The 1059761-nt window shown below is 42.5% G+C and overlaps 2 protein-coding genes, 1 long non-coding RNA gene and 1 pseudogene across 3 annotated transcripts in view; 3 read left to right on the forward strand and 1 right to left on the reverse strand.

Moving 5' to 3' along the window:
* The first annotated feature begins 103580 nt into the window (after positions 1-103580).
* cacna2d2a (calcium channel, voltage-dependent, alpha 2/delta subunit 2a) lies at positions 103581-974728 on the forward strand. The gene is made up of 39 exons (XM_060835047.1): positions 103581-103672; positions 236242-236323; positions 332462-332578; positions 494461-494520; positions 562100-562144; positions 651994-652006; positions 668470-668598; positions 728439-728570; positions 729429-729486; positions 746305-746355; positions 755805-755904; positions 791048-791206; positions 803530-803640; positions 863125-863203; positions 867713-867762; positions 875572-875661; positions 879469-879534; positions 880291-880365; positions 897324-897398; positions 897928-897999; positions 916269-916340; positions 918879-918940; positions 921853-921929; positions 923490-923550; positions 924068-924165; positions 937411-937501; positions 938598-938660; positions 942683-942790; positions 944974-945068; positions 945187-945281; positions 947070-947117; positions 949625-949696; positions 957844-957996; positions 968194-968246; positions 968975-969030; positions 969931-970054; positions 970767-970876; positions 972831-972913; positions 974347-974728. The coding sequence occupies exons 1-39, from the start codon at positions 103581-103583 to the stop codon at positions 974473-974475; spliced, it is 3306 nt and encodes a 1101-aa protein (XP_060691030.1). The 3' UTR covers positions 974476-974728.
* Positions 974729-1013114: 38386 nt separating this feature from the next.
* Positions 1013115-1017766, reverse strand: LOC132822040 (macrophage colony-stimulating factor 1 receptor-like; annotated as a pseudogene).
* On the forward strand, positions 1017508-1044611 carry tmem115 (transmembrane protein 115). Its single transcript, XM_060835789.1, has 2 exons — positions 1017508-1018618; positions 1039863-1044611. Exons 1-2 carry the CDS (start codon positions 1017765-1017767, stop codon positions 1040053-1040055), a joined length of 1047 nt encoding a protein of 348 aa, XP_060691772.1. The 5' UTR covers positions 1017508-1017764; the 3' UTR covers positions 1040056-1044611.
* Positions 1044612-1059518: 14907 nt separating this feature from the next.
* LOC132822182 (uncharacterized) overlaps positions 1059519-1059761 on the forward strand; it is an 81262-nt gene continuing 81019 nt past the window's right edge. The window contains exon 1 of the long non-coding RNA XR_009645412.1: positions 1059519-1059551. This is a non-coding gene — a long non-coding RNA (uncharacterized LOC132822182). The remainder of the gene's footprint in view (positions 1059552-1059761) is intronic.

The raw sequence follows: 1059761 nt of genomic DNA on the forward strand, positions 1-1059761 counted from the left end.
AGAGATGTTAGAAAGCAAAGAGTAGTAGAGGTTTTGAACTGTCTTCCTCAAATGGCAGGCGGTGTTAATTCAACTGTTAAATTTAAATTTCACACAGACAAATCTCTATTAAACAAAGGTATGAAGAGATACGGGCACAAGGCAGGTATATGGAGTTAGGCTACAGATCAGCCATGATCCTGTTGAATGGTTGAGCAGGTTTGAAGAGCTGAATGGCTTATTCCTGTACCTAATGACTCTGCCCCACCCCCTAGCAGTGACCTGACATGCCTCCACCAGCAAAAGTGACTAGATCCCTGACTGATGATCGCTGCTGTTCCTGACTGTGACAGAACCCAGCTCCCCCACCCACATCCAGACTAGCCCATATGGAAAACAGAGGACTCACCATTATGTATCCAAGGTAATGAGAGGCATGGATAGAGTCAATAGCCAGAGACTTTTCCCTAGGGCAGGATTGACTTGGACAAGGGGTCATAGTTTTAAGATATTAGGAGGAAGGTATAGAGGAGATGTCAGAGGTAGGTTCTTTACGCAGAGAGTTGTGAATGTATGGGGTGCATCACCAGCGGTGGTGGTGGTAGCAGAGTCATTAGGGACAGTTAAGTGACTGCTGGATGCACATGGATAGCAGTAAGTTGAGGGGTGCATGGGTAAGATTATTTTGTTTTACAATAGGATTCATCCTTGGAACAACATCATTGGCCGAAGAGCCGGTTCTGTGCTGTACTTTTCTATGTTACCCATTCTATGTTTTCTATTCTATGTTACCCATTTCCTCTAGCAATGAGGCATGGAACCCCTGTACAAAGCCACACGTGATTGAAGCCATTGCTGGTACTGGAGTCTCCCCTGACTGATGGGGACCCCCCCTGTAGATTTCACTGCGGACTACACCCCTAAGATTTCAGACATCTCAGACTGCTCGCTGCTAGTGTCATGTGTTTGCCATGAATGTTAGTGCCACCTGGTACAGGTGCTAGTCTGACCTAACACAATGATATGCAACAGGATGCATATGCCATTGACCAAAGACTGCTGCATATCATGGCCATCTACCTGCCATGGCAGTAGGAGGTTTGGTCTGCATGTTGCAGGCGTGCTAGTAGGCACCAAACAAATGCGCACTGAAAAAGTAAAGAGCAATCCTAGTGGGCAGCCTGATCCATGTCATGGATTGGGAGACTGTTCTTGTGCAGTAGAGTCATCGAATCATAGAGATGTACAGCATGGAAACAGACCCTCCAGTCCAACCCGTCCATGTCGACCAGATATCCCAACCCAATCTAGTCCCACCTGCCAACACTAGTTCCATATCCCTCCAAATCTTTCATATTTATATACCCATCCAAATGCCTCTTAAATGCTGCAATTGTACCAGCCTCCACCACATCCTCTGGCAGCTCATTCCATACACGTACCACCCTCTGTATGAAAAAGTTGTCCCTTTGGTCTCTTTTATATCTTTCCCCTCTCACCCTAAACCAATGCCCTCTAGTTCTGGACTCCCCAATCCCAGGGAAAAGACTTTACCTATTTACCCTATCCATGCCCCTCATAATTTTGTAAACCTCTACAAGGTCACCCCTCAGCCTCCGACGCTCCAGGGAAAATAGGCCACAGCCTGTTCAGCCTCTCCCTGTAGCTCAGATCCTCCAACCCTGGCAACATCCTTGTAAATCTTTTCTGAACCCTTTCAACTTTCACAACATCTTTCTGGTAGGAAGGAGACCAGAATTGCACACAATATTCCAATAGTGGCCTAACCAATGTCCTGTACAGCTGCAACATGACCTCCCAACTCCTGTACTCAATACTCCGACCAATAAAGGAAGGCATACCAAACGCCTTCTTCACTATCCTGTAAATGTACAAGATGCAGCCAAACCCTGCTGGTGCTATTGGGTCCTGCGAGACAAGTCTATGCTTACAGGGGACACTCTCAGTGCATCAGATATGTGCCAGGATGTTGGCCGTAGCTTCATAAATATCTAGTGTCAGTGTCCATAGTGGAAGGGTTCGAGCAACTGGTGCTCGTACGTTATGCCCTCCTCTTCAATTTGACTGTGGGCAAGATGGAGGCTGTTTGAAGCAGGCAGTGAACTGAATGCATCCAACACCCACTCTGATTTCCACATTGGGTCTTTCTGACAACTACTTTGTCTTGTGGGTTTGTGAGCTCACAACTGGAATATTAATGAGGCTAAATTTTGGGAAAAGCTTTGAAGCTGTGCCAGTGGGGAGGGCTTGAGAAAAGCCATCCGCCATTAATAGTTCAGCGTAATTGAGAGCAACGGTGAAGGAAGGGCACAAGCAATATTGGCTTTGTGCAGCTGAACCAGATTAGAGGTCAGAGAAAAGCAGGCCCTTGCAGTCTGTGGATATGGTCTAGTTCTTCCGGTGAGTAGTCTCTAGAGTGTGGTTTTGGAGTCCAGGGGAGTGCAGGCCCAGAAAAGGAGGGTTAATAACAAGAATGGGAGCAGTTGCCTCAGGCCATCTATAATAGATCAGCTCTTGAGAGGGGTTCAGAGAACAGATCAGCAAAGTGAAAAATTGCAAGCCCTTGTGAAGTTTAATGAGGTTTGATGACTATGTTAGTAACATCTGGAGGAATTATTGAAAAATCTATTCCATCTGTTCTGATCACATTTGCCATTTTATGTGTGTTGTGGGATGTTTGATCACAGTCTATTACACATATTTATGACACATTAGTTTTGTGTGTTAGAATATAAGTTGTACATGTATTGAAGATTTTATTACTGTCGTAATACTACATAGTAAAGTTTATTATTCTTTGTTTGAAACCATTCAATCATGTGTCTTTATTCACACGGTGAGTCATAGAATTCCTACAATGTGGAAACAGACCATGAGGCTCAACAAGTCTATACTGACTCTCTGAAGGGTAACCCACCCAGTCCCATTCTCCTATCCTATTACTCTACATTTGCCCCTTACTAATGTTCCTATCTGACACATCCCTGAACACATGGCCAATTCAGCTGACCTGCACATCTTTGGACTGTGGGAGGAAACCAGAGCACCCGGAAGAAACCCAAGCAGAATCGGGGAGAATGTGCAAACTCCACGCAGACAGTCGCCCGAAGCTGGAATCAAACTCAGGTCCCTGGCTCTGTGAGGCAGCAGTGCTAACTACTGAGTCACCGTGCTACTTCTAGATTTCATGCTGAGTCTACTTTAAACTAACTAGCCCCTAGACAGTTTGTAATATGAAGCAAACAGGAGGCTAGAAGAACACAGCAAACCAGCAGCATCAGGAGGTGGACAAGTCGACATTTTGGGTCGAGACCCTTCATCAGGATTGGGGGGAGCAGGAGGGACAGCAGAAATAAATAGAAGGAGTGCCGTGGGGCTGGGGGAAAGGTAAGTGGGTTGGCAATAGGTGGATACAAGTAGGGGTAAAAACAATGACTGCAGATGTTGGGAAACCAGATTCTGGATCAGTGGTGCTGGAAGAGCACAGCAGTTCAGGCAGATTGGGGGGGGCAGGACGTTGGATGCTGCCTGAACTGCTGTGCTCTTCCAGCACCACTGATCAAGGATACAAGTAGGGGTTTATTGTCATGGGTCAGAGGGAAGGATGGAACTGATAGGTGGGAAGGAAGATGTACAGGTAAGGAGGCATGGAGGAGAGTAAGGGCTGGACATGAGATGAGGTTGGGGTGGGGAGATAGTGAAGCAAGTGAGACGGGAGGTGGAATGGATGGGAGAGGGTGGTACTGGAAATGGAGATTTGGGGATGGGTGGGAAGGCGATTTGAAATTGGAGAAATCAATGTTAAGTCTTCTGGGCTATAGGCTGCCCAAGTGGAAGGTGAAGTGTTGCTCCTCCAGTTTGTGGTCTGATTCACTGTGGCAATGGAGGAGGCTAAATATGGACTTGTCGCAGGGGGAGTGGGAGGGAGAATTGAAATGGGCGGTGACTGGGTGGTCAGGCTGGCCATTGAAGACCCGGCAATGATGATCGGTGAAATGGTCAACTAGTATACGTTTGGTTTCACCGATGGACAAAAGATGACATTGGGAGCACTAGGTGCAGTAGGCTAGGTTGGAGAACCTCTGCCTCACATGGAAGTGTCTATTTAGGGCCCTGGATGGAGGTGAGGGAGGTGGTGTTGGCTCTTTTTCAGTTACAGTGGAAGGTGCTGGGGGCAGTTTGAGGCGTCGGTGGGGGAATGAGGCGCGAACCAAGGTGTGGCGATGGGAATTGTCCTGGTGGAAGGCAGAGAGGGGTGGGAGGGGAAGATATTCAGAGTGGTAAGATCGAATTGGAGTTGGTGGAAGTGTTTGAGGATGACATGTTGGCTGCGGAGGCTGGTGAAGCGGAAAGTGAGGACAAGGGGGACAGTATGTTTATTATGTTTGGGGTCCGGGTTTAGAGCAGTGGAGCGGGAAATGCTGGCGGTGTGATGGAGAGATGTCTGAATGAAGGCAGGGAGGTTAACAACGTTGTCAAAAATAGGCGCACGTGCAGGCCACATCCAGATCCGGGCTTCTCCAGTCCAATACCACTTCCAGTCTGGGTGCCGTTTACAGTTCTGGTCTGTCACTCAGGCCACCATTGACTGGGACCCACAGGAACTCACCTTTAACCCCTGATTGCACTCCAGCTAACTCCTTGAATGCTGGCGTAAATTCCGTCAATGAAATGACTGGGAATCTGCCTCAATTTCCCTGCAACTTCCACCTCCACTCCGGACTCTACTCACTCTCCAATCAAGACACGGACTGCGAAGCCCAGAGTCACTGCGGGGTCCAAGTGCCCACCTGCAGCTAGTTAGCACACCTCTCCCTCCTCACATGTCCACCCCCACAACACACCCAACCTTCCACTTCTCCTCCCTCCTCTTTACCCCATCTCCCCCACATCCCTCCCCACATCTAATCCTCCATCTTATCTCCCAGCCCACCACCTCCCACTCTCCTTTACCCTCCCACAACTACTCCCTGCCACCTCACCGCATCCAACGTTTACCCATCACATGCGGTCGCTCTTCCTGCTCCCATTAGCCTCCTTGAGAAACCCCAACCCAAAAACCCCACGCCTGAGCCTTGCTGTATATTCACCATGCCCCCCACCATAAACTCTCTGAAGCTGAATGGTCTGTCCTCAGGAAAGGGCTCACGTTCTTGCCCCTCCACCCCCAACGAATTCCGTACCTGGCACAACATGGAGCTCTTCTTCCACTGCCTTCTCCTTCATGCTTCCTTCTTCAATAAAGACTCCCAACCATCCTTCATTGACCCATTCTCCCACCTCGGACCTTTCACTTCCTCTTGGAGACCCGCTTCTGGCCTTTTACCTATCCTACACCTTTTTATTGCTGACAGCCAACATGATAGAAACCGCCTCGATTTCTCTAACCGCCTCACCCACTCCAACCTCACCTCAACAACCCCCCGTTTCACCATCAAATCCACTGACAAAGGTGATAATCTGGAGGATGGACCTCTATGTCGCAGAGGCCAAATGCGAGCTCTCCAACATCATGTCCTACCTCCCCCTTGTCCACAACCCCACCATAGCCTACCCAGCCACTATCTCCCACACTGTCTGTAACCTCATCGCCTCTGGTGATCTCCTCACCAACAAATTCACTTGGTCCATCTCGGACACCTTCCTCCCCTTTCTTGACCTCTCCATTTCCATTTCTGGTGACAGTTTATGGACTGACGTTTACTATGAACCCACAGACTCCCATAGCTACCTGGACCACATCTCCTCCCACTTTCTATCCTGCAAAAGCTCCATCCTGTTTTCCCAATTCCTCCATCTCCACCGCATCTGCTCCGACAAAGAGACGTTCCATGCCCCAGCATCCCAGATATTCTCCTATTTCCAACAACGTTCTTTCTCCTGCTTCATCCAGACAGCCCTCCACTGCACCTTCACCATTCCCCGCTCTACAACTAGAAACTCAACCCCCAAACATAATAAAGATAGGGTCCCCCTTATCCTCAGCTTCCACCCCACCATCCTCCAATTCCTCAAACACTTCCAACAACTCCAATTAGACCTTACCACTCAGAATATCTTCCTCTCCGCACCCCACTCTGCCTTCCACAAGGACCGTTTCCTTCGACAGTTCTCATCACACACCCCCACCTTTCCCCAACCACCACCCCCCCCCACACCTTCCCTGTAACCAAGAAAGATGCAACACCTGCCCACACACCTCTTCGCACACCTCCATCCAGGGCCCCAAACAGTGCTTCAACATCTCCAACCTGGTCTACTGCATCCAGTGCACCAATGTGAGCTTCTCAGCATTGGCGACACCAAACGTAGACTATGTGACTGTTTTACCGAGCACCATTGCCGGGCCTTGAACAGTCAGCCTGACCTCCCAGTCACTGCCCATTTCAATTCCCATTCCCACTCCCCCTCTGACATGACCATCCTCAGCCTCCTTCATTGCCATAGTGAATCAGATCGCAGATTGGAGGAACTACACCTCATCTTCCACTCTGCCAGCCTGCAGCCCGGAGTTTTTAACATTGTCTTCTCCAGTTTTAAATCACCTTCCCACCCATCCCCCATCTCCCTTTCCAGCCCAGCCTTCTCCCTTCCATTCCAGCTCCCACCCTACCAGCTTCACTATCTCCCCACCCCCAACTTCATCCCATGTCCAGCCCTTACTCTCCTCCCCACCTCCTTGACCTGATCTTACCCTGTCTATCTTCCATCTCACCCAACTGCTCCAACCTTCCCTTATAGCTTTTAGCTATAAACCCCTACCTGAACCTATCGCCAACCCACCTACCTTTCCCCCAGCCCCATGGCCCTCCCTCTATTTATTTATGAGCTCCCTCCCCCTTTCCCCAATCCTGATGAAGGATCTCAACCCGAAACGTCGACTTCGCCATCTCCTTGTGCTGCCTGGCTCGCGGTGTTCTTCCAGCCTCCTGTTTGTCGACTTTGGATTCCAGCTTCTGTAGTGTTTTTGACTCTAACCAAGCTTGTAATGTAAACTTGTTAGCTTGCTTCAGGATTGCAACAATGCTGAAACAGTATTTTTCATTTTAAGGGAAACATAGAACCTAGAGGCACAATTTCAAAAATAGGAAGAGTTTATTTTCTTAGACGACTTCTGATCTTTGAAATTTTCTATTTCAGAGTGCAGTAGAGACAGGAATATAATCAAGACTGAATTCAAATGGTTTGGGTTCTACAGGGAAGTTGAGGGCTATGGTGAGACAGGCAGGAAAATAGAGTCAAGACTACAATGAATAGCAGAGCACACTCAATGGGCCAAATGGCCTATTCCTCGCTCTTGTTATCTTATAATCTGCAGATCAGTGAAGTCCAATACAGACATTTTATCTACGTCCTGGTGTGTGAAAGTTGTCAGCATGATTCCCCCTCAGCCTGATTCTGTTGTGACTGGTGCTGTTTGCTTTCTGACACATCTATTAGCACTTGCACAGAGATGCCTGATGGACCAGATGCAGTGTTTATTTGAAAGACAGCTGTCTTATCTGTTCCTACTCGACATGCTCCTGCTGGTAAACACTTGCATTAGCACGTCATGTAGCCTGAGAGCAGCAATGAGATCTTTGAATCCTTGCCTGAAGGTTACTTGTGGTCATACAGCACAGCAGAAATCGGGAAAGTGGCACTAACTGGAGTGTTCTCTGAAAGAACTAGTGCTGAATCGATAGGCTGAATGGCCTCCACCTGGGCTATATTATTGCAGGCCTTTGTGCTAAAAATGACCAAGAAACAACTCTACTAAAATTTAGGCTTCATGCCTTTGTAATTTGTAGCAGCCTTTATGAAAATATTCCCACTGCATCAGTCAGGCAATTACTGCAGTTGGCACACGTTATGTGAGGCACTGCAACAGAACCATTTTCCCGTGGTTAAGGTGATGCAGCTTTCTCACATCCTCAGTCACACATGCATTTTTCAGGGACACAGATGACATGTAGACAATGGTTCCTCTCATTTCCTCCTCAGTGTGAGATCCAAAACCAGAAGTCATCATTATCACACCGAGCAGAATGAGTGGAACCTTGCAGTATCTGTGTGGCACACCACTGTGCCACTTCGAGGGAGTGTTGACTGTAGATATTCCTTCAGCCTGCAGCATCTGAAGTTTAGTTACTACAGCAGATAAAGGAACCCTACCTCATGGCCAACAAACACCTTCAAGGCTGAGTTAGACAGTTTCTGGATTGAAAAGGGATCAAGGGTTAGGAGGGGTTGGATTTGGGAAGGGCAGTAAAGCAGACCTGAGATTATGATCAGACCAAGAAATAGATAAAATGTCTGCATTGGACTTCACTGATCTCCAGATTATCAGATAATAAGAACTAGGAATTCTATTGAATGGCAGAGCAGGCTTCAAGAGCCAAATAGCCTCCTTGTGCTCCTATTTAATATGTTCTCCTGTAGAGACGTGTTAGTTTGAAGGAGGGGAACCTCAAAGGATGCCACTTTGTTTCTGGTTTGGAGCCATTGTGAGAAGCGAGATGGGAGTGTAGGGAGGATGAGAAAGATTAAATCATAGGATCTGCAATCTAGAGACTGATGAAACTTGGTGTATATTATGGAAGGAACAATTCCGATTGCGTGTCCTCTCGGACTTGCAATTTGTGTTTTTATTCATTCAAGGGATGTGGGAGTCTCTGATCATTTATTGTCTATGCCTAATTGCCCAGAGGGCATTTAAGAGTCAATCACATCGCTGCAAGTCTGGAGTCATAGACTTCCTTCCCCAAAGCTTATTAGTGAACCAAAGGGTTTTCCCAACAACAGACAATGGTTTCATGGTCATCATTAGACCCTTACTTTCACATTCTTTATTCAGTTCAAATACCAACATTTGCAATTGCAGGATTTGAATCCAGGTTGCCAGAACCGAGTTTCTGGATTAACACCAGCTCCAACACCACTAGGCCATTGCCTCCTACTTTCAATTTATGTCTGCATGCAATGTAAGGAAGAGGTTGCATGGTAAATAGCTACATTTTCTGGGAATGGGCTGAAGCACAGACGGGAGACATGCATCATAAAACTGAAAGGTGGCTTTGAGGTGGAGGACACACAGGGACACACAGCCAACATCTTGTTTACCAAAGATGCTATTCACCAAAGAGGGTGTACCACCACGGACTTTGCTTCCTGAAAACGTTGGAATAGTGATCTTGTTGACGATTGTTCTTCTCCAGGGAAAAGATCACTGAACTGCACACCATGATGGCAGAGGATCTGAGTGCAACAGAGAGTGCTGGGTACCTATTGCCTGTGAAGTTGAAGGTCATGCTAGTGCTGAATTTTTATGCCTTAGGATCATTACAAGGATCTTCTGAAGAGACCTGTGCAGTTTCCCAGCCTGCACTTCATTGTTGTATCAAAATGGTTGTGATTAAATATGCAATAAACCCAATCCAGACAGACAGGTCGAGAAGTTTAATGATCATTATGGGTTTCTCCAGTTTCCTGGCATTATTGATTACACACATGCAACCATCCAGATTCAAGATCTTCCATAGATCAGACTGTAGCCTCCATCAACAGGAACAGCTTCCACTCCTGAATTTTTTAGTGTTTTGTAAACATCATCAAATATTTCTTTCATGCTATGCAGAGTTTGCAGGGAACTGTTAAATGTCTTCAAGTGATGACAATCCCAGGTGCTTAAGCTTTTCATACTCCCTGCACATCTTTTAGGGCTGGGTTCTGGCTGATGATGACCACCCACTGAAGACATGGCTCCTTGTTCCTGTGCAAAATCCCAGCACAGATACAGAGTGAATGTGCAACAGCTGTCATGTGGCAACTGCAATGGCCATTGAGCAGGTTGTAGGGACCTGGAAAATGCAGAATGGACACTTGTTCAGATCTGTTTGAGGCCTTCATTATTTCCCAGCCAAGCACTTGCACATTGTGGTAGCAAGCTGTACTTTGCATTTTTGGTAGTATAGAGAGGAGAAAATTTCAACAATGAGGACTTCTTAGTGCACACTGACTCCCTCAAAAGTGAAGCTTTAGATGGGACAACTGGTCAGGTGGAACACAATGAAAGAACATGCACAGGAGGCTTAATGGTAAGGTCCTAGGGAGTGTTGCCAAATGACGAGACCTTGGAGTACAGGTGCATTGTTCCTTGAAAGTAGAGTCGCAGGTAGTCAGGGTAGTAAATTGGTCAATGCATTGAATATAGGAATTGGGAGGTCATATTACAGGTCCACAGGACATTACCTAGGTCACCTTTGGAATACCATATTCAATTCTGGTCTCCCTGCTACAGGAGAGATGTTGTTTAACTTGAAAGGGTTCAGGTTGCAAGTGTTGGAGGGTTTGAGCTATAAGAAGAGGCTAAATAGGCTGGGATTGTTTTCCCTGAAGCGTCGGAAGCTGAGCAGTGACCTAATAGAGGTTTGTAAAATCATGAGGGGCATGGATAGAGTCTTTTCCTGAGGGTAAGGCAGTCGAAAAACTAGATGACATAGGTTTAAAGTGAGGGGGCAAGATTTAAAAGGGACACAAGGGGCAATGGTTCCTCTAGCAATTCATTCCATACATGAACCACCCACAACGTGAAAGTAGTAGAGGTTGGTCTAATTATAACATTTAAAAGGCATCTGGATGGGAATATAAATAGGAAGGGTTTAGAGGATATGGGCTAAATGCTGGCAAATGGGACTAGATTAATTTCAAATGTCTGGTCAGCTTGGATGAGTTGGATCGAAGAGTTTGTTTCTGTGCTGTGCATCACAAGGTCTCTATTAATCACATATATGAACATGTTTCTAGTGATTTTTCCTTAGACACTCATATAAGCAATTAAATCTTCTACCTTCAATAGTCTTGTTGCTCTCCTCTTATCATCATGGCATAAGGCCAGTGCACGGACAATACATTGACTAAATGTGATTTGGATCTTCTCATCACACCCTTTGCAAAAGCAATCAAACTGCTAGTGGCTCACTGGTGCAGAAGTAAATGATTGATTTTTGGTGCAGTATACCAGAGTTCATGAAGGCCATTCAACAAGGTGACAACAAACCACACACCAATTCTCTGTAAAACTCCAATGCAGCTAGATGGATTATCTCAAATGCCTATGAGCTCTCCAAGATTGTGCTGCTCTGGTGTTGTCACTTGGGGTAGAGGCAGACTGCTTATCTGTCTGTTCAAAGGATTCTGGTGGATGTGGTGGCTACCTCAAGTTTCCTAAGGGCTAGACAGCCTAGAAAATGTTGCTCCTATGTGGTAGCCACCTTTGACTTCATGGCTGTATTAGAGTGTCACCTTTGAAGGGGAACATAAGGAATACAAGAACAGAACAAGTAGGAGCCAGGATAGGCCATTCAGCCCCTCAGGCCTGCTCCAGCATTCATTAAGGTAATGAATGATCTCACTGTGGCCTCAACTCTGTATTCATCCCTCTACCCCATAAACCATGACTTAGGGCTCTGGAAGTCTGGGGGTGGGGGGGGGGTGTGGGGGGTGGGTGGGGAGCAAACGAATTGTAGTCCATAATCAAATGATCCTGATCTTATTGAATGGTGAAGTAGTTGAAGGGGCAACATCCTCTATTTTTATGATCCAAAATTTGTATCGAACTTAAATATAATCAATGCCTGTGGAACTCTCGACCACAGAAAGCAGTTGAGGCCAAAACGTTGAATGTTTTCAAGAAGGAGTTAGATATAGGACTAAAGACTGAAGAAGACAGGAGAGAAAGTATAACAGCTTACTGAGCTTGATGATCAGCCATGATCATGATCATATTTAATTGTGGAACAGGCTATAAGGGCCAAATGGCCTATTCCTGCTCCTATTTTCTATATTTCTATCTCTAGGTTGAGAACTTCAAAGATTAACAAGCCTTTGAGAGAAGGAACTCCTACTCATCTTTGTTTTAAATGGACCCCTTATTTGAATCAGTGTCGTGAGTGTGAGCCCGAAATACCTCAGAAGTTACTGTCCCAAGCTTTTTCAAAATGTTTCAAAAAGAACACGGCTCATTCTTCCTAACCTCAATTGGTATCGGCCCAATCTTTCCGTTAAGGTAGCCCCTTCGTCTCAGGAATCAACGTGGTGAACCTTCTCTGAGCTGTTTCCAATGTAACCTCATCCTGCCTTTAGCAAAGAGAATAAAACAGAATGCTACGCCAGGCCAAGGTCTGCAGTGGTTTCACCAATGCCCTATATAATTGTGCAAGACACTTCTATTTTTATGTTCTATCCTCACTGCAATCAGGGCCAAATTCCACTTGCCTTCCTAATCACTTGCTGTACTGATATGCTACTGTTTTTGTGATTCACGTGCTAGGATACCCAAATCTCTCCACACTACAGCATTCTATAGTCTCTCCCCCAATTTAAAAAGTCACCTGTTTTTCTATTCTTCTTGGCAAAATGGCCAATCTCACATGTTCCCAAGTCATATATTGCTTGCTATCTTGACATTTCTATATCCCAATGCGTACAGTCCTCCTCAGAACATTTTGGACTACCTAGCTTTGTATTTGCTAGCAAGTTTGGCTAAAATACAATCGGTCCCTTTATCGAAGCCACCCCAGCATTAATAGCTGCATCACTTTATTAGCTACATTTTGCCAATTTGGAAAAGTCCCATTTATTCTGTGTTACTGGTTAGCTCTCCAATCTTCTACTGATGCTAATATATAACCCTGCAGACTGTTTGCTTTTATCCTGCATGATAAACTTTAATGGGCACGAATCAATTTGGAAATCTAAATACACTACTAATCTCCCTTTATTCATTTCACTCATTAATCAAAGAACTCTAATAAAGGAGGATGCTGATACGCTGATGAAGAGCTTATGCCTGAAGTGACGATTCTCCTGCTCCTCAGTTGCTGACTGACCGACTGTGCTTTTCCAGCACCACATTCTTGACTCTGCTATTGTTGCTGAATTAGTAATCTAGAGATCCAAGTAATGACCTGGGGACCAGGATTTGAATCCCACCAAGGCAGATAGTCAAGTGGTGGAATTTGAATCCAGTAAAATCTGAAATTAAAAGTCTAATGATGACCATGAAACCATTGTTGGTTGGTGTAAAAGCCCAACTGTTTCACTAATGCATTTGAGGGAAGGAGAACTGCTGTCTTCACCCAATCTGGGCAACATACAGCAGCATACAGAATGCTATATTGGGTCTAGGTCTCCAGTGGTTTCAGAAATGCCCTATATAATTGCCCTATGTAAGACTCCACATACAGTGCCCTTTGAAATGCTGACAAAGCTTTCAGTTATTATCAAAATGCTAGAAAGTCTCAAAGAGGAACAAACGTCATGTACCAGCTGGCATCAACCTCGGCAACAGAAATGATAACAGCAAACTCAATCCTGTCAACTCTGCAAAATCCCCCTTACCAACATCTAGGGGCGTACGCCAAAATGTTCAGAGGTGTCTCACAGACTGGTCAAGCAATGGCCTGACATAGTCATGATCACAGAATCACATCTTATAGACAACACCATCACCATCCCTGGGTATGTCCTGATCCATCAGTTGGATGGACCGGCAGAAGATATAGGAAGATATATGAAAGATATAGACTGTAGGGAAATAGATGGCGACATCTTGCAAAATGTCCAGATTACAGAGGAGGAAGTGCTGGATGTCTTGAAACGGTGAAAAGTGGATAAATCCCCAGGACCTGATCAGGTGTACCCAAGAACTCTGTGGGAAGCTAGAGAAGTGATTGCTGGGCCTCTTGCTGAGATATTTGTATATCGACAGTCACAGGTGAGGTGCCGGAAGACTGGAGGTTGGCAAATGTGGTGCCACTGTTTAAGAAGGGTGGTAAAGACAAGCCAGGGAATTATAATGGTGGGCCTCAGTGGTGGGCAAGTTGTTGGAGGGGATCCTGAGGGACAGGATATACATGTATTTGGAAAGGCAAGGACAGGATATACATGATTCGGGATAGTCAACATGGCTTTGTGCATGGGAAATCATGTCTCACAAACTTGATTGAGTTTTTTGAAGAAGTAACAAAGAAAATTGATAAGGGTAGAACAGTAGATGTGATGGACTTCAGTAAGGCGTTCGACAAGGTTCCCCATGGGAGACTGATTAGCAAGGTTAGATCTCATGGAATACAGGGAGAAATAGCCATTTGGATACAGAATTGGCACAAAGGTAGAAAACAGAGGGTGGTGGTGGTGGTTGAGGGTTGTTTTTCAGCCTGGAGGCCTGTGACCAGTACAGTGCCACAAGGATCAGTGCTGGGCCCTCTACTTTTTGTTATTTACATAAATGATTTGGATGTGAGTATAAGAGGTACAGTTAGTGAGTTTGCAGATGACACCAAAATTGGATGTGTCATGGACAGCAAGGAAGGTTACCTCAGATTACAATGGAATCTTGACCAGATGGGCCAATGGGCTGAGGTGTGGCAGATGGAATTTAATTCAGATAAATGCGAGATGCCGCATTTTGGGAAAGCAAACCTTAGCAGGATTTATACACTTAATGGTAAGGTCCTAGGGAGTGTTGGAGTACAGGTTCATAGCTCCTTGAAAGTGGAGTCGCAGGTAGATAGGATAGTGAAGAAGGCATTTGGTATGCTTTCCTTTATTGCTCAGAGTATTGAGTACAGGAGTTTGGAGGTCATGTTGCGGCTGTACAGGACATTGGTTAGGCCACTGTTGGAATATTGTGTGCAATTCTGGTCTCCTTCCTATCAGAAAGTTGTTGTGAAACTTGAAAGGGTTCAAAAAAGATTTACAAGGATGTTGCCAGGGTTGGAGAATCTGAGCTACATGGAGAGGCTGAACAGGCTGGGGCTGTTTTCCCTGGACCGTCGGACGATGACGGGTGACCTTATAGAGGTTTACAAAATTATGAGAGACATGGATAGGATAAATAGACAAAGTCTTTTCCCTGGGGTCGGGAGTCCAGAACTAGAGGGCATAGATTTAGGGTGAGAGGGGAAAGATATAAAAGAGACCAAAGGGGCAACTTTTTCACACAGAGAGTGGAACGTGTATGGAATGAGCTGCCAGAGGAGGTGGTGCAGACTGGTACAATTGCAACATTTAAGAGGCATTTGGATGGGTATATAGTAGGAAGGGTTTGGAGGGATATGGGCCAGGCGCTGGCAGGTGGGATTAGATTGGGTTGGGATATCTGGTCAGCATGTACGGGTTGGACTGAAGGGTCTGTTTCCGTGCTGCACATCTCTGTGACTCTATGACTCTGTAAGTATCAGCACACTGGTATACAATTGGGAAGGACTTGTGGGGGAAGTCATTCATGTTGACTCCAGACACCATTAAGTCTTACGACATCAAGTCAAACACATGGGTAATGAAATTTCCTGCTGATTTCCGAATAATTACCCACCATCACACAGTCCTTTGGCTGATGAATCAGCACTCCTCCATATTGAACATGACTTGGGGGTGCACTGAGGGTGGCAAAGGTAAATAATGTCATTTGGATGGGCAATTTGAAGATCCAACACTAAAATTGGCTTGGCAGAAGCACTGCCGACTGAGCTGGTCATCCCTGAAGGACATAGCTATTCAACTAGATCTGCTGCTGGTGGTGAGAGAAAAAAATCGGTTCTCATCCCCATCAGTGTGCCTGCCATTATGTATCTGTCCATGACAGCATTAATAAGAATGACCACTAAGCAACCCTTGAGGATACAGAGTCCTTCTTCACAATGAGGATGCCAGCTATTGTGTTGTGTGACACTATCACTGTGTTAAGTAAAATAGACTCTGAACACACCTAGCAATTCAAGACTGAGCAGTAATGAGGGTCTGTGGTTCATCAGCAGCATTGAAATTGTATTCAAACCCAATGTGCAACCTCATGGGCCAGTATCTCCCCCTCTGCAATTGCCATCACATCAGCAAGTTAACCCTAGTTCAATGCAGAATGGCATGTTTCCAGCAGCACCAGGGCATAACTACAAATTAGGTGTCGACCTGGTGAAGCTACAATACAGGACTATCTTCATGCCAGACAGAGGAGGCATAGAGCAATAGACAGTATTAGGCAATTCCACAACCAATGGATCAGATCTATACTGTGTAGTGCTGCCACATCCAGTCATGAGCAATGGTGGACAATTAAATAACTCACTCTATGCTGCTTTAATATTTTCCCTGAAAATGTCATTCCCACCAATGTGTACAATTAAACAACTCACTGGAGGAGGAGACTCCACACATATTCTCATGCCCGATGATGATCCATCTTGGCATTTTCCACAGGTCCTCTGGATGACAGACACCAGAGTTCAGTCAATTTGATTGACTCCATGTGGATGCCAAGGCTACAGACACTGACAACACATCAGCAGCAATACTGAAGATATGTGCTATGAATTTGATGTGCCCCTGTTATTCTAGTACAGCTACTACAATGCTGTATACTCAATAATGAGAGAAATTCCCCAAGCAATGTCCAATATACTGAAATAACTCCACACAGGCTGGTCTCCCTTTATTGAAACATGGAGAGTCATTGAGTAGATTCCCAACAGTGTGGAAACAGTTGACACTGATCCAGAGCTCTCAGAGCCAGCTCTCAGAGTGAGTAGAACCTCTGACACTCCTGTTTACACCTATCAGCTGGGCTACCTGATTGAACCAGGTTAACAGCCTCAATTAGGGAACTCACATTCTATGAGGTCTACTTGGCTGACCTCATTACGATCACTACATCCCTCCCCATTCTGAGTCCAACAACATAGGCTGGTTCCTTTTTTTTTTTGCTCCTCTTCGGGCATTTTAGCACCAGGTCAGGATTCTCCAATTCTGCCTCTGATACAGGTGGCATGTAATGCACAGTACCTCACCTCTTGCACCAAGGTATCTTAGAAGAGATTCATTTTCCTCTTCAGGTGGCAAAGGCGACACTTGCTGTGTCCATCTCAGATTCCCTGGCATCTTCAACACTTGACAGAGACGGAGAACCCATGGGTTCCCGAGCAGTCAGAAAGATGGTCGAGGAACCAGGCACGTTTTGTTCCTGCACCATTTGTGAGTTAAAAGCCTTTATTTGGCCCACGTGCTTGTTCAGGACCAAAGCACTCACCTGAACTCTCACTTAGCAGGATCAAATGAGTCAAGCTTCCCAAATAACGGCGTGATGCCAGAAATGCTTACCTCAACTCAAAGACGCCTGCTGTGAGTGAATTTCTCCCAGAGTGTGTTTTTCTCTCACTGCCACTGTAACAACCCCATGGAGGTTTGTCTCTCATCACAAAATCACTCATACGTGCAGAGCCCTTGACACTGATCCAGCTCTCTCAGTGCCAGTTCTCAGAATGAACAGAACCTCTGACAGTCCTGTTTATATCTATCAGGCAGGGCTCCCAATACAAAAAGCAGGACAAACACGGGAAGGATATTCTGGATGCTTAGAAAGTCCAGAACCACGTCGTGATATGGGGAAGACCATTTAGGATTGAGAAGAGAAGTCTCTTCACCCAGAGAATGGTAAGCCTGTAGAATTCTGTGTCACAGAAAGTGGTTGAGGCCGTGATATTGAATGATTTCAAGAAGAAGTTGGACATTAATCTGAGGGCTAAAAGCATCAAAAAGTATGAGGAGAAATCTGAAACAGGGTACTGAGTTGGATGATCAGCCATGATCATGTGGAATGGTGGGTGGAAGAGGCTCAAACAGCTGAATGGCCTCTCAAAGTGTCATACAGCACAGAAACAGACCTTTCGGACCAACCAGTCCGTGCCAAACATAATCCCAAACTAAATTATTCCCACCTGCCTGCACCTGGCCCATATCCCTCCAAACCTTTCCTATTCATGGATCTATCCAATTGTCCTTTAAACTTTGCAACGGACCACTTTCTCAGGAAGTTCCTTCCACACAAAACAGCCTCTGTGTAAAATATTTGCCTCTTATTTTTTTTTAAATCTCTCTCCTCTCACTTTAAAATATATCCCCTAGTCTTTAAATCCTCTATCTTACGGAAAAGAGACCAACCATTAACTCTATCTGTACCTCTCATTATTTGATAAACTTCTATCACATCACCTCTCAACCTCTGATACCCAGTGAAAATGTCCCAGCCTATCTAGCCTTTCTTTATAACCTAAACCTTCCAAACCCCCTCATTTCTGCCTTGGGGAAAAGTAACTGGCTATCTATTCTATCTATGCCTCACATCATTTTGTACACCTTTATCAGGTCACCGTTTATCCTTCTTCACTCCATTGAGAAAAACCTTAGCTCTCTCAATCTTTCTTCACAAGACATGCCCTCCGCTCCAGGCAGCATCCTGGTAAATCTCCTCTGCACCCTCTTTAAAGCTTCCACATCCTTCCTAAAATGAAGCAACCAGAACTGAACACAATATTCCAAGTGTGGTCTAACCAGGACTCTATTGAGCTACAGCATAACCTCGCGGCACTTATACTCAATCCCCTGGTAATGAAAGCCAACACACCATACACCTTCTTGACAACCCTATTAACTTGGGTGGCAACTTTGAAGGACCTTGGATGTAGACCCCACGATCCCTTTGTTCCTCCACACTGCCAAAAATCCTGCCTTTAACCCTGCATTCTGAATTCTGAACTCAACCTTCCAAATTGAATCACTTCACATTTTTCCAGGTTGAACTCCATCTGCCACTTCTCTGCATCCTGTCAATGTCCCGTTGCAACCTATAACTGCTCTCCACACTATCCACAATTTGACCAACCTTCATGTCATTGGCAAACTTAACAACCCACCCTTGCACTTCCTCATCCAAGTCAGTTATAAAAATCACAAAGAGCAGAGGTTCCAGAACAGATCCCCATGAAACATCATGGGCGGCACGGTGGCATTATGGGCGGCACGGTGGCACAGTGGTTAGCACTGCTGCCTCACAGCGCCTGTAGACCCAGGTTCAATTCCCGACTCAGGCGACTGACTGTGTGGAGTTTGCACATTCTCCCCGTGTCTGCGTGGGTTTCCTCCGGGTGCTCCGGTTTCCTCCCACAGTCCAAAGATGTGCGGGTCAGGTGAATTGGCCAAGCTAAATTGCCCGTAGTGTTAGGTAAGGGGTAAATGTAGGGGTATGGGTGGGTTGCGGGTCGGTGTGGACTTGTTGGGCCGAAGGGCCTGTTTCCACACTGTAAGTCTAATCTAATCTAATCACTGGTCACTGAGCTTCAGACTGGATACTTTCCACCTACTACTACCCTCTGTCTTCTATGGGCCAGCCAATTCTATATCCAGACAGCCAAATTTCCCTGTATGCCATGCCTCCTTACTTTCTGAATGAGCCTACCTTATCAAACGCCTTGCTAAAATCCATGTACACCACATCCACTGCTCGACATTCATCAAATAATAAAAGTTTTCTCCAGAACCAACCACATGCAGGACTCTCCAGAACAAAAACACAACTCCTTACCTTAAAAAGAATTGTCTGGGTTTTCAAAAAACAAAATCCTTTGCAATGTAAAACAAAAACATCTGAACACCTATAGACTTTTTTAACTTCTAAATTTTAAATTAAAAATAAACCTCAGCTGTTCGTAGTAGTCCCTGGAAAGCTCATTTTAAAAAAAATCTCTTTAAAAACAAATCATGACTTTTTTTGTTCGGATTATTTGTTTTTTTTGAATGTTAATGAATCAAGATGAATAAAATTCTTATATTAGTAACCTATAATGATTGTACAAACTTAAAAAAACATAATAAATCTTTAACTAAGCTTGCAATCCCAGGAGCAGCTGCAAGATCCATGCTACTTCTCTTGATGAACAGTCATTCATAGAATTTAGGAAAGGCCTTTATGAGCATTCAGAGGCAATTTGTCTATCTGAGAGACCTCCTGTTCATTTTCTTTCTATATTTCTAAGTTCCTAACAGACAGAAAAGAGACAATAGGAATAATTGGGTCTTTCTCACATTGGCAAGCTGTGACTAGCCATGTACCTCAACAATCATTACGTAGACCTGAGGTGTTCCCAATACCACTGTGCACAGCTACAACACTGACATCTACCCAACAATGTGGAAAATCACCTAGATATGTCCTGTACATAAAACGCAGGAGAAGATCAACTCAGCCAGCTTATGTCCCATCAGTCTTCTCTCGATCAGTACTAAAGTGATGGAAGTATTACGTACAGTGCTATAAAGCAGCACCTGCTCAGCAGTAACTTGTTCAGTAAACACCAAATTTGGGTTCTGCCAGGGTGACTCAGCTCCTACCTTCATTTCAGCCTTGGATCAAACGGGGAGAAAAGAGATGCATTCCAGAAGTGAGGTGAGGGTGACAGCATCAGGGAGTCTGAGCAAAACTTGAGTCAATGGAACTCAGGGAAATCTCTACAGTGGTTGGAGTCATACCTGAAACATTGGAGGATGGTTATGATTGTTGGAGGTCAGTTATCTCAGCTTCAGGACATCTCTGCAGGAGTTCTTCAGGATAGTGTTCTATGTCCAAACATCTTCATTTGTTTAATCAATGACTTTCCTTCTAACCTAAGGTTAGACTAGGGGATGACTGCACAATATTCAGCAGCATTTACATCTCCTCAGATACTGATGCAGTCCACATAACTAAGACCTGGGCAATATCCATGCTTGGGCTGACAAAGGACAAAGGACAAAGAAAATTACAGCACAAGAACAGCCTGCACCAAACCAGATCCTCTATCTAAACCTGTCACCTATTATCTAAAGATCGGTAGCCCACTGCTCCCTGCTCATTCATGTATCTGTCTAGATACACCTTAAATGATGCTATCATGCCTGCCTCTATCACCTCCGCTGGCAATGCGTTCCAGGCACCCCCACCCTCTGTGTAAGGAACTTTCCATGTTTATGTCCTTTAAACTTTGCCCCTCTCACCTTGAACCCGTGACCCTTAGTAATTGAGTCCCCCACTCTGGGAAAAAGCTTCTTGCTATCCAATCTCTCATGATTTTGTAAACCTCAATCAGGTCCTCCCTCAACCTCCACCTTTCTAAGGAAAATAATCCTAATCTACTCAACCTCCCTTTATAGCTCAGGCCCTCCATACCAGGCAACATCCTGGTGAACCTCCTCTGCACCTGCTGCAAAGCATCCACATCCATTTGATAATGTGGCAGCTAGCACTGTTCGTAGTTCAGGTTATGTGACAAGTGCAAGTAATATTCATGCCACACAAATGCCAGGCAATGACAATCTCCAGTAAGAGATCATCCAAAATTAGGAGTGTGATGGAATACTCCTGACTCGCCTGGATGGGTGCAGCTCCAACAACACTCAAGAAGCTTGACACCATCCTGGACAAAGCAGCCCGCTAGATTGACACCACGTCCACAAACATTCACTCCCTTAATCACTGATGCTCAGTCATAGCAGTGTGTACCATCTACAAGATGCGCTGCTAAAATTCACTGAAGCTGCTTAGACAGCACCATTCAAAACCACAACAAACTGGAAGGACATGGGCAGGAGATATATAGGAACACTACCATGTTCCATTCCAAGTCACTCACCATCCTGATTTAGAAATGTATATAACATTGTCATTGGGTCAAAATCCTGGAACTCATTCCCAAACCCTATCCCATTTTAGGGGTACTTACGAAATGTGAACTGCAGCATTATTTTTCACCACAATCTACTCCGGGGCAAATACCAATTGGGAATGAAAGCTGATCTAACCAGTCGCTGCTACATCCCATTAATGTATTCTCGAAAATAAACTTGTCAACCACAATTTCCCTTTCATAAATTCATGTTCCCTCTGTCTGATTATATTTTTTAATAGTTGATTGAATAATTTTCCCTGTGACAGGTGTTAAGTCAGTTGGTTTGCAGTTTCCTGTTTTGTCTCCTTCCTCACTTGAATTGTGTTGTACATTTGCAGTTTTCCAAGTCATTGGGTTTATTTCAGAATCCATGGAATTCTGGAAAATTATGATTAATGCATCCACTACCTCTACAGCCACTTATTTTAAAAGTCTATGATAAAGGTCATCAGAGTCAAGGAATCTGTCAACTTTCAGGCTAATTAATATACGTAATTATCATTGACTGTCCTAAATTCAATAATAATGGCTTCTCAGAGTTGTGAGCTTCTGTCATTGGTCTTCAGGAGCCTGAACAGACTGATTCACAACCAGCAGATCATAGAACCTCTACACAGTCTTTTGGCCCTATACTGACCCTCCAAAAGGCATCCTACCCAGATCCTGTTCCTGTAACTACCATGTGCAATCCACCTCAATTGCACAACTTTGGACTATAGGAGGAAACCAGAGCACCTGGCAGAAGCCCACACAGCACAGGAACAACATACAAACTCCACACACACAGTCACCCAAGTCCCTAGCACTGTGAGGTAGCTGTACTAACTACTGCATCACTGCTGTTTTTGACCTCTCCCCTCTCCTCTCCAGCACACATGAACCACTCCTTAGAATTATATTTTCTAATAGCCAACACAACACACATTATAAATAGAGGATTTTTACTTCCAAACTCAAATTTCATGTTTGCTTTTGAAGAAATGAACTCAAAATTAATGACACAAAACCCATTCCTACTTTTATAATATCATTCAGTTTAAGGGTGATTTCAATAAAGCTTCAGATGATGTTTCAGATAAATACCTTTTTTATGTCTGCAAAGAATGCAGATCCATAAGGCAGCACACACTTTGTTTAATTTGCTAACTGATTAAAATAATAGAGTTACACTTTCAACTTCAGTCTGTGAACAGTAATCTGGTGAGTAGATCGGCAAGCTGTACTAGTTGACTTTGGTTGACCTGTGTACCGCTGAACTAAAACCATGTGATCTTTTCAGTCATATTACCACCCATGTGGTGAAGACGAACATTTACCTCATGCTTTTGAAAAATAGTGAGTAGAATTTGCAATACTCTCGGCAGGCAAGGCTCCACACTGGGAATACAATTTCATAAAATGACCCTTTAATGTGGGATAGAGGGTTTGGAAATCTGAATCAGTAGCAGCATGCCAGCTGCATAAAGACACATTTTATGTTCAGTTTGCCTCATGCAGAGGTCTTGGATAAATGATACTGACAAAAATAGAATTCTTATTTCAGTTGGCTTTTAAATTTAAAAGGCAACAGTAAAGTCGCAGCTTTTATAAAAGATAGGATTTTATCCAATTTTTTTTGAGTACTACTGCTAATTTTTGCAAATACACAAGTAGCCAACAGAGTCTTCTGTTTCACTGGGGCCATGTTAAAAAAAAATGGTCCTGGCAACCCTTGTTAGAAACTGAGTTGCACACTGAACAAAAGGTGGCACAAGGCTCTTCACAATTGCACCTATTCACAAAAGGTACGTGTTGTTCTGGATGCTTTGTAACAACATATTTTGGAATACATTTTCTCCCACATAAGTGCTTATAAGAATTTGGTCAACACTTAACAGAAGAGTTTAGGGGTTATTAATGTTGCAAGTCTTGACTTAAGTATTACAGAATCATCAGGTTAATGGAGTTGGAGCCTGTAGAGGATTAATAGAGGATTCTAATTTGGATAGCCAAGATTACTTTAAAGGATGTCTTGTAGAGCACCAAAGATTTGATATGCAGCAATCACTAATGATATCACTGTGGGATACGATTTGAGTACCATACAAAATTGCCAAGCACTCAGCAGATTCAGAGCAGAACCTTCAAACTGACCAGGGACTATTTGGGAGGGTCATCAGATTAGATGCAAAAACATTGACATATAAACTGTCATAATTTGTAAGTGTTAAGAAAAGATTCTTTTCTAATTTTGTTGAAACTCGATAGAATCCCTGTTGTGTGGAAACAGGCCCGTCCACATCAACCCTCTGAAGAGTAGCCCACCTAGACCTATTCCTTGACATTTACCCCTGACTAAAGCACCTAACCTACACATCACTGAACACTATGGGCAGTTTAGCATGGCTAATTCACCAAACCTAGACATCTTTGGACTGTGGGAGGAAGCTGGAGTGCCCGGAGGAAACCCGCACAGACACGGGGAGAATGTGCAAACTCCACCTGAGGCTGTAATCGAGCTGGGGTCCCTGGCGCTGAGTCAGCAGTGCTAACCACTGTGCCACCGTGCCACCCCTGTCCTTGGTAGGTTATGTTGGGCAAATGAGGTTAAGCATTTGTGGGTGCTGATGGTCAAATACACTGAATGGATGGAAGGCTTTTCTTATGCACAAAGTTAAGAAATGTTATACCCTGCTGGAAAAGATCATTATTAAAATGTTTGTGCTATTAAATCATGTCCAATGATTGAAACAGATTTTGAAGTTCATCCAGCCAATAATTCTGCTCCCTTGTGCTTAATCTCATTTTTATTTTGCCAGCATCATTCTGCCTTTATTTTCCAAGTAGTTCCATTAGCATTTTCTACGTTACAACAGTGACTACATTTCAAAAGTATTTCATTTGCTGTAAAGTGTTTTGGGATGTTGGTGAAATGTGCCATATAATTAGACCCTTTCTCAGGTCAGATTTTGAAGCTCAGCAGCAGATGGGCTATGCAGAAGTAATGAGCTATAATGCAGAAACCTCTGGTCACTTCAGCAATGTAGCTTTCAGACGAGACCATAAGTTCTGCATCAAATCCAGTGGATGCTTGGCAGTTTTGTATCTTTTCTGCACTCCAATCAGATACCACGTTGGTAACATGAGTGATGGCAGCAAATCAAATCTTTGGTCCTCTAAAATACATCCTTTAAAGTAATCTTGGCTATCCAAGTTAGAATAATAGAGGTGATTTTCATTAACCCTTTCAGTTTATGATGTAGTTTTTGATTCAATGCTTCTTTCTCCTAATGTACTTTCTTCATGCTAACCTGGTAATTCTTCCAAATGATCCCTTTAAGGACCAAGGAAGTGGTGTATGTCTATGGTGTATCAGTGTTGTTAGAAGGCATGAAAGACAGCATCACAGCTTCTAATGAAGTGGCTGTGCTAATTTGAGTTAGTGTATAGGTGAATTAGAGAAGTGCTATTTTTCCAAGAGACAACGTCATTATCCATACTAATGTAAGGGATAACTCTGCCACATACCAATGTAGGGGATAAATCTGGGCAACAATGGGTAATTAATGTCCTCCATAATTACTGTCTCAGTTTGATCCTTCAACATGGTAACTCCAGAGGATGCTATTTGTTACAGACAAATGCTCAAGATCTTTGAAGTCAACTTAGCTATCCAAATAAGGATAATTGAAGTTAAATAGAAACAAAGAAAATAGGAGGAGGAATAGGCCATTCCATATTTTGAGCCTGCTCTACCAATCAGTACAGGTTGTTCTGTTATAACACGCGTTTCATCAACGCAAATTCGCTGTAACGCGATTGACGAATTGGGGGCATTGCTTCTAAAGTTCAAACTTTTAAAATGTGTGTTGGTTGTAATGCGATTACAGCGCCAACAATTTTAAGCGCTGTTTCTAAAGCATTTTTCTATAATGTAGGGTTACACAAGATTGTAACCATTGTGTTATTGAAGAACTGACTGTATAATCATGGTTGATCAACCCTGCTCCCACTTTCTTTTCATACACTTTCAACCCTTTAACCTTAACATCCATATCCAACTTCTTCTTGAAAACATTTAATGTTGTGGCATTAATACTTTTTGTGGCAGTGAACTTGACAGATTCACCACTCTCTGGGAAAAAAAACTCTTTATCTCAGTCCTAAATGATCATTCTTGAATCTTTGAACTGTGACCCCTGGTTCTGGACTTCCCCTCATCATCAGGAACATCCTTCCTATATTTATCTTGTCTAGTCCTATTAGAATTTTATAGGCTTCTCTGAGATGTCCCCTCATTCTTTTGAACTCATGTGAATATAGTCCTAAACAACCCAGTCTCTCCTCATACATCAGTCCTGACATCCAAGCAATCAACCTGATAACCTTTGTTGCACTGCTTCCATAGTCAGAACATTCTTCCTCAGGCAAGGAGACCAAAACTACCCATAATACTTCAGGTGTGGTCTCACCATGACCCCATATGATTGCAGCAAGACATCCCTGTTCCTCTACTTGAATCCTCTTACTATGAAGGCCAGCATAACATTTACCTTCTTCACTACCTGGGGCACCTGCATGCTTACTTTCAGCGACTGGTATACAAGGACACCCAGATGTCATTTCACATTCCCTTTTCATAATCTATCACTATTCAGATTATAATCTTCCTTCCTGTCTTTGTTACCCAAGTGAATAACCTCACACTTATCCACACTATACTTCATCTGCCATGCATTTGCCCCACTCACTCAGTTTATCCACTTCACAACAGAGCATCTTTGAAACCTACTTCCAGTTCAACCTTCCACCCAGCTTTGTGAGATCTGCAAAGTTGGAGATACTAGATTTAATACACTCACCTAAATTATTAATAGAGTGTAAATAGCTGGGCTCAAGTTCTGATTCCTGCGGTACCTCACTAGTAATTGGTTGCTGTTTGGAAAATGACCAGTTTATTCCTAATCTTTGTTTCCTGTCTGCCAACTAGTTCTCTGTCCGTGTCAGTAGAATACCCCCAAATCTCATCCAATAAGTTGATAGAATAATGACATTGTCAGTCTTTTTGGACAGAAAACGTTGCTGCTTGCAGAATGAACACCTCCTTCATAAAGCTCCTGCCATTCAACACTTTGGCCTCCTGGCCCTTCCTGGGAACTTAACACAAGAAGAAAACTGGCAACAAGGACAAAAACTGCTTCAAGATCCACCCAATCAATCCACTAATTTATTGAAGAGAAATGAATCACAGTTCTCACTGCAGATCTTGGTGGTGATTTGATAAAAAGAGAAAAAGAAATCAAAACGATGCTATCGCTGCAATGAAGCAGGTAGAGTGAGCAAAGTTTTAGAAAATTTCACCCCAGTGAAGAAATGAACTGCACAGAAAAAGCTGACTGTGTGCTCCCTGCTGAAGGATTACTGGGAGTTTTGAATACTCTACTTGGAGAGATATCTTGAGCTAGACTTGGAAAGAAACAGGCAGCTTCAGGAATACCTTCTTTTAAACAAGAGAAAACAGCAAGGTAGTGATAAAGATTTTATGACACATTACATTTCTAAATTCCTTTCCATTTTAAAAAAACAATGAGAAATGTTGGTGCTGGGGAACCTTATGATGATAATAAAGACAGCTGGAACTCCTACACAGAGAGATTCTATTATTTTGTTCGGGGTTACAAATTGAAGAAGATACGGTCATTCCTAATAAAGTTTTAACTTCCTGAGGAGTCTGGTACAACAAGAGAAGTTGGGTTCCAAAACTTACAAAGAACTAGCAGGAACCATTTTGCACCATTGGTGGTGGCGAAAGGTTCAAATTCCACAAACACGATTCAGCATGATGGTGAATATATCTCCTAGTTTGCAGTAATTTTTAAAAAGTTAACAGAATTCTGCAAATTTGGAGACAACTTAAGTGATGGTATCAGAGACAGGCTGGTGTGTAGTTTAAGTTGTGAAGCAGCCCAGAAGAGATTACTGATGGAAAGAAACCTAGACTTAAAGAAAGACTGGAATTAGCAGTCTCAAAATAACTAGAGATTGACAGGGTAGCTACAGGTGAGATATTTACCCTAGTTGAATGGAGAACAGGTGATACAACTTAAAAACGCCTAGATGAGGTGAAATACTTTTACTCAGAAGATGTGAACCTTTGAAATTCTCCACCTTTGAAATTAAGACTGTGGAAGTTCAGTATTTGAGTACAGTTAAAGTTAAGATTGATGGATTATCCGTGGCACACAGAGTTATGAGATGAGGATAAAGTGGGTAAAAAGCACTGAAGAGCTCGATTAGCAATGACCTTACTGAATAGTAGGACAAGCCTGATGGGCTGAATGGTCTGATCCAGTTCCTGTGGATAAAGGAGAGCCTGTTGTCATAATAGCTTTGAAGACATTTGATAAGGCGCCACATCAAAGGTCATTGAGAAAACTAAAAGCATGTGGCATTGACTATACTATATTAGCATGGATTGAAGCTTAGTTTGCAGAAAACAGAGATTATGCATAAGTGGGCACTTGTCTGATTGGCAGGATGTGATGAGTAGTATCCTAATGGGGTCTCTGCTGGATCCTCAACTTTATCTAATTAGATCAATGACTTAGATAAGGGGAATGAAGGCATGGCAGCTATATTTGCAGAGGACACAAAAATAGGTAAGAAAGCATGTTTTATCGATGACATAAGAAAGATGCAGACAGATGTAGTTAAGATGAATGAACAAAATTGTGTTAGATGATGAACCAATTCAAAATTCCAAGGTGCAGAAGGATCTAGGTGTTCTAGGTGCATGAGTCACAAGTTACGTAGGAAAGTATGCTGCGAAGAACATAAACAAGTTTGCAGCTAGATATAGATAGGGTGAGTGAGTGGGGGAAAGCCTGGCAGATGGAGCATAATGTGGGAAAATGTGAAGTTGTTCATCTTGGCAGGAAGGATAAAGCATAAAAATGCAGAATGAAATAAACTAGATCATTAGCAGCTCATGAAGGCCCACTGGAATACAAAACCAAAACAATGCAGACACAAAGTCATTAATGATCCAACAAAAAAATTATAATGTACACTTAAGAATAAAGGCTTAATGAAAGGAATATTCCTTCCTAGCAGTGCATGATTTCTGCATCCTGTCTCTCATTTCCATTGTTGGGAGGTTTCCTCATTTAAATTAAATTGTAAGTTGCAGTGAACCTTGCACAGTTCGTACAAATCCTCCATAATATAGCCAGCTGGATATATCAGATGCAACACCAGACTTCTGCATTACTGTTCATTAATAGGAAAACTTCCTTCCCTACAGCAACATATTGTATTATTGGGCTCTGTATTTAGTGAAGAAAAGCATCTGGAATCCTAAGAGGTCATTGGTGTAAGCTTGTAGGAGCAAATTATTGCAGATGCTAGAACCTGTATTGAAAACTAAAAATGCTGGAGATCACAGCAGATCAGGCAGCATCCATGGAGAGAAAGCACGCTAACATCTTAAGTCTAGATGACTAGATGACATTAGGATGAAGAGTATTCTAGACTCAAAACATTAATTTGCTTTCTCTGCGTGGATGCTGCCTGACCTGCTGTGATCTCTAGCATTCTGTTTTCATTGGTGTAAGCTTCGTGGATAGTTTGTTTCTATCTAGCGTTTTTATTCCTGAAAAGATTAAATTAATGTCATCTGGACTGCTTCTAGGTCTCATATGTAGTTACTGTGCTGTACAATATTTTGGCCGTATTCTTCTATAAATCATGTATTTAATTGTAAATTCAATTAGTAATTGTCAGTATAAAGTCAGTATAGATTTCTGGATTGCTGAAAAGGTTAACTGAATAAAAACAAGTTTCAGATTACGCAGAAAAATATGGTGTGCTTTAGAGAAAATATTATCAGGCTGTTTGAGTGAGGAAATGGCATTGGGAAAATCTTCAAGTATAATAAGACACCTGCTAAGGATTTCAATACAGTTAGGAAGAATAGTACATTTTTACTGTATTCTGTTCTCTAAACTAAATTGTTTGGAAGTACAGTCTTTAAGCAGAAAGAACAACATATACATCCTGCCCCACTGGATACCAGTAAGACAGAGAATAAAAATGTTGCCATAGAAATTGAGATAGAGAAGGAAATCGAGAAATAAAGAGAGTGTGAGAGAGAGAGAGAGTCAGGAAATCAAAACAGGAAGGGAGAAATAGAAATTAAGAGATAAAGATAAGGAGAGAGAAATAAATAGAGAAAGAGGGGGAGAAATAGTGAGAGAGGAAGTCAGAGTCTAAATCAATGAAGAGGCTGAACGTATGATTGACAAATTTGCTGATGACACAAAAATAGATAAGAAATTAATTTCTCAAGACACTTTAAAAGGCTTACAATGGGTGATAAATATATTAAGGACAGGGCAAAAATGGCACTCAGAATACAATGTGGGAAAATGTGAACTTGTCCACTGCAGCTGGAAGAATAGAAATGCGGTATATTACTTGAATGGAACAAGACAGCAGAAATCTGCTACAGAGCGATATGGTTGTCCATTTATGAATCACAAAATGTTGGTCTGCAGGTGGAGCAACTGATAAGGAGGGCAAACATTCCAAGGGCCTTTTGATGATTGTCTTTACTTGTTGATGACATTTAAATAACCTGTGCACCAGGGCATACAGTCTTTTGGGACCTCCACTGTTTCTGGCTTCCCACCATTTAGAAAGGATTTCATGCTGTCTATTTTAGGTTGTCACATTTGCCAATATTGAAATCTAGTTCCCATGGTTATGCCCATTTAAATAATTTATGAACATCTCTTTGTAACTTTATGGTCCCATTAACACTGCCTTCCAAGCCACCCAACTTGGCATCATAAGCAATTGGCATCATAAGCAAATTTGGATATGTAGATTCTATCCCATTATTTAAGCCGTTCATAAATACAGAAAATAGTTGAGGCCAGAATACTAATCCTTATGGTACACCACTAGACACATCTTATTAAGTTGAGTACCTGACTATTGTCTTTAGTCCTTATCTCGAAATTCTCAACCAATTTTCAAAATAGCTCAATAACCTTCAATTCCATGGGTTGCTATTTAGCCTCTTATGAAAGTGTTTATTACACACCTTCCAGACGCCCATACAAGTGATTTTCCTCTGTCCACCAGACATTTTCAAGACGTTCAGTCACTCTATACATAATGAAAGCAATGTACAACTTTTCAGCAATAGATGTTATGCAAACTAATCTGATTTCCCTCTGTCGCCTTCCGTAAATAATGGAGGGAAAAGCACAATTTCCTAACCTAAAGGAACAGCTCCCAAATAAAGAGAACTTCGGAAGAATATAATTAAGGCATGTGCAAGACCTTTTTTCTTCTAAATTCTGAAATGTCATGCCATCGTTTTCTTTATTATTATTGCTTAGCTTACATTAATTTTGGTGAGCTGCATGTACTACTTATTTCTTGATTTTCATAGTATCTCTAACAGGCTGATTGCTTCCTCAATAGTACATATTGGTATTAATAATTATTAAACATCTCCTCCATTCCTTATTCAGTAGCAATGTCACTGTCATCAGCAGAACCAAATTTCCACAGACCACTCTCTTACTCCTAATACAATTGGAAACAAGTTTGTCCAGGTTTTGATATCACTTGCAACTTTCTTTTCCTACCCATTGTTTGTAGATCATCCTGTTTGTTTTGTCCTGCTTTGCTGTTTATATTTCGTTTTACTCATTATTGAAAATTAAGAAGATCGGCAAGATCAACATTTGTTGCCCATCCCCAACCATCCTTGATAGAATCATACTCTTGAACTCCTACAGTCCATGTAGTATATGTACACTCTATTAGGAAGGCAGTTCCAGGTTTTTAATCCATCAACATTGAATGAATATTGATATGGTTCCAAGTAAGATGGTTTGGGGCTTGGAGAGGAACTTAAAGATGGCGGCATTCCATTGCACATGCTGCCCTTGATTTTCCTGGTGATTTAAGTCATGGGTTTGGAAGGTGCTGTTAAAGGAAGCTTGGTGAGTTGCTGCAGTACATCTTTTAGATAGTACACACTGATGTTGATGGTGAAATGAGCAAATTTTTAAGGTGGTGAATAGGGTTCAGAGTCATAGAGTTATGCAGCATGGAAACAGACACTTCGGTTCAACTTGACCAGATATCCTAAATTAACCTCATCCCATTTGTCAGCATTTGGCCCATATGCCTCTAAATCCTTCCTATTCATAGATCCATCCAGATGCCTTTTAAATGTTGTTATTGTACCATTCTCCACCACTGCTTTGGACAGCTCATTCCATGTTGGTTACTTTGACCTGGATGGCATTGATTTTCTTCAGTGTTGTTGATGCTGCATTCATTCAGGCAAATGAAGAGTATTTTGTCATATTGCTGACATGTGGCTTTTAGATCGTGGACAGACTTTGGGGAGTTAGCCACATAATTCCAAACCTGTGACTTGCTCTTTAGAGTAATTAAATGGTAATTCTAAGGGTAATCCCCAGGATATTGATAATAGGGTTCCAGCAAAAGCAGTACTGTTGAATATTAATGGGAGATACTTGCTTCTCTCTTGTTAAAAGTGGTCACTGGTTACATTTCTATGGCACAAATGTTACTTGTAACATATCAGCCCCAGGCACAATGTTTTCCAACTCTTGCTGCATGTGGGCATCAACTCGTATGGTGTCTGAGGTGATACTGAACATTGTGCAATCATCAGTCGACATCCTCACTCCTGGCCTTATAATGGAGGAAAGTCATTGATGAAGGTGGTGTGGCTGAGGACAGTGTCATAAGGAACAGCTGCAGTGACGTCCTAGGACTGATATCTGTGCCTACCACAATTCCTCTGTGACAGGAATGACTCTAAATCAGTGGAGAGTTTTCCCTGATTTACACTGAATTCAAATTTTATTAGCTCTTCATGAAATCTGTTTGGTCATAAGTTGCCTTGGTGTCAAGGGCAGTCATTCTCAACTCACCCTTTGAAATCAAGCATTCCATCCAAATTTAGACCAATGCTGTGATACGGTTTGAAACTGAATGGTTCCAGCAGAATCCAAATTGAGCAGTGGTGAACAGTACTTTTTAGCGCTGTTGACAACACTTTCCATCACTTTGCCAATCAATGAAAGCAAGCAGATGGGATGGTATTTAGATTTCTTTTAGATTAAATTTGCCCAGCTTTTACTGCGCAGAACAAACCTTTTGTATTTTATTTTGCATTGTATTTGACTCAGGAGGGGGCATATAGATGTTTACCAAACAAAAGCATGTAATGGTATTGCAGGGCAACTATTTTGATAATGATACCCAGACTGGGGCAGGATGGCACAGAGTATAGACAAAACAGCAGAAAATAGGCTTAAACGGGGAAACAATGGTAAAAATGCAAGAATAGTGGCTCTACATAGTATTCAGAATAAAATAAATGAGTTACCAGCTCAAATAGAGTTTAATCAGTCTGAGCTTATAGCTACAGATACACAATCCTTTATACAAAAGCCTTAGGGCTAGTTGTTTTTGGAATTTGGAATTTTTTGGACTTCAGAATAAATGACAGTTCCACAGTGAAGTAAAAGAAAAATCTCAGAGCAGACACATGTGTGAATAGTATGAGCACTGAGACTCAATTGACGCCTGCCATTGCTGGGCCACACTACCATGTCACATCCGAGTGACGTGGTTCAAGTGGGTGTGGAGTTGGAACATCTGTTCACACATCAAAATGTCAAAACACCACACTCCACAAGAAAAAAATATTGGATTTCAGAACTTTTCGGATTTCAGAATTTCAGGTAAAGGATTGTGGACCTGTATTATGGACAAAGTCAAAAATCACATGACACCGAGTTATAGTCCAACAGGTTCATTTGAAACTATAAGCTTGCAGACCCCCAGTCTTTCTTCAGGTAGCTCCTAAAACTTGTAGTTTCAAATAAACCTGTTGGACTATAACCCAATGTTGTGTGATTTTTGACTTTGTCCAACCCAGTCCAACATCAGCACCTCCACATCATAACTATCATAGAGACATTATTACAAGAAGATTGAAGTTAAGCACTAAATATTCCAAGTGCGGCCACACTAGCATTTTGTATAGTTGCAGCATGATATTGCAGCTCAGGAACTCAATCCCTCTACAAATGAAACCTACCACACCGTATGCCTTCTCAACAGCACTCTCAACCTGGGTGGCAACTTTCAGGGATTTATGTATTTGGACTCCAAGATCCCTCTGCACATCCACGCTACCAAGAATCTTTCCATTGACCCAGTACTCTGCCTTCCTGTTATTCTTCCCAAAGTGTAATATGTAATGAGATAGGTTTAATAAATGATCTCAGAGTAAGAGATCCCCCAGGGATCCCCTAGTGACAATAAAAAAAATCAGTTTGAGAATAAGAAACTTGTGTTAAACATCATTTCTTATGTTTTTCCATCTGGATTGATTGGGGTGGACTGTGAAAGGAGTTTAACAGAAAAGACAGTTGACGAACAGCAAAGATATATTCCAGTGAAGAAGAAGGATTCTAGGAAGAGGTTAGTCTGACTATGGTTCACCGAGTTCAGGATAATAGCAAATCAAAAGAAAAAGTATGCAATGTACCAAAGATTAATATAAACCAAAGAATTAGAACATTTTTACAAATCAACAAAACATGATTAAAAAGAAAATAGGGAGACTGAAAATAAACAATGAGGGCAAATTAACAAGTAATTCATTATAAATTTAAGAAGAGATATGTCAAACTAAACATAGGCTCTTACAGAATGAGGCTGGAGAAATAATAATAGGGAACCAGGGAATGACAGAGGAGTTGGATAAGTGCGTGCAGCAGAGGACACCAACAGCATTTCAAAAATATTAAATAATTAAGGGTCTAAAGAAGGGAGGGAATAGAGACAATCGTTATCACGAGCAACAAGGTACGAGGAAACTATTAGGACTAAAGACCAACAGGTTTCCCTGACATGGGTTGTATCTTTGGATTTTATAGGATGTAGCTGTTGAGATAGTGAATGTACAGGCATCCTTAGTTTCTGAAAAAAAATAGAGGAATGGAAAACTGACAATATAACACCCATGTTCAAAAAGGGAAACTAAATGATACAAACGTAGATGGAAGAAAAGTGGCAAGCATGACTAAAAGAGTCCATGGAGGGAGACAGATGGAATTTAATGTGGATAAAAGCTGAGATAATTTTGACAGAATAGAATAGAATAACTAATTAACTGGAATTCTCTGAGGACATTACAAGTGTGGAGGACAATAGGAAACCGATGCATGTTGTGTATTTAGGTTTCCAGAAGGCATTCAACAAGATACAAAAGGCTGCTGCATAAGATAAAGATGCACAGCATTTCAGGTAATGTATTAGCATGGATTGAGGATTGGTTAACTAACAGCAAAGAGTGGGGGTAAATGGGTGCTTTTCTGGTTGGAGATCAGTGGCTAGTGGTGTGCCTCAGGGATCAGTGTTGGGACCGTAATTGTTTACAATTTATCTAGATGATTCAGAGTTGGGGACCAAGTTCACGGATGATACAAAGTGTGCAGAGGACACTGAAAGTCTGCAGAGGGATATAGATAGGTTAATTGAGTGAACAGAGATCTGGCAGCTGGAGTACAACGCTGGTAAATGTGAGGTCATCCATTTTGGTAAGAATAACAGCAAAATGGATTATTATTTAAATGTGAAAAATTGCAGCATGTTGCTATGCAGAGAGACTTGGGTGTCATTGTGCATGAATCACTAAACGTTGGTTTGCAGGTGCAGCAGGTGATCAAGAAGGCAAATGGAATATTGTCCTCCATTGCTAGAGAGATGGAGTTTAAGATAGAGGGGTTATGCTGCTCCTGTATAGGTTAAGGGTAAAGCCACACCTGGTGTGCTGTATACTTTTTTGGTCTCCAAAAGGAAAGGATGTACTGACATAGGAGTGCTTGCTGAGAAGGTTCACTTGGTTGATTCCAGAGTAGAGAGTGTTGGCTTAGGAGGAGAGATTGAGTAGACTGGAACTATACTCATTGGGATTTAGAAGAATGAAGGGGGGGGGATCTTAGAGAAATGAAAAGAATTATGAAGGGATTAGGTAAGATAGAAACAGGAGGTTGTTTCCACAGACAAGTAAAACCATAACTAGAGGCATGGCCTCAAAATAAGGGCAAGCTGATTTAGGACTAATTGAGGAAGACCTTCTTCTCCCAGAGGGTTGTGAATCTATGGAATTCTCTGCCCAGTGAAGCAGTTGAGACAACTTCATTGAATGTTTTTAAGACAAAGATAGATAGATTTTAGATCAGTGAAGGAATTAAGGGTTATGGTGAGTGGGCGGGTAAGTCCACAAAAAAAACCCACCAATGGTCTTATTGAGTGGGGGAACAGGGTCAAGGGGCCAGAAGGCCTACTTCTGCTTATGTTCTGATGTAGAAGCGCTGAATCTTATTTAAATGAAAGAGACTGCAGAAATCTGTAGGACAGAGGGATATTGGGGGGGGGGGGGTGGGGGGGGGGTATGGGCTGGTCTTCATGCATTAATCATAAAAGGATCCAAATTCAGCAGATAATAGGGAAGACAAATGTATTGCTGGTCTTTATTTCAAAGGGAATTGAATATAAAATGGGAAGGTCATGCTACAACAATACAAGGCACCAGTCAGACCAGATCTGGAATATTGTAAACACTTTTGGTCCTGTTATCTAAGGAAATATTTACTGCCATTGGGCGTAGTTTAGAGAATGTTCACTAGGTTGATTCTGGGTAAGGGAAGGGGCTTCATATGAGGAATGATTATGTAGGTTAGGCTTGTGCTCATTGGAGCTTAGAGTAAGACTGGACTTATTGAAACATGTACGATTCTGAGCAGGTTTGACAGAGTAGATATGGAGAGGTTGTATCTCTTGAGGGATAGAAAGGAACTGGAGGGTATAATTCCAGAGTAAGGGGTCACCCTTTTATATCAGAGATGAGGAGGATATTTTTCTCTCAGAGTAGTGAATCTGCAAAATTCTTTACCATGGAGGGCTATTGAGGCTGGATTATTAAATACTTTCAATTGGATAGACAGACAGATTTTTAAATCAGTCAGCGAATCAGGCTGGAAAGTGAAATTGAGTATTTTCAGATCATCCATGATCTCATTGAAAGGTGGAGCAGATGGGCTCAATGGTCTGCATCCTACATCTTATGGTCTTATTTTATTTATACGTTAAACCTAAAGTGACAGAGGGGATGCAGATATTGTACTGTGGCATTTTTGGCAAGGCACCTTGGGCTGTGCTCTGGAATGATGTAAACTTGTGCATATGTCTTAGCTCCAATAGAAATACAGTAACTGCATTTTGATTGTGTATTTGGGGTATTTCGATCCTGACACCTGACAAAATGACATGTAATTTTAAGATAGTTTTTGACTCTTACTAGTCCAGTTCGGACTCTTACGGATGCTCTCTTGCATTTGGAGTTATCATATTCCTAATGTCTGATTGGAATTCTGAACAGACAATCCTAATTAAGGTAAGTAAAGAGAACATCTCCACTAATTCTCATTGTCCTTGAACTGTGGAACCATGTGCCTTTTCAAGAACCCTGTCATTGTGATGACATCAAATTAGTTGATATTGACCTCATTTAATACTCTTTACCTTCGGATGTAAAGACTGTTTCACTGGTCAATACTTACTTTCAATGAAAATCAGGACCATACCACTGTGATACCTGATCAACTTAATACACACTCTCACCTCCTAGATCCAAGATAAAGTATGTTGGAGCTATAAAATAAAAGTCTGTCTCTCTCTCTGTCTAGTTGTGATCATCAATGTTTCAGAAATAGAGATGACAGTATCCATCCAAGAACAGCTTTTCTGTGTTGTTTCATTTTAAATTAAGTAAAAGGATAAGTAAGCAAATATTTATAGGCTATTTTAGGAGTGACAAGACTCACTATGTGGTAAATGTACTCTTCATGATATCCCTAATGTGAAAATCAACAACAGCTGTGCCTCTGCCTCTTCGATTATTAATACACATTGCCTGGATATTATCTGTGCATTTGTCCCATACTGGTTATTATGACTTTGTTTAACCCTCCAATGACCTCCCTATAAAGAGAATAAATGAAGTAATCAGCGATGCTGTCAGGATAATTGTGCCTCATTGATAATAATTACTGTGAGACTCTTAAAGATTGAAAATATAATTTTATCGATAGAGCTATAGATAGTGATTCTGAACGTGGGATATCTGATGGTTTTGGTTGCGTGGTGTTAATGAGCTGGTGTGAAATGTAAAGGCATTCCAACAGGGCTCCCCCATGTACATAGAAAACTTACTCATCACAGTTCACCAATAATAACGTCGCTTACATGTTTAAATGGTGAATATTTTGTTCAGGCTGTGGAGCTTTATAACTGTTCAATGTGCAAACAGATGTTCTGTCTGAAATAAGGAGGATTTAACAACAGAGCCAATTTGAGGTCATGCTGCAGGAATGTATTCTTTACATGCTGTCCTTGTAAATAGAGCTAAAGATTAACTCCTGCTATACAGTGAGGTCAGTTAATTTTTGTAACTTTGCAGCAATCCTGGTGCACATTGGATAATAAATTGTGAACTCACCTGGGTCAGTTTCTAAAGCTATACTGAAGACTGAGAAATAGCCCCAGGAGCTCTTGTTCCACAGTTCATCGCAAAAAGCTGCTTTTGTATGAAGCAATAGGTATAACCTTGGTCAAAAAAAAATTAGACTACTGACTTTAGTAAATATATCATTAAGTGAAGTGATCACGGGGGCAGGCAAGGAAGAAATTTGCAGGTAATTCAAAAGGAGCCACATTCATCAGTTATACCTATTAAGCATGTCTACAGGACTTCAATATAAAGCAGCGTAGCAGTTTCAGCAAAGACTGCACTCTGCCTGCTGTTCATTTATTTTCCAAATGCACAGATGTATCCATGATTCTGCATTGGCACCACATTAACAGCAATGCACAATGTTAATACAATTTGAGGAGAGGCTACTCCAAATTCTGGGTGTGGAGGCATTACAGGGAGGGAGAGAGGGATAAGTTGATGCCTTCGCCCAAGCCCATGTGGCCCTCAATGTTGTGCCGACCTGTGGAACTAATCTGAAGCCCATCTATCCTACACTTTTCCATTTTCATCCATATGTCGATCCAATGATCATTTAAATGCTCTTAAAGTTGGCAAGTCTATTACTGTTTCAGGCAGAATATTCCATGCCCCTACTACTCTCTGAGTAAAGAACCTACCTCTGACATCTGTCCTGTATCTATCGCCCCTCAATTTAAAGCTAGGTCCTCTTGTGCTGGCCATCACTATTCAAAAGGCTCTCACTGTCCACCCTATCTAACCCTCTGATTATCTTATATGTCTCTATTAAGTCACCTCTCAACCTTCTTCTCTCTAATGAAAACAGCCTCAAGTCCCTCAGCCTTTCCTCATAAGATCTTCCCTCCATACCAGGCCACATTCTAGTAAGTTGCCTTTGAACCCTTTCCAAAGCTTCCACATCCTTCCAATAATGCTGTGACCAGAACTGGACATGATAATCCAAGTGTGGCCGAACCAGAGTTTTGTACAGCTGCAGCATGACCTCGTGGCTCCGAAACTCAATCCCTCTACCAATAAAAGCTTACACACCGTATGCCTTCTTAACAACCCTATCAACCTGGGTGGCAACTTTCAGGGATCTATGTACATGAACACCGAGATCTTTCTGCTCATCTACACTACCAAGAATCTTACCATTAGCCCAGTACTCTTTATTCCTGTTGCTCCTTCCTAGGTGAATCACCTCACACTTTAAACTCCATTTGTCACCTCTCAGCCCAACTCTGCAGCTTATGTATGTCCCTCAGTAACCTGAAACATCCTTTGGCACTATCCACAACTCCAATGAACTTAGTGTAATCTGAAAATTTGCTTACCCATCCTACGCTCTCATCTAGGTCATTGATAAAAATGACAAACAGTAGTGGCCCCAAAACAGATCCTTGCGGTACACCATTAATAACTGAACATCAGGATGAACATTTCCTATCAACCACCACCTTCTGTCTTCTTTCAGCTAGCCAATTTCTGATCCAAACTGCTGAATCACCCTCAATCCCATGCCTTCGTATTTGTGCAATAGCCTACCGTAGGGCACCTTATCAAATCCCTTACTGAAATCCATATACACCACATAAACCGCTTTACCCTCATCCACCTTTTTGGTCACCATCTCAAAAAACTCAATAATGTTTGTGAGGCACAATCTACCCTTCACAAAACCGTGTTGACTATCCCTAATCAACTTGTTCCTTTCTAGATGATTATAAATCTTATAACATTTTCCAACACTTTACCCACAATCGAAGTAAGGCTCACTGGTTTATAATTATTAGGGTTGTCTCTACTCCCCTTCTTGAACAAGGGAACAACATTTGATATCCTTCAGTCTTCTGGTACTATTCCTATAAACAATGATGACATAAAGATCAAATCCAAATCTCCTCCCTGGCTTCCCAGAGAATCCTAGGATAAATCCCATCTGGTCCAGGGGACTTAGCTATTTTCAAACTCCTCAAAATTCTCCTTGTGAACCTCAATCCCATCTAGTTTAGTAGCCTGTATCTTAGTATTCTCCTCTACAGCAGTGTCTTTTTTCCAGGGTGGATACTAATGAAAAATGTTCATTTAGCGCTTTTTCTATCTCCTCGCACTCCACGCACAACTTCCCATAACTGTCCTTGATTGGCCCTAATCTTACTCTAGTCGTTCTTTTATTCCTGGTGTACCGATAGAAATCTTTAGGGTTTTCCTTGATCCTATCTGCCAACAACTTCTCATGTCCCCCTCCTGCCTCTTTTTAGCTCTCTCTTTAGATCTTTCCTGGCTAATTTGTAAATCTCAAGTGTCCTAATTGAACCATCACATCTCATCCTTACACATACTATGTGACCATGGACATTGGCATCTGACATGTGCCAGGGACTATGAACCTTCATGGCACATCTCCAATCCACTAACAGGATTTTTTTTGCACTTCAGTTGGCAACTATCACTGTAATGTTGCAGCATGGACTTCCTACACTCAGGGGCATGCACTCAGCAACATGCAACGGATCAAGGTGCACCTTCTTCACTTACTCTGATTGTGCTCACTCACTCTGAGCCTGCCTGGATGCTCCCTGCCTTACAGTGCCTTGTTATGCATTTTTGTGCTTTGCCTTCTCAGCCAGAAACACCAGGCTCAAAACAGACACAACTTAGACACAAAATTAGGATGTTTGCATAGTGGGCAGCGGGCCTCAGTCCAGTCAAGCAAATAATCTTTGCACAGTATCAAGTCAATGGCAGCCTCCATTACCAGTCTAGGCCCTGTGGACAAAGTCAAGATCCTCTGCATAAAAGTGGCGAGGAACCGAATGATAGTAGCAAACTACCCACCTTGCTTCTTTCTGCCTTTTGTGGGCTGTTTTGCTCCCAGAATGAGATAGAGGCAGGTATTACAGGAGAGGAAAGTGGGTGGCCCGGTTATTATTGTTGGTGCAGGTGGAGAGGTATCTTGATTGAACAAGTATGAAGTGCAGAGGACATGCAGGATAAGGTTGGGTTGGGAAGGATGAGAGCAAGAGGGGAAGATGTTGTACGCAAAAGTGAGAAGGGTAGAGCGCAAGCCTTGGGAGGAAGTAGGTCAACAGCAGAAATAGAGTCAGCACGAGCAATCGGAGAGAAGATGGTGAAGCAGAGAAGGTCACTGACCTTTTTCCTAAAGCGCTGGACTTTCCTCAAGGTGGCTGAGAACAGTGTGTGGTAAACTGGCACTGAAATCAGATGTGAGGGATGCCATAACTGTACGGTAGATTATTAATGAGGTGAGTTTAGAAAGATCAAGTGAGAAATCAGGCTGGGCAATAAGCCTGCCAAAAAACCTGACATTACTCAGAGAAAAGAGCTGATGTTTCGAGTCGAACTGACCCTTTGTCAAACAGTCAATTAGACTCGAAACATCAGCTCTTTTCTCTCCTTACAGATGCTGCCAGACCTGCTGAGATTTTCCAGCATTTTCTCTTTTGGTTTCAGATTCCAGCATCCGCAGTAATTTGCTTTTATTCTGACACTACTCAGACTTAGCAAATGTCGTAAGATCCAACCCATAATCTTTTTGACATGTTTTAACAAGTGCATCACTTTTAGCTTTGGAAAACAATATTCTTTAGGTGCCGAAGAGGAGATCCTGCCTTCCACAATCTTTTTTTAACTGTTCGCTCTCTGTTACAGTGGGAGTCAGAACCATGGTGAACATGGAATTCGAAACACCTTGAATTTTGAGGTTGTAACAGTTTGTTTGTTGTTCCCTTTTACTTTGAGTAGCTCAACTTAAAAATAACCAGTGGTACAGCTTTATGTTTTAAACAAGATAAAAGGTTAATTTACTATGCAATTATTGTTGAAAGTTGTTTAAATGGGAAATAATAAAATTATTAGCTAAAATGCAAAGATTTAAAGTAAGGATAAGAGTGAAAGTGCAATCAGTACTAATTATTGTTGCAGGCTTGACTTGCTCGAAGATTCTCTTTCCCAAGTAAAGGGGTGGCAATGTTAGAATTCAGCAACTGTGATGGCTTTTGTAGGAAAATTCCTGGAGGTTGCTCCTACAGAACAGGATGACAATAAGCAGACCCTCCTTTGCTTTACTTTGCTTTGAAAGCACCACGTGTTGTGGAGCTTGCTAGCCTTGTTCAGTCCAACAGGCCTGGATACCCTCCTCCTGTCTCCCTGTTGAGAAGCAGTGGCTGCTTCAAGATATTTCTCTCATGGTCTCTGTGCACAAGTGGTTGCTCACAGCCAGACTTTTATACAGATCCAACCTTAAAATAGTTGCTATCTCCAAACTGTTGAATCATACTTTCATATTAAGTTGGTTTATTTTAGTAGGCTGGGGTATGAACCAATCTCTTTTCTTTTAGTCAAGGGAATTGACCATCTGAGCCATTAGCTCCACAACTCCAGGGGAAACCCCCCCTCAAGGGATTTGTTTACTCTTGGAACACTCATTGACGTTCAAAAGGTCTACTGTGATTTCTTGAGAGAATTACTTACTGGTACCTATATCAATTGAAACCTTAAGGATGTTCATATGACCTCTGAGAAAACAATATTCTTTAGGTGCCTAAGAGTGACCCTGCACAGTTAACTAATCGTTCATCACAGAGTTTTGGGGGGAGGGTTGGGGTGTCTGTTAAGGTGGACGAAAGAGATTCCAAGGAAGCAGGGGGAGTGAGTGAAGAAAGAGGCTGCAAGCAAGGTGGGTAGAGGCTGCAAGAGGGGAAGAGAAGGTGCAGGAGTGGTGGGGAGATAGGAGGAAGCTGCAAAAGGGATGAGAAGCGGGAGAGAGAGGCTGCAAGGAAGATGGGACAGGAGGCTGAAAGGTGGGGAAAGGAGGCTGCAAGAATGAAAGAGAGGATGATTGCAAGTAATAGGAGGGAGAGGTAGGCATGGAGAGAGGAAATCACAAAGGAGGGAGATATGTCTTAAGAAGTAACTGTCTGGTTAAAATGTCCCAGTATTGAGCGTATATGGCAAAAGTGCATTAACTGTGATCTCACCAGTCTGTAGGAGGTATGCTTAAGACGAAGACTTTATCTCTATCAAAATGGGTGTCAATAGGATTGAAAAACTTTTGTCTGTGCCAATTTAAATACCATGGTATCTCAGAAATTAATTCTTTCCTTATGTCTTGTGAACTTAAGTTATTTTGAGGATATTGATAAATTCTTCTGTGTTTGCTTCAAATAACTGGAGGCATTTTGACTGTCACCGCATCACCCATGAGTTAGTAAGAATGAAAATGGAGGCCCTGAAAACCAGAATATAGACTCAGAAAATCAAAATGTAACCCTTTTCAAAATAATCTCAAGAAGAGCCCTCAGGAAAAAAGATTCCCCTGCCACTTAGCCTTTCTGCAATCGCTACTTGGATTGTTGGAACTACAGAATTGGACAGGATAGAGGGAAGCTGTTTGAAAGAACTATCCTATAAGTCCCACATCACTATCTTTCCCCACAGTCTTGCTGTTGTTCCCCCCTCAGGACATCTCCAGTTCTTGTATTGAAAGTTACTGTTGTATCTGCTTCCACCAATCCTTTTTGAGCAAATACATTCAAGATCATGATTGCTGCAAAAAAAGATCTGCAGACCACTGGCTCCTATACACTTCCACTACATTGCCTGCAGCACCATAAAATTATGTTATTTGACTATTCTTTGTGGCAGGGTATCAGCTCACAACCTTTCAGGTGCACATATCTAAGTGCAGCAATTAAACTTCACTACTATGAAGCTGCATTATCCACTTATTTGCTAATGCATTATTTTCTAAGGATTTCAAAAAATCTGTACAATCATTAACAAACTCGGAATGGGCAACATTTTGTTTGCAGTTTTCTTATATTGATTTCACACTGAGAACAAGAATAGCAGTAAAGGTCAATTATTGGTTTCTAATGATCATTTTTCATACTAGTTTTCTTTGGATTTGCATGCAGATGTGTCTCAAACTATTTTTTCGTATGTCATCAGTTGCTTGAAAAAACAATCTGTGTATTTATACTCACCATCAGGAAGAACAAGCTGTAGCCATGGCAACTCCCTCAGACTGACTGCCCCAAAGCATTCTGCAGCATTAACAGTGCAAATACTACTATGCACTAAACATTTAACCTACAAAAATATGTTTACCATCACAAGATGTTCATATAACTCCCATCGAAAGCCAAAACAAAAATTAATAACTCCAGCTTTATAAACAGCACAAACAGGCAATATTTGACTCCTTTATGTTCCATTTAGTCAGCTCACATGAGCTCATTTACTGTCTATTATTCCTAATAGCTAGAGTCTAGTCATACCTTTGCTGTCTCTTGTTCTTAATAGGTAACACATATGTACTCATTCACTGTCACTTCATCTTAATAGCCAGTGTCCATATTCTTTCCTCCAATTATATTATCAGCACGTAAGATCATTGTATCCCAATTCTAATGGTCAGTATCCATATTAATTTATTTCCTATATCCTATTTCTAATAGATAACAGACATCAGCTCCTTTGCTGCATCCATTTAGTTATTGCTGGTAGTCACTTTCTTTTGATTACTTGTTTTCCTATTCTAAGTAGTCAGGGAGCCAGGTATCAAATTTGAAGATTAATAAGAATAGTGTAGGAGTAAACCACACATTCCCAAAACAGTAGTGTGTTTTGAGTGGAGTGATATAAAATTAGTGGTTGAGCCTCAGCTATTTCCAATCTTTACCAGTGACTTAGGTTCATGGTCTGAGTGCTATATCCAAGTTTGCTGATAGTGCAAAAGGAGTGGGAAAATAAGCTGTGGAAAGGATGTGAGAAACTGTTAAAAAAAAGTCAGTAAAGTGGATAAGCAAGAAGATAGCAGATTAAGTATAATAAAAAAAAATGTGAAATCATCTATTTTGGTCGGATGATTGAAAAGGCAGATCTTTTTTTCTAAAAAATGAAAGATCCATATATACATACAGACAAAGAAGGACACCATTTTGATTGGGACAACACACACATCCTAGGACACGCGAAACAAAGACATGCACAAGAATTCTTAGAGGTATGGCATTGTAACCAGCACTCCATCAATTCAGATCCTATTACCCTCCCTTGAAAAAAAGAACTGAAAATGGCATCACTCACCATAAGAAACAAAGACCTATAAATAGAGAGGCAGGATGTACCACCAGTGCTTCACCGGAGACTCTGACTGGTGATGTTGCCTAGTATCGTGACGAAACATCTGAAAACAAATCTTCCAGTTCAGCGAGCTAACTTACAGACTGATGAAAGATCCTTTAAATTCCATTAATGAAAATTTTAAAAGATGGTATTCAGATGAATTTGGGAGTCCATGTACTCAAACACTGAAATTAATTTGTAGATAAAGCAAACAATTAGGAAGACATTTGACATATTCACATTTATGATATGGGGAGAAAATATAAGAATAAAAAGTCTTGCTGCAATTACATATGGCGTTAGGACTCCTTGTTGTATAATGTACAAGTGTCTGACAAAGTTAATACTGAGGGGTACATTAAGCACTGCCCAATAAAATGATATCACATAGACTCAGGGTGGAGAATTTTTGGACCTCAAAAGGAGTAACACTGAAGTATCCCTCACATTCCCAATGACAATATCTATCATCCAATGGAACATATACAAAGTTGCTATCATGAAACAGACTGCATCATTTTAAAGACAAGAAGCTCTTATTGAAAGACTACCAGGTGAATACCGTCTTGCCACGAGACCAAGCTGGTCCCAAAGATCCCCACTAGGAAAGATAATGGTGGTTAAAAATCGATCAAATGGATCTTTTCTACGTTGAGTTGTAATGAGCCTTGGTCTATAACATGGAGACAAGCAGAGTGGCTATAGCAAACAAAACACTGGAGCCTGTGGAGCTCAGAGGATGTCTTCAGACGTAGCTTTAACTGGCCACTTAAAAGCAGACAGTCAACAGATGAGTGTTGAGGAGTGTAGGAGAGTGTTGGCACCCCAGGAACAAGTCTGGTGAATTTTTGTTGCACTTTCTGTATGACGATAATATCTTTTCTCAGATAAGGAGACCAAAAGTCCACATAATATGCCAGGTGCAGTGTAACCAAACACATATACGACTTCTCTACTCCTGTACTCAAATCTTCTTACAATTAAAACTAACATTCCAATTGCATTCTTAGTAGCTTGCTAAACCTGCTACCTTTAGTGACTTATCAATAAAAAATCTAGGTTCCTTTGTACATCTACAATTTCCAACCATAATCTGCACATCTGTTTCTCCTACCTCACACTTTTCCACATTATATTCCTTTTGACAGGTTCTTGCCCATTCACTAAGCCTGTCCAATTACTCCTAAAAAATGATCCTTCAAAAAACAACTCTAAGAAGTTCATCAAACATAGTTTAATATTTGCAAATCAAAGGTGACTATGCACAATAAGATCATTATCAACCAAGTCCTTTGTAATCGGTTCCTAGGAATTTTCATACTATTGATTTAAGGTGAACATGTCTGCATTACCCTTTTTTCTCTCTCACTCCTTTCTTAAATAATCGCAAGTGCATTGACTATCTCTACAAAATGTCAAAACTTTGAGATGTAGATCTTAAGATCATGGGATTTATCATCTTTCAGACCCATTCATGTGTCCAGAAACTTCCTACTAATACTAATCTCCTTCAACTCATCATTCTCCCGACTACCTTGAATCTCTAGTTCTGGGAGATTTCTTGTGTCTTCCTCAATGAAGACAGTCACAAAGTAATCATTTAGCTTCTTTGCCATTTCTCTATTCCCCATTTTAAATTCTTTTGACTCTACCTGTCATTCATTTTCTATACTTATACATGCTTTCACAATTCATTTTGATGTTTTCTGTTAAATTACATTCAAATTATATTCTTTCTGATCAGTTTCCTATATTCTTAAAACATCCCAATCCTAAAATTTACTGCTAATTCTGTCAACTTTATAGGCCTTTTTTTATGACCTTATACAACCCTAAACAGCCTTTGTTAGCCATCATGATTTGGAGATGCCGGTGTTAGACTGGTGTGTACAAAGTTAAAAATCACACAACACCAGGTTATAGTCCAACAGGTTTAATTGGAAGCACACTAGCTTTCGGAGCGACGCTCCTTCATCAGGTGATAGTGGAGGGCTCGATCGTAACACAGAATTTGTAGCAAAAATTTGGAGTGTGATGTAACTGAAATTATACATTGAAAAATTGATTGTCTGTTAAGCCTTTCATCTGTTAGAATACAGTGATAGTTTCACTTCTTTCATGTGTAAATCACAAAACCCTTCTTTTTAAAGTTGTATTCTCGGGTTAGCTGCTAACAATGGTGATATGTTGAAGGTGTTAGCCCCCTGTGTTCTCTGTCTATGACCTGATGTTTAGATTGATTCTAATCTAAAAAGTGAGATAACAGTGTTTTACATAAATTCCTGCAGTTTTTGAGCTCTGAGTTCTACATGAATGTATGCAGTTTTTGAGCAAAGTGCATTGGAACTCTGCAATACAAACTCACCACACAAAATATATGTGTGCATGTGGGTCTTTGTCTGTGTGAGTCTGTCTGTCTGGGATGGGGGTTGTGACTGTGAGAAAGTGTGTGTGTGTGTGTGTGTGTGTGTGTGTGTGTGTGTGTGTGTGTGTGTGTGTGTGTGTACGCGTGCGTGCGTGCAGTGGGTGCAGAGTGTCCAGTCTGCGAGGGGGTGCATGTGTGAGCATGGGAGTGTGTGTGTCTCTAAGGGTGTGTGTGGTTGTCTGTGTGCGCATCTGTGTGTACCTGTGTCCGTGTGTATGTGAGAGTGTGTGTGTGTAGGAATATCTGTGTGTGTTTGTAGTGCAATGGTGATCACCTGTAATTGACATGAACCCAAGGTCCCAGTTGAGGCCCTCCCTATGGGTACCGAACTTAGCTATCAGCCTCTGCTCGGCCACTTTCCTCTGCTGTCTGTCCCGAAGTCCACCTTGGAGGATGGTCACCCGAAGGTCCAAGGCTGAATGTCCTGGACCACTGAAGTGTTCCCCAACTGGGAGGGAACTCTCCTGTCTGTTGATTGTTGTGCGGTGCCCATTCATCCGTTGTCGTAGCCTTTGCTCAGTTTCCTCAATGTACCATGCCTCCGGGCATCTTTGCCTGCAACGTATAAGATAGACAAAGTTGGCTGAGTCACATGAGTACCTGCCATGTACAAGGTGGGAGCTGGTATCTATGTCCACAATCTGACACGTCTTGCAGCGTCCACCATGACAGGGTTTTATGGAGTTGTCCTGAGAGCCGGGCAGTTTGCTACGAACAATGATCTGTTTCAGGTTTGGCGGTTGTTTAAAAACAGACAGACACACACACCCACACACACACAGACAGACAGACAGACAAAGACCCACATGCACACATATATTTTGTATTGCAGAGTTACATTGCACTTTGCTCAAAACTGCATACATTCATGTAGAACTCTGAGCTGAAAAACTGCAGAAATTTATGTAAAACACTGTTATCTCACTTATTAGATTAGAATCAATCTAAACATCAGGTCATAGACACAGAACACAGGGGGCTAACACCTTCAAAATATTGTCTAGCTATCACCATTATTAGCAGCTAACCCGAGAATGCAACTTTAAAAAGAAGGTTGTTGTGGTTCTGCTTGCCGAGCTGGAAGTTTTTGCTGCAAACGTTTCGTTCCCTGGCTAGGGAACATCATCAGTGCTGTTGGAGCCTCGTGTGAAGCGCTTCTTTGATGTTTCTTCCGGTATTTGTATTGGTTTGTTCTTGCCGCTTCCGGGTGTCAGTTTCAGCTGCAGTGATTTGTATGTGGGGTCCAGGTCGATGTGTCTGTTGATGGATGTTCTTGCCGTTTCCAGGTGTCAGTTTCAGCTGTAGTGGTTTGTATATGGTGTCCAGGTCAATGTGTCTGTTGATGGAGTTTGGGGATGAATGCCATGCTTCTAGGAATTCTCTGGCTGTTCTCTGTCTGGCTTGTCCTATGATAACGGTGTTTTCCCAGTCAAATTCATGTTGCTGGTTGTCTGAGTGTATGGCTACTAGAGATAGCTGGTCGTGTCGTTTTGTGGCTAGCTGATGTTCATGGATGCGGATTGTTAGCTGTCTTCCTGTTTGTCCTATATAGTGTTTTGTGCAGTCCTTGCATGGTATTTTGTAAACTACATTAGTTTGGCTCATGCTGGGTATTGGGTCCTTTGTTCTAGTGAGTTGTTGTCTGAGCGTGGATGTTGGCTTGTGTGCTGTTATGAGTCCTAAGGGTCGCAGTAGTCTGGCTGTCAGTTCTGAGACGCTCCTGACGTATGGTAGAGTGGCTAGTCCTTTTGGTTGTGGCATGTCCTCGTTCATCAGTCTATCTCTTAGGCATCTGGTGATAAAGTTGCGTGGGTATCCGTTTTTGGCAAATACCTTGTATAGATGTTCCTCTTCCTCTTTTCGCAGTTCTGGTGTACTGCAGTGTGTTGTGGCTCTTTTGAATAGTGTCCTGATGCAGCTTCGTTTGTGTGTGTTGGGGTGGTTACTTTCATAGTTTAAGACTTGGTCTGTGTATGTTGGTTTCCTGTGTACCCTTGTGGTGAATTCTCCGTTGGGTGTTCTCTCTACTAACACGTCTAGGAATGGGAGTTGGCTATCCTTTTCCTCTTCTCGTGTGAATCGGATTCCTGTGAGTGTGGCGTTGATGATTCGGTGTGTTTTTTCTATATCTGTGTTTTTGATGATTACAAAGGTGTCATCAACATATCTGATCCAGAGTTTGGGTTGGATTTGTGGTATGGCTGTATGTTCTAACCTTTGCATAACTGCCTCTGCTATGAGTCCCGAGATTGGTGATCCCATGGGTGTTCCGTTGATTTGTTCGTATATCTGATTGTTGAATGTAAAGTGTGTGGTGAGGCACAGGTCCAGTAGTTTAAGTATGCCGTCCTTGTTGATAGGTTCGGCCTCCTGTGTTCTGTTATGTATGTCCAGTAGGTTGGCTATTGTTTCTCTGGCTAAGGTTTTGTCAATTGATGTGAACAGTGCCGTCACGTCGAATGATACCATGGTTTCTTCTTTGTCTATGTGTGTATTCCTGATGACGTCCAAGAATTCCTGTGTTGATTGTATGGAGTGTATGGAGATTTTAAACACTTACGAAACAGATTTTAAAAAGAAGGGTTTTGTGATTTACACATGAAAGAAGTGAAGCTATCACTGTATTCTAACAGATGAAAGGCTTAACAGACAATCAATTTTTCAATGTATAATTTCAGTTACATCACACTGCAAATTTTTGCTACAAATTCTGTGTTACGATCGAGCCCTCCACAACCACCTGATGAAGGAGTGTCGCTCCGAAAGCTAGTGTGCTTCCAATTAAACCTGTTGGACTATAGGCTGGTGTTGTGTGTGATTTTTAACTTTGTTAGCCATGGTTGACTGATAGTTTTTGAGTTTGTGCACCTGAAGGAATTGATAGTTGCTGTAATTTATGTGATAGTTTTTTTTAAACACTATCCATTACGAGTTCAATACTGTAAGTCATCTAATAAAATAAAAATCTAATAAATTTGTGTGTTGTGGTTTCATAATTTGTCTTATTCGAGCTTTAGAATGAATTACAATCACTTTCAAAAATAATGTGAACTTTGAACATATTGTGGTTACTCATCCCAAAAGGTTTATTTAAAAAACAAGATTGCTCATTCATCTTTTTCATTACATAATTCTAGATCTGAAATAAAGTGCGCTCTGGATGGCTTCTCAACATACTGCTCTAGAAAGCATAATAGAGCCCAGAAACTCACCTCCACAGCTTTAGAGCTTGATTAGTTTTTCCAGTCTATCTGCAGATTAAAGTCACTATGATAACTGTGTTGCCCATGCTAAATGTATTTCTTATTTCTTGATTAATACTATGCCCCCATGCAAGCTTTACTATTTGGTGGACTATAAATATCTCTTTTGCTGTTTCTTAGGTGTACCCAAACAGATTCCATTCTTTTCAGTGGTGTTGATCTTACACCTTTTTAAGCAGGGTGAAGGAGACAGAAAAAGAAAATGAATGATCTGCTCGCTTCCACTCCTACCATTTCAGCATAGTGAATTAAACATTGGACAGCCACTTAGTGGCTGCCCGGTTGGAAGGCTACCAATTCAGGACATGAATAATTTTCATTTAGGGATATTTGACCTTTTGGAGAGATAAGTGGGATGGAAAAGTTGGTGGCGTTAATAGAAATTAAATGAGGACAGTTGAGAGAGATGATCTAGATTGGATGGAGGTAAAAAAACAAGGTAAAGATGATATTGATAAGAGTATGAAGGGTTTAGAGGGATATGGGCCAAATGTAGCAATTTGGACTAGATTAGTTTAGGACATCTGGTCGGCATGGAAGAGGTGGACAGAAGGGTCTGTTTCCATGCTGTACATCACTATGACTCTTTGATCTGAGATCCTCTCTTCCTAATAATGTACTGTACTGATCCCATCCCTTATTATTGGCACATGTGCACCACATATGTTTCTCTTCACGTCTGTCTTTCTTAAACATCTATCATCATGAATGTTTGGCTCCCAGTTCTGGTCAGAATGCAGCCACATTTCTGTAATGGCAGTTATATCTTAACCTTTTACCTCTTCAGACTTTCTATCTTGTTGAGAATTCTGGTGCATTCAGGTGCCTAGTACTTAACTTTGTCTTTTTGACATCATTCTGCATTCAAAGCAGAGTCAGTGCTTGGCTATGTGTTCTCCTGTCTGTTAATATCCCTAACATTTTTTCAACCTCCTGTGACCAACTTTACATCCTTCCAATTTTGATTACCCCATGATCCCTCCCTGACAAACTAGTTTAAAACCACCCTGACAATACTAGCAAAACACCCTGTGAGGATCAGTCCAAGTCCTTTTAAAGTGTAACCTGTCCAGCTTGTACAGGTCCTGACTGCCCTGAACTGGAAGAATTCCTTAAATTCTCTATTACACTACTTCTGTAGCCACATGTTTAATCAATCAATCCTTCTTTTCTTATGCTCACTAGCACACAATACTGGGAGTAAACCTGAGATTACTGCTCTTGAGGTCCTGCTGTTATTGCCCTTCCTAACTCCCTGAAATCCAGCTTCAGGACCTCAACCCAATTTCTACCTATATGGCTGAGACCAACATGTACTCTGACCTCTGTCTGAATAACTCTCCCAAAAGGAAATTGTGCAGTCAATCTGTGAAATCCATGACCCTGGCACTAGAGAGGCAATCCTGGAATCAGGTTTAATGCCACAGAAATGCCTGCCTGATTCCCTGACTATGGAGTCCCTCCTAACTATTGTTCTTCCATTTTTCTTCCACTGCCCTTGTACGCCTGAGTTGCCTGTGGTGCCATAGGCTCAGTTCTAACTGCACTTCCCTGAGAAGCCATCACAAAGTTCCAAACTGGAATACTGATTAGGAAGCAAGGTAGACTCAGGGGACTCCTGCACCAACTGCCTGGGTTTCTTAGTCTGCCTGGTAGTCATCATTCCTCCTTTGCCTGAATGCTTTTATTCGAATCTACCTTTATGTGCTATCCACAAAGTTCTCTGCATCACAGACACACATCAGTGACTCCAACTGCCAATCAAGTTCCAAAAAAACTGAACTCAACGTAGTGAAGCCAGTGACTTCCTGCTGATCTGTTGATCTGGGTTACATGACAACTCCATGATTTCAGACAACTTGCAGGATGCACATAGACCTTCTGACCTACTGTCCTGTAACTAAAAAACTATTTGTTAACCTTAGAATAAATGTGAACTTAGTACGAAACTGAAAATGTTATTTCTCAGAAAATACCTACTCTCCAATAAGTTACTTTCTTAAGATCATAATATCACTTTGCTCTTGGTCTCAGTGGATGCAGGCCTCTCCATCTGCACTAAATTTCTCTCTCACTCACCAGGCTATATTTCTTCCAGTAATCCTTAATTGAAGCACTTCTTTACCCTTCTACCATGATATCCCACTTTGAATAAAATTCTTAGATACTCGGACTCTGTCTCACTCTGGCAAAGTTTCCCTCACTCTGACCATGCACTTTGACCAATCACTTTGAAATAACTCCACAGACTATATCTTGTCTCCAAGGCACCCTTTATATACACATGGAAAGTCGTTGATGCTGATCCAACTCCATCAGAGTCAGCCAACAGGACCATCTCCATTCAGGGAATTCATACTCTATAAGGTCCACCTGGCTGACCTCATTACAGACACTACACACTTGTTATGCAGTGAGCTCAGATGAGTCACTTTAACCTTTGGCTAAGGTAATCAAAGCCTAATTCAGGCAAAGAATTTTAGGTATATGATCAGATATTGCCTGTTGAACTAAACTTTTTTAACAGCCTCAAAGGCTATTGGTTCTGGGTCTAATTCTGAATTTTATTCTAAATCTAAACTTGCAAATGATTTATCAGTTGCATTTGACCCAAATAATCACAGTCAATGTCTCACTCAGTGAGGTCTCCCTCAATTTCACTGTGCAACTTACACTGACTATGTGGTTTGAACAACATTTCTTCCGTAGAGCGTTCTGATGAGTCACTTCTCTTTCTTAAATTCCTGCTATGTAACACCATGTCGATATTACTGTGACTGAGAAGCTATAATTAAAGCAATAAAGGGGAAAATTAGAAGTCCAGACAAAGACTAAAGGAAGAAGAAATTTGTCTTAGTAGGGTCTAAGACCACAGAATAGGCAGGAGATAATTACTTTAACCATGTTAAAGGGTCATTTCTTTAAACCCATAAATCAGGGGAATTATTAATAGTGTCACAAATAGTGGGAATCATCCAGGAAAATCTGTTAAGGAATTGGGATTCATATTATAGTGTTACAAACAGCAGGACTGATTTAGGTATCGTTATTAAAAGTAACATGATTCATACAGTAAAGCTGAGAAGAGAATGGGAAACATTTATTAAGGTCATGACGAATGAGATTCATCTTGAGAAACTACAGAAGAAGGGGGAAAATCATCCATTTCTCTTTTATTTTATTCATTTATGGGACATGGTAGTTAGCTCCCTTAGGGAGGGAATTCTAGGATTTTGACACAGCGACAGTCAAAGATCGGCAAAATATTTCCAAGTCAGGATGTGAGTGGCTTGGAGGGAAACTTGCAGGTGGTGGTGTTCTTGTCATTCTAGGTGGAAGTGATCATAGGATTAGAAGATGCTGTCTCAGGATCTTTAATGAAATTCTGCAGTGCATCTTGTAGATGTGACTTGGAAATGTCGGTGTTGGACTTGTGTGTACATATCTTGTAGGTAGTGCACACTGCTGCTACTGACCATTGGTGGTGGAGTGAATGGACACTTGGGGATATAATGCCAATCAAGTGGGCTGTTTTGTCTTGGATGGTGTCAAGCTTCTTGAGTATTGTTAAAACTGCACCCACCATGGTAAGTGAGGAGTATTTCATCATGCTTATGACTTGTTATAGAGTCATAGAGTCCCACAGCACCGAGACAGGCCTTTGATCCAAACTGGTCCATGCTGACCAATGCTGGTCAATGCTAAACCCATTTTCCTGCAATTAGCCCATATCCTTCTAATCCTTTCCTATCCATGTATTAATCCAAATGCCTTTCAAATGTTGTGAATGTACCCTGCTCAACTATTTTCACTGGCAGCTCATTCGATATGTGTACCACCCTCTGTGTAAAAAAGTTGCCCCATAGGTTCCCCTTCATTCTTTCCCCTCTAACCTTCAACTGATGCCCTCTGGTTCTCGATTCCCCAATTGAAAATGGGAAAAAGACTGAGTGCATTCACCCTACCCATGCCTCTCATGATCTTATACCCTTCTATAAGGTCCACCCTCAGTCCCCTGTGCTCTAAACAAAAAACATCCGAGCTTGTTAAATCTCTCCTTATAACTCAGACCATTGAGTACTGGCAATATCCTTGTAAATTTCTTCTGCACTCTTTCCAAGTCAATAACATCCTTCCTATAGAAAGGTGACCAAAACTGAACACAAGTGCGGCCTCACCAAAGTCCTGTACAAAAATATTACTTCTCAACTTCTGAGCTCAGTCCGCTGACTAATGAAGGCCAGTGTGCCAAAAGCCTTCTTCACAGCCCTGTGACTCCACTTCCAGAGAACTGTGAACCTGAACTCCAAGGTCCCTCTGTTCCACTCCACTCACCATTCACCATAAAACTTCTACTTGATTTGACTTTCCAAAATGCAAGACCTCACACTTATCTATATTAAACTCTATTTGCCATTTCTTGACCTACTTCCCCAGCTGATCAAGGTCCTGCTGCAATTTCTGGTAACCTTCCTCACTGTCCTCGATTCTGTCTATTTTAGCGTCATCTGCAAATTTACTAATCATGCCTTGTATATTCTTGTCCAAATCATTGATATAGATAACAAACAGAAACAGCACTGAATTCTGAGGCACTCCACTAGTTACAGGCCTCCTGTCCAATAAGCTTCCTTCCACTATTACCGTCTGCTTCCTACCATCGAGCCAATTATGTATCCAATTTGCCAGCTTACCCTGGATTCCATGCGATCTAACCTTCCAGAGCAACCTACCATGTGGAACCTTATCAAAGGCCTCAGTGAAATCCATATAGACTATTTACTCTCATCAACCTTCCCGGTCACTTCATCAAAGAACTCTAACAAATTTGTGAGGCATGGTTGCCCATGCACAAAGCCAAGCTGACTATTTCTCATCAAACCCTGTCTTTCCAAACGCATGTATATCTTATCTCAGAATCTTTTCAAGTAACTTACCCACTGCAGATGGCTTACTTCTGTACAGTTCTGCTTTTCTTTGCAGCCATTCTTGAACAAGGGCATAACATTCGCTACACTCCAGTCTTTCGAGACCTCACCTGTGGCTAACAATGATGCAAAAATATCAGCCAGGGCCCCTGCAATTTCTTCTCTAGTCTCTTGGAAATATCTGGTCAGGACCAGGAGATTTATCCATCGTCATATATTCTAATACATCCAACACCTCCTCTACTGTGATATGGACTGTCCTCAAATCATCACCACTAACTTTCCCAAGTTCCCAAGCCTTCATGTCTTTCTCAGTAAAGACAGAGGAACCACATTGAGGATCAATTGTGGTTCTATACATATATATCCACTTTGGTCCTTGAGAGGTCATATTCTTTCCCTAGTTAGTCTTTTTTCCTTTAATACACTTAAAGAGCCTCTTTGGATTCATCTGAGGAAGGGTGACCAGACCTGAAACATTAACTCCGATTTCTCTTCAAAGATGCTGCCAGATCTGCTGAGCTTTTTCAGCAATTTCTGTTTTTGTTTCTGATTTACAGCATCCGCAGCTCTTTAGATTTCCATTGACTTCAGATTAATTAGGGTTCCTCAGTGCCACATCTAGCCAAATGCAGCCTTTCACCTCACCTTAGAATTGAGCACTTTGTCCATGTTTGAACCAAGGTTGTAAAGTGGTCAGGATTTGAGTGGCCCTGATGGAACCCAAACTGAGTTTTAGTGAGTAGGTTACTGCTGTGCAAGTACTGCTTGATAGTGTTGCAGAGGACACCTTTCATCACTTTACCAATGTTCGAGAGTAAACTGATCAGGCAGTAATTGGGTGGGTTGGGTTTGTCCTGCTTTTTGTGTACAGGATATACCCAGGCAATTTTCCAGATGTCAGGTAACTGCCAGTATAAGTGTACTGGAACAGTTTGGCTAGGGACGCAGCAGGTTCTGAAGCACAAGTCTTCAACACGTTTGCTGAAATGTTGTCAGGCCCATAGCCTTTTCAGTATCTAGTGGCTCCAACCATTTCTTGATATCACATAGAATGAATCAAATTGGCTGAACACTGGCATTCAAGATGCTGGGGACTTCTGGATGAAGCTGAGATGGATTATCCACTCATTACTTCTGGCAAAAGGTTGATGCAGTTGCCTTATCTTTGATACTGATGTACTGGGGTCTCCCATCATTAAGGATGTGTATATTTGTGAAGTCTCCTCCTCCAGTGAGTTGTTTAGTTATCCATCAATATTCACAACTTGATGTAGCAAGACTGCAGAGCTTAGATCTGATCTGTTCATTATGAAATCACTTAGCTCTGTCTACTTATAATTCTTGGTATGCATGGAGTCCTGTGTTGCATCTTTGACAGGTTAACCCTCATTTTACGATGCTCTCCTGCCCTCTTTGAACCAAGGTGGATTGCTTGACTTGATTGTAAGGTAGAGTGGCATAAGCCATGAAGTTGCAGAATATGTTGGGGAATAATTTGGTGCTCCTGATAACCTCAAGGATGCCCAGACTCCAGCTGCCAGATCTGTTCCAAATCTAGCCCATTCAATGCTATGGTAGTGCCACACAACAGGATGGAGAGTATTCTCAACATGAAGGTAGGGCTTCACAATAAGGAAAAAATGCAGTGGTCACACTTACCTATACCCCCATGTTCAGATGCATCTTCCCCAGGCAGACTTGTAAGGATGAGGTCAAATATGTTTTTCCCTCTTGTTGGTTCCCCCACCAACTGCTGCAGATCCAGACTAACAGCTACGCCCATTAGGATTCAACTTGGTCAATGGTTTGCTGCTATTATTTGTGCTGGAGTTACTTGTGGATATTGAAATCCCCAACCCTGAATACATTTTGCTACATTGTCACCCTCAAAACTTCCGCCAAGTGGTTTCCAACATGGAGGAGCACTGATTCCTCAGGAGCGGGTGGACAGTATGTGGCAATTAGCAGAAGCTTCCTTGCCCATGTTTGACGAGATGCCATGACACTTCACAAAGTCTGCAGTCAATGTTGAAGACTCGTACGACAACCCCTAACTGACTATATAGCACCATACCCCACTTCTGCTGATTCTGTCCTACTATTTGAACAGGACATAACTAGAAATGGCAATGTAGAACATAGAACACAGAACATTGACCATAGAACATAGAACATTACATAGAACAGAACAGTATAGGCCCTATGGCCCCGGGTGTTGCGCTGACCCGTGGAACCAATCTAACATACACTATTTCATTTTCATTTTATGTTTATCCAATGATCATTTAAAATGCCCTTAAGGTTGGCGAGTCCACTACTATTGCAGGCAGTGCATTCCATGACCCTACTACACTCTGAGTAAAGAAACTACCTCTGACATCTGTCCTATATCTATCACCCCTCAATTTAAAGCTATGTTCCCTTGTGCTAGCCATCGTTATCTGAGGAAAAAGGCTCTCACTATCCACCTTATCTAACCCTCTGATTATCTTATATGTCTCAATTAAGTCACTTCTCAACCTTCTTCTCTCTAATGAAAACAGCTTCAAGTCCCTCAGCCTATCCTCATAAGATCGTCCCTCCATACCAGGCAACATCTGAGTAAATCTCCTCTTTCCAAAGCTTCCACATCCTTCCTATAATGCGTTGACCAGAACTGTACGCAATATTCTGATTATCTTATATGTCTCTATTAAGTCACCTCTCACCTTTTTTGTCTCTAATGAAAACAGCCTCAAATCCTCAGTCCTCCCTCCAAAACTGGCAACATCCTAGTAAATCGCCTCTGAACCCTTTCCAATTTTTCCACATTCTTCCTATAATGCAGTGACCATTTTGCAATACTCCAAATGCGGCCGCACCAAAGTTTTGTACAGTAGCAACATGACCTCGTGGCTCTGAAACTCAATTCCTCTACAAATAAATGCTAACGCACCATATGCCTTCTTAACAACCTTATCAACCTGGGTGACAAATTTCAGGGATCTATATACATGGACACTGAGATCACTCTGCTCATCTACACTACCAAGAATCTTACCGTTTGCCCAGCACACTTTATTCCTGTTGCTCCTTTCAAAGTGAATCACCTCACACTTTTCCACATTAAGCTCCATTTGCCACCTCTCAGCCCAGCTCTGGAGGTTATCTATGTCCCTCTGTAACCTGCAACATCCTTCCACACTAACCACAACTCCACCGACCTTAGTGTCATCTGCAAATTTACTAACCCATCTTACTACGCCCTCATTCAGGTCATTTATAAAAATGACAAACAGCAGTGGCCCCAAAACAGATCTTTGCGGTGCATCACTAGTAACTGAACTCCAGGATGAATATTTCCCATCAACCACCACCCTCTGTCTTCTTTCAGCTAGGCAATTTCTGATCCAAATCGCTAAATCACCCTCAATCCCATACCTTTGTATTTTGTGCAATAACCTACCATAGGGCACCTTATCAAACTCCTTACTGAAATCAATATTCACCACATAAACCGATTTACTCTCATCCACCTGTTTGGTCACCTTCTCAAAGAACTCAGTAAAGTTTGTGAGGCACAACCTAACCTTCACAAAACCGTGTTGACTATCCCTAATCAACATATTTCTTTCTAGATGATTATAACTCCTATCTCTTATAACCCTTTCCAACACTTTACCCACTACTGAAGTGAGGCTTACTGGTCTATAATTACCAGGGTTGTCTCTATTCCCCTTCTTGAACAAGGGAACAACATTTGCTATCCTCCAGTCTTCTGGTACTATCCATGTAGACAATGATGACAAAGGATCACATCCAAAGGCTCTGCAATCTCCTCCCTGATTTCCCAAGAATCCTAGGATAAATCCCATCCAGTCCAGAGGTCCTGTCTATTTTCACACTTTCCAGAATTGCTCACACCTCTTCCTTGTGAATCGCAATCCCGTCTAATCTAATAGCCTGTATCTCATTAAAAATCACACAACACCAGGTTATAGTCCAACAGGTTTAATTGGAAGCACATTAGCTTTCAGAGCGATGCTCCTTCATCAGGTGATTGTGGAGGGCTTGATCGTAACACAGAATTTATAGCAGTGTGATGTAACTGAAATTATACATTGAAAAATTGATTGTCTGTTAAGCCTTTCATCTGTTAGAATGCAGTGACAGTTTCACTTCTTTCATGTGTAAATCACAAAACCCTTCTTTTTAAAGTTGCATTCTCGGGTTAGCTGCTAACAATGGTGATATGTTGAAGGTGTTAGCCCCCTGTGTTCTCTGTCTATGACCTGATGTTTAGATTGATTCTAATCTAAAAAGTGAGATAACAGTGTTTTACATAAATTCCTGCAGTTTTTGAGCTCTGAGTTCTACATGAATGTATGCAGTTTTTGAGCAAAGTGCAATTCTGAAAGCTAGTGTGCTTCCAATTAAACCTGTTGGACTATAACCTGGTGTTGTGTGATTTTTAACTTTGTTCACCCCAGTCCAATACCGGCATCTCCAAATCAAGCCTGTATCACAGTATTCTCCTCGACAACATTGCCTTTTTCCAATATGAATACTGATGAAAAATATTCATTTAGCACTCCTGCTACCTCCTCAACCCCACACACAACCTCCTTCTACTGTCCTTGATTGGCCCTAATCTTTCACTAGTTATTCTTTTATTGCTGATATACCTATAGAAAGCTTTAGGATTTTCCTTGATCCTATCTGCCAATGACTTCTCATGTCCCTTCCTGGCAATTCTTAGCTCTTTCTTTAGGTCCTTCATGGCTAACTTGTAACTCTTAGATATTTGTGTCTGGGACATTGCGTGTAAGGTATAATTGCATTACAATGACTGTTGGGCTGTTGCTTGACTTATCTGTGGGGCAGATCTCTCAATTTTGGGATTGGCCTCCATATATAGATTGTAAGAAGATCTGCCAGATGGTCATCATAGAATAAGACTTCCTTGATTGGGGCTGTTAATCTAGGCCAATTAGGGACCCCTAGCTGACAGATATAAACAGGAATGTCACTGTTTGATTACACAGCATTGCCCTTTGGATGAGAAGGGCACTGCTTGTCACTGGACCACTCGGGTGTTTTCCCAGTAAGGAGTTGGACCAGTGGCAGTGTTGTGCCTGAAGAAAGAAGAAGGAGAAGGAAGAAGGAAGAAGAAAGAAGAGAGAAGAGAGAAGAACAAGGAGGAGGTGGAGGAAGGAGGTGAGAGCTGTGTGTTCTGGGCCCTGTGTTTGAGCTGACCTGGGGCCCACTCCCACTGCTGGTCTCTGGGACCCCGCCTGGGCCTGCCTCCACCACCGCAGCCTGGGACTCGCCTGAGGCCCCTTCCCACAACCTCCTCCACTGGTGTGACCTGAGGCCTACCTCCACTGCTGGGACCAAGGGCCAGCCTGGGACTCGCCAGAGGCCTGCCTCAACTTCTGCTGCAGCCAGAGGCCTGCCTCCACCAGCGCTGCCTGGGACTTGCCTGGGAGTCCCTCCCCAACTGAGGGCCTGCCTGGGACTCGCCAGAGGCCTGCCTCCACCACCGCAGCCTGGGACTTGCCTGAGGCCACTCCCCGCAGCCTCCACCACTGCTGCGACCTGAGGCCCACCTCCACCGCTGCTGCCCAGGACATAATTTTGGGGCTGCCTGGGACTTGTCTTGGGGACCCCCCCCAACAGGCCTGCCCCCAACACTGCAACCGAGGGCCTGCCGAGGACTTGCCTGAGGCCTGCCTCCACCACCGCTGCCTAGGACTCGCCTCGGGTGACTGGCCTCGGGCACCTCCCCAAGGACTCCACCGCGACTACTGCCAGAGGCCCACCTCCACCGCTGCTGCCGGGGGCCGACGGAGTATGGCGAGCCCGAAGGTCGCAGGGCCCAGCCGGACCTACGCCGGGGTAGCCGCTGCCTTGGGCTCGGCTGGCCCAACCCCGGCCGCAACCGCATCCCCCTTCAGGCACCTGACCAAACGCCTGGGGGTCAAGGCCTATCCCCATCCCAACATGACCATCGAGGCCTGCAGTAAGGCCATGGCTAGTGTGGTCGGCCCACTGGCCATCGTCGCTGCGGCCCGCATGTACGGGAAGGCCGTCTTCTTTCTTAAGACCGAGCAGGCGGTCCACCTGGCCGTGGAGAGGGGGCTCACTGTGGGCGGGACATATTTGCCAGTCGACCCTTTGGAGGTCACGGCCCAGAGAGTCGTGATCTCCAACGTCCCGCCCTTCATTGCCAGCGAGCTCCTTCTTCCCCACCTCAACACCTTGGGGGAGATCCGGTCAGGTGTTCAACCGCTCCTGCTCGGTCTTAAGGACCCCACCCTCCGTCACGTGTACTCCTTCCGACGCCAGGTGTTTATTTGCCTGGCCCGGGAGGAGGTCACGGAGGGCTCCTTCACTGTCCTCCACGAGGGCGCGGCATACCGCGCCTTCTGGACGGCGGACGGTGTGCGGTGCCACCTGTGCCGTGAGGTGGGGCACATTAGAAAGAACTGCCCCACCCAGAAGGCTGCCCAGCCCACACCAACGGCTGCGGGTGGTGCCGCCGCACCCACTCCCCCTCCCCCAAAGTCAAAACCACAAGCCCCGGCACCGGGGGCTAAGCCGGAGGCTCCCAACGCCTCAGCTTCTGGCAGGGAGGGGGGTGAGCGCCCGACCGAACGGAAGGCGCTCAGGAAGACGCAACGCGTCAAGCCCGCCCACGGGGAGACCACCCTATCCCCATCCCCTTCCCCTTCCCCTCCACGTAACCCACGACCTGCCCCGCCCCGGCACGACAATGCCCCTGCGGCCGTGCCAGCGTCGCCCCGGCGCGGGAACCCTGACCCCCGAACCCCCAAACCCGTACCTGATCCTGGCCCCACTGACTCCAACCCCCACCTCGCCACGGAAACTCCTGGGGCTTCAACCCCTCGTCCGGAGACCGAGCCCCGCCCCACCCATACGCCCCCTGACACTAACCTGAGGGGAACCACCGCTGCCCTACCACCTCCAGAGACTGATTCTCCTAGCCCTGGAGAGGGAACTGGGCCCCTGCCCCGCCCGCCATCACCTGATATACCAGGGGCGGGGCAGGAAGTGACACGGCTGACCCTCTCCACCCTGGCCACGCCCCCTGCATTCCCCCAGCCAATCATATTCCGGGAAAGGCGGGGGGGAGGGACCTCGGGCCCCACGACCACCAAGGCGGGCGGGGAGGGGAAGACCCATAAATCCCCCCCTGTCTCTCTGGGGAAGAGGCGCCGGCCCTTGGAGGGGGGAGAAATCCCATCAGCGCGCCGGCGGCGCTGCCCCTCTCCAGGGGATGAGCCGACGGTGTCTCCCCACTGTCCTGCACCATGGCCTGACCTGCCCAAACCCCCAGGGGCGACAGCCGGGCCTTCCACCGCCATAACTCCTCCAGCCCCTGGGGAGGATTTTAATACCGTCACGGGCCATGGTGCAGGCGGCCGTGTTCTTTTTAACATTGGGTCGTCGAGCGGTGGAGGGGAGGAAGGTGTTATCCTCGCTCCTCCCTCCCAGACTGTTTTTCCGGGGGCCTTGGCCCTGGGGGAGGACCTTTTCCCCGAGGAGCCGGGCGTCCCGGTGTCGGGAGAGGAGCGGGGCCCCGAGCCTCTGCCGCCCGGCGACCCGAACTCGGGGCGTTCCGGGAAGGGGTGCGCCGAGGAAGATACGGAAGGTGACCCTGGGGGTGGGGTCACTGGAGGTTTGAGGCCAGTTGGCGGTGCCGGACCAGCCCCCATCCTCTCGGTGGGGGAGGGGTCGGTGACCGAAGGCGACCTCCCGGAGGAGGGTTCTGGATCGGTGGCGGACACCGGGGACGACGCGGAGTCCGTCTCCAGCGACATTTTCGAGTCCCAGGTGCCCCCACCGATCTCCCCCTCATCCCCCTCGAGGAACTCCGGGAATTTGTCGAGGAAACTCGGAGTCGCCGGGATAGAGCCCAACTGGCGCTCGACCGCTGGAGCTCCTTCGAAAGAGTCTACTGGTCGGCCCACGCTGCGCGCCAGGCGCCCGGGCTTGACGTCAATGAGCGAAAGCGAGTCAGGAACTTCCTAGGAGCACTCCTGGTGAGGGCGAGGGACTTCTGTGCCCCTCTCTCGTCCTCCCAGTAAATATGTACATAGTTTAACTGTGTGTACTGGTGGTGGTTGCACTATACTTCCGACATGGAGACAACTATAGCCAGCCTCAACATCAACGGCAGCAGGGAGTCACAGCGCAGATTCCAGACCCTCTCGGTCCTTCGGGACGGGAGGTATGCGGTGTGCTTCCTGCAAGAAACCCACACTACCCCGGGAGACGAAGCCACCTGGCTCCTGGAGTGGCGAGGGGGGGTCTACATGAGTCACCTCACCCGCAGATCTGGCGGGGTGGCTATCTTGTTGGCCCCGCATTTTCAGCCGGAGATCTTGGGGGTCAGGGAGCCAGTGCCAGGCCGTTTGCTTCACCTGACGGTTCGGCTGGGGGGCGCGGTGCTTCACTTGGTGAACGTCTACGCTCCCCTGGCCGGGCCGAGGCAAGCGAGCTTCTTCGAAGAAGTGTCCGCTCATCTCGCTTCCATCGACGAGAACCAGTGCGTCGTCCTCGGGGGAGATTTTAACTGCGTCCTCGAGGACAGGGACCACGGCGGTGCCCGCACGAGTTCGACGTCGGGGAGGAGGTTGGGGGACTTGGTCAAGTCCTTGGACCTGGTGGACGTCTGGCGGAATCTCCATCCTGACTCCATCGCCTTCACCTTCGTGAGGCCTGGGGTCGGAGCGTCCAGAATCGACCGCCTGTACGTTTCGCGGGCGTACGCCTCCTGCTTTCCGAAGGCCTCCACGCGGCAGGTGTCGTGCACGGACCATCACCTGGTGTGGGCGGAACTCCTTCCGTTCGGCGCCAGGTTGGGCTCCGCGTACTGGCACTTTAACAACCTGCTGCTGGAGGACGAGCGGTTCCGGGACTCGTTTCGTCGTTTCTGGGCCGGCTGGAGAAGGAAGCGGGGAAGCTTCCCCTCCCTGAGGCTATGGTGGGACGTGGGCAAGGCTCACGTCCGCGTCTTCTGTCAGGAGTACGCGAGGGGGTCGACGAAGAGGCGGAAATCCAGGATCGGGGAGTTGGAGAGGGAGATGCTCGACCTGGAGTCACGCCTCGGTCAGCCCGACGCGGACCCGGCCCTGCGCGGGGTGTACGAAGAGAAGAAGGCCGCGCTCCGGGACCTGCAGCTCGTCGGGGCTCGGGGCGCGTACGTGAGGTCGCGGCTCCAGCTCCTCCAGGACCTGGACCGCGGCTCCCCCTTCTTCTACTCGCTGGAAAAAAGGCGTGGCACCCGTCAGCAGCTCCTTGTGCTGCTGGCCGACGACGGGTCCCTCGTCTCGGATCCGGAGGGTATCAGGGCCCACGTCCGATCCTATTACACGGCCCTGTTCTCTCCGGATCCGTCCAGCGAGGACGCTCGCAGAGTTCTGTGGGAGGACCTGCCGCAGCTCAGCCCGGAGGACGCCGGAAGGCTCGACGCTCCCGTCACCTTAGAGGAGCTGACCGGCGCCCTCGACCGGCTCTCGAGGGGCAAATCCCCGGGGCTGGACGGGCTGACTGTGGAGTTCTTCAGGGCGTTCTGGGACGTCCTGGGGAGCGACTACGCACAGGTCCTGGGGGAGTGTCTAAATGCCGGAGAGCTGCCCCTTTCTTGGCGCAGGGCGGTCATCGTCCTGCTGCCAAAGAAGGGGGACCTTCGTTCTTTGAAGAACTGGCGTCCGGTCTCCCTCCTCAGCACGGACTACAAAATCTTTGCCAGGGTGTTGTCCTCTCGCCTGGCTTCCGTGCTGGCCCACATGATTCACCCGGACCAGTCCTACACGGTCCCGGGCCGGAGGATACAAGACAACGTCCATCTGGTCCGGGACCTGATCCATTTCTGTCGACGGGCTGGTCTGCCGAGCGCCTTCCTGTCTCTCGACCAGGAGAAGGCGTTCGACAGGGTCGATCACGAGTACCTGCTCGGGACTCTGCGGGCGTTCGGGTTCGGGACGCAGTTCGTCGCCCGGATCCGACTTTTGTACGCCGCCGCAGAGTGTCTGGTTAAAGTTAACGGGTCCCTGACGGCGCCCCTTCGCTTCGGGAGAGGAGTGCGTCAAGGCTGCCCCCTGTCCGGCCAGCTGTATTCCCTGTGCGTGGAGCCTTTCCTGCGCCTCTTGCGGAGGAGGTTGTCGGGGCTGGTTCTGCGCGGCGCGGGCGCGGGGGTGGTCCTCTCGGCCTACGCCGACGACGTGCTCCTCACTTTCACCGACCCGGCTGACCTGGGGAGGATGCGCGAGTGCCAGGCCGTGTACTCGGCGGCGTCTTCCGCCAGGATCAACTGGGCCAAATGTTCCGGGCTACTGGTGGGTCCGTGGCGGGTGGACTCCCTGCCGGAGGAGTTTCGGGGGTTCAGCTGGAGTACCACCCATCTCCTCTACCTGGGGGTCTACCTCAGCCCGACCGAGGAATCCTGGCCGGCCAACTGGCAGGAGCTGGAGGCCAAAGTCTCGGCTCGCCTAGGCCGCTGGACAGGACTGCTCCGAGTGCTATCTTACAGGAGCCGAGTGCTGGTCATAAACCAGCTGGTGGCCGCCATGCTGTGGTACCGGCTGGTCACTTTGGTCCCTCCTCCTGGCTTTGTCGCTGACATCCAGAGAACGTTGGTCGACTTCTTCTGGGACAAAAAGATGCACTGGGTCGCTGCGCAGGTTCTGAGTCTCCCCATTGAGGAGGGCGGTCAGTCGCTGGTGTGCGTCCGCACCCAGGTCGCGACCTTCCGCCTTCAGACCTTGCAGCGATACCTTTACGTCGAGCCTCCTCCTAGGTGGTGCGCCCTGGCGACGTATTTTTTCCGCCAGGTGCGTAACCTCAACTACGACACGCAGCTCCTGTTCGTCGATCGTGACGGTTTGGAGGTCGCCCTCAAGGTGCTGCCTGTCTTTTACCAGGACCTGATCACTGTCTGGAACATGGTCGAATCGCGTCGCGCCTACCCTCCGGCAGGAGTAGCGGCTGTCGTCAGGGAGCCGTTGCTCAGGAATCCGCACCTCCGTGCTCGCGGGTTCGAGTGGCTGTCGGAGGGGAGGGCCGTGGCGGCGAGGGTGACCAGGGTCGGGGACGTGCTGGGTGCCGGGGGCCTGGGCTGGACGTTGCCGCAAGACATAGCGAGCAGGGCAGCGGTAGACGTCCGGTACGTGGCCACCGGCATCCGACGCCTTAAAACGGCGGTGCTCGGACCCGACGTAGTGCACCAGTTGGAGGACGCTCAGGTGTGCGGTGGGATCCCGTCCGCGCTCACCCCTGCCCGGACGGAATTTCACATCGGCCCCAAGGTCCCGTACTTCCCGCGGGAGCCTGTGCCCCACAACCTGAGCCGCCTCCGAAATTTTAACTTTGTCCCGTTCAAGGACGTTAAAAGGTGTGTCCTGTATCGACTGCTGCTGCACACCGTCCACCTCTTCTCCCTCATCCACCGCCCGGACACGCCCTGGCGTGCCCATTTGCCACCGGGCGGTGGGGATCCCCAGTGGAGGGCCCTCTACGCAGGAGTCCTCCCCCTTTCTCTCGGGGATCTGGGGTGGAGGGTGTTGCACGCAGCAGTCCCCTGCAACCGCAGATTGCGGTGGTTCACGGACTCCCAGCCCAACTGCTTGTTCTGTGGCGCTGTGGAGTCCGTGGACCATGTGTATGTTGGGTGTGGGCGTTTGCACTCCCTTTTTGATTTTCTGAAAAACCTTCTCCTCTGCTTTTGGTTGCACTTCAGTCCCACGCTCCTGATCTTCGGGCACCCGGTGCGGAGGAGGGAGGGTAGGTCTGAAGACCTCCTCGTGGGTCTGCTCCTGGGCCTGGCCAAACTGGCCATAAACAGGTCCAGGCAGCGGGCCGTGGAGGGGGTCGTTAGGGCCGACTGCCTGCCCCTCTTCCGCGGTTACGTTAGGGCCCGGGTGTCCTTGGAGAAGGAGCACGCGGTGTCCACCAACACCCTGGAGTTGTTCAGGGAGAGGTGGGCGCCGCAGGGAGTGGAGTGCATCATTTCCCCCTCCAACTCTATTTTGATTTAGTCCCTGCCCTCCCCTTCACTGTTTTGATCACACAGCATTGCCCTTTGATGTGAAGGGCACTGCTCGTCACAGGCCACTCGGGTGTTTTCCTACTTTTCCTGGTGGTGGAAATTAAATAAAGATTTGTGCACTTTATGTCTCTCACTGTGTCTCACAGCTGCACACACACATCATGGGTGCTGGGAAAGAAATAAGCACTACCGCAGTTAGACGGTAGTGTGGGGGTTAATTAAACAGTAGTCTGTGCCTGGTGGTGGATATTGAATAAAGATTTGTGCACTTTGCGTCTCTCACTATGTCTCACAACTACACACACACACACACACCATGGGTGCTGGGGAAATAAGCACTACCGCAGTTAGGCGGTAGTGTGGGGTTAATAAAAAAAAAAAAAAAAAATAAACAGGAGATTTGTCCCTGCCCTCCCCTTCACTGTTTTGATCACACAGCATTGCCCTTTGATGTGAAGGGCACTGCTCGTCACAGGCCACTCGGGTGTTTTCCTACTTTTCCTGGTGGTGGAAATTGAATAAAGATTTGTGCACTTTGTGTCTCTCACCGTGTCTCACACCTGCACACACACACCAAAAAGAAAAAAAAAAAGAGAAAGAAAAAAAAGAAAAAAAAAGAAAAAAAAAAAAAAATAAACAGGAATGTCACTGTTTGATTACACAGCATTGCCCTTTTGTGAACGGCACTGCTTGTCACTGGCCACTCAGGTGTTTCACCTGTTAAGAGTTGGACCAGTGGCAGTGTTGTGCCTGGAGAAGGAGAAGGAGAAGGAAGAGGAAGAAGAAAGAAGAAAGAAGAGAGAAGACCAAGGAGGAGGTGGAGGAAGGAGGTGAGAGCTTTGTGTTCTGGGCCCTGTGTTTGAGCTGACCTGGGGCCCACTCCCACTGCTGGTCTCTGGGACCCTGCCTGGGCCTGCCTCCACCACTGCAGCCTGGGACTCGCCTGAGGCCCCTTCCCACAACCTCCTCCACTGGTGTGACCTGAGGCCTACCTCCACTGCTGGGACCAAGGGCCAGCCTGGGACTCGCCAGAGGCCTGCCTCAACTTCTGCTGCAGCCAGAGGCCTGCCTCCACCAGCGCTGCCTGGGACTTGCCTGGGAGTCCCTCCCCAACTGAGGGCCTGCCTGGGACTCGCCAGAGGCCTGCCTCCACCACTGCAGCCTGGGACTTGCCTGAGGCCACTCCCCGCAGCCTCCACCACTGCTGTGACCTGAGGTCCACCTCCACTGCTGCTGCCCAGGACTTAATTTTGGGGCTGCCTGGGACTTGTCTTGGGGACACCCCCCCCCCCCCCAACAGGCCTGCCCCCAACACTGCAACTGAGGGCCTGCCGAGGACTTGCCTGAGGCCTGCCTCCACCACCGCTGCCTAGGACTCGCCTCGGGTGACTGGCCTCGGGCACCTCCCCAAGAACTCCACCGCGACTACTGCCAGAGGCCCACCTCCACCGCTGCTGCTGGGGGCCGACGGAGTATGGCGAGCCCGAAGGTCGCAGGGCCCAGCCGGACCTACGCCGGGGTAGCCGCTGCCTTGGGCTCGGCTGGCCCAACCACGGCCGCAACCGCATCCCCCTTCAGGCACCTGACCAAACGCCTGGGGGTCAAGGCCTATCCCCATCCCAACATGACCATCGAGGCCTGCAGTAAGGCCATGGCTAGTGTGGTCGGCCCACTGGCCATCGTCGCTGCGGCCCGCATGTACGGGAAGGCCGTCTTCTTCCTTAAGACCGAGCAGGCGGTCCACCTGGCCGTGGAGAGGGGGCTCACTGTGGGCGGGACATATTTGCCAGTCGACCCTTTGGAGGTCACGGCCCAGAGAGTCGTGATCTCCAACGTCCCGCCCTTCATTGCCAGCGAGCTCCTTCTTCCCCACCTCAACACCTTGGGGGAGATCCGGTCAGGTGTTCAACCGCTCCTGCTCGGTCTTAAGGACCCCACCCTCCGCCATGTATACTCCTTCCGACGCCAGGTGTTTATTTGCCTGGCCCGGGAGGAGGTCACGGAGGGATCCTTCACCATCCTCCACGAGGGCGCGGCCTACCGCGCCTTCTGGACGGCGGACGGCGTGCGGTGCCACCTGTGCCGCGAGGTGGGGCATATTAGAAAAAACTGCCCCACCCAGAAAGCTGCCCAGCCCACACCAACGGCTGCGGGTGGTGCCGCCGCACCCACTCCCCCTCCCCCAAAGTCAACACCACAAGCCCCGGCACCGGGGGCTAAGCCAGAGGCTCCCAATGCCTCAGCCTCTGGCAGGGAGGGGGGTGAGCGTCCGACCGAACGGAAGGCGCTCAGGAAGACGCAACGCGTCAAGCCCGCCCACGGGGAGACCACCCTATCCCCATCCCCTTCCCCTTCCCCTCCACGTAGCCCACGACCTGCCCCGCCCCGGCACGACAATGCCCCTGCGGCCGTGCCAGCGTCGCCCCGGCGCGGGAACCCTGACCCCCGAACCCCCAAACCCGTACCTGATCCCGGTCCCACTGACCCCGACCCCAACACCGACCCCTACCTCGTTAAGGAAACTCCTGGGGCTTCAACCCCCCCTCCAGAAACTGAGCCCCGCCCCACCCAGCCACCCCCTGGCACTAACCTGGGGGGAACCATCGCTGCTGCACTTCCTGCAGCGACCGTGTCTCTGGGCCCTGGAGAGGGAACTGGGCCCCGGCCCCGCCCGCCATCACCTGATATACCAGGGGCGGGGCAGGAAGTGACACAGCTGACCTTCCCCACCATGGCCACGCCCCCTGAATTCCCCCAGCCAATCATATTCCGGGAAAGGCTGGAGGGAGGGACCTCGGGCCCCATGACCACCAAGGCGGGCGGGGAGGCGAAGGCTCATAAACTCCCCCCTGTCTCTCTGGGGAAGAGGCACTGGCCCTTGGAGGGGGGAGAAATCCCATCAGCGCGCCGGCGGCGCTGCCCCTCTCCAGGGGATGAGCCGACGGTGCCCCCCCACTGTCCTGCACCATGGCCCGACCTGCCCAAACCCCCAGGGGCGACAGCCGGGCCTTCCACCGCCATAACTCCTCCAGCCCCTGGGGAGGATTTTAATACTATCACAGGCCATGGTGCAGGCGACCGCCTTCTTTTCAGTATTGGGTCGTCGAGCGGTGGTGGGGAGGAAGGTGTTATCCTTGCTCCTCCCTCCCAGACTGTTTTTCCGGGGGCCTTGGCCCTGGGGGAGGACCTTTTCCCCGAGGAGCCGGGCGTCCCGGTGTCGGGAGAGGAGCGGGGCCCCGAGCCTCTGCCGCCCGGCGACCCGAACTCGGGGCATTCCGGGAAGGGGTGCGCCGAGGAAGATACGGAAGGTGACCCTGGGGGTGGGGTCACTGGAGGTTTGAGGCCAGTTGGCGGTGCCGGACCAGCCCCCATCCTCTTGGTGGGGGAGGGGTCGGTGACCGAAGGCGACCTCCCGGAGGAGGGTTCTGGATCGGTGGCGGACACCGGGGACGACGCGGAGTCCGTCTCCAGCGAGATTTTCGAGTCCCAGGTGCCCCCCACCGATCTCCCCCTCATCCCCCTCGAGGAACTCCGGGAATTTGTCGAGGAAACTCGGAGTCGCCGGGATAGAGCCCAACTGGCGCTCGACCGCTGGAGCTCCTTCGAAAGAGTCTACTGGTCGGCCCACGCTGCGCGCCAGGCGCCCGGGCTTGACGTCAATGAGCGAAAGCGAGTCAGGAACTTCCTGGGAGCACTCCTGGTGAGGGCGAGGGACTTCTGTGCCCCTCTCTCGTCCTCCCAGTAAATATGTACATAGTTTAACTGTGTGTACTGGTGGTGGTTGTACTATACTTCCGACATGGAGACAACTATAGCCAGCCTCAACATCAACGGCAGCAGGGAGTCACAGCGCAGATTCCAGACCCTCTCGGTCCTTCGGGACGGGAGGTATGCGGTGTGCTTCCTGCAAGAAACCCACACTACCCCGGGAGACGAAGCCACCTGGCTCCTGGAGTGGCGAGGGGGGGTCTACATGAGTCACCTCACCCGCAGATCTGGCGGGGTGGCTATCTTGTTGGCCCCGCATTTTCAGCCGGAGATCTTGGGGGTCAGGGAGCCAGTGCCAGGCCGTTTGCTTCACCTGACGGTTCGGCTGGGGGGCGCGGTGCTTCACTTGGTGAACGTCTACGCTCCCCTGGCCGGGCCGAGGCAAGCGAGCTTCTTCGAAGAAGTGTCCGCTCATCTCGCTTCCATCGACGAGAACCAGTGCGTCGTCCTCGGGGGAGATTTTAACTGCGTCCTCGAGGACAGGGACCACGGCGGTGCCCGCACGAGTTCGGCGTCGGGGAGGAGGTTGGGGGACTTGGTCAAGTCCTTGGACCTGGTGGACGTCTGGCGGAATCTCCATCCTGACTCCATCGCCTTCACCTTCGTGAGGCCTGGGGTCGGAGCGTCCAGAATCGACCGCCTGTACGTTTCGCGGGCGTACGCCTCCTGCTTTCCGAAGGCCTCCACGCGGCAGGTGTCGTGCACGGACCATCACCTGGTGTGGGCGGAACTCCTTCCGTTCGGCGCCAGGTTGGGCTCCGCGTACTGGCACTTTAACAACCTGCTGCTGGAGGACGAGCGGTTCCGGGACTCGTTTCGTCGTTTCTGGGCCGGCTGGAGAAGGAAGCGGGGAAGCTTCCCCTCCCTGAGGCTATGGTGGGACGTGGGCAAGGCTCACGTCCGCGTCTTCTGTCAGGAGTACGCGAGGGGGTCGACAAAGAGGCGGAAATCCAGGATCGGGGAGTTGGAGAGGGAGATGCTCGACCTGGAGTCACGCCTCGGTCAGCCCGACGCGGACCCGGCCCTGCGCGGGGTGTACGAAGAGAAGAAGGCCGCGCTCCGGGACCTGCAGCTCGTCGGGGCTCGGGGCGCGTACGTGAGGTCGCGGCTCCAGCTCCTCCAGGACCTGGACCGCGGCTCCCCCTTCTTCTACTCGCTGGAAAAAAGGCGTGGCACCCGTCAGCAGCTCCTTGTGCTGCTGGCCGACGACGGGTCCCTCGTCTCGGATCCGGAGGGTATCAGGGCCCACGTCCGATCCTATTACACGGCCCTGTTCTCTCCGGATCCGTCCAGCGAGGACGCTCGCAGAGTTCTGTGGGAGGACCTGCCGCAGCTCAGCCCGGAGGACGCCGGAAGGCTCGACGCTCCCGTCACCTTAGAGGAGCTGACCGGCGCCCTCGACCGGCTCTCGCGGGGCAAATCCCCGGGGCTGGACGGGCTGACTGTGGAGTTCTTCAGGGCGTTCTGGGACGTCCTGGGGAGCGACTACGCACGGGTCCTGGGGGAGTGTCTAAATGCCGGAGAGCTGCCCCTTTCTTGGCGCAGGGCGGTCATCGTCCTGCTGCCAAAGAAGGGGGACCTTCGTTCTTTGAAGAACTGGCGTCCGGTCTCCCTCCTCAGCACGGACTACAAAATCTTTGCCAGGGTGTTGTCTTCTCGCCTGGCTTCCGTGCTGGCCCACATGATTCACCCGGACCAGTCCTACACGGTCCCGGGCCGGAGGATACAAGACAACGTCCATCTGGTCCGGGACCTGATCCATTTCTGTCGACGGGCTGGTCTGCCGAGCGCCTTCCTGTCTCTCGACCAGGAGAAGGCGTTCGACAGGGTCGATCACGAGTACCTGCTCGGGACTCTGCGGGCGTTCGGGTTCGGGACGCAGTTCGTCGCCCGGATCCGACTTTTGTACGCCGCCGCAGAGTGTCTGGTTAAAGTTAACGGGTCCCTGACGGCGCCCCTTCGCTTCGGGAGAGGAGTGCGTCAAGGCTGCCCCCTGTCCGGCCAACTGTATTCCCTGTGCGTGGAGCCTTTCCTGCGCCTCTTGCGGAGGAGGTTGTCGGGGCTGGTTTTGCGCGGCGCGGGCGCGGGGGTGGTCCTCTCGGCCTACGCCGACGACGTGCTCCTCACTTTCACCGACCCGGCTGACCTGGGGAGGATGCGCGAGTGCCAGGCCGTGTACTCGGCGGCGTCTTCCGCCAGGATCAACTGGGCCAAATGTTCCGGGCTACTGGTGGGTCCGTGGCGGGTGGACTCCCTGCCGGAGGAGTTTCGGGGGTTCAGCTGGAGTACCACCCATCTCCTCTACCTGGGGGTCTACCTCAGCCCGACCGAGGAATCCTGGCCGGCCAACTGGCAGGAGCTGGAGGCCAAAGTCTCGGCTCGCCTAGGCCGCTGGACAGGACTGCTCCGAGTGCTATCTTACAGGAGCCGAGTGCTGGTCATAAACCAGCTGGTGGCCGCCATGCTGTGGTACCGGCTGGTCACTTTGGTCCCTCCTCCTGGCTTTGTCGCTGACATCCAGAGAACGTTGGTCGACTTCTTCTGGGACAAAAAGATGCACTGGGTCGCTGCGCAGGTTCTGAGTCTCCCCATTGAGGAGGGCGGTCAGTCGCTGGTGTGCGTCCGCACCCAGGTCGCGACCTTCCGCCTTCAGACCTTGCAGCGATACCTTTACGTCGAGCCTCCTCCTAGGTGGTGCGCCCTGGCGACGTATTTTTTCCGCCAGGTGCGTAACCTCAACTACGACACGCAGCTCCTGTTCGTCGATCGTGACGGTTTGGAGGTCGCCCTCAAGGTGCTGCCTGTCTTTTACCAGGACCTGATCACTGTCTGGAACATGGTCGAATCGCGTCGCGCCTACCCTCCGGCAGGAGTAGCGGCTGTCGTCAGGGAGCCGTTGCTCAGGAATCCGCACCTCCGTGCTCGCGGGTTCGAGTGGCTGTCGGAGGGGAGGGCCGTGGCGGCGAGGGTGACCAGGGTCGGGGACGTGCTGGGTGCCGGGGGCCTGGGCTGGACGTTGCCGCAAGACATAGCGAGCAGGGCAGCGGTAGACGTCCGGTACGTGGCCACCGGCATCCGACGCCTTAAAACGGCGGTGCTCGGACCCGACGTAGTGCACCAGTTGGAGGACGCTCAGGTGTGCGGTGGGATCCCGTCCGCGCTCACCCCTGCCCGGACGGAATTTCACATCGGCCCCAGGGTCCCGTACTTCCCGCGGGAGCCTGTGCCCCACAACCTGAGCCGCCTCCGTAATTTTAGGTTTGTCCCGTTCAAGGACGTTAAAAGGCGGGTCCTGTACAGACTGCTGCTGCACACCGTCCACCTCTTCTCCCTCATCCACCGCCCGGACACGCCCTGGCGTGCCCATTTGCCACTGGGCGGTGGGGGTCCCCAGTGGAGGGCCCTCTACGCAGGAGTCCTCCCCCTTTCTCTCGGGGATCTGGGGTGGAGGGTGTTGCACGCAGCAGTCCCCTGCAACCGCAGATTGCGGTGGTTCACGGACTCCCAGCCCAACTGCTTGTTCTGTGGCGCTGTGGAGTCCGTGGACCATGTGTATATTGGGTGTGGGCGTTTGCACTCCCTTTTTGATTTTCTTAAAAACCTCCTCCTCTGCTTTTGTTTGCACTTCAGTCCCACGCTCCTGATCTTCGGGCACCCGGTGCGGAGGAGGGAGGGCAGGTCTGAAGATCTCCTCGTGGGTCTGCTCCTGGGCCTGGCCAAACTGGCCATAAACAGGTCCAGGCAGCGGGCCGTGGAGGGGGTCGTTAGGGCCGACTGCCTGCCCCTCTTCCGCGGTTACGTTAGGGCCCGGGTGTCCTTGGAGAAGGAGCACGCGGTGTCCACCAACACCCTGGAGTTGTTCAGGGAGAGGTGGGCGCCGCAGGGAGTGGAGTGCATCATTTCCCCCTCCAACTCTATTTTGATTTAGTCCCTGCCCTCCCCTTCACTGTTTTGATCACACAGCATTGCCCTTTGATGTGAAGGGCACTGCTCGTCACAGGCCACTCGGGTGTTTTCCTACTTTTCCTGGTGGTGGAAATTAAATAAAGATTTGTACACCTTGTCTCTCACTGTGTCTCACACCTGCACACACACACCATGGGTGCTGGGGATAAAAATAATAAAAAAAAAAGAAAAATATAATCAGGAGACTCCCCTTCACTTTTTTGATCACACAGCATTGCCCTTTGGATGTGAAGGGCACTGCTTGTCACAGGCCACTAAAAAAAAAAAGAAGAGAAAAAGAAAAAAAGAAAAGAAAAAAAGAAAAAAAAGAAGAAAAAAAAAAGAAAAAAAAAAAAAATAAACAGGAATGTCACTGTTTGATTACACAGCATTGCCCTTTTGTGAACGGCACTGCTTGTCACTGGCCACTCAGGTGTTTTCCTATCTTCCTGGTGGTGGAAATTGAATAAAGATTCGTGCACCTTGTGTCTCTCACTGTGTCTCACACCTGCACACAGCCAACATAGATGCTGGGGAAAAAACAATAAGTACTACCGCAGTTAGGCGGTAGTGTGGGGGGGTTAAGAGAGAAAAAAAGAACAGGAATGCAAAAAAAAAGAAAAAAAAACGGGGTTAAAATAAACAGGAATGTCAGACATTCTGACACTGAGAGCTGGCTATGACAGAGCTGGATCAGTGTTGTGGGATCATGTTCAAATAACAATTGAAAATGGTGAGTAGTGAATATAGCCTCTTTATTCAGCAACTGCAGTAGTACAGTTCAAGGTGGTGACGGAATTCAAAAATGCAGTTCTTGCAGTAGCTTCTTTATATACAGTTCTTACATATATTAAAATTCTACCACTATGCTTTTACATTGTTTTATCTATTATATACAAAGGTTTGCATGACCTTGATGCTGGGGAAACAGGAGATGGTTTAGACATTTGTTAAATGGTGGCTGATACAGTCGTTCTGCTATAACATGTGTTTCTTCAACGTGCATTGGCTATAATATGATTGAAGAATTTCGACTGCTATTTATAGAACATCAACTTTCCTTACCTGCATTGGCTATAATACGATTCTGGTCCCATTGCTTTAAATGGCACTGCTATTATGTCGATTTTTTTTACAATGCAGGATCGCATGGGAACAGAACTATCGCGTTACATTATAATAGACTGTACTTCTGATGTGATTAGACTGTCTGTCCGGTCTGAATTTGCATAATTAAGGGTCGTTAGTCCTTTTCTCTTTTAAGTTAGTAAATGTTAGTAAAAGTACTAAACATATATGCTCTAAATAAGTTAGAAATTATAAATGTACTTTTAAGAAAAGAATAAAGGATATTAAACTGATGACAGCAGCTGGGTTGTGAGATTTGTTTATTATTTGTTGGTGTGAGTTTCATTCATTCATGCAGTTTCATGGAAGTGCTATTTTGACAGTAAAGAGGATAGCGGCCCTGTTTAATATATTTAGTTAAGTACACACTAGTCGGGGAAACTGTTTGATATTCAGGTTCTGAGAGACAGTTGGTAAGGGCTGATTAATATTATAATCTTGCCATAATGTTGAGTGGGTCGTGGGACTCTATGACGGTGATGGTATTGTTTCTGAATAGGTTACTAGTCTTTTGATATTTATTCAGAGATAGCTTTTGATGGAAATAGATCTGATAAGTGTTGAAGGTGTGAAAGAACAGTAATGGGTTTGGAAGTAAGCTTTTAATTTAGTCTATATTGCAATAGTAAAATGCACTACAAAAACACTGTCTTATGAATGAATCAATGAAAATGCATTATAATAAACAACAGATTAGTAAAGGGTTATGAATGAGTGAATGGGAACATCCTATTAGTGAATATCGTGAGGTGGTGAGTGAGTTAGTAAAAATATCTATAACACAATATCTCACAGTGTCAAGGACTCTCCATGAGTAAATGAAGGATGACTTGTTGTCAGGTTACTGGCCTTCGTAGAAATATTTCAGTACGAATGAGAGCAAAGCATGCTCCTGAAGAAATTCATTTGCAAAAGTTGTCTTTGAGTTGAGGTAAGCTTGTCTGGCATCATGCTGTTATTTGGGAAGCTTGACTCATTCAATCCCACTGTCAAAGACAGGACTCAGGATATGGAAAGAATAAGTTATTTTCTCCAGGCAAATGACATTGGGGCAGATGAAAAGCAATGAGTAATTCTCCAACAGCTTGTGGACCCATAGCTTTCTCAGTTGTTAGGAGCCTTATTTTGTCTGAGGCGGCAGATAACAAAACATTTCAAGAGTTAGCCAATTTACTTCAGGAAAATTATGAGCCCAAGCTGCCTCTAATTCTGAGCTGTTATCATTTTTCCTCAGCAATTCCTGAACCGATGGGATCCGCATCAGGATTTATGACTAGGTTAAGATGACTGGCAGAGGCTTGTGACTTTGGTTTAACCCTTGAGATGCTGAGAAACCATTTTGCATATGGGATTAATAATGTAACTATGCAAAAGCACCTCCTAGCTGAACCCCAATTGGGCTTCAAACAGGTGCTTCAACTGGCTTTATCATTGGAAAATGCAGCAACTGGAGTGTGTGGAGCAGGGTATTCTGATGGAAGTGGACACCCCTGTAAGTCCCACTGAGCTTCCAGAATACCACTTGCATGAAGGAAATTGCATAGCCTTACTTAGGAATACTCTGAACAGAGGGACTCTAGGTCAGCCCACAGCAAAACCTCAAAATAAAGCCAAACCTCAGCAAAATAGTCAAAATTTTCTTCTTTAGGGCTGGTAAACAATTGCAGTTGTTGCCAGTATGCGGACTTGAAAAAGCAAAAGTGTCCCACTCGATCTAAACTGAGTAGGAGAACTCATAGGCCAGTACACACCCTGGAAAGTCCACCTACATGTGGTTTGGAACAGTTAAATTGCTTAGCAACATTCAAATCAGAACTAATCAAAATAAACGTCTGGTTAAATGGTCACCCGGTTCTAATGGATGTCGATACTGGTGCAGCCGTTTCAGTGAACACAGAATCAGTCTTTAACAAGATTCAGTCTGGACTCCATCCCTTAAGATTGCACAAGATCTTGGCTGGACTGAGATCCTATACCAGTGAACCTTTATGGATTAAGGGTACAAGATCAATTCTGGTCTCTTATGAGAAGCAGCTGGTTCAGTTTCCATTGATTGTAGTAAAAAACTTGGGCCCAAGTTTGATGGGGTGAAACTGGTTGTGAAAGATTCACCTAGATTGGCTCAACACTTTTTGATTAGAAAATTTCTGTCTGAGTAAAATCCTAATTAATTAATTACCTGGACACTTTTCAGGAAGGTCTCGGAACTATCAAAGGAGCCAAGACCATCTTGCATGTTGACCAAGAAACAATTCCACAACTCTACAAGGCCCACCCAGTGCCATTTGCTCAATGGACAAAAGTAGAGGCAGTAATCAGAAGGATGGAAAATGAAGGAACCATCAACCATGTCCGCTTTGCAGAATGGACAGTATTAATCATACCTATTGTGAAGCCAAATGGATCCGTTCATGTTTGTGGGGATTTTAAATAAGTGGCAACCCATTTTCTGCAGCTGGATAAATATACAATCCTTGCAGAGAGGATTTCCACATAAAGCTGACGCAAGGCTGTCCTTCATGAAGCTAGACACGAGCCTTGCATACTTGCACTTGCTTTTAGATGAGAAATCCCAGACATATGCTCCAATTTATACCCATAAAGGTATATACCAATAGAAAAGGCTGCCATTTGGGGTATTGTTAGCCTGTGCAATTTTTCAGCAGATGGCGGGAGACATTTTACAAGATCTACCCCAGGTCACCATTTATCTAGTTGGTATGCTAATAAGAGAGAAGACCAATAAGAAGCGCTTAGAGAATCTGGACATATTTCTTAGATTTTTCTCCCAGGCAGGCATATGCCTGAGAAGGGAAAAGTGTTCCAAGTACCCCAAGTCACTCACAGAATCAACAAGACTGGGTGACAACTGCCAGAAGATAGAGTGAAGGCAATCAAAGGACCTCCAACTCCCATGCCTAAACCAGAGCTTAGGTCTTTCCTGAATTATTATGGAAAGTTCAAACATAACCTGGCCTCCATCCTGGTACCACTGCATCAACTCCTAAAAACTGATTGCATCGCTAAGCCATACCTTTCAAGGAAGTGAAGGAACAGTTATCGTCCTCTAAGATATTGGCACACAATGATCTCAGTGAGATCGGGTATTGACATGTGATGCCTCCTCATATGGCATTGGATAGTCTTAGCTCATTTGTGGCCCAATGGAGATGTATGACCAATAGTGTATGCATCCAGGATTTCGGCCAATGAGGTGCATAAATATGCTCAGATAGTGAGAAGGAAGGTTTGGCAGTCATATTTGGAATCAGAAATTTCCAACAAAACCTTCACAGACTTAAATTTGTAATTTGACCAGAAGCCCCTACAGGGCTACTGACAGGGCAAGTGCCCATCCATAGCTTTGGCCCAAATTCAGTGGTGAGCTCTAATATTAAGTGTGAATAATTACAAGCCGGAACAGTATTAGGGAGGCCAAGTAGCAAATGCAGATGCACTGAACTACCTCCCAAGAGCAGATATACCTCTGGTGGTAATGTCACTGGACGATTCTGCAATGGTTTCCGTAAACTTTCTCCCACTTACCTGAAGAAGGGCTCCTGAAGCGCCTGAAGTTTCCTGAAGAAGGGCTCATGCCCGAAACATCGTTTCTCCTGCTCCTTGGATGCTGCCTGACCTGCTGCGCTTTTCCAGCAACACATTTTCAGCTCCACCCTCCCACTTACAGCTGACAATATCAGGCTTTGAGTCTAGAAAGATTCAGTCCTGACAAACTGAAACAGCTGGTCATGATGAAAGAAATCAATGTGCTGTCACAAACCGAACTGAAGCCTTTTGGACACAGAGAGAGGATGGCACACTATTATGAGGAGAAGGGTGATTATCCTGAGAAAATGTCAATGCCACATAGTGGCAAGATCATCTAGGGGTTTCCAAAATGGATATGTCGGTGCAAAGTTAAGTCTGGTTGCCAGGATTGGATGGAGACATAGATGCCAAGGTGCCCAGAGTGCTGACAAGGATAAAATTACTGCCAACAGCTCCCCCACATTCATGGGAATGGCCGGTTAAACCCTGGATTTGGTTACACATCAACTATGCAAATCCTTTCGTGGGCTCGATGTTTTTAGTCATGGTGGATGCTCACTCAAAGTGGTTGGATCTGCATAGAGTTCAGTCATCAAACACGGGAATGACGTTAGAAAAACTGCATGCATCTTTTGCAATACTCAGACTCCCAGAAGTATTGGTCACAGATAATGGGCTGTCACTTATCAGTAGAAATTTGAGTAGTTCTTAAAGTCAAATGGTATTCGGCATATAAGGAAAGCTCCATCCATCCATCGTCCAATGGTCTAGTGGAAAGAGCTGTCCAAAATTTGAAGGCAAGCTTAAAGAAACAGCCTACAGCTTCACAAGATACAAACTGTCACAGCTCCTTTTTGATTCAAGGACCAGCCCTCATGCAATGACAGGGATAGCTCCAGCAGAGTTGCTAAAGGGGAAAAGACTTTGCACCAGGTTTAATCTGATCTTTGCTGACCTGGGCCAAAGGGTGAAACAGCATCAGGAATGCCAAAGCTGGACACAAGACTCCATGAAGCAAGGGAGGAAGTTTGGTGTAGGAACCATGGGATGGCCCTGCATGGATAAGAGGCACGGTTGACGTGAGGCCAGGTCTCGTAACATAAAGTTCAGGTAGGTACAATGGTCCTGAACAAGCACGTGGACCATCTGAAAGCTGCCAACTTGCAAAACAGGATGGAAGCAAAACCTGCCCAGCTTCTCAGAACAGTCAGAAAGGTTAGGTGAACCCATGGGTTCTCCCACTCTGTCAAGCGTTGAAGAGACCTTGGAATCTTAGATGGACACAATGGATGTTGCCACCTGAAAAAGAGAATGAATGTCTTCTGCAATATTCCAGACACAAGAGGTGAGCTACTGTGCCCGTAGCCGAGGCAGAGACATAGCAACCAGCCTATGTACTCAGACTAGGAGAAAGTGAGGACTGCAGATGCTGGAGATCAGAGCTGAAAATGTGTTGCTGGAAAAGCGCAGCAGGTCAGGCAGCATCCAAGGAGCAGGAGAATTGACGTTTCGGGCACGAGCCCTTCTTCAGGAATCGATTCCTGAAGAAGGGCTCATGCCTGAAACGCCGATTCTCTTGCTCCTTGGATGCTGCCTGACCTGCTGTGCTTTTCCAGCAACACATTTTCAGCTATGTCCTCAGACTCCAAGGGGGAGGGATGCAGTGATTGTCACCATATCAGGCAGATGGACCTCATAGAATATGAGTTCCCTGATTGTGGCTATTAATCTGCTTGAATCAGGGAGCCTTGGTTGACAGAGAAGGACAAGAGTGTCAGACATTCTGTTCACTCTGAGAACTGGCTCTGAGAGAGCTGGATGAATGCCAAGAACTTTCTACATGAAAATGAAGGGTGACTTGGAGATGCCATACTCTGTGAAATTATTAAACTCCAGATGTTAGTAAACAGGACATTGTAAGGTCAACAGGGTTCTCTGCTATGATTGTTTTCAGTGCCTTGGTTGATGTCAGATTTATTTTAGTTTCTAGCAGTTGATAAAACTTCAGTGACTTGTTAGGACATTTCAGAGACAGTTAAGAATAGGTCTGGAGTCACATTTAGTGTAGAATAGATGGCAGTTTCCTTCCCGAAAGGGAATTAATGAAAAAGATTAAATTTTACCTCAATAACCATTGGATTCCGGGTCTTTTTAAGTCTCTTTAGACTTTTACATCCAGATCTTTTATTGAATTCAAATTTTACCATCTGTATGATGGGATTTGAACCTGTGTACCCAGACCCTGAGTAATAATGTCATTAGCCATCAACTCCCCATTGCTTTCAAACTAAATACAAAATCATTAGATAAATAAGGCATTATTTGTTTGAGCCATAATGTTATTATCTATAGTTCCAACAAATGCTAAAAAAAGTAACATACTTTCGATCAAATTCTGCAAGCCTTTGATGATTATTTTCAATTCAGTACAAAGTATTGAAGAAACAAAATTCAATAGATGAGTTCTCTGTTCATCACTGGATTAGTGGGAATATGTGTAGTGATAATAGGTTACTAATATAATCAGTAATTGTCACAGTTGTAGATGAATGTATGCTTTGTCTAGAATCTCTTCAAACGGCAAGAGTTAAATAAGTTAAAGTCATCAAACCACTGTTCAAAAATAGCAAGTTAGGGAACAACTGGTTGAGGAACAGTCAGGGAGCAACAATTTTCAGTTGGACACAATCCTTGGTTCCAGTTCAGCTGCAACCAGACCTTCCCCTAATACTTGCCCAAACAGCTTTGTATATAGCTTTTACAACGAGTGTCAGGTAACTTGCTTTTATAAAATGCAGCAATGCTTTAACAATCCTTGGCTTTAAGACCACTCCTTTTCACATTTCTGTCCAAAAAAAACTACTGAAAAATAAAGATGCAGACTTTATATTTTGTCGACTCTGGTTAGCGTGGATCTACCATCACTTCTAGTTAGCCTTTTTTTTAATAGAACAGAAATATAGATTACAGTAATATAGATTATAGCGCAGTTCTTGTACCCATCTATTAATTTGCTGTATAATCTCCCAAGTTTCAGATTATCCAAAGGAATTCCTATTACCCCCAGCCCCAAAGCCCAATCTTTTTTATTTCCTTCTGATACGTTTTTCAGTACACGTTTCTGAGCTCTCTCAGCATGTATCTAATTCAATTGATTTTTCTTTTTCAGATGGAAAGCTATGTTACTCTTACATAATTGCTAGCACTTCCTCAATCCACTTTAATTTCTGCCAGCATCTTCAAAAGCACATGTCAAAGATCTCTAGATGCTCAATTTTCTCTTTCCAGAGTCCATCAGTATTGTATAGCACCACACTGTATCAAACAATTCACTTTTTTTTATTCTCTTGTCAGTTGTACAGAAAATATTCTCTCCAATTAAAAATAATTTTCTTCTTGAAATTATAACTCCTATCGTGGCACGTCATTTTCTAATATTATACTTCGCAAGTATTTAAATTCACACCTGATCCAAAAACTGATTTAATTACCAAAATTTGCATTTTTCAGTTATATTATTGGAAATCTTTATAATCAATTGGTTATGATTCGCGGGAACGGACCATTTCACAACTTAGATTTTTTCTGCACTTGTTCACCTCAAAGTTATGACGCTGTGTAAGTTGTTTGAAGCAAAAGGAAGGTCTAACAGGAAGGTGAATTCAAGGGTGGGTGACTTCAATGTCAAATCAAGTAATGAAAGGAAAATAAAGTGGAAAGACTGGATTAAGAGAAAGATAAACTGTTGAGACATAACCAGCATTTACAAAGATCCAACATATAGTCTTTGCTTTTTTACTCTCTCCCTCTATTTATAAAATCTAAGATTCTGCCTGCCTTTGTGACCTTTATTCAATCTGCTTTGACACCTCTAACAATTTGTTCATATGTACCGTCCAGGTCTCACTGTACTTGCACCCTTTAATTTATATTTAAGTTCTTGCTTCTTACCAGAATTTATCATTACGCATCTCCCTAAATTAAAATGCCATGTTTCTACCCATTCCACAAGCCTGTATGTATTGAAACCTCCTCACAGTTCAAAATACTACCAAGTTTTCTGTCATCTGCAAGTATTGAAATTGTACCCCAGGTCATTTAAAAATCAAGAAGAACAGCAATCTTAGCACCAACCCCTGGAGAACACAACTATCTACACTCCAATTTTTTTTCCTATGACTCTCTACAATCACGTAGCACATTTTGAATCATCTTTGTCCCGTTCCCTTGTTTACCATGACCTTCAACCTTACTGGCAAGGCTACTGTGGCATCTTTCAAAGACCCACATTAACTGCATTTCATCAGAATGTAAGAAACTGGAGTAGGAGTGGGCCATTTGGGCCTGAGCCTGCTCTTCCATTCAAAGATTGTGGCTGCTCTGAACTTGGCCTCCTCTAAACCTCCCTGTCTACCCATCATATCCTCAACCTCCTTGCAGATCAAAAATCTGTTACAATGAGCTTTGAACATATTTAATGAGCCAGCTTCCACTACTCACCAGGTAAGAGAAATAAAAAATACTAATAACCCTGAAGAAAGTAAATACATCACCATTTCCAGCTTAAATGGAAGAACCCTTACTCTGAAATTGTACCTGTTAGTTCTATGCCTTCAAAGAAGAAGGAATCAGCATCTGTCTTGTCAAAAATACTCAACATTTTATATGTCACTTCACGATCATTTCTCATTCTTTGAAATTCAAATGTGTATTGGTTTGCATTACTGAATCTTTCTTCATAAGACAAATCTCTTAATTCCATGAATTAACCCACAGTGAACCTTTTGTAAACACCTTTCAACGCAAGTATATCCACCCTTAAATAGGGAATTCAAAACTGTATGCAATATTCCCAGGATGGTCTCACCAATACCCTGTACAATGTTGAGATTGTTGGTCGGTTTGTTGAGCTGGTTGATTTTTCATCGCCCAACTGGATGACATCTTCAGTGCTGTGTAGCCTCCATGCTGTTGTTGTGACACGATTCTATCTGTGAAGGCAGATGGTTCTATTTCCAGTTTTGTGCTGTAGTGGTCTGTTGATGGGGTCATTTTCAACATGTTTGCTTATGGAACCAATGCATGAACGCCTGGCCTCCAGGAATTCCCGAGCTTGTCTTGGTTTTGTGTGTCCTAGTATCATAATGTTGTCCCAGTTGTATTGATGTTCTTCATTGTATTGATATGAAGAAGAACTGGTTGTGTTGTTTTGTTGCAAGCTGATGCTCATGTATTCTGGTGGTGAGCTTCCAGCCCGTTTGTCCTATGCAAGTTTCACGCGGTTGCTGCATGATAGTTTGTATCCCACATTTGTCTTGCATGTTGTGGGTATGGGGTCTTGGATAGTAGCTGGCAAAGTTTGACAGTTGGTTTGTGTGCTGTAATTATTCTCAGCTTGTGACAAAATGATACGACCAGTTCTCCCTCAAATCAAGGACACCAATTCACCTGGGACAGAGTTATGATATTGGGATTCGCAAAACAAAGACAAAGCCGGGAATTCCTGGAGGCCTGGTATCCATCCATTGGCTCCATAAACAAATAGACCTAATCTACAGATCACTACCATACAAAACCAGAAATAGAACCACCATCGTGGCAGATAGAACTGGATAAATTCTGGGCAGATCAAAACAACAGAGTCTACGCAGCACTGAAGATATCACCCAGTCAGGACACTTTTGCAGAAACATCAATTAGCTTGAGGAACCAACCAACAACTTCAACACCCCAACCCTAGCTGCAGATCTTCACAGAAACCATAAACCTGTACAATATAGCAAGACTTCCCTATTTTTATATTTCCTCTTGCCTGCAACAATGACCAACATTCCATTTGCTTCCTAATTATTTGCTGTACCTATATGCTAACCTTTTGTGATTCATTGGGAAAGATGATCATTTAGTGGCAACGCCTTTGGATGACTAATCTATAACCCGAGGTCAGCAAACACAAAAATCACTACAAACACTTAGCAGGTCTGATGGCATCTGTGGACAGAAAGCAAAATTAATGTTTCAGGTCCAGTGACCCTTCTTCAGAACACCTGGCCAATGTGTTTTGGACATGATTTCAAATCCACCATGGCAGATTAGTATGTATTTGTCACACATTTGTTCCTTTCTCCTCTCCTTAGCTACTGAATTTTTTTGCTGTTTTTCTATCTTCTACAATCATTTCTATCTCTCTTGGTCCCCATTGTTTCTCTCTTCCCACAGAGTTTTTTTTCCTCACTGACTTATCCCTTACATATTTGCTTATTCTTAATCTTACACTTTGTTCCCCCTTGCTCCTTGTTTCTCTTGAATATGGAAAGTGAACATTAATAGGTTGCCAATGTGAGAAGCCACTGTGCGTATCCGAGACTGTGAAGAACTATAGCAGAGCAGGCTTGAAGGGCTGAATGGCACATTGCTGTTCCTTGATTTTGTGGAACTCTTCTGTGAAAACCTATTGTGAAATTAAATCTGGAGAAGGCCTAGCTGGGACCATCTTCCATAGTGCAGAAATGCTAGTTGCAACAATCCAAACATTTATGAAAGACCACTTTTAATTTTCCTCCCAAAATTATCTCTAAGTTATGTTTGATTTTTAGCCTTGCTTCTAATGTTTCACATTTAGAATCACTTCTGACCCATTTCCTTTCTTTTTCTAAATAATTATATTTTTCATTGTATCTTATACTTTCTATTTGTTTGACGTTCCTTTTCTCACTGTCTTTCCATCCACTTAATTTCTTTTTGTTTTCTACTTTTCATGTTTCTTTTCTGATGCCCCTACTCCTCCTTTCTTGTCATTCACTTATTCTCTATGCTGTCATCTTCTCTATATCTCACCAAGTTTCCAAGTTATTTTTTCTCTGCCACTTATTTTCTGTCTTTTGCTTTGCTGTTATGGCTTTCTCTTCCCTCCTTCATTCCATTTTCTGCTAGCACTGCTTTCCTATTTCTTGCACTTCCTTTTACTTTTCTTTCTGTTCTTCAATAAACCTAAAGAGGTACTTTAAGAATATTAATGGAATGAGAGTAACTAGAGAGCGAGAAGGGCCCCTCCAGGACCAAAATGGACATGTATATGTAGAACCTCAGGAGATGGGCAAGGTCCTCAATGAATATTTCTCCAATGTGTTTAACATGGTGAAAGACGTGAAGACTTGGGAACTTGGCGAAATTAGTGGTGATATCTTGGGGACAGTCCATATCAAGGCAGAGGAGGTGTTGGATGTATTAGAATGTATGAAGGTGGATAAATCTCCTGGTCCTGACCAGGTATATCCAAGAACATTGCAAGAGACTAGAAAAGAAATAGCGGAGGCCCTGGCTGAAACTTTTTATATCATTGTTAGCCACGGATGAGGCGCGGAAGACTGGAGGGTAGTGAATGTTGTCCCATTATTCGAGAAAGGCTGCAAAGAAAAGCATGGGAACTACAGACCAGTAATCTGTGTTGGGTAAGATACTTGAGAAGATTCTGAGGGACGAGATATATATACATTTGGAAAGACAGGATTTGGTAGTCAGGATGGATTTGTGCATGGGAGATCATGGCTCTCAAATTTATTAGAGTTCTTTGATGAAGTGACCATGGTAGGGTGGTAGAAGTAGTCTATATGGATTTCAGTAAGGCCTTTGATAAGGTTCTACATGGTAGGCTGCTCTGGAAGGTTAGATCACATGAAATCCTGGGTAAGCTAGCAAATTGGATACATAATTGGCTTGATGGCAGAAAGCAGAAGGTAATAGTGGAAGGATGCTTGTCGGACTGGAGGCCTGTGACTACTGGTGAGCCTCAGGGGTCGGTGTTGGGTCCATTACTGTTTGTTATCTTAATCAAAGATTTGGGAGAGAATTTACAAGGCAGAGTCATTGGGGACACTTAAGCGAATGCTGGGCATTAACATGGATAGCAGTGAGTTGAGGGCAGTGAGGAAGGTTGTCAGAAATTGCAGCAAGATCTTGATCAGCTGGAGAGGTAGGCTGAGAAATGGCAAATGCAGTTTAATATAGATAAGTGTGACGTCTTGCATTTTGGAAAGTCAAATCAAGGCAGGAGTTTCACGGTGAATGGTAGGGCCTTAGGAATGTAGTGGAATAGAGGTATCTTGAAGTTCAGGTTCACAATTCTCTGAAAGTGGAGTCATAGGTAGACAGGACAGTGAAGAAGGCTTTTGGCACACTTCATCAGTCAGGGCACTGAGTACTGAAGTTGGGAAGTTATGTTGCAGTTGTACAGGACGTTGGTAAGGCCTCACTTGGAGTATCGTGTTTAGTTTTGGTCTCCTTGTTACAGGAAGGATGTTATTAAATTGGAAAGAGTGCAGAAGAAATTTACAAGGATGTTGCCGGCACTCAACGGTCTGAGTTATTCGGAGAGGTTAGATGAGCTAAGACTTTTTTCTTTCAAGCATAGGATACTGAGGGGGGGACCTTATAGAAGTGTATAAGGTCATGGCAGGCATGGGTAAGGTGAATGCACTCAGTCTTTTTCCCAGGGTTGGGGAATCAAGCATTAGAGGGCATCAGTTTAAAGTTAGAGGGCAAAGAATAAAAGGGAACCCTGGGGGGTCTTTTTTTACACAGAGGGTGGTACACACATGGAATGAGCAGCCGCAGTAGGCGGAGGCAGGTATATTAACAACATTTAAAATGCATTTGGACAAATACATAGATAGGAAAGGTTTAGAAGGGTATGGGCCAAATGCCGGTGAATGGGGTTGGTGTGGACAGACCTTTTGGTCGGCATGGACCAATTTGGTCAAAGGGCCTGTCTCGGAGCTGTGGGACTCCATGACTCTGTAACTATAATTATTTTGTGTTTCACTTGCCTCTTTTCACTCTATTTCACTCCTTATCCACTTCGCTGAAACTTTCTTACAGCCACTGGAACTAGAACTGACATTGGCACAGGCTTTTCCTTCACTCAAGCAAGGCTGCAAGAATCAATGACATCTATCTTGAATTGTTGAAGAATTTGGGATCCAATTGACCCGACTGGTTGGCTTTGCTCTTTACTGAAATCTGTACACTGGTGTAATTCCATGAATCTATAAACAGGCTAAAGTCATTACTATTCTCAAGTCAGAGAAACCTGCTGATCCAGCTAGTCAGAGGCCCATATTTTTGCTATGTATCTCTTACAAACTGTAAAAGACTCTTTGTTTGGAGGAGCCCAAACTTCAAACTGGTTTCAGACATTGTAGAGTTATGTTAATCAAGTGCTCAGATTCACCACCCAGATAGAGACTGGCTGCCAATGCATGCCCAAGCCAGATGTTATGTTCATGAACTTCTCAACAGCATATGATACCGTGTGGCAAAAGTTTTTTTGTTGAAAGGTTTTATATGTTTTCATTGTCAGGCCATCTTTTCTTCAATGCTTAGGAATTAAAGGTATGAAGTTTCAGTTAGAGAGTAAACAAGTTCCATAGCCTCAAAAGGTGGACTTCTCCAGGCTCTGTTTGAGCTTCAGTTTTTCCTCTATGTGAGCAAAGTACCTCCCATTACCTTTCAAAGTACAGATGATCTGGCTCTTGTGACCAAGCAACAAACCTCGAGGACATTAGTAGCAGCTTGTCCCAAGACCTTAAAAACAACTGGAATTTTCATCAAATCCAATTAAGACTGTGTTACTGTTTGCCATCTCAGCCACTGACCAGCATATAGCAAACTCCAGATCACCTTTTGTGGCAAATCTATCAAGAATGAACCATACTCAAGGACTTTGGATTGCAGCTTCATGTACTCCAATCTTTTGAAAAAGGTCACAGAAAAAAAAACACGACCAGAACAAGCATCAGGGATGAGCTGGAGATACACTGTTCAGATTATTGTTAGTCAGTTCTATTGTGTGCAGCAAAATACTGTTCCCTTGTGGGGGAGTTACCACATAAAATGTTTAGATACTATTCTCAACACATCAATTTGGATAAATGATGATATACTGAAATCAACATTTTTGCACTGGCTCCCAATTCTGTCCAATATCCCACATTCTGATGTGTCCCAGAAAGCAAAAATTGTGGATGAGTTTAACTACATTAAAGCCAACCCAGGACTGCTAATCCATTGAGATCTATGAAATCTACCAAATATGTGACACAATCATGCAAACCTTTCAGGACCTCTGTGAATATTTCGAATGGTACAGATTTGGGCAAAAAGGATAAGAGCACATCCTCTGGGCTGACGCCAATATCACAAAGATCTGGTGAGCAATCCAACAAGAGTGTTTTTAGGGTTCAACTTTACTTGAAAACAGCAATGTACTCTCATCAGGAACTTGCATTCTCCATGCCAGGACATAATACCTCTATCTAGGAGAAAGTAAGGACTGTATATGCTGGAGAGTCAGAGTCAAAAAGTGTGGTGCTGGAAAATCACACAGATCAGGCAGCATCTGAGGAGCAGGAACATTGATGTTTTAGGCATAAGCCCTTTATCAGGAATGTGGAGGGGAAAGGGGGCTGAGAGATAAATTGGGGAGGTAGGGGTGGGGCTGGGGAAAGGTAAGTAGGATGATAATAGATGGATGTAGACGGGAGGTAATTGTGATAGGTTGGTGGGGAGGGTGGAGCAGATAGGTGGGAAGGAAGATGGACAAGTAGGGTGGGTCAAGAAGGTGATGCCAAGTTGAAGGGTTGGATCTGGCATGAAGTTGTGGAGGGGTGATTTGGAAACTGATGAAGTCATTGTCGATGACATGTGGTTGTAGGGTCCTGAGGCAGAAGATGAGGTGTTCTTTCTTCAGTTGGCAGGTAGCTTTGATTTGCTGGTGGAATATGCCCAGGGTTTACACATCCTTGGAGGAGCTGAAGAGGTCAGCTACAGGTTGGTGGAATTGTTTGGTGTGTGCAGACCAGCGATATTTCCTGAACCACTCCACGAGTTGGCATCCTGTCTCCTCGATGTAGAGGAAACCACATCTAGAGCAATGGATGCAGTAGAAAAGGTGGTAAATGTGCAGGAAATGATCCTTTAGGGCCTTGGACAGAGGTGAAGGGGTAAGTATGGGCACAGGTTTTGCACCTCGTGCAGTGATGGGGAAGGTGCTGGCTGTAGAGGGTGGGTTGATGGAGGAGCGTGGACCTAACGAGGGAGTCGCGGAGAGAATTGTCTCTGCAGAACACAGTTGGGGTGGGGAGGGAAATATATTTTTGGTAGAGGGGTTTGACTGTAGGTGGCAAAAATGGTGGAGGATAATACTGTATCTGGAGATTTGTGGGGTAAAAGATGAGGACCTTGGGGTCCTATTCTTGTTGGAGTGGGGAGGGTGGGGTTCAAAGACAGAGATGCAGGAAGTGGACCAGATGCAATAGAGGGCATTGTTGATCACACGGGAGGGGAAATTGCATTCCTTGAAATAGGAAGACATCCGGGATGTCCTGGAGTGGAATTGCTCCTCCTGGGAGCAGAAATGGTGGAAGCGGTGAAATTGGGAGTCAGCGATCACATTTTTACAAGCGGGGGGGTGGGAAGAGGTATAGTCAAGGTAGCTGTGGGAGTCATTGAGTTAAAGTAGATGTCCATGTTGAGTTGGTCGCTGGAGACAGAGGCGGAGAGGTCCAGGAAGGGAGGAACGGGAGGGAGGTGTTAGAGATGGCCCATGTGAACTCGAGATCAGAGTAGAAGGTGTTGGTGAAGTTGATGAACTGTTCAACCTTCTTGTGGAAGCATGAGGTGATGCCGATACAGTCATCGATGTAAGGAAGGAAAAGTTGGGGGATGGTGCTGGTGTAACTCTGGAAGAGGGACTATTCCACATAACCTATGAACAGGCAGGCATAGCTGGGGGCCCATGGCTACCCCTCTGGTCTGTAGGAAGTGGGAGGATTTGAAAGAGAAGTTGTTGAGGGTAAGGACCAGTTCCACCAAATGAATGAGTGTATCTGTGGAGGGGCACTGGTTGGCTCAGCGGGATAGGAAGAAACAGAGGGCTTGTAGGCCTTTGTCATGGGGGATGGAGGTGTATAGGCACTGGATGCCCGTAGTGAAGATGAGGTGTTTGGGGCCAGGGAATTGAAGGAGGTGCAGGGCATGGGTGTTGTCCAAGATGTATGTGGTGATTTCATGGACCAAGGGGGACAGGATGGAGCCAACATTATGAAGAGATGAGTTCAGTGGGGCAGGAGCAAGCAGAGACAATTGGTCAACTGGGGCAGTCAAGTTTGTGGATTTTGGGTAAGAGGTAGAACTGAGTGGTGAGGGGTTGGGGGATAAATCCTGGGCCTCTTTCACTGCAAACTCAAAGTCACCTGCCAACCGGAGAAAGAACGCCTAATATTCTGCCTCGAGGCCTTACAACCACACGGCATCAACATTGACTTCACCAGTTTCCAAATCTCCCCTCCTCCACCTCATCCCAGATCCAACCCTCCAACACGGCACTGCCCTTTTGACCTATCTCAACTGTCCATTTTGCCTCCCACTTATTTGCTCCACCATCCCCAACGACCTATCACAATTATCTTCCACCTGCATCCACATACCACCATGCCATCTACCTTTCTACTCAATTTCTGCAACTCTTTTTCAGTGTTTTGGTAATTATTGAGAAGGTAGGAGAGAGGGTTGATTGCGATGTTTAAAGTATCAGTGGCATCATGAAGACAAAATTGGCTAAATGAAAGAAAACAGATTCTTGGGAAATGATTGTTCTTTTTGGAAATGAGAGTTTTCAGGTGGGTTCCTCAGGATCACTGCCTTTTCTTGCAGAGAATATTAATGACTTAAAATTGAATTAAAGCGCACAATTCAAAATTTTCAAATATTACAGAACTCAGAAGTATTCTAAAACAACAAGGAAATTAGTTATACTCACCAAGCGAACACAGATTGTATGAATGGGTGAACGCGAAACAGATGATGCAAGAAGAATGCAAAGTGTTATATTTTGACAGGAAGAAGCAACAGAAACCAAAAGGTACAATTCAGTTGCCCTTTCTCCACATCCTTTTACATTCCACTTTCTTTTCACTGAATTGCTATTTATTTATCTTTTTCATCATTTAGTTTCACTGTCTCTCACTTTTTTTCCTTTTAGCTCACTCTTTTTCTGAACAACTATCAATTATATCGTCTTTAACATAGGAAATCCTCCCAGGATGCTTCAGAGGAACAGTGTCAAACAAATCTTTTGGCCTAATCCCGATTTTTTTTCCCTTCAATCAATGGTTGTGTTTTCTCATTTTTCTGAATCTCGATCTCTTATTTTCTCTTTGGCCTTTGATCTTTTTCTCTATCTCTCTTCCTTGTTGCTCGCTCATTTAATATTTCTCCACTTTGTGTGACAATCTCTATTTGACATTTTTGAACTTTCACCCAGTTATTTTCTTCTGTTGGTTTTGTCAACCATTTTTTTCAATAATTTTATCTCCATGTCTCTATCACATTCTAAATCTTTCTACTTTCTACTTATCATCTCTATTCCTCCTTTTCAATATTTTTCACTTTTATTTGCTCCATTTTAACTCACTTATTTTCTTACTTTTTTTTGCAGGGTACTACTCCTATTTACCCTCTTACTCCATTCATTTCTCATTCTTCCTTTCTCATTCTTATGCAAGTCCTTCTCCCCTTTTATTTCCCATTTTCTCATTCTTTTCCTTTCTCTAGATAGATTTCCATTTTCATAATTTTCTTCACTCGTTTATTTTTGTTTTTCTTTCTTTTATCTGTTCATTTTCTCATTGATTTGCTGTCATCCTTTGGTTTCAACTAATCTTACTCCAATGCAATCTGGCTCTTGCACTTTTTCTGTTTAACGCTTCTCTTCTATTTCCCTGTCCCACTTCTACTTTGCTAATTAGTTGTATCTTCCAACAGAGTCACAAAGAGCTGTACAGCAGGAAAACAGACCCCTCCATCAAACTCATCCATGCTGACCAGGTATCCTAAATTAATCTAGACCCATTTGCTAGCATTTGGCCCATATTCTTCTAAGCCCTTCCTATACATATACCCACCTAGATGCCTTTTAAATGTTGTAATTATACCAACTTCCACACTTCCTCTGGCAGTTCATGCTATACACACACCACTCTCCTCTCATCTTAAACCTATGCCTTCTAGTTTTGGATTCTTCTACACTCAGGAAAAAGATGTTGGTTATTCACCTTATCTATGCCCCTCATTATTTTATAAACTTCTATAAGATTACCCCTCAGAATCTGACCCTCCAGGGAACATAGCCCCAGCCTTTTGAGCCTCTCCTGATAGCTCAAACCCTCCAACCCTGCAACATTCTTGTATATCTTTTCTGAACCCTTTCGAGATTCACAACATCTTTTCTATAGCAGGGAGACCAGAATTGAATGCAGTATTTAAAAACTGGTCCAATGAATATTCTGTATAGCATTAACATAACATCCCAATGTCTATACTCAGTGCACTGACCAATAAAAGCAAGCGTACCAAATGTTTTCTTCACCACTCTGTTTGGCTGTCACTCCACTTTCAAAGAATTATGAACCTGTACCTCAGGTTGTCTTTGTTCAGCAACACTCTCCAGGACCATACCATTAAGTGTATATGTCTTGCCCTGATTTGTCTTACCAAAATGCAACACCTCACATTTATCTAAACTCTATCTGCCACTTCTCAGCCCATCTGATCGAAGTCCACTGTGCTTTGAGATAACTTTCTTTACTGCCCACTACACCATCAACTTTGGTGTCAGCTGCAAACCTATCAACCAGTCCTCTTATGTTCACATCCAAATTATTTATATAAATGACAAAAAGAAGGGGACCCAGTTCTTATTCTGGCAGCACATCGCTGATCATAGGCCACCAGAACAAAAAAAACCAACCCTTACCACCACCACGTGTCTCCTATATTTTATCCAATTTCATATACAAATGGCTATCCCTCCCTGGATTCCATATGATCTAACCTTGCAAATCAATCTACCAAGTAGAACCTTGTCGAACACTTTGCTGAAGTTCATACAGGTGTTTACCACTCTGCTTTCATCAATCTTCTTTGTCACTTTTTCAAAAACCTCAGTCATTAGTGAGACACAATTCCTCATGTACAAAACTATGTTGATGATCCCTAATCAATCCTTCCTTTTTGTAAATCCTGTCCCTCAGAATCCCACTCAACAACTTACCCTGGCATCACTACCTAACACAGGCATCAGGCTCACCATACCCTGGCATTTCTTTACTACCTTTCTTAAGTAATGGCACATTAGGCATCCACCAGTCTTCTGGCACCTCACCTGTGGCTATCAGTTATACAAATATTTCAGCAAGGGGCCCAGCAATCACTTCCCTAGCTTCCCACAAAGTTTGGGATACACCTTATCTGATCCCAGGGATCAATCCACCATTGTACATTTTAAGGCATGCAGCATATCGTCCTCTGTAATATGGATACTTTTCAAAATATCACTATTTATTTGTCCAAGTTTTATAGCTTCCATATCTTCTCCACAGTAAATACTGACATGAAATACTCGTTTAGTATCTCACCCATCTCCTGTAATCCAATGTGGATGGCTTGTTGATCTTTAAGGGGCTGTTCTCTCCTTAGTCACTCCTTTGTCATTATTATATTTGTAGAATCTCTTCAGATTCCCCTTGACACTATTTGCTAAACCTATCTCTTGTCCCCTTAATGCTCTCCTGATGTTCCTCAAGTGTATTCCTACTGCCCTTACACACCTCTCGGGATTTACTCAGAACCAGCTGTCTATACCTAACATTTGCTTCTTTTTCTTGACCAGAGCCTCAATTTCTCTAGTCATCAAGCATTCCCTACACCTGCCAGTCCTGCCTTTCACATTAACAGGTATATACTGCCTTCTGAGTCTCGCTATTTTTGAAGGCCTCCCACTTTTTAACTGTCCCTTACCTGGCAATAGTTTCTCCCAATCAACTTTTGAAAGCTGTTGCCTAATACCATTAAATTTGGCCTTCCTCCAATTTTAGATCAGGTCTATCTTTTCCGTAACTATTTAAAAACTAACAGAATTATGATCACTGGCCCCAAGGTGCTCCCCCACTGACATCTCAGTCACTTGCCCTATCTTACTTCCCAAGAGTGAGGCAGTGGCTGAAGACGTGGATTGAGATTGTGGCAGTCTGAGATGCCAGGAGCAAACCCAACACAATGATGGAGGTTCCTCCTACATCTGCAGTGAAGATGAGAGCATGGGGGATCAAGCCAATGTGGGGAAAATGTGCCAAAGTGGAGGAGATCAAGCCATTGTACGAATTGCAGTCTCAGCACAGCTGAGCACTTAAGAAACACTGTAATGTTTAACTTTTAACTTGATTTTTTTTAAAAAAAGCTATGCAAAGAGTGACTATAATGTTTTTAACTTTTAATTTTGTTCCTTATTTCTTTCTCTCTTGTTCTTAAGTTTTTGTATGCAGGTACTTGTACCTAAGATGGAGCGGTGTATGGCAACATCGAAAACTTTTCACTGTACTCTCATACTTTTGTACTTGAATATGCTACTCAAGAAAGTCTGAATTTAAATAGTTTTGTTCCTTCCCTAGTGGGTATACCCACATGCTGAATAAGAAATTTTCTTGTATATACTTAACAGATACCTCTCCATCCAAGACTTTAACACCATGGCAGTCACAGTATTTGTTTGGAAAGCCAAAATCCTCAACCTATTATTCTTATAGATATTTGAGATCTCCTTACGAATTTGCTTCTCAATCTCCCACTGACTACTGGGGGGCATATAGTACAATCCCAATTAGGTGATTATCTGTTTCTTGTTTCTCACTTTCACCCAAAACCTTCACTGGACAATCTCCCAGGAATAGCCTCCATAAGTACAGCTGTAATTTTATCCCGAATCAAAAACGTTACTCCCCTTCCTTTTGTGCATTCCTTCTATTCTCCTATATCATCTATACCCTGGAACATTAAGCTGCCAGTCCTGCCCTTCACTGAGCCACATTTCTGGAATAGCTATGATATCCCAGTCCCATGTTCCCACCTACGCCCGGAGTTCATTTGCCTTACCTGTCAGACTTCTGAAATAAATGTAGTTTAATTTGTAAGTCAAATCAGGGCAGGACTTGTATACTTAATGGTAAGGTCCTGGGGAGCGTTGCTGAATAAAGACCTTGGAGTGCAGGTTCATAGTTCCTTGAAAGTGGAGTTGCAGGTAGATAGGATAGTGAAGAAGGCATTTGGTATATCTTCCTTTATTGGTCAGAGCATTGTGTATTGGATTTGGGAGGTAATATTGCAGCTGCACAGGACATTGGTTAGGCTACTTTTGGAATATTTTGCACAATTCTGATCTTCCTCCTATCGGAAGGATGTTATGAAACTTGAAAGGGTTCAGAAAAGATTTATAAGGATGTTACCAGAGTTAGAGGATTTGAGCTATAGGGAGAGATTGAATAGGCTGGGGCTGTTTTCCCTGGAGCGTCGAAGGCTGAGGGGTGCCCTTATAAAGGTTTATAAAATCATAATGGGCATAGATAGGGTAAATAAACAAGATCTTCTCCCTGGGGTCGGGGAGTCCAGAACTTGAGGGCATAGGTTTAGGGTGAGAGGGGAAAAATATAAAAGGGATCTAAGAGGCAACTTTTTCACACAGAGGGTACTGCATATATGGAATGAGCTGCCAGAGGAAGTGGTGGAGGCTGGTACAACATTTATGAGACATCTGGATGGGTATTTGAATAGGAAAGGTTTAGAAGGACATGGGCCAAGTGCTGGCAAATGGAACTAGATTAGGTTAGGATATCTGGTCGGCATTGACAAGTTGGACCGAAGGATCTGTTTCCGTGCTATACATCCCGATGACTCTAAGTCCTGTCTCTTTCTCTGCCTTGCTCTTGACTATTTGACTTGCTCCTGTTCTCAACTGCACCAGCCTTAAAATGATCTCTTTTCGGACTATCTCTTTGGGATCCCCCAGCCCCACGAGTGTAAAGCCTCCCGAGTAATACTAACAAATCTCCCTGCCAGGATATTGATCCTCTTCCAATTCAGGAGCAACCTGTCCTTTTTATACAGGTCACTTCTGTCTCACAATAGATTCCAAAGATCCAAAAATGCAAATCCTTGCACCAGCATCTCAGCCACACATTCATCGGCTCTATCATCTTATTCCTACTCACTGGCATGTGGCATGAGTGTAATCCAGATATTACTACTCTTGAGGACCTACTTTACAACTACCTGCCTAATTTTCTATATTCTCCCTTCAGAATCTTGTCCCTTTCTCTTCCTATGTCATTGGTAACAATGTGCACAACAATGCCTTTCAAAATATTCTGCACCCTCTCCAAGACATCCTTGATACTGGCACCAGGGAGGCAACATAGCATTCTGATGTCTCCTGTCAGCTGCAGGAACATCTATTTGTGCCTCTGACTAGAGTCCCCTATTGTAATTGATCGCTTGGAACTTGATATACCCCTCATCACAGTAGAACCAGTCTCAGTACCAGAAACATGGTTATCAGTGTTACATTCCCAATAGTCCATCACCCCTACATTTTCCATATATGCATAATTGTTTGAAAAGGGGATAGCCAAAGGAGACTCCTGCATTACCTGCCCATCTTTCCTAGAAGTAACCCATCTATTCGACTGTGCCTGTGGTATTTCTTCCTTCCTGAAACTGCCATCCATCACAGCCCCTCGTTCCTGTAAATTCCTCATTGTCTATAACTGCTGATCCAAACAATCCATGTGATTCAATAGGATTCACAGCCACAGACATAATCATCATGATCTTTTAAATTCTCCCTAATCTCACAGATCCGACAGGAAGAACATCTCACTCTACTAAAGGCCATCTCTGCGCCTTAAACAATCATCAGACTCAGAAAATATGCTCTCATCTGCTTCTTCTAATTTCTCCTGTGCTTTTCCCTTGCTCCTTTTGTCATTCATATTCTATTCTTCCTATTGCTTCACTTTCTTTATTTCCCTTGTTTCATTCTCCTTTTCAATCATTATTTATCTCTGTCCCACCCCCTTGCTCATTCTTCTCCTCACTGTCTGTGCTGTTTCACTCTTCCAGAAAACATTTATATAGTGTATTTTATAACCTCACCATGTCATAAACAACTTTACAGCCAATTATGTCAATTTTAAGCAATTGCTTTAATGTAGGAAATGTAGCACACAATCTACACACAGGACACTCCCATTTTTAGTAATATTGGTTGAGGAAAGAGTATTGGCCAGGACACCAGACAACTCCTTCTTAGCCTAAAAGGGGACAGATGAGGCCACAGTTTAATTTCTCAACCAAAAAGGTATCTCCAACAGCTTAGCACTCCCTGAAAATTTTACTGGGAAGTCTGTGATCAAGCCTCTTTAGTGGGACAGAGACTCTCAATCTTCTAACTCAGGGCTAGCACCTGAGTCAGGGCTGAAAAAGGTCCTGCTGTCTGTCTCAGGTTCTCTTTCTCTTCTATTCTCACTTCCCCTTCCACCCTCTCATTCCTTCTTTCTTCCCTTTCATCCCCCCTTCCTCTCATTTTCCACTTTCTCCCCTTCTTATTCCACATTCCCCACTCACTCCCTTTCTCCTTGCTGTCTCTTCCCATCTCACTCTCGCTTTCTCCCATCACCATCTCATACCCTTACTCCCTTCCCCTCCCCTCCTTCCACTCTTATTCTCCATTCCTCTCTAGATGTCTTTTAAATGTTATAATTGTACCAGCTGCCATAATTTCCTCTGGCAGCTCGTTCCATACATATATCTCCCTCGACTTGAAAATGTTGCCCCGAAAGTCCTCACTCTTTCTTGCCATATGAGCCCTTGCTCCTTCTTACCATGCTTCCCCTCTCATTCCCATGGACCCCTCACCATCCCTCTCACTCATCTAATCCACCTCCCCTCTCCTCCCTCTTTGCCCCAAGTCTCCCTTCCCCTTCCCTCTCTACTTGTCACTTCACTCCCTCCCTCCTCAGATGTTTATTCCTCATGCCTCCTACCTCATGCCTCTTACTCTTCACACTCTTCCCTCTCCACTCCCCCGATCTCACCCTCTCACTTTCTAGCTATCTCCATCCTCACTCCATACTCTCAATCTCTCCTGCTTCCCCCACCCTTCCCCTTCACACTCTGCTCTTCACTTGCATTGCCATTTCATCCCTCCCCATGTATCACTCATCCCTCCTCCTTTCCCTCACTCATTTTCTGCCCTCATTTCTTGCTCACCTACAGCCAAGCCTCTCCCTCCTGTACTCCATTCTTCCTCTCTGTCACTCATTCCATTTCTCTTCCCTCATTCCTGTACTCACTCCCTCATCTTTTCCTCCCTCCCCTCTCTCTTCCAAGGCTGCTCCTGCTCCCACCCTCACCACCTCCCTCCCTCTGTTCCTGCTCTTCTCCCAAATGAGCTCCCCTCCATCCCTCCCCTATCCCTTCCTCCTTTAACATCTCTCATAACCCTTCTTCACTCGCCTCCGTCACCTATACCTTCCGCACAAACACAACTCCCCACCGACCCCCACTCACCCCTTCGTCCATCAATACCTCCATCTCTCAACATCTTTCACTCCCAGCCACTGCACCTCCCAAAACACCTCTACTTCCAAACCTCCCTCACACCATATACCCTTATAAACGCTCTGTCCTCACCCCCTCCCCCACACTAACTTCACCCCCTTCACACTAACCCTCAACTTATTCACTCAGCACTTCCCTCAGACCCTTCGCATCAACTCATCCCCTCCCTCACTTCTTCACACTAACCCTCAACTTTTCCTCACTCTCTAACATCAACCCTCATCACCTGCTTCATTCCCTTAACACCAAGCCTCATCCCATCCCTTGCCCTCTTCACCAACCCTTATCCAGTCCTTAACACTTTTCACAGCAACCCTCATGTTCTCCCTTACCCTTTCACACCAACCCTTGTCCCCCTCCCTCACACTAACCCTCTCCCCATTGCCTCACCCCCTTCATACTGACCCTCATGCCCCACTGCCCTCACTGTCTTCACACTGACCCTCACCCCCCCGCCCACACTCTCTTCACAGTAACCCTCACTCTCCTTCACACTGATCCTCATCTCCCTCCCTCAGCCTCTTAAAACTGACCCTCATTTACCTCCCTCATCCCCTTCACACTGACCCTCATCTACCTCCTTCATTCCCTTCACACTGACCCTCATCTCTCTCCCTCATCCCCTTCACACTGACCCTCATCTCCCTCCCTTATCCCTTTCACACTGACCCTCATCTCCCTCCCTCATCCCTTTCACACTGACCCTCCTCTGCCTCCCTCATTCCCTTCACACTGACCCTCATCTCCCTCCCTCAGCCTCTTAAAACTGACCCTCATCTACCTCCCTCATCCCCTTCACACTGACCCTCATCTACCTCCTTCATCCCCTTCACACTGACCCTCATCTCTCTCCCTCATCCCCTTCACACTGACCCTCATCTACCTCCTTCATCCCCTTCACACTGACCCTCATCTCTCTCCCTCATCCCCTTCACATTGACCCTCATCTCCCTCTCTCATCCCCTTCACACTGACCGTCATCTCCTCCCTCATCCCCTTCACACTGACCCTCATCTCCCTCCCTCATCCCCTTCACACTGACCCTCATCCCCTGCACACTGACCCTCCTCTGCCTCCCTCATTCCCTTCACATTGACCTTCATCCTCCTGCCCTCACTCCCTTCACACCAACACACATTCTCCATTGACTACCTTCACACCAACCTCACAACCCCCACCCTCACTCATTTCACACTAGCCCTCACCCCCCTGCCCTCACTCCCTTCACACTAACCCTTACGCCTGCCCTCACTCCCTTCACACTACCCCTCACCCCAGTCCTCACTCCCTTCACACCAACTCACATTCCCCACCCTCATTCCCTTCACACCAACTCTCGTCCACCACCTTCAGTCCCTTCACACTAACGCTTGTCCCTCTCCCTCACACTAATCCTCGTCCTCACCTTACATCCTACACATAGGGCGGCACGGTGGCACAGTGGTTAGCACTGCTGCCTCACAGCGCCAGGGACCTGGGTTCAATTCCCGCCTCAGGCGACTGACTGTGTGGAGTTTGCACGTTCTCCCCGTGTCTGCGTGGGTTTCCTCCGGGTGCTCCGGTTTCCTCCCACAGTCCAAAGATGTGCGGGTCAGGTGAATTGGCCATGCTAAATTGCCCGTAGTGTTAGGTAAGGGTAAAATGTAGGGGTATGGGTGGGTTACGCTTCGGCGGGTCGGTGTGGACTTGTTGGGCCGAAGGGCCTGTTTCCACACTGTAAGTAATCTAATAAAAAAAATCTAACACTACTCTCGTCTCCCTCTCTCACTCCCTTCACACTAACCCTCACCTTCGCCCTCATCCCCTTCACATTAACTCTTACCCCCCCGCCCTCACCCCATCACACGAACCCTCTTCCCCCCACCCTCACTCCCTTCACATTAACCCTCACCTTCTCCCTCACTCCCTTCACACTAACCGTTGTCCTCCTCCCTCACTCCCTTCACACTAACCGTTGTCCTCCTCCCTCATCCTCTTCACACTAACCCTCATCTCCTCGCCCTCACTCCCTTCACACTAACCCTCATCCCCTCGCCCTCACTCCCTTCACACTAACCCTCATCCCCTCGCCCTCACTCCCTTCACAATAACCCCCATCCCCTCACTCCCTTCACAATAATCCCCATCCCCTCACTCCCTTCACACTAACCCTCAACACCTCCCCCCCACTCCCTTCACACTAACCCTCACCCCCTCTCCCTTCAAACTAACCCTCATCCCCTCGCCCTCACTCCCTTCACAATAACCCCCATCCCCTCGCCCTCACTCCCTTCACACTAACCCTCACCCCCTCTCCCTTCAAACTAACCCTCACTCCCTTCACACTAACCCTCATCCCCTCGCCCTCACTCCCTTCACAATAACCCCCATTCCCTCACCCTCACTCCCTTCACACTAACCCTCAACACCTCCCCCCCCCCACTCCCTTCACACTGACCCTCGCCCTCCCCTTCCCACCCCGAACACAGACGGTTGCTGACCAATCAAGTTGGGGAGGGGGGGGGGTGTGGTTGGAATGGCACATACGGCGAACGGCCGCTCGTGTCAAGTGGGCACGCGCATTAGCTGGCGTCCGTGCCGCTTGCCCCTCGCGCGCAACCACAGGTGGGCACGCGCGTCGTTCGGTGCCCGCGCCTCGCACGCACCGACAGGTGGGCACGCGCGTTGGCCGTTGCCCGCGCAGTCCCTCTCCCTGAGCCTGAATGGAGCGCTCTGTCCCTCACACTCAGGGTGTGGAAATGGCGGCGGTTGGCAGTGCCGTGTGTGTGGCGGTGCTGCAGCTCGTGTTGCTGGACGGAGTCGCCTCTTACAGCTTCCCGGCGAATTACACGTGAGTAACGGGGTTTGGGGGGGGAAAGGTGTCCAAATAACGAAAATGATCTCAGTGTTGGTGGGGGCGAAACCGAGATTCGCGCAGTTTTCAGGAGGGGGTCTGGCCCTGGCCCCGGTCTCGGAGCGGGGCAACTGCTGACAGATTGCCTCCTTGCTGCCTGAGATAACGGGAGAGACGAGCAGGTGGCTGAGGTGGTTCCGGCGGCGGCGGCTGCTGCTGCTGCTGCTGCTGTCCCGTTCCCGGAGAGGGGACTGAGCCCGGCAGCCCTGTGTGGGTAGACAGACTCTCAACCGCCGTGGATTCCGGGGCTCAGACACCCGCCTCGCACCCACATCCCCATCCCCATCCCCATCTTCCTTCACTTAGTTTAACGGCGACTCGGGAACTTTCTCCGTCGCGAGCGGGTTCCAGTGGCCGAGCCGCGGCATCCCGCCGGAGTCGGGGGTCTCCTCGACGCCGCACCTCACTCCCCTCACGTCTGTTTCCCCCCCCCCCCCCAGGGTCAGGATCTCTTTTCCCCCACCCCGGCGCATGGAAATGTGCCTCACCCCCCCCCTCCCGGAATCTGGATCTCTTCCCCCCTCCACCGGGTCTGGTTCTCTATTTTTCCTATAGCCCCTAGTCTGGATCTCTCTTCTCCCGCCCCCCCCCTCCCTCCCCCGGGTCTGCATCTCTTTCCCCCCCCCCTCCCCCGGGTCTGCATCTCTCACCCCCCCCCCTCCCCCGGGTCTGCATCTCTCAATCCCCACTCCCCTCCCCATCTCCCTAGCCTGGATCTCTTTCTCCCTCCCCCCCGGGTAAGGATCTCTTAGCCCCCGCCCCGGCGGGTCAGGATCTCTTTCTCCTTTCTCATTCCCCCCCCCCCCCCTCACTAAATCAGGATGTCTTACTCTCCCACACCCCCCCCCCAAGCAAGATCTCTTTCTCCCCACCCCCACCCCCGCTCTCTCTCCCCCCCGCCACCCTGGTGCGGGATGTATTCTCTTGCGAACTGTGCTGGCCCCACCGCGCTCGGAAATGCCGTGACTTGTTTATGTTTGGTCTTGTGGAGTTTGTTATCTGGAATACCGAGGCTCTTCGTGCCCTGTCCTGAGCTTTTACTTTACAGCCTTTGGGCAGTGCTGGGCTGGGCTGGTCGCCACCCAAGCTTGAGGCTGGAAACACCCAGACTGAAGTCTCCCGGCTGACTGGGGGACGTGTCGCCAGGTGATTTTGGGTGGTTTTGAGAGTCGATCGCAAGCTGTCAACAGTTTGTACCGGCGCTATGTGCAGTGAGCTGTGCAGAGCCGTATGGCAGCTCTGTGCAGCCTGACCTACTCACCTAAACCATAGGGATCAGGAAAATTATCTGCCTGCACATAAATTTCAACTTTTTGCGACTGAGTGGCCATTATCTTAGATTCTCAAGTCACTTAATGCTTTGTGGCTTCCAGTAATTGTTCTTTATAATTAATTACCTAATGTTTTAAAAATATGGTCAAGATCAACATGTAATGCAACTAATATGAACAGTAGTGAGAACTGAAATTATGGGGTTGTGAGCTCAATTGGCTGCAGATTTCAGCAAGGACACAGCATGGCGTCAGATGCACAGCTAACAAACTAGCTGAGGAAATAATAAAGGAGGTAATATAGAACAGGCACGAAAGCTTTCAGTGAGGGGAGGAGGGAGACCCTATTGCTGGGGAGTTGGTACGACCCTGTGGGAAGATGACTGCCCTATGAGGGGGATTGAGCATACTAAATGGAGGAGGGGAACCAGGAGCTCTGCTAAGAACTGTCGGGGGAGAAAAGCAGTTCCATGAGAGGAGTTTGGGGTTAGCAGTGGGATGGGGTTAGCAGTGGGATGGGGATAGATATGGGGTGGTGCATAGGCAAGAATAGGTGCACCAGGAGTGGGCTACAGGACGACCCCATGTTTAGGTTGAAATGGACCCCTATGAGGAATAGAGAGGGCAGGGAGATGCTTAAGGAGCTTTACTCTGATGTTAATAACAGAAGTATATCCAAATGCTAGAAATAGAAATTGAAAGTGATGCAGATATTCGGGCTATTTGTGAAGTTGTATGGATTTGTACCCCCAAATATTCACCTGATATTTTCAGTGATAAAAATCTGCATTTTATTTGGAGCATTTTCTGTGCGAACACAGCAAGTGCGAGCTGAGCTCATATTTTGATGTTTTAGATGTTCTCTACTTATGATCTCTGGTCACCAGAGTCATAGTCAAGGAGTTGTATAGCAAACCCTTCAGTCTAACTCATCCATGCCAACCAGACATCCCAATCTGACCCATGTGCCAACATTTGGCTCATATCCATCTTAACCCTAGATTAGAGTGGTGCTGGAAAAGCATAGCAGGTCAGGCAGCATCCGAGGAGCAGGAAAATTGACGTTTCGGGCAAAAGCCCTTCGTTTCTTGATGAAGGGCTTTTGCCCGAAATGTCGATTTTCCTGCTCCTTGGATGTTGCCTGACCTGTGCTTTTCCAGCACCACTCTAACCTAGAGGAAGGGCTTATGCCTGAAACGTCGAATCTCCTGTTCCTTGGATACTGCCTGACCTGCTGCGCTTTTCCAGCAACACATTTTCCACTCTAATCTAGACTCTGACTTCCATTATCTGCAGTCCTCAGTTTTGCCTAGTCCATCTAAACCCTTCTTATTCATATACCCATCCAAATGCCTTTTAAATGTTGTAATTGTATTTTAAGATTAGATTAGATTCTCTACAGTGTGGAAACAGGCCCTTCGGCCCAACCAACCCTCCAAAGAGTAACCCACCCAGACCCATTTCCCTCTGACTAATGCACCTAACACTATGGGCAATTTAGCATGGCCAATTCACCTGACCTGCACATCTTTGGGAGGAAACCATAGCACCTGGAGGAAACCCATGCAGACATGGGGAGATAGTCACCCAAGGCTGGAATCGAATCTGGGACCCTGGTGTTGTGAGGCAGCAGTGCTAACCATTAAGCCACTGTGCTGCTCCTATTTTTGGCACTTGAGCACCTCTGATATAATATGGAGAGAAGAGAGGGGGTGTCTTTGAGGGCAATCTGCACTCTATATTGAAAAGCACACAAAGTAATGCTAGTGAGAGGTCCTACTTAAAGTACTTATTGTTTTCCAAGAACCTTTTGTTACAAAGCTTGGATTAACCTCCCAGGCATCTCATTCACATTACACTTGTATCTCTCTGCATTTGTCTGCCTGTGGACCTGATGGCTGTTTCTGACCCTCAGCAGCTTACTTTTTACAATATCAAAGGATTCTCTGTCCCTGATTGTGACAGTAAAGCAGCAGCTAGAGACACAGGGGGCCCCATAATGTGACACTATTACATGTGTTAGTGTACAACCTTTATCACTTTCCTTAAACAGCTCCAAAGAGCAGTGAATAACAGAAGTAGAATTTTCTGTAACTGGTGCATTGCTATCTCCAAGTCCTATCCAAAGTCCACTATTTCTAAATCTGTAATTTTAATAACAGCATCCCACTCTAAGATTGGCAACACTTTGTTAATGTTGATCACACCCAATTTAAGAGGTGTTCTGCTGGGGTTATGGATCTTTTAACAGCTATCTGAAACCATGCCACTTCAATTCCACTATTACATAATGGATGCTGCATGCCAGCCTCTCTGTTTCATACAATGGGTGTTTTGTAAATTATCACAAGGCTGAATGGATTGGATTTCTTTGCACTAAAGGCAACTCCACATTTAGAGACGTGACTTCTTAATTTGTGCATGTGAGAAAGAAAATTCAGAAGCCGATAGGCTCTGTTTTGTGCAGTTTGGGTGTAAATTTACTGCAGTACGTTTTGTTGTCAGCCCCAAGCCAGTATCTACATTATTATCTTTTCCTTCATATGCGAGTTCAAATACAATGCCATTCTTTTACTTTGACACTGTTTGTTTTATTTCTAGAATTCACTACTGGAAATAACTTGCCATTCATTGTAATTTTCTATAATTTTGCATCCTAAGTCATTTGTGGTTGTGTAGATATAATGTCACAGGAAGAAAGTGGGGGCCCGTGGATCCAGGAGTAAATAACTGGAGAATGTTTGCTTTTCCGCATAATAAATGCCACCGTGTCCACTGAAACACCTCGCTCTCCTCCTCCCCCCGCCTCAAGCAAATCATAGAAGTTTCTGTTTATTGCTGTTGCATTGGGACGCTGTGGAAGTTGGATGTCTAGCCAATTTTATTCATATCTAAAGGAGTGATTGAAATTGTCTTTGCAGTTAGAGAAATGGAGTTAAAGATGGTATGTCCTTCATCATAATTACGAGTCCTCTTTCAACTTTCTTATGAACCTGATATCATAGCTGTGCAGTCGAAACCTTTGGGCCAGAAACTCCAAGTTCACGTACAACATCAGGACTCAATAGCAATGAAGCCACTGCAGTAGTTTGCCAGTTGTAGACCAGTCCAATTGCAACCAATGGCAGCTAACAGTTACTTAAGGTTTAGTATTTATAGAGAAAGAGAGGGTAAAGTGCTGGTGGAGCTGGACAAACAACCTAGACATTGGTGATCAACTGTCAAATGATGAAAATCGATTGATAAATCTGTTAATTTGTGACTAGTATCATAAATTTTAAAAAACTATGAATATTGATGGAGTGTTTGAGGAAAAGATAATCTGCTAACCCTGCTGGGTCTGACCTACTTGTAAACATGTAAACCCAATATTGTGATAGTTGACTTTCTTGTTGTCTGAAGTGGCGAAGCAAACAGCTCAGCTGTAAAAATGAATGTGCTTCTTTGGGTTGCTAGGGATGTCAGTGCTACCTATCTTTGTTGCTGCTTTTCTCTCACAATGCAGTCTGGTGAATGATGTGCATCTTGTGCTAAATCCTCTGGAACCTTGTATAACATTATGTTCTTACTTTGGCGCCTTTGTTTTATCCTTCATTTGCTCACTTGCACTGCCCTTTTTTCACACTTCAACAATTTTCATTTATATAACATTTTAATGGTCGTAAAATGTCCCCCATGGCATTTCACAAGTACATTTGTCAAATGGAGCCACCTACTTGTCAGATAATCAAAATTTTGAGGAAATACTGTGAGGTTTTAAGGAGCATGTTAAGGGAGAAGAGAAAGGCAAGTGGGTCTGGGGAGGACACTTACAGGGCTTCGATCCATGGTCATTGAAGGTAGTGGATACTGGTGGTGGTGAGATTAAAATTGGAATGCATATAGGGCAGATTTGAGAGAGTGTAGCGAACTCAGATGGTTGCAGATCTGGAGAAGGCTGCACATCTAGGGAGGAGTTGAGACCAGAGTGGAATTTGAAAATAAAGATGAGAATGTTAAATTGAGACATTATCATTGTCGTTTAGAGCGAGCACAGATAATGCATAAATGTATCTTGATTTGGGACATGGGCTACTGAGTTTTGGATGAGTTCAAATTTATTTTAGGTGGATGATGGGAGACTATTTAGGAAAATGTTGGGAGTACAATGAAGCTTGAAGATAGCAAAATCATGGATGAGGGTTTCAGCACCAGATGAGCTGAGCCAGGGGGAGTGTTGGGTGATGCTACTGCCATGGAAGTACTGGATTGGATTTCTGGTTGGAATCCAATCTGTGTATCAGTAATAGATATTGCCAATGGTCTGACTCTGTCTCAAATAACTGCTGGGGAGAAGCGCACAGTCAACGGTTAAGGAATGAATATGCAATTACTTCAGCTCTCCTAAGTTTAAATTGGAAGACATTTCAGCTTACTTCTTGTATGGCTGTTAAGCAGATATATCAGACGTTGAGAAGGCCAGAAAAGTGGTGTTGAGGTAGAACTGTTAGTTGGTGTATGGAACTTGAACATTTTTTTTTGTTTAAAGTTTTTGCATAATTTCAAAGAGCTCTGTGTCGATGTGGAAGGGACACCAGAGGTACAGGTGCAGCAATGAAAAGAGAAGCCATGGTAGCTGATTCTCTAAGTCTTACTAAATAGAGTAGTCGCAAGTACAATTCCACTAGCTGGCTGACAGAGAGAGGCTTTAGAGGAAGATGGTGTGACCATTGTGTCAAAGGCTGCAGCCAGATAAAAAAGAATGAAGAGGAAAAGTTTACCTGTATCAGTCTCATAATGACTTGTGACTTTGTCCCTGGGAAGAATACATCATGGGAGGGCTGCAATGCAGAACTAAAAAAGTTGGACACACAGTGAGATTAATTTTCAGCTGTCAAATGTAAGAACTAACTATTATTAATTCGTGAAATATTCAGTGTTGCCTCCAAATGAACGTTGGACAAGCAAAGCCATCTTAATTAATCTCTGACAAAATTCGTCTCCCACTTGAGAAACTCCCTCTTGCTCTGGTTGTGATCTGTCAGTACATTCTGTTTGATTCTGAGCTGAAATTGAAACGTCGTTGTCCTTAATTCCAAAATTTTCCAGTGCCATTTTTGTTGCTCTCTTGACCTCTATATGACACAAATTCTTACTTGTTCAAACCTACCCTTGTCTCATATTAAGCATGATGGACCAGTATCTCTGTTCACACTGACTGCACTTGATTTCTGTCTTTTCACTGTTGCTTACAAATGTATTCACTTCGTTCTATGGGTCTTTTCCAGCCTCTCATTTGCTTATGCTGACTTGCTTTGTAACTTCCTTCTCTCAGCTTTGTTTCATATTTTATTAGTCAGGACACATGGATTATTCCCTGCTGTTTTTTAAAAATTCTGATAAAACTTTTGCATTCACTTTCAAGGAAAGACAGTCTTTTTGAAGTTTAAGGTCTTATCCATAAGCTAACTCCTCTGACGGTGCCAATCCCTTGATACCAATCTGGAGTGTCAGATTGATTGAGATTTGAACCCACAACTTTCTGATTCAGTGATATGAATGTCATGAATTGTGCCACAGCTGATGCTTTTTAGAAGAATGGGAGTTTGAAGTGAGCTACTGGTCTTTTGATCCACCATTCAATACAATCATAGATTATGTACTTCAGCTTCAATGTCCCACACTGTCCCCATTCCCCCTTAATCCACATAAATTTAAAAACCTATCTATCTCTGCCTTGAATGCACTGAATAATCGACTGAACATTCACTGCTTTCTAATTGAGAATTCCAAAATGCACAATTCTTTCGAGTGAAAAAAATTTCTTCTCATTCATGTTCTAAATGGTTACTCCTGTCCCCGAGTTTTAGATTCCCTCAAGGATGGGAACAGCTTTTCCTATGTAATCCTTGCTGTAGCTTGATATATTTCATATCATGTTTGTATTCCTATTATCCTCAATGATGCCTCAGTTATGATAATTACCATTCATGAACTTAAGTATGACTCTAATCTTTTCATGTTAATGTCTCCTTTATTTAACAATCTATGTGTACATTCATGTACTCCTTGTAATTCTCACCATCTCGCTAACATACTGCGGCTTCCCAGTTTACATTTCTGGGTTCCAGCTGGCAGCTACACATATCTGTTACTTTGCAAGACTCCGATTGCTATTTTCACTGTACATAACACATTCAGATTGCAGGTCCCAGCTGCACTGTGTACATAGTGTTAGTAGACACATGACTGTTCCCTCAGGCCAATCAGAGGCACCATTAGAGCTCTAAATTACTACATTTAGTGCACCCTGTATCTTTGCCCTTGTCCTCAAGCTATATCTGGTACATTTTTAATGAAATTATTGAGAAATGTAGAGCATTAAATTCTTAGCGATCTCCACAGCCCACTCAAAACCATTATCAAAGGTGTAGAACTCTACCTAGTACCACAGTATGCAGTTTAGCCCTTTCTTCTTGTTCTTTTATTCAGTTGGATCATTCTGTACCTTCTTTACATACTGTTGCTCCAGATTCCTGATCTATCTACCCAACAAACATCTATCGATTTCATTTCTCAAAATTTAATTTGCTTTCCAGCATCCACAGTTCATCATGAATGGAGTAAATTCCAGAATTCCACTCTACTGTGGTGAAAAAATACTTACGATTTTGATCCTAAATTGGCCTAGCTCTAAATTTCTTCTGGATTTCTCTTGAGAGGAAATAGTTTCTCTGTACCTATCCTATAAAATATTAATTTTAAAGTCTCAATTATACTGCCCTTCAAGGGAATAGACTCCAAAGTAATGTGACGTTTTCATAATTTAGAGCTGAACAATGTATTGCTGGAAAAGCGCAGCAGGTCAGGCAACATCCAAGGAGCAGGAGAATCAACGTTTCGGGCATAAGCCCTTCTTCAGGAATGAGGAAGGTGTGCCAAGCAGGCTGAGATAAAAGGTAGGGAGAAGGGACTTGGGGGAGGGGCGTTGGGAATGCGATAGGTAGAAGGAGGTTAAGGTGAGGGTGATAGGCCGGAGAAGGGGTAGGGGCGGAGAGGTCGGGAAGAAGATTTCAGGTCAAGAAGGCGGTGCTAAGTCCAAGGGTTGGGACTGAGATAAGGTGGGGGGAGGGGAAATGAGGAAGCTGGAGAAATTTGCATTCATCCCTTGCGGTAGGAGGGTTCCTAGGCGGAAGAGGAGCGCTCTTCCTCCAGGCGTCATGTTGCCATGGTCTGGCGATGGAGGAGTAGCACCGCCTTCTTGACCTGCAATCTTCTTTCCGACCTCAGCACTACCTTCCTAACCTGCAATCTTCTTCCCGACCTATCCGCCCCCACCCCCTCTCTGGACTATCACCCTCACCTTAACCTCCTTCCGCCTATCCTATTCCCAACGTCCCTCCCCCAAGTCCCTTCTCCCTACCTTTTATCTTAGCCTGCTTGGCACACCTTCCTCATTCCTGAAGAAGGGCTTATGCCTGAAACATCGATTCTCCTGCTCCTTGGATGCTGCCTGACCTGCTGCGCTTTTCCAGCAACACATTTTTCAGCTCTGATCTCCAGCATCTGCAGTCCTCACTTTCTCTTAGTTTTCATAATTTAACCTTCTACATTCTAGTATTATTTCAAGGAATCTAAGCTTCACTGCAATGTAACCTCCTTGAGTTGCAGTACCGAAGACAGAGTGCAGTACTGCAGATGGCGTCTGCTCAAGACGAGTCATGATGCTCAGTTACGGTAGCGTATTCCAGGTTTTTGTGGACATACCTAGTAGAATAGATTGAGGGAGAACCAGTGGATGTGGATTTACATTTTCAGAAATTATTTGATGAAGTATGAGAATAGTGTGCAAAATCAAAACAAAAAAAAAGTATACCATCATAAATTGAGAATTGGTTAGTAGCTAGTATATTTTTTGGAATCGTAATTGATGACAAGTGCAGTATTTCAAGGATTTATGTTTGAGCTCAAACTACTCAAAATATATATCAAAGATTATCTGATGAAGGAGCGGCGCTCCGAAAGCTAGTGTGCTTCCAATTAAACCTGTTGGACTATAGCCTGGTGTTGTGTGATTTTTAACTCTGGAATTAATATAATATTTAAGAGTTAAACTGTGCTGTCTTTGGCTGGGGACGAAAGCCATGAAAGAATGCAGATGACTATCCATTGTAATTTCCACTTCATTTAGACATTACTCCCATGCAGTTGTCAAGTTAAACTATCAATTAGGTCTCTTCAGAAGTGCTTTCTGGCCAGAGGTATATTGCATCCGTATTGTCTTGGAATCACTGAATCAGGAAATCGTCTGCATTATGGTTCCCCAGGATTAGGACATTAGCATTATCTCTGAGGATGATCTCATCCTGCCATTGTTATTGGGGTAACATGTGACTGTGAGTGACAGGGGGTTGTCTAGCATGGCATGTAACTGTGGGGGAGCAGCTAGAGTATCTGTCAGCATTTTCTTTGTTGAGTACTTCACTTTGACCCAACTTCGCATGAGGGGGTCACCTTGTACAAGCTTTAATAAACTTTAACGGTTTCCTTTGTTCAGTGAGAGCTTTTTGCCATGATCCTGTAAGCTCTGCAAGGTGTGTTAAAGGTTAAACTGTGTTTAATAAATTTGGTTGCTTGTTCACAGAAGTTGGTGTGTTGCAGTTGCATCAAGTGTGTAAGAGCTGCAAATGTGTTGCTGGTCAAAGCACAGCAGGTTAGGCAGCATCTCAGGAATAGAGAATTCGACGTTTCGAGCATAAGCCATTCCTGATGAAGGGCTTATGCTCGAAACGTCGAATTCTCTATTCCTGAGATGCTGCCTAACCTGCTGTGCTTTGACCAGCAACACATTTGCAGCTGTGATCTCCAGCATCTGCAGACCTCATTTTTTACTCAAGTGTGTAAGAACCTCAGGAGTAAAAGAACTTAACACAAGTTTGCTGAAAAATTCACAACTAGGTGGGAATATGATTGATGAGGATGCAAAGAGGCTTCCAAGGAATTTAGAATGGGAAGTACATGGCAGATGCATCATAACGTGAAGTTCGATTAGATAGATTCCCTACAGTGTGGAAACAGGTCCTTCGGCCGAACAAGTCCACACTGACCCTCCAAAGAGAAACCCATCCGGATCCACTTCCCTCTGACTTAAGCACCCAACACTATGGGCAATTTAGAATGGCCAATTCACCTGACCTGCACATCTTTGGACTGTGGAATGAATCCGCAGCATCTGGAGGAAACCCACGCAGACTTGGGGAGAATGTGCAAAATTCACACAGTCACCAAAGGCTGGAATCGTATCTGGGTCCTGGTGCTGTGAGGCAGCAGTGCTAACCACTCAGCCACCGTGCCGCCCCTTCGGTAGGAAAACAAATGACAGTATTTATTTAGATTGAGATGATAGATTGGGGTAGGTTATGTACAGAAGGATCTAGGTGTCCTTATGCACAGGTCATTGAAAGCAAGCAAGCCGGTGTAGCAAGCACTTAGCAAGTCAAATGATCTATTCGCTTTCATTGTAAGAGTGTCATTCCATTTCCCTATCCCCGTATCAGTCGAAGCAAATACTCAGAGACACAGTATGGCTTAACCTTCTCCATCTTTATTCTGGGCCTGGGGGGGGGGGGGGGGGGAAGAGAGAGAGAGAGAGAGAGAGAATGATCACCCATGTGCACAGAGATACAAGTTCTCGACCTTCTCTCAAACAGCAGATTCTTCAGGAATTATGTAGTCACTTACAGGGAGCAGCATCCAAATAAGGCAACATCTATATTGACTGGGTGACTGTTACAATCAGCGAGCATCAATAGTAAAGATCAAGCCATTTGACATTATGCAATGGATGTTTTTAGCCTTGTTAACTGGCATTACACAATGGATGCTTTTCACTTTGTTAACTGGCAATGGATGCTTTTTTACCTCGTTAAACCACTACCCTTGCCTTCAGCACCTCATTGTTTACTGCAAGTTCTTATCTGGTCAAAATCATGCTAGCTGAGCCTTTGTCACACAACCCAAACTTAACTCTTTCCCTACCTGCTCATAACCTTATACACCTTCTCATTCCCTGCTTTTATCATTTCACGTTACCACCTAGATGGCACTACCAGTTTTCATAAGACTCTGATAGCCAGTATTTAAGCAAATTATTGACACTCTGCATACAATAATTATAACAACAAAATTACTAGTCCATGCAGTAAATAGAATTTCTAGAATTCTCCCACATGGGAAATAATTCACCAGTAAAATTCTTTAAATCTAGGGTCCTTAGTGACTACTGCATTCCCTCCCGGTCAAGTGGAAATGAGCCAGTTCTCCAAAATCTTCTTCAGTAAAGTTCAACCTGAAAACAAAATCCAGTCTGTCCTTCTGCATCATTTCATGGGGGAATCTGAATTCTTAGAAAAGGGCCGTTAAATATTTAACAAAACTGACGAGACTTCCATCCTTCCGGAGATGCTTCAGATGGAGGATACAAATGCATCTGAGTATGCAGCTGCAGCAGCAGACTAAGTGAATGCAGTATTCTTTGCTGCTTCTGCTCCCGCTCTGCTGTCAAATGTAACAAAGTGAACTGACTGTTGTGGCGTTAGCTTAATCAGTGAACCTTCATATCCCTTAAATAATTGAAAGGGAAGATAAAGCTCATGTGGTTTAATGTCCATAGGAAGGCCACTGACAAAAAGTGTACAGACCTCCTCTTCACTATTGTTAGTTTCTTCACTTTTCGTGATCAGACTGGGGAGCTGATTGAATCCGTTGGATCAGGTTGTGGAGAGGTGGGTAGTGGTCTGAAGGCGTGCTTTACCTGCGAATGGAGAAACTCTAGAGAAAATATTAGCTGTTAAAAGTATCTTTGCATTTCTTCTCTCCTTCCTTCCATGCTAAGGTGGTTATCAATACGAAGACAGTCACACATTTGATCACACAAAATTATGTTTGCCTATTTCAACATTCTTAGTCATCTTGAAGTCTATTACTCTGGCCACTATTTATTACATTATCTAGATTTATACAATCTATAAAACCTCTAAATTGTACTGCCCAAACAATTCAGTCAATTATAAACAACAATCAGCAGCCCTAAAATCAAACCCTCGGGGGGGACCCCATTTAGGTTATTTAAATATTATTTTCCTTTAACAAATTAATATCTGGCTAATGTGAAAGCTGTCAGGAAAAGTATTTCCAAAATCTAGAGCAGCACAAAAACAACAAAATATTTCCTTTTTCTCTCACAATTGAAGAGCCAGTTTCAATTCAGATTTAAATCTCAAATATTCATGGGAAACAATGCAGAACATTTTAAAATATGTTCTCCAAATGAAACTTCCCAAATATAACAGTCGGAATTATACTGGCAATTTTGGTAGAGGTGAAACTGTCTTTGAATTTGCATTATGAAGGGGGCCAGTGAAGTCTTAACAATAATTGAAAGAATTTAAGCAGTTCAGCCTCAAGTCATAATATTTTCTAAAATCTTAACAAAACTTCAAACTAAAAATGCATTGTTCTTTTTGTGAAAACCCTGCATTTAAAATACAACCACAAAGACATTTTAATGCAGTAATCTCATCTGCTAAAGCATAAACAACTTTTTTTTAACCGGCATTGTAGAATTTCAAACAAATCAGAAGCTCAAAGTCCTCAATCAATTTGTTTAAGGTTACAAGTTTGATAATTTTAAAAAGGACCCAATGTTATACAATTTCAATGTAAAAACAAAATCTGCCCCATTACATAGCCCACCGAATACATTGAATCGAGATCCTGATTCGAATAAGGCAAAACAGTTACTTGAAAAGATTTTCTGATCCAGAATTTTAACAAACCACAATATTTAAATATCAAACATTCACAGCATGGCACAATTTACATCGAAACTTCCTGTTCTGACCCATGTATTAGTACAAACTTAATTGGAGCATTTATAGAGTCATAGAATTCCTATTTTCTTTTCACATTCTCTCAATGAAATTACACTTATAAAAAGAGAGAGCCTCACAGCAGACCACACGGCGCCGCAGTCCATGCTGCTTTCTTCCCCTAGAACAAGGACTCGCAGAGTCAAGTCCACGGCACAAAAACCCAAACAAAGCTTCCCCAGCAGTCAATGCACTTTACTGTTGGGACCCGAGCAGACTGGCTCCACTTTCTCCTCCTTTTCCCAGTGATGCCATGTTGTCTCTAGGGGAGGTGTGGGGGACAAAGGCGATAACTTAAAGTACCAAATTCTACCTTTTTCTTTGGAACCTCAAATTTTGCCACTCAGGGACGTTAACCCCATTTTTACCTAGGACCCCCTTTCTCACTTGACTTCTCACTGGAACTCGAACCCCTTCTCTTACTCTATATGTCCGGGAACTTGAACCCTGATTAAATCCCAGGGGACTCAAACCCCAATTAAAACCCAGGGGACTCGATCCCCTGTTTGTCAGGACGTTTACGAACCTGTGTCTTTCAACTGATTTAATGACCGTTCAAGGAGTCTGTAGACTAGAAAGTGATTGAATGAGGGGACCGTTTCCGACACAAGAATATTGAGGAGGATCAAGGTTTAAAATCTTACCATGTGGATCCATACATCGTGTGATACCAGTGTTCCCAGCAATCACTGACACTATTTGTTTGGACTCGTGCCTGACTCGTCATGTTGTCGTCCCATTTCCCTATCCCCTTATCAGTCAAAGCAAACACTCAGACACAGTATGGCTTTACCTTCTCCATCTTTATTCTGGGCCCTGGAGACAGAGAGAATAATCGCCCATGTGCACAGAAACATGAATTCTCGATCTTCTCTTAAGGAATTATACAATCACTTACAGAGAGCAGCATCCAAATAAGGCAACATTTATATTGTTTGGATGACGTTAGAATCAGTGAGCATCAACAGTAAAGATTAAGCTATCTGGCATTATACAATAGATGTTCTTAACCTTGTTAACTGGCATTACACAATGGATGCTTTTCACCTTGGAGCAATCTTACTCTAGCACAACAAGGCTTTGCTGAGACCACTCCTGGATTATTGTGTGTGATTTTGGTTTTCTAACTGAAGAAAACTGGGCCTGTATTCACTGGAGCTTAGAACAATGAGAGGCGATTTCATTGAAATGTGTAAAATTCTGACATGGCTGGATAGAGTGATGGTCCCCTAGCTACAGGGTCCAGAACAAGGGATCTTGATGTCAAGGTTTATGGTAGGCTATCTTAGATTGCGCAGAGGCAAAATGTCTTCACTTGGATATTGGTGAATTGATGGAATTTTCTACATGGCTGATTGTGCAGGCTGAATGAATTAAATAAATAGATTTCTAAAAGTCAAGGTGTATGGAGAAAGAGTTGGGGGTATGGCATTGAGATAGATGATCAGCTGTATTTGTGCATCTGCTTCTCTAAGATTAAAAGTAAGTTGGATGGGGTCTGTTGCATTTCTAAGCAACTGATGACCAAGTTGTACAGATTGTAATGAGGTCAGCTATTTGGAAATCATAGAATATGAGTTCACAAACAAAAACACAAATTCCTGGAAAAGCTTAGCAGGTCTGGCATGATTTGTGAAGAGAAATCAGAGTCAATATGACTCTTCAGTCTGGCAACCCTTCCTCAAAATATGAGTTCCCTGATTGGACAGTTATTTGGTCCAATTAGGGAGCCCTGCCTGCCAGATAAAAAGGGGAGTGTCAGAGATACAACCATTTTGATAGCTGACTCTGAAGAGGCGATACTGTTTATGTTTATATAAAGGGTGACTTAATAATGGGATATCAGCCTTTGTGGATTTATTTCAGTGGTGACGAGAGTGTGTTTAATGATGTAACTATGCAAAAACTAGCCTACGAGCTGAAGCCCAACTGGACTTTAAATAGATGCTACAACTAGCTTTATCATTGTAAAGTTTGGCAAGTGAAGCATGAGAGTTTCAGAATATTCCCTTAGAAGTGGACACTCTTACCAGTCTGATTGACCTTCAGATAAACCACTTGAGTGAGGTCATTACATAGCCTCATTTAGGAAATATCCTAATCAGAGGGACTCTAGATCAGCCCACAGTGAAACCCCTCAAAAAAAAGCCAAGCCTTGGCCAAACGGTTGAAATTTTCGTCAGGATTCTGACCGGCAACCATTGTAGTTGCAGCAGGTATGCAGATTTGAGACAGCAGAAGAGATCTACTGGACCTAAACTAAAAAACATTATAGGTTGGTGTCCAGGAGAGTTCATACCAAGTCCACCAACATCAGGTTTAGAATAGTTAAATTGCTCAGCAGCACCTAAATCGGAGCCAATCAAATAAATGTCTGGTTAAATGGCTATCTGGTTCTAATAGATATTGATACTGGTGCAGCAATATCGGTATTCGCTGAACCAACTTTTAACAAAATATGATATGAATAGTTTTCTCAAATGTCAGGCCTTCTTTGGACTGTGTTTTGAAGACTTGAATGGCCTAGTTATACAACTACCTCTTTAGGATAAAAAGTTTAAGTTCAGTAGGAGCTGTTGACTTTGGAAGCAACTGATGACCAACTTGTAGTGATTGTAATGAGGTCAGCCATCTGGATATCATAGAACAAGTTCCCTGATTGGGCGGTTAATGTAGTCCATCCCTCCCCCACTCACCTATTGTACTCTATGCTACTTTCTCCTCACCCCCACCCTCCTCTCACTTATCTCTCCACTCTTCAGGCTCTCTGCCCGTATTCCTGATGAGGGGCTTTTGCCCGAAACGTCTATTTTACTGCTCTTCGGATGCTGCCTGAACTGCTGTGCTCTTCCAGCACCACTAATCCAGAATCTGGTTTCCAACATCTGCAGTCATTGTTTTTACCTTGTTAATCTAGTCCAATCAGGAAGCCCGGCTGACATAAACAGGGGACTGTCAAAGATGATGATGCTGTCACATAGACAAGCCCTAGATTTCAGTGGAGTAAAGATACAGTTGTCATCCTGTAAGATGTTGGCACGCTATGATCCTAAGGAAGATTAGAATTAGCTTTATTGTCGCATGAGTGTGATGAAAAGGTTACAAGTCACCACTTATGGCACCACCTTGGTACCCAGGTAGAGATTCACAAATGCAGATTCTTAGGAATAAATTAGAAAAATACAAAATCATAGGAATGAAACAAAAAATATTGGATAAAAAGTTCAGAATTACAGTCCTTCCATCCCAGTTTAACATAGGATACCTCTCTGTATCGCATTGGGGTTGAATTAGCTTATAGATGGCCCAATGGAAAGGAATGCCCAGGACTTTGGCTAATATAGACCTTAAATATGACCATATAGAGAAAGAAGGATTAGTGGTCATGTTTGGAGTCAGGAAGTTCCACCAGTACCTTTTATGGATGAATAATTTGTGATAATCACAGATCACAAACCCCCAAATGATCTGCTTAAAGAAGTCAAGACAGTGCATTGGATAGCTTTGGGCTGAATGAATACTAAATGCTTATAATTACAAGTTGGAACACTGGGAGGATGAATAGCGAATGTCGATCATTGAGCCGCTTCCCATTAGCAGATACACCACTGGTGGTATCACCAATGGAAGAGTCTGTAATGATATTACATTTTCTGGACAAGCTCCCAGTCACAGCTGACAATATTAGACTTTGGACACAGAAAGATCCAGTCCTTTCAAAATGGAAATGACTGGTGGTGATGGGGGTAACCTCTCGTCATTGCAAAACAGCATTAGGAGACACAAGGCTCCACCAAGTGAGGGAGATGGTTTACACAAAGCTTGTTGTAAGAAACACAGAAATGGCCTTGCATTGGTAAGAGGTTTGATTGACATGAGGTCAGGGGCTCGTGATGTATAAAGTTTGGGAAGTGTGACAGTCTTGAACAAGAAGAAGTTGAGCATGTGAAAACCAGAAGTTCACAAACGGTGCGGGAGCAAAACATGCCCTGTCCCTTGGAACAGTTCAAAAGGCTGCTGGAACCCAGAGTTTTTAATGTCCTTCAAGGATTGACAAGTCTGGGAATCGAAGACGGACGTGACAAATGTAGTGCATTGGCGCCTTTGCTACTGGAAGAAGAGAGTAAAATTCTACCAAGGCATTGCTGGTGCAAGAGGTGAGCTCCCATGTATTACATGGTGCCTATATAGGATTCTGACTTTGAGGAATCTGACCTGGTGCTAAAACGCTCTAGGAGGTTCTTCATGAAAAATGACCAGCCTACGTCCTTGTACTCAGAGGGGGAGGACTGTAATGAGGTCAGTCAGTTGGACTTCAGTATGAGTTCTCTGTTTGGGGCTGTTAATCTGGCTGACATAAAAAGGGAGTGTCAGAGATTCCGCTGTTCTGATAGCTGACTCTGAAGAGGCAGTACTAAAGTCAAGGACTATTCATGTGTAAATAAAGGGTGTCTTGGTGACGGGATACCAGCCTCTGTGGAGTTATTTCACAGACAGGCTCATTATGATGATTAGAATTGCTGTGACATAAACCTGTGGTGTATGCTAAAAAGCTACTTTGTTGATATAGATACATAACCTTAATTTTCTTTTCTGATTTCTTTTCCTCTTCTCCTTTGAAAGCATTGCACCCTGCAGATGTATGGTACTGCAAACCAGGAGACTGTATTGACATACCTTATATGGGTGAGGCATTACTGCAGAACCCATCCTGCTCTCCTCAGTTATCCATCCAGCTCGTTTCTGTGAGGATAGTGATCAGGAGTAAGAAACCAGGCTGGTTTCCTCTTCTTTAACTTAGCCATATGATAGATTATGACTGAGATTGACTGGCTCAGCATGGCAATATATCCTCAAGCTCCTTAACAAGGTGAATCTAATCAACTCAGTTCATTGCACCAGCTTCTTTTTCCTTCAAGCATATATTTGTAGATGACGATGAGATAGTGACTTTTATTATGTGTTAGACCAGCATGCTGAGTTGTCAGATTACTAACACAGTTGTGCTTGCTTGGAATATGGAGTATAGCATCTCTTTTATAGTAGTTTATTAATGGTATCTTTGCAGACTGATCTTCACAGGAATGTGAGATGGAGTGATGTTGCTGGAATGATCCCCACCTCATTTGTTTAGCCAGCTGTGGGAGTTAGGACCTCATTTCTGTGGAAAGTGATTCTGTTTCTTATTCGTACTTTTACTTGACTCCTACTATTGGAGAAGGTCCATACCTCCATGCAGGAGAATTAGAATTAGATTTTATTGTCACGTGTACTCTCATGAGTATAGTGAAAAGTTTATAAAGTCACAACTTAAGGCACCATCTTAGGTACAAAGCTACCTAGGTACAGGATCTTAGGAATAAAATTAGAAAAATAAATAAAAGGTTCAAGCATTACAGTTGTTCAAGCAGACCTCACTGGGCCTTGCCTTCAATCTGCGCAGGGGCCTCACGTCTAGTCCGTATCAAACTTAACTTTACACTGTATAACAACTTTACACTGCATACACTCCAGGCACCAACCTTCAGCGTAGGTTCAGGCTTTGAACCTACTGAAGGCAGGAGTCCTTGATGCCACCGCTGCTGATGACTCTTCAACGATGCTTCAGTTTCCCCGCAACATTAGAAGATGAAAGGAAAGAGAAACAAAAAGACAGAAATGGAAGTCATTCGGTACTCATTTCCCTACTTTAATTTACTGTTTGCCTTGATAAATTATACTTAGAAGTCAATACGTTACATTCCTTGCTGTGATGTAGTGCACACACCCCTCCTCCACCCATTTTTACACACCTATCTTTCACAATTAAAAAGTTGCTTTTTGCGGAAGTAGAGTTGAGAGCTCAAGTGAGATTTTGGAGCTGTCAGCTGATATTTATTTTCCAAAGGGCAGTCAGAAATAGAGATTGCAGGATTCCAATGAAGCAGCGGCATGCTAGGACATCAGACAGCATTCTGTAAGTTAAACCAAACAAGATATGACCATGATTAGGACATTCAGTGTTTGAAACCTGTTTCTGCTATAGGTTTAGTTATGGCTGATCTGTACTTCAACTTTTTTATATCCCTTTAGATTACATTAGATTCCCTACAGTGTGGAAACAGGCCCTTCGGACCAACCACTCCAAACGGACCCTCCAAAGAGTAACCCACCCAGACCCATTTCCCTCTGACTAATGCACCTAACACTATGGGCAATTTGACATGGCCAGTTCACCTGACCTGCTCATCTTTGGACTGTGGGAGGAAACTGGAGCACCCAGAGGAAACCCATGCAGACACAGGGAGAATGTGTACATTCCACACAGACAATTGCCGGAGACTGGAATTGAATCTGGGACCCTGGTGCTGTGAGGCAGCAGTGTTAACCACTAGGGGCGGCACGGTCGTTCAGTGGTTAACACTGCTGCCTCACAGCGCCAGGGACCAGGGTTTCATTCCTTAATATCCAAACACCACAAAGATCTATCTGGAGAGAAATATTGGGAATCCTGGAAATCTTAAAAGCTGAGAACACTGGTGATACCGAGCAAACCTGAAAGCATTTATAGAGAGAAACCGAGTTAATGTTTCATATCTGTGAAATTTGGTCAGTTTGGATTACAATATTAAAATTTTCATTTCACTTAATCCTCGTAACGTTTTACAGGAGAGGGAATTAAATTCCAGTACCATTCCTCTACAAGGAAGAAAATCTGCCCGGCATTCACTCCTGCATATCCTTGACGTAATTTTTAAGCTTATTCTCCTGTTCGCTGAGCTGGGAATTTATATTGCAGACGTTTCGTCCCCTGTCTAGGTGACATCTCCTCAGTGCTTGGGAGCCTCCTGTGAAGCGCTTCTGTGATCATTCCTCCGGCATTTGTAGCGGTTTGAATCTGTCGCTTCTGGTTGTCAGTTCCAGCTGTCCGTTGCAGTGGCTGGTATATTGGGTCCAGGTCGATGTGCAAATTGATTGAATCAATAAGCACATCGACCTGGACCCAATATACTGGCCACTGCAACGGACAGCTGGAACTGACAACCGGAAGCGGCAGATTCAAACCACTACAAATGCCGGAGGAAAGATCATAGAAGCGCTTCACAGGAGGCTCCCAAGCACTGAGGATTTCTGCTAGACAGAGGAAGAAACGTCTGCAACACAAATTCCCAGCTCGACGAACAGAACCACAACAACGAGCACCCGAGCTACAAATCTTTTCACAAACTTTGAAGGTTATTCTCCATTGTTCTAGATTCTCCTAGCAATGGACAAAGCTTTTTTGTATCTGCTATATTGAATTCCTTTACGATATGACTCAATTGGGAAGTAAAAATTGCTAATTGAGCGCTACTACTTCACAAGCCATCTTAAATGCATAACTATGCAATTAAACCACCAAGATGATCAATTTGCCTTATTTGAGCACAAAGGTGATTCACATACGAGGTTTCATTATGAACATGAAAATAATTCTATTTATTGTAAACAAACATTTTCTTTAACAAATGGCAAAAGAATTACTTCATTACTACTGTATTATGTAAACTATACTACTTTACAACCTGTACAAACCCATTCAATAAGACAGACGAAATAGGTGATTTGACAAATTTAATGGATGGAAAATTTAGACAGGAATCTATACATCAAAAGTCCAGACCATAAGGGTGGAGAATTATTTCTCAGTTCTCTTGCTTTTCGCATTGATGACATGATGTTGTTTGTGGAGTGTTACTTAATCTTCACTGAGATCTTTTCCTGAGTTAGAATTCTTTCTTTTAAGTCTCTGGGTTTCTTTTCTCACTCACAGAGAAAGGAGAGACAGAGAGCGAGGTTCACATCACTGCACTCGCAGCACTGCAACAATCCAAAGATTGTTGCTTGGTAGTTTTTCCATAACACAAAGACTGCTAGCCTCACCTCACTGCTGCAAAAATCAATATTGTGTTCTATAGCTAAAATGTGTACCAGGTGATTCCTCTTGATCTTCATGTTGCAGAAAGAAGAAAACTTTTGCTTATCCAATACTGCATGTTGGATAAGACATCTGATAATTTAGCAACAATGGAGGAGTCAAGAGATGTGATAGTGTGGTGGAACTGGGCTTTATCAGTGTTCTTGTGGAAACATACTGTGCTGTCACTAAGGGGAAGCATTTTGGTGAGGAGTAGGACAAGGCAAAGCATAATCTTTGGGGAACAGCAGAAGTAATGTTATGGGAGGTGAAAGAGAAGCCGTTGATGGTGATATTGAGCAAATGAGAATGGAACCTGAGCAGTGCAGTCCCATCCAGGTAAACAACTGTGGAGAGGTGTGGCAGGAGGATGTGTTGTTAAATGTGGCAGATGTGGTTTTACAAGAATGGAGAGGGGATTCTTTTTCTCACAGTCACTAACAATTCTGACACTGAACTGTTTTGAGCAGAAATCTGTTTGGAGAGAGTCATGGAGTTCAAGGAAAGGCAGGCACAAGTTAATGCGATGACAGCACCTTTAAGAAAGGAAGGTTCAATATTTGTAGGTATGATGGGATCAGGGATTTTTTTTATCTAAAGAGAATTGATGACAGCACATCTAGAGAAGAGAGGACTGGTACTTGAGAGTTGAAAAAAATTATCCTGACTTTTTCTTTCTGGGTCCAAAGTGTCAATCTCCATTTGCCAAAAATGTGATTACTCACCTGAGTCTTATTTATATAAAAAATGCTCTTTTATTCAGTTGCAGGACGTGGGCTTCACCGGCCAGGCCAGCACTTATTGCCATTCCAAAATGATCAAAGGTCAATTAAGAGTCAGCCACATTGCTGTGTGTCTGGAGTCACCTGTTGGTCAGTAATTGAAAGTCGTTTCATGATAATCATTGGACCTTTAATTCCAGATTTTTCCTGAATTCAAATTCCACCTGTAAGAACAGAAATTGCTGGAGCAACTCAGGTTTGGCAACTTCTACGAGAAAGCAGAGTCAGCATTTCAGACCTAGTGACCCTTCCAGAATCACTGGACCTGAAATGTTGACTCTGCTTTATCTCCACAGATGCTGCCAGATCTGCTGAGTTTCTCCAGCAATCTCTATTTTTGTTTCAGGTATCCGACATCCACCGTACTTTGTTTTTTATTTTCCACAGAAAGTCTGTAGATCAAATGTCTACTGATAGTATCACTGGGCCTTTACCTCCCCCGTCAGTGTTCCTTTTCCCATTTACACATCATTGTGTGCTGTTACCTGAATGATGTCAGGAGGGCATTAGGTCCAGATGAGTTTTATCAATAGATAAATATGCCAGTGCTGATATTGATGACCCTATGTAATGTAGCAGCCTGGTTTCAACTCGGTCAGAACATAATATGTTATTGACCAGTTGATCTTCCAATAACCTTTTGATGAGAGGGGGTGTGCTTTGCCTACCTTTTTAATCTGACCTTAGCAACATGCCAAACTTTGACTTCCTAGTTCTAGTTGCAGTGGAAAACAAGGCAAATCCATAAGTGGAAGTGTCATATTTTATGTAGCAGTCTATCAAATGATTTGGAATGAGTTGTTGGACATTGAGTAAGCTGCCTTCAATCGACAGAACTGATCAAAACTGCTATTGTCATTTATTAATTTGGAACCTAACTCCTACTCGTTGACTACAGTTCCGCCTTCAATACAATAATCCCCTCCAGACTGATCTCATAGCTTCGAGACCTAGGTCTTGGATCTGCCCACTGCAACGGGGTCCTCAGCTTCCTGACCCATAGACCAGTGAAGATAGACAACTATACCTCCTGCACAATAACTCTCAACATTGGAGCCCACCAAGGATGCATTCTCACCCCCTACTGTACTCCCTGTGCACCCACAACTGTGCAGCCAAATCCCAAACGAATGCCATCTGCAAGTTTGCTGACAGTACTACCGTGGTACTGAAATCAAATGGAAGGATATCAAACAACGATGAGTCAGAATACAGGAAGGAGGTAGAGAGCTTGGTGTCGTGGTGCAATGATAACAACCTCTGTCTCACTGTCAGCAAAACAAAAGAACTGATCATTCTTTTCAGAAAGAAAGGAGGAGAACACACACCCTTCTAAATGAATGGAGTGGAGGATGAGAGGGTTGAGAGTGTCCAATGAGTGACGGTAATTGGCAGCCTGTCCTGGACTTCACATGTAGATGTGACGGTCAAGAAGGCACAACAACCCCTCCTCTTCCTCAGGTGGATCAGGAAATTTGGCATGTCCATAAAGATCCTCACCAAACCTTTACAAAAATACCATAGAAAGCACAGTATCCAAGTGCACAATGGTCTGCTGTGGCAATTGCTTCGCCCAGGACCATGAGAAACTACAAAAGGTTGTGTGCACAGTCCAGACCAACACGGAAGCCATCCTTCCATCCATGGACTCCATTTACCCTTCTTGATGCCATCAAAGACCTCTCCCAACTGCTAATACTGTCCTACAACTCTTCTGTCAGGCAGATTTTGGATGAGCAGAGGGATCTTGGTGTCCATGTACACAGATCTCTGAAAGTTGCCACCCAGGTAAATAGTGCTGTGAGGAAGGCATATGGAGTACTGGGCTTTATTGGCAGAGGAATTGAGTTCCGGAGTCCTGAGGTCATGTTGCAGTTGTATAAGACTCTGGTGCGGCCTCATCTGGAGTATTGTGTGCAGTTTTGGTCGCCATACTATAGGAAGGATGTGGAAGCTTTAGAACGAGTGCAGAGGAGGTTTACCAGGATGTTGCCTGGAATGGTAGGAAAATCTTATGAGGAAAGGCTGAGGCACTTGGGGCTGTTCTCATTGGAGAAGAGAAGGTTTAGGGGAGATCTGATAGAAGTGTATAAGATGATTAGGGGTTTAGATAGGGTAGATACTAAGAACCTTTTACAGCTAATGGAGTCAGGTGTTACTAGGGGACATAGCTTTAAATTAAGGGGTGGTAGGTATAGGACAGATGTTAGGGGTAGATTCTTCACACAGCGGGTTGTGAGTTCATGGAATGCCCTGCCCGTATCAGTGGTGAACTCTCCTTCTTTATGGTCATTTAAGCGGGCATTGGATAGGCATTTGGAAGTTATTGGGCTAGTATAGGTTAGGTAGGATTCGGTCGGCGCAACATCGAGGGCCGAAGGGCCTGTACTGCGCTGTATCCTTCTATGTTCTATGTTCTATGTAGATGATACAGAAGTTTGGACCAAAAGGTTCAAGAATAGCTTCTTCCCTGCTGTTATTAGACTGATGAATGAACTCTCTTACTTCAAATAATGTTGATCTTTCTTTGCGTACTTCCAGTGCAGTAACCTGTATGCTTCATTCTGTGATCTGTTTGTCCTTGCTTTCTGTGATCTGCCTGTCCTGCATGCAAACAGAGTTTTTCACTGTACTTAAGTACATGTGGCAACAATAAATCAAATCAAATTGAATAATCCAATCATGGTTGATATGCGCCTCACCCTCATTTTCCTGCTTTTTCTCCATATCCCTTTACACCATGACCAATTAAAACTCTGTCTAACTCCTCAAGTTTACTCACTGTCCGAGGATCCACCGCACTTTGGAGTAGTGAATTCCACAGATTCACAACCCTTTGGGAGAAGGAGTTTCTCAATTCTGTTTTAAATTTGCTACCCCTTATCCTATCACCTCCCATCCTAAAAAGTTCCACAACTTTTCTATCCTTGTATCCAAGTTGTTAATGTAAATTGTAAATAGCTGGGGTCCAATGATTGAACCCTGTGGCATCCCATTAGTTACATCTTGCCATCCAGAAAAAAAAACATTTATCCTAACTCTGTCTTCGTCCATCAGCCAGTCATCTATCTAGATTAATAAATTATCCCTCATCCCATATGATTCAACCTTGTGAATTAACCCATTTGTGCGGCACATTATGCACCTGATATTGCTTCCTTGATAACTGATTCTAACACTTTTCCAACAATAGATGTTAAACCAACTGTAATTTCCCACATTTTGCCCCCCTCCTTTTTGTATAAGCACATTATATTAGCCATTTTCCAATTCACTACAATCTTTTCTGTGTCCAGGGAATTTTGGAATATTGTAACCAATGGATCTACTATCTCTGCTGCCACTTCCTTTAATACCCTAGGATGTAGGCCATCAGGCTTGGGGACTTGTCTGTCCTCACTCCTAATCGTAGCTCAGGTTGAGGTTCTGGATGTAAGTTTGCTCGCTGAGCTGGAAGGTTTGTTTTTCAGATGTTTCGTCACTGATGAAGCACTGGTGGTATGGCCTACTTATTATTTATGTTTGTGTTTCCTTGGGTTAGTGATGTAATTTTCCATGTGATGTCATTTCCTGTTCTTTTTCTCAGGGGTGGTAAATGGAATCCAAGACAATGTGTTTATTGATAGAGTTCCAGTTGGAGTGCCGTGCTTATAGGAATCCTCACACGTATCTCTGTTTGGCTTGTCCTAGGATGGATGTGTTGTCCCAGTTAAAGTGGTGTCCTTCCTCATCTGTATGTAAAGATACTAGTGAGAGTGGGTCATGTCTTTTGTGGCTAGTTGATGTTCATGTATCCTGGTGGCTACTTTTCTGCCTGTTTGTCCAACATAGTGTTTGTTATGTTTCTTGCAAGGTACTTTGTAATCCAGTTGCTCCTAATAGTTTGCCTGTTCTAACAGGAATGGTATTATTGCCCTCATCCGTGAAAACTGAGGCAAAGTATTAATTCAACTTCTCTGCCATCTGTGTTCCCCATTATGAACTCACCGGTTTCAACTGTCGAGGGATCAACATTCACCTGTTTTTTGCTAGTATTCTTTCATAATTTACCTTGGCTGTTTTTAATAATTTTTTTTAGTATCCCTTTGTTTATGTTTGAAAGAGACCACCGTCACAGACTTTATCAACAAGTGTGTGAAGGACTGCATACCGAGGAAGTCAATCCAGGTGTTCCCCAACAGGAAACCCTGGATGAATCAGTACGTCCATAACCTGCTAAAAATCAGGCGTGAGGCCTTCAGATCAGGGGACCCACTCAAAAATAAGGAATCCAAGTATGACCTGACAGTCAAGGACCAATGCCGATCCAAACTAAAGACCTGGACAGACACCCGGCGACTATGACAAGAACTGAATGTCATCACAGGTTCTAAAAAGAGACAGTACAAGATAGCAAATGATGACACATCACTCCTAGGTTGGCTCAACACCTTCTATGCTCGCTTTGAGCAGAATTTCAGCGGATAGGTAATACCTATTCCGACAAATCTTGACGAACCTATTCCAACACTCACTGCGTCGAGGTCAGATCAGTTTCCCTTTGTGTGAATCCAAGGAAAGCGATGAGACCAGACGGAGTTCCAGGCCGTGCACTCAGGGCATGCACAGATCAACTGGCAGAGGTCTTCTCGGACATCTTCATCTCTCCCTGCAGCAGGCCACTTTCCCTGCCTGTTTCAAAAGGGCAAACATCATCCCTGTGCCGAAGAAGGCTCATACAGCATGTCTCATTGACTCCCGCCCAGTGGCCCTAACTTCGAAAGGCTAGTCATGGCATCTCTGAAGAAGGGCTTTTGCCCAAAATGTTGAGTTTACTGCTCCTCGGATGCTACCTGAACTGCTGTGCTCTTCCAGCACCACTAATCCAGAATCTGGTTTCCAGCATCTGCAGTCATTGTTTTTACCTATGGCATTAGTCAACTCCAGTCTCCCCACTACTGTTGACCCACTCCAATTGCCTATTGGACCAACAGATCACACTCCTCCCGAAAACACCTTGATACCAAGAACAGCTACATCAGAATCCTACTCATTGACTACAGTTCAGCCTTCAACACTGTTATCCCCTCGAGCCTGATTACTAAACTTAGTGATCTTGGACTAAGCCCCACACTCTGCAACTGGATCCTCAGTTTCCTGTCCCACAGGCCACAATCGGTGAAGATTAGGGACAATATTTCATCATCATTAACACTCAACACCGGAACCCCCCACGGGTGCATACTCGGCCCCCTTTGGTACTCACTGTGTGCCAATGACTGCATCGCCAAATGTCAGACTAATGCCATTTACAAGTTCGCTGATGACTCCACCATAGTCGGTCAAATCTCAGATGGCGACAAAACAAACTACAGATGGGAGGTGGAAGACCTGGAAAAATGGTGTACTGAGAACAACCTAGCTCTCAATGCCGGCAAAACCAAGGAACTATTATTGACCTTCAGCGGGAAGTTACTCATGCCCCCCTACACATTAACAGCACAGAGGTGGAACGAGTGGAGAGTGTCAAGCTTCTGGGATTGGTCATCCACAACTTTCTTGGACTCTTCATGTGGGCACACTGGTTACAAAGGCCCAAAGGTTCGCTATTGAGAGCATTCTGTCTGGATGTATCACTGCCTGGTAGGGCAACTGTATCATTTAAGATCGGAGACAGTTACAGAGAGTGGTGAACTTGGTCCGGACAATCACAAAGGCCAACCTCCCATCTATAGAATCCATCCACCAGACCTGTTGTCAAGGAAAGGCTGCCAGCATTCTCAAACATCCATCCCACCCTGATAATGCTTTTCTACAAACTCTGCCATCAGGGAGAAGGTACAGAAGCCTGAACACATGCACCAGACGGTTTCAAAACAGTTTCTACCTTACTGTTTTTAGAATACTGAATGGACTGACAAACTCTTAACGTTTGCCTGTACCTGTGTTTTTCTTTTTGCTACTGTTTACCTATTATTTACTTATCTATGCTTCTTAACTGTGTGATCTGCCTGTATTGCTTACAAGACAAAGCTTTTTACTGTGCCCTGGTACACGTAACATTAAATTCAATTCAGTTCAAGTTTCCAATCTTCCAGCCTGCCAGTGGCCTTTTTATTTTGGTTTAGTCATGGATTTTTTTTTACCCCCCCCTTACCACCTTTCTTTCTCCAGGCAACTCTGTACCCCTCCTTAATGCATTCAGATGTCTACATCTCAGACTTGGAATTAACTCGTTTACACTAACTCTTACACGCAATCATGGGATGCCATATGTCCCGTCTTTCTTCTCTATGCTTGTTTCATATGTTTATTTAAGCCTTTTATTAAAATTGTGTTACTCATAGGACATAGAACGTTACGGCGCATTACAGGCCCTTCAGCCTCGATTTGTGAATATATATATCACCCCACAATTTAAAGCTATGTCCCCTCGTGCTAGCCATCACCATATGAGGAAAAAGGCTCTCACTGTCCACCCCACCTAATCCTTTGATCATCTTGTACGCCTCTATTAAGTTACCTCTTAATCTTCTTCTCTCTAATGAAAACAGCCTCCAGTCCCTCAACCTTTCCTCAAAATTTTCCCTCCATACCAGGCAACATCCTGGTATATCTCCTCTGCACCCTTTTCAATGCTTCCACATCCTTCCTATAATGCTGTGACCAGAACTGTACGCAATATTCCAAGTGCGGTCACACCAGAGTTTTGTTCGGCTGCAGCATGACCTCATGGCTTTGAAACTCAATCCTTCTCCCAATAAAAGCTAACACACCGAATGCCTTCTTAACAACCCTATCAACGTGGGTGTCAACTTTCAGGGGTCTATGTACATCGACACTGAGATTTCTCTGCACAAGCACACTACCGAGAATTTTACCATTGTCTTTATTCCTGTTACTCCTTCCAAAATGAATCACCTCACGCTTTTCCGCATTAAACTCCATTTGCCACTTCTCAGCCCAGCTCTGCAGCTTATCTATGTCCCTCAGGGGCAACATCTTTCCATACTGTCCACAGCTCCACTGACTTTAGTGTCATATGCAAATTTATTAACCAATCCATCGATGCCTTCATCCAGGTCATTTATGAAATTGACAAACAGCAGTAGCCCCAGGTACCCCACTAGTAACTGAACTCCAGGATGAACATTTCCATTAACTAATTAGTTAATCTAATTTAGTTTGTTGGTTTAATAGCTTCCCAATTCTTGAATTGAACCAGGTTTAAAGATCAGAAAGAGGAAACATCTAGCTGCTTTCCTGTCATACTCCTTGATGATGTTTTATCTCCACTCCTCCTTTTATCACCCTTGGTCGCCGGATGCTTTCTTGCTGTGTTCTCTGAATTCCAATGCTATTTACAGTGTTCTGCTGATCCTAGTGCTATACATTTTTTCTCTCTCATTTTGTTCTCTGGCTGCCCTAGGTAGTGGTCACTCTCTTGCTGTACTCTCCTTTGGTGGTCCTGCTCTTGCTATGTTATCATAAGCCCACTTTTCCTTTTTGTTTCCCCTTCTCGTTGTGCTGCGGTTTCTGGTTGTGTTCTTGCTATGTTCTTGGGCGGCCTCTGTTAATCACTGGTATGGCTTATTTTTAATTAAATTATTATATTTGCTGTTTCCTGCATTTATTTTAAATCATTTCATTTCAAGCATTTCTTATTCTTTATTGATTTGCAGTCCTATTACTTGGCTGGACCACTGGAGTGCATGCTGAATTCTGGACATGCAGTGCTAGGAGCTTAACATATGCTAGACTCTTACATCAGCTGGTGTAAAGGGTTGGATGGAGCCTCTGTTAAAATTAGCTGGGTTATTTTGTGATTTTACAGGGAAGTATGTAAAAGATTGCTTATTAAAAGGTTTGAATAAGAGTCAGTGGGGAGATAAACCAAAGTGGTAAAGTTAAATTTAGTATGAAGAAATATGGCATAGCTATTCTTACACTGTAGCAATTAGTACCAATTCTTTGAGAAAATCTAGGACACCTATCATTAAACTTTGACGTTAATATCAGGAGGTATGGTCCACTTACCTAACCATATTTGGAAATTTCTAACATTAACCCTTAGAATGCCTGCTGCTTTGTGGTACTTTGTACCCTTGGTCTTTGTAATAATTGCAGACCATCTGTGCCAGTAATTATTGTGATTAACCAGTGCCACCCATTATTGTAATTGGAGAACTGAAGTGTTATAATTGACTCTTCTCATTAGTAAAATATTAGTGTAATGTATATTACGAAAATCTGCAGACTGTTAACATCTGTGTGACTTGGTTTTTGTTCCCAATCTGTTGATAATTCTTCCTCAAAAGTTCCTGAATGCTCAGACATTAAAAGCTTTCAAGAAGGAGATTGATAGATTTTTGTTGGGTGAGAGTAATGCAGGGGTTGGAGCAAAGTTTGGAAGGTGGAGATTGGTGCAGATCCATTAGAAGTTAAACAGGGTCAAACAGCTGAATGATTGTCTCTTGTTCCTATGCAACATCAACCACAGTGCAAAGCGCATGTTGTGGATTTGGGAGGTGGATAGTCTTTCATACTGATATTTGTGGGCTGAATTAGGCAGCAAAAGACTGTCAGAGATTTACAAGAGTTTGACTATAAATCTGTAGTTCAGCACAAACATCAGCCTTGCCCTTTCCAAATCCAAATTTCAGTGGGGTCTGTTGAACAGTACTCACTAGTTAGACTATATATTTAGTAGCGAAACATTTCTTGAGTAAATATTTTAGTAAATTTCATCGGAAAGCACTGAAATCTCCAATTGCCCAGCAATTATTGATTCCTAATTAAACCTCCATTAGACCCCTTACACTCCAGAGACCCTGCTAGACTCTAGACCTGTGTTTATGGGTTAAATGATGCTTCTCGGGTGTGGTATTTTTAAATAAGTATAATTTTGTAAACAACCGATTGCTGATTTTCTATTGGCATTATATTGGAAAAGGTTTGAGCATGTTTATGATGCTTTTCTGTGGGGATCATATAAACAACTTTGAAGAAGAGATATACAATTGAACTAGAAAAGAATTTAAAATTGGCAGTCAAGCTTCTGCATCTTTTAAATATGTGTGCTTAGAAATTAAGCAGGGTGAAACAAATGCAGTTGTATACCAAGGGCCTTAATTGAAAAAGATCAATTCTAACGCAATTTGCTGTACAGGTATGGACAGAAAGATGGGGTCATTATGAAGGATGAACTGGAATAACTGAGTAGTCTTGTCAGTAACACAGCCCAGATGCAACTTTTTATGTGCTGAAACTTAATCAGTTCTTGAAAAATAAAAGTGGGAGACATCTTGAGAGTGAATACATGTTTAGATAAAAATGATAATAAAGTATTCTGAGGTTCTCAGTTTTGGGTAATTTCAATTATATGACAGTTAACATCTTCAGTGATACAAATCTTGGTTATGGATTTTCCAGTGTAGGAGGATTTGTGACATACCTTATAGGAGATGGAAACATATATCTCTTTGCATTGGAGGCAAATAAAGGAACAGTGGTGAAGAGCACAATAGTTATAGAAACTTGCTGGTGCTGTTGACAAGTGTTCTATTTGGCTAAGATCAAAGGAAGAATGCTGTGTGTAAAATGGACTGAAAGAGCAGTGCCAGTAGAATGTTACAAAGGTAATCAGTCTTTCTGGGATAATGCTCATCTACAAGACATGTAGGTGAAGAAACACTTGGGTTCTTGTAATCAGTTTAAAGCAGGTACTGCATAGGAAAGAAATCTTTAGTCTTAGATCACTCGGTACCAATCATCAACTGTCAGATTGTTTCACTAAGAGGAATACCTCCACAGAAAAAGTGTTGCAGACAGGTTATCCTGTTTTCACGCTGTAACGTGATCGATGAATAGGGGACGCTGTTTCTAAAGTGCAAACTTTTAAAACGTGTGTTGGCTGTAATATGATTACAGCGCCAATACTTCAATAGCTGTTTCCAAAGCTATTGTTACGTGAGGTTGTATATAAATGTGAACATTGCATCATAGGAGAACTGCCTGTACTCATGTAAGAAGAATGTCTCACTATGTGATAGTGAAAATCTGAGTTTTTAATGTATGTATTTATCCTTGCATAATTTTGTTTTCTTAAAAGAAATGCAGTCTTTCAGAGTTAGAAATGCAGGTCCCTTTAAGTCTCCAACAGAACAACTCCAGAAGTCTTTGTGTGAGAGAGTGATACTGATTGGATTTTGTATTAAAGGCTCTTGTGGTGCAATGGTACTGTTCCTACCTCTTGTTCAAGTCTTGCCTGCTCTGGAAGCATATGATAATATGTTTGAGAAGATTTGTAGTACAGGTTAAGTTTCTGGATATACGTTTGCTTGCTGAGCTGGAAGGTTCATTTTCAAATGTTTTGTCACCATACTAGGTAACATCATCAATGAGCCTCTGGATGAAGTGCTGTGGTATGACCTGCTTTCTATTTATGTGTTTGAGTTTCCTTGGGTTGGTGATGTCTTTTCCTGCGGTGATGTCATTTCCTGTTCTTTTTCTCAGGGGGTGGTAAGTGGGATCCAAATCAATGTGTTTGTTGATGAAGTTCTGATTGGAATGCCATGCTTCTAGGAATTCACGTGCATGTCTCTGTTTGGCTTGTCCTAGGATGGATATATTGTCCCAGTCGAAGTAGTGTCCTTCCTCATCTGTATGTAAAAATACTAATGAGAGTGGGTCATGTCTTTTTGTGGCTAGTTGATATCATTGTATCCTGGTGACCAGTTTTCTGCCTGTTTGTCCAATATAGTGTTTGTTATGGTTCCTGCAAGGTATTTTGTAAATGACATGAGTTTTGCTAGTTGTCTGTATTGGGTCTTTGAAGTTTATTCACTGCGGTTTTAGCGTGTTGGTGGATTTGAGGGTACCATGATGCCAAGCAGTCTGGCAGTCATTTTGAAGATGTTTTTGATGTAGGGGAGAGTGGCGAGGGTTTCTGGACATGCTTTGTCTGCTTGTTTGGGTTTGTTGCTGAGGAATCGGCGGACTGTGTTCCTTGGCACCCGTTCTTTTCTAATACACTGTATAGATGATTTTCCTTTGCTCATTGCAGTTCCTCTGTGCTGCAGTGTGTGGTGGCTCATTGAAATAATTTTCTAATGCAGCTTCGTTTGTGCTGCATTAGAACATTATTTCAATGAACCACCACAAACAGCAACGCAGAGGAAAATCACCGATACAGTGTATTCAAAAAGAACGTATGGATTCAAGACCCACTTGCTTTAGAGATGCGTAATAGCATCTCAGAGCATATTAATTAGAAAATGTCTAATAGGCTCTTATGGTGCAGTAGTAGTGCCCCTGCCTCTGAGGTTAGAAGCCAAGGTTCAAATCCCACCTGCAATTTTCCACAAAAGAGGGGAGCTTCTCAGTTTTGAAATTATTCTGCTCGGGGCTCCCACAGAAATATGGAACCATATTTCGTTTTCAACAATGTTTTTGTAGCATTGAACATTTGGAAGAAAGCAAACCTCCTCCCACTTTTTACAGCAGTCAGCTGCCATATACAGTCATGGAGATGTACAGCATGGAAACAGACTCTTCGGTCCAACCCATCCATGCCGACCAGATATCCCAACCCAATCTAGTCCCACCTGCCAGCACCCGGCCCATATCTCTCCAAACCCTTCCTATTCATGTACCCATCCAAATGCCTCTTAAATGTTAGATTGTACCAACCTCCACCACTTCCTCTGGCAGCTCATCCATTGACATACCACCCTCTGTGTGAAAAAGTTGCCCTGTAGGTCTTTTTTATATCTTTCCCTTCTCACCCTAAACCTATGCCCTCTAGTTCTGGACTCCCCGGCCCCAGGGAAAAGACTTTGTCCATTTATCCTATCCGTGCCCTTCATAATTTTGTAAACCTCTATAAGGTCACCCCTCAGCCTCCGACGCTGCAGTGAAAAAAGCCTCAGCCTGTTCAGCCCCTCCCTATAGCTCAGATCCTCCAACCCCATCAACATCCTTGTAAATCTTTTCTGAAGCCTTTCAAGTTTCACAACATCTTTCTGATAGGAAGGAGACCAGAATTGCACGCAATATTCCAACAGTGGCCTAACCAATGTTCTGTACTCCTGTACTCAATACTCTGACCAATAAAAGAAAGCATACCAAACGCCTTCTTCATGATCCTATCTATCCGCGACTCCACTTTCAAGGAGCTATGAACCTGGACTTCAAGGTCTCCTTGTTCAGCAACACTCCCTAGGACCTTACCGTTAAGTGTATAAGTCCTGCTAAGATTTGCTTTCCCAAAATGCAGCACCGTACATTTATCTGAATTAAACTCCATCTGCCACTGTTCTGCCCATTGGCCCATCTGATCCAGATCCTGTTGTAATCTGAGGTAACCTTCTTCACTCTCCACTACACCACCAATTTTGGTGCCATCTGCAAACTTGGTAACTGTACCTCTTATGCTCACATCCAAATCATTTATATACATGACAAAGAGTCCACTGGTCACAGGCCTCCAGTCTGAAAAACAACCCTCCACCACCACCCTCTGAGCCATTTCTGTATCCAAATGGCTAGTTCTCCCTGTATTCCATGAGATCTAACCTTGCTAATCAGTCTATCATGAGGAACCTTGTCGAACGCCTTACTGAAGCCCATATAGATCACATCTACCGCTCTGTTCTCATCAGTCCTCTTTGTTACTTCCTCAAAAAACTCAATCAATTATGAGACATGATTTCCACGCACAAAGCCATTTGATTATCCCTAATCTGTCCTTGCCTTTCCAAATACATGTACATCCTGTCCCACAGGATTCCCTCCAACAACATGCCCATCACCGATGTCAGGCTCACTAGTCTATAGTTCCCTGGCTTGTCCTTACCACCCTTCTTAGACAATGGCACCACATTAGCCAACCTCCAGTCTTCTGGCACCTCACCTGTGACTATCTATGATGCAAATACCTCAGCAAGAGGCCCAGCAATCACTTCTCTAGCTTCCCACGGAGTTCTAGGGTACATCTAATCAGGTCCTGGGGATTTATCCTCCTTTATGCGTTTCAAGACATCCAGCACTTCTTCAAGGAAAAGCTCCTGCGTGTCCTCTAAGTATTGTACCTGTCAGGCAGGGAGGAAGGTGTAGAGTGTGGGAGCCATGGTTTACGAAGGAAGTAGAATCTCTGGTCAAGAGGAAGAAGAAGGCTTATGTTAGGATGAGATGTGAAGGCTCAGTTAGTGCGCTTGAGGGTTACAAGGCAGCCAGGGAAGAGCTAAAAAGAGAGCTCAGAAGAGCCAGGAGGACACATGAGAAGTTGTTGGCAGATGGGATCAGGGTAAAACCTATGGCTTTCTATAGGTATTTAAGGAATAAAAGACTGACGAGAGTAAGATTAGGGTCAATCAAGAATAGTAGTGGGAAGTTGTGTGTGGAGTCAGAGGAGATATGGGAAGCACTTAATGAATATTTTTCGACAGTATTCACTCTAGAAAATGACAATGTTGTCGAGGAGAATACTGAGGTGCAGGCTATTAGACTAGATGTGATTGAAGTTCACAAGGAAGAGGTATTAGAAATCCTGCAGAGTGTGAAAATAGATAAGTCCCCTGGGCCGGATGGGATTTATCCTAGGATCCTCTGGGAAGCCAGGGAGGAGATTGCCGAGCCTTTGGCATTGAACTTTAAATCGTCATTGTCTATGGGAATAGTGCCAGAAGACTGGAGGATAGCAAATGTGGTTCTGCTGTTCAAGAAGGGGAGTAGAGACAACCCTGATAATTATAGACCAGTGAGCCTTACTTCAGTTGTTAGTAAAGTGTTGGAAAAGGTTATAAGAGATAGGATTTATAATCAACGAGAAAAGAATAATTTGATTCGGGATAGTCAGCACGGTTTTGTGAAGAATAGGTCGTGCCTCACGAATCTTATTGAGTTCTTTGAGAAGGTGACCAAACAGGTAGATGAGAGTAAACCGGTTGATGTGGTGTATATGGATTTCAGCAAGGCTTTCGATAAGGTTCCCCACAGTAGACTATTGTCCAAATTCCGGAAGGATGGGATTGTGGGAGCTATGGCAGTTTGGTTCAGTAATTGGTTTGGTTCAGTAATTGGTTTGCTGAAAGAAGACAGAGGGTGGTGGTTGATGGGAAATGTTCATCCTGGAGGCCAGTTACCAGTGGTGTACCGCAAGGGTCGGTGTTGGGTCCACAGCTGTTCGTCATTTTTATAAACGACCTGGATGAGGGCGTAGAAGGGTGGGTTAGTAAATTTGCAGGTGACACTGAGGTCGGTGGAGTTGTGGATAGTGACGAAGGATGTTGTAGGTTACAGAGAGATATCGATAAACTGCAGAGCTGGGCTGAGAGGTGGCAAATGGAGTTTAATGCGGACAACTGTGAGGTGATTCACTTTGGTCGGAGTAACCGAAATGCAAAGTACTGGGCTAATGGTAAGATTCTTGGTAGTGTAGATGAGCAGAAAGATCTTGGTGTCCAGGTACACAGAACCTTGAAAGTTGCCACCCAACTTGACAGGGTTGTTAAGAAGGCATATAGTGTTTTAGCTTTTATTAATAGAGGGATCGAGTTCCGGTACCATGAGGTTATACCACAGCTGTACAAAACTCTGGTGCAACGGCACTTGGACTGTTGTGTACAGTTCTGGTCACCGCATCATAAGAAGGATGTGGAAGCTTTGGAAAGAGTGCAGAGGACATTTACAAGGATGTTGTCTGGTATGGAAGGAAGGTCTTACGAGGAAAGGCTGAGGGACTTGAGGCTGTTGTCATTGGAGAGAAGAAGGTTGAGAGGTGACTTAATAGAGACATACAAGATAATCAGAGGGTTAGATAGGGTGGACAGGGAGAGCCTTTTTCCAGGTATGGTGACGGTGAGCACGAGGGGGCATAGCTCTAAATTGAGGGGTGATAGATATAGGACAGATGTCAGAGATAGTTTTTTTACTCAGTGAGTAGTAAGGGTATGGAATGCTTTGCCTGCAATGGTAGTAGATTCGTCAGCTTTAAGTGCATTTAAGTCGTCATCGGACAAGCATGTGGGCGTACATGGAATAGTGTAGGCTAGCTGGGCTTCAGATTTGTATGACAGGTCGGCACAACATCGAGGGCCGAAAGGCCTGTACTGCACTGTTATGTTCCATGTTCTGTATTTTGGACATTTTTGCAAGGTGTCACCATCTATTTCCCTACAGTCTATATCTTCCATATCCTTTTCTACAGTAAATACTGATGCAAAGTACTCATTTAGTGTCTCCCCCATTTTCTGCGGCTCCACACAAAGGCTACCTTGCTGATCGTTGAGGAGCCGAATTTTCTCCCTAGTTACCCTTTTGTCCTTAACGTATTTGTAAAAACCCTTTGGATTCTCCTTAATTCTATTTGCCAAAGCTATCTCATGTCCCCTTTTTTCCCTCCTGATTTCCCTCTTAAGTATACTCCTACTGTCTTTGTACTCTTCTAAGGATTCACTTGATTTATCCTGTCTATACCTGACACATGCTTCCTTCTTTTTCTTAATCAAACCCTCTTTTTAGTCATCCAGCATTCCCTATACCTACTAGCCTATTATTCTTACAGATAGCTGAGATCTCCTTACAAATTCGTCTCTCAATTTCCCTTTCAATATTAGGAGGTCTACAATACAATCTCAATAAGGTGATAATCCCTTTCCTATTTCTCAGCTCCACCCAAATAATTTCCCTGGATGTATTTCCAGGAATATCCTCCCTCAGCATAGCTGTAATGCTACCCCTTATCAAAAATGCTACTCCCCCCTCCTCTCTTGCCTCCCTTTCTATCTTCCTATAGCATTTGTATCCTGGAACATTAAGCTACCAGTCCTGTCCATCCCTGAGCCATGTTTCTGTAATGGCTATGATATCCCGGACCCCTGTTCCTAACCATTCCGAGTTCATCTGCCTTCCCTGTTAGGCCCCTTGCATTGAAATAAATTCAGGTTAATTGATTAGTCCTACCTTGTCCTACCTACCCTGACTGTTTGACTCGCTTCTGTTCTCAACTGTATCAGTCTCAGATTGATCTCTTTCCTCACTATCTTCCTGCTTCCCACCCCCACACCTTACTAGTTTGTTTTTATATAGGTAGGAAAAAGGAAATTTTTAAAGTTTGTTTTTACAAAATTACAAATGTAATACAAACAAGTATAAACACCAATATAAAATTAAATAAATAAGAAAAGAAATACCCGAAACAAGAAAAAGAGAAAAACCCAACTACTGATCTGTCCTACAAACAACCAAAACATACAATAGGATATCATACATTACTAGCGATAAACAACAGAACAATTAAATAACTAAGTACATACTCAAAATAGATTTGCATCAAGTCATAATGAAACTTGTCTTTACGGGATTCCTCCTTCTAGGAGTCCCCGGACCAGCCAAAACCAATACCACAGCCAGACAAAAGCCCTGGACAATATGGCTGAAATATCTGTGTCGATATAGTTCAAAAAGGGCTGCCATATTTTATCGAATAATTCAGTTTTTTGGTGCACCATATTTGTGAGGAAGTCAAGGGAGATATATTCCATGTTTAACCTATGCCAGTTCGAAAGTCCTGGAGGGCTTTCAGCTGCCCAATTCACGAAAATATTTTTCCTTGCACAAAAGGAGAGAATGGAAAATAGTTTCCTCCCGTGCACGTCCAGGAAGGGAAAATCTGAGAAGCCCAAGAGTAGAGACACTGGATCCAATCTGATCTCCGTACCCAAGGTCTCTGTCAAGGTATTCTGTCCGAATACGTGCGGATCTTATGGCATGCCCATAGGCAATGCGTGAGAATACCAACTTCTATTTTGCATTTAGGGCACATTGGGGCTGCTCCTCCCTTAAATTTCATGAGTTGTTCAGGTGCTATATGAGCCCTGTGGAGTATTTTTAATTGAATAGCTTGAGTTCTATTACAAATAGAGATCTTTCCGGCATTTTCTCAGATGTCCTCCCTCATTTCTGAAGAGATTTCTAACCCCAATTCTTAGTTCCATGTTTTTAATAACTGTTCCTTGTCTTTCGATATCTCATTCTATAATGAGTGATAAAGAGTACTGACCGAGGGTGGCCCCATTGGCCATAGCACTCTTCTTTCCCTATCTGATTTGTTGGGATTGCCTATCAGTGTGGTCTTCTTCTGTATAAAATCTCTTATTTGGAAATAGGTAGTCCAAACTTCTGGTGCACCTGCTGAAAAGACATCATAACCTCCCCATCAAACAAGTTCCCCAAGCAAGAGACACCTCTGGACTTCCAAGTTTTAAATGTAGCGTCTATCAGCCCTGGCTGAAATCCCGATGCTGCCACTATAGGAGTGTAAGGGCAGGTTTTTGCAGGTTACCCTCATCTTGTCGCATTATCCTCCAGGTTTTAATTGTATTTTATACAATTTTTTTAAATAGTCCATAATAGTTCTCATCTTATCCTTAAATAAAAGATTGATGAGGGGACACTTTGCGTGGGAGTTCTCAATGTCTAACCAAATTGATTGTGGGTCACGAGACCCAATCAACTACATAGGATAATAAAGAACTCAAGTGATACCTCCTAAAGTCTGGGAAGTCCAATCCTCCACTTGCCTGTGGAAGCTGCAGCTTTTCTAAATTGATAGGGGGCCATCTATGATTCCAGATAAAGGAACCAAGCCAGCCGTGGAGCTTACGCAATGCCAATATCGGCAACATCAGAGGGAGCATTCTGATATGATATAGAAGACGAGGTAGAATATTCATTTTAACGAGGGCTACTCTGCTTAACCAGGAGATTGGGAGATCTCCCCAGCGTTGAAGGTCCTGCCTTATTTTCTCTAATAGATGCACAAAATAGCTGACCAAATACTGGGGTGATAAAAGTACCTAAGTATAGAAAACCTTCCAGTGACCACCGAAAGAAAAAGCAAGATCCGTCCGGTAAGTTGGATATACTGGCCAAAACACCCAACGGCATGGCCTCCAATTTCATAAAGTTGATTTTATAGCCTGAGAACATGGCTAAATAGATTGACCACTTGAATTAGGCAGGGCATGGATATCAAAGGATCACTTAAGAAAAGGAGGACATCATCTGAATAAAGAGTAATTTTATGTTTACCTGAACCAACTCTTGGAGCCACTATGTTAGGGTCAGTTCATATAGCTTCCGCTAGTGGTTCGATTACGAGTGTGAATAATAATGGTGAGAGAGGACAGCCCCTACCAACACTGAAGCTATCCAAACCTAAACCATTGGTGATCACAGCTGCTTTGGGGTCATTGTATAATACTGAGACCAATTTAGAAAATACTTCTCCGACACCGAACCTTTCCAGTGTATAAAAAAGATATGATCATGACCATTCTCTGCATCCAAGGAGACGAGTAATCCTGATATTCTTCCCTGTTGACAGGCTTGTATCATATTTAAGGCCCTTAATAAATCCCGTCTGGTCCTCTTTTATGATGTATGGTAAAGCCCTCTCCAATCTTAATGCTAACATTTTAGAAAGAATTTTAAAATCCACATTTAACAAGGAAATTGGTCTATATGATGAGCAATCTTCTGGGGCCTTTCCTTTTTTAAGAATGAGAGCGATATTTGCTTCTCTCAGCAAAGGCGGGAGGCAACCCTACCCTGTCTATGTCAGTAATGTATACATATTTATAAGTGGCCCAGTCAGTTTCCTATAAATTCTTCATAAAACTCAAATTGGAATCCGTCTGGTCCAGGCGCTTTGCCACTCTGAAGCAGTCTAATTGCGTTGAGTACTTCCTGGGTTGTCAGGGGAGCATTCAAGATCGACACCTGCTCCGAGGTTAAGCTTGGAAAGGCCAAGTTTTTAAAGAAGTACTCCATCTTCTCAGTTCTATTCTCACAGTCCTGCGATTTATATAGTTCAAAATAGGACTTTCTAAAAGCTGTATTGATCTTTTTATGATCACAAGTCAGAGTATCAGCACTTTCTCTAATGGACATAATAGCTCTAGGAGCCTTTTTCTTTCTAGCAAGATATGCTCGGTATCTGCCAGGCTTATCACCATATTCCTATAATCTCTGTTTTGTGAATAATTTTTCCCTCTTTACTGTTTGAGTAAATGCGGTATTCAAGGCTGCCCTAAGGGCTGTGATCCTTTGTAGCTTAGTAATAGAGGGCCTATCAACATACGCTGTCTCAGCTGTCTTCAAGTGAGCCTCGAGCAGGCGCTGTTGTTCTCCCTTTTGTTTTTTCTGGTTCGCAGAGTATGAGATGACCAAACCTCACACATAAGCCTTAATGGTCTCCCACATCGTCGACGGGTTACTGGCCGTACCTGAATTAATTTCCAAAATGGTTTTGAATTCCACACATCTACTAGCCCTAGCTCCTCAATCAGATCTGCCAGTTGTCGAGATCTAAGAGATATGACGTGAGTGCTGTTATGTATCCTGTCTGTCTCTGGGTCCATAATACAGTTAAAATCTCCTCCTTTAATTGTATGGTGGACCCCAAAAGACATCAACTTAGAGGATGTTTCCGTTGCAAATTTAAAAGGGTGTGCTAGGGGGCAAGAAAGGTTCAAAATTCCATATTCCTCTCCATATATTCGGACTTTGATCAGTATGTACAGTCCAGACTCATCTTTTATCTGGCTTAACATTTAGAAAGGAAGATTCTTCCAAATGAGAATGACTACTCCCTGACTTTTTGAACTAAAAGATTAGAAAAAAACCTGATCAAATCCACCCTGTTGCAGCTTTAAGTGCTCTTTGTCAAGCAGATGCATCTCCTGTAAGAGAACTGTGTCAACCCTTTCTTTTTTGAGACTTGATAATATCTTTTTACTTTTGATTGGTGAATTACTCCTCTTGACATTCCAGGTGTACCACCTAAGCGAATGGCTAGCCATGATCGTCCAGGCAAGCCCGAGACCCCCAGGAGGAAGAACCCCACCCAAAACACCTTGAATAAAAATCATAGAAAATTCACAAATGGAAAAATTCTTTAAAACAATTACACCAACACAATTAAAAATCATTCCTAAGTTTAAAAAAAACGCAAAACACATTTGAAAGGAGACTTTCCCCCTTGCTCCCAGGGGGCGTGACTACCTGTCAGTAACCCCACCATAACCTCTCCTCACTAGGGCCCTGCCCTCAGCCCAGGCATTATAGAATGGAGTAGACAAATTCAAGTATTCTATAAAACTAGAGTTAAAAGTGAGTGACCCTCACCCCAACACAACACCTAGGTATGTTTAGCAAGCATAATCTAAAATATAAATATGTAAAACTACAAAGTTACAATCCCAGCAAGTATTGGGTAACTAAGTAAAATGAAAACCCAGCTCTAAAGATAGGTAGAACAAAACAAAACCCCTTTCCCACATAAATCGAATAACCCGCATGACCTGTAAAAAAGAAACCAAAGAGAAAATAAAGAATAAGCCCCTCCCCACCCCCAAGGAAAGATAATGGAAAAGAGATGAAGAAGGAAAAGAAGGGTAAACAAGGGGGGTTGTATGGGACAAAATAACATCATTATCCATACGGTTTAAGTCCCGCCGTCTACTTAAGAGAGTCCAAGAATTCTTCAGCTTTTTCCAGTGATCTAAAGTTATATATGGATCCTTCACGGCTGAAGCGCAACGTTGCTGGGTAACACATGGAGTATTGAATATTTAGGTCTCTTCGATGCTTCTTCGCCTCATCGAATGGCCTCCTGTTGTGGACTACGGCTGGAGAGAAATCCTGAACTAACATTATCCTGGAACCCTTGAGCATCATGGCTTAGGGATCCTTCTCCAGGACTCTGGAGGCTCCCAGGAGCATTTGTTTTTCTCTATAATGTTGGAGTCGGAATGGAATGGGGGCGGGGTGCTGGTACAGCAACCTGGTCAGCCCATTCCACCCCCATCCGACATGGTCCTGACTCCGACTTTAACATTTGTGGTAGCCATCGCTCCAAAAAGTCCACAAGCTGGCCTTCCTCTTCCTGTTTGGGAAGGCCCAGCAACCGAATATTTTTTCGATGGCCCTGATTGTCGAGGTCGTCGATGTGCTCCTCCAAAATCCAGATTTGCAGCTCGAGAGCCCGGACCCGACCCACGGACGACTCGGCAGCAGTCTCCAAGACCGCGGCCCATTGCTCCGCCCATCCGCTGTTCAAATTTTTCAATTTCTTGGTCATGCTTCTGCAGCATGACTGAGTACTTCTCCCACCTGGACCTGGACTCTTCAATAAAGGCGTTGATCTTCTCTTGAAGTTTGCTGATCTCAGAGATCAGGCTCGTCTCCGCAGGTAAGTCCTCCAGGTGACTGAGGACATCTCTGCTGCTGTGGGAGGGTGTGGAGTAGGGGTCCCTGCCTATTGCGAACTGCAGGAATTTTTGCCCTTAGTCATTTTAAAAACAACACCAGACTGTCCAAGTTTGATGTAAAATGACTGACTACGCTGGGCAAAAGCTATCTTAAATGATTTAAAGGATGTGGTGAAGGCGGGTGCCCACTTTGCCCCAGTCTTAGGCAGAGCACTACAGACTCAGACTTGCTGGGTCACTGCCACCTTGAATCTCTCCACTTTACTCGTTTAAATCCTCCCAAGCAGCTCTAGCAAATTTCCCTGCCAGTGTATTAGTCCCTTTCCAAATTAGGCACAATCTGTCCTTCTTGGACAGGTCACTTTTACCCCAAAAGAGATTCCAATGATCCAAAAATATGAATCCTTCTCCCATACGCCAGCTCCTCAGCCATGCATTCATCTGCTCTATCCTCCTATTCCTGCCCTCACTAGCTCGTAGCACTGGGAGTAATCTAGATATTACTACTCTCGAGGACCACCTTTTTAAATTCCTGCCTAACTCTCTGTAATCTCCCTTTGGACTCTCAACTTTTTCTCTTCCTATGTCATTGGTTCCAATGTGGACAATGACCTCTTGCTGGCCCTACACCCCCGTGAGAACATTCTACGCTCTCTCTGAGATATCCTTGATCCTTGCACCAGGGAAGCAACACACCATTCTGATTTTTCACTGCTGGCCACAGACCTCGGACCAGAGAATCCCCTAACCCAGGAGGAGAAAGTGAGGTCTGCAGATGCTGGAGATCAGAGCTGAAAATAGACGTTTCGGGCATAAGCCCTTCATCAGGAATGTCGAATTTCCTGTTCCTTAGATGCTGCCTGACCTGCTGTGCTTTGCCAGCAACACATTTTCAGCTCTAATCCCCTAACACAACTGATCTCTTGGACTCCAACGTTGCATTAGAGCCAGTCTCAATAACAGAAGCTTGGCTGTTCGTGCTACAATCCCCTGATAATCCATCCCCCCCGCTACATTTTCCAAAACAGCATACTCTTGCTTGAAATGGGTATAGCTACAAAAGACTCCTGCACTAGCTGCCTACCTCTCTTACCTTCCTTGGAGTTAACCCATCTATATTTGCCAGGAATTGGTGTTGGAGAGACTGTTAGGTCTGAAGGTTGATAGGTCCCTGGGGCCTGATGGTCTACATCCCAGGGTACTGAAGGAGGTGGCTCGAGAAATTGTGGATGCGTTGGTGATTATTTATAGAGTTCGATAGATTCAGGATCAATTCCTGTGGATTGGAGGGTGGCTAATGATGTACCACTTTTTAAGAAAGGTGGGAGAGAGAGAAAGCAGGAAATTATAGACCAGTTAGTCTGACCTCAGTGGTGGGAAAGATGCTGGAGTCTATTATAAAGGATGAAATTATGACACATCTGGATAGTAGTAACAGGATAGGTCAGAGTCAGCATGGATTTATGAAGGGGAAATCATGCTTGACTAATCTTCTGGAATATTTTGAGGATGTAACTCTGAAGATGGACGAGGGAGATCCAGTAGATGTAGTGTACCTGGACTTTCAGAAAGCTTTTGATAAAGTCCCGCATAGGAGGTTAGTGAGCAAAATTAGGGCGCAGGTATTGGGGGCAAAGTATTAACTTGGATTGAAAGTTGGTTGGCTGCCAGGAAACAAAGAGTAGTGATAAACGGCTCCATTTCGGAATGGCAGGCAGTGACCAGTGGGGTGCTGCAGGGATCGGTGCTGAGACTGCAGCTTTTTACAATATATATTAATGATATAGAAGATGGTATTAGTAATAACATTAGCAAATTTGCTGATGATACTCAGCTGGTGGCAGGGTGAAATGTGAGGAGGATGTTAGGAGATTAAAGGGTGACCTGGACAGGTTAGGTGAGTGGTCAGATGCAGTTTAATGTGGATTATCCACTTTGGTGGCAAGAACAGGAAGGCAGATTACTACCTAAATGGAATCAATTTAGGTAAAGGGGCAGTACACAGAGATCTGAGTGTTCTTGTGCACCAGTCAATGAAGGTAAGCATGCAGGTACAGCAGGTAATGAAGAAGGCTAATAGCATGCTTGCCTTCAAGAGGGATTGAGTATGGAAACAAAGAGGTTCTTCTGTAGCTGTACAGAGCCCTGATGAGACCACACCTGGAGTATTGTGTGCAGTTCTGGTCTCCAAATCTGAGGAAAGACATTCTGGCTATTGAGGGAGTGCAGTGTAGGTTCACGAGGTCAATTCCTGGAATGGCGGGACTACCTTCCGCTGAAAGATTGGAGTGACTGGGCTTGTATACCCTTGAGTTTAGAAGACTGAGAGGGGATCTGATTGAGACGTATAAGATTATTAAAAGATTGGACACTCTGGAGGCAGGAAACCTGTTTCCGCTGATGGGTGAGTGCCAAACCAGAGGACACAGCTTAAAAATACGGGGTAGGCCATTTAGGACAGAGATGAGGAGAAACGTCTTCACCCAGAGAGTGGTGGCTGTGTGGAATGCTCTGCCCCAGAGGGCAGTGGAGGCCCAGTCTCTGGATTCATTTAAGAAAGAGTTGGATAGAGCTCTCAAGGATTATGGAGATAAGGCAGGAACAGGATACTGATTAAGGATGATCAGCCATGATCATATTGAATGGTGATGCAGGCTCGAAGGGCAGAATGGCCTACTCCTGCACCTATTGTCTATTGTCTGTTGTATCTGAGACTTTTCTCCCCTTCCTATAACTGCGATCCATCACATATTGTTGCTGTTACAAATTCCTCATTGGTTCTAACTGTCTCTCCAACTGATCCATTCGATCTGATAAGATTCGCAACCAACAGCATTTATGGCAGATATAATCTGCTGTAACCCCTAAACTCTCTGCAAGCACCCATACCTGACAAGAAGCACATATCACTCTACTAAAGGCCATTTTTGCTTCCTCACAATCTACAGACACAGAAAATAACACCGTCTTAGTCCTCTACAAACACTGCCCCAGTTAAATTAATAGTTATGGCTCATAATTTAAGTTTAATCAATTACATATGTCCAAAACCATATCAAGAAAGAACCCACTCTACTCACTACTGCAAACTTTCTGTCGGTCACACTTAAAACAACAATACCCTTATCTGCTTCTGTGCTGTGAACTTCACCCACCAGTTCCTCCAAGATCTGTTGTGAATTTCACTGTTTGTTAATTTTCCCAGAAGCACTCCGATGTACAGCGATACATGAATTCAAACAGCAAAGGCAGTGTCAGTTTCTTTCTTTCTTTCTTTCTCTCTCTCTCTCCTGCACTGACCTCACCATGTGCTTCCTTTGTCTGTTCTTCTCCCTTTTAAAACTGCTGTTGTTTTGACTTTTTTTTCCAAAGTTCCAAAACAATGCAACAGTAATATAAAACAGTAATTATTGCTCCTGGTGTTTGAGGAAATCACCTCCAGCACCTAAGATACCTCAAAAAAGGAGCAGCTGTTACAGCCAGAAATTTTTCCTGTCCTCCATCTTGGATTACCCAGTAACCTCATTCTGAAATTTTAAAGGTCCTGACAGCCACTTTGACAACTGCTGTCAAACTGTAGGTACATAAGGTAAGTGTGATGTCAAGGTGCTGGGAAGATAGGGTGTCAGAGTAAAAAGGGTGCCAGAGTAAAAAGGATGCCAGGTCAGGGGTAAGTAGGATGCCAGGGATAAAGTGCCTACAGGACCTGACGCTTCTCTAATCTCTGTCTTTGCCTACATATCTCTTTATGTCTCCAGCTATCAACCAAGCATTGTTCTTGTCCTTTTTCATACAGATCTACTTAAATGATTGTGCAGATTGGTCACTATCATGAACTTCTGAATACTGTATACCAACTGGTATTAGCTACAAAACACCAATTCTCCCTACACCCCCAATGAGTTTTTTGCATGTACTGTTCATGCAAGCACAATTTGTAATTTACAGTGAAGCTAATCTATCAATATTTTGTGCACCATCTTGGCTTCTTTTGCACAAGCCATTGTTGACTCTGCAGCAGTATGTATTCTTACAATATTTAAGTTTTTACACATCCCAATATCATTCTCAAATTTGCCTCCATTATCCATTAAAATTTCTTTGTTGGTTACTCAAGATCTGAACCACTTTACCATGATTTTGTCTTCTATTGTCTGTAGTCATTGTTTTCACGTGGATATGTTAAACCAGGTTATCATATTTACAAAACGTAATAGATGGATATTCCAATCTCTGTCCCATATCTTCAGATTCATTCATTAAATTTCCAAGAACGCTTGCAACCTGGCATGGTTGTTTGCATTGATATTTAATACATGTCACATTGCAGTGCTCTCTTTACTACAAGGGATTCTGTTCTTTATTGATAATTCTGGCATCTTTTAACAGTAGTAGTAATTTTTCTGAGGAGATTAAGAAAATTATTTATTCAATTTGCATATAAATCTCTTATCAGCCAGATTCCTATTTGCAGAGTTCAATTACATTTCTTGGACCCCTGAACAAGAAACTCTGTTACTTCAATGGAAAAAACAATGTTCAGATCCTGTAAATTGCAAGTTTACCACTTTTCTGAATATAGATGGCTTATCATCCTCATGTCTAAAGACAGTTTTTTTTATCCAATGACTAACTCAGTAACAATGGAATTCTCTGAATGGCATCAGTGTTTATGAAATGGCATAATCCTGTAATTTTGGGGGAGATGGAATCATTGTTTTAATGATGGTAATGAATTATCATTCCTGAATTGAAAACAAATAGAGCTTTTATCCTCTTTGACCCTATTTTTGTTTGAATTGTTCAGGGTTTCCAAATAACAGTTCTACCAATTGCTCCACACACTGTTGAGGTGCATCCACATTCAAATTTTTATCATATTCGTATTCAGAACCAGCTTGACTTTCTTCAAATACTTGACTCGTTATCCTTGGGAAAACCCCATGAAGTCTCATGGCAACAGATTAAACACAGGCAAGGAAATCTCCTGCTGATTACCACATACCATCCTCTCTCAGCTGATGAATTGATACTCCTCCATGTTGAACAACACTTGGGGGAGGGAGAGCAGCCAGAGGGGGACAACGAGCAGCCAGAAGTTGTGGTACACATTGGTACCAATGCCAAACCTAGGACAAGGGATGAGAATCTGAAAAGTGAATATAGACAATTGGTTGGAAGCTAAAAGGTAGGACGAGCAGAGTAGTAATCTCAGGATTGCTACTGGTGCCGTGGGCTTGTGAGGTTAAGAACAGAGAGTGAATGCAATGAACATGTGGCTGCAGAGCTGATGTAGGAGGGAGGGCTTCAAATATATGGATCATTGGAGTACCTTCTGGGCGAGGTTGGACCTGTATAAGAAGGATGTGTTGCACCTAAAATGGAGGGGCACCAATTGGCAGCTTTGCGAGAGCTCATCAGGAGGGTTTAAACTAGTTTGGCAGGAGGATGGGAACCGAAGTTACAGGTTTGAGGATGGAGTAGCTAGCGAACAGCCAGGTACAGCATACAGTGAGTCTGTGAGGAGGGATAGATAGTTGATAAGGTAAAATGCAGTCGTGTGATTGATTGAAGTGTGTCTATTGTGGGATCATGTTTAAATAACAATTGGAATCAGTGAGCGGCGAAAATAGCCGGTTTTATTCAACAATCACAATACAAGTTCGAGGTGGCAATAGAATTCCGAAATACAGTTCTTACAAGTCTCTTTATATAGAGTTCTTACATATATTAAAATTCCATTACTAAGATGGGTTTTTTTTATTGGTAATACACAAAGGTTTGTGGCCTACTGTCCTGGGAGATAGGAGATGGGTTAAAACGTGCTCAATGCTGGCTGCTACTTCTGATGGGCTACCTCTCAGCAGGCCCCGCAGAGGCCAACCGGACCTCCTTGTCACCGTCCATTTTAATTCCCCTTCTCACTCCCTTTCTGACATGACAATCCTTGGCCTCCTTCATTGTCACAACGAACAAACTGCAAATTGGAGGAACAACACGTCATCTTCCTGGACAGCCTACAGCCTGGGGGCCTCATTGAGTTCTCCAATTTTAAATAACATTCCTTCCCATCCCCCGACCCTCTTCCCAGTCCCTCCTCCTCCCTTCCACTCCTCCCAGCCAGATACCGGATTAATTCCTCCCATTGCTGCAAATGTGTTGCTGGTCAAAGCACAGCAGGTTAGGCAGCATCTCAGGAATAGAGAATTCGACGTTTCGAGCATAAGCCCTTCATCACTCACTAATTCCTCCCATTGACCAACCAGGTCGTACCCTCTGCCTGTCTTCACCTATCTCCACCTCACCACCCTGCCCCCGCCACCCCGTTTATCTTCTGCTCCCTTTATACCCACCCCAGTCCTGAGGAAGTGTTGTGCCCGAAAAGTTGACTTCTCTACCTCCTGATGCTACCTAGCTTTTCTGTGTTCTTCCAGTTTCCTGCCTCTCCATTTCTGATGGGATGTGTGTCTGCCTGGTCTGCTTGGTGTTAGCTCTTTTGTTTTTTAAGTTAGTAAATGCTACGAAAAGTACTAGGCTTATGTGGTCTAAAAATTGTGCCTATACTTAAAAAAGAATAAAGGATATGAAACTGATTACTGCAGTTGGGTTGTGAGATTTATTTACTATTTGCCGGCATGACTTTCATTCATTCTTGCAATTTCACGGAAGCGCTGTTTTGTCAGTTAGTTTCTTAAAGGGATAATGGCCCAGCTGAAAGGTATTTAACAGGTACTTACTAATTGGAGAATCTATTCACGTCCAGGAAATGGTTGACAAAAGCTAATTAATATTATACTATTTTGTGTAGACTTGATGGGGACCTTGTTTTGTATGCTACACTTATTCAGAGGTAAATACTGCTTATGGCAAGGGCAGAAAAGGTGTGAAAATGTAGTAATGTTTGAAAGGGTTGGTTTGATTAGAAAGGGTTGTTTTAAATTTGGATAGTAAATATACTACAGGATTGCAGTTTTATGAATAAATAAATGAAACCATACTATAGTAAATAATGGGGTCAAAAAGCGTGCTGCTGGAAAAGCACAGCTGGTCAGACAGCATCCGGGGAGCAGGAGAGTCGACATTTCGAGCACAAGCTCTTCATCAGGAGTGTTGGGGGAGGGGGAGGTGGGGGCAAGGGAGCTGAAAGATAAATGGGAGGGGGAGGTGGGGCTGAGGGAAGATAGCTGAGAATGCGATAGGTAGATGAAGGTGGGAGGGTGATGGTGATAGGTCGGAGCGGAGGGTGGAGTGGATAGGTGGGAAGGAAGGTTAATAGGTTGGACAGTTCAAGAGAGTGGTGCTGCGCCGAAGGGTTGGATCTGGGATAAGGTCAGGGAAGGTCATGAGGAAACTGGTGAAATCGACATGGATCCTGTGTGGTTGAAGGGCCCCAAGGTGGAAGATGAGATGTTCTTCCTCCAGGCATCGGGTGGCTAGAATTTGGCGGAGGAGGAGGCCCAGGACTTGCATGTGGAAGAAGGTTTTGAAGTGTTTGGCCATGGGGCGGTGGGGTTGTTTAACAGGTTAATAAAAGGTTATGAATGAATGAATGGGAAGCTGGTATTAATGAATATAGTGAGTTGGTGAGTGAGTTAATAAAAATAACCTGTAACACCATATCGCATAACTCAATACCTCTCACTATTTTAGCGCAAGATGTATAAGGAATAAGAATAATGAACTTAGAACATGGATCAGTACTTGGAACTATGATGTTGTGGCCATAGCGGAGACTTGGATATCACAGAGGCAGGAATGGTTGTTGGATGTTCCAGGGTTTAGATATTTCAAAAATAATAGCTGGGGGGGGGATAAAAGAGATGGAGGAATGGCATTTCTAATCAGGGATAATATAATATCTGCAGAAAGGGAGATCGTCGAGGAGGGTTTGTCTATTGAATCATTAAAGGTGGAAGTCAGATACAGGAAAGGAGCAGTCACTTTATTGGGAGTTTTCTACAGTTACCTCAAAAAGCAACAGAGACACAGAAGAGCAGATTGGGAGGAAGATTTTGGAAAGGTGCAGAAGTAACAGAGTTGTCATGGAATGACTTCAACCTCCCTCATATTGATTGGCACCTCCTAAGTGCAAATAGTTTGGATGGATTTTTGTCAGATGTGTCCAGGATGGATTCCTGACTCAATATGTAGATAGGCCGACTAGAAGGGAGGCTATATTGGGTTTGGTGCTTCACAACGAACCAGGCCAGGTGTTAGATCTCTCAGTGGGAGAGCATTTTGGTGATAGTGATCACAAATCCCTGACATTTACTATAGACATAGAGAGGCACAGGAGCAGACTGCATGAGAAAATATTTAATTGGGGGAGGGAGAATTACAATGCTATTAGGCAGGAACTGGGGCGCCTAAATTGGGAAGAGTTGTTCTCAGGAAGATGCATGACAGAAATGTGGAGGTTGTTTAGGGAGCACTTGCTGATAGTACTGGATAGGTTTGTCCCACTGAAGCAAGGAAGGAATGGTAAGGTGAAGGAAACTTAGATGGCAAGAGATATTGAACATCTAGTCAGGAGGGAGACGGAAGCTTACTTAAGGTTGAGGAGGCAAGGATCAAACAAGATTCTCGAGGGTTACAAGGTAGCCAGGAAGGAACTGAATAATGGATTTAGGAGAGCTAAAAGGGGGCGTGAGAAAGCTTTAGCGGGTAAGATTAAGGAAAGCCCTAAGGCATTCTACAGTAATGTAAGGAGGAAGAGGATGGCCAGAGTGAGGGTAGCACCTATCTGGAGGGAAATTGTGCATGGAATCGGAGGAGTTAGGAGAGGTCCTTAATTAATATTTTGCTTCAGTATTCACTAGTGAGAGAGACCTTGTCATTTGTGAGTACAATGTGAACAGCCTGATATGCTCAAACAGGTTGATATTAAGAAGGAGAATGTGCTGAAAATGTTGAAAAACATAAGGATAGATAAATTCTTATGGGACATAGCCAAGTTTTCAACAGGAAGCAAGGGAAGAGATATGGCGATGATCTTTGAATCCTCACTGTCTACTGGAGTAGTGCCAGATGATGGGATGGTGGTAAATGTTATTCACATGTTCAAAAAGGGAAATTGGGATAATCCTGGGAATTACAGATTATTGAAGAGAATTCTGAGAGACAGGATTTATGATTATTTGGGAAAGGATAGTTTAATTAGAGACAGTCAACATGGCTTAATGAGAGCCAAGTCATGCTTCACAAGCCGTACTGAATTCTTTGAGAATGTGCTAAAACACATTGATGAAGGTAGAGCAGTGGATGTGGTGCATATGGCTTTTAGCAAGGCATTTGTTAAGGTTCCTTATGGTAGGCTCATTCAGAAAGTAAGGAGGCATGGGATACAGGAAAATTTGGCTGTCTGGACATAGAATTGGCTAGCCCATAGGAGATAGAGGGTGGTAGTGGATGGAAAGTATTCAACCCGGAGCTCGGTGACCAGTCGTGTACTGCAGGGATCTATTGTGGGACCTCTACTCTTTGTGATTTTTATAACTGACTTGGATGAGGAAGTGGGTTAGTACGTTTGTTGATGACATGAAGGATGGTGGAGTTGTGGATAGTGTAGAGGGCTGTTGTAATGGGACATTGACAGGACGCAGAACTGGGCTGATGAGTGGAAGATTGGGATCAACCTGGAAAAGTGTGAAGTCAGTCACTTTGGAAGGTCGAATTTGTATCCAGATAACAGGGTTAAAGGCAGGGTTCTTGGCACAGTGGAGGAACAGAGGGACATTGGGGTCCATGTCCATAGATCCCTCGAAGCTGTCACCCAAGTTGATAGAATTATTAAGAAGGCATATGATGAGTTGACCATCATTAGCAGGGAGATTGAGTTTGAGCCACGAGGTTATGCTGCAGCTCTCTGGAGCCATGGTTAGACCATACTTGGAATATTGTGTTCAGGTCTGGTTGTCTCATTATAGGGAGAATGTGGAGTGCAGAGGAAATTTACCAGGATGCTGCTTGGACTGGAGGGCATGTCATAGAGTCATAAAGATGTACAGCATGGAAACAGACCCTTCGGTCCAACCCAGATATCCCAACCCAACCTAGTCCCACCTGCCAGCACCCGGCCCATATCCCTTCAAACCCTTTTTATTCATATACACATCCAAATGCCTCTTAAATGTTGCAATTGTACCAACCTCCACCACATCCTCTGGCAGCTCATTCCATACACGTACCACCCTCTGTGTGAAAAAGTTGTCCCTTAGGTCTCTTTTATATCTTTTCCCTTTCGCCCTAAACCTACGCCCTCTAGTTCTGGACTCCCTGACCCCAGGAAAAGACTTTGTCTATTTATTCTGTCTATGCCCCTCATAATTTTGTAAACCTCTATAAGGTCACCCCTCAGCCTCCGACGCTCAAGGGAAAACAGCCCCAACATGTTCAGCCTCTCCCTGTAGCTCAGATCCTCCAACCCTGGCAAAATCCTTGTAAATCTTTTTTGAACCCTTTCAAGTTTCACAACATCTTTCCGATAGGAAGGAGACCAGAATTGTATGCAGTATTCCAACAGTGGCCTAACCAATGTCCTGTACAGCTGCAACATGACCTCCCAACTCCTGTACTCAATACTCTGACCAATAAAGGAAAGCATACCAAACACCTTCTTCACTATCCTATCTACCTGCGACTCCACTTTCAAGGAGCTATGAACCTGTACTCCAAGGTCTCTTTGTTCAGCAACACTCCCTAGGACCTTACCATTAAGTGTATAGATTTGCTTTCCCAAAATGCAGCACCTTGCATTTATCTGAATTAAACTCCATCTGCCACTTCTCAGCCCATTGACCCATCTGGTCCAGATTTCTTTGAATTCTGAGGTAACCCTCTTCGCTGTTCACTACACCTCCAATTTTGGTGTCATGTGCAAACTTATTAACTGTACCTCTTATGCTCGCATCCAAATCATTTATGTAAATGACAAAAAGTAGAGGGCCCAGCACCGATCCTTGTGGCACTCCACTGGTCACAGGCCTCCAGTCTGAAAAACAACCCTCCACCACCACCCTGTCTTCTACCTTTGAGCCACTTCTGTATCCAAATGGCTCGTTCTCCCTGTATTGCATGAGATCTAACCTTGCTAATCAGACTCCCATGGGGAACCTTGTCGAATGCCTTACTGAAGTCCATATAGATCACATCTACCGCTCTGCCCTCATCAATCTTCTTTGTTGCTTCTTCAAAAAACTCAATCAAGTTTCTGAGACATGATTTCCATGTTGACTTTCCCAAATCAGTCCTTGCCTTTCCAAATACATGCACATCCTGTCCCTCAGGATTTGGGAAAAATTTCTGGCTGTAAGTGCTGCTCCTTTTTTTGAGGTATTTTGAGCTATTGAAGTATTATGGCTTCTGACAACACTCTGGCAATAGTATCGAAGACCTGTTCTCCAGAACTTGCTGCTCCATAAGCCAAGCTGTTCCAGTACAGTTACAACACTGACACCTACCTAGCACTGTGGAAAATTGCCCAAGAATGTCCTGTACATAAAAAGTAGGACAAATCCAACTCAGCCAATTACCGCCTCCATCAGTCTAGTCTCGAACATCGGTAAAGTGATGGAAGGTGTCATCAACAGTGCTATCAAGCAGCATCTGCTCAGTAATAACCTGCTCAGTGATGCCCCAATTGGATTCCTCCAGGGCCACTCAGCTCCTAATCTCATTACAGCCTTGGTTCAAACATGGTTATTCTCATTGTGAAGGCAGGACTTTGTCTCCACCAGGAGCTAAATTCCAGAGGTGAGATGAGTGTGACTGTCCTTGACATCAAGGCTGCATTTGACCCATGTATGGCATCAAAGAGCCCTCGCAAAACTGGAATTAATGGGTATCAGGGTAAACTTTCTGGTGGTTAGAGTCATACTTGACACATAGAAAGGTGGTCATGGTTGTTGGAAGTCAGTCATCTCAGCTCCAAGATATCTCTACAGGAGTTCCTGAGGATGGTGTCCTAGGCTGAACCATTTTCAGCTGCTTCATCAATGACCTTCCCTCTATCATAAGTTCAGAAGTGGGGAGGTTTGCCAATGATTGCACAATGTTCGGCACCATTTGCGACTCCTCAGACACTGAAGCAGTCCATGTTCAAATGCAGCAAGGTTGGACAATATTCAGGCTTGGGTTGACAAGTGGCAAGTAACATGCCACGCAAATGCCAGGCTATGACCATCACCAACAAGAGACAATCTAACCACACCCCCTTGACGTTCAATAGTGTCACCACCACGGAGTTTCCCCACTATCAACATCCTGTGAGTCATCATTGATCAGAAACTCAATTGAACTCACCACATAAATGCAGTAGCTACAAGAACAGATCAGAGACTAGGAATACCTCATTAGTCCTGAAAGCCTGTTCACTAACTGCAAGGCACAAGTCAAGAGTGTGAAGGAGTACCCCTCAAACTGTCTGGATGAGTGCAGCCCCAACAACACTCAGGAAGTTTGACACATCCAGAAAAAACAGCCCGCTTGATTGGCATTGCATCCGCATTTCGCCATTGATGCTCAGTAACAGCAATGTGTACTATCCACAAGATGCACTGAGAAGTTCATTAAAGATCGTCAGATGGCAACTTCCAAACTGACAACCATTCCTATCTAGAAGGACAGGGGAGCGGATATGTGGGAACACACCACCTTCAAGTACCCCTCCAAGCCACTCACCATCCTGACTTGGAAGTATAGCGCCGTTCCTTCACTGTCGCTGGGTCAAAATCCTGGAAGTCCCTACCTGATGGCATTGTGGGTCAACCTACATTAGGTGGATTACAGCAGTTCAAGAAAGTAGCTCACCACCACCTTCTCAAGGGTAACTAGGGACAGGCAATACATGCTGGCTAGCCAGCGACCCCCACATCCCAATAAAGAGGGAATAAATAAGAAAAGGTAATATTATAAATATTTATTAATTATTCCCTGTGCATTTCTGGGATTCGATCATTGTTGGCTATCATCCCAATCTTGCATTTGCCCTTGATGTAGAAATGCATGAAAGGTACCATCCTCATCTGCCATGATCTTGAAAGGTGAAGCAGGTTCAAGTGGTTGAATGGCCTGTTCCTATGTTTCAAACAGAATAGATGGGCAAAACTTATTCAGGGTTCATTATCCTTCTGAACCATGTGCTGGTAATAGATGTATTGGTGTTGAATCAGAGCAAAGCTAGGCTTGGTTGTGATAGTTTGCACAATTGAAGCTCCCATCCGAGTTTACAATGAGAAATAGCCATTTGGATGAAGTGCTGGAAGGCTGCTGCCAATGTTTTGGATGCATTGCAACATCATGCTTCAGAGTGGATAAAATAATAATAATTTTATTCTAGTGTGATTGCACGGCAGCTGGATAGTGACCACACACAATATGTTTATAAGCAGAACTATAATAATGATATGTGACTTTCTGAATGCTACATGAGCAGTCTTGGGTAACCTAGCAACCACAAATCGATTTCTGAGCCATATTACACTTCACATTTTTCTGATCTATAACAATTTTATTAGGAATTTTGGATGGTCTACACCTGACCGGACTAGAACCAATGTCCTTGCGGGTCCTTTTGCTAACGCTGTTGGGGACGGTTTAAACTAATATGGCAGGGCATGGGAACCAAATGAGGAGGTTAGTGGATAGGAACGCGGTATTAAATAAAGCCTGTAAGGAACTAGATAATGAAGTCAGTGTACTAAGGGGGAAGAGTAGGCAGGAAGCGGTGGATGAACGCAGAGGGATTGGTGGTCTGAGGTACATTTGTTTTAATGCAAGGAGTATAGTAGATAAGGCAGATGAACTTAGGGCTTGGGTTAGTACCTGGAAGTATGATGTTATTGCTATTACTGGGACTTGGTTGAAGGAAGGGCATGATTGGCAACTAAATGTCCCAGGATATCCATGCTTCAGGCAGGATAGAGAGGGAGGTAAAAGGCGTGGAGGAGTTGCATTACTGGTCAAAGAAGATATCACAGCTGGGCTGAAGGAGGGCACTATGGAAGACTTGAGCAGTGAGGCAATATGGGCAGAGCTCAGAAATAGAAAGGGTGTGGTAACCGTGTTGGGCCTGTACTATAGGCCTCCCAAACGCGGACATGAGATAGAGGTACAAATTTGTAGAGAGATCATAAAAAGATGCAGGAGCAACAGAGTGGTGGTGATAGGAGATTTTAATTTTCCTAACATTAACTGGGATTCACTTAGTGTTAGATGATTGGATGGAGCAGAATTTGTAACGAGTATCCAGGAAGGATTCCTAGAGCAGTATGTAAGTAGTCCAACTCAGGAGGGGGCCATACTGGACTTGGTGTTAGGAAATAAGCCCAGCTAGGTGGTTGAAGATTTAGTGGGGGATTACTTTGGGGATAGTGATCACAATTCAATAAGTTTTAGGATGCTTATGGACAAAAACGAGAGTGGTCCTAAAGGAACAGTACTAAATTTGGGGAAGGCCAACTATACCAAAATTCAGCAGAAGCTGTGGAATGTAGATTGGGAGCAGCTGTTTGAAGGGAAATCCAATTCGATATGGATGTGGATTTAAGGAGAGGTTGATTAGAGTTTAGGAGAGATATGTTCCTGTGAAAATGAGGGATAGAAATGGCAAGATAAGGGAACCAGGGATGACAGGTGAAATTGTGACACTAGCTAAGAGGAAAAAGGATGCGTACATAAAGTCTAAGTGACTGATTCCTCTATTCCTGAGGAAGGGTTTTTGCCGAAACGTCGATTTTCCTGCTCCTTGGATGTTGCTTGAACTGCTGTGCTTTTCCAGTTCCACTCTAATCTAGAATCTAAACAACTGAAGTCAGATGAAGCTTTGGAAGAGTATCTGGAATGTGGGACAAATCTGAAACGAGGAATTAAGAGGGCTAAAAGGAGTCATGAGAGATCCTTAGTGAGCAGGATTAAGGAAAACCCCAAAGCCTTTTATTCTTATATAAGGAGCAAGAGGGTAATGAAGGAAATAATTGTCCCACTCGAGGACAATGGAGTCAGAGTAATGAAGGAAATAATTGTCCCACTCGAGGACAATGGAGTCAGAGGGACATGCTGGATGTTGAGGTTAGGGATAGCTCTTTGAATATTCTAGGTCAAGTCAGCATAAGGAAGGAGGAAGTGTTGTGTATTCTAAAAGGCATTAAGGTGGACACATCCCCAGGACCGGATGGGATCTATCCCAAGTTACTCAGGGAAGCGAGAGAGGAAACAGTTAGGGTGTTAACAGATACCCTTGCAGCATCCTTGAAGTCTGGAGGTTCCAGAGGACTGAAGAATTGCTAATGTTGTCTCCTCTTTTTAGTGTAGCAGGGATAATCCAGGTAATTACAGACCTGTGAGCCTGATGTCAGTCGTAAGGAAGCTACTGGAGAAGATACTAAGGGATGGGGTATATACCTGTTGGAAGAAAATGGGCTTATCTGTGATAAGCAGCATGGTTTGTGCTATTCATGTCTTACAAACCTAATAGAATTTTTTGAAGAGGTGTCAAAGTTGATTGATGAAGGAAGGAATGTCAATGCAATATACATGGACTTTAGTAAGGCATCTGATAAGCTTCTCCATGGTATGCTGCTGATGAAGAAAGTGAAGTCGCGTGGGCTCCATGATTTTCTACCTAGGGACTGCTTGGACAACAGCAGACAGAGACTAGTAGTGGTGGAAGGGAGTTTCCCAAAACGGAGACCCACAGTGATCGGTGCTGGGACCACTGTTGTTTGTGATATACATAAATGATTTGGAGGAAGGTGTAGGTTATCTGATTAGCAAGTTTGCAGATGACACCAAGATTGGTGGAGTACCAGGTAGTGATGGGGACTGTCAGAGAATACAGCAGAATATAGATAGATTGGAGAGTTGGGCAGAGAAATAGCAGATGGAGTTCAGTCCCAACGAATGCGAGGTGATGCATTTTGGAAAATGCAATTCCAGAGTGAACTATACAGTAAATGGAAAAGTCCTGGGGAACATTGATGTACAGCGAGATCTGGGTGTTCAGGTCCATTGTTCCCTGAAGGTGACAATGCAGGCCTATAGACAGGTCAAGAAGGCATACAGCATGCTTTCCTACATCAGACGGGGTATTGAGTACAAGAATTGGCAGGTCATGTTACAATCGTATAAGACTTTGGTTCGGCCACATTTGGAATACTGCATACAGTTCTGGTCGCCTTATGTGAATGCTTTGGAGAGGGTGCAGAGGAGGTTTAACAGGATTTGCTTGGTACGGAGGATGCTTGCAATGAGGAGAGGTTGAGTAGATGAGGATTATTTTCATTGGAAAGAAGACGGTTGAGGGGGGACCTGATTGAGCCTTAAAAAATCATGAGAGGTGTAGACAGGGTGGAAAGCAAGAAACATTTTCCTAGAGTGGAGGACTCAATTACTAGGGGTCACGAGTTCAAAGTGAGAGGGGAAATGTTTAGGGGAGATATGTATGAAAAGTTCTTTACATAGAGGGCGGTGGGTGCCTGAAATGCGTTGCCAGCAGAGATGGTAGGGACGGGAACGATAGCGTAATTTAAGATGTACCTAGAAAGATACACGAATGGGTAGGGAGCAGAGGGATACAAATCTTTAGAAAATAAGTGACAGACTTAGATAGAAGATATGGATTGGCGCTGGCTTGGAGGGCTGAAGTGCCTGTTCCTGCGCTGTAATGTTCTTTGTTCTTTATTCTTGTTCTTGTTCAATACTTTTTGACTGGCTTAGGAAGGCAGGAAACAACTTGCCACACTGGCATCAACTTTGTTTAATTACAACCCCACTGGTTTATGTCACTTCACTAAGTTTCGGATTGCTCATTGAAACCAGTGTATCTCCTGTGTCAGTATGAAAAGAAAGGTAGATGATGTCTAGGAATTGGATTACGAAACCATATGCTGCAGATTGCATATTTTGAATGGATCTCTTTATTAATGTTGATCTCTCTCTGCACCTTCTTGATAGCTGTAACATTGTATCCTGCACTCTCTTCTGTACCCTGATGCACTTGTTTAGTACGAACTATTTGTAAAGCGGGTAAGACAACTTTTCACTGTACTTTGGTACACATGATAGTAATAAATCAAATCAATCATTAACCCATCTGAATTCATCAAGTAAATGCTAGTTACAATAAATCCTGAAGCTGTGAACCACAGACTTTGAGAGAAAAGTGTTTCAGGCATTTAAATGTAGTGAAATACATAAATAGTGTTAATACACATAAAGTAGCAAAGATGGTTGTTCAGCCCATTCCAGCTCTTTGAAAATGTTATCCAGTTATTTCCATTCATTTATGGTTTGCTGAAAGCCCTGCAAATTTCCTCTTTGAAAGTTTCTACCCAATTTCCTTTTGAAAACTACTATCAATAATGAGAAGGCAAGTTGAATTATGTTACCTGTTCTCTCTGCAATAGAGGTGTTTTTAAATTTATGTTTTTCTTCCCTTTTTAAAAAGTAGATGGTGGTGTATCTCCCCAAACCCTGTATATAAAATTCAATTAAACCCTATATATAAATTTCAATTAAAGAATTATCCACTGAAAATTGTTTAGGATTAAAACAAATTAGGCTTTATTAATACATTCAAAACTTAAGGAATGATTGTGATGTGCATGCGTGCGCACACAAAAAATACAGGGAAAAGCGAAGAGAAAAGAAAGTAAGGTATGAATAGTAATTACAAAAAACACACTGACATTAATTTACATGAATTAGATTCTAGAAAATCAATATATAGTGAAGTTTTAAAGTTGTTGGGTCTGGTAGAATTTCTTTTCGCAGGAGCTCAGTTCCAAATGGATTGCAATTGAAGGTGTAGTAATATAGTTTTGTATGCTGGGAAATTTGGTTTATCTGCAGACAAGTTTTGACAAAGGTTGAAACTGGATGCAGCCTTTCAGCTGAGCCTTGATCTGCTCTTGCTGGTTTTCAGTCCTGCTATAAAGAAAGACTAGAGAAAGATTAATTGAAGGCTATACAACAAACCAGCAATATCAGTCTCCTGAAGGTATATTTGTGAAAGTGCTACTTGGAGTCCGATCATATATTATAATGAAGTCATTAGCTGTTTTGTATAGACAAACAGTGCTCTCTAAGCTTGTCTATATGAATATCTCCATAATAAATCTCTTGCTATTTAATGCTTGGCCTCCTGATTCTTCTTGGAACTTATCAGGCTTCCACTTCAGCCACGCAGTTAGCAAGGGGATTTTCTGTCTTTTGACAAAATTATTTGTATTTTAGGAAATAATTAACTCTATTTTCTACATAATGCATTTTTTAAAAAAATCATTCATGAGAATTGGGCATTACTGGCTGGGCCAGCATTTATTACCCATCTCTATTTGTTCTTGAAAAGATGGTAATGAGCTGCTGCCTTAAACCTCTGCAGCCTGTATAGGGTAGGTAGATCCACAAAATCCATTTGGAAAGAAGTTCACATTTCCAACACCCCTCCCCCAAGTCCCTCCTCCCTACCTTTTATCTTAGCCTGCTTGGCACACTTTTCTCATTCCTGAAGAAGGGCTCATGCCCGAAACGTCGATTCTCCTGCTTCTTGGATGCTGCCTGACCTGCTGCGCTTTTCCAGCAAAACATTTTCAGATTGTCATTCTGTCTGTCTTTGTTTGGAGAGTGGGAGAGAGAGAGAAAGGGAGGGAGGATGGTGACATTTCAGGAGGTTCATATAAAGTTTTGTCCCATAGTTTTTTAAAATTCATTTGTGGGATGTGGGTATTCATGGCTGGCCAGCATTTATTGCCCATCCATAGATGCCCTTGAGAAAGTGGTGGTGAGCTGCCTTCTTGAATCACTGCAGTCTACCTATTGAAGGTTGATTCACAATGCTATTAGGGAGGGAATTCCAGGATTTTGACCCAGCGGCACGGCAATATATTTCCAAGTCAGGATGGTAAGTGGCTAGGAGGGGAACTTGAAGTTGGTGTGTTTTCATATATCTGTTGCCCTTGTCTTTCTAGAAAAAGTGATCTTGGGTTTGGAAAGTGCTATCAAAAGATCTTTGGTGAATTTTGCAGTGCATGGTGTGGATAGTACACACTGCTGCCACTGAGCATCGGTGGTGAGTGGAATGGATGAGTGTGAATACAATGCCAATCAAGTGGGCTGCTTTATCTTGGATACTGTCAAGTTTCTGGAGTGTTCTTGTGGCTGCACTCATTCAGGCAAGTGGGGAATATTCCATCACATTCCTGACTTGAGTCTTGTAGATGGTGGCTCAGTTTTCAGGAGCCATGAGGAGAGTTACTCATTGCAATATTCCTAGCCTCTGACCTGCTCTTGTCGCCACTGCGTTTATGTGGTGAGTCCAATTGAGTTTCTGATCGATGATAACTCACAGGATATTGATAGTGGGGGATTCAGTGATGCTAACACCATTGAATGTCAATGAGTGGTGGTTAGATTGTCTCTTATATGCCTAGCCTGGCATTTGTGTGACACGAATGTTAGTTGCTACTTGTCAGCTCAAGCCTGGATTTGTCCAGATCTCTTTGCATTTGAACATAGACTGCTTCAGTATCTGAGGAGTTGCAAATGGTGCTGAACATTGTGTAGTTATTGGCGAACATCCTCACTTCTGACCATATGGTGGAGGGAAGGTCATTGATGAAGCAATTGAAAATGGTTCGGTCTAAGACACCATCCTGAGGAGCTCCTGCAGGGAGATCCTGAAGCTGAGATGACTGACTTCCAACAACCATGACCATCTTTCTATGTGTCAAGACTCTAACCACCAGAGAGTTTGCTGCTGGTACCCATTGATTCCAGTTTTGCTAGGGCTCTTTGATGTCACACTCGGTCGAATGTAGCCTTGATGTCAAAGGTTGTCACTGTCACCTCACCTCTGGAATTCAGCACTTTGTCGATATTTGAACCAAGGCTGTACTGAGATCAAGAGCAGAGTGGCCCGAGAGGAACGCACACTAAGCGTCACTGAGCAGGTGCTGCTTGATAGCACTGTTGATGACACCTTCCATCACTTCACTGACAATCAAGAGTAGACTGATGGAGCAGTAATTAGCTGGGTTGAATTTGTCCTGCTTTTCACATACAGGACATACCCTAGCAATTTTTCAATTGTCGGGTAGATGTCAGTGTTGTAACTGCACTGGAACAGCTTGTCTAGATGACTGGTAAGTTCTGAAGCATAAGTCTTCAGTACGATTGCCAGGATGTTATCATGCCCTATAGCCTTTGCAGTATCCAGTTTTTTGATATAATGTGTAGTGAATCGAATTGGCTGAAGACTGGTATCTGTATTGCTGGGGACTAATGTGGTGGACCGAGATGGATTACCTATAGTTAGAGATGATCATAACTTTACAACAATTGTGCTGAAAGAGCATTATTTGATTAGTAACAATCACATTGTCAGTCCGCCCAAGTGTCTATTTAGAAGAAAATTGACAAGTAAAAGAGTTTAGGACTTCTCTTGGTGCCTTCTGAGCATGAGCATTAGTACCTTGTAAGAGGTGAAGATTATGAAACTTGAAGAAAAGTGTATTTAGAGGTAAGGTTTAAAATTTGGTCTTCTGGAATAAAGTCAAAGAGGTTGGGAGCAAGCATTTGCCATTGTGACAACAGATAACTGCCATAGAAGAATTGAATAGGAAATGTAGATATGTAATTTACAATAGCAAAAGATAATGCAAAAAATGTGACCAAGAAACTTGACAAAATGGAGGTAATGAGTCGAGAGTGTGGTGTTGGAAAAGCACAGCAGGTCAGGCAGCACCACATTCTCGACTCTGATTTCCAGCATCTGCGATCCTCACTTTCTCCAAAATGGAGGTAATGCTGTAGACAGACTGTATGTACAGATGTAAACTAATTTATGTCCATGTATATGTCCTGCTGTATTTCTATTTTTTCATACAATTCTGTTGAGTTGTTGTTATTCTCCTAAAAAGACAGAACAGACCAATAATCAATTTTTCAATGTATAATTTCAGTTACATCACACTGCAAATGTTTGCTATAAATTCTGTGTTACGATCGAGCCCTCCACTGTCACCTGATGGAGATGCGTTGCTCCGAAAGCTAGTGTGCTTCCAATTAAATCTGTTGGACTATAACCTGGTGTTGTGTGATTTTTAACTTTGTACACCCCAATCCAAAACCGGCATCCCCAAATCATGAATAATATCTGAGAGAGGGAAATAGTTAGGATTTGTAGTGTGACTCTTCATTTGAATCCAACAATTGACTAAACTGCTGAGCATTTTTGGTTTTTATTTAAGCATAATATTTTCAACATGTGCTGAACCAAAAATGTCTCTGTGAGCACGTTAGGAATAAACGGCATGAAGAACTAATGGGATAAGAACCATGAAGAGGTGACAGTACAGGGTCTGTGCAAAAGAATGAGCAGCAAATAATACCAAGTATACTTACTGAATAGACAATCAAAAACTGAATTGGAAGTAAGACTGAGATTTGCAGTGAGGTACTGAGTGAAAGAGTGCTGGTGACACTGGCAGTCTAGAAGTTGAGTTTTTATAACAAGTGTTGTGTGGTTAAGTTGTTTTTTTTTACCCAAGTACAGAGAAAAGTAAACTCACATGTTGGTCAAAAAGCAATTAGAATTATTTTTGGCATATCTGGTTGCATTTCCCCAACTGAAATCTGCAAAGTTGGGATATAAGCCAATGGTGAGGGCAGATATGGTATTTGAAAATATTAATATGGATTTTCAAAATTTGTGATGTTTTTGTTTAGCTCCATCACTGACACATTGAATTACTTGTTAGTGTTGCAAGGTCTGACCACAAGTCTATTCCTATACCTTCATATTTTCTTTGTATTGCATTATATGCTGTGATAATCACTGTAATTACACAAATTTCTGCATTAGAACTGTATTGACACCAATTTTTGTTCTTGATTGTGTTGACACAGTTTCTACTGTCTTGCTATATTTACTGAATTTGCTGTGCTCGCAGTGTATATACTGCAGTTGCAGTGCTCACACTATTCATGCCAGTCTCCTTGCTCGCATAAGTTTTTGTGACCTCACTCTGTTTTCATAAGTTTCTGCAATTTGGTTGCATTTATACTAGTTTCTGTATTTTTGTTCTTTTCACACAGGCCATTTGGTCAGTTAGAATAGAATAGAATAAAATATCCTTTTGTTTGTGCCTGGAGTGACTATGAATGAGTATTGTGACTTAGTGCCATTTTTCTCATACCTCTGAATATTGTTTCCATCTGAATAATCATCTATTGCTCTTTGGACTGGCACCGTTGAACTTGGCTCGATTGCACATCTAGGGAGTGCATTCCAAAGCCTAATTACTTGGCTTCTGAAAAAGTTCTTTTTCACATCGCATTTGCTTATTTTACAAATTTCTTCATATTTGTGCAGAGGAACTCCATTGCAAATCTTCCTGCAGCCCAAAATGTATCCATCGACTATTATTCAATTCAATAGCTTGTTCTTGCTCTTGCCATGTCCTTTGATCCCTTTAGCCTCTCTTGCTATATCCAACTCTTTCTTGAAATCATATGATATTTTGGCCTCAACTGCTTTCTGCAGTAGTGAATACCACAGCCTCACCTCTCTCTGGGTGAAGAAATTTCTTCCCATCTCAGTTCTAAATCACAGTTCCCCCTTATCTTCACACTGTGACCCCTGGTTCTGGACTCCCCCACCATTGGAAACATCCTTCCTGGGTTTACTGTGTCTTGTCAAGTTAGAATTCTGTAGGTTTCTACAAGATCCCCCTGATTCTTAGCTCCAGCAAACACTGTATGATTCTATCTATTTTATAAATATAGTTCTAACCGACTAAACCTCTCCTCATATTTCAGTCCTTCCATCCCAGTAATCAGACAGGTAAACTTTTGCTGTACTTTATCTGTAGCAAAACATCCTTACTCCCGTGAGGGGCCGTTGACCTTCAAGTTGCACAAAAACCTGGTACGATCACATTCAACTTCCATTTTCCAACTTCCAAAAATATGTGATCCCTTACAATCCATGGTTAATTTTCTAATTGAAAACCTGTTGAAGTAAATCTCAGTAACACCAAAATTCATGTATTTTAGTACTTCCTGTATTTTAGTGACAGATGCATTTGGCATGTCATAGCAAAGCTGTTGGTGTTTGAACGGATTAGTGAGATTAAGGCTAGTACTGTCTTAAACTTGGCAAGGATCCAAAATTGACTAAGTTTGGTCTCTATCTGCAGTTGTTTTGAGGTTCTATCATACTGTTAGGGGAGGCACTGCTTAATTGCTATACTACTAATACAGTGACCTAGATAATGTTCTGGGGACTTGGTTGGAATCCTGCTGCAGCAGATGGTGGGAGTTTGAATTCAATAAAAATCTGGAATTAAGAGTCTAATAATGACCAATGGCTAATTGTCAGGGAAAAACCTATCTGGTTTGGGGAAGGAAATTGCCATCCTTACTTGACCTGTTCTGTGCCTCTTAATTGCCCCTTGGAATGGGCAGGAAATGCTGGCGTAGATGATGATACCCTCAGCAAATAAATACGTAAAAAAATTCTTTGTTCTTGGATATGAGAAGGCCTACAAACTCTGACAGTACATTTTCCACCTTTGCTAGCAGCATTCCCTGTTTGTTCTGTCAGCCACCTCTTCAATTCTCTGGAATGAGGGTGAGTTTGGCATAGTTGAATGGTAATAGCATCAATTTAGGAGGTAACTGCCTCACTCTTACCTCCTCTTCCTTTGCCAAATCCAGCTGATAACTAAGGATCCATATGAGTAAAAAGAAATAGATATGGAAGGAACTGGCGGAGACTTGTACAATTACAACATTTAAAAAGCACCTGGATGAGTATATGAATAAGAAGGGTTTAGAGGAATATGGGCCAAGTGCTGGCAAATGTGACTAGATTAATTTAGGATTTTGATTGGCATGGAGGAGTTGGACTGATGGGTCTGTTTCCGTGCTGTGACTCTATGACTCTAATTGCAAGGTCTGTTGTCCAAAATTGAAATAACAAAATAAATTGATCTAATTTAAATCCCTGTCCCTTTCTCAGCTGGCCAGGAGGCCTTCCAAAATTTGTAATTTTTAAATCTCAATCGTTATCATGATATCTTTGAGCATGTTTGTATCTGTCATCTGGAACTTTCCCCCCTAGAACAGGGACTCTTTTGCAAATCATTGTTAAGTATTTTGAAAAACATTAAGTAGCATTTTGCTTTAATGGCACCAAAGCGACAATAGCAAGTGACACAAATATTTTCACAGCAGCTAGCCCAAGGACTCAAAATAGCAGTCTGTACAGTCATTGAAAAAGTGTAAGGGGGGTATAATCAAGAATATTTCAGATGACGTGAAAATTGGTAGGGTCTTAAATCATGAAGAAAATGGTTGTAAATTGCAGAAGAAAATCAACAGACTGGTCAGCTGGGAGAAATAATCAGAATTCAACCTGGAAAGGTGAGAGGTAATACACTTAGGATGGATAACAAGGCAATGGATTGCACTATGTAGGAAAATACTGAAGATCAGAGGAAAATTAGTGTGTATATCCATAGATCCGTGAAGATAGGAGGCCACATAGGTAAAGTGATTACAAAAGAATATGAGATTAAACTTATTAAACTGGGCATAGTAAACAAGACGAGGGAGATTATGGAGGATCTATTTTTAAAAAATTGGTTAGTCCACAATTGGAGCTCTCATAGAGTCATAGTCATAGAAATGTACAGCACAGTGTGTGCAGTTCTGGTGACCACCTCAGAAGAAGGAAGAGGTAGAAGGTTAAGAGGAGAATTTGGTTTCACTTGGAGGTTGGAAGTCTGGGCCTCACTGTCTGAAAGTGAATTTGAGTAAAAACTCTTATAATGTTCAAGTAGTACACCGATATTGACCTGAGTTTCCCTAAGCTCAAGGAATATGGGTGAAAAGCCATAGAATTGGATTTGTGTAGTCACGTCTCTGTTGTCTCACACAGACATGATGGAATGAATAGGCTCCTGCTGCACTTAAATGTCTATGAGGTGTCAACTGATGAAGATACAACACAGAACTACTTGTGCACCATACAGTCTAAGCAGCAAGTATTAGACACGGATAAACAAACTCAAACCAACAGATCAGATCTAAGTTCTGCAGTCCTGCCACATCCAATCGTGAATGATGGTGGACAATTAAACAACTCACTGCGGCATTTTGGAAAATCAGATCACATTGTGTTCCTCTTCCTGCCTTACAAGCAGAAATTGGAACCTGAGAACCCAGTACAGAAAACAGTGCTATGTTTGTCTGAGGCAACAGAAGGGCTCCTACAGGATTGCTTAAAGTTGGTGGACTACTCGATATTCAAGAACTCAGTGGCCAACCTAGATGAGTATTCCGCTACCTTAGTGGACTTCATTAGTAAATGTATAAAAGACTGCATGCTGAAGATGTTAATTTTAATTTTCCCCTACTGCAGTCCAGATTTGAGACATACAAGTTGGGCAACCCTGGCCTATACAGGAAGTCCAGGTACAACCTTCGCACGGCCATCAGAGATGCCAAGAGGCAATACCAAACTAAGCTTGAGACCCAGACCAACCACACAGACACCTGTAGTTTGTGACAAGCCTCATATGACATAATGCACTATAAAGCGAGGTCTAATGGAATCATGGGCAACAGTATATCCCTACCTAATGAGCTCAATGTATTCTATGCTTGCTTTGAACAGGTCAGTGAAATGATGAAATCTATCCCAACAGTCTCTGATACATTTGTATACAGAGTCAGTACAATAGATTTTTGATCAGCCTTCTTGATAATGAACCCACAGAAAGCAGCTGGCCCAGATGGAGTCCCCAGCTATGCACTCAGATTCTGTGTGGACCAGCTGGTGGGAGTATTTGCAGACTGTCTGGTAGGTGTAGGGAATGCTGGAGAAATTGAGGTTTTGGTCAAGAAAAAGAAAGAAGCATATGTTAGGTATAGACAGTAGAGATCAAGTGAATCCTTAGAAGAGAATAAAGACAGTAGAAGTATACTTAAGTGGGAAATCAGGAGGGCAAAAAGGGGACATGAGATAGTTTTGGAAAATAGGGTTAAGGACTTAGTGAGTTTTGAGAAGATTTGTAGCTCAGGTTGAGGTTCTGGATGTAAGTTTGCTCACTTAGGTAGAAGATTCATTTTCAGACATTTCATCACCATACTAGGTAACATCATCAGCGAGCCTTCAGTGAAGCACTGGTGTTAGCAACCCTCTTTCAATTTATGTCTTTAGGTTTCCTTGGGTTGGTGATGTCATTTCCTGTGGTGATGTCATTTGCTGTAGTGACATCATTTCCTGTTCTTTTTCTCACAGGGTGGTAAATGGGGTCCGAGTTGATGTGGTGTTGATAGAGTTCTGGTTGGAATGTCATGCTTCATGGAATTCTTGTGTATGTCTCTGTTTGCCTTGCCCTATGATGGATGTGTTTCCCAGTCAAAATGGTGTCCTTCCTCATCTGTATGTAAGGATACCAGTGAGTAGTTTGTTTGAGTCTCTGCATTACTGCCTCTGGTAAGAACTCTGATATTGGAGATCCCATGAGTATTCTGTTGGTTTGTCTGGAACTTTTGTTATTGAAATTGAAGTGGGTGATAAAGCGTAAGTCCACTAGCTTGATGATGATGTCCTTGCTGATGAAGTTGGTGGTCTTTGGTGTATGTGTCTTTGGTTCTTTTAATAGTACAGATTCCTTTGCCAGGTTGGTGGTGTTGGATGTGAACAGGCATGTTATGTCAAAAGAGACCAATTTTTCATCCTCTTCCATCTTAGTGTCTTTGTTGTTCAGGAATTCTTGGAGTGGCATGAGTCTTCTCCTCGGCCTTTTAGTCTTTGGTATAGTACCTTGGCTAATCTGTACATTGGTGTTCCAGGTAGCGAGACTGTGGGCCTGAGAGGGGGGTCCTGGTTTGTGAATTTTGGGCAATCCATAGAGGCGTGGTGTATTTGACCCATCTGGTTTCATTTTTTGGAAATTTGTTTTATTTAATTCTCCAGATTTCTGAAGTTTTTTGAGTAACGCTATGATTTGGTTTTCTAGTTGTGGGGTCAGGTCTGTTGCCTCTACTGGTAAGTGTCGATATCTGCAAGCTGTCGAGCATCCATAACAATTTCACTTTCAATAACGAAATCTACAGACAAACCAATGGAACACTAATACATTCTCCAATGTAAGGGTTCTTAGCAGAGGCAGTAGTGCAGAGACTCTGAACAAGCTGCTCTGCCAACCATCTAAGCCAACCTTTGGGTCTGCTACGTGGATGACACCTTTGTCATCACTAAACAAAACAAATTAGAGGAAACCTTCAAGACAATCAATAATATCCTTAGTGGCAATAAAATTCACCGAAGTGTAGGAAAACAACAACAAACTGCCATTCTTAGATGTCACAGTAAAGCGAATAGCCAATGGGGAACTTCAAACCAGCTTCCACAGGAAAACAACACATACAGATCAGATACTGAATTACAGAAGCAATCATCCAACATCCACAAATGAAGCTGCATTAGAACATTATTTCAATGAGCCACTACACACAGCTGCACAGAAGAACTACAAAGAGCAGAGGAAAAGCACCTATACAGTGTATTCAAAAAGAATGGATACCCAATGAACACAGTCTGTCGATTTCTCAACCCAAACAAGCAGACAAAATGCATCAAGAAACCCTAGCCACTCTCCCCTACATCAAAGACATCTCTGAAATGACTGCTGGATTACTCAGACCCCTTGGCATTATGGTAGCCCTCAAACCCACCAATACACTAAAACAGCAGCTAATAAACTTGAAACACCCTATACAGACAACAAGCAAAACTAATGTCATTTACAAAATACTTTACAAGAGCTGTAACAAACACTACATTAGACAAACAGGCAGAAAACTAGACACCAGGATACATGAACATCAACTAGCCACAAAAATACATGACCCACTCTCACTAGTATCTTTAAATACAGATGAGGAAGGACACCACTTCGGCTGGGACAACACAGCCTCATAGGACAAGCCAAACACAGACATGCATGCGAATTCCTTGAAGCGTGGCATTCCAACTGAAACTCTATCAACAAACACATTGACTTGGACTCTATTTACCACCCTCTGAGAAAAAGAACAGGAAATTACATCACTACAGCAAATGACATCACCAACCCAAGGAAACCTAAACACATAGACAGCGGGTTACTAACACCAGTGCTTTGCTGGATGCTCAATGATGATGTTACCTAGTATGGTGACAAAACATCTGAAAACGAGTCTTCCAGCTTAGCGAGCAAACTTACATCCAGGATTAAGCAGAATCCAAAAGGACTTTATAAATATATTAAGGAAAAGGGGTAACTAGGGAGAGAATAGGGCCCGAACTGAAAATGTGTTGCTGGAAAAGCGCAGCAGGTCAGGCAGCATCCAAGGAACAGGAGACTCAATGTTTTGGGCATAAGCCCTTCTTCAGGACCTTATGCCTGAAACGTCAAGTCTCCTGTTCCTTGGATGCTGCCTGACCTGTTGTGCTTTTCCAGCAACACATTTTCAGCTCTGATCTCCAGCATCGGCAGACCTCACTTTCTCCTCAAAGAGAATAGGGCCCCTCAAAGATCAGCAAGGCAGCCTATATGTGGAACAGCAAGAGGTGGGGGAGATGCTAAACGAGTAGTTTGCATCAGTGTTTACTGTGGAAAAGGACATGGAAAATATAGAATGTGGGGAAATAGATGGTGACATCTTGAAAAAAAATGTCCATTATTACAGAGAAAGAGATGCTGGATGTCTTAAAATACATAAAGGTGGATAAATCCCCATGATGTGATTAGGTATACCCTACAACACTGTGGGAAGCCAGGGAAGTGGTTGCTGGGCTCATTGCTTAGATATTTGTATTTTTGATTGTCACAGGTGAGGTGCCAGAAAGGTGGTAAGGAAAAGCCAGGGTACTATAAACTAATGAGCCTGTCTGCAATGGTGGGCAAGTTGTGGAGGGAATCCTGAGGGACAGGATTTACGTGCATTTGGAAAGGCAAGGACTGACTAGGGATAGTCAGCATGGTTTTGTGCATGGGAAATCATGTCTCAGTAATTTGATTGAGTTTTTTGAAGTAATGAATAAGATTCATCAGCATGGAGCATTACATGTGATCTATGTGGACCTCAGTAAGGTGTTCAACAAGGTTCTTCTTGGTAGATTGGTTAGCAAAGTTAGATCTAATGGAACTCAGGGAGGACTAGCCATTTGGATATAGGTCTGGACTCGAAGGTAGAAAACAGAGGGTGATGGTGGAAGGTTGCTTTTCAGACTGGAGGCCTGTGAACAGTAGTGTGCCACAAGGATCAGTACTGGGTCCACTGCTTTTCATCATTTTATATAAATGTTTTGGATGTGAAATAGGATTATGGTTAGTAAGTTTGCAGATGACACCAAAATTGGAGGTGTCGTGGACAGAGAAGAAAGTTACTTTGGAGTACAATGGGATCTTGATCAGATAGGCCAAGATTTGACAGATGAAGTTTAATTTAGAAAAATGGGAGGTCCTGCATTTTCGGGAGAAATTAGGTCAAGACTTGGACAATTAATGGTAAGGTCCTGGGGAGTGTTGCTGAACGAAGAGACCTTGGAGTGCGGGTTCATAGTTCCTTGGAAGTGGACACACAGGTAGATAGGATAGTGAAGAACGCATTTGGTATGCTTTCCTTTGTTGGTCAGAGCGTTGAGTCTAGGAGTTGGGAGGTCATTTTGCGTCGGTACAGAACATCAGTTAGGCCATTTTTGGAATATTAAGTGCAGTTCTGGTTGCCATCCTATAGTAAGGATGTTGAGAAATTTTGAAAGGGTTCAGAAAAGATTCATGTGGATAACGCCAGGGTTAGAGAGTTTGATCTGCTGTGAGAGGCCGAATCGGCTGGGGCTGTTTTCCCTGGAGCATTGGAGGCTAAGGGATGAACTTAGACATTTATAAAATCATGAGTGGCATGGATAAAGTAAATAGACAAGGTCTTTTTCTTGGGGTGGGGGTGTCCAGAGCGAGAGGACATAGGTTTAGGGTGAGCGGAGAGATTTAAAAGTGACCTAAGTGGCAATGTTTTCACACAGAGGGTGGAATGAGCTGCCAAAGGAAGTGGTGGAGGCTGGTACAATTACTACATTTAAAAGGCATCTGGGTGGGTAAATGAATCAGAATGGTTTAGAGGGAAATGGGCCAAATGCTGGCAAATTAGATAAGATTAATTTAGGATATCTGGTTGGCAAGGAGTTGGACCTAAGGGTTGGTTTCCATGCTGTACACCTCTATGACTCTGACATCTTTAACTTCTCCTTACTACAGTCTGAACTCCCAAACTGCTTCAAAAGGACCACCATCATCCTGGTGCCAAAGAAAAATAAGTAAATAGAAAGATAGGTGAGGGCGGTTCTGAATCTGAAAAGAACAAGTTAATTAGCAAAGACAGACAAGAGTAAGTCAGAACACAAAGTTAAGCTGAAGAATTAAACTGCATTGATTTTGATGCATGGGGTTTTATAGGTAAGGCTGATGACCTCAGGGCATTTTTGGGATTGTGGGATTGGGACAGCATAGCTATTACCGAAACTTGGCTGAAGGATGGACAGGATTGGCAGCTTAATATTCCGGGTTTCAGATGCTGCAGGAAGGATCGAACAGGAAACGGGGAGTGGTTGGCATTTTAGATAAAGGGAAGCATTACTGATGTAACTAGAGAAGATATTTCGAAAACCTCATCCAGTGAGAGTATATGCATTGAAATTAGAAAGAAGAGATGAATGATCACCTTGATGGGATTGCACTACAGCACAGCCAACCCCCCATTGAGGGGAAATTGGAGAACAAATATGTAGGGAGATCTTAGATAAAAGTATAAACAATAAGGTTGTACAGGTGACTTTAATTTGTAGGGAGAAGCTGAATAGTTTGAGGCTGTTTTCCCTGGAATGTTGGAGGCCGAAGGGTGATCTTATAGAGCTTTATAAAACCGTGAGGGGCATGGTTAGGGTAAATCGACAAGGTCTTTTCCTAGGGTTGGGGAAGTCCAGAACTCAAGGGCCTAGGTTTGGGGTGAGAGGGGAAAGATTTAAAAGGGACCTAAGGGGCAACTTTTTCATGCAAAGGGTGGTACGTGTATGGAATGAGCTCCTGGAGGCTGATACAATTAGAACTTTGAAAAGGCAACTGGATAGGTTTATGAATAGGAAGGGTTTAGAGAGATATGGGCCAATTGCTGGCAAATAGGGGACTTAGAAAGTCTGAGGAAGAGTCACTCAATCCGAAATGATATGTCTGATTTCTCTCCACAGATGCTGCCAGACCAGCTGAGCTTTTCCAGCAATTTCTGTTTTTGTTTCTGATTTACAGCATTTGGAGTCCTTTCAGTTTTTAAATAGAATGAAGGGTAAGGCAGGTAAGATGAGGGAACAATGGATGAATAAAGATATTGAGATTCTAGTCAAGAATAAACATGAATCCGACATTAGTGATAGACAACTAGGTTCAAATGAATCTCTTGAACAGTATAAAGAGGGTGGGGACTTTCTTAAGAGGAAGTTTAGTAAGGCAAAGAGAAGATATGTTTGGCATTGGCAGATAAGGTCAAACATAATCCAAAGAGATTCTTCAAGTACATTCCAACTCTTGTTGACCTTCAATTCTATCTACTTATCTCATTATTTGATAAACTTCTTTCATGTCTCTCTTCAGCCTCCTCCGGTCAAGAGAAAACAACCTGAGTTTTTCAAGCTTCTCCTTATAGCTCTTATGCTCTAATCTGGGCAGCATCCTGGTAAACCTCTTCTGCATCCTCTCCAAAGCCTCCATCTCCTTCCTGTAATGTGGCGACCAGAGTTGAATGCAATACTCGATAAGTGTAGCCTAACCAAAGTCTTATAAAGCTTCAACATGATGTCCTGACACTTGCACACAATTCCCCAATCAATAAAGGCCATATGCCTTCTTTACCATCCTATAACTTGTGTGGTCACTTTCAGTGAACTATGGACTTGGACACCAAGATCCTTCTGTACAGCAATCAAATTCAGAGACCTGCCATTAACTGTATACTTTTCCTTAACATTTGATCTCCCAAAGTGCAGCAGCTCACACTTACCTGGATTAAATTCCATCTGCCATTTCTTCATCCATATCTGCAACTGATCTGTATCCCATTGTATCCATTGGCAAACTGCTACATTATCCACAACTCCATCGATCTTTGCATCGTCTGCAAACTTACTAACCACTCATCTACATTCTCTTCTAAGTCATTTTTGTATATTTATATCACAAACAGCAAAGGTCCCAGTTCAGATCCCTGTGGAAAACTATTAGTCGCAGACCTCCAATCTGGAAAACACATCCCACCACTACCCTCTGTCTTCTATGGGCAAGTCAATTCTGAACCCATGCAGGAGAAAGTGAGGACTGCAGATGCTGGAGACCAGAGTTGAAAGGTGTGGTGCTGGAAAAGCGCAGCAGGCCAGGCAGAACCCATGCAGTCAAGTCACCGTGGATCCCATGCATCTTAATCTTCTGGATGACCCTCCCATGAGGGACCTTGTTGAAAGCCTTATTAAAGTTCATGTAAACAACATCCACCTCTCTACTGCTATCGATTACCTTCATCACCTCCTCAAAATATTCAAACAAGTTAGTAAGACATGACCTGCCCTGCACAAAGCCATGCTGAGTGTTCCTAATTAGATCATGTTTTTCCAAATATACATAAATTCTATCCCTAAGAATTTTCTCCAAAAGTTTCCCAACCACTGATATGAGACTCACCTGTCTAACTTCCAGGATTATCCCTATTTCCCTTCATGAACAAAAGATCATCATTAGCTACTCTCCAGTCCTCTGGGACCGCTCTCGTGGCTAGCGAGGGTACAAAGATCTTGGTCAAGGCTCCAACAATCTCCTCTCTTGCTTCTCTCAAGAACTTGGGGTGAATACCATTCGGGCCTGGTGACTTATCCAGTGCTCTTCAAGAGATCCACTTCTTTCTTGATCTCAAAATGCCCTTGTACATTAGCATGCTCCATACAAATCTCACTATCCTCCATATCCTCCTGCCATTTAGGATCTCACCCACTTCTTCTGCCTCCAAGCACAAGTTCCTTCCTTTATCCTCAAGTGGTCCTACTTCTTGCTGGTTATCTTCTTGTATTTTATGTATGTATGTTTTTGTTTCTGATTTGTATTAATATGGCGAGTCTTGTTTAGATTGGAATTATCGCTGCAAATGTGTTGCTGGTCAAAGCACAGCAGGCCAGGCAGCATCTCAGGAATAGAGAATTCGATGTTTCGAGCATAAGCCCTTCATCAGGAATGAGAGAGAGAGCCAAGCAGGCTAAGATAAAAGGTAGGGAGGAGGGACTAGGGGGAGGGGCGGTGGAGGTGGGATAGGTGGAAGGAGGTCAAGGTGAGGGTGATAGGCCGGAGTGGGGTGGAGGCGGAGAGGTCAGGAAGAGGATTGCAGGTTAGGAGGGCGGTGCTGAGTTGAGGGAACCGACTGAGACAAGGTGGGGGATGGGGAAATGAGGAAACTGGAGAAATCTGAATTCATACCTTGTGGTTGGAGGGTTCCCAGGCGGAAGATGAGGCGCTCCTCCTCCAGCCGTCGTGTTGTTGTGTTCTGCCGGTGGAGGAGTCCAAGGACCTGCATGTCCTCGGTGGAGTGGGAGGGAGAGTTAAAGTGTTGAGCCACGGGGTGATTGGGTTGGTTGGTTCGGGCGGCCCGGAGGTGTTCTCTGAAGCGTTCCGCAAGTAAGCGGCCTGTCTCACCAATATAGAGGAGGCCACATCGGGTACAGCGGATGCAATAGATGATGTGTGTGGAGGTACAGGTGAACTTGTGGCGGATATGGAAGGATCCCTTGGGGCCTTGGAGGGAAGTGAGTGTGGAGGTGTGGGCGCAAGTTTTACATTTCCTGCGGTTGCAGGGGAAGGTGCCGGGGGTGGAGGTTGGGTTGGTGGGGGGTGTGGATCTGACGAGGGAGTCACGAAGGGAGTGGTCCTTGCGGAACGCTGATAGGGGAGGGGAGGGAAATATATCCTTGGTGGTGGGGTCCGTTTGGAGGTGGCGGAAATGGCGGCGGATGATACGTTGTATGCGGAGGTTGGTGGGGTGGTAGGTGAGAACCAGTGGGGTTCTGTCTTGGTGGCGGTTGGAGGAGCGGGGCTCAAGGGCGGAGGAGCGGGAAGTGGAGGAGATGCGGTGGAGGGCATCGTCGATCACGTCTGGGGGGAATCTGCGGTCCTTGAAGAAGGAGGCCATCTGGGCTGTGCGGTGTTGGAATTGGTCCTCCTGGGAGCAGATGCGGCGGAGACGAAGGAATTGGGAATATGGGATGGCGTTTTTACAGGGGGCAGGGTGGGAGGAGGTGTAGTCCAGGTAGCTGTGGGAGTCAGTCGGTTTCTAATAGATGTCTGTGTTGAGTCGGTCGCCCGAGATAGAAATGGAAAGGTCTAGGAAGGGGAGGGAGGAGTCTGAGACAGTCCAGGTGAATTTCAGGTCGGGATGGAAGGTGTTAGTAAAGTTGATGAACTGTTCAACCTCCTCGTGGGAGCACGAGGCAGCGCCGATACAGTCATCGATGTAGCGGAGGAAAAGGTGGGGGGTGGTGCCAGTGTAGTTGCGGAAGATGGACTGTTCCACATATCCTACAAAGAGACAGGCATAGCTGGGGCCCATGCGGGTGCCCATGGCAACTCCTTTAGTTTGGAGGAAGTGGGAGGATTGAAAAGAGAAGTTATTTAGGGTGAGGACCAGTTCAGTCAGTCGAAGGAGGGTGTCAGTGGAAGGGTACTGGTTGGTGCGGCGGGAAAGGAAGAAGCGGATGGCTTTGAGTCCTTCGTGATGGGGGGTGGAGGTGTACAGGGACTGGATGTCCATAGTGAAAATAAGGCGTTGGGGACCGGGGAAGCGAAAATCCTGGAGGAGGTGGAGGGCGTGGGTGGTGTCCCGAACGTAGGTGGGGTGTTCTTGGACTAAAGGAGACAGGACCGTGTCGAGGTATTGGGAGATGAGTTCGGTGGGGCAGGAGCAGGCTGAGACAATGGGTCGGCCGGGGCAGGCAGGTTTGTGGATTTTGGGCAGGAGGTAGAAACGGACGGTGCGGGGTTGTGGGACTATGAGGTTGGAGGCGGTGGATGGGAGATCCCCTGAGGTGATGAGGTCCTGGATGGTCTGGGAGATGATGGTTTGGTGGTGGGAGGTGGGGTCGTGGTCAAGGGGGCAATAAGAGGAGGCATCCGCGAGCTGGCGTTTGGCTTCAGCGGTATACAGGTCAGTGCGCCAAACTACCACCGCGCCTCCCTTGTCTGCGGGTTTGATGGTGAGGTTGGGATTGGAGCGGAGGGAGTGGAGGGCTGCACGTTCTGAGGGTGAGAGGTTGGAGTGGGTGAGAGGGGTGGACAGGTTGAGTCGGTTAATGTCACGGCGGCAGTTGTCGCACTGACCTGTATACCGCTGAAACCCTCAGAACGTGCAGCCCTCCACTCCCTCCGCTCCAATCCCAACCTCACCATCAAACCCGCAGACAAGGGAGGCGTGGTGGTAGTTTGGCGCACTGACCTGTATACCGCTGAAGACCGCCCGTTTCTACCTCCTGCCCAAAATCCACAAACCTGCCTGCCCTGGCCGACCCATTGTCTCAGCCTGCTCCTGCCCCACCGAACTCATCTCCCAATACCTCGACATGGTCCTGTCCCCTTTAGTCCAAGAACTCCCCACCTACGTTCGGGACACCATCCACGCCCTCCACCTCCTCCAGGATTTTCGCTTCCCCGGTCAATAACCCCGCCCCCACGCCGTCTTTCGTCACTACGCGTAACCCCGCCCCCACGCAAACCTTCGTCACCACACATAACCCCGCCCCCATGCCGTCTTTCGTCACTTCACGTAACCCCGTCCCCACGCTTATTTCCGTCACGACGCATGACCCCGCCCCCGCATCGAGCAACGTCACCACGTCTAACTCCGCCCCTACTTCGATCTCTGTCCCCGCCCCTAACCCCGCCCCCAGCACCAGCTCCAGTCCCACACCAGGTCCTAGCTCCCAGCCTTGCCGGATTTTCACTATCCCTCCAGATCTCCCCCTCTCTGAGGATGAAAGATCAGTCCTCAGCAGGGGCCTCACCTTCATTCCCCTGCGCCCTCGGATTAATGAGTTCAACACGCGGCAAGGTATTGAACAATTCTTCCGCCGCCTTCGCCTCCGTGCCTACTTTCACAACCAAGACTCCTGCCCACCCTCTGACGACCCCTTCTCCCGCCTCCAACACACCCCATCCACCTGGACACCCCGTGCTGGCCTCCTACCCGCCCTCGACCTCTTTATAGCCAACTGCCGCCGTGACATTAACCGACTCAACCTGTCCACCCCTCTCACCCACTCCAACCTCTCACCCTCAGAACGTGCAGCCCTCCACTCCCTCCGCTCCAATCCCAACCTCACCATCAAACCCGCAGACAAGGGAGGCACGGTGGTAGTTTGGCGCACTGACCTGTATACCGCTGAAGCCAAACGCCAGCTCGCGGACGCCTCCTCTTATCGTCCCCTTGACCACGACCCCACCTCCCACCACCAAACCATCATCTCCCAGACCATCCAGGACCTCATCACCTCAGGGGATCTCCCATCCACCGCCTCCAACCTCATAGTCCCACAACCCCGCACCGCCCGTTTCTACCTCCTGCCCAAAATCCACAAACCTGCCTGCCCCGGCCGACCCATTGTCTCAGCCTGCTCCTGCCCCACCGAACTCATCTCCCAATACCTCGACACGGTCCTGTCCCCTTTAGTCCAAGAACTCCCCACCTACGTTCGGGACACCACCCACGCCCTCCACCTCCTCCAGGATTTTCACTTCCCCGGTCCCCAACGCCTTATTTTCACTATGAACCGCTCCACTCTAGACTGGAATTATACCCATTGGAATTTAGAAGAATGGTAGCGGGAGGATATTATAGAAACACAAAATTATCAAGGGAGTAGATACAAAAGAAGCAGATGTTTCCACTGGTGGGTGAAACTAGAACAAGAGGGCATCGCCTTAAAATTAGGGGAAGCAGATTTAGGAATGAATTGAGGAGGAACTTCTTCTCCAAAGAGTTGTAATGTGTGGATTTCCCTGCACAGTGAAGTCGCTGAGGCTTACTCATTGAATGTTTTTAAAGCTAAGATAGATAATTTTTTTTGAACAGTGAATGAATTAAGGGTTATAGTGAGAGTGTGGGTAAGTGGAGCTGAGGCCATGAAAAGATCAGCAATGATCTTATTGAATGGAGGAGAGGGCTGAAGGGCCAATAGCAAGCTCTTGCCCCTGGTTCTTACAAAGTTAAAGAGTCTGAGAGATGTAAAGCTTGGAAGCTGACTCTTTGGTCCAACTCATCAATATCCTCACCTAATCTAGTCCCATTTGTCAGCACTTGGCCCATGTCCCTCTAAATCCTTCCTATCCAGATGCATTTTAAATGTTGTAATTGTACCAGCCCCCACTGTTTCCTCTGGCAGTTCATTCCATACGTGCATCACTCTCTGCGTGATAAAGTTGCCCCTTAGGTCCCTTTTAAATAATTCCCCTTTCACCCTAAACTTGTGCCCTCTAGTTCTGGACTCCCCCCACCCCAGGGAAAACATCTTTTTTTTTATCCTATGCATGCCCAACCTCTGTAAGATCATTCCTCAGCCTCTGACGCTCCAGGGAAAACAGCCCAGCCTATTCAGCCTCTCCCTATAGTTCAAACCCTCCAACCTTGGTGACATACTTGTAAATGGCAGCACGGTGGCACAGTGGTTAGCACTGCTGCCTCACAGCGTCAGGGACCCGGGTTCAATTCCCGCCTCAGGCGACTGTCTGTGTGGAATTTGCACATTCTCCCCATGTCTGTGTGAGTTTCCTCCGGGTGCTCCGGTTTCTTCCCACAGTCCAAAAGTGTGGAGGTTAGGTGAATTGGCCATACTAAATTGCCCGTAGTGTTAGGTGAAGAGGTAAATGTAGGGGAATGGGTCTGGGTGGGTTGCTCTTCGGAGGTCGGTGTGGACTTGTTGGGTCAAAGGGCCTGTTTCCATACTGTAAGTAATCTAATCTAAATCATTCTGAACCCTTTCAAGTTTCACAACAGAAACCAGAATTGTGCACAGTTTTCCAACAGTGGCCTAACTAATATCCTAGACAGCCTCAACATGACCTCCCAACTCCTATACTCAGTGCTCTGACCAATAACTTCTGCGTTTGCGCAGCATGTATAATAATTTCTGTGCTTGTACTGCGTTTACGCCAGTGCTCTCCCTATATTCACACATGTTCCTGCACTCTGTATTCACACCATTTCTGCTTTTATTGCAGTGACACAGGTTTTTGTGCTCTGTCTCTCTCTGTCTCCCCATTACCACAGTTCCTGCAATCATGCATTCCCATCAGGTTCTGTAATCATGCTGTACAACCTACCACCCGTTTCTGCAATTGTGTTGTATTATTACCAGTGTTTGCAACCACTTTGCATTACCACTAGGTTCTGTTAGCTCACTGGTTCCTTCACTTGTACTGTATTTACGCTGGTTTTTGTGCTCTCATTGTATTTCCACCAGTCCTTGCAATTGGACAAAGAATGCCCAAATTTCAATGAACAAGCTGTATTAGTGCTGTTTCTTGCTATCTCCTTGTGTTCACATCAGCTCAGAGTCTCAGAATTGTTATGTTGCAGGGGAGGCCATTTGGGCCATTCTGTCTGCACTGACTCTGTAAATGAGCACTGCAACTTTAGTGCCATTTTCCCCATAATACTGAATTTTTGGTTCCATTTAAATAATGATTGAATGTCTTTGATTGCCTCAATTTTACATGCCTCCACCACACACTCGGCTAATTACCTTGTATCTGAATTTCCTCATTCTCAATCATTTTATGAGAGCGAATGGTTTCTCTACGATATCCAGTACCTTCATAATTTTGAAAACTACTTTTGGATTTCCTCTTGGCCTTCTTTTCAAGGAGCACGCCACCAACATTTATACTCTACTTTCACAACTGAAGTGTTTCTTCCCTGGAACTATCCTTTTATATGTCTTCTGCACTCACTCAAATATTTTCACATCCTTCTTCACCTCTCTGTATTTACATCAGTTTCTGTTAATTCAGTATTTATGTCAGTTTCTGTACGCACAGTGTATTGGTGCCACTTTCTGCTGTTATGAATATCTGTGAGCTAGTTATTAATGAGCTCCATATTATGGAGTCATACAATATGGAGAACTTTCAAAGAGCGTTTACCTGGCCCAGTTTATAGGTGGAATAAAACTATTGCATTTTTTATTAGAAAGATTAAAGACCAACAGCTGACCTTTTCTTCCTCTTTGCAACACGTTAAAAATGTGTAACCCCTGAAAGCCCACCAGAAGTTATCTTTACCACGCAGGGAAGATTTCTGCGGAGGATTACTTGGAGTCTATCCCACTATTTGAAGAAAAGGGAATTCAGTCAGTTACATCTCTTTCAATGTGTCTCCAACCACCTGTGTATGCAGAATAATTCCAAATTCAGATTGGGATATGCCTTGATTTGTCTTTTTGTCTTGAGTTTAACTATTGCTTGACTGAAGTGGTTTAGTGATGTTTTCGACTTCATTTCTCTTCAGACTTGCATGGATGTGTGCATTGACTTCTTGGAAGGATAGACATGCTTGCATAATCAAAAGTGGTTTGCATCTTTGAGTCAATTTGTTTTGTGGTAATAAACAAATAAATAATTTGTTGACTATAGAAATCTGGTGGACTTGTTTTTAACACTGATGCTGGCATAATCAGAGATTTACATGATTGGCCATGTAATTAACCTGATTGCATTTAATCATTGTTGTTGCCAGTAGAGGAGTGGGAGAACAGAAAGAAAAATGCACCCTTCCAACAGCTGTTTAAACATATGTTTTGGGTGCCTGTTTAACACTGAATCTACAGACAAATGTATATTTGGAAGTCAGCTCTTTGTTTTTAGGAAATGAAAACATTGGTACAGGTCCCCGATTTATGAACATCTGACTTACAAATGTGACCTCGTACAGGGGTATAAATATCAATGTTTCCTGTACTTATGAACAGCTCCTTTATATTGTCTTGCATTGTGTTCTGACTTGCATACAAATCAACTTGTGAATGAAATCCATTTGCAGCCTGAGGATTACCTGTATGTGTTTCTTGTACTTTGGAGTAAAGAATATACTAACCAAGATGTCTAATATTGAAGCAAATGTGTTTCAGCAGTATGGAATATATTTTAATGTTTTTAAAGGTATTGTCCACGAGCAAAGTAAAATCTGTGGTTGTGATGTTGAAGACAGTTTTAGTCTAAGATCTAAGAAATAGGGAATTATCAAACTAGTAGCCAGTGATCTGGGTATTGAGGGAGACCAAGAGGGAAGTGTACAGCTGGATGTAGACAATAATATCAGCAAAGATGCAATTAGAATAGGAGAGGCTATTAAGGTGCCCCACACCTTAATATTTAGCTGCTCCACTATCAGAGTTGTTACAGATGGGAATGACAATAGTTTGGTCGGGGAATGCCAAGCATCTTTTTAGAGATTGAAAGCTATTTTAATCAATGAACCATTGCTGGCTCCCTCAAATTTCAGTAAGCTAGTCAAGGTTGTGATTGATTCTAGTGACCTGGGTTAGGTGCTTTCTTTCTATGACTTAAGCATGGAAACAAAACGATGTTCTCCTAAAAGATACCTTGATAATAATAAGAAAACTCTTGTCTGATACTGGTTCTTAAAATCTTCGCAACATGTGTCCACCATGTTTATAGGAAAACATTGGTATAGACTGATTGTTACTCCCTAACGTTTGTGGAGAAACTCAAAACATACTGCCAGACTATTTTGATGGATTTTTCTATTGCAGCCTTATTACTTAAAGCTTATCCACATAATAGGGAAAGCAATATGATAGCTAATACTTCGTTCCAAATTGCCTAAATGCCAAGATGAGATAAAAGCTTAACTGTATTAGATGAACTTTGAGTGTATGGAATATATTTCCTATATTTTTTATTCTCTTATGCTTTGACACCTTGTAATGAAATGTATCTGATCCATATTTAATTTTTTCTAATGGTGGTGATGCTATGAAGATACATGATCCAATTTTTTTTAGAATATTGTGTGATCCTATATAAATATATCTTAAACTTTTAAACAAAGGACACCTTGCGAAGGAAATGGAGCAGAGAGCTCAGATAGAGGATCTTTTAGGAAGAGATCACAGTGTAGTTTGTGGTGGACGAAGACAGTTGCATTTTAAGCTCTACGATAGAGGATTTGACCTGATAGAAGAGCAACAATGAGTTCCCTCTCTCTTTGCAACTCTTTTCAGAAATGAATGTGAGCTGAAAACTCATTAGAAATAATCTGTATTACTCATGGTGGATTCTTGGAGAGGATTTATTCGAACCTATCCCACCATAGGAAAGAATGTGATTTAGTGCTAACAGCTTGTGTATGCATAGTAAATTTGGAATCCGAATACAGTTTAGGACTACCCATGAATATCCTTTCTTCATGAGATTAACGATTACTTGGCCAAAGCCTTATAAAGTTAATACTGCAGAGTTTGCATTGATTTATTTTCATTTCTCCTCAGGTTTTTGTGTGTTTTTTTTTAAGTATAGACAGGGCATACTCCAGAACAAAACAAACAAAAAACTCCAGATGTTTGAGATCAAAAACAAAAACAGAAATTGCTTGAGAAACTCAGTTGTATCTGTGGAGATGTTAATCTTTCGAGTCCAGTGAGTTCTGAAGAAGGGTCACTGGACTGGAAATATTAACCCTGTTTTCTCTCCATGGATGTTGCCAGACCTCTAAGTTCCTTTCTGAAAATGTGTTGCTGGAAAAGCGCAGCAGGTCAGGCAGCACACAAGGAGCAGGAGAATCGACGTTTTGGGCATGAGTCCTTCTTCAGGACATGAATCCATTCCTGAAAAAGGGCTCATGCCCGAAACGTCGATTCTCCTGCTCCTTGGATGCTTCTTGACCTGCTGCGCTTTTCCAGCAACACATTTTCAGCTCTGATCTCCAGCATCTGCAGTCCTCACTTTCTCCTCTAAGTTCCTTTGGCAGTTTCTGTTTTTGTTTGTTGAATAATCCAAAATGTTTGTCAGTAACCTTGCATATTTGTTTAAGTTTGTTTTTGGTGAGAAACAAGCTATTTGTTGACTTAGGAAGTCTGGCTGGTTTGTTCTCAATACTGAACCTGGCACAGTCTGTATGATTAGCTATTATCATAAAGCTGATTAAATTTAATATTTGTTGGAATCAGCAGAGGAGGGGAACCAAAAGAGGAATAGTGCACTCATACAACCTCAGTCATAATATTGCCCTCTTATTATATTTACGCCAATTTCTGTTCTTGCAATAATTGACCTCCAGTTGCTAAGTTTGTTCCTTTCCTCTCATTTTAAACAGGACTGTAACATTTGCACCACTTCGATATCCAAACAGGATTGAAATTTTGTAGTCAGAGCTTCTGTCTTCCATCTTGTTTTTCCACAGTTATCTAGGATGCATTCCATCTGAACTGGGTGATTTGTTAACTTAGTGTGAAGTCAGTTTTATTACCACCTCCCTTCTGTCTATTTTGACCTAATCATCAACATCCCTCTTTTCCCTTCACTACCACAAAACATTTGCAAAGACATGCAAATTACTCAGTAATTCCTCAGTCTCACCCATTGTCTCCTCAAGGACACTTACCTTGCTGTTCTAAACAGCTTCAATATCATTCAAACTATATTTTGCGTGGCAGTTTTGTATTATGTTTACCAGCTAATTTTTCACATAGTCTAGCTTTGTCCTCGTACCTTCTTTGCATTTTGTCCAGATTGTAAAGGAGAGAACCAAAGCATAATCTTTCCACGTTTCTAAGAAAATTATAAACATCACCTCCAAGCTCAACAATCACAGTTTCACACCGTTCCTTTTACTATTTTATGATTTCATGGCATAAAGCACAGAAGGAAATCATTTGACTCTCTACATCTGTTCCCCTTCCTCCACTATTTCCATGTAGCACTGTAATGTTTTTCTCTTTGGATGCTTTTCAAATCCCCTTTTAAAACTGTAATTGACTCTGTGTATCTAAGACAGTACATCTTTGATCAGAATCACTTGTTTTAAAAGAAACTCACATAATCTTTGTTTTGCTAGCCACTTTACATTATTGTCCTCTCGTTCTCGATCCTTCTCCCATCTAACCCATCTCTTCTATCCTAATGATGTCAAATTTTCAATTGTCAAAAATCTTCAGTCAATTTTGAGTGCAACCCTAGTTTTTCACATACTGAAGTTCCTCATCCCTGAAGTGATCTTATAAATGTTTTCTATACAGCCTCTTAAGTCTTCACAATAATATTAAAGTACTGTATACAGAATTGGACAAAATACTCTAGTTGAGGTTGAATCAATATTTTATAAAGGTTCATCATAATTTCTTTGCTTTGGTACTCTATGCTTCTGTTTATGAAATCCAAGATAACCTCATGCCTTTAGATTGGGGACAAGTGAATCCTCAGTTAATACCTAAAATCTAAATACAGTTAAGCATAGTGAACATTCACTGGCAATAACTTCCTAGATTTTGTGTTGTATTTTTGCACTGACTTTCGTCAGACACCTATTTCAATTTTATTTTCATCTCCCTTTCTTTTGTTGCTTAGAAAAACCCATCATTGTTCCACACGGAAATGTGCTTGTTTTGTACTTGTCTTAGTTTTCAATTTGAAGGTCTACCATTGATCATAAACTGTTTCCTGGTCTGTCTTTGACCTCTGTACTAGCAACCTTCCCAAATCACTGAAATTGGTTCTCTCCAAATTGAATATTTTCATTTGGTAAAGTAGGTACATTTGCAGAAGCAGCTATTTATGACACTGACCATATAATTCTCCATGTCAGCTACATTTCCACAGTTTCTTACGCTTTCATGTGAAACCAAATGTCCCTCAGTGATGTGAATTTACTCTGACACCATTTCCCCCAAGGTGTCATCACCCTTGCTGCTATTCAGCACTGGTTACTGATGTGAGTACTACATTGCCAGGGATTCCTGCGATGTCTGTCTGTTTCCCAAAGTCTACCTGGTGGTTACCCATTGCCTCTTTTCCTGAAATCTTCATAACTGTGGAGTGATAAGCCCTTGGCATGAGCTGTCCTGTCTCATGGATTAATGCTGGGAAGAATTAAGTAATCATTGCTGATCCAAATTATACTCAATTGAAACCAAATTTCAAGTGGTTCCACTTGTTACATCCCTAAGCAAGGAATCTGAAACAGTAGGAGTAGGCTAAGCAATGGCAGTTAATTCAGCAGGAGCTTGGTAGTGAAGTCAGGCAACTTTACACTTATTTGACTCAGATTGGTTGCAACTGGCTAGAGTGAGAGTGGGACTGTGAGAGTGCTTTGGCTTTTGTGTTGTAAGCTTCACTTGTTTGTTCCTAGTGGCTGGCTGGAAGGAGACAGAGGGTAGTAGTTGATGGTATAGGTTCATCTTGGAGTGCAGTTACTAGCGGTGTTCCACAAGGATCTGTTTTGGGACCACTGTTGTTTGTCATTTTTATAAATGACCTGGAGGAGGGGCTTGAAGGCTGGGTGAGCAAGTTTGTGGATGATACGAAAGTCGGTGGAGTTGTGGACAGCGAAGAAGGATGTGGCAGGTTACAGCGGGATATATATAAGTTGGAGAGCTGGGCAGAAAGGTGGCAAATAGAGTTCAATGTAGCTAAGTGTGAAGTAATTCACTTTGGTAGGAGTAACAAGAAGATGGATTACTGGGCTAATGGTAGGCTACTTGGTAGTGTGGATGAGCAGAGGGATCTTGGTGTCCATGTACACAGATCTCTGAAAGTTGCCAGGTAAATAGTGCTGTGAAGAAGGCATATGGCGTACTGGGCTTTATTGGTAGAGGAATTGAGTTCCGGAGTCCTGATGTCATGTTGCAGTTGTATAAGACTCTGGTGCGTCCTCATCTGGAGTATTGTGTGCAGTTTTGGTCGCCATACTATAGGAAGGATGTGGAGGCATTGGAACGGGTGCAGAGGAGGTTTACCAGGATGTTGCCTGGTATGGTAGGAAGATCGTATGAGGAAAGGCTGAGGCACTTGGGGCTGTTCTCATTGGAGAAAAGAAGGTTTAGGGGAGATTTGATAGAGGTGTACAAGATGATTAGGGGTTTAGATAGGGTTGACAGTGAGAACCTTTTTCCGCTAATGGAGTCAGCTGTTACTAGGGGACACAGCTTTAAATTAAGGGGAGGTTGGTATAGGACAGATGTTAGAGGTAGATTCTTTACTCAGTGGGTTGTGAGTTCATGGAATGCCCTGCCAGTAGCAGTGGTGAACTCTCCCTCTTTATGGTCATTTAAGCGGGCATTGGATAAGCATATGGAGGTTATTGGGCTAATGTAGGTTAGGTAGGCTTCGGTCGGCGCAACATCGAGGGCCGAAGGGCCTGTACTGCGCTGTATTTTTCTATGTTCTATGTTCAATGTTCTGCAAGGGAGGAATTTCAGATGAGACCTCATTGTCTGTGGAGAGGTTCTCTCTAAATGACTAAAAACACTGTTGTAGCAGATAAAAATAACCTGAGCTGTTTCAGGCTGGCAGGGGCACTTTTAATGAATATGGTGCAGAGAAGGTCTCTGTTAGAAACATACAAGCATACCATACAGAAGAGGCCATTCGGCCCGTTGAGTCTGTACTGCCAAAAATATATCACCACCTCAAACTATTTAAAGTTTGTGAGGTTTACTGCCTCAACTATCCTCTCAGACAGTGCATTCCAGACCCCAACCACACTCTGGGTGAAAAAAGATTTTCCTCAAATCCCCACTAAGCTTCCTACCTTTCACTAAAAACTATGCACCCTTGTTACTAACCATTTGACTAAGGAGAACAACTGCTTTCTATTCACCCAATCCATGATCCTCATAGTTGTAGTTGCTTCTCAATCTTCTCTGCTCCAAAGAAAACAAACTGAGCTTATGCAGCCTTTATCCATGTCTGGATGTTAACAAATGCATTTATATTGTAAAAATGGGAGCATTTCTCTGCTCTTTTTGTTTGTTGAATGCTGTACTTCTGTTTCATCGTTAATTTGTACTGAGCTATGAACCTGGTTCCTTACAAATCTAGTATTTTATTAGATTATAGTTGGTATTTTAAGTCAAATATTTATTGCTGTATCAACCTGAGGTACTATAGGTACATAAGTAGGCCATTCAGCCCATTGAACCTCTTCTGCCATTCAGTGTGATCATGGTTGATTTATGGTCTAACTCCATACACCTGCCTTTGACCGATATTCCTTAATAATTTTGCTTGACAAAAATGTATCTACATCAGATTTAACATTGACAACCAATCCAGCATTCACTGCTTTTTGTAGAAGAGGGTTCCAAACATCTAGCACACTTTGGTGTGTAGAAGTGCTTTCTAACATCTGTTTTGAATGGTCTGCCCCTAATTTTCAATCTGTGTCCCCTGGTTCTTGAATCCCCAGCAGTGGAAATAGTTTATCTTTGTCCACATTGTCCTTTCCTGTTATTATCTTGAAGATTTCAATCAGATCACCTCTGGGTGTTCAGTTACCCCATCATTGATTATAGACTCCAACAACTTCCTCACCACAGATGTTAGGCTACCTGAACCATAATTTCCTGGATTTCCTCTTTTGTTTTTCTTAAAAAAGTGGGAAGATGTGCCGTTTTCCAATCGAGAGGGGTGACTTCTGTATCCAGGAAGTTTTGAATGATTAAAGTTAGGCCATCTACAATGTGCTCCCCTACTTCCTTTAACACCCTCAGATGGACACTGTCAGGTCCTGCAGATTTGTCACTCTTTAATTCCATTAATTTCTTCATTACCAATGCTTTTTTAAAGCTATATTTTTATTGAAAACAAAAGGAATTTTTTCTTTTGAATATGACATCAAATACAAAACCAAGCAAATCAAACCAATGTTAAAAAGTAAACCCACTAATTACATATATAAATAAATAACTATTAATTAAGCTAAAAAAGGAAAATCCTAACAATAACAGTAATAACTGCAACACAACTTAGCGAAACAAAGCAATAGCCCTTGACCATTAAGTGCAAAAATTTACATATATTCATATGGTCGTAGTTTCTTCTCTCTGTATACCAGATTCATTACATAGAATTACCATGACTATATAATGGCTCTTATTAGTATGGCGGACAAATCTGTATCCAGGTAGTCCAAAAATGCTGCCACGTCTTATAGAAATTCTCAGTTTTATGGTGCACCATACTCGGAAGAAAGTTCAAGGGGATATGCTCCATGACTAGCTTACGCCAGCCTGCCAGCCCTGGGGGATTTTCCGACACCCACCCTCATAGAATGTTCTTTCTTGCACAAAATGTGAGGATACTGAAAAGCCTGTTTTTGTGTGCATCTAATGAAAGTGAATTAACAAAGCCAAGAAGAAGAGATACCGGGTCCATCTCCACCTCCGTCCTCAAGGCCTTCTCTATTTCGCCCACCACAATGCTCCAGCATGCCCACAGTCTGTGGCAGGACCAAAGACAATGAGTAAGCGTGCCCATGCTCACTTTACATTTACGACACATTGGAGATGCTCCTGCTTTAAATTGAGCAAGGCAGTCTGCGGTCAAATGGACCCTGTGGAGAATCTTCAGTTGCAAGGACTGGATCCTGTTGCAAATCCTTCTTGCATTTTCCCAGATATCTTTCCATATTTCAGAAGAGATCTTAACGTCCAGCTCCCTCTCCCATACCTCACAGACCCATTCAGTCTCGTCCGAGGGTCCCTCTCCCAACAGATAATGTACCCTCAGCATTCAACACCCTCTTCTCCGTAGGCGAAAGTGAAGACTGCAGATGGTGGAGATTAGAGTCGAGAGTGTGGTGCTGGAAAAGCACAACTGGTCAGGCAGCATCTGAGGAACAGGAGATGAAGGCCTCTTGCCCGACCCTCTTCTCCATGTCGGCCCTGTAAGAATCAGTTTGAAGTGTGGTCTATTTTTGTATGAAATTTCAAATTTGGAAGAAATGAAAGAGGTAACGAAAGAAACTGGGCAATTCATATTTCCGAGCCAGCTGGTCAAAGGACATCAATAAATCACCCAGGCAAGACATGCCCCTAGCTGCCCATAGTTTAAACCCAGATTCATCATCCCTGGCTGAAAGCCCGGCATACCAACTATGGTTGTCAAAAATGATGTTTTGGCAATATTGCCCTCACCCTGACATTGCCCTCCATACCTTGACAGTATTATTGACTATTGGGCTACATTTTGTCTAAGAACAGCAGGCTAATAAGGGGGCATCTTGCCTGAAATGCTTCCATGTCCAACCAAAGTGAGCGAGGGAGCCCCCCCCCCCGGCCCAATCATTCACGTAAGATAGCAATGAGCTTAATTGGTAGTTTTTGATATCTGTGAGGCTCTTTCCTCCCAGTCTGTAAGGTAACTGCAATTTAGTCAATTTAATTATGGTTGCTTGTAATACCAGATAGGAGAACTGAACCAGCTGTTCAGTCTTCTAAATATTTGTTCAGTAAAAGGTAGAGGAAGCATTCGCATCAGACACAACAGGCAGGGTAGAATGTTCATTTTAATGAGGGCTAGCTGACTGAACCAAGAGATTGGAAGCGCCTCCCACTACGAAGATCCAGCTTGATTCTATCGAATAAATGGGAAAAATTGGCTTTAAATAACTGATCAAAAATGAGAGTAATAATATACCTAAGTAGAGAAAGCCCTCCTGCGACCATCTAAAGGGGAACTGAGATGCACCCTCAGGATCTGGCACTTTCAGGAGACCACCCTGGGCATGACCTCTGATGTCCCAAAGTTGATCTTATTACTCAAAATAAATCGATGCATTATATCAGGTGTGGCACTAAGACTGTTGGATTTGATAAGAAGTTAAGAACACCATCTGCATACAATGCGATCTTATGTGACTTTGTCCCCACTTCTGGAGCGGTTATATTGGGATCCCTATGTATTGCCTCCACCAGTGGTTTGATCACCAATGTGAAAAGCAATGGTGACAAGGGACAACCCTGTTGACTGGCCCTACAAATAAGAAAATTGCTTGATCGTACACCGTTGGTGAGGACCATGCCAAGAGGATCACTATACAAAACCTCCACCCACCTGATGAAGGTTTTGCCCAGACGAAGCTGCTTTAACGTATAAGAAAGATATGACCACTTGACCCTGTTAAATGCCTTTTCCGTATCTAAGGAGATCACCAACCCCTGTACCAATTGCTGTTGACATATTCAGATTTCTCCAGTTTCCTCATTTCCCCTCCCCCCACCTTGTCTCAGTCGGTTCCCTCAACTCAGCACCGCCCTCCTAACCTGCAATCTCCTTACTGACCTCTCCGCCCCCACCCCACTCCGGCCTATCACCCTCACCTTGACCTCCTTCCACCTATCCCACCTCCATCGCCCCTCCCCCAAGTCCCTCCTCCCTACCTTTTATCTTAGCCTGCTTGGCTACTTTCTCTCATTCCTGATGAAGGGCTTATGCTTGAAACGTCGAATTCCCTATTCCTGAGATGCTGCCTAACCTGCTGTGCTTTAACCAGCAACACATTTTCAGCTGTGATCTCCAGCATCTGCAGACCTCATTTTTTACTTGGATCATGTTAAGTAATCTCCTGACATTATCCGTCGATCTGCGACCTTTTATGAACCTCGTCTTGTCCTCCTTAATGATGGAGGGCAGGATAGTTTGTAGCCTTAATGCCAGAGTCATGCACAGGATTTTGAAGTCGACATTCCGGGGTGAAATGAGCCAATTGGAACCACAGTCCTCTAGGGCCCTCCCTTTTTTTATGAATGAGAGAGATGTTTGCCTCTCTTAGAGATGGTCATGCCTATGTGAGTCATTAAACATACTAAGCATCGGCCCTCTCAACATTCTTATAAATTCCTCAGAGAACTCACAGGGGAGCCCATTAGGACCTGGCACCTTTCCATTCTGTTGCTGCCTCACAGCCTCCAGCACCCCTTGCTCTGACAATGGGGCATTGAGGAGAAACTGTTGTTCAGGGATCATTCCCCTAAGGTCCAAATTCTTAAAAATAGACTCCATCCTAACCCACCCACTCTCACAGCTTTCAAATTGGTATGGTCCTGAGTACAATTTCTGAAATGCTGCATTTATCCTTTTTGAATCTTAGGTTTAATTTCCAGTGTCCTCTCTGATCGAGGTAATGGTTTGGGGGACACTCCTTTTCCTTGCAAGGTATGCTAGGTACATGTTGGGCTTATCCCTGTGCTCAAACAGCCTTTGACTTTGTAATGTAGGCTCCTTCTTGGCTGTCTGTGTGAGCATGGAGTTCAGCGCAGACCGAAGTGCTGTGATCCTCTGCAGTTAAACCAGCGAGGGCCTGTCAAAGTATGTCTTTTCAACTTCTTTCAGACGCGTCTCGAGCAAGCGTTGCTGCTCATCCATCTGCTGCTTCCTACTGACTAAATAGGAAATAACCAACCCCCAGCATAGGCTGTAGCTGTTTCCCAAAAAATGGATGGGCTACTGGCTGAGCCTGGATTAATATCTAAGAAAGCCCTGAACTCAGTAGAAAAGAATTCAATAAACTTGCTATCCTTGAGGATGAAGGGATGAATCGCCAGTGCCTTGAGCCTACCACAATATCCTTACTCTAAACCATTAAATACACAGGGGTGTGATTGGAAATAGTGATATTGCCAATTGTACATGACACCACTGAGCTCAGATTTGCTGCTGGGGTCAGAAAAAGCAAATCAATCCTGGGATGGTATTTATATGGGTTCGAAAAGAACTTGAAATCCCTGCCAGTAGGGTGAAGGTGCCTCCAAACATCTACCAACCCCAGTTCAGCACACAGATCCCTTAATTCTTTAGATTGCAAAGAAGATGTCGGTGGGCCTTTGGGGCAACCTGACTACTGTAGGGTCTTTTAGATAGTTGAAATCCCCTCCATCGATAATATGTTGAGATGTAAGATTAATCAGTCTAGAAGGTGCATCTCAAGAATTTAAGGGGGTGAGCCAGGGGACAGGAAACATTTAAGATCCTGTATTCTTCCCCATGTATCAAAACTTTAAGGATTACAAATCTCCAGCGTGTGTCTTTAATGCATTCTAATAACGTAAATGGGAGGTTCTTTCTAACTAAAATGACCACCCCTCTACTTGTATTGAAAGATGAAAAATAAATCCAGTCATACCCATTCTGTTGCAGCTTCAAACGTTCTCCATCATCCAAGTGTATTTCTTGCAATAAGGCAACATCCACCTTTTAAGACTGGAAAGTACTTTCTTCCACTTGACAGGAGAATATTCCACCCTTAATATTCCATGTGCACCACATAAACACATCCTTAGCCATAACCTTCTATAGCACCATTTAGACTTCAGAGAGGAAGAACCTGAACTACAGATTGCTGAGCTTAAATGCAAAAGAGTCCACAAAACCCAAAAAGTACACACTAAAATAACTATAGCCAAAATCTACAAAACTATATGCAGCAAAAACAAGAAAACCAAAAAACAATCGCCAAGGCACTGATTGGAGGAATTTACCCCCATTTAAAGGGGTACCTACACATCCCACAATCCTATTAACCATCCCAACCATTCTCTTAACTCTTACCAGTTAGGGTTGCGCCACATACACCAACCACTCGGTAGAGAAAGCAACACCAAGAGCAAGGTAAGGACTGTAGACAAGTAAACTAAAATAAATATGTCACCCATTTCCTAACATAACTTAGAGATTAAAGATAAATACTCTATCCATCCCAGACATCATTTCACGCAACTTATTACCAGAAAGGAGACTCCACCAAATCTTCTACGCCTGTTCGGCCGTTTGACTGAAGTCAATATGTCCACTAAGTTCTTTGTTTTCTCTGGTGAGTTGAACAAATGTATGGATCCATTATGGTTAATTCGAAGCACCACTGGATATCTCAGAGAATGCTGGATCCCAAGCTCTCTCAATCTTTTCTTGATGCCATCGTGAAACTTCCTTTTCTGGACTACTGCTTCTGAGAAGTCTTGAAAAATATTACCCTGGAGCTGCCCTTCAGTCCCTCCCCGGGCTCTAGCGGCTTCTGTGACCCTCTGTGTGTCTTTATAATGATGGAACCTCACCAGGGCTGGGTGTGGGTGCTGTTCTGCACCTGGCTTTCGTGCCACAATCTGGTGGGCTCTCTCATTGTTATCCTTCCCTTCTCAGCCTCTAAACCAAGGAATTCCAGGAACCACTTCTCGGAGAACCCCACCAGCCGCTCACCTTCTGTCCCCTCTGGTATGCCAACAACACGCAAGTGCTTTCTTCTGCCCCTGTTTTTGAGATTGTCCACGAGATCCAACAAACCACCGACCTGTGTTTCCAGGGCTTCAATCTGGCTCATGGAGGAGTCAGTCTCTGCCTTTATCCCTGCAGCCTGGCGCTCAAGTTTATCGGTCCTTTTTCCCAGGTCCTGCAGCATAGCAGATACAGGAGCCAGCTTCTCTTCAATTTTTCTCCATGATCTGCACCTCCAGGATCTCGTAATATTCGGTCAGCTGCTTAATCAGGGTCTGGTGAGTAAGCAAGCCCATTGCTTCAGTGGGCTGTACCATGGCCCTGGCCCTGGGCGAGCTTCCTCCTTTTTTTCGACATTCTTCAGCCAAGGACAAAGGTAAGTTGATTTTTTTTCAGGTTTCTAGCTCCTTTCCTATATTTTTACTCACAGTAAAGTGTATGGGATGGGTTCTAGTTCTGTTGGGTCTGTGTTGTAGTGCGTAGCCCAGCAAACATGATCCTAACAGGACGCCACTGCCTTGGATTCCCCCACCAATGCTATTTTAAGAACAAAGAACAATTCAGCACAGGAACAGCCCATTTTGGCCATCCAAGCCTGTGTCGACACCTTTTGCCCTTCCACGCTAAGATTGTTTTACTTTAATGATTTGAATCTCTCTATTCCCTTCCTATTCATGTATTTGTCCAGGTGCTTCTTGAATGCTGCTACTGTGTTTCCTTCCTTACATTAATTTCATTCAGTCTTTGTCCCCAATTTGCTACCAGTTTCCTTGGGACTTTTTGCAAGTGATCCTCCTTTTCTACTGTAAATACTGAGGCAAAGTCATTATTTAACATGTCTGCCAACAGCCAAATGATTCAACATGTCTCTAATATAGGGTACTGTTAACATGCCTCTTAATCCGCCTACTTATATACAACACCAACTTACTTTTGTTAAAAATCTGATTTTGCCAAAATATTTCACCTGTCACTAATAAATTAATTATATTTGCTACTTTTTAGTCCATTTTGGTATTACCTGCAAATTCTGATACCACTTCCTTTAGGATTATGGCCAAATTATTAATTTATATATTCACTGAACGACCATCTTTACATTATCATTCACTACATTCATAATAATTTTAATTTCTTCCTTGTGCATGTCTTAGTTTTCCTTCCTTAGCTTTGTTGTTTTAGCCTATGCTGATGTTCTTTCCCTCCCCAATTTTAGCTGAATAGTGTTCTCGTCTGCTGTTAGTCAACCATTTTGTAGTCTTGGTTGTCATGGTGACAAAATTGATGATATTAACTTATTCCTCAAATTGCATTCAGTAGATGTTTAAGCTTAAATGAGTCACGTTTAATGAGCTGCCTCCTTGGGTAGTGATTGATGGGAAAGTCGTGGAATACTTTGATGAATATAATCACTATTTTATGAAGTTCTACATTTGTAGGCTAACAGTAAATATTTATGGGTTTGTTGTGACCTGGGGATGCTGTGGTACCATGGTACTTGTTAGACTTGATCGTGCAGTCACTTACAAGAGAGTTCATGCCTGATGCACTGTATCTGATTGGGATATGGCATTCTGTGTTGCAACAAGCATTCTAATTTGTTACATTCTTAGTAAAGAAAAAATAACTGATATAGCTGGGGTACCACATTTTACCTCTATACTACCTAATGTGCCCAGTAATAGTGTATTAGTCAACCAGCTTCATGGAGAGCTGAAAAAGTGTAAAGCTCTGTTTTGAATATAACGTGTGTTTTTTTGTATCTTATTGCAACCAGAAGACATAATATAGTGGCAACACATGTCTGAGAGGAAGAACCCAAACATTTTAAGCAAATCTAATCCTGAATTTGCTTGAAAAGTCAATCTTAATTAGCCTTGCAGAGAGAATGAACAGTGGAATGAAACATGCAAAAATAAAGTGGCTGCTATCACATAATAAAGACATGGCTCTAGTTTGTGGTGAGTTGGGAGGCTGATAATATTGTAGAGGCATTTAAATAAGAGTACACACTGCTGACTTTCAGAGCAGGAAAGAAAGAGTTAAATCTGTTTCATAGCTTGTATGTGAAAAGCAGGACAATAAAAACCCATATAAAACTTGCAGAAAATCCAGCACACACATCTAATCAAAGTCAACTATTATATCCACCGATTTAAATTACAATACCTGAGACAGGGATCAAATGAGCATGTCATAAATTTCATTAGATTGAAAAATGCAGCCAGAAAATGTAAAAATAGGGGCACAGTTTAAAGATTGCGAGATGAACTTACTTAGGGGTAAGCAAGGATGCGTTGGACTGAAGGGTCTGTTTCTGTGCTGTACATCTCTGTGACTTTATGACATTCAATTGTCATGCCACATCTGGTTGAGAATGGTGGAAAATAATTAACTAAGAGAAGGAAGAGACTTTCCAAACATTCCCATCTTCAGAGATGAGATGAGCCCAATACATCAGTAATAAATGAAAAGGTTGACGCATTTGCAACAACCTTCTGTGAAAAGTGCAAAGTGAGTGATTTTTTTCAGTTGCCTCCTAATGTTACCAACATTATTGATGCCTGTCCTCAACCAATTTGATTTGGTCCGCATGATATCGAGGAATGGCTGAAGGCTTTGGATATTGCAAAGGCCAAGAATCCTGACAATATTTTGACTGAAGACTTGTGTTCTAGAACTTGTCGTACCCTTAGCCAAGCTATTTCTGTACAACTACAATGCTGGCATATACCTGGCAAAGTGGAGAATTGCCCAGGTATATTCTGTTCACAAAAAACAGAACAAAATCCAAACTGGCAATAACTGCCTCATCAGTCTAGGTCAAAGAAATACAGTTGATGAAATTCCAGTATCTGAATCCAAATGTGATTTTTAAAAAACTTTTGGGAACCAAAAGACATAACACGGGTAAGTACTCAGCCTGGGAACTAAGTAATAGTTAGGTTGACCTGTTCCATGTAATATAGACCACAAGAACTTCATGTTTACAGCATAGAAGGATGCCCGTTCAGCCCATGATATCTACACCTGTTAGTAAAGATAAAACCATATTAATTCTATTTTTGATTTTTAATCCGTAACCCTGAAGGACATGGCAGCACAGGTGAATATTTAAATGTTATTTAAATGTGACAAGAATATGTAATTCAATTACCTTTTCAGGTAGTGAGTTCCATAATTCATCCATCCTTTGAATAAAAAAATTTCTTCTCAACTTTCCTCTTAGTTTTTTGCCTCTTCCCTTAAATTAGTGCAGGTTGTTCCCCCACCTGCTCAACTGGGTCATTGGTACCAGTGCATAACATAAGAAATAGGAGCACGTGTGCCCTGCCATTCTGTAAGATCATGACCGGGCTGCTCGACTCCTCTACTCCTCTTTATGTGAGCCTGCAACTCCTCTAATTCAAAACTCTACCTTTTCTTTAAATACTTATAGTAATCTAGTCTTCACAACTCTTGAATAGAGAACCCAGACATTCACTAACCTTTGGGAGAAGAAAATTCCTTCGTATCTCAGTTTTAAATGAATGCCCTCTTATTCTATAACTATCTCTGATAGTCCAACATTTGCTCTAGAGTCACCCCCTTCATCCAAGGAGTCAACTAAATGAATCCTTTTTGAACCATGTCTAATGTCAGTTTGTCATTTCTTAAATATGGGGACAGAAACTAGACACAGTGTTCAGATTTGGCGTCACCAACAAACTCTACTGTAGTAACAAACTTTTTTATTTTTAAACTCAAACCCCCTCGCAATAAAAGCCAAAATTCTATTTATCGCCTTAATTGTTGGGATTTGGGGGTCCTCATGCATGGATCGCCAAATCCAGGTTCAGCATGTAATAAGGTAAATGGAATTTCTTTAGTTCAAAGGGAATGGAGGATAAAAATAGGGAGGTTTTGCTGAAATTGTAGCAATTGTCCAGACTGCAGCTAGAATAACGTGGAAAAAAATTTCATAGGTGGCAGTCTAGAGAAGGTTCACTAGGCTGATACTAAAGTATGGAAGGATAATACGGAAAATGCAGTAAAATGAAGTTGAGGATTATCAGATCAGCCCTGACTTCATTGAATGACAGGACAGGTTTGACGGACTGAATGGTCTACTTTTGTTCCTATGTCTTATGGTCTTATTTAATTCACCTATTTTGTGTTTCACGCACAGATTCCTCTCTGCTGCAATTTTTGGAGTCTCTCTCCATTTATTTAATAGTCTGCCTTTTGATTCCTCCTGCCAAAGTGCATGACTTCTCATTTTTCTACATTAAACTCCAATTTAGTAAGTTATTGCTTATTAATTCGATCTTGCAGATTCCTTATATCCTCAACACTGTATGTTGTCCCAACAGAGTTCTCTTGAATGATTTTTTTCTGTTGTGCAAAGCTTTTGAGACCAGTGTAAGACAGCAACTTCTGGAAGCAGAAACCAAAGTGTTGGTCTGCTTATTTATCCCAACTGGTTTACACACACAAGACAATCTTCAATCAATCCCCAATAATTCCCAAAATCATGAACTCCTAACTTGTGCAACAATTATTATTGAGGTGCCTTCTGAAAATCCAAATGCACTACACCTAACGGTTCCTCTTCATCAGCTCTGCTTCTTATGTCCTCGAAGGACTCGAACAAATCGATAAGTGTGATCTCTCTTTCACAAAACTGCATTGACTGTCTTTGCATTAAGCTTTTCTTGGGACCCAAGTTACTTTCTTTCAAACTGAATTTCAAATTCTATGCCTGTTGTAATTGCTAATTATAGAGCATCCTTAACTGAGATATTTTCTTAATCCTTACCCATTTCTAGATCTAAAATAGCCTGATGCCAGGCAGGTTGTACAATATACTAAAAATCATTCCAAGATGCATTTTATAAATTCATCTTCGGTGTTACCCATGCCCATCTGATTTGCCTAGTGAATATGCAGATTTAAAACACCCATAGCAACTGTATTTCTATACATTTTTCACACATGTCCATTATTTCCTGATTTCTCCTGCACCCTGCAATGAGTCAATTCTTCCATAGCCTATAGATTAGATTAGATTAGATTACTTACAGCGTGGAAACAGGCCCTTCGGCCCAACAAGTCCACACCGACCCGCCGAAGCTCAACCCACTACATTTACTCCTTCACCTAACACTATGGACAATTTAGCATGGCCAATTCACCTAACCTGCACATTTTTTGGATTGTGGAAGGAAACCGGAGCACCCGGAGGAAACCCACGCAGACACGGGGAGAATGTACAAACTCCACACAGTCACACTCCTTGTACCACATCAATTTAAAGGATTCATAACCAATTGTTTCTACCGTTGCCCACAGAAAATTGTTCCAAATATTTATTTGTCATTGATTTATTAGTTCTGCATATTAGTTATAAATGCATCCTTCTTCAAGCCTAGGCCAAGTCTTTGGTTCTACTTTCAGGTCAAGGTGAAACAGAAGAATTATTAAGATACTCCTTGAGCTGAAGGATCAAAACTATAAAGGAAAGATTGGATAGGATAATGTTTTTTTCTGGGATTCAACAAAGGTTGACAGGAACCTGATAGCGGTATATAAGGTTTTGAGGGGTGCAGAGGGTGGAAAGGAAGATACTTTTTCCAATAATACTTCATTAGTAGCTCAATAATTGAATTGAACTATGTTGGGATTTGTGTCCTAGAGAATTGTATATCTAGGAGTATTGATAGAGCTTTAAGCTTGAGTGAGTGAGTGAGTGAATGCATGCATGTGTGTATGAGAGAGAGAGAGATCAGAACAAACAAGAAAACAGAGATGTAAGATAGCGAAGAGGTAAGCTGTGATCAAAGTACCACAGGAAAGGGCAGAAAATAAAAGCTGAAAAGTGCATCAGAAATTAGAATCAAAATCAATAACAATAGTAATTACGAACTCAATATTAAAGAGTATTTATTTTCCAGAAAAATAGGCAAAGAAAAGTAAATGATGTAGCATGTTAATAAAGGAAAGTAATGTGGTGGTAAGCAGTGATACAGATGCAGTGGTTAAGCTGTGGAATTGGTTTGGATGGAAATAAGGAAAGCAAGGAAAGAAGTCGACTAATAAATCAATGACGAATAAATATTTGGGACAATTTTCTGTGGGCAACAATAGAAACAATTGGTTTTGAGTCCTTTAAATTGATGTGGTACAAGTAGTGTGATATATGACATGCTCTGTGGAACATCTTGGGGAAAAATAGGTGACATTTGACTTGTAGTTTCCAAAGTTCTTCACCACTGAGGTTTTCCCACATGATAAATTGGAATAGCATGAGTTGGGAACCTCAGCAGGGTGACAAGGTAAGAGAAACAAAAGACAGTAACAAAAGAAAGAACAGTAAAATGCAAAAACAGTCATCAGGTTATTCAAGCGAGAGAGGCAAATAGGCTCAGATTACAAGGAAAAGTTCATATAATGAAAATGGCAAGAAAGCAAACCTAAAACCATTTTACCTTAATACATGAGACATTCAGAATAAAGTAGATGAACTGACAGTGTAAATCAGGGAAATAGATATGATCTCATTATCATTATGGATACATAGTTAGAAGGAGGTTGGAACTGGAAAATCAATATTCAGCGATACTTAATTTTTTGCAAAGACAGGAGGGAAGGAAATGGTGGTGGGGTTGCGCTGATAATAAGAGTTGAAATGATGACCATGGGGAGAGATGTTCTAGACTCGGGATGATGGTAGAGTTTATTTGGGTGGAGAGAAATAACAGTAAAGAAGACATTAGTGGGAGTATTGTATAGTCATATGAGCAAATCTACAAATAATAGCATGTAAGAAGAATAGAGCAATAATTATGGGTGATGTTAATTTTCGTGTTAATTTGCGTCAATAAATAGAAAATAAACTGTGAGGGCAAACTAATGAATAATATGAAAACTGACAAGACAAGCTTTTTTCAATAGTATAAAGGGGAATAGAGAGATCAAAGTGAATGTAGGTCCCTCTGAAAATGAATCTGGCCAGATAATTACGGGGAAAAAGGAAATGGTCAAGGAGTTAAACAGATATTTTGCATCAATCTTTAAGGCGTGAGATACTTCACACACCCCATTAATACTAAAGAATACTGTGGAAGAATTAAGTGCCATCACTATATCAGAGAAGGTATATTCAACAAACTAATGAGACTAAAGGCAGTTAACTCCCCCGGTCTCTGATCGTTTGCCTCCTAGGACCTTCAGTTTCAGAATTAATGAATGCATTGGTTACAATTCTCTAAAAATCCTTAAATTCTGGAGAAGTACCAGAGGACTGGAAAGCTGCCAATGTGACACCCTAATCAAAAAAGGTGGGAGGCAAGAAACAGATAACTACTGGCTGATTAACCTAACATCTATTGTTGGAAAAATGTTGAAATCAATTATTAAGGAAGTAATAGCAACACATTTGGAAAATTATAACCTGATCAGCCAGAATCAACATTGCGCCATAAAAGGTTAATAGTGTCTGAATAATTAGTACAGTTTTTCAAGGAAGTCTCAACCATGTTGGATGTGTTGTATTTCGTTTTCCAGAAGGCATTTGACAAAGTACCTCACAAAAGGATAAATCATAACGGTGGTTCAGTGGTTAGCATTGCTGCCTCACAGAACCAATGTCCCAGGTTCGATTCCAGTCTCAGGCGACTGTCTGTGTGGAGTTTGCACATGTCTGCGTGGGTTTCCTCTGGGTGCTCCGGTTTCCTCCCACAGTCCAGAGATGTGCAGGTCAGGTGAATTGGCCATGCTAAATTGCCCATAGTGTGAAGGGGTTATTTTTCAGGTTGGCAATCTGTAACCAGTAGGGTTCCAAAGGGATCAACTCTGGGATCACAAATGTTTACGATATTTATTAATGACTTGGAGGAAGGAAGCAAATGTATTGTAGCCAAATTTGCTGATACCACAAAAATAGTTGGAAAAGCAAGTTGCGAGATGGATACAGTTTATAGAGACATATTTGATAGGTTAAGGAAGTGGGGAAAAATGTTGGCAAATGGAGTATAATATTGGAAAATGTGAAGTTGTTCATTTTGGAAAGAAGAATAAATGAACAGTACTATTAAATGGGGAAAACCACAGAGAATTGCAACATGAAAGGACTTGGGGGTATTTGTGCATGACACTGAAAGCTAGCGCACAAGTGCAGCAGGTAATCAGAGCTGAAAATGTGTTGCTGGTTAAAGCGCAGCAGGTCAGGCAGCATCCAAGGAACAGGAAATTCGACGTTTCGGGCATAAGCCCTTCATCAGGAATGAGGAAAGTGTGTCCAGCAGGCTAAGATAAAAGGTAGGGAGGAGGGACTTGGGGGAGGGGCGATGGAGAAGTGATAGGTGGAAGGAGGTCAAGGTGAGGGTGATAGGCCGGAGTGGGGTGGGGGTGGAGAGGTCAGGAAGAAGATTGCAGCTTAGGAGGGCGGTGCTGAGTTTGAGGGAATCGACTGAGACAAGGTGGGGTGAGGGGAAATGAGGAAACTGGAGAAATCTGAGTTCATCCCTTGTGGTTGGAGGGTTCCCAGGTGGAAGATGAGGCGCTCTTCCTCCAACCGTCGTGTTGTTATGTTCTGGCGGTGGAGGAGTCCAAGGACCTGCATGTCCTTGGTGGAGTGGGAGGGGGAGTTGAAGTGTTGAGCCACGGGGTGGTTGGGTTGGTTGGTCCAGGCGTCCCAGAGGTGTTCCCTGAAGCGTTCCGCAAGTAGGCGGCCCGTCTCCCCAATATAGAGGAGGCCACATCGGGTGCAGCAGATGCAATCGATGATGTGTGTGGAGGTGCAGGTGAATTTGTGGTGGATATGGAAGGATCCCTTGGGGCCTTGGAGAGAGGTAAGGGAGGAGGTGTGGGCGCAAGTTTTGCATTTCCTGCGGTTACAGGGGAAGGTGCCGGGAGTGGAGGTTGGGTTGGTGGGGGGTGTGGACCTGACGAGGGAGTCACGAAGGGAGTGGTCTTTTCGGAACGCTGATAGGGGAGGGGAGGGAAATATATCCCTGGTGGTGGGGTCCGTTTGGAGGTGGCGGAAATGACGGCGGATGATACGCTGTATACGGAGGTTGGTGGGGTGGTAGGTGAGAACTAGTGGGGTTCTGTCCTAGTGGTGGTTGGAGTGGCGGGGCTCAAGGTGGAGGAGCGGGAAGTGGAGGAGATGCGGTGGAGGGCATCGTCGATACCCCAACAACCTCCGTATACAGCGCAGAACCCCACTGGTTATCACCTACCACCCCACCAACCTCCGTATACAGCGTATCATCGCCGTCATTTCCGCCACCTCCAAACAGACCCCACCACCAGGGATATATTTCCTCACTTTTTCCTTGCAGCAGGTAATCAGGAAGGCTAATGGAATGTTGATGCATATTTCAAAGCAGTTGGACTATAACAGTAGTCTGACTGCAATTATATAAGTTGTTGGTGAGATTGCATTTGGAGTACTGAGGGTAATTTTTGGTCCCCTTATTTTGGGGAAATATAGAACACTACAACGCAGTACAGGCCCTTCGATCCTCTATGTTGCACCAACCTGTGGAACTAATCTGAAGCCTGTCTATCATACACTATTTCATTTTCATCCATAAGTTTATCCAATGACCATTTAAATGCCCTTAAAGTTGGCGAGTCTACTATTGTTGCAGGCAGTGCGTTCCATGTCCCTACTACTCCCTGAGTAAAGAAACAACCTCTGACATCTGTCCTATATATTATTTCATTGGAAGCAGTTCAGAGAAAGTTGGCTAGGATGATCCCTGGTAGGAAAATCAGAGGTGATCTCATTAAAAATGTTGAATTCCTAAGGAGCTTAACTGGGTAAATCCTGAGAGGATGTTGCCCCTCATGGGAGAGACTAGGGCCAGGGAGCATCATGTTAGAATAAAGGAGTGCCAGTTTAAGACAACAATGAAGAGAAATTCTCTCAAAGAGGATTGAATGTCTTTGGAACTCCATGCCACAGAGAGCTGTGGTGGCAGAGACCTTGTAGATATTTAAGGCCTAAATGGATTCTTGATCAATAGGGGAATTAAGAGTTCTGGAGAAATCCGAGGAAAGTGGACATGCAGAATGTCAGATAAGCCATGATCCTATTGATTGGCGGAGGAGGCTCGAGAGGCTGAACAAGCTACTCCTATTCATATTTCTCTTGGTCTCTGGAGCTACCATCAATTAATTCATGAAGATTGACCATTTATTTGACATAACAGTAGGAAAAGAACATTGGAACAGGAGGATGCAATTTGGTCCCTTGAAATTATTCCACTACTTATTGAGATTATGGTTGATCTGTGACCTAAAAACCCAGGTCTAAAGTAATTTATTCCTCCCCAACATGCTATTCTTGCTGCAATTTCAAAGTTTATAAAATTGTTTCTATATTAGGACAGTATTGTTAAATTCAAAATGAGTTCATGAGGGTCTTGCAACCTATTCTGCAGTCTGCCTGATTATGCACCTGAGTAATTTCCTTGAATGTCAAAGGTAGACCTATGTTGTTTTACTGAGAAGGAGGAGCAAGGTATTTGTACTTGGATACAATGGCAGCAATCTCTGAATTTGCAATGAATAGACTGACAGTCCCCACAATCCTAGCAAAGGATTGCGAATGTCAGATTGTAAACAGTTGTCCTTTTAAGCTTTCAAGAAAAAAGGAAGTTAACGTCAACATAGCTAATTAGCATTTATACCTGAATACCAGGCTAGTGTATCAAAAAAGAACCTTTCAGCTCAGCAAGCAAACTTATATACAGAACCTCAGCCTGAGCTACAAAGCTTCTCAAAACTTGCTACCAGGCTAGTGTATTTCATGTTTCCATAGGCAAGGGAGCAGAGATGCCATTTATGAGATCAAATATAGGCTTCAGTAGGAATCCATATATACCACAAACTGCAAAGTCATTATGGTTTGTTATGGACCAGACCAAATCTCTTCAAAATACATGAAGAAGAAAGTCTAGACCCTAACTTTATCTTATTTTAAAGGTAAGTGTAAGGCATTGTGTTCTGGGTGAAATTTGATTGGTCAAACTATCTGGCTTGAAACAAAACACACTTTATTCATACACTATAACTAAAATACAGACTAGATAAAAATAAAAGAACTGGCTTAACTGTAACTCTATCAAAATACTTAACAAAGTAGGATATATTAACAGCTTCTCATTAACTTTTCCAATATCGTAAAATCCTATAAACACACCCTTGGCAAAGGCAAATTCAGTAAAATAGGTTATCTTGCATGCAATTCTCGCAACAGGAAGAGAACTGCCACTTTTAGTTGTAACAGAGAGAGGAATAAGAGCTTTCACATACAGCTTCAAGATCCCACCAACTGCTACTGAACGCTAAAACTAAAAAAAATCCTGATTCTGCAGGAGCTTGACCCCACCCATTCAAGCTGGTCCTATTATTCCAACTTTAAAAGAAAACCCCTAGACTTCACAAACTGTTCACCATATTGGATTTGAAGTAGACTGTTTGGCACTTCTGTCTCCATCTTTCTTCATAAAACAAAACCAGGACAAAATACACCTCTTAAAGCCATAGTATCATCACACCTCCTCACCCCACCTTTACAAAAAAAACCATCAATATACAAAGATGGTTTTCATTTTTGCAAAGCATCAGATTTATGCTATTAGTACATTACAATACATATGTATTACATTGACTCTAAGCATGAACACATTCACTACTACGGGCTTTCAGACTGTCAAATGCCTTCTGACCATCTGCCGTCCACTGAACTTTTCTGACTTCTTCAACAAGTCAGTCAGTGGAACAACCACACTATGAACTTCGGATAAAAACCACTCAGTGCCAGGAAATTCAGTACTTCTTTCTTCATCAGTGATATAGGAAACTTCCCAATAACTTTTGTTTCTGCGTCCAGTGGGGCCATTTGTCCATGACCAATAAGGTGGCCCAGGAACCTGCCTTGGGCTTTTGAGAATTTACTCTTAGCCAGGTATATTACCAAGCCCGCTTCCCAAAGTCAGACAAACAATTCTGATAGATGCTTCAAATGCTTTTTCCATGTGTGACTAAAACAATCACCAGATCATCAATGTATACCACATAATTGGGTAATCCAAATTGACCTTATTGGTTAGTCTTTGAAATGTAGCTGGCATATTTTTCATACCAAATGGCATGACTTAAAACTGGTACAGTTCATTCGGCATCATGAAAGCCAAAATTTTCGTTGCTGTTTCAAATAAAGGTTCCTACTAGTATCCTCTGTATATCCTTAGAAATATAAGTTGCTTGTCCCACCTTCTCAACAACATCTTCCAAATGTGGAATAGGATACGAATCAGATTTTGTGACTGCATTGACTTTGTGATAGACGACGCATAATCATTGGATACTACCTGGTTTTGGCACCGTTACTATGGGTGAGCTCCATTGCTGCAATTAGAGTCGTAGAGTTATAGAGATTTACAGCACAGAAACAGACCGTCGGTCCAACTTATCCTTGTCGACCAGATATCCCAACCTAATTGAGACCCATTTGCCAGCACTTGGCTCTTATTCCTCTTAAACACTTGCTATTCATATACCCATCCAGATGTCTTTTAAATGTTGCAATTGTACTAGTCTCCACCACTTCCTCTGGCAGCTCATTCCCCCACCCCAGGGAAAAGATCTTGTCTATTTATTGTATCGATCTCCTCATGATTTTATAAACGTCTATGAGGTCACCCCTCAGCCTTTAATGCTCCAGGGAAAACAGCCCCAGCCTATTCAGTTGCTGCCTGTAGCTCAAATCCTCCAACCCTGTCAAAATCCTTGTAAATCTTTTTGGAACCCTTTCAAGTTTCACAATATCCTTCACACAGAAATGGCATAATCAACATTCTGTACAGCCGCAACATGACCTCCTAACTCCTATACTCAATGCTCTGACCAATAAAGGAAAGCAAACTAAATGTCATCTTCTCTATCCTACCTACCTGTGATTCTACTTTCATGGAGCTATGAACCTGCACTCCAAATTCTCTTTGTTCAGCAATACTCCCTAGGACCTTACCATTGAGTGTATAAGTCCTGCTAAGATTTGTTTTCCCAAAATGCAGCATCTGACATTTATCTAAATTAAACTCCATCCGCCACTCCTTAGCCCATTGGCCCTGCCTTATATTGACCTTGAGCATACTTTCAATCTCTTTTCGAACCTGTGCCAACTTTAGGGTTAAGTCTATAAGGGTATTGCTTAATGGGAACTGCATTTCCTATATCTGCATCATGTATAATAAGTTTAGTCCTTCCCAGCTTATTTGTACTTATCTCCCCTTATGTTTGTAATAACTCTTTCAGGTCATTTTGCTTTTCCTCTGGAAGGTAATTCAATAATTTATCTGAACTTTTGAGAACTTTCTCATTGTCCAATTTAATTTCAGGAATGTCCAATTCAGAATCCTCTGAACTTCATTCGTTGTTGTAAACAGTAACACATTCTCCTTTTGCTTTCCTTCTCTACCAAAATACCTTTGGAGTATATTCACATGACTCACTATGAAAGATTTTTTCCTATCTGGCATTCTTATTAAATAATTTATCTCGCTTAATTTTCTTTTAATATGATAAGTCCCAATAAACCTTCTGGATGTAGGTTTGCTTGCTGAGCTGGAAGGTTCATTTCCAGATGTTTCATCACCATACTAGGTTCAGTGGGTCTCCAGGCAAAGCACTGCTGATGATTTTTTCTATTTATATGTTTGGGTTTCTTTGGGTTAGTGACATCATGTCCTGTTCTTTTTCTCAGGGGAATGTAGATGGGGTCTAACTGGATGAGTTTGTTGATAGAGTTCTGGTTGGAATGCCATGCTTCTTGGAATTGTCGTGTGTGTCTCTGTTTGGCTTGTCCTAGGATGGATGGATCTGTATGTACATACAGATAAGGAAGGATACCACTTTGACTGGGTCAACACATCCATCCTAGGACAAGCCAACAGAGACATGCATGAGAATTCCTAGAAGCATGGCATTCCAACTGGAACTCTATCAGCAAACACATCGAGTTAGACCCCACCTACCACCCCCTGAGAAAAGGACAGGAAATGATATCACCACAGGAAATGACATCACCAACCCAACAAAACCCAAACATTTAAATAGAAAGCAGGAAGTTCTTCGCCTGGAGGCCCACTGAAGATGTTACCTAGTAAGGTAACGAAACGTCTGGAAATGAACCTTCCAGCTAAGCGAGCAAACCTACATCCAGAACCTCAACCTGAGCTACAAATCTTCTCAAAACTCGCCAATAAACCTTGCATTTAAAGGTTCACCTACCACTGGTAGAAACATTAACACGTTATCTCCGTTAGCAAAATTGAGAATATTTGATTTCTTGACTGCTTCTTATTTTATCACATGCTGTACTACTTTTAAATGCTGGTCGACTTGCCCGGTCGATTTAATTTTTACATAAAATTTAACACTTAGTCTAAGTAAGTGAACACTTAACTCACCAATTTCTCCTTAATTAATTTCAGTGGTTCTCTCACCTCATGTCCAAAGGGTAATTCAAATGGACTGAATTTCATTGATTCATTACATGCATCCCTAATTGCAAAAAGTACAAATGTAATTCCTTTATCTGGATCCTCTGGATAGTCTTGACTGTAAGCCCTCAACATTTAAAATTATAATGTCCACTGTTATAATATCCTTTGTGATTCTGACTGGTATGTTGTGGATTTAAATTGTTTATTCCTAAGCTGTACATAATTTCCTTGAATAATTTTGATATGAAAATTGACCTTTGATCTGATGGATAGTACATTTTAAAAAAAGAGTAATTCTTCTACACTCTTTTTAGCTGTGATAGTGCATAATAGGTAGCCTCTGGAAATCTATTAGACACTTCCATTATGGTCAACAAATACTGATTCCCACTTTTTGTTTTAGATAAGTGTCCTGTGCAATCAGTTGTAAAAGGATCCTCAAAAGCAGGAATTGGTATTAAAAGGTGTTGGTTTTATCACTGCCTGAGGTTTTCCAATTACCTGACATATATCATGTCCAGCAAAATTCAACCAATCCTTACACAGTTTAGGCCAATAAAAATATTTTTGTACTTTGGCTTGAATTTTCCTTACTCCCAAATGATCTGTTGGAAATGCATGTGCTACCCATAACACCTTCTTTCTATAACCCACCAGTAATACAACTTGATTAACTTCTTCCCATTTTTCATCCACTTGAATATGTGATGGTCTCCATTTCCTTATCAAGACTTCATTTTTAAGATAGTAACATTCTGAGATATATTAAGATTCTTATTCTGTGAATGCTTTTTGATATAACTGTTTTAGTTTTTCATCTTCCTGTTGTAACTCAGCCAATTTCTCTGAACCAAAAGTACCCACTATATCCTCCAACTGTCCTTGTTTTCTGTCAGCCATTTGAACATAGTTTCTGATAATTAAATTTCAACTTCCTTAACTTTATTCTTTGATTTCTCCACCTGCAGCTTTGTAACCTTTTATCACACAGTCAGGAAAACTCCTAGGATATATTTCCTGTAACACTGCAGTTGCTTGATGTTCCACTGGCTTTTCAATCACAGTAAGCATCAATCCCACCTGTGATCCAGCTTTATTATTACCAAAGATAAATTGTATTTCCAGAACCGAGAATTTCTCTATTAATCCGATCACCACTTCGCCACTTTTCACTGGACTTTCTAACCTCATTTTATAAATTGCAACACTTTGAATTCCACATATTACCACTTTTCCTGGCATTACTCCATGTGAATTACATACGTCCTCAACTTTCACCATCAAAGGTTGACTTCCTCCAGTATCTCTTAAAGTCTTAATTTCTTTATGTAATCTTCCTGGTTTACATGGGTAAAGCGTACCCATGGCACTTCCTTCTCAACCAACTCCTGACCAGATTATACATTCTTTTGCAGCATTTTAGCTTCTGCTTTGTTTTCCTTTATCACTTCAGTAAAACTCACTGGCTTATTCTGTTTCCCACAGCCTTCTTCCCAGTTTTTTTTCTAAACCACGAACACTGTGACTTTGTGTGGTCTATTTTATTATAGTGAAAACATCTGAGCTTTTTTACTTCTCTTTTCCCCTTTACTATCTTCAATGTGATCTCCTTCTCCTTTACCACATGAGGATTTCATTTTACACCAGTTTCTATCTCCCAGTTGAAATTGGTCTTCGAAGCCAAACTTTGAATTATGAAAGAACCCGTACCCATCTGCCATTTCTTGTTGCTAATCTTGTAGTAATGCAAGAATAACTCTTCTTCCGTAAGAGTTCTCACTACTCCAGGAAGTGAATTTTTGAACTCTTCCAAAATAATTGTCTCTCTAAGAGGATCATATGTTTTGATCTATTTTCAATGCCCATTATTCACCTATCAAAAGTACTTTGTTTAATCCTTTCAAACTCTTTGTACATTTGACCAGAGCTCCTCCTTAGGTTTCTAAAACATTGTGTGTAGGCTTCTGGTACTAGCTCATTTGTACTTAAAATGGCTTTTTTTTCACCCCCCCGATACCTCCTCTGATAGTGATACAAGTATCTCAGTACCTCTACCTACCAATTTTGTTTGGATCAACAGTGTGCACATGGTCATTTCATTTGTTTAGCCATTTTTTCAAATGAAATGAAAAAGGCTTCTACATCCTTCTTGTCAAATTTTGTCAACACTTAAACATATTTAAACAGATCCCCACTATGTCTTTGGCTCCGATGGGATTACTTTCCACCACTGTCCTCATCACTACTCCCACTTTTCGTCCCTACCTCTGCCATTTTAAGTTGACTTTGAGTTTTCAGTTCCAACCTCTGAAGGTCAAATCCTTTCTCCCTTTCCTCTGTTATGGCCTTCTTTTCCTTTCCTTTCTCCTCTGCTTTTAATTGTGATTCAAACTGTTTCATTTCTTTTTCATGTTCAAGTTGCTTCATTTGTAATTTAATTTTAGCCATTCTGAAAGATTTCCGATAATCATAGATGTCAAGCTATTACTACAATTACCTCCCCTTTTTGCATGGACAAGTGCAATCCCAACTCCAACCTATCTGCCAATTACAAATGCTTTGCCTTGCTAACCTTATGTAAAACCCCCGAAGGGACTTCTTCCACCCCCAGGAAACTCTTTGTGACTGAAAGAGCCATTATTACACAAGGCACAGACTGTTTAATCTAAGTGATTTCAACACCCAAAAAGAGAACACCAACACTCACCACTTACTGTCAACTTTGAAACCAATAAAATTGAACACGACTTAGAATTAGAGATTTTGATTCTGACAAGAGCCCCAATTTGTTATGGACCAGACAAATCCACTCAAAATATATTAAGAAAACATTCTAGATCCTAACTTTTTCTTATTTTAAAGATAAGTGTAAGGCATTGTGTTTTGGATGTCAGACTACTAGATTTGAAACAAAGCACACTCTATTCATACACCATATGGGCGGCACGGTGGCACACTGGTTAGCACTGCTGTCTCACAGCGCCTGAGACCCGGGTTCAATTCCCGACTCAGGCGACTGACTGTGTGGAGTTTGCACGTTCTCCCCGTGTCTGCGTGGGTTTCCTCCGGGTGCTCCGGTTTCCTCCCACAATCACAAAGATGTGCGGGTCAGGTGAATTGGACATGCTAAATTGCCCGTAATGTTAGGTAAGGGGCAAATATAGGGATAGGGGTATGGGTGGGTTTCGCTTCGGCGGGTCAGTGTGGACTTGTTGGGCCGAAGGGCCTGTTTCCACACTGTAAGTAATCTAATCTAATAATTAAAAACCAGACAAAATCAAAGAATTGTCATAACTGTGACTCTATCTAAATGCTTAAGAAAATTATATATATAAAATAACTGCTACTAATGAACTGTTCCAATATAGTAACATCCGACTCTTAGCAAAGGCAAATTTAGTAAAATAGATTGTCTCACATGCAATTCTAGCAGCAGGAAGAGTACCCCAGCTTTTGGCTGAAATAGAGGGAAGAGTAAGAGCTTCTATGTTCAGCTTCATGACCCTAGAAACTGCTAGAGGGCTAAAATTAAAAAAAATCCTTGTTCTGTGGGAGCTTGACCCCACTCAATAAGGTTGTTCCTAGTGTTCTAACTTTTAAAAACATCTCAGGGGATCCAAGATAACGGAAATCTGAGAGGTCTGCTTTGCTGAACTCTGCTTTGAACCTACAAGCCTTACATAAGTTCTTTTACAAAGTCCACTTTATCAAAGAAACATGATTAGAGGTAAAGGCTCCAGCAAATTCCAATACATGGGACACTCACCTGAAAAATCAGACATGTCCATGCTGCAGCTGCAGTTCCCGCTACCAGCTCATCGGAGTCGTTCATTCAACAAGCCCTAGCTACGGAGTTTGCAATGTTGTGAGAGATGAATGAGTTGTCGATTGAAGAGAAGTTCTGCACCAGACTGGACCCGGTCACGGCCATGCTGCACAAGCACGAGAAGCAGCTGGAAGGCCTAGGATGCAGAACAGAGGAAATTGAAAGGAGGACCGTGGCTTCGGGAACCAAGATAGATTTTTCAAAAGGAAGAATTCAAATACTGGAGAAGTAGGTATTTACCTTACAGGAGCAAGGTGACGACCGTGAGAATAAAGGTAGGAGGAAGGATGTCGGCATTGCGGGGCTGCTGGAGTGGGAAGAAGGTGACCAGCCAACGAGCCTGTATGAAAGCTGGTTATCTTGATTTCTAGGCCTAGAGGCTGCGTTGACCGGGTAAAAGTTGAGAGGGCCTATTGAGTTGCGATGCGCAGGCCTGGCTCAGACCAGTGCCCTCACGTGGTCCTAGTGTGATTCTACAGCTATTGGGACAAAGTTTAAAATTATGGAAGCCTCTAGAATAAAGGGAAAAGGTCCTCAAGCTTTTACTTACCAAGGCTCTGAGATTATGTTCTTTAAGGACATCTCATGCAGCTGTAATTTGTAAAAGGAAGACATTTGATGAAGCCAAGAAAAGACTGAGAGACCTTGGTATCCAATATTCCCTAATGTATCCTGGCAGTGCTTCACTTTATGTATGCACTTTTTTGGCTCTTCAGAAAAAGTTAAAAACTTTTTGAACACTTCAAAACAGATCAGATAACTTAAAGGATGTGGACAATAGTGTTTGTTTATCCTTTTTCTCTCTTTGTTTGTTTAGGAAGAGATTGCTGAAACATTTTTTCTGATATTGATGAGTGATAATGTGTATTTGGGGACAGGTCAAGTGTCCACTTTTAATTTCCTTGTTAAGATTTTTTTAATGTCTCCATTTTATGGCCTGAGTCTGGGTTGCAGCTCAAACTGGAAGGAGGTATGAAGGTGTTTTTGTGATATGTTAGTACCCCCTGTGGGCAGGGAGTAGAGCCCCATGTTAAGTGTTTTGTATTTGGTTTAGTCTGTTGGTCTTGTAGATGTAATTATGAGAATGTTAGATGTAGTAGTTTTAGCTTATGTATTTTTTAGGTTTTGTGATTTTTTTTGTCTATACACAGCAGTTGATGAGTTGAATTCTTCCTTTTTGAAGATTAAATAGAGAGTTATGGCTAATTCTGTCCTCAAATGGTGTTCCTGGAATGTTAGAGGGATCCATTTGCCAGTTAAAAAGAGAAATGTGCTTTCTAGTCTCCGAAAGGAGAGGGTGGACATTGCCCTTTTTCAGGGGACTCCTCTCAGTGATCAAGAGCATTTAAAATTGCAGCAGGGTGGGTTTGATCGGGGTTGGGGGGGCGGGGTTACTTCTCTTCCTTTAATACTAGGAGCAAGGGGTATGGCCATACTCGCTAGAAAGAATCTTCCATTTAAGTTGCTAGAAGAGATTAAAGATGAGTACAGCTGGTTTGTCATTCTTAAGACCTCAATATATGAAGGAGAGTATGCTATCTTGAATGTATATTTTTCCCGAGCACATAGAGTCATAGAGATGTACAACACAGAAACAGACCCTTCGGTCCAACCCATCCATGCTGCCTAGATATCCCAACCCAATCTAGTCCCACCTGCAAGCACTTGGCCCATATCCTTCTAAATCCTTCCTATTCAAATACCCATCCAAATGCCTTTTAAATGTTGCAATTGTACTAGCCTCCACCACTTCCTCTGGCAGCTCATTTCATACACGTACCACCCTCTGCGTGGAAAAGTTGCTCCTTAGGTCTCTTTTATATCTTTCCCCTCTCACCCTAAACCTATGCCCTCTGGTTTTCCCAACCCCAGGGGAAAGACTTTGTCGATTTATCCTATCCATGCCCTTCATAATTTTGAAAACCTCTACAAGGTCACCCCTCAGCCTCCAATGCTCCAGGGAAAACAGTCCCAGCCTGTTCAGCCTCTCCCTATAGCTCAGATCCCCAAATCCTGGCAACATCCTTGTAAATCTTTTCTGAACCCTTTCAAGTTTCACAACATCTTTCCGATAGGAAGGAGACCAGCATTGCACGCAATATTCCAACAGTGGCCTGACCAATGTCCTGTACAGCCGCAACATGACCTCCCAACTCCTGTACTCGATACTCTGACCGATGAAGGAAAGCATACCAAATGCCCTTTTCACTATCCTATCTACCTGCGACTCCACTTTCAAGGAGCTATGAACCTATGCTCCCAAGGTCTCTTTGTTCAGCAACACTCCCTAGGACCTTACCATTAAGTTTGTAAGTCCTGCTAAGATTTGCTTTCCCAAAATGCAGCACCTCGCATTTATCTGAATTAAACTCCATCTGCCACTTCTCAGCCCATTGGCCCATCTGATCAAGATCCTGTTGTAATCTTAAGTAACCTTCTTCGCTGTCCACTACACCTCCAATTTTGGTGTCATCTGCAAACTTAGTAACTATACCTTTAATGCTCGCATCCAAATCATTTATACAAATGACAAAAAGTAGTGGACCCAACACCGATCCTTTTGGGACTGCACTGATCACAGGCCTCCAGTCTGAAAAACAACCCTCCACCACCACCCTCGGTCTTCTACCTTTGAGCCAGTTCTGTGTCGAAATGGCTAGTTCTCTCTGTATTCTGTGAGATCTAACCTTAGATCTCCCGTGGGGAACCTTGTCGAATGCCTTACTGAAGTCCATATAGATCACATCTACCGCTCTGCCCTCATCAATCCTTTTTGTTACTTCTTCAAAATCCTCAGTCAAGTTTGTGAGACATGATTTCCCACGCACAAAGCCACGTTGACTATCCCTAATCAGTCCTTGCCTTTCCAAATACATGTACATCCTGTCCCTCAGGATTCCCTCCAACAACTTGCCCACCACCAAGGTCAGGCTCACTGGTCTATAGTTCCCTGGCTTATCCTTATTACCTTTCTTCAGCAATGGCACCACATTAGCCAACCTCCAGTCTTCCAACACCTCACCTGTGACTATCAGTGATACAAATATCTCAGCAAGAGGCCCAGCAATCTCATCTCTAGCTTCCCAAAGTGTTCTAGGGTATACCTGATCAGATCCTGGGGATTTATCCACCTTTATGTGTTTCAAAACATTCAACACTTCCTCCTCTGTAATATGGACATTTTTCAAGGTGTCGTCATCTATTTCCCTACATTGTATATCTTCCATGTCCTTTTCCACAGTCAATACTAATGCAAAATACTCGTTTAGTATCTCCCCTATTTTCTGCGGCTCCACACAAAGGCCGCCTTGCTGATCCTTGAGGGGCTGAAAATGTGTTGGTGGAAAAGCACAGCAGGTCAGGCAGTGTCCAGGGAACAGGAAATTCGACGTTTCGGGCATAAGCCCTTCATCAGGAATGAACCCTTCCTGATGAAGGGCTTATGCCCGAAACGTCGAATTTCCTGTTCCTTGGATGCTGCCTGACCTGCTGCGCTTTTCCACCAACACATTTTCAGCTCTGATCTCCAGCATCTGCAGACCTCACTTGATCCTTGAGGGGCCCTATTCTGCCCTAGTTATCCTTTTGTCCTTAATGTACTTGTAAAAACCCTTTGGATTCTCCTTAATTCTATTTGCCAAAGCTATCTCATGTCCCCTTTTTTGCCCTCCTGATTTCCCGCTTAAGTATACTCCTTCTGCATTTATACTCTTCTAAGTATTCCACTCGATCTATACCTGACATATGCTTCCTTTTTCTTAACCAAACCCTCAATTTCTTTAATCATCCAGCATTCGCTATACCTACCAGCCTTTCCTTTCACCCTAACAGGAATGTACTTTCTCTGGATTCTCGTTAGCTCATTTCTGAAGGCTTGCCATTTTCCAGCCGTCCCTTTACCTGCGAACCTCTGCCCCTAATCAGCTTTTGAAAGTTCTTACCTAATACCGTCAAAATTGGCCTTTCTTCAATTTAGAACTTCAACTTTTAAATCTGGTCTATCCTCTTAAATATTTGATAGACGCATTTTCCAAATTGATTGCTCTTACACCGTGGCAGCTTGTTATAGGGGGAGACATTAATTGGCTTATGGAGTGAATGCTTAAAGGCCCCTCAGCACATTCTCCACAATCTAAACAGCTGGTGGTCTTATGTGTGGAATTGGGATTGGTGGATGTTTGGAGGCATTTTCACCCCACCGTTGAGGATGCTATGTTCTTTACTAATCTGTACTAGGGCCATACCAGGATTGATCTTTTTCTAACCCCTGCATTATCCTTAGATTCGGTAACATCCTGCGTAACTGATTAGATTAGATTAGATTAGATTACTTACAGTGTGGAAACAGGCCCTTCGGCCCAACAAGTCCACACCGACCCGCCGAAGCGCAACCCACCCATACATTTACCCCTTTACCTAACACCTATGGGCAATTTAGCATGGCCAATTCACCTGACCTGCACATCTTTGTGACTGTGGGAGGAAACCAGAGCACCCGGAGGAAACCCACGCAGACACAGGGAGAATGTGCAAACTCCACACAGTCAGTTGCCTGAGTCAGGAATTGAACACGGGTCTCTGGCGCTGTGAGGCAGCAGTGCTAACCACTGTGCCACCGTGCCGCCCGAAACTGGAAATATTACTTTTCGGATCATACTGCACTATATCTAGATACTGAGGCGAAGGGCAGGTTCTCGGCACTGGTGGATGGATCCCTTTGTTCTTAGGGACAGTAAGTTCATTGAGTATTTTCTCAGTGAATTTAAGGCATTTTTATCCATCAATTCGGCCACAGCCAGCAATCTGTCTACTGTTTGGAAGATGGCTAAGGCTTATGCCAGAGGGATAATCATTTCTTACACTGCTAGTCAGAAATGACAGAAGGGGGATCAACACCACCTGCGTGAGGCATGGTTAAAGACTGCTGAAAAGGCGTATTTTAATAAGCCATCGTTGATTAGGCTGCAGCGATTTATGGCCCTTCGGTCCACCTTGAATTCTGTGCTTATGCTGACAACAAGGAAGGAACTTTCCTTTGTGAAACGCACAACTGTTTGAATATATTGATTAGTTGGGCAGGTACCGAGCACATCTTGCTAGAGGAAAGAATGCCCCCAATTCATTAGCTCAGTTAGGGATGGGACTGGATGGTCACTTGTGACTCCAAAAAGATCAGCATTTCGGAAATTCTGTTTTGAGTTATACCTGAGTTTTGTGAGGGTAGATGGGCTAAGATGGAGTTTTTTTTTAAGAAATTGGATCTTCCAAGTGTCACTTCTGAACAGGCATCTTTCCGTAATGTCCCTTTAACAGTACAGGAGGTACAGGAGGCTGTGAAACATATGCAGAGTGGGAAAGCACCTCGCCTTGATGGTCTTCCCAGGGACTTTTGCAAAGAATTGTTAAGAATACTGTCGGGACCAATGTTAGATATGTATAAAGACTCGTATAGCCATGATTGTCTCCTGCCATCCCTGAGAGAGGCTAATATTTCTCTCATTCTTAAGAATGGGAAGACTCCAGCGGAATGTGTTTCCTATAGGTCCATCTCCCTTCTGAATTCTGATTTCAGAACTTTGTCTAAGACTCTTGCGTTAAGCTTGGAAGCTGTGCTGCCTTCCATTGTTAAGGATAACCAGACTGGTTTTATAAAAGCCTTCTAATAATGTCAGAGGTTGCTAAATATGATTCAAGCTTGTCGGCACAGTTAGTTCAACGATTAGTTGTTCCTTAAATGCAGAAAAGGCATTTGATCAGGTCGCATGGCCATACCTTTTTTACACCCTTGAACATTTTGGACTGGAGGGGGGAGTGTTTATTTAGTGGGTGAGGGTCCTTTATGCTGATGCTCTAGCGGCTGTTCTCACCAGTGGTGAGAGGTCGAGTAACTTTGATATTTGTAGGGGCAGTCGGCAAGGATGTCCCCTCTCGCCATTACTTTTCATGTTGGTGATTGAGACACTGGCAATGGCAATCCGTAGGGATCCTAATATAGCCACCCCAAAAGTAGGATCTAAATCGCATAAGGTCTCATACGCAGATGGTGTTCTGGTTTTTCTCTGACCTAGTCACATTTGTCAGCGTGTGGCTCATATCTCTCTAAACTCTTCCTAGTCATATACCCATCCAATATACTTTTAAATGTTGTAATTGTACCCGCCTTCATCACTTCCTCTGGCAGCTGGTTCCATACATGTACCATTGTTGTGGTTTTGTTCGCTGAGCTGGAAGTTTTTGTTGCAAACGTTTCGTCCCCTTGCTAGGAGACATCATCAGTGCTCTGGAGCCTCCCGCGAAGCGCTTCTTTGTTCCTTCCGGTATTTATAGTGGTCTGTCCTTGCCGCTTCCGGGTGTCAGTTTCAGCTGTCCGCTGTAGTGGTTGGTATATTGGGTCCAGGTCGATGTGTTTGTTGATGGAGTTTGTGGATGAATGTCATGCCTCTAGGAAATCCGTGGCTGTTCTCTGTCTGGCTTGCCCTATGATAGTAGTGTTTTCCCAGTCGAATTCATGTTGCTTGTTGTCTGCGTGTGTGGCTACTAGGGATAGCTGGTCGTGTCGTTTCGTGGCTAGTTGATGTTCATGTATGCGGATTGTTAGCTGTCTTCCTATATAGTGTTTTGTGCAGTCCTTGCATGGTATTTTGTAAACTACAATAGTTTTGCTCATGTTGGGTATCGGGTCCTTTGTTCTAGTGAGTTGTTGTCTGAGCGTGGCTGTTGGTTTGTGTGCCGTTATGAGTCCTAAGGGTCGCAGTAGTCTGGCTGTCAGTTCTGAAACGCTCCTGATGTATGGTAGTGTGGCTAGTCCTTTTGGTTGTGGCATGTCCTCGTTCCGTGGTCTGTCTCTTAGGCATCTGTTGATAAAGTTGCGCGGGTATCCGTTTTTGGCGAATATCTTGTATAGGTGTTCCTCTTCCTCTTTTTGCAGTTCTGGTGTACTGCAGTGTGTTGTGGCTCTTTTGAATAGTGTCTTGATGCAGCTTCGTTTGTGTGTGTTGGGGTGGTTACTTTCATAGTTTAGGACTTGGTCTGTGTGTGTTGTTTTCCTGTGTACCCTTGTGGTGAATTCTCTGTTCGGTGTTCTCTGTACTATCACGTCTAGGAATGGGAGTTGGCTAATCCTTTTCTACTTCTCTCATGAATCGGATGCCTGTGAGTGTGGTGTTGATGATCCGGTGTGTTTTTTCTATTTCCGTGTTTTTGATGATTACAAACGTGTCATCGACATATCTGACCCTACAAATCTTTGCACAAACCTTGAATACATGTACCATGCTCTGTGTGAAAAGGTTGCCTCTCAGGTCCTTTTTAAATCTTTCCCCTCTCATCTTAAGCCGATATCCGTTGGTTTTGGACTCCATCACCCTAGGTAAAAGACCTTGTCTATTCATGCTATCTATGCCCCTCATGATTTTTTAAAACCTCCATAAATTCACCTCGTCAGTTTCTGATCCTCTCTATTCCTGATGAAGGGCTTTTGCCTGAAACATCGATTTTCCTGCTCCTTGAATGCTGCCTGACCTGCTGTGCTTTTCCAGCACCACTCTGATCTAAACTCTGGTTTCCAGCATCTGTATTCCTCACTTTTGCCTTGCAAACCTAATAACCGTACCTCAGTATTAACATCCAAATCATTTATTTAATTGACAAAAAACAACGGATCCAACACTGATTCTTGTGACGCACCACTGGTTATGGGTCTTGAGTCCGATAAACATCCCTCCACCACCACTCTCTGTTTTCTCCCTTCAGGCCAATTTTGTACTTAATTGGCTAGCTCCCTCTGGATTGCATGTGATCTAACCTTATCAACCAGTCTACCATGCAGAACCTTGTCAAATACTTTACTGAAGTCCAAGCAGACAACGCTTAGCCTCTACCTAATCAATCTTCTGTATCACCTCTTCAAAAAACCCAGTCAAGTTAGTGAGACACGATTTCCATGCATAAAGCCATGCTGACAATTCCTAATCAGTCCTTGCCTTTCCAAATGATGTAGATCCTGTCACTCAGAATTTAGATTAGATTACCTACAGTATGGAAACAGGCCCTTCGGCCCAAACAGTCCACACCGCCCAGCCGAAGCGCAACCCACCCATTCCCCTACATTTACCCCTTTACCTAACACTATGGGCAATTTAGCATGGCCAATTCACCTGGCCTGCACATCTTTGTGATGTGGGAGGAAACCGGAGCACAGAGGAAACTCACGCAGACACGGGAAGAATGTGCAAACTCCACACAGTCAGTCGCCTGAGTCGGGAATTGAACCTGGGTCTCTGGCGCTGTGAGGCAGCAGTGCTAACCACTGTGCCACCGTGCCGCCCACTATCTCCTCCAACAACCTACCCACTGCTGATGTAAGGTTCTATTGTTTTCTGGCTTTTCCTACCCACGTTTCTTAAATAATGGCACCACATTAGCCAACCTCCAGTTTTCGGCTCCTAACCATGGCTATCATTGATAAAAATATCTCAGCTAGGGACCCAGAAATTTCTTTCCAAACTTACCACAAAGTTCTAGAACATAGAACAATACAGCACAGAACAGGCCCTTCGGCCCACGATGTTGTGCCGAACATCTATCCTAGATTAAGCACCCATCCATGTACCTATCCAATTGCCGCTTAAAGGTCGTCAATGATTCTGACTCTACCACTGCCACGGGCAGCGCATTCCATGCCCCACCACTCTCTGGGTAAAGAACCTGACATCTCCCCTATACCTTCCACCCTTCACCTTAAATTTATGTCCCCTTGTAATACTCTGCTGTACCCGGGGAAAAAGTTTCTGACTGTCTACTCTATCTATTCCTCTGATCATCTTATAAACCTCTATCAAGTCACCCCTCATCCTTCGCCGTTCCAACGAGAAAAGGCCGAGAACTCTCAACCTGTCCTCGTACGACCTATTCTCCATTCCAGGCAACATCCTGGTAAATCTTCTCTGCACCCTCTCCAAAGCTTCCACATCTTTCCTAAAGTGAGGCGACCAGAACTGCACACAGTACTCCAAATGTGGCCTAACCAAAGTCCTGTACAGCTGCAACATCACTTCACGACTCTTGAATTCAATCCCTCTGCTAATGAACGCTAATACACCATAGGCCTCCTTACAAGCTCTATCCACCTGAGTGGCAACTTTCAAAGATCTATGTACATAGACCCCAAGATCCCTCTGTTCCTCCACCTGACTAAGAACTCTACCGTTAACCCTGTATTCCGCATTCTTATTTGTTCTTCCAAAATGGACAACCTCACACTTGGCAGGGTTGAACTCCATCTGCCACTCCTCAGCCCAGCTCTGCATCATATCTAAGTCCCTTTGCAGCCGACAACAGCCCTCCTCACTGTCCACAACTCCACCAATCTTCGTATCATCTGCAAATTTACTGACCCACCCTTCGACTCCCTCATCCAAGTCATTAATAAAAATTACAAACAGCAGAGGATCCAGAACTGATCCCTGCTGAATATTTACCATCTACCACCACTCTTTGACTTTGACCGGTTAGCCAGTTTTCAATCCAATTGGCCAAGTTTCCCTCTATCCCATGCCTCCTGACTTTCCGCATAAGCCTACCATGGGGAACCTTATCAAATGCCTTACTAAAATCCATGTACACTACATCCACTGCTCTACCCTCATCCACATGCTTGGTCACCTCCTCAAAGAATTCAATAAGACTTGTAAGGCAAGACCTACCCTTCACAAATCCGTGCTGGCTGTCCCTAATCAAGCAGTGTCTTTCCAGATACTCATAAATCCTATCCCTCAGTACCCTTTCCATTACTTTGCCTACCACAGAAGTAAGACTAACTGGCCTGTAATTCCCGGGGTTATCCCTATTCCCTTTTTTGAACAGGGGCACAACATTCGCTACTCTCCAGTCCCCTGGTACCACCCCCGTTGACAGTGAAGACGAAAAGATCATTGCCAACGGTACTGCAATTTCCTCTCTTGCTTCCCACATAATCCTAGGATATATCCCGTCAGGCCTGGGGGACTTGTCTATCCTCAAGTTGTTCAAAATGTCCAACATCTTCCTTCCTAACAAGTATCTCTTCTAGCTTACCAGTCCGTTTCACACTCTCCTCTTCAACAATACTGTCCCTCACGTTCGTAAATACTGAAGAAAAGTACTCGTTCAAGACCTCTCCTATCTCTTCCGACTCAATACACAATCTCCCACTACTGTCCTTGATCGGACCTACCCTCGTTCTCGTCATTCTCATGTTTCTCACATACGCAGAAAATGCCTTGGGGTTATCCTTGATCCTATCCGCCAAGGATTTTTCATGCCCTCTCTTAGCTCTCCTAATCCCTTTCTTCAGGTCCCTTCTGGCTATCCTGTATCCCTCCACTGCTCTGTCTGAACCCTGTTTCCTCAACCTTATGTAAGCCTCCTTCTTCCTCTTTACTAGACATTCAACCTCCCTCGTCAACCAAGGCTCCCTCACACGACCATTTCTTTCCTGCCTGATAGGTACATACATATCAAGGACGCATCGTATCTGCTCCTTGAAAAAGTTCCACATTTCCACCACATCTTCCCTGACAGCCTATGCTCCCAACTTATGCTCCTCAAATCCTGTCTTACAGCATTATAACTTCCCTTCCCCCAATTGTAAAATCTACCCTGTTGTGCGCACCTATATCTCTCCATGACCAAGGTGAAAGTCACAGAATTGTGGTCACCATCACCAAAATGTTCACCCACTAACAAGCCCATCAGTTGTCCCGGTTCATTACCGAGTACCAAATCCAATATGGCCTCCCCTCTGGTTGGACAATCTACATACTGAGTTAGAAAAGCTTCCTGGACACACTGCACAAACACCGCCCCATCCAATCTACTTGATCTAAAGAGCTTCCAATCAATATTTGGGAAGTTGAAGTCGCCCATGACCACGACCCTGTGGCTTCTGCACCTTTCCAAAATCTGTTTCCCAATCTGTTCCTCCACATCTCTACTGCTATTGGGGGGCCTATAGTAAACACCCAACAAGGTGACTGCACCTTTCCTATTTCTGACTTCAGCCCATACTACCTCCAAAGGCAGATCCCCCAACTGATCAAGTTCCATGGATAACATGGAATTTCCTAGGTGGACACTCATATTTGTTAATGAGTGATCACTGCCTCTGCTGATAATATTGTAAACTTCACATTCAAGGTCATTGTTGTAGTGGAGATTAAATTGTAACCCTGTTGCAGTCTATTTGAGTAAACACAACTTTATTTTATGTGCACGCTGGACATATAAGTATTTCAGTCAGCTCATATTGAGCACTATGTTCTTGTTCCATCCCAGGTTAGAAGTTTGTATTATTTTCATACAGTTGCTCAGGCTATTTTGGCTAGACTTTTTTTTACACCGTACAGCGAGATAATCTATCATAGCTGGACACACCCACATGCCTGCGCGTGATGAGATCGTCGTTTTCTAACTGCTGAATTCTAGGAGCAGTATTCCAGTGTTCCAACAAAATTGTCTCTGCCAAACCTTGAAAATGTACAATCTATCTCCTTCTTGAGATCATCCAATTTGTTCTCAAAATGATGGTACTGCTTTGTGCTGTCATACAAGGAATTCTTTAGTGAGAATTGCAGTTGCAGGGGAGTCAGAATTGAAAGGTAGGATGCTGGAAAAGTTCAGCAGGTAAGGCAGCATCCGAGGAGCAGGAGAGTTAACGTTGGGCATAAGCCCTTCATCTGGAAGGGGTCGTGGTGGGGGGCAGGCCATGTGTGTGTGGCTGAGAGATAAATAGGAGAGTGGGGATGGGACTGGGGGGAAAGTAGCTGGGAAGGCAATAGGTGGATGCAGGTGGGGACTGATTGTGATAGGTCAGTGGGGAGGGTGGAGCGGATAGATGGATCAAGCAAGAGAGTGGTACCCAGAGATGTACCCTGAAACATTCCACGAGTTGGTGTTCTGTTTACCCACTGTAAAGGAAACCACATCGAGAGCACTGGACACTGTAGATGAGGTGGGTGGATGTGCAGGAAAATTTCTGCCGAATGTGAAAAGATCCTTTTGGGTTTTGAACTGAGGTGAGGGGGGAGTTGTAGGCACAGGTTTTACACCTCTTGTGGCAGCAAGAAACGATGTTGGCTGTGGAGGGTGGGTTCGTAGGGGGATGTGGATCTAACGAGGGAGTCACGGATGGTATGATCTTTGTGGAAAGCAGATTGGGGTAGGGAGGGAAATAGTGCGATCTAATTGTAGGTGACACATCTCTGGATACACGCACCCAACAGTCCCATTGCCCTGTGGCTGACCGCTTCAACTCACCCACCCTGTCCACCAAGGACATGCAAGTCCTGGGCCTCCTGCACCCCCAAATCCAAGCCACCCGATGTCTGGAGGAAGAACTCCTCATCTGCCTCAGGACTCTTCAACTACTTGGCTTCAATGCCACATTCACTAGTTTCCAAATCGCCCCTCCCCCAACTTCATCCCAGATCCAATCTTCCTACTTGGCACCGCCCTCTTGACCTGTCTTACTTGTCCATCTTCCTTCCCACCTATCCAATCCATCCTCTCCACTAACCTATCACAGTCCCCCCCACCTGCATCCACCTATTGCCTTCCCAGCTACCTTTCCCCCAGCCCCACCTCCATCCTCCTATTTATCTGTCAGCTTCCTTTCCTCCACAACGTTCCAAATGAAGGGCTTATGCTCAAAATGTTGACTCTCTTGCTCCTCGGATACTGCCTGACCTGCTGTGCTTTTCAAGCACTACACTTTTTGACAAGAAATTGTTTAGGTCTTCCAAACCCAGTCTTACACAGGGATTGATGCTGCTATATTCTCTTCATTTTCCTCATCTGTTTTTATCTAATTTGTCATGTTGAGTCTACCATTTTCCTAGAATGTATGTCAATTATTTGGGCCCTTCCATTACCAACAAGTACTTTACTTGAGGGGCGAAGCAGAAATTTGGCTTTGATATATCACAGTTAGTTCCCCATATTTAAACTATCTTCTACTTTTCATCCAGTTCTCTAACCAGGTTAATGATTTGCCTTCAGTTCTTTGAGCTTCAGCTTTAACTAGCAGCGTGTATTTTTGATTAGATTCCCTACAGTGTGGAAACAGGCCCTTCGGCCCAACAAGTCCACATCAACCCTCCAAAGAGTAACCCACCCAGACCCATTTCCCTCTGACTAATGCACTTAATACTATGGGCAATTTAACATGGCCAATTCACCTGACCTGCACATCTTTGGACTGTGGGAGGAAACCAGAGCACCCGGAGGAAACCCACGCAGATACAGGGAGAATGTGCAAACTCCACACAGACAGTCACCTGAGGCTGGAATCAAACCTGGGACCCTGGCGCTGTGAGGCAGCAGTGCTAGCCACTATGCCACCGTGCCGCCCGAATATGAAGGAATTTATCAAATATCTATGAAGGACCCAAGTCTATATAACTAACATCCTCATGAAAAATAAATATTTTTCAGCCAACTAATTTTACCTTTCCAAAGGCTCATGAGCCCATGACTTACTGTTTACAAATAAATGTTTGGTCTCTCTGATCAGCTGAAAATTCTTAAGCTGTTCAGTCAGTCTAACCTTAATTCTGGGAATTACCCAACAGTGGATATTTGTTAAACTGCTTTATTGTTCCTCGGTTTTGGCCTGTCATTATTCTAAAATAATGTGTTAAAACTAAACAGTCAGCTTGAGTACTCTGTGCAGCCTAGTTACTCCACAGGAAGGATATGATTTCACTGGATAGGGTGTAAAAAACATTCACCAGGATGTTACCCAGGCTGAGACGTTTCAGCTTTGAAGAGAAATTGCATAGATTAGATTGATTTCCCTGGAACTGAGAAGGCTTAAGGCACACCTGCTTGAGGTCTACAAAATTGAGGAGCACAGCAAGAGTCGATAGGGATAAAGTTTCCCTTTGATAGAGAGTTCAATTGCTACTGTACATAGGTTTCAGCTAAGGGGCAAGACTTTAGATGGGATTGAAGAGGAATAACTTTTTCAACCAGAGAGTGGTGAGTATTTGGAACTCATTTCCTGAAAGGGTGGCAGAGATGTGAATCATTACAACATTTAAGAAATATTTAGATGAATGCTTGAAATAATACCTTACAAGATAGCCAAGTGTAAGGAAAACTGTGTGGCATGATATTATTTAAATGATGATAGATTGGGAAATGTTCGTGTAGAAAGGGACTTGAGTGTCCTTGATTACTGGTCATTGAAATCAAACATGGGAGAGGTGATAGCCAAGTATTAATGCTGGACTGTTAAGACCCAAGTTTTGGGGGACCCAGGTTCACATCCTGCCACAGCAGATGGTGAAATGTGAATCTAATAGAAATCTGGAATCAAAAATCTTGCAATGGCCATGAAATCCATTGTCAATTGTTGAAAAAATCCATTTGGTTCACTGATGTCCTACAGGGAAGGAAAGTGCCATCCATACCTGGTCAGAGTAGACAGGCAGGAGGAACATAGTGAGCTAGGCAGGATCGCGAGGTGTAGACATCAACATTTTGCATGTCACCCTTCTTCTGGAATTGGAGTGGCTGACCTGGTCTGGTGTACATGTGACTCCAGACCCAAATATTGTTGAGTATTAACTGCTCTCTAGGCAATTAGGAATGGGTAATAAAAATTAGCCTAGCCAGAAATGCCCATAACCTGTGAAAGAACAAATCACAGGCATAGGATGGTACTGCATGGATCAGTACTTAGGGCTACGATGTTGTGGCCATAATGAAGATGTGGATTTCACAGAGGCAGGAATGGTTGCTTGATGTTCCAGGGTTTAGAACATTTAAAAAGAACAGGGAGAGTGGAAAAAGAGACCAGGGTGTAACATTGCTAATCAGAGAATGCATCACAGCTACAGAAACAAAGATTGTTGAGGAAGGTTTGTCTACTGAATCAGTATGGGTGGAAATCCGGAACAGCAAGGGAACAGCCACTTCATTTGGGGTTTTCTACGGACCCCCTAATAGCAGTAGAGAGATTGAAGAATTCATAGGTGGGCACATTCTGGAAAAATGCAGATGTAGCAGAGTTGTTGTTATGGGTGATTTCAACTTTCCCAATATTGACTGGAACCTCCTAAAGTGCAGATGGTTTAGATGGAGCCGTGTTTTTCAGGTGTGTTCAGGAGAGTTTCCTTACTCACTATTATGTAGACAGACCGTCGAGGCAAGAGGCCATTTTGGATTTGGTGCTCAGCAATGAGCCAGGACAGGTGTTGGATCTCGCATTGGGAGAACACTTTGGTGACATTGATCATAACTGCCTCACATTTACCATAGCCTTGGTGAGGGAAAGAAGCAGTTACCAAGGGAAGATATTTAATTGGGGAAAAGGAAATTATGACGCTATCAGATAAGAGTTGGGAAGTACAGACCGAGAGCAATTGTTCCACAGAAAGGGCACAGCAGACATGTGGAGACTATTTAAAGAGCAGTTGTGAGTGATGCACAAATTTGTTCCTCTGAAACAGGTAAGAAGGGGTAAGATTAAGGAACCTTGGGTGATGAGAACAGAGGAGCTTCTCGTCAAAAGGAAGATGGCAACTTACAGAAGATGGAGGAAGCAAGGATCTAGCACAGCTTTAGAGTATTATAGGCTTGCTAGAAAGGAGCTCAGAAATGGACTGAGGAGAGCCAGGAGGGGGCACGGAAAAAGCTTGGCAAGAAGGATAAGGAAGAACCCATAAGCATTTTACTCGTACGTGAGGAATAAGAGAATGATCAGGGAGAAGGTAGGGCTGATCAGAGATAGTGTAGGGAACTTGTGCATGGAGCCGGAGCAGATAGGGGAAGCCCTAAATGAGTTTTTTGCTTCAGTTTTTACTAAGGAAAGGGACTGTGTTGTGATTGGAACTTTGAGGAGCTGGGATACAGTCTTGACCAGATCAAGATTGAAGAAATTGATGTGCTGGAAATTTGGGAAAACATTAAAATTGATAAGTCCCCAGGGCCAGACCAGATTTATCCCAGGCTGCTCTGGGAAGCAAGAAAGGAGGTTGCTAAGCCGCTGGCAAAGATCTTTGCCTCCTCACTCTCCATGGGAGGATTGGGAGGAGGCAAATGTTGTTCCTCTTTTCAAGCAGGCTAATAAGGAAATCCCTGGAAATTACTGACCAATCAGTCTTACGTCTGTGGTCAGCAAAGCTTTGGAAAGAATTCTGAGGAATAGGATTTATGACTATTTGGCAAAGCATAGAGTGATTAAAGGCAGTCAGCATGGCTTTGTGAGGGGCAGGTCATGCCTCACAAATTTTATTGAGTCCTTTGATGAGGTGAAAAGACAGGTCGATGAAGGTCGTGCAGTGGATGTGATGTATTTGGACTTCAGCAAAGCATTTGATAAGGTTCTGCATGGCAGGCTCATTCAAAAAGTCAGGATATATGGGATATAGGGAGATTTGGCTATCTGGATTCAGAATTGGTTGGCTGACAGAAGACAGAGAGTGGTTGTATATGGAAAATATTCTGCCTAGAGGTCAGTGTTGAGTGGTGCCCCGCAGGGCTGTGTTCTTGGGCATCTGTTGTTTGTGGTTTTTATAAATGATTTGGATGAGGGGTGGGTTAGTAAATTTGCAGATGACACAAAGGCTGGAGGTGCCATCGGTAGTATTGAGAGCTATTGCAGACTGCATCATGACATAGACAGGATGCAGAGCTGGCCTGAGAAATGGCAGATGAAGTTCAACCTGGATAAATGCGAAGTGATGCGTTTTGGAAGGTCGAACTGGAATACTGAATATAGGATTAAAGACAGGATTCTTGGCAGTGTGGAGGAACAGAGGGATCTTGGTGTGTAAGTACATAGATCCCTCAAAGTTGCAACCCAAGTGGATAGGGTTGTTAAGAAAGAATATGGTGTTTTGGCTTTCATTAACAGGGAGATCAAGTTTAAGACCTGCAAGATTTTGCTACAGCTCTACAAGTCCCTGGCGAGACCACACTTGGAATATTTTGTTCAGTTCTGGTCGCCTTTCTATAGGAGAGATGCAGAGGCTTTGGAGAGGGTGCAAAGAAGGTTTACCAGGATGCCTGGACTATAGGGCTTGCCTTATGAAGAGAGGTTGAATAAGCTCGGACCTTTCTCTCTGGAGAGAAGGAGGAAGAGAGGTGATCTGATCGAGGTATACACGATATTGAGAGGCATGGTTAGAGCCAATAGCCAGAGACGTTTCCCCAGGGCAGGATTGACTGGTACGAGGGGTCATAGTTTTAAGATATTAGGAGAAAGGTATAGAGGAGATGTCAGAGGAAGGTTCTTTATGTAGAGAGTTGTGAATGCGTGGAATGCGTTACCAGCTATGGTGATGGAAGCAGAGTCATTCGGGACATTTAAGTGACTGCTGGACATGCACATGGATAGCATGAGTTGAGGGGTGCTTAGGTTAAGTTATTTTAATTTACATTAGAATTAACCCTTGGCACAACATTGTGGGCCAAAGGGCCTGTTCTGTGCTGTACTTTTCTATGTTCTATGTAAGAGGCAATTAAAAAGATAAGTTGCGTGTTGACCTTCATTACAATAGGGTTTGTATACAGGAACAAGGAAATTTTACTGAAACAGTAAAGGGCCTAGGTGTGAGTAACAAAACCAAATATACCACCTTTCTCACACTCTCTTGACTTAGTGTGAACAGTGCAGTTGATCAGCCCTGTTTAAGAGGTCCTTAAGTCTGGTGTCACTTTTATTTCTCTCCACAGGTACTGCCTGACCTACTGAGTACTTCTAGCATTTTCCTTTTTATTTCTGATTTTTCAGGATCTGCAGTACAGTATTTTGCTTTTTTGTTGCTGATTTAAATGCTGCTTTGCTGTGACCTACAACATGGTGTTACAACCATCGATGGAAAAACAGTAAAGGAAAAGGAAGGGAAAGGATGACATTTCAGAGGCATACCTTGCGAGGAGTACTTTAACCTCTATCCACCTGTCAATCCAGGAGCTAGGGTTTAAAAGAAATCGCTTGTCATGTTTTAATGGAGATGCTACAGATGATTCCATACCTATTTAGGGAAGAGGTTACTAATTTTCAATTTTCTCAAAACACTGAAACCCGAAATTAAAACCACACATGTTTTACTTTCTATTACATTCATTATTCTTCTAAAAATAGGAACTTTAGTTGTCTCTCTGGTAAATTGTCTACCCTTTGCACTAAACTTCTAAGGTACACTATTCAGAATACTTCAATCTTTGCTTTTACCAATCTATACTTTGGCACTCTGCTCTTTCTTTAATTGCAATATGTTCCATTGGAGAAAAGGTACACTCTGATTAGGCAAGCTGAATCTTCTCTTTACAGTCAACTGATTTATAGGCTTCTACATATGATTGGTATTGGTTGAATTTTTTAAACAACTGCAATATTTCATTTAATGTGCTTCATTGTATGGGAGCAAACTGTATTAAAATTGCTGGCCGAGGTTAGTCGTATTGTGATAATACTTGATGACTTAGTCACAGTCTTGGTCAAAGTGTGAGGTTGATTAAACCACTGCAGTTTCATGTTTAATACGGTTTGAGTATAGTTCTGAAGAAGACTGTTAAAACACTAAAAATTGCCACTTTTCTCTTGAAGAACTGAAGGATTTTTTCATTGCCAAATTAAAGTGCTTTGCATAATTAGATTCTTATTGTTACAACTTTGTTTTCTCTTCTTAGGATTCAGTACTGGGCAGGGAGAATTGAACAAGAGCTGGATCGAGTAGTACGACAAGTCAGTGGGATTCAACAGCTTAAAGCAGTAAGTGTCATAAATTTAACACCTGTACTAGGTGGAATGTTATGTGGTGTGTGATACCCACATTAAACCAGAGACTATACTTCAAAATCACTTTTTAACTGAAAGGCATATATAACTACTAAAACAAACAAAATCAGAAATTGCTTGAGAATCTCAGCAGATCTGGCAGCGTCTGTGAGTTAGGGAAACAGAGTTCTGAAGAACAGTTACTGGACTTGAAACATTAACCCTGCTTCTCTCTCCACAAATGTTGTCAGACATGCTGGGACATGTCGTCATCAATTTCTGATTTTATTTGTTTCAGTTCGCAGGCATCCACAATGCTGTTTTTGTTTGGAAGTATATGAATACCAGTCTGTCTTCCTTTATATTGGCTAGCTTGTCAAGACATTTTGGCTGAAATATGAACTGACGTATGGTGGCTGGCATTGTGGGTACTGAATGCTGACTGAGGCCGCGCAGCAATCATCTGTTTGGCCAATGTGATGGTTTTTGTGTATCAGATGCACTATAATTACATAATTAGTGAATATTAGCTCAAATAACTTCTCTGCTTTTACATTATTCCAAGCCTTTTAGATTTAAGTCATGAACTGTGTCTTTTCTCCAGTGAAATGCAGTTATTTTGAGTCTTGCCTCTTTAAAGCACTGAATCAAGGAATCATCATTGCCTTTATGAGGAATCTTTTCAATGTATCATTTTCCTTTCAGTGGCAAGGTGCCAATGATTTCTCATAAGGCTCACGTTTCACCTAATAACTATTTATATGTAAATATCTAAGTGGATAGATATAGTTTGAATGGTCAGAAATCATGCCTTGATCTTTATCTTCCACTGTTAATGAAGTAGAGTTAGAAATGATCTTTGTCTATTCACTGAAAATTTTAAGTTCTTCACTTGTCTTCAGTTCATCATTTGTGGACACATTCATACTTAAATCCCATATGCACATACATGTCCCCAAGAACATTTTGGGCAGCACGGTGGCACAGTGGTTAGCACTGCTGCCTTACAGCGCCAGGGACCTGGGTTCAATTCCCACCTCAGGCGACTGACTGTGTGGAGTTTGCACATTCTCCCCGTGTCTGCGTGGGTTTCCTCCGGGTGCTCCGGTTTCCTCCCACAGTCCAAAGATGTGCGGGTCAGGTGAATTGGCCATGTTAAATTGTCCATAGTGTTAGGTAAGGGGTATGGGTGGGTTGCGCTTCGGCGGGTCAGTGTGGACTTGTTGGGCCGAAGGGCCTGTTTCCACACTGTAAGTAATCTAATCTAAACATTTGCATATCTACTTTAACATTCATTTGCCATTGATCTGTTTGTTTAATTCATTGAGATGCTGTTAATTCAATGAGATGCTATTAATTAATTTACAATGCTCACCTGGTCACTTAGCTTGATTTAGTATGATAAATAAATGTTTCAAGATTGTTGGAAGCCACCATAGCTTCTATAGTCACTTCTAAAGAAGATCTCTGCAGAAGTACATTGCTCTCTATTTTGTATATGCACAGTGATTCATAAATAGATAGCAGAGAATGATGTGAATGCATAAGCCTTTTTTGATCAAGTTGGCTAAACATTATTGGCAATAATCATCTAAGAAACTTTACCAAATAAATTCTCTGGTTCATGTTACATGGTCCCAGGTGATACTGACAGGAGGAATAGTGATAGGAATATGAGTCAATATGTTCTCAGTTGCTTCACACTTTGATGCATGCTCAGATACAGCCACACATAGCACAGGTTTTATATTGCTAGTGGGTATGCAAACTGGTGGCTTATTCTATTTCTCCCAACTTTGCCAGCAGCTCCATCACCATGACTTCAACTTTTTGATTCAACAAGCAGTAGATGAAGACTTCCTGGTCACTGTGCATTAACCCACGTTAGGAAATTGTGCTATCTATGCTGGCAAAGCAAAGATAGTTGCCATCTGCTATAGGTTTACAGATGAAAGATGCAACACTGGTTTCTCAGCGGGATCTGACATTTGCAATATTAGCTCCAAATGTTATTGCATTTAAATATCTTCACCATTAATTATTGTGGAATGTTTCCCTTGTATCTTATTAATGTGTACTTGCTGATGGGCTGCTGATTAACAACTTATCTGATTAATTAAATACCCAATGTTATAAAACTCTCAATTGGGATTATGGTTGTGGATATTTACATACAACAAGCACCGTGCTTTTCATCTTCATATGTAAATCTATCTGCTTTCAGAAGTAGGAGTTCTAAGATGCCATCCTAATATTTAGTGTTCCAGTTCAAGTAGCCTTTTTCTGTTTTCCCTAATCGTATCTGTGATCCGAAGACCGAGGACGTATGCTCAAAAGATGTGAGAGTTCATATCTCACCATGATGGTTGAGGAATTTATGGTCAATTAATAAAATAAATCTGAAATTAAAGCTAATTGGTAAAGGTGACTATAATGCTGGTAATTTGCTTTTGTTAAAACAATGTTCACTAATATCCTTTATATGGAGAAAACTGCTATACTTTTCTCATTTGACTTGTATATAATACTAGATGTGTATCAATGTCAATCATTCTTAACTATCTTCTGAAACTGTTTAGGAAGTGACACAGTTGCACTGTAAAATCAGCTAACTCTGTTGGAATATCTTCACCACATCATTTGCAGCAATTTAAGAAGTTGGCTTACTGTTACCTCCTCAAGGGTCATTTTGGGTGGTCATCAAATGACCTTGCTAATGATGCCCATATCATATGAATTTAATAAAATGCACTGACCGAGTTTATGGATCTTTCAGTAGTTTGGCTCAGTCACAGAATATGAAGAGGGAAAAGATGGAGGTGAGCTCAACCTTCAGAATTATTTGCAACTTTGATTGGCCAATCAGAGGTGTTTTCTAACAGAGGTAAACTGTTCATATCATTGAGCTGTGCACTTATTCAGTTAGGTTATAGCATTGTTTGAATTCCCTCCAGCTGCTTTGGTAACCCTTATTACCATTACTTACCAAGAATTTGAAATTTTTAGCCTCAGCAGTTTATTGAGGATAAGTGTTCCAGATTTTCACTAAAATAAAGGAAAGAACTGTGGATGCTGGAGATCTAAACAAATGAAAATAGAGAAACTCGGCAGATCTGACTGCATTTGTGGTGGCAAAACAGAATGAAGATTTCTAGTCCCGTAATCCTCCTTCAGAACTTTCTGAATAAGCACCACATGTCTGGGAAAGCTAAGTGTTTTCTCTCCGCAAATATGTGCTGAGTTTCCTCAGCAATTTCTATTCTCTGTTTATTCCAGATTTCCAGTACCATTTGTGTAAAGTTGCTGACCTCAGCCCTGAACAGGCTGGCTAATCTTAGATGTAAGCCCTTGTTCTAGTCACCCATGAAAGGATGAATCACCTTCTGTCTGGATGGTGTTCTGCCTCAGTAAAATGACCAAAACTGATATATGTAAGTTTCTTGCTACTCAAAGCTAGGAAATTGACAATCCTAATTGACGGCAGAATTTCTGGTGTGCAGTAACTCCTTGAATGTTTGCAAAATAAAGTGATGATTGATGATAATTAAATCTGATCACAGGCATTGGATATGTATAGCAGGCTTTTCAGACATATGGTCCTAAGGTCATTGCTTCTGATCTGAGACTGGATAAAGTATGGACAATACAACTCTACTTGTCTTCATATAGGAAAGTTGACCAGTATACATACCTCTTTTATGATTTTAGTTCGGCCACATTTAGAGTATTGTGATCAGTTCTGGTCGCCATTTATTGGAAGGATGTGGAGGCTTTGGAGTGGGTACAGGAGAGGTTTACCAGGATGGCTGCCTAGATATGAGTGTATGAGCTATAAAGGAGAGACTAGAAAACTCGGGTTGTTTACTCTGGAGCAGTGGAACCTGAGGGGAGACTTAGTGGTAGTCAAAAAAATTATAAGATACATAGATAGGGTTGACAGTTAGAATCTTTTTCCCAGAGTTGAAATGTCTACTACTAGGGGGCATGCGTTAAAGGTCAGAGGGGGAAGTTCAAAGGAGATGTGAGGAGCAAGGGTTTTTTTATACACAGAATGGTAGGAGTCTGAATCATGTGCCGGGATGATGGTGGAGTCAGATATCATCGGATGTTTAAGAGACTTTTAGGTAAGCACATGAATAGGCAAGGAACGGAGGAATACGGACCATGGGCAGGCAGAAGGGATTAGTTTATTTTGACATCATGTTTGGCAAAACATCATGGGTTGAAGGGTCCATTCCTGTGCTATATTGTTCTACGTTCTATGATTTCTAACCTGTGATACTTGGTAAAAGTTTTGTGTGTGGCGGATGTCAGGTGAGGACAAGATAAGGCCTTGTTGTGAAAATACCTGTGGTCAAAAAGGCTGCAACGCTTGCTATAGACACTTGCAAATGTTAACTGGTTGGTTAGCTGAGATCCCATGGATATATTGATTGAATTTTATCAATCAATTTAAGAAAGGCAGGGGAGGAAATTCCCAGGAAAAGTTCCTCAGAAGATAAAACTTGATGCCAAAGCAAAAGTGTGGTCCTCAAGCTACCACTTACAACATGCAGAACCTTGAACTTGTGTTTGCACGCTGACCTTGCAGATTACTTCGGTCTTATTTGTTACCTGCACAGATGCTGCTGGCTGCCTTCAAATATGGCCCATGTCATAATGCTAAACAACCACTACTGATGTTGAAATGAGGAAACCACAAGAGCTTCCTTGTCGCTCTTGTATGTCGTCGCAGTGAGAGTCATAAAGTCATAGAGATGTACAGCATGGAAACAGACCCTTCGGTCCAACCCGTCCTTGCCGACCAGATATCCCAATCCAATCAAGTCCCACCTGCCAGCACCCGGCCCACATCCCTCCAAACCCTTCCTTTTTATATATCCATCCGAATGCCTCTTAAAGAACTGAACAGTCTTACCACTGTTCTGCCAGATCAGGTCTTACATAAACGCTGCCACTTCTCAATAGTTCTGCTAAACCTTGGACATTTGAGTTCAGTAGCATCTGGCCACTAACTAGGCAAGTCAGGTGTGTCTGGAATTGGCAGCACGTAGCAGATGGCAGATTTTTTCTGCCTGGTCTGTTAATTTAATGATTCAGTGATGATCTCCCTTGCTGTTGCTCACTAAGCTGCTGCTCTATGCAGTATCAGATTCTCTTCAGTCTGGCAATAAACCAGTGCTAATATGTCTAGAAAAGCTTGTACACCAGGCTGCACCTCAGTCAGTCTACACGTGCAGCATGCCACTGCTATGTACTCTCATGTTTTTCTTCAGTGGTCATATGTATGTTTCTGTTACTGTACCTTTTGCTCCAGACATGTGAACACGAAACCTCTGCACTGTTGAGCAGTACTGAATATTGTTTGATAGTGGAATTATTCCAGGCAGTTCTAATCCTTTCAGCTCAGTTCAACAAACAAGCACCTTTACAGATTCTCCAGATAGCAGTAAGGAGCAGGAATCCTTGGCTGACTTTAACACTGAACTACTCTCCATTGCATAGTGTCTGCAACATCTCTTTTACTGTTCTGACCAGGATCACATAAATCAAGTGCAAACTTGCACTTAAAGTTAGACCATGTCAGTTTGTGTGGTTGTGTATCTGATTTGCCTGCTGGGTATCTCTTGATTTGTATGCTTCGTTCAACGCTTGCACAGTCAGTTAAACTATTTTCAAAAATGTTCACATTTACAGTGGTTTAATTACATCTGTGGTAAGTTTTATAATTCTCTTACTAACCCTCTCTGACTCCGCTCCTTTAAGACACTCCCGAAAATCTACCACTTTGAAGATTCTAGTTGCTTGTCCCAATACTTCCTCCATGGATTCTTGAATCAATATTTGTATAATTACAATCCTGTGAATCGAGTTAGAATGCTTTATTGCCATACATATGTAAGCCTTCTTGGGCTTGAAATTCTGATTGTACTTTAATGGAGAGAAACTATGGGTTGGTCAGCACAGAATTGAAATTTTTTTAAGCCAGTGATTTCTTGTTTGTAGTTGGGGTTTTGGTTAATTGCAGTACAATCTGCAAATTTGAATAAGCTGGTTAATGGTGAGTGACTGTGCACACAGGCTCGTAAAAGGGGAGGAGAGGTGATGGCACAGTGATAATGCCACTGGACATGTAATCCAGAAGACTGTTATAATGTTCTAGCGAAAGGGATTCAAATCCCACCATTTTACATGGTGAAATTTGAATTTAATAAAATCTGGAATTAAAAGCTGTCCAAATAGTGACCACGTTACTAATGCCATTGAGGGATGGAAATCTAGTGTCCTGACCTGATCTGGCTGACATGTGATTCCAGACCCACAGTAACATGGTTCATTCTTAACTGCCTTCTGAAATGACCTAATAAACTCAGTTCAGGACAAAAACAGAAGATTCTGGAAAAGCTCAGCATGTCTGGCAGCATCTGTGAAGAGAAATCAGAGTTAACATTTTGGGTTTGGTGACCCTTCTGCAGAACTGGAGTGTCACTGGACCCAAAACGTTAACTCTGATTTCTGTTTGCACATGCTGCCAGATCTGCTGAGCTTTACCAGCAACTTTTGTATTTGTTTTTGATTTACAACATTTGCAGTTCTTTTGGTTCTCACTTGGTTCAGGGAATTTGGGGATGAACAATAAATACTGTCCCAACCAGTGACACCTGCATTGCATGAATAAATAAAGAAAACCATAAATATTATTGCCAGACTGTTAATCCAGAGCTCCTGGTAATGTTCTGGGGACCTGGGTTAGATTCCTGCCATGGTAGATCACCATTTTAAAGGGCAGCATGGTGACTCAGTGGTTAGCACTGCTGCTTCACAGAACCAGGGACCCAGGTTCGATTCCTGCTTCAGGCGACTGTCTGTGTGGAATTTGCACATTCTCCCTGTGTCTGTGTGGGTTTCCTCCAGGTGCCCTGGTTTCCCCTCATAATCCAAAAAGATGTGCAGGTCAGGTGAATTGGCCATGTTGAATTGCCCAAAGTGTTAGGTGCATTAGTCGAGGGTAAATGCAGGGAAATGAATCTGGATGGGTTACACTTTGGAGGGTCGGTGAGGACTTGTTGGGCTGAAGGGCCTGATTCCACACTGTAGGGAAGCTAACCTAATTTAAAGTTCAGTCTCTCTGTCTCTCTCTGCTGAGTTTGATTGATCACCTTTTGGTTTGTTAATACAATTGCAGCACCGCTTTGCCACTGAAAGGAAAATTAGGTAAGGTTCCTGCTCCCAATTACTTTCCTGCTGGCGTTGCCAGGAACATGAACAAATCTGCATCGTTAGGAGACAAAAGAAAAATTCTACAAATCCCAGTTAAAATACACTTGCATAGTCTGTGGTAGCCAGGGATTGAAGAAAACCTCATGCCTCCCCACTTTTCTTCTTCCTATTGCAGTGGAGAGAGGATTAAACGGGGTTATACTGAGTAGAAAATGCATAGAAATTCAGACTATGTAGGAACAGTGACAGATGGAAAGCAGCAGGAAGCATAAGCTGCTGTGTATCACAGCTACATCAAGTGAGAACTACTTAAACCAATTAATTAGATCATCTGTCAGTCTCTTTGTCCCCTTGGATCATGTTCTAACTCTGGATTCAGGTTCCTGCTTGTGTAGGTGTAAGTGAGAAAGTAAACATAGTCAAGTGGTAGTGAGCTACAACAGCTCCGTCCTTCTGCTGTTTACCATCTGGATCTTATATAATACTCATTGCAGTACAGCAGTAAGGTTGCCTTTGAGAGATCCAATTGAAATATCTGTTGCAGGGATATCAGGAAAGCACAGTTTGAGAAATGTTAAAATCTGAGAGCTGGTACATAGATGTGATTTGCACAGCAAGATCAATAGCTGGAGAGGCTTGACAGAACTATTGGGTGATGCAGGCTCTGGTGCTGGGACTTTGCTCAGGAATATTCCCATAGTAACAAGCATTCAGTCCAAGGGCAGTTAGGGATGGGCAATAAAAAAGTTATCTAAGGCATATTAGTACATGTATGACAATCTATGTGTCACCATTTGAATAGCTTTTAATTCCAAATTTAATTGATTTGAAATTTTGCCATCTGCTGTCTTGGGAACTGAACACCTGTCCCCGGAACATTATATGATGATTGGTCAGAGGTAAGTCAGTTCGTATGGTTTACTTGAACTTGCAGAAAGCTTTCGATAAGGTCCATTTAAACAATTAATGTGCAAAATTAAAGTGTATGGGATTGGGGTTAATGTAGGCATGAATATAGAGAGCTGATAGCAGTCAGGAAACAAGAAATATAGGAATGAATGGGTCTTTTTCTGAATGATATCCAGCAGCTGGTGGCTCGGTAGAGATTGCTACTTGGACCCCAGCTATTCATGATATAGAATCATAAAATCATAGAATACCTATAGTGCAAAAAGAGGTAATTTAGCCCATTGAGTCTGCATGGCCTGTCCAAAGAACATCCCACCTAGGTCTACAAACCCACTCCATCCCATCCTTGTAACCATGTATGGGTTCTTTTTTTTTACCGTGGCTAACACATCTAACCTGTACACCTGTGGACACTTCAGGACAATTTTTAGCATGGCCGATCCACCTAACGAGCACATAGAGCTATACAGGACAGAAACGGACCCTTTGGTCCAACTTGTCCATGCTGACCAGATATCCTAAACTGATATAGTCCCATTTGCCAGCATTTGGCCCAGATCCTTTGAAACCTTTCTTATTGATGTACTCCTACAGATGGCTTTTAAATGTCATAATTGTAGCCACTTCCACCACTTCCCCTGACAGCTTATTCCATACACGCATCAGCCTCTGTGTGGAATAGTTGCTCTTCAGGACCCTTTTAAATCTTTCCTCTCTCACCTTAAACCTGTGATCTCTAGTTTTGGACATGCTACCCTGGGAAAAGACCTTGACTATCAACCTATCCATGCCCCTCATGATTTTATAAACCTTTATTAAGTCCCCTCTCAGCCTTTGGACATTTTTAGATGAGGGACTAAGAATAATTTCTCCATGTTTACAGATGACACAAAACTAGGTGGGAAGTTGGTTTGTGAGGAGGATGCAGAGATATTTCATTGTGATGTGGACAAGTTGAGTGAGTGGACAATGCTTGGCAGATGAAGGATAATGTGGATGAATGTGAGGTTATGCAGTTTGGTAGCAAAAACAGGAATGCAAATTATTATCTGAGTGGCGATGGATTAGAAAAGGGAGAGTTGCAATAATACCTAGCTGTCCTTGTACACCGTTATCTCTTCCTGATGAAGGTATTATGCCTGAAAAATTGATTCTCCTACTCCTTGGATGCTGCCTGACCTGCTGTGCTTTTCCAGCACCACTTGACTCTCGACTCTGATCTCTCGCATCTGCAGTCCTCACTTTCTCCTGAACACCAATTCCTAAGTAGCATGCAGGCATGCCAGTTTTCATAGTGAGTGTATTCAAGAACGGAAGTGGAGATGTCTTACAGTCTCACCAATTCCCTGTTCATTTGCAGTATCTGGAGTGTTGTGTGCAGCTTTGGCCTTATCTGAGGAAGCATGTTCTGCCTGTGAAAGGAGTGCAATGAAGGTTTACTAGACTGATTTCTGCGGTGGCAGGACTAACTTATGAAGGGTGACTGGATTGGTCAGGACAATGTTCACTGAAGTTTAGAAGAATGTAGGGGCAATCTCATAGGAACCTCTAAAAATTCTCTAAGGACTGGATGATAAATGCAGGAAGGATGTTCCAGAAGACTGGGGAGTTGAGAGGCAGAGTGACAGTATAAGAATATGTGTGGGTCATTTAGGACTGAGCTGAGGAGAAATTACTTTGCCCAGAGAGTGGAGAGCCTCAGGAATTCTCTGCCATAGAGTTGTTGAGGTCAAAACATTGAATATTTTTAAGGAGTTAGATTTATTCTTGGGCCTAAAGGGATCAAAGGGTATGAAGAGAAAGCAGGGACAGGTACTAAGTTGGACGATCTGCCGTGATCACATTGAATAGTGGAACAGGCTTGAATGACTGAATGGGTTCTTACTGTTCAAATTTTCTATTTTTCTATCTTGCGTGCATCACGATAATTCATAAGAATGTCAGTTGAAGGGAAAAAACAATATTTATGTTGCAGGAGAGGAGAGTGCTGATTATTTAGCTTTTGGATTCTGTTTGGTAGATGCATTGGTATGGAGAACCAACCAATTAACTTTTAATCATTAATTAGTCTGTTTCCATGGCAGTGCTTCTACCAATCAATCCACGTGTCAACCAATCTTCTACAGTAGGAAGGTTGACTCTTCCCCTTGAATTGATTCTTACAAAATGTCCTGAAGTGTAGTAAAACTTCAATAAACTGTATCTTTTTTCAGCAATACTCAATTTCTGTATTACCAAACAACAAGTTGTTGATATTCTTTTTGTGAACTTGTTCAGATGTGTTATGAGTCAGATGGAATCTGAACCAGGACTTTTTCACCCAGAGGTCGGGGCACTATCATTGTGTCACAAGAGGCCTACAACCATTTTCCCCAGAGAGAAATGAATCTATGGAATTCCCTGCCCAAGGAAGTGGTAAAGGCAGTTACATTAAATGTATTCAAGACACAGTTGGATGGGTTTTTACATGGTACAGAAATTAAGGGTTATGGGGATCATGCAGGTAGGAGGAGCTGAGATGATGAAAGATTAGCCATGATCTTAATGAATGTCAGAGCAGTCTCGATGGCCAAATGGCCTACTCCTGCTTCTATTACCATGAAACTTCTATTGGCAGCTCATTCCATATGCATACCACCCCTTGTGTAATAAAGTTGCCCCTCAGGTTCCCTTTTATTCTTTTTCCTCTAACCTTAAACTGATGCCGTCTAGTCCTCAATTCCCCAACCCTGGGAAAAAGACTGAGTGCATTTACCCTATCCATGCCTCCTTATCTTCTATAAGATTCCCTGCTCAGTATCATACGCTCAAAAGGAAAAAGTTCTAGCTTGATCAACTTGTCCCTTTCATACAGACCGTTGAGCCCTGGCAACATCCTTGTAAATTTCTTCTGCACTCTTTCCAGTTTAATAACACCCTTCCTTTTACAAGGTGACCAAACTTTCAGAGAACTGTGCACCTGAACTCCAAGGTCCCTCTGTTCCATTACACTCCATAATGCCCCTCTGTTCTATTACACTCCTTAATTCACCGTGAAACTCCTACCTTGATTTGATTTTCCAAAATGCAACACCTCACATTAAACTCCATTTGCTATTTCTTTGCCCACTTACCTAGCTGATCAAGGTCCTGCTGCAATTTCTGATAACCTTCCTCACTGTTCACGATACCACCTATTTTAGTGTCATCTGCGAACTTACTAATCATGCCTTGTATATTCTTGTTCAAATCATTGATATTGATAACAACCAGTAATGGGCCCTGAGGCGCACCAGTGGTCACAGGCCTCCAGTCCTACAAATATCCTTCCACTTCGGGTTCCTACCTTCAAGCCAATTGTGTATCCAATTTGCCAGCTCCCCCTGGAGTCCATGCAATCTAACCTTCCAGAGCAGCCTACCATGTGGAACCTTATTAAAGGCCTCACTGAAATCCATATAGACCACATCTACCGCCCTGCTCTCGTCACTTCATTAAAGAACTCTAAAAAGATTTATGAGGCATGATTTCCTATGCACAAAGCTACACTGACTACTCCTAATCAAACCCTGTCTTACCAAATCAATGTATATCTTATCCCTCAGAACCTTTTCAAGTAACTTACCTGCCACAGATGTTAGGCTTATTGGTCTATAGTTTCCAGGTTTTTCTTTGCAGCCTTGAATAAGGGGACAACATTTGTTACCCTCCAGTCTTCTGGAACGTCACCCATGGATAACTCTGATGCAAACATTTCAGCCAGGGTCCCGCAATTTCTTCTCCAGTGTTCTTGGATATATCTAGTTAGGACCAAGAGACTTATCCACCTTCATACGTTCTAATACATCCAACACCTCCTTGAATGTGACATAAACTGTCCCCAAGATATCACCACTAACTTCTCCAAGTTCCCAAGCCTTCACGTCTTTCTCCATGTTAAACACGAAAGAGAAATATTCATAGACAACCTCACCCATCTCCTGCGGTTCTACACATGCAAGTCCACTTTGGTCCTTGAGGGTTCCTTTTCTGTCTCTCGTTATTCTTTTTTCTTTAATGCACTTAAATAACCTCTTTGGACTCACCCTAATTTTCTCAGCCAAGGCTATCTGGTGCCCCCTTTTGCCCCTGCTTTTCTTCTTCAGTAAACTCCTGAATCCCTTACACATGTCCATGGATTCCTTGATCCCAGCTGCCTGTACCTGAGCCACATCTCCTTTTTTCTGGTCATTGCCTCAATTTCTTGTCATCCAGGATTCCCTATTCTTGCCAACCTTGCCCTTTACCCTCACAGGAACATATAGACCTTGAACTCTAGCGATCTCATTTTTAAAGGCCTCCTACTTGTCAGGGGTCCCTTTGCCTGTAGACAAATTACTCCAATCAACCCCTGCAAGCTCCTATCTTCTTCTGTCAAAATGTGCCTTGCTCCAGTTTAGAACTTGAAGCTGTGGAGAAGTTTTGTCTCTTTCCATAACTATTTTAAAATTAATAGAGCCATGGTCACTGGTCCCAAAGTTCTCCTCTACTTTCATCTCCATCACTTGTCCTGTCCTATTTCCCAAGCGTACATCAGGTTTTGTCCCAATCTGAGTAGGACCGTCAGTATACTGTTTGAGGAAACCTTCCTGAACACATTTAACAAATTTCACTCCATCTTAACGCTCTGGCACTCCCACATTAGGAAAATTAAAATCCCCTGCTATGACAACCCTATTGCTCCTGCAAGTCTCCCCAATCTCCCTACATATTTGTTCCTCTAATTCCTGTTGATTATTTGGGGCCTATAGTACAACAATAACATCACTATCCCCTTCATATGTCTTAGCTCTGAACACAAAGCCTCACTGGATGATCCTTCAGTTATTTCATCTCTGGTCCACTGCTGTTTGTCATTTTTATAAATGACCTGGGTGAGGGCGTAGAAAGATGGGTTAGTAAATTTGCAGATGACACTAAGGTCGGTGGAGTTGTGGACAGTGCAGAAGGATGTTTCAGGTTACAGACGGACATAGGTAAGCTGCAGAGCTGGGCTGAGCGGTGGCAAATATGGTTTAATGTGGAAAAGTGTGAGGTGATTCACTTTGGAAGGAGCAACAGGAGTAAAGAGTACTGGGCTAATGGTAAGATTCTTGGCAGTGTTGATGAGCAGAGTGATCTCGGTGTCCATGTATACAGATCCCTGAAAGTTGCCACCCAGGTTGATAGGATTGTTAAGAAGGCATATTATTGGTAGAGGGATTGAGTTTCAGAACCATGAGGTCATGTTGCAGCTGGTGCGGCTGCACTCGGAATATTGCGTACAATTCTGGTCATCGCATTATAGGAAGGATGCAGAAACATTGGAAAAGGTTCAGAGGCAATTTACTAGGATGTTGGCTGGTATGTAGGGAAGGCTGAGGGATTGAGGCTGTTTTCATTTGAGAGAAGAAGGTTGAGAGGTGACTTAATAGAGATATATAAGATAATCAGAGGATTAGATACGGTGGGCAGTGAGAACCTTTTTCCTCAGATGCGGTGGCTAGCACAAGGGGACATTGTCTTATATCTAATACCCCTCAATTTAAAACTGAGGTCAGAGGTAGTTTCTTTACTCAGAGAATAGTAGGGGCAAGGGACGCTCTGCCTGCAACAGTTTTAGAGTTGCCAACTTTAAGGGCATTTATATGATCATTGGATAAACATATGGATGAAAATGGAATAGTGTAGGATGGATAGGCTTCAGGTTGGTTTCATAGGTTGGTGCAACATCGAGGACGAGAGGGCCTGTAGTGCACTGTAATTTTCTATGTTCTATGATTACTACTTGTGATACTCGCCTTAATTAAAAATGGAACTTCTCCTCCCCTCCTCTGACCACCTCTGTCCTGCCTCAAGAGGGTTGGAATATAAAAGCACCGTTGTGCCACTGAGACTTTATAACGCTCTGTTTAGGCCCCATTTGGAGTACTGTGTTCAGTTTTGGTCCCCACACCTCAGGAAGGACATACTGGCACTGGAGCATGTCCAGCGGAGATTCACACGGATGATCCCTGGAATGGTAGGTCTAACATACGAGGAACGGCTGAGGATCCTGGGATTGTATTCATTGGAGTTTAGAAGTTTAAGGGGAGATTTAATAGAAACTTACAAGGTAATACATGGCTTGGAAAGGGTGGACGTTAGGAAATTGTTTCCGTTAGGCGAGGAGACTAGGACCCGTGGACACAGCCTTGGAATTAGAGGGAGTCAATTCAGAACGAGATGCGGAGACATTTCTTCAGCCAGAGAGTGGTGGGCCTGTGGAATTCATTGCCACAGAGTGCGGTGGAGGCCGGGACGCTAAATGTCTTCAAGGCAGAGATTGATTGTTTCTTGATGTCACAAGGAATTAAGGGCTATGGGGAGAATGCTGGTAAGTGGAATTGAAATGCCCATCAGCCATGATTGAATGGCGGAGTGGACTCGATGGGCCGAATGGCCTTACTTCCACTCCTATGTCTTATGGTCTAAAGTATCTGTGCCCTTGCACATTAAACTGCCAGTCCTGTCCCTCCCTTCGTCTTGTTTCTGTAATGGTATAATGTCCCAGTCCCATGTACCAATCGATGCCCTGAGTTCACGGCCTTACCTGTTAGCCCTCTTGCCTTGAAATAAATGCAAATTAATCCAACAGTTAATCCCTGCATCTAACCTGTCTAGTCCTTTTAAAATTTTATAGGTTTCTACAAGATCCTCCCTTTTTCTTTGAAACTCCAATGAATACAATGCTAACTGACTCAACGTCTCCTCATATGTCAGTCCTGTCTACCTAGGAATCAGTCAGGTAATCCTTTGTTGCACTTCCACTATAGCAAGAGCACTTTTCCTCAAATAAAGAGACCAAAACTGCACACGGTATTCCAGGTGTGGCCTCACCAATTACCTGTGTATTTGTAGCAAGGTATCCTTATTCTTATACTCAAATCCTCTTGTTATAAAGCAAGTAGACAGTTTGCTTCCTTTACTGCCTGTTGCATCTGCACACTTACTTTCAGTGACTGGTATACAAAGACACCCAGGTCTCGTTGAATATTCCTCTCTCTTAACTTACAGCCATTCAAATATTAATCTACCTTCCTATTTTTTTTTATCAAAGTGGATAATCTCACATTTATCCACATTGGGTAAATGCATGACAGATGCAGTACAATCACTCAACCTATTCAAATCGCACTGAAGCATGACTGCCTCCTCCTCACAGCTCCCCCTTCCACCTAGATTTGTGTCATCTGCAAATTTAGTTCTCTCATCTAAATCATTAACACACATTGTGAATAGTTGGGGTTCTGTGGTATCTCATTAGTCAATGCATGTTATTCAGAAAAAAGACCTATTTATTCCTACTTTTTGTTTCTTGTTTGTTAGCAAAGTCTCTATCCATCTCAACACACTGCCCCTAATTCCATGCGCTCTAACTTTGCACATTTATCTTTTATGGGGACTTTGTCGAAAGCCTTCTGAAATTCCAAATAAACTGCATCCACTGGCTCCCCAATCAACTTTACTCGTTACATCCTCAAAGAATTCCAGTAGATTTGTCAAGGATGATTTCCTTTTTATAAATCCATGCTCTTTGATTCTATTACTGTTTTCTAAGTATTCTGCTATAAAATCCTTGAAAATGGACTGTAGCATTTTTCCGATTAATGCTGTCAGACTCATTGATCAATAATTCCCTGTTTTATCTCTACCTCTCTTAAATATTTGGACTTCATTAGCTAACCTCCATTCTGTAGGAACTGCTCCAGAATCTAAAGAATTTGGGAAGAAGATTGCCAATGCAGCCTCTGCTTCTCGGGTCATTCAATTATGGTGAGATATTGGACAGTCTTGGGCTGTTTTCCTTCGAGCAGAGGAGATTGAGAGGGACATCATTGGGATGTGTAAAATTATGAAGGACACAGGGTAGACAAAAAGAAATGTTTCCACTTATTAGAGGGAGGGTATAGGGCAGAACGTTTATAGGAGATGTGAGCTCATTTTCATCCAGAGGTGATAGGAATTTGGAACGTTTTGTTGTAAAGGTGGGAGAGGCAGATTAGAATTGTTAATGTGATTGTTTTTGACAGGTGGGGACACAATAGGCTGAAGGTCCTTTTTCTGTGCTGCAAATCCTTATGGCTGTTTGGCATTAAGGCTTTGTTACAATTGGGCGAATGTCTCAGTAAATGCAAAATGTGTTCTAGTCTTCCAGCCTTGCCACCAACTGCATGCATTGATTTGTCAGTTCTGCCTCCAGATTTTGCAGGCTTGATTTCATCTTGTTTTGCCTCTCTGTGAGGACCTTTTCAGAAAGTTGGATTTGCTGAGTCTCAAAGTCTTCCGACTCAATCTTCTCGCCTCCTCCATAAGAATCAGACCCTTAGTTCAGGTAACTGCTGCCACGAGTACAAGAAGAATCCAGCAGCCATGGTAAGATGCAAACTGTGGGATTTATGTGTATAATTTGTAATGACATTTGAGTTGTGTCTGGGTCTGGTTTTTGAGTTAGGAACTGGTTTTTTAGTGTGTCTGAGATTTATAGTTAACTTGTAACAACTTCTGTAACTATGCCAATTTCTTTGAGAAATAGTTTGTGAAGCCTTACGGTGGAGTGAATGAGTTTGTGCACTAATGAACTTTTGTTTATTTTACATTATTTGCCACCTAGCATAATAAATATTGAGTATATAAGATCTGTTAGTGTGTATTCTGGAATCTGTTTTATTTAGATGTGGGAAAGCATCCTTGGTTGAGTGAAAGAAACTCTTGGTTTCACTTGTTTAAACTTGGTAGTTAGTCCTGGGAAGATCTTGGAACAGGATGGCTGTATCAGAAGGGACATTTTGTGAATTAGATCCTCGGAGTGAGAAATTATTATTAGTCTTACGCCAAAAATGTTAGAATGAGAATTTGGAAAAAGTTATTTAAGATGAGTAAGATTAGGGAGGGTGGTAAAAAAGGAGGTAGGGTGGCATTGCTAATTAGAAATGGTATAACGGCTGCAGAAAGGAAGTTTGAGGGGGATCTGCCTTTGGAGGTAGTATGGGCTGAAGTCAGAAATAGGAAAGGTGCAGTCACCTTGTTGGGTGTTTACTATAGGCCCCCCAATAGCAGCAGAGATGTGGAGAAACAGATTGGGAAACAGATTTTGGAAAGGTGCAGAAGCCACAGGGTCGTAGTCATGGGCGACTTCAACTTCCCAAATATTGATTGGAAGCTCTTTAGATCAAGTAGATTGGATGGGGCGGTGTTTGTGCAGTGTGTCCAGGAAGCTTTTCTAACTCAGTATGTAGATTGTCCAACCAGAGGGGAGGCCATATTGGCTTTGGTACTCGGTAATGAACCGGGACAACTGATGGGCTTGTTAGTGAGCGAACATTTTGGTGATGGTGACTACAATTCTGTGACTTTCACCTTGGTTATGGAGAGATATAGGTGCGCACAACAGGGTAGATTTTACAATTGGGGAAAGGGAAATTATGATGCTGTAAGACAGGATTTGAGGAGCATAAGTTGGGAGCATAGGCTGTCAGGGAAGGATGTGGTGGAAATGTGGAACTTTTTCAAGGAGCAGATACGACGCGTCCTTGATATGTATGTACCTATCAGGCAGGAAAGAAATGGTCGTGTGAGGGAGCCTTGGTTGACGAGGGAGGTTGAATGTCTAGTAAAGAGGAAGAAGGAGGCTTACATAAGGTTGAGGAAACAGGGTTCAGACAGAGCAGTGGAGGGATACAGGATAGCCAGAAGGGACCTGAAGAAAGGGATTAGGAGAGCTAAGAGAGGGCATGAAAAATCCTTGGCGGATAGGATCAAGGATAACCCCAAGGCATTTTCTGCGTATGTGAGAAACATGAGAATGACGAGAACGAGGGTAGGTCCGATCAAGGACAGTAGTGGGGGATTGTGTATTGAGTCGGAAGAGATAGGAGAGGTCTTGAACGAGTACTTTTCTTCAGTATTTACGAACGAGAGGGACAGTATTGTTGAAGAGGAGAGTGTGAAACGGACTGGTAAGCTAGAAGAGATACTTGTTAGGAAGGAAGGTGTGTTGGACATTTTGAACAACTTGAGGATAGACAAGTCCCCCGGGCCTGACGGGATATATCCTAGGATTATGTGGGAAGCAAGAGAGGAAATTGCAGTACCGTTGGCAATGATCTTTTCGTCTTCACTGTCAACGGGGGTGGTGCCAGGGGACTGGAGAGTAGCAAATGTTGTGCCCCTGTTCAAAAAAGGGAATAGGGATAACCCCGGGAATTACAGGCCAGTTAGTCTTACTTCTGTGGTAGGCAAAGTAATGGAAAGGGTACTGAGGGATAGGATTTATGAGTATCTGGAAAGACGCTGCTTGATTAGGGACAGCCAGCACGGATTTGTGAAGGGTAGGTCTTGCCTTACAAGTCTTATTGAATTCTTTGAGGAGGTGACCAAGCATGTTGATGAGGGTAGAGCAGTGGATGTAGTGTACATGGATTTTAGTAAGGCATTTGATAAGGTTCCCCATGGTAGGCTTATACGGAAAGTCAGGAGGCATGGGATAGAGGGAAATTTGGCCAATTGGATAGAAAACTGGCTAACTGGTCGAAGTCAGAGAGTGGTGGTAGATGGTAAATATTCAGCCTGGAGCCCAGATACAAGTGGAGTTCCGCAGGGATCAGTTCTGGATCCTCTGCTGTTTGTAATTTTTATTAATGACTTGGATGAGGGAGTCGAAGGGTGGGTCAGTAAATTTGCAGATGATATGAAGATTGGTGGAGTTGTGGACAGTGAGGAGGGCTGTTGTCAGCTGCAAAGGGACTTAGATATGATGCAGAGCTGGGCTGAGGAGTGGCAGATGGAGTTCAACCCTGCCAAGTGTGAGGTTGTCCACTTTGGAAGAACAAATAAGAATGCGGAATACAGGGTTAACGGTAGAGTTCTTAGTCAGGTGGAGGAACAGAGGGATCTTGGGGTCTATGTACATAGATCTTTGAAAGTTGCCACTCAGGTAGATAGAGCTTGTAAGAAGGCCTACGGTGTATTAGCGTTCATTAGCAGAGGGATTGAATTCAAGAGTCGTGAAGTGATGTTGCAGCTGTACAGGACTTTGGTTAGGCCACATTTGGAGTACTGTGTGCAGTTCTGGTCGCCTCACTTTAGGAAAGACGAGGAAGCTTTGGAGAGGGTGCAGAGAAGATTTACCAGGATGTTGCCTGGAATGGAGAATAAGTCGTACGAGGATAGGTTGAGAGTTCTCGGCCTTTTCTCGTTGGAACGGCGAAGGATGAGGGGTGACTTGATAGAGGTTTATAAGATGATCAGAGGAATAGATAGAGTAGACAGTCAGAAACGTTTTCCCCGGGTACAACAGAGTGTTACAAGCGGACATAAATTTAAGGTGAAGGGTGGAAGGTATAGGGGAGATGTCAGGGGTGGGTTCTTTACCCAGAGAGTGGTGGGGGCATGGAATGCGCTGCCCGTGGGAGTGGTAGAGTCAGAATCATTGGCGACCTTTAAGCGGCAATTGGATAGGTACATGGATGGGTGCTTAATCTAGGATAGATGTTCGGCACAACATCGTGGGCCGAAGGGCCTGTTCTGTGCTGTATTGTTCTATGTTCTATGAGTACATTGAAACTCAGATATATGATAACTCCAGGAAGAAGCTATTGCAGTTCCAGTTTAACAATTAAAGTACTAAGTGACTAAATTTAACAAGTATTAATTACAAGGATATTGGTGTGAGTATTAGATGAATGGTGTTTTGAGAACTACCAGAGTGCTTTGGGTACTGTGCAAAATCTGTTTTTTTCTCAATTTAAAAAAGTGTGTTTTGGGATTAATGGGATTATACACTTACTCAGTGTTTAAAACAGTCGAATTTGTGTTCAGTGGGTAGTTTGGATTATTGCATTTTATCATGGTTTCTTTTGCAATAAACCTCTTTTCTGCTGTTAATGCAAAATCTGCAGCATTGCATGCTCAATGTTTCAGCAAGAGAACTTTTTGTTAAAGCTAAAATAGATAATGTTATGATCTACCAAGCCAGGTTCTTGTCCAGCAATCAGCAGGGATTGCAACAAATGCATTTGTTGGTGAGATTTTGACTAGATGGTTTATGCAGTTACCCTCTTTTGTTAACATTTAGCAAGTGTGTCTAATTTAAAGCATTATTTTATTGCTTCGGTATAACATGTTTCTCCCACTTAGGTTTTTGACTGAAACAGTGCGATATTTCAAGAGCAAGTTTTCTACGTGATAACAAGTAACTTACCTATCTGAGTTACATTTGCTCTACATTGCAGTAATACAGTACTCAGGCACACTGCTATCTCTGAACCTTTTAAGGGCACTCACCTTCTGCAGTATCTGATACCATTCATTAATATCCAGAACACTTTTTACAACTGCATAAATGTCACAATATTTAATAGTCTCCATACCAATGGGCGTCATCTTGAATTATGAGTAAAATAATTATGCAAATATATCTACTGATCCTTTTACCAGAGTTTAATGCAGCCTGTAATTAATATCAATTCACAGCTTTTATCCACTTCATCTCCTATTCATGAGAGAAAATAGTGATCTGCGTTCTTGGATAGACATTTTCTGACATTCCGAATACTTTTTCCACTTCCTTCAATGTTTAAAAAAAATGATTTCAGTACTTTCTCTGAGAATTATTCTGTTCACATAATTCATTTTGAAAGCATGAAAACTAAGCAATATAAACCTTAAATAGTCTAGTCAACCTTTCAAAGGAGGAAAAATTCTGCTTGAGCAAGAGTCCAGTTATGTCTATCTGATTTGTCACTGTCATGACAGTGCCTTTGGAGCCATGCTCAGTAATGATTCGGGCCGTACGGCAGATAACCATGTGAAGTGCATATTCAATAAGAGACCATGAATGAGATAGAATGAATGGTGGAGCAAGCTCAAAGGGCTGAATGACCTACATCTGCCCTACATTCTATGTTTATGTTTTTATAAACATCACCCACAATCCCTCCCTACTAGAATAATTCTGATATATCCCATCAACCCTTCTCAAGAACCATGATAACTTTTCTCATGTGATGACCAGAATTGATGAAATATTCTAGTTGTGGCCTAACTCAAACTTTATACAGGCTCTAATAACCTTCCCTGCTTTTGCGCATAATACCTCTATTCATCTTATAAACTCATCCTAATTGTTCAATGTATGCTCATCCTGTCTCTTGGGCTCTGCTATTATTGATTACTAACCTGCAAAAAGTAGAGATTGAAAATTGCTGGGAAAAGCAAAAGTCTATCTGAGTTGCTCACCTTGCCGAGCTTGCCTGAAAAATACACACTTTTCCATTATGCTCACCATCTGCACTCCTCTATGCACCTTTGAATAAATGTCCAACTTTCATTTGAACTCACTTAGCGCATATTAAGTTGGTGCATTCTCAATGCTATTGTGTTATTTGTGTGACATACAATACCTTCTTCTGTTCCCATGGTCTGTGAGGGGAACTTACATGGTGTTCCCAAACACCTGTTGTCCTCATCTTTCTAGTTGCTTAAGATCGAGGGTTTGGAAGATGATGTCAAAGAAACATCTTGTGAGTTGCTGCAATGCATCTTGTAGATAATAAACAGTGATGCCCACTGTGCACCGGTGGGCAAATGTTAATGGTTGTGTATATGATGCTAATGAACTAGACTGTACTGGGTGATCACAGGCTTCAGGAGTGTTCAAACTTTTAATTTTCTTCGTTCATGGGGGTGTGGGAATTGATGGGCCAGAATTTGTTGCCCCTCCCTAATTGCCCCGATGCAGTTAAGAATAAATTTAATTGCTGTGTGTCTGGAATCCCAAATAGGCCAGACCCGGTCACAATGGTAGTTTCTGTCTCTGAAGGACATCAGTGAATCGCAGGGTTTTTCTTGACAATTGACAGTGGTTTCTTGGTCATCGTTAAATTGTTCATTACAGATTTTTGTTGACTATAAATTCTACCATGAGTCATGGGTCCACAGAACGTTACCCGGATCTCTGGAGTAATGGCAAGCGATAAAAGCAGCAATTCATTACTTTCCCATCTAAAAAGTAGTGAATGTCCTATTGAAATTCTGATTTTTACCTTGTAGCTGGCCAATGGTCTTTACACATTTTGAAGGTGATTTGCTTAACGATGAATGTCTAACCCCTCACCTGTTCTTACAGCCACTATTTATATACTATTCCAGTTACTGGACAGAGAGGCCGGTTTCTGTGCTGTGTGACAGTGTGACTGTCTCTTGAAAATTACAAACCCAGGAATATTATAGGAGATTCAGTGGTTATAATGCCATTAAACATCAAGGGATTTTGGTTTGATTTTCTGTTGTTGCAGATTATCACAAGGCGCTTGTGTAGTATACATGTTACTTGCTACTCATCAGCCCAAACCTGGATGCTGTCTAGGTCTTGCTGCAGAATGGATACAGATTGTTTGAGTATCTCAGAAGTTACAAATATTGTTGAACATTGTGTAATCATCAGCTAACATTCCCAATTCTAACCCTATCATGGAGGAAAGCTCATTGACCTAGTTGGGCCTAGGCTTAAGGGCTGATGAGATGGCTGAGAGCTTAAGGTGATGGACTGCTAATCCATTGTGCTTTGGGGCGGTACGGTGGCTCAGCAGTTAGCATTGCTGCCTCACAGGGTTCAATTCCAGCCACAGGCGACAGTCTGTGTGGAGTTTGCACATTCTCCCCGTGTCTGTGTGGGTTTCCTCTGGGTGCTCTGGTTTCCTCCTACAGTCCAAAGATGTGGCGGTTAGGTGAATTGGCCATGCTAAATTGCCCATAATGTTAGGTGCATTAGTCAGAGGGGAATGGGTCTGGATGGGTTACTCTTCAGAGGGTCGTTTTGAACTTGTTGGAGTGAGGGCCTGTTTCCACACTGTAGGAATCTAATCTAATTTATTCTAAAAGTATCCTGAGGAAGTCCTGTCTCAATGACCTGAGAATGAGATTAATGGCCTTGAACAACCAAATCTGCCTTCCATTGTGTTGGGATTGACTGTGGAGATTTTTCATTTGATTCTCATGTACTTTGGCTTCACAAAGGCTCCTTGATGGCTCACATGGTGTGGTGGCTAGATATCAAGGACTTGATATCAAGGCTTGATGTTCATAGCTCACCTCTTGAATTCAGCTATTTTATCCATGTTTGGACCAAGGCAGTAATGACGTCAGAAGCTGACTAGCCCCAGCAGGATTCAAACTGATATCAGTGAACAAGTTAATGTTGAGTAAGTACTGCTCCATAGCACTGTTGATGACCTCTTCCAACATTTTACTTGTAGCCAAGTATGGATTAATATGGCAATAATTAGCTGAGTAAGATCTGTTCTGCTTTTTAAACACAGGACACTCTTGGACGACATTGCATATTGTCAGGTAGTTTTGTAGCTCAGGACAAGTCTGGTTCTGAAACACCAGAATGTTGTCAGGATCCATAATCTTAGCGTATTCACTATTCACTAACTATTTACCTCATGGCGTAAATTATATTTGCTGAAAACTAGCACTTATGATGTTGAGGATCATGAGAGGAAATTGAGATGCTTTTTAAAAATAAATCACAGGGTTTTTTGGCATCACTGGAATTGGATGGAAGCTTACAGATAGTGGTATTCCCATGCACCTGCTTCCTCTGTTTGAAATCTGTAGATTTCGAAAGTTTAGAAGGTGCTGCTAATAGATGGCACACAATGCTGCCACTGTGTGTTGGTGGTTGAGGATGTGAATATTGAAGGTCTTAGATGGGTGCCACTCAAATGGGCTGCATTGTCTTGGATTATGTTGAGCTTCACAAACATTGTTGAGCTGCGTGTATCTCGAAAAGTAGAGAGTTTTCCATAATACTGTTGACTTGTTGTCCACTTGGCAGTTATGACTGTAGATGGTTGCAAATGTGACTTTTTTTTGGCACAAGTGTGCTGGCTCCCTAATCATTGAGCCTGGAGATTTTCATAAAGTCTCCTCAACCAGCTTAAATCTTCTATTGTTGCCATTTCGGAGACATGAATAGAGCAGGGACAGGAACAGTTGTTGCAGTTCCAGGGTTTAGATGTCTCAGTAAGAACAGGGCAGATGGTAAAAGAGGGGGGGATGTGGCATTGTTAGTCAAGGACAGTATTACAGTGGCAGAAAGAACATTTGAGGACTTGTCTACTGAGGTAGTATGGGCTGAAGTTAAAAACAGGAAAGGAGAAGTCATCTTCTTGTGAGTTTTCTATAGGCCTCCAAATAGTTCCAGGGATGTAGAGGAAAGGATAGCAATGATAATTCTGGATAGGAATGAGAGTCACAAGGTAGTTGTTACGGGGGTCTTTAACTTTCCAAATATTGACTAGAAATATTATAGTTCAAGTACTTTAGATGGGTCAGTTTTTGTCCAATGTGTGCAGGAGGCCAACAAGGGGCAAGGCCATATTGGATTTGGTATTGAGTAATGAACCTGGCCAGGTGTTAGATTTGGAGAGAGGTGAGCATTTTGGTGATAGTGACCACAATTCGTTTATGTTTACTTAAGTGATGGAAAAGGGTAGGTATATACCGCAGGGCAAAAATTATTGCTAGGGGAATGGAGATTAGGCAAGATTTAAGATGCATAGGACAGGGAAGGAAACTGCAGGGGATGGGCACAATTGAAGTGTGGAGCTTATTCAAGGAACAGCTGCTGTGTCTCCTTGATAAGTATGTACCTGTCAGGCAGGGTGGAAGTTGTCAAGCAAGGGAGCCGTGGTTTACTAAAGAAGTTGAATCTCTTGTCAAGAGGAAGAAGAAGGCATATGTAAGGATGAGACATAAAAGCTCAGTTAGGGTGCTTGAGCGTTACAAGTTAACCAGGACAGGCCTAAAAAGAGAGCTATGAAGAGTGAGGAGGGGATATAAGAAATTGTTGGCTTCTCGGATCATGGAAAAACAGGAGGTATATCGGGAATAAAAGAATGACTGGATGAAGATTAGTGCCAATCAAAGACAGTAGTTAGAAGTTGTGCGTGGAATCAGAGGAGACAGGAGAAGCACTAAATGAATATTTTTCGTCAGTATTCACACTGGAAAAAGACAGTGTTGATGAGAATACTGAAATACAGGCTAATAAACCTGGAAAAGCACAGCAGGTCAGGCAGCATGCGGGGAGTAGGAAAATCGACATTTCGGGCAAAAGCTCTTCATCAGGATTGCAAATCAGGACGATACCAAATGTCCCCTTCTTCAAGAAAGGGAATAGAGACAACCCTGATAATTATAGACCGATGAGCCTTACTACAGTTGTGGGTAAAGTGTTGGAAAGGATTATAAGAGATGGGATTTATAATCATCTAGAAAGAAATATGTTGGTTAGGAATAGCCAACACGGTTTTGTGACGGGTAGGTTGTGCCTCACAAACCTTATTGAGTTCTTTGAGATGGTGACCAAACAGGTGGATGAGGGTAAAGCAGTTGATGTGGTGGATATGACTTTCAGTAAGGAGTTTGATAAGGTGCCCCACTATAGGCTATTGCACAAAAAACGGAGGCATGGGATTGAGGGTGGTTTAGCGGGTTGAATCAGAAATTGGCTAGATGAAAGAAGACAGCGGGTGGTGGTTGATGGGAAATGTTCATCCTGGAGTTCAGTTACTAGTGATGTACCGCACGGATCTATTTTGGGGCCTCTGTTGTTTGTCATTTTTATGTATGACCTGGATGAAGGCATAGAAGGTTGGGTTAGTAAATGTTAGTGTAGATGAGCAGAGAGACTTGAGTGTCCATGATCCCTGAAAGTTGCCACCCAGGTTGATAGGGCATACAGTGTTTTATTGGTGGAGGGATTGAGTTTCAGAATCATGAGGTCATGTTGCAGCTGTACAAAACACTGGTGTGGCCACACTTGGAGTATTGCGTACAGTTCTGGTCACCGCATTATAGGGAGGATGTGGAAGCATTGGATAGGGTTCAGATGAGATTTACGAGGATGTGGCCTGGAATGGAGGGAAGGTCTTATGAGGAAAGGCTGAGGGACTTGAGGCTGTTTTTGTTAGAGAGAAGAAGGTTGAGAGGTGCCTTATTTGAGACATAAAAGATAATCCGAGTGTTAGATAGGGTGGACAGTGAAAGCCTTTTTTCTCAGATAGTGATGGCTAGCACGAGAGGACATGGCTTTAAAATGAGGGTTAATTGATATAGGACAAATGTCAGAGGTAGTTTTGTGCAACTAGACCCCTGAGAGGGGCCTCTCACTTCCATGATCGGTCAAGTAAATACTCGCAGCTCGGTCTGATTTCAGCAAGATTTAACAATTTATTATGACGCCAGACATAGGTAATCCAGCAACACAGGGGTTAAGCACCTCTGAGTATCCTGGAAAAGCTGCACACAATCCTAAAACACAGGTAACTTTTATAGGTCTCTTAACAAACAGAACAGCCTTAATTGCAAAATTAATCCAGTAAAATGAAATAATATGACAAATAGACATAAAACTAAGCCAATGATATTTCCTGGGAACTAACTTGTGTTCATTTTTATCTCTTTCCAAGGACAATTTGAATGTTTTAATAATGTCCTATCTTGCTTAGTTAATTTATACTATGAACAAGGCATTGTTTGCTAATCTCTTTCAATTAGTTCAAGAATGCAATTTTCAGAAGAGTTAAATGCCATTTTAAACAAAATTGTTAATTTGCTCCAAGAAGCCATTTTGTTATATTATTTTATGTTGTTTGCATTAAGAAACCATTTTGTAGTTGGTAAAAGCATGCACTAAATGGTTGCTCCTGACGACAGCCTAAATCCAGATTTTACATCCTCTGTTTCTTCACTTTGAGAGTAGTAGGGATGTGGAATAACCTGCCTGCAACCGTAGTAGACTTGCCACCTTTAAGGACATTTAAATGTTCATTGGATAAATATATGGGTGAAAATGGAATAGCATAAGTTAGTTGGGCTTCAGATTTCACAGGGGGCCAACATCATGGGCCGAAGGGTCTGTGCTGCACTGTAATGATCTGTGTTATATATAAATGTCCATCATCATTCATAGCTGGATGGGGCAGAACTGAGGAGATCAGATCTGAACATTTGGTTGTGGTACTACTTAGTTCAGTCTACTGCATGCTTTCTTTTGCAGTTTAATATGTAAGGAGTTCTGTGGTGTAGCTTTGCCAGGTTCATGTTTCATTTTTGTATATTGCTGTTCTTGACATGCTCTTTTGCACTCTACATTGACAGAGGCTTAATTTTTGCGACTGATAGTAGTTGTAGAGTCAAAGATATGCAAGGTGATGAGATTACAGATTGTGTTTGAATACTGTTATGCTGTTTCTTAACGCACAGGATATCATGAATGACCATTTTTTAGTTGCTAGATCTATGTTGAATCTACCCTATATATCATAGTGATAATGCAGTTATCACTATGGCGTGGAGGCAGAGCAGAAGAGTCGGACATCGTACAGAGCCTTGGTAATAGAGCACTCCATAGTGAGAGGAACTGACAGGGGTTTTTGTGGCAGCAGGCGGGACTTAAGGATGGTGTGTTGCCTTCCTGGTGCCAGGGTTAAAGACATCACAGACGGAATGCAGGACATCCTCAAAGATGAAGGTGAAGAGCCAGAGGTGGTGGTACAAGTCGGCACAAATGATGTCGGGAAGAAGAAGAGGAACATACTACAGCGGGACTTTGGAGAATATGAAGAAGGCTGAAAAGCAGGACGTCCAGGGTGGTTATCTCCGGTTTGCTTCCAGTTCCTCGGGCTGGTGAGGCCAGAAACAGGGTGATAATGGACTTGAACACGTGGCTGGGGAACTGGTGCAGGAAGCAAGGATTTAAATTCTTGGATCACTGGGGTATGTTTTGTGGTAAGCATAAATTATATAAGAGAGACGGTTTGCACCTTAATAGGTTAGGGACCAACATTCTGGCAGGCAGGTTTGCTACTGCAACAAAGCTACGTTTAAACTAAGTAGCAGGGCGGGGGGAGGGGACAAACTGGATGTTTAAGAAGGAAATTGAAGGGAAAGTTAGAACAAGGGAAGTCAAGAAAGACAACTGTATCGATGAGGCAGAAAACTCAAAAAGGGATCATGCTGTAAGGTTGAGTGAAATAGGAGTTGATGGGAAGGGTGAGGGTAGTAACAAATTAAAAATACTATACATGAATGTACGAAGCATTAAAAATAAGATGGATGAGCTTGAGGCTCTTTTGGAAATTGGCAGATACGATATTGTGGTGATAACTGAGACATGGCTTCAAGTGGACAGGGCCTGGGAAATGAATATACAAGGCTACACGTGCTTTCGTAAGGACAGACCGACGGGCAGAGGGGGTGGGGTGGCCATGTTGGTAAGGGATTATATTCAGTCCCTTGCGCGGGGGGACCTAGAATCAGGAGATGTAAAGTCAGTGTGGATAGAGCTGAGAAATTCTAAGGGTAAAAAAAGACCCACTTGGGAGTTATCTACAGGCCCCAAACAGTAGTCTGGATGTCGGATGTAAGTTGAACCAGGAGCTGAAATTGGCCTATCGCAAAGATGTTATGGGGGATTTCAACATGCAGGTAGACTGGGAGAATCAGCATGGTATTGGATCTCAAGAAAGAGACTTTGTGGAGTGCCTCCGAGATGGATTCTTAAAACAGCTGGTGCTGGAGCCGATCAGGGAGAAGGCAATTCTGGATCTGGTATTGTGCAACGAACCAGAATTGGTCAGGGACCTCGAAGTGAAGGAGCCATTGGGAAGTAGTGACTATAATACAATAAGCTTCAATCTGCAATTTGAGAGGGAGAGGGTACAATCGGGAGTGACAATATTTCTGTTGAATAAAGGGAACTATGGAGCTATGAGGGAGGAGCTGGCCAAAGTTCAATGGTGCAATATCTTAGCAGGGGTGACCGTGGAAGAACAATGGCGGATATTTCTGTGTATAATGCAGAAGATGCAGGATCAGTTCATTTCGAAAAGGAAGAAAGAACCTAGGAGGAGGCATGGGATGCCTTGGCTGACGAGGGAAATTAAGAAAAATATAAAGTTAAAAGAGAAAAAGTATAAATAGCAAAGATAAGTGGGAACACGGAAGACTGGGAAGCTTTTAAAGAGCAACAGAGGATTACTAAAAAGGAAATACGCAGAGAAAAAATGAGGAACGAAGGTAAACTGGCCAAAAATATAAAGGAGGATAGTAAAAGTTAGGTATGTGAAAAGCAAATAAATGGTTAAGACTAAAATTGGGCCCTTGAAGACAGAAACAGGGGAATATATTACGGGGAACAAAGAAATGGCAGAAGAACTGAATTGTTACTTCAGATCTGTGTTCACTGGGGAAGACACAAGCAATCTCCCTGAGGTAACAGTGGCTGAAGGACCTGCACTTAAGGGAATTTATATTTGCCAGGAATTGGTGTTGGAGAGACTGTTAGTCTGAAGGTTGATAAGTCCCAGGGACCTGAATGATCTACATCCCAGGGTACTGAAGGAGGTGGCTCGAGAAATCGTGGATGCGTTGGTGATTATTTTCCAGAGTTCGATAGATTACGGATCAGTTCCTGCGGATTGGAGGGTGGCTAATGTTGTACCACTTTTTAAGAAAGGTGGGAGAGAGAAAGCAGGAAATTATAGACCAGTTAGTCTGACCTCAGTGGTGGGAAAGATGCTGGAGTCTATTATAAAGGATGAAATTACAACACGTCTGGATAGTAGTAACAGGATAGGTCAGAGTCAGCATGGATTTGTGAAGGGGAAATCATGCTTGACTAACCTTCTGGAATTTTTTGAGGATGTAACTCTGAAGACAGATGAGGGAAATCCAGTAGATGTAGTGTACCTGGACTTTGCGTATCCCAAAGTCTGCCTTGGAGGATGGTCACCAAAAGATCCGAGGTCGAATATCCCTGACTACCGAAGTGTTCCTCGGACTGGGAGGAAACACACCTGTTTGGCAATTGTTGCATGGTGTCTATTCATCCATTGTCATAGCATTTGCTTGGTCTTGATAATGTACCATGCCTCGGGATATCCTTGCTTGCAGCGTATGGGATAGTCAACATTGTAAGACACATGAGTACCTGCCGCGTACATGGTGGGTGGTGTCCCCACGTGTAAAGATGGTATCCATGTCAACACTCTAACATGTCTTGCAGTGGTTGCCATGACACTCATCCCTGTAACATCTGAATAACAAGGACATCTATATCAGGTTCCTACTTATCAAGGTAAAAAGGGATACAGCAGTTTACTAAAGAGGGGAATCAGGACGGCAAAAAGAGGGCACGAGACAGCTTTGACTGAAGAGGTGAGATGAATCTAAAGAGGTTCTTTAAGAATATAAAAGGGAAAAGAATAACTAGCGCGAAAAAATAGGACCTCTCAAAGACCAAAGTGGATAAGTATGTGTGGAACTGTAGGAGATGGTTGAGGTCCTCAATTAATGTTTCCCCTCTGTGTTTGGGGAAAAATATGAGAACTTGGGGAAGTTAGTGGTGATATCTTGAGGCAGTCCATATCACAGTAGAGGAGGTGTTGGATGGTTTTCGAATCTATGAAGGTAGATAAATCTCCTGGTTCTGACCAGATATATTCAAGAACAGTGCACGAAGCTAGAGAAGAAATTGCAGTGGCCCTGGCGGTATATTTGCATCATTGTTAGCCATGGGTGATGTCCCAGAAGACTGAAAGATAGTGAGTGTTGTGCCCTTATTCAAGAAGGGCTGAAAAGAAAACCTAGAAACTATAGACCAGTAAGCTTAACATCTGTTGTAGGGAAGTTACTTGAGAGGATTCTGAGGGATAAGATATACATGCATTTAGAAAGTCAGGGTTTGATTAGGAGTAGTCAGCATGGCTTTGTGTGCGGGAGATCATGCCTCACAAATTTGTTGGAGTTCTTTGATGAAGTGACCAGGAAAGTTGATGAGGGCAGGGCGGTAGATGTAGTCTATACGGATTTCGGTAAGGCCTTTGATAAGGTTCCATATGGTCGGCTGCTCTGGAAGGTTAGATCACATGCAATCCAGGGAAAGCTGGCAAATTGCTTGATGGTAGGAAACAGAGGATAATAGTGAAAGGATGCTTGTTGGACTGGACGCCTGTGACTAGTGATGTGCCACAGAGATTGGTGCTGGACCCAGCACCGGCCCGAAACGTCAATTCTCCTGCTGTTTGGATGCTGCCTGACCTGCTGCACTTTTCCAGCAACACATTTTCAGCTTGGAATACTGTGTCCAATTCTGGTCTCCCTGCTATAGGAAGGATGTTGTGAAACTTGAAAGGGTTCAGAAAACATTTACAAGGATTTGTCAGGATTGAAGGAATTGAACTATAGGGAGAGGCTGAATAGGCTGGGCCAATTTTCCCTGGAGCATCGGAGGCTGAGAGGTGACCATACAGAGGCTTATAAAATCATGAGTGGCATGTATAGGGTAAATAGACAAGGCCTTTTCCCTGGCATGGGGCAGTCCAAAACTAGAGGGCATAACTTTAAAGTGAGAGGGGAAAGATTTAACAGGCACCTAGGGGGAAGCTTTTTCAGGCAAAGGGTGGTGTGTGTATGGAATTGAGCTGGCAGAGGAAGTGGTGGAGGCTCGTATAGTTAAAACATTTAAAAGGTATCTATATAGATATTTGAATTGGAAAGGGTTGGAGGGATACGGGTCAAATGCTGGCAATTGGGACTAGGTTTATTTAGGATATGTGATCGGCATGGATGAGTTGGACTGAAGAATCTGTTTCCATGCTGTATATCTCTATGACTTGATGAAAGTGGAGTCACAGGTAGACAGGGCAGTAAAAAAGTCTTTTGGTACACTGGCCTTCATCGGTCAGGGCCTTGAGTATAGAAGTTGAGAAGTTATGTTTCAGTTGTATAGCACATTGGGGAGGCCGCGCTTGGAATATTGTGTTTAGTTTTGGTCACCTTGTTATAGGAAAGCTGTTATTAAACTGGAAGGAGTACAGAAGAAATTTACGAGGATGTTGCCAGGACCCAACAGTCTGAGTTACAACTTGAGATTGGACAAGCTAGGACTTTTTTCTTTCGAGTGTAGGAAACTGAGGGGGGATCTTACAGAAGTGTATAAAATCAAGAGAGACATCGATAGGGTGAATACACTCAGTCTTTTTCCCAGAGTTGGGGAATCGAGGACTGTAGGGAATCAGTTTAAAGTTAGAGGGGAAAGAATAAAAGAGAATCTGAGGGGGATCTTTTTTCCACAGAGGGTAGTACGCATACAGAATGAGCTGTCACCGGAAGTGGCATTTGTACAAATACATGGAAAGGAAAGGTCTAGAAGAATATGGCAAAGTGCAGGGAAATGGGGTTCACATGGATGGACATTTTTTTATCTGACCATGGAAGATGGTGGAATTTGAATTTTAATAAAAATCTGAAATTAAAGGATTGTTATAAATACATGTAGTTCACTAATGTAAAGAAATTTGTTGTCCTTACTGAGTCTGGCTTTCATCTGCACCCAGACCCATAGCAATGTGGTTAACTGTTAACAACCCTCTGGAATGACCCAGTAAGACATTCAATTTATCAAAACTACTAAAAAGAACTTGAAGGAATTAAACCAGATTGACCATCAATTTAGGCACTGGAAATGACCATGGCAAACTCAAACCTGTTCATCCTGTAAAGTCGTCCTCACTAAGATCTAGGGGCTTGAATGATAAAGTAAGAAATCTGTCTCTCAGACAGTAATTGAGCAACAGCCTAATGTTGTCAGAGTCCTTTTCAGGAAATCATGCCTTAGACACTGTCCCAGATGCTACCGTCATTGGGTACATCCTGTCCCACTGTCCGGATAGACCCCAAAATAGTGGTAGACAGACAGGAGGAAGTTGGCCTGGGAGACCTCAGTGCTGACTCCAGACACCATGAAGTGTCAGGTATCTAGTAGCATTTGGTCAAATATGGACAAGAGAGCCTACTAGAACCTACATCTCACTCTCATTTACTCTACTTTCTCACCAGCCCCTCAGAAAAAAAAATGGCCTCCCAAGCTCATCAAGGAAACAGGACTTCAGTTGGCGGAGCATTTCAGGGAACATCTCTGCACCAAACAACCCACTGCCCTATGGCCGACTACTTCAGCTGTTCTCCCCCCCCACCCCACCCCAACTCCCCCAAGCTCGTGCAAGTCCTGGATCTCTTCCACTGCCAAATCAAAGCCACCTGCCAATTGGAGGGTGAACTCCTTGTCTTCCACCTTGGGACCCTTCAACCACATGGCATCAACATCGACATCACTAGATTCCAAATCTCCCCTCCCCCCATCTCATCCCAGATCCAACTCGGCACCGCTGACTTGACCTGTCCTACCTGTCTGTCTTTCTTCCCACCTAGCCTTTCTATCCTTCCCATAAACCTACTACAATTACACCCCACCTGCATCTACCTATCGCCTTCTCAGCTATCTTCACGTCCATCTCTGATTTATCTCTCAGCCCCCTTTCCCCTCCACATTCATGATGAAGGGCTGATGCCCGAGATGTTGAATCTCCTGCTACTCCTGATGCTGCCTGACCATGGAGGATCTGAGTAGCAGGAGAGTCAACATTTCGGGTATAAGACCTTCATCAGAAATTGGCCATACTTGTTGACTCTAAAGAATGAAGCACTCCTCTATGTTAAGCACTACTTGGAGGAAGCACGGAGGATGGCATGTATTCAGGGTGATTGACTTAATGCCTGCACCCAAGAGTTGCTCAACAGTATCGTTACCGACTGATCTGATCAAATCCTGAAGATCATAGCAGCGAGACTGGGTATGCAGCAGGTAGAGATTGAACTAGCAGGAGTGAAAAAAATATGTTTGACTTCATTCTTATTAAACTGCCTGCCATAACTGCATCCACCTATAAGGCAACGGACCACTGCGCAGTTCTTGAGGAGACAAAGTCACGTTCAAGTTCACGTTGAGGAATATCCTCTATCGTATTCTGTGATATTACTACCATGCTAAATAAGATAGATTTTGAAGAGACCTAGCAACTCTCAAATATGCATCCATAAAAAAGAGCAAGGATTCCAATTTCATAAACACCACGAGAGAGTGTGGTCAGGAATTCACAAGCAATATGGGAGCACAAGAAGAGCAGTTATATAAAGAGAAAAACAGGACTTCATGAGGAGGTCAACAGTAATGGAAGATAAGAACTGGCAGCAGGGAGTCCCTTCAACCTGTTTCCAACTGACACATCTGATACATCACACTGTGATGTGTAATGTCACAGGAAAACACAGATGATTATTGGGTATTTCTTCTATGTCTCTTTTAAACTGAAATGGTTTAAATCAGGAAACATTATTGCAGCTAAACAGTGTAGTTAAGGAGTTGAATTTTAAAATACTTAATGTTCAAATTTGTTAATTAAATAGAATGGAGACGGCAGGGCAGGCAATGTCATAGTTGTAGCAAGTGGAAACTGATGGACGCGAGTGCAATCCATGGTGACCACAGCTGCAGAAAGTATTGGATGTGGGGGGGGGGAGCATTGGCTCAGAGTTGATAAGACCATATGACATAGGATCAGAGTTAGGCTGTTCAGCCCATCGAGTCTGCTTCACCATTCAGTCATGGCGGATATGTTTCTCTATTCATTTCCTGCCTTCTCCCCATAACCCTTGATTTTCTTGCTAGTCAAGAAACTATCTATCTCAGTTTAAGTACAATGGCTTGGCCTCCACAGCCCTCTCTGCCAAATTCCACAGATTAAATCCCCTCTGGCTGAAGAAATTTCTCCTCATCTCAGTTCAAAAAGGTCATCCCTTCATTCTGAGAATATGTCCTTGGGTCCTAGTCTTTCTCTGAAGTGGAAACATCTTTTCCACAGTCCATTCTCTTCAGGCCTCTCAGTATCCTATAGGTTTCAATCAGATTTCTTTTTTACTCCTCACCCATCACCCCCATCCCCACCCCCAATCCTTCTAAACTCCACTGAGCACAAACCCAGAGTCCCCAGCTGCTTCTCATATGACAAGCCCTTCATCCCTGGGATCATTCTTGTAAGCTTCCTCTGGATCCCCTCCCTCTCAAGAGCATTGAAAATAGATCAAACACATCTTTTAGAGAGATGATTATTTTAGGGGAGTTCAAAAATTCACTTCTTGAAGTAGTGAGAACTTAATTGTAGTTTTCCAACATTGTTGAGACTACAAAAGCATATAATGTTGAATCTCAAAGTTAAAAATGAAAATCTAGAAATCCTGATCTGTGAGAATTGGCTGCACCCATCCAGACTGCTTCTTTTGGCCTCACAAGTTGTTTATTAGCTTTCCAACTAGACAGCTCTCCATTTCTGTCTTAAAACCTCTCTTTTAAAAAAAAGGACAAAATAATTTCTTAAAGCCACAGTATCGTCACACTCGAGTTATTTGAGAGTGTAACAAACAGGTTTGAAGAAGGAGAACCAGGAGATGTGGTGTAGTTGGATTTTAGAAGCAATTCAGTAAGTTGCCACATAAAAAGGTATTCCACAGGATAGCAGCCCATAGTATTTAGGATACTGTATTAGCATTGATTGAAGATTAGTTCATACATATGAGAGAGAATCAGGATTAATGGGTCTTTTTCAGGTTGGAGTAGAATGGAATGCCACAAGGATCAGTCCGAGGGTCTCAATTGTTTGGTGTCCGTATTCATGATTTGAAGAAAGAAGGCATGTAATGTTCCCAAATTTGCTGCTGATACACAAAAAAAAGATGGGAGGGAATGTTGTGGTAAAGACATAAGGAGGAATCTGGAATGGATGGTTTTTCTTCTGAGAACTTGGACAGGCTTGTATTGCCTAGAGTTTAGAAGAATAAGAGGCAACTTGATTGAAGCATATAAAATTCTGAAGGGCCTTGGCAGGGTAGATGTGGAAAGGATGTCTCCTTTTATGTGAGAATTTGGAACTAGGGATCACTATTTAAAAATCAGGGATCACCCATTGGAAACAGAAATTTGGCATTTCTTTTCCTGAAAACTGAGAATCTTTGGAACTTATTGCTTAAAAAGGTGGTGGAAGCAGAATCCTCGAATATGTTTAAGGCAGAGGTGGATAAATCCTTGTTAAGCAAAGGGTTGAAAAGTTATCAGGAGTAGACAGGAGAGTGAATTTGAGGTTATCAATAGATTAGCCATGTTCTGGTTGAATGTTTGAGCAGGCTGAAGGAGCTGAATGTTCTACACTTTCAGGGATAGTCAACATGGCTTTGTGCATGGGAAGTCATGTCTGAGTAACTTGATTGAGTTTTTTGAAGAAGTAATGAAGAGGATTGATGAGGGCAGAGCGAGTGATCTATATGGACTCAGTAAGACGTTCAACAAGGTTCCTCATGGTATACTAGTTAACAAGTTTAAATCACATGGAATACAGGGAGAACTAGCCATTTGGTTACAGAATTGGCTCAAAGGTAGAAGAGAGAGGGTGGTGGTGGAGGTTTGCCTTTCAGACTGGAGGCCTGTGACCAGCAGTGTACCACAGGGCTCGGTGCTGGATCCACTTACTTTTGTTATTTATGTAAATGATTTGGATGTGAACAGAGGCAGTCTGGTTAGTAAGTTTGCAAATGACACCAAAATCGGAGGTGTAGTGGACATGGAAGAAGTACCACAGAGTACAATGGGCTGTTAATAAGATGAGCCAATGGGCTGAGGAGTGGCGGATGGAGTTTAATTCAGATAAATGTGAGGTGTTGCATTTTGGAAAGGCAAATCAGGGCAGGACTATTATATGCTTAAAGGTCCTGGGGAGTGTTGTGAGGAAAGAGAACTTGGAGTGCAGGTTCATAATTCCTTGAAAGTGGAGTCGCACGTAGACAGGATAGTGAAGAAGGTTTTTGGTATGCTTTCCTATATTGATCAGAGCATGGAGTGTAGATATTGGGAGGTCATGTTGTGGCTTTGTAGGACATTGGTTAAGATTAGAGTGGAGCTGGAAAAACACAGCAGATCAGGCAGCATCCGAGGAGCAGGAAAATCGACGTTTCAGGCAGAAGCCTTCATCAGGAATTCTGCCCGAAACGTTGATTTTCCTGCTCCTTGGATGCTGCCTGACCTGCTGTGCTTTTCCAGCGCAACTCTAACCTTGACTCTAATCTCCAGCATCTGCAGTTCTCACTTTCGCCTAGGACATTGGTTAGGCCACTTTTGGAATATTGTAATTCTAGTCTTCTTCCTATTGGAAGGATGGTGTGAAATTTGAAAAGGTTCAGAAAAGATTTACAAGGATGTTACTGGAAGAGGCTCAATAGGCTAGAGCTGTGTTCCTTGGAGTATCGGAAGCTGAGTGGTGACCTCATAGAGGTTCATAAAATTATGAGGAGCATAGATATGGTGAAATAGCCAAGGCCTTTTCACAAGTAGCAGAGTCCAAAACTAGGGGGCATAGGTTTAAGTTGAGAGGGATAGATTTAAAAGGGGCCTAAGGGCAACTTTTTCATGCAGAGGGTGGTGCTTGTATAGAATGAACTGCCAGAGGAAGTGGTGGAGTTGGGTTTACAGTTTTTAAAAGCCTTCTGGATGGGTACATGAATAAGAAGGGTTTAGAGGGATATGGGCCAAGTGCGAGCAAATGGAACTAGATCTGGTTGGCATGGATGAGTAGGATTGAAGGGTCTGCTTCTGTGCTGTACATCTCTATGACTTGCTCCTGAATTGTGTGAGTTTTTTATAACATTTTTATTAAGAAAAAATAGATTTTTAAATATTACAACAAATACAAAACAATGCAATTCAAAACAGTACAAAATTAGTAGAAAACTAAACCCAAATAATAAAAAAGATTCCCCAGCCCACCCTCATATACAAATGTATAAACATATATAGAGAAGTATAAAATTTAAAAAAAAACTAAACTAGCTATTTAACTAACTAAATAAACACCTAACAACAAACAAATAAATAGTAATAACTCAGCCCAGCCAAACAAAACACTCATACATTCACAGTTCCTCCTCCCTGGATATTGGACTCATGAAACACAATCGTTACAGCTATATAAAAGCCCTTGGTAGTATGGCAGATAAATCTGTGTCCAGGTATTTCAAAAAGGGTTGCCATGTCTTGTAAAAAAGTCTCAGTTTTGTGGTGTACCATACTTGTGAGAAAATCCAGGGGAAAATGCTCCATAACAATCTTCCGCCAAACCGATAGGCCTGGGGGTTTTCTGATATCCAACTTAGCAAGATATTCTTCCTTGCACAGAATGTAAGAATAGTGAAAAGCTTTTCCTTTTGCGAGTCTGCAGGAAATACGATGGGGAGGCTCAAAAGGAGCGAAATAGGGTCCTTCTCCACCCCTACACCTAAAATCCTCTCCACTGCACCCACCACAGCGCTCCAATATGTTTGAAGCCTGTCACAAGACCAAAGACAATGGGTAAAAGTGCCCGTGCAGATCTTGCACTTGGGACATGCTGAAGATACCCCTGGTTTAAATTTTAAAGTGGACCCTGTGGAGAATCTTCAACTGTAAAGCATGAGTCCTATTGCAAATTGATATCTTCCTTGCAATTTCCCAAATATCCTCCCATGCCTCTGATGAAACTTCAACAGCCAGCTCTCTTTCCCACATCTTGCAGAGTCGATCAGACTCATCTGAAGTTGCACCCCCCGAACTGGTGATATAGAGTACTGACAGAGAATGTACTCTTAGCCTTTAGTACCCTTCTTTCTAAGTCAGATTTGTAGGGATCAGTCAAAAGTGTGGTCTTTTTTGGAATAAAATCCCTAACTTGAAAAAAACGAAAGAGGTCTCTATTAGGTAACGCGTACTTCCATACTAACTGATCAAAGGACATCATTACATCTCTCTCAACTAAATCACCCATGCAACGTATACCACTAGCTGCCCAACGTTTAAATCCTGAATCTATCATACCTGGTTGAAAACTCGGCATACCCACTAAAGGTGTAAACAAAGATGTTTTGCCAATATTACCTTCCCTCTGCCGAATTGACCTCCATGCTTTAACAGTATTGATGACTATTGGGTTATGGCAATTTTCCCTAACTGTCCTCACCTTGTCCAAAAACAGCAAACTGGTAAGGGGGCACCTTGCCTGGGAGACTTCAATATCTAGCCATATTGAAAGAAGGTCCCCGCAAACCCAATCACTTATGTAGGTCAAAAGCAAACTTAATTGGTAATTTTTAATGTCCGGAAGGTCTACTCCCCCCAATCTGTGAGGCAACTGCACTTTGGCTAATTTAATGAGGGACCATTTACGGTGCCATATAAAGGAGCTGAACCAACTGTTCAGTCTCCTGAGTGTTTGTTTATTGAAAATCAGGGGGAGCATCCGTATAGAATATAGCAAGCAAGGGAGAATATTCATCTTCATAAGCGCTATCCGACCCAACCATGAGACTAGAAGTGCCTCCCATCTTTGGAGATCTTGTTTAATTTTTTTCAAATAATTGAGTAAAATTGGCTTTGAACAGCCAATCCAGAACTGGAGTAATGAATATGCCCAAATACACAAAACCCCCCTGTTACCACCTAAATGGGAATCTATAGTCACTCTCAAGGGCCAACTCTTTCATAAGTCCACCCATAGGCATAGCCTCTGATTTAGCAAAATTAATCTTATACCCTGAAAAAGCGCCAAATGCATGAATGCATTGTATCAGGCAAGGCACTGAGACTGCTGGATTAGTCAAGAAAGTTAGAACATCATCTGCATACAGCAAGATCTTATGTAATTTTGACCCCAATTCTGGAGCTGATATATTGAGATCCCCACGAATGGTTCAATCACCAACGTAAAAAATAATGGTGAAAGAGGACAGCCCTGCCAGCTTCCCCTAGAAATATTAAAATTGCTTGATCGTACCCCGTTGGTAATGACCGCAGCGAGAGGTACACTGTAGAGAAGTTTTATCCATCTTAGAGAAACTTCGCCCAGACCAAACCGGCCTAGAGTATAGAAAAGGTGCGGCCACTCAACTCGGTCAAATGCCTTCTTTGCATCTCAAGAAATCACCAATCCCCGTATTGACTGCTGTTGGCATGCTTGAATTACGTTAAGCAGCCTCCTAACATAATTGGAGCATCTGCGACCCTTTATGAAGCCCGTCTGATCCTCTTTAATAATAGAGGGTAACACAGTCTCCAGCCTTAGAGAGGATTTTAAAATCCACATTTAAGAGCGAGATGGGCCTGTATGAAGTACAGTCTTCCGGATCCTTCCCTTTTTTAAGGATAAGTGAAATATTGGCTTCTCTCAGAGATGGTGGGAGACAAAGATGACTGTATGAATCATTAAACATATTCAGCATCGGGCCAGACAGTATACTTATAAATTCCTTATAGAATTCACTGGGAAGTCCATCTGGACTGGGCGCCTTTCTACTCTGAAGCTGCCTCACAGCTTCCTGCACTTCTTGCTCTGATAATGCGGCATTGAGAAAGGACTGTTGTCCGGGAGTCACACCCGGGTGCTTCAGATCTCTAAAAAAGGATTCCATTTTGGCCTGCCCCTCCTCACAATTCTTAGACTGATATAACTTAGTGTAGAATCTCTGGAACGCCACATTAATCTTTTTAGAATCACATGTTAGGTTCCCAGACCCTTCCCTAATCGCTGTGATGGTTTGTGGGGCACTTCTCTTTCTGGCAAGGTATGCTAAGTATTTGCCTGGCTTGTCACCATGCTCGAATAGCCTTTGCTTTGCAAAAGCCAGCTCCTTCTTTGCCGTCTGCGTGAGCACAGAATTTAGTGTAGACTGCAGTGCCGTAATCCTCTGTAGTTTGACCAATGAGGGTCTGTCAAAATAGGCCTTCTCGGCTGCCTTCAACTGTGCTTCAAGGAGATATTGCTGCTCACCCTTCTGCTGCTTCCTACTTGTGGAATATGAAATGACTAACCCTCTGGCATAAGCTTTGGCAGTTTCCCAGAGAACAGATGAGCTATCAACCAAGCCTATGTTGATGTCCAGGAATGCCTGAAATTCCCTAGAGAAATACTCCACAAACTTGCTGTCCATGAGAATAAAGGGGTCCATTCGCCAGTACCTTGAATCCACTGTAACAGCCTTAATTTTAACCATGAGGTACACTGGAGCATGATCAGAGATGGCAATATTACCAATTGTAAAGGATGCCACCAGATCCAGGGTTACTGCAGAGGTCAGAAAAAAATCAATCCTTGTGTGACATCTATGCGGATTGGAGAAAAACGTGAAATCCCTACCTGTAGGGTAGAGATACCTCCAGACGTCCCCCAACCCTAATTCCCCACACAGACCCAATAACTGTTTAGTTTGTGCAGAGGGTATTGAGGGACCTTTAGGCAATCTGTCTACTGTGGGGTCCATGAGGCAGTTAAAATCTCCCCCTATAATGATGTGCTGAGACTTGAGACCTATCAGTTTAGAAAAAGCATCTACCAAGAATATAAGAGGATGAGCTGGGGGACAATAAACATTTAAAATGCCATATTCTGCCCCACTTATCAAGGCTTTAAGAATTACAAACCTCCCGTATGTGTCTTTAATGCACTCCAACAATTTAAATGAGAGATTTTTCCTGACCAATATAGCCACTCCCCTACCTTGGTATTACATGATGAAAAATAAACTTGGTCAAAGCCATTCTGCTGTAATTTCAGATGTTCCTTGTCATCCAAATGTGTCTCCTGTAACAAAGCAATATCCACCTTCTCCTTTCTAAGATTCAAGAAAACCTTCTTCTTCTTAATTGGTGAGTGACTTCCTTGATATTCCAGGTACACCATTTAATCAAGTCATTAGTCATAATCTTCTGCAATTACATTTAAATTCCAGAGAGGGGGAACCCGAACCACAAGTTGCTGAGTCTCAGTATTGCATGATCCACCAAATATAAAAACTACATAAACTAAAACCGCTACATTTAACAAACATACAAAATTATTAAAATTAAAAAACAACAAAAACCAGTAAACAAACCAACATATAAAGCGCCAATAGCGCTGAGTAGAGGAACTCACCCCCTGCCCGGAGGGGGCAACTACCCATCCCGAACTGCCCGTAAATAGGCATCTACCATCTCAACCACCTTCAATTCTCCCAACTAGAGCTGCATCGCAAGCACAAGCTAAAAAGAATCAACACTCCATAGAATATCAATATGAATAAAGAAACATTCTTTTATTAAAAAAAGGGAAATAAATACCCAACCCATCCTTTGGTATGTTCTAACTTAGAAATTTAAAATGTACATCTTAAACACCGCCAGACATAGTTTGAACCAAATTATTATCAATAGAGGAAAAAAGGGGAAAAACAAAGCTCCAACTGGATTTCCTCCATTTCTTTTACAGAATGATAAACGCATACCCAAGCAACAATATTTATACATACTACAATTGTTTAAATTAGGTTAGTTAGCCACAAAGTCTCTTGCCTTCTCCGATGTGTCAAAGAGATGCATGAATCCATCTAAGGTGATCCGAAGCACTGCCGGATAACTCAGTACTGAATCCCAAGCTCCTTCAGTCTTCTCTTGACGCCATCATACGATTTTCGTTTCTGAATCACCGCTGCTGAAAAGTCCTGAAAAAACATGATCTTAAATTAGGGCCTTTGGATCCTTCCCCTGGAGTCTGGAAGCCTCCATGACTTTCTCCTTATCCTGGTAATGATGGAACCGCACCAGGAAAGGACGAGGGCGTTGACCCAGACCCGACCTCTGTGCTGCGATCCGGTAAGCCCTCTGTATCTTCAATCGTCTCATGCCAGTCTCCAAGTCAAGGAATATTGGGAGCAAATTCTGCAGGCCGCTCACCTTCCTTACTCTCAGGCAGACTGATCCAAATGTTTTTTCTCCTGTCCCTGTTTTCAAGGTCACGCAAATTACGAACTTGCGAGTTCAGGGCTTGGATCTCTTCCTTGAATGAACTGGCATCAGCTTCCACCACTGTGACCCTGTGCTCCACCTCATCCGTCCTCTTCTCCAGGTCTCCCAGCTGTTGCTCATGCTTCTGCAGCATGAGAGAGACTGGAGCCAGCTTCTCTTCAATCTGTTGCCCCAACATCTCGCGAGATTTCGAGAGCTGGTTCACCAGGTCCTGGTGAGTAATCGGCTCCAAGGCTGCTGCAGGCCCGACCTCAAATGCTCCTCCTCCCTGTTTAGGCATTTCTGGACAGCTGAAAATACAGGTAAGTCAATTTTTAAATGTTTCTTGGGGCTCCACAATCTTTCCAACACCCCAAGAAATCCTGATGACCGGGGTTAGGTGGGTTAAAGAACTGTCCTGCTCCTGCTGCGATGCGAAGCTCTGCAGTGTGATCTTCTTAGATCGCTGCCATCTTTAAAACCCCCAGTGTTTATTTTTTAAATACAGTATTTTATGTTAAGCTTGTGGCCCTTCCCTTCAAACCTTAAGATCAAACACCATGTGAGATGACCAAAACAGACAATAGTACTCAAGTAAGGCCTGATGAAGATCTTGTACAGGGAGGAAATAGATTTGTAATATAACTTCTTATGGATGCAGCTCAAAAGTTCTCTTTGCTGAGCTATCACTTCATGCCATTGCTAATGTACCTATTGACATCTAACCAGTAGAGCACCAATATCTCTTACTTTCTTCATTTGTCATAGTGCTTTTCCTGAGAAGTGTATATCTGTTTATTATATTCTCTCTCACATGCATGGCACTATATCTATTCAAATAAAACTTCATTTATTAGTTATTAATTTAGTTTCCATCTGAAATACACCATCATCTGTTGACCTGATACTTACCACAGATTGAAACTTGTGGGTTGTGTCCATACCATCTACGTTCATAGATTAAAAATAGTAATTGATAAAAATAGTGACAGCAACAGTTCCAACAAATAGCTCCATATTGTGGTGTAACTATTCTTTGCCTACATCCTTGTCAGTTCTCAGTCCAGTTCAACATATTACCATAATTTTGTGGAGAAGCCTCTTATCCAGTAACTTTATTAAAAGCTTTATGGAAGTCAAAATAAAGAATTTCTCTGGAGCTGTCTTCATCCAACATCTCAGTAAACTGTTCAAAATATACAATTATATTTGTAAGACATGACCTTTCCATAAATCCATGTTGGGAGTCCCTAATACTCTGTTGCTTAATATTCAAGCAACTACAGATTGCATCTCTAGAGAATCACTCAATCATCTTTCCCATTACTGATGTCAAACTGATAGAACAAAAATAGAAATCATTGGAAAAGTTCGGGTAGGTCTGTGGAGAAAAATCAGTGTTAATGTTTCAGTTCCAGTGACCCTTCCTCAGAAATGATGGAACTGCATGTGCCTGCATTTGTCCTTGCATCTATTTAAAGACTGTGGATTACATTGGCTTCCTTCCTATGTGAAGTTTATAGGAACCATCCCAGTGCCTTATCAAAGATATGGATTAGACCTTTTTAAAGCATATATCACATTTTAATGAGATTTATCCAGTGCATAGCATCCACATCAATTGGGATGCTCAATTGTGTTCAGAGTACCTGGGCTAGGGAAATAGAAAGAATCAGACAGAATTCAATCCGTATCCAGTGATCCATAGTTAGAAAATATATGTATGTTGGATGAAAGTAGCATTGACTGCATATTCAAATAGTCTTTAAACACTTGCACATTAAAAAAAGGCAGTTGCTTTGACATGCTCATTGGTTACAGAGCTCATCATGTTGTATCCAGACGTCAGGCAGCACCTTCAGGAGAGAAAGTGAAAATCCTTCTTGCTCTTGTCAGAGAATGAAAGAATAGTTTATTTTACTTGTTCTGCTACATAGAAGTGAACTCAATCAGTGTTGTGCTCCAAGGGGCAATACTAATTAGCAATCTGCTAAAGCCCTTAGAAAGCTTTGAATTTCAAATATTACTCCTGTGCCCTCACTGAATCACTCCAGGGAATTTTTTAAGAGTTCTTCAAAGCAATTTTGAAAAGGTTCATTTCATCTGCAAAGGGTGATTTGTCCCTTTAGCACTAAACTAAAAACACTCAGACTAATATTCCAAAGCAGCAAAATTCTTTCAGATGTGATTAATCTTTCTATGATTACCTTCTTTACGATGCTGGACAACAATTCCTGTGTGTTTAATGAGTAGCTACACAGCAGGATGATTGATATGTGGAGTTAAGGTACATGTATGTTCTCACAGGCCCAAAGTAATATTTGTACCATGCAACCCAATACAACCCATTCTTCACACAGTTACCCTCACACTAACCAACCTATTCTTTATCCTAAACAATTCAATCTCCCACTACCAACCTAAACAACCCCATCTCCAACCCATTACCCTTAATGCCTCAATCTCCAACTCCCATCCCTATAATGCTTCGCTCTCCAACTCTCCCACCCTCTCACATCTGTTCTCCAACTCCTCCTCCTATAATGCCATGCTGTCAAATTCCATTGCCATATAACACTCTACTCACCAACGCACCTGCCCTAAACGCCCCTCTGTCCATCTCCCCAGCCCTATAAAACCTTGATCTCCAACTCACCCACTCTATAACACCAGGCTGTCCAACTCCCCTGACCTATAATACCCCACTTTCCAATGCCCCCAACCTATAACACCCTGACTGCCAACTCCCATACTGTAAAATGTCCTCCACCTTATAACGCTCCACTCATCAGTCCTAAATGCTTCGCTCTCCAACTCCCCTGCCTTGTAATCCCCTGATCGCCAGCTCCTATGCCCTATAACTCCCTGCTGTCCAACTCTGCTGTCCTACAGCACTCCACTTACCAACTCCTCCACCCGAAATGCTTTCCTGTCCTACTCGCCTGCCTTATAACACCCTGATCTCTAAATCCTCCACCCTAAACATACCAGTTTCCAACTTTGTATCCTAAACAACCCGATCTCCAACTCCCCACTCTATGAGCCGATTCATCTCCCCTTCTCTCCATCAACCCACCCTACATGACCTAGTCTCCAGCTTCCCTGCGGCTCCGCCCCCCCAACTCTAAACAATCAGATTCCCAAACCCCATTCTAAATGATTCAATCTCCAGCTTTCCATTCTAAACAGGTGGGTCGCCAAACTCGTACTTCAACTCCCTAAACAACTTGGCATATGAAGATGCAAACCAGTGGTGACATCTCACATCACACATGAACATTTTAAACTTGAGTTGTTGTGGAATTCAAAGTCAATGTTTGTGACTGGTAGCACGGCTACTGAGTTTATGGATTGTGTTGCAAGAATGGATGGATGCAGTATGTTACTGGAACCCCTGACTCCTACTGCTGTGACCCTTTGACTCCACCTTGACATGATCAAATTCTGTCGACACCCCATTATATCCAGGTTACCACAGCCTCCTCATGACAGCTCCCTCTGACAATCACCTGTTCACCCCATCTGACCTAGAACCACCTGATCTGACTAACCCATCTATGCCATCACCCGGACTAGTCTATATCAACTGACACCAATGATATCCCTTAACATTCATCTGACTTGACTCTACTCCATGCCACTACCTGATTACTCCCCTAATTTCCCACACTACTCCCTCAGCCATTTGTTACCCTAATCACAGCTGATCAGCCGAGAGGGAGTGGAAGAGCTAGGAACCCATCTCATTCTTTCTTGATCTCTGCCACTCTATCTCCTTACCTTCCTGTTGCCATACCTCTTTACCTTGCTGTTGCCTAACCTGCTGTATTCGCCATTTTACTATCACACCTTACCTTTGTGCTACCCTTATCCCCTCTTACTCTACCTGGTGTGAGGCTTCCTATCTTGGATCCATTCTATGGAATCCTCAAGCAGATTAAACAAGAAGTAAGTATCTTCTCGTTGGTTCTGCTCAGTAGTGATGAATTCAGCCTAAGTAGCAGATTTAGACCAATATGTCAGTGTTTCTTTATCAATGCTGATTTGAAATCCTCAAGCTTCCTATTAAAAAGTATCGTGTGACTTCTATTCATGAGAAAGTTTAAATCATTTTAGCCCTAGAGGGTCATAGGACTGCTCCCTCATTCGAGAGAGACGACTGGTGGGTGAGTTTAACCAGAAGGTCACTGTGTCAGGGGCGAGATTGACAAGATCAGTGTGGGAATTGGTTCACTGTACAGGCTGCAGGGAAATGAAAATACTCACAAAAGCCATTTTAAGGGAAATTTGGATATGTGATTTATGGTGGCCTTCCTGGTAGCAGCACCAAATCCCAAACATATATTAAAGGTAGTTTCATTGTTTAGTTTGAGGGCTTTATAACTATGCTATTTAAGCAGAATAATAGCATGGAAGTGGTGCATGGGCTGGGAGATATTGTAGAGAGCTGATTGGAGTGGCAAAGATGAACGTGTGTAACTTGACCACATTTGTGGTCAATAATGATTGATTTAAGATCATCTTATGATGCCATCTGAAACTCTGATGTTCCACTCATTTTTAACAAGGCATCTTTGAAAGTCTGAATCCAGGATTTACCTACTTACTCTTACTTGCTCCAACTTCTTGACAACATCATGATGTGATGGTCAGAAATCTGACTGAAATTTGTTTTAACAATATGCAGATTTTTCTTCAAGACAAATGGGTTGAATTGTGAGGCCCACTGCTCGGTCCTGTTTTGAAATATTTCCTGATATCAACAATCAGCTGGCAATTTCTAACTGTGCATGCTCATCTCTGATTTCCCCCCCCCCCCAAAAAAATCAAAGAACTGTGGATGCTGGAGCTGTTCTGAAGAAGTATCATTAGAGCTGAAATGTTAACTCTGCTTTCTCTCTACAGATACTACCAGACTTGTTGAATTTCTCCAACAGTTTCTGATTTTCCACATGCTGCTCATGCCCAATAAAGCAGAATTAATTTTTCTTTAAATCCAGTTTGCCTGACACTTTTTTCAATGTTCATATATTCAGTTCTTTCAATTTGTATGTGTTTGCTTGCATTTTATCACTTTTTAAGCCGTCATAATCTTTTCATGTTAATTAATAATCTGGAGTCTGAATTCATTGAACACTGACTGTGTACATACACTGTTGGTTTTATGAACTATAAAATGAATGAAAACAGTACCAGTTGACAATCTTCTTTGGCAGTTTCACAGGTTAGGATAGCTTGATTTGACTCTCGCAAGGGTGGATCCTGTTGTGGCTGAATAGTCCAATCTTAGAGCCACAGACTTTGCCATAGGCGGTGTTCAATGCAGCGGGTGGGTGGATGCGCACTAGATTCTGAGCGATCTTTTTGTTGCTTGCACTTGGCATCCACATGTTCTATGCAGTGATGCTTAAGTGGTTGGTGCCTTCTCAGATGCTGCTGCTCCAGTTCGTAGAGTCATAGAGATGTACAGCATGGAAACAGATCCTTCGGTCCAACTTGGCCATGCCGAACAGATGTCCCAACCCAATCTAGTCCCACCTGCCAGCATCTGTCCCATATCCCGTCAAACCCTTCCTATTCATATACACATCCAGATGCTTTTTAAATGTTGCAATTGTACTAGCCTCCACCATTTCCTCTGGCAGCTCATCTCATACATATACCACCCTCTTTCCCCTCTCACCCTAAACCCATGCCCTCTGGTTCTGGACTCCCCCATCCCAGGGAAAAGATTTTGTCTATTTATCCTATCCAGGTTTCTCATGATTTTATAAATCTCTATAAGGTCACCCCACAGCCTCCGACCCTCCGGGGAAAACAGTCCTAGTCTATTCAACCTCTCCCTGTAGTTCAAGTTCCAACCCTGGTAACACCCTTGTAAATCTTTTCTGAACCCTTTGTAAGTTTCGCAACACCTTTCCGATAGGAAGGAGACCAGAATTGCACGTAATATTCCAACAGTAGTCTAATCAATGTCCTGTATAACCGCATCATGACCTCCCAACTCCTGTACTCAATACTATCTGACCAATAAAGGAAAGCATACCAAACACCTCCTTCACTATCCTATCAACCTGCAACTCCACTTTCAATGAACTATGAACCTGCACTCTAAGGTTTCTTTGTTCGGCAACGCTCCCTTGGACCTTATCATTAAGTGTATAGGTCCTGCTAAGATTTGCTTTCCCAAAATGCAGCACTTTGCATTTATCTAAATTAAATTCCATCTGCCACTTCTCAGCCCATTGGCCCATCTGATCAAGATCCCATTGGAATCTGAGGTAACCTTCTTCGCTGTCCACTGCACCTCCAATTTTGGTGTCATCTGCAAGCTTACTGACTATACCTCTTATGCTAACATCCAAATCATTTATATAAATGACGAAAAGTAGTGGGCCCAGCACCGATCCTTGTGGCACTCTTCTGGGGTTGCTGCATTCTAGGACAAGCAATTCCCATGTTGGGTCGCTGCTAAATTGCCCGTAGTGTTAGGTAAGGGGTAAATGTAGGGGTATGGGTGGGTTGCGCTTCGGCGGGTCGGTGTGGACTTGTTGGGCTGAAGGGCCTGTTTCCACACTGTAAGTCTAATCTAATCTAAAAATTTGTTTAGAGAGGCCTTGTCGTGTTTCCTAACCCTCTTTGCAATCACTTACCATTGCGGAGCTCACAGTAGAGCACTTGTTTAATTTTCTGTTGAGCATGTGGTTGATGTGGCCTGACCGTAGCCACTGGTTGTGTGCCTTGATACTGGGGATATTAAACTTGGAGAGGATGATTACATTAATATGTCTAACCCACCATTAAATTTGCAGAATTTTGCAAGTTGGCTATACTGCTGATAATAGGTGGCCAGATCTGAAGTACTAGCCATAAGAATATCTGCAATGTTTATTTTCTTTCTACAAATGTTCATTAAATAGCTGAGGATAAATTGAAAGAGATTTGGGGGTTTCCTTGGGGGTCAGACTTATTCTCCAGCATCACAAAGTCAAATGATCTGGTCATTTTTACATTGCTACTTGTGTGAGCATGATGTGTTCAAATTAGCTGCTATATTTCCTACGTTACAGCAGTGGCTGTGCTTCAAAAGTACTTCATTGGCTATAAACGTGCTTTGAGACATCCATTGGTTATGAAACGCACGATATGAATGTAATGTTTTCCTTTGTGCCCATGGAATGCAATACAACAAATCAACAGAGAGTGTATTACAGCATTTTCTTGTACAAGAGGTTGTGCTCATCTTTTCAAAGATTTTTGACTGCTTTAGATAATGCTGTCAATATCTAGTAAAAGCTATCATTGACATATAACTTGGATTTTGTAAATAAAGTCTTTCATCTATTTAGTACCTTAACACATCTCTTGGAAGAAAATCAAAACACTTTACACAAAATGAATTCTTTGGAAAACAGTTAAAAATCACACAACATCAGGTTATAGTCCAACAGGTTTATTTGGAATGTACATGGTGGGAGGTGTCCCCATGTGTAATGGTAGTATCTGTGCTGCCATTCTGTCATGTCTTGCGCGTCTACCGTGACAAGGTATATTGCCCTGAAAGCCAGGCAGTTTGCTACGAACAATGATCTGTTTGAGGTTTGGTGGCTGTTTAAAGGTGAGAAGTGGAGGTGTGGGGAAGGCCTTAGCGAGGAGCTCATCCTCATTGATAATGTGTTGCAGGCTGTGAAGAACATGTTGTAGTAAAACCCCTTTACACTCAGACACATGCACAGACACGCACGCGCGCGCGCGCACACACACACACAGACACACACACACACACACACACACACACACACACACACACACACACACACACACACACACACACACACACACCCTACATGCACACAATTTGTACTTGCAGAATTACATTTTACTTTGCTCAAAAACTGCATGAACCCATGTAAAATTCTGGAAATCCATTTTTTAGATTAGAATCAGTCTGACCTTTGTGGCACAGATCGCCCCACAGGGAGTTAACGCCTTTAATACCTTATTTGAGCTGACATGACACCAATTGTTAAAGTGCAATTGAGAATGTAACTTGTTTTTAAAAAGGTTTTGCGATTTATATATGTAAGAACTGAAACCAACATGGCCATTTTCAAAGATGAGAGACTTAACAAACAATCTGGGTCTTTTTCAATATATAATTTCAATTACATTGCTCTGTAAACTTTTACTATAAATTCTGTGTCTTATAATCTTACTCCTCCACAATCACCTGATGAAGGAGCAGCAATCCGAAAGCTCGTGCTTCCAAATAAACCTGTTGGACTATAACCTGGTGTTGTGTGATTTTTAAATTTCTACACTCCAATCCAACACAAACTTCTCCAAATCTTGGAAAAAGGTGACAGTGTTTTTGTATACAATAAGATCCCACAAGTGACAAGGAATGATCCATGAGAAGATAAAAGTTACAACATTGATGAATTTCTGGAGTTTGCCCCAGTATCCTCCTTTATTTTTACTTGAGGTCAGGAGAGCATCTGGACAAATTATGTAAATTGCATTAAGTGGTCATTTCTGCCTTTTTTTTCCTTGGATTTGATGCTGACATTCTTTCATCGTTATGGAAGACTAGCCTGGAGATTTGGAAACTTGTGGGTCACCGTTTGTGATGGTATGGATTTCAATTAAAAAAAACCCATGAAACAGGTATTGCACTCACTCCAAGTTGCAGCTATATATCGAAGTTTTTAAGCGAGTGTCTATATACTATTCAGCTATGGAGCTTTGCAGTTGAGCTCAGTCATGTTTACACTTTATGCCCAGGATGAGGGTGACATATTATTGGGGATAAGCATTGTGAAAGAGGAATTACTAGTAATTTAGCATCTTTGGAAGTGAATAAATCATCAGGCCTGATTGAAATATACCTGTGCTAAGAGAGGGAATATTGGACATCACAGCCATCATTTTCAGTGCTCTGTGGCTACATAGGAGTGGAATTAATAATTGCTAATGTTACAGTGTTGTTTAAAAAGGTAGAAAAGGATAAATGGAGTAATTAATTAGTCTAATCTTGGTGTGGGGCAAATTATTGGGAAAAGGTTTGAACAGTTGTTCAGGTCATCGTTTAGAATGGCACAGAGTAATCGAAGACAGTCAGGGTAGACTTATTAAGCAAGACCCATGTCTGACTAATTTGATTACACATTTTGTGCAGACAACAAGAAGGGCTGATGAAGGTGCATGCTTGGTGTGGCCAAATGAATTTGGCACGGCTTTTGTTTGGGTTCTATATGACAGACTGATGAAAGTAATAGTCAGTGAGATCTAGGGGCAAGTGCTAAATTGGATCCAAAATTGGCTTAGCGATAAGAAGCAAAACATTTTATAATGGACTCGAGCATTTCCTCAGCTCTGGCGTCAGACTGACTGCATTTCTGTATTCCTGGGGCCACTTCTGTGATGTAGATTATCAGGGACTGGGGATTTATTGGCATTCAATCCAGCAGGTGGTTTTGTAACTGGAAGATTGTTTCCAGTGAGGTTCTGCTCAGCTTAATTCTAGGTCCTCTGCTATTTGTGATACAGGTCGTTCTGCATTTCATTAACATGAATTTGCTATAACATGACTGACAAATTGGGGACCCACAGTTTTTAAAGCACCAAGTTTTAAAGTGTATATTGGTTATAATGTGATTCCAGCCCCATTAGTTTAAATGCTGCTGCTATTATGTGATTTTCTTATAACACAGGATTGCACAAGAACGGAACTGAGTTATAGCAAAACTGATTGTACAAATTTATGATTTAGACTTTGCATGGTAAAGAGTTTTACCAATGGTATAAAACTTGCTTATGTCATTGATGGTGAGTAAGAAAGTCATAGGTTGAAGGGAAATATTAAAGGATGAGACAAGTGGCAAATTGAGTTAAAGCTGGGCTAGGTAATACTTTTGGGCAAACATATCAAGGAAATACAAATACATTTTAGGAAGCTGAGAGGAATGTAGAGGAACAGATCCTTGAGTGCATGTCTGCAGATCCCCAAAGGTAACTGGATATGTAAGTAATGAGTTAAGTGTTTTTGTTATTCATTTGTGGGATGTGGGCACTGCTGGCTATCTTTATTCCTCATCCCAAGTTGCTGAGAGAGCAATTGAGATTCAACATGTTGCTGTGGTTCTGAAGTAAGATGCCAGACCATAGAAACATAGAAAATAGGAGATGGAGTAGGGCATTTGGCACTTAAAGTCTACTCTGTCATTCATTATGATCATGGCTGATCATTCAACTCAGTAGTCTGTTCCTGCTTTTTTCTTGTATCCTTTGATCTCTTTGGCTCCAAGTTATCTAACCCTCCTTGAAATCATATGATATTTTGGCCTCGACCCTTTCTATGATAGCAAATTCCAAAGGCTCACCACTCTCTGGATGAAGAAATGAATTTAATTTTACATGCTAACCTTTTAGGTGGACTTTGTCGAAAACCTTTGGAAAATCCAAATAAATCGTACATACTGGTTGCCCCCATCAACTCTACTACTTATGTCCTCAAGCAATCCTAGTAAATTTGCCAAGCATGATTCTCCTATCATATATTCTTGCTGACTCTGCCCAACTCTGCTACTGTTTTCCAACTATTGTGTTATAGGACATTTTATAATGGACTCGAGCATTTCCTCAGCTCTGGCGTCAGACTGACTGCATTTCTGTATTCCTGGGGCCACTTCTGGGATGTAGATTATCAGGGACTGAGGATTTATTGGCATTCAATCCAATCAATTTTCCCAGCACCACTTTCCTGCTAATATTGATTATATTCCTCTCACTAAGCCCTGTGTTCCTCAACATTTCTGATATGTTATTTGTGTTCTCCTTTGTAAACAAGGAACCAAAGTAAATGTAAAGTTGGTTAACCATTTCTTTGTTCTCCGTGATAAAGTCTCCATTTTCTAGCTGTTAGGGACCTACATATGTCTTCACCAATCTTCTTCTCTTCACATAACAGAAACTTTCTGTCAGTTTTTTTTCAATTCAAGCTTGCTCCTGTGCTGCGTTTTCTCTTTATTAATCCAGCCTTTGACCTCCTTTGCCAAATTCTAAATGCTCCCACTCCTTGTGTCTGTTTTCTCTGGCCAATGTGAATGCCTTTTCCTTGGAAGTAATGCCATCTCTCATTTCCCTTGTAAATATGGTTTTGCCAACTTTCCCATTTTACTTCTGTGCTAGACAGGAATGAATTATTTCAGTTCATCTATCCATTCTGAATGGTGAAGGACAATCTTTGAACAAGTAAAGATAGAGGATTTCGTTTCCTAAAAGACATTTTTTTTTGATAATTGACAATGGCTTCATGGTAACCATTAGAATATTAATTTCAGAGTTTTTATTAAACTCAAATTCCACCATCTGCTATTGTGGGAATTGAACCAAGGTCCTCAGAACACTGCCTGGGTTTCTGGATTAATAGTCTAGCAATAATATCACAATGCCATTACCTCACCCGATTATAAGTTCAGGGAAAACAATAGTTGGGCATCAGGTAGAGTACAGCACAATTCTAATCACAGCATTACAAGAATTATGTGCTCAGTTATGAAGCTACAGAATAGATTTATAAGAACTTTACAGCTACTGGAGATTTTTTAAAAAATTCCTTCACTGCCTTGGCAAGCATTTATTGCCAATTCTATGCTGCTTTTGAGAAGTCCTTTTGATGCTACTGGGTGTAGGTAGACCCACAACGATGTTGGGGAGGGAGTTTGAGGATTTTGACCGAGCAGCACTGAAGGAATGGCAATATATTTCCAAGTCAGAATGCTGAGTGGCTTAGAGGGAAGTTAGAGGTGTCTTTCTAGATAATAGTGGTTATGGTTTGGAAAATACTCTCTGAGAAGTCTTAGTGAAATTTTGTAGTTCATCACGGTGGTTGTGAGCATGAGCGGTGGAGAAAGTGGATACATTTGGATGTGGCACTGACCAGGTCAGTGGCTTTTTCCTGGATGGTGTCAAATGTCTAGTGTTGTTGGAGCTGCACTTGCATAACCAGTGGAGAGTATACCATTGCTTTCCCTAATGTGTGCCTTATACATGGTGGACAAATTCTGGGGAGTCAGGAGGTGAGGTGTTTGCTGTAGTATTACCTTCCCTTGTAGCCACAGTATTTGCAAGGCTAGTCCAGTTCAGATTCTGGATCAGTGGTGCTGGAAGAGCACAGCAGTTCAGACAGCATCCAAAGTGCAGCGAAATCGACGTTTCGGGCAAAAGCCCTTCATCAGGAATAAAGGCAGTGAGCCTGAAGCGTGGAGAGATAAGCTTTTTACCTCAGTTCAGATTCTGATGACTGGTAACCCACTGAAGCCCACACTGGTTCACAGTGTGGGCTTCAGTGATGGTAATGCCATTCAATGTCAAAGGACAAAAGTTAGATTCTCTCTCATTGGAGACTGTATTGCCTAGCATTTGTGTGGCCTTAATGCTACTTGCCAATTGTCAGTTCAAGCCTGGATGTTGTTGAAGTCTTGCTGCAATGGCCTTGGTGATATATGAGGATTCATGATTAGTGCTAAACTTTGTGCAGTCATCAGTGAACATTCACACTTCTGACCTTATTATGGTGGGAAGATCATTACTGAGGAAGGTTGAGTCTAGAGCTCTACTTCAGGAACTCTCTTAGAGATGGTGAGCTAAGATTTGTATCACTGTAGCCACAAGACTGGAGGTTGGCTAACGTGATGCCAATATGTGAGAAAAATGGTAAGGAAAAGCCAGGGAATTATACATCAGTGAACCTCTCATCCCTGGTGGGCAAGTTGTTGATGGGGATCCTGAGGCACAGTATTTTCATGCATTTGGAAAGGCAAAGACTGATTAGGAATAGTCAACATGGCTTTACACATGGGAAATCGTGTCTCACTAACTTAATTGAATTTTTTGAAGAAGTAACAAAGAGGATTGATGAAGGACTTCTGTAAGGCATTTGACAAGATTCCTCATGGTAGACTGGTCAGCAAGGCTAGATCTCATGGAATACGGGGAGAACAAGCCGGATAGAGAATTGGCTTGAAGGAGGCTTGCCGTTCAGACTGGAGACCTGTAACCAATGGTGCGCCACAAGAATTGGTGCTGGGACCACCACTTTTTGTCATGTTTATAAATGATTTAAATGTGAACATAGGTGGTATGGTTGGTAGGTTTGCAGATGACACTAAAATTGGTGCTGTAGTGGACAGCCTAGAAGGTTACCTTGAAGTATAGCAGGACCTTGATGAAATGGGCAGGTGGGCTGAGGAGTGGCAGTTAGGATTTAATTTAGATAAATATGAGATGCTACACTTTTGGAAAGGCAAATCAGGGCAGGACTTATACATGTAATTGTGGAGTGTTGCTGAACAAAGAGACCTTGGAGTGCAGATTCATAGTTCCTTGAAGATAGAGTTGCAAGTAGTTAGGATAGTAAAGAAAACATTGAGTGTGCTTGCCTTTATTGACCCATGCATTGAATATAGGAGTTGGGAGGTCATATTGCGACTGTACAGGACACTAGTTAGGCCACTTTTGGAATATTACATGCAATTCTGGTCTCTCTTCTATAGAAAGGATGTTGTGAAATTTGAAAGAGTTCAGAAAAGATTTACAAGGATGTTGCCAGGATTTGAGCTACAGGAGGAGGCTGAATAGGCTGAGGCTGTGTTCCCTGGAGCATCGGAGGCTGAGGTGTGACAATATAGAGGTTTATAAAATTATGAGGGGCATGGATAGGGTGAATAGCCAAGGTCTTTTCCCAAGTGTAGCAGAGTCCAAAACTAGGGGGCATAGGTTTAAGGTGAGAAGGAAAAGATTTAAAAGGGACCTGAGGGGGTGCAGAGGGTGGTAGGTGTGTGGAATGAGCTGCCAGAGGAAGTGATGGGTGGTGGTACAATTATAATATTTAAAAGACAGCTGGATGGGTATATGAATAGGAAGGGTTTAGCAGGATATGTGCCAAGTGCTGGGAAATGGGACTATATTAGTTTAGGATATCTGGTTGGCACGGAGGAGCTGGATGGAAGGGTCAGTTAATGTTGTACGGCTGTATGACTCTAAGATAATTGACTTAAAACAATAACAGGCATCTTCCTTTGACCTCGGTATGAGATAAACCAACAGAGCTTTCTCCCTGATCTCCATTGACTCTGATCAGTCCCAATCCACCGTCGTTTTTCTTTGCCTTGCTGAAGTCATTCTTAAGTTGAGCAACTTCCCCTTTAACTTGTTTCACTTTCTCCAAGTCAAAGGTGTGGTTTTGTGTATCCACATGGGTTTCAGTTATGCTTGTTTCTTTGTATGTGGAACATTCCTTGTTCTAGTCCTGCACACATCCCCACGGCACCTTCCCATGTAAATGGAGAAGATATAACATTTGTTCTTTTATCTCCATCCTTCTCACTGTCCAGGATCCCAAACGCACTTTCCAGGTGAAGTGGTAATTTACTTGTACCACTTCCAATCTAATCTACTGTATTCATTGCTTAGCAAAATCTCCTAGAAAGTGGTGAGACCAAATGTAGACTGCATGCCATGTTGCCGAATACCTGCACTCTGTCCGAAAGAGTAGTCCTGACCTTCCAGTTGCTTACCATTATAGTGCATTGTTTTGCTGTCTCACTAACATATCTGTCCCATGACTGGTGCAGTGCTCCAGCGAAAGTCAGTGGAATCTGGATGAACAGCACGTCATTTACTGCTTAAGCACTTCACGCTCAACATTGAATTTAAAAACATGAACACTGCCTTTCATTGTGATTACACATGCTCCCTCCATTATCTTGTTTGCATGGCTTTGTTGTCAGTAAAGATGATCTGTTTTCAACTATTCTCACCCATAATTAACACCCATTTTGCATCATATATCTTTTACCCGAGTTAGCACTCCCTCTGGCTCTGGGAATCCTCACCATCTGTTCCACTTGTCCTTCCTCCCACTGAAGAGTAATTCTGTTTCATCTTATTGACTCTAGTTTTGATAGTGTTCCTTGATGCCACACTCAGATAGATGCAGCCATGCTGTCAAGGGCAGTCACTCTCACCTCACCTCTGGAATTCAGCTGCTTTGTCCATGATTGAACTAAGGTAATTATAAAATCAGGAGCTGAATGCCCCTGAGGAACCCAAACTGAACACCACTGAGTATAAAGTTAAAAATCACACAACACCAGGTTATAGTCCAACAGGTTTAATTGGAAGCACACTAGCTTTCGGAGCGTCGCTCCTTCATCAGGTGATAGTGGAGGGCTCAATCCTAACACACAGAATTTATAGCAGAAATTTACAGTGTGATGTAACTGAAATTATACATTGAAAAATTTCACTTCCTTCAATGTGTAAATAAAAAAACCTATTTTTAAAAAGTTGCATTCTCAGGTTAGCTGTTAACAATGGTGATAACTAGACAATATGCTGAAGGTGTTAGCCCCCTGTGTTCTCTGTCCAAGCCATGATGTTTAGATTGATTCTAATCTAAAAAGTGAGATAACAGAGTACTTTGTACTTTGTATTACATTGTACTTTGCTCAAAAATTGCATGAATTCATGTAAAACTCCGTTATAACACACGGATGTCTCAGCTCACTAGCATACCTCTTTTTATGAGAAGAACCAGATTTGCAGTTGTTTTTGACCCCTTTTTGGTCTATTCCAAAACACAGAAGAAATGTCTATGTGAAGTGTTTTACTGCTGGAAGGGAATGTACAGTTGGCTCCCTAATTATTCTTTCTCTCTCTCTCTTTTTTTTTCTCTTGGTGTCTCTCTCTCTTTAAATATGTATGTATAAACTTTCCTAGATATTCTAGAGGTGCAATATTCTATGGATCCCGCACTTTGCCAGACAGAACTGAATTTATATCCTCAGTCTTTTTTGTTTGTAGTTTTTGTTTAAAGACAGTTTGGAATTAGAAGTGAAAAGGGTCACTGGACCTGAAACATTAACTCTTGTCTCTCTCTGCTGCCAGACCTGCTGAGCTTTTGCAGCAATTTTTGTTTCTGTTTTTGATTTCCAGCACCTGCAGTTCTTTTGGTTTTTATTAATGATATCCAATAGCTTTGGGAGTGTGGCTATTAGGTACCTTCAAGCCTTTGGGTCAATGCATACTCTCATCGTTTCGCAGTTACCATGTTGTTTATCCATTCTGTGAGAGTATAACTTAATTCATTCTTGTTTATTTTCTAGCTCTTCCATTTTGACTTTGAGGCTGACCTTGAGGGCAGCTGGAACTTCCCTCAGCAGATGCTGAATTGGGCTTCCATCCCATCTACTTCATGATGGGAGACATCTGGACATTACGAAGACGCCCTAACTTGTAAACAAATCATTGTACTCCTCAAGTGTCTATTCTGCAATCAGTGATTTACTCTGCTTCAAACACTGAAAATATCTTGCAGCATTTCAAAAATTCCCAGGCAAAACCTTAGAATTATTTTAGTTGAAATGAGTGGCTTTTGCTTGCCATTTATAATACCAAATTCAGAGCTTCATTCTTTTCAGTGCATTGGGCTCATAGAGCAGTTTGCTCTCTTGGCGTGAGTATTATGCCATCATAAAAGTTCAGTTTTACTTTTGAAGCCTTCTTTTTCAGATAGGCACATTCATACACAGGTCTTTAAAGTTCATGATGTTGCGTGAAGCATTCATGTCTGTCAACACTTCATATTGACCTGATGTTCCCCTTCTGCAATCACCATTTGAGCAAACGGTTTTCCAGCTTTAACCTGTCTGAACCAATATGTTGTATTGTGATTGGTCAAATTCTTTAGCTGATATCTCTTCAGTGACAAAGTATACCTTCTTGTTGCACCTCCTTCTGGTCATATAATTGTGTGCAAAATGATTCAGTTTCTAGCAGTGGGAACATTATTTTCCACATGCTGAACTTGCCTTCTAATCTGTTGTGTGATGTCTTCTGCAGTATTTGTATCCTGTGGTTCTGTGATTTTACTCCCATTTGAACCTGGAGTATTTGCCAGTGTAATGCATGACATGGTTCTATATGCCATGACTGTCATCCAGCTGCTGATTTACAAACTTAGCAGTTTTGTATATGTCAAGTATTTTCTTGAGAGGCAATGGCATCCTTTCTCAGATGTGCTATTACTGTGGGATCTCTTATGTCTAATATAATTCTGTCTTTAATTAGATCATCTTTTAGTTGCTCAAAGTTACAAGATTTTGAGAGCTGAGTTCATGAAGTCATGTTAATTAAAGGATGGCTAGCTCAGTTGGCAAGGCAACTACTTTGTGACGCAGAGTGACACTACCTGCATGGATTCAATTCCCATACCATCTGTGGTTTCCATGAAGGACCTATCTTCTCAACATCTCTGCTCATCTGAGGCATAGTGACTCTCAGGGTAAACTGCCATCAGTCGTTTCTCTCTCTGATGAGAGAGCAGCCCAAGGTCCTCTGGGACTAGGGTGACTTGACATTTTCTTGCTTTTTTTTCATGAAGTTCAAATAGTCCCTTAATTGTGAAGGGAACTTTTAAAATGTATTTTCTTTCAGGGATGACCAATTAGAATCGAGAAAATTCTTCCCTGATTGAATTTTGAGCATCAGCAGTTGTTTAAGCTGAAATTCCAGAGATGCCTGTCATTTTTCAGAAGTGATAACTCATTTCTTAGATCATTTACAACAACCCATGTAGTTTTTCAAATTGGTTTGCATAAACTGAACCCTTCTGTTGTGATTTCAGCAAAGCCTGTGTGTTTATGTGTTTAATTTTATTTGCTGGCACTGTTGTTGTGTAAAATGATTTAATAGCCGTTAACTGACAGTCAGTTTACAGTGGCATCTAGCCATGGAATAGTGTCACATAAGTAAATGTGGGGGAGGTTCATTTGTATTTGAAGATGGTCTTTTTTAGATGTGTTACCTTTTATGATGCATGCATTGTGCCACACATCAGAAGCACAAGCTGATGAGCCCCATTAAGCAATGAAATGAATGTCTTTCCATCATAGCTAATGTACAAGAATAAAATGAACCGCTTGAGGACAGGTTGTTATTCACTGCTGAGCATTTTCTACACATGCTATTTAATTGGGTGAAGTTCTTTCAATTGTTGCCAATGACAGTGATCATTAAAAGTCTGCATGTCTTTACTCACACCCGAGATATATTCATAGTACTAATATATTAACTTGAAACACTGGTAGTCTGACCCTCAAAGTTCTGCCCAGTCCTGTTTGCACTTGTATTTATTTCTTGCTTCATCTGTCTGAGAGACTGGCAGTTTGGAAGATGCATTTTATGATTCCAGATTAGAGATGTTCATATAAATGCTTGAGGGATACAAGTCAGTAGATACATGAACTTTAAACTTTCAAATAAAAGCAAAAAAAACTACTAATCTGGAAAGCTGAAACAAAACCAGAAAATGCTGGAGGAATTCAACAGGTCTTGCAGCATCTGTGAAGAGAGAAACAGAGTTACTGTTTCAAGACTGATATGACTCCTCTTCAGAACTGAATGTGGGCTAGAAAATGTTGGCTGAAAAATACTGTTGACAGAGCAACTGTGTTGACTAGGACGAATTGACTTCATTTCCTCATATTCTGCTTCCTGCAAGGACTCCATTCCATTCTCTTCATCTCTGTTGGCTGTATTCCACTGATCAGTTATGTCCTCTTTCTTTCCGCAGGGTTGATGAGGTCATCAGTTCCATTTTTTCTGCTTGTATGGCTTTACTCACAGCAGTGTGACCCATTTTCTCTTTTCACTCTTATATTGGCACACATTTTACATGTTGGTTGCTCTGTTGCCACCATTAGCTTTGTCTTTTGCTCTGGGTACCCTTAACTTCTGTTCCTTTCCCCTTGAACAGCAGCATTTCTAGCCCCTTTCAATTCTGAAGAAGAATCAGAGAAGATTTGAAACATCTGTTTCTCTCACCACATATACTGCCAGATCTGCTGAGTTTCCTGAGCATTTTCTGTTTTTGTTTATTAATTTAAGATTTATGATCTCATATCTCCTCTATGTACCTCTGCAACTGACAAGGATTATAATGTATATGTAACACAGATTAAACACCCTTGCCAATAACAACTGTTTAACTTCATGTAATTTTTCAATCTATTCAAATGTGCTAAGACGATCAAAGCAATGTCAAAGGAAGTCAGGATGATGAGTGGCTTGGAGGGGAACGTGAAGGTGGTGGTGTTTCCATATATCTTCTGATTGGAAGCGGTTATGAGTTTGGAAGATGCTGTCTGAGGATCTTTGGTGAATTTCTGGGGTGTATCTTGTAGATACTGCATAATACAGCTTTGTCCATAAGACAATCCCTCCCTATCAGCGATCATCCTACTGAAACTTCTCTGTGCTCTCTGCACTAAAATGATATTGTTCCTTAAACAAGGGGAAGAAAATTGCTCTCAGTGTTCTAGATGTGGTCTCATCAGCATCTTATGCAGTTGCAGTAAGACTTCCCTACTCTTGCATCCCAACCATGAAATGAGGGCCAACATTCCATGAACCCTCCTGATTGCCTGTTGCATTTGTCTGTTAGCTTTCTGTGTTTTGTGCACAGCTACTTCCAAGACCCTTTGTGTTGCAGCTGTCTGCAGATTTTCTCCATTTAAATAATATTCTCTTTTTTTGTTCTCCCTTCCAAAATGAACAACTTCACATATTCCCATTTACCAAAATTTAGCCATTTACTTAACAACTGGCCTTTTCACCTGTTGTGATGTACAACATTTCTTTCCTTCAAGTATTTGATGTACATTGTAACCAGTTTTGATTCCAGCTCTGATCTCTATGGAACCCCACTGGTGACAGGGTCACCAACCTAAAAAAGAACCCCTTATCCACACTCACTGTTTCATGCCAATCAGCCAATCCTCTATCCATGCCAAAATATAACTTGCACAACTATGGGCTTTTATGATAGCTTTTTGTAAGGTATCTTGTCAAGCATCATCTATAAGTCCAATTACAACACATCTGCTGGTTCCCCTCTATCATTGGAAAGCTCTAATAAAGTAGTCAGGCATGATTTCCATTTCGCGAAGTCATGTTGACTCTTTTTGATTAGGTTATGATTTCCAAATGTTTTGCTGTTACTTCCTTAATAATAGATTTCAATACTTTTCCAACAATAAATGTTAGGCTAATTGAACTATAGTTACCTGCTTTTGCATTCTTCCCTTTTTAAATAAGGGTGTCACATTAGCAGTTTAGTATCCAACCCTCAGTATCCAGTGAGTTTTGGAAAATTATACCAATGTATTCAATGACTTTGTAGCTACCTCTTTTAGGAATCTGGGGTGTAACCCATGGGGCCAGGGGACTTGTTTGCCTTTAACCCATTAGTTTATTTAATAGCACTACTTTAATGATAGTACTTTAGTAATTTCCCTCCCTTATACAATGATTTTACTTTTGATTGAGTTTACGTGATAGTAACCATTATGCAAAGATGTATTTATGTATGCATACACCCTCCAATGTATATGTTAGGATTCTTGCCTGTGGATGTTGATGGGATCTGATAATACTCTTCTGAAACAGCACACTCTTCCATACCGACAATATGATATTGAGAGAATACTGAACTGTTGGAGGTGTCATGCTTTGGATGAGATCAACAAAAGAATGATCAAAGGTGTTGTATCAATTAACATTTCCTTGATAATAACCTGTTCAAGAACACTCAGTTTGAACCACTTCACCTCACCAAATAAGGACCAAAGAGCTGAATTACAGCAGTGAACTGAGAGTGACTGGTCTGGACATCAATGGGATATTTGACATATGGCAGCAAGAAGTTCTTGTAAAATTAGAATAGGAATCCAGGTGAAAACTCTTCACAATGTGGCATCACACTTTGCTTAAAGGAAGGTTCTTAGAATTACTACAGGCCAGTCACCTCTTTGCTGTTGGAGTTTTTCAGATTTCCACAGCCCAATTATCTTCATGCCAATAATTGACAAAGAGATGAAGGTAGCTGAAGACCTGGAGCTTAAGATAGACAAGTCCCCTGGCCCTGATGGAATGCATCCCAGTGTCGTCCCGTTACCCCCTCAGTCGAAGCAAAATGTTCAGAGACACTGTATAGTTTCACCTCCTTCATCTTTATTCCAGGCCCTGAATGGAGAGAGAACAATCACCCATGTGCACAGAGACCATGAGTTCCATTTTCTCTGGAATAGTAGTCCCTTAATGAATTTTATAGTCATTGTACAGGTTGGAGCATCCAGATAAGGCAATGTACATATTGATTGGGTGACTGTTACAATCAGTGAGTGTCAACAGTGAAGATTAAGCCATCTGCTGTTACACAATGAATGTTCTTAACATTAACTGGCTTCACATAATGAATACTTTTCACCTTGTTAACTGACCTTGCATACTGAATCCTTCTAATATTGTTAAATGGCTCTACATAATGAATGCTTTTCTACCGTGTTAACCCATTACCCTTCCTTCAGCACCCCATTGTTAGCTGCAAGTTCTTATCTGATCTCAGTTGTGCTCAGCTGAACCTCCTGTTTCATAAAACACAGAACTTAACTCTTTCCCTACCTGCTTATACCTTATGCACATTTTCATTCTTTTCTTGTATCATTTCGTGATAACCAATGACTTTATTAAGACTCTGACAGCCCGCATCCAGGCAAGTCATTGACACACAGCATTCAATGATTATAACAACAAAAATTACTAGTCTGTAAATACAGTAAATAAAGATTGAAGAATCCTCTCATATGGAAAAAAATTCACCAGTAAGGTTCTTAAATCCACAGTCCTTAGTGACCACTCCATCCCCTCAAAGTTGAGTGGAAATGAGCTAGTTCTCCAAAATCTCCTTTAATAAAGTCCAACCTGAAAACAAAATTCAGCCTGTCCTTGTGCATCACTCCTCAGAGAAATCTGAATTCTTGAATAAGGGCAGTTAAATGTTTCACAAAACTATCGAGACTTCCTTCCTTCCGGAGATTCTTCAGCTGGAGGATATCAGCTCATTATCAGTGTGCAGTGCAGCAGCTGCAACTGCAGACTAGGTGAATGTAGCATTCTTTGCTGTTTCTACTCCCGCTCTGCCGTTAAATGTAACAAAGCCATCTGGCTGTTCTGATGTTAGTTTATCAGTGAACCTTCATATCCCTTAAATGATCGAAAGACAAGGTAAGGCTCACATGGTTTAATGGCCATAGGAAGGCCACTGACAAAAAGCATACCGACCTCCTCTTCGCTGTTGTTAACTTCTTCACTTGTCATGCTCATGGCTGGGGAGTTGATTGAATCCATTGGATTAGGTTGTGGAGGGGCAGATGGTGGTCCGAAGGTATGAATGGAGAAACTCTAGAGACGATGTTAGTTGCTGAAAGTATCTTTGCATTTCCTCTCTCTTTCCTTCCTTGCCAAGGTGGTTATCAATATGAAGACAGTCACACATTTAACTACACCAAATTGTGGCTGCCTATTTCAACATTCTTAGTCATCTTGAAGTCTGTTATTCTGTTCACTATTATCAAGTTTTATACAATCCATAAACTTCTAAATTGTACTGCCTAAACAATTCAGTCAATTATAAACAACAATCAATGGTCCTAAAATCAAACCCTCGGGGGGCCCTATTTAGGTTATTCAAAATTATTTTCCTTTAACAAATTGGTACTTGGCTAATGTGAAATCTATTGGGAAAAATATTTCAAAAATCTAGAACAGCAAGAAAATAACTGAAGGTTTCCTGTGCTTTAGCAATTGAAAAGGAAGTTTCAGTTCAGATTTAAATCTCAGATATTCGTGGGAAACAAATGCAGAACTTTTAAAAATATTTTCTCCAAATGAAACTTCCCAAATAAAATAGTCAGACTTACAGTGGCAACTTTGGTAGAGATCAACATTCTTTGAATTTGCAACATGAAAAGGGCCAATGAAGTCTTAACAATAATTTAAAGAGTTTAAACAGCTCAGCGTCAAGTTCTAATATTCTCTAACATCTTAACAAAACTTCAAACTCAAAATGCACTTTTCTTTTTGTGAACACTCTGCATTAAAATGCAGAGATATTATAATAATACTCTCATCTATCTAAAGTTTGACCACCGACCCAACTGTTTCTTTTTAAACAGGCATTGAAGAATTTCAAACAAATCAGGGGCTCAAAGTACTCAATCAATTAGTTTTAAGGTTACAAGTTTGATCATTTTAAAGAGGATAAAATGTTGTACAATTTCAATGTGAAAACAAAATTTGCCCCATTATATCACCCACAAAACACATTGCATTGAGATCCTAATTCAAATGAGGCAAAACAGTTAGTTAAAAGGATTTTTTTTAGATTAGATTACTTAGTGTGGAAACAGGCCCTTCGGCCCAACAAGTCCACACCGAACCGCCGAAGCGCAACCCACCCATACCCCTACAAATACCCCTTACCTAACACTACGGGCAATTTAGCATGGCCAATTCACCTGACCGGCATATCTTTGGACTGTGGGAGGAAACCGGAGCATCCGGAGGAAACCCACGCAAACACGGGGAGAACGTGCAAACTCCACACAGTCAGTCGCCTGAGGCGGGAATTGAACCCAGGTCCCTGGCGCTGTGAGGCAGTAGTGCTAACCACTGTGCCACCGTACCACCCAAATACTGGTTTTCTGAACCAGTATTTAACAAATCAAACTTTTTTAAACATCAAGCATTCTCAGCATGGCACAATCTACATTGAAACTTTCCTTTTTCAACCCAAGTATTAGTACAACCTTAATTTCAGCATTTCTCGTTTTTCTTTTGCATCCTCTCAATGGAATTACACTTAAAAAAAGGGAAAGCCCTCGCAGCAGACTACATAGCGTTGCAATCCAGCCACTCTCTTGCCCCAGAATAAAGAGTTGCTGAGCCTCAAATTTTGCCATTGGGAGTTTTAATTCCTTTCTCACTTTTCTACTCATGGAGGCTGGAATCCCACTTAAACACAGAGAACCCGAATTCCACTTAAACACAGAGAACCCGAATCCCGATTTAACACAGAAAACGGAGTCCCAATTAAACACAGGGAGCTCAAACCCCAATTAAACACAAAACTTGAACCCCTCTTAAACACAGAGAGCTCGAACCTTGCTTAAATACAGAGAGCTCAAACCTCATTCAAACACAGGGAGTTCGAGCCTCACTAAAGCACTGAGAGCTTGAACCCCAGCACAGTGTGGAGGACTCGAACCTCATTTACCCACCCAGGGGATTTGAACCCTACTACTGCGCAGAAGATCTGAACCTCAATTAACCCACCCAGGGGACTCAAACCTCAATTACACCTTCCACGGGACTGCAACCCAGTACTGCATAGAGATTCAAACCTCAATCAAACACACCCCAAGGGACTCTAATGCCAGTACTGCGCAGAGGACTCAAATCTCAATCAAACCCACCCCTAGGGACTTGAACCCCAATACCGCACAGAGGAATCGAACCTCAGTTACAGCCCCCTCCCCCCAATGCATTGCACAGGACTTGAACCTCTGCCTGCCAGCGCTCTTGTGAAACTGTGTATCTTGTCTGAGCTAATTACTGTTCGAGGAATCCGTAGAATAGAGCGCGATCAAGCGAGGGGACCATCTCCGGCACACAGGAATACCGAGAGGGACCAAGATTTAAAACCTTACCTTGTATGCCCGTCCCTCTCAAGACACCGATGCTCCGGGCAGCTGCTGACACTGTCCGATCGTAACTATCCATTTGGATCCTGCCGACCACACCAATATTGTCATCCCGTTTTCCCACTCAGTCGAAGCAAAACGCTCAGAGACACAGTATAGTTTTATCTCCTTCATCTTTCTTCGGGGCCCTGGAGGGAGAGAGTACGATCGCCCATATGCACAGAAATATGAGTTCAGGATCTTCTCTGGAATAACTGTTTCTTAATGAATTATATAGTCATTTTACAGGGAGGAGCATCCAGATAAAGCAACATCTATATTGATTGGGTGACCGTTACAATCAGCGAGCATCAACAGTAAAAGTTAAGCCATCTGCTGTTACACAATGAATGTTCTTAACCTTGACTGCTTCACATTATAAATACTTTTCACCTTGTTAACTGAGCTTGCGTACTGAATTCCTCTAATATTGTTAAATGGCTGTACATAATGAATGCTTTTCCACCTTGTTAACCCATTACCCTTGCCTCCAGCACCCATTGTTAGCTGCAAGTTCTTATCTGATCTCAGTCATGATCACCTGAACCTCCTATTTCACAAAACTCAGAACATATCTGCTTATACCCAATGCACGTTCTCACCATGGTACTAAAAGAGGTGGTCAGAGAAATATCAAGTGCACTTGTGGTAATTTTTAAAAATTTGCTGGACACTGGGGTACTTCCAGCAGATTGGAAAAGAGCAAATGTGACACCACTGTTTAAAAAGGGCGGTAGATGAAAGATGCAAAATTATAGACCAGTTAGCTTAACATTCTGTAGTGGGGAAGATGCTTGAGTTTATTATCAACGAAGAAACAGCAAGGCATTAAGATAGAAATAGCCCCATTGGGCAGATGCAGCATTGGTTCATGAAGGGCAGATAATGCTTAACCAATCTTTTGGAATTCTGTGAAGATATTACAAGCACAGTGGACAACAGGAACCCAGTAGATGTGGTGTACCTAGATTTCCAAAAGGCCTTTGACAAGATGCCTCACAAGAGGCTGCTGCATAAGGTAAAAATGCATAGTGTTATGGGTAATGTATTAGCATGGATAGAGGATTGGTTAACTAACAGGAAGCAAAGAGTGGGGATAAATAAGTGCTATTCTGATTGGCAATCAGGAACGAGTGGTGTGCTCAGGGATCAGTGTTGGGACCACGATTCTTCACAAATAGATGATTTGGGGACCATGTTATGGTGAGTCAAAGTTTGCAGATGACACTAAGATGAATGGCAGAGCAAAATGTGCAGAGGATTGTGAAACCTTCCAGAAGGACTTCAATATTTTAAGTGAGTGATCAAAGGTCTGGCAGATGGAATACGATGTTAGTAAATGTGAAGTCATACGTTTTGCTAGGTGTATAAAGAACTATTACTTGAATAGTTCAAGGTTGCAGCATGCTGCTATGCAGAGGACTTGTGTCCTTGTGCATGAGTCGCCGAAGGTTGGTCTGCAGGTGCAACAGGTAATTAGAAAGACAAATGGAATTTTGTCCTTCGTTGCTGAAGGGACTGAGTTTAAAAGTGGGAAGGTTATATTGCAGCTATATAGAGTGCTGGTAAGGCCACATCTGGAGTACTGCATGCCGTGTTGGTCTCTTTACTTGAGAAAGGATATGCTGGCACTACAGGGGGTACAGAAGAGATTCACTTGGTTGATACCGGAGTTGAGGGGGTTGGTTTATGAGGAGAGACTGAGTAGACTGGGATTATCTTCATCGGAATTTAGAAGAATGAGTGGGCATCTTATAGAAACATATTAAATTATGAAGGAAATAGATAAGATAGGCATAGAGAGGATGATTCCACTGGCAAGTGAAACTGGGACAAGAGGGTGCAGTCTCAAAATTAGGGGGAAGCAGGTTTAGGACTGAATTGAGAAGAATCCTCTTCACCCAGAGGGTTGTGAATCCATAAAATTCCCTGTGAAATAGTTGACGCTACTGCAGTAAATGTTTTTAAAGCTAAGATAGATTTTTTTGAACTATGAAGGAATTAAGGATTATGGTGAGGGAGTGGGTAAGTGGAGCTGGGTCCACAGAAAGATCAATCATGATCTTATTGAATGGTGGAGCAGGCTCGAAGGGCCAGATGGCCTACTCCTGCTCCTAGTTCTTACGTTCAGCTGTTTTCATTCTTTAATAGTTTTTCGGCTGTGGGCTAGACTGTTGAACAGAGTTGCTTGTTTAGCCATTTCGGAGAACAGTTAAGAGTCGACCATGTTGCTATGGATTGGAGATGCACCTTGCCCATACCATGTAAGAACGGCAGATTTACTTCCCTAAAGGATATAAATGAACCAGTTGTTTTTTTTCTCATAATTGATTATACTTAGTACTAGCTTTATATTCCAGATTTGTACCAGAGTTTAATTTCCATCATCTGACATGTTGATATTTAAACCAATGTTTCTAGAGCATTAGTTAGTACCTCAGGATGACAGTTTTTGATGAAATCACAGCAATGTCGCCATTTTGCCATGTTTCATCAATAACCTACCCTCCATCGTGAGGTCAGAAGTGCAGATCTTCACTGATGATTGCACAATGTGCATGTCAGTTTACACCACCTCAGGCAATACAGTTTATGTCTGCATGCAGGAAGACTTTGCAACATTAAGGCTTGGCCTGTTAAGTGGTAAATAATATTTGTGCCACAGAGCCATTTCCAACAAGGGAGAATCTAGCCATGTTACTTTATGACCAATTTTTGAACAATGTAGAATTCAGTGGCAAAATTTCTCTAAATGCTTCATTTAGTATCCTAAAATTGTGCTACATTATTTCATTTAAATTGTGTTTTATTGAGATCTTTTCTCAGTCCCTATTTTGCAGAGACTTCTGTCACACTATGCTAACGTAGAATCCATTGATACCAGTGCTGATTTGTGACTGTCACATCAAATAAATGCAGATCGCATTTACTAATTTTCTACAAACGCTGATTACTGAATAAATGATTGGGACTCTTTTGGAGCAATAAGTTTTTCTTAAAAATACAATTTGATTTCAATCTGTCAGTAATTCAAGAGAACGGATTTCTTTATCTGCACGCATTCAAGTTTAGATATTGACTGCTTTCCTTAAATTTCTATGAGATGTTCATGTTGAGTGAGAATGAACCAGTGAATAAGCTTTCCTGAAATGACCTTTAAAAAAAAATTCATTTTCTGTGGTCTCTAAAGAAGGCAAAGTGGGCCTACAAGGTTCTTGATGCCTGTTCACAAGAGGAATTGGTACATTATTTTCAGTAAAAGACATATGTTAACTGCTAGGATTTAGTCTATCAACCCTGCTAGATGGGTCATACTACAGAATGAAGTTTTAAAATTACTGTGGTTGTATTCAAATGGTAGTTTTGCAAATTACGTTGTTATGTAGTCATTGTGCTTCCACATGTATAATTTTCAAGAGCTCTCCGTTCCACTCACCTATCAATGATCTTATCACTAAGTATATTGGCTGTCTATCTCTGTATACCTCGAATTTAATTTTTTTTCTCATTTTAAACTCCCTGACCTTTGTAATGTTTGGATGTGACATGTGCAAACTTGGAGAAAACAGAGCCTGTGCCAAAGACCATCATGTACTATTTTATATTTTGTATTTCTGCAGCTTGTTGCTCTTCCTTTCTGCCTTTTCTATTTCTCCATTAGTTTTGAATTTGTCACTTTTGTTCAGTTATTCAGGAATCTCCATGTAAAGGAGCTATCCTGGCAACTAAGAAAACAGTCCTTACAGGAAGTGATTTTTTTCTCTGAAGACAAGTCTTTCGAATATAGATGAAACCCATTAACTAAAATAAAACAAAGAACTTCACTTGCTGAAATAAAGAGCCACCATACTTAAAGCATTAACTTTGCTTTCTTCCCAGAGATGCTACCTGACCTGCTGAGTTTCTCCAGCAATTTCTGATTTTGTTGTTGAAAATCACTCGCTTTTGCTCTGATAAATACTTGTTGTAATTGAAGTCTTCCATAAAGACTTTTAGAGAGTAACAATTATAATAGAACGGGCTTTGAGATCTTAGATTGCGTTTGAGATCTTTGCTAATCTATTAATTAGACAAACATAATGTTAACCTTTAGGTAGCTGTACAGAAAAGCTTTGTTGTCTTGGCCTTGTGTAACAGCAATGAAAGTGAAAACTGCTAGGAATGCAGGACATTCGAAAGGCATGGACAGGCCCATATTTATGATGGCTATGTGATTCCTTATGCATGGCGAGTTTCTACTTCCTGCAGTTACATGGACCCTCACCTCCGGAATTTGCTTCCTAAAATCTGCCACTGCATATCACCTACATTCTTTAAGAGGCTCCCAAAAATGCAAATATTGGGAGAAGTTTTTGGTCACCTGTTCTCATATGCCTTTCTGTGATTCTGTGACAAATTTTGTTCAGTAATATCTCTTTGATTTGCCATGGGCATTTTTCTCTGTTATGAATGCTATAAAAATGCAAATTGATGTTATTGTACACCAATTGTAATGAACCGTGAATGTTTGGTGGCATTTTTCATCAGTACAGGCGAAGATTCTCTACTAAAACACTAACCTGCTATTTACTTTCCATTCCTATTATTAAGTTTTAGCATTTTCTGTTTTAAATACAGATTTTCATCTCATTAATTCCTGCCTGTGCTTTGTTCTAGTTTTGTTATGAATGCTTTATGTAATTAAGACCATAAGACATAGGAGCAGAAATTAGGCCATTCAGCCCATTGAGTCTGCTCCATCATTCAATATTGGCTGATAAGTTTCTCAGCCTCATTCTCCCACTTGCTCCTCTAATTCTTGATCCCATTGATGATCAAGAACCTACCTCAGTCTTGAATATACTCAATGACCTGGCCTCCACAGCCTCTGTGGCAATGAATTTCATAGATTCACCACTCTCTGGCTGAAGAAGTTCCTCTGTATCTCCGTTCTAAAGAGTCTTCCCTTTACTCTAAGATATTGTAATGAATTCTGGGCATTCCACCTATATTGCAAGAAGCACATCATTAATTTCCATGATTCAGCACAAATTGACTCTTGTCTCAAGCTGCTGAGATCTTCCTGAAAAAACTTCAAATCTTTCCTATTATGGCTATATGAGATGAGTCTGCCTGAGTGTATGACCTTAATGTTAATGCTATATCTGCAGTGGGCTCTGTGCCTTTATAACAGATTATTCCTTTCTCAATGCTGCTATTTTCACATTGTCTGTTATCAATGTGCTGCAGTTTTCTGCAGTGAAATGAGGTAGCAGGATAATGTGGGGCTCTGAGGAAGCGATGTCTGATTGTACCTGCTTGTGCTGCATTGTTTGGTGTATCGGAGACAGCTGTTTGTGATCTCTGCATTTTATGTGTGCATTCCAAAGAGATTAAAATGCAGACTTTGTTTTTCTTTTTACGTTTGTATTTAGATGGACTATCATTGTTTTGCTAATCTGCTGCATTCCGCATTAGATTCTTCTGCAGAATTGACCTTTGTTAGAGGTTAGAGATAAAATGAGCAATCAGAGTATGTAGGGCAAGGTAAGAACAAATGAATCAGCCCAGTGTTCACAAGATAAACTCAAAGGCTCTTCTATTGAAAAAGCCCTTGCTGTAGCCACAGTGCTGTTCTAGTTATCATAATACAACATTTTCTTGAATCTACTATTGGTGTGCTTTTAAAAGAGAGGACCCAAACTCCATTGGACTTGTGCTTCATGGGTGCACCTTGTGGAGTTTTCAGAGGTGGGTTTCCTGAGCAAGCTGTTCAATTTCTGACTACCAAAACCTCTCCACTATTTAACAGACATAAGTTTGGAACATGAAGAATGCTTGCAATTTCCTGGATGGAAATTGTGTGACGGCAACAGTACTCAACACCAACAAAGCAGTTGTTTGGACAACACATCTATTCCCTCAACACCCCACTCCATCCACCACTGACCTATAGCATCTGCATCGATGAGGGTACACTGCAGTAACTCAGTGCTTCTTGTTAGTATCTTCTAAGTCCTCTTTTTTTCAAATCTAGAACAATAGGTACAGCTGAAATAGAAATGCTACCTTAAGACCATAAGGTTTCGGAATAAAGTTAGGCTATTTGGCACATCAAGTCTGCTCCATCATTTGATCATTACTGAGTTGTTTCTCAACATCATTCTCCTGTCTCCTCCACATTATCCTTGATTCCTTTACTATTCAAGGACCTAGCTATCTCTGTCTTAAATACACTCATTGACTTGGCCTCCACAGCCTTCTGCAGTACTGAGTTCCACACATTAACCAGTTGAAGAAATTCCTCCTCATCTGAGTTCCAAAGGATTGTCACTTCACTCTGAGGCTCTGCCCTTGGTTTCTAGTTCCTCCTACTAGTGGAAGTTCACTGTGTCTACAATATCCAAGCCTCTCACTGTTCTGCAACTTTTAATGAGATTCCCCTTCACCCTTCATCTCAAATTCCCCTTGAAGTCTTATGCTGTTCTGACTTACAAATATATCACTGGAGAAATACTGGAAGCCCTTATAGCACAGTGGGAGCACCTTGGCCATATTGTCTACAAAGGTTCAACAAGAAGGTTGACCATTGCCTTCTCACAGGTAACTGGCCACAGCAATGTATACAGGTCTTGCAATTGATTTCCACATCCTCTGAATGAATAAATTGAACAGAAGATATTTTCTACAAAGTTACATGCGGTATTTTGCTGTGTGTCTCCCAAATGATCCAGAGGGTGACTTTTGATTTCTGCAACCCTAGACATGGCTGATATGGGCTCTCATTGATGCTATGGCAAGTGGTATGTCACCTGAAAGTCAGTTCTATCGATTTTCATCATTGGGTTTAATTATATTCATTATGTTATGAGATTATCTTCTCTCTATCATAGTTCTGTTCTGCACTGCCAGTTTTGTCTCTGATCCTAATCCCAAATGACTCAGTAAGTCTTACAAGTAATTAGTTAAATCATATGGACAATCAAGATTCCTAGTTCAAGCTCCAGTTTGTACTACTTAAGCTCAGAGGCAAAATCATTAAGGTTCCTAAATGCTTATCCTGAAAGCTGCTGTTATGTGTGCTGTATCAAGATCCTTGGTTCACAAACACTAAATGCAGTGTTTCTACCTGTCCCATCATTGTGAAGAATGGGTCTGGCTGTGTTGCTGCAGATGGTTCCATTCAGGTGGACATACTATGCCCCCCATTCTTCATAAAAAAGGCAAACATACTTGACCACTAGTCCTTCAGGCAGTGTATTGCATATAATGTTGTCTGGGTTTGCAGGATAAGATACCAGACCCTGTTGAGTGGTTCCCTGACCACACTGTCAATCATTTTATAGTATGCTTCATCACCAGAACTTGGAAAAGAGCACCAAGGCATAACTTGGCTGATGCTAAGAAGGGCCCACCTTTCAGATTCTTCCACATTATCCAAATCTCATCTCCTCTGCATACTTTCTTTGAGGGAGCTGTAGTACAAAAAAGATCATTGTCAACTTCCTGTTAGATTGTGTCTTTTCAGAAGATGTCTGTAAGGTGAGTAGTGGATTTTGTTGAGGTTCATCTTGACACAGGACTCTGCGCTAAATGGTGTTCTTGGGGGACACACTAAAATAAACAGCAGTTGCTGTTGGAAGACCATCATCTGGTGAAAGGTATGCTTTGATCTACCTGAAGTGTTTTTTGTCTTCCAGCGCAAAAAGTCATCTGTGACAGAGTGTTGCAAGTCCTCACATTCCAAGATCCAAGATCACATGCTGGAGTATGTACTAGAGCTTAGAGCAGTTGTACAAATGTGGAATAGCCACCATCTGAGGTCTTTTAATGTATGATCAAATGGTCAGACATCGATGGCAGGAAGATGGGTACATTTTGCATTGGCATCGAAAGTTATTATTTGGAGATGCCAATGTTGAACTGGGGTGTACAAAGTTAAAAATCACACAACACTAGGTTATAGTCAAACAGGTTTAATTGGAAACACACTAGCTTTTGGAGGGCTGCTCCTTCATCAGGTGGTTGTGCCTGGTGAAGGAGTGGCGCTCCGAAAGCTAGTGTGGTTCAAATTAAATCTGTTGGACTGTAACCTGGTGTTGTGTGATCTAACATCAAAAGTTAGGCATTCATGCAGCTAGAGAATACTTCATCAGATAAGGTGTTGTGGAAATCTGAAATACTGTTTCCCTGTTGTAGTTACTGCATTAATTGAAGTTTCAAAGACAGATAATTTTGAAATGAAGATATTGAATGATACGTAGAAAGGATAGACAGACTGAAGTAATCCATGTTCAAATGTGACAAAATCTGGACAATATCCAGGCTTGGGCTGAAAAGTGGCAAGTAATATTCGCACCATGCAAATGCCAGGAAATGATTTTCTTTAGTAGGAGACAATCTGGGCGGCACGGTGGCACAGTGGTTAGCACTGCTGCCTCACAGCGCCTGAGACCCGGGTTCAATTCCCGACTCAGGCGACTGACTGTGTGGAGTTTGCATGTTCTCCCCGTGTCTGCGTGGGTTTCCTCCGGGTACTCCGGTTTCCTCCCACAGTCCAAAAATGTGCGGGTCAGGTGAATTGGCCATGCTAAATTGCCCGTAGTGTTAGGTAAGGGGTAAATGTAGGGGTATGGGTGGGTTGCGCTTCGGCGGGTCGGTGTGGACTTGTTGGGCCGAAGGGCCTGTTTCCACACTGTAAGTAATCTAATCTAATCTAACCTAATCCACGCATTGTCTCTTGACAGTGTTACTACCACTGAAATCCCCTACCGTCAACATCTTGGATACCACTGACCAGAAACTCAACTGGACCTGTCATATAAATGCTGTGCCTACAAGAGGCTAATACTGCAGCAAATAACTGAACTCAAGACATTTATCAGGACACTGATTGAATACTCACTACTTGCGTGGATGAGTGCATCTCCACCAACACTCAAGAACTTGACACCATTCAGGATAAGCACCACATACTCAGTCATCTGCTCACTTCACCACCAACACTCAGTAGCATGTGCATGCACTGTCTACAAGGTGTAGAAATTCCCCAAAAATTCTTTGGCAGCATCTTCCAAACACCTGACCATTTCTATCTATAAGGAGTAGAGCAGCAAATACCCTCCAAGCCACTCATCATCCTGACTTGGAATTATATTATTTCTTCACTGTTGCTGGGTCAACACTCAGGAACTCCCTCCCAATGTGCATTAGGGGTTTACCTACAGAATATGGACTACAGTGATTCATGGTGGCAGCTCACCTTCACCTTCCAAAGTCAAAATGTGTGGTGCTGGAAAAGCACAGCTGGTCAGGCAGCATTTGAGGAGCAGGCGCGTTGATGTTTCGCGCATGAGCTCTCCATCAGAAATGTGGGGGTGGGATTGGGGGTGGGGGTGCACGGGAGCTGGGAGATAAATGGGAGGGGGTTGGGTTTGGGATGAAGGTAGCTAGGAATGCAATGGGTAGATGAAGGTGGGGTGTGATGGTGATATGTCGAAGTGGAGGGTAGAGCAAATAGGTGGGAAGGAAGATGGACAGGTAGGACAGTTCAAGAGGGTGAGTTGGAGGGTTGGATCTGGAATAAAGTGGGAGGAGGGAAGATGAAAGTGGTGAAATTGACATTGATCTCATATGGTTGGAGGTTCCCAAGACGGAAAATGAGGACAAACATATAAATAGAAAGCAGGAGTCAACAGCTTTGCTCCACTTGGAGGTCGCCAATGATGATGTTACCTAGCCAGGTAATGAAACATCTGGATAGAAAAGCTACAGCTCAGCGAGCAAGCCTATACTCGGAAAATGAGGTGTTCCATCTCCAGGCATCAGTGGCTAGGATTTGGCAGTGGAGGAGGCCCCGTACTTGCTTGTCCTTGGCGGAGTGGAAGGGGGAGTTGAAGTGTTCAGCCACAGAGCAGTGGGGTTGATTTGTGCATATGACCCACAGAACATCTCCAAGAACTCCTCATCTTCCACTTTGGGACCCTCCAACCACATTGGTTCAATGTTGATTTCACCAGTATCCTCATCTCCCCTCCCCTCACCTTATCCCAGATCTAGCCCTCCTACTCGACATCGCCCTCTTGAACTGTCCTACCTGTCCATCTTTCTTCCTTCTCTCCCACCTACCCGTTTCACTCTGCATTCTGACCTATCACCATCACCCCCCCACCTTCATCTACCTATCAAATTTCTAGGTACCTTTCCCCAGTCCCAACCCCCTCCCACTTATCTCTCAGCTCTCCCACCCCCTCCATTCCTGATATTGAAATGTCGATTCTCCTGCTCATCGGATGCTGCCTGACCGGCTGTGGTTTTCCAACGCCACACTATTTGACTCTGATCTCCAGTATCTGCAGTCCTCACTTTATCCTAGTTGATCATTAACTTCTAAAGGATAACTAGGAATGGGGAAGAAATTCTGGCCAGCCAGTATGTTCTATGAATGAAAGTTTTAAAATAACCTAAGTAGGATAATATGGTTGGCATGCAAATCAACCATAATCTAATTGATTGACTGAAACATTCTTGAGGGCCAGAATGTCCACTCACATCCAAATATTTTCTTTACTGTTAGGCATATCACTCTTGCTTCTGTTTTGCTTGTCTTTTCTAAATGTTCTACTTAATTTTCAAACGTAGTCATCATGCAGACACATCTCTGTTATGTCGATTGGATTGATTCCATTTGTGTACTTTTTTACCATGCCTTTGTAACAGGCTTGAAGTGCTGGTTGCCTTTCCCTTATTTTTGTGAGAGACTTGTGAGGTTGAACAGCTTCCCCTTGTTCTTATATGGTTAAGGGCTAAATGGGCTCCCCATCTCATTTGTAAAAGACTTCAGATTCAAGGGTGGCACAGTGGTTCAGTGGTTAGCACAGCACCAGGGCCCCAGGTTCGAATCCAGCCTCAGGTGACTGTCTGTGTGGAGTTTGCACATTTTCCCTGTGTCTGCGTGGGTTTCCTCCCACAGTCCCACAGGTGAATTGGCCATGCTAAATTGCCCATAGTGTTAGGTGCATCATTCAGAGGGAAATATATTTGGGTGGGTTACTCTTCGGAGGGTCGGTGTGGATTGGTTGGGCCGAAAGGCCTGTTTCTACACTGCAGTGAATCCAATCTAATCTAAACTGCCTTCACTCCCAGTTCCTATGTAAAAACTTTCAGACACTTGAGTATTTGAAAAATCTATTCTTTCTTCTCTGGTCATATATTTTGCAGATTTATAGTGCAGCTCTTACATGTTTTACTGGAGGAATTCTGAACTAAAGGATATGCTCTACACTCTATGAAGTGTCTTCTACTGATGCATAAGCCAAACTGAAAAATCTGTGCCATTGACTGTTATCTGGACAATGGGAGATGACAAGAGGTCCACTGGCAGTGAAGAAGGTGTAGAGAAATCTGTCAAGACTGATCTGTGAGATGAAATCTTAGTCTGTTCTGTTCTGCAAGCAGCTGAAGGATTTTGAATAGACATCCATGGCCCAGACTGCCTTGTGTCTATGTCAGTATGTGGTCTACATTTTTTCTTGCGGAAAAAATGTTGCATGAGCCACTGTTGTTATGACAACTGAATCCTTGCCTAAAAGCATGCTCAACAAAAAAGAAAATAGTGATATATTTGGAAATACTTAAAAGTTTGATTATTTATTTGATTCCACTTGTAAACTGACTACATATTGTCTCACACAAATCCTAAGTTTTGCCATTAATGTAGAATGTGAGATTTGACTAAGCCTTTAGACATGTTGTTTAGGATGCACTGCAAAATGTCTGACTGTTCCATTTGTCGATTTGATGCTTTGATTGCAATATAAATACATAATTTGTGTTTAAAAAGCACATTTTGACAAGAATACATAATTAAATGGAATTTAGTATTTATAAAGTCAGACTCAGTTCAGTTGATAGAATAGTGTAGAATATGATGTAGGCCTTGTTTCATGAACTTAGCTTGGAATTGGAAATTAACATTTTGCTGCTAACCAAAGTACTTTTGTTTATATTTTACATTGTGTGTTCTAAGAGCAGTTTGATACGTGTTTGGGTACACATTTAGCAGCTGATCGTTTTAGTGATACTTCACAATTGAAAATGTATCCACTTATCAAAGATAAGTCTGTTTAGTCATTTTTCGTGCTCAAAGTCAGCTTGTGAGCAATAGAGGTGCATTACAAAGCGTAATTTAGAGTTACAGTTTAGAATTAGAAAGTTTATGTGCAATAAATAATTTTGCTTTCATCCTGGAATTTCAGCATGAAGAAGGATGGAAAATTCCTGAAAAGACTGGAAACAATTCAGCGAATCATGATAATGGTGAAAGAGTGGCAATATCAGCAGAAGGAGATGGGAGTTCTTTTTTTTAAACTTTTCTGATACTAACATGCCTTGCTGTGTATTCCTAGCACTTTCTACCATCTTTTCATGTAGAATTCCACATTTGAGCTTAACAGCAATGATGAGTTGACTACTGAATCTACTCCCCTAACACACACACACACACACACACACACACTCTCTCTCTCTCTCTCTCTCTCTCTCACTGTAGCCAGTCACGCAGTTTGGAGTCTGACCAATATTGTGCAGAGACCACTAATTTATTCAGTTTTCTATGCACACAGTTTAGATTATATTGCTGAATAAATTATGCCACAAAGTAGAGAATAAACATTTACAAATGGTCTATTTTTATCTGCAGTTAATAGAAATCCTGATACCAGCACATATTTTGATACAAACCAGTAGTGTGTTCCTGAAATTCAGCTGCAGCATTAAACAATCTTTAACTGGATTGGGAGGTGTCATTAGTTTATCTTTTGCATTCTTATCTGATCATAGTGCTAGTTAGTGCTTTTCAAAGTCAATAAATGCTGGAGGAACTCAGCAGGTCTGGCAGCATTCATGGAGAGAGAAAACAGTTAATGTTTCAAGTCCAAAGACTTTTTTTGGAGCTGGAACTCTATTAATGTTCAAACATGCAATTTCTGACTGCAGAAATATATCACTATACAGTAATTAAACATTTCCCTTGTGGCTTTTTCTACCTGACATTACAATAGAGCCAGTCATGGGACCAGAAACCTGGCTGTCAGTGCTATGTTCACCTGAGAGGCCATTCCTCGTCACAATGTCCGAAATGGCATATGTATTTGAGATGATGATGGTCACAGGCGATTCCTGCACCACCCAGTGACTTCTCTTGCTATTCCTAGCGGTCAACCTAGGAACCTAGATACAATCTAACTGTATCTACATTTTTTCCACCTTCCTGAAACTGCCATCCATCGCTCTCCCTTGCTCTTGTAAACTGCTTATTGTCTGTAACTGCTGCTGCAACCAATCCTTGTGGTCTGATAGAATTCGCAAACAAGCACACTTCCTGCAGACATAGTCTGCAGGAGCATTAAAATTCTCCCTGATCTCTCACATCCTATTAAAAGCTATTTCTTGCCCCTTAAACAATCTGCAGACCCAGAAATTACCTAAAAACAATCATGGTGAAAAACATGGCATTAGCATATTCCTTCTGATCAAAAACCCTGCTCTGGGATAACTGAATACTGGTTCCTAATATTGAAAGTGAGTCAAGAGAGATCAAAGTATAAACATAAGAAAAAAATGCCCTCACATTACTTTTTATTATAGAATTTTTTAAAAATTAAGATTTAGAAGTTTTGTAAGTCTTAAAATCAAACACTTCACTCATCAGGCTCAAAAACCAAAGCTGACCTCTTCCTCTGTAGTATCAGGCAGTGATTTAAAAAAAAACTACCTCTGCAGCTGCACCTGAAGCTGTGTGTTAGACTTCCCACATCAACTATGAAGTTTCAATGCTTGTTTGTTATTTCAGTGAAATCTCATCTATCTGGCCAGATTCCTTTCTGGGACCTGACTTGTCCAGTGGCACAATCGGCTGGGGTCATAATGCTGTAGTCTCTGGTCAATAACTAATTTCTTAAGTCATTCATATTGTAATTGTGCCTGGTCAGGGTGTTTTTTGAGTGTGTGGAATTTTCTCAGGTGAGAGAGTTTTTTAAAAAATTCTGTCATGGAGTGTGGGCAGAGCTGAAGCGTTTAGAGTCACAGAGATGTACAGCATGGAAACAGACCCTTGAGCACAACTCGTCCATGCCGACCGGATATATTAACCTAATATAATCCCATTTGCCAGCACCCAGCCCATATCCCTCCAAATCCTTCCTATTCATACTGCATCCGGATGCCTTTTAAATGCTGCAATTGTACCAGCCTCCACCACTTCCTCTGGTACTTCATTCCATGCATACACCACCCTCTGTGTGAATAAGTTGCACCTTAGGTCTCTTTTATATCTTTCTCCTCTCACCCTAAACCTATACCCACTGGCTATGAACTCCCTTACCCCAGGGAAAAGACTTTGTCTATTTACCCTGTCCATGCCCCTCAGGATTTTATAAACCTCTATAAGGTCATTCCTCAGCCTCCAACACTCCAGGAAAAACAGCCCCAGCCTATTCAGCCTGTCGCTGTACTCAAACCCTCCAACCCTGGCAACATCCTTGTAAATCTTTTCTGAACCCTTTCAAGTTTCACAACGTGCTTCCGATAAAAGGGAGACCAGAATTGCACGCAATATTCCAAAAATGGCCTAACCAACGTCCTGTACAGCCGCAACATGACCTCTCAACTCTGATACTCAGTACTTTGACCAATAAAGGAAAGCATACCAAACACCTTCTTTATTATCCTATCTACCTGCAACTCTACTTTCAAAGAGCTATGAACCTGCACTACAAGTTCTCTTTGTTCAGCAACATTTCCTAGGACCTTCCCATTAAGTGTATAAGTCCTGCTAAGGTTTGCTTTCCCAAAATGCAGCACCTCACATTTATCTTTTTTAAACTCCTTCTACCACACCTCAACCTGTAGCCGTTCTTATCAAGATCCCGTTGTAATCTGAGATAACCTTCTTCACTGTCCACAACACCTCCAACTTTGGTGTCATCTGCAAACATATAAACTATATCTCCTATTTTCACATCCAAATCATTTATATAAATGACGAAAAGTAGTGGACCCAGCACTGATTCTTGTTGCACTCCACTGATCATAGGCCTCCAGTGGTTAGCACTGCTGCCTCACAGCGCCTGAGACCCGGGTTCAATTCCTACCTCAGGCGACTGACTGTGTGGAGTGTGCATGTTCTCCCCGTGTCTGCGTGGGTTTCCTCCAGGTGCTCCGGTTTCCTCCCACAGTCCAAAGATGTGCAGGTCAGGTGAATTGGCCATGCTAAATTGCCCGTTGTGTTAGGTAAGGGGTAAATGTAGGGGTTTGGGTGAGTGGCGGGTCGGTGTGGACTTGTTGGGCCGAAGGGCCTGTTTCCACAGTGTAAGTAATCTAATCTAATCTAAAAACAACTCTCCATAATCACTGTCGGTCTTCTACTTTTGAGCCAGTTCTGTAACCAAATGGCTAGTTCTCCCTGTATTCCATGAAATCTAACCTTGCTAACCAGTCTCCCATGGAGAACCTTCTCGAACACCTTACTGATGTCCATATAGATCATGTCCACAACTCTGCCCTCATCAATCCTCTTTGTTACTTCTTCACAAAACTCAATCAAGTTTGTGAGACTTGATTTTCCACGCATAAAGGCATGTTGACTATCCCAAAGCAGTCCTCGCCTTTCCATATACATGGAAATCCTGTCCCTCCGGATTCTCTCCAACAACTTGCCCACCATTGATGTCAGGCTCACCGGTCTATAGCTTCCTGGGTTCTCCTTACCACCTTTCTTAAATAATGGTACCATGTTAACCAACTCCAGTCTTCCAGCATCTCACCTGTGACTGTCGATGATACAAATATCTCAGCAAGGGGCCCAGCAATCATGTCCTTAGGTTCCTACAGAGTCCTGAGGATTTATCCACCTTTATGCATTTCAAGGCATTCAGCAGTTCCGCCTCTGTAATATGGTCATTTTGCAAGTTGTTACCATCTATTTCCATCCATTCTATATCTTCCATGTCTTTCTCCTCAGTAAGCACTTCTGTAAGCACTTGTTTTGTATTTGTCCATGAGCTTTTTTAAGATTCATGGACAGTCACAGAGTCAGAGTAAGTGGTGGCTTTGAGAATGTGAAATAGCAGAGAGAAGGTGGTGGCATTTATTCTTGGTGTATAGAAGACCACTGACCACCTTGCTTCACTGCTGAGCATTGGTCAAGACTGGCTGAATCTAGTGGCATGGCCTCATTTACTAGTCTGCAGGAAAAGACATTGCCTTCCTCATAACCATTCACCAGTGTCTTCAGGTCTCTGTGGTTGAATTGAGGAGCTAACTTGCACATTCTGGTTCATTTCCTTTGGGAAAACAGGGCAGGACTATAGTGTGAAGGGCAAGTCCTGGCTTGCAGTGTCTGAAGACCTATGGAGCTATGGCTTAAATATGGTTCCAATAGGGTGAACATTTTTCCTGTGTCTTGCTGCAAGATTCCAAGGACCAGATGCCTTGGAGGCCAGTTAATTAATGAGAGGAAGATTTTTGTGGGAAAAATCAACATCAGCAGTGGTGGACAGCTGCGACGTGAATCTTATCCAGAAGAACCCTTGACCAAAAAAAGGGAAAAATTCAAGTTCCATATACTGACTAAAAGAGTGGATCCAGAGGATTCAGTGATTCAAAACAAGATTTTTTAATGATACAGTAATAAACCTACATAAATACTAAAAACTATCTCTCCTTTATTTTAAATCTCAAATTAACACGAGTGAAATGTGAAAAGTGGGAAACTTGTAGTTGAATATAAACTCTGCATGCAAATGGCAGAGAAATTGCCTCAGCAGTTTATTCAGATTTTGTAGATCACACTCAGTCACAAAGTCGTTCAAACCTCTGTCTTCCTTTTGAAGAATTTCTGCTTCTCCTAGGAGCCTGGTATCTATATCATGATCTTCACCCTTCTGTCGGACCTTTTCAACTCACTCTAGGTAGAGTATATCCACAATGTTATCTTAAAGCAGAAGAAACAGTTGCAACTTTTTCGCAGCTCCTCTTCTGGACTCTGCCTTCTTCGGTTTGTCTGTTCTGCACCAGTGCGTTGTTTAGCTTGGATTTGCCTGAAATTTATACTTTTTAAGTCAGTCCATTCTGCCAGATGTTTTTGTTTCCAAACCTGTTTGATTTTGTTTCAGTTAAAACTTGGGAGGTTGGGTTTGCTTTCTTTGTTTACCTGTACTTGCCCTTTCTGTTTTGTTTCTGTTTTAGTTGGGGTCTGCCTCAAAAACTATGAATTACCTTTAAAGACACAGATTCCCCCCACCTTTCCCCTTAATAGGTAAAGCCTTACAGTTCCGGAAGTTTCTTAAAATCACTTTGTAATACAGTGTTACGACATGGTGATGAATCCTTCTATTAATTAAACTAAACACCCAGAAAAGCACACCTCGACTCGTAATCTGTTAAAATATAAGTAACAGAGAACTCCCAAATTCCACTATTTAAAGAAAATAATATCAATTTATTTCTTTATCTAAAAATGAACATTTAGCAACAACTGCTCACAACTCTAAGCCCCCCTTTGTTTTAACTGCTTGTTATCTGCCTCCATCTCTATAACAGTATACTATTCCAATTTTAAAAAAAACTTTTACAATTACATCAACTTTATTTCAAAACCATACTGCAGCTGTCATCTCCGATGTCTGTCTTCTTTTGGCTGAAGATCTTCCTGGTCGTCTTCTCTTTTACTGCAAAGATGTTTCATATGAAAAAGGTACCTTTATATTTGGATGGCAGTTGCTCTGACTGACTTTCTTTTATACCCCAACATCAGTTTGTCTTATTGGTACGATGTTGACAAAAACAATAAGTTGAAGCTCGATTGGGTTTTAGTATCCTGGAACATAATTTAAACAGATTGAATTCGAATTGTTGTCAAAACAGCAACCAATTCCGGTATCTGTTTCACCGCCAAAGGTTCCATATTTTCAATTTTCCAGTACACTCTGAGACTGCTAGTTGACAGTTGCTTGTCAGCTCTCAGTTCAGAAAGCATTCACTCTCTCTTAAAGGTACAGTACATACCTTCAACTTCAGGATAACAATAAATTCTTACATTAATAAACATTTTGGCAAATACCTTATTTCATACTGGGTAGACGGTCTTTCATATTTCACAACTGCACAAAATGTATGTGTGAAGTTAACCAAAGACTGTGGCTTAACTAAAGAAAAGCCAAGACAATGTAACAAGTAGGATATGAACATCATAAAATTGTCATAGCTCAGATTGCCATTACTCCATATGTTTTCCTTAAACTTTGGATAGAACATTAGCAATTACCAGTGTATTGTTTTACTGGCTCAATTTTTATGCTTCAGTATTAAAATCTCCAGTGAAAGATCCAAAGATTCTTCATTTGGAACTTTTCCAAAGACACTGGTAGATTATGTTCAGTGTAACATAATTCTCTCTTTCGTTACTCAACACTGTTCCAGAAGGTAGTCACACCCCTTAGAGCAGGGCCTTCTGACATGGTCACTGACCAGTGAAAGGAGGGTGCTACCACAAGTGAGGCAGTTAAAGGGAATCAGAGGGCAGGCATGTAAGAGCCTCAGATTCTGCAATAACTCAATGATTTTGAGGTTCTTTCAGCTTGTATGAATGATGGTGTCAGCTGCATGGAGAATGAATTATCTGACCATTGTACATAAAGCCATTCAAAGTAAGTGGAGCAAAAAGGAGTATACTGATCGTAGTGGAAAGGTAGTGATGAGGATTGATATTGTCCTCTGCAGCAAAGGTTGAGAGCCTGGAAGACTTTTTGCCTACCAGTGCCAGCATTTGGGACATTTGCTCAAGTTGCAAAGGAACAGAATGAGGAAGGATTGGTCGTCATGGTCTATGGAAGTATCAACAACATAGGCAGGATGAGGATAGAGGTTCTTCAGTCAGTATGAGGAGCTCGGTACCAAATTAAGAAGCAGAACCTCAAAGGTAATGATGTCTGGATTATTACCTGACCAATGTGCAAATTGGAATATGACAAATAGAAAATATTAGATCAAAAGAGATCTCGTATAATGTTGCTGGGGAAAGTAGCTAGCCTGAGGATTGACAGCAGTTCATATTTCAGCAAAGTAGGTTGATCAAGAGATTAATTAAGAGGATAAAAATCAAGTAAAGAGGTAAATTTGGAAGAAGCATAAAAGTAGACTGTAAAATCTTCTATACTAATGTAAAAAAAAAGGTTAGTGAAGACAATTATTGGGAAATTGATAATGGATAACAAGTGTTTGACAATTAAACAATGACTTGAATTCTTTCTTCGTGTAAGAAGCTTCAGATAATTTTCCAGTAATGCTAGGGAGCCAAGGATCAAATAAGGAGAAATTGAAGGAAATGTGTATTTGTGGAAAAAAAAGAGGAATTAATGGGATTAAAAACCGATAAATACACAGGGCCTGATACTCTCCATCTCAGGGTACTAAATGAGGTAACCATAGAAATATTGATTCATGATGGAATCTTCCACGGTTCTGTAGATTCTGGAACAGTCCCAGCAGATTGTTTGGTGGCAAATGTGACACTGCTATTTAAAAAAGTTAGAAGGGAGAAAACAGGGAATTATAGACTGGTTAGCTTAATATAAGTAGTAGAGAAAATGCTACATTAGAATCCCTACAGTGTGGAAACAGGCCCTTCGGCCCAACAAGTCCACTCCGATCCTCTGAAGAGTAACCCATCCAGACCCATTCCCCTATATTTACCCCAGACTAATACATCGAACCTACACATCCCTGAACATTATGGCAATTTAACATGGTTAATTCACCTAACCTGCACATAGAGTCATAGAGATGTACAGTATGGAAACAGACCCTTCAGTCCAACCCGTCCATGCCGACCAGATATCCCAACCCAATCTAGTCCCACCTGCCAGCACCTGGCCCATATCCCTCCAAACCCTTCCTATTCATTTACCCATCCAAATGCAATTGTACCAGCCTCCACCACATCCCCTGGCAGCTCATTCCATACACGTACCACCCTCTGCGTGAAAAATTGTGGGAGGAAACAGGAGCACTTGTAGGAAACCCACGCAGACATGGGAGAACATGCAAACTCCACACAGACAGTTGTCAGAGGCAGGAATTGAACCTGGTTCCACGCTGCTGTGAGGCGATAGTGCTAACCACTGATCCACTGTGCCACGAGAGTGTTTTACTTGTTGATTTATTTATTCATGAGATATGGGCAGCACTGGCTATGCAAGAATGTTTTAATCATTCCAAATTGCCAAGAGGGCAATTAAGAGTCAACCACGCTGCTGTGGGTCTGGAGTCCACATGTAGGTCAAACCAGGTGAAGATGACGGATTTCCTACTCTGGAGGATGCTAATGAACTAGGTAGACTTTTAAGACAATCAATAATGGTTACATGGTCACCATATTAAATCAGCTTTTTAATTCAAGGTTTTTGTTTGATAGAGTTCGAATTTCGATATCTGGCATGGGAGGATTCAAATCCATGTCCCCAAAGCATTAGTTTGGCATTCTGCATTACTGGTTCAGTGGCATTACCACAATGCCACTACATCTCCCTATGAAGAATGTGATAACAGGATACTTTGATATTTTCTATGGGATAAATCAAAGTCAATATGGGTTTATGAATGGAAAATCATGTTTGACAAGCCTGCTTAATTTCTTTGAGATGGTAACTAATTCAATAGATTCATTAGAACCAATCAATATGGTGTATTTGGATTTTTCAACAGCTTTAGTTAAAGTCATATATGAAAAGTTAGTGTATAAGATCAAAACAAGTGGGACTGGGGTAATACACTGGTATATATTGAAAATTGATTAGCAGACTGGAAAGAGAAATCAGAAATTAAATCAGTCATTTTCGGTATGGAACGTATTGCGGTAGCACAGGCAACAGTGCTTAGATCTGAGCTTTCGCAATATATATCAACAGCATGGATAAGGAAACCAAATGCAATATTTCCAAGTTTGTCAAATCTAGTTACGATTGTGAATGGTGAGGAGGATGTGATAAGTTGAATGAATTGGCAAACAAAATATATGGGAGATGTAATGTAACATGGACAAGCTATCCACTTTGGTAGAAAAAACAGAATGGTAAAGTACTATTTAAACAGTAAAAGATTGGGAAGTGTTGATTTATAATCAGACCTGGATGTCCTCATAAACCAGTCACTGAAAGCAAACAAGCAGTTAGTTAGGTAAATGGTACGTTAACCATGATTGCAAAATAATTTGAGTACAAGGGCAGAAATGTCTTACTGCAACTGTACAGGATCTTTGTGAGACTACAACTGGTGTGCTGTATCAATTTTAGTCTCCTTACATAAGAAAGGCTGTACTTGTCATAGAGGGAGTTCCGTTAAGGTTCACCAGACCGATTCCTGGCAAGACAGGATTGTCTATCAGGAACAGATTGGGTTGACTAAGTCTCTGTAGTCTGGAGTTTAGAGGAATGAGAAGGAATCTTATTGAAACATTTAAAATTCTGACAGATGGTCAGACTGGATGCACAGATGATGTTTCCCCTGTCTGTGATGTCTAGAATAAGATGTCAGGATATGGCACTGAGACCTGAAATGAGGAGAAATTTCTTAATTTAGAGGCTGGTGATCTGTGGAATTATCTACCGCATAAGGCTGTGGAAGCAAAATTACTGAACGTGTTCATGCAAAAATAGATAAATTTTGAAAAACTAAAAGAAAATCAATTGCTAATAGATATTACAAAAATAATTTTAAAAAAAGTTAAGGGCTGTGCATCTGAAGGTGTGTAGCATTTGAAACAAAACAGATGAATGGATGAAAATAAAAATACAGAAGTACAGTTTTATAGCAGTACAAAAACATGGCTACAGAATTACCTAAATTGGGAACTGAATATTGAAATGTGTGGGACATGTGTAAAGGTCAAGAAATTAGGAAGAGGAGGAGGTTTGGCTGTTAATTAGCACAATACAGAAGGTACTTAAAGTTCGGGAATTAGAAGTCATTTGGGCAAATATGAGAAATGCTGAAGACAAGAAGTCACTTGTGAGAGTAGTGTACAGGCTCCTTAACAGTAGCCAGGTTGGATGGAATATAAAGGAAGGAAAAAAAATGAGAGGTTGTTGAAAAAGACATAGAGCATTTTAATCTCCAGATAGACTGGAAGAATCAGATGAGAAAAGCAGTCTACCTAAGTTAATTGAATAGTTGGTGGAAGGTTGAAAGGAAATGTCAGAAGTAGGTTCTTTACTCAGAGAGTGACGGGTGCATGGAATGTACTGCAAATGGTGGTAATAGAGTTAGGTACATTAGGGACATTTAAATGACTCTTGGAATGGCACATGGAAGTTATTACAATGAAGGGTATGTAGGTTAGTCTGATCTTAGAGTAGGATAGAAGGCTGGCACAACTCCGAGGGCTGAAGGGCCTGTACTGTGCTGTATTGTTCTATATTCTATATAAAAACTCGGGATATTTTCTCTGGAGCGGCAGAGGCTGATGGGAGATTTAATAGAAGTCTATAATATTATGAGATGCATAGATAAGGTTGATGGTCAGAATCTTTTTCCCAGAGTTGAAATATCTAATATTACGGGGCATGCATTTAAGGTGAGGGGGAGAAGTTCAAAGGGTATGAGAGGGGGCAAGTTTTTTATACAGTGTGTGTTAAGAGTCTGGAACACGCTTCTAGGGATGGTGGTGAAGGCAGCTACATTTAAAGGACTTTTAAATAAGCACCTGAATATGCACACAATGGAGGAATATGGACCAAGAGCAGGCAGAAGGGGTTAGTTTAATTTAGCATCATATGGATGGAGTATACTCAGATTTTTGGAAGATTTTTCATAAAGACCCCCACAAATGGTGAGGTAGAAAACTTAAAAAAAAATGGGATAGAAGGTAATGTATTGACATGGATTAATGATTCACTAATAGATTAAAAAAAAGAGTAGGAATAAACGGACCACTCTTACATTGGCAGTCTATGGATCATGGATCAGTATTTGAGGCCCCAGCTGTTTGTAATATATATTAATGATTTGGAGATGTTTTCCAAATTTACATATGATGCAAAGTCAAGTGGGAATGTGTGTTGAGTGGGAGATGTAAAGTGGCTTCAGAAGGAGTTGGACAGACAGATGGAATAGAATATGAAAAAATAAGAGGTTATCTACTTTGATAGGGAGAACAGATGTACAGAGTATTCTCAAATAGTAGGAGGCTGCAAAATATACAAGGGAGCTAGATGTAGTTTTTGATGACACTGCAGGCTAAAATGCAGGCAAATCAGGGATGCTGGAAAGACAAATGGAATGTAAGCCTTAATTGCAAGAGGATTTGAGTACAGGAGTAGTGATGTTTTACTTCAGTTGTGTAGGAGCTTAGTTAGCCTACAACTAGAGTACTGTATGCACTTTCGTTCTCTCATCTCAAGAAAGATATTATTGCAGTAGAGGGAGTACAACGAATGTTCATCAAACCTGTTCCCAGGGTAGTAGGACTGTTTTATGAAGAGGGATTGGTCAAAATATTCTCAAGAGTTTCAAAGAATGAAACTCTTGTTTAAGGTCTTATTTAAACTCACAAAAGACTTAAGACTTATAGGGCACAATTTAAAAATAACACAGATGGCACTTAGGGTCACAAACCATTGGAATTCCCTGCCAAAGAGAGCTGTGGAAGCTCATTCTTTGAATGTGTTGTTACACGTGCCGAACAATGTGTTTTAACTCATATATAACAAAGAAGTGCAACTCAACTCGTAATAATAATAAACAATAATATTATTTATTTAACAATTATTACTATAACAACAAATTACACTATAAACTAACAATTTACGTTATAAATCTATCTTATGCTTTAACTTAACTCTGGTTGATCGTGTATCACCACACTAGAACTTGGCTGTGCTCCATGTAGTGATGTCATCTGGTCTTCTTTTCCACATGGTCTCAGGGGTACCTTCTCTTCTCAGCGGTTGGTCTCGAGTTACCGTGTTCGAGTTACTGCCCTGAGCGTGGTGTTGCGGTGATTCTTATACTCCAAAGTCCTTGTACTTTTTTGGGAGGGTCTTCACCGATCCCAATGGATCGATCAGGCTTGATCACCCTGATCGATCAGATCCAACCAGGTGTTGGCATGTTGATGGCAGGGTGGCCCTTAGGCATCCATTCCTGGAGTTGCTGGGAGCAAGTAACCTCCTCCACAAAAGGGTGTGAGGTGCCTCTGTGTCTAGTGTACACCTCAATGTTTCTGAATGCCCTGAGCATAACATTTCATTGACTCTATTCAGACCCAAATTTGGGTGTGTTTTGTAGGGTCTGCAGCTACCGGGTTGATTGCAAACTGTCCGTTGGTAGTTGCAGTCTGTCTGGATTCTGCAGTATATTTGTTAGCACAATTACTTTGGTCAAGGCTTGCCTTAGTTTTCCAGCATCCCTTATTCACTGTCTAATCTTTGTAAATCCATCATAAACTCATCAATTTAAGTGGCCTGTCCGGCCATAAAGTTTAAAATAGAGATGGCTAGATTCTGATTACCAATGGTGGTACAAGCTTATGGGAATGAGGTGGGTCAAAGGCATTAAAGTGTTTAATCAGTTATACTGAAAGGCAGGCAGGCTCAACAGGCTGAATGGCCTGCTCCTGTTCATTGTTTCTAAAATATTACTAAGTGGAGTGACTTTCAGTAAGAGCATAATGTATCATTAAGCCAGGAGCTCAAACATAGCTCAATGAATAGTGTAGGTGAGCTTGTCAGAAGCACCACCAGGTATATCTAAAATTGAGATGTCAACCTTGTGAAGGTACAACATAGCACTATTTATATGTTAAGAAGCAAAAGCATCCTGGAGCAGATAGAGCTAAGCGATCACATAATCATGAATCAGTTCAAATCTCTGTTCTGCCATAACGATCAACCAACTGGAAGAAAATATTCTGCAATATTCCCATCCTCGGTGACAGAGAAGCCCAATCTGAAGCAGTGCTGAATGAATGATCTATCTCACTTTCCTTGTAAGGTTCTCAGTATCATAGATGCCAATATTAGTCAAGACATTTTATCTCACATGATGTCAAGAAATGGCTGAAGGCAGTGGATACTGTAACGGTTAGAGCCCAACATGCCTGAACTGGTTCTTTTACCTAGTGCCAATCTCCTACCTTTTCCCCATAAGCATATGCACCATTTCTATCTAAATAATCATACATTGTTCTCTTGAATGCCTCATTTAAACCTGCCTCAACCACATTTCCAGATAGTGCATTGCACGCTCTAATTACCCATTGTGTGAATAAATTATTTTCTTTCATTGCCCTTGCTTTGTCTGCACATCTCTTTAAGTCTGCCCTCTCATTTTTTTTCTTTTATAAGTGGGAAAAGCCTCTTGTTTCTCATACCTGGAACCATTATGTTTGTTGAAATGGGTACTGGCGTGAGAATGGCTGAAACAGAGGAGCACTTGATGTTAGCATTTCGCAATGTTCATTGGGAGTCTTACAAGTGGTGATGGATGTTCTCTCTCTGTCTAATGATTAATTTGGATTTATTTTCATCTGTTATGGATGTTGCTAGCTAGGCCAGCATTTATTGCCCAGCCCTAATTAACAAGAGAGCAACTAAGAGTCAACCGCATTACTGCTGGTTTGGTGTCATATTTAGGACAGACCAGGCAAGGACAGCAAATTTCTTTCCTTCAGTGGCATTATTGTAATAGCAGACATTGTGTGATCAAAAATATAACACTGCTGTTCAAGAAAATGGGAGGGAGAAAGTGTGGAATCACAGGCTTGTTAACCTGGCATCAGTCCTGAGAAAGATTTTGGAATCCTCTGTTAACCAATTGGTAACAGCAGCCTTAGAAAATTATATTATGATGAGACAATGTCGATATAGTTTTATAAAAGAAAAACAGAGTGCCCTTGAACATGAAACAACAGGATTAACTAGATGAGTAATCAAGAAGGCAAATGATGTTTTGGTCTTTATTGCAACATGGTTGATGTGCAAGAAAAAGTAGCTTTGCTGAAGTTGGTGCAGGGTTTTGGTGAGACTACCTCAAATCACAGACTTGTTATAGTGCAGAAGAAGGTCATTCAGCTATCATGTTTGCATCTGCTCTCTGAATGAGCTTCATAACTTAGTGTTATTCTCCTGCCCTTTGCTATAACCTTGCATATTATTTCTACTTAAATAAACATCGCATGCTCTTTTCATGCCTTTATTGAAGCTGTTTCCACCACACTTCCAGGCGGTGCATTTCAGAACTGAATGACTTGCTATATGAAATTTTTTTTGTCACGTCATATTTAATTCTTCTGCAAATCATTTTAAATCTGGCCCTTTTGTTCTTGATCTCTTTCAGAGAATGTGAACAGTTTCTTCCTGTCTACTCAGTTCTGACCTCTCTTGATTTTGAAAACTTCAATCAGTTCTCCTCTTGGCCTTTTCGTGTCCAAGTCCCAAGTTCTCCTAAATATCTTCATAACTAGGACCCTTCTAAACTCTCTCCATTGTTAAGTACAGTACTATACTCTAGCTGAGGTTTGATGAGCATTTTATGAAGATTCAACATAACCACCCTGCTCTTATACTCTTACGCAATTACTAATAAACTCTGGAATACTATGGTTTATTAACTGCTCCCTCCACTTGTCCTGCTACCTTCAATAACTTAAGCAAGTGGACATCCAGGTGTCACCATTTCTATGCACTCTAAAAGAGTGGTGCCTTTCTATCAAAATGTATTACCTCACATTTCTCCAGATTAAACCTCTTCTGCCACCTATCCATCCTATATGGATAGATTTTGGTCTCCATGCCCAAGGAAAGATATACTTACCTGAGAGCCTTGATAGATTGAGTTTTGGATTGAGAGTGGATTGTATGAGAGATTGAGTAAAATGGTGTATATTCTGGAGTTTACAAGAATGACATGATTTTATTGAAACATGCATAATTCAGAAAGGAAACTGAGAAACTGTTTCCCATGGCCAGTGAGTGTAGAATCAGGTCATGTATTTTTAAAGTAAGGGTACAGCTATTTCAGACTCTGATTAGGAAGTATTTCCACCAAATGGTGAGCTCTGAATCTTCAGAATTCTCTCTTCCCAGAGAGCTATAGATCAAATATATTCATGGCTCATATTAATAAATTCTTATACTCAAAGTTATTGTTAAGGCTTTGAGAATCAGGTGGGAGAGTGAAGTTGACATTCAAGATCAGCCATGATCTTGTTAACTGATGAAGTAGGCCCATGCAGCAGGGACTGTATGTACTACTATTTTTATTTCTAATCAATCTGCTCAGAGATGTTATTAAACCCTCTGCAGTAGGTGTGACTTGAACCTGGGCTTCTGAGTTCAGGGGTAGAAGCACTACCACCGTGCCACAAGAGGGCCCCAAAGTTGAATTCACATTTCATCATCTGCCATGGTGGGATTTGAAACCAGCTCCCCAGAATATTATTTGGATCTCTGATTAATATCACTAGGCCATTGCCTCCCCAAAGAAAATTTCCAAAGACAATGAGCATTTTAAAATCAAGGTGTTGTCTGTTTGAGAGCCAATATATATTGAAAGGCACACGGGTGATGGGCGAATATCTACCTTTACACAAATACAATATAGTAGTCTAAAATCATCATTAAATACTTTTTACATTCGCATGTTATATTAAAGGCATTCTTACTTCTCAACACCATGCATGACAGCTTCAAAGTAGTTTTATTCATAGTGTAATAGAAGCAGAACTAGTTACAAGTATCGCCAGCAATTGTTGATACATCTCCTTGTGTCTGAGAATGGCAGAGAAATTTGTGGAACAATAATCAATAATGGAAAAAGAGAGGGTGACTTTTGAATCACCAAGGTTGGTAATTTTATGGGCTGCTAAAAAGAAATTAGTGATGGTAACAGCTCATATAATTCCTCCCAGCATATTATCATAAACTAAGTTGCATTTTAGGAAAATGCAAATACTTACAAGGCAAACAAATTTTTAATATAGATTGATATTTACTGCTGAGCTCTTTTAACCTCTCTCTGCAGAGAACTGTCATTTGTTTCTTCTATCCATTCCTGTTTTCTGCTTCCCTGAGATTATACTTCCAAAGAAATATTCTGCCTTGATTTCCCTCCTTACTCATTTATAGCTACTGTCCCACATAATTCAAATAGTTTGCCTTCTTTCAACCTCCTTTTTTTGTCTTGTGTAGTTGTATGCTTGAAAATTGTCTTTGGAACCTTGCTGTCCTTGATCAGACCAGGATCTCTCAATCAGTCAGTTCTAGTCTTCCAGTTGAAACTTCAGTTGAGCTCTTGTAGGCAGAAAATTAAGCTCCTGAAGATCTCAAATCATTAGTTTTCTATTTGGTTTCACTGCAAGTTCCTCTGACTCTGCTAGTGACGGAGACTGGGCTGTTTTGTTGGTTGAGTCCTCAGTTCTCCCTTGTTTATTATCTTTCTTCTGTCTGCATTACAGTTGGCTGGGGTTATTTGTCAATGTGTGTGACTTAGTCTCTGAAAATGTTCCCTTGATTCACCATCTCCATTCATTTCTCCCATCAGCTGTATGATGACCATAAACATCTATTTGATATCAAAGAGAACATGGCCTCCACACTGGTGGAAAGAGTGGCTGGTGATATCGAGAAGCTCTTGGACAAGAAAGTGGAAGCTCTGGAGGTAAGGATTTTTGGATACTATCTTCTTCAGCCTCAACAAAACTTGTTTCATTTATTAATTAAGAGTTTTTAGTGTGTTGTGTAAATTTGAGAGTTGGTGATTCGGACAGCCTGTGACATCTCGAGATCAAAGTCACTGAGTGATTCATAGGAAGATGGTGGACTTTGGTTTGTGGTGAATTCTGAACAATACTTCCCTGGAGGCTCACATTTTACAATCATTCAGAATTTTCTTTACATTAACAAGTTGCAAAATTGAGTCAATAGCCCATCAGAGTTTTGAAGTCTTTTAATTGTCTGGAGTGCCTGTAATTCTCTTTGCTGGCATGTAAATGTACTTGCATTGGTTACTGCCTTGAATACTTTTCAAATGCAGATGTGCCTGTTAATGATGATCAAAGACGATTGGATGTATGTATAACAGAATAATGATAATATATCCTCGGCATGAAATGCTTGCTAATCTTTTAAATCTTCCATTACCTCTTGAGGCAAATATTATTGTTTATTTACTCTTATCACCTTGTCCTGATTGAATTTTTTTGACCTGGATGCTTGTGACAGCTTGAATATTTAGAGGTATGCGATTCTTTTTGTAGCTGTTTGTGTCTTTCTGGGGTTGGAGAGACTCATTTGAAGCATAAAATATTTCTGGACAGGAAAGATGTTCCAAGGTGCTTGGAGTTTCTATTGCAGATTTAACATCTGATTTTAGAAGACCTTTTATTTCTGTAACCAACACCTTCAAATACTCTCAGTGGTCCTGAAATTTCTCTTGGGGATCTTACTAACCCTCACTATAATTTCACCAGGGATCTCACAGAAATTACAAAGAGCCAGGTTGTTTCTATTGGTTCCTGCATTGGCTTTCCATTACTACTTAGAAAGCAAATTGTGGTTAAGTATATGAGAACGGAATGGTGGTGAGGAATCCCTAATCTGGGAGTTCTTTGCCCTGGCCATAGAAAGGTAGCCAGCTGTTTAATGGCAGCTATTACATTCAATACAATGTACCTTAGCCTCACTTACAAAGGCAAACGTGGGCCCCATTGACATGCTTTAGGTCAGACAAATAACTCAAGGAAACAAAGAAAATTGGAGGAGGAGTAGGCCATTTGGCCTGTTGAGCCTGCTCCACTATTCAATATGATCATGGCTGATTTTCCTACTCAGTACCCTGTTCCTACTTTCACCTCATACTCTTCGATCCCTTTAGCCCTAAAAGCTACATCCAACTCCTTGAAAACATCTTATGTTTTGGTTTCAACCTTCTTTTATGGCAGAGAATTCCTGAGCTCACAACTCTCAGTCCTAAATAACCTACCCTGTATCCTTAGACTGTGACCTGTGGTTTGGGACTCCCCAGTTAATGCAAACATCTTTTTTGTGTTTAGACTGTTTTATCCTGTTAGAATTTTATAGGTTTCTGTGAGAACCCTATATTCTTCTAAATTCCAATGAATATAGCCCTAATAAATCCAATCTCTTTTCACACATCAATCCTGCAATTGTTATACTCCCTCCCTCCATTGCTCCTCAAAATAAGGAGACTAAAAACTGCAAACAATACATCAGATAAGGTCTTACCATGGCCCTGTACAATTGCAGCAAGATATCCTTGCTCCTGTACTTGAATCTTTATGCTACAAAGGCCGACATACCATTTACCTTCACTGTACCAGCATGCTTACTTTCAGCAACTGGTGTACACTCAGGTCTTGTTGTTTCTTCCCCCTGCCCAATCTATTCCTATTCAGCTGAGAATCTGCCTATTTGCTTTTGCCAACAAAGTGGTCAACCTCACGTTTATCCACACTGTATTTAATCTGCCATGCATTTGCCCACTCACTCAACTTATTCAAACCACAACGAAAGCATTTCTGTATCCTCCTCACAGTTCAAACTCCCACACAGCTTTCTGTTGTTTGAAAATTTGGAGGTATTACATTGACTTCCCTCATATAAATATTTAGTGAATAACTAGGGTGCAAGCACTGACCCCAGAAGTACACCAGTATTCACTGGCTGTCACATGGAAAATTACCAGTTTATTCTTTCTTTTGTTTCCTGTCTGCCAGCCAGTTCTCTACTAATGTCATTGCAATACTTCCAATTCCATTTGCATTAATTTTACACACTAATCTATTATATAGGATCTTAGTAAACAACATCCCAGTGGTTTTCCCTTATCAGCTCTGTTATTTACATCCTTGTAAAATCCCAGATTTGTCAAGCCTGATTTCCTTTTTGTTTATCCATGCGGACTCTGGCCACTCCTGTCACTGTTTTCCAAGTGGTCTGCTATTAAACATGGCTGTAGATTTTCCTGACTACCAATGTCAAGCTAACTGGTCTGTAATTCTCACTTTCTTTTTACCTCTTCCTTTAAATTGTGAGATTATATTAGCTATTCTCCAGTTCATAGGAACTGTTCCAAAGTCTACAAAATCTTGAAAGATGACCACTAATGCATCCACTATTTCTAAAGCTGCTTCCTTAAATATTCTGAGATCTACATCATTGGGCCCTGGGGAACTGTCAGCCTTTTAATCCCATCAATTTCCTCAATACTACACAGCAACCTTGGTTATCCGAACATCAGTTATCCGAACTTCGGATTATTTGAACAAGATCTCAAGGTCCTGTAAAAACGTTACGTCACAAAGATGTTACCGACACTGGTATAACGATCGTGATCAGGAAATCTGAGTGCATCAACAAGGACGGTGATGAGTTGACTGCAACAGTGTATGGGATTTTAAATGGTCTAATGTTTATCGAGTAGGTCGGGTGTGTGGTTGGAAGAATTGTCAGGACAGCGTTTCAGTAATTAAATATGATTGCAAATGAATGGACAGGATTTCACCTGATGTGAAATGGTGAGAGTGTTGTCAGAATTGCGATGAGAAATTTGAATGATGTTTCAATTTAAAAGCTGGCGAATGAAATGAAATCAGGATGAGTGTGGAGTTTGTATTAGGTGATGAAAAGGCTGGTTTTGGTATTTCCAGTGTTTAAATTGTAGGAAATTATGGCCAAGCAAAATTGTCAAAAATATCCATATTACTCAGTTGTAACTACTTTTAAGATAGTAAGTATTTAAAATTAAAAATTACTTTATGTTAGATATAATTATTTTGACTCTTATACCTGCATAATACTGCGTCTAAAGATATATTCGCCCAAGATTGATAAACCTGACACCAACAATGTATATTTAATAGATGCTTCATTTGAAGCTGTGATTGGAGTAGTGGAACAAAGAAACTCAAGCACCTCAAGCAACAGTGACTAGATAGCTTCCTTTGTTTATGATCAGATCGGTTATCCGAACAATCAGTTATCTGAACAAAATACTCCCCACCCGTCTCGTTCGGATAATCGAGGTCGTTCTGTATATCACTGGAAATACTGATTTCCTACAGTTCCTCCCTCCTGCTAAGCCCTCTATTTGCAGCAGTTTTGTGGCATTATTTGTGTCTCCCTTTGTGAAGGCAGAACTAAAATATGTATGGTTTTCAATGATAACCTCCTCTGTTTCTGACTGTACGGAATCTACGTTTACCTTCACTAATCTTTTCTATTCACATTCCAGGAGAATCTTTTACAATCAGTTTTTGAATGTTCCCCGCAAGCTTACACATGTAATTGAGATGTACAGCACAAAAACAGACCCTTCGGTCCAACTCGTACATGCCAACCAGATATCCCAACCCAATCTAGTCCCACTTGCCAGCACCTCCAAACGCTTCCTATTCATATACCCATCCAGATACCTTTTAAATGTTGCGATTGTACGAGCCTCCACCACTTCCTGTGGCAGCCCAAAACTCTATCTATTCCAAGTTTGCAGGAACTAATTGGTGTAGTATTCCAAGATCACTTCTATTTACAATCTATATTGATGCCTGTGCTTCAATACTCTGTTTCTTTGTCTACGTTTGTCAATGTAATCAAGCAAGATTGGATTGCAAATGGTGAGGAGGGCTGCAAAGACCCTGTGTTTTTTTCACTAACTAGTAATGCAAAGACCCAGGTAAATCTGAGCACCTTGGTTTGAAATCCACCACAGGTGTCCATTCTTAACTGGGAAGAAAACTTCTATCCTTATCTAGTCTGCCAAACATATGACCCCAGACCTGGAGCAATACAGGATTGAAACTGGATGTACTACAGTATCAACTAAAGCACTAGAAACAACGATCTGACAGTCATACTTTTAATCACACCTTACACACTACGTCCCAGACACCAACACCAGCGATGGTGTCACTGAAGTATTTTAGTCGAGGGAGTAGCCCTGGAAGCCCTCAACATTGGCTTCAGATCCCATAAAGTCTCATGGCATCTAGTTAAACATGAGCAAGGAAACCTCCTGATTACTATGCATATTTCTATCTACTGACGGATAGATAATGTGGAGCGACATTGAGGTAGCATGAAGGGTGACGAGCACAATGTTCTCTGGGGTGTGGGATTTTAACGTCCATTGCTAAGACTGGCTTAGTACCTGTACTGATCAAGCACAAAGTGGCATAACTGTTAGGTTGAATCTGCAGCAGGTAGTGATGGAACCAAGAAGCAGGAAAAACATAATTGACTACATGTTGCCTTACATAAATGCAACCGTCCAAGACAGAATGGCTAAGAGTCACTATCTCCACAAAGGATTAGAAAGTGAGGGAACACTCCATGTTGTTTGACACTAACACCACGCAAAATTCAAACAGATTGGGCAACTCACGACTGAGCATCCATGGGGCCATCAGCAGCAACAAAAACTCCAATCTATAACCTCATGGCATTGTATATCCCACTCTACCAACATCATCAAGCCAGGGGATCAGCCCTAATTCAATGAACAGTACAAGAGAGCATGCCAGAAGGAACACCAGACACACCTTAAAAAAGGGTTGTCAGTGTGCTGTCATGGCACAGTGGTAACGTACTGATCTTTGAGCTAGGAAATCTGGGTTCAATGTCTCACCTGCTATAAAGGTGTGTAGTAACACCTCTGAGCAGGTTAAATAGGTGAAGCCATAAAGAGGCTACTACTTGTATGCCAAATAGCAGAAACTGTAAATGATGGGAAGAGCTGAGCAATTATGCAACCACTGGATCAGATCCAAGCTCTGCAATTATGTCACATCAATGTATTCTATATTCCCCGTCTTGATCAGTCCCTTTGTGCTTCTTTGCTGAAATCTAAACTGTTCCCAATCCTGAGGTCTGTTGTTGTTTTTTGCCCAATTTGTATGTCCCTTCCTTGGATCTTATGATATACTAATTTCTCTTGTCAGTGATGGTCAGGCCAACTCTCCTATTTTATTTTAGTGCCTGACAACAATATACAACGATAGACTGTCTTTTTAAAATGTTTGCGATTGCCTTTCACCATCATCCCTTTAAGTAACATTCTTCAATTTACCAGAGCCAGCTTATGCCTTTTACCATCTAGTTTTTTTTATTTAGAATCTGGACCCTAGTTTTGGAATCAACAGTCCCTATTGTTTTCTGCCCTCTGGTGTTTCTAATTTCTATCCGTACTGATTCCATTTTACCAGAGCTAACATTCTTTCTCAATATTGTGTTAATGTCCTCTTTAACCAACACTGCTATCTCCTTTTCCTCGTTGTCTGTCCTTCCTAAAATCTAAATATCCCTGCATGTTCAGTTCCCATCCCTGGTCAGTCTGCGGCCACCTCTCTGTAATCCCAACCATCAGTTTGTATTTATTGTGTGAAAAATCCTTGCACTTTATTGTGATGCTCAAAGTACGTTAAGTCTTGACATTTTCAGTTCCAGTCACTTTATTCTGTACTGTGGCCCTTATACTAAATATCATACTAAAAGAAAACTACTTTCTATTTTCTGTAAGAAACCAATACTCAGTCTGTGGGAATATATTACTCTGTAATATCATACACTTAACTAAAACAAAATGATCTGTTGGTAACACCTTAAGAGTGCTTTTAGAAAATCCTCAAATACTTTATCTATAGATTCCCAGTTGTGTAAGTTTTATCCTCATAACATTGGGCAGTCAGAAATATTGGAACACATTGGTAGCGAGGAAAACGGATGAGGACCTGAAAAGTGATTATGGGGAGTTAGGTTGGAAACTAAAACGCAGGATGAACAGAGTAGTAATCTCGGGATTGCTACTGGTGCCATGGGCGAGTGAGGCAAGGAACAGAGAGCAAATGTTGCTGAATATGTGGCTGCAGAACTGGTGTAGGAGGGAGTGCATCAGATATGTGCATCATTGGATTACCTTCTGGGAGAGGTGGGACCTATATCAGGAGGATGGGTTGCATCTGAACTGGAGGGGTATCAATATCCTGGGAGGAAGGTTTGCTAGAGTTCTTCTGGTGGATTTAAACTAGTTTGGCAGGGAGCTATGGATCAGAGGATGGAGAAGCTGGTGAGCTGGCAGATACAGCATGCAGAGAGTCTGTGAGGAAGGATACAGTTGATAGGGAAAAATTGCAGTCAGTGTGATGGGGTGGTGTGGGACTATTTTAACACAAAAAGTGTCAGGAATAAGGGTGATGAACTTAGAACATAGTTCAGTACTTGGAGCTACGATGTTGTGGCCATTGCGGAGACTTGGATGTCGCAGGGGCAGGAATCGTTATTGAATATTCCAGGGTTTAGATGTTTCAAAAGGAATAAAGAAGGAGATAAAAGAGGTGGGGGAAATGGCATTGCTAATCAGGGATAGTATCACAGCTACAGAAAGGGATATCATCTGGAAGGGTTTGTCTACAGAGTCAGTATGGGTGGAAGTCAGAAACAGGAAAGGAGCAGTCACTTTACTGGAGTTTTCTACAGACCCCCCTCCCCTCCCCTCCCAAATGCAACAGAGACACGGAGGAGCAGATTGGGAGGCAGATTTTGGAAAGGTGCAGAAGTAACAGGGTTGTTGTCATGGGTGATTTCAACTTCCCTAATATTGATTGGAAACTCCTTAGTGCAAATAGTTTGGATGGAGCTGATTTTGTCAGGTGTGTCCAGGAAGGATTCAGTACGGAGATAGGCCGACTCATGGGGAGGCCATAATGCATTTGGTGCTTAGCAACAAACCAGGTCAGGTGTCAGATCTCCTAGTGGAAGAGCATTTCGGTGATAGTAATCACAACCTCCTGACCTTCACTATAGTTATGGAGAGGGATAGGAGCAGACGGTATGGGAAAGTATTTAATTGGGGGAGGGGAAATTACAATGCTATTAGGCAAGAACTGTGGAGCATAAATTGGGAACAGATGTTCTCGAGGAATTGCATGACAGAAATGTGGAGTTTGTTTAGGGAGCATTTGCTGATAGTGCTTGATAGGTCTGTCCTACTGAGGCAAGGAAGTGATGGTAGGTTGAAGGAATCTTGAATGACAAGAGATTTGGAGCAACGAGTTAAGAGGAAGAAGGAAGCATAGTTAAGGTTGTGGAAGCAAACATCAGACAGGGCTCTAGAGGGTTACAAGGTAGCCAGGAAGGAGCTGAAGAATGGACACAGGAGAGCTAGAAGGAGGCATGGCGGGTAGGATTATGTGAGGAGGAAGAGGATGGCCAGAGTGAGGGTAGGGCCAATCAGGGACAGTGAAGGGAACTTGTGTGTGGACTCGGAGGAGTTGGGGAGGGCCTTAATGAATACTTTGCTTCACAGGTGCAGCAGGTTCATAGCTGCTGGAAAGCGGAGTCGCAGATAGATAGGATAATGATGAAGGTGTTTGGTATGCTTGCCTTTATTGGTCAGTGCATTGAGTATATGAGATGTTGTGGTTGTGGTTGTACCAGGACATTGGTTAGGCCACTGTTGGAGTACTGTGTCTAATTCTGGTCTCCCTGCTATAAGAAGGACATTATGAAACTTGAAAGGGGTCAGAAAGGATTTACAAGGATGTTGCCAGGGTTGGAGAGGCTGAATAGGCTGGGGCTATTTTCCCTGGAGCATCGGAGGCTGAGAGGTGACCTTACAGAGGTTTATAAAATCATGAGTGCCATGGATAGGGTAAACAGACAAGGTCTTTTCCCTGGTGTTTAAGGTGAGAGGAGAAAGTCAACTAAGGGGCAGCCTTTTCAGGCAGAAGGCGGTGTGTTTGTGAAATTGAGCTGCCAAAGAAAGGAATAGAATCATAAAGATGTGCAGCACGAAAACATTCCCTTCGGTCCAAATCATCCATGCTGACCAGATATCCCAACCTAATCTAGTCCCATTTGCCAGCACCTGGCCCATATCCATCCAAACCCTTCCTATTCATATACCCATCCAGGTACCTTTTAAATGTTGCACTTGTGCCAGTTTCCACCACTTCCTCTGGCAGCTCATTCCATACTCTGCATGAAAAAGTTGCCCCTTAGGTCTCTTTTATATCTTTCTCCTCTCACTCTAAACCTGTGCCCTCTAGTTCTGGACTTCTCCACCCCAGGGAAAATACATTGCCTATTTATTCTATCCATGCCCCTCATGATTTTATAATGTCACTCCTCAGTCTCTGACGCTCCAGGGAAAACAGCCCCAGCCTATTTAGACTCTCCCCATAGCTCAAACCCTCCAACCCTGGCAACATCTTTGTAAATCTTACTGAACCCTTTCAAATTTCACAACATCCTTCTGATAGGAAGGAGACCAGAATTGCACGCAATATTCCAAAAGTGGCCTAACCAACGTCCTGTACGGCCGCAACAAGACGTTCCAACTTCTACACTCAATACTCTGATCAATAAAGGAAAGCATACCAAATACCTTCACTATCCTATCTGCCTGCGACTCTACTTTCAAGTAGCTATGAACCTGCACTCCAAGATCTCTTTGTCCAGCAACACTCTCTCGGACTTTATCAGTAAATGTATAATCCCTGCTCTGATTTGCTTTCCAAAAATGCAACAACTCGTGTTTATCTAAATTAAACTCCATCTACCACTCCTCAGCCATTGCCCATCTGATCAAGATCCTGTTTTAATCTGAGGTAACCTTCTTCGCTGTCCACAACACCTCCAATTTTGGTGTCATCTGCAAACTTACCAACTATTCCTCCTATTTTCACATTAAATAAATAACAAAAAGTAGTTGACCCAGCACCAATCCTTGTGGCACTTCAATAGTCATAGGCCTCCAGTCTGAAAAATAACCCTCAACCACTACCTCTGTCTTTTAACTTTGAGTCAGTTTTGTATCCAAATGGCTAGTTCTCCCTGTATTCCATGAGATCTAACCTTGCTAATCAGTCTCCCATGAGGAACCTTGTCAAATGTCTGACTGAAGTTCATATACCCCAAATTCACTGTTCTGCCCTCATCAATCCTCTTTGTTACTTCTTCAAAATACTCAATCAAGTCCATGAAACATGATTTCCCATGCACAAAGCCATGTCGACTATCCTTAAACAGTTCTTGCCTTTCCACATATGTGTAAACTCTGTCCTTCAGGATTCCGTCCAACAACTTGCCTACCACCAACATCTGGCTCACCAATCTATAGTTTCCTGGCTTATCCTTACACCTTTCTAAAATAGTGGTGCTACGTTAGCTAACCTCCAGTCTTCTGGCACCTCACCTTGACTATCGATAATACAAATATACCAGCAAGGAACCCAGCAATTACTTCCCTCGGTTCCCACTAGTATTATAGAAGGGAAAGTAGAAGATAGGTTAGAGGAAGGAGTTGTAAATAGTTGTTGGTTAATTATTCTCTGTTATACTTTGAGAAATAAAGTAGTTAATTTTTACTTTAATTAGTTATTGGCCTCTTGGCTTTTCATAGATAACTGCACGGGATAAATCTTTTCTGTGTTGCTGGCTTAACTTAAGCAGAGGGTTTACCTGTGTTGTAACACATGTCCTTCTCCACAGTAAACACTGATGCAAAATACTCGTTTAGTATCTCCCCCATCTCCTCCAGCTCCACACAAAGGTCACCTTATGGATCTTTGAGGGTCCCTATTCTCTCCCCAGTTACCCTTTTGTCCTTAATCTATTTGTAAAAACCATTTGGATTCCCCTTAACCCTATTTCCCAAAGCGCTCTCACGTCCCCTTTTTGCCCTCCTAATTTTCGTCTTACATATACTCCTACTGCCTTTATACTCTTCCACGGATTCACTCAATCTATTCTGTCTATACCTGACATGTGCTTTCTTCTTTTCTTAACCAAACTCTCAATTTCTCCAGTCATCCAGCATTCCCTACACCTACCAGCCTTTCCTTTCACCCTAACAGGAATATACTGTCTCTGGATTCTCATTAGCTCATTTCTGAAGGCTTCCCATTTTCCAGCCGTCCTTTATCTGTGAACATCAGCACCAAATACGCTTTTGAAAGTTCTTGCCGTATACTGTTAAATCAGCCTTCCTCAAGTGGTGGAGGCTGATAAAATTACAATATTTAAAAGGCATCTGGATGGGTATATGAATTGGAAGAATTCAGAGGGATATGGGCCAAATACTGGCAAATGGGACTAGGTTTATTTACGATATGTGATCAACATGGACGAGTTGGACCGAAGGGTCTGTTTCCATGTTGTATATTTCTATGACTGAGTGTTCACAAGTGAGGGGGACCTTGTCATTTGTGAACACAGCATGAAATAGGCTGATATGCTGAAACAGGTTGATTAGAATTAGAATTACTACAGCCCAACAAATCCACACCGACCCTCCAAAGACTATCCCACCCAGACCCATTTCCCTCCCCTACATTTCCCCTGGCTGATACACCTACTCTACACATCCTTGAACACTATGGGCAATTTCACTTGGCCAATTTACCTAACCTGCACATCTTTGGACTGTGGGAGGAAACTGGAGCAGCCGGAGGAAAGCCGTGCAGACACGGAAAGAATGTGCAAACTCCACACAGACAGTCGCTGGAATCGAACTTGGATCCCTGGTGCTGTGAGGCAGCAGTGCTAACCACTGAGCCACTGTGCCACCCACTGTTAAGAAGGACAATGTTCTGGAAATTTTGAAACACATGAGGCTAGTTAAGTCCCCTGGACCAGATGGGATATACCTGAAGTTACTAAGGGAAGTGAGGGAACAGATTGCTGCACCTTTGGCGATGATCTTTGCATCCTCACTGTCCACTGGAGTAGTACCAGCTGATTTGAGGTGGTAAATATTATTACCTCATTCAAAGAAGGGAATAGGGATAACCCTGGGAATTATAGACCAGTGAGTCTTACATCAGTATTGGGCAAATTATTGGAGAAGATTGAGAGACAGGATTTGTGATTATTTGGAAAAGTATAGTTTGATTACAGATAATTTAGCATGGCTTTGTGAGGGGCAGGCCATGCCTCACAAGCCTTACTGAATTCTCTGAGGATGTGACAAACACTTTGATGAAGATAGAGCAATGGATGTGGTCTGTAAGGATTTTAGCAAGGCGTTTGGTAAGGTTTCCCACGGTAGGCTTATTCAGAAAGTAAGGAGGCATGGGATACAAGAAAGTTTGGCAATCTGGATACGGAATTATCTTGCCCATAGAAGACAGAAGGTGGTAGTAGATGGAAAGCATTCAGCCTGGAGCTTGGTGACCAGTGGTGTTCCACACGGATCTGTTGTGGAACCTCTGCTCTTTGTGACTTTTATGAATGACTTGGATGAGGAAGTGGAAGGGTGGGTTAGTAAATTTACTGATGACATGAAGGTTGGTGGAGTTGTGAATAGTGTAGAGGGCTGTTGTTGTTTGCAATGGGACATTGATAGGGTGAAGAGCTGGGCTGACACTTGGCAGATGGAGTTCAACTTGGAAAAGTGTGAAGTGATTCATTTTGGAAGGCCAAATTTGAATGCGGAATACAGGGTTAAAGGCAGGATTCTTGGCAGTATGGAGGAACAGAAAGATCTTGGGATCCACGTCCACAGTTGATAAGGGTTATTAAGAAGGTGTATGATGTGCTGGCTTTCACTGGTGTGGCATTGATTTTAAAAACCGCGAGCGTATGCTGTATCTCTGAAAAACCCTGGTCAGACCACACTTAGAATATTGTGTTCAGTTCTGGTTGTCTTATTATAGGAAGGATGTGCAATCTTTAGAGAGGGTGGAGAGGAGATTTAGTATTATGCTACCTGGACTGGAGGACATGCCTTATTAAGAAAGGTTCAGGGAGATAGGGCTTTTCTCATTGAAGCGAAGAAGGATGAAAGGCGACTTGATTGAGGTGTATAAGGTGACGTGAGGCATGATAGAGTGAATAGTCAGAGACTTTTTGCCAAGGTGGAAGCGGCTATTACACGGGGGCATAATTGTAAGGTGATTGGGGGAACGTTTAGGGGAGATGTCAGAGGTTGGTTCTTTACACAGAGAATGGTGGGTGCGTGGAATGGACTTTTAGCAGAGGTCATAGAGTCAGATACATTAGGTACATTTAAGCGACTCTTGGATAGGCACATGGATGAGAGTAAAATGAAGGGTATGCAGGTTAGTTTGATTTTAGAATACATAAGAGGTCGGCACAGCATTGAGAGCCGAAGGACCTGTACTGAGCTGTACTGTTCTGTGTTGTAAAATGTAAATCTTTGAATTTGGAGTACCATTTATTTGTTAATTCATGTTTAATTAATGGCATTTCTGATTCCTGGTAAAATAAGAGTTACAAAAAGTAATTTTTGCTGGTAATTTCTACTTCAGGGGTAATTTGTTAAACTTGATTATTTTGTTTTATGGCTCCCCACTACGTGGATAATAACAAGATTGAAGGCTTCAGTGCAGAATTGAATGCAGATGGTGTAAAACGTGTTCACTGGAACTTTCTAGTGTTTCAACAAACAAGATTTAACATGTGGTTTTGCTGTGAAATTAATATGGGTACCTTTGAAGCTGAAGAGAGGGATGATCAGAAGTTTGAAATTATTGAGAAAAAGATTATTAAGAATCACTAAGAGGAGAGAAATTGTTGAAGAATTGGCTAGGCACCAGTGGCTTCAGGAAGAAAGGACCAGTTCCATTTATGTTTGAGCACAACCACCAAGAGTGGAAAAAGAAATTGGGTGATATGGTCGCTCAGTGGTTAGCGTTGCTGTCTCACAGGTTCAATTCCAACCTTGGATTACTGTCTGTGTGGAGTTTGCACATGCTCCCCGTGTTCGCATGGGTTTCCTCCGGGTGCTTTGGTTTCCTCCCACAATCCAAAGATGTGAAGGTTAGGTGAATTAGCCATGGTGAATTGCCCATAGTGTTCATGGAGGTGTAGGTTAAGTGCATTAGTTAGGGGAGTGGGTCTGAGTGGGTTACTCTTCAGCGGATTGGTGTGGATTTGTTGGGCCAAAGGGTCTGTTCGCACACAGTAGGGATTCTGTACTCTATTAAAATGGAACCAAGGACCAGATGGGCTTCATAAAGGGCCGCAGATCCTCCAATAATGTTAGGAGGCTGCTTAATGTAATTCAAGCATGTCAACAACAGTCAATGCAGGGCTTGGTGATTTCTGTAAATGCAGAGAAGGCATTTGATCGAGTTGAGTGGCCATATCTTTTCTGTACTCTGGAGCGGTTTAGCTTGGGCGAAGTCTTTGTAAGATGGGTAAAGGTCCTCTACAGTGACGCTTTCATTGCGGTCATTACCAATGGGGTGTGATCCAGCAATTTTAACATTTTTAGGGGCAGCCGGCAGGGCTGTCCCCTTTCGCCACTGCTTTTTACATTGGTGATTGAACCATTGGCAGACGTCATTTGTAAGGATCCTAATTTATCATCTCAAGAAGTGGGGTCAAAATTACATAAGATTTCCTTGTATGTGGACAATGTCCTAATTTTTTTGTCAAATCTGGCAGTTTTGGTGTCTCACCTGATACAATGCATCAGTGCGTTTGGTGCCTTTTTGGAGTATAAGATTAATCTTGCAATATCAGAGGCTATGCCTGTGGGTGGTCTTATGAAGGTGCTAGGTCTTGAAGGCGAATATTGATTCCCATTTAAGTGGTCACACTGGGTTGTGTGTATATGGCATATTTATTACTCCAGTTCTGGATCGGCTGTTCACAGTCAATTTCGTTCAATCATTTGACAAAATCCAACAAGGCCTTCAAAGATGGGAGGTGCTTCCGGTGTCGTGGTTGGGTCAGATAGCACTTATTAAGATGAATATTATCCCCCGTTTATTAAACCCTATACGGATGCTCTTCCTGATTTGCAATAAGCAAACATTCAGGAGACTGAATGGCTGGTTCACCTCTTTTATTTGGCATCATAAGTGGCCCCTCATTAAATTAGCTAAACTGCAATTGCTTCACAGATTGGGTGAGTGAATCTCCCGGACATTAAAAGCTACCAACTAAGCTTGCTTTTATCCTCGATGAGTGATTGGGCCTGTGGGGACTTTCTTTCAATATGGTTAGATATTGAAACCTCCTAGGCAAGGTGCTCCATTACTAGCTTGTTGTTTTTGGACAAAATGAGGATAATTAGGCAATATTGCCATAACCCAATTGTTACCAATACTGTTAAAGCATGGAGGGCAATTCAGCAGGGGGAAGGCAATATTGGCAACAAATCTTCTCTTACACCTATAGTGGGTATGCTGGGTTTTCAACCGGGGATGATAGATTCAGGATTCAAACATTGGGCAGCTAGGGGTGTGACGGGCGATTTATTTAAGGGAGACGCAATGATGTCCTTTGATCAGTTAGCATGGAAATATGAGCTATCTAATAGGGACAGCTTTCATTTTTTTCAAGTTAGGGATTTTATCGACTGATCCCTACAAATTCAACTTAGAGAGGAAGGTGCTCAGTGCTAAGAGTACACTTTCTGTCAGCACTTTATATCATCAGTTGGAGGGTGCCCCCTCAGATGAGTACAATCGACTCTGCAGGATGTGGGAGAGAGAGCTAAGTGTTGAGGTCTCTTCAAATGCATGGGAAGATATTTGGGAAATGCAAGAAAGATATCAATTTACAATAGGACCCATGCTTTACAGTTGAAGATCCTCTACAGGGTCCACTTGGCTCTGGACTGTTTGTCAAAAATTAAATCAGGGGTATCTTCAACATGTCCCAAGTGCAAGGTTTGTATGGGCGTTCTTATCCATTGTCTCTGATCCTCTGGTAGGCTTCAAGCTTTCTGGAGTGCTGTGGTAAGTGCAATGGAGAGAATTTGGGTGTAAGGGTGGAGAAGGACCCGATCTCTCCTCTTCTTGGCTTGCCCAGTGTGTTCCCTGCAGATGTGCATGAGAAAAACCTTTTCAATATCCTCACTTCCTGCGCAAGAAATAATATCTTGCTAGGTTGGGTAGCCGAACACCTCCCTGGGCCGGTCGGGTTGGTGGAAGATTGTTGAGGAGCACATCCCCTTGGATTTTTTCACAAGTATGATACATCGCCAAACTGAGGATTTCTATAAGACATGGCAACCCTTTTTGGAATACCTGGACACAGATTTATCTGCCACACTAATAAGGGCTTTTATATAGTTGTAACAATTGTGATTTACCAGTCCAATATTCAAGGAGGAGGAATTGTGAATGTATGAGTGTCTTGTTTGGCTGAGTTGAGTTATTACTATCTATTAGTTTGTTGTTGGTTATTATTTATTTAGTTTAATAGTTAATTGGTTTTTTTAAATTCTGTATTTTTCTATATATATTTATACATTTGTACATGAGGGCGGGTTGGGTTTTTAAACTTGTTTTGTGTTCTTTCTTTGTATTGTTTGAATTGTATTGTTTTGTATTTGTTGTAAAGTTTAAAAAAATTATTTTTTCAATAAAAATATATTTTTTAAAAATGGAACAGAGAAAGGTTGATTTAGAAAGAGAGAAATTAGCAAAACTTAAATTGGGGCATGAGTTGTGATTGTGCAAACTTGAGTTGATGTGGGAAAGTATGGATGACTCTTATCGAAGACCAGCTAGATTTGGTCTTGAATTGCCAATAAGTTCCCTAAATTTAGTGAGTTTGTAATGAAGTTTCACTTTGAGAAATTTTCTATGAATCTGAATTGACCGAAAGGCCATTGGACTACACTTCGATGACCTGTTTTGACAGGGTAGAAAAGGTTCTGTATGTATACTTATCTCCTTTACCAAAACACTTTGTGATTTCAAGGATGGAAAGAGTCCTGTGTTCGATGCTTATGGGTTGGTACCAGAGGACTATAGGCAGAAATTGAAGAATTTGAGGAATTTAACAGGCCAGATTATGGTAGAATTCGCAAGTGAAAATGATACAACATTCGATTGATCAATGAAAATGGAACAGATTTGATGTTTATGAAAGAAGTCAAAATGGTGTCCCTTTTCGGGTACAATCTTCTGCCATGGCAGATGATTACGAGTTAACTCATAAGCTTGATTAATGACAGGCCTCTTGTTCGAGCCTTGCACAGAGAACAAAATGAGAGGAAGGTCAATGATGAGCAAATGTCAGGCCTTGCTGAGAAGCTCTTGCCAGGTTGGTAGAAGTGAGGATTTAGTTTCCCTCAAGGGAATAACTAACCTACTGTAGTACCAAAAAAATGTACATTGAAGTTGAATGTTAGGACTTAAAAGATATGTCCATAGTGTTATGGCAGTTAGACGGTCGTTCCACCAGAAAGCAGATAGTTGGTCTTACATTTATGAAAGGGAGTGAATCAAGATTTTTTTTAAGTTCACTCACGGGACGTGGGCATCATTGACCAGGCCAGCATTTATTACCTATCCCTAATTGTCCAGAAGGCAGTTCAGAATCAACCATATTACTGTGGGTCTGTAGTCATATGTCGGCCAGACCTGGATGGTACATGTTTTTCTCTAAAGGGCATTAGTGATCCAAATAAGTTTTTCTGACAATCGACAATGGTTTCATGGTCATAATTAGACCCTTAATTCCAGATTCTTTATTGAATTCAATTTCCACATCTGTCTTGTGATATTTGAACCCGAGTCACTAGAACATTAGCTGAGTTTCTGGATTAATATTCTCGTAATAATACCACTAAGCTATCGCCTACCCCGATGCAGAGAATTATAGGCATTTTATGCTTGAAGGTAAAATGCGCCCCCCTTCTATATAGTGAGGCAGGAAATCTATTGTTACCCTTAGGAATCTAGGTATATGATGGTCACTGATGTCCAATAACATGACTTTCCTCTCCCAGATGGATTGATAATCAGTTTGGGCTAATAAGAGGAATATAGTAAGTGTTAGGTTATGACTGTCTCCCAAACAAGAGAATCATACCAATGTCTTTTGATGTTCAATAGCATTACCATTGTGAATCCCCCAGTATCAATGTTCTTGGGGTCAGATCAAGACCAGAAACTGAACCAGCATATAAACATTGGCTACAAGACCAGATCAGAGGCTATAAATTCTGCAGCATGTAATTCACCTCATGTCTGTCCAATTCCGCAGTGTCTGGCCATGACTAACTTTCTCCTACATGATCTGTAAGAGACAAATGAGGAACGTGATGAAAATGTTACTTTCCTGCATGAGTGCAGCTTCAGCAACACACAACAATCTTGCTACCATGCAGGATAAAGCAGCCAACTTGATTGTCACATATCTTTCATCTTGGCATTCATATTGCATATTATCAACGCATAACTTCCACCACCTGGAAAGACTAAGGCAACAGATACATGGGAACTTGCATCGCCTGCAACTCCTGTCTGAGCCACTCGTTATCCTGACTTGGGATCATTGCTTCACTATCACTGGATTAAAGTCCTGGGGCTCTCTTCCTAAAAGCACAAAAAGGACTGCAGCAGTTCAAGAAGCAGTACCTGCAGAGAAAATAGGGCTGACCAATAAGTTCTGGTCTAGCCAGCAAGACTCTCATCCCATGAATGATTATAAGAAAAAACAAGGTATTAGTTCAGGGATCAAAAGAAATTGAACTGTGTTTATTTTTATTATTTTCTTTATTTTGTCATGGGACATGGGTGTTGTTGGCTGGCCAACATTTATTGCCTTTTCCTAGGTGCCTTTGAGATGGTGGTGGTGAACTGCTTCCTTGAACCATTGCAGTCCATGTGCTGTAGATAGATGCACAATGCCATCTGGGAGAGAATTTCAGAATTTTGACCCAGTGACAGTGAAGAAACAGTAATATTTTTCTGAGTCAGGATGGTGAGTGGCTTGGAGGGGAACTTGCAGGTGGTGGTATTCCCATGTATCTACTGCCCTTCTTCCTATAAATAAAAGTGGTCATGGGTTTGGAAGATGCTGTCTAAGGATCTTTGAAATTCTGCAGTGTTTCTGTTGATAGTACAAAGTGGTGGTACTGAGCGCCTTAGGTGTAGTGAATGGATGATTGTGAATATAGTGGCAATTAAACGAGCTGCTTTGTCCTGAGTGGTGCCAACTTTTTTGAATGTTGTTGGAGCTGCACTCTCAATGTAAATGGGGAATATTCCATCACGTTCCTGATTTGTGCCTTGTGGATAGAGGACATGGAAATTACTCCATAGAAGTCAGAATCTCAACACCAAGTCACCCTTGATTTACACATGGACAATCCTTGACACTGATCCAGCTCCTTCAGAGCCAGCTCTCAGAAACGATCAGATATCTGATGCTCCTGTTCTATCTGTCACTCAGGGTTCACTGATTGGGGCTGTTGTTCTAGTTCTTTCAGGGAACTCCTATTCAATGAGGTCCACCTGGCTGACCTGTTACAACCACTACAGCCCTCCCTGTTTTGAGTCCGAGGACATAGGCTGATTTTAAAAATTTGTATCTTCTCCTGGGATGGCTTAGCACTGTGGGTCAGTTCCTTCAGCTCTGCCTCTGATACGGGTGGCGTTTACATTCAGTAGCTCACCTCTTGTGCCCTGTCCGTCTCGGAAGAAATTCATTTTCCTCTTCTGGAGGCAAAGGCGTTGAGGTGCTGATATCCGCCATGTCCACCTCAGATTCCGAGGTGACTTCATGCTTGATAAAGAGGGTGAGCCTGTGGGTTTTGGAAAAGTTGAAAAGGCAATCAAGGAGCCGTGCACCTTTTGCTCCCACACCATTTGCAAGTTTTCAGCTTTCATATCATCCGTGTGCTTGTTCAGGACCGTTGCACCTACCCAAAATTTATACGTCACTGGGCCTGATTTTGTGTTAAACATATCTCTTATCCAAGCAGTGCCATTCCTGTGATTCCTCTGCCAAACCTGCCTTCTGAAGTGTCTCTCTTGCTTAGTGTAGTCTTGTGTCCAACATAGGCATTCCTGTTGCCATTTCACCAACGCGCCCCCCCCCCCCCCCAAATCAGGTCCGGGAAGTTCAAATTTAACCTGATGTGAAGTGTTCACCCCATTAACAACGCTGCTGGTCTATCCTTGTAGTTTCATGAGGAGTGGATCGATAATCAAATATGAACAGGATAGTTTTGTATTTACTGAAGCTTTGGGCTGTTTCTTTAAGCCTGCCTTCATTGTTTGGACTGTTCTCTCTGTCAGACCATTGAATGATGAATGGTGTGGACCTGTCCTTATATATTGAATACCATTCAACTTCATGAAATACGCAAACACCGTCCCGGTAAACGATGGCCTGTCGTCTGTGACCAACACCTCCAAGAGTCCGTATATTGAAAGAGATGTCTGCAATTTTTCTATCGTCGTTCCTGAGTTTAAGAAATGAACTCTGTGCACATCCAGCTACTTTGAATGAGCATCCACAATGACTAAGAGCATTGAGCCCCTAAAAGGATCTGCATAATCAACGTTAACCAAGTCCATGATTGACCTGGCCAATTCCATGCATGTGAAGAGCAGCTGGCAGTAACTTTTGTCCTTGTGGATACTCTGGGCAGTGCCCCACCATCACAACTATGTCTGTATCCAATCCTGGCCACCAACATGCTTTTCGTCAACATCTTCACTTCGGAAACCTTTGGATGACCTTGGTGGAGTTCAGCTAGTATCCAGCAGCGACCATTGCTTAGTACAATCATTCTTGCTCCCATAATAATATGCCATCCTTTACTATGATCTAATCTCTCCGGGTCCAAAAAGGCTTCAATTCTGGTTGTGATGGCCATTTGGTTTTCTCTATTACCACGAGCTGTTTCAGTTTTGCTAAGACTGGATCTTTCTGTGTCAGCCATGACTGGAAGTGTGCCTAAAATTTTAAAACCACTACTCTTCCAATGGCAATACCGCCGATTGTGTGTGTGCAAGCAGGAGGTGCATCCAAATTTACTACTTGGCATCCTGGTGTTCCAACTTGTAATTATACGCACTGAGTATTTGAGCTCACTGCTGAACTCAGTCTGAAGCAATGAGCAACATCACCTTGTCACCTTTAAGTAATCCTCGCAGGAGTTTGTGGTCTTTTATTATTGCAAATTTACATCTGTAAAGGTATTGGTGGAACTTCCTGACTCTCAATAAGACCGCCAAACCTTTCTTCTGCATCTGGGCGTACTTATGCCATACATTAACCAAAATCCTCGATGCATATGCAGTTGGGCGTTCCTCTTCATTGGGCCACCTATGAGCTAATACTACCTCACTGTTGTAAGGGAGGGCATCACATGACAATACCACATCTTGCTTGGGATCATAGTGTGCCAAACACTGTAGAGGATTATAGCTGTTTCTTCAGTTGTCTATGTGATCATTTCCAAGGCTGATGCAAAGGTGCCAGTATGGAGGCCAGGTTCTGTATGAACTCTCCATAATAATTACCAGACTAAGGAAAGACCTAAGCTCTGGTACAGATGTGGGAATCAGGCCATTGATTGCCCTCACTTTATCTTCCAACAGATGTAACCTGATCTTGTTAACTCTGTAGCCCAAGTAGGACACTTCTGGCATCTGGAACACATTTTTCCCTTCTATTGCTCATGCCAGCCAAAGAGGAACATTTAAGGACAGTGTCTAAGTTCTCCAAGTGCTCCTTTGTGTTCTTCCCTGTTATTAGCAGATCATCTCAACAAATGGTGATCTTGTAACATGTTCTCATTGAAAAATTGCATAGGCTGGCGATACCCCAAATGGCAGTCTCGTATATTGGTACAAACCCTTATGGCTATTAATTATAACAAACATCTGGAAATCCTCAACTAACCGCAATTGTGAGTGTGCATGTCCAGCTTCATGAAGGACAGCCTTTAGAGTGAACAGGATGTTTGACACTCCTGTTCCTATCTGTCAGCCAAGGCTCCCTGATTGGAGAAGATTAACTCATATTTTGAGTCCACTTGTCTGACTTCATTACAGTCGTTACCGATATGCTTTGAGGTGACTTACTCGTTGCAATCTTCCTAGCTTCTGACTTGCTGTTGTAGCCACTGGGTATATATAGTAAGTCCAGCTGAATTTCTGGCAAATGGTAACCCCTTAGGGTGTTGATAAGTGGATTTATTGATGGTAACATCATTGAATGTTAAGGGTTAGATTGTTTTGTATTGGTTATGGCTATAGCCTGGAATTTGTGTGGTGCAAATGTTATTTGTCATTTGTTAGCTCAAGTCTGGTAATTGTTTAAGTCTTGTTACATTTGAGCATGGGCTGTTTCGGTGTCTGAAGAGTAACATATCCGTAACTGATTTCAGTTTAGCTAGGGCTGTATGATTTTACTCTCGGTTAAACGCGACCTTGATGTCAGGGGCTGTAATTCTTAGCTTACCTCTGGCATTGAGCTCTTGTCAGGCTTCAAGCAAGGCTGTAATGATGATAGGAGCTGAATGATCAACTGGTCAGCTTTGTATTAAGGTAATATGCCTCACCAGTCCTGTAATTTTTAGTGGTATTTCTAATCTGACTATTGATGGTGTAAATTATTTAATAATTAAATGCCTTGGCTGACAGAACCCATGTGGTCCTCACCTTCCACCCCACCAACCTTCGGATATAACGCATCATCCTCTGCCATTTCTGCCACCTACAAACAGACCCCATCACCAGAGATATATTTCCATCCCCACCCCTATCTGCATTCCGCAGAGACCATTCCCCCTCTGACTCCCTTGTTAGGTCCATGTCCTCCACCAACCTTTCCTCCATTCCCAGCACCTTCACTTGCCACTACAAGAGGTGTAGCATCTCCCCATTCACCTCCATTCAAAGCCCCAAAGGATCCTTCCACATCCGACAGAGATTTTCCTGCACCTCCACACACGTCATCTACTGTGCCTGTTGCTCTCGATGTGGCCTCCACTAGGGAGACAGAACGCTAACTTGTGGAACGTTTCAGAGAATATCTCTGGGACACACACTAAACAGCCTCACTGCACTGTGGCCAAGTACTTAAACTCTCCCTCTCGCTCCGCCAAGGACATGCAAGTCCTGGGCCGCCTCCACTTCCAAATTGTAGGCCACCTGACACCTGGAGGAAGAATGCCTTATTTTCCACTTTGGGGCCCTCCAACCACACAGGATCGATGTTGATTTCACCAGTTTTCTCATCTCCCCTCTCCCGACCTTATCCCAGATCCAACCCTCCAACTCAACACCGCCCTCTTGACCTGTCCTACCTGTCCATCTTCTTTCCAACCTATCTGCCCCACCCTCTCTCCCATTTATCTCTGAGCCGTCTTCAACACCCCCACATTCCTGAGGAAGAGCTTATGCTCGAAATCTCGACTCTCCTGCTCCATGGACCAGCCTGACCAGCTGTGCTTCCCTAGCACCACACTTTTTGAACTTAAAAGAATACAAAGGAATTTTTTTTTAATCTCATGGTGAAGAAGCAGAGGAGAAGCAATAACTTCTTGAATTCCAGTTCTCAAATGACAGCACCTAGAAGCCACATGGCTTGCCACAATCAGGAAAGTTGTTCTTGACACAGTTGACCAAATAGTCCAAATTGTAGGACTTTTGGTCACATCGAGAATGCTAATTGAGATGATACAATATAGGTCAAAATTAGGTCATTCAGCTCATTGAGTTTTCTCCAAAATTTGATGTAGAGTCCCTACAGTGTGGAAACAGACTGTTGGGCCCAACAAGTTCACACCGACCCCCTGAAGAGTAACCCACCAAGACTTATTCCCCTAAATTTCTCTTAACTAATGCATCTAACCTGCACATCCCTGAAGGCTATGGGCAATTTACCATGGCCAATTCGCCCAACGTGCACATCTTTGGACTGTGGGAGGAAATCGGAGCACTGAGACAAACTCCACACAGACAGTCACCTGAGGCTGGAATTGAATTGGGTCCCTTGCAGTGTGAGGCAGAAGGGATGCCCTTGTGCTGCCGTTATGGCTGATATGTTTCTTAACTCCAGGGCCAAACTATTCCAGAATTGCACACAATCCATTATAGGTTTTGAAAACAAATATGAAGAATGCAAAACCACAATATTGGTCTATCCATATCACCATGCTGATGTTCCTAGAAAAGTTCAAAACCGAAAACAATGGCTAGTTTCAGTGAAGTTTAATGCTGCAGCAATCTACAATGAAATTTGTGCATATTGCCAACTAAAATGAAATGATTATGATTGCCTAATTAACAGTTTAAAGAAAATGAAGCAATGACAATTTCTTAAAGCTAGGTGAGTGTGATGAGTTTTATGTAATTAAATTCAAATTTTACACTGAAGAGCAATTGCCGGTGCCTGAAAGGAATCATTCAAAGCTAAAATTCCATAGCAATAAGAAATGCAAGAAAATCCCAAAAATTAAAGATTAAAGAGTAAATTAGTTTAATTGCAAAATAAATCTTATTGTAATGAAACTATTTTACACGATGTTTTGTGTTATTTGTACAATATGTAAAATGCTAGCTGTTAAAATATATATCATATTAAGAATGTGCTGTAATTTGAACACTTGTTTCCAGGATGGTTGAGCCCAGACACAACACAGTAAAACAATTTGTAGTGTCTTCAACAAGAAGGTTATGTTTTGAAACGACTTCAAAGAAGTTGTGTCCATTGTAAAGGTATCAATTGCATGTTTTTGGATAAGAAGAAATGCTGTTTAATATGGCCTGGTCATCCTTGACCTGGAGAAGGTACCAACAGGAATAAAGTTAAGATGGTGTGCAGGAGAGAAAGTGTGCGATGTGCTTATTTTTATTCTCTGTCCAACTATCTGCTGGTTATTTCTCCTTATCCATGTTTTCCATTGAAGATGTTAACTCTTCATTGGGATAGTTTCTCAGTGAAAGTTCTCTGCACTTTAAGTGTCAATTTCCGGGAACTGAACTTCAGTTTGCAATGTGCTTGTTGTGATATTTCATAACAGGTATTACAGGCCTAAATTGCATTCAAAAATTTATTCAACCTCTATTTGAAGATTATCTCTGACATCTATTGTCGTTTCAGCTAGTGTGTGTTGGTTACTCCTGTGGTGCTTTTTAAAATAAAAACTAATACTTTCAATTGTGGACAGGTTTGCTCTTTGTTTCTCATTGTTTTCTCCCACTTTACTATTTATGATCGTAGAACCCTACTACAGAATTTGACTTGTGTGATTAACTACTCCCAAGATCAAACAATTCGTAGCCAGCATTCCAAAAAAATCACATGCATACGTTTTCACGGACACTTCCTGGTTTTGTTTCCTCCCACAGAATCACAAAAGGCTCGTCTCTTGCCAGTTGTTAATCCCTAAACACCGTTGGCATGGAAAGGGATTATTTTCTAAAGCATAATACATAACACCCCTGCCATACTAAATATAAACATTTGTTATTAAATGCAGTAAATTAATTTCCAATACTTTCTTCCTTTTATATTTTTTGGGTAAAGCACACTTGACCTGGACTATCTGTCAATCGTTGGCCCGTGAAGGCTGAGATAGATTCTACTGGTAGTAAGGGAGTCCAGAGTTATGAGTAATGGGCAGGAAAGTGATATGAGGAGCGTTAGATCAGCCATGAATAGTGGTACCTTCTTGAGGGCCCAGATAGCCCACACGTCTTCCAATTTCTTCCAATATTACATCTTTCCTTAGATAACGGCCCAAAACTGTTCAAACTGTTCCAGCTATGATTTAACTGGTTCTTAGACACTTTGACTCAAATTGGTCCATGCTGACCAAAATGTCCATCCATGTTAACCCGATTTCCCTGCACTTGGCCCATATCTATCTAAACCTTTTCTATCCATATGTTTATCCAAATGCCTTTTGAATGTTGTTAATGTACTTGCCTCAACCACTGTCACTGAGAGCTCATTTCATGTGCATACCACCCTCTGTAAAAAAAAAAAGTTGCCTCTCAGGATCTCTTTTATTCTATCCCCTCTAACCTTAAACTGATGTCTTCTAGTCCTCCATTCCCCAACACTGGGGAAAAGACTGAGTGCATTCATTCTATCCATGTTTCTTATGATCTTTTTCACTTATTTAAGATCCCTCCTCAGTCTCCTACACTCTAGAGAAAAATTCCTAGTTTGTCCAATCTCTCCCTATAACTCAGACCGTTGAGTTCTGGCAACATCCTTGTAAATTTCTTCTGCACTCTTTTCAGCTTAATAACATTCTTCCCAAAGCAAGGTGACCAAAACTGAACACAATACTCCAAGTGCCCCACCAACATCTTGTACAGCTGCAACATAATGCCTGACTTCTATACTCAGTGTCCTGACCGATGAAGGCCAGTATGCCAAAAGCCGCCTTCACTGCCCTGTCTACCTGTGACTCTCCTTTCAGAGAACTGTGCACCTGAACTCCAAGATCTCTCTGGTCCAATACATTCCTTAAGGCCCTACCATTCACCGTGAAACTCCTACTTGATTTGAGTTTCCAAAATGCAAGTACTCACATGTATCTATACTAAACTCCGTTTGCCATTTCTGAGCTGATGTCGCCAGCTGATCAAGGACTTACTGCAGTTTCTGATAACCTTCCTCACTGTCCACGATACTGCCTATTTCAGTGTCATCTGCAAACTTTGTAATCATGCTTTGTAGATTCTCATCCAAATTATTGATATAGATAACAAGCTAGTCACAGGCCTCCAGTCCGACAAACCACTATTACCCTCTGCTTCCTACCATCAAACTAATTGTGTATCAAGTTTGCCTGCTCTCCCTGGGTTCCATGTGATTTAACCTTACAGAGCAGTCTAACGTGTGGAACCTTATCAAAGGCCTTTCCGATATCCACATAGACTACGTATACTGCCCTGCCTCATCAACATTCCAGGTCACCTCATCAAAGAACTCTAACAAATTTGTGAAGCATGATCTGCCACCTACAAAGCCATGCTGACTGCTACTAATCAAATCCTGTTTTTCCAAATGCATGTATAACTTGTATAGTTTTAGCAAACCACCCTACTTTTATAAAAACCAAAAGCACTGCAAATCAGAAACAAAAACAGAAAGTGCTGGAAAAGCTCAGCAGGTCTGGCAACATCTATGCAGAAAAACCAGAGTAAACATTTTGGGTCCGGTGACTCTTCCTCATTATCCAGTTCTGAGTAAAGGTCACTGGACCCATAAGATCTAGAAGCAGAAATTAGGCCATTCAGCCCATTGAGTCTGCTTCACCATTGAATCATGGCTGATAAGTTCCTCAGCCCCATTCTGCCACTTTCTCCCCATAATCCTTGACCCCCTTTACAAACAAGCACCAATCTCTGTGTTAAATATACTCACTGACCTGGCCTCCACAGCCTTCTGTGGCAGTGAATTCCATAGATTCACCACTGTCGGGCTGAAAATGTTTTTCCGTATCTCTGTTCTAAAAGGTCTTCCTGTTAAGGCTGCTGTATAGAAATAAGTGATCCTCGATATTGTGTGAAAATGAGTCAGGGAGTCAGAGTCGAACACATTGTTGATCTCCTGAAAAGTTAGAGGCCAGCCTGGTCTTAAACCTTTGAAGGATTGTGGTGACTTGCCGCAGGACCGTGCTCCTCAACTGTTAGCAATGCCACTTTAGTGGTAAATAAACTCATTGATTAGAACGTAATTCCATCTCAATACAAGTAGAAAGCTTACAGATAATGAAACACTTAATAAAGAATGACTGTGCACAGGTTCTTGCACAGTAAATCTTATCTTCAGCACTCCGGCCCTGCTCTGTGCCCCCTTGACCTCTGTCACCTGAGTTAAAGTCTGGCTAAGACTGTTGGGTTAAGAGTCTCTGTCTGCTGCCTACAAATGTCTAATGTGGAATGAGTTTGAGTCACAGTCTCATTGTTAATGGGCCCATGGGTTCAAACATAATTAGCACTAAATATGCAATTGCACTCTGTGAGATGACAGTTTTGAATGGGATGGGAAATAGAAGATGTTAGTTTTGTGCAGCCAGCATGTCTTCTGAACTACTGACTGACCTGTCTGATTAAGGTGGAGCTGAGGAAGCTTTATTTTGCTACTAATCTGCCATAACTGAAATGGGAATACATGATGCTTTGGAATGTTTTTGTTTTTCAGTACTGAAATTACTCACTGTGAGAAGAAAAAAGGTGCACAATAACCAAAAAAAACCAAGGCTGGTGTGCAGTTTTGGATAAAGATAACTCAACTTGCGTACCATGTTATGAAGATGTTACCGAAAGTCTTCGCATGTAGTATCATTGACCGGACTAATATGTATCATGAACATTTTCACAAAGAACATATTGTAAAGCAAAAGACACTGGCTACATAACCAACAGTGTTGCAAAAAACCAACTGCTTCAATCGAGGCATTGAGACTAATCCTTTGAGAAAGCCAGTTTGTGGCTGTTAAATAGAGCATTGGTTTTGAAGAGACAAAGAATTCGTCACAAAGGAAACAAACTTTGCCTTCTATCTCTTCTTTGAAACTGCTAATCAAAGTTTGTTTTGAAATCCCATTGGAAGGCTTTATTTCCAAAAGAAATCTGAATTTACTGTACACTGTCTGGAAAAAAAAAATCATAATCTGTGTTCTTATCAAGTTGTTCAGAGATGTTATTACACATTCCTGAAACAGCTGAGACTTGAACATGGACACCTGGCTCAGAGGTCGGGACATTACCACTGCACCACAAGAGACCTTTTTCCCAGCAGTATGATCCCAAAGACATTTTAGTCTGTCATAACTGATCCAAAAGCCCAGTACCAACGGGTTGTCTGGAAAATGACTTCAGCTACAGACCAGCATTTTGAGAAAGTTAATATTTTTAAAAATGTGACTATTACTTGGCTAAATTACTTCGAAGATAATATTCTGCAGTTTTTTTCCTCTAGCCTTGGAGGTTAGATTATATTATTTACAGTGTGGAAACGGGCCCTTTGGCCCAACAAATCCACACTGACCCTCCAAAGACCAACCCACCCAGACCCATTCCCCTACATTTACCCCTTCACCTAACACTTCGGGCAATTTAGCAAGGCCAATTCACCTAACCTGCAATTTTTGGACTGTGGGAGGAAACCCATACAGACACGGGGAGAATGTACAAACTCCACACAGACAGTTGCCTGAGGCAGGAATTGAACCCGGGTCTCTGGCGCTGTGAGGCAGCAGTGCTAACTACTGTGCCTGTGTGGTTGCGTGGGTTACCTTTTTTAACAGTTGAAGTTGACTATGGATGATTATTTTAAACCTTTCATTAATGAACTTTGCTTAAGTTTTTTTCGAATAAAGTAGTTTATTATTCGCAATCGTCAGGAAGCCAATTGACTTATTTCTGATGCTGGGCTGTATTCTGTTGATTAATGGCAATATCACTTTACTTTTTAAATTCAAACTTTGTTGTTGTGGTTAGTGGATGAGTGGTAGAAGAGAAACAATTGGTCCATCTGTCCTAACTAGGTTGGAACAACTACTGAATAAAATAATATTCATGTGAAGGTATATTGCTTCAATAAATTGAATACTTCTTCATTAAAGATCCTTTTATTTAAGACACAAGAATGCATGCAGTACCGTGGGAGTATAGTGAGATTACCATTTGTCATAAACAATCTGCATCTACATCCAGTGTATTGTGAGAACCCCACAGAATCACTTTGCTCATGTGCTTAGTATGGAATTGATTACAAATGCACCTTCTGTTATCTTTGTTCCTCAAGAGTCAATTCACAGCATCACTCCATTTAGAAAAGTGGATCCATCTAGAACCAAACAGCCTCATAGAGACAGTGAACCAGTCTGGGCAGGAAGTTACCAAGTTCTTAAATGGCCATCTTACCAATCCTTATGCAACTTCAAACTGTACATACCTCTTATGACAGATCAACACACACACGCACTCACACACACCCCCCCGCACACACTCCTGTAGTGGAGAAGAAAGAGAATGTTCAAGTCAAACTGGATCAGGAATCAGGAGGCTGAATGGGCTTGCATCATTTTTACAGATCTAAGATCATTACTTCAATAAGTCATGTGGAGCCAAAGAAATTTGCTCTAAGTATTCCAGCACCTTTCATCCTGTGCTAAAAGATGGAGGGGCACATAGATTGCCTGGTGAGTGTAAGGAAAATCCTGGCGTCTGAGTGAAGAATAATGGAGAAAAGAGAAAGATGGAAGGAACTGGTGCAGTTTTGGATGGACTTAAAGCTGAGAAGCAACCGCCTGAGAAAAAAAGAGGAAAAACATGAAACATGTTACTCACTTTCAACCCTGGTTTTATAAAATATTTGAATTTGTCTACTCCATTCTATAATGCCTGGGCCAAGGGCAGGGTCCTAGCTAGGAGAGGTTATGATGGGGTTATCGATAGGTACTTATGCCCCCCGGGAGCAAGGGGGAAAGTCTCCTTTCAAATATGTTTTGTGTTTTTTTTCACTTAGGAATAGCTTTTAATTGTGTTGGTTTAAATGTTTTAAAGAATTTTTGGATTTGTGAAATTCTTATGGTCCTTATTCAAGGTTCTTTGAGTGGAGTTCTTCCTCCTAGGGGGTCTTGGGCCTGCCTGGATGATCGTGGCTAGCCATTCGCTTAGGTGGTGCACCTGGAATGTCAAGGGGAGTAATTCCACAATCAAAAGGAAAAAGATATTATCGAGTCTCAAAAAAGAAAGGGTTGATGTAGCTCTCTTACAGGAGACACACCTATTTGACAAAGAACATTTAAAGCTACAACAGGGCGGATTTGATCAGGCTTTTTTCTCATCTTTCAGTTCAAAAAGTAGGGGAGTAGCCGTTCTTATTCGAAAGAATCTTCCTTTCCAAATGTTAAGCCAGATAAAAGATGAGTCTGGACGGTATATATTAATTAAAGCCCTAATTCATGGAGAGGAATATGGAATTTTGAATCTTTATTGCCCCCCCCCCCCCGGCGCACCCCTTTAAATTTGTAACGGAAGCTTTCTCTAAGTTGATGGCTTTTGGAGTCCGCCAGACAAATATAGGAGGAGATTTTAACTGTATTACTGACCCAGAGATAGATAGACTACCTTAGAGCACTACGGGTATATCTTTGAGATCTAGACAACTGGCAGATCTGAATAAGGAGCTTGGCTAATGGATGTATGGAAGTGCCTTCACCCCCAGGGTAGAGACTTTACTTTCTACTCTAACCCACACAAGTGCCATACCAGAATTGATATGTTTTTTACCTCCTCGACCCTTTTGAATTCTATACTGTCTTGTAAAATAGGTAATATAGCTATTTCTGATCATGCCGCAGTATGTATGGATGTCAAGATTAGGGACGATGCGATAGGCCCCTGACATTGGCGTATGGATCCCTTCTTTTGAAGGATAGCAAATTTATAAAGTATTTTTTGCAGGAATTCAAAACCTTCTGGGAAATTAACTCAGGTACGGCCAGTAACCCATCGATGATGTGGGAGACCACTAAGGCTTATGCGCGAGACTTAATCATCTCATATTCTGCAACCTGGAAAAGGCAAAAGGGAGAGCAACAGCACCAGCTCGAGGCTCGCTTGAAGGCAGCTGAGACAGTGTATCTTAACAGGCTTTTCATTACTAAGTTACAAAGGATCGCAGCCCTTAGGGCAGCCTTGATTACCGCACTTACTCAAACAGCAAAGAGGGAAATATTATTCGCAAAGTAGAGATTATAGGAATATGGCGATAAGCCTGGCAGATACCTCGCATATCTTGCTAGAAAGAAAAAGGCTCCTCAAGCCATTACGTCTATTGTAGAAAGTGCTGGTACCCTGACTTGTGATCATAAAAAGATCAGTACAGCCTTTAGAAAGTTCTATTTTGAACTGTATAAATCGCAGGATTGTGAGGATAGAACTAAGAAGGTGGAATCCTTTTTTAAAAATCTGACCCTTCCGGTCTTAACCTCGGAGTAGGTGTCGATCTTGAATGCCCCCCTGACAACCCAGGAAGTTGTTGACATGGCAAAGCGCCTGGACCAGACGGATTCCAGGTTGAGTTCTATAAAGAATTTATAGGAGAACCGGCAGGCCCCTCATAAATATGTATAATTATTCACATAGTCAAGGCTGCCTCCCACCTTCGTTGAGAGAAGCAAATATCACTCTTATTCTTGAAAAGGGAAAGGCCCCAGAAGATTGCTCATCATATACACCCATATCCTTACTAAATGTGGATTTCAAAATTCTTTCTAAAATGTTAGCATTAAGATTGGAGAGGGTCCTACCATAAAAGAGGACCAGACGGGTTTTATAAAGGGCCGCAGGTCAACTAATAATATCAGAAGCGTCTTAAATATGGTATAATACCGGGTTTAGCTGTCTCCTTTGATGCAGAGAAGACATTTTATTGGGTAGAATGGCCATATCTTTTTTATACACTTAAGGTTCTGTGTTGGAGAGTTATTTAGTAAATGGGTTTCAGTGTTATATAATGATCCCAAAGCAGCGGAGGTCACTAATGGTCTAAGTTTGGATAGCTTTAGTGTTGGCGGGGGATGTCGTCAGGGATGTCCTCTTTCACCATTATTACTCACGCTAGTGATTGAACCACTGGCGGAAGTTACACGCACTGACCCTAATGTAATGGCTCCGAGGGTTGGATCGGGCAAACATAAAATCACTCTATATGCGGAAGATGTCCTCCTCTTCTTAAGTGATCCTTTGATATCTGTGCCCCGCCTAATCCAGTTTATTTGGTATGTTTAGATCAGTGTGGTGCTGGAAAAGCACAGCAGGTCAGGCAGCATCCGATGAGCAGGAAAATCAACATTTTGGGCAGGAATCCTGATGAAGGGCTTTTGCCCGAAACGTCGATTTTCCTGCTCCTTGAATGCTGCCTGACCTGCTGTACTTTTCCAGCACCACTCTGATCTAAACTCTGGTTTCCAGCATCTGCAGTCCTCACTTTTGCCTTATTTGGTATGTTCTCAGGCTATAAAATCAATTTCATGAAATCTGAGGCCATGTCATAGGGAGGTCTTGCCAGTGTATCTAATTTACCGGACGGATCTTGTTTTCCCTTTCAGTGGTCACTAGAAGGTTTTCTGTACTTTGGTATTTTTAACACCCCAGTATTTGCACAGCTGTATAAAGCTAATTTCATGCACTCATTAGAGAAAATAAGACATGACCCTCAAAGCTGCGGAGTTCTTCCAATATCCTGGTTAGGCAGAGTAGCCCTAGTTAAGATGAATATCCTACCTCGTTTTTTATATCCTATGAGAATGCTCCCCCTTGATGCTACCAAGACAGGCGTTGCGTAAGCTTTACGGCTGGCTCGGCGCTTTTATTTGAAATAATAGACAGCCTCTTATTAAATTAGAAAAGCTGCAGCTTTCATAAGCAAGGGGAGGATTGGACTTTTCGTATTTTAGGAGGTATCAGTTGAGCTCCTTATTGTACTATGTAGCTGATTGGGTCTCTTGTGACCCACAATCAGTCTAGCTAGATATTGAGACCTCCCAAGCAAAATGCCCCCTCATCGATTTTTTATTTATGGACAAGAGGAGAGCTATTATGGACTATTGTAAAAATCTATTGTATTAAATACAATTAAAGCCTGGAGGATAATGCGACAAGATGAGGGTAACCTGCAAAAAACCTCTCCTTATACCCCTATAGTGGGGGCATCCGGATTTCAGCCAGGGGTGACAGATGCTACATTTAAAACTTGGAAGTCCAGAGGTATCTCCTGCTTGGGAGATCTGTTCGATGGGAAGGTTGTGATGTCCTTTGAGCAGCTATATCAGAGGTTTGGATTGCCTAACAGGGACCTTTTTCGGTATTTCCAAATATGAGACTATATACAAAAGAAGACCACACTGATAATTAACCCCTACAGATCGAATAGGGAAAGGAGAGTGCTATGGGATAGAGTAACGAATGTCTTGACCGGGATCTTGGGTACGGCAATTAGATCGGATCCAGTGTTTCTGCTTTTGGGCTCTTCAGATTTTCCTTCCTTGGATGTGCATGAGAGGAAATTATTTACCATTCTTTCCTTTTGTGCAAGGAAAAAATATTTTAGTGAACTGGGTAGCTCTCTAGGACTCTTGAACTGGCACAGGTTAATCATGTAATATATCCCCCTTGACTTCTTTACAGAGGTGGTGCATCAAAAAACTGAATTATTCTATAAAACATGGCAGCCATTTTTGAACTATGTTGACAAAGATATTTCAGCCATACTGTCCAGGGCTTTTGTCTGGCTGTGGTAGTGGTTCTGGCTGGTCCGGGGAGCCCCGGGAGAAGGAATCCCGTATAAATGACTTGGTGTAAATCTATTTTGAGCATGCATCTAGTTATTTAATTATTTTGTTGTTTATTGCCGGTAATGTATGATATTCTGTTTTATGTTTTGGTTGTTTGTAGGTTAGTCGGATTTTTCTTTCTTTTTCTTGGTTATTATTTATTTATTTTTAAATTTATTTAATTTTATATTGATGTGTATACTTCTTTGTATTTTGTAATTTTGTAAAAAATCTTTAAAATTTTCTTTTTTCAATAAAAATATCTATTAAAAAAAGACTTGAAAATGTTCTTTGTTCTAATGTTAGGTCAAGAACCTGTGTTGGATCATCACATATGAGATTTGTAACATGGAGGCTACAGAAATAGATGCAATTGAGAACCTCTATTTTAATAAGCAATAACTGTGGGAAACATGAGGAAGCTTCTTGGGTTACTACTGTTAATGTAGTTCTAACTTCTCAAGCATTGCTAATATCCTGTACCAACTGCAAAGAAATCTCACAAAGCATTAAAAAGGTGTTTCTGCCAATGACGACAAATGTTGGGGAAAGACAGTGAGCAAAAGCAACAGTCAAGTTCCATCATACCAATGCATCAGTTGGATAGAATTCCTGTAAAGAATGACACGAAAGATTTTGCTGAACCACCTTATATGGATTTCTTGTTACTAATGATCAGAGCAAAGGGTAATACAAGTCCAACTATGTTATCTCAGGGAGTGTCCTGACTATCTGATGTTTAAATATAAAGGTCCAATCTCTGCTCCCTAACGATGATTCACCTGGAAGGAGATAAGAGACACCTAAGAACAAGATCCATTTGTCATTGTCTCAATACTCATGGCAAAATTGCAGGGTTCATCCATCAATATGATTGGGAGACATGGATTTCATGGAAAGGCTATCAAACACCTTCATGAAGAGGAAGCACTTAGAAGTTGATGATAATGATAACTTACAACATGAGCTCTGGAAAACCATCTACAACCAATTCATCCAGCTGAATACCAAAACCTTGTCCTTCAACAATATGATCAAATAGGACACCTCTGAGCCAACTAATTTGTTTATAGTGACCACAGAGTGCAGCAAAATATCAGTTATCTTTCTTAATCTAGTACCCATTTAAAACAACAAAGAGCTGAAACCCCTCCAAAACCTTCCTTTAACCTAATTTTCACCGTGGATCCCTTCAACCCTAACTCAAACATTTTTCTATTGGGAGATTTATTGTCAAAGAGTAATTATAGTTCTCTTGGGAAGATAATGTATCAATTTTGAATAATTTGTCGAAATTGGGACAGGTACACCTTTACAATCGCTTGTCAAAACTGGGGTCATTCTTGATTTATATGCTATAAAATGTGAATTACAGACAATATCAAAGATTAGTGCCAAACAGGTTAATATTTGGGATGCTTCACCAGTTTTTCCTGGGTCCCTTCTAATATGTGGAAACAATATATAGTAGAATTTAGCATTCAATTTGAAAGTAAGAAACTTAGGTCAAGAACAACGGTTTTACATTTAGTTAGGGCTAATTGCAAAGAGATGAGGGCAGAGGTGGCTGGAGTGAATTGGGAAAGGTGTTTAGTAGAAAAGGCAGTTGATGGATAATGGCAAATGTTTAAATAGTTCATGGCTCATAACAAAGATATACCTTAGTGAGAAGAGGGATTCTAGGATGAAGGAAAATCAATCATGTTTAAGCAAGTTAATGACTGTATGCTTTCCATTTCAACTTTGCATTATGTGGCAAAGATTAGTGGTACACTAGAGAATTGGGAGTGAATATTTGTGGATACGATACTAATCGAGCAAACGGCTTCATCCTGGATGATATCAAGCTTGTTGTGTGTTTTGGAGCTGTTCTTATTTAGGCAAATGGAGCGCATTACATCACCCTCCTGACACAAGTCTTATAGATGGTGGACAGGCTTTAGAGAGCTCAGGAGGTGAGTTACCCACTGCAGTATTCCTAGCCTTTGACCTGTGCTTGTAGCTACAGTATTTATATGATGATTCTGGATTAGTGATGCTGGAAAAGCACAGCAGTTCAGGCAGCATCCAAGGAGCAGTGAAATCAACGTTTCGGGCAAAAGCCCTTCATCAGGAATAAAGCTTATTCCTGATGAAGGGCTTTTGCCCGAAATGTCGATTTCGCTGCTCCTTGGATGCTGCCTGAACTGCTGTGCTCTTCCAGCACCACTAATCCAGAATCTGGTTTCCAGCATCTGCAGTCATTGTTTTTACCTTATTTATATGATGAGTCCAGTTCAGTTTCTGGTCAATGGTAACTCATGAATGGTGCTAGATATTGCAAGTACCCACATCTGATTTTATGATGGGAGAAGGTCCTTTGAAACAACTGAAGACACCAAGGCCAAGGACTTCCCCGAAGGACCTCTGGAGAGAGGTTCTGGAGCTGAGATGACTGATCTCCAACAAACATAACTATCCTCTTTTTAGTTGGGTGTGATAGAGTGGAGAGTTTTCCCGATTCTTATTGACTGGAGCTTCACTAAGACTTCTTTATGCTACACTTGGTCAAATATTGTATGGACGCTAATAACAGTCACTGTCATCTCCTTTGTGGAGTTCAGGTCTTCTAACCATATTTGAACTAAATCTGTGTTGAGGTCAGGAGCTGAGTGGCCCAGGCAAAACCTATGTTGAGGAGTCATTGAGCATGTTATTACAAGGCAAGGGCAACTTGAGAGCACCGTTTATGACTTCCACCACTTCATTGATAATCAAGAATAGACTTTTGGGACAGTAATTGGCTGGGTTGGACTTGCCTTATCTTTTGTGTGATTTGTGTGCATTTTGTCACAGATTATTCTGTTCTGGCTATGCTGGAGTGGCTTGGCCAGGAATGAGGCAAGTTCTGTCTCACATGCCTCTGTTCTATTGTTGGAATTTTGTCAGCCCATAATAATAATAATTGTTATTAAGAATTTAGAATTAAGAATTATTATTATTATTCCCAAACTGAGAATAAACTTCTGTTAGGTTGGGTACCAAGAGTCATGGAATTATAGTGGACAGATGGGGTTAATGTATAAAAAAAGACAGCCATGATTTAATTGAATAGTTAAACAGATTTTTGCTTAACATGTGCCATTAGGAAAATGATAGAGCTTAGTATTCAGGGAAAAAAAGGACATTTAGGAAAAGACTTAACACAGTCCAAATGAGTGAACATAGTTTTGTGAAAGGGACATCATGTTTGCAAAAGTTTCTAAAGTTCTTTGAAGATGGAACAAGCAGAGTTGTTAACGGGAAGCCAGTAAATGTAGCCTATTTGGATTTCAGAAGGCATTCAGTAAGGTATTGCAGAGGATGGGACCTCATGGTTTTCGGGCAATGTATTGGCATATTGAGAATTGGTTAACAGAAAGAAGACAGACTCGGGACAAATGGATCTTTTTCAAATTGGAAAGATGTAACTAGTCGGGTGCCACAAGGATCAGTGCTAGGTGCCCAATTATTTAGTCATAGAAACTGCATCACAAAAAAAAGGTCTGCTTGGCCCATCACATCTGCGCTGGCCAAAAACAGCCACGGAACTATTCTAGTTCCATCTTCCAGCACTTGGCCCATAGTCTTGTATGCCTTGACTTTGCAGATACACACTTATATATTTCTTAATTGTAATGAGGGTTTTTGCCGGTACAACTCTTACAGACAATGAGTTCCAGGGTCCCACCATCCTCTGAGATACAAATGAATTTCTTCTTCCAGACAGTACTAAATGTCTGGAATTCTCTATACTAGAGAGTTCTGGAGGTTAGGTTGCTAAGAGAAATTAGATCTTTGAAATATCGGGGAGTTGACGTTTACGCTGAAGAGAATTTTTAAATAAGCCATCATCTTATTGATTCAGGGGACTAAATGGGCCTCCTGCCTGCTCTCATTCTAACTTCCTTTATTACTAAGGTCAGTAGAGATAGTTGTGAAAGTGTGATAGGGGGAATGGTACAGTCCTCTAACTTCACTGCAGTCATGGTGACAACTGAGAATCAAAATGGCCTGTGCAGGAGCTTGAGACTGTCACAGAGTAAGCTAGTGTGAAGCTTTCATGCTGCAGGAAGGTCAGCTTGAGGAGACCTGTTTGTTTATTGACTATGGCTAATGAGTTGCTGAGGGTTTAGGCTGCCAACACAATTTCACGCTTAATCACTTGTTAGACTTCTGCATCGAGAGAATGGTTCCATGGACCCTATTACTGTGGGGAAGGGGCCCAATTTGAGCTATAAATTAATGTGAGGGTGTTCACAAAGGACTGGAGCCAGCCGCCCAGCTCCTGAATGCAGTACATTTTCAATGTGTCAGTACTGTCAAGGGTTTCATTAACTTAAACGAGGCCATTTACTCTGCAGCAGAACCAGTTAACATTTGTTACATTTATGTGGTGGTAGCATAGAGATGAGGTAGAAAAGCGGAGCCATTTATTTATTCCACTCACTTAAGTGGCACACCTTCTGGTAAATGAGTGTGAGATGTGATTTTTTTTCAGTGAAAATAATTTTGCACTGACTAGTTCTTCCAATAACAAATGTTTACTGCAAATTATAAATTGCCTATTAACAGGGAAATTTGTTTCCTTGGCATTTGATGAATATGTCAAATGAATTAAAATTAAATATGTATCATTTTAATTTGATCAGTAATGCAGTGTGGGTAGGTGGGGGAGTGAGGCAACTTTGGTGAAACTGGTCTCTGCCAAAATTAGCAGCAATAAAGTGGCAGTGTATTTTATATTCCTGTGCTCGCTGTGGAGGTCAAGTTGTCTTTGCTTGCCCCATATCCCAAAACTAATTTAATCCCTAAGGTAAATATTTGTTTTCATCAGTGCATGAATGTACCACCTAGACAGTTGTTTCTCAGATGGCAAAGCCTCAACTAAGTGCTGTGTTCCCCTTCTAATAATTTGTGTTGCTCACTGGAGGATCATGCTGTAGGTGCGGGAACGGCTGCTCCCCTTTTTAACCATTTTTATTTCATCTTCTGCAGCTTCAACACACTTCAACAAAATGAATTGCTAAATGATGAATTTAGAGGACTATGGAGATAGGGCTTGAGAACAGTACAAGCTGGGCAGCTTTTTTTGGGAACCGGCCTCCTGTACTGTAAAATTCTATGATTCTATAAGTGTTGCTATTAACACCCATCATCCTCTGCATTTAATGAGAGCTGTCATTAAAACTCTGTTATTTTTTGGTTACTTTTTGTTACTAACTGCTGGATTAAAACTTCAAGATACTTTGCTGTTACTGGGAACTGTCATGAATATGCCAATAATCTCTATTATCAGTAAATGCTGCTGCGACCAAGTCTGGTCATTAATCCTCCAAAATTCTCTGTTGTTACTGAACACTGAGCTAAATACTCCCAACGTTCTCTGCATTCAAATGTTCAAACATCCACTATTACTATTGAATGTTATCATTAACTGTCTTACACTCTTTGCTGTTATTGAGTGGCATCATTATTTGTCCAAAATTGTCTGCTGCTTTTAGTGAGTGCCTTCATTAATATTAGCTAACATTCTCTGCTTTTTTTTGAGTACTCCTATTGATACGCAACATTTTCTATTGTCTCTGATGCTGTCGTTAATAATCCAACACTTTCTGTTACCACGCACTACGTCATTAATACTCCATTCGCTGCTATTTCTTAGCACTGTCATTAATGTTGTTATCATTGTTTTGCTGAAGTCTGTCATCAATGCTCCAGCATCCTCTGTTACAATTGCATCATGGCATCATTAATTATTTGCTGCTTTTAATGAGTGCTGTATTTGATATCCCAAAAATACTAAGTTACCACTGAGCCCTGTCATGTATAAACCAAAAATGCATGCTTGTTATTAGTTTATAACAATATTACTTATCTTTTGGGAGAAGCGAGAAACTAGACCTGTGGGAGCTGGTTAATTCAGAAGCTGATAAAAGAGAGGATAAGACTCAAGTGTTTCACTTGCCTTGTGGAAGTGGAGGCAACTGGACCTGTGGGTGAAAGCTGTACTTGCTTTTTTGAAGCAAAAAAAGCAGGGAAACATTACAGGAAAATCATAAGTTAATGGTGAAAAATTTACCTATAAGGGGTATCTTTGAATAGCTGAACATGAGAAAAGTATATTATTTTTGAAGAATTACTGATTTAGAGTGACATGTGGCATAGGAGTAGAAGTTGGCCATTCGGCCCGTAGAGCATAGGACATTACAGCGTATTATAGGCCCTTTGGCCCTCGATGTTACGCTGACCTGTGGAACCAATCTGAAGCCTACCTATCCTACACTATTCCATTTTCATCCACGTTTACTCAATGACCATTTAAATACCCTTAAAGTTCGCAAGTCTACTATTGTTGCAGGCTGTGCGTTCCGTGCCCTGACTACTCCTGAGTAAAGAAACTATCTCTGACATCTGTCCTATTTTTATCACCCCTCAATTTAAAGCTATATCACCTTGAACTAGCCATCAGCATCCGAGGAAAAAGGCTCTCACTGTCCACCCTATCTAACCCTCTGATTATCTTGTATGTCTCTATTAAGTCACCTCTTAACCATCTTCTCTCTAACGCAACAAGCCTCAAGTCCCTCAACCTTTCCTCATAAGACCTATCCTCCATACCAGGCAACATCCTAATAAATCTCATTTGCACCCTTTCTAAAGCTTCCACATCCTTCCTATAATGCAGTGACCAGAACTGTACATAATACTCCCAAGTGTGGCCACACCAGAGTTTTGTACAGCTGCAGCATGACCTCGTGGCTCCAAAACTCAATCCCTCTACCAATAAAAGCCAACACTCCTTCTTAACAACCTTATCAACCTAGGGGCAACTTTCAAGGATTTATGTACATGAACACAGAGATCTCTCTCTGCTCATTTATGCTGCCAAGAATCTTACCTTTAGCCCAGTACTCTTTATTCTTGCTCCTTCCAAAGTGAGTCACTTCACATTTTTCTACATTAAACTCCATTTGCCACCTCTCTGCCAAGCTCTGCAGCTTATCTGTAAACTACAACTATCCACAACTCCACCAACCTTAGTGTCATGTGCAAATTTACTAACCCATCCTTCTATGTTCTCATCTACGTCATTTATAAAAATGATAAACAGCAGTGGCGCCAAAACAGGGGTTCTCGTAAATGAACCCAGGGTGAATATATCCCATTAACCATCATCCTCTGTCTTCTTTCAGCGAGCCAATTTCTGATCCAAACTGCTAAATCAATTCCATGTCTCCATATTTTGTGCAATAGCCTGCTGTGAGACATCTTATCAAGTGCCTTAATGATATCCATATACACTACAACAACAGCTTTACCCTCATCCATTTGTTTGGTCTTCATCTCAAAAAAACTCAATAAGGTTTGTGAGGCACCAACTACCCTTCAGAAAACCTAATCAATTTATCCTCTCTAGATCATTACAAATCTTATCTCTTATAACCTTTTCCAACACTTTACTCACAACCGAAGTAAGGCTAACTGGTCTCGAATTACCAGGATTGTCTCTATTCCTCTTCTTGATCAAGATGACAACATTTGCTATCCTCCAATCTTCTGACACTATTCTTGTAGACAATGATGACATAAAGATCAAAACCAAAGGCTCTGCAGTCTCCTCCCTGGCTTCTAGGAGAATCCTAGGATAAATTCCATCTGGCCCAGGGGACTTATCTATTTTCACACTTGCCAGAATTGCTAACACACCCTTCTTGTGAAACTCAATCTCCCGTCTAGTCTTGTAGCCTGTATCTCAATATTCTCCTCGACAACATTGTCTCTTTCTAGTGTGAATACTGTCAAAAGATATTCATTTCATGTTTCCCCTATCTCCTTGGACTCCACGCACAACTTCTCATGACTATTCTTGATTGGCCCTAATCTTTCTGTCGTCGTTCTTTTACTCCTGATATACCATCTAGGCTGCTTTGTGAATTCAATCAGATTACGACTCATTTGATAATCTTCAACTCCACTTTCCAGTTTTTTGCTCTGCTGATTCCCTTACTGATTACAAATCCGCCTATCTCGGCCTTGAACAAACTTATGATTCAGATTTGACAGCCCTCTGCAGTAAAGAAATACACAAATTCACAATCCTCTAAGAGAATAAATTCCTCCTCATCTCTGTTTTCAAGGGGAAGCTTTGAGATGATGACTTTGGCTGTATGCCCTTCCATGAGAAGAAACAACCTATCTGCATCTGACCTGCCAATCTCCTGAGGAATTTTATAATTTCAAGAAAGTCATCTCATTCCTGTCACTCCATTGAGTACAAGCTTAATTTATACAACCTCTCCTCATGAGAAGATCCCTTCATATTCAGATTAAATTAATAAACCTTCTCTGGACTGTCTCCAATGCCAGTATATCTTTGCTTAGATAACAGAATTATTCATAGTATTCTAGGTGTGATCTAACTAGTTCCTTATACAGTCTTGGCAAGACTTTCTTGTTATTGCAATCCATTCTGTTATGGAGCAGGTCAGATTCCCTCAAAAAATTTTAAGGTAGCTGAGACCCTAACTTTCTCGATTTTAAAAGGTAGATGTGAAGTGGGTGTTTCACTGGCTGGTGCAACTGGTTAAACCATTCGGCTTTAACCAATATAGAATTAGTTTAAATACTGCATTTGAAACACAAACAAAAAGAAGTGGAATTTAGAATATCTTAATTGTTGGCAAACTTAACTGACCTGATACAGCTACTTTACTAATTAACTGTTCCAATATAGTAACATCCCAGAAACACACTCCTTAGCAAAGGTAAGTTCAAACACAGATTCTTATAGGCAGGAAGGAACAACATCCACAGAAATTTCAGAGAATCCTTTACAGAAGCTTGCAACCCTCTGGATTCCAATATCTTGTGATCGCTACAGCTCAAAAAAAATTAGAAAACTTTGAACTGGGAGAACTGGCCACTCCCCTTCTGTTCAACTTTATTAGCTTTCTTGCTCCGTAGACTCTTAGGCACTTCTGCCTTTACAACTTCTGTTAAAAAACAGGATAAAATAACCTTTTTAAAGAAATAGTATCGTCACAATTCCCTTGAAAATAAAGACCAGCATTTTACTATCTTGTGCTGGCTTTTTGCAATGTCTGCATGAGGATTCCCCAAATCCCTTTGTGACACTACTTGCTGCAGTCTTTTTCAATTTAAGTAATATTCAGTGTCTCTATTCTTCCTGCCAAAGGAACCTCACATGTTCTCACATTGTATTACATGTTCCAAGCTTTTACTCATTTACTTAACCTATCAGTGACCCTCCATTGACTCTTACAGTCATCTTCACCATTTGCCTTTCTACCTATTTTTGTGTCATCTGTAAACTCAGCGAAATTAGTGCATTCAAAGTAGTGCATCCAAGTCATTCATAAATATTGTAAATAATCGTGGCCTCAGCATTGATCCCTGTGGCACTTCATGAGTTACAGGTCACTATCTTAAAGATGGCCCCTTTATCTCAACACTCAAATTTTTCATAAGCTAGTCCTCTAACCATGGTAGCACACTATGCCCTACACCAGGAGCTCTGATCTAATTAAGTAACCTTGTATTCAATAAGGTACTGCGCACCTTTTGGAAATTCAGATATGAGTACTAGTTGCTTTTATCTATCTTGTTTGTTACTTTGTCAAGGAAATCCAGTAACATTTTCAGGCATGATTTCCTCTTCATGGAACAATAATAACTCTACTTGATTATATTTTGTATTTCTAAATGTTTTGCAATCCTTTATCATAGATTCTAAAATTTTCCTCATGACAGATGAAGTGCACTATCTGCAAGTTATCTTTTTTTTTGTCTCCTTCTGATTTTGGATAAGGTGTAACATTGGCAGTTTTCTAATCATCTGGGCCTTTTCCGAATTCTGCGGAGTCTTGAAATATTACTACCACTGCACTCTCTGTCACTATGGCTACTTCTATTAATATCCAGTGATAAACCCATCTGCAGCAAGGGATGTATTGGAATTTTGCACTATTAACTTCTCTAGAACTTTTTCTCAAGTGATAGATTAATATTCCCACATTAATTCCCTGATTATTTAGTACTTTTTGAAGACATGTCTGCCGGCATGCTCAACTGCATCAACTGTTCATGTGTGCTAAACTAGAAATGCTTATGTGCATGGTTCCAGACTCAATATGTCATCGTGTAAAATTTTTGTGAGATGTCCTTCACAACGTCTGTACTGTGCATGTACATTGAAGTAATGTTTTCAAATGGAATTCAGTGGCAGCGAGTCTGAAGGGGGAGGACCTACCCAATCACTCCTCCCTCCACTTCCCCCATTTTCCTCTTCCTCCGCAGAGTACCTTGCTCCCCAAGTATCTCTCCAGCCACTGTCAAGCTGAATACTAAATTCTACTGTATTATAGTCATTGTATCCTCAGATTTTTTATTTAACTCTGGGATCATTTATTAAACCAGCCTCATTGCACATTACCAAATCTAGTGTAGGCTGAACACTGGTTAGATCCACATATTGTTGTCGGAAACTCTCCCAAGTTTACTGTAGGGATTCTTCCTTGTGGCTACCTCTGCTAATTTGATTTTCCCAATCTACATGAAGATTAAAGCTACCCATGATTAATGTATTGCTTTTCTTTGCATGCCCTCCTCATCACCTGATTTATTTTCTGTCCCACTGTATAGCTGCTATTAAGGGGCATAAAGACTTCTTCTATCCGTTACCATCTTTGTTATTTCTTGCCTCACCCGTGTGGATTCTACATCTTCCGATCCAAGATCACGTCTGTCCGATGTATTCCATCTTGCACTATCAAAGCTATCTTTCATTCCTGCTGGTACAGACTCAGTAGACTGATTGGGTTTTTCTCAACTGTATGATTTTGTGAACCTTATAACTGTTGGACAATAACAGGAGATGATAATCCTCAAATGCTAAATTCTGGGTCTTGAAACATGCCTCATCTGCAATCACACATCTCTGACCCTGATCACAGACTAATTTGGAATTTGAATGACTCGACTTCTGAGGGTTTGACTCACTCCTCCAAACTTCCTCCTCCTTTTTCTGTCTGTTCCAACATCCTCTGCTGATGTCATTGTGTGTCATTTTTTATTGTGCAGTATTGTCTGTTTTTCATTGGGTACTGCCTGTATTACAATAATATTTTGTGTTGTTACTATTATCAAGCACTGCCATGAATATTTCCAAAAATCACCACTGTTGTGAGTGCTGTCATTAATCCTCCAAATCTTTGTGCTGGTGTTACTTGATGCTGCTGTTAATACACCAACTATCTGCATTAGTGGTGTATTGCTGAGTTTTGTCATTATTCTGTGTTCTTAGTGGTCCATGCATTCTACCATTAATGTTCCAACATTTTCTGCTGTATTCATTGTTTTTAATGTTTTGATGTTCCTGTTGCTATATTTTTAAGTGTTGTCTTTTACTATCCAGCTTTTTCCTGCGTTATTACCAATCCTATCAATGCAAACTTCTAGTCTGAGAAATGGGTTTGAATCTACTTTTGTGATTCCAATCACTTTCCTATAGTCTATACATATTCTGTTAAACCAATGCTGCTGAGAACTCCAGTTACTTTGGCTTAGTTTGATCAATTGGTTTTCCAACATCTGTTGAATTTCTTTTATTACTTGGGCCTGTTTCGCTTGGTTTAATAAATATTGATGTTTTATCAGGTCCAAATTCCTACATCCCCATCATGTTTGCTTAATGTAGTACATCCAAGTGTATCTTTGCAAATTTCATTGTACCCCTTGAGCAATCTCAGTATATTTCCCTGTTGATCTTTCTCCGGATGCAAAAACACGGTGTCTAAATTACAGAGTCATAGAGCCGTATAATATTGAAACAGACCCTTCAGTCCAACTTGTCCTTGCCGAGCAAATTTCCCAAACTAAACCAGATCCACTTGTCTGTGTTTTCCTCATATTCCTCTAAACCTTCCTTATTCATGTACCTGTCCAAGTGCCTTTAAATATTGTAGCTATACCTGCATCTAACGCTTACTCTGGCAGTTCATTTCATATACTAACCACCCTCTGTGTGGAGAAAGTTGCCCCTCAGGTCCCTTTTAAATCTTTCTGCTCTCACCTTAGAAATATGCCCTCTAGTTTTGAGCTTCCCTATTCTGGGGAATAGGCCTTTGCTATTCATCTTACCTATGCCCCTCATGATTATATAAACCTCTATAAGGTTACCCCTCAGCCTCCTACATTCCAGTGAAAACATCCCATCCAATCCAGTCTCTACTTATAATTCAAATCCTCCAGCCCTGGCAACATTTTGTAAATCTTTTCTGAATCCTCTCCAATTTAATAATATCCTCCCAATAAGAGGGTGAATAGAATGTAGTCGTCCAAATATGGCATCACCAATGTTCTGTACAACCTCAATATGATGTTCCAACTCCTATATTCAGTGGTCTGAACAATAAAGGCAAATATGGTAAACGCCTTCTTAACCACCCTGTGTAGCTGTGATACATCTTTCAAGCACTTGAACCACTAGGTCTCTCTGTTTGATAACACTACTCTCTAATATCTCCGAATTTGTTAATTTAATAGTAGGAAGTTCACTTTGAAAATTATTAATTTCTTCTTCACTCTCATTATTCTTTCTTCTAACCTCCTCTATTACGTTTGATACCTGATACACCTGTACTTTCTCATTGTCTTCTCTATTATAGAATGGTTTCAATAGGTTGACATGATATAATCCTATCTTTTTCCTTTGATCATCAGTTTCAGTTAGATATGTCATCTTACGAATCTTTTTAACTACTTTTAGAGACCCTTGAACTTCACTTTTAGTCACTCACTTTGTAAAGACAGAAGTTCCAAAACATTATCTCCTGCTATGAAATTTCTGGTTATCGCAATTTATCTGCCCACTCTTTCATTTTGTTTTGGGAAGTTATCAGATGTTCCTGTCGAACCCTATGTATTCCTATCAACCTCTTTAGAAATGTGACGCTTACTCTAACATTGAAGATTAATTTTTCTCGGCTTAATAATTTAACTCCAATAACTTTTATCAGTCCAGTAATTTCATGATCACTGTAGAGATTGCAATGAGCTCAGCCAGGTGGACCTAATAGAATATGAGTTCTCTGATTGGGCTGTTAAAACTTCCAATCAGGGAGCCCTAGCTGACAGATATAAACAGGAACATCACACAGCATTGCCTTTTGTGAAGGGCACTGCTTGTCACTGGCCACTCGGGTGTTTTTCTATCTTCCTGGTGGTGGAAATTGAATAAAGATTCATGCACCTTGTGTCTCTCACTGTGTCTCAGACCTGCACACACACAACATGGATGCTAGGGAAAAAAAAAAGCACAACTGCAGTTAGGTGGTAGTGCGGGGTTAGCAGTAAAAAAGAGAAAAAACAGAAAAAAATAAACAGGAGATTAAATAAGCAGGAGATTAGTGTTAGGGGTTCTATTCACTCTGAGAGAGCTGGAAAAAAAAAGAAAAACAGGAACGTCACACAGCATTGCCTTTTGTGAAGGCACTGCTTGTCACTGGCCACTTGGGTGTTTCCTATCTTCCTGGTGGTGGAAATTGAATAAAGATTCGTACACCTTGTGTCTCTCACTGTGTCTCACACTTGCACACACACAACATGGGTGCTGGGGAAAAAAATAAGCACTATCGCAGTTAGGCGGTAGTGTGGGGGTAAGAAGAAAAAAAAGAAAAAAGAGAAAAGAAAAAAAAAGATAAACAGGAACATCAGTGGTTCTGTTCACTCTGTGTGCTGGTTCTGAGGAAACTGGATCAGTGTCAAGGACTCTGACTTGGTAATTGGATACTGGCCTTTGTGGAGTTGTTTCAATTGTAAACTAATCCAAATGGGCTAAAGCCAATAGATTTATTTGGAAAATCTCTGCTGACAGATAAGAGAAAATCTAATTCTTTTCCCCAATACTTTGGATACTGTAAACAATAGGCTTTGATCATGGTTTTCAGAGATTGATGATACCTCTCCAAAGTACCTTACGTCTGTGGATGGTACACAGATGATGTTAGTTGTTTAATCTCCAAGCTACTGATAACAATGTCCTGAAAAACTTTTGACTAAAATTTGATACTTGATCTGACTGTTCTTCCATTAGCAGGCCATACCGGGTGAAAATTAGTGTTCATTTTTCTACTACCAATTTAGCTCTGATTGTTCTTGAGGAATAGCTTCTGGGAATTGAGTGGTCATATTCATAACTGTAAAAATATGTTCATTTCCAGCTTTTGTTATAAGTAATCGTCCTACAAGTTTAAGTAATACATGACTGAATGATCCTTAAAAGCCTGTCTGGGAATAGCGGTGAAGCCATAAAAGTGCTGCAGATCACAATGGGTTGGGCAGCGTGACCTGCTGTGGTAGCCAGCACTTTTTGTATTCCATATAGATTGCAGCATCTGCAGTAATTTACTCCCAAATGGGAATAGGAGTGCCAGTTTAATTACATGTTGAAGTTTGTCAACAACTTTACAAGTAAGCTTTACTAAACTGCACAACATCTTTATGCAGTTTTGGCCAGGTTAAATACCTTTTTACAGACAAAAACGGAAAGATAGACTTAAAGAAAGACTAACCAAAGGATAGACTGACCACCAACATCCACTATAAATCCACCGAGCTACCTAGACTATACATCCTTGCACCCTGTTTCGTGTAAAGATTCCATTCCGCTCTCCGAGTTCCTTTGTCTCTGTGGCATATGTTCCAATGAGGCAAACTTTGACAAGGGAGCCTCCTAAATGTCCACCTTTTTCACCCGAGAATTTCTCAGCACTGTTGTGAGCAGGGCACTAAACCGGGTCTGACCCATCTCTCGTACTTCTACCCTCAGTCCTTTCTTCCCTCCCACAACAGCGATAGGGTTCCCCTTGTCCTTACCTACTGTCCCATCAGCAACCACATCATTAGCAGCCATTTCTGCCCACCTCTGGCGAGATGCCACCACCCTAGACGCATATTTTTGTTCCCTTCCTTGCCTGTCTTACGCAGGGACTGTTCCCTGCGTAAGTGGTCCACACTTACTTCACTCCCAACATCCACCCACAGCCCCACAGCACTTTCCTCTGCAACCGCCGAAGGTGTAATACCTGCCCACTTACTTGCACTCTCCTCTGTATCTAAGCCCAAACACGCCTTCCTGGTGAAGCAGTACCTACCTACATTTCTCACAATCTAGTCTACAGCATTCACTGTTCACAATATGGTCTCCTCTACATTGGGGAAACAAAGCGTAGACTCAATGACTGCTTTGCAGAACATCTACTTTCTGCCCACAAAAAAGACCCCGAGCTTCCAGTTGCCTGCCACTTTAACACACCACCCTGTTCCTTGGCCAACATCTCTGTCTCAGACTTGCTGCAGTTTTCCAGTGCAGCTCAGCACAAGTCGGAAGAAGAACACCTCATTTTCTGCTTGGGGAACCTCAGCCCTCTGGCCTCAATACCGGGTTCAGTCATTTTAGGGCCTGAACCTCCCCCTGTCCTAGCCCCCTACCCCACACACCAGGTCTTGTTATCACATAGTCTGCCATTACACATTACCCATTGTTAGCCACTAACACTCTCCATTCACAGCTATTCAGTCTCTCAGCTAAATCTTTATCGACTCCTTTGTCCAATTGTTCTTCTCTCTCTATGGGCTCTATCCATACCTATATTTACTCCATACCCCGTTTCCCCGCTGCCCTCATCCTATTTTCTGCATATAAACCGATATTTTCCTAGCCACCATTAGTTCTGAAGAAGGTCACCGGACCTGAAATGTTAACTTTGATTTCTTTCACAGATGCTGAAGTCAGACCTGCTGAACCTTTCCAACAACTTTGTTTTTGTTACCTTTTTATGGATGCCTGAGTGTTTCAGGTCTCCACATCCTGTATCAGAATTTCATGAGCTATTTGCAATATTTCTATACAATAGCTGGATGATGCCACTGTTTGCTGAACAACAATCCATTCTTCATCTATGGGTATGAGAGGGGATCGCCACTTCCTTTTCATTGCTGTATTCTCAAGGTAACAGCATTCCAAAACTCCTTTGGCCTCCACCTACAAATATATCTGATTTATTTAATTCAAGATCTGCTTTCTGAATCTTGATTAGACTCCAGAATACCAAATACTCTGACTGTATTATCTTCTCCTTTCAGGAAAGATTCTGCAATCCTTCAATTTTTTTGTGGTGTCGTACCAATGCTTATTGATGGATTTTGTCTGAAGTTTTGTCTGGTTACCATACTTGATGGGAAAATACCTAGAACCTGTTCCTGCAGTTTCTTTTTCTTGGGCCTCCTTTTGGAATTCTGTAATGATGGACAAAACTTTGATATTTAGTCCTGCCAAATTGTTACCCAGAAGTAAGTCTAGCAAGTTTCTTTTAGTTTTTTCTTTTCTCTACTTAACTTCTGAAGGGAGCTTGCTTGTGGGGGCAGCAGCGGTGACAGTACTGGCTGGGGGCTTTGGCGGTTGACCACAAGGCCATTGGTGTGCCTGCGCAGAACTCTGGTGGTTGACAATGTCACAGCTTTTTAGAAGTCCAGAGTGGGAGTGCAGGATCAGGCAGCCCAGGGTTGGCTGGTGGCTGGAACGGGAGTAGGCAACCTGGGGCAACTAGCTATGAGAACTGGAACAGGCAACCTGGGTCAGGTGGTGGCGAGAGTGGGAGCAGGCAGCCTGTGGCAGCTGGCTATGAGGTCTGAAGCAGGCAGGTTGGGATGGATGGTGGCAAGAATGGGAGCCCTGTAAGTCTTTCTGCAGTAAAAATGATTGTGTAGCCCTGGCATCTCTTAATATGGTTCTGGGTTTAACTAACTCACTGAAAGAAAAAAAGAATCACCCTCCCTTTCAATAGAAACCCAGTACAGAATCATAGTAATTGAATTATAGAGATCTACAGCACAGAAAAAGACTCTTCAGTGTGCTCTGCTTATGCCGGCTACCAGCTGGCAACCAGCTAACTATTCTAATCCTGTTTTCCAGCAGTTGGCCTTATATACCTCAGCATCTCAAGTATACATCTAAATGCTTCTTAAATGTTATTAGGTTTTCTGACTCTACCACCCTTAAAGCATTGAGTTCCAAATTACCAATGCCCTTTGGGTGAAAACATTTATCCTCATATCTCCTCTAAACCTTCTGTCCTGCACCTTAAATCGCTGCTCCCAGTCATTGATTCCTCCATTAAGGGAAAAGTTTTCTTCCAATTTGCCCGATCTGTGCTCCTCACAATTTTACATATTGCAATCATGTGTCCCTGCAATCTCCTCTGCTCGAAGGAAAACATTTCCACTCTGTCCAATCTTTGGCCCATGCTACATTCTGGTAAATCTCCTCTGTAACCTCTATAGTGCAGTGACACTCCTCCCATAATGTGGATTCCAGAACCGCACACAATACTCCAGCTATGCTTCATACTGTTCCAGTATAAAACCCCATGCTTCTAAGCCCGTTTCATCAAATGTTCCACACACCTTCTTAACTAATTTGTCCATCTGTCCTGATACCTTAAAGAATAAGTGGACATGCACACCAAAGCTCCTCTGATCTTTGATTCCTCCCAGGGTCCGATACACAAAAATAGAAATTGCTGAGAAATTCAGCAGGTCTGGCAATGTCTGTGGAGAGAAAACAGAGATAATGTTTGAGTCAAGTGACTGTTCTTCAGTACTTTCAAATGCTTCCAAACCTTTTGAGTTTCTCCAGCAATTTCTGTGTTGTTTGTTTCAGATCTCCAGCATCCGCAGTTCTTTGGTTTATCCAATTGCTTTGATATTAAATCAATAATGACTGCTCCTTAATTCTGCCAGTTAACTCTATCAGTTTAGCATTAGTTATGATCTGCAACATATGGATGTTCACCAACATCTTCAAACCCTCCCTCCTACAAGAAGTCCCCATCTGCTTCAAGAAGACCACCATTATCCCTGTACTTAAGAAGATTCTGACCTCAATAATCATGAAGTGCTTCGAGGGGCTGGTCATGGCCCACATTAACTCCAGTCTCCCAGCCTGTCTCCCTGCCTACAATTTGTCTACCAAAGTAATAGGTCCACAGCAGATGCTATAAACCTAGCCTGCAATCATCCCTGGAACAGCTGGACACCAGGGACACCAACATCAGACTCCTGCTCATTGACCAAAGCTCCGCCTTCAACATCACAATCCCCCCAAGACTGACCTTGGTCTTGGCTCTGCCTTCTCCAGCTGGATCCTCAGGTTTCTGACCCACAGACTGCAATTGTGAAGGTAGGTAACTACACCACCTCCACAATACCCTCCCCCGCATTCGATGTCAGCCCCCTACTGAACTCATTGTTCACCCACGACCCTGATCCCAAATTCCAAACAAACACCATCTACAAGTTCACTAATGACACCACCATGCGTGGAAGGATATCTAACAATGACCAATCAAAACACAGAAGGGAGATCGTGGTATAACGGGAACAACCTGTCTCTCAATGTTGGCAAAACTTAAGAACTGATCATTGACTTCAGAAAGAAAGGAGGAGAACATGCTCCCATCTACATCAATGGAACTGAAGTTCAGAGGTGGAGAGCATCAAGTTCCTCAGAGTGACGATAACCAGTTTGACCAGATGCATCACTCCTGGATTATCCACCATAAAGCTGTTTCAAACAACTAGAAAAGTTAGGTCTGAGCTACCTTCTGGAGATGTTTTGAGAGGGTCTGGTCTGGTCCATAACAGGGATAAGTTTAAAAATAAGAGGATCAGAGAACTGATTTGCCAGTTCAGTAATTGATTTCTAGCCTTTCACAAGATCCTTGGAAAACGGTTGTCTATAGGCAAGAAGAAATGACTATCCTATTTTAATTCTAAAGTTACTCCATTATTTTTGCAGTTTTTTATTGGCCTATTGAAGATCTGGATTCTTTGTGGGATTAAAAAGGCTTACATTCGTTGCTCAATACTTTGAGTATCGGAGTTGGCAAGTCATATTGACGTGTTACAGGACATTGCTGAGCCCACTTCTAGAGTATTGTGTCCAGTTCTTGTTGCCCAGTTATTGGAAGGATAATATTAAGCTGGAGGGGGTTCAGAAGAGATTTACCAGGATGTTGCTGGGTTTGGAAGGTTTGATTTATAACAAAAGGCTGGGACTTCATTCACTGGAGCGTAGGAGGTTGAGTAATCGCATTAGAGGAGACCTTATCATGAAAGGTATAAACAGGGTTAATGGTAGCTGTTGTTTTCCAAGAGTGGGGGATTTCAAGACAAATGGGCAAATGTTTAAGGTGAGAGAAGAGAGATTTTGAAACAGGCATGAGAGACAAATCTTTTTCACAGAAGGTGTCTCAATATGGACTGAACCTATGAGGAAATGGTGGATGTGGGTACAATTGCAATGTTTAAAAGTGGGTACAATTACAATGTTTGGATAATTATATGAATAGGAAGGGTTTCGAGGGATATGTGCCAGGAGCATGCAAGTTTGGAGTTATGTTTGGCATGGACTAGTTGGACTGAAGGGTTTACTTCCATGCTGTATGACTCTGATTAAAGCTGATATTTTGAGGCTGCTTGATGATCAAATCCTGTTGAGGTAAAGTATTTGAACATTAATTGAGGAAGACAGAGTTGTGAAGGACTTTATGACTGTATGTAGTGCTAAGCATATGCTAAGGGAACTGCCAGTAAATCAGTGAAATTTGTTGTTGTTGTATCAGTTAGTTATAGTTTCTGTTGAATACAATTTGCTTGTTCATTCATGAGTAGTTTATGTTGATTTTGCTTTGACAGCTAAAGTAAAACTTATAAAAGTGAAATCTTGTCTATTGGTCAGCCCCATGGGATCATTTTTTGCAGTTGCTGAGTATTGTTAATAACACTCAATAATCTTGATTATTGACTGTGCGTTAACTCCAAAATTTCTAATATTACTATGTGCAGTGATTGTACAGTTTTGCTAATAATTCAACATTTGCTGTAATGACCAAGTTGTTATTAATATTCCAGCTTTATTTGCTGATGTTACTGACTCCTACTTCATTGTGTTGTTACTGACTGCTATTATTAATACATCTACATTCTCTCCTGTTGTTATTGATTGCTGTCAATAGTTCTTCAGCACTCCTTGCTGGCTGTTGGAGTGCTGTCATTAATTGTGTTACATTTTCACTTGCTATAGAGTACCTTTAGTAAGAACTCTACATTTCCTATTGCTCCTAAGTGTTGTTCGAAATATTCTAAATATGCTGCTGATGTTATTTAACATTGCACTTGTTGCTTCAACATTCTTTGCTAATAATGAATGAAGCCATTAATTCTGCAACCTTTGCTATAGCCAGAGTGTTCTCAATAATACCCCAACATCTCTACTATTACCAAACAGCAGCTGAAGTCTCCAGAACTCAGCAGCACCAGTCTTGGAGGAGGCCATGACTGTAGTCAGTAATCCATCATCCAGGTTCCCAGGATGGAGGAGTGATAGCATAAAACACAGATTTGGTAGTTGTAGGGGGTTGGAAGCACATGGGATAGGGAGCAGGGAGTAGAGATTCATGGGAGTCTGAAGCAATACCAAATGTTGGCTGTCTGTTGCCTTCACCCTGTCTAACTCCTCAACTCCTCGATTAGTGCAGATCGAGGGAACTCCTAGCAACTGACACCGTGTCTACCCTCACCAGTCTATTAGTCCGATAATTTTTCATCCTTCGTGGAATTGAAATAATTGCAGCCTAAGAGGGGATATTCCAGGAAATGGTCATTAATTGAACCACGTATAAGCCTCAACCAGTGGTGAGGCAAAAAGATTGAGCTGAGTTTTCTCACTCGAAACTTAATTCAGTCAGTGGCTGGAATGCAGTAGGGTTTTGATTTGCTACAAGTTCACCTGATTAACTTTGCTTCCTGCCTTTGGACCTAAATGAAACCTAGAAACATTGGAAATAGGAGGCCATTTGGCCCTTTGAGCTGCTTCTCCATTCAACATGATCATTCAACTCAGTACCTGTTCCTGCTTTATCCCCATACCATTTGATCCCTTCAGCCATAAGAACAAGGTCTCACTCCTTCTTGAAAATATTCAATATTCTAGCCGCAACCGCTTCCTGCGTTTACTCTGGTTCATATAGTGTAAACTTTTATAGATCTCTATGGGATTCCCCTTTGCTCTTCTAACCTCCACTATATATGGTGCTAACTGATCCAGTCTGTCTTCATATATCAGTCTTGCCATCCTTAGAATCAGTATGGCTTTGTTTCATTTCTGCTCAGTCTTCATAGTTGTATACTACCTATCAAATATCATTTCTTTTTCTGGACTGAATTCTGAAAAAGTCTGATTTTGTTTCTTCCTTAAATTTTAAAACTTTTGCTTGTAACCTTCTGAGACAAGCTAAAGTGCATATCATTGTTGTCACTTCATTGTTCATGGTTTAAATTGAGAGTTGCCATACCTCAGGTGAAGGGAGAGGTTAAGAAGGAGACCTCAGCTGGTGTGGGAATTGTATGTTGCCATCACTGAGTATGCAAACCAGGTGAAATGTCAGTCACTGGAGCTCCAGGATATCACTGCAGGAGTTCCTCAGAGTTGTGTTCAAAGTCCAACCATCTTCAGCTGCTTAATCAATTATGCTCCCTCTACTATAAGGTTAGAAGTAGGAATATTCACTGACAGTTGCACCATTTACAACATCCCAGATATTGAAGAAGTTTGTACTTATATGCAGCTGGAGCTGGACAGTATCAAGGTTTGGGCTGATGTGTGGTACACGTTATTTGTCACTTAAGTGCCAGGAATGACCATCTCCAATAGAAGAGAATCTAACCAGGACAAATTAGTGCCTTCAACACCTAATGAAGCACAATGCCACCAGTGTAGACCATCTACAAGATACACTGCAATGACCAAGACTCTTTAGACAGTATTTTCAAACCTTCCACTCCTATGTCTTATGGTCTTAAATAAAACAATCTAGATTGCGCAGTCGCTGTCCGCTATCTAGTCATGTAGATTCAGTTTTGTGTTTATTCCATTTGCTACTCAATACCATCTCTGTCACAGCCAGCTATTATTTTTGCATTTATGTTGAAGTGTTTTGAACTCAGATCTTCTAAAGCTGTTTTTGATTCTCAAATTTTAAATCTCGGCATGCCAAATACCATAGTGTCCTGATTTTGGTGAAATGTCTAACTGATATTTAGTGCTCCAGTGGGCAATATGGTTGAATATTTCTAAGGTTTGACAGTGTCTTCTGTAACATTAGATCACAGTGAAGAAGTGATGGCTGAGGTGGTCAAAATGTTACAACAGATTGTAAACCATCATCACTCTTTGGTCCTATGTCTGGGCTTTGCACAGTGATTGTTGCCCTCTACCAAATTTATGCCAGTGACAATGCTTCAAAAGTATTTTATTCATAGCAAAGCTCTTTAAGATAGCTGAAAATGTGTTGCTGGTTAAAGCACAGCAGGTTAGGCAGCATCCAAGGAACAGGAAATTCGACGTTTCGGGCCAGAGCCCTTCATCAGGAATGAGGAGAGGGTGCCAGGCAGGCTAAGATAAAAGTTAGGGAGGAGGGACTTGGGGGAGGGGCGATGGAGATGTGATAGGCGGAAGGAGGTCAAGTTGAGGGTGATAGGTCGGAGTGGGGTGGGGGCGGAGAGGTCAGGAAGAGGATTGCAGGTTAGGAGGGCGGTGCTGAGTTCAAGGGGATCGACTGAGACAAGGTGGGGGGAGGGGAAATGAGGAAACTGAAGAAATCTGAGTTCATCCCTTGTGGCTGGAGGGTTCCCAGGCGGAAGATGAGGCGCTGTTCCTCCAACCGTCGTGTTGTTATGTTCTGGCGATGGAGGAGTCCAAGGACCTGCATGTCTTCGGTGGAGTGGGAGTGAGAGTTAAAGTGTTGAGCCACGGGGTGGTTGGGTTGGTTGGTTCGGGCGTCCCAGAGGTGTTCCCTGAAGCGTTCTGCAAGTAGGTGGCCTGTCTCCCCAATATACAGGAGGCCACATCAGGTGCAGCGGATGCAATAGATGATGTGTGTGGAGGTGCAGGTGAATTTGTGGCAGATATGGAAGGATCCCTTGGGGCCTTGGAGAGAAGTAAGGGAGGAGGTGTGGGCGCAAGTTTTGTATTTCCTGCGGTTGCAGGGGAAGGTGCCGGGAGTGGAGGTTGGGTTGGTGCGGGGTGTGGACCTGACGAGGGAGTCACGAAGGGAGTGGTCTTTTCGGAACGCTGATAGGGGAGGGGAGGGAAATATATCCCTTGTGGTGGGGTCCGTTTGGAGTTGGCAGAAATGACGGCGGATGATACGCTGTATACGGAGGTTGGTGGGGTGGTAGGTGAGAACCAGTGGGGTGATAGCTGTTGGGTGTGAAAAACAATACATAAAAGCAAGTCTTTCTTGTTCTTTACTTTCAACAGGTTCCTGATCCTCTTGCCTTGTTTCTGAAAACCTTTTCAGCCACATAGGCAACTCAATATTATTTGGATTTGAGTTCGGATAAACAGGATGCTTTTTTCTTGCAGCCTGGAGCCTATAAATTGTAGATGCTTCCTTTGTCTATCTTAGTGGTCAATTTGTGTGTGGCCAGCACTTCCCACCACCCACAGCTGATCATTGCTGCTTTACATTTATTAACATTGGAATTTTAGATAAGGAAACACTATACAACTCATAGAAAAGGCAGTTACTGTGGTGTATCTTGTGTCTGGTACACACTGCTACTACTGTGTCCTGGCGATAGAGGGAGTGAATGTTTAAGACAGTGGGCAGTGGCTAACCAGATTCTAGAAGTGTACTTTTGATTTTTGTTAGGGCTACTTGTGTCCAGGGAAATGATAAGTATCACATTCCTGACTTGTACTCTGATAGACAGCTTTTGGGGAATCAAGAGATTTTCTGCTCCTTTGGTAGTGCCTTTCAAATTTAGGACCTCAATTATGTAGATATTTATGCTATGAGATACCATTGAAACAGGTGGGACTTGAATCCAGACCTTCTTGCCAATCAGAAGGGACACTACCAGAGCACCATTTCTATGTATGAAAACAAAGACAACAGCCAAACAGTAGCAGCACCACCTCCAGGTTCACCTTATATGCTTACTTTATCCCAAAGTTAAGGGGAAGTAATAAATGCTAGCCTTGTCAGTAATACCTACATCCCATTAGTATATTTGAAAAGGTAATTGAGGCTAAAATTCCACTCTGGTATTAAGGCAGTGCTATGCTGTTGGAGGTACCATCTTTAATATGCAAGATTAAATTGAGGTCTAGCCTCGTATGCAGGTGTTAATAAATGATCCCATCAAACTTTTTAATGTGCAGGTAGATCCACATTTACTCCTCAGCTAATTTCCCTGAGAGAACATCATTTACATCACTTGCACCATCTTGGGAGTTTGCTGCACACGAATTGTCTACTGATTTCTCTGCAGAAAAACAGCAGACAATTCTGAAGTTGACTATAAAGCACAAAGCTGAATATATGGAAAGATAGCATAAATGCAAGTTCATACTGTGTCTTTATTTTTCATGAAAAGTTGCCAAGTGAAAGACTCTTACAGTTTTACACTGTCTTAAACATGTATACATTGCAGAAGATCTTATGATTGTTATTTCAAATGAATTAATCAATTTGGTAAATGAAAAATATTATGGGATATATATGGATGTTAGAACTACAATGAAAGTTGTAGCAAGAATTTGTTATCAAAAGAGTATTCAAAGTGTAGGCTAATGATCTTAGTTTTTAAGAGACCACATATTTTATTTTTGTTGGAAAAGGAAATTGGATTGCTCTATAACTGAAAATCAAATGCTGCACATTTTTTTGAGCTGTGTGGTACCTTGTGAAGCAATGAGGGAGAAAATTTAAGACTGTGTTGCACAGAGATTTTTCTGAGTTAGGGAAATTCTGCCTGGTGACGGCCCTATGGTTGAGCTGCAGGGTATGAGAAACTAAATGTGCCATCACAATAAGGGGATAAAGAGCTTCCAAAGTCTGCAAAAGAAATCATCTAATTCTTCTTTCTTTCTCCTGAAAGGTAGAGAAATGCAGAATAACAAATAAAGCCTAAAAGATAGACTATGAATAAGAAGAGACCTGGGTCTATCTGATCAACTATCTAACTGAAGAATTAAAATCATTCTGGTGTGGCACAGTAGCGCTGTGGTTAGCACTGCTGCCTCACAGTGACATGGACCTGGGGTTGATTGTACCCTTGAGCAACTGTCTGTGTGGAGTTTGCACATTCTTTCTGTCTGTGTGGATTTGCTCCGGTATCCTCCCACAGCCCAAACATGTGCAGATTAGGTAGATTGGTCATACTAAATTGCCCATAGTGTCCAGTGATGTGCAGGCTAGGTGGTTTAGCAATTGGAAATGCAGGGTTACAGGGATAGCGTGCATCTGGGTGAGATGCTCTTCAGATGGTCAGTGTGCACTCAATGGGCTGAATGCCCTGCTTCCACACTGTAGGTGTTCTAGTGTATTCTCTTTAACCTTCTTTTGAAATCTGGACTTGACATCTATGGATTCTTTTTCAATTTTATCTCTATTTTCTTCCCGGTTGGTAATATCTGTGTTAATGGTTTCTCTTTTCTCTGCCTTAATTGTGATTTGGGTGTGCATGTATTGGGTTTTGAAAGGATATTATTTGTTACATTGTGATAGATTAGAAATCCTTTCTTTTCTTTCCTTTTTTGATAAAGCAGTGTGCTATAATAGATATTTTTCAGTTAATACTGAAATCTAATGAGAGTGGCTTTTGTCCTGAATAGTAGTCAGTCAGGCAAATTGGTCATTTTGGTGATCGGGTTGGGATTTTATACATTTTGTGGAATAGTGGTGGAAGATTATTGACACACACTTCTCAGTTAAGTCATAATAAAATGAATAGTAACATAGATAGGGTCAGAATTATACATTATTGAGACTTCTAGCTTTTGATAGTTTTTTGGCTTTGCAGAGTTGAGTTCCAACTGGGCTAAAATGTACTGGTGAAAGTATGAAGTTAGTAACTGGCTAGTTAGGGCCAAGAGGCAGCGATAAATTGTTGGCAGCTTCATTTTCATGACACAAATCTGCCTTTTGTTTATTAAGCAACATTCTGAGGACATGATATAAACATATGAATTAATGAAGTTGACCATTCATTCCTGTCAGTCTGCTCCATTCAGTAATATCATTATTGATCTGTTTGTGTTTTGAATTCCACATTGCAATCTACCCAATAATCTTTGATTCTATCTTCTAAAAAAACTTGTCTAATTCTACCTTAAAATTAATCAGTGACCCTGCCACCGCTGCCTTCAGAGGCAAAAAGTTCCAAAATTGAACTAATCTGTGAGGAAAGAAAATTCTCCTAATTTCTTTTTTGAGACTATGATCCCTAATTTTAAAATAGTGTCCCCTAGTTCTCACTCACAAGAGTAAGCATCCCTCCTATGTCCACCTTGTCAAGACCATTTGGGATCTTATAAACTTCAATTGAGTCTCTCTTTGGTCTTCTAAACACAGGTGACAACACACACAGCCTGTCCAACTTTACTTCATACAACAACTGGCTGATGCCAGTTATCAATCTCGTAAACCTCTTCTGAACTGCATTCAACGTATTTTCAATGTGTTTATGAGAGAGAGTGTGTTTGTGAGAGTGTGTGTGCATATGTGTGAGAAAAGGGATTGCATGTATGTGTGAGAGTGTGTGTGTAACGGTGTGTGTTAGTGTGTGTGCAAGAGTTTGTGGCTAAGACACGTGGCTAAGAGATTGGTGTGGGAAAAACGGATTCCATTTCATGGGACATTGGCATTAGTTTTGGAACCAGAGAGATCTGTTGCGATGGGACGGTCTCCACCTGAACCGATCTGGAACCAGTGTTTTGGCGAAAAGGATAAATAGGGTGGTCACCAAGACTTTAAACTTGTGAGTTGGGGGGGAGGGGGAAGAGAGAAAGGGAAAGCAACAGGGAGTATGGTGTTAAGTAGAAAGATAAGCAGCAGATTAGCGTTTGTGCAGGGTTTATGTTCAAGGCAACCTGAGAATGAAGCAAAAAGGAAGGATAATTTAGGACATATTACTAGAAATGATGGAAATCATGAGGATAAGAAAATTAGCATTAAGGCGCTTTATCTAAATACTCGTAGTATTCGTAACAAAGTAGATGAATTAACTGCACAAATCATCGTGAATGATTATGATGTGATAGGCATCACAGAGACATGGTTGCAGGGGATTCAAGACTGGCGGTTAAGCATCCAAGGATTTACAAGTTATTGAAAAGACAGGGAGGGGGCCTTGTTGTTTAAGATTGAAATTAAATCTATGGCCCTGAATGACATAGGGTCAGATGATGAGGAGACCAAAACTCCATACATTATTCTTTTAAAAACTTACCTCGTAGGGTTAGCAACCTCCATTTTTGCAACAGCAGCGGACTCTGAGAGCGAGGACTGGAGGCTGCCGGGAAGATGAATTAATCCTTTAATAACTTACCTTGTGAATAGATGGAGCGCACGCTGAGCAGGAGCGGACACAGGACTGTTGAGTAAGTGAGATAATATATTTGGGCGGTTGCTTTATGCGAAGCATTACTTCGGTGGTGTCTCCCACCCATCCTCCTCTAACCAAAAAAAAAGGTTCTGTGCACCGATTCAGTAAGGTTACTTTTTTTTTCAATAGTTTCTTATGGAAATCAGAACAGTGGGAATGGATGTTAGGGCGTTTGCATACTCCTCCTGGAGGATGGGATGTAAGGGTCACCACTACTGTTGCCGCTGACTTCTTCTGCAGGAAGTGCACCCAACTCCAGCTTGGAAACTGCGTTAGGGAACTGGAGCTGGAGCCGGATGAACTTCAGATCGTTCGGGAGGTGGAGAGGGTAATAGAGAGGACTTCCAAGGAGGTAGTCTCACCTCAGGTACAGGAAAAAGGTAGATGGGTTACCATTGGGACGGAACAGGAAGAGGCAGACAGTGTGGCTGTTCTCCTCTAATAAGTATAACGTTTTGGATACTGCTGGGTTGTTACGACACGGCAGTGAGCCCTTCTGCTAATTAAACCGAATGCCCAGAAAAGCTTACTTCGCCTTGTAATCTGTTGAACTATGAATGACAGAGAACTCGCAAATTCCACTATTTAAGGAAAAATAATATCAATTTGTTCCTTAACTCTAAAAGTGAACATTAAACAACAACTATTTGCAACCTCCCCTTTCTCTTAACGGCTTGTTATCTTCCTCCAGCTCTACAACAATACACTGTTCCAATAAAAACCTTTATTAAAATTACATAAACTTAATTTGAAACCCACACAGCGGCTGTTGTCTCCGGTTTCCTCCTCTTTTCGGCTGAAGATCTCCTCGGGTCATCTTTCTTTTACTGCGAAGATGTTTCAAATGAAAAAGGTACTTTTGGTAGAGAGTTTTTTGAGAATGGTAGTCTTTCTCGATGGCAGTTACTCTCTGTCAATGACAGTTGCTCTCTCTGACTTTCAAAATGCCTTTTTTTTAATACCCCAAACATCAGGTTGTCTCATTGATTCAAAGTTTGCAATAAACAATAAATTCAAACTCGATTGGGTTTTAGTATCCTAGGGCATAATTTAAACTGATTAGTTAAATTTGAATTGTCAAAACAGCAACCAACTCAGGTGTCTATTTCATAAACAAATGTTACATATTTTCAATTTTTCAGTACATTCTGAGACTGCTTAAAGATATGGTTGACACCTTCAACTTCATAACACCCCACCCCCTCCCCAAAAGAAGAAATGAACCATCATAATGAAAAGAAGACTTCATTTTTTTTTCTAATTCATAATCCCATTGCAATGAAATGCATAGGAAATTAATCTAACTTCATATTAATTTAAGCACACATATACAGAGGAACTTCGATTATCCAGCATTTGATTATTTAAATATCAGATTATCCAACAAGATCGCAAGGTCCCAATGCTTGGGTAAACTGTTATCTGGAGTTTGATTAACTAAACGAAATACTCTCCACCCATGTCTTTCCGATAATTGAGGTTCCTATGTATATATAAAACATTGATATGTGTTCAGTCTTAGCTATACTTCATTCTTTAAATCCATGATATCTGCTATCACACTTTTATGACCTGCAGCATGTACAGTTTGTAAATTAAAAGTATGTAACATAAGACTCCGACGAAATGGCCTCACATTCTTGTCTTTAAATCGTTCCAAGAATGTAAGAGAATTGTGATCTATGTACACAACTGTCTCCGACACATTGTTTGTCACATAAAATTTAAAATGTTCTAAGGCCAGTACAAAACTCAGTAATTCCTTTTTGATGGTAGAGTATTTTCTCTGGTGAGTGTCGTTTCGTTGAAAAATAGCCATTTGGCCATTCAATTCCATCATCACCTTCCTGTAGCAGTACAGCTCCCAACTCCTATATTGCTAGCATCGATTGCAACTTTGAAGGGTTTCAAAACATTTGGTGTAACTAAAACTGGTGCAGTGGTTAATACTGCTTATAACTTGTCATATGCCTCCTGGCATGATTCTGTCCTCCAAAAGTTTGTGTTCTTCTTAAGTAAATCTGTGAGCGGTGCTACAACACTGCTGAGGTTTAGTCCCAAAAATCGAAGTACCTCTTTTTTTGAGGATGCTTTTTGCAAATTCCTCAATGGCATTCGTCTTGCCATTCCTTGGGGTCAGTCGTCCATGGTCGATGTTATTTCCTAGGAAAGCTATCTCTGCTTTCGCAAATTCTGTTTTCTGTAAGTTTATTACCAGTTTTGCTTCTTGAATTCGTTCAAGGAGCTCTGCCAACTTTCCATGACTTGCTAAAGATCACTACCTCATACACGTAAAATGTACAGTTTGTTAACCTAGCTATAACTCTGTTCATGAGTCTTTGGAATGTGGCTGGTGCGTTCTTTGTTCCAAAAGGCATCACTCTGAATTGTTATACCCTATTTGGGGTTACAAATGCAGAAACTTCTTTCGCTTTTGCTAATAAAGGTATCTGTCAGTAACCAGACAGTAAGTTCAACTTTGTGATGTGAGTGGCTTGTCCAACTGTCATTCCATTTCCCCCCTCAGTAGAAGTAAAACGCTCAGAGACACAGTATAGTTTTACCTCCTTCATCTTTATTCCGGGCCCTGGAGGGAGAGAGAACGATTGCCCTTGTGCACAGCGACATGAATTCAAGGTCTTCTCTGCAATAGCAGTTTCTCAATTAACTATACAGTCAGTTTACAGGGAGGAGCATCCAGATAAGGCAACATACATATTAATTGAGTGATCATTACAATCAGCGAGTGTCAGTAGCAAAGATTAAGCCATCTGATATTTCGTAATGAATGTCCTTAACCTTGTTAACTGGATTCATACAATGGATACTTCTCTCCTTGTTAGCTGACCTTGCATACTGAATGCTTCCAATATCGTTAAATGGTTATACATAATGACTGCTTTTCCGTCTTGTTATCTGATCTGAGTCATGTTCAGCTGAACCTCTTGTTTCACAAAACTCAGAACTTAACTCTTTCCCTGCCTGCTTATATCCTATACACATTCTCACAGCTTTCTCTATACAGTCCTCCAATCTTGGTATTGGGTATGAGTCTGACTTTGTTACGGCATTGACCTTCCGATAATCCACATAAAATTGTTGAGTCCCATCAAGTTTGGGAACTAACACGATCGGTGAACTCCACTCGCTTTGGCTGGCTTTAATGATATCTTTGCTGATCATCACATCCACTTCCTTCTGGAACTGTGTGTCTTTGAAAGGATTAAGCCTGTAGGGAGGTTGTTTTATCGGACCAGCATTCCCTACTTCTACCTCATGCGCAATAGCATTAGTCCTCCCCATCTTATTCCTGCATATGTCCTCGTACTGCTGTAACAAACCTTTAAACTGGGTTGTTTGCTCCTGAGACAGATAGTTCACCAACCTATCTCACACCTCAAGGAATTCCTCATTGTTTAGCCATTCTTGAGGCTTTGATTCGTCACTCTGCGGGGCAGTAACTAACACATGTTTCTCCAATTCCCTCTCTCTATTATGATAAGGTTTCAACATATTCACATGACATACCCTATACAGATTTCTTTCTATCTGGCATCTTTACCAGATAGCTTACCTGACTTAATGTTTTTTCTCAATTTGATAAGGACCACTAAACCTGGCTTTGAATGGATCTACTAATATGTGATCCCCACAGGAAAATGTCTGAATTTCAGACTTTTTAATCTGCCACCTGCTTCATTCTATGTTGTGTCCTCTTCAGGTGCTGTTTAGCTAACTCACCTACTCAATTTAATCTCTCTCTCACCTCAGATACATAATCCAAGTGTGAGATCTCAAACTTTTGTCCTTCACTTTCTGTTTAATTAATTTTAAGGGCTCTCTCAAAGCAGCATCTCTAATGGTAAACAATACAAATATGTTGCCAGCAGTGGTAGTAGACGTAGGCATGGTAGATTCACTTGAGGTGCGTCTGGATAGATGCATGAGTAGATGGGAAGCAGCGGGATACAGATCCCTAGGAATTGGGTGATAGGTTTAGATAATGGATTTGGAAAGGCACAGGCTTGGAGGGCTGAAGGGCCTGTTCCTGGGCTGTAAATTTTCTTTGTTCTTTGAATGAGATACCTTTATCCCAATAATTTGGGTAATCCTGACAGTAAACTCTCAACTTGATCTTCAAGGTCTGATACCACCTTTTCAAAGCTCCCTGGAATTCAGGATGATATGCACTTGATTTAAAGTACTGTATGCCTGAACTATCCATGTCTTTCTTCAACAGTCTAGCAGTAAAATTAGACCCATCGTCTGATTGAATATTTCTGGTTAGCCCATACTGCATGAAGAAAGCTAACTCCTCTACCACCCTTTTTGCCTTAATACTCCATAATGGAATTGACTCCAGAAATCTGGTAGACACATCCATTATGGTTAGAAAGTACTGGTTCCCACTTTTAGTTTTAGGAGGGGGACCGACACAATCGATCATAACCTGCATGAAAGTTTCTTCGAATGTGGGAATCAGCAACAAAGGTGCTGGTTTTATTACTGCCTGTGGCATACTTACCATTTGGCACGTATGACAATGTATGGCAAAAGTTAACCACATCCTTGTGCATTCCAGACCAATAGAAATGCTTTTGTACCTTAGCCTGAGTCTTCCTTACACTAGGTGACCTCCTACTCGTAAATCATGTGCTATCCTTAACACTTCTTGTCTGTATGCTACAGGCCAGACAATTTGGTGCACTTCTGCCAATCTCTCCTTTGCACTAACCTGCTGTGGTCTCCATTTTCATTTTAGGATTCTATCTTTAAGATAATAACCCTCAGGAATACATTCTGACTCCTTTACTTAGTATGCATCAATTTATATCTCTTTTATTGTCTCATCTTTCTGTTGCAAGTCCATTAGCCTTTCAGGACCTAACACTTCTGCCTGACCCTCTGCCAGTTCAGGTTTTTCCTGCACCATTACATCAAATAGGGTGTCCGCTAACTGAACCTCAACTCCTTCGTCTTTCTGTTTTAGTTTTTGCTTCATTCTGAGACTTGTGATAGTGGGAGCTTATTACTGCACAGTTTGGAAAAAATCTGGGGTATTTTTCTTTTAACTCCTCAGTTCCCTGGTCATCCTTTAGTTTTTCCACAATAAGGGGTGTCACTCCCACCTTGGATCCTTCTAAATTGTTCCCAAGAGCAAACAATATTCCTGGAACTGACACTTTGTCAATCACTCCCACTGTTACTTCCCCAGTCTTGAGATGACACTCCAACATGATCTCACATAGGGGAACATTAAATTTCTGTCCATTTATCCCACAAATTAGCACTTTCTCGGGTAACAGGTTAGAAAGAGTGCAAATACGTTCATCTCTTACTATTAGACTGATTAGATCCCATACACTTCAAAATTATAACTTCTTTCTTTTCTCCCCCTGTTCTTTCTGAGTAAACCTTACCCACAGAGGTGAAATCTTTATAGAGCTCAGACACTAACTCCGTACCCAGCCCCTGCCTAGGCTGTGCACTCTCCTGCAACTGTTCTGGGGTTTTCTTTACTACGTTCACTAAAGCTACTGGCTTAGCCTCTTTTACCACATCTTTTCCCACAATGCTTTTCTTTAATGACTTTACATGTCTCACCTTTTGGCAGTGAAGACACCTTTTCCCGGTGCCTTTCGTCAACCACGGGCACTGTAATTTTCTGTGTCTCACTCCATTAGAGTGAAAGGAGCCTTTCACCTCCTTTTCACTCCATTGGGCTTCCTTTTCTACCTGTAGTAAACTGTTACCAGTGTGCTCTAATCTTTGTTTTGTGGTGTAGGATGTCCCCTTCTCCCAATTTCTATCCCTCATACGATGGAATTCTTTCTGGAAGCTAAATTTTGCCTGATGCACCAATGCTTATTCGTCTGCCATCTCTGCTGCTCTTCTCACTTCTTGAACTTTCCATTCATCCACATGGATTCTTATCATCTCAGCAAATGACTTTTTAAATTCCTCCAGCAGAATAATCTCTCTTAGAGCCTCATAGGTCTTATCTATTTTTAAGGCCTGCACCTATCTATCAAAATTATTATGTTTAATTCTTTTGAACTCAACATAGTCTGACCTGGTTCCTTCTTTATAATTCTGAACCACTGTCTGTACACTTCTGGTACCCATTCATAAGCACTCAAAATCGCCTGTTTGACATCTGCATAATCTCTTGACCCCTCATCTGACAGCACTGTAAATACCACACAAGCTTTGCTTACCAGCTTAGTCTGAACTAGCATTACCCACAAGTTCTGTGATCATTCCATCTGCCTAGCCAATTTTTCATGTGAAATAAATAAGGCTTTGACATTTTCTAATCAAAAAGTGATACTGTTTTAACATATTGTATACATTACTACTTTCTCTCTTCATCTCCATCCTGTTAACTTGCCTTTCCTAACTAATTCACAACTTCTGAAGTTCAAATTCTGTCTCCCTTTCTCTTTCCCCTTTTTTCTCTCTCTTTGCTCAGCTAAGAGCAACCTTCTCTCTCTTTTTCCTCTCTCACTCTTTCTTCTCTCTTCTTTTCTTTCCTTTCTTTCTCTCTTTCTTTCTTTCTCTCTCTCTCTCTCTGTTTCTTTTCTCTCTCTTTCTCTCTCTCCTCTCATGGCTCTTCTTTCCCTTTCTTTATTTTCTCACTCCATTTTTCTCAATTGTAATTTAGGTTTTTCTAACTCTACTGCACTTGTCTGTTTCTCTGATACACCTAAATACTTGACTAACTCCCTTACAATTTCACCTTTCCTTTTGTCCCTGGTTAAACCTAATTCTAACCTATTTGATAATTCTAAATGTATGGCCTTTCTCTGTCTTTCTAAGCTTTCTTGGCAAATTTGGGAATCATCTTCAAACCCCAGAAGCTCTTTAGCAATTTTAAGAGCCATTTCTCTCACTTTTAATTTAAACAAACACAGGTACCCGAAATTAAACACATTGTCTCACCTATGTTTTATTTAAAGATCTAGGACACTAATTGGCAAGTGTTTAAATTTACTGGGATCTTTTGTACTTCAAATCTGTCTAAACCTCAGACTGGATCTGTCCTAACCTGTCCAAATCAAGGACCTGAGCCCTCAAACAGATATGACATGGGGGTCAACCCCTCTATTAATTAAACCAAGCACCCAGAAAAGCTCACCATGCCTTGTAATCTTTTAAAATATGTGTGACAGAGAACTCCCAAATTTTTTTAAAATTATCAATTTATTCTTTAACTCTAAAAGTGAACATTAAACAACTATTCACAACTCTAAGCCCCTTTCTCTTAACTGCTTACTATCTGCCTCCAATAATATGCAGTTACAATAAACACTTATTAAAATTACATCAACTTAATTTCAAAACATATAGGTGCTATCATCTCCAGTGTCTTTCTTCATTCGGCTGAAGATCTCCCTTTGTTCATCTTCTGTCTTTTACTGCAAGGTGTTTCATATGAAAAGGACCTTTGATAGAGAGTGTTTCAATATTTTGGGTCTCCCTCTCTCTGTCTCTCTTTCTCTCGGTGGCAGTTACTCTGTTTGATTTTCAAAATACCTTTTTTATACCCCAACAGCTGATTGTCTCATTGGTTTGATGTTGGCAAAAACAGTAAATTCAAATACAATTGGGTTTTAGTATCTTGGGGCATAATTTAAAATGATGGGTTAAATTGGAATTGTTATCAAAACAGCAACCAATTCAGATATTATTTCACAGCCAAATGTTACATATTTTCAAGTTTCCAGTACTCTCTGAGACTGCTAGCTAGTCATATGGCAGGTGTTTGTAAGCTCTCAGTACAAAACAGCATTCTCACTCTCTTAAAGGTATAGTCCACAGCTTCAACTTCATAACACCTACCACCACTACATACCTGTTTGATCCCCCCATTCCCTTCCTATTTCCTCATTTTCCAGCACTTGCTGCTAATCTCCAACCCTAGATTTGAGGGGAAGATCTGCTGTTGATCTATTAAGTATCTATTTGCCCATGTTGTGATTGGCCCTCCTCATGCTGATTCTTGAGATGTCGGCTAGGAGCCTGCTGTTTTCCACCTGGTTCTGCCCTATGGTTTCCACATCTGATGCATACTCTGCTCTTTGAAAGCTCCAACCTCTACCAAGTAACTGAGGCTGAATTCGACTATATGCAAACATGGTGTCGTATTGTCCCTATGTGAACCTCCATCTATATAGTCACATCACCGATGTCTTCCAATTTCCACCTAGGTAACATTGGCCTGCTTTGCTTCTGTTTATCAATTCTTGATGCCCTCATCCGTTTCTTTATTACTTTAGCTTGGCAGTTCCCTCGCACACTTGGATGGTCTCCTGCTTTCTATCCTCCATAAATTTGATCTTTGTTTACAAATCAACCTTGTACTTGCTGACCTATATTGGCTCCTAGGTAAGGAAGGTCTTGAGTTTACAATTTTTGATTTCATATTGCCACTTTTATCTCTGTAATTTTCTTCATTCCTTCAATTCTGGCTTCTTGATCTTATAATTGTTTTGAATCTTTTAAGTGAAGGGGGAGGCAAAGGCCTAGTTGTATTATCTCTGTACTGTTAATTCAGAGACTCGGGTAATGTCCTGGGAACCTGAGTTCGAATCCCACCATGGCAAATTGGTAGTCATGATTTGGAGATGCTGGTGTTGGATCGGGGTGTACAAAGTTAAAAATCACATAACACCAGATGGTCCAACAGGTTTATTTGGAAGCACTAGCTTTCAGAGCGCTGCTTCTTCATCAGGTGCTTCCATATAACCTGATGGCAGATGGTGGGATTGGAATTCATTAAAAATCTGGAATTGAGAGTCTAATGATGACCATGAATCCATTGGCAATTGCTGGAAAAAAACCATCTGGTTCACTAATGCCCTTTAGGGAAGGAAACTGCCATCCTTACCTGGTCTGGCCTGGATAGAGTCATCGAGGCCTACAGTATGGAGACAAGCCCTTTGCCCAAATGGGTCCGTGCTGAACAAAATGCCCATCCACGCTAACCCTAATTCCCTGCACTTGGCCCATATTCTTCGAAACTTTTTCTATCCAATTATTTGTCCAAATGCCTTTTAAATGTTGTTAATGTACCCGCCTCAACCACTCACACTGGCAGCTCATTCCATATGCGTACCACCCTCTGTGTAAAAAGGTTGCCCCTCAGGGTCCTTTTTATTCTTTCCCCACTAATCTTAAACTAACCAGATATCCTAACCCAGTCTCTTCTCATTTGGCCCATATCCCTCTAAACCCTTCCTATTCATATACTCATCCACATGCCTTTTAAATATTGTAATTGTACCAGCGTCCACCACTTCCCCCGGCCGCTCATCCTATACATGCACCCACTCTCTTTGTGAAAAAGTTGCCTCTTAGGTCCCTTTTAAATTTTTCCTCGATCACCCTAGACCTATGCTCTCTAGTTCTGTATTCCTCTACCCCAGGGAAAGGACCTTGTCTATTTACCTTATCCATGTCCCTTATGATTTTATAAATCTCTATAAGATCATCCTTCAGCCTCCAACGATCTAGGGAAAGCAGCTTCAGCCTCTCCTTGTAGCTCAAATCCTCCAATCCTGGCGTCATCCTTGTAAAGCTTATGGACGATTTGGACCGAAGGGTCCATTTCTGTGCTGTATAACTATAACTCAATGATGTCTTCGATTCCCCAATCCTGGGAAAAAAACTGCGTGCATTTACCTGATCCATGTCTTTCATGATCTTATACACTTTTATAAGATCCCCTCAGTCTCTTATGCTCTAAAAAAAAAAAATCCGAGCTTGTCCAACTTCTCCCTTTCACTCAGGCTGTTGAGAGCTGACAACATCCTGGTAAATTTCTTCTGCACTCTTTCCAGTTTAATAGCATCCTTTTTGTAGCAAGGTGACCAAAACTGAAAACAATACTCCAAGTGTGGCCTCACCAAAATACTGTACCACAGCAATATAACTTCTCAACATCTATACTTAATGCCCTGACTGTTGAAGGCCAGTGTGCCAAAAGCCTTCTGCACTGCCCTGTCTATCTGTGACTCCACTTTGAGAGAATCGTGCACCTGAACTCCAAGGTCACTCTGATTCACTGCATTTCTTAAGACCCGACCATTCACCTTGAAACTTCTACCTTGATCTGACTTTCCAAAATACAAGAACTCACAGTTATGTATATTAAACTCCATTAAGCTCGGCCCATTTCCCCAGCTGATCAAGGTCCTGCTGCAATTTCTGATAACCTTCCTCACTGTTCATGATACCGCATATTTTAGTGTCACCCTGCAAACTTACGAATCATACCTTGTCTCATCCAAATTATTAATATAGATAATAAACATTAATGGGCCCAGCACCAATCTCTGTGGCATACCATTAGTCACAGGCCTCCAGTCGAACAAACATCCTTGAACTGTTGCTGTCTGCTGCTTACCATCAAACCAATTGTGTATCCAATTTGCCAGCTCCGCCTGGATTCCGTGTAATCTAACTTTACAGAGCAGGCTACTGTGTGGAATCTTATCAAAGGCCTTACTGAAATCCATATAGACTACATCTACCGCCCTGCCCTCGTCAACCTTCCTGGTCACTTCATCAGAACAACTCTAATAAATTTGTGATGAATGATCTCCCATGCACAATGCCATGTTGACTACTCCTAATGAAATCCTGTCTTTCCAAATGCATGTTATCCATCAGAATTATCCCAAGTAACTGACCTACCATAATTGTTAGGCTTATGGTTTGTTGTTCCCAGGTTATTCTTTGCAGCCCTTCTTGAGTAAGGACACAACATTTGCCACCTTCCAGTCTTCTGGAACATCATCCGTGACTAATGATAATGCAAAAATATTAGCCAGGGCCCCTGCAATTTCTTCTGTAGCCTCTTACAGTGTTCTTGGATATATCTCGTTAGGACCAGGAGAATTATCCACCTCCATTGATTCTAATGCATCTAACACCTCTGTTGTGTTATGGACTGTCTGAAGCTGTCACCACTAACTCTCCCAAGTTTTCATGTCTTTCTCCACAGAGGAGAAATATTCATTGAGAACCTCGCATATCTGCGGTTCTACACGTACATGCATACTTCGGTCCAGATATGTGACTTCAGACCCATAGCAATGTGATTGATCCTTAACTGCCCTCTGGGCAATTAGGGATGGGCAATAAATGTGGACGTAGCCAGCAACACCCTCATCCAAATAGCGCATTTTTAAAAAAATCCTCCAGAGGTAGGATTTATTCCCTTCAAGTTAGAAGTTGGTAAGCATGGGATATGGAGTTAAAATATGTGAGGGATGGATTAGAGGGAGTTGAGGAGAAAATGTTAAAAATTCTGATTGTCATAGTGATCTGGTATCAACACCTGAAAAGGTGGGTGAGGCAAGAAAGCTTTGTCATATTTAAGAAGGCTTTGCGTTTGAGTGCTGTAATCTACAGGGCAACAGAGCAAGATTTGCAAAGTGTAAGTAATCATGGCTTTTCAGCTGGATTGAAACAACTGAGATCATGAGATGCCTTGATAGGGTGATGTGGCAAAGATGTTTTCTTGTGGAGAATCTAGAACTGTGAGTTCCTCTTTAAAAATAAGGGGTCACCATTTAAGCCAGCGATGAGGAGAACTTCTTTTCTTCCAAGGGATTAAGTGCCTTTGGAACTGTTCTTCAAAACAGAGTGGAAGAAGTGTTTTTGAATATTGTTAAGGCAGAGATAGCTGCATTCCTGATATGGTACAAATACTGACACAGGTGCATGTACAATAAATATTCCTTTAAATTGCACATGCTCACATTCTGTGAATTTTTTTTTGTAAAAGAGCTTTGAAAACTTTTATTCAAGTGTAAAAAATGAGTGGAGGAGACTGTTCAGCCCTCCACACACACTCCGCCTTCAATGGTCATGTCAGGACCAATTTCCTGCAATATCCACATGTTGCTTGATGTTTTTAACATGTAAAATCTGTCAATCTTAGTGCTGAATATACTGAACGACTAAGCCTCCACTGCTCTTGCAGTAAAGAATTCAAAAGATTCATCACTAAGTGAGTGAAGAAATGCCTTCGCATCACAGTCTTAAATGGCCTACAATGTATTTTGAAACTGTGTTCCTTGGTTCTAGTTCCCACAGCCAGAGAAAATATTTTTCGGTATCTACCGTGTCAATTGCTGTACAAAGTTTGCATGTTTGAACGAGACAATCTAAAGTCATCTAAATTCTGGAGAATGTGAAACCAGTCTATTTAATCTTTCCTCCTGGGGTATTTCTTCTCTCCCAGGAATTATTTTGGTGAACTTCCTTTATACTCCTTCTACTGCAAATGTATCTTTGCACAGCTAAGAATGTCGACACTGCACATGATACCAAGTTGCACCAATCCTTTATACATTGTAGCAAGATATTCAAATTTCAACAAACTCAAACAGTTTCAAATTAAAACAAAGTGTTATATAAATTCTTTTCTTTTGGTTTTAATTAGTTATTCTGTGGCAAGATTGCTGGTCATTTATGTTTAGAATCTATGAATTCCTGCTAATATATTTTTCAAAATTATTGAAGATAAGCAGGAAGATAAATTTTAAAAACTGTATTCAGATAAAATGTATATGTTGTGCCTGTATATATGAGTGAAGAAGAAAGCATATGAAAATTAACATAAGACCTGTTTGAGGTTTTTATACACCCTTTTGAGGTTTTGCTGTGCGTTCAGTCCCTTCCATTCAGCAATGCTTTCATAACCATCCCCTGAAGCTAGGACATATCACACCTACATTGCCTTGGGGAATCACGGAGTCAGGAAATTGTTTGCTTAATGATTGCCCAAGATTGGGGGCATTTACATTAACATTATCTTTGAGGATGTCCTCATCCTACCATTGTACCTGGGGTAACATGTGGTTATGTGGGGGAGTGGCTGGAGTACCTGTGAGCATAACCAACTGACCTGTATAAAGGGGATGTTTCCTTTCTTTTGACTCGACTTCGCACGCTTGCAAAGAGTGTCAAAGGGGGTCACCTAGCTTGTACAGTCTTTAATAAACTTCAACTATTTGCAGAAGCTGGTGTGCGCGAAGTGCATCTCGTGCGTAAAACCTTGGGAAAAGAACCTAACATGGGGAAGTAGTCCCAGTGCATCGTACAGGCAGCAGGTCCTGAGCGGAAACCAGCATGGGGGAGGCAGTCCTGGCACGTATCTTATCAGCTGAGTGTCTGTATGGACCAATCTGGGGCTTGGAGCGGAGTGGGGATGGCTATTGGACTGGGGTCTAGTGCGGGTGGTCAGACCATGTATGAGGCTGTGTGTTAAGCTGCTGCACTGTAATGTCTACTTGTAACTTCCTACCTTGCTATGATGTCAACTCTTGAATGTTGTCCTATTTTCAACTTATTTTTAACTCTCTAAATAATACTTTTATTCTTCTGTATCCCCAAGAATTGTACCTGGGTACTTGCATCTAAGATGTTGCCATAAGAAGGCAAGTCATTGTAAAAGCTTTTCACTGTACTCCTACAATGGAGTACACGTGACAATAAAAGAATGTTGTATTGTATTGTAAAATTGTGACCCATTCCTGTGGTTGTGAAGAACTATATAATATGAATGAGATTAAAAAACTGCATATGCTGAAATCCAAAGTCGACAAGCAGGCGGCTGGAAGAACACAGTTTCGGGGGTTGACTTCTCCACCTCCTGATGCTGCCTGGCTTGCTATGTTCTTCCAGCCTCCTGCTTGCCTACTATATAATATGCATGACAATCTTTCAGAATGAATTCAGAGTGTCTGACTATAAACTTGTAAGCTGCAGTGGAGCAGTTAGGGCAGCAATGAAAAAAGCTTGCAAGGTGATGTTCAAGATCAAAGATCATGAAAGAAAATTCAGTTTCTCAGCAAACTCATCAGTGAGTGGGCCCTAGTAGAGAAGGGCGACTGGGATTGAAGAAAGCCTGTGGAAAGCCCTCTGCTCTGATGGAAGGCTTTTAAAGCCTCTGTCGCTGTACATTTATCTTCTACTTGATCATTCCAGGAAGCAGGAATATTTCAGCCTAAAGTTTTAGATTTTAGAAAATAATTGGTTGAGCTTTGAATGAAGCAGATATGGTGAGTAACACTTGAGAGACATGGGGTGGAGGAGGGGGAGTCCTTCATTCCAATTTGTTCTTTTCTTTCAAGTAAAGATTAGATTAGTCACATTTTGAAAGAAGATATAAAAGCCTGTAATCACCTGTGTTTTGTTAATTAGAGCATTTACATTTCTTACAGCTGGTAAAGTGAAAGACAATCATCAATAGACACAGATGTACCTATCCAGGGACCGATTTTAAAAAAAAGTCTGAGTTTTTCCAAAGGCCGGTTTGAAAAACCTATATTGCTAGACGTGGAATTCTGAGTTTGTGCCCTTGTCCACCCTCTATTCACTGCAGCCAGACCCATTCTTCACCATCAATTATATAAAACCATTGTTAGGCCACATTTAGAGTATTGTGTGCAGTTTTGGTTGCCACACTACCAGAAGGATGTAGAAGCTTTGGAGAAGGTTCACCAGGATGTTGCCTGGTCTCAAGGGCATTGACTATGAGGAAAGGTTAAAAAGGCTAGGATTGCTTTCACTGGAAAGATGGCAGCTGAGAAGAGCCCTGATAGAGATCTACAAAATTATGAGAGACATAGAGGAGGTGGATAGTCAGAGGCGTTTTCCCATTGTTGAAGTTTCAATTACAAGGGGAAACAGGTTCAAGAGGAAAGGAGATGTGCAAGGGAAGTTTTTCATGCAGAAATTGGTAGGAGCCTGAACCACACTGCTAGAAGTGTTGGTGGAAGCAGGCTATTCAGCAACATTTAAGAGGCATCTGGATGGTTACATGCATAGGGAAGATATAGATGGATACGGACCAAATAAGAGCAGAAGGTTTAATTTTTAGTTTAGTTAGGGCACAATGATCGGCACAGGCTTGGAGAGCTGAAGGGCCTGTTCCTGTACTGTACTTCTCTTTGCTCTTTGTTCTTTGTTCTCCCATCCATTTCTGTGGCTACTGATAAGATTCCAGGAATACACCAGTTTCACTGCAGTACTGTTGAGTACCCAATTTGCAGTTATATCAAACACAAGCATATTTCCAAGTGTTCACAAAGCCAGAATTGTCACACTTTGACAATGACAGGTTGCCCCTCCCCTACCAAATCTCATTCCCCACCCTTCTCAAGTAAATCGCATTCAATTCACCAATGAAGACATTTTAAAGTGTAGTTACTTGTAATTAAAGAAATGCATGGCAAATTTGCACTCAGCACGCTCCCACAAACAATAATATGACAATGCACAGGACTCCTAATAATAAGTCAGGAAGCCCGACTTGGAAAAAACATAATTTATTATTGGATACTGTGGCATTTTGTTCAGTAATGACCAAGATCAGTGAATGGCAAAAATAGCCTCTTTATTGAGCATCTGCAGTAGCACAGTTCAAGGTGTTAATGGAATCCAAAGTACAGTTTTACAGTAGCCTCTTCTATATACAGTTTTTACGTACATTAAAATTTTAGCATTGTGGTGTCACATAGTTGTATCTATTGTACACAAGTTTATGTGACATCTGTTCTGGAGATGCAGGAGATGGTTTCAGCACTTGCTAAATGTTACTCCTGATGGGATTAGAATGCCTGTCTGATCTGAATTTGCATAACGAAGAGGTGTTAGTCTTTTTGTCTTTATAGTTAGTAATGTTAGCAAAAATCCCAGACCTGTATGATCTAAATAAAAGTATAGAGGATATTATATTGATCTCCTGGAGCTGGGATGTGAGATTTCATTTACTATTGCCTGTTTTGACAGTTCTTACACATTCATGCAGTTTATGGAAGCGATGTTTTGATAGAAAGTTCCTTAATGGTCCTATTTAATGTGTATTTAAAAGCTATAAATCTATATATTAGTACAAGATGGTAGTCCTAAATAAAAGTTAGAAATAGGTACTACAGTGTTATAGAAATAGGTAGTGTATAAGGAAATTTCAGAGGGTAAAATGCAGCAGATTCTAGAGACAAGCTTGTGAAGGAAACTAATTGATGTCCCATAAGCTGTTCGGGTCTCTAGAAACGGTTCCTAAAGGCTAATTAATACAGTTGCTATAACATGGTAGTTCCGTTCTTGTGCAACTCCATGTTATAAGAAAACCATGTGTCGCACCATTTAAATTAATGGGTCCGGAATCGCGTTACAACAAATATAAGCTTTAAAAGGTCATGTTATAGAAATATTGTCCCCCATTCATCATTCGCGTTATAGTGAATTTGCATTAATGAAACACACATTATTGCAGAACGACTTTTGTTATAATCTTTCCATAGTTTTGAGTGAGTTGTGGAATTGGCATTGTTCTGTGTAGACTACAGTATTAACACTATTCATTTGAATAAGTCCCATCTATGGAATCCATCTACCAGGCCCGATGTCAAGGAAAGGCCGCCAGCATTCTTAAAGATCCATTCCACCCTGGCAATGTCTTTCTACAACCTCTACCATCGGGGAGAAAGTACAGACGCCTGAACACACGCACCAGCCGGTTTCAAAACAGTTTCTACCCTACTGTTGTTAGAGTACTGAATGGACTCACAAAGTCTTAACATTCATCTGTACCTGTGTTTTTGTTTTTGCTGCTGTTTACATATTATTTACTATCTATGATACCTAACTATGTGACCTGCCTTTATTGCTCGCAAGACAAAACTTTTCAATATGCCTCAATGCACATGACAATAAATTCTATTCAATTCAATTGATACAGAAACAGGTTTAAAAGTTCCTTGCAGCTTGGGGCCAATAAGAATTGAAAATTATAAAGAAACTGTAATAGATTGGAAGGGATGTTTGATTTAATTCATCTTGTAAGAGTAAAATGTGTTACAAAAACACAGTTTATGAATGGGTGAATGGAAATGTAATATAGTAAACATAGAGCGCTTGCACGTGTAAAGAGAATCATGATACAATATCTCACAATCCCAAATTAGAGCCGCTACTTGTGATATAAACGGGCTAGTCCCAGCTTGGGACAGATAGTTCTGCAAATCCATTCCTGCTTTATAAAGGACTCAGATGATGAGTTCAATGTCTGTTACCAAGAGAATTCATACTCAGTGAATTTCATAGGGAGATTAATTAATAATTTCCTGTGGGCTTTAAAAGAGTTATCACATCCCTCTCCCTTTGAACCTGAGGGTTCCCCTGCACTCCTGGGAAAATCGGGCCTCTTGCATCATTTCACCTATGGCCTCATTCCGGTTGTTTTATAAGTCTGTTCGAGGAGTGTACAATAAAAAGCTTTTTGTGAAGACCGATGAAAGATCACTGCAGAGGGCTCATCTGTGGATGATTCCCAGCGCAGATGTTTGATATGTGTTTTTTTTTGCAGGCTTCTCCCCAGATTTGACCATAAGCTATAAAAGATCACCTTTCTTTACTAGGATAACTTCTGGGATCCATGGAGAGCTGTCACTGAAATTCCTTATATTCCCCCAGTAATTGTTGAAACCTAGGAAAAAGTTTGACTTTGATGTGTTCCTTGGGTTGGAGCTTCTTTTTATAGCTGTCATCTTCTCTTCAACAGGGAATAATCCATCCTTGTCAATCCTGTACCACAGGTATGTTACTTTGTTTATCTGGAACACACATTGTTCTTTTTCAAAGCCAGATGCCAACTTCAGATAAGCACTGTAAACCTCATCCAAACTCTCTTCAATTCCTTTGCAGTCACTTCTGAGTGTAAAGCTTTATCCAGGTAGACTGCCATTCTGGATGCCCCGTGGATGTTCTCCATTATCCTTTAATGCCAGAGCCTGAAAATAATCCAAACAGCAAATGACTGCAAAGATGTGCAGGTTGGATTGATTTACGATAATAAATTGTGTTCAAGGATGTTCAGATTAGATGGATAAGCCGTGATAAAATGGGGATTATGGGGTAGGGTTAGTGGGGTGTTGTAGGTCAGGGTTAGGGGGGTTTTGTGGGTCAGGGTGAGAAGCTCTTTGGAGGGTTGGTGCAGAATTAATGAGTCGAATGACCTCTCTGTGCTCTGTAGAGATTCTTTAATCTAATCATACAGTCCTTTGTGAGTATTTATAGTAAAATACTTGTTAGGTGACTTCTCAAGCTTCAGTTAGAGGTAATTATGTCTCATATTTAATTTACAAGATATGTGACCCTTAGCCAGGTTTTCATACCCTACGCCATGTGTAGAAAACTTGTATCTGACTGAGCAGGAAATTCTGTTTCTATCAGCTAATAATCCCCAAAGAGGTGGACTCAGTGCTCAGGTTTTATAACTGGGATTACTGGCATGGCCCAATCAGCAAATTGCACTGGGTATAATGCAAAGTTCCTCTTATATGTTCCAATTTGGCCTCTACTTTGGCATGTAGGGTATAGGGAACTGGCCGTGCCTTGAAATATTTAGATCGGGCCTCTGGATCTACATAAATTTTGGTCCCTGCTCCAGAGGTCCTCTTGAACACTTTGGGATACTTACAACACTTTGTATGGATTGGTGTTATCTATTTTAAAGATCTGTTGCCATTGCAGTCATTTTTTTTGGAACCAGTCCAATTCAATTGGTTGGGATTTGGCCTTTCCAACACCATTAAGGGAAATCAGACTGTTTGCTGCTGTAACTGAGGTTGTAGTAGTTCTAGTAATAGATAAAGTCTCCCCAGTGCATGTGGCCAATCTAGCCCTCGTACCAGAACGGGACAGGGGATTTCTCCACAATACAATGAGGAGCAAGAACATCCATGCCACATTTGTGGTCAGAAGGTTCACCCCAGATAAGGTGTCAAACCAGGCAAATATGTACCGCCAGTCCAAAGGGTGAAGTCACCTCAAGACAGAGCTTTGTAAATAAATCAGCCTGAAGATGAGGAATTGAAACAACTAAATTGCATTTCTACTTCCCAAGTGGTAGCAATTATGGCAAGACTCCAGGTAAATGGCCACGTCTGGACATGGAGGTAGACACAGGTACCATTATATCTACTGTTGGGGAGCCTGTTTCGGCACCCTTGTCTGGGGTGAACCCTCTGATCACAAATGCGATATAGATGTCCTTGCTCCTCACTGTATTGTGGAGAAACCTCCGGTCCACTTCTGGAACCCTGCCATTTATGACTCTGATTGCCTTTCCCTGGCTACCAATGGGAGTTATGAGTACTGTCTGCTGGGAACTCGATTCTGTGGGACGGCAGTATCCCAGAGCTGAGAATGGGACTCTTTGTGGACCCCTGAAGCGTCAGAATCCTTTCTCCTGTGTTTTCACAGGAAATGGTCATTTATGTGGCTTTCTTGAGGTCCAGACCTGATTTGTTCAGCAGCTTCCTTTGGGATACAATGAAGCCCTTACATGTACCACTAATTTCTACAGTCTGATCAAGAATTCAATAACTGCTTCCCAGGAAGTATAGAATAAGTAAAAGAAATATAGTATAAGTGTTAAACCTGTAACGCTGCAATATAACAGATCATTTGGGATCATAGTGGGCCGTTATCATATTTATCAGTTCGTCAATAAATTTTGACTCTGGGATTGCCAGGTAGTCTAAACAGTTCGTGAGAATGAAAGTCAGGGCTGTCAGGAAAGTGATTTTTTTGTCAGTGGTCCCCTTTTTTGCATTTGCTTGAAAAATATAGACATTAATTTGGCATATTGGGGCCAATCTTTCAGACCTGCATCATTGGTTTCTGTTTCCCAAATAGCAGCATTTCCAGTATTTCTCTTACCGGGTTCATTGAAAGGCAAGGCTGTCTGAAACTCCTGACTTTTGTTGCCAATGTGATAACTCATGCGACCTGATTGTAAAGGAACATCATTTATTGTTCAAAATAGAGCCACTACTTCTAGCATATATAGATCTGCCCCAGCCTGGGGTAGACAGTTCTGATCGATCCTAGGTCTGCTTTATTTATTTTTATTACCCAGAAGTGCTATCACACGCAATCAAACAATTTTTCTGTCACTAAGTCACTGACTTTTTTTTGTTTTTAACTACTAACCACTACCACTGAATCTCATGTGTGGCCAATTTACTGTTCCAAGCAATGCAAACCATCAAAGGTGAAGACGAAAACAGGAATGGACTAAATCAGGATGGTGTTGGATGGAAAATAAAGCACTTTTGAAGGGCTTATGCTCGAAACGTCGAATTCTCTATTCCTGAGATGCTGCCTAACCTGCTGTGCTTTGACCAGCAACACATTTGCAGCTGTGATCTCCAGCATCTGCAGACCTCATTTTTTACTTAAATAAAGCACCTCTCCAAGGCACCAAGAATATTGATGATATAACCACATGCTCCCTCCTGAAGAACACTTGGGCACAAATGTAGCAGCAGAACAAAGGCAGACAGTCAGCAGAAGCAAATCCCTCCACAGTCCACCTCCTAGACCTGTTAATACTGCGAGAAGGTGAGGACTGCAGGTGCAGGAGATCAGAGTCAAAAGGTGTGATGCTGGAAAAGCACAGCTGGTCACGCAGCATCCGAAGAGAAGAGAGTCAATGTTTTGAGCATAAATTCTTCATCAGGAATGCTTGGGTCTGTTTGTTTTTTAATATCCAGAAGTGTTCTTACACACAAATGAACACTTTTTTCCCATCATCAAATCACTGTTATTTTTGTTTCTAACTATTAACCACCACCAGTGAATCACTCGTGTAGCCAATTATTTACCATAAATGAAAAGCCCGTTAAGGCCAATTCAATGGTCTGCTTTTTTTTCTTTATATCCAGAAGTGCTCTTACATACAACCAAATGTCTTTCCCACCAACAAATGTGTCCCCTTTTTTTGTTTTTAACTATTAGTAGCCACCAGTAAATTACCCAGACTGCCAATTAGAAATTTAAATACAAAGCCTATTAAAGGCAATGCAAATCATCACAAGTGAGGGAAGGCTAGGGAGGGTGGGAAGAGTTAAATCAAAATGGAAAGGGTCTGATTTATTGATTTTATTTTTTAATCAACATGTCCAGATTTGTTACAATATGCCTCTGGAACAGGTGGGACTTGAACCTAGGCCTTATTGCTTAGAGGTAAGGACACTATCAAAGGTCCTCTAAGGATCTCCTTTGTTTTCAAAGATGTCATTACACATCACTGGAGCAAGTGGGACATAAACTTGGACCTCTGGCTCCGTTAGGGACACTACCACTACACAACAAGAGCCCTAAGAGTTTGCTTCGCATTTTTTGATTTTGTGTATCTATAAGTGCTCTTAAAACCAACTGAACAGGTTCCCCACCACTGAATCACAGTGAGCTTTATTTTGCTTTTAACAATTAGCTACCACCAGTAAATCACCTGTGTAGCCAATTAGGCATTTCCATTATGGGCAGTACAAAGGTCTTTGTGGGCGGCATGGTGGCTCAGTGGTTAGCACTATTGCCTCACAGTACCAGGTTCGATTCCAGCCTCGGGCGACTGTCTGTGTGGAGTTTGCACATTCTTCCCGTGCCTGCGTAGGTTTCTTCTGGGTGCTCCGGTTTCCTCCCACAGTCCAAAGAGGCGCAGGTCAGGTGAATTGGCCATGCCAAATTGCCCATAGTGTTAGGTGCATTAGTCAGAGGGAAATGGGTCTGGGTGGGTTACTCTTCAGAGGGTCGGTGTGGACAACCAAGCAACACTTGCACGACCAAATCGCAGTGACTTTATTTGTTTTTAACTGTTAACCACTAACCAATAATCACCTGTGTAGGCAATTAAAAATCTGGGTCTGCTTTTTTGATCACGTACAAGTGAATGACTTTCCCAGTACCAAAATCACTGTGACTCATGTGTTTTTTTTGTTTTCTTTTCTAAACATGAACCACCATGATTAAAAAATCACTTTTGTAGTCAGTTAAATATTTACAAACATAGCCCATATGGGCAATGCAAACTATCAAATGTAAGGGGGTAAGGAGAGAGGGAAGGGGCTAATCAAAATGGACTTGGAAGGGAAAACTGAGTCTGTTTTACATCTATCACACATAATTGAGCAACCTTCCCATCAGCAAAATCACCTTCACTTTTTTTTAATGTTCTAAACATGAACCACAACGAGTAAAGTAACCGTGTAGTTAATTAGAAGCTTACATGCAAAGCCCAACGTGAACCATTAAAAGTGAGGGGGTGGCAGGGAGAAAAGAAAGGAGCTAAATCAAAATGGAGCTGGAAGAGGAGATAAAACACTGACTCATGGTGATCACCTCTTTCTAGAGGCATCAAGAGCATTGATGGACAATGCATGCTCCTAGGCTATGCTTTACAAAGGGCTTAGCTGATGAGGTCCTCCAGGGTAGGCCATTCCCTGTTACTAAGGGAACTCATATTCAATAAACTCAACAGGACTATTACTTAGTGATTCTCCATGGGATTATCACAACTCCCCCGCTCATTTTTAAATTGAGCCACAGGATCTTTCACATCTGCCTGGTTGGGTCAATAAAGCCTTGACTTAATGTTTCATTCAATAGATGATATCTCTGACATTGTGAGAGGTTATGGATATTGCAGATAGCTGTGGTAAGGATTGGCAAGGATGTATATATCTAGACTAGTTGTTAACAAAAACAGAAAGTGCTGCAGAAACTCAGCAGGTCTGGCAGCATCTGTGGAGAAAGTAACAGAGTTAACATAATGAGTCCAAAGACTTTAAAACTGAAAGGAGCAGGAAGTGGAAGTTGTTAATGCTGTTTACTGGAGGGAGAGGGGAGCTCAAATGGAACAGTTGATGAGGGTGTCCGGAGTAAGAGACAAACTTATTATCTTTTTCATTTGCTCCTCCTCCATCTTTGTCAGCAGCATGTAAACCATTATTGAAGGAAAGTCTTCGGACTCAAAATTTTAATACTGTTTCTTTCTCCACAGATCCTGCCTGTCCTAATGTGTTTATCCATCATTTTCCATTTTTATTTCAGATTTTGGCTAATTGTTTTTTTTCCACTATTTTGAAAATATTGACTCATTGCTGGGTCCCATGTGCATCACTCAAGTAACATTTTTCATGTTTGAACACTAATAATTTCTGCTAACAAATGATTTCAAAGCAATTTGCATAGTATATTGCAGCTTTATAGAATATATGTCCCAGAATTCTTCATGTTAAGTACAAGCAGTGGTTTGCTGCAACAGGATTAGAACAATGAGAAAAAGCGTAGAAAAATATCTAAATTTTGAGAGAGCTGTTGAAAACAGCAAAAAAGTAACATGCTGAAGAGCTTCAAACAAGCAGATGTAGAGAATAAAACATAGTGTGTGTTGGAGATACTCAGCAGGTCTGATAGCATTTGTGAAGAGGAACATCAGAGTCAATGTTTGAGTCTGGTATGACTCTTGTTCAAGTGTAGAGAGCAGGCTGGAGTGTCTATGTAAAGGTAAAGTTGTCATAGTCTCAGCACACCATAAGGTTGCTCTCTAATTGGAGAGAGACAACTGGTAGTGCATTTAACCTGAGGGTCACGCTTCATCTGAGAGATGAGGTTGAGAAGGGAAGCCTATCATTGTAACCTCATGGAGAGAGGGGAATATGATAGGAAGCCAGACTTTTTGTACTCTAATTTCCTTTCAGTGGTATTCAGCCAACTGATATTCTACTTTAGTGAATTTTCCTCAAGCTTTTGTTTGCAATTGTTGGACTGTGCTGCAATGTTCTACGTATAATTATATCTCACTGTCCTCTGTTATGCATTCTGTAATAATTGCACTTTATTCAAGTCTTGAGCCTATGATGTTCCTTTTTTCCATACTTTAATCACTACTATAATTATGTGCTTTACTTCAATCATAATACTGTAAAACTTCATTCACTGTAATCCAAACTCCTGCCTATAATACTGTCACACTGTACTCCAATCTCACTCCTAATTTTGTGCTTAATAGTGTGCTTTATTTATCATTTTTTCCTTCAGAACTAAAAATATTGAGTTGAATTTTGAAAGTAAATGGATATGTCCTAATTATCATATGCTTTTGTTGATAATTAAAATGTTTACATTTTATTACAGCTGACAGCCAGTCTCATAGAGCCAGGACTAATTATCAAACAGCAAGTTTCATGTTTAGAGATCCTATAGAAAGTTACAAGCCAATATTTCCAGAGATTAGATCCATACACATATTAGATAAGTCATGCTCTATCTTTCTACAAACTGTTGGCATGCAACTTCATGCCCAAACTTTGCTTTCCCTTCCACAAGGAAACTAGATCGATGAAAGCACTCATCTAACCATGGGGTACTGTCCAACTCCAGGATTCCCACCCCAGTTTGTCGAATCCCAAAGCATTCCCGAATGCCTGACTAGCCTGGGACATTTACCATATGTAATTAAAGCTACCTCTGTTCCTCATCCACAATCCTTCTGAATACCAGGGCCCAGAGATTCCGACTAGATTAAATCAGAGTTTAAAAAAGTCTTTGATTACGTTTGGTCTGGAGATTCCTTGACTGGATTCCTGCTCCAGACTTTTCCATGAATCCTCAAATCCAGCAATACAGATGATTATTGTAAAAACTATGCCACACTTTACTTCGCTGAGTACCATATTCTGCAGTTTAAATGGCCAGCAAGTGCTATGTATGACAGCGACTTGGAAATGATAAGCATGTAAGGCAATTGGAAAGTTAGGGTGTCAGGTGGTTGATGGGAGAAGGGTGCAACCAGATGGGTGGAAAGTCAGAGCTTTGAAGTTCTTTGAATTTAAGGGGCATTTTTGGATGGACCCAGATTCAAAATGATTGCTGTTCAGAATTCTCACTTCCCTGGTCATATACCTTGCAGACAGCTGCATCAGATTTCTGCATAATTTCAATGTGCAACTCCATAATCTACACTGCTGGCGTGAGTTTCTGACCATTGGAACATCTGGACCATTACCTAGCTCCAATTATTATACCGTGTGCTTCATCCTGTCATTTTTGAGTTTAGTAAGGGATAAATATTAAAAATATAGTTAAAAGAGAGGATCTAATTCATTATGGAGTCATGGAGGTGTCCAGTGTGGAAACAAATCCTTCGGCTTAACTCATTCATTCCAACCAAGTTTCCTCAGCTGAATTAGTCCCATTTGCATGCATCTGGCCTATATCCCTCTAAACCTTTTCTATCCAAATGTCTCTTGAATATTGTAATTGTACCCACTTCTACCACTTCCTCTGGCAACTTGTTCAAATGCGCACCAGCCTTTTTGTGACCCCTCAGGTCCCTTTTAAATCTTTCTCCTCTCACCTTAAACCAATGTGCTCTTATTTTGGACTCCCTGACCTTGGCTATTCACCTTATATGCACTCCTCTTGATTTTATAAACCTCAATAATGTCAGCCTCAGCCTCCAGTGCTCCACAGAAAAAAAAGTCTCCACTCTGCAGTTGTGATGGCTGCCTCTGATTTGCGTGCAGGAACAGAGGAATCCAATTTTGGGGACTATTTCCTGAGGAACATGCAATAGGTTTGGAAAGTTTTCAATTTGTGCTCCCCTCTGTGGAAATCTGACGATAAACCTTAAGAATACCTCCTTCCTCTGTAAAATACCCACACTGCTGGGGCCTGAGGTAATTTGCTGTGAAAACCTTCATAAGATTTAATATTGCTGTTCCAATACCTGTCTGATATCCCATCCTCCATAAATGAAACTAAAACTTTACTGTCCTCATACTTACTTGCAGCCATCATAGCTGAGCTCACTGACTTATACTGGCTACAGGTTAAGTAATGCCTTGATTTTAAAATGTGCATCTTTGTTTTCAAGTTCCTCTATGGCCTTGGTCCTCCCTATCTCCATGGTTCTCTCCAGCTTCACAGCTCTTCAAGGTATTGTTATAAAGATGAAGGCACGTACTGTACCTTTAAGTGAATGCTGTTCTGAACTGAGAGATTACAAACACTTATGTATACAACTGGATGGCAGTCCCAGAATGTCCTGGATAATTGAAAATCTGTAATATTTGGTTGTGAAATGGATACCTGAATTTTGGTTGCCGTTTTGACAACAATTCAAATTTAATCAATCAGTTTAAATTACACCTCAGGATACTAAACCCCAATCGAGTTTTAATTTACTGTTTCACCAAAATCAAACCAATGAGATGATCCGAAGTTGTGGGTATAAGAATGCGGACATCTTGAAAATTGCTTGGAGTGCAACTGCTGTAGAGAGAGAACCTGCTGGAGAACTAACTACCAATCTAAAGTCTTTCTGCGAAAGAAATTAGAAAACACTCTTTATCGAAAGTACTTGTTCATATGAAACATACTCGCAGTAAAAGAAAGATGACCCAGGGAGATCATCAGCCAGAAGAGTGAAGACATAGAAGAAGACAGACTGTTATGAAGCGGAAGGTCAAATCGCTCTGTTAATTAAACCAAACATCTAGAAAATCTGATCTCGCCTCATAATCTTTTAAAATGTGAGTGACAGAAAAGTCCCAAATTTCACTATTTAAAAAAACTCACTTTATTTTTCTAACTCTAATAGTGAAATTTGGGAGTTCTCTGTCACTCACATTTTATAGATTACAAGGCAAGATGAGCTTTTCTGGGTGTTTGGTTAAATTAACAGAGGGGTTTGATCTTCCGTCTCGTAACAGTTTGGGAGGTTTGTCCAGAATCTGGACAGATTTGGAGTACTAAAGATCTCAGCAGATTTAAACGCTTGATGGTTAATGTCCTAGATCTTTAAATAAAACTTAGGTGAGAAATTTGTTTAATTTCAGTTAGTGGTTGGCTAAATTGATAGTGAGGGAAATGGCTCTTAAGATTGCAAAGGAGGTTCTGGATTAGATTACCTACAGTGTGGAAACAGGCCCTTCAGTCGATTGTTTGGTTTATTTAACAGAAAAGGTTTGCTTCCATGTTGTCACAGTTTGCTCTTCTAACTTATGCCTCTTGAACATTTCCAATTGTAATTGCTCCACTGTTGATGGCCATGCGTTCAGCTGCTGAGCCCTAGGTTTCGAGTTCCCTTTCTAATTGTCTCTGAATACTTCTCCTTCTTCCTTTAGGACACTGATGAAAACCTAATTCTTTGTCCAGGGTTTTGATTAATTGTCCTGGCATTACCTTATGTGACTTTATTTAATGTATTGCCTAGTAATGTTCCTGTGAAGCACCTTAGATCATTTTATTGTGCTGAGGGTTCTATATAAATATCAATTGTCTTTATCTCAACTGATTTAAACATCTACCCATTTTAAGCATGAATCTTTTGAAATGATGGAGCTTCTTTTATACTCTGCATTCATCACTTTGGATTCCTCATGTCAATAGCGCACTGGTTAACATTTTTGTAATTGGTTAACAGGGTTCAGCAGACAAAGATTTAATGCTTTGTCAGAATGTATATTCCTGTGTGCCTGTGTGTGCCAAGTTCTTGTCATGGAGATGAGTCTTGTTATTCAATCAACCTTGTCTGGATCTGATGTTTCATATTTTTCCAGATCTTCAGGGTGACGGCACTGATCCATTCTGCTGTCTCCTGAAGAGTGTCACCATAAATTCTTTCAATGGTTGCCCTCTTTTCTCTCACCTGTCACAGAATCACATCCAGTGGCCGGTTTGTCAATCACGCAGAATCACTACCTTTCTCTGCTTTGTCCTACTGCAGGAGTTTAAATGACTGCTTAGTGCTATTTACAGGTTTTGGTTTTCATTGTTGTTATATTGCTCCATCAGATAGGTGGCACAAACAAATTAAAGCATACATTATTATTGCTATATGTTACCGTGAAATCTTGGATTAATTAGTGAGCTTATTAATTCTCAGAACTATAAACAAGTACTGCATTAATCTTTAAATGAGGCTGAATTTCCGGGGTTAAATTCTCCCCTTTTCCTTCAAAAACATTTGGCCTCTCCATTGTGGCTTGAATGGCCTAGGACCCATGAAGGACCACAACTGTAATTTGATCGTGGAGCTAGAGGATACAGGTGGGGTTTTAAATTAACACTTTGGGGTGGTGTTCATTATTGAGAAGATAATTGACAATTGATAAAACTAGCACAACCAGAAGAGGTTCTAAGTGGCCCGGCAGGCTTAAAAGTAGTCAAATCGCCAGGGCTGGATGAAATGTTGAGTGAGGCATGGGAGAAAATAAAAAGGGTGCTTGCAAAAGCGTTCAATTCCTCTCTGGCCACAGGAAAGGTGCTGGAGGACTGGAGGATAGCCAATGTGATACCAGTATCCAAGAAGTGACCAAAGGGTATACTATGAAACTACAGGCCAGTTGGTCCAACCTCAGTGGGAAGGTATTGGAAGCAATTCTGAGGACAGAATTAATCTGCGTTTGGGGAGGCAAGATTAATCAAGAAGAGTCAGCATGGTTTTGTGAAGGTGAGGTCATGTCTGACCAATCGATTAAATTTTACAGTGGTGACCGCGGTGGTGACCAGATGTGTCGATGAGGACAATGCTTTAGATGTAGCCTATTTGGATTTCAGCAAGGCTAATGATAAAATCCCACATGGAAATTGATAGAAAAGATAAGAGCTCATGGGTTCCAAGGATATTTGGCAAGTTAGATCCACAGTTGATTGCGTGGTAGGCAACAGAAGGTGATGGTTGAGGGATGGTTTAGTGATTGGAAGCCTATATCCATTGGGGTTCTGCAAGGATCAGTGTTAGGGTCTTTACTATTCAAGGTATAAATAAATGATTTAGACTTAATGTAGGAGGATTGATCAGCAAGTTTGCGGATGATATATAAATTGACAAGTGGTAAATAATGAGGAGGATATGGATGCACTGATCAGTAGCAAATGGAATACAATCCAGATAAATGTGAGGTGATGCACTGAAGGCAAGGGAATTATTTATTAATTGTACTGCAGATATTCACCCTGATCTGTGTACCCACATTATCCCTCTCACTAATGATCACCGACCCAAAGATGTGCAGGTTAGGTGGATTGGCCGAAGTACATTTCAGGAATCCATATCCATATCTGACAGCAGTGGAGAGGGCATAGAAGGAATTTACCATAATGTTGCCTGGGGCTGGAGAGTTTTAGTTATGCAGAGAGAGATTAGATAGACTGTCGTTGTGTTGCTGAGAGCCGAGAAGAATAAGTGGGGAGCAAGATTAGAACATTGAACATTACAACACAGTACAGGCCTTTCGGCCCTCGATGTTACATTGACCTGTGGAACCAATTTGAAGCCTATCTATCCTATGCTATTCCATTTTCATCCATATATTTATCCAGTGACCATTTAAATGCTTTGAAAGTTTTCAAGTCTGCTACTATTGCAGGCGGTGCGTTCCACGCCCCTACTACCCTCTGAGTAAGGAAACTACCTCTGACATCTGTCCTATCTCAATCACCCCTCAATTTAAAGCTATGTCCCCTTGTGCAAGCCATCATAATCCGAGGAAAAAGGCTCTCACTGTCCACCCAATATTACCCTCTGATTATCTTACATGTCTCAATTAAGTCACCCCTCAACCTTGTTCTCTCTAACGAAAACAGCCTCAAGTCCCTCAGCCTTTCCTCACAAGTTCATCCTCCATACCAGGCAACATCCAAGTAAATCTCCTCTGCACCCTTTCCAAAGCTTCCACATCCTTCCTATTATGCAGCAACCAGAACTGTATGCAATACTCCAAGTGTGGCCGCACCAGAGTTTTGTACAACTGCAGCATGACATCATGGCTCCAAAACTCAATCCCTCTACTGATAAAAGCTAACACACCGTATGCCTTCTCAACAGCTCTATCCACCTGGGTGGCAGCTTTCAGGGATTTATGTACATGGATATTGAGATATCTCTGCTCATCTAACTACCAAGAATCTCACATTAGCCCAGTACTCTTTATTCATGTTGCTCCTTACAAAGTGAATCACCTCACACTTTTCCACATTAAACTCATTTGCCACCTCTCAGCCCAGCTCTGCAGCTTACCTATGTCCCTCTGTAAACTGCAACATCCTTCAGCACTATCCACTACTCCACTGACATTAATGTCATCTGCAAATTTACTAACGCATCCTTCTACGCCCACATCTAGGTGATTATAAAAATGACAAACAGCAGTGGCCCCAAAACAGATGCTTGTGGTACACCACTAGTAACTGAATTCCAGAATGAATATTTCCCATCAACCACTACCCTCTGTCTTCTTTCAGCTAGCCAATTTCTGATCCAAACTGCTAAATCACTCTCAATCCCACGCCTCCATATTTTGTGCAATAGCCTACCGTGGGGAACCTTATCAAAAGCCTTAGTGAAATCCACATCAACCACTTTACCCTCATCCATCTACCCTTCAGAAAACCATGTTGACTATCCCTATTCAACTTACTCCTCTCAAGATGATTATAAATCCTATCTCTTATAACCTTTTCCAACACTTCACTGACAACCAAAGTAAGGCTCACTGGTCTTTAATTACCAGGGTTGTTTCTACTCTTCTTGAACAAGGGGACAACACTTTCCACTTGCTATCATCCAGTCTTCCGGCACTATTCCTGTAGACAATGATGACATAAAGATCAAAGTCAAAGGCTCTGCCATCTCCTCCCTGGCTTCCTAGAGAATCCTAGGATAAATACCATCTGGCCCTGGGGACTTTTCTATTTTCACATTTTCCAAAATTGTTAACACGTCCCCCTTGTGAACCTCAATGCCATCTTGTCTCATAGCCTGTATTTCAGTATTCTCCTCAACAGCATTGTCTTTTTCCAGTCTGAATACTGACAAAAAGTATTAATTTAGCACAAATCCTATCTCCTCGGACTGCACACACACAACTTTCCACTACTATCCTTGATTGGCCCTAATCTTTCTTGAGTCATTCTTTTATTCCTGAAATACTTATAGAAAGCTTTAGAGTTTTCCCTGATCCTATCTGCCAACGACTTCTCATGTCCTCTCCTGGCTCTTCTTGCTCTCTCTTTAGGTCTTTCCTGGCTAACTTGTAGCTCTCAAGCATTCTAACTGAACCTTCATCTCTCATCCTAACATCAGCCAGCTTCTTCCTCTTGACAAGAGATTCAACTTCTTTTGTAAACCATGGCTCCTTTGCTCAACCACTTCCTCCCTGCCTGACAGGTACATACTTATCAAGGACCCGCAGTAGCTCTTCTTTGAATAAGCTCCACATTTGAATTGTGGCCATACCCTGCCATTTCCTTCCCCATTCTATGCATCCTAAATCTTGCCTAATCGCATCATAATTGCCTTTCCCCCAGCAATAACTCTTGCCCTGCAGTATATACCTGTCCTTTAGTATATCACTAAAGTAGACATAACCGAATTGTGGTCACTATCAGCAAAGTGCTCACCTACTTCCAAATCTAAAACCTGGTCAGGTTCGCTACCCAGTACCAAATCCAATGTGGCCTCGCCCCTTGTTGGCCTGTCTACATACTCTGTCAGGAAATGCTCCTGCACACATTGGATAAAAACTGACCCATCTAAAGTACTTGAACTATCGTATTTCCAGTCAATATTTGGAAAGTTAAAGTTCCCTATAACAACTACCCTGTTACTCTCTCTCCTATCCAGAATTATCTTTGTTATCCTTTCCACTACATCTCTGGAACTACTTGGAGGCCTATAGAAAAACTCCCAAAAGGGAAATTGAGATACATAAAATTAGTGGGGAGGATTAGTGGTTTTGGGGGGGGGGGGGCATAGACTTAAGATAAGAGACAGAGGTTTAGAGGGGATATGAGGAACAATATTTTCACCCAGAGGTTGTGGGAATTGGAACTCACTGCCTGTAAGTATAGTAGAGGCAGAACCTCTCATGACGTTTAAGAAGTGTTTAGTTGGGCACTTACACAATCTTAAGAAATAGCAATTTGGCTTCTCAAGCCAGCTCCATCATGATCTTACCTCGTCCTCAACTCCACTTAATTCAAAATATGTCCCAGCATCCACTGCACAATAGGGAAGCAAATTTCATAGATTCATGATTCTTTGAGAGAAGTAATTTCCTCTTCTTCTATCTGTTTTAAATATGCATGACCTCGTTTTAGATTGCCCTAGAAGAGGAAACATCCGCTCTCTATCTACTTTACCAAACTCATTGAGCATATTATATACCTCAGTTGGATCTTCTCTCATTCTTTGAAATTCTATAGAGTACAGGCCTAAACTGCTCAATCTCTGTTCATGAGGCAAACCCCTCATCTCTGGAATCAATGTGGTGAACCTCCTCTGAACTCCCTCCAATGCAATTATGTCCCTCCTCAAGTAAGGTGTCCAAAACTGTACGCAGTATTCCAGGTACTGTTTCACTAATGGCTTGTACATTTGCAGCTTTATATTCTATTTCTTTAGCAATAAATGCTAAAATTCAATTTGCTTTCCTTATTACCTTCTGTATCTGCATATTAGTTTTCTGTGATTCATGCATGAGGACGGCCAGATCCCTTTGTTCTAAGGTTTCTCTCCACTTAGATCATAAGTTATCTTTCTGTTCTTCTGATCAAACAGTAACCTCATACTTATCCATTTTACACTCCATCTGCCAAATTTTAGCCGATTCACCTAACTTATCCATATTCATTCGTAAACTTGAAGATGTTCATGTTCCCATGTATCTGCTGTCCTTGTCCTTCTAGATGGAAGTGTTTGTGGATTTGGAAGGTGCTGTCTGAGGATCTTTGGTGAATTTCTGCAGTGCATCTTGTACATGTTGCTGACCAGCAGTTGTGGAGAGAGCGAATGCTTGTGGATGTAGTGACAATCTAGCAAGCTACTTTGTCCTGGATGGTGTCAAGCTTCTTGAGTGTTGTGGCACTCATTCAGGCAAGTAGGGAGTATTCCATCACACTGCTGACTTTGTGCCTTGCTTTAGACAGGCTTTGGGAAGTGAGTAGGTACGTTACTTGCCATAGTATTCCTAGCCTTTGACCTGCTTTTGTAGTCACTGTATTTATTTGGTGAGTCCAGTTAAGTTTATGATCAATGATAACCCCCCAGGATGCTGATGCTGGGGTATTCGATGATGGTAACACGATTGAATGTCAAAGGACAGTGGTTAGATTGTCTCTTATCGGTGATGATCATCAACTGGCATTTGTGTGGCACGAATGTTACTTGCCATTTGTCAGCATGAGCCTGGATATTGTCCAGATCTTGTTGCATTTGGACATGGACTGCTTCAGTCTCTGAAGAATCGTGAATGGTACTAGACATTAGCAATCTTCGACGAACACCCCCACTTGTAACATTATGGTGGAGGGAAGGTCATCGACGAAGCAGCTGAAAAAGTTTGGACTGAGGACAGTACCCTGCAGGAACCCCTGCAGAACTTCTGACCTCCAACAACCGCAACCATCTTCCTGTGTGTCAGGTATGACTCTAACCACCTGAGAGTTTGCTCCTGGATTCTCATTAATTCCAGTTTTGCTAGGACTCCTTGATGCCATACTCTGTCAAATGCAGACTTGATGCCAAAGGCTGTCACACTGACCTCACCTCTGGAATTCAGCTCTTTTATTAATGTTTGAACTCAGGCTGTAATGAGGTCAGGAACTCAGTAGTACTGGCAGAACACAAGTTGGGTGTCACTGAGCAAGTTATTGCTGAACATGTGCTGCTCGATAGCATTGTTGATGACACCTTCCATCACTTTACTGCTGATGAGAGTAGACTGATGGGTTGGTAATTGGCTGGGTTGGATTTGTCCTGCCTTTTGTGTACAGGACAACTTGAGGTCAATTTTCCACATTGTTGGATAGATGCCAGCGTTCTAACTACTGGAGCAGCAAGTTCTGGAGCACACGGCTTCGATACTATCGCCAGAAGGTTGCGATGGCCTACAGCCTTTGAAGTATTCAATGTCTTGAATCATTGCTTGATGTCATGTGGTGTGAATCGAATTGGCTGTGGACTGTTATCTGTAATGCTGGGGGCCACTGGAGAAAGCTGAGATGGATCATCCACTCGGTACTTGTGACTAAAGGCTGCTGCAAAAGCTTCAGCATTATCTTTTGCACTAATGTGTTGGGCTGCCCTGTCATTGAGAGTAGGGATATTTGTGGAGCCGCCTCCTCCTCCTCCAGTGAGTTGCTTAATTGTCCACCACCATTCAAGACTGGATGTCGCAGGACTGCAGATCTTACATTTGAACTGGTTGCAAGGTCGCTTAGCTCTGTCTATCACTTGCTGCTTATGCTGTTGGCATTCAAGTATAGTACTTCTGTTTGGTAGCTTCACTAAGTTGTCACCTCATCTTCAGGTATGGCGAAACTGAGGACTGTAGATGCTGGAGATTAGAGTCAAGATTAGAGTGGTGCTGGAAATGCACAGCTGGTCAGGCAACATCTGAGGAACAGGAAAATCAACATTTCAGGCAGGAGCCCTTCATCAGGAAACCCTTCATAGCCCTCCTGATGAAGGGCCCCTGCCCAAAACGTCGATTTTCCTCATCTTGCGCTGCTCCTGGCATGTCCTGCTGCACTCTCCATTGAACCAGGGTTGATGCCTGGCTTGATGATAATAGTTGAGTGAGAGATCTGCTAGGTCATGTAGTTACAGATTGTGTTGGAGTACAATTCAGCTGCTGTTGATGGCCCACGGCGCCTCATGGATGCCCAGTCTTGAATTGCTGGATCTGTTGTAAGTCTGTCCATTTAGCATGGTGATAGTGCTACACAATCATGATGGAGATTATTCTCAACATGAAGGTGGGACTTTGTCTCCCTAAGGACTGTATGGTTGTCACTCTTACTGTCATGGACAGATGCATCTGCAGCTGGCAGATTGGTAAGGATGAGATCAGTTATGTTTTTCCTTATTGTTGATTCTGTCACTACCTGCCGCAGACCCAGTCAAGCAGCGATGTCCTTTAGGACCTCATCAGCTCGATCAGTAGTGCTGCTGTCAAGCCAGTCTTGGTGGTGGACATTGAAATCCCTCACCCAGAGTACATTAGTGCCCTTGCCATTCTCAGTTCTTCTTCCAAGTGTTGTTTAACATGGAGGAGTACCACTTCCTCAACTGTGGGAGGATGGTGTGTGGTAATCAGCAGGAGCGTTCCCATGTTTAACCTAAAGCCTTGGCACTTCATGGGGTCCAAAATCAATGTTGAGCAGTCTTAGGACAACTCACTTGTGACTGTATACCATTATGCTGCCCTCTCTGCTGGGTCTGTCCTACTGGTAGGACAGCACATATTCTGGGTTGGTAGTGGTGGTATCTAGGACAATGTCTTAAGATATGATTCTGTGAGTACGACTATGTCAGGCTCTTGCTTGACTAGTCTGTGAGACAGCTATCCCAATTTGGCACTAGCCCCCAGAGATTAGTAAGGAGGACTTTGCAGGGTCGATAGGGCTGTTTCGGCAGTTGTCTTTTTCAGAATCTAGGTTGATGCCATGTGATCTGTCTGGTTTCATTTTTTTTTAGATTTATTTATGATTTGTACAACTGAATGGCTTGCAAGGCCATTTCAGAGGCCAATTAAGAGTCAACCACATTGCTGTGGTTCTGGAGCCACATGTAGGCCAGATCAGGTGAGGATGACAGATTTTCTAGCCTGAAGGACAATTGACAATGATTTCATGGTCATCAGTAAATTCTTAATTCCATTTTTTAAAATATTGAATTCAAATTCCACCATTTGCCGAGGCTATTACCTTCCCTTTATTGTAACACTCGATAAGTATCTCCTTTGACCACTGAGATCTGGAACTATAAAATATCAGTGAACTTTGTGTGCAGGATTCTACTGAGGATGGTGACCATCACATTGTGTGACTACGTGGGGACACATTCGGTGTAAGAAAGCCTAACTCAACTGTAGAATAAATTCAAAAAGAAATCATAGAATAGGGCCTTAGTAGTATAGTCTGTGGTTCAATGGGTTTGCATGCCTCTGATTTAGAAGGTCAATGCATCAACCCTATTTGAGATACTTGACCACGCTAATGATGCTCCTGTGCAATTCTGAAGGAGTATCACTGGCGGGACAGTACAGTAGGAGACTGAAAACCAACAGAGCATTGTACTGTTGAAGATGTTATATTTCAGGTGACGGTTCCCTGCTCTTTCAGATGGATGTAAAATATCTCACAGCCCTAGTATGATGGCATTAATGTTATTCCCAATGTTCTGACATATATTTCCTCACTAAAACAGATTATATGGTTGTTATCACAGGACTATTTGGGGTATTTGTAGTTCCCTGACAATTATAGAACCTGACCAATAATGTGCATTCATGGTGGCTCAGTGGTTAGCACTGCTGCCTCATAGCACCAGGGTCCCAGGTTCGATTCCCACCTTTGGTGACTGTGTGGAGCTTGCACATTCTTCCCTGTGCCTGCGTGGGTTTCCTCCGGGTGCTCCGGTTTCATCCCACAGTCCAAAGATGTGCAGGCCAGGTGAATTGGCTGTACTAAATTGCCCATATGCACATAGTGTTAGGTGCACTAATCAGAGGGAAATGGGTCAGGGTGGTGTGGACTGGTTGGGCTGAAGGGCCTATTTCCACACTGTAGGTAATTTATTCCTGAAAATATCATTATTGACAGCATTAAGAAGAACTGAAATGAAAACAAGTTAGGGCTTAGTAGTAGCATTTTCACCTTGTAGAAAATCCTTGTTGAAACTCCACTGAACAAGCTTGAGACATAATCTAATGCAACTCTGCATTGTAATCCTGACATAGTACTTTACTGAGGGAAAACTCAGGGAATACTGTCAAAGGTGCTGTCTATTGAATTAGATGTTAAAGTCCAGCCCCATCTACCTTTTTGAGTGAATTTAATGATCCTATAATACTGTTTGAGGAAGAGTAGGGGCATACTCCTCTATATCCTGCCTAACGTTCATCCCCTCAAACAACCTTTGAATAGATGATCTGGTCATTTATTGTTTCGCTATTTTTTAGACTTTGTCTCATTTTGGCCTCCACTTCTCCTGCATTACAATAGTGATTATGCGATTCTGAAAGATGCTATACTGATGGAATTTTATAGACTCTACTTTGTATTCGTTGTGCAGTTCTCATATTTATCACCATTGCTTCAATACAGATTTATCATTTAAGTACTTAGTTCCTCCTTATGCTCAGCTCTTCTACTGTTTAACCCTTCAGTTGGTAATGCTAGCAACATATACGATTTATGTGACTCTGTGTTAAGTAATATTGAAGCAGACCTGTACAGTGTTTAAGCTGCTGGTGATACTATCTCCCTATATGAAGCTTAGCAGACTGGAGGTTCTCAGGCTGTATTCTTATTGTAATTGAGACTCATTGCCATCATGTTTGCTCGTTACATGTGGGAAAAACTTGGAATGGATCCGGTTAAACAATTAATACGCTGAAAGCAAAGAGCAAACCATTACCCGCACAGATTAATGTTTCTCTGGAGAATGACAGAGTGGAGCTGAAGTGCCTGCGTGAATGGAATATTTTTTTGCACAAAATGCAGTGAATTCTTTTCATCCTCAGTGCCTGCTTAGTAAAGTCATGTTGAGCTGACAGCAACCAGCCGTTTAATGAAGAGTATTTAAAGGAGACTGTTTGTAATCAGGACAGCACACTTCCATTTCAAATACATGTACTAGACTGCTGATAAAAAGCTGCAATTTGCAGCAGTGGTAAGCTGCCATTCTTTAGAAAGCTTCTGTCTGGAGAGCTGCCTCATTTTCAGCTGAACACTTACTGCTGCTGCTCACTTGTTCTTGGAAGTGTAGACTCTGTATTCAAATGGGAATTTGTTGGATTCATGTTTCTTGATCGTTCAGTAAACAAAAGCTTGCTTGTATAGTGTTTGAAATCAGGAAAGAAAAGGGCACTGTTGAGGCTGATTTCTGTCTTCTTTGTGGTCCCTGTCCTGTCTGGTCTCTGTCCTCTCTTACCTCTGTTCCCCTTTTGACCCCTGCTCCCATTGGCCAAGCCCTTCTGCCTACTGTCGTATCTGCACTGGCCATTGACCCTGACAGCAATTAACAACCATGTCAATATTTGAAAAATAGTTGAAAATTATAGTTTGTGTCATTGTATTTTTCTTAATTTTTATGATAGTATTTCCAAATTTGAGCAGGAACAGTGAATTTCCTGGGCCTGCAACAGTGAATTTCCGTTTGAAAGCAGGGACCAATTGCTTTGACTACCAGAATGTGAAGCCTTTTCCGTACATTAGCCTCAAGCTCTCCTTCAGCTACAGGATTCAGTGTCATTTAGTTTGCTACAAGGAATAGACTTGAAAGTCATGCAGTTTGATTGTGTGAGGGAGAACGTCACGGGTCATTTTCTCATCCCAATTCAGCAGCGTCACTCAGTATGGCATAACATGAACTCCTGATGTCAACACTGTCAGACGTTTTATTTTCCTCAATTAAATCCCACAAAGCATAATCCATTGTGAGTGATGTGTAACATTTTTCATGAATATTCAAAACTATATAACAAGGAAAGGATTGCAAAAAGCAAAACAACATATATAATCCACATTTAAATAAAATGCCATTTAGAAATGCAAACATAATACTTAGAAGAACTAATGTGGTAGATTTTTTTTGTGTACTCTGTCAGTCTAATAACCCAAATTCTTCACATTTAAGTAACTCCATTAAATGTTACTGTTATGATGACCATTGAGATCAATGACTTAAAACAAATCAAGTTGCAGATACTAGCTGAAAGAATGAAATGTCAGAATTTCACATTTTAAGATCTTTACTGTAATAAGTAACTCTCTATTAACCGAACACTGAGGGAGACAAAAAGTGGTAACTATAGGCTAGCTGTTTCAGTACAGCTACAATACTGGCATCTGTCCAACAATGTGGAAAATTGCCCAGATTTGTCCTGTACATGAAAAAGCGGGACAAATCCAACCTGGCCAATTACCATCCCATCAGTCTATTCTCGATCATCAGTAGGGATAGAAGGTGTCATCAACAAAGCTACAAACAACACTGGCTTAGGAATAGCCTGCTCAGTGATGCCCAATTTGGGTTCCACCTGACTCCCCAAAGCCTTTTGACCAAGTTAGGAATGTGATGGAATAATGGCATTTAGCTCTGCCTCCAGCACATGGACTGCAGTGGTTGAAGAAGACAGCTCACCATAATCTTTCCACTTGCCTGATGAGTGAAGCTCCAACAATACTCAAAATGTGTGACACCAACAGGCCAAAACAGTCATTTGATTGGACCCACATCTATAAATAGCAATTTCCACCATTCATGGTGCTCAATAACAACAGTGTGCACCATCTACAAGATGCATTGTAGAAATTCACCAAAGCTCCTAAGACAGCACGGACCAAACCCACAACCACAACCATCCAGAAGAACAAATGAAGCACCACTTGCAATTTCTCCTTCAAGTTACTCACCATCCAGACTTGGAAATGTATCACTGTTCCTGTAACATTGCTGGGTCAAAATCCTGGAACTCCACCCCTGACAGCATTGTAGGCTTGCCTGCGGCATGTGGACTGCTGTAGTTCAAGGCAGCTCAGCACTCTCTTCTCAAGAGCAAAAAGGGATTAGCCAATGATGCCCAGATCCCATGAATGAACAAAGTAATTAACTTACCATCTGTTATGATAAAATGTTAGAGTAATTTATAAAGGATTTAAGAAGAGAACATTTAAAAGTACACAATATAATCAAGCAGAGTCAGCATGGCTTCATGGAGGGGAAATCATACCAGTTATACTTATCAAAATGTTTTGAGGAGATAACAACAGGATAAGTAATGAAGAACTAGTAGATGTAATATTTTTGGTTTTCTGAGAGGCATTTAATAAGATACCATACCTAAGATGACTTAATAAGATAGGATCCCGTGACAGGCAACAAGAGCGCATGAAGGCAACCCATGCAGACAGTTACCTGAGGATGGAATTGAACACTGATTGGTGGTGGTGTGAGGCAGCAGTGCTAACCACTGAACCACTGTGCTGCCACTAATAACATGGACCTTGTATCTAGGGAGAAATATTAATAAGCTATCCTTGAAAACCCAATTGTCTTTCATCTTGAAGTTATATAGTCAGTTTAAAACACAACCTGACACTTTGGAAATACTGAGACTCAGTGCTAACTATAGCTTGTGCCTTCTTCCCAGTAAATAATGTAAGCTGTCCTTTGATCTTTGACATTACAACCATACAGCTATATAGGTGGTATTACCCCTTGCATTTTACCTTAAATTTTAAGATCGAGTCTGCTGCTACTATAGGCAAGTGTTGGGCAATGAAAGACGTGTACCTGTACCTGTTATACATTGACAGATGTTGACCCATCAGTATGGTATCCAAGTGCTATATAGTGACAGATCTGTGCCACCAGTATTGTGTGCTAATGTTATACACAATGTTAGACCTGTTCCTGTTAGTACTGTCCCCTAATGTTACACAGTGACATGCCTGTCAGTATTTTAGCCTAGTGTTATTAAGTGACAGCCCTAGCCCTACCCATTTATACTGTACAGCAGTGTTTTAGCGATAGACTTGTGCCACTTGTATTACAATCCAGTAATACACAGACTGTACCCATCAGTACTGTACCCCAGAGTTATGCATTGATAGATCTGTGCCACCAATATTGCAATTGCGTACTACACTAGCAGACTTTTACCCATTAGCACTGTGCCCCAAAGTTATGTGATGATTGACCTCTCTCCACCAGTATTTTCCTCCAGTGTTATGCAGTGACAGATCTGTATCTACCTGTGCAGCTCCAGTGTTATTCAGTAACCTGTACCATAGCATCAAGCAGTGACAAATGTACCAACACTACTGTACTCCACTTCTGTACCCACCAGTTGGTAATTTTCACTGTAACACTAATGGCAATACTCTCCTGTAGTGTTATACATTGGAAGACTTACACCCATCAATGCCATATCCCTGTGTTGTACAGTGATAATCTGTACCCACCAGTACTGATTCTGTTATACAAGGCCTGAATTAACTGAATAGCAATGGTACAACATTGAATGATGCACTGACTATTCTGCAAGAGCTGTGACACATTCTGTGGAGTCCTAAAGGTATCAGTCCTAATTTGCATGCAAATTATTTTTTTTGTTTTTGCTCTGGCAATAAGTAAAAGCTAGAGAAAATGCATGGACATATATGAATTAACTAAACCATTGAATAACATGGATATGAATGAGATGGATGGTGTTACTAAATATGTCCTATGCTGTGTTGTTATAATTTTTATTCAACCTGTTTATACATTATGACACATATATGGGGCTCTTGAATCTGGTCCTTCTGGCCCAAAATAAGGCAACAACCACTGAACCTTTTTGTAACTAAATATGCTAACCTGACTAATTGGAATCCACTGGGATGTAGGTTGGACTCAGCAGGACTCGAGGTTGACCTAACAGGAACTAGGCATAATGCAGAGTGACCTTAACAGACCTCAGCCTTCATTTAGTATGACTCAGCCAGGATCTGTTTTTTATAAAATAATTATTCACAGAATGGAAGCATTGTTGGCTTGGTCAACGTTTATTTCCCATTCCTAATTGTGCTGGAGGAGGTACAGGTAGGCTGCTTCTTGAGTCACTGCAGTCCATGTGGTGCAGATACCTACAGTGCCTTGAGGGATGGAGTTCTGGAGTGCTAACCCAAACAGTTAAGGAAGGGACTTTCTAAGCAATGTGACTTGGAAAAGAACTTGGAAGAAGTGTTCCCAATCATTTGCTGTTCTTTACCTTTTGGTAGTAGAGCCTATGGGTTGATTTAAGGAACTTTTGTAAATCAGAATGCATCAAGAAGATGATTTATTCTGTTGCGATTGGTGGTGGAGGGAGTGAATGTATTAGATGTTAGAGGTGGAGCCAATCAATCATTGGTTGGTGTCATGTCTATTGTGTGTTGTTGGAGTTGCACTGATCGTGGCAAGTTGGGCGTATTCCATCACGTTGCTGACTTGTGCTTTATAGATGGTGGACAGACTTTAGTTAGTTCAGTAGGTGAGTTACTCACCACAGAATCCCAAGTCTCCAACTTGCTCTTGTAGCCACAGTACTTGATTGGCTTATATAGTTCAACTTTTGGTCAGTGGTAACCCTTGGTGTTCAGCCATGGTAGTGCCATTGAATGTCAGGGTAATGGCATTGAATGTCAGTGATTGAATTCACTCTTTACGGAGATGGTCACAGCCTAGCACTTGTGTTGCGCAAATATTACTTGACACTTATCAGCCAAAGCTTGATACTTTCCAGGTGTTGCTGCATTTGGGCATGGACTACTTATGTTCTGAGGAGTGACCAATAGTCCTGAATGTGTGCATGATCAATACTTTCAAACTTTATGATGGAGAGACAGGTCACTTATGGTGAAATTGAAGATGGTTGGGCCCAGAATTTGTGCAGCAATGTACTAGGGCTGAGATGAGTATCTCCTATCAACAACATATATCTTCCTCTGTACTAGGAATGACTCCAACCAGCATAGAGTTTTCATTGATTCCAGCAGGACCCTAGTACCTGCTTTTGGAACCAATATGAACTCTGATACAAACCAGCATGACTCAATCTTCTTGACCAACTAGACTTTTGTAGGAGTACCCAGCCACAGTCATAATTCAGAACCTATGATAACAGACACTGACCCATGATAATTCAACCTCACGATGCACCAATTATAATCCCTGTTGCTTCCATTATTATATTGAAGGAAAAATCTCAATTTGACTTTTTTTAACCAAAGAACATTGAGGAAAGGTTTATTTGTAATCAGGTAACATTATTATTTTGTCCTGAGAAAAAGACAACTTTGAATTAAAGGATTTGATTTTATTCTGAATGGAATGGAGCATTGCTGGCAAGACTTATCATCTCTAACTGCTGTCATGGAGATAGTTCCCCATCTTCTGGAACCACTGTCCCTCTGGCAACTGTAGCAGGTTGGTGTAGCTGAGTGGTTAAGAGTCAATAATGTTGTGGATCTGGAGTTACGTGTAGAATAGACCGGCTAAGGACGGTGGATTTCCATTCCTAAAGGACATTAGTGAACCAAATGGGTTTTTTCCAACCTATTAGATTAGATTACTTACAGTGTGGAAACAGGTCCTTCGGCCCAACAAGTCCACAACGACCCACCGAAGCGTATACCACCCAGACCCATACCCCTACATTTACCCCTTCACCTAACACTACAGGCAATTTAGCATGGCCAATTCATCTAACCTGCACATTTTTGGATTGTGGGAGGAAACCGGAGCACCCGGAGGAAACCCACGCAGACACAGGGAGAATGTGCAAACTCCACACACACAGTCGCCTGAGGTGGGAATTGAACCCGGGTCTCTGGCGCTGAGAGGCAGCAGTGCTAACCACTGTGCCACCATGCCACCCAAATCACTGATTGTTTCATGGCATCAGTAATTAGACTACCTTTCAATTCCAGTTTAGTCTAAATTCCACCAACTGCCAGAGTAGGATTTGAACTCTGTGAACATTAGCTTGGATTTCTGGATTACTATGCCACTATCCTCTTGATTTAGGGTGCTAAGATTCAAGAGTTTGGAACATAGGGAATGTCTCCTGAACTTATTTCTTTATTCATTCATGGGATGAAGGTGTCGCTGTTTAGGCCAACATTTATTGCCCGTCCCTAATTGCACAGAGGGCAGTTAAGAGTCAACCACATTGGTGTTGGAATGTGGAATATGAACTGATGGAATATGCCTTCAGAATACACTCTCATGCTTAGAAAGGCTTTTCTGATTAAATATTTAACAGTGTCCAAGCAAGCTCCCACTCTGATTATAGCTGACTCTCAGGTTAGAGTGGGCTAATTAGAAAAAAATTCTCAACAAACAAGACTGAGTGTTAGAGAGGAGATACAGCATAGATTCTCAGGTCCCTAATGAAGTACCAGCTAATCAGTAAATTGTAAATGTCCTGATTGTTGATTAGTACTAATGTAATGAGATTCCAAATCTTATTTGGAAGTGGCATTTCAATTTGATGAGAGCGAAGGTTGTGTGCAAGGAGTGCCATGAATAGATGTAATTAGTGTTGGTGGTGAGAAATCAGGTGCAGTTTTTCTGCACAGTAAAGTATAATGCTTATTTATATAATTTCAAAAATATTGCCATCTTCCCTGACAACTTTGACCCTGTAATACTATTTATGGCTAGTTGGTAGTTAATAGAAATATAAATAACATTTGTTCAATAATGGCTGTGAGCTGTTGTGAAAACAGTAAGTGAAAGGTTTATTTAAGTTTTAGCTGAATCCAACATTAAGATCTGTACCCACTATTATTGCAACCTAAATTGCTATACACTGTACCCCAGTGTGAATTGGTATCAGATTTGCTCAAATACCATGTGCCCATATTATAGTTTAACAGACCGCCATTTCTGTACTGTAGTGCATTGTGTTCATATATCAGAAGTTGAACAGGACAGTAACCCATGTTACATAAAGACTGGTGTGTTTTCATTATTCTCCCTTTACAGAAGTTGTAGAGTGACAACCTACATCCATCCACATGTTAAGGGATAATTGATAGATTAGGAGAAACTATTTTTACTAGTTAGGCAGTCTAGGAGTAGGACAAATACTCAGAAAAGGAGAGTCTGACCTTTCTGGAGCAAAATTAGTTTTCACTTCTTCCTAAATATGTCAATATATGTTTGGAACTCTTTTCTGCAAATATCAATTGACACTCATGTTGTACAGCAATATGTATGCTTCAGAGCTATTACTTAATATTGTACAGGAATCTATCTGTACTGAGCAACACTGTACTTCAGTGTTACATAATAATCAAGTTAATCAGTAATAATGGGAACTGAAATAGTGAACAGAGAATGCCCATTGGAGGTTATCTATGTGGACTTGCAGAAGACCAAAAGTCTTTCACAAGAGGCAATAAGCTAAAATTGAAGCTCTTGGAATGAAAAGTAAGTTATTGACCTGGTTAAATAATTCACTCAGAAAAAACAAATGTATTAATAACGAGCAGGTAAACTATCTAATTGGCTAGAAATGACAAGTGTGGTCAGCAAGGATTTGTGCTCAGTTTTCAGATTTTCACTGTTTATTAACAAATTGGTAGGATAGGATGCTATATGGTATATCTAATATTGCCAGTGAACAAAAGTAGATGCTATTGTAAATTGTATATGGAAGTGTAAAATTACAAAGCAATATTGATGGATTAAGTGTACAGACAAAATTTGTAAATTAATTTCAATGGAGGAGAACAGATAAAATTTTGGCAAATGTGAAATATTAATCTTAGATCATGTTTTGGTCTTTGTAGGTGGTGAAATGTTAAAGATGTTGGAGATCCAAAGAGAAAGGGATGAGGGTTCAGGTGAACAGTTCTGGATTCACTCTTTACGAAGGAGAAAGTGCAGCATAGATATATCCTAATAATCTTCTGAACACTTGGTTTGATGAGTGACTAAACAAAATATTCCTTGGAATATAGAATGTGAAGGGGTGATTTAAATGAAGTCTTCAAAATATTAAGGGAAAATTAATTGATTGGGAGAAACAATTTTCACTAGTGAGGCATTCTAGGAGTAGGACAGACATTCAGAAAATGAAAGTCTGACTTTTCTGGAGTGAAATTAGTATTCACTTCATATATATGTCATGGAGTCATAGAGTTGTACGGCATGGAAACATACTCTTCAGTCCAACTTGTCCATGCCGACCAGATATCCCAACCTAATCTAGTCCCGTTTGCCAGCACTTGGCCCATATCCCTCCAAACCCTTCCTGTTTATAAGTAGATGTTTGAAACTCTTTCCTGCAAATAGCAATTTATGTTTAATCAGGGTTTACTTTTAAAATGGACATTGATAGATCTTTGCTATCCTTAAATTATAAGAGATATGGAGCAAAAGAGGAATATGAAGTTAAGTTTATAATTGCCCATAACGTCAATGAATGACAGGATGGGCTCAACAGCCAAACAGATGTGTATGACTGGACTACATGACTACATTCTAATGCTTGCATTTCACCCCTATTTTTAACCACATAAAACCCAATACTTTCCCACCTCTCAAGTTATGAAGAAGAGTCATATTGGACTTGAAACTTTAACTCTGTTTCTCTCTTCACCAATGCTGCCAAACCTGCTGAGTTTTTCAGTACTTTTCCAGAAATGAAGTACCCTGGATAGCATCTTGACCACCTTATTTATCTATCCTGTGACCACAGGGAGATGTAGACATATTCTCCAAGGTCCTTCTGTACTCTACATTTCTCAGAATATTGTGTTGTCTCATTTATTATTCCTGAAATGTATAACCTCACATTTCACCAGATTGAATTCCATGTGACAATCTTCTGCCCACCTGATTCGGCTATTATTATCCTGCTGCAACTTTCAGTTTTCATCCTCACTATTAACTACAGTTTTTGTATCAACTTCAGATTTCTTAATCATGCCGACAATTAAGTCAAAGCTATTGATAACTATGATGGTCAGTGAAGAAGTCCTCAGGAATGCCCTGGAGATATTTTCTAATCAAACTGTTCAGAGACGTTATTACGCAGTTCTGAAGCAGGTGGAACTTGAACCTGAGTCTCCTGGCTCAGAGGTTCCATGAGATTTACTAGGCTGTTATAACCTACATTGACCCTCAATGTTAATTACTCAAAAAGTTCAATCAACTTAGGTAGACATTTACTTTCCTTAACAAAAATGTGCTGACTACCTTTGATTAACGTAAATCTTTTCAAATGATGATTTATGTTCTCAGAACATTTTCCAATACTTTGCCCATCACTGAGATTGACCTGAGAAGTCTGTAAGCACCTTGTCTATCCTTTTTTCCTTTTTAGTGAATGGTACAATGTTAACAGTCTGCCAGTAACCAGAGAAGATTTGTAAATGGTGACCAGAACTTCCATTATTTCTTCCCTGTCCTCTTCTAGCTCTCTGGGATACTTTTCATTTACATCTGGTGATCCACTTACAAGGGTACAAAATATCTTAATAATTCTTTGTTCGCAATGTTTATCCCATTTGATACTTCACATTCTCTTCCTTACCTACAATGATAGCTTCTTCACTTTTTCTTTTGTAAATATAGATGTAATATATTCATTAGAACCATGCCCTCTTCGCACATAAGTTTTTTTTAGGTTTTCAATTGATGCTACATTTTCCTTAGTTAGTCTCGAGTGCTTAAAGTATACATAATAAGTTTAGGTTTTCATTGATCTTGCTAATACCTTTTTACGTCTTCACTTTGTTATTCATCCTTCTGATCTTTTGTCTTCAACCTGGCTGGAGAAAGTGAGGACTGCAGATGCTGGAGATCAGAGCTAAAAATGTGTTGCTGGAAAAGCGCAGCAGGTCAGGCAGCATCCAAGGAGTAAGAGAATCGGACGTTTCAGACATGAGCCCTGAAGAAGGGCTCATGCCCGAAACGTCAATTCTCCTGCTCCTTGGATGCTGCCTGACCTGCTGCGCTTTTCCAGCAACACATTTTCAGCTCTTCAACCTTGGCTACCAATCTTCTTCTTCTCTGCCCATCCAATATCCTGTCCTCTTGCCCATTTCTTCTCTTTCTGCCAACTTCCTAAAATTCTGTCCTCCTCATATCTCCAATTTCCTGCATGCCTGCACCCCCCTCCCAAATAACTTTGTCTTTCCCCATCCTGAACCACAATTGGCTATCTGTGTTGGGATAAATGGTAGGAAACAGCTGATTACAGGCCTTAATTAAACTGCATAATGTTAGCATTTTAAATGTATCAATAGGCAAAAAGAAATTCTTGAAGGATTAGACCCTAAAACATTGCTCCATTGCACTGATCCTGACAGATCTTGCATATGAGTTTGAGTAAAAACATTTGATAAACATTCTCCTCAAGACAAGAACAATCTACATTGAATGTTGCACTTGGATGGTACTTGCACTAAAGTAAAGATTCTACCCATAATTGTAGGGGCTATGTCCAGATTAGCCTGATATTCCAAGCATAATTCCAGCCAATAGATGCCCATCCAGATTCCAGAAGACTTTGAGCCATCATGGAATACTGTCCTCAAGTCAACCATCATACAGTGTTCTATTCCAATGAACAAAGTTAAAAATCACAGGACACCAGTTCAACAGTTTTATTTGGAAGTACAAGCTTTCGGAGAACTGCTGCTTCGTCAGATAGCTTGTGGAGTAGGATCATATGATACAGAATTTATAGCAAAAGATCATAATGTCATACACTGATGCAATACATTGAACAAACCTAGACTGCTGTTAAGTCTTTCATCTTTCAGAAGGGGTTCCAGATTTTGATTGATTAATATGTAAATCCCAGAACTACTTTCAAGTCACATTCCCGAGATAACTTAACGTTTTATTAAAAAAAAAGGTGACATCTCATCTCTGGCAATGCATTAAAGTTGTAAGGTTAGAGTGTGCCTGTATTCCAGTCTTGGGTCAGACTGGTTCTATAGCTTGTAAGTTTGCTCGCTGAGCTGGGAGTTTTGTTCTCAGATGTTTTGTCACCATGCTAGGTAACATCAACATTGAGCCTCTGTTGAAGCTCTGGTGTACTGTCTCACTCTCTATTTATGTATCTTAGTCTGTCATGGTGGGTGATATCACTTCCGGTTCTTTTTCTGAGAGGTTGGTAAGTGGGATCTGAATCAATTTGTTTGTTCATGGAGTTCCGGTTTGCATGCCAGGCCTCTAGGAATTCCTGTGTGTGTGTCATTGTTTAGCCTGTCCCAGGATGGATGTATTGTCCCAGTCGAACTGATGTCCCTCGTTGTCTGTGTGTAAGGATACTACTGATAGTTGGTCATGTCTTTTGGTGGCTAGTTGGTACTTGTGTGTAGCTTGGTGGTTAGTCTCCAGCCAGTCTGTCCAACGTAATGTTTGTTGTAGTCCTTGCAGGATACTTTGTATATGATGTTTGTTCTGCTGGTTGTTGGCACAGGCTCCTTTAAATTCATCAACAGCTGTTTCAGTGTGTTGGTAGGTTTGTTGGCTACATGATGCCAAGGGGCTGGAGTAGTCTGGTCGTCATCTCAGAGATGTCTTTAATGTATGGTAGTGTGGCTACAGTCTCTGGGTGTGTTGTATCTTCTTGTTTAGGTTTGTTATGTAAGAATCTTGTACTTATTGGGTACCCGTTGTTCTTGAATACATTGTATAGTTGTTTTTCTTCTGCATCTCGCAGTTCCTGGTTGCTGCAGTGTGTCGTTGTCTGTTTAAATAATGTCCTATTGCAGCTCCATTTGTGGATGTTGAAATGATTGCTCCTGTAGTTGAATATCTAGTCTGTGTGTGTTGCTTTCCTGTAGATGCTGGTCTACAGCTCTCCATTGGCTTTTTGTTCTACTGTGATGTAGGAAGGGGAGTCTGTTGTTGTTTTCTTCATTTTTGGTGAACTTTATACCAGTAAGGATGTTGTTAATGTGTTTGTGGGTTTCTTCTAATTTGTTTTATTTCATGATGACAAAGGTGCCAGCCACATAGCACATCTAAAGCTTCAGCTGGTTCGTAGCGAGGGCTGCTTGTTTCAACCTCTACATAACTTCTTCTGCCAAGAATCCTGATGTTGGTGATCCCATGGGTGTTCCATTGCTTTGTTTGTAGGTCTTGTCATTGAAGATGAAGTGGGTTGTGAGGCACAGGTCTACAAGTTTGAGGATGCTGTACTTGCAGATGAAGTATGTGCTGTCTGGTGTTAGTGTCCTTGGTTTATGTAGTACTGTGGCCAGTGTTTCTTTGGCCAGGGTAATGTTTATTGGTGTGAATAGGGCCACCACATCGAAGGAAATTATGATCTTGTCGTCCTCCACCTTGGTGTCTATGATTTTCAGGAATTCCTGGGTGGAATTGATGGAGTGGTATGAGTCTTCTACTAGGTATTTCAGTTTGCGTTGAAGTTCCTTTGCTAGCCTGTCTGTCGGTCTGCTGGGAGGTGAGACTATGGGTCTAAGAGGGGGCCCCTGGTTTGTGTACCTTTGGTAATCTGAAACAACGGGGTGTGTCGACTCCTTCAGGTTTCATTCTTTGGAGGTCTGTTTTGTTAATTTCACCTTTCTTCAGTGCTACTGTAATACAGTTTTTGGGCTGTGGAGTCATCTATCACCACCTGTTCGTAGGTGTTGGTATCTGCAAGTAGTGTGTTTGCTTTTTCCGTGTATTGTGTTCTGTTCAGGATGATGGTCATGCACCATTTGTCTGCTGGTAGGAATACAATATTTCTGTCTTTTATAAGTACTTCCAGGGCTTTCCTTTCCTGTGTGTTGAGGGCATACCCTTCTTTCTTTCTGCTTAGTTTTGGTGCTACCTGTCTGATGGCCTGCTAAGTTTCTTCAGTAAGTCTGTTGTCTTTGAGGGTTGATTCCAGTGCTGCTAGGAAGTCCTTTTTGTCCGCGTCCCTGTGGTTGACATTCATCCCTCATACTAGGACGGCTTTGTCTGTGTCTGTGACTGTCGGTCCAACAGGTTCTTTATCCAAGCTTCTGAATTGCTGGTGTTATCACTGTGTGTGAGCTTGACCAGTTTTTCTTGTAGGGCTAGTCTTTTCTTTGTCGTGGTCCACTGTTGTTCAGTGTTGATGGTGCATTCTAGTGTGCTTGTCCTTTCATGGTCAGTCATGTTGATGTACAGAATTTTTTGGCATGAAATTTCCCGTTCGTATTTTTGGAGTCGGTTGCGGGCATCATTTATCATTTCTCATCATATTCTGTGACCATTCTGTTCTGCTGTTCTTCTGGCTTGTGGGGTGTTGAGAGGTGTTTGGTGGTAGTACCTGTTTCCTGAGGCATTCGTGCAGGAAGTACTGCTTGTGGGTGGCACTCAGTCAGGACAGACTGGCAAGAAACCACCCACCTGGATACATGAGCACCAATAAGCCACCAAAAGACAGGATCAACTATCACTCATATCCTTACATACATACAATGAGGGACATCAGTTCAACTGGGACAATACATCCATCCTGGGACAGGCTGAACAAGGGCGGGCACGAGAATTCCTAGAGGCCTGGCATTCAATCCAGAACTCTATCAACAAACCATCGATTTGGAGCCCATTTACCCTTTCTCAGAGAAAGAACTGGAAGTGATATCACCCACCACAACACACAAATAGAGGATGGGACAGTACACCAGCGCATCAACAGAGGCTCACTGATATTTTTACCTAGCATGGCGACAAAACATCTGAGAACAAATTTCTCAGCTCAGCGAGCAAACTTACAATCTGAGCCACAACCTGAGCTACAAATCTTCAAAAAAAATCGCAACAGACTGGTTGTATTTCCAGAGTAGGAATTTATAAAATATTACATGGATTATAAAAAATATTGACTGCCCACAGATTGTGCAATCTGCATGTGTGGGACACAATTCTGCAAATGCAAATTCACCCCATAGAGTTATATATATATGTGTCTGTGTGTGTGTGTGAGAGAGAGAAAGTTAGAGTATGTGTGTGTGTGCGCGTGCGCGCACATGATTGTTACAGTGCGTGGATGAGTGTGATGGAGTATATGCCTGTGAGAGGGTGTGCACATGGTTATGAGTGTGGGGTGTGTATTTGTGCCTGAGAGAGAGCGTGTGTATGATCGAGGGTCTGCATGTGTGTGTGTGCGCGCGCATGCTTATGAGAGAGGGCATAGTGTAGTGGGGTCACCTTTAGTGTGACATGAACCCAAGGTCCAGGTTGAGGCCATCCTCATCCTCTTGGCTATCACCATCTGCTAGTCCACTCTGCATAATTGTGTATCCCAAAGTCTGCCTTGGAGGACAATTACTCAAAGATCTGAGGCCAAATGTCTTTGACCGCTGAAGTGTTCCTCAACTGGGAGGGAACATCCTTGTCTGGCAGTTGTTGCGTGGTGACCATTCATCTGTTGTTGTAGTGTCCGTTTGGTCTCGCCAATGTATCATGCCTCAGGGCACATTTGCCTGTAGCGTAACAGATAATAACATTGGCCGAGTCACATGAGTACTTGCTGCGAACATGGTGGGTGGTGTCCCCGTGTGTAATAGTTGTATCCATGTTGACTCTCTGACACGTCTTGCAGTGGTTACCATGACAGGGTTGTACAGTGTTTGATGGATGTTGTCCTGAAGGCTAGAAAGTTTGCTTCGAACAGTGGCCTGTTTAAGGTTTGGCGGTGGTTTAAAGGTAAGAAGTGCACGTGTGGGGAAGATCTTGGCCTTCTCACAAGTATATACCCCACGCGCATGCACAGACAGACAGACACACACACACACACACACACACACACACACACACACACACACACCCTCTCAGTCTCTCTCTATCTCTCTCTCTCTCTCCCTCTCCCCCTCACATGCACATACACGCGCGCACACACACACACACACACACACACATCAGTCTATAGGGTGTATTTGCAGATACATTCTATTTTGTTCAAAAAGCACGTAATCTGTTGACAGTCAATATTTTTATAATCCATGTGACATTTTGTAAATTCCTATTTTGAAAACAGAATCAGTCTGATCCAAGGCTGGCATACATACAGACTCTAACCTCACACCTTTAATGCATTGTCTGAGTTGAGATGTCACCTTTTTTTTTATAAAACATTGTTAGCTTAGGAACGTGACTGAAAGAAGTTCTGGAATTTACATATTAAGCAACCAAAACCTGCGCCCATTCTAAAAGATGAAAGACTTAACAGCAATCTAGGTTTGTTCAATATATTGCATTAGTGTATGACTCTCTGATCTTTTGCTATAAATTCTGTGTCCTATGATCCTATTCTACTAGCTACCTGATGAAGGAGCAGCTCTCCAAAAGCTTATACTTCCAAATAAACCTGTTGTGCTATAACCTGGTGTTGGGTGATTATGAACTTTGCTGAAAATGTGTTGCTGGAAATGCGCAGCAGGTCAGGCAGCATCCAAGGAACAGGAGAATCGACGTTTCGGGCATAAGCCCTTCTTCAGGAATTATGAACTTTATCCACCCCAGTACAACACCGGCACCTCTATGTCTCTTCTAGTGAGCCATCCTAGAGTTCTCTCCTGTAATGACCCATCATACAGTGTTCGGCTCAGTGAGCCATTAAAGATCCGTTAAGGCATTATTCAGTACGACGAGGTGCTGATATCTAGGAATTATTGCATCCAATAAAGTTAACTAGGAAATCATCACCACAAGGCAGCAATAAATGATTTAGATCTTGTTACAGTAGCTGTTTAGGACATCCAGGCTAACCATTTGACAAGGCATCTGCATGTAGTATGAGGGTCAATTATTTTTCTTATTCAGTGGTGAATCAAAAATGGTCAATAACTTGGAGGCACTGGAACTGACATGGCTTAAGTGATCATAATATGTTCAATTTCAAAATAATTATGTGATTAACATGGTAAAACAACAAGACGAACACGACACAATTCAAAAGTGGTTGCAAACAGGAGAGGAGCTGCAATTATAAAGCTGGTTTGATGATAGTAAACAGCTGTGAATAAACTTCTGACAAAGGTATAACAAAGTTTTCAATTGAAAAAATATAGCTGTACTAATATTGAGATGTCAGGTTAGAATACATTGAAGAGTGATAAGACAATGAAAATGCTACACATCACCAAGACTCACTTTATTTACACATTAACAGTCCTTGACAGTACTGTTTCATTGACAATGGCAATATCTCTGACATTCACCATTTTTTTTCTTTTTTTAAGTCCTTTTTTTACTCCCACCCTACCTCCTAACTGCAATAGTGCTTATTTATCATTCACCATTTTTATATGTCAGTCAGGGCTTCCTGATTGGACCAGATTAACAATCCCAATCAGAGAACTTATTCTATGAAGTCAAGCTGACTAACCTCATTATAATCAGTATATTCCTCCCTCTCTGAATCCACTGATATAACCTGGCCCTTTTCCTTGGAGAGCCTTCTTTGAGCAGCATGTAACGCGTGGGAGCTCACCTCTTGTTCTAGGAGCACCTCAGCAGAATTTTACTCTCTTCATCCGGTGGCAAAAGCATTGAAGCAGCTACTTCCGTTATATCCATCTCGAATTAACAGGACATAACAACACTTGAAGAAGAGGGTGAATCCACAGCTTCTCGTGGTATTTTCAAATATACAGAAGGGTAGGACACATTTTGCACCAACTCAGATTCTGGGCGGCACGGTGGCACAGTGGTTAGCACTGCTGCCTCACAGCGCCAGAGACCCGGGTTCAATTCCCGTCTCAGGCGACTGACTGTGTGGAGTTTGCACGTTCTCCCCATGTCTGCGTGGGTTTCCTCTGGGTGCTCCGGTTTCCTCCCACAGTCCAAAGATGTGCAGGTCAGGTGAATTGGCCATGCTAAATTGCACGTAGTGTTAGGTTGGGGGTAAATGTAGGGATATGGGTGGGTTGCGCTTCGGAGGGTCGGTGTGGACTTGTTGGGCTGAAGGGCCTGTTTCCACACTGTAAGTCTAATCTAATCTAATTCGTGGCTTTCTTTTGGTCCACATCCTTGCTCAGGACCATTCCAACGACCCAAACTTTATGTTACTTTTCCTGACATTGCGTCGACCATGCCTGTTACGCATGTGGGGCCATTTCCATGATTCTTACTCCAAACGTCCCCCCACCTCCAGGTCCGGGAGGATCAGACTTAACCTGGTGGAGAATCTTCTACCCATTAACATCTCTACCAGTGCTATCCTTCAAGTTGCCTATGGAGTGGTCCGATATTCAAGTAAGAAACATGGCAGCTTCGTATCTCGTGAACCTCTGGGTTGTTTCTTCAATTCAGTCTTCAAGGTTTTGTGGATCATGTTCAACTAATGTGGGATATAGGTAAAGTAGTGTTACTTCTGCAATTATAATTACTTATACAAAGTAAATGAACTCACACCAGTGTGTAATTGTTTCAGCCAAGAGCTGAGTCAACAAGAATGGAAACTATGTGGAGGAAATGCAGAATTTTTTTTGTATTAGCTAAAAGTGTATGCAAGAAAGAAACGGGACTGCAAAACAATGATAGATATCAGAGGAGACTAGATAAGATGCTGTGAGGGGAGGCAGTTATGCTAGATACGCCTGTATAAACAATAGGTATAAACATCTGTTTCCCACTTTTACAGAAACACAGGTGACTAGATAAGATTAGATTAGATTAGATTACTTACAGTGTGGAAACAGGCCCTTCAGCCCAACAAGTCCACACCGACCCGCTGAATATATTTACAAGTTAGGAACAGGCTTTAAAGTTAGTCAAGCATGAATTGATGAATTGGTATTTGAAGTTATGGGAAGCTAGAAATATTGCAATATTTCTTAAAAAAAAAGGGAAGAACATAACAACTTAACCCCTTCGGGAGCTACCAATAGGGGACAAAGAGATTGGGTTTGTAAGTGCCCCCCTCACCAGTGGGGAGGTCAGAACATTTAAAAAGGAAATGAAGGTCCTGGTTGAGGATCTGGTAGGGTTGTCTGAACAAATTGATCAATTTTTGGGGCCCAGTCTGTATACGTGGACAGAGTTAATGTCTATTTTGAATATACTATTTACTGGGGAAGAAAGGGGACTTATACGAGGAGCAGCCATTAAAATATGGGACAGGGAACACCCGATTGGAGATGGGGATGCTGGACAGGGAGAGATGAAGTTTCTCCTCAGAGACCCCCAGTGGGAAAATCAAAACCCGGAGCATAGAGAAGAAATGAGGGAATTGAAAGACCTGATTCTAAAAGGAATAAGAGAGGCAGTTCCAAAGTCACAGAATTTGACTAAAGCCTTTGAAGTTAGACAGGAGAAAGATGAGACTCCCTCAGCTTTCTTGCAAAGATTAAGAGACACAATGCGGAAATATTCTGGAATGAACCTTGAGGACACAGTGGCACAGCGTCTTTTGAACGTACATTTTGTGACAAAGGCATGGCCAGACATACAGAGATAGATATAGAAAATAGAAGGGTGAAGTGAAAAACCATTAGATGAATTGTTAAGAGAGGCACAGAAAGTGTTTGTAAAGAGAGAGAATGAGAGACAAAAACAGAAGGTGAAAATGATGGTAGCTACGGTTGATGAGGTAGTTAAGAAAAGAATGGAACCAATATTGAGCAACCGGAGCGGTGGGTGGCAGCATGTAGGTCAGAGAGGATGTGGGGAGAGAGATAGACCCTATTGTATGGGCTAGAGAAGGGAGTCGTGGAGGACTACAGATCCCTCCCCTTGAAATAAGTTTAAAAAGGAAAGGGGACGTTGTCTGTGAGCGACAATATCCCATTTCCATAGAAGGTAAACGAAGACTGCAGCCAGTAATTGATGGACTGATTAGAGATGGATGTTTGGCGCCATGTATGTCTCCAATTGAACCTGTGTGGAAATCTGATGGAACTTATCGATTGGTGCAGGATTTGAGAACATTAAGTCGAATAGTACAGATCTGACACCCAGTGGTGGTAAACCCCTATATGTTATTAAGTAAGATCCCTCATGACCACAAATGGTTTAGTGTGATAGATTTAAAGGATGTCTTTTGGGCTTGTCCCTTGGCAGAGGAAAGTAGGAATTTGTTCGCCTTTGATTGGGAAGGACAGGACGGAAACAGCAATACCTGTGAACTGTGCTTCCCCAGGGGTTTACAGAATCCCCGAATTTATTTGGACAGATGTTAGAACAAATACTGGAGAAATTTAGCAGCCCAAAGGGACTACCCTGTTGCAGTATGTAGACAATCTCTTAGTAACAGGAAAAAGAAGAGAAAGAGTAGTAGAAGCCACTAACAAATTATTGAATTTCCTGGGCCAGCAGGGCCTGCGAGTATCTAAAAACAAATTACAATATGTGGAGCGGGAAGTGAAATACTTGGGACATTTAGTTAGTGAGGGAAAACGAAAGATAAGCCCGGAACAGATAGAGGGAATAGTGGGGATGCCGCTGCCCAGGACTAAACGGGAGTTACGTAAATTTTTGGGTCTAACGGGAGATTGCAAATTGCGGATTGATTCCTGTGCTCTAAAGACTAAGAAATTATATCTCAAACTATTAGAGGAGGAACCAAAATGTCTAAGTTGGGATGATGAGGAAAAAGAACTAGTTGAGGAACTCAAAAGAGATCTGATCCATGCCCCCGTGTTAGCCTTACCTTCCCTAGATAAACCTTTCCACCTCTTTGCTGCTATAGATAAGGGAGTGGCTTTGGGAATATTAACACAGAGGTGAGGAGGAATAAAACAGCCCATAGCATATCTTTCGAAGCTATTGGATCCAGTATCCCGAGGATGGCCTGAGTGTGTGCAGGCTGTGACTGCCACTGCGAGTGGGGTGTCCAAAACAATATTGGAGCACATAATTTCCCGATATGGGCTAGGAAACCGTACAGATTCCGACCAAGGAACTCATTTTACCTCTAAAGTGTAACAGGGGGTAATGAAAGGGTTGGGAATTTCCTGGGAGTTCCAAACTCCATGGCACCCGCCATCATCGGGAAGGGTTGAGAGAATGAACCAAACACTCAAACGACAGTTCTCTAAATTGATAATAGAAACCAGACTCCCTTGGACCAAATGTTTACCTATAGCTCTCTTGCGAGTACTATCAGCCCCAAGGAAAGATTTGGGACTATCCCCCTATGAAATCTTATTTGGATTACCTTTTCTGGGAACGAATGGAGAATTGCCAATTCCCGAAACTAAAGATTTGTTCTTAAAGAAGTATATACTGGGCTTGTCCTCCCCTTTGTCTTTCCTCAGGAAACAGGGTTTATTGGCACAGAATTTACCCCTTGAATTTACCGTTCATCCCATCCAGCCGGAAGATTGGGTCTTAATAAAATAATGGACAGAGACTAAATTGCAGCTGGATTGGGAAGGCCGTCCCAGACTCTTTTGACTACCGAAACGGCAATAAGTACGGCAGAGAAAGGCTGGACTCACTACACTCGGATCAAAGGGCCAGTGGACTCTCCAGTTGGGGAAGACGTCTGGACAGCCGAATCAACGCAAGACCCGCTGAAACTCAGACTAAAGAGACTTTGAGTAACTGATTATACAGTGGCGACGCGAGCGCATGATTATTTCTGTAGGATTGTATATGAAGTCTTTTTGTGCTTCAGCATGATTTTTAGAATACTGGGAATGCTTAGAGTTATGATGCTAGCCCTCTTAGTATTGGGATTTTGTCAAATATCACTTTCATATGTATTATTAACGGTTTCTGAGTCTGATAATCTACAAGTAATAGACGCTGATGCATGCAGCTTAGTAAATTGTGGGGATGTAGATAATCAGAGACAGTACCGCAGCTCTGAGATACATCTTAAGTCCTATGGGGATGACCTTGGGGATGGTACTTGGTATAATGGTCTCGTCACAGTACACCGGACCCCCATCCGACCAGCTCGCGATTGTCCCGATAAAAAGTGTAACCCAATATACCTGACAATAAAGAAAACCGCATGGCACTAAGCAGTTTTGGGGGGGGAGGGCACCTATGAGATACAATTAAATGAAACACTTGGGATAGAAATGAAAGCAAACGGGAAGGATTTCTCGGGCTGTTGTTTTCGAATTAGCGTAGGACAGGGAAAACGGGCGGAACTACTGGATAATGAAATACAACCTTTCACCCCTCCCGCTGATCCTAAAGTAGTAAAAATTATAGAGGTAAAGGACTTGAAATAAACTATCGAAATAGAAACTGGATACGGGGATGCAAATGCCTGGGTTGTATGGGTAAAGTATACGGTAAAAAGTCTGAACAAAAGCAATTGCTATGCATGTGCCTCCGGTAGGCCAGTGGCCCAGGTGGTTCCCTTTCCGCTTGGGTGGAAGCGAGACAGGAACGGCATGAAATGTATGATAGCCCTGTATCAGGATGAGACTGCATGGAATGATAGGAATTGTACCTCCCTATCTCTGATGTTCCCTCCTTTGGAGAAGAAAGATGCAAAAGTTCCCCCCACATTTTCCGTCGCAGTTGGAAATCATATGTCATGTGTGCATAGACGAGGTACAAGTCGGTCTAGAGATTTGGGGGAGCTGAAATTATGTACAGAGATTAAAAATGTTACCGAAACGGAGAAGGGAGGGAACTACTCAGCACTAAAGGTTCACCGAGCGGATCTGTGGTGGTGCTGTGGAGGCAAACTATTGAGACCCACCTGCCTCCAGATTGGAGAGGAATATGTGCAATTGTACAATTGGCAATTCCATTTACCCTGGCATTTGAGAAGGAAAAGATAGTAGAGAGAAAGGGAAGGGGTAAGAGATCAGTTTTTTCGATGACAGGATTTATCTCGATTCTATAGGAGTCCCTAGGGGGGTACTTGAGGAGTTCAAGGCTCGTAACCAGATTGCAGCAGGCTTTGAGTCAGCTCTCCTTTGGTGGGTAACAATTAACAAAAATGTAGATTGGATAAATTACATTTTCTATAATCAACAGCGATTTATAAATTATGCAAGAGATGCGGTTAAGGAATATCAGAACAGCTTGATGCGACAAGTAGGTTGGCATGGGAGAACAGAAAGGCCCTTGATATGATTTTAAAGAAAAAGGGTATGTGTGTGTTGTTATGAGGAAACTGTTCTACCTTTATTCCTAATAACACTACACCTGATGGTTCAATTACTCGGGCCTTAAGGGGATTGACTATCTTAGCAGAGGAACTGGCTGAGAATTCAGGAGTAGACACATCTCTCACGGGATGGCTTGAATCATGGTTTGAAAGATGGAAGGGGGTGGTGGTTTCCATCCTTACTTCCCTGATAGTAGTAGTCGGGGTATTGGTGGCCATTGGCTGTTGTATCATACCCTGTATATGAGGGCTCACCCAAAGACTGATTGAGACAGCCTTAATGAAACAGATGCCCCTAAAAGGGAATCAAGCAGAGGAACTTTATCGACTAAATAATGAGGGGATGAGTGAGACCAAGATGGATGAAATCTCCGAAATGGTGCTTGCAAATTTCAGGGGTGATGCTTAAAAGAAAAATGCAGAAGATAACAAATGGTAATTAAAGAAAAAGGGGGAAATTGTGGGATACAGGTAAAGTAATGTTACTGCTGCAATTATAGTTACTTATGCAAAGTAAATGAACTCACACCAGTGTGTAATTGACATTAAATGACACTACTGATTCAGATCTTGTCTCGGACTGAAATTATTGAAGTGTGTGAGCTTAGTTTCTCACAACTAAGAACTGAAATTGGTGAGTGGCGAAGAAAGCCTCTTTATTCAGCAACTGCAAGGAGCACAAGTTTGGATGGCAATAGAATCCTGAAATACAGTTCTTGCACGAGCCTCTTTATACATGCAATCAAGTCTATATTAAAATTTCATTACTATGATGTGACTTTTTTTAATCTATAGTACACAAAGGTTTGAGGGGCATCTGTCCTAAGAGACAGGATTGGGTTGAAACATGTGCTAAATGCTGGCTGCTACTCATAATAGGATTAAGAGTGTCTTGCGTAATTAAGGGGTGTTAATTCTTTTGTCATTTGAGTTAATAAGTGTTAGTATAACATACTAGGCCTATATGCTCTAAATAAGTTAAAAACTGTACCTGTACTTAATGAAAGAATAAAGGTTATTAAACTGATTACCGCAGCTGGGTTGTGAGATTTGTTTACTATTTGCCTGTGTGAGTTTCATACATTCATGCAATTTCACATAAGCGCTATTTTGACAGTTTCTTAAAGGGATAACGGCCCAGTTAAAATGTATTTAAGAAGTACATACTAATTGGGGAAAATGTTTGGTATTTTACTAGATTACCTGGTAATCTATTCAGGTCCGAGAGACGATTGGGAAGGGCTGATTAATGTTATAATCTTTCGTGGAGACATGATGGTAAGAAGGTATTGTTCTGAATATGTTACACTTATTGTGGCTTGGACAAGGGCTGATAAGGTGTGAAAATGCAGTAACAAGTTTAAAAGAGTTGTTTTACTCAGAAAGGGTTGTTTTAAATTGGTCTATCTTATAATAGTAAAATATACTACAGAACTGTGGTTTTATGAATGAATGAATGAAATCATGTTATGGCAGGGAGTTATCAATGAATGAAATGGGAACATGGTGTTCGCTTGTGAGTGGGTTCGTAAAGGAGTTATGAATGAATAAACATATAGCACTTGTGAATGGGAAATATAAAGCGTTTGTGAGGGGACCTAGAATGCAATCTGTCACAGTTTGGATTGCTGTTTCTGCCAGGCCATTGGATGATGTGTGATTATGGGGCTGTCCTTATAAGTCGAATCCCATTAGCCTTTAAGAAAGAACTAAATTCCTTGCTGGTAAACAATCCTGTTATCTGTGACCTGCACTTCTGAGAGTTTGTGTATTGCAAAAGATGTGCACAGTTTTTCTAACGTCATTACCGTGTTTGACAAATGCACCCTTTGTATGTCCAAACATTTTGAATGGGTGTCTACAATGTTGAGCCCATGAAAGGACCTGCACAGTTGACATGCAACCAAGTCTAAGGTTTACCTGGCCATTCCCTTGTATGTGGGGGAGTGCTAGTTGTAATTTTTGTCCTTGACGACATACTGCGCACTGCCTCACCAATGCAGCCATGTCTACATCCAGACCTGGCCACTGTTTTCGAGACTTCTGGATGGCCCTGGTGGAATTCAGCCAGTATTTGAAGGTAACCTTTGCTTGGGACAATAACTGTCACTCCCCATAACAATATGCTATCCTCTATCGTGAGTTGGTCTTTCCAGGTCCATAAAGGTTCCAGTTCTAGTTGTGAGGGCCCTTTTGATTTCTTGCTTTAATACCAGTTGTTTCAGTTCTGAAAGGATTGGATTGTTCTGTGTCCACAGTCTGATATTGTCAGCAGTGACTTGGAGTGTGTCCAGAAAATTTAATATCATTGCAGACCCTGCTAGTTGGGGGACCACCAATGCTATTGCTGCTAATAGGAGGTGGTTCAAAGCATCCACATTCACTGCACGTCCTCTGGATGGTGTTCTAATTTATTATAATAAATACTTTGTATTAGAGCTTAGTGCTGAATGCGGCCTGAAGCTATGGGCAATATTGCCTTGTCTGCTTTAAGCAAACCTGATAGGAATTTTTGGTCAGTTCATTATCACAAATTTTCATCCATAAAGATATTTGTGGAATGTCTAGACTCCAAATATGACCGCCAATCCTCCTTGTTTGATCTGAGCTTATTTGTACTCTGCATTTACCAAAGTCCAGGATGCATATGCTATTCTGTCTTCCTCTCCATTGGGCCATCTATGAGTTAATACCAACAGAGGCATTGCATGTCAACACCAGATCTTTCTTGAGGTCATTGTGTGCCACACCTTAGAGGATGATAGCTCTTTCTTTGCTTCACTGAAAGTAGGGCTTGTCCATATGACCATTTCCAAGGCTGACTCTATTTTAGAGTTGATGCAAAGGTGCCAGGATGGATGCCAGGTTATGTATAAACTTTCTGTAATAATTTACCTGAGAAATTACCTCAGATTCTAGGCAGATGTGGGAGCTGAGACACCTTTGATTGCTTTCATTTTATCTTCCAACGGTGTGCAACCCGGAGTTGTCAACTCTGTAGCCCAAGCACTTGGGGGGCCTGGAAGACACATTTTTCCCTTCTTAGGCATGCACCTGCCTTGAAAAAGATTGCCTTAGGACTATGTCCAAGTTCTCTAAATGTCCCTTATTAGTTTTCTCTGTTTTTAAAATGTTATCGAGATAAATGGTAACCTGAGGTAGATCTTACAAAATGTTCACCATCATCCCTTGAAAAATTGAACAGGCTTACAATACCACAAGTGACAATCTCAGATATTGATATAAGCCCTTATCAGTATTCATTGTATCATAGGGAGTCCTGGTCCAAATGCAATTGAAAATACGTATGTCTCATGTCCAGCGTTGTGAAGAGCAGTGCCACCTGCCAGCTTTGCATATAAATTCTCTATCTGGATTAGGAATTGATGCAAAGGTGCCAGAATGGATGCCGGGTTATGTATGAACTTTCTGTAAGAATCTACCTAAGTAGATAATTTACCTAAGCTTCTAGGCACCCTTGGTAATTTATACGGAGACCCCTAGGCACCTAATCCAGCTATGAAAAACTCTTTGTTTAAAATCCCACAAAGGTGAACTTACCCATCAAACTTCAAAATCGATATATTCACTGCTGCCCATTCTGCAAGTTATACTGTTTTGATTATTTCTTCACTTTCCAACCTTCTGATTTCTGTCTCTACTTTTTCCCCGTAAGGCAAATGGCACTGGGCGGTCCTTACAAAATCATCCAACTGCTTCCGAGTCAACATGCATGGTTGCTTTGACTCATCTGATAGTCCCTAGATGTACCTGGAAGACTTTTGGGTATTTAGTTAGGACTTCACTCATGAAGCCATTTTCCAATTGGAAAAATGTTGACCCAGCTAGGTGAATTTCTCACAGACAATGTTGCCCTATCAATCTTGGGCCAGAGCCTTTCACTACAAGTGGTAGTAACAGAACTAGCTGCTTTTCATAAAGACCGGAACCAAAGTTGGACCCTTAATCTGTAAACGTTCCCAGTACAGGTTCTCAACCTGGCTTGCTCAAACTTAAGGACTGGATTCCAGAGCAAGCTTTATTAAACCTTGTTCTGCAATCACTGATGTAGCCATGCCAGTTTTGACCTCCATTAGAACCGATGATCATATAACCAGACATTTATCTTGTTTGGTTATATTTTGATGTTGCTAAGTGTTTAACTGTTCCACAGCAGATGTAGGTGAATTTTTCAGGACATGAACTCTCTTGGCCGATGAGTCACCTTACTCAATTTAGGTCTAGTAGGACTCTTTTGATGTATTGAGTCTGCGTACTGGCAGCAACTACAATGGCTTGGGCCAACCTTGAAATGTTCTGATCCGATATGTCCTGAATGGCTCTGCAACTCAAATGGTTTTCCCCAAACTCATTTGTACTGGTGAAAGTGTCCACTTCCATCGGAATACCTTGCTGCATTTGCCAATGATAAAGCCAGTTGTAGCAATTGTTTGAAGTCAGCTTTGGCTAGTTGGTGTTTTTGCATTGTTATATCATTAATCCCAAGTACCAGATGGTCCCTCAACATTAGATTGAGGGCTAAATCAAAGTCCCTGATGTGTATTGCGCTGGTTCTTGAATTGCTGAGTAAAAGCAATTGCGTCTCAATTAGAAGAGGTTTGGGATCGTAATACGCCTTAACGATGTATGTCAGTTCTTGAAAGATTTTAATATCTGGTGTCTCAGAGAAAGTTATACTCCTAATGACAGAAAAAGCTGTGGCTCCACAGGCTGTCAGGAGAATTATTCATTTCTCGTCTGCAGCAATGTCGTTTGCTCGGAAAAAATAATGCATTATTTCCACGTATTGGGCCTAGTCCTCAATGGCAGCATGGAACGAGTAAAACTTCCCAACCAAAGGCATGATGTAAGAAATGCTTACCCCAATTCAGAGACACTGTTGTGAGTGGGTTTCTTCAGAATCATGCTTTAATAACATCACCACTGACATAATTCACCAAGTCACCCTTTTTCTTAAACACTTGAACAGTCCTTGATTATAGTACTGCCTCATTCAGAGCAGGTATGAGAGTTGTCAGTATCTCTGACACTCACAATTTTCATATGTTGGCCAGGGCTCCCTGATTAGACCAGATTAACAACCTTAATCAGGGAACTCATTATGAAGTTCAACTGGCTGACCTCGTTACAATCATTATATTAAACACTGAATAGAGCAATATGATTCAATAAAGTAACTGGTCTGTTCTTGATCTGTTGTTAGAATTGTAACTGAATCTGAATTTTTTTTTTTTAAAAACGTGCCTCTCTTGTTATTTCTTGAAAAGAGTATTGTTTACTTGAGCAAAAGGTGGCTTGGAATGTTTAGAGTAGATTGGGTACTGATGATATCATGGAGCAAATTCATATTCTTCTAGTTAGTCGAGTGATGGCTCAGTGGCTTCCTGTATTCTTCCACATATATTCAATAAATATCAAACAGGTCCCCTTTCAAAACTCACCGAGCACTGCATCCTAAGATCTTGTTCCACAGAGAGATCCTGCTGTACTCTGACATCGTATTCTAAAACAAATATTATTTCATAGAAATGTCCTGTTTTAAATTCATAGAGTGATCCGGTTCTTCTTCAAAATTCTAATCCACGCGCTCCATACTGAAATGTGATTGCAGGCATGTCTAGGCATTGGTTCCAAGATGGGCAAGCACATTTTTGGCTGCCACTGTCATTGCTGCTTGTTCTTCAGTGTTTCTGTATCTGTCTGAGCATTGACACATAATGTATCTTAGCTTTCTGTCTGCAATGCATATTTGCAATGCAGGTCACTGGTGCAATGTTTGCCCAGTAAAAAGAACACACAAGAAACAGGAACAATGTGTAACAGTACTACGTTTTTATTGTCTGGACTTTCTCCAAAATGCATTAATGGTGGTATATCACCCTCTCTATGGACAAGAGGATTTCATCCTTGAGTGTATAGCTTGTCTGTGATTGCTAGTACAGAGGTATGCACGTAGATACCTGCCACCTTGGCAGTTAATATGATTCTATCATGTTATGCCAGTTTATGGTGTACCTTTTGAGACCATGGAGAATGAAAGAGTGGCTGACTGGGATGGAGCTGTGACTATTGTTATGGACCGATAAGACCCTCAAAATATTTTAAGAATGTAGCCTGTACTGTAACTCTTCTATTATTTTAAAGGGAAATGTGAAGTGCTGTGTTCCAGCTGCAATGTGACTAAAGCACAATTTATTCAAACACTATAGTTAAAATACAACCAAAAAAAGAAGAATTTAGAATAACTTGACTATCAGAAAACTTAACAGAATAATAATCCCATTAACACACTCCTTGGCAAAAAGAAAAATTCAGACAAATAGCTTTGTCTCACAGGTAACCCAGCAGCAGAGAGAAAGCCCAGCTTGTGGCTGTAACAGAGAGAGAGAAAAGATAGCTTCTACTTCTTCAAGCCTACAACTGCAACTGCTTGGTGCTAAAATTCACACAACACCAGGTAATAGTCCAACAGGTTTGTTTAAAAGTACAAGCACTGCTCCTTTGTCAGGTAACTAGTGGGGCAGGATCCTAGGACACAGAGTTTAAAGTAAAAGATCAAAGTGTCGTACAACTGATGCAATGTATTGAACAAACCTAGATTGCTGTTAAGTCTATAATCACTTAAAATGACGATGTGGGTTTTGATTGATTAATATGCAAATCCCAGACAAGTAACAGTCCCGAGACAACTTCAGATTCAACCTGAAGTCAGACTGGTTTTATTTCCAAAGTAGGAATTTATAAAATGTCACATGGACTGATTGCCTGCAGATTGTGTGCTTTTTGAACAGAATAGAATGAATCTGCAAATGCCATTCAGTTCCTGACCTTATAATAGCCTTGATTCAAACATGGACCAAGCAGCTGAATTCCAGAAGTGAGGTGAGGGTGATTGTCTTTGGCATCAAGGCCACATTTGACTGAGCATAGCATTAAGAAGCCATAGCAAAACTAATGGGAATTAGGGTAACAAGTGTACACAGGCTGTAGGCAAAGGAAGATGGTTATGGAGGTCAGTCATTTCTTCTCCAGTAAACCTCTTCAAGGAGTTCCTTAAGGTAGCATCCTAGATCCAACCATCTTCAAGTGCTTCATCATACACCTTCCCTCCTCTTTCAGGTCAGAAGTGGGGATGTTGCACAATGTCCAGCATCATTCACAACTTCTCAGGTACTAAAGCAATCCATGTTCAAATGCAACAAGATCTAGACAATATCTAGTCTTAGGCTGAAGTGGCAAGTGACATGCGCAGCACGTAAGTGCCAGGCAATGACCATCTCCAACAAGAGGTGATCTAATCATTGTCCCTGAAAATTCAATGGCATTATCATCACAGATAACATCCAGAGATTATCAATGATCAGGAACTGAAATGGACTAACCGCATAACGGGACTTGTGGCTACTTGTGGAACAAACTTAGAAAGCTAGCACACAGGTGCAGCAAATAATCAGGAATCCATGTCATGTATATGGATTTCAGTAAGGCATTTGATAAGGTTCCCTACAGTAGGATATTGCAGAAAGTATGGATGATTTAGTGGTTTGGATCAGAAATTGGCTAGCTGAAAGAAGACAGAGGGTGGTGGTTGATGGGAAATGTTCATCCTTTAGTTGAGTTACTAGTGTACTGCAAGGATCTGTTTTGGGGCCACTGCTGTTTGTCATTTTTATAAATGACCTAGATGAGGGCGTAGAAGGATGGGTTAGTAAATTTGTGGATGACACTAAGGTCGGTGGAGTTGTGTATAGCGTCAAAGGATGTTGCAGGCTACAGAGGGACATAGGTAACCTGTAGAGCTGGGCTGAGAGGTGGCAAATGGAGTTGTATGTGGAAAAGTGTGAAACGATTCAATTTGGAAGGAGCAACAGGTATACAGAGTACTGGGGTATTGATAAGATTTTTGGTAGAGTAGATGAGCAGAGAGCTCTCGGTGTCCATGTATACAGATCCCTGAAAGTTGATACCCAAGTTGATAGGGTTGTTAAGAAGACATACGATGTGTTAGCTTTTATTGGTAGAGGGATTGACTTTCGGAGCCATAAGTTGCAACTGGTGCAGCCGCACTTGGAGTATTGTGAAAGCTTTGGAAAGGGTGCAAAGGATATTTACTGGGATGTTGGGAAGGTGTGGAGGGAAGGTCTTATGAGTTAAGGCTGTGGTACTTGAGGCTGCTTTCGTTAGAGAGAAGAAAGTTGAGAGGTGATTTAATTGAGACATATAAGATAATCAGAGAGGTAGATAAGGTGAACAGTGACAGCTTTTTTCCTTGGATGTTGATGGCTAACACGAGGGGACATCACTTTAAATTGAGAGGTGATAGATAAAGGACAGATGTCAGAGCTGGTTCCTTTACTCAGAGAGTAGTAGGAACATGGAACTTCCTCCCTGCAACAGTAGCAGACTCGCCAACTTTAAGGGCATTTAAATGGTCATTGGATAAACATATGGATGAAAATGGAATAATCTAGGATAGATAGGCTTCAGATTGGTTCCACAGGTCGGTGCAATACCATGGGCTAAAGGGCCTGTACTGTGCCATAATGTTCTAAGTTCTATATATTTTATTTCCAAGTGATGGAGTATAAGAGTAGGGAAGTCTTATTGCAACTGTACAAGGCATTGGTGAAATTACATCTGGAGTATGGTGAGTGGTTGTGGTCCCCTTATTTAAGGGAAGATATTATTTCATTGAAGATTGAGAGTTTAGAAGAATGAGAGAGGATCTCATTACGACCTATAGGGTTCTTAAGGGGATTGACAGGGTAATGCTGAGAGGATTTTTCTGCTAATGGGAGAGTCTAGGGCCAAAGGGCTGAGTCTCAGAATAAAGAAGCACTCGCTGAGGAGTTTCTTTTCTCCAAGCTTGAGGGAATTTGGAATTTCTTGCTGCCATGAACTGTGAGGACAGTGTCCTTCTGTATTTTTAAGGTTGATACAGATTCTTGATCTGTAGAGCAATCTAGGATTATCGAGAAAGGGCAGGAAAGTAGATGTGATGAATATTGGATCAACCACGATGCTCTTGAATGGAGCAGGCTTGAGAGGCTGAACAGCTTACTTTTGTTCCTATTTCTTATGTTCTTATTCTAAGAACTGTGGGTATAAGAGCAGGTCAGAGGCTAGGAATCTTGCAGTGAGTAAAACTGATGTGCGCCATCTGCAAGACACTTGTTTGGATGACTAAAACTTCAAGATTAAAGAAACTTGGCATCATCCAGCACAAGACTTCTCACTTGATTGGCACCACATCTGCAAATATTCATTCCTGCATCACCAATGCTCAGTAGCAGCAATCTGTACCATCTACAAGATGTATTATATAAATTCGACCTTATACAGCACCTTTCAAATCCATGACCACCACCATCTAGAAGGACCAGGGCAGCAGATACATGGGAACACCACTATCTGAAAGTTCCCCTCGAGCCACTCAACATCCTGATTTGGAAATATATCACCGTTCCTTCAGCATCACTGAGCCAAAATTAAGGAACTCCCTACGTCACAGCATTATGGAACTGTCTGCAGCATATGGGCTGCCATGTTCAAGAAGGGAGCTCACCACTACCTTCTCAAGGGCAACTACTAATGGGTAATTAATACTGGTCCATTCAGTGATGTTCATACCCCTAAAATGAAAACTAAAGGAAAGGTGTTGGTGAATGGGATTTGGCATAAATTTTGGTATTGCAGAGTTTGAGATGAGCTAGATTTATGTGAGCCAGAAGATGGATGGAAAAGTAAGAACATATTGTATGAATTAAATTGAGAAGCTACAAACATTGTCATTGTCATTGTCTACACCAAGACCCATGAATACAATGGCCTTATTTCCTAGTATCTAATTTTGCCTCATACCAAATATATTTGACTTGTTAGCCCAGCTTCATTCAGCCTAACACCGCAGAATGAAAGTGTGTTTGACACTCAACATATGTGATTGTTGCTTTATTAATTCTTTTGTTTCTATAATTAACAATTAGCAACTAAACTGCAGCTGTGGACGAGCCCAGCATTCTGATTAATAGAGCTTAGTAGTTGAAGAACATCTTGAACTGGTTACTTATCCAGCAGGATTCAGTTCTTTCAGTTGTACTTGTGCTGACTTCTCAGGTGTGCTATATTTTCCACTAACTCATCAACAGATATTATGGAATTAATATATCAGTATGTACTGGGCTTTGTTTTGTGTTTAAGTGTTCTAAGTGTTACTGTTTATTTGTGTTTGAGGATCAGTGTGTATCTTTTCAGAGATTTGATGTGTGTCTGTCTGGTTTGGAGGTTAGGATCGTAGAATGGTAGTAGCATATGAGGCTATTAAATTTTGTTGGGCAAAATCCTCACAGCTCCTGAATGACATGGGCTTTCCTAAAAAAGTTGGGGGCAGATGTTCACAGGTAAATGAATGGCTAGAAAATGGAAAGCCTTTAGAAGTGAAATAACAAGAGTCCAGAGGTAGTATATTCCTGTTAAGGTGAAAGGAAAGGATGGTAGGTGTAGGGAATGCTGAATGATGAGAGAAATTGAGGGTTAGATTAAGAAAATGAAGGAAGCATATGTCAGGAAGACCGAGTGAATCCTTAGAAGAGTATAAAGGCAGGAGGAGTATACTTAAGAGGGACATCAGGAAGGCAGAAAGGGGACGAGATAGCTTTGGCAAATATGACTACGGAGAATCCAAAGGGTTTTTACAAATACAGTCAGGACAAAAGGGTAATTAGGGAGTGAATAAGGCTCCTCAAAGATCAGCAATTTTGCCTTTGTGTGGAGCTGCTGGAGGTGAGGGGGGGGCGGGGGAAGATACTAAATGTGTATTTTGCTTCAGTATTTCATGTGAAGAAGGACATGGAATATATAGAATCTGGGGAAATAGATGGTGACAACTTGAAAAATGTCCGTATTACAGAAGAGGAAGTGCTGGATGTTTTGAAAAGCTTAAAATGGATGAAGTCCCAGGACCTGATCAAGTATACTCTAGAACTCTTTCGGAAGATAAGGAAGTGATTGCTGCGCCCCTTGCCGAGATATTTGTATCATCACTAGTCATAGGTGAGGTACCAGAACTCTGGCAGTTGGCTAATGTGGTATCATTCTTTAAGAAAGGTGGCAAGGACAAGCCAGGGAACTATAGACTGGTGACCCTGACGTCGCTGATGAGCAAATTGTTGGAGCGAATCCTGAGGGACAGGATGTACATGTATTTGGAAAAGCATGGACTGATTAGGGATAGTTAACAAGGTTTTGTGCTTGGGAAATCATGTCTCACGTATTTGAGTTTTTTGAAGAAGTAACAAAGAGGATTGATGAGGGCAGAGCGGTGGACGTGATCTATATGGACTTTAGTACGGCATTCAATAAGGTTCCCCATGAGAGACTGGTTAGCATGGAACACAGGGAGAACTAGCCATTTGGATACAAAACAGCTTGTTGGTTGCTAAAACCAAACCAAGTCAGGGTGAAAACTGAGCTGGGAGAACTGGCCACTCCCCTTTCATTATATAAGTGTTTTTTTTAACTTGTAAGCCTTTTGCCTGAAGCAGTATCTGTTAGCTATAATCAAAATGGCCCTAAAACCCACCCAAGCCAGACCTCTTGGCAACTCTCCATTTATGATCCCTCTGAAATAAACACCAAGGACAACATAACCTTGTTAAAGGAGCAGCATCATCGCACTCAGGGTCTCTGAATAAAAACACCAACATCAATAGGTTCCACTGTAAGATACACTCCCTCCACCCCAGTTGCAGCCCCTCTTCCGCACCAAGACACAGCAAAAGGAAGAGATGACAGCAACTTTCTCAGGGAACATAGGTTGTATGGGTGCTACTTCATTTTAAATACATTCCTACTTTAGTAAATATATGTTCATTGTTCACTGTCAGTTATGTGAATGAATGCCTTTCTAGCCACAACTACAAGAATAAAGATGCAGACCCTTGCCATCCTTCACCCTGTATGACAGGGCATACTGCTACTGCCCTGTTTCCAAGTAAGGAAGGGCATCTGGAGTGAGTTCAAGATCCCTTGTCTCCCTGTGACCTTGTTTTTGTTGCTAAGCACCATTGTACAGAGAGATGGAGTGCAGATATATTCAGCATACCTGACTCTCCATGGGTTTGGCAACTTCCCAATGGAGGTAGCCAGATATCTGCAGGCCAGTGCCAGTGTAGTACAAATAGCATAGGTACAAACTACAGGTCAGTTGCCTTATGCCTTTGTCAAACCTGCCAGCTACTGTTGTGTTTCCTAGACAATAGCAAAATAGGTGGCGTAGTAGAAGATCTCAGAGTACAACAGGACCTTGTTCGAATGGGCCAGTGGGCTGAGGATTGGCAGATGAGTAGCATTTTGGTATCAACAGGTATCAACATCCGAACTGGAGGAGGGTGCAGCTTGTTGGTGCATCCTTTGATGGCTCTGTGACTTTCCCTTAGAGGTGGAGGACAAGGAGTCTTGAGGAGCCAAGCTCTTGGCTGCTGAGACCTTATAGATGCCACTTATTAATGCAGGAGACAGAAAAGGGAAAGTTTTTCAAGCAAGTGGCAGATTCAGAGAGGCACTAATGGGCGAGTGACACAGCAATGAGCAGTAATTCTTACTTGGCTGTCACAGCATAGAGGTTTTAGCTTCACCATATGAGCAGTTGTGGTACCTACAAACCAAAGCCAGGAGTAAATGTTGGGCAACCCGCCACCGATCTTACCTCTTCTCACCCTATTATGATGCTATTTTTTTCCTGAAATCAGACAAAGGGGAGGATTGAGTGAGATGAAAGTGGCTGACACAGCTGTTAGTTTGGCTGGAGGTGGGGAAAGGTGGCAAGGTGATTTGTCTGAATGAGTAGGTAGCAAGAAGCCAGGCAGAACTAGTAGTGTGGAGGGATTGGGTGGAAGAGAGTGACTGAGGGAAAATGTTTGGAGATAGATGTGGTAGCTGAGTTACAGTGAGTGTGAGATAGCAGAGAGAAAAGGTTGGCAGCGGTGGAGATCACCAAAAATCTTGTGGTATTATGGGGCATTCCTCTGGACAATGGATACCACACTGACTTGAGTGACAACCTCATATCAGGCTGTCAGGGTCTGGTGGTGTAATCACCTTAGCTGGTCCTAGAGGAAAAGGATGACCCTCCTCTACACAACCCTGTCCAAGACCTCCAGGTCCCTGTGGGCAAAGTGGTGTGTCAACTCTCCTTTTTCCAACATGTCATCTGGGCCAATTGACAAGAATCACACAGGGCGGCTCTGACCTGCTGGGGCTTGATCTGGATGTACAACTTTGTATTAAATATGGTGCTTTGGCTGGGAATCCCAGGTCCAAGCAGCGGCAAGTACTGATGTTAAGAACTTTACAAACTTCTTGACTAACAAGGGCCACAATATGAGGGCCGTTATCGGAACTGAGTGTCCGCGGCACACCAAATCTAGGAATAATCTCCTTGAGTAAAGTCTTAACAACAGTGTCAGCCTTGTTATCGGCTGCAGGATAAGCCTCAATCCATTTACTAAAAACATCTACAATAACTAAAACATATTTACACTTGGCCGTTCTGGGTAGCTCAATGAAATCCATTTGCAACGTATCAAAGGGCCTTCAGGCAGCGGGGTTCTACCCTGTTCACAGGGGACCCCCTTGCCGGGGTTATGCTGCATGCATGTCAAGCATTTTTTAGTTTGTGCTCTAGCCAATTGCAGAACACTGGGATGCCACCAAGATTCCCAGACTAAATCTGCAGTTTGTCTAGCCCCACAGTGTGTTAAGTGATGGACAACATCAACCACCCAGACGGCTAAAACATCAGTCATACACACCTGGCCTGCTGGGGTTTTCCAAAGACCGTCAACGTCCTTGAAACATCCCAGATCAGTCCATTCATGAAGTACATTGTCAGGGGCGTCCCCCTGTAAAGCAACAATATCAGCAGTGGAGGGAGGCTGCTTGTCAGGAACTGAGGCCCTAATAGATTTCCTCTGAACCATCATGAAGGAGCCAGGGAGCTCCGTAGCCTGTTTAGCAACTTCATCTGCCTGTTTATTTCCCATAGAAACCGGATCTGTTCCGGCAGAGTGCGCGGAACATTTAATAATGGCCAATTCGCGAGGACTTTGAATGGCCTGTAACAAATTAATGACTTCCTCCCTGTGTACGATAGGGGTCCCCGACGAGGTGAGGAAGCCTCGATTTTCCCATAGTGTCCCAAAATCATGGGCAACCCCGAAGGCATATCTAGAGTCAGTATATATATTAGCTGTAAGTCCGGAGGCTAGCTCACATGCCCTAGTTAATGCAATTAATTCAGCTTTCTGAGCCCTTTTGGTTTTGCCAGCCTGGGACATAAAAATCCGGTTCCAGCTGATAGCCTCTATTGTCAGACTGCAGCTGGAGACCGGGTAATCTCTACAGCCCTTGCTGCTGTGTCTGCTGGGGAGGGGTGGGAGGTTGCCGCAAGGGGCCATGGTATTTTGATCACTTTCCCGTACAACAAATTCAGATTTAATAGGTTTTTTCGGCCTTAGGACCTTCACCCTCGCCCCATAATGCTTTAATTGCCCTAGCTGTATCACCCTGTGAGGAATTGATCCAATTTAAGTTGTTAGTTTTCCATCTATCTTGTGTAGGTTTAGGCAAAGTGTTCATCAAGAGACTATTATACTGTTGTGAGACAGCCCCAGCTCCCAAAGGGAAAAGAGGGTCCCCAGAATATGTGCCATAAGTTTCATTAAACCTCTGTAGGTATTCCTCAGCACCCTCCCCCTTTTTTGGTTTTAAATCAATGGTTTTCGCTAAGTCAACCGGTTTTCTGAGGACCTGCCGCATTGCTTCTTTAATTTCCTGCTCCTGTTGTTGTTGATTCGGGTGTTGTGCTGTAAAGGCAGTCCAACTGTTGGCACCAGGGGGCATATTTAATATTTCTAAAAATTTTGTCCACTTCAAGCCAATAAACACAACCCTCAAAAAATTCCAGATATCTTCTCCCACTGCCCCGTAAGCCTGCCAAATGCTTTCAACTGATTCACACCATTTTTGTGGATCCTTATCTTTGTCAGGGAGATTCATAGTCAGTGCCAAAATTTCGTGCGGTTTCCATGGCGTAAAAATTTCTAGGGTAGGAGGGTGAAGAATCGCAGCGACAGGAGGGACAGCGTTCGGCTGGGCAGGGACTCTTACCCGTCCCGCTTGAGGGTTAGGAACAGTACGCATAGGGAACATGTGACCTGAGGGTTCCTCTCTCTCTGAACTGTCATCGTCAGCCTCCTCTGTCCAAGGGTAGGGCAATTGCTGTTCAGGTTCACACTGTGGTGGAGGCCGATATCCTTTTTTACCTGTGCTTGGGATAAAACTCCTTTCACTACGTGCCTCCTGGGGTGCTGTATCCGATGGAGGGGGTTGGGGAGGGGATTCCACATTCCTAGAACTAATTCCCTTATCCTCCCATCCTGCATCCAGCCTCAGGTCTGACAATGCCGTCTCCACCGCTTGGTTGGCCAACCGTTTGTTCTTATTAATATTTTCATCAAAATTTGCACATGCAACCTTGAGCTCATGGAGGGTCAAAGGAAGCCCATCCTTAGTGACACTTAACCCTCTTTTTGTAGCATTATGTAACCAACTGTTGTAAACCTTCTGCTCGTGTTGTTGTTTAGCTTCCTCTTTCTTTTTTAGGCATGCATCTCTTAGTTTAGCCATAATTTTCTTACCCTTCTTTCCCCCTGTTCCCTTTTTCCATACTAACTCCGTAACTCTTTTTACAATCTCCAATTTCCACGTACCCCCTGCAGGCCATTCATCAGGTCCCAATTTTTCTGTTAGCCATCCTGACAATTTCCTGAGTGACTGTGCATCCTCAGGATATTCTGCGCAGACTGTTACAATTAATGATCCCGGATCCTCACATTTATCCATAAACTGTCCCATAATATTCCCTAAACTTTCGTGAGTGTTGCTTTTATGAGATCCTGCTCAAGGGTCTTTAAACCCACTCTCACACACGTACGTATCTAACTATTCTTACTTCTTACCGCGCTCCCAGCGCCTTTTTTTTTCCTACCTTCTATAGCACTCCCAGTGCTTTTGTGGTGGTCCCTTTAAAAAGCTGTTCACTGGTTCGTTCTCGATCCCGTCCGGTAGCAGCTCCTGCTGCGGTGAGTTGGATCCAGGTCCGCCCCTGACTTGGGGAGACACTAGTCGTGAGTCCCAAACGGTATACTCTCGTCCTAGTTGGGCCCGTCTCCACCTTGCCACAGCAAGACCGTGTCCTGTTCAACCGTCACCAGGAGCCGCCTTCCGTTGGGATCCCACCGCTGCCACCAAAATGTGAAAGCTCAGCCACGCCACCTGGCTTTGTGAACGCCTGTCCAAGAACAGAGAACCACCACTTAATTAATACACTTCAACAGCACTGTTTTTATTCAAGACTGTTAGTATATGAATATACTAACAAGGCTTGGGAGAGAAAAGCCACTCAGACCACACTGGTTACTAGAGAGTGGATTCTCTCACCGTAGATAGGGAAAGTTGTTACATTTATACATAACGTCTCACGCAATACAGAGTCCCGTGTCATTAAGCTATCGCAAAGTATATTAATCAAAGTATACTTAATTGTAAGCTTACGCATCAAAAAATGCTCTGAATCTTAACACACAGACACCAGCACCCATCTGGTTAAGATATTAACACTATCTTTAAAGTCAGACATTAACTCCCATTATTTTTCTAGCTCTTTCAAGGCAACAGTCAAATCTCAAAGATGCTCTTTAAATGTAAACATTTAAACCTCATTACTGTGTTACAGCTAGACCGTAAGGCACCAGTACTCCTCTGATGGCTGCCCTTTGACCTAGTGCTGGTACTATGTCATTCTCAGATCTGTGGGATTGGACATGTTTACCCAGCCTGTGCAAGTTGCTGTATTAGCAATTTATTCGCTCAGGATGCTGGGCAATACAGCCAATGTGCTTCAGCCATTTTAGTTAACATTCTAAGCTCCATTTTCTATATGGTCACTATATCTATTTCCAACTTATCAATGTCTGCAGCAAATGGAACAGTGCAAAGTAAGGGAGTGGCACACAGCTAATGAGGCGAGTTTGCGAATTGGCATGAGAATTCTCACTAAGTCTCATGGACAGAAATCCCCCATGAAACTTGGCAAAATTGAACTTTGCTAAATTCCTAAAAATCAGCGAGTACTGCCTGTGTTAGCTCACCACAAAAGCAACTCAGCTAGTGTCATGTTCTGCCCTTTCCCCATAAACCTATGGTTTTTTTTTCTTTTCAGGTGAATATCCAAATCTTCACTGAAGCCACAATTGAACGTGGCTCTGCCATACTCTCAGAAACTGCAGGCGACATTCCAACTGCTTGCTTCTTAAGAACATTTTTATTAGTGTGTCTTTGCTTCCTTTGTCAATCGCTTTAGCATTTTCTTAAGCAAAGTCCAGATCATTTCTGATATTGAATTCTTTCTGTCTTCCTTGGTTCTCTCCTATTGCCCCCTTGACCATGACCCCACCTCCCACCACCAAACCATCGTCTCCCAGACCATCCATAACCTCATCACCTCAGGGGATCTCCCATCCACCGCCTCCAACCTCATAGTCCCACAACCCCGCACCGCCCGTTTCTACCTCCTGCCCAAAATCCACAAACCTGACTGCCCCGGCCGACCCATTGTCTCAGCCTGCTCCTGCCCCACCGAACTCATCTCCGCGTACCTCGACACGGTTCTGTCCACTTTAGTCCAGGAACTCCCCACCTACGTTCAGGACACCACCCATGCCTTCCGCCTCCTCCATGATTTTCGCTTCCCCGGTCCCCAACGCCTTATCTTCACGATGGACATCCAGTCCCTGTACACCTCCATCCCCCATCGCAAAGGACTCAAAGCCCTCCGCTTCTTTCTTTCCCGCCGCACCAACCAGTACGCTTCCACTGACACCCTCCTTCGACTGACTGAACTGGTCCTCACCCTGAATAACTTCTCTATGTCTGTCTCTTTGTAGGATATGTGGAACAGTCCATCTTCCGCAACTACACTGGCACCACCCCCCACCTTTTCCTCCGCTACATCGATGACTGTATCGGCGCTGCCTCGTGCTCCCACGAGGATGTCGAACAGTTCATCAACTTTACCAACACCTTCCATCCCGACCTGAAATTCACCTGGACTGTCTCAGACTCCTCCCTCCCCTTCCTAGACCTTTCCATTTCTATCTCGGGCGACCGACTCAACACAGACATCTACTATAAACCGACTGACTCCCACAGCTACCTGGACTACACCTTCTCCCACCCTGCCCCCTGTAAAAACTCCATCCCATATTCCCAATTCCTTCATCTCCGCCGCATCTGCTCCCAGGAGGACCAGTTCCAATACCGTACAGTCCAGGTGGCCTCCTTCTTCAAGGACCGCAGATTCCCCCCAGACGTGATCGACGATGCCCTCCACCGCATCTCCTCCAGTTCCCGCTCCTCCGCCCTTGAGCCCCGCCCCTCCAACCGCCACCAAGACAGAACCCCATTGGTTCTCACCTACCACCCCACCAACCTCCGTATACAGCTTATCATCCGCCGTCATTTCCGCCACCTCCAAACGGACCCCACCACCAAGGATATATTTCCCTCCCCTCTCCTATCAGCGTTCCGCAAAGACCACTCCCTTCGTGACTCCCTCGTCAGGTCCACACCCCCCACCAACCCAACCTCCATTCCCAGCACCTTCCCCTGCAACCGCAGGAAATGCAAAACTTGCGCCCACACCTCCTCCCTTACCTCTCTCCAAGGCCCCAAGGGATCCTTCCATATCCGCCACAAATTCACCTGCACCGCCACAAATTCACCTGCATCTCCACACATATCATCTATTGCATCCGCTGCACCCGATGTGGCCTCCTCTATATTGGGGAGACGGGCCACCTACTTGCGGAACGCTTCAGGGAACACCTCTGGGACGCCTGGACCAACCAACCCAACCACCCCGTGGCTCAACACTTTAACTCTCCCTCCCACTCCACCGAAGACATGCAGGTCCTTGGACTCCTCCATCGCCAGAACATAACAACACGACGGTTGGAGGAAGAGTGCCTCATCTTCCGCCTGGGAACCCTCCAACCACAAGGGATGAACTCAGATTTCTCCAGTTTCCTCATTTCCCCTCCCCCCACCTTGTCTCAGTCGATTCCCTTGAACTCAGCACCGCCCTCCTAACCTGCAATCTTCTTCCTGACCTCTCCGCCCCCACCCCACTCCGGCCTATCACCCTCACCTTGACCTCCTTCCACCTATCACATCTCCATCGCCCCTCCCCCAAGTCCCTCCTCCCTACCTTTTATCTTAGCCTGCCTGGCACCCTCTCCTCATTCCTGATGAAGGGCTCTGGCCCGAAACATCGAATTTCATGTTCCTTGGATGCTGCCTGACCTGCTGTGCTTTAACCAGCAACACATTTTCAGCTGTGATCTCCAGCATCTGCAGACCTCACTTTTTACTCTCTCCATGTCTCATGACACGTGGGGCAGACAGAGCAGATGTTTAGAGTTTACACACCTGATTTCTCCTTCAGTCACCAGCCTACCACCAGCTCGAGGGGCACAACTCCACAAAAGCATGGCTGAGAAGACTTTCCCACTCTTACTGCCTGTCATAAGAAAATTGAAAGTATAATGTTATAAATATATGCTTCTTGCTCATTAAGCTCCAGACTGACAATAAAATCCAGAGCTTCTGGCTCAGAAGAAGAGACATTATCCACTGTGCCTCAAGACTCAAGGCTTTGAGAATCATCATTAACTCCTCTGTTTACCTGTAATCTCTACTGCTCTTAACTGTCAGCTTTTAACAGTTTATCCATATGTGTTGAGGCACATAGGTCTGAATAACTTAATTAATTGCAGTGTCAATGAAAATATCAGAGGGACAATGACAGCACCTGTTAGTAGTGTTTTGGAAAGCTTGGTGATTGGAGCTGAGAATATTTTCAGTCTGATTCAGAGACAGTAGGAGCTACACAGATTGCGAATCCATCTGTCTCTGCTATCTCACTTCAGCCTAAGGAAAACCGTGGAATAAAAACATATGCGAGAACTGTGAAGGGGTGAGGGAGATCTGTCAGCATAGTGTCACCTCAGGCAACATTAAAATTCATTAGAAATGGGGCTTGGTTGAGTATTTGGTTTTCTGTCCTTTGATGTTACCTTGACTAACTTGAACATGATTCGTTTCACAATGTGCATTCATACACAATTACCTGTCGTTGTGTTCAGATTGAGGAATGTGAGTTAAATTTCTGAATTGTGCTCATTATTAACACATAAGTTTCTGTAGTGAGTCTTCCCAGTACATGCTGCCTTCCTGGATCCTAAGGCATCAGGTAGTAACCATGGCAGTCTGGCTAGCTCCTGTTTGGGTTAGAGGTTGACTTTTACCTGAACAATGTGATCACTCAATGAAAAAATGCAAATTAAGGGGAGCTCTGAAAGAAGGGTTCAAATTCTGAGGAGTTTTAAAAAGTCAAGCACAACCATTTCCACTTGAAGCAGGACCATTAACTAGACATCTGGGATTTAAGATAATTATCAAAAGAAGTACAATAGAAATATCATTACAATGGTTTGTGTTTTTTAATTTCAAAAATATACTTTATTCATAAAATGAATTTGATATCTGTACAATTGGTGATGTCATACACACGCATACATTCCATTTCTTTACATACAAATGATTCATTCCGATCTCTGTATGTGCAAATCTGTATATTGACTATCCAGATATTCTGCTGAGGCGTCAGTGGAGCCCAATTACTGGGTGGGCCTCCTGTTCTTCTTAGGCAGGCAGACCTTTCACAATGGTCTTTCCCCATCGCGCCTTGGCAGCAGCTGCCCCGAGCTTCAGCTCGTCCCTCAGCACATAGCCCTGGACCTTGGAATGTGCCAGTCTGCAACGTTCAGTCGGAGTCAACTCCTTCAGCTGAAAATCAACAGGTTTCAGGCAGATCAAAGAGCGTCCTTCACCGAGTTGATGATCCTCCAGGCACAGTTGATGTTTGTCTCTGTGTGCGTCCCGGGGAACAGACCGTAGAGCACGGAGTCCCGCGTCACAGAGCTGCTCAGGATGAACCACGACAAACACCACTGCATTCTTCTCCAGACTTCCTTTGCATAGGCACATTCCAGAAGGAGGTGTGTGACAGTCTCGTCCCCTCCACAGCTGCTTCGAGGGCAGCATGCATTGGGGCAGAGAGTCTGGGCGTGCATAAAGGATTTCACCAGCAGAACCCTTCTCACCACCAGCCAAGCCATGTCTTGGTGCTACTTGGAAAATTCAGGCGATGAGGCATTCTCCCAAATGACTTTGACAGTCTGCCCAGGGAACCGCTCGATATAATCCGCCCACTCCTTTTCCCGAAGGGTCTCAAGGACCTGACGTGCTGACCACTTCCTGGTGGACTTGTGGTCATAGGTGTTTTTCTTCATAAATTTCTCCACGAAGGACAGGTGATATGAAATGGTCCAACTACTTGGAGCGTTCCGCAGCAGCGAGGCCAGGCCCTTCCTTCGCAATACCGGGGAGAACTTCAGTACGTAGTGACACTTGGTGTTTGCGTACTGGGGATCCATGCACAGCTTGATGCAGTCACACACAAAAGTGGCCATCAGAGTGAAGGTGGCATTGGGCATGTTTTTCCCCCCATTGCCCAGACCTTTGTACATAGTGTCCCTTTGGACCCGGTCCATCTTTGATCTCCACATGAAGTGGAAGATGGCCCAGTTGACCGCAGCGGCACAGGTTCTGGGAATAGGCCAGCCCTGTACCACATATAACAACACTGACAGGTTTTTTCCTGCGATGGAGAGCGACCGTTGCTCCCATCTGTTAAGTTTCTGCCTCGCTTTCCTGATTCACTCCTCCCAAGTCTTGCGGCCGCAGTCACCCGGGCCATCTTCCACTTCATGTGGAGATCAAAGTTTGACCGGGACGGAAGGGACACAGTGTACAAAGATCTGGACAACAGGGGGGGAAAAGGTGGTCAGGCCTGACGGTGAAGGGGATCGAGGATTGGTCGGCCCAGTTCCCGAAGAGCATGGCCTCGTTCTTGACTCGGTTGATCTTGGCCCCTGAGACCCATTTGAACTGATCACATATACATATGTGTCTGTGCATGGACAGCGGATCTGAGCCAAAAACAGCGACGTCATCCATGTACAGGGAGGCCTTAACCTGTAGGCCCCAATGCCAGGAATAGTCACCCCGCTCAGGCTTGCATCTTTCCTGATAGAGCCATTTGCCGAGTCTATGCAGCACACAAACAAGGCAGGAGAGAGAGAGGGCAGCCCTGCCTGACTCCAGATCTGATTGGGAAGCTATCTGATTCCCACCCATTGATTGAGACTGCACTGACAATATTGGTGTAGAGCAGTCTGATCCAATTGCAGATTCCCTCCACAAAGCTCATTTTGGAGAGAACATCTCTCATATATGTATGTGATATCCTGTCAAAGGCTTACTCCTCGTCCAGGCTGATCAGGCAGGTGTCCAACCCCCAGTCCTGCACATAGGCGACGATCGTATCTCTGAGGAGTGCGAGGCTTTCAGTGATCTTGCTGCCCGGTACAGCACAGGTTTGGTCAGGGTGGATCACCGATCCCAGAGCAGACCTGACCTGGCCCGGTTGGCGATGACCTTTGACAAGATTTTGTAATCCGCGTTTAATAGTGTGATTAGTCTCCAATTTCTGATTTCCTCCCTATCCCCCTTCCGCTTGTAGATGCCTTTCCTTATGGATTCACTCATGGTACCTGCCCGAAGCATACTGACTTATACCTCCAGCAGAACCTGGTCAATCAAGTCCCACAGCGCAGCATAGAGCTTGACCGGTAAGCCATCGCTTCCGGGAGTTTTATTCTTTTCGAAGGACTCGAAGGCCTTGGTCAGTTTATCCAGAGATAACGGCTGGTCCAGCCTCTCCCGTGTTCTGTTGTCTAAGACCTCAGTGGTAGAAAACAGGGATGACTAGGAAGCTGCGCTCTTGTATGGCTTCAAGTCATACAAACTGGCATACAAGTATTTGCTGATTCTCATGATGTCAGCCTGAGATGACGTTTCCGAGCCATCTTCTTCTTTCAGGCTGCTGAGCACAGAGCTCTCTTTGTGCACCTTCTGAAAGAAGAAACATGAGCACGTCTCGTCCTGCTCCACCGAGCGGACCCTGGACCGGACGATTATCTTGGAGGCCTCCAAGGCAAAGAGCGAGGCTTGCTGGCCCTTCACCTCCTGGTGGTCCTCCGTGACATCGACCCCCATTGTCTACAGCAGGAGCAGGTTCTGCATATTTTCCTGGAGTTAGGACAGTTTTCCCCATGTCTTTCTCACCTCTTGAACACCTTTGAGGATGAAGAACCTCTTGATATTCCCTTTTACTGTTTCCCACCAGTCTGCTGGAGACTCAAAGAGAGGCACTGCGGTTCTCCAACCTGCGTAATCCGTCTTCAGCTCCTCAATGTTTCCTGGGGTCAACAGCTTGGTGACAGTCAGCCAGCAGGAGGCAGTGGTCAGAGAAGAACATCGGCTTGACGTCGATGGATCTGACTGAGAATATTCGGGACACAAACAAGTAATCTGTCCTTGAACAGGCAGTACTTTTTTTTAATTTCAAAAATATACTTTACTCATAAAATAATTTGATGGTCTGTACAGTTCGTTATGCCATACATATGTAAACATTTACATACAGAGATCAGAATTTATCATTTGTATATACAGGACTGTACGTTTATCAATCATATGTCCATATATTTAGCTGAGGCGTCAGCAGAACCTAAATGACTGCGTGGGCCCCCTGTTCTCCTTAGGTAGGCAGATATTACACGGTGGTCTTTCCCCACCACGTCTTGGCGGCAGCTGCCCCGAACTTCAGCGCATCCCTCAACACATAGTCCTGGACCTTGGAATGTGCCAGTCTGCAACACTCATTTGGGGTCAACTCCTTCAGCTGGAAGATCAACAGGTTTCGGACCGCCCAGAGAGCATCCTTCACCAAGTTGATGATCCTTCAGGCACAGTTGATGTTCAGCTTGGTGTGCGTCCCAGGGAACAGGCCGTAGAGCACGGAGTCCCGCGTCACGGAGCTGCTCGGGACGAACCTCGACAAACACCACTGCATTCCTCTCCAGACTTCTTCTGCGTAGGCACATTCCGGAAGGAGATGAGTGACAGTCTCGTTCCCCCCTACAGCCACTTCGTGGGCAGCGTGCGGTGCGGGAGAGAGTCTGGGAGTGCATAAAGGATCTTACAGGCAGAGCCCTTCTCACCACCAGCCAAGCCATGTCTTGGTGCATGTTGGAAAGTTCTGGTGATGAGACATTCTGCCAAATGGCTTTGACAGTCTGCTCAGGGAACCACTCGATATGATCCGCCTCTCCTTTTCCCGAAGGGTCTCAAGGACACTACGTGCTGACCACTTCCTGATGGATCAGTACACATCTTTTTTTTTATTTCAAAAATATACATTATTCATAAAATAATTTGATGGTCTGTACAGTTGGTCATGCCATACATACGTAAACATTTACATACAGCGATCAGAATTTATCATTTGTATATACAGCTCTGTACGCTTATCAATCATATGTCCATATATTTAGCTGAGGCATCAGCAGATCCCAAATGAGTACGTGGGCCCCCTGTTTTACTTAGGTACGCAGATATTACACGGTGATCTTTCCCCACTGCGCCTTGGTGGAAGCTCCCCAAGTTTCAGCGCATCCCTCAACACATAGTCCTGGACCTTGGAATGTGCCAGTCTGCAACACTCATTCGGGGTCAACTCCTTCAGCTAGAAGATCAACAGGTTCCGGAACACCCAGAGAGCGTCCTTCACCGAGTTGATGCCAGGCACAGTTGATGTTCGTCTTGGTGTGCGTCCCGGGGAACAGACCGTAGAGCACGGAGTCCTGCGACACGGCACTGCTCAGAACGAACCACGACAAACACCACTGCATTCCTCTCCAAACTTCTTCTGCATAGACACATTCCAGAAGGAGGTGTGTGACAGTCTCGTCCCCCTCCGCAGCCCCTTCGAGAGCAGCGTGCGGTGCGGCTGAGAGTCCTTGAGACCCTTCAGGAAAAGGAGAGGGCAGATACTATCAAGCGGTTCCCTCAGCAGACTGTCAAAGCCATTTGGCAGAATGCCTCATCACCAGAACTTTCCAACAAGCACCAAGACATGGCTTGGCTGGTGGTGAGAAGGGCTCTGCCTGTGAGATCCTGATGGATCAGTACACTTTTTTTTAAATTTCAAAATTATACTTTATTCATAAAATAATTTGATGGTCTGTACAGTTGGATATGCCATACATATGTAAATATTCCATTTCTTTCCATATCTAAACAGAGTAATCATTCCTCTTTACAGGTCTTTACGATTACATTTTTAGCTGAGGCGTCAGCAGAGCCCAAATGACTGCATGGGCCCCTGTTCTTCTTTAGGCAGGCAGACGTGACACAGTGGTCTTTCCCCACTGCGCCTTGGCGGCAGCTGTCCCAAGCATCTGCGCGTCCCTCAACATGTAGTCCTGGACCTTGGAATGTGCCAGTCTGCAACACTCAGTCGGGGTCAACTCCTTCAGCTGGAAGATTAACAGGTTTCGAACCGCCCAGAGAGCGTCCTTCACCGAGCTGATGATCCTCCAGGCACAGTTGATGTTTGTCTCGGTGTGCGTCCCAGGGAACAGGCCGTAGAGCACGGAGTCCTGCGTCACGGCGCTGCTTGGGACGAACCTCGACAAACACCACTGCATTCCTCTCCAGACTTCCTCTGCATAGGCACATTCCAGAAGGAGGTGTGTGACAGTCTCGTCCCCCCCGCAGCCGCTTCGATGGCAACGTACGGTGCGGCTGAGAGTCCGGGCGTGCATAAAGGATCTCACAGGCAGAGCCCTTCTACCACCAGCTAAGCCATGTCTTGGTGCTTGTTGGAAAGTTCTGGCGATGAGGCATTCTGCCAAATGGCTTTGACAGTCTGCTCAGGGAACCACTCGATATGATCCGCCCTGTCCTTTTCCCGAAGGGTCTCAAGGACACTACGCACTGACCACTTCTTGATGGACTTGTGGTCATAGGTGTTTTTCTTCATAAATTTCTCCACGAAGGACAGGTGATACGGAACGGTCCAACTACTCGGAGCGTTCTGCGGCAGCGAGGCCAGGCTCATCCTTCGCAACACTGGGGACAGGTCGAACCTCAGTACGTAGTAACACTTGGTGTTTGCGTACCAGGGATCCACGCACAGCTTGATGCAGCCACACACAAAGGCGGCCATCAGGGTGAGTGTGGCATTGGGTGTATTTTTTTCCCCTGTTGCCCAGATCTTTGTACAGCGAGTCCCTTCAGACCCAGTCCATCTTTGATCTCCATATAAACTGGAAGATGGCCCGGGTGACTGCAGCGGCACAGGTTCTGGGAATAGGCCAGACCTGTGCTGCGTATAATAGCAATTACAGTGCCTCACACCTGATGACCAGGTTTTTCCCGCGATGGAGAGCGACCGTAGGCCAGTTTCTGCCTCACTTTGCTGATACGCTCCTCCCAAGACTTGGCGCATGCCCCAGCCCCCCTGAACCAAATACCCAGCACCTTCAGGTGGTCGGTCCTGATGGTGAAGGGGATTGAGGATTGGTCGGCCCAGTTCCCGAAGAGCATGGACACACTCTTGCCTCTGTTTACCTTGGCCCCCAAGGCCCGTTCAAACTGGTCACATATGCACATGAGTCTGCGCACAGACAGCGGATCCGAGCAGAAAAATGGCGACGCCATCCATGTACAGGGAGGCCTTAACCGGCAGACCCCCGCTGCCAGGAATAATCACCCCTCTCAGGCTCGCATCCTTCCTGATGGACTCGGCCGGAGCACAGCGTAGATACACCTGGTCACGAGCAGATAGGTCTATCCGCTCAAGAATAGATTACCTGTTTGTGTCCTGAACGCTCTCTGACCACTGCCTCCTGCTGGCCGACTGTTACCTACAGCGGGCGGGTAAGGGAACGTGGAAGCTGAACACAAAGCTGCTGACCCCAGGAAACATTGAGGAGCTCAAGAGGGACGCAGGTTGGAGAACTGTGAAGCCCCTCCGAGTCCCCAGCAGACTGGTGGGAAACAGTAAAAGGGAACATCAAGAGGTTCTTCATCCTCAAAGGTGTTCAGGAGGCAAGGGAGAGGCAGAGAAAACTGTCCCAGCTCCAAGAAAGTATGCAGAACCTGCTCCTGCTGCAAACGATGGGGGTTGATGTCACGGAGGACCTCAAGGAGGTGAAGGGCCAGCAAGCCTTTCTCTTTGCCTCGGAGGCCTCCAAGATAATCTTCCGGTCCAGGGTCCGCTCGGTGGAGCAGGACAAGACGTGCTCAAGTTTCTTCTTCCAGAAGGTGCACAAAGAGAGCTCTGTGCTCAGCAGCCTGAAGGAAGGAGATGGCTCGATAACGTCATCTCAGGCTGACGTCATAAGGATCAGTAAATCCTTCTATGCCAGTCTGTATGACACGAAGCTGACCGACAGTGCAGCCTTCCAGTCGTTCCTGTCCTCTATCACGGAGGTCTTAGATGACAGAACATGCGAGAGGCTGGACCAGCCGCTATCTCTGGACGAGCGGACCAAGGCCCTCGAGTCCTTCGAAAAGAATAAAACTCCTGGAAGCGACGGCTTACCGGTTGAGCTCTATTCCGCTCTGTGGGACTTGATTGGCCAGGACCTGCTGGAGGTATATGTCAGTATGCTTCGGGCAGGTACCATGAGTGAATCCATGAGGAAAGGCATCATCACCTTCATCTACAAGCGGAAAGGGGAGAGGGAGGAACTCAAAAATTGGAGACCAATTTCACTGTTGAATGCGGATTACAAAATTCTGTCAAAGGTAATCGCCAACCGGGTCAGGTCTGCTCTGGGGTCGGGTGATTCACCCTGACCAAATCTGTGCTGTGCCGGGCAGGAAGATCGCTGAGAGTCTCGCACTCCTCAGGGATACGATCACCTATGTGCAGGACAGAGGGTTGGACACCTGCCTGATCAGCCTGGACCAGGAGAAAGCCTTTGACAGGATATCACATACGTATATGAGAGAGGTTCTCTCCAAAATGGGCTTTGTGGAGGGAATCTGCAATTGGATCAGACTGCTCTACACCAACATTGTCAGTGCAGTCTCAATCAGTGGGTGGGAATCAGATAGCTTCCCAGTCAGATCTGGAGTCAGGCAAGACTGCCCTCTCTCTCCTGCCTTGTTTGTGTGCTGCATAGAGCCATTTGCTGTGGATCAGTACATGTCTGCTGTATCAAACCCACAGCACTCGAACAGAACATTCTTGATGACGACCGTCCGATTAATGGTGTACACTCCTCCAACTTCTTCACAGTCACCCTGACTTTGTTGCGAATGCCCTGGCCTGCGCTGCGGGCGGGTGCTGAGGCCATAACTTTTAGGATGGCTGGTCCCTGAATTGGCATTAGGCCGAAGCCAGCATGGAGATCCACCAAGAGCAGGTCAGCACAACCAAATGATCCTCCAACTTCCAATCATCATCCAGTGATGATCTCAACTAGCTCTGATGACTCGCAACTCGACACCTGTTCTGATAAGAGCAGACACTTGATCTTACCCAAAAGATATGGTTTTTATGATCTGGAATGTGCTAGCTGAAAGGATGGTCTAAGTAAATTCATTAAGAACTTACAGAAGGGGCACTAGGTGAGCAGACAATTTATAGGTGGAATTGTCCAAATGCATTTTGTCTGCTTCTGTATATGCACTGGCTACTATGGAAAGGTTAGTGCTATGCTGTGAGGTTGGTTAGCTCAATTGGTTGATTCGAACTGAAAATGTGTTGCTGGAAAAGCGCAGCAGGTCAGGCTGCATCCAAGGAGCAGGAGAATCGACGTTTTGGGCATGAGCCCTGAAGAAGGGGTCATGCCCAAAACGTCGATTCTCCTGCTCCTTGGATGCTGCCTGACCTGCTGCGCTTTTCCAGCAACACATTTTCAGCTTTGATCTCCAGCATCTGCAGTCCTCACTTTCTCATCAGTTGGCTGATTGGCGTCATTCTGCATCACAAACTAGCCAACAGTGTGGGTTCAATTCCTGAATTGGCTAAGGTTACTGTGAAGGTTCTACCTTCTCAACCTTGCCCCTCACCTGACCCTCAGGTTGGATTTCTCTAATGAGAAAGCAGACCTCTGGGACTATGGCGATTTACCTTTGCAATGACTGTAGTTCTCACCCCTGCAGATTGCTTAATTTTGGAGCCATATTCTAGACATAACAGGAATGAGTGACAAAGGACTTACGTAAGATGAGAGTTTGTGATCACATTTACTTAATATTACCATTTGTAAAGAAATTTCATAGTTTATTGAGTTTGTTAGATAGCAGCAATTTAGATACGATGCATTAGTCAGTTAGACAAAATATGTAACCATGACAATTGAGGATAGTTCATTGAAATCTGAGGACACACAGGCTATGGGCAGAGAATGTATCTGTCTTGTTAAACTTGTGAAGGCAGCATCCTGCTTGCCAGTTCAAGTATTAGAGAGCTCTTCCATGAGAGTTCCTCCTCCTCTTCATCTTCCAAATGGAAAAGACAGTTCCTCAACAAGGAGCGCTGTCCACAACAACTGTCTAATGAGGATTGCCCTCTGCCCCTGAGCATTTGCTGGCATACCCCATTTCTAGCAGCTGGTAGCTTACATTATGTCAAACAGTTGTTTGAATCCTTCTGGCGAATGACAATGGGCACCTACTCAAAACATTGGGTGATTTTTGTCCATTTGAAGGTTAGTTTTCATTCCTTCAATGCTTTCTCATGTTAGAGTAATGTGGTGCCCAGTGAATCTTTTATTTGTAACAATTAAATAAGATCTCACGCTACACTGGAAATACTAAACCTGGATTACAAAAATAACTCCGTTTTAAAGGGACAACAATTTCCAAGATTTCAGATTCATAAAGGGATAGATAGGCTAGTTGCAGGTAAGATATTGCCCAGGGTTTGTGAGAGGCTATAGGATGCTATTTAGGTCTGATGAGGAGAAATTATTTCACTCAGAAGGCGTGGAACTTTTGGAATTCTGTATCACAAGGGGTTCAGTCATTACGTATATTTAAAGCAGAACTTAACGAACAGGTTTCTGATTAGCAATGATGTATAGGATCATGGGGAGAGAGTGAGTAAAGGGCATTGAAGTGTTCGATCAGCCATGATTGTACTGAATTACTGAACGGGGGCGCAGAGGAGTTGGAAGGGGGGAGTGGGGGGTGGAGGAGTGGGGGGAGAGCGGAGGAGATCTCTAGTCAGTCACTGCATCAATGTCCTTTCCCTCTGTATTCTTCGGTGGTTGACTTTTGACCCTTCAATTGCAGCAGCACATTGGAAGCCAAATTTCTGGCTCCATTCCAGCCTTTCGAATCTCCCATCCCAAGTTTCCCAAACTAAAATTTTTGAACAAAGTGTATTTTCTGTTGCTTTCCAAAAATCTCAGATTGTTAATCCATCCTTGATGATGTCTCTTAAATGTATACTGTCCATCAATCCAACTCTATCTCATTGAATAGTTTTAAATGGAGCAGTCAAGGTCCGTGTAATACAAGGGTCATTATGGTTAATACAGTAAGGACAATTACTCTTTTTTAAAAAGAACAAAAAACAAAACTTTGGCATAAACATTTTGGGGCAGAACAGTATCCAGCCCCCTAAACACAGCTGGATTATGATATCCTTGGGAAAAGGACTAAAATCTGTGGCTTTAAAACACTGAAACCAAGTACATAATTGATAAATTTTGACTTAATTAAAGCGCAGTTACTCTTGGGTTGAAGTTAATGTTTACAAAGTAAGAATCCATTTCAAGTTTATTTAAATATTAAGACAAAACACAAATGGGATATGAAAAAGATATAATTGCAAAAAAAATTAGTGATTTCTACTGCAAATGTTTAATCAGCTTTTGATTGTGTCTTGAAGTATTTCACTCATTACAGAACTGATATAGCTGGATGTATCATAATGTGTGTAAGCAACGTGAAATTAGCATTCAAGAAGACATTTGAAGTCAGTTGCCAGAGTTTTACCACATTGTCTTGAAAGCTGTTGCAAACTGCTTGGATTTTAATGAGTGAAAGCATTACTTATTTGTTGAAGACTGTCAAGTGCAGACTTCCTGTTTCCTCAAAACTACTGGTCCCTCCACCTGCCTTTGTGTTATCTGTAAAGTTAACAACAATACCCTCTATTCCTTCATTCAGATCGTTAATGTGTGATATGAATAGTTGCATATCACTGACCCCTGTGGAACTCCTCTCGTCACTTTGTCATCCTGACAAAGGCCACTTTATCCCTACTCTCTGCTTTCTACCAGTTAGCTAATCCTTTATCCATATTAGTATTTTGCCCCTAACACCGTGGGCACTTACCTTAGTTAGCAGCCTCCTATGCAGCACCTTGTCAAAGGCCTTCTGGAAATCCAAATAGATGTTGTCTATTGGCTGTCCTTTGTCTTATTGCTCATTACCTCCTTAAAGGATTCCAACAGATTTGTCAGGCATGACCTCTTCTTGAACAAGTCATGCTAACTCTGCCCTATTTTACCATGCACTTCCTAGTACTCTGCAATCTCATCCTTAATAATGGACTCCAAAATCTTACCAATGACTGAAGTCAGGCTAACTGGTATTATGTGAAGTTTCTTTGGCTCTCCCATGAGAGGTGCTGGGTGACTTTATGTACTGCTCATGTAATCCAATTTCAAGTCCACCCCGGCAAAAACGACCCAGGTTAATGAATTCTGGGTGTTTAAAAAGGCAGCTGTAAATTAGTGCCACTATTTGAGCTGAGGTCCTACACATTTAATCTCTAATAATGGTAATGAAATGTACCTGGACAATGAAGAACCTCATTACAAGACTGTAGTCAATCTTCTATGGTCCTTCCGGACTCTGCTTCTTCATGTCTGCTGATAGTCTGGGTTTGCTAATCTGTACACTGGCAACAGAAGTAAATTTATGAGCTTATCGCTGGTAATTGAACTTGAAGTATTGATGATGCCTGGCTTGTACAGTCTAGAATAAAAAATCAATTGGAAAATGTTTGCAATGCCCCAGTTTTAAATCTATATACCCATCATTATGTCATAAATAATGAACACTGAGCCCTATGTGATTGACTCAGAGAATGTTGTAGCATCAAAACGGACTGATCAAATCTCCAACAGTCTGCTCCCTGCAGGAATTCTTGCTTGATCCCATAATCTTTAATGTGCCTTGTTTTCAATTCACAACTTTAATCTCTTTGAAAACATTTTATTGCAGCTTCTGCCTCAACTCTCTGCCACCTGGGAAGGGAAGTAGATATACGTTTGGAATAATGGAAGATGTAAGGGTTTCAATTATTGCACCAGAGTTTGGTGGGCTGCACAGATTTCCTTTCTAGATCTGCTCTTCCACTAGTAATAACAAATTTTAAATTGAACTAGGGTGATAATATTACAATTTGCCTTTGAGAAGATGCCTAATTGAACTGCGCAGTCCATGTGCTATGGGTCAATTCATATTGATGTTATGGCAGGAATCCTGGGATTTTGATGTAGTGACACTGAAGGAACAACGATATATATCCATGTCAGGGTGGTCAGTGTCTCTGAGGGAAACCTGCCAGGTGAATGGTGTGTTCCCCTGCATCTGCTGTCTTTGTCCTTCTAGATGGAAGTGGACTAGAGTTTGGAAGGTGCTGTCTAACGAACCTTGGTAAACTCTGTAATGCATCTTGTAGATGATACATCGTACTGGTACTGAATGTTACAGTGGGAGGAGTGAATGTTTGTGGATGTGGTACTAATCAAGCAGGCTGCTTTGTCCTGGTTGATGTCAAGCTTCTTGAGTGGTGTTAAAAATGCTGTCTTTCAGGCAGGTGGGGAGTATTTTATCACACTCCGAGCTTGTACCATGTGGATAGTGGACATTTGGGGAGTCAGAATGAGTGTTATCTGCTGCCCAATTCCTAGCCTCTGATCTGCTCTTGTAGTCACTGTATTTATATTGCTAATCCAGTTGAATTTCTAGTCACTGGCAATCCCCAGGATGTTAACAGTGAGGGATTCAGTGATGGTAATGACATGGAACATCAAGGGATGATGGTTAGATTTCCTTATACTAGAGATAGTCATTGCCTGGCATTTGTGCAGTACAAATGTTACTTACATTATTCAGCTCAAGGCTGGATATTGTGCAGGTCTTTAAGTATATGAATGTGGAATGCTTCAGTATCGGAGGAATTGTGAGTGGTGCTGAACATGGTGTAATTCTTGGTGAACATCCTGACTTCTGATGTTATCACAAAGAGAAGATTGTTGATAAAGCAACTGCAAAGGGTTAGGCAGAGAGTTTTCCTGCTGATTCTCATTGATTTCAGTTTTGCTAGGGAACCTTGATGCTGTGCTTGGTCAAATATGACCTTCATGTCAAGGTTAGTCTTTATCAGCTAATCTCTTCAATTCAGGTATTTTGTCCAGGTTTCAAGAAAGACTGTATTGAGCATACTGTATGTTTTACTTACTGCTCTCTTTACCTGTCCTGCCACTTTAGATTTTTGCACATTTGTACCCAGGTTCCTCTGCTCCAGCAACCCCTTTATAATTGTTCTTCCCACCAAAATGTATCGTCTCTGCATTGACATTCATCTGTCACTTATTTACCCACTCCGCCAACCTTTATGCCTTTCTGGAGTTCTACACTCTGGAATTCTCGCAATTTACAATTTACAATTCTTCCAAGTTTTGTGTCACCTACAAGCTTTGAAATTATCCTCTGCACACCAAACTCTAGCTCACCAATAAGTCTGAGGAAAAGCCAGAGTTCCAATACTGACTGTTGGGAACTCTGTTACATGCTTTTCTCCAACCTGAAAAATTATCTATTGACCATTATTGTCTATTTTCAATTGCTCAGCCAATTTTGTACGCAATATGCTATTGACCCTATTATTCCATGATCTATAACTTTCCTCACAAGTCTGTTGTGTGGCACTGTATCAAATACCTTCTGTAAGTCCTTGTACACTATATCAAGCGTGCTACCCTCAATGACCCTTCTTGTTACTTCTTCAAAAGACTCCAGCCAGTTTGTTAAACACTATTTACCCTTTAGAAATCCATACGGACTCTTCCTAATCCTCCTACCTTTTTTCCATTAAACTACTGATTCTGTCACGTGAAACTTCCTCACCACCAAAGTTAAACTGACTGGAGTGTAATTTCTAGGCCTAAACTGAAAACCTTTCTTGAACGAGTCTATAATATTTACAATTTTCCAGTCTTCTGGCACCTCCCCTGAGTCTAGGGAAGATTGAAAAATTGAGGCTAATCCCTGTAGTTTCCACTTTCACTTCCTTCTAAATCTTGGTTGCATCTCATCCTGTGTCTTTTTAATACCTTCGAGTAAAAAGTGAGGTCTGCAGATGCTGGAGATCAGAGCTGAAAATGTGTTGCTGGTTAAAGCACAGCAGGTTAGGCAGCATCCAAGGAACAGGAAATTCGACGTTTCGGGCCAGAGCCCTTCATCAGGAATACCTTTTCAATACCTTGTCAACTTTAAGAACCGAAAGTCTATCCAACACTTCTCCCCAATCAATTTTGGACCTTTTTAGTGACCGAGTCCCTCCTGTGTCACCTAGGCATGGGTAGCATCTCTCTCTTTGGCAGAGACAGATGCAAACTGTTCATTTAACACCATGGCTATGTGCCCTGCTTCCAGGTATCAATCGACTTTTTGGTTCCTTATCAGCCCTTCTTACCCTTTCACCACCATTTTAATATTTGTGTAGCTGTAGAAGACTTTGAGACACCTCTTTGTTAGATGTTAGTCTTTTCAAATAATTCTTCTTGACTTGTTTGCTCTATCATCTCATCTTTGAACCTCCAATATTCCTCTTAATTGTATTTTCTACCTGGCACTTGTCATAAGCACACTTTTTCTTCATGTTAATGTCTGTATCTTAATTTCTATCTCTAAACTGTGCCAAAATAGATTTTTGTTTTAATATCACATAAGGCAAATACAGGTAACAGACAAACTATGATCAAACACCTCACCGCTTCATATGGAAATTCATTCCACACATGAAATACTGTGAAAAAGTTGGACCTCATGTTATTTTTAAATCTTTCTCCTCTCACCTTAAAAATATGCCCTAGTTTTGAACTCCCGCACCCAAGGGAAAAGACTCCTGTCCTTCATCTTATCTGTGTCCCTCATGATTTTATAAACTTCGATATGTTCACCCCTGAACCTCCCAGTCTATTTTTGTATCTCAAACCCTCCATTCCCAGCAGCATCCTGGTAAATCCTCACCAGTTCAACAATATCCTTCCTATTACAGGGCAACCAGACCTGCGCATAGTACTCCAGAGGAGGTCTCGCCAACAACCTGTACAAACTCAACATGATGTCCCAACTCCTTTGCTGAAAGTGAGGACTGCAGATGCTGGCGATCAGAGCAGAAAATGCGCAGCAGGTCAGGCCCTTCCTGAAGAAGGGCTCATACCCAAAACGTCGATTCTTCTGCTCCTTGGATGCTGCCTGACCTGCTGCGCTTTTCCAGCAACACACTTTCAGCTCCCAACTCCTTTGCTCAAAGGTTTGAGCAACGAAGGCAAGGGTGCTATTTTTTTCAGTTCATTAGCATACCCTCTTCCATGAACACACAGATTGGGTTTGCAGTCAACTTTTAACACTTTGTAAGTTCCTGAAAGAGCAAAACAAAGAAGGAAGTGCCAAAATTGAGAGAGCTCTCACACAGATAAATCAAGCAGCAGTCTGACATAGTTATACTCAGAATCATACCTTATGGTGAATATCCCAAATACCACCATCACAGACTAACCCAGCAGAGTTGAAGCACAGTGGTATATAGTCAGAAGGGAGTTGCCCTGGGAGTCCTCAACATTGACTTTGCACCCAATGAAGTCTTATGGATTCAGGTTAAACATGGGCAAAAAAACCTTCTGCTGAATACCACGTACCATCCCCTCTTGACTGATGAATCAGTACTCCTCCAAGGAATGAATAACTAAAAGTCACATCTGATACACTACGTAGATTATCAAATCCAGACAAGAATACAGAAATGTCACTAGACTTAGAAGTGGAAAGTAATGGACATAGGAGTGGAAGATGTACTTTAAGTCAGTCTGATGATTTTTGGTCACCAATGAAATGAAATGAATGTTATCATTGAAGGATGGCTTGCCATTGAAAAAGGTGCCAGGAACTCTCAGATGTTTTTGACTCTACAGAGTGTAAAGACCATGGGGCCTTTTTATTTTTGTGGTTTTGATTGTGAACTGAAGTTGGAAAAGAATTGTTTTAAAAGCTATGATTGCTAAAGGATTAATGAAGATTTAAAAAACAAGTAGCCTGGTATTCACTAAGCACAGCTGGTAGGTCAAGCAGTAGTTGGAGTGTTGTTTGCAGATAAGCTGAGAAGTATGTACATTTGGAGATTCATCTCGCAACAAGTAGCTGATTGGTTTGTTTACTAGTGACCAGTTATTGATGACAAACACCTTCTGTCTGCAAACAACTATGTGATCAGTTCCCAGGTAGCATACAAGCTTAGGGCTGTAAAGAAGATAGGGAGAAGCTTTCAGATCTCCACTATCTCAGGAGCTCTTTGTTCTTTTCAGTAAAAGCTACGTTAAGTGTGAAAAAAGCCAGTATACCTTTCTTTGAGCAGTTGCTAGAAGTAGTGGTGTTTAATTTGTAAATCAGGAGTCTCTATCAGGAGGAACCAGTCACCTGTGCCTCCCACAAAGAAGTGAAATTTTCTGGAAAAAGATGATCAAGAAGCAGTGCTTTGGTCAGAAAGGGATCACCTCAGTAAATCCTGTTGGCAAGGATCACTGAATTGCTTTCCCAGAATTATCTCTAACCCATAACATTTTTTTAAATGCATGTTTGACTACGTCTGTCTGTATTCATTTGAAGAAGTGAAGAACCTGACATGCGTCAACCTGGAACAAAAAGACAGGCAAATTGTGGAATTCAGCATATGATTTGAAATCTTTAACTTTAGTGATACTGTGGCAACAACAGAACTTGTTTTCCCCAGAAAAGTACTGCAGTGACTTGTGACAATCGCCATACTGACCCAGCATGTTTCTGTAAGGTGCACACACTGATCCATTACTGTGAAATGTATCACATGAACTCAATGCAGTACACCAGAACAGAAACACCGATTGAATACGTAGCTGCAAAACAATACAACTTAACCTAGTATACTCTTATACAATCAGTAGAACAGCCCAGTACATTACTCTAGAACACAAACCCATTGTTCCAGCACTTTAATGTGAAACCTGCCACACAGACCCTACATTACAAAACACTAGACACGAATGCTGCATTTCTCTGTAAACCATACCACACTGACCCTGCACTTTACTGTAAAACAAACCACAGTGATCCTGCATGTTTATGTACAACACACCACACTCTCAGAGTACTTTGCTGTGAAACACACCACATTGAGTTTACTTTGCAGGGAAACCTGCCGCACTGGCCAAGTATTCCCCTGTAAATTACAGCAATCTGACAATGTGCTACAATGTACTATGCACCAAACTGGCCCAGAGTACACCATACTAAACCTGAACTGCAACATAAAACACACCACACCCACTCCACACTGTAATGTAAAAACTGCACACTGACCAAGCACACAACTGTAAAACACATCATAACTGACCCTGCATTCTAATGTACAAAACACTATACTGACTTTATACTTTACTGTAGAATACACTGCACTTACCCTATATTGTGATATAAGCACATCACACTGACCCTGCACTGAATTGTAAAGCACAGTATTCTTATCCTGCTGTATAATGTAAAACACAGAGCACTGACACTGCACGGTTCTATAAAATTGAGTTTTATAAAAAGAACCCTGCACTTCAAAGTACTGATGCTGCACTCTACTATACATCAGACCACACTGACCTTACACTGTAATGTAAAGCACAGTATACTGAACCTGCAGTATAATGTAAAACAAAGAATACTGACACTACAATGTAGTGTAAAACACCCTATACTGAACCTACATACTAATGTAAACAACACCACACTAACTATGTATTCTAATGTACAAAAGACCACATTGACCCCGCACTTAAATGCAAAACACACTTCACTTACCCTGCACTTGACTGTTAAACAAACCACAGTGACCCTGCATGTTAATGTACAACAGACCACACAAACTTCGCTGTGAAACACACCACATTGGCCAAGCAATCCACTGTAAAACACAACAAAGGACCCAGTACCACTTTGTAAAAACACCATACTGATCTTAGAGATTAATGTACAACACAGCATACTTACCCTGCACAATAATGTCAAATGCACTAGGCTGACCCTGCACTTTAATGTAAAACATATCACACTGACCTTGCACTGTGATGTAAAATGCACTACGCTGACCCTGCAGTATAATGGATGTACGTTTGCTCACTGAGCTGGAAGGTTCTTTTTTTTTCAGACATTTTATCACCATACTAGGTAACATCTTCAGTGATCCACAAAATGAAGCACTAGTGGTGTAGGCTGTTTTCCATTTATATGTTTTAGTTTCCTAGGGTTGGTGATGTCATTTCCTGTGATGATGTTATTTCCTGTTCTTTTTCTCAGGGGTGGTAAATGGGATCCAAGTCAATGTGTTGGTTGATAGAGTTCAGGTTGGAATGCCATGTGTCTAGGAATTCTCATGAGTGCCTCTGTTTGGCTTGTCCTAGGATGGATGGGTATCCCAGTTAAGTGGTGTTCTTCATACATAAAGAGAGTGGGGCATGTGGTTTTGTGGCATGTTGATGTTCATGTATCCTGGTGGCTAGTTTTCTGCCTGTTTGTCCTGTTTACAGTTCTTGCAAGGTATTTTGTAAATGACATTAATTTTACTTGTTGTCTATATAGGCTTTTTCAAGTTCGTTAACTGCTGTTTTAGTGTGTTGGTGGTTTGTGGGCTATCACTATGCCAAGTAGTCTGAGTAGTTTGGCAGTCATTTTGGAGATGTCTTTGATGTAGGGGAGAGTGGCTAGGGTTTCTGGGTGTGTTTTGTCTTCTTGTTTGGGTTTGTTGCTGTGAAATTGGCAGACTGTGTTCATTGGGGACCCATTCTTTTTGAATACACTGTATAGGTAATTTTCCTTTGCTCTGTGTAGTTCTTCTGTGCTGCTGTGTGTGGTGGCTCGTTGAAATGATGTTCTAATGCAGCTTCGTTTGTGGGTGTTGGGATGGATTGCTTCTGTACTCCAATATTTGTTCTGTGTGTGTTGCTTTCCTGTAGACGCTGGTTTGAAGTTCTCCATTGGCTGTTCACTCTACTGCGACATCTGTGAATGGCAGTTTGTTGTTGTTTTCCTCCTCTTTACTTAATTTTATGGCAGTAGGGGTATTATTGTGAAGAACAAAAAACTGACAATATGCTGCGATCTAAAACACAACATACTGACCCTACATGTAACGTAAAACACACCACACAGGGATTTATATCTATGGGGGACATAGATATAAGGTAAGGGAAAAGAGGTTTAGAGGGGATTTAAAGACTTGTGTTTTCATTCAGAGGATGGTGGGTATCTGGAACTCACTGCGTGCAAGGGTCGTGAAGACAGAAACCTTCACAGTATTTAAGAAGTAATTAGATGAATACTTGAAATGCTTGTGTTTGCAAGGCCAAGTGCTGGAAATGGGATTAGACCTCAATAGATACTAGATGACAGACGTGGATTTAATAGGCTAAAGTTCTCTTTCTGTGCTGTAATACGGTATGACCCTGTACCAGTATGTCACTGTAAAACACATGACTGGCTCAGTACTTTACTGCAGAACATTACATTAAATGTTACATTACACTGAATACATATTTTGCTGAATACATACATTGTTGCAAAACACTGGCAACTAACCCAGAGCATTACTGTAAAAAACAACACACTGACATAGCATTTTATTGGAAAACATGCAGAGTGACCCAGTACAACATTGTAAAGCATACTAATCCAGTACATTGCAGTTGAACACACAAACTGACATAATACATTATTATGAATCACTCTTTATGACTCAATAAACAATTCTCCCTCGTCATGGTTTTTTGAGCCAATGCATAACCCACCATGGAAATATTATCTCATCCTAGCCAACATGGTGTACTTTGTGGCCCAGTCAATTGTTTTTATTAGGTAATTTATTTCTCATACGTCCAATTGGAAATATGCAGAAATGTTAATTGATATATGTAATTTAAAAAAATTAAACATGAATGGAAATGATAAATTCCCATTATTCCAAAATTGATTGTTTACGTATCAGTACAAACAGATGCATCTTGTATTTGTAGTAAATTATATCTGAAAATATAGAAGGTGTTAAATTGAACTTGTAAATTTGATCACGTTCAGAGATTTTTCACTTTTCTTAACATCTTGTGCTCAAATTGTGGAAGACATCAGTTATAATTGTAACCTTGGAGAGCTAAACTATATCAATAGCTTTGTGTTCAAATATATGGTTTGTTTTATGCTGTCCTGTTACATTGCCCGTTAACTATTTCAGTAAGAAATATTTTCCTGCTTGAAACAATATGATCTGATCTATTTTTGGTTTTATAACTTTGTATAAGGACAAATGCTGTCATAATATGTAATATCAAAATTTAAAATTCAAAATGCACTTAGTAATTTCTTACAAGTGAGGCCACAAATCAATAATATACAGTATATTGTGCATTAAAAATATGAAGTCTGGCTACACTTCTTGTCAATTTCGATGTGCTCACATTTTTATTGGAAACCATGAGCATAAATTTAACTTGCTATTGTTACTGTAGTGCCAGGGTTGTTTGGGAGGATGTAATTACAGCATGGCAGGTTTATGTTTATGCACTAACTGTTGATATAGGAATTTGACAAAGAACAAGAGCTTGATTTCTTGGCACTAGAAGGTCCCAGCATGTTTCAGAGCCAGTAAATTGGCATGCAGTCATTGTAATGCTATCATTGAACTTTTCACTGCTTTTGTTACTGTGCCTTCACTGTTCACAGTTCAACATTTCTGTGACTAACTTGGGTTCAAGTCTTCCCTCAAAATTCTAAGCATCGTTCTCCAGTATAATACTGCAGGGGAGCTATCCTATTGAGTGTGCCATCTTTCAGATGAGATGTTAAACTGAGGGCCATGAACTATTTTCAAGAAAAGGAGGTGGCAATTTTCCCTGGTGTCCTGAATATTTATCACTTAATAGTAGTCACTTAAAATAGATAAGCTTGTTATCATCATGTTGCTGTTTGTGGTAGTTCTCAGTTTTACTTTATGTATCTGATTGTTTCGTTTAAAGTCAGTCCTCATTCTGAATCTTTGTTTTCCTGTAGAGACTGGCCAAGGCTGCAGAGCAGTTTCAGAAGGAGCACCGTTGGCAAGATGACATTAAGGTATGATCCTTTCAGTTTTACTTGACTGCTGCAAGGGATCTTGATGTCCTAGTTTACTTTAAGGGTAATTAGCACCTCACATCCAGACAGGTTTATCCAAAGTGAAAGCAGTTGCTTTGCGTGTTAAGTGGATGTAGACATGTTGTCCAATATTACAAGGACCAGGACAAATGTGTGGCAACGTATTTATGGCAGAGAATGAAATAAGTCATTTGTTTTGAGTGCTGATGATTTTTGCCAATGTTTTCTGGCATTTCTCACTATTTCCCAGTGAGTGCTGGTGTTTGTCAGTTGGATTTGTCGCCTTCAGGTTCAGTTGTTTTCTTTTTATGAGGTAAAGGTCATTGCATTATTTTCTACACAGAACTTGGTAGCTGTAAATATTTTTTAGCAGAATATTGAAAATTGTTGCTGTATTTAGCAGTCAAAACTATAGCAGTCTTCATATATTAATGTCACAAATGCAATATACTTTCAATAATTAAACGATAACAGAGGTTATTTGATTGATATGCAGTTGCTGTACTCTGCTATCTCTCTCTAATTTAGATTCAGCACATCAGGTACTGAAAACAGAATCTAATCTCTTTCAGAGCCAGCATTAAAAAGACAAACAACAATTTTCAATTCGAGCTCCCTCATCCTTCATGACCATTCTCAAACCACAAATTTACCTGAAAATACCTGTATATGCACAAGTCTATCAATTATATCTCATACTGTACACAATAGGCCAAATTTAGTGCCCACTTTGGGCACAGACTCTGATGCAGGATGCTACTAAATCAGATGGAATGGCATAGAAAGAGGAGCCTCTTGTCTTTCAGATCCCCCCCCCCCCCCCCCCTCCCCAGTTATGTTCAGGATGGTGGAGCCAATTAAGAGCCCAAAGAAAGCTTTAAGGCTGTCAGTCAAGGACCTGATTGTGCTGCTGGTGATGGTACAGTGAAAGGTAGTTGTCTGCAAGCTGGTTGTGGGAAGGAACTAATCAGCTGCCCTATGGGCAAGGAAAGGCCCTGCTCATGTTAAGACTTCCCCAAGGAAGACATCCCAGCTGTTCAGGTTGACCCTCCAACTCCAACACCCTTCCACTCTCCAACTGGTCCCAGTGATACAGGCTCACTCACATGGGTTCCACCACTTTCCGTTCCTGTCCTCCTCTTGAATGTCCTATTTTCCCTCAGTGGTTCTTGCTACCAGCGGCACTGATGATAATCATCAGATCATAAGAAATATGCGGCACTAGGCCTCTCTGCCCTTTGAGCCTGCTCTGCCTTTCAATGAAATCATGGCTGAATGAATGTGGCTCCATTATCATTTTTTTTTTCTCATAACCCTTGAATCACTTGTTAAATCAAGAATCTACAGGAGCATCTTGAGAGGAGCTCACTGACACACTTGTTATCCCTCCCTGCTCAGCTGAACAGCATGATCACCTGGCAATGTCTCATCTCCATTTTGCTCAGCCATTACTCCACAAAACTTGTGAATGAATTGAGATATAGTGAAGTACGCTAGATGTAGTTATCCAGTGCAAGCAATCTCTCAATGGAGGAAATATTTAAAAATAACACTCCTCTGCCCAGCTCAGTTGCAGAAAAAGCACAGTGCCTTAACTTGTATCCTATCAACGTTCTGGGGGTTACCATTGACCGGAATCCTGAACTGGACTAGCCATATAAATATTGTGCCTTTAAGAATAGGTCCAAGGTTAGGAATCCTCAAGCAAGTAGTCACCTCCTGACTCCCCAATGCCTGACCACTATCTATTCCATCTGTGATAGAATACGTTGCACTTGCATGTGTGCAGCTCCAAGAAGCTTGACACCACCCAGGACAAAGCAGACCGGTTGGCATCAAATGCACAAACATTCATGTTTGATGATACCATGGTCCCAGTGGCAGCCACTTAATAAGTCACTGTCAGAAAAACATCTGCCCTGAGTTGTGCTGCTGGACAAAGCGGGATCTCCTTGTACTTTCATCTCAGAGATTTCTGCCATCCTTGGAAAAGTCAGTCCATAATGTATAATACTCCAGTTATTTGTTTTAGGTTGTACATTTAAATGAAATATGAGAATTTTATTTTTTCCTGTTGAAAAATGTCCTGTAGCAAGATTGTTGGGTGTACTTGGAGTGGTCACTTTAAAACTTCATAATCTGTTGTGGTTCTGCTTGCCGAGCTGGAAGTTTTTGCTGCAAACGTTTCGTTCCCTGGCTAGGGAACATCATCAGTGTGGTGGGAGCCTCGTGTGAAGCGCTGCTTTGATGTTTCTTCCGGTATTTATATTGGTTTGTTCTTGCCGCTTCCGGGTGTCAGTTTCAGCTGCAGTGATTTGTATCTGGGGTCCAGGTCGATGTGTCTGTTGATGGATGTTCTTGCCGTTTCCGGGTGTCAGTTTCAGCTGTAGTGGTTTGTATATAGTGTCCTGACAACTGACAGAACATCCATCAACAGACACATCGACCTGGACCCCAGATACAAATCACTGCAGCTGAAACTGACACCCGGAAGCGGCAAGAACAAACCAATATAAATACCGGAAGAAACATCAAAGCAGCGCTTCACACGAGGCTCCCACCGCACTGATGATGTTCCCTAGCCAGGGAACGAAATGTTTGCAGCAAAAACTTCCAGCTCGGCGAGCAGAACCACAACAATGGATACCCGAGCTACAAATCTTCAATCAGATTTTAAACTTCATAATCTATTTGAATTCCATCTTATCACCCATATACCTGTGGCCCCACCCCACCGCCAGCCAAAGAGGGAGTGACTCTTATCAAAGAGAAAGAAGCCATTAAACTATGCTGGGGGATACCTCAGAGACCTCCTCAACCAGATCTGAGTATCCTTGACTGTATCCCACAGTATGCTGCATGCCACAGGCTCAGCAGTGCCCCAGCCCCAAACAAAGTAGAGAAGACCATCCACCAGCTCAAGAACAACGGGGCTGCTGGAGCACAGAGTTTCCCCACTGAGGCATTGAAGTATGGAGGCAAAGAGCCCCTGCTGCAGTTACACACTCTTGACTGCCTAATCTGGAAGGAGGAGAGTAACCCGGGAGGGATCTGAGATGCCACAGTAAAGAGCATTTTAAAACAAGGAGCAATACAAGGTTCGCAAATGACTTATAAGGCTGTTGCCATGGTTGGAGAGTTTAAGCTATAGGGAGAGGCTGAATAGGCTGGAGTTGTTTTTCCTGTAGCTGAGGGGTGACCCTGTAGAGGTTTACAAAACCATGAGGAGCATGGATAGGATAAACAGACAAAGTCTATTGTCATGAGAGAGGGATAGGAGCAGACTGTATGAGACAGTATTTAATTTGGGTGGGGGAATTGCAATGCTATTAGTCAGGAACTGTGGAGCATAAATTGGGAGCAGATGTTCTCAGAGAAATGCACTACAGAAATGTGGAGGTTATTTAGGGAGCACTTGCTGCTAGTGCTGGATGGGTTTGTCCCACTGAAGCAAGGAAGTGATGGTAGGGTGAAGGAACCTGGAATGACAAGAAATGTGGAACATCTAGTGAAGAGGAAGAAGGAAGCTTACTTAAGAAGCAAAGATCAGGCAGGGCTCTAGAGGGTTACAAGGTAGCCAGGAAGGAACTGAAGATTGGACTTGGGAGAGCTCGAAATGGGCATGAAAAAGCCTTGGCGGCTAGGACTAAGGAAAACCCCAAGATGCTCTACATTTATGTGAGGAACAAGAGGCTGCCCAGAGTGAGAGTAGGGCTGATCAGGGATAGTGGAGTTGGAGGAGGGAGGGGAGGTCCTTAATGAATATTTACTTCAGTATTCACTAGTGAGAGGAACCTTATCATTTGGGAGGACGGCGTGAAACAGGCTGATACACTCGAACAGGTTAATGTTAAGAAGGAGGATATGCTGGAAATTTTGAAAAACGTGAGGATAGATAAGTCGGCTGGGCCAGACAGAATATATCCATAGTTATTACAGGAAGTGAGGGGAGAGATTGATATGCCTTTGGTGATGACCTTTGTGTCCTTGCTGTCTGCTGGTGTAGTTCCAGTTGGTTGGAGGGTGGCAGATGTTAGTCCTTTATTAAGGAAAGGAATAGGGATAATTCTGGGAATTACAGACCAGTCAGTTTTGCTATGTTGATGGTGGGCAAATTACTGGAGAAGATTTTGAGAGACAGGATTTATGATTATTTGGAAAACCATAGCTTCATTAGAGATGGTCAGCATGGCTTTGTGAGGGGCATGCCTCACAAGCCTTATTGAATTATTTGAGGTGTGACAATACACTTGGATGAAGATAGAGCATTGGATGTTGTCTATATGGATTTTAACAAGGCATTTGATAAGAATTGGCTGGTGCATAGAAGACAGAGAGGGTAGTAGTGGATGGAAAGTATTTAGCCTGGAGCTCGGTGACCAGTGGTATTCTGCAGGATCTGTTCTGGGACATCTGCTCTTTGTGATATTTTTAAATAACTTGGATGCGGAAGTGGAACGGTGGGTTGGTAAGTTTGCCGGTGATGCGAAGATTAGTGCAGTTGTGTATAGTGCGGAGGCTGTTGTTGGTTGCAATGAGACATTGACAGGATGCAGAGTTGGGCTGAGAAGTGGCAGACGGAGTTCAACCTGGAAAAGTGTCAAGTGATTCATTTTGTAAGGTCAAATATGAATGCAGGTTACAGAGTTAAAAGCAGGATTTTCATCAGTGTGGAGGAACAGAGAAATCTTGGGTCCACATCCATAGATCCCTCAAAGTTGCTACCCAAGTTGGTAGGGTTGTTAAGAAGGTGTATGGTGTGTTGGATTTCATTAGCAGGGTAATTGAGTTTCAGAGCCATGAGGTTATGTTACAGCTCCATAGACCCCTGGTTATACCACACTTGGATTATTGTGTTCAGTTCAGATCACCTCAGTACAGGAAGTATGTGGAAGCTTTAACGAGGGTGCAGAGGAGATTTACCAGGATGCTGACTGCATTGGAGGGCATGTTTTATAAAGAAACGTGGAGGGATCTAAGGCTTTCCTTATTGGAGTAAAGGAGGATGAGAGATTACTTGTAGAGGTGTACAACGTTTTAAGAGGCATGGATACAGTGGATAGCCAGAGACCTTTTCCCAGGGTGAAAAGGTTTATCACAAGGGGACATAATTTCAAGGTGATTAGAGGAAGGTTTAAAGGAGATGTCAGAGGTAGGTTGTTTACACAGAGAGTGGTGGGTGGGTGGAATGCACTGCTAGCAGTGGTGGTTGAGTCAGATACATCAGGGACATTTAAGCGACTCTTGGATAGGCAAATGGATGATAGTAAAATGCAGGATATGTAGGTTAATTTGACCTTAGAGTAGGATAAAAGGTCAGCACAACATTGAGGGCCGAAGGTCCTGTACTGTTCTATGTTCCATGTCTTTTCCCTCGGTTGGGGGAATCCGGAACTAGAGGGCATAGATTTAGGGTGAGAGGAGAAAGATTTAAAATTGACCTAAGGGGGCAATTTGTTCATGCAGACGGTGATGTGTGTTTGGAAAGAATTGCCGAAGGAATTGGTGGAGGCTGGGACAATTGCAGCATTTTAAAGACATCTGGATGGGTATATGAAAAGAAAGGGTTTAGAGAGATATGGGCTGACTGCTGGCAAATGAGACTAGATTAATTTAGGATATCTGGTCGACATGGATATGTTAGACCGAATAATCTGTTTCTGTGCTGTACATCTCTATGACTCTCTGACTCTAAGTATGTGGTTGTTATAACTAAACTTCTGATTTTAATTTACTGCATGCTTCTTGTTCTTTTTCCATCTGTGTGTTCTTTCTCAGACTTTTCAGTTTATTTGTACAATATCTTTAGTTCAGTGGAATGTGATTTTTGACAGTTTGAATGAATTTGAAGAGCTGTTTTTTTTTAAAGCATTCTACTTGTGCTGTCTGAACAAAGACAAACACTCTGCTGTCCTAGTTGTCAGCTGTTACTGTCATCAAACGCCCTGGTGTAAAACAGCCAGGAGGCCAGGCAGGACGGAATTGCAATACCCAGTCTGCTGATAGCAAAAAAAACAGATAATGGTGACAGGGAGGAGAAAGTGAGGACTGCAGATGCTGGAGGTCAGAGTCGAGAGTGGGGTGCTGGAAAAACACAGCAGGTCAGGCAGTATCTGAGGAGCAGGAGATTCGACATTTTGGGCATAAGCCCTTCATCAGCAATGAGGCTTGTGGGTCAGGGCTGAGAGATATTTGGAAAAAAAAAGGAGCGGCACAGTGGCTCAGTGGTTAGCACTGCTGTCTCACAGCGCCAGGGACCTGGGTTCAATTCCTGCCTCGGGCAACTGTCTGTATGGAGTTTGCACATTCTTCCCATGTCTGCGTGGGTTTCCTCCAGTTGCTCCATTTTCCTGCCACAGTCCAAAGATGTGCAGGTCAGGTGAATTGGCATGCTAAATTGACCATAGTGTTAGATGCATTAGTCAGAGGGAAATGGATCTGGATGGGTTACTCTTCAGAGGGTCGATGTATACTTGTTGGGCTGAAGGACCTGTTTCCACACTGTAGGGAATCTAATCTAATCATAAGTGGGAGGGGGTGGGGTTTTGGGGGAGGTAACTGGGAAAGCAATAGGCGGATGAAGATGAGAGAGAAGGTTATAGGTCAGAGGGGGCGGTGATATACGGGTCCGGAGAGGGATGCTGAGTTGGAGGCTTGGGACTAGGATAATGGGAGGCTTGGAGGGGTAATGAGGAATCTGTTGAAATCCATATTTATCCCATGTCAGCACAGAAAGAACTGAGGCAGGGCAGGGCATTGGGCAGGGGGAGCACAAACCACCAGATCTAATCAACCAGGAAAACAAAGGTACACCAGAACACTAGAAAGTATAGATAGCATCAGAATAGAGATTAGTAAAATATTTAGATGGTGGAGATCAGAATAAGGGCGAATGTAATGAAATCTAAATCGGGTATTCTGTGTGTATGGAAAAGCATGAAGTTTGTAAATAGGACTGGTAAGTTGCAGGGGCAGAGTACTAGATATAGGAATGATAGAACAAAGAAAATTGCAGCACAGGAACAGGCCTTTCGGCCCTTCAAACCTCCGCTGATCCAGATCCTCCGTCTAAATCTGTCACCTATTTTCTAAGAGTTTGTATCCCTCTGCTCCCTGCCCATTCAAATATCTGGCTAGATACATATTAAATGATGCTATCATGCCCGCCTCTACCAACTCTGCTGGCAACACATTCCAGACACCCACTACCCTCTGTGTAAAGAACTTTCCACTCATATCTCCCTTAAACTTTTTCCTTCCCACTTTGAACTTATGACCCTTAATAATTGAGTCCTCCACAGTGGGAAAAAGCTTCTTGCTATCCAACCTGTCTATATCTCTTATGATTTTGTAGACCTCAATCAGGTCCCCCTTAACCTCGGTCTTTCTAATGAAAATAATCCGAATCTACTCAACCACTCTTCATAGCTAGCATCTTCTACACCAGGCAACATCCTGGTGAACCTCCTCTGGACCCTCTCCAAACATCCACATCCTTTTTAATAATGTGGCTACTTGAACTTTATGCAGTACCTGTGTTCCAAATGTGGCCAAACCAAAGTTTTACACAATTGTAACATGACTTGCCAACTCTTGTACTCAATACCCTGTCCGATGAAGGAAAGCATGCTGTATGCTTTATTGACCACTCCAATGAGCTGAGTTGCCACCTCAGGGTAAAATGGACCTGAACTCCCAGATCTCTCTGGACATCAATTTTCCCCAGGACTTTTCCATTTATATATAATTGGTTAAATTATATAAATTGCAATGCCTCTCATTTGCCCAGATTGAACTGTTATCTGCCATTTCCCTGCCTGACACTCCAAATAATCTATATTCTGCTGCATTCTCTGACAGTTCCATTCATTATCTGCTGCTACACCAATCTTGGTGTATTCCGCAAACTTGCTGATCAGACTACCTATACTTTTATAGAATAGAATAGAATCATATAATCCCTACAGTGTGGAAACAGGCCCTTCGGCCCATCAATTCCACACCAACCCTCTGAAGAGTAACTCACTCGGACCCATTCCCCTACACTATCACTGTACATTTACCCCTGGCTAATGCGCCTAACCTACACATCCCTGAACGCTCTGAGAAATTTAGCATGGCCACTTCACCTAATCTGCACATGTTTGGAGTGTGGGAGGAAACCAGAGCACCCAGAAGAAACCCACGCAGACGGTGGGAGAATATGCAAACTCCACACAGACACTCACCAAGGTTGGAATCAAACCCAGGTTCCTGGCGCTGTGAGGCAGCAGTGCTAACCACTGAGCCACCATGCTGCTCACTGAGCCTCCAGATCATTTACGTATATCACAAATAACAGTGGTCCCAACTTGGATCCCTGTGGAACACCACTTGTCACAGTTCTCCATTTTGAGAAACTCCCTTCCACTACCACCCTTTGTCTGCTGCTGCCCAGCCAGTTCTCTATCCATCTAGCTAATACACCCTGGACCCCATGTGACTTCATTTTCTCCATCAGCCAACCATGGGGAATCTTATTAATGCCCTTCCTGAAGTCCATGTATATAGCATCCACAGCCCTTCCCTCATCAGTCAACTTTGTCACTTTCTCAAATCATTTTATTAAGTTGGTAAGACATTACCTTCCCTACACAAAACCATGCTGTCTATCACTGATAAGCCCATTTTCTTCCAAACGTAAATAGGTCCTTTCCCTCAGTATCTTCTCCAGCAGCTTCCCTACCGTTGAAGAAGGGCTTATGCCCAAAACGTCGATTCTCCTGCTCCTTTGATGCTGCCTGACCTGCTGCACTTTTCCAGCAACACATTTTTAAGCTTCCCTACCACTGATGTCAGGCTAACCAGTCTATAATTACCTGGATTATTCCTGCTACCTTTTTTAAACAAGGGGACAACATTAGCAATTTTCCAGTCCTCCAGGACTCCACCCATGTTCAAGGATGCTGCAAAGATGTGCATTAAGGCCTCAGCTGTTTCCTCTCTTACTTCCCTCAGTAACCTGGGATAGATCCCATCCAGACCTGGGGACTTGTCCACCTTTTAGAATACCCAAAACACTTCCTCCCTCCTTATGCAGAATTAACCTAGAGTAATCAAACGTCTGTCCCTAACAGGAGAATCGACGTTTCGGGCATAACTCTTCTGCTTATTCCCGAAACGTCGATTCTCCTGTTCCTTGGATGCTGCCTGACCTGCTGTGCTTTTCCAGCAATGCATTTTCAGCTCTGATCTCCAGCATCTGCAGTCCTCACTTTCTCCTCGTCTATCCCTAACCCCAACATCTGTCATGTCCCTCACTTTGGTGAATACCAATGCAAAGTACACATTAAGAATCTCATCCCTTTTCTTTGACTTCACGCATAACTCCCCTACTTTGTCCTTGAGGGGACAACCCTTTCTCTAGGTACCCTCTTGCTTCTTATATACAAATAAAAGACTTTGGATTGACTTTCTTAACCATGTTTGCTCAAGATATTTCATGACCCCTTATCACCCTCTTAATTCCTTGTTTCAGATTGGTCCTACTTTCCCGATATTCTTCCAAATCTTCATCTGTTTTCATTGGCCTAGACTTTACGTATGCTTCCTTTTTCCTCCTAGCTACTCTCGCAATTTCACCTGTCATCCATGGTCTCTAATCTTGCCATTTCTATCCATTATGTTCACAGGGACATGTCTGTTCTACACTCTGATCAATCTCTCTTTAAAAGTCTCACATATTTCAAATGTGGATTTACATCAAACAGCTGCACCCAATCCATATTCCCCAGTTCCTGCCAAATGTTGCTATAATTGGCCTTCCCCCAATTTAGCACTTTTCCTTTCGGGCCACTCTTGTCTTTGTCATGAGTATTCTAAAACCTACGGAATTGTGATCACTATTCCTAAAGTAATCCCCTATTGAAAGTTCAGCAACCTGACCGGTCTCATTCCCCAACATCAGGTCCAGTTAGTTGTCTTCCCGAATTAGACAATTTACATACTGTTCTATATAACACTCCTGATGCTTCTTACAAACTCTGCTCCATCTAGACCTCTAACACTAAGTGAATCCCAGTCAACGTTTGGAAAATTAAAATCTCATGTCACCACTGCCCTGCTGCTTCTCCATCTTTCCATGATGTGTTTACATATTTGTACCTCTGTCTCATGCTCCCTGTTGGGGGAGGCCTGTAGTACAGCCCCAACATTGTTACCGCACCCTTCCTATTTCTGAACTCCGCCCATATTGCTTCACTGCTCAAGTCCTCAGTAGTTCCTTCCTTCAGCATAGCTGTGACATCCTCACTGATCAGCAATGCAATTCTTCCACCCCATTTACCTCCCTCTCTAACTCACCTGAAGCATCTATATTATGGGATATTTAGTTGCCAATCATGCCCTTCCCTGAACCAAGACTCAGTAATAGTAATAGCAATACACTTCCAGGTACTAATCCAAGCCCTAGGGTCATCTGCCTTACTTATTACATTTCTCGCATTAAAACAAATACACTTCAGACCACCTGTCCCTTTGCGTTCATCGTCTGCTCCCTGTCTACTCTCCCCTTTAGTTATGCTGACTTCATTATCTAGATCCTTTCAGGCTTCAGTTATGACTTCCTTACTCTCCACTAACCTCCTCATTTGGTTTTCATCCCCCTGCCACATTAGTTTAACCATCCCCAACAGCATTAGCAAAAGCACCCTAAGAACATTGGTTCCAGTCTTGCCCAGGTTGATACAGTTCAATTTGTAGTAGTCCCACTTCCCCCAGAACTGGTCCCAATGTCCCATAGTCTGAACCCCTCCCTCTGGCACCATCTCTCAAGTTACTAATTAATCCTGCCTATTCTTCCATTTCTACGCTGACTAGCACGTGGTACTGGTAGCAATCCTGAGATTATTACCTCTGAGGTCCTACTTTTTAACTTGGCTCCTGACTCCCTAAATTCTGCGCATAGGACCTCATCCAGTGTATTATAATAAAATAAACAAAAAGAATAAAACAAGGAGGAGGATGTCCTAGAGAGTCAAGGACAGAATTAATTGGGTTAGGGCTATGGAACAAGAAAGGTGCAATCATATTGTTCAATATAGGCTGTTGGGCACAACCAATGTGAAGAATATAGAAGAACAAATCTGCAAGGGAATTACAGAGGTACAGAATTATGGAATATGTTTAATAGGGGACTTTAATATCCAAATATAGAATGAGTTGGTGGTTGCGTAAAATACAAAGGTGGACAAGAGCACCTTGAGTGAAATTTTCTGCAGATGTTTACAATCAAGTAAAAAAGACTCTGGTTATGGACTAGACCTAAGCTCCTCAAAATATATTAAGACGATAGCATAGACTTTTATCCTTTTCATGTTTTAAAGGTAAGTGTAAGGCGTTGCATTCGAGATGAATTTGATTGGTCAGACTACTCAATTTTAAGGTAAAATACAGAAAAATAAAAATAAAAGAATTGTCTTAACTGTAATTCTATTGAAATAATTAACAAATAATATATCTAAACTATGACTAATTAACTGTTCCAATAAAGTAGCATCCAATGCTATATGGGGACAAAGACAAATTCAGTGAAATAGATTGTCTGACGTATAATTCAACAGCAGGAAGAGAGCCCTAGCTTTTAGTTGTAACAGAGAGAGGAAAAAGAGCTCCACATCCATCCTCAAGACTCCAGCAAACACTGAAAGTTAAACCTAAAAATCCTGGTTCTTTTGGAGCTTGACCTCATCCATTCAGGCTGCTTCTATTGTTCCAACATTAAAAAAAAATCTGAGGGCCTCAGAAGCTATTCACTTTGAGCAGACTGGCTCTCCTCCTCTGTCTCATCCTTTCTTCTTAAAATAAAAGGACAAAATACACCTCTTAAAGCCATCATATTGTCATACATTATTACATGTGGTTGTTGAGAATGAGCGGCCAACTAAATGAAGTATCAGTGGAAGAACATTAGGGAATAGTGATCACTCTGTCATAACGTTTGGGGTAACTGTAGAAAAATAGAATGAACAATCCAGAGTAAGAATAATTAATTAGTGGAAAAGAAACTTCAATGGAGTAAGAATAAATGTGAGTGAAATAAATTGGAGTCAAAGGTTGGTTTAATAAATGGGACCTGAACAACAGACATGTTCAAAGTATATTTCCTCAAAAGTGAATGTTGGACAAACAAATCCAGAGTTTCCTGGATAACAAATGAGGTGGATAACAAATGAGGTAGAAGTGATGCAAAAGCAGAACATGTGGTTAAAACAGATGTTGGGTCAAAAATTCAATTGAGAATCCGGGCTGAAAATGGAACATTCGGGCAGAAGATGTAACAGCAAATAAAAGAAGGAAAAATAGAATGTGAAAAGAGACTAGTAGCTGACACGAAAGAGAATTCCAAAACCTTTTATATGCATACAATTAGTAAAACAATGATAAAAGGATAATAGGCTATTTAGGGACTAAAAAGGTGTCTTACATGTGACAGTTGAGGGCATGGCTATAGTATTAAATGAATAGTTTGCATCTGTCAATACCACAAGGATATGACACCCAGACCAGAGTGAGAGAGGAGGAAATTCAGTGGCTAGCAGGGTTTAAAATTGATAAAGAGGTATTAGATAATTTGTCTATACTGAAAGTTGACAATGTACTAGGACTGTAGAATACATCCAAGGATACTGAAGGAAATGAGAATGGAAAATTCAGGTCCATGTTAATAATTTTTCTGTCTTCCTTTGTCTATGAAGTGGTACCGAAGGAGTAAAGAATTGCAATTGTCATGCCCTTGTTCAAAAAAGATTATCAGGATAAGGCAAGCAACCACAGTCTAGTCAATTTAACTATGGTGGTTGAGAAATGTCTGGAAGTAATATCTCGCGACAAAATAAATGGTGATGTGGATCAATGTGTGTAAATATTTTAAGGGGAAATCATGTTTCTGACTTACTGTGGCTTTTTGATGAGGTTTTAAAAAGAGTTGATCAGTATGCTCATGAACCTCCAAAAGGCCTTTGACCTAGTGCTGCAACACAGACTTGTGAGCAAAGTGAGAGCTCATGGAATGAATGGGACAGCAACGTGGATACAAAATGCAAAATTAGCTAAGTGTTAACATATAGTATTGGTAAGGCATTTTTATTTGGTAAGGCTGGGGGAATTGAGTTTCCAAAGTTCATTGTTGGGATCCTTGCTTCATAATATGAATGATCTAGACCTCGGCATACAAAGGGCAATTTCAAAATTTGCATATGATACAGAACTTTGAATTGTTGTAAACTGTGAGGGTAGTGTAGTACTTGAAAAGAACTTGGGTAAGTTGGTGGACTAGTGAATATGTGGCAGATGAAGTTCCATGCAGAGAAGTGTGAGGTGATACATTTTGGGAGGAAGTACATGGACAGTCTATTAAACTAAAGGGTGCCACTCTAAAGTTGTTACAGGAGAACAAATATCTAGATGTATATATGCATAGTCATTTTAAGTGAGGATGAACCCGTGACTGCAGGGCTGATGTAGGAGGGAGGGCTTCAGATATATGGATCATTGGGATAACTTCTGGAGAAGGTGGCACCTATACAAGAAGGAGGGGTTGAACTGGAGGGGCATAAATATCCTGTGTGGGAGGTTTGCTAAAGCACTTCAGGAGGGTTTACTGTAGCTTGGCAGGGGAATGGGAACCTGTCCTACGGACCACACGATGGAGTAAGCGGTGAACAGCGTACTGAGAGTCTGTGAGGAGGGATAGGCACTTGATAGGGCAAAGATACAGTCAGTGTGTTGGGTTGAAGTGTGTCTATTTCAATGCAAGAAGTATTAGCTTTAAGGATGACGTACGCAGAGCATGGATCAGTACTTGTAAAGTTGATATTGTGCCCATTATGGAGACTTGGGTGTCACAGGGGCAGGAATAATTGTTGGATGTTTCAGGGTTTAGATGGTTCAAACAGAATGGGGGAATGTAGAAAAGTGGGTGAGTAGCATTGCTCATCAGGGATAGTGTCACAGCTGCAGAAAAGGAGATCATCGAGGAAGGTTTATCTACAGAGTCAAAATGGATGGAAGTCAGAAACAGGAAAGGAGCAGTCACTTTATTAGGAGTTTTCTACAGACCCCCCTCCCCCAATAGCAACAGAGACACTGAGGAGCAGATTGGGAGGAAGATTTTGGAAAATGTGTAGAAGTAACAGTTGTTGTCATGGGTGACTTTAAGTTCCCTAATATTGATTGAAACCTACTTAGTTCAAATAGTTTGGATGGAGCATTTTTTTGTCAGGTGTGTCCAGGAAGGGTTCCTGATGCAATGTGTAGATAAGCCTAATAGATGGGAGGCCATATTGAATTTGATGCTTGGCAATGAACCACGCCAGATGTCAGATCTCTCGGTGGGAGAGCATTTTGGTGATAGTGATCACAACTCCATGACCTTTACTATAGGCATGGAGAGGGATAGGAGCAGACAGTATGGGCAAGTATTTAATTGGGAGAGGAAGAATTACAATGTTATTAAGCAGGAACTGGGGTGCCTAGATAGAGAATGGATGTTCTCAGGGAAATGCACAATAGAAATGTGGAGGTTGTTTAGGGAGCACCTGCTGATAGTGCTGGATAGGTTTGTCCCACTGAGGCAAGGAAGGGATGGTAGGGTGAAAGAACCTTGGGTGACAAGGGTGACATTTAGTCAAGAAGATGAAGGAAGCTTACTTAAGGTTGAGTAAGCAAGGATCAGATGGCTTGAGAGGGTTACAAGGTAGCCAGGTAGGAGAGCTATAAGGGGGGCATGAAAAAGCTTTAGCGGATAGGATTCAGGAAAAACACTGAGGTGTTCGGCACTTATGACAGGAGCAAGAGGATGGCCAGAGAGAGGGTAGAACCGATTTATAGATAGTGAAGGGAACTTGCGCTTGGAGGAAGTAGGGGAGATCCTTAATGAATACTTTGCTTCAGTATGAACTACTGAAAGGGACCATGACATTTCTAAGGACAGCATGAAACAGACTGATATACTCAAACAGGCTGATGTCAGGAAGGAGGATGTGCTGAAAATTTTGAAAAACATAAGGATAGATAAATCCTCTCTGCCAGATGGGATATACCCTAGGTTTCATCAGGAAGCGTGGGAAGAGATTGCCTTGTCTTTGGTGATGTTCTTTGCATCCTCTGTCCAGTGGAGTAGTTCCAGATGATTGGAAGATGACAAATGTTATTCCTCTATTCAAGAAAGGGAAGAGGGATAATTCTGGGAAGTGCTGGGGAGAGTATTGGAGAGGATTCTGAGAGACAGGATTTATGATTACTTAGAAAACCATAGTTTGATTAGAGATAGTCAGCATGGCTTTGTGAAGGGCAGGTCATGCCTCACAAACCTTAATTGAATTATTTGAGGATGTGACAAAACAAATTGAAGGTAGAGCAGTGGATGTGCTGTATATGGATTTTAGCAAGCCATTTGATAAGGTTCCCCATGGTCAGCTCATTCAGAAAGTAAGGAGACATGGGAAACAGGAAAACCTGGCTGTCTGGATACAGAATTGGCTGGCTCATTGGTGGTTTAAGATGAAAAGTATTCAGTCTGGAACTCGGTGACCAGTGGTGTTCCTCAGGGATCAGTTCTGGGACTTTTACTCTTTGTGATTTTTATAAATGACTTGGATGAGGAAGTGGAAGGATGGATTAGTAAGTTTGCCATTGACACAAACACTGGTGGAGTTGTGGATAGTGTAGGTTGCAACGAGGCATTGACAGGATGCAGAACTTGGCTGGTAAGTGACAGATGGAGTTCAACCTGAAAAAGTATGAAGTTATTCACTTTGGTAGGTTGAATTTGAATGCAGAATAAAGGCAAGATTATTAGCAATGTGGAAGAACAGAAGGATCTTGGGGTCCATGTCCATAGATCCCTCAAGGTTGCCATCCAGGTTGACCGTGTTGTTAAGGCTTATGGTATGTTGGCAGGGGGAATTGAGTTTAAGAGTTGTGAGGTTATGCTGTGGCTGTATAGAGTCCTGGTTAGACCACACATGGAATATTGTGTTCAGTTCTGGTTGCCTCATTATTGGAAAGATGTGGGAGCTTCAGAGAGGGTGCAAAGGAGATTTAGCAGAATGCTGCCAGGACTGGACGGCCTGTCTTATGAAAAAAGGTTGAGGGAGCTAGGACTCTTCTCATTGGAACGAAGAAGGATGAATAGTGATTTGTTAGAGGTGTACAGGATGTTGACAGGCATAGATTAAGTGACTAGCCAGAGACTTTTTCCTATGGCTGAAATATCTATCATGAGGAGGCATAATTTTAAGGTAATTGGAGGATGGTTTAGGGGAGATATCAGAGGTAGGTTCTTTGGAGAGTGGTGGGTGCATGGAATGTACTGCCAGCAATGGAGATGGAGTCAGCTATATTAGAGGCATTTAGGCAACTCTTGGATAGGCACATAGGAGTTAGTACAATTAAGGGTCATTTGATCTTGGAGTAGGATAGAGTTGGCACATCATCGAGGGCCGAAGTGCCTGTACTGTGCTGTACTGCTCTACGCTTTAGATGAATGCAACAATTGGCTCTTAAATGGATACCTGAGTTTTGGATGCTATTTTGGCAACAATTCAAATTTAGCCAATTAATTTAAATTATGCCCAGGATACTAAAACCCAGTGAGTTTGAATGTATTGTAATGGCAACATTGGACCAATGAAAGGGAATGACGTTGGGGGTATGAAGAATACAGGCATTTTGAAAATTGGTCAGAGCAACTGCGGAGGATGTGGTGGTAGCTAATTCATTCAATGCATTCTGGAGAAAGGTATGCTGTCCAGACAACTCCGTCTGACAGCACCTCAATGGAGATCAAGTTATGTGTCATAGCATGGAAGCTGATCGCAGATCTTGATGATTTTGTCAATTTGCAAAGGAGGGCCAAAGATTACATAATGATGCTGTTGGGAGAAAATGCAAGAGGCCATTCACTCAATCTGATCAGGAATGAAGATTGCAACCAACAGTGGAAAACAGCTGTTATAGAATGATGATGCAGCTGACCACGTTAAAATATAGAGACACCATAATCTATGACTTTACTTAGAATGGTTTTGTGCTGTTGGATGAATGGAAGCTTATGAAGAATTCAAGCAACAAGAAGCATTAGATACAGGCTCAGACTTGAGGTGGTAACGTGCTCCAGAATATGGAACAAGATAGAGATTGGAGATAGGGCTGCTGTGAAGAGAGAGAGAGTGAGAGAAAGAAAGAAAGAAAGAGTGTCATGAATGTAAGGAAGAGTCTGCGGTTTCTGTCTGGGAGATTGTGTGTGTGTCTGTGTTTGTGTGCGTGTGAGAGAGCTTAGATTATCTCCCAACTGTAACACTAATAATGTATTACATTGATTAATCTCAGCACTGTGCTTTCAATGTCTGTATTACTAGTATCCTCTACCCCAACAATGACCTCTCTAGTCATTGCTGCAAAGTAGGACTAACTTTCAGCTGTAATAGTAGTTATATTTATTTACATGGTGACAACAAAAATTCCTGAGATATCTACAGAAGATTTGACTTGCAGCATTTGTACTACACAAGTTGCATCTAAACAACAAATCTGGAATGTACATGTTATAGGTTTTATATTCAGATCATATAATCAGAAGAAATAGGTACGTTTGGCCCTTTGAACTTGCTCTGCCATTCAATAGGATCACAACTGATCCAATATTTCTCATATTCACTGACTTGCCCTTCCTGATAAACCTTGATTCCTTTACTGGACTTTGTCCCCACAGCTCTATGTGACAAGGAATTCCAAACGTATCAAAGTTACTCAACCCTCTGAGAGAAGTTCCTCCTTATATCAATCTTGCTCCAAACTTTGTTCCTCAACCACCAAATCCATTCAAGGTTCAAATCATAGGAACACAATACTTAGGAGCGGGAATAGGCAATTCAGCCCTTCGGGCCCCTCCACCATTTAACGTGGTCATGGCTGATTTTATTTTGGTTTCAACTTCACGTTCCTACCTGTTCCCCAAATCCCTTTATCCTGCTTTTCTTCGGAAACATATTGATTTCTTTCTTGAGTTTGTTGATTCTACTTTCATTTCACATTGGGGCAGAGTTCCACACATTCACAACCCTCTGAGAGAAGTAGATTTTTTAAAATCTTGGTTTTGAACCTACCTCCTCTCATTCTACATCTGTGAGCTCTTGTTCAAGACTGTCCCACAAAGGGGATCATCTGTTTAACATTCAGCTTATCAATCCCCTTTAGCATTTTATATACCTCTAATCAGATCCCCTCTCATTCAGCTGAACTCCAGTGAGTATAAGCTCAAGATATTCAACTGCTCCTCTTATGATGGCCTGTTCATCCCTGATGAACCTCCTCTGAACTGCCCCCAGTTCCACCACATCCTTCCTCAAGTAAGGAGACCAAAAAGATGTGCGGGTCAGGTGAATTGGCCATGCTAAATTGCCCGTAGTGTTAGGTAAGGGGTAAATGTAGGGGAATGGGTGGGTTGCGCTTCGGCGGGTCGGTGTGGACTTGTTGGGCCGAAGGGCCTGTTTCCACACTGTAAGTAATCTAAAAAAAAACTGGACACTGTATTCCAGATGTGGTCTCACCAATGCCTTATATAATTGTAGCAACACTTCTTTACTTTTATAATCCAATCCTTTTGCAATAAATGCCAGGGTTCTATTCACAATCTTGGTGTCATCTTTCTTTCTTATTTCTATGAATATGATGTGTAAGTTTTCAACTCTGTTAAATAATACAACAGAAACTCCTCAAAACTCCAGAATTTCCAATGGTTGCATGAATCTTACAGTTTGAAACCAACATTTCTGAATCTGGTTTCACTCATGATTTTGTGATTATTTTTGGCAAGTTTTGAAACTCTCCCTACATACACGCATATAATACACACCACACTCTTCCCTAAAACAGATACAGGCACACTGTTCATTATACATACAGCCACAGACCAGCCACCCCGAAACCCATTTGCCCCTACACAAATTTCTCACACTTTGCACCCCACACAATACTCCAGTCCTCACAGACTGTCCCCCACACACACTTCTCACATACTCCTTATGCACGCACACACTTCCACAACCCCCAATATAATCCCTTGCACACAACACACTGTTCTACACACACGCTTGCTTGCACACACCTCACAACTCCCCCAAACCCCTCCACACACACCCTCACACAACTCACAATCTCCGCACATACAAACACCACACTCTCTCCCTACGCACGTACACCATACTCTCCTGCACATGACCATGCACTCCCTTATAAGTGCACACCACAAGTTCCTCATACATACACACTCAGACACAGTCCTCCTACACATACACCACACACTCATTTCACATGCATACATACGAGACTCGTCTCATACACACCCCACAAGCTCCCCTACGTGCACACCACGATATCCCCTACACGTATGCACCTACACCAGATTCTATCACACACACACACACACACACACACACACACACACACACACACTCTCTCTCTCTCTCTCTCTCTCTCTCTCTCTCTCTCTCTCTCTCTCTCTCTCTCCCCTAGACACATGCACACGCATATATGTATAAACAGACACCCCCCTCACACAAAAATGGACGCTCAGTACACTCTCCCCTACACACAGGCACAACCACCTACATACTGTCACCTACATGTTCTCTCCACACACCCCCATACACACCTCTACACACACATGGGGGGGGGAACACCACTCTCCCTCATACACACACAAATTCACATGTACATAAGCACACATACTAACATGCATCTCACTTTATACACACACACAGATAAATCTCCACATGCAGTTTTTCCTGCTGTGTACATACGCATACTGTCTCACCACTTACCTTGAAATACAAACACATTTCAACATTGCTTCTATCTCTCATCTCATAAAGCAGCCCCAAAGCAGATTCCCACACGCAACAAAACTCATCAAACATCCCCCCCGTACACCACGTCATTCGTGCACATAAAATCGCACCCAATATTCCCCTTAAACACTGCCTCAACCACCACGCACACACGTTCATCATTCTGTAAAGCACCATGCCATGTTATTTTACTGTACTTTTAATTATAAACTGAAATCAATAAAGAACTGACTTAAAATCAAGAATTGTTCAAGGATTCCTGCATCATATAAAACAAGTAACCTGGCAATCATTATGAACACTGATGGTTCCATCCGTATTAAGGTATATTCTGACAAGCTACAGTCAAAGGATTGTGTACAAATGGTTTGCAACAATTAATTGATTAGTCTGCGGACACATGACCAATTGTCCACAAACACCACACACCCACACACAAAACACTCAACTCCCCCCATATACACACACCACAAACTCCCCTACAGATATTTTTATGCCTGCCAACAGCTTTGAGGTTAGCTGTCAGATCTCGTGTAGTTGACCAGCTTTGGGCTGTGAACAGGGTACAGAGATCTCCACTAGCTCTGGTGGCGCTGTGCCTGTTCTCTGCAGCAGAATCCACTGAAAGCCTGGATAGAACCAGCTTTTTTTTTCCCTCACCAGTTGCTGTAAGCTGTGATGTTTAAATTTTAAATCTGAAACATTTAATAAATCTGAAATCTGCCATGCCTCCTGGGAACCAGAGAAAATATCAGGAGAAGGAATATCAAGGAGCAGCATTCTGATTAACACAAGAACTATCTCACCCAATCCTGTGAATAGAGACCAGTGAACTGCTTTCCCAGTTTTTCCCTCTGTTCATAAGAACAGTTTATTTTTCCGCCTGTGTATGTAACGGGGAGTTCATAAAGCGATTCAAATTTTAGATATTGACATAGTTGTTTATCTGCAGATAAAGTCTATTTACTTGGCATGAATTCATCTTAAGTTCAGAATCCTGGCTCAAATCTGAGTCAAAAAGAAAAGTAAATTCAAGAATCCTGCATACATTTAAAAATATTTAACTTTAGAGATGACTCCAGGAATAGGGAGGCTATCTACCCCAGTAAGGATTATAGTGCATTCTGTAACACTGCTGTGTGGGGATAAGAGGCTGTTCTCTTGCTTAGGTGATGTTGACATATATTGTTTTGAAGAATGAAAGAACACAGATGTGCTTTACTGCTTCAGAGTCAGGTCAGTGTGTACTTGGCAAGAATTGTGTCTCTGTATCCTTTATTTTACATGATAGTGTGTTCATTCTGAGCTGAGCAAAGTACCTGTCACATCAGTACCTCTCAGGAGATTTTGATGCTTGTCTTCAGTTTGCTCAATCCTGTTATTTTTGGAATTTGCATTTAACAAAAAAAATGAACACGAAACATTTACAGTGACACACTGAGGAGTTGATTGTCGATTGCATTTGTATTGTTTTATTTGTTTTTCTTCATTCTATGAAATAAACATTTTAAAATTAATCTGAAGAATTCTAGCTATTCAAACAAAACAGCGTTGTCTATCTCCTATCCATTAGTCCTGCACAAATGTCACTTCTGTTTTGGTTGACCTACACTGAATCTACAAATAAGTGTAAAGCCTGCATCCCCATATACAAATCATTTTCTGGCTTTATCCCTTCTTAGCTCTGAACTTCCTTTGGCCCTTTTGTTTTCTTATGCAATAAAAAGAATTCCCACCATTGGAAGTTAATTAAACCCTAGGTTCTGCAATTCTCTTCCTAAACTATATTACATGTCAATTCCCACATTTTCTTTATAGCCACCCTTAAAATGTACTGATTTGACCAAATTAATAACATTCTTTGGCTTGTTAATTTTTGATTGATTATTAATCTCTCTAGAGCCACAGATTTTTCTGTGTTAAAGAGACTTCTGTCAAATGCCTACTTACAAGGCCCCAGGAACATTTTACCAGAAATTACATCTGTTTATGATTGGTTGATCTATAGCTGTCAGTGATTGCATTCGCTGCTTTTTCATGGAGTATTTTCTGTATTCCAGCTCAAAGTACTTTCTTGAAACAAATTTGGCCATCCTGAGATTGTGAAAGGTGCTATATATATGTTCATATGTTAATACTTTTGTATTGACTGGGCACTGTCTTTCCGGCTTACTGTCATTGGATATCAGTGACCTTCTGTAATTGATGGATAGTAATTGGTCATTAGATATCTATGTTTGTCACTTGACTGTTCAGTCCATGTGACTGGATGATTGTTATGATATCTTTTAGCAATTACAAGACTGGATGATATGGGTACTGTATTCTGCAGGACTAAATGGCACAGTAGCTCAGTGATTAGCACTGCTGCTTCATAGTGCTAGGGACCTGGGTTCGATTCTACCCTTGGGGGTTTGTCTGTGTGGAATTTGCACATTTTCCCATTGTCAGTATGGGTTTCCTCTGGGTTTTTACAGTTTCCTCCCACAGTCCAAAGATGTGCAGATTGATGGATTGGCTATGTTAAATTGCCCAATATTGTTCAGGGATGTGCAGGCCAGGTGGGTTAGCCATGGGAAATGCAGGGCTACAAGGATAGGATAGGGGCTGGGGCTGGATGGGATACTGTTTGGAGGTTGGTGTGCACTTGTTGGGCTGAATGGCTTTCTTCCACGCTGTAAGGATTTGATGATTCTGTAAACAATCAGAAACACTATTCGTACAGGGTTGAACAACACAGGCACTGTACTTCACCAGGACTGAACAGTGTCACTAGTCAATAGCCCAATCAATATGGACACTACTTCCATAGGACTAAACAATACAGAAGCACAAGTTTCACAAGACTAAACAATACAGAAACACTATTGAAGTATGACTGAAACATACTCACATTGTACTTAGGCAGATCAGAACAATACAGAAGTAGCATTAACACAGGACTGAATAATAATGTACGGTACTTAGAATGGAACATCTTGGCCCTATCCCCATTTTGTATTTTTCTCCACTCCCCTTAAAAATATGCCCTCTACTTTTGAACTCCCCAACCTGATTCATTGATTTATTTATTGTCACACGAACTGAAGTATTGTGAAAATCTTGGTTTATGACCAGTACAGGCACATCATTGTAAGCAATAATATACAGAACAAAAAATTTAGACAAAGGAATACAGGTAACATTGCACAGGGCATACAAGAGAGATCAACGTTAGCAAGATCAGCATTATTTGAGGCTGAAGAGTCCATTCAATAGTATAACAGCTGGGACGAAGGTGTCCTTGAACCTACTGGTACGTTTGTTCAAGATTCTGTAACTTCTGCCTGGCAGAAGAGGTTGTAGACGATCTACCTAGGGAGAAGACCCTGATTATTCTTCTTATCTATGCCCCTCATGACTTTATAAACCTGAATAAAGTTACCCCTTAATCTCCTACGCTTCAGTAAAAAATGTTCCAATCTTTCCAATCTATTATTATATTTCAAGCTCTTCATTCTGGCAACATCCTGGTAAATCTTTTCTGAACCCTCTCCAGTTTAATAATATCCTTCCTATAACAATCTGACTAGAACTGCACACCATATTCCACAAGAGACCTTACCAATGCCCTGAATAACTTCAACATCAGGACTGAATAATACTGATACTGCACTTACACAGGACTAAACAATAGAAGAACGTTGCTAACAGAATTGAAAAGTATTGACAATGTATATAGAGAATTGAACAAAAGAGAGCCGTTACAATAGCAGGGCTGAAAAATACAGACATTATTTATATTACACAGGGCTAAACAATAGTGACAATACAGTTACTCCTAACACAGAACAGAATACTATTGTTCAATACTGGATTGAACAATACTGACACTGTAGCACATGACTGGATAATACTGACACTGTAGGTGCACAGCACTGACATGATGTTTACACAGGATTGAAAAATTTAGGATCATTATTAATAGCAGACTGAACAACATTGATACTTTCACAATACTGATCACCACAGAAACACTCCATTGAGTAATACTGATATTGGGATTACACAGGACTAAACAATAATGAAACATTATTAACTGAACAGTGCTGACATTGTAAATAAAAAAAGACAAAATAACACCGGACTGAACAAGACTGACATTTTAGCAACACAATATTGTGCAATACAGAAAGACTCTTACTGAATTACAGAATAACATTAACACTCTTAATACAGGACAGGGCAATATTGACATTGGAGCTGCATAGTACAGAATAATCCTGATAATATGTTGCAAAGGACTGAACAATTCAGGAAAACTAACCAAACTGAAATGAACCATACTGATGTTACTAACACACAACAGTATAGTATTAATACTGTACAAAAAGAGATTAGACAATATCAGTACTGTAGAATACAGGTGTACTGCTAACATAAGACTGAAATATACTGACACAACATACATAGGACTGAACAAGACAGATTCAAACTAAGACAGGACTGAAGTATACTTTTGCACTGTACTTACACAGGACTGAACCATACTGATAATGAACTTACACAGAATTTAAAAATACTGATTTTGTAGTTATAAAACACTGAAAAATACAGAAATCTTATGAATACAGAACAGAAAGCTACTATGTTAACATAGTATGTAGTTATACCTTCCTCCAATCATCTTAAAATTATGACCCTTCATGACACCCTTTTTGCCCTGGGGAAAACTTCTACTCTATCTATGCCTCTCATTACCTAGTACATCTCTATCAAGTCAACTCTCTTGTTTCTCTCCAGTGTGAAAAGCTCTAGCTCACTCAACCTCTCTTCATAAGACAAGCCCTCCAGTCCAGGCAGCATCCTAGTAAATCTCCTCTGCACCCTCTCTAAAGCACCTACATCCTTTCTACAATGAGGCGACCAGAGCCGGACACAATATTCCAAGTGTGGTCTAACCAGGGTTTTAAAGAGTTGCAACAAAACCTCGGGGCTCTTAAACTCAATTCCCCTGTTAATGAAAGCCAAAACACCATACGCTTTCTTAACATCCCTATCAACTTGGGTGGCAGCTTTGAGGGATCTATGTACATGAACCCCAAGATTCTGCTGTTCCTCCACACTGCCAAGAATCTTGTATTTAACCCTGTATTCAGCATTCAAATTTGACCTTCCAAAATGAATCACTTCACATTTATCCAGGTTGACCTCCATCTGCCACTACTCAGCCCAGCTCTGCATCCTATCAATGCCTTGTACCCTGCAACACCACCAACCTTTGTGTCATCGGCAAACTTACTAACCCACCCTTCTACTTCTTCATCCAGTCATTTATAAAAACTACAAAGAGCAGAGGCCCAAGAACCGATCACTGCAGAACACCACTGCTCACCAACCTCCAGGTGGAAAACTTTCCATCCACTATCAGTCGTTGTCTTCTTTCAGCCAGCCAATTCTGTATCCAGACAGCCAAATTTCCCTGTATCCCATACCTCCTAACTTTTTGAATGAGCCTACTGTGGAGAACTTTATCAAGTGCCTTACTGAAATCCATATATACACTGCACCTAATGGTCGACCTTTGTCAACATGTCTCGACATATTCTCAAAGAACTCAATAAGGATTGTGAGGCATGACCTGTCCCTCTCAAAGCCATGTTGACTATCTTTAATCAAACTATGTTTTTCCAAATAAATCCTATCTCTCAGAATCTTTTCCAGTACCTTGCTTACCACAGACGTAAGATTGACTGGTCTGTAATTCCCAGAGATTTCCCTATTCCTTTTCTTGAATTACTTTTACATATCACCCCATGTGATAGTAATAACCCTTTTCTTGGTCATTTCAATTTTTCGCTGGAAGTTAATTCAATAATTTATCCCAATTTTTGACAACTTTCAAATTTTCCAATTTAGTTTGAGGAATGTCCAATTTCAGAATTCTCTGTACTTGGTTATTCACTCTATGTTGTAACCAACAACAGTCTCCTTTTGTTTTCTTTCCCTGTCAAAATATCTTTTGAGTATATTCACATGATACACTTTGTGAGGTTTCTTTCTGTCTAGAGTCCTTATCAAATAGTTCACCTCACTCCATTTCCTTTTGATTTGATAAGGTCCACTACACCTTGCTTTTAAAGGTTCACCTATCACTGGAAGTAATGCTAACACCTTATCTCCTATAGCAAAATTGTGGGTTTTTGATATCTTTCTTGCTTCCTGTTTCATTGTATGCTGTGATACTTTTAAGTGCTGTCTAGCCAACTCTCCTGTTATATTAAATCGTTCTCTAAAATTGGACATAGAGTCCAAATATGTGGTCTCAGAATTCTGACTTACCAATTTCTCCTTTATCATTTTTAGTGGTCCTCTCATGTCATGCCAAAAAACTCAAATTTACTGAATTTGGTTGATTTATTTGGTGCATCTCTGATTGCACAAAGTACAAACTGAATTCCCTTATCCCAATCATCTTGATAGTCTTGACTTGAAACCCTCAACATGGTCCTTAACGTCTGATTATATCTCTATGGGTATACGACATATCTAGTGAAAAATTTGAGTACTCCTCTACGATCCTTTTAGCTGTAATACTATGTAATGAAATGGCATCTGGAAATCTAGTGGACACGTCCATTATTGTTAACAAATATGGATTCCCACTTTTTGTTTTAGATAGGAGTCCTACGCAATGAATTAAGACTCTTGTAAAAGGTTCCTCAAATACAGGAATAGGTATTAAAGGTGCGGGTCTGGCAAAATTCAGCTACATCTTTGTGCAGTACAGGCCAGTAAAAATGTTTTGTATTTTAGCTTGAGTTTTTTTTTAACCCCTAAATGACCCTCTAGCTCATGTGCCACTTGCAACACCTCCATTCTATGTCCCACTGGCAATACGACTTAATGAACTTCTGCCCATTTCTTATCTGCCTGAATACGTGATTGTCTTCCTTTCCTCATTAAGACATCATTGTTCAGGACATTCAAAGAGAGAGGAGTCGGGAGGTAAATTTCCCACTTAAAAGGAAGTTGTCTCAAGAGTCAAGCCTCAATTTTTTTGGGAGCAGCAAGGCTGCTGGGAAGGTAAATGGCAGCTTTAAAATCTTACCTCGTGAATAGGCAGAGCGCATGCTGAGCAGGAGTAGATGTGGGGCTGCTGAAGTCATATATTTAGGCGGTTGTGTTACCTGAAACATTACTGAGGTAGTGTCTCCCACCCATCCTCCTCCACGAACCAAAAAAAGAGGTTCTGTGTGTCATATTGGTAAGGTGACTATTTTAAAAAATTCTTTATTTTTCAATAGTCTCTTTGGGAATTTAGAATAGTAGGAATGGTTATTAGGGCAGTTGAATGAGGGTATAGAAGGGTGGGTTAGTAAACTTGCAGATGACACTAAGGTCGGTGGAGTTGTGGATAGTGCCGAAGAATGTTGTAGTTTACGGAGGGACATAGATAAGCTGCAGAGGTGGGCTGAGAGATGGCAGATGGATTTTAATATGGAAAAGTGTCAGGTGATTCACTTTGGAAGGAACAACAGGAGTAAAGAGTACTGGGCTAATGGTAAGATTTTTGGCAGTGTAGATGAGCAGAGAGATCTCCGTGTCCATGTACATAGATCCCTGGAAGTTGCCACCCAGGTTGATATAGTTGTTAAGAAAGGTATATGGTGTGTTAGCTTTAATTGGTAGAGGGATTGAGTTTCAGAGCCATGAGGTCATGTTGCAGCAGTACAAGATTGTGGTGTGGCCACACTTGGTGTATTGCGTGCAGTTCTGGTCACTACATTATAGGGCGGCACAGTGGTTCAGTCTCACAGCGTCAGGGACCTGGTTCAGATTCCAGCCTCGGGTGACTCTCTTTGTGGAGTTTACACATTCTCACCGTGTCTACATGGGTTTCCTCTGGGTGCTCCGGTTTCCTCCCACATTCCAAAGGATGTGCAGGTTGGGTGAATTGGCCATGCTAAATTGCCTATAGTGTTAGGTGCTTTAGTCAGAGGGAAATGGGTCTGGGTGGGTTACTCTTTATAGGTTCGGTGTGCACTTGTTGGGCCAAAGAGAATGGTGGCTGTATGGAATGTTCTGCCCCAGAGGGCAGTGGAGGCCCAGTCTCTGGATTCATTTAAGAAAGAGTTTGATAGAGCTCTCAAGGATTGTGGAATCAAGGGTTAGGAGATAAGGCAGGAACAGGATACTGATTAAAGATGATCAACCATGACCTTATTGAATGGTGGTGCAGGCTTGAAGGGCAGAATGGCCTACTCCTGCATCAATTGTCTATTGTCAAATGGCCTGTTTCCACACTGTAGGGAGTCTTAAAAAAGAGAAGAATTTGGAAGCTTTGGAAAGGGTGCAGAGGCGATTTACTAGGATATTAGCTGGTATGGAGGAAGGTCTTATGAGGAAAGGCTGAGGGACTTGAGGCTGTTTTTGTTAGAGTGAAGAAGGGATTGAGAGGTGACTTAATTGAGACATATAAGATAATCAGAGGGTTAGATAGGGTGGACAGTGAGAGCCTTTTTCCTCGTATGGTGACGGCTAGCACTAGGGGACATAGCTTTAAATTGAGGGGTGATAGACATAGGATAGAAGTCAGAGGTAGTTTCTTTACTCAGAGCAGTAGGGCCGTGGAATACCCTGCCTGCAACAGTAGTAGACTCGCCAACTTTGTGGGCATTTAAATGGTCTTTGGATAAACATATGGATGATAATGGAATAGTGTAGGACAAGTACGGTTCAGATTGGTTCCACAGGTCAGCGCAATATCAAGGGCGCTGTAATGTTCTATGTAAAGATACATTTAGATTCTTTTTCTGTGTATGCGTTTTTGATACGATCACTTTAAATCTTCACCTTTCTGTTATAACTCAGTTAATTTATCTGAGCTAAAGATGTCTGCTTTGTCATCTGTCTGCTTCTGGTTTGTGCCAATCATCTGATCAAACAGATTGTCTGCTAATTCCACTTCTGCTTTCTTATCTATACTCTTTGATCTCTCCTGTTTCAACTGGTCACTTTTGGACTACCACACAGTCGGGAAAAATCTCAGAATATGTGTCCTGCAATAGTTAAGTTGCCTGAGTTTAAAGTGGCTTTTCAACCACAGTTGACAGCACTCCTACCTGTGAACCAGCTATATCGATAGCAGGGACAAATTGTATTCCTGGAGCTGACAGTTTTTCTAGTAGTCCGATTGAGACTTCTCCATTCTTCACCGGACAATTTTACCACACTCTATTGGGTGCTTCTTAGCTCACCATGAATTCCTGTTACTCATACCTTTTCTGGCAATAGTCCTTCTTGAGGTACACATCTCCTCATTTTTCAACCTTGCTAAAGGAGCAGCATCATCACACTGGCCGTGCACCTCATAATCTTTTACATAGGTCCCTTCTCTGCTCTAAAGAAAACAACCCAAGCTTATTCAGACCCTCATTGTAGCTGAATTGCTCACTCTCAAGCGATGTCCTGGTAAATCTTTTTGCGTCTCCTTCTGTTCAATCAAATCCTTTGTATAGTATAGAGACCAGAATTGCACACAATACTCTAGCCATGGCCTAACCAAAGTTCGATAAATGCCAATATACCCTCTGTGCTCTTGTAATCATTGCTTTGACTGTTGAAGACAAACTTCCTGTATGTCTGCTTACTACACTAATAACCTGTCCTGTCACCCTCATGGATACTTGGATAAGCACCTGTTATGACACTAATCAGACAGCCCAACCAAAATTGGCCTTTATACCTGTTTTTGCAACACAGTAAAATTCAAATTTGAAGACCTCAATAGTTATTTCCAATAATTCGTAACCAGACTTTTGGATAACTAGTCCAGACTTTGTTGATAATTCCAGTTTTTAATCTTAATGTATATTAAATATATCTGTGTTGTAGCAGAGGAAAATGAAACAAAAGGTAATCTAATTAATGTCTATGCTTTAAACTTGAAACATTTGTTTCCAGCTCCCATTCACACAAAAGACAAACAAATGAACATAGTCATAGAGTCATTGAGATGTACAGCATGGAAACAGACCCTTCGGTCCAACCTGTCCATGCCGACCAGATATGACAACCCAGTCTAGTCCCACCTGCCAGCACCCAGCCCATATCCCTCCAAACCTTTCCTATTCATATACCCATCCAAATGCCTCTTAAATGTTGCAACTGTATCAGCCTCCACCACATCCTCTGGCAGCTCATTCCATACCCATACCACCCTCTGTGTGAAAAAGATGCCCCTTAGGTCTCTTTTATATCTTTCCCCTCTCACTCTAAAACTATGCCCTCTAGTTCTGGATTCCCCAACCCCAGGGAAAAGACTTTGCCTATTTATCCTATCCATGCCCCTCATAATTTTGTAAACTTCTATACAGTCACCCTTCAGCCTCCGACACTCCAGGGAAAACAGCCCCAGCCTGTTCAGCCTCTCCCTATAGCTCAAATCCTCCAACCCTGGCAACATCCTTACAAATCTTTTCTAAACCCTTTCAAGTTTCACAACATCTTTACGATTTGTGCGTGGGAAATCGTGTCTCACAAACTTGATTGAGTTTTTTGAAGTAGTAACAAAGAAGATTGATGAGGGCAGAGCAGTAGATGTGATCTATATGGACTTCAGTAAGGCTTTCAACAAGGTTCCCCATGGTAGACTGATTAGCAAGGTTAGATCTCATGAAATACAGGGAAAACTAGCCATTTGGATACAGAACTGGCTCAAAGGTAGAAGACAGCGGGTGGTGGTGGAGGGTTGTTTTTCAGACTGGAGGCATGTGACCAGTGGAGTACCACAAGGATCGGTGCTGGGTCCTCTACTTCTTAATATTTGCATAAATGATTTGGATGCATTAGAGGCACATTTAGTAAGTTTGCAGATGACACCAAAATTGGAGGTGTAGTGGACAGTGAAGAGGGTTACCTCCGATTACAACAGGATCTTGACCAGATGGGCCAATGGGCTGAAAAGTAGCAGATGAAGTTTAATTCAGATAAATGCAAGGTGCTGCATTTTGGGAAAGCAAATCTTAGCAGGACTTATACACTTCATGGTAAGGTCCTAGGAAGTGTTGCTGAACAAAGAGACCTTGGAGTGCAACTTCATAGCTCCTTGAAAGTGGAGTCGCAGGTTGATAGGATAGTGGAGAAGGGGTTTGGTATGCTTTCCTTTATTGGTCAGAGTATTGAGTACATGAATTGGGAGGTCATGTTGTGGCTATACAGGACATTGGTTAGGCCACTGTTAGAATATGTCGTGCAATTCTGATCTCCTTCCTATAAAAGGAATAACAATACTGGCTAGATTTCAGGACATATTATTTCACAGGCATAAATGTGGACTCTTTGGCTGCTTTTCTGGAATTGCCGATTTGAGTCACCTTCTCAATTCACATAGGTTCAAGTAGTAATACTTCTTTCTTAACTTTTTCTCTTTGGGCTTTCATAAGCTGAAGAGAGAGATTAGGCAGAGAGCTTTCAAATATTCATGCTGTGACACCTGAACTCACCTCTCCTGAGAACATAGTTCAAAAAACCAACTTCAACTAGGACCTGTCCTGATAAGCTGTCTGTCTTTTCCTGCGGACTGAATTATCATTTAACATCTACCATCTTCTTTGTCAGAGGGTATCTTCCAGAGTTGCAGAAACAAATTCCTAGGTACTGACTTTGATAATAGACAACTTCTTCTATCTGTATACAGTAAACATAATGCTGTGTTCTTCCTTGGTTGCTGTGTCTTTAGGATCCCTTCTATTTAAGAATCAGCCAGCAGTTAACCTCTAGACCTGGCCTAATAAACAAACAAAAGTAGTTGAGTTGTGAACTATAAAAGGAATAGAACAGACCAAACAAATAGTTTACAGATCCAAACTAAAATTGATAAAATAATAAAATTAAAATAATAAAAAAGCAGTGAAAGTTCTAACAATCTCAAGATCCCTCTGCTCCTCTGAGTTTTCTAGTATCCTGCCATTCATTGAGTACGCCCTTATCTTGTTATTTCTTCCAAAATGCATCACGTTACATTTATCAGGATTAACTTCCATCTGCTACTGACCTACCCATTCGTTTATATCCTCCTGTGGCCTCAGCCCTTCCTCCTCCTCACTGCCCAATCTTTGTATCATCCATAAGCTTACTTCTCAACATCCCCCATCTCCCCTCCATTTCTCATCTCTATTATCTATTTACATTAGAGAAAATAGGGGACCCAGCACTGGTCCACTACTTCTACTTACATGAAGGCCTTCTGCAACCACCCTCTGTCTCCTACCATGAAGCCAATTTTGCGTCCAACTTGTCAAGTTACTGTGGTTTCTGAGGTTTTGCATCTCCATCAGCTTCCCATGTGGGACATTGTGAAAGGCCTTTCTGAACTTTATATTAACCACAGCACCTCCCAATCCTCATCCATATGCTTGGTCACCTCCTTGAAAAATTCTACTAGATTAGTGACCTTCCTCTGACAAAGCCAAGCTGACCTATCCTTGATCAAAGCTCACCTCTCCAAATAGAGATTAATTTTTTGTTTCATTATCTTCTCCAATAATTCACTAATTGCTGATGTTACACTCAATGATCTTTTAGTTACCTGGCCTGTCATTACCACCCTTCTTGTAAAATGGAACCTTATTAGCTGTCCTGCAGCCCACTAGTACCTCCCATGTGCCCAGAGACAATTCATTAATTGGGATCAAGGTCTCAGTAATTTCCTCCCTTGTCTCCCACAGCAGCCTGGGATACAACTCATCAGGACTGGGGATTTGTCCACTCTTAAATCAATCAAAACCTCTATGTTAAAATCAGGATGCTTTCTTTCCTCCTCTAAACTGAAGTGGATATTCCATTTCAGTACTCCAGTAGAGCCTCGCCTGTCCAACCTTGCCTCATAAGGCAATCCTCTCCTTCCAGGTATTAGCCTGCTAAACGTCTCTAAACTGCTTCCAATGCATTTAAATGCTTCCTTAAATGAGGTACCGATACTGACCTCCAGATGTGGTTTCACCACTCTCCTGTACAATTGATGCATGATTTTTGCACTCAACTCTCCTGAAAATAAATGATAACTTTTTCTATCAGCTTTTGTCTGTAAAAATGTCTGCATAATAATTTTATTGTGATATATACTCCAGGGCACACTGATTTCTCTGCATCTCAGGTCTCTGCAATCTCTCTCCATTAAAATATCTTTATTCTTCTTGCTAAATTTTACATATTCACACATTGTGCTCCATTTGCCATATCTTTTTCCCAATCACATAACATATCTGCAGCCCTCTGTATCATTCTTATGTCCTCTTTACAACTTAATTTTTACATTTAGTTTTATGTCATCGGCAAATGTAGCACACATACCATCCATTCCTTCATTCATGCCATTTATCTAAATTGTAAACACATGAGGATCCAGCACCGATCCTTTTGTCACATCACTTGCCACATCTTGCGAACCTGAAATAGTCCGAATTATGCCGACACAGGGCTTCTTGTTAGCCATCCAATCCTCTGTCCATGTCAATATGTTATATTCTACACCCGAGGTTTTCAGTCACTGTGTGCGCCACAGTATGGTGAGAAGTCTGCCATGAAATTCACAGGAAGCAGCACTGCTTTGTATAAGAGTTCCAATACCATGCATGCACAGAAACTTAGCACTTTGCACAGGTGTGGGCATTTGAGACAGCACATGCGTGCAAGATGAGAAATCTACTCATTGCGCAGCTTATTTACACATCTGTAGGCCCAAGCATTCCATCCAAGCATGCACCATGATTTATTCTCATCTCTGGGATGAGAAGAAACTGGACAGCATGCGCAATATATACCAGGATCCCAGGTTCGATTCCAGCCTTGAACGACTGTCTGTGTGGGATTTGCACATTCTCCCCGTGTCTGCGTGGGTTTCCTCCGGATTCTCCGGTTTCCTCTCACAGTCCAAAGATTTGCAGGTCAGGTGAATGGGCAATTTTAACATGGCCAGTAGTGTTAGATGCATTAGTCAGAGGGAAATGGGTCTGTGTGGGTTACTCTTCGGAGGGTCGGTGTGGACTTGTTGGGCCGAAGGGCCTGTTTCCACACGTCGGGAATCGATTCTTAAGAAAATAAGGACATTCACGATTGTTGGATGACTCAAACTCACCTGCTGGACATGTTAGCATTGATTTTAAGGGGAATGTACTTAGAATTTCTTGTAATTAAGCCACTGATCTAAGTCTTAGAATAGATTTTAAGAAGAAATGATACATTCCTTGTCAAAAGAAGCGATTCCTCTGCTACTTCTATTGATGAAATCTTTGAACCTGAAGAATAAAAAGCGTAACTGTTGAGTTGAACAGATATTGTGAATGTGACTGTTCAAAGTCAAAGATGGTGTATTTTGCACTATGTTGCAAACCTTTCTAGTAAAGCCATAACCATTATACATGCAAGTAAAAATGATGTTTGAGCAAACAATTCAGAAAAAGTGGGTGTACTGTGGAATTGTTTGTATTATTGAATTTGGTCTTGATAGTACAAAGGAGAAAGTGAGGACTGCAGATGCTGGAGATCAGAGCTGAAAATGTGTTGCTGGAAAAGCACAGCAGGTCAGGCAGCATCCAAGAAGCATTCTGAAGAAGGGTTCATGCCCGAAATGTCAACTCTCCTGCTCCTTGGATGCTGCCTGACCTGCTGCGCTTTTCCAGCAACACATTTTCAGCCTTGATAGTACAAAGGTTGGGGACCACTGCTTTACATTGTGAGCTTTTGTTCTCTGCAATAATATTTGATGTGTCACTTTATGAAATACTTTCTGGAAATCTAGATTCAGTATATCCATCGGTTCTCCTTTTTATCCACAGCACTATCAGTGGTCCTAGTACAGTCCCATGTTTGGTTTCTTCGATACTCGGTATGCAGATTGGAGCACACACAACTCTCAGATGCTTTTAGCATCCATCACTATATTTAGTCAGACTAAATGAAGGACTAGAGGACCTCATTCTTCTGTACCAAAATACTCAGTATTCCAGAGCCTGCTGGCTGTCAAAGATAATTTTTGGTTTCCTTTCACTAACGATTTCTACTATCCAGTAGTAAATGTAAGATCATTGAGTTTTTTTTTGTTTCCAAAATTTAGATCACCCATTCAATTACCCTTATTCAGTGAACTTTGTTTTAACCAGCACCTTATGAATTGGCATTTTTGATAAACCAGCAAACATTATATACGTCAAATACCTTGAAATTTACTGTATTATCATGATCTCCATGATGACCAATCATCAATCGAGGGTGCAATTGAAAAGGTTGTCAGCTGGTAAGTTTTATTCAATGCAAAGTTGCATTATTATTTCGATTAGATTAGATTCCGTACAGTGCGGAAACAGGCCCTTCGGTCTAACCAGTCCACACCGACCCGCCGAAGAGTAACCTACCCAGACCCATTTCCTAGATTATACCTCTTCCCACCCTGTCCCCTGTAAAAACTCCATCCTATATTTCCAATTTCTTCGCCTCTGCCGCATCTGCTCCCAGGAGGACCAATTCCAATACCGAACAACCCAGATGGCCTCCTTCTTCAAAGACCGCAATTTCCCCTCAGATGTGGTTGACGATGCCCTTCACTGCATCTCCTCCACTTCCTGCTCCTCCGCCCTTGAACCCTGCCCCTCCAATCGCCACCAGGACAGAACCCGACTAGTCCTCACCCACCACACCACCAACCTCGAGATACATCGGATCATCCTTGGTCATTTTCGCCACCTCCAAACAGACCCCACCACCAAGGATATATTTCCCTCCCCACCCCTATCAGCGTTCCGGAAAGACCACTCCTTCCACGACTCCGTTGTCAAATCCACATCCCCCACCAACCCCAACCTCCACTCCCGGCACCTTCCCCTGCAACCGCAAAAGAATGCAAAACTTGCGCTCATACCTCCGCCCTCACTTCCCTCCAAGGCCCCAAGGGATCCTTCAATATCCATCAGAAATTCACCTGCACCTCTACACACATCATTTACTGCATCCGCTGCACCCCATGTGGCCTCCTATACAACGGGGAGACAGGCCGCCTACTTGCGGAACGTTTCAGAGAACACCTCTGGGACACCTGCACCAACCAACCCAACCTCCCATGGCTGAATACTTTAACTCCCCCTCCCACTCCGCCAAAGTCCTTGGCCTCCTCCATTGCCAGACCATGGCAACACGACATCTGGAGGAAGAGCGCCTCATCTTCCGTCTAGGAACCCTCCAACCACAAGGGATGAATGCAGATTTCTCCAGCTTCCTCATTTCCCCTCCTCCCACCTTTTCTCAGTCCCAACCCTTAGACTCAGCACCGCCTTCTTGACCTGCAATCCTCTTCCTGACCTCTCCACCCCCACTCCTTCTCTGGCCTATCACCCTCACCTTAACCTCCTTCCACCTATCACATTCCCAACGCCCCTCCCCCAAGTCCCTCCTCCCTACCTTTTTATCTTAGCCTGCTTGGCGCACCTTCCTCATTCCTGAAGAAGGGCTTATGCCTGAAACGTCGATTCTCCTTCTCCTTTGATGCTGCCTGACTTGCTGCACTTTTCCAGCAACACATTTTTAAACCCAGGCCCATTTCCCTCTGACTAATGCACCTAACATTAGGGGCAATTTAGCATGGCCAATTCACCTAAGCTGCACATCTTTGGACTGTGGGAGAAAATCAGAGCACCCAGAGGAAACACACGCAGAGACTGGGAGAATGTGCAAACTCCACACAGATAGTCACCCAAGGCTGGAATCGAAGCTGGGACCCTGGTGCTGTGAGGCAACAGTGCTAACCACTGAGCCACCGTGCCACCCCAGCATAAGTGATTTATGCTATAAAAAATATAACAGTGATATGTATACTCTCTATATCAAGTTTCTATGAATTAATGTGTGTTTCTACATTGATTATGTGGACGTCTTCATCAACCAGATTAGATTAGATTAGATTACTTACAGTGTGGAAACAGGCCCTTCGGCCCAACAAGTCCACACCGACCCGCCGAAGCGCAACCCACCCATACCCCTACATTTACCCCACTACCTAACACTACGGGCAATTTAGCATGGCCAATTCACACACTCAGTCGCCTGAGGCAGGAATTGAACCCAGGTCTCTGGCGCTGAGAGGCAGCAGTGCTAACCACTGTGCTACCATGCCGCCCACAATCACTGTGCCACCGTGCCGCTCACGGTATTTGATCAACCTGCACACTCCAAGTTCCATAGGTGTCGGTCAATAAAAAGTTTGCTGTCGTTTCCCCCATCCTCATTTTCCATTCTAAATCGTCTCTTTGCCTTCAGTACTGGCCACCACCTCCTCTAAATCACATCATCTCATCTTGCTTAAACTCTACTGCAACTCCTCTAACCTTATGATGTCAGCTACATTTCTGATTTTCCCTTCTTCTCCAGATTTGTTGAGCATATTTTTGCCTCTGAAATATGTGTTCATCTTTCTTACAACTCACTGTTTGTATTTCTCTCAATTGAGTTCCGTCCATATTACTGTTGTCTTAACTATAGTGAAACCATTCTGAGATTATAGATGGAAGCAAGGTCTGTCCTCATAACCCGTGAACGACAATGTTTATTAACTGTATTACAGTATATACGTAACTGAGTGGGAGAGATCATTCTTAACACCCTGCAGGCTCAGTCCTAGCTCCAGGTATCACCAGCAGGCATCATGGATTATGTCATTCATTATCATATTAGGACTCACCCTCTGTTCTAAATTAACCCAGATAGATTCTGTCTCTCCAGTGCCATTATAGTTCTTTGATGAATCCTACTGTTACAATCATATTAAAAATGGACTACCAATTTTCATCATTTGACTTTAATACCTGGCACTTTCATGGACTGAAGAAAGGATTGCGAAATGGGTGCAAAGATCACCTGGCGAGGTTGAACAAACTTATCATGAACCCTTCAGGAAACAAATGGCAGACTGGGCCAAAATTAACATAATTATAAAAGGACATTGAGACTCAAATCCAATGTATTTCTCAGTTGATTCATACTTTTCTGATTGTTGATACTTTTCTGATTGTTAACACTTTGAGATGAAAGGCTGTCTGCAGAGTAAAGGTATTTCATTTGGGAATATGCAAATCCACTTTTATCAGTAGCTGCTTCTGGGAGCAGCATGGGAGATTGTGGAAAATGGATCTGTGGACAAGAATTGGATGACAATACTTATATATGTCTGTTTCTCTCTCAATCTCCCTCAAGCTCAATATTACCCAATGCAAAGTAACTGAACAATAATAAACATTCATTGCCATATCAAAGGAAACAAGACAACAGCTAACATTGGAGTCATCTTTTCATTGTCCTACTGAAAGACTCCCACTAAAATGTGTAACTGCAACTGCCTTTACGTTATGGCCTGAACCAGATAAAATGCTCCCCCACTTTCTTTGTAAACTCTATACGTGTATCTGTGCGTGTATTTGCTGTCTGTGTGTCAGCTCACTAACCTGATTTTTCATGCTTAATGCATCTATACTTAGGCACTCCAAATATTTGTCCCCTCTTCATTCCTTATTATTTCTGCTTACTTTAGTATTGTAAGCCTATCCCACTTTTCTGAATCCTCTCTTTAAAGATTTCTCTTGGTGCCCAGCGCCTATCCCACAGCTGATAGAATATTTTGAAAGGTCCTCCATTCGTAAGAAATGGTTAAGGCTAATAATATGGTTAGTCATAATGGTTATGTCTTTCACAAGGAAAGAAATGCATGAACAGTTCAAGTACAACCACATACACGATCCTGTAAAGACAGGACAGAGCAGTGGGATAGTTTTAGATTGTCTGCTGAACAAGCATTTATGGCCAAAGCTTTGCCCACTTCAGTGAACTGAAATTTTGCCTGGACATGAACATAAATCAAGTGCTGATGTAACCGAGATAGAAGAACTATAGAAAAATGGTGGAGTCTGTCCATGAAATGATGAAAAGTCTGATGTGAGAATCGGTTGGTTACCTCCATAACAACAAAATACACTTCATGAGTGATCTCACTGAGGTATTAAAGTTTTTTCTCTAATACGATGAAGAATTATAATAAGCACAACTCCCCTTTTTATGAAGAAATATATGGAAAGCTAATGTTAATCTTTTCACTTTACAAGTGCTGATGGACATGCATTGCACTTGAAATACTCCATGTGCTGGCTGAAATGAAGTTTCAGAGCTCTGTCTGTCAGTTTTTGCTTTTGGAATGGCTAAGGTTTGTTTATTTTTTGAGAGTTCTAATTACAAGACATTTGTTTCTCACTTATTCCTCAGGTTTTCCAATAAATTCCTGATTTGTTGAATTCCTATTATGTTAGCTGTTTAAAACAATTTTTGTGGCTCTGTGCAGGCATATATTCCATGATAAAATATATCTAAATGCCATGTGAACTTTCACTTCATAGTGTCATACAGCATGGAAACAGACCCTTTAGTCCAATTTGTCCATGCCAACCAAGTTTCCCAAACTAAACTAAACTAATCACACTTGCCTGCATTTGCCCCATGTCCCTCTGACGGTTTCTTACTCATGTACCTCTCCAAATGTCTTTAAATGGTGTAACTGTACCTGCACCTATCACTGCCTCTGGCAGTTCACTCCAAATACGATGTGAAAAAGTTGCCCCTCTGGTTCCTTTTTAAATCTTTCTCCTCTCATCTTAAAAATATGCCCCTAGTTTTGAAATCACCTACCCTATGAAAAATACTATTGCTTTTCACATTATCTATGCTCTTCATAATTTTACAAACCTCTATAAGGTCCACGCTCAACCTCCTTTGCTCCAATGAAAAAAGTCCCAGCCTATCCATATAATGCAAACCTTTCAGTCCTGGCAATATGCTTGTAAACCTTTTCTGAACCCTCTCCAATTTAATAACCCCCTTCCTATAGCAGGGCCAAAGGAACTGTACACAGTACTCCAAAAATGGCCTCACCAATGTTCTGTACAACTTAAATAAGATGTCCCAACTCTTATGCTCAGTGGTCTGATCAATGAAGGCAGGCATGCTAAATGCCTTCTTAATCATACTGTCTACCTGTGATACAATTTTCAAAAACATGAACCCCCTCGGTTTGTCTGTTCAACAACACTACCTGAGGCCTACAATTAACTGTACAAGTCAAGCCCTTGTTTGTTTTACCAAAATGCAATACCTCACATTTATCCAAATTAAACTCCATCTGTCACTCCTGAGTCCATTGGCCCATTTGATCAAGATCCCTCTGGATTCCTAGATAATTTTGACTGTCGACTATCCCACCAATTTTGGTGTCATCTGCAAACTTACTAACCATGCCTCCTAAATTCTTATCCAAAACATTTATATAAATAGCAAATAAAAATGGATCTAGCACTGATCTCTATGGAACACCACTGGACACAGGCCTGCAGTTCAAGAAACAAATCCTCATCACCACTGTCTGTCTTCTACTGTCAAGCCAATTTTGTGTCCAATTTGCGAGCTCTCCCTGAATCCCATGTGATCTAACTTAACTAATTTGTCTATTGTGTGAACCTTATGTAGTCTATGTAGACAGCATCTACTGTCTGCTCTTAAAAAAAACTCAATCAAATTTGTGAGACATGATTTCCCATGCACAACACCATGCGTAATTAGTCCTTACCCCTCCAAATGCATGTGAATCCTATTTCTTAGAATCTCTTCTGATAAATTACCCATCACTGATGTCAGGCACATAGGTCTATAATTCCCAGGTTTCTCCTTACAGCTTTTTTAAAGAAAGGCACAACATCAGCCACCCTCCAGTACTCCAGCATCTCACCCGTAGTGGTAGATGATACAAATATCTCTGCTAAGGGCCCTGCAATTTGTTCTCTAATTTTCCACAACATCCTGGGATAACTTGATTAGATCCAACTTCATGCTTTTTAAAACCTCCAGCACTTCCTGTAACGTGGACTATTTTCAAGACATCGGTATTTATTTCCCTGAGTTTCCTAGCCTTCATTTCTTTCTGCATAGCAAAAACTAACACAAAATATTTGTTCAGTATCTCTTCCATTTCCTGTGGTTCCACACATACACAACCTCCTTGATCTTTGAGACGCTGTGTTCACTCCCTAGTTGCTCCTTTGCTACAAATGGATTTGTAGAATCTTTTTGGATTATCCTTAACCTTATCTACCAAGGCTATCTTGTATCTCTTTTTGCTCTCCTGATATCCCTCTTAAGAATGCCCTGACATCACTTATACTCCTCAAGAGATTCAATTGATCCCAGTTGTCTATACCTAATATGATTCTTTCTTATTCTTGACTAGAACCTCAGTATCTTTTTTCATCCATTGTTCCCCACTCTTACCAACCTTACCCATCACTCTAATAGAAATGTAATGTTTTGAACTCTCGTTATCTCACTGTGAAAGCCTCCCACTTGCCAGTTGCCCTTTTCCAGCGAACAGTCAACTCCAATCAATTTTTGAAAGTTCTTCTCTCTTACCATCAAAATTTGCTATACTCCAGATTTATATGAGAACTACACTTTTCCATAACAATTTTAAAACTTAGATAATTATGATCACTGGTCCCAAACTGCTCCCCCACTAACCTTTGTCAAGTTCTAAGCAGTCTTTCCAGAATGATGTCATTTGGCAAACCTTTATAAGCAACCTAAAGCATATGATCACTTGTAAATGAATGCATAACATTTTTGATTCCTAATCAAACAAAATCAACATTTTCTAAATGATTTAAGTGAAAAATTGTCTTTGAGATGATGAGAACGTCCAGTTCTTAAATTCCTCAATTATGACCTCAATTGAGCATCAAGTTTCCAAAGTCATATGATTACTAAAGAGAAATTGACAGTAAAATTTCAGTATTTTCATTGACAAAGGCGATGACTGAAATATTGCCATAAACAATACCATGTATTAAATTTCTGAAATTATGACATTTTTATTCCTCGGATTGAGAGGGAGGTTAACAATAAGTCCAAATTGATAGTGATAATTGCTTGTTGTCACTTGACGCACACTGGGTCCACCGCTGAACTCTGAATTACCAGATGTTACAGGAACACCATTACTTCATATTGGCAGTCAACCCAGTAATAGTGCGCATAAGGACACTTTTCAATAAGTATTCTTCACAAGCACATGCACGAGTGACTTCCTAGAGCATACTTGGTTTCAGCAAATGCAGCCATTTTCTAAGTCTGTCCAGATTGGAAATTCAGGAGAGTGATCTATTTACCTCTACACTACCTTTCTTCAGATGGTTCTATTCCTATTAACTGCATGGATATTCTCCACTTGGCCACTTATTCCAAACATCAAAGAACTTAACTTCATAGTTAAATAGCAGCATTTTCTGTCAGCAATGTAATAATACTACTGCACTAATAATTCTGTATTTGGCAAAATCATTACATTTCTAAGGTTAAAAGAGCTAAATTACGAGGACTGATTTCATAGACAAGGCAATTAGATAATTAAGGAGTAGTAGAATAGAAGTGTTTAAAGTAATTAAGAGGAGTTCATTGGGTGGATAAAGAGAAAGTTCGTGGGGAGTCCAAAACAACAGGGCATAAAATTAGCTTGTTCTGAAAAAGCATCATTAAAGTGACATGTTAACTCTTCTTCTCTACAGAAGTTCTGCCAGACATGCTGAATATTTTCAGCATTTTCTGTTTTTACGATATAAAATTAGAGTTAGGCCATTCAGAGGTAACGTCAAAATGTATTCTTTCATTCAAACAATAGTGTTTCTGCCCCCACCCGGCTACAAAACCATGAAACAGCTGAAGTTGAAGGTCAGTTGAAAATTTCAGAACTGACATAGATTGTTTTTAGGAAAATGTATTAAGAGCTGCAGACCAAAAGCAGGTATATTAAGTTAGTATACAGGTCAGCTAATTGAATAATAGAACAGTCTCAAGGGGGCTGGGTGGACAATCTTCCTATACTCTTGGAATCCTAACTGTTGTAAGATAATTTTCTGCCTATCAAAGCAAACAGAGCAGCTCACATTACTAGCCATGTGAGAAGTGTGAAATCAAAATGCATCTGTTCCATTGTGCCACATGAAAATTATGATCGTATAACCTGTTTTTGAAGTGATATTTGATTTCCCACCCCCCAAAGTCAACCTTCCATTTTCTCCTTTGAATACTCGGGAATTTGTTACTGATCACTGCGCTCTCTACAAAAAAAAACAATATTATAACGTGATAAAAATGTGTTATTTTTCTATTTATTTCCCTTCCAATCTACACATTCATGATAATTAAATGGTGTTTGCTGAAATGTCAAATACAAGCAATCTGTATTAGACTATTTAGCTTGGCAGTCACAAATAATCAATAAAGAACATCAAATGGAATAGCCATGTGGCTGCTAGCTTTATGGGGCATGGATAAGTGATATAAAAACAAAATGCTGCCAACACTGGAACCCTGAAACAAACACAAGATTGTTGGAAGCTCAACAGGTCTGACGGTATTTGTGGAGAGACAATCAAAGTTAACATTTTGAGACCAGTATGACTCTTCTTCAAATGGTACTGAGAGGCACAAGAGGCATTTAGATATTAGGAATGTAAGAAGTTGCCAATTGGATGGTGGTGTTTTCCCCGTCAGATATAAGTTACACCTATATGGTTAAAACTGACAACTGGCTAAACAGGCAAGGCATGACATGGATGTTGCAAGCATGCAGGAAAACACTAAGTACTTGAGGTGTAAAAGAACAAGCAAGCAGCTTTGAGAGGCAGCCTGGTCCCATCCATGAGCTGGATGCCTGTCCCTATGTTCACAGTATCCTTTCAGTCCTACTTGATGGGTTCCTGAAAATGGTCTCAATTTCCTAAGTGACCTGCAAGTTTATTCAAGACATACCATGAGGCTTCTGAAGGTTTGATGATTATGGCTTGTGAATATCACTGGAGGAGGGGGTGCGATTGCTTGGTGTCATGGATTGCACCCTAAGGAACATGGCAACTCTTCACAGTTAACGGTCAGCCTAAGTCATTAGCTGCTTATTGTGGATTTTCAGTGTCTAGTGTGTTTTTTGCATGTGATAGTAAGGAGTTGCTTATTAATAAGGCAGTATGCATTTAATAGGTTGTTAATAATCAATAATCCCCTTTAATAGTCAACTCTCCGCTTTCTAGAGAGAATCTCTCCTTGGCACCTGGAACTTACTTAGAAGATGCAGCCAGTTGTTCACGATGTCAAGATAGGCCTTGGAGAACTTTTAATTGTTCCACATTTCTTGCCATAGCCCATGTCCTTTAGGTACCTATAAGATTCTGCCTATCTCTTTGAGATGCCAAAAATGCCTATTATATTCCCAACTTTCTATTTTCAAAAAATAATATTTGAACCATTTTGATTCCCAATGATTGTCAAATAACTTAAGTCACTTAGGCTATAGCAGGTTGGTGCTACTTAATTTTTTTTGCTGTCTCAATGAGTGAAATTACTTGTTTAAGTGATGTATGTAATGGCGCTGCAGTGATTGTAATGAGGCCAGCCAGGTGGACCGCATAGAATATGAGTTCTCTGATTGGGGCTGTTAACCTGGTCTAATCAGAGAGCCATGGCTAACAGACATAACGAGGAATGTCAGACATCCTGTATCTCTGAAAGCTGGCTCTGAGGAAACTAGATCAGTGTCAAGTATTATGCATTTATAAATTAAGTTAAAAATCACACAACACTTGGTTATATTCCAACAGGTTTATTTGTCAAAACTTGGTGTTGTGTGATTTTTAACTTTGTTCACCTTGGTCCAACACTGGCATCTCCACGCCATGTAAATTAAGAGTGACTTGGTGATAGGGTACTGCCTCTGTGCAGTTATTTCAGGCACTTACTATGTCAGTGTATGAGTAGCACAGACCAGCTAATCACTCATAGCTGTCTAATACAAGAACTTGCATTTGTGCAGCATATTTAGCATAATAAAATTCCCAAGATACGTCACAGCAGCATTATAAAACAATATCTTTATAGAGACATGAAGCAATATTAGGTCAGATGATCAAAAAGTTTCTCAAAGAGACTTAGCTTTTTAAATGAAGAAAATGAGGTTGAGATGTAAGAGGTGTAAGAAGGCATTTCCCTCAGTTAGGGCCCCAGAAACTGAAGGTATGGAAAAATTAAAAGATACTTAGAATCTGAGTTAAATGGACACATGTATCTCAAAAGGTTCTGGGATTAGAGGCATTTACGGGGATAGGAAGGGGCAAAGCCATGGATTTATCTAAACAAAGAATAAGAATTCTGTAATTACTATGTTGCTTGACCAGGAGCCCCGTATAAATCAATGAGCACAAGGTGATTGGAGAATATGACTTAGGGTGATTTTTAAAACAAGCAGCAGATTTTTGGATGACTATAAGATAACAAAGAGTCAAATGTGAGAAACTAACTGTAAATGTTGGAATAGTTGATACTACAGGTGACAAGGGCATGAATGAGACTTTCAGTAACCCAGACAGGCAATGTTTCAGAGGTTAAATAGTCACTATGATTAATGAATTAGATGGTTCCCCCACTGAGGCCTCTTGATGTTCAGACCCCAGCTGAAGTATTGACTTCAATTCTGAGCAAAACACTTCTATGAAATAGTGCAGAATAGATTTACCAGAATGGTGCCAGGATGAGGTTTTCCGACAAGATGGGAGAACCCTGGGGGGGGTCTTCTTAGAACACAGAAGTTTCTGATTTGTTGTGGACAATGTTCTTGAAGTGGCTAGTGTTAAATATGCCATCACATTGCTGGCTTGTGCCTTGTAGATGGTGGACAGGCTTTGGGGAGAATAGGTGAGTTACTCACTGCAGTATTCCTAGCCTCTGAACTGCTCTTGCGGTTGCAGTCTTACTCATCAGATACTGTTCAAAAGTAGCAAGACCTGGATAAAATCAAGACTTGGACTGATAAGTGGCAAGTAACATTTGTGTCACACAAGTGCCAGGCAATGATCCATAGAGTCATAAAGATCTGCAACACAAGGAGACTCTTCACCCATCTTGTATTCACTGTTTAAAAACAACATCTAACTATTGTAATCCCATTTTCCAGCACTTAGACCATATCCTTGTATGCCTAGGCATTGCAAGTGTACATCTAAATGCTTCTTAAATGCTATGTATTCCCTTGCCTTATTTGTCCTGCTTAAGTGCATCACCTCACATTTGTCAGGATTGAATTTCATTTGCCACTGATCAGGCAACCAGTTGTTGAATCATCTGTAAAATTATTAATAAATCCTTATACATTCAAATCTACATTATTTATATAAATCAAACAGCAATGACTCCTGTGGACCTGCATTGGACACAGACTTACAGTCAGAAAAAGACCACTCAGCCAATTGTGAATCCCTTTTACCAAATTTCTTTGAATCCCAAAAGCTCACTACGCCTCATAATCTGCTAAAGTACGACTGACAGAGAATTCCCAACTTCCACTATTTAAAGAAAGATAATATTAATTTATTCCTTAACTCTAAACAACGAATATTAACAACTCTAAGCCCCCCTTTCTCTTAACTGCTTATTATCTGCCTCCAACTCTATAACGATATACTGTTCCAATAAAAACCCGTATTAAAATTACTTCAGCTTAATTTCAAAACCACACTCCGGCTGTCGTCTCTGATGTGCTCCTTCTTTTGGCTGTGTCATCTTCTGTCTTTTACTGAAAAAGGTACCTTTGATAGAGAATGTTTTTTGATTGGCAGTCTTTCTCAATGACAGTTGCTCTCCCTGACTTCCAAAATGCGTGTTTTTTATATACCTCCGTCATTGGATCATCTGATTGTTTATGTTTTTGCCAACCACGAACCAATACATTCAAATGCTATTGGGTTTTAGTAACTTGGGGCATAATTTAAACTGGCTAAATTTGAATTGTTGTCAAATCAGCAACCAACTCAGGGATCTATTTCACAGCTAAATGTTGCATATTTTCAATTTTCCAGTACACTGAAAACTCTCAATGCAAAAGAGCATTCACTCTCTCTTAAAGGTACAGTACATACCTTCAACTTCATAACATTTACTATCAGTCTCCCATGTAGGACATTATCAGATGCCTTGCTGAAGAACAAGTAGACCATGTCAAATGCGTTGCTATCATCTATATACTTGGTCATTTCTTCAAAAAATTCAGTCAAGTTGGTCAGACATGACCTCCACTTAACAAAACAATGTTGACTGTTTTTGATTAATCCCTGCCTCTCCAATTGCAAATTAATTCTGTCCCTCCATTAAAGTTAGACTAACTGGCCTGCAGTTTCATGGTTTATCTCTTACTCCCTTCTTGAATAACAGTACCGCATTGGCTATCCTCCAGTCCTCTGACACCTCTCCTATGGCCAGAGAGGAATTGAAAATTTTTGCAAGCGCCCCATGCCTCATTCAACAACCTGGGATGCATTTACAACAGCCCTCGAGATTTATGTACTTCTAAGCATACCAGACCAGTCAGAATCTTATTTCTGTCTGTGCTAATTTCATTGATTGTATCAAAGACCTTCTTCTTGATTTCTTTACCCATATCATCCCTCTCAGTAGTGAATATTGATCCAAAGTATTTTTTTAGAACCTGACCGATATCCTTTGGATCCAAACACAACTTACCACTGTGGTTCTTAATGATCCTTACTCATTCCCTCGTTATCCACTTAATATGCTTACGTACTTCCGACTTGAAATTCAATAACACTGCCATCACGGATTCTTTTACTATCAATGTTGTAGGATTGCCACTTAACAAGAATTAAACTGGACTGACCATCAATGCTTCTCCAATTTATTTTTTCTTGTGAACGCTAACGAGTTCTGTTCATAGTTTGTTTAAATGGAAACAGAAATCGTATATTGGAGGATGACTGTGTGCTTGGTTTACCCACAGCTGTGGGACTGCGCAGTTTGCAGGAATGTTGCTCATCAACACTGTGGGTTCAAGATAAAGTCAAAGTCAAGGTATCCCACAGAAGATAATTCACATCCTGACTCCGCAAAGCCAGTCCACTATCTACAAGGCACAAGTTTGGAGTGCAGTGGAACACTGTCCACCTGTCTGGAAGTATGAAGATCCAACAACACTCAAGAAGCTAGACATGATACAGGATGAAGCAGCCCACTTGATTGCCACTGCATCCACAAGCCTTCACTGCCGCCATAGACGCTCAGTACCAGTAGTGTGTTTTATCTACAAAGTTCACTGCACATATTCACCAAATTCTTTAGACAGCACCTTTTAAATCCTTGACCACTACTATGTAGAAGGACAAGAGAAGCTGATATTTGGGAACACAATTTCCTTCAATGTCCTATCCATGCCATTCATCATCCTGACTGAGATATTTCACTGTTTCTCCACTATGGCTGGGTCAACATCCTGGAATTATATTATGGGTGTGCGTCCACCAAATGGACTGCAGCAGTTCAAATTGGCAGCTCACCATCAGTTTTTCAGGAACAATTAGGGATGGGCAATAAATACTAGCCTATCCTGCGCAATCCACATGATTGGAGTTAATTAAAATTAAAATATATTTATGTTTTTGGTGAATATATGCAGAAGGGGAGGTTGGTGAGGAGGGTTTGTCTACAGAGTTAGTATGGGTGGAAGTTAGAAACAGAAAATGTGCATCACTTTATTGAGAGTTTTCTACAGGCCCCCTAATAGCAACAGAGACATGGAGTAGCAGATTGGGAGGCAGATTTTGGAAAGGTGCAGAGATAATAGGTTTGTTGTCATAGATGACTTTAACTTTCCTAATTTGATTGGAACCTACTTATTTCGAATAGTTTAAATGGAGCAGTTTTCATCAGCTGTGTCCAGGAAAGGTCACTGATGCAATATTTAGATAAGCTGACGAGAGGGGAGGCCATATTGGATTTGATGCTTGGCAACAAATCATGCCAGGTGTCAGATTTCTCAATGGTAGAGCATTTTGGTGATAGTGATCACAACTCCCTAACATTTACTATACTCATGGAGAGGGATAGGAGCAGACAGTATGGGCAAGTATTTAATTAGGGGAGGGTGAACTGCAGTGCTATTAGGCAGTAACTGGAGCACCTGAATTGGAAACAGATGTTCCCAGGGAAACTCACGGCATAAATGTTTAGGAAGTACATGCTGATAGTGCTGGACACTGAGGCAAGGAAGGAATGTACGTTGAAAGAACCTTGGTAGACAAGGGATGTGGAACATCTAGTCAAGAGGAAGAAGGAAACTTAATTAAGGTTGAGGAGGCGATGATCTTTGTGTCCTCACTGACCACGGATGTAGTGCCAGGTGATTGGAAGCGGTCAAATGTTTTGCCTTTTTCAAGAAAGGTAACAGGGATAATCCTGCGAATTACAGATCAGTCAGTCAGTTGTGGGCAAAGTATAGGAGAGGATTCTGACAGACAGGATTTAGGAGTTCTTAGAAAACCGAAGTTTGATTAGAGATAGTCAGCATGGCATTTGAGGAGCAAGTCATGCCTCACAAACCTTACAGAATTCTTTGAGGGTATGACAAAACACATTGATGAAGGTAGGGCAATGAATGTGGTGTATATGGATTTTAGCAAGGCATTTGATATGGCTCCCCATGTAGACTCATTCAGAAAGTAAGGAGGCTTGGGATACAGGGAAATCTGGCTGTCTAGATACACAATTGGCTTGCCCATAGAAGACAAAGGGTGGTGGTAGATGGAAAGTATTCAGTCTAGAGTTCAGTAACGAGTAGTGTTCTGCAGGAATCAGTTCTAGGACCTCTGCTCTTTGTGATTGTTACGTATAACTTGGATGAAGAAGTGGAAGGGTGGGTTAGTCAGTTTGCTGATGACATGAAGGTTTGTGGAGTTGTGGATAGTGTGGAGGGTTGTTGTAGGTTGCAATGGGACATTGACAGGATGCACAGCTGGGCTGATTGGTGGCAGATGGTGTTAAACCTGGAAAAGTGGGGAGTGATTCATTTTGGAAGGTTGAATTTTTCATGCAGTATATGGGGTTAAACGCAAGATTCTTGGCTGTGTGGAGGAACAGAGGGATCTTGGGTCCACATCCTTAGATCCCTCAAAGTTGCTACCCAGGTTGATAGGATTCTTAAGAAGGCGTATGGCGTGTTGGCTTTCATTGGCGGGGGATTGAGTTTAAGAGCCACGGGGTTACGCTGCAGCTCCTTCGAGCTCTGGTTAGACCACACTTGGAATATTGTGTTCAGTTCTGGTCGCCTTATTGTAGGTAAAATGTGGAAGTTTTAGAGAGAGTGCAAAGGAGATTTACCAGGATGCTGCCTGGAGTGGAGGGCATGTCTTATGAAGAACGTTTGAGGGAGCTGGAGCATTTCTCATTGAGCGAAGAAGGATGAGAGGTGACTTGATAGAGGTGTACAAGATGTTGTTAGGCATAGATAAAGTAGATAACCACAGACTTTTTCCCATGCCGGAAATGTCTGTTATGAGGAGGCATAATTTTAAGGTAATTGGAGAAAGGTTGAGAGGAAATGTCAGAGGCAGGTTCTTTACACAGTGATTGGTGGGTGCGTGAAATGCCCTGCCAACATTGGTAGCAGAGTCAGATACATTAGGGATGTTTAAGTGACTCTTGGGTAGACACATGGAAGATAATACAGTGAAGGGTATGTCAGTTAGTCTGATCTTAGAGTAGGATAAAAGGCCAGCAAAATATCAAGGGCCAAAGGGCCTGTACTGTGCTGTACTGTTATGTGTTCTATGTTGTGATGCGTTCATGGTTGTACAGTGATCTATTGTTGACTGCATGGGTTTATGAGTCACTAATACTTATATGCTGATTGTGAGGCTTTGCAGTTCACAGGTTGGCAATTAAGATAAAGACCATGTCAGTTTTTAAGAACGGGTTAGCTACATGATTGAAGAAATGGATTTTTGGGAAAAGGAATGGGATTGTACATAGGGTCAGAATACAGCTCATGGAGAAGGTCCGTCAGTATTGACTGTTGAGCTAAATTGCCAAATTGTTTCTACTTTAACTTCTATGCAATTCATTTTCTCTATCCTATTTTATAGTCTTTTTTTCAAATACAAAATCAATTGTTTTCAAAATTATGTTAAAGTCTCTGCTCAGTAATCCCTTGTTGTAAAGCTTTCTTATCAACTTCCACTAACAACAGTTCCCAGTCTCAGTCCCCTTATTACTGACTCATTGTTTATTTATTTCTTTCATAATGAGTGCACATCTCTGTTAGATTCTTTCCTTAGCCTTCCATGTTCCATCAAGGCCCAAATGAGAGTCCTTCACTCCTGATCACCATCTACTTGAAGATACCCACATGGAGGTTGATTTGATATACTTGGAAAGTCTGTGTTGTGAATTTATCGATGCTAACCAGCCAGGTTTTCAGATGAGATGAGCACACTTTAATGGAGACAGAAAGATGTCTCAAATCTGTCAACTGAACCATAGAATCAGCAATAGTCAACATCCCACAAAAGGAGAGAATGGGAAATTTGGCAATAGTTTATTTTAAAATATCCTTTCAGATATTGTTTGTTTCAGCTATGCTTTGAGCAGAGAAAAGGATTTGCCACTTTCTAGAGGATAGGAAGTGACCAAAATTGTATGATACAGCAGGGCATCCTAAATTGCTTCACAGCCAATTAGATACTATACTATGACTCCAAGACTCTATGACTCTCTGATAAATGATCAGATAATCTTTTCCAATGATGTTGGTTATGGGACACAGCAGTCAGGAGACCATAGAGAACTCTCTCGAACCTTTTTGAGTGGTGCCATAAGTTTATTAATATTACTCAAGAGGGTAGACAGAGGCTTAGTTTAATGATTCACTCAAAAGACTGCACCTCCGACAGTGTGATCATCCCAGATTATGAACTGAATTCCATTGAGTGGGATTTGAAACCAGGACTGTCTCACATAAACAAGAGTGCTACCAAGTGAGCCAAGTTATCATCAGATACTGTAAAGAGACCATGTGGCAGTGACACATTGTAGGTCATTCTTTATGGTAATCACAATGCCTAAACAACTGCTAATAGCAGCTAATCCAATATTATAGATGGTTAGCAGAGTTACAATATTGATAATCCTTTTTTTTCTATGTTTCTACTGTTCCAACCATAACTTTACCAACCCCATAGATATTTGCATCAATGACACTAATACATCTCACTAGCAGAATTAAGGGTATTTTCAGAATTAAATACATTCACCAACCTACCATCGCTTTAAACTGCTGAATGTTTGATTAGGTACTGAATTAATGTATTAACACCTCTGCAGCTATGTAATTCAAACATATTTCTTTGCTCCCTGGTGATCCTCTTCAACTGCTTGCTACAATGGCTTTGCTTAATTGTGTGATTCTAAGTGATTATTCACTACTAAGACAATATGGAATTGAACAAATCAACATACCAGTAAAGCTAATCTTAACCTATTTGAAAATTGTTAAGACAGCAACCAGGATCTTGTTTTTTGTGTGTGCAGACGATTTAAGTTCGCAACCCCTTATTTCCTCGTGGTGATCGGCTAATCCGATGGTCGGGGAGATGCAGCAGCAGCCAGACTGGATTTATGTGTCAAGAATGTGGAATTCCAGATGCAGCAGACCTAAAGGGAATTGTCCAGTAAAATTGAAGATTTCAATGAGTAATTTCACTGCGTCTGAACACTCTGTAAAAATCCCTTAACAAGAGAGAATTCAGAGAGTTCAGCTTCTATTAAGTTTTGACAGCTAAATTCCTAGCCTAATTCCAGGGTAACTATTAATCTGACATCCAACTCACCATGCATACCCTCACATCTTAAATCACAGTATCTCTGATTAAACTGGCCACCAACCCACCACAATCTCATCTACCAAGGGACTGACGCCACCCCTGCCCTTGGCCTGAACCCACATGACCTGACCACTATCCTGCTTTCTTGGCTGGACTCCCTGCTGGCTCTGACACCACTCACTTACCACAGCTGCCAATCCCGATATTCCTACCCCCTCCCCTCCATCTTGACCTACCCTAGGCATTCAAAACTTACCTGGCACTCTACTTATTTAGTACCCTAACCCCTTAACCATCTGGCACCTTAATCCCATATTAGCTGACATCCAGTTTTGCAACAGCTACTGAAGTGATTATGCTGGTGGAAGAATATAGTATATTTCAAAGTGCAGGATGTGGTTTGACTTCTCCCAATTATCCTGTCCAATAGGGAATTGTGTTGATTTAACACTCTACATTTCTGAGGGAGGCAGGATCAGAATTCCTGGCTAGAAATGCAGATCTCAGTATTAATGTGAAAAAAAATTAAAGGAGTGGTAATCTGACTATAATTGCTATAGTGACTGTGGGGCCACTCTTCCCAGTCTGCCTCGCTGTGATGCTGACTGCAGGATTCTCTTCCCAGACTCACTGCACTGAACACATGAAATAAACCTCAGAATGCATGTCTTTTTTTTTCATTTCTTTTCAAACCACTTGCCAGTGGAATTAAGCCAACGAAGCCCTTGTTGACTATTTCAGAGAATCTACAGCCCAAGATTTCTGTTTTGCTCGGGATTAACTCACCTCCTATCCTCCCAAAGTATGCCCACTATGTACAAAGTTCAAGTCAGAATTGTGGTGGAAACTGACTTCAGCAGCCCTGTCCGGGACAAATCAGCCCATTGATTAGCATCACATCTAGTACCTTTAAGATTCATTCCCTTCACCACTGACACTCGGTAGTAGTAGTGTGTACAAATTACAAGATGTATTGTACAAATTCCCCAAGTCTCCTAAAAAAGCACCTCCCAAACCTGGGGCTGCACGGTGACACAGTGGTTAGCCCTGCTGCCTCACAGCACCGGAGACCCGGGTTCAATTCCTGTCTCGGGCAACTGGCTGTGTGGAGTTTTCACATTCTCCCGTGTCTGCGTGGGATTCCTCCGGGTGGGAGGAAACCGGAGCACCGTCAAAAGATGTGCAGGTTAGGTGAATTGGCCATGCTAAATTGCCCGTAATGTTAGGGGTAAATGTAGGGGAACAGGTCTGGGTGGATTGCTCTTCGGAGGGGGCCTGTTTCCCCACTGAAAGTAATCTAATTTCTAAAACAAACCCAACAACCACTTTCATTTGAAAGAACAAAGGCAGTAGGTACGTGGGAAAATCATCAACTGCTAGTTCCCTGCCAAGCCACTCAGCATTCTTTCTTGGAAATATACTGCTGTTCCTTCAGAATCCTGGAAGTCCCTTCCTAATGGCAGCTCATGGTGACAGTTAACCACCACCTTAGAATTGGGCAATAAATGCTAGCCTTGCTAGCAATGCCTACAACCCATGTGTGATTTAACAAAAAATACATTAATGACTTGAACATGAGGATTAAATTTTCTCTTAACCTCTGTGTCCTAAGGACAACAACCCCAGCTTCTCTCAAAGTGTCACAAAACCTCATCCCAGACACCATTCTGGTAAATCCAATCTGCACCATTTTCTACAAGTGCCTGGCTCGGAATTGAAGACAATACTTCAGCTGGGTCTAAACATCAAGAGCCAAATTGGGGCATCAGTGGTGGAACCAACTAATTAATTATGGTGTTCAAACTGCCTATTTACACCTATGAGATATTGTTGGAGCTGCACTCATTCAAGGAATTGAGGAAGACCTCCAGAACAGGTTGGCACATGTGGCTGAAGGTTGTTGCAAATGCTTCAACCTTGACTTTAATACTGATGTGCTGGATTCCTCCATTATTGAGGATAGAGGATATTTTTGGCCACTCCTCTTCTAGTAAATTATTTAAATGTTGGATTCATGATGGGTATGACAGCTCTGCAGAGCTTGGGACTGACCCGTTTGTGAAGTTGCTTAGTTATATCATTTGCTGTTTATTCTGTTTTACATGCATGTAGTCCTGTTTTGTGGCTTCATCAGGTTGACATCCACCATAAAATTGCCAACATATCAGCCATCCATGCAACATAATATAATCACGAACAAATTATCTTATAATCACCATCACATCAATCTTGCATCATCAGCCGCATCACCATCACATAACCACGTCATTATTAACTCAGACATTTTAGAAATACAAACTCATTACCACAGAATCACTACTATGTGATAGAATAAAAATACATCACTTTAAGCTTATTAACACAACAACTGTATAATCATCAACACATAAGTAATTACGCCATAAAAGGAGGTCATTTGGCCCATCAGGTTCATGCTGACTTGCTGTAGCATAATCCAGTCAGTCTAATTTTCTTGCTCTTCCTGGTAGCTCTGCAAATCTACTTTCTTCAAGGGCCCATGCAGTCTCTTTTATAAATAAGTTACTGTGACAAGAATGGTGGAATGGAAACAATGAATTTAGGTCATTACCACTCAATATGTAAAAAAAGTTCGTTCTTGTAATTTTTCCTGCATCTTTTGCCCCAGATTTTAAATCTATGACCCCTGATCCTTTTAAATCTGACAAATGAGAATAGTTTTTATCAAATCTCCTCCAAATTTCATCTGGTCTAAGGGACCAACCTCATCTTTTCCAGTCCAATATTGTAACTAAAATGTCTCATCCTTGGAATCATGACAAATTTTTTTTCTACACAGTCAAGGATCATCATTTCTTTCCTATACTGGATGCAATGCCAGTGTTGTAGCCTAAACAGAGTTTTATAAGATAGATTATAGCCTTAATAGTTTGGTACTTGATACCACTGTTATGATTAGATTAGACTTAGATTAGATTAGACTTACAGTGTGGAAACAGGCCCTTCGGCCCAACAAGTCCACACCGACCCGCCGAAGCGCAACCCACCCATACCCCTACATTTACCCCTTACCTAACACTACGGGCAATTTAGCATGGCCAATTCACCTGACCCGCACATCTTTGGACTGTGGGAGGAAACCGGAGCACCCGGAGGAAACCCACGCAGACACGGGGAGAACGTGCAAACTCCACACAGTCAGTCGCCTGAGTCGGGAACTGAACCCGGGTCTCAGGCGCTGTGAGGCAGCAGTGCTAACCACTGTGCCACCGTGCCGCCCTTATGAAGCCCAAGATCCCACAGCGTTCCCTCAGCATGCCACTCCTCCTCTGTCCCTGTACACTGTTTAATATATTTTATGCCTTTTTCATGTTGCCCCTCCCTATCCTTTCTGCCGAAATGCATCATCTCACAATTCTGATTAGCATAATCTCTACGGTCTGCCACATCTCGTATTGTGGTATCATCAGCAAATTTTGAAATTTTACTCTGTATTCCAATATTTAAATAACTTACATATATCAAAAACATGAGTGTCCTAGCACAGAACCTTGGGGAAACACCATCCAGCGGTCTGAAAGCAACCACATAAGATGACTTAGTTTTCCAATGTTATGTTAATTTCTTATCCAACTTGACAAACCTTCCTATTTTCATGAGCCTCAATTTTGTTAACCAGTTTTTTATGTAGCTCTTTGTCAAACATGTTCTTAACATCTATGTGGCCAATTTGATTGCTTTGCCTTCTTCAACCTCTGTTTACCTATTATTTACTTATCTATGCTATTTAACTATGCGATCTGCCTATATTGCTTGCAAGACAAAGCTTTTCACTGTGCCTCTGTACATGTGATATAAATTCAATTCAGTCAAAAATTCCAAATTGATTAGACAAATATGATCAGATACATTCAAATCCATGCTAGATATCCTTTATTTATTCAACTCTCCAAATTATTTTTCTTTCCCCTTGATCATTGTTTCTAACAGCTTATCTGCAAGTGATGTTAAATGGCCTTGGACTCTTGTTTTTGAGTAATGGTTTAATATCTGTCACTCAACAATCTTCTAGCAAGCCACCTCAACCAGGTGGTCGCCAGTCTAGACATTCTCAGTTTTGAAGAAGGGTCATATTCAACTAAACTGTTTGTTTCTACAGATACTGTCAGACTTGCTGAGTTTTCCTAACACTTATTTTTAGTTCAGATTTTCATTGTCTGCAGCATTTTTCTTAAATTTCAGTGTAGCCAGCTTTTCCTGTACCCCTGTTCTCCACTTTCACCCTTCATTACCTCTACCACCCCCACTTCTGTTGATATTTTCTCAGTTTCCTCTTTGCTAGTAAAAACTGATTCAAAGTAGTCATTAGGGAGTTTGGCTAGGGGACAAGATTTAACTTTTTAGGAAGGCAATGCAAAGGGAATGTGAGGGAAAACTTTTTTTATGCTGCAAGTAGGGATAATCTGGAACTTGCTAAGTTAGGGGATGCTGGAAGCAGAGACAGTAATGATTTTGAAAGTAAGTTTAAATGGACTATAACATAGAGCAGAACAGTACAGCACAGTATAGGCCCTTTGGCCCTCGATGTTGTGCTGGCCTTTTATACTACTCTGAGATCACACTAACCAACATACCCTTCATTGTACTAATTTCCATGTGCCTATCCAAGAATCACTTAAAAATGTATCTGATTCTGCTACCATTGCTGGCAGTGCATTCCATGCACTTACCACCCTCTGGGTAAAGGACCTACACTGACAACTTCCCTAAACATTCTTCCAATTACCTTAAATTTTTGCCCCCTTGTGATAGACATTTCCGCCATGGGGAAAAGTCTCTGACTATCCACTCTATCTGTGCCTCTCAATATCTTGTACACCTCTATCAAGTCACTTCTCATCCTACTTCGCTCCAAAGAGAAAAGGCCCAGCTCCCTCAACCTTTCTTCATAAGACATGCCCTCCAGACCAGGCAGTAGCCTGATAAATCTCCCCTGCTTCCTCTCTAAAGCTTCCACTTCTTTCCTCTAATGAGGTGACCAGAAGTGAACACAATATTCCAAGCGTGGTCTAATCAGGACTCTATAGAGCTGCAACATTACCTTGTGGCTCTTAAACTAAATCCCCAGCTAATGAAAACCAACACACAATACACTTTTTAACAACCCTATCAACCTGGGTGGCAACTTTGAGGGATCTATGCACATAGACCCTAAGATCCCTCTGTTCCTCCACACTGCCAAGAATCCTGCCTTTAACTCTATATTCTGCATTCAAATGCGACATTCCAAAATGAATCACTTCCCACTTTTCCAGGTTGAACTCCATCTGCCATTTACCAGCCCAATTCTGCATCCTGCCAATGTCTTATTCCAACCTGCAACAGTCCTCCACACTATCCACCACTCCACCAACCTCTGTGTAATTGGCAAATTTACTAACCCACCCTTCTACTTCTTCATCCAAGTCACATATTAAAATCACAAAAAACAAAGGTCCCAGAACCGATCCCTGCAGAACACCACTGGTCACCGAGCTCCATATTGAATACTTTCCATTTACCACCACCCTCTGTCTTCTATGGGCCAACTAATTCTATATCCAGACAGCCAGATTTCCCTGTATCCCATGCCTCCTTACTGTCTGAATGAGCCTACAGTGGGGAACATTATCAAACACCTTGCTCAAATCCATATGCATTACATTCACAGCTCTACCTTCGTCAATGTGTTTTGCCACATCCTCAAAGAATTCTATGAGGTTTGTGAGGCATGACCTGTTCCTCACAAAGCCGTGCTGAATGTCTCTAATTAAACTATGGTTTTCTCAGTAATCATAAATCCTGTCTTTCAGAATCCTCTTCGGTACTTTCCCCACCATTGACATCTGTAATTCCCAGGATTATCCCTGTTCCCTTTCTTGAAAAAGGCAATGACATTTAGCAACATTTAAAAAGCATTTGGATGGATTATGAATAGGAAGAGTTTTGAGGGATATGGGCCGGGTGCTGGCAGGTGGGCCTAGATTGGGTTGGGATATCTGGTCGGCATGGACAAGTTGGACCGAAGGGTCTGTTTCCATGCTGCACATCTCTATGACTCTATTTGCTAACCTCCATTCATCTCGCAGTACTCCAGTGAACAGTGAGGACTCAAAGATCATTGCCAAAGGCGCAACGATCTCTTCCTTCGCTTCCTGTAGAAACCAAGAAATATCTCGTCTGGCCCATGGGATTTATCTATCCTTATGTTTTTCAAAATTTTCAGCACATCTCCTCCTTCCTAACAACAACTTGTTCTAGCATATCAGTGTTTTTCACACTGTCCTCAGAGGGACTTCAACTTCCCTCTCAGTAGTGAATACTGAAACAAAGTATTCAGTAAGGACTTCTCCTACCTCCTCCAACTCAAGTTCCCTCCACTATCCCTGATCAGTCCTACCGTCATTGTGGCCATCCTCTTGTTCCTCACATAAATGTAGAATGCCTTAAGGTTTTCTTTAATTTGACCGTTAAAGCTTTTTCATGCCCCGTTTTAGCTCTGCTAAGTCCATTCTTCAGTTCCTTCCTGACTACCTTGTAATCCTGTAGAGCCCTGTCTGATCCTCAACCTTAAGTAAGCTTCCTTCTTCCTCTTGACTCGATGTTTCACATCCCTTGTCACCCAAAGTTCTTTCAACCTACCATTCCTTCCTAGTCTCAGTGGACCAAACCTGTCCAGCACTGTCAACAGGTGCTTCTAAACGACCTCCACATTTCTATTGTGCATTTCCCTGAGAACATTTGTTCCCATATTGGGTGCCGCAGTTCCTGCTCAATGACATTGTAAATCTTCCTCGCCCAACTAAATACTTTCCCATACCGTCTGCTCCTATCCCTCTCCATGACGATAGTAAAGTTCTTGGAGTTGTGATCACTGTCACCGAAATGCTCTCCCACCAAGAGATCTGATACCTGGCATGGTTCATTGCCAAGCACCAAATCCAATATGGCCTCCCCTCTCCCAAGAAATAAACTTGCAGGGGAATGGAACCGTTGGGGATGATATACAGAGAACTGGCATAGACTCAATGTGCTGAATGGTGTTCTTCCATAACGACTTAATAACTGAATGATTAGGTCTTGCTTTCATCACATTGGCGTGATTATTCCAAAGCTTTCACGGCTGGTTCCTCCCCACACTATCCTTTGTAGACTTGTAGTCATCCAAGACACTGATACCTGTGCCATCCTTTAGACCAATCTTGTCCTATCAACCCTCTATTTGCTAACCAATATTGTCTCCAAGTCCAACAACATTTTGATTGAACATTCTCATGCTTGTTTTCAAAATGTACCCCCACCCAATCCATGGTCTTGCTTTTCCTTATCTCTTTAACCTCCTCCAACCTCACAATGCTTCAAGATTTCTGCCCTTGTTTAGTTCTTGCCTGTAGGCAGAACGGTGGACATGATCTGTGTGGATCTCAGGAAGGCATTCAACAAGGTTCCTCATGGTAGACTGGTTAGATCACACGGAATGCTGGGAGAACTAGGCATTTGGATACAGAAGTGGCTTGAAGGTAGAAGAGGTGGAGGGTTGTTTTTCAAACTGGAGGCCTGTGACCACTAGTGTGCCTTAAAGATTGGTACAGGATCCACTGCTTTTCATCATTTATATAAATATGAACATAGGAGTCATAGTTAATAAGTTTGCAGGTGACACCAAAATTGGTGGTGAAGTCGACTGCCAAGAAGGTCATCTCAGAGTACAATGGGACCCTGATCAGATGGGTCACTCGGCATAGGAATGGCAGATGGAGTTTAATTTACATAAGTGTAAGATGCTGCAATTTGGAATGATTCACCCACTTAATGATAAGATCCTAGAGAGTGTTGCTGAACAAAGATTCCTTTGAGTTCAGGTTCATTGAAAGTGGAGACGCAGGTAGACAGGATAGTGAAGAAGGCGTTGGTATGCTTGCCTTTATTGGTCAGTGCATTGAGTATAGGAGTTGGGAGGTCATGTTGCGGCTGTATAGAATATTGGTTAGGCCAGTTTGGGGAGACTGCGTGCAATTCTTGTCTTCCTGCTATAGGAATGATGATGTGGAACTTGAAAGGCTTTGCATAAATGTTGCCAGGGTTGGAAGGTTTGAGCTATAGGGTGAGGCTGAATAGACTGGGGCTATTTTCCTTGGAGCGTCGGAAGTTGAGAGGTTTATAAAATCATGAAGGGCACGCGAGAGTGTATGCATTTAAGGTGAGAGGGATAGGAGTTAAAAGGGACCTAAGGGGCAGTCTTTTCACACAGAGGGTGATGCATGTATGGAATGAGCTGCCAGAGGAAGTGGTGGAGTCTGGTACAATTACAACATTTAAAAGGCCTCTGGATGGATATATGAATAGGAAGAGTTTAGAGGAATATGGGCCAAATACTGGCAAATGGGACTAGATTAATTTAGGATGTCTGATTGGTGTGGATGAGTTGGACCAAAGGGTCTGTTTCCATATTGTACAGCTGTTTGATTCTATAACTCTATCTCTGAATCTGATTTCTGTACCATTGGTGGCCATACCATAGGTTGTCAAGACTACAAAATTTGGAATCCGTGCATGCGCTTCTCTGTCTTTCTAATTTGCTTTCTTCCTGAGACACTAATTGAAACCTCAGAGAAGGTGAGGACTGCAGATGCTAGCGAATCAAGGTGGAGAAAGGCTGGAGGTGGAAAAGCACAGCAGGCCAGGCAGCATCCGAGCATCAGGCATAAGCCCTTCATCAGAAATGTAGTGGAGAAAGAGGGATGAGAGATAAATGGGGGACTGGGGGGGGCAGCTGAAGGAAAAATAGTTTGGAAGGCAAAAAGTGAATGCGGTGGGGATAATTGTAATAGGTTGGTGGGGACGGTGGAGTGGATCGATGGGAAGGAAGATGAACATGTAGGACAGGTAAAGAAGGTAGTACTGAGTTGGAGGGTTGTATCTGGGATGATGTGGGCAGAAAGGAGATTTGGAAACAAGTGAAGTCAATATTGATGCTGTGTGGTTGAAGGGTCCGAAGGTAGAAGGTGAGGTGTTTTTCCTCCAGTTGGCAGGTGGCTTTGAGTTGGCAGTGGAGGAGACCCAGGACTTGCATCTCCTTGGGGGAGTTGAAGTGGTCAACCACAGGGCAGTTGCATTGTTTGGTGCTTGTGTCCCAGAAATGTTCCCTGAACCAGTCTGCAAGTTGGCATCCTGTCTCCCCAGTTTTGCGGAGATCACATCGAAAGCAACAGATGCAGTATATGAGGTGGGAGGATGTGCAGGAAAATTTCTGCTGGATGTGAAAAGATCCTTTCAGACCTTAGACGGAGATGAGGGGGGAGGAGGGGATGTGGGTGTAGGTTTTATACCTTGTGCAATGGCAAGTGAAGGTGTCCGGTATGGAGGATGGCTTGGTAGGGGTGCGTGGACCTAATGAGGGAGTCGTGGAGGGAATGATCTCTGCAGAACGCAAATATATCTTTGGTTGTGAGGTCTGACTGAAGCTGGTGGAAATGGCAGAAATGTGCTGCATCCAGAGAGTAGTGGGTAGATTAGATTAGATTAGATTCCCTACAGTGTAGAAACAGGCCCTTCGGCCCAACCAGTCCACACCGACCCTCCGAAGAGTAACCCACCCAGACCCATTTCCCTCTGACTAATGCACCTAAAACTATGGGTAATTTAGCATGGCCAATTCATCTAACCTGCACATCTTTGGACTGTGGGAGGAAACTGGAGCACACAGACACGGTGGGGGGCAGAATGTGCAAACTCCACACAGACAGCCACCCGAGGCTTGAATTGAACCTGGGACACTGGTGCTGTGAGACAGCAGTGCTAACCACTGAGCCACCGTGCTGCCAGGTGAGGACCAGGGAGGTTTCTATCCTTGTTGCAGTTGGAGAGGTGGGTTCCAAGGGCATAGGTGTGGGAAGTGGAGGAGATGCGCTGGAGGGCATTGTTGATCACATGTGAGGGGAAATTGCAGACTAATTAAAGCCTACCTGTTTGATAAGCTTTTGGTCATCTGACCTAATATCTCTTTATTTGGCTTGCTGTCACAATTTGTTCTATAATGCTCTTGCAATGCACTCTTGGGACTCTTTATTGTGGTAAAGTTGCAACATAAATATAAGTTGTTGTCCTAGTTATTACAATTGTGTTATAGTTATTCTGTTTTGAGAATAAATGGAGGGGGACATTAGATTTGGGTGTTTTGATTGTTAGGGATCAAAGGACGGCTTAGATTTATTAAGAAGGAGCAAGCTATTTTTGCATGCAGTCAACAATCATTAAGTCTACTCGCTGTAAACGCTGTCTCCCAAAATTCCAGAAAAGTTTGTTGGTATTATGTTGTCAACAATGGTTCTGTAAATGGTCCATTTATGCCTCAATGGAACAGAATTGGGATTGAATTAGCATCTCTACCACCATGCAGAATTATTATGTTTCACTTTGCCACTGGAGAAAAGAGTTGAGGCAGTTACTTTTGAGATCAGGTTACCGAGCCTTCAAATCACTGGAATATCACAGCAAAGCTTCTGTGTGGTCAGCAGAGAATAGGCAAGCTACCACAGAGGTGAAAATGAGGACTGCAGATGCTGGAGATTAGAGTTGAGAGTGTGGTGCTGGAAAAGCACAGCAAGTCAGGCAGCATCCAAGGAGCAGGAAAATTAACTTATTGGGCAAAAGGCCTTAATCAGGAATGAAATGCTTATGCCCGAAACGTCGAATCTCCTGTTCCTTGGATGCTGCCTGACCTGCTGCGCTTTTCCAGCAACACATTTTCAGCTCTGATCTCCAGCATCTGCAGACCTCACTTTCTCCTCGTACAAGGCCATGGGCCAAGGACTGGAAAATGGAATTCCAATAGTTTGATGGTTGTGTTTGACAAGCAATGTGCCAAAGGGCATTTCTGTGCACCATGGATCTCTGACTTTGACTTGTAACCCACTGCACTCTCCATAGAATTCCAGTCTTCTTTGAAAACAGTTCAATGTTACTCTCAGCTGCCAATAGGTTTATATTTCCCCATTTTGCGGGGTCTTAACTTCAAGAGACCAGCTCCCAACGCTTTTGTCAGTTTTTAGATAGTTCCTTAAATTCACCGCCAGCAGTAATTCCAATGTTGCACTTATTTTTCTCCCTCCTGCCCATTCCAGGATGAATAACCCAGAATCCTTAGATGGATGCAGGATGTGTTTCTTGCAATGGTTCCTGAAGAAGGGCTTATGCCCGAAACGTCGAATCTCCTGTTCCTTGGATGCTGCCTGACCTGCTGCGCTTTTCCAGCAACACATTTTCAGCCATGGCCTTGTACACCTTGACATCATAAATGCACATCTAAATACTTTTAAATATTACATTTCTGCCTCTACCACCCTTGTAGTGAGTTCCAGATTCCCATCACCCTCTGGGTGTAAATGCTTTTCCTCCCATCTCTTCTAAACCTCCCGCTTTGCCTTAAATCTGTACCCCAATCATTGATTCCTCCACCAAAAAGAAAGTTGCGTCTTGTCTACCCGATTTTTGCCCTTCTGATTTTGTACATCTCATTCATATCCCCTCTCAATCTGTCTTCACACTGAAACTCCCTGTCAGGCAACATCCTTGTAAATTTCCTCTGCACCCTGTCCAGTGCTATCACAATCCTCCTATAATGTGAAATCCATAAATACACACATACTCTAAGTGTGGCCCAAAGAGAATTTTCCACAGTTCTAGCCTAATCTCTCTGTTCTTAAACTTGATGACTTGACTAATAAAGTCAAGCATACCATATGCCTTCTTAACCATTTTATCCACCTGCCTTCTACCTTAAGAGACATTAAGTACCTCTGTTCCTCGGTGCTTCCTAGGGTCCTACTATTCATTATATATTCCCTTGCTTTGTTTGTCATGCCCAAGTGCATCACCTCACATTTATCTGTTTTGAATTAGCATTTGTCACAGTGGAATTTGCACATTCTCCCTGTCTGCGTGCTCCGGTTTCCTCCCACAGTCCAAAGATGTGCGGGTTTGGTGAATTGGCCATGCTAAATTGCCCATAGTGCTCGGTACATTATTCAGGGGTATGTATAGGGAGGGGAAATGGTTGGGTTGCTCTTCAGAGGGTCAGTGTGGACTTGTTGGGTCGAAAAGCCTGGTTCCATACTGTAGGAAATCTAATCTATCTATATCCTCTTGTAATCTAAAGCTATCCTCCTCACTATTTACCACCCCCATCTTTGTATTGTGTGCAAACGCCCTGATCAATCTTTTTCCCCACCATTGAGGCTAAACTGACAATGCCAAGTGTACAAGGGGAATGTTGCTCTCTGTAGTTTGAATTATAAGTTGCTTACAAAAAGAAAATAATGTTTATTTTTTGTTACAATAAAAGTTTAAAATATGAAATCCTGCAAACCGATCAGTGGGAGTTCAGATCTCTTTAAAAATTGTCACTCTCAACAGAGATCACAACATAGTTATGGTTGATTATACTTTGGTGATTATATGGTAATATATTATGATTGTGGTGTGATTCTTGGAAATCATACAGTAATACTTTGATAGTTATATGGTGGTTGTGTTTGTGATTATATGGTGGTATATTGCTGATTATGTCACTGATGCATTGGTTACAGACATTCCGGCAATGTGTTGGTGATGATATAAGTCTTAGTAATTAGATTAGATTAGATTAGATTAGATTCCCTACAGTGTGGAAACAGGCCCTTCGGTCCAACCAGTCCACACTGACCCTCTGAAGAGTAACCCACCCAGACATTTCCCTCTGACTAACACACCTAACAGCATGGCCAATTCATCTGACCTGCACATCTTTGGACTGTGGAAGGAAACCGGAGCACCCGGAGGAAACCCACACAGACGCAGGGAGAATGTGCAAACTCCACACAGAGTGTCGCCTGAGGCTGGAATCGAACCTGATGTTGTGAGGCAGCAGTGCTATCCACTGAGCCACCCTTCACAATAAGCTTGGAGGTGGCATTACGTTAGCTTATTCCTTATAGGTTTCTGCATTCTCTTAAACTTATGTTTATTCTTCTGTTTGAATGTAGCTTTGAAATTAATTTATATTGTTGACAAAATTAGTCACAAAGGAGAACAGATTTAGAAGACTCTTCTACAAGGAACTTTGAACTTCAAACTTATTCGATTGAAAGTAAAACAACATGCTTACTCAGTGTTGTTCATAAATATTCAAAGGTTAAGTATTCAATTATTATTTATGAAATGCTGTTTTACTGAATCAACTCACTTTACCACTAATAGCACTCTTCAATACGTATGTGTGTATATATATATAATATATACACTGACCACATTCAAATCATTTGTTTAAAAGCCTAATTTTATAATAATGCTGAAATATTTTCAGATCTAAGCAGGTGAGTTGGTAATTTTGGATTAATTGTTGTCCACAAGTTAGTGCACTTACTGAGGGAGCTCCAAATTTCTCCTACACTAAGGAAGCCATAACCAACAGGCTGAACAAAATCAACACACTGACTCAGAAGGAACATGACAGACTCATTCTGAGGAAACCCTGACACATTCACACTGGGGGACCCCTGATATATTGACTCTGAAAGGAACCCTGACACATTGAGTCTAGGGGACCCCTGACATACGCACTCTGAAGGGAACCTTGACACACTCAGACTGGGGGACTCCTGACATATTTATTCTGAAGGGAGTCTGGCACACTCACTCTGAAGAGAAACCTTACACACATGGAGGAGTACAGACACATGCTGGGGAGCACCTGACACACTGATACTGGCATACCCCTGATGGGGTATGGAACCTCTGGCATTCTCACTGTGAGGAAACCCTGACACACTCAATCTAAGCTATCCTGATACTCATTCTGAGGGAAGTTTGGCACACACTCACACTGAGGGACCTCTAACATAATCTGAGGGAGCCCTGGCATACACACGCTAGGACACCCCGACACACCGACTCTAAGGGAACCCTGAACCACTTCACACTAACGCACCCACTTGAGGGATCTCTGGTGCATTGTCACTGAGGGGCCCCTGGTACTCTTACACGGGGAAACTGGTACAATCACACTGAGGAATCCCAACCTCATGCAAGGGAAATTTGGTGCATCATTCTGCAGCAAGCCATGTAACCAATAACATACACCCTCTTATCTCCATTTCTCTTTAATATGTACTATTACTTTTCTGACCTGCAGTCAGAACATTAATAGTGAAGTCAGTCTATTAGTTTTCCTTCTAACTGCAATTAACTGTTAACTGACCTTATGATCTCCAACTTGTAAAATTTAGTTTGTTGTTACAAAGGAACAAGCCTGTACAACAGCTGGATATCTACTCAATTTTCCATATTGCTACTGAAAAGAAAATAAATGGACATTTTAATGTTACCTATTAAATGTAACAGAAACTGGTATTGATGTTACACTTACCAATAAAAGGTAGGTGTACTTACTGTCAAAAAATTACAGAATCATGGCTTAATCTTGTAAAATGGCGCATCCCCTCAGCTCCCTGGAGGAATGCCATGATGAATTCAGATATTCTGGCTAAAGCTATTCTGCACTCTGCTGGATATTCACTGCAGGACAATATTTCACGAAGTGAAAGATCTAAACATTTAAACTCAGCTGAGGACTAACAGGAAAATAAGAATTTGGTTCAGGGTGTGAATTCTCATTGTAGGGTGGTCTTGGTTTCTGATCTTGAAACAAAAATGTAGCTTTGATGGGTGGTGAAGCTTGTTTCAACTGCACGTGACTTTGGAAATGCAGCTTTCTGTTAGAGCTGCTGAGTGCAGGCACAATCATTGTCGCTTTAATATCAACATCCAAACTACAGTTTGGCCATCAATGGCAAGGACACACTAATCTGAAGCCTCTTCTTTTATTTATTTTTATATTTTTTTTAGGAGCGAGACGTTTTATACTTTGATGCAAAAGCAGGAACATCTGATGTAAGTCCAGAAGTTGAATATTCATTGCATGTTTGACTTATTCAACTTTCGGCTGTTCTGTTTGTGTCTTTGCTGTTGTACCAAGGTCCTGTCTCATTGTGATGAGGGTAGTTGAGAAATGCAAAGAAATGAGTGGGGCTAATTTTATGCTTATTTGCAGCTAGGAGCTACAATCACCGCATGGTGATTGAATGGGAAGAATCAACTGGGATCGTGTGGCCCTGTCTTCCCAACCTTAACAAAACTGCTAGCTCCCCAACCCACCAGAGATGTGCTCACCCAGTTTAATTAATGATTGTGCCATACAGACCAATGAAGTTATTCCCCTGTCTGTGTCAGTTTAGCTGATCTCATCTTCAGTAGCAACAGGAACAGACTAAATATCCTCAGTGCCACTGTTATAGGAAGGTGTAAATCAGGCAGGATGACCACTACTAACACTAAATGTGAATACTCAGCTGGTAGCACGTGTGTTGGGTGTAGTGAAAGCTCATAAAACTTGATAATTTACCAACGATTATAGCTGAGGCTCATATATCTCAAGCCTGACTGAGTAGAACATAAGAGACTGGCTGGGATCTGGCAAACTCTATCCCAACAAGGAGTTGGCATCCACACAAAGATAATAGGGGTAAATGTTGAATGAAACCATTTGAAGAATCCTGTCAAATTTCTGCTCCATTAGGAACAGTCATCCGAATATGAGAGACAATGGATTGGAAATGTAAAGGTAATACAAATAAGATACAAGATAGGAGAACAGGGTAAGACAGCTGGTCCATTGAGCCAGTCCAATGCTAGGTGACTGTCGCTTGTATATATCAGTGCCCCAATAACTGTCTTCCTATAACTCACCAATTGTCATGCAATCCCCCAAGGAAGAAAAACAAGCTAGACAAATTTAGGATTAAAATCCTGGGAGATTCCTTCTCTGCCCCCCAAAACTGTAATTCAGTCAACAGGAGACCACAGTTGTGATGGCATATTGTACTTGGTGTGTGTTGTATGCTTTTGTGCTATATTTACTGTTGTGTGTTTGTATTGTGATAGTTCCCTACAATTAAACTTTCTTCCACATTGAGAATACCATAGAAATGTCACGTGGTCCTGTCACCTGAAAAATGTAATGTCTGCATTGTCATGCTAAAGTAATTACTGTTTAAGGTCATTTTATTAAAAAAGAATTTCTCTGGCCTTCAAAGTAAGAAGTGTTTGAACACATTCCATTCTTGGCACTCATTATTAGCATCAAATATCCCCTGATCAGGCACTGTATGAAGGAAGTACAGAAAAATCGCTCCCTTTGTCCACTGTTCCAGCTCAAACATGAAAACTACTTTGCTGTTTGATTCCAATTCCCTGATTTCCTTAGATTCAATTTCAGCTCTTTTGGACACACAGTTTCGAACATTGTAAACCATCTATGTGAAAACCTTTGTGCTCGTCTCCGTCGTAGGTAAGCCCTTTGCCTATGTCTCCATTTTTAGAATCTCCAGCCAAGAGAAACCGCTTCCCAGAATCTACTTTGTTAAGTCCTTGCAGACTCTCACATACTTCAATGAAATCGCTTCTCATTTTTCTGAACTCCAGAAAATATAGGGCCAGTTTACTCAATCTGTCCTCACTGGACAGCCCTGACATTCCAAGACTTATTCTTGTTGTTGTACTCTTCTAAGTATCACCTTCCTTCAGGCTGAATGATAAAATTATGCACACTGCTCCAGGTATAGTCTTAATAAAGCCATGTGCAATTGCAGCAAAACTTTAATATTCTTTATACTCCAAATTCATTCCAATAAAGACTTACATACAATTTATCTAACTAATTGCTAGCTGAACCTGCATGTTAACCTTCAGTGTTTTATAGTCAAGGATACACAATTCCACTGAAATATTCATCTGAAATTCAGATATTCATCTAACAACAATCAAGGGGTATTCACCATTTAGAAATTCTCCTAACTTGCTAGTCGTACTCTGGAACTCTGCCTGTAAGGGTGGTAGAGGAAGAAAACCTCATAATATTTAAGAAGCATATGGTTGTGCATTTGCGATGCCAAGGCATAAAGGCTATGGGCCAAGTGCTGAAAAATGTGATTAGAATAATTAGGTGATAGTTTTGATCAATGTGGACTTGATAGATTGAAGGGCCTTTTTCTGTCCTGTGCGTCTCTGACTCTCGTAGCCTTCACCACAATCCACTACTGCCATAGGGCTTGGGCTGTGCATCAGTGACTTATAAGAGCACTAGAGAAACTTTATCAGCAATATATCTGCAGCATCCTCAGGATTAAATGGAACAATCACTGGTCTCCTTCTTCAAGCCAGTTCCATGGTATTCAGGCAAACCTCCTGTAAAATTAACTATGATGGACTACACACTATGTCTGAATGGCTGAAAAGCATCTTTCCGCCAAATCAATTTTCTTATCTCTCAAATGGCCAGTGTACCAGGGAAGGTAAACAAAAATGCTTCAAAGGCACTTTGAAGATCTCCTCGAAGCATGGCAGCATTGATATTGATGACTGAGCTGAGTATATAACCTATCATTAAAGATGGTGACAGCGTATCCATTAAGAGGCATCACACTTTGAGTAGGCCTTAAGGATGAGACAGAGCAGTTGCAGAAATGGAAGGGAAAGGAAGCAAGATTTACACCCCAGATCGAACAACTTCATGAGATCTCCTGCCCATGACTGTAGAAATCTATTAGTCAAGAATCTGGTACATTAGTCACATGGAACCCATTGACAGAAGTTCATGACCTTGAGTAGGTGCCAAAACTGAATTGACAGCAGCTAAGGACAATGACAATAACTCTATCTGCCACCACCTTCCGTATTCATGTAACCTACCTATGTTCCTTTGCAGTCTCTTTGTGTCCTCTTGCAGTTTGTTTACCCACCTAGTTTTATACATGTTTATAAGTAGCCCATTCAGAGATATTATTACACACGTCTACAGCAGGTGGAACGTGAACCCATCACTCCTGACTCAGAACTGCACCACAGGAACCCCTCACCTAGCTTTATATCATAAGTGAACTTTGACACATTACACTCAGTCCCTTTATTCAAGTCATTAAAATGTATTACAAATGTCTGCCTTTCCAACAGGAGCCTATTGCTAATAGCCTGCATCCTGAAATTAACCTATTTATTCTTATTCTTTGCACTTTGCCTTTTTAACCATTCATCAATCCATGCTAATGGAGTATCCTTAACCACCTGCACTCTTGTGCAACAACGTAGCAAAATGAACGCCATTCTTTTATCAATCCAAATAGATACGTGCTTGAAAAACTCTTATTTATCGAACACTTTCCCTTCCACAAAACCATATTAACTCTGCCTAATCACCATATTATGATTTTCCTAGTGCCCTGTTGCCATCTCCTATGCCAGCAATTTCTTGAGAGCTGAGGTAAGTTACAAGATATGTAGTTTCCTGTTTTCTTTATCTCCCTTGTTTCTTCAACAGCAGGTTTACTATTTTCCAATCCACTGGAACTATTGCAGAATCTACGGAATTTTGGAAGATCCTTTTTTTTCATCACCAACATTTTTACAATCTTAGGGTGCAGACTGTCAGATCTAAGGGATTTTTGACTTTTAGTCCTAATTTTTTTTCTTTAGCAGTAGTAATCCTCCCCAAAGGAACAAATCAGTAAAAAGAACAGCATAAGTGTGAAATGAATGCACTTAGTAGTCGTACTGAAATTCCACTTTCAGATATAGAGGTTATGTCAGACGAGCATTTGTAACTTTCAACTTTTATTCTTTTAACTTAAGCATATTAGACTCTTAAACTTCTCTATTATTGCCAATATAGTTTTGTGTTTTCTACAGTAGGGACAACAGAAAATATTTGTCTTTGCCTTTTTTAATCTCCTTTATAATTTCTACTGTTTTAGCTTTGAAGAAGTAAGTTTACCACAAGCAAACTTCTGCAAATGCTGAAAGTCTGAAACAAGAACAGAGTACTGAAGAAACTCATCAGGTCTGTCAGCATTTGTGGTGAGAGAAACAGAACTGTTTTATAAAAGAGTCACACCAGACTCGAAATGTTAACTTTGTTTCTGTCTCCACAGATGCTGCCAGACCTGCTGAACTTCTCCGGCATTCTTGGTGTTTATCTTGTTTTTCTTACTGTTTCTCTACACATATTTGCGGAAGCTGTTACTATTTCACACAAGTGTACCCTCATATTCTTCCTCTTTGTCAACTTTATGATCAGTATTTATTTTGAAACTTCTCCCAATTCTCGGGCCAATTATTAATCTTGGCAACATTATAAGCTTTTTCTTCTAATGTAGTACTACCTGTAATCTCTTTGGTTAATAACAGATCATTTGGCCTATGGAGGTTTTTTTTTCTTTTACAGGGAATGCATATCAGTAGTTGTTTAGTGATATAGAATTTAGAGTATTGCTGAAAAAGAACACATTAATTTGAAATTGTTCATCTTGCACTTGTCAGGATATTTCACAAGGACAGAGTTCAAGAACAAGATCAACAATGTTCTTAGATGAGCAGAGAGTGTTGATTCATTAGCAAGTGGCATCTGATTGTAGAGGTGTGTAATGGAGGATGTGCCCATTAATGCTGATTGATAGTTAACAGCCAGGCCTTGTTTAAGTTTTAAACCAGACAATTTAACTGACACTTTAGTCAGTCAGGATTTTCTCTGGGTCTGGTTTAAAGTATAAAAAGCCAGGCTGTTAACTATCAATCAGCATTAAAGGGGGGCATTCTCCATGACACACCTCAACAATCAGAGACCACTTGCCAACCAATCAGGAAATACAAATAAGCTATGTCCATCAGCTCCGCTTTATCAACGCTATTAGCTACATCCTCTGAAAAATCCATGCTGATTCTGACAGATCCTCAAGCTGTTTTCTAAGTGCTGCAATTAAATTCCCTTTCATATTCTCTGGCATGTATAGCAAAATATGATAAGGAACAAGAGTAGGTCACTCAGTCCTGCTCCACCATTCAATAAGATAATGGCTGACCTGATTTTAAGTTCAACTCCATATTCCTGATAATATTTCATCTCTTGGTAATCAACCATCTATCTACCTCAGCCTTAAAAATATTTAAAGATTTTGCATCCGCTCCCGTTTGAGGGAGTTTGAAGACTCACAACCTTCTGATGGAGAAAGATGTTTCCTCATCTGTATTTTAAATGGGTCCCTCCTTGTTTTTAAACTATGTTCCCTACTTCTAGATTCTCCCACAAAAAGAAATATCCTTTCAACTTCCACCTAGTCAAGTTCCTTTAGGAACAAAAACAGAAATTGATGGAGAAACTCAGGAGATCTGGTAGTGTCTATGGAGAGAAAGCAGCATTAACGTTTAAAATCAGTGAAGTTTGATAGAAGCATTTTCTGCTTTTGTTTCAGATCTCCAGCATCTGTATTTCTTTTTTTATTCACATTTGTTCATGATCTTCTATGTTTCAACTAACTTGTGATTCATTTAAACTTCCGAGTATACAAGCTTAACCTGTCTAGCCTTTCCTCATATGGCAATCCAATCACTCCGGTTATTAATCCATAAACCTTCTCTGAACGGTTTACAACTATTACTAAAATTATATATGTACAGTGACCAGTACTGTACATGGTACTCCAGATGCAATTTTAATAGTGCACTTTATAACTGAATTATAACCTCCCTACTCTTGCACTCAGTGTCCCTCGCAACGAACCATACAATTCTATGAGCTTTCCTGATTACTTGCAGGACCTGTCTACTAACCTTCTGCAATTCATTCATTAGGATACCCGATCTTTCCGCATGTCAGAGCTCTGCAACCTCTCACAAATTAGATAAAATGCTTTTTTTTTATTCTTTCTGCCAAAATGGGCAATTTCACACTTTCCCTGTTTGTATTCCACTTGCAAGATTTTTTCCCATGCACTTAACCTATCCATATCAGAAACAAAAACAGAAATTGCTGAAAAATTCAGCATTTATGCAGAGAAAGCAGAGTTAATATTTCGGGTCCAATGACCCTTCTTCAGAACCAGTTTTAGCTAGGAAATACAGTACATCCACTGGCTCTCCTTCACCTACAGCACAAACTACTTCTTCCAAGAACACCAATAAATGAATTAAACAAAGTTTCCCTTTCACAAGGGAAATTTTACTCTGCCTAATTACCATGAACTTACCTGAGTGCCCTATTATAACATCTTTAATAACAGCTTCTAATATTTTCCCCATGACATCTACTGGCATGTAGATTCCTACTTTCTGCCTTACACCCTTTTTGAAGAAAAGGAATTGTGTTAGTTATTTTTCAAAGGAACTTTGCCTGAATCTAATGAGTTTTGGAAAACTAAATCCAATGCATCAAATCTTTCACTGATTGTTTCTTTTAAGACCTTAGGATGAAATCCATCAGGAATGAAGAGTTATATACTCGCAGTTCCAACAACTGATGCCTTCCACTTTCCTCGTATTTGTAATTTTATATAAGACCATAAGACCTAGGAGTGGAAGTAAGGCCATTCAGCCCATCGAGTCCACTCCGCCATTCAAATCATGGCTGATGGGCATTTCAACTCCACTTACCAGCGTTCTCCTCGTAGCCCTTAATTCCTCGAGACAACAAGAATCTATCAATCTTGGCCTTGAAGACATTTAGCATCCCGGCCTCCACTGCACTCCGTGGCAATGAATTTCACAGGCCCACCACTCTCAGGCTGAAGAAATGTCTCCGCATTTCTGTTCTGAATTGACCCCCTCTATTATCTATATTATCTATGTGTTACCTATTATCTCCTTTTTTAAATGGTGGGATTATATTAGCTACTGTCCAATCCATAGGCCCTGCCTTAATAGGTGTATTTTCCATTGTATTGCCTCTATCGAGCAGAAGTCACACGACCCTGGATTATAGTCCAACAGGTTTATTTGAAATCACAAGCTTTCAAATACTGGATGAAGGAGCAGTGCTCCGAAAGCTTGTGATTTCAAATAAACCTGTTGGACTATAATCTGGTTTGAGTGACTTCTAACTTTGTCCATTTAGTCCAACAGTGGCATCCCCAAGTCATGTCTACCAATCAGAGTCAATACTCTGATGTTCTACATTGTTGCGCTCACTCTTCCTAAGAGAATCCTTTACTATTACATTACTAACTAACCCTGTCTTATTGCCCAAGTTAGTCTCTTTTCTGGTTACATGACAGTCCTCTTGAAGAATGTAGCAAGTAATTTCATGAACTCATCCACCAAAGTGATTTTATCAATTTAATTTATCTTGTCTACATGAAGATTAAAATTTCCCACAACTATTTAACTGTCTTTGTTCCTTTTAATTCCTATTTATCCAGCTGTACAGCTACATTAGGGGGTCAGTAAATATCTTTGACCAGTGTTTTCTATGCCATCTTATTTCCTGTCTCCACCCATACTGATTCTACTACCTGCTTCCCTGAGTCAACATCCTTCCTTACAATTATCCTTGTGTCCATTATTTTTCCATTATTATCAGTGGAACCCCCCCAAAACTTCAAGTACCTGGACCTTTTCCCTAACTTTGGTCATCTTGCAACCATGTGCCTTTAACTGCTATAGGATCAAATCTGGTTATCTCTCTTGATATGCCTTTAATTCATTCATCTGGTGGAGAATGTCTTCTGTATTCAAATAAAGTACTTTTAATTTTTCCTAATGAACCTGTATCTGTTAGCAGTAAGGTGTTCAGTTCCTGTTATCTCTGCTTAACCTTACCCAAGATACTACATTGGTCTATAGCTTTGTCCTTTCTCATTAAATTTCGAATCGTTCCCTCACCTGAAACCTTCCACATTTACATACTTATTAGTTTGAAGTGTTTGTTATTTGATTCATAGCACTTATTCCAGCTTGCTTAAATAAAGCATGCCCTAACATGACAACTCCCTGGTTCCCTAATACTGGTGTCTGTGATTTATGAATCTAAACCATCATCTTCCATATCACATTTCAAGCTACATATTAAATTCTTTCATGAGTTTGGCCTGTGCTAAATTATGTGTGACTTGAGGTAGTAATCCATAGGTGTACCTATGAGGTTTTGAGGTTTTGCTTCTTAACTTAAACTCTAGCTCCTCAAACTACCTCAACAGAACCTCAATCTTCATTCTACCTATATAATTGGATCATAGGCGGATTATGACATCTGAAATCTTCCCTTTCCTTGCTAAGTTCTTGTTTAGCCATGGGGGCAATATTCTTCAGGTACCACAACCTTCAGAATTCTCTGTCTCTCTTACAAAGAACATAATTTATTCCCTTAGGTATGCCTTGTCAAAGTGTTACCATGTTCCTTTCCATTCATTTCACTAATTGGCCTCCTATACTACAATGCTATGTTTAGCTCATTCACTGCAGATTTTGCTGCCATCCATACTGGAAGCTAGTACCTATTGTAAAGTAAAAAGGCTAGGGATCCTGCAGTACGATACTAGATAAAATCTATGGCTATCTGATTGACAGTTGTGCCCTCCTTGTATTACCAGTAACTAACACTTCCTAACTTAAAGGAACAAAATGGCTCTTGGAACAATGTCACAGTAGCTGTCCACCTCTCCAAAGCCTTGGAATCCTCCAAAAATTTTCCAATCCCTACGTTTACTCTAGTGATGGAGAGGGATAAGTATGCATTACAAGACAAAAGTTATAGCTGGGGGCAGGGAAATTGTGATGCGGTGAGGCATGACTTAGGATGTGTGACTTAGAAAAGTAGGCTTCAAGAGAAGGATGCAATCGATATGTGGAGCATGTTCAAGGAGCAACTATTGAGTGTCCTTGATAAGTATGTACCTGTCAGGCAGGGAGGAAAGGGTCGTGTGAGGAAGCCGTGGTTTAATAAGGAATTGGAATCTCTTGTTAAAGGGAAGAGGGCGGCCTATGTAAAGATGAGGCATAAAGGTTCAATTGGGGCGATTGAGAGTTATAAGGTAGCCAGGAAGGATCTAAAGAGAGAGCTAAGAGCAGCAAGGAGGGGACATGAAAAGTCCTTGGTTGGTAGGATTAGGGAAAACCCAAAGGCTTTCTATAGGTATGTCAGGAATAAAAGAATGACTAGGGTAGGAATAGGTCCAGTCAAGGATAGCAGTGGGAAGTTGCGTGTGGAAGCTGAAAAAATTGGGGAGACACTGAATGAATACTTTTCATCAGTATTCACTCAGGAACAGAACATTGTTGCTGATGTTAATATTGAGTCACAATTAATTAGAATGGATGGCTTTGAGGTATGTAGGGAAGAGGTGTTGGAAATTCTGGAAAGGATGAAAATAGATAAGTCCCCTGAGCCTGATGGCATTTATCCTAGGATTCTCTGGGAAGCAAGGGAGGAGATTGCAGAGCCATTGGGCTTTATTTATATGTCCTCGTTGTCTACAGGAATAGTGCCAGAAGACTGGAGGATAGCAAATGTGGTTCCCTTGTTCAAGAAGGGGAGTAGGGATAACCCTAGTAACTATAGGCCGGTGAGTCTCACTTCTGTTGTGGGCAAAGTCTTAGAGAGAATTGTAAGGGATAGGATTTATGAACATCTGGATAGGAATAATGCAGTCAAGGATAGTCAGCATGGTTTTGTAAAGGGCAGGTCGTGCGTCACAAAACTTATTGATTTCTTTGAGAAGGTGACTAAGGAGATGGACGAGGGTAAAGCGGTAGATGTGATGTATATGGATTTTAATAAGGCATTTGATAAGGTTCCCCATGGTAGGCTACTGCACAAAATACGGAGGTATGGCATTGAGGGTGAGTTGAAGGTTTGGATTAGGAATTGGCTGGCTGGAAGAAGACAGAGGGTAGTAGTTGATGGTAAAGGTTCATCTTGGAGTGCAGTTACCAGCGGTGTTCCGCAAGGATCTGTTTTGGGACCATTGCTGTTTGTCATTTTTATAAATGACCTGGAGGAGGGGCTTGAAGGTTGGGTGAGCAAGTTTGTGGATGATACGAAAGTCGGTGGAGTTGTTGACGAGGAAGGATGTGGCAGGTTACAGCGGGATATAGATAAGCTGCAGAGCTGGGCAGAATGGTGGCAAATGGAGTTCAATGTAGCTAAGTGTGAAGTGATTCACTTTGGTAGGAGTAACAAGAAGATGGGGTACTGGGCTAATGGTCGGATACTTGGTAGTGTGGATCAGCAGAGGGATCTTGTTGTCCATGTACACAGATCTCTGAAAGTTGCCACCCAGGTAAATAGTGCTGTGAAGAAGGCATATGACGTAGAGGAATTGAGTTCCGGAGTCCTGAGGTCATGTTGCAGCTGTATAAGACTCTGGTGCGGCCGCATCTGGAGTATTGTGTGCAGTTTTGGTCGCCATACTATAGGAAGGATGTGGAGGCACTGGAACGGGTGCAGAGGAGGTTTACCAGGATGTTGCCTGGTATGGTAGGAAGATCATATGAGGAAAGGCTGAGGCACTTGGAGCTGTTTTCATTGGAGAAAAGAAGGTTTAGGGGTGACTTGATAGAGGTGTACAAGATGATTAGGGGTTTAGATAGGGTTGACCATGAGAACCTTTTTCCACGTATGGAGTCAGCTATTATGAGGGGGCATAGCTTTAAATTAAGGGGTGGTAGGTATAGACAGATGTTAGGGGTAGATTCTTTACTCAGTGAGTCGTGAGTTCATGGAATGCCCTGCCAGTAGCAGTGGTGGACTCTCCCTCTTTATGGGCATTTAAACGGGCATTGGATAGACATATGGAGGATAGTGGGCTAGTGTAGATTAGGTGGGCTTGGATCGGCGCAATATCGAGGGCAGAAGGGCCTGTACTGCGCTGTATTTTTCTATGTTCTATGTAATTTCCAATTGCAAATTGCAATTCGCCATCCTTTCATCGTTTTAAAAAGTAGCTTATTCAGTATAAGGCAATTATGTATGTAATTCCTTTAATATTATGATCATTTTGTATTTTTTCCTCAAAACAAACTAATCAATGGTTATTTATTTGAACTTAATCATTGATATCTCAAAGGACTTAAAAATAGACATCTAAATACTTAACCTCTAGACTAATTTCATCATCCTCCCATTCTGTGACTATACGTTCTGTTTATCGTCTATTCTGATTGCGACTCATCCAGCATTGAGTGTCAATGGAGAGTAAAAAAGTTGAGGGAGAAAGACCCTCTTCCTATTTGTCATTCATATTTGCAATTTTGGGAATAAGAGGAAAGTGTTTGGAACACTTATAGTTCAGGAATATCAGTGATGGAGGAAATGAGCAGAGCTATAATAGAAACAGAGGTTGCAGAGAAAAGGTAAGACAGAAATCAAGTTATGAGTTTTCTCTTGTGCCCTCATCGGTGAGGAAAGGACATTCGAGGACTCTTTCCAGATGCGAACTGATGTCTCCCAGACCTTGCTTGTACATGGCAATTATAGGGCCTTTGGTGTCCATCTGTTATTCCAAAAGTATGACTGTTTTTGCAAGTATGTTACCGAGCCAGTGCTTGCTGATGTCTGATTATGTTGGAGCAAGTACTCCAGCATTCTGAACAAGATGTCCAGTTGTCAGCAAAAATAATGCAATGTATTTCATCCAATCAGGTTTATGTCTTAAAATATTCCAGAATATTTACAAAATAATTCTGTTTGACCTGGATCAATTAAGATCCCTGGAAAAGCAGCATTTATAATATAAGTAAGTTTGGTTCGGGAAATTGATTGCTGTTAAAGCATTTTGCCTTTGGCACCAAATTATGTCTCGTTTAGAATTATGAGATCAGGTTGGAATTTCCTCTCAAGTAATCCCATCTTCTGCAGGTTTTGAGATGACAAATGGAATAAAATGAGCTATATTTCCGCATCAGAGCTGCCCATGTAAGTATATGCTAGATTATCCTCATAAAAGAAGATACTAGTGATCGCAGGTGTTTGACCTGCCCTTGTTCGAATTCTATCAAGTGCCTGTTATTCCCAGCTTTTGGTACATGTTACTGTTGTTACTATACAAGTGGTTACAAGAATAGTGTATTGAGGAGATCATTTCATTTGAAAGCTTTCCTACATTTGGTAACTTGTACATATTTACAATATGAGATTTTGATAATTTTATAAGGGCTACAACTTTGATTTGGGAATGTGTATTTCTCAGCAACAATTATTTTATCCCTATATTATGAAGCCAAGATGTGGAGGAGCTGGTGTTGGACTGGGGTAGATAAATTCACACAACACCATGTTATAGTCCATCAGATTTATTTGGAAGCACTGATGGTGGTTGATGAAGGAGCAGCGCTCCAAAACCTAGTGCTTCCAAATAAACCTGTTGCACTATAGCCTGGTGTCATGTGATTTTTAATTCTGTTATGAAGAGGGTTGAGGCACATCAGTTCTCTGAAGACACTGGAGAATCTGCATTGTTAACCTTGTAATGGAGAAGTTTACAGAGAGATTAGATTGAGGCAGTCAATCGTATAAGTTTTAATAGAGCAAAGAGGGAGAATTGTTTTTTGTTTGTAGCAGAACAGACAATTATGAAAAAACCAAAGGGGGTGTGATTTTTTTTTAATGCAATGATCTTGAATATTCCACCTTGAAATGATGATGGAAATAGACTGAGTAACAACTTTTGGAAGAAGATCAAGCATATATGTGTAAAAGAAAAAAAATGTCTCAGGAGGAAGACCATAGAAAAGAATAAATTGGAATAATTTAGAATGAGACATCACAGAATATGTTTGCTTCCCACATATAGGTATCTACTCAACAGATCAAGGTTTTGACTTAAAGCAATATTTGCCTCCTGCAAACAACTGGAGGTATATGTTAACTGCGAGCAGTCTATGTCCACCAAAGTGTCATTGGTATCAGTCACGGATACCAATCCTATAAATTCTTTGTTGCTAGATCTTTCCAGGCTGCATTGGAGATCTTTTGTGATTCGACAAGCTGCACCCCACCATTGTGCACATGCTGCGCAGTTCTTTACTGTATCAGTAGAGTCAGACAGATTGGCAGGATTCTGCAAGGAGCAATTAACAGAACAAGTGTGCCACTTTAAACCTTAATGAGAACCCCCTCAATTGCCTGAATAGGAAAGGCTTTCAGTCTGTTAATGTGCACCTATTATGCTTTGCCAATTATCTAATCCAGTGCATGAATGTTCACCAGGTTAGAAGCTGCCATGATGCTTTTATATATCATTCAACCATCAAAGCATTGACTCAAAAGTCCACATAGCAAAATGATTAACTAGCATTATGTTAATACTTATAAATGTAACAGCTGCAACAAATGCAATAAAGCAGCCTTTAAGCTTCTGAAATCTTACCACATATACTTGAGTAATAGGTAGAAGTGAGGGCTGTAGATGCTGGAGATCAAAGTCGAAAAGTATCGTGCTGTATTTAAGAAATATTCAATCTCACATAAAATTCGATCCCCAACTTTTAGCCAAAATAACCTAAATTTTTCATATATACATATATAATTTGATTCTTTGCTTGTTTTGGAGGGATAGCAGGGGTAAATAAAATCTATAAATAGAAATTCTTTGTGGAATTAGTGGTCAGGAAGATAATTGAAACCATAAATTAAAACTGCATCGAATAGAAACAAGCTTGAATCAAAGTTAATTATTACATGGCAATAATGTGATGATCTGCTGATTTGGGAATTTGAATTGAAATACATCAATGGAAATGAAATGTGCGTCATTCACCCAGAATAATAAATAATAATGCAAAAACATGCCATGGATGCAGAACGACAAGAAGAAACTGGAAAATGAAAGAAAAGCTTCCAGCAGTAAATGTTAATGGAAATCTTTAGCACTCACTGTTGCTGTTGAGCTCCGTCCATCATGCCATTCAGCAGCACCCTTAGGGGAAAATCTCTACTTTCATAGTAGAGTCTCTTGGGGTTCTCGAATGACTTGACAGTCAACAGGCTTGTGACAGCATCAGGAAGGGCGGTCAAAGAAGTGATAAGTTGAATGGAGGGTGAGGAGAGGGATGGAGCATCGGTAGAGGGAGAGGGAAGCTGAAGACAAACTAAGGAGAGTGAGGAACCAAGCTGGAATGAGGAAGGAAGTCTCAGCAACCAGGTGACGCTGCTCCAAAATGGCACCCAATTGGATCATGCACACTGCACTGACTCTACTGCCAAACAATGCTAAAGTGAAGGTCACAAAATGCATCATCATACTCAAGAACTTTCAGCCCCTCAAATAAGTACTTCTAACCTATACCCCTCCAAAAATAGCTGCCATGTCTCCATACCACCTCCCTGCAAGCCTCCTTCCCTTTCTCGACAAACAAGAATTGTTTCATTCAGCTATGGGAAGTGGGAACGGCAAGCATTTAATCTCCATTCCTCAATGCGTTTGTCAGTCACTGTTTTACAGCACTGCCATCTAGAGATAAACCTTGATGGTTGGGAAGAAGTTTTCTGGATTTTGATCTGGCAACAATGAAGGAATAGTGATGAGTGTGTAAATTTGAGGGGAGCTTGCAGATGGTAATGTTCTAATGTGCCCTCCACCCTTGGCTTGGGTTTCAGAGGAGTGAATTGGATTAATTAAAGATGGTCTTTAGGTAGGGATCTCAGAATGTCTGATTTTTTTGGCAGGCTCTCTCTAGCTTCCTATACATCTCCTGTCTATTCTGACTGGGAGATGGAGCAGCAGCATTTTAATGGGAAGGTAAAATTACCCAGGTCATTTTCTATAGCAAGTAGTGAGTTTCTAACTGGTTGTTCTCCCAGCTTTAATACTCAGTGATGATCATGGATAAACAAGTTCCTTTGGAATGAGAGAGCACAGATTTCCTGACTCATGAATCACAACCGTGAATCTCTGAGAGGTAACAGTTTTTGATTCATTTAATCAAATGTCCTTGAACAACAGCAGAACTTCCTTTGACAGGCATTGAGAATTGTACAGAGGTTATTATTTGAGATCTTGACACCAAGATGGTAAAAGAGAAAATATGGAATAAACGGTGGTGAGTGAAACAGTATGAGTGGTGGAGAATGTGTATCCATACCCGTGCCTTGACTTAACTTTGTCACCAATGATCTGGCCAGCCACTCTTTCTCTCGAAAAATAGATGATTTGAGTGTCACTGATTAGGTAGATTATTCTTATTCCATTGATCAAGCACCTCTGACTGGTGGATCACCAATGTCAGTCTGGATGGGAGAGTTACCTGTGACTCACTGGCTGGATATATTATTATGGTCTCCCGAGTTGAGTGACCATTCCTGCCTCTCTGGATGGTTAGATCCCCATGTCTCTCAGGTCTGTTACTACTGTCTCTAGTCAAAAGAATATTCTGTCTCTTTGGTCTGTGATGTAACTTGTTTAATTTGAGAGGAGTTTTAATAGATAGTAACTCGCTCATTCATTTCAAGATTATACAAACTCACTGCAATCTGTTCAATCTCCCAAGCCCACAACCTACATGGTTCTCTTCAAAGTCTTAGCCAGCTTAACATATACCACCATTCCTTCATCTTCACTGTTTCAGCATCCTTGAACTCCTCTAACTGCATAGATGACAGTAATGCAATATATATAATAACAGCTGGGGTGAATTATTTGAACCTTTGAGCCTGTCTGCCATCGTCTAAGATCATGGCTGGATCTACCTGGACAATATCCCCATATCCCTTAATTTCTCCTTATCCTGACTCTCCACATTATCAATAACTGATCATCCACAGTTTTCACAGAATTCCAAAGTTTCTCAAGTGACAACATTTCTTCTCAATTCACTACTTAATGGTCCAATGTCGTATTTTAAGTCTATGACCATATTTTCTACATTCTCAAGCCAGGAGAATCATTTTTGCATAATCTACCCTGTCAGGCCCCTGAGAAAATTTAGTGTTTTTCAGTCACATCACCTCTTATACTTCTAAATATAGGCTTCGTCAATTCTCTTCATAAGGCAATTGTCTTATCCCAGGAACTAATCAAGTGAAGCTTTGCGACATCCCTCTTGGGCATCTATGTCCTTCCTTATCATCACCACCTTCCTCTGGGGATGATTGGGAAAGGCAATAAATTCTTGTCTTGCCAGTAATGCTCACATCCCAAGAATGAATAAATAACAAAAAAGCAGCAGTATGTATTCAAGCATGAGAGTATGAGGGAGCCCAGGGAAGCATTAACCTCCCAACAGTTTGGTGCCTGGGAGTGACCGGTAAATAGAAATGTCTTGGTTCTGGGAAACTGCACATCAGTTGCTGCAGGTTAACAGGATGTCTGCCAATATATCAGTGAAGCAATTTGTGAGAGAGCCCATGGGGCAACCATGCAGCACTTAACTAATGAAACTTACAAGCACTCAGCGCTCAGCTTACTTAGGCAACAGTATTTCACAGGTTCAGAGTATAGGCCTGAACCAGTGTCGATGGAGAATCTTGGACCTGTATCTGTGTTGCATTTACTGCAGTTTCTTATCTAAAGTTTCCCTGGTAGATGTGACTGAAAGCTTCAGTACCTAGTATTAAGAACTGCAGTCAGTTCCATTGTAAGCACAGAGTTAGATAGGTATAAAGATACATACAGATAGAGAGATAGGCACAATGACAGAAGCTGCCAGAGCAATAGAAAGATAAGAGTATGCGGATACATGGCAAATGATAGAAACAGACTGAGAGCAATAGAATGAGAGCCATGTAGAGCAACATGCAAAAAATGCAAAGATTAAACAGAGGTCGCTAAGAATGATTGATAGAGGCATGGACAGGCACAAAATAACATTAACAGAAATAAGTATGAACAATGATAGTCACTGATAAATAGAGGGATGAATATAAATTAGCAGAGAGATGGACACAAGTAAACAAAAACAGTGTTAATAATGAGTGTAAATTCCTGATGTAAACAAATTTGTACGCTATTTGAAAGGGATTTCACAGAGAACAAGGAATGAAGGAAAAAGCAAAAAATTAAGGGATGAGTGGTGAACAGGTGTTTAGAAGCTTTTCAAAGATAAAAAAAACTGTTAGTGCTCTGGTAAAGGATTGAACAGGTTGGGGGTGAAGGAGTAGAAGATGCCATGGCATCTTCTCTCTGTCGCTTACAGATACCTATCTACTTCCCATCATTTTCTTTCTGACCTTAGACGCTACATTGAACAGCTACTCAATTTTCAATAATGCACATATTGCTTGCTGACAGAGAGCTGAATTGGAAAGAGCTAATTAATTCTGGTGTGATAACCTTTTAATGAGCATGCGTATCATAAAAATGCAAGCAAAAGGGCTTCTCACTACTTGGTGTCAGGACCTTTGACTTGCCATTGAATTCCAAATGCAACTTTGAAGGAAAGACCATTACCTTCCTACCCTTAGCATACTTCCAACATGTGGATAACATGTTTGCACTATTTCAATCCGCAGTGCTGAATAAACTCCATCCTGCACTCAAATTTAGTATGGATATAGAACAATCAAATGAGCTTCCTGAGTATATTAATTGAGGTGTTGGAAAATAGATTCCAAACTACTATCCACCAAAGGGCTACTCTCTGACAGCAATATACACATTGGAATTCCTACAGTTACATGGCTTAAAGTCAATTTTATTGGCAACATTGTGAATGGAGCCCTAGCTTCCTGCTCATTGTGTAAGCATGATGCTGAGATTGGGTATATCAAAATTATTCTGTGCGATAACAAATTCCCTGATCAAATCATCACTAACTGTATATTTCACAAACTCATAAAAGGGCCTACACCCACTACTTCTGGTGCTAAATGATGCCCATTCAGATTACCTTGGATGCACCTCGGTGTGATGCCAGGTATGCAGATTGTACATCCCAATGTCTGGAGGCCATGGAATACACTTAATGTAACATAGCTACAGGATAGCACAATGGGATAACATGTATGGGATAGATACATTCCAAAGAAAGAAAAAAAATTCAAAAGGGAGGACCCAGTATCTGTGGTTAGATAAATGTTAACGATAGTTTCAAAATTAAAGAATAAGCATTTAATTGTACAAGGAAAAGTGGACAAGTAGAAGGTTAGAAATAATATTAATAAGTAAAGAATTACTGAAATATATATAGTGAAAGAAACATTGGAGTATGAGGAAAGCTAACTAGAAATATAAAAGCAATTAGTAAGACTTTCAATGTATATTTAAGAAGAGTTAGCACAATAATTGTTAGTTCTATAGAAAGTGAATCTGGGAAATTAATAATGAAATATAAAAACATGTAAGGTGAATTGAATATTGCACATTAAACAGCACAATAGAGGTTGCAAGTAACATCCTAGAAACAATAGTAAATCATGAAATGGATGTGGAGAGGAACTTGAGAAAATTAAAATCACCAAAGAAGTGGTTCTGAGTACCTCCTTGGAGCTGTGGACTGACTAGGGTCCAGGTCCTCATGGAGTTCACCTGAAGATCTTAAAAGATGTAGCTTATCATGAGGTAGTTGATGGTTTTAATATTCCAAAATCCCCTAGATGTGGGAAATCTTCCATTAGATTGGAAAATAGCAAATGTAACTTTGTTATTCAAAAAGGAAGAAAGGCAGAAAACATGAAATGATAAGCCCGTTAACTTAATTAGATTACTTACAGTGTGGAAACAGGCCCTTCGGCCCAACAAGTCCACACCGACCCGCCGAAGCACAACCCACCCATACCCTTACATTTACCCCTTACCTAACACTACGGGCAATTTAGCATGGCCAATTCACCTGACCCGCACATCTTTGGACTATGGGAAGAAACCGGAGCACCCGGAGGAAACCCACGCAGACACGGGGAGAACGTGCAAACTCCACACAGTCAGTCGCCTGAGTCGGGAATTGAACCCGGGTCTCAGGTGCTGTGAGGCAGCAGTGCTAACCACTGTGCCACCGTGCCGCCCATAATATTTGATATAGGGAAGATGTTAAATGCTATTATGAAAGATGTTATAACAAGGAACTTGTTATAGGTAATCAGGCAGAATTAACATGGCTTTGTGAAAGGGAAATAATGTACAATCAATTTATTGAAGTTCTTTGATGATAAGGCAGAACCAGTGGTTGTACTGCACTTAAACTTCCAAAAGGCATTTGATATTATGCCACAAAGTTTTTTTGCGAAAAGTAAAAGCTCATGATAAGGGGGAAACATATTGTTATGGATAGAAGACTGGCTAGCTAACAGAAAGTTGAGACTAGGCATAAAAGGGTCATTTTCTAACTTGAGTATAGCCAGTATTTAAAAAATGTTATTTGTATCATGTAATAATGAGCACAGCTGCAAAGCAGTATCTAAGCTCTCATAAATATATCCTGCCTGTCTGTTGTATTGACACCACAGCTTCACACTATCTGACTTCAATAAATAAATCGCAAAGCACAGAGCTCTCAAAAAAATTCTTCAAATACATGGCTCTTTCTTTTGTAAAGTATGAAATAAACTTCCTGTGCCACTAACTTCAGGTGTACCCTTTCACTTTGCTACTCTTTAGGTACAAGACCCTCACGTTATGCTTTCAGTGAGGGAAGTTCAATAACATTGCAGTGCCATTTCAGAAGGTGTGACTTTAAGCTAGCTTTTTAGTGAGATTTTCCCAGTTTGCTTGCTGATTTCGTATTTTGAGTTGTAAACACTTTCCCTTGTTCTTGTTACTCATTCACTAGTCAGAGAAAATTTCCAAATAGTCCCTTCCAATGCTATTGTTTTATCTGTGAGTATTAACTAGCAGCTGCCTTTTCCTCTTCATTGCTCATCAGCCAGAGCAGTCTTCATTTCCCATCATTCACTGTCGCTTCTGAAAGTAATCAGTAAGCAAATACTGATGTGCTTCGGATTGGAGCTTGTTCTGCACTATTACTTAAGGAAAGCTTCTAATGCAGACTGCAATTTGAAACAGGTTCAGGGCTGATTGGACCATGTTGAACTTGGCTCAGTTGCTTGGAAAAGAAGAGCTGATTCTGATTGCTCAATTTTCTCATTCACTGGCACACATAATAGTGAGGTTAAGGAATGGGGATTATACCAAGGGGTTGGCTATTAAATGACAATGAGATGTCAAGGTGACTTGCTGAAAATGCTTGAATGTTCTGAAGGAAATCAACGAAGTTGGTCAAGGTGAGTTGTTGATTATGGTGATGGAATCAATTATAGGCTTGAAGTGAAGAAGTTAAAAGTCAAAAGTAGAACAGAGCCAAATCCATTTCAAGTAAGAGAAATAGTATATTATTTATATGATTGATTTGGATATGAGCATAAGAGGTGTCGTTAGTAAGTTTGCAGATGACACCAAAATTGGAGGTATAGTGGACATTGAAGAAGGTTACCTCACATTACAGCGGGATCTTGATCAGATGAGCCAATGGGCTGAGATGTGACAGATGGAGTTTAATTTAGATAAATGCGAGGTGCTACATTTTGGAAAGCAAATCTTAGCAGGACTTATACACTTAATGGTAATGTCCAAGGCAGTGTTGCTGAACACCGAGACCTTGGAGTCCAGGTTCATAGCTCCTTGAAAGTGGAGTCGGAGGTAGATAGGATAGTGAAAAAGGCATTTGGTATGCTTTCCTTTATTGGTCAGAGTATAGAGTACAGGAGTTGGGAGGTCATGTGGCAGATGTACAGGACATTGGTTAGGCCACTGATTGAATATTGTGTGTAATTCTGGCCTCCTTCATATCGGAAAAATGTTGTGAAACTTGAAAGGGTTCAGAAAAGAATTACAAGGATGTTGCCAGGGTTGGAGGATTTGAACTACCGGGAGAGGTTGAATAGGCTAGGGCTATTTTCTCTGGAGCGTCGGAAGCTGAGGGGTGACTTTGTAGAGGTTTATAAAATCATGAGGGACATGGATAAGATAAAGAGACAACGTCTTTTCCCTGGTGTCGGAGAGTCCAGAACAAGAGGGCATAGGTTTAGGGTGAGAGGGGAAAGATATAAAAGAGACCTAATGGGCAACTGTTTCACTCAGAGGGTGGTAGCATGTATGGAATGAGCTGCCAGAGGATGTGGTGGAGGCTGGTACAATTGCAACATTTAAGAGGCATCTGGATGGGTATATGAATAGGAAGGGTTTGGAAGGATATGGGCCAGATGGGACTAGATTGGGTTGGATTATCTGGACAGCATGGATGAATTGGACCGAAGGGTCTGACTCTGTGTTGTACATCTCTATGACTATGACTCTACAATAGCCTGTGCACAATGATTCACAGGAATGATACTGTGGAGAGTTTGAGATGTAAAGAGGTGGATAGTAAGTGCGACAATGTGAAACATCTCTCCTGATTTTAAATCCTATTGACTTCAATTTAAATAAATGTCAGCAAACATGCCAAATATGCTTCTGGCTCACTCACCCATTTTACAGTATCACATATAAGTTATGTCCATCCCATGTAGTCTGGAGAACGATGATTGCACTCATGGGTAGTTAGAATCGATGTAATAAAATTCAACTTGAAGTTTGTGCTATTGAATACTACTCTGTACTGGAATTGCTGATTAAGCTTTGTGAAATAAAATGATTTGACCTTGGTAGGATAAGCATCATAACATGACTTGTTTGAACTGAATAGCATGTGCATTTATTTAAGGCTGAACAGCAATGTCTATTTGTGCAGTGCAGTGATCTCTAACATCTGATAGCTTCATCAACACCTTTTCGATGCCAGTTTATTTCAGGGTTTATTATGGCACATTTATCCAGTGCCATCTCCAGGTGTAACTCTCACACCTTGGGCCAAAGCAGAATCCTGAACACTTATCTCAGACCAAAAAGTCCCCTCAAAAACCTGAGCTGTTCTGTCAGTAAATGCTGACTGTAAATAGTTCACTGTGATTTTTCATGTCCAGTCCCATTCATCAGCTTTCCCATCCACAATACTTTTAATATAGAGATGGTGTAGCCTGAAGCATCCCTCTGACTCTCCCACCACAGTTTCCTGAAGTGAGTATACAATCCTTTCCTAGTTGGATTTCATTCAGTTTTTTTTTAACATGGCCATCACTACTTGTTTCAACACCTCCCAAAGATCTGCTGCACAATGCACAATACTTGAAATAATTTCATGGTAAAAACAATTTGACTAAATTTTCTGTTTTCTTATTCTAGTTTTTAACTTTAAGCTGTACAGTCTTAGAGCCATAGAATCCTACAGTACAGAGACAGGTCCTTTGGCTCAAAGTGGTCCATGCTAGCCAAAATGTTTATCATTGCTAACCCCATTTTCCTGCACTTGGCCCATATCCTTCTAAACCTTTTCTACTCATGTATTTGTCCAAATGCCTTTTAAATGTTGCTAATGTACCGCCTCAATAACTTCCAATGGCAGCTCATTCCGTATGCGTACCACCGTCTGTGTAAAAATGTTGCCCCTTAGATTACCTTTCATTCTTTCCCCTCTCACCTTAAAACTGATGCCCTCTAGTCCTCGATTCCCTAACCATGAGAGCATTCACCCGATCCATGCCTCTTATGTTTTTATAAACGTCTATAAGATCCCCCTCAGTCACCGACGCTCTAAACAAAAGGTTCCTAGCTTGTCCAACCTCTCCCTGTTACTCAGACCATTAAGTCCTGGCAACATCCTTGTAAATTTATTCGACACTCTTTCCAATTTAATAACATTATAGCAGGGGAGTGGCGTTTTTGATAAGGGATAGCATTACAGCTGTGCTGAGGGAGGATATTCCTGGAAGTACATCCAGAGAAGTTATTGGGTGGAACTGAGAAATAAGAAAGGGATGATCGCCTTATTTGGTTTGTCATATAGACCTCCTAATAGTCAGAGGGAAATTGAGAAACATACTTGTACGGAGTTCTCAGCTATCTGTAAGAATAATAGGTTGGTTGTGGTAGGAGATTTTAACTTTCCAAACGTAGACTTGGGACTGCCATAGTGTTCAGGGTTTAGATGGAGAGGAATATATTAAGTGTGCACAAGAAAATTTTCTGATTCAGTATGTGTATGTACCTATTAGAGAAGGTGCAAAACTTGACTTACTGTTGGGAAATAAGGCAGGGCTGGTGACTGAGGTGTCAGTGGGGGAGCACTTTGGGGCCAGTGACCATAATTCTATTAGATTTAAAATAGTGATTGAAAAGGATAGACCAAATCTAAAAGTTGAAGTTCTAAATCAGAGAAAGGCCAATTTTGACGGTATTAGGCAAGAACTTTCATTTGCTGATTGGGAGCAGATGTTCACAGGTAAAGGGACGGCTGGAAAATGGGAAGCCTTCAGAAATGAGCTAACGAGAGTCCAGAGAAAGTATATTCCTGTCAGGGTGAAAGGAAAGGCTGGTAGGTGTAGGGAATGCTGGATGACTAAAGAAATTGAGAGTTTGGTTCAGAAAAAGAAGGAAGCATATGTAAAGTATAGACAGGATAGATCGAGTGAATCCATAGAAGAGTATAAAGGCAGGAGGAGTATACTTCATAGGGAAATCAGGAGGGCAAAACAGGGCCATGAGATAGCTTTGGCCAATAGAATTAAGGAGAATCCAAAGGGTTTTTCCAAATACATTAAGGACAAAAGGGTAACTAGGGAGAGAATCGGGCCCCTCAAAGATCATCAAGGCAGTCTTTGTGTGGAGCCGCAGAAAATGGGGGAGATACTAAATGAGTATTTTGCATCAGTATTTACTGTGGAAAAGGATACAGAAGATATAGGGAAATAGCTGGTGACACCTTGCAAAATGTCCATATTACAGAGAGGAAGTGCTGGATGTCTTGAAACACATAAAGGTGGATAAATCCTCAGGACCTGATCGGGTATACCCTAGATCTCTGTGGGAAGCTAGAGAAGTGATTGCTGGGCCTCTTGCTGAGATACTTGTATCATCGATAGTCACAGGTGAGGTGCCGGAAGACTGGAGGTTGGCTAATGTGGTGTCACTGTTTAAGAAGGGTGGTAAGGACAAGCCAAGGAACGATAGACCAGTGAGCCTGACGCCGGTGGTGGGCAAGTTGTTGGAGGGAATCCTGAGGGACAGGATGTACATGTATTTGGAAAGGCAAGGACTGATTAGAGATAGTCAACATGGCTTTGTGCATGGGAAATCATATCTCACAAACTTGATTGAGTTTTTTGAAGAAATAACAAAGAAGATTGATGAGGGCAGAGCGGTAGGTGTGATCTATATCAATAAGGCGTTCGACAAGATTCCCCATGGGAGACTGGTTAGCAAGGTTAGATTTCACGGAATACAGGGAGAACTAGCCATTTGGATACAGAACTGGCTCAAAGGTAGAAGACCTTTGTAGAGTGTCTTAAGTTTGGTGGTGGTGGAGGGATGTTTTTCAGACTGGAGGCCTGTGACCAGTGAAATGCCACAAGGATTGGTGCTGGGTCCTCTGCTTTTTGTTATTTGCATAAATGATTTGGATGTGAGTATAAGAGGTGCAGTTACTAAGTTTGCAGATGACACCAAAATTGGAGGTATAGTGGACAGCGAAGAAGGTTACCTCAGATTATGATTTGGAGATGCCGGCATTGGACTGGGGTGTACAAAGATAAGAATCACACAACACCAGGTTATTGTCCAACAGGTTTAATTGGAAGCACTAGCTTTCGGAGCTCCGCTCCTTCGTCAAGTGGTTGTGGAGGACACAATTGTAAGGTACAGAATTTATAGCAAACGTTTACAGTGTGATGTAACTGAAATTATGCATTGAAAAATACCATGATCGTCTGTTGAGTCTTTCATCTGTTTAAATACCATGATAGTTTCACTTTTTTCATGTGAAAATCGCAAAACTTTTTTTTAAAAGTTGTATTATCAGGTTAACTGTAACAATTGGTGTTAGCTCGACAATATGTTGAAGGTGTTAGCACACCGTGTTCGCTGTCTGTGCCATGATGTTTAGATTGATTCTAATCTAAAGAGTGAGATAACAGAGTTTTACATGAATTCATGCAGTTTTTGAGCAAAGTAAAATGTAACTCTTTGAGGAGAAAGTGAGGTCTGCAGATGCTGGAGATCAGAGCTGAAAATGTGTTGCTGGAAAAGCGCTTAAGATGAAGGGCTTATGCCCGAAACGTCGAATTTCCTGTTCCTTGGATGCTGCCTGACCTGCTGCGCTTTTCCAGCAACACATTTTCAGCTACAATGTAACTCTGCAAGTACAAATTTATCCCACAAACGTATATGTATATGTGTGCATGTGGTTGTTTATGTATCTGGGTTGGGGGGTTGTGAGTGTGAAAGAGAGTGTATATGTATGTGTATGTGACTGTAGAGTGTCTTAAGTTTGTGAGGGGGTGCGTGTGGGTGGGTGGGTGTGTGTCTGGGGTTGGGGGGTTGTGAGTGTCTGTGAGAGAGAGTGTATATGTGTGTGCGTGACTGTAGAGTGGTCTAAGTCTCTGAGAGGATAAATGTGAGAGTGTGGGAGTGTGTGTCTGTAAGGGTGTGTGTCTGTGTATGTCTCTCACATGCATCCTCTCAGAGAGTTAGGCCACTCTACACTCATGCACACACATATACACTCTCTCTCACAGACACTCAGAAACACCCCGCCCCCCCCCCCCCACCACACCAGACACACACAGACAATCCCACACTCTCACATGCACCCCCTCACAGACTTAAGACACTCTACCCTCACATACACACACATATACATTCTCTTGCAAACTCACAACCCCCAACCCAGACACGCGCACACACAAGCACACACAAGCAAATATATACATATACATTTGTGGGATAAATTTGTACTTGCAGAGTTACATTGTATTTTGCTCAAAAACTGCATGAATTCTGTAAAACTCTGTTATCTCACTTTTTAGATTAGAATCAATCTAAACATCATAGCACAGACCGAGAACACAGGGGGCTAACACTTTCAACATATTGTCTAGCTAACACCAATTTTTCAATGTATAATTTCAGTTACATAACACTGTAAACTTTTGCTGTAAATTCTGTGCCTTACAATTGTGTCCTCCACAGCCACCTGATGAAGGAGCGGCGCTCCGAAAGCTAGTGCTTCCAATTAAACCTGTTGGACTATAACCTGGTGTTGTGTGATTTTTAACTTTGTACCTCAGGTTACAACGGAATCTTGATCAGATGGGCCAATGAGCTGAGAAGTGGCAGATGGAGTTTAATTCTGGTAAATGCAAGGTACTGCATTTTGGGAAAGCAAATCTTAGCAGGACATATATACTTAATGGTAATGTCCTAGCGAGTGTTGCTGATCACCAAGACCTTGGAATGCAGGTTCATAGCTCTTTGAAAATGGAGTCGCAGGTAGATAGGATAGTGAAGAAGCCGTTTGGTGTGCTTTCTTTTATTGGTCAGAGTATTGAGTATTGGAGTTGGGAGGTCACGTTGCGGCTGGACAGGATATCGGTTAGACCATTATTGGAATACTGCGTGCAATTCTGGTCATCTTCCTATTGGAGAGATGTTGTGAAACTTGAAAAGGTTCAGAAAAGATTTACAAGGATGTTGCCAGGGTTGGAGGATTTGAGCTATAAGGAGAGGCTGAACAGGCTAGGGGCTGTTTTTCCTGGAGCATTGGAGGCTAAGGGGTGACCTTATAGAGGTTTACAAAATAATGATGGGCATGGATAGGATAAATAGACAAAGTCTTTTCCCTGTGGTCGGGGAGTTCAGAACTAGAGGGTTTAGGGTGAGAGGAGAAAGATGTAAAAGGGAGCCGAGGCAACTTTTTTACGCAGAGGGTGATATGTGTATGGAATGAGCTGCCAGAGGAAGTGATGGATGCTGTTACAATTGCAGCATTTAAAATGTATTTGGATGGGTATATGAATAGGAAGGGTTTGGAGGGATATGGGACGGGTGCTGGCAGGTGGGACTACATTGAGTTGGGATATCTGGTCGGCATGGACGGGTTGCACCGAAGGGTCTGTTTCCATGCTGTATATCTCTATGACTCTATAACTGAACACAATCCTCCCAAGTGCAGGCTCACCAATGTACAGCTTAACTTGCCAACTTCTATATTCAAGGCCAGTGTGCCAAAAGCCTTCTTCACTGCTCTGTCTACCTATGACTCCTCTTTCAGAGAACCATGCATCTGAACTCCAAGGTCCCTCTGTTCCATTACACTTCTTAAGGCCTCACCATTCACCATAAAACTCCTACGTTAATTTGACTTTCCAAAATGCAAGTCCTCACACTTATCTATATTAAATTCCATTTGCCATTTCTCGGCTCACTTCCCCAGCTGATCAAGGTCCTGGTGCAACTTCCTCACTACACACAATACTGCCTATTTTAGTGTCATCTGAAACTTATTAATCATGCTTTGTATCTTCTCCTCCAAATCACTGATATAGATAACAAACATCAATGGGCCCAGCACCTACTCCGAAGACACTCCACTGGTCACAAGCCTGCAGTCCAGCAAGCACCCTTGCACTATTACCTGCTGCTTCCTCCCATCAAGTGTATCCAGCTTGCCAAATCTCCCTGGATTCCATGCAATCTAACATTCCAGAGTAATTTATTAAATGGACCCTTATCCAAGGCCTTGCTGAAATCCGTATACACTACATCTACCACCCTGCCCTCATCAACCTTCCTGGTCAATTCATCAAGGAAATTTGTGACACATGATTTCCCTTGTGCAAAGCCATCAAAACCTGTCTTTCCAAATGTTTGTATATTTTACATCTCAGAATCGTCTCAAGTAATTTACATCTCAGATGTTAGGCTTACTGGTCTATAGTTTCCAGGATTTTCTTTGCAGCCCTTCTTGAATAAGAGCACAACATTTGCTACCTTACAGTCTTCTGGGTCTCTCAGCCGTAGCTAACAATGCCCCCACAATGTTTTCTCTAACCTCTTGCAGTGTTCTTGATATATCCAGTCAGGACCAGGAGATTTATCCACCTTCAGACATTCAACATCTGCTGTACTGTAATGTGGACCATCTCCAAGATATGATCATTAACTTCCCCAAGTTCCCAAGTCTTCATGTCTTTTTCCACAATAAATACAGGAGAAACATTTATTAAAGATTATTATCCTTGAAAATAATGTTATTGAATGTAAATAATGCTTTCACCTCAGTCAATTACAGCATGCTTGCCAGGAGGAGGTGATGTTGGATTTGTTCCCAATCATTGGGGGTTTTCTCTCCTACATGTGCTATAGATTAATTGCTTGAGATTCATTCCTCTGGTTAGTCAACAACTCTGTTACTTTTGTTACCAGGTGAACTAGATGGGCCTTGGACCTACCTCTCCCTTCATGTTATCATGCCCCTATCATTATGTTTTCGAGGAAACTAGGCCTAATGCAGTGGTGTCATAGTTTCCACTTCCATGAAAGTAACACAGCCAAAATTATGCTTTCAGAAAATGTTATTTTCTACAGTTTTGGTCTCCTTACTTCCCTTTATGTAATTTGCAATAAAGGTTCATAAATTGATTCTGGAATGTAGAGGATGGTGCCATTTTCTCTGACTTTTCTTCTTTGTTTAATGGGTCAGTTGTCACCAATCCCTAGTTTTCCTTTTTACTGAGTAGCTGGCCATACCAAAGAGTCAACCAAATCGTAGGTAACCTAGGTAAAGATGGCAGATTTCCTTCTTTAAAGGACATTAGTGACCCAGATGGATTCTTACCATGAGATGAGTTTTATGACTCCACAAGTATTAATTAAATTTAAATTCCATCATGGTAGAATTTCAACATAGATCCCCAGAATATTGGTCTGAGCCTCTTGATTGCTGGTCAGTGACATTACCACTATGTCACCATCTCTCTCTCTCTGGAGCATTGAAGAATCAGAGGGGATCTTGCACAGAATGTTTAAAATTGTTCTGATGTTTAAACTAGGTATTGTTAGAGGTATTATTGTTTCCCCTAGTTGTAGATTAGGGATCATAGTCTCAAGATAAGAGGGCAATTCAGAGAATTGTGAACTTTCGGCGCTCTCTCCCATAGAGAACTGTTGATGCTCAGTCTGTTGATTCCTCCACCCGTAACAATGGAGCCACACCAAGTTGTAGAACACTGTTAGTCCCACTAATTATTTCCTAATCTTCTCAAAGTCTTGATTCAAATCACAACTTGATTATCAGACACAGCAGGAATCAAAGTCAATTTTTTCAGGTTCTGTTGCAACCTTTTGAAGGCATTTCTAATTATTCTCAGTGCGATCTGCTTTGTGTTTTCAGTTACTTTGAATATATTTTTACAGCATTCGTGTAACTCGTATTAAAAATGGGAAGCCACCCTGATTGCAACTCCTTATTAACATTATATGTTCAATTTGCATGAGTGGTGTTTGACTGATTTGAAGCTGTAATTTTCATGCTTAGAGGAGCAATGTATTGGTGTATGTTCAGCGCTGTCCTTGAGCTTTGATTATTTGAGCTGATTTCTACACATTTTCATGTTTTACGGTTGTATAATGACAATGTGAATGCAACTTAGCATTAACTGTGGGGTGACCACAGTTTTAGGGCGAACTTCAGGTTGGAATCAGTGGAGAGAAGTCCAAGTTCAGTGTATTGTTGGAGGCTGGTAGCCAAAGAGAGACAAGTCACACAAGCCACCATTTGAGGTTGTAAAGACATCTTAGTCGAGGGGTGCATCTTGGACAATGAGAAAAATCAGTTGAAAATCTAATTTTAAGATAAAAGAATCAGCCTCACAGATGGATGCTGATTGGAGTCTAGAGGGGTAATGGTAGCTCTGGGATACTCCCCACATAAAGACAAATGCACATAATACAAGTGTTTCAGGCCAGTGGCAACAGTGAATAACTACACATTAATGTTTCAGTTAACTGAGATGTTTGTTCACTGCCCTTGCAAACTGCTAAGGGCTCAGCACTGGATGCAGCAGCATTTGAAGTCCGAGTGACCACAGAGAGATAGAGGGTCTCTGAGTTTCAAGGCTAGATTGCTTTGACAGCCATGCAGGGATTTGCAACATATGAAGGGACTAAATACCTTGATACAGATCCTTGTAGAAGTCTGCCGTGGATAATATCATTTCTTTTCTGATGGGACAAAGGAGATATGACCTGGCAGATTGGCTACTGACTTGTGTCTGAGTGAACATGCACCATTGCTTGTTGTCTAAGACTCTTCCAACCCAACTCCCAACTATCCACATAATTTGTAATGCAGACAACAAACCACTGTATGTGATTACAATAATGGAAAATGTATGACAGCTACTTACCACTGAGACTAGTATGAGTATTCTAGGCTATCCCACATGAACACCTCCAAGGCATAAGAAGAGTAAGACTGTCACTTTTTCCATCATTAGTTCAAAGAGAATTTTAACCTGTGAATGGTAGAAGTCACAATCTGGGATTTTGACCTGTTTTCTAAATTGTCAATGATGCTTTATTGTCATCTTCGTGCTTTATCACAGATTGTCGATTGAAGGTGGTGTAATGGATTTACTTGAAACGTCCACTGACTCCTGACACAAACTCCCTGGAGCCCTCCAAGAAAAAAGGCAGGAGCCTGATAACTCTGGGGCCTGACATCTTGGCCATCTTCTGATTACTAATAACCAGAAAAGGACTGGACTACCCATATAAATACTATGAGTCAAAAATATAAAGAGCCGATCAGACTCTGGTGAATAACTCATCTCTTGCTTTCTCCCACTGTCTCCACCATTTGCAAGGCACAAATGTGATGGAATACTCTCCACTTGCTTGGATGGTGTCGAATTTGTTGTTACTCCAACAAATTCGACACCATCCAGGACAAAGCTGCCTACTTGATTGACACCACATCTACTACCTTCAACATTCACTCCCTTCACTGATGCACAGTGTATACATCCACAAGATGCACTGCAGCAACTCAGGAAAGCTCCTTTGAAAGTGTCTTCCAAACACATGAATTCTATCACTTAGAAGTTCAAAGGCAGCAAGTACACGGAACACTAGCAGCTACAAGTTCCTCCCAAACCAAACATCTACCGAACTTTGAATCATTTCTTAGCATTAAAAAAGCCACTGACCTTCAGACTACTGCATTAAAAACTGAGTGAGGATGTAACCTAGGACTGATTCTCCAACTCTATAAATAGATTTATAGATAGATTCAATCTTCCTGACTCTAAGTACAGGACTTGGTGGAAAACAGAATTCTGACCCACAGGTGTGTAAAAGCTGGAATAAAGATTGGAAAGGCCAGAATCCGCATGGCATCAGTTTCAGACTCACATAGTGTACAAACAGGTAGTGTTTGCCAGTTTAGTCACTTTCAGAAGAATCTCAAACTCTATGTCTGATTCTTACAATATTTTGCCTGTCAATTTCATTGAGTTTCTTGTGGAGTTTCTGCCTGTGAGGTTGACTGGGATTTCATACTGCATCATCATAAGCTACCTCATTAACCACCTACCTGCGTCTGTGGTATACGTCTCATTAAATGCTCCCACTTGCCATAATAGGAAGAACCCACTGCTCACTGGATATCCTAGATTAGAACCATCATTCCACAACAGCTTTAAAAAACAGCCAAGCACTGGCATTCTGGAGTTGCCCTTCACTGGCAATGTAGTGCCCCAAACACATGCATTCACAGGACATTTCTGGCATGGCTAACATGTACATGTTATGTACAGTTCCACTTTACTTTCCTCAGTCGCTCTCTAAGTACCAATATACCTGTCCTTAGCCACGTCCAATCACTTTCTCTGTCACAACTATTCTATCCCTAATGCTCACTGAGTGCCAGCACTTTATCATTGTCCATGGAAAGTCTGTCACAATTTGGACAATTCTAAAGATGAGATTTTATTTATAGTCCTCAAACAAGTGTAAACAAAATGAGTAGGTGACTTTAAGTTATAGGTGACTTTAACTTCCCTAGTTTTGAGTGGAACTTCCTTCGTTCAATTAGTTTGGATGGAGCAGTTTTTTTTGTGTCCAGCAAGGATTCCTGACTGAATATGTAGATAGGCCGATGAAAGGGGAGGCCATATTGGATTTGGTGTTTGGCAAAGAACCAGGCCAGATGTGAGACCTCTCAGTGGGAGAACATTTTGGTGATAGTGATTACAACTCCCTGACCTTTACTATGGTCATGGAAAGAAATAGGAACAGATGGTATGGGAAAGTCTTTAATTGGTGGATGGGGAATTACAGTGCTACTAGGCAGGAACTGGGGTGCTAGATTGGGAATAGGTGTTCTCAGGAAAATGCACAACAGGAATGAGGTTGTTTAGTTAGCATTTGCTGATAGTGCTGGATAGGTTTGTCCCACTGAGTCAAGTAAGGATGGTAGGGTGAAGGAACCTTGGGTGACAAGGGATGTGGAACATCTAGTCAAGAGGAAGAAGAAAGCTTACTTAAAGTTGAGGAGGCAAAAGTTGTAGAGGGTTACAAGGTAGCCAGGAAGGAACTGAAAAATAGATTAGGAGAGCTAAAACAGGACATGAGAAAGCTTGAGTGGATAGCATTCTATACTTAAGTGAGGAACAAGAGGATGGCCAGAGTGAGGGCAGGACCAATCAGGAATAGTGGAAGGAACTGGTGCCTGGAGTCGGAGGAGGTAGGAGAGATCCTTAATGAATACTTTGCTTCAGTGTTCAGTACTGAGCTTGCTGCACCTTTGATGATGATCTTGGCGTTCTCACTGTCCACAGGAGTAGTGGATGATTGGAGCATGGTAAATGTTATTCCCTTGTTCAAGAAAGGGAATATGTGTTATAAACCAAGCCAGACCCCTCAAAACATTTCAAAAAGGTAGCCCAGACCTTAACTTTGCTAGATTTTCTTTTAGCAGATTTACAATGAGTGTTCCAGGAGAGAATCAGCTGGTCAAGGCACTTAGTTTTAAACAAAACAGAAATTATTTACAAGATTACTGAATGAAACACAAACAAAAGAGAACAGAATACCGAATAACCTATCCTAAACCCAATAGACTATCCCAACCTAATGGTGCTGTTCCAAATACTTGCAACAATTGCCATAAACACCTTTTGGCACAAAAGGAAAAATCAAACACCGGTTCTTACAGGCTAGAAGTCTGAGAGAGAGTACTAGCCTGGAACTGCATCTTTGGGTCCAGCAGCTTTTTCTACACTTCTGCTAAATCCAAATCAAACCAGAGAAAAGCGGAGCTGGGAGAACTGGCCATTCTCCTTTCATTGTACAGGTGTTTCTTCTTTTGAAAACCTGAAAGCCTTCTGCCTGAGGCAGTGTCTGTTAGTTATTATAAGATTGTCCCTAAAATCCTTCATCTCCAGACTTTTCAGAGTCTGTGCTGTTTTAGACCTCTCTGAAAAAAAATGTCAAGGACAGCATAACCTTGTTAAAGGAGCAGCTTCATCCCATAGGGATAGTCCTGGAAATTACAGACCAGTCACTCTTATGTCAGTGGTGGGCAAATTATTGGAGACAATTCTGAGAAACAGGATTTATGATTATTTGGAAAACCATAGTTTGATTAGAGATATTCAGCATGGCTTTGAGAGGAGTAGGTCACTGCTTCTCAAGCCTTATTGAATTCTTTGAGGATGTAACAAAACATTTGATGAAGGTAGAATAGTGGATGTGGTGTGTATGGATTTTAGCAAGGTGTTTGATAAGTTTCCCCATGGTAGGTTCATTGAGAAAGTAAGGAAGCATGGGATACCGGGAAATTTGGCTGTCTGGATACAAAACTAGCTGCCCACAGGAGACAGAGAGTGGTAGCCAATGGAAAGTATTCAGCCTTGAGCTCTATGACCAGTGGTGTTCCACAAGGATCTGTTCTGAGACCTCTGCTGTTTGTGATTGTTATAAATAACAAACAGCAGAGGAACTGGGCTGACAAATGGCAGATGGTGTTCAACCTGGAAAAATGTGAAGTGGTTCATTTTGGAAGGCCAAATTTGAAAGCAGAATACAGGGTTAAAGGGCAAAATACAGGATTCTTGCCAGTATTGAGGAACAGAGAGATCTTGGGGTCCTTGTCCATAGATCCCTCAAAGTTACCACCCAAGTTGATGGGGTTGTTAAGAAGGTGTATGCCATATTGACTTTCATTTGCGTGGGGATTGAATTTAAGAGCCATGAGGTTATGCTGCAGCTCTATAGAGCCCTGGTTAGACCACACTTGGAGTGTTGTGTTCAGTTCTGGTTGCCTCATTATCAGAAGGATGTGGAAGCCTTAGCGAGGATGCAGAGGAGATACACCAGAATGCTACCCGGACTGGAAGGCATGTCTTCTGAAGAAAGGTTGAGGGAGCTAGGGCTTTTCTCATTGGAGCGAAGAAGTATGAGAGGTGACTTGATAGAGTTGTATAAGATGATGACAGGTATAGATAGAGTGAATAGTCAAAGACTTTTTTTTTCCCAGGTCAGAAATGTCTATCATGAGGGGTCATAATTTTAAGGTGATTGGAGGAAGGTTTTGGGATGATACCAGGGGTCACTTTTTTACGCAGAGAATGGTTGGTGTGTGGAATGTACTGCCAGTGGTGGTAGTAGAGTCAAATACATTGGGGACACTTAAGTGACTCTTGGATAGGCACATGGATGATAATACAAAGAGTTTGATCTTAGAGTAGGTTAAAAGGTTGGCATGACATCAAGGGCTAAAGGACCTGTACTGTGCTGTACTGTTCTATGTTCTATGACAAACAAGTCATTCATTGTTTCCTGTATGAAGTCGGTCACATGAAACTTGAAAGCAGCTGTCACCTTCATAGTCACCGGGAGACAGTGGCCCATCAATCCTGCACTTCTCAGGTCCCAATCCAGCATCCTGGACATACAGAGCCTGTATTAACAGCATACATAATCCTGAGCAAATGGTTCAGAGACTACAGACTTCTGACCCTCCTGTGACCCCTGTAGATGCGGCATTGCCCTACAGATTTCACCTCTGCCTGAGCTGTAATGGCTTGCTGCCACAGGTGCTCTACCTGCATCTGTCTTGTTGCCTTCTCATTGCAACCAACATTCCAATTGTAATTGGATCCACCATTCCTGCTAGCAGTGACCTACATTGGGAACATAAGTAATAAAACAGGTTTATGGCTCAGAGATGGATCAGTGCTGACGTACTCTTCAGATGAAAGCTGTACGTGCTTCTCCATACAATGAGGCATGCAACAGCCTGAAAATAAGGAGCATGTATGAATTGCTCATGGATTGTTTGGTATAGCCATTTACTTGTTTGATGTGTTTCACTAGTTGAGTGAACAGCACACAAATGTCGGACATGCTGTTAATCAGGCAATGAGAGAAGCATGTAGTATGGGAAAAATATTATGATGGATGACTTTAGTCTTCAAATAGACTGGATAAACCAATTGAACACTAAGGCTGTGGAGGATGATTTCTTGGAGGGCATTAGAGATTGTTTTCTACAGCAGTATGTTAAGGACCCAACTCGAAGATGTTCTATTTTATATCTCATATTATGTAATTGGAAAGGACTAAGAAGCAACCTTGTCATAAATGCACCATTGGGGTGTGTGAGAACAATGAAATTTCTCATTTTATTTGAAAGTGAGGTAATTCATTCTAAGACAAGAATGTTAAATTTGAATCTGGAAAATTATGAAAGCATTAGGCATAAATTGGTTGAGATGGATTGGGAAAGCACATTCAAGATATGGATGTGACATAGGCAATGGATCGTCTTTAAAGAAATATTGCATCATTTACAACAACTATACGTTTCTTTTAGTGTAAAAGCTCAATGGTCAGGGAAAGGCGACTAATAAAGGAATTTTACGATTGTAAAAGGTTAAATGTAAAGACAAATATGAAGTCTGAATTACCATTAATTCTGAGGGTTTGGGAGGTTTACAGATTGTAATAAAGCAGGACCAAGAAACTCTGAAGGAAAGAGAGAATAGAATATGAATGCAGTTAGCAAAAAAGAGTTAAGTACTTGAAGAAATGTTTGGCTAAACAAGTGTGCATCCATTAAAGGCAGATTTAGGAGAATGTATTACTTATGTAAACACTACTATTTTTAGTGAAATGGCAAAAAAACTGAGTAATTACTTTGTGACTGATTTTACTGGGACATCTCCCTGAATTAGAGATCAGAGTAGCCGAGGAAATGAGGTATTGAAAAGAATTATAATTTTTAAGAAGTTTGTGCTGGTGCAATGAATGAGGCTAAGAGCTGACACATCCCCAGGACCCAATGGTCTAGATCCCAAAATGTTGAAGGAGATGGGAACAGAGATAGAGGTATTGGTTATTTTCCTCTAAAGTTCTTTAGATATTGGAATGATTCCTGCACATTAGAAGGTAGTGAATGTCACCCACGTTTTGGGAAAGGAATAAGAGAGAAAACAGGTGGATTTGTTAGCTTTACATTAATAGCAGGGAAAATGCTAGAATCTAATATAAAAGATGAGTTAAATGGACACCCGATTAGCACTGATCTGATTGAGCATGGTCAGTATATTGACTTAAAAGGTTCAGATCACGCACAAGTTTCAGTTTCAACAAACTCTTTATTTCAGCTCAGCCGGTGAGAGATCTAGAGTCAACACCACAGGGTAGCCTTCAAGCTATCTCTTGGTGGACTCTCGACCGATCTCTGTCTAGAGCTTAAAAGCAGTATATTTTATAGCCCTCATGTGCATGACTAGTACACATTTCCCAAGCCCCACGTAATAAGTCAAAATAATAGTGTTTACATAAGTCAAAAGTAGATAAGCAAAGCAGTTAATGATATTTTATTGGGAACAGCTCAAAGGTTAGGTAATGACGCCTACAATCTTTTAATTGTGATTCCCACAGCCACTGCAACCTTTAATCTGTCATGTCTGCAAGCACCAAGTTCAAACTTCCAAGGCAAATCATTATTACAAATAGATACTTTTAATGGTTGCTTCCCCATTACTTTATCATTCCATTTTTTTGATCATTTTATGATCAACCAGGCCATTCCTAAAGTCTATAACAATAGCATTCAGATATCAGTGGCCATAAGCATCTGAATGCAAGAATGCAAGTGATTACAGTAAATACAATAATCCCGAAATGTAACAACATGCTCCAATATTCCTGAAGAGACGCCCAAATGGTCACCATCCTGTGTAACTACAGAACCCATGTAGGTTATAATCAACTTCTCGGATTTTCTGGATCTCCTGGGTAATGTGCTCAGAGAGATCAGTAATATTGGTGGATTTGTCAGGAATGTAGGTACAACATTCCTTTCCTACAATAGCATAAGTGCCACCCTCCTTGACTAGTTTTTTCAGTCCAAGGCCAAGCGATTCTGAAGGGTCACTGTCCTCACCATGACTAGTTGAGCATTGATTTCAGTCAGGACAATTGCAGTATCATTGACGACAACTCCAATATTGTCTTTAATTTACTTAATTCTTGGGCATGTAAATGGATTCCAATAGAAGGGGAAGACATCCCAGCCCAGGAGAGGAATCCAGTGAGGGATTACTTGGAAATAGAGGTTGAAGATAACTCATCTAAAATCTGAATGTGAGGCACAGCATATCCAATATAACATTATCCCCTCCAGTCTGAGGGAAGCCATGGATAGGACTTGAATCTGCAAATAAAATAGGTGCCATTGTAGGAGGTTAGGCTGTCTGCCCACACCCACCTCAACGACTTTGGAGCAGGCTATTCTAGAGGGAACCTGAAGTCTTATTAAGGTTGGCAGACCAATCAAACAAAAAATAACCAAATTTCATCAAATTCTGGTTAGGTTCAATCCAGATGATAATAAAGGATCGACTCGACCCCATATAAATGCCACCGGAGAATTTCCCGTCTTGACTAAAGCAAATGGTGGTGTTAATGTTATTGTTAAGGACTACCAGAGAAGGGGGTAGACGGGGTTTGTTATAGTTGGGGTGGCACTAATCTCTGAATAGGGTCATACACTGCTGACCACCATTCCTGCACGTCCTCAGTGTTATCAGGATCACTGGAAGAGTTCCAGTGTATTAACCATTCAGCCACTTCGGGCCAGCTAAAGGAGACAGGCCACAAAGGGATACCCTCCTGTGAATAGGGCGGCACATGAGCACATACCCAACAATCAGTTGTTTTTCCCATCTTATGGACACTTTGATAAGCCAAATACAAAAAGGCATTATGATGTATAGATCATCTTAGTCACCCTCCCAGGGACAAAGAGATGTCAGTCTGAAATCCTTCTGCCCCCAAAGTAAAACCCCTCAAAGTCACTAAAGTCACCACTATCCAATGCATGTTTCTTCTTTAATCCTTCTCTGTTCCTTCACTGACTCATTTACAGTCAGTTCTATGAATCCAGCGGAGTTGTCCTTGCACTTTTACCGCCAGGGGGGTGGTCAGCAACACATAAAACATTCCTTTCCACCTTGGCTCCAATTTCCCCCAGTCCCAGTTCTTAATCAGGACAAAGTCTCAAGGTTATACAATAGGGTAGTATCCTTCAGACAGATCATCACCCTCTTGATAGGCTTAGCATAACTGTGAATGTAAACTTTGAAGGGTTTTGCTTACCTTATACAGGTATTTCCCCACTTCCTCCTCTAGAGTGTACATATCTAATCTTTCAGGAAGGGGAGGTAGGAGTACCCCAGCTCCCCATAGGGTCCGCATGGGCCTCTCATAGGCAATCTCGGTGGAGATAACCCTACTCTACATGAGGGGGTAACTCTCATGTGGTAACTAGTTCACTCCTGTCTCCTGTGTTGGCCAGCTTATTCTTTAGAGTGCTGTTTGCTTGTTCCACTCTCCCTTCGGATGGTGAGTACAGTGGAACTGTTGCTTTGTGGCCAACTCTTTGCAGATCTCTTTGTTTACTTTAGCTACAAAGTGTACTCCATTGTCCGAGCTTATCATTTCAGGAAGCCCATAACGGGGAATAATTTCCCTCAGTAATATTTGCACCACTGTTGTAGCAGTATTATCAGTCGGTGGGATGGTTTCGATCCATCTATTATTACTGGACAATATTTATAACAATGTACTCCTAGGTAATTCTATAAAATCAAGTTGTATTCAAGCAAAAGGCCCACCAAGCGAGGAGGTGGTTTCAGAAGCGCAGGTCATCCTTTTTCCAGCATTTGTCTTTTTACAAATTAAACATGCTTTAGCTCATTTCTCAGCTGCTTTCTGGGAGTCCGGGTGCCACCGAGTTTGTAATAAAGTACTAACCAGTCCCTCCTTGCTCAAGTGTGTGCAATTATGCACATAATCAACTAAGATTGGTAGGAGCAAAGAAGGAACACAAACTTGTCACGCAGGAGTCACCCATAGCTTGGTTTGAGTGTCATGGAGGCACCCCATTTGAGACCAGTAGGGGCATCACCCCTGTTATTTCTGTATCTCACCCAGGTCTGGCAGACTCGTCCTTAAACTGTTTCTCACCAGGTTTGGTGGGAGCCCAATGGAACCAGAAGCAGGTGGTGTAAAGCCGCCTGCTTGGCTGCAGCATCTACCTGCTCATTGCCTGTGGAGACTGTATCTGTTGCACCAGTGTGAGCTGAACATTTGATTACCACTAGACTGGTTGGCAATTGCAAAACCTGAAAGATGTTATGAACAAAAGCAACATTATTGATAGTCCTACCCTAGCTCAGGACAACACTCTCACAAACTTGCAAAGGACTTCTACTGTTCTTCATCTACAGAAGAATCCATACACTCAACAAACAGTTCTTCCTAGCCATATCAGAAATTAAAGACAGTAAGTACCAAAAACTTTCATGTACTTACCCCCACACTCTGGGTTCCTCAACTGTTCCAGAATCTTCCATCGGCCTCCAAAATCAGTCGGGCGCCATTAACCATGCGGTCGCTACAGCGCCCGCGGCACCAACCGCTGACCATGACGTCACTTCCGCCCCCACCGACCTCGCAGCCTCCACGATTGCTGCCCAGACAACCGCCTCCACGATCGCCAGGAAGACCATCGCCAACAGATTCGCGACCCCCGCGGCTATCGGGAATAACAGGGTTTCTTTCGTCGCCACAGCCATTTCCGCCCCTTGGGTTGCCATCGCCGCAGCCACTTCCGCCCCCAGTGACATCACTAACCTGCACGACCACAACGCCTCATGTGTCTCCGCCCCCACGCGATCTCCGTCACCATGCATAACCCCACCCCCACGCCGACCTCCGTCACCATGCGTAACCCCGCCCCCACGCCGATCTCTGTCACCACGCCTAACCCCATCCCCACGCCGATCTCTGTCACCACCCTGCCCCCACTCCCAGCTCCAGTCCCACAGCAGGTCCTAGCTCCCAGCCCTGCCATGTTTCCACCATCCTCCAGACCTCCCCCTTTCTGAGAATGAAAGATCAGTCCTCAGCAGAGGCCTCACCTTCATTCCCCTATGCCCTCGGATTAACGAGTTCAACACGCGGCGAGACATTGAACAATTCTTCCGCTGCCTTCGCCTCCGTGCCTACTTTTTCAACCAAGACTCTCGCCCACCCTTTGACGACCCCTTCTCCCACCTCCAACACACCCCATCCACCTGGCCCCCCTGTGCTGGCCTCTGACCCGCCCTCGATCTCTTTATAGCCAACTGCCGCTGCAACATTAACCGCCTCAAACTCTCCACCCCTCTTACCCACTCCAACCTCTCACCCTCGGAACGTGCAGCCCTCCACTCCCTCCGCTCCAACCCCAACCTCACCATCAAACCGGCAGACAAGGGAGGGGCGGTAGTAGTTTGGCGCACCGACCTTTACATCGCTGAGGCCAAACGCCAGCTCGCGGACACCTCCTCCTACTGCCCCCTTGACCATGACCCCACCTCCCACCACCAAACCATCATCTCCCAGACCATCCATAACCTCATCACCTCAGGGGATCTCCCATCCACTGCCTCCAACCTCATAGTCCCACAACCCCGCACCGTCCGTTTCTACCTCCTGCTCAAAATCCACAAACCTGACTGCCCCGGCCGACCCATTGTCTCAGCCTGCTCCTGCCCTACCGAACTCATCTCTGCATACCTCGACATGGTCCTGTCCCCCTTAGTCCAAGAACTCCCCACCTACGTTTGGGACACCACCCACGCCCTCCATCTCCTCCATGAGTTTCGCTTACCCAGTCCCCAACGCCTTATCTTCACGATGGACATCCAGTCCCTGTACACCTCCATCCCCCATCACGAAGGACTCAAGGCCCTCCGCTTCTTCCTTTCCCGCCGTACCAACCAGTACCCTTCCACTGACATCCTCCTTCGACTGACTGAACTGGTCCTCACCCTGAACAACTTCTCTTTTCAATCCTCCCACTTCCTCCAAACCAAAGGAGTTGCTATGGGCACCCGCATGGGCCCCAGCTATGTCTGCCTCTTCGTAGGATATGTGGAACAGTCCATCCTCCGCAACTACATTGGCACCACCCCCCACCTTTTCCTCCGCTACATGGATGACTGTATCGGCGCTGCCTCGTGCTCCCACGAAGAGGTTGAACAGTTCATCCACTTTACCAACACCTTCCACCCCCGTCAGTTCCACCACCTCCAAACGGAGCCCACCACCAGGGATATATTTCCCTCCCTTCCCCTATTAGCGTTCCGAAAAGACCACTTCCTCCGTTACTCCCTCGTCAGGTCCACACCCCCCACCAACCCAACCTCCACTCCCGGCACCTTCCCCTGCAACTGCAAGAAATGCAAAACTTGCGCCCATACCTCCTCCCTTACTTCTCTCCAAGGCCCTAAGGGATCCTTCCATATCCGCCACAAATTCACCTGCACCTCCACACACATTGTTTATTGCATCCGCTGCACCCGATGTGGCTTCCTCTATATTGAGGAGACAGGCCGCCTACTTGCGGAACGTTTCAGAGAACACCTCTGGGACACCCAGACCAACCAACTCAACCACCCCGTGGCTCAACACTTTAATTCCCCCTCCCACTCCACCAAGGACATGCAGGTCCTGTGACTCCTCCATCGCCAGACCATAACAACATGACAGTTGGAGGAAGAGCGCCTCATCTTCCACCTGGGAACCCTCCAACCACAAGGGATGAACTCCGATTTCTCCAGTTTCCTCATTTCCCCTCCCCCCACCTTGTCTCAGTCGAATCCCTCGAACTCAGCACCGCCTTCCTAACCCGCAATCTTCACCTGACCTGTCCACCCTCACCCCACTCCGGCCTATCACCCTCACCTTGACCTCCTTCCACCTATCACATCTCTATCGCCCCTCCCCCAAGTCCCTCCTCCCTACCTTTTATCTTAGCCTGCTGGATACACTTTCCTCATTCCTGATGAAGGGCTTATGCCCAAAACGTCGAATTTCCTGTTCCTTGGATGCTGCCTGACCTGCTGCGCTTTTCCAGCAACAGTGTGGGCGGCACGGTGGCACAGTGGTTAGCACTGCTGCCTCACAGCGCCTGTAGACCCGGGTTCAATTCCCGACTCAGGCGACTGACTGTGTGGAGTTTGCACGTTCTCCCCGTGTCTGCGTGGGTTTCCTCCGGGTGCTCCGGTTTCCTCCCACAGTCCAAAGATGTGCGGGTCAGGTGAATTGGCCAAGCTAAAATTGCCCGTAGTGTTAGGTAAGGGTATGGGTATGTAGGGGTATGGGTGGGTTGCGCTTCGGCGGGTCGGTGTGGACTTGTTGGGCCGAAGGGCCTGTTTCCACACTGTAAGTCTAATCTAATCTAATCTAATCTAAAAAAAACACATTTTCAGCAGCATTATTGATAGGCTATCCTGTGGCAGTTAAAAATCCCCCATGTTCCCACAAGGCTCTGTAATCGGGGCCACGCTAAAAGCATAATGGGAGTCAGTATACATATTAGTTGCTTTTCCCTTTGCTAATATGCAGTCACAAGTGAGGGCAAACAACTTGGCTTTCTGTGTCAAAAGTGGGGTTTCAAAAGCTGCTTGCTCTACAATCTCAGAGTTGGTGGCATCCCATTTCCTGAACAACATTGTTCTGTTGGTGCAGCAAAGGAGTTTCCATCTACACAGAGGATTAATTCTGCATCTGGAAGTGGCATGTCAGCTAAATCCTCACAAGCAGTGGTAAAAAGGTGTTGAAAAGATCTGCCTCAGATTTATTTTGACGAGCCTGAGTTAAATGCTGGGTCTGCTGGGACGCGAGAAATTCAACAATAGAATGTGGAGACAGAACCACAACTGTTTGATGTCAGCTTGTATTTGAGGCCACTGATATGAGGGCTTCTAGTGCTGGAATTACTTGTGAGCTGGGGGGGCAGCCCAGCCACCACCGGCTCAAGCTTAGTCAAGTAATATGCTACCGGTCTTTTCCTATCTTGAGTAAGAACAGCAGTAGTGCAACCAACCTTAATAGTAACATATAACTGGAACGGTCGATCATATAAGGATTGGCCCAGGGTGTTGCAAGGAGACCTTCTCGGAACTGGAATCCCTTGTGCCACAGAAGATTTTGTAAGATCCCGTATCCCTTCTGCTTCTGGCTTTAAGGGGAATTGAGGGGAAAGTCTGATTGTCCTTTAGTTTTATCTGCAGAGGAGAGCATGGGGTAAAGCCAACCTCATGGCTCGAGGCAGCCCATAACTGGGTTCAGTTTCTTTTGTTTGATCCATACAGGAAATATGGTGAATTAGGTACTTGGAATGGGAGAGGAAGGATCCAATTGCTGTGGTCCAAGTAGGTATCAGAAATATAGGTAAAAGAGAAAAGAGGTGCTGCTGAGGGAATTTGAGTAACAAGCGATAAATTAAAAAGCAGAACCAAAAAGGTAATAGTTTGTGGATTACTACCTGTGCCACAAGCTAATTGGCCCAGCGTCTACAAGATTAACGAGGTAAAATGTATGGCTGAAAGATTAGTGTGGAAGAAGCAGGCTTGAATTCAGGGGACATTGACAGTACTTGGGAAGGAATTAGCTGTTCCAATGGAATGGGCTCCACCTGGATCATGCTGGGACCAGAGCCCTGGTGAATCACATAACAAAAGTTGTGTTTAAGATTTTAAACTAAATAGTGAGGGGGGTGGATTCAGTTGCATCGAAAACTCTTGAAAAGTTAAAGGGAGGAGGGTTCAGAAGAGGTTATCAATGTTTCCAGGACAAGTAATAGGAAAAAGAGTGTGAAAGCCTCATGGTTCGAACTTCAGCCATATCAGTTAAGGGGACAACTATGGCAAGGGAGGTGGTTAATGCAGAACTGAGAGTGTTGTACTTAAATGCACACAGAGTATGGAACAAAGTAAATGAGCTTGTAGCGCAGATTGAATTTGCTGACTACAATATTGTGGGTGAAATGTAGCTGAAAGGGAATCAGGACTGGGAACTAAATATCTGAGGATATAAATCCTATCAAAAGGACAGGGAGAACAGAGGAGGTGGGGGTTGCCTTGTTTGAAGAAGGGCTTATGCCCGAAACGTCGAATTTCCTGTACCTTGGATGCTGCCTGACCTGCTGTGCTTTTCCAGCAACACTTTTTCAGCTCTGATCTCCAGCATCTGCAGACCTCACTTTCTCCTCGTTGCCTTGTTTGTAACAGGTGAAATTAAATTGATACCAAAAAGTATTATGAGGTCAGAAAACAGAATTGAGGAACTGCTAAGGGACAAAATACCCTGATGGCTGTTATGTACAGGTCTCCTAGCAGTAGTCAAGATGTGAACGAGCTTCTTGGAAGCAGTAACCACTTCACTCTGCTGTTTGACAGGGAGAAACTGGAATAAGATGTAGTGACATTACGGTTGAGCAAAGGTAACTACAAAGACTTGAGGGAGGAGCTGACGAGTTGATTGGTAGGGGAGCCTAGAAGAGAAGAAGTTAGAGCTGCAATGGCAGGAGTTTGTGAGCAACAGCACAAATTCATCCCAAGAATGAATAAAAATACCAAGAGGAGGACAAGACAACCATGGCTGACAAGGGAAGTCAGGAATAGGATAAAATCAAAAGAAAGCAAGCAATGTGGTGAAGATTAGTGGGACGCCTTAAAAATTGGTAGAGGATATGTAAAAGATAAGAAAGAGTCAAAATTGGACATTGGAATGGTAGAAAATAAGGATTGAGAAGTAGTAATGGGGAACAAAGAAATGGTGAAGGAACTGAATGGGTGTTTGCATCAGTCTTCATAGTGGAAGACACCAACAACATTCCAGAATTTCAAGAGAATCAGGGGACAGAGGTGAATGTAATTGCCATCGTTAATGAGAAGATACTGGGGAAGCTAAAAGGTCTGAAGGTGGATAAATCACTAGGTCTGGATGGACTATACCGACGGCTGGAGGAGGAGCGCCTCATCTTCCGCCTGGGAACCCTCCAACCACAAGGAATTAACTCAGATTTCTCTAGTTTCCTCATTTCCCCTCCCCCCACCTTGTCTCAGTCGGTTCCCTCAACTCAGCACCGCCCTCCTAACCTGCAATCTTCTTCCTGACCTCTCCGCCCCCACCCCACTCCAACCTATCACCCTCACCTTGACCTCCTTCCACCTATCACATCTCCATCGCCCCTCCCCCAAGTCCCTCCTCCCTACCTTTTATCTTAGCCTGCCTGGCACATTCTCCTCATTCCTGATGAAGGGCTCTGGCCCGAAATGTCGAATTTCCTGTTCCTTGGATGCTGCCTAACCTGCTGTGCTTTAACCAGCAACACATTTTCAGCTGTGATCTCCAGCATCTGCAGACCTCACTTTTTACTCTGGATGGACTATACCCCACGGTTATGAAAAACATAGCTGAGGAGATTATGGAGGCTATTACGGTGATCTTTCAGGAATTACTGGAGGCAGGAAATGGCTAATGTAACACCCCTGTTTAAGAAGGCAGAAGGTGGGAAATTATCGGCCGCTTAGCTTTACCTCAGTTATTCGTAAGGTTTTGAGTCCATTATTAAGGTTGCATAGTAAAATAGGACAGAGTCAGCACAGCTTCATCAAAGGGAGGTCATGCCTGACAAATCTGTTAAAATTCTTTAAGGAGGTCAGTGGATGTGATCTGTTTGGATTTCCAGAAAGCCTTTGAAAAGGTGCCACACAAGAGACTGCCAAATAAGATAAGAACCCATGATGTTAGGGTCAAGGTACTGCCATGGATAGAGGATTAGCTAACTGCCAGAAAGCAGAGACTGGGGATAAAAGGGTCTTTTTCAGGATGGCAGCAGTGATTAGTTGGGTTCCACAAGGGTGAGTATTAGAACCACAACTATTCACATTACACACAGACACAGAGTGAAGGGGCAACCTTTTAGTACTGAGATAAGGAGGAGTTTCAACAGCCAGAGGGTGGTGAATCTGTAAAGTTCTGTAGATACCAAGTCACTGAGTGTATTTAGGCAGAGATACAGAGATTTTTGATTAGTAAGGGGATCAAAGGTTATAATCAAAAGCAGGAAAATGTGGTTGGGAAATATGATTGAATGGAGGAACAGACTCAATGGGCTGAATGGATCTGCTCCTATGTCTTATTGTCTCCGTGATGTTTTACGCTCACCCTTGGAGACCATGGTGGTGGTCACCAGTGATAACTCCATTCCAGTGCCCTCCCAATCTGTACTGTTTACACTCCTTATATCTTGACTTGGCATCACTGTCCTGTCTCCAACCCAATATATGCTTCTACTTTTCCACTACAGCCTGGAAAGTCCTGAATTGCATGCAATATTCCAAAAGTGGCCTAACCAATGTCCTCCACAGCTACAACATGATCTCCCAACTCCTATCCTCTGATCAACAAAGGAAGGCATACCAAATGCTGCCTTCACTATGCTATCTACTACGGACTCTACTTTCAAGGAACTATGAACCTGCACTCCAAGGCTCCTTTGTTCAGCAACATTTCCCAGAACCTTACCATTAAGTGTATAAGTCCTGCTGTGATTCGCTTTTCCAAAATGCAACACCTGGCATTTAACTAAAGTAAACTCCATCTGCCGCTTGGCCAATCTGATCAGGATCCCGTTGTAATCTGAGGTAACCTTCTTTGCTGTCCACTACACCTCCAAGTTTGGTATCACATGCAAACTTACTAACTATATGTTCATATCTATAAATGACGAATTGTAGTGGCCCAGCACTGATTTTTATGCCACTCCACTGGTCACAGGCCTCCAGTGTGAACAACAACCCTCCTCCACCATCACCCTCTGTCTTCTGCTTTCGAGTCAATTCTGTATCCAAATGGCTAGTTCTCCCTCTATTCCATGAGCTCTAACCTTGCTAACTGGTCTACTACTACGAGGAACGTCTCGTTGGTGCAGAATTTGTAAGGAGCATCCAGGAGGGTTTTATAGAGCAAAATGTAAAAAGTCCAACTCGGGAAGAGGCTATACTGGACCTGGTGTTGCGGAATAAGCTGGGCCAGGTAGTTGAAGTTTCAGTAGGGGATTACTTTAAGAATAGTGATCACAATTCCATAAGTTTTAGAATACTCAAAGATGAGTGTGGTCCTAAAGGAAGAATGCCAAATTAGGGGAAGACTAACTATAGTAAAATTCGACAGGAACTGGGGAATGTGGATTGGGAGCAGCTGTTTGAAGGTAAATCCACATTTGATATTACATGCATACATTCCCTATAGCGTGGAAACAGGCCTTTCGGCCCAACACGTCCACACTGACCCTCCGAAGAGTAACCCACTCAGACCACCTAACACTGGGCAATTTAACATGGCCAACTCACCTGACCTGCACATCTTTGGACTGTGGGAGGAAACCGGAGCACTCGGAGGAAACCCATGCAGACACAGGGAGAACGTGCAAACTCCACACAGACAGTCGCCTAAGGCTGGAAATGAACCTGGGACCCTGGTGCTGTGAGGCAGCAGTGCTAACCACTGAGCCACCATGTCACCCCTACCGATATCTGGTAGGCTTTTAAAGAGAGGTTGATGAGAGTGCAGGACAAACATGTCCCTGTGAAAATCGGAGATAGAAATGGCAAGATTAGGGAACCGTGGATGACAGTTGAAATTGTGAAACTAGCTAAGAGGAAAAAGGAAGCATATGTAAGGTCGAGGTGATTGGAAACAGACTGAAAGAATATCGGGAAAGTAGGACTAATGTGAAATGAGGAATTAAAAGGGCTAAAAGGGTCATGAAATATCTTGAGCAAACAGGATTAAGGACAATCCCAAAGCCTTTTATTCATATACAAGGAGCAAGAGGGTAATAGAGAAAAGGTTAGCCCACTCAAGTACAAAGTAGGGAAGTTATGCGTGGAACCACAGAAAATGGATGAGATTCTTTGAGTACTTTGCATCGGTATTCCCTGAGGAGAGGGACATGACAGATGTTGAGGTTAGGGATAGATGTTTGATTACTCTAGGTCAAGTCGGCATAAGGAGGGAGGAAGTATTGGGTATTCTAAAAAGCATTAAGGTGGACAAGTCCTAGGTTCGGATTGAATTGATCTGAGGTTACTGAGGGAAGCGAAAGAGGAAATAGCTGGGGCCTTAACAGGTATCTTTTCAGCATCCTTGAACACGGGGGAGGTCCCAGAGGACTGGAGAATTGCTAATGTTGTCCCTTTGTTCATGAAGGGTAGCAGGAATCATCCAGGAAACGATAGAGTGATGAACCTGATGTCAGTGATGGGAAGCTGCTGGAGAAGATACTGAGGTGTAGGATCTATTTAGAAGAAAATGGGCTTATCTATGATAGACTGCATGGTTTTGTGCAGGAAAGTTCATGTCTTGCCAACTTAATTGTCACTCCAGAGGAAGTGACAAAGTTGATTGATAAGGGAAGGACTATAGATGTCATATACATGAACTTAAGTAAGGTGTTTGTTAAGGTTGCTCATGGTAGGCTGATGGAGAAAATGAATTTGCATATGCAGCAGGAGACAGAGAGTAGTAGTGGAAGGGAGTTTCTCAAAATGGAGAACTGTGACCAGTGATGTTCTACAGGGACCACTGTTGTTTGCAATATACATAAGTGATCTGGAGGAAGGTATCGGTGGTCTGATTAGCAGGTTTGCAGATGACATTAAAATTGGTGGAGTAGCAGATAGTGAAGGAGGCTGTTAGAGGATGCCACAAAATATAGATCGATTGGAAAGTTGGGTGGAGAAATGGCAGATGGAGTTCAATCCAGGCAAATGCAAGGTGATGCATTTTGGAAGATCCAATTCAAAAGCTAACTATACAGTAAATGGAAAAGCCCTGGGGAAAATTGATGTACAGAGAGATCTGGGTGCTCAGCTCCGTTGTTTCCTGAAGGTGACAATGTAGATCGATGGAGTGGTCAAGAAGGTACACGGCATGCTTTCCTTCATCCTCCTTATGCCAACCTAACCTAAAGCAATCAAACCTGTACTCCACCAAAAGAATTTGGATGCTTTGGAGAGGGAGAGGAGGTTCACCAGGATGTTGTCAGGTGTGGAGGGTGCTATCTATGAAAAGAGGTTGACTAGATTAGGATTATTTTCATTCGAAAGACAGAGATTGGGGGGGTGGCGGGGTCTGATTGAGGTCCACAACATCATGAAGGGTACAGACAGGGAGGATCACAAGAAACGTTTTCCAAGAGTGGCCACGAGTTCAAGATGAGAGGGGAAAAGATTAAGGGAGATACATGTGGAAAGTTCTTTACACAGCGGATGGTGGGTGCCTGGAGCAAGTTGCCAGCAGAGGTGATAGAGACGGGCATGATAGCATCATTTAAAATGTACCTAGACAGATACATGAATGAGCAGGGAGCAGAGGGATACAGGTCCTTAGAAAATAGGCGAGAGGATCTGGATTGGAGGGCTAAAGGGCCTGTTCTTGTGCTGTAATTTTCTTTGTACTTGGTCAGAACATTGAGTACAGGAGTAGAGAGGTTGTGTTGCAGCTGTTCAGGAATTGGAATATTGTGTGCAATTCTGATCTCCCTACTGTAGGAAAGATTTTATGATGCTTGAAATGATTCAGAGAGCATTTACAAGGATATTGCCACGGTTGGAGGGTTTGACCTATAAGGAGAGACTGAATAGATTGGGGCTGTTTTCTCTAGAGCTTCGACTGCTGAGGGGTGACCTTATAGAGATTTGTAAAATCATGAGGGGAATGAATAGGGTAAATAGAGATGGTCTTTTCCCTGGGGTGGGGGAGTCAAAAACCAGGCTTAGGTTTAGGGTGAGAGGGGAAAGATTTAAAATCTGTGTGTATGGAATGAGCTGCCAGAGAAAGCTGGTACAATTACAACATTTACAAGCTATCTGGATGGGTACATAAATAGGAATATCATCATAAATAGGAAGGGTTGAGAGGGATGTGTGCCAAGTGATGGCGAAAGGTACTAAATTAATTTAGAATATCTAGTTGGCATGGACGAGTTAGATGGAAGGGTCTGTTTCCATGCTGTACATCTCTGTGACTTTGTGAGAAACCTGGTTTCTTCCTTGCTTGTGTGCATTAACTCCAAATATAATCTTGTATTGTGCTCATTCAAAAGATCCCACAAATTTTTGTCGTGATTTAACTGGGAAGAGTTTGTTGATAATCATGCCCTATTTTTCCAAAAACGGTCACAAAATATGTAAATGGCTAGAGATTCTGGATGTTTCTTCTCTGGCTTGGCACTTGCAACTTTTTTATTACTCGACAGCTCAACCAATCTGATCCTCATTATTGTCTAGGGATCCACTGTTCATCGTGTATTTACTTGCCTTGTTTGTCCTGATCAAGTCCATCATCTTGCACTTTTCTGGATTGAACTACATTCCAGTCCAACCTCAATTTCAGTTTATAGTTCCAAAAAATACAAGTGGGAGGTCTTTAGTAGTGAGATAGCTAGAGTTCAAGGTCTATATGTTCCAGTGAGGGTGAAAAGCAAGGTTAACAGGAATAGGGAACCCTGGATGATGAGAGATGTTGAGGCTTTGACCAGAAAAAAGGAGGAGGTATGGCTCAGGTGCAGGCAGCTGGGATCAAGTGAATCCCTAGAGGTATATTGGGGATAGAGGAGTTTATTGAAGAAGAAAATCAGGAGGGTGAAAAAGGGGGTGCAAGATAACCTTGGCTGAGAAGGTTAGAGTGAATCCAAAGAGGTTCTTTAAGTATATTAAAGGAATAAGAATAACTAGAGAGAGAATAAGACCCCTCAAGGACCTGTATAGTCATGTATGTGTAGAACTGCAAGAGATCGGCGAGATCCTCAATCCTCCTCTGTATTTACCATGAAGTCATGAGAACTTGGGAAGTTAGTGGTGATATCTTGGTGACTGTCCATATCACAGTAGAGGAGGTGTGGGATGTATGAGAATGTATGAAGGTGGATAAATCTCCTGGTCCTGACCAGATATATCCAAGAACACTGCAAGAGGCTAGAGAAGAAATTGTGGGGCCATGGCTGATACTTTTGTATCATCATTAAACATGGGTGAGGTCCCAGAAGTCTGGAGGGTAGGAAATGCTGTGCTCTTATTCAAGAAGGGCTGCAAAGGAAAACCTGGGAATTATAGACCAGTAAGTATAACATCTGTGATAGGTATATTACTTGAGAAGATTCTGAGAAAGAAGATATTTGTGAAACTTGATTCGGAATAGTCAGCATGGCTTTGTGGGTGGGAGATCATGCCTTACAAATTTGTTAGAGTTCTTTAAAGAAATGACCAGGAAGGTTGACGAGGACAGGACAGTAAAAGTAGTATCTGTGGATTTCAGTAAAGCTTTGGAAAGTTAGATTGTGTGGAATCCAGGGAGAACTGGCAAATTGGATATACAATTAGCTTGAAGGTAGGAATCCAAATGTAATAGAGGAAGGATGCTTGTCGGACTAGAGGTCTGTGACTAGTGGTGTGCCTCCGATGTTGGCGCTGGGCCCATTGCTGTTTGTTATCTATATCAATGATTTGGATGAGAATGTGCAAAGCATGACTAGTCAGTTTGCAGATGAGATTAAAATAGGTGAAATCATGGACAGTGAGGAAGGTTACCAGAAATTGCAGCGCGACCTTGATCAGCTGGGGAAGTGGGCCAAGAAATAATAAATGGAGTTTAATATAGATAAGTGTGAGGTGCTGCATTTTGGAAAGTCAAATCAAGGCAGGAGTTACATGGTGAACGGTAGGGCCTACAGGAGTGTAGTAGAACAGCAGGACCTTGCGTTTCAAATGCAAGATTCTTTGAAAATGGAGTCACAGGTAGACAGGGCAATGAAGAAGGCTTTTGGCACACTGGCCTTCATCAGTCAGAGTATAGAAGTTGGGAAGTTATGTTGCAGTTGTGCAGGGCATTAGTGAGGCCAAACTTGGAGTATTGTGTTCCATTTTGGTCACTTTGCTATAGGAAGGATGTTACTAAACTGGAAAGAGTGCAGAAGCAATTTACAAGGATGTTGCCAGGACTCAATAATCTGAGTTATAGGAGAGATTGGACAAGGTAGAACTTTTTTCTTTTGAGCGTAGAGGACTGAGGGAGGAATCTTATAGAGGTGTAGAAAATCATGAGAGGCATGGATAGGGTGAATGTACCCAGTCTTTTTCCCAGATTTGGGGAATTGAGGACTAGAGGGCTCAGTTTAATGTTGGAGGGGAAAGAATAAAAGGGAACCTGAGGGGCAACGTTTTTACACAGAGAGTGGTACATATATGGAGTGTGCTGCCATTGGAAGTGGTTGAGTTGGTTACATTAACAACATTTAAAAGGCATTTGGACAAATGCGTGGATAGGAAAGATTTAGAAGGATATGGGTCAAGTGCAGGGAAATGGGGTAAGCGAGGATGGACATTTTGGTCGGCAAGGACCAGTTTGGGCCAAAGGCCATGTTTCTGTGTTGTAGGACTCTATGATTCACTTTTGAGAAGTAGATGTTGATTGGCAGAGTGTAATATAGGGATATTTATAAGACTAGGACACTGACTATCAGTGTGTGCCATAGGGCATCTGTGACTGGTGCTATCTGCTTAGGGGACAAATAATGCAAGGGGAGTTTGAGAAACATGACTGTGAAGGTACTCTTTCACCTCAGTTAATAAGGTATTACTGTGAGGAAGGGAACAACAATTCAGGAATTATTTATCCTGTATTCCAAAGGTCACACCCAATTTCAAATTTATCAAGTTAGTTGGAAATTGTACAATGATTACATTTATGCATGAACCTTATTGTGGAGTAGCCAGTATATATGCAACTCATTTGTTCAATACAGTCAAGCTGTCCGGTCAGATTGGCTGATCAATAACAGATAGAATTCACTCCAGATAAATGTGAAGTAATACATGTGGACAGGACAAACAAGGTAAAGGAATTCATGATGAATGGTAGGACTCTGGAAAGCACTGAGGATCACCAGAGTGTTTAATTCAAAAACAGAAATTGCTCAAGAAACTGTACAAATCTGGTAGCATCAGTGGAGAGAAAACAGTCAATGTTTTGGATCCAGTGACCCTTCTTCAGACTTTTTTCAGATAACTGGACCCCAAATGTTGATATTCCTTTCTCTTCACAGATGCAGATAGACTGTTTAATTTCTCCAGCAGTTGGTATTTTTGTTTCATACTTCTAGCATCTGCAGTTCTTTGTTTTTTTTTAACCAGGATGTTGCCTGGGCTGGTGAGTTTCATTTTTTGAAAAGATTGAATTGACTGGGGTTGTTTTCCTTGGAGCAAAGGAAATTCAGATGGACATGATAGAAATGTATAAAATTGAGGAAAACAGATGGGGTAGACAGGAAGAAGCCTTTCCCCTTGGTGGAATAATCAGTGATTGGGGGCACAGGTTTAAGGTAAGGGGCCAAAGGTTTAGAGGAGATGTAAAGAAAGGCTTTTTCACCAAGAGTCGTGGGAATCTGGAACTCACTGCCTGCAAGTCACATTGAAGAATTATTTAGATGTGCACCTGCAATGCCAAGGACCACAAGGCAATGGGCTAGGTGCTTGCAATGGGATTAAAATAGTTAGCTGCCTGATCTTAATCAGCGTGGACTCAATGGGCAGAAGGCCCTTTTGAGATTTTGCAGAAGATTTGTAGCTCAAGTTGTGGATCAGGTTGTACGTTTGCTTACTGAGCTGGTGGGTTTGTTCTCAGACATTTTGTCACCATGCTAGTGAGCCTCCAGTGAAACATTGGTGTTCTGTCCCACTTGCTATTAATGTATCTTGTTTTTTGTGGTAGGTGATGTCATTTCCAGTTCTGTTTCTGAGATTTTGGCAATTGGGATCCAAATCTACACGTTTTTTAATGGAGTTCCGGTTTGAATGCCAGGCCTCACGGAATTTCTGCGCGTGTCTTCAGTTAGCCTATCCTAGGATGGATTTATTGTTCTAGTTGAACTGGTGTCCCTTTTCATCTGTGCATATGGATACCAATATATGACATGTGTCTGTTGCTCCTGATGCGGTCTCCTCTTCATTGGAGAGACAGGACGCTTACTCGCAGAGCACTTCAAAGAACATCTCCAAGACACCCACAGCAATCAACCCCACTGCTCCGTGGCCGAATACTTCAACTCCCCCTCCTACTCCGCCAAGGACATGCAGGTCCTGGGCCTTCTCCATCGCCACTCCCAAACCACCCGATGCCTGAAAAAAGAATGCCTCATCTTCCATCTCAGGACCCTCCAACCCCATGGCATCAATGTGAGTTTCACCAGTTTCCTCATTTCCTCTCCCCCTACTTAATCCCAGTTCCAACCTTCCAGCTCAGCATCGTCCTCATGACTTGTCCCACCTGTCAATCTTCCTTCCCACCTATCCGCTCCATCCTCCTCTCCAGCCCCTTTACCCCCACCTCCAACCACCTATCGCACACTCAGCTACCTTACCCCCCAGGTCACCCCCTCCCATCTATCTCTCCATCCCCGATGATTTTCCTGTTCCTCGGATGCTGCCTGAACTGCTGTGCTTTTCCAGCATCACACTCTCAACATGTAATCTCCAGCATCTGCAGTCCTCACTTTTGCCTTTTCGTTCTACTACAACATCCAGGAAGGGAATTCAGTTATTTTTCTCTTCCTCTTTGGTGAATTTTGTACTGGTAAGACTGTTGTTTATGTGCTTTTGGGTTTCTTCTAGTTTCGTGATGACAAAGGTGCCATCCACGTGGCAGACCCAAGCTTCGGCTGGATCATGGGAAGGACTGTTTGTTCTAACCTCTGCATAATTGTTTTCACTGTAAGTCCTGATATTAGTGAAAACATAGGCGTCCTGTTGCAGATCTTGTTGTTGAAGGTGAAGTGAGTTGCGAGGCACACATCTAGTAGTTTGAGGATGCTATCCTTGCTGATGGAGTTGGTGCCATCAGGTGTTTGTGGCATTGATTTATGTAGCAGTGAGGCCAGTGTTTGCTTGGCTAGGATGATGTTTATTGATGTGAATAGGGCCGCCACATCGAAGGACACCATGTCCTCGTCATCCTGTACCTTGGTGTCTTTGGTGAGAGTAAGGAATTCATGGGTTGAGTGGATGGAATGGGTTGAGTCTTCTACCAGGTGTTTCAGCTTGCCGTTTTGGTTCCTTTGCTAGCCTGTATGTCAGTATGCTGGGAATTGAGACTATGGGTCTGAGGGGGGCCCCTTGTTTATGTACCTTTGGTAATCCGTAGAAATGGGGGTGTTGGATCCTTCTAGTTTCATTCTTTGGAGATCTATCTTGTTAATTTCACCTGTCATGTGTGGTTTAGATTAGATTAGATTACTTACAGTGTGGAAACAGGCCCTTTGGCCCAACAAGTCCACACCAACCCTCCGAAGAGCAACACACCCAGAGCCACTTCCCTACAATTACACCTTCACCTAACACTACGGGCAATTTAGCATGGCCAGTTCACCTAACCTGCACATTTTGGACTGTGGGAGGAAACCGGAGCACCCGGAGGAAACCCACGCAGACACGGGGAGAATGTGCAAACACTACACAGACAGTTGCATGAGGCGGGTCTCCTCAGGGATCCTGTAATGTGGTTTTTCTAGCTACGGAGTCAAGTCCAATGCCACGCGCCCTTTGTCTGCTAGTAGGATTATGATATTCCTGTCTTTTCGATGTCCTTCCAGGGCTTTCCATTCCAGTGTGTTGAAGGTGTTCCCTTCTTTCTTCCTGCTTAGTATTGGTGCTACTGTCTGTCTGATGGCCTGCTGAATTTTTTCTGTAAGTCTGTTGTCTTTCAGGGCGGATTCCAGTGCTGCCAGACAGAAAAAGAGCCTTTTTCTGTGCCATAGATCTCTATGACTCTAAATTGTATCCTCTATATTGCTTTTTATATCTTTATGGACTGCTATTGTTTGACCTTCCTATTAATAGAAAATCTTTTAACAGTTTGTGATCTCTTTCAATGGCATGTTCACTGTCAGACACACTGAGCATTACCCTGTGTTTTCTCGCCTTCTATCTGTGTACTTCATGTTCCAAATCCATAGGCCTTGCCTCCTGATCCTCATCCTATATATTCATCCCTGTTCTACATATAATAATCACATTGCTTCATAGACTAGCCCTTTTGCAAATATTGACTTTTGTACTCACTTTTCCTTTGGGACTAATGCCTCATATTGACTAATTCCTCAGAACTGACTTAGGATGCTGGAGAGTCATAGTCGAAAAGGGTGTGCTGGAAAAGCACAGCAGGTCAGGCAGTATCTGAGGAGCAGGAGAGTTAAAGTTTCGGGCATAGACTTTTCATCAGAACTGATCTATTTATTCTTAGACAAACTGTCAATTGTGATTGTTTGATCCTCATTGTAGTGCAGCATTTGGGTATGAGGGGTACCTGGCTGCATACAATTTTCTATAACTCTTTCCAAATCTGCAAGTTTGTAATCCATATCAGGCAGTCTTGAAGAATTTACCCAAATAGTCTGATTCCCATGCTGTGCTATTATTATTTTTCTGTCTTTACCAATGACTTGGATGTAGGTTGCTTGCTCAGCTGGAAGGTTCATTTTCAGATGTTTCGTCACCATATTAAGTAACATCTTCAGTGAGCCTCTGGATGAAGCACTGGTGGTGTAGCCCACTTTCTATTTGTTTTTGGGTTTCCTTGGGTTGGTGATGTCATTTCCTGTTCTTTTTCTCAGGGGGTTGTAAGTGGGATCCAAATCAATATGTTTGTTGATAGAGTTCCGGTTGGAATACCATGCTTCTAGGAATTCTCATGCAAGTCTCTATTTGGCTTGTCCTAGGATGGGTGTGTTGCCCCAGTCAAAGTGGTGTCCTACCTCATCTGTATGTAACGATACTAGTGACCGTGTCCTTACGATTAAGGTGATGAAACGTCTGAAAATGAGCTTTCCATCTCAGCGAGCAAACATACATCCAGAACCTAAACCTGAGCTACAAATCTTCTCAAAAATTGTTACCAATAACTTTTACTGGGCCTCTCAATTTTCAAAGCCCTCTCTCTTATAATGAACCAAGTCTCCAAGATTGAACCTGGTTTCCAATGCTCTTAGCTTAAGCCTCACCAAAAAGTTAAACTAATTATAACCCTTTCCCAAGCCAAGGCTGATCACTTATTACTGATAGAATCTTCAGGATTCATACCAAATGCTAACTCATATGGACTATATCCGCCCACCATCTGCATTGAATTCTCAGCATGGGCAGCCCATGCAAGTGTAGTCGATAATTTATAGCTTTGATGATCTGCAAAAATTTTATGAACCATTTAATCTATTTCTGCATGGTTCCTTTCACATACCTGATTGCTGAAAGGGGTTTCTGCTATTATGTTCATATTTTCATACATTTCTCTGAATTGATCACAAGCAATTTGTAATACTATAATCTCTAATAATCTTTATGTATTATTGTTAACTAACCAAATCTGGTTACCAAATCTTCAAAATTAAAATTCTTTTTTTTCCTTCATCACGTACCTTTAAATTTATTGCAACTACCTCATTGAAATCTCATGCTAAGAGCTCGCTTAATATAAGTTGTAACAGACACCTTAAATATTTCTTACAAATCTCACATCTATCACATCTCTTCTAAGCATTCTGAACTCCCATCCCTTATTCTTACATGCTTTAGTAAAAGTTTTAATCTTTGAGAAGATGGATGAAAATACAGCCTGAGTAATTTCAATATAATTGACTTTATGACGTTTGGATAAGTACATGACTAGGAAAGGTTTGGAGGGCCATGGGCCTGGAGCAGGCAGGTGGGACTAGTTTAGTTTGGGATTATGTTCAGCATGAGGGTTTGTTTCCGTGCTATATGAATCTGTATTTTATATTTCTGTCTCTGATGTCAGAAATCTCTTCAATTCCTTAAACACGGAGACAATGTTCCATAAAGGAGTACAATATTGTCCTAATTATGGAAATTGCAAAATTGCTTTGTCAATTTACATACCCTTTTTTCATCTGTATTTTCTTCATTGATGGTCAACTTAATCACCAGTGTAGCTCTTTGCACATTATCTCTGTGTTAATTCTTTTTTATTCACTCATGGAATGTGGGCATTGCTGGTTGACTAGCATTTAATTCTTGTCCTTAGTTGCCCTTGAAAGATGGTGGTGAGCTGCCTTCTTGAACCACTGTAATTCGTGTGTTGTAGGTAAACCAATAGTGCCCTTAGGGAGAAAATTCCAGTATTTGGACTTAACAATAGTGAAGGAACAGTGATATATTTCCATGACAGGAGTGGCTTGGAGGGGAACTTGCAGGAGGTGGTGTTTCCATGTATCTGCTGTCCTTGTCCTTCGAGATGGAAGCAGTCATGGTTTTGAAAGGTTATGTCTAAGGATCTTTGGTGAATTTTTACAGGGCTTCTAGTATAGTAGACACTGCTGCTACTGAGCATGGGTGGTAGAAGGAGTGGATGCTTGTGGAAGTGTTGGCGGTCAGTGGGCAGTTTTGCCCTGGATGGTGTCAAGCTTCTTGAGTGTTGTTGGAGTTGCGCCCATCCAGGCAAGTGGGGAGCATTCTATTGCACTCCGGATATATGCCTTGTAGATAATGGAATCAGGCTTTGGGGAATCAGGATTTATTATATTTAAATGAGGAGTCCAGTTGAGTTTCTGTTCAGTGGTAATCTCCAGGATGTTGTTAGTGGGGTTTTCAGTGACAGGAACATCATTGCATGCCAAGGGGCTTTGATTAGATTGGCTCTCCTTAGAGATGAATATTTCTTGTATTTATGTGGCAAGAATGTTTGTGTGACTTAGCAGCACAAACCTGGATATTGTCCAGATCTTGTTGCATTTGAAAATGACTTGTTTCAGTATCTGAGGAGTCATGAATTGCGCTGAACATTGTACAATTATTGGCAAATATCCCCACTTTTGACCTTCTGATGAGGGAAGATCATTGATGAAGCCGCTGATGATAGTTGGGCCTGGTTCACTACCCTAAGGAACTCCAACAGAGATATCCGAACTGAGATGATTGACCTCCAACAACCACAACCACCTTCCTCGGTGCCAGGTATAATGAATGCCAGCAGAAAAATTGCCCATGATTCTCATTGATTCCATTTTTGCTAGGGCTCATTGATCCCATACTTGATTGAATGAGGCCTTGGTGTCAAGGGCTGTCACTCTCACCTCACCTCTGAAATTCAGCTCTTTATCCATACTTGAACCAAGGCTGGAGAATCCAAGCTGGGTGTTACTGAGCAGGTTATTGCTGAGCAGATACTGCTTGATAACACTGTTGAAAACACCTTCCACCACTTTACTGATGATCGAGACTAGACTGATGGGGCACTAATTGGCTGGGTTGGAATTATTCTGCTTTGTATTCTGGACATACCTAGGCAGTTTTCTATATTGTCTTATACATGGCAGTGTTGTAACTGAACTGGAACAGCTTTGCTAGGGGAGCGCCAAATCCTGGAGTTCAAGTCTTCAATACCATTGCTGGAACCTTGTCAGGGCCCATAGCCGCTGCAGTGTCCACACATTTCTTGACACCATGTGATGTGAATTAAATTGTTTAAAGACTAGCCTTCCCAGTGAGTTGTTTAATTGTCCATCGTCATTCACAACTCACTGTAGCAGAACTACAGAGTTTAGATCTGATCCGTTGGTTATGGCATCGCTTACCTCAGTCTATCACTTATGCTGTTTGACATGAGTGTGTCCTGTTCGATAGTTTCACTAAGTAGGCACTTCATTTTTAGGTATGCCTAGTGCTACTCCTGGCATGCCCTCCTGCAGTCTCTATTGAATCAGGGTTGATCCCCTGGCTTAATGATAATGATTGAGTGGGAGATATGTCAGGTCATTAGGTTGAAGGTTGTGTTGAGTATAATTCTGCAGCTGTTGAAAGCCCACAACGCATCATGAATATCCAGTTGTGAATTGCTGGATTTGTTGAATGCTGTTCCATTTAGCATGGGGATAGTGCCACACAACACCACAGAGGGTATTCTCAATGCGAAGGCGGGACTTTGTCTCTACAACAACTGTGTGGTGGTCACCAATACTGTCATGGATCGATAGATCTACAGTCAGCTGATTGGTAAGGATGAGGTCAGGTCTGTTTTCCCCTCTTGTAGGGCATCTTAATTCCTTACTGTGGGCCTAATCTAGCAGCTTTATCTTTAAGAACCCAACAGCTGGATCAATAGAACTGCTGCTGAGCCACTGTTAGTGTTGGGCATTGAAATCCCCCACCCAGAATATATTGTGCACCCTTGCTACCTTTAGTGCTTTCTCCAGGTGTTGTTCGATATGGAGGAGTACTGATTCATCAGCTGAGGGAGGAGAGTATCGTAATCAGTAGGATGTTACTTTATTCACATTTACTGTGAAACCTTGAGTCTTCATAGGGTTCGGAGTCAATGTTGAAGACTCCCAGGGCAAGCAATTCCTCCTAACAGTCTCCCACTGTGCTGCCACCTCTGCTAGGTCTCTTCTGCTGGTGGAACAGGATATATCCCGTGATGGTGGTGTCTGCGACATTGTCTGTAAAGTATTGAGTATAGCTATGTCAAGCCGTTGTGAGACAGTTCTCCCAACTTTGGCACAAGCCCCAAGGTGTTAATAAGGAGGACTTTGCAGGGTTGACAGGGCTCTTTCATTTCCAGTGCCAAGGTCAATGCCAGATGGTCCGTCCAATTTCATTTCTTTGTTGAGTCTTCGCAGTGATTGGTAGAATTGAGTGGCTTGCTAGGCCATTTCAGAGGCAGTTAAGAGTCAAACACATCGCTGTGGGTCTGGAATAATATGTAGGCCAGACCAAGTGAGAATAGTAGCTTACTATAATACACAAATTTTCTTCACCTCTCAAAATTATTATTAACACTTCATTCCTCATTTTTGTTCATTGCCGTTTTACTTTTGTACTGTTGGCTGTGATCTGAATCTAGATAATCTTGTTAATTTATTAACAATGTGTCCACTATTTTCTAATGGTGTTGCTAATTGCCCCCTTTGTGCTTCAAAATTTCTGAAAAGAAATGCTTTTCTCGGAATGTTTTTCTGTTTCTATCATTTGTTCTAGTGGTGTTTGTTTACCTGCAAATTTAACTTTTGTCAAAGCTGGAAGTCTCTCATACATACTTTGGCACAGATTGGGAAACTTCCAAATCAAATTTCTAAAGTTTTGTACAAAACCTACTAAATTCCAGCTTATACTGCTTCACAGTACTGTCTTCAGTCTTTTCAAATATCAAAATCTTAACGTGACTGATAGCAGCCAATTGATAATTAATTTTATAAACTTTTATGCATGAAATTTAAGTTGTCTGTACCCTCACCTGTGTTCAAATCATCACACATTGATTTTGAAAACGAAGTTGTTTCTTGGCCTGCTTCTGTGTGGTAATGAAAGTGCTAAGGCCATTTTCTTCCACTGGTCATAAGGTTCATTTTCAGAAAACAGGAGTTGGTAGTCGTTCTCTGTAACTTTACATTTTGTCCCAACCATCCCCTGCCACTAATGTTAATCTCCTCTAGATAATTCTGTTAAAACAGAATTCAAGTCCACACTTGTATCTAAGAACTTCATTTTAGTCACAGTCCATTAAAATGACATCCCATTGATTATTAGCTCCCTATATTTATAGACAATTCAAACCCAATTAATTCTTAATTAATATATCCATCAATTGTTTCTTCATTCCATTAGCGCGTGGGCATTCCTACAGACCATATTAAATGATGAGAGACGCTCCTGTGACTGACTTAACCACATGCATAAATTGTTACTTGACTTACAACAGAATTTCAGCTACAATGTCAGCTAATGCTGTCCAGGTTGTCTTGTGCTTAGTATGGTGGTGTTTATATTTAGAGCCTGTTGGGTTGTCTGTCACATCTGGATCCTGAATATTATCTTTAAACTTACAGTCTGTGATTGCTGACTGCTAGACTCTCATTCCTTCATGTGTATTTCACTTTGCTGTCTCAGCATTTAGTTAATATCTTGTTTGCTGGTCTATACATTGAATTCCAAATCATGCACATTTGTACAATATGATTTGCTCCTAATTATGAAGTCCTTGCTGCATAAACTATTATTATTATCCTGTACGAGAGTGGGCAATGCATGTACATTGAGTTAGCAGGTGGTAAATTGTAGTTGCTAAAAATGTAAATGGTTTGTATGTTTGGCACATATGCTTGCACATTGTGCAGTCAGGGCAGTACTGCATTCCATTCTTCCTGTTATCAGTTAAATGCATTCTCTCTCTAATTTCTTCCTGCTATGTTCAAAAAGTAGTCACAAGAGGAATATTAACTCTAGAATTGGTATCACTAAGTCTGGTCTGTTCAGGCTCCGTGCCATTGGTTACAAAGTACTAATCCATCAACCACAGCTACACAATGCATCTATAACACTGAGTCAACAATATGCTTGTAAAGTACTAGAGTGTACAGGTTTATACACCCGTATACAAAACACTGCAACTGAACTCTTACATTTTTGTGCATCTCTCCTCACATCCTCATATCCTACTCACACCGTTACTCTCAGCTATATTATTGACCTGGTCACACCTTCTCCGTTATTCTTTCTCAGATCCTGCTTTTAATCTGTGCTCTCAACCCTATTGGCATAATACTCTCAACCTCACCCTATCTCTGCTCACATTGCTGGGCATTCCACAAGGACAACTTGTTTTTATGTTATCTTCAACGAATATAAAACCAGCTAAGGCAATTCACATGGACAGATCAAAGGACTTGCTAAGTCAGAAAGGGAGTCATTACCAATGAGGACAATAACCTGGTCGAGTAAACAAATTTTGTGGAGGATCTCCATGTTCTCAACAAAGCAAATATTATTCTGTGTAGATTTCCCAGTGAGGAAGCACAAGACATTGAAAGTTGACTGGAATTTTGTTGGGTACATTTCATGATGGCACCAAACCATAAAGGACAAAATCAGCACTGTTGGATTTAGGGGGTGTGTTTGTCAATTTTTTGGTATTAAGGAGAGTCAGCAATAGTTTCTGATTTGCCTGCATTGTGAACTTCAAGCCTGAGAAATAGTACCCTGGGCATACAAAAAGTTCTTGGTTATTAGGGCCTCTCTCTTGAAAACCATGTTTCGCTGCTCCCTTGTCAGTGCCCTGGAGCAATAGTAGATTGCTCAGAGGTATAACATTGGGTCTGGAACAAATGGAAAATTGAAAGTTGTGTCAGATGCAACAACGAAATGCAATGATGGGGTATAATAGTTCAGGGCTCAGGTAAATGTATTGTGCTCTTGATTATATTGAAGGCCTGGTTTTGCATTCAGGTACTAAGCCTGGACATTTCACAGGAATTGCTGTAGCAGTACATGTGTGCCAATTTGGGTGGGAGTTGCCCAACTGGTTAACCGTTCTTCTAAAGCTCTAAGGTTTGTTGACCATACAAGGCAGTTGAAAATTCTTGATGACTGCCATTCTTTAGGGATCTGCCTTGACCCAATTAAGCCAACAATGTTAATGTTATGAAGATGCTTGGATTACTTGAGAAGATTCTGCGGGATAAGATATACATGTATTTGGAAAAGTAGCGTTTGATTAGGAGTAGTCAGCATGGCTTTGTGCATGGAAGATCATGCCTTACAACTTTGTTAAAGTGCTCTGATGAAGTGACCAGGTGGATTGTTCAGGGCAGGGCCATAGACTACATAGATTTCAGTAAGGCCTTTGATAAGGTTCTGTATGGTAGACTGCTTTGAAATGTTAGATCGCATGGAATCCAGGGAGAGCTGGCAAATTGGATATACAATTGGCTAGATGGTAGAGTGCAGAGGGTAATAGTGGAAGGATACTTGTAGGACTGGAGGCCTGTGATGAGTGGTGTGTCTCAGGGGTCGGTGCTGGGCGAATGGCTGTTTATTATCAATATCAATGATTTGGATGAGAATGTACAAGGCATGATTAGTAAGTTTGCACATGACATTAAGATAAGCAGTATCATGGATAGTGAGGAAGGTTTTCAGAAATTGCAGCAGATAACTTGATTAGCTGGGGGAGTAGGCCAAAATATGGCAAATGGTGTTTAATAGAGATACATGTGAATGTTGCATTTTGGAAAGTCAAACTAAGGTAGGGCTTTCATAGTGAATGATAGGGCCTTAAGGAGTGCAGTGGAACAGAAGAACCTTGGAGTTCTGGTGCACGGTTCTCTGAAAGTGAAGCCACAGATAGACAAGACTTTGAAGGAGGCTTTTGACATACTGCTCTTCATCAGTCAGGGCATTGAGGAGAGAAGTTGGGAAGTTATATTGCAGTTGTACAGGACGTTGGTGAGGCTGCACTTGGAGTATAGTGTTCAGTTTTTGTCACCTTGCTATAGAAAGGATGTTATTAAACTGGGAAAGAGTGCAGATGAAATTTACAAGGATGTTGCCAGCTCTTAAGGGACTGAGTTAGAGGGAAACGTTGGACAAGCTAAGACCTTTTTTCAAAGCAAAGGAGACTGGGGGGAGTCTTATAGAGGTGTATAAGATCATGAGAGTCATGATGTAGAGATGCCGGTGTTAGACTGGGTTGACAAAATTAAAAATTACACACCAGATTATAGTCCAACAGGTTTATTTGGAAGCGCTAGTTTTCGGAGTGCTGCTCCTTCACATGCACCTGATGAAGAAACAGCGCTCCGAAAGCTAGTGCTTCCAAATAAACCTGTTGAACTATAACCTGGTGTTGTGTGATTTTTAAGACCATGAGAGGCATGGATAGGGTGAATGCAGTCAGTCTTTTTCCCAGAGTTGGGGAATTGAGGGCAAGAGGGCGTCAGTTTAATGTAAGAGAAGAAAGAGTAAAAGGGAATTTGAGAGGCAACATTTTTTACTCCGAGGATGGTACACATCTGGAATAAGCTGCCAATGGAAGTGGTTAAGGCGTGTACATTAAGAATATTTAAAAGGCATTTGGACAAAGACTTGGAGGGGAAACGTTGAAAAGGATGTGGAACAAGTGCCAGTAAATGGGGTTAGCGTGGATGGACATTTTGGCCACCATGGACCAGTATGGACTGAAGGGCCTGTCTCCGCATGGGACTGCTGAATAAGTGAAGTAATATATTTGAGTGGTTGTGTTAACTGAAATACTAATTAGGTAGTGTCTCCCACCCATTGTCCTCTTCTAACCAATAAAAAAGTTCTGTGCACAGGATTGGTAAGGTTTTTTTAATTCTTTATTTTACTACATTTTATCCTTTATATTTCTTTCAGAATTTGAATAGTGGGAATGGTGGTTAGGATAGTTGAATGTTCCTCCTGCAGAATGTGGGAGGTCAGGGTCACCACTAATGTCCCTGCTGACTTCCTGTCCGGGAAGTCGACCCAACTCTAGCACCTCGATAACCGCATTAGGGAGCTGAAGTTAGATGTACTTCAGATCATTCGGGGGGCAGAGGGGGTTATTGAGAGAAGGTACAGGGAGGTAGTCACACCTCAGGTGCAAGAAAATGGCAGGCGGGTTACAGCCAGGGACGGAAAGGGAACCAGCAGGCAGTGCAGGGAACCCCTGTGACCGTTCCCCTCAATAACAAGTATACCGTTTTGGATACTGTTGGGGGGCACGACTTACCAGGGGTAAGTCATTGGGTACAGGTGTCTGGCACAGAGTCTGTCCCTGTTGCTTAGCAGAGAAGTGAGGAGATGAGAGAATGGTGCTGGAAATGCACAGCCAGTCAGGCAGCATCTGAGGAGCAGGAGAATCAATGTTTCAGGCATAAGCCCTGTATCAGGAATGAGGCTTGTAGGTCAGGGGACTGAGATAAATGGGAGAGGGTGGGGCTGGGAGGGAAGGTAGCTGAGATTAGAATTGTTAGATGAAGTTGGGGGCGAAGGCGATAGGTTGGAGAGGAGGGTAGAGCGGATAGATGGGAAAGACGATGGGCAGGTCGAGAGGGCACTGCTGAGTTGGAGGCTTGGGACTAGGATAAGGTGGGGGGAGGGGAAATGTGGAAACTGGTGAAATCCATATTAATCTTGTGTGGTTGCAGGGTCCCAAGGCGGAAGATGAGGCGTTCTTCCTCCAGGCGTCAAGTAGTTGTCTACAGGAATAGTGCCAGAAGACTGGAGGACAGCAAATGTGGTTCCCCTGTTCAAGAAGGGGAGTAGAGACAATCCTGGTAATTATAGACCAGTGAGCCTTACTTCAGTTGTTGGTAAAATATTGGAAAAGGTTATAAGAGATAGGATTTATAATCATCCAGAAAATAATAATTTGATTAGGGATAGTCAGCACGGTTTTGTGAAGGGTAGGTTGTGCCTCACAAACCTTATTGAGTCCTTTGAGAAGGTAACCAAACAGGTAGATGAGAGTAAACTGGTTGATGTGGTGTATATGGATTTCAGCAAGGCGTTTGATAAGGTTGCCCACAGTAGGCTATTGTACAAAAAGTGGAGGAATGGGATTGTGGGAGATATAGCAATTTGGATCAGTAATTGGCTTGCTGAAAGAAGACAGAGGGTGGTGGTTGATGGGAAATGTTCATCCTGGAGGCCAATTACCAGTGGTGTACCGCAAGGGTCGGTGTTGGGTCCACTGCTGTTCGTCATTTTTATAAACGACCTTAATGAGGGCGTAGAAGGGTGGGTTAAGTAAATTTGCAGATGACACTAAGGTTGGTGGAGTTGTGGATAGTGACGAAGGATGTTGTTGGTTACAGAGAGACATAGATAAGCTGCAGAGCTGGGCTGAGAGGTGGCAAATGGAGTTTAATGCAGACAACTGTGAGGTGATTCACTTTGGTCGGAGTAACCGGAATGCAAAGTACTGGGCTAATGGTAAGATTCTTGGTAGTGTAGATGAGCAGAAAGATCTCGGTGTGCAAGTACACAGATCCTTGAAAGTTGCCACCCAGATTGACAGGGTTGTTAAGAAAGCATATACAATGTTTTTAACTTTTATTAATAGAGGGATCGAGTTCAGGAACCATGAGGTTATGCTACAGCTGTACAAAACTCTAGTGCGGCCGCACTTGGAGTATTGTGTGCAGTTCTGGTCATCGCATTACAAGAAGAATATGGAAGCTTTGGAAAGGGTGCAGAGGAGATTTACTAGGATGTTGCCTGGTATGGAGGGAAGGTCTTACGAGGAAAGGCTGAAGGACTTGAGGCTGTTTTTGTTAGAGAGAAGAAGGTTGAAAGGTGACTTAATCTTATATATCTTAATATATAAGATAATCAGAGGGTTAGATAGGGTGGAAAGGGAGAGCCTTTTTCCAAGAATGGTGATGACGAGCACGAGGGGGCATAGCTTCAAATTGAGGGGTGATAGATAGAGGACAGATGTCAGAAGTAGTTTCTTTATTCAGAGAGTAGTAAGGGTATGAAATGTTTTGCCTGTAACGGTAGTAGATTCGCCAACTTTAAGTACATTTAAGTCGTCATTGGACAAGCATATGGATGTACATGGAATAGTGTAGGTTAGATGGGCTTCAGATTGGTATGACAGGTCGGTGCAACATTGAGGGCCGAAGGGCTTGAACTGCGCCGTAATGTTCTATATTCTAGTTAAGGTTTGGCACTGGAGGAGGACCAGGACCTGCATGTCCTTAGTGCAGTGGAAGGGCGAGTTGAATTGTACAGCCACGGCGGATGGGGTTGGTTGATGCGGGTGTCCCAGAGATGTTCTCTGAAACTATCTGCAAGTTGGTGTCCTGTTCCCCTGATGTAGAGGAGACCACATCGGGTGCAATGGATACAGTAGATGATTTTGGTGAAGGTACAGGTACATTTCTGTCAAATGTTAAAGGATCCTTTGGGCCCTTGGACTGAGGTTAGGGGGAGGTGTGGGTGCATGTTTTGCACTTCATGCGGTGGCAGGGGAAGGCTCCGGGAGTGAGGTGAGGGCTGGTGGGGTGCATGGATTTGACAAGGGAGTCACAGAGCGAATGGTCTCTCCAAAACGCTGAGAGGGATGGGGAGGGAAATATATCCCTAGTGGTGGGGTCTGTTTGTAGGTGGCAGAAGTAACGAAGGATGATGCGATATATACGGAGGTTGGTGTGGTCGAAGGTGAGGATCGGCGGGGTTCTGTTCTAATTGCATTGGGAGTGGTGGGCTTCAAGGGCAGAGGTATGTGAAGTGGAGGAAATGTGCTGGAGGGCATCATTGACTACATGGAAGGGGAAATTGTGGTCTTTGAAAAAGGAGGCCATTTGGGATTTTCTATGGTGGAATTGGTCATGCTGTGAACAGATGCGGCGGAGGTGGAGGAATTGGGAGAAAGGGATGGCGTTTTTACAGGAGGCAAGGTGGGAGGAGGTGTTACCTGTGGGAGTCGGTGAATTTGAAGTAGATATCTGTGGTTAGTCAGTCGCCAGAGATGGAGATGGAGAGGTCCAGGAAGGGAAGGATGATCCAAGTGAATTTGAGGTTGGGGTAAAAGGTTTTAGTGAAGTTGATGAACTGTTTAACCTCCTTGTGGGTGCACGAGGTAGCACTGATACAGTCAATGATGTAGCAGAAGAAAAGGTGAGGAATGGTGCCAGTGCAACTGTGGAAGACAGACTGTTCTACTTACCCGACAAAGAGGCAGGCACAGCTGGGGCCCATGCAGCTGTCCATGGCTACCCCTTTGGTTTGGTGGAAGTGGGAGCATTAGAATGAGAAGTTGTTAAGGGTGAGGACCAATTCAGCCATGAGGGTGTCAGTGAAAGGGTACTGGTTGGGACGGCATGACATAAAGAAACAGAGGGCTTGGAGGCCTTCATCGTGGCGGATGGATGTGTAGAAGGACTGGATGTCCATGGTGAAGATAAGGTGTAGGGGGCCAGGGAAACAAAAGTCTTGAAGGAGATGAAGGCTGTGGGTAGTATCCAGAATGTAGGTGGGGAATTCTTGGACTAAGGGGGACAGGATGGTGTCATGGTATGTAGAGATCAGTTCAGTGGGACAGGAGCATGCTGAAACAATGAGACAATCTCCATCATATGAGACATCGGTTCTCTTTCCGGATCCTCCACTCCACACTTGGAGCCATGTGCTGCCACCTAGTTACTTTACAGTCCGACCTGCCTCAGCTCAGGGCCACACTCACCCAGATCTGCAAAGGACTTCCACTATTTTACATCGTCAGAAGAATTCACACACTCAACAAATGCTTTTTCTCTACCATATCAGACATACAACCCATTGTCTCAGCCCGCTGATGTCCTAGGACATAGGGGAAGTGCTAAATGAATATTTTTCGTTGGTGTTCACACTGGAGAAAGGCGATGTTGTGAAGGAGAATACTGAGATCATGCTACTAGACTAGACGGAATTGAAGTTCACATGGAGGAGGTGTTAGCAATTCTGGAAAGTATGAAAATAGTAAAGTCCCTTGGGCCAGATGGGATTTATCCTTGGATTCTCTGCGAAACTAGGGAGGAATTGCAGAGACTTTGGCTTTGATTTATATGTCATCATTGTCTACAGGAATAGTGTCTGAAGACTGGAGGAAAGCAAATGGTGTCCCCTTGTTCAGAAAGGGCGTAGAGGTAACCCTGGTAATTATAGACCAGTGAGCCTTGCTTTGGTTGTGGGTAAGGTATTGGAAAAGGTTATAAGAGATAGAATTTATAATCATCTAGAGAGAAATAAGTTGGTAAGAGGTAGTCATCATGGTTTTGTGAAGAGTAGGTCGTGCCTCACAAACCTTACAGAGTTTTGGAACCACAAGGTCATGCTACAACTAGTCTAACTGCCCTTACGGTCACAGTATTGAACAAAAGTACTCTTTTGAGATACGAATAAATGTCTTTACTAAATCAGTTGCGGCCACATTTGGAGTATTGCGTACAGTTCTGCATTATAGGAAGGACATGGAAACTTTAGGAAGGGTGCAGAGGAGATTTACCAGGATGTTGCCTGGTATGGAAGGAAGGTCTTAATGAGGAAAGGCTGAGGGACTTGAGGCTGTTTTTGCTTGAGAGAAGAAGGTTGAGAGGTGACTTAATTGAGACATGAGATAATCAGAGAGTTAGATAGGGTGGACAGTGAGAGCCTTTTTCCTCGGATGGTGATGGCTAGCACGAGGAGAAATAGCTTTAAATTGAGGGGTGATACATTTAAGACCGATGTCAAAGGAAGTTTCTTTACTCAGTGAGTAGTTGGGGCATGGAACGCACTGCCTGCAACAGTAGTAGACTCACCAACTTTACAGGCATTTACATGGTCATTGGATAAACATACGGATGTAAATGGAATAGTGTAGTATAGATAGGATACAGATTGGTTCCACAGGTCGGCGCAACATCGAGGGCCAAAGGGCCTGTACTGTAGTCTAATGTTCTATGTTCTGTGCTGTAGGATTATCAATCAATTCTTTAGGTTTAATATGACATAGTGGATTAAGTTTTGAAGGATTCTGGAAAATGGTTTTATTTCAGCTTAGTTATACAAATCTGATTAATTTCTTTAAACAGAGTAATTGGAACTGTGATCATTGGATACTTTGTTTAACAAGGCCTCCTATACTTTGCATGATTGGTGATAACTGTAGGCTCCTGTTATACTTCACATACTGGTATATCAGTGTAATAGACTTTGAAACATCCTATGCGTTATCCTTTTGCCTTCAAGAATAACCCATTGGCCACAGTGGGTTTTTTTTCTGCAAGTTAATCTCTGCAGAGAGACCTTTTTTTTCCTGAGGTTGTGTGTGTGTGTGTGTGATGTTTAGAGGACTTATCATTCATACAGCTATATCACTGGGTCTGTATGGTAACCAATTTTTTTATCTTTACTTGAATCTGTTTTGTTTTGATTTTAAAAAATGAAAGCTGGTTGCAAGATCTTGACTAAAACCTAATTTAGTAAAGATATTTATTGGTATCTCTAAAGAGTACTTTTGTACAATATTGTGACCCTTAGGGTAGTTGGACGAGCATGACAGTGTACTCCTCCAGTCTTAGTTGTAACAGGCCCAGGAATTGGAAAGGTATGCTTGGAGAACTCACATTTCCGGTTGAGTATGATAGCCTGTAAATGGTCATAACACCAACCACAAACTTATGTCCTGCTCCACCACAGTGGATTCATGAGTGAGAGCATCATTCATGTGGCAAATGACTCTTGTGGAGTCTTGATGAACTGCTTAAAAAAAAACCCAAAGCCATCATGTCGGAGCACCAAGGAGCAGGCTGGATAGTTGGTGATCTATGGTTTCAGCCTCTTTTCTGAACTTGGTGTGAGAATGAGGTGAAGTGATACACCAGCTTAATAGTTAAAAGCCATAGAAGCCTACACACCACAGGAAAATGTGATTCAGCCCAACAAGTCTGTGTCAGTTTAAAGTAACTGCCAACTATTCTGATCCCATTTTCCACCACTTGGTCCATACCATTGTATGTCTTGGAATCACAGGTTTACAACTAAACACTTCTCCAGTGTTATGAATGTTGCTGCCCCTACAGCCCTTATAGGCAGTAGGTTCCAGATGCCCAGTACCCTCTGGTTGAAAAGATTTTTCCTCACATCTCCTTTGAACCCTCTGCCTCTTACCTTATACTTATGCTTCATGGTCATTGATAATGGGGAAAGGTTCTTTCCTGACTAACCTATATATGCCCCTTATAATTTTATACATCTTAATTATGTCCCTTCTCAATCTCCTCTGCTTCAAAGAAAACAACCCCAGTCTGTCCAATCTTTTTTCATAACTGAAACTCTCCAGCTCAGGCAACATTCTGGTAAATCTCCTCTACACCCTCTCCAGTGTTATCACATCCCTCATATAATATGGATTCCTGAATTACATGCAGTTCTCTAGCTATGATCTGACTAAAATTTTATTTGTTAGACAGCACTCGGGACCCAGGTTTGATTTCAGTCTCCGGCAACTGTGTGGAGTTTGCACATTTTCTCTGTGTCTGTGTGGGTTTTCTCTGAATGCTCTGGTTTCATCCCACAATTTAAAGATGCGCAGGTTCGGTGGATTTGCCATGCTAAATTGCCCATATTGTCCAGGGATGTATAGGCTAGGTGGATTAGCTATAGGAAATATGGGCTTACAAGGATAGGGTAAGGGTTTGAATGTGAGTAATATGCTCTTTGGAGCGTTAGTGTGGACTTGATAAGCCAAATAGCCTGCTTCCACAATGTATGGATTCTGTTCTATTCAGTTCCAGCATGACCACCTCCCTTTTAAACTCTGTGCCTCAGCTAATATGCCGCCTTAACCACTCCATCTACCTGTCCCACTACCTTAAGTAACTGATGTACATACAGGCCAAGATCCCTTTGATCTTCAGTGCTTTCCAGGGTGCTACCGGTCATCATGTATCCCTATGCCTTGTTTGTCTTGCACAAATGTATCGCCTCACATTTATTCAGATTGAATTCCATTTGCCACTGATCAGCCCTTCAAAACTCTCTTGTAATCTAAAGCTATCCTCCTAACTATTTACCACCCCACCAATGTTTGTTTCATCTGTGAACCAATATGGTAAGTTTTGTCAGTTTTGTGATTATTTCCCAAATTTCCTTTTGCAGTTGATTGTGCTACTCTGCTGTTCAGCTCACATATCTTGCAAATAAGCTGCAAGAGCTGAAAGTGTGTTGCTGGAAAAGCGCAGCAGGTCATGCAGCATCCAAGGAACAGGAAATTCTATGTTTCGGGCATAAGCCCTTCATCAGGAAGGGCTTCCTGATGAAGGGCTTCATCCTGATGAAGGGCTTATGCCCGAAACGTCGAATTTCCAGTTCCTTGGATGCTGCCTGACCTGCTGCGCTTTTCCAGCAACACATTTTCAGCTCTGATATTCCAGCATCTGTAGACCTCACTTTCTCCTCGAAAATAAGCTGCAAGACCATGCAGGCTCCATAACTTAGATGTGCACTCACAATGCCAAAGAATGCAAAACTATGGGCCAAGTGCTGGAAAATGTCATTAAAGTAGTTAGGTGTTTGTTTTTGACTGGTGTATACTCAATGGGCCAAGGGCTTTTTGTATGCTGCTGACCTCAAAGACTAAGACAATGATTCAGTTAGGATGACTCCAGAAAAGCATAAAGGACTGCAGTAATTTTCCTTCCTTTGTAATGAAAGTGGCAATCATCTGGCATTGTGTCTTCAGTGAGATGCCCTCACACCTGAAAGTCGAAGGATAGATGGCTATAGAAATGCAAGCTTCAACAAGGGTGTATTATTAGAAAGCAAAGAGACGTGCTCTTTGGGCTGCTCAATTTACAACAGTCTTGTGGCCTTTGACCATTCTATCAGCAGTCCAAATTTGCCATTTATAATGCTGTCTTCTACTGTAAGTTGCTCAGAAATGCTCTCTCCTGCAGCAGAATTGGCACTGTGCATCAATGGAAGGACAGGCTTGGCAGATTTTCCTGCCACAAGGCAGACATTGATTAATAGTGGCTACCATGCATTCCCTCTAAGGGCTCTTTCATTTCCACTTGTAACTAATGCCTAATAGAAAGAATTGCCAAAGGAATATAAAGGTTGCTGCAGAGCCCTGGCCATCTCTGAATATTTCCTGGTCTATGAGAGTCTCATTTTATGTGCAGACATTTAAATTAAGAGCAAAAGTAACCAATCCAACTTTCAATCTGTCCACCATTCAATAAGATCATGACTGACCTGTTGTTTTGTTTCGATTGCCACATTCCTATTTACTTCCATAACCTTTTGATTCCCTTATCTCTCAAGTATCTTTTACTACCACCTTAAACATATTCAAGTCTCCACCACCACTGCCTTCTGAGGCAGAGAATTCAAAAATCATATAACCCTCTGAAAGATAAAATCTTTCTTTATCTCCATCCGAAAGGGGTGACCTAAAAGTGTTCCCTAGTTCTGGACTCCCTTGCAAGAGTAAACATCATTTATAACATCCTTTCTGCATCCACCTTGTCAAGGTCATTCAGAACCGTAGAAATTTTAATCAATTCACCTCTTGGTTTTCTAAACTCTTGTGAAAACCAGCACAGAGTTTAGATCAGAGTGGTGCTGGAAAAGCACAGCAGGTCAGGCAGCATCCGAGGAGCAGGAGAATCTACGTTTCAGGCAAAAGCCCGACGTTTCGGATGCTGCCTGACCTGCTGTGCTTTTCTAGCACCACTCAGACCTAAACTCTGGTTTCCAGCATCTGCAGTCCTCACATTTGCCCTGAAAATAAGCACAGCCTGTCCAAATTTTACTAATGACACTCCCTGCTCTTTCCAGTTATCAATTTAGTCAATCTCCTCTGAACTGACTCCATAACATCTGCATGCTCCCTAACTAAGGAGAACGAAACTGCACACAGTATTCAAGGCATGGTCTAACCAATGCCCTGTGTAACAAAAGCATAATATTCTTCCAGATGCGTATCCAAGGAAGAGGCTTGAGGATAGTAGAGACTGCAGATGCTGGAATTCAGAGTCAATAAAATGTGGAGTTGGAAAGGCACATGCTGTTGGAGGAGCAGGAAAGTTGATGTTTCAGGTCAGGCCCCTTCACCAGTCCTGATGAAGGGTCAAACCCGAAATGTTGACTTTCCTGCTCCTCCAATGCTGCCTGACCTGTTCTGCCTTTCCAGCTCCACATTATATCGACTATAATATTCTTCCTATGTGTTCAGTTCCTCTCCTAAGATAAGCTAACATCCCATTAGCATTCTTAATTCTGCCTACTGATCTTTTGTGATTCATGCACAGGAACACACAGATTTCACTGTACCTCACAATTCTTTACTAATTCTCTGTTGAAGTAATACTTTGCTTTTTTGTTTAAATCCAAGAAGGTTCTGATGAAGGGTCACCAGCCCCAAAGCATTAATCCTGCTTTCTTTCCACAGATGCTGCCAAACCTGCTGAGTTTTTCTGGCAATTTCTGTTTCTGCTCTGCTTTTTAAAAAATTCTTCTTGCTAATCCCCCCATAATGGCATTGTAGGTGTAGCTAAACTGAACAGACTACAGCAGGTCAACAATTAAATTTGCCATCACCTTCTCAATGTCGATTAGGGATTGGTAATAAATGCTGTCTCAGCCAGCAACGCTTACATCCTGTGGGTGAATAAAAAAAGTTGTCATATTATACTCCATCTGCCAAATTTTTGGCCACTCACTTAACCTATCTAATATCAGTCTGCCTCCTTGTTATGTCATTTTTCACAGCATACATTCCTACCTAACTGTGCACCTTAATTTACCTATCTGTAAATTAAGCCACTATATCTTCAGTAACCTCATCCAAGTTATTGATATAAACTATGAGAATTTGAGGACCCAGCAGAAACTCCTATGGCACCTCACATTCTGTCTTTTCTGCCAGCTAGCCAAACTTTTGTCCATGCCAGTGTGGTAGCCTCCACATCATAGAAACATAGGAACAGGAGTAGGCCATTCAATGGGACCAGGGCAGATCTATGGCTTAATTCCATATACTTGCATTCAGCCCACATCCCTTTAATAGCTTTGCTGAACAAAAATATATCTATCTCAGATTTAAAATTAACTGATCCAGCATCCACTCCGTCTGTGCAAGAGAGTTCCAAAACTCTACCACCCTTTGTTTGTGTCCACTATCTTACACACCTCTTCAAAACATTTTCAGTTCATGATGGCTGTCCCTGATTAACTGAAAACTTCGTGGTGCTCAGTTACTCCATCCCTTGATTATAGCCTCCAGTAATTTCCCCACCACAGAGGTGAGGCTAACTGACTGACTGTAATTTGTGGTTTTCCTCTTTCACTCTTCTTAAAAAATGGAATGACATGCAATTTTCCAATCCAGATAGACAGTTCCTGTATCAAGGGATCATTGAAAGATTATAGTTAGGGCATCTACAATGTGCTCCCCTTCCTTGAATATCCTTGGATGGAAACCATCAAGTCCTTGCGATTTGTCACTCTTTAATTCCATTAAAATTTTCTCATTGCTGATGTTTTACTGCGGTAAATTTTATTCAGTCCCTGTTCCTGGTCAAATATTCATTTCCTCCTTTTCTATTGCAAATACAGAGGCAAAGTAATTATTCAACATACCTGCCATTTTTCATAGTCAATTACGATATTCCCACTTTCAGTCTTTACTCGGCCAACATTGCTCCTGACCACCTGCTTTCCTTTAATATAACTGTAAAATTTCTTATTAAAACTTGCAAGTTTCCTTTCATAATTAATTTTAGTTGCTCTTATAAGCTGTTTTATGACCCTTTCCTGATCATTGTATCTTACTTTCTAAATTTGAAAGCCAGATTCAGGAGGAGTGTTTTAAATGGAAAAATAATAGCCTTTGAAAACCCAGCCTAACTTAATGAAAATGGGGTGGGAGGAAGTCTGATTTTCACTTCAGTAGTGCTGAGTGTGGGTTTTTCACACCAGGCATTCTCTACCTACAAAACCATAGAATCCTTATAGTGTGGAAACAGGCCATTTGGCTGAACATGTCCACACTGATCCTCTGCAAAGTAACTCACCTAGACCCATTCCCCTATCCTATTACTCTATGTTTACTCCTGACTAATGCATCTAACCTACGCTATGGGCAATTTAGCATGGCCAATTCACCTGAAGTGCACATCTTTGGATTGTGGGAAAAACAACTGGAGCACCCAGGGGAAACCCACGCAGACACAAGGAGAATGTGCAAACTTCACACAGTCGCCCAAGGCTGGAATCGAACCTGGGTCCCTGACGCTGTGAGGCAGCAGTGCGAGCCACTGAGGAGGAAAATGTTCAGAGGAAAATGCTAACATTGTAGCTTTATTGGAATGGTTTAGCTAAAGGTGCAGCCTCTCAAAGCACAAGCATTCAGTACTACAGCAGTAATGTTGTCAGGATGCGTAGACTTTGCTCTGTCCAGTACACTCAGTCATTTCATGAAATCACATACAGTGAATTGAATTGTCTTAGACTGGCTTCAGTGATTCAGAAGACCTCCAAGGTAGGTCAAAATAGATTGTCTATTCATCACTTTTTGCTGAATATGTTTGCAAATGTTTCACCCTTTTCATTTGCATTCACATACTAGGCTCCCCAATCATTGAGGGCAAGGATGTTCATGGAGTCTGCACCTCAGATTAGTTCGTTGTTCACCATAAGTCTCACTAGATATTACAGGACTGCAGTTTTAACCTAATCTATGAGGTGTAGAAATGCTTAACATGTCTACAACTTCTACACATAGTATCTATTGTCCTGCATTGTATTTTCCTCAGGTTGGTATTTCACCTTGTTGTGCCTGCCGCACAGTGTGTTTTAATGCTTATATCTAGCAAAGAAACTGCAAGTCAACTCTTAATAGTAGTAAATGATTTTTATTTATTAAACACAACTAATATTAATAACAAAATACACTACAAACTCACAATGTACTATAAATCTAATCAAGTACTATCTTGTACTTGAACTTAACTCTGCGTGATCAAATACCATCACAGTAGATCTTGGCTTTGATCCACGTGGTGATGATCACCTGGTCTCCCAGTGGTCCCAGGGTGTCTTCTCTTCATGGTGGTTGGTCTCAAGTTACTGCCTGAGGGTGGCGTTGTGACGATTCTTATACTTAGAAGTCTTTGCGCCCTTTTGGGGCGGTCTTTAATGTCTATCAATAGATCGATCAGGGCTCAATCACCCTGATTGATCAGACCGAACTAGGTGTTAACATGTCATTGGCAGGGTGGTCCATGGGCATGGAGGTGTTGGGGGCATGGAGGTCAGGTAGCCCTTTCCAAATAAGGATGTGAGGTGCCCCTTCATCTAGTAAACAACTCGTTGTTTCCAAATGTCCTTGGGATGGCATTCAGGTCAATTTCATTCAATTCAAATTCAAGTGTATATTGTATTGTCTGCAGCTGCTGAATCAATTGTATACTGTCTGTCTGTAGCAGCAGCCTATCTGGATTCTGCAGCTTGTTTATTTCAGTGCCTTTGAGCACAATTACCTTTGGCCAAGGCTTGCTTCAGTTTCCCAGCATGCCTCATTAATTGTCCCTTTCTGCATATGTTCATCATTTTGAGCAGTTCAGGGAAGTATTTTGCAGCTCCTGGCATGCTCTCTCTCACTGCCCATTGAGTCAGGAGTGATGCCTTGGTTTGGTGCAGATGTTAGTGGGGGATATAAGACCACAAGACAATAGAGATAGGAGCGACTCATTGAGTCTGCTCTGCCATCATGGCTTCTCGACCCATTTTCCTGCCTTCTCCTCCTATTTTCCTACCTTTTCCCATAGCCCTTGATCCCTTCTAATCAATAACATATTTATCTCTATCTTAACTACGCTCAATGACTTGGCCTCCTGAGGCAATGGGTTCCACAAATTCACCATCCTCTGGCTGAAAAGATTCTTCTCATTACAGTTCCAAAGAGTTATCCCTTTACCTTTAGGCTGTGTTTTTGGGTCCTAGTCGCTCCTATCAGTCGAAATGTATTCTTATGTCCACTGCATCAGGCCTCTCAGTATTCTGTAAGTTTCAATGAGATCTGCCCTCATAGAATCATAGAGCATGGAGACAGCCCTTTGGCCCATACTGGTCCATGCGAACCAAAATGTCCATCTCCATTTTCCTGCACGGCCCATAACTTTCTAAATGTTTCCTATCCCATGTATTTGTCTAAATGCTTTTTAACTGTTGTTCATGTATCCACCTCAACCACTTCCACTGGCAACTCATTCCAGATGTGTATGAACCTCTGTGTAATAACGTTACCCCTCACGTTCCCTTCTATTCTTTGCCCTTTAACCTTAAACTGAGCCCTCTAGTCCCCGATTCCTCAAACCTGGGAAAATATCTGAGTGCATTTACTTTATCCATGCCTCTTACGATCTTATAGATTTTTAAAAGATTTCCTCTCAGTCTCCTACACTCTAAAGAAAAAAGTCCTAGCTTGTCCAAAATTTCCCTACAACTCAGGCCATGTGTCCTGGCACATTCTTGTAAATTTCTTCTGCACCCATTCCTAGTTTAATAACATCCTTCCTATAGCAAGGTGACTAAACTTGAACACAACACCCCAAGTGCAGCCTCACAAACGTCCTGTACAACTGCAAAGAACTTCCCAACTTCTATACTCAGTGCCTTAACTGATGAAGGCCAGTGTGCCAAAACCCTTTTTCACTGTCGTGTCTACCTGTGACTCCACTTTCAGAGAACCATGCATCTGAACTCCAAGGTCCCACTGTTCCACTACACTCCTTAAGGCCCTACCATTCACCATGAAACTCCTATCTTCATTTGACTTTCTAAAATGCAAGCCTTCTCACTAATCTATATTAAACTCCATTTGCCATTTCTTAGCCCACTTCCCCAGCTGATCAAGGTCCTACTGCAATTTCTGTTAACTTTCCTCACTGTCCAAAATACCGCCTATTTTAGTGTCATCTGCAAACTGACTTATCATGCCTTGTGCATTCTCATCCAAATCATTGATATAAATAACAAACAGCAATGGGCTCAGCACCGACCCCTGAGGCGCACCACGAGTCACAGGCACCAGTCCGACAAGCATCCTTTCACAATTACCCTCTGCTTCCTACCGTCAAGCCAATTATGTATGCAATTTGCCAACTCCACCTGGATTCCATGCAATCTAACCTTCCAGAGTAGACTACCATGTGGAACCTTATCAAAGGCTTTACTGAAATCCACATATACCACATTTATTGCCCTGCCCTCATCAACCTTCCTGGTCACCTCAACAAATTTGTGAGGCATGTTTACCCACGCACAAAGCCATGCTGACTACTCCTAATCAAACCCTGTCTTTCCAAATGCATGTATATCTTATCTCCCAAAATCTTCTCAAGTAACTTACCTACCACAGATGTTAGATATACTGGTCTATAGTTCCAGGTTTTTCTTTGCAGCTCTTCTTGAATAAGGGCATAATATTCACTACCGTTCAGTCTTCCAGGATCTCACCCATAACTAACGATGAGGCAAAAATATCAGCCAGGTCCCCCACAGTTTCTTCTCTAGCGTCTTGTAGCGTTCTTGGATATATCTGGTCAGGACCAGGAAATTCAAAACTTTCATTGTTCTGAACTCCATCAAGTACAGGTTGAGAGTCCTTAACTGCTCCTCATACGACAAGCGTGGGATTTCTGGGATCATCCTTGTAAACTGCCTCTGGATCCCCTTCAATGCCAGCCCATCCTATCTTAGGTATGGGGCCAAAAACTATTCACAATATTCCAAATACAATCTGCCCAGAACCTTATACAGTTTCAGCAATGCATCCTTGCTCTTGTACTCTAGCCCTCTCGAAATATACACTAACATTGCATTTATCTTCCTAACTCCTAACTGAATCTGCATGTTAACCTTAAGAGAGTACTGAATTAGAACTCCCAAGTGCCTTTTTGCTTCAGATTTCCGAAGCCTTTCCCCCCTTTTAAAATTCTCCCAGGTGGATTCTCCCAGTCCACCTGCACATTAAAGTCCCCAATGATTATTGTATTAGTACCTATTACTCCCATCAAGTTCGTCTTCTCTTTGTAGTTCCTCAACTCTGTGCACACAGATTCTACATCTTTCAGCCCTAGATTGCTTCTTGCTATTGATTTAATTTCATTTCTTACTAACAAAGCAACCTGGTTGCCTCTGCCCATCTGCCTGTCTTTGCGTTAGGATTCTTATCGTAGATATTTAATTCACAGCCCTGATCCCCTTTCAGATACATCTCTGTTATTTCCACAATATTGTACCCATCAGTTAAAATGTGCACTGCAAGCTCATGTAACTTCTTTCATAGACTGTGTGCAATTAAGTACAATACTGGTTGGTACTGTCATAAATTTGGGGTCTTCACATGTAGTCATGGTCTTAGAGGTCTGCAGCATGAAAACAGGCTCTTTGGCCCAACTTGCCCATGCCATCCAATTTTCACAATTAAATTAGTCCCATTTGCCCGCATTTGTCCATATCCCTCCACACCTATCCCATCCATGTACCTATCTAAATGTTTCTTAAATGACGAAATTGTATTCACTTTCACCACTACCTCTGGCAGCCCATTTCAGGCATTCCATGTGTAAAAGAAAATTGCCCCTCTGGACCCTTTTGTACCTCTTCCCTCTCACCTTAAACCTATGCCGTGTAGTTTGAGACTCCTCTACCATGGGCAAAAGGTGCCCACTGTCTTCCTTATCAGACCGGATGCCTTCTCACAGAGCTCTTTAGACCAGACGCCTTCTCGCAGAGCACTTCAGAGAACATCTCCAGGACACCCGCACCAATCAACCCTACCGCCCTGTGGCTGAACATTTCAACTCCCCCTCCCACTCTGCTGAGGACATGCAGGTCCTGGGCCTCCTCCATCGACACTCCCTCACCACCTGACACCTGGAGGAAGAACACCTCATCTTCTGCCTCAGGACCCTCCAACCCTATGGCATCAATGTGGACTTCAAAAGTTTCCTCACTTCCCCTCCCCTACTTTATCCCAATTCCAGCCTTCCAGCTGAGCACTGTCCTCATGACCTGTCCCATCTGTCAATCTTCCTTCCCACCTATCCGCTCCACCCTTCTCTCCAATCTGTCACCCTTACCCCCACCTCCATCCACCTATCGCACACTCAGCTATCTTCCCCCCAGCCCACCCCCGAGGCTCCCAGCATCATTCCTAATGAAAGGCTTTTGCCCAAAACATCCATTTTCCTGCTCCTCTGATGCTGCCTGACCTGCTGTGCTTTTCCAGCACCACTCTAATCTTGACTTCTTTATCTATGTCTCTCATGATTTTATATTCTATAAGATCACCCCTCAGTATCCTGGGAAAAAGTCCTACCCTGTTCAACCTCTCCTTATAACTCAAACCTTCAAGTCTAGGTAGAATCATAGCAACTCTTTTCTGCACTCTTTCTAGTTTAATAATATCCTTTCTAAAGCAGGGTGACCAGAACTTCATGCATTACTCCACATATGGTCTCACCAATATCTTGTACAGCTGCAATAAGGCAACCAACTCCTATAGTCAATGTTCTAAACAGTGATATTGTATACAGTTCTAGTCACCACACTACCAGAAGCATGTGGATGCTTTGGAGAGGGTACAGAAAAGATTTACCAGGATGTTGCGGGTATGGGAGATTTTAGCAATGAAGAAAGGTTGGATAGACTGGGCTTGTTTTCACTGGAACACAAGAGATTGAGGAGCAACACGATAGAAGTTGATAAGATTGTGACTGGCATGGATAAAGTGAAAAGTATTAAGCTTTTTCCCAGGGTAGAGGGGTCAATTACAAGGAGACACAGGTTCAAGGTGGGGTGTGGGGGAGAATGTTTAAAAGAGATGCTTTTCATACAAAAGGGTGGTGAGTGCTTTGAATGTGCTGCCAGAGGAGGTATGGAAGCAGACACAATAGCAGCATTCAAGAAATACCGGATGAATGCATGAAAAGGAATGGAATAGAGGAATAAGGATTCTGGAAGTCAAGACAGTTTTAGTATGGAAGAGCAAAATGTGTTGGTGCAGGCTTGGAGAGCCTGTTCCTGTACTGTATTGTTCTTTGTTCTATGCCGAAAGCCGCCTTCACCAACCTGTCTCCCTGTGACTCAACTTTCAATGACCTTTGAATCTGTACCCCTAGATCTCTTAGTTCTATAGTGCTCCCTAGAGCAATGCCATTATCTGTTTAAGCCCTGACCTGTGTTGATCCACGGTTAGCACTGCTACCTCACAGCTCCAGGGATCCGGTTCGATTCCAGCCTCGGGCAACTGTCTGTGTGGAGTTTGCACATTCTCCCTGTGTCTGCGTTTCTTCTGGGTGCTGCGGTTTCCTCCCACATCCAAAGATGTGCAGGTCAGGTGAATTGGCCATGCTAAATTGCCCATAGTGTTCAGGATGTGTAGGCTAGGTGCATTAGTCAGGGGTAAATGTAGAGTAATAGGGTAGGGGAATGGGTCTGTGTGGGTTACTGTTTGGGGGTCGGTGTGGACTTGTTGGGCCAAATGGCCTGTTTCCGCGTTATAGGGACCCTATGTTCTTGTCAAAGAAAAAGAAATCTGAAAATCAAATTCTAACGATTATGTTTAAAAGAACTGCAACCTTTTCAACTTTTGGATAAAATCTTTTACCAGGGCTCTACTCTTTGTCCTTCAGTTGATGAATGGCCTGCATTCCTTGTGCTTGTTTAAGATAGGCAGGATTCATGTTGCCTCCTGTCGATCTGTACCATGAGACAGCTGCTTTCTCTTGCGATGGAGCTTTCTCATTTTCTGTTTGTTAGGGGTACAGCTCTAGAGAGAATAGCCTTCTGTGTGAGATCACAGTGATGGAGTTAATGAAGCCAGGCAGCCAGTATTGAGCAGTTCGATAAGAGACCGGACAGTGTCTGATTTACTGTTGTTTGTGCTGGTTATTGACTTTTCTTGAACTTGGCTCAGCTTCCTAAATTTCAGCTGCCTTTTAATAATCTGCTTGTAACAGTAATTGATTTGTGGCTTTTGTTTGATGTTAAGCAGTATGAAAACAATGCATTGTAAAAGAATCACAAGTGAACTCCGAGATCCTCCAACCCATGTGACATGTCTCTTTCCCCATTTGTTTTAATTAATTTTCTGCCATCCTTCTCTCGAAATGGCATCGACCTTAACCAGGATGTAATCCCATAGACATCTTCTAAGCAGCCTCTGTCCAGGCTTCATACAATGGGTGCTGTGTCGATTCTGGGTTGATGGGCATGATCCAGGCTCCAGTGCACTGGGCTTTTGCCTGGCTTTGCTCCCACAGGTACCTGCTCCAAAAACCGAGCCTGGCCTATGTTACTTCATTTAGTCATTTGACCAGTGAACCCCTCTGGTTCATTACCAAATATTTGAAAATATTCCTATATAATTAGGCATATCACAAATCAAAAATGTTACAAAGTATTGGAGCTTGACGAAAGCAAATGCAGAACGTTGGAACATTTTAAAAGCAGCAATACAGATAATAACAAATTTTGAGTTAAAAGAAAATCACATCTAGGTATACGTTTGACGGATCCAAAACCTCCAGAACTAAGGACAAGATAAACAATTTTATTTGCAGTGAGGGCAGAGAAAACGAAGTCTGGGGGCTGCTGGGAAGGTAAGCAAACCGTTTGATAAGCTGATATATTTGGGCAGCAGCTGAACTTGAGACAATACCTGTGTATTGTCTCCCACCTGCCCTCCTCCTCCTCCCAGCAAAAAAGAACTCTGCGGCTTGTTGATAAGGTAAGTATTTTCTGTTCTTTATTTTATCATGTGATTGGTAAAAAAAAAAGGTCTGTTTCCTTTCTCATAACTTTAGTCGCAACTTAGGTAAAGCTTAAGATTAAAAATGGCAGGAAATCTCAGACATGTTACGTCCTCTTGCTCAATGTGGGAGCTCAGAGACAAGCTGATGTCCCTGGCTGTGTCACGTGCAAGAAGTGTGTCCAGTCGCAGCTCTTGTTAGACCGCATGACAGCTCTGGAGCTACCGATGGGCTCGCCTTTAGAGTATACACAATGCTGGGGGGGAAGTGAATAACATGTTTAGTGAATTGGTCATACCACAGGTTAGGATTGCTGAGGGAGAAAGGGAATGGGTGACCAAAAGGCAGAGAAAGAGCAGGAAGGCAGTGCAGGTGAACCTGCAGTCATCTTCCTGTAACGTTTGAATACTGTTGGGGGAGATGACTCACCAGGAAAAGGCAGCAGTAGCCAAGTTCTTGGCACTGTGGTGTCACTCTGCTGTTCAGAAAGGCGGGAAAAAGAGTGGAAGAGCTATAGGTACAGGGGATTCAATTGTAAGGGGAGTAGATAGGTGTTTCTGTGATCATAAATGAAACTTCTAAATGGTATGTTCCCTCCCAGGTGCACGGGTCAGGGATGTCTCAGATCAACTACAGGAAATTCTTAAGGGAAAGGGTGAACAGCCAGTCATGGTGATGAATGTAGGCACCAATGATATAGGTAAAAAAAATGGAATGAGGTCTGGCAAGAGAAAGTTAGAGAGTTTGGAAACAAGTTGAAAAGTAGGACCTCAGAGGATGTAATCTCAGGATTGCTACCAGTGCCACCTGCTAGTCAGAGTAGGAATGATAGAATATTCAGGATGAATGCATGGCTGGAGAGGTCGTGCAGGAGGGAGGGGTTCAGATTTTTGTGATATTGGGACCGGTACTGGGGGAGGTGGGACTATTATAAATTGAATGGTCTATATCTGGGCCGGACTGGGACCAATGTCCTTAGGGTGCTTCTGCTAATGCTGTTGGGGAACGTTTAAACTAATGTGGCAGAGAAATAGGAACCAAATGAGGAGTTTGGTGGACAGGAAGGAGATAGTAACTAAAGCCTGTAAGGAACTAGATAATGAAGTCAGCATGAGTAAGGGGAATAGTAGGCAGGAAGTGGAGGATGAACGCAGAGGAACTAGTAATCTGAAATTTGCAGTTTTGGGTTGTGTTGTTTTTAGATGGTTTCATGACTGCTCTCCTATCATGGCTCACAGTGAATTTTCTCACTGTCTTCCACTTACTCATTATGCATCATCTTCACCTAGAAGGTTGTAAATCGATGGAATTCCCTGCCCAGTGAAGTAGTTGATGCTACTTCAGTGATGTTTTTAAATCTAAGATGGATTTTTTTGGCCAGTGAAGGAATTAAGGTATGAGGACAGATAAGTGGAGCTATGTTCACAAAAAGATGACAAGTCCACTCTTATTGAATGGCGAGAAGGCTCGAAGGGTCAGATGACCTACTGCTCCTAGTTCTTATGTCTGTTAATCTAAGCTCAGCAATTCCCATCTTGTGGAAATTGTGCAGTAGCAGTCCAAAGTGCTAATTGCTGCTGGGACCTTCTGGTGTTAACGATGCCAATATCATATTTAGAGCTGAAAATGTGTTGCTGGAAAAGCGCAGCAGGTCGGGCAGCATCCAAGGAGCAGGAGAATCGACGTTTCGGGCATGAGCCCTTCTTCAGGAAGGGCTCATGCCCGAAACGTCGATTCTCCTGCTCCTTGGATGCTGCCTGACCTGCTGCACCTTTCCAGCAACACATTTTCAGCTCTGATCTCCAGCATCTGCAGTCCTCACTTTCTCCTACAACATCATATTTGCATTCACTTGCATGAATCACTTTGAGCACTGGCTTAACCTTGTTGTGCTTCACATTATCACATAGAACACATCTCAGAAAGAGAGCCTTGCACCTCGTTTCACTGACAGGGACCTGGAAGTGCTGGTGAATGGGATGATAGTGAGGACGGAACCAGCAAACCGGTCCACACCACCAAACCCAGTCAGCTTGTTCCCAGATAACGTTCCGGGTCAGTGTCACTTCTCAGATCAAGCAACACGCCCAACCATGTGAGAAGCAAGTCAACAATCTTCAGCGCTCCTCAGGGGAATGCTACCATCTTCATAGCACTACCCTTGCACTCGATCTAACTGCACAGTAACATCACCAGCCTAATGGTCACAACTCTTATGCAGCATTCCACTCAAAGGCTGACCTCCACTTCAAGCCCCTAACCTACTGAGTATTCCACTCCTCCGTGTTTCCTATTCACTCACTGGAGCTAGCTCATCCACTTGTCCTGTTCCTTCACCACCAGTAACAACCCTTGCACTCATCTTCATCTCACTGAATTCCTCCTTTTGTCACCATACAGAAGGAACTATCTCATAACTGGACAGACAAGGCCAGATGGGCAGGGCAATTGCTGACATACAGCTACCCAACTCCTATGTGAAGCAGATGCTCATAATGTCTGGAAAAGACTGAGACCAACTATTAGAGACAGTGAGAATATCACCAAAAATCTGTCTTGGTGCATCCACATACTGCCTCACAGCGCCAGGGACACGAGTTAATTTCCAACCTTGGGCTACTGTGCTTGTGGAGTTTGCATGTTCATCTAGTGTCGGCTTGGGTTTCTGCCGGGTGCTCGGTTTCCTCCCACAGTTCAAAGATGTGCAAATTAGATGGATTGGCCATGCTAAATTGCACAAAACATTCAGGGATGTGTAGGATAGGTACATTATTCGCTGGAAATGCAGGATTATAGGGTAGGAGGATAGGTCTGGGTGAGATACCCCTCGGAGGGTTTGTGTGACCTTGTTGGGCCAAATGGCCTGTTTCTCACTGAAGAGATTCTATGATTCTACGATGATTCTATATCGATGCTACGGTCAAGAAAGCACACCATTGCCTCTACCTTCTCAGAAGACCAAGGAAATTTGGCATGTCCACTATTACCATTTTTAATAAATGCACCATAAAAAGCCTCCTTATAAGAAGAGGTTGGATAGACTGGGGCATTTTTCCCTGGAACATAGGAGATTGATGTGCTAGAAGTCTACAAAATCATGAGAGGTAGAGATAAGGTAGATAGCCGACATCCTTTCCCCATGGTCAGGGAGTCTAAAACTAGACAACATCGGTTTAAGTTGGGAGAGGGGAGAGATATAAAATGCTCCAGAGAGGAAATCTTTTCACAGAGGGTGGTAAGTGTCTGGAAAGGGCTGCCAAAGATAGTAGTAAAGCAATTACAATTTTGTCATTTAAGAAATATTTGCACAGGTACATGGATGGCATTGGTATGGAGAGATATGGACAAATGCAGTAACTGGGACTAGTTTAACTCTGACAATTGGATGTCATGGGCAAGTTGAGCCAAAGGGCCTTGTTCCATGGTGTAGACCTCTATGACTCTGTGACAATCCAGTTGCGTCACAACTTGGTATGGCAACTGCTGTGCACATGACTGCGAGGAATTACAGAGAATTGTGAGTGCAGCCCAATCCATCGGGAAAAGCAGCCTTCCTCACATTGACTCCTTCTATACTTCCCACTGCTTTGAGGAAATAGCCAACATAATCAAATATTTCACCTGGTTATACTGTCTTCCACCCTTTTCCATTGGGCAGGAGATACAAAAGTTTGAAAACATGTATCAACAGATTTAAGAATAGCTTACATTAGATTAGATTAGACTTACAGTGTGGAAACAGGCCCTTCAGCCCAACAAGTCCACACCAACCCGCCGAAGCGCAACCCACCCATACCCCTACATTTACCCCTTACCTAACACTATGGGCAATTTAGCATGGCCAATTCACCTGGCCCGCACATCTTTGGACTGTGGGAGGAAACCGGAGCACCCGGAGGAAACCCACGCAGACACGGGGAGAACGCGCAAACTCCACACAGTCAGTCGCCTGAGTCGGGAATTGAACCCGGGTCTCAGGCGCTGTGAGGCAGCAGTGCTAACCACTGTGCCACCGTACTTCTCTGCTGTTATCAGACGTTTGAACGGGCCTCTCATAAAAGAGAGTTGACCTTTATCTGCACCTTTAAGCAGCAATTTGATAGGTACATGGATAGGTGCTTAAGCTAGGACAAATGTTCGGCACAACATCGTGGGCTGAAGGGCCTGTTCTGTACTGTATTGTTCTATGTTCTATGTTCCTCTGTAGCTTTAACATAATGTTCTGCATTTTATTCTTATTATCCTGATGGAGTTATGTAAGATATGATTTGTCTGGATACTTTATCTGTATCTTGGTATATGTGACAATAATAAATCAAATAAATCAACTCCATATCCATACAATCTAGTAAATATCATTGTGCTGTGCTACGCTGTTCTTTCTTACTACAGCAGTTAATGTATTCTTAAGATGCTCAGCTTCTACACCATAGCTCAATGAATGGCCTCTCTTTTAAGTAGGTAGCACTAGCGCCAATACAGTTTCTGTCCTAAAGAGTTCAGCAATCAGCTCCTCTTCCTCCACTGAGGAAGAAAATCCCTCAGGAGATGGATCAATGAGACTATCTCCTGAGCCTCCATCAGCTCAAATACTTGCACCTTGGTATGTTCCAGCAAAGGTTCAAGAGCGTAGTGTCATTGAGCTATAAACATGGAACCAGACACTTCTGTCCAACACGTCCACGCTAACCCGATGTCCTAAATAAATCTAGTCCCATTTGCCAGCATTTAGCCCATATCCCTCTAAACCCTTTCTATTCATATACCTATCCAGATGCCTTTTAAAAGTTGTAATTGTATTTTCCTCTGGCAGCTTATTCCATACATGCACCACTCTGTACATGAAAAAGCTGCACCTTAGGTCCCTTTTAAATCTTTCCCCTCTCACCCTAAACCTATGCCTTCTAGTTTTGGACTGTGCTATCTTGGGGAAAAGACCTTGTCTATTCGCCCTATCTATGATTTTATAAACCTCTATAACGTCACCCCTCAGCATCTGACACCTAAGGGAAAATAGTCCCAGCCTATAGCTCAAACCCTCCAACTCTGGCAATCTCCTTGTAAATCCTTTCTGAACCTTTTCAAGTTTCGCAACCTCCTTCCTATAGCAGGGAGACCAGAATTGCACAAAGTATTCCAAAAATGTCCTGTCCAGCCACAACATGACCTCCTAATTCCTATACAACACAATCTGCTGAGCACATCACTGTCACATCTTCTTAGCTATCCAAGGAAGAAATGCCCGGGATCACTGGCATTCAGGATTGTCAAAGCGCTGCTCAGACCCAGGCAGGAAATGATCCTGTGGTGTTAGTCACTAATGACTTTGTCCAGATACACAGACAGGTACAGCAGTAGCCGAAGGCTTGGCAGAGTCACTCAATAAACTGGTATGCTCATCTGCACTCCATCACTACAGCTGTTGGTGTTCAGTGACAAGATGAGAGAAGGTGAAGAGACCTCGGGTCCTTGACTTCACTCCAGTTGACACTTCATCCATCAGGATGGTGCCATTATAAATCTAGACAGGACGAACCACACACAGGCCCTCGGAGGTTTCTTCTCAGGACACTCCAGAAGGTGAATGATAGGGGGAGGGTCAGAAGAATCTACCTTGGGATGCCTCTTGAAGTGTTAATGTTCATAGGGTAGTTTTTGGATACCAAATCACAAATTAAGCCTCAAGCAAAGTTACCATTGTGCCATTGAATATTATGACACTCTTTGAGTAATTGCTTCTCTCTCTGGCATCTTGTGCTCAACAATAGATCACTTTATCATGCTCAATGTGATGTTCCTTCTAGTAGATATCCTTATCTGTATCCTTAGAAGACTGCCAGCATCTCAGCATCTAAACCATCCACTGTCTCTCTGCTCCACTTATGTCAAGTTTGGAGTATAATGCAGAGCCCCACCTGAACCTGATGAGCCCTATGTTTAGTTTCTCGATGATCCTGATAGGTGAAGTGGTCAGTATTGTATCTGAATTCTGGATCAGTCAGTCGGTTCCGTTAAAGTGTCCTCAACTATTTTAGAGAGGATATTCCTTGTTTTTCAGCAGCCAGCTGCATATGGCATGTGGTCCTTGAATTGAGGCAAGAACTTTTGATTAATCAAATATACAGACAATTCTGAGGACACCTGACACAGCCCTCCAAGACATCACCATGTTAATAACAATTGAGCTACACATTGATTGAGTGGAACTCTTTGTTGTTACTAATTTCAACAGAATTATCATATGTAGGTGGTATAGATATGGTGGACTCAGCACCGACTCTTCTGTGATAATTGACTCTTTTATGTCCTGCACATGGGGGAGCTACTGGAATTGCTAAATGCTGCTGCTTGAGCTGCTGGCTGTTGCACTAGAAGAAAATAGATGAAGAGCTACGATCTTAAATAATTCATTCATCACCTCTTCCCCTCACAGAGTGAATCTCTCAGCAGCTGTACAGACCAAGGCGGCTACTGCAGGCTGTGTTGTGCTTGGGGCAGAAAGTGACATAGGAAGGAGTGGGTGTGGCAGCAGACTACTTTCACTTTTTTTGCCTGGCTTCTGCTTTTTCCTGACAGGAAGTCTCGAGTTGCTCAGCACCTTCCCAGATGCACCCCCTCCATTTTGTACTTGGGCCAGTGATTCCCAGGTGTCTGTGGGAATGTCACACTTCGCCGGTGACGTCTTGAGGGTATCACTGAAGTGTTTCCTTTTTCCACCAGGGACGCTCCTGTTTTGAAGCTGGAAGAAGAGCACCTGATTGGGGAGTCTTGTGTCTATCATGCAGATGATGTTCCCAGCCCATTGTAGCTGATCAGGGTGGTCAGTGCCTCAAGGGGACTTTGGCCTGGTTGAGAGCACTGGTGTTCGTGTGTCTATCTTCCCAGTGGATTCACAAGATCTTGCGCAAGCAGCATTACTGGTACTGTTCCAGTGCCTTGGGTATCTGTTGTAGACAGTCCACGCCTCAGAGCCATATAGGAGTGCAGGAGCCACCACAGCTCTGTAAACCATCTGATGTTGTTATTCTCGAACACCCTTTTCCTCAGGTGGCTGAAGTCTGTGCTGGCACATTGGAGGCAATGCTGGATATCTTCATCAATAGGCTCTTTGACCAACAGGACACTACCAAGGTATTGAAAGTGGTCAATGTCCTTGAAGATCTCCCCATGAAATTTGATGATCGAGGGTTTACTCCACCATGCCAGGCCAGGTTGGTGGAGGATCTTTGTCTTCCGGATGTTCAGAAAGAGACCCATACTCTCAAATGCCTCCATAAAGGTGCTGACAATGTTCGGGAGTACATCCTCTGAGATTGCACACACACAAGCATCATCTACATACTGCAGCAGGATGACACTGGTTGAGGTAGCTTTGATTTTGGCTTGAAGGTGGCCAGAGGTTGAATAATTTCTCACAGGTTCTGTAAGTTCCACCCCAGTGGGGAGCTTGGCGATGAGGTGAAGCATTGTAGTGAGGTAGATTGAGAACTGTATTGGGGCGATAACACAGCCCTGCTTGACATTGATCCGAAGGGGAATGCGTCAGTGGTAGAGCCATTACCACGACTTTCATGTCATCATGGAGCAGGCAAAGGATTGTGACATGGTACAGCCAAAGTGGAGAAGGATGTTCTGTAATGCTTCCTGATTGACGGTGATAAAGACATTTATAAGGTTGAAGAAAGCCATATACAGTGGTAGGTTCTTTTCTCTACATTCTTCTGCAACTATTGTGCAATGAAAATTATGTTTATTGTGCTCCTCCGTGCCTAAAAGCCACTCTGTGACTCCGGAAGGAGTTCCTTAGCCACAGAGAGGAGATAGTTGAAGAGAACCTTGGCAATGACTTTTCTGAGGGTTAACAATGGGGAGACTCCCCTGTCGTTACCACAGTTGGACTAGCTTCCTTTTCTTAAAAATACTCACTTCTGTGGCATCTCGGAGCTCTCCTGGAATACTCTCCTTCCAGGTAAGGCAAATAAGGGTGTGCAGCTGCAGCAGGAACTCTTTACCTCTGCACTTCAACGCCTCAGCAGGGATACTGTCTGCTCCAGCAGCTTTGTTGTTCTGAGGCTGGTGGACAGCCTTCTCTACTTTGTGTAAGCCTGGGATATTGCTGAGCTCATGGCATGTAACATGCTGTGGGATGCTACTCAGATCGATGACAGAGCCCTAGTTGAGGACGTTCTGAAGTGCTCCCTGCAACATTTTTTGATGCCTTCTCTATCTTTGACAAGAGTCATTCTGTCCTTTGCCAGCAGTGGAGTGGGGTCTTTAGTGTTTGGTCTGTATGTGATCATAACAGCACAGAAGAAACTGTGTGCATGTCATGATTGATGCCCATTCATTGGGCCTCCGGTGCTTTCTCCACGATAACCTGTCTTTATATTATGGATTTGCTTTTGGACCACTCCATTCAGTCACCTGTAGGCATGCCTTTTTTCTTCCGAATGCAGTTGTCATTTTACACTCAGAAATGCCATGCATTTCCAGCTTAACAATTCTTGGATCTCCTGATCATTCTAATCAAACCTGTTGTGGTGTTTCCTGGTTGAATGGCTGATTCAAGTTTTGCAGGCATTAATGATGAAGGTTGTAAGAGTGGACCAGAGGCTATTGGGATCCTGCAACTTCGTGTCACTCAGGGTCGCTAGATTTGTGGACAGGATTTGGTTGTATGAGACTATGTTTTGCTGGTCTTTAAGTGCCTCAATGTTGAACTTTTTACGGCAGTGCTTCTTTTGTCTCTGCTCTAGCCGGGCTTTATTTACGTTAATCCCAGTTCGGATCAGGCAACGATTCGTCCTGCAGTTGACGACTCATGTCATGGCACGTGTGATTTTAACATCTTTTCGATCCCTCGTTCTGACAATGACGTAGTCAAAGAGGTGTCAGTGTTTGGAGTGTGGGTGCTGCCACGTTATCTTGGATTTGTCCCCTTGATGGAACAGCGTGTTGGTGATGAGGACATTGTGTATGATCGATGATCTTGAATAAATTGCACTTGTGACCTACCTAATACTTGTTTTAAAGTTCCTGGGATATGGCACAGCTGGCTCAGTCAGCATTTATTGCCAATCCCAAATGGCTCAGGGGCCAGTGAAGAGTCAAGCACATCATTATAGGTCTGGAATCTGTAGGCAAGTCCAGATAAGAGCATCCGATTTCATTCCCTAAAATCATTAATGAACCAAATGCATTTTTACAACTATCAACACTATTTATATGGTAATCATCAGGTTAGCTTTTAATTGCATTTTTTTGTAGATTCATATTTCGCCATCTGTCAAAGTGGGATTTGTACCCGGGTCTCTACAGCATTAGCCTGGGTTTCTAGATTCCCGTCCATCACCACAATGCTACTGCCTCCCTGTTTGTGGGTTGAGGATTGGGAGCTGCTGCATAGTTCCTGTTGGCTCCTTGGACCGAGCCTGTAACATAAAATTTAAGCAGTCCTGTAGCCTTGACATTCGCCTTCAGAGCACAGCTCCTGCGTAAGATGACACAATTCCGTTTTGGTATTTCAGGGCATCCTCAGTCTAAACTGAGCTTTGGGCATCTGTAGGAAACTACAGTTAGGATAATTGATTCTGGCTTTCTTCATCAACTTCAGCTTTCTGAGAGGATGTTCTGCTGCTGCTTCTGCCTTCCAAAGGGCATGCTGGAGGTTGCTCTTGTTCCTGGGAATGCTAAACCATTTGTAATGGTTGTCTCATGAATTGTCTGTAAAGGAATACAACAACGATGATGGCACCAGCCTCAGAGCATCTATTCTGGATGGTAGGCTGTTGCTATGTGGTGTAATTTAGATCCAGTGCATCTTCTCATTGATTCCTGGGTAGTCATAGAAAACAGGAATGAGCATTTATTTCGGCTGCAATACGCTATGGCAGGGAGGCCTCCCAGGATGAGGGCTAAATCCCCTTGTCTTGGAGATAAGATGGTAAAGAACAGATCTTGTAAACATTTTCAAAATTGTGAGTGGGTTTGATAGGGTAAACAAGGGGAAACTGTTCCCACTTATAAAAATATCAAGAACCAGTAGTAAATATGAATTGAGAAATATCTTTTCCATGTCGTGAGAGTTTGAGTCTGGATTGCATTGCCTGGAAATGTGGAAGAGGCAGATTTCAGTTGAAGTATTCGAGAGGGCATTGGATGATTATTTGGATAGAAATTATAAATAAGGGTATGGGAAGAAGGGAAATTGGAAGTGGGTAGTGATGCTTATCTGAAGTGCCAGTGCAAATATGATGGGCTGAATATCCTCTTTTTGCACCATGACACTTCTGTGTTTCAATGATAATGCCACTACATGAACTATTAACTTATTCAGATGGGTTCAGCACAATCCATGTCACCAAACAACATTACTTTGGCAGGTCTACAACCTCATTAGCCCACAATGCACCCAAGAAATACACTATTAAATAAAACAGACTGTACCCTTACACACTTACAGTTTAGTGTGCAGGTTTAGCAGCTCCGAGGTGTTGTGCAACACTGAAACATGTGGAATCTGTTTCTGAATTAGTGAATGCTGGTGACACCTTTAAGTTAACCTGTGGTCACATCAACCTTGCAAAGATGGCAAACTTTCAGTTGTTATCGACGACAGAATGATGAGGATTTCTTGAGACCAAGATTTACCATGTACATTGTTGGTCAATGCAACTGCACATGAATTGTATTTTGATCAAAGATGTGTTGCATCACTGAATCAAATGATGTCTGATAAATGCCTGAATCAATTTCTCCCAGCAGGATCTTACAAAGCAAGTATGCCCCAACCCACTCCACAGATAAAAATAAAATAACTTACTCCCACAACTATGAATGTGTTGAAAATAATTTTTCTTCCTTATTGTGCACTTAAAGTTTGGTCAAAAATGAGATGTTATCCAGTAAGTGCTCTTGTGAGTGGGTTACAGGATCTACCTGATTGGCTAGATTTCTAACCCTCTAACCACCTTTCATGTGTTATGATGCTGACCTCTTCTTTTAATTCATTCCTGAGTTATGAGTATCGCTGGCTGGGCCAAATTTCATTGCCCATCCCTAGTTGCCCTTGAGAAGTTGGTGGTGAGCTCCCTTCTTGAACTGCTGCAGTCCATGTTCTGTAAGTAGATCCACATGCTGTTAGAGAACATTGAAAGAACAGTGATATATTTCCAAGTCTTAAGAGTGAGAGGCACATGCAAAGTGTTTGCTGCCTAAGCTGATGACACATGCTGCAAGTGTAACCTTGATGCAACATGGCGCTATACAGCAACATGACCTTCCTCTTGACTGTTCAGTGCTCTGGATAGATTCAAACAGCCTGCCTTACTGTCTGCACAAAACACAATGTGAGCCTTAGGTACTATGAGCCTCCACGGAAGTACAAAGTGAATGAACATTAAGAAACCAAGCCAAAAAAAACAATGAAATACATCTTGTCCAGATGAATGAAATAGATATGTGTCTCTGTATGCAAAGTGACCTGAGTATTGCAACATAAGGGATTGGTAAACTTCAAAGCATAGTGGATGATGTGCTGATTTTTATTTGGATTTGGTTCAAGATCAGCCTTGATGTGATGAGACAGGTGGTTTCTTGATGTTGACTTCCAGAGAAGAGAGTTGAAAGCATTGCTCCAAGGAGTAATGAGATGTTGGCAAATGAAACACACTGGCTACAAGTGTGGTGGAGGCAGTTTCAATCAAGGCATTCAAAAGGGCATTTGGTGTCAATTTAAATAGAAACTGTGCAGGATTATGGGGCAATGGCAAAAGAATGGCACTAAGTCATGATACTGATTTGAAGAGCAAGTATAAACATGATGAGCTGAATGGCCTAACTTCCCGCTTTAAAATCCTGAGAGTCTGATGCTTCGTAATATTAGAATCTTCTCTTCCAATCTAAAATTTGTTACACCTCACTGGGGAGCATGCTGGAAATCAAACATTGCCATTCCTGGAGTCTTTAGAAAAGGTAAAGATTTTAAGAACTACACGGAAGTCCCTAATTTACCTGTCTATCAGAACACAGGTTGACAGAAAGCATGGGCCAGATTTCTATACATAACAAGAATAACTTTATTAAAATAGTCTGTATCCATAGGTAAACAATTATAAACTGTTCGCAAATAACTCTGCTAGTAACATCTCTAATTCCCTTAAAAGTGCCCACTTACAACGCAGATAAGGAATGGGGAGACATGGGTGTTATGACTGAAGGAAAAACTGAGAAAGCAGTTCAATGACCTCTGTTCATCTCAGCAGATTCTCTGGTCCTTGTGTTCTTTGGTACATTATTTCTTAGTGCTCCTTCTCTGGATGTTTTCATTACTATGTAGGAGATGCGTGGGGCTGGTTCACACTCTTAAAAAAAGGTCTCTGATCCATTACTTAAAAATCACAGCTTACAACAACTGCTGACGAAGAACAATTTTGCAGGAGCAGTGGGAGCAGTGAGAGCGAGGACCAGCGGGCTGCTGGGAAGGTAAATTAATCCTTTAATAACTTACCTCATGGGATCAGCGGTCTCCATTTTGCAGCAGCGGTGAGAGCGAGGACCAGGGGGCTGCCAGGAAAGTAAGTTAATCCTTTAATAATTTACCTCGTGGGATCAACAGCCTCCATTTTGCAGCAGCAGCGGGAATGGTGAGAGTGAGGACCATGGGGCTGCTGGGAAGGTAAATTAATCCTTTAAAAACTTAACTTGTGAATAGGCAGAGCACCTGCTGAGCTGGAGTGGACACGGGACTGCTGAGTAAGTGAGGTAATTTATTGGGCAGTTGCTTTACCCGAAACACTATTCCCATAGTCTTTCCCATCCGTCGTCCTCCTCAACGAAAACAAAAGGTTCTGTGTGCTGATTCAGTAAGGTTACTAGTTTTTTCAATAGAATCTTTGGGAATTCAGAACAGTGGGAATGGATGTTAGGACGGTTACATGCTTTTCCAGTAGGATGTGAGAGGTAACGGTCACCACTAGTGTCCCACATACTTTGTCTGCAGGAAGTGCATCCAACTCCAGCTTCTCGGAAACCGTGTTAGGGAACTGGAGCTGGATGAACTTCAGATCATTTGGAGGTGGAGGGGGTAACAAAGAAGAATTACAGGGAGGTAGTTTCACCTCAGGTACAGGAAAAAGGGTACATGGGTTACAATTGGGACAGAATGGGAAAAGGCAGACAGTGCAGAGATCCCCTGTGACCTTTCCCCTCAATAATAAGTATACCATTTTGGATACTGTTGGGGGGAAGATCTCTCGGGAAAGCCGTAGTGGCCAGGTCCCTGGCAATGAGCCCTACTTTGTGGCTCAGAACTTGGACCTACGATGTTGTAGCCATTACAGAGACATGGATTTCACAAGGGAGGAATGGTTGCTGGATCTTTTAAAAAGAACAGGGAGGGGAGGTAAAAGAACAGAGATGGGGAAGTTGCATTGTTAGTTATAGAGTACATCCCAGCTGCAGTAAAGCAAGTTGATGAGGAGGGTTTATCCACTGAGTCAATATGGGTGGAAGTCAGTGAGAGGAAAGGAGCAATCACTTTATTGGGTATTTTCTATTGACCCCCCAATAGCAGCAGTGAGATGGAAGAACAGATTGGACAGCAGATCTTGGAAAGGTGCAGATGTAAGAGAGTTGTTGTTATGGGTAACTTCAACTTCCCCAGTATTGATTGGAACCTCCTTAGTGCAGATGGTCTGGATAGAGCTGATTTTGCCAGGTGTGTCCAGGAAGGATTCGTGACTCAATATGAAGGTAGGCTGACTAGGGGAGAGACCATATTGGATTTGGTGCCAGGCAACGAGTCAGGTCAGATGTCCGATCTCAACTGCCTCACCTTTACCATAGCCATGGAGAGGGATAGGAACAGACAGTATTGTTATTAATTGGGGAAGGGAAATTATACTGCTATTAGACAGGAGCTATGGAGTATAAATTGAGAACAATTATTCTACAGGAAATATACAACAGAAATGTGGAGGCTATTTAAGGAGCACTTGTTGTGAGTGTTGTATAACTTTGTCCCACTGAGACAGGCAAGGAATGGTAAGGTGAAGGAACCTTGGGTGACAAGAGAAGAGGAGCTTCTCATCAAAAGGAAGAAGGAAACTTACTGAAGGTTGAGGAAGCAAGGATCTGGCACAGCTGTAGAGGATTACAGGGTAGCTAGGAAAGAACTCAAAAATGGACTGGGATGAGCTTGGAGGGGGCATGAAAAAGCCTTGACCGGAATGATTAGGTGAAGACTAAGAGAATAATCAGAGGGTAAGGCTGATCAGGAATTGTGAAGGGAACTTGTGCCTGGAATCTAAAAAGATAGGGGAGGCCCTAAATTAGTTTTTTTGCTTCGGTATTCACTAGAGAGAGGGACCTTGTTGATAGTGAGAACGCCGTGGACCAGGTTCATTGGCTTGAACAGATTGATATTAAGAAAATAGATGTGCTGGAAATTCTGGGAACATCAAGATAGATAAGTCCTCAGGACTGGACCAGATATATCCAAGGGTACTACGTGAGGCGAGGACTGAGATTATTGCACCTCTGGCGATGATCTTTGTATCCTCACCCTACACGGGAATAGTACCAGATGATTGGAGGGAGGCGAGTGTTGTTCCTGTGTTCAAGAAATGGAATAGGGAAATCTCTGAGAATTATGGATCAGTCACTCTTACATGTATGGTAAGCAAGGTACTGGAAAGGATTCCGAGAGATAGGATTGATGACTATTTGGAAAACCGTAGTTTGATTAAAGGTAGTTAGCATGACTTTGTGAGGGACAGGTCATGCCTCTCAAGCCTTATTGATTTCTTTGAGGATATGGCGAGACAAGTTAACCAAGGTCGGGCAGTAGATGTGGTGTATATGGATTTCAGCAAGGCATTTTATAAGTTTCCCCATGGTAGGCTCATTCAGAAAGTTAGGTCTGGGATACAGGGAAGTTTGGCTGTCTGGATACAGAATTGGCTGGATGAAAGAAGACAGCGAGTGGTAGTGGATGGAAAATATTCTGCCTGGAGGTCGGTGACCAGTGGTGTCCTGCAGGGATGTTGTTGGGCCTCTGCTCTGTAATTTTCAATAAATGACTAAGATGGAGAAGTGGAAGGGTGGGTTAGTAAGTTTGCTGATGACACAAAGGTCAGTGGTGCTGTAGATAGTGTTGAGAGCTGTTGCAGGCTACAACAAGATATTGACAGGATGTAGAGCTGGGCTGAGAAGTGGCAGATGGAGTACCTGAATAAATGTGAAGTGTTTCATTTTGAATTTGAATGCTGAATACAGGATTAAAGACAGGATTCTTGGCAGTGTGGAGGGACAGTGGGATCTTGAAGTCCACGTACATAATCCCTCAAAGTTGTCACCCAAATTGATAAGGTTATTAAGAATGCCTATGGTGTTTTGGCTTTTATTAACAGGGGGATTGACTTTGAGAGCCGGGAGGCTTTGCTGCAGCTCTATAAAACCCTGTTTAGACCACATTTGGAATATCATGTGCAATTCTGGTCACTTCATCATAGGAAGGATGTCGACACTTTAGAGAGGGTGCAGAGGAGATTTACCAGGATGCTGCCTTGATTGGAGGGCTTCTCTTATGAAGAGAGGTTGGGTGAGCTAGGGCTTTTCAAACTGGAGAGAAGAAGGAAGAGAAGTGACTTGATAGAAGTGTACAAGGTAATGAGAGGCATAGATAAAGTAGATAGACAGACACTTTTCCCATAGGCAGAAATGGCTGTCATGAGGAGTCATAATTTTAAGGTGATTGGAGGAAGGTATATATGTCAGAGGTAGATTCTTTATGCAGGGAGTGGCATGTATGTGGAATGCACTGCCAGCGGTGGTAGTAGAGTCAGAGAGAGAGTTAGGGACATCTAAGCAACTGCTGGACAAGCACATGGACAGCAGTGAATCACGAGGTGTGTAGGTTAGGTTGATCTTAGATTAAGATAAATGCTTGGCCCAACATCAAGGGCCAAAGGGCCTGTACTGTTCAGTGTTATATGTAACGATAAACTGGTGTTCTTCAGGTTTAAATCTTACTTTACTACAGTGAATAGAGAAAGCTCCTGAGCTGATGGATGTTGAATGCTTCTCACTATCTGTTAATATTCCTAAAGTGGTCAGCTACCTGAGAACCAGTTACATAGTTTATGGTCAGCAGGAGGCCTTTGTCATCAATAAGCAGTCACTATTTCACAGACCAAACAGCTACTTAACACTGGTTGGGTTTCCATTTGTACCCAGTTCTTGGCTGCAGTTCATCTGCAGCATCACCTGTTACTGCTGAGACCAACAGCTACGTAAACAGTGTCTAAAATGAGTAAAAACTAAAAGAACTGTGGCTGCTGTGAATGAGAAACAAAAACACTGCAGTTCTGAGGAAGGAATACTGGACCCGAAACATCTACAATTAGTGACTTGTTACTTGCTTTCAAAAATGCAGTAATCCTTTAGCGACCTTTGGTTTTTTATACGTTTTCCCATTCCACTTCACAGTCAAAAATATAAGAAAAATAAAAAGATATATATCTTTAACTACTTTTGCGAAATAGAATCTTGCAGCTCAGGAATAGACCCTTTTGTCCAATTTGTCTATACCTAAATTAATCTTGTCCCAATCGCCATAATTTGGCTCACATCCCGCTAAAACCTATTCATTAAAAGTTGTTATCCCAGATGCCTTTTAAATGTTGTATTTGTACCAGCCTCCAATACATCCTCTGGCAGCTCATTCCATACATGCATCACTCTTTGTGCCTTCGGTCTGTTTAATGTCTTTCTCCTCTAACCTTAAACCTATGTATTCTAGTTTTAGACTCCCATACCCTGGGCAAAAGACTTTGGCTGTTCACCCAATCCAACCCAACCTGTATAAGGTCACCCCTCAGCCTCTAATGTTCCAGAGAAAACAGCCCCATTTAATTATTAATAGAAGTAGATACTTTTAGTCACAGTTAATACTTTTTTAGGGGGTGTGGGGCAATGTTGTGGAAGACTTTAACTAGCAGAGAGGATAAACTTTCTTTCTGCTGTAGCCACTACTTGCAAGTTCCTCTCCTTCGCTGTTGCTGGGTCATTATCATGGAACTCTGCCTTTGCTGCACTTTGGGTGTACATGAATCCACATGGATATCAGCTTTTCAAGATGGCAGTTCACCATTACTTTTTCAAGGGCAATTAGTGATGAGCAATACATGCAGGCCAAGACTGTGACATCTAGTTCCTGTGAAATCGACAGCGGTAGATGCTCTAGGTAGACAATATTAGATTAGATTTTCTATAGTGTGGAAACAGGCCCTTCGGTCCAATAAGTCCACACCAACTCTCTGAAAAGTAACCCACCCAGACTCCTTTCCCTACATTTACCCCTGACCAATGCACCTAACACTATGGGCAATTTAGCATGGCCAGTTTACCTGATCTGCACCTCTTTTGGAATGTGGGAGGAAATTGGAGCATCCGGAGGAGACCTACCCAGACACGGGGAGAATGTGCAAACTCCACACTGACAGTCATCTGAAGCCGGAATGGAACCCAGGTCCCGTGAGACAGCAGTGTTAACGACTGAGCCACCGTATCGCCAATATATTGTTTGCAATGAAGAGAAGGTGTCACTTGGGAATTAATGTGCGCATCTCATGAATACTGCATTTCAAGTGAAAGCAATAGTTCATCAATTCATATTTTTAACCAGGTGTGTGAGATCAATTAAACAAGAATCTGAATAACCACACAGAAAACTGTAGCATTCATTAGCAATTCTGGAGACTTGTATGAATCCTTAATAAGGGACATGATCTTCTGTGAAATGTAAGAGTCACACTTGAATGAGAGAAGCGTAATAAAAAAAATTAAGATTGATCAAAATGATGACAAAGATGACAGTAAATGTGACGAGAGATTCATTCTGACTGCTTATTTGACTTTAACTGAGAACTGAAGGATAATGGCAAGACAATGAGACAGAAGCTAAAATTATAGTCTAATAAAGTCAGTTCCTTTGAAGCAGTATACAGGACGATGTTATCAGAACCATGACAGTCATAGAGGAAGGTTGTAAGGTCTCTAGTACGTGTACAACAAGGAGCAACCTAATGTAAGAAGTGGAGCAATTGAGGTACAGAAATATTGTCTCTAACACAAGAGGTATTGACATGAGAAGAACTAAATAAATCAGGCACACTGAATAGAACCATATGTCATTCAATGACCATGGCAGCGAAAGGGCAAATATCAGCTCACTCTAATTTGGAGGTGGAAACAATGACTTGCAAGGCTAACTCAAAGATGAAAATGAGAAACAAATTTAAGCTGAAGACAAACAGATGCAGGAATCAAGCCACTGCACCTGGGAATTCCGCCTGCTAATCAACAATAAATAAATATGTCAATCTAAGCCATGTGGTTATCCTCTTGCCTCTGAGTCAGACGGTTGTCATTTTAAATTTCACTTCAGTGACCTAATTACAGAATGTAGGCTGGCATTACTGTACAGAGATTACAGAGGGAGTGCTGCATGGTTGGAGGTATCATCTTTTGTAAGAGGCATTAGTCAAAAATCTCATCAACTCTCTTGGCCAGCTGCAAATCATTCCCACATCTCTCTTCACAGAAGAGGCTGAATGACTCTGAAAGCCCTGTTAAATATTTATTCCTCAACTGAGCTCATTACTTCAGTTCACCTGATCAATCGCCTTGGCTGGATTTCCTGAGGAGTAGCAATCATACATAAGTTGCCACTCTGCTCTTACTTCTTTCCATTAAGACGAGGCTTGCATTTCCAGTAAGAGATTCTAATCATTGTTCCTTCAGAAATGCGTACTTATCTGAAATCCAACAGTGTCATCATATGTAAGATTTTCAGGGGCTGGCAAAGCGAATGCCCACTTTAATGGCAGTTATTGCTGTATTCTGTGATTTAAATATCCAGCATTTCATCAGACATTTGACAGCCCCTGTAAAATGGTAACTGCATAAGGTAAGTAGGGTGAGAGGTGGGTAGGGTGGAAGGGTAGCAGGTGTACATAGGTGCCAGGTAAATTATAATGTCTTTAGGGAAGGTCGGTGTGGAAAGGAGTTTTGGCTTTGTTTGGGCAAAAAGGTAAGTGTCTACCCACAAACAGAATAGGATCCTTGGGGGAGGGCGGGTGTCAGGTCTTGGGGAGAGAGGAGTGGTCTCAGGTCCCACAGTTGATGGGGGTCCTGGGGCGAGAGGGGTATCCCAGAATGGAGAGGCTGGTGTCAGTCTTGGGGAGCAAGGAGGATGCAGAAGGGGGAAGATATTGGATTTTGTTGGAGAAGAGGGTCTGAAGGAGAGAGGAGAGTTTCAGATCCAGCAGCAGGGAATAGGGGTGGGATCTCAGTTTCTGTGGGGACAGGGTGGCTGGGGTGGGGAGGGGGGGAGGGGAAGAGAGAGAGAGAGAGAGACATCCAGTGACAAGGAAAGAAGCAGTCTCCGTTTTTGGCAGGAGAGGGGCTTCCACGGAGCTGAGAGGGGAAGAGGGTATTGTCACATCTCGTGGGGGAAGAGTCATTGTTGGATCAGAGTCCAAGGAACATAAGGACTCTGAGGCAGATGCAATTAGGGGTTCAGTCTGCTAGTTACCCAGGAGTTAGACTAGGTTTTGAATTGCCCAATTTCTTTTTGAGGAAAATATTTACTTAACTGCAGCAGAACCCTCCACATTCTCCAATTTAAATGGGTACAGGCTAATTGTCCATCAGAATCTTCAGCTTTCTAGACAATTTACCTGGAGCCTGTTATATTGGGATTTTTAGAGCCCTGACACACAACACAGATCTATTCAGCAGAAGAGACTACTGGCCAAAATTATGGGTGGGAACATAATATTTAAAAACTTCCGGTCAGATTTTCTACAGTAGAACAGTGACTATATATTCTGAAAAATGCTTTTTGGCTGTGAAGTACTTTGAGTCTGTCTGAGATTATGATTAATGCTATAAAATCCAAGTTCTCCTCCTTCTTAAACCCTGAAAATTGAAACTCTGCATCAGTGTTCTCTGTTGCTGGATACTTGGGCAGAGCTTCAGTAAGAAGTTCAGGCCAGAATACTAATGAGGAAGTATTGTTAGATTTTAAAGATAAGGCATAATGTAAGAAAGACACAGATTAGTACAAGATGAATTCCTATAGCATCAATTGCAATTTCCTAAAATAATGCCATCTGCATCAAGAAAAAGAAACATTGTGTGATTATCTCTGCATTGTGCAGTGTGTCAGTCATTGAGGCAGCTAGTAGTAAAATCTGAAGTTGCAAAGAAAATGCTCCTGTTTAGTAATGCAACCTTTGACTTCCTCATGATGACTGTTGATACAAAGTATGCCATGTCAATTGAGAACAAACTGACAACTTCCAATCTATGGTGAGAAATTATGAATTAAGAGTATCACATACTGTTTCTTTTAGTTGTGATTATTTTGCTTTGTGTTGTGGAAACAATAGCAACAACATTTGTTTATATATCATCTTCAGCATCAAGAGTTGGCAGATTCCTAGGTAGCTCACAGACAGTTACCCTGAAAACAGACTTTGGCAGGAGATGAGCGATTCAAAGTGTGAATTAAGGCTATGCTAAAATGATTAGATTAGATTAGATTAGATTAGATTAGACTTACAGTGTGGAAACAGGCCCTTCGGCCCAACAAGTCCACACGGGTTGGAGGAGGTTGGGGATAGAGATGCAAATGAGAGTGAGCTTCAAAGAGTATGATCGGGGAGTTTAAGGAGCTGACATCGGGTGAAGGGAATGGATGCAGAAAAGAATCGGGAAGAAGAGGAACAGAACATGGTGGGTGGAATATAGGGATAGGGTGAAAGAAAGCTTTGAGTCATTTCTGGTTGAGAATTAAAATTTTGATCTGAATATTAAGACACTGAAAGCCAGTTTAGATAAGAAAGCAGGAGTGTTGATTGAACAGGACCTGATATGAAACAGAATTCATGTGGCAGAGATTTAGGCATCTGAAAGGTTATGAAGAATGGCAGACTCAAATGTAATGTCTCGAGTGGAAAGTCTTGAGTTAAGTATACGGGTAGAAATGGAGTTTAAAACTCATCTGAGTTTTGTAGGTTGTCCTGCTTGGGATTAAGCCAGAGGTGATACAGAAGTGGAGCTTGTGATGGGGATGCAGCTAACCATTTTGGCCTTTCTGATATTGAACTTAAAGCAAAAGAGGGATACAGAGAGATGGCAGACAGGCCAAGCAGTATGACAGCATACATGTGAAAGCTGACTCTTTCTTGACCGATATTGCTATCAAATGGCAATTTTAAGGTAACAGGTGAATCCAACTATTAATCCTTGGGGGATCTCGAGAGTAACCGTGCAGCGAGGGGAAGCTAATACTTTTGATGGATTAACTATGTCTAGAGAAGTCACAATGGAACTGGGGGAGGGCAATCTCACTTGGTGAATGGTGAAAAGACACCTTGAATGAGGATGGTGTACTTCAGCTTTATTGAACATTCGCAAGCTTGAAAAAAGGGAGAGATAATGGAGTCCTTATCAAAGTACCAGAAGTTATGTGTGATTTTTACTCGTGTTTTAATGGTGTGAGAGGAGTAGAAGCTAGATTCAAATAAACTGAGTGAGAACAGCTTTTAACGGCAGGTTCTCATTAGTTTGGGTTCACTGAATAAGAAGTACAGTGTGTGGTCAAGCCATTTAACATATTTGGCCTAAGCAAGTTCCACATCTTTAACTTGAGCTGTCTTGTTTAATCCCATGAAGGTTGGAGTATTATAACTGTTCTGATTACTCAGCTTTGACCCCCTTATTCATGTCAGTAATATGAAGAATAATACTGAGAGTTGGTCCTGTAAATCTTGTTACAATGCTTCTATGTGGGATGAACAGCCTCATGGAGGAAGCAAATATTGTGAAAACGAAAACCTTTTTGCCCTTTTCTCAAATTTATGATTCTGCCTTACAGGAATAAACTGCTGAGGCCTGTACTGGAGTTTCCCATCTCCATCCTCCTTAGCGTTTCTCATTCTGTCTTCTCTGTTTCTTATAGGGTGGTGAAAGAGATGATGAAATCTCAGATGGGGAGCAAATTAATCCTCTCCAGTTGGAGTTTGTGGATGATCCGAACTTCAAGGTCAAAGTCAATTATTCCTACATGGCAGTACAGATCCCAACAGATATCTATAAGGGCTGTGAGTATTATGCAGAATTACACACTATGTACAACAGAGCAAAAGGCCATTTGGCCCTAAAAAGCTGACGCTGTTCATATGCCACATAAATCATTTCTTATACCCCAATCTACCAACATACTGTGCCTTTTACTGTTGCCTATATTTTGTCCAGAATCAATTTTGGGCCTCCTACAGTATTCCAATGTGCAATCTGAACCTCGTAATGAGATTGTTGATCATAGAAAATAATTCAGAAGCTTGTACAACTCAAAGCACCTTGTAGCTGGAGAAGTGGTGTAAGAGGTTTTTCATTTCTGGAGTGTTGGGACAAATTTTGGGGCTGGTGGGACTGGCAAAGGTGGATGGTTAAACACTTCAGCAGACCTGGGTTTAATATCCTTGCAGGGAGATTTACTAATCCTGTTGGAAATGAGTTAAACTAGCTTGCCAGAGGCATGTCACCCAAAACGGAGTTCAGATAGAATGCAAGCAAAGCTGACTGTGAGAAGCAGGAACATTCTAATTCAAAGTGGACATTGGGCCATTGGAAAATGACGCAGAAGAGATAGTAGTGGGGAACAAAGAAATGGCAAAGGAACCAAATAATTACTTCGCATTAGTCTTCACAGTGGAAGACAAAAGTAGTATCCCAAAAATTCAAGAGGGTGAGGGGCAGAGCTGAGTATGGTGGTCATCACCAAGGAGAAGATGCTAGAAAAATTGAATGACCTGAAGGTGGATAAATCACCTAGACCAGATACTCCAGAGATCTAAGGGAGATAGCTAGAGAGATAGTGGAGGCTTTAGTGGTAATCTTTGAGGAAGGAGAGACAATGGATGTTATTTACCTGGATTTCAAGAAGGCCTTTGACAAGGTGCCACACAGGAAACTACTGAGTAAGATAAGGGCTCATAGTGTTAAAGGCAAGCTACTAGCATGGATAGAAGCTTGGCTGTCTGGCAGAAAGCACCTCAGGGTGGTGGCTGGTGACAAGTGGTGTCCCACAAAGCTGTGTTGGGACCACAACTTTTCACTTTATACCTTAATGATCCAAAAGAAAGAACTGAGGCATTCTGGATAAATTTGCAGATGATACAAAGATAGGTTGAGGGACAGGTAACATTGAGGAGGCGGGGAGGGTACAGAAGGATTTGGACAGGTTAGGAGAGAGGGCAAAGAAGTGGCAGATGGAGTACAACATGGGAAAGTGAGGTCATGCACCTTGGTAGGAAGAATAGAGGCATGGAGTATTTTCTAAATGGGGAGAAAATTCAGAAGTCTGAAGTGCAAAGAGACTTTGAGGTCTAGTCAAGGATTCTCTTAAGGTAAACTTGAAGGTTGAGTCAGTAGTTAGTAAGGCAAATGCAATGATGACATTTATTTCGCGAGGATTTGAATATGAAAGTAGGGAGGGATGTACCTCTGAGGCTCTAAAAGGCTCTGATCAGACCACATTTGGAGTATTGTGCGCAGTTTTGGGCCCATATCTTAGGACAGATGTACTGGCCCTGCTGTGTATTTAGTGGAGATTCACGAGAATAGTCCCAGAAGTGAACAGCTTAACATATGAGGAACATTTGAGGACTCTGAATATACAGAGGAACCTCGATTATCCGAATACCAATTATCCGAAAATTGGATTATCCAAAGGAGATCTCGAGCTCCCAATTGAAACATTACATCAAAGATGTGTTTTTAACAGTGATCGTGTCTTTTGTTTACAATGATTAAAGAGGCACCATCTCCAAATGACTTACCTCCCACCCTTACTCTTCCCTACACTTTCCCTGGAGTTCTACAGAGCAGTGAACCCTAAACCTCCCTTCCCCAGATAATCTGACCAACATTGTCCTGTACAAAGTGTGTGTGTGTGTGTGTGTGTGTGTGTGTGTGTGTGTGTGTGTGTGTAAGTAAGTAAGGCAGCAGCAGCAGTCTTATTGTTGGTGTCCAGTCTGGCGGGGGAGGGGTGGGGGGGGTTTGGAAAGGGCAGTGTTGGGGGCAGGGTCTCGCACGCTGTGTACTGCTGCAGTGTCCTGAATAGGGAGCAGACTTTAAAAACTCCGAGCCCCAGAGAAAAGGCATTAAACCGATTAACCAAATAATCGAATATCCAAACAAAATAGTGCCCGCCCATCTCGATCGGATTATCGAGATTCCCCTGTATGCTCGATGGACTTTAGAGGGATCTAATTGAAACTTACAGAACACATTCCTGATGAAGGGCTTATGCCCGAATTATCAACTCTCCTGCTCTCAGCTGCTGCCTGACCTGCTGCTCTTTTCCAATGCCACACATTTTGACTAGAACACTGAATGGCCTGGACAGAACAGATGTTGGGAAGATGTTTCCATTAGTATGAGAGACCAGGACCTGAGGGCATAGCCTTAGAGTAGAGGGAGGACCTTTTCAAAAAGAGGTAAAGAGAAACTTCTTCAGCCAGAGAGTGGTGAATCTAGGAATTCTCTGCCACAGAAGGCTGTGGAGGTCAGGTCATGAGTACATTTAAGATGGAAATGGATAGGTTCTAGATTGTAAAAGGAATCAAGGGTTACTGGGGGAAAGTGGGAGAATGGGGTTGAGAAACTTACCAACTATAATTAACTAGCAGAGCAGACTCGAAGGGCTGAATTGCCTAATTTCTGCTCCTATGTCTTGTTGTCTTAACCAAGGACAGTACAGCACAGGAACAGGTGCTTTGACCCAACAAGACTGCACCAACACACAATGCTTTCTAAACTAAAAAGCTTCTGCCTCTCTGCGGTCTGTAACCTCTATTCCCTGTCTATTCATTCATCTGTCAAAATGCCTCTTAAACATTGCTATTGTATCCACCTCTACCTCTCTGGCAGCACATTCCAGACACTTACCACTCCTTGTGTAAAACAAAACTTGCCTCTCACATCTTGATTAAACTTTCTCCCTTTTACATTCAACCTGTGTCCCCTAGTAATTGACAATTTTTACCCTGGGAAAAGACTCCAACTATTCATTCTTCTGTGCTTCTCATAATTTTGTAAACTTCTATCAGATCACCCCTAATCCTCTGATATTCAGTGAAAACAAGCCAAGTTTGTCCAATTTTTCCTCATAGCTAATAGTGTCCAAACCAGTGTAGGAGTAAATTACTGCACATACTGGAATCTGTACTAAAAACAACAAATGCTGGAGATTGCAGTGGGTCAACGATTCTAGTCTAGATAACTCTTCATCAGAGCTGATCTTAGTAAACCATCTCTGTCATCCATTCAAAGATGTTCAACATTCAGGAAGGATAGGAATGAAAAACAAAGAAGTGGAGCAGTGTTGACAATCAGGGATAGTATCATTACATTCATGAGAGGATCTTAGATTGGAAAAATAAGACATATAATCTGTTTTGGTAAGTTTAAGAAGGAGTAGTGGACTGCAAATATTGGTTGGAGATGTTTACAGGCCACCAGTGATCATGTATGGAATGATGTAGATCAGAAAATTAGAGGTAGCAAGGGAATGTATTAATCATGGGTAACTTTAATGTACTTGTAGACTGATTCAATCCAATGAGCATCAATGCTGTAGTTGTAAAATTCCTAGAACGTAAGCTTCTGGATGCAGCTCTGATGTTGATAGAGAACAATGACATATTCACCCCCTTTCTGACTGATAGTGCACTCACTATCCTGAGTTGCCAGCGTCTTCCACTTTGCTGAAAAATAAGTTCAAGTCCAGATGGTTTCAGTGCTAAAGTCAATCACCACCAAGAAAGGAAGCTAGGAGCTGTAAAATACGTGTGTCCATGTCAGCACAAAACATCCTGTATGAATGTGTGTAATGCATAGCTGTCTGTGTGTGCAAAATAGCCTGACAGAAGCATTTAAGCTGTAGGTGTAGTCAGTTCCAAAGTAAGGTGATCTAGGCCTCAAGTGGTGTCTGTGTTGTTCTCTGAGCAGGCATGGTGATGTGATGAAGCTGGTGGTTTGCTGATTTGGAGTTGTAAGGGTCAAGAGTAAAGGAGAATGTTAGTCATGGTACACAAATGGATGTTGGGCAGCTGAAGCAGTGGAATGACAGCCAGACAGGCATTCAGTAGTTGCAGCCATTCTGTTTTACCTTTTGGGAGTTTGGGCTGTCCACTTTTTTGGTGGAGTGGGGGAAACTTGAAGTAGGATCTAAAAAGTGAGTTGGGGCTTTAATGAGATGCAAATGCATAGAAATAAGGCCGTCATCACTCAGTGGTGAGGTTCTGAAGTTGTTATTTAAACCTTGAAGGGAAATTGAGAGATTTTCTTCTTGAAGTCAAAAATCTCATTCTTTTATTTTTGCCCTATTTTGTCACTTCACTTGCCATTACTCTTGCCACATCAGGGAATGAAACATCTCACCCATTAAATATACTTCACAAAAGCATATTGTCATAGACAATGTGACACCCTGCTATTCAAGATGCAAGGTATAAAATCCAGAGAAGCTGTTTTTAATGGGGTTTTGGGGTCCCTTGGAGAAAAATGTTAGTGATGAGTCCACTCCACTACTTCAGTGCTGCCTCACCTCATAAGGCTTCAAAAGCTCAGAGGGCCATAAATTGATTTAAGATGGAACTCCCACCTCTAACCTAAAACAAAGAACTGCAGATGAAGAAGGGATCATTGGACTTCTACCTCTACCTGGGCAAAGTCTGCCTCTCAGAGCTGCCAACTAATTACTTGACCAACAACTCTCTCATTCCAGCTGAAGCACTGCAGACTGTCGGTTTTCGAACAGTTCTCTCTGCTGAGATGTAGCCTTTATCCAGTAAACAATCTGACAAGGGGGATGTGGGGCAGTGTACATAGATCAAGGAGAAAGGGAAACTGAGAGGAGCATGTCAGTGAAGTGTGGCACAAGAGGACAACTTGGATCCCCATTGGATCTGAAGGAGTCCCCACCCCTTCTGGGCAGTTGGCATGCTTCTCCAATCTTCAACTAAATGTAAGCAGAAGGGAGGTGAGTCACTTTAATCATCAATAATTGAGAACAAGGACCTTAATGGACACATGGGAAGCTGCTCAATGTTAAACACCTGGGGTTAAGTGTTGTTTAGATAAAGTCCAGCCATAAAGGCAAAGGTGAGGACTGCAGATTAGAATTAAAAGTGTGGTGCTGTAAATGCACAGCAGGTCAGGCAGCAACCGAGGAGCAGGAGAGTCAACGTTTCAGGCAAAATCCCTTTGTCAAGGCTTCCTGATGAAGGGCTTTTGCCTGAAACATCAATTCTCCTGCTCCTTGGATGCTACCTGACCTGCTGTGCTTTTACAGCACCACACTTTCTACTGTAAAGTCCAGCCATATACTTTTCTGGTCAGAACTTTATTTAAGCTCTCACACACCAACTCCAGTGCCACTGATTACTAGTTTGCGTTTACGTCCAGTCAGGTTCTAACTCAGTTACACCCAAATGATATATAACCTGCTCTAGAAGTTAGATCACGTGGAATGCAGGGGGAGCTGGCAAATTGGATACACAATTGGCTTGATGGTAGGAAGCAGAGGATAATAGAACCTAGTTAGTTTAATTACCTACTTCTTATCAGACTGGACGCCTGTGACTAGTGGACTGCCTCAGGGGTCAGTGCTGGGCCCTTTACTGTTTGTTATCAATGATTTGGATGAGAATGTACAAGGTATGATTAGGTAAGTTTGCCGATTGCATTAAAATAGTCAGTATTGTGAACAGTGAGGAAGGAATATCAGAAATTACTGCAGGACCTTGATCAGCTGGGGAAATGGGGTTTAATATAGACAAGCCTTTTGGAAAGTCAAATCAATGTAGCAATTTCATAGTGAATGGTAGGGCTGTTAGAAGTGTATTTGAACAAAGGGACCTTGGAGTTCAGATGCATAGTTCTCTGAAGATGGAATCACAGATAGACAGGGCAGTGAAAAAGGCTTTTGGCACACTGGCCTTCATCAATCAGGGCATTGGGCAGTTATATTGCAGTTGTACAGGATGTTAGTGAGGCCGCAGTTAGAGTATTGTGTTCAGTTTTGGTCACCTTGTCATAGGAAGGATGTTATTAAGCTGAAAAGAGTGCAGAAGAAATTTACAAGGATGTTGCCAGGACTGAACGGTCTGAGCTGTAGGGAGAGGTTCATCTAGCTAGGACTTTTTCTTTAGAACGTAGGAGACTGAGGGGGGTATCTCATAAGGCTTATGCCTGAAACATCGATTCTCCTGCTCCTCGGATACTGCCTGGCCTGCTGAGCTTTTCAATGGGAGTATCTCATAGAAGTGTATAAGATCTTAAGAGGTATGAATAGGCTAAATGCACTCAATCTTTTTCCCAGGGTTGGCGAATCAAGGACTAGAGACTATCAGTTTAAGGGTAGAGGAGAAAAAATAATAGGGAACCTGAGGGGCAACGTTTTTACACAGTAGGTGGTATGCATATGGAATACACTGGTAGAGAAAGTGGTTGAGGTGTGTACATTAAGAATATTTAAAAGGCATTTAGACAAACACATGGATAGGAAATGATTTGGAGATGCTGGTGTTGGACTGGGTGTTTAACTATGGATATGAAAGGTTTAGAAGAATTTGGGCCAAGTGCAGGGAAATGGGGTTAGAGCGGATGGATATTCTGGTCAGCATGGACCAGTTTGGGCCAAAGGGCCTTATCTCCATGCTGTAGGACTCTGACTGTATAACCAAAAATTGGACCCAAATTCTACTTGGCTGCAGGTATCCCTGCCATATTATACTAAATAAGCACTTTGCTGTTTGTTATGCTGTTTGCTGTTTATCTCTTTCAAAGAGCTCGTACAGACGTGATGGACTGAATAGCTTTCCTGTGCACCAAAGCAATTCAGAGGTTCTTTGCAGGTTGTTTGACAATCCTTCCTCATTTCTTGGTGGTATAACTTACCAGAGATCTCGACTTTGCACTTGGATGTGTGTATGTTGATCTTTTACAGGTTGCGAGAGTTGTTTGTTGTCATGATGGTCCTCCACACATTCAATACCTGAGCATGTCTTGATGTGTATTCTGTAGACAGTTGGAGTACAATACCATTCTCATGTATGGGCTTCTGGTTCTCCTCAATGCTATTTGAATCAGTGTTCTAATATTGTAGGATTTAGGTTCACTGCACACTTTGAAGACAGCTGCAGGTAACCAGGTTCCTTGATTAGTGTTTGAGTCTGACCTTCTGTCCTACATATGCATTGGTTAGTTCTGCAACTGCATGTTGGTCATGGAGTATCTTCATTCTCTCTTGCATTTTGAAAAGTTGTCCCATGTTTCCGAGAACTTGGCAAGTGATGAATTTGCAGAGTCATTTTTGCTTGCCTTCCACAAGTGATCTATGCTTGGGATGATAAATCCATATCTCGATGTATAGCTCTTGGGTATAGCATAGCAAAACAAAATTATTAATTATGATTTATATACATATATGCAATAAATAAGTATACACGCAGCTCTTCCACGATTAACATACAACACTCACCTGTCCCCAAGTAAATTTGATTAGATTAGCTTCGATTCCCTGCAGTGTAGAGACAGGCCCTTCAGCCCAGCCAGTCCACACCAACCCTCCAAAGAGTAACCCACTCAGACCCATTTCACTCTGACTAGTGACCTAACCCTTTGGGCAATTTAGCATGGCCTACTCACCTGACCTGCGCATCTTTGGATTGTGGGAGGAAACCGGAGCACCCGAAGGAAACCCATGCAGACACGGGGAGAACGTGCAAATTCCACACAAGCAGTCACCCGAGGCTGGAATTGAACCTATGACCCTGGTGCTGTGAGGCAGCGGTGCTAACCACTGAGGCACCGTGCTGCCCCAAATCCACCATTTGGTCTCAGGTATCCTTGCCAGACCCTTCTGCTTGATAACACCATCTCCAAGGACTAGTTCTGCCTGAGGTCTAGTCACACAGAGATCTTCAATTGATCCTAACTGGCTCTCACTGAGTCCTGATAGAACCTAGTTAGTTTAATTACTGCTGCACTAATGCTGCACTTGTAACGTTGAGTCTGCTGTCTGCGCACTTACTGACTTTTAGTCCTTTTAAGTAATCTTTGAATGTCTCTTCAATGACTCCTGATGGTAGTACAGTGGAAACTTGATTATGTAAATGAGATGGGCGGGCAGTATTTCATAGCAAAGTATAACATAGCAAAGGAGAAAGAGAGGACTGCAGGCTAAGATAAAAGGTCGGGAGGGGGGACTTGGGGGAGGGGCGTTGGAAATGCGATAGGTGAAAGGAGGGTAAGGTGAGGGTGATAGGCCAGAGTCAGGTGGGGGCTGAGAGGTCAGGAAGAAGATTGCAGATTAGGAAGGTGGTGCTGAGTTCGAGGGTTGGAACTGAGACAAGGTGGGGGGAGGGGAAATAAGGAAACTGGAGAAATCTGAATTCATCCCCTGTCGTTGGAGAGTTCCGAGGCGGAAGATGAGGCGCTCTTCCTCCAGCTGTCGTGTTGCTATGGTCTGGCAATGGAAGAGTCCAAGGACCTGCGTGTCCTTGGTGGAGTGGGAGGGGGAGTTGAAGTGTTGAGCCATGGGTGGTTGGGTTGGTTGGTCCAGTTTCCCAGAGGTGTTCTCTGAAATGTTTCGCAAGTAGGCGGCCTGTCTCCCCAATATAGAGGAGGCCACATCAGGTGCAGCAGATGCAGTAAATGATGTGTCTGGAGATACAGGTTAATTTGTGGCGGATATGGAAGGATCCCTTGGGGCCTTGGAGAGAGGTAAGGGAGGAGGTGTGGGCGCAAGTTTTGCATTTCTTGCGGTTGCAGGGGAAGGTGCCAGGAGTGGAGGTTGGGTTGATGGGGGGTGTGGACCTGACGAGGGAGTCACGGAGGGAGTGGTCTTTTCGGAAAGCTGATAGGGGAGGGGAGGGAAATATATCCCTGGTGGTGGGGTCCGTTTGGAGGTGGCGGAAATGACGACGGATGATACGATGTATATGGAGTTTGGTGGAGTGGTGCCCGAAACGTCGATTTGCCTGTTCCTATGATGCTGCCTGACCTGCTACGCTTTTCCAGCAACACATTTTTCAGCTATAACATAGCAAAGATGAGTGTGAAACCGGAGGACTGGGAAGCTTTTAAAGAACAACAGAGGATTACGAAGAAGGAAGTTCACAGAGAAAAAATGAGGTACGAAGGTAAATTGGCCAAAAATATAAAGGAGGATAGTAAAAGTTCTTTAGGTATGTGAAAGGGAAAAAAATGGTTAAGACTAAAATTGGCGCCTTGAAGACAGAAACAGGGGAATATATTACGGGGAGCAAAGAAATGGCAGAAGAGTTGAATTCTTACTTCAGATCTGTGTTCACTGGGGAAGACACAAGCAATCTCCCAGAGGTAACAGTGGCTGAAGGACCTGAACTAAGGGAATTTATATTTGCCAGGAATTGGTGTTGGTGAGACTGTTAGGTCTGAAGGCTGATAAGTCTCCGGGGCCTGATGGTCTACATTCCAGGGTACTAAAGGGTGGCTCTAGAAATAGTGGATGTGTTGGTGATTATTTTCCAGAGTTCGAAAGATTCAGGATCAGTTCCTGCAGATTGGAGGTTGGCTAACGTTATACCACTTTTTAAGAAAGGAGCAAGAGAGAAAGCAGGAAATTATAGGCCAGTTAGTCTGATCTCAGTGGTGGGAAAGATGCTGGAGTCAATTATAAAGAATGAAATTACGACGCATCTGGATAGTAGTAACAGGATAGGACAGAGTCAGCATGGATTTGTGAAGGGAAAGTCATGCTTAACTAATCTTCTGGAATTTTTTGAGGATGTAACTCTGAAGATGAACAAGAGAGATCCAGTGGATGTAGTGTACCTGGACTTTCAGAAAGCCTTTGATAAAGTCCTACATAGGGGGTTAGTGAGCAAAATTAGGGCGCATGGTATTGGGGGCAAAGTACTGACTTGGATTGAAAGTTGGTTGGCTGACAGGAAACAAAGAGTAGTGATAAACAGCTCCCTTTCGGAATGGCAGGCGGTGACCAGCGGGATACCGCAGGGATCAGTGCTGGGACTGCAGCTTTTTACAATATATATTAATGATATAGAAGATGGTATTAATAGTAACATTAGCAAATTTGCTGATGATACTAAGCTGGGTGGCAGGGTGAAATGTGATGAGGATGTTAGGAGATTACAGGGTGACCTGGACAGGTTAGGTGAGTGGACAGATGCATGGCAGATGCAGTTTAATATGGATAAATGTATGGTTATCCACTTTGGCAAGAACAGGAAGGCAGATTACTACCTAAATGGAGTCAAGTTAGGTAAAGAGACAGTACAAAGAGACCTGCGTGTTCTTATACACCAGTCAATGAAGGCAGGCAAGCATGCAGGTACAGCAGCTAGTAAAGAAAGCTAATAGCATGCTGGCCTTTATAACAAGAGGGATTGAGTATAGAAGGAAAGAGGTTCTTCTGCAGCTGTACAGGGCCCTGGTGAGACCACACCTGGAATATTGTGTGCAGGTCTAGTCTCCAAATTTGAGGAAGGACATTCTGGCTATTGAGGGAGTGCAGCGTAGGTTCATGAGGTCAATTCCTGGAATGGCGGAATTACCTTACACTGAAAGATTGGAGCGACTGGGTTTGTATACCCTTGAGTTTAGAAGACTGAGAGGGGATCTGATTGAGACATATAACATTATTAAAGGATTGGACACTCTGGAAGCAGGAAATATTTCCGCTGATGGGTGAGTCCCGAACCAGAGGACACAGCTTAAAAATACGGGGTAGACCATTTAGGACACAGATGAGGAGAAACGTCTTCACCCAGAAAGTAGTGGGTGTGTGGAATGCTCTGCCCCAGAGGGCACTGGAGGCCCAGTCTCTGGATTCGTTTAAGGAAGAGTTGGATAGAGCTCTCAAGGATAGTGGAATCAAGGGTTATGGAAATAAGGCAGGAACAGGATACTGATTGAGGATGATCAGCCATGATCATAATGAATGGTGGTGCAGGCTCGAAGGGCAGAATGGCCTACTCCTGCACCTATTTCCTATTGTCTATTTCGTTCGGATAATCGATTATTTGGAAAATCGATTTAAATGCCTTTCCTCTGGGGCTCGAAGTTTTTAAAGTTTGCTCCCCATTCAGGAGACTGCAACAGCACAGCGTGCTAGACCCCGCCCCCAATACCCACCCCTCCCGGTTGCACCCGCCCCCCCCCGGCATCCAACCCGGTACTACCCCGCCCCCAAAACCAGTCCAACCCCGCCCCCACCCCCAACCCGGTCCTACCTAGCCCCCCGCACCCCAACCTTGTCCAACCCCACCCCCAACCAGTCCAACCCTGCCCCCAACCCGGCCCTACCCCACCCTCATCCCCCCCCAACCCGGTCCTACCCACTCCCCTGCTCCCCAACCTGGTCCAACCCCAACCCCGCCCCTCAACCCGGTCCTACCCCGCAACTCAGTCCAACCCTGCCCCCCTGCCCCCCCAACCTGGACCAACCCCACACCCCAAACCCAGTCCAACCTCGACCCCACCACAAAATGCGTGAGCTCCAACCTCCAACACAGACCCCCTGCCAACCCTGCACCCCCTATCCACCCCTGGCCACTCTCCGGGGCTGCTGGACTGCACACCAACAACAAGACTGCTGCTGTAGTTGCCTTTGTGGGGTAAGTCTCCAAACAGCGTGCACACAGCCACACGCACAACTTTTTACTGCAAATTTTTGACAGGTTCCAAATTTGCCCTGCACAGGCCAATGTTAGAGAGATTATTCCTGGGAAGCTGGGGGTGAGAGGAAGGAGTTTAGGGTGCACCGCTCTGTAGAACTCCAGGGAAAGTGTAGGGAGAGAGAGAGAGGGAGGAAGGTCAGTCATTTGGAAAGGGTGCCTGTTTAACCACTGTAACAAAAGACACAATCACTGTTGGAAACACGTCTTTAATCTCATGTTTCTATTGGGACCTTGAGATCTCCTTCGGATAATCTGATTTTCAGATAACTGGTATTCGGATAATCGACTTTCGGATAATCGAGGTTCCCCTGTAACTTGCATTATACCCCTCTCCTATTCCAGGGCAAATTGAAATGTTGGAATCTAGCACAATTTGGACCTTCTGTTCCATACATGTTTCCAGCCGTGGATGGCTGAATTGCTCAGTATGGAAAATCATGGATATAACTAGAGAATGTAATCACAAAAGTTATTAGGGAAGAATGGTCTAACATGACACAAGAGGAGTCAGGCATTTTTAGGTGTTTTTAGCCATACATTGATAAATGATATATCTAAAGAGGTGTAATTTTAGAAGGGAAACAAGTACTTGCACGCTTGGTTCTTTGCCTTAACATATTTTCACATCTAGATCAAGGACACATGGGCTTGGACTGAATGTATCTTGGCCAAGGATCAATAATGACATTGAGAAGACTGTAAGGATGCGCCAGTCATCCCAGCACCACCAAGCTCAGCAACATAAAGAACCTCTGCACTCTCATGAAATTTCATTTGTGGCTTGGTCCAACTGATTTATTCACTGTACATGCTGATGATTAGTAACTAGTCACTGATTACTTCTCCATATGTACTTCAAACATATGTCGTGTTCAATCTATTCAGCATACCTGAAGAGATCATATCTGACAGTAGGCCACAGTACTTTGGCAGACCTTTAAGGTACATAACGGCAAAAACTATGTTATCTCATTATACCAGGTCCAGCAAACTTATTGAGCATTGACTTGCGTTATCAAATCACTTATACGAAATGCAGGGTGACAAAATGGTTTTTATGTTGGACTCGATGTTAGAAGTACTGTATTGCTGGGAATGCAATTAAACGAACCAGGTTATATAAGGACTCAGCAAGAAGAAATTAAGAGCAATTGAAGACTTCTATTCGACTAGAAATCTCAAGTTGATCTTTCTACCCATATATTTTCTCTGGATGATTTTTCAAAAATATCTTCTCACATTACAGCAGTAATGTATTCCTTAATCAAAAATGCCACCCCACACTTCACCTTTCTTGCCTCCGATCCTATCCTTCTTATAGCATCTAAAACCTGGAACATTCAGCTGCTAGTCTTGTCCATCTGTCAGCCAAGTTTTAATAAAAACTATGATTTCCCATTCTCATGTTCCATCAATATTACTGCAATGTTTGTGAAGGTTTGTAGCTCAGTTTGAGGTTTAGGGTGTAGGTTTGCTCACTGAGATGTAGGTTTGATATCCAGTCGACGTCACAGTCGAAAGAACGAACAATGGAGAACTACAAACCTGCGTATACAGAAAACCGACAAACACTGACCAAATACTTAACTACACCAGCAACCATCCCAACGTACACAAACGAAGCTGTATCAGATCACTATTCCAACGAGCCACATCACACTGCAGCACAGACGAACTTTGGAAAACAGAGGAGAACCACCTATATGACGTATTCAAGATGAATGGATACTCAAAAAATATAGTCTGCAGATTCCTCAAGAACAAACCACGACAGGCAGACCAAACACAGTCAGAAACCCTAACCACCGTACCATACATCAAAAAAGTTTCAAAAATGACAGCCAAACTGCTAAGACCCCTTGGACTCCTAGTAGCACACAAACCCACCAACACTCTCCAACAAAATTTAACAAACTTAAAAGACCCAGTACAACCCATGGACAAAACCAACATCTTCTACAAAATTCTATGCAATGACTGCTAGAAACACTACGATGGACAATCAGGAAGAAAGTTTGCCATCAGGCTACACAAACACCAGCTAGCCACAAAAAGACACGGCCCTCTCTCCCTCATAGCCCTACACACGGAGGAAAAAAAACTACCATTTCAACTGGGACAACACATCTATCCTGGGACAGGTTAAGCAAAGCTGAAAATGTGTTGCTGGAAAAGCGCAGCAGGTCAGGCAGCATCCACGGAACAGGAGAATCGACGTTTCGGGCATAAGCTCTTCTGCCCAAAACGTCGATTCTCCTGTTCCGAGGATGCTGCCTGACCTGCTGTGCTTTGCCAGCAACACATTTTCAGCTCTGATCTCCAGCATCTGCAGTCCTCACTTTCTCCTCACAGGCTAAGCAAAGACATGCCAGAGAATTCCTAGAGGCCTGGCACTCCAACCGCAATGCCATAAACAAACACATAGATCTAGATACCATCTATCAACCCCTCAGAAAACGAACAGGAAATGACATCACCATGAACCCCAGGAACCCCATCCAGGACAAACATATAAATAGAAAGCAGGAGACAACAGCTTCGCTCCACTTGGAGGTCGCCACTGATGATGTTTCCTGGGCAGGTAATGAAACGTCTGAATATCAAACCTACACCCTAAACCTCAACCTGAGCTACAAATCTTCACAAACCTTGCGTGATAGGGAAACAGATGGTGACATCTTGAAAAATGCCCATATTACATTAGAAGTGATGCTGGATATCTTAAAAATCATTAGATTAGATTAGATTAGATTAGACTAGATTAGACTTACAGTGTGGAAACAGGCCCTTCGGCCCAACAAGTCCACACCGACCCGCCGAAGCGAAACCCACCCATACCCCTACATTTACCCCTTACCTAACACTACGGGCAATTTAGCATGGCCAATTCACCTGACCCGCACATCTTTGGACTGTGGGAGGAAACCGGAGCACCCGGAGGAAACCCACGCAGACACGGGGAGAACGTGCAAACTCCACACAGTCAGTCACCTGAGTCGGGAATTGAACCCGGGTCTCAGGTGCTGTGAGGCAGCAGTGCTAACCACTGTGCCACCGTGCCGCCCACATTAGGTTGGATAAATCCCCAGGACCTGATGAGGTGTTCTCTCAATCTCTTTGGGAATCTAGGGATGTGATTGATGAGGGACTTGCTGAGATGTGTATCAAACCTTCAGCTCAGCGAGCAAACCTACACCCTAAATCAATGTTTCTATTTGCGCTACTATTTAGAGAGGTGGAGTGGAGGAATTCTATCGTATAGTCTCCATTAATAGATATTGGTCCCTTTCCAGTTCAGGTTAGACCCATCCTTCTTGAACATGTCTTTGCTGTCCCAAATGACATTCCAGTTGTCCAAAAATCTGAATCCCTGAACAATACACCAGCTCTTCAGCCACTGATTTATCTACTTTATCTTTTTGTTCCTTCCCTTGTTTGAGTTTGTCATTGGGAGTAAACCAGAGATTACTACTTTTAAGGTTTTATTTTTTGATCTTCTGCCTAACCTCTTACATTCACTCTATACTCCTAATAATTTTTTTCCTAAAAATGTCATTCCTTCTAACTTGTACAATAATTTCTGGTTTCTTTAACAATATGCTTGAAACATATAAAAACATCCTTAATCCTAGTACCAGGAAAGCAATAAACCATCTTAAACTTACACACACTGCCACAGAATCTGCTGACAACAGAGCCCCCATAACAATAATTCTATTAAATTGAGCATTGCCTAACATAAGAATCATTCCAAGTCTCCAATAACTAACTGCCCCTTCCATTTTCCTCAGAGAGACTATCGGGCGGCACAGTGGTTAGCACTGCTGCCTCACAGCGCCAGAGACCCGGGTTCAATTCCCGACTCAGGCGACTGACTGTGTGGAGTTTGCTCATTCTCCCCGTGTCTGCGTGGGTTTCCTCCGGGTACTGCAGGTACTACAAAGATGTGCAGGTCAGGTGAATTGGCCATGCTAAATTGCCCATAGTGTTAGATAAGGTAAATGTAGGGGTATGGGTGGGTTGCGCTTTGGCGGGTTAGTGTGCACTTGTTGGGCCGAAAGACCTGTTCCCACACTAAGTAATCTAATCTAATCTATCTATTTGATAGAGGAATAGCCCCAGGAGACTGTTGAACTACCTTCTTACCTTTCCCAACAGTCATCCATCTATCCGACTGATCCTGCTGTGTAATAACTTTCCTAAATCTACTTGCAATCTCACTCTTTACTTCATATCTGCCATTAATAACATTAAGCCTTAAAAAAGTTTCAGTAACACCTGATACAAAATAACCTATATTTCATTATCTACAGAAGATAATATTAAAATGGAAAGAATTAAAAAATATAGTTCAAACATGACTCCTCTTAATAAGTTCCTTGAAGGAAAAAATCTTCTTCAGAGCATGCCTACCACGTGTAAAACTCCCCAAAACAAAAACACAACTCCTTATTTTTAAAGAAACTGTTCGACTTTTCAAAAAAATCTTCTGCAATGAAAAAAATCCTTTTAAATACATATATTTTCTTTTAACTTTTAAATTTAAAATAAAGAAGGCCTCCGAAAAGCTCAGAAAAAAAATTCATAGTGGGGAAAAAGAATCATGATCAGTTCCTGCAATTTGAAAAAAAAGCTCTCTTTAATGTGTATAGGTTTTCTGAAGCTCTAAAATTAGAATTTAAAATAATCTTCAGCCAGTTGTATAAGACTCTGGTGAGGCCTCATCTGGAGTATTGTGTGCAGTTTTGGTCGCCATACTATAGGAAGGATGTGGAAGCTTTAGAACGAGTGCAGAGGAGGTTTACCAGGATGTTGCCTGGAATGGTAGGAAAATCTTATGAGGAAAGGCTGAGGCACTTGGGGCTGTTCTCATTGGAGAAGAGAAGGTTTAGGGGAGATCTGATAGAAGTGTATAAGATGATTAGGGGTTTAGATAGGGTAGATACTAAGAACCTTTTACCGCTAATGGAGTCAGGTGTTACTAGGGGACATAGCTTTAAATTAAGGGGTGGTAGGTATAGGACAGATGTTAGGGGTAGATTCTTCACACAGCGGGTTGTGAGTTCATGGAATGCCCTGCCCGTATCAGTGGTGAACTCTCCTTCTTTATGTTCATTTAAGCGGGCATTGGATAGGCATTTGGAAGTTATTGGGCTAGTATAGGTTAGGTAGGACTCGGTCGGCGCAACATCGAGGGCCGAAGGGCCTGTACTGCGCTGTATCCTTCTATGTTCTATGTTCTATGTTCTATTCACTGTCGACACTGAAAGGTCTATTTTAACCATCCTGTTTATATGTGATACAAACTTCAAAGAATTTTGTACCTGAACCCCTAGGTCCCTCTACTCTACAACACTATCTAAAGCTGTACCATTAACTGTGTAATCCCTACCCTTGTTGTACCAAAATGCAATACTTTGCATTTTGCATTATCAAAATGCAATAAAGACATTCAAATAAAAGGTCCATTTGAAAATAATCTTAATTTTTTTGGTTTTGTTTTATTAATACTAATGAAACAAAATGAATAAAAATCATATTAGTGAGATATAATAACTAATAAAATTGCAATGAATCTTTAACTAAGCCTGAACTCCCAGGAACAGCTGCAAGATCCATGCTGGTTCTCCATTCTGGCATATTTGTGTGGGAACGGGGTACATATTTGTATACCTCGAATACGTAAATGTATAGTCGATTCTGCTAGAATGCGAATTGGCTTTAACATGATGAAAGAAATTGAAATAAAACTCTGACTAGAAAATTAGATACATGGACTCTCTCTGAACAACTTGTATCTGTGGTATTTAATAGTAGTAGCAGAGGATGGTTAGCTGAATGACCAATATTGAAAACTAAGCATTATTCTTGCCAAAGAGTGATTTAGAGGAAACCTCAGAGAAATGGCTGTAGCAAAACCTAAAGTTTCAGGGCTTGATTATCTGTCCCTGTTTTCCAGATGTGAGTTGTATGACCAGCAGAAAACTGGTTAATTCATTCCTAAAGTGGAAACAAGGTATGACCTTGGCTTTCTTACTACCATATAAACATAAGATGGGAAGCAAAGTTTGTCAGCATTGGAGATTGATGATATAGACACTTGACAAAGGTTTGAACAAGTTATTAACTTGCATGGATACAATTTATCAAAAGATGATTTACTAATTTCTTATGAGAAGTGGTCAGGTTTTGACAAATTCAGAAGTGTGGCGATAGTTCTACAAAACAGTAAATAATGGAATTCAATAAATTGTGTGCAAACCTTCAGAAATTCTATTTGGAAATTCCCACATCTGTTCTGGCATATACTTTATTGAATGGTATTTATCAAATTTAGATAGAAATCTGTTTTGGACAGGAGTTAATACTACAGATAAACACATACTGCGATAATAAATGTTGGAAGCACTAAAAAAAATTCTTTGGAAAGCATTCCTTTCCTGCAGCAATTGCAATGCAAGTGGAGTAATTCGTTATATGACAGAAAATGGAGGACACAAAGCTAACAGTCTGGTGAGACTGTTTAGATATTGGTCATAGGTAAAAGAAGAATTTTAATTAAATGAGGAAAGAAATGTTTTTGACAGTTTTGAGTGAGAGGAATTTAGGGCTTACAGTAGAAGAGGGAATCTCAGAAATGACCAGGGAGTAATGAATCGATGTTTCAGCAGTGTTCAGAAGTACCATTACTTCACAGATTATTTGAAACAGAACATTGGAAGAATTTTAATCGCTTGTACAGTTTAATGGCATTTGATTACCAATCATATCATTAACATGTGATGGCAGTTGCGGAGAAATGTATGGATTCTTTCTTGATTGCAGTTGCTATTTCAATATGTGCTGTGTGCTGCTTGACCACAGCATATTTTCCATGTTTGCAATGCATTAATGCTTGGTGTAAGAAGTTGTACATGTATTGCAAATAGTTTTAATGTAAAAGCCTGTAATGTAACATTTATTGTTGTTTGTTCAACTGTGGAATCGTGTAGCTTTTTTCGAAGTTTCCAGGATCTTGTCTTCTGTCTATTGGAGAAGTAAAAACTTATTGTCTCTAACAAGATTATAACAATATTGGCAAGCTGGTCTGGGTCATGACATAATTTGATGATTTCCATCGGAGATCAAAGCACTGCCACTGTGTCTTCATTTGCAGGTCATTAGCTGTTTCTTCCTGAAGAAGTTTGCATTGGTGTTGACCAAAATTAGTCAACTCCGCTTTGGGGTCAATATTGTCTACATGCACGTTCAATGGAACTTCTTCATCCTTGTTCAGATTTGCTAATCTGCTCATTGTGTCCGAGTAACCATGTTGGTAACTAGTGTGTGTCAGTACTTTTTTGAGAAGTCATTGTAATCCAAGCAAGTGTACCTGTCAGGGGTTTGCTCCAAGTCATTTCCAATGGTTTGTGATCGGTTCCCAAGGTGAACTGCTTACTAAACAGTGTGATACTGAATTCCAGAGCACATGTTTCGTACTGTATGTTGGAATAATTTGATTGCACTTGAAATAGATTTTTGGATCCAAGCATAATTAGTTTGTCGTCTTACATTCTGCATGCACATAGTTCTTTCTGAGATGCATCAGCTCCCAGAATTATTGTCTTCTTTGGGTCATAGTACTACAGTATATAAATTTCTGACAGTGCTTGTTTGAGTGATTCCGTCACATATTGATGGTCTGCCTGCCATACATATGGGATAATAAAACAAAGAACTACAAATGATAGAAATCTGAAACAAAACCGAAATTTCTGGGGAAACACAGATCTGACCTCATCTCTGGGGAGAAAACGGAGTTAATATTTCAAGTTCAGCGACTCTTCATTAGAGAGGATGTCTTTTGTTCAGAGTTCTTTTCATGATAATGCCTTTGCAGACATTTGGTATGTAGGGTGCTAGAAAGTTATGAAAACTACATATCTCTGCAGGTCCTCTTCGTCATGGGTTGTAGGTTGTGTCATATATCTTGCCCTGGTAAGCATGGATCCTATATCTGAATAAATCGAACCATAAAATCTGATCTGACATACATTCATCTGGCACTCTTGCCTTCAATCAGGTGTCCTTAATGACAATCTGCCACTATCAATAAGTGTAGATTGTGCTTGTGCTCATCTTTGATTTGTGCTTGTCACTGCATTACTATCAGCGATCTGTACATATCCAAGAATACTCCATGGCACAGTCCCTGCTGTGTTTTTTTTGTTGCCTCCTATTGTAGCCTCTAGTTGCAACTTTGGAGCCCAATGTCTCTTTGCACTACAGAACTTATAAAACTCTTATAAAGAAGGACAGCTCCAGATTGGTAACAACAGGCCATAATTCCAATATAGCTTGCCTTCTTTCTGCATTCTAGTTATCATGCCAATTCTAATAACTGGACATAATGTTCGCAGATGGTACTGCCTAACTCTGCTATCTTCATATTTTTTTCCATCTCTTACAATGCAACTATGCATTACCTTTCTTTTTCTCAGAAAGGTCCTTTCACAAAGTTTCAAAGGGTGTTGCAGCTATTACTACTCCATTATCCATTTAAACACCTCGGCCTCTGAGACATCACAGTCCTTGCCATTGTCGCAGCACCTACTGATGAAATTACAAATTGATTGTTGTGTCTGTTGCCTGTAAGACATCTGCTGTAGTTGGTCAATTCTAAAGTTCAGTTTCATTATTTCCCACTGCTTAGCCACATCTCTCTGGACCTCTTCAGACAGCTCTGTTGACACTGCCTTGCAACCCATTTTTCCAAATCACTACCTGTATTTTTACTGCTTGCTTATCCAGTCCTTGAATAACCAAATCTAAACTCATAGTTCCGTCCTTTGTTTAAAAAAGCCCAAACTCACTTAGGACAACTGTGGCTTTCCAATTCATACTGGGGAATTTGTTAGTCATCATGCAGGTGTTTCCTGTGTTTTGTAAAAGTTATTGCTACATAAGGAAAAGGCTTCTGTATGTGGAGATTCAGCATTATAGATGCTTTGCTTTTTTTTGATTTCCCTGTGCTGTGTTCAGCTGCATCTCATTTTTGTTTTGCATACTTTTTTTTATTTTGATACCTGAATTGCCTCAAAAGCCCAGCAGCCTCTAGAACCCGGCTCAGGACTGACTCACTACACCCATAGACAACTGATCTTCTAGTTCACAAATAAAGTACTCGCAGTTCAGCCTTTTATATGTTTCTCTTTTGTGTAGTTTGTGGTACAAATATAACTCTTGCACTGTTTCAAATTTTGCATAAAACTTTTTGCTGTGGTTTTGAAATTCAGAACTCTGCTTTTTTCGTGTGTGTTATTTTCTTTAATATATTCCTACCATTCTTGTACTGGATTGGTAAGTGTTGTAGGAACCATTTACTTGAAAATCTCAACAGTCGCAACTTTCCATTACAGAGCAGCATATGCACGTAATCTTAGTCTGGCATATTGCTGCTTGGAACCCTCGTGCCTGCTGTCCTCGGACTGTCATCCTTGGCCTTGGCATACTCGACCCTTAGAGCAGCAGCACAACCGTGATTGCCTGAAATGCTGTCCACTGACTAGATTGTGAAGATTGTGAAGACCCACATGCACTACGTTATAGCATTCACCCAGTATGGATACACTCTGTATTACACTATGTAATTCTTGTGTACGCATTCATACACAATGCTTCTCTCACTTGCACATACTCGTACATAATTATGTACACACTCGTAAATGTACACTTTCTCACATGCTTTCTCATGCTAACTCACGCATATCTGCTCAGTCACTGACCCGCACTGTCCCGCACACAAGCTCTTCCTCTGAGCATACTTCAGAACCCAATAATCTGGGGTGGGGCTTTTGGAAGTTTGCTGCATTCAAATCTCAGTTGGAACACTGTGCTCAGGCCCAGAGTTGCATGAAGGCCCATGATTTCTGTCCTTGCTCTTGCTGTCTTCCAAGTAGCCTCTTAGCCACACGCTTGAATACTCTCTCTCTCTTTCTCTCTGTTTCTCTCACACACACACACATATGTAAACATTCTCATGTACACATGGGAACATGTGCACTTATACATACACCAGTGTAAATTCAAGTGACCATGAACTTTTTTTCAGTGGTAGATGTTCAGTAATTTTGAGAATTTAATTTTTTGTGAAGATCATCGGTGTGCAGAACACATCTCAAAGTCTTTGTACAGCCCACATGTAAAGGCACAATTAGCCCTGTTTTGTACTTTAAAATCCTGAGCAGCATGAGAGCTGTGCTGGATTGTGTTAATCCCTCTTGCATGCTGAAAACAACAAGTTGTCTGTGGACACTGCATTGAAGGATAGGCAGGCAGACTCAGGCTTCTAACACACTGAATCCCAGGACTGTGATTTGGAGCACATGATGGACTTCAGGTATACAACTGACGTCACAAAACTGCTGATTGATCATCTTCCTGATGTGGTAACTATATTGATGGATGAAACCCTTTCAAATTAATTAACATTTAAATTACAAATGAAATATTGGACTGCTGGAATTTACTAAGGGGCAATTGTGCTAGATTTGTCATTTTCATGTCATATTCCCCCCCCACTCCCTCACTTGCCAGGCACACCACATGTTCCAAGTGATGGCAGACTCTGCTTGCCTTGATTGCCACACGTTCTGTGATAATTACTGCAATGAATCTTTGCAACAGCAGAACCTGCCAGCCTGCCTTTAGTCATCTGTAAGCTGACATGATATTGGCTCCCGGTATTCCATCTTTCCGAGTAACTAATATAGCTCAGAGCGTGGAGACAGGGATCCAACTAAAACTCTGCACACGTTTTCCACTCTGACAGTATACCTCTATCTGAGTAACGGGCGTTGGTGTAAAGCTTGCTGAAGGACAATTCAAACTCCTTTATAGCTTTTCTTCCAACAAGTTAGCTGAAAGGATGGGATTCAGTGTGTACTGTAAGCAGGGAGGAATTCAATATACAGCCCACCATAAGTGACAGACTGATTGATATATATAGCCCATTCCATGGAGGGTCTGATACTGAGCCCATTACACAGAGGGTTTGACACGGAGTCATTTTACAGCAGGTCTGATACTGAACGCATTACACAGAAGGTCTGATATTGAGCACATTACAGGGAGAGTCCGATGCACAGCACATTACATGGAGGGTCTCGTTCTGAACACATTACGCCGAAAGTCTGATACTCTGCCCATTATTCAGTGTGTCTGATACACAGCACTTTTGACAGAGAGTCTGATACTGAATCCATTTCATTGGGCATGCAATACTGAGCGGAATACACAGACATATGATACATAGCACTTGACATGGAGGGTCTGATACGGAAATGGACCATTACACAACCTATTACACATAGAATCTGATTCACAGTCAATTCTGTGACATGAAAATCTGATACATGGGCTATTATGTGGAAAGAGTTGATATATACAGCCCATTAAACAGCAAGAGACTGAGTTCAGAACATAAACCATTATGCTAGAAGGAAGAAGGATTTTGAATGCCCCACTTATTTTGAACATTCCTCTCTATGAATTTTAACACCTGGGCCAATCAACATTTTGCAAGTGAACCTTGTTACGTGGGAACTAATTGATTATGTATCAGACACCTCTGTGCAATAGACTCTTAATGTGTCATGGTCTGCTAATGGACTCACTTTCCTGTGGGATATTGGTCGTGAGATCTACAGCAATCGCATTTGATATTTAGGACTAGGATTTCCATCCAATTCTTCTTGTTCTTTAATAAAGTGACCATAGTCCAGAGGACCATAGGCTGCACCCTCATTCAAGTAAGAAGGCAAGAGATGTGTATAACCTAAGAGTCACCACGCCTTAGACAAGATTGAGAAGGTGGGGCATTCACGCCTGCCTCAGCCAGTGTGGGAATGAAAATGCACTTCTGTGTCACTCTGGATCACAAACCATCCATTCAGGTAACCAAGCTAAGCACCCCCTAGTAGGTCTCCAATTAATTCATTTGCTTTGTGCACTCAGTACAGAACCTAAAGACAGCCTGAGATTATCCCTAACCAGTGGGTTGATTGAGTTATGCTTGTATGAATTTGTATGAGCCACCAGAGGCAAATTAAGTTACTCAGAGATATAGAGATAGAACAGCTCTATTTATACATACAGTAGTTTCTGTTCAAAGGTTTCCAACTTCATTATAGAGGACTACATTGGATATCCTTCTAACCTTCTTCATCAACACGTCATTCTAGCCCTTCTCCATTCTGTGTTTATCAAGCTTTTCCTTGAAGGCAACTTCACTTTTTCTATAATGGCTCCCTGAGGTAGTCATGGCACATTCTCACCACTGTTTGGGTTCAAGTTGCTCCTGAATTCCCTTCTGACTCTATCTTATTGTCATGACCTGAAGCATTATGATGAATACTTAATTTACAGATTCCTTCTGAGAGAGTCTCTGCTTTCCTCATTTTTTTCCAATTTAAATACATTTGAATAAATGATTGGCATTTTGGACCCTGCCACAGTCTTGTGGTTGCAATATTAAAACTGGTACTGAATCACAGGAAATCAAGAGTGGAGAATAAATGCGAGTTATCTGAATATTTTCCATATAAGATTCTAATTATCTGAGGTAGATTCTGGGGCTTTAATGAGCACAAGGCTATAGTAATCTGACAGACACTCTGACAGCCAATCAGTGCTGATGTGTATCGCCTGTGCCTGAAGCAGAAGCGCGTCTCTCAGAGCTGATCAGGAGTGTAAAATATTCCAGCAGCTCTGAGTGATATCAGCAGAAAACTACTGAAGGTTGTTATCAGCATAAAGTCTGTTAGTTAGTACATTTAATACGACTTTATTTACTTCACTCACGACTAAACAGCCAAATTAAATGTTATTTGCTTTTTATTTACTATGTCATCTTTAATTAAAACTCAATTTGGTCGAGAGAACACGTGGTCTAGAAACTGCAGCCTCCCTCCTTATAAGTAGAATCATGATTTTAACACCATGACCATAAAAATGGTGTCAAACAATCATTTTTTTGTAAGCAATCCCCACCATAGATCATAATATTGTCTGAATAATATCAGGCCTGGTTGGTTGGGGATCCTACTAGTCTAATGAGAAGAAACTCTTGTCTTTTTTGCATGTTACCAACTAGTTACACTGGTGTAACAGACAAGGAAGAATCATCCCAGCCATTAAGCATCATGGACATTGGAGAGTCAGTTGGGAAAAGAAGGCTGTTGGCACGTTTGCAATTATTGGTCAGTGTATTGAGTGTAGAAGTTGGGAAGTCATGTTGCGGCTGTACAGAACATTGGTTAGGCCACTTTTGGAATACTGCATTCGGTCTGGTCTCCCTGCTATAGGGAAGACGTTGTTAAACTTGAAATGGTTCAGAAAGGATTTGCAAAGGTGGTTGTGGGTTAGGGGGTTTGAGCTATAGGGAGAGGCTGAACAGACTGGGCTATTTTCCCTGAAGGAAAATCGGAGGCTGAGTGATCTTACAAAGGTTTACAAAATCAAGAGGGGCATGGATAGGGTGAATAGCCAAGGTCTTTTTCCCAGGGTAGGAGAATCCAAATCTAGAGGACATAGGTTTAAGGTGAGAGGGTAACAGGGACTCAAGAGGCAACTTTTTCACGCAGAGGGTGGTTCATGTGTCTTTTCTTTGAGAAGGTGACTAAGGAGGTGGACGAGGGTAAAGCAGTAGATGTGGTGTATATGGATTTTAGCAAGGCGTTCGATAAGGTACCCCATGGTGGGCTAATGCAAAAACTATGGAGGTATGGCATTGAGGGTGCATTAGAGGTTTGGATTAGGAATTGGCTGGCTGGAAGGAGACAGAGGGTAGTAGTTGATGGAATAGGTTCATCTTGGAGTGCAGTTACTAGCGGTGTTCCACAAGGGTCTGTTTTGGGACCATTGCTGTTTGTCATCTTTATAAATGATCTAGAGGAAGGGCTTGAAAGCTGGGTGAGCAAGTTTGCAGATGACACGAAAGTCGGTGGAGTTGTGGACAGCGAAGAAGGATGTGGCAGGTTACAGCGGGATATAGATAAGTTGCAGAGCTAGGCAGAAAGGTGGCAAATGGAGTTCAATGTAGCTAAGTGTGAAGTCATTCACTTTGGTCGGAGTAACAAGAAGATGGATTACTGGGCTAATGGTAGGCTACTTGGTAGTGTGGATGAGCAGAGGGATTTTGGTGTCCATGTACACAGATCTCTGAAAGTTGCCACCCAGGTAAATAGTGCTGTGAAGAAGGCATATGGTGTACTGGGCTTTATTGGTAGAGGAATTGAGTTCCAGAGTCCTGAGGTCATGTTGCAGTTGTATAAGACTCTGGTGCGGCCTCATCTGGAGTATTGTGTGCAGTTTTGGTCGCCATACTATAGGAAGGATGTGGAGGCATTGGAACGAGTGCAGAGGAGGTTTACCAGGATGTTGCCTGGCATGGTAGGAAGATCGTATGAGGAAAGGCTGAGGCACTTGGGGCTGTTCTCATTGGAGAAGAGAAGGTTTAGGGGAGATTTGATAGAGGTGTACAAGATGATTAGGGGTTTAGATAGGGTAGACACTGAGAACCTTTTTCTGTTAATGGAGTCAGCTGTTACTAGGGGACACAGCTTTAAATTAAGGGGTGGTAGGTATAGGACAGATGTTAGGGGTTGATTCTTTACTCAGCGGGTTGTGAGTTCATGGAATGCCCTGTCAGTAGCAGTGGTGAACTCTCCCTCTTTATGGTCATTTAAGCGGGCATTGGATAAGCATATAGAGGTTATTGGGCTAGTGTAGGTTAGGTAGACTTTGGTCGGCACAACATCGAGGGCCGAAGGGCCTGTACTGCGCTGTATTTTTCTATGTTCTATGAATATGCTGTCAGAGGAAATGGTGGACGCTGGTACTGTTATTATTTTTAAAAGGCAACTGGATGGGTATATAAATAGGAGGAGTTTAAGGGTAAGGGCCAAATGCTGGCAAATGGGACCAGATTAATTTAGGATATCTGGTCAGCCTAGATGATTGGACTGAAGAGTCTATTTCCATGCCATACAAGTTTATGGCTCCTTGACTGTAATGGGAGAGGCCTATTTGCATGCCATTGTTACCAAACCTTATTTCATTGATATGCTGTTTGTTTTTCTCCCACCCTCCAGATTGAAAGTAAATGGCCCCAATGATATGAAAGTCACAGTGATTACCCTGGCGACTCCAGCCTGCCATTTCTTTCTCCAGGCCTCTATCTTGGACATCAATCACCAACATCTAAGGACACACACTATGGACAGTGAATATCCACAAAGCCTTCACAGAGGTTGTCATTGAACAAATACTAGCCTCACCACATCATCATGGTACAACTTATAGCATAGTTCTGCACTTCAGAGCGCATCAACACCTATCATTGCTGCCAGGACACAATGCATCAGGGATAGGCATCATCTTACGGATTCAACCGCTTTGCACTTTAGAGGTCTTTAGTTGCTGTCTGAGCACTCGTTCATTTTGCACATCCTTGGATACACTCAGCATCTCTCTATTGCCTTGCTATTTTGCATTTTGTCTCCTCATTTCAACCGTGATTACTCTGTGCATAAAATCATCTCAGGTCTACCTCCCAGCTCTCCTCTGGTTCCAGATATTCAAAATACGCTCATTTTTACACTCAAGTTGGAACATCATCAAGTCATAGAGATGTACAGCATGGAAACAAACCTTTCGGTCCAACCCATCCATGCCGACCAGATATCTCAACCCAATCTAGTCCCACCTGCCAGCACCCAGCCCATATCCCTCAATCCCTTCCTATTCATAGACCCATCCAAATGCCTCTTAAATGTTGCAATTGTATCAGCCTCCACCACATCCTCTGGCAGCTCATTCCACACACGTACCACCCTCTGCGTGAAAAGGTTGCCCCTTAGGTCTATTTTATATCTTTCCCCTCTCACCCTAAACCTATGCCCTCTAGTTCTGGACTCCCCGACCCCAGAGAAAAGACTTTGTCTATTTACCCTATCCATGCCCCTCATAATTTTGTAAACCTCTATAAGGTCACCCTCAGCCGACGCTCCAAGGAAAACAGCCCCAGCCTGTTCAGCCTCTCCCTGTAGCTCAGATCCTCCAACCCTGACAACATCCTTGTAAATCTTTTCTGAACCCTTTCAAGTTTCGCAACATCTTTCCGATGAGAAGGAGACCAGAATTGCACGCAATATTCCAACAGTGGCCTAACCAATGTCCTGTACAGCCACAACACGACCTCCCAACCCCTGTACTCAATACTCTGCCCAATAAAGGAAAGCATACCAAATACCTTCTTCACTATCCTATTTACCTGTGACTCCACTTTCAAGGAGCTATGAAGCCGCACTCCAAGGTCTCTTTGTTCAGCAACACTCCCTAGGACATTACCATTAAGTGTATTAAGTCCCGCTAAGATTTGCTTACCCAAAATGCAGCACCTCACATTTATCTGAATTAAACTCCATCTGCCACTTCTCAGCCCATTGGCCCATCTGGTCCAGATCCTATTGTAATCTGAGGTAACCCTCTTCGCTGTCCACCACACCTCCAATTTTGGTGTCATCCGCAAACTTACTAACTGTACCTCTTATGCTCATATATTTCTTGCATTTCTCAACATCAAGGTAACTGCTGAAATGGTTAGATTATTTTATAGTATATCTAACTAAAGAAGATTCACAACTGACCTTTATAATCTAATGAACAATTTTAGATTCTGGCATGGCTTGTTTTCACATCACACCCTCCGTGACCTGACCCAACTATTTCTATGATATCCCAATCAGCCCCAACCTCTTGACGTAACTCCTCTGATCACTGCAACCTAACTAATTCTGAGTGTACAACCACTGATTTGTCTCTACCCAACTAACCCATTCTGACCACCTGACAACCACCCAACTATCCCCCCTACTGCCACCACCCTCTACTATCCAACTAGTTCTGAGTTGTATAGTGTTATGACTTATTAACAACATTTAAAAGGCGTTTGGACAGATACATGGATAGGAAAGGTTTAGAAGGATATGGAGAAAGTGAGGACTGCAGTTGCTGGAGAGTCAGAGTCGAAAAGTCTGGCCCTGGAAAAGCACAGTAGGTCAGGCAGCATCAGAGGAGGAGGAGAGTCAATGTTTCATGTATAAGCCCTAGAAGGATATGGGCCAAGTGCAGGGAACTAGTGTTAGCATGGACATCTTGTTCAGCATAGACCAGTTTGGGCCAAAGGGCCTGCCTCCGTGCTGTAGGACTCTATGACTCCAAGTTATAGTATTATTGGACAGTCAGATCCCAGAGTGAAACCTTTCTTGACAGAACATAGGTCTTTTCTTTGCTGTTTGGTTTCCATGTCATCACTCACTGAACATACTCACAAGAGGCTGCTAATATACTTCCAACAAAAGTGCATCCATATTTATTACACACAAAAGGAAATAAAAACACACAAACTATTCTCGAACTATTCAATAAGTTAACTGAAACTGTCTTATTACTGTCTGAAATAATAATTCAAAGGGGCGGCACGGTGGCTCAGTGGTTAGCACTGCTGCCTCTCAGCACCAGGATCTCAGCCTTGGGCGACTGTCTGTGTGGAATTTGCACATTCTCCCCGTGTCTACGTGGGTTTCTTCCGGGTGCTCCGGTTCCCTCCCACAGTCCAAAGATGTGCAGGTCAGGTGAATTGGCCATGCTAAATTGTCCATAGTATTCGGTGCATTAGTCAGAGGGAAATGGTCTTCAGAGTGTCAGTGTGGACTGGTTGGGCTGAAGAGCCTGTTTCCACACTGTAGGGAATCTAACCTAATAAAAATCTTTTTACCCTCTGCAACAACTGATATTCAAACTTACTGAAGAATCATCTTGTTTTGTTTTTAAAGTTCCTTATTTGGTTGATATAGCTTTATTTCCTTTCAGAAAACCTCTGCATTTGCTCAATGCTGGATTCTTCAGTCAAACAGGTTTATTTGGAAGTGCTAGCTTTCGGAACGCTGCATGTCTGTATCTAGCAAGTTTTGAGAGGTTTTGTCTGTATCTCTCTGTGGAAAGGACACATTGTTGCAAGGCAATAGCCCAATTTATGTTTCTTTTCTATTCTTGTTTATGAATGCACTAAACTATTCACTAAAGGGTTTCTTAAAAGCCTAATCTACACCATGTAAACAAACTCCAGACACCTTGGTACAGCTTACAGGACTCAAAGTGAAACTAAAACGTCCTTCTTAATATGATGTGGAGGAGTTGGACTGGAGTGGACAAAGTTAAAACTCTCACACTAGGTTATAGTCCAACAGGTTCATTTGGAAGCACTAGCTTTCGGAGCGCTGCTCCTTCATCAGATAGCTGTGGAATGGGATCGTAGGACATAGTGAAAGATTATGATGTTATACAACTGAAGTGATATATTGCACAAACCTAGATTGCTGTTACTTAACTGTTTGTTCAATATATAATTTCAACTGCATGACACTGTAATCATTTGCTATAAATTCTGTGTCTTATGATCCAGTTCCACAGCTACCTGATGAAGGAGCAGCGCTCCGAATGCTCGTGCTTCCGAATAAACCTGATGAACTATAACCTGGTATTGTGTATATTTTAACCTTCTTAATATGCATTTATAGAATTACAATCAAAGATACACTTACATGTGTTCTGTCCACTTCAGAACTCAAGTTTTCAGATGAAATATCACGAACCTTCATCACAACAGGTATGGTTTTGTAAGAGTTAATGTTGTGCACTGCATTAAACTCTGCGCAAGTCCACTCAAATCACTGTCTTACAGTCTTGGACTTCAAAAATGTATCATCTGTGTCTTCCAGTCGTCTCAGTAATGAAGTTTAACCAATCTATGCAACTTGTACCTAAATGCTATTTTGCAATAAACTGCATCTTGTTACGACAAGAGCCCCTTGTTAAAATTCTTGAGTGGTTGTTCCTCTATCAATACAAGCCAAATGGTTGCTTATACCCAGTCAGAGAAAAAGGAGTAGTGGTGCCACCCTTGTACTCACAAGCACCACAGGATGACCAGTAATGTGCATTGTTTCCTAATATCAAAAGATGGAAAGAATCCACTGGACCCAGAGAAAGACAAAGGGAGCTTACAGTCTTAAAGACTTTTCCCCTTTAACAGCTTTTTACACAGATATTCAGCAGTCACAAGCACTTGAATAAACAAGCAGTAAACAGGAACTCATGGAAACACTAACAATAGGAGTTAGTACTCCAGCATAAAACCTTTACTTCAGGCATGGTAAAATGTGAAGAAGCAGTGTGGGCTACAAAGAAACTAAAGACTAGTCACACCTTGTAGGAAGTCAGGATCTGTTGAAATATTCCTGATTAAAAGTTTGACTAGGAAGTGACATAATGGAGTTCCATGACTAAAGATGAAAATCTCTTTGTGTCTATCAGTTTTTCAGCTTTTCACTGTGTCTGCTCCCCTTGGCTTCTTGCATGTTGTATTTCCTCTTTTAATCTCACCATTGTTTCTTGTATTTTGTTTTTCTTGCCCAGGACATCATGTTGAGTTTGTACATGATATTGGTGAGGCCTCTTCTGGAATGTGGTGTGCAGCTCTGGTTGCCTTGCTAAAGGAAAGATATTAAATTGGAGAGAGTTCTGAAAAGATTTATCAGGATATGGTCAGGAATGGAAGGTTTGAGTTATAAAAATAGGCTGGGATGTTTTTTTCACTGAAGTTGAGGAATGACTTCTATAGATGTTTCTCAAATCATGAGGGGCATATATAAGTGAATAGCAAAAGTCTTTTCACTAGGGTGGGGGAGTTCAAAATTAGAGGGCACATTTTTTAAGGTGAGAGGAGAAGGTTTCAAAAAGGTCGTGAGGGGCAGCATTTTTTACAGAGTCGTTTATGTGTGGAATGGACTGCCAGAGGAAGTGGTTGGTACAGGCACAGTTACAACATCTAAAAGACCGTTAGAAAAGTATATGTATAGGTTTGGAGGGATATGGCCAAATGCAGGCAAGTGGGACTTGTTTACTTTGGGAAGGGTCTGCTTCAATGCTGTATGATCTATGAATTCTTTGGCTGTGAAATTGTGTTAAGCTGAATCTGTGGTTCAGAAGCTTGCTATTCGAACTCAGAACTATTATTTTTTTCATTTTCAAGTTGTTATATTTGACGAACATGATGTTGGAAGATTTGAACTGAGGGTCAGGCTCTTTGTCTTTGATACCTTCTCTGCTCGCTCTGCAGCATGGAGTTTCTCTTCCATACGTTCCTTTTCAGTGTGCCACATTATGGGTATGGCCCGCACAGCTTTCAGTCATTTAATTAATTTTCTTATTCTAACTTTTCATCTTGAAGTGATTTTAGTTTCTGGAAATCTTCTTCAACTGTGTGACCTTTCTGATTGAGCTCTTTTTTTTCCCTTTTCTGTCAAGAGCTCTTCTTGCCTTTTAATATTAACCTTGTGAATTTCAGTATCTGACTGCAACCAATTCATTTGACTTTACGCATTATCTCTTATAACACTGGGATTTACCCAAATTGTGGGTTTCTGACTCTGGCAGTCACTTCCATGCTTTTGACTGGAGGGTGCTTTTCAGTGAGTGTATTACGTTCACCCCTCAGTGATGTCTCCTTCAGCCTTGTGTGGATCCACAGAAAATAGGGGCGATACTAAATTCATATTTTGCATCAGTATTTACTGTGGAAAAGGATATGGAAGATATAGACTGAAGGAAAATAGATGGTGACATCTTGCAATATGTCCAGATTAGAGAGGAGGAAGTGCTGATCTGATCAGGTGTACCCAAGAACTCTGTGGGAAGCTAGAGAAGTGATTGCTGAGCCTCTTGCTGAGATATTTGTATCATCGATAGTCACAGCTGAGGTGCCGGAAGAGTGGAGGTTGGCAAACATAGTGCCACTGTTTAAGAAGGGCGGTAAAGACAAACCAGAGAACTATAGACTGGTGAGCCTGACCTCAGTGGTGGGCAAGTTTTTTTTTAGATTACTTACACTGTGGAAACAGGCCCTTCGGCCCAACAAGTCCACACCGACCCGCCGAAGCGCAACCCACCCATACCCCTACATTTACCCCTTACCTAACACTACAGGCAATTTAGCGTGGCCAATTCACCTGACCTGCACATCTTTGGACTGTGGGAGGAAACTGGAGCACCCGCAGGAAACCCACGCAGACACGGGGAGAACGTGCAAACTCCACGCAGTCAGTCGCCTGAGTCGGGAATTGGACCCGGGTCTCAGGTGCTGTGAGGCAGCAGTGCTAACCACTGTGCCACCGTGCCGCCCAAGTTGTTGGAGGGAATCCTGAGGGACAAGATGTACATGTATTTGGAAAGGTAAGGACTGATTAGGGATCGTCAACATAGCTTTGTGCGTGGAAAATCATGTCTCACAAACTTGATTCAGTTTTTTGAAGAAGCAACAAAGAAGATTGATGAGGACAGAGCAGTAGGTGTGATCTGTATGGACTTCGGTAAGGATTTTGACAAGGTTCCCTATGGGACACTGATTAGCAAGGTTAGATCTCATGGAATACAGGGATAACTAGCCATTTGAATACAGAATTGCCTCAAAGATAGAAGACAGAGGGTGGTGGTGGAGGGTTGTTGATCCGACTGGAGGCCTGTGACCAGTGGAGTGCCACAAGGATCGGTGCTAGGTCCTCTACTTTTTGTCATTTACATAAATGATTTGGATACGAGCATAAGAGGTACAGTTAATAAGTTTGCAGATGACACCAAAATTGGAGGTGTAGTGGACAACGAAGAGGGTTATCTCAGATTACAACAGGATCTGGACCAGATGGGCTGAGAAGTGGCAGATGGAGTTTAATTCAGATAAATGCAAGGTGCTGCATTTTGGGAAAGGAAATCTTAGCAGGACTTAATACACTTAATGGTAATGTCCCAGAGAGTGTTGCTGAACAAAGAGACCTTGGAGTGCAGGTTCATAGCTCCTTGAAAATGGAGTCGCAGGTAGATAGGATAGTGAAAATGGTGTTTGGTATGCTTTCCTTTATTGGTCAGAGTATTGAGTACTGGAGTTGGGAGGTCGTGTTGTGGCTGTACAGGAGATTGGTTAGGCCACTGTTGGAATATTGCGTGCAATTCTGGTCTCCTTCCTATCACAAAGATGTTGTGAAACATGAAATGGTTCAGAAAAGATTTACAAGGATGTTGCCAGGGTTGGAGGATTTGAGCTACAGGGAGAGGCTGAACAGGCTGGGGCTGTTTTCCTTGGAGCGTCGGAGGCTGAGGGTGACCTTATAGAGGTTTGCAAAATTATGAGAGGCATGGATAGGATAAATAGACAAAGTCTTTTCCTTGGGATCGGGGAGTCCAGAACTGGAGGGCATACCTTTAGGGTCATGATTTGAAGATGCCAGTGTTGGACTGGGGTGTACAAAGTTAAAAATCTCACAACACCAGGTTATAGTCCAACAGGTTTAATTGGAAGTATACTAGCTTTCGGAGCAACACTCCTTCATCAGGTGATAGTGGAGGGCTCGATCGTAACACAGAATTTATAGCAGAAATTTACAGTGTGATGTAACTGAAATTATACATTGAAAAATTGATTGTATGTTAAGCCTTTCATCTGTTAGAATACAGTGATCGTTTCACTTCTTTCATGTGTAAATCACAAAACCTTATTTTTAAAGTTGCATTCTCGGGTTAGCTGTTAACAATGATGATAGCTCGACAATATGTTGAAGGTGTTGGCTCCCTGTGTTCTCTGTCTAATGTCATGATGTTTAGATTGATTCTAATCTAAAAAGTGAGATAACAGAGTTTTACATAAATTCATGCAGTTTTTGAGTTCCGAGTTCTACATGAATGCATGCAGTTTTTGAGCAAAGTACAATGTAACTCTGCAAATGAGAATTCACCCCACAAAATATATGTGTGCATATGGGTCTTTGTCTATGTGTGTGTGTCTGTCTGGGGTGGGGGTTGAGTGTGAGAAAGTGTGTGTGTGTGTGTGTGTGTGTGTGTGTGTGTAGTGAGTGCAGTGTCTTAAGTCTGTGAGGGGGTGCATGTGTGAGTGTGGGAGTGTGTGTGTCTATAAGGGTGTGTTTGGGTGTCCGTGTGCACGTCTGTGTGTACTTGCGTCTGTGTCTATGTGAGAGCGTGTGCGTGTAGGAATATCTGTGTGTGTGTGTGTGTGTGTGTGTGTGTGTGTGTGTGTGTGTGTGTGTGTGTGTGTGTGTGTGGTGCAATGGTGATCACCTGTAATGTGACATGAACCCAAGGTCCCGGTTGAGGTCTTCCCTATGGGTACCAAACTTAGCTCTCAGCCCCTGCTCAGCCACTTTTCTCTGCTATCTGTCTCGAAGTCTACCTTGGAGGATGGTCACCCGAAGGTCCGAGGCTGAATGTCCTGTACCACTGAAGTGTTCCCCAACTGGGAGGGAACTCTCCTGTCTGTTGATTGTTGTGCGATGCCCATTCATCCGTTGTTGTAGCCTTTGCTCGGTTTCCCCAATGTACCATGCCTCCAGACATCCTTGCCTGCAACGTATAAGATAGACAACATTGGCTGAGTCACATGAGTACCTGCCATGTACAAGGTGGAAGGTGTTCCCACACGTAATAGTGACTCAGCCAATGTTGTCTGTTTTATACGTTGCAGGCAAGGAAGTCCGGAGGCATGGTACATTGGGGAAAGCGAGCAAAGGCTACGACAACGGATGAATGGGCACCGCGCAACAATCAACAGACAGGAGGGTTCCCTCCCAGTTGGGGAACACTTCAGTGGTCCAGGGCATTCAGCCTCGGACCTTCGGGTGACCATCCTCCAAGGTAGACTTCGGGACAGGCAGCAGAGAAAAGTGGCTGAGCAGAGGCTGAAAGCTAAGTTTGGTACACATAAGGAGGGCCTCAACCGAGACCTTGGGTTCATGTCACATTACAGGTGATCACCATTGCACTACACACACACACTCTCACATACACACGGACACAGGTACACACAGACGTGCACACAGACACCCACACACCCTTATAGACACACACATGCACCCCCTCACAGACTTAAGACACTCTGCATTCACTATGCACACACACACACACTTTCTCACACTCATAACCCCCACCCCAGACAGACACACACAGACAAAGACCCACATGCACACATATATTTTGTGGAGTGAATTTGTACTTGCAGAGTTACATTGTACTTTGCTCAAAAACTGCATGCATTCATGTAGAACTCTGAGCTCAAAAACTGCAGGAATTTATGTAAAACTCTGTTATCTCACTTTTTAGATTAGAATCAATCTAAACATCATGGCATAGACAGAGAACACAGGGGGCCAACACCTTCAACATATTGTCTAGCTATCACCATTGTTAACAGCAACCTGAGAATGCAGCTTTTTCAAAAAAGGTTTTGTGATTTCCACATGAAAGAAGTGAAACTATCACTATATTCTAACAGATGAAAGGCTTACCAGACAATCAATTTTTCAAGGTATAATTTCAGTTACATCACACTGTAAATTTTTGCTATAAATTGTGTGTTACGATCAAGCCCTCCACTATCACCCGATGAAGGAGCGTCACTCCAAAAGCCAGTGTGCTTCCAATTAAACCTGTTGGACTATAATCTGGTGTTGTGTGATTTTTAACTAGGTTTAGGGTGAGAGGGGAAAGATATAAAAGAGACCTAGGGGGCAACCTTTTCACGCAGAGGGTGGTACGTGTGTGGAATGAGCTGCCAGAGGATGTGGTGGAGGCTGGTACAATTGCAACATTTAAGAGGCATTTGGATGGGTATATGAATAGGAAGGGTTTGGATGGTGTTAGGACGGGCTACCGTCCCCGTGTTCGTTTGAAGGAGAGAAACACTGGATCTGATTCAAAATATAAGCTGTTTACTGAGAGAGAGCCGTACACAAAATACAGTGAGGTGTTTTCAGCTCACTGGAGAAAGTGCCTTCTGACTATTTTTTAAATTTGTCTATCCTTTTGTTCTCTCACATTCCAGAGTTACATCCTTATTTGGTAAAACTCAGAATTTTCATATGTGATTGGGTCTCGCCTGATAACGTTCTATTACCTCAGTTTGAGCTACGTGTATCTAGACACGGCTCTAATGTCCTGTTATCTCTCGCCCTCCCTGGGGCCTCTTCAGGCTATGCCATCAGCTTTTCAGTCTGTTCTTAGTGTAACATAATGGCTTACTGTTGTCTAGTGAAGCTAACAAGTTCCAGACTTGCTAATACTACCTTACGTGAGCACTACCTAACAATAAAGTTTCTTACACTGCCTAACCTTAATAATGGATCCCTACAATGGATATGGGCTGGGTGCTGGCTGGTGGGACTAGATTGGGTTGGGATATCTGGTCAACATGGACAGGTTAGACTGAAGGGTCTGATTCCATGCTGTACATCTCAATGATTCTATGACTCTATGGTTTAGAGACATAAGCTGCATCTGTTCACAATGGTCCAACCCAGGAGTGCTAGAATCACTTTGTGTCACGGAATATAAAGTAAACACCAATTCTTTTGTATATGCTATTCAGATTTAGATTGTTCCGTGCTGTCCAATCTGAATTCTTCCTTAGGCCTTTAGTTTCATGTTGCTCAGTTTCAGAACATCCATCTTTGAATAACCATTTGCTCTCAGATTATCAGCAAGATCTTTTGATCAGTCTGCTTGGGATGATGTGACTTTCATCTGGTTTGTGAGTTAATTTTAACCATCTTGCTGAGCTGAATGTTTGCATGATTTTTTTTATCTCTGGAAACTGTCCCCTTCAGACCTTTAAGGCAGTAGCATAGTTCTTTTTGCTATTGTGTTCTTAGGTTAACTGTTGATGTTTTATGGTATGAAAGTTTTGATTTATTTTCCTTCTCGTTCACCCTATTGCTCTGATAACTTGTTATCGTATTTTTTTCTGTGTCTACAAGCTCTGCCATTTGATCTAGATTTGAGACATTCCTTTCTACATGTGAACTTGCAATTATTCGCAGCCTCTGCAAGTTTCCTCTCTGGTGTGCATTTGTTTACTGCTGTTTCACTGCATTAGTTCTGCTGCCCTTTCTCTTGAATCGTTGGATAGTCAGCATTTTAATCTGCCTGTTTGGAGATTCATTACCCTGGCAGATATTATGAGCTTGTCCTTTCCAATCAAATAATTTGAACAGATGTGCAGACCCAAAATAAGCTGATCTATCAGACTTCCATCTATTCCTTGAACTTGCATCTGGCTGAAGTTTTCAGTTTTGCGAAGAACTTGTCAATGGGATCACCTGGTTCCTGCCTCAAACTCTGAAATTTGTAACAGTGTTTAACAGTGGCTGGAGGTGTATGCTGAATCTTTCAAACATCTTGTCTGCGTTGTTACTATTATGCATACTTACCGACTAGCTTTTAAACAACTTAACCCTTTCTCTCCTACCAAAAGGATGCACCTGACAATTTCCTCCTCATTTAGTTTTTCTCCCTCTCCGCCATTAATCGGGGTTGATTTTTCAATCTAATTCGGTATAAAATATGTTGTAAACATTTAGTATTTTTCTCTTTGCTGCTATGTATATCTTCTATTTTAAATTATCACACTTAAGACTCAAAATGCTGGAACTCCATTCAAGATATTTTTTGCTGTTCTCCTGTGGCTGTCGAATAGATACATTGTTGATCAGCACCTGGCTGCAGTTCAGCAGGAAGTCTGACACCTGCATGTAAATTTCCTAACAATTATTTTCTAACTCTTTACAAGCAGCATAACTGTGTAACATCAGTATTGAATTCATATTTCTTGATACATTTGTTGAACAAAGATTATCAGTCTTAGTTGTGAGAAATAAAATGAAAATTTTAAGATAACAACTCGCTCTGTGCAGGCATTTGCTGATTCATCTCAATTCCAGTTCACCGATCAAAGGAACTGTGAATAACAAGGGTCATCCTCCATCTCTTTGTGGCATTCTCTTTTAATTATCCTCAGTTTTTGAATTTCATCAGATGTAATTTTCCGCTCTTGAACTAAATTCTGATCACTTAATTTGAACTATAAGCATTCTTTTTCACCCATCCCGAGCTATTGCATAAAGCTGCCCTCTCCACGCTTCTCTTCAGCTCTGATGAAGAGTCATCTTGAATCGAAACATTAGCTTACTTTCTCCCCATGGATGCTGCCTGACCCACTGTGATCGCCAGCATTTATTTGGTTTCCGTACTTCCTCAGGTTTTTCCACAGATCTGTGAATGATTATGTAAATCTGAATGTAATTAACAGAATCACACCCAGGCAGAATTAGCAATATATCTTGGATCTGATAGACACCAGATGGGGAAAATTATCACCACTGTGTCTGAAATCAAGCCAGAGATTCAGATCAAATGCCTAATCCCTGGAGTGTAACCATTGTTTCAGCTGACTAATTTACACATCCATACAAATATTTCCCATGTTCGCATATAAACAGGAAGAAGCCATTTAGCCCTGTCTGTTCTACCAGCTGATGTGTGATCTAACTCTACACACTTTTTTCCCATATCCCTTAATACCTTTGGTTCACAGAAATCTATTAATTTCAATTTTAAAGTTAAGAATTCCTCTAGCATCAATTGCCATTTGCACAAGAGATTTCCAAAACACTGTCATTCTTTGCAAGTAGAAATGTTTCTTAATTTACCCCACAAAGATTTGGTTGTAACTTTTAGACAATGCATCCTCATCATAAACTGACCAATTAGTGGCAATATTTATTCCTCATCAACCCTATGGACCGAATCTTCCCGCGATTTAGCTAAGTGTTGATTTTGGGAGTTTCATGGAAGCTTTCCTTCCCTGAGCCTTGGTAACGTTTCTCATGCCAGGTTTCACTGCTCACCTTATCAGTTGTATCTCTGGACTTCTCTCGTGTGCAATTTTGCAGCTAGCAGAGGCTGTGTGCTCACCAGTGTCTAGGTGTTCTGGTGTTAGTGCTGCTGGCATCAAATTTGAAACCCAGCTGCACCGCATTTCAAACACTGCAAGCCAGAAACTATGATTTCTTCTATGTCGCACGTCCACAGTGCATAAGGAGTTAGCAGGGAAAAAAGAAGTTAATGTTCCAGCTTGCAGACAAGAATTTGTTAGACAAGGAGATCCATCCTCTTCACTTCGGACCTCCAATGGAGATCACGCCACTAGCCTCATACACAGCTCCCCAGGTCACTGCTCTTTCCACTTGCCATAGAAATGACCTTCTAAAAGGTTGAGTACTACCAACTTCTCTCTGCTACCTCATATTCTCTCTAACTCTGTCACTACACCCATGTTCCACTGAGTTTCATGGTCTGCCAATCTCAAAATGCAGCGTCTTCTCTCATCCACCTCACCCTCCCAAACTACGAAGTCTGCCTGCTCTCTGTGCTTCCCACTCACTCAGTGGGGACTGCATACTGCTACAGCACCATCACTAACAATTCTTGCAACCACTTTCATCTCACTCAATCTCTCCATTTTCCTCATTGCAGAAGAAAATGCCTTAACAGGACCAAAAATTGCCAAGGCAAATTGCAGGGTAGCCAACATTTGTATCTTATGTCTTATATGGAGTAAATCCTTGAACTTGTGGGACAAGACCATGACTTCTCATCAGGATGCCAAGAGCTCCAGTGCTGGAAACTAAGTGAGCTTCTTTGTTCTACATTGTTCTGTTGGCCCATTACCACAATGATGAGCAAATTCTGAACATGTTTTTCTCCCCATTGGCACCCACGCTACCTCTGCCCCATAGAGGCTATCATGTCAGCCCATTGGCTCCTTCACCACCTCTAAAGAATTCCTTCAAAAAATGCACTTGCAAGGCTTTCTCCTTCAGCCTCCACAAGCTCAGCTACTCACCTGTCAATGGGTTCTCTATTTTGATTAAAGTTGGGAACACATTCTAGTGAGCACATCATTGGCATGTTTCTGCAATTGTGGAGGAAGAAATGCCGCAGGTCATTGGCACTCAGGACTTATAATAACCAGTCTCCTAATCACCACCAGATAGAAGATGTCCAGCCATTGACTACTCCCTCTCAAGGAGACAGTATGGTGCCAGTAGGCACCCAGCTAGAGGAACAATCATGCACAGACCCTTGTCCTTAGAGGTTTCCACTCAACACTCCAAAGTTGCCTAGCCCCTCTACCTCCACCTTGTCTTTGACGTCCAATCCTGTGGAGGTTGAAACTGAGGATGAGCTGATGTTTGATCAGGGTACTCTCAAAATGCCTGGGCTCTCTAGCCACAGAACACATCTACCCAAATCTGCCAGGTTAGCAGGCTCTACTATACAGCAGACTCACCAGCTTTGGATGCTGAGTCAGCCACTTGATGTAATGCAAGAAAAACCTGTTAGAAGGTGTTCACATTATCTTTGCAATCAGTAGTCTCCTCAATAAAGTCATGAATGAAAAGGTTGGAGGATTTCTGCTATTTGCGATTCTTGTCTAAAATAAGCAATATCTCTCCAGAGTGAGAGTGTGAAAAAGAAAGCAAATATATCTGAGGGTAAATACTTGGCATTGGTGACATTTCAATATAAATAGAATATCGCATGTGTAGATATGTATGCACTTTTAATCATCATCTGTCTGACCAACTGTTATTTTAACAGTAGGACTAAGCTAAGCGGCTATTATGAGATCTAGCAGCATCTGTAAGGAGAGAAAAGAGCTGACATTTCGAGTCTAACTGATCCTTTGTCAAAGCGCTTTGACAAAGGGTCAGTTAGACTCGAAATGTCGGCTCTTTTCTCTCTTTACAGATGCTGCCAGACCTGCTGAGATTTTCCAGCATTTTCTCTTTTAGTTTCAGATTCCAGCATCCACAGTAATTTGCTTTTATTTAAGCAGCTATTATGTTTGATATAGCAGCCTCCTCTTTTCCCAAAGATAATCAGAAGTTATAATGGAGAGATATTAGACAAGAATCACAAATAGCACAAATCCTTCTACCTTTTTATTCATGACTTCAGTCAAGATGTAGTACTTTGCTGAAGAGACTAATGATTGCAAAGATAACCTTCTAGTAGGTCTTGCCTCCATTTATATGCTGCAGGTAAGGTATGTGTGATTCTCATGATTTGAGAGCACCATCTCTGCAGACAAATCTTCAATCTAGCTATGTGTCTTACAAGACCTTTAAGGATGGGTGATGTCCAACCCTGTATTAATATCCAAACTCTGCTTTATAGTGATTTGTTTGGGTGGGAAAGAGGTTCCAAGTGCACAATCTTCGAATTTCGAAGTGAAGGGTACTTTTGATTATATGCTCATTGAGCTTTATTTGTGAGATTCTGACTGGAGTGTACTGCATGCGCTTCCAGGTAAATCGACCATAGGAACCTCATCTTCAATAGGCCTACTTTCTGCTCCAAGATGACCCTGGTGGAAAGATAGGCTGCATTGTAGCTACACTCAGCTCAGTCAAGAGAGATCCATCTGGAGTCATCAGCCATATTTGAAGTGGGTCTTCTAGCAGTCATCCTTGTAAGGCATTCAGCCCTTGGAACGTAGCTGGAACCTGACAGTTCTCAAGAATACTGGCATCATGGCAACTTCAGAGTGCCTGGTCCAGATCTCAAAGTTGTGGTAATGATAATCACCAATGAGTTACATGAACAGAGAGGAACCCTTACCTTTTAATGAATTCCTTCGCATTGTGGTATTGTATGCTCCATGCAACGTGTGTACAGTCTTTAGCGCTGTGCACATGGAGGAAGCTACCTAGAAAAGCCTACTGCCTGGGCTGCAACATTAATGTCATCACTGAGAAATGAGATAAAGCAGTGTGATCTTACATAAATTGCACCATTACCAGCTTGATACACTTTTGGGTTGAGAATTGGGAGATTCCACACAAGTCTGCAGTGAATCCTTGGAAGGAGCCAGTCACACAAAAAAGTAAGTACTGCTGTCACCTAGACACCAGGATGGATGGCCACCCACACCTTGTAAATGCAAGTCCTACTTTAGCAGGTGACACAATTCTGTTAAGGTGACAACGGTCTCAAAACTTTACCTGCCAGACCTGCTTTCTGCACCACTCTGTGTTTTTGTTTCTGTTATAGTATCCTGGACATCCTCATTCTGTGACTGCATTGTGCTTTGATAATGTGGACAAAATGACAATGAGAACGATACATCATGGGTCTCCTAAACCACAGCCTGAGGGGGATTACTGAGGCTTTTCTAGTTGGAGGCTTGTTTGGCAAATTGCAGTTGGCCTGGGGCTTGCTGTTCCCTTTGAGCCTCTTCAGTTCATCTTTACTGTCTTTGTTTGACTACAACAACAACTGTAGCATCTGCTATACCTGGATCTATTTGGGATGGATACAGTGAACTGATGTGGTCAATTATCGCAAATAGAATAGCTTTTCAGTAACGTGATTCATGTACAAACACACCAGACATAAATCAGACTTTATCATAGGCCTCAATGCAGTCGGACATCGGGCCTCTGGCAAAGAGAGTCATGAAATGCTTATATATGGACCTCTTAGATGTTACGCACTGTGCGATATTGGTGGATTATTTGAAATAAGCAGTCGGCGCCAGGTACTTAGGTAAAACTTAAAGCAATCTTCATAACACCAGTGAGGGAAACAATCAACTGGAGCACCATAAGATTTCTCCTCTGACGCAAAGGTTTCAAGCCCATCATAGAGATTTTTAATCAACCTGTTCAGAAGTGCTATGATGCACCTCTGAGCAGGTGGGATATGAACCTTGGTCTTTTAGCCCAGAAGGAGAGACACTACCACTGCATCACAGGAACCCCCCTCCCCCCCAAGCCCATTGTATACTGTTCTACACTTGTTATACTCAGTTTTGCCCATATTGAACACTGATCAGCTATCTGCAAAAGTTGCACGATTAGATTAATCTACTTGCACTTGAGTTCACAATCCATTGTCCACCATGAACCTTGTTCATTGTTACCTTGTGCTGGTATCTGACATGTATCGAAGCCTCTAGTCATCAAAGATCCCCTTTTCCATTGTTCCCTTGCCACATTACCACAAGCATGTCAGCATGTCATTACTTTGTTTATATTGTGCTTGGTTCCAAAAATCTTAACATTTTTTAATAGCTCAAAATCACGGATGTAGTTTGCAAAAGCCACATTGCACAAATACATTATGATATTATAACTGATGAGATTACTAACAGTTTGGGTATGCAGCATTGAATAAATGAGCTCATTGAATCAGCTATGATCCTATTGAATAGTGTACCAGGCTTGAGGGGCCAATTGGCCTACTCCTGTTTCTATTGCGTATGGTCTTATGTTCTCATACATTTATAGTCCACTAAGAGCAAAGCAACTCAAGAATTGGGGACCGCAGGTGATACTTGTAACTAACTGTTTCAGAGATTAGTGGATTAATTTGTTGTGATCAATGACATGGTCAATATTGCTTGTGGTCAGGATTTCTAACATAAGTGTTGGTCAGTGCACAGCCTGTAAATGCTGACTAATTTAATGAAAGATATATGACCATTATTGAATCTACGTTTGCCTGGTTAATACAGTTGCCTCTTGAAAGACCCCAAATGGCCTGTACACAATGGCATACCCCATTCCCATACACAAAATAAAATAAGAACTTACTCCAGTCACTCTGGGTGTGCTGGAAGTCTTTATTTAAATCCTCCTTTTGCAAGTGAGAATGAGTTTAAAATGAAAGGCATTTCATGTGGTACTCCTGAGAATGAGTTGCAGACTACCTGTTAATTAATACCCCAACATTCATTTTCCCTTCTGTATAACTGTCCCCTGTTTCACGTCATCAGCTATGAGGCTCCCCACTTTTATTTAAGTGCCAACGGCCCCAAAATTCCACATTCAGCCCAGGCCTCCTGAACAGCTGTGCCAACCGTCATTCTCATTCCCCTCCCCCAAGCCATTGAAGACAGGATGTTAGTGCCTTGTGGAACCTCCCTCACCTCAATCCATGTAGTAACCATTCCCCCTTTTATAGTAATTGTTACTTCAGCATCCCAGGTACTGGCTTCAATTCCAACATTTTTCTTCCTTCAGAGCTCATGTCATTTGGGAAGCATATGACTGGAAATAAATGACATTTTGATTTTGGTTTTACTGTTACGTATATTTTACAGTAATAATACAGTAAAATAAAGTAAAAAGTTCTCATTTATTGCAACAAAACTTTGCCATTTTAATAATTTAAGAATAAGGAAACTAAAGATATAGCTTGAAGACAGTCCATCAGTCCTGAGCCAGCTCATCACTGTCAACATTTGTGCCGCCATCTCTCTGCCACTACTTCGCTGCCATCTACACCTGACCCAACCAACATCCAAGTTGCCAATCCTCAGGCGCCATCTCTTTACACCGGGCCAATGCACCTCTACCACTGCCTTCCCGCCGCCTGTGCCAGACTAACTAATGTTGGAGTTACATCTCTTGCCACTGACTTCTCTTGTTACTGTTGCCATGATGCCCTTTTGGCAGTGGTAGACCCAACCAGCAATGAAGTTGCCAATCCTTAGGCACCATCTTAACCTGTTGGGCCTACCTCGCTGACATCACTTCTGCTGAAATAGCAGCTGTCAGTTCCAGGTTCTGTGCTTGTCCAGAAAACTAAGCAGAGTCTCACTGTCCTCTGAACTAGGCCCGGTCAAGCTCCATGCCCTGTGCCTGGCTCGAGACCACTCGAGGTCCACCCTGGGTCCAGTCGATGTCCACACACAGGACTCTTACTGCTGCCTCCGATGCGGTCCAAGCTCAGGACAAGGTAAGTAAGTAAAAACAGAGAGGGAAAGGAAAAAGAAAAGCAGTCAGAACAGAGGAGCTCCACTGCCCTCTTGGACTAGAACACACGTAACCGATTCTAGTCTGCTATTTCAGATGGAGAATAAAAAGCCTCATCCATGATTAACAACTTAGTAATAGTAAAGTCAACAAGTACAATCCCTAGAAATTGAATATTGTTCTGAGAACGAAATTATTGTTGATGTATGGAAAAAGGAAGGGTACATTGGATAGTGTAATAACTCAAGAAGCTGGCCTGGAATGGAGCAAGTTTATTGTTGAACACCAAAATAAAGCCATTGCTTGTGGCATACATAGTCTAGTTCTAGGACTGCCTGCAGACTCATCCCTGGGTATGATTTATGTTATTTTCTAATCAACCTGTTCATATATTTTGTGACACACATCTGGAGAAAGTAGGATTCAAACAAGTGTATACTGGCTCAGAGGTAGGGACACTGCCACTGCACTGCAAGAACCCTTTTCAGGATCTGCTTTATAAAGGGTTCATGGTGAGGTCTAACTGTGGAGACCATTGCCTGTTACCCTGCATACTTGGTGAGTTCCAGAGGGAGATTAATTAGTGATTCCTCAGGAGCCTTCTAGTCGTTATCATATCCAAACCCTGCCCCCCCCCAATCTGAGTCCAAATGTTCCTCCTCACTCCTGTGCTGATGAGGCCTTTTGCATTGCCCATGATCTCATCCCTGTGGCTTTCTAGTGTTAGTCAGGGGGCATAAAATAAATAGGCAAACTTTTGTGAAGAGCTTCAAGCAGCCTTTGTAGGGGACGTGACCTCGGTGAAAACCTACAACTGAGCTTCTGCTGTCTCTGTCTCCATCTCCAAGCCTGAGTCCTTAGAACTGGCTCTCAAGCTTTGAGTGAGCAGAGTTTCCCATCTGCAGATACCAATGGTGGTGGGTCTGTCAAAGTAATTGCCTCTGTGAAGGGATCCTGCCAACAGAGGTGCCAACATGATTTTGCAGTTTTCTTCCTGGTTTTAACCATGTCTTATACTGGTCACTTTTGCTTTTTAAAGATAACTCTCAGAATCCATGGTGAGCTGTCACTGAGGTTCCTTTTGTGGTCCATATTTCCCTGTTTAAAATCTCTTTCTGATGTAAGCTGATAACGGCCCCTTTTTAGGGCTTCTTCTGCTAAATGGGATTGAGCTGTCTGTTACAAGGATCTCATTAGTACCAAAGGATTGGTGGAGTTTTTCTGTGGTGTTGGAAGAGATAGCAGACACCATTCAGTGCATGTTGATCCATTTTGAATGGGCATTGATAAGAATTGAGAATGTACTTTGTCTAGCTATTTCATTGGGTACAATAAGAGTGCTGGTGGTGCCATCTCGTTTTACTGACAAGTTTTGTACAGCATGTCCAGGTTTTCGATATCTGTGTCTATGCCAAACCACCAAATACAGCGAGTGTTTTCAGTTTAAAAATCATTACTGGCCATTGTACAATTTTTGAAGGATTGGTCACTGACCTGGACTTGGGACAACAACTTGAACTCCCCACAAGATAATGTCATCTGCTATGCAAAAGTCCTCAAAGTTTGAGATACAGTGTTTCAGCTCTTGTGAGGGACGTCCTTATAGTCCACCGTTTAGGATGATATGATGTAGCTTCAAGCATGGATTTACTTGGCAGATACTGGTAGAATGTATATGAAGATCAAAGTCAAGATGCTTCATCTATCATGGGAGATGAAGGTCAGCTGGTGGGTAGTGGCATCCGCATTGGTTTTTTGTTTCCTTGGACGATGTTTCAAGGTGTATTCTTAGGTACCTCATAGCAGTGCACACCACTGGATCCTAGCTGATGCAAGGGGTGGAATCCCCTTGTCTTCCTTGAAGAGACCAAGCAGAGGTTTGCGATCAGTTACTGCGGTGAAATGCCAAAGACAAACAGGTGAAACTTCTTCACCACAAATACCATGGCCAGGCCATCTTTCTCAATCTGGGCATGCTTCCTTTCTGCCTTCATCAGGGTTTGTGATGCTTATGCAATGGACATTCTATCCAATAATTCTAATGGAGCGATAATGCTGTACCTATGCCATAAGGGGAGGTGTTGCTGGTTACAATGGGCAGTCTCAGGGGGTCATAATGAGTTAATATATTTGTCAACAGTAGTTGTTGCTTAACTTTTGCAAAGCCTTTCTCTGGCATTTGCCATGAGCAGTTCTGAATTTGTTTTAGCAGGACTCAGAGGGATGTCACACTCCCTGTGACAGTGTGAATTGGTCACACTCCCTGTGACAGTGTGAATTGGTCATAGTCCCCTTGACAGTGTGAATTGGTCATAGTCCCTGTGACAGTGTGAATTGGTCACAGTACCCGTGACAGTGTGAATTGGTCACACTCCCTGTGACAGTGTGAATTGGTCACAGTCCCTCTGGCAGTGTGAATTAGTCACAGTCCCTGTGACAGTGTGAATTGGTCACAGTCCCTGTGACAGTGTGAATTAGTCACAGTCCCTCTGACAGTGTGAATTGGTCACAGTCCCTCTGACAGTGTGAATTAGTCACAGTCCCTGTGACAGTGTGAATTGGTCACAGTCCCTCTGGCAGTGTGAATTAGTCACAGTCCCTGTGACAGTGTGAATCAGTCACACTCCCCGTGACAGTATGTATCTGTCACACACCCCTTGAAGCGTGTATTTGTCACACTCTCCATGAATGTGTAACTGTCTCGCTTCCCCCCGACCGTGTGTATTTGTCACCCTCCCCATGACAATGTATATCTATCACGCTCCCCGTGACTGTGTAGCTGTCACCCTCCCTGAGACAGCGTGTATCTGTCACCCTCCCCATGACAGTGTGTATCTGTCACCCTCCCCATGACAGTGTGTATCTGTCACCCTCCCCGTAACCGTGTTTATCTGTCACCCTCTCCGTGATTGTGTGTCTGTCACCCTCCCCGTGATAGTGGGTATCTGTCACGCTCGCCGAGACTGTGTAGTTGTCACCCTCCCTGTAACAGTGTATCTGTCACCCTCTCCGTGACAGTGGGTATCTGTCACCCTCCCTGAGACAGCGTGTATCTGTCACCCTCCCCGTGATTGTGTAGCTGTCACCCTCCCTGAGACAGTGTGTATTTGTCACGCACCCCTTGGCAGTGTCTGTCTGTCACACTTCCCAGGACAGTGTGCATCTGTCACACTCTCCGTGACAGTGAATCTGTCACACACTCTCCGACAGTGTGAATCGATCAGACTCCCCATCACAGTGTAACTCTGTCTCACTGTCCACATGACAGTGTGAATCAGTCACACTCTCCCTGACAGCGTGAATCTATCACTTTGTGTTGAATTGTTGCTGATCTGGTGGATGCATCTCTGTCATTTTAAATTGTGATTCAGTGGTAGTAAGTTGTATGTAACCTTGTCCAGTATATATAAATGCTGGCGTTGCCTTCTATGTTTTGACATGCTCCTTGAGATGTGGACTTGAATGTTCCTAAAGAAAATGGCCATGTTGCCAAATGCTCAATGTTATATTTCAAATGATCTCAACAGTTTTAATTCAAAAGAACTGGTTGCCAATTTGTCGGCATGTTGTTTCTGGCCATAGATGTGCTATTATGTAAGCAATTGATAACTGTGGGCTGTTAAAGCTCCCAGGGAATTTATAGAAACCACAGCATATATTACTTTCCATTGTACTTTGTAGATCACTTTGTATGAAATGTGGCTCTTCTAGAATGTCTAAAAGGGTCACTTTGAGTTTGACAAATTATTCTGGTTTGGTTGTTATAGTAGCTGTTAGTGTACTCGGAGCTCTACACCAAGTACTACCAATTTGTGAAATTGCTTCTAATAGCCAATAGTTTGTTGTGGATTTTACAACTGCAGGCTAGTTGAGAACGGTCTTTCCTTTGCCTATTACATAACTGAAGGAAAATGCCATTTGATTCCATCAGCCACTCTCTGGAATATGCAGTCTACATATCTGACATGACACCAACACTTGAACTCGTACACCGTGTTGCTCAATTGCGTGGTAGGCATAAAGCCTCACTGGACTTATGGAAGCATCCTCTGTATGGATAATACCACCTATATAGCCATTACTTAGTAGTACTGCGAATTGGCTTGCTTAACCTGTTGCTCAAATTTTTGAGATTCTTTGTTTTTCCAGGGAAATTGATGTAGACCAAGCACTTTCAGATCCAAACGTCTTGGTCTCCTAGTTCATTTGCAAGTTTGTGCAATATACTGTGAGTGCTGAATTGAACAGGATAGTCATTGTCCTGCAAGACAGCCTTGCTGTGCTCCTGTGGTGTGCAAGATGGAATACTTTGGCAATTTGTCATTTTTTTTCCAGCAGTATTCAATTTCCCTACAACTAAATGACAGAGATTTGAACATATGGCATTTTTTCACATGGCATCTGATTAAATGACAATTAGCCACAGTTTAAAAACGTCTTGTTATGACACCAAAACTTTAATCAGATATTTCATTTTATTTTCTAGTGAAATGACTAACTTCATTTATAAATTAGAGAACACAAAAAAGAAAAAGGATTTAAAGCATTTTCAAACAAGTAATCCTGCTGTAATGTTTCTACATTACTGACTCCAATGAGAAAACCAAATCTACTGATTCAACAAGAAATATCATTGCTATAAGCAACTTCTGAGTAAAATTTTTGTGCAATTTTGATTTTTAAGTGTATGCAGTAATTTATACAAATGTGGCATTAAAGCACATTCACTGGTTGCCAACTGCTGATGCCTGAAGCCCAATTTTAGTGACATTACACTTTGTTTTCGGGGAAAACTCCATGGAGTCATTACAACCCAGAGGAAAGCAATTCAGCCCATTAAAGATGCTGGCTCTCTGCACAGCAGTCCAGTCCATCCTGTTCCCATAATGTATTTTTGCAGCTCTGCGATTTTATTTGTTTCAAGTATGCATCCAAAAATCTTTTGAAGTCATTGATTGCCTCCACTTTCACCACCCACATAAACAGACATAGATCATTGCCACTCACTGCATGCGTACTGTCGTTTTCACTGTCTCTTTATCTCTTGCCCAGAAACTTGTAGCCCTGTCTCCTAGTCCTTTTGCCAGAAGCTAATAAAATAATTTTGTCCTCATCTATATTTTTTAACACCTCAATCAAATCTCCCCTCAATTACCTTTGCTCCAAGGAAAACAGTTCCTGCTTCTGCAGCATATTCTTGTTGTGAAAGCCCCCGTCCTGGTAGATATTGTTTGCATATGCTCAAGGGCCCTCAAGTCCTTCTGTAACGGAATACAATATTCCATTTGTGGCCTAACCAGAACATTATAAAGATTTGGCAAAACCTTTCTGCCTTTGGAATCATCAACACAATTTATGGAGTCCAAGATACCATTCCATTCATACTTCCTGCTAATTTCAAAGATAGATGCACATAAACTCCCACATCCCTGTGTTGCTGCACACTTAAATTATGCTAATGCATCTATTTTACCTTTCCATACCAACTTTGCCAAAAACGTATAACATTTTAAATAACATTTCTCTGTATTCAGTCCTACCTGTTGCTCATCTATCTATTCCACAAACTTACCGATTTGCCATCACAGTTGGTATGGTGCTCACTGCCGGCCATAACTCCAAGTTTTATAACACGGGCAAATTTTGAAATTTTGACTTATTCCAGTATCCAAGTAATTTAAATCTGCAAACAGTAACTTAAATTTGTTGCGGATTTTTGAATTAATATTTTATCCACGTTGACATTGTGGCTCATGGCTACCATGAGTCATAATTTTGTTAACTATCCTTTTACATGGAAACTTGTCAAAAGCTGCCTTTTGACAGCAATTGCATACAACATCCCCAAGTTTGTGCTTTTCCCATGTTTCCTTGGCTTCTATTGTCATCTCTCTCCTACTGTTCTGGTCCAGCCTTTGTTATGAGCATCTTAATCCTGCTGCAGTTGCTGCAAGAAATAATAGACCCTATATCCTATGGATTACTGTCTACCAGGGGAATCACGAATGGATATGCAACAGTTGCTGCAGCTATGTGATAACATGGGATGAACTGTAATTTGGATCCATCTATTTCATTTGAGAAAAGCTCTTGTCCAAAGGCTTAACATGCAACCTTAGCTAGGGTCTAGCATGTGAGTGAAAGTCCTTGGGTTGAAAGATTTGCCTACTTAATTCCAGTTTCACAGTGTGGAAGGCAATTCACCAACTTCTTTTGCCACCTTCTAAATATCTGACAATTCTAAACATATGACAGTGCTTTAATGCCCTTCAGCAAAGGATAGATAATAAAACATGGAGTAGGCTTGCTCCTTACTCTGGTTCTATTGTTAACGTGAACAACATTAAAGTAGCAGCTGCGCAATGCCATTTGCACCAATGCACCAAGCCCATTCCCAGCCTGAGAACTTACATTTTATACTGAACCATCTGACCTCAGAAAATTCCACAACATCAGAGTTGTGTACTTATCATACTCTGAGAATACACCACTTCAACGCCACATCCAGATAATTTACGTGCCTCGTCATATTTTGAATAATTTAAGGCAGAGCGTGCCCATTACTTTTTTCAATTCACTGATAGAATGTGGGCATTGCTGGCTCAACCAGCATTTATCACCGATCCTTAATTGCCCTGAAAAAAGTCTTGAGCAGTCACTGTCTTGAACCACTGCAGGCCATGTGGTGTAGGTGGATCCACAGTGCTGTTCAAGTGGAAGTTCCAGGATTTTGACCCAGTGAAATAATGGCAATCCACAGGTATTCCCAAGTCAGGATAATGAGTGGTTTGGAATGGGCCTTGCAGGTAATCGTTACCATGTATCTTTTGCTCTTAGTCCTCCATGTGGTGAAGGTAGTTGCTTTAGAATGTGTCGTTAAAAAATCCTTGGATAATTGCTATAATGTATTTTGTGGATAGTATACTTTGCTACCACTGTACCATGGTGGAGGAACTAAAGGTTTAAGGTGGTGAATGGGATGTCAACCATTTTGATTGCCTTGACTTTGATGTTGATTGTGTTAAGCTGATTGAATGTTGTTAGCAGAACACTCATTCAGGCAAGTGGAGAGTAGTCAACTACAACCCTGACTTATGCCTAATAGATGGTGAACAGGTTTTGAGGAGTAAGCAGATCAATTATTCAAACTAGAATATCCTGGATGTTAATTGCTCTTGCAGTAACAGCACTTATGTGGCTGATCCAGATAAGATTCTTGTAAATGGTTTGCTGTGCTTGGGTCTGGAATAGAATTGGTAGATTTTGCAGGAATCTTTTGATATTGGATCAAACATTGCCTTTTTATTTAAACGTCATAAATACTAACTATATGCAGGTCACTACAATACCTCTGCCCTTTCCAATTACAATGTCAATTCCATTTCTAGAGATAGGCTGGCCACTAATATCCAATACAAACCAACCGATTCCCACAGCTGCGTTTACTGGACATCCTCATACTCTGCTACTTGTAAACTCTATTCCATTCTCCCAGTTCTTCCTTCTTCATTGCGTCTGTTCCGATGATGCCAACTTTAACAAGGGACCCTCTGAAATATCCACCTTCTTCCTCAACTGAGAATGCCCAGCACTATGGTTGACAGGGCCCTCAGCTGGTTGTGACCCATCTCCTGCACTTCAACCCTCACTGCTGCCGCTCCCACAGCAGCAATAGGGTCCCCCTTGCCCTCACCTACCATCTCACCAGCATCGACATCCACAGGAACATTTGCTACCATTTCTGCCCCAGCCAGTGGGATGAAAATAGCAGACAGATATTCCCCTCCCTCGTCAACTTTCCACAAAGACCATTCCCTCCAGGATAATCTGATCCATTCCTTCTTTACCCCCAACATCCCCCATAGCTCCACCGCACCTTTCCCTGACACCATTGAAGGTATAACACCTGCCTGTTTACTTCTTTCCTCCGAAGTGTCCATAGGCTCAAACACATCAGGTGAAGTAGGACCTTACCTGCACTTCACTCAATATAGTCTACTGCATTCACTGCTCACAATGTATCCTCCCTTACGTTAGGGAAACGAATTATAGACTGAGTGACTGCTTCAAAGAACACCTCCATTCTGTCTGCAAAAAAGTCCCTGAGCTTGTTGTTGCTTGCCATTTCAACAAACCACCATGTTCCGGCCAACATTTGCATCTCGGGCTTGCTGCAGTGCTCCGGCAAACTTCAGTGCAAATTGGAAAAACAGCACTTCGTTTTCTGCTTCAGAACTCTACAGCCTTCTGGACACATTATCAGGCTTCAGAGCTTCAGCACCTTCCCCAAAGCTTCCCCCAACACCTCAGACTAGGCCTTGTCATCACATGAATTAGTAACACAATCCATTGATAGCCACTAATAGTCCCCATTAGCAGCTATTCATTCGCCTACAGTAACCACATTCTACTCCTTTGTCTGTTCAACTGTGTTTCTCTCTCTTTTGGACTGTATCTCCACCTATTGCTTACTCCTCCATCCTCTCCCCACCCCATCTTCTGCATAAGAAGGGTCTGAAAGAAGGGTCACTGGATCCGAAATGTTAACTCTGATTTGTCTGCATAGTTGCATCCAGACCTGCTGAGTTTTTCCAGAAATTTCTGTTTTTGCTTACAATGTCAACTATCTTATTTACATATTCACCTCATCCCTTTACATTACATTTGCCCTCAAGTCTCTGACTCACAAAGATAACCACTGTGACAGTTTCAGCAGTGTATCTGACCACACTCTGCGCTTTGAGGAGATTGAGAAATTAAGCACTCCATGCCTTCTTTCAAATTCTGTGAGACACAATGAAAATTGTTATCAGTTTAACGTTCAGACCATTTTCAGAAAATTTGTAGAAGTTTGCCTCCTTTTAGACGCCAATGCGCTCCTATTTCTTTGCACTATTTTCTGTCCCCACATGTTGGGTTGTGGTTACAACGTTTCTCAAGAACTAGACTAGAACACATCTGGAAGTCTGGTAATTAGCATACTTTGTAGTGATTGGAGGACAGTTGGACTGTTCTTTCATTAAAAAGATGGTATTTTAGTTTGGTTGTTACCAGCCTCAGATGAGGTTGAGAAGGAGCATCTTCATGGTAACCTCAGATGATGCAGGAATTGAATCCATGCTGTTGGCTTCGCTCACCAACCATTCAGTTAACTGAGCTAACCAAACCCCTTGAGTGTATAGATACAGTCGGTTCTGCTATAACATGTGTTTCTTCAACATGAATTAGCTTTCGCGCGATTGGAGAATTTAGACCATTATTTGTAGAATGCGAACCTTCCTTTCCTGTATTGGCTATAATGCAATTCTGCCCTATTAGTTTAAATGGCATGGCTATTACGCGATTTTCTTATAACGCAACATCACATAGAATGGAGCTACCGCGTTATATCAGAACTGATTGTACAAGAGGTAAAGATTAGTGAAGACAAATGTTACAGCTAGAAGTGCCCTTCGAAACAGTGGATGTACTGGCATAATCTTTCAAGGTACTATAGACACTGGAAACATTATTTTCGATTATAGGGTAGCTAACTTAACTCCCCTATTTAAAAACGAAGTTGAGAGAAAACCATAAATCATTGACCAGTTAGCCTGAACATCAGTAGTTGGGGAAATGCAAGAGCCAATTATAAAAAATTTGAGAGCAGAGTACTTGCAAGACAGAGTTAGCATGAATGTATGAAAGGGAAATCACGCTAGACAAATCTACTAGACTTTTTCAAGTTTATAATTTGTAGAATTGTTCAGGGGGAGCCAGTAGATATAGATTATTTGTACTTTCAGAAGGCTTTCCATAACCTCCCATATAACAGATTACTGTGTAAAACTAAAGCACATAGAACATTGGGTAGTGTACTAATGTGAATAGAGAGCTGGTTGGCAGGCAGGAAACAAAGAGTTGGAGCAAATGGGTCATTTTCCAAATGCCAGCCATTAACTAATGGTGTGCTGCAGGAGTTAAGAGTTTAGACCCCAGCTATCCACAATATTATAAGGAATGAACTAAATAGTTTCAAGTTTGTAGACAACAAAAAGCTGGTGGGAGGGTGAACCGCAAGGAAGCTGCAGAAATGCTTCAATATGATTTGGATAAGCTGTGTGAATGGGCAAATGCATGACTGATGTGCTATAAATGTGAGGTTATCCACTTTTGTAGTGAAAACAAGGCAGAATATTATGTGAATGGTGATAGGTTTGGGAAAGGGTAAGTGTATTGAGATGTGGGGTGTCCTCGTACACCAGTTGCTGAATGTAAGTATGCAGGTGCAGCAAGCAGTGAAAAAGGCATAGTGAGAGGGTTTGAATACAGGAGCAGGGATGTCTTGCTGTTGTTATGCAGGGCCTTGGTGAGACCAGTCCTGGAGCACTGTATATAGTTCTGGTTTCCTTATCTGAGGAAGGATGCTCTGACTATGGAGGAAGGGCAGCAAAGGTTTCTATGGCCTTGGCTGTTTGTAGACCATAATACTTTGTATTATAATGTTGCTGCATTCAATTTGTCTTGGGATAGCCCTCAAGGCATGAAACTATCAAAATGAACTTGAGTGAGTTGGCAAACTCATGGCACACATAGTATAATGTGGATAAATGTGAAATTACACACTTTGGTGTGAAAAAGGGAAAAAATATTTTAAATGGTGATATATTGGGAAATGTGGTTGTACAATGAAATCTTGGTGTCTTGTACACCAGTTAAACAAAGCAGTACAACCCTCAGGAAGGCATGAGGTATATTGACTTTCATTGTAGCAGTATTAAAATTCAGAAGTTAGGAATGCCGTACTGCAGTTATACAGCTATGCTGCAGTTGGCAATCCCTTAATTAGAGTTTCATGTGCAGCTTTGGTCTCCCTAACTGACAGAGGATATACTTCCATACGTGAAATGCAATAGAAACTCATGAGGCAGTCAAGGTATGGAGCAGAGAAAGTAAGAATAAGGAATTGAGGTAGAGGATCAACCATGATCACATTGAATGACACAGATGGCCCAAAGGGCCAAATGGTCTATTCCTGCTTCTAATTTCTATATTCCAGTTTCTATATCAGTAAAGGATTGATGCTGGGTCCACTGCTTTTTGTCATTTATATAAATTATTTGCATGTGAGTATAGGAGGAATGGTTAATACGTTTGTAGATTACACCAAAACTAGTAGTGTAGTAGATAAGTGAAGAAGATTATCTCAGAGTACAACGAGATCTTGAATAGATGGGCAATGGGCCAAGGAATGGCAGTTGGAGTTTAACTTAGATAAATATGAGGTATTGCATTTTGTTAAGGCATATCAGAGCAGGACTTATATCGTTAATGGTGGGACCCCTGCGGAGTATTGCCCAACAAAGAGATCTAGGGATGCAGGTGCATGCTTCCTTGAAAGTGGAGTCACAGGTACACAGGAGGACAGTGTTTTGAGTATAGGAGTTAGTCATGTTGCAGCTGTACAGGACATTGCTGAGGCCTTTAGGTAGTGTCTGATGTGGTAATGATGTGGATAGAGAGCTGGTTGGCAGGCAGGAAACAAAGAGTTGGAACAAAAGGGTCATTTTCCAAGTGCTGTGTTCAATTTAAATACTGTGTTCAGTTCTGGTAGCCCTGCTATCAGAAAGGTGTTGTTAAACTTGAAAAGATTCAGCAAATATTTACAAGGATGTTGCAGAGATTGGATATTTTGAGCTAAAGGGAGAGGCTGAATAAGTTTTGGCTTTTTTCCCTGGAGTGTCAGAGGCTGAAGGGTGATCTTATAGAGATTTATAAAATCATGAAAGGCATGGATAGAATGAATACTCTCGAGGTCTTTTGCCCAGAGTAGAGAAGTCTAAAATTAGAGGATATAGATTTAAGGTGAGAGGGGAAGGATTTAGAAGGGACCTGAGGGGGATCATTTTCACGCATTGGAGATGCGCATACGGAATCAGTTGCCAGTGGAAGTGGTGTACGCAGGTAAAATTGCAACATTTACATGGCCTCTGGATGGGTACATGAATAGGAAAGATTTAGAGAGATATGGGACAAATGCTGGCAAATGGGACCAAATCAGTTTAGAATATCTGTTTTATATGCTGAAAATGTGTTGCTGGAAAAGCGCAGCAGGTCAGGCAGCATCCAAGGAGCAGGAGAATCGACGTTTCGGGCATGAGCCCTTCTTCAGGAATTATCGACGTTTCGGGCATGAGCCCTTCTTCAGGAAGGGCTCATCCCCGAAACGTTGATTCTCCTCCTTTGATGCTGCCTGACCTGCTGCGCTTTTCCAGCAACACATTTTCAGCTCTGATCTCCAGCATCTGCAGTTCTCACTTTCTCCTATCTTCTTGATATGGACAAATTGAGTTGAAGGACCTTTTCAAATGTTGTATAACTCCATGACTATATATCTCTGACTCCTGTGAATGCAGGACGGACATATGATGAGAAACTGGATTAGTGTTAGAACTATATTCCTTGGAGTTTAGAAGAATGAATGGGGCATTACATAGAAATCTATAAAATTCTAACAGGACTAAATTGGGTAATGCATGAAAAATATTACTGATGACCAGGGAATCCAGGCATCACAATCTAAGGATACAAAGTAGGCCGTTTAGAACTGAGATGGGGAGAAATTTTGTCACTGAGAGACTGTGGAAGTCTCAGCCACAGAAAGGAGTTGAGGCCAAAACATGATTTTTTTCAAGAACGAGTTTGATATAGTTTTTAGGGTTAGAGGGATCAAACGATATGGGGAGAAAGCTGGAACATGTCCTGAGTTTGATCATATTGAATGGCAGAGTAGACTCTAAGGGCCAAATGGCCTACTTCTCCTACTTCCTACGTTTCACTGAAAACATTCACCCTTTAACCTCAAAAAGATCCATTCCAGGATGTTTCCATTGTCTGCGCAGAAGTGAAGATGCCATCAGTAGTTTCATTTGCTCCTGCTATGGAAAGCACATGTGATGCAATTGACTATTAATCCTTCTGGGATGGGATTCACCAACATTGAGAATGGCGACGTTCGTGGTGCCATATCTCAGGAAGGAATTTCTGGTCCTGGAGCGTGTTCAGAGAAAGTTCACGAGAATGGTCCCAGGAATGCAAAGCTTATCATGTGAGGAACTTTTGAGGACTCTGCATTTATACTCAATGAAGTTTAGAAGGATGAGGCGGGTGGGGGGGGGGGGGGGGGGGGATCTAATTGAAACATATAGAATACTGAGTGTCCTGGACAGAGTAGATGTTTGGGAGATGTTTCAATTGGTAGGAGGGACAAGGACCCGAGGGTACAGCCTGAGAGTAAAGGGAAGACCTTTTAGACTGGAGATAAGGAGAAACTCCTTCAGCCGGAATGGTGACTCTCTGGAACTCCACAGAAGGCTGTGGAGGCCAGGCCATTGAGTATATCTAAGATGAAGATAGACAGGTTCTTGAGTATCAAGTGGATCAAGGGAGAAAGCGGGAGAATGGGCTTGAGAAACTTATCAGCCATGATTGAATGGCAGAGCAGACTTGATGGGCTGAATGCTAATTTCCGTTCATATATTTATGGTGTTATGATCTATAAAGCCTCTTCTTAGCATTACTACTTTAATTGTCCATCAATATTCATGGCTAGGTACAGAGACTGCAGAACTGTCGGTTATGAGATCACTTGACACTACTGACAGGTTTCTGGTTTTTGGCATGCATCTTGTATTGTGGTTTCACCAAGTTGGCACCTCATTTTTAGGCAGGCCTGGTACTATTTCTGGCATGCTCTATTCTGCTGAATACTCTTTGGACCCTGTGTTGATGGTAATGGTAAAATCAGGCACAGCCAAACCATGAAGTTACATATTTTGGTGGAGCACAATTCAGCTTCTGATTGCTCATAGTACCTTGTGGATGTGCAGTTTAAGCTGCTAAATCTGTATTGAAGCTAGCCCATTTAAAATTCTAGTAATGTCACAAAAGTATAAAAACAGGCTTTCTGTGCACAAGGACTGTGTGGTGCTCCCTCCTACCAGGACTGTCATGGAGAGAATCATCTGCAACAAGCAGAAAGTTGACGATGATGTCATGTAGGTTTTCTCCACACACCTGGATCTCTCACACCTGTTGCAGGCCCAGTCCAGGAGTTACATCCTCCAAGACCAGGCTAGCTCTGTCAGTGGTAGTACTAGTGAGCCACTTGGTGACCGTCGGTGAAGTACCCATCCAGAATAAACCCTTTCCTTCTTCCAAGTTCAACATGGAACTTCGGGGTGTGCAATCAGTGGTAATCACATATCAATGAGATGTTTATTCCATAATTGCTACTTATGATTGTTTGTAGAATTAAAAAAAGTTGTTTTTGAAAAGGATGACCTTCGTTATTTTGGTGGTTGGTGAAGGGAATAAGAGCAATCCATATGTCACATCATCTTAAGCTGCATCATGTTTTCAATGTCTTTTGTTTTGTGTTTTCAGCAACTGTTATCCTTAATGAGTTGAACTGGACAGCTGCACTGGAGGATGTATTCAAGCGTAACCGAGAAGAGGACCCCTCACTGCTCTGGCAGGTTTTTGGTAGTGCCACAGGTGTGACCAGATATTATCCAGGTATGTCAGTGACACCAGACCACAGAATGAAGCCCATGTAAAATTCTGAAAGGAACCCTGCATTTAAAGATTAAATAACTCTTTGTCTGCTCTATAAGCTGGGACTCTGAACAGTTAGGCAATTGTAACACTCAAATAAGTAATCATTAGCAGAAGCACAGTACATATCACGTTGGCGTTCTTGTTGTCTAATCAGGAGGTGATATGCTCAAACCCATGTTGAAAATTGTTACTTTTTGCATATTTGGAAATTAAATGTGAGCCCATTGAAGCAGAAAAGCTGACATCTGCTCCTGGCTCCATCACAGGAGGTTCTATAGTGAGAATAATCCAATGATGTTCGGTGCTAGCACTTGAGACCCTTCTGGTCATCCCTCAAAGCACAGGCACTCACACACGAAGGATCTGTACATGGAATCCTTAACAGGGGGAGCTTATTGCTCTATGGTTACAAAACTAATCTGGCTGAACATGAGACTGTCCTGCTCTCATGACCTGCCATGGGTAAATTGCCAGGATTTTCAGGTTGATAATCAACTTCTTTGACTATGTCAGGAACACACTTTTCATGGCCAATAAATCCTGCGAGGAGACCCAACCTTGGCTTCTGGCTCAGAGCTAAGATGCTATCACGCAACAATCAGAGGTTCCAACTGGTACTAACTTGGTTCGTGGCATTAACTTTGCTACATTGAAAGTTCATTGAAAGAATGCAAAGTTTAATTTGCAGAGATTCACACCTTCATTAAAAAATGTGGAATTAAATGCATGTCTCAATTCAAGTTTTCTTATTCAGTCCTCTTCACAGAATTACTTATCACAGAAAGACTGTTTGTAACTTTTTTGTGTTCTTTGCAGCAACTCCCTGGGGTCTTCCCAATAAGATTGATCTGTACGATGTACGACGGAGACCCTGGTGAGTGAGGGGTTAATGGGAATGGTGTGCTGCAAAATCATACGCAATTAATGTTTGAGATTTCAATAAAATGAAAATGACCTGTGAAATGGAAAATTAATTTAAAACACATCAATAAACTCCTTCCTCAGCTTTACATTACTCATATATCTTATAAAGATTTATTGAAATGTGTTTGCTGATTAGATCAGAGCTAATTACCAGGTCAGGTAAATCTCTATTCATTAGAGTTGAGCTAGTTAATAGTAATGAGTCAAAAGAAAGGGGAATATCGAAATATGGGGACACGGGTTTGCACGTCCTGTTGCAGATAAACACAGACATGACTAGTTGAGGCAAACTAAATATCTTTGAGATGAACTCAAAGTGGAATCAGTCGGTGTTTATTATCTTGTTTACTGCAGATAATTAATCAGTTTTCACGCAGCATGCCAGAATAAACTCTTCACAACTTCCCAAACACGACACCAAAACACTTGTGAATGAAGAAAGCCATTCAGCCCTTCTAAAGTATTCCAGAGTCATTCTATGTTTCCCACTGCTTCATGGAGTTGTTTTGAAGATGATTCCAAAGTTTCCCTTCAATCACTCCCAGTTTTAATCACTATTTCTGTTTGAAGATGGAATTCTTGATATCAATATGAAAGTTGGCTGTTACCAGTGTCAATCTCTGTCCTTTAGTTCTGCTGCTGCAGCTGAATTCAAAATGCTGTCCTGTGCTTATCTTTTCATCTCTTTGATACCATTTTCAAGGCTGAAAATGTCCAAGGGTCTCTAGTTTTTTTCTCTCTCAAACCTCAGAGCCCTATATTCAGGATCAACTTCAGTCATCTTCTCTGCATTATCTCCAACACTTAATTATCATGTTTGTCAGTGATCAGAACTCGACCCAAGGTACACTGAACTCTGATCAGAATTATATATGGTTTAATAATAATCTCTCCTCTTCCCTCTGGCTGTGTTGTTTAACATACCATAGCTTTGTTGATTATTCCAAAAGCCTGAAACTCAAGGGTAAGTATGGGAAGCTTAGGATTCGAGATATTATACAAGATATTTGAGAGAATGCAGAGAATGTTGAGGAGTGGTTCTGTACTGCTGGGGAAGCCGAAGAGTCACTGATAGTGTCATAGTTGATAAGGATGTGAGTGGGACATAATTGAGGGCAAGGCAAAGGTGTTGCATTGAAGTCCAAGGGTGATGAAGGAAGCTTGGTAATAATTGAATGAAGGAGCACAGTGATGGCTTCAATTTCCAGCATCACTGGACATGGCTGCAATCTCAGTAAAAAATGAGGTCTGCAAATGCTGGAGATCACAGCTGAAAATGTGTTGCTGGTTAAAGCACAGCAGGTTAGGCAGCATCTCAGGAATAGGGAATTCGACGTTTCGAGCATAAGCCCTTCATCACCCCTTCCTGATGAAGGGCTTATGCTCGAAACGTCGAATTCCCTATTCCTGAGATGCTGCCTAACCTGCTGTGCTTTAACCAGCAACACATTTTCAGCTGCAATCTCAGTAATCATTCTCCAAGATAGTTTTGATCATAGTGGAGGGGATAGAGACCATGGCCTTCCCAATGCTAGGTTTAGGACTTTGCATTGTGAAAGAAATATTAAGGACAGGAGGGAGGAGGCCCACAAAGAAGAAGCCACTAAATTGTTCCAGGTAATATGTTCAGATCAGCTCTGCCAGAAATGTTGATGGGTTAAGTCAGCTGAGTGATCCTGCACCTGCAGAGGAACCAGCTGTAACAGGATCAGGGCAAAGCTGGACAGTGGCCAGAATATCAGCAAGAAGCAGTAGCAGAAGGTCAAAAAGTGCAGGATGCTGACAACCAGAAGCCAATGCAAATACTGCTGATAGTTTACCTCAGCTTTGAACTGCTTTGCCAGTGCCTCTTTTCAAGCTTCCAATACGTTTACATTCCAATTTGGTTAAATTCAAAACAGCCTGAAAGAACCAGGCAGATACCTTTCAGTAGCGCTGCAGGATTTCCAGAGGTGCAAGGGGAGTGTGACTACACACATGTCCTTGTGAGTTCCTTGGAATCATCAGCATTCTTTAATGAAAACCTTCACTCTGAATATACAACTGGGCTGTGATGAGCAGAAACAATCCCTTCACACTATCAGAAAGTTCTAATTATTCATAGATCCTCCCTAACTCTTGGGTGCCAAAATTGCTTGCTCCCCCTCACCAACTGCAAGAGTTGGTCTTATTGGGGATAGGGAATACCCACTAAAACCCTGACTCAATGACTTTAGTGTGGTACCCATAAAGTGCAACTGAGGAAAAGTACAGTGCTGCTCGTGCCTCAGTTAAGGCCGCAATCAAGCACACTATTGGACTGTTGAAGATAATTACATAATGCTTGGACCACTTGGGCAGAGAGCTGCAATACTCAGTTGAGAGAGTCTTCAAGATTGCTGTGGTCCGGTGTATCTAATACAACCTTGGTCAGTAAAATGTAGACGAATTTGCAAAGAGGGAGCTGAAGGGGCCAGCCGTCACTTCTGAAAAGAAGTAAGGAAGGGTGATGCTGCTGCTGAGGAAGTTTCTGGATGCAGTGGCACATTCCAGAACAATGCCATGAGATAGCGGACAGCCTTATTGTCACCAGCTTCTGAGCGGACTGCAGCATCTTGACAGCACTAAAGGATATCATCATAGAGGAGACAGTGGCCTTGTGGTATTATTAGGCAGTTAATCCAGAGAACCAGAAAATGTTCTGAAGACTAGAGTTTGAATCCTGGCATGGTAGATGGTGGACTTTGAATTCTATAAAAATTTGTAATTAATAGTCAAATGATGACAAATTAAAACTGAAAGAACTGTGTATGCTGTAAGTCAGAAACAAAAAACCAAAATTGCTGGAAAAGCTTAGCAGGTCTGGCAGCATCAGAAAAATCAGTTTCGGATCAAGTGACCCTGCCTCCGAACACTGCCGTGTTGCTCTTGTGGGCAGCGCGTTCTTAAATATTCTGCATCCTACTGGCGCGAAAGTAATGCTCAGGCAAAATCGCAATGTCAGTGCCAGCCAGACCAGAACACTGTCCATGTAACACTACCCTTTCCTGCTACCACTAACACAGTTCTGCAGTCCTTGGTACAAGCAAATCCGTATGCATGTTGTATTTGAAGTTACATTCACTTGTTATTTGGGACGGAGTCACACATGTCTCAGTGACACAGTTAGCAAATGTTGCCAATAATTTATAAGGAACTTTCTGATAGACATGCCAGAAAGAATACATACACTGCCCAGGCAACAACCTCAGTCTGATGATAATCAGATGAACACTAACTACTGAGTTGCCAGCTGTGTTCCAAGTCCCCAGCTTTAAACCAATTCATATCATGTAATGTAGAGGTGTCAGTGTTGGACTAGCATGGACAAGGTCGGAAGTCACATGAAGTCATGCTGCTAATGAAGGAGCAGGGCTGTGAAAGCTTGTGATTTCAAATAAACCTGTTGGGCTATAACCTAGTGTCATGTAACTTCTGACCATATCATGTGAGTCAGAGATGCCATTTCTGACCATGTGATGATAAATGTTGCATCCCAAATACTTTTAAATTTAACAGAAAATCTAATGCAACATCTTTAAACAACCATTGCAGCAACTAACAACATGACAAAATATAACATAAAAATAAAATGAAATTGAATGCATATTTAAAGAGTGTTTCATCTGTACAACATACCTGTGGCACCTTGGTTAATTGATCCTGCCACTGTGCTTAGGTGCAACCTAATAGCCACCGCTTAAATGAAGGCAACCTGCTGGCTCTTATGCTCTGTTGATTGTGATGACTTTGGTGGATGTCTTGTGGTAGTCTAGGACTAGATGTTCCAGCTTGCTGAGGGTTCTTTGGGGGGTAAAAGAACCCTCCTCAGCCTGACCTACTGGAGGCAGTAGGGTTACAATGAGAAGTGGAGTAGTGGGGCACTCTTGGAGTCCCCTGGAATTTAGTCCAGGTGGAGCCTTGCTGGTGCTCCTTCTCCTTGATAGGCATGAAATGTTATCCCCCTAACTTATTAGGAGAATGACCACTTAGGGGGATGTTGATATTCTCCATCACCCTTCTGCCTAACCACAGCTGCATTGTATCCATAGCAAGCATAGTGAGTGTAGGTCTGATCACATATCCAACATTCCAGACATCACAGATTTGTTATGGTTCAAAAACATGTCATTCGGTGATGACTTGTGCACTGCCTCTCTGAGCCTTGTGACTTAGTATAAATATCCTGCCTTTTCCCCTGAACCTGCACGTTTGTTTCTGTTCAAATCATCCAGTGGTTCTGAATTCACCACATTTCCAGGCAGCTCATCTCAAACCTAACTTTATGAAGACATTTTTCTGTTTTGCATTTACTTCCTTTGCAAAACATGTTAAAACTGTGCCCCCGGTTCTTAATCATTTTAGAAGTAGGAACAGTTTTTCCTAATCCACTCTCAAATCTTCTCTCAAATCTCCCCTCAGCCTTCTCATTGTCGAGGAAAACTGTCCCAACCTCTCCTAGCTAACCTGATAACTGAAGTTTTGCATTCTTGGAACCATTTTCCAAAATCTGTGCTGCACCCTCTCCAATGAATTCACATCCTTCCTATAGTGCAGAGCACAGAACTGCCCACAATACTCCAGCTGAGGTCTGACCAGTGTCCTGTATGGGTTCAGCAGAACCTCCTTGTTCTTATCCTTTAAACCATCATTAATAAAGCCTAGAATACTGTTTTGCTTTATTAACAGTTCTCTCTCTCTCTCTCTCTCTCTCTCTCTCCCCCTCTCTCCCTGCTCTGCCCACCATAAGCACCTATGTGCACCATTTGGAACAAGACACCCTATTTTATTTTGTCTTTCCATGTTCTTTGTGCCAAAGTGGATCCACCTGTCTGCATTAAATTTCATCTGCTACCTATCCACCTGCTCCAGCAGTGTCAATGTTCTTTTGAACTTCTACACTGTCCTCTTTACAGTGTATAATTCTCCTAGATTTGGTGTCATCCACAAACTTTGAAATTGACTCCTGCACACCGAGATCTACATCATTAATGTGCATTTGGAAAATCAGTAGTTCCAATACTGCCCTGGGGAACTCCACAATTAACCTTCCTCCAATATGAAAAATATCCATTGATGATGATTACTCTTTTTCCCTTTCCCTCAGCCAATTTATAGCATGTGTTATTACTTTCCTCACCTGTCTGTTGTGTGACACTAAATTGGGCACCTTCTGGATGTCCATGTGCACCAAATCAACTGCCTTGCCCTCATCAGTCGCCCTTGTTACTTCAAAAAAACTCCAGCAAGTTTGTTACACATGTTTCTCTTTACAAATCTGACTCTTCTGAATTAACCTAGATTTTTCTATATGATTGTTAGTTTTATCCTGAGTATATTTTTTCTCGATATTTCCTCATGACTAAAATGAAACTGACTGCTCTATAATTGCTGTACCAAGTTTCTGAACAAGGCTCTAATGTGTCAAATTCTCCAGCCCTCCACGCCAATCCTGAATTCAGGGGAGATTGAAAGATTATTGCCAGTGCCTTTGAAATTTCAACTCTCACTTCCTCCAGTATCCTTGAAGGCATCTGATCCGGTTCCGGTGCCTTGTCAATTTATAGCAGTGATGCTTATCAAATACGTTCTCCTCATAAATTTTAATCCTTTTTAGTGATTGAGTTTTCTCCTCTATAATAATGGCCAGGGCAACATTTGTCTTGTAAGTAAAGATAGATGCAACATATTCATTTAATGCCGCAGCTATGCATCTTTCGTGCATGTGTAAAGCCCCATTTTGGTCCCTAATTTTCTCGAGTTGATCCTGTATTTTTAATGCCGAATGGAGAATAGTCAAACCCCATTACAATATCACTGCATCCAGTCAGTAACCAAAAATTTTATTTTCCTGCATGGTTTTAAAAATGTCTAATTGCAAAAGAATGAAAAAGTGCCCATCTTTTGTTGGGAAGCTTTATTTTCCTGCAGATCAAGTTAATCAAAAGGGATTAAAATTTCAGAAAGCAATGAATAGTTTTTGCTAACATGTCACTGTGCACCCAGCAAGCTGTTAGCTGTAGCAGAATAGTTTCTATGCTTTGCAAATTCTGACAGGGGAGAAGTCAGTATTATGTTTTCTCAAGATCTCATCATATGCACTCCAAAAGGTCAGAGTGATAGCGTGGACTCAGCATCAGTGCAATTGGCCTTCACATTGCCAGAGACAAGTGAATCAACTAAGTTAACCATGGTGGTACAGTCAGGTTAATGTGGAGTCATGCAATATTATCACAGGCTGAGTGTTCATAGTGTTAAAGCTTGATTTCTTCTCCCCGATCTTCACCAACTTATTCTTTCCCAGAGCTTTAAGGCACTCCTTTCTGTTGCAATGCATAAGAGGTGATTTTGCAAGCTCTTCCTTTCAGGGAGGAGTGGGGATAGAAAGTGGCCTTACTACAGAGCTGTACACTACCCCCATTAAGGGTGGTCAAGACTCTTCTAGTCAAGGGGAAAGAGGTTGTTTGCAAGCAAACATGAAAAAATATTTATGGCAGCAATCACAATGCCCTCAATGACAGTTTGTATTTGTATAGACAGTTTATGATATCCTGAAGTTCACAGGAGTATCATCAAATAAAATCTACCACAGAGCCCCATAGAGAGATAATGGATCTGATTTCTGCTCACAGGGTGAGAGATAGCAGGAGTCAGAACACTTCCTGGTTGGAATAGATGGACGAAATTGGTTCCAATGCTTCTGGACCCACATTGGAGGCTGCTGACATGGTCTGTTTAAAAAGCTGATATCGTTCTCTGGGATCTCATTCCAGTTGTTTTGTTAAGGTTTATGCCCTTTTGCATTTACCCCTCACACCATATCAGCCCGTATTCATTCACATGACCCCATGCTCACTTACACTGACCCATGGCCTTCAATTACTCCCATGCACTTTGTAGCCTGATTGTCAACTTAATGCAAATTCATACAGTTGTGGCCCAGCCCCATACAGTCCCAATTGCTAAATGTCACAAAACCGACTAAGGGCAGACCTCAAGCAAGGTTGAGATAATAGAACATAGAACATAGAACATAGAAGGATACAGCGCAGTACAGGCCCTTCGGCCCTCGATGTTGCGCCGACCGAATCCTACCTAACCTATACTAGCCCAATAACTTCCAAATGCCTATCCAATGCCCGCTTAAATGACCATAAAGAAGGAGAGTTCACCACTGATACGGGCAGGGCATTCCATGAACTCACAACCCGCTGTGTGAAGAATCTACCCCTAACATCTGTCCTATACCTACCACCCCTTAATTTAAAGCTATGTCCCCTAGTAACACCTGACTCCATTAGCGGTAAAAGGTTCTTAGTATCTACCCTATCTAAACCCCTAATCATCTTATACACTTCTATCAGATCTCCCCTAAACCTTCTCTTCTCCAATGAGAACAGCCCCAAGTGCCTCAGCCTTTCCTCATAAGATTTTCCTACCATTCCAGGCAACATCCTGGCAAACCTCCTCTGCACTCGTTCTAAAGCTTCCACATCCTTCCTATAGTATGGCGACCAAAACTGCACACAATACTCCAGATGAGGCCACACCAGAGTCTTATACAACTGCAACATGACCTCAGGACTCCGGAACTCAATTCCTCTGCCAATAAAGCCCAGTACACCATATGCCTTCCTCACAGCACTATTTACCTGGGTGGCAACTTTCAGAGATCTGTGTACATAGACACCAAGATCCCTCTGCTCATCCACACTACCAAGTAGCCTACCATTAGCCCAGTAATCCATCATCTTGTTATTCCTACCAAAGTGAACGACTTCGCACTTAGCTACATTGAATTCCATTTGCCACATTTCCGCCCAGCTCTGCAACTTATCTATATCCCGCTGTAACCTACCACTTCCTTCCTCACTATCCACAACTCCACCGACTTTTGTGTCATCCGCAAACTTGCTTACCCAGCTTTCAAGTCCTTCCTCTAGATCATTTATAAAGATAACAAAAAGCAATGGTCCCAAAACAGATCCTTGTGGTACACCGCTAGTAACTGCGCTCCAAGATGAACATAATCCATCAACTACTACCCTCTGTCTCCTTCCAGCCAGCCAATTCCTAATCCAAACCTCTAATGTATCCTCAATGCCATACCTCCGAAGTTTTAGCATTAGCCTACCATGGGGAACCTTATCGAACGCCTTACTAAAATCCATATACACAACATCTACTGCTTTACCCTCATCCACTTCCTTGGTCACCTTCTCAAAGAACTCAATAAGGTTTGTGAGGCACGACCTGCCCTTCACAAAACCATGCTGGCTATCCCTGATCACGTTATTCCTACCCAGATGTTCATAAATCTTATCCCTTACCATTCTCTCTAAGACTTTGCCCACCACTGAAGTCAGACTCACTGGCCTATAGTTGCTAGGGCTATCCCTACTCCCTTTCTTGAACAATGGGACCACATTCGCTATCCTCCAGTCCTCTGGTACTATTCCTGTTGACAACGACGACATAAAAATCCAGGCCAATGGCTCTGCTATCTCCTCCCTAGCTTCCCATAGGATCCTGGGGTAAATGCCATCAGGCCCAGGAGACTTATCTATATTCATCCTTTCCAATATTCCCAAAACCTCTTCCCTGCATATTTCCAGGGCATCCATTCTAATTATTTGTGATTCCATATTCACATCAGCAACAGTGTCCTGTTCCTGAGTGAATACTGATGAAAAGTACTGATTTAATGTCTCTCCAATCTCCTCCGCCTCCACACACAACTTCCCACTACTATCCTTGACTGGACCGATACCTACCCTAGTCATCCTTTTATTCTTGACATACCTATAGAAAGCCTTTGGGTTTTCCCTAATCCTACCAGCTAAAGACTTTTCATGTCCCCTTCTCGCTTCTCTTAGCTCCCTCTTTAGCTCCTTCCTGGCTACCTTATAACTCTCAATCGCCCCTACTGAACCTTCACGCCTCATCTTTACATATGCCGCCTTCTTCCCTTTCACAAGGGACTCCAATTCCTTACTAAACCACGGCTGCCTCACAAGGCCCTTTACACCATGCCTGACTGGTACATACCTATCGAGGACACGCAGTAGCTGCTCCTTGAACACTCCCCACATCTCATTAGTGTTCTTCTCTTGAAGCCTGTTTTTCCAATCCACACATCCTAAGTCATGCCTCACTGCATCATAATTTCCCTGCCCCCAGCTATAGCTCTTGCCCTGCGGCACACGATTATCCCTCTCCATCACTAAAGTAAAAGTCACCGAGTTGTGGTCACTGTCCCCGAAGTGCTCACCTACCTCCAAGTCTAACACCTGGCCTGGTTCATTACCTAGAACCAAATCCAATATAGCCTCCCCTCTTGTTGGCCTGTCGACATATTGTGTCAGGAAACCCTCCTGCACACATTGTACAAACACCGACCCATCTAATGAACTCGAGCTATAGCTCTCCCAGTCAATATCTGGGAAGTTAAAGTCCCCCATAACAACCACCCTGCTACCTTCACTCTTTTCCTGAATCATCCTCGCAATATTATCCTCTACTTCTCTAGGACTATTAGGAGGCCTGTAGAAAACACCTAACAGGGTGACCTCACCTTTCCTATTTCTAACCTCAGCCCAAACTACCTCAGATGGCAAGTCCTCTTCCATCGTCCATTCCACTGCTGTGATACTGTCTTTGACAAGTAATGCCACGCCTCCCCCTTTTTTACCCCCATGTCTGATCCTACTAAAACATTTGAACCCTGGAACGTGCAACAGCCATTCTTGTCCCTGTTCTACCCACGTCTCTGTAATGGCCACAACATCGAAGTCCCAGGTACCAACCCACGCTGCAAGTTCACCTACCTTATTCCTTATACTTCTGGCATTGAAGTATACACACTTCAATCCACCTTTCTGGTTACAGGCACCCTCCTTAGAGATCGCTGCATTATTCCTAACCTCCCTACACTCAAGGTCCTGTACCCTAAAGCTACAGTCCTGGTTCCCATGCCCCGGCGGAGTTAGTTTAAACCCTCCCAAAGAGCACTAGCAAACCTCCCCCCAAGGATACTGGTGCCCCTCAGGTTCAGGTGTAGACCATCCTTTTTATAGAGGTCCCACCTTCCCCAGAAAGGACCCCAGTTATCCAGAAACCGGAATCCCTCCCTCCTGCACCATCCCTGTAGCCACGCATTTAACTGCTCTCTCTCCCTGTTCCTCGACTCTCTATCACGTGGCACGGGTAACAAACCAGAGACTACAACTCTGTTTGTTCTAACTCTGAGCTTCCAACCTAGCTCCCTGAAAGCCTGCCTTACATCCTCACCCTTCTTCCTACCTATATCGTTGGTGCCAACGTGGACCACGATCTGGGGCTGCTCCCCCTCCCCCTTAAGGACCCGGAAAACACGATCAGCGACATCACGTACCCTTGCACCTGGGAGGCAACATACCAAACGTGAGTCCCTGTCGCCCCCACAAAACCGTCTGTCTGTACCCCTCACTATCGAGTCCCCAAGAACAATTGCTCTACCTTTCTCCACCCTACCCTTCTGAGCAACGGGGCCAGGCTCCGTGCCAGAGGCCTGAACCTCGTTGCTTGCCCCTGGTAAGTCATCCCCCCCCACAAGTATCCAAAACGGTATACTTGTTCTTGAGGGGAATGACCGCAGGGGGTCCCTGCACTGGCTTCCTCCTCCCACTCCCCCTCACTGTCACCCATCTATCTTGAACTTTCGGAGTAACTACTTGCCTATAGCTCCGATCTATGACCTCCTCTGCCTCCCGAATGATCCGCAGTTCATCCAACTCCAGCTCCAGTTCCCTAACACGGGTTTGGAGGAGCTGGAGATGGGTGCACTTCTTGCAAGTGTACTCAGCAGGGACGCTGATGGCTTCCCTCACCTCATACATGTTGCAAGAGGAACATTGCCCTCTCTGCACTGCCATCCCTCTAAAAGTAAGCTTTCCTTAAAAAAAAACAAAAACCAACTAAATCTAAAGAAACAAACAAGGAAAATGCAGCACTTACCCGCTAGTCACAATTGGTCTTATTATTAGGTTAGAGGAGGTGGAAGGGTGGGAGGCACTACTCGTGTAGTGCCTCGGGTGACTCGCCTACGCGTTTAAATAAGGGGAGAGAAAAAAAAACCTTACCCAGGTAACCTAGCGCGCCTCCCGGGTCTGCTACCGCTTTTTTAAAGGAAAACTTTAAATTTTTAACTATTAAATAAACGACCAAACTTACCCACCAGCCGTCGCGAAGTCTTCCGAGAGACTGAGGCCTACAACTCGGAGCCCGCGTTTAAATAAGGGGAGAGAGAAAAAAAACCTTACCCAGGTAACCTAGCGCGCCTCCCGGGTCTGCTACCGCTTTTTTAAAGGAAAACTTTAAATTTTTAACTATTAAATAAACGACCAAACTTACCCACCAGCCGTCGCGAAGTCTTCCGAGAGACTGAGGCCTACAACTCGGAGCCCGCGTTTAAATAAGGGGAGAGAGAAAAAAAACCTTACCCAGGTAACCTAGCGCGCCTCCCGGGTCTGCTACCGCTTTTTTAAAGGAAAACTTTAAATTTTTAACTATTAAATAAACGACCAAACTTACCCACCAGCCGTCGCGAAGTCTTCCGAGAGACTGAGGCCTACAACTCGGAGCCCGCGTTTAAATAAGGGGAGAGAGAAAAAAAACCTTACCCAGGTAACCTAGCGCGCCTTCCGGGTCTGCTACCGCTTTTTTAAAGGAAAACTTTAAATTTTTAACTATTAAATAAACGACCAAACTTACCCACCAGCCGTCGCGAAGTCTTCCGAGAGACTGAGGCCTACAACTCGGAGCCCGCGTTTAAATAAGGGGAGAGAGAAAAAAAACCTTACCCAGGTAACCTAGCGCGCCTCCCGGGTCTGCTACCGCTTTTTAAAAGGAAAACTTTAAATTTTTAACTATTAAATAAACGACCAAACTTACCCACCAGCCGTCGCGAAGTCTTCCGAGAGACTCGGAAGAAATAAAGAATTTAAATATAACCATTCATGAAAGCCCATTCAAAACTTGTTGAAAACCTCATCACTATATCCAATCCTTTGGATGTACTTCATCCTAAAGTAGATGAAAAAGATATGTCAGAATCACAGGTACATAAATCTTAGTGAGTTCTGAAGCACAACTCCAAATGCATTATACATTTGTGCCATCATTTTCACTTTATTTGAGTTCTTCATCAACCCTTATCAGTTGCATTTAATGATATTTTGGGATTTTCTCTCCCTCTCTTCTTCTGAATACTTTAGTTTCTTCACTGGGAGACTTACTACTTACCTTCGGTATGCTGGAGACCTGGATATGCTTCCAGTGAGCCAAGGATAACAAATTTTTACAAATGATCTGTAAATTATTTTGGTAATTTGTCCATCCTATACACTCAAAGGACCAACTTTCAATCTTTGAAAAGCAGCAGAATATCACACCATTAGATTTTTTTCAGATTTTAATTATCAAAATTAATTAATTGCAGAAATTGCAACGCCATTTACTTGTAGCCAGTCACATCAAAAAAAGCAATACCTATTTAACACATATTTAGAACTTTTAAGAGGTTATTTTTCCTTTTTTTAAAAAGAGAGGTTTTAAGACAGAGGTACCCAGCTGTCTACTTGGCAAGTCAATAAAGTAAACCGCCTGTGAGGCCTTGGGTTTTGTTTTAAAAGTTGGAACAATAGAAGCAGCCCTGATGAGTGTGACCAGCTGTCACAGACTTGGATTTCTGGTTTTTCTTATAGTTGTGGCTTTAAACAATTGCTGTTGGATTCACAACAGGGTAGAATCTGCTTGAGTTTTCAAGAAGTAGAAACTATCTTTTCACACTCTCAGTTACAGCTAGAAACTGAGGCTTCTCTCTGTCACTGGGTTAATCTGAGAGACAATTGTGTTTTTCTGAATTTGCATTTTTGCCGAGGGGTGTCTTTATGGGATGTTACAATATATCAACAGTTAATTAATGATAGTTACTCTATCTATTATTCTGTTAAGTTTTCCATATATATAAAAAAACAAGCTGTATATTTGCAATAACTTTTACAGTAAGCATCTCAAATATAAACGTAAAAGGTTCATAATCAATGTGATACATTTCATTTTTACTGATACAATATTTACTCTAATAATCCTCCAAATCTGGGAATTAGTTAGATGAGAGTTTTTTTTTATTAATATCTGTCACATGAACCCAGGTTTGTGAACAGAGGGGGCGGAATCTTACAGGATGACGTGGGCTTTGGAAAGATTTGTGACATAATTGAACAGGAGGTCTAACGAGGCTAATCTCAACATAAGGAGTATCTTGCTTTACCTTTTAGAGTTTGGTGAGTTTGGCAAGCATTTTCTAATCAACCTATTCAGAGATATTATTGCATACTTCAGGAGTAAGTGAGATATAAACTCAGACCTTCTGGCTCGGAGCTAGTGGCACAAGGGCCCTCTTGCTCTGTCACTCTTCACAACTGTCGTGGTGAGTTTCTGGCTAGGCAATAATGAATTGCCACTGAAGAGTAATTATTCTTTGTTAAATGCCTTGTTCAGGGCCCTATCTATATAATTTATCTTCAGCTTTTTATCTTGCAAACTCACCAAACAAGCTAGATACCAAAAAGACTTCCTGTGGAAACCAGAAGTTTCTGTTGGATTCACCTACAATTTGCACTGAATGAGTACCAATATTCAGGGCTCGGTCACTGACCACACACGTCTCACACCCACAGACACTAGGATCCGATATTTGCCAACATCATTGCAGTCAGGTTTGCGAGTGCTACAAGGAAGAGTTTAAATTAGATTGGCGGGGAGGAGGGTGGGATCCTCAACAGCAGAGAGGGACGTTCAAGGCTGGAAGGAGATTCAGAAATAGTAAAGTGAGGAGATGGGTCAGGCTGGAAGATGACAGGATTCTGGATTAGTGGTGCTGGATAAGCACAGCAGTTCAGGCAGCATCCGAGGAGCAGTAAAATCGACGTTTCGGGCAAAAGCCCTTCATCAGGATTAATTAATAGAATTATGGCCACCTTTCCCAAAGTGCTCCCCCACTGTCACCGCCGTAACATGTCCTGCCATATTTCCCAAGAGTTGGTCAAGGTTTGACCTCCCTGAGTAGGACCCTCTATATACTGCTTGAGGAAATTTCACCGAATGCAGTTAAAAAATTCCACCCCAGCTAAGCCCTTAACACTCTGGCAGTCCCTGTCTATGTTAGGAAAATTAAAATTTCCTACTATGACAACCCTATTGCTCCTGTAAGTCTCCCTGCATATTCGTACCTCTAATTCCCGTTGACTAATTGGGGGGCCTATAGTATGATCCCACTAACGTCACCAGCCCTTCTTATTTCTTAGTTCCATCCACAAAGCCTCAATGGATGATTCTTCAGTTATTTAGTTTCTGATCACTGCTGTGAAACTCACCTTAATCAAAAATGCAACTCCTCCTCCCTTCTTTCCACCACCTCTGTCCCACCTAAAGCACTTGTACCTGGTACATTAAGCTGCCAGTGCTGTCCCTCCCTTGGTCATGTTTCTGTAATGGCTACAATATCCTAGTCCCACATCCTATCCATGCCCTGAATTCATCAGCCTTACCTGTCAGCCCTCTTGCATTGAAATTGATGCAATTTAATCCCACAAGCATTACTTGCTTCCTGTCATCTTCCAGGTAAAAACAATGACTGCAGATGCTCGAAACGAGATTCTGGATTAGTGGTGCTGGAAAAGCACAGCTGTTCTGGCAGCATCCGAGGAGCAGTAAAATCGACGTTTCGGGCAAAAGCCCTTCATCAGGAATCACTGGGGAGACTTGTGTGCAATTCTGGCCTCCTTCCTGTCGGAAGGATGTTGTGAAACTTGACAATGTTCAGAAAAGATTTCCAAGAGGACGATTTGAGCTGTAGGAAGAGTTTTCCCTGGAGTATCGGAAGCTGAGGGGTGACCTTAGAGGTTTATAAAATCATGAGAGGCAAGTATAGGATATATAGACAAGGTCTTTTCCCTGGGGTGGGGGAGTCCAGAATTAGAGGGTGAGAAGGAAAATATATAAAAGGGACCTAAGAGACAACCTTTTCACACAGAGGGTGGTACGTGTATGGAATGAGTTGCCAGAGGAAGTGGTGGAGGCTGATTAAATTACAGCATTTAAAAGGCATTTGGATGGGTGTATGAATAGGAAGGGTTTGGAAGGGTATGGGCCAAGTGCTGGCAAGTGGGACTAGATTAGGTTTGGATATCTGATCAGCATGGGCAGGTTGGACTGAAGGGTCTGTTTCCACACTGTACATCTCTATGGCTACTACTCTAGAGGGCATCAGTTCAAGGTTAGAGGGAAAAGAATAGAAGGGAACCTGAAGGGCAACATTTTTACACAGAGGGTGGGTATGCACACAGAATGAGCTACCAGCAAAGGTAGTTGATGTGGATGCATTAATGACATTTAAAAGGCATTTGGACAATTACATGAATAGGAAAGGTTTCAGAATGATATGGGTCAAGTGCAGGGAAATAGGGTTTGTGTGGATGGACATACTGGTCGGCATCGACCAGTTTGGACCAAAGGGCCTGTCTCCATGCTGTAGGACTTAATGACTCTATAAAGACCCTCATGGCACTTCTCCAATTACTTGCAGGACACTTCTGCAAATTAATGTTGCACTGTGTCTGCACCAGTAACTTGCATTGTCATGGTACAGCAAGGACACTTTGTGCTCAGGGACACATACCCAGTTTGTGGACTGGAAGAGGCTACATCTCAGGCTCTTTGCTCACTGTTACAGCATTCAATCACTCTGACCATATGTGGTTGCTCTTGGCAGATGTTACTTTGTCTTTTTGTGCTTTGCTGCTTCAGCCAGAGAAGCAAAGCTAATATTACTTCTGTCTTGCATTGTCATATGGCACATACACAAAGGAAGGAGCTTAACATGGTTGTCAGCTAGCCTCAGTCAAGTCGAGGGACAAACCTTCACTCTGGTTCCACCTAGTTAATCAATAGCAGACCAGTGGTTTTTGATTTGGCTAGTGAACTAGGGGTCCAGGTCAAGATGCTGAGTTGCGGAGGTAAATGTTGAGCAACCCAACATCCATCTTGACTCTCCTTGTCCTGTTGGGGACTGCTTTCCTTCTCAAATGAAATGAACCAGGCATTAAGAGTGATGAAAGCGGGTGGCACTTTTACTGTTACCTATTAGTTTTGGTGCAGGTGGGGGTGAGTCAAGTGAGTGACTGAGCAGCACAGAGGGCATGGAGAGTTGTCATGTTAGAGCAGAATGTGTACTGCAGACTTGAGTGCAGTGTATATTGCAGGGGTTGTGAGTGCAGAATGTGCACTGCACACTCAGAGGTGTGAACGCACAGTATGCCTTACAGACCCAAGGGTGTGAGCACAGTGTATGTACCACAGACCCAAAGGTGTGAACCTAAAGGCTGCTAATATTACTGATGAGGACATGCATGCAGCAGGTTGTGTGCTTTGCTGCAAAATGCTTATAATGGGACTGTATATTTGATTGATCTTGATGTTTCATGTGCTGGAACTGTTCCTAATAATGAAGCAGCATTCACAGGCTCCGTTTTGGAAAGATAAATTATTATTCAACTCGTCAGTGCAGTAGCTAAATCTATTTTTCAAAGTAATTGGTTTCCTCAACAGAACTATTGACCGCAAGGTGCCTCACATAATTTTCATTGACCTTGTTGAACTGAAGCTTTTGGGGACTAAGCAGCCTTTTTCTGACTTCATTCCTTTGTAGGTATATTCAAGGTGCCTCATCTCCCAAGGACATGATGATTATAGTAGATGTGTAAGTACTCATTGGTTTAACCCACACTTTCTGTTGAAGGATCATAGTCAACTAAAAAAAATTGTAAACTCTGTTTCCTTCTGCACAGTTTCTGCCATACTTGTTGAGTATTTCCATTCCTTGCTGTTTTTATTGCAGATTTGTGACATCCAAAATTTATTTTTGCTTTTTAACTTAGCTGGGCACACTGTCTTTCCCTGACAGTGAACCAGCATCCACTTGTTCAGCCTGTGTGTGCTTTGTGCACAACATTATGTTGTCATTGATTTCACATTGAATTGTAATTTCTGATACATTAATTTGCACCAAAACTAGCCATTTAACCCAGAAGAGTGTGGGGAGTAGAACTGGAGATTCAATGGGGCCATGTCTGATTTTAAGGTGCAAAACTGACACATGGTTATTGTGTAGTGGAAGGGAGTGTATGTGCGTGTTATACACACCAGATAGGTACTCACATTATTCGCAAAGGCAGAAATTTCTTGAATTGATTTCTGTATCTCTTGAGAGCTTCTCTTCATAGTCCATTTTTGTAGCTCTTAATATCTGCTTTGTCACCGTTTCTTGTTCTTTGCATCTATTGTAATTACTTGAGGTTCTGCAAATATTAACATTGTTGAATGCTTTCCCTTTTAGTTTCATATTGTTCCTCACCCGTTTTAGTTGTCATGGTTATCTTTTTTAGTAAGTAGAATTCTTACCCTTTAGTGGTATAAACTTGTTCCTTATTACATTCAGTTTTGTAATAAACACTTGCACTGATTTTCGGTTGTTTCATACATATACATATTTGTTCCGTTTACAGTGGACAGTGGCTGTCTCATTCTTTTCAAGTTAGATTCCCTTTTTTCAAACATAATATTGAACTTAATTGTATTATGATCACCGTAAGGTAAATTTTCATGCACCATTAGGTTGTAAATCAATTTGGTTAATCACTCAGTATTAAATCTAATATGATATCATCTAGTTTGTTCATAAACATGCTGCTTTAGAAAACTATCCCGCATGTAGCAATTCATTACCTTTCTGGCATGTGCCTGTCTGCTTATCCCATTCTGTTTTATTACATGCTTAAACTCAGCATTTATGCAAACTACCAATTTACAGCTACTCCTGCAGTACTTGCACACAATTCTCATTACAGTATTGAATACTTTTTGATTTCATAATTCTACCCATAAAATCTCCAAAACCTCTCATATCCTTGCTCATCATTGAGTTGATACATTTGTTATAGAAATGGAGAAAGATGGTCTGGAAAAACAGGTTTTGGATTGGAGTAAAGGAGGTTTTGTTAAAATAAGGTAGGAACTGGCAAAAATAGACTGAGTGCAAGTACTTGAGGGTAAATTATAGCAGAACATTGTAACACATTCAAAAAGGTACTGGGGAGACTACAGGCTGAACATATTCCCTTTAGGGTGAAATGTAAGAATAACAATCCCAGAGAACCCTGGATGTTTAGGAATATTCGGGACTGGATAAAAAAAAACATGTGAATAAAGACAGAAGACATTGCAGAGTGTTAAATGAGTACTTCACATCTGTCTTTATTGGGGAGGAGATTGCAAGTACAGAATTTGAAAAGATGGACTGTGAGGCTCGTGAACAGTTTGATTTAGGGAGTGAGGAGATATTGGAGATTTAGCAGGTTTAAAAGTGGACACATCTCCAGGTCTAGATGAATTGTATCCTAAACTGCTGCGGGAGATGAGGAAGAAAATTATAGAGTCCCTGACTCAAAGTTTTAAATCATCTCTGGCCACAGAGGAGGTACCAGAGCTCTGGAGGACAGCTAATTTGGTTCCACTTTACAAAAATGGTGGTTAAGATAAACCTGGGAACTGAGAGTTTAACATCAGTAGAAGAGGAACTATTAGAGAAAATAGGGAAGGGGAAATTAATCTCCTTTAAGGAAGCAAGGTTTGTTCAGGGATAGTCAGCCTGACTTTGACAGAGGGAAGTTATGTCTAACAAATCTGGTTGAATTTTCCAAGGAGGTAATGAAGTGTAGAGATTAGATTAGTTTACTTACAGTGTGGAAACAGGCCCTTCGGCCCAACAAGTCCACACCAACCCGCCGAAGCACAACCCACCCAGACCCATTTACCCCTTCACCTAACACTACGGGCAATTTAGCGTGGCCAATTCAACTAACCTGCACATTTTTTGGATTGTGGGAGGAAACTGGAACACCCGGAGGAAACGCACGCAAACATGGGAAGAATGTGCAAACTCCACACAGTCAGTCGCCTGAGGCGGGAATTGAACCCGGGTCTCTGGCGCTGTGAGGCAGCAGTGCTAACCATAAGGGTAGGGCATTTGGTGTAGCTTATATGGAATCAATAGGATCTTTGACTAGGTCCGACATGGGAAACTGATAGAGAACGTAACCATTCATGGGATCTAGGGTACTTGACAAGCTGGATCAAAATTGACATACAGATCATTCTACTTTAACGTGTGTTTCATCAGCACAAATTGGCTATAATGCGATTGACGAATTATGGATGTTGTTTGGAGAACGCGAGCTTTCTACTGAACAGGTGTAGTGATTTCCTATTAGCAACCTTTGTTAGCATGATTTTCTATAAGTTTTCCATGACATGATTTTGTATAGTGCGAAGTTGCAGAGGAACACAACTGCCGCATTATAGCAAAACAACGTGTAGTAGCAAGAGACAAAAGCTAGTGGTAGGCTGTTTGTGTGACTAGAGCCTGTTGTACAATGGTGTACCACAGGGGTCAGTGTTGCGTCCCCTGTTGATCGTGATCTATATACAGAGGAACCTTGATTATCTGAACGACATGGGCGGGGAATATTTTGTTTGGATAATCGAATGCCGGATAACACAGTTTAACCGAGACCTTATGATCTTGTTCGGATAATCTGAAATTCAGATAATCAAATGCCGGATAATTGAGGTTCCTCTGTAAACGATGTAGATAAGAATTTGGAAGTGATGATTAGTAAGTTTGCAGATGACACAAAGATTGGTTGGGTAGTTGGCAGTGAGGAGCATTGCATTAGATTATAGGAGGATATAGGAGGAGATTTGATCAGATGGGCGGATCAGTTGCAGGTGGAATTTAACTTTGATATATGTGAGGTGATGCACTTTAGAAGAACTAATAATTCAAGGGAGTACTCAATGAATGGCAAGACACTAAGAAGTTCAGAGGGATCTTGGGGTGCTTGTGAACTGTGTGCAGTTCTGGTCAGCACAGGAAGGATATGCATGCACTGGAGAGGCTACAGAGTAGATTTACAAGAATGTTGTCAAGGATAGAGCATTCCAATGATGAAGAAAGGTTGCACAAGCTCGGATTGTTTTCTTTAGAGCAGAGAAGGTTGCAGGGGAATCTGATAGAGTATACAAGATTGACGAACATGGACGTGGTGGACAGAAAATAGCTGTTCCTCTAATTCAAGGGTCAGTACCAAAGTGGCATAGTTTTAAAGTGAAAGGTTTAGAATAGAATATCCTTTATTGTCATGTGTACCCTGTTGTTGAAGTACAGTGAAAAGCTTTTACCCTATCTGCTTCTTATGGTGTCATTGTTAAATAGGACATCATTAAAGGATTGACATTACAGTCAGGTAAAAAATTTCAAATAAGCATGACATTGTAGCAGCTCAGCACAAGGCCTCCGCACATGGTGAGTCTGCCCATGCCAGACCCCATTTCAAAGCCCATCCCCACAACATTCCAAGACTGCTCTATACCAGCATTCAACTGCTCCAAGATAAGTTCCAGGACTTGATCTCCTGCACCCATCTCCACCTAGGACTCGCTGCCTACATGCTGCTCTAAGACTTACTAACCGTGTACTACCCCGGGCCTCACTCCCCATGCACTGCTCACTACCCTCAAGCTCCTCAGGTGCTCACTGCCCTCGTGTTTATCTGGGGCCCACTATCCACATGCGCCTCTGGGGCTCACTGCTCTCACACTCACTTTCCTCACGTTCACTGCCCTGACGCTCCTCTGGGGTGCTCTTGTGTTTACCTGGAGCTCCCTGCCCTCACGCTCCCTTGGGCTCACTGCCATTGTGTTTATTTGGGGCTCTCTGCTGTTATGTTTAGCCAGGGCTCCCTGCCTTCGTGTTTACCCGGGACTCTCTGCCCCATTTACCCGGGGCTCCCTGCCCTCGTGTTTACCCGGGGCTCCCTGCCCTCGTATTTACCTGAGGCTCCCTGCCCTCGTGTTTACCTGAGGCTCCTTGCCCTCGTATTTACCTGAGGCTCCCTGCCCTCGTGTTTACCCGGGGCTCCCTGCCCTCGTGTTTACCTGAGGCTCCCTGCCCTCGTATTTACCTGAGGCTCCCTGCCCTCGTGTTTACCTGAGGCTCCCTGCCCTCGTGTTTACCCGGGGCTCCCTGCCCTCGTGTTTACCTGGGGCTCACTGCCCTCGAGTTTACCCGGGGATCACTGCCCTCGAGTTTACCCGGGGATCACTGCCCTCGTGTTTACCCGGGACTCACTGCCCTCGTGTTTACCTGAGGCTCCCTGCCCTCGTGTTTACCCGGGGCTCACTGCCCTCGTGTTTACCCGGGACTCACTGCCCTCGTGTTTACCCGGGGCTCCCTGCCCTCATGTTTACCTGGGGCTCACTGCCCTCGAGTTTACCCGGGGATCACTGCCCTCGTGTTTACCCGGGACTCACTGCCCTCGTGTTTACCTGAGGCTCCCTGCCCTCGTGTTTACCCGGGGCTCCCTGCCCTCGTATTTACCTGAGGCTCCCTGCCCTCGTGTTTACCCGGGGCTCCCTGCCCTCGTGTTTACCCGGGACTCACTGCCCTCGTGTTTACCCGGGGCTCCCTGCCCTCATGTTTACCTGGGGCTCACTGCCCTCGAGTTTACCCGGGGATCACTGCCCTCGTGTTTACCCGGGACTCACTGCCCTCGTGTTTACCCGGGGCTCCCTGCCCTCGTATTTACCTGAGGCTCCCTGCCCTCGTGTTTACCCGGGGCTCCCTGCCCTCGTGTTTACCTGGGGCTCACTGCCCTCGAGTTTACCCGGGGATCACTGCCCTCGTGTTTACCAGGGACTCACTGCCCTCGTGTTTACCCGGGGCTCCCTGCCCTCGTGTTTACCCGGGGCTCACTGCCCTCGTGTTTACCCGGGGCTCCCTGCCCTCGTGTTTACCTGGGGCTCACTGCCCTCGAGTTTACCCGGGGATCACTGCCCTCGTGTTTACCCGGGACTCACTGCCCTCATGTTTACCTGAGGCTCCCTGCCCTCGTGTTTAGCCGGGGCTCCCTGCCCTCGTATTTACCTGAGGCTCCCTGCCCTCGTGTTTACCTGAGGCTCCCTGCCCTCGTGTTTACCCAGGGCTCCCTGCCCTCGTGTTTACCCGGGGCTCCCTGCCCTCGTGTTTACCCGGGGCTCCCTGCCCTCGTGTTTACCCAAGGCTCCCTGCCCTCGTATTTACCTGAGGCTCCCTGCCCTCGTGTTTACCTGGGGCTCCCTGCCCTCGTGTTTACCTGAGGCTCCCTGCCCTCGTGTTTACCTGAGGTTCCCTGCCCTCGTGTTTACCCAGGGCTCCCTGCCCTCGTGTTTACCCGGGGCTCACTGCCCTCGAGTTTACCCAGGGATCACTGCCCTCGTGTTTACCCGGGACTCACTGCCCTCGTGTTTACCCGGGACTCACTGCCCTCGTGTTTACCTGAGGCTCCCTGCCCTCGTGTTTACCCGGGGCTCACTGCCCTCGTGTTTACCCGGGGCTCCCTGCCCTCGTGTTTACCCGGGGCTCACTGCCCTCGTGTTTACCCGGGGCTCCCTGCCCTCGTGTTTACTTGGGGTTCACTGCCCTCGTGTTTACCTGGGGCTCCCTGCCCTCGTGTTTACCCGGGACTCACTGCCCTCACAGTGAGAAAGAAAGAAAACGGAATAAGAAAGAAAAAGAAGAGGAGGAGCAGAGGACCTCTAGCAGGAGCATTTAGAGGAAATTGAAGAAAATCTTTCTACCAACAGGGTCATGAGTGCCTAGAATGCACTGCCTTTGAGGACAGTTGAAGCAGATAACCTCATAAAATTGAAAAAATGTTGATGTGCAGATCAAGTGTTTTAACATTCAAGGATATCAGCCTGGTGTGGGAAAGTGCGGCTAGTGGAGGTAGTAGTGTATAAATATAATGGGCTGAAGGACTTCTTCTATACTGTATAATTCTGTGATTGCTTTCCTAGTATTCCTTGTCATTTTTATGTCTGAGTCCCAAAGCCTTTCAGGCACGTCTGTCACAGTTGCTCATAACAGAAGTGGAACTTTGTGAAGCTAAATGCCCAGGGGTCATCCAAGTTTATAGCTGAGACTCTGTTTTGCTCAAAAATAACCCTCTAGGAAAATATTGGAATGGCCATTTTGGAGACTGGAACAGTTCGAAAGGGAATTTGGAATGCAGGGTAGAGATGAGAAAGGTCAGAGGGGAAGATAGATGTGTCTGTAGGGAAGATCTCACTCTCCACAGGAGTAGTATCGGCTGATTGGAGGCAAGCAAATGTTATTCCTGTGTTCAAGAAAGGGAATAGGGAAATCCCTGGGAATCACAGACCAGTCAGTCTTACATCTGTTGTAAGCAAGGTACTGGAAAGGATTTTGAGAGATAGTATTTATGACTATTTGGAAGAACAAAATTTGATTAAAGATAGTCAGCATGGCATTGTGAGGAGCAGGTTATGCCTCACAAGCCTTACTGAGTTCTTTGAGGATGTGACAAGTTGACAAAGGTCGAGCAGTGGATGTGGTGTATATGGATTTCAGTAAGGCATTTGATAAGGTTCTGCACTGTAGGCTCATTCAGAAAGTTAGGAGGTATGGGATACAGGGAAATTTGGCTGTCTGGATACAGAATAGGCTGGCCAAAAGAAGACAACGAGAGATAGTGGTTGGAAAGTATGCTGCCTGGAGGCCAGTGACCAGTGGTGTTCTGCAGTCATCTGTTCTTGGGCCCCTGCTCTTTGTAGTTTTTATAAATGACTGATGAAGAAGTAGAAGGATGGGTTAGTAAGTTTGCCAATGACAGAAAGGTTGGTGGTGTTGTAGATAATATCGAGGACTTTTACAGGCTACAACAAGACACTGATAGAATGCAGAACTGGGCTGACAAGTGGCAGATAGAGTTCAACCTGGATAAATGTGAAGTGATTCATTTTGGAAGATTGAATTTGAATGGTGAATACAGGATTAAAGACAGGATTCTCGGCAGTGTGAAGGAACAACGGGTTCTTCAGATCCACATGTATAGATCCCTCAAAGTTGCCACCCAAGTTGACAAGGTTGTTAAGAAGGCATATGATGTTTTGGCTTTCATTAACAGGTGGATTGCGTTTAAGAGCTGCAAGGTTTTGCTGCAGCTCTATAAAACCCTGGTTAGACCACACTTGCAATATTGTGTCCAGTTCTAATCGCCTCATAGGAAGGATGTAGATGCTTTAGAGAGAGTGTGGAGGAGATTTATCAGGATGATTCATCGATTGTAGGGCTTGTCTTACGAAAAGAGGGTGAGTGAGCTAAGGTTTTTCAAACTGGAGAGAAGAGGGAATAGAGGTGACTTCATAGAGGTGTTCAAGGTAATGAGAGGCATAGATAGAGTAGATAGCCAGAGACCTTTCCCCAGGGCAGAAATGGCTATCATGAGGGGTCATAATTTTAAGGTGATTGGAGGAAGGTATATGTGTCAGAGGTAGGTTCTTTATGCAGAGCGTAATGCGTAGAATGAACTGCCAGCATTGGTAGTAGAGTTAGAGATATTAGGGACATTTAAGTCACAGCTGGATAAGCACATGGATGGGAGTAAATCGAAGGGTGTGTAGGTTAAATTGATCTTAGATTAAGCAGCATCCGAGGAGCAGGAAAACCAATGTTTTGGGTAAAAGCCCTTCATCAGGAATGAGGCTGGGAGCCTCGGGGGTGTAGAGGTAAATTGGAGGGGGAGAGGGGGGTGCTGGGGCTGGAGGGAAAGTAGTTGAGAGTGCAGTAGGTGGTTGGAGGTGGGGGTAAAGGTGATAGACCGGAAGGGAGAATGGAATGGATAGGTGGGAAGGAAGATGGACAGGTGGGACAGGTCATGAGAGATTCCTGAGCTGGAAGGTTGGAACTGGGATAAGTTGGGGGAGGGGAAATGAGAAAACTGGTGAAATCCACCTTGATGCCATGAGGGTTGGAGGGTCTCAAGGCGGAAGATGAGGTGTTCTTCCTCCAGGCGTCGAGTGGTATGGGAGTGGCAATGGAGGAGGCACAGGCCCTGCATGTCCTCGGCAGAGTGGGAGGGGGAGTTGAAATGATTGGCCATGGGGTGGTGGGGTTAGTTAACGCAGGTGTCCTGAAGATGTTCTCTGAAGTGCTCTGCGAGTCGGTGTCCTGTCTCCTCAATATAGATGCTCCGCATCAGGAGCAACAGCTACAATATATGACATGTGGCAGTGCAGGTGGAACTTTGACAGATGTGGAAGGCTCCTTTGGGGCATTGGACGGAGGTGAGGGGGGAGGTGTGGGTGCAGGTTTTGCCATTCCTGTGGTGGCAGGGGAAGGTGCCAGGAGGGGAGGGTGGTTTGTTGGGGAGTGTGGATCTGACAAGGTAATCGCGGAGGGAACGGTCTTTATGGAAAGCGGATAGGGGTGGGGAGGGAAATTAGGTAGTTTGATTATAATGTTTCAATTACCAGGTTGGCTTCCTGCAGTCAGATTGGCTGCCTAAGCCCTGTCTTGCCTTGGTTAAAAGTTGCATGATGGCTTTGTGATTTAGATTCTTGCACATTTTAACATCACACACCTCATCCAGTCCCACCTTATTGGAGGCTGTTAAAACTCCTCTAAAGTATTTACATGTTATAGTGTGCTTGTTTGAATTAGTTAAGATATTCAGGTTATTATGATAATTGTTTCATTGTAAAAATATTTTAGATAATAAGAAATAAAGGTGATTGAATCAGTAATTTGAGAATTCTTTGGATCTATTAGTAGACTGAGTCCGTCAAGTTAAAAATCACACAACACAAGGTTATAGTCCAACAGGTTTAATTGGAAGCACACTAGCTTTCAGAGCAATGCCAAAAGCTAGTGCTTCCAATTAAACCTGTTGGACTATAACCTGGTGGTGTGTGATTTTTAACATTGTATACCCCAGTCCAACACCAGCATCTCCAAATCCGTCAAGTTTACATACAGATCTATATTTCAGTGTAATCTAGACAATGCATAGATCTGGAAAAAAGTGTGTGTGCAGCACACAGCAAATGTCTGTATCTGTGTGTAATTTTTTTTTATGTGACTGTGTATATATCTGCATGTTTGTATGCATAACTGTTTGTGTCTGTGTGGGTGTGTGTGTCTATAGATGCATCTCTGTCTCTGTGTGGTGCCTATCTCGTATGCACATGAATGTGTATGCATGTAAGTGTCTATTCCAAGAGGTCACTGCCCTGTGTTTTGTCTGTTGTCAGGAGCGGTAGTGTCAGTGGCCTTACGCTGAAGCTAATGAAGACATCTGTCGTTGAGATGCTGGACACACTGTCCGATGATGACTATGTGAATGTTGCATCGGTAAGTACTGAATCTAACACAAAATACATGCCTTACCAAACTTGGACAGAATATCTTTATGATTTGTTTATTCTGTATTGGATTATGTGGCTGGTTTGCAATTAGTGGATGTAATGGTGACTGAAATGTCCTGTCATCTCCCTGGATCACAAAATCCCATCAGCTTGTCCAGCCTGTGTCAAGTTTTGCCAGATGTAAGACAGTTACAAGCCATGATATTATTCTAGAAAGACCTTCTGGAGTTCAGATAGATGGAGGTTGTGTAATCATTTGGAGAAGTGATCTTATGTCAATCTTTAAATCTGCTTTGATGTTAGGGATACAAATGTTGTATTGAACACATGTAGAGTTTTGAACCCAGCAGAATCTTTTTAGAATTTCCCAGTGTGTCATCCCCAATCACCACTCCCCTGCTCACTGACATCATTGAAATGCCTTAACCTCAGTGAGTTCCAACTCCACTGTGATCTGTGATTGGTGATCTGCAGTGGGGAAGGTGTAAAGGATTAAAGAGTCAGCACTTTGAGTCTCTCAGCATTTGAAGGTGTCACTAAAAAGGAGCAAACTTCTCCTTCTGCCCCTCCATCAAAACCCCCCCTCCCCGCACTCTGGTTCTCCTCTCCTATATCTGAGTTTTGTATATTCCACTCCCTCAGTCTCCCCTCACCCCCTGCACGAGGGAGGCCTTTCTGGTTCTGGGAACTTCTCTCACAACAGCTGCAGCCATGAAGTTATACAGTGTAAGATTTATGGAGGTCATGTGTTCTCATGCCTTGGAGTCAGGCATCATGTGGTTGGATTTCACGCAGACAGAATGCTACATGATCAAGCCTTCCAGATTGCCTGTCATTTAACAATTCATCATAAATGCAAAACATCTGCTCCTTTCAAGAAAGTGAGAGAAAACTAAATACTTTTTTGGAGCTTGAAACACGTTTCAGAGCCACAAATTCCTTGCCCAAAGCATTTTCAAATTCTGATTGATTTCAGCCAATGTTTACTTAACAACCAATAAGGCATCATAGCTCCACCTTACTAGTGGGTTTAAGTAGTATGTGGTTGCACTGAAGGTAGACACAGGACTGCAGTCAGGTGATCAATCTCACAGCACTAATTTTTTATTTTATTCAGGATTTTGAAAGGGGTGTGAAAAGAAACAGTGATGCAGACCTTATTCATATTCTGAGGTTAAACGTGAATTTGTTGAATGAGAGAATTAGAGTGGGTGAGTGCAGCAGAGAACCTATGATGGCAAATACCTCTATCAAAATTATCTGAGGGCCTCTTCTTCTTCCAAGACTGGAGATTCAGACAGATCCCATCCACCACCAGTTTCCTCTGCCTAGCAGAGCTCATTCTCAGACTGAACAACTTCTCCGTATCTTGCTTCACTTCCTCCAAATAAAAGATATGGATAGCTGCATGGGTCTCAGCTATATCTGTTGTCTTGTAGGATATATGGAATATTCCTTCCAACCCACCCCGCCCTTCAAATAATTCATTCTTAATGACTGAATCAGTGCCATTTCTTGCTCATCCAGAACTGGAAAAAAATACTTCTTTCCAATTTCCACTCTACTCTCATATTTACTTGGTGCATCTCTGAGTCTTCCTTCCCTCCCTTAAGTACCTTGTCACCATTCCCAGAATAGACTGTCCAGTAATATCCATCACAAATCCATAGACTGCTAAAGCTACATTTCTTCACATTCTGCTCCGACAAGAACTCCATTCCAATCTCCCCGTTTCTCTGTCTCAGTCGCATCTGTACCAATGATGCCAACTTATCATAAAGGCAGTTTCAATATGACTTCTTTTTTCCTCAATCAAGAATCTGACCCTTCCCACCAATGTGGTTGATAAAGCTCCCAGCAATTTCCAACCCATTGACACACTTCTGTGTCTCCCGTTCTCCTTCATCCTAGGACAACAATATGGTTCTACTAGTCACAAAGTCATAGAGTAATACAGCATGGAAACATGGTCGAAACTGCTCCAAGCTGACCATCATGTCCACTCAGCTAGTTCCAATTCCCCACATTTGGGGAACCCTTTCCTCCATGTACCTATCTAAATGGTTTTTTTAGATGACTTACAGTGTGGAAACAGGCCCTTCGGCCCAACAAGTCCATACCGACCCGCCGAAGCGCAACCCACCCATACCCCTACATTTACCCCTTACCTAACACTACGGGCAATTTAGCACATCTTTGGACTGTGGGAGGAAACCGGAGCACCCGGAGGAAACCCACGCAGACACGGGGAGAACGTGCAAACTCCACACAGTCAGTCGCCTGAGGCGGGAATTGAACCCAGGTCTCTGGCGCTGTGAGGCAGCAGTGCTAACCACTGTGCCACCATGCCGCCATGTTGTTTTAAATGTTGCTATTGTACTTGACTGTTGTACCACCAGATGGGTACCAATAACCTGAGGGGGAAATTTGCTAATGCTCTTCGGATAAGTTTAAACTAATTCAGCGGGGGATGGGAACCTAAATTGTAGTTCAAGTACACAGGAGGTTGAGAGTAGTCAGGTCAGAAATAAGGTTTCAAGGTCGCAAGAGAGCACTGACAAGCAAGAAGTTGGTTGAAGTGTGTCTATTTCAACGTCAGGAGCATTCTGAATAAGGTGGATGAACTTGCAGCATGGATTGGTATCTGGGATTTCAATGTTGTGGCCATTTCGGAGACATGGATAGAGCAGGGACAGGAATGGTTATATAGGTACTGGGATTTACATGTTTCAGTAAAAACAGAGAAGATGGGAAAAGAGAGGGTGGTGTGGCATTGTTAGTAAAGGACTGCATTATGGTTGCAGAAAGGACGTTTGAGGACTCGTCTATTGAGCTTAAATGGGCTGAGGTTAGAAACAGGAAAAGAGAGGTCACCATGTTAGGAGTTTTCTGTAGGCCTCCGAATAGTTCCAGAGATTTAGAGGATAGGATAGCAAAGATAATTCTCAATAGAAGTGAGAGTAACAGGGTAGTTGTTATGGGGGCCTTTAACTTTCCAAATATTGACTGGGAATACTATAGTTCAAGTAGTTTAGATGGGTCAGTTTTTGTCCAAAGTGTGCAGAAGGGTTCCTGACACAATATGTAGAGAGGCCAACAAGGGGAGAAACCACATTAGATTTGGTACTGGGTAATGAACCCAGTCAGGTGTTAGATTTGGAGGTAGGTGAGTACTTTAGTGATAGTGACCACAATTGGGCAGCATAGTGGCCCAGTGGTTAGCACTGCTGCCTCACAGAACCAGAGTCCCAGGTTCAATTCCAGCTTCAGACGACTGTCTGTGTGGACTTTGAACATTCCTCTCGTGTCTGCATGGGTTTCCTCTGGGTGCTCCAGTTTCTTCCCACAGTTCAAAGACTGGTCTGGTGAATTGGCTGTGCTAAATTGCCCGTAGTGTTAGATGCATTAGCCAGAGGGAAATGGGTCTGGGTGGTTTACTCTTCGGAGGGTCAGCGTGGATTTGCTGTAGGGAATCTAATCTAATTCGGTGATGTTTACTTTAGCGATAGAAAAGGATAGGTATATATCTAGTTATAGCTGGGGGAAAGGCAATTATGATGCGATTAGGCAAGATTTAGGATGCATAGGATGGGGAAGGAATCTCCAGGGGATGGCCACAGCTGAAATGTAGAGCTTATTCAAGGAACAATTACTGCAGGTCTTTGATAAGTATGTAACTGTCAGGCAGGGAGGAGGTGGTTGAGTGAGGGAGCTATGGTTTATGAAAGAAGTTGAATCTCTTGTCAAGAGGAAGAATAAGGCTTATGTTAGGATGATTTGTGAAGGCTCAGTTAGGGTGCTTGGGAGTTACAAGTTTGCCAGGAAAGACCTAATGAGAGAGCTATGAAGAGCCAGGAGGGGACACGAGAAGTCATTGGCAGATAGGATCAAGGAAAAACCTAAGACTTTTTATGCATATATCAGGAATAAAAGAATGATGAGAGTAAGATTAGGGCCAATCAAGAATAGTAGTGGGAAGTTGCGCATGGAGTCAGAGGAAATGGGGGAAGCTGTAAATGAAAATTTTTCGTCAGTATTCACACAGGAAGAAGACAATGTTGTTGAGGAGAATACTGAGATACAGGCTACTAGACTAGATGCGAATGAGGTTCACAAGGAGGAGGTGTTAGCAATTCTGGAGAGTTTAAAAATAGCTAAGCCCCCTGGGTTGGATGGGATTTATCCTAGGATTCCCTGGAAAGCCAGGGAGGAGATTGCAGAGACTTTGGCTTTGATGTCTATGTCACCATTGTCTATAGGAATAGTACCAGAAGACTGGAGGATATCAAATGTTGTTCCCTTGTTCAAGCAGGGGTGTAGAGACAACCCTGATCATTATAGACCAGTGAGCCTTACTTCGGTTCTGAGTAAAGTGTTGGAAAAGATTATAAGAGATAGGGATTATAAGAGATAGTTGATTAGGGATAGTCAACACGGTTTTCTGTAGGATAGGTCATGCCTCACAAACCTTATTGAGTTCTTTGAGAAAGTGACCAAACAGGTGGATGAGGGCATAGCGGTTGATATGGTGTATATGGATTTCAGTAAGGAGTTTGATAAGATGCCCCATGGTAGGCTATTGCACAAAATGCAGAGACGTGGGATTGAGGGTGATTTAGCAGCTTGGATCAAAAATTGGCTAGCTGAAAGAAGACAGAGGATGGTGATTGATGGAAAATGTTTTTCCCAGGGATTTAGTTACTAATGGTGTCCCACAAGGATCTGTTTCGGGTTCACTGCTGTTTGTTGTTTTTTATAAATGACCTGGATGAGGGAGTAGAAGGATGGGTTAGTAAATTTGCAGATGACACTAAGGTCTGTAGAGTTGTGGATAATGTTGTAGGTTATAGAAGGTCATAGATAAGCTGCAGAGCTGGGCTGAGAGGTGGCAAATGGAGTTTAATACAGAAAAGTGTGAGGTGATTCACTTTGGAAGGAGTAACAGGAATGCAGAGTACTGGGCTAATGGTAAGATTATTGGTAGTATAGATAAGCAAAGAGATCCCAGTGTCCACGTACATAGATCCCTGAAAGTTGCCACCCAGGTCGGTAGGGACGTTATGAAGACGTATGGTGTGTTAGCTTTTATTAGTAGAGGGATCAAGTTTTGGAACTATGAGGTCATGCTGTAGCTGTACAAAACTCTGGTGCAGCTGCAGTTGAAGTGTTGCATACAGTTCTGGTCACTGCTTTATAGGAAGGATGCGGAAGCTTCAGAAAGGGTTCAGAAGAGATTTACTAGGATGTTGCCTGGTATGGAGGGAAGGTCTTATAAAGAAAGGCTGAGGGACTTGAGGCTGTTTTCATGAGAGAGAAGAAGGTTTAGAGATGACTTAATTAAGACATATAAGATAATCATGGTGGATATTGAGAGCCTTTTTCCTCGTATGGTGATAGCTAGTAGAAGGGAACATAGCTTTAAATTGAGGGATGATAGATATAGGACAGATGTCAGAGGTAGTTTCTTTACTCAGCGAGTAGTAGAGGCGTGGAATGCAGTGCCTGTAACAGCAGTAGACTCACCAACTTTACAGACATTTAAAAGATCCTTGGATAGACATTTGGTTGAAAATGGAATAGTGTCGGTTAGATGGGCATCAGATTGGTTTCACAGGTCGGCACAACATTGAGGGTCGAACGGCTTGTATTGTGCTGTATTGTTCTGTGTTCTAACCACTTTATCTTGCAGCCCATCCCATATATGCATCACTATCTGCATGAAGCAGTTGCCCCTCAGGTCCTTCCTAAATCTTTCACCTCTCACCTTAAACCTATGTCCTCTAGGTTTTAATTCCCCATCCCTGGGAAAAAGACTATATGCATTCATCCTATCTATGCCCCTTATGATTTTATACACCTCAATAAGTTCTCACTCATTTCCCTACATTCCAAGGGATAAAGTCCTATCCTGCCAACCTCTCCCTACTAGTCCTGGCAACATCCTTGTAAATCTTCTTTGTATTCTTTCCAGTTTAACTATGTTAAAAATCACACAAGACCAGGTGATAATCCAACAGTATATTTGAAAGCACTAGCTTTCAGAGCGCTGCTCCTTCATCAGGTAGCTGTGGAGCAGGATCATAACTATGTCTTTCCTATAACAGGGTGACCAAAACTGTACACAATACTCCAAGTGTGGCCTCACCAGTGATCCATACAACTGTAACGTACTATCCCAACTCTTGTACTCAATGCCTTGACTGATTAAAGCCAGCATTCCAAATGCCTTCTTCACCACCCTGTCTACCTGTTCACCACTTTCAACAGTACTTGAGGGAATCCTGGAGGACAGGATGGACAATGTATTTGGATAGGCGAGGACTGATTAGGGATAGTCAACATGACTTTGTCCGTGGGAAATCATGTCTCATGAACTTGATTAGGTTTTTTGAAGAAGTAACAAAGAAGATTAATTAGGGAAGAGCGGTAGGTGTGATCTATATGGAATTCAGTAAGGCATTCGACAAGGTTCCCCATGGGAAACTGGTTAGCCGTTGGAATACAGGGAGATACAGGCCATTTGGATAGAGACCTAGCTCAAAGGTAGAAGACAGAGGGTGGTGGTGGAGGGAGACTGAAGGCCTGTGACCAGTGGAGTGCCACAAGGATCAGTGCTGGGTCCACTACTTTTCATCATTTATATAAATGATTTGGATGCAAGCATAAGAGGTATAGTTAGTAAGTTTGCAGATGGCACCAAAATTGGACGTGTAGTGGACAGCGAAGAAGATTACATCAGATTACAATGGGATTTTGATCAGATGTGCCAATGGGCTGAGAAGTAGCAGATGGAGTTTAATTTAGATAAATGTGAGCTGCTTCATTTTTGTAAAGCAAATCTTAGCAGGACTTACACACTTAATGGTAAGGTCCTAGGGAGTGTTGCTGAACAAAGAGACCTTGGAGTGCAGGTTCATAGCTCCTTGAAAGTGGAGTCGCAGGTAGATAGGATAGTGAAGAAGGTGTTTGGTATGCTTTCCTTTATTGGTCAGAGTATTGAGTCCAGGAGTTAGGAGGTCATGCTGCATCTGTACCGGACATTGGTTAGTCCACTTTTGGAATATTGTGTGCAATTCTGGTCTCCTTCCTATCGAAAAGATGTTGTGAAACTTGAAAGGGTTCAGAAAAGGGCCGAAGGGCCTGTTTCCACACTGTAAGTCTAAGTCTAATCTAAAAGATTTACAAGGATGTTGCCAGGGTTGGAGGATTTGAGCTATAGGGAGAGGCTGAACAGGCTGGGGCTGTTTTCCCTGGAGCGTCAAGAGGCTGAGGGGTGACCTTATAGAGGTTTATAAAATCATGAGGGGCATGGATAGGATAAAGAGACAAAGTGTTTTCCCTGGGGTGGGGGAGTCCAGAACTAGAGGGCATAGGTTTAGGGTGAGAGGGGAAAGATATAAAAGGGACCCAAAAGGCAACTTTTTCACGCAGAGGGTGGTACGTGTATGGAATGAGCTGCCAGAAGAAGTGGTGGAGGCTGGTACAATTGCAACATTTAAAAGGCATTTGGATGGGTATATGAATAGGAAGGGTTTGGAGGGATATGGACCGGGTGCTGGCAGGTGGGAGTAGATTGGGTTGGGATATCTGGTCGGCATGGACAAGTTGGACCGAAGGGTCTGTTTCCATGCTATACGTCTCTCTGACTCTGTTTCATAACACTCTTCATGACCTTACCATTTACTGTATAAGTCCTACCTTGGTTTGACTTTCCAAAGTGTAACACATTACACTTATCTGTATTGAATTGCATTTGTCAATCTCCAGCCCACTTCCCCATCTGATCAAGATCTCTATCTAATTTTTGATAACCTTCCCCACTATCAGTGATACCTCCCAATTTTGTATAATTCGCAAACTTACTAATCACACCCAGTACATTCACATCAAGATCATTTATGTAAATAACAAATAACAAAGGTCCCAGCACCAACCCCTGTTTCACACTACTAGTCACAGGCCTGCAGTCCAAAAAACAACCTTCAATCATCACCCTCTGCTTCCTATTATCGAGCCAATTTCGAATCTAATTAGCTAGCTCTCCCTGGATCCCAAGTGATCTAACCTTCATGACTAGCCTGCCATACGGGACCTTGTCAAAGGCCATACTAAAGTCCATACAGACAACATACATGGTCCTACCCTCATCTACCATCTTAGTTACCTCTTTGAAAAACTCTTTAAAATTTGTCAGACGTTACTTCCCACCCGCAAATCCATGCTGACTATTCCTAATCAGAGAGTAAAAAGTGAGGTCTGCAGATGCTGGAGATCAGAGCTGAAAATGTGTTGCTGGTTAAAGCACAGCAGGTCAGGCAGCATCCAAGGAACAGGAAATTCGACGTTTCGGGCCAGAGTCCTTCATCAGGAATGAGGAGAGTGTGCCAGGCAGGCTAAGATAAAAGGTAGGGAGGAGGGACTTGGGGGAGGGGCGATGGAGATGTGATAGGTGGCAGGAGGTCAGGGTGAGGGTGATAGGCTGGAGTGGGGTGGGGGCGGAGAGGTCAGGAAGAAGATTGCAAGTTAGGAGGGCGGTGCTGAGTTCGAGGGAATCGACTGAGACAAGGTGGGGGGAGAGGAAATGAGGAAACTGGAGAAATCTGAGTTCATCCCTTGTGGTTGGCGGGTTCCCAGGCGGAAGGTGAGGCGCTCTTCCTCCAACCGTCGTGTTGTTATGTTCTGGCGATGGAGGAGTCCAAGGACCTGCATGTCCTCGGTGGAGTGGGAGGGAGAGTTAAAGTGTTGAGCCACGGGGTGGTTGGGTTGGTTGGTCCGGGCGTCCCAGAGGTGTTCCCTGAAGCGTTCCGCAAGTAGGCGGCCCGTCTCCCCAATATAGAGGAGGCCACATCGGGTGCAGCGGATGCAATCGATGATGTGTGTGGAGGTGCAGGTGAATTTGTGGCGGATATGGAAGGATCCCTTGGGGCCTTCGAGAGAAGTAAGGGAGGAGGTGTGGGTGCAAGTTTTGCATTTCCTGCGGTTGCAGGGGAAGGTGCCGGGAGTGGAGGTTGGGTTGGTGGGGGGTGTGGACCTGACGAGGGAGTCACGAAGGGAGTGGCCTTTTCGGAATGCTGATAGGGAAGGGGAGGGAAATATATCCCTGGTGGTGGGGTCCGTTTGGAGGTGGCGGAAATGATGGCGGATGATACGTTGTATACGGAGGTTGGTGGGGTGGTAGGTGAGAACCAGTGGGGTTCCGTCTTGGTGGCGGTTAGAGGGGCGGGGCTCAAGGGCGGAGGAGCGGGAAGTGGAGGAGATGCGGTGGAGGGCATCGTCGATCACGTCTGGGGGGAATCTGCGGTCCTTGAAGAAGGAGGCCATCTGGGCTGTATGGTATTGGAACTGGTCCTCCTGGGAGCAGGTGCGGCGGAGACGAAGGAATTGGGAATATGGGATGGCGTTTTTACAGGGGGCAGGGTGGGAGGAGGTGTAGTCCAGGTAGCTGTGGGAGTCAGTCGGTTTATAGTAGATGTCTGTGCTGAGTCGGTCGCCCGAGATAGAAATGGAAAGGTCTAGGAAGGGGAGGGAGGAGTCTGAGACAGTCCAGGTGAATTTGAGGTCGGGATGGAAGGTGTTGGTAAAGTTGATGAACTGTTCGACCTCCTTGTGGGAGCACGAGGCAGCGCCGATACAGTCATCGATGTAGCGGAGGAAAAGGTGGGGGTGGTGCCAGTGTAGTTGCGGAAGATGGACTGTTCCACATATCCTACGAAGAGACAGGCATAGCTGGGGCCCATGCGGGTGCCCATGGCAACTCCTTTAGTTTGGAGGAAGTGGGAGGATTGGAAAGAGAAGTTATTCAGGGTGAGGACCAGTTCAGTCAGTTGAAGGAGGGTGTCAGTGGAAGGGTACTGGTTGGTGCGGCGGGAAAGGAAGAAGCGGATGGCTTTGAGTCCTTCGTGATGGGGGATGGAAGTGTACAGGGACTGGATGTCCATCGTGAAGATAAGGCGTTGGGGACCGGGGAAGCGAAAATCCTGGAGGAGGTGGAGGGCGTGGGTGTCCCGAACGTAGGTGGGGAGTTCTTGGACTAAAGGGGACAGAACCATGTCGAGGTACGCGGAGATGAGTTCGGTGGGGCAGGAGCAGGCTGAGACAATGGGTCGGCCGGGGCAGGCAGGTTTGTGGATTTTGGGCAGGAGGTAGAAACGGGCGGTGCGGGGTTGTGGGACTATGAGGTTGGAGGCGGTGGATGGGAGATCCCCTGAGGTGATGAGGTTATGGATGGTCTGGGAGATGATGGTTTGGTGGTGGGAGGTGGGGTCATGGTCAAGGGGGCAATAAGAGGAGGCGTCCGCGAGCTGGCGTTTGGCCTCAGCGGTATAAAGGTCGGTGCGCCAAACTACTACCGCGCCTCCCTTGTCTGCCTGTTTGATGGTCAGTTAACTGATGGTTTGATGGTCCCTAATCAGACCTTGACTATTCATTATCTCTCCACCCCGGAAGCTCCCAGCCTAATTTCTGATGAGGGGCTCCTGCCCGAAACATCGATTTTCCTGCTTCTCGGATGCTGTGCTTTTCCTGCACCACTCCAATCTTGATTATTCAAACGTTGGTTGATCCTGTCCTTCAGTATCCTCTCCAGCAACTAGCCTACCAGTGACGTCAGGCTCACTGGCTGCAGTTCGCTGGTTTGTCTTTGCTACCTTTCTTAAACAATGGAACAACATTAACCATCTTCCAGTCTTTAAGAACTTCTCCAATGAAGCAAACATGTCAGCAAAGGCCTCTGTAAGTTCTTCCCAAGCCTCAGACAATGTCCGAAGGTGGACTTGATCAGGTCCTATTTTCTATTCCACCAATCTCAGATACAAGCTATCATCATTCATCAATTCCAAAACAGTGCCACCACAAAACACATAATGTGGTTATTCCCTTCACAACGTGCTGTTAGAGAGAGTCACTTTTATTTGTCAACTGATCCAGTAAAAACGAGACCGTTTTCCTCCAAGACCAAGGGTGCTACATGGACAGCACAACTACACAATTCTACATGGCATAACGTGCATTAGAAGTGCAAAACATGTAAGTTACAGCGTAACAGAAGAATGATAAATAATAGGTATTTTTCTAGCAGCAATTCGAAGTCATGCAAAGAATTTCAGATGGGAAAGGGTCCGATCATACTGTGTTAAGGAACCTAATAGGCTGGGGAAGAAACTGGCACACAGTCTGGCCATGAGAGACCAAATGCTCCAGTATCTTCTGCCAAATGGCAGGAGGGAGAAGAGTTTGAGTGAGGGGTGTGTGGTGTTTTCCACAATGCTGTCAGCCTTTTGGATTCAGCGTGTGGTGTAAATGTCTGTAATGGAGGGAAGAGAAACCCTGATGATCTTCTCAGCTGTCCTCACTATCCATTGTAAGGTCTTACAATCCAAGACCGTGCAATTCTTGAACCAGGCAGTGATGCAGCAGCTCAGTATGACCCCTCTGTAGAATGTGGTGAGGATGGGGGTTGGGAGGTGGGCTTTCCTCAGCCTGCGCAGAAAGTAGAGACATTGCTGGACTTTCTTGTCTATGGAGCTGGTGTTGAGGGTCCAGATGAGATTCTCCGCCTGGTGTACACCAAGAAATTTGATGCTCTTCATGATCTCCAGGATGAGACAGGTTGTTGGCTCTGCACCAGTCTGTTAGCTGCTGCACCTCCTGCACTTGTTCCTGCTGATGAGACCCACTACACTTGTATCATCAGCGAACTGTGATTTGACCTGTGCTTCGCTGCACAGTCGTGTGTCAGCAGGGTGAAGAGCAGTGGACTGAGCATAGAGCCCTGGGAGGCCCCCGTGCTCAATATGATGGTGTTGGAGATGATATTCCCAATCCAGACTGACTGAGGTCTCCCAGTCAGGAAGTCCAGGATCCAATTACAAAAGGAGGTATTTAAGTCCAGCAGACTCAGTTTTCCAATCAGGTGCTGAGGAATAATAGTGTTAAATGTAGAACTGAAGTCTATGAATAGTAGCCTGACATAGGTGTCTTTCTTCTCCAGGTGAGTGAGAGCCAGGTGGAGGGTGGTGGAAATGGCTTCAGCTGTTGAGCAGTTGGGTTGATGCATGAACTGCAGGGTCTCCAGTGAGGGGGGGGGCAGCAGGGTCTTAATATGCCTCATCACAAGCCTCTTGAACTCCTCCATCCTCAAAACCTCATCTCCCTCCCATGGCAGCTTCCCATTCAGTTATAGGAGGGGTAAGACTTGCATCTTTCTGTCATAGTCAGAGAGTCATACAGCATGAAAACAGATCCTTCGGTCCAACCAGTCCGTGCCAAACATAATCTCAAACTAGGTGAAAGTGAGGACTGCAGACGCTGGAGATAAGAGTCAAGATTAGAGTGGTGCTGGAAAAGCACAGCCAGTCAGGCAGCATCCAAGGAGTAGGAAAATCGATGTTTTGGGCAAAAGCCCTTCCTCAGGAATGAGGCAATTTTTTTGCACAGAGGGTGGTTCAGGTGTGGAATTAAATTTCTGACGAAGTGATGGATGCGAGTACTATTACAATGTTTTGAGATCATTCCTGATGAAGGGGTTTTGCCCAAAACGTCGATTTTCCTGCTCCTTGGATGCTGCCTGACCTGTTGTGCTTTTTCAGCATCACTCTTAATCCCAAACTAATCTAGTCCCATCTGCCTCCTATCCATCCCAACCTTTCTTAATCATGAATCCGTCCAAAAGTCTTTAAACGTTGTAATTGTACTCGCATACATCACTTCGTCTGAAGGTTAATTCCACACCTGAACCTCCCTCTGTGCAAAAGTATTGCCTTCGATGTATGTTTGAAATGTCTCTCCTCTCACCTTAAAAATGTGTTTATGACCAAAACACACTATCCACGTGCAGCAGGAATTTACTTACTTTTTCTTTCCTTTCTTTGAATCTAGTTTATTATATACACAGCATACACTGAAGTATCTTCTACATTAGGGATGCCAAACCATGCCTGGGTGACACTTCTGCGGAACACCTCCACTGAATCTGCAAGCATGACCTTGTTTGTCCAGTCACTTGCCTTTTCAACTTATTTTCTCACTGTCTTGCTCATATTTCTGTCTGACACCTCCTTCAGTGTTGTATTAAGCCAGATGCAAGCTGCAAGAACTGGACCTAATTGTCCAATTCAGCACTTTACAACATTTTGGACTCAATGTTGAGTTGAGTTCAAAATCTTCAGGCCACCAAATCTGTCCTGCATTCTGAAATTGCCCCCACTGGCACTAGTGCAAAATACTGTCTGTTGCGATATTGCTTTCATGCAGAGCTGACCTTTATTTCTGCTGTTAATGCATTCTCTGGGCTAATGCTTCTTCACAACGGGCATTCTCACTTCCTTTATCTTTGATTCTAAGACACCTTTAATCTCTTGCTGTTTAAACCTTCCCAGATCTGCCCTTTTGTTCCACTAAACCCAGTCCTGTACTGTATATCAACATGATACTCATCACATTTCCACTTCTGTTTTGTTCTGAAGAATCATATTGGAATTGAAATATGAGCTGCATCTCTTTCTCCACAAATGAAGAATGCCTTCACTATCCCTGATTGGGGGAATACTGTTACCAGCTAAGACCGAGCAAAGGTAATAGCACAGTGGTATATAGTCAGGAAGGATTTGCCCTGGACTCCATAATATTGACTACAGGCCCCAAGAACTTTCATGGCACCAGGCCAGAGATGAGCAAGGAAACAATCTATCGATTACCATACTCCCACTGATGAGTAATAAGACCAGAGTACCATAAAATGTTGGAGCAGAAATAGGCCATTCAGCTCAGTGTGGCTGCTCTGCCATTAAATGAAATAATTGTTGATCTGACAATCCTTAGCTCTACTTTCTTGTCTTTTCCCCATAATCCTGATTCTCTTATCAATTAAAAATATGTCTATTTTAGCCTTTAACACCTCAGTCTCTACAGCCCTCTATAGTAAAAAATACTGGTAAATCACTACTTTCTGAGAGACAAGATTCCTCTTCATCTCTATCGTAAAGTCATCGAGTTGTACAGCACGGAAACAGATGTGTCGGTCCAACCAGTCCAGGTTGACCATAATCTCAAACTAAACTAGTTCCACTTGCTTGTGCTTGGCCCCATATCCCTCCTAACATTTCTTATTCATGTACTTATCTTAATGCCTTTTAAGCACTGTAACTGTACCTGCATCCATCGCTTCCTCTGAAAGTTCATTCCACACATGAACCACTCTCTGTGTAAAAGAAAAACTGTCCCTCACGTCCTTTTTTAAATCTTTCTCCTCTCACTTTACAAAAGAAAAATGCTCCCTAGTCTTGAAATCCCTCACCCTACGGAAAAGTCACCTGCCTTTGACCTTATATATATACCCCGTGTTTTTGTTTATAAACCTCCATAAGGTTACCTCCTACCTTCTAGTGAAAGAAACCCCAGCCTATCCAGTCTCTCATTATAACTCAAACCCTCCATTCCCAGCAACATCCTGGTAAGTCTCTTCATAACCCTCTCCCACTGAATAATATCCTTCCTATAATAAGGAGACCAGGACTCCAGAAGAGGCCTCATCAATGTCTCGTACAACTGCAACGTAATGTTCCAATTCCTATTCTCAAAGTTCTGAGCAATTTCTTATGTGTGCAACTCTTTACTCTGAGATTATGTCCTCAGGTCCTGTACTCTTCCATAATGAGACATCTAACCTGTCAAGCCTCTTAAGAATCATAAATGTTTCAATTAGGTCGCCTTTCATTTGTTTAGATGCCAAAATGTGCACGCCCAATCTACTCCTCACAAGAAGTCCCTCCATACCTGATATCGACCCAATGAGCCTTCTGAAGACTGCGTATATTGCCAGTACATAATTTCTTTGAGAAGGTGTCCAAAACTATTTACAGTATTTGAGCTATGGTTTAACCTGGTGCTTTGAAGAGTCTTTGCAAGATCTTGTTAACTGTGTACATCATTCTGTCTAAAATAAAGGCCAACATTATGATAGTCTTCTTTATTACATGTTTAATTGATGATTCTCCACTTTGAACGCCACTTTGAGGCAGTACTGAGGATGGACAGGGCATACAGTATGCTCTGAATGGGGGACTTCAGTGTCAATCACCAAGAATAGCTCAGCAGCACCATTACTGATCAAGCTGATGGGGTTTTAAAGGACTGGGTCTACTGCAGGTGATGAGGGAACCAACAAGAGAGAAAAACATACTTGACCTCATCTTCACCAATCTGCCTACCGCAGATGCATCTGTCTGTGACAATTATCATTAAGAGTGACTACCACAGAGTTGTTTGTAAGACGAAGGCTTCAAATTGAGGATGCCTTCCATTGTGTTTTGTGGTACTATCACTGTGCTAAATGGGAAGGACTTTGAACAGCTCCAGGAACCCAAGACTAGGCATCCATGAGGCACTACGGGGAATCGACAACAGCAGATTTATATTCCAGCACAATTTGAAACCTCATGACTCGGCATATCCCCATGACATGGCAAGGCACAACTAACAACCAAGTGAAACTACGTAACAGGACTATTTGTCAAAGAACATAAGCAGCAAGTGACAGACAGAGCTAAGTGATCACACAACCAATGGATCAAATCTCAGCTCTCCAGTCCTGTCATATCCAATTGTGAATGTGGCAGACAATTAAACAACTCTCTAGAGGAGAAGGCTCCACAAATACCCCCATCTTCAGTGATGGAAGAGCCCAACACATTAGAGCAACATATAAAGCTGACACATTTGCAACATTCTTCGCCAGAAGTGCTAAATGGATGATCAACCTCGGCTTCTCCAGAAGCAACAGCATCATCGATGCCAGTCTTCAGCCAGTTGATTCACTCCGTGTGATACCAGGAATGGCTTAAGTCAAAGTCTTTGGGCCCTAATATTTCAATTCCCCTTCCCGTTCCCTTTCTGACTTAACCATCCTCCATTGCCAAAACAAATCAGAATGCAAATTGACAGCCTACAGCCCAGAGGACTCAACATTGAGTTCTCCATTTCAAATAACCTCTCTTCCTATCCCCTGACTCCCTTTCCAGCCTCTGCTCCTCCCTTCCATTCCTCTGACCAACCCTTCCTTCAAGCTACCAACCAGATTCATTCCTCCCATCGACCAGCCATCCAGGCTGTATCCACTAGTGTTCACCTATCACTAGCTCACCACTCTGCCCCTCTCCCCACCCAAAACCCTCACCCACACCCCCCCTCCCTCCTTTATCTGCAGCCCTCCTTATCCTCACCCCCAGTCCTGAAGAAGAGTCACACCCAAAACTTTGACTTATCCACCTCCTGATGCTGCCTGGCTTCTGTGTTCTTTCAACCTCCTGCTTGTCTACCCTGACAATATTCAGCAATGGTACAGAAAATGTGTAACCTTCTTTATGCTGAGCCCTAGCATAGCTGTTTCAATGGTGCTACCACAGTGGTAACTACTCAACAATCTGAAAAATTGACCAGGTATGTCCTGTACTGATATATCAGGACAAATCAAATCCAGCCAATTACTGATTTATCAATCTACTCTTGATCACCTGTAAAGTGATGGAAAGTCTCATCAACAGTGCTATGAAGCAGCATCTGTTCAGCAATAGCTTGCTCACTGACACCCATTTTGGGTTCCACCAGAGCCAATCAGCTCCTGACCTCATTACAGCCTTGGTTCAAACATGGACAAAACAGCAAAATTCCAGAGGTGAGATTGGAGTGACTATCCTTGACATCAAGGCTGCATTTGACTGAGTGGTATCCTAGGTCTAACTATCATCAGCTACTAAGTGATATAAATTCAGAAATGGGGTTGTTTGCTGATGACTGCACAATGTTCAGCACTAGTTAAGACTGCTCAGATACTGCAGTAGATCCTGTCAAAATGCAGCAAGATTTGAGCAATGTTCAGGCTTGGACTGACAGCTGGCAAATAGCATTCACACCACACAAATGTCAGGCAATCATCGTCTTTGAAAAGAGGAAATCTAGCCATCAACATTCAAAGGTATTATCATCACTGAATATCCCATTGTCAACATCCTAGGGGTTACCATTGACCAGAAACTGGACCCACCATTAAAGCATAGCAGCTCAAGAATAGAGATCAGAGGTTAGGAATCCTATAGCAAGTAACTCGCCTCCTGAAGCCTGTCCCCTACTGACAAGGCACAAGTCAGGAGTATAATGGAATAGTCCCCTTTACTTGGATGAGTGCAGCTCCAGCTACATCAAGAAGGTTGACGCTGTCCTGGACAAAGCAGCCTACTTGAACAGCATCACACCCACAAACGTTCACTCCCTCCACCACCGACGCTCAGTAGCAACAGTGTTTGCCATCCATAAAATGCTCTGCAGAAATTTAATGATGTTGTTTAAACAGCACCTTCCAAACCTATGACAGCTACCATCTGGAAGGACAAAGGGCAGCAGGTACTTTTTCTTTTCAATTCATTCCTGGGGTGTAGGAATATCACAGCCTGCAAGTGCTTCTCCAAGACACTAACTATTCAGACTTGGAAATATATATCATTGTTTTTTCAGTGTCACCGCATCAGAAGTCTGGAATTCTCTAATAGCAGTGAAGGTCTACAGCACATGGACTGCAGTAGTTCAAGGAGGCAGCTCACCACCACCACCTTTTCAAGAACAACTAAAGATGACAATAAATGTTGGCCCAGTCAGTGACACTTTTATCCCATGAAAGAAGAAAAATGTGCTGCCTGACCTGCTGAGTTTCTCCAGCACTTTGCTTTCAATTCTCGTAGATATCAGTAAGATAAGCAATGAGATAATCTGTTCTTAGTGGAGTTGCAGCCTAGATTATGTGCTCAAGTCTCTGGAGGGAGACCTGACTCCACAACCTGTGACTGGAAGTGTGGGCAAGCTTTTCTCTACAGCAGTGGTACACTATCTTATCTGCTATTACTCTGCTTTAAATACTCATTTCACTTGCTTACAGGCTACAAATCTCCAAAATACAATTTGACAAAATAAGTAGATACAGTAAGTAAGCTTTCTGAGGTAAGCAGTTTCCACACTGTTCAAGGAATTAACATAATGAGAGAAACTCCTCAAAAAGTCTAAATATTCTACTTTCACTTGCAGCCACTTACTGAAATATTTTAAATCCATGTTTGGGATATTTTGAGGATCTGTTTGATGATAACATCTGTAGCAACAGAATTTGTTCATCATGAAGTATAATTACATACATCTCATTAAACAATCTTTTACCATTTTTATTCACTTGATTTAAGACTCTGCATCGGAAGGTTAATAACTCCTGACCCTCTCACTAATTGCTATTTACCAATTAAATGGTATCAGCTTGGCCATTTCAGTCTATTTACTGACTAAAAGCACTCCAGTGACCCGGCCCACTTACCTCAGTTAGTGACTTCCTAAATTGCAAGTTTTTGATTTCTTGTCTGCTACCTGTTTCATAATATGCTGTGATATTTTTAGATGCTGTCTAACCAACTCCCCCACTCTATTTAATTTTCCCTAAAGTTTAGCACGTCGTCCAAATTATCTATAGAAAGCTTTAAGGTTTTCCATGATCCTATCCACCAACAACTTCTCATGTCCCCTCCTCACTCGTCTTAGTTCTCTCTTTAGGTGTTTTCTGGTTACCTTGTAATTCTCAATCGCCCTAACTGAGCTATCACGTCTCAACCTCACATAAGCCACCTTCTTCCTCTTGACAAGAGATTCAACTTCCTTTGCAAACCATGGCTCCTGCGGTTGACAACTTCCTCCCTGTCTGACAGGTACATACTTCTCAAGGGCACATAGTAACTGTTCCTTGAATAAGCTCCACATTTCTATTGTGCCCTTCTCCTGCAGTTTCCTTCCCCATCCTATGCATCCTACTTCACCACTCAAAATAGAAAATATAACAAAGAGCAGTGAATACGGATTTCAAAAGAAAGATCATGTTTGACCAATTTTACTGAGTTGTTTCGGGAAGTGACAGAAAGAATAGTTTAGAGAAATTTAGTAGTTTTTTTTCCAAAATAGCCTTTCATATTATACTACGTAGTAGGTTTATAAATAAGGCCATAATGTGTAGAGGGACAAATAGATGATGGAGTATAAGTTAACTTACAAAGAAAAACAAGACGAGGGTTTTCAGATAGTTGATTTGAATGGCATACAGTAGGAAGCAGTGTTCTTCAGGATCCGTGTTGGACCTACTGTTGTTCACAATTTTTGTACATGATTTAGACTAAGGAATTGGAAGTACAATATCAAAATGTTTGTTAAGCACCAACTTTTGAGTGTAGTTTTAAGTGTTAGAAAATATATGACAACATTGGCAAACTTGCAGAGTGGTCATGTAATTAGTTTCAACAAAGGTACATGAGGTTGTATATTTGGGCAGGAGGCCACATACTCCTAGAAAAACAAGTGTCTAAATGTGGTTGAGAGACAGACAGCATGTTAATACTATACTAAAAATGCAAACCCAACAGCCCTGGACTTCATTTCTAAATGGTTAGAATTGAAAATCAGAGATGTTATCTGAAACTTATGTTGATTATATTGCATTTTGGTCCTCAGATTATAAAAAACAGGAAATTGGAGCAGTAGTAAAAGTACAAGTAAGATTCACAAGAAATTTACCAAATCCCTGTTCGGAAAAATTGAACAGAAGATGGTGCCTGTTTCATCCAGGATAAAGAAGATTGTAGAATTACCTGATTGACATGTTTAAGATTATAGAAGTGTATGATAGAAAGATGTTTCCAGTTACAGGCTAGACTAGAACTGGAGGTGATAAATACAGTTTAGTCAGAGTAAATCCAATAGAATTTCCTTGACCAAATAGTGGTTAGAATGTGCAATTCACATTTGAAGCAAGATAAGCAAATTAGGGGAGACAGGAATCAATGAGATTACATAAGGAAGAATAGGTGGGGGCTCATGTGGAGCATAAGCACAGCATGTACCTGTTAAGCTGAATGGCCTGCTTAGGAGTACTTTGTAATATTTATGAATAATCTGATGTGTCTTTTAGTATGCAAAAAGCATGCTGAAAAGCATGCAAGTGACTGAATATATTGGGATTCAACAGAATGCATGTCTCATTTTTATTGTGTGATTAAAATGACCTGAAAGGGGCTACACTGGCGTGTGGCCAAACAAAATTTGATGCCAAGTCATATGAAACCATATTCAGGCAGATAACAAAGCTAAATTGTGAGGCATGTGCTCAAGGAGAAGAGAAAGTATAGAGGTCTTTATATGTTTAGGGAGAGAACTGCAGAGCTTGAAACCTTGGAAATTGAGGGCATGGCTGTCAGCTCTATAAAGATAAAAATCGGACATGTGCAAGTGGCCAGAACTGGAAGTAAGCAGAGAAAGTTCATGTTAAGTGAGTAAAGATGAGATTGTTCTCATTACTTTATGAGTATGTATTGGTTCTGAGCTTATGAAGGGTGTCAGTACATTTAGTAGTCAGAGCATACCGCGATCAAGGTCAGAATAACTGGACTGTCAGTGCTACTGTGCTTCAGGCTTGATTTGGGCTGACAGAAGTAGAGCGAGGTCAGGCAGCAGTCAGTGTGAGATAAGGCACCTTTGGGTCTGATTGCCAAATGGTAAAATGAGATTTTTCTGTTCTTTATTACACTGTGGAGAAAAGTAGATAACCATGCTAATCAGAAGCACAGTGGGAAAAGGTTTGTGCTCTCTACACAGTTAATGTGATATAGAAGCTTATCATCCTGTTGAAAAGATTGGATTTCATTCCATTGTTCTCTGACTGAAAGGAATATGTGTCAACCGTTGCAGTTTGAATTCTAAATCACAGCTTTTGAGACGTTGGAAATGATATTCAGGATACTGTCACTCACTGGATCCCACTAGAATTACAGCTCATTCTGAGTAGACTGCATGTTACTAAACTGAATTATCATTGTACCTTTGTTCTTGAGTACAGTTTGCCTATTTTTCACTTTAGGAAGTGTGTGTTCTGGAACGTGTCAGGATTCTAAACAACAGGATCGAGTAACTAGTAACTTGTTTCTTGAGAGTTATTTGAGTTTGATTTCTGACTGGCTGCCTAGTTGATTGGCTATTTTGTTTTGATGGATAGGACAATTCACTGGTTTTTGGATTTTTTTGACTAGATTCTTAGTTGAGGATCTAAACCATAATTGCCAGTTGATAGACCTGATAAAGATTTATCAAGAATCTGGCGTTCAGCTTTTGGTTATATGTATCAATTACCTAACTGGACAGATTTTGAATGATTAGTCAGGAGAAAGAAATTAGGTTCTGAGGAAGGGTCACTGGACCTGAAATGTTAAGTCTGATTTCTGTCCACAAATGCTGCCAGACCTGCTCAGCTTTTCCAGCAATTTCTGTATTTATCTGAAAGAACTTAGGATATGAGAGAAAGCTAGCTTGAAATGTAAAAAAGACAGCGAGAGTTTCCACAGGGACTTAAAGAGGAAAAAAGTTAAATGAAATAGTTAAATTACAATCGCTAGAAAAGCAGTATTGAGACTGACGGAACTGTGTGCTATTAAGTTCCTAGGTCACTGACGGACTATTTATCCAAGGGTCTTAAAAGAGGTGGCCAAGAGGTAGCAGATGCTTTCCAAAGTTTGTTTGATCCTGAAATAGTCGCAAAGACTGTAAAGTGGTAAATATATTCAAGAACTGAGGAAAGGAGAAAACGTGAAGCTGTAACCTGATATATCAGTATGATATGTGTTGTGGGGAAGTTATTAAAATTGAATATTAAGGAGGTTGTAGCTGGGCGTTGAGAAATATTCAAGGCAATCTGGAACTTTACATGGTTTTGTGGAAGGGGAAATCATGTTTAACCAATTTTTGAAGTATTTTGGTGAAGTAACATGCATTTTGAATAAAAAGAGTTTGTACATATAATACTTCAATTTCTATGAGTCATTTGACAACAGTCCACTTAATAGGTTATTGCATTTCATCTGGGCTCATGGTATATGGTAGCATACTGGCATGGATAGAAGATTGGCTGGCTGGCAGAAAACAGCGAAAAAGTATAAAAGACTCTTGTTCTGGCTGGCAGGATGTCCCTCATGGGTCTGCTCCGGTGTCTCAGCATTTTACAATTTATATCAGTGTCTTAAATGAATGGAGTAATGGGGTGGTAGTGAAGAGAACAGTGAGTGGGCAGATATCTGGTAGGTGGAATATAATAGGAGATGATATGAAATTGTTTATTTTTGCAGAAAGAATAAAAAAGCAAAGTATTGCATAAGTGGAGAATTGCAGAACTCTGAAGTGCAGAAGGATTTAGGTGTTCTAGTCCATGAATCACAAGACATTAGTATCAGGTACACCTTCCAATTGAGGAGTATCCGCCATATCCTGGCGAGACAGTGTATCCAACGCAGCGGTCCTATCTCACACTGGCCTTCCCAGCTTGTACACTCTGCTCAGACAGCGGAGACTGTGCTGGCTGGGCCACTTCCACCGCATGGAAGATGGCCACATCCCAAAGGATGTCCTCTATGGAAAGCTTGCATCTGGGAAGAGACCCACTGCGCATCCTCAGATGCGCTACAAGGATGTCTGCATGAGGGACATGAAGGTGCTAGATGTCGTTACGGAGTCCTGGGAAAGGCTTGCAGCTGACTGTGCGAGATAGAGAAGCACCCTGGACCAACGCCTCAAAACAGGGGAAAAGAAGCTAATGAGCGCTGCAGCAGACAAGCGGGCACGAAGGAAGAAGTGCAGCAGCTCTAGCAGTTCAACAACCACATACAGATGTGACCTCTGCGACAGGTACTGTCACTCCAGTATTGAAGTGATCATGAAGGGCTTTTGCCCAAAACTTTGATTTTCCTGCTCCTCGGACGCTGCCTGACCACCTGTGCGTTTCCAGCATCGCTCTAATCTTGACTCCAGTATTGGTCTCTTCAGTCACAAGCGATGTTGCTTCAGGGAGCAGAAAGCTAGAACAACAAGGATGCAACCCATAGTCAGCCAGGAACGAAAGGGGCCTCAGGTACAGCAGGTAGTAAAGAATGCTTATGCCATGCTACTCATTGTTTTGCAAGGAATTCAACAGAAAGGTAAAGATGGCATGCTTCTTTTATACAGAATATTAGTGAAACCACAAATTAAATGCAGTGTGCAGTTTTAGTTTCCTTATTTAATCCTTGGACGTGATTCAGAGGAGTTTTTTTTCGATTGATTTCTAGAATAAGAAGATTGTTTTATGGGGAATGGTTGGACAAATTGGGCTTGTTTCTGCTGGAGATTAGGAGGCTCCGATGTGATTTGATTGAAGTGCTTAAGGACCTGAATGGTCTTGATAAGGTAGGTGTAGAAATGATGTTTCATGTTGTGGCTGAGTCCAGAACTGGGAGCACAGGTTTTAGGACAGAGATGAGGAGATTATTTTTTCTCTGAAGGATGTGCAATTTTAAAATCCTGCGCTTCATTGAATATTCGTTGGTGGCACGGTGGCTCAGTGGTTAGCAGTGCTCCCTCACAGCGCCAAGGACCCAGGTTCAATTCCAGCCTCGGACGACTGTGTGGAGTTTGCACATTCTCCCTGTGTCTGCATGGGTTTCCTCTGGATTCTCCAGTTTCCTACCACAATCCAAGATATGCAGGTTAGGTGAATTGCCCGTGCTAAATTGCCCATAGTGTTCTGAGATGTGTAGGTTGGGTACATTTAATCAGGTGTAATTTTAGGGTGTGGGAATGGGTCTGTGTGGGTTGCGCTTCGGAAGGTTGGTGTGGATTTGCTGGGCCGAAGGGCCTGTTTCCAAACTGTAGAGATTCTAATTCTAATTCTAAAATATGTTTAAGGTGGCAGTCCCTTGACTTGCTGCAACATTCAATACAATCATGTTTGATCTTCATTTTCTCACCATTTCCCATGTCATTTGATTCCCAGCAAAATCTTTTTCAAAGGATGCTTATTCAACGTTTTGTGGTAGAGAATTATAAAGAGTCACAATCCTACGAGTGATGCCAGAAAAACAGCAGATTATAGTTAAACTTATAAAATTCTAAATGGTCATGACAGGCTAAGTGATATGAGAATACTCCCCCCAGGCTGGAGAGTTTCAAGCATTTCAAGAGTTTTACTCAAAGGATTACGAATAGTTGAAATTCTCTACCCCAGAAGACAGAGATAAATAGATGTCTTGGATACTAAGGGATTCAAAATTTATAGGTGAACCTAAGGTGGAGGATCAGGAATGATCTTATTGAATGGTAGATCAGATTTGAAGGATTTAGTCATCCACACATGCTCCCAGTTATTATGCTTAACATTTTTATATATTCCAGTTTCCTTGAGATAGAGACTTTTGAATTTTTTCATCAGTCTATTACTTTTTAGCAATTTCTGTATTTGGAGCCTCGAGTTCTTTTGACTGTCCACAGCTCCTGGCTTCTCACCATTAAAAAAAACACACTGAACTATCTTTCTTGGATCAAAATAGGAAACATCCGACTTCTCCCTAAAAACAAACTCAATCTGTCTTAGACTAACAGCATCTCCTGGTAACTTTCTGTTCCAAACTACACTGCTGACTGTGCCACTATATTTGGGTTACGTACAAGTGTACAAATTAGGAGTTGAAATAGACCATTCGGCCTTCTTAACCTTACTACCATTCAATAAAATCGTGGTTGATCTATTTGTTGTTCAAATTCCACTTTTCCACCTACTCCCAATAGTCTTTGATTCCCTTACCTAATAAGAACCTGTCTATAGAGTTTATGTTTTGAGTCCAGTGATCTCCCCATCTGAGGAACAATCACTGGATTTGAAATATAAACTCTGTTTTCTCTCCACAAATGCTGCCAGACCTGCTTAGTTTCTCCAGCAATTTCTGTTTTTATTTCAGATTTCCAGTCTCCACAGTTCTTTGTTTCAGGATTCTGTCCATCTCCACCTTAAAAATATTGAATGACCCTACCTTCTGAAAAGCAGAGGGTTTTAAAGTTGCACAGCCCTCAGAGGAAAAAAAAATTATCATTATGTCTGTCCTAAAAGGGCAACCCCTATCTTTTCAACAGTGCCCCCACTTTTGGACTCAGCCACAAGAGTCCATCATTTCTACATCCTACATGTCAAGACCATTCAAGATCTTGTGCAAGATCTTCAATCAAGTCACCCTTAGCCTGCTAATATCCAGCTACTTTTTCTTAGATTATTAATGAAATGTTTAAGATGATTAAAGGATTTGTTAGGCTAGAGAGAGGGAAACTAATTTCGCTGATGGGCAGTACTTTTCTATGTTCTATCAGAAGGTCATCAACTCCTTCACTTATGGCTGGAGCATGTAACCTTTGTCACCCTTGATTCTGCAGCGAGTAACTCTTTTCCATACTCCCAAAGTCTCTCCAGCATCCAAAGCACAGGTCAAGAGTGTGATGGAATATTCCACACTGTTCTGGATGAATACAGCTCCAACAGGTCTCTCAAGGCTCACTGCCATCCAGGGCAAAGCTTCTCACTAGATTAGCATCTTTAGGCCACTGAACCTAAAACATAAACTCTTGAGTTCTTTCCCCAGATACTGCCAAACCTGCTGTGTTTGTCCAGCAGTTTCTGACCTTTTTATGATTTCCAGCATCCATAGTTCTTTCAGTTTTACTAGATTTCCACACTACCCATCAGTAAACATTTTCTCCCTGTACCGTGGGTGCATTGTGTGACAGCAGTATCTAACACGGTGCATGCAGCAACTCACCAAGTCCCCTTGAAAAGAATCTCACAAACCCATGGCATCCACCATCAGATGGGCCACCAAGCCTACAGGATGTGTATATCCTAGTGAATATCAGTCCAGGATCCGATGTCTCCACTAGCTGGAGTTAGAGTTCAGGTTAGATACTGGATGATCAAGAGGCCCTAGGTGATACTCTAAGGACATGGGTTCAAATCCAACTCTGGCTGTTGTTGGAATTTAAATCGAATTGATAAGGCTTGGAATTAAAAGCTAGTTTCAGTAATGATGACTATGAAACTGTGATTTTGAAAAAAAAAGCCATTGGACTTACTACTGCCTTTTTAAAAAAAGGTTCTAGATATTCTTTACACAGTCAGCGCTACATGTGACTCCAGACCCACGGCAATGTGGTTGATTCTTAAATGCCCTCTGAAACAACTGACCAAGCCTTCAATTTAGGGGCATTTAGGATAGGCAACAAATTCTGGTCTTGTCAGTGAAACTCACATCCCACAAAATAATAAAGAAAAAAACAAGTAGTATGAAAATGTTTGTCTTCTTTTATGTCGAAGGACCCATTAACTTCTATGTTACTGAACAGGAGTGAATTTGTTCTATTCTTTCATGAGATGTGAGCTTTGCTGGTAAGATTAGCACTTGTTGTCAATCCTTATTTGCCCTTGGGAAAGTGATAGAAAGCTTTCATCAACCATTCCAGTCTATCTGGTGTAACTAAACTAATGAATTAGATCTAAACCATAATGAATAGTAGATTTTGAGTTGAACAGCAATGAATTTTAGTCCAGTCTGCATTAAAAACCTATTTCAATATCTGTGTCAGACAGCTGTAGAAGTGGTGAGAACCTTCACATTTTGTAAAAATGCCTTCCTAGGCATCACCAATCTGTAGGTCAGGCAGCATCCAAGGAGCAGGAGAATCGATGTTTCAGGCATGAGTCCTTCTTCAGGAATGAGGAAAGTGTGCCAAGCAGGCTAAGATAAAAGGTAGGGGGGAGGGACGTTGGAAATGCGATAGCTGGAAGGAGGTTAAGGTGAGGGTGATAGGCCGGAGTGGGGGTGGGAGCGGAGAGGTCGGGAAGAAGATTGTAGGTTAGGAAGGTGGTGCTGAGTTCGAGGGTTGGGAATGAGACAAGGTGGGGGGTGGGGAAATGAGGAAACTGGAGAAATCTGAGTTCATCCCTTGTGGTTGGAGGGTTCCTAGGCGGAAGATGAGGCGCTCTTCCTCCAGCCGTCGTGTTGCTATGGTCTGGCAATGGAGGAGTCCGAGGATCTGCATGTTCTTGGTGGAGTGGGAGGGGGAGTTGAAGTGTTGAGCCATGAGGTGGTTGGTTGGAACCCTCCAATCACAAGGGATGAACTCAGATTTCTCCAGTTTCCTCATTTCCCCTTCCCCCACCTTATCTCAGTCCCAACCCTCAAACTCAGCACCACCTTCCTAACCTGCAATCTTCTTCCTGACCTCTCCGCCCCCCACTCCCACTCCAGCCTATCACCCTCACCTTAACCTCCTTCCACCTATCGCATCTCCAATGCCCCTCCCCCAAGTCCCTCCTCCTTACCTTTTATCTTTGCCTGATTGGCACACTTTCCTCATTCCTGAAGAAGGGCTCATGCCCGAAACATCGATTCTCCTGCTTCTTGGATGCTGCCTGACCTGCTGCGCTTTTGCAGCAACATACTTTCAGCTCTGATCTCCAGCATCTGCAGTCCTCACTTTCTCCTAGAAGATCACCAATCTGTAATCCATCTGTGGATAAACCCATGTGCTCTTTCCTTGCTCATCATTCACTCTGCCATCCGTAGCAGATGAGCCTGAGGACTGTTTCAGTTCAGCATCATCACACTATTGGCTGCACTTCAGTCACCAGTTAATTGAGGTGAAAGGTCAATGTTTCAGAGGAAAATTATTTGCCTCTTGGTAGCCTGAAGTTATTGCCTTCATTTCCTATAATCATGGACAGCAAAGGGACCATTATCACAAATAGACAAATAGCCCGACTCAGATCAATGATTTGGAGAATTGCAAAGAGGGCAAAGGTATAATCAAGCTAGTACCACAGTTATAATTCATACTGATGACAGTGGAAGGTGCACTGCCTAGATTAGAATTCAGAACTCATAATTATTTCTAAGTATTTGACAATGCTAAATTGTATTCACAAATTTAATGACCACAAAAAGTCTGTGAAGGAAGGCTGCATCAGATATTTATGTGAGATGTGTTTCTGTGAGAGGAATTTAATACCCACCCATGTGAAAAGTTTGATGGCAGGGCGAATTTAATCAGGTGAGCAGTCCTTCCTGCCTCTATCCTCATTAATTCTGTGATGGGAGGGTCCACAGGTGGTCTTCCCACTAGCCTACCAGTTCAAGCCTTTATTTTCCACCTAAGGTTCTCACCCCATCAGCACTGGTATGAAGCGAGTAGTAGGCAAAAGATAAAAAGGCTGAATTTTTTTTTACTGGTGAGAGGTTAGGTGAATGCGAGTGTTGAAAGGGACTTTTGGGTGCCCTTCTCCTCGTGTCACTAAAAGCTAGCATGTGGGTACAGCAAGCAAAAAGGAAGGCAAGTAGTATGTTGGCCTCCATCGCAAATGGATATGAGCACAAGATTGAAGATATTTTGCTGTAAATGTGTAGAACCTTGCTGATACATCACCTGGTGGGGTTTTTCCAGGTGCTCCAATTTCCTCCCACAGTCCAAAGATGTGCAGGTTAGGTGCATTAACCATGTTAAATTGCCCCATTATGTCCATGAATTTGCAGGCTAGGTGGATCAGCCATGGGAAATGCAAGATTACAGCGATAGGGGACGGTGCTGGGTGGAATGGCTCTTTGGACGATCATTGTGGACTTGATGGGATAAATGGCTTGCTTCCACACTGTAGGGATTTTAAAGTTCTATAAAAGTAAAGGTTCACCAAAGTTATCTTTGAAATGACAGGATTGTTATGTGAGGTATGATTGAGGAAACTGGGTATGTATTCATGTGAGTTTTGAAGAATAAGGGATGACCTCATTCAAAATACTTAGGGTATATGGCAAGTTGGCTGGTGAGTCTAAAACCATGGAACGTAATTTCAAGCTTAGAGCTTTGCCTTTTAGGACTGAGGTGAGAAACATCTTCTCTCAGAGGTTTGTGCTTTCTGGGATTTTCTACCACAGAGGAAGCTCAATCATTGAGCATGCTCAAAACAGAAATCAAGCACAACAAAGAAACCTGTACAATGTTGCTTTTGGTCCCTGCTGGGGTCGCTAATTCAAAGGCACTCAATTTCCATTCAAGAGATCCAACACCATGATGTGGTAGCCTGTTGAGAGCCACGCCCTACTGTTCTACTGATCTATCTCCCTTGCAAGTACCTTTTGCCATCACTCCACTCTTGCTATCACTCACCTGTGGTCTTAAATCCATCAACAATACTAACCTCTGAGTGTGCATCAACAGCAGGAGTCAGTGCCTTCCTGTTGAAACAGAGACAGCAAGAACAGCTCAATTTTTTGTGAAGGCATTACAATATTATGATCTGAATCTCAGATTGGAGTTTAGGGTTGGTAGCACAGTTACTTAGGACAAGCAACATGAATTCAACTGGGACAACACTACTATTATAGGGCAAGCCAAACAGAGAACAGCCAGGGAATTCCTAGAGGCATGGCACTCATCCACAGATTCTATCAACAAACCTGGACCCAATATACCAGCCACTGCAGCAGACAGCTAGAACTGAAAACCAGAAGCGGCAGAGACAAGCCAGTATAAATGCCGGAGAAAACATCACAGAAGCGCTTCACAGGAGGCTCCCAAGCACTGAGGATGTCACCTAGACAGGGGATGAAACGTTTGCAACACAAATTCCCAACTCGGCAAACAGAACCACAACAATGAGCACCCGAGCTACAAATCTTCTCACAAACTTTGAACAGTTACTTAATACAGGCAGTCAACCTTTCATAAGAAATGTTCATAATTTATTAAATTTGTTTAAAAAGCAACACTTCAGATTTTGTACATTAATTAATTAGACATAAAAATTAAACAAACCATGACAATTGAACATGGTTCACTGATAACCAGAGGATGAGAAGGCAGTTGGCATGGAGTGTGATTTGTGAAGACAGCATGTTGCTTGCTAGCCAAAGTGTTAGAGAACTTTTGCCTGGATTTTCCCACAATCTCTTCTGACCCACCTTCCATCTGAAGAAGACAGCTCTACATAACAGGGATCACATAACAAGGACTGGCCTCTAACCCCAAGCACATGCTGATGCACACTATTTCTAGAGATTGCCAATTTAGGAGATATTCATAGTTCCCTAAAGGTGTTGTCACAGGTAGACACGGTAGTGAACAAAGCATTTGGTATGCTTGCCTTTATTGATCAGTGCATTGAGGGATATCATATTGCGGCTCTACAGGACAATGGTTAAGCCATTTTGGAATACTGTGTTCAGTTCTGGTCTCCCTGCTATACAAAAGATGTGGTAAAACTTAAAAGGATGTAGAACAGATTTACAAAGATGTTGCTGGAGTTGGAGAGTTTGAGCTATAAGGAGAGTCCGAATAGGCTGGGGCAATTTCCCTGGAGTGTTGGAGCCTGTGGAGTGTCATTATAGATGTTTATAAAAAATGAGGGCATGGAGAGGATGAATAGCCGAGGTTTTATTCCCAGGGTAGGGGAGTGCAAAACAAGAGGGCATAGATTTAAGGTGAAAGGTAAAAGATACAAAAGGGATCTAAGGGGCAACTTTTTCATGCAAAGGATGGTGTGGGTAAGGAATGAGCTGCCAGAGGAGGTGGTGGAGGCTGGTACAATTCCTGCATTTAAAAGGCATCTAAGATGGATACGTGAATAGGAGGGATTTAGAAGGATATGGGCTAAATGCTGACAAATGAGGCTAGATTAATTTAGGACATATGGTTGACATGGGCAAGTTAGACCCCAAAGGTCTGTTTCCATGCTGTACGTTAACATTACTCTGAATGGATAATGCTGAGGAGGGCAACTTGGGAATGCTAGTACTTATCCAAATGTACTGTGGCCTTTTGAAGATGGCATTGACACTAGGGGTTCCATACTTTTAGTGGATATTTTCTGAGTGGGAAGTTGTTCCATGAATGGCATGCAGTAAGATGGGATGCAAAATGGACACACTAGGGTAGGGGTTGATAATTAATGTGGTGAGTTTGATACAATACAGCAAGAAGACTTACTAACCCTGCAGCAAGCAAGCCTTCAAAAATCTGGTGCAACTCAGACTTAAAGCAAACAAGTTCTAGATTAGAGTGGTGCTGGAAAAGCACAGCAGTTCAGGCAGCATCAGAGGAGCAGGAAAATCGACGTTTTGGGTAAAAACCCTTCATCAGGAATACAGGCAGAGTGCTGAAGGGTGGAGAGATAAATGAGAGGAGGGTGGGGTGGGGGAGAAAGTAGCATAGAGTACAATAGGTGAATGGGGGTGGGGATGAAGGTGATAGGTCAGGGAGGAGGGTGGGGAAAGGTAGCAAAGAGTACAGTGGGTGAATGGGGGTGGGGATGAAGGTGATAGGTCAGAGAGGAGGGTGGAGTGGATCAGTGGAGAGGAAGATAGGCAGGTAGGACAGGTCATGGGGACAGTGCTGAGCTGGAAGTTTGGAACTGGGGTGAGGTGGGGGAAGGGGAAATTAGGAAACTGGTGAAGTCCACATTGATGCCCTGGGGTTGAAGTGTTCTGAGGTGGAAGATGAGGCATTCTTCCTCTAGGCATCGGGTGGTGAGGGAGCGGTGGTGAAGAAGGCCCAGGACCTCCATGTCCTCAGCTGAGTGTGTGGGGGAATTGAAATTTTGGGCCACGAGGCAATGTGGTTGATTGGTGCGAGTGTCCTAGAGATGTTCCCTCAGTGCTCTGCTAGGAGGCGTCCAGTCTCCCCAATGTAGAGGAGACTGCATCGGAAGCAACAGATTCAATAAATGATATTGGTGGATGTGCAGGTAAAACTTTGATTTAGGGGTTTGGATGGAGGTGAGGGAGGAGGTGTGGGCGCAGGTTTTGCAATTCCTGCGGGGACAGGGGAAGGTGCCAGGACGGGAGGGTGGGTTGTTGGGGGCGTGGACCTGACCAGGTAGTCATGGAGGGAATGGTCTTTGCGGAAGGCGGAAAGAGGTGGGGAGGGAAATATATCCCTGGTGGTGGGGTCCGTTTGGAGGTGGTGGAAATGTTGTCGGATGCTTTGGTTTATGCGAAGGTTGGTAGGGTGGAAGGTGAGCACCAGGGGGGTTCTGTCCTTGTTACGGTTGGAGGGGTGGGGTCTGAGGGCGGAGGTGCGGGATGTGGACGAGATGCGTTGGAAGGCATCTTTAACCATGTGGGAAGGGAAATTGCAATCTCTAAAGAAGGAGGCCATCTGTTGTGTTCTGTGGTGGAACTGGTCCTCCTGGGAGCAGATACGGCGGAGGCGAAGGAATTGGGAATACAGGATGGCACTTTTGCAGGAGGTAGGGTGGGAAGAGATGTAATCCAGGTTGCTGTGGGAGTCGGTGGGTTTGTAAAAAATGTCAGTGTCAAGTCAGCATCTGCAGTTCTTGTTTTTAACCAAAGCAAATAAGTTTCAGTTCATAACCTCCATCACTGCAGCACATCTTTTGTTCTGTCTACCTTAGTTTTTGTATGTCAAACTCCCTATAAATTGGTCCCTATTATATATTGATGCCATTGTAACTTCTGGTTTTACTAAACAGCTCTACACATGTTTAACTGCAATTTAGAGCTACTGCTAAAAAAATTAGAACTAATTAGACCTTGACTTTTATGAAATAACACTTCTGACACCAACTGTTAGAGTTTGGGGTTTTTGAACCATAGTTACCACTACAGGCAGTGATGTGAATTTTTAGGTAGTTTATTAAGTGAAAGTGGGTACTGCAGATGCTGGAGATCAAAGTCAAGATTGGAGTAGTACTGGAAAAGCTCAGCAGGTCATACAGCAACCAGGGAGCAAGAAAATTGATGCTTTGGGCCAAAGCCCTTCATCAGAAACCTTTCCTTACTCTACCCTCATCTTCTATTGAAAGGAGACAGTTCCTTGAGGACTTCCCTCTACCACTCAGCACTTATTGATATACCCCATCTCTGGGGACTGCTGATTTACCTGTGTCAATCAATCATTTGCATTCCTCTAACCAGTCGGTATGTAACTAGCTGCTCAGTATGTCAGAATAACAGTTGTGCCCTTGACTACCTTCATCTGAAAGATAGTTTAACTCTTTCTGGGAACAAAACTTTTATTTTCCTTCACACTGCACTATAACTGAGTAAATATGCTGCTAGATAATCACTTGATGTCAGCTTATGGATCATAGAGATCTTGTTATTATTTATTGTCACTTTCATTTTGTCATTTCTTAGAAAAAACTTTGGTGGGAAGGAAGTAACTGCTGTAACAACCATTACAGGTGACCTCGATATATACCAAAAACAACCAAATATAGGGAAAAAGAAGAGGTCAGTTCTTCTGTTTAGCAGGAAAAGTGACAGAACCTCTTGGTGGTACTGTGAAACTGTTAAGTATCTAAAACTGGAATTCACTGTGAATACCTGAGGATATTAAAAACCTGGGCATTACTGGTTGGCTAGTTGAAACATAACTCAGGAAAGCCACACAGAATTGCCATGAGCTGAGGAGGAAAGAGTTCATAGAAGTGTGTCATATTAATAATGATTGTACATTTTTATGACACAAAAATAGTTGGAAAAGCAAGTGCTGCGGGTTCACAGGGATATAGACAGTTAAAGTGAGTGAGCAAAAACTTGGCAGATGGAATATATTGTGGGAAAATGTGAAGTTGAGCCGAGATTATTGAAATGGGGAAAGACTGCAGAGCGCTGAAACAATCAGAGACTTTGGAGTCCTCATCCATGAATCACAAAAAGGTACCATCCAAGTTCAGCTGACAATAGGAAAGGCAAATGAAATATTGGCCTATATGGCAAACAAGATTGTAGTATATGAATAAGGAGCTCTTAATAAAACTATACAAGGCATTAGTCAGATTACAGTTGGAATTCAGTGAACAGTTTTGGTCCCCTTATTTAAGGCAAGATATACTGAAATTGGAAGTTCAGCAAGTTGATCCCAGATAGGATCAACAGTCTTATGAGGAGCAGTTGAGTAGATTTGGCCTGCACTCTCTCAAATTTAGAAGAATGAGAAGTGACCTTATTGAAGCAGACAAAAGTCTTCGGGTCCTCGACTGGGTATATAGGAGAGATCATTTCCCTTGTGGTGGAGTCTGGGCAAAGTCTCAGAGTAAAGGGTCTCACATTTGAAACAAGGATGGGGAGAATTTTTTTTTCTCTCACAGGATAGTGAGTCTGGGATTCTTTACCACAGAACTATCGAGCTGAATCATTACGTATATTTCACACATTGGCAGTTGTAATTAATTCTTGGAATAGAAGTGTTGTTGGCTAGTCCTACACTTATTGTCCGTCCTTAATTGTCCTTGAGAAGGTGGCTATTCGTGACTCGATGTATTTCATGTGGTACCCTAAATCTTGCCTTGGCTGTGCTAACTCTTCAGCCTGTGTTATCGAAGATTGGTAACACTGAAGCCAGAGATGAACAGGCCAAGAATGTCATGCTGTTGTCCATCAGGCCAGTTTACTGTTATAAAAACTTGCTGTCCATGTTTTTTGGCTACCTACTGCTCACCTTTTTGGAAACCACCTGGAGTAGGACCTTGCCAGTAAACTCAGCAGGTCTGATGTCATTCTGTGGAGAGAGAGCAGAGTTAATTTTTAGCGTTTAGAGAGTCTTCTTCAGAAGGCCAGTTTACTGGCAAGGTCCTACTCCAGGTGGTTTCCGAAAAGGTGAGCAATAGGTAGCCAATAAAGCAAGTAAGCACCCTGTTAGGTCTGTATCCTAGACTAATTAGAAATTCCTAGTGGATCTCTATAGTAACCAAAAAACATGGACAGCAAGTGGAGGTGGTCTTAGGCAGCAGGCTCAGGTGAGGGTCTGGGGGTTCAGCTGCCCTACTCACTTTTTAAATTATGCCCCATGGTTGTGGCTTCAAGACACCCACAGCAGTCACTGGCCACACCATGGGTGGAATCTCCCTCCACAGGATGAGTCCAGCAGTGTGGATGTTATTAACATTTTAGAATGAACTGAGAGGGCACCTCCATCTTGAAGTGTCATCTTTTTGTCTCTGTTACATAAATCTCTAGGCAACTATGTAATTGAAAGATGTAATTGACTAGATTTCGATGGCTCAATTGGCATGCAATTGGTTGTTGAATGGCCCCTTGTTCTTCACAGGCCTGTGCTTGGTTGAAGATTGGCCCTTGGTCTGTCTCTGGCCTTTGGTTGATGAATAATGCCCTAACTTGGTTAAATAACAGCCTCTATTGTTAGCACCCGGATGTTGCTGTTCTTTGACTGCCTTGTGACTGGCTTTTTCTCTTCTGCAGTTCAATGACGAAGCCAAACCAGTGGCCTGCTTCAAGCATTTGGTTCAAGCCAATGTACGGAATAAGAAGGTCCTGAAAGGTGCCGTGCAAGACATGAATGCCCAGGGAGTGACAGATTATAAATCAGGATTCAATTATGCCTTTGATCAGCTACTCAATGTAAGCACATTGAAATATACCAACCATCCTGATAAGAATCAGCTTTTTGAACTGATGTGATTATACAGGTAGTTCTGGGATAACAGTTTCAGCACTGCGATTTGGCTATAATGTCGCTGAAGAATTAGGGAACATTATTTTGGAGAATGCTTACCTCAGCTGGCAATATTGAATTCCAACTGGGATTGGTTCGCATGCTTCATTCAGTTCATTCGCCCATATGTGTACCAAAATCTCCGTACCATTCTGCGCATGAGCCGGTGTTTTTGCCGTTCTACACATGCGCTGGGGTCCGCTCTGTTCTGCGCATGCATGATGTCAGCTGCCAACTGTGAGAGCAGCTTTCTGTGAGAGGTACTGTACCAAGTGCAGCTTTCTTACGATTTTTAAATATATTGTGTTAAATTTACTTTTGTTTTGTTAATAAATATGATTTCAACCTTCATTCAGGCTGTGCTATACTTTGCGTTAGATGTCTGGGTGATGTTTAAGTGATTATAAGTGATATTTTTTGCTGGTCTGACCCTAACCCACTTTTCCCATAGGCCCAATATTTCTATTAAGCAATATTCTATCAAGCGAAGTTTTGCTGGAATGCAACTACGGCATTACAAGAGAACTACCTGTAGGACAAAAGTGGTGTCCTCCTTTAACTTGTTGATTCATTAATGGTTGCTTATGTAATGGTGATTAGTATTTATCAAAACAACACCTCTGTGGCACTGCTTCATCCTCTGCATCCCCAACTTCTTGCACAGACACGATGGCTCAGCGGTTAGCACTGCTACCTCACAGCGCCAGAGACCCGGGTTCGATTTCTGTCTCAGGCGATTGGCTGTGTGGAGTTTGCACATTCTACCCATGTCTGCGTGGGTTTTGTCGGGGTGCTCCGGTTTCCTCCCACAGTCCAAAGATATGCAGGTTAGGTGAATTGGCCATGCTAAATTGCCCATAGTGTTAGGTGCATTAGTCAGGAGTAAATATAGGTTAGGAGAATGGGTCTGGGTGGGTTACTCTTCGGAGGGTTGGTGTGGACGTGTTGGGCCGAAGGGCCTGTTTCCACACTGGAGGGAATCTAATCTAATGATATAGAAATGTGGAGCAACTACATTAATAAATCAGTTCCCTTGTTATTACCATAAGATGAGAAGATGTCAAAGAAGTATAGAAATAGAAATCTTACTCTTTATTCTTTCGTGCGTCACAGGTAAGACCAGAATGTTTTGCTGATCCCTAATTGCACTTGAACTAAGTGGCTTGCTTGGCTATGTCGGAGGGCAGTCAAGAGTCATCTACATTGCTATAGGGTCTGGAATCACATATCGGCCAGTCCAGGTAAGGAAGGCTGATTTCTCTTCCTGAAAGACGTAGTGAACCAGAGGGTTTTTACAGCAATCGATGGTAATTGTCATGGTCACTAATACTGAAACTAGCTTTATTTTCCTAATTTGCTACTTGAATTTAAATCCTACCAGCTGCAATGGTGTCCCCTGTTTCATCACTGGTCTATGATGATTGGCATTTAGTCATGTCAAAGCATTAGCCTGGGCCTCTAGATTACTCGGGTAAAAAGTGAGGTCTGCAGATGCTGGAGATCACAGTTGAAAATGTGTTGCTGGTTAAAGCACAGCAGGTTAGGCAGCATCCAAGGAATAGGAAATTCGACGTTTCGGGCATAAGCCCTTCCTGATGAAGGGCTTATGCCCGAAACGTCGAATTTCCTATTCCTTGGATGCTGCCTAACCTGCTGTGCTTTAACCAGCAACACATTTTCACCTCTAGATTACTCATCCAGTGACAAACTGAGAAGAGCAAACTTCTTTCCATATCATCAAAAAGTGGTAGCAAACATGGGGATTAAAATTTGTCTGTGTTCTAATTGATGGCACAAACCAGGACCGATTTATCATTTGGCCACTTTACAGATCCTGATAATCAGTTCCTTGGCTTATGATAAGTTGCTTGTTCAATACCACCTTTTCTGTGCCACCTTCAAGTTAAATATCTACCACCAGGTCATTTTAATAATGCAATCAACGGACATGTTTGTTAGTTAAGTTGTGGGGTCAGCTCCTTTCATTCTCAAGGTAGTGGTCTAAATCACAGTGAACATGAGCAAATGGGACAGGAGGATGCAGGCCTCCACTGAGGAGTACATTCCAGCCCAGATTGAGTTTTCAAATCTTAGCCATAAAATTGAGCAGCTGACCCAAATCATCAAGATGTTCATAATTTGCTTCTAATCAAATGACGCATGAAGGAGCAGAGATCAATGATGATATAATAACATTTCAGATTGTAAGGCAGCAGAGAATAAATGACAAACTAATCAAAGTTATAAGGGGTAAAACCTCTCATCTCAAAGGATTGTCTGCGCTTCTCAAAGTACTTTGTACGGAGACATTAGAAGCATTATTGGCATTAAAACAGTTCAAAATAGGAAGAGTGCAAAAATTCAGCAGCTAATGTAATTCCTGAGTTTATAGAAAGAGATGGAAAAAATGCTGTTCATGTCCTCATTGGCTGCCGTCAATTCAAGGATTATGTGTACTCAGGATTACATATTTTTGCCATGGGTTTATATGTGTCAGAACAGGCCAGTTTTCAAGCCACAGATATTTAGGCACATTAGTCATGATGTCCTGTATGGTATTGGGATCCAGATAATTTCAGCCTGATCTAGTAGAGGGAAGAAGAATTAAATCAGTACTTTAGTTGCTAAGTTTTTAAATACAATTGGGATGGAATACTCCCACTGTGAACTTAGAAGTGATAAATTCTCATCCAGAGGATAATGGTAGATTGTAGGAACAGTTGCTAATTTAATGAAGAAATAATGAATGACGGTGTCATTAGATCAGAGTAACGTGGATCAAGGAGACGGTTATGGTTGAATATTGAGACATGCTCCTGTTGACCTTGTTGTGCAGACTGATAATCCATTAGAGCAGTTTCTGAGCTTTGGAGGAAATAGTTTCACAAGGAATGAGATGGTGTACATGACTACTGGTTGTTTTACAATGCATTGAATCAGAAATAGGACACTGAGAAGTTGGACAGAGAGAAAGAGGAAGTGTTAGAGACAGTGAAGTTAATCAGTTGAGTTTGGAAAACAATCATTTGAAGCTGGATGTGAAATGGAGAAGAATAGTAGGGTCCAAGAAAGTGGTTAAGGTATGTAAAGTGGAATATTTGTGGCCTTCCTTCCAGATAATTCTAATTTAATACAATTTTGTTTCCGAGATGAAGAGCTGATGTTACCTAATGTGGTCAAACTGGATCTCAATATGAATGACCAAACAGGTTAATGCCAAGTGCTGTAATGCCACAGAAATCGCTGAGGAATGATGGGATAGAAGATCCGGAGAAATTGTAATTGATGTTCCTTATATTGATGTCCCTTGGTACTCAATCTATCCACCAATGGGAATAGAGACTTTTTAAAAGAAATTGGAGAAACAGTTAGAGGGAAAAGATATGAAGAGAAGCAAGGAGAGGTTGAGGTTTGTGTGACTAAGTAGATAGCTCTTACAAGGAGCCATCATGGACTTAAGGCTGAATGTTTTCCTGTGCTTTAACCATTCAGAATGAGCACTGGACCAGGAGAAAGGTGTAAAAGAATTTAGAGGATGCTAATTTGTAACCTTGGAACTAAGGTGTTTTATTAGTTTTGTAGCGATAATCCATTGGTTCGAGGCAAGGAGCTAAATATATGATTGCAAATGGCACTGTTAAATTATAAAATCTCAGAACTAATATTTGTAGGAGATCAAATGAGGGCAAGATAGTGTGGAAGTCAGAGGATAGAGATCACAGAGAATCAAGTGTAAGCTAGAATTACTCAGTCCTGTCACTGAGTGTGGTTGATATTAACTTTTGTTGATGTGAGGTCACATTTTTTTGAATGGAATCAAGTACAATTCTCTTCAGTGGGAAATCTCTGGAAGGTAGGATTGGGAATATGGGAGGAGAATTACTTTCAATGCTACATCATACTATGATTTTATATGTGTTTAAACCTGCACCACCTCCCTGAGGAATTTGAGGTCAGTACAGGATAGGTTCTAAAGATGACAACTGTCCCATTACCATAGGATGTAGAGATACAGCAATGGATATTCATGTTTAAGGACTCAGTGAAATAAAAGAGAATGTGTCATAATTAGGGACCTAAGCAAGCAAATGGCACAGTTAGAAAGCTTCTTTCTTCAGTTCCCTGCCTGAGGGCAGGCCTGACCCACAATGCTTTGGTCTCCTCCAAAGGTCAAGTGAGGAAGCAAGACATATATCCACTCTAGCTGTAACAGGGATCAAACTTCATGATGCGGGCACCAATCTGATTCATACCTGCCATCCAATTGACTGAGACAACTGGCCCTTTGCATTGCTCCATCCAACAAATCTCAGTTCTGACCCTGTGTGTTTTTGAAAATGGGGATTTGCACATAACCTGTTTCCACAGTTAATCAAAGTAATGACTGGCAGCTTGCTGATTGTAGAAGGCAATCTTCTTTGAAAAGTATCACATAAGTTTTAAAGTATACATTGACATAACATAATGACTTAGTCAAAAGATGGCCAGGATAATGTAGCACTTCCGCAGTACTACCATTTTACATTATTTACCGAAATTCTGCAGTAGGACTTGAACGCAGAAGCTCCTAACTCAGAGGTAACGTTGCTGCCACCTGAGCCAAACTGATTCACAGAATGATATAACACAGAAGGCAGTTTGACCCAGCATACCTGTGCCAGCTATTGGAAAGAGATCTCCAAATACTTCAGTTCTCTTTTCCCATAGCTCTGCACAATTTTCTCTTTTGTAAGTTACAATTGCAACTGTTTTTATCGCCTTTTCATGCACTGCATACAATATCATAAAAACTCTGTAAAAAGATTTCTTATCATCTCTCCCTGGTTATTTTACTAATTATTTTAATTTATTTCCTCCAATTACAACCATCCATCTAATGAAAGTTTTTTTTTTAATTCCCCCTAGATACTCAATCTAAACTTTAGCTTTGTACCATGATCATAAAGTGCCTCCACAGTTTTCACATTGAACAGTGAAAGTTTGGTGTAAAACTTTGCTGAAAGTCACTAAGTTAAAATGCAATGCAATTATTAGATAAATTACAAGATTAGAAGTAAATATTTATAAAAATACTAATAATTTCAAAAATAAATTCAATTGACATCTCTGACCAGTTACTTGCTTAAGGATTTTTCTTATCCAACTGGTAGGATTGAAAACTTGAAGTCAGACTTAGCAGCTGTGATAGCTTCTGTAGTTAAATATTTGAAGTTTGCTAGCACATATAGTCTCAGTAAATAGGGCACACTTTTTTGAAGAGAAAATATTTATTGATTTTCACAAGTTCTGTGGTTGCAGATTGTCTAGCCCCTTTCAGCAATATTGTGGTTGATTTCTAAAACAAACCTTTCTCTTGCATTCAAGATTCTCTAATCTGAAAATGTTGCCTCAGATCTTTCTGTGCAGTTCTGAATTAAAATGGAGCCTTGCAGTGTTTAATACTTAGGATGGCTACTGTGTTAAACTTTGATGAATCATTGTCCGACAAATAAAGGTAGTGATGCTAAAATTCCCTTTGGAGGTTTCTTTCGATCTGTTGCTGTTCTGAGCAGTTTTTTTGAATTCCCACACTTTTAAATTAAAAAAAGTGGGATTTCTTCCACTTACTAGTATTGAATGTCACATGTCCATTTAAAGATCTTACCTGATTCCTTTTGATTCTTTATTTTGTTCTTGATGCAGGCATGCTGTCATCATAGATTTTGTTTTGCTTTAAGACAGCATAGGTGGAAAATGTTTAGCTGAATGTTCAAGCTGTAGGAGGAACGCATTATTGCTGGCTGTCGAGCTGAAAATGAAGATAGATACAGCCAAAAGAGAGGCCAGATCATTTGTGTTGGTGTTGTAATGCTGGCAGAAAAGGAGACATATCTGGAACAAATCCTAGGCTAAAAATCATAACATTAACCAGTCTGCTTTTTAGTTCTTATCGAAAGTAACATATTAAATCCATAAAATAAAACTAATTGATATTATTTTCAAAAAAAATTCAGAACCACTTTGAACCTTTATACATACTTATTAATCTCTCACAATCTCATGGATGGAAAGGTCTAAAATTTAGTTCCTGGCCTGTGCCATGTTAGTTGATCTCAGCCAGAGCAACAGAAGAATTTGGTACAAATATCTTCAAATCCCTTCTCATGTGGTGATGGAAAATAATCTTGTTGAAGGGGTTCTATGTTGATATTGATGAAATTACTCAACAATCAGGTGGTTGGAGAGGCGAAAATGATAAAATTAACAAAATCAGATTCCAACATGCTCATGTAAGGGTGTATCAAGGCTGTTTGACTATGTGTGAATATTTCTGCTTGCCAGAGGAGACTAGATTCCCTACAGTGTGGAAACAGGCCATTTGGCCCACCAAGTCCACACCAACCCACCGAAGAGTAACCCACTCATACCCATTCACCTACCCTATATTTACCCCTGACTAATGCATCTAAGACTATGGGCAATTTAGCATGGTCAATTCACCTGACCTGCATATTTTTAGATTGTGGGAGACAACTGGAGCACCCGAAGGAAGCCCACGCAGACGCAGGGAGAAAGTGCAGACTCCACACAGACAGTGGCCCGAGACTGGAATCGAACCCGGGTCCCTGGCGCTGTGAGGCAGCAGTGCTAACCACTGAGCCACCGTGCCACCCACATACATCATACATTATCTCAAGCAAGTCTGTACATGGGGTTTATCAGTATCATGGAGAGCTGATGAATATCATAAAATTATAAGTTCATAAGAAATAGGAGCAAGAGTAAGTTATTCACTCATTGAGGCTGCAATGCCTTTTGCTTAGATCAAGCTGACCTGATTATAGCCTTAACTCGATTTCCCTGCCTGTCTCCCATATGTATGCCCCCATTTTCAATCAAAGGTCTGTCTAACTCAGCTTTGAGTGCAGTCAATGACCCAACCTTCACTGCTGTTTCTGAAGGAAAGTTTCAGCATCCTAATGATCCTATGAGAGAAGAAATTCTGTTCATGTCTTATCTTAAACCAGTATTTTAAAATTATAATTCTGTTTCCTGGCTTCCTTATGAGGGTGAATATTCAGCATTAAGCCAGTGATGCCCCGTAAGAATTATATATGGTTAAGCAAGGTCTCCTCTAATTCTTCTGCACTCTAATGGGTTTAATCCGAATCTACTCAATCTTTTTTCACCCCTTCATCTCAGGAATCAGTCGAGTGACTCTTCACTGAAATGCTTTTAATGCAAGTACATCCCTTCATAAATGAGGAGATGGTGAGTGCAGTGCCATAGCAGTTGTGTTAAAAGTAATCCAAAGGCCCTGGGTAATGCTGTGTGGAGTTTACACATTCTCCCTGTGTCTGCGTGGGTTTCCTCTGGGTGCTCCGGTTTCCTCCCACAGTCCAAATGTGTACAGGTTAGGTGAATTGACCATGCTAAATTGCCCGTAGTGTTAGGTGAAGGGGTAAATGTAGGGGAATGGGTCTGGGTGGGTTGCGCTTCGGCGGGTCGGTGTGGACTTGTTGGGCCGAAGGGCCTGTTTCCACACTGTAAGTAATCTAATCTAAACATGTGACTGCAGACCACAGCAATGTGGTTGACAAATATGTACCCTCCAAATTGACCCAGCATGACCCTCAGTTCCGGGATAATTACGATGATCATTAGATGCTGCCCTTGCCAGTGATGCCCACATCCCATTAAAATATGAAGAAAAACCTCCTAGCTGCTCCAAACCAATATTTGCATTGCTGTTTAAGTACTTGAATAGTTTGATTAGTAGATTCAAGATCACATAGAATGAGCGAGCAATATGCCCACTATAAGCTGGATGACCCAAAATTCCGAAAGAAAGTATCATATCAATCAACTTGAAACTGGAGATTCTATATTACTATATCTACTTTAACTTTGCATGTACATAACCTTGCTGCCTCCTCCAGGTAAAAGCCGACCATTGCTTGTATATGAGAGGCTATTGGCTCCTGAATTTGTAAGTGGCCCATCTGCTGGATTCTGTGCCTTTGGGAAGGGTTGGGGAGGAATTACTTCTGTGATGTCTCTCACTGTGACCCAGTCATGGTTAGGATGGTGAGCATTCAGAAACAATCAGTCGAGGATGTAGCATAGTTTTAATGTCACTAGATTAGTAATCCTGAAACTCAAGATAAACTTCTGGGGACAACAGGTTGAATCCCAGCAAGTGATAAAATTTGAATTCAATAAATATCTGATTTATCCATTCTTGATTGTTGGAAAATCTCTTCTGGTTAACTATTGTCCTTCAGGGAAGAAAATCATGCATCCTTTCCTGGTCTGGCCTACATATGACTCCAGACCCATTGCAATGTGGTTGCTCGCTGGGCAGTTAGGGATAGGCAATAAATGCTGAAGCAGCCAGCAACATTCACATTACACTAACAAATAGGATTAAGTCTTAGGGTGATGAATATTGATTCCCATTCACTGTTAGGGCAACAAGAGCTTGTATCTCATTAGTATATTAAAACATCTCAAAACAAGTTTGTCAAGATATCGGAGCAGAATTAGATCATAGAGTCATAGTCATTGAGATGTACAGCACGGAAACAGACCCTTTGGTCCAACCTGTCCAACCGACCAGATATCCCAACCCAATCTAGTCCCACCTGCCAGCACCCGGCCCATTTCCCTCCAAACCCTTCCTATTCATATACCCATCCAAATGCCTCTTAAATGTTGCAATTGTACCAGCCTCCACCATATCCTCTGGCACCGTTCAAGCATGCCTGATATATTTCTCAACTACATACTCCTGCTTTCCACCTCTAACCCTTGATTTCTTTAATAAAGCCTTCACAAGAGTATTATAAATCAAAGTATAGCACTGAACAGTGTAAGGAAACATAGGTCAGATCAGCAAAAGCTTTCTTGACCTGGTCAGGTGTACCCTGGAACTCTGTGGGAAGCTAGGGAAGTGATTGTTGGGCCTCATGCGGAGATATTTGTATCATTGATAGTCATAGGTGAGATTCTGGAAGACTGGAGATTGGCTAACGTGTTGCCACTGTTTTTAAGAAAGATGGTAAGGAACTATAGACCAGTGAGCCTGACATTGATGGTGGGCAGGTTGTTGGAAGGAATCCTGAGGAACAGGATTTACATGGATTTGGAAAGGCAAGGACTGATTTTGGGTAGTCAACATGGCTTTGTGCATGGGAAATCATGTCTCACTAACTTGATTGGGTTTTTTGAAGAAGTAACAAAGAGGATTGATGAGGGCAGAGAAGTGGGTGTGATCTATATGAACTTAGCAAAGCATTTGACAAGGTTCCTCATGATAGACTGGTTAGCAAAGTTAGATCTCATGGAATACAGAGAGAACCAGCCATTTGGATACAGAACTAGCTCAAAGTTAGAAAACAGGGTGGTGGTGGAGGGTTGCCTTTCAGACTGAAGGTCTGTGACCAGTGGTGTGCCACAAGGATTGGTGGTGGGTCCACTGCTTTTCATCATTTATACAAATGATTTGGATGTGAACATAGGAGGTACAGTGACAAAATTTGCAGATGACACCAAAATTGGAGGTGTAGTGGACAGCGAAGAAGGTTACCTCAGATTACAATGGGATCTTGATCAGATGGGGCAGTGGGCTGAGAAGTGGCAGATGGAGTTAATTGAGATAAATGTGAGATATTGCATTTTGGAAAAAAAATCAGAGCAGGACTTACACACTTAACAGTAAGGTTCTGGGGAGCGTTGTTGAACAAAGAGACCTTGGAGAGCAGGGTCATAGCTCCTTGAAAGTGGAGTCACAGGTAGATAGGATAGTGAAGAAGGTGTTTAGTATACTTTCCTTTGAGTATAGGAATTGGAAGGTCATGTTGTGGCTGTAAAGGACATTGGTTAGGCCACTTTTGGAATATTGCGTGCAATTCTGGTCTCCCTCCTATCAGAAGGATGTTGTAAAACTTGAAAGGATTCAGGAAAAATGTAAAAGGGTATTGTCAGGGTTGGAGGATTTGAGCTGCAGGGAGGGGCTGAATAGTCTGGGGCTGTTTTCCCTGGAGCATCAGAGGCTGAGGCGTGACCTTGTAGAGGTTTATAAAATCATGAGGGGCATGGATCGGGTAAATAGACAAGTTCTTTTCCCTGGAGTGTGGGAGTCTCAAACTAGAGGGCATAGGTTTAGGGTGAGTGGGGAAAAATTTAAAAGGGACTTGAGGGGCAACTTTTTCACGCAGAGTGTGGTGCATGAATGGATTGAGCTGCCAAAGGAAGCGGTAGAGGCTAATACAATTGGAACATTTAAAAGGCATTTGGATGAGTATATGAATAGGAAGGGTTTAGAAGAATATGGGCCAGGTGCTGGCAAATGGGACTAGGTTAGGTTAGGATATCTGGTCGGCATGGACGAGTTGAACTGAAGGGTCTGTTTCCATGAAATACATCTCTATGACTCTAAAAAGTGAGATTTCAAATGCAGAAGGCTTTAGAGTTGGATTACCATGGTTTAAGGCCTGGGAAGTTTCAAGCAATAGTTGACTGATGAAAAATGGGTATTCACAGGAAGCCACAAGTAGAGGAGTGCAAATGTCTTAGAAGGGTTTGTGAAAAATATAAAGATAGAGAAGAGAACACTTCTGGAGGGATATGAAAAAAAATAGAATTAAACACCTAGTTGTTGCTTCACCAGGACACAATATATATCAGGAAATACAATGCGACAGGGGAACAAGACTTGCTGAGGAATAAGATATAGGCAGCAGAGCATAAGATGACCCCAAAATTATATAGGATAGAATATGACAGATCAGCCAGGATTTTGGAATAGCCAAGTGTGGAAGTAATGAAGACACTTATGTAGGTTTCAGCAGAAGGTAAGTTGGGATAGGAAAGTTATGAGCAGGGAAATAAATCAAAAGCTCTTCTCCAGATCTGTGTGACACCAAAGTGACAAATACACAGATTTGATCAGAATATTGCCAGGGAGAGGGAGCAGTTGCTAGGAAGTGAAGTTTAGAGTGGGGACCAAAAACATTAGCTACAGTCTTCTCTATACATAATGGAATGGTGAGCATCAATGGCTATTTATTTTTAGAAGGGTGAACATTTATAGCTGAACGTATTAGAGTTAGAATATCCTTTATTGTCAGGTGTATTCAAGTACAGGAATGCAGCGAAAAGCTTACACCGTCGCCTGATATGGCGCCATCTTAGGTACAAAGTATCTAGCTACAGTTCTTAGATACGAGATACAGAAATAAAAGGAAAAAGAAAGGAAAAAAGTTACATTGTTCACAGTTGTATATTGTATAAATTTGAAAAATGGGAATAAAGTTAAAAAGATAAGCATTACAGTCTTTCAGTAGATCTTCCAGACATGGTCTGCCCGGACTTGCAAGCCACTGAACACCTGCACTAGTCCCCAGCCCAACAACTGTCCCCACTCTGCTCAAGCCTCCATCCCACTGGCTGTCCCCACTCTGCTCAGGCCTCCATCCCGCTGGCTGTCCCCATTCTGCTTATGCCTCTATCCCACTGGCTGTCCCTACTCTGCTCAGGCCTCCATCCTGCTGGCTGTCCCTACTCTGCTCAGGCCTCCATCCCGCTGGCTGTCCCCACTCTGCTCAGGCCTCCATCCAACTGGTTGTCCCCACTCTGCTCAAGCCTCTATCCCACTGGCTGTCCCCACTCTGCTCAGGCCTTCATCCCGCTGGCTGTCCCCACTCTGCTCAGGCCCCCATCCCGCTGGCTGTCCCCACTCTGCTCAGGCCTCTATCCTGTTGTCTGTCCCCACTCTGCTCATGCCTCCATCCCGCTGGTTGTCCTCATTCTGCTCAGGCCTCAAACCCGCTGGCTGTCCCTACTCTGCTCAGGCCTCCATCCCCTGATTGTCCCCACTCTGCTCAGGCCTCTACCCCGCTGGCTGTACCCACTCTGCTCAGGCCTCTATCCCGCTGGTTGTCCCACTCTGCTCAAGCCTCCATCCCACTGGCTGTCCCCACTCTGCTCAGGCCTCTATCCCATTGACTGTCCCCACTCTCCTCAGGCCTCTATCCCGCTGCTGTACACACTCTACTCAGGCCTCCATCACACTGGCTGTACCCACTCTGCTCAGGCCTCCAGTCTGCTGATTGTTCATAACTATTCATTGTTAGGTTGTTGACAATTGATGAGACCATTATTATCATCACTTGCAATGACTGCCAATCATTGGTCATTGGACAATCAAACAAAAAGATTAACTGTCTTACTTGTTTGTCTCCTCCAGTCCAGCACAAACATTCGAGCAAACTGTAATAAGATGATAATGATGTTCACAGATGGAGGAGAGGATCGAGCCCAGGATGTCTTCGAGAGACACAATTGGCCCAATAAAACAGTGAGTAGATGTGCGTAATTGGCGATTCTGTTTTGCCATCACAACAGGCTGCCATTATTGTCAGCAGGGTGAGTGATCTGCTGAACAGTGGTGTGATCCCAGTGTGATTGAGGATAGCAGTGTGAGACCGGAGTGTATGTAAAGCGTACACTTGGTTATGGGCAAGTCTGGTTAGCACAATGCAATTGTGAGATCCTGGGCCAAACCTGCCCATCCTATTTCACTTTACCATCCCAAAATTGTGTGTTTTGCTGCATGATGGAGTTGTGGCATATTACTATGGTGACTATTTTAAAATGATCTGGGCTGTGGAAAGGTTGAATTTCTGTCAGTGGAATATTATCCTGAAGAAAATAAATTATCTTTGTTTCCCTATGGCCTCTGAACAGTCTCCCATCAGGCCAGTATGAAATAACTATTTTAACAGGGTGCTGTGGCAATTTTTGATGTTTATAGATCTATCTTGCAATGGTTGTACCTATCCAGGTTATTCATGAGAGGGTAATGGTAGTGATCCCCACTTATCATCTGTTTACAACCATAAGTATGAATTGCATTTAAAAAGCACTTTTCAGAATTTCAGAAGTCCTACGGCAAGTTGCAGCCAATGAAATATCTCTGTCAGGGTTGCAATTAGAACTTCTCACTTCTGTTATTATTATTGTAAATGGATTGATGCTTTTTCCACATTGACAGAACAATGATTGGCATTGTGTGCAGTTCTCCAAGTGTGGTCAAACCAAAGTATAATATTACAACTTCTTGTACAGTGGTAGAGTTCCTATCCTTGGATCAAGAGATACAGGTTCAAGTTCCACCTGTTCCAGAGGTGTGGATTAACATCTCTGAACAGGTTGATAGGAAAAATAGGTGTAATATTACAGCATTGATAGAAAGGAAGTGAGCAATTATCTGAAGCTTCTGCAAATCAACACTCCATAAACAATTATCATTCCAGCCCCAGAAGGTGAAGACTTCAGTCTGCATTTAAACTGTGATTGGATGAATGGTGTCTAAGGCAATGATTTGATTAGAGATAAATATGGAAATTATAAACTTCTCTCCTATAGTCATACCTCTGGAAAAATATACACGCATTGAAATATATTTTTCAATATATTTGAGTCTAAAAGCAACAGGAGGAAATGACTGGATAGTATTTAAAAATATTGATAACTTTCTTAATATTCTGTGTAAAAGATGAATAATATCGGAATCATTGCCTGTTCCAAAACAAGAACAGGTCCTTTTACAATGCCTTCTCCACATCCTAAATTTCATCGTCCTGCATGTTGCCAATACATTTTAATATCCCACCAAGTCTAATCCCACTCTTTTCCTCTCTCCACATAGCCTTCAATATCCTAGCTAAGTCAATCCCATTCTGCTTCTTATTCCCCATACCTTTTAATAGTCCAAAGGCAATCTATTATGGATGCTGGAAATGTACAGTTGGATCCAGAAATGCTGGAAACACTCAACAGGTCAGCAGATTCTCTGTAGCGTAACAGAGTTAATGCTGCGTGTGAATGGCCTTCCATTAGAACAGTGAAAAATCGTAAATCTAATAATTAAAAATTGGAAATTTGGGAGGGCTTGCAGTTAGAAAAGAATAAAAGAAAAAGTATGTGATGGGGTGAAAAACAGGAGAGATTAAATGCCAAAAAATTTGGAGGGGCGGTGCCAATGGGAGTGATAAGAAGACAAGTAAAGAAGCAGATAATGTGTCCAGAGGAGGTGTGAATGGCATGATAACAATAACAATGGTCTTTCAGGTAAAAATCAAGAGTAAAACCAGAGTAAAACTGAAACCTTTAAAGAAAGAAAACAAAACGGAGACAGAGATTGTGTGAAAATGTTGACCCCACACACACACACACACACACACACATTATGTCCTGATGTGGAGGAACTGGTGTTCAACTGGGGTGGACAAAGTTAAAAATCACACAACACCAGGTTTATTTGGAAGCACTAGTTTTCAGAGTGCTGCTTCTTCATCAGTGACCTGTATGCATCCTATCTATGCCTCACTTTATTGAGACATATGCAGAGCATTTCTTCTTCCAGTTTTGCTTAGTCCCCCAGCCTTGATGATTATGTGGATACCATTTTCTGCTCTTGCTCTGAACTAGAAATTTTCATTAGCATTGGTTCAATTTTCCATTCTTTTACCTCAAGTTGGGACTGGAATCTTACATGATCAACTGAAAACTAAAAGTCCTTTCATTTGATCATCATCTAAGCATTGATCCTGGGATTGTATTCATTGGAGTTTAGAAGATTAAGAGGAGACTTAATAGAAATTTACAAGATAATACATGGCTTGGAAAGGGTGAACGCTAGGAAATTTTTTCCATTATGCGAGGAGACTAGAACCCATGGACACAGCCTTAAAATTAGAGGGGGTCAATTCAGAACAGAAATGCGGAGACATTTCTTCAGCCACAGAGTGATGGGCCTGTGGAATTCATTGCCACAGAGTGCAGTGGAGGCCGGGACACTAAATGTCTTCAGGCAGAGATTGATAGATTCTTGATGTCACGATGAATTAAGGGCTACGGGGAGAATGCGGGTAAGTGGAGTTGAAATGCCATCAGCCATGATTAAGTGGCGGAGTGGACTCGATGGGTCGAATGGCCTTACTTCCACTCCTATGTCTTATGGTCTTATGGTCTAAACTCTTTTTCCCTTCCCCTGTTTGAGAGGAGCAGAGAAATATCTGCAACGTTAGTCACGCATGTCAATGAAATTGCAAACTGATACTAGCCGGTTCAATGTCTTAAATATTGTACGTAGAAAGTTCATAGAGAAATAAGGTAATAATGTTTTTGGGTTCACATTCTGTGGAGATACTTCTAGCCTTTAGGCAGACTTGATGTTTTGTACACTCTCATATTTAATTTCAGTTCATTTTTTGGTTTGCTAAAGGAAACCTATTAACTAATTTTTAGAGTTTACTTAATTCTCTCCCTCCTCAATATGTGTTCTCATTTGTGAGCAGCTCCTCTTCATTCTCATTCATATGCCTTTTCTAAGGTAGGCAATTCAGTCAAGTGGGGCTTCCATCATTGCTGAATCCAAAACTGTCTTCACCAAACAAGTATTGAGAGGTTCCCTGATCTGATATTTCCATTACCTTAGCTGTTGGTGGTATTGATTTAGTATCAAACAAAGTTTCTTTGGATTGAATAAATTGCTTTTCAAAATCAGTATCATGCTGCAGCAAACATTATAATCAGGACTATGCATTGCTATTAATATTGAACCTATCTGTTTAAGATAGTGTATTTGAATACTTTCAACTAGCCATTAGCTATCCCCATGCTCCTGCAAGGGAGGTTAATAATAGCCAGCTATTTCACTGAAAGCAGTTGGAGAGCAAAGCAAACTATTGTAGTATTTGCACTCCCTATAAATCACTGTTACCATCTCCCCCCACGCCCCCCCCGCTTCATTTCCTGAATCTCCCACACTAACCTCCCTCCGCCATGTTGTTATTTTTGCTGCCTGACAGTCAGTTGTTCTTGACTGTCGACAAAGTGTAATTATTTGCTTTGTGTTATTCTTTGTACTTGGAGGAGATACAATACTGTGGTGTTTTTCACTACACCGGTAATTCAGAGGTCCAGGAAATGTACTGGGGATTGGGGTTCAAATCCCACAATGGCAGATATTGAAATTTGAATTTAATTGATATCTGGAATCAAGAGCTGAATGATGACTGTGAAATCATTGTTGATTTACTTAAAAAAGACAGATCTGGTTTACTGATGTCCTTTACTAACTTCTTATGCCAAAATTGGGAGAGCTGTCCCACAAGCTAATCAAGCAACAACTTGTCGTCGTCACACTTGATGCAATCACCATTCCTGGCTATGTCTTGCCCCACTGGCAGAACAAGCCGAATAAAGGTGGTATCACAGTGACATACGCTGTTAATTCAGTTGTCCTGAGAATCCCCAATGTTGGACTCCATGAAGTCTTAAGATGTTAGGTTAAACATGAGCAGAGAAACCTCCTGCTGATTACAACGTACAATTCTCACTTGGATGATGTGCTAATCTATATTAGACACCACTTGGAGGAAGCACTCAGGGTGGCAAAGGTGCAAAATGTACTCTGGGTGAGAACTTCAGGATCCATCACTGAGTGGCCTGACAGCAGTATTACTGATCGAGCTAGTGGGATCCAAAAGGACCTAGCTGCTAGACTGATTTTGCAGCAGGTGATGAGGGAACCAATAATGGAAAAACATACTTGACTTCATCCTTAGCAATCTACCAACTGCAGGTGCATCTGTCCATGACATTACTCATAAGAGAGACCACCATGTGGTCCTTTAAGGAGGTGATGGCCAGTCTTCACATTGAGCATACCCTCCATTGTGTTTTGTACCGCTATCACCGTACTAAATGAGATAGACTTCAAACCGATTTAACAACTCAAGACTGGGCATCTATAAGGCACTCTAGGTCATCAGCTGCAGCTGGATTGTACTCCCAACACAATCTGCAATCTCATAGTACACATTTAGCTTGGGACCAACTCTGGTTCAAAGAAGAGTGCAGAAGGGCATGCCGGAAGCAGCATCAGTGTCAACCATGTGAAGCTGCATAAAATCAGAACACTTGCATATCAAGGAGCATAAGCAGCACAACCAACAGATCAGACCTAAGCTCTGCAGTCCTGCCACATCAATTGTGAATGGTAGTGGGCAATTAAGTAATTCCCCGAAGGAGGAGGCTCCATAAATATCCCCATCCTCAATGTTGGAAGGGCCCAGCTCATAAGTGTAAAAGATAAGGCTGAAGCGCTCACAACAATCTTCAGCCAGGAAGGACATGTGAATGATCCATGTCATAGAGAAACAGACCCTTTGGTCTAACTTGTCCATGCCAACCAGATAGCCCAACCTAGTCTACGCCCATTTGCCAGCACTTGGCCCATATCCCTCCAAACCCTTCCTATTCATATACCCTGATGCCTTTTAAATGTTGCAATTGTATGAGCCTCCACTACTTCCTATGGCAGCTCATTCCATGCATGCACCATCCTCTGCGTGAAAAAGTTGCCCCTTAGGTCCTTCTATATCTTTCCCCTCTCACCCTAAATCTATGCTTTCCAGTTCTGGAGTTCCCCAGGGAAAATATTTTGTCTATTTACCCTAAACCACTGTAAGGTCACCCGTCAGCCTCCAAATTCCAGGGAAAACAGCCCAGCCTATTCAGCCTCTCCCTATAGCTCAAATCCTCCAACCCTGGCAACATCCTTGCAAATATTTTCTGAGCCCTTGCAAGTTTCACAACATCCTTTGAATAGCAAGGAGACCAGCATTGCACAAAATATTCCAAAAGTGGCCGAACCAACATCCTCTACAGCCGCAATATGACCTCCCAACTCTTATACTCAATACTGTGACCAATAAAGGAAAGCATACCAAACACCTTCTTCACTGCAGCTGTACGTTCAAGGAACTATGCATCTGCACTCCAAGGTTTCTTTGTTCAGCAACAACCCCTAGGACATAACCATTAAGTGTATAGGTCCTGCTAAGACTTGCTTTTCCAAAACGCAGCACCTTGCATTTATCTAAATTAGACTCCATCTGCCACTCCTTAGCCCATTGGCCTACCTGGTTAAGATCCCAGTGGAATCTAAGGTAACCTTCTTCGTTGTCAATTATACCTCCAATTTTGGTGTCATCTGCAAACTTGCTAACTATACCTCCTATGTTCACATCCAAATCATTTATATAAATGATGAAAAGTACTGGACCCAGCATCGATCCTTGTGTCACTCCATGGTCACAGGCCTCCAGTCTGAAAAGCAATCCTCCACCACCATCCTCTGTCTTCTACCTTTCAGCCAGTTCTGTATCCAAATGGATAGTTCTCCATGTATTCCATGAGATCTAACCTTGCTAACCAGTCTCCCATGGGAAACTTTATAGAACATAGAATAGTACAGGCCCTTCGGTCCTCAATGTTGCGCCAACCTGTGAAACCAATCTGAAGCCAATCTAACCTTCACTATTCCATTTTCATCCACATATCTATCCAATGACCATTTAAATGCCCTTAAAGTTGGTGAGCCTACTATTGTTGCAGGCAGTGCACTCTACACTCGTATGACTCTGAGTACCTCTGACATCTGTCCTATATCTATCGCACCTCAATTTAAAGCTAGCCATCACCATCTGAGGAAAAAACCTCTCACTGTCCACCCTATCTAACCCTCTGATTATTTTATATGTCTCAATTAAGTCACCTCTCAACCTTCTCTCTAACGAAAACAGCATCAAGTGCCTCAGCCTTTCCTTAGAAGACCTTCCCTCCGTACCAGGCAGTATCCAAGTAAATCTCCTCTGCACCCTTTCCAAAACTTCTACATCCTTCCTATAATGTGTTGACTAGAACTGTACGCAATACTCCTAATGTGGTTGCACCAGAGCTTTGTATAGCTGCAACTATATATGGTTCCGAAACTCAGTCCCCCTACCAATAAAAGCTAGCACACCATATGCCTTCTTAACAACCCTATCAACCTGGGTGGCAACTTTTAAGGATCTATGTATCTGGACACCGAGATCTCTCTGTTCATCTACACTACCAAGAATCTTACCATTTGCCCAGTGCTCTGCATTTCTGTTACTCCTTCCAGAGTGAATCACCTCACACTTTTCTGCATTAAACTCCATTTGTCAACTCTCAGCCCAGCTCTGCAGCTTATCTGTTTCTCTCTGTAACCTACAACATCCTTCATCACTATTCGCAACTCTACTGACCTTAGTGCCATCCACCAATTTACTAACCTTCAACGCCCTCGTCCAGGTCATTTATAAAAATGACAAACAGCAGTGGACCCAAAACAGATCCTTGTGGTACACCACTAGTAACTGAACTCGAGGATGAATATTTCCCAACAACCACCACCCTCTGTCTTCTTTCAGCTAGCCAATGTTTGATCCAAACTGCTAAATCACCCTCCGATCCATGCCTCCATATTTTGTGCAATAGCCTACCATGGGGAACTTGATCAAATGCCTTACTGAAATGCATATACCACAACAACCACTTTACCGTCATCCACCTCTCAAAGAACTCAATAAGGTTAGTGAGGCATGACTTACCTTTCACAAAACCATGTTGACTAACCCTAATCAACTTATTCTTTTCTAGATGATTATAAATCCTATCTCTTATAACCCTTTCCAACACTTCACCCACAGCCGAAGTAAGGCTTATAGGTCTAGAACTTCCAGGGTTGTCTCTACTTCCCTTCTTGAACAAGGGAGCAATATTTGTTATCCTCTAGTCTTCTGGCACTATTCCTGTAGACAATGACGACATAAAATTAAAAGTCAAAGACTCGACATTCTCCTCCCTGGCATCTCAGAGAATCTTTGGAAGGATCCCATCACGCCCAGGAGACATATCTATTTTTACACTTTCCAGAATTGCTAACACCTCGTTATGCACCTCAATCCCATCTAACCTAGTAGCCTGTATCTCAGTATTCTCCTCGATATCATTTTTTTTTGAGTGTGAATACTGATGAAAAATATTCATTTTGTTCTTCCCCATCTCCTCGGACTCCACACACAACTTCCCACCACTATCCTTGATTCGCTGTAATCTTATTCTAGTCTTTCTTTTATTCCTAATATACCTATAGAAAGCCTTAGGGTTTTCCTTGATCCTATCTGCCAACAACATCTCAAGACCCTTCCTGGTTCCTCTTAGCTCTCTCTTTAGGTCATTCCTGGTTAACCTGCAACTCTCAAGCATCCTAACTGAGCCATCATATCTCATTCTAACATACGCACATAAGCCTTCTTCTTCCTCTTAACCCAAGATTCAACTTCCTTAGTAAACCATGGCTCCCGCGCTCGACAACTTCCTCCCTGCCTGACAGGTGCATACGAATCAAGGATCTGCAGTACCTCATCCTTGAATAAGCTCCACATTTCAATTGTGCATCCTAAATCTTGAGTAATTGCATCGTAATTGCCTCTCCACCAGGTATAACTCTTGTCCTGCAGTACATTCCTATCCATTTCTATCACTGAAGTAAACATAACCGTTGTAGTCACTGTCACCAAAGTGCTCACCTACCTCCGAATCTAACACCTGGCCGGGTTCATTACCCAGTACCAAATCTAATGTGGTCTCCCCCTTGTTGGCCTGTCAACATATTGTGTCAGGAAACCATTCTGCATACATGGACAGAAACGGACACATCTAAACTATAGTATTCCCAGTCAATATTTGGAATGTTAAAGTCCCCTATAACAACTACCCTGTCACTCCCGATCCTATCGAGGATCATCTTTGTTGTCCTATCTTCTACATCTTTGGAATTATTTGGAGGCCTATAGAAATCTCCCAACAGTGTAACCTCTCCTTTTCTGTTTCTAATCTCAGCCCATACTACCTCAATAGATGAGTCCTCAAACGTCCTTTCTGCAACCTTAGTACTATCCTTGACTAACTGCCACATGACCTCTCTTTTATCATCTTCTCTGTCCTTACTGAAACCTCTAAATTTCAGAAATTGCAAATTGCAATAACCATCCTGTCCCTACTCTACCCATGTCTCTGAAATGGCCACAACATTGAAATCACAGGTACCAACCCTTGCTGCAAGTTCACCCACCTTATACCGGATGCTACTAGCGTTTAAGTAGGCACACTTCAAATCAACGTCTTGCATGCCGGTGCCTTCTTGCGATCTTGAAATTTTATTTCTGACTTCGCTACTCTCCCATATACTTGAACTACAATTTCACTTCCTATCCTCCTGTTGAATTAGTTTAAACCCACCCTAAAGAGCATTAGCAAATTTCCCCCTCAGGATATCGGTACCCCTCTGGTTCAGGTGACGACCTGTTTGTAGAAGTTCCACCTAACCCACAAAAACCCCAATTATCCAGGAATCCAAAACCCTCCCTTGTGCACCATTCCTGCCTGTGTTCAACACTCTGTCTCTCTCACACACACACACACACACACACACACACACACACACTATTTCCTGTGTACAAAAATCAGAACAAATTCAACCTGGCCACTTATTAAATTCATCAATCTACTCATGGTCATCAGTAGAGTGATGGATGGTGTCATCAATAATGCTATAATGCAGCAGCTACTTTGCAGCAACCTGTTCAGCCCTGTTTTGGTTCTGCCAGGGCTACTCAGTTCCTGACCTCATTAAAGTCTTGATTCAGATATGGCCAAAAAAGCTGAATTCCAGAGATGAGGTGAGATTGACTGCCTTTAACATCAAGGTTACATTTTGACCGAATGTGGCTTCAAGGAGCCCTAGCAAAACTGGAATCAATGGATCTCAGGGGAAAACTGTCTGCTGATTGGAATCATTCCTGGCACATAGGATGATGGGTGTGAATGTTGTAGGTCTGCAGGAGTTCTTCAGGATAGTGTTCTGGGTTCAACTATCTTCAGCTGCTTCATTAATGACCTTTCCTCCATCATAAGGTCAGAGGTGGTGTTTGCTGATGACTGCACTGTGTTCAGCACCATTCACAGTTCTTCAATTACTGAAGAAGTCCATGTTCCATTGCTGCAAGACCCGGATTATGTCCAGGTTTGGGCTGACAGGTGGAAAGTGACATTTGTGTCACACAAGTGCCAGGCAATGATCATTGCCAGTAAGAGAGAATCTTTAAATATTGCCCCATCACATTCGATGGCATTACCATCACTGAATTCCCTACTATCAACATTCTGTAGAAACTAAACTGGACTAATCATATATGTACTGTGGCTACAAGAGCAGATCAGAAGATAGAAATCCTGCAGCAAAGCAACTCACCTCCTGCCTCACCATAGCCAATCCACCTTCCTCAAGGTACAAGTCAGGCAAGTGATGGGATGTTCCCAACTTGCCTGGATTAATGCATTTCCAGCAACACTCAAGAAGCTTGACACCATCCAGGACAAAGCAAGTTACTTGATTGTCACCATGCTGGGTAACAGCATCTTTACCATCTACAAGATGCGCTGCAGAAATTTACCAAAGTTCCTTAGATAGCACCTTCCAAACACAGGAACACCACCATCCAGAAGATGGGCCAGTGAGTCTGACTTCAGTGGTGGGCAAAGTCTTAGAGAGAATGGTAAGGGATAAGATTTATGAACATCTGGATAGGAATAACGTGATCAAGGATAGCCAGCATGGTTTTGTGAAGGGCAGGTCGTGCCTCACAAACCTTATTGAGTTCTTTGAGAAAGTGACTAAGGAAGTGGACGAGGGTAAAGCAGTAGATGTTGTGTATATGGATTTTAGTAAGGCGTTCGATAAGGTTCCCCATGGTAGGCTAATGCTAAAACTACGGAGGTATGGCATTGAGGATACATTAGAGGTTTGGATTAGGAATTGGCTGGCTGGAAGGAGACAGAGGGTAGTAGTTGATGGACTATGTTCATCTTGGAGTGCAGTTACTAGCGGTGTACCACAAGGATCTGTTTTGGGACCATTGCTTTTTGTTATCTTTATAAATGATCTAGAGGAAGGGCTTGAAAGCTGGGTAAGCAAGTTTGCGGATGACACAAAAGTCGGTGGAGTTGTGGATAGTGAGGAAGGAAGTGGTAGGTTACAGCGGGATATAGATAAGTTGCAGAGCTGGGCAGAAATGTGGCAAATGGAATTCAATGTAGCTAAGTGTGAAGTCATTCACTTTGGTAGGAGTAACAAGAAGATGGATTACTGGGCTAATGGTAGGCTACTTGGTAGTGTGGATGAGCAGAGGGATCTTGGTGTCCATGTACACAGATCTCTGAAAGTTGCCACCCAGGTAAATAGTGCTGTGAGGAAGGCATATGGTGTACTGGGCTTTATTGGTAGAGGAATTGAGTTCCGGAGTCCTGAGGTCATGTTGCAACTGTATAAGACTCTGGTGCGGCCTCATCTGGAGTATTGTGTGCAGTTTTGGTCGCCATACTATAGGAAGGATGTGGAGGCATTGGAACGAGTGCAGAGGAGGTTTACCAGGATGTTGCCTGGAATGGTAGGAAAATCTTATGAGGAAAGGCTGAGGCACTTGGGGCTGTTCTCATTGGAGAAGAGAAGGTTTAGGGGAGATTTGATAGAGGTGTATAAGATGATTAGGGGTTTAGATAGGGTCGACACTGAGAACCTTTTACCGCTAATGGAGTCAGGTGTTACTAGGGGACACAGCTTTAAATTAAGGGGTGGTAGGTATAGGACAGATGTTAGGGGTAGATTCTTTACACAGCGGGTTGTGAGTTCATGGAATGCCCTGCCAGTAGCAGTGGTGAACTCTCCTTCTTTATGGTCATTTAAGCGGGCATTGGATAGGCATTTGGAAGTTATTGGGCTAGTGTAGGTTAGGTAGGATTCGGTCGGCGCAACATCGAGGGCCGAAGGGCCTGTACTGCGCTTATCTTTCTATGTTCTATGTTCTAAGAACAAAGACAGCACATACATGGGAATACTGCAATCTGCAAGTTCCCCTCCAAGTCACTCATCATCCTGACTTAGAAATATATTGTAGTTCCTTCAGTGTCATTGAGTCAAAATCCTAGAACTCCATACCTAACAGCATTCTGGGTCTACATCAACAAAGTGGATTGCAGTGGTTCAAGAAGGGAGCTCACCAGCCACTTAGAGTCATTCAGCACGGAAACATACCCTTTGATCCAACTCATCTGTAACAATCAAGCATACCAATCTGATCCAATCCCATTTGTCAACATTTGGTCCGTATCCCTCTAAACTCTTTCTATTCATATACCCATCCAGATGCCTTTTAAATGTTGTAATTGTATCCATCTCCACCACTTCCTCCAACACTTTGATCCATTAAAGCACCACCATCTGCATGAGAACATTATCTCTCAGATCATTTTTTAAACCTTTCCCTCTCAACTTAAACCCACATCCTTTAATTTTGGATTCCATCACCAACATTGAGTTTTCATTCTATCCATACCCCTTATGATTTCATAAACCTCTATAAGGTCACCCCTCAGTCTCCAATGCTCCATGGAAAAAAAAAACCCTCAACCTATTGAGCCTCTTCCTATAGCTCAAACCCTCCAGTCCCATCAACATTCTTGTACACCTTTTTTGCACCCTCTTGAATTTGACAACATCCTTCTGAAAAAAGGGCAACTAAAATTGTATGCAGTATACAAAAAGGCCTCACCAATGTGCTATGCCACTGTATGATGACATCCCAACTCCTATACTCAGTGTTATGACCAATGAAGGCAAGTGTACCAAACGCTTTCACCACCCTGTCTACTTGCGACTCCACTTTCAAGGAACGATGTACCTGCACCTCTAGGTCTCTTACTTTGGCTCACTCCACAGGGCCCTACCATAAACTGTATAAGTCCTGCCCTGGTTTGTCTACCTAAAATGCACCACCCTCACATTTACCTAAATTAACCTCTGTCTGCCACTCCTTGGCCAATTGTACTATGAAATAATCTGATACACTGTCCATTACACCACCTATTTTTGCATCTTCTGCAAACTTATTCACATCCAAATCATGTATATAAATGAAGAAAACCAGTGGATCCAGCACTAATCCTTATGGCACCCCACTGTCATAGGCCTCCAGTCCAAAAAACAACCCTTCGTCACCAATCTGTCTCTTACTTTCAAACCAACTTTGTATCCAATTGGCTAGTTCCACTTGGATCCCATGTGTTCGAACCTTACTAACCAGTCTAACATCCGGCACCTTGTCAAATCCTTTGCTGAAGTCCATACAGACAATGTCTACCACTCTGCCTTCATCAATCGTCTTTGTCACCTCTTCAGAATGTCTAAGCTGGTGAAACACAATTTCCCACACACAAAGCCATGCTGACTATCCCTACGGGGAGACAGTGAGGTCTGCAGATGCTGGAGATCTGAGTTGAGAGTGTGTTGCTGGAAAAGCATCCGAGGAGCAGGAGAATCAATGTTTAGGCCTGGAGCCTGAAGAAGGGCTCAGGCCCGAAATGTCAATTTTCCTGGCTATCCCAACCCCTAAATTGCCTTTCCAAATGCATGTAAATCCTGTCCCTCAGAATCCCTTCCAACAACTTGACATCACTGATGTAAGGCTTACTGGTCCATAGTTCCCTGGTTTATGATGCTGCTGGTTAAAGGAGCAGCATCATCACATCTCCCCTGACAAAAAACAAACCATCAATATACAAAGATGGCTTTATTTTAAAAACCTCTTAATTTAAACCCAATGATATGTACATACATTACATTGACTATAAACATGCAAGCATGCACTATTACACTCTGTTTCAATCTGATTTACACCTACCATCGAACGCCTCCATTTCTCACAAGTTTCGACAATGCATCGGCAATCATTTTTGCTTGTCCTATCACATGCACAATTTTCAAATTGAATTTCTGGAACAACAAACTCCATCTAAACAATGTGGCATTTTTGTCCTTAACCCATTGAAGTTGATGGAGATATTTATGAACAGTGTTTATGATTGTCTCAAATATGTTACTGGTAACATAAGCATTGAAATGTTGTAACACCAACACAAAGTGCGAAGTCTCCTTCTCAATGGTTAAATATTTCTGCTGATGAATGTTCAATTTCCTGGAGAAATAGCTAATAGATCTTTCTATTGTCTCGTTGTCTTCCTGCAACATCCACGTCACTTGTATCGATAGCTACCTTGAATGGCTTTGCATAATTAGGTGTGGTCAGTACTGGGGCAGTGGTCAACACAGCACTCAGGCTGTCAAATGCTTTCTGACAGTCCTCTGTCCACTGAAACTTCATGCCTTTCTTCAGCAATTCAGTGAGCGGAGCAGCCACACTGCTAAAATTTGGGATGAATGTTTGATAAAATCTACTCAATCCTAGGAACCGCAGTACTGCTCTTTTTGTCGATGATATGGGAAACTCCCCAGTTACCTTTGTTTTTGGATCCTGTGGTGCCATTTGTCCATGTCCAGTAAAGTGACCCATGAAGGTGACTTGAGTTTTGGGAAATTCACCTTTAGCCAGATTTACCACCAAGCCTACCTTCTGAAGTCGATCAAATAAGTCTGATGCATGTTGCAACTGTTCTTTCCATGTGGGACTAAAAGTCACCAGGTCATCTATATGTATGACACAGTTGGATAATCCAGAAATGACCTTATTGGTTTATGTCTGAAATGTAGCTGGCGTACTTTTCATACCAAATGTCATGACTTTAAACTGATACAGTCTATTCAGCGTTACGAAACCTGAAATTGCCTTCACTCTTTCTGGAAAAGGTACTTGCCAGTATCCCCTGAGCAAGTCCAACTTCGAAATATGAGTTGCTTATCCCACCTTTTCGACACAGTCTTCCAAAAGCAGAATCAGATATGCATCAGTCTTTGTAACTGCAGTGACTTTGCGACAGTCCACACATAACCATTGGGTACCATCTGGTTTTGGCACCATCACTATGGGTGAGCTCCAGTCACTTTGATTATGTCATCTTGGAGCATGCGTTCAATTTCCTTTTGAACCTGGGCCAACTTTAGAGGGTTATGTCTGTACGAATGTTGCTTAATTGGAACAACATCTCCTTTACCTACATCATGCATGATTAAATTAGTACTTCCCATCTTATTTCCACATATTTCCCCATGTATTAGTAATAACTGTTTCAGGTCATTTCGATTTTTTTCTGGAAGGTAACTCAATCATTATCCCAATTTTTAACATCTTCGTCATTGTCCAATTTAATTTGAGGAATGTCCAATTCAGAATCCTCTGAACTTGGCTCTTCACTCTGTGTTGTAACCTATAACACAGCCTCATTTGGCTTTCCTTCCATGTCAAAATACCTTTTGAGCACATTCACATGTCACACTCTGAGATTTCTTTCTGTCCGAAATTAAATAGTTATCAAGTAGTTCACCTCACACGATTTCCTTTCGACTTGATAAGGTCCAATAAACTTTGCTTTCAAAGGTTCACCTATCACTGGAAGTAACACTAATACCTTATCTCAAAATTGAGAATTTTTGATTTCTTGTCTGCTTTCTGTTTTATTGCATGCTGTGATACTTTTAAATGTTGTTTAGCCAACACCCCCGCTCTATTTAATCATTCCCTAGATTTGACACATAGTCCAAATATGTGGTCTCTGAATTAAGACTTACTAATTTCTCCTTAATCAATTTTAGCAGTACTCTCACTCCATACACAAAGACTAATTCAAATGGACTCAATTTAGTTGATTCATTTGATGCATCTCTGATCACAAAATGTATAAACAAAACTCTCTCATCCCAATCATCTGGATAGTCTTGACTATAAGCCCTCAACATGGTCTTTAATATCTGATGCCACCCCTGCAATTCTGGATGGTATGCAGTAGATTTGAATTGCTTTGTTCCTAAGCTGTCCATAACTTCCTTGAATAATTTCAATGTGAAGTTTGACCCTTGATCTGATTGTATTTCTGTGGGTAGTCTATATCTAGTGAAAAATTTGTGTAACTCCTCTCCGTGGGCGGCACGGTGGCACAGTGGTTAGCACTGCTGCCTCACAGCGCCAGAGACCCGGGTTCAATTCCCGACTCAGGCGACTGACTGTGTGGAGTTTGCACATTCTCCCCGTGTCTGCGTGGGTTTCCTCCGGGTGCTCCGGTTTCCTCCCACAGTCCAAAGATGTGCGGGTCAGGTGAATTGGCCATGCTAAATTGCCCGTAGTGTTAGGTAAGGGGTAAATGTAGGGGTATGGGTGGGTTTCGCTTCGGCAGGTCGGTGTGGACTTGTTGGGCCGAAGGGCCTGTTTCCACACTGTAAGTCTAATCTAATCCTGTTAGCTGTGATATTGCATAATGGAATGGCTTCTGGAAATCTAGTGGACACATCCATTATTGTTAAAAAATACTGATTCCAACATTTTGTTTGTGGTAGGGGGTCCTACGCAACCAATTAAGACTCTCGTAAAAGGCTCCTCAAATGCAGGAATAGGTATTAAAGATGTGGGTTTTATTACTTCCTGCAGTTTTCCAATTACCTGACATGTATTACATGTCTGGCAAAATTCAACTACATCCTTGTGCCATCCAAGCCAGTAAAAATGTTTTTGTATAGCTTGAGTTTTTCTCACTCCTAACTGACCCCCTGGTGGCAGCTCATGCACCACTCGCAACACAACCTTTCTATAACCTACTGGCAATAAGACCTGATTTCTCATCTGCCTGAATATGTGATGGTCTCCATTTTACCACTGATAATTCATTTTTAAGATAGTAGCATTCAGGGATACACTCAGATTCTTTTTCTGTGTATGCCTTTTGATACAGTTGCTTTAATTTTTAGTCTTTCTGCTGTAATTCAGTTAATGTATCTGAGTTAAAGATGTCTGCTGTGTCATCTGTCTGCTCCTGGTTTGTCTCAAACATCTGATCAACCATCTGCTAATTCCAATTCAACTTTCTTATCTGTACTCTGATCTCTCCTGTTTCAACGGGTGCCTTTGTGACCTCATTACCACACACTCAGGAAAAGTCCCAGGATTTGTGTCTTGCAATAATTCAGTTGGCTGAGTTTCTACTGACTTTTCAATCGCAGTAGGCAGCACTCCTACTTGTGAACCAGCTATAACATTAGCAAGAACAAATTGTCTTCCTGGAGCTGAGAGTTTATCCAGTACTCCTACCACAACTTTTTCACTCTTCACTGAACATTGTAACCTCACTTTATATAATTGAGCACTTTTTATCTCACCGTGAATTCTAGCTATTAGTATCTTTTCTGGCAGTAGTCCTTCAGAGGTACATATCTCCTCATCTTCCAACATCAAAGATTGTCACTTAATACTGTAACCTCTTTACCTGCTGCTCCTGGACTATGCAAATAAACTTTACCTTAGCAGATGTTTGTTAAAGAGGGTCTGGCACTTCCTCCTTAATCAACCTCTGACCAACTTGTACATTCTGGTGCAGCTTTCTCGTCGCAACAGTGCTTTCCAACAAAATGCACTGGCTTATCCTGTTTTCCCACATCTGGCTCTCCAGTGCTTCTCCTAACCCACCAACACTGTGATTTCATGTAGTCTACTGTACTGCAGTGAAAACACCAGATCTTTTTAACTTCTCTTTACTCTGTGGTAAGTTATCCTTACGACCTTCACCGAGATCTACCTTTCCCTTTCCATTTCTCTTTTCCCCAATTCCTATTCGTCATGGATTGACATTGATTTTAGAAGCAAACTTTGATTTATGGACCAACTCATAATCATCAGCCATTTCAGCTGCTAATCTTGCCCTTTTAACTCTTCTGCATGAGTTCTCACCATTTCAGAAAGTGAATTTTTGAATTCCTGTCCAAGTGCCGATTTCTGAAGTTCAAACTCCCTCTCTTTCTTCCTTTCTTCTCTCTTTTTCCTTCTCTTCTCTCTCTCTCTTTCTTTCTCTTCTTTCTCTTTTTCTTTTTGTTCTGCTAATGCGATACATTCTTTTTCTCTTTTCTCTGCTGTTAATTGTAATTCAAACTGTTTCATTTCTGTTGTCCTTGTCTTTTGCCTCTAATTCAAACTGCTTCATTTTAAATTGAATTTTAGCCATCTCAAAAGATTCTGATGGCGTTCCCAGCAAATTTAAATGCTGAGCTAATGCTGTAATTATCTCCCCTCATGGAAGGAGTCCTCCAATAGTGCAGCATTTCCTCAGGACTGCACTGAAGTGTCAGCTTGTCTGCTAATTCCAGCAGTTTAGCCTCATTCAGCTTTTGCAAAACCCCCAAAAGTCACTTCTTCCACCCCCAGAAAACTCTTGGTGACTGAAAGAGCCATTGCTATGCCAAGACTGCTTAAACCAACCGAATTCATCATCCAGAACAAAAGACACTTACACCCATGATTGTCTGACTTAGCATCCAACAACCCTAATCCCAATTTAGAACAACAGAACAAATCCCGCAAAGAGCCCCCAGTCTGTTATGGACCAGGCCACACTCCCTCAAAGCATTCCAAGAAAGACCCTAACTTTACTAGTTGTTTTAGGAGGTGTAACACGGATATTCCAGGAGTGATGCAGCTGGGTCAAACCACTTAGTTTTAAACAAAACAGGGTTTATTTACAAGATTACCGAATGAAACACAAACAAAAGAGAACAGAATACAGAATAACTTAACCTGCCCGAGAACCCAACAATTTATCCCAACTTAATGATGCTACTCCAAATACTGGCAACAATCCCCATAAACACACCTTGGCACAAAAGGTAAAATCAACCACGGGGTCTTACAGGAGAGATGTCGGAGAGAGAGTACAATCAGCCTGGGCCTGCTTCTTTGGGTCCAGCAGCTTTTACAACTGCCCTGACTGCTTTCAGTGAATAGCCAGACCAATACAAACCAGAGAAAAGCTGAGCTGGGAGAACTGGCCACTCCCCTTTCATTGTACAAGTGATTTTTTTAAACTTGAAAACCTTTTGCCTGAGGCATTATCTATTAGCTATAATCAAATTGGCCATAAAACCCATTCAAGTCCAGACTTTTAACAGTCTGTGTCTTTTATGACCTCTCTGAAAAGAAAATGCCAAGATCACTGTTGCACTGCCTGCAATAGTAGTAAGACTCGCCAACTTTAAGGCATTTAAATGGTCATTGGATAGACATATAGATGAAAATGGAATTTTGTAGATTAAATGGGCTTTCGATTGTTGTGCTGACCTGTGAAACCATCGAGGGCCGAAAGGCCTGTACTGCGCTATAATGTTCTGCGTTCTAACAACATAACCTTATTAAAGGAGCAGCATCATCACAGCATTTTTTTTTTGTAGATATTTTTATTGAAATTTAACATTTTTGCAAATTTACAAAAATAAACAAAACTCTCAAATACAAACATTGATGTACAATTAAATCATATATACAATAGTCATAATTTAACAAAGATAAGAGAAAGAAAGAAAACAAAAAAAAGAAAAAAAAAGAAACGAAAAAAGAAAGAAAAAAAAACTCAACTTTCTACTAATCTAACCTATAACTAACCAGAGTGTATACCTAAGTCTCTTACATGCTCGGAATGTATAAACATCAAATATAATAAAACCCGTATTCGTGCAGGATTCCTCTCCCAAGGGGCCTCGGAGCAGCCCGGTCTGAAATCTTCACTAAATAAAAGCCCTTGTTAGGATAGCCGAAATATCTGCATTTATATAATTCAAAAAGGGCTGCCATATTTTATAAAATAATTCAGTTTTTCGGTGCACCATATTTGTGAGGAAGTCAAGAGGGATATATTCCATAATTAATCTGTGCCAATTTGAAAGTCCAGGGGGGCCCTCAGCCACCCAGTTCACCAAAATATTTTTCCTTGCACAGAAAGAGAGAATAGAAAATAGTCTCTTCCCATGCATATCCAGAGATGAGAGGTTCGAAAAGCCCAAAAGGAGAGATACAGGGTCCACCCTAATTTCCGTTCCTAAAATTTCTGTCAGGGTATTTGCCACTTTAGTCCAGTATCTGCGGATTTTCTGACAAGTCCACAGACAATGTACAAGAGTACCCACCTCTATTTTGCATTTAGGACACATTGGAGATGCTCCTGCCTTAAATTTTGCCAGTCGAGCCGGAGCTATATGGGCCCGATGAAGTATCTTTAGTTGGATAGCCTGGGTTCTGTTACAGATAGCAATTCTTCTAGCATTTTCCCAAATGTCATTCCACATATCCTCAGAGATTTCTAGCCCCAAGTCCTGCTCCCATGTTTTAAGCAGGTCATCCATGTCTCCTGAGACTCCATCATGTAGCAAATGGTATATAGTACTAACGGAGGATGCCCCCGCTGGTCGTAAGACATTACGTTCTCTGTCTGATTTATAAAGACTATCTATTAATGTAGTCTTCCTCTGTATATAATCTCGAACTTGGAAGTATCGAAAGAGATCCCCATTAGGTATTCCGAATTTCAGACGCAGCTGCTCAAAGGACATCAGGATCCCATCTTTAAATAGGTCCCCTAAGCATGAGATGCCCCTGGATCTCCAGAGTTTAAAGGTGGCATCTGTAATCCCCGGTTGGAATCCCCATGCGCCTACTATTGGTGCATGGGGGGATGTTTTATGTGAGTTACCCTCATTTTGCCGCATTATATTCCAGGCCTTAATTGTGTTTAATATTATGGGATTTTTACAGTGGTCTGTAATGATTTTCCTCTTATCTGAAAATAAAAGGTTAATAAGTGGGTATTTTACTTGGGAGGCTTCGATATCCAGCCAAATTGATTGTGGATCAGATGAAACCCAATCAGCTATGTAACTTAGTAGGGAGCTTAACTGATATTTCCTAAAGTCTGGGAAGTCCAGTCCTCCCCTTGCCTGTGGAAGCTGTAGCTTCTTCAGCTTAATAAGGGGCCGTCTATGGTTCCAAATAAAGGAGCCCAACCAGCCATATAATTTACGTAGGGCTAGCCTTGGCAGCATCAGCGGGAGCATTCTCATAGGATATAAGAGACGGGGCAGAACATTCATTTTAATTAATGCTATTCTCCCTAGCCAGGAAATCGGAAGGTCTCTCCATCGCTGGAGGTCCTGCCTTATCCTTTCCATTAATTGTACAAAATTAGCCCTATACAGCTGATCAAATACTGGCGTGATAAAAATACCTAAATATAAGAAGCCCTCCAGGGACCAACGGAAGGGAAAAGGGGATCCGTCCATTAAGTGGGGTATCATAGCCAGACCACCCATTGGCATGGCTTCCGATTTTGAAAAATTAATTTTATAGCCTGAGAATGCACTAAATGTATTAATAACTTGAATTAGACGAGGCACTGACATTAAAGGATTACTGAGGAATAAGAGAACGTCATCTGCATAGAGGGTAATTTTGTGTTTACCTGTACCAATCCTCGGGGCCGTTATGTTAGGATCAGTCCGGATGGCTTCTGCTAATGGTTCGATTATCAGTGTAAACAACAATGGTGAGAGAGGACATCCTTGACGGCAGCCCCTACCCACACTGAAGCCATCCGATCTTAACCCATTAGTAATAACAGCTGCTTTGGGGTCATTATACAATGTTGAAACCCATTTGGTAAACACCTGTCCAACGCCAAACCTTTCCAATGTGTAAAATAAATATGACCATTCAACCCTATCAAATGCCTTTTCCGCATCCAATGAAATTACTACTCCTGGTATCTTTCCCTGATGACAGGCTTGGATCATATTCAAGACCCTTCTGATATTATTGGATGATCTGCGGCCCTTAATAAATCCCGTCTGGTCCTCCTTTATAATATATGGCAGTACCCTTTCTAGTCTTAGTGCTAACATTTTTGAGAGAATTTTAAAGTCTACATTTAGTAAGGATATTGGTCTGTAAGATGTACAATCTTCTGGGTCTTTTCCTTTTTTGAGGATAAGAGAAATGTTTGCTTCTTTCAGCGTGGGCGGGAGACAGACCTGACTATGCGCAAAATTATACATATCCATAAGTGGGTCAACCAATATTCCTGTAAATTCTTTATAGAATTCAGCTTGAAAACCATCCGGGCCCGGTGCTTTTCCGCTCTGAAGTTGCCTAATTGCCTCAAGTATTTCTTGGACTGTTAAAGGGGTATTTAGGGCCGACACCTGTTCCGGAGTCAGGCCCAGGAAGGTCAAATTTTTAAAAAATGACTGCATCCTCCTAATCCTATCTTCACAATCCTGCGATCTATATAGTTCAGAATAAAATTCTTTAAAGGTCGCATTGATCTTTTTATGATCATGAGTCAGGGTACCTGTACTTTCCTTGATGGTTGGAATAGTTTGAGGGGCTTTCTTTTTCTTTGCAAGAAATGCTAAGTATCTACCCGGTTTGTCGCCATATTCATATAATCTTTGTTTCGCAAATAATATTTCCCTTTTAGCCGTTTGAGTAAGCGCGGTGTTTAAAGCTGTCCTAAGTGCTGTAATCCTCTGCAATTTTGTGATAGAAGGTCTATCAGCGTATGCTGTTTTGGCTGCTTTTAGGCGAGCTTCGAGCAGACGCTGTTGCTCTCCCTTCATTTTCCTCTGGGTCGCTGAATAGGAGATGATCAAACCTCGTGCATAAGCTTTGATGGTCTCCCACATCATTGACGGATTGCTAGCCGTACCAGTATTAATTTCTAAAAAAGTTTTAAGTTCTTGGGAGAAGTACTTTGAAAATTTGCTATCTTTTATCAGGAAGGGGTCCATACGCCAATGCCGAGCGGATGTCCCATTGTTCTTTACCTTAGTTTCCATGTATACAGCGGCATGGTCAGAGATTGCTATAGTACCTATTTTACAGGTTGCTCTAGAGTTTAGAAAAATCGATAGGGCAAAAAACATATCAATTCTTGTGTGACATTTATGTGGATTAGAGTAGAAAGAAAAATCTCTACCCTGTGGATGGAGACATCTCCATACATCTACCAATCCTAATTCTTTATTCAGGTCCGCCAGTTGTCTAGATCTGGGGGATACTCCAGCGGCACTCTTGGGAATCCTGTCTATTTCCGGATCCATAATACAATTAAAGTCTCCCCCTATAATTTTATGACGGGCACCAAAGGCCATCAGTTTTGAAAAAGCTTCCGTTATGAATTTAAAGGGGTGTGCCGGGGGGCAGTACACATTTAAGATCCCATATTCCTCTCCATTTATGAGGGCTTTAATCAAAATATATCGTCCAGATTCGTCTTTTATCTGATTTAGAATTTTCAAAGGGAAGTTCTTCCGGACAAGGATAACGACTCCCCTGCTTTTTGAATTAAAAGAGGAAAAAAAGGCCTGATCAAATCCGCCCTGTCGTAATTTTAAGTGTTCTTTATCCGACAGGTGTGTCTCCTGTAGGAGAGCTATATCAACTCTCTCCTTCTTAAGATTTGATAATATTTTCTTCCTTTTAACTGGCGAATTACTCCCCCTGACATTCCAGGTGCACCACTTAACCGACTGTTCAGCCATAATCATCTGGACAGATCCGAGACCCCTCGGGAGGGGAAACCCTATCTAGAACATCCCGAGCATGGAGCTTACAAGATTTACAAAAGTAAAGACTCTCTGATACACTCAAAACAATATAACAAAAAACTCTTTCTAAGTATAAAAAATATAAAACATTCCGAATTGGAGATTTTCTCCCTTGTTCCCAGGGAGCGTCACTTCCTCTCCCACAGTCCATCTTACCCTCTTCCAATCAGTGCCCCACCCTTGACCCAGGTGTTCCCCAATAAAATGAGGAGAATTCAAATATAATATAAAGCTAGAGTTAACAGTGAACACCCCACCCCCACCCACACCCACATCTAAATATATTTGGGAATATTAATACCATATATAACTATAAGATTACAATCTCAACATGTAATACTTAAATATAATATCACAAAATAACAGGGGAAAGAAAAACAACCCCGCTCCTAAAAACAGAAGTAAAATAGAATAAGGTAACCACCTCTCCCCATCAACATTAACCAAACGCCCCAACATATATATATACATACACACATAGGGGGAAAGATAAGTAAAGATGAAGGGATGTAAACCAAAATAATGGGAAAGGCAGACCAGCGTCCACAATCTCTTACAGTTTATTTAAGAGTGTCCAAGAATTCCTTAGCCTTCTCCGGTGATCCGAAGTTATATATGGATCCTTCGTGGCTAAGGCGTAGCGTCGCTGGATATCGTAAGGAGTACTGGATATTTAAGTCCCTTAAACGCTTCTTCGCCTCATCGAATGCCTTCCTCTTTCGGACCAAAGCTGGGGAGAAGTCCTGGAACAGCATGATCCTGGATCCTTTGTGAGTCATAGCTTGGGGATCTTTTCCCAGATTTCTTGAGGCTTCCAGGAGCATCTGCCTCTCCCTATAGCTCTGCAGCTGGAACAGGACCGGGCGTGGGCGCTGGGTTGAGCCGGGCCCACGTACTGTGACCCGGTAGGCCCATTCCACCCTTACCTGGCCTGATCCATTATGCAGATTTAAAAGTTGTGGCAGCCAATGCTCTAAGAATGCTGTCAGCTGGCCTCCCTCTTCCTGCTCGGGAAGGCCCAACAACCGAATATTTTTTCTACGACATCGATTTTCGAGGTCATCAATGTGGTTTTCTAGGTTCTGGACTTGATTCTCGAGAAAACGGATGTGGTCGGCTGTTGATTTTATCCCAGTCTCTGAGGCTGCGGCCTTCGACTCCACCTCTCTGACTCGGCACTCCAATTCCTGAATGTCTCTGCCCTGCTTCTGCAGCTCAGCTGATAGTGCTTCTCTGCTCTGCCGAGACTCATCGATAAAAGCATCAATCTTCGCCTCCCACCTGGCAAACATCTCCTCAAAGCTCATCTTCATTGGTAAATCTCCTGAAGTAGCTGAAGACACCTTTGTTGCAGCTGAAGAGGGAGAGGGTGGGGGAGGGGTCCCTGCTTTCTTAGAGCCGCCTGTTCCCTTCCCTTTACTCATTTTCCAGCTAGTATTAGACTATTTAAATGTACTAATAGGTAACTATTTAAGGTTAACAACTATTATAAATGGTTTAGTGAGTGTGGTGGGGGTGGATAGCCCACTTTTCCCAAGTTTTGGGTAGAGCACTGTGGACTCAGTCTTGCTGGGTCGCCGCCATCTTGGATCCCCCATCACAGCATTTTAAAGCCTCCAGCAGCTCCTCTTCTGTAATATGAAATCTTTTCATGACTCTTTTGAAGTTGCCTAGCTTCCATGTTCTTTTTCATAGAAAATACTAATGCAAAATATTTGTTCAGTGTCTTCTCAAGGGGTGGGTACAAGAGATGGGCAGTTAATGCTAGCCTAGCCAGCAATGCCCACCTCCATGAATGATGTTTTAAAAGCTTGGTTTACCTGCAAATGTTGCCCTGCTGTTGGTTCTTTTGTTATGACCCCTGTCGGAGATCAAGATTACCATAGAAATCACAGATGAAGAAACTGTCAGCAAGATTTCATCTTTATGTAGCTTTTACTTTAGCCCAAATAAGAATCTACGAAAATTGAATATCAATTAACAGGCAAATTGTAGCAAGTACATAACATAAATTACACACGGATTAGCAAAGACTATCTCAGGCAGTCATATCACTCCCTGTAAAAATATGCGTCACATGGACCAATGTTTCATGTTAGCCAAAGAAATTACAATTGATCCCTTTACAATTGATACAATATCGTAAAAATCTTTTCCAAGCATCCTTAATAACAATGAAAATTCCATAGACGTTTTGATTAAATGACAAATTTTCTTTACAATACTGCTTCCAGGTCAACAATTATCACACTTTGTTCCAGTCATGGTTAGAATAATTGATTCCTGTGTGTTTGTTACTGCATGGCGTTGGCTTCTTAATACAGTTAAAACATTTGCTTGTAAGTCACTCTGTACTCTTCAGTTCAATTAGGAGACAGTAGATGGCTGTATTCTGCAATGGAATTACACTAAAGGATATAGATGAACAAAAATGTCGCGAAATTCAATACACCGGTCCCTGAAATTGAATGCAGGTAGATAAAACCAGAAAAAAAATGCAGTAGCATTTTGAGTGCCAACTGTAGCTCATTGCTATCTCTCTTGCTTTAGATTCAGAAGCCTTTTGTTCAAGTTCTACTCCAGAAATATGAGCATATAATACAAGCTGACACTTCAGTGCAGTCCTGAGGAAATGATGCACTGTTGGAGGACTCATTTTTTTAAACGAGATGATAAACTGAGGTCTGCTCTCTTAGTTCCCTGAATCAGTATTGTCTAGAACAGACTAAGTGCTGTAGCATAGATTAGATTAGATTACTTACAATGTGGGAACAGGCCCTTCAGCCCAACAAGTCCACACCAACCCGTTGAAGCGCAACCCGCCCAGACCCATTCCCCTACATTAACCCTTCACCTAACACTACGGGCAATTTAACATGGCCAATTCACCTAACCTGCATATTTTTGGACTGTGGGAGGAAACTGGAGCACCCAGAGGAAACCCACGCGGACTCGGGGAGAATGTGCAAACTCCACAGTCGCCTGAGGCAGGAATTGAACCCGGGTCTCTGATGCTGTGAGGCAGCAGTGCTAACCACTGTGCCACCCATTGCTGTCTCATTGCTGTATTTAGGAAATTACTACGCACAAATTGTCTTCAAAGGCTTACGTAAGAACATAGCATAAGAGTTAGGAAGACATTGTCCCCTCAAACCTGTCCTCCATTTTATAAGATCTTGGCTGATTTGACCCAGACTTCAATTCCTCTTTCATGCGAGCTCCTCTTCGTCCTCAACTCTTTAATACTTTAAAAAAATTATTTGCATCTTCTCTAAATACTTCCAGTGCTCTGGTCTCTACAACTCTATAATTCCAAAAATTCACAATCCCCTGGGACAATACATTCTTTGACATCTTAGTTTTAAACAAGTGTCCCTCTATTCTGTAACTATGTCCTCTAATCCAAGAGTACCCCACTAGTGGAAACATCTTCTCACCATCTATCCTATTAAACTCCCTCAGAACCATACCTATTTTAATAAAGATCTCATTCTTCTAAACTCCACTGAAGAAAGACCTATCCTGTTTACTCATTCTTGCTATGTCATTCCTTTCATCTCAGGAATGAGTATAGTGAATCTTTTTTTGAACTGCCTCCAAAACCAGCACATCTTTTCTGAAATACATGGACCAAAACTGGATGCAGCACTTCAGGTGTGATCTCACCAATACCCAGTATAGTTGCAATAAGACTTCCCTCTTTTAAGTCCAACCCCTGAGAAATAAGTGACAACTTTAAATTTGAAGCTTTAATTACTGCACTTACATACCAACTATTTTATGTTTCATGCATAAGAACACGCAAAACTCTCCCTGCTGTACTTTCTTTGGTGTCTCCATCCATTTAATTAATAGTCCGCTTTTTAACTTTTCTTATCAAAATGCATGACCTCACACTTTCCTATATTCAACTCCATCTGCCAATTTTTTTAACCACTCATGGAACTGTTTCCTCTGGCAAATTCCTTATGTTATCATTACAATATGCTCTTCCACCTTTTTCTAATCATCTACACATTTGGATACATTGCACTCTGTCCCCTCATCCAAGTCGTTGATATAGATAGGAAATAATTGAGGCACTGGGACTGATCCTTGAGGCATTTCACTAGCTACATATTTCCAACCCAAAAGTACCCATTAATCCAGATTATCTGTCATCTACGTGTTAACCAAGCCTCAATCTTTCAGTAAGAACAGAGAAGATGATAAAAGGGGGGAGGTGTGGCAATGTTAATGAAGGTAAATAGTACGGTGGCAGAAAGGACGTTTGAGGATCCATCCACTGAGGTAGTATGAGCTGAGGTTAGACACAGGGAAGGAGTGGTCATCCTGCTGGGATTTTTCTGTAAACCTCCGAATAGTTCCAGAGATGTAGAGGATAGGATAGCAAAGATGATTCTCGATAGGAGCGAGAGTGACAGGGTGGTTGTTACGGGGGACTTTATCTTTCCAAATATTGACTGGGAGTACTTTAGTTCGAGTACTTTAGATGGGTCAGCTTTTATCCAATGTGTGCTGGAGGGTTTCCTGACACAGTATGTAAACAAGCCAACAAGGGGCGAGGCCACATTGGATTTGGTACTGGGTAATGAACCCAGCCAGGTGTTGGATTTGGACATAAGTGAGCACTTTGGTGATAGTGACCACAATACAGTTATGTTTACTTTAGCGGTGGAAAGGGATAGGTATATATCACAGGGCAAAGTTATAGCTGGTGGAAAAGCAATTATGATGCGATTAGGCAAGATTTAGGACCAGCATGTCTTTGGTAAGTGTGTACGAGCGAGGGAGCCATGGTTTACTAAAGAAGTTGAATCTCTTGTCAAGAGGAAGAAGACGACTTATGTTAGGATGAGATGTAAAGCCTCAGTTAGAGTGCTTGAGAGTTACAGGTTAACCAGGAAAGATCTAAAGAGAGAGCTGATAGGCAGGGAGGGACATGAGAAGTCATTGGCAGATAGGATCAAAGAAAACTCTAAGGCTTTCTGTCAGTAAATCAGGAATAAAAGAATGATGAGAGAAAGGTTAGGGCCAATCAAGGATAGAAGTGGGAAGTTGTGTGTGGAGTCAGCGAAGATAGTAGAAGTGCTAATGAATATTTTTCGTCAGTATTCATATTGGAAAAAGATGCTGTTGTCGAGGACAGTACTGAGATACAGGCTACTAGAATAGATGGAATTGAGGTGCACAAGGAGGAGGTGTTAGCAATTCTGGAAAGTATGAAAATAGATAAACCTCCTGGGCCAGATGGGATTTATCCTAGGATTCACTGGGAAGCCAGGGAGAAGATTGAGAGTCTTTGGCTTTGATCTTTGTCATTATTGTCTGCAGGAATAGTGCCAGAAGACTGGAGGATAGCAAATATTGTTCCTTGTTCAGGAAGGGAAACATAGACAACCTTGGTAATCCTGGATCAGTGAGCCTTATATCGGTTGTGAGTAAAGTGTTGAAAAAGGTTAAAAGTGATAGGATTTATAATCATATAGAAAGGAATAAGCTGATTAGGGACAGTGAACGAAGTTTTGTGGAGGGTAGGTCATGCCTCGCAAATTTTATTGAGTTCTTTGTGAAGGTGACCAAACAGATGGATGAGGGTAAAGTGGTTGATGTGGTGCATATGGATTTCAATAAGACGTTTATAAGGTTCCCCATGGTAGGCTATTGCACAAAATACAGAGGCATGGGATTGAGGGTGATGGATATAGGACAGGTGTCAGAGGTAGTTTCTTTACTCAGAAAGTAGTAGGGGTGTGGAATGCACTGTCTGCAACAGTAGTAGACTCACCAACTTTAAGAACATTTAAATGGTCATTAGATAGACATATGGAGTAGTGTAGAATAGATAGGCTTCAGATTGGTTTCACAGGTCGGCACAACATCGAGGGCTGACGGGCCTGTTCTGCGCTGTAATATTCTATGTTCAGTCTATGCTAATACTATCAGCCATCAGTCCCATTAGTTTGTCAAATACTTTGTCCCTCATGATAGAGACTATTATAAGACCTTCTCCCCTATTAAGAGCGTTGCTTACCTGTTACATTTTCAATGTTTTCAGTGTCGTCCGCTGTGAAGATTGATGTAAAATATTCATTTAAATTATCTATCATTTCTCTGTTCCCCATTATCAATTTCCCAGTCACATTCTCCAAGGTCCCACACTTGAGCTAGTCTTTTCTTATAGCCCCACAGATGCTCTTTATTTTTATATTTCTTGCCAAATTAGTTTTATCATCAGTTTTATCCTTTTTTAGTTGTGTTTTAGCCATCTGCTAAAATGTTTCCAATCCTCTAGCCTACCAGTTTTCGCCACTTTGCATGCCTTAGTGTTTGATTAGATATTCCCTGTGACTGCTTTTGTTAACCATGGGTGGCTCTTTTTTCTCATTGAGTCTTTCTTTTTGACCAGAATATATTTTTGCTCAGCATTATGAAATATCTGCTTCATTGTCTGCATTGCTCATTCACTGATCTTCTCTGCAGTCTAATTTCTTAACCCGTTTTAGACAGTTATTAATTGAGTAGGCAAAAACATGACAAATGGAATATAATGTGGAAAATGTGAAACTAAACACTTTAGCAGAAAGAATAAAGGAGCTGAATATTATTTGAATGGGAAAGACTACAGAAAGCAATGAATTTGGGAGTCCTCCTCCATAAATTGCAAGCATCCAGGTTCAGCGGGTAATGTTTTAAAAAACGCAGATGGTATATTAGCCTTTATTTTAAAGGGAATACTGGGTACGGAAGAACTTTTTGGCGGATAATTGAGTAGATTCGCCCTGTATTCACTGGAATTTAGAAGAATGAGATGCGACCATAATGAAATATTCAAGATTCTTTGGGGATTTATACCGTAAATGTGAAGAAATTGTTTCCACACGTGGGAGAGTCAAGGACCGGAGGGCATAAATCCCAGAATAAGAGGTTCTGCATTTAAGACCGAGATAAATTTGTTTTCTCTCACAGAGGATAGGTACTCTGTGGAATTCTTCACTGTGGAGGACTTCAGAGTCTGGGTCATTAAGTATATTCAATGCTGAGCTAAACTTTTTTTTTAGGAAATCAAGGATTATAAGGAAAAGGCAGAAAAATGCAGTTGAGGGCTATCAGGTCAACCATGAGCTCATTGAGTGGTGGAGCAGACTGGATGGACTAAATGACCTACTTCTTATGCTTATTCGTATTGAAGTTGAGGACACTGGTTTAAGTTCAGAGTTGCTGCTTTGAATTGAATTAGAAATTCTGCTATGTTGTGATTGCTACCCTCTAGAGAATCCTTAACTTTGAGGTCTTCTATTAATCTCATTGCACATTACTAGACCTAAATGGCCTGTATCCAGACAGGTTGTGTCATGTACCACTCTAAGAAGCAAATCCAGGTGCACTCAATAAATTTATCTTTTATGTTACTCTTGACCATCTAATTTATCTAATCAATGTGCAAATTAAAATCACTCATGACAATTTTAGTGCCCTTCTTAAATGCCACTACTACTTATTGATTTGTATTTTGTTCTACAGTGAGGCAACTCTTCACCTAAAGGCCGATAGAAGACTATAGTCACCTGTGCTTTCTTTCCCTTGCTATTCCAAGCTGACTCCATATCACAATCTATTTCACCTATATCACTACACACCACCAAGCTGATACCATCCTTTATTAACAAAGCTATCCCACCTCATTTTCTTTTTTCCCTAATTTTCTGGAATGTTGAATACTCTTGAATATTGAGTTCCCAGTCCCAATCATCCTGGAAACACATCTCTGTTGACATAGCTGTCAAGGCATATTCATTTCTTTCTATTTGAGTTATTGCCTTAACTATTTTGTTACAAATGCTGCATGCAGTCAAATGAAGCTTTGTCTCTTTATCATTATAACTTTGATTAGATTAGATTACTTACAGTGTGGCCCAACAGGTCCACACCGACCCACAACCCACCCAAATTCATTCCCTTAAATTTACCCCTTCACCTAACACTAGGGGCAATTTAGCATGGCCAATTCACCTAACCTGCACATTTTTGGACTGTGGGAGGAAACCGGAACACCCGGAGGAAACCCACGCAGACACAGGGAGAATGTGCAAACTCCACACAGAGAGTCGCCTGAAGCGGGAATTGAACCCGGGTCTGTGGCGCTGTGAAGCAGAACCACTGTGCCGTCGTGGTTCTATTTTCTGCCCATTACTGTCACACATTTACCTCTTCAGTATCCTGAACCTCTGCTATCTCATTTGATTTTGACTTTTTGAACACCCCTTCAATTGAACATCACCCCCACCTCACCCTCCACTACTACTGCATTTCACTAAAATAGTGTCAGTTTCTCTCTGTGACTTAGACCTGGGAATATGTTATTGTTTGGTAATAACATTATTATTTGTGTTTATTTCACTGTAGTACTGGTCTATGCTTTGACATAAATATTGAGACATATATTGAGGCAAAGCTTTATTTTTAATACTCTCACCGACTGCCCTGCTCATCATTTATAACTAGATGGTAGCTGTGCTTATTATACTGTGGTAATGTAGCATGACACTATATGGCTGGGCTGACTGCTCAAACTCTACATTGTTTCTCACAGTCAGTATAATCTTGCGCCTGTGAAATTCTCCAGAGAGCAAGAGTTCGTCTCCAGTTCAATTAGAATATTTGGCTTTAGTCTACAGAGTGAGATTTGTAGCATGTTCTCCCCATTGTGACCTGATGCCTAATTAGGCACTTAATCATAGCAGCAGGTATTGTACACACTGTGACAGGTTAGCTTCGAATCATTATCGTGCTGTACAGTGAGGAACAGTAACTAACTGACTGAACTGGTCCCTGGGTACGGAGCTAAGAGGAAAGAGAAGAGAAAAAGGAAGGAGTTATTGAACTAATATTATGGAAGCTGTCAGATCCATTTTAAATGACATTGCCACTGTTGAAAATCAGGAAATTGCTGATTGGATGGAGCCAGGGTTAAACTTTCCAGGCAGGAAGAGAATTGAGTGATGGAAACTACTTCAATGGAAATACAAAGGGAGCAGGGAAGAATTTGTAGCCAAGTATCTTCAAGTGTTTAGTAAAACTGGCCACCCGTTTCATGGCTAACACATTGTCAGGAACATCAGGTCATTTCCTATAGATCTTGTCCAGTGTGGAAGTTCTAAGAACAAGAGCTGAAAAGATTGGAGATGAAGAACATTATCACAGAACAGTAATCGGGCTACTCCCATTGTGATAGTTCCAAATGCAAATCATAGTATAAGATTATGTGCGGATTATAAAGTAGCTGTAAATCAGGTCTTAGAATGTAAGCTATCTGATAATTTGTCAAATTATCAGATTTGTCAAATACTGTGACATACTGAGCAGGAGCAGACATGGGACTGCTGAGTAACTCAGGCTTTATATTTGGCCTGTTGCTTTACCTGAAACACTACTCGGGTAGTGTCTCCTAACCGTCCTCCTCCTCTAACCAAAAAAAACGGTTCTGTGCACCAGATTGGTAAGGTGACTTTTTTTTATTTTTTAGTACTTTAGTAGTCTCGTTGGGAATTTGGGTTAAGGTTTCTCTTGCAGAATGTGGGAGGTCAGGGTTAACATTAGTGTCCCTGCTAACTGCATCTGTGGGAAGTGGACCCAACTCCAGCTCCTCGAAAACTGTGTTAAGGAACTGGAGCTGGATGAATTTCAGATCATTCAGGAGGCAGTGGGGATTATTGAAAGGAGTTACAGGGAGGTAGTCACACCTCAAGTAAAACAAGAAGGTAGATGAGTTACCGTCAGGGGACAGAAAGGGAACCGACAGACAGTGCAGGAATCCCCTATGGCCGTTCCCCTCAACAACAAGTATACTGTTTTGGATACTGTTGGTGGAGGAATGACTTACTAGGAGCAAGAAATGGGGCACAGGTCTCTGGCACAGAGTCTGTCCCTGTTGCTCAGAAGGAAAGGGATAAGAGGAGCAGAGCATTAGTCATTGGGGACTCCATAGTTAAAGGGACAGATAGGAGGTTCTGTAGGAATGACAGACACTCATGGTTGGTGTATTGCCTCCTAGGTGCCAGTGTTTATGATGTCTCTGATCATGTTCTCAGGATTCTTGAGGGGGAGGGAGAGCAACCCCAAGTCGTGGTCCACATCGACACCAATAACATAAATAGGAAAAGGGATGGGGATTTAAGGCAAAATTTCAGGGAGCTAGGGTGGATGCTTAGAGCTAGAACAAAGAGAGTTGTTTCTCTAATTTGTTGCCCCTCCACGAGTTAGCAAAGCGAGGAGTAGGGAGAGAGAGGAGTTGAACACATGGCTACAGGAATGGTGCAGGAGGGAGGGTTTTGGATTCCTGGATAATTGGGGCTTTTTCTGGTGTAGGTGGGACTTTGCACAAACAGAACGGTCTTCACCTGAACCAGAGGAGTACCAATATCCTGGGGGAGATCATTTGCTAATGTTCTTAGGGTGGTTTAAACTAATTCAGCAGGCGTATGGGAAGCTAAATTGTAGTTCAAGTATACAAGAGGTTGAGAGTAGTGAGGTCAGAAATCGGGTTTCAGGGTCGCAGGAAGACACCGGCAAGCAAAAAGTCGGTTTGAAGTGTTTCTATGTCAACGCCAGGAGCATCTGGAATAAGGTGGGTGAACTTGCAGCATGGGTTGGTATCTAAGATTTCGATGTTGTGGTCATTCCGGAGACATGGGTAGAGCAGGGACAGGAATGGTTATTGCAGATTCAGGGATTTAGATGTTTCAGTAAGAACAGGGAAAATGGTCAAAGAGGGCAGGTTATGACATTGTTAGATAAGGACAGTATTACAACTGCAGAAAGGACGTTTGAGGACTCATCTGCTGAGGTAGTGTGGGCTGAGATTAGAAACAGGAAATATGAGGTTACACTGTTTGGGAGTTTTCTATAGGCCTCCAAATAGTTCCAAAGATGTAGAGGATAGGATAGAAAAGATGATGCTCGAAAGAAGCAAGAGTGACAGGGTAGTTGTTATGGGGACCTTAACTTTCCAATAATCAGCTGGGAATGCCATAGTTCAAATACTTTAGATGGGTCAGTTTTTGTCCAATGTGTGCAGGACAATCTCCTGACACAGTATGTAGACAGGCCAACAAGGGAAGAGACCACATTAGATTTGGTACTGGGTAATGAACCCGGTCAGTTGTTATCTCCAATCTCAGATTTGGAGATAGGTGAACACTTTGGTGATAGTGATCACAATACAGATATGTCTACTTTAAGGATGGAAAGGGATAGGAATATACCGCAGAGCAAGAGGTATAGCTGGGGGAAAAGGCAATTATGATGCGATTAGACAAGATTTAGGATAAATACGATGGGGAAGGAAACTGCAGGGGATGGGAACAATTGAAATGAGGAGCTTATTCAAGGAACAGTTACAGCAGATCTATTATAAGATTGTACCTGTCAGGCAGGAAGATAGTTGTCGTGCGTGGGAACAGTGGTTTACTAAGGAAGTTGAATTGCTTGTCAAGAGGAAGAAGAAGGCTTATGTTAGGATGAGATGTGATGGTTCAGTTAGGGCGCTTGAGAGTTACAAATTGGCCAGGAAAGACCTAAAGAGAGAGCTAAGAAGAGCCAGGAGGGGACATGAGAAGTTGTTGGCGGATAGGATCAAGGAAAACCCAAAGGCTTTCTATTGGTATATCAGGAATAAAGAATGACTGGAATAAGATTAGGGCCAATCAAGGATAGCAGTGGGAAGTTGTGCGTGGTGTCCGAGGGGATAAGGGAGGTGCTAAACGAATACTTTTTGTCACTATTCACACTAGAAAAAGACAACGTTGTCATGGAGAATACTGAGATACAGGCTACTAGACTGGATGGGATTGAGGTTCGCAAGGAGGAGCTGTTAGCAATTCTGGGAAGTGTCAAAATAGTTAAGTCCTAAGGCTGGTTGAGATTTATCCTAGGATTCTCTGGGAAGCCGGGAGGAGATTGCAGAGCCTTTGGCTTTAATCTTTTTGTCATTATTGTCTCCAGGAATAGTGCCAGAAGACTGGAGGATAGCAAATGTTGTTCCCTTGTTCATGAAGGGGAGTAGAGACAACCCTAGTAATTGTAGACAAGTGAGCCTTACTTTGGTTGTGTGTAAAGTATTGGAAAGGATTATAAGAGATAAGATTTATATTCATCTAGAAAGGAATAAGTTGATTAGGGATAGTCAACATGGTTTTGTGAAAGGTAGTTCATGCCTCACAAACCTTATTGAGTTCCTTGAGAAGGTGACCAAACAGGTGAATGAGGGTAAAGTGGTTGATGTGGTGTATATGCATTTCAGTAAGGCATTTGATAAGGTTCCCCATAGTAGGCTATTGCACACAATACGGAGGAATGGGATTGAGGGTGATTTAGTGGTTTGAATCAGAAATTGGCTTGCTGAAAGAAAACAGAGAGGGTGGTGGTTGATGGGAAATGTACTATTGAATGAACTCTTGTCTTGGACAAAGGAGTATGACAAAGCATCCAGATTATGTAAAAATAAATTAGATGGTACAATGCTTGGACATTACAGCCTTAAAAAGATCAAGCTAACATTTGATGCTTCTCAATGTCATTAAATGTAAAGAATTGGAAAATCATTGTAACATTGATATGATATCTAGATTACAATCCCAATCTGACATAGAACATGATAGGGAGGCAGTATTTCTCTTTTCACATGTAGATAAATTGCCAATGACTGCAAATGATATTGATAGAACAACTCACAGTAACTCTGTACTGTCAAGGATGTATGACTATCTCACAAATTTGTAACTAGTATATATTCTCCTGCTCCTCGGATACTACCTGACATGCTGTGCTTTTCTAGCACCACACTCTCGACTTCTTTCTTTGGTGGCCAAGATTCTATAAGGACATAAAAGGTACAATACAATAGTTTAGAGTATGTAAGGCTACTATTGGCACCTCTGTAACAATGGAAATGGTGAGCTAGAGTGTGGCAGAGGCTACACATTTATGCTACAGAATTGAAGGCAACATCTGTTCATTGTGATAGTTATTCAGTAGGTGGGGGTTGAGGAGTTTCCAATGAATCACATGACAATTGGCAAAGCTTTAGAGATTTTACATAGTTTGATTGCTGCTTATGTGTTCCCACAGAAAATTATTTGATACTTGTTCAGAAAAGTTTTCAAATTTCACGTGAATGAAAGGAGGGTTCCACTGTATTATCCTGCTTCAAATGAAGCAGCTGAGTACACAGCGCAAATTGTTAAACCTGTTTATGTTAAGGAAGTTCAGGATGCAAGCTGGAAGAAATACACAGATTGATTTTTTTTTGCTGTTTATTATACCCCCTCATTGTACTATCAGTAGAACACCAGCATTTCTTAGAAGACAGCCTCGATCACTTTTTTTTATTGCTGAAGTGAGTAGAAAAAAAATTGCAAAATAAAGAGAAGTCTTGATCAGGATAGAGTAAGAGAAAGAAATCTGGATTTGAACCAGAACATTGAAGTGAAAGAACATTTTCATACGTAGTTAAAGTGGCTAAAGGGTAGTCGTAAAAATATGTGGTCTTCATATTTAGTCAGGGTGATTAGTAGCAGAGAGGTTAGGTTCCCCATAGTAGGCCCCATAGTGGATCAAGTTTTACCTTCAGAAATTCATGAAGAAACGAGTTAGGAAGAATCAGATGAGTCTGATGAATTGGACTGTTGGCATACAAGTAAAGTCAGCAGCTGTCACTCACTAATGAGTATGAGTGTCTATCTAGAAACTCTGTGTCACTTATCATGGGTTCTGTGCATCCTTGCATGGCTGATGAGCCTAATGCTGGAGCTGCATCTCTGACCACACATTTGGCAGATATTTACAAGAAGTGGAAGTGTTTCTTGGCCTTGAGATTACTGGTACTCCTTTCTCAGATTCCTTTTTTGTACTTCGTCTTGCCAATGAGTGTTCTCAAAGTGTTCCTTCATACATTAGATTCCTCTGAGTCAGTTCCCTCTGGATGAGAGTGTCCCATACATTGAGATGTTGCATTTCTTGAGGGAAGCCTTCAAGGAATCTTTGCTTCCTTGGTTCTTCTCCAGTTCAAGTGCCTTCCTTGGGCTGGGCAAAGAAAAGTTGCTTTAGTAGTCGGAACTGAGCCATCCTATATAGATAGGCGGCCCAGCGGAGTTGGTTTTGGGTGATCATGGCATCAGTGTGGGTGCTGTCGGCTCCTTCAAGGATGATGATGTTAGTATGCCTGTTCTTCCTGCTGATGTGGAGAATCCATCTGAAACTGCTATGATGGTATTTCTCAAGGGCCTTAGTGTCTAGCATTCATTCAAGTTTCAGAGCTATGTAAAGGAGTTAAAAGGATGACTGCCTTATACACAAGGATCTTAGTATCAGCACAGATATTGCAGTCATCAAAGACTCTTGTCTTTGTGTGTCTGAAGGTGATTCTCATGGATTGGTTGCGAAGTTGAATCTCTGCATCAATGTCAGCCTTAGATGAGGTGTAACTTCCAGGTAGAGGAAATGTTTGATGTTTGGGAGGATTTCTCCATTGAGTTTAATGAAGGGACGGACTAGAACTTGCCTTGGAATGGATGAGTAAAGGACTTTTTGAGATTGAGGCTGAGACCAATTTTTCAATTCAGAAGTATGGGCATGATTTTCACTGTTTGGCAATTCCAAAAGGAATGCCAGGAACAACACCAACACTCTACAAAGCTTTCCTTGATCTAACCAAGACTTTTGACTCAGACAATCAGGAAGTGTTGTGGAAGATCCTGTTAAAAATTCATCAACATTTTCCATGATATAATGCCGATGGCAGTACTCGCCAACTGTAATTTGACAAGTAGTGCATCAATAGTTATCCCAACACCCATTGTGTCTGAATCAAATTCAGGTCTGTGTCTGCTTTGTCTGATGAGGGGAAGATTTAATTCTCGTCTTGAAACCAGCCCGATCATTTTTACTGGAGGGGGTAATGAGTGAACAAATTGTCTCAAGCTGTTGGAGTTATTTGGAAAAGTAGGGTTTCCAATTTGAGAGATCTAGGTACTTTTTTGGGAGAAAAAATGCCAATGAGAGAGATTAGTTTCTTCATTGGGAGTATTACAATAGACATGAACGTGTGCAAACATGGGCTCAGCAAAACACTCAAGCTTTCAAGGCATTTAAACCACAAACTCTTGGAATTTTACGCAAAACAATACTGTGCAGTTGAAAAACATCAGTGCTTGTAATTTCACAAAGTTGTCTGTTGTAAGCCTAACAGCTATTGTTATGGAAATAGTGTTGCATGATTGAGTCCACAACCTTTCATTATCACAATTATGTTTATAAATTCAGAATTGAATTAAAAACTCCAAGACTTTGATATGGGGCTTGATTACAATGTGTGGTCTTAAATGTCTGTTTTTATTGAGATATTCAGTACTTGATGAAATTTAAACATAGTGAACAGATTTTTATCAATAAGTGTTTTTATTTTAAATGGTAAAATCACTTAGACTTCATTTCATCTCAGCATGGCTTCTGAAGTCTACACTATATTTGATACTACGTGAATTGGCGTAGAATGTGTAAGGGGAAAGTGAGTTAGAGGGTTTTATAAGTTGGTGTGATGTAGCACTAATTTTGGTCTGGAGGCTATGAGGAACCATGAGAGGTAAGTTGGAAGTATGAGTGGGCTCAGATAGACTGGAGAGTGTGTTTGGGAGACAGTAAAAGTGTAGTGAGCAGGTGGTGACAGGAGAGAGGGCTAAATGGCTGCTTCTTCTTTTAACATATATGTTGGACTCCTGGATCACTGAGGTGGGCTTTCACAGGCTATAGCTGTGCTACCTCTGCATTGATTCTAGGGTCAGCAGGCCCAATTCCCATTTCATCAATCTCTCTAGAACTAAAGTCTGACCATCTGGGACATTTTCTCTAAATTCTAGGTTTGCAGACACAGGAATGTTCAAGACTGTGTGTTTCTGTCCCAAGAATGAACAGTCAGTCTTCAATTTCTTCTCACTTTCTCCTCAATTCATCTCTCTCTCTCTTCCAATCTGACCACTTCATTTACTCTTATTTATTTGCAATGTCTTACTTGCAGTTGCATCTCTGGTGCTGTCTTTTTATTGAGGTTTGTTAACCCCACTAACACACTTTTTAACTGCTAATGACTTTAACTCATTCTCTTCCTTGTGTTGCCATTCACTGTCATTCCATTCCATTTGTCTGTTCTCTTAATTCAACTGTCTCTCACATTGTTGCCTATAATGTTGCCCTCTCATTCACAATTATTTTACTCTGTCTCTTTCTTTTCGTTCTCTAGATTACAGAGCAGGATATCTTTCAGAGTTCCCTAATATTGGTTGTCAGGAAAATGTTGCAATCCAATTAAGGAAGTGATAATAGAGTACTTGGAAGGTCAAGATATGACTACACCCAGTCAACCAGTTTATGAAAAGGATAGAACATAGAAAAATACAGCGCAGTACAGGCCCTTCGGCCCTCGATGTTGCGCCGATCCAAGCCCACCTAACCTACACTAGCCCACTATCCTCCATATGCCTATCCAATGCCCGTTTAAATGCCCATAAAGAGGGAGAGTCCACCACTGTTACTGGCAGGGCATTCCATGAACTCACGACTCCCTGAGTAAAGAATCTACCCCTAACATCTGTCCTATACCTACCACCCCTTAATTTAAAGCTATGCCCCCTCGTAATATCTGACTCCATACGTGGAAAAAGGTTCTCATGGTCAACCCTATCTAAACACCTAATCATCTTGTACATCTCTATCAAGTCACCCCTAAACTTCTTTTCTCCATTGAAAACAGCCCCAAGTGCCTCAGCCTTTCCTCATACGATCTTTCTACCATACCAGGCAACATCCTGGTAAACCTCCTCTGCACCCGTTCCAGTGCCTCCACATCCTTCCTATAGTATGGCGACCAAAACTGCACACAATACTCCAGATGCGGCCGCACCAGAGTCTTATACAACTGCAACATGACCTCAGGACTCCGTGACTCAATTCCTATACCAATAAAATGTGGGCGGCACAGTGGCACGCACTGCTGCCTCACAGCGCCAGAGACCCGGGTTCAATTCCCGACTCAGGTGACTGACTGTGTGGAGTTTGCACGTTCTCCCTCTGTCTGCGTGGGTTTCCTCCGGGTGCTCCGGTTTCCTCCCACAATCCAAAGATGTGCGGGTCAGGTGAATTGGCCATACTAAATTGCCTGTAGTGTTAGGTAATGGGTAAATATAGGGGTATGGGTGGGTTGCGCTTCGGCGGGTCGGTGTGGACTTGTTTCCACACTGTAAGTAATCTAATTTAATCTAAAAGCCAGTACACCATATGCCTTCTTCACAGCACTATTTACCTGGGTGGCAACTTTCAGAGATCTGTGTACATGGACATCAAGATCCCTCTGCTCATCCACACTACCAAGTATCCGACCATTAGCCCAGTACTCCATCTTCTTGTTACTCTTACTAAAGTGAATCACTTCACACTTAGCGACATTGAACTCCATTTGCCACCTTTCTGCCCAGCTCTGCAGCTTATCTATATCCTGCTGTAACCTGCCACATCCTTCCTATTTTGTTCGACAAATTTTTGATTGTTCTACTCATATAACTATATTTTAACAAGGTTCCATGCAAAATGTTGTGCACAAGATAAGGGCTCTTGTGGTTTGGGTAATACATTCACACTATTAAAAGATTGATTAAGGGACAAAAACAAACTTCTAATGGATCTGTCATTTTCAGATTGGCAGGTATGATGGGCTGCAGCAGGGAGCAGTGCTGGGACTTCAATTATTTACAATCTATGTCAATGACTTGAATGAAGGGATTGAGTGTAATCTATCTAATTGATGTCACAAAACTAGGCAGAAAAGTTAACTGTGAGAAAGATTCAAAGAATAAAACTTGCCTCGCCCAGAGGAGGCGGATTCAGGAGCATGTGGGGTAATTAGATAAGGATCCAGGATTTGTCTATAGCAGGATGAAAGAAGAGTAAAGAACCTCTTCAGATCTGTCAGATAAGTAAGACATTGTTGCTGTTGTCAAAAGACAGTCATGACTGTTTTAACCTTGATTTCTGGATTTTCCCATCAGAAAGCCTGTTTCCCAATGTTTTAGCAAGTCACCAGTGTCACTGAGGTGAGAGCACAGTGGAAAGAACCTGTTTAGTGAAACTGATAAGCTGGACAGACTTTGATCAATTACAATGAAGAGCTCCAGTCCTGGCTACTGAGAAACTGCTGTTCAAGCACTTCCCTTGGAGAGGGTTATCTCTGCTTGACGGGTGATTGCCAACCGCTTGCAAGGCACTTTACCTGTCTCGCAATTTATTCAACTTGAACTCCACTTTCCTGTTAAACGTCTTGGCCACAGCATGGGAGCAGATTAGACAGTGGCACCTTCCACCGTGGCTGAGGGCCAAGATCCCTTTGCCAACTGCTCCAGAAACAACAGGAGTTCAACACTAGCTGCTTCCCTCAGTGCATGCTCTCCCACATGGCAGATGAAATGAGTACAAATGAAACTGGTTAGTTGAAAAGAGGTGATACCCACAACAAAGGGTTGACAAATGATTCAATATCCTTGATATGCCCAAACAGCAATGGCTCAGGCTTTCATAGTATGTCATTGCTAACATCTTCAAACTCTTGGAAGGAGGTCTCCTTCTGAGTTAAACAAGTGAGCTTGCATTTCCAATGGCCAAAAAGGTAACTAACTGTCACAAAGAGTCAGCTCCTTCTTCCCAACAGGTCTCAGCATCTTGCTAAATTGTGTGTTTTCTTTTTCTGACAAGAGAGGAAGCAGAGTATTAGTGGTTGTAATGACATTATGTGGAAAGGAGAGATGGAAAGTATTTGTGGAGGGTGACTGTGCGGCATGGGTGCAAGAGGGCAATATATTGAGAATGAGTATAAAGTGTCTGCTGTTCAAATAATGGGGATGTGTGAAGTTTGTGGAAAGAAATGCATGAGTGGATCTGCAAAATATGTTGGCCTGAGAGTGCTGTGCGGGAGAGTACTAGGCATGTCAAGTAAAGAATGATGGAACCATAGGAAGGTTACAGCACAGAAAAGGGCCATTCAGCCCATTGTGTCCGTGCCAGCCAAACAAAAATCAAGCTGCCCATTCTAATCCCACCTTCCAATACCTGGTCCATAGTTTTGCAGATTACAATGCTTCTGGTATAGATCCCGGTTCCTTATTAACGGGTTGAGAGGTTTGGCCTCCACTACCACCACACGCAGTGAATTCCAGACACCCACCATCCTCTGGACAGGACAGTGTTTCTTCATGTCCTCTCTAATTCTTCCACTAATTATCTTAAACCTATGCTCCTTGTTAACTGACCTTTCCAGTAGGCAAAACTGTTCTTCCCTGACCCCTATTCAAACCTATCATAAATTTGTACACCACAATTTAGTGACCCCTCAGCTTCCTTTGTCCTCAGGAATCTTTCTTCATAGCTGCAACTTCTAAGCACCTGGAAGTGCTTAAAATAATTATAAAGTTTGAAGTCTTGTCAGGTACACAGGTTTTCTGTTTTATAAATGCAAGAGACCTGATAGGGAGAAATTGCATTGTGAAGGGTGTTGAAGAGGTCTCTTCTTACCTCATTACCTGATTCTGACCTCAAATTGACACATCTTAGTAGTACAAGCTTTTGCTTTCAAATCTCCCAGTTCATTTCTCACTCAAATCTCACTCCAACACTGAGAAACTGCCCTGTCTGTGATTCTGTGTTTTCAATGCATCATTAAATCAAGTCTGTATTTGTCTTCACAGAAGATGTATGAAATCCTGTGGGAGTTATTTCTGGAATGCTGCTAAATATCTATCCTTCAATTAACATCTTAATAATATCATCATCGCCTGCTTGTTATCTCATTGCTGTTTTTGAGAGCTTCCTATGCACAAATTGGTTACCACTTTTCTTACATTACGATAGTGACTACTTAAAAAGAATAATTTTGTAATGCTTTGGGAAACTGATCATGTGAAAGTGCTATATAAATGCAAGTCTTTCTTTCCCTGAACTCTCCCTCAGCTGTTTTCCTGCTCCTATATGTATTCCCTTAACTTTCACTGCAACCATTTCCTCTTCTGGAGCAGATGCCAAAGATTACAGGAAAATTGGATTAAGAAACTTATCTGCCATGATTGAATGGTGAAACAAACTCGATGGGCTGAATGGCCTAATTTTTGCTCCTCTGTCTTATAGTCTTATTGCTAACTGGTTTTCTGTGTATTAGCCTCTCATGTATTTCTTCTTTCAAATGATACACTATTGCACTTGGATCATCTAGTACTTTAATATTGTAATAATGTTGTAATATTATTCAATTTTGTGGACTCCTTTCCCTTGGAAATAAAAGCCAATACTCTGATTTCATTCCCACTAACTGCTGAACATCAATGCTAGCTTTTTGTGTGATAAATGCACAATGTTGAGTATAAGAGTTGGGAAGTCGTGTTGAGATTGTGCAGGAATAATGTGTCCAGTTCTGGGTCACCCAGTTGCAGGAAGGATATTATTAAGCTGGAGAGGCTTCCAAAGAGACTTACCAAGATGTTGCTAGGTGTGGGAGGTTTAAGTTATAAAAGAAAGGCTAAGTAGGCTGGACATTATTCACTGGAACATGGGAGGTTGAGAGGCAACCTTACAGTAGTTCATAAAACAATGAGGGTTATAGATAGGGTTAATGGTCCTTTTCCTAGGAACGGGATTTCAAAACTAGGGGACAGAATTTTAAGGTGAGAGGACAGAGATTTAAAAAAGACAAAGGGCAAATGTTTTACACAGGGTGGTTCCCAGGTGGAATGAATTTCCTGAGGAAGTGGTGATGTGGGTACAATTACAAAGGTTAAAAGATATTTTAATAAGTAAATGAAAAGTAAAAGTTTAGGAAGATATGGGCTAGGAGCAGGCAGATGGGACTAGTTTTGTTTGAGATTATGTTTGGCATGGATTGGTTGGGCCAAAGGGTTTGTTTCCATGCTGTATGACTGTATGATTCTGACTAGAAATTGCTGGAAAATCTCAGCAGGTCTGGCGGCATCTGTGGAGAGAAAGCAGAGTTAATGTTTTTGGTCCAGTGACTTCAGAACCGATTGTGGCTACAAAAATGTTGGTAGATATGCTGATGGGGGGGGGGAGAGGGGGGGAACGTGGAAGGAGTAACCAAAAGTTGGAGATGGAGACAAGAGTGAGAAAAACAGTAGGGCAGACAAAGGCCAGCCTGAGATAATGGAGACCACGGGTAACTGATCATAGGCTGTTTGTGGTAGCAACCTGTGTGATGACAAGGCCTGATGTGCGGGCGTTCATGTGAGGACATGGGAGAAGGTGCTCAGGTGCTAAAATCATTGAGTTTAATATTGAGTCCTGAAGTTTGCAGTGCACCCAAGTGGAAAATGACATGCTGTTCTCCCAGCTTGTGCTCAGCTTTGCTAGGGTACTGCAGCAGTCATGAGACAGATGTTGGCCAGGAAACACAGTGGTGTGTTGAAGTGGCAGATAACAGGAAGCTCAGGGTCATCTTTGCAAACAGAACATAGGTGTTCTCAAAGAGGTCTCCCAGTCTGCATTTCATGTGTAGAAGAGACCACATTGTGAGCCAAGAATACAAGAGATTAGATTGAGTGAAGTGCAGGTAAATCACTGCTTCATCTGGAAGGTACATTTGGCACTTGGATACTGAGGAGGGAAGAAGTAAACGGGCAGGTGTTCCACCTTCTGTGATTGCATGGGAAGGTACTATGGAGCTATGGGGATGTGTTAGGAGTGAAGGAGGAGTGGACCAGAGGAAATGATCCCTGCAGAAGGCTGACAAGGTTGGGGATGGCATCCCACTGCAGATGGCAGAAATAGCAACTCATCATCCTTCAAATGTGGATGCTGATGGGGTGGTAAGTGAGGACAATGGAGACCCTATGGCTCTTGGGAGAGGGAAGAGAACTGGTGAGAGGGTTGGACATGGCTGAGAGCCCTGTGAACTGCAGTGATAGAAACATAGAAACACAGGAAATCGTTTGGCCCTTTGAGCTTGCACAACCATTCAATACTTTCATGGCTGATTATGCAATTTCAATAGGGTAAAAAATGAGGTCTGCAGATGCTGGAGAAGGGCTTCCTGATGAAGGGCTTATGCCTGAAACGTCGAATTTCCTATTCCTTGGATGCTGCCTAACCTGCTGTGCTTTAACCAGCAACACATTTTCAGCTATGCAATTTCAATATCCCACTCCCACTCCATATGCCTTGATCGCTTTAGCCGCAAGGGTGATGTCCAGCTCCCTCTTGAATACATCTAATAAACAAGTTGAGCAAGCAACAATTTGATTTCAGATAGTCAACATGGTTTCGTCGAGGGCAGGTCGTGTCTCACAAACGTCATCGAGGTTTTTGAGAAGGTGACCAAGATGCGGTAGGGCAGTTGACGTGGAATACATGGACATCAGTTTAGCCTTTGAGAAGGTTCCACATGGTAGGCTGGTGGAGAAAATGCAGAGGCATGAAATTGAGAGTTATTTAGCAGTTTGGATTAGAAACTGGTGTTCTGGAAGAAGGCAGCGAGTGATGCTTGATGGAAACTATTCAGTTGGAGTCCAGTTACTAGTGGTGTGCCACAAGGATCTATTTTGGGACCACTGCTGTATGTCATTTTTATAAATGATTTAGACATCGGTGGATGGATTAGTAAATTTGCAGACGACACTAAAGTTGGTGGAGTAGTGGATAATTTGGAAGAATGTTACAGGTTGCAGGGGGACTTGGATAAACTGCAGAATTGGGTTGAGAGGTGGCAAATGGAGTTCAATGCAGCTAAATGTGAGGTGATACACTTTTGGAAGAATAACAGGAAGGCAGAGTACTGGGTCAATGGAAAGATTCTTGGTAGTTCAGAGGGATCTTGGAGTCCATGTGCATAGATCCCTGAAAGTTGCCTCCCAGGTGGAAATTGCTGTGAAGAAGGAATATGGTGTGTTAGATTTCATTGGTAGAGGGATTGAGTTCCGGAGCTGCAATATCATGCTGCAACTATACAAAAAGCTGGTGCAGCCGCACTTGGAATATTGTGCACAGCTCTGGTCGCCCGATTACAGGAAGGATGTGGAAGCATTGGAAAAGGTGCAGAGGAGATTTACCAGGATGTTGCCTGGTCTGGAGGGAAGATCTTATGAGGAAAGGCTGAGAGACTTGGATCTGTTCTCATTGGAAAGAAGGTGGCTAAGGTGGGATTTGATAGAGACATACAAGATGATCAGAGGATTAGATAGGGTAGACAGTGAGATGCTTTTTCCTAGGATGATGATGTCAGCTTGCACGAGAGGGCATAACTACAAATTGAGGGGTGATAGATTTAAGACAGATGTCAGAGGCAGGTTCTTTACGCAGGGAGTGGTAAGGGCGTGGAATGCTCTACCTGCTAATGTAGTCAACTCAGCCACATTAAGGAGATTTAAACAATCCTTAGATAAGCACATGGATGATTTTGGGATAGTGTAGGGGGACGAGCTGAGAATAGTTCACAGGTCGGCGCAACATTGAGGGTCGAAGGGTCTGTTCTGCGTTGTATTGTTCTATGTTCTAACTAGCCCCAAAAGATTTCTGTGGTAGAGACCATAAGAACCATAATACAACCATGAGGATGATGGGGAATCCTCGATTGAGGAAGAAGATGGGCATTTGAGAGGCCCCCTTGTAGAAGTGGGCATCATCGGAACAGATGCAATAGGATGGAATTGTGCCTTTTCAGGAAGCACAGAATGAGGATGCATAGTCAAGGTAACTATGGGACCTGGTGGGTTTGTAGTGGGTATTGGTGGCCAACCTATCCCCAGAAATAGAAACAGAGATGTCGAGGAAAGAAAGGGAAGGGAGGAGTCAGATATGGACCAGATGTAGGTGAGAGCAAGGTGTAAATTGAAAATGAAATAGATAAATCTTTCTCGTTCCAGACAAGAGAAAGAAGCAGTACTAATAATGTCATTGATATACCAGAGAAACAGTTGTGGGTAGGGGGCAGAATAGGACTGGAGGAAAGAACATTGCACATGCCCACAAAGAGAAAGGCATTATGGGGCTCATGTGAGTCCCCATGACCACATCTAGGCTAGGTGGAGGATAGGGAAAGTTCAAATCTTTTTTCCAAGAAAAAGTGGAGAGCCCTGAGACGATCCTGATTGAAATGTAAAAGGATTGCAAGTCTATGGTGAAGAGGAAGCAGCTGATGTCTGCAAACTGAAATTCTGAAGCTAAAACTTATAGCTCGAGTTCGTTAGATGGGTCAGTGTTTGTCCAATGTGTGCAGGAGGGTTCCTGACACAATATGTAGACAGGCCAACAAGAGGTGAGGCTATACTGGATTTGGTTCTAGGTAATGAACCAGGCCAGATGTTAGACTTGGAGGTAGGTGAACACTTCGGGGACAGTGACTACAACTCGGTGACTTTTACTCTAGTGATGGAGAGGGATAAGTGTGCACTGCAGGGCAAGAGTTATAGCTGGGGGCAGGGAAATTATGATGCGGTGAGGCATGACTTAGGATGCGTGGATTGTAAAAATAGGTTTCAAGGGAAGGACACAAATGACATGTGGAGCTTGTTCAAGGAGCAGCTATTGGGTGTCCTTGATAAGTATGTACCTGTCAGGCAGGGAGTAAAGGGTCTTGTGAGGGAGCCATGGTTTAATAAGGAATTGGAATCCCTTGTGAAAAGGAAGAAGGCGGCCTATGTAAAGATGAGGCGTGAAGGTTCAGTTGGGGCGATTGAGAGTTATAAGGTAGCCAGGAAGGACCTAAAGACAGAGCTAAGAGCAGCGAGAAGGGGACATGAAAAGTCCTTAGTTGGTAGGATTAGGGAAAACCCAAAGGCTTTCTATAGATATGTCAGGAATAAAAGGCTGACTAGGGTAGGTATCGGTCCAGTCAAGGATAGTAGAGGGAAATTGTGCGTGGAGGCAGAGGAGATTGGAGAGACACTAAATCAATACTTTTCGTCAGTATTCACTCAGGAACGGGACATTGTTGCTGATGTGAATATTGAGTCACAAGTGAGTAGAATGGATGGCTTTGAGGTATGTAGGGAAGAGGTCTGGGGAATACTGGATAGGGTGAAAATAGATAAGTCCCCTGGGCCTGATGGCATTTATCCTAGGATCCTCTGGGAAGATAGAGAGGAGATAGCGGGGCCATTGGCGTTGATTTTTATGTCGTCGTTGTCTACAGGAATAGTGCCAGAAGACTGGAGGATAGCGAATGTGGTCCCCTTGTTGAAGAAGGGGAGTAGGGATAGCCCGAGTAATATAGGCCAGTGAGTCTCACTTCTGTTGTGGGCAAAGTCTTAGAGAGAATTTATGAACATCTGGAAAGGAATAATGTGATCAAGGATAGTCAGCATGGTTTTGTGAAGGGCAGGTCGTGCCTCACAAACCTTATTGAGTTCTTTGAGAAGGTGACCAAGGAAGTGGACGAGGGTAAAGCAGTAGATGTAGTGTATATGGATTTTAGCAAGGCGTTCGATAAGGTACCCCATGGTAGGCTACTGCAAAAATTACGGAGGTATGGCATTGAGGGTGCATTAGAGATTTGGATTAGGAATTGGCTGGCTGGAAGAAGACAGAGGGTAGTAGTTGATGGTAAAAGGTTCATCTTGGAGTGCAGTTACTAGCGGTGTTCCACAAGGATCTGTTTTGGGACCATTGCTGTTTGTCATTTTTATAAATGACCTGGAGGAGGGGCTTGAAGGCTGGGTGAGCAAGTTTGCGGATGATACGAAAGTCAGTGGAGTTGTGGACAGCGAAGAAGGATGTGGCAGGTTACAGCGGGATATATATAAGTTGCAGAACTGGGCAGAAAGGTGGCAAATGGAGTTCAATGTAGCTAAATGTGAAGTCATTCACTTTGGTAGGAGTAACAAGAAGATAGATTACTGGGCTAATGGTAGGCTACTTGGTAGTGTGGATGAGCAGAGGGATCTTGGTGTCCATGTACACAGATCTCTGAAAGTTGCCACCCAGGTAAATAGTGCTGTGAAGGCATATGGCGTACTGGGCTTTATTGGTAGAGGAATTGAGTTCCGGAGTCCTGAGGTCATGTTGCAGTTGTATAAGACTCTGGTGCGGCCTCATCTGGAGTATTGTGTGCAGTTTTGGTCGCCATACTATAGGAAGGATGTGGAGGCATTGGAACGGGTTTAGAGGATATTTACCAGGACGTTGCCTGGCATGGTAGGAAGATCGTATGAGGAAAGGCTGAGGCACTTGGGGCTGTTCTCATTGGAGAAAAGAAGGTTTAGGGGAGATTTGATAGAGGTGTACAAGATGATTAGGGGTTTAGATAGGGTTGACAGTGAGAACCTTTTTCCACTAATTGAGTCAGCTGTTACTAGGGGAAACAGCTTTAAATTAAGGGGAGTTGGAATAGGACAGATGTTAGGGGTATATTCTTTACTCAGTGGGTTGTGAGTTCATGGAATGCCCTGCCAGTAGCAGTGGTGGACTCTCCCTCTTTATGGTCATTTAAGCGGGCATTGGATAAGCATATGGAGGTTATTGGGCTAGTGTAGGTTAGGTAGGCTTCGGTCTGCGCAACATGGAGGGCCGAAGGGCCTGCACTGCACTGTATTTTTCTATGTTCTATGTAAAACAAAATGAGATTAATGAATGTTGTAGACACAATACATGTTCAATGGTGGGATCGTGGTCCATGAGAGATAGGAGGGAGGTGTGTGAGAGCTGGCGCTTTGTCTCTGTAACGCTGAGGTCAGTACAACAGGCAACAACAGCACCATTCCTGTTGGCAGGCTTGATTACAAAGTCAGAATTGAATTTGAGAGCATAGAGTGCAGTCATTTCAGAGGGAGATGGGTTTGAAGGAGTATGGGGTGCAGAGAAATTGAGGCTGTTTTCAATGAACATGTTTAGTGCAGGTAAAATGCCAAAGGGAGGAGTCCAGGTGGAGGAAGAGTTTTGGAGGCCAACGAAGGCACCTATGGACAGGGAGAAGACTCTTCTCCAAAGAATGGAGGCAGACATGTTGGAAGAAAATTTCAACATCATATTGTGCTCAAAGTTCATTGAGATGGATCGCAGGGAATAAAACAGACTTTTGCTGAGTACAGATTGTAGATCAGAAGGAATAGTATATAAATACAGGAGGTGGACTAGAAGACGGGATGGAATCAGAAGGAAGGGAAGAGAGGAAGGTTCCAGAGGGTTATGAGGATCTCTAAGTTATCTTGTAAAGAAAATAGGAAGTTAGAATGTCAAATGAGTGGGAGGATGAAGTGGAATGGGGGAGGGGGGTGAGGGCAGCTCTAAGCCTGCATTAGGCAGTGCTGATGAGAGAAAAGTCGACAGTGTACATGGTGACACATGGCACTGAGTGTGGGCCTCAGAGTGAAGCAAGAATCGCTGTCTGAGGAAAATCTCTCTTTTCCTTCCACAGCAATCATGTCCTTCCTGTGATGCAATGACCAGAGCTATTCAAAATGTAATGTGGAACAATGTGAGGTTATTTACATTGGTGAAAAGAACAGAGAAACAGAATATGTTTTGACTAATGAGAAATTATGAAATGCTGATGTACAAAAGGAATTGGATATCCTCATACAAGAAGCACAGAAAATTAACATGCAGGTACACCAAACAATTGAGGGGCAAGTAGTTAGTTGGTCTTTTTGAACAGGAGTACAAGAATAGGGAAGTCTTGCTACACTTTGGACAGAACTGTAAGAAACTTGAATAGAGTTTCAGACATTTGTACAAACTTAACTGGGGTATTGTGTACAGTTGTCGAACATTGTAGAAAAGATGTGAACATTCTGGAGACCGTGCAGAAGCAATTTGCAAGCGTGGTCCCAGGAAAGAGAACTTCAATCATGAGGATAGATTAAAGAAATTGGGACTGTTCTCCTTGGAGAGAAGAAGGCTGAGAGGAGTTTTGATAGAGGTTTTAAAAATCATAAGTTGTTGGATAGATTAGTCACCATTAGAAAGAGATGACTGGTGGTTGTTTAACCTCCGGAAGGAGGAAGAGATTGAAAAGGAGAGTCCTTCATGGTAACCTCAGCTAGTGCAGGAATTGAATCCACACTGCTTGCATTGTTAACCAACCACCCAGCAAACTGTGCTAACTGACTCCACTGAAGGATTAGATAGGGGGACGGTCTTCCTGCTCGTAAAAGGAACAAGATCAAGAGGCATAGATTCAAAGTGATATGCAAAAGAGGCAAAGGTGTAGTGTGAAAGAAACATTTTTCACATAGCAAGTGCAGTAGGTAGGGTGTGAAATGAACATCCTGGAAATGTGATAGAGGTAGAGTTAATTGAGGCATTCAAGAGGACTTTGGATAATTATTTAATCATAACTAGTGTGCAAGAGTATGTGTAAAATGCAGGAGATTTGCACTCGGTAATGACGCTTATTTGAAGACCCAGTATAGGCTCGATGGGCTGAATAACCTCCTCCTACACTGTAACAATTCTGTGAACTGTTTTGAGGTCACAGCTGGAATGGTGTGAATAATTTTGTTAAGTGTACATGAGGAAGAATAAATTTACATAGATAAGGTAGAACGATGGTGCACTGATTCTGGGATGAGAAGGTTATTTAAAGTCTGGTTGAAGATTTGTAGCTCGGGTGTCCGTTGTTGTGGTTCTGTTCGCCGAGCTGGAAGTTTTTGCTGCAAACGTTTCGTGAATGGCATTCATCCACAAACTCCATTAACAGACACATGGACCTGGACCCCATATACAAACCACTACAGCTGAAACTGACACCCGGAAGTGGCAAGAACATCCATCAACAGATACAAACTACTACAGCTGAAACTGACAACCGGAAGCGGCAAGAACAAACCACTATAAATACCGGAAGAAACATCAAAGCAGCGCTTCACAGGAGGCTCCAATAGCACTGATGATGTTCCCTAGCAAGGGAACGAAACGTTTGCAGCAAAAACTTCCAGCTCGGCAAACAGAACCACAACATGAGAAGGTTATCCTGAGGAGGGCTTGACTCGAATGGCCCCGAACTAGTTGCAGTTTAATAGAATGGGAGGAGATCTTATTGTAACATAAGTCAATGCTGCGAGGTTGTTTTCCATGGATGGAGAGTCTTGGAGCAAAGGAAATCATTTCATAATTAAAAGAACATCCATTTAAGACTGAGGCAAAAAGAACTTTTTCGCTCAGAGGATCTTTGGGATTCTCTACTTCAGAGAATTGTGGACACTCAATTATTGAGTCCGTTCAAAGCTGAGAATGAAAGATTATTGGACTGTAACAGAATCAAGCGATATTAGAATCAGATCACAAAGAAGAATTGAGGTCAAGGATCAACAACGATTTTATTAAGGGAGGTTACAGGCTCTATTGACCAGATAGCTTATTGCTGATCCTATATCTAATATCAGTGGGAGAGTTCAAAACAAGGGGAGGTGTTTTTAAGGTGAGAGGAGAAAGACTTAAAAAGGGCATGAGAGGCAACTTTCTTTTACATAGAGGGTGGTATTTATGTGAATGAGAGTGGTAGATGTGAGTATGGTTGCAACGTTTAAAAGACATTTGGATAAGTTCATGAATAGGAAAGGTTTGGAGTGACATGAGACAAGCATAGGCAGGTAGAACGGGTTTAATTTGGGAACATGGTCAGCATGGACTGGTTGGGCTGAATGGTCGGTTCCATTTTCAGTGACTAAGGAGTGACACTGGTGAAACTGTTGTGCATTTGAGGCCTAGAGTAGAATTTCTTGTACCCCCTCAGCATTTGACACTTGGTGTCAAGGCTCACACAAAACAAATGACCACGTGAAAAGGGTACTGGAGGGTGTCTTCCAGTCAGGGACCCACATGTAGCACCCCAAGATCTGCCAGGTATTTACAGGGGCGTACTTCCATGGAAGATTTGACCTTGGAACTGAACACAGCACCAATGGAGTCACACTAAATACTCTAACCACCCCCATGGAAGAATACTTTAAAGGAATGGGGGAAACTTGAGCAAAGATGGAAATGAAATACAACATTTTCAGCCTCTGTGGCTTCTGTAAGATTTGCTGATTTCTCTCTGTGTGCAGACTGCATTCTGATAGGATATAAAATGTTTTGGGGTCACTGGAAGACAACCATTCCAGTGCACACCATTGACTTGTTATAAGCTGGACAGGTGAGTTGTTGATTTTAGTCAGTAAGTTGGAATCATATCACCTCCTACAGAGAGCTGCATGATCCTCCCTCAATACATGTCCTGATACAGATAACTTGGCCTACAGCTCAGTATCTGGACAACGATAATCTGTCCTTTGAGGATCTAGATATAAATGGATTTTAAATAATAGTACAAATAAGATCAGGTTTAGATTAATAGTTACAATGAATGTTATATCATGTGATATTCAACAATAGGGTGGTGAATAGGAAATCGAGACTGTCAATGGTATTTGCTGTATTTGTACAAAATCAGTACATTTCTTAAATTATATTTCAATATGGAACCTTCTTCATTTTTATCATAGAAGGCACTGAACTTCGATACAGAATCTTTCCTTAATAGGGGTGTGAAATTAATAGATTTTTCAATGAAATTAAAGTATTTTACACATAATAATCAGTAGTTTTGTGTATCAATACAGATAAATGTAAGCACTAAATATTAACAGCATTTGGGGCAGTGAGCAAGTTTTAACACTAATCCAACAGACTGCCATTATTAGTATTCAGTTGTATTTCTTGGTCTTTCCTAAGCATAAATATAAAGTAAAATGATGGTAAATGTTGAAAATCCCAAACAAAAGTAGGAAGTGCCGATAATATACAATCAATACCTGTAAACACGAGCATCTTTTGATGGAATTGGGAAGTGGATGACATTCACTAATGACACAGTGGATGACTAAAAACTGGAGGGGACAGAGAGAAGAGCAAGTGAACAGACGGTGCATACTGACCTCTGTCACTGAGAGAGACCTGTGGATTAATGGTCATAAAAAGGGCATCAGGGAGAAAGAGATGTAAATTAACCAGCTGAATGTAACAATGAAAGGCATTAAGAAACAAAAAGACACTAAAAATAACTGGTAATTTTGTGAAAAGCCACAGCAAAGCTCAGCACACGGTTTAGAAACATCAAAATGAATTAAGTAAAGAGAGAGATAGATGATGCGGCATTACCAGTACAGTACTGGAGTCAGCAGGAATATTGCAATTGCAAGCAATTTGGAGAAAGATCATACAGGGATTTGAAAAGAGTTTTTTTTCACTTTTCGAACATTTATTAGTTAAAGTTTTGGAAGCGGAAAACGTGATTCAACTATGTCAGCTATCATCCAATCAATTTTCGATTAATAAAGGGAAGGCGAGATTCCTTGAGGATGTACGTGATTTGTCAGCAGGAATTAGAAGATCGTAAGGATGAAACCTCAAGGAATATACCAAACTATAGTTGGCAACCTAATACAGACAGACTGTTCAGACCAGAGTGAGACAGACTGATGGTGTACACCAGTGTATGACACAGAGGTCTCGATCTCCCAGTCTCTGGTTGGTTCGAGACCAGACATAACCATCAGGACCTCTCAGAGGCTCCAAATCTCTGATTCCCTGGGAGATTTAAACTTTCGATGGGAATTCCCCAGATCTCTCTGAAATATCTCACCGTGAGTTAGAAACAAAGTTGGGAGACACTTACTTGGGTAGTTACACGAAATTGCAGAAAGATAACCACCTGATGAAGGAGCAGCACTCGGAAAGCTAGTGCTTCCAAATAAACCTGTTGGACTATAACCTGGCGTTGTGTGATTTTTAACTTGGAAAAATAAAACCTAAGTCAAATTCTTGGCCTACAACTGACCTTTGCCTCTCCACCCTGACCCCTCTCTGACATCTACCTGACTCCACAACCCCTCATTACTGATTCCCGCTAATATACTGACCTCTCCAAACCCTGAATTTACCCAGCCTCACCACTGTAGCACCCTGCCTCTTGCCCAGTTGCCAGCATACCACAATAGCACCCTGCCATCCTCCACCTTTACCAATCTTCCACCCTATCATGCTCACATCCTATCACACAACCCTCCTCCCACCCTGAGTTTGGAATTCCCAGCTCAGTCGCAGCCTTTATAAAGAAAGCAGGAGCAGAAATCCAAGGATTACTGTTCCCTGAAAATTCAGTCCACAATGTTCAAACGAGAGTGAGAGACAGACTGGAAATTTCACCACTAGGGCAGAAGCTTCATTCTAGAAATCTCCCAACTCAGCATATTAGGATCATTGCGAATAGTCCTCACATGTACAATTTTCACCTCTGTAGATGTTGGCAAGGGGTGTGATTTGATAGTATGATACAGCCTCAGCAGTTGTCTCTAGATGCAATTCAGAGGAGGCCATAGAGCTGCTGAGTTGAGCCAATTGAATGGCTCGGCTCATCTTGGTTCTCTGAGGCTTTGGTCCCATTGCGTAAAAGTTGTTAGGCCCTCTAGCCCTCTCCTATCAAAGTATGACTTCTCAGACTCCCATGCTATTCCCATTACCACTCACCCAGTTTCCACTATGGCCAGACCACAGGACCCATGACCAAATAAAAAAAAAGGTTGTAAACTCTGAGAGGCCTAACTTATACACACTTGATACTGAAAAACCTCTCCATCATGAACACCATTCAAAATTGTAAATCCTCTGAAATGATTTGTAAAAACAAATTTCTACTCAAAATTACATCACAGATAGCTAATCAACCTGTTAAAGCTGTAAATTAAGATGTAAGCCAATTTTTGAAACCAATCTAAAAATACTTAATAGGTTGAGCTGACAGTCATTGGGAAATGTCAACAACTGGAATTGCAGAATAGTTAGCTAATACAGGCTGTCCCCACATTGAGAACAGGTTACCTTCTTGTGTCCATTGTCTATTTGTACACAAGTTGAAACATAATGTAAAATATTTGTTTGTAAGTACAGGAAACATTCATATGTTGAATCTTTAAACTATTATCAATAAACCCTTGAATGGGACCGCATTCATGAATACAAATACTCATAAATCGGATATTCATAAATTGAGGAGTCCCTTTATTTTTGCATTTCAGAAGATGGCCTGTCACTGAATGAAGTAAGGAGAAAATGTGGACTGCAGATGCTGGAGGTCAGAATCAAGAATGTGGTACTGGAAAAGCACAGCCAGTCAGGCAGCATCCGAGCAGAGGAGAATCGATGTTTCGGGCATAAGCCCTTCACCATTCATTCCTGATGCTGCCTGCGCAGCCGTTCTTTTCCAGCACCACACTCTCGACTCAATGAACTAAGTCCATGAGAGTGTACTTTAACAAAGGTTGTCTTCTCCTTTATTCCAACTACAAGTTACAAATTATTTCTGTTTTTCTTTTCATTTTTATATAGTGCTAAGAATTAAAATATCTTAAGATCACAACACTTAAAAAGACCTTCACCTTCAAGCATCTTTACGCTCTTCCATAAATTTCTGGTTGCCTTCCTATTTGAAACAATAAAAATGGGGCTTGATTGATTGAAATAATCAGTAATTTTAAATAATCCTTCTTGGTTTGGTTTCACACTGTGATTCATGGCCTATCCCCTTCCCACTGATGGTAAAAATGGGATCATCCATATCTGGGTCCCACCTGCCATTTTTAAATGTGTCTAGAGTCAGTCTGATTCACAGAAACTTCACTGTACGGTGTTCATTCCGACTGGTAGAAGGACAATACAAAATTCACTGAAAAGAAATACAACAAGCATGTGGAATGAAGGAAACCGATCTTAATCATTAAAAACTCTATACTGTAGTCATTGGAAATGGCTCATTTGTTTCTGTCTGCAGTAGCCTATTTCACCTTATGGGATTGTTATTAATATCCTGATTAACATTTTAATATGTCAAAGCTCATTGTTGGTTCCTTTTCCAAAATAACTTCCCCCTTCCCCCCGCAAAATATGCATGCAAACGCAATGCAGTATTTTGAGGTATAATGCTTGCTTGCATCGTAAATTATGATAATCTTTGATTAGAAACAGCCTTTTCGCTCTCAGAATAATCTTGATGCTGCAATGATTAACCCACCACCTCTTTGCTGTAAATACATAGGTTGAAGTGAAAAAGAACGCAGAATTGTCTGCGTAGTGAGCTATGAGTGACCTCTGCTGGCTGATTCAGAATAGCCCATTTAGTCCCACAGGCTGAAGGTGCCATGCTATCTTGCATGCTCACCTGAGGGGCACACGGGGCTTCATTTTACCAGCACTCATGTCCGGAAACCACTCTAAAGACTCTCACCTACTATCATTGAGCTATGGCCAGCACATAGCCTCTGAAAATGAGGAATAGAGGCCAAACACATCAGGCAGGGGTACATTTATCTTTATATTGACAATGTATTCACCAGCAAGTTTTGTTGATATTTAATCAGACACTGTCCAAATGGATTCTACGGAACAGTTTTAAAAATGGACACCAAAGGTGGCGTAAGTATGAGTGTGGCATGTTGTGATCCAAAAAATTTGAAGCTTATTGATTAATGAAAACAGGCTATCTGGTCACCACATTACCAAAAGAATGTGGATATTTTGGAGAGAGTGCAGAACACGTACACCAGGATGTTGCCTGGTATGGAGAGTGCCAGCTGTGAAGAGAAGTTGAGTAGATTAGGATTACTTTCATTAGAAATATGGAGGTTGAGGGGGGACCTGATTAAGGTCCACAAAATCATGAGAGGTATAGACAGGGTGGATAGCAAGAAGCTTTTTCCCAGAGTGGGGGACTCAGTTACTCAGGGTCACGAATATAAGGTTGGAGGAGAAAAGTTTACGGGAGATATGCGTGGACAGTTCTTTAGGCAGAGGGTGCTAGGTGCCTGGAACACATTGCCAGTGGAGGTGGTAGAGGGGGCATGATAGCATCATTTAAGATGTATCCACACATGTACATGAATGGGCAGGGAGCAGAGGGATACAGATCCTTAGAAAATAGGCGATAGATTTAGATCGAGGATCTGTATTGGTGCAGGTTTGGAGTGCCGAAGGGCCTGCTCCTGTGCTGTAATTTTCTTTGTTCTCTTTCTTCATTCTTATCGCAGAGTCAAACATGGTTTTCATGAATGCAGTTGATGGTCATTGCATAATTTGCTGGTCTCAAATTAATTCCAATTTTAATGGATTAGACCCCATTTTCTCAAAATGTGGTGCTCTTTTGAAAACATGATTGAAAATATTCTGATTTATTTTTCACCTGTATTGGCTTTCATCTGATTTTTGAATTCAGGTTGACAAGGTGGGGAGGAGACAGAAAATCAATAATTGAAACTGCTCTCTGCTTCATATATGGTCAGGCCAATGTCTTATTATGATCCATTTGAGTGAGTGAGGCTTTAAGCAGCTGACTGGCTCAGGCAGAGTTCGAGATTCAACAAATAGGTCAGAATTTTGTATCATGCAAGATGGCAATCGAAAGCCAATAGGTACAGGTTAATCTACCAAGCCAGCACATCTCTGGATAATATGGGCAATTTAGCATGACCAATCTACCTAACCTACACATCTTTGGACTGTGGTAGGAAATCAGAAGAAAACCACAGGGACATGGGGAGAATGTGCAAGCAGACAGTTGTCCAAGGGTCAAATTGAACCTGGGTCCCTAGCGCAGCAAGAAAGCAGTGCTAACCACTGAGTCATCATGCTGCCACCACGAATAGCTCAGGTTCTTCCCATGCACATATTCCCAAATAACTTAATCCCTTCCCATCCATTCCCATTCCAATAATATTAATGCACAAAGCACTTTCCTATTCACTCCATTGCACCTAATTTCAATGAATCGAACCCTTCGTTGTAGAATGCCAATGGACAAAAGTTTTTTGCATCCAATCACAATTATGTGAAATCTCAATCAACCAGATGTTTTCCATTCATTACCATTGTACAGAATTCTGCTGTATAAAGTCCCTTTCTATATATGTTCCTAGATAGAATCCTAATGGTTGACGTAATTTTCCATTCATTGACATACATTTTAATAACCAAATCATTTAACATCCAGTCACTTTGAAAACAGTCTCAATGGATAAAATCCCTTTTTCTGCTTGCTCCCATTATACAGAATCCCACTGTGTCTCACTCTTTCTCTTTCTGTAACATTTTATAGAATTCCAATGAACCAAATCACTTCATTTCCACCTCCTAATGGAGGAAATTCCTTCACATTCACTTCCAATGCACTAAACCCCTTTAAATTCACTTCCCATCTCCAGAAGGATAAATATCTTCAGTGATTCTAACATGAGAGGATGACAACACAAAAAAAAATCAACTGAAGATCATTAACAAACAGAGCATACATGTAGATAACAATATTGACATCAAAACATCTGGAATAAGGACAGGAAAAGCTGGATTGAGAGATGTAACTGCAATATTTAAATGTACCCTCTAGTCACGTTTTCTCTCTTTCGCTGTCTCTACACTTAGGTCCGTGTCTTTACTTTCTCAGTTGGACAGCACAACTATGATGTCACACCTCTACAGTGGATGGCTTGTGCAAATAAAGGTACGAGGAACATCACTGTACACTTACAGGCACAGGATATTAGTGCAGTTAAAGCTAAGAGGAATATCAATGCAGAGGTACAGGTGAGGTATGATTGCATAGTTGAAGCAATGATGAATATCACTGCACTTACAGGCATGGCGTGTTAGCACAGTTAAGGCTATGAGGAATAGCCTTGTGGAATTACAGGCACAGCATGTTAACACAGTTAGAGGCACAACAAAAATCACTGCACTTACAGGTGCAGGATATTAGCACAGTTAAAACTATGAGGAATATCACTGTAGTTACAGGTGCAGGATGTTAACACAGTGAAAACAATGAGGGATATCATTGCAGAGTTACATGCACAGAAAGTGAACACAGTTAAACTTATAACTGTGAAATTATAGCCAGAGGTGTAGGATATTGACCCGGTTGAAGGTATAAGAAATATCAGTGCACAATTACAGGCACAGGATACTAGCACAACTAAAGCTACGAGGTGTATAACTACAGAGGTAGAGGTATGGGATATAGGCATATTTAAAGATAAAAGTAATATCACTGCACTGTGGGTACAGGATATTAGCAAAATTAAAGCTATGAGGAATATAAATGTAGCTGCAGGCACAGGATGTTGGAATAGTTAAAAATATAAGAAATGTCATTGTAGTTACAGGTATAGAATGTTAGCAGGTTAAAGCTATGAGGAATATCATAATAGCACTACAGAATGTTAGAACAGTTAAACCTAGAGGAACATCACTGCACAGTTACAAGCACAGGATGAAAATGTGTTGCTGGTCAAAGCACAGCAGGCCAGGCAGCATCTCAGGAATAGAGAATTCGACGTTTCGAACATAAGCCCTTCATCAGGAATGAAGAGTAGTTTCCTCCGCTACTGGCACCACCCCCCACCTTTTCCTCCACTCACTGGCACCACCCCCCACCTTTTCCTCCGCTCACTGGCACCACCCCCCACCTTTTCCTCCGCTACATCGATGACTGTATCGGCGCTGCCTCGTGCTCCCACGAGGAGGTTGAACAGTTCATCAACTTTACTAACACCTTCCATCCCGACCTGAAATTCACCTGGACTGTCTCAGACGCCTCCCTCCCCTTCCTAGACCTTTCCATCTCTATCTCGGGCGACCGACTCAACACAGACATCTATTATAAACCGACTGACTCCCACAGCTACCTGGACTACACCTCCTCCCACCCTGCCCCCTGCAAAAACGCCATCCCATATTCCCAATTCCTTCGTCTCCGCCACCTCTGCTCCCAGGAGGACCAGTTCCAACACCGCACAGCCCAGATGGCCTCCTTCTTCAAGGACCGCAGATTCCCCCCAGACGTGATCGACGATGCCCTCCACCACATCTCCTCCACTTCCCGCTCCTCCGCCCTTGAGCCCCGCTCCTCCAACCGCCACCAAGACAGAACCCCACTGGTTCTCACCTACCACCCCACCAACCTCCGCATACAACGTATCATCCGCCGTCATTTCCGCCACCTCCAAATGGACCCCACCACCAAGGATATATTTCCCTCCCCTCCCCTATCAGCGTTCCGCAAGGACCACTCCCTTCGTGACTCCCTCGTCAGATCCACACCCCCCACCAACCCAACCTCCACCCCCGGCACTTCCCCTGCAACCGCAGGAAATGTAAAACTTGCGCCCACACCTCCACACTCACTTCCCTCCAAGGCCCCAAGGAATCCTTCCATATCCGCCACAAGTTCACCTGTACCTCCACACACATCATCTATTGCATCCGCTGCACCCGATGTGGCCTCCTCTATATTGGTGAGACAGGCCGCTTACTTGCGGAACGCTTCAGAGAACACCTCAGGGACGCCCGGACCAACCAACCCAACCACCCCGTGGCTCAACACTTTAACTCTCCCTCCCACTCCACCGAGGACATGCAGGTCCTTGGACTCCTCCACCGGCAGAACATAACAACACGACGGCTGGAGGAGGAGCGCCTCATCTTCCGCCTGGGAACCCTCCAACCACAAGGTATGAATTCAGATTTCTCCAGTTTCCTCATTTCCCCTCCCCCCACCTTGTCTCAGTCGGTTCCCTCAACTCAGCACCGCCCTCCTAACCTGCAATCTTCTTCCTGACCTCTCCGCCCCCACCCCACTCCGGCCTATCACCCTCACCTTGACCTCCTTCCACCTATCCCACCTCCATCGCCCCTCCCCCAAGACCCTCCTCCCTACCTTTTATCTTAGCCTGCTTGGCTACTCTCTCTCATTCCTGATGAAGGGCTTATGCTCGAAACGTCGAATTCTCTATTCCTGAGATGCTGCCTGGCCTGCTGTGCTTTGAGCAGCAACACATTTTCAGCTGTGATCTCCAGCATCTGCAGACCTCATTTTTTACTACAAGCACAGGATGTTAGCACACTTAAATCTGTGAGGAATATCACAGCACAGATTCAGGTACAGAATGTTAGCACAGTTAAAGGTATGAATAATATCACTATATATGGATCCAGAGCCACAGCAGTAAGATTGACTCTTAACTGACATCTGAGGTAGCCCCAGAAAGCCTCAGTTATACTCAGTCCCTGAGTATATCCTGTCCTACAAGCATTGTGGACTGCGTAATGGTGTGAGTGATGTGTTCTGACGTTGAGTTGGAATTGCCCCAGGACTCCTGACTGACCCCATGATGTCTCATGACATCCGGTCTGACATGAGCAAAGCAACTTCCTACTGATAAACACCTATTCCCCTAGCCCCCTCAGCTGATGAGTCTGTACTCCTCAAGGCTGAACATCAATTGTAAAAAGCATAGAAGTAGTTGAGGGTAGAAAGGCTGCAAATGTCATCGAGGTGGGGGACCTCATTGGCCATTATGAACAGTAGCTTGGCAGCAGTGCAACTGATTGAGCTGGCTGCGTCTCAAAGGACATGAGTGCTGGACTGCAGCAGATAATGAGGAAACCAACAAGAGGGAAAATCACCTCATACTTACGAGTCAACCTGTCGCAACTCTGTCTTTCCATGACAGTTTCGGTAACAGTGACCATCACACAGTCTATGTGGAGACAATGCATAATACATTAGAACAGTCACAGGAACACTGCAATAAACAGTTACATGTACAGTGCTTTGGAACAGTCATAGGAACACTGCATTAGAACATCACAGGCACAATGCACTAGAACAGTGACAGGCACAGTGGCATTAAAAGAGTAAGAGGTACTATGCATTAGAACAGTCACAGGTATGGTGCATTCAAACAGCCACAGGCATGATGCCTCAGAACAGCATTAGAATTAGACTTTATTGTCACATTTACCCAATGAGTATAGTGAAAAGTTCATACGTCACCACAACAGCATCATCTTAGGTACAAAGGTGATCATAAGGCTGGGTTGATCGTTTCAGGCTGTTACACCAGGCCAGGAATTTTCCCTGGGAGGCCACTACAATAGGCATTAGAGCAGACAGAGTCAGGGTGCATTACAATAGTCACAGGCAGATGCATTGAAACAGTCATAGGAACACTGCATTACAATAGCTGGAACGGTGCAATAGAACAGTCACAGGCACGGTATATTTGAGCAGTTACAGTCATGCTGTATTAGAACAGTCACAGGCATGGTGCATTAGAACAGGCACAGTACATTGGAGTACTGCATTATAACAGTCAGAGAAACAGTGCATTAGAATGGTAAGAAGAACATTGCATTAGAACAGTCAAGGAGCAGGAGAGTCAACGTTTTGGGCATGAGCCCTTCTTCAGGAAGGGCTCATGCCCAAAACGTCGACTCTCCTCCTTGGAGCCTGACCTGCTGCGCTTTTCCAGCAACACATTTTCAGCTCTGATCTCCAGCATCTGCAGTCCTCACTTTTTATTAGAACAGTCAAAGCATGGTGCACAAAAGAACAGTCTCAGGCATGTTACATTAGAACAGTCCATGTATGGTGCACAAAAGAACAGTCGCAGGCATGGTGCATTAGAATAGTCACAGCCACCATGCATTCGAACAATCACAGGAACGTTACATTAGAATGAAGACAGATATGCTACATTTGAAGTCACAGGAATGTTGCATTAGAACATGCTGCATTAATACATAACACATGTTGCATTAGAATAGTCATGGTCACCTTGCATTAGAACAATGAAATGCACAGTGCATTAGAACAGTTTCAGGTATCTTTGTTCATGCCATTCAAATACTTTTTATTTTGGACAATAGATTCTGCAAGAATAAAGCTTCAAAATTTCTTTTACATTTAAAATTACAATTTCTTTAGAACCTTGTATCGATTCTCACATTATGTGGGAGAATCTAATCATCTCTTAGACCCTCTCTGGTGATCAGATATAAATTCAGATTTTGATTACATCTTACTAAATTAATAAGTACTTTAGATTTATGGAGTTTCAGGTTTGATAAAATGGTAACTGTTTTATTAGGATGCTGATGTCTCTGAGATTTTTCTGTGTATTTTATTATTCACATGGATTTCATTACTAATATCTTTTTCTCTTTGTAGGATATTATTTTGAAATCCCATCCATTGGAGCAATTCGGATCAATACTCAGGTGAGTGACTCCTGCTGTTTTGGAGAGTTACAGAGTGGCGTCAGAGCATCATGGGGCAAACTGTAGAAATATCATAGGGATCAACATTATTCTGCGCAGGGCCTGTTATTTCTTCCTTTCTGATGATCCTGTGACTTATCGTTTACCTATTATGCTTTCTCTTGACACTAATGACCATTATTCGTGGTATTTTGTAGTCCAGACTCTGCTATTTTACTTCAGGAGAACTAGGAGTGGGACTGGTAAAGATTCAGGTATTGATTGAACCATCTAAGTACAGGAAGGGTCTTTTGTCTGCTACAGACAGCCATCTAGTAACCAGATGATGATGTTGGCTATCATATTTACTTGTGTATAAAATGAGGTCTGCAGATGCTGGAGATCACAGCTGCAAATGTGTTGCTGGTCAAAGCACAGCAGGCCAGGCAGCATCTCAGGAATAGAGAATTCGACGTTTCGAGCATAAGCCCTTCATCAGGAATAAGAGAGAGAGAGAGCCAAGCAGGCTAAGATATAGGGTAGGTAGGAGGGACTTGGGGGAGGGGCGATGGAGGTGGGATAGGTGGAAGGAGGTCAAGGTGAGGGTGATAGGCCGGAGTGGGGTGGGGGCGGAGAGGTCAGGAAGAGGATTGCAGGTTAGGAGGGCGGTGCTGAGTTGAGGGAACCGACTGAGACAAGGTGGGGGGAGGGGAAATGAGGAAACTGGAGAAATCTGAATTCATACCTTGTGGTTGGAGGGTTCCCAGGCGGAAGATGAGGCGCTCCTCCTCCAGCCGTCGTGTTGTTGTGTTCTGCCGGTGGAGGAGTCCAAGGACCTGCATGTCCTCGGTGGAGTGGGAGGGAGAGTTAAAGTGTTGAGCCACGGGGTGATTGGGTTGGTTGGTTCAGGCGGCCCGGAGGTGTTCTCTGAAGCGTTCCGCAAGTAAGCGGCCTGTCTCCCCAATATAGAGGAGGCCACATCGGGTGCAGCGGATGCAATAGATGATGTGTGTGGAGGTACAGGTGAACTTGTGGCGGATATGGAAGGATCCCTTGGGGCCTTGGAGGGAAGTGAGTGTGGAGGTGTGGGCGCAAGTTTTACATTTCCTGTGGTTGCAGGGGAAGGTGCCGGGGGTGGAGGTTGGGTTGGTGGGGGGTGTGGATCTGACGAGGGAGTCACGAAGGGAGTGGTCCTTGCGGAACGCTGATAGGGGAGGGGAGGGAAATATATCCTTGGTGGTGGGGTCCGTTTGGAGGTGGCGGAAATGGCGGCGGATGATACGTTGTATGCGGAGGTTGGTGGGGTGGTAGGTGAGAACCAGTGGGGTTCTGTCTTGGTGGCGGTTGGAGGAGCGGGGCTCAAGGGCGGAGGAGCGGGAAGTGGAGGAGATGCGGTGGAGGGCATCGTCGATCACGTCTGGGGGGAATCTGCGGTCCTTGAAGAAGGAGGCTATCTGGGCTGTGCGGTGTTGGAATTGGTCCTCCTGGGAGCAGATGCGGCGGAGACGAAGGAATTGGGAATATGGGATGGCATTTTTACAGGGGGCAGGGTGGGAGGAGGTGTAGTCCAGGTAGCTGTGGGAGTCAGTCGGTTTATAATAGATGTCTGTGTTGAGTCGGTTGCCCGAGATAGAAATGGAGAGGTCTAGGAAGGGGAGGGAGGAGTCTGAGATGGTCCAGGTGAATTTCAGGTCGGGATGGAAGGTGTTAGTAAAGTTGATGAACTGTTCAACCTCCTCGTGGGAGCACGATGCAGCGCCGATACAGTCATCGATGTAGCGGAGGAAAAGGTGGGGGGTGGTGCCAGTGTAGTTGCGGAAGATGGACTGTTCCACATATCCTACGAAGAGGCAGGCATAGCTGGGGCCCATGCGGGTGCCCATGGCAACTCCTTTAGTTTGGAGGAAGTGGGAGGATTGAAAAGAGAAGTTAATCAGGGTGAGGACCAGTTCAGTCAGTCGAAGGAGGGTGTCAGTGGAAGGGTAATGGTTGGTGCGGCGGGAAAGGAAGAAGCGGAGGGCTTTGAGTCCTTCGTGATGGGGGATGGAGGTGTACAGGGACTGGATGTCCATAGTGAAAATAAGGCGTTGGGGACCGGGGAAGCGAAAATCCTGGAGGAGGTGGAGGGCGTGGGTGGTGTCCATAGTGAAAATAAGGCGTTGGGGACCGGGGAAGCGAAAATCCTGGAGGAGGTGGAGGGCGTGGGTGGTGTTCCATAGTGAAAATAAGGCGTTGGGGACCGGGGAAGCGAAAATCCTGGAGGAGGTGGAGGGCGTGGGTGGTGTTCCATAGTGAAAATAAGGCGTTGGGGACCGGGGAAGCGAAAATCCTGGAGGTCCATAGTGATTTACACATTCAGATTAACCGTTTACATTTCATCTCCCCCAGAATCTTTCACTCTCTCCAGAATATCACATCTTATTATTTACATCTCCTTATCTGACACAATGAGTCATATGGCACAAGCTTTTCAAATTTCAGGTTGATAGGCAGCCTTCAGAGGCTATATTGCTTCATTTGTTATGTTATTTTCATAAACATTCTCATTCATTTAGTCTTCTTCTTGATTCTGTTGATTCCCTTTAATTAAGTCTTGGCCAATATACATGTATTTTCTTGGATCTATTACGGTTACCCTTAAGTATGAGAACTATATTTGCCAACTCCCAGTGCGGAAATATCTACCAGTGTTCACTAATTTTTTTCAATAGTACTTCATTGGAATGTAGGTACAGGTGCGTTCAGCTGTTTGAGCCTGTTCTGTTCCTTTGTTTAGTTATGGATAATCTGTGTCTCAAATCCATTTTCATTCCTCGGTTTTGCATCACTGGATATCATCTACCTATCAAAACAATCCAGCAGTCTCAGTATTGTAAGTTTCAGTTGACTCCAGGATTGGAAATCATGTGGAAGAGTGTTCCACATTTCTACTATCTTTCCTGATTTCACAAGCAAATAGATTAGTTTTAATTTTAAAAATGTTTCCTTTTTTTAGATTTACCAGAGCAAATAATTTCAATGTGTTTAGTTTATTGAATCACTTTATCTTTCTGAACACATCAATTAGATTGACTCTCAATTTATTCAACTCAGGAAAATGCAAGCCTGTACATTTTAATTTGTGCAGCCCCTTCAGGGCAAAATAGTTTGCATGAGATAGCATTGGTGGAGTTGCAGAAAGCATAAGGGACTGTCTGAGAATACAGGAGGAAATAGACTGGAAAGTTGGACGGAAAAGTGGCAGATGATTTTCAATCTAGACAAATGTGAGGTGATGCATTTAAGCAAGACTTAATTCTAGAGCGAATTATACAATGAACGGAAGAGCCTTGGGAAAAGTTGATGGGCAGAAAGATCTGGGAGTGCAGGTCCATTGTACCTTAAAGTTGCTGCCCAAGTGAATAGAGTGGTCAAGAAGGCATATGGTATGCATGCCTTCATTGGACGGGGTATTGAGTATAACAGCTGGCAAGTCATGTTAACATTGTACAAGACATTGGTTCGGTCGTATTCCGACTACTGTGTACAGTTCTGGTTGCCATTACCAAAAGGATATGGACGCTTTGGAGAGGGTGCAGAGAAGGTTAACGAGGATGTTGCCTAGTATGGAAGGTGCGCTATGAAGAAAGGTTGAATACGTTAGGTTTATTTTCATTAGAAAAAAGGAGATTGAGGGGGGACCTGATTGAGGTTTACAAAATTTTGAAGGGTATAGACAAGTGGATAGAGACGAGCTTTTTCCCAGGGTAAAGGATTCAAAAACGTGAGGTCACGCTTTCAAGGTGAAAGATGGAAAGCTTAAGGGGGATACACGTGGCAAGTACTTCACACAGAGAGTAGTGGGCATTTGAAACGCGTTGCCAGCAAAGGTGGTAGAGGTACGGTAGATTAATTTAAGATGCATCTGGATAAATGCATGAGTAGATGGAGAGCAGAGGGATACAGATGCTTAGGAACTGACCGACAGGTTTAGACAGTACATTTGGATCAGCTTAGGCTTGGAGGGCTGAAGGGCCTGTTCCTGGACTGTAAATTTTCTTTGCTCTTTGTTCTTTGAAATTATGCATCTGTGTGGATGTGGATATATGTGTGGGTGTATATGTGTCTAGGTGTCTGTGTATTTGTGCATATACATTTGTGTGTATGTTTGGAATTTAAATGTGTACATGTCGGTGTGTGAGGATGTGTGAAGTGATCTATATGTCTAGGTATCTACGTGTTGCACTTGTGAGGATGTGAATGCTTAAATGTGCCATGTGGGTTGAGATGTCTTCATGGGTTCAACAGTCAGCATGGATATACTTCATGTTGTTCTGTCCATATGAATTCAGAATTCCATGAACTTTAGGGTTAGACTAAACTGCTCCTGCTCCAATTCTGCTGCAGCTTTATCTCTGCCTTTTTAGATTAGATTAGGTTCCCTACTGTGTGGAAACAAGCCCTTCGGCCCACTAGTCCACGCTGACCCTCCGAAGAGTAACCCACCCAGACCAATTTCCCTCTGACTAATGCACCTAACACTATGGACAATTTAGCATGGCCAACTCACCTGACCTGCACATCTTTTGGACTGTGGGAGGAAATCCATGCAGACATGGGGAGAATGTGGAAACTCCACACAGACAGTCACCCGAGGCTGGAATCGAACCTGGGACCCTGGTGCTGTGAGGCAGCAGTGCTAACCACTGAGCCACCTTGCCACCTTATCTAATGTGTCCTGATAGTCTGGAATTCTTATAAATATTTTTATATGTATTGTGTTGTACAGAATACTGGTCCTTGTATTACAGTTCTGCAATACTTTTATTCCATTGGTCTCTTCTCAGAGCCTCAATAGCATGTGACAGCTGTTGTCAGTGTCACCATCCTACACACCATTATACTACAGCGCGTGAGCATGTCCGTATAGCTGTCAGCTAAAGACATTGAGGATTTGTGAGAGATTGTTATCCTGAAAATATCACTATCAATTGCCCCCTTCTCACTGTACATGGCTTTCAGTAGCTTTGGAAACAGATTTTATTGACTGTGGCACTAACTTTATAATTTGTGGTCTAATTTGTGGGGCAGCTGTGTTCAGTGGCAACAAACTCGCAACACTATGAAAGCTCACTGAAATAAGCTCCAGTCAGCTTGTTTATATAGATATTTTTATTGGGAATTTAACATTTTGACAAATTTACAAAAATAAGCAGAATTTTCAAGCACAAACATTAATATAAAAATAGATCTTAAATATATAATCATCAAAATTCAACTAATCCACAATCATCCAGAGTGTATAGTTGAGTCGCTTACATCCTTCAAATAAGAGAAAATGTTCTCTAATACACTCATAACAGTATGATAAAAAGGAAGTTATTTCCAAACAATAAGAACAAAAAAAAAAATTAAACATGTTTGAATGGAGATCTTCCCCCTTGTTCTCAGGGGGCCTTACTACCTTTCCAACGTTCCACCATATCCTCTCCCAAACAGTGTCCCACCCTCGACCCGGGCGCTCCTTAATAGGATTTAGATATAATACCGAGCTAGAGTTAACAGTGAGCTCCGCACCCCCACCCCTCCCCACCCATACCTGAGTATATCTGCTAGCATCAATGCCACGTACAAACACACATAACTATAAAATTACAACTCCAACAGATTACAGTTAAGTATAATAACATAGCAAGGAAGACAACCCCGCTCCCAGAGGCAAAAGTAAAGTAGAATAAAGTATCCATTTCTCCCCACGGAGTGTGGGAGAGGCAAGCCAACATAAATTGTCTCTTACGATTTATTTAACAGAGTCTAAAAGTTTCTTGGCCTCTTCCGATGATCTAAAATTATACTCGGATCCTTCGTGGGTAAAGCATAACGTCGCTGGGTAGCGTAAGGTGTATTGAATATCTAAGTCCCTTAAACATTTCTTCACCTCATCAAATGCCTTCCTCCTTCGTGCCAAAGCCGGGGAGAAGTCCTGAAATAACATAATCTTGGATCCTTCATGAATCATAGCTTTAGGATCCTTTCCAAGCTTTCTGGAGGCATCCAGGAGTATCTGCCTCTCCCTATAACTCTGCAGCCGGAACAGGACCGGGCGTGGGCGCTGGTTTGGGCCAGATCCGCGTACTGCGACCCGGTAGGCCCACTCCACCCTTACCCGGTCAGTTTCAGCCCCCAGGTTTAAAAGCTGGGGCAACCATCGCTCCAGAAATACTACTAACTGTCCCTTCTCTTCTTGTTCAGGGAGGCCCAGAAGACGGATATTCTTTCTCCGATTTCTATTATCCAGGTCATCCATGTAGATTTCAAAGGCCCGGACTCTCTGCTCCAGAGCTCGCACCTGTTCTGCAGCTGTTTGTGCTGCAGCCTCGGAGGTCGTGGCCTTTAGCTCCGCCCCCTCCACTCGGCCCTGTAATTCCTGGAGAGCCTGGCTGTACTTTTGTAACTTTTCTTCGAATGCATTCCATCTCTGTCTGGATTCTGCAATGAAATTGACGAGTGTCGTTTCCAGCCTGGCAATCATCTCTTCAAGGCCTGTTTTTACATCAGCTGCAGCCGGAGGAGAGGAGGGTGGGGGAGGGGTCTTTGTTTTCTGAGAGCTGCGGGGTCCCTTTGATTTACTCATTATCCACTCAGTATTAGACTGTTTAAATATAATATTCAGCAGCTAATTAAGATTAAAGAAATTTTTTGGGTGGTTTGGCAAGTGTGGTGGGGGCAGGAAACCCACTTTTCCCAGGTTTTGGGAAGGGCTCTGTAGACTCAGACTTGCTGAGTCGCCGCCATCTTGGATCTCCACCAGTCAGCTTGTTAAGAGCTGATCAATGAGGTTCTCTGCCAATTGCAAGCTTCAATAGTGGAGACCTGCCCCACAAACAATATTGTTGGCCAATCAGAGGCTGGCACCTCTGGGCCCTAGAGATCAATGGTAGGAGCCTCGTCTTAAAGGTGAGGCTTTATCTTTTGCTTCTCGTACTGTGGGGTTTGCAGAGACAGGAGGATCAAGGAGCCTGAGGTAAGAGCAGGAGGATAGCTTTAATCGAGGCAAATGGAGTTTCTCCACCCGTAACTTGGCAGTAAGGTCACTCTCGTTCCCCATTTAGGAATCCAGCCACTTTTCCTGCCCGGTGAAGGGGGTAGGCTGTTGGGGTGGTGACAAGTTGACACTCTTAAGTAACGATGAGAAGAGCCAACCCAGCCAATTATTTATCCTCTTGTCCCCTTTCTTGCCTTCTCCAAGAAAGGGTAACATTGGACCTGGTGTGTATGACTTGATTCCAATTTTAGGAGTGGAGTCAGGAAACTACAGGCCGGCAATAAAGCTGCTTGTGTTTAGTGTTTCCATTTGGCTTCCAAGAGGACAATGTGCTTTCATAAAGTAAACTGTTGTTTCATGCATTCAGGACAAACCATAAAATAAGTGTGCACTAAGAATTCATTTCTTCAGAAAATTCCTCCCGAACAACTTCTATGGCTTTGCAGTGTGAAAATTCTGCACACATTATGAATCATCAATCACTCTAGCCCTCACATCAACAGACATGTCCCAGAGGTTAATATCCCAGGAACTCTTCAGGAGATGGAATATGAAATGCTGATGCAGTGAGGAGAGTTTATAGCAACAGTCACTACTTTGTCTCTGAGGTCACGTTGAACACACAAAGGATATTTTTGTTTAATTTTCTTTGAACAGTATTCTATCCATTCACTGTTGAATGGAATCGAAGTATTTGCATGATTTATTCTATTTGAAGATACTACGAAAAGATCGGAAATGATTTCAACTGTATCAGAGATGAACCAGATGGCCATTTTATTGCAGCCCATGTTTCCATGTTACAGGAGTATTTAGATGTTCTTGGTCGTCCTATGGTGATGGCAGGAAAGAAAGCCAAAAAGGTTCAATGGACTAACGTTTATCAGGATGCTTTGGTAAGATTACTTTGGAATGGAATATAGATCAAATGTCTACATGGAATCTTCCTTTCTTTTGGAATGTTGCATGGTTAAAATTAGTCGTGAATGCTAGAGGAATTGTTCACCATTTAACACCCCAGTTCACTTTCTCTTCCATTGAAGCATATCACTCCCTCAGTACCATACTGTCAGTGTAGAGTATGTGTCCAAGCTTAAGACTAGGTCTTGTAATCACAGTATTCAGTATCAGGAATAGGAATCTAGCCAACTGAGTCAAAATGACACAAGTGTCCTGAAATGAAATGTAATGTCAGGTGTTCCCAGTCAGTGAGGAGCAAAACTTTCTTCATATCCAAAGGATCAATTAATTACAGGCACAAAGACAACCCTGAGATAACTGAATAGCAATGTAACCTGTACCTAATGTGGCAGCAGAGACAATGCAGTGAGACTAGCACAGTACCAAATGTTGAAGATTTGCAGAAGGCAGATTTTATATGTCACAAAAACTGGCACAGCAAATTGTAGGCAAACTGATAACATGGTGTCATAGTATATGTATCATAGGTCTCATAGATTTCTGTATTTACTTGGGGAATGTGGTGACAGATGGGGCTGAGCTGCTGGAGTGTACATGAAGTTCAAAATGCTTCCTTATTTAAATTGTTTACAAAGTTATTTAATTTCTATGACAAAGATTGATTTGTTTTCATCAGTTGACTGCTAGTTCCATCCAATGGAACAGCTAATAGAATGTGACAGTGGTACAGCGGTGATGTCAGTGGACTAGTAATCCAGAGGTCCAGGCTAATGCTGTGGCATACAGGTTCATATTCCACCATGGCAGTTCATCTGGAATATAAAGCTATAGTCAGTGATGGCGACCATGACAGCAATCGGCAATTGGTGTAAAAGCCTATCTGGTCCAGTAATGTCAGGAAGGGAAGGAAATCTGTTCACCTTCCTTGGTTTGCCCTATGCTGTAGATCCTTCCAGATCTACAGCAATGTGGTTTCCTTATAACTTTCCTTATGTCAAGGGACGTTTCCAGTGATGCCCAAATACTATGACAGGACATTTAACACAAGCAACACAAAATTAAAATGGAAAAGATTTACCACGATGTTGCCGGCACTGGAGAATTTCAGTTATAAGAAGAGGCTGAATAGCCTGGGACTTTTTAAATTGGAGAGTAGGAGGTTGAGGGGTGATCTTGTAGAGGTTTATAAAATCATGAGGGACAATAATAAGGCGAATAGCAAAGGTCTTTTCCCTATGTTGGGGGAGTTCAAAACCAACGAACATGTTCTTAAGGTAAGAGTAGAAAGATTTAAAACGGACTTGAGAGGCAAGTTTTTCACACATGGTGGTTTGTATGTGGAATGAAATGCCAGAGGAAATGGTAGATGCAGGTACGGTTGCAAAATTTAAAAAATATTTGGATAGGTAAATGGATAGGAAAGGTTTAGAGGAATATGGGTCAAATGCAGGCAAATGGGACTAGCTTAGTTTGGGAAACTTGGTCAGCTAGGACAGGTTGGATATGAGGCGTCTGATTCAATGATGTATTTTTCTGATAATTTCATCTAGTGCTGACAATGGGAAGTTTCAGTATTTCAGACTAAGTACAGCCAATTTTGAGCTGCCAAGTATGGTAAAGGAACATTTCAAACTTCCTAGTGATGTTGAGGCTTACAGCTGTGTTTTGTGAACCATCAAATCAGAAGTCTTTGCTTTGTCTGTATGTCAGTGCTGAGTTAGCTGATTTTAGCTGAGGTGCCCTGGGCAGACAAATGGAAAATTGGCTGGTCCTCCTGCTTGTGATACCTTGCTGAAGATTCAATCTATCTGGACTTTGGGCTTAGCTGTGATAGCCTCCTTAGTTGAAGATCCTATTAACCTTTTGTGAATCATGTGTGGAATAGTAATCTGTTGACGGAGACAAATACACAAAAAGCTGGAAACAATCAACCAGTCAGGCAGCCTCAATGGAGAAATGAAGCTGGGGATCATTCATGCAAACTGAATGGAACTGCTCTGCAAAGCGATCTTCCAATTTGATTTTGGCCTCCCCAAAGTAGAGGATTCCTTCCTTTCTAATTTGCACTGTCTCCATTGCTGGGGATAAGCTGTCAAATAATGTTCCTTGTAAGCTCACTGACCCCTTGTAAGCTGCAGTCCCTTGAACTCCACAGGCAGGAGTTGTGCTAGCTTCTGTGCCAGAAGTTTCAGTTTCAATTCTCATGCCAAGATTTGATGACCACAGAAGGTGTATCATAAAGCAGCCAATTTGTTCACATAACAATGTATAATTCCTTCTGATACACCTTTGGAAGTGATAAGAGGAAAGAGTTTACTGGTCAGCCAGAACCATGTGATTGCTGCAGCCCAACAACCTCTATATGTTGAAATACTGATGGACAGGTTGTTGCCACGAGCAAGTGTCATCCCCATTTTGAGGAACATTCTCAATCGAAGATAACCCTGAATCCTAATTGCCAGTCCTCAACCTGGTTGTCTGCCACCCTTCCAGCATATGTGAATACAGACACACCTTCCCCTCCCTTTTTTTAGAATTCCAAAGAGTCCATTCCTTCAATGCTGGTCTGGTCCACACCTCAATTGCCCCCAACATCTATCCCCTTGCCAAAAGAAAATTTCAAGCAAGTGCACAAGATGTTGCAAGTGCCCTTTTACCTTCTTTCTCCTAATCTTCCATGCTGACAAATGCTCCTTTCTGCTGAATCAGCAATTACTTGTACTTGTTTTCAATCTATATTATGTAATCACTGTTCACAATATGCTCTCCTCTACAATGGAAAGATCAAATACTTACTAGGTGACTGCTTTGCAGAACATCTTTGTGCAATCTACAAGCAAAAGCTTAAACTCTGGTACCCTTTTATTTTAATTCTCCATGTTGCTAACATCTCTGTCCTTGAGGTGCTGTACTATTTCAGTGGTGATCACTGTAAGCCTGACAATCAGAAACACTCTTTCAATTAAGCCTTCTGGACACAACATGGTCAGAGAGTCATACAGCACAGAAACAGACCCTTCAGTCCAACTCATCCCCACCAACAAATCTGACATAGTCCAATGGGTATGGAGTCACACATTACAGAAACGCACCCAACTCATCCAAGCTGACCAGACATCCCAATCTGATTTATGTGTTTAACAATTTCATTTTGATTCATTTTCTTAACATTCTTCCACCTTTCTCTCTTTCTCTTAATTTGCTTCTCCTTTCCATTATTCGATCTGTCCTGCCTTCCACCCTATGACAGACCTTCCTTTTGTCTTTATCCCACTCACCCTTTGGTCAAAATCTGTTCATCTGTAACTTTTCCCCATTCTGATGAAAGTCCTGAGAAGTTAGCTCTATTTCTCTCAACACAGATGCTGATTAACCTGTTGAGTGTTTCCAGCATTTTCAGTTTTTATTTAAGGTTTACAGCTTTTGCAGTACACTTTTTAATTAGCAAGCTTTGGAAGTGCTGATATATCTCACTCCTCTCTACTAACTAGAGTGCAGTCCCTGAATATCTGCCACCGTACAGTATTATCTACAAAGGTACTAACACTCTGAGGTGAAGAGGCAGGAAGGGTGTGCAAGCATGTTTGGTGCACAGTCTGAGATCAAAGTCCTCTCTGATTACAGTCAAGAAGTAAGTAATAAGAGTACAAGAAAAGTGATTTCAAGACAACTCTCAAAAAGGATCACCATTTAATGTGGACTGTTAGAGAGAATAAGGACTATCATAGTGCTTGCTCAAAAAACTGAAATGTAACGTGATGAATCTGATTTGCTTTACCTAGAGCCTTGAGCTGGTGATTACAGGAACAATGCCAGTTTTCAATGTCACTGTGGAGAATGGCCAGCAGGTATGTGGTTTGAATATGTATGCCAATCTTTCAGTTTAATGACCCTATATGAACAGAGTGATAGGCGGATATGACAAAATTATTCCCATTTCCTGGTCATTTCCTACTCACCATATAACACATTACCACATGTTGTTGTCTATCATATGACAAGACCGCCTTCAATGTTCAAGAAAGCTGTTGCTAATTGTTCATCCAGCCTCTCATTTGGCTCCAAGTAACACTGCAGATAAGTCAGTATCATAAAGAATGGAGAGACTCCTTTGCAGTGCTGGCAAACTGCACAGTTTAGATTTTACCAAAACCTCTGTACTGATTTGTTGGCCTCTCTAATCCTCGATATGGTTTTGCTCAGTTTCTGGAGACACTGACTTATTTCACCAATGTTCCTGAAAGAGTAGATCTGTCATTAACTGTTGGGATTTTTCCAGGTACCACTGCAAGTCAACATGCTAAAGGATATAGTAGTAAGAGTGGATAAGTAAGGAGCTCAAACATTGTACCTACTTGGAGGTTAATGGTTCTTGCCAGCTCTCTGAATAGATTACAAATGGCATGTCCCTGTGCACGTAAAGTACAGTGTCCATGTTGAGCATAAACAAATGTTTCCCATACACTGTTATGATTGGCCTGCTTTAGAGAGGAGTTTCCAGCAGGGTGTGAAATGCATGGCTGATGAGGTGATCCTGTTGCATATCCTCTGTGTCCAAGACTTTGGTCACTTCCATATTCTATATAGACCATTTCCTTTTACAGAACCAGCTCATGCTCGGAGTTATGGGGATTGATGTTGCTCTTGATGACATCAAGAAACTCACCCCCCGCTACAATGTAAGTACAAGTTGCAAACTACATGTGCATGACACTGGAGAGGCTGCTACAAGCACTTGTCTGACTTGATCTCAGACAGAAAAATAGAGGGAAATTACTTCATGTTAGAGGTGGGATATTAAACATTCATGGACACTAACTGTCTGTTTAGAGGTGGGCGAGTAATTGTAAGTGATCCCTTGTTCAGGCACACTCGGTGCTTTAAGGTTGGATAATAATGACTGCCCATCACATTTTGGCTTGTTTCTACCACATAACAAGGATTTTCAACACCTACCACAGCAAACTGTGTTTCCCAGTGATGTAACTTGTGTCCTTATTTAAATCAGACTTGTATTAAGTGTGCTGCTTATTTCATGATCAACATTGGGTGCTAATAACGTCAAGGTTGTGGGATCAATCCCCATACTGGCCAGGTCTGTGTGGAATTTGCACGTTCTCCCCGTGTCTGTGTAGGTTTCCTCCCACAGACAACAGATGGGCAGATTAGGTGAATTGGCCAAGCTAAATTGCCCATAGTGTTCGAGCATGTGTAGGTTAAATGCGTTAGTCAGGGTAAATGTAGGGGAAATGGGTCTGGGTGAGTTACTCTTCGCAGGGTCAGTGTGGACTTGTTGAGCTGAAAGGCTTATTTCCATGCTGTAGGGATTCTATGATTTTAACACCTCATATATCTCATAGGGGAAAGCTCACCAAAGATTCCTATCAATTTTGAAATGAAAGAATACCCCAGGGCTTAGTTTCATTATTTTGATTAATTTTACTTGCTCGTATGTAATTTATTTGCAAAATAATATATAAAAAGAGAAGGATATGGTAAATGCACAGTATCAGGCCCATACGAAGTACCAATTCCCACACAGTCCCATCAGCCATTATTGTTCTGCACAGCCTCAGAAGCACTGGAAATATCTCCACAACATAAGGCTGTTGTTTGATTGTGTTGTTGTGTGGATTCAGACCTTAAGACAAATCAGGGCAAACTTCTCAGAGACTATTGAACAATGTTTGTTATAATGCTGTACTCGATGGTAATGCTACAGAGCAACATGCTCTGAGCTGTGTGGGATCCAACATAAAACACTAGTGCATGACCACTGACCTCACAGTGACCTCCAGCTTAACTCAATACACATTTACATATTCATCAATCCGTATCACTGCTCCCCTACCCAGGTATCTTTCAAGTTTCTGACTAAAAGAACTTTCATAAAATTATTAGCTAAAATGTTTAACTAAGGATATTCTCCTTAAGACTCAGCTGAATGGATTTTTAACTCCACCCATCTCCTAGCAAGTCCATTTTTCACAAATAGGCAGCTCATTAGCACCTTCTCAAGGGCATTTATGGTGAGCAGTGAGTGCTGGCCCAAGCAACAATGCCCACATTCTGTGAATGAATAAAGAGTAAAGTGATCCAGGAATCTCAGAATCCCTTCTGAACTAGTCAGTAAAATGACATAAGAAGACAATGGCTGGAAAGCTGCTCAGGAACTGTGCTTACAGCAGCTGAAACTAAAAGAACAAGATTTCTAACAATATTCTGAAGCTCATTACACTAAAAAGACTAGTAAGTGACTGCATCAGAAAAGGAGGCAAATGCTCTTTAAGACTTCTTGAGCGGGCGCTGATTACTTGTATCTCTTTCATGGTGCCTTCTAGTAAAGAGAAGATCTGACAATGAAAGACTTGTTGAATAGTGAAACTATACTGTCAAAGAAGAGCTGAGGAAGATAACCATTTAATTTCATCTGCAGGAAGCACGAGATTCTTGAGATTCCTGCACCATATTTTCGATTGTAAGATACGAGTGAATCATTGGGAAGATTGCAAATCAGAGATGAATTCCTTCCAAAGACTCTCACCAGGACTGCAAAGAATCAATGAAAACCTCCTCAGAGATTGTTGCTTTACCAGGAAGAGTCAGAGGCAGGACTGCTAAGACTGCAGCTGGAACCTCTTTGTAACATTCAGGACGAAAAGAGAATAACGGAAGTTGAGGATTTCCAACTGTCACATCCAACAGCACCTCTGAATCACTAGATAAAACAAAAAAAAACACTTTAGGATCTCATTTCGAAGTAGGACATCATTTTCATGCATCAATCCTGCTAAAACATTTTTCTGCATGTGCAGAGGTTCCTGTCTCCTGCATTCTAGGACAAACTCAGGAGGCATATCCTACGTGCTACCAAACTAAACGCTACAGTGATCACCCCTGCAGCTGAAAGTATTAAAATTCCATCAGGTCTTCAGTATGTAGTGCTTCATCATTTGCATTGCCATCACACAGATTGGCTTAACCTCCAGACTAGGTGGAAGAATTCTGATCTGGAAGAGTAAAAGAGAAGTCTTGATATATTGTATCAGTAACTGAGGAATCCAGTACCACTGATCTACTTCGGTAGAAGGTCAACCTCGGCTTGATAATAGCATGTTATTAGCTTCATCCTGTGTGCGTCTTCTGGTTAGAAATCTTGAATATGAAAGAAATTTGTCCTTTGTTAATCCGACTGGAAAGGATTCGCAGCACTAATGAAATTTTTGAAAATGCTGAGAAAAATTTCTCGCAAAATATTATTGTCTTCTTAGCATGGAATTTTAATGGGCTGAAAAAGCTGTGGGAAATCTTCACAAAATGATGCCCAGTCTTCTTTAGAGAAAAGCCTCCCCACCTGAAAAGGCTGAGGTAAAGCCTCACAAAGCGAACTGTAATTATATGGCTACGACACTTCGTCACAGAGTTGAATGTCGCATCATCTTAATATAGAATATTTTCAGTCTGGGTTGGAACATCTGGTCACCACTGTAGAAGACATGGACATATACTTGCTAACACAACAAGGATTTGTTCTGATTCTGCCATACATAAATAGGCTCCTTAATGACTTTATCTTTGCAGTTAAGTGTTACTTCAAAATGTCCTTTAACGGGAAAGATGTGACCTCCCTGAACCTTTTGATAGTTGAAGGCATACAGTGAGAAGCTACCCTAAACTCTATGCTTCACAGTAATTGTTGCTCCTTAGCCAAGGAATAAATTATTGTAAAAATTCAAAATTTCCAAAATTACTGACCAATTAATTTAGTCCGTCTGATCATTTTGTGTTGTAGGGCTGATATTTACTTCAGGGGGAAATGTGTTATTGACCAGAGCAGAACCCCTCAAAATATTTTAAGAATGTTTCCTAGATCCTAACTTTGTCTTATTTTAGAGGTCGATGTGAAGTGTATGTTCCAGATGTGATGTGACTGGTCAAACTTCTCAATGTTAAGCAAAACAAATTATTAAAACACAAACAAAAGTAAGAGGAATTTAGAATAACTTAACTATTGGAAAACTTAACCAAATAAAAGATACAATATCGGTTACTAATTAACTGTTCCAATGTAATAACATTCCATAAACACACCCTTTTTGCAAAAAGGTCAATTCAGACAGATTCTTACATTCAATTCTCCAATCCAGAAGGAAACAGCATCAGAAAAAGTAGCAGCTAGGAATCGTTCACTGAAGCTCTGACAGCTTCTGACTACTAAAACTGAAAAAAAACAGAAAGCTTGGTCAGTGAGAACTGGCCACTCCCATTCAAGCTGCTTCCATTGTTCCAAGTTAAAAATCACACAACACCAGGTTATAGTCCAACAGGTTTAATTGGAAGCACACTAGCTTTTGGAGCGCTGCTCCTTTATCAGGTGGCTGTGGAGGACACAATTGTAAGACATAGAATTTATAGCAAAAGTTTACAGTGTGATGTAACTAAAATTATACATTGAAAAATACCTTGATTGTTAAGTTTCTTATCTGTTAGAATGGCCATGATAGTTTAATTTCTTTCATATGTAAATCACAAAATGTTTTTTTAAAAGTTTCATTCTCGGGTTAACTGAAACAATTGGTGTCAGCCCAGATAATATGTTGAAAGTGTTAGCCCCCTGTGTTCTGTTGTCTGTGCCATAATGTTTAGACGGATTCTAATCTAAAAAATGAGCTAACAGAGTCTTACATGGATTCATGCGGTTTTTGAGCAAAGTATAATGTAACTCTGCAAGTACAAATTCAGCCCACAAGTGTGTGTGTGTGTGTGTGTGTGTGTGTGTGTGTGTGTGTGTGTATAGTGTGGTCACCTGTGATGTGACATGAACCCAAGGTCCCAGTTGAGGCCCTTCCTATGGCTACTGAACTTAGCTATCAGCCTCTGCTGGGCCACTATTTGCTGCTGCCTGTCCCGAAGTCCGCCTTGGAGGAAGGTCACCCGACGGTCCGAAGTCGAAGATCCTGGACCGCTGAAGTGTTTCCAACTGGGAGGGAAGACTCCTGTCTGTTGATTGTTGTGCAGCGCCCGTTAGAACATAGAACATAGAACAATACAGCACAAAACAGGCCCTTCGGCCCACGATGTTGTGCCGAACATCTATCCTAGATTAAGCACCCATCCATGTACCTATCCAATTGCCGCTTAAAGGTCGCCAATGATTCTGACTCTACCACTCCCACGGGCAGCGCATTCCATGGCCCCACCATTCTCTGGGTAAAGAACCCACCCCTGACATCTGCCCTATACCTTCCACCCTTCACCTTAAATTTATGTCCCCTTGTAATACTCTGCTGTACCTGGGGAAAAAGTTTCTGACTGTCTACTCTATCTATTCCTCTGATCATCTTATAAACATCTATCAAGTCACCCCTCATCCTTTGCCGTTCCAACGAGAAAAGGCCGAGAACTCTCAACCTGTCCTCGTACGACCTATTCTCCATTCCAGGCAACATCCTGGTAAATCTTCTCTGCACCCTCTCCAAAGCTTCCACATCTTTCCTAAAGTGAGGCGACCAGAACTGCACACAGTACTCCAAATGTGGCCTTACCAAGGTCCTGTACAGCTGCAACATCACTTCACGACTCTTGAATTCAATCTCTCTGCTAATGAACGCTAATACACCATAGGCCTTCTTACAAGCTCTATCCACCTGAGTGGCAACTTTCAAAGATCTATGTACATAGACCCCAAGATCCCTCTGTTCCTCCACCTGACTAAGAACCCTACCGTTAACCCAGTATTCCGCATTCTTATTTGTTCTTCCAAAATGGACAACCTCACACTTGGCAGGGTTGAACTCCATCTGCCACTCCTCAGCCCAGCTCTGCATCATATCTAAGTCCCTTTGCAGCCGACAACAGCCCTCCTCACTGTCCACAACTCCACCAATCTTCGTATCATCTGCAAATTTACTGACCCACCCTTCGACTCCCTCATCCAAGTCATTAAAAAATTACAAACAGCAGAGGACCCAGAACTGATCCCTGCGGAACTCCACTTGTAACTGGGCTCCAGGCTGAATATTTACCATCTACCACCACTCTCTGACTTCGACCGGTTAGCCAGTTTTCTATCCAATTGGCCAAATATCCCTCTATCCCATGCCCCCTGACTTTCCGCATAAGCCTACCATGGGGAACCTTATCAAATGCCTTACTTACATCCATGTACACTACATCCACTGCTCTACCCTCATCCACATGCTTGGTCACCTCCTCAAAGAATTCAATAAGACTTGTAAGGCAAGACCTACCCTTCACAAATCCATGCTGGCTGTCCCTAATCAAGCAGTGTCTTTCCAGATACTCATAAATCCTATCCCTCAGTATCCTTTCCATTACTTTGCCTACCACAGAAGTAAGACTAACTGGCCTGTAATTCCCAGGGTTTTTGAACAGGGGCACAACATTCGCTACTCTTCAGTCCCCTGGTACCACCCCCGTTGACAGTGAAGACGAAAAGATCATTGCCAACGGTACTGCAATTTCCTCTCTTGCTTCCCACATAATCCTAGGATATATCCCGTCAGGCCCGGGGGACTTGTCTATCCTCAAGTTGTTCAAAATGTCCAACACATCTTCCTTCCTAACAAGTATCTCTTCTAGCTTACCAGTCCGTTTCACACTCTCCTCTTCAACAATACGGTCCCTCTCGTTCATAAATACTGAAGAAAAGTACTCATTCAAGACCTCTCCTATCTCTTCCGACTCAATACACAATCTCCCACTACTGTCCTTGATCGGACCTACCCTTGTTCTCGTCATTCTCATGTTTTTCACATACGCATAAAATGCCTTGGGGTTATCCTTGATCCTATCCGCCAAGGATTTTTCATGCCCTCTCTTAGCTCTCCTAATCCCTTTCTTCAGGTCCCTTCTGGCTATCCTATATCCCTCCACTGCCTGTTTCCTCAACCTTATGTAAGCCTCCTTCTTCCTCTTTACTAGACATTCAACGTCCCTCACACGACCATTTCTTTCCTGCCTGATAGGTACATACATATCAAGGACACGTCGTATCTGCTCCTTGAAAAAGTTCCACATTTCCACCACATCCTTCCCTGACAGCCTATGCTCCCAACTTATGCTCCTCAAATCCTGTCTTACAGCGTCGTAATTTCCCTTCCCCCAATTGTACGATCTACCCTGTTGTGCGCACCTATCTCTCTCCATAACCAAGGTGAAAGCCACAGAAGTGTGGTCACCGTCACCAAAATGTTCACCCACTAACAAGCCCATCACTTGTCCCGGTTCATTACCGAGTACCAAATCCAATATGGCCTCCCCTCTGGTTGGACAATCTACATACTGAGTTAGAAAAGCTTCCTGGACACACTGCACAACACCGCCCCATCCAATCTACTTGATCTAAAGAGCTTCCAATCAATATTTGGGAAGTTGAAGTCGCCCATGACTACTGCCCTGTGGCTTCTGCACCTTTCCAAAATCTGTTTCCCAATCTGTTTCTCCACATCTCTGCTGCTATTGGGGGGCCTATAGTAAACACACAACAAGGTGACTGCACCTTTCCTATTTCTGACTTCAGCCCATACTACCTCCAAAGGCAGATCCCCCTCAAACTTCCTTTCTGCAACCGTTATACCATTTCTAATTAGCAATGCCACACCCCCTCCTTTTTTACCACCCTCCCTAATCTTACTGAAACATCTGTAACCAGGAACCTCCAACAACCATTCCTGTCCCACATCTATCCACGTTTCCGTGATGGCCACAACATCGTAGTCCCAGGTACCGATCCATGCCTTAAGTTCACCCACCTTATTTCTGATACTCCTTGCGTTGAAGTATACACACTTGAACCCATCTCTGTGTCTGCAAGTATTCCCTGTCAGTGCTACCTTCTCCACAGCCTCCCTACATTCTTGGACATCCTGACAAACAGCTAGCTTACTTGCTGGACTACAAGTCCGGATCCCATCCCCCTGCCAAATTAGTTTAAACCCCCCCCGAAGAGTGCTAGCAAACGTACCCCCCAGGATATTGGTGCCCTTCTGGTTCAGGTGCAACCCGTCCTGTTTGTACAGGTCCCACCTTCCCCAGAATGCAGTCCAATTGTCCAAATACCTGAAGCCTTCCCTCCTACACCATCCTTGCAGCCACGTGTTCAACTGCACTCTCTCCCTATTCCTTGCCTCACTGTCACGTGGCATCGGCAATAACCCAGAGATGATGACTCTGTCTGTCCTAGCTTTTAGCTTCCAGCCTAACTCCCTGAGCTCTTGAATGACCTCCCCACCCCTCTTCCTACCTATGTCATTGGTGCCAATGTGTACCACAACTTCTGGCTGCGCACCCTCCCCCTTAAGGATTCTGAAGACACGGTCCGAGACGTCTCGGACCCTGGCACCCGGGAGGCAACAAACCATCCGTTCATCCGTTGCTGTAGCCTCTGCTCGGTTTCACCAAGGTACCATGCCTCAGGGCATCATTGCCTGCAGCATATAGATAGGCTGAGTTGCACGAGGTACCTACCACGTACATGGTGGGAGATGTACCCACGCGTAATGGTGGTATCCGTGTCCACACTCTGAAATGTCTTGCAGTGTCTACCGTGACAAGGTTGTATGGAGTTGTCCTGAGAGCCGGGCAGTTTGCTACGAACAATGATCTGTTTGAGGTTTGGCAGTCGATTAAAGGCAAGCAGTGGAGGTGTGGGGAAGGTCTGGGTGAGGTGCTCATCCTCATTGATAATGTGTTGCAGGTCACGAAGAACATGGCATAGTTCTTTGGCTCCTGGGAAGTACTGGACAATGAAGGGTACCCTGTCGGTTGCAGCACGTGTCTGTCTCCTGAGGAGGTTATTACGGTTCCTTGCTGTGGCCCATCGGAACTGGCGGTCGATGAGTTGAGCATCGTACCCCGTTCTTATGAGGGCATCCCTGAGTACTTCCAGGTGCCTGTCACGTTCCTCCTCATCTGTCCTTAGGGGATGGCTGTTTGGATATGTTTTGGGTGGAAGCTGGAGAAGTGTAGCATTGTGAGGTTGTCTGTGGGTTTGCAGTAGAGTGTGGTGCTGGGGTGCCCATCCTTGATGGAGATGCATGTGTCCAAGAATGAGACAAATAGTCAAGAGTAGTCCATGGTGAGTTTGATGGTGGGATGAAAATTGTTGAGATCAGTGTGTAGTTTTATCAGTAACTCCATGTCTGGGTCCAGAGGAAAAAAAAAGTCGTCAATGTATCTGGTGTATAATGAGGTCCAGCATAGAGAAGAAGTCTTGTTCGAACCTGTGCTTGAAGATGTTGGCATATTGGGGTGCAAATTTGGTCCCCATGGATGTTCCATGTCCATTGTTCCAACTATTTTTTAAAGGCCTCCAAAGCTGTTTACTCAGTTTGTCGCCAGTGTTCAGTTTGGCACCTCTGCCTTTACAACCTCTCTTCAAAAAAAACCCAGGATAAAATAATCTTTCTAAAGTGGCTGCATCATCACATCTCCCCCTTAAAATAAACCATTAATGTACAAAGGTAGCTTCATTTTAAAGCCCTTAGTTCTCTAGTAGTACCCTACAATATACATATAATTACATTGACTCCAAGCAGGTGAACATTCACTTCTACGTTCTATTTAAATCCATTTACTCCCACCACAAAATGCCTCTATTTTTCTTCATCAGCATCGTGATAATGTGTCAACAATTAAGTTTTCATGTCCTGCCACAGATATAATTTTCAAATTTAGAAGTCACATGACACCAGGTGATAATCCAACAGGTTTATTTGAAATCACAAGCTTTCAGAACATAGCCCCTTTGTCACATTGAATGGCTGCAGTAATAAGCTCCTATTTCAGTAGTCTGGAATTTTTGTCCTTAAATTTCTCCAAAAGCTTTAAGGCATTGTGATCAGTATATACAATTGTCTCAGACACATTGCTGGCAATATAAATGTTGAAATTTTGTAACACCAACACCAAACTCAAGGCTTCCTTCTCAGCCGTGGAATATTTCTGTCGATGAATATTCAGTTTTCTGGAAAAAATACCTGCTGGGTCATTCTATCTTCTCAATGTCTTCTTGTAGGAGTATAGCAACAACACCCACATCACTCATATCAACAGCCACCTTGAATGGCTTTGCATAATTAGGTGTGACAGTGGTTAACACAATTTTCAGACTCTCAAATGCCTTCTTACAGTCCGCCATCCACTGAAATTTTCTGCACTTCTTCAATAAGCCATTAGTGGAGTAGACACACTGCTAAACTTTGGTGCGAGTGTCTGATAATCCCACTCAATCCCAGGAACCCAAAGATTGTAGTACTGCTCTCTTCGTCATTAGTATGGGAAACTCCCCAATAACCTTTGTTTTCACATTCCATGGGGCCATTTGTCCATATCTGATAATATAACCCAGGAATATGACTTAGGCTTTTGCGAATTTACCAAGTCTGCCTCCCAAAGTCAGTCAAGCAATTCCAAAAAAATATTGCAAATATTCCTTCCATGTGTGACTAAAAATCACCAGATCATCGATGTACACCACACAATTGAGTAATCCAGAAATGACTTTGTTGGTTAATCTTTGAAATGTGGCTGCCGCATTTTCCATACTAAATGGCATGTCTTTAAATTGGTACAGTCCATTCAGTGTTACAAAAGCCAAAACTGTCTTCGCTCTTTTGGACAAAGGTACCTGCCAGTGTCCTCTGAGCAAGTCCAACTTAGAAATACAAGTTACTTGTGCCACCTTCTCGATGCAGTCTTCCAAACGTGGAATAAGGTATAATTAGATTTTGTAACTGCATTGACTTTGCAATAGTTCACACATAATCTTTGAGTACTGTCTGGTTGTGGCACCACTACTATGGGTGAGCTCCAGTCACTGCAACTTTGATTATGTTGTCTTTGAGCATGCTTTCAATCTCTTTTTGAAGTGCCAACTTTAGAGGGTTAACTCTGTAAAGATGTTGTTTAATTGGAACGGCATTTTCTGTATCTACATCATGTGTAATTAGATTAGTACTTCCCAGCTTATTCCCATATCTTCCCATGTGATAGTAATAACTCCTTCAAGTCATTTCAGTTTTCCTCTAGAAAGTAATTCAATAATTTTGTTTGCCGACTTCCCCATTGTCCAAGTTAATTTGAGGAATGCCCAACTAGTATCCTCTGAACTTGGTTCTTCACTTGGTGTTGTGATCAATAACACATTCTCCTTTTGCTTTCCTTCCCCGTCAAAATACCTTTTGAGCATATTCATATGGCACACTTTGTAAGGTTTCTTTCTATCTGGCATTCTTATCAAATAATTCACCTCACTCAATTTCCTTTTGATTTGATAAGGTCCACTAAACCTTGCTTTTAAAGGTTCACCTATTACTGGAAGTGATGCTAACCTTTTTCTCCATTAGTAAAATTGTGAGTTTTTCATTTCTTGTCTGCTTTCTGTTTCATCATATGCTGTGCTACTTTAAAATGCTGTGTAGTCAACTCACATGCTCTATTTAACCTGTTCCTAAAATTTAACACAGTCCAAATATGTGGTCTCTGAATTCTGACTTACCAATTTCTCCTTAATTAATTTCAGTGGTCCTCTCACTTCATGCCCAAAAACTAATTCAAATGGACTGCATTTAGTAGATTTTTTGGTGCATTCCTATTTGCAAAAAAGTACAAATGGAATTCCTTTACCCTAATCATCTGAATAGTCTTGACTATAAGCCCTCAACATGGTCTTTAAAGTTTAATGCCACCGTGCAATTCTGGATGGTACACAGTAGGTTTGAATACTTTTATTCCTAAGCTATTTGTAACTTGTCTGCTAATTTTGATGTAAAATTTTACCCTTGATCTGATTGTATCTCTGTTTGTAGTCCGTATCGAGTGAAAAATTTGAAGAACTGTTCAACAATCCTTTTCGCTGTGATATTGCATTATGAAATGGCCTCTGGAAATCTAGCGGACATGTCCATTATTGTTAACAAATACTGATTCCTACTTTTTGTTTTAGATAAGGGTCCTATCCAATCAATTAAAACCCTTGTAAAAGGTTCCTCAAATGTAGGAATGAGTAGTAAAGGTGCTAGTTTTATCACTGCCTGAGATTTTCAAATTATCTCACATGTATGACACTTCTGGCAAAATTCAACTGCATCCTTAATCTGCAGACCAAGCCAAAAAAAAAATTTTTGTATTTTGACTGGAGTTTCCTTTGATCCTAAATAACCTCCTACTGGTAATTCATGTGCTCCCCGCTACACCTCCTTTCTATAATCCACTGGTAATAAAACTTGATGAATCTCTGCCTTTTTCTCATCTGTCATATTCAACATGATGGTCTCAATTTCCTCATCAAGACGTCATTTTTAAAATAGTAACATTCTGGAATACACTCAGATTCTTCTTCTGTGTATGCTTTTTGATAGAAGTGCATCAACTTTAATATTTCTGTTGTAACTTAGTTAATTTCTCTAAACCAAAACTATCCACTTTGTCCTCCAACTGTTCTTGTTTTGTCTCAACCATTTGATCAAACATCGTCTCTGATAATTCTACTTCAACTTCCCTTATCTTTATTCTTTGATTTATCCTTCTGCTTCATGGCGTGGCTTTTTGACTTTGTTATCACACAGTCAGGAAAAATACCTCAGCTGCCTGGTTTTTCACTGGCTTTTCAACCACAGTAAGTGGCATTTCTATCTGTGATCCAGCTATATCATTACCATGGACAAACTGGAGCTTAGACTTCCTCAGTACTCCTACCACGATTTCTCCACTTTTCACCAGATACGCCAACCTCACTTTACATAATGGAGCACTTTATGTCTCACCACGAATTCCACATATTACTACTTTTTCTGGCAATAGTCCTTCTGAATTACACATCTCGTCATCTTACAACATCAAGGATTGACATGCTCCTGCAGCTCTTTAAAATGTAATTTCTTTACCTGGTCCCCCTGGCATATGCGAGTAAACCTTACCCTCACAAGTAACTGGTTTAAGAAGATCTGACACTTTCTTCTCAACCAACCTCTGACCAGGTTGCACATTCTGATGCAGCCTTTTAGCTTCCACTATGATTTCCTTTGCCACTTCAACAAAATTCACTGCCTTATCCTGTTTTCCTATACCGGTTTTCCATGTGTTTTTTCTAAACCACCAACACTGTGACTTCATGTGGCCTACTTTATTGCAGTGAAAACTCCTGAGCTTTTTTTTCCCTCCTCTTACCCCTTCATAAGTTTCCTTTAAACCTTTGATAAATATCTTTATTATCTTGGATGAGACCTTCTTTTCTGTTACCACCTGAGGATTTCTCTTTTCCTCAATTTCTATCCCTCACAGATTGAAATTGATATCAGAAGCCTAACTTTGACTAATGAACCAACTATAATCATTAGCTTTTTCAGCTGCTAATGTTGCAGTTTTAGCTCTCTGCTCTTCCACATGAGTTCTCAGTACTTTAGGAAATGAATTTTTGAACTCCTCCAAAATAAAGATGTGTCTAAGAACATCATATGTTTGATCTATTTTCAGTGGCCTTCCCTACCTATCAAAATTGCTTTGTTTGATCCTTTCAAACTCGATGTACGTTTGACCAGCGTCCCTTCCTAGATTCCTTAAACATCTGTAGGTTCCTCTCTAGCTCATATGCACTTAAGAAGGCTTTCTTCACCTCGTCATACTCCCAAATACCTCCTCTGATAGTGATGCAAATACCTCACTAACTCTACCTACCAACTTTATATGGATCAGTAAAACTCACGTGGTCACCAGTCACTTCATTGGTTTAGCCACTCTCTTAAATGAAATGAAAAAGGCTTGTACATCCTTCCTGTCAAATTTAGCCAGTGTTTGGACATATTTAAACAGATCTCTACCAGGCCTTTGACTACAATGCTTGTCATCACCATCACTAAGCCCACTTTCATCTCTACCCTTTTAAATTGACCTTCCTCTCTAATTGCCAACTTCTGAAGTTCAAACTCTCTCTCTTTCTGTTTTTCTTCTCCCTCCTTCTGATTTTCTTCTCTCTCTTTCTCCGGCTAGGGCCTTCCTCTCCTTTTCTTTTTCCTCTGCTTTTAATCGTAATGATGGACAAACTGTTTCATTTCCTTTTCATGTTCAAGTTACTTCATCTGCAATTGAATTCTAACCTTTTCTAAAGATTCCAAAGGCATTTCCAGTAAATTTAAATGTCGAGCTATAGCTGCAATTACCTCTCCATTTCTCACAGACAAAGGCAAACCCAACTCTAGCTTGTCTGTCAGTTCCAACAGCTTTGCCTTGCTCACATTTTTGTAAAACTCCGGAAGTCACTTCTTCCCCCCCCAAGAGAACTCTTAGTTACTGAATGAACCATTACGACCAAAGCACATCCTGTTTAAACCATACAAAATTAACACCTGAAACAAAAGGCACTAACACCTATCACACACAGCCTTTGGGTCCAACAATCCTAAACCCAACTTGGAAGTATAGATTTTGATCCTAGATAAGCCTCCAATATGTTTATGGGCCAGATCAGACCCCCATCAAATTTCTATTGCCTAAACTTAAAATATTTTAAAGGTAGATATGAAGTGCATGTTCCGGATGTTATGTGACTGATTAAACTACTCAACGTTAAGCAAAACACTATTTATTTAAACACTATAGTTGAAATACAAACAAAAGAAAGAAGAATTTTGAATAACTTAGCTTTTGGAAAACTTAACCACGTAACAGTTACAGTACCAATTATAGTAACATCCTATAAACACACCCCTTGGCAAAAAGGTAAGTTCAGACACAGATTCTCACATGCAATTCTCCAATCCAGGAGAAAAACAAATCATTCACTGAAGCTCCAAGTCTTCTGGGACCCCAAACAACTTCTGACGACTAAAACTAAAAAAAACTAGAAAGCAAGGTTTGTGAAGGTTTGTAGCTCAGGTTGAGGTTTAGGGTGTAGATTTGCTCGCTGAGTTGTAGGTTTCTTATCCAGACGTTTCATTACCTGGCTAGGTAACATCATCAATGGCGACCTCCAAGTGAAGCAAAGCTGTTGTCTTCTGCTTTCTATTTATATCTTTATCCTGTGGTTTGTGGTGATGTCATTTCCCGTTCGTTTTCTGAGGGGTTGATAGATGGCATCTAGATCTATGTGTTTGTTTATGGCGTTGTGGTTGGAGTGCCAGGCCTCTAGGAATTCTCTGGCATGTCTTTGCTTAGTCTGTCCCAGGATAGGTGTGTTGTCCCAGTCGAAATGGTGGTTTTTTTTCATCCGTGTGTAGGGCTACGAGGGAGAGAGGGTCGTGTCTTTTTGTGGCTAGCTGGTGTTCGTGTATCCTGGTGGCTAACTTTCTTCCTGTTTGTCCTACATAGTGTTTGTGGCAGTCCTTGCATGGAATTTTGTGCAAGGACTGCCACAAAAACTACGTAGGACAAACAGGAAGAAAGTTAGCCACCAGGATACACGAACACCAGCTAGCCACAAAAAGACACGACCCTCTCTCCCTCGTAGCCCTACACACGGATGAAAAAAAAACCACCATTTCGACTGGGACAACACACCTATCCTGGGACAGACTAAGCAAAGACATGCCAGAGAATTCCTAGAGGCCTGGCACTCCAACCACAACGCCATAAACAAACACATAGATCTAGATGCCATCTATCAACCCCTCAGAAAACGAACGGGAAATGACATCACCACAAACCACAGGATAAAGATATAAATAGAAAGCAGAAGACAACAGCTTTGCTTCACTTGGAGGTTGCCACTGATGATGTTACGTAGCCAGGTAATGAAACGTCTGGATATCAAACCTACAGCTCAGCGAGCAAACCTACACCCTAAACTAGAAAGCCTGGTCTGTGAGAACTGGCCGCTCCAATTCAGGCTGCTTCCATTGTTCCAACTTTTATATAAAAAAAACCTAAAGGTCTAACCTGGAGATAACCTAAGTTGGTAGGTATTCCCCAGTAGTCAGTTCGACACCTTCACCTTTACAACCTCTTTTAAAAAAAACCCAGGCAAAATAACTTTTCTAATGTGACAGCATCATCACACTTTCATGTCGTCATCATCTTGTTCAATTTACTGAATGCTTCTTTTCTCTGCAAGTGATCTGTGTGACTTAGTTTAAGAAGACTTTACTGCAAACTTGTTGAAAGTGATCAACACTGCCATAATTAAGGCATTGAACACCCTCTGCTTGACAATTGTGTTGTCTTTGTAGATTCCTTGCAGCATAACAGCAGCTTATCAAAGTGACAGCTAGTATCTTTCTTCATTTCTGACAGGTTTTGTTTTGGGCCAAGCAGCTATCTTGATGCCTAAGTCACTCACAGGCTCAGACCAAGTCCAAGCCTCATGTCAAATTAACTGATTAGTTTGAGAAAAATACGTTGTACTTTAGACTGATGTGTCCAATGTTTGATTGTATATTCTGGCCTGAGTTCTTTGTGCCTTAATACAAGCTCAATTCAGACTTCTTAATAACTGTTAAACAATGTATTTTTACACTGTAAATAATGATAAGGCTGCAGATCAATGTGGTCTGAGATGTAAAGGATCCAGTGTTCTAATAGAACACGAACATGTGACCACTGAGCTCACAGAGCAGCACTAGTCACCAGAGAGCCTCATCTACTTTTCCTTCAGTTCCTATCTCTCCATCTGTGAATTGCTTGGTTCATCATTCTCCCCAGAAAACATTCTCCTGTACTTTTAAACTCATGGCGCCCATACCCTAGGCCCTGTCTCCATCTATAGATATGGCTCTTGCAAGCCTGATCTCCATCAATCTTCATCTAAACCTGATTCCCAGCAAAATCCCTGGGGCTGAACTGCTCTAGCTGTTCGAGTAGAATCTCACACTAATTTATTAATTGATTAAAGCAGATGATTGGATGAATCAAAGTAATCTATACATTAGAGCAAACTAGCTCTTTCACAAGTATGGAACAAAGCTGTGAATTAAATCAATACCACACTTGCACTTTGTCAATTAGACAGCAACTCGATTGGTATTTTGGAAGCTCACAATTTGTTTTATAGTGTCTGAGAAGTACTAATGCATTTGGTGTCGCTGGAGCTGTTGCTTTGTGTGACCATTACTCTGAGGTTCTGTCATGTGTAACTATTATCCTGAAGATACTTCCCTGTATGACCATTTCCCCTCGAGTTACTGCCCTGTATAATGAATATATTTGGTCCCTGTATTCATTACTTGTTGATGTCATGATAAACATATGAGTTGAATTTTAATCTTCAGTCTCTGGATATAGATATCTCTGAGTGGGTCAACTTTTATTGCTCATACCCAGGTGATACAGTACCCATGAGATGCTGGCCTTATTCTTCTAGATTGTAGATATTTGCTGAAGAGTCTTTGATGAACTGCTACACTACATCCTGTTGATAATTCAATCTTTTGTCACTATTTGCTAATGGTGGAGTTGTAAATGTTTAGGGTAATGGATGAGATGCAATAATATTTTAGGATGATTTTTCTGAGTCTATAACAGAGTTTTTAAAGTTTCTTAATCTTACTGCTCTAATTTTTTCACTCACTACTGAAATCTGCAAACACACCAATTGTAGGAAGGAGCTACTGTGCGCTAGTGCATTTTGTATTGAAATTTCTGCTCGTGTTTCTTGGTAATATTCACTGTTGGTTTCTCCTCACAGTTAGGTGGCAATGGGTACTTTTTCGCTATCGATCCAAATGGGTATGTCCTGTTCCATCCAAACCTACAGCCAAAGGTAAGAGATGTCAGAAGTGATCCATTCCGATGACTCCAACAGTCCCTGAACTCAGCTGTAAAGATATATGAGCTTCTTAAACATTTACCCACTTGGATAATGCGTTTATAACTAGAGGGTAGCATTTTGGACATCATTCAAATTGCAATGACCAATGATTCACCCTGTGACCTGTTTCTCAACTGAAATGTATGGAGTGTGTCCATCATCAGTAATCTTCTGACAGTTGGATTTTGATAGTGGTTATTGAAAGCACAATAAAGGTGGTGATACTCTCCCTGTGACTGAAGTTTCTTACTGGCTCATGACACCTTTACTACCTGACACTTATGATAGAGGAAAACATTTTAATGCAAATGCCTGATCCATCCCTTCTTGAGGAAACACATAGAAACCTAAGAATAAACCACAGCAGGAAGTACCTATACAATCAAAGCAAGATGGCAGAGACACATTCACTTTTAACTCTCTATGATGTGGTTGTCAATATCATGTCATACATAATTTTCTTCCTGGTTCTCATTTCTAGATTATAAATTTTCGAGAGCCAGTGACTCTGGATTTCCTGGATGCAGAATTGGAGGATGAAAACAAAGAACGGGTAAGGAATGACCTCTTCCGGTCTCAAGTGAAATACAAAAACACAATGTAGAGAACAAAGAACATTACAGCTCAGACTGTTTGGCCCTTCAACCCTACGCCAATACATTTGCCCTTCCATACTAAAACTGTCTTCACAAACAAGACCCATATCCCTCTATTCCTTTTCTATTAGTGTATTCTTCCACGTGCCTCTTGAATGCTGCTATTATGTCTGCTTCCACCATGTACTATGGCAGCATGTTTCCTTTATCTGAAAAACTTGCCTTTCACATCTTTCTTAAACACCCCCCCACCACACACCTTGAACCTGTGTCCCCTAGTAACTGACCCCTCCATTTTGGGAAAAAGCCTCATACTTTCCACCCTATCCATGCCATTCACAATCTTATAAACTTCTATCACGTTGCCCCTTGACCTCCTGCTTCCAGTGAAAGCAAACCTAGTCTATCCAATCTTTCTTTAATGCTAAAATCCTCCATACCAAGCAACATTCGGGTAAATCTTTTCTGCACCCTCATTAAGGTATCTACATCCTTCTGGTAATGTGGTGACAGAACTGTACGCGATATTACAAGTGTGGCCTAACTAAAGTTCTGTAAAGCTTCAGAATAAGTTACCTATCCTTACACTCAGTGCCCCTCCCAATGAAGGCAAGCATGCCATAGGCCTTTTCTCTTACCTTATCTACCTGTGCTGCAACCTTCAGCAAACTGTGGATCTACACACCTAGATCCTTCTGTATAATCAATGCTGCTAGGGTTCTGCCATTCACTGTATAATTTCAACCTGTACTTGACCCTCCAAAGTGCATCATCTCACATTTGTCTAGATTCAACTCCATCTGCCATTTTTCTGCCCATGCCTACAACTGATCTATATCCTGTTGTATCCTCTGACAGTCCTCCTCACTATCAGCAACTCACCAATCTTTGTATTGTCCGCAAACTTACTAATTAGACCAGCTATATTTACCTAGGAGAAAGTGAGTACTGCAGATGCTGGAGATCAGAGTCAAAACATGTGGTGCTGGAAAAGCACAGCTGGTCAGACAGCATCTGAGGAACCAGAGAATTGACATTTTGAGCATAAGCTTTTCATCAGGAATGAGGCTTGTGGCCCTAGGGGGCTGAGAGATAAATGGGAGGGGGTGGGGCTCAGGGAAAGGTAGCTGGGAATGTGATAGGTAGATGAAGGTGGGGGTGAAGGTGATAAGTCGGAAAGGACGGTGGAGTGGATAGGTGGGAAAGAAGATAGGCAGGTAGGACTGTTCAAGGGGGTGGTGCCAAGTTGGAAGGTTGGATCTGGGATAAAGATGGGTGATGGGGAAATGAGGAAATTGATGAAATCCACATTGAGTTCTTGTGGTTGGAAGGTCCCAAGGTAGAAGATGAGGCGTTCTTCCTTCAGGCATCGGGTGGTTAGTGTTTGAAGGTGGAAGAGGCCTCGGACTTGCATGTGCTTGTTAGAGTGGAAGGGGGAGTTAAAATATTCGGCAACCGGGCTGTGGGTCGTTTAGTCCATGTGTCCCAGAGATGTTCTCTGAAACATTCTGCAAGTTAGCGTCTGTCTCCCCAATGTAGAGTAGACTACAGACACAATAGATGACTTCTGTGGAAGTACAGATAATTCTTTGTCAGATGTGGAAGGATCCTTTGGGGCCTTGGTCGGATGTAAAGGGGGAGGTTTGGGTGCAGGTTTTGCACTTGTTGCAGTGGCAGGGGAAGGTACCAGGATTGGAGGGTGGGTTGGTGGGAGGCCTGAACCTAACAAGGGAGTCGCAGAGGGAATTGTCTCTCCAGAGTGCAGACAGGGGTGGGGAGAGAAATATATCTCTGATGGGAAGGTCTGATTGTAGGTAGCAGAAATAGCAGAGGATGATGTGATGTATCCGGAGGTTGATGGGGAGGAAGGTGAGGACCAAGGGATTCAGTCCTTGAGATTGAAGAGGTGGGGTTCAAGGGCGGAGGTACGGAATGTGGAGGAGATGCCCTGGAGGGCATTGTTGACCATGTGGAAGAGGAAATTGCGGTCTCTGAAGAAGGAGGCCATCTGGGATGTTCTATGGTGGATTTGGTCCTCCTGGGAGTAGATGCAGCTGAGGTGCAGGAATTGGGAATAAGGGATAGTGATTTTACAGAAGCAGGGTGGGAGGAGGTGTAGTCCAGGTAGCTGTGGAAGTCAATGGGTTTGTAGTAGATGTCCATGTTGAGTTGGTCACAGGAAATGGAAATGCAGAGGTCCAGGAAGGGGAGGGAGGTGTCCGAGATGGTCCAGCTGAACTTGAGGTTGGGTTGGAAGGTGTAAGTGAAGTTAATGAACTGTTCAACCTCCTTGTGGGAGCACGAAGTGGCGCCGATACAGTCATTGATCTAGCGGAGGAAAAGGTGGAGAATGGTGCTAGTGTAGCTGCAGAAGATGAACTGTTCCACATACCTGACGAAGGGGCAAGCACAGCTGGACTCATTTGGGAGCTGATGGCAACTCTTTTGGTCTGGAGGAAGTGGAAGGATTGCAATGAGAAATTGTTGTGGGTAAGGACCAGGTCAGCCAATGGAGAATGAGAGTGTCAGTGGAAGGGTACTGGTTGGGTCAGCGTTAGAGGAAGAAACAGAGGGCTTGGAGGCTTTTGTCATGGCGGATGAATGTGTATAGGGACTGGATGTCAATGGTGAAGATGAGGCTTTGGGGACCAGGGAAACAAAAGTCCTAGAGGAGGTGGAGTGCATGAGTGGTGTCCTAAATATAAGTGGGGAGTTCCTGGACCAAGGGGAACAGTCATGATTTGGAGATGCCGGTGTTGGACTGAAGTGTACAAAGTTAAAAATCGCACAACACCAGGTTATAGTCCAACAGGTTTAATTGGAAGCACTAGCTTTTAGAGCGCCGCTCCTCCTGACACAGCCACCTGATGAAGGAGCGGCGCTCTGAAAGCTAGTGCTTCAAATTAAACCTGTTGGACTATAACTTAGTGTTGTGTGATTTTTAACAAGGCAAACAGGACAGTGTCTTCAAATCACTTATGTAGCCCACAACCAGCAGAGGTCCCAGCACTGATTCCTATGGAACACCACTAGTCACAACCCTCCATTCCAATACACACCCTTTCTGTCTCCTATGACTAAGCCAGTTCTGTGTCCATCTTGCCAGCTTTACCTTTTGTACCCATCTGCCATGTGTCAAAAGCTTTACTGAAGTCCATGTAGACACTTTTCCTTCAACAATTGTCTTTGTCACCTTCTCAAAAATCACAAACAAGTTAGTGAGGCATGACCTCTCTTGCACAAAACCATGCTGTCTATCCTAATAAATCCATTTGCTTCTAAATGTGTATAGATCTTGTCCCTCAGAATTTTTTCCAATAATTTCCTTACCACTGACATGAGGCTCACACGCCTGTAATTTCCTGGATTATCCCTGTCACCCTTTTTAAACATTGGGACAACATTGGCTATTCTCCAGTCCTCTGGGAACCCTTTTTAAACAATGGGACAACATTGGCTATTCTCCAGTCCTCTGGGAACTCACCTGTGGTCAAGGAGGATATAAAGATGTCTGTCAATGCTCCAGCAATTTTTCTCTTGCCTCAATATTCTGAAATAGGTCTCATCAGGACTTATCTATCTTAATACTTTTTAAGAGGTGCACAACACGTCTTCTTTTTTAGTAGTAACTTGGCTTAAAATTTCGACACTTCCTTCCCTGAGATCATCCTCTACCAATTCCTTCTCCTTGGTGAATACTGACACAAAATATTCATTTATGACCTCACCTACCTTCTCTGGCTCTACATATAGAGTGGGCCAACCCTTTCCCTGGTTACCCTCTTACTTTTTATAGGTGTAAAAAGCCTTGAGATTCCTCTTAATCCTGTTTGCTAATGACATTTCGTGATCCTTTTTAGCCCTTTTAATTCCTTTTAATTTCGGTTCTATCCTCCTTTTCTTATATTCTTCCAGGGCTTTGTCAGTTCCCATACTCCTAGTCCTTATGAATGCTTCCTTTTTCTTTTGGACCAAGGTCGTAATATCTCTGGTTATTCAAGGTTCGTGTGACTTGCCATATCTATCCTTCATTCTTGCTGTGCTACTCCTGAACTCTTATCAATTGCCATTTGAAATGCTCCCATATGTCCGATGTGGATCTACCCTCAAACAGCCGCCTTCAATCAGAATTCTCTAGTTCCTGTCCAATACAAGGGTACCTCGATTATCCGAACGTGATGGGCAGGCACTATTTCGTTCGGATATTTGATTACTCGGTCAATCGATTAAATACCTTTCCTCTGGGGCTCAGGAGTTTTTAAAGTCTGCTCCCAGTTTGGGAGACAGCAGCAGCATACAGCGCATGAGGAAAACATCGATTTTCCTGCTCCTCAGATGCTGCCTGAACTGCTGTGCCTTTCCTGCACCACTCTAATCTAGAATCTGGTTTCCAGCATTTGCAGTCCTTGTTTTTACCTTACACATTCTGCCCCATCCAAGCCCCTAACATGAAATGAGTCTCAGTCAAAATAGAGGAACTTAAAATCACCACCACAACAACCCTGCTGGTTTTGCATCTTTCCAAAATCTGTCTACGTATTCTCTCCTCTTTTTCCCGTTGGCTGTTGGAAGGCCTGTACGCCTCTAAGCCCAGTGTTGGGTTTCACTTTTCCTGTTACTGAGTTCTGTCCATAATCCCTCACTGCACAAGTCCTTTGATGTATCCTCCCTCAGTACAGTGTGGGATACGCCTTTACCAGCAATGCAACTCCCCCACCTCATTTACATCTCCTTCTATCCCACCTGAAACATCTAAATCCTTGAGCATTCAGCTCCCAGTCCTGTTCCTCTTTTAGCCAATTCTCCGTAATCACAGTTCCAAGTACTAAGCAAAGCAAAGCTCTAAGTTCATTTACCTTGCTTATTATACTTCTCACATTGAAACACACGTATTTCAGACACCACCCTTCTCCTGCTCCTTTCATCAGTGTTTCCCTGCCTGTTCTTGTTCTTAGTCCTGTTTGCCTTGGTTTCTACCTCTCCCTTAGTTCTGCATCTACTGCCCTACTCTTCAGGTTCTCCTCCCCTGCCACATTAGTTTAAACCCTCCCAAACCAAGTATCCACCACCAAGAACATAAATCCCAGTCCTGCCCAGGTGTGCCCCATCCTGTTTGTACACGTCCCACCTCCCCAAAACCTGTCCCAATACCCCACAAATTTGAAACCTCCTCATGTTCATCCTATATATCCTGCTGTTTCTACTCTGACTAGCTCGTGGCACTGGTAGTAATCCTGCAATAACTATCATTAAGGTTAACGTTTCAACTTTCTTCCTCGTTCTCTATACTCTGCTTTTAGGACCTCATCCTTTTTTTTCACCTATGCCGTTAGTACATGTACCACGACCACTCTACAAAGTCGTGCAACTGCTCCAAGACATCCAGGACCCGAGCACCAGGGAGGCAATGTATCATCATGGACTCTCGTTAACAGCCACAGACACGCCTATTTATTCCCCGTACAATTAAATCCCCTATGGCATTTCTATAACTATTTCAGCCTCCCTTCACAGCAGAACCATGAATTTGGCTGCTGCTGCTTTCCCCTGAGAGGCCATTCCCCTCAGCTGTATCCAAAACAGTAATAGCCACAGGAGATTCCTGCACTGCCTGCTTAGCCCTCCTGTTCTGCCTGGTGGTCACCCATTCCCTTCCTGTCTGTGGAGTTGGAGTCAGTGGTGTGACCACCTCTCTATACATACTACCCACGGTATTCTGTGTCTTGCAAATACTCCACAGTGTCCCCAGACCCGCTCCAACTATGAAATCCAAGCTTCCAGGAGCTGCAGCTGGAGCCACTTCTTGCACATACACAGGTCTCGGGCACTGGAAATGTGCCCGGCTTCCTTCATCAAGCAAGAGGAGCAGACTATGATTTGGAGCTTGCCTGCCTTGGCTTATCCCTTTAATCTAATTAATCTTTACAAAGGTAAATACTTTTAAAACTAAATTGAAGCTGCTGTTGCTCTCTGCTCTGATAATGATTTCTCAAAACTTATCCGCTACTCACCAGCAACAGTTTCCCGAAGCTGTTTAGGCTCACTCTTGAACTCCTGCTGCTGAAATCCCTCTCACATTGTTCTGTCTGATCTGCTCCGAACCTTGCCTCTTTTTTTTAGTTCGTGGAGGAGGAGAGAGGGATGGAAACATGATGGCTCAGCGGTAATCACTGCTGCCTTGGAAAAATGGGTTTTAGGGTAAGGGTCTGGGTGGGATGCTCTTCAGAGGGTTGTTGTGGGCTTGATGGGCTGGGTGACCTGGTTCCATGATTCAATACAGTAAGCTAACGTTTGGGGCTGGGAGAAAGTGAGGACTACAGATGCTGGAGATCAGAGTTGAAGAGTGTGGTGCTGGAAGTGCACAGCCGGTCAGGCAGCATCCAAGGGGTAGGAGAATTAACGTTTCGAGCATAAGCACTTCGTCAGGAATGTTTGGGGCTGACCGTTCCTTAATAGTCGGATCTTCTATGATGTCCTTCACACCCATGCTGACTGTGAAGTCCACTCCCAGAATGCAAACAAGTGATGTCTCAGCAACCTCTGACTATATTCCAGACTTTCAGGCGGCCTTCACATTTCACCATTCCACGAATAGAGAGAATTGTTCTTTTAGATTTTTCCTGATCTCTGCTCTGAAAGAACCAAAGAGAATTCTATATTTGATTATTCTTTCTTCCTCCTCTGATAATATGATGGACATTTTTTTGACTCTCTGTCCCTTATCATCAACAAAGTCCAACCTGCCTGTGTAGTGACCAAGACTATTTTGGTACTTGCCATGCATATCAACTAACAATTGTGGACTTGTGTTTTGGAGGTTCAGTAACATGCCACTGGGTGGGGACAGTGGGGCAAAAAAATCAGAAAAGAATCGAGAAATAATCCACTCATTCCATCTGCTCCATACTGGTGTTTATGCTTCGGGGGAGCCTCCGACTCTTTCTCTTCATTAACCTTATATATTCTGTTTCATTCTTCCTTTTGAGTTAATCCAATTTTCCCTTAGATGTGTCTCTTTGAATCACTTCATTTACCTAATGTAAATTCTATTAGAAGTAGGTGAAGGAGGAGACGTTTGGGCCCTCAAAGCTGCACTGCCATTCAATAAGATCAGGAAACTCCACTTTCCCTGTCGTCCCCTCAAACACTCATCGCCTTCGCAGATCAAAAATTGGTCTAGTTCATCATTGAATATATTCTTTTGCCTAGCTTTCACTGTTGTTTGGAATAGTAACTCCAAAGATTAATGATTGTCTAAGAGAAGAAATTCCATTTCATCTCTACCTTAAATAGAAGACCCTTTATTTTGAAACTGTAACCCCCAGTTCTGGGTTCCTCAGTAAGAGGAAACATCCCTTCAGCATCTACCTGGTCAAGGCACCTCAGAATATTATTTTCAATTAGATCACTTCTCATTCTTCTAAACTCCAATAGATTTAGACCAAATCTTCTCAAACTTTCTTTATAAGGCAACTTCTTCATTGCAGGAATCCATGAAGGTCAACATTGTATTTGCCTTCCTAAATACAGAGGAGCCTCGTTATCCGAATGAGATGGGCTGGCAGTATTTTGTTCAGATAATTGATTGTTCAGTTAATTGATTCAATGCCTATCCTCTGGGGCTGGAAGTTTTCTGAAGTTTCCTTTTCCCTGGCTCTGCCTGCCTTACCCCCTCTCTTTGTCTCAGGGTTTGTTTCTGAGCAGAGACACACTTATGTGTAAGGGACCTGCAGCACTGCTGATGGCTCCCCCCACTCCCACTCAATCAGTTCAATGGATTGACACAGCAAAGCACTTGCTAAGTCCGCTCGCTGTTCAGGAGACTAGGCAGTAGCACACCACGCATGACTTTCCCACCCCTGTCCACCTCCAACCTGCACCCCCTGTCCACCCACCCAACCCCATCCAACACCACTCCCTGGCCGCCACACCACACCTCTCCACCCACCCCATGCGCCCCTGTCCACATCGACTCCCATGAGACCCTGTCCACCCCCTCCCACCCCATCTAGGGCAGCCGGACTGGACACCAACAGCAAAACTGCTGCTACCTTTAGGGGGTGAGTCTCAAAATAGCACACACAACCACGTACACAACATTTTACTGCAACTTTTTGACAGGTTCTACCCGTGCCATGTCTAGGGCAATGTTGGAGAGATTATCTGGGGAAGGAAGGTTTACAGTATACCCCTATGTATAACTTCTGGGAAAGTATGGTGGGGGGAGAGAGAGAGAGAGAGAGGGCAGGCAGTCGGTCAGTCATTTGGATATGGTGCCTGGGCTCCCATCGATGTCCAGGACTGCTCTCGGCAGCATTTCAGTAAGCTGGGTTCATTTTCAATCATTGTAAACAAAAAATACGATCCGTGTTGAAACATCTCTTTGATGTAATTTTTCTGTTGGGACCTTGAGATCTTCTTCCAATCATCCAAATTTCGGATAATTAATATTCGGATAATCGAGGTTCCTCTGTACTTGTTCCACCCGCATGACAACCAAGGACATCAGATCTCTCTCTGTCCCTCAACATTCTACAGTCTCGAGTTAACAAGTGTGGCACTGGGAAAGCACAGCCGATCAGGCAACATCCGAGGAGCAGGAGAGTCGTGTTTTCAGCATAAGCTCTTCATAAATCATTCCTGATGAAGACGTTATGCTCGAAATGTCAACTCTCCTGCTCCTCGGATGTTGCCTGACCAGCAATGCTTTCCTAGTGCCACACTTTTTGACTCTGACCTCCAGCAATTGCAGTCCTCACTTGCTCCTAATTGATCCTACAGTCTTGCTCTACTAAAATAATATTTTGCTTTTTTCTATTCTTCCTGCCAAAGTAGACAACTTCATATTTTCTCACATTATAGTTCAGTACTAAATTTTTGATCACTCACTTAACCTATTTCTGTCCATTTGTAAACTCTTTCAGTCCACACAACTTGTTTCCAACCTGCTGATGTATTATCAGAAAATGTGGCAGTTAGTCATTAACTCAAGTCTTTACTATCGAACATAAATCGTTGAGATTGCTGCAGCACTCTACTAATTGCAGCTTAACAAGCTGAAAATGGCATGCATCCACTTCTTTTAAGACTCTTGGAACCAGGCCAACAGATCAGGGGACCTGTCAGCTTTTAATTCCCTTGGTGTATCTAGTACCATTTTTCTAGTGATTCTGACTGGGATTAAATTCCTCCCTCCCCTTTACCTCATGTTATTCTACTATTATTGTCATTTATTTTCTTTGTAACAATACCAAGGCTTTAAGAGGTATATTTTGTCCTTTTTTTTAGGAAGGAAGGTTGAGACAGGCTACTGAGCTGTCTGCTCCAAAACTTATGAGGCCTTGGGTTTTTTCTTCCTGCTGTTTATCATTTTGTTGTATTTTGCCTATGGTATATGAATATGGTATATGAGATATTTTAGGTGCTGGAGGTGATTTCCTCGAATTCCAGGAGCAGCAATTACTGTTTTATATGCTGTTCCATTTTGGAACTTTGGGGAAAAAAAAGTCAAAACAACAGCAGTTTTAAAAGGGAGAAGAACAGACAAAGGAAGCACATGGTGAGGTCAGTGCAGGAGAGAGAGAGAGAGAGAGAGAGAGAGAAACTGGCAGAGCAGTGAATCTGCACAATTACTGCCTTTGCTGTTTGAATTCACGTATTGCTGGACATTGAAGTGCTTCTGGGAAAATTAGCAGACAGTGAAATTCACAACTGATCTTGGAGGAACTGTTTGGGCGAAGTTCACAGCACAGAAGCAGATAACTGTATAGTATTGTTTTTGAGTGTGACCTACAGAAAGTCTTCAGTAGTACGTAGAATGGGTTCTTTCTTGATTATATGTTTTTTGAGATATGTCTCTTGGCTAAAATTAAAAGATAAGCCACAACTATTAATTTAACCTGGGGCAGTGTTTTGCGGAGGAATAAGATGGTGTTATTTTCTGGGTCTGTAGATTGTGAAGGAACAAAAATGGCCTTTGGTAGAGTGATGTGCACTTCTTGTCAGATGTGGGAGTTTAAAGAGAGTTTAAGGGTTACTGCGGATTATATCTGCAATAAATGCTGTTGGTTGCGAATCTTATCAGATCAAATGTATCGCTTGGAGAAACAGTTAGAAGTGATGAGGAATTCGCAACAGCAACAATGTGTGATGGATGGCAATTATAGGAAGAGGGGAAAGTCTCTGATACAGTCACATAGATGGGTTAACTCCAGGATCAGGTGTACCCGAGAATTCTGTGGGAAGCTAGAGAAGTGATTGCTGGGCGTCTTGCTGAGATATTTATATCATCGATAGTCACAGGTGAGGTGCCAGAAGACTGGAGGTTGGCAAACGTGGTGCCACTGTTTAAGAAGGGCGGTAAAGACAAGCCAGGAACTATAGACCAGTCAACCTGACCTCATTGGTGGACAAGTTGTTGGAGGGAATCCTGAGGGACAGGATGTACATGTATTTAGAACATAGAAAGATACAGCGCAGTACAGGCCCTTCGGCCCTCGAAGTTGCGCCGACCGAATCCTACCTAACCTACACTAGCCCAATAACTTCCAAATGCCTATCCAATGCCCGCTTAAATGACCATAAAGAAGGAAAGTTCACCACTGCTACTGGCAGGGCATTCCATGAACTCACAACCCGCTGTGTAAAGAATCTACCCCTAACATCTGTCCTATACCTACCACCCCTTAATTTAAAGCTGTGTCCCCTAGTAACACCTGACTCCATTAGCGGTAAAAGGTTCTCAGTGTCGACCCTATCTAAACCCCTAATCATCTTATACATCTCTATCAAATCTCCCCTAAACCTTCTCTTCTCCAATGAGAACAGCCCCAAGTGCCTCAGCCTTTCCTCATAAGATTTTCCTACCATTCCAGGCAACATCCTGGTAATCCTCCTCTGCACCCGTTCCAATGCCTCCACATCCTTCCTATAGTATGGCGACCAAAACTGCACACAATACTCCAGATGAGGCCGCACCAGAGTCTTATACAGTTGCAACATGACCTCAGGACTCCGGAACTCAATTCCTCTACCAATAAAGCCCAGTACACCATATGCCTTCCTCACAGCACTATTTACCTGGGTGGCAACTTTCAGAGATCTGTGTACATGGACACCAAGATCCCTCTGCTCATCCACACTACCAAGTAGCCTACCATTAGCCCAGTAATCCATCTTCTTGTTACTCCTACCAAAGTGAATGACTTCACACTTAGCTACATTGAATTCCATTTGCCACATTTCTGCCCAGCTCTGCAACTTATCTATATCCCGCTGTAACCTACCACTTCCTTCCTCACTATCCACAACTCCACCGACTTTTGTGTCATCCGCAAACTTGCTTACCCAGCTTTCAAGCCCTTCCTCTAGATCATTTATAAAGATAACAAAAAGCAATGGTCCCAAAACAGATCCTTGTGGTACACCGCTAGTAACTGCACTCCAAGATGAACATAGTCCATCAACTACTACCCTCTGTCTCCTTCCAGCCAGCCAATTCCTAAACCAAACCTCTAATGTATCCTCAATGCCATACCTCCGTAGTTTTAGCATTAGCCTACCATGGGGAACCTTATCGAACGCCTTACTAAAATCCATATACACAACATCTACTGCTTTACACTCGTCCACTTCCTTAGTCACCTTCTCAAAGAACTCGATAAGGTTTGTGAGGCACGACCTGCCCTTCACAAAACCATGCTGGCTATCCTTGATCACGTTATTCCTATCCAGATGTTCATAAATCTTATCCCTTACCATTCTCTCTAAGACTTTGCCCACCACTGAAGTCAGACTCACTAGCCTATAGTTACTAGGGCTATCCCTACTCCCTTTCTTGAACAAGGGGACCACATTCGCTATCCTCCAGTCCTCTGGTACTATTCCCGTTGACAATGACGACATAAAAATCCAGGCCAATGGCTCTGCTATCTCCTCCCTAGCTTCCCATAGGATCCTAGGGTAAATGCCATCAGGCCCAGGAGACTCTATTTTCATCCTCTCCAATATTCCCAGAACCTCTTCCCTGCATATTTCCAGGCCATCCATTCTAATCATTTGTGACTCCATATTCACATCAGCAACAGTGTCCTGTTCCTGAGTGAATACTGATGAAAAGTATTGATTTAGTGTCTCTCCAATCTCCTCCGCCTCCACACACAACTTCCCACTACTATCTTTGACTGGACCGATACCTACCCTAGTCATCCTTTTATTCCTGACATACCTATAGAAAGCCTTTGGGTTTTCCCTAATCCTACCAGCTAAAGACTTTTCATGTCCCTTTCTCGCTTCTCTTAGCTCTCTCTTTAGATCCTTCCTGGCTACCTTATAACTCTCTATCGCCCCAACTGAACCTTCACGCCTCATCTTTACATATGCCGCCTTCTTCCCTTTCACAAGGGATTCCAATTCCTTACTAAACCACGGCTGCCTCACAAGGCCCTTTACACCATGCCTGACTGGTACATACTTATCGAGGACACGTAGTAGCTGCTCCTTGAACAATCCCCACATCTCATTAGTGTTCTTCTCTTGAAGCCTGTTTTTCCAATCCACACACCCTAAGTCATGCCTCACTGCATCATAATTTCCCTGCCCCCAGCTATAACTCTTGCCCTGTGGCGCACACTTATCCCTCTCCATCACTAAAGTAAAAGTCACCGAGTTGTGGTCACTGTCCCCGAAGTGCTCACCTACCTCCAAGTCTAACACCTGGCCTGGTTCATTACCTAGAACCAAATCCAGTATAGCCTCACCTCTTGTTGGCCTGTCTACATATTGTGTCAGTAAACCCTCCTGCACACATTGGACAAACACCGACCCATCTAATGAACTCGAGCTATAGCTCTCCCAGTCAATATCTGGGAAGTTAAAGTCCCCCATAACAACCACCCTGCTACCTTCACTCTTTTCCTGAATCATCCTCGCAATATTATCCTCTACTTCTCTAGGACTATTAGGAGGCCTTTAAAAACACCTAACAGGGTGACCTCACCTTTCCTATTTCTAACCTCAGCCCAAACTACCTCAGATGGCAAGTCCTCTTCCATCGTCCATTCCACTGCTGTAATACTATCTTTGACAAGTAATGCCACACCTCCCCCTTTTTTACCCCCATGTCTGATCCTACTAAAACATTTAAACCCTGGAACCTGCAACAGCCATTCTTGTCCCTGTTCTACCCACGTCTCTGTAATGGCCACAACATCGAAGTCCCAGGTACCAACCCACGCTGCAAGTTCACCTACCTTATTTCTTATACTTCTGGCATTGAAGTATACACACTTCAATCCACCCTTCTGTTTGCAGGCACCCTCCTTCGAGGTCGCTGCATTATTCATAACCTCCCTACACTCAAGGTCCTGTACCCTAAAGCTACAGTCCAGGTTCCCATGCCCCGGCGGAGTTAGTTTAAACCCTCCCAAAGAGCACTAGCAAACCTCCCCCCAAGGATACTGGTGCCCCTCAGGTTCAGGTGTAGACCATCCTTTTTATAGAGGTCCCACCTTCCCCAGAAAGAACCCCAGTTGTCCAGAAACCGGAATCCCTCCCTCCTGCACCATCCCTGTAGCCACGCATTTAACTGCTCTCTCTCCCTATTCCTCGACTCTCTATCACGTGGCACGGGTAACAAACCAGAGACTACAACTCTGTTTGTTCTAACTCTGAGCTTCCAACCTAGCTCCCTGAAAGCCTGTCTGACATCCTCACCCCTCTTCCTACCTATATCGTTGGTGCCAACGTGGACCACGATCTGGGGCTGCTCCCCCTCCCCCTTAAGGACCCGGAAAACACGATCAGTGACATCACGTACCCTTGCACCTGGGAGGCAACATACCAAACGTGAGTCACTGTCGCCCCCACAAAACCGTCTGTCTGTACCCCTCACTATCGAGTCCCCAAGAACTATCGCTCTACCTTTCTCCACCCTTCCCTTCTGAGCAACGGGGCCAGGCTCCGTGCCAGAGGCCTGAACCTCGTTGCTTGCCCCTGGTAAGTCATCCCCCCCACAAGTATCCAAAACGGTATGCTTGTTCTTGAGGGGAATGACCGCAGGGGGTCCCTGCACTGGCTTCCTCCTCCCACTCCCCCTCACTGTCACCCATCTATCTTGAACTTTCGGAGTAACTACTTCCCTAAAGCTCTGATCTATGACCCTCTCTGCCTCCCGAATGATTTGGAAAGGAAGAACTGATTAAGGATAGTCAACATGGCTTTGTGCATGGGAAATCATGTCTAACAAACTTGATTGAGTTTTTTGAAGGAGTAACAAAGAAGATTGATGAGGGCAGAGCAGTAGATGTGATCTATATGGACTTCAGTAAGGCGTTCGACAAGGTTCCACATGGGAGACTGATTAGCAAGTTTAGATCTCATGGAATACAGGGAGAACTAGCCATTTGGATACAGAACTGGCTCAAAGGTAGAAGACAGAGGGTGGTGGTGGAGGGTTGTTTTTCAGACTGGAGGCCTGTGACCAGTGGAGTGCCACAAGGATCGGTGCTGGGCCCTCTACTTTTTGTCATTTACATAAATGATTTGGATGCGAGCATAAGAGGTACAGTTAGTAAGTTTGCAGATGACACCAAAATTGGAGGTGTAGTGGACAGCGAAGAGGGTTACCTCAGATTACAACAGGATCTGGACCAGATGGGCCAATGGGCTGAGAAGTGGCAGATGGAGTTTAATTCAGATAAATGCGAGGTGCCGCATTTTGGGAAAGCAAATCTTAGCAGAAGTTATACACTTAATGGTAAGGTCCTAGGGAGTGTTGCTGAAAAAAGAGACATTGGAGTGCAGGTTCATAGCTCCTTGAAAGTGGAGTTGCAGGTAGATAGGATCATGAAGAAGGCATTTGGTATGCTTTCCTTTATTGGTCAGAGTATTGAGTACAGGAGTTGGGAGGTCATGCTGCAGCTGTACAGGACATTGGTTAGGCCACTGTTGGAATATTGCGTGCAATTCTCGTCTCCTTCCTATCGGAAAGATGTTGTGAATCTTGAAAGGGTTCAGAAGAGATTTACAAGGATGTTGCCAGGATTTGAGCTGCAGGGAGAGGCTGAACAGGCTGGGGCTGTTTTCCCTGTAGCGTCAGAGGCTGAGGGGTGACCTTATAGAGGTTTGCAAAATTATGAGGGGCATGGATAGGATAAATAGACAAAGTCTTTTCCCTGGGGTCGGGGAGTCCAGAACTAGAGGGCATCGGTTTAGTGTGAGAGTGGAAAGATATAAAAGAGACCTAAAGGGCAGCTTTTTCACTCTGAAGGTGGTACGTGTATGGAATGAGCTGCCAGAGGATGTGGTGCAGGCTGGTACGATTGCAACATTTAAGAGGCATTTGGATGGGTATATGAATAGGAAGGGTTTGGAGGGATATGGACCGAGTGCTGGCAGGTGTGACTAGATTGGGTTGTGATATCTGGTCGGCATGGACAGGTTGGACCGAAGGGTCTTTTTCCATGCTGTACATCTCATTCCAATAACAAGCTGCTCAGAGCTTCATACAATTGGATCTAATCACCTAAATTGGAAGGGGACTAATATACTGGCAGGGAAATTTGCTAGAATTGCTCGGCAGGATTTAAACTGGTAAGGTGTGTTAGATAGGATTAACAGGTGGGAGGGGTGAGGTGGGACCCAGGGAGATAGTGAGGAAACAGATCAATCTGAAACTGGTACAGTTGAGAACAGAATTGAGTCAAACAGTCAGGCAGGCAGGGACAAGGTAGGACTAATAAACTAAACTGCATTTATTTCAATGCAAGGGACGTAACAAGGAAGGCAGATGAACTCAGGGCATGGTTAGGAACATGGGACTGGGATATCATAGTAATTACAGAAACATGGCTCACAGATGGGCAGGACTGGCAGCTTAATGTTCCAGGATACAAATGCTACAGGAGGGATAGAAAGGGAGGCAAGAGAGGAGGGGGAGTGGCGTTTTTGATAAGGGATAGCATTACAGCTGTGCGGAGGGAGGATATTCCCGGAAATACATCCAGGGAAGTTATTTGGGTGGAACTGAGAAATAAGAAAGGGATGATCACCTTATTGGGATTGTATTATAGACCCCATAATAGTCAGAGGGAAATTGAGAAACAAACTTGTAAGGAGATCTCAGCTATCTGTAAGAATAATAGGGTAGTTATGGTAGGGGATTTTAACTTTCCAAATATCGACTGGGACAGCCATAGTGTTCAGGGTTTAGATGGAGAGGAAATTGTTAAGTGTGTACAAGAAAATTTTCTGATTCAGTATGCGGATGTACCAACCAGAGAAGGTGCAAAACTTGACCTACTCTTGGGAAATAAGGCAGGGCAGGTGACTGAGGTGTCAGTGGGGGAGCACTTTGGGGCCAACAACCATAATTCTATTAGATTTAAAATAGTGATGGAAAAGGATAGGCCAGATCTAAAAGTTGAAGTTCTAAATTAGAGAAAGGCCAATTGGAGCAAGGGCAGAGCAGTAGCTGTGATCTAAATGGACTTCAATAAGGCATTCGACAAGGTTCCCCATGGGAGACTGGTTAGCAAGGTTAGGTCTCATGGAATACAGGGAGAACTAGCCATTTGGATACAGAACTGGCTCAAAGGTAGAAGACAAAAGGTGGTGGTGGAACTGGTGGAGGCTTGAACAATTGCAACATTTAAGACGCATTTGGATGGGTATATGAATAAGAAGGGTTTAGAGGGATATGGGCCGGGTGCTGGCAGGTGGGACTAGATTGGGTTGGGATATCTGGTCGGCATGGACGGTCTGTTTCCATGCTGTACATCTCTATGACTTAATAAAGTGTATTCAGTTTCAAGACCAGTAGTTTGGCCAATCAAATTGCTTCAGCGATGCAATGTCTGGCACTTGTCTTTAAAGTAAGAAAAAGACAGGGTCTGAGTTATCTTCTTAATATATTTTTGAGGAGGTTTGGTATGGTCCATAACACTTTTGCACCTTCGATCGTGAAGAGTGATACAAAACTCTTGTTTAAAGTCTCTGCCATTTCTGTGTTTCCCGGTATTATTTCTCCAGTCTCATCCTGTGAGAGACCATCATCTACTTTAGCACTCATTCTCACCCGCTCTGTAGGGAGAGAATTCTGCTAAATTCTAAATTGGATTTATTTGACTATCTTATACTTATGGCCCTTAGTACCTACTAAAGGAGACATTTTTCCTCTGTATACTTTACCAAGCCAAATGGTACCATCCATGTAAATGTTTATTGCACTTCTATGGGCGGCACGGTGGCACAGTGGTTAGCACTGCTGCCTCACAGCGCCAGGGACCTGGGTTCAATTCCCGCCTCAGGCGACTGACTGTGTGGAGTTTGCACGTTCTCCCCGTGTCTGCGTGGGTTTCCTCCTGGTGCTCCGGTTTCCTCCCACAGTCCAAAGATGTGCGGGTCAGGTGAATTGGCCATGCTAAATTGCCCGTAGTGTTAGGTAAGGGGTATATGTAGGGGTATGGGTGGGTTTAGATTAGATTAGACTTACAGTGTGGAAACAGGCCCTTCGGCCCAACAAGTCCACACCGACCCGCCGAAGCGCAACCCACCCATATCCCGAAATTTACCCCTTACCTAACACTACGGGCAATTTAGCTTGGCCAATTCACCTGACCCGCACCTCTTTGGACTGTGGGAGGAAACCGGAGCACCCGGAGGAAACCCACGCAGACACGGGAAGAACGTGCAAACTCCACACAGTCAGTCGCCTGAGTCGGGAATTGAACCCGGGTCTACAGGCGCTGTGAGGCAGCAGTGCTAACCACTGTGCCACCGTGCCGCCCACTAAGGGTTGTCGCTTCGGCGGGTCGGTGTGGACTTGTTGGGCCGAAGGGCCTGTTTCCACATTGTAAGTAATCTAATCTTCTAATCTATCACTATCCTCCCTCTAATATTGATGTTAATAAATTGTCAGTTGTTCTTATGTTTTCCAATCAAATGATGCCATACTCCAAATATGTTCTGAAAAATACATGTTATTTCCCATTTTAATCACATTGTTTTCATCATGTTACAATCAGGCAAAGTTTCGCGTGAATCACAGTTAAACATTGGAATTGACAATAATTTACAATTCATCCATCCCATTATGTGACAATTCTAATGCCATCAACAGCCATTTCCTGTACTGACTGCATGTTCCCATTCCATCACTTTGGAGGAAATTACGGTTTCACATGCTGTTGTTTCTTTTTGTTTGCTCTGTTCATCACTGGTGATGCAGATAAGGAGGAATATGATTGATGGGAAGAGTGGTACAAGTGACATCCGAACTCTACTCAAATCCCTGGATGAGGTAATAGATTATCGCCTGTAACAATTTGTAATTCCATGTCTTCTTGATAAACTTCAAAATGGTGAATAATGCCCATCCAATCAAACAAAGACCATAACCTAGAATTCATAAAATAGTCTTAGGTATTTATGGGAATTAATTTTCACACAGAGGGCGGTATGTGTATGGAATGAGCTGCCAGAGGATGTAGTGGAGGCTGGTACAATTGCAACATTTCAGAGGCATTTGGATGGGTATATGAATAGAAAGGGTTTGGAGGGCTATGGGCCGGGTGCTGGCAGGTGGGACTAGATTGGGTTGGGATATCTGGTCGGCATGGACGGGTTGGACCGAAGGGTCTGTTTCCATGCTGTACATCTCTATGACTCTATAATTTATGTAATAAAAACAATTTGAAGATATGGACAGAGCTCTATTTTTTGGGCCCATCTTTCCAACTACTGTAGCCTATAATAAGTGAAAATGTACGCCTTCCTTGTGTATCAGCTTTACCGAGTAACAGTCCAATCAGTAGCTAACCCAGGCTGATGCTGCATTGTGCGGTGATAATGCTAACCTTCTGTAGGAACTGAGGAACCTTTCTTCTTTCCTAGCAGTACATAAGAAAATTTTAAATACGCCAAACATTATAGCTCAGTCTGGTAAAACAATCTAGAAATATTCAGCAATCTGATAGCATCTATGGTGGGAAAATAGAGTTAACATTTCAGTCCATTAACCTCTTGTCAGAACAGGGAAAAGTTTGAGATTTAAGAGGCTTTAAGTAGAAGTAAAGATAGTGTAGATGTCAGGAAAGATTAAATAGCAAAAAGGATGTTGATGGAAGGCAAAAAGAATGCTAATGAGACAAGAAAGACTAGATGGGTCCAAAGTCAATCAGTTCACACCAGGAGTAGATTGGCTCACACCCAGAGTTAGTCAGTTCACATCTAATTGCCCAGAGGGCAGTTAAGAGTCAACCACGTTGCTCTTCATCTGGAATTACATGTAAGCCAGATGAGTTAAGGAGGGCAGTTTCCTTCCCTGAGGATATAGTGAACTAGGTGAAAATTTTCCCAACAGTCAACACTGGTTTCATGGTTATTATTCAACTCTTAATTCTAGACTTTTAAAAACTGAATCCAAGTTGCACCATCTGGCACAGTGGGATTTGAACTTGCATCCCCAAGGTCTCTGGATTAATAGGTCTAGCAATAATATCACTCAGCCAACGCCTCCAATAAGAGACTTAGAATGTTAACTCTGTCTCCAACTCCATTGATGTTGTCAGATTTCAGAATTACAACATCCATAGATTAGATTAGATCCTCTACAGTGTGGAAACAGGCCCTTTGGCCCAACCAGACCACACTGACCCTCCGAAGAGTAACCCACCCAGTCCTATTTCCCTCTGACTAATGCACCTAATACTATGGGCAATTTAGCATGGCCAGTTCACCTAACCTGCATGTTTTTGGACTGTGGGAGGAAACTGGTGCACCTGGAGGAAACCCATGCAAACAAGGGGAGAATGTGCAAACTCCAAACAGACAGTCACCCAAGGCTGGAATTGAACCTAGGACCCTGGTGCTGTGAGGCAGCAGTGCTAACCACTGAGCCACTGTGCCTCCCTAATAATATTTTTCTTTTATTAATGGAGGCTGGTGGATAGGGCCTAGTTGGGTCAGGCAAAGCAGAACTCCTTCACACTGTTCTGGTGGAACTATAGAATGTTTGGAATCTCATTGTGAAAAGAAGACAGGTCGGAAACTGGTCTTACTCCAAGTATCCTCTTTGCATTAGATCAGTTGGCTATTGCTGATTGTTGAGTTCACTTTCTGTGTAAACAACTGCTGAATATTTCACATAGCTTTGAAGCCCCAAGTGTGTTAAGGGTTGAGTTTTAATGAGACTTGTGACAAGATGCTTTATAAGTCATATCTTTCTTTCTCACTATCCCTATAATGCACAGCTTGACAGTAACATATCTAGATGAGGTGGTTGACTCAGTATGATCAATATTCTGATTATTTTTAACCAAATCTCCACCTGAAAAAGAGTATTCAAGGGGAAGGAAGGAGCTGGGTTAACAACATGATAATTTCCTCAGTTATAGACAGCTAAAGCTTAAAGGTTCCACTCTAAGGAAATGTAGCATTGATTTTTTGGGGAATGTGAAGCTTTACATGCCATGTGGAGTGAACTAGAACTTTTGGGATAACTGTCCATAACTTTGCATTCCCTTGTGAAAAGAACTGAAAATATTAAGAGACAGAAGGAATGTCATGTTATGATAAGGGATGGTTGAGTGACTGGTTCACAGCTTGGATGAACACTTGAAGTATCATAGCATTCAAGGCCATGGGCCTACTGAGAGAATGTGGGACTAGTGTAGGTAGTCTTTATTTTTGGCCACTTCTATACTGTATGATTCTGTGACTCTATGCTTATTGTCAGAAGTTGTCTGAAAGATTCAAATAATTTGTGTGAAATCTAATGTGTTGCCAGGTTAAAATCTCATATTTAAGTATACGTCTATCATTATCTTCCTCTTTGCAGAGATATATTGATGAAGTAACTAGAACATACACATGGAGCCCAGTGCAAAGTGCTGATTACAGGTAATAAATCTATTTTAATACATCAAGCTGGGATTGCACATTCACCGTAGTATTACAGCCACAGTTTGCCTGTAACCTTCCCCTTTTGCAAATAGCAATGATGTACGTTTCAGCAGTTACCTGTTCACAGATGTCTGTGGTACTTCTCAATTTGATACTTGTCTTTTTCCCGACATATTTTATAAATGTGATATCAGAGACGGTGTGAGACTTCAGAACTTCCATTATTGGGTTGTGGGAGAAATGGTGTTAATTAAGAGTTATGTAACAAAGGTAAGTGGGATAAACTGTTGTATTGGAGACATATAGGATGAGTTACACTGGATATTTAAATATAATGTGAGATAGTACAAAAAGAAAAAAAGATAATCAGCAGTTTAGTTAACTTTGATGCCTTCCGTCAATATAGTCTTTCCAATATGATATCCCTGCTCAATTGGCAAATTGAACCCAATCATTGAGTTCACGCCATCGATAACCTAAGTCTAACACTGCCCTTCCTTCAAATCATTGCAAGGGTAATTTGAACTCTGCATTATCCATCATTAAAATCATATAGCACAGAAGGAGGCCACTAGGCCCATCATGTCTGTGCTAGCTATTTGTAAGAGTTGCCTGAGTAACCATGCACCTCTTTTTGCATAGCCCTGGCAATATTCTGACTTCAAATATTTATCCTGTTTCCTTTTGAAAGTTACAACTGCAACAACTCTCAGTGTAAAAAGAATCTCCGCAGAACCATTTTGCTCTTTGCCAATTTCCTTAAATCTGTGAATTGTGGTTGGTTACTGATCTTTCTGTTGCTGGGAAATCTTGCCTTGAATTGCCAATGGAAAATCGTCATAATATTGAATACATCTATTAAATCTCCCCTCTATCATCTCTGCTATAAAGAGAACAAACTAAGCTTTTCCAGGTTGTTCACACAATTGAAGTGTTTCATCATTAGCACCATGGCAATGGATCTCCCTCTGGAATCAATTCTAAACTCCTGATCTTTTTCTGTATGCAAACTCATTAGAATTAGCCCCAATACTCTTGTTGAATATGACCAGTCCTTTGTAAAACTTTAATTTTAATTTCCTCGTTTCTTTCTCCTTTCTGTTTGTAAAAATAAGGACTCTGTATGCCTTTTTAACAGCTTTCTCAAATTATCCTGTCAGCTACAAGTCCTGTGTCTATGTACACCTGCAGATTCCTGCAACCCTTTAAAGTGTTCCCATGGAAGCTCATTTTGTTTCTCCTCATTCTTCTTCCCAGTAAGCATCTCATTACTTTTCTCTGTTGAATTTCATCTACCTCTCCATTTTACCTGTCTGTTTGCATCCTTCTGAAATCTGCTACAGCCCTCCAAGTTACTTACAGTTTTTCTGAATTTTACTGGGTTACCTAAGCTCTACGATCTTAGATTAGATTCCCTACAGTGTGGAAACAGGCCCTTCGGCCTAACCAGTCCACACTGACCCTTCGGCCCAACCCAGTCCCATTTCCCTTTGACTAATGAAGCTAACACTATGGGCAATTTAGCATGGCCAATTCACCTGACCTGCACATCTTTGGACTGTGGGAAAACCCACGCAAACATGGGGAGAATGTGCAGCACGGTGCGCATGTGGCGGCACGGTGGCACAGTGGTTAGCACTGCTGCCTCACAGCGCCTGAGACCCGGGTTCAATTCCCGACTCAGGCGACTGACTGTGTGGAGTTTGCACGTTCTCCCCGTGTCTGCGTGGGTTTCCTCCGGGTGCTCCGGTTTCCTCCCACAGTCCAAAGATGTGCGGGTTAGGTGAATTGGCCATGCTAAATTGCCCGTAGTGTTAGGTAAGGGGTAAATGTAGGGGTATGGGTGGGTTGCGCTTCGGTGTGGACTTGTTGGGCCGAAGGGCCTGTTTCCACACTGTAAGTAATCTAATCTAATCTAATCTAACTCCAGACAGACAGTCACCCAAGGCTGGAATTGAACCTGGGACCCTGGTGCTGTGAGGCAGCAGTGCTAACCACTGAGCCACCGTCCTGCCCCCTTTTTTCAAAATGAATCTAAGCACCATGCCAATAGATCTCCCTCTGGAACCAATTCTAAATCCTGATCTTTTTTCTGTATGCAAACTCACTAGAATTAGCCCCAATACTCTTGTTGAGGATGACCAATCTTTTGTAAAACTTTAATTTCCTTGTTTCTTTCTATTGTCTGTTTGCAGAGCCTTCTCCGAAAATATTACTTAAACTAAAATAACTTTAAGATAACAGAGACATATAACTTTAATCCAGAATGTTGACACGATTCTTTATTACATAAATATTTTACTTAATGGCATCGTCCCACATGAAAAAGTTTAGAAGATGATCTGTATTGTAAGAGATGTTCTTAGCTCACATCTAGTTCTGCTATTGCTTCTTTGGAATAAAAATGCCACCAGTGATCCCTCTTCTAAAGGTTTAGTAATATAATTTGGTGATGGATGACTACATGGAAGCCTCAGAAGAAGCGTCACGATCTTGAATAACACTAAAGGTTTACTGTGTATTCGTAAAATAGCACATTACAGTAGAGTAAGACCAGTTAACTACATTCATTGATGCAAAACATGTGTATCTCCTATAAGACAGAAGCTAGATGGTTTAAATTACATAGCCTAACTATAGACTGGAGCAGACAGCAGGCACACGCAACAGACAACTCTCAGACAGGCCAACTGTACAACAATCTGGATCCCTGATTATCTGGGTTGACTGGGGTGCCACATACCAACACTAGTGTTGTTGGTAAGGACACTTGTTATGCCTGAACATTGTGAAATATTTTAGAAATTGCTAAATTCTCCTCACATGTTCATCCCAGATCTCCAGTGAAACAAACAGAAATTGCTTAGACCAGTTTCAGATGTGACATTGCCTCTTCATTCCCTTTGCAGCTTGGCCTTGGTGTTGCCACCATACAGCAGATATTATATCCAAGCAAAGTTGGATGACCAAATCCTTCAAGCTCAGTGTAAGTACCTGTTGTCCAATCTATCCTCTCGTTTGACCTTGAAGCTGCAGATACCCCAGCTGTCACTTGGCTGTGGAAAACTTTACTGCACTGACAGAAAGCAAGTTTCCCTAATCAGAATCAGAGTTTAACCAATTACACCACAGTCACCTTTCTGAAATTGGTGAAACTCTATATTTTGTTCAGCAAAATAAACCCGCAAAGTCAAAATAAAATTAATAAATGATCCAGCTGGCTATGAAGCAAAAGTCGAGCTTTCCTTTCCTTGCTTTCTTCTGGAATATACGATGATTCTGAAGCAGCAAACCATGCAGAGACTGTGAAAATGTGCATGCTTTTCACTATGTTCTACTTGGATTTCAGTTTCTTTCTTGCATTTTTGTTTGATTCTGTTGTTTTGTTTTCTTTGGTTTTTCTCTTTAATTTCCGGATTATTTGGACTTGCCTTGTTCTGTTTGCTGAAGCTTTAGAATCATTTGCCCCTGGCTATCGCATGCTAGCCTCGTGTGCAGAGCACCTAGAGCTATCGGTCTAGATGTTTGCAACTGTTTGTTTGCTCTTTTGATATATTTTTATTTTGTCAGTTGCAATATTCTCAGTATATTTATACACAATATTTTTATTCAAATAGTAATTGAATAAAATATTGTTTGTGACCCCCTTCCTACCCAACCCCTTTTTTTCTGCTTTCTCTCTCTATGATGGATTCACACAGTCCAAAACAACAACAAGGGCAAGTATCTGAATATTGGTCCCCTCCCCCCCACCCTCTTTGTTCAGTGCCTATCCCCCACTGTACCCAGCCTGCTTGCCCATTTACCTGCCCGTCTGACCCCTTCTCAAATTCCTTATCTAACCCTATTGATGCAATGTCTTGTTATGTCCACAATGGCTTACAAATTTCCTTTGCATTGCTCTGAATATCTTCCTCTAGATATCTGCTTCCTATTGTATCCAACTTTAATGTCCTGCTTTCTCTGTTTCTCCCCTCTTTTTCTTCCTTTCTCTCACTTCCTTCCTCACTAACTAACCCACCCCTCCTCAATGATACTGAAGAGATATCAGTGCTGTTTGGACCCCACCTATCCACTTCCTCCCTATTAGCCTGTAATTGGACCCTATGCTCCATCCTTTCAAAACAGAGTTTGATTGTCTCCATGTAATTTAAAGAGTTTGGCCATGTTGGTGCCTTATGAGTGACGTTCAGTTACTGACTATAATCGGTGCAGTAGAAGATGTTGAAAAAATGCAATTGGTAATCAACTATTTCAAGTATTTCTAGTCTTAAAAAAAGAATTACCTCTTTTATTGGCTAGTATTTTGGACTTTCCATGTTCCAGAATGTAAAAATTGTCTGTTTTGGGGCAACATAGTGGCTACAACTACTCTCCTGAGATGTGCTTCGACCCTGCAGATCAACCTCTTGATCTTCTCATTTTTAAGAGTTGTGTAGTTTCTTCTCCGCTCCTGTGCTAATGATAACATGTCTGAGACACTGCAGGTGTGAGCTGCACCTCCCCCTCGCCAGTAGTTCCCAGATAATGTTCCTTTTTATTGCAGATTTTGAATCCTTGTTACCCAGCTCCTTTGAGACCGTGGGACATGTATTCATTGCTCCCAGGTAGCTGTGTGTGTGTGTGCGCTTGCCCATTTGCTTCATGCTGTATGCTCATTGTGCCATATACATCACCCTGCTGCCCAAATTTGACCATGACGTGAATCAGTCAATACTCCTCCTTACCACCATCACCCTCCACACAGCCCCACACCATCCTGAGCTGCGGCCTCTGATTGCACCTGCTGTGTCTGCCTTTGTAATGAATATCTATCTCTCTGCTCTGGCATAGTCTCTTCCCATTATGAAATCACTGATAATGCATGAGCTTCCAGGCTGTGATGGCCCTTCTCTGAAGGCTCCTACCACTGCATGGCACTCATCTGTGGCAGTATAACTCCCGGCTGTCTGTGTGTTAAAGGATAGGGATCTTCCTGCAGCATGATTCCTTTTCATGTTACTGTCCCATCCTCGTACAGGAGTGACACCCCAGGGGTTTGAGGATAAGGGCTTGTCACTGTCTCTTTCACCCAGTGTCCACTTTACCCTCATGGAATGTGTTTACACTTGGATTTCCTCCTAGGGAATACTGCAAGGATCTTGTCAAGTCAGACAACAACACAGAGTTGTTATTCAATTTTATCAGTCTGATGGATAAGAACACTCCTGACTACAAGAACTGTGAGTACAGCAACAGTCTCCAGGGGCAGGACCCCTCAACTACCTGTCAGCTCATGGAAGCTTCATTTTCTGGTTCAGTTATGAGATTATTTAGATGTTGTAAAAAATGCAGGCTTGCTATTGCCTGCAGGGATTTACTGTACTGTGGTTCACTGGTATTTATATAAAGATTGGATAAAAACATTGTAAAAATTCTCATGAAGAGAATTTTCTTATGGAGAGTCAAGTCTAGATTTTAAAGGGAAAATGTTTGAAGGTACTGATGCTAAATATGTGGATGGGATATTTTGTGATATTTAAAATTTCAGTAAAATCTTGAACAAGCATTGAACAAGGTGTGGAATTTAGGGTATCATTTTTAAGTAATGTGTCAACATGTTGTTATGATCTCCATGGAGACGAGTAACCTCCCTACCAGAAAATTTTGACATCGATTACTGTGTTTGATGCCACTCCTAATGTAACAGTGCTTCATTTGAAATCAAATTTATTTTAAGGTTTAATTTGGAACGAGTCCTGATTACAAGCAATTATAATTCTGGAGTCAAAAGTAATCACAGCTTCTTTAATTTGTGTAAGCATGCATATAGGCATCCAAATGCAGCTTCCTATAGATTATGATGTAAACAAAAATAAACAAATCCTATCAAACTTTTTCACAGAAGTGTCCCTCACCCTTTCCATTTCAACTGGTAGGTTACCCTGCCTTCTGATCATTCTCCAGGGCTTGTGCCCACAGAATCACCAACTCTTGGAGAAAAAGCAAGAGACCCTTTGCCATGATGATGGGGGAGATGATAAATAACAATGTGAATGCAGCAACACTGGGAGAAAGTGCAGTGAAATTACGTTTAAAATTAAAAAATAGAAAATACAAGCCATGAACTCACCAACTTCCTAAGGCTACTTCGATCTTCCAAACCCATGATCTCTACCACCTAAAAGGACAGGATCAGCAGATTAGATTAGGTTAGATTACTTACAGTGTGGAAACGGCCTTCGGCCCAACAAGGCCACACCGACCCACCAAAGCGCACTCACCCAGACCCATTCCCCTATGTTTACCCCTTCACCTAACACTATGGGCAATTTAGCATGGCCAATTCATCTAACCTGCACATTTTTGGACTGTGGGAGGAAACCGGAGCACCCGGAGGAAACCCACGCAGACACAGGGAGAATGTGCAAACTCCACACAGTCGCCTGAGGTGGGAATTGAACCCAGGTCTCTGGCGCTGTGAGGTAGCAGTGCTAACCACTGTGCCACTGTGCCGCCCACTTTTTAAAAAAATATGCCCCCTACTTTTGAACTCACACATCCATGGGAACACCATCACAGACACATTTCCCTTCATGTCATATACTATCTGACTTGAATCGCCATTTCTTCAATGTCACTGGGTCAAAATTCTGGAAGTCCCTCCCTAACAGCACTGTGGGTGCATCTAGTAACCAGGGCACACAGCAGCTCAAGAAGATGGGTAACCATCACTACCTCCAATGCAGTTAATGATGAGCAATAAATGCTTGCCTAGTAGTGATGCTCACCATTACATGAATGAATTTAAAAAATTACAATAGTACCATATCAACTATAATAAATTATTATAATCATTTAAAGTAATATAGCTAACAATAATAACAGTATGATAATTGCTGTAGTGTTTATGGAATTGTATGCAGTTGAGATTTAGAAAAGTGTCTAACACCCTTTGTAATGTCTAGCCAGTTTCTTCCTTGAGTGTTTTTTGGCTGAGGAATTGCTTTTGTTTGTTTAATTTCAGCTTAGTTGCTTGTAAATAGATTCTGAATAATTTCAGTCAAACATTGCTGACAAGTTTTACAATTGTTGTTGTTTCAGCAGTGTGTTTTCATTTCAGAGTTGGTGATTTAAATGGATCACTGTTAACTGTCAAATAATGACTAGACGATGGCTTTGGAGCATGGATTATCGTAAATGAGTGTTGTCAAACATTGAATGATGTCAGAATAGTTTGGTGGAGCTAAGAAAAACAAACTTATCAAACGACAAATGGAAGAAACCAAGAGAAAAGATTTCACAGTTTTAATTTTAACAATCAAAAAAGAGTTAAGAATGAAGTAACATGCAAATTGTGTTCAGTCAAAACTATAAATTACTTTAAATAATTGATACAACAAAGGTAGATTTCACAGATTTACTAGCAGTCCATTTAAAATCTTTAGCATGTACAGTCAAAAAAAATCACAACCCTTTCTTCCTCAGGTAGAGTTTGACATTTCTTGTTTGGTCATTTGATCCGTGTTTGGCCTTCAGTGGCAGCTTTACCTAATCCAAGTAATCACCAAAATGGCACACTTCTTACCTTGGTCAAAATGGTGTTCATGATGAAGATAACTGAAGCAGTGACAGTAACTCTGCTGCTAAATCCAGTCTTCAAGTTTCATTCCTTTTAACGGTCATGCGCACATAACTTTCCACGGGCTTCTTGCTTTGACCTGAAGTCAGATCTCTTTGTGTTTTTTCTTTTTAGATTCAATCAGCCTTCATTTCCCAAGTAAACCCAGGTCACGATTTGATTTCCCAGCCAGGATTTCAAAGTTACCACACCACTTATGCAGAACCTCATATTGTGGTTTCTCTTTCAGTTGAGGACTATGCCAACCAATACTGGCTTTGAATGCAAACTAATCGCAGACAGCAGCTCAGACACACTTGCCCCCAGTTTCATAAATTGTGCATTTCAAAAGTGTGAGTGAGTTTGATAGAGTAGATTGGGAGAAACTGTTCCCACTCATAAAAGGATTGAGAACCAGAATTACAGGTCTAAAGTTATTTGCAAAAGAAGCAAATGTGAGGTACAAAATCCATGTTTTACCAGCTAATAATTAGTATATGCAGTGCACTGCCTGGAAATGAGATGGAGGCAGATTTAACTGAGGCATTGGATGATTGTTTATATAGAAATAACGTGCAACGGTATAGGGAAAAAGCATGAGATTGGCACTAGGTAATGGTGTTCATTTGTAGAGCAGGTGCTGACAGGATGGTCCAAAAGGCTGCTTCTGCACCAGAATACTCCTGTGATGTTTTAAATACCATATTTGCCCACATTTTTCTGAGGTCCAGATAATTGGCTCATAACTTTAGCAGGCCAAGTAATCAGGAGAACGTGTCACTGGCATTCATGTCCTTTTCACTCAGAGCAAGGTTCAGTGATGTGAACATGATTGTAAGGTGGCCCTTGCACTTGAAAATCAACATAATAGTAATAATACAACGTACTAAAGAAGAAGCATACATTGCTGGTAGGTGCATATATTGTTCACCAAATAAGCCAATATGTGCTCAGCATTGTCTATGATAAATTTCTAATAATTATTTCCCTCTATGGAGTATTCAACTGATGTGGTTAAGCCTGACACCTCTTGTACTTTGTTAACCCAAAGTGCTTTACCCCACCTTTTCTTAATTCAGAATCCTTTTGCCATTTGTTAGTGTCCTCTGTTAATGAAATAAATGATCGTTTTGTACTGATCGTGGTGTCATAAAGTAGACATTGTGCACTCCAGAAACATTGATTATTCTAAGATTGACAGGGCAGTTCTATCTTTCATCCACATGAGCTTAATCTCACAAAACAAAAACTCAATAAATTGCACAAACTACAGCTGTCAATATGTTGTGCATTCTAAACAAAATAAAATTATTTAACTCTATCTTTGTTAGACTTCATACAGTGTTCACTCATTTAGCCCCATCTCCTGAATTTTCATATCACAGCTGATCTGGAATCTCACTGACTCGATTGATAAACTGAGCTATAGAGAGTCCAAAGATCCTGATGTGTCTGTGTTTAACTGCCTCCCTTCTATAATCTAAGCATTCAAAGTTGAACCAGGTAATTTGTAAGATTTTTTTGGGTTCACTGTAACTTTAATAATGAGATCTAAATTAAATCTGAATGGGACCCTTTACTATCCCAATAACACAATACTGCCATCATGAATCATGCCCTAGCTAGGTCTCAGTGGTATTTCACAATCAATGAGGGCCCAGCACAGTGAGGTATCATATTAGTCCAAACCAGTTCAAGCAGAGAATTCTGAGAAGATCAATGAAAAGAAGCTCACCACAAATAGTAAGGCTCAAAATAAAGTGCAAGAACAGTGAAAGGAAGCAAAACAAATCCTACATTTATATAGCATCTTTCATGATCACAGGCTCTAAAGTGATTTACAGCCGATCAAATACGTTTGAAATGTATGATGTGGGAAACAACAAGCTCCCACTAGCAACTATGCTGCCAGTTGTTTTTCTAATGATATACAGTGGCCAGGAGAACCCCCCTCTTCTTCAAAATAGTTAGAATGGGATATTTTACAACCACCCAAAGGTACAAAGGTGCAAAAGGATATGTAGGTTTCTGGAGATAGGGAATAGAAGAGCAAGAATGTGGTTAGAGTCATAGAGATATACAGCATGGAAACAGACCATTCAGTTCAACCTGTCCATGCCAGTCAGATATCCCAACCCAATCTAGTCCCACCTGCCAGCACCCGGCCCATATCCCTCCAAACCCTTCCTATTCATATACCCATCCAAATGCCTTTTAAATGTTGCAGTTGTACCAGCCTTCACCACTTCCTCTGGCAGCTCATTTCCATACACGCACCACTATTGAGATTGGGGGAGGAGGTGATGACCTAGTGGTATTACCACTGGACTATTAATCCAGAGATTTAGGTAATATTCTGGGGATCTGGGTTCCAATCCTCCTATGGGTGACAGTGGAATTTGCATTCAATAATTTAATGGGCGGTATGGTGGCACACTGGTTAGCACTGCTGCCTCACAGCACCAGAGACACAGGTTCAATTCCCGCCTCAGGCGACTGACTCTGTGGAGTTTGCACATTCTCCCCATGTCTGCGTGGGTTTCTTCTGGGTGCTCCAGTTTCCTCCTACAGTCCAAAAATGTGCAGGTCAGGTGAATTGGCCATGCTAAATTGCCCAGTGTTAGGTGCAGGTGAATGGGTCTGGGTGGGTGTGTTTCAGCGGGTCGTTGTGGACTTGTTGGGCCGAAGGGCCTGTTTCCACACTGTAAGTAATCAAAACCCTCTGCGTGAAAAAGTCCCTTAGGTCTCTTTCATATCTTTTCCCTCTCACCCTAAACCTATGCCCTAGGACGCTCCGACCCCAGGGAAAAGACTTTGTCTATTTACTCTATCCATGCCCCTCATAATTTTGTAAATAATAGACAATAGGTGCAGGAGTAGACCATTCAGCCCTTCGAGCCTGCACCGCCATTCAATGTGATCTTGGCTGATCATTCCTAATCAGTATCCACTTCCTGCCTTATCTCCATAACCCGTGATTCCACTATCTCTGAGAGCTCTATCCAACTCTTTCTTAAATGAATCCAGAGAATGGGCCTCCACTGCCCTCTGGGGCAGAGCATTCCACACAGCCACCACTCTCTGGGTGAAGAAGTTTCTCCTCATCTCTGTCCTAAATGGTCTACCCGTATTTTTAAGCTGTGTCCTCTAGTTCGGCACTCACCCATCAGCCGAAACATGTTTCCTGCTGCCAGAGTGTCCAATCCTTTCATAATCTTATATGTCTCAATCAGATCCCCTCTCAGTCTTCTAAACTCAAGGGTATACAAGCCCAGTCGCTTCAGTCTTTCAGTGTAAGGTAATCCCTCCATTCCAGGAATTGACCTCGTGAACCTACGCTGCACTCCCTTAATAGCCAGAATGTCTTTCCTCAAATTTGGAGACCAGAACTGCACACAGTACTCCAGGTGTGGTCTCACCAGGGCCCTGTACAGCTGCAGAAGCACCTCTTTGCTTCTATACTCAATTCCTCTTGTTATGAAGGCCAGCATGCTATTAGCCTTCTTCACTACCTGCTGTACCTGCATGCTTGCCTTCATTGACTGGTGTACAAGAACACCCAGATGTCTCTGTACTGCCCCTTTACCTAAATTAATTCCATTGAGGTAGTAATCTGCCTTCCTGTTCTTGCCACCAAAGTGGATAACCATACATTTATCCACATTAAACTGCATCTGCCATGCATCTGCCCACTCACCTAACTTGTCCAGTTACCCTGTAATCTCCTAGCATCCTCATCACATTTCACCCTGCCACCCAGCTTTGTATCATCAGCAGATTTGCTAATGTTAATGCTGATACCATCTTCTATATCTATAAACCTAGATAAGGTCACCCCCTCAGCCTCCGACGCTTCGGGGAAAACAGCCCCAGCCTGTTCAGCCTCTCCCTGCAGCTCAAATCCTCCAACCCTGGCAACATCCTTGTAAATCTTTTCTGAGCCCTTTCAAGTTTCACAACATCTTTCCGATAGGAAGGAGACGAGAATTGCACGCAATATTCCAACAGTAGCCTAACCAATGTCCAGTACGGCCGCTACATTACCTCCCAACTCCTGCACTCAATACTCTGACCAATAAAGGAAAGCATACCAAACGCCTTCTTCACTATCCTATCTACCTGCAACTCCACTTTCAAGGAGCTCTGAACCTGCACTCCCTAGGACCTTACCATTATGTGTATAAGTCCTGCTAAGAATTGCTTTCCCAAAATGCAGCACCTTGCATTTATCTGAATTATACTACATCTGCCACTTCTCAGCCCATTGGCCCATCTGGTCAAGATCCTGTTGTAATTTGAGGTAACCTTCTTTGCTGTCCATTACACCTCCAATTTTGGTGCCATCTGCAAACTTACTAACTGTACCACTTAATCTCGCATCCAAATCATTTATATAAATGACAAAAAGTAGAGGACCAAGCACCGATCCTTGGGCACTCCACTGGTCACAGGCCTCCAGTCTGACAAACAACCCTCCACCACCACCTTCTGTCTTCTACCTTTCAGCCAGTTCTGTATCCAAATGGCTAGTTCTCCCGGTATTGCATGAGATCTAACCTTGCTAATCAGTCTCCCATGGGGAACCTTGTCAAATGCCTTACTGAAGTCCATATCGATCACATCTACTACTCTGCCCTCATCAATCCTCTTTGTTACCTCTTCTAAAAAACTCAATCAAGTTTGTAAGACATGATTTCCCACGCACAAAGCCATGTTGACTATCCCTAATCAGTCCTTGCCTTTCCAAATACATGTACATCCTCTCCCTCAGGATTCCCTCCAACAACTTGTCTACCACCGAGGTCAGGCTCACCGGTCTACAGTTCCCTGGCTTGTCTTTACTGCCCTTCTTAAACAGTGACACCATGTTAGCCAACCTCCAGTCTTCCAGCACCTCAGCTGTGACTATCGATAATACAAATATCTCAGCAAGAGGCTCAGCAATCACTTCTCTAGCTTCCCACAGAGTTCTCGGATATACCTGATCAGGTCCTGGAGATTTATCCACCTTTACCTGTTTCAAGACATCCAGCACTTCCTCCTCTGTAATCTGGACATTTTGCAAGATGTCACTATCTATTTCCCTACAGTCTATATCTTCCATATCCTTTTCCACGGTAAATAGTAATGCAAAATATTCATTTAGTATCTCCCCCATTTTCTGCGGCTCCACACAAAGGCAGCCTTGCTGATCTTCAAGGGGCTGTATTCTCTCCCTAGTTACCCTTTTGTCCTTAATATATTTGTAAAAACCCTTTGGATTCTCCTTAATTCTATTTGTCAAAGCTATCTCATGTCCCCTTTTTGCCCTCCTGATTTCCCTCTTAAGTATACTCCTACTTCCTTTATACTATTCTAAGGATTCACTATATATATCCTGTCTTTACCTGACATATGCTTCCTTCTTTTTCTTAACCAAACCCTCAATTTCTTTAGTTGTCCAGCATTCCTTATACCTACCAGCTTTTCCTTTCTCCCTGACAGGAATATACTTCCTCTGGATTCTCGTTATCTCATTTCTGAATTCCCATTTTCCAGCCGTCCCTTTACCTGCGAACATCTGCCCCCAATCAGCTTTTGAAGCTTCTTGCCTAATACCATCAAAATTGGCCTTTCTTCAATTTAGAACTTCAACTTTTAGATCTGATCTATCCTTTTCCATCAGTATTTTAAAATGAATAGAATTATGGTTGCTGGCCCCAAAGTGCTCCGTCACCTGCCCTGCCTTATTTCCCAAGAGTAGGTCAAGTTTTGCACCTTCTCTGGTTGGTACATCCGCATACTGAATCAGAAAATTGTCTTGTACACACTTAAGAAATTCCTCTCCATCTAAATCTTTAACACTATGGCAGTTCCAGTCGATGTTTGGAAAGTTAAAATCTCCTACCAAAACCACCCTATTATTCTTACAGATAGCTGAGATCTCCTTACAAGTTTGTTTCTCAATTTCCCCCTGACTATTAAGGGGTCTATTATACAATCCCAATAACGTGATCATCCCTTTCTTATTTCTCAGTTCCACCCAAATAACTTCCCTGGATGTATTTCCGGGAATATCCTCCCTCAGCACAGTTGTAATGCTATCCCTTATCAAAAACACCACTCCCCCTCCTCTCTTGCCTCCCTTTCTATCCTTCCTGTAGCATTTGTATCCTGGAACATTAAGCTGCCAGTCCTGCCCATCCGCGAGCCATGTTTCTGTAATTGCTATGATATCCCAGTCCCATGTTCCTAACCATGCCCTGAGTTCATCTGCCTTCCCCATTAGGCCCCTTGTACTGAAATAAATGCAGTTTAGTTTATTAGTCGTAACTTGTCTATGCCTGCCCTGACTGTTTGAATCACTTCTGTTCTCAACTGTACCAGTTTCAGATTGATCTGTTTCCTCACTATCTCCCTGGGTCCCACCTCACCCCTCCCACCTGTTAATCCTATCTAACACACCTTACCAGTTTAAGTCCTGCCGAGCAATTCTAGCAAATTTCCCTGCCAGTATATTAGTCCCCTTCCAATTTAGGTGATTAGATCCAATTGTATGAAGCTCTGAGCAGCTTGTTATTTGAATGATACTTGGCCATGAAAAAGTTCAGGAATACTGTCAGGAATGTGAGAGCATGGTTATGAAAAAAATGCTGTTCCAATGGGATTTTCCAACAGTAACACAAAGGTTTTCAAAATTCTGAAACATTTTTGAGAGTACAAATGGTAAAAGATAAATGAATCATAATTCTATGTTGTAACTTCTAACATAATTCTTTGAATATTCTAAATAATTTTTCTCTCTTTGCCATCTGTAGTGCAGGTGTAAGAGTGCAGACAGTGCTGCAACATAGTGTACTCGCTGTTCCAGAAGATAACCTAATTACCTTGATTGTCCTTGTCCTTCTCAGCTAAAGCTACTGATAATTAAACTCCCAGAATAGCCTCCTCTACTACAACAAGTTCTCTGCAGTTCTAAGATAATCCCCTCCTTCCCTATAACCGTCCTGAACTGAACTGAAAACAATGAATGCTGGAGATCCCAGCAGGTGAGGCAGCATCCATGAAGAGAAAGCAAGCTAAGGTTTTGAATCTAGATGGCTTATCATCAGAGTGAAGTGAAGTGTGAAGGGGGCAGTAGGGAATGGGTGGGGTCAGAACGCAAGGGAGAAAGGATGTTGATAGTTCAGATTAAGTGCTTGGAATGAGAGAAGGGCAAAAACAGTGGTGTGTCTAACTGCCAGACTGGAAAGATAATCACACTGGGGTGAGGGAAACAGAGAGAGGATGACAGAGAACATAACAAGTATAGCTAAAAGAAAAGGAAGGAGTGGTATCACAATTTGATGGTGTTGAACTCAATGTTGAGCCTAGAAGGTTGTAAACTGCCTAGTTTGAAGATGAGATGTTGCTCCTCCAGTTTGCGCTGTGATTCTCTGAAGTATTGCAGCATCTGAGGACAGACAGGTTGGTTAGTGAGCAAGATGCTGTGTTAAAACGACCAGCTATGGGAAGGTAGGGGCCATGATTGTGCACGGACTGGAGGTGTTCTGCAAAGTGGTCACCCAGTCTGCATTTAGTTTCTCCAATGTTGAGTAGGCCACATCAGGTGCAGCAAATATAATACACAAGATTGGAGGAAGGGCAGTAGGTTCTGCTATAACACACATTTCATCAGCGCGAATTAGCCATAATGCAATTGAAGAATTGAGACCATTATTTGTAAAACACAAACTTTCCTTACCTGTATTGGCTATGAGATGATTCCGGTCCCATTGGTTTAAATGATGATTTTCTTAAAATGCAGGATCACACGGGAGTGGAACTGGCGCGTTATATCAGAACAGACTGCACAGGTGAAATGCTGCTGCACCTGGAAACATTGTTTAGACCTTTGGATGGTGAGCAGGGAGGAGCTGAAGGGACAGGTGATGCACTTTCTGAGATTACATGGGAAAGTATTATGGAAAGGTGGGGGTATTGGTGTTAGTGGTCAAGGAATGGACTAGTGTGTCCCGGAGGGAACTATCCCTGCAAAATGCAGACGAGGGAGTGAGGGGAAGATGTGTTTGGGAGTGGCGTTCTGCTGGAATTGTCTGAAATGGCGGAGAATAAATCTTTGAATGCAGAGACTGGTGGGGTGAAAGGTGAGAACAAGGGGGACCCAATCATGGTGCTACAAGTGATGGGAAGGGCAACGACGGAAGCACAGGTGATTGGTCAGATGCAGTTGAGGGCCTTGTAAACCACAGTTATGGAAGAAGCAAGCCATGTCAGCAGCGCTGTTTTTGAAGAAGTCTGACCAGATACGAATTAGGCAAAAGAACTGGGAGAATGGGATGGAATCCCTGCAGGACATGGGGTGAGAGGAGCTGTACAGAAGGTAGCTATGGTAGTCAGTGGCTTTGTAGTGGATGGCAGTGGACAATTTATCCCCCTACAATGGAGATGGAGAGATCAAGGAAAGGAAGGGAAGTGTCAGAAATAGAAGATGTGACAATTGTAGAGGGGTGGAAACTGGGGGCAAAATGAACCAATTTTTCAAGGTCCGGGCAGGAACATGAAGCAGCACTGAAACAGTTGTCAATGTACCAAATAAAGAGTTGTGGGAGGGGGCCAATGTAGGACTGGAACAAGGATTGTTTCACATATCCCATAAAGGGGCAGGCATAACTGGGACCCACGCAGGTGCCCATAGCCACTCCTTTAATTTGTCAGTAGTGAGATGAATTAAAGTAGAAATTGTTCAGTGAGAGAACAAGTGCAGCCAACTGGAGGAGAGTGGCATTCGGGCCTCTAGTCAAGGAAGAAGCTGAGAGCTCTCAGATCATCCTAGCGGAGAATGGAAATATATAGGGATTGGATATCCATGGTGAACAGGAGTCGGTTCGGCCCAGAGAACTGGAAATAGGGATCTGGACAAGGGGAAAGAGGATGGAGTTAAGGTCAGAGGAAATAAGCTCACAGGGCCAGGAACAGGTTGTTACAATGGGCCTACCAGAAGAGTCTGGTTTGTAGGTTTTGGGAAGGAGGTAGAAGCAGGCTACCCAGGATTGGGAAACTGCATTTGGAGGCAAAGGTGGGGAAGGTATCCGGAAGGAATGAGTTCAGTGACAGTCCTGGCAACAATGGCTTGATGTGGGGTCATGGTCCAGGGTGAAGTGGGAAGAGGTGACCCAGATTGCCATTGAACCTCCACAAGGTAAAGATAAGTGTGCCAGACTATAACACTACTTCATTTGTTGGTGGGTTTAATAACAAAGTTAGGATTGGACCTGAGAGTGAGAAATGCAGCAATTTCAGAAGAGGACAGGTTAGAGTGGGTGAGAGGAGCAGAAAAATTGAGACTGTTGATGTCACGCCAGTAGTTTTCAATAAAGAGATTGAGGGCAGATAAGAGGCCAGGGGAAAGGGTGAATACCCTCCTTGCCAGTGTTTGCTAAATCTATTGAGATCTGTATTTCCACATTTTGCAGTTTGGCTGGGATATGTGATTAACATCATTTGTTGATCTAGTTGAAGGGAAAGGTAGCTATCCCAAAAGGTGACTGTCCAGGTTATTCTCAAATCTTAAAGATCATGGAAGGATAACCAATGGGGTTAGGTACGTACTCCAAGCATACCTGACCTTCTGTGTCACTTAGCTTCTCCTTATTTCACGTAGACAGTGAGATTCTGAAGCAATGCTTGCTGGGAGCACACACCCTGTTATTAACATCCTGACATTAAATCCTCGTCGTTATTGTAAACAACCCTATTAATATCAGCTCTTGCAGTTGTTCAAGGAGTTCTACTATTTACTGCTTTGTTCAAACATCAAATCATGTCTTATAATACATCCTTTGTCCATGTGGAATACAAAGTCATACAACAGTAAATGTACTGAGTTTTATTTAGAGATGTCATGCTCATCTAGTCTAAACATCTCAACAAATGTAGGAGATTGGCTGCTCTGATTGAAATGTCCTCAGTTCCCCACACTTCCTCAGAACCAAATACTCAGTTGATATGTGCTGTCAACAATCTGGACAGATAACTACAGATACCTCCACCATAAATAACTTCTATTATGCTGTGTTACTGCAGTATCTGACTTTTTGCTCTTGATGACTACAGGAAGAAAAGGTTTGTTCTAAAGATGTATGTATAGGACTGGAATACCACTGTCTTCCTATTTCACTGGTTAATCATAATCCTAATTGTAATCTCGCTGATCAATATAACTCACCAGTGTTTCTGTAAACTCACTGCTTAACTATTACTGTATTTCCTCTTGACTACTTTGTGTGGGTCAGATTCATTTTACACTGATCTTCATTTGAAACTCATGATAACTTTTCCTGTGTGTGGATTGACTATTCGGAAGTGCAGTCTAGGTGGATTGGCCATGGAAACTCAGGGTTACAGGGTTAGAGTAGGGGGGCAAGTCTGGGTGATATGCTCTTTGGAGGGTCAGTGTTGACTTGATGGGCCAAATGGCCTGCTTCCACAGTGTAAGGGTTCTATTTTGTAAAAACTGACTCAAATATTTGGAAAAAAAAGACATCCGCAGTGGAATTATAAATCTGATCACACCAATTTAGGATCTAATTTCACCTTGCCTGCATTCACCAAGTTTCATCGATTGGTGGATTTCTATTCAGTGAAGTTACTGCAGATAAATTTGTCATTTGCACAATATATTCAAAGCAAGGCCTGGGCTCTCCTTGTATAAACCCATAGTAATCAGTGTTGCTGTTCCTAATCATTTTGTAGGCATGAAGTTATAATTTGATCAATGATGAGTTAATGTGAGAGGCTGAGGACTTCATAACATCTGTGAAAATTCCATCAAGGCCAAGTCCAGCAATGTCTCACTAGCAGTCACCTTGTCTCCATGTTTTTCTAGGTTATTCAGATCTGATCTATAATCTGATCCTGGATTCAGGGGTTACTGCCAAACTAGTGGAGAAAGTTTGGAGGAATCACGACTTGCACACGTAAGTTCCTGGATCTGCTCGGATTATTGAAGCAATTGACAGTAATCATTCAGTCATTGCCACAGCAGAGGGCAGAGATGAGAGTAACAGGGTTTCAATGTGTGATAGTCAGTCCAATAGTAACAGCAAGGACTGGAATAAAAATGCTTTGTTTAAATTCCTTGATTACTTGGCTGGTTAGTCAGTTTATAGAAACATTAAAAGTTCCCAATATGTTTCCTGTACTTGTAGGTGTCAAGTTATCAAAATTACAGAACAAACAAAACTCTAATTATACAACACCTTCAACAGAGTAAAATATACCAAGGAGATGTTTTTTCTCCTCTCTCTGCAACTGCAGCACAGACAATGCCATATCTGAATCTCAGTTATAGCAGATTGCTGATGTATTGGACCAAGGAGATTTTTTGAATTATATCAGTTGTGCTCTGAACTAATATAGGATGGAATTTGTAAGACTTCGGTCCTCATCATTACAACAATCAATTCTTCGGAAAGTAATTACCTTAATCTTTGATTAAACTTGCTTAGGCAGTCAACAGGGAGAATTTTGTTTTTTCTGTGATTTTAAACCACCAAATAAACAAGAATTTATATTTTCAGTGATGTGAGCTCACTTTGTAGACATTTTAGACCAGGGAAATAGTGATTTAAAATCATTTGATGGAATGGCACTCCAGTGAGGCACATACAGGAAAATTTAATAGGAATTTTGGAACTGAGAATCCAGTGATGAATGTAAAGTTGTTGAATTGAGCACTAACTTGATTTGTTTTCATTCCCCTTCTCTCTCTTTCTCAATTGCCCCCTCCTCCTGGGTCTTTCTCTCTGTTATCCTGTTTTCTTTTCAATATGTGTGTCTTATTCTCTATTTCATATCTCACATGTTCTGCATATGTTGTGTTTCACTCCCTGATTTTCTATCTGCCTCTTCATTTTATTGCACCAAATTTTTTATCTTTCTGTCTTTCTTTCTCTCTGTTTCATGTTGTTACTCTCATTGTCTTTTCTGTGTCTCTTTCCCTATTAACTCACTATCTCCCTATTGCTTCCACTCCTGGTTTTTGTGTCTCTCGGTCCCTTTTCCTGATTTTAGGCTCGGTCTCCTGGCAGTTTTTGTGGCCACCGATGGAGGAATTACCAGAGTTTTTCCAGCCAAGTAAGTATCCATTTCTTCCTAAAGCAGGCTTGTTATTGTGTAAATGGTACGGAGTCCGGAACAATATATGGGCAAATAACTTACAAAACAGAAACAAGATTCTAAAGGGGAAATATGTGGAGTTCAAAGCATTTTGTCCCTCACAGATACCAACAGTATGAGACTATTTCATAGAGAGACACTGACCTTCATTACCACTGAAAAATGCCTCTTGCAGTCAAGCTGCCCTTTGGACTTGCACCTATGCCTCAACGTTATAGTTCATAGGTATCTAAGGATTATACTGTCTCTTGGAATAATTGTATCCCTCAGAATTAAAGTGGTGGACTATTAGGTGTTTACTGGTATTGCATTAAACTGGCCAATGGCATTCCAGTCCTTCTTGAAGGTACTGTATAATTCTTGGAGTTGCAGCACGCAGTCCCTCAGAATTTTACTGTCCCTTGGAATTGTAGTACACTGTCCTTTAGTATTTCACTGCCCCTTGGAGTTACAGTTTATTCTCCTTGAAAACTTTACTGTCCCCTTGGAGTTACAGCACACTGTCCCTCCCAGTTATATTGCCACTTGAAGTTGCACTGTTCATCGAATTAAAATACTCCACCCTGGCTTGGAGATTCAGTGCTGAGTCTGTTCAATTTCTAATTGTCAGTCAGAGAGTGAGGGGAGGAGGTAAAAAATATTTACATATGAATTACTGTTGGAATGTGGAATGCTTTGCTTTAGCGATATATTGATGCAGTTAACATTAAAGGAGCACTGAAGGATGGAAAAGGAAAGTGGGCTTAGTTTTGGAATTCTGGAGCAAAGAGATGACATAATGCTGGTTTTGAATGAGGTGTGTTCACTTGGTCACTTCCTTGATCCTACCGTCCACTGAACAATGTAATGCCCCTTTCATTCTAGAGATATGAGCTCATTAATGCCATACTCAATGAAATGTGACCTTGATGTCAAGGGCAGTCACTTTCACCTCACTTCTGGAATTCACTCTTTTTATCAATATTTGGACCAAGACTGTAATGAAATCAGGGCTGGGTGGCCATATTCCAGTCTCTCTCTCTCTCAAGCATGCACACACATACACTCTCTTACGTGCACACACACACTCTCGCTTTCCCTCACACACACACGCAAGCACGCACACTTGTATATCTATGGGACGATTTTCCATTTGCAGATACATTCTACTTTGTTTAAAAAGCACGCAATCTGTAGGTAATCTTTCAATGTGAAATTTTATAAATTCCTACTTTGGAAATAGAACCAGTCTGACTTAAGGTTGGGATACAGACACATTCTGACCTCACACCTTTAATGCATTGTCTGAGCTGAGACGTCACCTTTGTTTTGATATTGATAAAACATTAAGTTATCTTGGGACTATGACTTGAAAGATATTCTGGGATTTACATATTAACCAATCAAACCTGCATTCCCATTCTAAGTGATTAAAGACTTAATAGCAATCTAGGTATGTTTAATACTTTGCATCAGTTGTATGACACTACGATCTTTTGCTATGATCCTGCTCCACAAGTTACCTGACGAAGAAGCAGTGCTCCAAAAGCTTGTATTTTCAAATAAACCTGTTGAACTATCAACTGGGCATTGTGTGAATTTTAACTTAGTCTACCCCAGTCCAACACTGGCACCTCCACATCATAGGGGACAAGGTTCAACAAGGGGGCAGTTTAACAGAGATGTGCAAGGCAAGTTTTTCCACACAAAGGGTGGTGAGTGCCATCAACTTGCACTGCCAGAGGTGGTGGTGCAAGCAGATAAAAAAGCAGCATTCTGGACAATACGTGAATAGGAAGGGAATAGAAAGGTATGGATCCTGTAAGTGAAGACAGTTTTAGTATGTTGGCGCTGGCTTGCAGGGCCGAAGGGCCTGTCCCTACGCTGTATTGTTCTTTTCTCTCTTCTTCTGTGTTCTCTTTACAAGTATGTCCTGTTTGGCAGCTTCACCAGGTTGGCACTTCATTTTTAGGTATGCCTGGTGCTGCTGTTAGAGCAGGGATGTCTTGCTGCAGTTAAACAAGGCCATGTTGAGACCATACCTGGGGTACTGCAGAGTAGTTTAGGTCTCCTTATCTGAAGAAGGATGTTCTGGCTATAGAGAGAGCACAGCAAAGGTTTACCAGACAGATGCCATGGATTGTAGGACTGACATATGAGGAGTGACTGGAGTTTTGAAGAATGAGGGAAGATCTCAGAAACCTATAAAACTCTAACAGGACTTGACAGGATAACACAGGAATGATGTTCCCAATGACCGAGGAGTTCTGAACCCGGGTTTACAGTCCAAGGATACATGGTTGGTCATTTAGGACAAAGGTGAGGAGAAATTTCTTCACCCAGAGAGTAGTGAAGGAATTCTCCGGCACAGAAGCAGTCAAATCTAAAATATTATATGACATCAAGAAGCAGTTGGATATAGGTTTTTGCCTAAAGAGATCAAAGGGTACAGGGATAAAGCAGAAACAAGAGACTGAGTTAGTGGCTCCGTGGTTAACACTGCTGCCTCACAGTACCAGGGACCTGGATTTGGTTCCAACCTAAGGCAACTGTCTATGTGTGTTTCCTCCAGGTACTCCGGTTTCCTCGCACAGTCCAAAGATGTGCAGGTTAGGTGGATTGACCATGCTAAGTGTGGGGCTACAAGGATAAGGTTGGGGGCTGAATCTGAGTGGGAAATTCTTTAGAGGCTTTGTGAGATTCGATGGGCAAAATGGCTTCTTTTCACATGGCAAGGGTTCTATAATTCCATAATCATATTGAATGCCAGAGCAGTCTCGAAGGGCTGTATGGCCTATTCCTCCCATTTTCTATGTTCACAGGCAACATTCCTTCTGACTTCCTTACCAGCTGTGTGGTCCTCTTCTGGAACCGTAAATCAATGCTGCATTCAGCGTGCCAACACAATAACTGTACACAGAATATCATTACAGCTGCACGCTCAGCCAAAAAACCCAAAGGAATTGTTATTGTGGCCCACAGCATATCATGAGTTGCAAGATCTGTTCAAAATCTATCTGAATCAGCACAGTGGTAGTATCACATTACATGATGGAGGGTATTCTTAATGTTTTGATGAGAATGTGCAGCAATCAATGGCATCAATACTGTTTTGGATACTTTGGATAGATGCATCTCAGACAGGTCAATTTGTGAAGATGAGGCAAAGTAGGATTTTCCCATGTAATTCTCTCACCATCTGCCACAGGCCTAGTGTAGCAGATAATTCCCTTAGGACTTGGCCAGCTCGATCAATATGGGTATTACCAATGCACTTCTGATGATGAATGTTCAGGACATCACCCAAAGTATGTTCTGTGTTTTTTTCACTCTGTTTCCTCCTGTTGAGGGAAAGGATGTGGCAAGTAGTAATAAGTATGTTTCCTTGTCCACATCTGACCTGATCCTATGAGACCTTAGAGGGGTTAACATGGAGCACCCCCAGAGGAACTCCCTCCCAAGTGTATCCCACTATGCCTCTACCTTGGTGGGTATATCCTGCCAGTAGGACAGAACATGTTGATGAAGGGATGAAGATATTGGTGTCTGGGACATTATCTGTAAGGTATGATTCTATGAGTATGACTATATCAGACTGTTGCTTGACTAGTCTGTACGTAGATGTTAGTAGGAGAACATTGCTGAGTAAACAGGACTGAGTTTGCTCTTGTCATTTCCAATGCTGCGTGGTCAACTGTATACCACCTTTTCTAACTATTCTCTCTTAATCTACTAAATGTTTTAAAAATTAATGATCGACGTGAGCTACTTTTGCCTGAACATTGCTTGAAGATTCAAGGCTTAACTACCAACGAAATATTAATAGTTAGCCGTTAATAAGCTATTCAGGGACTATTGAGATTTCCAAATCAGACTTCCAGTTGGTGAATGATTTAATATCCCCAAATTGCCTGTGAAACATGTTTCAGGAGAGGTTGGGGATGTTAAGTATATTGCCACTATCAGATGTTGACCACTTAGTGATCAATATGTATTTACAGGGCGGCAGAAGAGTGGAATGAAGACCCCGAGCCCTTCAGTGCAAGCTACTATAGGAGAAGTCTGGATAACAGTGGTTTCCTTTTCCATGCACCTTATAGGGAACGTATGTATCCTGTGTATTTGTATTGTGTTCTAAACGAAGCATACCTCATGTTAGTTACTTGCAAATGCTATCCTTGAAGCTACTTAAACATAGTGAGTGACTTGAGGGTTCAGCATACTGAATTTCACATTCTTGTCAATTATGTTTTACTCTGTATACCATCCAGTTGAGGATATTACCAGATCTCAATGTGACAGCGTAATTGAAGGGCCTGACATATTAGATTAGATTACTTATAGTGTAGAAGCAGGCCCTTCGGCCCACCAAGTCCACACCGACCCTCCAAAGAGCGACCCTCCGAAGAGCAACCCACCCAGACCCATTCCTCTATATTTTATTTTACCCCTTCACCTAACACTACGGGCAATTTAACATGGCCAATTCACCTAATCTGCACATTTTTTTTGACTGTGGGAGGAAACTGGAGCACCCGGAGGAAACCAACGCAGACACGGGGAGAATGTGCAAACTCCACACAGAGAATCGCCTGAGGCGGGAATTGAACCCAGGTCTCTGGCGCTGTGAGACAGCAGTGCTAACCACTGTGCCAGCATTGCCTGATATTAACAGAGTCACAGACAACTCGATGAAACATAGATAGATAGTTTGTGTCAGACCTGGTAAAATCAGATTAAATGATGGCTCCTGGACTTTCAATGTAAATGAATAGCTATTTCCATAGAGTCTCAGCAAGACACATACAGAGGCTTCAATATTGCCTCGTTGTTAATGCATAAATGTAAGTTCCCACAGGTTTTTAGTGCAACGTCGTGAGATAAACAACAGAAGGCCCTGGTTGATAACTTTAAACCAGGGTCCAAGAAGATGGAAAATATGCATTGATGATCCAACATGCACTGACTTCAACAGCTTAATACTGGGTCGTGGTCCTAACTCTAACGCCAGAACGAGGCCACCTGGCCCATCATTTCCATGCCACCTTGCCATGATGCAGTCTAGTTCTTTCCATTTACCTGCTCAGTCCTTGTAGCTCTGCAGGTTTGTTTCCTGTATCCATCCAATTTTCCTTTAAAAATCATTGATTGTTTCTGTTTGCGTCACCCCTGTTGGCAACAAGTTCATGTCATTACAAATTACTACATGAAAAGGATCTTCACAACAGCATCTTGACCTTAAATCTGCATCCCATAGCCTTATACCATCAGAAAATTAGACCTTCTTTGCAAAACCTTCTGATCTTCAAAATATACTGCATCCATTAGTTCCCTTATCTATTCCATAGGACCATGAGTCATAGGAGCAGAATTAGGCCATTTGGCCCATTGTGACTGATACGTTTCTCAAACCCTTTTCTTGTTTTCCAGTTACCCTTACCAATCAAGAACCTACCTATGTCTTAAATACATTCAATGACCTGGCCTCCACAGCTCTCTGTGGCAGTGGGTTCCGCAAATTAATCACCCTCTTGACTCAAGACATTCCTCTTCCTCTCAGTTCTAAAGGATAGACCCTTCACTCTGACGCTGTGCCCTCGGATTCTAGTCTACTAGTAGAAGCATCTTCTCCCCATTAACTACATCCAGAAGTAATCCAGAGATTACAACCTTTGAGATCTATTATGCTCCCTAGCTCCCTACATTTTTGTTAATGACCCCATCTCCTTTCTCCCTCTGAATATGGCCCAATGTGAACCACAATCTCTGACTATTTGCCCTCTGCCTTCAGACTGTACCACAATCATTCAGTGATATCTTTTAAACTGGCCCTGGGGGGGCACATCCTGGAGACACTTCTCAGGCTATAGAAATGCCTGTCTGTAGCCCTCACTACCGTATCTCGTATCATTACTGTTCTCATTCTCTTTCAGCTCCTATCTTGTGCAGCTGGACTTTGGCTTCTGTATGGTTGATATGAATGTGTTTCTGCATGTGATTTAGTCTGCGTGTGTGATGTGGATGTGTGTCTCTGTGTGTCAGGACTTGTCATCACACCTCCTTTGAAATGTGTATGTTACTTCATTCTTAAAAATGGCAGTATTTTGGGAGCCAAGGCATCTTGATTCTCTTTATGCACATTTGGATTTGTTAAATAGTTTTTCTGTAGTTTCTATATGAGTTGCTAATGCATTTGTAAAGCATGTTTCTGTTTTCTGAACTGATGCTATAAAATTAAATTATAACATGAACAAGTTCTAACTTTATATTCTCATTGATCCTCAGCAAATAGTATGATTGACATGGACCTCATGAACAACAGTATCGGGATTCTGGTGAGTGCTGCTGTGGACCTTCGCATCTATGGAAAATCCCTCAAACCTGCAGGTAGGACAGTTTGTTCCATACACCGACGTATCCACTTACAATCCAGTTACGTTCTCTCAAGCATTTCCAATTTGGCAGCATGAGTGTCTAACACACTATTCGGTGTATTTTTTTTCAGTGGTTGGAGTGAAGCTGGACTATGAAGCCTGGGTGTCAAAATTTAAAATTCTAGCCAGTAACCAGACTAACAGAGACCAGGTGGAACCACGCAAGGTAATTAAATGAAGCTCAGCAAATACGTCTGTGGGACTTAACATCCCAGCCAGAGCAGCACATCACCAGTAGTTCAGAGACATTAGACACGATATAGAACAGAGTGTGTGTGTTATTGACGTCTTTACACTGAAACTTTGTTCTGCTATCAGTTTGAAATAACTGATTAACTTGCTAGCCATTTCAGAGGGCCATTGCATGTCAAAATACATGATGTTCTGTGCAAGTTATGTGTTGAGATGTATGTTTTTCTTCAGATGGCAGCCTGTTCTGCAATCAAACTATGTGTATTTGCATGTGTGTTAGCAATGATCCTTCTGCAGACACTCTGTCTTTATTGGTTTCATACAACTAAGTGGTGTGTTTGGCCATTTCAGAGGAAGATGAGGTGTCAGCCTGTGTTTCATGCATGTGAAATTTATGTGTGTGTAATTTTTTGGGGTGTGTCTGTTTGTGATATGTGCACATATGTGTCTGTGTTTTGGAAAGTAGGTCCACCTTTTGTATTTATTCATGGGATATAAGCTGACAAGGTGGCCATTCATTATCCACTCCTAAATGTGCATATATGAATATCTAGCTGTGTGCATCACTTTGGAGATGAATGTGTTGGCGTGCGTATGTTGTGGGAATGAATTGTATATTAGGATGTATATATGTATTTTAATTCTTTCAGAGAACTCGGCATTGTTTCAGCCTTGACTTGAACATTAATTTGCTAAGCATCCATTTCATTGAGGATGGGGATATCTCTGACGTCCCTTCCTCTCATTACTTGGAGTTTCACCTAGGGCAGTTAGGAATGGGCAATAAATGTTGGCCCCCATCCTACTGGATTTTTTAAAAAATCATGATTTCCTGATTACAATTACTGATGCCAACTTTTTATTGGAGATTTGTTTAATATATTAATTTTAAATTCCCCAGTTGCCATAATTACACTTTTACTCGTGTCTCCAGATCATGAATCGAACCTGTGGATTATAAATTACACCTCTAGCACCCCTCACAGAAGAACCTGCAGTATGCCTGATTGATTTTCAGAATCTGTAAATAAGATCAATGTTCATAGTTCAGATAACATAGAGAATGGTGTGTAAATGTATTCCTGGTTCCAACTTCAAAAAGAATAAAAATCATTCTATGCTGACAAACAAAATAACTGATAGGCAATGTCAGTGATAGAGAGGATGTAGAGGAGAGTCTCTTGAGGCTTCTTGCCTCTCTAACTGCTCACACCCCCGGGGTGTACACTAGCAGCCACTGAACACAAAGCAGACTCTGACACATGATCTTTCATGGTTTAGCAAATTATCTGGTCCAGCAAAGGCCCAGCGTTGAAACTGCCAGATGAAAGAGGTACAGCCTATACCTACAACAGAATCATATTTCTCCAGGCAGTGTTGCGGGATGTGTTTTTGTTTGAATTTATTGGTCTGTGAGTTTTGAGATGAGATGTGTGATCCTTATACTGACTCCTATCCCATTATTGGACAGTGTGTGTGTCAATGACAATCCTTATACTGAGTCTTGCACTGTTATTGGACTCTGTGAGACCCTTGTGTCCCTGCGACCAATCAACTGATTTTTTTTTCCCACGCATTGCTGTTTGTCATGTCAGAATTATTTAGGCCAGATTCATCAGCCTGGATTTGAGAATGTGAAAGGTAAAGCTGTTAGTTTCCAGGTGCATCAGAGCATACTGTGAGAGAGAGAGAGCACAGACACATTCCGTGTAAATACAGTCAGAGGAATACGCTGACACTCTCTTCTATTTGTTTTGCATAGTGTATGCCAACTTCCAACTGCGAGATGGACTGTGATGTGAACAGTGAGGTGGGTATGAAGGGGATTTGGCAATAAACTGTTGGGTACAGCCATTATAGCTGGAAATACAGTTAGCATAATACAAGGGACTATTAGAGTACACATGATATTTAACAGCACAGTATCTGAGGTTCACTTCTCTGTTCTATTCACAATAAGCTGACTGTGCCATTGGTGGTTTTATTTGGCCTCAGTGCCAACAACAGGGAGGGAAAACTCAATTCTATCTCTTGCCAATGACTCTCAGAGGCTGTTGTGTGTGGTGATACTATCTGAGGACTGTATTAAGCAAGCTTAGAATTTCTTGTGTATAGATTTTACCACAATAAATCCTTTGTTGCCTCTCTTCCTCTTTCTATCTGAGTGGGACTGCTCACACCTGGTTCTATAGTGGTAATGTAAATGGACAGGTAATCCAGAACCTCAATAATCTGCAGCCTTGGATTCAAATCCCACCATGGCAAATGGTGACATTTAAATTCAATACTATCTTCAAAAGAAAGCTAGCCTAATGGTGACCAAACAACTATGGTTGATTGTCATAAAAACCCAGCTGTTTACTAATGTCCTTTTAGGGAAGGAAATCGACCAACCTTATCTGTCTGGTCTACATGTGACTCCAGATCCACAGCAATTGGATTGACTCTTGACTGCGCCCTGTAGAATTCGTTCTTCCTGACTACACCAGAGCCACCAATGCCCCTCGTCCACCTGGGTGGAATTGCATTCACCTTTAGCTATCTAATTGTGGCTAAAGTGTCACTTGGCTTCTCTTACTGCTCCCACCCAGTTACCTCTGGCATTCCCAAGGATCTCAGCTTCGCACTCTCCTATTTCTCATCTTCCTAATGTCTCTCAGTGACATCCTCCAAAAGCACAGTGTCTGTGTCGACATGAACACTGATTATATTCAATTAAACCTCGCCCCTATCCCAAACTCTCCATTATCTTCAGTGGGAGCTTGGATTTTAACACTCCAAAACAGTTAGACTTAGAATTGTACAGTATAGAAGAGGCCTTGTGGCCTGTCAAGTCTACACTGCCAAAAATATCCTACTACCTGCACTAGTCCCTCTTTTCTGCCAGCACCATCGCCTTGAATGTTATAACACTTCCACTGCTTATCCAGATACTTTTTAAGGTTGTGAAATTTCCTGTCTCAACTACCCTCCCAGCAGTGCATTCCAGACCTCCAACACCCTCTGGCTGAAAAGTGTTTCCTCAAACCCTCTCTGTACCGGTAACCTTTCACTTTCAAATTCTTCTTGCTTGTTACTGACCCTTCATCTAAAGTGACTAGCTGCATTCAATTGACCTCATCCATGCATCTCATAATCTTATACAACTCTATCTGGACCACCTTTGACTTTCTCTGCTCCAAAGAAAACAACCTGAGCTTATCCAGCCTGTCATCACAGCTGAAATGTTCCATTCCAGGCTACATTGTGGTGAATCCCGTCTGCATCCTTTCCAGTGCAATCCCATCCTTCTAATAATGTGGTGACCAGAACTGCATACAGTAATCCAGCTGTGGCCTAATCAAAGTTCTGTACAGCTCCAACATAACCTCCCAGTTCTTATAATCTATGGTACAGCTGATAAAGGCAAGCATCCATATGCTTTCCTAACTACCTTATTAATCTGTTTACCACCCTCCGGGTTCTGTGGCACCCCAGGATCCCTCTGTTTCCTGAACTTGCTAGTGTATTTCCATTCATTGAGGACTACCTTGTCTTGTTCCTTCTTCCAAAGTGCATAGTTCACATTTCAGAGAATCCCTTACAGCGTGGAAGCAGGCTGTTTGGCCCATTGAGTCCATACCAATCCTCCAAAGATTACCCTACCCAGATCTACCCCATTGCCCTAATCCAATACCCTGTATTTCCCATGGCTAATCCACCTCGCCTGCACACTATGAGCAATTTAGCACAGCCAATTTGCCTAACTTGCACATCCTTAGACTGTGGGAGGAAACTAGAGCACCCAGTGAAAACCCATGCAGACATGGGGAAACTGTGCAAACTCCACACAGTTTCCCAAAGGTGGAATCAAAACCTGACATTATGAGGGGCAACAGTACTAGCCACTGAGCCACCATGCCACCGTGACACCGTGTATCAGGGTTAAATTCCATCAGCCATTGATCTGTCCATCTGACCAATTTGTTTATATCCTTCTGTAATGTAACACCTTCCTCCTCACTGTCAACAACCTGGCCAATTGTATCATCCACAAACATATTTATCCTTCCCCCTCCATGTTCCCAGCTAAACCAGTTTCAATTGCAGACTTGTATCTCTGTTAACAGCAATTACTAAATATTTTCTGATCAGTTCAGTAATCATATTACATCTTGTATTCTGCTAAAGCTGCGAGTCTTCACATACTGAGAACTGTATAAAATTGGCAAATTGAGCTAGGTTAAATAGAGATCTTCATCCAAACAGATTAAACTGTTGATTGTCTGAGAGTTGCTCACATAACGTATCTCACCACCTAATGTTATTGATTTTCAGGATCTGTTGTGTGTGTTAATTGATGACGGAGGTTTCCTGATCATGTCCAACCAGCCTGAACACTGGAGCCAGGTAACATGACACTGCAGAGACAGAGACAGAAGGTCTGTAACGCACTTTTGAAAAAAAAGATGACAAGCAAGTGTTGGGATTTAAAAACCTAAAGAGTCATTAACAATATCTTTTTTTGAGGGTATGAGTCCCAGTGGCCTAATGGATAAGGCATTGACCTCCTAAGCCAGGGATTGCAGGTTCAAGTCCCATCTTGAATGTTTGGTTTTCGGGTCATACAGTATAAACAGTAAGGGAAAGACAAGACAGATTTTTGGCAGCACAGTGACTCGGTGGTTAGCACTGCTAACTCTCAGTGCCAGTGACCTGGGTTCGATTCCAGCCTTAGGCAACTGTGTGGTGTTTGCGCATTCTCCCGATGTCTACGTGGATTTCTGTCCAGTGCTCTGGTTTCCTCGTCACTGTTTGGGGGAAGACCCGTCCCTCTTAAACAGGTCCCATCGTCTCCAGAAATGGTCTGTTATTCAGAAATCTAAAACCCTCCTCTTACATCACTCCCCCAGCCATGTACATTAAACTGCCTCATTTGACATAGGTAGTAGTGTTGATCATTGTCCTGATTTTCAAGGATGTTGCCAGGACTGAAGGGTTTCAGCCATAGAAGAGTTCTGAATAGGCCAGGACTTTTTTCCTGGACCATCGGAGACTGAAGGGTGACCTTAAAGAGGTCGATAAAATCATGAGGAGCATAGAAAGGATGAATAGTCAAGGTCTTTTTCGTAGGGTGAGGGAGCCCCAGACTAGAGGACATAGTTTTGAGATCAGAGGGGAGAGATTTAAAAGGTTCCTGTGAGGTAATGTTTTCATGCAGAATGTCATGCATGTGTGGAATGAGGAAGTAAAGGAGCCAGGTACAATTACAACATTGAAAAGGCATCTGGGTGGGTGTATGATTGGAAAGGGTTTAGAGGGATATGGGCCAAACGCTGGCAAATGGGTCTAGAACAGATTTGGATGTCTGGTCGGCATGAATGAGTTGGACCAAAGGATCTGTTTTTGTGCTGTTTGACTACCCAGAGCCTATTCACCATCTACAGGGCTCAAGTCATGAGTGTGATGGAATACCCTTCTCTCATCTGTAAGGCTACTACTCCATGAACTCTTTCAAAGCTCAATAACATACAGAAAAGATTAGCCCAATTGATTGGCACTCCACCATTATTTTAAGCATGAATTCCCTCCACCACCATTACTGTAAGCTGCACTGAGTAACACCTCCAGGATCATTACACCATCTCATAAAAGCATCATCAACAGGATGTGATAGACCCTCTAGCAACGTGAAGTAATAGATTTTTTGGCAAAAGAATAATGAAAAAGTATAAATATGATAAGGCAACGCTTAGAATGCAAAACAAACAAACGTAAGGTGCAGATTCATTGATCTTTAAGTCTGGACATAACAATTTGCCTTTATATGGTGTTTTGAATGTAGTATGATTCCCCCAGTAATTGAATAGAAGAATTGAGATGAGGAATTTAAATGCATGTTGTTCTTTTCACAAAGCCAATGGCAAAGTGACACATTAATTAATTTGCAATATGCAGGGTCTCTCTTCTTTACTACAAATTGTTGCCAATTTGTGTATTAGTAATGGCTGCTGTTGTTCCATCCTGTCACTTTTTCATCATAATCCAGCCCCAAGGCTTTTTTATTCAAACAGAGAAGATTAAGACGGAATGCAAAATAGTTTTTCAAAATGTTGAATGATGATCAGATTGTAAAAGATTGTAATGAGGTAATCAGTGAAAAAAAATCATTATTTTAATTGTCAAATTGATAATGTAGGAGCCTGGACTGAAGGTTATCACTATCAGAACAAAGTGAAATCTTGGAAGAATGTTTTTAATACAGAGAATTAAAACAATGAATGCTTGAGGCAGATACTATAATACACCAAGGGGAATTGGATAGAACAAATCATAAGAAATGAAATATAAATAATTAACTCAATTTTAAGAGCTAGGCTGTGGCACAGACAGACCAATCAAGTGGGCTTCTTCTCAAGGTTAATATAGGTACTATCCTGAACTATCAACCTTGTTTTACACCCATATTTCCTCTGTTTTGGCTCCTGTCCTGAAAACACTGAGGAATATTTCAACAAGTGCCCAAGAGCCCCCTTGATAAATCTCCCAAACAAGACCATAAGATATAGAAGCAAAATTAGGCCATCAGCCCATTGTGTGCACTCCACCATTCAATCATGGTGTTTCTCAACTCCACTTTTCTGCCATCTCCTGTAACTCTTCATCCCTTATCAGTCAAGAACCTATCTATGTGTCTTAAATTCACTCAACACCTTAGATTCTACTGCCTTGTGTGACAATAATTTCCACAGATTCATCACCCTTTGACTGAAGAAATTCCTCCTCATCTCAGTTCTAAAGGTTGTCTCTTCATTCTGAGGCTGTGCCTTCAGGTCTGAGTCTCTTATAATGGAATCATCTTCTCCACATTCACTCTATTCAGGCCTCTCAGTATTCTGTCAGATTTCACACCCTCCACCCATCCTTCTAAATTCCATCAAGTACAGTCCCAGAGTCCTCAACCATTCCTTATATGACAAGTCCTTCATCCAAGGGATCATTCTTGTAAAAACCTCTTTTGGACCCCCTGCAAGGCCAGTGCATTCCTCCTTAAAAATGGGGCCTGTACGAAAACTCCTAAGTCCCTTTGTGCTTCAGATTTCCAAAGACTTTCCCCATTTAGAAAATACCCTAAAACCTTTGTTCCCCACTAGCGACCTGATGAAGGAGCAGCGCTCCGAAAGCTTGTACTTCCAAATAAACCTGTTGGACTATAACCTGGTGTTTTGTGATTTTTAACTTCCTAACAAAGCACATAATGTCATAATTTCCCATTTTAAATTCTATCTGCCAGTTTAGTCTACGCAGGCCACTCTTCACTACCTGTCCCTCCACCTATCTTTGTGTCATCTGAAAATTAGTAACAATGTCCTCAGTTCCTTCACAGATTGTTAATGTACAACATGAATTGTTGTGGTCCTAATATTGACCCCTGTGGAACTTTGGCAGTCGGCCACAGAACAGCTGATGTGTCCAGGCAGAATTCTGGCAGTTGCTGAATTGCGGATTCTTCAAGGTCCGGAGTGATACCATAGTGGGACTCCAGTGGGAGTGTGGGAGCAGGTGCCCCGGGGACAGTGTAAGTGGAGCAGGCAGCCCGAGAATGGCGAGACTGGGAACAGGCAGCCCAGGGGCAGCAAAAACGGGAGCAGGAACAAGTTGCAAGGCGGTACGAACAGGCAGCCAGGGGTGGAGGTGGGGCAGAGATCGAGCTCGAAGTAAGGGAGGTCAATCCCAGCACGGCCAGGTGCTTATGGACTGTGGTGTTGAACGGTTAACTGTGTTTCTTTGTTTTCCACGTTTTAGTTAGAAGGACTGTAAAGTTTAACTTGTGACATTTTTTTCCTTACATTTCTGCTTTGTACTAAGATGGTGCCGTAAGTGGCGACTTGTAAACTTTTCACTGTACTCATGTGAATGCATATGACAATAAACCTCATTCAATTCAATTCCACTGGTCACCAGCTGCCATTCTCAAAAGGATGCATTTACCCGTACTCTCTGACTTCTGCCAATCAATCAATCCTCTTTCCATGCCAGCACCTTGCACCCAACACTTTGGGTTCATCTTATTTAGCAGCCTCCTGTGTGGTACCTTGTCAAAGGCCTTCTCAAAATCTAAACAGCCCACATCTACTGGTTCTCCTTTGTAACTTGTTTGTTACCTCAAAGAATTCTACCAGATTTGTCAGGCATGACCTTGCCTTGAAAAGCTGTGCTGTCTCCTCAGCTATCTTGTTCAGAACTCTAGGGTGTAGTCCATCTCGTCTGGGTGATTTATCCACCTTCAAACCTTTCAGCTTCCTCAGCACCTTTTTCTTAGTTATGGCCACTACACTCACTATGCCTCCTGACTACCTTGATAACCTATACAGCTTCACGTGCATTAGAACAGAGCCCAATATTTTGCTTATCAGACAACAACACACATATATACTCAACCAAAGAATCCACTGGATATTGATCAAAAGCAGGAAACACAACAAATTCTTAAACACATGCCCACCCATGATTGCAATATTCATCACCCACAATAAAATTAATATTAATATATTAATTTATTATGGAGTAATAGAATATTATAGCATAGAAATCTTTTGGCCCATCATGTCAACAGAGGTCATCAAGCTCCTATCTACAAAATTCAATTTTCCAGTACCTGACCTGCATTTTCACCTAGTAATCTTTTTGATTAGATGCCAAGAGCTCAATACTGCAGACCACAAATCCATCTGGTTCACTACTGTATTTAGGGAAGGAAATCTGCAATCCAGTCTGGCTTACCTGTTGACTCCAGACCCACAATAACATGTTTGTCTCTTAATTGCCCTCTGAAACAGCTGACCAATGAGTGATGAGCAACATCTTCCCATGAAAGAATCAAGAAAATTAAAAGCAAATTAATATCACAACATTATGGGAAAATGGAGTTGCGATAGAAGATCTGCCTTGATTTTATTAAGAGGTCATGCTGCCTACTCCTTGTTTTCTTATGTTCGTACCAAATCTAGATCTTTTAAAACCAGACTAATGTTGTATTGAAATTATTTACTTCTAATTACTCCTTTGCCAAATGATTTCCAAATTGTAACACAGTTTGGTGTTATTCAACCAATGTTTTCACAGACCCTCCAGCAGCACAAACAGGAAACCCGTATAAATTTAAAAGTCCCAATAACATAGCCAACCTGCTTGCAAAAATACTATCTTGGCTGTGATTTCACAATAACTAATGTGCTCAACTAAAGTAGCTACTGATGTTGGACCATGTGAAACTTATATTAAATTGACCCTCACCAAGTTACTTTTCCCATAACAAGTGCAACTTCCTTGAAGAAAGTCCCTTAGACAGTCGCTCGCTCACCAGTTAACTCAATTGATGTACCCAGGCACAAATCAGCATTGTACCTTTAAAGGCATCAAGGGTTATGCAGAGAAAGCAGAAATATGGAGATAATATGTTGAATGTCAGAGCAGGCTAAAAAAAAAATAAATGATCGACTGTTGCTCTAGTTTCTGTTCTATAGTCAAATGAGCACTCACATGGTTGCGGCAAAGGAGTGCGGGTTTGCTACATATTGTCCATCCATCCTCAGTCCAGTTCTCCACACTCCTCAGCACTCAAACCATAATGCTATTTCATACCATTACTCCAGATCTCTCCTAGTTTTGGTTGGACAAATAACTATGCATCCTGATTCCTACACTTGCAGCTTTATTTAATTTCATAATCTTAATGCACTCAATAATCAGGCACTTTGTAGAAGTAGAAAACAGACCGGGGGAACAGTGAGAGAAGTATGGACAGAGTGATCTGTTCTCTGTTTGAGTCTCACCTGGCCAAGCAGCTTTCTTCTGATCCTGCAGATTCCTGATAATTGGCCACACTAAATTGTCCACTCTCTTTCTTTAAAAGACCTAAAGAAGAGCAAGTACAAGTTAGAGTCTTAGAGATATACAGCACAGAAACAGACCCTTCAGTCCAATTTGTCCATACCAACTAGATATCCTGAATTAATCTAGCTCCATTTGCAAGCACTTGGCCCATATCCCTTTAAACCATTCCTATTCATATACCCATGCAGGTGCCTTTTAAATGTTGTAATTTACCACTTCCCCAGGCAGCTCATTCCATATAGGCATCACCCTTTTTCATCACATGAAAATGTTGCTCCTTAGGTCCCTTTTAAATCTTTCTCCTCTCACCTTAAACCTAATCTCTCGAGTTTTGGATTCCACTACCCTGGACTTTGGCTATTCGGCCTATAAGACCATGAGACCCAGGAGCAGAAACTAGGCCATTCAGCCCTTCAAGTCTGCTCTGCTATTCAATCATGACTGATAGGTTTCTCAACCCTGTTCTCCGGCTTTCTCCCCGTAACCTTTGATCTCCTTGATACTCAAAAACCTATCTATCTCAGTCTTAAAAATACTCAGTAACCTGGCCTCCAAAACCTTCTGTGACAATAAATTCCATAGATTCGCCACTCTCTGGCTGAAGAAGTTTCTCCTTATCTCTGTTTTAAAAGGTCTCTCCTCCGGTCCCAGTCTCTCCTACTAATGGAAACATCTTTCCAACATCTGCTCTGTCCTGGCCATTCAGTATTCTGAATCAGTATCTATGCCTGTCATGATTTTATAAATTTATAAGATCACCTCTTAGCTCCAGCCTATTCAGCCTGTTCCTATAGCTCAAACCCAGCAACCCTGGCAACACCCTTGTAAATCTTTCCTGAACCCTTTCAAGTTTCACAACATCCATCCTTTGGCACTGAAACCAGAACTGAATGTTCCATAAGGAGCCAGCACAGTGCCTCAGTAAGTAGCACTGCTGCCTCATTGTGCCAGGGATGTAGGTTCACTTCTAACCTCAGGTAACCATTTGTGTGGAATTTGCATATTCTCCCCGTGTCTGCGTGGGTTTCCTCTGGATGCTCTGGTTTCCCACAATCCAAAGATTTGCAGGTTAGGTAAATTGGCCACACTAAATTGCCCATGGTGTTCAGGGATGTGTATTAGTCAGGGGTAAATGTTGGGTAATAAGGTAGGGGAATGGGTATGGGTGGGATGCTCTTCAGAGGATCGGTGTGCCAAATGGTCTTTTTCCACACTGTAGGGATTCTATAATGATATTCTATGATGAGGTGACCTAATCAATGTCCTGTATAGCCGCAACATGAACTCCAAACTCAATGGAGATATAATTTTCAGAAGTCACATAACACCATGTTAAATTTAACAGGTTTGTTTAAAATCACAAGCTTTCAGAGCACTGCTGCTTCATCAGATGAAGGTGAATTCACCTGACAAATGAGCATCACTCCAAAAGCTTTGGATTCCAAATAAACCTGCTGTCATGTGATTTCTGAAGTGGGTTGCGGGGGGGGGGGGGGGGGGGGTGCTAGTCTTTGAAAGTAAACTTTCTGTTAAAACAGGCTACTAACACAACACATCTTTGAACCCAATCAAAGAAAACAGTCAGACCTACGTTGAAGCCAGGGCTAGGGTGCAGGATCTTGGCAGCTTGAAGTTGAAGAAAGCTTACAGCCACAACTCAATGTCAGAGAGTCTCAGTTGCTGGGTCAGAACTCCAAAGTACTACCAGCATATTTAACCCTTAATTCCAAAATTGCTTTTAAAAGAAGACTGTGGCAGAGACAAAATAACTGCTGGTATAAGTTCAGTGGCTGGCTGGCACAAGTTCTGCGAGGGAACAGTAGGACAAATAGCTAAAGGTGTCAAAGAAACTTCAAACAGTTTGCAATGTTATCTGGTTTTAAGGGGCTGATGACCCTCTCAACAGCAAACTCTTTGAAGAATACCTTAGGACATGGATTATAAAACCACTTTCACCTCTTCTGGAGTGCGTTAGTGAGACTAAACCTTCTTGTGTTTACCAGTCTAGTTTGAACATAAAGGTCACAGTGAAAGAGCTGTCTTCTAGTCACCCCTATGTTGTAGGAAAAGATAATGCCCTACTCTGAGTGGTAAAAGTCAGCTAGCTAGTAACTAGGCAAAAGACAACAGGACAATAAAATACTCTTACCCTAAGTACTGGAATTCAATCATAGTTGAAAGGAATCCAAACAATACAATGTCAAGTAATCTGCAAAACTAAGGATTATGAAACTTTAAAACTGTTGAACTATCATTGTCGGTAATCTCCACTGCAACAGGCCACTGTATTCAACTATCCACTCTTCGTGAACAATTCAGAGACTGGTCTGTATATCTTTGTATAACTTTTATCTTTATGGACTCATATCTTACTTTTAATCTATGTTTATGTGTTTGTAGTATTAATAGTTCTTCTCATGTTTAGTAATTAATAAATTCATTCCTGGTTGACTCAAGGAAGTCTGGCTAAATTAGTTCTTTTCAAAAAATAAGTTCATTTGGGTCTGGAAGAAAAGTATTCAGAAGGAAGGGGACTCTTTTTAAGTCACCTTTGTTGCAGCTGGGAACCTCATTTGGGGTCGAAGTGTAACACTATTCTCATGTCACTAACCATGCAGAAAAAGCTCCTAAATGTACTTTGTATTTGGTTCATCCTTCAGATTGGTATGTTCTTCAGTGAGGTAGACGCCAGCTTGATGAATGCACTCTACAATGCTTCATTCTACACGAGAAAGGAATCATATAACTATCAGTCAGTATGTGGACCACCATCTAACACTGACACAGGAGCTGCACCCAACTCCATTTTTATTGTAAGTTTACTCTTGAAGCCAGCGACCAAAGAGAAAAATCTTCGAGATCATTAACAATATGTTGTGTTCCTTCTCATTTTCTTTGAAATCTTGTACTTATTGTTATAAAAATATTAAATTGGGAAAAGGTCTGTGTGACTAAGCAGTTGGGGGTGGAGGTCTGTCATAATACATCTAAACAGGTTGTTTAAAAATGTCTATATGTGGGATTTTAGGGTATCAGGAGGGAAATGTGCCAACTGGGAAGAGCTTTATATTTAATAGTCTAACATTTCCTGAGTAACTATTTTACTTAATTTTGTCAGAACCAACTAAGGTCTTCATTTTTATGGAGATTTTGAATGGGATCCTCATGAAGAGATATTGCCCAATGAAAATATCAATTTCCCAGAAAATTCTTTCAGAAGATTCTGCAAGGTCCCTATGCAGAATTCCTATCTAAGCTGGAATAATGACAGTGGAGATATTCTCCATTATTAATATTCTGAAGACATAACCAGTAAACACCTAATGCAAATAAAGCAAGAGCAATGAAAGATAAATGCATAGTAAATTTCCTGATGAGCAATACTCAGTGGAAAAGCAAAAAGATGAGGGAATTGAGGACAATAATTCAAACTGAAGCAATAGATGTAATAGGGATATTAGAAACAGTGTACAGGACAGGACTGACCGTTAAATATTACAGCTTATGTTGTATTTCAGAATGGTAGGCGAGAAAGAAGGGCTGATGGTGGTGATGTTTTAATCAGAAATAATTATCAGTAGTAAAAATGGAAATTAGTAAGCAGAAACAAAAACAGAAACTGCTGGAAAGGCTCAGCAGGTTTGACAGCAAGTAAACTGAGGAAGCGTCACCGGATCTGAAGAGTTAATTCTGATTTCTCTCCACAGATGCTGCCAGACCTGCTGAGCTTTTCCAATACTTTGTGTTTTTGTTTCTGATTTACAACATCTGCCGCTCTTTCGGTTTTTAAACTCACAAGCAGAATCCATTAAGATTGTTATAATGGACTGGAAGGATTCAGTCACATTATTAAGTGTCTACCACAGACCAGAAAAGGAAGTAAAGGGGCAAATATGTTGATAAATGTATGAAAGAAATAAGAAATTGGTGCATCGTGGGAATTGAACTTTCCTTGACAGATTTGTGAAGAATAACTGTGCACTATTGGTGTTAGAAGGCAGAAAGAAGAGCAGGCTTACTGTTCACTATCCTCATGGGGATTTGCGAAGGTGCCTAGAGAAACTGAGTGGGATGGCAAAGTGAATGATTGTACAGATGATTGATGCACAGGAGATTTCTGGAAGTTTGGGTCTTGGCACCCAAAGATACAATGCTAATTAGCTTTCCCAGTCCCCGAAGGGTCTTAAATCCTCTTGGTGCACTATCTCCAGGTTTGGAGAGACCACAGTCCATGCACACCTGCTTGTTCTGAGAAACTGGTTTCTTCCTTCTGTCCTCAGAGCTTCAGTTAATTATGGGAGCAACTACCCATCCTCCTCTCCATTCATTTGGTTTAATCAGCATTGGGTATCAGCATGCAGCTCAGCATTCTAAATCATGCCAGGGCATCTTTAATTAAAATCTTTCCTTTGATAGAATGAAATGCCAAATCTATCTGATCTTTGTGATTAATTAGGAAACCCAGGTGCTGATACTGTGGCTCCAAGGACCATAATAAATAGAATCAGAAATAGGTCACTTGACGCCTCAACATTCACCACCATTCATCGAGATCATGACTGACCCTTCAATTCAGTCCCATTTTCTTGCACTAACCCTTTATAACTTTAATATCTAAAGTTCTATCAGTCTCGTTCTTGAGTATACTACAGAGTTACTACAGCCTACAAGAATACAGAATTCTCTGTGTGAAGAAACTCCTCGCCTTTGTCCTAAATCACCTGCCTCTTATGCTTACACTGTATCCACTGAATTTAAGACCCCAGCCAAGGAAATAGCTTTGTTGATCCTCAAAAGAATTTTGTAAATTTCAAGGTCACCTTTTAGTCATCTTAACTCTCGAGACTCGAGGCCCAATCTCCTCAATCTCTCATTAGACAGTCCTGTATCACAGGAATTAGTCTGGTGAATCTCCACAGCATTCTTCCTTCAATAAGGTCAGAACTGTATACAGTCCTCCAAATGTGGTCTCACCAATGTTCTATATAGTTGTAGCAATATCTCTTTCTTGTCTATATAAACTCTCTTGCTGTAAAGCCAATGTACCATTTTCTTTTCTAATTGCTTGCAGTACCTGCATGCTAGCTTTCAGTAACTGGTGTACAAGGATATCAGATCCCTTTGAATGTCTGCATTTCCCAATCTCTTACCATTTTAGAAACACACTGCATTTCTGATTTTTCCAAACCAACTGGTAGCTTCATATTTTTCCACATTTATATTCCATAGGCTACTGTCTTGCCCACTCAGTGAACCAGTCCAACTCCCCTTGAAGCCTCTTTGCATCCTCCTCTGCAGTGTCTGCAGTGCATCATGTAGATAGTACACTGTTGGTGCTGAGCATTGGTGATGGAAGGAGTAAAAGTTTGTGGATGTGTTGCCAATCAAACAGGCTACTATGTCCTGGCCGGTGTCAAGATTCTTGACTGTTGTTGAAGCAAGTGGGTGTATTCCATCATACTCCTGACTTATGCCTTCTGGATTCTGATAGTCCTTTTAGAATCTGGAGGTGAGTTAGTCATTGCAGAATTTGTAGTCGAAGACTGTGGCGCTAGAAAAACACAGCAGTTCAGACAGCATCCGAGGAGTAGGAGAGACGACATTTCAGGCATAAGCCCTTCATCAGCATTCCTGATGAAAGGCTTATGCCCAAAACGTCGATTCTCCTACTCTTTGGAAGCTGCTTGACCTGCTGTGCTTTTCCAGTGTCACACTTTTCAACTCTGACTCTCCAGCATCTGCGGTGCTCACTTTCTTCTAATTGCAGGATTTGTAGCCTGTGACTTGAATTGGTCGCCACTGTATTTGTATGGCTATTCCAGTTCATCTTGTGGTCAATGTTAACCTCCAGAATGTTGGTTGTTGAGGATTAAGTGATGGTAGTGCCATTGATTATCAAGGGATGATGGTTGAATATCTGTTATTGGTGATTGTCATTGCCTGACAATTGTGTGGTGCAAATCTGGATATTGTCCAGGTTTTGCTGCATTTGAGTATGGACTGCTTCAATATTTGAGGAGCTGTGAATGGTGCTAAACATTGTACAATCATCGGTGAACATCCCAACTTCTGACTTTATGATGGAGGGAAGATCATTGACGAAATAACTGAAGATTAATTGAACCAAGGCACTATCTAGACCAGGAGGCATGGGTTATAGAGTCAGAGCTGTACAGCATGGAAACAGACCCTTCGGTCCAACTTGTCCATGCCAACCAGATATCCTAAATGAAAGAAACTAGTCCCATTTGCCAACGTATGGGCCATATCCCTCAACTCTTCCTATTCATATACTCATCCAGATGCCTTTTAAATGTTGTCATTGTACCAGTCTCCACCACTTCCTCTGGCAGCTCATTCCATTCATGCACCACCCTCTGCATGAAAACGTTGCCCCTTAGGTCCCTTTTGAATCTTTCCTTTCTCAACTTAAGCTTAAGACCTCTAGTTTTGGACTCCCCGACCCTGGGAAAGACCCTGGCAACATCCTTGTAAATCTTTTCTGAACCCTTTCAAGTTTCACAACATCCTTCCTATAGGAGGGAGATCAGAATTGCACACTGTATTCCAAAAGTGGTCTAACCAAAGTCCTGTACAGCCACAATATGACCTCCCAACTCCTGTACACAATACACTTACCAATAAAAACAAACATACCAAATGCCTTCTTCACTATCCTATCTACCTGCGACTCCACTTTCAAGAAACTATGAACCTCCACTCCAAGTCTCTTTGTTCAGCAACACTCTCCAGGACCTTACCATTAAGTGTATTAAGTCCTGTCCTGATTTGCCTTTCCAAAATGCAACTCCTCGCATTTATCTGAATTAAACTAGACCTGCCCCCAGCCCATTGGCCCAACTTGTACTCTGAGGAAACCTTCACTGTCCATTACACCTCCAATCTTGGTGTCATCTGCAAACTTAGGAACTATACTTCTATGTGCACACCCAAATCATTTATGTAAATTATGAAAGGCAGTGGAGCCAACACTGATCATTGTGGCACACTGCTGGTCACAGGCCTCCAGCCTGAAAAGCAACCCTCCACCACCACCCTCTGTCTTTTACCTTTGAGCCAATTCTGTATCCACATGACTAGTTGTCCCTTTTATTCCATGTGACCCAACCTTACTAACCAGTCTACCATGAGGAATCGTGTCAAACACTTTATTGAGTCCATACCAATCATGAGCACCACTCTGCCCTCATCAATCCTCTTTGTTACTTCCTCAGAAACTCAATCAAATTCGTGAGACATGATTTCCCATGTACAAAGCCATGTTGACTATATTGATCTATTTTATTGTCTATCAAGTAAAGGTTGATTTAAGAACATCTGCCCTGAGGTACTCCTGCCGAGATGGCCTGAAACTGAGATGACTGACTTCTAACAAACACAACCATCTTCCTATGTGCGATATATGATTCCAACTAATGGAGAGTTTGCCCCAATTCCCAATGATTGCAGTTTTGCTACAACTCCTTGATGCCTCATTTGACCAAGTGTGACCTTGTGTGACAGCCAAGGACTGTCACTCTCACCTCACCTCTGGAATTCAGCTCCTTTGTCCATAGTTGAGCCAAGGCTATAATAAGGTGAGGAGGCAGGAGACCCTACCAGAACCCCAACTGAGCATCAGCAATCAGGTTATTGCTTTCATCACTTTACTGATGATCAAAAGTACACTGATGGGCAGTAATTGGTAGATCGGATTTGTCTTGCTTTTTATGGACAGGACATCCTGGTCAATTTTCCACATTGTCAAATAGATGTCAGTGTTGTAGCTGTAGTGGGACAACTTGGCTAAGGGCAAGTTGGTAGTACTATTGCCAGAATGTTCTCAAGAACTATAATCTTTGCAGTGTCCAGAGCCTCTAGCCATATCTTGATATCACATGGAGGGAATTGAAATAGCTGAATTAGAAACTCTGAAGGAGGCTGAGAATGAATCATTCTGACTGAGGATTGTACTGAAACATTCAGCACAATCTATTGCACTTATGTTTGGGCTCGTTGAGGATAGGCCTATTGGTGGAGTGTCCTCCTGCAATAGGGTTTTATAGCTATAGACGATGTTTCATGGTCAAGTTCAGATTTAGTTTTTAATTTAAATTCCATGAATCCTTGTTCCCAATGATTTGGTGTGGTACTTTTAGCATATCCAGGATTCTGGGTCATAGAGCATGGTGTAAGGATAATAAAAGCAGGTCAGTTAGCTCATTTGGCTGGATGGCTGGGTTGTGGTGCAGAGTATCACCAACAGCGTGGATTCAATTCCCTGTACAAGCTGAGGGCACCATGAAGGTCCCATATTCTCGACCTCACCTATTTCCTGACCCCTCACCCCTTCAAGTTAAACTATCACCAGCCATCTCTCTTTCTAATGAGAGCCCTGTGGTTCTCTGTGTAGTGACTTTACCTTGAAGGATAATGGCCTGGTCAGTTTGAATGTAGTGTTCAGTTTAACACTACGCTGCTTCCAAACTTGATTGAGGATTTAGCCATAGTCAGGACTTGTTGAATGGATGTTTGCACAAATATCTTCATAAATAGTAGCATTCCCAGAGATATCAAGGCAGGAGAATAGTTTTACAACAATGAGTCTGGAACCATTAATAGTTGTATCTGGTGCTTCTTCTCATGTTCCTGGTGTTCTCTGAAGCATTGTCTTGTCTTTGAGATGCTGATTTGGAGACCAAGGTTTTGGCTGCCTTTTGAGAATTTCTTTGCTGTTGTCCAGATGTGCTCCTTATTGTGGGCAACCAGAGGCTGTGTGATCACTGCCTCTGTGACTTCGGTGGAGACACATTGTCTGGAGAGATTAAAGAACTTTCTTGAGTGAACAAGGTGATAAAGATAGTTGAATCAACCAAATGAAACAGAACTCCTGAAGCAGGGGGCATTCCAGCAGTTTGGAAGTATTATATGTTTTATGTTATGCAAGTGTAATATGTTTTTTCCAAACATGCAGTCACCTTCAAGAGTATTTGGAACCAAGAAAGTTTTCCACAGATATTACGGCCTTGGTTCAAAGTTCACTTATGCAATACCTTAGCAGGGATGACAGTGGAGGAACAACGGCAGATATTTCTGTGTATAATTCAGAAGTTGTAGGATCAGTTCATTCCAAAAAGGAAGGAAGATCCTAGGAGGAGGCATGGGTGGCCGTGGCTGATGAGGGAAGGTAAGAAACATATAAAGTTAAAAGAGAAAAAGTATAATATAGCAAAGATAAGTGGGAAAACGGAGGACTGGGAAGCTTTTAAAGAACAACAGAGGATTACTAAGAAGGAAATACGCAGAAAAAAAGAGGTACGAAGGTAAACTGGCCAATAATATAAAGGAGGATAGTAATAGCTTTTTTAGGTATGTGAAAGGCAAAAAAATGGTTAAGACTAAAATTGGGCCCTTGAAGACAGAAACAGGGGAATATATTACAGGGAACAAAGAAATGGCAGAAAAGTTGAATTGGTACTTCAGATCTGTGTTCACTGGGGAAGACAGAGCTAACAGTGGCTGAAGGATCTGAACTTAAGGGAATTTATATTTGCTAGGAATTGGTGTTGGAGAGACTATTAGGTCTGAAGGTTGATAAGTCCACGGGGCCTGATGCTCTACATCCCAGGGTACTGAAGGAGGTGGCTCGAGAAATCATGGATGCGTTGGTGATTATTTTCCAGAGTTCGATAGATTCGGGATCAGTTCGTGCGGATTGGAGGGTGACTAATGTTATACCACCTTTTAAGAAAGGTGGGAGAGAGAAAACAGGAAATTATAGACCAGTTAGTCTGACCTCAGTGGAGGGAAAGATGCTGGAGTCTATTATAAAGGATGAAATTACGACACATCTGGATAGTAGTAACAGGATAGGTCAGAGTCAGCATGGATTTATGAAGGGGAAATGATGCTTGACTAATCTTCTGGAATTTTTTGAGGATGTAACTCTGATGGATGAGGGAGATCCAGTGGATGTACTGTACATGGACTTTCAGAAAGCTTTTGATAAAGTCCCACATAGGAGGTTAGTGAGCAAAATTAGGGCGCATGGTATTGGGGGCAAAGTACTAACTTGGATTGAAAGTTGGTTGGCTGATAGGAAACAAAGAGTAGTGATAAACGGCTCCATTTCGGAATGGCAGGCAGTGACCAGTGGGGTACTGCAGGGATCAGTACTGGGACTGAAGCTTTTTACAATATATGTTCATGATATAGAAGATGGTATTAGTAATAACATTAGCAAATTTGCTGATGATACTAAGCTGGGTGGCAGGGTGAAATGTGATGAGGATGCTAGGAGATTACAGGGTGACCTGGACAAGTTAGGTGAGTGGTCAGATGCATGGCAGATGCAGTTGAATGTGGATAAATGTATGGTTATCTACTTTGGTGGCAAGAACAGGAAGGCAGATTACTACTTAAATGGAATCAATTTAGGTAAAGGGGCAGTACAGAGAGATCTGGGTCTTCTTGTACACCAGTCAATGAAGGTGAGCATGCAGGTACAGCAGGTAGTGAAGAAGGCTAATACCATGCTGGCCTTCATAACAAGAGGGATTGAGTATAGAAGCAAAGAGGTTCTTCTGCAGCTGTGCGGAGTTCTGGTCTCCAAATTTGAGGAAAGACATTCTGGCTATTGAGGGAGTGCAGCGTAGGTTCACGAGGTCAATTCCTGGAATGGCGGGATTACCTTACACTGAAAGACCGGAGCGACTGGGCTTGTATACCCTTGAGTTTAGAAGACTGAGAGGGGATCTGATTGAGACATATAAGATTATTAAAGAATTGGACACTCTGGAGGCAGGAAACATGTTTCTGCTGATAGGTGAAAGCCAAACCAGAGGACACAGCTTAAAAATAGGGGGTAGACCATTTAGGACAGAGATAAGGAGAAACTTCTTCACCCAGAGAGTGGTGGCTGTGTGGAATGCTCTGCCCCAGAGGGCAGTGGAGGCCACTCTCTGGATTATTTAAGAAAGAGTTCGATAGAGCTCTCAAGGATTGTGGAATCAAGGGATATGGAGATAAGGCAGGAACAGGATACTGATTAAGGATGATCAGCCATGATCATATTGAATGGTGGTGCAGGCTCAGAGGGCAGAATGGCCTACTCCTGCACCTATTGTCTATTGTCTATAACATGGACAAGAGAGCTAAATTCCAAAGGTGTGATGAAAGTGACAGCAAGGCTGCATTTGACCCGAATGTAGGCATCAAGGAATGCTAAAGGAAATTGAAATCAAGGAAAACTGTCAGCTGATTGGAGTCAAATTTAGATGATTGTGGTTGGTGGAAGTCAGTCGATTCAGCTCCAGGACATTGCTACAGGAGTTTCTCAGAATAGTATCAACCATCATCAGCTGCTTCCTCAATGACCTTCCCTCCATCAAAGTTAGAAGTGAAGATGTTTGCAATTACTGCATGGTACTTGTCATCATTCACAGCTCCTCAGATACTAAAATAGTCCACATTCCAATGCATAAGACCTGGACAATACCCAGGCATGGGATGAAAAGTGACAAGTCACATTTGCACCCACAAGTACCAGACAATGACTGTCTTGAATTAGAGACAAATCTAAGCACTGCTCCCTGACACTCAATGGCAGTGCCATAATTGAATTCCCCACTATCAACATCCTGAGGGTTACCATTTACCAAAAACTGAACTGGTCTCGCCGTATAAAGACAGTGGCTACAAAAGCAGTTCTAGGAATACTGCAGCAAATAGCCCACCTCCCGACTCGCCAAAGCTGGACGAGTGTCTATAATACAAATGTCAGGAGTGTTATGGAATGCTGCTCACTTGTCTGGATGTGCAGGTTCAACAACATTCGAAGCAAGATGTCATTCAGGACAAAGCAGCCCACCTGTTTTTAACCTCCAATATTCAGTAGCAGTAATACCATCTACAAGATTTTCTGCAGAAATTCACCTAAGATTCTTTGACAGAACCTTCCAAACCAACAAAGCTACCATCTTGAAGAACAAGGGCAGCAGATACATGGAACACCACAATCTGCAAGCCACTCACCAGCCTGACTTGGAAATATATCATTGTTCTTCCAGTTTCACTGTGTCAAAATCCCTGGAATTCACTCCCAAAATGCATTGTGGGTCTACCTACTTCAGAAGTTAAGAGGCAGCTCAGCATCACCTTCTCTAGAGCAACTAGGGATGGACAATAAATACTAGCCCAGTCAGCAATGCTCAAATCCCTTGAATAAATTTCAAGGCAGTACCTCATAATCAGCACCCAGTGGTGGGAAGGATCCAAAATGTGCGGCATTTACTAAGGAATAAGTCCTCTCTCAATCACAGGAAAGATTCTCACAAGGATCCTGTTGCACTGTCTATTAAACTTTGTAGATGATTTCCTTCCAGAATCACAGTGTGGCTGAGGATTAACTGTGGGACTGCTGATATGATGTTTGCAACACGACAACTACAAGAAAAGTGCAAAGAGCAATATCAGGATCCATGTCCACTCTTCATAGATCTAACTAAAGCTCTTGAAAATATGAGTCAATTGGGTCTATGATGTCCAAACATGTTTGTCAAAACCCTGTACCTGCTGTATCATGTTTTTGGATGTGTTTGTGCCTGTGGGGAGATACCTGATTTCTTTGTGATCATTAGCAATATAAAGCAAGGGCAGGTCAGCTCTTCAATCTCTACTTTTCTGCAATACTTAAGGAATCTGTCAGAGATATTGCTGCAAGCATCAACATTAGGTTGCACTCAAAGACGCTCTTCAATCTCTCCTGTAAACATAGTTCAATTAATTATTAAATATCTCAAAATCATTGACCCTCGTATCAACCCCTGGAGAGTTGTAATCTCTCCAATCCAAAAAAATCCATTTGTCAGTATTTGCTGTTTCCAGGTGTTTAGCCTTCTGGAAATCTGCATGGTGATCAGGAATTTGCAGTTTAAGGGGGTAGTGGAAAGGTTAGAGCTGTATCTTTCGATATTGAAAACCTCTGACATGGATGTTGTGTTTTAATTAAGCCTACAGTTGCCGATTTCCTGAACTTGGCATGGTGGAGTTCAGCTGCTGCCTGGTAAGATAATGCTCCTCTCTTTATCACTGTCTCACCAGAAAAGGAATGTGAAAATCGTTAGAGGTGATCTCTTATTGAGTAATACCGCAGTGCTCTTTGACAATACAGCTGATGTGTGGTCAGAGTTGTGCCTGAGTACGTGTGTAACATTGGGAGTAAGCCAGTTATTTGACAGTGATTCTGAGGCAGAGCAAGGGTCTTATGAATGTTCCATCCTACTTGCATTTTGTACTAAGAATGTATCTCTGAGGATTCAAAATTGAAATACTATCTCTCCTTGCTGTATTTTCCCGCCTTCAAAATAATGACTCAATTCCACCAGCCAGATCATCACAAAAGACCTTTGGGAAGGAAAGCTTCAACATTTCCAATCTAAGGGTTTTTGTGAACCCATTCCCTTGTCATTAAAATTTCATTTAAATGACTGGGATCACATTCTTTGCAGACTGCACATGAACCATTGGAAGGAGTGTTCTTTCTCACCCTTTTGGTATTGGGTTGAGGAAAGTTTCCAATGTAAATCCATGAAATGAGTAGCTCTATGACGGGTTTATCAATGAATAATGTTGATGCAGATTTTAGCAAATTCAGTGTGGGTGAAGCAAAGGCACTAAACTGGAATTCACAGTCAAAACACAACAGTGCCAGAGATAATGCCCCATTTTTAGTGATGATTTTCAATTTCAATGCTCACATTATCAATCTCTATGGTTTTATTCATTTCCCAGGTCTTTATTGCAGCAATTGCTATATACCCTGACCTTACAATTCAGCTTCCAAACAGGTAAGAGCCTCTGGTGTCTCTGAGGGTGGGACTATTTAGAAAGAAAAATTAAACAGATCAGTTAGGTTCTGATTTATTTCTGCTTCAGATCACACAATTCCACCAAAACACAACTTTCCTGTAGTTTAGACAAGACTGGTAGTTGTTTGTACAACATATGCCGAAGGGCGTGTTTCCACACCGTAGGGATTCTAACCTCTTGCTATCCAAATCCAGACCTATGGGTTGTCTGATGTCACCCAATTAATGAGATCTTATTTAGATCCATTGCCACATGTGAGATAAGACAGTACACATTTCTCATACAAAAGGGCCCAGTTTTCTCAGATTTAAGTGCAGGATGGACATATTCCATGACTGATACCTTTGTGGTGCTCAGGGACCTTTTGACCTTCCTAGAGGAGGAAGGTTGTGACAGAGTGTGAAGGTTGTCACCTAACTCAGATGGGAGCAGATGTTTCCAAATCTGCCTCAATTCCTTTGTTGGATCACCCTGAAGAGGTGGATCATGGGTTCTACATTCAGCCCTTCTCCAGTTAAAGAGATACAGGGTCAGCAAAAAATATACAGAAACCAACATTTAGATGAGTGCTATTGAGGGAGATGGTGGCTGGGATTTTCATTTGAGCAGTAAATGGATAAAAGTCTAACCACATTGTCGCTATTGGAGGCTTTTGCCCTGTGAGATGCTTTATGTATCAGAGGACATGAATCAGTGAAATGACTGAACCTGAAAATGTCGGCTAGTCCACCTCACAATAATAATGTCAGTCTTTAGATCTTAACTGCAAAACATTAATTCTGGTCCATAATACTGTGTAATATGCTGCTGCTGATATTGCCAGGTAAGTTATTTGAACAGTATGATTCTGTTAATTCTCCTTATTCTTTTGTTACTAGATGATACCTTTGCAGACGGTATTGAACTGAAAGAGACGAGCTGTGTCACCAAGCAGACACAATACTACTTTGGCAACAACAGTAGATCCTACAGCAATTTAATTGACTGCAGTAACTGCTCCAGGTTAGCAACTAATACAAGGTTCAATCCCCATTGAACTGATGTTAAAAGAAAGGAGTGTGTTGCTAAGTCACCACAGTTAAACATAGTTTCCCTGTTGGCCCAGTACAGGCACTGGGTAGAAGGGGAGAACATTTTCAGAGGGAAACAGCCAATGCAGATGTGGCCTATGAATGAAAAAATTACTGCTGTAAACCATCAAGGCAATATAGAATCATAGAAAGATCACAGTACAGGAAGAGGCCACTCAGCCTATTATATCTGTGCTCATTCTGCAAAGGAGCACACATTTTGATGGCTGCTAGAGTGACCCCTTAAAATCAGTTTTATGATTACAATTTGACACATTTTTAGAACTAACTTACAACAAGTGCCCAGTTTATGTCTCAAGCCAACCCACTATGCAGAACAGTCAGCACCATCTGGAGTTGAGGCTCAGGAAAGAGTTCCACTAGATCATTATAGCAGGAAAATTATTTCATAAGCCAAGAAATCTAAAGAATTCTGGAGAGCCTCGTATGCCTTTTGGATAATCAAGATCTCAACCATTCATGGCCAAGATGGCTCAGATTAATTTTTCAGGATTTCAATGTGACAGAGATCTTTTCATCACTGATTTTGTTCCACTTGGCTAAGTTTCAAAGTCAACTTTTATATGTAGTTGTATCAGAACAACCACTGCAGATTGTCAATGAATCTTTCTGTCTTGTCACAGGTTTTATCATGCACAAAGACTGGCTAACACCAACCTTCTCTTTGTGGTTGCCGAGAAGCTAACTTGTAGTCAGTGTGACCGAAGCAAACTGATCCAGTCTGAGGTGCGATGTATCCTGTCCTTGAATAACTGTACATAGCTCCACAATGAGCACATGAATTCACCAAGCCTTAAGGAAGTCTGTTGTGAGGAGGGTCAGTGATCTGGAGTGGAGGGAGTGGTCAATGAACTGGAGTGGGGCAATTCAATGCTTTGTTTGTAAACTATGCTGTAGATTTTCACAATGTCTGATTCCAAGTAAGTTTAAATTAATAAGAAAAAGTTTTTGATCTAAATCATTAATTTCCATTGTTATGTATCTCCCAGGTCTTGTATTAACCTGACTCCTCTTCACTAGTCATATATTCATTTTTTTTCTCTTCCGGAACAGGCAGCATCACCTCAGTGTAATCAAAGGTGATTGAGTCAAACAAGGTTTTATAATACATGTGAGTTGTACATTACTATTCGTTCCTGAATTGTTCTGTCCTTTGTATGTTGCTTTACTGAGGTTCTGAGAACACTTGACCCAATTCCTGTAGAGTCTGAATGTTGGGTATGTCCAGCTCTTGCACCTATCAGAGCGAAGGGGTTTGAGTGCTTTTTAAATAATACCCATTTCCGGTCCACTTCTATTAAATTATGTCTCCGTTTAGAGAGCTGGGTGTTCCCTAGTTTAAAACTTATACGTTGATCTATTTTTATTCTTTCCTGAAACTCCAAAATCTGACTGAATTCCAACTGGTCATATAAGGAGAAGAGAGGAAAAAAGAAAGGAAGCAAAATTAGCCTGCCAAATTGTGAATTAAGTTTTACTATCTGAGGTGAAAATTCACCTCTCTCCATTTATTGTACACAATGGTTCAGGGCGGGTCTACCTGAGCATCTTGATCCAAAGCTCCCTGTAGATTCAGGGTGCAGAATACTCTAACACGTGGATGATGAATTCCTATAGCCTCATCGCAAATGTGAAAGTGTTGAATTAGAATCAAATTCCACCGACTCTATATTTACCAACAGTTGTTTTAGTTTCCAAAGCTTCTAAACTGAGTTATTTTTAATTCAGTTGAACAACACCAAAGAATTCTAAGTAGTTGAGCTGTACTTTTCCTTGTTGTCCATCAATCAATATGTAAATTACTGAAGTGCAGTGAATTGAACAGAAATGTTACAACATTTGCAGAAAACTCTCATGCATCAAATTACAAGAGATCTGAAGATAAATTTAACTGTATTTTTTCCACGGTGCAGTAATTCAGTGAGCTTTCAAATCAATTAAGATTACACTGTAATGTGATATGGATAATTACCATTGACATATTGTCAGCTCCACCAATCCAACCAGCCAAGCTTTCAGATTAAATCAGCCTGGCTTTAAAATGTTATATAATTTTGCAAAGGTTGGTTCAACTAAAGCCTAACTACTAATTAGAGCATATCACATTTCTTCAGATGTGGGAGAGTAAAGTTAATGACTTTCTAAAGAGAAATCAAAAAAATCCAATACAACAAGGTAGACCTCAACAAAAAACAGATTTGATTAGCTAAATAGCCTACTTGCGCTCCTACTTTTGTCAAATGGTGTCAGAGAGGCCATTTTGCTTGTTGTGTGCATGAAAGCTCTCTGTATGAGTAAATCAGCTAGTGCCACGCTGCCATCCTTTCCACTTAATCCTGCATTTTGTTCTTTTCATTTGTCTAGCCAAATTCCTTTGAGTGCTATAATTGAATCAGCCTTTGTCACCCTCTTAGGTAGTGTATTCCAGATCTTAAGCATAATCATTTTGTAAAGAAGAAAATATCTTTGTACTTCTGTTGCTTATTTGCCTAAAATCTTAAATGATGTACCCAGATTATCAATCCTCTGCCAAGGCTAATAGTTCCTCTCTGTCCACCCTGGACACAGTTTGTTTGAATAATGTGTGGTCCAGTCCTGGCTAGTTTTGCCTCTGTGGGACTGGCTGCAGTTTTGCTTTGCATGAGACCAAGTACAGTGCACTAGTTCCTTAACATTTTCACCCTCAGCTGATGGACCAGATCAGTGTGAAGAGGTGCTGAAGCCTAGGTATCGGAAAGCACCTGAAGACTGTTTTGATTACAATGCAGCAGTAAGTTTCACCATTCATCTTCATTCATGGGATAATAGAGAGAGAGAGGATTTTCTGTATGTCTGCTTCTCCTGAACACTGATACCTATTGCTTCACATTGTGTGATGGTTAGTTTGGCATGGTTACGATCAAGTAAAAAATGAGGTCTGCAGATGCTGGAGATCACAGCTGCAAATGTGTTGCTGGTCAAAGCACAGCAGGTTAGGAGATGCTGCCTAACCTGCTGTGCTTTGACCAGCAACACATTTGCAGCGATGGTTACGATCAAGATAACCAGGTAGATGTGAGAGAAAGAGAGGGTATTTAACAATGCAAACTCACTCCAGAACTTGAAATTGAGGCCTGAGGAAATCGTGGGTAACACCACACAGGGTATTTTCTTTTTGAGGAGTCTTGAGGGGGGTTAAAATGAAATGTATAATCTTGAAAGTTTTAACCAAAGAGAACCTGTACCCAAACGTGGATGTTTCTGAACTCTCTGAATAGCTATAGCTGGAAATTATAAGACTATATTTCTTGCAACCGTAGATATCTTTTTAATCAACCCATTCAGAAATGTTATATACCTCTGGAGCAGGTAAACTTGAACATAGGGCTCCTCGCTCAGAGATGAGAACACTCTCATTGAATCACAAGAGATACATTGCAACTGTAAACACTGCTTTTAATAGGAAATGGTGTTGAACCCACTTTCATTTATAATTAGAATAATCTCCCATTAGTGACATTGTATGAGACTAACATTGATTGTTTTATCAGTTATCAACCTCCCAGTTCTATCTTAAATATTTTTGTATCTTTTTGATCTCGTTGTCTAACGCCATGCTCATCATGTTAGCTTCCCTGGTTAAGGAGGGAAAGTAACTGTTCAATATATTTGTCATTTCCCATGCCACATTATCTTGTACATGCCTCAGTGATCTATCCCATCCTAGTTATTCTGTTACTACTTATGTCTACAGAAGACTTCACTTGTTATTTTTGTAGTTCTCGACAATGAATTTAATTTAATTTCTTTTCTAACATCTTTGTAGTCCCTTTAGTTATATTTGAGGTGAAAAGTATAGATTTATTTAGGGTAGCTCGATGAGTACCTCAGGGAGAAAGCAACAGCAGGCTTTGCTGAAGGGGGTGGATGAAGTCTAATGGGAGGAGGTACGTGTAGAGCATAAACACTAACATACGTGGAAAGTGCAGGGAGGCTCAACAGGTTTGGGAGAATCAGTTCCAAAGAAGCGTTGAATTCATCTCAGTCTTTCTCATTGCGTTCTCAGTCCTGGATGCTGCCAGGACTGCTAAATATTTCCAACATTTGTTTTTCAATTCAGGTTATACCAGTTAACCTGAATGGCCTGTTCCTTTGTTGTAAATACAGTGTAATGTGCTATGTTATTTATTGGGGCTTGCTAAGGTGTGTTCATCATTGTTGCAGGAGAACACCTCAGACTGCGGTGGTGGAACCATGTTGACGTTCTCCATCTCCCTCTTACTAGCCCTGCAGTTATTTCTCCTGCCTTGGACTGCCGATCTGAATCTCTTTCCCTGGGCCAGCAGTCTTTGATTTGGGACCTTATGTAACTAGATATCAGCTGTGCAACTCTCACGGCTGAGGACTTCCCTTCCCCCGGAAGCCTAATTCCTCATTCCAGTCTCACATCTCCGTGTTGTCGTGTGGTGGAGCTGCAAACTGTGTGTGTGTGTGGAGCTGGTCTATTGTGGTCGTTTGGACAACCAGTACTTTCCTGACAAGAACTTATGGGGAAAGCAGGATATCATGGATCTGCTTTGTGGAAGACCCTTTACATGAATACGAAGTTGGGAAATACAAGAGGAGCCTATCGTCCCCTTGTGCAGAACCCATTGCTTTCCCAGACTTTCTCTTTCCATTTAATAGGAGACCCTGGCAGTTTCAATGTTACTGGATAGCATTACTTCTGTTGGTATATTCAGCTTCTATCTGCTATTGAAGCGGGTTGCATTTATTTATGCACTATTTAGTTTTGATTGACAACCAAGTCACAGGGAAATTTCCTAACAGACGTGACTGTAACTGTAATGTAATTACATAAGCAGTCAGGATAGCATGTAACTCATTAGCACCTTGGAGTTGGCAGCTGCCTTCCTTTTTATACTGCTGCTTCCATTTTTATTCAGGGCAAACTCTGTCCTCAGTAGTGAACTATGTACCTCAAGTTCTTTTAAACTCATTTTAAATGTTCCTTTGTCTGAGCACAGGGACTGCGACCAGGCAGAAACCCCTCAAAGGTCCAGGATCTCCAGCTGTTGTCTGCATCCCACTCCCAAACTGGGCTGTAACTGTGGAACAGATATGCAGGCACAATTCACAGGTAACATTAGACAGGTCCAGATGAAACCAAGTCAGTGTTAAAAGTTGTTTTGCACACTTTGTACATGTGAGGTAAGTGAGGAGAAAAGCAGAGCTGGGAGGGGAAGTGAGATTGGCTTTCACCGGTGGTGAAGGAGCTTTGTTGTGCACTCCCGTTTCACTGTGTTCTGCTTATAGACAACTGTAAGTGAGCTACAGTGATTTAAGAATGTGTGTAATATGTTATTGAAGTTGCTTGAGAGTATTGTCAAGTTCCCAACAAGATGTTACTTGGAATTAAGAGAGTATGTTACGTTATTTGTAAATTGACAGGGTGTTGCCTACAGACAGACTCATTATTTGTGCATCTGTTCCGTAAGGAAGATCAACACTTTGAAAGAATAATGTCCAGGAAATCATTGAACAAAATTCAATAAGTGTAGCATTTATTAGACATGTTACGTGCTGTGATCTTGTGAAACTATAGACACTCTAGATGCCTATAGTGGTTGAAATCTCAACACCTGCTAGATATCAAACCTCCCTGTGAATACGATTATTACGATTAGGGATTTTTAAATCTCTATCATCAGCAGTGGACATTATTCTTTAGATATGTTACTTATACACAGCTGTTGACTCTTAAAATAAACTTCACATCCAAACACTATTTATCGTCTGTTACTCTTGCTGTCCTCCCTAGTCCTATGTTCATGTAAATAGCTCAATAAGGAACATTTTGCCTCTCACTAAATGTCCCTTACTGTGTTCAGACTGTTCCTGTCATGATGTATAGAACTCACTTGTCAATGGCACATTTTAAATATTTAGACTGTTTGAGGGTAAATATCTGTGCTTCCAGAAAGTTTAAATGAACTGCAAAGAATTTTTGTTTTAAAAAACAAAGATCTAGGAGACGGAGTATTTTCAAACCATATCTGACCCTGCGCTCATTGCAGTCAAACTCAAATTGTGCCGGACTGCCCCTCCCAGACGTATTATATGCTGCTTTGTTCTGAAGTGAAAAGGGTTAGGCCTGAACATCAGCAGAAACCAACATTAGGAAGTCAGTGTATCAATAAACCTTCATCAGCAAATATCCTGATACTTTGTTTACAATATCATAGGCATTTATATAAGTTGTTCCCTATTTTGTCTTTTTGCTTCTGTTTACTAAATACCTCCATCTCAACAAAGTTATCTATTTCAACAACTCCTATCTCATTAGCAAACATCCACATCTTGAGTCTCACTGAAAAAAGGTGCACTTTGTTGAAGTGTTTTTATTTTGCACACGTCAGGACAATTCACAAATACCAATTCAAGAGAAAAACCAACATTTATACTGCATTTGAGGACAGTACATATTGATCAGCAAGTGGACTCTAATTGGTGGAGGCATTGCCATGGAGAATGCATCAAATGATGATTGATGGTTAATTGCCAGTGTTTGAGTTTAAAATTTACGCAACCTGCTAATTTTAAATTCAATGCTAATTGGTGTAGGCATTGCTATGGAGAATACACCAGTTAATGATGATTGATGGTTTTAAAACAGGCAGATTGAACTTTAAAGAAGTTTAAAATCTATACAAGCCTGGTAATTAACCATCAATCAGCATTAATTTTTCACACAGCTAGCAGTTAGGGTATGGAGTGCACTGCCGGGAAGAGTGGTGAAGGTACATTCAACTGAGACAATCAAGAGGGCATTGGATAGAAATGGTGTGTACGGATATGGGGAAAAGGCAAGAGACTAGCAATAGGAAGTAGAGTCAGTGCACGGACAATGGGCCAAATGGCCTCCTGTACTGTTCTTTAATTGTGTGAATTGCTGTGTTCTCCATATAGCAACACTAATACTGATCAGAATCTAGTTGCCAACCAATCAGTAGTCTCTTTTCATGCAGTATAAATGCTAGCTTCCCCTCCAGTTGGTACTCCTTGTGAGATTCCTACAAGTGCCAAGACAAAAAGCTTCAACAAAATATGCCAATAAAATAGAAAGATTCAGAGAGAGAGCGATAAACCAACCCTGGCTAACCAAGAAAATTAAGAATATAACATTGAAAGAGAATATCAGGAGGCAAATGTCAGTGGCCACAAAAATTGGGATAAATTCAGAATCAGTAAAAGAGGACTAAAAAGATTGATAAAGAGGGAGAAAGTAACTATGAGGACAAACTAACAAGAAATATAAAAACTGACACTGAGCTTCTTAAAATATATAAAAAGGAAGAGAAGTCAAAATGAATATATATCCCTTAAAACATGAAACAGGGGAGATAGTTATGGAAAACAAGGAAATAGCAGAGGAGTTAAACATATTTTGCATCAATCTTTACGGTAGAAGATACTGCAAACATTCCATTAAAACTAAAGAATATTGGGGAGAAATTAAATCCCATCACTAGAGAGGTAGTATTAGACATACCAATATAGCTAATGGTAGATAAGTCCCCTGTCTCTGATGGCTTGCATCCTGGGACCCTAGAAGAACAGCACGGTGGCTCAGTGGTTAGCACTGCTAGCTCACAACACCAAGGACCTGAGTTTGATCCACCCACTGGTGACTGTCTGTGTGGAGTTTGCACGTTCTTCCTGTGTTTGTGTGGGTTTCCTCCCACAGTCCAAAGATGTGCCAGGTAGGTGGATCTGGGTGGGATGCTCTTGGGGGGCTGCTGTGGACTCAGTGGACCAGATGGCATGTTTCCACACTGTAGGGATTCTCTGATTCTATGAAGATGTAGCTGCAGAGATAATGGATGCATTGGTTGGAGGATAGGAAAACTGCCAACGTGACACTTCATTCAAAAAAGGAGGGAAGCAAACTATAACCCCATGGAGAAGGCCTACAAGCCCTCTGTTTCTTCATCTCCAGCTGACCTAACCAGTCCCTCTTCACCAACACCCTTATTCAATTGGCAAAACTGGTCCTCATTCTCAACAACTTCATCCTGATCTCAAGTTCACATGGGCCATCTCTAACACCTCCTTCCCTTTCCTGGTCGTCTCTGTCTCCATGTCTGGCGACCAACTCAACACGGACATCTATTTAAAACCCACCAACTCCCAAATCCAGCTTGACTACACCCCCCCCCCCCCCCGCCCTCACGTAATTACTCTATCCCTTACTCCCAATTCTTCTGCCTCTGCTGTGACTGCTCCCAGGAGGAGCAATTCCATTCCAGGACATCCCAGATATCCTTCTGTTTCAAGGACCACAATTTTCCCTCCCACATGATAACAATGTCCTCCAGCGCATCTCCTCCACTTCCCACACCTCTGCCCTCAAACCCCAGCCCTCCAACCACAACAAGGACAGAGCACTCTGGTCTTCACCTTGCACCTCATGAATTTCAGGATACAGCATATATTCCTCCGCCATTTCTGACACCTACAGTCAGACCCAACTACCAACGATATATTTCCCTCCCCATCCCTATCTGTGTTCCACAGAAACTATTCCCTCTGCGACTCCCTTATTAGTTCCACAACCCCCAAACAAAATACCCTCCACACCCAGCACCTTCCCTTACCTGTACAACAGGTTTTAAACCCTCACCCACACCTCCCCCCCTCACCTCCTCAAAGGATCATTTCGCATCCGGTGGAGATTTTTCTGCACATCCACCCACCTCATATGCTGCATCCATTGCTCTCAATGGGTCTCCTCTACATAAGGGAGACAGGATGCCAACTCATGGAGCAGTACAGGGAACATCTCTGAGACGCACGCGCTAAATAACTCCACCGACCTGTGGCCAACCATTCCCATTCCCCCAAGGACATACAAGTCCTTGCCAAACCAGAGCTATCTGCCAAGTGGAGGAAGAATGCCTCATTTTCCACCTCAGGACTCTACAACCAAACGGCATCAACATCGACCTCACTCGTTTCCTAATCTCCCCTCCCCCCATCTCATCCCAGATCCAACCCTTCAACTCGGCATCACGCTTTTGACCTATCCTACCTGTGCATCTTCCTTCCCCCCACCCCATCCCTCTATTTATCTCTCAACTTCCTTCCACCTCCACATTCCTGATGAAGAGTTTACACCCAAAACGTTGACTATTCTGCTGTTCGGATGGTGCCTGACCTCCTGTGCCACACATTTTGACTATAAGCTGATTAGCGTAATATCTATAATTGGAGAAGTATTGGAATCAATTAAGGAAGTAAAGCAGCAAATTTTGAAAATCAAGGAGAGTCAGCATGCCTTCATTGAGTTATTGAGTCATAGAGATGTACAGCACAGAAACTGACCCTTCGGTCCAACTAGTCCATGCCGACCAGATATTCTATCCTAATCTAATCCCATTTGTAAGCACTTTGCCCATATCCTTCTAAACCCTTCCTATTCATATACCCATCCTAATGTCTTTTAAATGCTGTAATTGTACCAACCTCCACCACCACCTCTAGCTGCTCATTCCATTCATGCGCCACCCTCTTGAGTGAAAAAGTTGCCCCTTAGGTTCCTTTTAAATTTTTCCCCTCTCACTCTGAACCTATGGTCTCTAGTTCTGGACCACCACCCCCCCAACACCAGGGAAAAGACTTTGTCTATTTACCCTATCCATGCCTCCCATGATTTTATACCTCTAAAAGGTCAGCCTCTGAGCTCCAGGAAAAACCGCCCCAGCCCATTCACCCTCTTCCTATAGCTCAAATCATCCAACCCTGGCAAAATTCTTGTAAATCTTTTCTGAACGCTTTCAAGTTTCACGATATCTTTCAAATAGGAGAGAGGCCAGAATTGCACACAACATTCCAAAAGTGGTCTAACCAATGTCCTGTACAGCTGACACATGACCTCCCAACACTGTACCCAATACTCTGACCAGTAATACAAAGCTTACCAAATGCCTTCTTCACTATCTTATCTACCTGCGACTCCACTTTCAAGGAGTGAATCCTCACTCTAAGTTGTCTTTGTTCAGCAACACTCCTCAGAACCTTGCCATTAAGTGTACAGTGTATAAGTCCTCCTCTGATTTGCTTTTCCAAAATGCAGCACTTCACATTTATCTAAATTAAAATCATGAAAGGGAAATCATGTCTGATTAATTTATTAGAGTTTTATTTCTGAGGATGTCTCAACTAGGGTGAAAAGGGGGGAACCAGTAGACTTGTTATATTTGGACTTCCACAAGGCATTTAAAAAGGAACCTCACAAAATGTTAAGTCATAACTGGTGTTGGGGTAGTATATTGACATAGTTAATGGGCAGGAAACAGCAAACAGGGCTAAGAAGTTCTTTTTCAGGTTAGCAACCTGTAACCAATGGAGTTCCACAGGGATCAGTGCTGAGACCACAACTATTTACAATATACATCAATGACTTGGAGAAAAAGTGAATATTGTCAAATTGACAGGTAACCCAAAAATAGGTGGAAGAGCAAGTTGTGAGTGCAATACACATGGTTTACAGAGATATATTAATAGGTTAAATATGTGGCAAATGGGTATAGCCTGGGAAAACGTGAAGTTCATTTTAGAAGGGAGAACAAAAGAACATTATTAATTATATGGAGAAAAGCTACAACCAAAGGGACTTGGGAGTACTTGTGCACAAAACACAAAACAAACACAGGTGCAGCACATAATCAAGAAGGTTAATGGAACATTGGCCTTTATTTCAAGGGGGTTGGAAAATAAGAGTAAGGAAGTTTTAATGCAACTGTACACATCTGGAGTACTTTGGGCAATTTTGGCATTGGAGAAGGTTCACTAGGGTGATCCCTGGTATAGAGGGAATGTGTTAGGAGTAAAGGCTAAACAGGTCGGAGTTCTACTCACTGGAATATAGAAGAAGGAGAGGTGACCTAATTCAAACATTATTTCATTCAACATTATTAAGGGGCATGACAGGGTAAATGCTGAGAGGATGCTCCCCCTGGTGGGAGATTCTAGTACTAGAGGGCATAGTCTTAGAATAAAAGGGCACCAATTTAAGACTGAGACATGGAGGAATTTCTTCTCGCAAATGGTTGAGAGTCTTTGAAACTCCTCACCACAGACTCCTCATGTACATTCAAGGCTGAGATAGACTTTGCAGGGATCGTACCCTCTGGGGCACGTGAGTACATTCCTCAACCACCAACACCACTCCCTTCCCTACGGCACCTTCAAGTGTAACCGCAGAAGGTGCACTACCTGCCCTTTCACCTCCTCCCTGCTCACCGTCCAAGGATCTAAACAATCTTTCCAGTTGTCGCAGCATTTCACCTGTACTTCCTCCAATCTTGTGTACTGTATTCACTGCACGCAATGTCACTGACTCTACACTAGGGAAACTAAATGCAGACTGGGTGACCACTTTGCAGAACATCTCCAGTTCATGCGCAAGCATGACCTTGACCTTCCCATAGCTGGTCGTTTTAACACAGCATCTTGCTCACTAACCAACCTGCCTGTCCTCAGATGCTGCAATGCTTCAGAGAATCACAGCGCAAACTGGAGGAGCAACATCTCATCTTCAAACTAGGCAGTTTACAACCTTCTAAGCTCAACATTGAGTTCAACACCATCAAATTGAGATACCACTCCTTCCCTTTTAGCTTTGCTTATTACATTCTCTGTCACCCTCTCTCCCCTTTCCCATCCCAGTGGGAGTGTCTTCCCAGTCTGGCAGTTAGACACACCATTTTTCTGCCCTTCTCGCATGCCGATCACTTTATCTGAACTATCAACATCCTTTCTCCTCCAGCAATCCAACCCCTCCCTTCCCACTACAGCATAAAAGATGCCCCCTCCACATTTCACTTTAGCTCTGATGAAGAGTCATTAAGACTCAAAATGTTAGCTTGCTTTCTCTCCATGGATGCTGCCTGACCCACTGTAATCTCCAGCATTTTTTGTTTACAGTTCAGATTAAGAAATCTGCAGTAATTTGCTCCTGTAGATAGCTTCTTGACTAGTCCAGAAATGAAGAGTAACTAGGACAGGACAGCAGAGTGGAGTTGAGGAATGACAGATCAGCCATGATCCTATTGAATGGAGCAGGCTGAAGAGGCTCAAAAAGCCGCCTCCTATTCCTATTGGTCTTAAGATGTCTCTTTCCTCAGCAATGCTCAGATTTTGTACATCCACGTCTAGAATTCAGAAGAACATTGATCTTATTGAAATATATACGGTTCTAACAGGGATTTACTCGATCATTGCTAAGCGGCATGGAGGACCAAAATGAGAGAAATTTTCTCACTCAGAAATTTAGGAATTTTCGGAATTCTCCAGTCCTGGGTATATTCAAGGCTGAGATCATTAATTTTTTGCTTGAAAGGGAATCCAGGGATATTGAGATAGGCCAGAATGTGAATTTGTGATAAAGAATTGAACATTAGTTCCGTTATTACCATTAAATGGGGGAACAGCTTTGAAAGGAAATATGACTGATTTATGTTTCTATTTCCTTTATTTGTTGAACTCTGCGTGATTTATAACCCAAGCAGACAGCTGTTCTGTGTAATTTTTTTATGATTTTTAACAAGTTAGGGTAACAGTGTAAACTTGTTGAATGACAGTTGTAATCACCAGTGATACTTAGGTATTTGTATCTCATGTCGATCTGCTACCTTCATGTTTTGAGTCCTGTGTCTATCCCATAGTGCTTCCACGTGCGTCACTGCTCACCAGACTGCATAATGCTACATGTGCTGACATTTAATATTGTTTGTTCGGTTCTCCATTGCAACTCCACATCACTATAAGCTCGCTTCTGCCTATTCCCTGCTTCCATGCAGTTTCATCATTAAACTATCACCCACCGTGCTACACAAATTGTTATGACTCACATCACATTCTCTCTCCAGGTTGTGACATTTCTGCAAATCCCTACAATCCTTTCACAATTACAAGAATTTAGGTCCACTCCCAAATTAGTTATACATTTAGATCAAGGGACTGCAAAATCTTTTGGGGGGGAAACCAGGACAGGAAATAAGGCGAGAGAATGTTACTACAGACCTGGACAGCTGAACGAATAGAACAGAAATGTAAAAAAGCAAAACAGAAAAAAGCAGAGGGATAAGAGAAGCAAGGTTGGAAAAAAGAGTTGATGGACTGAACTCGACAAGACTGCAACTGTTCCTTGTCAATTTGACACTTATGTTTTAGTTCACTTCAATATTCTCAATCATCTATTTTCATTAGTCCAAAATTTGGAATCATCATAAATATTGTTTGGAAGTTCACAGTCTCGTGTTGAGTTAGCTTTTGGTGTTAGGGTCTTCACTGTCCATTTTTCATTGCAAGTAATATCGGCAGAACCTGTTGGACTTTGAGCAGACAGGATATCCCTAGTCTGGTGCAATGGAGTCAATGCCAACACTTGTGCTCTGGAAGTTTTCTGACACTTCTCCTGTTCTTTATTCACCAATCTTAGGATGATTTTGTCATCTGGATGTGAGGTGTTCAAGTATCAAAGACTACCTTTTAGTCAAAAATAAAATACATGTGGATTTGTGAGGGAGTGTGACATTCAAACAATGAAAACAAACAAAGCCATGTCACTCCCAGCAAAGCTATTCAATAACACCAGGATTTGGTAAACAGCAGGACAAAGCCAAAACACTCAACCCAAGCGATAAGTCTGCCATGTCCCTGACACACAGAATATGGTGTCCAGGATCAGAAAAGTATTTTCTGCCCTTTATTTTACAATGCCATTCTCAGAGACACTGGTCAAGTATCTTTTGTGTGAATGAATTGGGAAGTGATTTAAAGTATCCTCTTTATGTAGCATATATACCACAGCAATATTCCTAGCTGTTTGTGTACCATCAGGCCTTGTTTTGATCAATTGAGTGCAGGCATTCGAGTAGGAATGTTCCATCAAAGGTGGGGCATTGCATCAGCCTGACAAAGACAAAAGGAATGCAGGAAATGTACAAGCCTCTAAGGCAAGAATAGAAAGCTGAGAAATCACTCTGACTAACCAAATATTTTTTAATGATATCAGCATAAGGGATGGATTGCACTTGGCTGAAGAGGGCAAGGTAGGGGCTGGGGCTAGTTGGAATACGTTAAGGGTTGGTGCATCAATGGGTCACATACACAGGGTGAGGTAAGTGGGTCACACACACAGGATGGGGTAAGTGGGTCACATACACAAGGTGGGGAAGGTGGATAAGTGGGTCACAGACACAGGGTGGGATAGGTGGATCAGTGGGTCACAGACACCTGATGGGGTAGGTGGGTAAGTGGGTCACATACACAAGGTGGAGCAGGTGGGTAAGTGGGTCACAGACACAGGGTTGGGTAGGTGGATCAGTGGGTCACAGACACCTGATGGGGTAGGTGGGTAAGTGGGTCACAGACACCTGATGGGGTAGGTGGGTAAGTGGGTCACAGACACAGTGTGGGGTAGGTGGATAAGTGGGTCGCATACACAGGGTGAGGTAGGTGGGTAAGTGGGTCATATACACAGGGTGAGGTAGGTGGGTATGTGGGTCACATACACAGGGTGGGGTAGGTGGATAAGTGGGTCGCATACACAGGGTGGGGTAGATGGATAAGTGGGTCACATACACAGGGTGAGGTAGGTGGGTAAGTGGGTCACAGACACAAGGTGGGGTAGGTGGGTAAGTGGGTCACAGACACAAGGTGGGGTAGGTGGATCAGTGGGGGGTCCTGTACACAGGGTGGGGTTGATGCATCATGAGTCATTCGCACAGCGTGGGGTTGGTGGATTAATGGGTCAAGCGCACAGAATTCATTGACTATCATCACACCTCAGGCAAGAGGAGAGGTTGAGAAGGAGAATCCTTTATGGTAATCTCAACCAGTGTGGGAGCTAAATCCACACTTTTGGGATCATTCTGCATTGCAAACTTGCGAACTGACCCCTGAACAGAACAAGGGGGCTTTTTGAGAAATGGATATGGGGATTGGTATCGCAGGACTAACTCATGCCTATTACATCCAGTGCAGGCAGTACACCAACATTACAGTTAATGCTGCTGTTATTTGGAATGCTAGGGATGCTTGAAGTGGAGAATATTTTTCATTCCTAAAGGATTTTAAGAGAGTAAACAGGGAAAATGTTGTCTTTGTTAAGGAGTTAATGACAAAGGGCAATCAGTTATCAACTTAAAATTTTGCACAGTGGACACATAGATCAGGAAGAATTTCATTGCACAAAAAATTGTTGTTTTATTGGAATTTTTTTGTCCACATGATTCAGGCCTAGCAAATTATCTCTTTTAAGAAAAAAAAGATATGGTTATTCAAAGCAGTGACAAATCGAGTTATGTGGGACTAGAAGTAATTTTTCATTTTTTTCAGTAAATAACCAGATTTAATCGGCTGAATGGCCTCTTTCTGTGCTTAATTCTTCTAATTCCATTAATCAGGCACTTTTCTGGGAGAACAGGCCACAGTGACCATGACTATGTTGAAAGTACATGCCAACATTAGAAAACAAATCAGACATTTTGAACAGAACTGAAACTGACAAATCAGCAAGTTGAGAACATGCAGGACAGGAGATGATCCAATCAAAGTGGGAGGTAACATGATAGATGCATTTCCAGCTTTTTGAGGAAAAAGATTTGGGGAGCACAGTTGAAGGCTTAATTTTCATTTGTTGTGGTTGTTGTTTTCATATCTTGACCATATCATGTGCAACCAACAGCTGGACTCTGTGCTCAAAAGATGTAATATCAAATGAAACTGTAGTTTATTTAAGGAACAGTTTTTATCACTGGGAATGCACATCTCAATGTGAGTGACAGTGGTACACTTCAGTATCCTTGGATTTCCATTCATTTGCCTGAGTGCATGCAGTGCCATTGCTAGTGTTTGATGAAGATGATTCAGTGCCGTGTCACAATCAGCAGTTGTTGTTAATCACTTACCCCAGTCCCTTAAATCCTCTAGGATAAACATCACCCTCAAACATCTATGGGATCTGAATGGTAAATGTCCTTCATCCCCAGCATTCTTCTGTATTTACTGTTGATTGTGCACTCCTTCCTGTCCTCCACGTATTTGCAGCACACTTCCTGGAAAAATCACAACAACAAAATGGTGAAAATTAGAGTGAGAGAAACATGATGGTTTCTCCTGAATTTGTGTTGGCACCGACTGATATTGTTACTGGTTCTCATACTGCTCTCTTTCTGTGTGACATCTTCAATCAAACCAGCATCATGCAGTATAACTAGCATCTTTGGTGAAGATTTGTATCTGCTCAGCCTCCTGTGTGGTGATCCACTGAAACTGATTTTATTGGACTGTGTTTAGCTGATGGGATGTCTGTGGTGATGTAGTGTGTAGTCAGTGTTCTGTAAAAGCAGCTACTGTCTAATGATGTCTGGGGGAATATTTGCATCTCACTGTCTGCAAACTTTAACTCCACATGATTTTGTACAAAAAATGTAAAATATTGTGTCTGTCATTACTTGTAAAATATTTTCAAATTGTTTATTACAGATAATCAGTTAATAAATGATGTTCATATTTTTCACCTCATTCCTGGACTGTGGTGAATCAAAAGTCTCTTGCTCATTTTTTTTTGCCCACCAAATGAAAACAAGATACATCATAGCCCAATACAAACATGCCCAGTAACATACTATCAATTGGAACATACAATATGGGCGGCACGGTGGCACAGTGGTTAGCACTGCTGCCTCACAGCGCCTGTAGACTCGGGTTCAATTCCCGACTCAGGCGACTGACTGTGTGGAGTTTGCACGTTCTCCCCGTGTCTGCGTGGGTTTCCTCTGGGTGCTCCGGTTTCCTCCCACAGTCACAAAGATGTGCGGGTCAGGTGAATTGGCCAAGCTAAATTGCCCGTAGTGTTAGGTAAGGGGTAAATGTAGGGGTATGGGTGGGTTGCGCTTCGGCGGGTCGGTGTGGACTTGTTGGGCCGAAGGGCCTGTTTCCACACTGTAAGTCTAATCTAATCTAATATCGCAGCATAATATCAACTCATTACAAACAGACACAGTATCACACCAGTCAGCAGTTCGATGGATGTCTGATTTGCAATGCAGAGTGATGCCAACAGCTTCAATTCCTGTACCAGCTGTGGTTAACCATGAAGAACTCTCCTTAACTTCTCCTCTCACCTGAGGTGTGAGGAACCTCAGGTTAAACCATCACCAATCAACTCTCGGTGTGATTGGGCAGGATATTACTCCCCACCGGCAGGTGTAATTCTGCAGGATGCACCCCCTTTCGCCGTGTGGGATATCCATCTGGTGTGATGATATAAAGACCCTATCTTTTTGATCACGGGAGAATAGCGCACAGGAAGGGGGGTTTCTAAAGAACTGTGGATGCAGTAAATCTGGGGGAAAAAAGATTGCTGGAAAAGCTCAGCAGGTCTGGCAGCATCTGTGAAGAGAAATCAGAGTTAATATTTTGGGTCTGGTGACCCTTCCTCAGAACTGATGGTAGCTAGGAAAATATTGGTTTGTATGCAGACAATAGGGTTGGGGGGGGGAGGAGTTAAGGAGTAAATGAAAGTTAGGGATAGAGCCCAAAGAGAGAGCAGTTGGAAAGACAAATGAGTGGATAACAATCTGGCTACGAGGGAGAATAGCTATTAATGGAGACTGTTAGTGACTAATAATGGGTAGTGTGTAATGGTAGACTATGTGATAAGATCTGGTGTGTGCCGTAATGGATCAGACATAGTAGAGTTCAAGCCCTGAAATTGCTGAACTCGATATTGAGCCCAGAGGGCTGCGGGACCTCCAACTGGAAAATGACATGTTCTTCCAGTTGCTCTGAAGCACTGCAGCAAACCTGAGATGTTGGTCAGGGCGGGGTGTGGGAAGGAAAAAGGGGGAAAACAGAGAGGGGAATTGGTAAAGAGAGAGGAGGGAGGGGGAAAAGAGGGATGAAAGGGGGTGGGGGAAGGAAGTGAGGGACAGCGAAGGTATGGAAGCGGAGGATGGATAGGACAAACCGAGGATGGCCGCTGAGCAATGATCAAAGAATTCAACAAACTGGCAAAACCTATGGGTATCTGGGTGGCACTCAAGTTTCTAAAACATTGGATAGTTATTAGTAAAGTTGTTAAAGATAAAATGGTATAGTCTAATTCTTTCCTTTGTTGTCTTCGAACAAAATTACAATTCTCCTCACTGACTGCTGCCGGCTGGTGCTCCTTTCCCTGATACACGCCAAGCTAACAGGTAACTAGGTAAATTCATAGCTTGTGTACTGGTTGAGGATTCTGCAGGGTCTTAGACGTGACCCATGCCTCACAATACCATATTTGAATTAATTATGATCCAGACCCCCCCCTCCACCTACCATGTCAACCCAACTAGCATCCACTAGTACCCAAACAATGAGTCATAGAGTCCTACAGCACAGAGACAAGCCCTTTGGCTCAAACTGGTCCACGCTGACCAAAATGTCTGTCCACACTAACACCATTTCATGGAATATAATCCCAACAGTGTGGAAATAGGCCATTTGGCACAACAAGTCCACACCGACCCTCCAAAGCGTAACCCACCCAGACCCATTCCCCTACCCTATTACTCTATATTCTCCTGCCTAATGCATCTAACCTGCACATCTTTGGATTGTGGGACAAAACCCAAGCAGACACTGGGAAAACATGCAAACTCCACACGGGCAGTAACCCGAGGTTGGAATCAAACCCGGTCCCTGGTGCAGCAGTACTAACCACTGTGTCCCCCTGTCCCCCAATTTGCACACTCTAGATCCACAGCCACAAGATGTCAAAATCACACTTTGTTGGAGGTAGGTAGCGATTTAAACACCCCACTGCCTCCATAAAGTATGTATGAGCAAAACCCAGTTTGACACAATGCCTATCCCTTGTGAAAATGTATAGTGCCATGTTTTAAGGGTGGGAGACGTGCAATTTCAGGCCATGATGGAAAATTGGAAGCTTCTAATGATGTTTACACAGCAGTTACTGCCCTGAGACCGTCAGTCTCATGACATGATTTGGAGATGCCGGTGTTGGACTGGGGTGTACAAAGTTAAAAATCAGTTAACACCAGGTTATAGTCCAACAGGCAGGAGCAAAAAGTGGCCAAGCAGAGGCTGACAGCTAAATTCGGTACCTATAGGGAGGGCCTTGGGTTCATGTCACATTACAGGTGACCACCATTGACTATACACACACACACAGACAGACAGGCATTCCTATACATACATACACACAGACACTCGCATGCACCCCCTCACAGACTTAACTCTACACTCACTACATACACACACACACACATATACACCTTCTCACACTCACAACCTCCAACCCAGACAAAGACCTACATGCACACATATATTTTGTGGAGTGAATTTGTACATGTAGGGTTACATTGTACTTTGCTCAAAAACTGCATGCATTCATCTAGAACTCTGAGTTCAAAAACTGCATGAATTTATGTAATACTTCATTATCTCACTTTTTAGATTAGAATCAATCTAAACATCATAGCATAGACAGAGAACACAGGGGGCTAACACCTTCAACATATTGTCTAGTTATCACCATTGTTAGCAGCCAACCTGAGAATGCAACTTTTTTAAAAAAGATTTTGTGATTTACACATGAAAGAAATGAAACTATCATGGTATTCAAACAGATGAAAGACTTAACAGACAATCAATTTTTCAATGTATAATTTCAGTTACATCACACTGTAAATTTTTGCTATAAATTCTGTGTTAGAATTGTGCCCTCCATTATCACCTGATAAAGCAGCAACGCTCCGAAAGCTAGTGTGCTTCCAATTAAACCTGGTGGACTATAACCTGGTGTTAACTGATTTTTAACTTAGTCTCATGACAGACACTGAAACCTCTATCAGGCCAAAAAATTCCCAAAGCCAGCAACCATATCAGAGGAAGAATAGCACGCCATTCAGCCCATCAAGCCTATCCTGCCATTTAATACAATCATGGCTGATCAAATACTTTAACCCCTTTTACCTACCCCATTCCCATAACTGCATACACCACTGGGAGAATCAGAAATCGATCAATCTCTGTACTCAAAAGTCTGAGCTTCCACAGCGCTCTGTGATAGAATTCCAAAGGTTCACAATATTCTGAATAAAATAACATTTCCTCATTCAAACATATATGGTATCCTCCTTGTTTTCAAATTGTGCCCCTAGCTTTACACTCCTCAACCAGGGAATCATGTTACTTGAACCAATCCTATCTAAATAATCTGTAGGTTTCAATGAGATCACCCATAAATCTTCAAAACTCTAAACAATACAGAAACACTAACAGAAACTGCAGGAAAAGCTGAGCAATTCTGACAGCATCTGTGAAGAGCTATGAGAAAGGATCATCAGACCCAAAACGTTAACTCTGATTTCTCTGCACAGATGCTGCCAGACCTGCTTAGCTTTTCTTGCAATTTCTGTTTTTGTTTCTGATGTACAGCATCTGCAGGTTTTTTTTCAGTTTTTATGTAGAGAATAAAATTGGCTCAGTTCACCCAATCTCCCTTCACAGAACAGTCATGCCATTTTAAGAACAAGTCTGGTGAAACCTCACTGCACTCCCTCTATGGCAGTAATATCTTTCCCGAGATAAGGAGACCACAACTCCAGATGCAGTGGTTCCCACTTTTGTCAGGTGCATTGCTTGCTCATAAACATCACAATAACTTGCACTTAGGAACAGAAGTAGTCCATTCAGCCCCTTGAGTCTATTCCACCATTCAATATGATCATGGCTTATCTTTGACCTAACTCCATATATCCGCCTTTGACCCATAACCCTTAATACTTCTGTTTAATGAAAATAATCCTTCAAATTTAAAGTTAACAACTGATCCAGCATTTGTGGAAGAGAGTTCCAAACATCTACCGCCCTTTGTGTTTCTTAACATCACTCCTGAATGCTCTGGCCCTAATTTTCAGATTATGTCCCTTTTCTCTAGAAACCCAAACCAGTGGGATTATCTACCTTGTAATTTCCTGTTGATATCTTGAAGATCTATATCTTGGATGCTTCTAAATTTTACAGAAAACAGGTCGCATTGTGTGATCTCTCCTCATAGCATAACCCCTTAGGTCCAGGTATCATTATTGTAAACCTATGTTGTACTCTCTCTAAGGCTTCATAGATGTGGTGCCCAGACCTGCTCACAGTACTCTAAATGGGATCAAACATAGGTTTTTGTACAACTGCAGCATAGCTCCTGCATCCTTATGTTTCCAGTCTTCTAGATGTAAAGGTCAGCACTCCATTAGCTTTCTTGATTATTTTCTGCACCTATTAATAACATTTTAAAGTCAATGTACCTAAGCTCCCACGTCTCTTTGGTCATCCACTGAATTTAACTTCATACCATCTACAAAGTGCCCTGATCAGTCCAAAATGGATAACGTCACACTTGCTTACATTGAAATCCATCTGCACATAGTTTTTCCCATTCACTTATTATATCAATATCCCTTTGTAATTTTATGCTATTGTCTAAACAGTCCACAATGCCACCTAATTTTGTGTCATCAGCAAATTTCGATATATGACTTCCTTTGCCAAAATCCATATCATTAATAAATAATGTGAATAATCAAGGCTGTAACACAGATCCTTGTGAACACCAGTGGTCACATCCTGCCAATTCAAGTACCTACACATTGTCACCTGCCACTCAACCAGTTGCCAATTCATGTCAGTAATTTGCCCTCACTTCCATAGGCTTCTACTTTGGTCAGCAGTTTCTGATGTGAGACTTTATTAAGTGCCTTCTGGAAGTCCATATAAACAACATCCATAGACATCCCCATGTCCACTATCTTAGCCACATCTTCAAAACATTCAGTGCAGTTTGTCAGGCATGGCCTACCTGTCACGAATCAGGCTCTCCCTGATTAACTGATCATTTTCAATGTGTTGTATTTACCCCATCCTTACTCATAGACTCCAAACTTTCCTCACCACAGAAGTTAGGCCAACTGGTTTATAATTCCCTGGTGTTCCTCTTTTGCCTTTCTTAAAAAATGGAGAAATATACAATTTCCCAATTCAAAGGGATAAGTCCTGTACCTTGGGTAAACTTGCTACAGTCCTACTGAACCATAGGGTTGCTCTTTCATTTGTATGGGATGACTAGTGATGATATAACCTGAGATTCACCACATCAGAAAGCGAGGGAAGAGGTTGAGAAGGAGAGTAAGTCCTTCATGGTAACCACTGATGTGGGAAATGAACCCAAGCTGTTGCCATCACTCTACATTGCAAATAAGCCACCCAGCCAATCAAATGAAAGTCTACTTTTTAATCATTCACAATGGGTAAGTCCTTACTAGAGAGGTTTGCAACACTTTGTACAACAAGCTAAAAAAGGTTCAAGAGTTTCAAATTCACCAACAAAAATGTACCGTCTTCAACTTCAAAATCAACTATTTCTAACTATTGGGTCAAAGCAAATCACAAAGTAAATTACAGTTTACTGGGGACATGGGAAATTGGGGCCAGCTGGTGGTCACCAGTGTTTTTGATCCAAGAAGAGTCAGCCACATATCTTGCTCCACTAACAAGTACTGCCTCACGTTGGTGTTCATGTATGCCATTGTTGAAAATGCAAACTCCCAGAAGGATGTTGTCAAAAATGGCAAAAGAATTTGCCACAATAGTGTGGTCAGGGATTGGTGTATGTTCATGTACCAGTCAACGACGTCTCTTCAAACATCAGCTTTAATGTGTGATCCATTCATAGCTATGTGTATCCCTCTTTCCCTTTTAACATCAACTCTTGTGATGAATCAGAACTAAATGGATCATGTATCCAGTCATGGCATTCCACATTTGTTGAGGGGAAGTAGAATTTGAATGTCTCTTGTAGTGTTTTGAGATGTTTGACCATGAGGTCTTGACAGTTGTGTCTGTCGCTGACAACCACCCCTTTTGGCAAGAAGCTTATCAATTTCTTCTTAGATTTTTAAAAGTTACTTCAATGACATAACTGAAAAAAAATCCAAAATATTCACTTAAACATTTGTGCTAACATAGAAACAGTTATTCCACTTTACTATACATGCACAATCATTGTGCATATCCACATTTAATGTTTGGTCTTGCACATGCACAAGGAGGCTATGTAATGGAGTAGGAGAAAGTGAGGACTGCAGATGCTGGGGATCAGAGCTTAAAAATGTGTTGCTGGAAAAGTGCAGCAGGTCAGGCAGCATCAAAGGAGAAGGAGAATCGACGTTTCGGGCATAAGTCCTTCTTCAGGAATGAAAAGGGTGTGCCAAGCAAGCTAAGATAAAAGGTAGGGAGGAGGGACTTGGGGAGGGGTGCTGGGGATGCGATAGGTGGAAGGAGGTTAAATTGAGGGTGATAGGCCAGAGAGGGGGTGGGGGCAGAGAGGTTGGTAAGAAGATTTCAGGTCAAGAAGGCGGTGCTGAGTCTGAGGGTTGGGACTGAGAAAAGGTGGGGGGAGGGGAAATGAGGAAGCTGGAGAAATCTGCATTCACCCCTTGTGGTTGGAGGGTTCCTAGGCAGAAGATGAGTCGCTCTTCCTCCAGGCATCGTGTTGCCTGGTCTGGCGATGGAGGAGGCCAAGGACCTGCATGTCCTTGGCAGAGTGGGAGGGAGAATTAAAGTGTTCAGCCACGGGGCGGTTGGGTTGGTTGGTGCGGGTGTCCCAGAGGTGCTTTCTGAAACGTTCCGCAAGTAGGCGGCCTGTCTCCCCAATGTATAGGAGGCCACATCGGGTGCAGCGGATGCAGTAAATGATGTGTGTGGAGGTGCAGGTGAATTTCTGATGGATGTAATGGAGTACCCTTCTCCTTTGCATATGCAGTATCGGAAATCTGCACATGCACAGCTCTGAAGGTTTGCTCATGCACAGTCGCTATGGTTTCTGGTGTCAGCAGATACTTCCTTCAATAATTGATACTGAGGCCCTGGAAGAAATCGGAAGCACAAATGCAGACTAGATGCTCAGGTCAAGCGACATTGCATCCCAAACATTTTGTAGCACACCTTTCGCCTTGTTGCAGAATACCTACCAATTCAAAATCATTGGTCTAATCGAACTCCTACACAATTGAAACAAGACTTCATTGTTCTGCACTCAAAAACCTCCAGAAACAAAGACTAGCATTACATTAAGTTTCTTAATAATTTTCTGCAACTGCATATTATTCAGTGACTTGTCGACTAGGACACTTAGATCCCCTTGTATATGTCCACTTTCCAACTTCACCATTCAAGCAATATTATTCACATCTGTACCTCCTACAAAGTTGATAACCTCATACTTTTCCAGATTATATTCCATCTGCCATGATCTTGCACATTCACTAAGTCCGTCCAAATTTTCCTCAAGCTATTTTACATCTTCCTCACAACACACATTCCCAATTTTAAAAAAGACTGTACACCACAGGGATAGGCCCTTTGGCCCACAATATTGTGCCAAACATGACACCAAATTAAACTAATCCCTCCTGCCTTAGTTCATATCCCTCCATTCCTTGCATACTCATGTGCTTATCTAAAAGTCCCTTAAATCGCATCTACCTCCATCATCACCCCTGGCAATGCTTTCAGGATTTCTATTATTCTCTGTGTACAAAACCTGCTCCTCACATCTCTATTGAACTTTCCCCTTACCTTATATAGTAGTAAATAGAATTAGGCATTTCAACTCTGCGAAAAACGATTCTGACTTTCAACCCTATCTATGCATCTCATAATTTTATAAAGTTAAAAATCACACAACACCAAGTTATAGTCCAACATGTTTAATTGGAAACACACTAGCTTTCGGAGCGATGCTCCTTCATCAGGTGATAGTGGAGGGCTCAATCGTGACACAGAATTAATAGCAAAAATTCACAGTGTGATGTAACTGAAATTATACATTGAAAAATTGATTGTCTGTTAAGCCTGTCATCTGTTAGAATACAGTGATAGCTTCACTTCTTTCATGTGTAAATCACAAAACCTTTTTTTTAAAGTTGCATTCTTGGGTTAGCTGTTAACAATGGTGATAGCTAGACAATATGTTGAAGGTGTTGGCCCCCTGTGTTCTCTGTCTATGCCATGATGTTCATGGTCCAGGACATTCAGCCTCAGACCTTCGGGTGACCATCCTCCAAGGTGGACTTCGGGACAGGCAACAGAGAAAAGTGGCTGAGCAGAGGCTGATAGCTTAGTTCGGTACCCATAGGGAAGGCCTCAACCGGGACCTTGGGTTCATGTCACATTACCATTGCACTAAACACACACACACACAGATATTCCTACCCACACACACTCTCACATACACACGGACACAGGTACACACAGACGCCCACACACACACACACTCCCACACGCACCCCCTCACAGATTTAAGACACTCTGCACACTACACACACACATTTTCTCACACTTGCAACCCTCACCCTAGACACAAACACACACACACACAGGCAAAGACCCACATGCACATATATATTTTGTGGAGTGAATTTGTACTTACAGAGTTACATTGTACTTTGCTCAAAAACTGCATGCATTCATGTAGAACTCTGAGCTCAAAAACTGCATGAATTTATGTAAAACTCTGTTATCTCACTTTTTAGATTAGAATCATTCTCAACATCATGGCATAGACAGAGAACACAGGGGGCCAACACCTTCAACATATTGTCTAGCTATCACCATTGTTAACAGCTAACCCAAGAATACAACTTTTAAAAAAAGGTTTTGTGATTTACACATGAAAGAAGTGAAACTATCACTGTATTCTAACAGATGAAAGGCTTAACAGAAATCAATTTTTCAATGTATAATTTCAGTTACATCACTCTGTAAATTTTTGCTATAAATTCTGTGTTACGATCGAGCCCTCCACTATCACCTGATGAAGGAGCGTTGTTCCAAACGCCAATGTGTTTCCAATTAAACCTGTTGGACTAAAACCTGGTGTTGTGTGATTTTTAACTTTGTACACCCCAGTCCAACACTGGCATCTCCAAATAATAATTTTATAGACTTTCCATCAAGTCTCCCCTCACCCTCTGCCACTCCAGAGAAACAGCCTGAATGTTTCTAGCCTCTCTTTACAGCTCATACCCTCTAATCCAGGCAGCATCCTGGTAAACCTCTTCTGCACCCTCTCCAAAGCCTCCACATCCTTCCTGTAATGTGACAACCAGAACTGAACACAATACTCTAGGTGTGACCTAACCAAAATCTTACAAAGCTGTAACATGACATCCTAACTCATGTACTCAATTCCCAGACCAATAAAAGCTGTAACATGACATCTTAACTCATGTACTCAATTCCCAGACCAATAAAAGCTGTAACATGACATCTTAACTCATGTACTCAATTCCCAGACCAATAAAGGCAAACATGCCATATGGGTTCTGTAGCATCGTATCTACTTGCATCGCCACTTTCAGTGGGCTATGGACTTGAACCCCAAGATCCCTCTGTACATCAATGCTACTCAGGTTCCTACCATTCATATAGAACATAGAAAAGTACAGCACAGAAGAGGCGCACGATATTGTGCCAAGGGTTAATCCTAATGTAAAATAAAATAACTTAATCTTCACACCCCTCAACTCACTGCTATCCATGTGCATGACTAGCAGTCGCTTAAATGTCCCTGTATACTTTTATTTAACATTTGATTTCCAAAAGTGCAGGACCTCACACTTACCTGGATTAAACTCCATCTGCTGTTTCTCCGCCCATATCTGCAACTGATCCAATTTAGATAAATGTGACATGCTGCATTTTGGTAAAGCAGACCAGGGCAGGACTTATACACCTAATGGTAAGGTTAACAGCCCGTTCCTGTGCTGTACAGTTTTTTTTAAGTGGGAATGAGAAGGATGTAAAGTAGCTGGAGGAGGATTTGGACAGGCTTTGTGAATGTGCAAGATCATAGCAGACGCAATATAATGTGGAAAAATATGAGATCATACACTTAATGATAAGGGAGTGTTGCTGAACAAAGAAATCTTGGAGTGCAGGTTCATAGTTCCATGAAAGTGGGGTCGTAAGTAGAGAGGAGAGTGAAGAAGGCTTGCCTTTGTTGGTCAGTGCATTGAATATAAAAGTTGTGAAATCATGTTGCAGCTGTAGCCAACATTGGTTCAGCTATTTTTGGAGTAGTGTGTGCAATTCCAGTCTCCTTCCTCTCAGAAGAATGTTGTGTAACTTAAAAGGGTTCAGAAAAGATTTACAAGGATGTTACCAGAGTTGGAGGGTCTGAGCTGTATGGAGAGACTGAATGGGCTGAAGGTATTCTCCCTGGAGCGTTGGAAGCTTGAGGGATGACCTTACAGAGGTTTATAAAATCATGAGGAGCACGTAAATAAGCAAGTCTTTTCCCTGGGATGGAGGAGTCCAAACTAGAGGGCATAGGTTTACGGTGAGAGGGGAAACATATAAAAGGGACCTAAAGGGTGTGGTGCATGTATGGAATGAGCTGCAGAGGAAGCGGTGGAGGCTGGTACAATTATAACATTTAAAAGGCATCTGGATTGGGTGCATGAATAGGAAAGGGTTTAAAGGGCTATAGGCCAAATGCTGGCAAATGGCATTAGATTTCTACAAGATATCTGGTCGGCATGAAGGAGTTGGACTGAAGGGTCTGTTTTCGTGCTGTATATCTCTATGATTCTATATCTGTATGATCTATATGCTGCTGTATTCTTTGACAACCTTCGACACTCTCCAAAACTCAACTGATCTTTACTAACTGACCCAACTAGATTTTCATTCAAGTCATTTAGTTATATCACAAACAGCAGAGGTCCCAGCGCAATAACACTAGTCACAGATTTAAAGCCTGAATAACACTCTTCCACAAAAGTCTTCTGCATCCTAAGCTAGTTCAGAATCCATGCAGCTAGGTCCCCATGGATCCTGTTCATCCTGAGCTTCTGGATGAGTCTACTTGTCAAAAGCCAACTAAAATCCATGCCAACAACATCTACTGTTCTATCCTCTTTGATCACTTTCGTCACCTCCTCAAAAAATTCAAGCAAGTTAATAAGACATAACCTGCCCTGCACAAAGCCAGGCTGAATGTCCCTAATTAGGTCATGCTTTTCCAAATGGACATAAATCCTCTACCTAAGAATTCCCTCCCATAGCTTCCCAACTACCAATGTGAAACTCACTGGTCTAAAGTTTCCTGGATTATCCCTATTTCCCTTCTTGAACAAAAGAATATTAGCTACTTACCAGTCCTCCAGCGGCTCGTGAGCATGCAAAGATCCTGGTCAAGGCTCCAACAATCTCGTCTCTTGCCTCTCTTGATAACCTGGGGTAGATAACATCAAGCTCTGGGGACAAACTCAAGAAACCCAACACCACTTCTTTCTTGATCTCATAGCCTAGCATATTAGCAAGCTCCACACAAATTTTAGTATTCTCCATATCTTCCTGGGTGAATACCGATGCAAGGTACTCATTTAGGATCTCGCCTACATCCTCTGTCTCTAAGCACAAGTTCCCTCCTTTATCCTTGAGTGGTCCTACCTCCTCCCTAGTTATCCTCTTGTTTTTAATGTGTGTATAGAATGCCTTGCACATCTCGCCAAGGTGATTTCATGGCCCATTCCTGCTCTCCTAATTCCCTGCTTGAGTTCTTTCCTGTTTTATTTATATTCCTAATGGGCCCTGTCCAATTTTAGCTTCCTAAATCTTGCATATGCTTTTTTTTACTTTTTGACTTAATTCACAACCTCTCTCAATATCCAAGGGTCCCTACCTGACTAACCTTGTTTTTCCTCCTTACATGCCAGTCCTGAGCTACCCAACCACAGCTGGTCATCGTATATACCAATAATTTACAATGCAATATTTCCAAACTTGCAGATGGTACCAGCTAAAATGTTTAAAGACCTGCTGATGAGAGGGATGCAACTGTGTGGGTTCAATTCCTGCACTGGCTGAGGTGACCAGAAAGGACTTTGCTTCTCAACCTCTCCCCTCGCCTTAGGTGTGGTGATCCTTGGGTTAGGAGAAAGTGAGGACTGTGTTGGTCACCTCAACACAGCTGAAAATGTGTTGCTGGAAAAGCGCAGCAGGTCAGGCAGCATCCAAAGAGCAGGAGAATCGACGTTTCAGGCATGAGCCCTTCTCCTGAAGAAGGGCTCATGCCCGAAACGACGATTCTCCTGCTCTTTGGATGCTACCTGACCTGATGCTTGGGTTAAACTACCATCAATCATTTCTCTAAAGGGAGAGCAGGATTATGGTGACTTTACCTTTTTAATTCATGCCATTACATGACCTCTTATCCTAAGTGCTTAAACTTTATTAACCAGCCTTATGTGAGGGATGATCTGAAAGTCTAAATATACTATGTCCTTGGCTCTTTTTTTTTCAATTCTGTTCATAACATCTTGAAAAACTCCTGCAGGTTTATCAAATGCATTTGCAAATCCATGCTGAGCATACCCAGTCAGGTCATTACCAACCAGGTATCTATTTACTCCATCCTGCAGGAGATGCAGCAACATTCCCAAAAGCGAGAGGGGGACTGAGGACCAGGCTCAGGTTGCTAGGATGGTTAAACACCTGAAAAGTCACATCAAGTTAGACAGCAGATCTGTCTTCCCTCACCTCCAGCTTTTATGTGGATGGGTTCGCAGTCAAGAAATATAATTAAATCCTCGACTGACTGGGGAGTTCACAAAAGTCTAGCTTTCACAACCAGTCCACATGTCCAGAACTATGTGAACTTGCTGTTGACCAGCTTCTTTTCATGTAATTAGATTAGATTAGATTACTTACAGTGTGGAAACAGGCCCTTCGGCCCAACAAGTCCATACTGACCCGCCGAAGCGCAACCCACCCATACCCCTACATTTACTCCTTTACCTAACACTACGGGCAATTTAGCATGGCCAATTCATCTAACCTGCACATCTTTGGACTGTGGGAGGAAACCGGAGCACCCAGAGGAAACCCACGCAGACACGGGGAGAATGTGCAAACTCCACACAATCAGTCGCCTGAGTCAGGAATTGAACCCGGGCGCTGTGATGCAGCAGTGCTAACCACTGTGCCACCGTGCCGCCCAAAGAGATCCCAGACACGGACTACAGAAGGCAGACTATCACTTCTTTTGACACTTGCAATCACCAGGGCCTCAGGCTGTCATAGAATCCCTACAGTGCAGATAAAGGCCATTCGGCCCAGTGAGTCTGCATCGACCCTCCACAAAGCATCCCGCCTTTACCAATCCAGCTCGTCTGCATATCCCTGAACACCACAGGGAAATTTAGCACGGCTAATCCATCTAACATACACATCTTTGGACAATGGTAGCAAACCTGAGCACCTGGAAGAAACTGACACAGACATGGGAAGAATGTGAAAATTCCACATAGAACAGTTGTCCGAGGCTGGAATTGAACCTGGGTCCCTGAAGCTGTGAGGCAGCAGTGCTAACCACTGTGAACCATGCCACCCCTAGTTGATTGTCAATGTACAGTAGTACTCTCTTTTGCTGTACGTTGGTAGCATACACTTTTCACATTGTGTAGATATTTCCCGAATCAATCTGTTCAAAGATGGTTTTACACAGCTCCAGAACAGCTGGGACTTGAACCCAGTCTCATTATTCAGAGGTAGAGGCACTAGCACTGCTCTGCAAGATAAAAACCAAACAATCCTGTGGATGTTGTGTAAACCACAAACAAAAATAGAAATTGCTGGAAAAGCTCAGCAGGTCTGGCAGCATCTAAGGAGAGAATCAGAATTAACGTTTCAGGTCAAGTGACCCTACCTCAGTTTTGAAACGTAAACACTGATTCTCTCCACAAATGCTTCCAACCTGCTGAGCTTTCCCAGCAATTTCTATGTTTATCACTGCACCACAAGAGCGTGCCGCAATTACAACCAATCATGGGATGTTGTTTGAAAGATTCCACCTTGTTACACATCACCAGATCCCTAGTTGGATCAACATGGCATTCAATGGGATTCTTAAAGTAAGGTAGAGGCACTGCTAGGATTTGAACCTGGACATCCTGTTTATTTACTCAGGCACTTTAACCAGGTTTGTTGCTGATACCTACAGCCTCCTGTGACAAGTCCTTCTTTCCCGTGGAGTAGATGAACATCCATTGCCAGCATTCATCAAGGCACACCCTGGCTCTCTGTCTCTCCTCAGCTGCACAGAGCAAAAGCAGGTGGTTATGAGTGTTTGAAATGGTTTAGATGGAAAAGTGGGGATGATATTTGAGGCATTCAAGACATAGACAAGGATTAATATGTAAGGAGGACAGTAACTGTCACATTTCACTGGCCTGGAGAGAATGCATGGAGCTGCACAGTGCATTGTTTAGGTAATTGCTGTTCTGGAAAGAGTTCACATCTTAACACCAAAAAAGATAAGAGCTGAAAATATGTTGCTGGAAAAGCGCAGCAGGTCAGGCAGCATCCAAGGAACAGGAAATTCGACATTTCGGGCATAAGCCCTTCATCAGGAATCAGGCTTATGCCCGAAACGTCGAATTTCCTGTTCCTTGGATGCTGCCTGACCTGCTGCACGTTTCCAGCATTACATTTTCAGCTCTGATCTCCAGCATCTGCAGACCTCACTTTCTCCACCAGAAAAGATAATGCTGCTTAGCTTTCCCATCCTGCTGAGGTTTTACACCCTGTGGGTGCACTATCTCCAAGTCGAAGAGACCACAGTCCATAATGACTTCCATGCACACTTCTTGCTCTGAGAAGTTGGTCTCTTCTTCCTGTACTCAGCAAACATCAGTCTCTCAGAACATACAACAGGAGCTCAAGTTAATTGTGACAGCAACTACCCAGCCTCCTGCACCCCTGAGTTTATGAGCAGCTCATCCACTGACTGACAGATTTGGCACAATACCGCTCTCTGGTTGGTTTGGGTAGGTTAAAGTTAAATTGAAGATCTAGACACCAGAGGTGTGGGGCAGGGTGGGGTCCTCTTGGTTCCATGATTCGTCAATAAACACACCGGTAAACGAGTGTTCTGTGGGTCTGTATTAGTAAGTTGTTTGTGGATTGAGAAGTTTCCCCTATCAGGCTTCTCCTTTCTCGAGTCCTCAGAAAGGGATGGTGTTTGGGGACCTCCTTTAAATATTTTCCATATTAACAGGGTTGATCATTTCTATCGTCATTAGGCTTACGTCTGCAGGTAAAATCAAAAAGACATGTTTGGTACCAACATGGTAATTTCCACTGATTTTTACTGACCAGATGAACCATACGGTCTTTCTGACGTACGGGTCTATTGCAATAATCAATCTTGACCACGCTCCACACGTTGGAGGTGCCTGGTCTGGTGGACTGGATGACATCTCCTCAGCATAGTGCTGGATAGTTTCAGATCAAACCGGATCTCACATCAATACTTTGTGGCTTTCCCCTTCAGGATGTCGTAAATGATCAAACAGGTCAGTAAGTAGGCGATCCCCCACCCGTCTCTCCTCTTAGTTCAAGTATCTGTAATAGGAATAGCATTAAAACAACAGCAAAATTCAAAAACCCAAATAGACAGGATCCCAGTTTCCTAGGATTCCAGTATTCTCTCTCCCTGTATTCCCCCTTTGATTGGCATGGCCAATCAACTTACAATGGTGCAGGTGGACCCAAACTGAGCGACCAGTGACTTTGACCACCGTACGGGTGGTAAGTAAAACCTGGAAGGAGCCATCCCAATGAGGTTGGAGACCCTTGTGAGTCCATTTCTTGACTAGCACACACGCGTGACAAGGCTGAAAGGGAGTGAAAGACACACATAACGTTAGTTTGAGCAAGAACATGACCAATCATCGCTTCGGTTATGTGGTGGAAGTGGACTGAGGAGAGATCCTCAAGGAGTGTGGAGCAGGTGATCGTAGAGAATCTCAGCTGGAGACAGTCGTGTCTTGCCCGCAGGCGTGGATCACATCTGGAATAAGGCCATAGGGAGCAGCATAACCCAGAAGAGGACAGTCTCAGCCATTACTTTGGCAAATTTAGTCTTAAGAGTTCAACAAGGCCGGTAGCCTGAGGACGATAAGCACAATGCAGTTGCAGACTAATAGAAAACTGGGAACAGAGTTCTTCATTAATATTAGCAAAGTGCGGTCCATAGTCCAAGTTAATGCATGCAGTTATACTGAAGCGGGGAATAATTTCCTGAAGCAAAATCTTCACTATAGTCTCAGCAGTAGCATTAGCAGTAGGGTAGGCTTCAATCCACTTAGACAAGACATCAACGATAAGCATTCACATTTACCCAACTCAATGTAGTCCAGTTGGAGTATCTCAAAAGGGCTGCCAGGCAATGGGTATCTTCACCTGATCACAGGGAACACTCTTGCCGGGGTTATGCTCCAGACAGATCAAGCATTGGTCACTAACCCTCTGAGCTAATAAACTGCAGGCGCGGATGCCACCAGGGTGCTCAGAGGAAGTCACTAACCGCTCTGGCACCACAATGAGCTGCGCAATGAACACATTCAATAATCCACTGAACAAGTTCATCAGACATACAAGTTTGACCTGCGGGAGTAGTCCAGAGTTGAGCGTCAGGATCATACAAACAGCCCCAACTCAGACCATAACAGCTTCTCAGTGTCAAGGGCGTCCCCCTGAAGTTTAACAACATCTTGGATGGTTGGCATTAATTCATCCCAAGTAGATTGGTTCTTGTTAGAATTTGTAGGCTGCCTCATCATTCTGGGCACAATCATAAGATCCCCCTTTAGAGGCAACTTTTGCTGCTGCATCTGCCAAACTGTTGCCAATGTCAACTAAACCTTTGCTATTACTAGGACAGGAGAAAGTGAGGACTGCAGATGCTGGAGATCAGAGCTGAAAACGTGTTGCTGAAAAAGCGCAGGAGGTCAGGCAGCATCCAAGGAGCAGGAGAATCGATGTTTTAGGCATGAACCCTTCTTCAGGTTCTGCCTGACCTGCTGCGTTTTTCCTGCAACACATTTTCAGCTCTATTACTATGGACAGTACATTTAATAAATTTATCAACTATAAAATTTGTTTATTCATTTGATCTGTAATGTCATCAAATCTATTGCTGTTATCCTCACTTTACTTATCCATTGGATTCACCCTCTGCTCCTTGCACCCCATTCTAACTTCACAGACAATTCCCTTAATGTCTCCCATGTCAACTGATGTGCAACACTGCCTCCTCCGAAAGCCTAACTCGTCCACTCTCTGTCTATACTGCTGGACTACTATTCCAAAATGTAGTGTTGAGTGACCCAGAATTTCTTCAAATCAAACTTTGGAAATTTTAAGCCATCATCCACTGTCAGGCTGTAGTTTCTATCTTGGTACTAGTTGGAGTTTGAATTGAAGTCTCAGCTTCACATCCTTTCGCTCAGAGGTTGTTTACTTGCACCTCTGCCTCCTTCTCAGTAATTTGTCACTGAAACTGCTGTACACCCTTGCCACTTGCAGACTTGATTGTTTGATGTTTTCCCAGATATGGTGTCACCTCAGCAGTGAGTCCTAGTTGACTATCAACAGTATCCCCACTAAGCTACATTGTCTTTTGACTTAAATGGAATTTGATGGGACCTTCCATGTAGATTCACTTGCCCCTTTTTGAATTATTGATGTCCAATAATTGAGATCTGCATATTCAAAGTCTCCCTCGTTAATTTAAGGCCAACCATTGAACTGCGCAGTTCTTTAGTATTGTTATATGCATTTACATAGGGATCTCTCAGATTGTAATCTTTTCTCATGTGCACGTTCTTTTCTAAGAACTTCAACTGGTTTAAGAATACCTCCTTTGGTCAATTTGATGTCCAATTTAATAGCATTTCCATACCAAGAGGTTAGTAAAGAAGTATCTAGCCTCTTGACAATATTGATGCCAAAGTCCAATTAATTATTTAGTTTTTGAGCCCATATTTTTTTCGTCAAATTTGCTGTTGGGCTGACCTTACCATGTCTAAAATCTTCAGACCTCCCAATGGCTATTGTTCATCGCCTAATTTTTTTGTATGGGTCACCCATCAGCTTTCTGTTTGGGAACCCAGACCACCTATTCTCTCGTGCATAGGAGATTCAGATGTGCATAGTGTTTCTTAAATGCTGAGGGTTGAAATGTGTCCTTCATGATAAGCCACTGAAGGCTAATGTGTAACAAGCCATTAGGAGGCCTGAATTACAAGAAGGTTTTATTGGAGGGGCAGTGAAGTCTAGCTTAGGAGTAGTATGTACAGTTTGGTCTTCCTTCAGGAAAGATATTATTGCTATGGAGAGAATGCAACAAAGGCTCACCAGACGTTCCCAGGATGGTGTGACTGTCCTGTGAAGAGAAATCAGGCAAACAGGGCCCGTATTCCCTAGGGTTCCAAGAATGAAGTGATCTCATTGAAACATCCAACATCCTTAAAGTGATAGGCCAGGGTAGAAGCAGCTAAAATGTGTCCTCTGTTCAGGTGGGTCCCCAGAACTAAGGGCAAAATATTAAAATATCGACGATACCAATTAGGGCCAAAATGACAAAAGCATTTTTATTGAGAGGTTCATGAGTTTTTGAAATTCTCTACATGAGAGGCCTCTGAAACACAAAACATTACAGCACAGGAACAGGCCCTTGGCCCACTATGTCTGCACTGACCCTGAAGCCACTCTAAACTAATCCCGCCTGCCTGCACATGGTCCTTATCCTGTTATTCAGGACGAAGATGAGGAAGAATTTCTTCACTCAGAGCTGTAAAACCTATAGAATACTCTACCCCAGAAAGCTGTTAGGGCCAATTCATAAGTAAATGCCTCTCAAAGCTCAATCTTCAAGTATATTTAAAGTAGGGATTGACTGGAATCAACAACCTATCTCTGAAATTTTGTGAGGATACCATAAGTGAAAAAACGTTGAAATACTCAATCAACCAAGATTGTATTAAATGGCTCAATGGACTGAATTGCTTTCAGCTGTTCTCCCTGCACACCCCATCCAATAGATCCCTTTTCAATTATTTATTTCAAGTTTTTTTAGAAGTTACCACTGGAATCTGCTTCCAGTGCCTGTTCCAGCAGAAACACAGAATATTGGAATATAGGATTCAGGAACAGAGTAGACACTTTTTATAGTGCTCTAGCATTTGATAAAACATTGGCTGATCTGGCTGTGATCTCAGCTCCCTTTTCCTGTCTGCATCCCATAACCCTTGACTCTTTGTGTATCAAAATTCTAGTTATTGAATAAGTTTAGAGATCCAGCTACCCACTACCATCTGCGGAAGCGAATGTTACTGTCGAACAACCTGTTGAAGGAAACCATTTCTCCTCATTTTCAGTCTTAAAAAGACTTCCTATTCTTAAATTATGCCCTCTAGTTTTAGTCTCCTCCTTGAGAGGAAATATCTCCCAGTATCCACTCTACACAGTCCCCACAAGGTCTTCCATTTTTCAATGGGATCACCGCTCTGTCCTCTAAACTCTAATGGATACAGGCTTAACCAGCTTGAATTTTCTTCAAAGATAATCCTTTCATCCAAGGAATGGGTTGAGTGAATCTTCTCTGAACCCCCTCTAATGCAATTATACCCTTTTTCCAATAAAGAGAATGAATTTGTACACATTATTGTCGTTGTGATCCCACCAACAGCAATAAAACATCCCTCCTTTTATATACCACTCCCTTGCAATAACTAACAATGACAACCCAGATAGCAGTAAATTGCTGTCTAAAAACAATTCTCATCACTTCCCATCCAAGATTTTCTGAGAGTGAAGGAGAAATAGCATATGGGGTGATTATAACAAACTGACCAGATCTTCCAAAGGGCTGGCACAGGCTTGATGGGCAAATGTTTCCTTCTGTATGGAATGATTCTCAATTTTTTTTTTAAATCAACCAGTTCAAACATGTGATACATTTCTGGTATCTATGGGACTTAATCCCATATCTTCTGATCCACGGAAATGATTCTGTGACCACATTTGTGTACACCATTCAAGACTGAAATGGGGAAGAATATTTTCACTCAGAGAGTTGTTGACTTGTGGAATTTTCTCCCATGGGAAGCTGTTGAATATATCATTAGATATATTCTAGAGGGAGTGGGATGTTGCCCTTGCAGCTAAAGGGATCGAGGATATGGAGAGAAAGTGGGAATAGGATACTGAGATTGCATGATCAGCCATGATCATATTGAAGGGCCAAATGGCCTATTCCTGCACTTATTTTCTCTGTTTCTACATTTCTTTGGGGGGCGATTTGAAAACAATTTGTCGAGGATGCTTCACACACAGTTGAAGAAACCCTTTTCCATCAGGCTGTCTGCTAACACTACAGCAGTTGTAGCAACTGTTCGGAAGAAGAGAGTGTGAACATCTCAGTGAGACTGTATACACTTGCTTTCATTTGATTGTGACATTGTGGCACCATTTCAATGGGACTAAAAGAGTTAAATTACAAAAGCAGGTTGGATTGACATGAAGTGCAACCAGCTCCGGCTCCTCACAGACCACGTTAGGGAACTGGAGCTGGAGTTGGATGAACTGAGAATTATTCGAGAGGCTGAGAGGGTGATAGATAGAAGCTACAGGGACATAGTTACGCCAGAGAACAGAGGTAGCTGGGTAACAGTTAGAGGTGGGAAGGGGAGGAAGCAGGCAGTGCAGGGATCCCCTGTGGTCGTTCCCTTCAACAATAAGTATACCACTTTGGATACTATTGGGGGGACGGCCTAGCAGGGGTAAGCTGCAGTGACTGGATCTCTGGCACGAGGTCCGGCTCGGAGGCTTAGAAGGGAAAGGGGGAGAGGAGGAGAGCGCTAGTTATAGGGGACTCTATAGTTAGAGGGACAGACAGGCGGTTCTGTGGACATGGGCGAGACTCTCGGATGGTTTGTTGCCTCCCGGGTGCCAGGGTCCGAGACGTCTCGGACCGTGTCTTCAGAATCCTTAAGGGGGAGAGTGTGCAGCCAGAAGTTGTGGTGCACATTGGCACCAACAACATAGGTAAGAAGAGGGGTGGGGAGGTCATTCAGAAGCTCGGGGAGTTAGGCTGGAAGTTAAAAGCTAGGACAGAGTCGTCATCTCTGGGTTGTTGCCGGTGCCACGTGACAGTGAGGCAAGGAATAGGGAGAGAGTGCAGTTGAACACGTGGCTGCAACAATGGTGTAGGAGGGAGGGCTTCAGGTATTTGGACAATTGGACTGTATTCTGGGGAAGGTGGGACCTGTACAAGCAGAACGGGTTGCACCTGAACCAGAAGGGCACTGATATCCTGGGAGGTAGGCTTGCTAGCACCCTTCGGAGTGGGCGGGGGGGGGGGGGGGTTTAAACTAATCTGGCAGGGGGATGGGATCCGGACTTGTAGTCCAGCAAGTAGGTTAGTTGCTTTTCAGGATGTCCAAGAATGTAGGTAGGCTGTGGAGAAGGTAGCACTGACAGGGAATACTTGCGGACACAGAGATGGGTTCAAGTGTGTATACTTCAACGCAAGAAGTATCAGAAATAAGGTGGGTGAACTTAAGGTGTGGATCGGTACCTGGGACTACGATGTTGTGGCCATCACGGAAACGTGGATAGATGAGGGACAGGAATGGTTGTTGGAGGTTCCTGGTTACAGATCTTTCAGTAAGGTTAGGGAGGGTGGTAAAAAAGGAGGGGGTGTGGCGTTGCTAATTAGAAATGGTATAATGGCTGCAGAAAGGCAGTTCGAGGGGGATCTGCCTTTGGAGGGAGTATGGGCTGAAGTCAGAAATAGGAAAGGTTCAGTCACCTTGTTGGGTGTTTACTATAGGTCCCCAATAGCAGCAGAGATGTAGAGTAACAGATTGGGAAACAGATTTTGGAAAGGTGCAGAAGCCACAGGGTCGTAGTCATGGGCGATTTCAACTTCATAAATATTGATTGGAAGCTCTTTAGATCAAGTAGATTGGACGAGGCGGTGTTTGTGCAGTGTGTCCAGGAAACTTTTCTAACTCAGTATGTAGATTATCCGACCAGAGGGGAGGCCATATTGGATTTGGTACTCGGTAACAAACCGGGACAAGTGATGGGCTTGTTAGTGGGTAAGCATTTTGGTGATGGTGACCACAATTCTGTGATTTTCACCTTGGTTATGGAGAGAGATAGGTGTGTGCAACAGGGTAGGTTTTACAATTGGGGGAAGGGTAAATACGATGCTGCAAGACAGGATCTGAGGAGCATAAGTTGGGAACATAGACTGTCAGAGAAGGATGTCATTGAAATGTGGAACTTTTTCAAGGAACAGATACGACATGTCCTTGATATGTACGTACCTGTCAGGCAGGAAAGAGATGGTCGTGTGAGGGAACCTTGGTTGACGAGGGAGGTTGAATGTCTTGTAAGGAGGAAGAAGGAGGCTTACATAAGGTTGAGGAAACAAGGTTCAGACAGAGCGTTGGTGGGATGCAGGATAGCCAGGAGGGAGCTGAAGAAAGGGATTGGGAGAGCTAAGAGAGGGCATGAAAAATCTTTGGTGGGTAGGATCAAGGATAACCCCAAGGCCTTTTATGCGTATGTGAGAAACATGAGAATGAAGAGAACGAGGGTAAGTCCGATCAAGGACAGTAGTGGGAGACTGTGTTTTGAATCGGAAGAGATAGGAGAGGTCTTGTGAGTATTTTTCTGCAGTATTTACAAATGAGAGGGACTGTATTGTTGAAGAGGAGAGTATGAAACTGACTGTAAGCTAGAGGAGATACTTGTTAGGAAGGAAGATGTGTTGGGCATTTTGAAAAACTTGAGGATAGACAAGTCCCCCGGCCCTGACGGGATATATCCTAGGATTATGTGGGAAGCAAGAGAGGAAATTGCAGAGCCGTTGGCAATGATCTTTTCGTCTTCACTGTCAACGGGGATGGTACCAGGGGACTGGAGAGTGGCGAATGTTGTGCCCCTGTTCAAAAAAGGGAATAGGGATAACCCCGGGAATTACAGGCCAGTTAGTCTTACTTCAGTGATAGGCAAAGTAATGGAAAGGGTACTGAGAGATAGGATTTATGAGTATCTGGAAAGACACTGCATGATTAGGGACTGCCAGCACGGATTTGTGAGGGGTAGGTCTTGCCTTACAAGTCTTATTGAATTCTTTGAGGAGGTGACCAAGCATGTGGATGAGGGTAGAGCAGTGGATGTAGTGTACATGGATTTTAGTAAGGCATTTGATAAGGTTCCCCATGGTAGGCTTATGCGGAAAGTCAGGAGGCATGGGATAGTGGGAAATTTGGCCAGTTGGATAGAGAACTGGCTAATCGGTCGAAGTCAGAGAGTGGTGGTAGATGGTAAATATTCAGCCTGTTACAATTGGAGTTCCGCAGGGATCAGTTCTGGGTCCTCTGTTGTTTGTAATTTTTATTAATGACTTAGAAGAGGGAGTCGAAATTTGCAGACGATATGAAGATTGGTGGAGTTGTGGATAGTGAGGAGGGCTGTTGTCAGCTGCAAAGGGACTTAGATATGATGCAGAGCTGGACTGAGGAGTGGCAGATGGAATTCAACTCTGTCAAGTGTGAGGTTGTCCATTTTGGAAGGACAAGTAAGAATGCGGAATACAGGGTTAACTGTAGGGTTCTTAGTAAGGTGGAGGAGCAGAGGGATCTTGGGGTCTATGTTCATAGATCTTTGAAAGTTGCCACTCAGGTGGATAGAACTTGTAAGAAGGCCTATGGTGTATTAGCGTTCATTAGCAGAGGGAATGAATTCAAGAGTCGTGAGGTGATGTTGCAGCTGTACAGGACCTTGGTAAGGCCACATTTGGAGTACTGTGTGCAGTTCTGGTCACCTCACTTTAGGAAAGATGTGGAAGCTTTGGAGAGGGTGCTGAGGAGATTTACCAGGCTGTTGCCTGGAATGGAGAATAGGTCGTACGAGGATAGGTTGAGAGTGTGTTGGGGTAGTTGTACTAGTGGGGTGGGCACACTCGATCTAGGGAGGGGAGGAAAACTATTACTGTAACAAGTGCTTCTAATACCGGGCCTGAAATGGTTAAACTATCATGATTACTGAACTGGAAACTGCTGGCCTCCTAACTTGATCAGAGGCTAGCTGATAGTCAGCCTGTTAATTGTACCTCTGGAATTTGTAACTGGTAGACATTGCTAATTGGATTAGTTGAACTGTCGATTGAACCATCGAAACTACTCACTTAAATGGTAATGAACTATTGTTTCTGGTAAACCACTAATTAAATAAGCAGGACCAGTGGCCCCACAATGTCTACGGGACTGGTCGCTCCGAGGCAAACGGACAGATAGTTCAAACCATCCAACCAGAGAGCGGAACGCTTTGCCCGGGAACGTGTAGCCAACAGGAAGGTCAGACGTGGACACCTGACCTGGAGCACTGGCCAGCGAGGGGTATAACTGGGGCGAAGTTGAGCAGAGGGGCAGAACGCCTTCTCCAACGAATTGCATGCTGTAGAATTCGTTGTATAGTTTGCCAGTTGTGATTCTGTAAAATAAACGGTGCTCTACTCCAAACTAAAGAAGCTGGTGCGGTCTCTCCTTCCAAAGAACTCGCAAAGACCGGAATCCCGAGATTCCGGCCTAACAAGTGCTAGGCCTTTTCTCATTGGAACGGCGAAGGATGAGGGGTGACTTGATAGAGGTTTATAAGATGATCAGGGGAATAGATAGAGTAGACAGTCAGAGACTTTTTTCCCCGAGTACAACAGTGTGTTACAAGGGGACATAAATTTAAGGTGAAGGGTGGAAGGTATGGGGGGGATGTCAGGGGTAGGTTCTTTACCCAGAGAGTGGTGGGGGCATGGAATGCGCTGCCTGTGGGAGTGGCAGAGTCAGAATCATTGGCGACCTTTAAGCGGCAATTGGATAGGTACATGGATCAGTGCTTAAGCTAGGACAAATGTTTGGCACAACATCGTGGGCCGAAGGTCCTGTTCTGTGCTGTATTGTTCTATGTTAACTTCATGACACTCCTTTTCCCTATTTCAGAGGCCAAGTGTCAGTATTCCGAAATAAGCAAATTAATTGTTATGTATAATTTTTTTCAAGCAGATTTCCCAGTTTAAAAATAAAATGAAATTCAATTCTCACTAAACATTTCGAAAGCAGTTGAAAAATACAGATTATATAAAAGTTAATACAAAAGTTCAAAGTTACTTCATTGCATAAGCAATGTTACTAAAAATGTTGAATCCAGGTGTGTTCTACATGTGGGTCTATGGTACTTGTACTTCAAACAATGACCCTTTCCCCTGGAGTCTCTTTTAACGCAACATATGTTTTTAATGTGTAAAGTCAGCCTGGGATTTAGTTACAATCTCATGGACCCAGGACCCAATAATGTCCTTGCCATTTTCCATTACAAGTTTCAAGTTTTGAAAATGCTCAGCATTAAGAGCACTTTTTGAGAACACAAAAAAACAACATGCACTGCCAGGTTGTTTTCAAAAGGTACCCTCTCTCCCTCAAATAGCCATCTGATTATTCCTTCAATTGAATGGTCTACCCATCAAATAAATCTCTTCTGTTTGTAGAAATAAATCTGCAACAATTCAATCAGAAAATGTTGTGAAAATATCAAGATAAATAGAATTAAAAGGCACTGAGTCTTGGGAACAGCAGGTTGAAGAAGTTTCCTTAAAGATGTAGAGGTGTTAGTGTTGACTGTCTGGATTGACACACACACACACACACACACACACACACACACACACACACACACACATGTCTATGGGGTGAATTTGCATTTGTAGAATTGTATTTACAGATACATTCTATTTTTAATCAAAAAGCATACAAGCTGCAGACAGCCAATCCATATAACATTTTGTAAATTCCTACTTTGCAAATAGAACCAGTCTGACTCAAGATTGGGATACAAATAGACTCTAACCTCACACCCTTAATACATTGTCTGAGCTGTTACTTTTTTTTAAATAAAACCTTAAGTTATCTTGAGGATGTGACTTGAAAGAAGTTCTGGGATTTACATATGAATGAACTGAAACCTGCGACCCACTCTAAAAGATGAAAGACTTAGGTTTGTTCAATGTATCATTTTAATTGCATGACAGGGTGATCTTTTGCTATAACTTCTGTGTATTATGAATCTGCCCCACTAGTTACCCGGTGAAGCAGCAGCACCCTGAAAGCTAGTGCTTCCAAATAAACCTGGTGGACTATAACCTCGTGATGTTTAACTTTCTCCTTTAAGGGAGAAAGTCGACCACAGTTTAATCAGTTTAACTTTGTCATGCAGGTGATTGTGTTGCTCAGTAACACTGTTCCATCAACCATCTCACAGTTCCGCTGATCTGGAGACTGGAAGGTTGAAGACTCTGGAGGCTCACACTCCACAGGCAGACTGATCTAATCCTGCTCCATGAATACACTCAACTTATTAAATCAGCTTCACAATCTGATCAAAGGTTGACCAATCCATGGGCTCAAGACTCCAGCACTTCGTCATGTTGTACAATTCTGGAGTTGCAGAACTGGGCCTGTCCATCTGGAACCCACTTTTTATCAGTTTGTAGAACCTACTGCCCACAGGAATTCCAGGATAAGGACTCGAATCCAATCAGAAGATTTCCCAGAACAGGATGTCATGGAACCAGACGTCAGTCTGCACTGTGTAAACACAATCGAAGATACTCTGTGGGGCCATCCAATTCATTGGGAGTCATGTATTACCTTTGACGACGTAGTTGGAGTCATTCATGATGTCTCTTGCCGACCCAAAGTCACAAATCTGGGCGATCCGTCCCTCGGTCAGTAAAACCTGGCGGCCAGGTTACGGTGAATGCAATTTCTGGAGGACAGGAAATCCATCCCACTAGCAACTTGGTAGGAGACACTCAGAAGGTCTTCAATGTTCAATGGCAACGGGTCGTCATCTTTTTCAATAGTTAAGGAATCTGTTTGAGAAACAATTGGGCTTATACTGGACAACCTGGGCCTCATTGGCAGATAACCCTTTACACAGTAGCTTAGGGGCTTTTTGCTGTGCGTGAAGTTCTTATGGTCATTCAGTGCATTATTCCAGGTCAGGTACTGGACATTGTTCTTCACAAAGTTCAATAAATCACCATAGCAACATTTGTTGATGACAAGAATTGGACCTTCCGAGTGTACAGGCTCCCAGAAGGTTGACAACGTGTGTGTGCTGTACCAGGGTGACTCAGGATTTTCAACTCTGACAGAGACCTCCGTCTCAGTGGAATGGGCACTGGGTTTCAGCATTTTTACAGCCACTTTGGTGGCTGAATCCTCTGTGCTCAGTCCATAGGCAGTGGCCTCGACCACCTTCCCGAATGCTCTAGCTCCCAGGATCTTACCCAAGCAGTTTCTCTCTGGGGACTTCCCATTTCTCATTGTACAGGAGCTGGGTGGGGCCAATGAAAGTATAATCATTCCCATTCACCACCCCTCGATGATCTTCCAACAGAACTTAAAGTTGGTCTCTGTTTGTACTTGTAGAGCAGCAAGAGAAGGAAGAGGAGCAGCAGGACTGCAACAGCCACTGAAACTGAGAGGAAGGGAGTGAACAGAGCATTTATGGCAGGGTGACCAAGGAACTTCCTCCAGCTTTATTGGATGCGTCACATTCTAACAGGGAATCGGGCTTCACCTTATGGACTGATAGCACACTCTCCACCTCTGTCTGTCCATACTGAGTCTCAGAAACAATGGACGTCTTAGTTTGGGGTATTGGGTTGTGGAGATTGATGATTCCATTTCCCGTGCACCTGTCTCTGTGCACTGGACACTGGTACCAGTGAATGGTTGGAATAGAAAACTCACTGGCAAGGCAGCGAAATGCAACATCCTTCTGGTCACCCGCAGTAATTTGTTCCTTCTTAATGGTCACTGTCGGCTTTTGATTTATCAATAAATGGAAGGCCAAGGGTGAGCTTGCTTCTCCATTAGATGCAAAAAAAATTGTGTATGTGCCACTCTCACCTTCCTTCAACCACACCAAAAGGAGAGAACTCTCATTGCTATTGTGCTTCACAAGAAATGTTGACTTGTGATCAGCACTATTATTCATGGTCTCATAGATCCAGCAATGCTGCCTTAGATTAGACTTACAGTGTGGAAACAGGCCCTTCGGCCCAACAAGTCCACACCGACCTGCAACCCACCCATACCCCTACATTTACCCCTTACCTAACACTACGGGCAATTTAGCTTGGCCAATTCACCTGACCCGCACATCTTTGGACTGTGGGAGGAAACCGGAGCACCCGGAGGAAACCCACGCAGACACGGGGAGAACGTGCAAACTCCACACAGTCAGTCGCCTGAGTCGGGAATTGAACCCGGGTCTACAGGCGCTGTGAGGCAGCAGTGCTAACCACTGTGCCACCGTGCCGCCCTTAGTGCAGGATAGGCTTCAATTCTCACTTGGGGCTGGAAACTTTCCCCATTGTCTGCTTCCAGGACAGTCTCCTGATCTGTAAACATTTGCACATAACCTTTCTCAACAACCCACAGCATTGTTACAGCAGTTCGTATCTCGTCTGCCCTTTTACAACGCGGGTGAAATTTCCTTAATCATTTCCATTCACAGCATCAATGCACAGTGTTGCTGTCTTTATGTACAGATTGTGGAATTTACGGGAGCAGGAGACAACAGGAAAGTGTTGTGGGTGAATCCACTGCCCCGACAGGTGCAATGTTTCAACCTGTCCAATGCAGTCATAGTCATAGAGATGTACAGCATGGAAACTGACCCTTCAGTCCAACCTGTCTATGCCGACCAGATATCCCAACCCAATCTCGTCCCATCTGCCAGCACCTAGCCCATATCCCTCCAAACCCTTCCTGTTCATATACCCATCCAGATGCCTTTTAAGTGTTGCAATTGTACCAGCCTCTACCACATCCTCTGGCAGCTCATTCCATACACGTACCACTCTCTGCATGAAACGGGTGCCCCTTAGGTCTCTTTTATATCTTACCGCTCTCAGCCTAAACCTATGCCCTCTAGTTCTGGAGTCCCCCACCCCAGGGAAAAGACTTTGTCTATTTATCCTATCAGGGTCCCTCACAATTTTGTAAACCTCTATATGATCACCCGTCAGTCTCCAACACTCCAGGGAAAGCAGCCCCAGCCTGTTCAGCCTCTCCTTATAGCTCAAATCCTCCAACCCTGGCAACATCTTGTAAATCTTTTCTGAACCTTTTCAAGTTTCAGTAAGCCATTCGACAAGGTTCCCATGGGAGACTGATTAGCAAGGTTAGATCTCACAGAATACAGGATGATCTAGCTATTTGGATACAGAACTGGCACAAAGGTAGAAGACAGAGGGTGGTGGTGGTGGACAGTTGTTTTTCAGACGGGAGGCCTATGACCAGTGGAGTGCCACAAGGATCGGTGCTGGGTCCTCTACTTTTTGTCATTTACATAAATGATTTGGATGCAAACATAAGAGGTACAGTTAGTAAGTTTGCAGATGTTCCCTGGATTATCCTTACCACCTTAAACAGTGGCACCACATTTGCCATCCTCCAGCCTTCCAGCAGCTCACCTATGGCTATCGATGATAAAATGCCTCAGCAAAAGGCCCAGCAATCACTTCTCTAGCTTCCCACAGAGTTCTAGGGTACACCTGATCTGGTCCTGGGGATTTATTCACTTTTATGTGTTTCAATACATCCAGTGGTTCCCCCTCTGTAATATGGACATTTTTCAAGATATCACCATCTATTTCTTACATTTCTGTGACATTTCCCACAACAGAATAGTGCTCACCTTGCAGTGTCACTGCTCCCTGGTGTCCTTTTGAAGCTGCAACACTGCCACACAGCCCACAGGTAGGACAGCGCAGGGGAAGTATAGCTACACTGTCAACTCCGTTATCCTCAAAATCAGGGCAGAAATCCCAGTTTAGTTACAAAACTGCTACCCGTCCCCCACTCTGGCTGTGCTGACCTCCTGGACAGTGATTACCACTGAGAGAGCGGGGGGGGGGAAATGGGATTGACTGGATTACTGTGCAGATAGACAGTGTGAACTCGATGGGCTGAATGGCCTTCAGCTGTCTAAATACCTTTGGCCCTCATTGCCCGGGGCTACAATCGCTATCTCGCCGTTGGAGTGTGGAATGGGTGGCCAGACCTGAACGGGCCCCCCCCCCCTGCCTCACTTGCCTAAAACAGGCGGCGATTGTAGATCACTTTCTGCCCCCTGGCCCTTCAGCAGGGCTCCGTGCCTTGGGCGCCTATTTATGATGTCAGTGCGGGGCAGAAAGTGCCCGATTGCAAAGTCAATGTGGGGCTTCGGGCGCCCGATGATGACGATGACAATAGCAGGGCGGTACTGCGGTTACTGATGAAGACACTCGGGCGCCCGGTGATGATGTCAGCTGGTGGGTAATCGGGCGCTCGATGATGAAGTTGGCTCGGGGTAATCGGGCGCCCGTTGATGATGTCGGCTGGGGGCAACGGGCGGGGCAGAGAGTGTTTGCTGTGGCGAGGCCGCTGGGCTGTGTTCTGGGCACGATCCCGGTGTTGGCCTCAGGACCGCTGAAGGCAGAAGGGGCAAGAGGCGGCAGGCGCCGGGCCTTGCGGGGCTGAGCTTGGCTGGAGCGGTGGGGTGGTCGGTGCGGCTCCCGCCGGTTCCTGGGCCCCGCCATGAGCCGCTTCGTGGCGGCGGCCCGGCAGCAGCTGGTGGCGGCGGCGGGCAGCAGCAGCGTGGTGGTGAAGGCCCTATGCGGCTCCGTGCTCGCCTTGTACGGCCTTTCCTTCCTGACTGACACGGGACACGGCCTGGCCGTCACCCCGGGGTACCTCTTCCCACCGAACTGCTGGCTCTGGACGCTGCTGACTCACGCCGTGGTGGAGAAGCACATCTGGGATGTGGCGCTGGCTCTGGGGGCCGTGCTGCTGGCCGGGGCGCTCCTGGAACCCCTCTGGGGCGCCCTGGAGCTGCTCATCTTCTTCGCTGTCCTCAATGTGGCGGTGGGCGTCCTCGGGGCCTTCTCCTACCTCCTCACCTACATGGCCACTTTCAACCTGGACTACTTATTCACTGTGCGCATCCATGGCATGGGGGGCTTCGCTGGTGGGGTGTTGGTGGCTTTGAAACAGACCATGGGTGACACGGTGGTCCTGAAGGTGCCCCAGCTGCGGATGAAGGATGTCCCCATGGCGGTGTTGGTGGCTCTCGGGGTCCTGCGGCTCACCATGGTTCTCAGCAGCCCACTGCTGGCATCTTACGGGTACGGAGTCCTCTCTAGCTGGGTCTACCTTCGATTCTACCAAAAACACAGCCGCGGCCGAGGGGACATGTCTGATCACTTTGCGTTCGCCACCTTCTTCCCTGAGATTCTGCAGCCACTTGTCTCTGTGGTGGCCAATGTGATCTACAGTGTCCTGGTGAAGATTAGAATATGTAAGAAGACAGTCAAGCGATATGATGTTGGGGCACCATCATCCATTACAATAAGCCTACCTGGTACTGACCCACAGGATGCAGAACGCAGAAGGTACTTAAAAAAAAGTTTCCATTTCCATTCTCTAATGTGATCTTAGGAAGGTTTTAGTGTGTTAAACTTGCATTGATAGTGCAACTGAAGCACTATCTGGCCAGGCAGAAACTTAAGCAAAGAATTGTTAGAGTAGGGAAGCCTGTTATGTCTGTACCAGTTTACCAAATGATTAATATGTGTGATTTTGTCAGAGGGTTGGGATTGTGTAATACACATGACATTTCAGTGTTTTGATGTATATAGGGAGATTGAAAACCAGCTAAGTACCAGGGGTACTGATAGTGACTAGTTCAATTCTATGGATCTAGCATCTAACCTTGAATTCTGCTACCTAATTTTGAGCCAGGATGGCTGTAGTAACGTTACATTTGATGTTGGTGCCTCCCAAGTAAGGGAGGAGATAATTGACCAGTTCAATCCAGTGATCCTATCTAGAAATATACAGGTGTCAGTCAATATTGGACAGCAGAACAGAAAAAAGTATGAGAGAATTGGTAAATATTTGAATTGCTGAAAGTGTGTTGTGTAATACTGCAATAAAAGTTTTTTTAAAAAAAAGGGAAAATTCAGCTCATGGAGGCGAGGTGCCAGGTGTTGAAAAAGTACATCAAAGAATTCTGGAATACTAGCTAAAGCTAATTAGTAAAACATCTGGTGGAAATTCTAAAAACATTTGTTAATAATCTAGTTAAAGAGAAAATAATTGAAAGTAAAGTATGAGTTTTTGAAAGAAAGATTGCCCTTGACAAACATAACCATGTTAGATGGGCGATCCTCCTTCCTGCTATTTGCCAGCTACATGCTGACAATTGGTGACACAATCTGAAAATACATCGTCTGTTTTTACACATTTGTACTGAACTCAGACAGTGTCCAGTTCTACATCATTGGAATTGTCAGTTCTGCTTGTCAAACATTTCTTGAGCTAAGTATTCAGAAGATGAAAGCAGTTGTCTGCAGAGCCTACAATGAACTATGTTCCTTCCTTATGTTCCACAGGGCTGTGTTCTTGGGCCTCTACTTTTTGTAATTTTTATTAATGACTAGATTGAAGGTTGGGTTAGCAGGTTTGCAGGCGACACAAAGGTTGGAGGTGTCGTTGACAGTATAGAGGACTTTTGTAGGCTGCAGCGGGACATTGACAGGATGCAGAGATGGGCTGAATGGTGGCAGATGGAGTTCAACCTGGATAAATGTGAGCTGATGCATTTTGGAAGGTCGAATTTGAAAGCTGAGTACAGGATTAAGGATAGGATTCTTGGCAGTGTGGAAGAGTAGCGGGATCTTGGTGTGCAGGTACATAGATCCATAAAATGGCCACCCAAGTGGACAGGGTTGTTAAGAAAGCATATGGTATTTTGGCTTTCATTAACAGGGTATTGAGTTTAAGAGCCGTGAGATCTTGTTGCAGCTCTATAAAACTTTGGTTAGATTGCACTTGGAATACTGTGTCTAGTTCTGATCACCCTATTATAGGAATGATGTGGATGCTTTGGAGAGGGTTCAGAGGAGGTTTACCAGGATGCTGCCTGGAATGGAGGGCTTATCTTACGAAGAGAGGTTGACTGAGCTCGGACTTTTTTCATTGGAAAAAAGAAGGAAGAGAGGGGACCTAATTGAGGTATACAAGATAATGAGAGGCATAGATAGAGTTGATAGCCAGAGACTTTATCCCAGGGCAGAAATTAACACGAGGGGTCATAGTTTTAAGCTGTTTGGCGGAAAGTATAGAGAGGCTGTCAAAGGTGTGTTCTTTACGCAGAGAGTTGTGAGAGCATGAAATGCGTTGCCAGCAGTAGTTGTGGAAGCGAGGTAATGGGGATATTTAAGAGACTGCTGGACATGCATATGGTCACAGAAATTTGAGGGTGCATACGTGAGGATCAGTGGTTGGCACAACATTGTGGGCTGAAGGGCCTGTTCTGTGCTGTACTGTTCTATGTTCTCAGATTATGCACTGTAAAAATGAGATCATTTAAACTTCTGCTACTTATATCCTTCATTGTCCCAAATTCTTCCATGTGCTCACTGACCTACATTGGCTCCCAGTGTTTTCATTTTAAAATTCTTATCCTTCTTTTCAAATTCCTCAATTTCTTCACATTATATGTCATACAGCTTGGAAACAGACCCTTCGGTTCAACTAGTCCCCGCCGAACGTAATCCCAAACTAAATGAGTACCACTTACCTGTTTGTGGCCCATATCTCTCCAAACTTTTCCTATTCATGTACTTATCCAAATGTCTTTTAGACATTGTAACTGTGCCCGCATCCACCATTTCCTCAGGAAATTCATTCCACGCAAACCACCATCTGTGTAAAACAAAAAATTGCCCTCGTGTCTTTTTTAAATATCTTTCCCCTCACCTTAAAAACATGCCCTGTAATCTTGAAATCCCTCATCCTAGGGAAAAGACACCTGCCATTAACCCTGCGTATACCCCTCAAGGTTTTGTAAACCACTATAAGGTCACCTCTTTCTAAGACATCTGCATTTATCTATTTCTCTCTCTTGGGGCAATCTAGAATGACATGTCATAGTTTTAAGATAAGGGGTAGCAGATTAAAAAGAGATGACTCGAAATTACTTCTCTCAAAGGGTCATAAATCTGTGGAACTCACTACCCATAGTGTGGTGAATGCTGAAACATTGAGTAAATATAAGGAGGAGGTAACTTTTTTTTAATAGTAATGGGCTGAAGTGTTATCGAGAGTAGATAGGAAAGGAGAGTTAAGGCTGACATGAGATCAGTCATGATTGTATAAAATGGCAGAGCAGACCTGAGGGGCTGAATGGCCTCCTCCTGCTCTAAAGGCTTATGTTCAAGTGTCCCTCAATTTTAAAGTTGTACCCACTGGTGACTGTGCCTTCGGTTGCCTAGACTGTAAGCTCTGAAATTCCCACCCTAAATCTTTCAAAATCTCTTTATTCTTTCAGATGCACTTTAAAAGATACCAACCTGATCAAGCATTTGATCATCTGGTCCAGCATCTCAATGTGTGGCTCAATGTCAACTTGCGTTACGGCTCATCTATGTAGTGCCTCAAAATGGTTTAGTGTCAGAGGTGCTGTGTTCATACAAGTTGTTGGGTAATTGCAAGTTTAGTGATAGATCAACTAAGAGTGAGGGTATATTTTACTTTTAAATGTAGTTTTGATGAAAGGGAGTTAGGGCTGCCTAAGTGTAGCAGTATTTGGAGAGCTAGGGTTCACCAGAGTTAAATATGGAACCTAAAGTGGATGAGGCTGATAAAGAAAAAAGATGTACGGAATCCAAAAGTTAAGATGTGATCTGTATCAAACCCCTAATTAGCCACAATTGGAGTACTGAGTGCAGTTTTGAATTGTTTACTTACAGGAAAGATGTTGAAAATGCGGCACTAATGTTCTTTAGGAAAGAAAAGCTGCTGTCCTAACCTGGTCTGGCCGATGTGTGATTTTAGACCCACAGAAATGTGGTTGATTGTTAAACTGCCCTCATATGCACTGACCCAGCCAGCAACAGCCACATCTCGTAAACAAATATAAACAAAAACCAAGATACGGCTTTAGATGCGCAAACTAAAAAGAAACTTACAAACTGTCTTTTCCAACAGAAGATGGGAGGTTACAGACTGACATTTACGTTTACAGGATGTGGTAGGATAGAAAGAAGATAACTTTCCTATAATTGAAAGGTCTAGAATGAAGGAGGGAATATGGAATGAAGGAATGAATGTAGAATGATACACAAGAGATTTAGGCCAAAACATTACTACCATAGTGCCAGAAGCAGAGATGAGATCGATATTTAAGAACAGCTTAGAAAGCTTTCTAAAGGAAAGTGGAACAGAAAGAGCTAGTACACCGATTGGGTGGATTTGATTTGATTTATTGTAGTCACATCTACCTAAGTGAAAAGGTTTGTTTTGCAAGCCCCATGCGAGGGAAGTGATTGCTGGGCCTCTTGCTGAGATATTTGTATTGTCGATAATCACAGGTGAGGTGTCGGAAGACTGGAGGTTGGCTAACGTGGTGTCACTGTTTTAAGAAAGGTGGTAAGGACAAGACCGGTGGGCACGTTGTTGGATGGAATCCTGAGGGAAAGGATTTACATGTATTTGGAAAGGCAAGAACTGATTAGGGATAGTCAACATGGCTTTGTGCGTGGGAAATCATGTCTCTCAAACTTGATTGAATTTTTTGAAGTACCAAAGGGGATTGATGAGGGCAGAGTGGTAGACATGATCTATATGGCGTTCGACAAGGTTCCTCATGGGAGACTGGTTAGCAAGGTTAGATCTTATGCATTACAGGGAGAACTAGCCATTTGGATACAGAACTGGCTGAAAGGTGATGGTGGACAGTTGCTTTTCAGACTGGAGGCCTGTGACCAGTGGTGTGCCACAAGGGTCTTCTACCTTTTTCGTAATTTATATAAATGATTTGGATGTGAATGTAGGAGATGTAATTACTACTTTTTTGACAATAGCAAAATTGGAGGTATAGTGGACAACGAAGAAGGTTACCTGAGAGTACTATGGGATCTTGATCAGTTGGGCCAGTGGGCTGAGGAGTGGCAGATGGAGTTTAATTTAGATAAATGTGACGTGCTGAATTTTGGAAAAGCAAATCAGAGCATGACTTAATGGTAAAGTCCTGGGGGAGAGTTGCTGAGCAAAAAGACCTTGGAGCGCAGGTTCAGAGTTCCCTGAAAGTAGAGTCGCAGGTAGATATGATAGTGAAGAAGACGTTTGGTATGCTTTCCTGTATTGGTCAGAGTATTGAGTACAGGAGTTGGGAGGTCATGTTGCGGCTGTACAGGACATTGGTTAGGCCACTGTTGGAATATTGCGTGCAATTCTGGTCTCCTTCCTATCGGAAAGATGTTGTGAAACTTGAAAGGGTTCAGAAAAGATTTACAAGGATGTTACCAGGGTTGGGAGGATCTGAGCTACAGGGAGAGGCTGAACAGGTTGGGGCTGTTTTCCCTGGAGAGTCAGAGGCTGAGGGGTGACCTTACAGAGGTTTACAAAATTATGAAGGGCATGGATAGGATAAATAGACAAAGTCTTTTCCCGGGGTCGGGGAGTCCAGAACTAGAGGGCATAGGTTTAGGGTGAGAGGGAAAAGATATGAGACCTAAGGGGCAACCTTTTCACACACAGGGTGGTACGTCTGTGGAATGAGCTGCCAGAGAATGTGGTGGAGGCTGGTACAATTGCAATATTTAAGAGGCATTTGGATGGATATGTGAATAGGGAAGGGTTTGGAGGGATATGGGCCGGGTGCTGGTGGGACTAGGTTGGGCTGAGATATCTGGTCGGCATGGACGGGTTGGACCGAAGGGTTTGTATCCGTGCTGTACATCTCTATGCTATTACACAATGAATATTCTTAACCTTAACTGGCTTCACATATTGAATACGTTTCACCTTGTTAAACTGACCTCACATACTGAATGCTACCTTATCTTGTTAAATGGCTATACATAATGAATGCTTTTCCACCTTGTTAACCCATTACCCTTACCTCCAGCACCCCATTGTTAACTGTAAGCGCTTATCTAATCTGAGTCATGCTCAGCTGAACCTTTTGTTTCACAAAACTCAGAACTCAACTCATTCCCTGCCTGCTTATACACATTCTGGGGAGCTGATTGAATCCATTGGATCAGGTTGTGGAGGGGTGGGCAGTGGTCCGAAGGCGTGCTTTACCTGCGAATGGAGAAACTCTAGAGACTATGTTAGCTGCTGAAAGTATCTTTGCATTTCCTGTCTCTTTCCTTCCTTGCCAAGGTGGTTATCAGTATGAAAATAGTCACATTTAATTACACTAAATTGTGTCTCCCTATTTCAACCGTCTTTGAATTCTTGAAGTCTGTCACTCTGTTCACTATTTATGGCATTATCAAGTTTTATACAATCCATAAACTTCTAAATTGTACTACCTAAACAATTCAGTCAATTAGATTACATTACTTAGTGTGGAAACAGGCCCTTCGGCTCAACAAGTCCACACCGATCCTCCGAAGCGCAACCCATTCCCCTACATTTATCCCTTCACCTAACACTACAGGCAATTTAGCATGGCCAATTCACCTAACCTGCACATTTTCGGACTGTGGGAGGAAGCCAAAGCACACGGAGGAAACCTACGGAGACACAGGGAAAAAGTGTGGAGTTTGCAGTCAGTCGCCTGAGGTGGGAATTGAACCCGGGTCTCTGGCGCTGTTATGCAGCAGTGCTAACCACCGTGCCGCCCCATTATAAACAACAATCAATGGTCCTGAAATCAAACCCTCAGGGGACCCCATTCAGGTTATTCAAAAATGATTTTCCTTTAACAAATTAATACGTGGCTAATGTGAAAGCTGTCAGGAAAAGTATTTCCAAAATCTATAACGGCAAGAAAACAACAAAATGTTTCCTGTGCTTTCGCAATTGAAGAGGCAGTTTCAGTTCAGATTTAAATCTCAAATATTCATGGGGAATCAAATGCAGAATATTTTAAGATATGTTCTCCAAATGAAATTTCCCAAATTAAACAGTCGGAATTACAGTGGCAACTTTGGTAGAGATCAACACTCTGAATTTGCACTATGAAGGGGGCCAATGAAGTCTTAACAATGATTAACAGAATTTAAACAGCTCAGCTTTAAGATCTAATATTCTCAAAAGTCTTAACAAAACATCAAACTCAAAATGTACTCTTTTTGTGATCACTGTGCAAAGACATTTTAATACAATACTCTCATCTGGCTAAAGCATAACCACTGACCCAACTGTTTTTTTTAAACAGGTATTATAAAATTTCAAGCATAATTGGGGGCTCAAGGTCCTCAATTAATTTGTTTTAAGGTTACAAGTTTGATAATGTTATACAATTTCAATGTAAAAACAAAATCTGCCCCATTACATTGCCCACAAAATACATTGAATCGAGATCCTGATTCAAACAAGGCAAAACAGTTACTTAAAAAGATTTTCCAAACCGGTATTCTAAAAAAAATCCAAAATTTTTAAACATCAAACATTCTCAGCATGGCACAATCTACATTGAAACTTTCCTTTTTCAACCCAAGTGTTGGTGCAAACTTAATTGCAGCATTTCTTTTTTTTTGCATCCCCTCAATGAAATTACACTTACAAAAAGAGAAAGGCTTTGCAGCAGACCATATGGCGCTGCAGTCCATGCCACTCTCTTTCCCCCAGAACAAAGACTCGCAGAGCCTCAAATTTTGCCACGAGGGGACTTTAACACCTTTCTTACTTTGCTCGAATCCCAATTAAACACAGAGAGTTTGAACCCCAGCGCAGTGCGGAGGACATGAACCCTCCTAGACTCAGGCCACACTACCGCGCAGAGAACTCAAAACGTCAACACAAACCCACCCCATGGGACATTAACCCCAGTACCACACAGAGGACTCGAACCTCAATCACGCCCCCACACCCACAGGGGACCTGCACCCCAGCACCACACAGAACCTCAATCTCACACGCATGTGCGTGCACACGCATGCACAGACACACACACACACACACCCCCCCCCCCCCAGGGGACCCGAACCTCAGTACCGTACAGAGGACTGGAACCTCTGCCTGCCAGCATGCTTACGAAGTTGTGTCTCTCGACTGAGCTAAAATACTGTTCGAGAAATCTGTAGAATAGAGAATGATTGAATGAGGGAACCATCTCCGGCACACAGGAGTATCGAGAGGGACCAAGGTTTAAAATCTTACCTTGTGGTTGTCCATCTTGACATACCAGTGTTTCGGGCGATCACTGACTCCATCTACCTTTTCGTGTGGATCCTGCTGACTACGCCAATACTGTCGTCCCATTTACCCCCTCAGTCGAAGCAAAACGCTCAGAGACACGGTATAGTTTTGCCTCCTTCATCTTTATTCCGGACGCTGGAGAGAGAACGATCGCCCATGTGCACAAAGACACCAGTTCACAGTCTTCTCTGGAACAGCAGTTTCTCAATGAAATATAAAGTTATTTTACAGGGTGGAGCATCCAGATAAGGCAACATACATATTAGTTGATTGACTGCTACAATCAGCGCGTGTCAATAGTTAAGATTAAGCCACCTGCTGTTACACAATGAATAACTAGCTTCACATAATGAATACTTTTCACCTTGTTAAACTGACTTGTTATACTGAGTGCTACCTCATGTTGTTAAATGGCTTTACATAATGAATGCTTTTCCATCTTGTTAACCCATTACCCTTGCCTCCAGCACCCCATTGTTAACTATAAGCTCTTATCTGATCTGAGTAATGCTCAACTGAACCTCCTGTTTCACAAAATCAGAACTTAACACTTTCCTTATCTGCTTATACCGTATAAACATTCTCAGAAGGGCTTAAAACTGATATGAGTTTTAAGTAGGCTGTTTAAACTTAAACGTGATAAGGTACCAGTGGAGTGTATCCTGAGATACCGATGGAAGTGAGTCTAGAAATTGTGGAGACACTGGCCCCAATTTTTTAGCCTTTCTTTGATTCCAAAGTGGTGCCAGAGGACTGCAGAATTTGAAAACTGTCCAAAAAAAAGTCTAAAGATGTGCCCAGCAACTACAGGCCAGTCAGTTTAACCTCAGTTTTGGGAAATGATCTAGAAATGATCATTCGGGAGAATATTAATAATCATTTGGGCAAATGCCTACTAATTAAGAAAAGCATGGATTTACTAAGGGCAAATCATGTTTAACTAACTTATTTATGTTTTTTGATGATGTGACAAAGGATTAATGAGAGCAATGCTGCTGTTGTGTACATGAACAGGAGGCATCTGATACAGTGTCGCGTGTGGACTTGTGAGCAAAGTTGGAGCTCATTGAATAAAAGAGACAGCAGCAAAATGGACATGAATTGGCTAATTGGCAGGAAACAAAGTAGTGGTTAGTGAATACTTTTCAAACTGGAAGATTTATAGTGGATTCCTCAGGAATCAGTGTTTGGGTTCGTTTTAATGATACAGTGTATATATTAATGATCTAGGCCTTGGTGTACAGGGAAAAGTTTAAGAATTTGTAGATTATACAAAATTTGGAAATATTGTGAGCCATGAGGAAGAAAGTTTAGAATTCTAAAGATGAATAGAGGCAGAGTGCCTGCAGGGTGGAGAAATAACGAGAGGAGGGTGGGGGCCTCTATACTACTTTCTCCCCACCCCCATCCTCCTCTCATTTATCTCTCCACCCTCCAGGCACTCTGCCTCTATTCCTGATGAAGGGCTTTTGCCTAAAATGTTGATTTTCCTGTTCCTCAGATGCTGCCTGAACTGCTGTGCTTTTCCAGCACCACTCTAGAATCTGGTTTCCAGCATCTGCAGCCCTTGTTTTACCTAGAATTCTAAAGAGACACAGTTTGTGGGTAGACACACAACTGCCAGATGAAATTTGTTGCAGACCTGTGATAGGAAGAATGCAAAGATAAAATAAAATAGGAGGTAAAATGTTAATGGGAGTTACAGGAACAGAAGGAACTTGGTGTATATGTACATAAATAATTGAATGTGACAGGACAGGGTGAGAGCATGGTAAATAAAATAGACACCACCTGGTTTTTATCAATGCAGGCTTATCGAATATAAAGACCAGGAAATTTTGTTCTAGCTTGTATAAAACATTAGTTCAATCTCAACTGGATTGCTGTGTCTAGTTTTGGACTCCACATTTTAGGAATAATATGAAGAAATAATATAAAGGGACAACAGGGAAAAAAACACATGAACAGTTCCAAGGATGAGAAACTTCAGTTATATTAAAAAATTGGGGAAGTTAGGACTATTTTCTTCAGAAAACAGATGGTTGAGAAGAGATTTGATTGAGGTGTTCAAAATCTTGAAGGGTCTGGATGGAGCAGATAGGGTGTTCCTATTGGTGGAAGAATCAATAACCAAAGAGTTCAAGTTTATGGTGGTTGGAAGAAGTAATGGAAATACAAGGAAAATCTTTTTTGACAAAATGAGCGGTTAGGATCTCAAATGCACTGCCTAGTGAGTATGGTGGAGATAGCTTCCGTTGAGGATTTCAAGGGGAAATTGGATTACAATCTGATGGAAAAAAAAATGCTGGGCTTTGGGGAGACAGTAGGGGCTTGGTACCAGGGGAACTGTTCCCTCACAGAGGGTCAGCACTGGCGTGGTTGGCTGAACAACTTTCTCCTGTGCTGTAACCATTCTCTAATTAATCCAGATGCCTTGTGCATCGCAACATTTTCAAACCCCAGTTCATTTAAAATGTAAATATCTAATTTAATGTCTTTGATTCACTGCCCTTTAAGGAAAACAATGAGCCTCACATCCTCCTGCACATTGGGGACCCCTCAATCAATGGCTGGTCTGGAGGCTTAAGTTGTTCTTGATACTGTTTGTGATTCCAGTCTGAAGTGAAGTCCAACAACTTGGAACAAAACTCTCTCTCATACAGTGTAACAAACAGATGCAGAAGCCAAAGCTGCTTGCTAGTACAGAAGACAAGTCTGGATTCAGAGGACTCATTCAAGATCATGCAGCTGTCGAACATCATGTATGCTACCAGACATCAGGAGCATTTCCAAACTGACAGCCAGACTGCTGCGACAACTAGGACTCATAACAGCACACAAACCAACAGCCACTCTCAGACAACAACTCACCAGGACAAAGGACCCGATACCCAGCATGAGCAAAACCAACGTAGTGTACAAAATCCCATGCAAGGACTGCACAAAACACTACATAGGACAAACAGGAAGTCAGCTAACAACCCGCATCCACAAACACCAACTAGCCACAAAACGACACGACCAGCTATCCTTAGTAGCCACACACACACAGACAACAAACAACATGAATTTGACTGGGACAACACCACTATTATAGCGCAAGCCAAACAGAGAACAGCCAGGGAATTCCTAGAGGCATGGCACTCATCCACTGATTCTATCAACAAACACATCGACCTGGACCCAATATACCGGCCACTGCAGCGGACAGCAACTGACAACCGGAAGCAGCAGAGACAAGCCACTATAAATGCCGAAGGAAACATGACAGAAGCGCTTCACAGGAGGCTCCCAAGCACTGAGGATGTCACCTAGAAAGGGGAAGAAACGTTTCCAACAAAAACTCCCAGCTCGGCGAACAGAACCACAACATCATTAACTTTTGGCCCTTCCGCCCATCCTATACACTATCCCAAACAGGATTCTCCCCACCACCACCAAAACACTGAATTTTCCATGGCTGTTCTACCTAGCCTGCACATGCTTAGATGCTATGGGGCAATTTGCCATGATCAATCCACTTTGGACTGTGGGAGTAAACCAGGGCAGGTGATGGAAGTTGACAGAGACACGGAGAATTTGCGAACTCCACATACGCATCCAAAGCTGTAATCAAACCTAGGTCCCTGGTGCTGTGGGGCAGCAGTGCTAACCACTGTGCCGCCAAGCACTTGCCCACTACCAATCCTGTGTCTTGTGGAGCTGTTGATGAGGCTAGACCGATTCACTAATGGGGGAATTTTGCTAGAGTTGAACTGGTTGGGCTTTGTCTAGAAAACAGTGGTCATTGTCTGACATGTGTTTGAGTGCTTCATAAGCAGCCATACCTGGGGTTATTTAAACAGAACACCACCAAAATGACTTACTTCAGTGGATTGTGAATGGAGTGGAACTGATTATAAATTATGGTAGCTTTTTGAAGGAGGAACCTCAGTGATGGTGACACGGGAGCACCTGGAACAATAATCATTGACCTCTGTCTTCTCACGTATAACGTATGAGTCCAGCCATGAAGATTTTCCAAATGAACTCAGTTTTGCTCAGTCGTCCACTGCTGTATTTGGCTCAATAATGTTTGTTGCAGACAATTATTTTTAAACCTCATCTGGAACCATTTGACTCTCTGAAGGACTGGAGGAAAGTCATTTGAGCAGATTTTTATTAAAAAGGCACTGCTGTAATCGATGAAGCAAAAAAGACCAAGTTGTTCTGATTCCTGCATATGCAAGATGGGTGCCAATATTATAGTTGCACTGGGCCAGCTTGGCTACAGAAGAACGCTAATTCTGGGAGCACAGATCTTGAACAAGATGTCGTAAGGACCTACCCCAGTTAGTGAAAAAACTAAAATAGATTAGACGGAGCATCTATAATGGTGAGGAGAAAGGAAAAAAGGAGAACAGAAAAAATTTAAGGCCAAACTAATCTGTAGAATATTGATTTACATGTGAGTGAGTTACAGGCTGGAATTTAATCGAAGGACTTCAATGATTTTTCGAATATCCTGTATTATCCAGGCATGTTACAGGCTGGAATAACCATTCCATTGATTATTTAACTCAATGGAGAGATTATTCACTATCTCCACAGGATCTCTCCCATCTTCAGCACCTATTAGAGCATCATAACATTGGACCTTATTTAGTTTAGTAATAATATTTATGATCAGATAAGAACTTGCAGGAAACAATGAATGCTGGAGCCAAGGGTAGTGAGTTAATGAGGTAAAAAGCATCCATTGTGTAATGCCAGTTAACAAGATGGGGAACATCCATTGTGACTTAATCTTTACTGTTGATACTCGCTGATTGTAATGGTCACCCGATCATTATGGATGCTGCTCCCCCTAAGTGACTATATCATTCCTTAAGAATCTGCTGTTCGAGAGAAGTCCAAGAACTTGTGTCTCTGTGCACGTGGACGACCGTTTTCTCTGTCCAAGGCCTGTAATAAAGATGGAGAAGGTAAAGCCATACTGCGTCTGAGTGTTTGCTTCGACTGATACGGGGATAGGGAAATGGGATGACAAAAGTAGGTTGTCTTCTCTCCCTCTGCTTTATAGACAGGTATTAGATTAGATTTGATTAGATTACTTACAGTGTGGAAACAGGCCCTTCGGCCCAACAAGTCCACACCGACCCGCCGAAGCGCAACCCACCCATACCCCTACATTTACCCCTTACCTAACACTACGGGCAATTTAGCATGGCCAATTCACCTGACCCGCACATCTTTGGACTGTGGGAGGAAACCGGAGCACCCGGAGGAAACCCACGCAGACACGGGGAGAACGTGCAAACTCCACACAGTCAGTCGCCTGAGTCGGGAATTGAACCCGGGTCTCAGGCGCTGTGAGGCAGCAGTGCTAACCACTGTGCCACCGTGCCGCCCACTTGAAACTTTTGTATGGAGTTTGTTTAGTGTAAGATTACAGCAGATTTATTTCGAGCATATGGCCTGTGACTGTATTAAAGGGTTAAAATGAAACTGAATTGCTGCAATTTAAGACTTGGTTTTTGCTTTTGAGGTTGATACTCCAGTGGTTCCTTGCATTTTTGTGAAATACATGCATCCGTTAATTCTGTTCTATCCTTGCAGGAAATGGTTCTTTGCAACAAATACGTGTTTGTGTTATGAGCTGATTTTAATTGTACTCCATTGTTCTGGTTAAAAAATATTATTCTCTCAATTCTGTGAAGTACACTTGAAGGTTCCAAAGAGTTTTGATGACAATGTAATACTTTTCAGCTGTAGTTATTTTACACAAGCGAATCATCATTCTCATGTAATCTACTTGGCTTACACCAGTGCTTCTTTGTGATAATCATATCTTTTGAAAGAAAGGCTTGCATTTATGTAGAATTTTTAATAATCTCAGGATGAACCAAAGCCCTTCACTTTCAGAAGCTTAGTAATTTGTATTGTAGGAAATATGCACTGCAGATTCCCACTGATGATTTTAAGAGTTAGTTAAGTGATTAACGTTGACCGGAGCACCGGGGAGAACTCCTCCCTCCCTCTCTCTTTAAATAGTGTCAGGGAGTCTTTTATGTTCACTTGACAGGGCCTCAACTTAATGTTTTACCTAAAAGGTAGCACCTTCATTACTGTAGTATTTAACTATTCTCACTGCAGTGTGAGTCCAGATTATCTGCTTTGACAGCCTTTTACTTGTATTTAGTGGCAGCACTCTCACTTAAGCTGACACCTGGAAAACTTCAAGATTGTCAGAACAAACTATAATGGGATGTCAGTATTTTCTGCCCCAGAGGACCATAGTTTAATCATACAGCATGGTACGTGGGATTGAGGATAACCTATTAGCATGAATAAAGGATTGGTTGATGGACAAAAAGAGTTGGAATGAATAGATCATTTTCCGGTTGTCAGCTTGTTTCCAGGGGACCAGTGCGATGATCAGCAATGAGATCTCAGCTATTTACTGTTTAGTAGTATGTAAATTGTGTTGTTAGGATCCTGTGAATCCGCTAGGAAGAAAGATGCACAACACCAGTATCCTCAAACAGGCTAACATCCCCAGTATTGAGGAACTGACTACCTTTGATCAGTTACAATGGGCTGGGCACATGGTCCGCATGATTGACACGAGTCTCCCCAAGCATGTGCTGTACTCCCAGCTATGAAACGGCAGGTGAGCCCCAGATGGACGGAGGAAGCGCTTCCATGATATGCTCAAGGCCTCATTGGTAAAGGGCAATATTCCTACAGACACCTGGGAATCACAGGCTTAAGACCTCCAAAATTGAGGTGCAGCATCCAGGAAGGTGTTGAGCACCTCGAGACTTGCACCGGAACGAAGTGGAAGCCAGGCGAAAACAGCAAACTGAGCATACTGCCCACAACAATGCCCCATCTATTCGTTCCCATGACCACCATCTATCCCAAGTGTAACAGAGCTTGTGGCAACTGTAATAGTCTGTATAACCTACAACAGACTCACCTTGAGAGTGGAAGAGATTCGTCCTCATCTGCACGGGACTGCCGATAATGAACAAAGGTGAAGATGTTGTTTAATGAAGTACTCAGCGCCTGCTGGGACACAGCTAGTGAAAATCAGATTTGTGGTATCCTATTAATAAACCTAACATTAATCTAACAAAAGTATTAGTGTCCAGTTTTGTACTTCAGCTTGCTTGGGATTGGAATCACATTTGCAATCTGTTAATAGTTTGATGAATAAACTGAGTGTAGTATATAGCTTTGTTGATGTAAAGCTAGGTTGGAAAGTAAGCTGTGAGGAGAACACAGTCTGTTAATGTAGACAGTTTAATTAAGTGGACAATGAGCTAGTTAGGAAGAATAGGAATATTCACAATATTTTTAAAATAGAACATAGAACTGTACAGCATAGAATGGACCAAATGTTGTGCTGAACATGACGTGAAGTTAAACTAAACCCTTCTGTGTGCCCTTGGTCCATATCCCTCCATTTCTTGCATATTCATGTTCTTACCTACAAGTCTCTTAAACATCTCTTTCATAGAACACAGAACATTACATTGGCCTTGATGTTGTGCCAATTTGTGGAACCAGGCTGAAGCCCATCTAGCCTACACTGTTCCACTTTCATCCATATGTTTATCCAATGACCATTTAAATGTCCTTAAAGTTGGCAAGTCTATTACTGCTGTTGCAGGCCATGCATTCTACGCCCCCTACTACTTTGAGTAAAGAAATTACCTCTGACACCTGTCCTATATCTATCGCCCCTCAATTTGAAGCTACGCCCCCTCGTGTTAGCCATCACCATCCGAGGAAAAAGGCTCTCACTGTCCACCCTATGTAACCCTCTGATTATCTTGGATGTCTCAATTAAGTCATTTCTCAACATTCTTTTCTCAAAGGAAAACAGTCTCAAATTCTTTAGCCTTTTCTCATAAGACCTTTCCTCCATACCATGCAACATCCTAGTACGTTTTCTCTGACCCTTTCCAAAGCTTCCACATCCTTCCTATAATGCGGTGACCAGAACTGTACACAATACTCCACAATTGCAACCGCATCTGACTTTTATACAGCTGCAGCGTGACCTTGTGCCTCCAAAACTCAATCCCTCTACTAGTAAAGCGAACACACCATATGCTGCCTTAACAACCCTATCAACCAGGAGTCTATGTACATGGATACCAAGAGCTCTTTGCTCATCTACACTACCAAGAATCTTCACATTAGCCCAGTAATCTGTATTCCTGTTACTACTTCCAAAGTGAATCACCTCACACTTTTCTACTTTAACTTTAGTTAATTTCATGGCCCCTTCTTCTCTCCTAATTCCTCCTGTGTTCTTTTCTGATTCCTTTATATTCCTCTCACGTCGTGTTCAGTTTTAGGTTCCTAAACCTTATATGCTTTTTTCCTTTTAACTAAATTCACAACCTCTCTCGTTATCCAAGGGTCCCTTAACTTGCCATCCTTGCCTTTCCGCCTGACTGGAACAGTTCTGAACTCTGATCATTAGGTCTTTAAACAACTCCCAACTGTGTATTGTGGACTTGCCTGATAACGGCTCCACCCAATTAATACTCTGTAGCTCCTGCCTTATATAGACCTAATTTGTCCTCCCCCAATTTAATACCTTTTTGCAAAGTCCTTCTTATTCATAGCTATTTTAAAACCTAAGGCATTGTGATCACTGTTTACAAAATGCTTCCCACTGAAAGGTCAGTCACCTAGCCAGGCTCATTAGCAATACAAGATCCAGTCTAGACCCTCATGTAGTTGGACTATCCAAATATTATTTCAAGAAACACTCTTTGATGCCCTTAACAAATTCTGCCCCTTAAGCTTCTTGCTCTGAGGGAGTCCTAGTCAATATTGGGTAAGCAATAGTCACGTACTATGATAACCTTGTTATTGCATCTTTCCATAATCTGCCTACATGTTTGTTCCTCAATATCTCATTAGCAATTGGGGCCACTATAATATAATCCTATCAGAGTGACTGCACCTATCCTATTTTTGAGCTCTACCCTTATTGCCTCAGCGGATGAGCCTCTCTGGGTGCAGATGTGCAACAGCTCCATTCTCTTCCTATCTCCATCTAAAACAATGAAACCTTGAAAAGTTGAGTAGCCAGATCCGTCCTCTCTCAACTTAGTCTCTGTAATGGCCACAACATTATTGCACCTTTTACTGATCCAGGTTCTACGCTCAGCTGCCTTGTTGTCTATAATATTCCTTGAGTTAAAATAAACACACTTCAGCCCATTAGTACCAATGCATTCATTTACCTGTCTGTGTTTGTCCTTCCTTTCTGATTTACTAGTCCTAATGGGTACCTTCCCCTCAATCCCTCCATTTGCTGACCTGCTTCTCTGGTTCCCACCCCCCGCCACTCCAGTTTAAACCATCCTGAGTAATAAGTAAGTTATACAGTCATGGAGGTGTACAGCATGGAAACAGACCCTTCGGTCCAACCCGTCCATGTTGACCAGATATCCCAACCCAATCTAGTCCCACCAGCATCCGGCCCATATCCCTCTGAACCGTTCCTATTTATATACCCATCCAAATGCCTCTTAAATGTTGCAATTGTACTTAGCCTCTACCACATCCTCTGGCAGCTCATTCCATACTCGTACCACTCTCTGAGTGAAAACATTGCTCCTTAGGTCTCTTTTATATCTTTCCCCTCTCACCCTAAACATATGCCCTCTAGTTCTGGACTCCCCCACCCCAGGGAAAAGACTTTGTCTATTTATCCTATCCATGCCCCTCATAATTTTGAAAACCTCTATAAGGTCACCCCTCAGCCTTCGACGCTTCAGGGAAAACAAACTCCCTATAGCTCAAATCCTCCAACCCAGGCAAAAACCTTGTAAATCTTTTCTGAGCCCTTTCAAGTTTCACAACATCTTTCCGATAGGAAGGACACCAGAATTGCGAACAATATTCCAACAGTGGTCTAACCAGTGTCCTGTACAGTCACAACATGACCTTTGAACTCCTGTACTCAGTGCTTGGACCAATAAAGGAGTGCATGCCAAATGCCGCCTTCACTATTCTATCTACCTGCGACTCCACTTTCAAGGTACCACGAACCTGGATTCCAAGGTGTCTCTGTTCAGCAATAGTCCCTCAGACCTTACCATTAAGTGTGTAAGTCCTGCTAAAATTTGCTTTCGCAAAGTGCAGCACCTCACGTTTATACAAATTAAACTCCAACTGCCACTTAGCCCATTGGTCCATCTGAGCAAAATCCCGTTGTATTCTGAGGTTACCGTCCTCGCTGTCCACTACACCTCCAATTTTGGTGTCATCTGCAAACTTACCAACTGTACCTGTTATGTTCACATAAATGACGAAAAGTAGTGGACCCAGCACCGATCCTTGTGGCACTCCACTGGTCACAGGCCTCCAGTCTGAAAAACAACCATCCACCACCAACCTCTGTCTTCTACGTTTGAGCTGGTTCTATATCCAAATGGCTAGTTCTCCCTGTATTCCATGAGATTTAACCTTGATAACCAGTCTCCCAAGGGGAACCTTGTCAAACGCCTTACTGAACTCCATATAGATCACATCTACTGCCCTGCCCTCATCAATGCTGTTTGTTACTTCTTCAAAAAAACTTAATCGAGTTTGTGAGACATGATTTCCCCTGCACAAAGCCATGTTGACTATCCCTAATCAGTCCTTGCCTTTCCAAGTACATGTACATCCTGTCCCTCAAGATTCCCTCCAACAACTTGCCCACCACCAACATCAGGCACTGGTCTGTAGTTCCCTGGCTTGTCCTGACCACCTTTCTTAAACAGTGGCACCATGTTAGCCAACCTTCAGTCTTCCGGCACCCCTCTCCCATTTTCTTTGGTTCCACACAAAGACCACCTTGCTGATCTTTGAGGGGCCCTATTCTCTCCCTAGTTACTTGTTTGTCATTAATGTATTTGTAAAATCCCTTTGGATTCTCCTTTAATTTTATTTGCCAAAGCTATCTCATGTCCCCTTTATACTCTTCTAAGGATTCACTCGATCTATCCTGTCTATACCTGACATATGCTTCCTTCTTTTTCTTAACCAAATCCTCAATTTCTGTAGTCATCCAGCATTCCCTATACCTACCAGCCTTTCCTTTCACCCTAACAGGAATATATTTTCTCTGGACTCTCGTTATCTCAGTTCTGAAGGCTTCCCGTTTTCTAGCCGTCCTTTTACCCGAACAACTGCCCCCAATCTGCTTTTGAAAGTTCTTGCCTAATACCATCGAAATTAGCCTTTCTCCAATTTAGAACTTCAACTTTTAAATCTGGTCTATCCTTTTCCATCACTTTTTTAAATCTAATAGAATTATGGTCGCTGGCCCCAAAGTGCTCCCCCACTGACACCTCAGTTGCCTGCACTGCCTTATTTCCCCTGAGCAGGTCAAGTTTTGCACCTTCTCTAGTAGGTACATCCACATATTGAATCAGAAAATTGTCTTGTACTCACTTAACAAATTGCTCTTCATTTAAACCCTTAACACGATGGCAGTCCCAGTCTATGTTTAGAAATTTAAAATCCCCTACCATAACCACCCAATTATTCTTACAGATAGCTAAGATCATTGTTAAATATTGGTGTTCTGAAGGATTTGGGTAACCTCGTACATGAAATAAAAAGTTAGCATGAGTACAATATTCAATTGAGAAGGCAATTGGAGTACAAGAGTAATGGAGTTTACTACAATAAAATGAAGCTTTTGCGAGAGTATGCCTGAAATTTCTTGTACAGGCTTGGTGTCTGAATTTCAGAAAGGATATACTTTAGGAATTCCCTGGCTGTTCTCTGTTTGGCTTGCCCTATAATAGTAGTGTTGTCCCAGTCGAACTCATGTTGCTTGTCATCTGTGTGTGTGGCTACTAAGGATAGCTGGTCGTGTCGTTTCGTGGCTAGTTGGTGTTCATGGATGCGGGTTGTTAGCTGTCTTCCTGTTTGTCCTATGTAGTGTTTTGTGCAGTCCTTGCATGGGGTTTTGTATATTACATTGGTTTTGCTCATGCTGGGTATCGGGTCCTTTGTCCTGGTGAGTTGTTGTCTGAGAGTAGCTGTTGGTTTGTGTGTTGTTATGAGTCCTAGTGGTCGTAGTAGAAGAGGTGCAATGAAGATTACTGGAATGGCAGGACTGACCTATGGGGAGAGTTTGAGTATAGAGGGTCTGTACTCCTAGAATTTAGAACTTAAGCAAGTTTCGTTTAAGTGTAAAATTCAAAGCTTGGGAGAAGATTTGTAGCTCGGGTGCTCGTTGTTGTGGTTCTGTTTGCTGAGCTGGGAGTTTCGTCCCCTTTCCAGTCGTAGTGTGTTAAGACAGAAAAAAACACGACTGGAATTCAATGTTCAACTCATTGAGCTAACTGATCTGTGCCAGGATCAAATTATTGCTGCAGTGGACTAGTATAGCCTGTATTCAAACTGTTGTTGTACTTGGCCTCTCCCATTTTAATTCCAGGATTCTAGAGGTGGGCCAATGTTCCATGCTTGCTGACTTAAAAAATGATTGATAGACTGAGAAATGGAACATTTCTCCACTTCTTTCAGCAGATGATGGCGTTCAGCCCTACAGATCAGATATCACATTTGCAGATGTAAAGTAAAAACTCAGCTGATATATATGCATCTTACTATGCCAAATTAAAATCTTCCACCCCTTACAGACTCCATGCAGTATCATTAAATGTACTGTGGTGCTTCTGCTTAGGAACTGAATTAATCCAAGCAAATTTTGTTGAATTCTTGTAGCCCGAGGAGGAAACTGGTCACTGTGAGATAGTATTTCAAAATCTGCTTCTGCATTCTACTGTTTTCCTTAAAAAAAAACTTGCATTTGTGGAAAACTGGTGGCGATGTAGTGTTATATGAGATGGAGTGAGAGTTCCAAACTTCTTTTATTTCTTTGCTTCTGACTAAAGCTGGATTGAATCTGAAGACATGAATTGGAACACCTGCAATGGATGAATGTGAAGGTGTTATTTTTAATCTTGGGTAGTGTGTGTAACCTCCTTGAATACAAATTAGGCAGAAGCAAGTGACTTCTGAAAAATGCATTTCTTTGAAATCAAATGCAGAAAATGGTTCTTGCTATCAATTATTTTGTGCGTTAATGGCTCTGCATTTGCAATGGGTACTGGACATCCTCAAGTAGTTTTACCTTTGAAGGGGTTACCAGAGTTTTTATTTCTGTCAGGCAAAAGTTTTCCATTCCCAACTCACATCCTGAGGTGTTGCCTGTGTAGATGTTCCTAGAATTGGCTTTAATTCTAACTTTATCAATAGTTTGTTGGGAGGTGGGGTGGGAGGGCGAGCAGTTCACGGTACAGGTAAGAATAATAGTCACTTAACAATAAAAATCAGTAGCATTTAAATGTGCTTAGTATAACTTACTAGATTTGAAATGCTTTTATTTTCGGTGTGTGGTGAATGTTTGAACTGATTTGCACATTGAATAATTTTTTTTTACTTTCTGCTCTTTACCCCCAGACAGTTGGCGTTGAAGGCTTTGAATGAACGGCTGAAACGTGTTGAAGATCAAGTAGCTTGGCCTAGTATGGATGAAGATGACAAAGAAGATTTGTCTGATATGCCTTTACTTCCAGAGAGCAGCAAAAGCGATGGAGATGATTCTGGAGCAGCAGAACATATTGCATTCCAAGGTCTTTCATCAGGATCTTAAGAGACCATCAATAGATATCCAATTGAGTGGGAATGAAATTGACTTTACTGCTGCAGGTATCATCAGTAGTACTTCAAACTGTTTAACTGCAGCACCTTCAATTTGTTTGGAAAATAAACGTGGCAGAAAATAGAAGATTATAAAGGCCTGTGCAACTGTGGTGCTCATAGCCCAACTTCAGCAGGATTTAATGTTTCTTTAACTCAAGGTGGTGGCTGTAACAATTAGAGGAGGAATTTGAACTGGTGATGAATTAGATGCAATTTTTGCTGTTAGTTCAGAAAATTCATTAATTTGCAGTCATTTTTTGAAGTGTCCTTTTTGAATAAAGCAATTAATTAGCATAATTGAAATGTAAAGGAAGCTCAGCAAGGGGAGGTATGCTACCATTGAAATCAGATCAGAAAGACCTGTCTGAAAATAACATCTTGGCTCTCAAGTTGTCCTTTTCGGATAAAGTGCCAAAAAGCAAATTATTTTACTTTGAGACCATACCATCTGTGGGATATTGAAAATTGGCACGAGTGAATCAGTTTCAGTAGTTTTCTACATCTAGAGATTTGTTATTGCGTCTGACGTTATCACCTTCTTACTTTAATGAACTCACCTTTTGCAAATTTTTTTCTTCTCACTAACTTCCTACCATCACGTGTCTGAAAGATTTGTACCATTCCAAATTATATGTGATTGTAAGGGTGAACCAAATCCAAAATTCAATCATGTTGGGTAATTTGATATCCCTCAGTATTTCCTCCATGCTCCCTTTATTCTTCCATCAAAATGTGTAAATAGTATGATTACTCAGTAAAAATTGCTTCAATTTGATGATTTTTGATAGAAAGCAAAAATGGGCTCTTCTCCCACTTCACTATTGGACAGGTTTGGGAGATTGCATTCTCAAAAGGCTGACAAATTACTGGTGCTGGTCCTGATTCTTCTGCATATAAGCTGTACACGCAATTTCTACAAATGTACTTGGAGTGAACTGATTTGGTTATATGGTTTTTTGTATCCTGTATAATTGTAAAAGGAACAGTGAAGACTTGTGAAAATATTCACTTCAAACAACCACTGATTTCCTTATAAGCTGCTTGGCTTGTTTTCTTTTGTGAAATATATAGATCTGACCAGGCCTATTTCCATACTTCTGTTCTTTGCTGCTACCACATATTGCAAGAGTCAAGAGTTTCTACCCAAGCCCAGGCTTGTTCAAATACTTGACTCAAATGGCAAACAGAAACTGGACAAAATTCCATAACCCATCTATGATTGGACTTTTTTTTACTGAACCCTCTACGAAATGAGTTAAGAAATCAGTACAACAAATGTCTTAATGTTATTTTGGAAACCCCATTTAAAGGTGTGCATAAAGCTAACTCATTTATAATCATCAGTTTCTGCAGGGTGATTGATGTCAGACAGTGCTGAATGTGGTCAGCATTTTGCTGTATAGACACCATTCTAGTTTTGTCTCAGAGTTTGATAATGATTATGGTAAACATAAAGCAGATATCATTTTTAATACATTTAACTGTACAAGATACTTTAATGTAAGATTGTTTTTTAAAAAACACAAGTATTAGTTGCATCTAAGTAATTTAATGTTATCTTGATTATCTGTAGGTGAAGTGTCATTGTCATAATGCTGTGCTGTGTACTTTACCAGAGTAGCATTTACCAACAGACTAATCTCTTTTACTGGGCTTCACTTAAATTGTAGGTTTCTTTTCGATTCTCCTGATGTATCATAGTTGCGCAGGTCAGTACAATAAACTTTGCAATCTCATGTGTTCACTTCTCATAACCCCAAAAAAAGAATTGTTTCAGTTGTATTCATCAACCAGGTAATTTTTTTGTTCTTTTTCTTGTGCTTGCAAATCATGGTGAATAGGATTAATAATTCAGAAAATATGAATTCAGATCCCACCAAGGCAGTTTGTGAATTTGAATTTGTTTTTCTTTAATTTGGCAAGTGAAAATTGTTTATCGGTGAAACATTATGAAAGCGCAACCCATGAAGCTGTCAGATTGTCATAAAACCTCAACTGATTCACAGAAGCTCTTTGGGGAAAGAAATCTGTCATTTTTATCTATAGATATTCATATGTAACCCCAATTCTCCACCTCTAGTTGACAATTAACTGCTGTCTGAAGCGACTTGCAACTCATTCAAACTGCTATACTATACCATCAAAATAAAATGGCCACTGCCAGCACCACCATAAGACAGCTCATGCCTTGCCAAAAATGTCCACAATCTTAGGATAAATATTTCATGTGAGAGAGATGTGTAGAGGGGTGGGGGAAGTTGCAGTACTGATTAAGGAGAATGTCATAGCTGTGACAAAGAAAAGACATCTTGAAGGATTCATCCACCAATGCCTGTATGGATTGAATTCAGGAATAATCGAGGTACAATCACTCTGATGGGGCTACACTAGCAGTCTTCCAATAACCACCAGGAGATAGAGTAACAGATATGTAAGTAAATCAATGCAAGATGTGAAAACAACAAAGTTGTCACAGTGGGTGATTTTAACTTTCCCAATATTGACTGAGACTCTCTTAGTGCCAGGGACTTAGCGAGCAAGTCAACAACCTCATTCATCTGAGTTGGAAAGTTTGCATACGTTTCATCATCATAGCAGGTAATATCAGTGCACTTCTGGTGAAACGTTGTGTTTTATTCAGCTTGCTATTCAAGGCTTGCTGGGGTGGGTGGTATCATTTCCAGTTCTGTTTCTTAGTGATTGCCGTATTGGGTCTAACTCTACATATTTGTTAGTGGAGTTTTGGATTGAATTCTGGTGCATGTGTTTATTTGGCTTGTCCTAGGATGGATATGTTGACCCAGTTGAATTGGAGTCCTTCTTTGTCCATGTAGCTGGACACAAGTGATAGTTGATCATGTCTCTTGGCAGCTAGTTGGTGTTCGAGTATCCTGATGGCTCGTTTTCTTCCAGTTTGCCCTCAGTAATGTTTGTGGCAGACTTACGTGGTATTTTGTATGTAACCTTGATTCTGTCAATTGTGGGTAAGGGATCCTTTATACTTGGCAGTAGCTGTCGTAATGTAGTTGTTGATGTGTGGGCTAACATTTTACCGAAGGGTTGGACAATGTATGCATCACATTTATCCTAGGACAAACAAAGACATGCATAGGAATTCCTGGAGGCATGGCACTCAACCTGGAACCAAATGATACCACCAACCTCCAGCAAACTTGCACACACACACACACACACACACACACACACACACACAAAGTGGGACAGAACACCAATGCTTCACTGGAGGCAGACTGATGATGTTACCTAGTATGGTGACAAAATGCATATCTTCAAACAAACTTACCAGCTCAGTGAGCAAGTCAACAACCTCATCCACAGCCTGAGCTACAAATCTTCTCAAGAACTTCAAACTTGTATGAATGACAGGAGATATTGAAAGAGTAGTCAAAAAAAGGAAGTATCCATAAGATTTAGAAAGCTGAAATCAAACCAGCAGAAAAGAACTTTAACAGGAAATTAGGAGAACTAAAAGAGACCATAAAATATCTTTGGCAAGCATGATTAAGGAGAAGGCATTTTACATGTATGCTGGGAGCAAAAGGGTAAATAGGAAACTGGTAGGTCCACTCGGATGAAAGAAGGAATTTATGTGTAGATCCAGAGGAAGTGGGGGAGGTCCTTTAATGAGTATTCACCAAGGAGAAGGACATGGATCATAAGATTAAGAGAAGATTAGGGAAGGGTATGTTGATACTCTGGGCCATGTCAATATTAAGGAGGTGGTGATGGGTGACTTGAAATCATTAGGGTAAGTAAGTCCCTAGGGCCTGATGGGATCTATCCCAGGATTCTGAAGAAGACAAATGAGATTGCTGGGTCCTTGACAGACATCTTTACATCTTTAGCCACAGACAAGATCCCAGAAAACTAGAGAATAGCCAACTTTGTTCCTTTCTTTAAGAAGGGCAAAACTCAAGTTTTCAAATTATAGTATTACAAACTCCAATGGGTACAGCTGAACTTTTCCTCTGGACTGCACATGTACGCAGCTGCTCCAAGAATCCTTGCACGGCAATCCGTTTCAGATCACTGATTGTGGTTGCAGAAGTGCTGGAGACTCGTGCAGCCAGGAAGAAAATTTAGAGGGTATGATGATTCAGCTCTAACCTCAATTTTTTCCTCTTAAGACCTTCATCTCAGAAATGAGTAGTGTGAACCTTCTCTGAACTGCTAATACATTTATATACATGTTTTTGAAATAAGTGGAACAAAACTGAATATTGAACAGATTGACAATTGGGGGGAAATAAAAAAGGCCTTTGCCTTGATAATAGAGAATGGGTTAGAGAAAGTAGAGAATTTAGCTCAGAAAAATCAAGAAGTGGAATTTGGTAAAGATAAAGAAACAACAAGGTGGGGTGACATTTAACTGTTTATTGACTCCAAGCAGTAGTCACACTCTCAGCAATGCCCTGTCCAGCTGGAGGAAAACTTCACTGCTTTTATATTCTTTTCCCTTGCAATAAAGGCTGTTTTTATTTGTAATCTCTTGTAATGTATGCATTATATCTGTTTCTCATGTACCAATCTTGACATTTCCCAGATTTCAAGAGTCTTATTGGCTTTGAAATGTGTACACCTGACAGGCATAGGTAGAATGAGTAGCCAGAGACTTTTCCCATGCCAGAAATGTCACGAAGAGTCATAAATAAGGTGACTGGAGGAAGGTTTAGGAGAGATGTTAGAGATAGGTTCTTTCCACAGAGAGTGTGTGGAATGCACTGCCAGCAGTAGTAGTAGAGTCAGGTACATCAGGATCATTTAAGTGGTCTTGGATAGGCACATGGAAGATTACAATGAAGGGCATGTAGGTTAGTCTGATCTTAGAGTAGGATAAAAGGCCGGCTCAACATAGAGGGCCAAAGGACCTGTACATACAATATAGAACAGTACAGCACACTACAGGCTGTATGGCCCACGATGTTGTGTCATTTATTTTAATCTAAGATCAACCTAACCTACACATCCCTCGATTTACTGCCATCCATGTGCTTGTCTAGCAGTCGCTTAAATGTTCCTCATGTCTGACTCTACTACAACCGCTGGCGGTGCATTGCACGCACTCATCACTCTGTGCAGAAAGAATCTACCTCCAACATCTCCCCTATACCTTCCTCCAATCACCGTAAAATTATGACCTCTCGTAACTGCCATTTCTGCCCTTGGGAAAAGTCTCTGGCTATCTATTCTATCTTTGCCTCATTACCTTGAACACCTATCAAGTCACCTCATCCTTCTTTTCCCCAGTGGGAAAGCCCTAGCTCACTCAACCTCTATTCGTAAGACATGCCCTCCAATCCATGCAACATCCATGGTAAATCTCCTCTGCACCCTCTAAAGCATTTACATCCTTCCTGTAATGAGGTGACCAAAACTGGACACAATATTCCACATGTGGTCTAATCAGGGTTTTCTAGAGCTGCAACAAAACCTCACGGCTCTTAAACTCACTCCCCCTGTTAATAAAAGTCAAAACACCATACACTTTAACAACCCTATCAATTTGGGTGGCAACTTAGAGTAATCTATGTACGTGGACCCCAAGATTACACTGTTCCTCCACACTGCCACAAATCCTGTCTTTAACCCTGTAATCAGCATTCAAATTCAACCTTCCAAAATGAATCACTTCACACTTATCCAGGTTGAACTCTATCTACCACTTCTCAGCCCAGCTCTGCATTGTCAATGTCTTCATGTAGCCTGCAACAGCCCTCAACACTATCAACAACCTTTGTGTCATCGGCAAACTTACTAATGCACCCTTCCACTTCTTCATCCAAGTAACTTATAATACCTATAAGCAGAGACCCAAGAACAGAGCGCTGTGGGACATCACTGGTCACCTACCTCCAGGCGGAATACTTTCCATCCACTACCACTCGCTGTCTTCTATTGGCCAGCCAATTCTGTATCCAGACAGCCACATTTCCCTGTATCCCATACCTTCTTACTTTCTGAATGAGACTACAATGGGGAACCTTATCAAAGGCCTTACTGAAATCCATATCCACCACATCCACTGTTTGACATTTGTCAACTTGTCACATCCTCAAAGAACTCAATAAGATTTGAGAGACATGACCTGCCCTCACAAAGTCATGCTGACTACCCTTAATTAAATTGTGTTTTCCAAATAGTCATAATTGCTATCTCTCAATCCTTTCCAGTGCCTTGCTTACCACAGACATAAGACAGACTGGTCTGTAATTCCCAGGGATTTCCCCATTTCCTTTCTTGAACAGAGGAACAACATTCACCTCCCTCAATCACCCAGTGCTACTGCCCGTGAAGAGTGAGAATGCAAAGATCATCGCCAGAGGCACAGAAATCTCATTCCTCACTTCACATAGTATGCTTTGATTTATCTGGTCCAACCCTGGGAACTTATCTATCTTGATGCTTCCCAGAATTTCCAGCACCCACTTTCTTAATATCAATCTGTTCAAGCCTATTAACCCTGTCCACGGTGTTTTCACTATCAACACAGCCCCTCTCTCCAGTTTTGAGAGTCAAAAAACTAATTTAGGGCCTCCCTGATCTCTTCAGACCCCAGGCACAAGTTCTCTCCACTATCCCTGATCAGTCCTACCCACTCGCATCATTCTCTTATTTCTCCCATAAGTGCAGAGCACTTTTGGATTTTTCCTAATCCTTCCAGCCAAGGTTTTTCATGCCCCCTCCAAGCTCATTTCAGTCCATTTGAGTTCTTTTCCAACTACCCTGTAATCCTCTAAAGCTGTGCCAGATCCTTGCTTCAACCTTAAATAAGCATCCTTCCTCTTGACAAGAAGCTCCTCTTCTCCGATCATCCAAGGCTCCTTCACCTTACCATTCCTTGTCTGTCTCAGTGGAAGAAAGTTATACAACACATGCTCCTTAAATAGCCTCCATATTTCTTGTTGTACATTTCCCATAGAACAATTTATACACCCCAGCTCCTGTCTAATAGCAGTATAATTTCCCCTCCACCAATTAAATACCTTCCCATACTATCTGTTCCTATCCCTCTCCATGGCTATGGTAAAGGTAAGGCAGTTGTAGTCACAGACACCAAACTGCTCTCCCACCAAGAGATCTGACACCTGGCCCAGCTCATTGCCTCGCACCAAATCCAATGTGGCCTGCCCCCAGTCATCTGTCTACATGTTGAGTCAGGAATCCTTCCTGTACACACCTGACAAAAATCAGCTCCATCCAGACCATTTGCACCACAGAGATTCCAATCAATACTGGGGAAGTTGAAGGCACCCATAACATAACTCCATTACATTTGCACTATTCCAAGATCTGCTACCCAATCTGTTCCTCCATCTCTCTGCTGCTACAGTTGGTGGGGGGGATTTATAGGAAACACCCAATAAAGTGACTGCTCATTTCCTGTTACTGACTTCCACCAATACTGACTCAGTAGACAAACCCTCCTCAACAACCTCCTGTTCTGCAGCTGTGATACATTCTAATTAACAATGCTACTCCATCTCCTCTTTTATCCCCCTCCCTGTTCTTTTTAAAAAGTCTAAAGCTTGGAACATCCAGCAACCATTCCTGCCCCTGTGAAATCCATGTCTCCATTATGGCCAGAACTTTGTAGTTCCAAGTACTGATGCAAGTATTCTAAATGTTTCTAATCTGATAGGATGAGCTATTAGACAATAGACAATAGGTGCAGGAGTAGGCCATTCAGCCCTTTGAGCCTGCACCGCCATTCAATATGATCATGGCTGATCATTCCTAATTAGTATCCTCTTCCTGCCTTATCTCCATAACCCTTGATTCCACTATCTTTGAGAGCTCTATCCAACTCTTTCTTAAATGAATCCAGAGACTGGGCCTCCACTGCCCTCTGAGGCAGAGCATTCCACACAGCCACCACTCTCTGGGTGAAGAAGTTTCTCCTCATCTCTGTCCTAAATGGTCTACCCCGTATTTTTAAGCTGTGTCCTCTGGTTCGGCACTCACCCATCAGCCGAAACATGTTTCCTGCTGCCAGAGTGTCCAATCCTTTCATAATCTTATATGTCTCAATCAGATCCCCTCTCAGTCTTCTAAACTCAAGGGTATACAAGCCCAGTCGCTTCAGTCTTTCGTGTAAGGTAATCTCGCCATTCCAGGAATTGACCTCGTGAACCTACGCTGCACTCCCTCAATAGCCAGAATGTCTTTCCTCAAATTTGGGGACCAGAACTGCACACAGTACTCCAGGTGTGGTCCCATCAGGGCAGTGTACAGCTGCAGAAGCACCTCTTTGCTTCTATATTTAATTCCTCTTGTTATGAAGGCCAGCATGTTATTAACCTTCTTCACTACCTGCTGTATCTAACTGGTGTACAAGAACACCCAGATCTCTCTGTATTGCCCCTTTACCTAAATTGATTCCAATGAGGTCGTAATCTGCCTTCCTGTTCTTGCCGTAGAGCTTCTGAAGGAGGTCAAGGTGAGCGTGATAGGCTGGAGTGGGGTGGGGGCGGAGAGGTCAGGAAGAAGATTGCAGGTTAGAAGGGCGGTGCTGAGTGATGAAGGGCTCTGGCCCGAAACGTCGAATTTCCTGTTCCTTGGATGCTGCCTGACCTGCTGTGCTTTAACCAGCAACACATTTTCATTCCTGTTCTTGCCACCAAAGTGGATAACCATACATTTATCCACATTGAACTGCATCTGCCATGCATCTGCCCACTCACCTAACTTGTCCAGGTCACCCTGTAATCTAACATCCTCATCACATTTCACCCTGCCACCCAGCTTTGTATCATCAGCAACTTTGCTAATGTTATTGCTGATACCATCTTCTATATCATTAACATATATTGTAAAAAGCTGCGGTCCCAGCATGGATCCCTGCGGTACCCCACTGGTCACTGCCTGCCATTCCGAAATGGAGCCGTTTATCACTACCCTTTGTTTCCTATCAGTAAAAAATGAGGTCTGCAGATGCTGGAGATCACAGCTGCAAATGTGTTGCTGGTCAAAGCACAGCAGGTTAGGCAGCATCTCAGGAATAGAGAATTCGACGTTTCGAGCATAAGCCCTTCCTGATGAAGGGCTTATGCTCGAAACGTCGAATTCTCTATTCCTGAGATGCTGCCTAACCTGCTGTGCTTTGACCAGCAACACATTTGCAGGTTTGTTTCCTATCAGCCAACCAATTTTCAATCCAATCTAGTACTTTGCCCCCAATACCATGCACCCTAACTTTACTCACTAACCTGTGTGGGACTTTATCAAAAGCTTTCTGAAAGTCCAGGTACACTACATCTACTGGATCTTCCTCATTCATCTTCAGAGTTACATCCTCAAAAAATTCAAGAAGATTAGTCAAGCATGATTTCCCCTTCATAAATCCATGCTGACTCTGTCCTATCCTGTTACTACTATCTAGATGTGCTGTAATTTCATCCTTTATAATAGACTCCAGCATCTTTCCCACCACTGAGGTCAGACTAATTTATCTATAATTTCTTGCTTTCTCTCTCCCACCTTTCTTAAAAAGTGGTATAACATTAACCACCCTCTAATCCTCAGGAACCGACCCCGAATCTATCGAACTCTGGAAAATAATCACCAACGCATCCATGATTTCCCAAGCCACCTCCTTCAGTACCCTGGGATGTAGACCATCAGGCCCCGGAGACTTATCAACCTTCAGACCTAACAGTCTCTCCAACACCAAATCCTGGCAAATATAGATTCCCTTAAGTTCAGGTCCTTCAGCCACTGTTACCTCAGGGAGATTGCTTGTGTCTTCCCCAGTGAACACAGATCTGAAGTACCCATTTAATTCTTCTGCCATTTCTTTGTTCCCCGTAATATATTCCCCTGTATCTGTCTTCAAGGGCCCAATTTTAGTCCTAACCACTTTTTTGCCTTGCACATACTTAAAAAAAGCTTTTACTATCCTCCTTTATATTATTGACCAGTTTACCTTCTTACCTCATTTTTCCTCTGTGTATTTCCTTCTTAGTAATCCTCTGTTGCTCTTTAAAAGCTTCCCAGTCCTCAGTTTTCCCACGTATCTTTGCTATGTTATACTTTCTTTTAACTTTATATGTTTCTTAACTTCCCTCATCAGCCATGGCCGCCCATGCCTCCTCCTGGGATCTTTCTTCCTTTTATGAATGAACTGATCCTGCAACTTCTGCATTATACACAGAAATATCCGCCATTGTTCCTCCACGGTCATCCCTGCTAAGGTATTGCACCATTGAACTTTGGCCAGCTCCTCCCTCATAGCTTCATAGTTCCCTTTATTCAACAGAAGTACTGTCACTTCCGACTGTACCCTCTCCTTCTCAAATTAAAGATTGAAGCTTAATGTATTATGGTCACTACTTCCCAATGGCTCCTTCACTTTGAGGTCTCTGACCAATTCTGGTTCGTTACACAATACCAGATCCAGAATTGCCTTCTCCCTGATCGGCTCCAGCACCAGCTGCTCTAAGAATTCATCTCTGAGGCATTCCACAAAGTCTCTTTCTTGAGGTCCAATATCATCCTGATTCTCCCAGTCTACCTGCATGTTAAAATCCCCCATAACAACTGTAGTAACATCTTTGCGACAGGCCAATTTCAGCTCCTGATTCATCTTACATCCGACATCCAGACTACTGTTTGGGGGCCTGTAGATGACTCCCAAGAGGGTCTTTTTACCCTTAGTGTTTCGCAGCTCTATCCACACTGACTCTACATCCCCTGACTCTAGGTCCCCCCGCACAAGGGACTGAATATCCTCCCTTATCAACAAGGCCACCCCACCCCCTCTGCCCGTCAGTCTGTCCTTACAATAGCATGTGTAGCCTTGAATATTCATTTCCCAGGCCCTGTCCACTTGAAGCCACGTCTCAGTTATCCCCACAATATCGTATCTGCCAATTTCCAAAAGAGCCTCAAGCTCATCCATTTTATGTCTAATGCTTCGTGCGTTCATATACAGTATTTTTAATTTGTTACTGCTCTCACCCTTCCCATCAACCCCTATTTCACTCAACCTTACACCATGATCCCTTTCCGAGTTTTCTGCCTCATTGATACAGTTGTCTTTCTTGACTTCTCTTGATATAACTTTCCCTTCAATTTCTTTTTTAAACATCCAGTTTGTCCCCTCCCCCCCGGCTACTTAGTTTAAATGTAGCAGTGTTGCAGTAGAAAACCTGCCTGCCAGAATGCTGGTCCCTAACGTATTAAGGTGCAAACCATCTCTCTTGTAGAATTTATGTTTACCACAAAATATACCCCAGTGATCCAAAAACTTAAATCCTTGCTTCCTGCATCAGTTCCCCAACCACACGTTCAAGTCCATTATTTCCCAGTTTCTGGCCACACCAGCCCGAGGAACTGGAAGCAAACCGGAGATAACCACCTTGGACGTCCTGCTTTTCAGCCTTCGTCCTAGTTCTCCGAAGTCCCGCTGTAGTATGTTCCTCCTCTTCTTCCCGACATCATTTGTGCCAACATGTACCACCACCTCTGGCTCTTCACCCTCGTCCTTGAGGATTTCCCGCACTCTGTCCGCAATGTCTTTCACCCTGGCACCAGGAAGGCAACATACCATCCTTAAATCCAGTCTGCTGCCACAAAAACCCCGGTCAGTTCCTCTCACGATGGAGTCCCCTATTACCACGGCTCTGTGCGATGTCCGACTCTTCCGCTCTGCCTCTGCACCAACTTTTGATTGAAGACCTGGCCGCCTTGCGAACTGGCAGTGTCATCAGTCTCTACTGTTTCCAAAAGCTTCAACTTGTTCCTGACAGGTACTTCTCCCGGGGTCTCTTACACCTGTCTCCTTCTCTGCCTTCCTCATCATCTGCTCTCTTCTGCTCTCTTCTGGCATGATTGGTGTAATAACCTCGCTGAAGGTCTTGTCCAGAAAGATCTCGTTCTCTCGGATGAGCCTAAGGTCCTTGAGTTCTTTCATCAGTGCTGCAATATGCTCGGTCAATAGCTGAATGTGCACACACTTTCCACACATGTACGAGCCAGACACACCAGAGTTGTTGACCTCCCACATCAAGCACGTAGCGCACTGAACCAGCTGGGCAGTCATGTCTTAACCCTCTTCAACTGTGGCGTAATCACTTCATTCATTCTCCTTGTCAAAGACTCCTGAGCTGAAGCCTCACTCTTCGATCCAAACTTCCTTAGACCCTCTTTTTGTGGCAAGTCTGTGGACTTTTAATTTAGGTTAGAGGAGGAGGGAGGGAGACGCTACTTTGTAGGACCTGGGATTTAGAACACACCCACTCTAATAGCAATCACTTACCTTCCCAACCGGCTTTGTGTTCCGCCTGAACTTCCGCCCAGTTCCGCCTGAACTTCCGCCGCTCTCTGCAGCGAAAAGACCGTTGGCGTCGAGGTAAGTCTTTATATAGCAATCACTTACATTCCTGACCGGCTTTGTGCTCCGCCTGAACTTCTGCCCAGCTCCCGCCGCTCCCTGCTGCGAAATGATCTTTAAATGATAGCTGACGGAATAAACGTCTTCTTTAATGAATATCTGTAAAAGGGGATACATATCAAATATTCTTGATTGGCTTAAACCATTATGTCTAATGTCTAATGCTTCGTGCATTCATATATAGTATTTTTAATTTTTAATTTGTTACAGCTCTCACCCTTCCCATCAACCCCTATTTCACTCAACCTTACAACATGATCCCTTTCCGAGTTTTCTGCCTCATTGATACAGTTGTCTTTCTTGACTTCTCTTGTTATAACTTTCCCTTCAATTTCTTTTTTAAACATCCAGTTTGTCCCCTCCCCCCTGCTACTTAGTTTAAATGTAGCAGTGTTGCAGTAGAAAACCTGCCTGCCAGAATGCTGGTCCCTAACCTATTAAGGTGCAAACCGTCTCTCTTGTAGAATTTATGCTTACCACAAAATATACCCGTTTTGTGACTAGAATCGTTTTGTGACCAGAGCGCATTGATTACTGTAGGAAAAGGGAAGGGACGGTGGCGAGCAGAGACTTTATCTTGGAATCAACAGAAAGTGAAATCAGGCGGGTTACAATTAAATGCCTTCTGACTGAAAAAGACAGGGTTCACAGGTTTATTTGGAACACAGTTTACTGACAACAAAACATACTTAAGGTCTATTATGAGGTCACAATACACCAGTCTGGTTTACCGTATTGATTTGTTTGTAAGATGCCTGTCTCCAGTGAATACCTCATGCTAGAAGACACATTTACTACAGGAAGTCAGGAGGATCATTAATATTGTATTGCATTCCTCTCTCAAACATGCCTCTTTCCATACAAACAACTGCATGTTACCAGTTACATTGTGAGTTACTCAAATTACCCATGTTGCACACAACTGCCCTCATTTGATTTGATTTATTGTGGTCACATGTACCTAAGTACAGTAAAAAGCTTTGTTCGCAAGCAGTACACGCAGATCATAGTGCTTAGACAGAGTGAGACATACAGATTACACTGCACAAAGGGTGCACAAAGCAAAATCAACATCAACAAGATCAACATTATTTGAAGTTAAAGAGTCCATTCATCAGGGAAGATGCTGTTCTTGAACCTGTTGGTGCCTGTGTTCAAGCTTCTATACTTTCTGCCTGACAGAAGACTGTTCTATATTCTATGAAATATTAACTGTTTGCATGTCTCTACAGATGCTGCTGGACCTGCTGAGATTCTCAACAACTTTTTTTGTTTCCAATCTCTAGCATTTGCAAAGTTTTACTTTTTTGACAGTTCCTCTCCATTTCTGAACCTACCATTTCCTGAATATGCCCAGTCCCCTTTTTTCTCTTAAAAGCCCAGACTACAGCCTTAGTTATTTAATTTGCTTGTACATTGGTCCCCCGGCCTAGTTTAAGTGGGTACATTCTTTCTCCAAGATGAGTGCTAACGGACCATGAACCTGCCTCCCATATCATTCCTTAAGTTTTAAACTTTGACCTTCCATTTATTCTCATTCTCTAACTTGAACTTACTCAATGCCTGAACATCCACGAAATCACAACACATTGAGATCAGATTTATCTTTCTATCTCTATCCTAAGTGGCCAAACTTTTATTCTAAGATCATGAAATCAAATTCCAAATTCCCCCATCAATAGATATTGCAGGAGAAACACAGCAGGTCTTGCAACAACTGTGGAGGGGGAGAGAAAAACTGTCAACATTTCAAGTCTAATATTTGAAAGATCAAATTCTCAGCAACCGTAGGGCTTGATTTTATTATCCCTAGCACCTCCCCATCAAGCCACTTAAACGTTTTATATTTCAATGAAACTGCCTCATATGTTTGTCAATTACACTTAGTCTATTCAATCTTCTCTTATTAACAATCATCTTAATCAGGAAATGAGCTTAATGACTTTTCATTTTACTTCGAAGGCAAGTAAATCCTTCCATTGGCAAGGAGGCTAATTTGCAACAAATCTATAAGACCGTAGACATAGGAGCAGAAATTAGGCCATTCAGCCCAAGAGGTCTGCTCCGCCATTCAATAACGGCTGATAAATTTCTCAACCCTATTCTCCTGCATTCTCCCCGTAACCTTTGATCCCCTTGACAATCAAGAACCTATCTATTTCCATCTTAAGTATACACAATGGCCTGGCCTCCACAGCCTTCTGTGGCAGTGAATTCCATAGATCCACCACTCTTTGGCTGAAGAAGTTTCTCCTTATCTATGTTCTAAAAGGTCTTCCTGTTACTCTAAGACTGTGCCTTCAAGTCCTAGCAATGGAAACATCTTCCCAACATCCACTTTGTCCAGGCCAATCAGTATTCTGTAAGTTTCAATTAGATCTCTCTCTTCCCCACCCACCCACCCCCACCCTTCTAAGCTCCATTGAGTATTGACCCAGACTCCTCAAAGATTCCTTGTATGTTAAGCTTTTCATTCCTGGGACCATTCTCGTGAACTTCCTCTGAACCCGCTCCAGGGTCAGTCCATCCTTCCTGAGATATGGGCCCCAAAGCTGCACATAATATTCCAAATGTGATCTGACCATAGCCTTATAAAGCCTCAGAAAAACATCCCTGCTTTTATATTCAAGTCCTCTCAAAATAAATGCCAACATTGCATTTGTCTTCCTAACTGCTGACTCAACCTGCAAGTTTACCTTGAGAGAATCCTGGACTAGAACTCCCAAGTCTCTTTGCACTTCAGACTCCTGAATTTTCTCTCCATTTAGAAAATAGTTCATGCTTATATTCTTCTTACCAACGTGCATAACCTCACACTTTTCAATGTTGTACTTCTCTGCCACTTCTTTGTCCACTTTCCTAAACTGTCCAAATCCTTCTGCAGCCTCCCTGCCTCCTCAGTATTACTTGTACCTTTACCTATTTTTGTATCATCTGCAAACTTAGCCTGAATATCCTCAGTTCCTTCATCTTGATCATTAATGTATAAAGTGAAAATTTGTGTTCGCAATACTGACCATTGTGGAACAGCACTTGTCACTAGCTGCCATCTTGAGAAAAATCCCCATTCTCTGCTTTCTGCCAGACAGCAAAACATCTATCCATGTTAGAATCTTGCCTCTAACACCATGAGCCCTTATCTTACTCAGCAACCTCCTGTGTGGCACCATTACTTCTTCAAAGAATTCTGGCAGATTTGTCATGCATGGCCTCCCCTTGATGAAACCATGCTGACTTTGCCCTATTTTACCATCCACTTCCAAGTATTAGGAAATCTCATCCTTCACAACGGACTTCAAAATCTTACCCACAACCGAGGTTAGGCTAATCGGCCTATAATTTTCCATCTTTTGCCTTACTCCTTCTTTAAATAGGGGTGTCACATTAGCGATTTTCCAGTCCTCTGGGACCCTCCCTGACTCTAGCGATTCCTGAAAGATCACCGCTAATACCTCCACTATCTCTTCAGCTATCTCCTTTAGAATTCTGGGATGTACTCCATCTGGTCCAGGTGATTTATCCACCTTCAGGCCATTCAGTTTTTCTAGCAATTCTCCTTGGTGATGGCCACCATACTCAGCCTGCCCTCGACTCTCTTGAAGTTTTGCGATATTATTCATATCTTCAACTGTGAAGACTGTCACAAAGCAATTATTCAGTTTCTCAGCCATTTCCTTTATCCCCAGTGTCATTTTTAAGCGATCCAGTGTCCTCTTTTGCCCTTTAGATATCTAAAAATACCTCTTACAGTGTTCCTCTATATTACTGGCTAGCTTACCCTCATATTTGATCTTCTCCCTCCTTATTTCTTTTTTGTGGCCCTCTGTTGGTCTTTATAAGTTTCCCAATTCTCTGGTTTCCCACTGCCCTTCGCCACATTATATGCTTTGTCTTTTGCTGTTACTGCTATCCCTAATTTCCCCAATCAGCCATGATTGTCTCATCCTCCCTGTACTATGATTCTTTTAGCTAAGGACAAATTTTGTTGTGTCTCCTGAATTACTTCCAGAAATTCCTGCCATTGTTGTTCCACTGTCTTTCCTGTTAGGCTCCTCTCCCAGGCAGTTCTGTCCAGCTCCTGTAGTTGCCATTATTCAGCTGTAATACCATTACCTCTCATTCTATCTTCTTCCACTCAAACTGCAGAGTAAATTCAATTATATTATGATTACTGCCTCCTTGTTGCAAGTGTCCACTGTGGCAAGGAAGGGATGACAGGGTAAAAGAATCTTGGATGACAAGAGATGTGGAACATCTAGTCAAGAGGAAGGAGGAAGCTTACTTAAGGTTGGGGAAGCAAGGATCAAACAGGGTTTACAAGGTAGCCAGGAAGGAACTGAAGAATGGACTTAGAAGAGGTAGAAAGGGGCAGGAAAAAGCCTTGGCAGGTAGGATTAAGGAAAATCCCAACGTGTTCTACACTTATGTGAGGAATAAGAGGTTGGCCAGATTAAGGGTAGGGACAAACAGGGATAGTGGAGGGAACTTATGCCTGGAGTCTGAGGAGGTAGGGGGAGTCCTTAATGAATACTTTGCTTCAGTATTCACGGGTCAGAGGGACCTTGTCATTTGTGAGGACAGCGTGAAACAGGCTGACACACTTGAACAGGTTGATGTTAAGGAGGATGTGCTGGAGATTTTGAAAAACATGAGGACAGATAAGTTCCCTGGGCCAAATGGGATATACCCAAGGTTACTTCGGGAAGCAAGAGAAGAGATTGCTACGCCTTTGGCGATGATCTTTGCATCCTCACTGTCCACTGGAATAGTACCAGGTGATTGGAAGGTTGTAAAAGTTATTCACTTTTTCAAGAAAGGGAGGAGGGATAACCCTGGGAATTACAGACTAATCAGTCAAACATCAGTGGTGGGAAAGTTATTGGAGAGGATTCTGAGACTCAGGAATGGAATGGAAAAGTATAGTTTGATTAGGGATAGTCAGCATGATGTTGTGAGGGGCAGGTTATACCTCACAAGGCTCATTTAATTCTTTGAAGATGTGACAAAACACATTGATGAAGGTACGGCAGTGGATGTGGTGTATACGTATTTTAGTGAGGCGTTTGATAAGGTTCATGGTAGGCTCATTCAGAAAATAAAAAGACATTGGATACAAGGAATTTGGCTGTCTGGATGCAGAATTGGCTGGCCCATAGAAGCCAAAGCATGGTAGTAGATAGAACATATTCAGTCTGGAACTCGGAAACCAGTTGTATTCCACAGGGATCGGTTCTGGGACCTCTGTTTTTTATGATTTTTATAACTGACTTGAATGCGGAAATGCAAGGGTGGATTGGTAAGTTTGCCAAAGACACGAAGGTTGGTGGAATTGTGAATAGTGTGTAGGGAGGGCTGTTGTAGGTTGCAACAGGACATTGACAGGATGCAGAGCTGGGCTGAGAAGTGGCAGATAGAGTTCAACCTGGAAAAGTGTGAAATGATTCATTTTAGAAGGTCAAATTTGAATGCAGGTTACAGGGTTAAAGGCAGGATTGTTGGCAGTGTGGAGGAACAGAGATATTGGGGTCCACATCCTTAGATCCCTTAAAGTTGTCACCCAAATTGATAGGCTTGTTAAGAAGCTGTATGAACAGTGTATCAGCCTGTTTCACACTGTCCTCACAAACAACAAGGTCCCTCTGCATTGTCTTTTATTAGCTGGGGAACACAAGAGCCGGGCTGAAAATGTGTTGCTGGTTAAAGCGCAGCAGGTCAGGCAGCATCCAAGGAACAGGAAATTCAACGTTTCGGGCATAAGCCCTTCATCAGGAAGGGCTTATGCCCGAAACGTCGAGTTTCCTGTTCCTTGGATGCTGCCTGACCTGCTGCGCTTTAACCAGCAACACATTTTCAGCTCTGATCTCCAGCATCTGCAGTCCTCACTTTTTGCTCAATTACAAGAGCCGCACATTTATTCTGCAGCTCTATAAAGTCATGGTTAGACTACATTTGGAATATTGTGTTTAGTTCTGGCTACCTCATTATAGGGATGAAGTGGAAGCTTTAGAAAGGGTGGCAGAGGAGATTTACCAGGATGCTGCCTGGACTGTAAGGCATGTCTTCTGAAGATAGGTTGGTGGAGATAGGACTTTTCTTATTGGAGTGAAGAAGGATAAGCAGTGACTTGATAGCGGTGTACAAGATGATGAGAGGCATAGATAGATAACCAGAGACATTCTCCCAGGGTGGAAATCACAAGGGACATAATTTTAAGGTAACTGGAAGAAAGTTTAGGGGAGACATTTTTATACAAAGTGGTGGCTGCATAGAATGCACTGCCAGCAGTGGTAGCAGAGTCAGATGCATTAAGGACATTTAAGCAACTCTTGGATCATAAAATTAAGGTTAAATATATTAGTTTAATCTTAGAGTAGGATAAAAGGTCAGCACAACACCGAGGGCCAAAGGGACTGTATTGTGTTGTACTGTTGTAAGCTTCCTTATGAAGTGTGCGTCAATACTAAACCCAGTATTGCCTGTTCCCTAGTGGGCTCCGCCACAAGCCTGAGTTATGCATTTTAAACTCCTCAGATTCTTTCATCAGAACCTCATTTCCATGTCATTGCTACATGGAAGACGCTAACTAGGATCATTCCCTCCCGACTCTCATTTCTTCTGCAGTCGTGAGATGTTCCGGACGCTGCAGCGAGTTCTACCACCTCCACGTCCCATGTTTCAATCCTCTCAGCCCGTTACCATTACCCAATCCCTATCTCCCCGAGTTTTATAGGTGCAGAGTGTTTCTGCCCTAACAATATGTTCATTGGACTTTTAAACATCTTGCATGAAACGGACTGTTTAAAGCAAGACATAATTGCGAATCTTGCTGCTCTTTTAGACGACGAACCTTGGCTCGCGACTCATCCGGGTCCCAGGCGCCCATATCTCCAACCGTCGCCCGCGCGCACCATCTCACTTTCCGACCAATCAGTAGTGGCCACGCCCCTTATGTGACGTCACCGAGGCGGGAACTGGAGCGGCAGTTATCAGAAAAGAGCGGGAAATCTTCGTGGAGAGCGAGAGAAGAGCGCGAGGTAAAGACGGGGGGAGTGAGTGAAAAGGAGGGGGGGAGGGAGGGAGGGGGAAGGAGGGAGGGAGGGAGGGGGAAGGAGGGAGGGAGGGAGGGGGAAGGAAGGAGGGAGGGAGGGGGAAGGAAGGAGGGAGGGAGGGAGGGGGAAGGAAGGAAGGAAGGAGGGAGGGGGAAGGAAGGAAGGAAGGAGGGAGGGAGGGGGAAGGAAGGAGGG

This window comes from Hemiscyllium ocellatum, chromosome 14, assembly GCF_020745735.1.
Source record: "Hemiscyllium ocellatum isolate sHemOce1 chromosome 14, sHemOce1.pat.X.cur, whole genome shotgun sequence".
Taxonomy (NCBI): Eukaryota; Metazoa; Chordata; class Chondrichthyes; order Orectolobiformes; family Hemiscylliidae; genus Hemiscyllium; species Hemiscyllium ocellatum.

Bases quoted from the DNA above. Each gene is read 5' to 3' on its own strand.
- cacna2d2a (XM_060835047.1), top strand. From the start codon at position 103,581: ATGGCGGCGGTTGGCAGTGCCGTGTGTGTGGCGGTGCTGCAGCTCGTG. The intron at 918,941-921,852 runs GTAATAAATCTA...TTCCCTTTGCAG, and splicing joins GTGCAAAGTGCTGATTACAG to CTTGGCCTTGGTGTTGCCAC. The intron at 969,031-969,930 runs GTAAGAGCCTCT...TTTTGTTACTAG, and splicing joins ACAATTCAGCTTCCAAACAG to ATGATACCTTTGCAGACGGT.
- tmem115 (XM_060835789.1), top strand. From the start codon at position 1,017,765: ATGAGCCGCTTCGTGGCGGCGGCCCGGCAGCAGCTGGTGGCGGCGGCG. The intron at 1,018,619-1,039,862 runs GTACTTAAAAAA...CTTTACCCCCAG, and splicing joins CAGGATGCAGAACGCAGAAG to ACAGTTGGCGTTGAAGGCTT.